The sequence below is a fragment of the Sus scrofa genome, chromosome 1 (genome assembly GCF_000003025.6).
Source record: "Sus scrofa isolate TJ Tabasco breed Duroc chromosome 1, Sscrofa11.1, whole genome shotgun sequence".
In the NCBI taxonomy this organism is placed as follows: Eukaryota; Metazoa; Chordata; class Mammalia; order Artiodactyla; family Suidae; genus Sus; species Sus scrofa.
In genome coordinates, this window is record NC_010443.5 from 33,526,342 (window position 1) to 34,679,774 (window position 1,153,433).

The window sequence follows — 1,153,433 nt, forward strand, 5'->3', positions numbered from 1 at the left end:
GGTTGTGGGGCCTGACTTAGAGATGCTCCAGAATGTGTCCTGATGAAAGTACCCTCTGGAGAGGCACGGGGGAAGGAAGCCACAGAGGGTTCTGGGCTCCAGCAGCACCTGAGTCTTAAGGGGAGCATGGAAGGTACTCAGAGGATGGAGGAAGCAAGGGAGAAAGGGGAAGAGAGAGACAGAGAGAGAGGAGGAGGGGAGAGAAAGAACTTTCCTAAGCTAAGTGATTGGATCAATGGGCCAAGGTGGACCTGGTAAGGATTTAGGAAGCAACTCGTAGCTCACACTGGTTTCCTGTTTGGCCTCTCACAGCTCCAGCTCTCAGGATACAGCTCCATGTCAGCCATGAAATCCTCTGGGATTCACCCTCAGAATTGCCTGGCTAGAAGTTTTTCATTGTGTTATCTGCAGACCATAGAGAGCCAGTGTGCCTGCTTTCAATAGTGGCAGAGAGAATGTGCTCTGGATGTGGCTCAAAACAACACAAAAATGAAACTCCCAGTTAAAAGCCAATTTACTTATATGTTGGACACTTACGACAAAAAATGTAGCATCATTTGGCCCAAAATGAAAAACTGAGGGCGAGTTAGAATTTAGGTTCATATCACATTCAAGAACTTCAGCTTTCCTGTAAGTGCCATTTAGATTAGCTAACAAACCCACAATTCATTCTCACACAAGCATTTATGAGCACATGCCATGCACCACGCCTTGTGCCAAGCTCTGGAGAAGGGATTTGGGTTTACAGCTCACAAATAAGCCACACTGCCTGCTTTTACTGAGCTTGCCATCTGAAAGATTTAAATTTCAAAATGTAGGCTATTATAATATAGGTTAACATTTAAATTTCAAAAGTTGCACAATTATTTTGTAAAAGACTTGTTTTTCTTAAAGTAATTATCTCTAGGCAGATTTCACTTGTGTAGAGATCAATTAATGCATGGCACGTTGCCTAGACTTTCAAATATAGGCAATTCCACACCTAATCCTTGAGCAAAGTGATTGGCTGGGATTAAAATCCTTTCACTACCTAAACCACATCCTTGACCTCCTGAGGCAACTTAATTGTGCAGAGAGAGAGTTAAAGACTAAACATTGCTGATAGCTTCCAAACATCTCCATCGACCTATCAATCAAAAATATTTGCTAAGGACAGTGCAGTGTGTTCTTTTTTCCTACGTAACTTTTTTTTTTTTTTTTTTTTTTTTTTTTTTTTTAGGAGGAGGATGGGGAGGTCATCTCCCTGGCTAGAAATTACCTCCAATAAATCTCATCCTCTTCTCACCTGTCGGTTCTCCCTTTCTCAGGTCAGGGGGATAATCCACCGCGTGCAAGGCCCTAGCACGAGCCTGGCAGCCGAGCATGCTCAGTAGCTGGGGCAGCTCAGCGATCGAAGTCGGCTCTGGCTTGCGCGCGGCTGGAGGAAGCGTAGGGGCTCCTGCTGCAGCTGATCCTCGTTCCTGGAAAGCCGACCTTCCCCGCGGAGTAACGTGCGCCTGCCGGAGCCTTGGTGCAGCCAAACAGCCGCAGGCTCCCAGGGCGTCCTCGCCGCAGCCACTCTGCCGGCTCAGCAGCGTGCGTCTCGTGCTCCGCGTCCTCGTGTCCGCGCTTCAGCCCGGGGCTTCTAGCAGCTGCTGGATGATAGAGCAGAAATGACACGCTGTGGTTCACGGTGAAGGGCGAGTGAGAGCCGCTTTTCTTCGCAGCCAGAAAGAGGAGGTGTGTCGGGAAACCAGCGCTCTGGGAAGATTCTTGCGGCGAGCGGCTCCAAAGCACCGTTTCCTTCTCCACTTCTTGCCACCCGGGCATCCGGTGTTCTTGACCTGGGAAAGATGGTTATAATAGTAACGAAGCTGGTGCACTGCTTTCATCTCAGGTAAGGAGAGCAGCTTTGCATGTTTTTCCTCTTTTCAGTATATTTTTTAGCGCCAAAACTCACAGCTGGGAAGGGTCTTTGAACTACTGCTAGCTTTGTTTTCACATTACAAGTTGTTTTGAAAGAGGACTGAGGAAAAAGAGTTTCTGTGTGATTTTAAAAATCCTTTTAGGTTGAGGTTGAAAAGAAGCATTGGTGTTCTTTCTTACCTCTGTTATTTTATTCTTGACCCTGTCCTTGACCTGCTTGGTAAAGTGTAGGTCTCTATTTGCAAGATGAGATTAAGGGGTTTTTTGGTACGTGTTTTTTGATTTTTTTTTTATTTTAAAGATGCATGGACTGTTCTAGGAAAGGGTATTTCCATGTAGACAAACAGATATCATAATTGGTAGCTTTTTCCAGATAATCTTTCAGGTACAGCCAAGAGAGAATAATTAATGATACTAAAATTGAACATCAACCTTGATTAGCATTGAACTTAAACTGACTAGAGGAGATATTCATACTATTTGCAGTTATCTGGCTATTTGTAAAAACAAAAATGAAGTATTCAAAAACTCTTGAGAAATAAATAGGAACCCACAAATTTAGAGAAAAGCAAAAAATTAGCACCCCTCATGTTTTTTTCTGAGCGTCTCCTCAGAATCATCAGTTGAAAAGTTAAGAAACATTTTCAAAGTGTAGCTCTGTGGTTGCAAATTAATGTTTTTGATGGAAACAGTGGAGTCAACTTCTTCAGGTGCCTTTTTTTTTTTTTTTTTTTTTTCCCCCTTGGTCTTTTTTTTAGGGCCATACCTGCAGCATATGGAAGTTCCCAGGCTAGGGGTTGAATCGTAGCTACAGCTACCAGCCTATACCACAGCAACACAGGATCTGAGGCGCATGTGAGATCTACATTGCAGCTTGAGTGATGCCAGATACTTAATTTTAACCCACTGAGTGAAGGCAGGGATTGAACCTGCATCCTCATGGATACTGGTGGGGTTCTTAACCCTCTGAGCCACAACAGGAGCTCCAGGTGGCTCTTGCGGCACTTCTTATAAAGAAAAAAAATAGGAGAGGCTTTTGAATATAAACCAAGAACGTTCAAACAAATGTATTTCGCTCTTTGCCACCAAAAAAAAGCTATTCAAAATGCCATGTAATTATAGCTACAGTTTTTATTACCATTAGTTTGGCTGGAGGTTTTGAAAGAAAGTATGACTTTTCCAAGGAAATCCTAAATTAACACGTTCATAGTAGGTCTGCAAGTATTGCCTAACATTTAGCAATTGTAAACAAATGGGGCAGAAAAATCTTTTCTTTATAATCTGATATTAGATTTATTTCCTGCTTAATCTAAGAGAAACTTATTAATAACAAGTCATTTAAAACAATAACTGCATACTATTTCTTTGAGACATCAAAGGACTTTTTTCAGAGTTCCCATTGTGGCACAGCGGAAACTAATACGACTAGTATCCATGATGATCCATGACCCCTGACTCAGTGCTCAGTGGATCAGGGAATTTGGCATGCTGTGAGCTGCGGTATAGGTCGCAGACACAGTTTGGATCCTGTGTGGCTGTGGCGTAGGCCGGCGGCTGTAACTGATTCGACGCCTAACCTGGGAACTTCCATGTGCTGCGGATGCAGCTCAGAGAGCAAAAAAAAAAAAAAAAAAAAGGACTTTTTCTTAGAAAAACTGCAACCCCCAAATTATAAATCTTGCAGGGATAAAGAGGAAGAAAGACAAGAAAATACTTGATATTGACTGGTAAATGCTTGACGGAAAGAAAGTTGGAGTCTCTGGACAGATTCGTTGCTTCTAAAGCCTTCTTTTATTTTATTTATTTTTTTGTCTTTCTGTCTTTTCTAGGGCTGCATGCATGGCATGTGGAGGTTCCTAGGCTAGGGGTCCAATCGGAGCTGTAGCCACCAGCCTACCCCAGGCCACAGCAATGCCGGATCCTTAACCCACTGAGCAAGGCCAGGGACCAACCGCAACCTCATGGTTCCTAGTCGATTTGTTAACCACTTAGCCACGATGGGAACTCCCTCAGAAGTGTTTTTATTTTAATAATAATGCATATTTTTTTTCGTCTATCCCCCAACAGATTTTTTTTTTAGGTAGCAGTCTTAAAAAAGCTAATCAGCTATCTTGTATAGCATGAAAGATGTTAGTCCTGATCACTGATTGCTTTTGATTTTCCACTAATTAGGATGACTCTTAACTTAGGTTTTAGCAATTTGAGGAAAGGAAAATTGTACCTATACAGAACCTGAAATACTCAAATATTAAATGGAGTCTGGGCAGGAGCCAGAAATATCAAACTAGTTTTAGGGTTGATATGTTCATTTCCAAAATTCCAGGGATTCTGTGTTTGTCTTCAAGGACATAGTCAGCTTTCAGCCCAACCAACAACTTTCAGATTGTCACTTCTCGAAATTCAACTTGGGGAGTTCCCATTGTGGCTCAATGGAAATGAATCTGACTAGGATCCATGAGGATTCAGGTTCGATCCCTGGCCTCACTCAGTGTGTTGAAGATCTGGCGTTGCCATGAGCTGTGGTCAAGATCACAGATGAGGCTCCGATCTGGAGTTGCTGTGACTGTGGTGTAGGCCAGTGGCTACAGCTCCAGTTCGACCCCTAGCCTGGGAACCTCCATGTGCCACGAGTGCGGCCCTGAAAAGACAAAAAAGAAAAAAAAAAAAAGAGAAAGAAATTCACCTTGGGAATATAGATACATCCTCATGTTTGAGGATAGTATCATTTCTCTGATGTTCTTTTTTGCAGAATAGCTCAGCAATGCTGGGTAGATGGAGGTGGTGGCGGTAGGGGTAGGTCACTGGTGATGGCAAAGGTGCAAGTGCAGGTGGCTTCTGAATATTTCTTGAAACACATCAGTCTCTACTTTCCACTCCCTCCTCCTGCATCTTTAAGTTTCTTCAATTATTGTGTTCGAATGCCTTCTATCAATTAAAAAAAAAGTTGTAAACCCTTGCAGAGTTAGCCTGTTGGATCCCTTAGAAACCTTCAGCTCTAAGAAGTCACCCAGTAAAAGCATTCAAAAGATGAGCCCTAACTAAACCCCCATTTTCTGCTTCTGCTACCATAAATCATACAAACGGGTGGTGATGCCATAGCATGCTGAGAAGGAAAATGCACAATCTTAATCACTTTCTCAAGCACATCATAAAATAAAGTTGAAGGCAATGTTCAGAGAAAATCTTTCCAGTTGATAACTTTTTTCCTCCCCATTTCCTTACCAAAGGGTTATCAATCACCTGTGCGATGAGCTCTGTTGTAATATTCAGGATAGACGGACATGTCTCCAAAGATATTAAATCATAGCCTCAGCAGCCAGACTTAATTGCTTTAATAGTTTTGGTGTTTGTCCAATAGAAAACTTAGGCAGGAACTTATCCCCAGAAGAAACAAAATATTCCATCCTCTTATCACTTAAATTTACAGGTACTATTTTTAGTATCCTGTGAACTCTTTTTGAAGGCAATGCTTTATTTTTAGGAAACGAGTCTATTCTGGATATTCTGGTAAAACATCTCTTTGGGCTTAAATAAACCAGAAGTTGTCTCCTTTAAGTCTGGATGGAAAAACAAGTTCATGTGCCACAGGTTCACCTTATTTGAACATTATTTTATTAATACTAATAATCAGATGCTGGGGCTCTATGATCTGTGGTGTGTGCTCTCTGAATAAACCACCGCCTCCTATATCCCAAATGTGTACCACTCCATTCCCTGGGGTTAACAAGGCTGCATTTGACTCGCCAACCTAATAGGTAACGCAGGCTATTTGGCATCCCTGCTTTTGCAAAGACATGGGTACCAGAACTCTCATGGAGTTTTTGGAATCTCTAGGGCTAGCCCAGTGACAAGCTGGAGCTGATAGGCTTGATCAGGCCTTGAATGGACCTAGAGAAATCTTGGGGCTGGGAAGACCACACATTTTTTTATAGGTTTTGCCCATAGGCCTCCACCTTTCCACCTGTATTTATTAGTAATGGAAGTTGAGCTTCCCAGGCAGCAGACTCCTGAAACGTGAAAGGGAGAGATCTTGCAGTGGACTCTGATGAATCCTAAGAATATGCTCTTACTCTGATTTCAAAATCCATTACATTTTATAGGGGTGTCATATCTCAGTTATTAAAAATATTAATATGTTGGGAGTTCCTGGTGTGGCACAGCAGAAACAAATCTGACTAGTATCCAGGAGGATGCAGGTTTGATCCCTGGCCTACCTCAGTGGTCAGGGATCTGGTATTGCTATGAGCCATGGTGTGGGTCACGACGCGGCTTGGATCCCACAGTGCTGTGGGTATGGTGTACGTAGGCTGGCAGCTGCAGCTTGGATTCAAGCCCTAGCCTGAAAACGTACATATGTCGCAGGTGTGGCCCTGGAGGGAAGAAAAAAAAGCCTCTCAAATCTTTCCCTCCCCCCATTTTATGGGTCAGTGTTTTGGGTCAGTCAACTGCTTCATCGTTTCACCCGTCTGTTAAGCATTCTTCTGTCTCCGTTCTTTGTCTCCTCTGTTCTACAGCCAGGGTGATGGTTTGGTGTTTGACATGATGGTTTCCATATTATATGAAACAGTGTGACATATCTCGATAATCTCAACTTCTCAGACATACCAGGTGCATCTCAATTTGCCTTCATTTTCTTAAGTTTATTTCTCCCCTCTCTGATTGTTTTACCCCGTGGTCTAGCTATGTTGATCTTGTTTCTTTAATGGGTTAATCTTGAGGCTTCAGCCTCTGTGCCTGCTGGGTCCTCTACTGCAGTGTCTTTCTCTTCCTGCTCCAGGTGGTGTAATCCTGTTCACTCCTGCAGATCCAGACCTCATGTGTCTATTTCTTGGATTCTTCAGAGGTTTTCAGTCATTCCTCCTTTGCTCCTGAAACAATTTGATTAATATTAAGGCAGTCTTTTTTTCAAAAACGACTCAATTAATGGTAATTTATTCATTTCATGTTAATACATAATATTTATTGTGTGCCCTCCACCTGCCCGTACTGTCTTAGCTCTTGAAGATCCAGGAATGAAAAAAATAAGGACTTGCTCTCCATGGATGTACAGTCTAATGGGCAAGACACCTACAAAGTGAGAGACTGTGACAGGGTCCAAGCAGGGTGCTATTTGGGGTTGTTATCACTGTTGTTATTACAGAGTGTGGCCCTTGTTCAGACCAGGCTGCTTTCTTCAGCCCTGTAGGCTCACGTGAGCAATCAATCCATTTAATCCTGAAATTGTGTGCTGAGGTCCATGAATTAAAGGGCCGGGTTGTGTGACTTATTGAACAGAACCATCATGGTTGGAGCAGCAATCAAGTGTCATTGTCTCACTGGCATTATTTTTACATTCTTAGCTTTTTGAACCAATGGTCCTATCAGATCTCTTTTCTCATGCCCTGCATATTGTTTTGGTTTATTGGTTTGTTTAAAGTTGGATTTTATTTCTTTTAGAGTACTTTCAGGTTCCCAGCAAAATTGAGGTGATGATGCAGACATTGCCCATGTACCTCCTGCCCCCACACTGCCCCCCCCCAACTATCGACACTCCCCAGCAGAATGACACATTCGTCAAAAGGATGAACCCACACCCAGGCCATACTTTACATCAGGGCTCACTCTTGGTGGTGTACATTTTATGGGTTTGGACAAGTGTGTAATGACATGTATCCATCATTATGATATCACACAGAGTACTTCCACTGCCCTAAAAGTACTCTGTGCTCTGCTTATTCATCCCTTTCTTCCTTCCCCTCACCCCCTGGCAACCACTGATGGTTTTACTGTCTCTACAGTTTTGCCTTGTCTGGAATGTCGCATAGTTGGAATCATGCAGTATTCAGTCTGTTCAGATGGGCTTCTTTTATCTAGTAACATGCATTTGTTTTCCCATTGTCTTTTCATGATCTAATAGCTCATTCTTTTTAGTGATGAATAATATTCCATTGTCTGGCTGTACCACAGTGCATTGTTTCTTTATTTTTTATTTTTTTTTATTTTTTCCACTGTACTGCATGGGGACCAAGTTACACATACATGTATATATACTTTTTCCTCCCATTATTGTGTTGTGATGTAAGTATCTAGATAGAGTTCTCAATGCTGCACAGCAGGATCTCATTGTAAATCCATTCCATGAGCAATAGTTTGCATCCGTTAACCCCAAGCTTCTGATCCCTCCCACTCCCTTCCTCTGCCCCCAGGCAGCCACAAGTCTCTTCTCCAGGTCCATGATTTTCTTTTCTTTTCTTTCTTTCTTTTCTTTTTTAATTTCATTGTTTCTTTAGAATTTTTGTTTCTTCTGTTTGACTTGGGTCTAGGGTGGGTAGGGATGGGCAGGGCTTTGTGGTTTGGTTCCAGGCCCATGGTATGCACTTACTTAATGGTTACTCTGCGAGTAAATGATTGATGAATACATGAGACACAGTGAGTTCTCTTTCTCTCCTTTCCTCCTGTCTGTCCTTCACCAGAAGCAGCTTCCAGACTAGATAAATTTGTGCCCATGAGAGAGCGTGCATTTCATTTTTGCTTTTTTCCTCAGCTCATCTGCCATCACTTCTTAAACTCAGCAGTCAGCAAAGTACAGCTCTTGGGCCAAATCTGGCCTGACACCCTTTTGGTAAATAAAGTTATAGTGGAAACCAGCCACATGCATTCATTCATATATTATGAAGGCAGAGATGAGTGGTTGTGACAGAGACCAACGACCTGCAGTGCCCAAAACATCTACTCTCTAGGCCTTTATAGCAAAAGTGTTCTAGTTTCTACTCTACTAAGGGACTGGAGGCTGAGATCAGGATGGCAAAGTACCTGCTTATAGGAACTTTTCCAAAGTATGGAGTAATATGCTTCTGGGATTTATTTTGATTTGTATGTCGACGATAGAAACTATACAAGAAAATCTGGTAAAATCTGATCTGTCATCGAGACAGATGATTTTGAGCTAATTCATTTTTGGATTCAATGGCTATGTTTAAACTTTAACATGAATCAGAATCACCTGGAGGGCTTGTTAAACTGCAGCTTTTCCCCTCCCCTCAGTGAATTCCTAATTCTGTAAGTCTGAATGATGCTTCTGAAGCTGCATTTGAAACAGGTGCCCGGATGTTGCTGATGCTGCTGGTCTGGGGACTACATTGTGAGAACCAATGATTCTGAGCCTTAGATGCCTCTCAGAACCACCTAGGGAATTTAACTCCCTCACCCTGACTTTTTAGGGCCACACCCGAGGTATATGGAGGCTCCCAGGCTAGGGGTTGAATAGGAGCCATAGTCTCTGGCCTACACCACAGCCACAGCACCATGGGATCTGAGCTGCATCTGCAACCTACAGACACCACAGCTCAGGGCAACGCCAGATTCTTAAGCCACTGAACAAGGCCAGGGATCAAACCCACTTCTTCATGGGTGCCAGCCAGATTTCTCTCTGCTGAGCCATGACGGGAACTCTGCAATTGAACATTTTTTATCTTAAAAGTAAAACATGCTTGTGCCTCCCCCCAGACTTAGCAAGTCAGAATCCCTAAGGTTGGAGTGTATTTTAAAAAGAATAATTGTGAAGAATACTTAATCGTTTTACTTTTAGAACTGTCATATGGGGTTTGCTGGTTAAGGTGTGTATGAGCTTTTTTGATGCTAACACGAACTTATTTGACAATAAGTTTAGAGGACTTTTAAAAAATATATATATATTTTCTGTATAGGGTCACACTTGCAGCATATGGCAGTTCCCAGGCTAGGGTTTGAATCAGAGCTGCAGCCACAGGCCTACACCACAGCCACAGCAACGATAGATCCTTAACCCACTGAGGGAGGCCAAGGATCAAACCCTCATCCTCATGGATACTTGTTGGGTTCATAACTCGCTGAGCCACAAGAACTCCTAGAAGTTTTTTTTTTTTTTGGCCATGTCCTTGGCATGTAGAAGTCTCCAGGTCAGGGATCAAACCTGTGCCATAGCAGCCACCCAAGCCATTGCAGTGACAACGGCAGATCCCTATCCAGAGAGCCACAAGAGAACTACCGAAATAAGTTTAAAGCAACAATAAGATAGAGATTTCATTATATTCTTAAATTTTAAGAAAAACCGTAAACCGGAATGTTGTTTGTTGTATGTATATTACATTTGTCAGTGGACTGCCATAAAGCTATAGTCCAAAAAAGCATGCTGAATTCAGCAAAATTCTTTTTGTTTCTTAGTAAATTTGGAAAGTATTTGTAAATTTTGTTTTTTTGCTGTGTCACATTTATTCGTAATTCTATACTTGATAATTTCCCTTTCCACTTTTCTTAAAAGTGAGCAGGGTTTTATTTTGTGGGTGGTGTGTGGTGGGCAAAGGGGAGGTATGACCAGTTCACATTCTGCCACCTTCCATCCAGTTCACATTCTGCCACCTTCCATCGTTTCACGGTGGCAGCCTTAAATGTTCAGATGCCTTCTAGAAATGGCTAGAAATATGGCTAGAAATAGTACAAGAGAGGTCTTCTTTCCTGGCTTTTTCTCCTCTGTCTGCAGAGGGAAAACATCCCTTACCATCTGGGTAGGTATTTTTTAAGCAATATAAAGCCCTGTTGCTGCATACATGCTTTTGTTTAGACTTCATTTCTCCTCTCCTGCCGTTTCCACATACTGTATTCTGTGTTCATTTTAATTTTGTTGATTGCTATTTGGGATGTTCTGAAGCCAAGTATTATGTCAGAATACAAATAAGGCAAAACACACCCATGAAACAGTAAATATCTAAGAACCACATCTTTGTCACTTTGGCCACTAATGTAGAAGCCTCGGCAATCAGGAGCCACACAAAGAACTCTTAAGCCCTGTGTTTAGGAAGGACAGGCATTTCGGTCATGCTTTTGGTCTGTGCTTTAAAATTATTTGGCCTTAAAAGGATCGGATTTGGTCTTGGAGATCCCCAAATCTTTACAACAAAATAGCCATCAACTTCTCAAACTACGTAATTCTGTACTATGGAATCATGATGGTTATTAGCATGAAGTGTCAGAATATGAGCTTGAGAAAATGGCTTAATAAGAATCGTGTTCTGGGGTGTGGAAGCGCTCTTTTATTAAGGGCATTTGGATTAATTCAGGTCTCAAGTCAGCTGTCTTGAGTGAAAATTTCCACACATTTTTTTTTTTTTTTTTTTTTTTTTTTTTTGCTGCATTTCATTAGGAGATTAGAAAAGATATTTAGGAGCTATTGTGAGGGAAGCAGAAATGAAGCTCTGTTATTCTTTCCTTTTCACGAGCCCCTGGATGTCACTTGCTTATGCTTCAGTCAGCTTTAAAAAGGGGGCTTTTACTGGTAGGGACTTATTGTTGCAGTTTCCAGAAAGTATTAGCACCTGGGAAAACCCCAAAGTAATGGGATTGTTAATTGATTATTTGCGTTCTTATTTCAGTGCAATCATTGGAAGAGCAAGGCACAGTTACTCAACTAGAAAAATGGAAATGGAACATCTTTCTTAATGATAACATTTCTTAATGATGATATTTGGTTACCTCATCACGTTTTGCCTCTTTGGGGAATTTCATTTTTCAAGTGGGAGGGTGCTAGATTCCTCCTTTATATATAAACTGGGCTGGTGTCATGAGCATAGCTGAGGGCTTTCCTTGTTTTGAGAGTAAAAACAAAGTACTTCTTGTTGCTTTTTGTATGGCTCATGAGGAATGTTGTTTAGGTCAGTGGGCTCCCGAAATGAACATGCTTTGCCCACACGCAGATGGGCCCTGTGCTTGGCTGAAGGCTCTGCTGTTGCCTTCTTGAAGTGCTTCATACTTTCTGAACAGGCAGCCCTTCCTTTTTATTTTGCACTGGATCCATAGTCATGTAGTCAGTCCTGGCAACAGGAACTGTAACTTAAACTCCTCTTTGATTTCCCTGCAGATATTTAGCATCGTGCCTGATGCACAAATGAGAAAATGAATGAATGAACGAGTGCCCCCTTAGTTCTGGGAGTAAAACAAAGTAGTAGTTGTTGCTTTTAGCACTGCTGATAGGAATGTGGTTTCAGTATATGGGTTCTCGCAGTGGATTTGCTTCAGACATCATGAGTTGTAGATGATTGCTGTGAGCTGTGGTGTAGGTCACACATGTGGCTTGGATCTGGAGTGGCTGTGGCGTAAGCTGGCAGATGCAGCTCTCATTGGACCCCTAGCCTGGGAACCTCCATATGCCGCAGGTGTGGCCCAAAAAAGGCCTCTCAGGTCGGGCTCTCTCATGCCTGCATGGACTCCAGTCTTTGCCCCAGGAGCTCGGCCAGGCCTGAAGGTCAGTGCCCAGTGGTGGATATGAGTTTGCGATTTGTCAAGGTTGTAAAGAAAAAGGCCTGTTTCAAGTGACATCACGTGCCATTTAGGAAACAGTGGGGATCCCCAGGCTAAGAATTCGTATAACACATCCAAGTGCAGGATGATGACTATATGATACCAATAGGGCTATTGTTTTTTAATTGCTTATGCCCCCAGTGGAAGGGGTATGAGCGTCTGTGTACTATAAGCTACCAGCGCCCACAGTATGAAGTGAAGGTTGGCCTTACAGTCCATGCTGCAGCATAAAGTACCAGCCTGCTACAGCCTGCTGGCCTCCTTTCAGGGCTGGCAGGACTTCCAGGTAGCGGTAACCAGTGGGGAATACAGTATGGAAAGGCCCAGTGGTCAGCCTGGTGCCTTCATGTGCAAGGGGACATGGCCTTGCCCAGAACTACGATAGATTTAGGGGCGGGGTGGAGTGGCGGTTGTCTAGGTGTAGGCTTGTCCATCCCTTACAGCACTGAAGGATTCTCAGGTTTTCATTTAGAAAGCAAGGCTTCAGTGCAAGAGGGTATCTCATAGATGTCATGGATCAGAGTGGGGCAGATGATATGCATCTCTCTCTCTCTCTTTTTTTTTTATTTTTTGCCTCTTGTCCTTTTTAAGGGCCGCACCTGAGGCATATGGAGGTTCCCAGGCTAGGGATCTAATCGGAGCTGTAGCTGCCGGCCTACCTACGCCACAGCCACAGCAATGCCAGATCCCAGCTGTGTCTGTGACCCACATCACAGCTCATGGCAACGCCAGATCCTCAACCCACTGAGCAAGGCCAGGGATCAAACCTGCAACCTCCCAGTTCCTAGTCAGATTTGTTTCTGCTGCGCCACAATGGGAACTCCGTGATATGCATCTCTTAATGAAAGATGAAGATGCTTACAACGTACAAGTTTTTCAGTACATACAGAACCTTATAACTCCAGACACTCTGGAGCTGTACCAAGCTCATGTTGCTGAGTGAGAACATCTCGTCTATGAAAAACTCCTAAGAAAGAAGTTTCAAGAGGGAGTTCCCTTGTGGTGCAGTGGGTGAAGGATCTGGTGTTGTCCCTGCAGTGGCTTGGGTCACTGCTGCGGCTCAGGTTTGATCCCTGGCCTAGGAACTTCGATATGCCACAGGCATGGCCAAAAAAAAGTTTCAAGAGGAGAGGTAAAGAGCGAAGTGTCTCCTCCCCAGAAGGAAAGAGGTATCTTTTAAGAGTAAGCAGCCTCGGGACTCAGAGGTCCCTAACAACTCAACACCAAACTGTCCCTTGACTCTGAAGAGTTTTCAGATTAAGAGATACTTAGTAACCGAGGCAGGAGGAGATTGGTTATAGTGGGTGGAGAGGTAGACAGGACAATAGCTAATAACAAGGAATTAGGAATAAAAATTATCCAAAAAAAGAGAAAGTCATTTTTGAACCACTTGCATGCTTTTTAAAATTACTTAGTAGAAGTTCCCGTCGTGGCTCAGTGGTTAACGAATCCGACTAGGAACCATGAGGTTGCGGGTTCGATCCCTGGCCTTGCTCAGTGGGTTAAAGATCCGGCGTTGCCGTGAGCTGTGGTGTAGGTCGCAGATGTGGCTGGGATCCCGTGTTGCTGTGGCTCTGGCGTAGGCTGGCGGCTATAGCGCCGATTCGACCCCTAGCCTGGGCACCTCCATATGCTGCTGGAGCGGCCCTAGAAAAGGCAAAGAGACCAAAAAAAAAAGAAATTACTTAGTAAATACATTTTCTGAGCACCTGTTATGGGTCAGATACTATGCTAGACACAAGGATACAAGGATGCAAAGACAGGTTAATTCCTGATGTCACGGAATGTGAATTTTGGTGGCTGAGACAGTTAATGAACATGTTGGAGGGAGTTTCCATCGTGGCTCAGTGAGTTACGAATATGACTAGTATCCATGTGGATGCAGGTTCCATCCCTGGCCTCACTCAGTGGGGTAAGGATATGGCATTGCCATGAGCTGTGGTGTAGGTCAAAGATGTGGCTCAGATCTGGCGTGGCTGTGGCAGAGGCAGGCAGCTGCAGCTCCGATTTGACCCCTAGCCTGGGAACCTCCATATGCTGCAGATGTGTGCCCCCCCCGCCCCCAAAAATAAACATGTTGGAGTGATGAGTGCTATGGAGAGGATGTGTCTTGTGTACATGGGAGATTATAGACCTTGCAGTGGGTGGTCAGGAATCTGGGGTGTCTTCCTCTTCTTCCCACGCCACATGTACTTGCTACACTAATAAGTCAGCTGAGCTCGTTATAAGCTAACATATCTTAGGATCCAGGATGAAATTCACCTGCTTGGCCAGCCATCGAATAGGTTGGTGGTATAGGACGTTTTATGGGGTCTTAGCCTGGCTTTAGTGCTGCCTGTGAAATCGGTACCGTAATAGCAAGTAGCTCCTTTCCAGTTGTTGGGCGTGTGGTAATTGAGTGCGAAGAATGGAAGATTGAACTCATGCTACTGTCTTCCTCTCTCTAAGAAATATGTCTGGCCGACTTAAGGAAAATAAAAGCAAAATGCCAAGCAGGCGATGCTTTCTTCTGCTAGTATTTAGGTTGACTTTTGGCAGATGTTCCCCTTGTTTGATATTTACTGAAATACAGAAATTGGGACTGCCCAAAGAGGAAATGGTTAAAGGGATATCATTTTTAGCCCTAAATATGTAAATGTTAATAGACTAAAAGGAGAATATGTAGGACTTAATCAACAAGTGAGGTTTTTTTTATAATATTAATTTTTGTTACAGATTTAACACATTGTACTTTTTGCTAGAGCAGTTAAGACCCTCTGGGATAATTAGTTTTTTTAAATTTAGACTTGTAGAAAATTTAAGCATCATTAAAATGATCAACTAGAGTTGATAGGTTATATACATGAGAGGAGCGACTTTTATAGCTCTGGAATTCTGAATTAGATAATATCACGTCTCAACTTTTGTTTAGATGTAGATGATTTATAATTTTATAAATTATGAACGATATATAGATTTATAATTTTTAGGGCACTAATTATAGAGTCTAGCTGAAAAATCATGAGCAGATTATTTTAAAAAATTAAATGTCTAGATTTACTCTTAAGATTGATGAAGTGGCAATATTTTAAATTGTAGAATTTTCAGTATCTTGGACCATCTGATCTAATCACTCATTTTATATCTAAGGAAAACCGACACATTAAGCAGTTTGCTTTGGGATCTGGGGATTATTTCACTTTGAAGTGTTTACAGACATGGTTTCAACCATTTATAAGTGGAGAGGCCATTTGACATATTACTTATAAGCATTCCTGGATTGGGACCCTGGTGGTGGTTGTTTTACAGACATTATGGCTCTATAAACTTGAGAGACCTACTTAGTTTCTCTCAGGCTTCAGCTCCTCATCTGTACAGTTTGGAAAATGGTCATGCCCTCCTCCCTTGGGATTAAGTGACATAATAACCACAAGCACACAGCACAGTGTGGGGCATCCAGTAAGAAATCACGGGAAGCTCTTGCTATTGTTTAAACTGAAACAGAAATACTTTGATCAAAAAGGATCTTTCCATGGGGTTCCCATTGTCACACAGTGGAAACGAATCTGACTGGTTTCCATGAGGATGCAGGTTCAATCTCTGGTCTCGTTCAGTGAGTTGGGGATTTGGGTTGCCCTGAGCTGTGGTGTAGGTCACAGACAGAGCTCAGATCCTGAGTTCTTGTGGCTGTGGTATAGGCCTACAGCTGCAGCTCCGATTCCACCCCTAGCCTAGGAACTTCCATATGCCTCAGGTGTGGCTCTAAAAAGTGGGGGTAAAAAAGGATCTTTTCAAAAGATAACATTTTAAAACAATATATATTAGAAACACCCCAGATACAGTTTTTTCCTAATTCTTTCTGATTATTGTAGCCATCTTTTTCTTGAAAATTTAGATTTAAACACCAGAAGTTCTCCAAATGTTACTACTACTCAGCCACATAGTACTTAGCTAAGTAGGTGGTTTTTGTTTTGCTTTGAATTACTGCTAATATTTAAACAACAGATAAATTAAGTAGCATTTGCTATGTGCCAGGTACATGTATCAATGCATTTAATCCCCCACAAGACCCCCAGCGAGAGGAGTTCCCGTTGTGGCGCAATGAAAATGAATCTTAACTAGTATCCATGAGGAGGCAGGTCCAATCCCTGGCCTTGCTCAGTGGGTAGAGGATCCATCTGGTGTTGCTGTGAGCTGTGGTGTAGGTCACAGATGAGGTCACATCCCACGTTACTGTGGCTGTAGTGCAGGCCAGCAGCTGTAGCTGTGATTTGACCCCTTCCATATGCCACAGGTATAGTCCTAAAAAGCAAAAACAAACCAAACAAACAAACAAAACCCAAAAGACAAACAAAAAAAACCCCTGAGATAGGTATTACCATTGTCCCTATGTGGCACATGTTGAAACTTCACCCCAGAGTCTGGGGTCACTTGGGTCCATGTGGAGAAGCTGAGGTTTGAACTCCACCTGTTGGCGTTAAAGTCACTACTCTCACCCATTAACTGTACTGAGCACATCACAGGAGAATTTCTAGTAAGTAGAAGGCAAGGGCACTTCAGTTATTGTACAAATCTGTACCTGATTTGCCCAGATAGGTGCTAATCCAACCAGGTATTGGCTTCGGAGAACTCAGTTTCATAGGGTTACTCATACTTGACTAAACATGGTGGCCATTAGTTGTCTACTGACACAGATCATTGACTCCAGTAGGGACAGTACACATTCCTTTTATTTTTTTTTTAATCCATAACAATCTTCTGAGATGGATGATGACACGTACGATGATGCCCATTTTACAGATGATGGAACAGAATCTAAAAGTATAGTTTCCTCCAAATCACAGCAGCTTTGTCTCACTCCAAAGCCACTGTAATACTTAAGCTTCAATAATGAATATTGTGTATATCTCAGTTCTGTGCCCTTGGAACTGTTAGTAAATGATGGTGATTATGAACAGTAAAGGCAACAGAGTGTCATGGAGAAAGTCCCCTGGTATCCCAGAATAATATATTATCCGATATCTGAGGATATTCAGTAATTTTCTGTGTTTCAACTCCAGAAAGCAAGAGTCTGTTTCATATGACAAATGAGAGCAGGACTTTGAACTAGATGATCCTTTTCTAGAGTAAGCCTTTGGTCTTCCCAGCCAGGATGAGAATTTAGTCAGATATTCTCTTAAGTAACACTAGATGGCGCATGAGAACAAAAGAGTTGGGAGCCATTTACAGAATGCATGTAAACCTTATTTTGATTTGTATTAGAATTTATTTTCTGAAGTGAATCATTGATTTCAGATACCTAACGTAGGGAACACCTGACCTGATATTCTGCTGATATAAAACTCTACCTTTTCTCTAATTTGGAGTAGAACTTTGATAAATCTAAGCAGAAAGCCAATTCTTTATTTTTGGCAGAACATTAACCAAACAGATCTCCTGGCAACATTTCTGTAAAGTAATTCTGGCCCTACCAGAGCAAAATTAAAGTAAATAGAATATCTGAAAGAGATGGTAGAGTCAAGGAATAACCTATGGGCTCCACAAAATGAATTTCTGTGCTTTTTTGGACATTGTAATATACGTAGGTTACTGGGAATGCAGGCTTGTGATATTATGTAAAGCACAAAGAAAATAGCCAAAAAGAGTACACATTTATTCTCTAGAGGTATTTGTTTTTAGGTCATGAAACTTCCGTACGTTGGGCTCTAACTCAATTTATTTGTGTTTTCAACTGTTACTCCTAATTTTTTTTTTTTCATTTCTTTTTTGATCATCTGTGCTTTCTTGGAGGAGTTATAGAGCCTAGTGAGACAGAGCAAAAAAAAAGGGGCAAAACAAAGGAAAGAGATTATTATAAGGATGGAGACAAGGGATGAAATATTCAGATGAGATGGTCTGATGGAACCCAGGTCAATATAATTTCACATCATTTTCTGTGTATCTCTGAAGAAATTAAAAAATAACGATGGCGAGATGGATTCGTTTAAGCCCCTGTACTTTCAAATTCAAGAAAAATGTCGAAAGGGAAACAGTAGCCTGTGTTAATTTTTAACAACAGCTTTCCAGGCGAGAAGAAAAATAGCATCATTACAGAAATGCCTCATGAGTATCTTATCTTTGCTCTTCACAACTGTATAAATTGTTAAGAGCTAACCAGTTGATGTAACGACAGGTCAATTATTATTGAATCAAGGTGAAGAGTTAAATTTAATGAGCACTTACTGTGTGCTTAATATTGGCTACTGTTTATTTGTATTATCTCAATTTTCTGGGAAGGGGGCTCATTTATTATCTTCACTTTATGGAGGAAAAAAACTGAGGCTTAAGGGGGTAAAGTAATAAGCCCACGGTCCTTTGGGACTGATGGGAGAAGCCTGGTCTGTCTGATTCTTAAGGTCCCACTTGGAACCGTGTCAAATGTGGCTTTCCCTTGAGATACATGTGGCATTTGAGAGCCAGACCTATGCCATGTCGTGAATTAATTGAAATAGTCTTTAGATGTCCTCTGATGCTCTCCTCTTTCTGTCTGTACTCCAGGGTCCTAACCTCCCCTGGGACAGGCCCATTGCTTTCCTAGAGAAGCTTAGTGTAAAACACTTAACAATAAAAACAAAAAAGCTCTTTTAGGCGATCCCTTGTGGGGTAGTGGATTAAGGATCAGGCATTGTCCCCGCAGCAGCTTGGATCACTACTGTGGCGTGGGTTAGATCCCTGGCCCAGGAATTTCTACATGCCATGGGTGCGGCCAAAAAAAAAAAAAGGAAAAAGAAAAGCTATTTGACCTGTGCTTGTGATCCCTTGAAGTTAACATGATGCTTGCACCCAGGCTCTAATGTTACTAATCAGGTAAAGTGAACTGTTATTTTGGCTGCACTCAGGCCATGCAGAGGTTCCCGGACCAGGCATCAAACCTGCACCATAGCTGTGACCCAAGCCACAGCAGTGGCCATGCCAAATCCTGAACCGCTAGGCCACCAGGCAACTCCTACAGGGAACGTTTGATGTGTTGGGGCTGCTTTCTTAGATTTGAATACAGGTCCTCTTATTCAACTCCAAAACGGTGTGCAGCTCTCATGTATGGTGATTAACCTTCTTGATTGCCTTAATTATGAGAGGACGACATAAGTTATAAAAAAATCTCAGGCAGGGAGTTCCCATTGTGGCGCAGTGTTTAGCGAATCCGACTGGGAACCATGAGGTTGTGGGTTTGATCCCTGGCCTTGCTCAGTGGGTTAAGGATCTGGCATTGCTGTGAGCTGTGGTGTAGGTTGCAGACGCGGCTTGGATCCCACATTGCTGTGGCTCTGGTGTAGGCTACAGCTCCTATTCGACCCCTAGCCTGGGAACCTCCATATGCTGCAGCAGCGGCCCTAGAAAAGGCAAAAAGACAAAAATTTTTTTTGTCTTTTTGTCAAAAACAAACAAACAAACAAACAAAAAAAAACTCAGGCAGGAAAATACATTTTTCTTAGTTTCCAGATTGACCATGATAGGGCAGCAGGAGCCTTCCTACTTAGGTGCTGGCCTTGTGTCTAAGAAAGTCATCCATAAGTTAACATTTGATAGTTGCTTGGGGTGGATAGGTGAAAGATGACTATGAAATACGTTATTTTGGCATGAGCTCACGGGAGGCCTCAGAAAACAGGATGTGGTTGATGGTCTGCTAAACCTGCTTTGTGATGAGCTAGGTGAAACTAAGCAAGCCTCTTAACCTCTGTAGTCTCAGAACCTCGTCTGTAAAAGGTGAGGCGTGGGATTTGATGTGCTTCAAGTCTTTCTAAGCTCTAACCTTCTAGGATTTTTTTTTTTTTTTTTTTTTTTTTTTTAGGCTCCACACCTGAAGAGAGTAATCAAAAGTAGGGCATGCAATTTTAATCAAAGCCCCAAATTATTTCAGGACAGTGTTGTTATAATTAATATTCAAACGTTCTTAGAGATACTCAGATGAAAGCTCAAAAGGAAAGATGATCATGGCTTAGCACATTCAATGAGTAATTAATTGCAGACAGCTAACGCTCTTCCTCCCGCTGTCCTGCCCCTTCAGGGGCATAGGAGTAGGATGAGCTGTAAAAGTGACTCAGATTCTTCCTGGCACGCCTAAAACAGAGCCGAAGGAAATTTCTGATGTGATTTAGCATGTGTACTTTTTCTATCCTTGTTAATTATTGTGAAATAGAATCTGCTTAGTCTCTAACAGTCCTTCTAACCTCATTTGTAATTCTGAGCGGTCTGATAACATCCTCTGTCAACAGTGTCAAATACATTTCGCAAATTTCATTTCACGGGGAAGCTCGTAGGTAGTACCCCATCTCTCTCCTGCTTCCTCAGTTCTTTATTTATTGCGTCTGTATGATCTCACTTTTATGTGGATTCTAAAAAACCAGCAGCAAAAAACAGAACTCATAGAAACAGACGAGATTGGTGGTTATCGGGGGTGAGGGAAATGCATGAAGGGAGTCAAAAGGTTCTAACTTCCGGGTATAAGATAAATCAATCCTAGAGTGGTAATGAACAGTATGGTGACTGTATTAATAATACTGTATTGTATATTTTAAAGTTGTAAAGAGGATAGATCTTCAAAGTTCTCATCTTAAAAAAATTGTAACTCTATGAGGTGGTGGATATTAACAAATTGTGGTCATTTACTGTGTATACATGTATCACATCATTCTGTTGTACACCTTAAACTAGGACAGTGTTATATGTTGGTTATATCTCAATAAAATCTGGGGGAAAAATTAGAGCAGATGTTGGCTTGGTCTGAAAACAAGCTTACCTAATTTTCTTTTTCCTTATGGGGATGCTGGACAATGACGATAAAAATTCACTTCGTCCCAGTAAAAGTTTAAAGTAGTTTAAACTTCACGGTTCAGTGGTCCAAAGTGGAAACTAGAATTAGAGGGGATTGGACTGGAAGAGGTCGTAGAAATTACTTGTTGATCTTTTCTTTCTTTTCACATAGGAGGGAACTAAGACCAGAGAAGGTAGGCGTTTGGTAGGGGTCACATGACAGGTTAGTGTTAGAGCCAGAACTTGCAGAACACCCAGGTTCATAATTCTCTTTCCTCACCATATTGCCTAGTTTTGAAGTAATTGGATGTAGAGAAGAAAAAAATGGAAAGCAGATAATTTGCAAACTCTTTAATCCTACTGAATTAGATGATTTTCAGGTGTGATTTTCCAAAACCATGAGGCTTCAAGGTCTGGTTTTGTGCACTCCCGTGTGTTTAACATCTGAGTAATCTGATTATTAGTTTCAGGAGAAAAGATGTATGGAATTAATATTTTCTCCCTCATGAGAAGATAGTTGTGTTTTTGGATGGACTTAGAATGTTTGATGTTGACATTAATATTAAATATAGTAATGCTTCTAATGATATATTTGTGGTGTGCGTGTGTGTGTATAAGTGAAAATAAAACCAAATGAATTATTAAGACAGGATGGAGGAGAGTCACAGCGTGAGACTGGCCAGATCAGTGTCAGGACTCTTGCATAAGCCAAGGGTGGCAGTGCCGGGTGGCAGCGCAGAGATGCAATCCGGTTTTGACCTCAAGGAGCCTTTTCATGAAATGGGAAATGGCTTCCGTTATAGTCTGGTATGAACGACAGGACCACATCAAGAAGATTTCTTCTTAGTCACCATCCTTCTAACTCGGAGTGGATGGATGTGTTCTTGCAGTGGACCTGGTAGATTGGTGTCAGTCTGCAATAGCTTGAGAATACTCTATTTTTGTTCTTCAAGTCCTCCTGGGGAAATTTATAGGCAGACATTTCTCTGTCACAACCCAGGTGATGGAGCCACTGCAAGGTAAACATAATCTCCCGGAATCTACTCTCAAGGTAGATGGAGCCATTAGCAAAGATGGAGGGTGAAGGAGTCAACCCTGTCTTGTATGCACGGTACCTGCCGTCACCTGGAATTCAGGGGTTCCAGATGTGTCTGACTTTCCAGTTTTACCACTCACTATCTGGATAGAAACACAGACAAGTTTGGTAACTTGTGTGAGCCTGAATTGCCCCTATGGAAGTGTTAGCATCAGGTGAAGTACCTGCATACCATGCCTGTAAACCTGTCTAATAAATAACTGAGTTAGTAGAGAAGAAAGAACAGACTCTGTAGAGGATGGCCTTTCTTTTTTTTCCCCCCGAAGTGGTATTGAAGTCTAAGGAAAGAGATTTATTGGAAAAGGGAAAATGCTAGAAAAGGTACTCAAGAATATGTGAAGGTTCACTTCTCAAGATCTGAAAAGAGTGGAGTTCCCGTCGTGGCTCAGTGGTTAACAAATCCGACTAGGAGCCATGAGGTTGCGGGTTCGGTCCCTGCCCTTGCTCAGTGGGTTAAGGATCCGGCGTTTCCGTGAGCTGTGGTGTAGGTTGCAGACGTGGCTCAGATCCCACGTTGCTGTGCCTGTGGTGTAGGCCGGTGGCTACAGCTCCGATTCGACCCCTAGCCTGGGAACCTCCATATGTCGTGGGAACGGCCCAAGAAATGGCAAAAGAACAAATGAACAAAAAGAAATGTACAAAAGTTAAGATATCTTCTAGATAACCACCACTGCTATCTTAATGACCATCCTTTCATGATGGTCTTTATATCTGATGTTCCGTATTGTGTAACTTTTTTCTCACAGTCTCTTTTCTCTCACCTTTCCTCCCAGCCATAACTGCTTTCACAATAAAATAATACAGGGAGTTCCCTTGGTGGCTCAGTGGAAACAAATCTGACTGGTATCCATGAGGACGCAGGTTCGATCCCTGGCCTCGCTCAGTGGGTTAAGGATCTGGCATTGCCGTGCGCTGTGATGTGGGTTGCAGATGCCGCTTGGATTCTGCGTTGCTGTGGCTGTGGCGTAGGCTGGAGGCTACAGCTCCGATTGAACCCCTAGCCTGGGAACCTCCATGTGCCATGGATGTGGCCTTAAAAAGACAAATAAATAATACAAAAACAGGAAACCCATATTTACAACGTGCTGTGTACCATCTCTCCATGCTCATATAATCACATAGAAATATGAGGGCATAATGTATTTGGAGCTGTATTGTCTTATGAAAAATAAGATTCTTATCATCCTAGAGCTTAAAACCACTTCTAACATGAGTGTAGAATCCTAGATTTGTATACATTTCCCTCTAATTTTTTTTTTCTTTTTAAAAAAATTTTTTTGGAGTAGAGTTGATTTACAATAGTGAGTCAGTTTTGGGTGTACAGCAAAGTGAATCAGTTATACATATATCCATTCTTTTTTCCCATATAGGCCATCACAGAATATTGGGTAGATTTCCCTGTGTTATACGGTAGATCCTTGTTGCTTATTAATTTTATATATAGTAGTATGTCTACGTCAATCCCAACCTCCCATTTTTTCCCTCCCCCTAGCATTTCCCCCTTGGTAACTGTAAGTTTGGTTTCGAAATCTTTGAATCTGAATCTGTTTCTGTTTTGTGCATAAGTTCTTTTGTATCATTTTTTATTACTTAATTTTTATTACATTTATAGGTGTACCACAATCATCACAGCCAAATTTTATAGCATAATTTTTTTTTAACAGTTGCCTCACTTGAACCCAATTCAACAGCATTTTTCTTGGCCATAGATTCCAAGAGCATTCAATTTAATTTTCATGGAAACAATTCTTTTGGACCGCCGGTTTTATCAGTTTGAATAATATATAATGAAATTACTTAAGATAATAGGTCCAATTAGCCTGAATAGCTTCCTCATTCTTGGTAAACATATATAATTCAAATGGTGAGCGGAGAGTTCCCTGAGCCTGGACCGAACCCTCCAAGTTTCGGACATTCTGCTTCTACCAGTGGGTTTCACCCTGGACTGGGGGAACTTCTATTGTCCTACCATGATTGGTTTTGGCTGAAAAGATAGAGACCACACATGCTGTTCTGGTTTTCCCTTCGCCATCACTCCTGTGACATTATCAAGAGAAAAGGGAGATTCCTTTACATTTGTGGTTATTTTGAGAATGACCAAATTTACGCTCTATGTACTAACTGTGTATACTTTAATACATGATGTTCTTTAAATAGTATATAATGGTCCGAGATCAGTAACCAATTTCTCTTCCCTTACATTTTGATGATAAACCTTATTTGGTTTGTCATATGTTATAGTTCTGTTGAACCTCCTGCACATTATAATTTGCTAACAAGATGTCATCTTTCCTTGATATATGTCACTTATTGAATCAGAGTCCTTATGATTGAGGCTGAAGCTTTGGCTATGGCAGGCGTGTCTCTTCTATCTCTCGAAATAGCTTGGAGCATTACTGTGATGTAGCTTCATGCTCATTTTTTTGTGGATTATCCAGTCTAGAAATTACAATTTCAAGTTCCCATTGTGGCTCAAGTTCCCACCTGACATAGGGTCTGTGAAGATGCAGGTTCAATCCCTAGCCTTGCTCAGTGGGTTAAGGATCCCACATTGCTGCAAGTTGTGATGTAGGTTGCATATGAACCTCGAATCTGGCATTTCTGTGGCTGTGGCCTAGGCCGGCAGCTGCAGCTCCAATTCGACCCAGAGCCTGGGAACTTCCATATGCTGCAGGCATGGCTGTAAAACAAAAAAAGAAATTACAATTAAAGTGGCAGGCCAGGGGTGCCAATGTCTGGCCCTGGGTATGCAAGAAAGTAGGCTGCTTGTTATCATAAGTCTGGCATGTCAGAAATCAATTTTGGGAGAATTGGGCTAAGTTGTGAGGGACAGGCTGGGGCACTGTCAACTCTAAGAAATCATCAGAAGGATGAATCAGAAATTCAAGTTTATTTTTTTTTTGTTTATTTTTATTTATTTATTTTTTATATTTTCTAGGGCTGTACCTGCAACATATGGAGGTTTCCAGGCTAGGGGTCTAATCAGAGCTGTAGCTGCCAGCCTATGCCAGAGCCATAGCAATGTGGGACCCGAGCTGAGTCAGCGACCTACACCATGGCTCACGGCAACACCAGATCCTTAACCCACTGAGCAAAGCCAGGGATCAAACCCGCAACCTCATGGTTCCTAGTCAGATTCATTAACCAGTGAGCCACAGCGAAAACTCCCAGAAATTCAAGTTTAGAATCCTGTGGAGGGGCAGTCATGAACCCAGGCAGAGAAAACTATACAGTGAGAAGGTTAGATCTTTTTTAAATTTAATTTTTTTGGACCACACCTATGGCATGTGAAAGTTTGAGGACCGGGGATCTAATCTGAGCCATCGCAGTGACAATGCCAATCCTTAACCTGCTGAGTCAGCAGGAAACTCCAGAAGATCATTTTAATGAGTTCATGTGTCGGAATCTAAACATGAGGCCTTAGTAGTAGATCAAGTAGCAACAGAATAATGGCATTTGGTGCTTTTTTCATTCGGGGAACTTATGGCCTTGTAATGAATAACAGGGCATGGCAAGTTATACAGCGTTGTTTAAAGAGCTTGTACTTTATACTCCTCTCACTAGTTATTCAGGTACCAGCAAAATTCATCCATTTGATTGAAATCTTTAAAGGAGTAGAAAGCAAGAAACAGAAGTGAGAGGTGTGCAGATGTTCAGTGACTGTCCGCAGAGCTCAGCTGTTGAGTATTTATTTGCTCAGTGGGGGTGAAGAGGAAGCAGCTGATGGCCGCTTGGCTCCACTCATTCTAGATAAACTGGTTTCTTCTCATTTATGATCCTGGATCATCTGTCTACAAAAAGTAAGGGGAAAAAATAGATTCATTAACGCAGTGTACCCTGTAACAGATCATGGGGTAAATTTTTTTTTTTTTTTTTTTCTTTTTGCTATTTCTTGGGCTGCTCCTGCGGCATATGGAGGTTCCCAGGCTAGGGGTCTAATCGGAGCTGTAGCCACTGGCCTATGCCAGAGCCACAGCAACACGGGATCCGAGCCGCCTCTGCAACCTACATCATAGCTACGGCAACGCCGGATCGTTAACCCACTGAGCAAAGCCAGGGACCGAACCCACAACCTCATGGTTCCTAGTCGGATTTGTTAACCACGGCACCACGACAGGAACTCCCATGGGGTAAATATTAAAAGTACAAAAATTCCTGGCCTCCCTTAGTTTTAGTAAAATTAAGGTGATAGAAAATAGTAAATTTATTATCTCCTACCAAATCATGAAAGTAGATGGATACTATTTTTTCTTTTTTTTTCACATGTAACAAAAATAACAGCTGTAAGATATATACACAGAGAGAACTGCAGTGGGATTTTATTCTAATGCTGTGTACTTGCTATGCGCTGTTTGTAGGAAAGTGTCTTTGCTGTTTCGGGTATTAAGTTCTTGGTTACTTTTCCTCATAGTTACCTATTACCTTATTTTTATAAGGGAAATGTGGCAAATGTTGGGCCAATTTAAAAAGTGCTTTATTTTGAAGGATTAGAAGAATAAAAGTACCAGAATGTGTCTGGCTCATGTATTTTTAGGTCCTGTGACTATGGGATCACGTTTAAATGTAGTTGATTTTTCTGCCTATCTTATAAATACTTGAGCTTTTAATGGAGGATCTAGAATAAAGAAGCAGCTTGCCTGTAAAGTTACGGCTCCAGATTATTCTAAAGCAAACCAGAAATGTTGTGCCCTTTGAAGAAAATTTATGAGGAGCAAACGCCTTAGGGATCTGTGATTACAGGCATCTCTCACGGATCAAAGTCTGCTAGGAACCCCTCTACTGGGATATCTTTTGGAATAGGCTTCTGAGCCACATAAAAACCTCTCTCACAGACAGTTCTTATGTGGTATTAGAATGTGTTTTATTGTAAAACCAGTTAACTAACTTTATAGTCACTCGTGAGCTGTAAGCTGTCCCTTGCAATTTAAGTGGTTCTGGTGGGGATGTCATTTGCAAGCAGTGCTTCTCTATTTTCTCTAATTAAGGAGCTCTTTGTGCTGTAATGTCATAATAAAAACACATGTCTTTTATAATTTTTTCCACTTACTTTTTTTTACCCTCAGTTTTGTTTTCAGTTTCATCTTGGCACATTTTAAAACGGCTGGTCTCTTTAAAGTCATTGGTTTAAAAAGACTGTAGGTATGGGCACTCTATGGTGGCCCCCACCTTCAGCCCTGTAGCCATCAGAAAAAAAAACCCAAAAAACTTCAAAATGTTCTTTGTTTCCATTTGCTTTTTTTTTAAATTGTGGCAAAATATGCATAAGATAAAATTTTATCGTTTTAACCGTTTTTACATATACAATTCAGAGGCATTGAGTCCATTTGCTTTTTCACTGGGTAACAACTGGGATCTGGAGTCGTTCAGAAATGCACTTTTAGTAAGAATTCCAACACCACAAATGAGTTGATAAAACAAGAGAATGTGTATCTTCATTTAAAAGCTCTTCCATTTTGATTGGCCTTCCTGAGAGGAGCATGTATCATAATTGACTATTCATTCATACATTGACTTAACCATTATTTAAGAATCTCCTGTCTGCTGGGCTTCCTAGTAAAAGACCAGAAGGAAAAAGTCCTATGCTCCAGTGATCTCAAGAAGACCTCTGTGTAGGGAGGCGCAGAAGAAGACAATTGTAATGTATTGCGGACATGCCTAGAATGGAGAAGATAGGAATGTACATAGAAACCCTAGCGGCAGGTTTGCTCAAGCTTCCCTAGCAAAGCAGGTTTTACTCTAACTTAAAGGATAAGTTTGCACTGACCCGCTGCGGAGGCCAAAGGACGGCAGGCCATTTACACTGAGGAAGCAGCAGGTACCAAGGTGTGGAGCCTGTGAGCCACCAGGGTGGTGGCTGACGAGTGTGTCTGAAAGAAGGTCCAGGTGAGGTTAGAGGGCTGATGGGGATGTCATGTTGGACCCTGATCAGCTGATATGCTGGTGTTTCCAAAGAGTAGTCTTCGTTTGAGATGTTCTTAATTGGTACTTGAGTTGGGAGTGGGGGAGTGGCTTAGGGAGCCAAATCAGTTTTGGAAATACTCAGTAAAAACAGGTTTTTTAAAAATTTCTGTTGTAGGACTTTTGAGAGTGCCCTTTGCTATATGAATATCTGATCTTCCTAGGGTCAGAAATGGCGTGGCCTGTCTCCTACACTGACCATAGAACAACGAGCCCCTCCCTCACCCTTTGTTGGGAAATGTCGCTGCAGTCCTTGGGGACCCCTTAGAATATTCTTTAGACTGAGGCTGTTTTCACTCCACTTTCTCCATAAGGTTATGGATCCTTTATGTATTGAGCATTTCCAAACACTAGTGTCCAGAATCAGGGACCCTCAGATAGACTTAGTTATATTTTTTAATGTGATTGAAATGTGCTTTGTGATTGTTGCGTAGACAAGGTGTATACCCATCATCCCAGAAAGTTCTCCTGTGCTCTTTTCAGATCCTGCTCCCTTATCCCCACTATTCTGACTTCTATCACCGTAGATTATTTTTGTCTGTTATTGAACTTTATTAAATGAAATACATGTATGGTTTGTGTCGGGCTTATTTGATCTCTGGCTTTTTTCTTTTTTATTAATCAATGAATTTTATTACATTTATAGTTGTACAATGATCATCACAACCCAATTTTATAGCATTTCCATCCCCAAACCTCAACATATCCCCCCATCCCCCAACCTGTCATTTGGAAGCTGTAAGTTTTTCAAAGTCTGTGAGTCAGTTGCCTGTTCTGCAAAGAAGTTCATTGTGTCCTTTAGATTCCACATGTAAGTGATAGCATTTGATTTTGGTGTCTCGCCATCTGATTGACTTCATTTAGCATGATAATTTCTAGGTCCCTCCATGTTGCTGCAAATGCCATTATTTTTTTCCTTTTAATAGCTGAGTAATATTCCATTGCATATGTGTACCACATCTTCATCCAATCCTCTGTTGAAGGACATTTAGGTTGTTTCCATGTCTTGCCTATTTTATATAGTGCTGCAATGAACATTGGAGTACGAGTGTCTTTTCTCTGGCTTTTTTCATAATACGATGCTTTTGAGATTCACCTGTATTGTTTCATGTATCAAAAGGTACTCTTTTTTTTTTTTTTTTAAACTGTTGATTGTATGGAAATACCATAAGTTTGCCCATTTTTCTGTAAATGGGCATTTCAGGTTTTAACTGATACAATTTTTTTTTTTTTTTTTTTTGTCTTTTTCAGGCCGCACCCGCAGCACGTGGAGGTTCCCAGGCTAGGGGTCTAATTGGAGCTATAGCCGCTGGCCTACACCATGCCACAGCCACAGCAATGCCAGATCCGAGCTGCATCTGCAACCTACACCACAGCTCTCGGCAACGCCAGATCCTTAACCCACTGAGTGAGGCCAGGGATCAAACCCACAACCTCATGGTTCCTAGTGAGATTCGTTTTCTGCTCATCACGACAGGAACTGAAATTAATATATTCCTAATAAATAGAAACTGACGTAGAAATAGAACATGGTGGAGTTCCCGTCGTGGCGCAGTGGTTAACGAATCCGACTAGGAACCATGAGGTTGTGGGTTCTGTCCCTGCCCTTGCTCAGTGGGTTAGGGATCCGGCGTTGCCATGAGCTGTGGTGTAGGTTGCAGATAGGGCTCGGATCCTGTGTTGCTGTGGCTCTGGCGTAGGCCAGCAGCTTCAGCTCCGATTAGACCCCTAGCCTGGGAACCTCCATATGCCACAGGAGCAGCCCAAGAAATGGAAAAAAAAGACAAAAAAAAAAAAAAAAAGAGAAAGAAATAGAACATGGTAATCATCCTATAGTTATTAAATAAGTTGAAGTTGCAATTAAAACTTTTACACAAAGTGTACCGTTAGCCTAGCTTCATTATTGAATTCTACAAAACACTTAAGAGAAACTTACACAAGAATTTTTTCAAACTCTTGAGACAGCAGAAAAGGATGGAAGACTCATTTTTTTGGCCATGCCCGGCATGCAGAAGTTCCTGGGGCCAGGGATTGCACCTGAGCCACCAGTAGTGACAATACCGAATCCTTAACTCACTAAGCCACCAGAGAACTCCCCAACATTTTCTATTAGAATTACCTTGATATCAAATGCTGAAGTTATTACAAGAAATCGATAGGATAATTTCTTTGCTTTTCTTTGTAGAATGACCACCCAAGCACATGTAATAATTTTCTACTGTGACTGTAATTGTACCGAATTTAGCGGCTTTAAACAGTATGGATTTCTTATCTTACAGTTCTGCAGGTTAGAAATCCGGTACAAGTCTCACTAGGTTAAAACTCAGTGTTAGGGAGTTCTCATCGTGGCACAGTGGTCAACGAATCCGACTAGGAACCATGAGGTTGCAGGTTCGATTCCTGGCCTTGCTCAGTGGGTTAAGGATCTGGCGTTGCCGTGAGCTGTGGTGTAGGTCACAGACTTGGCTTGGATCCCACATTGCTGTGGCTCTGGCGTAGGCTGGTGGCTACAGCTCCGATTAGACCCCTAGCCTCGGAACCTCCACATGCTGAGGGTGTGGCCCTAGAAAAGGCAAAAAGACAAAACAAAAACAAAAACATCAGTGTTAGTGGCTACATTCCTTTCAAAAGCTCAGGAGGAGAAACTGTCCTTTCCTGCTTCTAGAGACTGTCAGCATTCCTTAGGGTTCGGCCCTCTTTCTCCTCCTTCAAGGCTGGCCAGCAGCAACAGTCAAATCCTTATCCATTGAATCAATCTGACCTCCTCCTATGCTGCCTTCTTCTCCTTTTAAGGACCTTGGGACTCCTGTGGGCCTACCTAGATAGTCAAAGATACTGACCCTATTTGAAAGTCAGCCGATTAGCAAGCCTAATTCCATCTGCAGCCTTCATTCTTTTGGCCATGTAATGTAAGAGATTCACAGATTCCAAGGATTAGGATGTGGACCTCTTTAGGAGGAGGACATTCTTCTACCTACGACATCCTTGTCCGATTTATGACACTGGATGCAAAAGTCCTTAACAAAACTGGCAATATATGGAAAGGATAACGTTTAACAATCAAGTTGGGTTTACTTTAGACATATAACCTTGGCTTAATGTTTAAAAAAATTGTTTTAGAGTTCCCACTGTGGCACAACTGGCAGCTTCTCTGCAGGGTCAGGCCACAGCAGGTTTGGCACAGTGGGTTAAATGATCCGGCATTGCCACAGCCGTGGTATAGGTCACAGCTGCTGGCCCAGAGAACTCCATATGCCACAGGGCAGCCAAAAAAAAAAAAAAAAAAAAAAATCATTATAACTTAACTACAGTAACACAAAAAAGGAGAAAAATTGTTTATATTGGATAAAACTCAACTCTATGATTAAAAATTTTTTTCACCCAGCAGGCTTCAAATGACTAACATGACCAAGTGTTAACAATGGGGTGGAGGCGGGGGGGACAGTAGGACCTTTGCTATATTGCTGAGAGAAGGAACAGGTAGAATGCCTTTGGAGAACTATTTGACGTTCCCGAGGTTGAAGATAGGCATGTCCATGACCAGCATTCCACTGCTGGGTATATACTCAATTGAAACGTGTTCACAAGTGAATCATGAGTCATATGCGAATGTGTATGGGCATTTTTTGTATGGATAAAAATTGGAAACAGCCCTAACGTCTGTTTATAGCTGAGTGGATAAATTGTATTTGTTCATATAATGGAACATTATACAGCAATGAAAATGACTAATGGACATTTATTTGAACAATGTGGATGAGTCTTGGGAGCATAAGTTAGAAGCAAAAGAAAATGCCAGGCAGTATATAGAAAACATATTGCATCTTTACATTCATACAAACTTCAGAAAAAAAGGTAAAACTGAAATAGGGTTTTAAGGCTGGGTGCTTAGGCTGAAATTCTACCAAAAACTCACAATGAATTGGTTACCATATAAGTTCAGAAAGTAGGGGGTGGTTATTGAGAAGAAAAGGGTGCAAGGTTTCTTGGGGGCTGGCAGTGTCCTATTTCTTAACTGCAATCTTGATTACTTGAATGTTTGCATTGTGATAAACCACAGATGTAGAGATTTCTGTTTTGTATACTTCCTATTATATTTGCTTTGTCATAGGAACTGAGGTATTGAGTACACATTGTCAATTCATACTCTATGAAGTCAACTCTGAAACATTTTACTGACACCTTATTAGGGATCAGTGACATAGAAGGATGAAATTCTTCAAAGTTTGAGGGACTTCGCAGTGTGGCTCAGTGGGTTAAGAACCTAACGTAGTTTCCCTGAGAATGCAGATTGGATCCCTGACATCCCTCGGTGGGTTAAAAATCTGATGTTGCCGCAAGATGTGGCTGTAGATCACAGATGTGGCTTGGATACGGTGTGGCTGTGGCTGTGGACTCAGCTGCAGCTCTGATTTGATCCTTAGCCTGGGAACTTCCATATGCTGCAGTGCAACCATAAAAAAAAAAAAAAAAAAAATTATTAACACGGTATCTTCTAGGCAGACCAATATGCCAAAAGGTTGGTCAGCAAAAAAAAAAAAAAACAAAACAAAACAAGGGGTGATAGATGCATTAGGCTGGAGCTGTTTCCCTCAATGGGGAGGTCTAGCTAACCATCGTGGCTGGTTGGTAAGGCTCTTGGCCCCCCCTGCACATCCTTTGAAGGAAAACTGCCATTTCCTATGCATCTGGCTGCTCCACTGGCTTTGCTCAAGCCTCTCCTCCCTCACTCCTTTAATCACTCTTTAGAATATTAATAGGATTATAAACTTGTCCCACTGGCATGGTCCTGCTGTCCTAAGAGCTGATCTGTCCTTTAGATTACTCTAGATCAGCAGACAGAAGACCGTTTGTTGCTGTCATTTTTTTAAAGTCCTTTGAGGTGCCTTTCAGTCATCTCCATAGACTGACAGCATGGACACATGTATTAAGATGTTGAAGGGCTGCCCAGCAGAGATGGGTATCCAGCAGGGAGCCCGAATGCAAAACTGGCGTGTTAATTACAACGGGGAGAAATTGAGATTAGAAATCAAGGCCGCACGTCGTCTCTGTAGAAGTGATTGTTTTTTAGAGTAGCATGGCTACAACATGGATTTGCTATCAGTGCTTTGAACTTTTAAAAATTATAATCTTTAATGGATGGAAAAACAAATTTGCCATCTAAAACTTTTATAGTCGAGAATGAATTGTCCTTATAGAGTCACTCTGAAGTTTTTTTGTTGGTTATAGATATTTTAAAACACTTTCCATTAGCACTGTCAGGTGATAGTCTAAAATATTTCAGATTACTAAAAATCACTTGAGCCTTTAGGGAATTCAGAATTTGACTAGTGCTTTTGAGGGATTCTGCCTTGACTCTAGAGGGGCAAAAAGAAACAAATTATTATAAATGTTATAAATGTTTAATTGTGGGTCTACTCTCCCCTACCATTATTGTATCAAAATACTGCTAAAATGTGGATGTATTCAACATTGAATTTGAAATCTATATTCTCATTCACATTATTTTTTATTTTGCGAATCCCTCCATGCCATTTTATTCTTGAGCAGTGCCAGAAAAATCCTTACATTATCAGTTTCTGGGTAATCACATGTTCATTTTAGCTGTCATCTAGAGCAACATGAAATTCATTCTGTGTTCAATAAACTTTCAGGCATTTGGAGTTTTAGAAAATTTGAGCTACGAGAAACTTTAGTTTTGTCTTGCCCCAAATGGAAGAGTAATGCATTGACTTTTTTTTTTTTTTTTTTTTTTTTTTTTTTTTTTTTTTTTTAGGGCTGAACCTGTGGCATATGAACATGGAGGTTCCTTGGCTAGGGGTCGAATTGGAGCTGTAACCACTGGCCTACGCCATAGCCACAGCAACGCCAGATCCGAGCCACATCTTTGACCTACGTCACAGCTCACGGCAATGCCAGATCCTTAACCCGCTGAGCGAAGCCAGGGATCAACCTGTGTCCTTATGGATACTAGTCAGTTTTGTTTCCGCTGAGCCATGACGGGAACTCCGGAAGAGTGATGCAATGAGATGATATTTTACCTAAAATCATGTTCCCAGGTGGTGGCAGCAGTTGGTATCAGAACCCCAGTCGCTACAAGAGAGGCTGGGCTGCTGTCTCTTACATTGAAGCCATTGTCACAGATGAAGGTGTTAGGCGTTAAATGTAAGGCAGACCTGCAGAATGGTTTTACTTTTCCCAGGTGTCAGCTGACATCTCGGTTGAGTATATCCAATCTTTGGATTCTTTGTCTGTAAAATGTAATATTATCTTGTATGGTAGTTGTAAGGATTAGATGAGATAATGCACATAAGTTATTTAGCTCAATGCCTGGTGTGGGATACACATTCACTGAATGTTTGCTGTTATTATTTATTCTTTTGGTTTTATTGAGATATAATTGACATATACTTTAGGGTCTACAGCATAATGGCTGCTATTATTATTTCAGAATGTTTTTGTCCTTTGGAGGACAAGTATCCCTATTTCCTTCCCTTTTTTCTATATGATATATTTTGGGAATTTCGTACCATCCCAGTCATCTTCTCTAGATACACATTTTTCTTGAAATGTGGCATTAGAGCTTAAAATAAATACAGTTTATTTAGCTCGGGGGCAGAGCATGGTGTGTATTTCTTCAAGCTACCAGCAATGATTCTGAAGTATTTTAGAACAATGAAAAAATATAGCTGACTTGTAAAAATTCTCTATGGAATCACCTCCATTTACCAGTGTATGTTTTTCCTTTTTTTCCACTTGCATTTTTCTTCTTCTCTTCATAGTCTTTATAGAGGAAAGGAAACACATCATTCTATGGTGAAAAAAAGGAAAGGAAAAAAAAAAAAAGCTATATGAGCACTAATGTCCTGAGAAATGGAATAAAAAGAATCAAATAAAATTTTTAGATCTGCTCATGAGTGACTATTAGCCATGATTTTGTATCTCTCTAATTTGTGTATCTCATTCCTTGGACACTGCCTTAGTGGCCATATTTTGTTTGATTAGTGATAAATACTAAATATATCTTCTAATTATAGCTGTTTTAGGTGAATGTGAGATATGGTTATTACATGAAAGTGGTGATTCCTTCTAAAACTTCTAGGTGAAACTACATGTGAGGATAATGGTTTTGTGTCGGTGTTAATTACACAGGATGTATGGGGTGGAGTGTAACTTCCATATCTTTCCAGAATGACTCCAGAATGTACTTTGACTTTGCCCCAGAAATTCATGATCCTTCTAATTTGATAAACTATGCACATCATGTAAGGAGGCTGAGTGTCTCCTCAATCACTTTCCTCACTTAGGCATTGGTACTTTGTGCCCATCCTTTCTAGGAAGCTGCATGTTCAGGGTAGAAAAGGAATTCACAGGTGGAAGGGCTGAGTCTGGACGTGATACTGGAAAGATGGTACCAGAATCCAGGTTCTTGTTCACGGCGGTTGGAGAATGAACACACAGGCAGCAAGCAGGCAAAGTATTAAAGAAAAGCAAATAGGAGTTCCCATCGTGGTGCAGTGGTTAGCGAATCCGACTAGGAACCATGAGGTTGCGGGTTCGATCCCTGCCCTTGCTCAGTAGGTTAACGATCCGGCGTTGCCGTGAGCTGTGGTGTAGGTTGCAGAGGCGGCTCGGATCCCATGTTGCTGTGGCTCTGGCGTAGGCCGGCGGCTCCAGCTTCGATTGGACCCCTAGCCTGGGAACCTCCATATGCTGCAGGAGCGGCCCAAGAAATGGCAAAAAGACAAAAAAAGCAAATAGCTTCCAGGACAGGCTGGGAGCGGGGAGAAGAGCCCCCCTTCTCTATTGTCCTTTAGAGTTTTTTATTCCTTAAAGATGGGGAGGGGGGAGGGGTACCAACATGGGATCCAGAAAGAGGTGGTTTTTCTCCCATTGGCCTTGTTCAATTACCTGTATCAATCCTTGTCTGAGAGGGGTTTTAGGGTTGGAAATGTCCCCATAGTTTTATGGGTTTTTTGTCCTTTTCTTTCCTTAGATGAAGTCACCCCTCCTCTCATTCCTTTTTTATCAGTTGAGGAGTGGGCTAGAGATTCCATTTCCTACAGTAAACAAAGCCTGTGGGGAATGCGCATTTCCTAGAATAAAACAAGGCCTGTGGATGTCTTACACCCTGGAGCCCTTAAGCCACAGACGTTAATCAATATCCATATCAAAGGAATGTAGGGGAGCCCATTAACCTGAGTTAATATTCTGTCTCAGAAGTAAGTCAGGGCCTCTAAGCAGCCTCGCTTGGAATACGTTCGCTCTGTAGTCCCACTGCTACAGGGTTCTATTCCCACTAGCCTGACCTTGAACTTCTTTAGGCGATGTGGATGAATATTTATGCTTGTTGTGTCTTCGTTCTTATTTTTAGGAGTGACACAATGGTAGTCCTTGGGAACTGGACTAATGGTTAGAGAGCAAGTTCCACGTCTGGCTACTTGACTGTGCAACATCTGCTAAGTTACCTGACCTTTCTGTTCCTGTTCTTCTTTGAAACCAGGGCTGTTATACTTCTCTTAGAGGCTACCTAGCCTGGTCTTTAAAAATCTGCGCTGTGGAACAGAGTGCACAGGTGTGAGCTCCGCCAGTTTCCTCCCTTAAGAGATCTTTGTGATTTTAGGCAAATTATTTACCCTTGCATGATGGATAAGAGAGATTAGAGATACTGGTTATCTCATACTATTATGTGAAGATTAAGTACTTTACATATAATTAACTTAGAATGGTTGTGATACACCCATACAGCCCTCAAACACTAGCTATTCTTTCCAGCGGCTTGCCTCTTAGACAGAAGAAGATGATGGCTGAGAAAGGGGCTCTGAGTACTGCAGCTCTCTTTTATTTATTTATTTACTTATTTATTGGGTGCTCTTGTGGTATGTGGAAGTTGATGTGGCCAGGGATTGAACCCGTGCCACAGCAGCGACCCAGGGCTGCTGCAGTGACAATGCCCAATCCTTAACCCACAGCACCACAAGGGAACTCCCTGAAGCCCACTTTTTTTTTTTAAATCTTATTACATTTATAGTTGTACAACGATCATCACAACCCAATTTTATAGCATTTCCATCCCAAGCCCCCAGCGCCTCCCCCCACCCCCATGAAAATCACTTTTATATTGGTGTCTGGTCAACTAGACTCCTCAAGTCAGCTCCTTGAGGCCGGGAGCTCAGCGGGATCTGTGCCACATGGCACCTGGTACCCTGATGGCCATGAAGAGAGGGATTTGTGGGTGTTTCTTAAAGGAACCAGAGAAAAATAGCCCACCCTCTTGTTTTCAAATATTTTTGCTAAAAGATTGAATGTTTCAAATTTCAATGTATTTTTTTTTTTCTGACCCCCTGAAATTGCTTTTAATGGCTCTCAATAGCACTCTCATACTCCCTTTCTCTGACTAATCATTGACACTCTGCCTGTCAAACTTATGAAGTATGTATTTGGCTCATCCCTGCTTAACTGGTGAAATAGGAAGCTTCTGTGACTCTCCCCAGTGAGTTGTAGCTCTGTGCCCAAGCCCCAGCCCATCAGTATTTTCTGTAGAGTGTAAGGTTATTTGATCAAACCATATGGTAGAGAAGAATGATGGAATAATGCAAAGAGCATGTACTGCTAATGAAGAAAAAAAAGCTGAGACAGTGGATTAACATTAAATACCAGTGGAGAACATTAGATACCAGTTCCCTGCTGCTTGGGAAGATAACCGATGTCACCCAAACTTGCTTTGCCAAGGATAGAGGATTGATTTGTTTCCCCTTGTCCTGGGTTCCCAAGCTGCCTTTGCTACCCCGGGAGGATTTTTGTCTTTTAGCCAGCAGGTGGCAACCAAATTAAAGCTAAAAGTTCACCTCATCATGATAACCGGTCAAAATATTGCCTCTTCATATTAGTGCTTGATGGAAATGACAGGTGGATGGAATGCATTTGGCTCTGAAGTGGAGTCATTCCTAGCAAAGGCCTTTTTCATACCAGTCCCCAGATCTAGAAGAATCACTTTCTTAAGGCTGCTTTTGATCTGGGTACCAGAAACACTGCGGTCATACATCTTCTCAGAGGCCTGTCAGAGGAATCATCCAGATTTATGCAACATTGTGTGGAAAATAATGACTCTGTTCACTTGCTTTGGCAGTTTAAAAAGCAGAGCAAAGAGCAAAGTCATCAGTTGATAAAATAGCACGGTTATAAAAATTCTATTTCATTGTATTTTTAATGCAGTTTTATGTGAATGTTTGTTTTTTTTGGTTTGCCCACTGTGAATTTGTGTGATTTTTTTAAACAAAGCACACCTTTGATTCAAAAGGTATAAAAGGGTGGGATAGACCTCTTTGTAAATCCTGTCATTGCGTCGTAGTTTTGTTTACCTATAAAGTGGGGGTAAAGTTGTCATCACATGTCCCATAAGGACTGAAGTAGAAGATGGATGAAAAGCACTTAGTTTGGTGCATGGCACGTGGTAAGTAATTGTAATCAATGGTACCATTTAGATGATTTATATCATTTATCACAGAATCCCTGGAGTTCCCGTCGTGGCGCAGTGGTTAACGAATCCGACTAGGAACCATGAGGTTGCGGGTTCGGTCCCTGCCCTTGCTCAGTGGGTTAAGGATCCGGTGTTGCCGTGAGCTGTGGTGTAGGTTGCAGATGCGGCTCGGATCCCGCGTGGCTGTGGCTCTGGCGTAGGCCGGCGACTATAGCTCCGATTCAACCCCTAGCCTGGGAACCTCTATATGCCACGGGAAGTGGCCCTAGAAAAGGCAAAAAGACAAAAATAAATAAACAAATAATCACAAAATCCCTAAAGGTGGAAGGGATCTGACAGCCCCTAGAATCTAACTAACCCTTTCTCTGTCTGGTGCGGAAACTGAAGCACAAAAAAGGTACCTTGCATAACGTCACAGAGATCTTTAGCATTCACCTCAGTTCTGGAAACCAGCTCTCCTGAAGGCACTCTTCTTTTTAATACTGATCTCTGGGTTAATTCCTTGGCTCTGGCTGGAGATGGATGGTGGGAGCATAGCTCTGAGAATTAGTTCCTTCTTTTTGGGGGGACTGTGGGCAGGGGAGTGGGCATGGCAGATGCTGAGATGACTGCCTTTGGAAGAGAGGCCACGGTCACAGCATTGTCACATGATTACGTCCTTCTGATATCCTTTGAGATAAAGTCAAGTCTAAATAGTAAGAGAAGCCCCTCTTCCCAGCTTCCTCTTCCAAAGTCAGTCCCTGCTGTGCCCCTTTTCTCTCAACAGGAAGACCTCTGTCCTGGCCATTGTCCTTGGTATATATCTAGCATCCTAGCATCCTGTGATTGTCAGGAATGGCTCAGGGTCACCACCACCACCTGTGTTCCAGAAAAAAAGAGTTAGTGACACCTGCTGCTAAAGCTGCTATCCTGTGGCTCCCCTTAATGATTTGCAGTTTCCTATAAAAGGCCTTTCAAACAGTAGATGGGGTCATACATCTTCCCCCTTATTTAGCTTGCTGCTCACCTCTGTTAGCCTCTAGCATCTCTAGAGGTCAGGGGTTTTTGGACACTGTGAATCAGTTGGTGACTGTGACCCTCATATGTGTGTAACCTGACAACTTGGGAAGTGTAATGCATCACACAGTTAGGGAAGGTCATAGCATAACGTACCCTGGACTTGTCACATGGGGGCTGGAGGAAGCACAGAGGTCCCCACGTGCCCTGCAGCCCCTGGTTTTACAAGTCAGAAAACTCAGTAGGACTTCATTCGGCTGTAGAAACTGCTACATCCCGAATGCCTGTAGCAGTTTCTCCTTCCTTTTTTAATGCCAGGCCCTGTACCTGGCAAAGATGATCCTTTGGGCATCTTAATTCTAGTTGGAAATGTTCAAAACCCAACCAAAATGGGAGTTCTTGTCACGGCTTAGCACTAACGAACCCTACTAGTATCCATGAGGATGCGGGTTTGATCCCTGGTCCTGCTCAGTGGTTTAGGATCCCACGTTGCTGTGGCTGTGGTGTAGGCCGGCAGATGCAGCTCCAGTTCATCCCCTAGCCTGGGAACCTCCATATGCCGCAGGTGTGACCCTAAAAAAAAAAAACAGAAACAAGAAACACCAACCAAAATGTACGTGATGGTGGTTCAGAGCTGGCAGCAAGGGGCTTAAGTACTCTCCTGGGCACTTGTACCTATTCTGTAGTGGACTTCTGACACTTCTTTTCCCATTCTCGGCTCTCCCCGACTCACGTCTTTGTTAAGTGGATAGGGCTGAGATTGACCACATTTCCGGAAACTATTCATATGAAAAATCATACCAGGGAGTTCCTGTTGTGGCTCAGTGGTAAGGAACCCAACTGGTATCCATGAGAATGTGGGTTCAATCCCCAGCTTTGCTCAGTGGGTTAAGTAAGGATCAGGCATTGCCGTGAGCTGTGGTGTATGTAGGTCACAGACTTGGCTTGGATGTGGCTGTGGCTGTGGTGTAGGCCAGCAGCTGCAGCTCCGATTGGACTCCTAGCCTGGAAACTTCCATGTGCTGCAATGCCTCCAAGTGCGGCCCTAAAAAGCAGCCAAAAAAAAAAAAAAAAAAAAAATCACACGAGGACTGTAGGGGAGCAAGTAATAGAAAATCTGAAACCCTCGGGGATGTTGCAGATGTAAGTAGAAGAGAGATTTGGGTGGGTGGCATACAATTACCTTCCCAGAGATGCTCAACCCAAAGGGATTTCTGTCTCTGGTCCCTCTAGACCTGAGGAAAGGGTCCTGATTGTTGGACTGTTTCTAGGACAGATTCATGAGCAAGAATGCATAAGGGATGTTTCTGGCTCTGGAATAATTGGAAGTAGCGAAGTTAATAACATCTCTAATGTCTAGGATTTATAAAGCAAAGGTCTCCTAAAATTAGATGCTTGTAATTTATAATTAGGCTTAATTATAGTTGTTGATTAGCGATGCCAGTGGTGGTTGAACACTGTGCTGTGGGGGAATTACAGACTTGGTGCTTTTTTTCTTGAGGCATGTTTCCCATGCCTTCTGATGCGCCGTAAGATAAAGACAGGCTGAGACTGTTGACCAATTAGTCAGTGCTAGCATGATAGTGATTCTGGTTTATTCAGGAAAGGGGAGGTAAAAGAACAGAATGAAAATGATCCTTTTTCCTTCCTCTTTCAGAGCGCATAGTTGACAGTGCTTCCCACGTTCACAGTGGTAGAGGGTTGCGTTAACAATGACCAGTTCAGTAGGGGAGCTTCGTCTTACCAGAGGCTTCCAGCGTGTATCTTCTCAGCCAAGAAACTGTTCTAGCGAGGATCCACCTGATTTCTCTATTGTGCTTTTCTTGGGGTTTGTGCTGACCTCTCCACCCGCATCTGTGGGCAAGCAGGACTCTTTGGGCTTTTCCTTTGTCCTTGGCTGGATCAGTGGCTTGGACCTGGACACTTCTGCATATCCAATCAAGAAACACTAGTGAGTGACTAAGTCCAGACATTATATTGAGAGTATAGAGATAGAATATCCTACCCTCAAGGATCATGTAATCCTGTAGAGGCCTCGTGTGTGTTACGTGACAGAGAGAGAGGGTGTGTGTATAGGGGAGGGAGATATCAGAAATAACTTAAGCATAACAGGATGAGAGGTAGTCTGGAGGGCCAGGCATAGTCTTTGGGAACATGTTATTGGTGAAATTATCACACGTTGAGGTGTCGTTCATACTTCAGTAATTCAGCTTTTCTTTAGATGGTCCAAGGGAGATCTAAGTTAATACTTAAGCCATCCTTGTGAGAAATAAAGGCTTTCACTTTTTAAAATGCTCCATCACCTACTTGTCTTAGTTCTGCACATTCAACTAAAATGCCCTAAAAAAGGAGTTCCCGTCATGGCTCAATGGTTCACAAATCCAACTGGGAACCATGATGACTGCAGATTCGATCCCAGGCCTCACTCAGTGGGTTAAGGATCCGGTGTTGCCGTGAGCTGTGGTGTAGGTCGCAGACGTGGCTCGGATCCCATATTGCTGTGGCTGTGGTGTAGGCTGGATTAGACCCCTAGCCTGGGAACCTCCATATGCCACGGGTGCGGCCATAGAAAAGACGAAAAAATAAAATGAGATGCCCGAAGAAACAACCTCTGATCCCTCTTATAACAGGACAGGGTTCAGAGAGAGGAGGAAAGTAAGCAGGTGGGGCCAGTGCTTTGCTACAGAGCTGACTGTGGTCCAGGGGGCGTTTAGTTATTGGGACCAAGCATTATCTCGGTGTAAGAGCAAGTCACCTTTGGAACAATCCTGTTGGGAACCTAGAATCTATATAACAAGATTCCAATGACTATATTATAAGCTAACACAAAGTCTGAGAAATATTACTGGGTTAACTTTTCCCTTGAAAGAATCAGACTTGCTCACTGCAGAGAGTGTGTAGAATACTTGGGCGATTAAAATATGGGACCATGGTATCTCTCTTGTCAAATGAAAATAAGGATGAGGGCATCTTGTCTGTTTAATTGAAAGGCATAATAGTGTTCAGAGGACTGTAGCTCTAGTACCGTGCTCAGCTGCTGGTGATTTGTGCTCAGTGTTTCCTTTAATGACACAGCAATGCTCAAACTTGACACAACACAAATCCACTTGAGACGGGAGCTTCGACACAACACAAATCCACTTGAGACGGGAGCTTCGAACTGCACCGTAATATTACTCTTGACAGATGGCCATGAACAGTGTGCCATGGTAAAGAGATGATATGATTGAGTTAAAGGCAGGAGACAGGGGTTCAAATGTGAGCCCTGCTGGTTCTGTCTCTTATAAATTGCTTAATCTTTCTAACTAATCTTTGAGTTTCCTTATTTTGTCAAATGGAGGCACAGAAATGAGGATTAACTGAGAAGAAGTAAAATAGCACAGAAAAGTAAATACATGCATTTTTTTTTTAAGCTGGGGGAATCTAAAAAGTTTGAGATTACTAGCTTATTGTAAGTTCCTTATTTCTTCCTCATTTATTAATTTATTACCATCAGCTAATATAGTGCCTGACACTAGTAAGTGTGTGGCAAAAGTATTTGCAAAATGTGTTCATTGTGTGGCCAAGGAACACATTTTCATAGGAAAATAAACCAGTGAACTGACAATAATTGTGTCATATTTTAGGGCCAATCTAGTAACCCTCTCATTAATTCAGGAAATGAATGGTTAAGAGAGAAGCCCACAACTATCAAAAGATACTTAGATTTAAAAAAAGAGAAAGAAATCTTGCCATTTGCGATAACATGGATGGAATGGAGGCAGTATTATGCTTAGTGAAATAAGTTAGAGAAAGACAAATACTATATGTGATTATTTGTATGCAGAATCTAAAAAAACAAAACAAGGGAGTTCCCATGGTGGCACAGCAGAAACCACGAGGTTGTAAGTTCAATCATTGGCCTCGCTCGGTGGGTTAAGGATCTGGCGTTGCCATGAGCTGTGGTGTAGGTCACAGACATGGCTAGGATCTGGTGTTGCTGTGGTTGTGGTGTTGGCCAGCAGCTGTAGCTCCGATTAGACCCCTTGCCTGGGAACCTCCTTATGCCATGGGTATGGCCCTAAAAAGCAAAAAATAAGTAAATAAAATTAAAAAAACCAAGCAAATATAACAAAACAGACATAAGCTCACAAATACAGAGAACGAGATAGTGGTTGCCAGAGGAGAGTGGGGATAGAGGGAGGGGTGAAATAGGTGAAGGGGATTAAGAGGAACAAACTGCTCGGTATAAAATAGATGGAGAGAGTTTCTTTTGTGGTGCAGCAGAAGTGAATCTGACTATCAGTGAGGATGTGGGTTCAATCCCTGGCCTTGCTAGGTGGGTTAAAGGATCCGGCATTACTGTGAGCTGCGGTGTAGGTTGCAGATGTGGCTCAAATCCCACATTGCTGTGGCTGTGGTGTGGGCCAGCAGCCACAGCCTGATTCGATGCCTACCTTGGGAACTTCCATAGGCCATGAGTACAGCCTTAAAAAGGAAAAAAAAAAAAAAAAAAAAAAAAAGATGGGGAGTTCCCTTATGGTTCATTGGGTTAAGAACTTGGTATTGTCACTCTTGTGGTTCTGATTACAGCTATGGTCCAGGTTCACACTGCATGCTGTAGGCATGGCCAAAAATTAAAAAAAAAAAAAGATAGTTGAGTCACAATGATGTAATGTACAGCACAGGAGATACAGGCAATGTTTTATAATAACTTTGGTGTATACTCTATAAAAATATTGAATTGCTATGCTGTATATCTGAAACAAATATAATATTGTGAGTTAACTATGCTTCCATTAGAAAAAGATAGCTAGGAATTTCCTTCTATTAATTCAAAGTTTGCTGTATCAATTTATAGGACAGGTAAGTGGCTTTGTTATTAAGAAAGTAATGACTGTTTCCATCTGAGATCTCTCAGGTGACAGTAAGTTCACTGGCTGGTATGAAACAGAAATCTGAAAGGAAGTAAGCCTCATCCTTGCCAAGTGACCCAGGGCATATCAGATGGTTTCTAGGACTTCTCTGGGGGTTCATGTGTACTCGTGGAGAACACGGAAACTTGTCCCAGCAGAGCTGGCTTAGTGACAGTGCTGAGCTGTGGGTCAACCAAGAGATGATCCCCAAAGTCCTTCCAGGAGCCCCCAAACTGAGCCAGGAATGTGATGGGTGTAGGTGGTGACATACAAAGTCTGGAAGACTCCAGGCTGGGACAGGTTCCAATTAAACCATGCCCCATTGCAGGACTTCTGTGCCATGAGCCTGAGCCTGAGTCTTCTTTTTAAAGATGACGAAGGACCCACAGATGACCAAATAAAGAAATCTACAGTAGGGTTTTTTTCATGTCGGAGATGGGAGCTTTGCATTTGAAATCAGTCATTTTAACTCCTTGGAGCGAAGGCACCTTTGTGTTTTTCCACGAGAAACTGCTGGCTTGTTCCATCCCTGGAAGAGCTGACTACTCCATGCTCTGTGCTCCCTCTTAACCTTGCAGTCTTTGGTCCAGAGCACTAACTCGATGGCTTTTGTGGTTGTTAAAATTGCTGTTTTCTGATAACATGTTTACTAACTCTTTGATAACATGGCCTTGAGGGTTGAGGCAGTGCTAAGCATATAGTAGTTAAGTGAATATGTAACTTACTGGCTGAATAAATGTATCAGTATCATTTATTAAAGTTTGGAAATACTTGGCAGATCTTAAAGGAATCAAATTTGTGACTTTTTGGTGAAGGGAAAGAATTGGTTCTACTTGGTCATTCTATTTGTGTGTTTATTCTAAGATGTATATATTTGTTTCATTTGCAGTTGAACATCTCTGAAATTGTGATACAGCTTACAGACTGGTAGTTTTCATAACATTATTGGCAGTATTTTTCTTTCCTGGTGCTTTGCAAAATAATGACTGATAGGTCTAAAAAGGGATATGTTTCTTTAGATTTGGTAAACTACAAAAATAATCTGTAGCCCATCTTAATAACGCATGTGCCGCCATATGTACAGGATAGAATTATGGGAAAATGGGAAAAGCATGTATATCAGAGGAATTTTATAGTCAATCCTGGGTCTGCCTTAAAAAAAAATTCTAAACAATGACCTCACCCTGATCTTAATCTTTGAGTTTCAGTGTCCTCATCTGTACGATGAGACTATATGCATTATATGAATCTGCATATAATTAGGGATCTCCACTAAATAGATACTCCATGAGCTGGGAGTTTCTGTTGTGGCGCAGCGGAAATGAATCTGACTAGGAACCATGAGGTTGCGGGTTCGATCCCGGGCCTCACTCAGTGGGTTAAGGATCCAGCATTGCCGTGAGCTGTGGTGTAGGCTGGCAGCTGTAGCTGCAATTGGACCCCTAGCCTGGGAACCTCCATATGCTGTGGGTGCAACCCTAAGAAGGCAAAAGACTAAATAAATAAATTCATAGATAGATAGATATTCAATGAGCAGATTCATTGAATGCCTTTTACTTATTTTCTTTTAATCACCTCCACCAGCTTATCAGTTGTACTTGAGAACAGCCCTGTCAGGTAAGAACATGGAACTTCGGTTTTCCTGGTTCAGAGACAGAGCCTTAGCAGCTGAAGTGGGTTGAAGGAAAGACCTCCGTAGGGCCTTTGGTTTCCCACTGTCCCCCAGGGCTCCCTTCGGGTCCACACAGGCAACTTCCACATAGGTGAGAGTTCAGCTTCTTTTTTGTTGATGAATTTCCCTAGGCAGCCTGGGTAACAGTTTTACACAGCACCTGAATAACAATATCGCACACTACATCCTTTTTGGAGAGGATTTCACCTCTTGCCCTTATCCTGTAAACAAGGATGGGCCTCTATTTAAAGAAGAGGAAAAGGAAGAGGGAAAAGGATATTATATCACCTGGCCTCGCAATTTTCGAGGCAGATGTTTTCCTCATCTCATTGTTCACAGAAAATCGGTTCAAGGTGGTATCAACCAAATGTTCAAAAATACTGTGATTCATCCATAAGTTCACACTGTTCTTTTGTTGATAGGGCAAAACTATAAGGATAGATTGAAATTAAAGATCGGTCCTAAAACCTCAGGGCTTGGTGCAAAACTGAAAGCAAGTTATCAGGACTGTACAATGAGAGACCAATGGGCTAATATCCAGGGGATGCTGGAGCTGCAGGCCTTAAAAATCCAGGATGGAGTCACTGGTCGTCACTGTGGTAATTGCTTTTATATTTTCTCAGCTTGGTCTGAGAAATTTCAAGATCTTTTTTTAAGCCTCAGCATTTCTTTTTCTATTCGGTAATCACATATCTTTTTTCTTTTGTTTTAGGGCCACCCAAGGCTTATGGAAGTTCCCAGGCTAGAGGTCAAATTGGAGCTGTAGCTGCCAGTCTACACCACAGCCACATCAACGTTGGATCTGAGATGCATCTGCGACCTGCACCACAGCTCATGGCAACGCTGGATCCTTAACCCATTGAGTAAGACCAGAGATCAAACTCGCATCCTCATGTGTACTGGTCGGATTCATTTCCACTGTGCCACAACGGGAACTCCAGTAATCACGTTTTTTTAATTAGGTTGCAAATGGATCAAATAACAAGGAAATTGACTTATTTTAGTAATAAAATGTCATCAAACCTAAATGAAAAGGAAATGAGTGCCTTCTGTTTGAAATTGCAGTTGGGTTTCTGAGTGAGCCTAGCCTGCTTCCAGACTCTACCAAGGGCTAGCTCTGTGATCTGGGGAAATGCCTGGATGCCTCCTAAAGCTTTAGTGCCTCTGTCTATAAGATGGTAGATTGGGAGAAAATACTCCAAAGGGCCTAGCAAGTACCTGGAACTTAAGAGTTGCTCAGAAAATTCACCTTTCCCATCTTTCTTCTTCTCTTTCTTTTTAATCCTTTTTTATTTTTATTTTTTATTTTTTTTTTTAAGGCTTTACCTGTGGCATATGGAAGTTCCCAGGCTAGGGGTTGAATCAGAGCTTCAGCTGCTGGCCTACACCACAGCCACAGCAGCATGAGATCTGAGCTAATTCTGTGACCTGCACCACAGCTCAGGGCAACACTGGATCCTTAACCCACTGAGTGAGTCCAGGGATCAAACCCACATCCTCATGGATACTAGTTGGGTTCATACCCACTGCCACAACAGGAACTTGTGTAAATCCTTCAATCTTGATCGAAAACTTCCATTGTTTGAAGCAGTTTGGAAGCTGAAGTGTTCTAAGCGCACGCCCATTGTGGAAGTTAAGCATCCTTGAGAAATGGGTAAGTGCTGTGACTTGTCTATGAGGCAGGCACAAGACAGAAACCCTTTGGGCAGATAGTTCTCTTGGGGAGAGATGGCTAGAGACCTAAAACTTGAAGTCGGAAAAAGTTTTCAACATTTTCCTCACCTAGCAGCTGTTACCAGGTATTTCATAACCACACATTTCCTGAGGCCTTCCTGCCCTGGGGACATGTCAGAGCTGTCCTCCAAACAACTTTGTTTAAACCATTCATATCTAATGTCTCGTCTCTATTCATCTAGGTTAGAAACCATAGGGTCATTTTGGACCCCTTCCATTCCCACTTACACCTGTCTGCCAGTTCCTAAAGATGCTGTTCCTGCAGGTCTGTGCACTGCCACTGCTGTCGGTGGCATGGCTTGGGAGAGAAGACGATCAGACAGGTCTGCCACTGTTGTCATCTTACAGCACCCCCCAAACCAACAAACTCTGCTGTCATGACCTAGGGCATCTCTCGTCTCCATCATTTTCCTCCTATCCATGCTATTTACAGCTACCATAATGTTCTTTCTTATAGTATAGTTGATTTTGATGCTGACTCTGTAATCTTTGATTACTCCCCACTGCCTATGGAATGTAGACTAGCTAGTTGCAAGGCGCTGAAAGTCCTTAAACATCTGGCATGAACTTACATATTTTTACGTTTAATCTTCTATCCTGTCTCCCTTTGCCCATTTGCATTCTTCACAGCACTTTGGCTGTGAACCCGCCTTGACTTTGTATAAGCAATCATCCTGAACCTGGGCCTTTGCTTCTTTGGTCCTCTCTCCTTGTGAAAAGCCAGGCACTACCCACCCTAATTCAATATCTAGTGAGTTGTTATTATTTGAACTGAGTTTAAGAGTATTTCCTTTGATTGCACAATAATGTTTAATGCAGAAAGCTTGGGGGAAAATTACATATGCACATTTTAACTTTGTCCTCTTCCTTGAAACTTTAATAGATCTTGGAGTTATTTACCTCCTGGGCATTGTTCCCTTAGCATTTGGGTTATGCTTTTCCTTTATTTCTTTGTTTATTTTTACATTTACTATTACTCAATGCTTGATATTATAAATACATACACACTTGTCCATCCTAATTGAAAATGAACTGCTGGGGGCTGGGTTGTAGCTGACGCATTAATACCTCTCTTAGTTTATCTCTTTGAAGTGAGCCAGTGGCTATGCAGTGTAACTGCATGTGTCTTTAGTGAAACCATGGGCAGCTAGAGAACTTTTTTTTTTTTTTGGAGACAGGCCTGCTAGTCTTCCTCCAGTACCCCAGCAGACCATTGCTGGTGTCTAGTGTCTGCTCTTGGGACATTTGAGAAGTCTTTGTTGGGCTCATTTGTGCCTCTAGTTCACATCGAGGTGGTAGAACGTTTGCTGTGGTCTGAAACCTTTGGAAAAGGCTGTTTAAATGTTTGCTGGTGACTATCAAGTTTCCTTCTAATATATGAATGCTTATAATGGACTCTGTGGCTGTCTCTCTTGAAAGAAATCAAGTCCTAGAGGGCTCTGTCTTTGTCACTTTATTTGTTCCAAGTGATGTATTTACTTGGTCACCACAGTTTATTTTGATGATCTTTGCAAGTAGTACTTTAAGGGGTGGACTGGCGGTAAGAGAATTCAGGTACATGTCTCATTTTTCTTACCAAAAAATGTGGCTCTGCTGTCTTGATTTGAATTCTTGATAACTTACATGTGATATCAATTTCCCAGAACATCACAGAGTATGATTTAAACTCAAAGACTTGGAAGGTTATATTCATCTTCTGGAAAAAAAATTTTTTTAAAGCCACTTCTGTTTAAGAGGGAAAGGCAATGTGATATAATGTGTGTTTGGAAACAAAGAATAATCTACCTTTGTCACACCAAGGTACTTCTCTTTCTGCTTTTCTTCTGTTGTGTCAATGTGTGATAAAAGCAGTTCTTTATGAATAGATTTAGTGTACAGTGTTTGTAAAGTATTGGATGCATATATAAAATGTATTGTGACATGCTTGGGAGGGTAATAACTGGAAGAAATTTTATTATATTTAATGTTACTTATGAATCCTTACCTGCAGGAATGTGACATACCTAATATTAAAAATAATTTCGTTATTGGGAAAGAAAAAAATGTATATCTTACACACTTTTAAAGAAAAATACAAACATGAAATACAGTCAGCAGGAAGACAGGTTGATGATGGAAAATAATATAATTTTCTGCTTTATGTAATGGAATTCAATTCTTTTTCACTAGTTGAATTATAGAGAATCTTATAGATTTTGGGGGGGTGGGGGGATGGAAGAGAAATGTTAATTATTTAGCAGGAATGATTTGCCGGAACCAGATATCAGTTCTTATAACATTTGTTTTGTCTTTTTTGTCTTTTTAGGGCCATACCTGTGGCATATGGAGGTTCCCAGGCTAGGGGTCAAATCAGAGCTGTAGCCACCGGCCTACGCCACAGCCACAGCAATGCAGGATCCGAGCCGTGTCTGAGACCTACACCACAGCTCCTGGCAATGCCGGATCCTTAACCTACTGAGCGAGGTCAGGGATCAAACCCTCAACCTCATGGTTCCTAGCCAGATTCATTTGTGCTGCGCCAAGATGGGAATTCCTGTAAATGACATTTTGATTGAGCCCGGGACTGTGTGTTGAGGCAGTCTCTGAACTTGAGCAGTTTATACTGCAGGAAAGTCCACCTTCTGGTGGCAGTGTGTGGCATTTTCCTGCACTCTTGGAGTCTGGGCTTTGTAACCATCTGCCTGATAGCTTTTGCCTAACCTTTTGTTCCTTGGCAGCTGCTCTAATAAAAGAAGTAGTTTGGAGGAGGTATGGATAAGCTTTGGATGACCTCAACCCTGTGATTTGGGTCTTTTAAAAAATTTCAGAAAGCCAAGATCCTCATGGGTATAGCTGTGTTCTTTGAGCCTTTGTTTCCAGCCAGCTAGCCAAATTATTAAATAGAATGATGATGGCAAATAACTCTTCTAGATATTTTAAGAGCGTATTTCAGGAACACGAACAGTTTGGGGCTAGGATATTATATGATGAGAGCTTTCTCAGAGTGAGGTATGGGGCATTTAGGTGAAAATCCTTTACAGTAATGTCTAGAGCAATGGTTCTTCATCTTTTCTGGAGGTGTATTGAGAATTCTGGAGGCATGTGAACCCTGGTTCCAAAAGAAAAATAACAAATTTTTGGATATAATTTACTTACTTCATATGACATTTATTCTTTCACAGGAATAAATTTCCAGTGAATTAAGTAAATTATAACCAGTAAAGCAAATTCATTATACCCAATCAGGTCAGTATATTGTCCCATAATTATACAGAGACAGTATTTTGATGATTCTGCAGGGCCATTAAATGTAAAATAAATCAATATTTTTTTGGGGAAACAAAAGTCTTGTCTGTAAACTGATTAATAGGACCTTTTTTTTTTCCCCCAGTGAAATTATGCTTTTGTAATCTACTTCAGGACAAGACTTTTGTATTGGTATAAAATGAGTCATTGTTCATAAGCAAAATACTGCCTTTCCAGAATGTACCTGTTTCCAGATACACTTCACTCTTCCTTACTTGATTCTTCTAAATGCCAGGTGTTTGCAACACGGGTCCCATTGTATTCAGCAGTGAAGAGAAAACCAAATGAGAGTTTAGGGTCATGGCTTTCTTTTTCTTATTGTGGCTGATGTTCAGTTTAGGCTAGTTTTGACATGAGGTGGATTTGCCGTGAAGCTAAATCAAGGTAAAATCTTGCGAAGCCCCTTCTAAAACCCAGTGTTTAAGAAATTCTAAGCTTTAGGGTCCAAAAACCTAGATCTGCCTTTGCTTGATATTTAAAAAAAAAAAAAATTAATGAAAAGAAAAAGGGGAGTGGAGCCATGGTGCAGTGGGTTAAGAATCCACTGTAGCAGCTCAGGTCATTGTGAAGTTGTAGGTTCTATCCCCTGGCTCAGGAACTTCCACAGGCTGCAGATGGCGGCCATTAAAAAATTAATTTTAAAAATTAATTTAAAAACATTAAAAATTTAAGGGGGAAAAAAAAAAGGGAAAGTGATGTTTAGGAGTTCTCTGGTGGCCTAGTTGTTAAAGATCCAGCATTGTCACTGCTGTGATGTAGGTTCAATCCCTCACCCAGGAACTTCGACATGTTGCAGGTATGGCCAAAAAAAAAAAAAAAGAGAGAAAGAAAAGGAATGTTTGCAATCATAATGGCCAGAGGACTTTTCTTTCATTTCCATCAGTGGGAACAATTTTAGGGGAGTTCCCTTCATGGCTCAGCAGTTAATGAGCCCAACTAGGATCCATGAGGATGCAGGTTCAATCCCTGGCCTCACTCAGTGGTTTAAGGATCTGGCATTGCTGTGGCTGTGGCGTAGGCTGGCGGCTACTGTGGATGCAGCCCTAAAAGAGCAAACAAACAAACAATTTGAGGTATGATGGCATAACGATGATGCCATTTTACCCAAGTGTGTAGACTGTGCCACACCCCGCTACTAATTTCACATAAAAAAAAGTTTCAAAGTACCAGAAAAAAACGAATGTGATTGTTCCTGACCTCCACAGAATTGCGCTTACATCAATATTCCATTTGGTAAAACACTTTAGATTCGCCATAGATTATTTTACCTCATTAATTATTCATGTAGGCTTTTTCATAAAAGAGTCAGTTCCAGGACGGCCGTAACCTTTATAATGTTTAAGAGCTCAGGCTCAATGGTTCTATAAACCTAGGTTGACAAGTCGTGGTTCTGCCACCTCCTAGGTGGGGTGACCTCACATTCTTCATCTCTAAAGTAGGCAGAATTCTAATCTAATCTCTAATTCTTATCTCTGAGTTTGTGGTGACAATTACATGAGACTACATGGGCCAGGTCTAGCAAAGAGCACACACTCAAACTTTGGGTATTGTTACTGATTGGTAGTAAGCTTTTAACTATAAGGTCTTTTCCAGATGTTTGCCAAGAAGCCTAAATTAGCCTCTGGCAAGAGCAGTTAGAAATCATTCCAGGCATGGCTAGTATGTTGTTGTTCCTGGAGGAATAGTTAAGAAAATAAACTTTGGAAATGATGCAGAAATGTGTAGAGCTGTCCAGAGAGAAGGAAAAGGCTTTTTCCTTGTTGCTCCAGAGATGGAATTAGTAATAATGAAGGGAATTTCCAAGGAAGTAGGTTTAAATTCTGTGTACGGAGTAGTTTTCAGTCACAGCTCCTCAGGACAGCATGGGCTTACTGGCAAACTCCCAGAATTACTCATATGAAAGCTTGATAAAACATCAGGTGGGAAATATTAGAACACTCCCTCTTCGTTAGTTAATGCTGCTATATGAATCTAGGCTTTGTCACCTATGTAAACTGTAACTTCACCGTTGATGATTCAGTTATTCAAGTTCTTGTTATTGGTTGTGGTTTTTTTTTTTTTTTTTTTTTTTGTCATTTTAGGACTGCACCTGAGGCATATGGAAGTTCCCAGGCTAGGGGTCGAGTTGGAGCTGTTGCCTCTGGCCTACACTACAGCTCACAGCAACACTGGATGCTTAACCCACTGAACAAGGCCAGGGATCAAACCTGCATCCTCATGGATGCTAGTCAGATTCGTTTCCTCTGAGCCAAGACAGGAACTCCTTGTTATGTTACTGTAAATTGAGTTTAACTTTGCCAGTTGGAAGGTCGGTTTTCACATTGCCCTGTGTCCTGATACAGGCTTCCAATCATGTTAGCGAGTTTGTTTGAATATACACATTCTCCTCAGTTAATTCCATTAAAGCGACAGACACACCTCGAGGGAAAAAATGTGACAAATGATGTTGGTTCTGTTGTCGTTTTGATACCCTGCAAATACAATTCCACACTACTACGTAGGCTCCTAAATTGAAATATGAAAACCAGTTAATAAACCATTCACTAGCAATGAACCTCAGAATTATTTTTTCCCATTATTTCTGAACGTGGTCGCCAAATTATTTGAGATTGCAATACTATATCCACCCTGTTTATAACTGATTTGCGTATATAAATGACAGCTTCCTTTTTCCTTCCTGTGTCATTTAGTACATCCCATTTGAAGGGAATGAATGAAATGAATGAATAAACTGTCTTGATGTTGTTAATTACTTCGTGAGATGTTTCATAACAGGAAGGTGTTTGGCATGCAGTCAAGAGCTTGGAATATGAACCTCTTCAAGGACATTTAAAGTCATTGCAGAAGAGAGTAAAAATAATACTTTTTTTTTTTTTTTTCCATAAAATGCCTATGAGGAAGAAGGATGTGGTATGAGGGATGGATTAGCTAACTCTTGGTCGGGCTTTAGGGGTAAAACAGGAATAGCCTTTCAAGAGAGTATGTTGGTGGTAAGGTTTGTTTCTGTGATGGTTACAAGAAAATTCTGAGAACAGTTTTTCATCTACTTGAGCCTTTTGTTTTGTTTTGTTTTTGGCTTTTTACAGCTGCACCCGTGGGATATGGAAGTTCCCAGGCTAGGGGTTGAATCTGAGCTATAGCTGCCACAGCCATAGCAATGCAGGATCTGAGTCACATCTGCAGCTTACACCACAGCTCATGGCAACACTGGATCCTTAACCCACTGAGCGAGGCCAGGGATTGAACCCGCAACCTCATGGTTACCAGTTGGATTTGGTTCTGCTGTGCCACAATGGGAACACCTACTTGAGCCTATTTTATGAGGCTAAGTAGACCCAGGGCACAAGCCTACCAGCTGTCTCCCTGTGACAGGCAACATTCGTAGGCCAGTAAACACAGAGCTTATTAGGAGGAAAGGAGGAGTCCAGAGGATTTCCATGTACCTGAATGCTAAATTGGCAGGATTCAAATTTTATATAACACGCTATGTAAATCAGTGTGTACCACATTTGATTTTATGCCTCACAAAAAATTAAAAAGCGTGGCTACCATGAACCCAAATGTTATTGTGTGCTAGTAAAATCTATTTCATTTTGCATGTTGTCATTTATGATTAAACAAGTGGAGAGAGTATAATTGGGCAAAGATATTTCTGTTAAAACTGGACAGAATCTCCCATTATCATAAATTATGAGAGCTGGCAGCACTCATGGCTGTCCATAGGCCTGTATGACCCTGACAGACTGAGGATGTAGCAAAGGAAGAAGGGAAAAATAGAAAAATAAAGAAGATAAAAAGGAGATCTAGGGAAGTAAGGTAAAGGCCGGAGTGATGGAGAGGAAAACAGAGAAGAAGAGGGTTTTTAAAAGATAGAGTGTATGTATGGAGTTCCTGTCGTGGCTCAGTGGTTAACAAATCCGACTAGGAACCATGAGGTTGCGGGTTCAATCCCTGGCCTCACTCAGTGGGTTAAAGATCTGGCGTTGCCATGGGCTGTTGTGTAGGTTGCAGTCATGGCTCGGATCCAGTGATGCCGTGGCTGGTGGTGTAGGCCCGAAGCTATAGCTCCAATTCCACCCCTAGCCTGGGAACTTGCATGTCCCAGGGGTGTGGCCCTAAAAAGCAAAAATAAATACATAAATAAACTTATTTATGAGGAAGATGGTATAGATCATAAAAACTGCCACCAGCAAAAACCACTTCAATTCAGGCTATTAGGCATATTAAAGAAAGTGCATAACTTTTGCACTTTATTTCCTTACCTACTGGACAAGGAACAGCATGGTGGATAAAAAGAATGGAATTTAGCCTAGAATTCTGTTTGATTCTAGCTTCTGGCACAGAGCAATTGTGTTATCTTAGACAAGTTACTTAATCTGCCCCTCAGCCTCACTTTCCTGCAGGCTTACAACTTCTATGTTGTAAGGGGGGTGTGTGCATGTGAGAGAGAGATAGGGAGGGAGGGATAGAAGAAAGGAAAGGAGAGGGAGAGAAGGGTGGACAGGGGAAAAAAGAATTCAACTGAATTGAATGAGAATACATGTAAAACACCCGTCACAGAGACAAGCCTGGCATAGAGTATGCCCTCAACAAATAGTAAGTACTTTTTTGGGGTGGGGGGTGTCTTTTTTTAAACCTCCCCCCCACCCCCTGGCCCCTGCAGCATATGGAAATTCCCAGCCAGGGGTCCACTGAGCGAGGCCAGAGGTTGAACCCACATCAGAAACTCCTTTTTTTTTTTTTGGTCATTTTTGGCCCCGCTGCATATGGAGCTCAGATCAGAGCCACAGTTGTGACCTAAGCCACAGCTGCAGCAATGCAGGATCCCTAACCCACTGTGCTGGGCAAGGGATGGACCCCACATCCCAGGGCTCCCAAGAGGCCGTAGATCCTATTGTGCCACAGCAGGAGTTTCTGAAGGGTATTTTGTTAAAAGCAGAAGGTAAGGGAGTTCGCTTTGTGCTTCAGCGGGCTATGAACCAGACCAGTATCCATGAAGGTACAGTTTGATACCTGGTCTCTTTCAGTAGGTTAAGGATCCACATTGTGGTGAGCTCTGGCTTAGATTAGACCCCTAGCCTGAGAGCTTCCATGTACTGCAGGTATGGCTCTAAAAAGCAAAGGAAAAAAACGTGAAACAACCAAAACATGACATTGGCTTTTTTTTTTTTTTTTTTTTGATCTTTTTGTCATTTCTTGGGCTGCTCCCACAGCATATGGAGGTTCCCAGGCTAGGGGTCTAATCAGAGCTGTAGCTACCAGCCATAGCCACAGCCACAGCCACAGCAACGCGAGATCCGAGCTGCGTCTGCAACCTACACCACAGCTCACTGCATCGCCGGCCCCTTAACCCACTGAGCAAGGCCAGGGACCGAACCCCCAACCTCATGGTTCTTAGTCGGATTCGTTAACCACTGCGCCACAGCGGGAACTCTGGCATTGGCTTTTATGTGAATGAAAATGACATTCCAGGTACCCATCATTTTTATGAGGTCATTTTTAACGCAAGAAGTAGCCTTTCTTGTTACCTGAATCGCAGTTTTGCCTTGCAGGTTCGTTGGGTGTTGCTATGGTTCATTTTAATCCCAGCTCTGAAGGGTTCAAGAAGAGTCCTTATTCGTGTTACATGAAGGTAGCAGAAATTATCAGATGGAAACAGGAATTTAGAAGAGGAAAAAAAGGCTCTGCTGTAATTCATTGTTTCCTAATCGAGACGACTCGTGCCTACAGTGATGAGAGGTGGCTGCAATTTGGCAATTTAACCAGATCATAATAACTCGGGGTCGGGGCAGCAAGGCCCCCCTCCACGCCCCCCCCCCCCCATCTGACGCACTCTGGCTGGGATTGTCCTGGGCTGGGACACTGCTCTGAGTCACCGGTCTCCCCATTGGAGAGCCAGGCGCTGGGGAGGCCCCGCCCCTCCCGTGTGAATCGCTGGCCTTGCGGGGGAGGAGCCGGCTGATGCTAATGAGCGGAGTTGTTGGGCGAGCCAGGAACTTCATTCCCCTTCTCTGTGTCAGGATCGCAGAAATTATGCCCCTTCTCTCACCATGAGCTGGCTGTCCAGTTCTCAGGGGGTTGTGCTCACTGCCTACCACCCCAGCGGCAAGGACCAGGCCGTGGGGGGCAGCCATGGCAAGGGAGGGGAGGAAGCCGCCGCGAGGTAAGCCGGAGAGCAAAACAAAACCCTCTTACCTGCTCCGGGAAGAAAGTGACAGGGAAGTTGGTGTGTAGAGAGGAGTCGACATCCGCAGGTCTCAGGTCGCAGCTAACCTCGTGCAGCAGCAGTAAGACTGGGGTGGGGTTTTCTGTACTTTGCATCTCACCTAGTCTGAAACCACCCCTACCCTGACTGGTGCTAACGATAGGATAAGAAGGAACTGGGGCGATGGCTGTCAGGCTTCTTGCTCAGCAGGTGCCTTTGCAAATGCTGGAAGATCAAATAGCTGTATTTGAAACACTTCCTATGAGTTGGAATTCTTGAATGGGCTCAAGGCCCAGCCACTGGAACTGCTGCTTGGGAAGGGTGCCAGCAGGCAAGGGGGCCGTTCAGTGTACAATCTGTTGTTGTTAGAGAGTGTGTGTATTTTTTTCTCCTTCTTAACTGAAAGAAAGCAAACTTCTTAGGCAGAAAGCCCAAGACACTGGCCTGTGGCAATATGTTTGTCAGTTCTTTGGTGTATGTGGATTTTTTTGTTGGTGGGGGGAGCTTGCAGAAATGTTTTGTCAGGAAGCAGGACTCTGCTGCCAGAGTGACCTGTGGTTAATGTTAAATCACTTTATAGGCAGAGAAGGCGAATGTTCTATAGACCACTGAGGTGCAAAGAGTGCCTTTCTCTCTGTACTTTGTTCTGTTTTTCCAAGGGTTTTTTTTTTTTTTTCCCTTCTCCTTCCTTTCCTTAATGACCTTCTCACTAGCCAAACATTTTTACCCTTGTCTTAGATATAAATTGTAAATATTGGCCTAGAAGCTTGCAAAGAGCAAATGCTCACCTAATAGGGTTGAACACTAAATTAGTTATCAGTAAGCACATTTCCTCCTTGATGTTTAATGTGATAATAAAACCTTCTTTGTTCTTCTGTGACTTATGCTTATGCCTTAAGCTGGAATAATGCCTTCTTTCATTTGTTTTAAAATCCCCAGATGTGGGGGAGGGAAATACAAGTCAAAGAAATGGCTGTAATGCTCTTTAGGTTCCCAGGCTGACCAGAGTGTTTTCCTCACATAGCAACCACCATATGTATTCCATTTTATTAACTCATTATCAAAGATAAAAGGGATTTGCTGCTTGTACTTTGGATGTGTTGTCATTGTATTTTCTGTCATGTTAAGTATTTTCTGTGAGAGGTCATAGAGTCTTCTCCTCCATTTTTCTGGAGAACACTAACTGGAGAGTAATCTTTCAGCAGTAAGCAGACCGCAATGCCAGTTGCTTCCTGTCCATAGTTTGGGCTCCCCAAGACAGAAGTGCCAGAATTGTGCAAACTTAGCACATTCTCCAAAGACTTTACTCTGGGATGGCCTGGGGATCCAAGCTGAATTTTAGATCTTGATTGTTTAGAGTGAAAAGAACCTAAGGGACCTTGAGTCCTGACCTCTCATTTTTTCCCTTGAGATCTCAGACTCCAGGGATTAGGCCATTGCAAGGTCTGCTATTCTAGGGTTTTGCCTGGGGCTGCACATCAAGGTCTGGAGACTTCCGGTAATGTTTGCAGTTTTGCAGCATGTTGTGGGTGGCCTATACTTGAGTGGGTTGAAGGAACAAAAGAGAGGAACTAATCATCCTCAATCTAGACTAGAGCAGAATCCAGAGATACCAAGGTGGCAGGCAAGGTGGCCTACTCACATAGGGAGCCCCCTTCATGGGGCTGCAGCACCAGGTCTGTTCCCAAGTGCCTCTCCCACTGGCTGCCATATTGCCTGCCCATTCTGGCCCCAAATTCCCACCACTGAATTAGAATCCTAAGCTGGAAAGCTGGGAGTCATGGTTTGAGGACTAGCAGGAAAGGCTGGGAGGGGAGAGGAGGGGCAGTCCTTCCTGGCTTTTACCCTTAAGGTTGAAATTATTTTTCAGATAAGCTTAGGGTTTCTTTGGGAGGCAGCTTCTTTAGCCTGGAAGGGTTGAGATATTTCAGTTGGAATGGGAAGGGGATGGGTGGAGGGAGGAGGGGTTTGAGACTGGAATGGGGTCAGGAGTGACCTCCCTAAAGGTGAGAGGGGATGTGCACAGAGCTTTGGCTCTGGCCGCGTTGGTCAACTGGTACCTTGAGCGTTGGAAAGCTGCTCTGAGGCGCAGTGTTGATGGAGGATATTAACTTCAAAAGGCTCTTCAAAAGTCAAAACCAAAAGAACTCTTAAAAAGAGACAAAAATTAGACTCTATGTTCCCATCAACCTATTTAGCAGTTGTTGAAGGGACCACGGAAGTCTAATTTGGCTTATTGAAAGACTTTGTCTCTTCTAAATAATATGCACTTTAAAAAACATTGTTATTTTTTGTCTTTTTTTGGGGGGCCTCATGGGTTCCTAGGCTAGGGGTAGAATTGGAGCTGAAGCTGCCAGCCACAGCCACAACAACAGCTGGAATCGAGCTGCATCTGTGACCTACACCACGGCTCATGGCAACACTGGATCCTCAACCCACCGAGCAAGGCCAGGGATCGAACCCAGGTCCTCATAGGTACTAGTCGGGTTGTTAACCACCGAGCCACGATGAGAACTCCAATAATATGCACTTTGATGAACTACTTAAATATTCAGGAAGATGAACTTGTGTATATGACATTTGAAAAGTATAAAGGGTTGTGTATGTGATTTAGGGTATTTATAGAAAGTGTTTGATTTTTAGCTCTAAGTTACCTAGTTCTTTTTTATTGTTGTTTTGGTCTTTGAGAAAGCTGGGATAATAAGGATTTAATACTTTTGTAAGTAATCTGTTGGTCTAAAATTCCCTCCATTCCATTCAATTATCCGTCTTTATCAGGACACATTCATTGGATGCCTGATTAAGGAATTCTTCCTACTCCTGGTTAGAGCCTCTCAAATATTTACAGAATTCTGTTTTCAATTTTTTGTTATATTTCTTTCTGAAAACATTAGGATTTGAAGAAATATGCTAACATTAGTTGTTCTGACTGACATGGACATAGTCAAATGTTTTCAGAGGAAACCACTTTTTATGAGGAGCTATATTTATAAGACTTTGTTTACTTGTTAATTTTCAAGTGCATTTCTTAATGTTTACTTTTGCAAAGCAGTTTTTCAAAGAATACTTGTCTAGTCTTATTCTCCCTTGGCTTTCCTGTCATTAAAAAAAAAAAAAAAACTATTCTGTTTGCTTTCTATTGGTTTTTGCTAATATTTGATAAAAATTAATGTCAAATGATATTTTTCTATTGGACCTTTTTTGTTTTTGTTTTTTAGTTTGGGTTTTTTTTTTTTTTTATTTTTTTTATTTTGACTGTGCCTGCGGCCACATGTAGAAGTTCCCTGGCCAGGGATCAAACCTGCACCAACAGCAGTGACAACATGGCATCCTTAACCTGCTTAGCCACCAGGGAACTCCTCTTATTGGGCCTTTTAACTCTATTTATTGTATAAGATATTTTTATGTCTCCTGCAAATAAATGTGTGGCATTTATCATGTAAGACCTTGTTGTGTCGACCCCATTTGCCATTGGTGTTGGGCAAGGAGAACCAAGAGGCACTAGGTTATGGTGACATAAACCCTGAAGCTCTGGACTTGGGGGGGGTCAGCCTGCCTGGGTTCATATCCTGATTCTCCCACTTATCAGCCATGTGTCCTTGGAGGGATTATTTAAACTTTCTACCCATAAATTTAACTTCATATTCATTTTCACTTTTTTGGAAGTACTAAGTGGAATGATCCATGTAAAGCCCTTTAGAATAGTGCCTGGTTTGTAGCCAGGTCTCTTTCTTTCTTTTTTTTTTTTTGTCTTTTTGCCATTTCTTGGGCCGCTCCCACGGCATATAGAGGTTCCCAGGCTAGGGGTCCAATCGGAGCTGTAGCTGCCGGCCTACACCAGAGCCACAGCAACACCGGATCCGAGCCACGTCTGCAACCTACACCACAGCTCACGACAACACCGATCCTTAACCCACTGAGCGAGGCCAGGGATCGAACCCGCAACCTCATGGTTTCTAGTCGGATTCATTAACCACTGTGCCACGACGGGAACTCCGGCAGGTCTCTTTTTTGAGAAAGACTTGATACAGAAAACACTTGATACAGAAAAGGGAAGAATACTGAGTTTTGTGGCACCTTTCACAAAGCATTTTCAAGCTTTTCACAAAAGCGTTTTCATTTTCATGTTGTTCGGAAACCTGGGCATGATCCATATGCTTAACTACAGATGGCATAACTGAAAGTTAACCATCCTGGGAAAGTTTAGGCGATGGAAGTTTAAAAGACCTTGGCCATGTCCTTTTGATCCAGAGCAACATTTACAATTTAAACTGAGTGACGGCCACTTACCACAGGCCTGCCTTGGGGCTTCGATGGGCTACGCTGAGGTCTGCAAACATTGACTTTTATGGCCAGTTGGAATGTGGGTGGGTCCTCTTTTGGCAACTGGACTAATTGCTGCCTCCACGCTTCCGTCCTTCTCCTTTAAAAACTACTGCAGCCCAGTGTGCCACATGGAAGAGGGCTGTCATCCTCTGATGTCTTTCTTGATGAGGCCAGAGGTTTTTTTTTTACATGAATTTACAGCATTTTAAAAGACCTAGGGTGAATAGAGTGCTTTCCTTCTGAATTTGTGTGTTATCTGAAACTGTATCTGTTTTGGGTGAAGGAAGGGCTAGTAAAGAGCTTTTATAATGCAGTTAAGTGATGAGTGAAGCAACGGTTTTCTTTTTCTTTTTCGTACCCTTGGTGTTTAAGGCATGATTGCTCATTCGAATCTTGCAGCAGTTAGTGACCAACTGCATTTCTAAGCTGTCCATATGGATAATTGTTTTCTGGATTAATCTAGTTGTCCATTTCATGGCACAGGAGTGTTTTCTAAAAACGATTTTCATTACATGTGTCGTTTAGAAGCCTTATGCGTAAATTTTCTCTTGAATTGTTCAAAGACACACCCAAGTGTTCTAACTGGGCAAGTCTTACCTTTATTTAGAGTTTTATGTGATATTTGCCTTTTAACTGCCTTCATCTGTGAGGCCTACAATTTTTGTGGGCCTCTTTAAAGTTCTTTTCGTGGAACTTAGATTGGATATATGCTTGCTTGCTTGTTTCCTTCTTTCGGTCCTTACTTCTTTCCTTCTGTCTTTCTTTCCTTTCTTTCTTTGCCACACCGACAGCATGTGGAATTTCCCAGGCCAGGGATCGAACCTGCACCATAGCAGCGACCTGAGCTGCTCCAGTGACCACGCTGGCTCCTTAACCCACTCTACCACACGAGAACTCCTATGCTTTTCAATTATAAGGATTTATAAATTTTAAGAACCCTACTCCATCAATAAAATAATAATAAAGTGCTGAAAACTTTTCTTATCTTCCATGGCACCCTTGTGTCTTTCACTGTCCACTCTTGTCTCTCTTTTCTAAGTGGGGCTAGTGCTTATTGGAAGGTTTCTGGTTGCTTTTCTTGTGTTTAAGTTCTTAGTACTTGGAATGTTTTTGAGAGCATTGTAGCAAAACAAACTCCCCCTAAATTGATGCAGTTAACAATGAATGTGATGGCTTCTGGATTGTATGGCAGTTTGGCCTCAAGAGGTTTTAATAATTGGCTGACCAGAGTGAATTACTTTTTTTCTCTTGGTTTAAAATTCCTCGTTACCTGCGCACCTGAGTATTGTTCACTGGTTAGAAACAGAACCCAGCATCCTAGAAGCCAAGGCGGCACCTGTGGGCCTTGTACCTTTCTCGCCTACATTTTCTTGATTGGAACTCTGCTCAGAGGTCCTCTCCTTGTCACCCTAGTGATGTCCCTGTGAGAGAGAGCTTGGAACAGCAGAAGCTGGAGGCCTTCAGGCTGTTGCTAGGGTGGGGGTGGAGGGTGGGGTGGGCGAGGTTAGCAGCCTGTCTCCATGCTGGGCTTGGGGGAAGAAGGTGTGCTAAGGTAGATGGGACACCAGTCCTTTCCTGAACTGTCTCCTGTAGGTGAGACACTTCTGTCCTGACCCAAACCTTGCATTTCATACAAATGCTCTGGGATGAAACAGTGTGTTGTCAGAGTTTTAGTCAGTATTGATTTTTTTAATGATTTTGTTTACATTTGATAAGAGCTGGTAGAAACTGAAAAGTCTCCTTATTTGAGCAGCACAGAGCCGTAAAGGAAAAGTAATTTGTTGGGGATGGATTAGGGCAGAGGAAGCAGAAGGGGTGATACCTAGATAATTCTGAAGACACGTTCTTGTAACTTCTGTTTTTGTTGCTGTGAGCCGGCCAACTTTAGCTTTTTTTTTCCCAAGAAGCAAGCAGAAACCCTGGAGGTCTGTGTGGCCAGTTACTACAGGTGGAGTCTTTACTGAGGTTCACTAAGTGTCTGAATTTTTGTGTTGGAAAAAATTTGTGAAAACATCGCCTCTTTTACACAATAAGTAGTTGCTTTTGCAAAGGACACTTGCGTCTTTAGGGAAAAAGAGACTTATTGCAGCATCTGGGTCATAAGGAAAAGACTATGTCCCTATCTTCCCTCAGGACTGATCACATGGCATGTTACTTAATTTTTTGAGACTCTCTTTTCTGTCCACTGGCTTTATAATCTCATCTTTTCAAGCTTGAGCTTGGTGCTTAATGGATAGCCCAGCCTTGTTGCCCTCTGTCATCTTACATCTCAGAGCAAACCCACTGGTTTCAAATTTTTGAGGAGGGGGTTGGGTTTGCCTGTGAGCTGTCCTAGGCAGCTTATGATTTGACCATTTGGGGTCTTTTTAAAGAAACAGGAAGTTCCTGTTGTGGCTTAACCAGTTAAGGATCCATCATAGTATCCATAAGGATGCAGGTTTGATCCCTGACCTTGCTCAGTGAGTTAAGGATCTGGTGTTGCCACAAGGTGCAGCGTAGGTCACAGTTGTGGCCCAGATCTGGTGTTGCCATTGCTGTAGTGTAGGCCAGCAGCTGCAGCTCCAATTCCACCCCTAGCCTGGGAACTTTTATATGCCACAGGTGCAGCCCTAAAAAGAAAAATAAATAAAGAAGTAGATTCTGCCCACGGGCAGATTCCCTGTTAGGGGGTGTGGCATCTTTGCTAAGCTGTTTAGAACTTTATGTGACTCCTCATGTATGAAATGAATGTAGTAATGCTCTGTGTGCTTTGCAAGGTTTGTTACACAGATCAACTGTGTAGCTTTTGAGAGTATTCAAAAAACATGCACATGAGGAATATTAATTACTAAATCCTTTGCAACACAATATCTTTCCCCTGGACATTTCAGTTAACCAGAATTGTCATACTGAACTTTATGGGTTAATTTTCACTTACTTTTTTTTTTTTTTTTTTTTTTTTTTTTTTGTCTTTTTGCCATTTCTTGGGCTGCTCCCGTGGCATATGGAGGTTCCCAGGCTAGGGGTCCAATCGGAGCTGTAGCCGCTGGCCTACGCCAGAGCCATAGCAACGCGGGACCCAAGCCACGTCTGCAACCTACACCACCACTCATGGCAACGCCGGATCTTTAACCCACTGAGCAAGGCCAGGGATCGAACCCGAAACCTCATGGTTCCTAGTCGGATTCGTTAACCACTGAGCGACAACGGGAACTCCCATTCACTTCTTTTTGCTGTGTATTAAAATGTAATTTTTTTGAGGATGTAGGTCTTCCCTTGTCTCTACCTAGATTTAGTAGCCAAGTGCTTGACTAGACAGGTAATAAAAGTTTGAATGAAAGAATGAGTGAGTGGGTGTGAAAGGGAATAGGGTGTAGTGATTACACAGGCACTTTGGAACCAGATTGTCTGGGTCAGAGTCCTGGTTCTGTCATTTAATAGTTGTATGACCTTGGAGAAATTATTTAATGTCATAGAGCCTCAGTTTTTTTCTTTTCCTTCTGCAGACTGGCCATAGTAATACCTAACTCAAGAGTTATTATGAGGAGTTCCCTGGTAGCTCAGTGGGTTAAGGATCTAGCATTGTCACTGCTTTGGCACAGGTTTGATCCCTGGCCTGGGAGCTTCCACTTGCAGACATGGCAAAAAAAAAAAAAAGTGCTTGACATAGAGCACAATGATTTTCTTTGATGCAGGAGAGTCAAAAATGGTTACCTCTTGGTGAATTAATTTGGAAATACTGCCAACATTTTTGAAATTGATTTATAAGTGGCGTGGCAAAAGAGTGTTTGCTTTAATTTTGTACGGTGGAACTTCTTAATTTGAAATATAATATATGTAGAAGTTTATGATATTTGTAACAATATGTCAGATTACATTAATTTTAATAACTACTAAGAATACCAAAAATGTCTCTTAAAAAGGACTTAAGGGGAGTTCCCTGGTGGTCTAGTGGGGAGAATTTGGCACTTTCACCACTGCAGCTTGAGTTTAGTTCCTGGTCTGGGAACTGAGATTCCCGCATCAAACCCTTGTGTGCTGTGGTCAGTAAATTAATTAATTAATTTTAAAAAAGGGGGCTTAAAAGTATTGAACCCTTGTTAGACCCAGTTGACTGTTTTTAAATCAGTTTTTGTAGTTTGGATGGATATAATTTCTAAATAATTTGTAACTTTTAATAAGATGGAAAATCATCTCATGCAGAGTCAGGAAAAGTTATTTGCTCATGTTCCTTGAAGACCAAATTGACTTTAGGTTATTTGAATACTTGTAGGTAAAAATACTAGTATATCATCATAACTAAAGTATTTGAAGAGAGAATAATTTGTATACCTCCCTCCCCCCAAATATATTTGTGTACTTTCTGAACAACTGTTGATCTTAGAACCAAGAAGTGATGTTTCATGGAGCAGAGCTAAGCTGATGATCTGATATCCACCGCCCAGATCTGGCTGGGCCTGTTCACCCACCCAATTCCTGCAGAGCCCCAACCCCTTTCCCATTTAGTGCACACTTTTGAAGACTACACTGTTGATTTTTCTCTTTATCTGTGTTATACATAATACATTTATTTAAAAAATTTTTTTTTAAATTTTTTGTCTCTTTAGGGCTGCACCCATGGCATATGGAAGTTCCCAAGCTGGAGTCAAATGGGAACTGTAGCTGCTGGCCTGCACTGCAGGCTCAGCAACACCAAATCTGAATGTCGAAGCTCAGGGCACCGCCTGAGCAAGGCCAGGGATCGAACCCGCGTCCTCGTGGATACTAGTCACATTCTTTACGCATGAGCCACAGTGGGAACTCAGTACATTTATTTTAAATGCCTGCTATGCACTGGGCCCTAGGCTAGGAAACTGTCCCCATAGCCAGTTCTCAGATCTCTCCTGTACCTACCTGCCTTTCAGGTTGCTATAAACTCCTGCTTGGGAAAGGCTCTCTAGAGCAGGCTCTTTGGCTTCCACCTCTAAGATACTGGGGACTCTTTTGGTGGGAGTAGATGGCGCTGGAGGAAGGAAGGAGATGGTGAACTGGAGGGAAGGGGGAGGCACATGCCGGTGAGTAATGCAAAAGCTATTTTCCACGAAGGGGAGGAGGGAATCCCATACCTGATAATTGAATTGCTTAGAGCTGTCAGTTCTCCAGTCATGCCCTTTTCTGGATTAACTAAGTTCTTCTCAAGTAGCCGGAAAACTCAAAACACCGTAGATTTGTAGCATTGTTGTTATGGGAGAGTGTGTTCTGAGCTCCCAGCAATAGGTTTCGAAATACACTTTTCAAATTTAAATAAAATCTTCAAGTCAAAGATGACTCTTCTTTGTTGCCTCTTAGCGTCTTTGTGAATTGAGTTGCAAAAGGGATGTGTTTTGGCTGCCTTTAGTTTTGTCATACTCTAGTCCAATGTACTTCTGAGGGTACCTGGGGGCTCTGTGTGCCCTACTATGTCTTTCCTCAGCTCCTAAACATGTGTCTGTCTTCCGTGAGGGAGTATGCACGTCTATAAATGGGTTATTTATTTTGAAAGATTTAGGAACGTGGAAATTGATACTATGTTCTTACGACTCGAGTTGAATCAGATTAAAACTGAATAATGTAGTTAATAAAGTGGGAAATGCTTTAACATCATGCTGCTGTAAAACTGAAACAGTAGAAAAATATTGGGATTCACGCTAACAAGAATTTTTGAAGCTTGGGTGGTTTGGCTCTAGAGATCTGGTTTATCTCTGAATGCTCAACGTCTGTCAGATACCATCTGTATTTTGAGGAAAATAGTAGGAATTATTTATTGTCGAGCAGCATAAAATTGAAATTCTGTCTAGAAAGATTTAGGTAATTCAATAAGGCATTAGAAATACATAAATGTAGAATGTCTTGAAATTTTAATTATTAAAAGAACTTAATATGTATTTTAGTAAATAACTGAAGGTCTTTGCTGGGTGTGAATAATAAACAGAATAAAATAGGTGTAAGAATTTCTTCTCTGAAGGAGCTTGCAGTATAATTCAGATGGATTCTGAAACAACTTTTTCAGTATCATATTTAGAAGCTATGGCATGGGTCTGTCTTTTGAGGTATAAAACTTAAGAAGAATTGAGAGTAACTAAGATTTGGTTTGAGTAAGAAAAGGTGACTTAACTGCAAGTCGAAAGGAACTTTAGCTATTTATAGGTAGTCTAGAAACATGTAATTCAATCAACTTATTCTATAATTAATGTTTTGACTAGGGTTACTAAGTGTGTGTCTTTTCATTTCTCTCTAGTCCAAATAACACTGTCAAAGCTATGGCCCATCATCTGATGGAAGTTATTTAGGTCAAGGTAGAAAGAAATTTGTATGATGTCTTTTTTTCCCCCCCGTAAATCATTGATGGTTAATTTTTAAAATTTGTTATTGAAAGTGGGGATGTGAATGCTTTAGTATTTCCAGGGTAAAATTCTTTTGGATTATGGCAGTTTTGAATCATTTTGGATTATAGTATATTTACACAGTGTCATCCGACTGGACCTCTTTAGGGAATTGTGTAAGTGTATTAATCCTTTGCTCCCTATTTTTTCAGAGGAAGCTTTCTGTACTTTGATTTAGTAGGGGCCTGGCAGGTTGTATAAGAAATAAGTGATGTGGAGGATTGAAAAGTGCAGGCCTCAGAAACATGTGGGTTTTGTTAGAAAATGTTAGCTAGAATTTTAAAAATACTGAGTAAGGCACCCCACCCCCCCAAATCCTGTCCGGAGGTTGAATCAGACCCAGGCATCCCATCTGGTGAAAGTCAAGGTAGTGGCTCACAGTTGTCTGTTGCTGTGTCGCATATACCACCCCAAACCTCGGCGACTTAACAGTGTTCTCTCTTGATTCTGGATCACAATCAAGTTCTTTCTTGGGGTCCATCAAGCAAGAGGGGCTGAGGCATGGGGGATCCTCAGAGGCTTCTTCAGGCACAGGTTTGACACCTGGACTGGTAGGTCATCTTTCTTCTTGTGCAGCTTCTCTTCATGACTAGCTTGGACTTCATCTAATCATGGCCGTGTCCGAGGAGTCGGGCTTCCTGCATTCTTGCTGGCTGACCCCAGAGTGAGCATTCTAAGAAGTCTAGGTGGAACCTGCCAGGCTTCTTAGGGCCTAGCGTCAGAAGTTACTCAGTGCCACTTGGCTAAATTTTTTTGGCCAATTAATCATAGCCCTGCTCAAATTCAAAAGCATGGAAAAAGAGGCTTCATCTCTCGGTGAGGGAATGGCTTACATATCTTTGTCAGGAGGTCATCTTTGGCAATGAGCTACTCAGTTATCATTCCAGTCTCTCTGTATCTGGCCCCAGCTACCTTTTCTGCTCTCAGCATCAGCTGCTCTTAGAGATCTCTGTTCCCTGGAGCTTGACTTTAAAATCCTCCACCAGTGCATACGCATCCTATGTGCATGTATCCCTCTGTCTTACTTTGTCGAGTTTATGTTGGAGAAATTTTTTCTGTTCATGAGGGACATAAATGCCTTAAGCATGGGCCTAATTTGTCTTTATCCCAAGTGCTAGATGGATTCAGTATCCTATATGTAACAGGAATTCAGCTGTATTTGTGCATTGATTGATAGTTTGGAAGGGTTGGGTTTTATGTTTGCAGGACAATTTACTCTAGAGCCTTTTTTTTTTTTCTTTCCACCAAAAAATATGCTTGATTTCCAAAAATGTTTGTTCACAAGTTTCTAAATTTGAATTTGGGTTTAGCCGCAAGTGAATTTGAATTTGGAAAGAACAGAGTCCTGAGAAATGAGATCTTCCTTAGAAAGAACATGTTTCCTCTGTTCGATGGCAGCAGAATTGCCAAAGGCCCTTGTTTGTTTACATCCAGTGATATTGACTCTAAGGGACTCTTGGACACAGATGTAGTGTTTTGGAGTACATAATATTTTTGAAATTACATAGTACATATGGAAAACATCCCAGAGGCTGTATAAAAATTAATTGCCAGTATTCGTGTTGCTTGCTTTTTCTACTCCCAGAACATTAGTTAAATTTAGCAGCCGTCCAATAATTCTTATCATTGTGCCTTAGTGTTCCCAAATAGCATCACTGTAGGATTTCCTTTATTTCTTGTCTAGAAACACTGCTGTACTCTACCAGTTACTAAGTCTTTGCCACTTGCCACACTTCCTTCAAAGCGAAGTGACTAGGAGGATACCTTCTGAATTCTGGGGCAGGAGGAAACATTTTTTCCTTAAAGAAGGGAGATTCTTTTTAAAGCAGTACTTGAAGATTAGAATATGTACCTTATTTAAAAGAACTTTGTATCTCCAGCTTAGAGCTTCCACTGATTTTATTTTATTTTATTTTTATTATTTTTTTGCTTTTTTGGGCTGCACCTGCAGCATATGGAGGTTCCCAGGGTAGGGGCTGAATAGGAGCTATGGCTGCTGGCCTACACCACAGCCACTCAGGACCCGAGCCGTGTCTGCAACCTACACCACAGCTCACGGCAGTGCCAGGTCCCTGACCCACTCAGCAAGGCCAGGGATTGAACCCGCATTCTCATGGATACTAGTCGGACTCGTTTCTGCTGTGCCATAATGGAAACTCCCTACTACATAAATTTTTACTATCTTTCTATAGCAATAATGGTAATGTTTTATTTGTCCAATCACTTAATTCCTAAGATTTTAGGGTCATTTAAGGAATAGATATACACCAATTACTCCACCCTATCATATAGATCAGAAATCATATCATCTCCATTTTGCAGGCAAAGGGAAGAGACTAATCCCTTTTGAGCTTAGTTTGAAGCCTGAAGCTTGAAAGCCAAGGCCAGGCTATGTATGAAAAGCAAACCGTTCTGATAACTTTTTACATATTTCAGTAGAGATTAATACTTTGATAATCTGCTTGAAGCAAAATTCCCTCAATAAATAAGTGAAAGGGATAGATCTGTCTCCCAAATTGTGTATAGAATATCATTACTAGATGTTCCCTTTAAAAAGAATTTTGTGGTTTAATATTTTGGTTTAAACAAAGTTTATTGAAACACACCTTGTACTGTATAATACCATAGCTATCTATTATTACGAATTTCTAAAAAAACCCCAAAAACTGGTAGCAAGAAGCATATGCTAAATATTCTAAATTTATTTGGCGTAGGAGTCCTCCACCCTTTTTTTATATAAATTTTTTATTACTCAAATGAATTTTATTACATTTACAGTTGTACACTTTTTTTTTTTTAATAGAACACTTATTACCAGTATTTTAGGGAACACAATTTATAGAATGCCAAAATACTGCCCTTTCTTTATAAGTGAAAAAATGTCAAAAATTGTGTACTTTGAACTTAGTGACACATTTTGGGCTTTTTTGCTGTGGTGGTAATAGTTGTTAAATAATTAACAACTCTTAAAATAATAGCTAATAATAGTAATAATAATAGTAATGATAGTAATAGTTTTAAAAAATTACCCCTTTCTTTTGTGGCCACTGTCTGTTTCATCAATACAGGTAAGATCTCCCCTTGTTGAACATGTTTCCACAGTAAGAAGTTTTTTTTTTTTTTTTTTTTAATACTGAAGACTTAACAGAATACACATCTTTTAATGTAACATTTCTTAGCTTCTGTTTTTATAGGGAAAATTTGTATATATATATATATGCCGCCAAACCCAATAATGACATTTGAAACCCAAATGTGAGGGAAATAACTCAAGTTCCATTTTTAGTATGATGTGGACGTCTTGAAAAACATACCCAAAGTCAGCCCAGAGGATAGACATGCCATGCCCCTGCCTAGAAACAACACTTAATCTTATGAATGATTTGCTGTTCAGTAAATGGCATTTTAAGCATTTTACATTCAACATGGAAGTTGGTTAAATATGTATTGGAGTCATGCCGTGTGTTTTGTTTTGGAAATGAGTGGAGGGGCTTGGGTAGTCATGTTATCTGTTCTATTTTCTATTTAAAAGGATAGGACAATGGCAGTATTTTTTTTTTTTTTTTCTTCTTCTTGGGTAAGGATTGCTGCCACTAAATTAGGTTATTTGAACTTATTTCACCCTCATAACAGCCCAGGCAGGTAGGTGATACTCTACCCAGTTTGTACAGGGAGAAATGGAGGCATGGCCTGGGCCAGGAGCTTACTCGAGGTCCTAGAGCTAAGCGGCTGGACTGGGATTTGAACCCAGGCCGTCTGCTGTCACCACTGTGCCCTTCATAGGAATGATTGGTTTCTAACTTTTGTCAACAGAGTGTGGTTTCTAGAAGTATATGCAGAGCCATTTAAATGACAGCTGAATGTTCGATTGGTAGTTTTCGTGCGTGTTTATAAGAAAACTCTGCCCTCTTTGGTATTGAAAGATGATAATGCCAATCTGGATTCTAAGCAATTCACTGGTAGTAAAATAGGCACTTTGGGAGATAACCTTTCAAACCCCGAGATATCATTTACTGCAATGAAGTAGTAAATGGCTTTGCTAAATTCTGCCCTTTGAGCAAATAATTTTGTGTGGCCTTGAGGTGTCTCCTGGCATTTTGTGGTCAGCTATTCATGTAACTGGGGCAAATTGTATCACAGAGGAAAAGGAAAACAAATATTTATGGAGAACTCTCTATGTGTAAAGCCCTTTAAAATGGAACTTGCTTAATCTTCATAAGGTTAGAATTATTATCCACATCTTAAGAAAGAGAAAGCTCTTCTTGTATGTGGAATCACTGGTCTCAGATGGCACAGCTTGTATGTAGATCAATTCTGACATGAACCCTGATCATTTTCATGGGCCATTATTGTTTTTCTCCCTTCAAAGCATGTGTATCTGAATGACAGGGTCTTAGTTCAAAGGAATGGTGTCTTCCGTGACAGGCCCTGATCTGGATCTTTCAGAGCTGCAGTCTGGGCAGGCCCTGACCGTGGTGGGGGCTGCAGGGGCCATGGGGAAGTGAAGGCTCCTGTAGATAAAGTAGGAGTTCCTGCTATGGTGCAACAGGATCAGCAGTGTTTTGAAAGCACTGGGGGACCGGTTCAATCCCTAGCCTGGCACAGTGGGTTAAGGATCTGGTGTTGCCACAGCTGCAGCTTCAGTTGTGACTGCGGCTCCGATCTGATCCCTGGTTCAGGAACTCCATATGCCACGGGGCAGCCAAAAAAGAAAAAAAAAAAAAAAAAAAAAGGAGAAGGGGAAGTGCCAGGCTGGGGCCTCTTTTGTCTTGCCATCACTAGCCATTTGCAAACTGGAAACTCTCTTCAAATGCATTGATCTCCCTGCACCAGTATGACACAGAAACAAGATACCCTTTTAAAATACTGCCACTATCGCCGTCATCATTGTTGTGGCAGTGGTTGTAGTTTTCTTTTTTTTCTTTTTTGATTTTTAGGGCCGCACCCGCAGCACATGGAGATTCCCAGGCTAGGGGTCAAATCGGAGCTGTAGCTGCCGGCCTATGCCAGAGCCACAGCAACGCCAGATCCTTAACCCACTGAGCGAAGCCAGGGATTGAACCCGCATCCTTGTGGATCCTAGTCGGATTTGTTAACTGCTGAGCCACAACAGGAACTCCCAGCTGTAGTTTTCTCTAAAGTCTGAATAGTCAGATTTTCCTTAGTCCTAGAAAAATAGGACAATAGGACAGCCATGAGGCTACATTGTCCCCAGGCTGTCCCCAGCGATCTAGGTGGTCTCAACACCCTTTCTGGTACTTGGGGACGTTCCATGGACATCCGAGTGAACTGTTGTCCTCTTTAGCTGTGAAAATGTGGAAATGTCGCAGTTGCTAATGAACTGCTCTTTTTCATTTAGTAAAGTCGTCCAAACACTTCAGGGGGCTGCAAGGACATTAAAGCCTTGCCCCACCACAGACCTAAGAGTCTCAAAATAAAATGACCTATTTGGTGTTTCAAAAGCGCTTTTGATTAAATTACTGAAAATATTGAGAAGGTGGTGAGTGACGGCTGGCTGACTGGACAGCATTTACTTACAACTATCTTCTAGCCATGGATATTTTTCATAGCGGAGAGATTTTCTCAGTTGCTAACTACTAACCAAATGATCAGCTCACCGCAGCTCTTTCTGCAGCTTCTCCACTTTCAGGCAAAGTCATTTGAGACTTGTCAGAAAGCCAAAGATTGGGGAATACCTTATTCTTGGTCCTAAACCTAGACCTGTTTTATAAATAGTCCGTTTCCAGGCCAAGCTGTCCCTGTGTGACATGTTCCCACAAATGTCCCACTGCCACAAACTGCTCGTCTTCGCAAAAATAGAATCCTGTGTCCGCTCAGTGAGTTCCTGCTTTCCTAGGATGCCGTCCCTGTGCCTCTCGACCACATGGGAAAGAGAGCAAACATCACCCAAAGAGAATCTTTTGCCTCCTAAGAGTCTCTGCCTTTGTGTGATACTTGACGTTATGTCCTTTCTCTGTACCCAGGCAAATGGTTTGCGTGCAGCAATTTTCCAAAGTGGCCAACTCTGTAGACCCAGAGTGGGGTGGGGGTGGGGGGTGGTCAGGGAAAGGGTAGGGAAATATGAACCCAGGTGAGATAGAATAATCTTGAGAAAGGGGCCTTCCCAGGCAAGCCAGGCTCTGTGGACAAACTTACCTCTTCGGGGAGAAGGAACGCAGGGAGGGAGCGTGCATTTTGAAAAGAGTCATACAGGGAGTTCCCTTTGTGGCTCAGGGTATTAAGGATCTGGCGTTGCCAGGAGAGCTGTGGTGTAGGTCTCAGATGCAGCTCAGATCTCATGTGGCTGTGGCTACGGCATAGGCCGGCAGCTGCAGTTCTGATTCGACCCCTAGCCTGGGAACCTCCATATGCCACAAGTGTGGCCCTAAAAAAGCCCCCCCCCCCAAAGGTGTCAAACATTTCGCAGTGTAAAAAAAATCTATGAAGAAAGAGGCCCAGGCTGCCTTGCCCTTGCCTCAGGCCAGTGGGCCCAGAGGTCTCAGTCTAGGGAAGTAGGGGGGGTCCCTGGACTTTCAGGGTCAGGAACAGAAAAGTAAGCCTAGGCCTGGGAGAGGAGAGCAGTTACGAGAGGGACAGTTGCTCCTGTCACCTCCAGAGGTCCTGGCAGGGTCAGTGCTGAGGCAGCCTGGGGGCAGACCTGAGGCCACGCTTGAGAGACCTGTGGCAATCGAGGTGGCCTGAAGGAGCAGTCAAGAACTCAGAAGGCCACTGTGGGCTGACCAGAAGTGGGGGCATGAGGCTGGTGGGCACAGCAGGTACCAGGCTTTTAGTGGCTGGGAGGTGTATATATAGCCGCTCAGCAGCCTTTGGGGAAACTGTAAACAGACTGGGGATCAGAGAAGCTTCCTGCAGTTAAATGGGTGGGATATACACCAGAGACCATTGTGCCGCTGTGGGATAGTTCACATCCCCTCAGGTGTGCTTCCCTGAAGGGTAGCTAGGGAAGCACCTGTTCAGGCATCCTTTTATTTCTTAATTGATAGTATAGAATTTTTTTTTTTTTTTAAATCCTCTTCTAAAATTTTGTTTCGCGAAACCTTGGCCAGTCAGTTTTAATGCTTGGAGAGAGGTGATCTATAAATTTCTGCCTGAAATCCTAATAATCCAAGCATCTCGAAGAAGTTATCCAAAGAGTGAATTTCATGAGAAAAAAACTAGCTTCCTGGGCTCAATATTAGAGTGGACAAAATGCATTGCGGGGTAGCTAGGTCTTCGCCTGGAGATGGCTGCAGCCGAGGGTCCACCTGACTCTGTCTCCCTGCCCCGGTCCCTGTCTGCTTGCTCTCTAAGTGGAGTTCCTCCAGCTTCTAAGGGCCTATGCTAATGTGGCCTCATCTGTGTCTTCCTTTATCAAGGAGTGGTTCTGGGATAGTCTGAGCCTATTTGTGTTGCCGGTGATTATTTCTGGGTTGTTCACTCCCTTCTCTCTCTCTCTCTCTCTCTCTCTCTCTCTCAATTAAGGCTTGAATCACCTGTTAAATTGCAAGGATTTTGTGCACTGCTATAGCATGCCTTGTGCTACTCACCCAAGAACAGCTTAAACTTAGCCCTGTAGATAAATGATCAAGATGCAATGCACTTGGTACCCTGCAGGGTTTTTTGGGTGCCACTCTCCTCTTTTTTTCAGCCACTCGTGGTGTTTGTATTGAAAACATGCCGATAGCATTGAAGCGAATTTACAGTTTCAGAGATTTTAAGGAAACATCCCGATATTGTGAATCACAAAAGAGTGACTTGGTCCCTCATGAGTCTTCTAAATTGTGACATACATTTTTAAGCTCATGAACTTAAAGTGTGCAATGTTGTCCTTCTTTTTCAGAGGGACACTAAAGGCTACAAATCTATACAATGCTGTGTTACTGAGATAGATCCTCTTCCCTCTGCATGAATATTTTTTAAGTGAATATTTATACTATTTAATATTTTATGTGGATTACATCTTGGATTAAAAAGTAAATAAGGACAATATTAACTGTTTGAAAGCCTTATCTATGGATTCTAAAACTGTACTCGTGACTAATGTAAACAATCAACTGTTACTTTACTCTCTGAATTTATCATCGTTTTATTATATTTGGAACATGAGTCATTTTACACTTGGAGAATTTTGTATGTTGTATATAGTGACAGATGTTTTGAGCCAAGTTGGTAAAATCCACCAGTTTTGCTCAATCCACATCAGATATTTATGAGTTTTCCATTTTAAGGATAGCATTTATAGGAATATATCTGGTAAGCGTGTATTTAGTTCATCAGTGATTTTACTGCCTTTTTTTTTTTTTTTTTCTTTTTAAAGCTGCACCCAAGGCAGATGGAGGTCCCAGGCTAGCGGTTGAATCAGAGCTACAGCTGCCAGCCTGCACCTACGCCAGAGCCACAGCAACACAGGATCAGAGCCTCATCTGCGACCTACACCACAGCTCACAGCATCGCCTGATCCTTAACCCACTGAGTAAAGCCAGGGATCGGATCTGCAACCACATGGTTCCTAGTCGGGATTCGTTTGCACTGTACCACGACAGGAACTCCAATTTTACTGCATTTTAATGGCATGTACCACTTTAGATGTTGCACATATATGAAGATAATATTAGTACTTTTTATTGATTCATTTGGTTGATTTTTACTTATAATTTACGTATAAGTCGTTTCACATGCACACATACATATGGGTTTACACGGGCAGAAAATTTGTATTGATTTTGTGACTAATAAAACATCATTAATTGGATTGTTTAGCCAAAGCAATCATGGTTTCTTGTCATTGGTGTTAGAACCATAATTAAAATTTACATAATTATTTAAAAAACAGAAATTAACTAGCCCTCTTTTAAAATTAAATGACAAGTTGACCTGAATGGTCAAACCTCTTTGTAGTGTCAGAATTCAGAATGAAAATTTGAAGGCTGGGATGCTAAGAGGGAGGTAGAGAAATAAATTGTTTTTCCAGGGATGCTGTTTTCTCAAATCCTCAAAAAAAACAAATGGGAAAAATGTATTTTTCCAAGTAACGAAAGAGAGCAATGGAAAGATGTCTGTTTATATTTTGCCTTCACATGTGCAATGACTTTTGATGCTGTGCCAGGAGGACAGCTTCATGCAGAAGAATGTGTAAGTGAGTTATCATTCCTGCATCTTTCCTGAAGTTACTCTGATCAAGTTTTCAAATGCAAACCCCAGAGCTGCCCACTTCTTCCTATGAGGACACCCCTGTCTTCATCTGAGGGGAGTATCACTGCCTTTCACTGTCAGGCTTTTCCTGGTCTTTCATGCTAGAGATGAGCCACTGACGAGGCTTCAGAAGCCTGGCTAGGGAGCCATCATTAGGGGCAACCACTTTATTCCTCTAGAAATTTAAAATCAGCCCCCTTGGTTCTGTGGGTTTAATAAACTCCAGACAAAAAAAGAGTAGCAACAAGTACATTTTTGGAGGTTGAAGAGTTACTTGGAATCTGCTTCCTCTTGGCCTTGTGACATTGAGATCCTCAAGGAGATAGAAAGAAAATAAGAGTGTTTTATATTGGATGATAGATGCAGCCTGCTTAGAATCGGTCTACTGAATCTCCCAAAGAAGGAATTGTTGCCACTGGTAGCGTCTCTGTTTGTTTTCATTAGCCAGTGTACACGCAGCTGTCAATGGTGAGATATCTTTAAAAGCAGGAACACTCAACAGTACGATGTTAACTCTTCTCTGAAGTTTGTCAAACAGGTACCGTGTTCTTTCCAGTGCTGGGTATACTGTGCTCTTCAGAAATAAGCCCCTGTAAGGAGTTTTCAAATTTCTCCTAAGGAGGATGAGCTGTGTTGCATGTTCACAGTCACTATAGGAAGTTACGGCCACTCTACTAGAGGTTCAAATAACCAGACAAACCCATAACCCTCCTGTGGATGTTTGCGGAGGAAGGACATCTTGCATTCAACTAAGGGTCAGAGAGAGTTTCAAGTTTCATCTTGTTGGAGTGGTTGGGTAGGATTGAGCTTCAGAGGAAGAAGGTGAAAGGCATGCTGAGGAGAGGGAGGTTCCGATGGGGGTCCCTTCTGTGGGGATTCAAATTTGGCTCGAGGACAGGAGACTTGAGAGAGGAGGAAGGAAAGGAAGGGGGAGGTTGAGGCCAATTCGTGGGTAAGCTGTAAAGGTCAGCCCTGACTGCGGAGTTGGGATTTCTTTCACTCAGGGTCTGCTTGTGACTTGCCCACTTTTCAGAATACCCAACTGCTCCACCATGGACCCTTGGACCCCCTGCACTAGGATAGATGGAATAGGATGGCCTCATGGTGAAAGGAGGCATCTCAGGATTGTGAGAGAGCATGGTTTCATACCTTGGACCCATTACTTACTAGTTAATGTGACCTTGGGCAAGTTGCTAAACCTCTCTGTGCTTCAGTGGTGGTCTGAGGACTAAGTGAGGTAAACCACATAAAGCATACAGGCCCATTGCAAATAACCAACCAACCAAACAAAAAAGATGTCCCTGATGAACCTCTTATGCCATCTGAGACGGTCTCTTCCCCCAGCTATCCTGTTAGGAGTATAGCTCATAATTAGTCTGAGAATGAGTCCAGAGAGAGAGACAGTGTGATGAGATGGGAAGGTGATCAACGCAGGTAAGAGGTAGGTTAGAAGAAAGTGTGATCATTTTGGATGAACTTTAATGAATTCTCTAAGTTCCTTTCCTGTAGTTAAGTCTGCCTTCCTAAAACAAAGGTGCATGCCTACCTCCTTCCCATATTCAGGGAAGACAAGGAAAGCAGCATCCTCAGGCCAGGCTGTTGTGATGGGCTTTTAGTCTGAGTCTGGTGTCCTGTTGAGTCCTTCTTGGTGCCTGAGGAAAGGAAAGAGGTAATGCATGGCTTATCAGCCCCAGACAGGCAGAAAACACTTTCTTGACCCTTGGGTGGGGTGGGGTGGGGGTGGGGGGTAAGATTTCATCTACAAGCTCTGTCAGTAGGTCTTCAGACCCCTGGTATTTTCAGAATTGACATTTGCAGTGTCTATCCTTTGCAGTAACGTGGATGACTGGAAGCTGTGATTGTTGACACTTTCTCTGAGACCCATGAACCAGAGTTGCAAGCCTTGAGGGTGTGGTGTGTAGAAGCCAGGCTCTAACAAGAGCAGGGATTACCTGCCCCGCCACCTGCAGCCTGTTTTTCGTCCTGAAGTGATGAGACTGTGTGCTTATAAAGAAGAGTTTTTTAGGGAGACAATTTAGTGAAAGTTGACATGGTAATTCCCCTGACTTGTGAAAGAAATGTGAACCTGGAAAAAGCCAGAACTGTATATAAATACTTCTGTGGTTGCATTTCTGAGAATTTTGGATGCTCTTACCCCATATTTTGCTGGAATATCCAGGTGTTTGGCTTTCTTAGTCTCCCAAAGAGGCTGAGCTTGGAGGACATTAGCTATCTGTGAGGACCCAAGGGAATTCTGGGTAAGTCTCTGGCACTTGTCAGCTTACCTAACAAGGAACCTTTGGCCTAGCATCTTATTGGTGGAGTGCTAGGTTAGAAGCTGCTGTCACTGGTCAGTTTTGGAGGTGGGAAGGGCTTTGTAGGGCTCTGTGAGAATCAGGCGTAGAATGCTCAGGGAGCCTTGTGTGAATACCTGGGAAAAGACAAGCTCACTAGGAAATGAGCATCCAGCCTGCAGAGAGCAATTGCAAATGACAGCTTGGCTGAGGAAGACAGAACCAACCACTGTAGCGTGGTTTGGTTTTAGTAGGAGTTAGTGTTTTGGTTTGTGCTGGCACTTTAGTGCACAAATGGATGTTCCTACTGGGAAAAGATTCTTTAGGGAGGTGACTTGAAGATGTGCTCGAGAGTTGGGTTTTGAGAAGCTGCATTGCTCTGCAGAAGAGCTAGTTATTGTAGCTTTATGTAAAATATATATTTATTTAAATTTTCCTTTAGCAGCACAGATTTTTTTTTTTTTTTTTAGATAGTGAGTCAACTCGTTTTTGATGTTGAAAATTGTTGCCAGCGTACGGGATTGTTGAGTAAAGAAGTTTCCTTGGTTTCCCAGAGGTGGGCTTGAGCAGGGAAGAGCATGCGCAGCGAGGAGGAAGACAGCTAGACCTCTCTCTTACTTTACTCCTGGGATAGGGTTATTTTTGAGGAACTTTAGCATAGAGTCTCTTAATCTTTGTATGTAGGCCAGGGAGGAATAGGAGGAAGTGGGAAAGAAAAAAAGCAACACTGTATTTTTGAATGACAAAACTGTATCAAATGATCAGGCACAGGATGGGCACAGTTTTGGTTGCATTCTTGAAAGGGCTGAGCTTCTTCAACATCTCACTTTACTATGAAAATTAACTAATGGCTAACCTTCCCGCAGTCCCCTGTATTGGCACTGTCTTATGAGCTGTACAGTATCCTGTAGGTGAATGTCGATTCCTCTATAAATCATGATACCATGAGGGTGGGTATCATTTTGTCTGTCTTTTCGGATGGAGGAAACTGAGGCACTTAGCAGTTTAGAAACTTGCTTGAGAGGACACACTAGGAAAGAAGAAGCGTAAGAGCTGGGTGCAAAATTGTGGCCATCTGATTTCCAGCCTTGGTTCTCTTAGTGACTGCCCTGTTTCCACTGTCTGTAGACTGAGTATGAGGGAGGAATAATGGCTCTTCTCTACCGGTGAAACTGTGTGCTGGATTTGCCCGGTGTGGATTTGCCCGGTGTACTTTGGAGCTACTCATTGCACTTTTTTTTTTTTTCTTTTTAGGGCGCATCCGCGGCATATGGAAGTTCTTAGGCTAAGGGTCGAATTGGAACTACAGCTGCCGGCCTACACCACAGCCACAGCAACGTGGGATCTGAGCCGCATCTGTGACCTACATACACCACAGCTCATGGCAACTCGGGATCCTTAACGCACTGAGCAAGGCTGGGGATCGCACCCGCATCCTCTTGGATACTAGTCAGATTCATTTCCCCTGTGCTGCTGTGGCAACTCACATTGCCCTTCTTTATGACAGTAGAATGTCTTATTTAATACTAGAAAAATCTCAGGGCTGATATCTTCTATACATCTAAGAAGTGTTTGTTTGTTTTTTTTTTTATAGATCTCAGTGAAAAATTCCTTGGGATAGTTGTTATGGGCATTCGCAGGCTTTAGGTTAAATATTAGGCTGAAATTTCTTGGCTTTCATGATTCGCCTTGGCTGAAGTAGGACCAGTCCGTGACACACTAAATGTGGAGGTCACCAGATGGTCCACGTTCCCTTCCATGGGTGTGTGGGTGATGGTTTGGAGTTGCCCCCGTGTGCTGAGATCTCCATGTTCCTGGAAGCCGGTGGATGCATGTTGGGTATGTTGTCTGTGGGTCCATGAAACTTACAAACACAACATGCTAACCTGATCAGTTAGGAAATTGCAAAAATGCTCCCAACCAGATACCATTCTCATTAGAGGAAACTTGGAAAAACAAACCAGGGTGCAAAAAAAGGAATGTCACTTGTACTGCTACTCCAGGGGTTGCCACTCTTGAAATGTACTTTGCTTCCATTTCTTTTTTTTTCCCCTCTACATGCACATTCCTAGACATACTCTCTTAAAGCCACAGTTTGGGTCGTTAATGTGTTGTTATTCTCCCAGTTACATTTTAACCAAGGTGTAGAACACAGGATGTTTCACAGATGCATTTTTGCTGGAGAAACCACAGCTCTGTAACTATTTATAGTGTTTCTTAGCTATCTCATGCATCATTTCCTCTCCTACTTCCTCGCTGTCACTAGCAGTCCTACTGCTGTCCTGTCTGTTCTCTCCTCGTGACATCTGACTCATCGCTGACATCTCTCTCCCCAGGCCTTTTTACAGAGCCTGTTACTGAGCTGGGTTACTTTTTTTTTTCCTCCCCTTCCTGAAATTTCTCAGATCTGTAGTTTATTTTTCAACTGCTGAAATCCTGATCTACGTGTCAGCTGTCTCACAATGTCAGATGTATTTTTCTGTTTTTTTTTTTTTGGCTTTTTGTCCTTCTATGGCCACACCTGCAGCATATGGAGGTTCCCAGGCTAGGGGTCTAATCGGAGCTGTAGCCGCTGGCTGTCACAGAGCCACAGCAATGTAGGATCAGAGCCTCATCTTCGACCTACACCACAGCACATGGCAACGCTGGTCCCTTAACCTGCTGAGCAAGGTCAGGGATCGAACCTGCGACCTCATGGTTCCTAGTCAGACTCGTTTCCGCTGCTCCATGGTGGGAACTCCATCAGATGTGTTTTTCTGGGCCTTGAGCTTCTTCTCTTTTCAGTCTACATTTTTAGTTCCCATGGTGGCTCAGAAATGAATCTGACTAATATCCCTGAGGACACAGGTTCGATCCCTGGCCTTGCTCAGTGGGTTAAGGATCCAGTGTTGCTGTGAGCTGTGGTGTAGGTCACAGACGTGGCTCGGATCTGGTGTTGCTGTGGCTGTGGTGTAGGCCAGTGGCTACAGCTCCAATTCGATCCCTAGCCTGGGAACCTCCACGTGCTGTGGGTGCAGGCCTAAAAAGACACACACACAAAAAAGAAAAAGTCAATTTTCTCAGGAGTGTTTTCTCAGCATTCCCATCCTTAGCAAACTCCCCCCACCCCATACTTTCTGGTTGTCTGCATTGGTTTCAGATTCTCGATGGCTTCCTCCTTCACCTCCGTTTCCATGCCAGACAGAGGCAAACCTTGGGCCTTTGTTGCTTTGTGGTTGGCCCTGTGAAAATTGTGAAATAAGCAGAATTTGCCACCTCCAACCTCTATTGTCCGTCATATTTTTGACCCACAAGGGTTTTTCTTTCCTCCTATTTGTCATTTGGTAGTCTTCTCACTCCTTAATTCATACCTTAGTCAGATATGAAAGAATCTTATATTGGTGGTTGATAGTTGAATGAATGTGATTGATCACCTATTATGTGACCAAGTGTCTTTAATGAAATAAAACTAGTGCAGATAGATAATAGTTTTTCATTTATAAAAATGCCCTTAGGTGGCTCATAAAAAGTTTGCCACTCTGTTATATATACTTCCCACCCCAAGTTAAAAAAAATTTTTTTTTTCTAGTATGTAAGTCTAGGAAAAACTACTTCAAAACATAGCAGCTAAAGAAAGGAGAAGCAGAAAGGGGAGAGATAAGGAAATAGAACAGCTAGTAAAAGATAGTAATATTATCAAGCTTATGTCCTTTGATAAAAGTGCATTATTAAGAGTATGTTTTTCTTTGATAAGAATGCATCATGGTGCAAATTTTTAGAAAATTTTTTTGCAAAATTAAAAAAAAAACATTTCCTTTGTGGAGTCCCTTCTTTCTTCTCAGCCTCACGTGCATGTTTATTGTATCCATCTTTGAATAATAACCATCCAAGCATTGAACCTGTTGTTTTCTGAATATCCTTGAATATCAACATCTAGTTAATGCCAGGCATGCTGTGTACAGTCAATAAATGATTTCTGATTATATGACAGTGTTTGGGGACAGGATAATCTTCCTTTGTACTTCCAGGCTTTTAGTTTATTTTTACCCAACAGAATGAAAGAATTACCCACAGAAAGTGGCTCCCAGTTGTTCACGAGGAGGTTTCATTTGTAACCTGTGTTGGTGGCAGCTGTGGGTTGATGCCTCTTGTGCTATTACTTGGCTTTAAGACCTCATCCTTGCTTTGGGGACTGGGCTGGAAAGAGCATCTAACCTGTGACCACATGAGATATGCTTCAGCGGCCACATCAGTATTCTGGCTTGACAAAGAGGAACTGCATGGGTTGTTATGTATTCCAGAGCTGAAGCTCTCTCTTCTGTGGCCCTGGTATGCCATTATACTCGCAGACACCAGTTTCATCCCTTCCTTGGCTCAGCCGAAACTGGGGATGGGAGGAGAGGGGTGGAATGACGTTTATTCAGAAAGTATGATGGGCGTTGAGGCAGTGTCTGCTTTCACATTCTGCATCTTCGGTGACCCTTTCTTTTAAACATTCTCTGATTCTGTTAATCGCAATGCATTCCATCAGCACAATTGTTGCATTAGAAATTGAAATATGTTAAAATGGTTTCTATAAGAGAATATAGGTTTTTCATCATAATGAAAAGAGAGTGTAAGATAGTGGAGATGCAAGAACAGATGTCTTAAGTAGCTGCCTGAAATTTCTTCTACGTGAAGGCAGGCTGATCAGTGGGGAAGAGGAGGTAATGAATTGCCTACCCACGAGCTTGCTCCTCATGCTCTTGGAGAAGAAGGTGAAATTCAGTGTTTTATGTCTTTGGACTTTCCCATAGTGCTTGCCGTACATCAGACAACACTTGACTAATATCCTGTGGATTTTAGCTTATTTTTTTTTACATTTTCTGTCGTGTTACTGTATTTTAAGCCAATGCAACAAAGAAATGAATTGTTTTATTCTGTTTATAAAAGCAAAAACCATTAATAGCACAAATAAAAAAGGAAATATAATTGTAATGGCATCATGGCATAAGAGGTGGTGTTTTTATTCTTGTCTGAGAGGCTAAGGGTTGAGTTTGTATACCCGTGCAGATCTGGAGTGAGAAGAAAGTAGACGGAGGAATTATTGGGTCATGTTAAATTTTCCACATCAGGATGTTTGCGATTTTAGAGGACACCCTTATGTATTAACAGTATTAAGAAAGCACTTCTGAGTAAGAATTGTAGCTAAGGATGACTGCTTAAGGATTCTGGAAGAGCAGAAATTCTCCACATCTGGGCCACTGGAGGATGAGGCAAGTCAGGATTCTGGTCCGTCTCCCGGTTCTACTGAAATGGTTGGTCAGGAAAACAAAGGCTTGGCTTAACCTCCATTATTGCATGTGCTGAAGTGCAGAAGGCAGAATGGCTCCTGGGTATTTGACCGGAAATCTTGTTTCTCTGTACCACTCTTTTTTGTCCACCCAGTTTTGGCCTCAGACTTCTTAGCATCTCTAGTCAAGACTGACTTTTGTAATTACGGAAAAGTGACTGTATGCAGAGTGTCCCCGGGGTGGATGGCATGCCACTCTTCCTGTTCTAGAGACTAGCAAGGTTCGAGCTCCAGAGTACCACCAGATCAGCCTGCGGCCTCGCCCAGGTTCACCTCTGGTCCTGCAGACTTGTAGGGCTGCCTTACTGAACGTTTGAGGATTCTTTCTTCCTACACTCAACATAGTGAAAAATCAAGCCAGGGTTCTGAAATGGGTAAGTGAAAGTTACAGGAGCTGTTGTGTAAGCATATTTGAGATGATGACTGAGGAGGCAGAGAAGAGAAAAAAAACCTAACATTTCTTTCAATTTGTATGATGCTTTCTAACCTCATGTAGTTAAATTCTCACCATAAACATATGAATGTAGCAGAGGCATAAACCATCTTGCATTTAGGGACCTGAGCAGAAGCAGGTAGACTCTTCAGGTATGTTTGGCGCAGATCTGTAAATGCTCTGGTTTAGTCAACTTGGCTTTTTTCCCTAATGTCCTTTTTCACTCTTTGGCTTTCTAGGTAGGTGTGGTAGTGCGATAATGGCTCCCAATGATTTAAGTTCCTAATCTCTGAAATCTTTGAATGTCGCCTTATTTAACAAAGGGTCATTTAACAAAGGGTCTTGGAGTTCCCGTCGTGGCTCAGTGGTTAATGAATCCGACTAGGAACCATGAGGTTGCAGGTTTGATCCCTGGCCTTGCTCAGTGGGTTAAGGATCCGGCGTTGCCGTGAGCTGTGGTGTAGGTCGCAGACGCGGCTTGGATCCCTCGTTGCTGTGGCTCTGGTGTAGACCGGTGGCTATAGCGCCAATTCGACCCCTAGCCTAGGAACTCCATATGCCCTGGGAGCGGCCCTAGAAATGGCAAAAAGACAGGAAAAAAAAAAAAAAAGGTCTTTTGAGATGCAATTAAGTTAAGGATCTTGAGATGGGAGATTATCCTGGATTATCCAGTTGAGTCCCAACTGCAGTCACAATGTCTTTATGAAAGACAGTGGGAGGTCTTACAAACATACAAGTGTGTGCGCACACACTCACACACGCAAATACTCCCACATGGCCTGTGAAAATGGAGGCAGAAATTAGAATCCTCGAGGCCACGAGCAAAGGGATCCTTGTGCCCAGTAGATGCAGGAAGAGGCGAGGAATGGATGCTTTGGCAGGAGTTTGTCTCCACTGACACCTTGGCACCTGTGATCCTGATTTTGAATTTCTAACCTCTAGAATTATGAGAGAGTAAATTGCAGTTACTTTAAGCTGCTAAGTTTGTAATAATTAGCAATGGAACTAAAACAGTAGGGGAAAGAAATAAAAATGAAATGGAAGCAACTCAGCACTATACCATCAAATTCATTTTTAGAAAGCACCTCCTCTTTATTACTTATGCATAATATAGACTTGGAATGCAAGCCTGGTCTAATTTATTTTAATCCTGATCATCAGATGAACTTTCCAAAAGCAGTTCTCTAATTGTGTCATGCTTGTTTGTCTGTATTCCCAAGATGAATATAAATTTGTGGTTCTGTTTGGCTTGTTTATAATTGTTTCCACATTGCTTGGCACGTAGTAGGTTCTTAGTAAATATTTTCCAAATGAGTACATGCTTAAGTATGAGTATATTTCTAACCAAGGCTCCAATTTGCTTTTTCCAGCCTGCTTTTCCAGCTATATTTCTCCTTCCTTCCCTCCGTGTGTGTGTGTGTGTGTGTGTGTGCGTGCGTGCGTGTGTGTGTGCGCGCGCGTGTGCATTCTTGCCAGGAAAATAAAAAGTTGGGGACATATAAACAATAACTACTGGAGTTCCCGTTGTGGCGCATTGGTCAACTAATCTGACTAGGAACCATGAGGTTTTGGGTTTGATCCCTGGCCTTGCTCAGTGGGTTAAGGATCCAGCATTGCCCGTGAGCTGTGGTGTAGATCCCAGGCGTGGCTCGGATCCTGCGTTGCGGTGGTGTAGGCTGGCAGCTACAGCCCCGATTAGACCCCTAGCCTGGGAACCTCTATATGCTGCATGGGCGGCCCTAAAAAGAAAGACAAAAAAAAAAAAAAAAAAAAAAAAAAAAAGATAACTACTGTTTCTCTTAGGAATAATAACTGTTCAGATGACATATGGCCTTGGGATGGACATCGTATAATATTAATTGGAATGTTTTGTTACAGCTTTAGGAGAAAGAGGCAATTTAGGACAAATCAAACATTTGTTAAGGATTTTTTTTTTTTTTTTTTTTTTTTGCCTTTTTAGGGCCACACCTGCTGCATATGGAAGTTCCCAGGCTAGGGATGGAATCGGAGCTGTAGATGGTGGTGTACACCACAGCCATAGCAACGCAGGATCCAGGCCTCGTCTGTGAGCTACGCCATAGCTCACGGCAATACTGGATCCTTTAATTCACTGAGCATGGCCAGGAATGGAACCCACATCCTCGTGGGTACTTGTCGGATTTGTTCCCGCTGAGCCACAGTGGGGACTTGCTAAGGATTTATTTTAAAATGTACTTTAAATTGTGTTTTTGGGGTCAGTATAGAAAAAACCCCCACGTATCTTATGCTTTCAGCATTCTGCAGAAGCAATGGATAGTCACAATAATATCTGCGAGGGACTATTTTTTCAAAGATAGGATGGTTTTAAACATTTTAAGGTAAAGATTGAAACAGAAAGTTTATAGTAAAACTACTGTAGTAAGTGTAAATTAAAATTAAAGAATTCCCGGAGTTCCCGTCGTGGCTCAGTGGTTAATGAATCTGACTGAGAACCATGAGGTTGCAGGTTTGATCCCTGGCCTTGCTCAGTGGGTTAAGTAAGGATCTGGTGTTGCTGTGAGCTGTGGTGTAGGTTGCAGACGCGGCTCTGGTGTAGGCTTGGCAGCTGCAGCTGTGATTTGACCCCTAGCCTGGGAACCTCCATATGCCGCGGGTGCGGCCCTAGAAAAAGGCAAAAAGACAGAAACAAAACAAAACAAAAAAATTAAAGAATTCCCTTGGTGAATTCTGAAACACTTCCCATCATCCGAAAGTAGGTTTCTGCTTGTAAATTGCTGAATTTTGTACTCAGAATAATATCCTGTCTAAGATGATCGCATGAACTAGATGATTGATTGTTTCCTCAATTTTTATTGCAAAAAATTGTAAGCACTGAGAACTGTTTTAAAACAGTTAATGTATACACATAAATCTCACATCTGGATTTAAAGTTTTAATTTAAAAAAGTTTAAAATTCCAAAGCTCAGGCTACTCTTCAGGCTAATTAAATCTCAATCCTAGAATGGTCTGAGACATTAGCAGTTGCTTTGTCTTTTTTTTTTTTTTTTTAAAGCTCCCAGGTGATTCCATTGTGAAGACAGGTTTGAAAACCACTGTAATAAACAATTATCACACTAAAGATAAATTATAGTCTAATACAATCTGTTTTCACAGTGTTTCCCTAGGTGTCTTTTATAGTTGTTTTTGTTTTTAAACTATGATGTATTTGGTTGCAGTGTCTCTACAAAGGCAAGATATTTTTGCCCCCTGTACTTGTAGCATGAGGAAATTCCTGGTCCAGGGATCAAACCCATGCCATAGCAGTGACCCGAGCCACTGCAGTGACAACCAATGCCAGACCCTTAACCTGCTGAGCTATCGGGGAACTCCTAGGACAAGAATTTTTGTCCGTTCTGTTCACAGTATCCCCAGCACCTAGAAGAGAGACTGGGCAGAGTAGGTGACTGAGAGATATTTGTAGGTTGCATGAGCTTAATCCATGGCTCCTGCGTTTGGCTGGGCATCCATTGAGTGTATGGGATATGACTGAGCAATGTCTTTACCTGTATGATTTTGTTTGTGAAAATGTGTTACCCTAGATTTAGAAAAAGATGAATGGAGAACCGCACCTTCTTAGACAATGGCACATTGGAGTTCAAATATGTGCAGAGATGCCAGATGGACTTTTGTTATGTAGTTTGTGTATATATCGCTCAGAGACCCAAAAGGGCCTACCCATATTGAGTCCCTGGAGTTCACTGGGGCACAAGGTGAAAAAAACCCCAGCTTAAAGGCTGCCCCTCCCACAAAGTGAGCTCACATTCTTTTTTTTTTTTTTTTTTCTTTTTTTTCTTCTTTCCATTTCTAGGGCTGCTCCCATGGCATATGGAAGTTCCCAGGCTAGGGGTCTAATCGGAGCTATAGCCACCGGCTTACGCTAGTGTCACAGCAACTCGGAATGTGAGCCAAGTCTGCAACCTACACCACAGCTCATGGCAACGCCGGATCCTTAACCCACTGAGCAAGGCCAGGGATTGAACCCGCAACCTCATGGTTCCTAGTTGGATTCGTTGACCACTGAACCACGACAGGAACTCCCAGAAGTAACTTTTTCTTTAAACCTGAGCTTTGGCACCAGGATCCTGACAATCTCTTAATTTGTAGTTTTAGATCTGGCCTTGTGATTTACTTATTTAGGTTCAATGATGTAAAAATTACTGGTGTTATTATTGAGATAGGGCTCTTATAAAGAGGCCCACAAAGGGATCCCTATCCCTTCTGTCATGTGAAATTGCACCCAAAGGATGGCCGTCTATACACCAGACACCAATTCCAACAGCACATTGATTTCATACTTCCTGGCTTCCAGCACTGTGAAAAATAAATTTGTTGAATAAGATAAATAAATGAATAAAAAATAGTAAAAATAAAAATTAATAGTGTTATTGTCCCTGAATAACCTGTTTCCTTTTTTTTCTTTTTTTTTGGGAAAAAAAAATATATACAGCAACTCTTCATCTGTTTTCAGATAAATCCCCGAAACTTAGATAATTTTAAAGGATAGTACTTTCACCTCATAATTGCAGATTCTTGTGTATAGAGGACCTCAGGCATCATTTGATGTCTTTCTTTTACCTTTGAGGAGATGGAGGTCAAGAGAGGTAAATCCGCAGCCAGCTAGTGATGGACACCATTGACGGATGTTTAATGGCTGTTGAGGGTTTCTCATATCCAGCTGCTGGGGGAAGGAACAGAGCCTGGAATTGCTGATGAACTTTGCTAAGTGCCTGCTGGGTACATTTTATTTTCCAGGCATTTGAAAGAGTATTATTGCAACCATCTAATATGGAAGTGTGGTATTTATATATGGAGGGGTGGGATGTTTTCATTCTGCCTTCACAAGGGACGAAGCGAGGCGTGTCTTTCAGCCTGAGCTCTCACTGTGGAGATGCTAAGGATATGAGAGCTCATAAACCATGCAATGTGCCTGTATGCACACCCCTTCCTAAGCAGTCAGTGGTTGATTTGGTGGTTTCATACACTTGTGAAAATTCAATAATTAATACCTTAACCTGTATTTAGTGGCTTAGTCAGTGATGTAAGTTTTAGTGTTGGTACTTGACCTGTTACCCCTTAAGTAGCTCTTGGGGGTGACTTAACTTTTATGGGTGGTCAGAAAGCAAGATTACCAGTCCTTAGCACTTGCACTTGTAAGAAGACATTGCATTTGCCAGAGATGTGTTACTTTCCTGTGTACTGCTGGAACACTGGCCAGCTGGGCTGGGTCAGAAATGAGAAAGCTTGGCCACATCTGCTCTCCCCACCCTCTCCCACTTTTCTCACCATCTGCAGCCTCTTCTGGAACAGAGCCAGAAAAGAATCAGATTTGAGCGCTTGCTATCCGAGGTCAAGTGCCTGACCCCGACCCGTGATACTGACCAGGGTTTTGATGCTTTTCCACAGAAGAGCTGCCATTGCAAACAGTTCCTGGCCACTTATTGGTCAGTCCTTCCATGGGGTACAGTTGCTCCTCCTGTTGCGGGCAAGCACAGGCAGAGTGGGGTGGAGTAGGGTGATGTGAGGTGGCTATTGGTGGACGTTGGCATGAGAGTTGGTCTGGAACTGAGAGCTATTTGATTGGTAGCACAGGTGGGCAAGGGCCAGAGGGAAGGGAATGGACTATGTGTTGTCCAAGCAGTCCAAGCAGTAAGGGGTGGGGAGAAGCAATTAAGTCTCTGTTTCTTATTCTTTCTGAAATACTTTCTCCTATCTCTCATGGCTAAGAACCAAGGCTGTTTCCTTGGTTATAGATTCATTTATGAGAAGTAGGACAAAGGGCAATGGCTGTGCTGTAAGATCTGCTCCAGAGAGAAATGCCAGTCTTTTTAGATGTCTGTGGAAGTGCTTGTATGGATTTTCTAGACCAGACACTGGAATGCCCATGCTGCTCAAGCGGCCATTCTCATTGTAGGTAAGGAAAAATGAGTTGCAGGGGTATTGAATGGTTAGTGTCAAGCTGAACTAACTTGCATGTTGCCACTCAGCTGCTGCTTTTTTTTTTTTTTTTTTTTTTTTTTTTTTTGTCTTTTTACCTTTTCTTGAGCTGCTCCTGCCGTATATGGAGGTTCCCAGGCTAGGTGTCCAATCGGAGCTGTAGCTGCCAGCCTACGCCAGAGCCACAGCAACGCTGGATCCAAGCCACGTCTGCGACCTACACCACAGCTCCTGGCAAGGCCAGATCTTTAACCCACTGAGCAAGGCCAGGGATCGCAGGGATCGAACCCGCAACCTCATGGTTCCTGGTCGGATTCGTTAACCACTGCGCCACGACGGGAACTCCCCACTCAGCTTCTTAATGAGAGGTTGTCAAGGGCAGGGTTTAGCCACCTGAGTGAGCTGAAGGTATCCAAATCCAGCTCTCCTACTTGTGGTGTAACCTTTCAAGTTACTTCATCCCTCCGTCCCTGTTTCTCAACTGACGAATCAGTAGAGAAGGTTGTGGTGAGTAGATGCAAACACACCTGTGCACATGTTTGAGTTCCTGGCCGATGGTGATGGCTCAGTAAGTGTGTTATTGGTGTCATGGTTATTGTTGTTCCTCCTAGGCTATTTTACTCTCTGACTAGCAATTTTGTCAACATTGTAAAAATGAAAAGTGACACCTCATGAAAATAAAACTAAGGGACTATTTTATAGATTCAGTTGGTCACACGTAATATGTGATAAGCTGATGTAAACAAAAGGGATTCATCAGTGAGCCGTTCAACAGTGCTTGTATTGAAGGCCAACCATGCGTGCACGCGCACACACATACATACATATATAAATACATACATTTAAGAAAAAATCTTCGTTTAGGTGTGTTACAGAAACATGTCACTGTATTTTTTGTCATTTCCTAGAACCATACAAATTTTTTTTTTTTTTTAATTTTTTTTGTGTGTCACTTGGCTATTTCTTTGGGCCGCTCTCACAGCATGTGGAGGTTCCCAGGCTAGGGGTCGAATCGGAGCTGTAGCCACCGGCCTACGCCAGAGCCACAGCAACGCAGGATCCGAGCCGCATCTGCAACCTACACCACAGCTCACGGCAACGCCGGATCGTTAACCCACTGAGCAAGGGCAGGGATCGAACCCACAATCTCATGGTTCCTAGTCGGATTCGTTAACCACTGCGCCACGACGTTAACTCCCAAATTTCTCTTTTGTCTTTTTTTGTTGTTGTTGTTGCTATTTCTTGGGCCGCTCCCGCGGCATATGGAGGTTCCCAGGCTAGGGGTTGAATCGGAGCTGTAGCCACCGGCCTACGCCAGAGCCACAGCAACGCGGGATCCGAGCCGCGTCTGCAACCTACACCACAGCTCACGGCAATGCCGGATCCTTAACCCACTGAGCAGGGCCAGGGACCGAACCCGAGACCTCATGGTTCCTAGTCGGATTCGTTAACCACTGCGCCACGACGGGAACTCCCAAATTTCTAACTTAAAGGTACTATGTTCACATTCTCTACCCCCGTGATTGTCAAGGAAGGAAGTAGGCCAGAGAGATGAGTGCCATATTCAAGATGACATAGTTAGCAACAGGCAGGCAGTCTCTGGCCTCTCTCCTTTAAGCCGTAGACATGTGTTACAGATCTTCATGTGTATTGCCTGCCTAGCTACCATCTCACACTAGTTTGCTTCAATATCGGATGGTCGTAATAATGAGAATTTTACTGAACAGTTTTCATGTAGATGAAAGCAGCTAATTGAATTTTTTAGACAGTATGTAAAATACTCCCGTAAGGTGTATTTCCTTAATGATAGAGTAAAAGCTTGAGGCAGAGTTGGGGAGAAGCTAAAAACAGATCAGTGACTAAACCCTTTTTAGGAAGACGGTGTGTGTGTGTGTGTGTGTGTGTGTGTGTGTGTGTGTGTGTGTGAGAGAGAGACAGAGAGAGAGACAGAGAGAGAGAGAATTACTCTACTCTTTGGGTCTGGAGATGAAGAAAATGAAATCTGAGTCAGTATCTTTGAAACCTTTCCCTGTTTTGTCATTCAGTTCAGTGGCTTTGGAAGAATATCTACTTTCCTTTTCCACATTTTGATTGTGTTTAAAATAGAGTATAAAATAACTTCAAAGGAGAGAAGTTCTTCAAAGGATAGAAACATCAGATTTTCAAGGCCGGTGACGTGCATACAGTACAGTAATGTACATCCACAGGTGTGAAGTGAGTTGGTATCTGGATTTTGACTGGGGTCTTCTCTTCGGGTACCATTAAAAAGTAAGAGTCAACGATAACATTAGAGTCAGCTGATGGCGCCTTAATGTAAAAGAAGCAAAGAATAAAAATAAGTTCTTAAAAAAAATGGAAGTAAGCTAATCTGGTCACTTAAAACGCTTACTAGCCAAATGTGGATTTACTGCCTAAATGTTTGAGGACTGAGAAATTGCAAAGAGACAGACAGCATGAGCTTGAAGAGTGTGTGAATCATTGCTGACTAATTAACAATAGTTAGGCACGCAAGGCACACTTGAGAAATTTGAAAAATGATTTCAGATTAAATATTGTGATTTTTAGTTACTCTATCCTTTCTATATAGTTATAAAATAGAGATGAAAGTCACTTGTAAAATAAACCTGCTTTGAAACTGAAATGCTATGAAACTTAAAAAGCTTCAGTTAAGGTGTTTATAAGGTGGCTCGTTTTAAGACATTTTGGCATGGCTGTGTTGTCCTGAAAAGCAAACTGAAGATGGTTATTGACTGAAAAAAACTGAAATGAACAAGGGAAATAGGAACTGGATATTTGCATTAATTTCCATGTAGTATAAAAATATGTTGCAAATAAAACCTTTGCATTTTTAAGTACTGAATGAGGGACAATATGAAGCATAGTAGAATTCTCCCTCTAGCATGTATCCAAGAGCATGTTTTTTAAGAAAAGCCTTTTTTTCTGAAAGGTATATATGAATATTATCAAATTGCTCACTGGACAGGACAGGATAGCCCTGAATTGTCTGTAACCAGTTTTATGACCAGAGATTGTTTCTTTGCTTCTGTGAATCTCAATTCCTTCACCTGTAAAATGATTTGGTTAGGTGATCAAAAGATTTCTTTTATTTCTGCAAATCTGTCATTATCGATTCTTTGAGCATTCGGAGATCAGCGTGGGCCAAGAGTGTGAAAGCTTTGCTGAGGATATTTGCAGGAACCAGATTTGGGAGGAGAGCTAAAACTTGGTACTTCAGAAAGAGAGCATTCCCCGTGGACATTCAGCACGAGCAGAGACATTATAGCAAGGGACACCTTCAGAACTTGTTGCCTGATTATTATAAAAGCAGGGCCATTTACCCTCTAGGTGAATTGAATCAGGAATTGACTCAGCAGATTCGAAGCAGCCATTGAAAGACATTTTGAAGCATCTAGACAGAGCGATGTTGAAGAGAATTATATTGTAGCTGATGAATATGAAGTAACACAGGTCCTCTTAGTCACGGATGGACACACACACCCTCCTGTGCAGTAAGGATTAAAGAAAAAGCTGACGGTGGTGCATTAAACCAAGACCTAACATACCTATGGGTGATGCCGAGGGAGCTGTGTTGAAAGAGTTCTGAGAGGATGAGATGTGGGAAGGGCGGACCTGCCATGGTGGCTGGTTGGGAACCAGAAGGTCTCCAAGATGGTAAAGAGGTTGGTTTCCGTCCAAGACGCGCGGGGCAGCCGGAGAGACTGAGTGTGTTCTTTGTGATGTGAGTTAATAAGGCTCCAGCTGTGACCATGATAATGAGACTTGATGGGCAGTGGGGACAAATTGGCATCCAGGATTAGGGAAGAATGCAAGAGGTGTGGGGACAGAGTGACACAGATGTCTCAATTCTGAGGGCAGGGGTGAAAAATCTGAGCCAGGAGGAGGAGGAAGGGAGGGGAGGGTGTGCCCGCACAGTGCTTGCAGGTCTTGTTTCTGAAACCAGCTGTGTCATGGGCAGTTACCTGCTGGGAGTGTAATCACTTAACCTCTCAGGGCCCCTGTGTTCTCCAAGGGAACACGAGGGGGCACAGTTAGTTGAACTGGATCAGTACTTTGCGGTGGGGGCAGCATTGCCCTCTAGAGGGCGGTTCGGAAATGGGTGGGGGTGGTTTATGTTGGCTCATTGTTTGTGGGGGAGGTTCCAGTTGTGTTAGACATCCTACAATTTCTGGACGGTCCTGCCGAACAAAGAATTATCTGGTGTCCTTCATGCCTTTAGAATGACCCGGTTGGCATTCCTGAAGAGTGGCATATAGAAAAGTATCATTTCTGCTTATCTTAACTCAAGGTTTTAATTCCGTGTTCTACCTGTCCCTGCCTTCTTTTCTGATCTTGTTTTTTCTCCAAATCTAAACCCACTCATCATAAGTAGCAATAAACAGTTGGCCACCTCCTTTTTTTTTTTTTTTTTTCCTGTCTTTTTGCCATTTCTTGGGCCGCTCCCACGGCATATGGAGCTTCCCAGGCTAGGGGTCTAATCAGGCTAGGGGTCTAATTGAGCTGTAGCTCAACCTACGCCAGAGCCACAACAATGCGGGATCGGAGCTGCATCTGCGACCTACACCACAGATCAGGGCAACGCCAGGTCCTTAACCCACTGAGCAAGGCCAGGGATCAAACCCGAAACCTCTTGGTTCCTAGTTGGATTCATTAACCACCGAACCACAATGGGAACTCCAACAGTTGACCACCTCCTATATCCTTTCATGTCTGAGCATTAATGCACTTATTGAAATACGTAATTTTAAAAATTATTTTCCTTTATTTCAGTATTGTAAAGCTCAGAGGCATACACCCATGTCTTCATTAAAATCGTGTGGAGATAAATGTGAGAATTTCGCATCGGTATGGTAAAGGTGGAGATGATAAAACATGTATTATGTTAAGGGAAGACTGTTACAGTCAGACACGGCTTCACTTGCCATTCCCCGAGGGTTCCGACTCCTGCTATCTCTAAAATCCTACAGCTCCATTCGAAGAGGCAGATTTTCTTTACTGGGAAGTGTGTTAAACACTGACAGCTGGGAATCGGGTGTAAATCAGCCACTTCTTGTGCATCCAGGAAGACTTGAAAAGGTTGGGGTTTTTCTGGAGGGAAGGGACCTGATGGGTCCGGGGTGTAGGGTTGGGGTGTGCAGGGCTGATGCGGGCAGCTGGGATGAAGGGGAGAAGGTTGTGTTGGTTCAGCAGTCGGCAGAGGGCACTAAAAAGGAGGAATCTGGACTTCACACTCATTTTTTTTTTAGCTGCATCTGGCTGATCCTTCTTTTGATGGGAAGGAGATGGTGTAACAGGTTTTTCAAATTAGCCTACCCACCAGTGTGTCTCATTCTTCTGGAAGAACATTTTGCTTTTAAATGATGACATGGGTGCCATCATTCATCCTTAGTGTGAGGGGCTTCTACCAGAATGCAAGAAAAGAGTTACCCCGTGATAGGAGGCTTCACTGCTGCCACTTCCGTTTTTAATTGGAGACTATCTTCTGCTTGTAAGTGTGTATAATATACTAAAGATATTTAAAATATTAAAACTGCAGTGATTATAGACACCTACCATATGAGAAAATGTGGTAGGTGTCTATTCAACCATATGTTGAAATAATGAGACATCCCTTAAAATGTAATGTAGGATTTTTTTTAGGTTGACTCCTTTTTTTTTTTAGGTTGGCTTTAGACCAGAGAAAGTTTGAACTTGACATCCAACATTTAATGCTAACTATGGGTACAAATGAAATTCTGAGGGGATAGTTTGGAGTCAGATTTCAGGGGGTTTTGAATAAAAATTTTCATTGGTTCAGTCTAGAAAAAGTTGCTTTATGATAGGGAGTTCCCATCGTGGCTCAGCTGGTTAAGCCCAACATAGTGTCTGTGAAGATGTGGATTCAATCCCTGCCCGCACTCAGTGGGTTAAGGATCGAGCATTGCTAAGAGCTGTGATATAGGTCTCAGGTGCAGCTCTGATCCCGAGTGCTATGGTGTAGGCCGGCAGCTGCAGCTCTGATTCGACCCCTAGCCCGGGAACTTCCATATGCCACAGGTGTGGTCCTGAAAAGGAAAAAAAAAAAAGTCGCTTATTGTAAATATTATTGCTTGGGGGGAAAAGTTAGACAAAGTTTGAAAGGATAGGTAGATAGATGGATAAATAGATTGGTGTAAAATTAAGTGAAAAAAGAATTTTCTTTTTTTTTTTTTTTTTTTTTGGTTTTCTAGGGCCACACTTGTGGCATATGGAAGTTCCCAGGCTAGGGGTGGAATCCTAGCTGCAGCTGCTGGGGCAGCGCCACAGCCACAGCAGTGTGGGATCTGAGCCCTGTCCGCAACTTACACCACAGCTCACAGCAACGCCCTATCCTTAACCCACTGCGTGAGGCCAGGGATCGAAGCCTCGTCCTCATGGATACTACTAGTTGGATTGTTTCTGCTGCGCCACAGTGGGAACTCTGGAAACATCTGTTAATGTAACCACTCTCTGTGGTGTGTGATGGGGATTGAGGCTCTAAAATTATGGCGAGATGTTGAATGCATTTAACATAACTTGTATTAAATTTGTTCACTCTAAAGTATTTAGTTCATATTGAAAAGCGCAGATAAAAAAAGCCCAATAAATTGTCTATAAAACCAGTGCCTGAAGATAGTTACGTTACCATTTAGGTGCATTATTTTAGTTGTTTCTTTTCTATTGCTCTTTAAAAAGTGCCTGTTAAGCAGAAATCATATTTCTGAAGCCCTGTGGATGGAGCACTGAGTTCCCAGAGGAGAGAAGGTTGGGACCTTGCTCCCCAGGAGCCCCACAGCTCGTACTGCAGCCCCTCCTGTGACTGCTTTATTTCTCTGGACTTGAGACCCTTGTGTTGTTGTTGTTTTGAAAAATGATCCTCACGTATTGAATGTCTGCTGTGTAGTATTCACTCTGTATGTAAATTATTTCCAGTGCTCCAAATAGCCCTGGCAGGTAGGTATTATCTCATTTTACAGATAAGGAAAGTGATGTCCAAAGAGGTGCTTTGGCTGAGGCTCTGTGAGCAGTGAGGGACAGGGTTTTGGACTCCACAGCCTGCACTTGTCCCCACAAGGCTGAGATCTCAGGACAGGGATCCCATCAGAATGGAGGATGGCATCATTTGGTCAAGGTGGGCTTGGCAGACCAGTACTGCTGGGTGGGTTGGGTCCTTGATGAGAGAAGTGGGACAGGAGCTTGAGGTCAGATGGAGAGAAGAGCTGGGGCAGAACTCAGAGGGTCTTGAAGGGCCTAGGAACTGAATGAACCAGGCTGCTCCCTGTCCTGACTGATTTTATGGTTTATAAGACTTAATTGAGAATTTGGAGATGATGAGACCTGTTGAATTCGCAGAATGATTTTGGATATTTATGGGTGAATATTTGGATAAACTGGCTGGGGGCTAAAGGGTTAAAGATGCTGCTGCATTTATACGGCACCTGTGTTCCCCACTGCAGCGATAACCTTCTTCAACAAAAGTTGTTCTGAAATAAATGATGGCTGAAGGAGTTCCCACTGTGGCCCAATGGGATCGGTGGTGTCTCTGCAGCGCCAGGACCCAGGTTCAATCCCCAGCCCAGCACAGTGGGTTGCCGCAGCTGCAGCGTAGGTTGCAATTGTGACTTGGATTGATCCCTGACCTGGGAACTCCATATGCCATGGGGTAGCCCCAAAAGAAGAACGAATGAATGAATGAATAAAGGCTGAAAGCAGTGGGTGGACATCATGTCCTGGTTTGGGAAGCATGATTCTGTTTCTGGTAAAAGACTCTTTGAATGAGGGGAGATGATTATGAGCAAGACTAAATGCACTTGTTGCATAGTGATAATTCCAAAAGGAAGGAAGGTAATGACAAGGGAACATCAGATATCTGTGGTATCTGTAAGTTGCAGACTTGCTCCAATTCCCAGCCTTTGAAGTACATTGGAGAAGAGGGATAGGCTCTGTTTGAGCCTCTGTCCTCGTATTTTGTTTTTACTTCTTTTTGATAGATGTGCACATCCATCCATCTTGAAGTAAAGGGATACCACTGATGCTTTCGCGTGCTTTTCCATTGTTCTATTGTCTCACCACCTTCCTCGCCCTTCTTGTTTCCAGGTCTTTCACACACACACATTTCTGAATGCCTGCTAACCCTCCTCCTCCTGGCCAGGAGCCCAGGCACTCATTATCCTGCTCCTCACCTTGGCCTGGAGCCTACCGGGAACCACAGAGGTTCTTGTCGGTTTCTCTTTGCCTTCTCGTGTGTATTGTCTTCTGCTTGGCAGAGCTGCCAGGGAATAATACCCTGTACCGTGCTAGGCACTCTGGGTCTCAGTAAATGTTTTCTGAAGAGTTCATTACTCCTTGGGAGAAGAGAACCCTCCGTGAGAGGACTTCCTCTTTAGGTATCTGTGGATCATATATATACATGAGTTCCCTTGTGGTGAAGCAGGTTAAGGATCTGGTATTTCTTTGCAGTGGCTCAGGTGCACTGTGGCACAGGTTTGATCCCTAGCTGGAAACTTCCACGTGCAGCCAGAGGACCAAAAAAAAAAAAAAAAAAAAAAAACCCCACAACCTTTTACTTTTCTGTAGACCTCGTTGATGCCTGGTTCAATATTTTAGTCTTTTTCTTTTTGTCTTTTCTAGGGCCACACCCACAGCATATGGAGATTCCCAGGCTAGGGGTCTAATCAGAGCTGCAGCCGCTGGCCTTCACCACAGCCACAGCCACGCCAGATCTGAGCTGTGTCTGCGACCTACACCACAGCTCACGGCAATGAAGGATCCTTAACCCACTGATCGAGGCCAGGGATCGAACCTGCAAGCTCATGCATGGTTCCTAGTTGGATTTGTTAACCACTGAGCCACCATGGGAACTCCTCAGTGTTTTAGTCTTATAATGATTTTAAATTTACAAGTGCTCCATGCAGAAAGCATTTGTTAAAGACATAGAGAACTTTCGACTTGTGGGTCAAAGAGGGGTATAGTCAATTCTCTTTGTCCCTGAACAGCATTAAGTGATGTCACAGCTCTGAAAATGTCACCATGATTTTTGAAAACCTTAAGCAATAATGCCCACAGATGGGGATGTTATTCTATGGGGATGGAAAAAACCCAAACCTGCTTTTTTTTTTTTTTTTTTTTTTTCTTGGTAAAATTGGAGTAGTGTGGGATTCCCCACTTTTCAGAGTAGGAAGATAGTGTTTTTTTTCTATTTTTTTTTAATCTCCTAAATGATTTTATACAATGGTTTTAATTTGTAAGCACCTCAATATTTTGTGAGATGTGTTGACACTGGTTTCTTTCCTATTCTGTGTGGGGATTTGAATCTATTTTTCTTGACAAAGGAATATTTGCAGATGAATTAGGTGTTTAATCCTGAATTTAAAAACTCTGCTTCATCGCAGATTTAAAGGAAAAAGTGGTAGGTGTTGGCAAAGAAGAGAACACAGACTTCTAACAGGTGTGGGAGAAAAGGCTGGTGTTCCCTGTCAACAAGGAATTATAACCTCATTTGTGGGTTGAGATACACAGACATGAAATGATTAGTGAACCAGGCAGTGTTATTTATGACCATATAGGCACTGGTTTTTAATCTCTACCCTGTGTATTCTCCAAAGGATTTGTGTCTATTTGTATAGGAGTCTGTATAGTCAGGGTGTAAATCAATTTATAATGAGGTGCCTGGTAAGAGAATTAGCGGGAGAAGGGAGGAAGCAGGCACTGCCTGGAGCAGGGAGCCTCCAGGATGGGGCTGATGCCTGGAGAGGGCAGGGGCCTTCCTGGGGAGTGAAGAAGCTTGAGCAAACGAGCAGATGCTCCCAAGGGTATATATACATATAACATGAGTTTGGATTGTGCAGGTCCACTTATATGTGGATTTTTTTTTTTTTTAATATGTGGATTTTTTTCAGTAGTAAATGCTCCCTGATCTGCAGTGAGTTGAACATGAAGAAACAGAACTGTGGATGTGGAGAAACTGCAGATATGGAGGGCCGATGAGAAGTGAGACACAGATTTTTGATTGCATAGCGGGTCCAAGGGTCGTCACCCCCAATCCCTGCAATTCAGGGATTAACTATAGTGTAATAGTGGCGTGGCTGGACACCTGTCATTCTTTGGGCTGCCTGGCATCTGAGCTTCTGTCTGGGTTGGGGAATTCCCTACTTCCTAAGCTTTCTGGAAGGCAGAGCTCTCCTCTTGCTGAAAAGTAGAGCAATAAACTAGTACTCCATGCCTCGGTGCTGTGAACTGCAGTGTCCCAGGGCCAATCCACACCATGATTGGGGGCATAATTCCTGGCCGTTGGGCATTCTGGGAGCCCCCCACTGGGTGTCTTTTCATAAAATTCTCTTCTACCTAGAGTTCATGTCTAATTCACACTCAGAAGCCCTAATAGAAACACACACACACACATCCTTGGGCACTTGCCTTTGTGCCAGGAGAGTTCATGTGTTTTATGGACATTCAAGTCTTACCACAGCTCTGGGAGGAGATACTCTTGATCCCCAATTTACAGCTGAAAAACTTGAGACTCAGAGAGGTTGAGTAACTTGGCCAAAGTTGCACAGGCAACAGGCAGAGAGCTGGGAGGTGGTCCAGGCTTTTCAGACACAGAGACTGATTTTAACAACTCTGTGCTCTTCCTCCTGCCCTCTGAAGAGAGCAGATCACAACCTTTCATTTCCATACTTTGTCATGAAAGGATTTTCCTCCAGAGTTGAGGAAGGATTTGGGTCTCTTACCTGAGTATCAAAAGTGGGATTTTTTTGAAAAAAAATTTTTTTATTAGAGTTGATTTACAGTGTGCTGTCAATTTCTGCTATACAGCAAAGTGACCCAGTTGTACATATATATACATTCTTTTTTTTCACATCCTCCTCCATCATGTTCCATCGCGAGTGATTAGATAGAGTTTGACAGGTGCAGATTGTCATGGTCAGAACATGGAATGAGAGGTGAGGTTTTCTCACCCTTGATCTGCTTTGCTTGGCAATGTTTGGTACTGATAGCAAGCTGGGCAGAAGCTCTTGAAGTCCACACATGTTTGGAGGAGGAAGATGGAGAGGAAAGAAGCTTATCACAAAGGCTCTGTCAGGAGTTCTGCTTGTCACATCATTGAGTTTTTACAACTCTTGGGTCTTTTGCCTGGAACAGCCTATACCCAAATATCTGCATGGCTAAACCTCCCTTGTCCCCCACTTCTTGCAGGTTTCTGTTCAGAGGTCTTAGAGAGATCTTCTCTTCCCATCTCTCATAATCTGCCCTCCTCTCCCTCATCCTCTTAACCCATTGAATTTATTCCATGTTTACGTATTTTACCCGACAGATTATACATATTTTAATTTTCTGTCTCCTAACCACTAGAACATAAACTTCATGAGCACAGGTCTTTCTTTTTTGCTCACCGCCTCATCCTCAGTGCTTAGACGGTACCTGATACATGGTAGGTGCTCAATAAATCATTTTGAGGAAGTGAATGAATATGAGGAAACTGAGGCTCTATGTTATATAACTTGTCTAAAATCTCCTGGAAAATGAGGGAACCAGGTATCAAATTCTAGTCTATGTGACTCCTAACGTTCTTCTTGTTCCCCCTTTGCTAATGACCCTCTGTCTGGGAAAATGCCTGTATTTGTACATGATTGAGGAAAGAGCTCTTAAGATTTTTCAGTAGCAAAAAAATTCTTCAGTAGCCGGCCAGCTTTCCTGTTTTACAAATGAGGAAATGACCATGATCCATTGAGAATAGGTGACATGATCAAAGTAATTCCACTATTTGCTGATGGAGAAAGGACCAGAATCAAGAGACTCAGTCTCCCAGTTCCTTCCTATCCACCCCACATCCTTCTGCATTCACTTTCTTCTTGATAAGGTTCAGTTTATTTTGATCCGGAATTCAGTTATCAGTCGCTGGTGATGGGTGTGAAACGATGGGTCATGTTATTTTAATGCTGTAACGTTAGTGCAATAAAGCGGAGACCTCAGACCAGATGCCCAGGGACCAGCCGGTAGCATAAATCAAGTTGGATCGGTGGGAACCATGGCAAACTGGACGTATATCCCCTGTTCAGACGGGCAGGCACCTGCTGCCAGCCCAGAGAAACATGTTACCAGAGAAAAAGGTGGTAAACCTATCTTAGAATGTTTCAAACACCCTGCTGGCCAAACAAAACATTTCTGCCAGCCAGATCTAGCCAGCAGGCTCCCAGTTTGTGACTGCTGTAGTTTTAGTGTTAATAGCTCTTTTCTTTCCAAAGGAGTAAGTTTCAATAAGTGGGGCTTTGTGGGAGATTCTGTGAAGTGGTATCACTGGGGTTCATTGTTCTTTAGACTAGCCAAAGGATCAGTGGGTTGGGCTGTCAAAGTTCACAGAGGGAAAATAATTATCAATAGAGGAGTATTTATTGCCTGTCTTTATTACCCTGGTGATAAAGTTGAAGAGTAAAGTGTTTTATCTGTCATAATACCATCTGTGCTAATGGAAGGTCCTTGGTTATGCTGTTTACTGAGAATCAGGAAGTCTTCCTAGCGCTTTGGCACCGCTGTGGACTAGTACCTGCATGTCATTAGGCAAATACCTAGCTTTCTACTCTGCTGCGTTCATGTTTGAATAATTAAGGGCTGGACTTAAAGCCTCGGAAACAAAGGACGCACAGGACCTCCTGCAGACTTGAACCCAGTGCTTTATCTTTGCCTCTAGAACAAACAGACGAACAGTGGCAAACCCAGGGTTGTCCCAGAGAAAGAGACAAGAGATGGGGACTGGATGGTTTGTATTTATCACTGATGTCTTTAAGCACATTGATAATAGCAGGGGATTTGCTGTGCAGCTCAGACAGGTTGAGAATGATGCGACTTAGTGACCTCTAGGGTCATTCCAGCTCTTAAACTCTATCATAGCTTGAACTACCCTTTCTCGGGACAGGTGTTAAAGGCTTCTACCCTGTAGAGCACACGGCCCAAGTTGCAGTCTGGCCTTCCTGGTCATTTGATTTACTTCTCTATGCCTCAGTTTCCCCATCCTTAAAATGGGGATAATAATGGCGACTACCCCAGAGGCTTGCTGTTGTGATCATGTTGCTGGCAAATCTTCAAATGCACCTTTTATTCTTATAATGGAGCAACTAGATAATGAAAATCAAATTTAATTAACATTTACATTTCAAATACAGCAGGAGAATTTCCCCCTTCTCCCAGCAGATTTAGGGCTTTTAAATTTCTTGGTAGGAAATGAGATGTGTTTGAATTAAAAGTTGGGACGGTTATTTGAACCTTGATGTGAGAGTGATGTGGGTGTGGGCTCTTGGAATTTGACTGGTACCAGCTGATTACGGCGCAGAGGTAAAAGGATCTTGGAGGAGCTGTAGGTCCTGCTGTAAACTAAAGAGCTAACTTTTGGATGCATGGCTGGGTAGCGGTCGGGGAACCCTTGCACGGTGAAACAGAAAGAAGCCTTGTGCACGTGGATTTGGTATCCATCCCAAGGGAAACCATCTATGCAGTTTGGCAGTGAAGGAAGGAGTTTTTTAGAGGAGAAGATGTGTTAGTCCCTTTCACGTGCTAACGTGGCAGGCCTGTGCACTGGGAGAACAAAGACCCCTCTCCAGATGCATATTGGAGCATAATTTAAGGCAAGAGGGTGATAATAGACAAACTGCCTCCACTTCAAAAGGAGGGCTGTGGGATTACACTGAGTATTTGCTCCAAGGAGCCAAGAAGCAGGCGTTGTGCCCTGATGGCCCTTCGTAGTCTGGTCCGCTCTGGCTCCTGAAAGAGCAGCCTGTGCTCATCTGCTGCTCTTTGATCTTCTGCCATATTTATATTCATGTGCACTGTCCCCCACATAAAAGCACAGCTTGCTCTTCCCAGCTTTGCTTCTGTGACCTGCAGTCAAGCCAAATTTTACAAAGCCTCTCCTGTAGGGCTTTTACATGGAATGGTAATTATGCAGACACGTTTTGAATCCTTTGGCAACTAGCGGGAAGCATTCAGAGGGCCTTCCGCCTTGGGCAGCAGCAGCCTCACGGGGCCTGAGAGGGACTCTCTTGGTTGCAGGCCTGGGCCTGCTGATCCTGTACGTGGCCACACACACCAGGCAGCGACGTCAGTGTCGCCTGGGAAACAGAGGACACAGAAGACGGCTGGGTGGTGGACTTGACACTAGCTCTAAACAGCTGTTGGATGCTGAACAAAACTTCAGAAAAGTTGTTTGCTGGGTGAGCTTGTGGGTTGCGGCGGTTGGGATGGGCCGAGGGTGGGGAATGTTAGTCTTCATCCTGTTGCTAGGGAGTGTTTGGAGGCATCGGAGGAACCTCACCTTCCTGCGCAGCCAGTCTCAGCTGGACATCTCCCTAGCAGAGAGCATCTCATTGCCAAGCCCCCTCGTTTTTCAGCTGAGGAGACTGGCCCATAGAGGGGACAGAGAGGCCCTGCCTGGTGCAAAGCCAGCCTAGCATCCAGGCCTTCTGATTCTCTCCCAGGTTCTGGTCACCTCTATCCCAGCAAGCAGTGGCCCTGTGGTTCGTTTCCAGGGAATTCTGCCTTCACACACATCAGATTTGTTTTTCAACAAATGAATCTATTGTTCGGCATCTTAAGGAACATTCATGTTTATCTTAATCATAAACAGAAGTTCTTTGTGGCTTTAATGTGGATTCAGCTTTGTGGTTCTCCATTGTTATTAAAGCTTTTGCTTCCTTTTTCTCTTCCTCTTCTTCTTCTTGAAGGTTTGGTTTTTATTTAATGTACTTAATAAGAGAGAACCACTGTTTACCTTTATGATTATTTTATTTCCAAACAGACACCCTCCTTACCACACAGACAGTTCTATCTTGTTTAAAGTTTTTTGTTTTCTGGATGTAAACTCTCTTTGACTCTCATCCTTTTAATTCTTGGGGTCTAGCCTCCCTCTAGTCCCTTGTAGTCTTTCAGGAGCTCCTAATCTAGATTTTCAAATACTTCCAGCCCGGTTCTCTAATTTGAATGTGCATGGGAATTGCCTGAGAATCCCAGAAAAATGCAAATTGGGCTTTTCAAGGTCTGGGGTGGGGTCTGAGTTTTTGCCTTTCTGACAAGCTTGATGCCAGTGTTGCTAGTCCCAGGAATTTTTTTTTTTTGCTTTTTAGGGCTGCACTCGCAGCATATGGAAGTTCCCAAGCTAAGGGTGGAATCGGAGTGACAACTTCAGGCCTACACCACAGCCACAGCAACAGGGAATCCAAGTCGTGTCTGTGACCTACATCGCAGCTTATAGCAACGCCAGATCGATGATCCACTGAGCAAGGTCAGGGATCGAACCTACATCCTCATGGATGCTAGTCGGATTTGTTTCTGCTGACCCACTGTGGGAACTCCCCCAGGAACCCACTTAATACACAAAGGGTCTTCTTGATTAAGGCATGGAGGTAGAGACAAATGAGTCTTATATAAGGTGGGTGTGAACTATAGGTGTACAGTGTCACCCAAGGGTTGCTAATATATTTTATATTTAGCAGGTCCAAACTGACCTCATCACAGTCTCTGCCAAACCTGCGCCTTGTTCTGTATTCTCTGTCCCAGGTAGTGATGGCCGTCTGCTTGCCTGTCCAGGAACAAACTGTGGCATCATCTTGGTTTCCTCTGTATCTTCCATTTACTTTAACTGGACGTCAAGGTCACTTGAGCCTACTTGAGCAAAGCTTCTCGACTTTGTCCTTCACTTCTGTTTCTATCAATACCTGCTGGATTCAGATCCTTATCGTCCCTTGTGCTAGGACATCATAGCTCCAGGCTGTTTCCGTATTTATTCCTCTTAAAAGGATGTTTCTTAAACACTCATTGGGAGTGACATTTGCTTGTTGAAAACCTTCCCCTGTCACAGTCCAAGGTTTCCATATGACAAGCAAGGTCCAGCACACTTGGCTGTAGCCTTTATTCCCCCAAAGCCTGACACCGTTCTCTTCCCCCCCCCCCCCCCGCCCCCGCCGCCCCGCCACTGGTTGCACCTCCCTGAAAGTCAGTGGCCTTGGTGTATATCAGTCCACTCATAGTTCCCCAAACTCACGGTGTATTTTTGTTTCTGTGTCTTTGCTCTTACGGTTGCCACGGCCTTTAATGCTTTTCTCCTCATGTTCTACCTGACAGAATCCTACTCCGCCTTCAAGTTCTAGTTCATATCACCTTTGATGAAGTGGTGACCAAATCTCCTTTTTTGTGCTGGTGACGTTTCTGATCTGTGTTCGGCAGCAGTTGCCACTTGCAATATTGTTTGAAGCTCATCGCACAGGTTTTTGTTGCCTACCAAGTTCTGTGCCCACCTTGTCTGAAGTACACTTGCACTCATTGTTTTGCTTGGTGGGGAATAAAGTAGCTTTTCCCTAAATGTTGGCTGAGTCACTGAAAAGGCAAATGTTCTATAGATGAAGAGACGTGCAGTTTTACATGTTGGAAGTAGGGGATTCCATCATTTGTCCATATTGGGCTATCTGAGGAGGACCTGCCTACTGCCCCGTCCATGCTGCAGCTGTGCTGTCAGTACAGGAGTCCCCAGCCATGGATGGAGCACTTGAAATGTGGCTCATCCAAACTGAGTTGTGGTGCAAGCATAGGTTACAGGGTGTTTATATTGATTACATGTTGCAAGGAGCATAGTTTGGGTGTATCGAGTTAAAGGGTGCCATTAAAATTAATCGTACCTGTTTCTTTTTGCTTTTTCAATTTGGCCACTAGAAAATTTTGAATGACTGTTGGGGTTTGTCAATTAGACAGCGCTGTTGTAAAATAACAATATATCGTCACATTCAAAACAACTCAGGAAGATTTCCTGCCACTCCCTCAATTGTACTTTTTAATATTCTATCGAGCGTTTAATGTTTAGGGTTAAGATTTCAATTATGAGTTACTGTTTTAAAAATAAAATCATTTATATGAAAATGCTACCACTGTTCAGTGTCTGAGCTTTAGTATCTTTTGAGATGATTCTTTTGATTCTTTCCGAGCTGCCAAACTAAATCTCAGGAACTTTACCGTATGTCACCTGTGTTAATAAAAACTCAGACTATTTTATGTATTTATGTATGTATATATTTACTATGATCTATGGAGTGATAAAAAAGGGAAAATGAGAACATTTTCCTTGTAATCTATGTCTTTAACCTTACTGCCTGCATAGTTTCTCAGTGCTTAAAACTTTCTGCTTAATTAATTTTTCTACGTTGAAAGCTTAAGATTCTATAAAAGTTTTTTTAAGGTCGAGATGCGTAAGACACTTAGAAAAATTTCTTGTAGCCATAAAATCCTTTTCCAGTACATTCTTAAATGAACTCCAAATAACTAATAAATCAAAGTAAAGCTTCTATTATTGAGGGGGTAGGTGGGGAACCCAGAAAGGCCCCTTTCTTTAAAAAATGCATCACAAGGAGTTCCCCCACCATGTCTTGGTGGAAACAAATCTAATATCCATGAAGGACGCAGGTTCGATCCCTGGCCTCACTCAGTGGGTTAAGGATCTGGCATTGCTGTGAACTGTGGTGTAGGTTGCAGATGTGGCTCAAATCTGGCATTGCTGTAGCCGTGGTGTAGGCCGGCTACAGCTCTGAATTGACCCCTGGCCTGGGAACCATATGCCATGGATGCAGTCCTAAAAAGACAAAAATAAAACTCTCTTGTCAACTTCCGTTAAAAAAAAATGCACCACTTAGGCAAAGTGACTGGCTAAATTAAGACTTTATATGTGAAAAATCAGTGTGAACAGATTCGAGTTACATAATTTTTAGAATTGGAAGCAACTCGAGGTATTATTACAGGGTGAGTTTTCTGTTATGCTCACACCGTGAACAGTAGAGCTGGAGATAAGCCGGCCTCTTCTGTCCTCCAATAGAATCTTCTTTTCTGTACCATCCAGTGATAATTACCTAAGAAGTGCTCTTTCTTGGGACATTAATATGGCCGAACAATGATGACAGTACCTGAGGTGGGGGTGAGAACCTGTTGGAGATAAATGAGGGCATATGTACCATGATTCAAGGAGCAGTAACCCCAAGTAAGGATGAGGTGAATGCCTCAGAGGTAGCCAATAAATGTCAGTCTCTCTTCCTTCTGTACTCACTCCATCGCTTCTTGCAATTCACTGATTAGGGTTTAAAATGGCACAATGAATTATGCAAAAGCTGTTTCTGCAGGAGGGGCTGTCTTGCAGCCTAATGCAGCACAGATGGAAAGATCCTCTTTTAATCATTGTTCTCACAACACTTGGAAGCTTTTTGAGGAATAAGCACTCAGAAGTGGAAGTGAATGGCCTTCAACAGTAAATGAATTCCTTCTGCAGAGAGGAACCGAAATGTATTTATGATGCAGATGGTTGCCCTGTGTTTGAATGCTCATCCTTGTCTTCTGAGATTCATGCTTAGAAGCAAAATGTCTCTTGAAATACTTGGGTTTTAGATGGTTCCACTGGAGAAATTACTTCTGCCCAGACTGGCCCGACATGTATTATTATTATTTTTCTTGAGGAAAGGCGACGAGTATTTAAATGTCAGCTCACTCTGTTCATGAAAATATGCAAATTCCCTCTCTTTTTCTGATCCTTAGTTACTACTGAAGAGACCGAATTCGTTAGCATCCCCTTACTTTTATTAGCATAATATTAATGCAAATCATTAGCAAAGCTTTTTAAAAAAGAAAGCAGAACCATCCATGAAGAGCAATTCAGAGCAGTGTTTACTTCCTCCATGAGGAAGAAGAAACATTTAGGATTAGGTTTCCAACTGGTATCTGTGCCAAGGACCACCCACCTGGGCCCAAGCAGGTATACCTTGGAGGTTTCATTTGCAGGGCAAGAACCAATCTGAAAAAGGCCCCTGAAGGGAAAATTTCAAAATAAGGTGATATGCAGCTACCTGTATCATGATTCAGATGCCATTAAGGATGTGTACTGTAGGGTTTATTTCTAAAACACTGCTTTTTAATGTATAGGAGGAAAAAGGAAGTGAATGTTATTTGTTGGCCAATTCAAGGTATAATAAGGGACTGACTGAAAACTATGCCCAGCAAAAGGGTTAGTATAAAGAGGACACTGATTAATTCTTATTTGCTTGGAGGAAATGGGCTTAAATTAGAGGGAAGTAAAGTTGAATCCAATAGCAGGAAGACATTGTTGGCTCTGGGGAGTGCTTTATAAAATTAGAATGAGGTACAGCAAGAGCCTAGAATCGCCCTTCTTAGCTCCTCTTACTGTGCTACAAACATTTCTTACACTTTCTGGCCTCCGTGTCTGCCTCTGTTTAACTGGAATGAGCATGGTAGCACCTGCTGTCTGCGCCAGGCATTTGCACGGAGCTGATGCAGCTCCGAATTGTTGTTTTCCTGCGTGTTTTATCTCCTCTATTATCCCGTGCCTCTCGGGGATTGGAGGTGAGGCCCTGTGCTGCTTTGGACATCAACATGTATATTACGTTGCAATTAATGAGGAGCCAGTATTTGTTGAATGAATGTATGAATCACAGCTTAGTTATCTGCTTTTTGTTTTTTTTTTTTTTTTTTTTTTGTCTTTTTGCTATTTCTAGGGCCGCTCCCGTGGCATATGGAGGTTCCCAGGCTAGGGGTCCAATCGGAGCTGTAGCCACCAGCCTACGCCAGAGCCACAGCCACACAGGATCCGAGCGGCGTCTGCAACCTATACCACAGCTCACGGCAACGCCGGATTGTTAACCCACTGAGCAAGGGCAGGGACCGAACCCGCAACCTCATGGTTCCTAGTCGGATTCGTTAACCACTGCGCCACGACGGGAACTCCAGTTATCTGTTTTTTATTACCAAGCAAGACCCAAGCTCTGTAGCAGCAATCCACCGAAGCACTGAAGTGTTGACTGTATTTCAGTTCCACTGTTCTTTCTAGGGTCCCCTTCATCACTAAAGATGGAAAATATGCTTTATTATATGGATTAATTTCATCACAATGATTTTTTAAAAACAAAATTGAGGAGTTCCCATTGTGGCTTGGTGAGTTAAGAACCTAACCTAGTGTCTGTGAGGCGGGGGGTTCCATCCCTGGCCTCCATCAGTGGGTTAAGGACCTGAGTTGCTGCAAGCTATGGTGTAGGTTGCAGATGCAGCATCCAAGCTGGTGTTGCTGGGGCTGTGGCATCGGCTTGCAGTGGTAGCTCCAATTCGATGCCTAACCTAGGAATATCCATATGCCACAGGTGCTGCTCTAAAAAGAAAAATAAATAAAATTTAAATATAAAAAATTGACATTCCTGTGATGTTAGATAGGTTGGTTGCATTTGCTTAGAGAGTCACAAGTATTTCTAAAAACAGCTGTGGCGTTCCCGTCGTGGCTCAGTGGTTAACAACTCCGACTAGGAACCATGAGGTTGAGGGTTCGGTCCCTGCCCTTGCTCAGTGGGTTAAGGATCTGGCGTTGCCGTGAGCTGTGGTGTAGGTTGCAGACGCGGCTCGGCTCCCGCGTTGCTGTGGCTCTGGCGTAGGCCAGAGACTACAGCTCCAATTCGACCCCTAGCCTGGGAACCTCCATATGCCGCGGGAGCAGCCCAAGAAATAGCAAAAAATAAAAATAAATAATAAAATAAAAAAAGTTCTATTAAAAAATAATAAAAAATAAAAACAGCTGTGTTAGGAGTTCCTGCTGTCATGCAGCGGGTTAAGGATTTGGCGTTGTCTCCGAAGTGGCTTGGGTTGGGAACTTCCATATGCTGTGGGTGTGGTTGAGAAAGAGCAAAAAAAAAAAAAAAAAGCTATGTATTTTAGTTTATCGAAGCAGCTTCAGCAAAGAACTGAAGTCCTTTATGAGGTGGGAACTCTTGGCTTTCAAATACCTGAGTTGAAAAAAACAAAGAACAGGAAAATGTTGTAAGTCTTGCATCTTCCCTGTAGAGTGTCTGACAACCCTAGGTCTTTCTGAAGGTTTATTACTTGGACAAAATAGTAAAGGAAGTTCATCTTTGATCCTTCCTGGCTACCAGGCCCTTGGTGCTCTGCACAGATACCACCTTCTGCTCTGGGGACCCATGTCCTCTTAATCCTTTCTACTCCTTTTAGAACTTAGTTCTGGTCTCCAGAGGCTCTGTTCTCCAATCTGTGGTCCATTGGCTAATCTCGTTTGCAGTGTTAGCCTCCTAAGACCACAGTTCGTTCTTCCACCTCTCTTTCCTGGCAGGGTGGGACATGGGTAGCAGAGCCTTGGCCCCGTGCAGAAAGCAGTGTTCAGAAAGGTCACCTTTGGTTAAGAAAGAGATTATCACTGTCTGCATGGTTTCTTTGTAGGGACTGGGTGGAAAGGAGAATCCATATATGGGGAGAACAGAAGAGAGCAAGAGGAAGGGCAGTGGAAGACTGGAGGTAGACATCCTCGAGCTGGACCTTGATTTAACATCAGCCTTTTACGTAGAGTGCCAGCAGCCTGGGCCTGGGGGCGATGTGGGGGGGGGGCGTCTCTCAAGGACATTGGCTTCTTGGGAACTTCCTAACCAATTTCAGACTCCCCCCATGGAGTGGTATTTTGGAACCAGATGCTAAGTGGGAATATTCCTGCCCCATGTAAGTAACAGGTCAATGAGCTAGAGATTCAGAGCTTTCTTGCTTGCTTGCTTGCTTGCTTTCTTTCTTTCCTTTCTTTTCTTTCTTTCTTTTTCTTTCTTTCTTTCTTTTTTTTTTTTTTTTTTTTTCTTTCTTTTTTTTTTTTTTTTTTTTTTTTTTTTTTTTTTTTTTTTTTTTTTTTTTTTTTTTTTTTTTTTTTTTTTTTTTTTTTTTTTTTTTTTTTTTTTTTTTTTTTTTTTTTTCCTTCTTTCTTCTTTCCTTCTTTCCTTCTTTCTTCTTTCTTCTTTCCTTCTTTCCTTCTTTCTTCTTTCTTCTTTCTTTCTTCTTTCCTTCTTTCTTTCTTTCCTTCTTTCCTTCTTTCTTCTTCTTTCCTTCTTTTTTTTTTTTTTTTTTTTTTTTCTTTTTTTTTTTTTTTTTTTTTTTTTTTTTTTTTTTTTTTTTTTTTTTTTTTTTTTTTTTTTTTTTTTTTTTTTTTTTTTTTTTTTTTTTTTTTTTTTTTTTTTTTTTTTTTTTTTTTTTCTTTCTTTCTTTCTTTCTTTCTTTCTTTCCTTTCTTTCTTTCCTTCCTTTCTTGTCTTTTTGCCTTTTCTAGGGCCGCTTCCGTGGCACATGGACGTTCCCAGGCTAGGGGTCCAATCGGAGCTGTAGCCGCCGGCCTACGCCAGAGCCATAGCAACGCGGGATCCCAGCTCCTCTGCGACCTACACCGCCACTCATGGCAACGCGGGATCTTTAACGCACTAAACAAGGCCAGGGATCGAACCCTCAACCTCATGGTTCCTAGTCGGATTCGTTAACCACTGAGCCACGATGGGAACTCCTCAGAGGCTTCTTAAGAGAACCAGGATGGAAATAACCTAGGACAGGATGAGGAGTTCCCCGTGTGGCTCAGTGGGTTAAGAACCCCACTAATAGCCATGAGGATGTGGGTTCCATCCCTGGCCTTGCTCCATGGGGGATCTGACATTGCCACAAGCTGCAGTGTAGGTCGCAGACGTGGCTCAGATTCGACCCCTAGCCCAGGAATTTCCATAGGCTGCAAGTGCAGCCCTCGAAAGAAAAGAATAGAAAAGAAAACAAAACAAAACATAAACTCGGACAGGCTTATAAACTTCCAGTTTGGGGGATTTAATCCTCACAGAATTCGATTTACCTGTGGGTGGCATTTAGCAGAGCTCAGTATGTCCGTGACTGTGCTAGATGGTGTGGGAATGCTAAGGAGTAGCATTAGTTGTTTTCTTACCAATATTTTTTCTTTACCTTCTGCTTTTCTTCCCTGCATCCCCTGCAGCTTCCTGTAATTCCTTGCCCCTGTCACTGCCCCCTGAGCTCTGTTCCTGTCCTCTGAACAGAGCTGGGTGGCTTTTGCTGAGAACACTTGTTTTTGTGGGATTTTTGTTTTATTTCAATTTTCCCTTCTAAGGTTAAACTTGAAATCTGCCCCCCCATCAATATTTTACCCATTGGAAATTGCCTTTCGTTTCCCGTGTTTTATTTTATAATTCATGTATCTTTGAGACAACTTGCATCCACACCTGTCTTGTATTAGTCAGCTCAGAAAAAAAGCAGTCTCGGAAAATCTCATTTTAAATGAAAAAAATTAGCCAGTAGCATTCACATCGTCTCCTTTGTGACTGACTTCCACATTTAGTGGAAACTGTTACAGATGAATCCTTTCCAAATTTGGGTAAATTATTTGAGAAGCTGGAAGTTATTCCCCCTCCCCCCCTAGTCCCCTCAGGAGAGCTGACTTATGGCACCTGGCTTAGAAAACTACTTCCTGGCCTTCAGTATTTATCAGTGGAGCATTATAGTATTTGAAGGTCATTTGGAGCTATCCATAAAATTACACACTGCAGCCTAAGTGAAGCAGCTTTCTTTTTTCCTACCCAGGTATTTGCCACACTGTTGCTGCTATTTTAAATTGTTCTATTATTACTATTCACCAGGATTACATTGAAATGATGTAGAAGTGTGTATATCCTCTCTCTTTTTATTGTATTATATAAACACAGACATCCTTTCACTTTTAGCATTTTCTTCTAGTGTCTGTCTATAATATTCTTCTTTTTTTTTTTTTTTTTTTTTTTTTTGGTCTTTTTGCCTTTTCTAGGGCCACTTCTTGCAGCATATGGAGGGTCCCAGGCTAGGAATCAGAATCTAATCAGAGCTGTAGCCACCGGCCTACACTACAGCCACTGCAACTCGGGATCCAAGTCACGTCTGCAACCTACACCACAGCTCCCAGCAACGCTGGATCCTTAACCCATTGAGCAATGTCAGGGATTGAACCTTTGTCCACATGGATACTAGTCAGATTCGTTTCAGCTGAGCCATGACGGGAACTCCAAGCATTTCCCTACCTTATTGTAACAATCTCAATGAACCAAAAAGAGATTAATAATAATGTCTGCATCTCTTCCACAATATGTGCCCATGTGTGTAGCTTGAGTTATTATCAAAAGTTTTTTTTTCAATCTGACTTTTCCTTGTGCCCACATTTTTATTAGCACAGGAAAATTGATGTTAATATGTATATAAAAGTCTTACAGAAGGGCAGGAGTTTGGCCCATAAAAATAAGTAAAACCAGTGCTATATTCAACACTATTCCAATATGAAGTTTAAAAATATTAAGGCTCATGGGTTCATGTTACATCAACAAATATTTTGTTAGTACCTCTGTGATGGCAGGCATCATGAATCTATAGCAACCTATTTTATGGGTTGGATGAGGATATTAGAAAATTGTAGTGTGTTGATCTAAAGTCAGTCAGCACCCAGAATGAGATTCCTGGCAGCCGTTAAACATTTACTCTGAATCCTCGATCCTCAGTTATACTGTGAAGTCTTGTATGTGAAAGAATTGTGCATTGGTCAAAATTTATCTGTTTGTGTTCATGTATTTTTAAGGCATGTTGGCGAACTGCAATGATGAGATTCTAAGCTAATAGAAGGCATGATAGGGGGCTTTTGAATGACAAGTTCAAGAATATTAGAGAAGACAGAAGACTTTGGGTCCTCATTAGTGAATCCCCTTCTTCATTTCACCCCAGAAAATGTGTTGAAAACTTGATGGATTTCTCAGGAAGAAAAGGGCACAGCTGAGACAAAAAAGACAAAACTTGGATTTGTTAAAAGCAATAAAATAAATGGGTAAAAGGTTGATGACAATTTTGGATGCTAACAACTACCTTTGAAACCGCATGACTGTTGGGAAACAAGAACCAGGCATTAGATAATTGTCATGAGAAAGCCAGACTCCCTCTCAGGAAAGAACAGCCTCCATTAGGAAGGAGCGAATGGGCTTCTGGCAGATCCAGGAGGACTGTGCAGTCCAGGGAAGAGAGGGATCCCCGCAGGTGCTGTGGAGGTAGCCTCAAATCATTGATCCGATTCTATGGAAATGATTGAATGGAGGGTGAAGTGGGGGTGAGTGGGTCGCTGGCAGTTAGACAGGAAGTGAAATTCTTTGTGAGGAAGGACAGGTGAACCTCAGCAGGGCCTCAAGCGTGTCAGGGACAAGGCTGAAGCAGAAGTCATGACCCAGAGGCCCATGTGGGAGAGTTGTCTGGGTCACTGGTTCAGTGAGGAACTGGAAAATTCCACTCATACCTAGCGTTAGTGTCACTTAGAATCTGTCTCACGACAGGGCTTGAGTGGGTTGCCTGGAGAGACATCTCCGATAAGGTGCCCAACATACAGTGGGCGTTCAACAAATATTTAGAAATTTGGTTCAGAGATTAAGCTGACAGGATGGAACCAGAGAATGTGGGCTTAACAAACCGTGTGCCGGAGCTTGTTTGTGACTTAGTGTTATGACCATCTGATGTGACATTGGCTCCTTCTTTTGTATGTTTCTATTCCCTCATAAGGACGCCTACTTTCAAACTGAACACCCAAGAGTTACCGAAGCATAAAACAATTACCTTTTAGGGTTTCCTAATGACTGATTTCTTTATTATCTACTTTTCATGTCCCTATTTTATTCCTTTGTAGTTTTGTGCAATTAAATAAGAAACACCTTAGAAATTAAAAAGGTATTATTTTAGAGGCAGCAGTAATTTCATAATTAATAACTGAATAATTCACCAGAATCTGCTATGGTAAACAAATTGCTAAACCCAGGTACACCCAGATTGAGAGAGAGAGAAATAAAAAAAAACAAAACAATCCTACAATTTCTCACCCCAAGGAATATACAGTATAGGGGTAGAGACGTGAGTGTGAGTGTCGCAGTGCAGGATGTGGTCAGGGCTGTGGGGTGACTGAAGAAGTGAGGAAATGTCTTTATTCCAGTCCCCCTATGGAGAAAGGGACCAGGATACAAAATAGAGTAATGACAACTGGGAAGCAGATCCAGCTGGAGCACCTGTGCTCACAGTGCCAAGTAGCTGCTGGTGTTGAATCTCCAGGCGGCTGTCTGACTAATCAGGACAAGAAGAGGAAGGCCTTCTGGCCAAGAGATGGGTCAGGTGCATCCAAGTGCTGGGGACAAATCCTAGTGACAGAGGATTGAATGGAGTGCTTGTGCAAACTCCATTGGATAGGCTCTGAACCAGTCTTCCAAGATCTTGGTATTTTATGTCAAAGCCCACTGTACATCTTTTTACCCTTGTCTTGGAAAATATTTTTGACCTTTAAGATCCCTGGCTCCCCTTTGGCTCCCCTTGGTTGAGTCATCTCTCGGACTGGGGAAGAATAACTACCTTCTGAGGGAGGTTGGGGAAGCTCAGGGACCAAAGAGGATCTCACTTCTACTCAGAACCAGGGCTCCAAAATAGGAAAGACCTGTGTCTGATGGCCCATGTTAGCTTGTAATTTCCCCTTTATGCACCCTATGTCTGTACCTAAAAGGGAAGTTCATTTTCCACACTCACCTTGGCTGCCTCATGACTCTCGCACCTGCCTTTCTGTCCTGTGCCTTTTCACCTTTCTTTTCTACTCTACCTGATGGTGGTCGCTGCCTGTACCCTATTCGTTTAGTGATAGTCACATGCGAATGTGCCACAGTTTTCTATAAAAGTGATAAAGCCAAGTTTTCAAAGCTCTCTCAACAGTGTCACTAGTGGGCTTTGCCTCTCAGTTTTGCCTGGGCCATGTTGTGTAAATAGAGCGTCATCAGTTCATTTGCTCATTGTTTGGCTGCCTGTCAAAACTGGGTAGACACTAACCCTGAAGACTACGCCAATGTGGTGTACAGATGTTAGGTGACTGTGATTTTTTTAAAAGAAAAAGAAAACTGAAAGAAATAATAAGTAAATTTTATTTTGCCGCCCCCCCCACCATGAAAAGGGCAAAATATACAAAGAGTAAAAGTAAGTTTACCTGAAATGTGAAAATTAACATATTTTGAAAACGATAGTGATTGGGTTGGATAGGAGATGGGAGGAATCCTTTCCCTGGACTCGAAGGCCGCCTGGGAGTGAGAGCAGGCCAGTGTGGTATGGCTCTCCAATCAACTTCTTACCGCCTTTGGTCATTGTCAGTTTTCTTTCTTCTGGTGGCAGAGCTACTTCTAATAATTACTGCTTTCAGGGAAACAAGAGTAGGCATTCACTTCCTGGGGAAAAATGACTTGGGTCATTCACAGGCTGCAGCTTTTCATAGTCAATTCAAATTCAGTGTAGACTGATAGACAAGGCCATTACAGGGTATTAAGAGCTTCACCATCTCACTAGGGCAGAGATTACTTCTTTAATATCACTGACAAGAAGAGAAAAATCTACACATCAGAAACACCCCTTCCCCACATCCTAGAGATAATATAGATGGCGGAGCAGAGCGAATTTTTAAAACATTAAAAAAAAATTTAAACCTCTTGAAAACAAAGCTTTTGTGTGTGTGTGTGTGTGTGTGTGGATATATCTGAAGTCATGCCCCAGCATGGCAAACCATGTTTGAGAAAATGCACTGGAAAAGATTTCTCATGCATTTTAAAGAGGTATGCTTTGATTGCTAAATGTATTTTTCTCTAGATAAGTGCAGTGGTCATTTAAAAACATTAATTGTAGACTGTGTCATAAGATCTCTTTGGGTTGTGCTATGTGCCAGTACAAGCTCACAAAGACTGGAGCATTGGACGTGAAAAAAGTAAATTCTACCCTTTCTAGTCAATTTGGTATAATAAAATGGCCGCTGAAGAAGAAACGAGGATACTGATCTTGGTTCCACCATCACTTTGTTGAGATTTGAAGAAGATTGACCCCTGGGGTCTCTTTACCTCATCTAGAAAGTGAATGGGGTAGGCTTAAATCTCCAAGCTCCCATACCATTCTAAAGGTGACACTTCAATAAATATGGCTTCATCTAAAATATACTTGGTCATTATAGTTGATGATAAGTCATGATGTTAAGTCATAAATAGCAACTTTTTTTGGTGCATTAAAAACCAAACCAAACTAAAACCAAACCAAAATAACTTTATTTTCTTACATATCTCAATCCAGTCACTTCTTTTCCTATAGTGGAAATAAAACTAGAATAAGGAGCATGAAAGAAAGGATACCTCTTTTAGAATCTTGTTTTTTTTAAAAAAAAAAAACAAAAAAAATCAACCAACACTCAACCAAGCCCTAGCATCAAGAAAGCAGACTTTGGGCCACAAAGATGCCTCTGCAAGGGCCAGAACTAGGAAAGACTGGACATGAAGTGTAGCAACATGACTCTTGATGGGGTGGGATACAAAAAGTAGAGGTTGGATCAGATAGTTGAATATGGATTCAAGGAAACATCCTAGTCCCAAATCAGGGCCTCAAGGTGGTTGTAGGAAGAGGTACAGATGACAGAGAAACTTAAAGAAAATATACTTTTTCAAATACATTGGCCGAAAGAGGAAGCTTAGACTTTCTGCCCACCATACATGGTGGATAAAAGCAAGTGATGGAAGACATTGGCAAGGCAGGGTTTTTAAATGATGCTTTTATTCTTTGTCATTGTAGTCAGAATTGCATATGGATGTATCACTGGAGTAAGTCCCAGTTTGGATGAAAGGCTGTAAAACTAAACTAAAAAGAAGTAGGTCAAGAGTCACTAGGAGAGCATGTCTGTTTCTTTCAGTAAGGCTTTCTGGAGGGTTGCCCACAGAATTGCAGAGTGTTTTTTCAGATCCATTAGGTGTTTTTGAGAAATCCTGGAGCAGCAGTTATCAAAGTGTGGTTGTGGAACACCTGAGGCTCTCAGGGGTCTAGGAGCCCAGAACTATTTCATAATCACACCAAGACGTTACTGGTCTTTTTCATTCTCATTCTCTCCTGAGAGTACAGCAGAGTTTCCCAGAAACTACGTGACTTAACATTACTGCAAAAGAGCAAATGTAGAGGCAAATGTGAGGATCTATATATATGTCTTCTGTTAATAGATATTAAAGACAGTTTCAAAAATGTGAAACAATGCTACTTACCTTACTGTTTTGGGGGGGATGGAAAATACAGGCCCTCTCCCTCCAAAAAAAGTTAAAATGTTTCTTCTTATTATTAAGATGTTTCTTCTTATTAATTAGTGTTTAATTTTTTCAGCTTTAATATCTAATAGTGTGCACATCAGTGGCTATCATCAATCGCCGAAGTTCTCTGGCAGCCCTTGATTTTTTTTTTTGAAAATGTTTAGTATGGGAGTTCCCGTCGTGGTGCAGTGGTTAACGAATCCGACTAGGAACCATGAGGTTGCAGGTTTGATCCCTGGCCTTGCTCAGTGGGTTAAGGATCCAGCATTGCTGTGAACTGTGGTGTAGGTCGCAGATGTGGTGCGGATCCCACGGTTGCTGTGGCTCTGGCGTAGGCGGGCAGCTACAGCTCCGATTCAACCCCTAGCCTGGGACCCTCCATATGCCGCAGGAGCGGCCCAAGAAATGGCAAAAAGACCAAAAAAAAAAAAAAAAAAGAAGAATGGCTGTCCCTAGAGGTTAGGTCATTTCTCTGAACCTTAGAAGAGGGCAAAGGTGACCTTATTAAACTAGGGGAGTGGCAGTTATCTGTAGTTGGCAGTTATGGAGATGTTTGCTGCCGTCTTGGTTACCTCCCAGGCACTTCAGTAGGAATTCTCATTTGATAACTCACAGCAAACAAAACAGTCAAGGCTATCAGCATTCCTTCCATTTCATAGATAGGAAAAAGTTAGAATCAGAGGAGTGATTTTCCAAGGACCATGGAGCTGGAATCATTTGTTACTTAGGGCTCCTAGTCCCACACGCTTCCCTGACACTTGGCTCACTGCCTTGGTGCTGGGGTGAATCGTTAGCGCAGTTCTTCCAGTGGTGGACCACAGTCAGCGTGGTGCTCAGGAAGCTCCACCTCCTTGTGAAGGGCCGCTTGTGTCAGATCAGTTTAATGTTCCCTGGGACACAATAAATAACAGCCATCACCAATATGCTCAACGTCATCATTACATTTTTTTTTTTTTTTTCGGAGGCAAGAGATAGATTTATTCAGATGGGACGCTTGTTGAGATGCAAGTGGGCAGGCAAGGAGGCTCTTTCCATCAGTACATTTGAAATTCACTGGCCAGGTGGAAGAACTACTACAGAAATAGAGGACAAAATAGACCTGGGGAAAACAAAGAGAACAGAGCCCCCATTTTTTTTTTTTTCAACACTCCATAAGGACAATGCCATTGAGATGATAACACACCATGAAGGTCCTTGTGGGTCTTAGGTTGAATATTTGCTGGCGGTGTTAGTACCCATGGGGGAAAAAAGGCCAAGGGCGAATACTGTGATGTAGTGGAGAGAGCGTGACCCGTGCAGCCAATGGGGAAGGAGCTCAGAGCGCAGTGTTTGGTGCTGTGGTTAGAGTTGTAAAAAGCAAGAAGTGGGAGAGCTTTTGAAGACTGGTCATAGGATGTTTGGCACATAGGGTTCTGGATGGGGAGGGAGGAAGAACAAACATTAGAACCCTCACTTGCCAGAAAGTCAGTCATTGGCCGTTGCCCGTGGTACACATTGTGTGTTTCTTTGATTTCAGCACCATATGTTGGCTGGGATCTTTTGGAAATAAGAGACTATTTCTTCTCTACACTTCATTATGTCTAGCAGATGTTGCTTTTATGTTTTTGAACCCAATTTGCAGAATGAACATGGTGTCATAAAACATGCTCCTAAAAACAGAAGCGAGGAAGCTGGCACACTGGCCTCTTACCAGGACAGTGTTAAGAAGCGCCAGACTTGGAGTTCCCGTCGTGGCGCAGTGGTTAACGAATCCGACTAGGAACCATGACGTTGCGGGTTCGGTCCCTGCCCTTGCTCAGTGGGTTAACGATCCGGCGTTGCCGTGAGCTGTGGTGTAGGTTGCAGACGCGGCTCGGATCCTGCGTTGCTGTGGCTCTGGCGTAGGCCGGTGGCTACAGCTCCGATTCGACCCCTAGCCTGGGAAACTCCATATGCCGCGGGAGCGGCCCAAGAAATAGCAACAACAACAACAACAAAAGACAAAAAAAAAAAAGAAGCGCCAGACTTTTAACCACAGCCTATCTGGCCTGCAAAAGTGAGGATATTCTACAAAGACAAGTGGTGGCAGGACATGTTTTTATTAATGTGAACTGTAATTAAAAAATGTGCAGTCACATTTTTAGAGAAAATACAGACTATTTGGCAGCTGTCTGAGGAGGGGACTCTTCACCGAATGGTTGCCTCCTTCCTACACTCCATCCCCTAATATTTAAAAAGAAATTGTTTTCTTGCAACATTTGCCAGTAATCAAAAAAAAAAAAAAAAAAACAAAAAAACTTCTTTTCCATGACTCAGTATCTGCAGGTTATTACAGCAAGCCTATTCAGTTTTTAAATCTTATTAAAGTCAAAATATTGAGTGGATTCTTCAGCACCAAGCGATTAGATTTTCGTTTTATGCGTGTTTTGAAAGCAGGGTTTGATATAGAAGGTATATTTACGTAACAGTGCTATTGCTCAATGCCCTTGCATTTTTCTGCCCAGGCTATCTTAATGGAAATTTACTGGAAAATTCTTGCCAGAATAAACACATTCCTTCAGGAGTGAAAGTCTTAATGTACTTTTCGTTCAACGGCACCTCTTTCCTGTGAACAGAGAAACCACATTATTTGGCGTTAGTCATTACATTTAACACATACCACAGTTCCCATCATGCTCTCCCATGGGGTAAGGAGAATAGAAAATAGGCCTAAGGAAGACAATCTTACTTTATAATGAGAGGTAACAAAAGCAAGGATAGGGCATCTGTATCGTTGACATGAAATCAACCAAAAATGAATCTGGCAGATACTCCGTAAATTAGCTTTAGCTATCCTGGTAAAGCAGGATTAAGGGATATGAACGGATGATCAGTTGAGCTACTCCGGATCAGAGAAATTTAAAAAATACTATCATTTACTTATCATTTTTAAGAGAGAGAGCTTTCTCATTCACATTTTAATGTGAGAATCAGGAGGGTGAATCCTAAACTGAGAACACTGATGTATCCTGGCCAGTGGGTGGAAGAAGGGGACCAGGCCAAGAATGTGAACACTTGGGACTGGGAGGGAGGAAGTGTCTCTTGAATTAAGGGGTGGAAGAGGCAAAGGATGGGCAGTAGAGACCAGAGGAAAAAATTCACACACCATGTCTAGACTTCCTCCTGTTGGCCCTCATCTTATCATCCACCCATCACCATCCCAGGGTTACTCCTGGAGGGAGATTATAGGGATTGTTCATTCATTCATGCAACCAGCATTAATAAAATGTGTAATCAAGGCAGAGAGAACCATCTTTCAAGGGATAAAACTGGCCCGTTAGCATATTACAGTTAAGTAGTCAGTTATGTTGCATTTATTTGCAGCAGTGAGGATTAAATTATTTGACTTTTTCTAAGAAGTCAGTTGGAATTAAACTGCTGGGTAGGTTTGATCAGAGTTGAGTGACCTTCTTCCTTATGTAGTATTGAATCCTACTATTTTAAATTGTTATGGGAAAGGTCAGTTTAAATGTGAAAATGTTCACAGCTATGAAAATTTTGTTTGTTGCATTTCTTTTTATTTTAAGTATGTGCAGTAAGTAAAACCAATCTAGCAAAGTATTACTTCCTTAGTTCCCCTTGGGAGACAAAAAAGCGGTTTGAAATTAGAATAACAAAACACTAGTTCACCGTTACTGTCCTCAAATGATATTTCTAAAAAATTATTGAATACAAAGGGGAAGAACCATAACTGAAAATTTTCCTTCTTTAAGTAATAAGGCTCCCTCCCATCGTAATATCAATAGGAATAAAATAGTTCAATATTTCTATCTTATATGGTTTTTATTATTAGGTCCTTTAATTCAGTTTTAATAGAAGGTAGGCTATGGCTTATAAAGAAAAAGTATAGTTAACTTGAAATCATGAAGATGTATTTATTCTTTTTTCATAGGTTATATTTAGCTAAATTTAAGAGGTAATTCCTAACTATTCAGAATTTCCAATTAATACATTTTTACCACATTTTAAAATATATACATATATAAGTAAAGATTGAAAATAACTTTCTAAAATAGAATGTAACAGCAAATTTAATACATCATCCTTCTACTTATGTTTCAATTCCAGAAAATGAAATGAAAATTCAAATTGTTCCTCACTCATTGATTGCAGATATTTTCTATATAAGGTTTGGCTGAGTTTAGTAGATAGGTATCAGTGATAAATTTGAAATCGTATGTAAAATTCAATCACAGTTTTACTGACCTTTAATCAAGATTTAACCTTTTGCTTTCTGTGAACAAATGTTCAGGTTTAAAGGAGCCTTGGAGTACCCATTGTGGCTCAGCAGGTTAAGAGCCCAACTAGTATTCATGAGAATGTCAGTTCGATCCCTGGCCTCACTCAGTCAGTTAAGGGTCCGGCATTGCTGCAAGATGTGGTGTAGGTTGCAGATGTGGCCCAGACCTGGCATTGCTGCGGCTGTGGTGTAGGTTGGAAGCTGCAGCTCCTTCTGATTCAACCCCTGGACCACTGGCCTGGAAACTTCCATATGCCACAGGTGTGGCCCTTAAAAAAAAAGAGAGAGAGAGAGCAAGCCTGAAAAGTGACATGAAATGGAAAAATGATTTATGCCATTACTCTTTGTTCTTTGCCATACTTTTCTGTAGGGAATAATATTGTTCATTCTACAAGCATATCATAATCAATAGCATCTCAAGATAAACAGTTTCAAAATACACATCTCTTTGGTTTTGTTAAGGAGAACTTAAGGAGTTTCTGAATTTCGCAGCTCCTTACTATGATATTTTAAAAATTGTGCTACTTCCTCATGTGCTAAAATGAATTGTGTTTTCTTTTGAATTTTCAGTCGCAGATATGGCCAGTACACTATGAACCAGGAAACCACCAGAGTTACAGAAAGGCCTCCATTTGATCGATCGAGTTCCCAGGATTCTTTGGATGAACTCTCTATGGAAGACTATTGGATTGAACTAGAAAATATCAAGAAATCTAGTGAGAACAGACAAGATCAAGAGGTGGTGGTTGTCAAAGAGCCTGATGGTAATAATGAAATTAATAAAACTTGATTTTTTTGGCAAGTGTATTGATGGGAAATGACTATATGGAAAGCAAGAGGAGGGGGAGAAAATTAAAAATAGGAAGACCAGAAAAAGACGATGATGGTGGTTGCTTTTCATCTTGAAAATGATTTAATTGTGGCAGATTTATGGATGCAACTGCCAAATATAAGTGACATAAGTAAATTGACTTAGTTTTGGGTATGGCTGGAATCTTGTTGGATAAGCCTCCCGTATCATAGACTCTTAGGGTTAGACTTGGTCTTTGAAATCATCTAACCTCTCTAAATTCCTTCTGTAGTATCCTAGCCACATGGTCTTTTGGCCTCTAGTGAGTGTAGATGCTGATGATGCTAGTGTTTTTCCATTGGTCATTCGGCTTGTGCTCTTTGTGTGCTCTTTATTTTGTTGTTTATAACCTGTTTGACTCTACCTCTGACACATTTGCTGTAGATCTGCCTTTTGGAAAAGCAGAACAAGCGTATTTCGTTTTGTCATGATAGCCTTTCAAATGCTTGAGAATAGTTATTTATTTTGGTGCTAGCCAAGTCACTTTTTTTCTAGAGGGAAGAAGAGGCACATGACCAATCCTCATTGTTGGTTTGCTGACCTGTCCTATCTTATTTTTCAAAGTATTATATTCCAGATGGGCTGCACTGCCAAGGTTTAAGGAGTATACATTTGGACACTGGAAGATGGCATTAGCATGTTTAGCCTCCATATTTACTTCTTTCTTGTATTTTTTAATCCATATTTTTAAAATTTATTTAATTGAATAATTGCTCTTATGCAAAGGTAACAATATATTTTCTTTATATATATATTTTTTAAATTATTTTTTAATAGTTATTTCCCCAATGCAGTTTTTTTCCTACTGTACAGCATGATGACGCAGTGATACATACATGTATCTTTTTGCATTTGGTTCATAATTTCTCTCAAGTCTCTTTTCAGCCACATTTCTCCCAGTCTCTATTACTATACTTGATATTCTGGAAGAAAAACATAAAACAACTTTTCTTCCTCCCTTAAATTTCATACTTTTTTTGGTTAATCTCTTAAATTCAAGTAGACCCTAGGTTTTTTGATACCCAACTCTGGCATCTATTTTATTAGCTTGCTTTCTATGCCTTGTGCCATCCATAAGTTTGGAAGTATGAATTTGGTGTATAAGTTGATGTAAATGCCAAAAAGGTAAGAGCCACAGTCAGTGCTTCAGGACTCACCAATAGTGATCTCTTTTTCAACAGGAGACCTCTTTGTGTGTATTTTTTTTAATTGAAGTATAGTTGATTTATAATGTGTTAATTTCTACTGTACAAAAAGCAATTCAGTTATACATACATATATTATGTATATTATATATATATACACACATATTCTTTTTTTTTAATAACCTTTTCCATTATGGTTTATCATAGGACATTAAATATAATCCTCTTTGCTATACAGTAGGATCATGTTGTTTATAAACAGATGATATAATGACACTAAATGACTTAGCATCAAGTTGTTGAGTACCGAAATCTGCATAAATATTGTCCTTTGCTGTAACATTGCTTGGGGGGAAAAAAAAAGCAACCAATAATACTTTAAAATGAAAAGTTGGAGATTTTTCATAATTTAACATTTCTTTGGTTTGTAAAAGAAAATTATAACCAGCTCATTATTTTACTTGGATTCTCTTTCATTTTATTCTCATTCTTTCTCACTTGACCAATCCGGTGTGGTCTTGTTTGTGATAATTAATAGTATTCCTCAGCTTTTCTGTCTTAGTGTTTTAAGATGGAAGCAAAATACCAGAGGCCTACCGAGTAAGGAGAAAACATTCTGCAGAAGAGAGCAGTCAAGGCTGATACATGGGCATATGTTACATTAGCCTTTTCATAATTCTCCAAGATTAAAATGGATTCATAGGTTATTATTCATGATGTGATAGTCAAGCATTGGGAATGTTCCTTCAAACCCATGTCTTCTCTTTGACTTTAAGTTGTTTGAATTTTACCTCTGCTTTTTAATGGAACAAGTGACTCTATATTGTAATCTTGTTTAGTTCTCTTATCATGACAATATCAGCTTTTTTTCTGGCCATTTGGTTTTGTACACTTAGGCTGAGTTGGACCTTAACAGCGTTAATAATAATGGCTGACATTTTAAGTCAGTAAACAGCTTTTGTTGCCTGGCATGCGGAGCGTCCAGCACTGCCTTATGTTACTTGAAGCCAGTTTTATTAATATTTGATTTCTGCCTTCATGGAATTTATATAGTGGAGCAGGATGGACAGCCAAACCAGTCAGTACTGCATCATGCAATATAGGCTATAAGAGAGCTCTGCAAAGTTCTTTCCACGTAGCATTCTCACATTTGGTTATGAGGCAGCCAGGGCAGCTGTGCTTCAGTTTACAGACAAGGAAACAGTCAGCTTGAGGCTAAGTGACTTAGCTAAGGTGAGGTGGCCATCATGGTGCAGAAATGGGGCAAAGGGTTTTTGTGTCCCAAGTTCTTGGTCTTTCACTTGTGTAAGCTTTGAGCTTGGAGTGAACCTATAATCTTTTTCTGTAATCTTTAGTAGACCTTACACAACATTTGCATTGCTGTTTATTTCCTTTCAGTGCTTTGAATTGATTTAGTTGCTTAGTTTCCTATAATAAGCTTTTTTTTTTAAAAAAAAAAACCTGAAAATAGTGTGCTTTCTAAAAAGTTGTAAAAAAAAAAATGAATCTGATGTGCTGACTAGGGGGATTAAAAAATTAATTTGAAATTGATGAATTCCTGAGGTCCAGATGCTCTTTACTTCTTTGCCACACTCCTTGTCAGCTACAGTGAGCAGAGAAAATAAGTCTTTCCATCAATTAGGGTTGGACTCTCGGGTAGGGCTGAATTTAAGCCAGGAAACTGGGCTTTAATGGCTATCCCCAGCATCGACTTCCTTCTGTAACTTGATGGAAGTTATCTTTTCATTGCTTGCTCATCTCTGGGAAGGGAACAGTATTATCTTTCTCTAGTTAATCTGCAGGGAAGTTATAGAGGTTAATCACATGTGAAGTCATTTAAAAATTTTAATTGAGTATATATGAAATGGATCTAAAATTTGATATCTTTATGGCTGGAGTTTATGGCAGTTGTCCAAGTTTCAGATAATGATTCTTAGCCTTGTGGTTTGGTTGTGATAGAAGAGCTTCTGTAAGAGTTTTTAAACAGCTTAAAAAGGGTAAGAATTCTCATCTTTTGTCATTCAAATCCCATCTTTGTCTGCCTTCTTAGAGGGAGAATTGGAAGAAGAGTGGCTCAAGGAGGCGGGTTTGTCCAATCTCTTCGGAGAGGCTGCCGGAGATCCCCAAGAAAGCATGGTCTTTTTATCCACACTGACCCGGACCCAGGCGGCAGCCGTTCAGAAACGGGTAGAGACTGTCTCCCAGACCTTGAGGAAAAAAAACAAACAGTACCAGGTTCCTGACGTCAGAGACATATTTGCTCAACAGAGGGAATCCAAAGAAAAAGAGGTAGGTTTTCTTTATGAATTAAAGCAAAGGAATAATTGCTTAGAATCAACTGGACCCAGGACTGATCCAATTTAATTCGAATCCTTAAAAACATAATGAGCACTTACATGCAAGGCACTAAAGCTCCATGCTGTCAGTGATCAAGAGAGATTGGATCCCTGTCCTTCTAGAAGTTAGAGTCATGGGACAGAAAATTAAGCATGTTAAAATTCTCTGTGACAAACCCTGTGTTAGGTGTCCGTGGTCCCAACCCCCCAGACCCTCTGACAGCTGATTGTTTCTTAGAGAAACGTCAGTCGGAGGTAGGGAATTCTCCCTTCTCTAGTAACACTCGTAGGAAAATTTGCTTTTTTCTAGATTCACGTGGGGATGAATGGATGGGAGTAACTGCAGCTGGATTACAAAACAGGAACTCTGACACATGAAATAACTTCCCCCTTTTGTCGAGCTCTTAGCACAGTGCCTAGCACGTAGAAGAGTTGAGTAGATATTTGCCAAGATGATGAATTTATTAGTTGGAAGCTCTTGAAAACCAGTGAGCAACTCTGGGACCGATGGTCACTGAGGAAAGCCTGGTCCAAGTAAGATACCTCTATGGTCCAGCCAGTTGGTAGGTGATTTATTGCTTGTCCATGAAGACCTAAAGAGTTTGCATGAAATTTATTATCATTTGCTCCTTCGTCAAGAAAGTCTTGGAAGGTCCCATTGTGGCTTGGCATTAACGAGCCCGACTAGTATCCATTGACGATGTGGGTTCTATCCCTGGCCTTGTTTCTCTGGTTAAAGATCCAGCATTGCCTTGAGCTGTGGTGTATGTCACAGACATAGCTTGGGTCCCACATTGCTGTGGCTGTGGCATAGGCCAGCAGCTGTAGCTTCAATTCAGCCCCTGGCCAGAGAGCTTCCATAGGCCGCAGGTGTGGCCCTAAAAAAAAAAAAAAAAAAAAAAAGTTGATTTACAGACTGGACTGTTCTCAGATGACTCTTGGAATAGCTCTGGCCTAGAAGGCCGAGAAGTTGAGGGCTTGGAATGAGAACAAACAGAAGGAATCTTGAATGATGATTGCAATGATCTTAATAGCAGTCATACTTTTTGCCACTGTGACCAAACTCTTACTGTGTTGACTACCTTGCCATGCTTTATCTCATTTCATCCTTATCATTGTCTTGTGACTGAGGTTTTATCTTTTCCATTCTACAACAGAGGCTCGTAGACTCCAAGAAACTTGCTCAATGGTCCCGTAGATAGTAGACCCAAATTTGTCTGACTTTAAATGCATGCTTTTAACCACTATGCATCCTGCTCTGTGCGGGTTTCCATATATGATTGTGGTATTAAATAATGTCAGTGAATATATAAGATTGTATTTATAAATAAAGGGTAACAAATTATATGATTCTTTTTTTAAAATGAGGGAATAAAAAAGCTTATATTTAAGGTATCTTTCTGTCATGTAGAGGGTTTTTTTTTGTTTGTTTGTTTTTTTTGTAGACATTTCAGTCTTCCAAGAAATCCTTTATGGCTTCAGATTGCTACTCTATTTGCATGGTCAATTGTAGATTCAAACCCAGTCCATTTTACAGGTGTCTTGGGGGTCATTGCATTGCTTCAGGCAGGTCTCTTGCTGCTGTGAGGCAGTTAGGCACTTGCTTACTACCCAGTGGTTATTTGGGACGTCCACTGGGGTTGAAGGACTGCACTTGGTTTCCAGCTGTAGAAAAACGAATAGCAAGGAAATAGACTATTATGCCATCTCCTTCCCTGAGGGAGTTAAGAGGAAGCACAAAGGGGGAGGGGGCAGAGAGCTAAGCCTCAGCAAACTATATACTGTGGGATTCCTGCCAGGCTCCAAGAGGATGTTGCTGCTCAATGCTAGAAGCAACATTGTTCAGCACATTCCTGGTAAGTTCTAAATACTGTGGTTTGAGTCCAAACTGATTGGTGGATTATATCATCTGATGGAGTCAATAAGAGAGAAATAGCACAAGTAAATTAAAAATAATGGTAACTTGCTTTTGCTGCATGCCTTTTATTGAAACATTGGCACCTATTAGAAATATGTCCCTCATCCTTAAAGTAAACATGGGCCAGCCATCTTGACTTGCAGTTCTTCTGTTCTCAAAGAAGAACAGCAGGCACCTCCATATCCCCGGGTTCTGCACCTCTCCTCTGCCATTTTTTTTTTTTTTTTTTTTTTTTTTTTTTTTTTTTTGGTTAGGGACTGGAGCATCCTGCAGGTTTGGTGTCCTCAAGGGCAGGGTGTTGGGGGCAGGAGTTGTCCTGGAACCAATCTTGCACAGATCCTGAGAGATGACTGTCCATATCCAGCTCTTCCATTTTAAATGGAATCAACAGAATACAGAAACAAATACCTCTGCACTGTCATCTTCAGTTGCTTAGGAAAACAATTCCAACCACAGGCTCCAAAATACGTGTTCACATGTAGGATCTGAATTACTCGCTGTATTCACTGTACCATGGAGGGCTAGCCTTCTGCAGCCTCCTGGGCAGAGGGAAGAAGATGATATTGCTTTGCCTTGGGGGGTGGTTTGAAGAAGTGCCACGACTCTTCTTAGCAGTTCCATGATTGGTAGTACCAGTTCCCATGATATGCTCTCCTGGCTACGTCTAATCTCTTAAGTAGAGCACCTCTAGGGACCTGCCCCAGTGCTTTGCCAGGCTCTTCTTAGACGGCAGGTAGAGAAGTGGGGAGTCCTTCTCTGATAACACTGGAGTTGAAGTATGTGGTGAGGGGACTACAAAGAGTACCTTATTTTTTTGTAGCGATGAAAATCCAAGAGAATGAGTATATTATTTTTATTTATTTGATTACTACTATAATTAACTCTTCCATCCCCTTAAAAAATTGCGATTTTTTTTTAGTGTGGACATAACATTTAAGATCAACTCTCAACAATTCTCAGGTATATAATACAGTAAAATAACAGTGTAATTGTCAGTTATAATCACCATGCTGTGCATTAGATCCTCAGACCTTATTTCTCTTACAGAAATAAGAGAAACTTACGGAGTTTGCACCCTTTGTCCAAAACTCTGGGAGTTTGTACCCTTTGTCCAAAACTCTTGTTTCAGTCACCCCACCCCCACCCCACTTCCGGGCAAGCATCAGAGAATGAGTATTTTAAAAAGAATTCATTTAGGAGTTCCTGTTGTGGCTCAGCGGTAACGAACTCGACTGGTACCCACAAGGATGGGGGTTCAATCTCTGGCCTTGCTCGGTGGATTAAGTAAGGATCCGCTGTTTCCGTGAGCTGTGGTTTAAGTCACAGATTCAGCTTGGATCCTGAGTTGTTGTGGCTGTGGCATAGCCCGGCAGCTGCAGCTCCCATTTGACCCCTGGCCTGGGAAATTCCACGTGCTGCAGGTGTGGCCCTACAAAGCGAAACAAATGAAAAACATCATTCATTCAGACAGACCTCTGCGTGATTGATCTAGACTCCTCTTCCTGATCTCTGAAGTCCTCCTGAAGCTTACTTGGAAAAGAGGAAGTAGGGCCTGAACATGCTTAGGGCGAGGGGTGCCAGCTGCGTTTCACTGTGTCCATTAACTCTTGGAGGGCTGCATTCTTCTGGTGTCACTGCCCCAATCCCTGGAAAAAGGACTTCCTCTGACTATCTAAGCTCTTATTACCTGCTTGGCAATTTCGTTTTAAATTATCTCTCATTTATTACTGGTGTGTTTTTTTAAATTTTTTGAAGAATCTACCTTATTCCATGCATGTCAATTTGTAATTGTATTTTTTTTTAATTTTTATTTTTTTTGTCTTTTGTCTTTTTTGTTGTTGTTGTTGCTATTTCTTGGGCTGCTCCCACGGCATATGGAGGTTCCCAGGCTAGGGGTTGAATCGGAGCTGTAGCCACCGGCCTACGCCAGAGCCACAGCAACGCGGGAGCTGAGCCGCGTCTGCAACCTACACCACAGCTCACGGCAACGCCAGATCGTTAACCCACTGAGCAAGGGCAGGGACCGAACCCACAACCTCATGGTTCCTAGTCGGATTCGTTAACCACTGCGCCACGACGGGAACTCCCCTGTAATTGTATTTTATAACAGTGTTGTTGAGACATCATTCCCCTACTATCCACTTCACCCGTTTGTAGTTGACAGTTCAGTGGTTTTTAGTGTAGTCACAGATGTGTGACCATCGCCACGATCCATGCCTATGAGCAGTCCTTCCTCCATTCCCTTACCTCTAGGCAACCTCTGTTCTACTTTCTGCTTCTGTGACTTGCCTCTTCTGAAGATTTCGTAGAAATGGAATCACACAGCATGTGGCCTTTGTTACTGGTTCCTTTCACCCCGCAGTATCAGGTTTTCAAGGCTCATCCATGTTGTAGCATGTATCTGTGCTTCATTTCATTGCCGAATAATATTCCATTGTGTGTAGAGCTCACATTTTGCTTATCTACTCATCAGTTAACGGATAACTTGCAGAGGTGTTGTCTTTTCCCTTCCAATAACCATGGTGGTTTTGAGGACAGAACACTGTTGATGCTGCTCATTTCCCCCCAAGGCTTAATATTGTGTCTTAAAGTGGTGGGGGATGATGATTGTTGAATGATTGCTTGTTGATGATAACCTTAGCCCCCCTCCCCTTTTTTTTCCTGTGATTGTTAGCATTCTAAGTATGTTTCTTGGGCTCTAAAGGTTAGTAATAGAGTTATTTACAGTACTATTTCTCTGGTTGTGAGTTGGAGATGACTAAATGGCCCATTTTCTATCTTTAGGCTCCAGATGGCACTGAATCACAATCAGTCAGAACAGATGAAAACAAATACCCAGGGAAAGATGGTGAGTTGGACCTGTTCTCTTGTATTTTCTCATTTATTAGTGTAACAAACAGATAAGGCTTTTGAAAACATTCATCTTCAATTCTAGCAAGCAAATTCTATTAAAAAAATGCATAGAAAGTACCCAAGTAAATAATTACATGAGACTGTGCATCTAGTAGGCCTTTGATTTTTTTTTTTTTTAAATACTTGTCCGTATCTGGTCTAACATCTCTGTACATAGACAGTTTCCTGAGTGTGTACCCTGTGCCAAGTCCTATGCAGAGACATTTCCCTAATTTAATATAGTCAAGAGCGCCATGCAGTCCCATTTTACAGATGAGAGAACTACCTGAGGTTTAGAGAGGTGAAGTCACCTTCTCAAGTTACCACAAATCATACAGCTAATAAGGGGCGGGGAGGGGGCGGGGGGAGGCAGTGAATTTGGAACATTCTCAAATTGTTAAGTTCTTAGTTCATAAATACATTTCAGAAAGTGTAGGAAAGCTTTTATAAAAAGTTAAGATTTGGGGGGGGGCAATTGATTAGAACTCTCCTTTCTATTCTTTTTTTCCGTATCTGTTATTTCAGAAGTGGATTTGAAATTCGAGGCATGGATGGGAATAGATACTAAGACATTACTAGTACTTATCACAAAAGAATTGATAACTATTTCGTGGATTTCGAAAAAGAAGAAATCTAAATTAAGGTCCTAGATTTAAAATTTAAAAACTTAATCCTGGAGTTCCTACCATGGCACAGTAGGTTAAGAATCTGACTCTAGCTGCTCAGGTCACTGTGGAGGTACGGGTTCAATCCCTGGCCAGATGCAGAGGGCTAAATGATCCAGTGCTGCTACAGCGGTAGTGTAGTTCACAGCTGTGGCTTGGATTCAGTCCCTGTCCCAGGAACTTCCATATGCCGTAGGTATAGCCATAAAATAAAATATTTAATCCTTAATGTGTTGTTACTTAAAACAAAGGTAGGCTGGGGCTGCCTGAATCCTGCTTGGGGACTTGGCCTTTTCTTTTGTTTATGTTCTTAAGACCTGGCACCAGCAGTGTTCATGGCATTATTAGTGTTGTATTTGGATTGGAAGTAGTAGAAGGAGGAGCGTTAGGTAGATTGTGGAGGCCTGGAAAGTGTTCCCAACCTTCCTATAAAAATCAGAGGTCAGTCGGGGAGTTCCCATCGTGGCTCAGTGGTTAACGAATCCGACTAGGAACCATGAGGTTGCGGGTTCGATCCCTGGCCTTGCTCAGTGGTTTAAGGATTCGGCGTTGGCGTGAGCTATGGTGTAGGTTGCAGACAAGGCTCGGATCCCGTGTTGCTGTGGCTCTGGTGTAGGCTGGTGGGTACAGCTCCTATTAGACCCCTAGCCTGGGCACCTCCATATGTCGCGGGAGCGGCCCAAGAAATGGCAAAAAGACAAAAAAATAAAAATAAAAAATAAAATAAATAAAAAAATCAGAGGTCAGTCCAAAATTACTATATATGGGACATTTTGCATCTCAGCACATCCGATATCTCTATTTTCCCTTCCATACTTTTCTCAGAACCTCTCCTGCACGCACGTCTTAAAATATATTCACATACACGTATATGTATGTATATAAGTGTGTGCATGTGTCTATAGAGCGACACAAGTGTGTCTATTTATAAAAGCACTTGCTTTTCACTATTTTGTGGAGGTTTTTTTTTAGTTGCATGTTTTCTATCAGAATGAAATGACTGGGTGTTTCTCCCAGTCTCTGTGCCAGCCCACGCTGAAGTGGCACGCAGACTGGAAGAGCCAGAGCTGGCTGGTTACAGAGCTGGGTCCTCAAGAGAGACAGATGCACCTTTTGTGCCAATGTCAGTGTGCCTTGGGCTTGGGGGAGAGCAACTGGCAGTTGCTGAATGAGGACGGAGGAGGAAAACATTGTCCTTTCTTAGTGCTTTCCTCCTGTGCCAGAGATGGTGATGTGGGCTATACAAACACAAGTTCTGGAAGACAAGTTCATCATAGGCATCTTTTTCCAACCTAGCTTGCGGCAGCGGAGTGGAATGTGACACACTCGCTGCCTGATTTACATCTGCTTTGGCTGGAATGCTGTGAAATGGGCAGAGAGCCCCCAGTCAGAATAATAAAGAGTCTGCATAGCACCATCCAAGTCCCTGAGTATTTACTGCTGCACCTGTTCTGGGCAATGCCACGTACTTTCGCTAGCCAGTGAATTACCCAGTGTTAGGCAAACATGGAAAGATTCTGAATGAAATGCACGGAAAATATTGTGTGGAGCTCTTTCTGCTTGCAATCTGAAGGTGTGAGCGATGTGGTCTATTTTAAATATTTTTTTCCTGTACTGGGGCTTTTATGTACATTCCAAGTTACTAATCCTAAATGAAAAATAATAAAATTTTAATATTGTGAGGACTGTTGCCTTTCAAATTAATTTACTGCTGGCTTCATCAAATTAGACAACTCTATGTATATGAAAGGCCAGTGTTTAATACATACATTTAGAAATATTAGTAATGGCGAAATAACTTTTAAAACTTTTGTATTGTAGGTATTTTCTTTTTTGAGCTCCATGGAGAAAGGAAAATTATCTTTTAAAATAAAGATACGGTTTATTTTGGACAATGGAAAAACTTTAAGGAGTTACGCAAAATATTTTTAACTCAGTGCTCTCACCCACTTCAAAAACCAGGAGGAAAATAAATTAAAATATATTACTACACTTTAGGATTTAAGAGCCGAAAGATTTATCTGTTAATGTTTCTCTTTGAGAGTAGTAATTGATGCATAGCTACTTCTGTTCGCCAATTAACCGTCTATTTCTTTTAGCAGTGCCCCTCTGTCACTCCTGAAACTGTTTTTCCTACTGTCTGCCTTAACTTGAGTTATCAATTGATCCCTCAGCCTTTTCTGTACTATGTTTTCATTTTTACCGTGTTTTAGAGGAAATTCATATGCTTTAAATGTATTCTAACTTAATTGGAATTTTTCTCCTCAGTTTTGAATTCGGCACAGAACATTGGTTTCCTGTGGTGTAACCGTGACACGGGGTGTTAAGGAGAAAAGGGGGTGGTTTTAACATTCTTGTCTATCAACACTCTGCTTCTGGAAAGGTAGCTTCTAATTTAAGAAAATGGCTAATCATTTTTTTCCTCTTAGAATGGTTTCCTGGGAAACCAACATACATATTCACAGTAAAACGTAAAATATTGTAAACCAGTGGGAAAATAAAACTGAAATTGTGCTTTGACATTTAATGTTTTAAAAACGAATTGGAGCAAGGTCTAGTTATGCCGATTTTTTAAAAAGTTATCACAGGCTGTTGGAGAAGCATGGAGTGGCCTAGATGGCAGCAGATAAATACAGTCAAAGGTTTTACGTTTATTCTTACTTCTGGAATTGACATAGGTCACTTTTTACTTACTTTCTTACCTGTGAGATGTGATGGGGCCCGCGATGTAATTTGCAAGGCCCAGTGCAAACCGAAAATGTAGGGCTTCTTGTTCCAATTTCACGATGGCCACAGCAGAGCAGTAAACCCAGCATGGGGGCCCGCTAAGCACTACATTGGTCCTCTGCCCACGAAGCCCACCCTGTTTCCTGAATTGGGGTCAAAAAGACTAGATTTAGGTTTATTCTTATTTTCACTTGAGTCAAACAATTTTATTTTGTTTTTGAGTTAACTGACTATAAATATATAAAATATATAGAAGATTAAATGTAGTTTCTGACGGCATCAGACTTTTAATAATAAGTACATGACATATTTATTAAATTTTAAAATTAACTTTACTTTCCATCCTCTTGTTCTGTTAGTATATCAGCATTTGAATGCAGTATGTAATTCTATGTAATCCAGAGCTACTCACCATGAATTAAAGGTCTGCAATGAGAAAATAATAGCAATCTTATCATTGATTCCAGGTTTTTTTTTTCTAATGTAAGTTGTATTAAAACCAAAAACTTGTCAAAGAATCTAATTTATAAGTATTTCCTTCCAAGCTTAAAGCTGATATTTTCAAATGTTAATTTTTTTTCCTGAAGGATTAAGAACAAACCAACCAAAAAAAAAAAAAAAGTTAAATTTATGAACTGTTGATGTAAGTATCTGGAACTTATTTGACTTAGATTTATAGTTTTAGGCGCTGTTATAATTTTTTTAATAATCTGGTGCCAAACCTATTGGTTTCCTGTGCCAGGTACCTCTAGACTTGACTCCCAAGGTAGACATTTTTTGGTGCTAACTTTGGTTTTGGAATTTTTGCTATGATAGGTAGATAACATTCCAGAAAGAACATGCAGGGAGTGGCAGAAGTCTTTCTCAGGAATCTGTTCCACTGTGAGGAAATTAAATGGTATATCATAGTTCTAAGAGAGAGTAAAATTAACCTCCTTCTCTTCTCTTTTTTTGCTTTTATTTTTATTTTTATTTTTGCTTTTAATCTCCTGGTATAAAATCAACAATTAAGTCTACTAGATTTTTGTGTAGTTTTTCATTCAGAGTTTGAGATCATCTAGCAATGTTTTGGAACTGGACATAGTCTAAAAATTGTGACCTCAGAGAAAGATCCCATAATTCAAGACTGACTTTCTCGTCACCACCCTCCCTCCTCTACCTCCCTTGCACCATTGGTAGGATTCCTTCACTATCCTTTTTACCATTAAAATAACTTAATTATTGCCTATAGTAAATCATACTTTTCCTAAAGGTTTACCTAGTTGATGCATTAGAAGTTTAAAAAAAAAAAAAAAAAAAAGAAGAAGAAAAAGAAATAACCAAAGCACATGTATTGAGCCTTGAGTCTTTTGTGTTTTTCCCAGGCCAGGCATCTAACCTAATTGTTGGTGAAAAGGAACTGATCCCCGTGGGGCCTGAGGAGGCTCCTGCTTCTGAAACAGACATCAATCTGGAGGTGTCCTTTGCAGAGCAAGCTGTCAATCAGAAAGAAAACTCCAAGGAGAAGACCCAGAGGGGCAAAGGCGATGATGCCCCGTTACCTGTACGTAGTGCACTACTCAGATGTCATGAAACATCAGAGTAGATTTTTTCATCAGCTTTTAGTTTGAAAATCTCAGACCCTTGGAAAAGTTGAAAGAAGAGAATCGCAAAACTTCATGTAGATCCATTCAACAGTCAACACTGCACAACCTTTACTTTCTGTCTTTCTGCATCTGTCTGTGGGTAGGTTGTGCTATGGATGAACACTCACTTTTTTTTTTTTTAAAGCTTAAATAAGGACATCTAAAACAAAGCAGTTATAATACTTAAGAAATTGAACGTGAAAACAATAATGATACTTCAGTGTGTGATCATATTAACATTTTCCCGGTTGTCACAATATCGTCTTTTATAGCTTCTCTCTCACTCCCACTTGGGAGTCAAACAAAGGTCATGTGTTACAATTGATGTCCTGTCTTTTTGGCTTTGTGAATCTAGATCAGGTCCCCTTGTTTTGATTTAATTTTTTTTTTTTTGAAGAGTCCAAATCATATTTCTGATTTTGTCTGTTCTTGATGACTGGATTCAAGGTAAACACTTTTGGTCAGACTACTGCCTAGATGATGTTTATGCCCCATTGCATCATCAAAAGAGAGGCTTGACGTCAGACGGCTCCTTTATAGGGGATGAAAGTATGCCTGCTTGGTTAAGGAGAGAGTCACCAGATTTCCTGCTGTAAAGATACCTTTTCCTGTGTACACTGAATAGTAATTGCGACCCTCGAGACTGTGTGAATATCCTATTTGTCAGCAGTAAACTCTTGCCCAGTGGTTTCACCGTGCAGTTTTATTCCTTGTCTGAAACAATGATTAAACCTAGTGTTTGAGAAATGGTAATTTTCTCATTCTGTTTTTCTTTCCATATTGATTGGCTGGCAGTCTTCTATGATAATTGCTTTGCTCTCTTTTTCTGTTTTTGAATAGCGCTGTGGACTGATGGCTTCCTTTTTTCTTTGGGTGTTTTATAGATCATTGTCATTTTTCTTTGACGTTTAAATTTACTCTCATTTGATGAAAGGGAGCCCTTCAAGCTGGTTCCTATGCCATTTTAACATATTCTTATTCTTTTACTTATTTGCTTTCTGGTACAAGATGTTCCAGGTGCACCGTGTACTTTTCTCCCCTCAGACCAGGAAGAATCCATTTCTTCAAGAAGCTCGTATTTTTTTCAGTAGCGGATTGTATTTGCAAACTGACCTCTCTGTCCTGAGTATTCTCATTGCTACTGAAAGTCTTATATTTTTAAAAAATCCACTTATTTATTTGATAGGATTTCACACATGCCAAAGCTAAAAAGCATAGCATAATGAACCCTCTAATACTCATCACCTAGCCCCAACACTCATTAACCCATGCTCACCTTGATATGAGATCTCAGTTCCCTGACCAGGGCCTCGAACTCACGTCGCAGTGGTGAAGGTGCCCAGTTCTAACCACTAGACCACCAGGGGAACTCCTCCTACCTTCTTGATTTTATTCATGTTGTGCCCCACACTTAAATGACCTTCCCATTTCTACCCCTCTGTTCTTGTTTACCAAGGAAGCCTGAATCTATTCTTTGGGGTCTAGATCAGTATCTAGTGTTACCATGAGATCTTTTCCTGTTGGTGAACTTAACGTTAACTAAATTTATGAAATCATTCTTTAAACTATTAAGATGCCATGCTTTTGATAATTATTGTCACTGTGTTTATTTATGCACATATGCATCTGCTCGTCTATACAACCATTTATCTGTGTTCTTCTAGAAGGCATGGACATACTGTAAGCTTTCTACATGTCATCGGCCTGGCTGGTGAAGTAAACATTTCTCTTCATTACTCTGAGGGGGGAGTCTAAGCAGATAAAACCATAAATTCCATTTCTCCTCCATACTCTCTTGCTTCTGTAAATAAGCACTAGGCTTTATGTAATACATTGTTCTGTGTTGACCTCATTTTATGTTCATTTCCTTTTTCTTATGGCATTGAGGTGTCTTTGTTAATTTTCTATGATCTCGCACAGTAGATTCAAATTTCTCCTTTTACATTTGGAGATCACATAACCTTTAATGTGTATTAGTTTGAAAATTTAGCTACTACTTACTGTATTTTGTGTACCCAAGATGTCTTAGAAAGTATGAGCCTAGGTAACCGTGATTCCTCTTTTCATACAAAGAAACAGTTGGAGAGATTACATGGCATGCTAGGGCTTGGCTTCAGTGACTAAGCTTTTGAAGCCAGAATTTTTTCTGGAAGATGCATGTTGACGCTACTTGATGTGCCCTGAAGGTATATGTGCATCTAATTCAGGTGCAAGTTTACGTGTCCTTGTATTGGCGCTACTGACGACTTCTTCAGGATAACTTGGGATATTATATAGAGAAGATTCTAGTTTGTTGAGTCCATCATATGCAATAGAAATTTAATAGCATTCCTTTGCCTTGTCTTGGGAGACTAAGACCATGAAAGGTTTTATTTAGGAATTCTTCTGTAGCTTGAGATGATAACTATGGTAAAGCCTGTATTCTAGGAGCATGCCTTCATTTTTCTTCTTAGGTCTTTGTTCAGTGCCTTTTGGATTCTTACTGAGTTATGTTTAATTCAAGTAAATTCATGTTTTATAGCAACGTAGCTTGTCTGTAACAATGCTGTGTGTACGCATACTCCAGAAATTTACATGGAGGCCCATGTCGAGACTTTCCTAGAGAATGGAACATCAGAAGGACAATAAAAGAAATGTAGTTCAGGATAGAGTGAGGAGACTGAAAACCCGAGGCAGACACCCTTTTCTGTACAATACAAAAGTAAGTGTGTAGGATCATGATCCTGAATTGCCCTGGAAAAGTTAAATGATGGTTATTGCTCTCTCTTTTAAAAAATCAAGAAAATTTCAGAACTGTACATGTGGAAGTTTTCCTCAAATCTCACTTATCTAGAAAAGTATTCGTTCTCTAGAATGACAATGAATGAAACACAGTCATAAAATCATGTTTTACACATGGGAAAATCTTAGATAGGAAATGAATTTCCTAGCAGATGATTAAGAAGTCATCTGTGGAAATTGACCAGGGAAGAGTAGGTCTCCTGCTCTCTAAGCTGAAGCTAGAGTGACTTGATCAGTGAAAAAGTCAAGTCCATCATTACCGATTAAAGTATCTAAAGGGCCCCTCATATTTCAAGGTCTACACAAGAGGGTACAGCTCGGGAGAGCTACCTGATTAATTTATGGTAACACTTAGGAACCAGAGACCTGATATTTTTTAAAAAAATTTATTTCAGTCCTTTTCCTAAGCACATTTACCGAAAAGGTAAAGAGCTTTTCTCTTGCTAAAATTGCACTGCCATCTCTTAGCCAACGGATGGAACCATCCAGTCTATTAACTAAACAAAAACGACATGAAGCTTCATAAATATTTAAAGCCGCTGCTATGAATTAAACATTGGGATAAAGAACTAACTCCTTTCATTAGGCACAATGTTAAATAAATAAATAAAGCTCATGACATATTGCTGGGTAAATCAAATGTTTGAACTAATAATATTTTAGGTTTCTTTAAACATTTACTTCAGGTAATGCCTTAAATAATTATATTACGTGGATTTGGCTTATTAGACCAAAGGCAACTGATTTTAATGAAACCTTTAGGATTTTTTTTTTTTTTTAAATAAGTGGTTGGTAAATAGGATTGGTTCAGCCCTTCAGAAAACAAAGCAATTAGCAGAATTCTGGGGCAGAGCATGAAGAAAATATGAAGAGTTTTATGTGATTTTAAAAGTGAAGCTCACTGCAAACCAAAGGAGGTTGGAGGAGCATCAGCCAGGGGTCTAGCACCTCACTGAGCTTGATTCTGGGTGTGGTATGTGTTTTCATTTACTGTGACAGGGCACCTGCAGTGTGTCAGGGCTGTGCTACAGTAGGATACAGAGGTGATGAACACACTTCCTACGGAGTTTCCGTTGTGACTTAGCAGGTTACGAACCTTGCTAATATCCATGAAGACATGGGTTTGATCCCTGGTCCTGCTCAGTGCGTTAAGGATCTGGCGTTGCCGTGAGCTGCGGTGTAGGTTGCAGACACAGCTCGGATCCGGCATGGCTGTGGCTGTGTCTATGGTGTAGCCTGGTAGCTGTAGCTCCGATTCAGCCGCTAGCCTGGGAACTTCCATAGGCCACCGATACGGCCCTAAAAAAAAAAACAAAAAAGCTCGGTTCCTGTCCTTGAGGGGTTCACAGCCTCACATCAATACTGATCAACCTAGATTCCTCCCTGCCCGCTTCAGGGGACAAGGAACATGGAGCAGAACAGAATGGTTACTGAATTGAGGACTTAGAAGATCTGAATTTGAATTCTCATGTCATTGTCCACGTGGGCATATTTTGTCTCCTAATGAGCCTCAGTCTCCCCACCTAGAATATGCTGTAATAGTTATCCTGTTGGGATTTTTGCAAAATAGAATGAGAGACATTTATCAAAGATGATATTACCATTTTTGTCTTACCCTTGCAGTAATATTTAAGAGAAAAGGAAAACCACGGTGTATGGTTCCACATTGTCAACCCTTAATGCACTGTACCGTTAACACTGGAAATTATGCTGGAAATTCACATGAGCTGCGTAACAATACTGTCTATTGCTGTTCTTTTAATGTTCTCATAGGGAAAAATGTGTTACAGAAAGTTAAGAAAGATCTCATTTCTCCTATAGGAGACTCTCTTGAGACTATAGCAAGTTCTATAGAAGAAGATTCTGTGGAACTGTAGAAGATCCTCTCTTGGAATTGAGTTTGCTTGAAAGGAATTTGCTGCTCAGTTGCCAAAAGTTGAAGGTTTTAGATAATGTTCTAGGACAGTGATTTGCAAACATTTTGGTCTTATAACCCCTTAAGGCACTGAAAAATCATTGAGGACCTCAAAAAAAAGCTTTCCTATTAACAGTCAGAAGGATGTTGGTGTCGAAGGAAATAACTACCACAGCTTCTAGTTCGTTGATGGAACCTCAGATGCATGACTTTCTGGCCAAGAATCTGTGATTTCATATTGTTGGAGCATTCGCTGTTCCCTGGGGATTGCAGCTCTCTGTGTTTGCTCTGACTGAACCCATAAGGAAGGCATACACAGCTTTCTGCAGAAGCCATGATTCCCTGGAAGATTTTGAGATGATGGAGAAGGCTGATACAAAGTGATTTGGGGGAGTTCCCGTCGTGGCTCAGTGGTTAACGAATCCGACTAGGAACCATGAGGTTGCGGGTTTGATCCCTGACCTTGCTCAGTGGGTTAAGGATCTGGCGTTGCCGTGAGCTGTGATGTAGGTCCCAGACGAGGCTCGGATTCCATGATGCTGTGGCTCTGGTGCAGGCCAGCAGCTACAGCTCTGATTCGACCCCTAGCCTGGGAACCTTCATGTGCTGTGGGTGCAGCCCAAGAAATGGCAAAAAGACAAACAAACAAAAAAAGACAACGTGATTTTGGAATGTAAAGAATTTCTTTGGATTGAGTTCTATGAAAGTTTGTCACTGACCTGTGTTCTTGAGCTATGACACGTGAATAAGTCGACCAAGGAATAGTTTCTCTTGATAAATAATTAAAATACTGTGGGTATGTGTGTGCACGCGCACATGTAGGGGGCTCTTCTTTGTGTTAGTTATATCTATAGACGTTTACCATGTTAGAATGGAGAAATTTAAAGCTATTTCTTAATCCTTTTAAAATAATACTGTTTGGATGAACATAAATAACATTTTAATGAAAATTAGCCCTGTTCTCTAAAATTGTTTAGAAGGGGAGTTCCTGTCGTGGCGCAGTGGTTAACGAATCTGACTAGGAACCATGAGGTTGCGGGTTCGGTCCCTGCCCTTGCTCAGTGGGTTAATGATCCAGCATTGCCATGAGTTGTGGTGTAGGTTGCAGACGCGGCTCGGATCCTGCGTTGCTGTGGCTCTGGCGTAGGCTGGTGGCTACAGCTCCGATTTGACCCCTAGCCTGGAACCTCCATATGCCATGGGAGCGGCCCAAGAAATAGCTAAAAAGACAAAAAATAAAACAAAAACAAACAAACAAAAGAATTGTTTAGAAGCATGCCATGGTTTTACATTTTCGCAGCTCTAATGTCTGACTTCAATCGATGTTAGTTGGAGTCTCATATCTACTTCTGCATTCCGTCTGTTGGCAGTGCCACACATCTAGTGAAACTCTGGAAACTCCACTGTACATCATAAGAAAATGAGAGTGAAAAAGGCAAATAATGTCTTAGTATTAATTGAAAAGAGGATTGGGTACCTCTCTGTTTCCCTGGACCACACTTTGAGGACTGCTATTTTAAGACATGTCTTTTGTAATAGTTTTTAGATGGAGTTCCTGTCGTGGCTCAGTGGTTAATGAATCCAACTAGGAATGATGAGGTTGCAGGTTTGATCCCTGGCCTTGCTCAGTGGGTTGATGATCCGGCGTTGCCGTGAGCTGTGGTGTAGGTTGCAGACGTGGCTCGGATCCCACGTTGCTGTGGCTCTGGTGTAGGCTGGCAGCTACAGCTCCAATTCGACCCCTAGCCTGGGAACCTCCATATGGTGCGGCCCTAGAAAAGGCAAAAAAAAAAAAAGTTTTTAGACCATGAAGTGTTAATGATTCGGTGCAAAGGTGAGCAAAATAAAAGGAATAAAAGGGAATCAGTTGAAAATTTTTGGCCATTAAAGTGAAAATCAAGGGCAAACTCAAAGGATATGTCCTTGATCATAAAATTTGTATCAAACTGTTGGAGAATGATACTTGTTTTTGTAATTGGTAACTACAGTGGAACTGTCTGTCATTTGTAGTAAAAACAGTAGAGAAATCCATGTTCTTATTTTGTTTTTTTTTCCCTTATTTTAATATATTTAATATTGAAAGAGGTCAAATAGGTAGAAGGTAGTTTATTGAGAAAGGCACAAAACAACAAAAAAGGCAAACCATTGTTTGCCTATGATAATATTATATCTAAGCTTGTTTGTTTATTCAGTGGTGAAAGTAATGATAGTAATAGCACATAAAGTGCTTAGGAAGTGCCACACATTTAAACCTCACAATAGGAGTTCCTGCTGTGGCGTGAAGGGATCAGCAGTGTCTTGGGAGCCCTGGGGTACAGATTTGATCCCATGCCCAAACCCACCACTGCCACAACTGCAGCTTCGGTCGCAACTGCGGCTTGGATCTGATCCCTGGCCTGGGACTATATGACGTGTGGGCCAAAAATAAATAAATAAACTTCACAACAGCCCTCTGCATTAGGTGGCCTTCTCCTTCCCTCTCCCATCCCTTTAACTCTCCCTCGTCTCCCCCTCTCCCCTTTTATAGAAAGAATGGTTCAAGAATTGCCAGAAGTCACACACGGCTAGTGAGACATCGTGCTCTTAGTCTCCCCTCCGCTTGTCCCCTCTCCCCAGTGCTGTACATTCCTCTGGACCTGCCTTATTTGGATTTTTATGGCAATATTATTATATCGATAATAAAACACATTATTATAATAGAAGTATTATATTGATATTAAATATCAACATAAATTTATCAATATATAAAATTATAAAATATTTTATAATAAAATATATTGATAATAAAATGTCATGTATTATCAGATACATATTATATACTATTTTATATATATAATGCACATATGTATGTGACAATTAATAGTAATACAGATAAAGGGTACCTGACCCATTCTGAGCTCTCAGTAGGGGTTACTTCTCTCTTCCCATCTCCTCCCCTCTTCCTCCTCCTCCTCGTCCTGAAGGTTTGTGTTGACTTTGAATCTTTCTTGGCTCTTAAAGGCCAGCTAACTTGAGGCTTTTTTCCACTTCAGTTTTACTGTCTCTTTTGTCCACTTGGCCCTGGTGTTCCTACTCCTCATACATGGTCTGGCTCCATCGCCTGTCGCACTTCACGTATTGATTTCCTGCAGGGTTGAAATCATCATTAGGGCAGGATTGCTCTTCATCCCGACTGGAGAAATGCTTTCATAGCTTCCCCTGAGACCACTCTGAGTATAACTTCTTGCAATTTTGTCTTCTTTCATTTAAAAAAAGGCATCAGGTACTGTAAGCCTTTAATACATTCATGCTATTTATTTTAGAGTTTCAGGTTGCCAAAAGACAAGACAGGCACCACCAGGATTGGTGACCTGGCACCCCAGGACATGAAGAAAGTTTGCCATTTGGCCCTAATTGAGCTGACTGCCCTCTATGATGTGTTGGGTGTTGAGCTGAAACAACAGAAAGCTGTGAAAATCAAAACAAAAGGTAATTTTGAAATGAAAAACAGTGGAATTTACTCCTAAAGTAGTAAGAATGAGCTTGGCTTCTTAGAGGTATTTTTATGTGTCTGTGTGTTGGGGGGCGCCGGGGGGTGAGAAACACCACTGAAATAAACCAACACTCACGTACATCTAAATTGCAGATTCTAGAACATTCCCTTCCAAATTTTTGCAACTTAATAAGTATGTACTGTCTCCTAGATTATAGAAAATAAAGCATAATCAAATATTTAATTACCATAGAAGGAATTTTTCTTTTTTTAATAGGGCTGCACTGGCAGGATATAGGCATTTCTAGGCCAGGGGTCGAATTGGAGGAACTACAGAAACGCCAGATCCGAGCCTTGTCTGCGACCTACACTGCAGCTCATGACAAGGTCCTTTCCTTAACTCACTGAGCCACAACAGGAACTCCCTACCAGGGAAAGAAATTCTTTTATTTTATTTTTTTAATTTAATTTAATTTATTTTATTTATTTTTTTGTCTTTTTGCCATTTCTTGGGCCGCTCTCTCGGCATATGGAGGTTCCCAGGCTAGGCATCAAATCAGAGCCATAGCGACCGGCCTACACCAGAGCCACAGCAACTCGGGGTCCGAGCCGCGTCTGTGACCTACACCACAGCTCACGGCAACGCTGGATCCTTAACCCACCAAGCAAGGCCAGGGATCGAACCCACAACCTCATGGTTCCTAGTTGGATTCGTTAACCACTGAGCCACGACGGGAACTCCATGGAAAGAAATTCTGAATCAAGTATTCTTAACTCAAATGCCCTCTCCTTTGAAAACTATATTTAAAAGCAATATTTGGTCCATATACTTATTTATTTCCAAAATTGGATCTTGAAAAATGACTTTAAGATGGTTGATCCTAATCATTACTTTAGCTTATCTATGTGATGGCAAATGTGGAGGACAGTTATAGTCTGTCCCTTTGTTCATTTATATTCTCCTTTAATTATTTTGAAAAAAATATTCTTCCCTCTATTAAGAAAATAATGAAATTGTGGCACATATTACTAAATTGTGCTTCCCGTGGGTATGTGTAGTTTTCTTCCCTTTGCAAGCAGTTTGCTTTACCCTTTATAAAGATCCACTTTATTTTTTATAATATGGTAGAGAATAGACACTTCCTCAGTTTTTGTTTTTCTAAGATTTTATTTGTCTGCAAATCCAGATAATTTTCTATTGACAAAGCTTTATGGTTTAGGAATCTCTGACACCTAATTTAACTTTAAAGGTATCTCTTAAAGAGAAACCAAGAATGAGGATTTTTTGGTTGCTATGGTAACGTTAGCAAAGACAAGTATTCACCTGATTTAAGTTTTAGAGGCAATTTCTCTGTAGGATTGAAGTGTACCTTCCCTTCAGGTCCTCTCTCCCATGCTGGGCCCCAGAAGACCTCATTCTGTGTTCCTTCCCTTTGAGTTGAGTATTTTAGCTTAAGACTTGGGATGGTGAATTTCTGAGTCAAACGGTTCTTCTGGTTTTCCACAAGTCCATTGTGGATAATGAAGACTTCAGATGCTTTTTCAGAAGCTCATCCCAAAGTCTTCTCCAGATACAAAATAATTAGCTGTGACTCAGTGCTCAAGACTTTCTAAGTGGCTTAAAAAGGTCTTTTATTTTATTTTTTTTTTAGAAAGTTTTTTTTAAAGAGCCCTTTACGTTTTAGAATGGTACCATAGCAGAGAGAGAAACATTAAGCCATTCTCATTAAAAGTATCACTATTAATATAATAGACTTTCTTTCCATCTTTTTTATATTTTTGTGTCTTATCTAAGATATGTATCTTATATACTAAGCTTTTGACATTCTTGAAGATTACATCTTTCTTGATTCCTAAACTAAAAGTTATTTGCTGTGTTACTGGCATCTTCCTGAATGTCATCTCTGTTGAGGGTCACAGTTTCTGAGGTCTGTTTTCATATCACAAGATAATCCCCCTTTCCATGTTCACAAATGACCTCTCTCTCCCCTCATGTGTGTTACACTTCTGTGCTCTCTTCACTCAGTGACGGGCATGGCATGGTGTAGGGGGTGCTGGGTGGGAAGCTATGCTTACCCTAGACAGGAGGCATATGATTTTAATTTAGAAAAATGTGAATTACCTATCATTTCATCTAGAGTTATTCCCAAATATATAAAACTACAAATTTTAAATCCACAAAGTATCTACTATACGTTCTAAAGAAAAGCATTGGTAGAACAAGCTCATAATGCCAGCTAATTTCTCAAAAAGCAAGTATCTGTATTTTGCTGTATTGTAGAATGTGGAATATCAAGTGTGGAAGAGAGGAGTGATATTTACTTTAAGCCAGAACTTTTTTTTTTTTTTTTTCCGGTCTTTTTAGGGCTGTACCTGGGGCATATGGAGGTTCAGCCTACGCCACAGCAACGTAGGATCCAAGCCACATCTGCGACCTAACCACAGCTCACAGCAGCTCCAGGTCCTTAACCCCCTGAGTGAGGCCAGGGATTGAACCTGGGTCCTCATGGATGCTAGTCAGATTCGTAAGCAAGAACTTTTAATTTGATTACATTTAGTATTTTATTGCATGTGTTGTGCACTCCCCTAGCATTCTGTTTCTCTAATGTAACAGTTTATATGTTTCTAATTATTTTGGTGATTATTTGTAATCATTTAGTTCGTGTCTTTCCTTGCTAGATGGCTCTGTAAATAAGGGCCAGAATTTCCCAGCTAGGTTGTATATTCCTAGTGGCTAGGCAGTGTCACTTACTTAGGTGCTCAGTAAATCATTGTCTGATTCAATGACAGCATTAAGAATCTGATGCCTTAACAGTGTTGCATTACTATTTTATGGGTTGATGAAAGTGAGGACATTTTATTTTTTTGTTGCAGATTCTGGCCTTTTTTGTGTTCCATTGACGGTACTGTTAGAACAAGATCAGAAGAAAGTACCAGGAACTCGAATCCCTTTGATATTTCAAAAAGTAAGTTGGCTTGAATAGGTCAATATGGAGAGAACATACATACCTGAGCTAAGAGTGTGTCTTGTTTGCTTTTGTTTTTTTTTTGTTTTTTTTTTTTTGCATTCATACGATTATAATATAGTTTTCCAATTGATATGCTTTTTTATTTTATACTTTGATTTTTTTCTATTCAGGAAGCAAATTTCTTTCAAGGGCTCGTAATTTTTATTTCATGGTGATGCTTTCAGTGTTATTACTTGTAACTGTGATTACCTGGCATCATTTTCCTGTCTCATATTAGCTGGCTTTATATAATTGAGATTTCAGTTCTATAATACACGGGAGTGGGGACTGCTTATAAATTTCTAGGGAATTGAGTCCTTATGAATATTTCATGCTGTATGTATTTCCCAAGCTTTCCTATTTACAGTGAGGATGTCCAATTTAATTTACTAGTGCCTACTTCCAAAGTAGGCAAAGAAAACCATAAAGGAGAATTAGAAAATGATTGCTAAACTGTGAAGTCACTTGTGTAGTCAACACTCAATTATTCATAAGAGGGTTATCTATGACAATATAAAAATCTCATTCTAACCTCTGGGCCATCGTTGTTCAGAAACAGATTACGTTTGATAAGAGACAGGGAATGCCCATGACGAAGGCGGGTCAAGTCAGTCACGGGCTATCCAAGATGCAGATTTTTGAGACAGCCTGGGCATGTCACAATTTCTGAAAATTCTATGGTGGCAAGAGTGGCAGTGGAAACTTTCACATGCGTTTGGCTCAGCAAACTCATTCAGTACTCAAGCTTAATCTTCTTGGCACTAATTCTTCCATTATTCCAAACCAGTCATTTACTGTCTTACCTTCTAAGCTCTGATTTCTTCATTCCTCATAGTCACCATTGCATCCAAATCTTTGTCTCACTGTTTCTCCTGATGGACTTGGGTCAACACAGCTTGTCCTCCTCATCAGCCTCTGCCAGTCAGTGCCTGCAGAACCTGTATCTGTGTGGATAGTTGTCCACTGTGATGGACAGAGGGATGCTAACAAATGTAGGCCAAATATTCAAGTGTTTTGTTTTGTCTTGTTTTTGTTTTTGCTTTGTGGGGCCTCACCTGTGGCATATGGAAGTTCCCAGGCTAGGGGTTGAATGGGAGCTGCAGCTGCCAGCTCTGCCACAGCAAGGCCAGATCCAAGCCACACCTGTGACCTATACAGCAGCTCACTGGATCCTCAACCAACTGAGCAGGGCCAGGGATCAAACCCGCATTCTCCTGTATACTAGTCGGAATCCTTACTGCTGAGCCACCACAGGAACTTCTCAAATATTCATGTTTTTTTAATGGCAGTAAAAGCCATGAGTTACTTACACAGATGGACAAGGGCAAGGATCTCAGCAGGATCCTTTCCATGTGTATCTGGGTTCTCCAGAGATACAGAACTATTAGGAGATTTAATCCCTTTCTATCCATCTACCTGTCTGTCTATCAAGAGACTTATTAAGATTCAGCTTATGGGATTATGGATGGGGTTGGACACGTCTGAATTACATAGAGCAGGTCAGCAGGCTGGAAACATGGGCAGTGGTTAATGTTTCAGTGTCAAGTCCGTAATCTGCAGAGGAAACTACAGCAGGGTTTCTCTGTTGCAGTCTTGAGGCAGAATTGCTTCTTCAGTCTTTGCTTTAACAGACTTCAACTGACGAGCTGAGGCCTACCCACATTATGGGAAGTAGTTTGCTTTGCTCACCGTCTGCTGATGGAATGTTCATCTCATCTAAAAAACACCTTCACAGCAACACCTAGACTGGTGTCTGACCGAACAACTGGCCACCAGAGCCCAGCTAGGTTGGCATGTCAGATTCACCCTCATATCAGCCAAGAGTAAGCTTTGGTCCCCACACAAGTCAGTGTTACATCCTGATCAGGCCCAGGGTTACGTCCAGCCCCTTGTCAGTTTCTCTTGAAATTGTTTCCGTATTTATTTAGTTATTTTACATTTTTGATCTCTTCAACATTCCGGAAACTCAGACCGCCTACCAGTTTGAAATCACTGGATAAGAGCCTTAAAGTTTTTTAAGGCTCATATAAAAAATAAAAAAGGTATATAAAGAGTTTTGTATTAGATAACACACATCTGTTTGCATTTCCTCTAGATTATAAGCCAAAAAAAAAAAATCATAGTGGTCTGTCATAAAAAATACTTTTTGATTTACCAGCTGATGACTCAATTAGATATTCCCTCAATTTCATAGAAAGGGAAGAATTGAAAACCACTGATGTGCAAAAATTTTTATTATCAATCTTTAGGGGATTATGTTTTCTCAGTTACTGAGAAATATACTGCAAAAGGGCTTTAACAAAGCTTATCTAATATCTGTAAATTGTATCTGTTTTTTTCCCCCACCTCTAGGCACATCATTTAAATGATATTCTCAGAAAGGGTTGGAGAAATAGCAATACTCTTAATTTTTATCTAAGGCAAAATTCTGAAAAATTAGCAACTCCTGTTTTCATTATCAAACTAATCAGCCAAATCAAAGACGCTTTTATCCCAAATGTCTAACTTCATATTCAATTGTTTAATTCATAAATTTATATAAGTATGTAATATCTATTTTGGAAAAAGTTAGGAACATTACTGTTACATTATACAATGTATCTTGTAAGATAAGTTCCCAAAAGTAGCATGAGTAAAATATATAGAAAGACTAAAATAAAATAAAATAAAATATATAGAACATTGTAGTTATTCTCCATTTTTAGGTCTTGAAAATAAAAGAAAGCTGTATTTATTATTTATATTTTAACAATGGCAATACAATGTGGTAGCTAAAAATATGTTATTTGCAAAGTGAGAAATATGAGGAAACACATGACATTCCTTCAGACAATATATTGAATGCTAGTATTCAGCATTAGAGAATAATAAAAAGAATTCAACCAGCTATAATGGAAAAAATAAAAATCATTTAAAAAAGAATTCAAATATAAGAATGCAGAAATTACTTTCAGTTATTTAGAAATCATCAATTTTTCCTGTTATTTAATACAAGCAAAAAATTCAAATACTGCTAAAAACTAATTTGGTCCAGCTACTAGCATACAATTTTATTTTTTATTATGAGAAAACTTTAGGAATTCCTGCCATGGCGCAGTAGGATCCGTGGCATCTTGAGGGCCCTGAGATGCAGGTTTAATCCCTGGCCCATATGGTGGGTTAAGGATCTGATGTTGCAACAGCCAAGGCTTAGGTGGCAATTGCGGCTGGGAGCTGATGCCTGGCCCGGGAACTCCATAAGCCATGGAGCTGCCAAAAAAGAAAGAAAAAAAATGAAAGAAAACCTTAAACGTTTTTTTATAAGATTAAACAAAACGAAAATTGCTTGTACACTGAATAAATGTTGCATGGTATTATTTGATAAATTTGGTTTAAAATACGTTATTGAATAATGCTCATCTAATCTATAAGAAAACATGTAAAGATTTTTTTTTCCTGTGGGTTTTTGTCCAGTGTAACTTGAAAAATGTCTTGGAAATCATTCCACTTGAATTTTTTAAAATCATGTACTGCTTTGGTCAAAGATGCTTTTCTTTTCAGTTAATACTAAATCCTCGGCAGAATTTTGAGGCTGCTCTTTGCTTGATTCTTCTTACCTGAATGCCTCAAGATCAGTGCACTATTTGGCCATAATCCAAGAATAGAAGAGGTGGGGTCATTAAAGAGAAATTGCCCTCTCTGCCAGTGTGTATGTGCTACAGTATATCTGATTTCAGAACATCTAGATAAAGGTCAAAAGACTTCATTTATGATACCATGCTTTCTTAACAGACACTTTTATGAGCAAGGAAAAAATAGTAAGCTTTATGTTGTTCATAGAGCCTTGGTAAATCATTAAAGGAGGTTACCCTGAAAAAAAAAATTTACATTCTTTTGGAACCCGGGAAGAGTTTTTTGCCCCAGGGTTCACAGAGACTGTTATAGTAAGTTTGGGGCCCAGTGAAGAGTAGGTCTGTCTTTCAGAAGCCTATTTTGAAAGGGGGGTGTGTGGATGGCTCATAAATGCCTTGTATTTAAACTGAGGACAAGGAAATTGATTTCCTTAAAATAGCAAAGTAACCCCCTAAAAAGCCTTTGTGTACAGCCCCAGGAATCCATATTCCAAGTTGAAAGTCTCTGCCAAGAAACCATCCACTTCTTTTATTGTCTTAGCTTCCAACATTATAACATTGTAATTTCTCCAATTGCCTATTCTTGGGGATTTCTCCCTATTTAGACAGACAGACACACACACACACACACTCCTTGTTATTTTAATGGCCTTCCGGAGATAGATCTATGTGTGTTCACTGGGCATTGGGTAAGACTTAGAAGCCCTATACAAGAACAGTTTTTTATTTTTTTTTATTTTTATGTTTTTATTTATTTTTTGTCTTTTTGCCATTTCTTGGGCCGCACCTGCAGCATATGGAGGTTCCCAGGCTAGGGGTCGAATTGGAGGTGTAGCTGCTGACCTCCACGAGAGCCACAGCAACGCAGGATCCGAGCCAAGTCTGCAACCTACACCACAGCTCACGGCAACGCCAGATCTTAACCCACTGAGCAAGGCCAGGGATTGAACCCACAACCTCATGGTTCCTAGTCGGATTCGCTAACCACTGAGCCATGACCGGAACTCCCAAGAACAGTTTTTTAAATTTAAGTTTGCCACCAAATGTTTAAAAGCCTAAACAGGAATATTTGTAAGCAGTTTTTTTTTCTTCTTCTTCATATCATAAATAATTTGTTCTTTGAACGAACTCAAAATGAGATGGAAATATGCAAATACTAGATTTTCATAAGATGTACTTGATCACAGAATGTATGTTTCTGGAAAAGCAGAGGAAATGAATGGTCTTAGTTGCTTTTAAACAGTGTACATGGGTCCGTCTCTGTTTGGAATATTTCAGCTATTGTGTGAAATTATACCCTTTTTTTTTTTTTTTTTTTACTTTTTTTTACTTTTTTATTTTGAAATTACCCAGTTTTGTTATAAAAGACCTTTTCCTAAATTACAGCTGAAGTTTTGGGGTGTATTGGTTTAAAGGATGGATAGTGGTGGTGCAAGAACATTCAAAACTTCATAAAATTGTTTACGTGTCACTGTAATCAGTTTTCGTTTATTTACATGTGAACCAAATGTTAACTTTGGGATTGTACCTGTTAAGAACAGCAAAATCAGAATGTTGTTCTTCTGTTTATACACAGCTGATTTCTCGAATTGAAGAGGGAGGTTTGGAAACCGAAGGCCTCTTAAGAATACCTGGTGCTGCCATGCGAATCAAGGTAGGTTCTTGGTTCTCCTCATTGAAACTTTATGATTTAACTATACTTTTGCATTTTAAAAGGTATCTTGTCCTTCCCACCCCTTCTTCCCATTTGAAAAGACAAAATAGAAAAAGCAGAACAAAAACCTCTTAACATTCACTTTGTATATATTATATCTTCACTTTATATTTAGTTTTTCTATAGTCTTTTCTGATTTTTGTGAGTTTTGATTTTTTTTTTTCAAAAGCATCACATTACCTATAATAATATCATGGTAGATAAAGGGCCAATGATTTTAATTTCTCTACTGTGCAGATGTTAAATAGGGACAAAAGTAAATAAGCAAAAAGGCAAGAGTAGTTTTGTCCTTCTGATGAAAGCAAAGAGAACATGATGAGTCAAAATATTAAGGGGGGGTTAGTGACAGATTTAGTCAGCATGGGTAGCAGCAAGTGAGGTTTTTGGAGGGGTTTGTTTAATATTTATTTATTTAGTCTTTTTAGGGCTGCACGCACGGCATATGGAGGTTCCGAGGCTAGGGGTCCAACCAGAGCTGTAGCCACAGGCCTACTCCACAGCCACAGCAATGCGGGATCCAAGCCAGGTCTTCTGTCCTACACCACAGCTCACGGCAACACCGGATCCTTGACCCACTGAGCGAGGCCAAGGATCAAACCCGTGTCCTCATGGGTGCTCGTCAGGTTCCTTAACCGATGAGCCACAACGGGACCGCCTGTTTAATTTTTAAAGGCAGGATGATAAACTCCGTCAGATGAGCAGAGTAGACTTGAGGTTAGTCCCCATGCATTACTCGTCTCTGAGCTGGCAAGAGGAGACTGTCTCAGCCACTCTCCTGACTGGCAGAGTTCTTGGCTCACTGGGTCCAAGGGTAGTCCCAGTGAGTCTGGCTTGGGAAGGAGGCAAGGGGACTCCCCGACTTCCCAGTTGGACTGCTCCCAACCCCCCCGCTGTGTATCCTTCCTCCGCTCCCCAGCCTCTACTCTGGGGAATGCTGCATGGTAAAAAAGAGAATCCCCCTCCAGATGATGCATAACTCATATGCCTCCCCAGGGATTTGCATGTTACAGGGCCTCATTCTTGGAACTGTAGCTCTATGTGGAAATTTTATCTAGGAAAAAATTTTGCTTTAGCAGTCATTAGCAACCTCCTCTGCCCTCTGCTCCAAATTCAGCTCTAACTCTTAAGTAGGTACCACACGTTGCTCCCCACATCCAATGTTGTGTCTTCCTGAGTTTGTAAATCCAAGAGAGAATAGGATGGGGGAAGAGAGATTCCCTGGTTATTTCCTTCAGACCTGTTCTGTATGAGATCTTTAGTGCTGGGTCTGGTAGTAATGACTCTTGGTGTTTGTACGCTGTCCTCACCTGTGGCTGTGGCTCTGCCAGGATTGAAATTATTTACTATTCATAGATTCCACGCTTTGCATCACCTGCTTATTTTGATAAGCTTCCTCAATTTAGGACGCTAGTTCCAGCCTACTTGGCTCCTTCTACACAGTGATCTCAGTTTAATCAGATTCGGGTAACCTGTTATATACCCTGCTCACAAATTGCTTTCAGCCTGTGTCCCCTGGACGAGCCGTCTGGTGCACAGAGGTCCCCAAAACTGCCTTGTTGCTCTTATTAAGTTTGTTATGTTGCCACTGTCTCACTTTGACTTGCTGTCACCTAAGCCAGTGCCACCACCAGTCATCAGGGACATGGTGTGTGGAGGTGGGGAGTTAGGTGCTGCTGAGTAGCACATGCTCTTGCAGAGAAAAGGTCCCTCAGACACATGAAACGTGACTTCATGATAACCCATCTCAGCAAGAATCTTGTCACTCAGGTCACGAGGCACAGCTCGTACTAGCGGGATGTGGTGGCCCCCCCACAGGAGTCGTAAACATGACTTGAGTACACAGCTTGGAGCTACTGCACGTTTTACATCTTGACCCACTAGCTCACAGAGGGCTGAGTTTAACTATACGTAATGTCTTCGAAGGTCAATTAAGTGGATTCAGCTGGCTCAACTCTTCAGCACAACCTGTTGTCACAAACCGAATTATGCAGCAGCTGGTCCGTTATCAATAATTTAAAGATAATATGCCAAGTGTGGAGTTGTCTGGCTTCTCCCCTGCTCACCACATTTCCTGGGCTCTTCTCTCTCCCTCTCCCCTTCCTTTCCTCATCTTTCCCTCTCCCTCCCTGTTTCCCTTTCTTCCTCTTCTTCAAGCCTTCTCTCCTTCCCTCCTCTCTCCCCTTTCCCTCCCCCTCACTTCTTTCCTCCTTCTCTCCTTTCACCTTTCTTTCCCTCACCCCCCATTTCTAGGTTCCCCTTCATGTATTTCACCCATTACAACAACAATTGGAATTCGAGGATGGAATTGTGTCGGGAAGAGAAAGCATGGTAGGACTCAGCATCGTGGCTCAGTAGTTTCCATGAGGAGGCGGGTTTGGTCCATGGCCTTGCTCAGTGAGTTAAGGATCCGGTGTTGCCATGAGCTGTGGTGTAGGTCAGTGGCGACAGCTCCGATTCGACCCTTAGCCTGGGAACCTCCATATGTTGCAGGTGCAGCCCAAAAGAGAGAGAGAGACACACACACACACAAAAAGGCATAATAAATTCACCTTATAGGAATAGCAAAGAATGTTCCTTGGGGAGAACAGTTTCAAATAATAGAAGGAAGTGACAGAACATTGGAAGGATTTCTAACATGATAGGATTTATGCCACAGTGAAAAAGCATGTAGCAAATAGTAATTATGAAATTAAATTGATTTATTATTAATAATCTGTGTGGCAAATTTTGTAGAGTCCTTGAGGTAAATGAACTAGGTATTTCTAATTCCACAAGGATTCCAACTGTTTTTTGCAGCTGGCAGCAGGATGGCTGTGTCACTGACGGCCTGTGCACTTAAGACAGGTATATTGATACATTTTTGTGCCTCATTTGCTGTGGGATTTGGTTTGCCATTTCCCAGTGGTGACTAATCATACATGGCCTTCTGCTTAGCTCCAGGGATTGATTATGTATTTTGTTATGTAATGTACATCAGAACATAATTTAAAACATAGACTTTTTTTTTTTCTTTTTCCTTTTTTTAAGGGCTCCACCTGCAGCATATGGAAGCTCCCAGGCTAGGGGTCAAATTAGAGCTGCTGCTGCCAACCACAGCCATGCCAGATCTGGGCTGCATCTGTGACCTGTATACCACAGCTTGTGGCAACACCGGATCCTTAAACCCACTTTGTGAGACCATGGGTCAAACCCATGTCTTCATGGATACTAGTCGGGTTCTTAACCTACTGAGCCACATGGGAAGTCCCAAAACATATACTTGTTTTTTAATGATTTTTTTAAAGTTAGCGACAAATTATATTGTCTAAGTAAAGCCCCCCAAATGTAAAGGTTATTTTAACCATTTTTTACAAAAATTTTTCCCCTGGCTTTAATAACTCTGAGCTTAGGGTGACCTTATAGCTCATACGCACAGGCACCATTGATAGTCAGAACCATTTTTTGTTTCCACTTTTAAAAATTTTATTGACATGTAGTTGAGTTACAATGTTGTGATAGCTCCTGCTGTACAACAAAGCGATTCAGTTAAACACATACACACATCCATCCCTTTTCAAGTGCCTTTTTCATATAGGTTATCGCAGAATATTGGGGAGCATTCCCTTTATATTTTAACCGATCTTTTCACTCAACCTTTACTGCTTAAGGTGTGTTGCATGTCCAGGAGAATGTCAGGTTTTGGAATCTTTTGGCCTTTGGTATCATCTTCTTTGGTGAAGTCCTCTGGGGATGGTGGGGGGAGTAGTGTTTTTCTGAGTAAGGGAGAAAGTATTGGCCTCTGGTACTTCTGGATGTCTTTTCAAAAGAGTAGAATCTCATCAAGTGGAAAGTGTATCAGTCACAGCAGGAAAAAAAAATGCACTTACTGGGAACTCACCTCCCTGCCCACCCCCACCCCCCTTCTGCCTTTCAGAATCTTTGCCAAGAACTAGAAGCAAAGTTTTATGAAGGGACTTTTAATTGGGAAAGTGTCAAGCAGCATGATGCCGCCAGCCTGCTGAAGCTCTTCATCCGGGAGCTGCCGCAGCCACTGCTCAGTGTAGAATACCTCAAAGCCTTTCAGGCTGTCCAGAGTGAGTGCCATCCCTCTTTGAAGCAGTCCTTGTGCCGGTGCCATCCATGTTAATCGTTTTAATGTCATTTTGTGTCACGAAGAATATAACCAGATGCATGTGGATAGACCTCCTGACTCACAGATGTTGGCGAGTGCTCAAATGTCACGTGATGTTTTCTTTTTTCCTTTATAGATACACACTTCTGAGTAAATAGATACTAGTGGGTTCTCTTTGGGTACAAATGAACTGCATGCCCTTTAAGCAATGCAATAGATGTATTCTCATGTTAAATGAAACTGGAAACGTCACATTTCTTTTATAATAGAGTGAATCATACAAATATAAGTTCTCCCATACAGTTGGCTTGCTAAATGTTAAAAACAACACTTCCTGGAGAATCTGTGGATTAACAGTTATTGCAAAAGCCCAAGGAGAAGTGGCAAAGTCTGTGATTATTTCTTGAAAAATTAGCTTCTGAGATTGTTGTGCAGAAACATAGAACAAATCAACAACAATGCTGTCTCATTGGCGGGGGACAGCACATTTCCTAAGTCTCACCATATTGTGGTCTTGGGCAGGCTCCAAATCAGTGTCTCCATGAGTTCTCCATTCCTTTCCAGTGAACATGGAGATCTTTTGAGGTTCATGTACTGGCAGAGTTACCTCTTTGAGTCCTAGAGACCCCCAGAAAAGGAAAAACGTTGTCACCACATTCTAGTGGCCAAACGGGACTTTATTATTTTTAATTTTATTTTTGCCTTTTAGGGCTGCACCCCTGGCGTATATGGAGGTTCCCAGGCTAGGTCTAATCGGAGCCACAGCCATAGCAACGTAGGATCCTTAACCCACTGAGTGAAGCCAGGGATCGAACCGCAACTTCATGGTTACTAGTTGGATTTGTTTCCACTGCACCATAATGAGAACTCCCAAAATGTACTTTAAATGCCAAATTGAGACCCTTTTGAGAGTAAAAGGGAAGAGCTGTGAATGATTATGCTGTGCTGTAGTGTCAACCAGAACTGTTCCAGGCTCTTTTTTTTTTTTTTTATAATTGACATACAATATTAGTTTCAAGTGTACAGTGTAATGATTCATTATTTGTACATATTGCAAAAAAGTCATAATAATGTCTACTTAATATGTCACTACGCATAATTACAGAAAATTTTTTTATGAGAATTTTTTGTTTCTACTCTTAAACACTTACAAATAGGCAATACAATATTATTAACCCTAGTTGCCATGCTGTGCATTATTTCCCCAGGACTACTGATTTTGTCACTGGACATTTGTACCTTTTGAGTCCCCTCACCCATCTCCTCCCACCCCCAACCACCAGTCGCCAGTACCTGTGATAGTTCAGAGAGTTCCGCCAGTCTATTGTCTGTATCTATGAGCTGGTTTTTTTTTGTTTTTTTTTTTTTTTTTTTTTTTTTTTTTTTTTTTTTAGGTTCCACATATAAGTGAGATTATAGGGCTCATAGGTTATTTGTCTTTCTCTGTCTTAACCTTACATAGCATAATGCACTCGAACTTCATCCATGTTGTTGAAAATGGCAAGATTTTCTTTTTTTCTTTTTGTCTTTTTAGGGCCGTACCTGCAGCATATGGAGATTCCCAGTATAGGGGTCCAATCGGAGCCACAGCTGCCAGCCTCAACCACAGCCACAGCAATGGTATCCGAGCCTCTTCTGCAGCCTACACCACAGCTCATGGCAACACTGGATCTTTAACCCACTGAGCAAGGCCAGGGATTAAACCTGCGTCCTTATGGATGCTAGTCAGATTCATTAACCACTGAGCCATGATGAGAACTCCTAGATTTTTTTTTTTTTTTTTTGTCTTTTTTCTAGGCCACACCCACGGCACATGGAGGTTCCCAGGCTAGGGGTCTAGTCAGAGCTGTTGCCACCAGCCTACACCACAGCCACAGCAATGCCAGATCTGAGCCTCCTCTGCAACCTACACCACAGCTTATGGCAACGCCGGATCCTTAACCTACTGAGCGAGGCCAGGGATCGAACCTGCAACCTTATGGTTTCTAGTTCGATTCGTTAACCACTGAGCCACGACAGGAACTCCCAGATTTTCATTTTTTTTTTTTTAATGGCTCAATTTTATTCCATTATACACCAGGCTGTTCTTAAATCATGTCACATGGAGATGTTTCCCTTGGGTTATCTCCTATCATAACATTGCTGCAGAAATTGTAGGAGAGACAGGACCGAAATTATCTGTGTAGTAAAGTATTTTTTCATGGTTAGGTTGTGCTACTTAACATACATACATACATATATATGTATTCCTTGGATATAGATTAAAAGACCAAGTTTATCCCTGTAAAACAAATGCCAGAAAGATTCCACATATCCATGAGTATTACTTGATGGGGTAGGGACCAATGAAAATGATCATAATGTCCTTCTTCAGCTTTTTCATTGCAGATTGCTTTTCCCATTCATTCCATAAACACTTATTGAACACCTGCTGTGTGGTCCAGGCTCTGTTTTACACACTCCTCTTGGAACTGGTGACCTCTCACATGTACACCATGTCATATGTTCACTCGCCACTAAAAGAAACAAACTTCACTGTGACAGATGCACCCTGACACTGCATCCTAGAAGGTCCAGTCTTCTGTGTCTTTTCATGGAGAAGTAATGATCATGCAGAAGTTAAGATTATTTCCAAAGCACTCTTGTGTGTCTGCAAACATAAGGCCCCCCCATCATACGATCACAGTTGGTAGTAAGCATTCGGAGAGACAAAGCTCTCCAGCAACAGCTGCTTCTCCTAATCTCCCCCCAACACACTCTCAACAAGGTTTGCAGCTCAGTCATTCTGTCTTAGATTTCGCAGTGAAGTTTATGCCAAATAACTTTTTTTTCTTTAACAAAATGAGAAAGAAAGTAAAGAGAAATATTTGGTAAAGACGAGTGTTCAGATTTATTTAATCTGTCTGCAGATCTTCCAACCAAGAAGCAGCAGCTACAGGCCTTGAACCTTCTTGTCATCCTCCTGCCTGATGCAAACAGAGACACACTCAAGGTCAGCTGGATTCATTTATGTTAAATATCCCTTGGAACTAAGCAGAGTAATTTTTCATTATTTGTTACGAAACAAAATGATGGTATTGTGGAAATATTAGTAGTTGTCTATAAAGAAAAGACCTGTTTTTAAGGAACGATGGTGAAAGTCTTTAACTCTTTATTAATTTATTAACTAGTCATGTTAATAGTATCATGGAGGGGGGGGTTGGTTTGTTTCTTTGGATATTTTTCAACTATAACATTTCTTTCTACCAAAATGGGTGATTGAGATTCAGTTGTTAACAGAAGCATGGGTGCTTTTTGGTTTTTCCTTTCTTTCTGTTTTTCTGCATTTTCCAAATTTTATTTAGTGAGCATGTATTATGAAGGTAAAAAAAAAAAAATATATATATATATTCAAATATAAAATCCTGGGAATTCCCATTGTGGCGCAGCAGAAATGAATCTGACTAGGGACCATGAGGTTGCAAGTTCCATCCCTAACCTTGCTCAGTGGGTTAAGGATCCACCATTGCTGTGAGCTGTGGTGTAGGTTGCAGATACGGCTCGGATCCTGCGTGGCTGTGGTTGTGGCGTAGGCCAGCAGCTGTAGCTCTGATTGAACCCCTAGCCTGGGAACCTCCATATGCTACAGGTGTGGCCCTAAAAAGCAAAAAACAAACAAACAAAAACCAAAAACACGAAAAAAAAAAATCCTGAGGCTCATCAAATATAACCCACTGTTGCCCATAGATGTTAGATTTTTTTTGTAGTTCCAAGCAGTAGAGTTTGAAATAAGTCAGTGATAATTTTGAAGCATTTGATTAGTTAGCCAAAAGATAGACTAACTCAAATAAATTTTAGTTATTTCTCAAAGGGCCTACCCTGAATTTCTGATTTACATTCTCATTTCAAAGTGATTTGGTCTAATATTCACATGGTTTAATGCTGCTGCTTGTATGTGTTGCCAAGGACTTTCATAATAATCAGTGGATTATTCCACATTGATTGACTTTTTCCTTAATGGCAAAAATTATAGAGTAGTTGGAAAAGGTTTAATTATAAACTTTTATGAAAGAAAAAAGAAAACTTTAAAAATACAATTTTCGGGAGTTCCTGCTGTGACACAGCAGGTTAAGGATCTGTTCTTGTCTCTGTGGCAGTGTGAGTTCAATGTCTGGCCCATAGCAGTGGGTTAAAGATCTGGCCCTGCCAAAGCTGTGGAGTGGGTCACAGTTGTGGCTCAGATTCGACCCCTGGCCTGAGAACTTCCATAGGCCATGGATGTGACCGAAAAAGGAAAAAAAAAAAAAAAAAAAAGGTAATTTTTGGCCATGCCCACAGCCTGTGAAAGTTCCCAGGCCAGGAATTGAAGCTGCATTCTCAAGCTGTTGTTGCGGTAATGATGGATCCTTAACCCACTGGGCCACAAGAGAACCCCTAGAAATATAATTTAGGGTATTTACCTTATGTTTTACTCTTGCCTTAAAAAAATTATTTTTCATACAGGTAAAGGTGAAACCCTTACCCTTTTACCCCATGTAGTTCTTTCTATTTAAAATGAAAAAATAAAAAAATCATTTGTCAAGAAAACAAAACCACCAGTTGGTAAATCTAGGAAATTTTTCTTCTGTACCTTATTAAGACTCCTTGAACTGAAACTAAATGAGTGAATTCCATGCCCATGCAATGAATGTTAATACTCAACTTTTCTGGATGAAGCAGTTGATGAGAACGGCTGGAGCGAAAACACTGCGTCGTGACAGGAGAACTTCCAGCGTTACTCCCATTACTAAGCCAGAAAATAATCTTTTGCTTCACTGATTGTCAAATGAGTAACTGAAAAGGCGGATTCAGTTTGATTCGCTTTGGTTTTGGAGACAGAGACCAACTCCAGAAAGGTTGCATAAAAACCTTGTGTGACCAGGGCTACTGTGTATGGGTGTGTAGAATGTGGCTAAGATAGGGACATCTGGCCCAGGGACTGATTTCTGGTCCATTCTCTGCCTGTTAGCCTTGCCTTTGACACAGGACATCCATGACCCAGAAAGAGGAATTCAATGGTTTTTTTTTGTTTTGTTTTGTTTTCCTTATTCACCTAAAGGTGCCCATCAGCATGATAACCCAGGCTAATAGAACTAATAAAGCAATAATGTTTTAATCATCTATCTAAATGATCAGACCTGAGAGTTCCCATTGTGGCTAAGTAGATTATGAACCTCATCAGTGTCCTTGAGGATGCAGATTCGATCCCTGGTCTCACTCAGTAGGTTAAGGATCCGACATTTGCTGTGAGCTGTGGCTAGGCCAGCGGCAGGTGCAGGCCTAAAAAGCATTAAAAAAAAAAAAAAAAAAAAAATCAGACCTAGGTTCCAGTTACCAGCACCTCATAGGCCCCTTTGCTATCCTGCTGTGCTGCTGAAAACCTTTAGGTGTAAAATCCTAGTTTGTTAATGAATTCTACGAACAGTAAGGTGATTGAAAATAAGTCTAAATAGCTGTGAAAGTCACCACAATGACATGAAATAAATTTAGTAAGTTTAGATCAGCCAAAAAGAGAAAAAAATAAAGAATGGTCATTATAAGGTGGAACTTGAAAGACACATCATTTACTTTCTGCATTCAAATGTGTTCTGATAGTTGTGGGAGGGACTGCTAATCCCAATATGGTTACTGATGGGTGAGTTTGGTCTTCAGTTCATTCTTGGATTTGCCTTTCAAGTCCCCAGCATATTCTTCTTCTTTTTTTTTAATCTGTTTAAAATTATATTTCTTGGAGTTCCCGTCGTGGCGCAGTGGTTAACGAATCCGACTAGGAACCATGAGGTTGCCGGTTCAATCCCTGGCCTTGCTCAGTGGGTTAAGGATCCGGTGTTGCCGTGAGCTGTGGTGTAGGTCGCAGACGAGGCTCGGATCTCACGTTGCTGTGGCTCTGGCGTAGGCCTGTGGCTATGGCTCTGATTCGACCCCTAGCCTGGGAACCTCCATATGTTGCGGGAAGCAGCCCTAGAAAAGGCAAAAGGAAAAAAAATATATATTTCTTAAAAATATTAAGTGATTTTAATTTTAGCATGTAAGGTTCCTGGGAGCACAGTCATATAAATAAGGTGGAAAATACTTTTTGGGGGGTAAAATATTGGAAAATGCGCACAAGTAATTTTCCTAATTTACTTAAGCTTTAGTAGCTTAATCAGCCAGCTCTGATGAAGGTTTCAAACAAGATTTCTAATAATAGAAACATTGAAGCAAGTATACCATTTGTACAAGAGCATAAGCCATTTAAATTTAGTTCTCTAAAGGAGAAGGGAAACTTCATCACAAAGTAATTTCAGGAAGTTGAATGCAGACTTGCTCCGTTTTTCCTGTCCTGGTGCCACTCCTTCAGTGGCTGTTTGGAGGGACAGGATCACGTGCATGTCTTGTGTAGACTATTTTTACAGCACATCTAACGAAGGGTTTGGAGGGACCGTGTGAAACACTGTGTCCCAGTTTAAATCTAAAGCAACAGGTGTCTTTGGGCAGGTTACTCGACCAGGAGTTTTTTCTTTTTTTAACACCTTGGATTATTGTGCATCTGGACCAGTGATCATACCTACCTTTGGCTTAGACTGTCTGTCTGTTTATTTATATATTTTAGGGCTGCACCCTTGGCACATGGAGGTTCCCAGGCCAGGGGTCCTATCAGAGCTATAGCCGCCGGCCTACACCACAGCCACACCAACACCAGATCTGGACCGCATCTACAATGTGCACCACAACTCACAGCAATGCCAGATCCTTAACGCACTGAGCGAGGCCAGGGATCAAACCCGTGTCTTCGTGGATGCTAGTGAGATTCGTTTCAACTGAGCCACGATGAGAACTCCCCGACTTAGTCTTTAACAAAGACTGATGTGAAGATATCAATGGTGAATCTATGTTAATATATTATCGGCACGTGTTTAGCGTTTTTGTGGTTTTAGGAAGTTCATTGTATACATTGTCTTGCTTCATCCCAGCAGGGTTGGGAGGTTAGTTTCCCCATTTTGTGAATTAGAAGGCTTTAAAGAGCAGGGATGCCAAAAAAAAGGAAAGAAAAGGCAAAAAATACACATGACTAATAAGTAACTGTGCTGGGACTAGGTTTTCAGAGAGTAGGTCCAGTGATACTAATATATAACAATGGACTGGTGATAGATACTTTTTCAAAAGGACTGTCCTTGATAAAGAGAAGATACATCTGAAGATGAAGTTCTTTCAGCAGGGGCTAGGCTAACATTTTATTAGTTTCATATCCACACACACACTTACTGATTCTAATATTCTGATAGTAGTATTTTGAATAACTTTATTGAATCATGCATACCACATTTAAGTGGTTTATTACCTAATCTCTGTAATTTATGCTTGTAAAGAAAGAGATACACTAGTCTGTGAATAATTATTCTGGTCTCTGGAACAAAATTAAATATTTTTTCCAAACCTTACCAATTAATCTTTTGTCCTCATTTGAGGAGGTATTTTTTTCTATATAACCTCATGCTTGGATTACAGTTTAACTTGCTGAGCACTGTACAGGAAATTAGATACATAAATCTCATTGTTAGATATTAAGGCTTCAGTTTGTTTCAAATTTGGGAGTGTCTGTGTCAGCTAAACTTGATTCAAGGTCAACCTGTTAGCACTGAAAGGAATCTTTCCCCCTGAAATCCTGTGAGAGATTTTTTTCTTTTGTTTTTCCATTTTGTGGTAGTTTATTTGACCTTTTTCAAGTAGGGATTTTAGGCTCATTGTGAAAACATGCTTCTTTTAATAGTTAAGAGTTCAGAAACAAAGCCAGGTGGACATGCACTTAAATTCCCTCTCTACCATCTGCTCACTGTCTAACCTCTGGTTAGTTACGTGCCTTCTCTTAGATTTTGTTTTCTCATCTTTGAGATGGGGGTCCTTCCAGCATCTCTCTCCAGTCAGGATTAAGTGAGATGATCTCTGCAATATGCTGAAAACAGTGGTTTGCCCATAGAAAGCATGGAATACCTGTGCAGTTATTGTTGTTACTCCTTTAGACCAAAGTTGATTCAAGAAAGGAGGCAAAAGAAGTTCACGCTGTGGCTCATTGGGTTTCGAACATGGCTAGTATCCATGAGGATGCAGGTTTGATCCTGGCCTCAATTGGTGGGTTAAGGATCCAGCGTTGCTGTAAGTGTGGTGTAGGTCGCAGATGCTGCCTGGATCCTGCGTTGCTGTGGCTACAGTGTAGGTCTGCAGCTGCAGCTCCAATTGGACCCCTAGCCTGGGAACTTTCATGTGCCATGGATGTGGCCCTAAAAGGTAAAAAGGGGAAAAAAAAAAAAAAGGCAAAAGAAGAGCATAAAGCGTTATGCGCCTGTGGCTTTTGTGGAAGGAGGCTCAGAGCAGCAGAGATGGAAAGTGGGTGTCATCAAACTGAGCATAAACTAGCCTGCTCTGATGAAAAGTTCCTTTTCATTCATTCACTTAAAAGCAAAAACAACAAAACAAAACAAAAAAAACACGAACAACTCTTCTCTCTTTGTCTCTATTTATTTCCCCTCCTCCCTATCATAGTCCCTGTTCTTTTTTGGATTTCTTGTCAGCCAGCTCTTGAATCCCTTAGACCACATGCAACTGAAATTGAATGAGCCGGGAGTTCCTGTCGTGGTGCGGCAGAAACAAATCCGACTAGGAACCATGAGGTTACAGGTTCCATCCCTGGCCTCGCTCAGTGGGTTAAGGATCTGGCGTTGCCGTGAGCTGTGATGTAGGTCACAGACGAGGCTCGGATCTGGCGTTGCTGTGGCTCTGGTGTAGGCCGGCAGCTACAATTCTGATTAGACCCCTAGCCTGGGAACCTCCATGTGCTGCAGGTGTGGCCCTAGAAGGACAAAAGACAGAAAGAAATTGAATGAGCCTTTTCAAGGGATTTTAAAGAAAAAAAATTCTGAAGCTAAAAGTACAGAATTTCCTGAAGCAAGTGAATGATGGTTTCATATTTTTAAACTATATTTTAAACTATTTCAGAGCTCCGTGGCTCCAGTAGGCAGGTGACACTTCTTCATTCCCATCCCCATCAACCCAATGCATGTCCTCTGGCTTCCCTCCCCAGGGCCACAGTCTTTAGCAGAAACACAGCACCACCTCAGGGAATGTTCACCCACGGGGCAGCTTTGAGGATGAGGCCCACGAGATGTGGTGTGCCAACTGTGGTTAGGCATATCTTATTTTTTGAAATAAATAAAAGTCCTGTGTGCTACCTCGCTTTAATCTCGTATCTTCTTGTACACACACATTTTCAAAAAGTCATTTCTGTTTCAGGCCCTGCTTGAATTTCTCCAAAGAGTCGTCGACAATAGAGAGAAAAATAAGATGACAATCATGAATGTAGCCATGGTCATGGCCCCGAATCTCTTCATGTCCCACACATTGGGTTTGAAGTCCAGTGAGCAGCGAGAATTTGCAATGGCAGCTGGGATCGCTAATATCATGCACTTATTGATTAGGTATCAAAAACTTCTATGGACAGTAAGTAAATATTTTTCAAGCTCTATGAATAACTGAGGACATCTAGGTTCTGAAGGTGTCTTATTATTATAGTCTCTATAAAAAATTAACCAGTAATAGAAGTGATTTCAAATGCGATTTCAGAAAAAAAAAGTCTACTTTTTATTTTGTTTTTTTTGCCTTTTCTAGGGCCACACCTGCAACATATGGAGGTTCCCAGGCTTAGGGGTCCAATCGGAGCTGTAGGTGCCAGCCTATGCCAGAGCCACAGCAACATGGGATCCAAGCTTCGTCTTGTGACCTACACCACAGCTCATGGCAGCACCAGATCCTTAACCCACTGAGCAAGGCCAGGGATCGAACCTGCAACCTCATCGTTCCTAGTTGGACTCGTTAACCACTGAGCCACAACGGGAACTCCACATCTACTTTTTAAATGCCAACATCTCGCAATTTCAGTTTGATACATTCTGCAATATTTTATTTTTGCTAACGGAATTTCTGAGGGTCCTTTTTCCGCTGGATTATTGGTAGGTCCCTGTCAGCTCTTGATTATTGGTGAGTTTTCCTTTCTCTTTTGATAGGAGAGGCTAGCTGGTGGGTAGAAGGGGTCTGTAGGTTTAGCAGAGGCTAGCTTCTGAGGTGGTGGCCCCTAAAGCCAGCCACCTCAGGCAGTCTCCAGTCTTGGCATAGAAGATGGCCGCCATGCCCTTGAACTTCACGAAGCTTCTCTTTGGCCCTTACACAGTGAGTGGTAAATTGCATCACCTGCAGGCTCTATACACGTGGTGAATGAGTGACACGATGCATTTTTCCCCCACAGATTTCAGGAATGACGTAGCCTTATCTGATAGACAAAGCCATTACTTCTCTCCATACAGAAGAACTAAAAAGGATAATTATTTCCATCGTTTAAAATGGGTGCCACTTCTCTTTCCTCTTCAAACTTGGTTTCGTTTCTCCCTAGATTCCCAAGTTTATTGTCAACCAAGTGAGGAAACAAAACACCGAAAATCACAGAAAAGATAAAAAAGCCATGAAGAAGTTGCTGAAGAAGATGGCTTATGACCGAGAAAAGTATGAAAAGCCAGATAAGAGCGTAAATGACGTAAGGACAACTTGAAGATACATGTATTTATACAGATGGCAGTATTGTTTTTAATATTAACAAACACAATCCGGAGTTTGAGGTGTTTTTGTAGGATGACTTTTATGCACTTACTAGGACCATTTATACTTTACTGGTTCTGTTTCTATGTCAAAGGCATCAATAATGGTAACTGTGCTTCTGCTAGTACTAGTGATCAGTCCTGAGAGTTGCAAGAGTCTTGGTGACTCAGCATGTGAGCCTAGATAAGGAAGAAAGGAAAATAACACACACACACCTCAACACACACCCGCACATACACACACAGTTGCCCAGGAAATGTATGGTGTTCAGTGGAGTGAAGAGGCCCTTGTGACCTTTTTTTTTCTTCACTGTTTCTCATCTGTAAAATGGGGCAAAATCATTAACTCAGATAAACAAATGGGTGATTATTGGTGGTGGGCCTAAGATCCTAAGACTTCAGGAAGTCCTTCAAGGCTCTTCATCAGATCCTAAGAATGTGGAGTTATGTGGGAATACATCACATTAAAATGTTTCAAAAAAGGAATATCTAAATATTAATATTCATAAACTTCTGTAAGAGTATATTAAGAACCAGGTTTAAAATAGTGAATATACGTGAAAACACATTTAAAAGCAGCGAGTTATCAAAGCTCTAACTTAAGATCATGAAATGAAAGGGTTTCTATTGTTCTGTTTATGGTGAAGACACCCCTCCACCACCAGCCTCACCATTGAAGTTTCTCAGTTACATGCTGACATCTTGTGGAATAACGTGGAAATGCAATTATCAGCCTTTGTCTGAATTTTCTGCTTTGGCCTACTTAGGGATCCAGTAATCAATCACACACAAAAATTTTCTCTTTTCTTTATTTATAGCAAGCATTTGCTTGGCATTAGACATTTTTTTTTTCAATTTTCAGTTGTCTTTAAAGACGAAAATTTAGTAAGTGGAAATTGTACATAGTGTTTATATTTTTTGAGAAATGGTATTGGTTAGAAAGGAATTTTGAGGTCTTATTTTTATTTGACTTAGAATGTTCTGTTACCTCTAAAATCTTTGTGAATATGTGAACATCTTGTTCTGTTACCTCTAAAATCATTGTGAATATGTGAACATCTTGTTCTGTAGCCCTGCTTATTCACATTAACTTAGGTAACATTATAGCCTTGTCTTTTTTTTTTTTTTTTTTTTTTAAAGGGCTGCACCTGCCACATATGGAAGTTCCCAGGCAGTGGTTGAATCAGAGATACAGTTGGCGGCCTATGCCACAGCCACAGTAATGCCAGTTCGGAGACTCATCTGTGACCTAAACTGCAGCTCGTGGCAACACCGGATACTTAACCCACAAAGCAAGGCCAGAGATCCAACCGGCATCCTCATGGATTCTAGTTGGGTTCATTTCCACTGAGCCACAATGGGAATTCTTCTAGCCTTGTCTTTTTAATAAGACAGTTATAATGTGATGCTCTGAGGAACAGTATGTGTCTCAGAAAACAAAAGTTGTGCTGTACCTTTTTGATAATAAATCCTTAGAAAAAATGAAAATGTTACTTAGGGGCACGGAATGTTTAAATAATTGTGTCATTTATAGAAAAACAGTATTAACTTGAGTTTCTTTAGTTTTAGTTTAGTTTCTGCTTTGGGTTACATAGAGGAGAGCTGGTTTGAGAATTATGTCTGTACTAGTTAGAAGCTGTATTGTTATTTTAAGGGTTGGGATTTATTTTAAGTTATTTGATTTATCTGTGCCTGTGGCATATGGTAATTCCTGGGCTGGGGATAGAACCTACGGCACAGCAGTGACCCAAGCTGCTGCAGTGATCATACTGGATCCTTAAGCCACTGTGCCACCAGGGAACTCCCAAGGCTTGGAATTTAAACCTGGACCGAACTCTCGGTTTCATTAGCTGTCATTTACTCTCTGCCTCGTGCTTTTCTCTTCTGAGAAAGAAACATAGCGATTCTTCTGACCAACTGCTGCTAAGTGCCTCCTTGATGCCAAGGAGGTCTTCAGAGGGAGGTGGGGCTGGTGCGCCCCCTCTCCCCCCTCCATCCAGGGAGCACGAGTGATGTAGGAGGGTTGAGCTCACAGGTGCTGGAGGAGTGTGATTGGAGCCTGACCAGGTGTCCCTGGTCACACAACAGGAAATGGGCATCAGAGAGGCTTCACTGGAGAGCAGAGCCGAGATGTGAAAACCACAAAGGTGTTATGCAGGCAGCACATTGAGAAGAGATGTCTCACTGCGGGAGGGAGCTTTCCCATGGAGTTGTAGCCCATGGGTGAGCCTGACCCTATGGCAGTCATTTGGCCTGTCGTTTTGGTGCTAGAATTTTTTTCAAGTTACTGTCATTTTATTCGGCAGACAAAAATATGCCCAGGAAACAGTGACAGAGCAAGAAGGTAGAAGATAATGGCAAATATTATGGTTACGTGGTGAGTGAGTCACTCATCAGGTTTCTACATAGACTTCCAGCAGGGGCCAGAATTTTAACAGGAAAAGATTTCACAGAAAAGTCTGGACCTCCATCCTAACTTGACAGCTTGGAGGTGGGAGCCGCCTTGTGTCCTCTCCCACAGGGATAATGATTTCCTGTAGGGGTAACAATTGCCTGGATCCAAGTAGCGGCTGTTCCCTTTGGATGGAACACAGCCATCTACATTGTGATAAGCTACCCCCCCCCCATTCCGTCTTGCTGGTTTGTGTTTCCTGACTCTCCCTCCAAATCATTTGAATGAAACTACAGAGTGTAAAACTGCCTGGGGAGTTCCTGTCCTGGCTCAGCAGAAACGAATCTGACTAGGATCCATGAAGTCACAGGTTCAATCCCTGGCCTCGCTCAGTGGGTTAAGGATCTGGCGTTGCCATGAGCTGTGGTGTAGGTTGCAGGTGAGGCTCAGATCTGGCGTGGCTGTGGCTGTGGTGGAGGCCAGCGGCTACAGCTCCACTTCAGCCCCTAGCCTGGGAACCTCCATGTGCCGTAGGTGCGGCCCTAAAAAGATAAAATAACAACAGCAACAATAAAAACTGCCTGGGATGTTTTATTTGTTAAACAGCTTTTGGAGGTGTGCCTGTCATGTGCTTGGCACTGTTCTAGGCACTTGAAATACATTATATGAACCAAATAGATAAAGATTGATGCTCTTGTGCTGCTTAACGTCTGAAAATAAGGGAAATGTAAGTAAGTACATAGCATGTTAGTATGTGGTAAATGTGCTAAAAATCATAAAAATAGCTGAGTAGCAAAAGGGAGATTGGGAGAGGGAGCCTCTTGCCATGTTAAGTTGGGTGGTCTGGGTAGCATGCACCTGAGCTACCATGTGCAAGAGAGCAAGGAAAGAGCCGGGCCTGTATCTTAGGAAGCACATGCCAGGCAGAGGAATAGTCTACACAAAAGCCTTAAGTCCAGAACTGGCCTGGGGTGTTTGAGGACTAGCAAGAAGTGACTGTGGTAGTTCCCGTTGTGGCTAAGCGGTAATGAACTCGACTAGTATCCAAAGGTCGTAGATGGGCTCGGATCCAGTGTCGCTGAGGCTGTGGTGCAGGCCTGCAGGTGTATCTCCAAGTTGACCCCTAGCCCAGGAACTTCCATATCCCGCAGGTGCAGCCCTAAAAAAAAAATAAAATAAAAATAAAGAAGTGGTTGTGACTGGCGGGGACATAGTATGAAATGATGTCAGAGGAACCAGATGATGCAGGGCCTTGTAGGCCATTGTTGGAAATCTGGATATGCCCCGGATGAAACAGGATCACTGTAGGGTTTTGAACAAATACTTGAAAATCTATATTTTAAAATGATCCCTTGGACTGTTGTGGGTTAAAAACAAACTCTAGGAAAGCAAGCATAGAAAAGGGGGACCATTTAAGAGATTCGTGTCATTATCCAAGTGACAGCCAAGAGTATTAACCCTGGAAATGAAGTGGTGAGATCCTGGATACTTTTTTTTTTTTTTTTTTTTTTTTTTGTCTTTTTGTCATTTCTTGGGCCGCTCCCGCAGCATATGGAGATTCCCAGGCTAGGGGTCAAATCAGAACTGTAGCCTCCGGCTTAAACCAGAGCCACAGCAACTCGGGATCCGAGCCGCATCTGTAACCTACACCACAGCTCACGGCGGATCGTTAACCCACTGAGCGAGGCCAGGGATCGAACCTGCAACCTCATGGTTCCTAGTCGGATTCGTTAACCACTGAGCCACGACAGGAACTCCATTCCTGGATACTTTTTGAGGTGGGAGCCATTGTGATTACTTGATGTTAAAATGATATGAGTGGTAATGGGAAGAAAGGAGTCGAGAATGACTGAAAGGGTTTTGGTGTGGGAAATTGCAAGGATGGAATTGACACCTGGGTAGAGAAGATCACAATGTCAACTTGGGGCCTGTGAGTGTGAGATGTGTCCTGGATATCGAAGTGGGAATGACGGAGGGTGTTTGGAGGGAAAATTAGGTCCTTCTGGCCAGTGAGGTTGCATGGAGGGACAGAAGGAAGGCAGAAATGGGGCTCAGGGGGTTGGGGGAGCCAGGCTTCTGTTCTATATATGGCAGGGAACTGCTGAAATTCGTGACTCCAGGAGTTACATGATTATATTTGCATTTTAGAACAGTTATTGTGACGGCAGGTGAAGGAAAATTGGAGGAGTATGAGAGAGGAGGTTAAGTGGGAGATGCTGGCTAATTTCATTGTTAATGGCGGTATGTATATTGCTAGAATCCCTCTGGAGAGCAGTTGGCATCTGGCAAAGGCCTGAAAAGCATGCTCTTCAATTGGACTCAAAAATTCTTTCAAAAGGCATGATGAGATAAGCATGCATATAGTTATTCATAAGTTCATTGTCTTTTTCTTTATACTGGCCTAAATCAGAAATGATCCAGGAGTTCCCATTGTGGCTCAGTGGGTTAAGGACCTGGCATTGCCGCAAGCTGTCGTGTAGTTTGCAGCTGCAGCTCTGATTCAACTCGATCCCTAGCCCTGGAACTCCCATATGCCACAGGTGCAGCTCTAAAAAGAAAAGAAAAAGGAAAGAATCCAGAAGGATAGAGGTGATTAGTTGAATATGTTATGGCATATCTTTGTAATGAAATAGCATGAAAATAGACAAGTATATGTATTGACATTGGAAGACATCTGTAATATGCTGAAGAGAGAAGTTACAAATCAGTGAATAGTATTGCTATATTTGTATGGAATACTAATTATCACTATTTTGAAGGTTTACCAAAGGTCAGATATGCTGCTGAATATCTTCATAGCATCTTATTTGATATCTGTAATAGTTTACCTAAAGTTTATTATTAAGAGTCTTACATATCAGGAAAATGAGGATCAGAAATCTTAGAAAACTTACTTAAGATTATCTGGATAGGAAGTGGTGGAGCTGGAGTTTGAAACGAAATCTGTATGACTTTAAATTCAGGTCTCTTTTCCATTATCCTCCCTTTCCCATAGAGCACAGAAAACCTCTGAGAAGGATAAATATGTATATATAATCTCCCCTATATATATCCCCAAATCCTGAGCTTATGTGTAGTAATACGATGAATATATATTACTGCCAATATAAGATATGTTTAATACACAGCTTTTATAAAGTCTTGGGCTAACTGAAGCCCAGCAGTGGGAGTGGAAAGAAGTGTGAAACCAGAGAGAATGAGCCTCATGGCCAGTGAGATGGGGAAGCTGAACAGATGTGAGGAATGTGGGAGAAGGAGGAATCTAGGATGACTCCCTCATTTTACCTTGGGTGCCTTTATCATCAAGATAAAACATCCAACAGAAGGAACAGACTTCAGTGAGAGAGTCCATTTTTGGCATTTGGGGTTCACCCGCCTGCATAAAAGTTGGCTGCATGGGCCTGAAGCCCAGGGGGCAGCCAGGGCTGGGGACATGCGTTGGGGATCGGCACAGAGATGGTAGTTGCAGCCACAGAGTGGTTCCCATTACACAAGTGGATGTATGGGATAAGACAACAAAAAGGCAGAAATACCAATATTTATGTAGTGGGCCATGGAAGAGGAGCTGGTAGAAGACACCGAGAAATAATAGGAAGTAAATGAAAGTTGAAGATTATAGTGTCTTAGGCACCCCACCACCATCCCCTGCCCCAGAGGAAAGCAGTGGATCTTGGTCAAGTGTACAGAAAGGTCAAGGTTAGCACTGCATGAAGAGGTCCATTAGATTTTGCATTTGAAAGGTTAGCTGTGACTTTCTCTAAAACCTTGTCAGTGTCTGTTGATGGAAGAAACCATGATTGCCAGGGGTCGAAAAGTGAGAGACGAGATTATAGATCATGAAAATTCATCAAGGTAATATTTTTAAAGCCCTCTGTGTGGTATTAACACCAACTGTATATAATCAGGCATTTGTGTTATGAAGATATGCTTGACTGGGTCAATTACGGTTTGAACCAGGTAGTAAGGGACACACTCAATCTGCTTAATAACACCAATGTTTATAATGACTGTAGCATATTAATTGTTTGGTACAAATGTGAAGTTCTGAAGTACTAATGAGACTTATCTCTTAATTATAGCAGGAGGAAACACTTGGTGAAAAATAACATACTTACAGACCATTTAAAAATAACCATTTAGCCTTCAACGTGTAGTTGGAATTGATCACACACACACACACACACACAATACATATATCACATACTATACCAAATACCAGAAGTCATGTTCCTTAATATAGCCCTAGTTTTTCCATGAACCAGATAGCAATGGCAAGTCATTTTCTCTCTGTGTGTCTCAGCTTCTTCTTAAAAGGGAGTCCAAGACCAGATTAATGGTGTTTAACCAGAAGTAGGCAACAGGGGCCTCTATAGTATTATTATTTTTTCTTTTTGTCTTTCTAGGGTCACACCCGCAGTATACGGAGGTTCTCAGGCTAGGAGTCCAATCAGAGCTGTAGCTGCTGGCCTACGCCAGAGCCACAGCAACACCAGATCCAAGCCGCATCTGTGACCTACACCACAGTTCACGGCAACGCTGGATCCTTAACCCACTGAGCAAGGCCAGGGACTGAACCGGCAACCTCATGGTTCCTAGTCGGATTTTGTTTCCGCTGTGCCACAACGGGAACTCCTCTATAGTATTATTTTTTAAAAAAGAAAAAGCAAAAACAATTCACTTCCTAGATCCACTGAATCAGAATCTCTCAGAGCAAGACCTGGGTATGTGTATTATAAAAACTGTAAGGGTAAATTTTCCCCTATTTGGTGTATATGTGTTTGCACATATACTTAACTTTTATTATGGACTTTTTCTAATATACTCAAAAATAGAATAGTATATGAACCCCTATCACCAACAATCAGACACATTTTTTTGATTTTGTTCCATCTTGTCCCCCACGCTTTTTCTTTGTTTTAGTCTTTTTAAGGAAGTTGCAGACCTTTCATCATTTCACCCATAATTACCTCAGATTGCATCTCTGCTTAATAAGGATCCAGGGCAGCTTTGATGAGCATCTGTTATGAATTGCTGGCTCATGGCAGGTTTCAAGTCCAGTGTGGACTTCATTCTGTGTGATTTTTCTTCTGTCATTTGAGCTTACATCTGAAAGCAAAGGGAAGCGGTCCATTTATGAGAAAGCAGGGGCACAGAGCAGGGCTCTGGAAGAGTCTGAAGTTAAGCTGAGCTGCTCGCCACACCTGCTCTCACTGTAGAGGAACAAATGTTCTCTCTCCTAAGGTTAACTTCAGCCTCAGTGTTATCACGGGATGATCTGCTGGTCACACCTTAACTAGCACTGGAGGAGCTTGAGCTTTAGAGAGCTTACCTGACTTACTAAGAGTTGCAAAATGATCTGGTCACATGTTAAGGTTAGGATGTTGGACGTGGAAAAGAAATCTGTTTCTCTCATCTTCTGCCATTCTTCTCTAGAAGCATTGCAGAGTTGACAGCCGTGCTGTGGAGACTCTGGGTCGCTTGTGGCCGGGGTTGTATGTCTTTGGCCACAGCTCTGTTGAAAGTTCCATCTCTGGTTTCAGTTAACAGCTGTGACCCAGCGCATTGTTGCGGGTATTATTTCAAGCATCTTCTTTAGGTCTGAAAACAGTGTCTGGATCTGCTTGGGGAAAATCAAATTACAACATCAAGTACAAAATCTTGTTTCTTTTTCAGACATTCCCTTTTTTTTTTTTTTTTTGTCTTAAAAAATATTAAAAGAGAAAAATATCAGAATTTATTGCATTGTAAATTAAATGCTTATTAACTATGAAAGTTATTTCAGGCCTTAAGATTCTCTGAATCTGTGAGTTGGAAAAAGTTTAAGCATTTGGATAACAAGGGCCCAGTTATAATCAGAAATAGACAGTTCAAGATAGCAGAGAACGATTGCTGTATCTCCACTTACAGTCAGACTACAGTGATGAATATGCCATTTTCGTTAAGATACCCTGCTAAAATGTCCTTGTTAATTTTCTAAAATATGTATTATATCTGGCCTTTATTTGAGAAAACCATATTTCCAATTTTCCCTTTTGAAGATAAAATTTTTTTTAAGTAGAATTAAAAATGTCAGCTTCTTATTTAAAGTAGCTTTTTTCTTTTTCTTTCTTTTTAGGGCCACATCTGTGGTGGCATGTGTAAGATCCCAGGGTAGGGGTCGAATCAGATCTGCAGCTGCTGGCCTATACCTCAGCAATGCAAGATCTGAGCTGCATGTGTGACCTATACCACAGCTGACGGCAATGCTAGATCCTTTAACCCACTGAGAGAAGCCAGGGATCGAACTCGCATCTTCATGGGTACTTAACCTGCAGAAACACAACAGGAAGTTCTTAAATTTTTTTTTTTTTTTTGCCTTTTTGCCTTTTTGCCTTTTTCTGGGGCCACTCCCTCGGCATATGCAGGTTCCCAAGCTAGGGGTCTAATCGGAGCTGCAGCCACCAGCCTACGCCAGAGCCACAGCAACGCAGGATCCACGCCACATCTGTGACCTACACCACAGCTCATGGCAACACCGGATCCTTAACCCACTGAGCAAGACCAGGGATTGAACCCGCAACCTCATGGTTCCTAGTCAGATTCGCTAACCGCTGAGCCACGACAGGAACTCCCAAATTAGCTTTTGATTTAAAAAAAAAAAAAAAAAGTTGTCTCTTCTAAAGGTCCGACATTAAATTTCTACTCTTGAGAGTGCAAAAACATGAGCAACACAGTGTTTATACCTTTTGAAAAAATACTGAAATTATTTTACCAAATATTAAGAAATCAAATCACATTAAATTACTTTAGTTCAATGTGTAAAACATATGAGGACCATATGAGATCATTTTCTCTATTTTAACAATCTGCATGCATAAGAAATTAACATTTTCCAAGTTGTAAAATCTTTGTGACTAATTTTTCATGGCATAGTAGTCAGATACTGCTCTTCTCCAGTCTTGCTTGTACATCATAAAACTTCAGCTCCCAAGCACACCAAAAACAAACAAACAAACAAAAACTAAAAAGTAAGGGACAGAGTCAACAACTGTTAAAAAAAATGTGAAATAGGCTACAAAGATTATACTACTCACACAGTTATTATTATGGCTCAAGTTAAGAACAGACGTTTTGGCTTAATGATCAGTCATGTTGTGTCTATTCAAATCTTGGCAGCTCAGTGTAATTAGTGTACTAATAACTTTAGAATTGGATACAGCAAGATTCCGGGGCTCAGTAGTAGTTGTCATACACTATTTAAATGAGAGCTTTGACATCATTCATTGTTCATCACTGTTAGTAAACCTCATCTGGCCACTCATGTCAAGATATCCAGGGAACACCTTCCAGAAACAGCTTTTAAACTCTTATCTTTTTTTTTTTTTTTTTTGTCTATTGAGGGCCGCACTTGTGGCATATGGAATTTCCCAGGCTAGGGGTCTAATCGGAGCTGTAGCTGCCGGCCTACACCACAGCCACAGCAACGTCGGATCCTTAACCCACTGAGCAAGGCCAGGGATTGAACCTGAAACCTCATGGTTCCTAGTTGGATTTGTTTCTGCTGTGCCACAATGGGAACTCCTTAAACTCTTTAACCATTGCATTTGCCAAACTCATTTTTTCTCCAACAAGAAAGAGCAGGTTAGATTCAAATCAAGTCAGACTCCAAATCTTTTTATTTTTTATTTTTATTTTTTTTTGGCCGCATCCATGTCATGTGGAAATTTCCAGGCCAGGGATCAAGCGTGCATGACAGCAGTGACCGGAGCCACTATAGTGACAACGCCAGATCCTTAACCTACTGTGCCACAAGGGAACTCCAGACTCTCATTTTATTGTTGTGAGAATTTGGATGGGATATATTACCCCAGAAATAAATACTCTTGAGAAACTGTTCTCTCTCTCTCTCTCTCTCTCTCTCTCTCTCACACACACACACACACACACACACACTCATGCATACATACTCTGAAGGAAAGGGTGTGGGCAATATTTAATTTCAAAACCATAAGGGGCATGTACTCATGGCACTCCCCATATACTGACAAAAGCCAAAATACAGCCATGTCCTGACATTTCACATACACATGAGAACTCTCAAGTGCCCTCCAAAGCTGGTTCCCTTCCAAACCGACTCTCAGACACTGGATTCCTTCATCAGATGTGGTGCTGTTGGGTACAGCCCTTGACGCCACCCTGACCTCAGTGCTGTGTTTTACAAGGAAGCATGGCTGTACTCTCCAAATCATGATCTCTGAACTCTTTTAGAAAGTGTGGACCATGGTCATCTTATCAGATGTCTTTAGCTGTTCCTGAGATGCTGTGGGGGAAAACTGGCTGCATCCCCAGCAGGTGCACGCTACTTTTGGTTACTCTCTGCAGGATGAGGTGACTGAATTATCCCTTTGGCATCTTCAGTCCCTTTTTTCTGGTCTCTTTCCATTCCTATCTTTTCTTAGGAGCAAGGGAAATGTAGTGTACCATGTGCTAAATAGAGGCCTTCCTTCCTCCTTCCCTCCCTCCTTCTCTCTGTCCCTTCCTTTCTTCTTTCCTTCCTTCTCCTCCCTCTCTCTCTCCTTCCTTCCCTCTTTCCTTCCTTCTTTCTTTCTTTCTTAAACGACTGCACTTGTAGCTTATAGAAGTTCCCAGGTCAGAGATTGAATCCAAGTTGTGGCAATGCTGGTTCCTTTAACCCACCATGCTGGCCAGGCAATCCAACCTACGCCTCTGCAGTGACCCAAGCTGCTGCAGTTGTGTTTCTTTGCTATTTTAGGGCTGCACCCACGGCATATGGAGGTTCCCAGGCTAAGGGCTGAATCGGAGCTATAGCTGCTGGCCTATACCACAGCCACAGCAATGCAGGATCCAAGCTGCATCTGCAGCCTACACCCCAGCTCAAGGCAACACCGGATCCTTAACCCACTGGGCAAGGCCAGGGATCAAACCTGCATCCTCCTAGATCCTAGTCAAGTTTGTTAACCACTGGGCCATGAAGGGAACTCTTGCAGTTGGATTCTTAACCCACTGTGCCACAGTGGGAACTCTGGCAGCTTGTTTCTTTTAGACAGTATTCCTAAGAATGTTTTTTGCAATTAAGGAAAATACTCCTTGGTATAGTTCATTTTTTTTTTTTCTGTTACTAACATAGCATTTTTAGGGAGAAATATTTTTTGAGTGACTCATTTAATCAGTAAGCATTGATAGATGGCTATAGACATAACTCAGATATGTGCCATGTAACTAGAATACAGGTGTCGTATATTAGGATCCCCATCCTAAAAAATTCAGTGGAAAGGGGACCTTCCTTTTGACTCTGTAGTGTCAAAACCTTCCCATGGAGTGTTTCATGGGGTTTTTGAGGTATTTGAGCTGGGCCTTGAAAAATGGATAGATAGCAGGGGATATTTCAGAAGGGGGGGAGAACATATGTAAAGAGAGGGCAGCCTGGGTGTTTGTAGCAAATTTTGACTGTCCTCTTTTATTCAAACCGTGGACTGTGCCGCAAGGAATAGTTGGAGGAGAAAGGCAGGGAGCTGAGGGAGGTTGCCGTATTCCTGAATTCTCTATGGCAATTTAATTTTCCTGGATTATTTTGCTTCTCTATACCTCATTTATTGTGGAGCTTCTGTTTATAATACCTTAATGATATTTTCACTTTAAATGTCAGCATAGGCTTGCCTGCCTTCTTTGGTGTTCTAGGGTTAGATAAGGTGTAATTATGGAAACAGTTTTTGTCACCATGACTTTCACGAAAGCAGGCTTCTATGTACAGGTATTTGGCACTATGACTTGAGCAGAATTTTCTAACTTTTAAATAGGCATAAAGAAGATTTCAATCTGCCAATCTTTAACCTGCTGTTCAAGACCCTCCGTAATATAATAATGATAAGAGACTAACAGAATCCGGAATACCCGTATTTGTTTCCCTGAATGGACAAGGTGAATTGCATTTTATGAACACAGATGCAGTGCTTCAAATGTTGCTATTAGTTTTCACTGCAACATTCCAGTTGTCAGGTTACTGTTTTTCACCTCTTAATGAAGAAATAGTTGAGGCCAGGCCAGCAGACAGAATGGCCACAGCAGGGTGTAAGCTAGAGATGAACCCCAACGGAGAAGTGCATGTGACATCGTCCCTGAGTAATATGATACTTAATTGGCTGAATAACTGCTTTGGAAAAAGGTAACAACACGACCACATGAAAGGCCCCATCCATTGTAAGAAGTAGCTCGTTTTCTGAAACGTTGCAAATGAAAATCAAATCTAGCGTAGAATCAAGGAAAAAGGCAAATTCGACCTGTAAGCTGGAGGTGAGGTAGAGGTCAGAGAGTTGATAAGGTATCAAGCCAAAACATGCCCAGAAACTGTAAATCCACAAGCCAAGCCAAGGGTCCAGGCTGACTGGGGGAGATAGAGCAGGAGTTGAGGGGTCTGGGCACAGGTTGAGATCCCCACTTCCTTCAGGGGTTGAGAAGTCAGGCCGTGCTGCTGGGAATGAAACCTCTCACCAGGCAGGTTGGCGAGGGGGCAATCCCACATGCTTTGCGTTTGTCTGGGCTTGAGGAGGGCTTCCCTGAGGGGTCAGCTGAGGATGTAGGCTGTCCCTGCAGGTGGAACAGGTGTTTGCAGCCCTTGGGGAAAGAAGCCACTGTCTTACCCAGTCCTGTGCTCCCTTGACGCTCCCTTGACAATGCCATGCAGTATCACTTTGTTTCTTTGCTATTCCCACGCTACCTCTCACATGTTACTGAGAAGCGATCTCTTATCTTTTGAGGGCACCTATGTTTTTATGCACCCTGATCTAAAACCATATTATTTTTGTTAAACATAGAAAGAATCACATTAGTTCTACCTGTGGAATATTCATACTTTGTTTTAAAAAGAAGGCCATGTACATTGAAAAATGACATTGTTAGCACAAAAATAATATTGGGTGACAAAGGACTTGTGTCTTATTTGTTTGCTAGGTCAATGGCACAATGCTTTGTACTCAGTAGATGCTTAGTAGATTTTGGTTGAATTAAACAGTATTTTTGGTGTTTAAAGCATTATATTGAAGCATGTTGTGCATGTTGTTTATCTGAGTCTGTTCAAGACATAGGGTTATAAAAATAAAAAATTAGTATTTATTTTAGCAGAACCATTAGGGCTTAATTAAACCTAATATTTCGAATGCCATAGCTGATATTTTGATATGACAGTCCTCAAAATCTTTCTTTGATAGCCTCCCAAATACATAAAATGTCCTTAGCATCTGTGGGCAAAGGATTTAAAATGGGTCATCCCAAGTTCAAAGTGTGTGGTCACAGAGTAAGCTCATCAGCCATGTGAGGAGCAGATACCATGCAGATATAGTAGAGAAGTATGTTTCTGTTTTTTAATACTGTCAGGGACAAAAAATTTTGTGAAATTTTGTGACTACGCAGGGAGACCTTAAAAATGCATACATTGCAAAGCACACCAAGTAACTTCTTTCTGATTCAATTTCATAAATTGCTACGTGAAGAAGCACCCTCTAGTAGATAACACTCAGAAATCAGCACTTAATACGGCAGTAATGGTTATTGCTGTCATTCTTTACATCTTTAAAAATAATTAAGCATTGCTGCACAGGCTTTATAAAGTTCCCCTATCACCATTAAGAGGATATTTGAGGTTTGATGTAATTTAGCAAATTACATTATACAGTAGTTAAGGTTTTTATGTAGTGAAGTAAAATGCGTGGTAGTTAAGGACACTTACCATATAATGCATTGTACAGAGTTACATGTTCCAGCTGCTGCCAGCTTTGTTCCAGTGTCATTATTGCTTTGCAGGCTGACGTTCCTCAGGGAGTGATTCGAGTGCAAGCTCCCCATCTTTCGAAAGTTTCCATGGCAATACAGCTAACTGAAGAACTCAAAGCCAGTGATGTACTTGCCAGGTTTCTCAGCCAAGAAAGGTAGAGGCCTGTTTTGTTTTAATTATTTCATGGCATAACTCACTTGCATTTTCCCCCCTTCCCCACCTCCCCTCCCTCCCTCCCCCGCCGCCACCCCCGCCCCCCCTTTCTTTTTTTTAAACTATGGGTGGTGTGAAGGACATAAAAATTTTGCCTTCCCATCAGAAAAGAAAAGCAGACCTAGCAATTAGACTATCAGAATGGGTTGAGTTCCCTGGGTGTAGTTTGTGTTCAGGTGGAGCCTGTCTTAAGCAGGATGTCTGTCGGAGCATTCCTTCACTGTGCCTGCAGTGGGCCCTGCATGTGAGGCCACTCTATCTTCTTTCCAGAATATGTTGATTGGAGGTGAATTACTGTGTGGAGGGTGTCAGGAAAATCGAGCATTAGAATTCAGAGGGACAAAAAAAAAAAAAAACCAAAAAACAAAGATACAGTGTCTTCTGTGAAATAGAAAGAATACAAAGAAATGCTTAAATTTTCAAAGAGGAGGACTCAAGAAATGGAGAGAGGACAGCTGGTCCCTGGAGCTTTGAAGTCACAAGGACAAAGCACACCATCCACAATAGGGGAGATCAGTCTGCCTTCTGCTGTGGGGCTGCTGGGACAGGCGTGGTGCTTTAAAAGCTGTTGCTATCCCTTCAGTATGTTTCTGAGACATTTGACAGTTATCTTTTCTTGCCTTTCAGAGATTCAAACAGGGTATGGGTATATCAGTGTTTGCTTTCTTATTTTTAGTTAAAATTGTATTTTAATGCCCCCCCCCATTTCTACTCCCCAAAAGAAACAAATCTTTTTTTTTTTTTTAAAGATAGAGACATCAGGGATGGTGGCACCTTAGCTTCTTAATACTCTGTTTTCGTCTCCCATAGAATTGAATCTCATTCTGACATTCACCATTTCTGCCAGAACTTCTCCAATGTTAATACCGAACCACATGTAGTTAATATGTCTCTGCTCTGAGGCCCTCTGCTAGATGTTGGAAGGGGTATAAAAAAGATTTTAAAGTCTCTTCCCTTGGGGTTTGGAAATTGGGAGAAGAGATGAGCCCGTGGAGTTAACAGATGGTGATGAAATAGACACTTAGTGGTAATTCTGGGCTTTGAATAAGCCAGTGTAAACTTCCCTCTCAGCTGTGCTCTGAAGGAAGTACTATGATTACTTCTGTGTGTTTTTTGTTTGTTTGTTTGTTTTTGTCTTTTTGTCTTTTAGGGCTGCACCGGCAGCATGTGGAGGTTCCCAGGCTAGAGGTCGAATCGATGCCGTAGCCACTGGCTTACACAAGAGCCACAGCAACACGGGATCTGAGCCACGTCTGCAACCTACACCATAGCTCATGGCAACGCCAGATCCTTAACCCACTGAGTGAGGCCAGGGATCAAACCCGAATCCTCATAGATGGTAGTCAGATTCGTTAACCACTGAGCCACAACGGAAACTCCGATTACTTCTGTTTTACTGATAAGAAGACTGAGACTTTGCAAGGGCATGCATTTCATAGCTGGTGGAGGGAGCTGACTTCTTCATCTGTGGTTTCCATCTCCAAAGAAAATCCTTTAACCCCTCTGCATACTGGCCAGAGGGTCCTGGGGGCCCAGCAGGGGGCTGGGGGCCATTGGAGCAGAGTCTGAGAGTAGATAGGCTGGGCTGCTTGGAATTTGGGGGGATTTAGTCCTGGGAGCAATCTGAGTTTCTTGGGTGCCTGGTCCTGAAAAGGCATCTCCTCTTGAGCAGTCAGTCCACTTCCTCTCTACTTCCTGCTGTGACCAAGTAGATCCCAACCCTTGCCAGTTCTTCCCACTGCGGATGGCCTCCCATTCTCTCCCAGAGTGTGTATCCGAAGATCCGGCCAGACTTCAGATCTTAGCAGCTCTTCTAATAAGCTAGACGTGGGTTCGTTTCCACTGTTTACCTGCAGGACCCAAGCACTTTCTGAACTTGTGTGTTCCTCTACTTACCAGTAATACAAGGTGTGACCATGAATTTGTATGATATGTTCCATGGTGACTTTAATATTCAGGGTAGAATGAGATAATTCTGAGAAGGCCTATTCTTAGAAGAAAGCACAGTTTTGTGAGGGTTGCCCTTTGTATATTTGGATTTTCTGCTTTTGCTTTTATTAAGCATTTGCGACCTCCTAAAGTGGACTCCCTTCTTCTACCTCCTCTCTTCTCCCCATCCTGCTCCTCCCAGAGGAAAGTCTAGTAAACTTCTCTGTTCATCTGCCTTTTCTCCCCTGAGTCCTCAGCCCATTCCCTTATGCTTGAGAAGAGTGGGAGCAGATGATCCCACAATACCAGCTTTTCCTGTTTCATCTTAGGCTAGTTTTTAGAATCTCTGTTAATCTCAAGTTCCTCATTGTAGACGTGGACCTTACCTTATAGCCTGGTGATAATTAATTGGGAAAATGACCATGAAACTCACGGGACTATCTGTCTGGGCCATCTAATAAGTGAAATTCTCAATACATGTTTATATGTATATATATCTTTTCTTCCACATTATCCCCTCCTTCTCCTATTTGCATTCCACTTATAAAGTGGGAAATCCTACTTTCCCCCATCCTTTTCCTCCCCTGCTTTCTTTGCCAAAGCCAAGAACACACGAGTGATATATAATACATATACAATAGGTAACACAGTCATTCCCCAGTCTAAGATAATGGCTGCTGCCTTTTCTTTAATTAGGGATAGTTGATTCGTATTAAGTGGAAGCTTGTGTATACCAGGAAATTCAGTGCAGGTTTCTTTTTGTTTCTTTTTTTTTTTTTTTTTAAACAAGAGAACAAATCCACTTTTTAAAATTTACTTTTCAATAAGTTGAAATCCTTGAAGGGTACAGCATCGCATGGATTCTGTGTCTAATGGCCTTGGCAGGAAGGTTGCTTTGGAGTTTGGCATGAACCGTGCCACTGTGGCCATGAGCAGGAGTTACCTTTCCCCAGATCACCCTGGTTTTGTTAGGTTTTCTCCGGGAGTCACTGTGTTATTCTTTGCTTTGTACACATAAGCCCATCTCTTGCCTAGATAAAATTCAGTTTCATCTCGGGCATAAACACCTTCAATTTGAAGAAGAGCTGTGTGCTCCCTCTGGTTCCAGAGACCTCACTTAGAACCAGCAAAAATGGCCTTAGACCACAGCCTTCCAGACATGCTGGTTGTTTGTGAAGTCCTGTTCCCAGCAGGCCTTCGCAGGCTCCAAGATGGCTGGAAGAGCTCAGGTTTCTTTAAAGTGGAATAAGAACATAGATACTGGCGAAGCAATCTGAGAGCAATATATATGACTGGATTTTTTTTCCCCTGGTCTCCCAAAACCATCCATTTGGTTTTCATAGACTGACTCTTTCAATGGTCATAGTCTTATAGGGTTATGTACTGTTTTAAAAATGAAAATAGACTTATTGTTTAATTTCACACATAAGCATACACCAGTCTGGGGACAGAGTGGGTGGTCTCTTGGTCCGGATGCAGCCCAGCAGGGCGGATCTTAAGCGTGAACCACAGCCCTGAGTGTTCAGTGTGCCACTGACAGAGGGGATGGGGTCGGGTAACCAGATGAGCCCTTATATGGTGGGTTAGGAAAGATTCTCCTGTTTCACATTTTTCTAATGATCTGAAATTCAAAATTCTGATCTGGTTTTCTCTTCTCACTTCCAGAATCTGTGTTCTCAGGGTCTTCTATCAGTGGTTCACAAACCGTTCTGTTTACCAGACTTCATTGGACAGCATTTAAAAAGCAGATTCTTGGGCTTGATCTGGATGTTCTAAATCAGAGTTTGTAGAGCTCTGGATCTGATGTTTAGCAGATTTCCCAGGTGGTTTATATACAGGGACTTTTGTAAACTCCTGCATTTTATCAATTTTTTATCCTTTAAAGCCAGTGTTCTGGAGAGTTTATTCTTTGAAGAGTATAAACCTGTACATGGATCCTATTTGTCAAGTCTTCATCATGAGAGTTTGCTTCTATCTTGAGTGTATGTCCCTCCCGTGTTTGGACAGTCACCACAGGGAGGCTCGTGAACCACGTCTTATTCTTTATACTGTTAGAGCTGTCAGTGCAGCAAACCCGTGACAAATACCTGTTGCATAAATGCAGCGTGAAAACTAAGGTGAAAAAGTTTCTTGTTATAGTTTTATGAGGACCATTTTGGCCCCTATGCAATGTAGGTGACCATATTAATAATTTTATTGGTAGCTAAAATGTTGTGATTTTCTTTTTAACTTTACAAATTTAGATACTGGTTTTATTTCACCTTCAGATATATGATTCCATTTGTTTACTTTAATTTACAGGTGTGACATTTTTATTACCTATTCAGCACATTTAACAGATGGGGAAATACAAATGCGTAGATAATTATAGTATGTCTAAGTTATGAATTTCCCATACAAGCTAGAATTCCCCAAGCACATTAAAGTGATTTACTTGCAAGCTGTCTGATGATACAACTAATCTGTTCATTTTGTCCCTAGTAGTGGGGTTGCCCAGACTCTCAAGAATGGGGAAGTTTCTTTGTATGAAATTGGAGGAAATATCGGTAAGCATATTTTATCTTTGTATTCCATACACTGATTTGACATTGCCAATGGTTACTATTTTTTATCTTTGGTAGAGAAAGGTAAACTAGAAGTAAAATAGAGCTTGCTGTAGGACGTTCCCATTGTGGCTCAGCAATTTACGAACCTGACTAGTAACCATAAAAATGTGGGTTCGATCCCTGGCCTCACTTGGTGGGGATCTTGCCATGAACTGTGGTGTAGGTCGAAGACACGGCTCAGATCTGGTGTTGCTGTGGCTATGGCATAGGCCGGCGGCTGCAGCTCTGATTTGACCACCTAACCTGGGAACTTCCATATGCTGCAGGTGTCTCCCGAAAAAGCAAAATACATATAAATATGGCATGCTGTAGATAGTTGATAAATACTGTGGATTTTTTTTTTTTTTTTTTTTTGGTGGTCTGTTCTGGCTGTCTTAGAGCTCCTTCTGTACAAATGCCTACCTATGTGGAATCTGAGCCGAAGTCAAGTTCCCTAAAATAGAAATAACTTCTAAAATGGTTAATTAGGTTTTTAAAAATTTTCTTTTTTGCATGCTGGTGTTGCATCTTAATAAAGGAAGTAATTGAGTTTTTTTGAGACCAAGATGACATTTTTATTATGGTACACTACTAGATATTTTTAGTGAAAGCAGAAGTTATTTTTTGCTGTTATTGATTGCCTACTGAATAATATACATATGCGTACATAAACGTATTGGTAACTTATGAAATTGAAATAGGATAAATGGATTAGACGGTGTCTCATATTTTATTTGCCTACTTGTAATTAGCAACGGGCCATACTCAGCTCCTTATTAAAATTTAAACCAAACCTTTTCTCTTTTTTTGACCCTTAAAATGGTAACAGTGAAATTGTCAACAAATAACTGAAATGGTATTGAGTTCAAAATAGTAACTGAAAATATTTTAAGGTTAAGTTTTGCAGAATTTTTTTTCTAGGACTTAAAAATGTCAGTAAATATTGGGAATTGAATACAAGTGTGTGAAGTCTCCTTCTGAAAACTTTAATAAACCACAACTCCATTAGAAATCTGCATTTTTATCTCAAGGACTATACATGTGATTTTGCATTTTGCTATTAGATATTGGAAATTAAGCATGGTTCCTTTTTTAGGACAATTCAAAACTGTTGCCACTGTTAGTAAAGGTGAGTAAGCTTTTAAGGAACCATTTAAAAGCCCATCACAGAAAGTATTTTCAGCTTCCTAAATTAATCTGAAACCTGACTACTCAGTTGACTTTTCCAATATTTGGCCAAGTCTTTTAATATTATGGGAGACAGGGAAAAAAAAAAAAAAAAGAACTATTTGGAAGTGTAAGACTTCAGAGTTAAACTTGGTCTTGAATTTAAAATTGCATCCCTATCTCCCCACTGGGTTAAACTGATGCAACATCTCTTTAACAGGAGAACGCTGCCTCGATGACGACACTTATATGAAGGACTTATATCAGCTGAACCCAAATGCTGAGTGGGTTATAAAGTCCAAACCATCATAGAAGACTTAAATTGCAGATAACCACAAGGACTTCCATAGGAATACTTGCTGGGTCGAGAGTGTAAAAAAAGAAACGGCAGGACTCTTATTTTTCAAATGTACCCAACTATTGAATAGGGACACACTGAAGCCTTAAGAAGTTATAGATTTGTGCTGCTGCCAGTTATGTTAATTATTAAGATTATTATTAGAAAACAAATGTCTCTGGCGTGAGAAGGAAGAGGCTTAATTATTAAGCTTGTAGGCTATTTTCATATACTCTGTGAAATGTGTCCAGATGTGACACCAGGTTTGTATATGAAAATATACTGTCTCCCCTCTCACTTTTTTTTCTTTGAAAGTGATATATACAGTAATACATGCTTTTTCACCTTTCTCTTCTCCTGACATCTGCCTTCCCCCAGTGAGGTTTGCTTTGCAACCGAAAAGGTAACAAGTACCAGGTATGGCAAGTTGTGAAGACAGTTCATCTTCCAGGAGACCGAATTCAGCAGTGTTCCCATCACTGTCGAATGTGAACATTCATCTCTCTGAATCATTTGTTCAAACAATAGCATCCCACTTCTTCCTGCTGTATCACATGAAGTGATTTGCATTTTTTTTCAGTCCACCTGACATATGTGCACAGAACTGTATCCACTATCAAGAAAATAGAACTGTCAGAAACTGCCAATTATTACCGCACCATTTAAGACTTACATACTCAGAATAAATAAAATAGTTCCACCTGGAATAACTGGATTACGGATAAGCAGAGCGAAAGCCAAATCACTTCATGCCTGCGGTAGCCTTCTGACTGAAATGTGAAACATTGTAGCTGGCTTTAGCTATTGTCGTATTAGCAGTATAAACACACATAAGAGTATGATCCAGTAATTGTCAAGAATGTGTCCAACTGAAATAGAGGGATTTTTTTTTTTTTAAACTCATAAATAAGTCAGTAGGAAGCATTATTCTTCTGGGTATGACACAGTCCTACGAACAAGCTTTTGTTTGTGTACTTATTTAAATAACCAGAGCGCATTTATTAAAGTGCTATGGAGAGGACTATTCCCAGAGATTTTAAGGCGCAAACCATATTGCAGCAAGAGATGAGCCCCCGTGCTGTAAATAAGAGGAAGGAAGTGAGAGAGAAATGTTCAATATTTTATGAGTTTAGAGTGTAGTAAATAAAAGGTGATGTAAATGAATGTTGCACAAACTGTGTTCATGATACTTTGAGTAGGACCTTAGGAAAAATTGCACATTCTCAGAAGCTCTTGATGTCACTCTAATTAGGAGGGAAAAATGCTGCTAATGAGAACAGTCGCAAATTTCTAGCATATAATTACAAGAGCAGCCTGTGGATATGATCACTGAAGTAACTTTGTGGTGATTTGTGCCATTGCTTTTTTATTTAAAATTTTTTTATAATTAAATGCATTAAAAAAAACTACCTTCTCTTGGAATCATTACTTTTCATCCTCTCCACTCACAAATGGGATAATAGACAATTTTTGTTTTTCTTGAAAGCCACTCTTTCACTTCTCCTGTTGCTCCTGTGTCAGTTTTAAAGTGGGAAGACGTGGGAGATAGAAATTTTGTTTCCTTCCTTAGTTTTTTGCTTATGCAAATTTCTAGTCTTTGGTTTTCCAGACACACTATATTCTATTTATGATTTGGACAGCATATATGAATTTCTCAGTAACATGTTTTATTAATGTTTTCATTTAATGAAAATAATTAACAATATAAAAGCAGAAATCAAGTGCTTAATACATTTTAGAGATGCCCAACTTAAATAAGATGAGTGAATATGATGACGTAGATAAGTGTCTTCCAAAAGCACCTGTCACTAACTTCACCTTGTTTACTACTCTCAGCAACGAGTGGGGGAGGGTACAAGAGGCTTTTGATAAAGAAAAAGTACCAGATCTCAGTAAATAAATGTGAAAACGCCATTTTATTTTGAGTTCTACTTGGAAATTATGGCCCATGTTCATTGACAGTGAACAATATTGCATTTAAATAACCAAGAAAGTTTTCTGTCTACACGTCTAAGGAGAAATTTATTATTTTTTAAAATTATTTATTTATTTTTTGGTCTTTTTAGGGCCACACCCCTGGCATGTGGAGGTTCCCAGGCCAGAGGTCGAATCAGAGCTGTAGCCGCAGGCCCACACCACAGCCCCAACAATGCTGGATCCGAGCTGTGCTTATGACAATGCCAGATCCTTAACCCAAAATGAATTAATAAGTGAGCAAGGCCAGGGATCGAACCCACGCCTCATGGATGCTAGTCGGGTTCATTAACCACTGAGCCATGACAGGAACTCCATAAGGAGAAACTTAATAGTGTAGATCCTCAAATATAAACAGTCTGGCATTTTTCCAAGTGCTTTTTCTGTGATTTTTTTTTCCTAGTGAATTTTAAATCTTAGGGTAAATTAGTTTTTATTTATTTGTATGTGAGGTAAAGTAAAAATAATACATATATTTTCTTTGCATCTCAAACATCCTAATTCCTAAAAAAGAAAAAAAAGCTGGTATTTATAAAAAACTTGTTGCTCTGTTAATATTTTGGAGATGCCTTCTCTTTTCTGAAGGGGATTACTGTGATCCTTTATAGTTACGCAGTATTTCCTTACTGCTGCTTTAGAATTCAGTGTAAACTCCTTGCTAGCACTCTTTAGGAAAAGTCTGTTTATTTTACTCACTTTATGAGATATTTTTTTTTTGACTGTCTTTTCCCACTTTTCAAGTTAGACTGGATTGTACTTTCAACCTCATTGTCTTGATTTCTCATCTATTGATCAGTAGGTGGCACTATTGGTCAGGAATTCCTTTGCAGCTAAACTGGGACGTTTTGAAAGTGAATCTTCTGAGTTCATAGCATGTGGTTAGGACTCAGTGTCATGCATCTGTAAGACAGGTAAGAGCATCTTGGATCTCCCACTTGGATCACTGTGAAAATTGTAAATAATAATTAATTTCGGAGTTTCTACGTTGAGTCTATTAGTCTGTTTTTTTTTATCCTTAACTTGTTGAGTGAAGAGGGAGGAGGTTTTTCTGAGCCACGAAATGTTTTGGCAATGTCTATTTCAAGCAGAACATCCACAATAAGAGAAAACAGTGGACCAGGAAATTAAAAAGAGGGATGTCTGAGAGTATAAAAAGACCTCTATCCTTAGTGTATATGTGTTTTGTTTCTATATTCAACAAATATTTGCTGGGTACCTGCATGTATGTACCAGACATTGTCTACCCTTGGGTACATCAGTGAGCAAAAGAGCTCTGCTCTCACTGAGCTTACACTCTAATGGAGAGAGACAAGTGAATAATCAACATGAATTAATAAGTATAGTCAGCCTTCCATATCCAGAGGTCCATGGAATAAAAATATTTGAAAGACAATCTAGAAAGTTCCAAAAAGCATAACTTGAATTTGCTATGCTCTGGCAACTATTTACATAGATAGCCTTTACATTGTATTAACAGTTACTTACCTAGCATTTACATTGCAGCAGGTATTATAAGGAATCTAGAGATGATTTAAAGCATATGGGGGAGTTCCCACTGTGGCACAGTGGGTTAAGAACCTGACTGCAGCCACTCGGGTCGGTATAGTGGTGTTGGGTTAAAGGATCAAGTGTTGGTGGCAGCTGTGGTGTAGGTTGTAGCTGCAGTTCATATCTAATCCCTAGATTGAGAACGTCCATGTGATGCAGGTGCAGCCATTAACAATAAAAATAAAAAGTGTATGGGAGGATGTGCATAGGTTATATGCAAAAACCATACCATTTTTTTCATATTTTAAAGGTTTACTAAAGTTTAGTTGACTTACAATGTTGTGGTAATTTATGCTGTGCAACAAAGTGATTCAGTTGTACATATACATACATTCATTCTTTTTCAGGTTCTTTTCCCGTGTAGATTCTCACTGAATATTGGGTAGAGTTCCCTGTGCTCTATAGCAGGTCCTTGTTGGCCAGTCATTCCGTATGCCACAGTGAATACTGCACCATGTTACATAGGGCATCCATGGATTTTGATACCTGCTAGGGTCCTGGGGGAACCAATCCTCCGATGATACCAAAGGATGACTGTAAGTAAAATTATATAGTATGTTGAAAGGATATAAGTACAATGGAGACAGAAAAAAAGATGAGCAGGGTAAGTGTGACAAATAATGGAGGCATAGACTCAATCCAATAGTAAGCAGGGGCCTTGTTGAATATCTAAATCTGAGCAAAGGCTTGAAGGATGTGGATATCTGAAAGAAGAACCTTCCCGATAGAGAAAAAACAGAACAAAAGGGCCAAGGCAGAAACCTGTCTGCTTCCCAAAGGTGAGCAAGGGTAGCATCACGGCCAGAGTGCATTGAGAACCCATGAAAGTCATGGATGAGGTCAGAGAGGTAACACGGGGGTAGGCATGGAAACAAGACCATGGAGGGCCTTGTATGAGGGGAGCCATAATTTATTCAAATCAAAACATTTCTGAGGGAGTTCCCGTCGTGGCGCAGTGGTTAACGAATCTGACTAGGAACCATGAGGTTTCGGGTTGGATCCCTGCCCTTGCTCAGTGGGTTAATGATCCGGCGTTGCTGTGAGCTGTGGTGTAGGTTGCAGACGCGGCTCGGATCCATCGTTGCTGTGGCCCTGGTGTAGGCCAGCGGCTTCAGCTCCGATTTGACCCCTAGCCTGGGAACCTCCATATGCCGAGGGAGCGGCCCAAGAAATGGCAAAAAAAAGACAAAAACAACAACAACAAAAAACATTTCTGAGAATGAAACAAGACACTGTTGATAAAGGCAATAGCTGTGGAGTGCTAAGTGTCAGATTCTGGATATAGTTTTGAAGGTAGAGCCTATAGTGTTTCTAGTATGAGAGAAAGAAAATGCATTTTTAATTGAAAAGAACCATAAGATTTTTTTACCTGAGAAATTGGAAGGATGGAGTTTCCAACAATAGAAATAGGGAAAGTGAGGGTACATCAGATATTCTGAAGGTAGAGGGATTCAGGGCTTTGTTGTGGATGCGTTGGATTTCAGGTGCCTATTGGACATCCAAGTGGCAATGTCAGATAGGCAGTTATCTGTGCAGAAGGTGAGGAGAGAAGTCTGGGCTAGAGTTCTTGGCTTGTAAATGGACTGGAACCAAGAGCTTGCATGAAGTCATCAAGGGAATGACTATACATGTAGAAGAAAAATATCACCAAGAGCTGAGCCTTGGAGATGCCCAACATTAGAGGTGAGAAAAAGAAGGAAACAGGAAAAAGATGGAAGGGAAGTGACCGCTGAGATAACCAAGAGATGTGATAGGCTAGCCGGATGAGCTGAAGACTAGGAATTGATTCCTGGATTTATCTATGTGGAGGTCATTGTTGACCTTGCTGTGAAGTCGAGGTAAAGTGGCAGGTAGGAAAGGCTGTTTAAAGTGAGGCTGAGACAGAGCAGAAGAAGAATCAAAGACTGTATGAGTATGGACCACTCTTACAAGGAGTCTGCTACACAAGGGAACAAATGAGATACTAGCAAGCAGAAGAAGAGGTAGGAGGTGGTTGTAGTGTAGAGAGGGCCTCAAATGCTGGGCTAAATGGTTTGTGGAATTTTTTGCAGTTAAATAATATTAGAGGTGACATGAATGTGGGAGCTAGCCTACCTGAGTTATAATGTGACCTAAGTAAGACAAGCATGCCCCATTTTCTACTTTGCGTTGTAAAAACAAAAGGGATGTTTACCTCTGAGACGCTTACTAGAATAAGTTAGTCCATATAAAAGGGCTGAGCAGTGTATCTGTCTGATAGTAAGTATTCAATAAACTTAGATTTTTATTAGTGGTATTCCTGTCAATATCATGATGAGCTGTCAGCCTCATTCAGGGTATGGGTTCCAACACCATAAACATTCTCCACCTGGAAATCCATGGCAGTAACTGTTCCTCAGGGTCAATGGGATGCAGTAAAGGGCAGAGAATCCTAGAATATCTTTTCCCTACTTCAAGCAAGGTAAGCTCAGTTTTAAATATGATTTGTTTCACTTAAGCTGAGCAAACTGGCCTCAGGGACAGAGGTCTCTCCTGCATCTCAGACCAGGAGACCCAGGAAGAAAACAAGCTCTTACCTAGTTTATTTTCCATACTTGATACTGTTTTCACTCCTGGTGCTCCCAGGCATCTGCAGTTGGTGTTCTGCTCCTGCAGACAGAGTCCCACTTTATTGTGTTGTTTTTTTCTGGGTCTGTGATCTCAAATTCATACTTAATAAATACAGCAATAAGAATTTCCCTTCCGGAGTTCCGTTGTGGTGCAGTGGAAACAAATCTGACTAGGAGCTATGAGGTTTGGGTTGATCCCTGGCCTCGCTCAGTGGGTTAAGGATCTGGTGTAGCTGTGAGCTGTGGTGTAGGTCGCAGACATGGCTCGGATCTGCTGTGGCTGTGGCATGAGCCAGCAGCTGTAGCTCCAATTAGACCCCTCGCTGGGGAATCTCCATATGTTGCAGGTGTGGCCCTAAAAAGCAAAAAAAAAAAAAAAAAAAAATGTCCTTCCATTCCAACTGGCCTCATATCTTAGAATCCAGATGTGGCATCTGGGTGTGAGTGTGTGTGTGTGTTTCTTCACTTCTTGCTTAAAGTATTGCATGGGGTAACTTGGCTCTGCTATGAAACATTGGAACTCCTCCTCCATATAATCATTTATTTTTTCCATATAATCATTTCTTAAGCACCCTAAGATGCCTTTGAAAGGTTCTATGAATTATTTTCATGTGTGTCTGTATACTATATAAGAGAAGCAGATTGGTTGCAACTAAAGCCAACAGGCAATGGATTTGTCACAAGCAAGCTTTTTATCTTGAGATTTCAAGTCTTGATTTCTCAACAAAAGGAGCTCAGATAAGCTTCAGAGGTAGCAACCCCACTCTCTGCTGTCTTTACTCCTCTTTTGATGTTTGCCCCTCGTTGCATGGAGGTGGCTCAGTTCTGTCTCTTGTTGCATCTCCTGTAACCTTTACAAAATGATGGCTTTCATGTAATCTCTGCCTTAAATCACCTTCCCCTCCAGCCAGGGCCAAAGTGAACAAGGAGTTTCCCAGGGAGGGAAGTTCACAGAGAGTGGCCCAATTCTGAACAATGAGTTAAATTTTTCATTCTTGTACCGGACGGTAGGCTTGCTACCGATTTTTTTTTTTTTAAAGGAAGTGATTTAATCATTACGTATACCTTTTAAATGCTTATCTCAATGGGAGAAATCTTGGAGCATCTTAGTTTTGGTTGCTCATATCACTTAGTTTGTATTCAGCAATTCCACTGAGAACCACAAGAATTCACTGTTGAGAGATTGTGCATCACTTTGGTCCAAGAATCTTGAAACACATTCTAGGAACATGCATCATTCCATCCTCATTCTTATCTTTATGTTAAGGAGAGGAAAGGAATTCACATTCTTTATTGTTAAGAAATTAGTAGGCATTACTAGATAATGCCTTAAAGCTTTACAGTGAGTTCATTAGAAGATGTTATTATGATAAGGAATACTTTAAAGCTTTAGAAAGAAACGTGACTATCTGTTTCTTCCTGTTTGTTCTCCTCTCTTTTCCTTTCTAAACATTTTAGTGTTTGCTTTTGCTATGTCATGGTTTATATTGTGGAGATGTGAAAATCAGTCGTATGGTATGATGCATTTTCACAGGAGTTTATGTTTAAATTTGTGAGTAGCATTGATACAGGCTGGTGATAGGGAATGTATTCTCAGCATTTGGATCAGACTTGAGGGAGACAGAAGTGGGTGCAACAAACCGTATGTTTTATTTGTGGATAAAATATGCTGGGAGCACAGAGAAAGGGCACCTTTAACTGGGTCATTGTTAATGGAGGTGGTGGCATTTAAGCTGGAAGCCCAGTTAGGGTACCATAGACTAGACCAGACCTGAACGGATGAGATTCAGAATTAGGTCTATGTCAATGAAAAGTGAAAATGGGTTATGTTGATGTTGCACAGTTGGAGTCAGGAGGACTTGATGATTCCATGGGACGGGGAAGAGAGAGGTGTAAAGACCCTTGGGAGGAGGTGATTGTGATTTGCATTGCGTTCTAGAACAAGGGAAGTACTGGTTTGGGATGAAGGCATTGGGGCAGTGAGAGAGGTGTGTACTATGAGTGTGGAAGGGAGAGGAAATGAGGATATGTTAAGGTGTGTGAAGAGCATAAACAGTTGGAAATGAGACATCTTTTAGGTACCACGTCTTTACGAGCTGCCTTGAGGTGATAGTTAAAGCCATGGGAAGGTACAGCCCCAAGGGTGTAGGGCTGAAAGACGGCTAAGAACAACCTTGTGGTGTATCTTCCTCCACTTAAAGGATCATGAAGGAGGAGATGCCTTTGAAGGAGCCGTTCAAGCCGCAGTAGTAGTGTCAGAAGAGGGAAATCCTTGACATGAAGGAAGACAACGGGTCTAGCAAAGAGGAGATGACCAACAATTGTCAAATATATAATTGAGAGGAGGAGTAAACCAGATGAAGATGGAGTAGAGCTGAAGATTGGAGCTGACGTTTACAAGTTCAAGGCTGAACTGCCCGAGAGCAGGTGGTTTTGAGGTGATAAAAGCAGAAACTGATTACAGTAAGTCAAGATGTAAATAGGACTTGGAAGCTATGAATTTATTTGGGATTGTGGATGGGAGGAGGAAAAGGAAGACGTTTTATCAACATTTTTTTCTTTAATATTTTGCAGAGGGGAGACTTGATCGTAAAATAGTTTTCACACGTAATTTTCTGGTATCTGATAGTTTCTGTATGTCTATATTTAGCCAATTCAAGAGCTTCTTGGTCCCTGTTATCTAAAATATTACTCAAAGTAATAACTTTTGAAGAAATTTGTGCTAAAGGTTAAAAAAAAAATTGCTTTAGAACTCTTGGCCGTCCTTGAGAGTATAATTGATTTACAATGTGGTGTTAGTTTCTGCTATATAGCACAGTGTTTCAGTTATACATATACATTAGGGTTTCACAGAATATTGAGTTCCCTGTGGTATACAGCAGGCCCCTGTTGACCATCCAATCCATATGCAATAGGGTGCATATACCAATCCCAAACTTTCTATTTTTATTTCTTTATTTAATCCCACATGCTGGTGGCATGTGGAAGTTCCTGGGCCAGGGACGGAACTCATGCCACAACCGCACCCTGAGCTGCTGCAGTGACAACGTGGGATCCTTACCCCACCTGTGCCACAAGGGAACTCCAAAGTGTCGTTGCTCTGCCCAGTACAATCTATAGCAAAACCTGAGGCATATATATTAGATAAATGGGCAAATACAATGCTGTGTAAGACAAGATTGAGGACCAACGTTATGAGCTTTGTTTCCAAATTCTGATTATTGAGAGGTAAATAGCATGCATTGAAGCTCTCCGTAATTCTCCTCTTCAAGTTTTCTTCATTTACAAACACTCTGACATGTTTGCAAATTTTGTATGACCTTGCATATTTTTAAACTAAAATTCCAAAAATTTCATCATAAATTTAAAGAATGGCCAAGGACAAACTGATAGTTCAAGATATTTCAAGTGGAATTTTAATACCGTAGTGAGTTGAAACCCTCTTATCTGTTTTAAAAAGTGCATGAAAGCTCTACATTAATGAATGGGGAGCAGGTTATATAGAGGTGGGGTGAGGAGTGGGTGACATTCCTTCTCTAGCAGGGAGTGAGCAGCCCAGGCTGGTCAAGGTGGGGGAAGCGGCATTACAATGAGATGTGGCCGGAGGCTTTGGGGTTTAATCTCCTTGAAGGGGACTTGAAGCCTGTAACATTCTCCCCTCTTTTTCTCGAGGGCCAAGTCTTTGGCCCCTTTGAATACCCTGCTCATGTCTAAACATTTGTGGCATCTGGGAATTCAGATTATAAGGGAAAAGGGCCGAGGGCCACTCTAGCTGCTTCCTGGTGTTGTAGGGCTCTGGGTTCCCTCTGCCTGCTCTCTGTCAGGGCATTCCTGAAGAGGAGGAGGTGTGGCTCCTTGGGGGGGCTTGTTCCAAAATTGTCCTGATGTTGACTGATCAGTATCTCCATCGAATTATCAACACCATACCTAAAAGAGTAATATTTGTATCACCTATTTCCCCAGTGAGGAATCTTCTCCACCAGGTCAGTTGAGCGGCTGGGCCAGGATTCACAGTGACCGCAAAGTACATATCACTTACAGTTGCCAAAATGTTTCCAACCTGATCCAGGAGATAAAACCAAATGCTCTGGGGATGGGAGAGAGGGATTTATTGCATCACTTGGAAGGATAAGGAAGAGTCCTTATAAGATGGGTCAGTGGCGAGGCAAAGCTTGTCTTGCTCAGTACCTCTGGGCCCTGTAGCTCTGAAAATGAGTGAGCATTCATGACTACTTGCCATTCTGTGACTGTATGCATGAGGCTTAGCTGATAGGTCAACTGGAGTTAAATCAACAACATAGTTGTGATATTGTGATTTATGGTAAGAAATGCACATTTGGTCTTCATTCCATTTCTAGCACAGAGCTCCTAAAAACCTTGTAATGTCTTATTGCTGAGAGCCGTAAAAGGTATCTCTTGTTCTGTAAATGAGGTGACTTGGAAAGCAGCTGGTTGCCAGGGGAACCAATAACGTGATTAGAGGTTTGGGACTTTCAATCCCACCCCCAACCTCCAGGGAGGGAGGGGCTGAAGATTCCGTTTATTTTATTTTTTTATTTTTAATTTTTTTGTCTTTTCAGTGCCGCCCTTGCAGCATATGGAGGTTCCCAAGCTAGGGGTCTAATTGGAGCTGTAGCTTCAGGCCTACGCCAGAGCCACAGCAACGCCAGAACTGAGCTGTGTCTGCGACCTACACCACAGCTGATGGCAATGCCAGATCCTTAACCCACTGAGCAAGGCCAAGGACCGAACCCGCAACCTCATGGTTCCTAATCGGATTTGTTTCTGCTGTGCCATGATGGGAATTCCCTGAAGATTCAGTTTAATCACCAATGGCCAACAATTTTGTCAATCAAGCCCATTATCCTCCATAAAAAGCCAAAAGGCGGGATTTGGAAAGCTTCCAGGTTGATGAACCAGAAAGCTTTCCTGTGCCACTATGCCAGGTCCCGAACAATGTAGGGACAGAAGCTCCTTTGTTCAGGATCTCGCCCTATGTGTCACTTCATCTGGCTGTTGGTTCGTATTATTTAATATCCTTTGTAATAGACAGGTAATCTAGCCAGTAAAATGCTTTCATGGTTTTCCTCTACAAGTTAATCAACCTGAAGGAGAGGATCTTGAGAACCTCTGATTCATGGCCAGTCGGTCAAAAACAAGGGGAACAATCTGGACTTGGCTGTTGGCATCTGAAGTAGAGGTGAGTGGCCGTCTTGTAGGACTGAGCCCTTCAGTGTGGGATCTGCTGCTGTCTCCTGGTAGGTAGTGTCAGAAGTAGCTGAGTCATAGGACACCCAGCTGGGTTGGAGAACTGCATAGTGATATTGGAAAGCCAGCACATTGGAAGTGCAGTCAGAATAAGGATACTGATGATCTTTTTAAGACAATGACACTATGACTTCAAAACATCACAGTACCGGGTTTTTGCGAGACATATGCAAACATCCACACACGCTCCGTGGTGAGGAACAACCGTACACCAGAGTCTGAAAATCCCCATCTTGATGTCCTCTTGTAAACTTTACCCTTTTAACATACCATATTGAAATGTACATTTTTTTTTCTTTTCTTTTTAGGGCTACACCCCAGGCATATGGAAATTCCCAGGCTAGGGGTCAAGTCGGAGCTACAGCTGCTGGCCTACGACACAGCCACAGCAACATGGGATCCAAGCTGCCCTGGGACCTACACCACAGCTCATGGCAATGCTGGATCCTTAACCCACCGAGTGAGGCCAGGGATCGAACCCACATCCTCATGGATACTAGTTGGATTTATTTCCGCTGAGCCACAACAGGAACTCCCTGAAATGTTATTTAAGATCTGTGAGTCTGAGCATGAATTCTGAGCAGTCTCCAAACCTAGTCCCTGAAGTTGTGCTTGATTTCTTTTCTGACAGGTAGGTCTATAGAAAAAGGCCATTCTACCCTCAGGAAAATCTTAAGAAAACCCAGAGGAAGGGTGTGGAAGAAATGGCAAACTGTCTAATGATGTTGCATCTTGGGCACAGAGGATAAAGAGAGGATAAAGGCAGGCAGGACACACTTGAGGTGTGTTTGTGCCTTGCTATATCTAACTGGACCAAAGGTGGACACTTGAGTTCGATGGACAGTTTTCCTGGAAATTTAGCATTTAGATGGAGCAATCCCTTGTTAGTCTCCACACCCAGTTGGGATTACGCTTGGGACACTCCGAATTTCCTTATTGCATCATTGGAGCTGAGCAGAAAATGGGAAGTATATCATCTGTAGGCAGTGGGGAGCTGTGGAAATAGTTTTTATTTGAGAATGACACATAATCAATCATCTTAGCTGCCAGGGACATCTAATACTTCCTAGTTCTGAAAATTGCTAAAATCACCATATGAAAGCCATTCCAAGGACCTGTGCTAGAGTACTTGACTGAGATGGAATCTCAGTATTTTTTTCCCCTTTCAACACCGCCTGAGTTCACGGGACATCCAGAGGGAAGAGTGACAGCCAGGGGAAGCGTCTGTTTCCTTCCCTTCTGAAAAGGCTCAGTCATTTAAACACATCTTCATTTTCTCATTCCGAACCTAGACTCACCTCTTGGCTTTCGGAAAAGTACCTTTCTTCTTTCTTGACCACATGCAACTTAGAAACTCTGGCAGGCCAAACCCATCAGAAAGCCTGGCAAGAGGGGCTGTCTTCATCTTGAAAGTATCTGAGATTGTCTTCAGAATTTTATTTGTTGATAGGAGAAGTCTTGCTATTTTTTATTTTTATTTATTTATTTGTCATTTTGTCTTTTCAGGGCCACACCTGCGGCATACAGAGGTTTCCAGGCTAGGGGTCTAATCGGAGCTATAGCTGCAAGCCTACGCCACAGGCACAGCAATGCCAGATCCAAACTGTGTCAGCGACCTACACCACAGCTCACGGCAACACTGGATCCTTATCCTACTGAGGGAGGCCAGGGATCGAACCCTCAACTTCATGGTTTCTAGAGGGAAGTGTTTCTGCTGCGCCACAACGGGAACTCCAGGTGTCTTTTTAAGTGCTTCTTTTTCATACTCTTGACAGTGCCCTCTGGAGAAGGCTGCAAACAGCTTCTTACCACCTTTCACGTAAAGGGGGTTAATGTGCCAATGCTTTCGCAGCGAAGGTAGCTGCAGCCTGCAGAGTATAGCCAGTGTGTTCATTTATCCTCCTGCTCCTTGTCTGCTTCTTGATTCCTGGTGAGAGTGAGCCTGGCACTCCGTGAGATGAGCTTCTCCTGGCGCAGCGTGGATGTCATTTTCTCTCCTCTTGGCTCCTGCCTGCTCTTAGCCTGCTCATTGCTCACACACTTCAGTCCTAGCTCCAGTAAAGATGCCTTGGTATTGATGCAGCCTTGCCTGAGTTGCTGTTTCCTTCTTTCCACACTGGCCTGTTTCTTGTCTCCCTCACCTTTCAGGACCCTATTTGCAATTGCTTGAGAGGTGTTGGACTGATAAACATTTACGAAAAAAAGGCTGCAATGATGAATAACATGAATGCTAACAGTAACAACCGTTTGAATACCTAATTTGTGCCATACGCTGTTAGCATTTTGTAAATGTTTTCAGGTTAAATTCTGACTCATGTATGAGGTATTGCTATAATTATCTCAATTTTCAGAAAGAGGAGCTGAGACTCAGAGTTTAAATGACTTTCCTAATGGTAAACCTAGTAACAGAAGCAGGACTTGAACCCACTTGTCCTGCCCAAGCCTCTGCTTTTATAAGCCATGCTCTTAAAACCCCTTGCTTGGTGGCACAAAGAAAAGCATTTCCAAGGACCCTCAAAATTGTTCGTTTTCATAATATTTAGCCTTTGGCAGCAAAATTCCAGTAGTGATTTTGTTTATCCTTGTTTTATTGTTATTGAAATCTGGGATCCAAGTTCTAAGTTCATGGGAGGTATCCACAGACATGTTTTCTTTACCTAATCACGTAGTGCAGAGGCCAGCTTCTTATCCCAGTGTGATTATGTCAGTGTTTTGTTGGTTTTTAAATACCTTGCGTTCGATGTAATCGAAATCTTATTTCCTATTAAGCAGCATTTCTGTAGTTTTGTGTTAGGACTGGGTAGCTAAAAATCTGATGCCAGAGTTATGACGCCAGTAACCAGCATGGTTTATATGCTCCACACGGAGCATGTTCATTGCGTTGTTCCAATAGCGAGGGGAGGTTGATGACACCTTGATCTTCACTTTGCAGAGAAGAAACTAAGCCTCAACCGCAAGCCACTGTCGCCTAGACTGCATCATCTTCCCCACTCATCTTTTCACATATCCTCTTGCTCTGCCATTTCTCCCCCCATACATTATTGCAAGAGTGGTATGTTTTAAAATCTGATCAGGCCAGTTCTCTAAGTGGTTTCGGGTTCTCCTTAGTCAAGTCAGAAATCCTTAATGTGGCCTGGGAGAATTTCCATGTTTCATCCCTGACCAGGTTCTCAACCTCATGTCTTCTTGCCTTTTTGCTCAAAACTGCCGTGACCCAGTTCATCTCCAGTATGTGCCTATTTAAATAGAAAGCTGTATGTCTGTCTCCCAAGTTACTGAAGAAAGCTTGATCTCAGAATTCCCGTTGTGGTCCAGCAGAAACGAATCCAACTAGGAATCATGAGGTTTCGGGTTCGATCCCTGGCCTCACTCAGTGGGTTAAGGATCCGACGTTGCCGTGAGCTGTGGTGTATGTAGGTCACAGATGTGGCTTGGATCTGGCTTTGCTGTGGCTATGGCGCAGGCTGGCAGCTGTAGCTCCGATGAGATCCCTAGCCTGGGAACCTCCATATGCTGCATGTGCGGCCCTGAAAAGCAAACAAACAAACAAACAAAAAACCTAAAAACAAACATTATAAGTTAAAAAAAAAAAGGGGCTTGATTTCCTGTTGGCTTTCCCTTATTATGCCTGGCATACTGGCCAATAGAGTAGTTTCATTCATGTCTCTTCTGTGGTTGCCTAGTGATGCTGTGCTTCCCCTGCTCAACCCACAAAACTGTCTTCCACATGAGCTGGGCTGACTTACGGCCTGGAAGATGTTCACATCCTAATCTGCAGGACCTGTGAGTGTTAGCTTACACAACAAAAAGGACTTTGCTGATGTGATTAAATTAAGGATCTTGAGATGGGAAGAGTTGAGTAGGCCTGATGCAATCACAAGGGTTGTTATGAGAGGAGGCAGGAGACTGAAGCAAGTTGTAGAACATGTGACAACCAACAGAAACAAGAATTTGGAGTAATGAGAGGAAGGGGCTCTGAGCCAAGAAAAGTAGGCAACCTCTACAAGCCGAAAAAGGCAAGGAAACAGATTTCTCCCTGAAGCCTCCAGAAAGAATAACCCCTGCTGATGCTTTGACTTTAGATTTCTGACCTCCAGAACTATTGTAGAATAAGTGGGTGCTTTCTTGTGCTACTAAGTGTGTGGCACTTTGTCAAAGTAGCCATAGAAAACCACACAACCCAACCTTCACGATTCTTTGTAATAAGAGACTGAAATTATTCACTCAACAAAACCCATTCAATGCCACAGTCTTTGTATTCTAATAGGAGGAGGTAGAAAATAAGCAATAAATATCATGCTGAAGTGATAAGTACTGTGTATTTAGAGGGGGGAAAAAGGAGGAGAGTTGCAATTTTAAATACGATGGTCAACGTGGTCCCTTGAGAGCATGGATAATGTGGAGTTACTTAGGGAAGGGTGTTCCCCAGGCAGAAAGACAAACTAGTACAAAGACGGTGAGATGGAAATGCACCTGGCATGTTCCTGGACTGATAAAAAAGCCAGTGTGGTTGAGGTGAACTAGAGCCAGAGGAGATTAGTAGGATGGCGAGGTCCGAGAGCTAATAGTGGAGCCAGTTCCTGTAAGGCTTGTCTTTGAATAATATGGGTTAATCTTGGAGGGTTTTGAACAGAGTCATAAGACACACTGTCGTAGGCCTTTATTTTATTTTGTTTTTTTGTCTTTTTGCCTTTTCTAGGGCCACTTCCCGAGGCATATGGAGGTTCCCAGGCTAGGGGTCCAATTGGAGCTATAGCCGTCGGCCTATACCACAGCCACAGCAATGCCAGATCCGAGCCGCATTTGTGACTTACATCACAGCTCATGGGAACGCCGGATCCTTAACCCACTGAGCAAGGCCAGGGATTGAACCTGCAACCTCATGGTTCTTGGTCGGATTCGTTAACCACTGAGCCACGACGGGAACTGCAGTTGAAGGCTTTTAAAGGATCACTCTATGGTTGTTTTGAAAATAAATTCAGGAGTTCCCTCTGTGGTGCAACAGGATTGGTGGCATCTCTGGAGTGCTGGGACGCAGGTTCGATCCCTAGCCCAGCGCAGTGGGTTAAGGATCTGGTGTTGCCGAAATTGTGGCTTAGGTTGCAACTGTAGCATGCATCTGACCGCTGGCCTGAGAACTGCATATGCCATGGGATGCCCAAAAAAGAAAAAAAGCAAAAAAAATTAATTTAGAGTGAGGGGGAGGAGGAGGGTAACAGGAATGAAAATGCATTAGTGAGAAGGCTGTTGCAGTAGCCTAGGCAAGACATATTATTGGCTCATACCAGAATGGTGGCTGTGGAACTGATAAGAAATGGTCAGATTCCAGATTTTTTTTTTTTTTTTTGTCTTTTGTCTTTTGTTGTTGTTGTTGTTGCTATTTCTTGGGCCGCCCCGTGGCATATGGAGGTTCCCAGGCTAGGGGTTGAATTGGAGCTGTAGCCACCAGCCTACGCCAGAGCCACAGCAACGCAGGATCCGAGCCGCGTCTGCAACCTACACCACAGCTCATGGCAACGCTGGAACGTTAACCCACTGAGCAAGGTCAGGGACCGAACCCGCAACCTCATGGTTCCTAGTCGGATTCGTTAACCACTGCGCCACGACGGGAACTCCCCAGATGTATTTTGAAAGCTGGGGTCAATGAGATTTCCCGACATAATGGATGTGGAAATGCAACTCTGAGGTTTTCGGTCCAGTCAAAGGAATAGTTCGTAACAAGGATGAGGAGGAGGAGTTCTCATCACGATGCAGCAGAAATGAATCCAAAAACCCTGAGGTTTCAGGTTCAATTCCTGGCCTTGCTCAGTGGGTTAAGGATCCAGCCTTGCCGTGAGCTGTGGTGTAGCTCACAGATGTGGCTCGGATCTGGCGTTGCTGAGGCTGTGGCATAGGCCAGCAGGCAGCTGTGGCATATCCTGCCTCCATCTCCTATGACTCTCTTTTGCTTCATCACTTAAAATGTCATCAGAGTTCTATGGTGCAGCAAGTTAAGGATCCGGCATTGTCACTGCAGTAGCTCGGGTCACTGCGGTGATGCAGGTTTGAACCCCTAGCCTGGGGAACTCCATATACCTCAAAGGCAGCCCTAAAAAAAAAAAAAAAAAGGAAGGGGAGAACTCTTAGGTACAGCAGGATCGAGGGCAAAGATCTGGAGTTCAGTTTGGGGCCTGTTAAGGTTGAGTCATGTTAGTCATCTAAGTGGAGGCGATAAGTGGCAGTTGGATCCTAAAATCTCCCCATCATGAGAGGTCTGGGCTGGAGATATTTGTCTGGGAGTTGACAACATGTAGATGACATTTTTTTTTTAATTTAAAAATGTATGTATTTTTTGTCTGTGCCTGCAACATGTGAGAGTTCCCCAGCTGGAGTTCAAACCTGCATCACCGCAGTGACCCGAGCTACTGCAGTGACAATGCCAGATCCTTAACCTGCTGCGCCACAGGAGAACCTGTTGACATTTTAAGCGATGAAGCGAAAGAGAGTCATAGGAGATGGAGGTAGGAAAGGGGATATGCAGAGGCTTCTCTATGGAGAATAGAGTCTAAAAAATGAGGGGCGATTGGAGTTCTCTTGTGGTGCAGTGGGTTAAGGATCCGGCGTTGTCAGTGCAGTGGCTTGGGTGTGATCCCTGGCCCTGGGAAATTCTGCGTGCTGCAGGCCCGATCAAAAATTAAAATAAAAATTAAAGAGGGGGTGACTGGTAAGTGTGAATTAGACATGATTTCAGATTGCAACATGTGTAGGAAAAAAGTATATATATCATCTTAGAAAATTAGTTGTCTGTTTTTATACAGAGGGAGCTAATAACTATGTGAAAGAAACACATTTTACATTGAATCTTTTGGTCCTTCTGGTTAACTCTAACGAAATGCAATATAAAGAGTCCACTTAAGTTGCGGCATTTGCATTTCTTTTATTATGCTTACAGCAGTGATATAATTTTCCAGAGTCTCATAAATCCCTGCTCGTTGTAATTGAAGATACCAATTCCTTAAGAAATGAAAAGTCAGTACAGCAACTTGAAACAAGGATAATTTTATGGTCTGGGGAATGGCATTACTAAGTGCGCATTTTCTACGCTCCCTCCTCATCTGTCAGGTTGTGCTACTCTGCTCTTGTGCTAGTATTGGACGAGAGCACCATGTATTTGGCATTTTATATTTTATGAAAAAGTTTTCATATATACTCTCATTTATTCCTCACAGCAATCTCAGGAGGAAGATAACTCTCATTTATAGATGAGGAAACTTTGGCTCAAAGAGGCAAAGCAATTGATCCAAGGTCAGTAAGCACATTTGGACTTGACTCAAACTTAGAACCACCAGTTCTTTTCCAGCTTCATTAGGATACATGAGAATCTTTAAAAAAAATTTTTTTAATCAGTTCAAGGTAAGAAAGAGGGTAAAGGACATTTTCTGTGCTTGTTAAGAATGGGTTCCGTTAAAAAGCTATCAACTTATCTCTTATGTTTTTTAAAGTTTGTACCATGTGAAGTCCTCAAGGAGAATTAAAATGCTACTATGTTAAAATGTATACATGTAAATGTAACTTAGTCCCCATGCTGTACAGTGGAAAAAATAAATAAAAATAAATAAATAATTTTAGGACTTTCTAGGAAAAAAAAAAAAGCTAATATGTTAAGAATTCTTGGACACATTTTTTGAGTGTTGCTGAGGAGATGTAATAGTAGGATGGCGAGGTCCGAGAGCTAATAGTGGAGCCAGTTCCTGTAAGGCTTGTCTTTGAATAATATGGGTTAATCTTGAAGGGTTTTGAACAGAGCCATAAGACACACTGTTGTAGGCCTTTATTTTATTTTGTTTTTTTGTCTTTTTGCCTTTTCTAGGGCCACTTCCCGAGGCATATGGAGGATCCCAGGCTAGGGGTTGAACTGGAGCTATAGCTGCCAGCCTACGCCAGAGCCACAGCAATGCAGGATCCGAGCCGCGTCTGCGACCCACACCACAGCTCATGGCAACGCCTGATCGTCAACCCACTGAGCAAGGCCAGGGATCGAACCTGCAACCTCATGGTTCCCAGTCGGATTCGTTAATCACTGCGCCACGACGGGAACGCCAAAGTCTGTGAGTCAGTATTGGTTCTGCAAAGAAGTTCATTGTGTCCTTTCTTTAGATTCCACATGTAAGTGTCTCATTGTCTGACCGACTTCACTTAGCATGATAATTTCTAGGTCCCTCCATGTTGCTGCAAATGCTGTTATTCCTTTCCTTTGAATGGATGAGTAATATTCCATTGCATATATGTACCATATCTTCTTTCGCCACTCCTCTGTTGATGGACATTTAGGTTGTTTCCATGTTTGGGCTATTGCAAATAGTGCTGCAGTGAACATTGGAGTACATGTATCTTTTTGAGTCATGGTTTTCTCTGGGTAGATGCCCAGGAGTGGGGTTGCTGGATCAAATGGTAGTTCTATTTTTAGTTTTCTGAGGAATCTCCATACTGTTTTCCACAGTGGTTGCACCAATTTACATTCCCACCAGCAATGTAAGAGGGTTCCTTTTTCTTCACACCCTCTCCAGCACTTATTGTTTGTAGACTTTTGGATGATGGGCATTCTGGCTGGTGTAAGGTGGTACCTCATCATGGTTTTGATTTGCATTTCTCTAATAATGAGTGATGGTGAACATCTTTCCATGTGTTTTTTGCCCATCTGTATATCTTCTTTGGAGAATTGTCTGTTTAGATCTTCTGCCCATTTTTTGATGGGATTGTTTGTTTTTTGGTATTGAGCTATAGGAGGTGTTTATAAATTTTGAAGTAGAAATGATGTTTATTAATAAGGTACACATATAAGTGGAAATGAAAAAATAAATCCCAAATGACAGCATCTGAGTGTATTTAGTTAGATGCTTCCATGTGAAAGAAACAAAACGTTAGAGAGTTTGGTGATGGCGTGACTCGGGAATAACCATTAAAGAGAACAATTTGAGGAATTCCTGTTGTGGCTCTTCGGAAACGAATCTGACTAGCATCCATGAGGACATAGGTTTGATCCCTGGCCTCGCTCAGTGGGTTAAGGATCCTACGTGGCTGTGACTGTGGTGTAGGCCAGCAGCTACAGTTCTGATTCGACCCCTGGCTTGGGAACCTCCATATGCCGTGGGTGTGGCCCTAGAAAGACAAAAGACAAAAATAAATAAAGAGAAGAATTTGACAGAAGTGGCTGGTAGAGAGGGAATGTGCAGAAACTCAGCGTTAAGATTGAGTGTTGTCTGCTTCCCCTCCCTATTCCCACCCCTCACATGTGTAGAGTTATGAGCAAGGTATACATGTTTTTGGTGGATATCATCAGTTTAGTATAATCAATATGCCCAACCTAAATAAAGTAGGATATTCCTGAAACAATTAAGAGGGCACTTCATAGCACTTACAGTCACCAAGGAGCCTACACCGATTTTGCTATTTTCCTAGGTGTATCCATGACTGAAAATAATGGAAAATTGCTCTTTCCTTTAAGTTACTCTGGAAGATAGTGGAAGAAGATAATGGTAGCAATCAAAATTTTCCTAAACATTTGTTCTATTATGAGAAATAGGAAGTCAAATCTCAAGAAGCTTTAGATCTATTAATTTGGGAGAACACTGACACAGAAGTCAGAAGACAGCTTACTCTCGATTATTAGTTTGATGATGTTGACCAAGTTGTTGTCTTACTATTTTTTTTTTAATCTGTAAAATGAGGCTAATAAGCCTATGTCAGTGAGTCAACCCATTCCAAAAATATCCCTTGGACAACATCCCTTGGACAACCACTGTGTGCCAGGTCCTGTGCTAGCTTTGGGGGATGCTAAAGCTTTGGGGGATTGAATGAATGATAGGATTGTTATCAAGAGTAAGTAGGATTAATGAGATGCATATAACAACGCTGTGCACATTATAAGCCACTATATAAATATAAGAAACTATTATTTGTGTCAGTGAGTCTTCATTAAGCAATAAATGTGTTGGATTATGTATAGAACATAATGCTGAACCATTATGGGGGACCTTTGTTTCTAATTTTTCTTCCTGTTAAGTGTTTATATTTCTAAGCATAACTTTATTGAAAACAAAGACACTCTAAGAAGTAATTAGAGTTTCACACCCACGCCATGGCCTTTTATTCAGTAGTTTTCTCTCTTTTTCTATTATTTTGAAAATACCCAAGCTGAAGCAGAGAAACTTCCAGGAGGAAGTGCCAGGCAAGCCTCACAGCTACAACTTAACACAATGGCAGAAATTTTCACATGCAAAATGCAACTCTTGGTGTATTTTGAAGTAGAACAAATAAAATTTTTTGATGGGTTGGATACGAAGTGTGAGAGGTAAAAGATTCAAGAGTGGGTTCCAAAGATTCTGGCTTGAGAATGTGAAAGGATATATTTGCCATCATTTACGATGGGCAAAACTTCAGGGAGAGAAGATTGGAAATAGAGTAGTAGAGATGATATGTTTCACTTAGATACAGTTATACTTGAGATGTCTTCCAAGAGCTGATGTTCATTAGGTGGTTAAGTGACTGAACTTCAGGAGAGAGGTCTGTACACTTGAGCGTCATCAGCATCAGCATCTTTGTATGAGTATAAATTTAAAAGCTATGAGAGCCTTGGCATTAGCATATGCACGCTGTTGTATTTGGAATGGATGGTCAGTGGGGACCTGCACGGGAAACTCTACTCAATATCCTGTGATAACCTATATGAGAAAAGAATCTGAAAAAGACTGGATGTGTGTGTGTGAATAACTGAACCCTTTGTTGTACAGCAGAAATTAACACAGCATTTTAAATCAACCATACTTCAATAACACTTTAAAAAATGAAAAAAGTAAAGAAAAGAGATGATAGCCCAAGGAGACCCAGAACACTCTAGCTTTTAAGAAATCAAGGAAAAGAAGAAAATGAAACCGGGAGGTAGGAGGGAAACCCAGAGGGTGGTGTCCAAAGCCAAGTGAAAAGGTGTATGGGTAGGAGGGACCCACAACTGTTACCACTCTATCAGATGCAGCCTATCAAATGTGGTTAACATGTAAGAGGAAGACTGACTGTTGGTCATTGAATTTAGCACCATGCATATCATTGGTGATCTTGATGAGAGTGGATTTGATAGGCTAGCAGGGGAAAAGTAGGGTTGAAGAGAGTTCGGGGAGGAGAATTGGAGAAAATATGTGAAAACCCTTGCAGAGAGTTTTGTTTGTAAAGAAGAGCAGAAGTGCGGGGTAGTAGCTGATAGAAGTGGGGTCAAGGGAACGTTGTTTTTCTTTTGTATTTTAAACGTGGGAGACATAACAGAAATGATCCAGTAAAGGGGAAATTGATGTTGTAAGTAAGGGGAGAGTGACTGGAGACATATTCTCCATCCATGAGATGAGACGTGCTAAAAGTGAACAAGCCAATTAGACCGGGGTGGCCTTGGTCGCTTACGGAAGCAAACCGACTTCTAAGCCAGCGTCTGCTCGTGTGAATGCTTCAAGGTTAAGCGGAACAACCAATTATAAACAGCCAACTGGGCTTTCCCATATAATGCAACTGCGTAAGCTATAGCCAATCAAATAATTTTCTTGTTTTGCTTCCTTGTCTTCTCCATGATCCTGTCAGGCGTGCTCCTAATGACTTCCAGTTTGGTGCTGCCTGAGTGGAGTCCATGTTCTGCTCAAATGAATGTCTGAAAAATCTTAACGTGCCTCAGTGTATCTTTTAACAGAAGGAATGGGATGGAGTTCACAAAATGAGGAACAGGCTTTTGAGAGGTTCGTGGTTGTGTATATGGTAGAAAAACAGGTGTTTCTCTGCAGTACTAGGAGGGACACCAGGGGATGGGTGCAGAAGCTGGAAACGATAGGTGGTGGTGGTGGGAATCTAGGAAGGTCTCTTCTGGATGCGTCCACTTTCTCAGTGAGGCAGGAATCAAGGAAATCAATTGAGAATGAGGAGAATGAGGATAGGGAAGAAATCTTGGGGTTTAAGAAGTAAGTAGGTGTGAAAACGTGATTCACTGGATTAGCGAGTAAATGGACTAGGAAAATGCAACGTGATCATGAGGCCCTATCAAGAGCTGGTCTCTGGTAAGATGACCAGCTGTTCCAGTGTGCCCTGGTCTCAGGGGATTTCTGGGACCTGGATTTCAATGCTAGAACTGGGGTAGTCCAGTCCTGGGCAAACCAGGATGGTTGGTCGCACTAGTTCTTAGTCATGAATGGAAATAAGCTGATGTGGTAGTTTTTCTGCAGCCATCAACAGCTGGGTGACTGTAGGGTTAAATTAGGGAGAGAGAGAGAGAGACTAAGATTTCAACTATTCCATTGATTTTTGCCAAAGAAAACATCAAACAATATAATCCACGAATCGCACCACCAGATATACACCCAAAAGAATAGAAAGGAGAGTCTTGAAGAGATATTTGTGCATCCATGTTCGTAGTGGCATTATTCACCATAGCCAAAAGGCAGAAGCAACCCAAGTGTCCTTGGGCAGGTAAGTGGATTAAGAAAGTGTGGTACATACGTGCAATGGAATATTACTCAGCCCTAAAAAGGAAGGAAATTTTGACACATGCCACAGCATTGATGAGGACATTAAGTGAAATAAGCTAATCACAAAAGACAAGGCATTCCTGCTGTGGCTCAGCAGGTTAAGAACCTGACTAGTATCTGTGAGAATGTGGGTTTGATCCCCGGCCTTACTCAGTGGGTTAAGGATCCAGTATTGCCACAAGCTGCAGAGTAGTTTGCAGATGCAGCTCAGAGCTGGCATTGCTGTGGCTGTGATATAGGTCTGAAGCTGCAGCTCCAATTTGACCCCTTGGCTGGGAATTTCATTATACTGCAAGCACATCTCTTTAAAAAAAGGAAAAAAATGAAAAAGGCAAATAAGATATGATTCTGCTTATATGAGGTGGAATCTATAAGAGTCAAAGAATGCTAGAATAGTCAAATTTATAGAGACAAAGTAGAATGCTGTTTGCCAGGGGCTGACCAAAGGAGGAGATGGGAAATTATTATTCACTAGGTACAGATACTAGGTCAGCTAAACCTGAGAACTGGGAAGTTGTGACAGGAGTGAGTAGATTTTTGAGAAAGCAGGAAAAGAAACAAGCAGGCCTCAGGAGGGAAGTGCACCTTTGATCAGAGGCTGTGGTCTTGGTGTGCGGCTCTATGCTTCCGTGCTGGGGAAAAGGCCTGACTGAGAGGACAGGGGAACGGCTGCTTCTCGAAACTCTTTTTGGAAAGGGGGAAGGTTTAGCTGAGCTAACTGAACAACTGTGTCCAAAGGGTCTTGTGGAAGTGGAGTTTTGGGTGCAAAAAACAGGATGATTAACACCCATTCATTGGGAATTTGAGTCTAAAGAAGATGGTCCCCAGGGCCAAGAAGTAGGGGAATAACCAGTCTGAATTTTGTAAAGGGCATCTACAGGAGGAACCAGAGCAGAGCCATCTCTCTTTACCTTTCTCAGCTAACAGCTGCTTCCCGTTTTGTTCCCCCATCCCAGGCAATAGCAGCGCCTCCTTCTAGGTCCCGGCCAAAATCCGAGTAATTTCCTTCTTGTCCCTTTTTGCCTTCAGTTGCCATCATCCCATCAGGGAGACTCTCATAGTCCCCTGTGACTCCAGGGGCACTTGTGTGTGTTCCGTAGAAACCGCATACTTGGGAATTGTGTCAGGTGGGGTTCTGCACTCAGGGCCCCTGGGCAGGCAAGGCTATGTGAGGTGCCTGAGGTGACCTGAAGGAGGGATCAAGAAGAAGATGACAGGCATATAAACGAAGCTTGTGTTTCCAAGCCCTGCCGAGGCTGAGCCTCAGAACAATGTCTGTACGGACTTCAGGAGCTGGATTTTATGCCTTACTCTTAGGAAATGAATGCATTTCAGGTATACGAATGTAGCGCTGCACCGGGTGCAGCGTGCTTATGGAATAGAATCTGGCCCAGCATTTCTGCTATTCGCTAAGAATCCATTATTTTTTTCATATTTGATGCTCAGATTTTAATTTTTCAGAAGAATCGCTCTTTGTTAGCTGAGATTAAAGTTAACCTCCACCAGAGGAAATTGGAGCCTGTTTCTGTTGGGGCCATGAGGTGAAAGGTAAGTAGGAAAATCAGATCAAAGATTTAACTGATGCCAATTTCAGATCCTCCGACTTTAATGTTTAGTTTATCTGTAGGCTACTACACTAGACTAGAGTCTTACTGTGCATTTCTTTTATTTATAGTCATCACAGGAAGTCAATTTGTCACTACTCGTGTCATGCACTGGAAAATTATATAATGAACACTGATTTTCTGGGTTCCCTAGTGGAGATGGATTATGGTGTCAAAATGAGGCCACTGTGGCTGTAATACTGTCCAGCGCAATTCAGAAATTCCTGATTGACCTTCACATGATGAACACATTTTTGCTGCTTCTCAGCATGGTTTTCTGGGACTTTCACTAACTTGGCAATTTGCAATATTGATCAAGTCAGAGTTCTGTTCGAGTATCTGCAACAAAATATCAACTTGTGAATTTTTTAAAGGTCAAGGTACAGATTTTACCACAGTATATTTTATGTAGAAATTACAGTGATTCTTCTTACACCCTCCCTCCCCCTTAGATGTGTCTAAAATAGGCAGAGATTTGGAGAAACTTAAATTTAGAGGATTTAAGCCAGTGATCACCACATGCAAAGAACAGTCAGTGAGGGCAAAAGGGTATTGAGAGCGGGAGATGGTTGGGGGCAGAAAAGTCAAGGATGAAGCAGCTCTTCTTTATGGAAACACTGAGGACTTCTCTCTCTTCCTTCCCACTTCGGGGTTGTGTCAGGGATTTGTCCAGCAGGAGACAGAAAGCACACCAAAAAATTGAATAGAGAAATTTTAACATAAAGGGGCTGCTCATTACCAGGGGCTTTGGGTAATGAGGCACTGGCTAATTCAAACCACTAGAATGCTAACAAATGCAAGAATAAGAGTTCCTGTCGTGGCGCAGTGGAAATGAATCTGACTAGCATCCATGAGGACACAGGTTTGATCCCTGGCCTTGCTCAGTGGGTTAAAGATCTGGCATTGCTGTGAGCTGTGGTGTAGGTCACAGACACAGCTCAGATCTGGCTTGCTGTGGCTGTAGTGTAGGCTGGTGGCCACAGCTCTGATTTGACCCCTAACCTGGGAACCTCCATGTGTTGAGGGTGCAGCCCTAAAAAGAAAAAGAAAAACAAAAACAAATGCAAGAATAGCAGATACGGAAGTCATCCCCCCTGGTGCTGAGGTTGGGATACCCCAGAGGAAGGTCACATCTCCCCATAGTGGAGATGCTGACTTTTCCAGAGAGGGCACCATCCTGAGTCACAGATTATGCAAAGCTGGCTGGAAATCTCCCCTCTGGAGTGCTGGGGGAAGCTGTCCTTATTGAGATGCTGGCCCTCAGAACTCTGCAGGCTGTGGGGGACCTGGGATGCTGTTAATGGGGAGATGTTATGCCTACCAACACTTTATGGAAAAGTGCTGAACAATGGCCCTCCCCTGAGACTCCTGGCGGTGGGGGGATGGTGTGCTGAGAAGCCAGCCTTACAGACTAATGGCTGAGACACACCGTCATGGACACCGAGCTGTGACTTCTGAAGGGAGTATGCTGGGGAAGCTGCTGCAGATAGGGGACACTTGCTACTGGCCTCTGGGCATTGCTGAAAGAAAAGCATGTGCTGCAGGAGTCCAACAAGCTAAACACAGTGGACCAGGCAGAGAAACCTCTCTCTCTTCCAGCATGCCTCTCCCGACAGGGTCGAATGGCAATGGAGAAAAGATCTGCAAAATCCAGCCCTGCTGTTGCAGAGCATGGAAGGAAAAGTGCATTTGGAGCCGAGAAGTAATAAATCGATAACTCACACTACGCTCTGGGTATCTCCCCACCACCTCTCGTTCCCTGAATGAGGGTGACCCCGTGCTCTTTGCTTTCTGGGGAAATTCTATTTAAACTAAAACATTTGCTACAAGGTGCCCTCTTATGTGCTTAAAGCCTACTAGGAGATTCAAGTCTCTTAATGAAGAAAAAGACTTAGTGCGCAGCATAACATGCCTTGCACATAAAACAATTCCAGCTCTGTGCCAGGTGTCATTACTTTGGACAAGCCCTCACAACAATACCTAGAGATTGATCTGAGGCTCTGGTAGAGAACAGCAAGAAAGCAATTTAGAAAAGCAATAATAAAATGGATGGTGGCAGCCAAAGTCTATTCACAGGGAATTACCTTAAATATATTTGCCATTTTAGTTTTCTGGAGTGTTTCCTTTGTAATTACATGGAGGTCTCTAAGGAACTCTAGTTTCTTTATCAGCTCCTTCAAATTACATCTGTAGAAGACAAGGCAAATGGTTATTTAGGTCAGCATGGTTTTCGTATTTATTTTCTGCATATGTTTCTTAACAACGTGAAAGAAAAGGCACTTAGTCTTTACTCAGAAAAGCTGAATTCTAGTTTTTTTAATAGGATTCTAGGCAATTGAAATACTTCATTGACTTGAGGGAAGAGATTACTTTGGCAGATTTGGTGGATTTGCTGGTTGGTTATTTTCTAGGCTAAAGCTTCCCCCTGTTTTCACCCTGTTCTTACACACTCGCAGACCCACAGGACAGGTCTACAGTACAGCGCTAGTAGCAACTGCCCTGATAAGAAAGTCAAGACAGAGCTCAGCATTGCATAGTTCAGTGCCCAGAAAGGACAGCAGGGAGGCAGGCAGAGCTGGAGCTGACAGCTCCCAAGGAGTTGGGGTTGTCTGGTCTACCCACAATGACTGACTTGTCCACCCTCCTAGTTTTCACTACTGCTGAAGAGGATGAAGAAGATAATCCAGAATGAAGGCAGAAGCAGCGATTTCCTCTTTGTCTAGAAGGGAGTTTGGCAAGCATCTTTCAAACATGAAATAGGACCCAAAAGGGAGTTGTTCAAAATAATCAGCACATAGTAATGGACAAATTAGCACCTAAAAGCATGGTAAATTTTATGCTGTATATATATATATATATATATATATATATATATAATAACAGCAACCAAAAAAAAGGCAGCAAAATGTAGGCAGCCAAAAAAAAAAAAAAAAAAGAATCATGAGAATCATGGTGGTTTTGGAGTTCCCCGGTGGCTCAGCAGGTTAAGGATCCAGGCATTGCCACTGTTATGGCTTGGGTTGCTGCTCTGGCACAGGCTCAGTCCCTGGGCCCAGAATTTTTGTGTGCTGTGGGTGCAGCCAAAAAAATAATAAAAATGTTTAAAAAAGAATCAGATCCAGACAGTTTATAATAGTATAATTTTTCTGGATTTTGTGATGTTTGTGGTTCTGTCAGCATTTTTTAATCTGTAATGATTTTGCATTCTAAATATTCACTTTATTAAGAGACAGTGTAGATTAAACACCACCAGGAAACTTAAACAGATTTTCCTTACATAAGTGAATGAATATAAAATGAAAATAAAGTGAAAGCTTGGGAGGGGGGAGGTTTTGGAGACATGGAAGGGACAGTAACGAGAGTGAAAATAACCAAAAGAGAAATTTGGTAGGTTTTATAGCCATTTTTCTTTAGGGCAATTTTATAAAGGGCAATACAATGGAATTTAGATACACACAGAGGAAACGTTGAAGTTTTGAGAAAAAAAAGTCACTGAATAAAAGAATCAAGTCTTTAGCACCTATTTAGCTCTGGTCTAGGGATATAATTCATTTAATAGATACTGTTGTCTCAGATATCCAACTAGATGACGGTATCTCTCAAGAGCTTTTGAGAGATGAGTAATCTGATACTTTCTCTCTTATCACATCTTATTTTGCTGGGAATTAAGGGTGCTAAATTTTTTTTTTTTTTTCTTTTTAGGGTTGTGCCTGCATCATATGGAAGTTCCCTGGCTAGGAGTTGAATCAGAGCTGCCTCTGCCTGCCTACACCACAGCCACAGCAACACCAGATCTGACCCTTGTCTGTAACCTACAATGCAGCTCATGACAATGCCAGATGGTTAACCCACTGATAGAGGCCAGGGATAGAACCCAAATCTTCATGGATACTAGTTTGTTTCTTAACCTGCTAGGCTGCAACAGGAACTCCTAAGGTACTGATTTTTAAAAGCTCATTGTATGCAGGACTTTTATAATAATAATTCTTATTACTATTATTATTTGGCATGAAATGACAGGACTGCTTCAGGGACTAATAATAACTGAATTGCTTTGAAGATTGCTGAGTACAAACATTCCCGGGCTGGTAGTGACCAAGGCTCATTGCTATTGGACAGTTGTACCATAAACCACTGTAGTATTTATGTTCCCCTAGACTCAAGCCTGAAACAGGCAGAATTTTCTGCCTTAGGAAACTCCTCTCTCTGATCTTCAACTCTTCTACAATAGGTTGCTTTCCCTAGCTACCTCTAATATTTGTTGTTTTGCTGAAGTCCTGCTGTGCTATCATTACATGTGCCATGAAACTTGATCACTTAGCAGAGTTGGTTATAGCATCCTCAGTACCAGGAGAGGATGCAGAATCAGAAATGTGTTGAATCAGCTTCTCCTACTACATAAGCTTCTCCCCCAAAGGGAGTTAGACTCAATGGGAGCCTGTAATAATCCAGGCCACCAGGGTACTGCTTCATAAATTACTATTTCTTCATGGTAAGCTTTTCTCTTTGGTTGCAATTTCTGGGGCTGCTAGTGGGGACTGCATGCACTATCCAAAAAAGAGAGAAAGTGGGGCAATGATAGGGAAATAATAGAAGCAGGATCCAGAGCTTGAAATAGTTTTAGGACAGCATTGCTGGCTATAAAACATTGTCTACTGAGTGGAGTAATGTTAGATCTTTTATCCATCCATCCATGTGTTCACCCAGATGGCAGAATAGATAATCTAAAAAAACCCCTTGGACATTATAGAGGGAAAGTTGTAAGATTAAATGTAAAAGATATATATATATATATATATATATATATAGAGAGAGAGAGAGAGAGAGAGAGAGAGAGAGTGTGTGTATATATATAATATATATAAGTAAGCTCTAAATTTAGATGTAAAAATTAATCGTTCGGTTACAGGATGGAGTATCCCACTTTGAGCAATTATGTGCATGTATAAATAGCAGGTGATCAAAAACTCAACATCACTCCAATAACTGTGTGATCATGTAAACGGAATTAGAATCTCTATCTCAGTGGTTTAAAAGTCATGTTTTCCTTGATGACATTTGATTTACGTCAGGCCATTTGGTTCTGAAAACCACATTTAAGAGGACCATTGAATCCTCAAGCTGAAATTGGTCAGGAAGCTGTGGGAATGTGATATTGGAAGCTCCTGGTGGCCATCTTTCCAGTTTATGGAGTTCTTTTCTGCAATATGACAGACTAAAGCTGGTAAATATAGAGATAGATATGGTTAGTCAGTATTTATTTTTTTTAATTTTTATTTTTTGTCTTTTTAGGACCGCACCCAGGACATATAGAGGTTCCCAGGCTAGGGGTTGAATCCGAGCTGCATCTGCAACCTACACCACAGGCTCGCAGCAACTTCAGATCCTTAACCCATTGAGTGAGGCTGGGGATTGAACCCTCAACCTCATGGTTCTGAGTTGGAGTCATTTCCTCTGCACCACAACGGGAACTCCCCAAAAGAAACCTTTTTAAAGAAACCTTTTAAATTTGTCAAGCTAGGCAACAACAGACCAAAATATCTTCCTGTTCCTTCAGCTGAAAAAGATAGGTAATTATGGTCATAAAAGAATATGCAACCAAAAATGAAGGAAAAAATATATTATGGAGGTATTCTAGCAGTTAATATCCAAATCATATTTTTCTAGAGTTTGTTTGCAGTATTTCTTTTGTTTCCATTTATAATTTGTGTGATTTTTTTTTCATTCAAAAGAAATATTCAAGTGGAGCTGAAGCCACTGGCCTATGCTACAGTCCCAGCAACCCAGGATCTAAGCTGCATCTGCATCCTACACCACAGCTCACTGCAACGCAGCATCCTTAACCCACTGAGCAAGGCCAGGGATCAAACCTGTGTCCTCATGGATGCTAGTTGGGTTTGCTAACTGCTGAGCCATGACGGGCACTCCTCATGTCTAATTTTATATTCATACTTTGTATTCGTTTTTTAAAAAGACTTCCAGACTGTGTAAATTGCAGGTCCTGTAAACCTGGATCAGTCTGTGGAAGTATGAAAGATGGGTTGAGCTGTGAAAGATAAAACGAGAAATTCTAATTCAAATTAAGTAGGATTCAAATGGAGAGCATAGGAAAATTTGGAAGAGGCACTATATAAAGAAATGTGTTAGACAGGAGTTCCCTCACAGCTCAGTATGTAAAGGATCTGGAGTTGTCACTGCCATGGCTCTGGTTACAGCTATGGCACGGGTTCGATCCCTGGCCTGGGAACTTCCACATGTCTCAGGTGTGGCCATAAAAAAAAAAAGTTTCCTCGAATTGCAAGAAAAGTTGTCTTATATTAAAAAGTACATTAAATTCAGAACAAGTACGTTATGTGTTGTAGTGAAACTATAGAACAGTCTTAAAAACTATCAGAACAGCAAGAAAACTTACAAAGATGCCAATCAGAATTAAAAACAGACTTCCCATCAGTGATAATTGATTGAGGAGGACAATGAAATTGTATCTTCAAAGTGCTGAGGAAAATGATAACCTAGAATTCTATACCCCAAACTATCATCCAGTATTGAGAGGCAAACAAATGCATTTCTAGACATTTAAAACTTAAGGTTACGTTCACTGAGCTACTTAAATACTATTCATCAGCAAGAAAAACAAAAGAATCCAGAAGCAAGAAGTGAAAGCAACAAAGAAAGGGTAAACAAAGAAAAATTTTTAAACTGAAATATTTATTAAAAAACAAAAAAACCAACCCAAACAACAACAGAAAGACAGAAACAACCAATTTTGGGAAGTTTAAAAGCAAAGTGGAAATAAAACACTTTGCAAAAGAACCTATAAAGGTGGAAATGAAGATGAAACATTCCAAGTTCTTTTAGACTTTTGTAAATCAAATTTAGACTTTGATTGTCTATTAACCTTAGAATTAACCTTAAATTTAAAAAAACTAAAATAAATTAGAAAATATAATTGAAAAACCAGTAGGAAATAAAAGAATTATTTATTCAACATAATTCAGGAGGAAAAGAAGCAAAATCAAAAACTGTGGGTCAGATCAGCAGAAGGCATTTTTTCTTTTTTAATTTATAAATGAGGCTTATTTAATTTACAGATAAATGATTTATCTAAGGGACATCTAAGTGGTGGAAACCAGATTCTGATCTTCTGCCTTATAGGTAGATTGCATTTCTTTCTCACTAAGGCTATATTGTGTCTCCTTTCACTTCTAAGAACACTCTCTGTAATATCTCTGACACATGGGTTATATTTGAATAGTTCCAACTGCTTCTTCAAAAGATTCTGTAATTTTTCCTCTTTATTTCTGCAAAAATACCTTAGTCCAAGCCACCACTGTCTTTTTTGCTGGAATTGCTGCAGGATCTCCCCGCTTGACTCCCATGCGCCTCCAATTCTGTCCCAAGAGCAACAAACGAAATTCAATCATAGTGGTGGTACCATCTTACATTCCCACCAACAGTGCGGAAGGGTTCCCTTTTCTCCACACCCCCTCCAGCATTTGTTATTTGTGGACTTATTAATGATGGCCATTCTGATTGGTGTGAGGTGGTATCTCGTGGTAGTTTTGATTTGCATTTCTCTAATAATCAGGGATGTTGAGCATTTTTTCACGTGCTTATTGGCCATCTGCATATCTTCCTTGGAGAAATGTCGATTCAGGTCTTTTGCCCATTTTTCAATTGGGTTGTTGGCTTTTTTGCTGTTGAGTTGTATAAATTGTATGTATATTTTAGAGATTAAGCCCTTGTCAGTTGCATCATTTGAAACTATTTCCTCCCATTCTGTAAGTTGTCTTTTTGTTTTCTTTTTAGTTTCTTTTGCTGTGCAAAAGCTTGTCAGTTTGATGAGGTCCCACGGGTTTATTTTGGCTTTTATTTCTGTTGCTTTGGGAGACTGACCTGAGAAAACGTTTATAAGGCTGATATCAGAGAATGTTTTGCCTATGTTCTCTTCTGGGAGTTCAATGGTGTCTTGTCTTAATTTAAGTCTTTCAGCCATTTTGAGTTTATTTTGGTGCATGGTGTGAGGGTGTGTTCTAGTTTCAATGATTTGCATGCAGCTGTCCAGGTTTCCCAGCAATACTTGCTGAAAAGACTGTCTTTTTCCCATTTTATGTTCTTGCCTCTTTTGTCAAAGATTAATTGACCATAGGTGTCTGGGTTTATTTGTGGGTTCTTTATTCTGTTCCATTAGTCTGTATGTCTGTTTTGGTATTAGTACCACACTGTTTTGATTACTGTGGCTTTGTAATATTGCCTGAAGTGTGGGAGAGTTATGCCTCCTGCTTGATTTTTGTTCCTCAGAATTGCTTTGGCAATTCTAGGTCTTTTGTGGTTCCATAGAAATTTTTGGAGGTACCTTAGAAATCTGTACATAGAACTACTCTCTTCTGGCAAGGACCTAAAATATGAAGGCTCTTAGACTACTCTTTAGAACTCAGCTAATGTCACAAAGCTGCCAAGTGCTGATCCAGCAATCCCACTCTTGGACAAAACTTTCTTTAAAAAAGACACATGCACCTGCATGTTCATTGCAGCACTATTCACGATAGCCAAGACATGGAAACAACCCAAATGTTCACTGACAGATGATTGGATTAGGAAGATGTGGTATATATACTCAATGGACTGCTACTCAGCCATAATAAAGAACAAAATAATGCCATTTGCTGCAACATGGATGGAACTAGAGACTCTCATGATGAGTGAAGTAAGTCAGAAAGAGAAAGACATGCCATATGATAGCACATATCTGGAATCTAATATACGGCACAAATGAAACTTTCCACAGAAAAGAAAATCATGGACTTAGAGAATAGACTTGTCGTTGCCAGAGGGGAGAAAGGAGAGGGAGTGGGATGGATTGGGAGCTAGGCAGTTAATAGATGCAGACCGTAGCCTCTGGAATGGATTAGCAATGAGATCCTGCTGTGTAGCACTGGGACCTATGTCTAGTCACTTATGATGGAGCATGATAATGTGAGAAAAAAGAGTGTATATATGTATGTGTGACTGGGTCACCTTGCTATGCAGTAGAAAATTGACAGAATACTATAAACCAGCTGTAATGGAAAAAAATAAAAATCATCATACAAAAAAAAAAAAAAAAGGACCAGTCCCTCCAAAAATTTTTTAAAAATTAAAAAAAAAAAAATTTCAATCAGACCCTATGTTTAAGTCTTTCAGCAACTTCTTGTTGTTAAATCGATACCCAATTTCATCTGTAACACTTTTTTTTTCTTTTTTTCTTTTTGGTCTTTTTACCTTTTCTAGGGCTGCACCCACGGCATATAGAGGTTCCCAGGCTAAGAGTCTAATCAGAGCTGTAGCTGCCAACCTACGCCACAGCCACAGCAACACCAGATCCGAGCCATGTCTGCCACCTACACCACAGCTCACGGCAACACTGGATGCTTAATCCACTGAGCGAGGGCCAGGGATCAAACCCACAACCTCACGGTTCCTAGTTGGATTCATTAACCACTGAGCCACAACGGGAACTCCATCCTTATTTTACTTAATTATGTCCCCAAAGCACAAGATTAGTGACTCTGGCAATGCAGATTTACTAAAGCGGTAACGTGCTTCCTTTAGGTGAATAGGTGACATGTCAATTAAATAAGGAAAGAAAAAAATCATATGCTGAAGTTGCTAAACTCTATAGAAAGAATGATTCCTCTATCCATGAAATGGTGATGAAGGTAAAAAATTTGGGTGGAAAAAGAATGGTAAACTTTTTATTTTTAATAGCCATGTCTATTGATCTTAACCTGGTATTCACCAAGATTTTTTTTTTTTTTTTGGCCGCTCCCATGGCATGTAGAACTTCCCTGGCCATGGACTGAACCCAAGCCACAGCAGTGATCCCAGTGACTGCAGTGACAACACCGGATCCTTAAGCCACTGTGCCACAAGAGAACTCTAAGATTTTTTAAATGAAAAAGTAACAGAGTAGAAAGGCAGAGAAAAGGGGAGAGGTCAGAGTAAGAGAAAAGGGTTGAAGAGGCATTTACTAATTTTTCACACTATGAATATTACTACCTCATGTTAGAATTTATTGAAAAATCACTTCTGAGAATCAGTGTTTCATCTAGGAAACATAAACAGATCATTGCATGAGTTTTACAATTTTTATTCCATTTGACGGGGAAAACAATCTACTTTAGTTCAGTAGAGATGACTCTGGGTTCAGTGACCACTTGTATTTGTTCATAAAGTGTTTGCTGATAATGAGAACGAGGTCACTGGATTGCTATTCATTCCTGAGAGATGTTTTTATTTCGTATCGGTCTTATTGCTATGAGGAAAAGTAGCTTTATTAATCTTCCAGAAATATATTAGATTGAGTCAATTATAGACCTTCCATTAAGAAAATTAGATTTTTTTTTTAATATTTGCAGCATGTGGACTGCAATAAACACAAACCAAGCATTTTGAGTAAACCTTTAAATTATGGTGCAATTTAGATTGATTTATTAGGCAGATGAGGTTTTTAGAAGCAGGGGGAGACAGAAGGATTTTAAAAACTCATTATCATTTAATCAATGACTAAACATTTTTTGGTTGTGGTGATAAAACTTTCATTTTGAAACTTAGTTTAGAAATTATTTATCATCTGTCTTTTTGTAAGGATTCTATGAGACATCATATAATTCTTACAGTCTCTTCGGGAATACCAAAAAGGCTGTAGTTTCAATATGCCAGTTAATTTTTTTTCAATATTTGTTCCTGTTACATATTTTATTGAAATATACTTTCAATCATCAGATCACTTTCCGTAGGTCTAGGTTTCAGATCTCCCTATTTGGATTAATTTTCCTTCTCTGGAAATCTCTTAAGGCTAAGTTCAAGTCTGTGATATAATGATTTACAATAAGAAATATATATTTGGTCTTTGTCCATTTCTGGCACAGAGCTCCTTAAACCTTTGGAATTTCCCAAGCTGTGAGGACAATAAAAGTGTCTTTTATTGTGTTAGAGAAGTGACATTTGGAAAGCACCTTGGTTTGGTGGCTGGTTGCCTGGAAAAACAAGGAGATGATTAGAGGGTTGAAGCTTTCAGTCCCACCTACCAGCCTGGCCTCCCACCTCCAGGGTGGGGGGAAGCAATGAGGTGGGGTCAGTGGGCAATGGCCTTGATTTAATCAGTCATGACTATGTAATGAAGCCTCTTTAGAAACCTAAAATGTTGGAGTTCAGAGGGCTTCCAGGTTGGTGAACACTTGGGGAGAATGACGCAATCAGAAAGCATGGAAGCTTCAAAGCTCTTACCCATCCATACCTTGCCCTGTGCATCTCTTCCATTTGTCTGTTCCTGAGTTTTATTATAACAAACTGGTAATCCAGTAAGTAAAATATTTCCCTGAGTTCTGTGAGTTGCTCTAGCAAATTAATTGAACCCAAGGAGGAGATGGTTGGAACCATTCAGTCACAGTGACACCTGGACTTGTACTTGGCATTTGAAGGGGGTAGTCTTGCCCAACTGAGCCTTTAACCTGTGGATCTGACACTACCTCTGGGTAGAGAGAGTTAAGTTAAATTGTAGGACATCCAGCTGGTGTCTGAGATTTGGTTGATGTTACGGGGGAAACCACCCCCAACAGGAACTGGGTGTTAAGTCAAAGTTGGTGATTAGAAGGTGATCAGAGTCAAAATTCCACCAGCGACTCAAAGCCTCCCCTTGAGGCCCCACAGAACCCCTACCGCCCTGAATTTCTATGCTAAATTTAGCAGTGACTTTTTCTTGTTTTATCTTGCTGCTATGCTATGTGGAACAGTTCTGTGAATTTCTATGTGGTCAGTCTCCCTTTTCTTTGGGATCAAGTCTACCTCTCGGCCACTGGAGGGGGTTATACACAGCTGTATTTGTCTTACCTGATCTTCCCATGGCCATACGGATTTGATCATAAAAGGTCAACATTGGGTTCATGCTCAGCCAATCATGCTTTCTGTTTAGGAAGTTTAGAATTTGGATCAAGAGCAGCTGGTCCCTCCCTGTGAGGTCCTTGAAAATGACTTTTGTAATCAGAAGCTGTCTATTTACAGGCAGAGTATCCCATCTGGAGAGAGGGAAGAAGGAAACAGTGACACAGTGGGAAGCAGAGATAGAGGCAAAATCGCTGCTGGGGAACCTGCTGGTTTTCAGTCCTTGATGGCACATGCTTCTGAGGGGTTAGGCTTCTGTTATTTCCTTGTATTCCACAGAAACTCCTGATACTCTCATTATATACATGCTTGTGTTCCTTGGCTGGTTTGATGATTTCACTTACATACTAAAGAAACCTGGATAAGATATATGCTTCTCATTCTCAACAGTGCCTGTATATTTTACGAGTTCACAGTATTTGTGGAAAGAAAGCACAGGAATAATCACTTTTACCTCCCCTCTCAGTGAGAACACCCCCAGGCTCACAATTACTACTTTCCAACTTAAACTTAATTCTGCAAGTCCCATTTTTAAAAAAGAATATAAGTGTAAGAAAAATAATAATCTAGGACTTTACTTTCAGAAAGCATTAAACCTAATATGAATATTTTCCATTTAAGATGGACTTTTCCAGGACTTCCTGGCTGGGTGACTTTGGGCAATCCACGTAATTATTTTAAACGTCTCTCTTTTCATATCTAAAATGGGGGGTGATGACAGCTCTGCCATGAAAGGCTGTTCAGAGGATTAACTTGGAGTTTGAGTATGTTGTGCCTAGCACAGAGATGCTGTTGGCACATCTTCTAGAACTGAATCTTAGAAGTGAGAGAAAGTTCTGATAATTGGCTTTAATAGTAGAAAACTATCGTGCTACCCACAGTTGAAAAGACCAGAGTTATGACAGCCTTCAGATGAAGTTTTACTCACTGAGGATATGATTGCTCTGCTCTGCTTTTTGCACCATCAGCCTCATCCTCGGATTCCATCCTCTGGTCCTTTGGCAGATCTGGGCTCTCCCCACTTAGTAGCAAATTGCATGCAACAGTCCCAACTGTCAGCCGTATGCTCACTATGCCTTAGCTCAGGAGGGAGGCGGATGTTTTCAAATGGACCTAACAGAAAACTCATTGATGCTCGTTGGAGTTCTTATCATCCCTGTCAAGCAGGCACTAGAATGGATGGGGTTCATTGATGAATCAACCAGCACCTGTTTCTTCAATAGGGAAAGTGGGAAGGGTAGGTTCCCATAAGTAAGGGGGATAGATTTGAGGCAGATGTCTTCTACAACTCAATAAATTCAATAAAGGTATCTTTCTTTTATCTCTTTTTTTAGAAGGATGTAAAAACCCCTATACAAAAGATATTGTCCCCAATCTTTTATTATCTATGAGCTCTTACAATTGTTGTATGACTTTTGTTTATGTCTCACTTTAGTTTTTAGAAGGGGTTCCTAAGAAATATTTTACTCTTAAGATATTTTATTCTTAATTGAAAGGTTGATTTGAACAACTTCGTCTTTTTGTTTGGCCTTCCCCTGCCCCCTTTTGATTGCAGCTCTACTTTTCAGAGTCTTCTAAGGAAATGGGCTTTTTGCAATGTTTTAATTCAAAAAAGTAGCTCCTTTCATTTCAGTGTGCTGGGTCCTAATGTCTTCGGTTCCTGTTGGATTCCTGTTCAGTTATTCCTTCCAGAGATTTGTTCTCCCATGACTCTTCCTTTTTATTACCACATCTTTTCAGAGATGAACTTCTGGACATAACTGGCTCTCTTGGAATCTGGTAAAGTCGAAGCAATCACATCTGGGAAGCCATTTATTAAGCTATACTTTCTAATGTAATATTCTAATGTAGCTTAGGAATTCAATTTAATAGTAGACATTATGTTGGTTTAAACCTGTATTTGGACTAGTACATAATTTTTACAAATTTGTTATTCTAATATCTCTGAAAAAATCTCCTTTCTTTTTTCCCATTTTATTGTTTCTAGTAATCTCTACTTCAAAAATTTAAACTTAGAGCCTACAGAAATACATTTTACATGTACTTTACATTATGACCTAGCACACACACACATATACATTTTACAAAACAATTCTTAGCTGTACAATGTGACTTGATATTGTTTGTTCTGTTCTGTTCTATTCCATTCCACTATATCCCATTCTACTTTATTATATAAATTGTTCCTTTATAATCCCATAATTGTGACTTCATGGTCCACTGATGTGTGTCAACAATGTAACTTAAAAAATTAAGGCAGTACTACCTCACGAGGAGTTTTCCAACCCCAGGGTTTTATGATTTTATTCAAAATAATTTTGTCTTCATAAAGACAAAATAGCAAATATTTCTATTTCCACTTAAAAGGGTACCACCCAAAATAAAATAATTACTAAAATTTTTTTGGTAATAACTACAGAGTTGAGAGCCCCCTGGAGCATATCAAGTGACAGTACATGCCAGTTAATGAAAGCCAGATAAAAAATAGCTCAGTTTTGTGTTGGGCTGCATCCCAAAGGACTACAGGGCCTGTACTTGCCCAGCTTCAAGACCTAAGAAAGAGCCAGGAGTCAGTGAGAGAGACCTCCCGGTTTAATAGATAGGGGAGCTTATGCATCTGAACCAAGATCCTGGAGCAACACCCTACCGTGTGTGGTGGAGTGTGCGCAGGACATGGTGGCAGTCTTTGCCCCCTGGGCTAAGGGGAGATTGCCAATTATGGGCAGAATGACATCAGGTGGGCTCATTAGTTACTAGGGAAACCAGCAGAGCAGCACAGCTCTCACCTGACCCTTTGATAAGAACAGTCCGTAGCTGGGGCCTGGGGCAATTATGTAGGTCAGTCAGGTGAGTAGGCTGTAGGTGAAGCAGATACTGGTTGAGCAGGGGATGTACAGAGAGCAGGAGAATAGCCATCCTGAGTGGCCTGACCATAGAGTTTACCCAGAGCAATGCTGGGTACCTTGATGTTTTAACTATTATGAACTTAATTTCTGCAAATTTGCCTCACTTGATGCATAATTTATATTCATCTAGTAAAAATGTTTATATTATTATTAGAAACCAATTTATAAGTAAAATGTTATTAAATTATATCTAATTTACTTTTTACTTATTGGGACTAAACTATTCATAATAACTATTATTTTTGAGATGTGCCGGCATGAAGTAGTATAAAATTTCCTCTCTTCATAGGGAAATGAAAAAATATAAAACAATTGATATTTTAAAGCACAAAAATGTAAGAATCACAATAACCAGATCATAGTTTTAATCCATTTTTGATGCCATAGCACATTACTAAAATTTCATATTATTAGTGTACATTCTGTACACTGAGACAAAAGGAATTTTCCAATAAGTTTGCTTTTATATATTTATTTGTTATCTTATTATAATTGTTTTATTTTAAAACAATTTGTTTTATTTTAAAATTTGTTTTATTTTAATTTGTTTTATTTTAAAATTCCACATACAAGTTATATAGTATTCATCTTTCTCTGACTTATTTCACTAAGCATAATACCCTCCAAGTCCATCTATATTGTTGCAAACGGCAAAATTTCATTCTTCTTTGTGGCTGAGTAATATTCTATTGTATATATATACACACTACATTTTCTTTATCCATTCATCTATTGATGGACACATAAGTTGCTTCCATATCTGGGCTATTGTAAATAATGCTGCTATAAACATTGGGGTGCATATTTCTTCAAATTAGTTTTTTTTTTTTCCAGATATATGTCCAGGATGGAATTGCTAGGTTATATAGTAATTTTTTTTTTTTTTTTTGGCCATGCCTGTAGCATGTGGAAATTCCCAGGCCAGGAGTTGAACCTGTGCCAGAGTTTAATCAGAGCCATAGTAGTGAAAATGCCAGGTCCTTAACTTACTGAGCCATGAAGGAACCCCTATGGTAGTTCTCTTTTTAGTTTTCTGAGAAACCTCCATACTGTTTTCCACAGTGGCTGCAACAATATACATTCCCACCAACAATGTGTGAGGGTTTCCTTTACTCCACATCCTTGCCAATGTTTGTATTTGTGGGTTTTTGTCTTTTTAGTGTCATACCCTTGGCATATGGAAGTTCTCAGGCTAGGGGTCAAATCAGAGCTACAGCTTCCAGCCTACACCACAGCCACAGCAACCCTGGATCAGAGCCACATCTGCAACCTACCCCACAGCTCACAGTAATACCAACTAAATCCTTAACCTGCTGAGCAAAGCCAAGGATCCAACTTAAGTCCTCATGGATCCTAGTTGGGTTCATTGCTGCTGAGCCACATCAGGAACTCCTAGCTGTTTTTGTTTGTTTGTTTTTTTTAATGCTGGCCACTCTGACAGGTATGAGAGGATATCTTGTGGTTTTAATTTATATTTCTCTGATGATTTAATGATGTTGAGTATCTTTTCATGTACCTGTTGGCCATCTGTATGTCTTCATTGGAAAAATGTCCATTTGGATTGTGCATTTTTAATTGGCTTGTTTTTTTGTTATTGAGTTTTATGCGTTATTTATATGTTATAGGTATTAACCCCTTATTGGTCATGTCATTTGCAAATATTTTCTCCCATTCAGTGGGTTGTCTTCTTGTTTTGTTGATAGTTTCCATTGCTGTGCAGGAGCTTTTAAGTTTAATTGGCTCCTATTTGTTTATTTTTACTTTTATTTCCTTTGTTTAGGAGATACATTGTTATGACTATGTCAGCATTTCACATGTTTTCTTCTAGGAGTTTTATGGTTTTAGTTTTTACATTTAGGTCTTTAATCCACTTTGATTTCATTTTTGTGTATCATGTTAGAGAATGTTCTAATTTCATTCTTTTACATGTAGCTGTCCAGTTTTCTCAGCAACAGTTATTGAAGACAGACTGTCTTTTTTTCATTGTGTATTCCTTTGTCATAGATTAATTGCCCGTATAAGTGTGGGTTTGTTTTTGGGTTCTCTATTCTGTTCCATTTGATCTATGTGTCTGTTTTTGTGTCAGTATCATACTGTTTTGACTACTGTAGTTTTCAAGAACAGTCTGAAGCCTGGGAGCATGACACCTCCAGCTCTGTTCTTTCTTAAGATTGTTTTGGCTATTTGGGATCTTTTGTGTTTCTATACAAATTTTTAAAATATTTGTTCTTTTTCTGGGAAAAATGCCACCGATATTTTGATAGGGATTGTAGATTGTGCTTTTACTTACATATTTGGAGTGAGCATCACATTTAAAATGAGGAAAGTCTCAACCTCTCTCTTTTCCTCTTCCCCTTTCTCCCTTCCATTCTCCCTCCCTTCGTCCACCTCCATCTGTTTACATAGCAAAAGTTTAGCTGGCTTATTCTACATCTCTTGGAAGAACCCATGAACCATAATTTACTTACTAAATAAAATCCTTGATGGTTCTAACACTGGAATATACTCTATAGAGTTGCCAAAGCAAAATACAACTCAATGACCTATGGTCACCTCAAATTGTAGCATCTGTTTGATGAGTTTTGATTAGGGGCTCATACTCAATGTTGTGGTTGTTTCCTGTTCATCATGTCTTTGTTATGCGGCCTGTCTTTCTATGTCAGCAGTGAACAGTCTCCAGTGCTGATAGTTCAGTTCTAGGGATGATTGCCCATCTCTCTGCAGGGCCCATGTGGGAACTTCTGGTGAGTTCTGTGTAATTTGCAGAGCTTGCATTATAAGCCAGCCAATCCATAGCATACTCTCCAAATCTGGTGAAAGTCTATTCAGATATTTCTTTTGTGATATTTAACAGTCAATATCTTTGTTTTATTTAAAATAACAAGCTCTATTAGAAAAATAGTATACAAATAAATTATATAAAATGATCTTAAATAATTTTTTTTTGTTTGTTGTTTTGCCTTTTCTAGGGCTGCTCCCGCGGCATATGCAGGTTCCCAGGCTAGGGGTCTAAGTGGAGCTGTAGCCGCAAAATGATCCTAAATAATATTCTGATCTAAATTTTTTTACTTAAAATCATTGTTTTGCCTTGGGAATTCAAAAGTAACAAAATAATTAAAAATTGTCCATTTTCTTATGATTGTTATTTTTGAAGAGTTCAAATGAGTAAAACACTATTTTTCTGATGTATAATTACTGTGTAGCTATTCCTAACCTTCCCAAGTAGGTATAAAACAACCTCCTCTATGTAAGTATGTTTTGAATATTCTTTTATTTATTTTCAGTATCAATTCTGTCTGTTTATTTACATTAGTGATAATATTCACTATTCAAAATAATCATTTCTCTGATGTTCATGTAAATCTTTAGGGAACCTGAAATGTACTGATTCCTTAGATATGCATGTATGTTTGCAGAAGGGCTCTGTGATAGCTTGTTAGGACTGCCATAGCCAAGTGCCACAGACTAGGTGGCTTAAAAGACATATTATTTTTCTCACAATCCTAGAGGCCAAAAGTCTGAGTTCAAGATGTTGGGAGTGTTGGTTTTTCCTAGAAGCCTCTTTCCTTGGCTTCTAGATGACTGTCTTCCCTCTGGTCTTCATGTGGTCTCTTCTCTATTCCTGCCTGTGTCCTTATCTCTTCTTCTTCTTCTTTTTTTTTTTTTTTTTTTTTTTTTTTTTTTGTCTTTTTGCCATTTCTTGGGCTGCTCTCATGGCATATGGAGGTTCCCAGGCTAGGGGTTGAATCAGAGCTGTAGCCGCTGGCCTACACCAGAGCCACAGCAACGCGGGATCTGAGCTGCGTCTGCAACCTACACCACAGCTCACGGCAATGCCGGATCCTTAACCTACTGAGCAAGGCCAGGGATCGAACCCGCAACCTCATGGTTCCTAGTCAGATTCGTTAACTACTAAGCCACTACAGGAACTCCTATCTCTTCTTTTTATAAGGATGTCAGTCATGTCAGCTTGTGGTCCACCCACCATTTGACTTCATTTTACCTTAATTCCCTCTTGAAAGGACTAATCTCCAAATACTCATGTTTTAGGTACCAGGGATTAGAACTTCAACACATGAATTTTGAAGGGAGATAATTCATGCCACACCATTTGCACTTCAGTAGGGGGCAAATGGGATGTTCCCTTAGATAACAGGAAAAAAATGCTTCCATTACATCCCTGTGGGTCTGAGGTATCTACTAATCTCAGTCCAGCAAATGAGTACAGTATATATGTTGGTATCTTTCTCTTGACACAGATGAAAAAGTTTAAGACCAGATAAAAAAAGTTGCAATAAGTCATATCTTTTGCAAGTGGTAGCAGAAAAGAAGACTATATTCTGTACTTGTGAAGATTGGCTATACACAATTTTGTTTTTACATAAATGGTAGATACCACTTTTATACATAAAATAATTCAGTAAATAACTCAAGGGATTTTCAATTTGTCAAAGTAGTCTTTTTCTCTGTTATTAAGCAGAAAATCTAGAAGAGTTCTGTAGTTGGAGACAAAAGGCTGAATCAAAGAAGGGAGAAATAGTTATGATTTTTAAAACCACTAATTGAAGCTTTAAGTGTCCTCCAGTGTTCGGGTGATTTGGGGCTGATGTCTGCTCTGTTCCTTATTTTCCTTTACTGGCAGTGTTCACCATGGCAACTTCAATAAAACCCCCCCTCACAAATGTTTTTCTTCTGAAGTGCAAAGCACCTTCTTAAAGAAGGCTGACAACCTGGTAGGAATGGTGTTTGGAAAATACCAGATGAAAAATATTTTGCTTTCCTCATGATTGCTGTAGGTGGCCAGGAAGTGAGGAAGTTCTTAAGGGGATAAAGGTGGGTGAAGGAAACATTTTGTCCTGTTTGGGAATAAAAATTAATTTATTTGGGGGGTAGAAAATTAGTTTTTGTTGTTGTTGTTGGTTGGTTTTTTGCTGCATCTGTGGCATGTGCAACTTCTGGCCAGGGATCAAACCTAGGCCACAGCGGCAACACAGGCTGCTGCAGTGACAGTGCTGGATCCTCAACCTGCTGTGCCGCAAGAGAACTCCTGAAAATTATATTAGAGAAAATTTCCCCTTTCACAACATTGCCTTATTTCTCATCTCAGAATCTGGACAAGCTTTGTCATACAAATTCATGAGCCACTTTGGAATGTGGATTTTGTACAGGACAAATTTAGCTAGTACATGATTCTGCGAAAGCTGGTTGAGTACAGATCAATTTTCTTGGGACTACTTTGGGAAACTTAATTCATATGGGACTTTGAGCACACATCAGATCTCTCTGGATGCTCCCCAGTCCTTCTCCATAGAATAGGGAGGCAGTAGAAGCCTAGCAAATCTCAGCCTTTGAATCACATCAGAATCAAGTGAAGATGTTTAGAAAATTCCAATGCTAGGGCCTTACTCAGAGATTATAATTTAAGGGCTAGGTGATATTGAGATGGAAGTTTTTTTTTTTTTCAAGTACCCAAGGCAATTTTATTTTTAAAAAATTATAGTTGATTTACAATGTTCTGTCAATTTCTGCCCTATAGAAAGTGACCCCGTTGTACATATATATATATTTTTTTTTTTTCTCATATCTTCCTTCATGTTCCATCACAAGTGACTGAATATAATTCCCTGTGCTAAGCAGCAGGACATCATTGCTTATCCATTCCAAATGAAATAGTTTACATATACTAACCCAAACTTCCTAGTCCATTCCACTCCCTCCTCCTCCCCCTCAGCAACCACTATTTGTTCTCTATGTCCATGAGGTTGTTTCTGTTTTGTAGATAGGTTCATTTGTATCATATTTTAGATTCCAGATATGTGATATCATATAATATTTGTCTTTCTCTTTCTGACTTCACTTAGTATGAGAATCTCTAGTTCCATCCATGTTGCTGCAAATGGCATTATTTTGTTCTTTTTTATGGCTGGGTAGTATTCCATTGTATATCCTCATCTTCTTAATCCATTCATCTGTCAATGGACATTTAAGTTGTTTCCATGTCTTGGCTATTGTGAACAGTGCTGCAGTGAACATGTGGGTGCATGTGTCTTTTTCAAGGCAAGTTTTGTCCAGATATATGCCCAAGAGTGGGATTGCTGGATCATATGGTAGTTGTATGTACAGTTTTCTGAGGGAACTCCATACTGTTTTCCATAGTGGTGGTACCAATTTGCATTCCCACCAATGGTGTAGGAGGGTTCCTTTCTCTCCACACCCGCTCAAACATTTGTTATTTGTAGACTTATTAATGATAGCCATTCTGACCTGTGTCAGGTGGTACATCATTGCGGTTTTGATTTGGATTTCTCCAATAATTAGTGATATTGAGCACTTTTTCATGTGCCTGTTGGCCATTTGTATGTCTTCTTTGGAGAAATGTCCTTTAGGTCTTCCGCCCATTTTTCAATTTGATTGTTTGGTTTTTTTTTTTTTTTTTTTTTTTTTTTTTTTTTTTTGCTGTTATTTATACGTTATAAAGTATATAAGTTGTTTGTATATTTTGGAGATTAAACCCTTGTCGGTTGCATCATTTGCAACTATTTTCTCCCATTCCATAAGTTGTCTTTCTTTTTCTTTTTTTTTTTTTTTTTACGGTTTCCTTCACTTGCAAAAGCTTGTAAGTTTGATTAGTTCCCATTGGTCTATTTTTGTTTTTATTTCTATTGCTTTGGGAGACTGACCTAAGAAAACATTGTATGGTTGATGTCAGTGTATGTTTTGCCTGATTTTCTTCTAGTTTTATGATGTCTTATGTTTAAGCCTTCAAGCTATTTTGAGTTTATTTTTGTGCATGGTGTGAGAGTATGTTCTAGTTTCATTGATTTCCATGCAGCTGTCCAGCTTTCCCAGAATCACTTGCTGAAGAGACTGTCTTTTTCCCATTTTATATTCTTGCCTCCTTTGTTGAAGATTAATTGACTATAGGTGGCTGTGTTTATTTCTGGGTTCTCTATTCTGTTCCATTGGGCCGTATTGCTATTTTTGTACCAGCATCACACTGTCTTGATTACTGTATCTTTGTAATATTGTCTGAAGTCTGAGTTATGCCTCCTGCTTGTTTTTTTTTTTTTTTTCCCTCAGGACTGCTTTGGCAGTTCTGGGTTTTCTATGGTTCCATATGAATTTTTGGTTTGTTTGTTCTAGTTCTGTGAAAAATTTCATGGGTAATTTGATAGAGATTGCATTAAATCTGTAGATTGCTTTGGGTAGTATGGTCATTTTAATGGTGTTAATTCTTCCAATCCAGGAGCATGGAATGTCTTTCCATTTTTTGAATCCTCTTTAATTTCCTTGATTGATGTTTTATAGTTTTCAGCATGTAAATCTTTCACCTCCTTAGGTTTATTTCTAGGTATTTAATTTTGGGGGGGCGCAGTTTTAAAGGTATTGTATTTTTATATTCCTTTTCTAATGTTTCATTGTTAGTATGCAGAAATGCAACCGATTTCTGAATGTTAATCTTGTATCCTGCTACTTTGCCGAATTTGTTGATGAGTTCGAGTAGTTTTTGTGTGGAGTCCTTAGGGTTTTCTATATATGGTATTATGTCATCTGTATGTAGTGACAATTTTACCTCTTCTCTTCCAATTTGGATACCTTTTAATTCTTTTGTTTTTCTGATTGCTGTGGCTAGGACTTCCAATACAATGTTGAATAAAAGTGGTATGAGTGGGCATCCTTGTCTTGTTCCAGATTTTAGTGGGAAGGCATTAAGTTTTTCTCCATTGAGTATTATATTGGTTGTGGCTTTGTCATAAATGGCTTTATGTTAAGGTATGTTTCTTCTATACTCACTTTGTTTTTATTGTGAATGCATGTTGAATTTTGTCAAATGCTTTTTCTGCATCTACTGAGATGATCTGTGGTTTTTGACCTTTTTTTTTTTGTTAGTGTGGTGTATGATGTTGATTGATTTGCATATGTTGAACCATCCTTGTGAACTTGGGATGAATCCCTCTTGGTCATGGTGTATGATCTTTTTTATATTTTGTTGGATTTGGTTGGCTAAAATTTTGTTGAGTATTTTTGTGTCTAAATTCCTCAAAGATATTGGCCTATAATTTTCTTTTTTGGTAGTATCTTTGGTTTTGATATTAGGCTGATGGTGGCTTCATGGAATGTCTTTAGGGGTGTTCCTTAAATCTTTTGGAAAAGTCTAGGAAGGATGGGCGTAACCCAAGGCAATTTTAATGTCTAGTTAGGGCCAGGAATCACTATATTTATTGATCTTAAAGAGTCCTTCTAACTCTACTGTTCTAAGTCTCTTAGCTACAAGGTGACTTCAGCAGATCTTGACTCTGATACAAGTGCCAAAGCCAATTAAGGATGTTTGCTTTCAAATTCATGTATCTTTTTTTTTCCTCCCCCAAGATCCAGGAAGGAAAGTCATTTAGTCTAGCATCTTTATTCCTGTTTATCAACTCATTATCCACAATAAGCCCAAAAGTCATGTCAGTGATCAGTGAAGAGGTAATAGTTTCACTTTCAAAACACATTGGTTTTCAAAGAATTTTATTGCTTAAAATTTGGTCAAAAGGCATTAATTTGAGTCAATATCATATCAATATTTTTTTATGTGTGTGAGAATGGCCAAGACAAAGTTAACAGAAGATTCTCAAATGACTCCACAACTCTTTGTTGGCATAGTGGATAACTTTTCTTTTTACAGCAGTGGTCTTCAATTCTGATGGCACTTCAGGATTGCTTGGGAAGGCTTCCCTTTGTAGAAATCCTCCTGCTCAGGCTCTCAGAATCGCTGGACCAGGTACCAATTTTTTGAAAGCTTGCCAGGTAATACCAAAATGGAGCCAGCCTGAGGATCACTTGCTCTAGAATGAAGTTGTGTGGACAAATTCTGTCAACTAACCAGCCAGTGATGAAATGCTGAAGTGTGTTAGCCATCTCTCTGATTAGAAACGGCACCTCTCTTTTCTCTGTGGATAACATTGTCAGAGCTGATTATTCTTCTTTTGCTAAAATTACCACTGTGAGAAAAATCTGTTCTTTTAAATGTTCAGCCTTATTAGACCACAACTATTTCTATTGAAGCTGGCAAATGAAATGTTTCCTTCTTAAGTTAATGAATAAAATCCAGGCCTGGGTTCTCAAGAACCCTTTGAAGATGACTGAAATCGTGGGTAAGAGGAGGACAAAATGCAGAATTTTTTTTTTTAGGAAATGAACTTTTTAGGTTAAATTGCAATCAAAAGGCCTCAAGGATGTGTGCCTTTTAAGTTTTTTGTTGTTTCTTGATAAGTAAAAAAATGCATTTCAGCATGATTGATTGTATAGATTGTGGTCATCACTGGAAACTTAAGGAGCCCAGAGCCTCAATTCCGTAGTAGCAAATATCTGCTTAATTGTCATTCTGGAGCTTGGTTTTGGTGTTTCCCCAAAGCCTATAAATCATTATCAAACAAGAAAATCAAGTAATTAAGCTCTCTAGACTGAATCTGATCTATACTCTCTACCTTCAGCATAAAAAGGTACTCATTCATATGGCTAGTTAAACTCTCTAATAATGAACCTGGATCAGGGAAATGATTTGCTAATGCTTTCACAAATATAGGGAGTAAGGGAGTTGATTTTCTCCCAATCACATATGCCAAATCCACTCTTGTTTTTAGTGGCCTGGATAGAAAGCCAAAGCTGACATACATGGAAAAAGGATGATAAAAGTATTAATAGGAGTTAGTAAAAAAAAAAAATGTTGCCTTCACAAATTACATCTGAACTCTTCTTGAGATGACTCCAGGGCACTGTTGTAAATTCAACAGTTTATGATCAAGTTGCCTTTTATCCTTAAAATCAGACAAAACAATTATTTAGAATGCAATAATAGGTTTAATATTCATGGACTTGAGAAAGAATGTGAATTAAAATTCAGTCTGGGATCTGAATTAGCACCATCAAAATATGGAAAGAATTCAATATACATGCACAAATTAACTTTCATAACATACATAGGTAAAATATATTTTGTTTACTTGATATGTTTGTTTTAAAGGACCTTCTTAGAGCTGAACTTATTTTTATTAGTTGGCTGGGCATGATACTGGTTGAACGCCCCTTAGTTCCAGGGCCTTGGCAAAATTCACCTCCAGTGGCTTGCCTGTGCCTTTGGTGAGCCTCAGGAATCGAATACAACCTCGGAAACGAATGTTGGTTGTCAGGCCAAACTGGTTGAGGCCATCTGAAAAAACAAGCAGAGGGCTCAGTTTTGAAACATAGCTACTATGTTAACACCACGTTTCAAAGTCAGCTGTTAGCTTAAGATGCAATTGGAAGGCTATTTTATGTATAGTTAGTGATTTTGTTCTTAGCTTTACTAAGTTAAACTCGTAGAGAAACATCAGCATTTTTATAGTTATGTATATGAAATAGGGTGATATCACAATTATGCATGTGAAGACATCAAAGAATTTGGTTTGGAAGGAACAAGTTTACAGTTGTGACTTAAAAGTATTAAATTTTAGGAGTTCCTGCTGTGGTGCAACGGGTTAAGGATCTGGCATTGTTACAGCTGTGGCATGGGTTGCAGCTGCAGCTTGGATTCAGTCCCCGGCCCAGGAACTTTCATGTGCTGTGGGTATGGCCAAAAAAAGTATTAAATTTTATTAAATGAACCAAAGTAAATGATAAAGTGCTTTAAGTACTGAATTAGGATGCCTTTCTTTTTTTTTCTTTTTTTGCTTTTTAGCGCCATAACTGCAGCATAGGGAAGTTCCGAGGCTAGGGTCGAATCAGAGCTACAGCTGCCAGCCTAGGCCACATCCACAGCAAAATGGGATCTGAGCCGTGCCTGTGACCTACACCACAGCTCATGGCAACGCTGGATTCCCCAACCCACTGAGCAAGGCCAGGGATGGAACCCACATCCTTGTGGATATTAGTTGGATTCGTTTCCACTGTGCCACATTGGGAACTCCTTTTATTGCTTTCTTATACTGTGAAAACAAATCCTAAAAGGTTAAGGTGGCTGTGAACTCACACAAAATCTTTCTCTTATTAAAGAGAGAGTCCCTTTTTTTAGCCAGCCTGCTAGGTGCTAATTAGGATCCCATGACATAGGTTGTGAATGGACATTATTTCCTTCATGATACCTTGGAGTTCATCCTGATTGAGGCAAAGGTAGGTATTTTCAAAAACTCAGAAGCAACTTTGGAAAGAGGAGCTCAGAACTGGTCCCCATGACTTCTATCTTTTCCTCCATCAACCACCGCTGAATATACATTGTGCTTGTTTTGTGAAGGAGAGGTGCTCTATATAAATGGGGACAAAGGTTTCTTTTGCCAAAATACTGAAAACCATTCCAGGAGTCTGTGTTATTACATATTTATTAAGAGGCACTTGGCTTATTTCTCATCAAGTCGGGTACTCTTGTTTATGGGCACTTTAGGTAACTCTCTGTGGTTTACATGCTATATTTAACGTGCTAGAGAGGGATTTTTGAATGCAGATTTATTGCTTGGGTTTCTTTGTAATATAAATATAAACCCTATAATAGCCTAAGGGGGAAATTAGTTATGTTTAACCCAATGATTTCCAGAACTTGAGGAAATAAGTCCCATAACATTTTATGATTCCTCCAGTATATTAATTTAAAAAAAAAAATCAGAAAGAACACCAATTCTGGCCTGATTCCTGTTAAATGCCTCATATCTTTTATAAGTCAAATTCATTTCCTCCAGCCTGCATCTCCTCACGAATGAAATTTTGGAGGCTATCATGAAACATTCGGTCCCATGTGGTTTATATAAGTAAAATGCTCATTTTACACACTGGAAATGTCAGCTAAGGTGTTAGTTATTGGAGTCGATTCTAAAGCTAGGAAGCAAGTATACTTAGGCACACATTCTTGGATGTATTTATAGAACATCCTGTTGTGTGAGTGTTCTGTTGTGTGAGTGTTCAAACCCACTCACACAACAGAGCAAGGAAATTCTTGCTGGGGTAAGCGACACTGACCTGGGAACCCTCCAACAAACACGGGGTCATTTGTATCTGCTGATGTCGATGCTGGGTTTGGGCTCTGGGCTTCCACCTGGTTCCCATCCACTGTCAGCTCAACGCGGTGTTTGATCTTTTTGGCCACGACTTTATGCCACTTCCCGTCACACAAATGCCCTGGGATCCCAGTGTCGTAGACAGCGGTGAACCAACCGGCGCCATTGTCCACATGAAACATGAGCTAGAAAGTAGGGAATGGAACAACCACAGATGGTTTCATTAGAAGGGTACCGTGGTAGTTCACGTCGTAAAAATCATCAGGTGTCTAGGAAAGACACTGGCTGGAATAGTTTGAGATGAACATAAGCACGGCATGGTAAAATTTAAAAACCAAAAACGACAGAAATTAAAATACGAATTTAATGACCAGGCATCACAAATTATGCTCTTTGCTTTTAGACATTGTTGGGAACCATAGGCAAGATGTGTGAGGCTGATAATAAATAACTCTGCTTTCAGGAAAGGTGAAATACAGTTTGAGGCCAGGTGACCAAAAAAGGATGTAGTATATACACAGGGAAAATCCTACCACAGGTCTTTTTAGTGTGGGGTTCTTAGGAAGCTAGTTTACAAATTCATTTTAAAGGATGATTTTTTTTTTAATCAAGCCTTTGATGTTTTCATTATATATATATTTCTTCCCTTCATGGAATCTATTTTATATACATGAGTGAGAGCTGCATAAATTATGTTGGGAGGCACGCTTCCTGTCACAGGTACCAAAGACTTTGAACCAGGAGGCCAGTTTAATTCTTAACAAAGGAGAACTTAGATTGAGAGTTCTTGTCTAAATGAGAAAAATCTGTTTTTAGTAATGTGGCAGGGTCCCTGAAACTTGAGATGACAGCATTCTTTTGAAGCTGATGGAGAAAAGAAACATATTGAAACATTAAAAGCAGTCAATCTGGCAAAACATTTGACAAGGCAAAAGAAAAGAAATGGGGGTTTAAAAAAAGATCAGAAGTGCAAGCAAATAGGTGGAAAGGTTGTAAACTATACAGTGATGTAAATATTGGTTATGATTTCACGATATTGGGTGGAGTTTGCAGTAATGGGATTTTGCATATAAAAAGAACTTGGTGAGAAATCCATATGCATTGTGATGGAACTTGATATCCTGACAAGTTGGTAGGAACGCTGGTGATAAGCAAGTGAAGAAGTGAAACTTACTCCAACAAGGCGCAGTGTTTTGAAAATCTGGCAAAATCTATAAACTGTGGCCTATTTGTTCCCCCCTTTTGTTTCTGTACTCTTGGATCTTTTTGCTTGACTGCCTTTGAGGATGGGTGGAAGACTGAGAGGAGAGAAGCAAGAGGCAAAGGAAAGCATATTTTAGGGGAATATGTGGTTTTTCTTCTTGGGAGGCAACATGTGAACAGAAACGTGAACAGAGCTGAAGTGTGAATCCTACTGAATAGCCACACAGGACACTTGTGAAATTTCTTGCTTTGCCTTCCTCTTTCTACCTGTCCCCTGTAGCTCGAAGTACATATAAACTGGTCATCTCACTGCAGGTTGCTGGTCAAAGGCAGGCAGAGACTAAAGAGATTTAGAATTAGATTATCCATTGTGAGCAAACGGACACAGTACTTTATTCTACCACTATAACTTTATAATAAAGGTGTTCTATTGTGAAATGGTATACGATGCTTTTAAATCAAAATTGAGAAACCAATATGTCAGCTAGCCATCTTGGCCTCTGAGAGGTGCTTTATAAGAAGCAGAGACTGATTTTAGACAATCCAAGCCCTCTCTTTTTTCCCTCTACTGGAACCGATCGCTTCATAGACTGTGTATTCATAAAGAGGAGAATAAGAGTGTACTTTTGGCAACACAGTAAGGGCTTCAGATGTAAAGTTACTTAGTCCATTATAAGTCAATACAGTTGGCTTCCTGCAGAACTGGCACATTTAAAGTTTACGCTGGTCTATGGAATAAGTGTGCTGAAACACACAAGAATTGAGGTAATCCAGAAGATAGGATGATACAATCTAGCATTCTCCCAACAAAGAATAGAGCAAGGCTTCCAAATAGAGCTTTCTACATGTAAACAACAATATTATGAAGAGATCAGAAATAATCAGACATCACATGCTCACCTTTTCATCAATCATTTCAATACCCATTCCATCCATTTTTTGACTGCTGATTCCCAGAAGAACTCCAGTGGTTCTCGTTGTGCGGAATTCAAATTCTACAAGCAGGTCCAATCCCACTTTGAACCCATCAACTGTACAATGAAGATTAAAATAAAAAACAGAATTTTGGAATTGTTAATTGTACAGTGCACTGGTTTTTACTAGCTTTCAATTCATGTGCTAGACAATTATAAGTTCCAGACTTTCATAAGGCCTATGCTTCCACCACTGTATCATATAACAAACTTTACAGTTATTGCTTATTTTCTTGGCTGCCTGCCTTCGTAGAATATCAGTTCTTTGAGGGCAAGGTCTTTGCGTATCTTGCTTACCATTTTATTTGTGTGCTTACCAAAGTTTCTGGCACATAACGGAAGTTTAATATATATTTATGGAATAGATGAAGGAATGAATATACACTAAGATTGGCTCAGAGAATCGCACAGCCAGGTATGGTTGTTAGAAGTCTTGGTGTTAGACAAGGTAAAGCATTTCAATGATTATTCAATAAAATTTTATTGGGGCGGTCTAAATGGTACCACAATGATCTAAAAGAGCTCAAATATCCCCATTTTATTTATAGAGAAAGGAAATGCAAATGCAATTTTGAAGCATATTCTAAGACACTGACTTTTCTAGTTTCTTAAGTCTTTATAATTTTCCATATTTGAGTCACTGGTTTACTTAATCTTTTTTTTTTTTTTTTTTTTTTTTTTTTTGCTTTTTTTTTGCTTTTTAGGGCCGCACTCATGGCATATGGATGTTACCAGGCTGGAGTCCAGTCAAAGCTACAGCTGCCAGCCTATGCCACAGCCACACAAGATCTGAGCTGCATCTACAACCTACCCCACAGGTCACAGCAACACCAGATCTTTAACCCCCTGAGCGAGGCCAGGGACTGAACCCACGTCCTCATGGATACTAGTCAGGTTCATTTCTGCTGAGCCACGATGGGAACTCCTCTCTGACAGTGTATCTTTTTTTTTTTTTTTTTTTTTTTTTGGTCTTTTGTCTTTTTAGGGCTGCACCTGCAGCATGTGGAAGTTCCCAGGCTAGGGGGTCTAATCAGAGCTGTTGCCGCCGGCCTACACCACGGCCACAGCAACGCCAGATCTGAGCTGCGTCTGTGACCTACGCCACAGCTCATGGCAATGCCAGATGCTTACCCCACTGAGCGAGGCAAGGTATCAAACCTGCATCCTCATGGATGCTAGTCAGGTTCATTTCCACTGAGCCACAATGGGAACTCCATGATAGTGTGTTCTTGAAGGAAGAAATGACATCCTGTTCAGTTCTGGTTCCCATGTTAATGTCTACATGCTAAGTGCTTGTTAATTTTTTTTGTAACAAATGTTTGTTCCTATGGTAACCACTAGACTGAATCTATCTTGAAGTATGTTAACATCATACTTTTTGTTATTCTGTACTGGTTATTTCATATTTTCCTTTCCAAATTGCACACTTACTGTCAGTGATGAGACCAGCACTGGAAATGTTCACTGGACTGGGGGAAGATACTTAAAGAAAGGCAGAAAAAGGGGCCGATCATCATCACCACCAATAAGAAATGGGCACCAGTATGTGTGCAGTGTGTGTGTGAGAGAACATGAAACGGAGCTTTGCAAGGAATTGAAGAGAGGGAGGAAGAAAAATTCTCTCATCTCCAGAAAGGAAGACAGGGAAAACTGGAACATAGATACATTACATAATATAAACATATGAACCTTTTTGCAGAATTACATTTATTTTGCTATTACTGACAGCAATTCTAGCAATCGAAGAAACTCTCCAAATAGCCTTTAGCTTTATTTCTTCTATTCTTATCAGAATCAGATGCATTAATCATTAAAAGGCATTTTTATTCCTTCTCTAAGTTTTTATTTCTGATTTAAATAAAAGATACTAATTTAGGAGCCCAGGGACTTTTATTTTCCTATACAACCAAGACGTCCATATTTGGACTTACGTAATATTTGACAGGAAGGATATGGAAGCACCTCACCTGCTTTGGCAAAACCTGTTCCATCAAAATACGTCCCTTTCTGAGCATGTGCAAAACACGTTCCAACATGGTAGCTGGACGTTGGCCGTTCAAGATCAGCAGGGGCTTCCGTCATCTGAAAATTCCTGATGCAGCCATCAATGCTATAGGTCACCTAAATAGTCATGTCAGAAGAAACACACATCGGATTTCAGCAGAAGTTTGCCTTTATGTAGATCTCGATCATTTGTAGGGTGTTCTAATCATCAGCCCATTGTCCTACGGCATCTCCAAGACTGCCTGGGTCAGCACAATCGCCCCAGGCTTCAGCACAAGCTTACAGAGAATCCTGTGTTGTGCTGCCCTTTGTTGTTTTTTTTTTGTTTGTTTGTTTTTTTCTTTTTTTTGGCCACGTCTGCAGCATGTGGAAATTCCCTGGCCAGAGATCAAACCCACACCATGGCACTGACCCAAGCTGCTGTGGTGACCATGCCAGATCCTTAACCTGTTGTACCATAAAAGCACTCCTGTGTTGTGTTTCTTAAGTTGAATGTATCTAGCCTGGAATATGACTGTTTTGATATTCTAAATACTGCACACTATGTCTTTAGTGGGACCATTGGATTGAAAGCGCTATGGGCCCCCATGAATATTGTAACTTTTTTTTTTTTTTGTCTTTTTGGAGCCACACCCATGGCATATGGAAGTTCCCAGGCTAGGGTCGAATCAGAGCTGTAGCTGCCAGCCTATGCCACAGCCACGGCCACGTGGGATCCGAGCCACGTCTGTGACCTACGCCACAGCTCATAGCAAGCTGGGTCCTTAACCCACTGAGCAAGGCTAGGGATCAAACCTGCGTCCTCATGGATACTAGTCGGGTTCATTAACCGCTGAGCCATGACGGGAACTCCTGATACTGTAACTTTTAATTAGTCTCTTATGTTTCTATTTCATGTTTCTATTAATAGTTTATTAACCTTACTATATATACTTTTTTTTCATAATCTATGTTCAAATTCTACTTGAAAAGATAATTAGGTTTGGTTCAGTGCTTCTTCCTTATGAAAATCTAATGAAACCAGTGGACACGTTCCTAAGAAAATGCACATACAGAAAACCTGAAAGTTTGCATGAAACGGTCAAAGTTTAGGGACTTTGGAAATAAATCAGTCATACTCTGCTTCATCATATTTCATCTGGTTTAAGGGACCCAAGTTAAACACTCCTGCCCCTCTCAGTTCAGAGATTCTCATTTCGATTGATCTAGATGGGTGGCATAACCAATAGCTATGAAAGGAAAGTAATGCTGATCATCCGCAAGAGGAGCCAAATACCGAGAATTATAACCACAGTGAACACCTGTCATTGATGAAGAACAACGCTGCATCATCATGTTCGAATCTGAGCAGAGAAATGGGACACACCTGTGGGTAGCACATTTTCTAAAACCACTAATCCCTGTGTTTAACCATTCTTAAGAATGCTTTCCAAAGCAAACCAGGACATGTGGTCTGACCAAAAATTATTGGGTGAATAATGATTTACCAAATTTGTGAGGACCTTAAATTCTGAATCCAGTGTTGGACAGCTGTACTCTAGACACTGCATCTCTCACTATTTGCTAAATCTCTAGTCCTGAAACAACAGCATCAATACCATCATTATCATCTTCCTTGTTGTCTAGAGCTTGCTGTATACTTGGTACACTTCCAAGCATTTTAAATATATTACCTCATTTAATCTTTCCAGCAACCTTGTTTGCTTGGTGTTATTATTATCCTTTTTTTTTTTTTTTTTTTTTTTTTTTTTTTTTACAAAAGAGAGAACTTTGTCAAAGAAAAATTAAGTAACTTGCTCAAGATCACACAGCTAGTGAACAGTTCAGGAGGTATTCAAATCAAGGTGTACACTCAGTTTTGTAACCTTGCCTCTCAGAGTCAAATCTGTTTAGAAAAATTTTCATTTCTCAAAAAAGATGATTTCCTATTCATCTATACTTGGTCATGGGCCAAAGTGACCTAATAATTCACTATATACATACATGACTCAGGCAGCTACTTAGGCCACAAAGAAACAAATAAAATGCTTACTGGACCAATTCTTCGGGTGGTGTAGTTAATGGGTAGACCGCCAACATAAAGCATTCCCACCACATCCAGAATATCGGCTTTCTTGGGACTGATGGTTCTGTTGGAGGCACCGTCTACATCAAGAATTCCTTCTTGCTTAATTCGCATAATCTTAATCTACCAAAAGAAGAGGACTCATTAATACCAATCATAGATAAATTTGAAATACACAGTATATGATATAACAACCTTTAGGATATTCCTTCAGAAAAAGTGAAATAACTTACTAAGCACCTGATATGTGCTAAACCCATAATATAAGTGAAAATAAACCTATTTACTGAATATCTCAAAGTCTGTCTTTTGTATTGGTACCATCGCCTAAAGAGCATGAAATCTTCCTGGGCGAGTTTTAGGTTGAAGACTCTTCTATAGTTGCCAAGTGCGCATGTGTCAAGAGGTACGTTTGTTGTAAGGAGACTTGCAGATTGAGAGACCTATCGTGAACTAAGTGGGCTGCAAAATTCATGTCCAATTTAAAAAGTGCATTAGTTTGATTGAGCAAAGCCTGGCCTCCCCAGCACAGCTTCAGATATGGCACATCCCTCCGCTGAATAGGCACTTCTGCAGTATTGAAGGAAGGGCAGAGCATCCAGGCTGCACTGCTGTTTCTCCTGCAGCTGATGAGTACAAAGTCAGGGAGAAAGATGGAGAGCTGACTGGTGCTGAAATGACAGCGGTGGAATGAATTATCTTCTGGGGCACAGACAAATAAGGGGTGTGAAGAGAGCTTGAGCATAAAATCCTTGAGCCTGAATTTAGGAAAAGGAGCATGTAAGCCTGTGAAATGCTGGAGTACAATAATGGTTTAAAAATGAACCTACATCAGGATTAGAGTAATTTAAGGCCTTATTTTACACTTATCTATTCTGGTTTCAGAAACAATTTTTTTTAAAACCTTCAAGGATAAAATCCTTCCTTAATCTGGCTAGAGTATTTAAACTATCTTTCTTAATCCCAGCCTCATTGTGGCCCAACAATATGTCTTTTTCTCAAGTGTCATATTTATTATTCTATTAGGCAGAGATGAGAATAAACCTTAATATGAGCTCCTTCATAAAGACTTGCATTTGCTAGTCATAAGCTCCCTGGAAAATTTCTTTTTTTTTTCCAGATAACAAATTGGTTGACTTGGCGGTTTTTATTACATTTTTTTCAGGTTCCTTGGCTCTCTGTACAATACAAGCCCAAGTATGTTAATATATCAGAATTCAATATCTAATAATATCTTACTCAAAAAAATTAAGCATTTAATTGGTCTACCTAGGGAAGCTTGCCTTAATAGGCTACCACAGGTGCAGAGACAAATTCTGAGTTTTCATTTTAATCAGGCAGTATATTATCTACTTGCAGGCATGCCAAAGAGGACAGTAAGCTGGCAAATGAGCCTTCTGTGCCCATAATAGTACCAGCTTCTGGGTATAAGGCCAACGTTTTAAAAGTTGTTCCAAATGACTGTGGGTGGAAACGACACTCTAGAGGCCTGTAAACACGACGTAGCAGATTCCCAGACTCTTGGCATGCTCAGGCTAGTGGGCTAGTGTCGGGTAGGACTGGGGATGGAGAACCTTTGAGCCCATTTTAGTGTTGCCAGCTTTTAAGTCTGTCAAATATTACTTCATAAAGGAGAGGTCATTTTAGCATCTCAAAAGGAGGAAAATACACTCTCAGAATAAATACGACTCTTTTAAGTTGAATACCTAGCGCTTTACAATGAACATGCTCCACTGTCTCATCATCATCATAATAATACTCAGAGTATTGAAAATGACTTGAATGGCCTGGCCCTAGTTTGTGGACAGATGTTGGGGAACCACAGCTGTAGAGCAATGTTAGAATCTTGTAGTACCGTGATGAGGCACGTAAATGGTCAAATATAAACCTGCCCAGGTCTGATCACATTTTACGAGGTACACGGCACTTGCTTTATTTCTAGCCTCGGCCACATTCCAGTGGCACCAGAGTCAGTGTTGGCACTGGCAAAACAGTACGGGTGCCAGGGAGATGCCAATGGCTGCCACCCAGTAACGTCCTCGTAGAGTATTGCCGACACCCTGGAGACTATTACCTTGTGCCACTGGCCATCGTTGATTTTGGTGGGGATCATGGTGTTGGTGTCACCACTTCCTAAGTCATAACTGAAGTAGGGCAATCCATTTCTCAGCTGAACTGTGGCAAAATCAGCATGATTGATCCGAGCCATGTAAAACAGCAAGCCTGATTCAGCTTCGGTTCGCACTTCAAATTCAATGGTGAGACTGTGAGATAAAAGCATGCAAACTAAAACAGAAGAAGACGAGTGTTCTTATGCTAACACAGAGTGTCATCTGATCATGGATGCTGTTTCATAAAGGACAGCAAAACATTTTCCCAGAGGAGGACTTTCCAGGTCTGCTGATTTCCTAAACTGGGCTTCTCAGGCTCAGACAAATATAATTCTGTTCTCTACTGTACTCAGTGAATTTTTTTTTTAAAGTTCACATTTATTAATGAATGTACTTTATTAAAAAAAAATTTTTTTTTGGTCTTTTGTAGTTTTAGGGCCACACTCTCAGCAAGTGGAGGTTCCCAGGCTAGGGGTTGAATGGGAGCTACAGCTGCCAGCCTACACCGCAGCCACAGCAACACAGGATATGAGCCACGTCTGCAACCTACACCACAGCTCATGGCAACACCGGATCCTTAACCCACTGAGTGAGGCCCGGGATCGAACCTGCGTCCTCATGGATACTAGTCAGGTTCGTTAACCACTGAGCCACGACGTGAACTTCAACGAATGTAGTTTATTCAACGTGAATAAATACAAATACTTAGGACTTCACTTATTGGTTCTTATCTGATAACTCGGAACAACACATACCGGTTTTTAACTTTGGTGTCATCAAATGCAATTGCGATGTGACTGTTTCTCGAAAGCCCAAACTGTTTGCTCCCTATCAGGAGAGCTGGTTCTGTTTCTGCAGCACAAGGACCCTGTAACATACCAAGGAGAGAAGAGAAGAGGTTACAGACTCCATTCTTTAAAAATGTAATACTGCTGCTTAATAGTTGCTTATATTTTAGTTTAATGTTCTCATATAATCTTAAGTTCCTTAGAAATAAAACCTGTCTCTTATTCATCTCTATTCACCTACATAGTAGGTACTTACTATTCAGTGCTCAGTGAATGTGAATCTGTTTTCTTACTGCACCCTTGAATTGCCAAAGCAATGTGCTCAAAAATATCCACTGATTAATTCATGTTTCATTATCCCTGAAGGAAAACCATTGTTTATATTTCTAAGAAAACTGGAATTTTCTTCTCAGTTTTACTTCACTCATGAAGAGTTATATTCTTAGAAGATTGAACAGGGAAAATGACAAGCTTGACACTGAGTTCTAAGAGTAGAAAAATGTGTTCCTTCTTGCCCTCCCCACTTCTCTCTCCCACTGTAGTACCTTTTCTTGAAAATTACTGGTGCTAGAAGGTTTCCGTGAACTTAGACTTTCAAGCTGGTGTATCTCAACTTGCAAGTCAGCCCATTCAGGCCCTCAGCCTGTTGCTAGGCAACCCAGCACACTTTTTAATATAACCCACCATTCACCATTTCAACAGCCACCATTCAAAGATCAACTTCCTAGGGTGCTTACAAGGAGAGCTCAGTGCAAGGCTAGCTTCAGAGGCATGCTACCTGAGCTTGATGCTCTGCTGTCACCATCCTGAAAGTCTTAACAATTCTTAAACAAGGTGCCCTGCATTTTCACTTGGCTCAGGGCCCGGCAAATTACAGAGCCAGTCCTGGCCGCCTGAACCTTCTTTGGCTACTGGAATCCTCAGCTCAATAGATAATCAAGGCTCTTCAAATGACCAAAGCCACAATTCCTTTCTCTGTTCTCTATTTTCACAAAATAGCTCCATGTACAGGCTGCTGAAGAGTCTTTTGGAACAAGAAGTACAGGAGAACATAAAAAAACAAAACAAAACACTGCATGCTCTTAACTACACCACCGTTTTGAAAGATCTATAGTTAATTGCTCTGGATGGGCCTCTGCCCCAGTGCACACTGACTCAGCAGAGATTCTCAAAGAGCCCAAGGCAGGCTTTTGATGCAGCACGTTCTTCCCAAATAGTGCACCTTGGAGATGACTCATCAGCGCACAGGAGATTTTTACTTGATGAGGAAAAGCCATGCCCTCTTTTCTCTTGAGCTTGGTCAAATGGAGCACTCTGCCACAGCAGGTAAAAGGCTTTAACTGTTTGGAAATGCTTTAAAATTAGTCTTTATGGAAGTATTTCCCTTCTTGCTACCCCAGGAGATGGTCAGTTACAAAGAGCAGGCTGTGGCTGCAATTCACACAGCTCTGCAAAAACCCAGTGGGTAGAACAGGGATATGCTCTTTGTTCACCCAGATGAATAGGCCTCTCTTGGAGTCAACATGTGGCACCTTTCTTATTACACTGCCTGAGAAAAGAGCCCAAGTGGAAGGGCCTTGGTAGCTTAATGTCTCAGCCTGCAATGATGCTATTAGTAGAATTGGGATTCTTTATCAACCTCCCACAATATTTCCCGTAGAGCGAACCATCACCACAAACATATGTCATCTGCAGTCTTCCTCGGAAATCTTGACGAGAGCCGACCTACTGGGAGGCCATCAGGGGCTGAATTTAGCGAAAACACCTCTAAACACTCAGCTCTGAAAACTGAGGGACTGAAAAGGTCAGTGGAGGTGGAGCGATTAGGGAACTCAAATGCGTTGCCTAAAAGGAAACCACCAGCGGGTTATTTCCATGTTATCCCTACCGTGGTCTAGGGGCTACATACAGATGTTAATATGAAATAACTTTTCTGATACAGTTTTTTAAATTATTGAAGCGGCAATTGTAAAGATTAGGTAGCAGTTCTTTGTTACGGAGAGCTTTTTTTTGTGGCTGTGCCCATGGTTCATGGAAGTTCCCGGGCCAGGGATCAAACCCAGGCCACATCAGTGACCTGAGCTGCTGCAGTGATAATGCTGGCCCTTAACCCACTGCATCACACGGGAACTCCATGGAGAGTGTTTTTGTATGTTCTGGGCGTCGTGGCCTGAACTCCATGCTAACCTTGCCTGCTGGCAGGCTGGACAGGGCCAGATGATTTCCTGGTGGTCTCAAGCAGAACACCTCTGCTACATATTATCAGATTTTCCAGGTGAAAAAGGCCCTGCTTACATTATTTCAGAAAAAGCTTTGACTTTGTAAGGATCCTGTTAAGAAGCACTACATAGCACACCCACTTGAAATCTAGGAAGAAGAGTGTTTCCTGGAAAGGCTCCTGCTTCACTTTTGCAACACGTAAATTTGACAGGTCAGTGGAAACAGTGGCGAATAAAACAGTATTCTCAGATTGACCAGTGCTATAGACAAGAGTGAGAACAATGCATCATTCTATTAGGTAACCTCAAAGTACAATGCCGTTATCTAAGTTCATTGTTCATTATTCTTTAAGGACCTCGGAGTTGATGATGTTTCCTATCATCAATCTGCAATGGGATAAATATTATAGATACTGCTTAAATAAAATGTCCATCACCTTCCTTTATAAAATTGGCAGTCATGGGGGGTGGGATGGACTGGGAGTCTGGGATCAGCATGTGTGCCCTGTGGTATATGGAATGACTGGTCAATGGGGACCTGCTGTATACTGTATTGGGAAGTCTACCCAATTACCCAATAGTCTGTGATGGTCTATATGTGAAGAGAATCTGAAAAAGAATGGATGTGTGTATATGAGTAAGTGAATCACTTTGTTATACAGTAGAAACTATCACAACATTGTAAATCAACCATACTTCAATAAAACTTTAAAAAGTGAAAAAAAAAATGGAAGAGGACTGAGAAGTGCCAAGGTAAGAGGATTTTATGTGTATCTACTTTAGGATTTAAATGGGAAAATTCTCCAACAATCTCTAATCTGGCAACGTTTTTGGTGCACGCCTAGATCACTCCTCTCACTGGGTTAAAGGGAGTCTGCTTTGCATCACTTTCCTGGGGGCAAGTCTGAAACCAGGCCTGACATTGCTTGCAAATTTGGCTCTGGGGCCTCCTGTTCCTTCTCTCTCACACCCTGCAGAGCAGGGAGCTGCTCACCCTGCCACTCAAGCATCTTTTTTTTCCCCTTCTAATAGCATTTTAAAGAGGGAACATGTGAGATGGAATAGAAAGTGTCCTGAGATTTATGCAAGAATAAAATGATCTTATTATTAAGGACATTTTCAACCCTACTTCCCATCAAAATCTAAGCTAAGAGGAAAGGTTTTCTAATGTGATAATTTAAAGGAAGCTTTAAAGAATGGTCGTTGAGAGGTGATTCTTTCTCCTCCAAGCCAGTGTGAGCTTGAGGGGAGGTGTCATCTTTATGGACGTGATATTTGGCCTGTGTTATTTTGGCAACACTGATCTCTGAAACGTGGTAAAACAACAGTAATACAAATACTGGGGCCTCATCAATCTCAGCACGTTACAATCCTGCCACCTTGTGGGAACTCTTTAAAGTACACCTGGGGGAAAATATGGAAGGACAGGATGTGCTTGCTTCTTATTTGTCTCTGCTTGGCAGGTGGTATGATGTATGCAGAGAATACTTGGGTGGGGAGTCTAAATGTGATGATGCGCCTGTTGGTGAGAGCAGGGATGTGGCTGGAGAGGATTCTGAGGGAGGCCACGCTTCCCACGGCCACGTTTAGGCAAGGGGACAGCACTGCAGATTAGTAATGGAGCTTAACATTTTCACCCTCATGCTGTCCCTCAGTTAAGTTCAGATCTGCATAAAGCAGTGGTCATTTCCCACTTCTGGTTGTTGGCTGACATTTGCATGTGAGTTATTGGATTCAGGATGGCATATGGCTGGTGGATAAGCATCCCTTGACGTTAGATTGGTGCAGAGTAGAGACTTAAATTGCACTGATCAAAACTGGTATCTTTTTTCTTAAAAGCATCAAATGACGAAAGATATAAAAATTGCATCACTGGAATATAATCAGCAAAGATACTAATTTATGATGCTGTACACCTGAAAATAATATAATATTGGAAATCAACTCTACTTCAATTAAAAAATTTTAAAAAAATCACATCATTTTCTTCCTTCCTGTGTCAATAATCCTCTAACAAATGTGGGCTAAAATGATTATCTGTGATCTTAGGTGCTTCTTTTTTCTTTTGGCTATGCCCACAGTATGCCTAAGTTCCTGGATCAGAGATCAAACCTGCACCACAGCAGTGACGATGCCAGGTCCTTAACCCACTGAGCCACCAGGGAACTCCCAGGTGCTTCTTTGTGATGCTCTACTTTCGGGATGAATACTAAGTGGAAGATACTTTTTATGGCACTTATTTTAATGTTCTGAAGTATAAAACCCCTATTCAAGCTGTTTACTGAGCAAGTGAGTTATGCCAACTCTTTGCAATAAGCTCTTTTGGTAAGTAGTGGGCATTTACACTACTAAAGCCTGAAGAGTGATTCTTTGCAGTATGGCAAATGTATGTTCTCCCTTTAAATACATCTCAGTAGCCAATCGATTTATCCTTTGGCTAGACCGTACTTAGCTTTTAAAGCCATAGCATTAAAGCTGCTGGAGAAATAGCTTTCTTTTGCTCCATTACTATTTTTTTTCTCTGCTCACTTCTTTCCCCCTAATACTCCAAAAGTCTTGAACAGCACAAGGTCTCTTCATGGCTATTTATTCGGCCATTAGTGTTCACATTTTAAACTTTGAAATTCAAAGTTCAAACTTTCCAATAAACTTCAAGTCAAAAAAACGCAGCCAGCCCATTGTACACAAATCCACACAGGTCATGCTGGTTGTAAAGATTTAGTATACATGCCATATATATGTGCAGAGAACCTGTCACGTTTTGACAACTTTCTGTAATATTAGAAGTCCACACTCTCATCTGTTCTTAATCTCTACCATCCTCCATGAGAAATCTCCACAATTATAATACGTAGAGATGTTTTATCCAGCTCTAAATGGGCTGAAGAAAGAGAGCTGTATAAAGACAGACTACCATACTATCAAATGAGACGATATGCATAAAATATGTTCTCTGCTCTATGATGTTGTGGCATGTATTAATAATAGGATTGACATAATCCATTTCATAGGGCAGGGCTTTCTCAAGATACTCTTAAATTGCCCTGGAGTGGAGTCAGCGCCGTCCCCAGGATGTGAGTTGTTAACAGGGAGGAGTATGACTGTGTCAAGAAGAAAACAAAGGGAACCCAAAATAAGCGAGGGTTCCTGTCAACCCTGCTGGAACTAATAGGGACACAGAGACAGGCAGTTCCACTTTAGAAACTAACATGTATTAATTCTTAACTCAATTCTTAGCATTCTGAATTCTGATTTTAAAAAGAAAACAGTGAGACTTGAAAATGATGGGAGACTTGAGATAACCATAGCATGCTGGAGTTTGTTTAAAAATGGAATACTCCCCCGCCCCCACCCCCTTTCCTAGCACTTGCTCTCAACCTAAAATCGTGAAAGGTTAAACTAACCTTAGAAGAATGCTGGCGTGTTATTGTGAGCCAGGCATGGTGTTAGGTGCTTTGCAGATAATTTATAATTTTTTTTTTTTTTTTGTCTTTTTAGGGCTGCACCTGTGGCATATGGAAGTTCATGGGCTGGGGCTTGAATCAGAGCCACAGCTGCTGGCTGACGCCACAGCCACAGCAATGCAGGATCTGAGCTGCATCTGCGATCTACACCACCGCTCATGGCCATGCCAATCCTTAACCCACTGAGCAAGTCCAGGGATAGAACCCATGTCCTCATGGGTACTAGGCAGGTTTGTTACCACTGAGCCATGACAGGAACTTCCAGATAATGTATAACTTATTCCATGACAATCCTCTTAGGTAGATATTATGCTCTTTGTTTTTCAGTGGATTCCTACATATAGAGAGGACAAGAAAGTTATTCAGTGACTCTTGAGTTGATGGAATAAAGGTAGGTGGGTGATGGCAGGATGGGCAGGCGGACCTGGATCATAGATCACTTGGATTAAAGCCCCACTTTGCTTCCTCAGTGACTCTCAAGGTGAAGAGTTGAGAGGGGCTCACTCACCATGTCCTTTTCCCCAGTGGAGAAATCAGCTATATAACTGGATGTTGCGGAGGAATAAAGGTTGAAAACCACTGCATGTAATTTATCTTTTTACTAAGTTATGAAGATACAAGACATTTAAGCATATTTTTTGAAATGATGAAAATCATCTCTGGTCCCTATACATCTGCTGTTAGCATATGATGTCTTTCTTGGAAAGGTTTTTCTTAACATGTTTTTCTAGCTGTTGATACAGACAATGATTATGCAGTATATGTGTTTTTATATCCTGTTTTACTCACTTAACATAATGTCACAAGTATGTCATCATCATTTTATACTGCTTTGATGGAAAGATTTTTAGATACAATCACAGTATGGTGGCATATTAAAAATTGCATTTTATGGACCTGTTTTCACACTTCTAGGTACCACTAACCATTTTGCTTGGATGCATTTTAACACTGTCCCCTGTCAGGCTTCTAATTTCAGTCTTGGAATCCAGCAGGTTGTGTCTGCAGCCCACACTTGCTATTAATCCTGACTGACCTCCACGTACATTTGTCACTCTGTTATTTATGTTAGGGTCTACTTTCTCAAACATGACTCTCAGTTTCTCTGTTGTCCTCTTTCCCTCTCTCTGGCTAGCCATGATGATATCATATTCATCTTTCCATTTAGTAGACTCTTAATAAACTATTTATTATTATCAAGTAAGACGTCAAACCTCTAAGTAGCCTTTAGAAAGCCAACTCTTCTCTCCACACACAAAAAATGAAAATAAGAGAAAGAAATCAAACTAAAAGAGGAGATATGTATGGTCCCAGGATCTGAAACTCCAAAAACACAGTATGAGCCAAAAGAGATGGAAAATTCTAAAAATATATAATTTGGATCATCTAGTTATAAGTATTTACAATGTGCAAGGGAAGGGGAAATAGCAGTTAGAATTTAGGTATCTGTTTTAGTGTCCACTAATGTGTGTAACTTCAGGCCAGTCTGTAAGTTCTAGGGCTTTCTTTTCTCATGGGGAAATTAAGACTCAGAATCTTTAAGGTATCATATAGTTCTAATGTTCTGTGCATCCTTCTATACCAACTCATAGGACTGCTACTTAACCTCTCTTTTGCTTTTGTCTTGTCTACTAAGTGGAATGCTAATTTTGGGGGAAAAATCAAAACATACACTACTGTGAGAAAATGAAAGTGGAATTAGAACAGAAAGTTACAAGAAAACTTAAATGAGTTAAAAATCTCCAGTCTAGATGGGAAAGTGTTTTGTTTTCAGAAAAAGTGAAAAAAAAAAAAAAGTGATCTCTAGAAACCACAGAAAGATATGATTGAGAGCTCTTCTAAAACAAAGTTTGTTTTAGAAACACAACTTAAAAAAGAAAGGTGATCCCTGGGGAGTATCAGGGTTCCTCCTCCAATAAACCATAGCATTTCGACAAGGACTGGCCAAGGGACCTGAGTCAAGAGGCTCTCAAGTGATAGAAATGCCCTCAAGGTTTTTATTGACTGAATAGGGTACCTACTGATGAACTAATGATGTGATCCAATTGTTTAAAACACTAAAAATTCCTAGGAAGGTTAGCAGAATATGATGACAGACCAGTGGAAGGAGGGACTCTGTTGTTCCCCGAACTGGGCATTCCATTTTGAGTTGTATGGTTTATTCTAGGTGCCACCTTTTGAAAGGGATATTTGGAATGTAAGAATGTTATCAATGGAACTATGGGAATTAGAAATTAAGAATTAAGATGAATGCTTGAGATAATGGAATATTTTGCCTGGGGAAGGAGAACACTTAGATATTTTCAAATGCTTAAAGAGATGTTAGAGAAGATATAAACGTCATATGTTTGGCTATAGAAACAATCATTACATGGAGGCTACAGGATGCAGTTTTATTTCATTATAACCAGTGGCTTTCTGAGCCTGCCTCATCCTAACACTGGAAAACCCTTGCCAATGGAATGGTCAAACCAAGGCTGCAAGTCCACATCAAGTATCATATAAAGAGATTCATGTATTAAGATGGCAACTGGACCAGATAATCGCTAGGGCTTCTGCTAATTATAATTTATAATTCTAAGTTAGTTGTTGAGAATTTAGGATCTACTTTCCTATAGAATCCAAATAGCCATTTGGATCCAAGGTCTAAAAAGTTACTTTTTTTTTTAGGGTTGTACTCAGGCATATGGAGGTTCCTAGGCTAGGGGTCTAATCAGAGCTGTAGCTGCCAGCCTATGCCACAGCCACAGCAATGCGGGATCCGAGCCTACATCACAGCTCATGGCAACGCCGGATCCTTGACCTGCTGAGTGAGGCCAGGCATGGAACCCTCAACCTCATGGTTCCTAGTCAGATTCATTTCCGCTGTGTCATGATGGGAACTCCTAAAAAGTTACTTTAACCCACAAAGTCTTCAATTGAAGAAACTCACTGGAGTTTCTTGGTGGCTCAGTGGGTTAAGGGATTCGGTGTTGTCACTGTTATGGCTCTGGTTACTGCTATAGTATGGGTTCAAAGCCTGGCCTGGAAACTTCCTCATGTTGCGGGTGCAGCCAAAAGAAAGAAAGAAAACACTTTCTTGAGTCTAGGGAACAGATATGAAGGATAAAAGTCCAGGGAACAGCATATGAGGGAGAAGGGAGGAAGGATCACTAACCTTCCCTTTGCACCTGGAAATTCCCAGGCTAGGGGTTGAATTGGAGCTGCAGCTGCAGTATGCCATAGTCACAGCAACACCAGATCTGAGCCCCATCTGTGACCTGATTGAGGCAATGCCAGATGCTTAACCCACTGAGTGAGGCCAGAGGTTGAATCTGCATCCTCATGGATACTGTGTTAGATTCTTAATCCACTGAGCCACAGTGGGAACTCCTAACTTTCCCTTTACTGGGGGACATCAAGCATAAGGCCCGTTGTGATGTATTAAGGAAACATCTGAAAATCCATGTGGCAGATCTCAGTAATGTCTTAGGAGAAAATCAACTTGAACAGATCCCCACAGGACTGATGGCCTTTCCTTAGGTTGTGTGATCATAGGTATTTTCTTCCATGATCACAATATTTCCAAGTATATAAATAAGCACACATAAAACAATGAAGAGCTGTGGGAAGCCAACGAAATACCTGAGCACCATCCAGCAGAGTACTGGATACACACACTTGTTCCTTGGTAAATGCAGGGATTCCTCACAATATCTATGTGTGTGCACTTCTTACAATTTTCAAAGAACTTCCACATACATTATCTCATTTGATTCTTAAAATAATCCTATGTGGAGGAAGGTATGCTTGGAATAAATGGCCAGTTTTCCTAAATGATGATTATTTGGCTTCTCATCTCATAAATATCTCTAGTGACAAGGAGCACACGGCTCTGCAGAACAACCAATTCCATCATGAAAACTAAGGCAGAGAACCAAATGTTCAAGAGTTTTCAAAATCGGCACTCAAGACAACATGTTCCACCCGTCCACTGGCCTGTATAAATTTGGTCCATGTGCTGTCAAGGGCATAGGGAGATTTTTGATGGTGAGAATATAAACTGGCATAACCTTTGGAAAACGCAATGCAGATCTACATGTTGAGAACCTCAGGTATATTCTTTATTTGGCTGCATAATTACCCACTTAAGACTCTATTTTTTTTGTGTGTGTGTCTTTTTTTGCCTTTTCTAGGGCCACTCCCGAGGCATGTGGAAGTTCCCAGGCTAGGGGTTGAATCGGAGCTATAGCTGCCAGTCTGCGCCAGAGCCACAGCAATGTGGGATCCGAGCTGCATCTCCCAACCTACACCACAACTCATGGCAATGCCGGATCCTTAACCCACTGAGCAAGGTCAGGGATCGAACCTGCAACCTCATGGTTCCTAGTCGTATTCATTAACCACTGCACCACGATGGGAACTCCAAGACTCTAATTTAAAATCATCAAAAACAATGATGTACAGAGGTGCTCATCAGAATTAGCTTCTAAAGGCGAAAAACTGGAAACACTCCAAGTGGTCCTCAGTGAGGAAGACACAGAATACATTGTAAAGACAAAGTGCTGCAGTGATAAAGATTCAGACTGTACACTCAGACCTACTGGATCAAAATTCCTATCCTGCCATTTGCTGACTGTGTTGGGTGTATTCCTTAGGCTGTCTAATTCTCATTAACTCAAGGTAGGATGACAGTACATAGGTATATATTTTGCACAGCTGCTAGGAAAACTACACATAATATTGAATGGAAATTGTTAAAAGCAGTCATTATGATCATTATTATATAGTAATTATGCCATTTATTAAATGCTTAGAAAATATTAGGCATCTAACAAACAATTTATATATATATAGTTAACTGAGGTATAATTGACTTAAAATATCGTGTTAGTTTCAGGTACAGCACAGCGATTCATATACACATCTGTATCTATATCTATTCTTTTTCAGATCCTTTTCCCTTATAGATTATTACATATTTTTTTTTGTCTTTTTTGTCTTTTTAGGGCTGCACCTGCAGTATATGGAGGTTCCCTGGCTAGGGGTCTAATCAGAGCTATAGCTGCTGGCCTACGCCAGAGCCACAGCAACGCCAGATCCGAGCCTTGTCTGTGACCTACACCACAGCTCAGGGCAACACCAGATCCTTAACCCACGGAGTAGCCAGGGATCGAATCTGCAACCTCATGGTTCCTAGTCGGATTCATTTCTGCTGCTCCACGACAGGAACTCTTATTCTGAAATATTGAGTATCGTTCCCTGTGCTATACAGTAAGTCCTTGTTGGCTATCTTTTTTATATGTAGTAGTGCCTATATGTTAATTCTAACCTCCTAATTTATCCCTCCTCCAAAAGTTACTTTAAAAAAAATCCTCATAATGACTCTTTGACATATACATTATTAGTATATTCACTGCACAGATGAGGAAACTGAGGGGAAGAGATTAGCTAAGTAGCTTTCTCAAATTCATACAGTTGGTAGGTTGGAGTGCTGGGATTTGAACACAGCAGTCTCACTCTAGAACTCATAGTCTAATCAAGGATACACTATCTCCCGTGTTATGAAATACTTTGTATTTCTCCCTCACACGCACACATAGATGTAATCAGATTAGATGCACATATTTTCATGATGTTTAGAAACGGTTTTAATTATGTATTACCAGTTTTTAAAAACAGAATACTAAATTGTAGACATGATATGAGGTCTACTGAAAATAGACATGGTTGCCTCTCTGTGGTGCTATTACAGGTGGATTTTACTCTTGACTCTGTAGACACTTCTGTGCTGACTTTTCACCTAAAAACACATACCATTTTATACACAGGAAAATGAAAGGAGAACAGACATGTAAATAAAAGTAATCCAAGGAAGCTGTAAAGAGAATAGGTTTTCCTAGACAGGTGACCCTTCCTCTGATTATAGCAGTAGATTATGCTAGATATCCTGAGTAATCTTCCTTCTGAAAACGATGACGAAAAACACAGGATTAAAACTAGAAAGCAGTGGAGTTCCCACGTGGCTCAGTGCATTAAGGATCGAGCGCCGTCACTGCAGAGGCTCGGGTTGCTGCCATGGTGTGGGTTCGATCCCTGGTCTAAGAACTTCCACATGCCTCTGATGTGACCAAAGGAAAAAAAAACCAGAAAGCAATAGGATATATCACTTACATGTGCCAGGACTGGGGTGGGTGGTACAGGGAAGGCTGGGGTGGGACCTGGCTCTGGCTGGACAATTGTTTCAGCTGGAACTACTCCGTCTTCATCCTCAGGGGGTTTCTGATGGGCACAGCGACCGATGTCTGCATTTTTGAAGGACACGGGCTGTGCAAAGTCCATAGGGCTAAGGGAATAGAATGAAAATGAAATATTTTCTCTTATTCTTATTTTCACTGCCCTGTTTCCTTACGATCACATCAAATCTGCCCCTTCCCCTTTTAAAGATCATCAGTGCAATTAAAAATCTCTAACTTAAAGATCCCCATTGTTTCCTCCCCCCATGGTTTTGGATCATGTATATGCAACAGTGATCATGTATATGCAAAAAAAAAAAGGCAACAAAAAGATTCACTTACACAGAGTTTATAACAAGGTTCCAGATACAGCCTTCAAAAGAAGGAATAGTTCTGAGTGGGGGAGGTTGGAATTCAGGTGGGGCTCCTCCAATGAAAAGCTTTTTAACTTCTATCGCCTGTTCTACTGTCAGATTTTGCATATGCCTTCTGTCTTCATCGACTTGAACAGTAAAGATGCTGATAAAACGTTTAAAATAAACAAGTGAAAAACACAAAGTCCAAAACCACCGGAAGTCAAACTCTTTCCTGCCATCCCTCACCCTCCTTCCTGTAGCTCTTAAGGAAGCCAAATTTCACGCTAAGTCAACGATATTGTTTCCCAGGATCTTGTCCCTCTGCCTCGCTCGTTAACACTCCCTGAGAGGTTACTGAAACAAGGCAACAGTGTAGCTGCAACATTAGGCATGGTGTTGACAACGGTGGCCTTACACCAGAGCCTGAAGAGTGAAGGCTTCTGGACTGGGTAGTAGTGTCTAATCATACGAGCTCAGTGGGTTTAGCACAGCATGGGGCTACGTTTTGTCTGGCTCTTTATTTCTTGGTTTGTGCGAACTATTATCTTCTTGCTAGGGGACAAACTGTACTCCTGAGAGCTTAGATTGCAGGAATCAACAGCAAACACTTACGGGACGTTTTAGAAAGAATGTAGCTGCTGGCTTGAATAGAAGAGGCAGGCCAGAACACTAAGCTAATTGTTCTTTGCAATGATTTTCCTGGGTGGCTGTTTCATTAATTTCCCTAATTTGCTTATGAGAGATAACACATGACTAATTGAGAACCTCATGCTACCTATTCACTCTGTAGATCCTGGGGCAAAGAATCAGGAGACAAAGAATTCCGATGATGAAAACGACCAAAGGCATTTTCTCTTTTGTTCTAGAAGCACTAAACTTTGGTCCCAATAGTCAGCATGGGGCTTAGTCAGAAGTGTTAGTCAACAGCCCCAGGATCATGAATGGATTACTGAAAACTTATTTCCCATCTGGGGAGAAAACCCAAGAATTTAGGTGGAAACGTGTTCTAAAAAAATGGCCTTTTACTTGATTTTATAAAGAAGGAAAACCACATGTAGAATTAGAAATAATAAACCAGGGCAAAGATGCTCTGAAATGGCACCGAACAAATGCCCCACTTTGGGACAATTTTAATGTAAGAGAGTGGAACGAAAAATAAGTATTGTTGTGGCTCAACGTTATTGAGGAGGTATAGAGGGAGCAGGTTGGATTTAGTGTCAAAGGCAAAATAAGGGAAATAATATATTAATTTTCTTGCCAAACTCTGGAAGATTGTATCAGTACAATTCAGGAGTTCAATTTCATTACTAAGAATGTTGATGGTTTTATAAAACTTTTAGAAAACCACTCCTGGATATGAGTGACTCCCTGAGAAGTACCCATCACACTTCTTCTTTTTTTTTCTTTTGCTTAAAGTAACTGAGGCTAGAGCAGATGGGCTCCATGATAGATATTTGCAACTAGCCTCTTATTTACACTTTCTGGGCAGGAGATGGATGGGCTTCAGGACATTTACAACCAGCCTCCTATCTATACTTCAAGATAGAAATAACTACAGGCATAAGGCAAATAACTGGTACTCGTCTTCTGTGAACTGTTAAACAGCGGTAATGACACGATCAAAAGAGGGGCTGAGTTCCTGTCATGGCTCAGTGGAAACGAACCTGACCAGTATTCATTCATGAGGATGCAGGTTGGATCCCTGGTCTTGCTCAGTGGGTTAAGGACCCGGTGTTGCCTTGAACTGTAGTTTAGGTCGCAGATGCGGCTTGGATCTGGTGTTGCTGTGGCTGTGGTGTAGGCCAGCAGCTGCAGCTCTGACTGGACCCCTAGCCCGGGAACCTCCATATGCCATGGGTGTGGTCCTAAAAAGACCAAAAAAAAAAAAAAAAAAAAAAAAGAAGAACAAAGAGGTCACATACTCTGCATCCTCAGGGTCAGGGAGACACCAACTACGCATGTGCAGAGAGACTCCACTGGGTCAGAAAGGGAGGAGGCTCCAGGCCATAATAAGTCTAGATAACCTTCCCACCAGGCTTTGCTTTGGAATCCGACTTGGCCAAAAGATGCACATGCAGATCAGGGGAGGGCCCTGGGTCTGGTCAAGTGCAAAAGATAAAACAAGATAATTGGCTAGAGGAGACAAAGACCCAGAAGAACCCTCCTATATAAATGGTTTAAATCACCTCTCTGGCTTGCTCCACCCTCAGTCCTTTGGAGGTGTATCTCTGCTTCATTTCTGTCTTAGATAAATGGACTAATTCTCTATGTGCTCTTCCACACGTTGTACTGTGTTTCTAATAAACTTTATTCTATTTTTACAGTTTTTGCCTCCTTGAAACATTCTTGCTTTCAACAGGGGGCAAGAATCAGGGCAATTTGGTGTTCAACCTCTAGCTAGTCTAGTGGCTAGGATTCCTGGTTTTCATCCAGGCTGTCCAGGTTCAATTCCTGGGCAGAGAATTAAGATCTCACTTTAAGCTGTCACCCACTGCTGTCTATCCAAAATCATGACCTCTTACTAATATGATATAGCAGGGTTCCTAAGGGTTTTAATGAAAGGTCCAAGCCACTATTAAAGATTGTCCAGGCAGAGAAAATCTCTGGTTTTGATTAGAACTTTTAAAGATCCAGAGGCCCTCCTCCTTCTGATATAGACTCTCTAGTCTGGTTCTGCCCCAAGGTCCAAAACAATGGTCCTTTCCTACTAGTTCACACAGTGGAGATAAGAATGAACGCCGAGCTTTCAGAAGGAACAGGGTGGAATTAAGTACTAGTATGGAAGTTTACTAGCTGTGTGACCTTGGGGCAGTTATTTAATCTTGTTCAGTCTCATTTTACTCATTTGTAAAATGAGGATTAAAAACACCTACTTTGAACCACGGAAGACGTTCACTAAGGCATTGCGCTGAGGCTGTATTTCTTAATAAGGGCATTGCTAGAAGACTAGAGCTGAATCCAGCTTGTATTTTATATCCTAGGAGCATCAAACCTAGGTCATTTACCCAGTTCTTTGTAAAGGGGATATTACCTACGTGTCCTATGTGATTCTGGTGTGTTTCTTTTTTTTAAAAGTATTTATTAAAAAACTCTTTACTGAGCTTTATAAGAATCACTACATTACTATTGGTATTGTGATAGGTTACCTGTATTTCCTTAAACTTTCAATAGTTGATTCTTTGAGTTTTACAATTAAATATTTTATTAATTACATTCTAATTCTTATTTGCATGGAATATTGATCTAAGATTTTATTTCAAACCACCACCAAATAAACCACATATGTAGTAAAAAAATTAAGAAAAGTGCCTTGATATTTACAATTTACACGAGAAACAAAAATCTGAAAATTTCTGAATATATTTTGGATGATAAGAAAGAATTATTTGGATTGCAGAGTCCAAATCATGATCCCATTCTGGAAATCTCAAAGTAGTCCTCAAATATCTAATCCAACTTTGTGGTCTTTGGCTTCAATTTGTACCTGTTTGAAGAATGCTTTCCCAGAGGAGAACACCTACTTGTATAGGTTTCTAGTCCAGCTCTTAGGGTTTAATGTTTTGTTCAGTTAGAATTCCTGGCCACTTAGGTAGACTCCAGGAAGAGGATCAGAGGGCAGAACAGTTATAAGGCAGAGGTCACTGGAGTGCCAGGGAATTATCTACCAAAATGAAGGAAGTAAAATTTTTGTGCAGAGGAGGGGGTAGAAAAGGAGAGAGAATGAAGGAAGAGGGGTAAAGAGAGGCAAGGGTGAGAGAAAAAGGCAAGAGTAATATTGAAAAGTCTGCCTCTCAATTAGGTAAAAATCTATTGATTTTATGAGGTGATACCAAAATTATCATTTTATCCAGGATTTTAAGAAATGACAATTGACATTAATAGTTTAAATAGGGTTGTAAGAAAGCAAATATTTTCACATTAATAAGAGTGTCATAATCAAGATGAAGTAATACAAATCTTTGAGGTCACAAAAAGGGAAAGAATAAATAGCTGGCAAGCACAGATGGAGATGTTAAAGTCAGGTATATCCGGGTTTAAATCCCCTGTTATATATAGCTATGTGATTTGGGGCAATTTAGTTAATACTTCCTCATCTGTGATGAAAGGATTTGAATACAGATCTCACATACATTTAGAACAACTCAAGGACATGATCTTTGTTGAGTATTTGAAACACAGCATGCCATGGAATTGGAAAGAAGCATTTGGGTGGATTCCTAGGGTCATTAATGATCTCTGGTTCATCAGTTAATTGAAGCACTTGCTTAAAGGATAGGTGATGACTGTATTTTGACCTTACAGGGTTGAATGAGGCGTTAAGGTAGCAAATCAGTTCTTGCTTTGCCACAGAGTGCAGTGACAACACACTAATATGTCCAATACATTATCCTTTAATTAACAGCAAGTGGCAGAACTGTTTGTTTATATGGCCAATTAACTGAATGACCAGTTTTCAGTGATGTACTATATACACTGAGCTTAATCAAATAAAGGTTGGATTGATGGCCAACAGCTGTGAAGTTGGCATAATTCCCTTCTTGAAGAGACACCTGTTAAAAGGACACCTTAGCATAACATCATAATGCACCTGGGAATGTCCGAATCTTTTCTCTACAAAGAAACATACTTTGGATGATTTTTCAGTTGGCTATATTTCTCAAATCTGCATTTGCTTAACACAATTATTTAAAGTTTAGAGACTTTAAAAGTCTTTGCTATAAGGAGAAGGACAAAAATTTGGCAAAGGATCTGACCTCTAGTCTAGAAGACATGTAAATAAGTATTCTAGAGCATTCCCTAAGACACAAATACAAAAATTCAGTTTGAATTTCTCTTCAGAGACCATGACTGCAATATGTGCCTACAAGATTAGTAAAAGTTCTTAGTTTGTCCAAATATTGATCCCTTATTTGTCTTAATCATAGTTTCTAAACATCTCAGTTAATAGGTGCCCTGCAAAAATGCTTAGTATCAGTTCAGCCCACAACCTAATGCTCCATACACATACACAAAAAGAACCAAGGAAAGCTCCATGGCTTAGAAGACAAGACATTCTCATTACTTATTTAAACAATTATGCACACAAGAGGATGATTAGAAAATCGAGGTCTTTAAGTACAGAATCGCATCTGCTGACTTGAACTTTTGCTACACATTCATACTCTTGTTGTATTTAAAAGTATTCTCTGTGTCTTGAGATCTCATCAAATTTGATTTCCAGCTCTCTTCTATGCCTTCAGTCTAATAAATGGATTGCTGGTTGGGAGGTCTGAAGTCTCCGGGCTTCTGTTTTCTTTTTCTCTAATTGTTCTTCTAATCTAATTACTTCTCTGAGTTGTCATACAACATTTTGATGATAAATACAAAGGACTTCCCCAATAAAGTCAGTATACAGTACTGTGGCCTTCTGAAGAAATGAGAAATCAAGCTTATAACACTAATAGACAATTCCTGGACTCAGGGCTGTGAAGCAAGTGCTCTGGTGGATGGGCAGAGAGGCAGCCTCCCAGCTCGGATGGCAAGATAGGGATCTTCTCTCCCTTCTCTCCCCCAGTCTGTACCCTCCCGAAGCCCTGTACACCTTGGCGGGGCCAGGGACGAGGCACGCACGGAACAGTGCTCTGCAGGCCCTGCAGCTGCTTCCACGCTCTGCATCTGTGACAGATTTCTAAGCAGCTGCCATAACTGCTTTGGAACCTGAATGCAACAGCAACTGCCAAGGGCTGCTGGCTCCGGCAGGGCTAGTCTGTGCATCTCGCTATTGCATCCTTTATTTGAGAAGGAGTAGTTGAGAGGTACAGAGAGAGATGTGTCTTATCTAGAGCTTCAGAACCAGCATTTGGTTTTTCCAAAGGTGGTGAAGAGACCCGCCCAGCACAAAAACGTTAAGAATCAAACCGGCAAGGGTCAAGGTAAATGAGGTTCCTGGAGTATGAAACACAAAGACGATGAAATTAAACCACTTGATAGTTTTGCAATGCACCCTATGTTCATGCACACAAAGGTCCGGTGAACGACCAAGGCGAGCAAAGGAGCTGGTATTAGTTAGGACAGTACAGTCAGTCGCTAGAACTATTGTTACCCTCGAGTTCTCTCCACATGAACAGAATGTTCTCTCCCATCATGAAACAGACTTGGCTCTGGTTTGACGACAATTTTCCTCATTGTTCGTGCCCCTGTGGAGAGATGCACTTCCAGACGGCCCTTGTTCAGGAATATCGCGTAATAGGCCTGCAAGAGCAAATGGTTACTGAAGATTAAAGAGGGGTCTCATCTATGACTTAGCTTAGTTCCCAGACAAGAACTGCGGATTCATCCATTCTGAGATCTTACCTGAGAAGTTAAGACTCAATATTTTCTGAAATAGAATAATTAAAGCCGCTGGAAATGGCTTTTTAATCATTTACCATTTTTGCTTGTTAGACGATGTGGAAAGTGGATACAATAATTTAGCAGTCTCTGGGAAGCAGATTTGTGATGCTGAAAGTAACAGCTGTGCTTGCATTGGGCTTCTAACTCACAAAAGCCATCAGGAAACGAAGGGTGTCAATAAAATCCCTCTCCCTTATTTTCAAAAGTGGATAGTGTGCTTCTGGAAATCAGGTCTGATTCCCAATCTCATAGCAATTTTTTTTTTTTTTTTTTTTTTTGGCCATGTCTGTGGCATGTGGAAGTTTCCTGGCCAGGGGTCCAACCCCCACCACAGTAGCGACCCAAAGCCACAGCAGTGATAGCATTGGATCCTTAGCCTGCTGTGCCACATGAGAACTCCTCGTGGCATTTTGAGTGTTTAGATTTCAATTTGTTCTCTTGGCTGGTGGGATAATTTTGCTATCACTAACATGTAACTTGTCTCCCACATTTAGAAGGAAGGAAGACAATTTTTCATCCACAAACACAACTGCTTTCCTCTGGCCACTGTTACTATAGCAACCAGTATGCTCTTGAGATCAGATTATGAACCCCAGGGAGCCTGAAAGCAGTCCCTGATACCAGGCATGCTTCTTCTCTTGAGGAGCATGGGGGCACCTGCTACAAGATGGTCACTTGGTCCTCCAGGAGTCACCTGAGGTGGCCAAGATGGCTTCAATCAAATGTCATAATGTCTCCAATAATTGACACAATCATCTATGCAGCTGTGTGTCCAACATAAAATGGCCAGAGGATCTGGATTACTGCTTGCCAACCATCCAAGGGGCAACTGCCAACTACTCACTCAGTTAGAATTTTTTTAACTGATTGATGTCTCAAATCCCTTTAGCAAAACATGATCATAAAACACCACAACTGGTAGCTTTGAAAAATAAAGTATGTTGCCTCAACCAGTATTGATTTTACAAGACATGAACTAATTAACATTGGTTCTTCTCTCAGGTAGCACTATGAGATTTTAAAAACCTAAAGAGCATTATCATTAAAATGTTAAAACATTAGCATGTTATTTATAATTTACTTTGTACTATAGTACTTAATATTTTCTCATTTTATTTTCATGGGAACATGTTTTATTTTAGGAACTATCCTGAAAGTTGATGATTCAAGTCCATTTATTCAGTTGTGATGAGGACAAATCTGAAACTGATAGGTGGTGCTTAATTATTTGACTGTGACCTAGGAAACAAATATCCTTTAGTGGACATTTCATAATGTTTGACCTTATAATTATCTTATCACTTACAACAGTGAGAAAAAAATTTTATTTTTTAGTATTAAAAGACAACAGAATTAAAAGAATATATTTTATATTTATTCAATGCTTATTATGTGCAGTAATAATGGAGCTAAAATACCATTTTCCCTCTAACCTCCAAAACATACTTTTTGGTTTTTTTTCTTCCCAAAGAACTTCTTTTCTTCTCTAAGGTCAAAGGTTATCCTTTTACATTTTCTTCTAGATATTCATATTCCTGAGATAATGCAAGTTACTCATGGTTATACATCTTTGCATTTTATTTGCCAATACAGTTGACTTAGAATAACATGGGCCACTAACCCTTCTTACAGTTGGAAATTCGAGTATAATTATAGTTGGCCTTCCCTATATGCAGCTTCTCCATACTGGATGGTGCATCCTCATTTTCAACTAACCTCAGATCATGTAGCTCTGTCATATTTACTGCTGAATAAAACCTGATTATAAGTGGACCTGACTTAGAATAACATGGGGCACTAACCCTTCTTCCAGTTGGAAATTCAAGTACAATTATAGTCGGCCTTCCCTATATGCAGCTTCTCCTTACTGGATATCGTGCATCCTCAGTTTCAACCAACCTCAGATCATGTAGCTCTATCATATTTACTGCTGAATAAAACCTGACTGTAAGTGGACCTGTGCAGTTCAAACACATGTTGTTCAAGGGTCAATTGTATTTGTTTAGCCTTTATTTCTTGGCAGGAGAATAATATTATTAGATAACATTATCAATTACTAAATTATAAATGCTAACAGTGACTTTAAAAAACACAATCATAAATAATACAACCTGATTTACAAAGATGCATACATATTTATAAAGGACATACTAATAAAGCACTCTATGCTTTGGCCAGGTAGGTAATGCCTAAGAACTCTTTCACTGAGGAAAACTAAATGAAGTGGAAGAATGAGTATCTTTAAAAAGGTGACTGGAAGTATTGGAGGAATATCAATACAGTAAAGACCCATGATGCCTAGATCTGGACAACTAAGAGAGAGCTTTTAACAGAATCCAATGGCTGGGGGTATGAAAATTGAAGTTCACAACCCTACAAAGCAGACACTGTGTAGGTTTGATCTTAATGTCATTTTACTGTCACGGTTGTCCATGCTTGTGTAAGTTGTGCTCCATTTGCCTGCTCCTGCCCAGGTCCATTCTCCGCCTTCTCTGAGTCCAGAGAGGTGGAGCAGGCTAGGCTCCAACAGACTGTACCACCCTCGCTAGTGAAAGGGGGAAACTGACCCTAAGGGAATCTAAATTTAAATTTAGGGGACCCCAGCTGGTTATCTACAGATCTGGCTAGGAAATTGGACTTAGAGACAAGAGAAAATTAGTACAATTTGAATATATTTTAAGTTTTCTCTCTTTATATACGCAAAACCCATACGAAATATGGATGTAAACACAAGTGTGTCTGCACCTAGAACCGACCAACAGGAAAATCCCAGTGGAGATAATTGTTCTAAGATGATAGTGGAAATAAATGATACAAATGAAAAAATATAATAACAATTTACGAGCCCTAAATGCCTCACCTGAGTCTCTTTATAAAATAACTGTTTGATATAAGCATTAGGGAAAACGCATTATTAACCAGGTGTGAGGGTACCTGTCCAGTCTGCCTTCGTTTCCTCCTAGGTGGTGCCGGTGTCCCTCCACTTCCCAAGAGAATGATCCCGGACTCATTCTTGGTGCTGAAGGACAGGTTGATTTCTGTTCCTACATCAATCGGCACAGGGGACAGCTCCACAAAACCAGGCTTGGGGAAGCTAACTGTGTAAACATTCTTTGGGTAAAAGGAAAGAAAGCATTTGAAATAAAAAGTTAAATTAATTTGTCCATCTTGCTCATCCTTCTCAATGCACACCATATCCCTATGAAATGCGCTGTCATTTTAGAATGCATGACAACTCACAGTTACACAGAGAGCTGAAGAGCAACTGAAGAAATACTCTTTCCGGCTGTAAATTTGAATTTTCTGAGCAGTTTGGGTTAAGATAAAAATTCTGGCCTCTGCTTTTATTCTAGAACTTTTGATTTAAAATACAAAACATTATCATTAAGGGAGAACATTTTCTTTTGGTTTAAATCTCTCTTGCTAAGTCTCCCTTGAAAACACTCTCATTAATCCCTTGAGTGCCCTGTAATTGGTTGTGTTTTAGAGCTGAGTATGATCCTGGTCTCTGTGTTCATGCTTCCTCAGATATGAGCCCAAGGTAAAGAGGTTCAGTGCTATCAAATGTATACATACATCCTGGAGGAATGCTTAAAAAAATCAGACACAATCTAAATCTTAAAAATAAATACATCAACATTTCATAGCCCAGCTTTCTTCTCAAAATGAAAATAGTATCCTTGTCCTGGCTGATAACAGAATTAAAACAGTAACATTTTAGATGGTAACACAGTGCAAAAGGGAGAAAGTCAAAATCACCCTCCCCGCCGAAGCTGTGTAGAAGCACATGGCTTTTTACAATCTATTCATTCATGAAGACATGCATTCATTCACTCATTTTATCTTTTACAACCTTGCCCTCTTCCTCTTTTCTCCCCTCTGTTATTTAAACTGAAGCACCGCAGGCATATGCATTTGTAATTTTTTCTCACTGCATATGTGGGGAATATCTCTCTGTCCGTAAACACAGATCTCATCCTCACTTTTAATGGCAAGAGGTCATCCCATTGAATGAATGTGCTAGGATTTATTTAAGCAAGCTTATGTAGCTGGGCATTGAGAGTGCTTGAAGCACTCATTTTAATTAAGTCCTGGATTGCTGGAGTGAAAACTAGGAATCCTTTAATGCAGGACATTTCCTCCCCATGATGGTGTTTCAGGTCCAGTTAAAGGACATGGTGTTGTAAAAGGTATAAACTGTTTTCAATTCCAATTTTCAAACCATAGAATTTTAGATAGTTCAAATCTAACTACTGCACAGGCTCTTCAGTACTGATCAAATGTAGAAATTTATGCTTTATATTTTGGTTGCAAATAATTCCTGGTTTTTGAAAAGTGCTCTTACAGAACCATCGTTTCCATGTATATAGGCCATTCATTTTCTAGAAAATTTTCCTCATGTATGTCTTTTGCATGTGGATGAGAATTAGGCTTTGGAAGATTAAAACTCTCGGTAACCATAAAAAAGAATGAAATAATGCCCTTTGCAGCAGATAATGCCATTTGCATCTCTGGATGGACCCAGAGATTATCACACTGAGTGAAGCAAGACAGACAAAGACAAACATCATATGAGAACACTAACGTGCGGAATCTAATAAGAAATTATACAAAAGAACTTACTCACAAAATAGAAACAGACACAAAGATTATGAAACCAAACTAAGGTTACCAAAGGGGAAATGCTGGGAGGAGGGATGGACTGGGAGGTTGGGATTGGCATAGATACAATATCAATAGTTAACAAGGATCCACCATATAATAGCTCAGGGAAATCTATTCCATACTCTGTGATAGCCTATATGTAGAAAGAATCTGAAAAAGAATGACATATAGGTTGATGTATGGCTGATGCACTTTGCTATACACCTGAAACAAACACAACATTATAAGTCACCTATATGCCAATAAAATTTATTAAAAAATAAAAATTAAAATAGTAAAAAAAAAAACTCAGTAAAACTTTAAGAGATCAGTATAGATTTTCAGTGATCTATTTCTGTATATACTTCTTCCTTATTCCCAAGCTTCTCAGGGTGGATGTGTATGGCTAATTCCAAGTTGCAAACTGTAAATAGGCCAGATGAAGATGCTGAAAGTTCTGTTCCAACCTTTAAGCCTCTTGGCTCACTGGAGATTTAATTTTTCTTTTTCTCCAAATCTCTTCATTTTCCATTGCAATGCTTTAAAATAATTTTAACTGGAGGAAGCAGCTAAAATGAATAGTGTCATATCAGGGTAATTAAAAATTTGTAACTATGATATATTTAATATTTTCTTTTTTCAACAAACTCATCGCTTTAAGAATTCCTCTGAAACTTTTATTCATATTTGCTGATGACTGTTGGCTCTTGATTCTAGATATTATAAGACAGCAGAGCTGTGACCTGTGCTTCTCTCTCCTATGGATCGGCCTCTCTGGAAAGTCAGTGCAGAACAGTCAAGTGGAATCAGGGGGCGGCTGTGCTGCTCTGGCAACAAAGAAAAGATCCTGTAGAGACCTGATAACAGGGGACTCTGCAGTCCTGTCAAAGCCAGGTCTTTATGGATGGTTTCCGCTATGTGCCATTTTCAAATAAATGGAGGTTTGACTTCTAAGCTGTGGCCAACATGCTATGAACCAACGATTATGATGTAAACTAATACTTGCTATTTGTGTGAACCTAACACATTCCAGAAAAAAAATTAAGGGCTGATAATAAAGCTATATAAAATACATGAAGATAACGTAAACCTGAAATAGATGACAAAAAATGAGGGAAAGAGAAAAGTAGTGTTGGAAAGGAAGAGAGAATCACAAAAAAGATTAAAAATACATGCTACGAAGTGCTGTAGGGGTGGGCAAATGGTTCACAATTTTAGGTCTTTAGAATACCATTTTCCCAAGTTTAGTTGATCATGGTAATTTATAAAAGTACTTCAATCTTGCGTCATCATTTATGCATAGCTAAGACGAGGGTCCATAGGAATTTAAAATGTATTCTCAAGGATGGGCCCCTGTAAGAGATTCAAACTAAGGAAGTGAAATCTGAAGTGAATTCGTTTAGGAAAGCATTAAGAAGAGACCAACCTCCAGCGAACATCCTTTGGTAACTCCCACATAATCAGGGCTGCTAAGTATATTATATGGAGTTCTTGAAATTTCAATATCTTTGAGGCAGCCAGAATATTTCTTCAAATTTACTTCTGGCCTGTTGAAAAGTTAAATGGGAAACAAAAGAAACATCATTAGGGCAATGGCAGGATAGTGTCTGAGACTACGGAATGCAGGCTGTATGGAGCAAGCAGATACAGAGGCAGGCCTATGTCTCTCCAACTGTGTACACGTGCACACATGTACCCAGCAAACTATGCTTCCATTATCTATAGGTTAGGTAAGTTGATATTAGCACCATCCTGCAGGAGGAGTTTTTATGTAGTTCTTCTTTTAAAAAATAATCTCACCTATTGCATTTAAATACAAGGTCCAGGAATTAACTGACTTCTTATTAAATATTCCATATGCATAATAAAATGTGTTTCATTTTTTTCCAACCAAAGAGCAGACACTTGTATAGGAAAGCATAATCAAACTACCTATCAAAACAGTTAAATAAAATCTTGATGAAAATTGGAAAAAAATCTAGAAACATTTATTTCAAAAAGATAACATTTCTGTCACTGAGACTTTTTTTTGGGTGGGGGGGAAGTTGCTGAAGAAAAAGATAATGCCATATTTTTCTTTAAAGATTTTAAGTAAAACAAAACCTGAGAAATATTCTTTTGGATTACACAGCCTAAAAAAAGATACTTTAAATTTACAGATTGACTCCAAAGCCCTTATTCTGTATTGGAGCAGTAACAAAATAAAGCAACCCAAACCAAATGATGTACATTTAATTTTTCTAACAGGTCAAAAATGGCTTCTATAACCAAATGACACTTGAATGTTTACTCTTTGTTCATTACTTCTTAAAAAGGGATAAACCTGCTAGCATACAGTAGGTGCTCAATAAATAAGCTAGCAGGATGTTAATGGTGATGACATCTCTTTCACTTTCTGTGAAGATGGAAATATTTTTTCTTCACTGTCCAAATCAGTAGTTACTAGCCATATGTGGGTATCGGTACTTGAAAAGTAGCTTGTGCAAGTGAGAAATTGAATTTTTATTGTTATTTAATTTTCTTTAAATTAAAGTTCAATAGCCACCATGGCTAGTCAAATAGCCACGGTGGCTACCATACTGAATAGTGCAGATCAACAGCAATAGAAAAAGTAAGACTTAATTTTTTTGGTATTAATAAGCGTCACTAAAAACTGTCCAGTCAACACCAAGATATAATACTTATTTGCATAATGATTCTCCTCACTGTCCCACGATGGCAGGATTCCCTTTTTTGTCGTAATAAAAACCATAGGGCATGAGGACAAACAGGTAGGAAAGAAAAGTAAGACCTTGCTAATGTGTATCAGGTGATTTATGTCATGCTGTGGATTTGTTCTGTTTTTCTCTTTCTGGGACTGCTTTATTTGCTTTGATCATTTCCACTTGTTCTCAAGGTCTCCCCCTTCTGTTTAGTCAGCTGGTTATTACCAAAAACATGCCAACTGGAGGGTGAGAATCTTGCTTATATTTGTCATGTATAACGTGAAGGAAATGGATGAACTTCATTCTCAGTGTTCATTTGAGTCCATGTTTTCATTTAGAGGAAGACTGGTTTATCACAACTTTTTCAGAGGTCTTATCGCTAAAATAAATCACTCCTACAAGTTATACAGTTCACTGTTTCAGGGAAATACAAAGAATCATTTCAAAACACAATGATTTAGCAAGCTCGACATTATGAAAATCACAGGGGATAAGTAATCACATGTGGTGATCAGACTCCTAATGGTAACCACAGGCTCTGTTTCCTCTGTTTGCCTCAGAGGCAAAATCACAAAGCTACCCAGTGTCATTCCAGAGTTTTATTAGCATGTATTTTCATTGAAAGCCTAGACTTTGCTCTAAAAATTTCTTGGATCAGTTCAGCTTCATTATCTCCTTTCCACAAATCGGGCACAGTCAGGTTCTGAACTATCAAAGCACTAGGCTATAGCTCTAGCCAGAGCATACCAATCTTGAATATCCCTAGGTTTGACCAGCCACTTACAGAGACCTGGCCTGCTGCTTACAACTTTCAGTCTAATGCCGCCTGTTTGCAAATAAGAATTAAAATGCTCCTGAGAAGCTAGGATGCCTGTCTACAAACTTCCTCATCATTAATGCAAACACTTGGTTTACCTATAGTATTTCGAGAGATTCCTTTTATCTGGCTCCACAGCTACATTCTAAACAAAAACAGCAATAAGGAAGCAGCTTTGCCAAGAGGTGCAAGGGCTGTGTAAACATTTGCATATTTGCAGGCTTGCAAAAAGCAACCAGGCAGTAATAAGCATTTGGGAGCACAGCAGACAGTATGGTACCAGAGATATCAACGTCTGAGGTTCAACCCAACAGACTGTCTGGACTAGATCTGTGCCCATAAACCTGACCAGCTGCCCTTAGCATGTGTGCTCCTGCATGTGTGCACCAGGGGGCACTGTGCGTGGGCAGAGCAAATATGTCATCATGGTTGGTGAAACAAGTCAAAGAGCAGCCTAGTTGACGGTGGGTAAGCAGCAGCATTTTTGTAAGCAAAGGGCAGTATGCGAACTATCTCAGAATGCATTGCTTGCTCATGAAATGTACTATGAATAAAGCTGCATAGGTGTCACTTTGCGTCTGCATCACTGCTTTATCTAAGAAGCCACATTTATCCAACACGTGCACTTGAAGAGGCATGCATAAATTTAAATTTTACCTTGCTTTCATACTAGGTCAAAGGGGAGAGAAAAAAAATGATTTACTTACAATTATGTTTTCATTTAGTAAAACAATAAAATTTAATCATAAATCTTAAAAAAAGCATTTCGCAGAGATCTATAAAGGAAAGGAATACAAAATACCAACAGAAAAGAAAACAGACATAGACCCTTGATTGCAGTAAAAATAGAATCCAATGGTGACCATCTCCCACACTATACCCTTGGAAAATGTTATTTTGAAATTGAATTTAAAATAGTCATATTTATCAATCTTATGAATGGGAAAGTGCATAAATGTTGCTCCTCTGTGGTATTCATGAATAGCTAAGGAGAGCTTATTGCATCTTTGAACTTAATTTGAACTTAATATATATAAAAATAATTCACATTCACCACATCTCTTGTATTTTATCATATTAAGATCCTGTCTGCGGGCAAAAGTACAGCTAACTAAGAATGCATCATGGCTCCTTGATTAGTCACAAATATATGTCTAAAGATTGTTTTGAAATAATATGCCTTGCCATAGAAATACTATAATTATGAAATGCATACTGTGAAAGTAAAAATACACTGGTGACAAAGACTCATTAGGTATGCAGTCTACAAACTAATGTATAACCCCATCTCAATGAAGTTAACATATACACATTTGTAGATAATTCCTAAAAATCACTTTATGGTAATCAAAACCACATCATCACGAGAATAAATGAAACTACCTTCGGACAGATTTATTTTGGCCACGTTTAATTTACTCATAGAGAACTTAATGACCTTGCAAAGTATATCTTAGACTTGAACAGCTTGCTGGATACCTAATATTTAAATAGTGCCTGGAACACAGTTAATGCTCCTCAAACACCTGCTGAATGAATCAACAGATTTTGGCGTAATAATTATGTCACTATTCAAATACATCTGACCTGCAGGGATTTTTCTGACCACTTTAAATCTATATTCCTAACCCAAATATATTATCATGTAGACAAACGCAGAGCCACTTTATCTGCACCGTGAAGGGGTATCGACTTATACCCTTCATAGACTGGTAATTAGACAAGTGCCTGGCTTATGAGTTTAGGTACAGAGGGAAGAGCAAACCTCAGTCTGCATACTAGCTACCATAAAATAAGAGTGAAGTTCGACTGCTCATGCGAGAAATAGGAAAATAACTGACCACCACATTTTTCAGTTTTTCTGAGAGCCCTCTAATTACAAGGTGTCTTTTTAGAGTAGAAATAACTGGATAGGACTTCTGTAACCATCAAAAGCTAACAAACTAACAGACAAACAAAAAAATTAAAAGCATGGTGGTCTGTATTTATAGTAAACTCTTATGGCTTAGCAAAATCAATTCATCCCATTCTAATTAGCTTCAATTAACATTTATTGAGCACCAAATACTCCATAACTTTCATTTGTTTTAAACTGCTTTACAACCAGTAGTAAATTATTGGAATACCACATGAAATATTTTCTGACACTTTTTAGTTACTTGTATTTATTTATTTATTTATTTATTTATTTTTGTCTTTTTGCTGTTTCTTGGGCCGCTCCCGCGGCATATGGAGGTTCCCAGGCTAGGGGTAATTTTTGGAACTAACTAATCTATGAGCTACATATCTCTCTTCATCCTACTATCTAAAAAACATACATGAAATTTAAAAAAAATATTAACAGGGGCACAAGGATAACAAATATCCCTTTAACATCCAGCATATGGGAAAGTTCCAATATACCATTATCACATTTGTGTTTAGCCATAAAACAGGGTATCCTGATACACTGACTAATTTTCAGAACACTAAGGAGTATCAGTGTGCCTTTATCCCCAGTGAATGTGCAAGGAGAATGGCAATTATAAGATCCACATTCAACTCTAGTTTCCATCTTTAATAACTTTGATAATTCTTTTCATCTGGTGACTATAAGGGAAACAGTGATTCCTATACATCTCTTCAACAAAGATATCAAATCAGTCTTTGGTGTTTAAAGCCTGGTGTTCGTCTAACACCATGATTTTTTTGATTAGGCTTTTCTGCAGCCTGTGGCATTCTTGTTATAATTATCTTCAAAACTCCAGTGAGCAGACTGGCCTTTTAATTAAAACGTAATCCTTAGGTTTAAATATATACTAAATTACCTCAAGTTCCTCAGAGTTGGCAGACCACCAAAGTATATCTTATCATCTGCTTTCAAGTCAAGACCGAAGTTATTTCCAGGAGATGTAGTTGCTATGGTCTCCTCCTGGTTAGTATCTATGTCGACAATGGATATGTTGGCTGTCAATCAAAGAAAGAGAAAGTTAAACATTTTATTTGAGCAGTATCCACCCATATCTATATCATCACTATTACTTAATAACCAATGTAATTTAATTCTCAAATTAACATTGACTTTCTCAAGCACTTGTACTATATACGACTATTTAATAATTGCAGAAACAACATCAATGAAATACATTGTTAAACTATCTGCAAAGGAAGCATGAAAATTACAGCCTGAACACCAGCGAAGACAAACCAATCAAGTTAAAAGAAAGATTAGATCGAGAGCAGAGAACCAATTGACATAGTTTTCCATAATATAGATAAGAATTAGAAAAGAAAGACAACTAATGTTGATAACTATTGAATTAGAAATTAGATTATTAATTAGAAATATACAGAACTTGTGGTTCCTTCTGTAAATTTCAGTATCCACAGAAGTCCTGGGATTTAGGCTCATGCACAAAGTGATGCAGGTGAAATGGTTGCGCATGGAAGTGGAGAGAATGAGAATGTTTGGTTCTGCAAGATGATGGGATCCACATCCACTGTAAATTTTAGACGGGGGATGCTGAGTGTTTTAAGAGAGGAAGGTACAATCTTCATGCCTTACTGCTTTCCCCTTGGGTCTCTAAAGGTATTTCTAATGTTCTAAGGATAAGAATCCAGAAATAGAAAGGTAAAAGGAAAGAAGAGAGGCTCTTTGTTTAACCTGCTTTGTTCAGAGCAAATGGGAACCCTTTATCTCATTGATTTTACCCTCTTCATTCTTAAGAGTCAAGCTAGGCTCTTTCTGAATTATGTGCTTTCTCACCATAATATTTGCCTGAGCCCAGCCTTTAACTACTTCATATATTTTGGACCTTTGATGCATATTGAGGCATTGGTTCATTAACATGACAAATTTGACCTCTAAATCTTTGCCTGATATAGGATCTGAATTAGCAAGGGTCTAAAAATGGTCACTTTAACCAATGTAATATAAGGGCATTTCTAAATGTTTATTCTTTGGAGCACTAGTTTCCTGGATGTTCCTGAGTCAAATAAATATAACACTGGGTTAAGCAAAATTAAACATATATATTAATTTCATGGCTGCTCAAATCTTTCAATGTGCTACTATGTAATGTATTGCTCCAGAAGAGGGACCTAGAGCAAAAAGTATTCCCCAAGTTTGTTTGACCTTGGAATATTATTATTTTCTCTCAAGTCATTATCTTTTGAAAAACAAAGAGAAATATCAAACTTGAAAATTCCATTGTGATCTGCAGTCCTTCCATTCCGAAAGGAAGTGTCTTTAATAACACCAAACATAATTGCCTTATAAAAAAATGACCAAAGTAAAACACCCAAACCTATTAACACCTCAAATCCTCAAAGCAGAATTTTGCAAAAATCAACAGCCAAAAACACCTCAAAAATACTCAATTAAGAAATATCCAGCAAGTTAAGATTTAAAATTTAATTACTTTCTAGCACATATTAATATTGCATACACCCTTCTTTTTGGCCAGATTGGTGGGTAAAATTAAAAAAAAATTATAAAACTGTTTTAAAAACTTTTTCATACATATTCCTTTTTATCTGATCAGCAAAGTTACCATATGAGGCTGTTGACTGGAACATGAAAATAGCCTTTTCTTCTACAGAACTGGTGTGTATTTTAATGGTGTCTGTGAAAATGAGATTCTGTCTATCGCAGGCAAGCCAGTGACTGAAGGTAGTTTTCTTCCTTATCCTTGAGTGAATATATGCATTCTTAGAAATCATTCTAAGAAAAACTGATTAAAGAGCAGGAAGGCAATTGAACTGAAACTCACTGGCCCTTGGGGGAAAGACATAGAATGACATATTTTTTACTGATTTAAAGGGAGGGCTGTACCCTGTCCTTCATGAGGGATAGCAATGAAGGGACTTCTGCTATGGAATGCTAACACTTGCTTTTCTTTCTTTCTTTCTTTCTCTCTCTTTCTTTCTTTCTTTCTTTCTTTCTTTCTTTCTTTCTTTCTCTCTCTCTCTCTCTCTCTCTCTCTCTCTCTCTCTCTCTCTCTCTCTCTCTCTGCCATCTCTTGGGCTGCTCTCGCGGCATATGGAGGTTCCCAGGCTAGGGGTTGAATCGGAGCTGTAGCCACCGGCCTACGCCAGAGCCACAGCAAATCAGGATCTGAGCCACGTCTGCGACCTACACCACAGCTCACGGCAATGCCAGATCCTTAACCCATTGAGCAAGAGCAGGGATCGAACCCGCAACCTCATGGTTCCTAGTTGGATTCATTAACCACTGCGCCACGACGGGAACTCCTGCTAACACTTGCTTTTATGTCTCGTCCTATTTCTACCTCTTACAGAAGAGCTACTAACATAACATTTTAGAGTTGATGAGTTCAGACACCATTTATGGGTAAGCAGGGAAATAAGAGACACAGAATAGGGGCTTAACCGTTACTTTATAATCAATGCTGAGTTATAAAGGAGTTGCTTTTACTTTGGTAATTCTTTTCTTTTAGTCCACTGAACCCTAAGTGATCATCTTGTGTCCATATCAATGCATTTAGGGGGAGAGGGCACACTCCCTTCTATTAGTGACCGTAGTTGTACTAACTCTTTAGGGAAATGGGGATGCTGAAGGAGTGTATTTGAATTTCAAGGGATGGTGCTCTTACAAATCAGAGAATAACTCATGTAAAACAATGAATCTGGTATCTGAGAAGGAGCAATGGCCTTACTTGAATTCCTATCCCATGACTCCATGGATTCTGATCTTGCTGAAATCCAGTGACCTCCCTATAACCAAACCAGAGGTCCTTTGGTCCTCATCCTAGTTCACATCTATGCAGTATTAGGGGTTAAAATTTCCTTTTTTCTAGAATTTCCCTCTTTTGGCTTCCATAATGCCAACTTCTTCTTCTTCAGCTTCTCTTGCCTTTCCAACCTCATTCCCGCTCTCCTTCCCTGGGGAACTATTTCTTTGCACATTTGTGAAATGTTGACGTTCCTCAAAGTCCTTTCATTTGGCCACGTTTCAGGCTTCAGCTATCTGGGTAACCTCAAGTTTACATCCACTTACTAGACATATTGATATATTGACAATTCAGAAATATATATACTTCGTGACCTGATTTTTGCCTAAAAATCCATATTCAACAGGTAAGTCACTACACACTTTCCCAGTTGATATTCCAAATTAAAATGGTCATGTTTTTACTCCCACATCTGTATTATCTATTTTATTTCATGGCACTATGAACCCCCACCAATCTCCTAAATTTGAGAGTCACCCTTTCTCCTTACCCTTCCACGTCTTATCAATCAACAGCCTAAGTTCATCTCCTAAATAACTCTAATCTCTGTTCTATTTTTAAAAAAAAAACAACCCTGTTTTATCAAAGTAAAATTGACATAGTATAATTTTTCATGTTTCAGATGTATGATTTTGCAAGTTTTGAGATCTCAATACATCCTGAAACCATCACAATCAAGAAAATGAACATATCCATCAGCCCAAAAGTTTCCTTGTGCCTCTTTTTCATGCTTCCTTCTTGCCCCTCCCTACAAAACCTAATCCACAAATATCCTCTATCTGCTTTCTGCGACTGTATGTTATTTTGTATTTTCTACATAACTTTATGTAAATGTACTTTTTTGTCTGCCTTGTTTTACTGAGAAAAATGATTTTGTTATGAATCCATTTTGTGTGCATATTAATTAATAGTTCATTATTACTATTTTTTTGGTTGTACCCACAGCATATTGAAGATCCTAGGCCAGGGACTGAATATGAGCCACAGCTGTGACCTATGCCATAGCTGTGGCAATGCCGGATCCTTAACCCACGCCTGGGCTGGGGGTCAAATCTGCATCTCAGCAGTGACCTAAGCCACTGCAGAGACAATACTGGGTCCTTAACCCACTGTGCCATAGTATTCCATTGTGTGGAACAATCTGTATATCCGTTCACCTGTTGATGGAAGTTTGAGGGTTTTTTTTGTAATTATTTAAAAATTATTTGAGTATCACAAATAAAGGTATTATTAATCTTTTGGTGCAAGTCTCTATGGATATGTGTTTTCACGTGTCTTGGGTGAATACATAGGAGACATGTGCTGGTTCATATGACAGGTCTATATTTAACCTTTTAAGAAACTGCCTACCTGTTTTCCAATGTGGCTGTACCATTTTATATCCTCGTCAGCAGTGTATAAGAGTTCCACTTGCCCCACTTCCTTGCTGGCCCTGGGTATGTTCAGCCTTTTTAACTTTAGATATTTTAGTCACTGTATAGTGGTATCACACTGTGGATTCATTTTGCATTGTGTCAAATCCCACTGAAACTCTTACTTCAAGCCATCATTCACTTCCTGCCTGAACAATTACCATACCTAATTGGTCACTCTGCCTCCAGTTTAATTTTGTGAAATCTACCTTTCTTATTTCTCTTTTCTCTGATTATTTTCTTCCAATTCCCTTTGTGGGGTCTTCCTTTGTTATACTGCTTCAATACTGCTGTTTGTTTTGCGTCATCTTATTGTAGATATTACTGTTTGGTTTTTCCTCATCCTTATTCAGCTACAACTCTTTAAAGCATGATGATGATCTGTAACTATCCATTTCTCCCATTAGAACTCTAATTCTTCCACTCATCCTCAGGTACACAGAACTAACTGCCTGTCAGTTACACAGCTTCTCCAGGTTTCTAAAGATACTAAGAGTAGGGAGTTCCCACCATGGCACAGTGGGTTAAGAATCCAACTGTATATGTGTGACTGGGTCACTTTGCTATACAGGAGAAATGGACAGAACACTGTAAACCAACAATAATGGAAAAAATAAAAATCATTATTAAAAAAAAAAGATTAAAAAAAGAATCCAACTACAGTAACTCTGGTTGCTGTGGAGGCAAGGGTTCCATCTCCAGCCCAGCATGGTGGGTTAAAAGATCTGGAGTTGCCACAGCTTTGGTGTAGATAACAGCTGTGTCTCAGATTCAATCCCTGGCCTACAAACTTCCATATGCCTTGGGTATGGATGTTAAAAAAAAAAAAAAGAAGAAGATACTAAGAGTACCTTTCATACAATATGTCCAAAATAGAACTCAGCATCTTTTCTAAAAAAGCTATGCTTTTTCCTGTATCCAATAGCTTCAAAAATGGCACTGACATATTCTTTGTTATTTTAAGAAAAAAAAAAAAGGAACAATTTTTGATTTCCTTTTAAGAAAACCAACTTAGTCTCCACATTGAGTATATCATAAAGTTCCTCAATTCAAAAATGCTTAATATTGGAGTCCCATTTATGGCTCAGTGGAAACGAATCTGACGAGGTTACGGGTTTGATCCCTGGCCTCGCTCAGTGGGTTAAGGATCCAGCACTGCTGTGAGCTGTGGTGTAGGTTGCGAATGAGGCTCAGATTCTGCATTGCTGTGGCTCTGGCATAGGCCGGCAGCTAGAGCTCCGTTTAGACACCTAGCCTGGGAACCTCCATATGCTGTGGGTGTGGCCCTATAAAGACAAAAGACAAAAAATAAAATAAAATAAAATAAAATAAAATAACTTAATATCTTTCAACTCCATTCTTTCCTATCCATTCTCATACTTTCATTCTCCTAGCTCTTTCTGTGGCTTTCCTGAAGAGTGCAGTAGCATCTGAAATTGTCACCAATCTACCCTCCAGGGGGTTGCTAGAGAAACTTTACTAGAGCACAAATCTGATGGTGCCACACTCTTGATTAAAACTCTTAGAAGTTCCCTATAGCTTTCAGGAAGAGTTGAAACCGATTAGTTTAGCTCATAATGCCCTTTATAAATGGCTGTTATCTCTCCAGCCTCATCTGATAATTTTCTGCCAACATTCATCCTGGTAGCCTAGAGATTTTGCTGTAGTTACCAAAACATTTCCCAAAGTGTGTTCAGTAAAATGCTAGTGTGTCATGGAAACATTACTGTGATCAAAGAAGTTTGGGAAATGTTGGATCAAACAGAGTTAAATATTCTTTTTAACGACTGTGCAGAGCCTCTAATAGGCAAATGTGCCCGTGCCTCTCTTACTTGGAAACAATGCATACAGGCAGCAGTATTCCAATTTATTATACAAATGCAAAACCAAGGAGTTACTCAGAGGCTGCCATGGAAAAGCAGTTGGAAAACCATGTAGGATGCTTTTTTATGCTCCCTGAGGCCTCAAAGATTTCACACAACATTGATAGCTCTGAATTGCCCAAAGGTGATTTTCATCTATAGAACTCCTCAACTTGTACCTCAGGGTACTCCCCTGGGGGCTGACCTCTGGGTTTGACTTCAAAGCATCTCTGTTTTGAGATTCCTAGCCTGCTATACAAATCTCTACACGACAATTAGCTTTCTACTCTCAAACCACTGATTGATTTACCTATCTCCCCCTTTAAACTACAAGGACTTATCATAGACTTCATTTAATCCTTGCATAGTACTTGCTATGTGCTTGACAGATATTTGTTAAATGCAGGAATGAAGGATGGTGCAAAGTTATACTTTCATTTCCATGGAATGTCACACTGGCATGTTCAAAATGAATTAGGTGTAATTATATGAAATAAGTATCAAAGTTTCATTTGCAGATACTGATAACACCATAGTACAGAGAATTAGGAGAATTATACTAAGATAACAGTAGCAGAATAGGCTTGGATTTCAGTCTTGGTGGTGAGATTTTATGTATATATGTTTGTGATCACATGTAAGTTTGAGACTAAATTTTCTTTTCTCTAAACCAGAACAAAATACCTGCTTACATGAGCAAATGAAATAATGTTTGTGAAAATGTTCTGAAATATCCTGGAACCACAAAAATGTTACACTGTTATCAATCAATTATTAACTGCACACACACAAATTTTTGGCATTTTCAAAAAGCACAGAAGAACTGGTAGCTGTGTACTATCGTCTACAGATTCTACCTCCAAAAGAAACACTGTGGCAAATTGGGAAGGAAAGGAAAACATACAACCTTTTCAAATCTACTACAGGATATAATTTTACAAGTTGTAAGACAGTTTTATGCTTTCAAATTAAGCTCTCAGTTTCAAAAGAAAATGACAGAGAACCATTTGGCTCTTCGATCAGTCATGTCTAACCTAAACCACCTATAATATAAGCCAAAGAAGTGACTATATCAATTTTTCACAGGATTCATGAGTACCTAAAATGACGGACAGGGTCTTCCTCATGATTAGGTACATGGGAGCTTTGGATAGCATGACTGGGGCTCAGAGTGCATTATTACTGGAGAAACTCACCTTGTTTTTGAATTCTTGACAAGGTGAATGATTTCCATTTCCCGTCATTATGGTTTTGATTGCTGACAACGGAAGCCATTCCTGAACCCAGATCATAGCTGACTTTTATGTGCCCATCAGTGAGCTCTACACTCATGAAATCTTTCTATGAAATAGAATAAAAATATACCAGTGATTAGATACACAGAGAAATATGTGGGCATTCCCTCTCTTTGTGGGGTTTTGAATAGGGCTTTATGGCAAAACTACTGAATGTGCTGATGTGTAATTGAAACCCATTTTTGGAAATAGAATTGGTGTTACTCTTTTGTGAATGTTTATGGGTGTGATACTATGGTGTAAATGGTCACAACCAAATCACTAGGTTGTATCCTTTTTACGATAGGAGTAAAAAGTGGGTTTTTTGAATACATATTAAGCCGACTAAAAAGTATGTTCCCTGAAAGAATTTACTAAGAAACACCGACCTGGAAAAACAATGAGGATATTCAGAAACACTCTTTGACTTAGATCTCTAGAAGACTAAGGAAGTAGTTTTGCTGCTCCATGTTCCCACACTAGGGAACTCTTTAGCAGGTGCTTCTCTTAAAGAATTAAAAAGGAGTTATACTGAAAATAAGTAATTATTAAGTTGTAACTATAATTAAAGTTACTGATGAAAATATATAAACACCATGTATTACCCACTCTTGGCTATTACACAGCCAGCCCAGACTCCTTTGAACAATAATAAGTCAACAAAAGTGATCACTGTATTGGAACCCTACCAAAAAAGAAGGAAAGACATTTTTAATCACGAAAGATCAGCATATTTTTACCAGGTCTCGTGTAGCAAGGTACATCAGGAGAGCACTTGAAGAAAATGTCCTGAACTTGAACATGACAGTGGAGATGTTTGGGAACCAGCGAATGGGGCGGCTGACCAGTGCATAGCCTTCTCCATCAAACTGAATAGTCCCCTCGCTATCTTCTACCTGAGGACTGAAAAGAGACATTTCATATGAAGCAGACAATGTCTGTTTGGTCCATCAGTATTCAACACGAAGAACTGTTTTCTGCGACTGGATTGTAAGCTGTTGTAAGGCAGAAACCATGCCATATATATTTTCTATCCTTACCCTTCTCTCCAACTCCACGGCAACCATCAGAACAAATAACCACCACCTCTCACTTGGACTTCATTAGGTGTTCAAAACTAGATCACTGATGTTTTAAACGTTTTTGATGAAGTGCTTGTGGTTATATTGGTGTTTAAGTGGTATGAACCGGTGGGGTTTTGGAATGGGTTGAGAATGCATTATTACATTTCCCAAATACATAATAACATAATAGAGAATAGGAGTTGGATGAAATGGGTGAAGGTGATCAAAAGGTACTTAGAATTGTAGGAAAAAAAATAATGGAATATAGGTCCCTATTCTCTGAACTCTTCCTATCCAGTAGGTTTTTCCGGGCAGATTAGATTCAGATAGTAAGGATTCCTCTCTTTGTATGTTTGTTGATCTGTCTTCTTCACCAGAATGTAGGCTCCATGAAACCAAGTAAAGATTATGGGCAAGGCTTTATGCCAGGCACAAACTCAGCATCTAGTGTAGTACTCAGTTCATAGTAGAATCTGGTAAATATTTGTAGAATGAAGGGGACCTTAGTAAAGCAAACTGTCTCACAGAGAATATATATTCAATCAATATTGGTTGAATAATTAATGAATATCTAAGTCTTGTAAATAAAACATTTAGAAAGATATCTTTTTTCTCTTTCTTTTCTTTTTTGCTTTTTAGGGCCGTACCTGTGGCATATGGAGGTTTCCAGGCTAGAAATTGGAGCTATAGCTGCAGGCCTATGCCACAGCCATAGCAACCAGAAATCTGAGCCTCGTCTGTGACCTAAACCTCAGCTCTTGGCAATGCCAGATCCCTGACCCAATGAGTGAGGCCAGAGATGGAACCTGTAATCTCATGATTACTAGTTGGATTTGTCTATGCTGCGCCATGACAGGAACTCCAGAAAGATTTCTTTTTCAAACGCAAATCTGAGGTGTGAAGACTCAAGCTTTATTCCATGTTACTCCTGTATTTCTGAAATTAGGATTCAAGGACAGAAGAGTTTCCCTCCAAATGTTATGGAATGTTAGGTATCACCTACTGAAATGAATTTTAATTATAATGGTTAATTCATTATTTTAAATTTTACCATCAAGTATTTATTGTTACTTTTGGATTTCTGCATAATGTGTAACCAATAAAAGTAAAAATCATTAAAAAAAACTGCAAATCTGTCATCTATCTGTCTTATCTAACTGATGTCAACAGATTAAGTCTCGATTGTGGAGACATTTTTAAAGTTTAAATATCTGCATATTAATGTGTATTTGAATCTTTGAAATTGGAGTGTGCCTTAGCTCAAGGGTAGAGAAGGGACATTGAGAAATATTACAGTAATATAAAATAACAAGAGCCTAGAATATTATTTGCATGAAATCTTGGCTAATGAGAAAAAAAAATAGTGTGTAAATATTAAACGGCTTGTGGAGGAAGAAGTGTTACATGTTTTAGATGAGATCAGGCGCGTTCAGGGTGGTATGGCCGTAGACAAGAAGTGTTACATGTTTTAGACAAGCTGGCTTTCTGTTTCTGGAAAAGAAATAAAACTCTGAAAATGAAAGGAAGGGAAAGAGTCTTATTTGTGTCTTTCACAGTCAGGTCTTTGTAATTTTAAGTTATAGCTAAGTAGGTATAAGGTCAGATGAAGTCCTACTTTTTTATAATGTTAACTTAAAATATGTTTTTGTCAATATTCATGAAAAGGGCTAACCAAAAGTTTGAGAAACTAAATTAGCCTATTAGCAATATAGGTGGTAGTGAATAAATCAATTATTATTTGGCCTGCCTTCATCATTAAAACAAATCCATTAATTTCCATAGCATTACATTTGAGATAAGAAAATATATAGAATCTATTAAGAAGAAGGTCTGTGAGGTTCTGAAATACTAGGATTTTGCATTACATCCTGCCATCCTGCCAATGACAATTCCAGAAAGAGTGGGTGGGAGGGGGAGGAGTCGTGGTTGACAGTTTCCTGGATGCTTTGGCCCAATGCTTGTTACTTATAACTTGAAAATAAAAAAAATACAGCTCCACTAAATAATGTCCAGATAAGCACTGGAATAAAAAATAAGTCACATTTCATTTTTCTTGTACAAAAACTCTGCAATGTTAACATGTTGATGTTATGATCCTACTCTATTAATTTTCTTGACACATAATGGAAAAAAAGCAGAGTAGATGGCAGGTACCCTGGAATTGGATGTGGAATCTCACAAGTCACTTAACACTTCAAGTTTCAGTGTCTCCACTCCGAGATGAAAGGGTTAGGCCACTGAATGTTTTCTGAGGCCTATTCCAAGTCTATTCCTCTAGGAGATTCTTCTATTCAAGCAACAGGCACATGTGCAAGCAAGAATTTGGTACAAAAACAGCAAAATATACAGATATAGATCAGCCTACTTCATTTAATTCATTAGCCAAAAGCCAGTCTGGCTTCAAATTGGTGACATTGAAGTGGGGGAAAAAATGGATCTTTCCAGGTAGGATATGTGGTATTTCAATACCTAACATTATACTAGAATTTTCCTATTCATTTTTGAATTCATTTTCCCAGGAAGAGTGTCTATTCTTTTATAATGAATAAATGCTAAGCTTCCTAATTTGTCTTTTGTGTTTCTCTTTTGAACCTTGATTTCTGGTTAAGTTAGTAGGGATTAATTATGCTGTTTGGAGTAGCCACGCTCTTCCATGTACAATTTGTTAACCTTGGAACTAGATGTACATTGGAGATTAATATATTAATATTTCATCATTGTTTCAGTGTTCAGCTAAATATGTTTTACCTGTAGCAGTTTTTCTTTATTTTAATCTTAATGTGATTTTCAGAAGTTTAAGAGAAATAAGGTACACTTCTTTTTATAGCCCTGACAGATAACCCCTTCTAAAACATTACAAAAATTATATCCTTTCTGCTGACTAATGACTAAATGCAGATTTCTCAAACTGACATTTCAGGATCTTCTACAAAGTGTTATAAGGCTGTCTTGTGGCCTTGTCTCCTTCATCTCCCCCATATAGTCATTTCTGCTTTAAAAATGGAACCGTTAGTCTTATGCTAAAATATAATATATGTTCTTCTGTAAAGAAAACAAACGCACATAGGGAGCTCCAAAAAAATTATTCCTAAAAATACCAGGGCTTATGGAAGAATAGGGCTAGGGTAGGCCGCTCAAAACTTGTGGAACTTTGTAATCAGAACACTCAAAAAACAGTAACAATCTTTTTTTTTGTCTTTTTAGGGCTGTGCCTGCGGTATATGGAAGTTCCCAGGCTAGGGGTCATATTGGAGCTGCAGCTGCTGGCCTATGCCATGGCCATAGCACCACCAGATCCAAAGCATATCTGCGACCTACACTGTAGCTCATGGCAATGTGGGATCCTCAACCCACTGAGCAGGGCCAGGGATTGAACCTGCATCCTCATGGATACTAGTCGGGTTTGTTACCACTGAGCCACAAGGGGAACTCCCAATAGTAACTATTTTGATCAAAATATTAGTATAATTCAAACAGGTATGTTGAGAATTTTTAAAATAAGGAATTATTTTAGTAAATGTAGAACTTTAACTTAAAAGGATTACCTGAAGGTAGGCAAGGAGCATAAGGAAGGGTTGACAGTACTGAGTGACAGATGTGGTAAAAATGCACAATGATGGCAAAGGACCTGGCAATGAACACTTCTAAGAAGGCTTGGCCAAACTAAGGGTAAGTTTGTGGCTGAATGGACATAGCAGGCTGTCTCCTGGACCCAGTACTCTTGAGCTTGGTGTCTTCAGTTGCACTGGTTTACTTTGCATTCAGCTGCCTTTACTTGGTGATGCAAAACACTAATGTTCTGGGAAGAAGTGTGTATGAACCAATGAGACCTCTGCACCTTACTGACGTCATTCTCCCCTTCGCCAACCCTGAGTGAATTCACATTTATGAAGCACGTGTTATAGTTCAACAGACTTTGTGTAATAACAGATGCTCTGGCTTTCCAGCCTTCATACCTGTGTTCTCACTAGTCCCTGGGACTAGAATGTTCCCCTTCTATCTGCTATCTCCCTCCTCTTTCAGACCCTTACTCCATGTCAAGGCCCACCTTAAAGTTACCTCCTCCATGAAGCAGATCCTGTGAATAAAATTAGCATACTCTGAGTGTAACTTTTTAAGAGGATTTTTATTATTCCTTGCATTTTGACTATTTTAGTATCTGTCTTTTCTTCCTTTCTGGCTATAAGTTTCTTGATGGCTAGGATTGGGCTGTATTCATCTTCGTATCAGGAAGTGTGAATCTCTGTAACGTGAAAAACACTATAGAAATTTATATATGCACACACACACACACACATATATACAAACATAGGTGAATATGTATATAAATTTATATATATTAAATGTGAATTCATATAATCTTATACACTAAAGGCATGAGATGTTTGCAGCATTGATAATTAGCTATGCTAGTCGTAACACATAGTATGAACTGCTGAGAGGATATTTAAATGCTTTAGCTGTTTAGTTGATAATAAGCTTATGAAAATCTTAGTTATAAATTTACCAAAAAAAAAAAGTTTAAGGAAAAGCTGCTATTGATTTGTGAGTAGCTGAATACTAATATCGACGTCATTGTACTGAAAGAATTCTATGGACACCATTCTATATTAGATTCTATTGAAAATTATTGAGGCGTTCCTATTGTGGCTCAGCAGAAATGAATGTGACTAGTATCCATGAGGATGCGGGTTTGATCCCTGGCCTCGCTCAGTGGGCTGAGGATCTGGTGCTGTAGTGAGCTGTGGTGTAGGTCAGAGACCTGGATCGTATCCCACATTGTTATGGCTGTGGTACAGGCCAGCAGCTGCAGTTACGATTTGACCCCTAGTCTGGGATCTTCCATATGCTGTGGGTGCATCCTTAAAAAAAATAAAAAATATTGATAAAACCACTTGAAATTCTGAATGGATCAGGCTTTCAGACTGTCCTCAGTGCCATGCTGACAGGTCTATGATGATTAAAAAAAGTAGAAAGTTGGAAGTTAAAACTGCTAGAGAAAGAATATTTTGGGCTACTTTTAGAAATGTTGAGAAGTAAGTATAACGTATACTCTGCTACATTAATGGGGAATTTAGGTCCAGCAGTGTACATGTACCCTTCATATTGGAAACAAAAAATATAAACACCATAGTGCTTAATGATTTTAGAGTTGCTATGTGTGTGTATCAAGCTCCCAGGTATTTAATTTAAATTTTATTGCTTCAATTTAATGTAATTGAAATTGTTGTAGGTTCAGTTAATCAGTGAGCTTTAAGTTTTTATGCAGAGAAATCCTCTACTTGTACCTAATTGTTTTATATCATCTATTCAGATAGATGATAGCATATCTAATATTCTATTCTATATATGTATTCTCTATAAATGCTTTATATGCTTGTTAAATATTTTTGAGTTCCTGCATTCTAACCTCTAACTTATAATTAATGATGTTTACTGGGGAACTTTCTCCTGGCCTACCTTGGCCTCTACTTTTCCTTCTCTAGTTAATCAGAATCTTTAGGTCCCATGGGTTTCCACTTGAAACCCTTACAGGATGCGATGTGTCATCTGAAGAATACGGTAGGCGATAAAACCTGCCATACCTTCTACATTTGGCTGTAAACATCAGCAGAGTGAATACCAGTTCTGAGAGGCTTGAAGCTCTATCAGGTTAGGGGGAGTTTTCTTTAAGTAAAAATAAATTATGACTACAGAATAACCACAGACCCACAACACCTCTGGGACATAAAGGTAAGTGGGAGTGGAAAGAGACAGTAGTCTTAACTGATTGGGAATAAAATATCTTAGCTTTGAAAGTTTTACAGTAACATATGACCACATCAAAGTACTGCTAGGGTCCTTCCCGGGGCCTTGGAAACTGCCTGCACAAATGTGGGAGGGGACTGAAGTTTCTTCGCTCCCTGGGGAATCAACTTCTGAACACAATCATTTCAAACTTTTTACACATCATCCACATGATAACAGAACACTGCACAATAAAATCAGAGGTTTAGTTAGGTACAGGCCAGACAGACCCTGGCAGAGTCATCATCACAACTAACCTGACAGTACATCCTTTGCAATCACCTTCTACTTCTCGGAAGTTCCACAACCCTATAGGTTTGCTGTCAAAGTACGTTTCTCCCATACAGCCAGTGAATGTAATCACGCGCACAGCATCAGCCTTCTGCAGAGAGAAACATATTTATTAAAATTTAAGATTTCACCAAAAAAATCTTAAGAGTACCCATGAGAGTTATGAGCAGCAGAATCTGGAGTAGACATTATCCACGCTTTGTGAAAATCTTGGCTGTGTCCACATCCATCTTTTAATCATATTACATCCTCACAGATCCTGGTTATTCTGGTGCTATATGAGTTTATCACTATTAGTAAATAAACACTCCTGAACTTCTGACTTTAGGTGAGCTGCTTATTCTCTTTTATATTCTATTTTTTGGGCTGTAACATGGGACTATTAGGAGAAGTAACTAAGAATTTATTTTTGGTACCACATTCAGTGCTTGGCACAGAGAAGGTGTTAAATAAATATTAGTGCTCCTACACCTGGAAGAAGATTTCTCTCCAGAGATTATGAGAAAGGTTTACATAGTAACTGCACAAAAGGGAAGAAAAACTGGCACGTGGATTGCCCTATGATACGACAGAACCCAATTTTTCATCTCCTTTTCTACTAAGCAGGTGTCCACTGCAGGAGAAGGATGAGATGGAGTAAGTTTCTAAGAGAAGGGACCATGCTGTTGTAGTCTGCTGGTGTATACAGCACAAAGCCTGATGTTTAATAGGGGCATGCTAGACATTTGTTGAATGACAACCTTGGTGTCATTCTCACAGGGGAAAGTCTTAAGCTGGATAGACAGCATAGCCAAGCGGAAAGGGAATGATCCAATCCACTCTAGTGAATCTTGTGGTCATTTTTTTTTTTTTTGTCTTTTTGCCTTTTTCTAGGGCCGCTCCCATGGCATATGGAGGTTCCCAGGCTAGGGGTCGAATTGCAGCTGTAGCCACCAGCCTATGTCAGAGCCACAGCAATGCAGGATCTGAGCCGCGTCTGTGACCTACACCACAGCTCACGGCAACGCTGGATCCTTAACCCACTGAGCAAGGCCAGGGATGGAACCTGCAACCTCATGGTTCCTAGTCGGATTCGCTAACCACTGTGCCACGGTGGGAACCCCATCTTGTGGTCATTTAAACAACTGTTTCTTTTGACATATTACCACTGTAGAACTTTAGAAACACTTTGCCAAAGCAACTCCACATTTACCTGAATGATCTGGAAGAAAAAAAGTGAATTGATATGTTTGGCTTTTCAAACAAATAGAAGAAAATGGGTACTATGTAGGTCAAAATTTGTAGTTATAATTTTAGGTTAAACTCAACATGTACATCTTCCTATGGCTACGATCAAGTGGGGCACTGATATGGAGAGGGAAAGCTGTCAGATGGTGATATTTACAAGCCAGCAATAGTCCTTGGAATTCTGTCATTCGTGGAAGCTGCTCTTAATTTTCCAGAGGTTGATTATCCTACTTGTGGATTTTACTTGCTTTTTGCTTTTCCTTCTTGCATCATAAAAATGATTCTTGGGGTATTTTCCTCTGCCTTTTAATTAGCAAATGCTTTAGCTATTTGTTTTCAGTTTTTGGTTCATAGTCTGGTGTGTCAGGAGCCTTGAAACTCTTGGCCAAAATGATTAAGACTTTCTATAGATTTCATCTGCCTGTTTTTGGTTTTTATTTCTCCCTAAGACTAACATAAAGAAGTTTCTTTATGCCTAATGACATCTGAATAACAATAAGATTTAAGGTGCAATTGAAGGTGTGACTGCTGTATCTTAGGCATTTGTTTTAAATTTTATGTACATCTTCTCATGATTCATTGTGGTCCTAAAGCATGGTGATTATGAGTAGAGATTCCTGAGCCTGGTTATAAGTGTTCAAATTCCAGTTCCAAACACTAATTGCTGTGTGATCTTGATTAATTAACTTCTCTCTTACTTAGACTCTTTAACTATAAAAGGAGGAGGATACTTGCTATCTTTTGGGGCTGTTATGAAAATTAAGTGTTAATTCATGTAAATTATTTGGAATGTTACTTAGCACATAGTTAAGGGCTCTATGTTATAAAAGTTTATTATTATATCCCACACTATGCAAACAAGGTAGATATTTTTATGTCCCTTTTCTGGTTAAGAAGACTGAAGCCCAAGGGGTTAAGTGAGTTGCCCAAGCTCATATTTTAGTAAGTGACAGAGCAAGAATTCAACCTGGATTTAATTTCAAAATTTATGTGTTTTTTTTTTTTTTTAATTACTCAGTGCTACCCCTATATTTATCTTTCTGAGGAGGAGAGAAATTTGGTACTATGACTATATATTACCATGTACCATATATATTTATATGCAGCTCTAAGAAATGAGGATGACTTTAGTGTGTAGTTGTGGAATCCATTCCAATACTTTAGAGTCACATCTCATACACAAAGCAAATAAAACAAGCTCCCTTTATATGAAGGTTGAGTTCTCATAAATTTGGGGTCACCGTGGCTTTTCACATTTTCTGACTAATCTCATCCCAGAATGATTCTGACAAGCCCAGGATTATCCATTATATTTGGTTGTGCTCTCACATCTCACCCAAAGGTCTTTTTCCACCACCTAATTCCATTTAATCAACATGAACTTCTTTAAAATGCAGGCACTTGGCAATTTGAAATGCACAAGGACCTGTCACGAAGCAATTATGAATATTAAGTGCGTTGCTCGATAAGAATGAGAAGAGCAACTTGAAAACTTTAAAAATCTGATCATGATTTGGAGGCTTATGGCTCCTGTGATATTTCCCAAAGTATTCACAAATCTTTTAATTAGATATAAGTTTGAACTTTATAGCACTTCATATCAATAAATCATAAAGTGACTCAAAAAATTAGGTATCTTTAAAAAACACTTCACTCTTGAGGCAACTAAAGTAAGAATATTGAAAAATTGAAGGCACAGATTAGGGCAAAAAAATAAACAAAAAAAAAAACAAGTGTTTATGTATATACATATAGGTTTAAAAGGATTGTGTTTCCAGATTGGATAGTCAAGGAAGAAAATTCTTTTTTTTTTTGTCTTTTTAGGGCTACACCCAGTGGCATACTGAGGTTCCCAGGCTAGGGGTCCAATTGCAGCTAGAGCTGCTGGCATATACCACAGTCACAGCAATGCCAGATCTGAGCTGCGTCTGCGACCTACACCACAGCTCACGACAATGCCGGATCCTTAACCCTCTGAGTGAGGCCAGGGAGCGAACCCGCAACCTCATGGTTCCTAGTCGGATTCGTTAACCACTGCGCCACGACGGGAACTCCAAGGAAGAAAATTCTTACTCAAAATACATTGGTGTTTTCATAAAAACAAATTAAGTAAAAAGTAGCCAAGTTTTTGCAATGCTTTATTATGCCTGTGCCCAAAGTAATCATGCCAAGGATTGTGTTCAGAGATGAAATAAACAGGATCAGGGAGAACACGTTACCTTCAATTTTCCGGTCAAGCCACCCACAAAGAGCATTGCATTTGCATCCACATCTAGAATAGTGTACCCCGGAGGTGATGCTGAATGGTATGTACTAGGCACCATACTGGCTTTGGGTCCATCCAGAGCTCTCACAGAAATAGTTCCATTTCTCCCAGTTCTTCCAGGGTACGTATTGAAATGAAATGGAAGAAAATACAGAAAATGAAATGTGTATCCTATTTCTGATCACTTCAGATTGAAAAGGTCTAAGATGCAGACACTTGTTTTGGAATATTTAACTGATAGCTGGGTATTTAGCTTCAAACATTCCATATTCAATAAAGTTGCAAATCAAAACCTATTTTTTGATCTTTGCTGTATGTTTACTGTCAGATTTAACCAGGACCAGAGGGCAATATACCCTGATTCTGAGTGTGTCCATTGATAGGAAATGACATAGCAGCAATTAGCTGATGGAATTGCTTTTGGTTAAATGGAAAGTCTTTTTCCTCTTGCTTTTACAAAACAATTTGCTATTTACTCACATGGACTATTTAACCAAGTTTGTATTACTTCATTTAGCATTTTATCTAATTTAATTCAGCAAGTGAACTCCAAATAAGTCACCCTTCTGCATTATAAGCTGCATAATTTCTCCTAAAATCCCTTATTGTATCTTGGATCCAAATTTGCTGAAGTAGTCTTCCTGGAATTATGCATCATTTATTGTTTGGCATACCATCTTAATGTGTAGAGTGTAACATCCACGCTTCAGAGTTGTGTATGCAAATTGTATAGAAGAAGTTCAGGTTTAGATTCAATTAATAGAATTCTGAAAGCTATTATTATTGTATTTCATTTTATTTTTTTTAAGTGATTCATTCCTGTGAGTTGTTAAGTATGAAAATCTGATCGCTCTTCTGAGAAAAGCAGTCATAACAAAACCTTAATGTCCTATTTCTCTCCCTGCTGTCTCATTTTGGTAATCTTTTTATCTTTGAGGGTACAATACTAACTGAAATACATGGAAGCCATAGAATGAATTTATCAAGTAAGGTTCTCCTTTAACAGAATACATATCTTCTCATAAAAACTGTACTTTATAAATGTAAGTATTCTTACACCCACTACATTACTTAATCCCTCTCCTACCATCACACATGCAAGCACACTTGATTTGTTGTACTCTCTCTCACACACACACTTTTACTGAAGATCTTACAAATGGAATGGAAGATATTTCTTCTCATTAAGTTTCTTTTAGATTTTTCTTATGAAAATATTAAACATATACAAACAGAATGAAACTATGAATCCATCACCTAGATTCAACAATCACCTGATCTTCAAGTCTTCTTTACCCATCTCTGATCAACTTCCTCTCTAGCCCTTGGTCTTTAACAAAACCTCTCAACTGCTGGCTGCTTTGGGTTTAGCAGGCAGTTGAGAATTAGAAAAAGAAGAAGAGAAAATAAGAGGAAAGTATTGAGGACAAGTCTGGGTTCTATAAGTAAACTATACACTATTCGAAGTTAATTGAATTAAACTTCAAAGATAGAATTAGTCAATTTTCTCTTCCTTCCCATTTTTAGTAGTATAGACATATTATATTTTGCATATTATATATTCATGCCAGCATTTAGACACTGTTTCTGCCTTTAGCCAAGGTTGCTGTGTAGACTAAAAGAGGAGCTCTGCTCCAAAGGCAGGCACCAGCGGCACCTCTTATGCTCTGGATTGTCCTGAATAAGGGTGAGTCTCAGTACTTCTTCTGTAAACAGAAAACAACTTAACCTCAAAGTTTCATTGGGATGACTAGATGAGTGGGCCAAAATGGACTAGTCATTCTGTTCAGTACCTTGAAGGTTTGTCAGTTCCTAACAGGTCCTCCAAAGACACCATCCATATACATTTATATTTGTATGTAATATATGAAATATGTATATACCTACATAGCTACCTTCTTGAAACAGAAATAAAAATTTCCTTATAAATTAGGAAACTACTTCAAAATTCTGTCAATTATCTTAAATCGCTATTGAGTTAGTTACCTTGATGCCTCAATACGGTACCAATATGAATCATCAATAGTCAAATCTGGATACTCTACACGTCCAACTCCGGATCCAACATCCCAAAGGAAGCTGACTTTGCCTTTGCGCATTTCTATAGCCAGAAAGTCAATCTAGTGCAGAGAAACACACGAACAATAGATATCAGACATAAAGCACCCTGAAAAGGAGGTCAGCAGTCTTTTCAATGGATGCCATCTACGGATATGTGAAATAATTAGAATTCATTATAAAAATTCCAAAAGAATATGATCTATTATTGTCTATGATTAAATAATACTTTATTATTGTATCTTTAAGACAACACAAATGTCCATACTGCTGAAGCAAATGTTGTAATTCACCCAATTCAAGTTAGGTCTAACATTGAGACAGAAGCCTTTTCTCACACTGATGCTTGTGGTGGAGAGAAAAGCAAATATTTGGGCTCCGAATTCATTGTTTTCATAAAGAGCGCTGATGTTTTTCAGAGACCAGGTATGATTTTTCACCCAAGGTGACCCAGAATTTCTCCTCTGAATTCCAAGTATTGATTTATGTGATGAGTGGTCTGTTGAAAATCTTATTCATTTTGGAAGGTCTCCATGTATACAAAGTCAAATGGGTCAAATGAAAGGAATTAGAACTTTTGGGCTGAGCTCTTCTAGATATAATTCCTGCTATTTCAGTTTGAGTCATAAATTCAACATGACTCAGAAGAGTTTTATTGGTAAGAAATTAGTACACAATTTGCCATTTCATTTCACATGAAAGTTCACTGTAATTTCTTAGAGAAATTTTTTTTTCTAAAAGTTTTATTCCTATTAATCTTTCTTAAATAACTGGATCTGAAAATATAATTCAAAATAAACACTTGTATACTCACAAATGAAAGCAGAGGTGCCTAAATACTCTAACAAGTTTTCATTTCATTTGCCTTCTAACTTAATTTGACACTTCAGAAAGTTGTGAGGTACAATTCTGAGGTTTGCACCTCTGAAAGGCTACCTTGCCTATTTTGGGACCATGTTATGGGCTTCTATACATTTTTCACACTACCAGGATTAATCTTTGTCTATCCGCATACACAGTAGGCCCAAGAAAAGCTCAACGTTAGACTTACAAATTTGGCACTTCCAAGATAAAAAAGGAGGTTGTCAGCAACAGCCGTCTTTACATTGACAATGATATTATTGTAGCTTCCTTTCTTGATTTCTGGCTTGTATGTTCGAATGCAGTCACCCCCAGAAGACACAGATACTTTGATCTTTAAGAAAAATAAGATACAAAGAGCCAAGACTAAATCTCTCAGAAAGTTTGAAGTAGCTCCCAAACAACCGTGAAGCCATCATCATCTCTTTCTTTGAAGTTATTTTTCCATCATCAAATAGTATCATTAAGTGTTCATATGCAGACATCATTATACTCAATAATGAGAGCACAGAAGAGTAGCCTTCCACCAGCATGTTGACAATGAGCTGTTCACAGTCCCACGTCTTGTTAGCATGCTACTATTTTTCGAAGCATGTAACTAACAAACTCTTACCTCATTCTCAAAAGGTGATTTTACATTAAGATAATTGTATAGATCTTCATTCAGGTTGTTAATGAAATTTTACAATATGCATTTCAGCAATTTTGGTATCACTTAAGGTAGGAAACCATTTTTCTTTTCATTTTCAAGAGGAATTTACCTACCCTCTCATGTTCTTCCAGTTGAAAGAGGCCAACTAGATTTTGTTCTAGGTGTTCTAACAAAAAGAATATTAATCACTCCACTCAGAACATACATTTCAGAATAAATTATACCTTTTATTAAGTTGCCAGGAAATGGAACAGAAATAATTTCCAGTGGCTATCATTACTAATGTATTTAACAGCTCCTTTTTCTCTTGACGAGTACTTTAAAAATTACTATAAATTGCTAAGAAAGGAATTACTATGTGAATAGAGCTGACACTGTTCATATCAATTTTTACTTACATTTACAGAGCCTTTCCTCAATTGCAAATAGCACTAGTTGATGATTTCATTTAATTTTCTTTAGTTCCTGTGAACCATCAAAGGGGAACTTTCAGGACAGCAATGTAGTTGCTTGGACTCAAAGAGAATCTGTCCATTTCTTTCTTTCTTTTCTTCTTTTTTCTTTTCTTTTGTCTTTTTGCCATTTCTTGGGCCACTCCCGCAGCATATGGAGGTTCCTAGGCTAGGGGTCGAATCGGAGCTATAGCCACCCACTTACGCCAGAGTCACAGCAACGCGGGATCCGAGCCGCGTCTGCAACCTACACCACAGCTCACGGCAATGCTGGATCCTTAACCCACTGAGTAAGGCCAGGGATGGAACCTGCAACCTCATGGTTCCTAGTCGGATTCGCTAACCACTGAGCCACAACGGGAACTCCGAGAATTTGTCCATTTCTCAGTGTTAGTGTGCTCACAGTAGGAGGCAGAGATAGGGGAAGATTAAAAAAACCTTCTCTTTCCTACTGATTCAAATATCTGGCTTCAGGAAGCCTCTTGGCCCTCACTAGGGGTGAACTTCCATTTTCGCGTTCCTTGTAGGCACTTTTCACACTTGGAAGAAAGCCAATTGGTATTACTGTTCTCCCCGTAATATCTGGAATATTCAGGTCACCCAAACTGTTGGTAACCAGTCGATAGCTACTAATCTCTCCATTTAAATACCTTATGTTTTGTATTCCAATTATAGGTATGTCTTTTATCTATCTTAAAAAACAGTAAATCAGAGCATAGTATTTATAAGTTTCTCTGGATGAAATCTCTGACATATATCCATTTCATAAGAGCAGAAAGATTTTTGAAACAGACATCCTCTTAAGATATTTGTTTCTGTCGATTATTGTTATTTCTAATGTGATCCTTTAGTTAAGACTTATAAGCAAAAAAAAATCACTAACAAGTAGGTTTCTCACACATTATTTACCAATTCATCATCATGAACTCAATTAAACATTACTGAGGATCCCATTATGATATCTATTGGATTTTCACTGCATTATTTCATCCAGTTAACTAGGTCATTCATTTAAAAAGAATATCACCTACTCAATTTCAGAGTCAATAAACCAAAAGGAATCTACTTTAAAATAAATGTCTTTAATTTCTTGGTCATATTGAGTATGTATTAGGGCCACATCCAGACACTCATGCCAGATTACAAATATATTTCTACATCAGGCATATGTAAGCTTCAATTAGTACAAAACCCATTTGAAAAAAAATTGGCTGCCTACATATTTCTAACATCTTTAAAAAAAAAGGCACTTTGTTGTAACTTCCATTTCCAAAAGTAATTGAAAATTTCCTTAAAAGGCATGAGCAATGGTTGATTTTTTCCAAGCATCACTTAAAAAATTTTTTTTATTAAAGTATAGTTGATTTACAATGTTGTGCCAATTTCTGCTGTAAGGCAAAGTGACTCAATTATATATATATATATATATATATATATATATACACACACACACACACATTTTATATAAATGCATGTATTTTCTTTTTAATATTCTTTTCCATCATGGTCTATCCCAGGAGATTGGATATAATTCTCTGTGCTATACAGTAGGATCTTGTTATCTGTACTTTCTAAATGTAACAGTTTGCATCTACTAACCCCAAATCCCCAGTCTATCCCTCTCGCTCCCCCTCCCCTTTGGCAACCACGAGTCTGTTCTCTATGTCTGTGGGTCTCTTTGTATTTTATAGATAGGTTCATTTGTGCCAAATTTTAGAGTCCATGTAAAGTGATATCATATGGTATTTGCCTTTCTCTTTCTGACTAACTTCACTTGGTATGACAATCTCTAGCTGCATCCATGTTGCTGTGAATGACATTGTTTAGTTCCTTTTATGGCTAGGTAGTATTCCATTGTATATATCAAACATTACTTTTATATCTTTCTTTCATTTTGTATTTTGAGACAGATTTTATATATCTCCAAGTCAGAATTTTATCTTTCTTCCTAGGGGGTTGGGGTGGAATGGATGAGCACTCATAATTGATGTATATATATGGGCATATTTCTAGATTTCTTTATAATAAAGAAATAATAAAAGTTTCTATATTTCCCCACTTGATAACTAAGTCAGAAAATGTGGTTAAGTGTATGAATTCACCAGAGAATAGTGACTATTATTGTTTCTTCAAACTTAACATGGCAAAACACAGGAGTGATACATCAATCTCTTCCTCCTTCTTGCCACTGCAACTGCTATAGTTGGGTCTCTTATTTAATTTGCTGCCTTCTTCCAGACTCATATTCAAACAGCACCACTGTGATTATATTACATTTCATGTTCAAGAACTTTCAGTTTCTCTTAGCCACTGAGGTTTATCTCAGGTACAACTGTGGCTAAAAGAAACTGCTTAACTTATCATTCAAGACATGAGAAGATCTGGCCTCCACTGACTTTTCTAGTTTAATGTTCACTTTAACAATTGTCTTGGCAACCTAGACTGTTCTCTGATGAAATGACGCTGAAACTTCCTTTTCTCTCTGCTTTGGCTCAAGTCATTTTTCCCTTTCCTCAGAATATTCTCCTTCCTCACCCTCTCTTCTCATGTCCAGCACTATCCCACTCCAGGGCCCGGCTCAAATCCTTCACTTCAGGAAATCTTCCCGCCCCTATGAGAGGTGATCTTTCCTTCCAGAACTTAAAAGCACTTCCTAGCACCCATGTAATGTAGCTTATGTTCTTCATCTTCACTAATCTCTTTGTCATTTTTTTTTAGGCTTCTCTTCAATTGGTCATGGGTTTCTTTCCAAGATTCACTCTGAACTTATGGTCGTGACCTTCTTTAGAGGTAGCCAGAAAAGAACATACAGGGAAGAGAATATAGTGTCACTTGGGGGCATCATATTCTTGGCCATTTACTAAAAAAAAAAAAATAGGTTGATAGATTAAGAAAGGTTATTTCTGCTCATTTTAGCTTCACAGATATTTAAAAATGGAATTTTTTAGAACTACCATAGGATCTAGCAATTCCACCCCTGAGTATATATCTGAAGAAAATGAAAACATTAATTTGAAAAGATACATGCACCCCAATGTTCATAGAGACATTATTTATAACAGCCAAGATATGTAAGCAACCTAAGCATAAAGAAGATCTAGTGTATATGTTGGTGGAATGTCACTCAGCAATAAAAAGTTGAAGTTCTGCCATTTGCAACATCCTGGATGAACCTAGAGAATATTATGCTTAGTGAAATAAATCATACAAAGACAGATATTCTATGTTATCACTTACATGTGTAATCTAAAAACTAAAACAAATGAGTATATATAACAGATGCATATAACAAAAGTAGAAAACAAACCAGTGGGTACCAGCGGGGAAGGAAAGAGAGAAGGACAAAACAGGGGTAAGGTATTAAAAGATACAAACTCCTACATATAAAATAGATAAACTACAATAATACAGAAGAGGCAAATATAGCCATTATTTTGTAATAACTTTATTTAAAACATTTTAAAACTTTTTCTTTTTCTTTTCTTTTTTTTTTTTTTTTTGGCCAACTTGCAGCATACAGAGCTCCTGGGCCAGGGATCAGATCAGAGTCATAGTTGTGACCTATTCCACAGCTGTGGCAATGCTGGGAGTTGAACCAGCATCCTAGGGCTCCACTGCACCAGGCTGGGGATTGATCCTGCATCCCAGCGCTCCAGATTAGATTCAGCTGATACCATTGTGTGCAGGAAGCCTTATAATAACTTTAAACGGAGTATAATCTACATAAATATTGAATTACAATGTTGTAGGAGTTCCTTGGTGGTGTAGTAGGTTAAGGATCTGTCATTGTCACTGCTGTGGCTCAGGCTGCTACTATGGCACAAGTTCAATCCCTGTCCCAGGAACTTCCACATGCTGTGGAACATTTTTTGGTATGGCCAAAAAATGTTTTACACTTGAAACTAATATAATATTGTAAATCAACTATATTTCAATAAAAATAAAAAAATAAAAAAATTTAAATGGGATTTTTGAAATGGAAGGCTTGTGTATCTAAAAAGATCTGAGTTTAAATCTGATGACTTGAAAACTATTCTTTTTTCTTTCTTTTGGTCTTTTTTGTCTTTTTAGGGCCACACCTGCAGCATAGGGAGGTTCCCAGGCTAGTGATCTAATCGGAGCTACAGTTGTCTGCCTATACCACTACCAGAGCAGTGCCAGATCTTAGCCGGTGCAACACTGGATCCTTAACCCAATGAGCAAGGTCAGGGATCGAACCTGCAACCTCATGGTTCCTAGTCAGATTCATTTCCACTAAGCCATGAGGGAACTCCAAAAACTATTATTTTTTCCACTCTATTTCTAAAACAATCATAAGACGACTTCGCTAGGCTAAAGTTTCATGTTGGCAATTACACAAATCTGTCCTGGTTCATTAAGATTCTACCTTCTTGAAAGTTCTGGCTCTATCTTTACAGTCTTCTCACTGGGTTAATATAATAAAGAGTAAGATTTTGAGACAAGTGAAGTGTTTCCTATTATTATTATTCCCCAAAAATTGTAGAAACTGTTTGTAACCAAAATAACTTTTGGTTGCTTGTACTCAGACAAAAGAATATATAGAAAATAATGGTTCCTCTTTGCTATTATGCCATACGACCTTGTTCATTCATTGCTTCTACAACCCCACTGGTTCACCTTTTTAGCTTTCATCAAGAACAAGACACATGCCTTTTTAGTATACAAAGTATACCATACAAAGTATATACCATACAAAGTATGCAAGGTATACAAAGTACACTAAAGTATACTATGTATACAAAGTAAGGTTTCCAGTCTTGCAATTTGTATTAACTGTATTAAAATAATAATAGAACTTTAATTTCTAAAATAATATGTAATGATTATTCTTCTCAACAAATTTCTAACCTTCCATCCACACTTCCCTCCACCTCAAAATAGCCTCAAATTAAAGGAAAAACCAGAGATCCTTCAACAGGATGCACTGGGGCAGATATTCACTCTGGGAATAATACCTCAAGTTAATAACCATTTACTGATACTGCAAACAGAAAGCGCTTACGGAATTGGCTTGTTTCCGGGCTTGGTTTATCAATTCTTTTATCTCAGAGATGTTTTTCTTCAGGTTATCCTCAAGTTCCTTAATGGGTTTGAGCTTATCTATTAGTCGATCAGCTTCTTGTTCTAGATTTTTCACAGTGGCACCTGCATCTGCAACTGTATAGAACAAGATTAGCACGTATCACACACACAGACACACACACTGACACGCACGCATGTGCACACACAACAGACATGTACACACAGTAATGAAAATAGCAGTATGCTTTACTAAATAATTGAAAGGATTTTATCTTATCCCCAAGACAAAAGCAAGGCCATGACAGCTGAAGCAGTTCGTGATGGCGAATGGAAATATTTCAGTTGGGACTCAGCAGGCCAGAGAAGGAGATGTTAGAGAAAGAGTGCCAGCATTTTGGCTTTGTGATTAAGGTAGAAATGAGCATGGGAGACAGAGAACACGATGAACTTAATTCAATGCTAATTTCTGGCTTTAGCCAAAAAGCTAACCATTCTAGAATAGAATTTTTGCCATGAAATCAAAGAATTGGAAATGTCACCTAGTCTGTCTAAAGTAGAATCGTATTTGAATCAGGGTTCTCACACAAAATTGGTTTTATTTCTTTTTCTCACTGACTTTCTCTGTACATCTTAAAGAGAAAAGCTATCCAAATGTCTCCTGAAAAGCAGTTCAATGTTGAACAACCCTTAGACTGAAGGCCTATATTATACTTTAATTAAATCTTTCCTGCTGCATTTTATTTTCATTTTGATGAATAGTGATTCTCCTGCTCTGCATATTGGTTTGAACCATAAAAACTGTCATTTTTTGCAGATAAAATTTAAAGAATGTTGAATATTGACAATTTAAAAAAGAGTTTAATCCTAGAACAACTGAAGGTTTTCCAGCATTTGCTTTTCATAGGAAGGCAAATGACACATGGAAAATCAATTACTCTGTTCTCTAGGATGATGGCAGTCTTATCCAAACCATGTCATTTATTATCTGATTGAGCATGTGTTGTTCTGTTTTCTGTCATTGTGACCCTGATGAAAAAGTGAAACTGCTTAAGGTCCAAGGCTATCGGCCCAGGGAACTACAAATGATCTGAGATTTCATCCTCAGGAAAGAATCAAAAGTACTTAAACAGAAGTATGTTATTTTATAACTAGATTTTGAAGTAGTTTGAACTCATGCTCATTCATATGAGTTATGTTGTTAGTGATGTTTAAAACGAACATAGGTCTATTATGAACTTCACCTAATAGAGTTGCTAAATCGATAACTGATATTCTCTCCTGAAATGCAGGTTATTTGGGCCAAAGCTCTTGTTATATTATTGTATGGATATTCAACATAAATGCAGTTACCCCTTCATTTTGTACCTTTAATAAACATTTGTCCATTTTCTCCTTCTTTTAATTTCCCAATGTTACTCTGATATATTACAAGTGAGAAGTGAGAAAAGGTGACTGCATTTTTGATTCACGAGAATGAATAAAAGCGTTATGCAGGACTACTTAGGCTTACAGAAGTAACGGATGCTTTCCTTCTAATGCTGCCAGAAATTTGCATCAAATGTTTTAAAACGGAACCTGGTGGTCCTCCCTCCCTTCCTTTTTTGTTCCCCTCTATCTTCTGGAAAAGTTCAAGTCATATGGAAATCATCTTGAAAATTTGAAAAATAAATCACCTGTGATATTGTCTTGTGCTCTCCTTGTGGGGCAGTTTTTGAAACGTCTCACTTTCTTCCCACAATTTTTGTATAGATTTTTAATCAATTCTGAAGATAGATTTTGATAACAATGTTTTATGAGAAAATTATCTATTTCTTTTAGGCTTTAAAATTTATTAGCCTAGAGTTTTGCTAAGTCCTATCTAATATGCTAAATTTCCTCCTTATGTAGTTATATCTCTTCAGAACTTTGCCTATTTGTTTTCTTTCTTTTTCTTCTCTTCTTTTTTTTTTTTTTTTTTTTGGACTGTGCCTGTGGCATGTGGAAGTTCCCTGGCAGGGACTAAATCGAGGCACGCAGTGACAAGTTGGATCCTTAATCTAGGCATAGGGACTCTCTGGCTTTTTTTTCTTGATCCTGTAACCATAAATTTTTCGTTTATATTTTAAAATATCATTTCTTGCATTTATCAATTTATTATTCTCTGTTTTTAATTCATTAACTTGTTTCCATTTTTTTTTTTTGCTAACTTTATTTGTCTACTTACAGAGTTGTTGTGTAATTTATTTATTTTTAGTAATGCACTGTACTATTTTCCGCTAAGGACAACCTTAGGTCATATTTCTCAGGTTTTATATGTTGGATTTTATTTTATTTTCTATTTTGTTTTTTTTTTACCTGAAATTTAAACTTGAGATATTAAGAGAGAATATTTTTTATCCTAGTGATTGCTTTTGCAGGATCTAATTTTATTAATTTTATTTTAGATTCCCAAATATAATTTCTTGCGCTGAGAAAATTACTTGAAAGGAGGGGAATTAAGTTCAGGGAGAAAAGCAACAACAACAGTGTAGATTAATCTATTTTAATCCTGCTAGAAGAAGTCCTTGGACTTCGTTGTCTGCATTTGTGTTATCAGAGCATCATAATTTGTCAACTGTGGAAGAATCAATTTCTACTTATGTGGTTAGCAAGATATTTCACTATTTTCAACCACAATGAATATTTATGCAAATACATTCCATATAACTTTTTGTAGGGAAGATCCTTTATATAGCTTGCATTAATATATGACACTGGAAAGAATAGCTAGCCAATGTTTAATGCATTCTAAAAAATGGAAACATGCAAAGCTGAAGCCTTTTTGCAATAGGCAAACAGCACAAAATTACTAAAAGGTATGCAAATGAACATATACATTACGATTTCTGCAGGTAATTTCTATGGAAGTAAAACAAAAAGAAAAGTTCATAAGAAAATACTTTTATAGATATTATGAAGTAGCAAGTAGCAACTATCAAAAAAATTGTCACAAACTATTTATAAATTTACCCCTTTTTCTTTTTTTTTTTTTTTTTTTTTTGGTCTTTTTGCCTTTTCTAGGGCGCTCCCTGCAGCAATGGAGGTTCCCAGGTAGGGGTCTAATCGGAGCTGAGCTGCCAGCCTACGCCAGAGCCACAGGCAAGGCGGGATCTGAGCCGCATCTGCAACCTACACCACAGACCAACGGCAATGCCAGATCCTTAACCGATGAGCAAGGCCAGGGATCGCCCCACAACCTCATGGTTCCTAGTGGACCTTGTTAACCACTGAGCCAAGATAGGAACTCCAAATTCACCCCAATTTTTAAGTCAAGCTTAGTGTTAATCAGGTAAAAAGCCCACGAAAAATGGTCATTTAGCTGGCAGATGTTCATATGAAAAGGAGTTTTATTATAATCATCTAATAAGATAGAAACAGCGCTAGTTTAATTAGTGTTCATAGCTACTATTTCTTTTTTTTTTTTCTAGCTACTAATTTCTTTTGAGAGATAATATAATGATAAAGTGAGGGTAAATATTGATAAAAAGGCCAATTATCGTTGAGAATCAATCTGAAAATGATGAAAGGATATCTTAAATTATAAAGCAAAAGTAAGAGTAAAAGGGAGAGTGACATTTACTTTAAAACTTATTTTCATTCATTTTTGGAAGGAAATCTTGTGATTTTTGCATGTCCTCTGAACAGTTATTTGATGTTACCTATGAACTACAGGGGGAAGCAAACTCTGGGCTGACATAAGAAAAAATTCAAAAACTAACCTCTCTTTTCTTCCCTAAAGAAATGGCAAGGAGGGAAATCCTTCTCCTAGCGTGACATGCATGTTAGAGGTTTGTGTACTCTTCCTTAATATGAAAGAGTCATGCTACCATAATCTATTATTACACATCATTAGCCTTTCTTTATTTGAGGCGGGTGCTAAAAAATCAGGCACCACGTCCTTGTCAAACAGCATCTGGATTACATAGCATATAGTGTCAATAACTATGTTTTTGTTCTATACTCTATAAATGTTTTGGGTTCCCAATAAATTGTTCTATATAAAAGAGGCTTCATTTTTTGAGAGTGACAAGTACCAAAAATTCAAGCAACTCCTTTGGTGAAATCACAAACTAAGATATTGTCTCACTCATATAGCAGAAAAATATTACAATCATAATGTTTACTAACTGTACTTAATCATTTATCATTATATTCAGTTTCTCTCACACTTACTCAGTAAATCTTTATCAACTCAATAAGTTTAATGCAATGTCCTAAAGATCTGAAGAAATATTTTTCCTTGATAAACTAGAAAATGCCTCAATATCCTGAAAATGTTAACTAACTAGATCTAAATAAAAAATATCAATATTTTCTAATTGAATGCATTTCAGGTTGGTACCATTTTAATATCCGCACTAACAGGCCTGCTATATTGTGCTCCCTGATCGCTACATTCCAGGTAAATTTCACCACCTCTGAGTATATAACTCCCAATTACACTGAAGGATTACAAAGTATTTAGCATCCTCTACCACAAATACCCTGCAGCTTTTGAGAATCCTAGTTTCCTCTCAATTGGATGAGATCTGAGATAAGCGCCCATGCAGAGCTGGGAATCTTGGATTCTGGCTTGGAGCTGCAGGCACTTAATTCCTGAGGCTAGTCTGTGAAAGGAAGAGGGCAAACTAGAGGGCCCCTTCCTACTCTAACAGTTATGACTCTAGGATATTTTTATAGTGTGCAGAAATAATGACATAATCAAAGTGAAAAAGGTCATCTTACTGTTCTCGAAGGATCTTTTATACCGGCATTTGTTTTGGCTACGCTGTCTGCCAGTTGATTGTAATTTTTCTTCAGGCCATCAAGGTTTGGTGGAGATCTTTAATCTGTGCCAGTACATCTTTAGCTGTGTCATTGGCTTGTCTTGCTTTGTCTTTAACGGCTTGCAGTTTAGCAGCTGTGTCTGTCGGCAGAGGATGGATGAGAAACAAAACAAAGAGTCTGGAGTCAGTGGCTTAATCCATGCTTGTCAAGCGAGGCTGTGTCTGGCTGACCTCAGGGACACAGGCACAAAGGGAAAGGCTGAACTTTGTCCTCACTCGGTTCGGAAATAAAGTACATTTTTAGCTAAATTAAATTTTCTCAGGGACCTTTGCTATGAATACCTGATTAGCTCTTAAAATAGCAAAGTGGTTATTCTAATGTTCATTGTATCAGGGTATCTTGTGCTTTGCTGCTGAACATATGAAAGAGAAATTTATCCACATGAATCACACAACTTGATCAAAAGTAGTTTTAAGATTTAATCTGCACTTCTGGGGTGGGAGGATAGGGGTGGAGAATGAATGTATTTCAACTTAGGATAGTGAGACTTTTTCAGGTACGTTTAGACCATGTGTTTGTGTATTTATATTGTTTTCATCATTGGAAATTGTCCATGTACATCTTACTACTAAAGAGGTGACAGGAAAATATGGACAGTTATTAGGTTTTTTTAACATTTAAAAAATAAACATAAGATTTTAATATTTCCTGTTTTGTACAGATATATGCATATATTTACTTGACCATAATTTCTATAAAATACGTATATTATATATATATGCTTTTATATTTGTGTGTATGTATGTGTGTGTATAATATAGATGCTACTAGTAAGTGTCGGTTAGTAGTTAAGACCCCCAGCCTCTGAGTTAAACTGGGTGGTTCACATCTCATATATGCCCTTCTAACAATGGCCTTCAATATCCTGTGTCTAAGTCTGTTCCCTGTAAAGTGAAGATAATGATGTTATTCTCCTTGTAGGATTAGTGTGAGGATTACATCGCTAACAACAGCAAAATTGAAGCAGCACTCAATAAATGTGAGCAACCCTTGTTGTTGTATATCATGCTAATAAAAAATATAAAAATAGTATCCCTAAAAGAATAGTGCTTTCAGAAACAAAGACTCATATTAACTCCAAGAACTTGTAATAAGTAGAAAGATATTATGGACATGGTTCAAATTTTATTATCTCAGTGTTTGGAAAGCCCGAAACATTTAAGAAACTGAACTTTGCCAAGAAAGATGTTCTGAAAGGCAGTTGGCCTCACCTATTACTACAGGTACTGTACTAAACTGTAATTTTGTGGTAGTGCATCAATGTTTTAGAGACTACTGTCTGTGTGATTTTATCCTTTCCCATCAATATAAATTTCCTGGGCTGAAATGGAAGAACAATAGAATAATAGATGGCTACATTTCCTTTTGGTATAAGATATTCCTATGGATGTCAGCTAAAGTAGCAAATGATAGGAAATAACACAGTGTAAAGTATGATTTAGTTTTTATTCTCTCAAAGGAGTCATAAGAAAACCAGTATCTAATAGCCTGACAACAGTATAAACGGCGGTGTTAGAAAAACAGCAGAAGTTAGAACATTCTGGTAAAAGTTCATATCAACTAGCACAATTTGCAGTACCCTGAATGCTTACCATTTGGAATGGCTGATAACTTTTCCAAAGTGTCATTCAAAGCTCTCAGGAGATCCTGTTTCTGTCATGGCATTTCTAATCTGGTTGTTAAGCCATTCAGATGGTCATTGTTTTCTGTGAATAGAAAACATAAAGGATGAAACAGTTTTAATCATCTCTGAGTTTATTATACATGGATACACAATTTCAAGTTAATTAATTAATTTATTTTCAGCTTCACCTGCAGCAAATGGAAGTTCTTGGGCCAGGGACCAATCTGAGCCAGAATGCTATCTATGCCCAGTTGCAGATGCAGATCCTTAGCCTACTGTACTGGCGAGATTGACTGGTACTACAGAGACAAGCAATCATTACCACAGTGTATAGTGAAACTTCAGGTAATTAATATAAGTTATTTAATAAAAAAAACTGATTTATTGATTAATTACTGAACCTTCCATAAATATATTCAATCAGAATGTAAAATATTTTTATAACCCATTTGAACTTCAGTGTGTTTCATAACAATTACAAATTTATGCTTCTTGATTATTATTTTTTTTTTTTGACTTGATATTTGTGATTCTATTGAATAATTAAAAAAAATTCAGATATATTGTTAAGTAGCTCTCAAACTTTAGTAAACGACATTTATTAAATTAATATTTATTAAACCAAGTAAAAATCAAAGGAAGGAAAGACAAACTTCTAGCACATATCCGATAAACTGCCTTTTTTATAAGAAGATAAATAATATTTTACAAATGCTGCAAGCAGCTGTTAATATCTTTTTCCTTGCTACTTTAGCATGCTTCTTAACATTAAAATATATCATTACTAGAAATAATGTAATATTACTAGTGCAAATTTTAGAGCTTCTTTCCAGGAGTGTTTACCAATTGTCCACTTTAGGTAAGTCTGTACTGTAATAGTAACCAAGCATTTTAGAATTTGGGTATAATGATATAAAGGGTAGAAGTTATTAAAATCTTTTATGGGAAAGAAAATAGGGATCCAACAGCTGACATAAGAATGGAAGTTTAGAAATCTTGCTTAAATATGGATCAAACTGTAAATTTATCTCAAGACTGAATCTGTCTTCATTTATTAGTGAACAATGGAAATAAAAACATGAAAGATACAAAATTCTATGCTTCCCAATACTTTCTATCTCTCCTAACTAGATAAAAGTAGATGATTTCTGAAGGTATTAAAATAGTTTATTATGTCATAATATTCCCTTGGAAAATTAATGCTAATTGTTAAATTCGCACCAACCGAAATGCAAAATTCAATAAAAGGCAGAATCTCCAAGTAAGGAGGAGCACTGAGAAAGGGCTGGGAAAGAAGGGGTGCTCTCTGGTCTGGGCTGGCCAACACTTAGTGACAGTAATGACAGGCAGTCACTACATATGCCACCTTTAGTGCTTTAATCCTCACAGTAACTTTTATAATGTAATGTACTGTTACCACCTCCATTTAATGCATGAGGAAATGGAGGCTCAGAGAATTTAAGTAAGCTTCTTAAGGTTGCATGCTTAGCAAATGACAGACTTGGGATTCCAATCCACACAGTCTAATTCCAGAAGTTATGCTCTTTAATTACTGCATTCGATGAGCGGATTGGTAGTCAAAACAGCGATTAGCAGAACGTTAGTAATGTTCTTCCAACCCATTCACTCTATCCTTTCCCCTCTTTTCTTCCTCCCTTTTGTTTTCTCCTTTGTTGTCTTAAAAACAGGAGTTCCCGTCGTGGCGCAGTGGTTAACGACTCCGACTAGGAACCATGAGGTTGCGGGTTCGGTCCCTGCCCTTGCTCAGTGGGTTAACGATCCAGCGTTGCCGTGAGCTGTGGTGTAGGTTGCAGACGCGGCTCGGATACTGCGTTGCTGTGGCTCTGGCGTAGGCCAGTGGCTACAGCTCCGATTAGACCCCTAGCCTGGGAACCTCCATATGCCGCGGGAGCGGCCCAAAGAAATAGCAAAAAGACAAAAAAAAAAAAAAAAAAAAACAAACATTGGAAGATAATGAGAAAAGAATGTGTATATATATATATATATCTATATATGTATGACTGGGTCACTTTGCTGTATAGCAGAAATTGGTACAACACTACAAATCAACTATACTTAAATCAAAAAAAATTGATCATAGTTAAAAAAACCTTATGTGCCTCATAAGCTATATATATATATATATATGTATGTATGTTATAATATATATGTATATATAATCAAACCAGAATAATTTGTAGAGGATAGTAATGTCTACCTATAAAATGACAGGCAAATGTGTGCAGTGCTCCATATTTTTAAGGATAACAGGCAAGATATAAGAATATGTGGTTCAGGAGTTATACTGTGATGAAGCAAGTTAAGGATTTGGCTTTTTCACTGCAGCAGCTTGGAGTTGCTGCTGTGGCTGGCCTTTGATCCTGGCCAAGGAACTTCCATGCACTGTGCCCATGTCTCACTGCCACCCCCAAAAAAGAATAGGTGGTTCACAATACAATAAATAAAACAATGACCAAATAGAATAAAGTACCCAATAATTATCAAAATTTAAGAACTGTAAAGCAAAGGAACTGTGAGATATAATTTCTCATCTATCAGAGTGGAAGAAGTTAGACGTTAGTTAATACCAAGTGTTTGCAAGAGTTTTGGAAGAAATACAATGGAATGTAATTTTTAAAGAACAATTCAATATATTTATTACAATTTTAAATAGACGTGTATTTGGCCCAACTAGTCCACTGACAGAAATTTACCCTATGGATATACTTGTAAAAGTATATCAATATATCTTTTAGAATATTCATTAGATTTTAAAAATTTTTTGGTCTTTTTTTAGGGCCACACCCACAGAATATGGAGGTTCCCAGGCTAGGAGTCTAATCGGAGCTGTAGCCGCTAGCCTATACCACAGCCACAGCAACGCAGGATCAGAGCTGCGTCTGCGACCTACACCACAGCTCACAACAACCCTGGATCTGTAACCCACTCAGCGCGGCCGGGGATTGAACCTGCAACCTCATGGTTTCTAGTTGGATTCATTAACCACTGAGCCATGACGGAAACTCCAGAATATGCATTAGATTTTATTTGTAATAGCAAAAAAAGAAAAATAGCAAAATGCTTAGTAATAGAGACTTTTTATATTAATATAACACATACAATGGTATCTAGGTATTCTTTAAAAAGACGAGCAAGTACAGATCTGAAAGAAAAAAAAGACCTTTAAGACCTCTCCATGGAAACATGCAAGGTACACCATATATATGCTGACACACATACAAAAATTGGGGGCAGGGTGGGGTCTAGCAGTGGGTAGGGGCAGAAGAACATTCCAGAGAACCTTGGCAGTATTTTCAGCAGATTAAAAACTAGGAAAGGAACAAGTAAGGAAGTTAATGATGGCATGAAGCAGGCGTATACTAAAATCGTTTATCTTATACCTGGTTGTGCTGGTTAAATTGACTTCTCTGTGCAAACATTTCTGCTTTTTTATTTGAAACAGTTACAAAAGCAACTTGAATTGGAGGAGGAGTCTGTTATTTGCCAATAACAAGGCCCTTGTTTTCATCACTTTCCTGGTACCCAGAGTAGGCAGACCAGGGGAGCCTGCGTCTCACAGAATAGAGCCAGAACAGCCTTGATGTGATTGTGTGTTCACCCCTTACAGAAGGAGTGAATCTGGCTTCTTGGAGAAACCGAATAAGCTCAGGGCAGTTTGGAGAAAAATCCTCGACTTTATTGGCCTTCATCTGGGAAGAACAGCAAAGGGAAGGGAAGATAGATGGAAGATTCTTAACTATCAGTGTTCTGGATGTGAAAAAGAGTCCTGAACATATTAATTAATGATCTACTCCATTTGATATCAGGTTTATAGACAGATGAATTACACCAGAGTTATACTGCAGTAATATAAGCACATAATATTGTTGCAGGCATCTGCTTTTAGGTTCCAAGCCAAAGGCCAAATATCATTGAAAAACAAAGCATAAAATATTCCAGCAAAGTATGCCTCTAAAACATCAGTATGTCCATTTCAGTCACTAGGATATTATTATTTTCAATTCTAGTTCTTCAAAATATACTTTCCAAGTAATTAGATTTTCTCCTCTGTCAATCACATTTCATCTTTCAATACTTCCGTTATTTTCACGGCACTAACACAAAATCTTTGACTAGGTTATTGAAAGAACACTTTCTGAAATAAAGACAGTCTGATTATGACTGGGATATCTATATGAATTCCCTGAGACTAAAGGCTCTTCTTTGATATTAACTTAGAAGTCTTCATCAATTAAGAAAATGGAATAGTACAAATTTCATTTCTTAGTTTCTTGATTGGATTTGATTTTTAAATAATGCAACATTCAAAATGTCTGGCAAGCAAGATATTCATGTACAGTAAAAAAACCCAAAACCCATTGATTTAAAGGCATTACTTATTTATGCTATTTTATGAATTCTGATAGGAAATTCTGGCTGAACAATCAGGCCAATTATCTGGAAAAAAAGATTGATCTGAAGAACATTGTTCCTGCCATTCCTCAAGTTTCAAGGCAGTAATTTTGTTCCTCTGCTTTCTGTACAAAAAAATAAAGATGGAGGTATTTTGAGCCTGTTCTGATTTCTTTGTTCAGCTCTTTGACTCTGTTTTCTTCTTAATTTATCCTTCCTTACACTCTTTTTTTTTCTGAAGTAGTTCTTGGAACTTCTCAAACTGCTTCAACTTTGTTGTCAGTCTAATTCTTAGATGAAAAGAAGTTGTGCACAGAAAAGAATAAAAATTGAAATGGAAATTAACAAAATGATAGCCACGAAACTAAAAAATAAGCACTCCTAGGCTGGTTTAAATGAAAAACATGTGAGGCAGAAATATCTATAATCAAAAGTAAGGGAGAAACAGTGGTCCAATTTCATGGCCTATGGTAGACAGGAGTTTGGTGCCAAAGTTGGACTCGGTAGTCATTATGTGGTTCGAGTTTAAAAAAAGAAATGGGCAAATTCTTTATTTTAACATGTGTGAAATGAAGCTAACAACTTCCTTCATATGACTGATATGAGAAATCAATTGAAAAATGTATGAGAAGGTATAGGATTTATTACAGGTCATTAGGTAAATGGTAAAATAATTCCCAATGGTTTGATAATTCACTTTGGTTTGATAATTTGCCCTGGTATGCTTGTCAGTTTTCAATAACGTTATTATGATTCACCTTTTCTTTGTTTTTTTGTTTTGTCTTTTGGCCTTTTCAAGGGCCACTCCTGTGGCATATGGAGGGTCCCAGGCTAGGGGTCAAATCGGAGCTGTAGCCACTGGCCTACACCACAGCCACAGCAATGCCAGATCCTTAACCCACTGAGCAAGGCCAGGGATCGAACCCACAACCTCATGGTTCCTAGCCGGATTTGTTAACCACTGAGCCATGACGGGAACTCCCCTTTTTCTTTATTTAAACCGCATTGTCCAGAACCTAAATTTATTTTCTTTCTATATTTTCTTTTTTTTTTTTTTTTGTCTTTTTGTTGTTGTTGTTGTTGCTATTTCTTGGGCCGCTCCCACGGCATATGGAGGTTCCCAGGCTAGGGGTTGAATCGGAGCTGTAGCCACCAGCCTACACTAGAGCCACAGCAACGCGGGATCCGAGCCGCGTCTGCGACCTACACCACAGCTCATGGCAACGCCGGATCATTAACCCACTGAGCAAGGGCAGGGACCGAACCCGCAACCTCATGGTTCCTAGTCGGATTCGTTAACCACTGCGCACGACGGAAACTCCTTTATATTTTCTTAATACAAGCATATGGCCCTCATTTTCAACTAAGTATAGGAATGATGTTTATAGACTTTAATGGGAATGTTTTATTTTTTAATGATTTTATTTTTTCCATTATAGTTGATTGACAGTGTTCTGTCAACTTCTACTATACAGCAAAGTGACCCAGTCATACATATATATTTTTTTCCTCACATTATCCTCCATCATCTTCTATCACGAGTGACTAGATATAGTTCCCTGTGCTCTACAGCAGGATCTCATTGCTTATTCATTCCAATGCAATAGTTTGCATCTATTAACCCCAAACTCCTAGTCCATCCCACTCCTTGACTATTCATACTCATCTAGTTAAGTTCCTCAAATGCAATTTTTAATTTCTCATTAATATCAACAGGGAACAAACAAATATCTTGAAGAATCTTTCATTCACAGAGTGAAGTCTGTAGAACTATTTTTAATTTTGAAGTGATCTAGTTAAATAGAATCTACATCAAATTGTCATCTAGATAACATTCTGCAAAGAAAATTTTCATTACCACATTTGTCTTATCATGAACTACCTGTACTTAATGTCACTTCCGATTTGCTCCTTTACCAAAAAATGGAGAAATACCCTCTTTTTAAGATTTCTTTGTAAAAAAATGTACAACACTACGAATACGCTTCATCTTTTACTCTAGAGGCTCCTTCTGATTTAGAGAACAGATGAATCTCTGCATAACTCTGTCTGTAATTCTGAAGCAGAAAGTTTGGAATATGCAAGGGCTCTGTGTGAGGTCATGTGGAAACCTTGGTTTTTATTTTTTTCCTTTTTTTTTTTTTCCTTTTTACAGCCATACCTGTGGCATACAGAAGTAGCTGGGCTAGGGGTTGAATCTGAGGCAATGCTGGATACTTAACCCACTGAGCCAGGCCAGGGATTGAACCCACATCCTCACAGAGACAACACTGGGTCCTTAACCCTCTGAGCCCACAAAGGGAACTCTGAAAACTTGATTTTGACCTTTTTGGTAATGAGAGATTCTTGTTACTCTCATATATTCACTCATTCACTTATCAAACTATTTGTTAGGGTCATGAATGTTCATGTGTCACCTCTGCACCACGTCAGAGCACAGAATTTTTGTCCAGCAGTGGTTAAAAGCATCGGCTTTGAGCCAGACTAACTTGGGCTAAAGTATTGGCTCCACTACGTATATATATATATGCAGTTTATTCAAACTGTTAGTATTTTTCAACATAAATGATTTTATGTACCAAAGTGGCCAACTTTACCAAATTACATACTATGTGATTGCTCTATAAAATTTACTAATTTATTCTTGTATTCTGTTTGTACCTTTGATATTTTAAGAACATAAGAGGTACAATTTCCCTCATGTCCCTTTACTGTAATTTTCTTCATTCATGTATCATTTGTCTTTTAATATTGAGCTTTCCAAAGATCCTGCCCCCAAGTTAATACCACAATTGAGTGTGCAGGATCCCAACACTTGTGTAGAAGGAAGAAAGCTGGGTGAAATCCAGAACCCTATTCCTGTTCCTGGCCTCCCATCAGTTGATTTGATGAAGTGGCTGCACCCAGTCTTTCCACTTTGGGCATGTCTAGCTCTCTTTCACGACAAGAAACCTGCGTTTCCTTTCCTCAGTCACTGTCACAAGTTTGGGATGTGTCTTTTCTCTGATTGCCTCTTCTGCCCAGACATGTACACTAAAGTGACTCTGCATGGGAACCCCAAAGATCATATAAGGGAGTCTGTGTTTATAGAGAAACTGTGCTGATCTAAAGCACCAAATCTGATCTTGTCCAGCATGGCCCCAGTGCTTGCTAGGCCCTCCTTAGCTGTTAGCTCTTCCTCCCAGGATTGAGGTCAAAGCCTGAGGGAGGAAGGGAAGAGATATTTGTTGGGTGGCAAGATCTCCAAAGACCTGAGACACCAGGATAGTGGGGAGTCCTCTCTCCAGCCAGTGGGATGAGAAACCAAAATGACCAGCAATGAACAACTCCATGTGGTTCCTCTAGGACAATCTTTAAAGCCTGACGTGAGCCTGCGGGCTCCTTTTGTTTTGGTCAGCAAGGTATTCTAAAAGAACTGAATTTAAATTCCTTTAAGTAAGACAGCACTCTCTGGCTCCAACAGTTTCTGCCTTCCATGTTTGTCCACTATTTGCTACCTTTGTTTGAACTCCTAAACCAAGTCCAGTCTGGTTTTATTTTCTCTATTCATACTCCTATCGGGAAACTAAAATTCTATATGAGGAATCAGCACTTTCTACAGGAAAAGATTGCTCGGTTCTCCAGACTATGGTAGGCTAGGGGATCCAGGCTTGACTTCATCCATGTGTCCATTTTTTTTTTTTTTGGTCTTTTAGGGTCACACCTGTGGCATATGGAGGTTCCCAGGCTAGAGGTCAAATTGAAGCTGCAGCTGCTGGCCTACACCACAGCCACAGCAACGCCAGATCCGAGCCACGTCTGCGACCTACAACACAGCTCACGGCAACGCCAGATCCTTAACCCACTGAGCAAGGCCAGGAATCGAACCTGAGTCCTCATGGTGCTAGTCAGATTCATTAACCACTGAGCTATGACAGGAACTCCCAAAATATTTTTTATCAATGGAATGGATTTTGTCTTCAAATGCCTACCTACAGGAAGGCTGATTCTGGCAAATGGTAGTATGCAAATTCAAAAGGAGTGTATTTTTAATAATATAAAATTCTTTAGACAAAACTTAACTCCTGTATCATACTTTGGTCTAAGATCATTGTAATATTCCTATTTTTTCTAATCTGAAATAATATCATAGACTTTTAATAGGTTAGTAATTGTAAGCGTATTTATTACATTCATGATCACAAAACTTGACTTCTGGAATATTTCAGTATTGAAGAAAAGTATGGATTAATTTGATTAAAATTGATGTTTGGGATAATTCTGGCACTGTTCTGTGTGTTGGATAGCATCGTATGTCACACAAGTCCCTGATTCCATATTCTTTGGTTTAGGAACAGATTGTTTTTTTTTTTTTTTTTTGGCTGTGCATGTGAAAGTTCCTGGGCCAGAATTAAACCAGCACCACTGCATTAACAGAGCCACAGCAGTGTCAGCACTGGATCCTCAACCCACTGAACCACAAGGGAACTCCTGGGAAAAGATCTTTTTATTTTATTTCAGTGTCACCCATTTTACAGAAATGTTATCTATTTGTTCCTAAGAAAATAAATAATTTCACTTATTTTGGACAAAGATGAAAAGTAGGGATAAGTTAAGAAGTAAATAAAACTGAAAAGTTACTGTACATAAAATAAGGTATAAGACTGTAAAACCTTGGTATTTTCAGACTTCTAATATGCCATCCTCTGCCTCACTCCTTGCCCTGTACACATTCTATGAGGATCTCAGCTAGTTGTTTTATTGAGAAAATCTCTTGTCAATCTGCAAGTCGTATTAATTTACCTGGTGGCATTAATATATCTTCTAACTCTTTTGATCATCTATTGTACCAAGCCCTAAAATCCATCAACAAAACGATTTTATCTCCGTGCACATTTAGTCAATTCAATGTAAACACACACTAGGGCAAATTTACTTTTAACAAATGTATGTTCAAAAATTAAAAAGCAAAACAAATTGCTTCTGGCAAGTTCAGACCCCCTGAGCAAGGACAGCATAAAAATGGCAGGGAACAGCACTAAGTCATTCAAGACTAAAACTCATGAACTAACTGGATTGTACTGAATCGAACCAAGTAACAAATTAGAAATATGGAAGGTACACTGGCCTCACCATTTTATTCCTTCTAACTCCAGGCACCATAGAGAGAAATGACTAAATCTCTATTTTAATAGCTGCTGTCAAGCATTTTGCTCTGTAGGGCCTATTTCAGCAGTTCCTGGTGTAATATATGGCATTTCCCTGATTAACAGCCATTTTATAACTTCTGTAATTGGCCACAAATCAGGGGAATGTCATAATGTAGCAAGAAACATTCCCATCTCCGTCAGAGCCTTGGCTTGGATTTCTAGAGGAATTATTACTTGAGTAGTTTGTGGTTTTCATTACTTTAAATAATGTACTACCTGAAGTACAAAAAAAGACATTTAAACTAATGAATATTTTTGTCACCTAACCTTTCTACCTTGCCTGTCCTGAGATTTCTTGTCCTTTGAAAAAATTTTCTAAAACTGGAATTATTTTTTCATTTTTATAACACCAGTGTGTGTGTGGGGAGATAAAGACAAAGGTAGAGCTGGGAGTAGGGTGAGGTGATTCAGGCATTCACCTAAGGTGTGCAATTTGAAGCGACGCCAAAAAAAAAAAAAAAAAAAAAAAAAAAAAAAAAAAAAAATTCAGTAATCAAGACAAACACATTTAATGCAGTATTTTTAAAAAAATCAAAATTAGGAGTTTCTGTTGTGGCTAGCAGAAATGAACCCGATAATATCCATGAGCTTGCAGTTCTATCCTGTCTGTCAGTGGTTAGGATCTGTTTTACCCTGAGCTATGGTGTAGGTCACAGACAGGGCTCGATTCCATGTTGCTATGGCTGTGGTGTAGGCTGGCGCTACAGCTCTGATTTGATTTCTAGCCTGGGAACTTCCATATGCTGCAGGGGCAGCCCTAAAGGCAAGAAAAAGAAAAGAAAAGAAAGAAAAGTTGATATAAAGATCAATGATGAGCAAAATATCAAATTTTAAATAAAAACAAGGTCTACTTCTACACTGCAAGCTCACCTCACTCACCTCCTGATCCCAGCTCTGTGCAAGGGTTTTGGGAGAAGGAGTGATAGAAAAAAATGAGATTAACTCAACATGTCCAAAAGGAAAACAGGTTTCAACTCTATAATTACTCTGCAGGCTGTATAATAAGCGCAGTCTCCTGTACAGGAAGATATCTATATCTATATCTATACCTATATCTATGGCCATATTTCACCTGTGATATATAATCCAAAACTTCCTACTATCCGAGTGCCATCTATAATGGAGAGAGAATGTGTAATTCTACATCAGTCACTATGGAGACCAAGGACTATTTGTTGAAAGCATGAAAAATAAAAATGATGATAAAACCTCTTCTCCTTCTAAGGTTCGTAAAGACCAATACCATTCTTTTGTTTAAAAAATATGCTTAGGAGTTTCCTCATGGTACCAGTGGAAACAAATCCGACTAGGAAGCATGAAGTTGCAGGTTCGATCCTGGCCTCGCTCAGTGGGTTAAGATCCAGTGTTACCGTGGGCTGTGGTGTTAGGTCGAAGATGTGGCTCAGATCTGGCATGCTGTGGCGTAGACTGGCGGCTGTAGCTCTGATTGGACCCAAGCCTGGGAACCTCCATATGCCATGGGTGTGGCCCTAAAAAGACAAAAGACAAAAATAAAAATAAAAAAATAAAAAAATGCTTATTTCTAAGTTGAGTAGTCATTGATATAATGAGAAATATAAAGTTAAGGAAAGATCCGTGGTTGTCCTCAAGGACGCAGCTGAGTCTGTGGCTGCAGTGCTTTGACAAGCCTATGAGAAAGGGATCCCCAGAGAAAGCATGTAACTAGAAGGGTGGGGGTTCCTGAGAAGATAACATTTGAGCTAAGCCTTGAAGGCTGGTAAAAATAGGTAATTGGAAAATAACACTGTGAAACATGGAAGACTGGAATGTTTTCAGAGAACGTGAATATTTCAGAAAGGCTTTGGAGCTGGGGGCAAGCCAGAAAATGGTGAGGAATGAGAATGAAGGTAGAAACAGGAGGCAACTAAATGAGAAACAAGAGATAATTGAATGAAATAATAAACTCGATAGCTTAGGTAGAGTGCAGTCACACTGACTAACACATTTTTAACACAAAGCCATAATATATCAGGGTAGATATTTGATCCTTGAATTAGGAATAAAATGCATAAAAAGGTAATTAAAAGGTGTGAAACTTTTCAAGACCTGTACCTCACTAAATTGAAAATTTCTCAAGGACATTTATACAACATCTGCCTGATTCACTCCTTTGTGACTATAATTTCTAAAGTCAAAAAAGGTAGGGTGTGGTGCTCTATAACACTTATCATACTTTAAAAATTACTATACTTTAGATACATGTGAAATGATGCTATAGAAATTAGGTTTAAAAATTATGCAGCTTTGGGAGTTTCCGTCGTGGCGCAGTGGTTAACGAATCCGACTAGGAACCATGAGGTTGCGGGTTCGGTCCCTGCCCTTGCTCAGTGGGTTGATGATCCAGCATTGCTGTGAGCTGTGGTGTAGATTGCAGACGTGGCCCGGATTCCGAGTTGCTGTGGCTCTGGTGTTGGCCAGTGGCTACAGCTCCGATTCGACCCCTAGCCTGGGAACCTCCATATGCCGCAGGAGTGGCCCAAAGAAATAGCAAAAAGACAAAAAAAAAAAAAAAAATGCAGCTTTATGGAGTTCTCATCATGGCGCAGCAGAAATGAATCAGACTAGAAACCGTGAAGATGTGTGTTAGATCCCTAGCCTCACTCAGTGTGTTAAGGATCTGGCGTTGCTACCAGCTGCGGTGTAGGTTGCAGATATGGCTCAGATCTGGCATTGCTGTGGCTGTGGTGTAGGCCTGTAGCTGTAGCTCCAATTAGACCCCTAGCCTGGGAACCTCCATCATTGCTAACTTTTGGCTTCATTAATGGATCCCAAGCTTATTCCTGAAGGACGCACTTGGCACCCCTTTAATGAACACCTGAGTAGACCTGACTTGACTGTGGACAGAAAAAGAAGTGTCACATATTAAATCCAAATAATATGGAATAGAGATATCTAGCAGCAATTGGTAATACAGAGTTTACCTTCAAAAAAGCATTCGGGGCTATGTATAGAGAATTATAAATTATCAGCAACATTCATGATTAATGTCAGGAGACTGTTTATTGGGAAATGAGAAGAAGGCCCGGATCAGAACCCTAGAACCAATAGAGGAGTAGGAAAGTGAGTCTCAGTGAGAGATAGAGAGGATAAAGAGAAAAATAGGAGAAATGATATATGGAATCAGAGACAGGGAATGTCTAAGAGAAGATGGAATTTGCAAGTATATGATATACCAATGATAAATATTCAAGCAATTAGAACTAATATCAAGACTTTTCCCTACAATCTCACTTGAGTTGTGGGGTAAGTGGGAGTGTTTCCCTAGGCATTGAAATGAGGAAGGACACTGCTTTTGAATGCATCAAGTAGGCAAAACAAAATGTAAAGACACTTGATCAAATTCTGAAAAAGATTTATTGTTGAGGATGATTAAAGAGGGACCAGATAATAGAATGGTATGGAAAAGCATCATTTAAACTGAATGATTAGTTATCTATTTTAATAGTGTTTGCTCCCAGGAATCATTACATAATACATTAAAACCAAAAGATAAATCAAATAGGATCTTACCTGTAAATTTTAAATTGAAAAGTAATTCAGGGTATAAGAAGAGCTACTGAATGTTAAATACTTACTGTTGAAGTTATAAATCTGACTCAGGTTAGCCCAAACATAATATTCTTCAACTCCATTTCCAGTGCCTTAACATTTTTTTTTTTTTTTTTTACCACTCATATTATTTGAACAGTAAACTAGGGAGATTACAGAACTTGCCACTGTTATGGTAAGATTTATTTTAAGGTGTTATTCCAACAGCTTTCGCTAAAATAATCTATTGCTCACAGAAGATTGATTACACAACACTATGATATCTAAAAAAGACGTAGTGGCAACATCTACATAAGCAAAAGAGACCTAGTGCATTTATATCTGGCATTTGCAAGAGAGTTCTCTGATAACCCTGGCAACTTATTCTATGGAAAATGGACACTCTCTTAACCTGAGAACACAGAAATTCTCAGTCCTACAGTTTCTGTGAAGAATTAGATACAGTAACATCACATAAGTGTCATCTTTTTGAAAAAAAAAAAAGGTACTAAGAGTGTCAATACAATGACACAAATCAAATACACCTTACTCAAAAAAATAAGCCTCCATTACCACTCAGGTTCTATATTTGTTCCAAATTTACATGCATTCGTACTCCCTTGGTTACAGGCTTCTGCATCACAACAGATTAGAGAAAGGAAATTATAAGAAAGAAGGATGAAGAGTCTCTAAATAGGCACATGAAATAGCAGACGTGACAGCTGACAATGTCTGACAAGGAGGAAGAAAAACCAGTAAGGAGAGCGAAGAGTTTTTAAAGCTCAGAAATCCAAATTGATTTGGATAAGGATGAAGTAGGTTTCAGCAGATGTCAATATTATGTAGTAAATAACTAATGTGATAATGATGATCTAAGCCATCAAGATAACACAGGCCGTTCATAATACTAAATGCAACCAGACGAATAAGAAGCAAGCAAGCACACAGGAAGCAAGCTTTCCCATAGCCTTCAGGTGTGAATTTCTTTGTACAAAAATAATCTGGTGAGCATCTAACACAACGTTTAAAGGTTAATCTTGGATATACCAAGTGAGGCTTGGGGGAAAGAGAAGGATAGAGTTGACTTGCTGTGCATAAGAAAATTAATGAAATGAAGTGAGAGAGAAGAAGGAGAAGGGCAGATCACATGGAAGGAATAGAGTCTGAGCTATGGAAATTGTGGAGGGTCTAGGAACAGGGACGAGAATATTCTCTTTTTTTTTTTCCTATTTTTTAAAACTTTTCAACAGTTTGAGGTGTGAATAAACTTTACATATTAAAATTTACAATTTGATAGGTTTGACATTTATACATCCATGACATTATACACCATGTCACACAATTAAGGTAGAGAATATACTCATCATTTCTTTCCAACGCGCTCTTCCACTCCTCTTTGTCTTCCCCCATTGCCACACAACACTGATCTGTTTTCCATCATTACTAGTTTGCATTTATAGAATTTTATATAAAAATAAAATAATCCAGTATGTACTTTTTTTCTGTTGGTCTAGCTTCTCTCATTCAGAGTATTATTTTGACATTTATCCACATTGTGTGTGTATCAACATGTGATCCCTTTTTTATTTATGTGCATAGGCCAATCTATTTGTTCATTTACCTCTTGATGGACATTAGATTATTCCAGCTTGGCTATTTTAAATAGAGTTGCTATGAACATTTGCGTTCAATCTTTGCAGACACATAGCTTCATTTCTCTTGGAGTGAACATTTATAAATGGAGTGGCTAGATTATGTGGTGGATGTGTTTATGTTTTAAGAAACTATCAGAGGTCCTGCTGTGGCTTAATGGTAACAAACCCATAGTATCCGTGAGGATGGGGATCAATCCCTGGCCCTAGTCATGGGTTAGGTCCGGGACTGCGTGAGCTGCTTTATAGGTTAAGAGCAGCTCAGATCTGGCATTGCTATGGGCTGTGGCATAAGCTGTCAGTGCAGCTCAGATTGAACCCTCCCTGGGAACTCCATATTCCAAAAAGACAAAACAAACAAAAACAAACAAAAACAAAAAAACCCCTAAAAACAACTATCAACACGTTTCCAAATTATCAATATGTTTTAAATTCCCATCAGCAGTGTATGAGAGTTATATTTGCCTACATGCTTGTCTATACTTGATACAGTCTGTCTTTTAAACATTCGAAGAGGTGTGTACATTATTTTGGCTTTAATTTGCATTTTTCTTGTGACTTATAGTGTTGAGCATTTTTATGAGCTTAATTTACCGTTCTTTGTCTAGTGTCTGTTCAAATCTTGTTCCAAATGTTTTACTGGGTTATTTCTACTGGGTTTTGAAAGATATTGATGCACAATATGAATATAAATCCTTCATTACACATGTAATTTACAAAGGTATTATTTTAGTAAGTCTGTAGCTTGTTTTAATAAATGGTGGATCTGATTTATTATAACTGTCAAGAAGTTTTTGCATCTGTGTTCAGGAGGGAATTGGTCTATAATTTTCTCTTTTTTGTAATACCTTTGTCTGGTTTGTGTCCTTCTAATATGGTCTCATGGAATGATGTGGGACATATTTTCTCTTCTTCCATTCTGGAAGAATTTATTATTTCTTCTTAATGTTTGGTGGAATCACCAGTGATGTCATTTGCAACTGAATTGTGTGTGTGCATATATGAGGTTTTAAAATACAAATGTAATTTTAATGATATAAGGTATTCAAATTATTTATGAGTGAGTTTGTAGTTTGTGATTTCAAAGAATTTGCTTTTCATTCAAATGCTGAATTTTTGGCATCAAGTTGCTCATAATTTTCTCTTATTATCCTTTACTGTCTATGGAAGTTGTGACGTCACTCTTTTATTCCTGTTGGATAGGTGACTCCTGAATTTTTCTGAGAGTCATTGATTTTTCAGATAATGATCTTCTTGGACTTTGCATCCAGCAACATGATGAATCTGGTGAAGTCCATTGCTATAACTTTCCTCTACTAATTTCTATCTTGTATTTGATATTGCCTGCCTTTTGCTTCAGGATACTGTTTTCCTGTTTTTAGGACCAATGATTTCTTCCTGATTCTTAGTCAACCATCCTGCTCAGATACAAGAGAGGGTGGTATATTGGGGTGTAGGGATAGTAGCAAGAAGGTAAGAAAGACAGGAGCAGGAATGATTGTGGATGGAGAACAAGTTTTTGGTTGCAAAGACGTAATTTTATGAAGGTATGTGAAGAGTAAGGCTGTTGGTTGGTTGGAGTCAGTTTCTGGAAGTTTGAATGTCAGACTAAGGAAACTAGACATTAAGCAATATGGAGACACTGACAGTTTCATCAGAATCTTAGTCCAGGATATGCAGAGCAGCTGTGAGAGGAAAAGGAGATATCAGTTGGCTATTGTAATAGTATAAGCCAGAGAAAAGAGAGCTGTAAGTTTAGGCAAGGGCATTGGAAATGAGAAGTCTGGGTTCAAGAGATGTGGAGGAATAAGACAGGTTTCAATGTTTCAAGAGCACTCCAAAATACTAAAGTAAAAAGCTGATGGCATAAAATTGTCATCTATAGCAGCATACCAACAATCCAGGTTAAAAGACAAGTTCATATGATAACAGAATGGAAAATACTAACATGTTATGGATGAACAGAACTGTTCAATTCACTGGAATTTGGAGAGTTACTTTCCCAACATTGCTTAGTAAGTCACTGAAGCACATCACAATATCAGGACAGGTGATGAAGCAGCATTTTCCAAGCTAATTATACTTCATACATATTTATAAGCATCACGTCTGAGTTTCTGAGCTGTGTCTACAGCATATGTGAAATATAAATGAGCTTCTTAGAACTGCAAGATACTTTGTTTTGTGTTTTAGAGATTGAATTTTTATAAATAATAAGTATCTCTGTGTTTATATATACACATGTGCAGTATGTAATATAAATTATAGAAAAGTTTTTATTATATCACACAAAATAGGATCTTTATTACATGTATATTGCTGTAATGTTTATTCATTATAATCATTTATAGAAAATGTGAGATAATTTAAAACATCATTAGAGAAGGAAAGCTACACGAAAACATAAAAATAATAGTCTATAAAGATTTAACAGAGGCTTGGCACCTAATGGCTTTTAATACATGTTAGTTTTCTCTTCCTACTATTGTTAAATATTCAAGTGATTGTTAAGGCACCATGGCATTAATTAATAGATGAATGAATTGATAGATTTGCCCCAATAAAAGTTTTTAGCTATCTCGAGCACCAGAATAAGCTCTGATTATTCAAAGATAGAAAGACTCTGCTTCTCTAACAGAACTTCAGTGGAGTGGAAGACAAACCAAAAACCCTTTAAAAAAAAACAACCCTTAAAAGAAAGTGATTACTTCCATAGTGGAGCATGGAAATATTAGGTTTCTATTGTCAGAGGAAATTCTCTTGGGGGAAGGAGATGTGAAGATGAGACCTGAAGTTAAATTTATCAGGATGATAAACCTGAACTGCATTGATTTATTTTTAAATAAGTAAATTTAAAAGTTATTGTTTATATTATTTATATATTACAGTTTTACTATTTTTCTAATGTTCAACTAACATTTTATATTTCTTCTAAATTCTGACTTCCTGAAAAAGTTGTGCTAAAGAGAGAAGCAGAATATTTTTTTTCTAAAGAAAGTACAAGCTGAAAATTCATCAGCATGTTTTATGACCTATTCCATTACTTCCTCTTTATGAAAGACTTTATTTTAGAAGACAAGTCTTAAGTCCAACATTAACACTCGACATTCTGGCACTGGAACTATGTCTAGTCACTTGTGATGGAGCATGAGAATGTGAAAAAAAGAAGTACACAGTATGTATAACTGGATCACATGCTGTTAAGCAGAAAATTGACAGAACACTGTAAAGCAGCTATAATGGAAAAAAAATAAAAATCATTATACAAATAAAAAATAAAAATAAAAATGTAATGCTTCCAGATATTAAAAAAAAAAAAAAAAGAAGACAAGTCCTGCACATTTCCAAAGTGGAGAGTGTGTCAGGATGGATGTGACTAGATGATTTTAAATTAAAAATCTTGTTAATAAAAAAAACCCTTCAAACTGTGCAGGGATATATGTAAGGCTGCAGATGTTTATGTAAAATATATATCAGAAGAAATTTATATTTGGGTATGTTAGACGTTAAAATCAGGGAAAAATTTCTTACTATAATAAAATAACTCTAGAAGAAATGGTGGAATCTAGTCCTATGTTCATTTTACAAATAAACTTTTGAGAATATTGAAAATGTTCAAGCGATTTTAATGATATGTTAAGCTATAAATAGTCATGTAAAACTGGACCCACTTGTACCAAAACTATTTGTACAGGTGAGATAAAAATATTATAAAAGTGAATATTTTGCGTTTGTGAGACTACATATATTTATATTTTTCCCTTTTGTTTGTTTGTATTTCCTGTATTTCTATAATGGACATGAGCTGCTTTTGTAATAATTAAAGAGATTATACACAACTTTAAAAAAGGAAATCACTATGTATTGATTTTAAAGATGTTTTAATCTAATCCATCTTTAAAAAATTTAGTATCTACAGGATACTAAATGAAATTGTGAATAAAAAAATGATTGCGGAAACAACCAAAGAAATGTCTTTGATCAGAAATGTGGTGAAAGGCTGTATTTCCTGCACTGTATAATGTCCCAGATGAAACAGGGGTTGCATGACTCTCTGGAGACTGAAAGCAACCGAGAGACAAAGGAGACCAAGGGATGAAATAGAAAATTCCAGAATTACTCAAGAGGATTTAGAATTCATGACTGCGAATTTTCAGCTTGATGAGAACACCAAGAAAGACAATGGAGAGTGTATTTTAAAGTAAATAACTAATTGAGAACAGTATCACCAACCACAACATGAGAGCCATTGCTCTGGCACCTCTGGGTGTCACTTGTTTGCTGCCACAAGGCAGGGACTGGACAAGCTGTTGAAGGGAGGATGTAAGGGTACACAAGGGGTCTTGATTTTGGGTAAAGATAAGGGAGAAACATCTACGATTTAGGGACTATTCTCAGAGGGCTTATGGTTTCCTTTCCATTTAATGTTCAGAATCAAACTCAACATGGCAATTTCACTTCTTGATTATGCTTATTCTTATGTTTATTTTTATATTTATTTCTATAGGAGAAATTCCAAATACCAAGTCTGAGAGCATTGCTGTCTTGAATAAATTAGTTTAAATTTATATTGCATTATAGCAACATACCATAGCATTTTTGTGTTGCTGACTGATGAAACAAATTCTTTGATTTAATTTTTAACATGTATGCCCTGTTTTTTTTTTTTCTTTTCTTTCTCTCTTTCTTTCAGGGCCACACCCATGGAAATATGGAAGTTCTCAGGCTAGGGGTCAAATTGGAGCTATAGCTGCTGACCTATGCCACAGCCACAGCAACGTGGAATCTGAGCTGTGTCTAAACCACAGCTCACAGCAACGTTGGATCCTTAACCCACTGAGTGAGGCCAGGGATGGAACCTAGATCCTCATGGATACTAGTTGGGTTCATGTAGCTGAGCCACAATGGGAACTCCTGCTTTGAATTTTTAAATACATCAAATGCTGGGTCATAACATAGAAGTTTGTTTCACTGCTTCCAATAGGTTTTTTAAAATTATTGATTCAAACAAGTGTATCATGTGCAGAGAAAATCACTGAAGTCACTGACTTTTTCATATTTGCTTTTGTGTGAATCACTCAGTTCTTAGATAAGTTGCTGAACTGCTGATGGAGAGAAAACACTGCTTACCAGTTTTACCAACAGATTCGATTGTCATACATATTGCGGATTTTTCTATTTTTCCATTATACTACCCTGGTATAAAATTTAAATTCTGATGATTATAGATAATAAAATAAGTCAAAATTACTGTTTGAATGACTTCTAAGTAATGGTTGACAGAATAAAATACAAGGTATGTGCAAGTTAAAGTTTAAAACTTGACTGACACTATATTTTATTGGGCCTTTTGAATGCAATGTGTATTCTGCTAATATTTGCACAGTCATTTATGTAGGAAATAAAAACTCAAAAATGACCTTGCACGTATTCTTTATGTATTTTGGTTCATCCAATTACACAAAGCAAATATTAAATGAGACATACTGAAGAGAAGATATGATCACATTTCTAAATAAATACTATTAGAAATACCTTAATGTTTAATCATACTATTGCAAGATTCACAGAGTTTAACTATATGTCTTATTGACCAATAGCAGTGGTGTCAAAAGAGTCCGGCTACATAAGGACTCAAAAACGAATACAAAAGAAGAAATTATTAGGAATAATACCACTAATATTAAAATAAATAATAGTAAAGAAAATAGTAATAATATGGAAAGGAAAAAATTACAATAAAGGAAAAGAATAAATTATGTAGGTAAAAGTTGGAAAGTATTTTTATTAGCATGACAACTAAAAACTCAAATGATTACTGCTGGTTTGAGGACAAGCTGAATTCTACTTACCATTATTCCTACGTATTTCATAATGCTATTATAAATTAAGTATAATAAATATGTGGTTTAAAAAAGATTTTTAAAAAACTTGAAGAAAAAACTGAAAATGTGGATATGCTTAACACCTCATACCAACAAAGAGTTCCGAAACACTGACTGTAAGCGCCATAACCACATCAAAGAAGGGTAAGAAATTACTTTAAGTAACTGGGCACTGAGTACTAAACCAGATAAAAAATTAAGTTCTAAGTTTGGGGATGGAATTTACTGCAGAATTAAGCCAAGCAAGGGATCAGAAGAAATTGCACAGCGTTTCTTAAACAAAATGAAAATACAGCCCACAGAGTTGGAGGAAATATTTGCAAATGAAGCAACTGAAAAGGGGGTTAATCTCCAAAATACACAAACAACTCCTACAGCTCAATACAGAAAAAACAAACAACGCAATAAAAAATCGGCAGAAGATTTAAACAGACATTTCTCCAAAGAAGACATACAGATAGACCAAAAATCACATGAAGAGATGCTCACCATCGCTAATGATTAGAGAAAGGCAAATCAAAACTACAATGAGGTACCATCTCACATCGCTCAGAATGGCCATCATGAACAAATATACAAATAATAAATGCTGGAGAGGTGTGGAGAAAAGGGAACCCTCCTTCACTGTTGGTGGGAATGTAAATTGGTACAACCACTATGGAAAACACTATGTAAAGTACTGCCATATGATCCAACAATCTCATTCCTGGTCATATATCCTTTAACCCACTGCACATGGCCAGGAACTGAACCTGTGCCTCTGCAGTGACCTGAGCCACTGCAGTTGGATTCTTAACCCGCTGTGCCACAGTGGGAACTCCTGTATTTCTTCATTTTATAACTGTTTTTTATTTATTCTTTTTAACATTTCAATAATTTTAAACACTTTTATATTTGCGTTCAGATTTTAGAATAACTTCAAGGTCATGTTACATACTTTACTTGCCTGCCCTCTTTCCTAGTGTTTATTTTATTTTTTGTCTTTTTATGTAAGTTTTCAGGCTAGTGGTTGAATTGGAGCTGCACCTTGCAGTAACGCTGGACCCTTAACCCACTGAGTCACAATGGGAACTCCTTTCCTAAAGTTCATAGTGATATAAGTAGGTACTTTTCTGTATCCTTCCAGATGCTCTGAGGGTTGCAAGAGCCAAGGCCAGTTCCCCAACTCACCTCCATTAAATTTTTAGCTTGTAGTTTGGACTTTAACCCATAGGCTTGTGGTTTTAGCAACTTATGAGAGACATTTTTCACAGCTGGAGGCGAGAAAAGCAACAAAGCTCCTTGGCATGGCCCTGGGCTAGAAGGAGTATTCATTGATGGAAGCAATTGTTTTGGTCTCATGGTTTTATATATTTTCAGTTAGTTAAGAAAAACTCCTTCTTTTGCAGTTTTAGGATGGTGTCTGTGACATCTTCTCTCCCTGCCTGGGCTTTAAAATCCCAGTCCCTAGACTGATGAGCTATATTTAGGGTTAGGGTTAGGGGTTAGGGTTAGGGGTAGGGGTAGGCTAGGTTACAGCCTATATTTATGTTATAAATTATATATGACTATATTTATGTTATAAATTCACTGAGTCGCAAAGGTACTGGCTCTAGAGTGTGCCATTCTCTTTTACCCTCATTTTTATTTTTAGATTTCCTTTTGCTTCTTCTTATAAAATAAAGTATATGTTAAATTTTGGGAGTTAGAATTTATTTAGCATTTCTGTGAATTTCTAACATCAGGATAGATATGAATTAATTCAGGCTACCATGTTGTCATGGCTTCCTGACTTTTTCTTTCTAGAATCCTTATTTTCTATCAGGGTTTTTATTCCCACTGATTTGTCACATAAGAGTAAATTTTTAAAAATCCAATTTATTCCATAGACTCTTGACCCTAAAGCAAGAAAAACCTCCTTTTGAAGTTTTCATGGATTTTTACTCTCCTCATATTAAGGAATCAACTGTGGGAAGTCATTTACAACAGTAGTTCATGTATTTATTAAGATCAGGCATCTAAGGCCTTAAGCTTAATTTCAGGTATATTTTCCTTCTGTATAATATCATTTTTTTCTAGACTTTCCTCCCATCTCTTTAGTTCATCTAAAGCCTACATATTACTAACACAACACTGCCCTTTACTAACTATCCCATTAGTATTGTTTCTATGAGAACAGGTATTATTTACAAACTGTCCTCATTTTGTTCTGTATTTTATATTATTTTTCCCCTAGATGTGCCTAGGAAAAATCATGCCTAAGATATGTAGATTCACGGCCCCCAGAAATAATGAGTAATTGTAGTTAGTGACAAAAACTGAATTTGGAGAATCAAGAGGAAGACCACATTGTATACTGGAGTTGAAAGCCTATATAAATTCTTCTCAGTTTCTACTGCTGATTCTTAGTGAAGATTAGACTAAACACGGAGACTGAGACTAATTGAGAAAGAAGATCCTAGAGAGAGAGAGAGACAGAGAGAGCGTGAGCGTGCGCACGCAAAAGAAAGAGAGAGGGGGAAAGTTTCAGACAATAACCATGACTGTGGTATAAAGAAGAGGGTACAGAAGCAATGGAAATCTTCAGGTGCCACGGGAAGTGAAAAAGTGATTCTTTTTTATTTAATGTAAGGTACCTAGGGGAAGGTGAGGACTGCCTAGGTTTTCTACGCTGAAATATATATCACAGAGCACATTCATTCCATTCACTTCCCAAAAGGGAAAGAGAGAGAGGAAGCAAAGAAAGGAAGGAGGCAACATTTCAGAATAGGGGGAGATTGTGTGATTCCTGCTGTGTGATGAGTCCTCATGGTCTTAAAGAACCAGAAGTACAGAATCCACTCTACATTACCTTTCTTTTCTTTGGTTGGTGTTTGCTATTTGGATATACTAGTTCCAGGTGCACAGGGTCCAAGAACATCTCAGTGAAAAAGGGCAGAGGATCTTATCTCCCAGTTCCACTGAAGCTGTGCCTATAAAAGGCCCAGCAGCATGTGACATCTATTTTTTAATCTACCTCTAAAATCTGACCCGGGTGATAACATAGGTTTCAAGTTCACCTGTGATCTGGGAAAATTTTTTAAAGGTTTAACTTTCTGCTGTTTTAGAGTTTGAGGACTTTTTATAGCATTAAAACAATTATGATTAGGAAAAAAAACCCTTCTAGATCTTCACATTCTATTTTCTAAACAGTGACATCTTCCCTTTCTCCTTTTCCTTGTACCCACCAACGAAGGTACTAAATGAGATGCTATCTTGGAGATTATGTGTAGGGAAAACAATCTTTTATACCAATAATTCCATAATAGTATTTTTCCCACCCACGACTAACAGAAAATAGTGTTTTTTTCCATAATGTCTGCACTTCTAAAATAATATTTCCTTTTGATATTTAAATAAATTTTATGTGTAAGATAAGAGGCTGTTGCTCTTTATGCAGAAACTATACTTCAAAATTTAATTGTTTATAAGCTCTACCTACTTATTATTTAATTAAAATAAAGGATCAAGTTTCTTCTCACTGATATTTTCCTTCCAATTCCATTGTTGATTTATGTGTGCATTATAAATAGGTAGACTTAAGCAGATTTTAAAAACTGAAGTGGCTTTCAAAATGCTGTCAATTATGCTTTGAGATTATTCTACTGTTCATTTGTTTCTTCTCCTATGGTATTTTCAATGCTTTTTTTCTTCTCATATTATCTCAAGTCCATTTTCTTCACAGTAGTAATTGGTTGTTTTATTGCTTGTCTAACATGTCTTTTATCTCCTCATATAAATTCCTGCTTTGTTTCTTTGTCCTTTGTTTCTAATTCATTGAAAACATTCTTCCTTCTTTGTAGGACCAGACTCAAACAACTCTTTCATACATAAATAATAAACTTAATCTTACTGCTCTGTGTTTTATCTATAGCTCCAGCAATAATACCAGCTCTTACAATTATGGAATGCTAGTACTATCTAGGTAATTGCTCAACTTAATGGCAAATATATTTCGTTTCCAGTACAATAGAACTATATTATAATGACTTATTAAAATTAAAGCTTTATTTATTCTGTTCATGAAGCACAGTCCAACAAACTTTCTGGCCAAATCAATCTTCTGTGTTTTGCTGGTAGCCATTTAATAAATTCGTGATTCTCTTTAGCATTTATTTTGTAATTTTTCAAACATTTAATTATTTTTACGTGGTTTATAGAAAGAGAGAAGGGAAAACAACAAAGGAACATGCTGTAATGCATTAAAACTTGTTCTAGTTTTATGTTTGAGGTTGACTAGTCTATCATGTATAAGCGTCATTATTGAAGAAAAGGGAATATTTCATGTTGGCATGAAAACGAGAGTCTCCTAAGTGTTAAGTGATGGTATTAAATTTTGGTGAAAATAACTGGCTCTCTTACAAAGAACGTTAGAAGTTTATAAAAATGAAGCAATGACAATAGGGAGATTTTTACTGGTACAAAATAAATAGGCATGAAAAATGTCAGTTGGAATGATATTCATCCATTGTCAGGAGTGCCTTCTATTTGCCAGGCACTGCGCTAGATGTTGCAAATGGTCATCAAATAAAACATAGGTCAGATAAAACTGGTAAACTTAAAGATTAGGATCTTCAAGTAGATTTTAAAAATGGTTCATTTTGAAAAGATAACCGAACATAGGGAAGTTTCTGTAATAACCAGGTCATGATTTTGAATAAGAAATAAACAGAACATATGGTATTATTAAAGCGCATTCCAGAGATACCAAAACAATAGTAATTGCTGATGGAATATGATGTTTTCACTATCATCATAAAAAAACCCTCTAAGAGTGTGGCAAATATCTTTAAAATCCCTGAGACCCAAGAAAGTATTTGAGCTCGGTACTAAAGCAAAGATAAGAAATATTCATCTGTTTATTTCTCCAATGTCCACTATTTATGCATATTCACAGTCAAATATTCAATCAAGTTTTTTTTCTCCTAAAATTCTGATGTATTTGGGAGATTCCATGTGGAGCCAAAGGCATAAATGAATGTTCTAAATATTTTAACTCACCATGTGCTTCCTATGAAATGAAATTTGACCTAAAATGGTATTACCGACATTTATCATATAACTTGTTTACAAAATGTTGCTCTCTATATAAAGGATAAAGATTTGAAGATACTCAGATAATGTGCTACACTTAGAATCCCCAAACTCGAAAATATTAATTGCAAATTTATTTTGAACAATGATAGCAGCTAAAAGTAGCTCTGAAGAGGTAAACATTCCAATTGATAAAAATAGTAAAAGTAGTTTAGAAGTATATGATCTGATAGGTTTTGTAAAATGTGCATCTTATAATCAAAACTTTACATAGAATTAATTTATATGTGTCTATAAGCAATGGTGTTAACTTCCAAGGCACTTTCTTACTGAAGACATTTGTCCAAATAGTGATAAATTTCCCTGTTTCAAGTCTTAAATTTGACTGTTTTTCCTTTATGAGTTGGTGACACAAACCTTTTTGGTATAATTTAAATTGTGATAATTTAAAGACCCTTATCAGTAGTGAGTGGTAAGAAGTGGGTGCTGAGAAAAGAGTTCTGCTATGATTACTGCACAATGAAATTTTATTTTGGATAAAATTTAGGACCCTGGCTCAAGAGTATATATATGTAGGTCTGGGTCATTTTGCTGTACAGCAGGAATTGGCACATTTCAAATCAACTATGCTTTAATTAAAAAAAAAAAAAGTAAAAACCAAAACATTTAAAAGGAGCCTTTGAAAATAAGCCAAAGCAAATATTCTAATTTACTAGGATTTTCCAGAGCTTATTTAAACTAGAGAAATTTAATATTAGGTACTTATTCAAACAGATTGACTTCCATTCTCAGTATATAACACTATTTGTTTCTTACCAGTTCTGTGGCTTCATGTGCAAGAACTTTGGCTTCTTTGGCAATTTTCTCAGCTTCATCAATATAGTCCTTAATATTGCTGTAAGCTTTGAAGGCTGCAGTGGCATTGAAGGAGATGTTTTTAGCCTCCTCAAGTATTCTGTTGGGGTTAACCAAAAAAAGAAGATCAGAGCAGTTGGTACTCAAATGAGGAACATCTCACAACAAATATGGCTTCTACATGATTTACGGCCAATATAATTATGATAATTCCAAATCATAGTGAGATATCTATTAAATGTACTATGTTGTAGTTTTCAGGGTTTTTAAAAAATTCTCTTTTTTTGGCCATGCCTGTGGCATGTGTAAGTTCCCTGGCCAGGGGTCAAACTTGCCCCACAGCAGTGACAATGCCAGATCCTTAACCTGCTGTGCCCCAGTAGAACTTCTATTGTAGTTTTCAGTTTAAATTCATAATCTTAAATCACCGAGCTATGAAACACTACCAACATATTTTTAAGTACCCATAGCATCCTCCAGAAGTTTCTGCAACCATGAGCACCATGCAAATACGAGCAGTTTGTTGATTGTTTACATGACTGTGAAACACGGTACAAGTTTCAGAGCACTTGTTCTACATTATTAGAATGAACTTCACAAAATCTCTTTGGAATAGGCGCATTTCTCAGATGAGGACAAATGAATCTCAGATGGTTATTTAGCTCGTCTCAGATCATATGACGACATGTCACCGTTGAAGGCCTTGGGGCCTGCATCTGCTGACTTCTAGTTTACTGCTCTGTATACAACTTTTCATGCTAAATTAGCAACATGTTAAAAAGGCTGTAAAACTGGTACAAAATGAATTGTGTATGAATTTTCCTCAAGGTCTTTAAACATTAATATTTCCCTTTGTATCAAGACTATTAAGTAATTGAAACAGAACATTACACACAGAGTTTAGTAAATACAGATTTACTTAGGAAAATCCTTCTTGGGGCTAAAACACCTATATTGTTCTGAAAATCCCCAAATTGTATGGGACGCACACCAGTTACACATGGAAACTGTTTACTAGTCAAATGCACCTCACCCCTTTGATCCTCCCTTATCGACCATATAAGAACCCCCACTATGGTGAGCTGTTATTTCACAGGGCAAATGTAGTGTCTCCCTGGAGTTTGAAAGAGAAAAATAAAAAGACTTAAAGGCTACAGATGGAGCCACATTTTCAAAAGCTGCCCTTTTAACAATAAATAGTTTTGATTTCATTAAAAATATAAAACTGAAATTTGGAGCAGAATGTGTGTTTATACATTATTATTTAAAATGCTAATAAGGCAACTGCTGTGCTCTCTAATAAAGAACAGAAAATATTTTTTCTAAGTGTAGCCTAAGGCAATGTTCACTCCCCACCATGCCATATTTGAATCCACTTTTAACTCAGACTTTTGATGCCTCTCCAGTAGAGCTTTGCCCAGACCCTTCTAATTAGGCTCTTCGGCAGAAAGGCCATGTAGCTCGTATGTTCATAATTATAAAAATCAAGATTTGAAAGCAATTCTCTACCATTTCTGTTAGTCAAAACTTTTGGACAAGTGTCAAGACACACAGACATTTTCAACAACAAACGACATACCCGTCAAGTACAGCAGATGAATCATTTAACTGAGCTGCATGGCTCTCAGCCTGGGACACCTTCTCAGCAAGCTTCCTGTCCTTTATTTCTTGGGAGAGGTCATCTATTTTATCTTGCAGATCCTCAGACATGGTTGGCAATTTAGTTTGAATGTCTTGCACATACTGATATGCAGAGAAAAGAAAGTATTTTTGAGTAAGTGGATCCAAGCCTCCTCTCATTCCCTAATTCTCTTAGAGATATAATTACACGTGCTTAGGTTTTTATGAAACTTCAAATTTACTAACCTAGCAAAAAGATTGTAGAGAATAAAAGCTGTTACTTAATGAAGAGTTTAGGAAACATCGGAAGCTAATTTATACCAAGAAGAACCTAACTATCTTTTTAAAAAAATGCTACTTTGTAGGTATGAATGCATAAATGAGTCATTAGGATGTTTCAGACCATTTGTGTTTCCATTCCCATGTAAGACCATATGTCAGTATCCACTGCATCAGACAGTACGTTAAAAGTCTATTTGTAGTTTTTCATTTCTCTTTTAGCTAGTGGTATATGAATATTGAAGCAGATTGTAAATGCTGCCCTAAGAACAAGAAAGGCCCTTCGTCAATATGAAGAAAAAAATATATAGGATTTCCCGTCGTGGCTCAGCAGAAACGAATCTGACTAGTATCCATGAGGACGTAGGTTCAATCCCTGGCCTCGCTCAGTCAGTTAAGGATCTGGTGTTGTCATGAGCTGGGGTGTAGGTTGTAGACACAGCCCAGATCCTGCATTGCTGTGGCTGTGTTGTAGGCTGATGGCTACAGCTCCGATTCAGCCCTAGCCTGTGAACCTCGAAATGCCATGGGTGTGGCCTTAAAAAGCAAAACAAACAAATAAACAAATACCCCAAAAAACAAGTTGGTGTGATGTGTGAGTACTCGCACCACATATTCATGTCTCCTCAGAGAATACTGTGAAGTTTTAATTGTTACCAATAGGTGGGTATGGTCACAAGAGAATAATGCAAAGACAGTTTTATGCTTACAAGAAAAAGAATAGTATTGGCTTATAATACTGAGATTTCTCACTGGTTTCCATCTATGAGAACCTGTGTCACTATTACCTTTTTTCTTTTTTTCATCTTTTTAGCTATTTCTTGGGCCGCTCCCACGGCATATGGAGGTTCCCAGGCTAGGGGTCGAATCGGAGCTGTAGCCACCAGCCTACGCCAGAGCCACTGCAACGCGGGATCCGAGCCGCGTCTGCAACCTATACCACAGCTCATGGCAACGCCGGATTGTTAACCCACTGAGCAAGGGCAGGGATCGAACCCACAACCTCATGGTTCCTAGTCGGATTTGTTAACCACTGCGCCACGACGGGAACTCCGTCACTATTACCTTTTAACTAAGGGTTTTATCAAATACTCACATCTATGACAGAGTTGATTTCATCTGCAAGACGGTTGGCTTCCTCAAGTATGTCGTTGCCTTCTTTTAAAGTGTTTTCAGTTTGTCGTTTGCCGCTCTCGATTGCCTCTTTCTTTTTCTGTAGAATGAACATCAAGATACCTTTTGGAGAAACATCAAGATACCCTTTGGAGAAAACTTTATCCAGCCCTGTCCTGAGCTGTCTGAGTAGGGCTTTGCAAACAAGATACATCACATTGACCATGAGACCAGATGAGAATGATATAAACTATGCAGTCAGCCCTCCAAGAGTTAGTTTATTTAAATACCTCTACAGATATTTTTTTTCCCCTCCTATTGTGAGAAAGTCATCCAAGAGAAGAAAAGTCATGTGATGGAAGTTGAGCAATTAAAAAACATTTTTTTAAAGCAAGACAGACATCCGTTTTTAATTGACATGTAAGTGCTGAATATGTTGTCCTCAACATGTGGTAGTACACCGAATCACATTGGAACTAGACATTAAAATCCAGACTCTATGTCCAAATGAATATTTTGTGAGCATAAATGTAAGCAGATTTATTCTCTGAGAGTTCTGTAAAATTTGGAAGAAGTAGGATTTTAAAGGGAACTCAAGGAAAGTACTTTACAAAGAAAAAAAAAAAGAGAGAGAGAATATCACATGGAAGAATAAACTTAATGGACTATTCCATAAAAGAGAACAGACCTCTAATTTTTCTTTGAAAATGATAGCTTGTCTCAAAACCACGTAAAACTCATTAGAGTCTAGAAGAGTAAAATCAACGAGAAAGAAATAGCGCTATTTCTCCATTTGGAGCATAATTTTGCGTTTTTTCAACTTCTGACTCCTTCTAATCACCCTTTTTACCTGTGAATTTAACTGCATCATTTACAATTTTAAGCCTCTGCTGTTTATGCTTTTTATGTAAATAATAATGCTGGTTTATATAGTCATTTAGATCTCACGATGTGCCAGGTAGTTATAAATCTTTCTCATTTAATTCTACACTAACTCTATGGGTCCTGTGTTTATCACCTTTCAAATGACTAGAAAATGGAACAAACTAAGTGATTTCCCCCAGGTCACAGAGTACAGTGTAAACACTTGAATCCAAGTCTACCTAATGATGAGCTTGGGTCTTGAACTTTAAAAGCACTGACTCTCCAACTGTGGAAATCACATTTCTTACTTGCACTGGGCTAATTCCACATTCTATTTTCCCTGTCTCCTCACCAACCACTTCAATTTGCTGCCAGTTCACACATCTTGTTCTTGCCTCTGAGCCTTTGCAGTTGCAGTTCTCTCCAGCCCTATGTCCTTCCCCAGTTCCTCATTTTGTTTCCTCCTCATTTAGCCTCACATGAAAGGCTCAGTTCCTTATACTCAAAATATGGCCCATGGGCCGGCAGCATTGGCATCACCTGGAAGCTTGTAAGACATGCACTAACTCAGTGCCTTTTTTTTTTTTTGTAAGCTACTAACTCAGAATCTGCATTTAACAAGAACCTCAAGTGGTTGATATACACAGTCAAATATGAGGAAAATTGTCTTAGAACAAAATCTGGCACACAGTAAACACTATAGAATTGTTAATTATTATATTTATTTTCTTTACCATAGCATTCATTTGTCTGAATTATATTTTATACACTGGCCATAAACTGCAGAAATTCAGATAATATTATTTTTGGGAGGTAGAGCTTGAACCACCTTGATGGCTTTTTCTAAAAAGTTGCTAAAAGCACAGGTTACTGTATGAGAATCAGTGACACCAATTCATCACAAGATGCATACTTGGGGAGGAGAGGAAATGTACATCCCTTGAATGGTACCTTGCTGATGAAGGATACTATTGAATTCATCGTGCAATATACTGAGAACATGTCACGTATTATGTATATTAGCCCATGCTCCAGACTTTATGGCCATATTATATACTTATTTATTGCTTTAGTGACTATTTTCTCACTATAACATAAATTCCATAAAAACTGTCTTTGTATCACTCTACCTCCAGTATCTAGAAGAGTTTCCTCAATAAAATCTTGAATAAATAAATGAAATTAGATTCTATCCCTGGGATTTCTACTATTGACTCTTAGCTCATTCAACTACTCCATCCCTGGCTAATTAGAAGAAATTTCATTTTCTTCTCATGGACAACAAATAGTAGCAGTAGTCCTGATGTTCCTGATTACAAGTCATATCTTATTTCCCAAGGGTCTAACATTCTTTTACATAACTGTCGATTTTAGCCCTTCGCTTTTGTTTGAACTGATTTAAAGTTTACGGACATTCAAGTACCTTTTTTTCAACATGGCTTGCTTGTGTTTATGAATCAAGGTAACTTAAAATGCTGTTATCAATTAGAGGGAGAATATTCCTGTATGTTAGGTGAAGAGCTACATTCATTTTGGAATCTTTATAAAAGCTCTATTTGAGTCCCTTTAGGGAACCAACTGTCATGCAAAGATCAAAATGTATTTTTTTATTATAGTGAAGCAGAAACGATATAGGGATTAAGGATATTTCGGTGGTGGCAAATTTCAGATTAGACATTGATGAAATCTAGCTTTGAACCAAAGAAAGATGAAGATGTGGTGTGCCTAAATATTGATAAATATATTCATATAACACTTATTTGTGCATGCTTTATGGTACTTTATTCACTGAAAAAAACCCAAACATGTCTTTGTGCCAGACACTGTTCTTGGCCCTGGGGATAGAGCAGGCAAGAGACATATTTTTCATGGCTTGTCTGGAGGGAAAGTGAATGAGTAAATTAATGGAATATATATACATACATTTTTTTTTGTCTTTTTTTTTGTCTTTTGAGGGCCACGGCATGTAGAGGTTCCCAGGCTAGGGGTCCACTTGGAGTTGTAGCTGCTAGCCTATGCCAGAGCCACTGCAACATGGGATATGAAGCACGTCTGTGTACCACGCTCATGGCAATGCCAGGTCCTTAACTCAGGGAGTGAGGCCAGAGATAGAACCTGCATCCTCATGGATGCTAGTCAGGTTCACTAACCGCTGAGCTACGATAGGAACTCCATATATTTTTAAGTAATAATGAGTGCTAAAAAAAATAAATAGAGGGATAGAGAAGGATGTAGGATATAAAACACTCAAGACAGGAAAGGCTTGACAAACAAAAAGGGGGCTCACATATAGAGAGAATTATTTTCCAAGTGTATATCACTAGCATAATTGTTCAGTGATTCTCTCTGGACATCAAAGTTGTTATATTTCTAATTTTAACTTCTAATTTGATGTTACTTCATTCCAGAGCTTTGTAAATTTAATCTCCCACCCCCTCTTTTTCTTTTGGTGGGGAGGTTGTTGGGAGTGGACTAAGGACTTCCAAAAGCTATCTTCCTGTCTATCTTTTAGCAACTCATTGCTTATTTTCATCAAAATCCTTCCTTTTCAAGGTTATAATGGTAAGTTTGAGGACAGACAGTTCAATACACATTCCTTTGCTTAACTGAATTGTTCATCTTCTCTTTGCCCTTTGGCCCAGAGTTCCCTCTGCCTTCTTCCATCACTGGAAATGCCCTTCTAACCCTGTCTCTTTCTAGAAGGGTGCATTCAAAGCTTTCTATGATCTGGCTCCAAAGACCATTTTCAGAGCCATTTTATGCTTCAGACTTTTATGTAGCTTATGAATGAGTGTTATTGCTCTAGTTGACATTTCCTAAGATCACACTTTCAGAGCTCTATGTTTCTGCTCATGCTGCTCCATCATTTCTGTCATTTTCTCTGATGCCATCACTTTGGTGTTTGATTCTTCCAGCCCATATTAATCACAGTATTATATACAGTGAAAGGTTAAAATGCCTGAATTTTCAGAAAATTATAAGTTCTTTGAGGCCAGGAATTATTCCTATTCAACGTCACTCTGGTTACCAATAGCACCTTAATGGTAGGTGTCTAACATATATTTGCGTATTATTCCTGCCTGCTTTCTTAGCTTTACATCACACTATTTTCCAACATAAAACCAATCCTTGAGTTTATATGAATCATTCACAAAGTCCCCCAAATAATTACATTATGATCTATGAGTCCAACATTTCAATTGCTTCTAATAGCTTCCGGATATAACCACATTTCTCAGCTTAGTCTCAGAATGTGGTTCTCTTACAACTCAAGGTCTGGACTCACTCTGTTTTTTATTGGCTTTCTATCCCCTCACTTGTCCACTGGCAGTCTTTATTCCAAACCTATTAAATCACTGAATATTCTCCAAAATGTCTTACCTTTTTCTCCCCCTCTATTTCCATGTTTTTTTTTTTCCCCCCTATTTCTGAAATGTTCTTCCTTTTCTACTTTGACTAATTAAAGCTTAACTTTCAGGACTTAGCACACATGTCAGGTCCTCTATGAAGCCCTTCCTAAATCCAGGGGTGATTTCAATGCTCTTCTTTTGTTTACCTCCATGAAAACTACTACAGTGGACAGACTGGTTTACCTGTGTGGACCTCCCACTAAATACAAGTCACTATGAATCATTAGAGATGGTGTTTCATTCTTTCTATCAGTGGTGTTCAAACAAGGCTCCATTTGAAACATGGGTAGGATTTTAAAAACACAGGTTGCTGGGCCCCACTCCCAGTTTTTGAATTCATAAGTTTGGGTTGGAACCTGATGATTTGCATTTTTAAAGAGTTTTTAAGTGATGCTAATGATGCTATTCCAAGGACCACACCATGAGGGCCAGTGTCCCATAATACTCAGTTTTCGTGTTTAGTTTAGCATATTTCCTGATTTTAGTAGGGGCTTGATACATGCTTTTAATAATAAATATTACATTCTTACTTCCTTAAAATTAAAAAAATTGTGTTACATTTTAATTTTATCACCTTCTTTGCAGGCACAGGAGAAATCACTTAGTTAAAACACAATGGATACAATGTATCAGTTCTTCTTAAACCTATAAGTACATCTGATTAATATAGGGAGGTTTTAGAAAATGGACCCTGGACCACACCAGCTAACTCAGACTTTGGGTGGGAGCCCAGGGGAGCCATCTGTTTAGCAAACTCTCCAGGTGATTCTTTATCGGCCAGTCGAGCATCAACCTTGGCAATCAACCTTAATCAGTGTTGGCAAGCGACCTTAAATAAACTGTGCCGTACTCATGTTAATCCAGTCAGTATATCTATTTACTCTAGTAAGTGTTAAACAAATCTTTAGTGAAGCATGGCATAGAAAATGAAAATATAAAAAAGGACCACTTAAACTTCAATACTGACACCTAAACTCCAGGCATCTCTGGAGTTACCCAAGAATGATGGCTCTTGGTTTTAAGCATCACTAAAAAGAAGGAATAGCTAAAGGCACCATTTACTGTGCCGCTATAACTCTTCTTGAAATACTTGCCAAATACTTATTATACTTTCCACACAGGTAATTTTAATTTCTTAAACTGTTGCCATAAAAGGGAGCCGTGCACTTCTGGGTAAGTTATATCACTGGTGTGTCACCAAGCAAGATGGATCATGCGGGAGACAGTGATATGGTGGCATCCCGGCATCCTGCCTAACGAGATGGTACTTTGTCTTTAATATTGCCAGCATGTCAGTAGACTCCAAAGTGGTTGAGATTAGATATATCAGTGAGTCTCCTCAATCTTCTATCAAAATGACAAGGCTAAGTCCCAGGAGAGAGACCTGGAAAAATAATTCTTTTAAAAAATTAATTCATCCTCCTACTGCTTAATCCAAAGGAAAATGGAAAGAAATGAATGGAGAAAAAAATCCAGGTCCTTTGTATGCAACTGTCATTCCACATTTTTGAGAGCATAATATAGGCCAGAGAATGTTCGGTTATGGTTGAAGGTAGAATTATATGTTAGAAGAGATAAAGGTCTGCTGCTGTTTTCAGATCTGCAGGGTCAAACACTTTGAAAAGAACAAAGAGGTAAGTTTGTTTCCTGGGAAATTTTTTTTTTTTTTTAAGTGCCAAGTACAGGTTTGTGTTGAATTCATTCTTAGGAAAAGTGATCGGTTTGCCATGCTAAATATTAGGAAAGAGATGAGAGACTGAGAGATGGGGCAGGGGAGGGGTGGAGGGAGAGGGATTGAGAGAGAGAGGGAAGGGGGAGAGAGAGGACAGGGGAGGGAGAGGAAGGAATAGGGAGGGGAGGAAGGGAGGTAGGGGAGGGACTGAGGCATGTGTTTTAGTCCTAGCTTCATGAATGCTCTAAAAAAGGCAGAAGCTGCCTCTCATTTCTTGAGAAGTATCTCTTGTCTCAGGAGAAGTGGGGAAAACTACCTCAGATTTGATCTATTCATGTTAGTTCCCCGTAAAATATCATTTTCATAGAACACATTGCAATGAAAAAGAGAACCAAAATGTCCCCCAGCTCCAGTCTCTCAGTGAGCTGTTTCTTCTGTGCCTGGATTCCATTAGAAAATCCTTGGCACTTATGTGATTTACGGTAGCTGGATGTCTAAAACCATGGTTTGTGGATTAGGTTGGGTGGGTTGTAAAATCATATAATATTAGTATTTGAAGAAACCCTAGGTATGCTCTAGTATAATGCACTCATTGTATGATTGGGAGACTAATGCTTTGAGACTTTGATTTGCCCAAGCTTATACTTCTAGTTAGGTGGCACAGTTGTCGTTAAGACCAAGGATCCCTGACTCCCAGTAAGATCTCATTCCTCTGTACCACACTGTCCTTAAAAATCTTAAATAGTTTAAGTTGTCTAAATTTTACTTGATTATATGGGCAATGATCATTAGTTACAAAACAAAAAGAAGAATCATTCCTTGTTCTGCTTCTTAGAAGTCTCCTTTCAGAGTTGTCATACTTGACCTCCTAAATGTGCATCACTTTGACTTACTTGGTCAGGGTCAACCCCCCCTCCTTCCCCAACATGCTCCCAGATTCAGATGAAAACGCCTCTAAAACTCACCTCCAAAGCAGTCATGTTTTTCTGGTTTTCTGCAGATAAGAGATTAGCTTCTCTGATTTTATCTGTGGCTTCTCTCAACAGGTCCCAAGCATCATCAACCTTGTTTTGGTAGTCTGCCAATTTCTCCTGAAGATCCTTCTCCATTGCTTCATTCTTCCCCCGGGACTCTCCAAACAGCTTCTTTACTTTCTTCAGAAGGCCTTCTGCAGCTCTAAAGGAACCCCAGCCCAATAACATATAATAAACCCTGTCACTGCCTTAGGATTTATTGGTATTAAACAATGTTACAAAGAGATGCTTACATTAAAAGCATGAAAAAACAAGATAGTATTTAAAGTGGATTGTGTGCTAATCCAACTTGAAAACTGACAGCTGAAAAGTGGCAAGACCATTTATAACTAAACTTTAAGCACAAAAAAATCCACACTTTAAAAATTTGTTAGTAATATAACATTTTCATTTGGAAAGGACCTCATGTGATTCTCATAATCTGCCTGATGGAATGAGTTTTATGATTTACTTCATACACCAAAAACAAAAGCTACCTGATTTATCAGAATGAGACATTTTTTTTTTCCTGTTACTTTGAATATAAACTATGAATACCGATGTGTTTGGTTAGAAACTGACATAGGAACTCCATTTTATTAACATGGTAGTATAATATAATTTCGATCTTTTTTTTTTTCTTCCTGTGGATGGAGTATTCTGGAAGTTTTCTGGATTTAACTTAATGACTTTCCTAAAGAGGTAATATCTGAGAACTTTAAGAAAGGCTAAATACTTGAAAAACTAGTTCTCAGAATAACAGGCATCATAATCTTCTGAAGCACTTGTCAAAACAGATTGCTTGGCCTTGTCCGCAAAATTTCTGATTCAGTAGGTCTAGGGTAGGGTTTTGATAATCTGTAGTTCTAACAAGTTCTCAGAAGTTGCTGATTTAGTAAATAGTATTTAAATATTAATACCATCACTTTGAAGTCAGCTGACTATTAATGTAAAAATGTATTTTTTTTATTGAGTGTATGGTTATAGGAATTCATTGGCTTTAGTAAAATCACTATCATTATCCCCATCCTTAAATTTCCAACCTTTCTTCCACAGTATTGGGCATGTATTTTTGACAATTCTTTTATTCAGCACTTCTTAAGATGACAAAATATGTAGGTTGGTTTGGCTGGCTAAATACCTAACTTTATTTACACAGATTTTTTTTTAAAGCAAGAACAATGGCTGGTTTTAAAGTCCTTAATACAGGAGAGTAATAAGGCAGGGCCATACTAATTGCAGAAGGGACAGCACCAAAAGAAGATCATTTACTTGATTATCTACATGTAGGTATAAACATGCCTTTGATCCATTTTAGAGGAAGTTAAATTACAACTAAAAGAAAAATAAACAGGTAAATAGCAAAGAAAGTATCTCCTACCAAAACTTGTGATGGATAATTTAGAAAACTCTAAGCAACAATTTGGAAAGTTCCTTTCATCAAATGAAAGACTAATAGAGCCTCTACTCACACCAACTCATCTTCAGCAACTTCCTTTTGTGTATCTAGATTTCTCCTCCTCAGTGCTGTCATCATCTGATCAATCTCATTCTGGAGGTCTTGCAAATTTCTCTCAAAGGCCTTTTCTTGAGTTCCTAGAGTTTCATTTAGTTTTACAGCTTTTTCATTTACAGCTGCAGGGGGTAAAACAAATTTTGCAAATTAGTAAACAAAATGCCACATGCAAAAATGACACTCAGCATCTGCTCTTCTCCGCCATCTCCAATAGAAATATATTTTGTCATGGGTGTTCCTGCTGGGAAACAGAAAGACAGTTCATACAGCAATCCATAACAAACAGGGAAATGTGCCATATTTCTCCATATTCTATTTCTTTTTTTGGGGGGGGGGTGGACACAGTAATTAAATCACAGTGTTTCTACCTCAAAAGGAAGAACTAAAGAAGTGGCTCAAACCTTCTTCAGGTAAGAGGTAAAAAATGAGACATGTAGCATATTAACACTGCATTGCTGATAAGACAAAAAGTATTCAATTTTTAAATCCTGAGCAGAAATACCGTCAGTGGTGAGATCTCTGAAAATGAACCTGCCCTTGTACTTCCACACAATTCTGTGTTCATTTGCATAAAGGAATGAGGAGAGGAGCCCCATCCCATCCAGAGGAGAGGGATAAGCATTATAGATCAGGGCTCACAGGTACCTTCCAGCAATAAGAGCCTTCCTAAGGGTCTGTGTTTATTATGCACTAAATGGGGTTTCAAACTGTGCTCTTCAGAACCTTAGGATTCTCCAGGCACTTCAGGTATTCTACAAATGATGCCTATTCTGCCAAGAATCTGTTTTATAGGTTGGTATTCCAGGGAAGATTTCATTTGAAAAAAGAATTCTATGACCAATAAAAGTTTGAACAATTGGTAAATTGAAACATGTACACAGTTCTACCATTCATTTTAGACCAACTTTTCCTAAAGTGTGTTCTATGGAACATTCATTTAGCAAGTTAAAGAGAGATGCTTTTTTGAACTCTTTTTGTCTGTTGAACCCTTATTTCTATAATATTACCTAGGAAAATCCCCAGAATGAGGGATCTGGGTTGGCCAAGAGACATTTTCTATTATTCAAGGCTATCTCTGCTTTTACCCTTTCCAAAAGGTACCTTTCTAATTCTTCTTTAATGATAAATGTCTTTGGCTAGAAGTTACTGCAATCAACCCATTATTTCTGATAGCCATAGTTTAATTTACAGAACAATATGAATTAGGCATTTTAAAGAACAAATACAGCCATCCCTAGTCCTGTGGTAGAAATTATTGCTCAGGTGCTATTCCTAGAATAGCCTGGGTGTCTCTTTCTGGCTGACTGTCTAAAAGTCATACCTTGACATATGCCAAAGAACCTTGTAAGATTCCACCACTACATTAGTAAGATATCACCTGGGCCATGTCATATTTATTAAGGAACCACAGAGACCATGAACTATTGACTGGAAGACTACTTGGTCCAGGAGACTGAGACTATGCCAGAATATCACAATTAAATGTGAGGTTTCTTCTTTTAGATTTCAGGAAAGGTAGTAGGAGATTTAGCTCTACCGATGATACAGCTGCATCTTTCGGTCTGAGTGCATGCCTGTTAGTACAGTCAGTTGCAGCATGTAAGTAACCACTGACAACATTTGCATTCACATTTTTTATAAACAAAAGAGATAAACCCCACCTCCCAACCTGCCAAAGCTGTTTGTTTTCCGTTATTAAATGAATACATAAATGGGTCTTGATTAGAGATAAATTTTGAAATTTGATAAAACATAAGTCCTGAGCCTAGGTTGTATTGAAGAAGGAAGGAACGTGAGATAGTGCCTCACTATTTCTCTTGTGGTCTAATCTCAGTGCTAAACTTCTACAGAGAAGAATTTGGTGGAAAAAGAATGATAGAGTGAGAAAAAGAAAAGATGGCTGTCCCTTCTGGATTGCAACATTCCTTTCAAGTAAAGCAATATGTAAGCCATCAGAAGAAATTATTAGGGTTACAAAAACTGCTTTAGCAAAATGATACTGTATCAAGAAAGCAAGCATTATTTTAATAGAAGAGGTCTGATTGATCCATTGCTTCTCTATATTGGATTTGGAAATTTCTGAGTACTTTTTTTTTTTATTAATTTTTTTTCGGTTGCGCCCATGGCATGCAAAATTCCCAGGCCAGTGATCAAATCTGTGCCACAGCAGTGACCTGAGCCACAGCAGTAACAATGTCAGATCCTTGACCCTTAGGCTATCAGGGAACTCCCTTGAGTACTTTTCAACTAAAGACAAATGTGTTATGTAATCTATTATGAAAGCATATACACAATCACTTCAATATGTTTTCAACAGTATTAAAAAATGCAACATAAACACATCTTTTATTTATTTGTTTTTTTGCATTTTACAGCCACACCTGTAGCATATGGAGATTCCCAAGCTAGGGGTCAAATCGGAGCTGTAGCTGCCAGCCTACATCTACAGCCACAGCAACGCCAGATCCGAGCCACATCTGCGACCTGTGCCACAGCTCACGGCAATGCTGGATCCCTGATCCATTGAATGAGGCCAGGGGTCGAACCCACATCTTCATGGGTACTAGTCAGATTTGTTTCTGCTTGTGCCACAATGTAAACTCCCTAAATACATCGCTTAAATTTATTTATCTTTTCTTCCTACTTTATTTCAAGGGGAATTTAAAGTTGTTTTAAGATATCTTTAAAATAAGACAAAATCAGTTTAAAAGGAGATGGGGTAAAGATAAAAAAATAATGTAAAACAGGCAAAGCATTACTAGACAGAAAGGCATGCTGTAATGTTCACTGCGATAGCTCCTAAATCTAGTGTTAAGTGTGTTAAGTATCCAGGCATTGGGGATAAAAAGGAGTACTTAAGAGGTATATAGTATCTGTAACATACAAACTAAATACATTAATTCCTCAGGAGAAGCAAAGCTGTTTTTCATACTGAACCTGAGAAAAATATCCTCCAGTGGGTAAATTTACCATGAATAACAAATACTATTATGAACTGAGGAACAGGAAAGAAGGATGTCCAACATTTCTTAAGTCCTATTATATGTCAGAACATACACTAATGTTCTCTCATTAATTCTAATAGTTCATGGAATAAAATATAGTTTATTCATGATCTAATCAGGAGTCATAGCACCGTAGACTTTATAAAATTATAGTGAGATAAGAATACCCAAGATTAATAGAAGGTGATTATCTATAAAGAGGCCCTGACTTATGGAATACAGGATGAGTAAGGTACTGCATCTCTAAAAATAAAACTGAAAAATATATAGACAAATGCCAGGCTGAAGCATTCGCTTTTCCCAGGCAATTTATTACCACTAATAAAAACTAAAACCACTGATGATTATCCACCATTATTAGAGTTTTGAGGGGAAGAAAAAGGTATATGTGTGTTGTATAACTCCAAGCTTTTGGTGGGTTTTCTTTTTAAAAAAATCCTCTATTGAGAACTATGTCTAGATACTCATGTTGCAACAGAAGAAATGGTGGGGGAAAAACTGTAAATGTAATGTATACATGTAAGGATAACCTGACCCCCTTGCTGTACAGTGGGAAAAACAAAACAAAACAAAACAAAATCCTCTAAACATCCAAGCTTTGTAATACGTATGTATATCGAAGGGAGGATTTAGTTTAACTCTAGCATGCTCAAATTTGCATTTTCATGAAATTTTAACAGTTGAATCAATTCCATCAAAGTTCCTTTATAAAGGGCTGTGGTGGTCATTTTTGTTAGCATTTCGGCTAGTACCTGCTGGAAGAAGAGAGAGGTGTTCACACTGTCCTCGGGTACTGGATCACAGCTATCCCACGTGGCACTCACGTGAATTAGAGAAAGGTGCACCGTCTGGACAGACACAACCAGACCACTAAACTGATGCACAATTTAGGGGATGGGAGTCACCTTTGATGATACCTAACCCTTTTCTTTGATAGATTGTGGAGCCAAGCCTGGGATATATATCATTGTCTCCTCTCTGCCCCCTGCTGGTACCTTTGTGGAGTGCACACACTGGGAGGTGGAGGGTGCAATGCAGAGAAGTAAGTAGTGCTGATAATGGAGTCTACTGAAAATGTGAATTAGCATTTATTCTTATGTATCAATCTTTGATAGACATGATGAGGATGAATTCTTAGGAAAGGCTGCTGGGTGTTGCGTGCTTGAGACTGAGATGGGAAGGAAAAGGAAAGTACCTGGAGTATTGACTAATGTCTTCAGGGATCTAGGTAGAGTGAGCCTGCTCCATCTGCACTGAGGTTATATTTTTGAGGCGGGGGTGGGGGGGGGGGGGAGATGGACACTTTCGAGCAATAGTAATAGAAAAACCAGGGAAAGCACAGCAACTTCATCTAGCAGAGAGTAAACCACAGTGAGTTAACAACTGAGATGCTTTTGGCAGGAGTGACTTTTGTTTCAGATCCTAACATGTTTTGCCTGAGATCATGTCTCAGATTAAAACTCTACTGCTTTTTGCTGTGGGGATTCTTTGGAAGTTTCTGTCTCTTCTTGGCCAGAGATTCCTAAGAATTACCTGTCAGGATCTGCCTTGATGGTTATCTCATGTCCTGATTTATTTGTCTACATTAGAAACTAAAGTATCTAAAATGTATAATAACATTGCAGAGCAAGAAAAACAATTTTTAAAGCAAAAGGAAAACATTTTTTCCTCCTTTCTCAACATGCATGCATGTTTATTATTTATTAAAGATGTTTAAGAACTAATGTTTTGTTTTGTATTTTTCAGAGTTAAAAAAATTTTTTTTGCATTGAGTTTCTTCATCTGGGCCTGAACCAAAAATGGTTTCTACTTTGATTCTCAAATCAGATTGGTAGATGCCAAGAACCATCTTCTAGAGAATTGTGGACTGAATGCAGTACAGCTTCTGGTAAGGTAGCAAATCCAAATCTGAAGCAACAGATGTTCATTAAAAACCGGTACCAAGTATTTAAAAGTCATTTTGAGAAGTTAAAGAGCTGTTTTAATGTACCAAGTAGAATGATAAAAATTGCTTTTTTAAAAATCAAAAATCTTTTAAATGGTTTTGAATACAAAACCAGCACAAGAGCAGAGCTAAGTTGCCTGTTAACTAATTTAATTGTATTTGATCACAATAGCCATTTCTCAAGAATCAGAGCATTCCTAAAAGAAAGTATGCAATTTACTGCTATTCTGTACTCATAATTCCTAATTCATTGACTGTTGTCACAAATTTAACATTGTAGGTTGTAGATTCTCAGCTTATTGGACATCTTGATTCTCAGCCCTTGAATATCTTGATTAAAATACTTTTTAAAAACCCAAACCTCCAATTTAAAAATATTACTAGTGAAATTCCAGTCCTGTGTAATCCCCTTTTTCTCTTTGCTGTTGGGAGAAGTAATGATTAATTTGTGACTTTTCTAATACCTTCTGCATCCCGGGCAAGGTCCTTAATGAATTCTCCTAAGGAGTTTGCTCTCGTGTTCGTTCTCTCAGCATCCTGTCCAGTTTGCTCACCATCTGCTGTCACTTTGGTAGCCTAATGATCCAAATTCGGGAAAAGCATAATTAATAGAGATGATGAAACTATAACTAGATAAGCTTCCACCAGCTGCATTTTCTTTCAAATATTACTTTGAGCCAAAGGCAATCGATGAATTATTGATCAGATGTACTGGAAATGATGCCCCATGCTCAAGTATACAATTAAACTTTATTGCTTCTTCCATTAAATGGAAATCAGAGAGCTGTATTTGGTCTTTTTAAAACCCTCGTTATATGCAATGGCACCGAAGAAGCGATAAAGCACAATTATTTTTGAAATATCTTTAAGGTACTATTGCCAAATTTTTTAATGGATTCTTTAGCCTCCACATGTTGCAGTTTTGTCCATATTTTATTTACGGAAAAAGTGTGGAGTGTAACAATGATCTCTTGAAAGAGGCACAAGGCAGTCTGTCTCAATAAGCTTGATCCTATAGATTTGGTTTAGATCAATACGGTAATTAAAGAAACAAAGAGGAGGAAATGCTTAGCTACTATGTAGTAAAACACTTGTTTTAGAAAACTCTAAAGATCTAGTAAAATGTTAAAGAAGAAAAAATGCTAACTTTCCCATACGACATCACCAAAAAAGATTCCAGTAATCATAGAACCCACATATTACCGTCAACAAAATAAAACAGAACCCCACAACAGCCCCATCTCCCAGAAAGTATCCTCATATAGTTTAAACCTTATTCATGTTGAAAATACCATTTGACACAGTGAAATCCATTTACTGTATTCATAGTTAAGATATACCATATTTGGTCAAATAAAAATGGCATATGTAACATGAAAAGTTTCAGATACTGCAAGGCATAGAGCACTCTGTAATGAGTTTATACTTCATTTTTCTATGTGTATGCATAGGCTAATAAGTGACTACCTTTTCTAAGAAATAAGGATAATCTAACTACAGATAATGAATCAAAGAATCACAAACTGCTTCAATATAATTTCAATAAGGTCCAAGTTGGCAGAATATTAATGTTCCACAGTCTTGTACCAAGAGTGCTTGCCTCTTAGCATGCCCAGCAAATCTACATTGTTTTATACATAAATAGATTTTAAATAGAACTGAAAATAGAACTAAAAGTCTGGCCAGCAGAGAACATGGTAGGAGGTGCTGTAGGAATTCGACTGCATTTTTTGATTTCCCAGGGGAGCAGTACGAGGTTTATTTCATGAAAATTTTCAAGGTTTGGAGTAAAAGGTAGAATACAGAGTTCAACTATTATAATCTATTTTCTCAATCTGCAGTGTAATCACAAATAAAAGAATGAAAAGATAAGAATCCAATGAAAGTTTTAAAAATTCCTCTTCATAGTTTCAGTATATATACACACAATGATTTGATTAACAATATATTAGAATGCTGTGGATTAACTCTTCCAGAACACTAATAATGGAATAATGTTCACTTTTAGATTTGAGGCTCAGTTGGATCAAGAAACTCTTTACACCTACACACCAAACGAATGTACACTCACATAATTTTTAAAACAGTGCTTTTAAATTCCTAAGGTAAACTGCTTAAGGTGTTGTCTGTCTAAACTGCTTTAGATGTCTGTCTACTCTAGGTTTCACTGTATTTGATAATATCACTACTATCTTCACAGATCACAGAACACTCTAATAAGGCACTTGATCTATATTATGATGATCTTTCAATAACTTATCTTAAGAATTAATATATCGCTGTAGTCTTACAACACAGAAAATATATCATTTGAACTAAAATTTATTTCTTGCTTTGTATCTTTATATTACACCAAAGTAATAACTTACATAAATATTCATACCATCAAGATTTCCAAATTGCGTATGCTCAAAGCATCTAATGTTTGAAAATAAATGTGTACTGATACACTCTCCACTTTAAATTCGGGATGATCAAGATAGTATTTATCGCCTTGACTTCTACTCATCTAATTCATGCAATAATGTGTAAGATACATTGTTAACAAACTCGGGACTAATTACAAGAGTACTCCAATACTAAGATGTCAAGAATTCTATATAATTATGATAAGAAATAACTCAAAAATGTTATCACTAAGACCTTATGCAATCAGCCTCTCCGGCTTCCTTTTACTATAGGAAATATGCCAAACTCTTTCCCTCTTAGGGCCTTCTTGTATTCTGTAGTCTTTGCCTGGAATGAGCTTCTGCTCAACAATTTTAGTGCCTGGATCCTTGTCATCATCAGCTTTCTGCTTACGAAGTGTCTGTTCTTGGTATGGCCATCCCTAGGGCACCTGTTTAGGTTTCTGAACTTCTTGCAGCAGAACATTTCGTTCATGGCACCATTATGATAGCATTTTAGAATTACTATTTACATGCTGGCATACCTATTTATTGGCTATCTTCCTCACTTGGACAGGAACTTGGTCTGTTTTGCTCATTACTTTATATCCAGCTTCCAGTGTGATGCTTCACTTACAGCAAATACTGAATGAATACCGTTAATGATCTGACTGAACAACAATTTCCTAACTAATCTTGCCAACCTTATTATGATTCTTATTGCCTACCTTTCTAGGAACATTTCCAGAAAATGGTTTATTCATATTCTTGCTCCCTAATTCCTCTCCAATTATCCAAAATAAATCTAGCCCTCAAGATGATTCAGTTCCAACCTTGCTTTCTCTGTGAAGCCATCCCTGACTATTCCTGCAATACTCTTAGATTTTCAAGACCAAATATCATTACCGCTATTCATAACGCTTGTGGATAATTATTTTGTTGGGTGTTTGGCCATATCTATCTCATCTCAATCCTTGGGAGAATCTCTTTTCATTCCCTTAAGTGCCAGGCATGGTGTCTGGCAAATTGTAGGAGGTCAAAGATGTTGGGTGACTGACTGATATAATGATAATCAAACAAACTATCCCTTTGAAGTTCTAAAGACTGTTGGAGGAAAAAAAAATCTCTTCCATATGCCTTCCCAATATCATTCGAACTGGCCATATGCCTAGGTTTTTTCTTGCCAGTGAATGTGGATGGCTGGGCATTTTTCAGAGCCTCATAGGAAGCTGCTCAAGATTTACATTGAGAGCTTACTAGGAGAACCAGGCCTGAGAGCCTCTGGTCCCAACTGCACTGCACTCTAGTCACTGGCCTCCCAGTAATTCAAAATTAGCCTGTGACTACACACCAAATATTCTGGTGAGGGTGGGTAAAGGTAGGGGTTGGGGATGGACAGAAATCTTTATGGCCAGCACAGTGCGTACTAAGGAAGAAGGTAGCCTTCCCTCTGCACAGACAAGAAGGGCTTCCATCCAGGAGAGGAGGGGATGTGAGGTTTCCGGCACCAAAAAGCATTGACTTATGCTATTAACTCTCTAAAAAGGTGGGCTACACCGACAGGTTCAGCTGTACCCCAGATTGATATGTGTGTTCACAAGGGCTGACAATACTCTCTTGTGTTTGTAGAGATATATAAAGGGCACAATTCTTGTTTTCACAGCGGTGAGGATGAAGGTATGAAGAAGTTAAGTGACTTATCTGAACTCACACATATAGGGAATTGGGAGAGAAACAAAATTTCTGTCTCACAGCTTTATATTCTGTCTATAGCAAATTCTAACTGACGTTTGACTAACATCCAGGAGGACTAAGAAGATAACATAAAAAGTTATACATTGTGAGTGAAAGGAGTGCCATGGCTGCAGCTTTTACACTAAGTGCATAAGCTTTAGGTATTACTAAATTAATATATTTAAAAATCCATATCCACATCTGAACACCTTATAGATACATTTTCAAAAATCATGTCTCATTACGCAGTCATTAAGTTGAAGAGTCAGTCAAAACCACCCATGAGAGATTCCATAAAGGAAGCCAATGACAAATACACTATCATCTATGAGGAGCGGTGATGATTGTAAAAGCGAAGTTCACAAAAATCAGTTTCACCCAGGACAGGCTGTTGATAACGTTATAGATGAATGCTAAATACTATGTGATAGGAGCTATCTGTCTGATTCAGTTTGGCTTTTCTTGCATTTTCATTAAATTACCATCCCCACCCTTAGCTTGCTTCTTACTATTATCTTGTCCTCTGAGCACCTGACAAATGTCTTCTCATTGATCTTAATATGTCGCATATTCTTCCTTTCATTATCTATCTTAGATCTTCCTATTTTTATATTCTCTTATCTCTTATCCCTTTGTAAATGATACCTTATAAAGGACGTTGCATGTATCTCTCTTGCCTTTGATTATCTTTTTTTTTATATTCAAGTTCATTCAATTAGGTATTTTTTTCCTTTTATTTTTCTTTTTGGGTTTTTTTTTTTTTTGGAGTATTTATATCCAGGCAGCATGCATTACCATTAGGCACACATTCATTTACTTCTGAACAATGTAGCTGTTACTTTCTTGCTTTAGCTCAAGCAGTTCTCACTGTGCCTCTTGATATCCGCACATAATTTTCTTGGTTGGATATCACTAGTGTCTCTCATTTTCTGCCTTCTTTATGTTAAAACTAGAAAGTCTAATGGAGCAAATCTAACTACTGAATAGACAACATTGCTTAGATGCTATCCGCCTTTGCATTTGCAGACTTATACAGTTTCCTGCTAAAATTAAATTTCAGATCTAATCATTTATACAATATTCTCAAGGGTCATCTTCTAACACTACCAGTTCTGCATGTCTAAGTGTCAGTGAAGCACTCCTCAGGTGAGCTACTAGGACAGACAACACACAAGGAAAGAGACAGGGAGCAGCCAACTGACCCTGAGGGATGATAATAAGTCAGCGCCACGTGAAGTTTCTCCCTAAATATTTCAGGTGTCAGTTTTGCAAGTTCCAAATAAAAAGTAAGATTGGTTATACATTATTTCTCTTTCTTTTAAAATAGCAGAAATTAAAAACATTTGAACATTTAAAGCTATAAATAAGGCATTGTAAAGATACACACACACACACACACATATATAGTAGGCACTTAAATTATTTAAAAACTAGTTTCTTCATTTTGGAAATGTTTCATCTTCATTTAAATTTGATTTTCAATATGCAGTAAAATATAATGTAAATAAAGCTAAATTTTAATATTTATATAGTTGTCTATTACATAGTATCCATCCCTTATAGAATATGAACATTTAAGAGATGTTTATCAAAGAAAGCAAAATACTCAACTTCGTTATAATTATAAATATAAACCTGACTTTAGTGCATTTTAGAGAAATTCAAAATCAATGTTTGTTGTGGGTTTCTATACCTTTCATCTGGTTTTATGCTATTATTTATTTATTTATTTTTGGTCCTTTTGGCTTTTTAGAGCCACAGCCACAGCATATGGGGGTTCCCAGGCTAGGGGTCCAATTGGAATTGTAGCCACCAGCCTATGCCAGAGCCACAGCAATGAGGATCTGAGCTGCGTCTTTGACCTACACCACAGCTCACGGCAATGCCGGATCCTTTAGCTCACTGAGTGAGGCCGGGGATCGAAGCCGCATCCTTGTGGATGCTAGTCAGGTTCATTAACCACTGAGCCATGACAGGAACTTGATATACTATTATTTAAATATTTACAATTAATAAACAAATATTGACTGAATATCTACTATGAGCATGATATTGGTGATACTGTGGTAAGGGAAAAAAACTCATACTTCCTATCTTTTTGGAGCTTATAGTCTGGTGGGTAGAGATGTATTTGTTTAATGATCATGAAAATAAATTTATAATTACAAACTGAAGAGAAAGCACTGTGTTACAACACAGTTATGAGAGGCATCTCATCACACCTGTAATATCACAGTAGGCTTAAGTAGACTTTGAATGAGCTGAGGTTTAGAAGGTGAACTGGAATTAACAGAAGTTAACAAGATGTAGGAGGAAGTGATTTACTTCAAGGCTAAAGAAAACATGCAGAAAGGCTCTGTAGTAAGATGAAGTAACCGAAGCATATTATGGCTAGAGTGCAGATGGCCACAGTCAAAGTGGGGAGAGATGTGGCCAAGAGGAGTATTTTGGTCTTTATCTGAAGAGCAATGAGAAGTCAAGGGAAAGATTTTAAGCCCTAGGATGATGACATGTTCAAATTTGGAAGAGTGAAAGTGCATTGTGGCTATACCATGGAGAACAATCAGAAGGAAAATAAGAGCAAAAGCTGGACTAGCTACAAAGCTAATGTGGTGATCCCAAACTAATCGATTGGCTGCGAGTGGGGTAGTGAAGATGAGGTCTTCACAGAGGTGGAACTCACTGAATTTGGTAATGAGTTAGATAAGTGAGAGGATGGTGAGGAATAAAGTGGCATCGAGGAAGATTTTGAGGTTTCTGGCTTATATGTTCAATGCATGAGGGTCCAGAAAACCAGACTATGAGTTGGGCAAGGGAGAAGGCTGAGGAAGTAATGGGAATGAGATCACAAGGAGAGAGCATCACATGTCATTTTGATCAAAATGGAGACTTTGAAGGAGGAGAGTGACTCAATCAGGTCTGTGATTTAGAAAGTTCACTCTGCCATTGGAAAAATAATTGGTTGGAGTTGGAGAAAAGGCTTAGAAAAGAAGGGTCACAGAAGGCCACTGAATTGGGTTGGGGTGAAAAAGAGGGTAGAATGAAAAGCAACCCATTCACTTCTATTTGGGGATACTGGTAAATACTGGAGGGTAAATCACCAAGAGACTCTAAAGAGAAGAGAGTATGGGTTTTAAGAGGAAGATGACAAGTTTTAATTTGAGATGTCAGGACTGAAACAGGAGAATGAAGTCTATCTTGAGAATATAGGCTTATTAATCATTAGCATATACATGACTACTAAAGTCCAAAGAGAGAGTTTACAGAGTGGAAGGAGGTGTGGACTGAGGATAAGACCCCAAGAAAATCAACTTTTGATGGAGGGCAGAGGAAAAGCCCGAGAATGGAAGGTCTGAGAATTAAGAGAAAAACAGAGGCAAGTATGTTAAGAAGGAAGATAGGGTCAAAAGTGGCACTTGCAACAGGAAGTTCAAGTAAAATGAAGTTTTCATTGGACTCAGAGGACAGCTTGTCATTGATTATCTTGTAGAAATAATGAGCAGGCTGGGACTGGATATCTAGGCTGTGGTGGGATGAGAAGTGAAAGCAGAACTGTCTCCCAGTCTTTCAAAAATCTGGCTGTGAAACAAAAGAAGGAGGTAAGGACAATAGCTATGGAGGTTATATGGAATTAATAGACGTCAACAAGATACAGGAGGAAGTCATCTAAAAGCATCTCAGTATTTGCACACTAATTGTAAAACAGTGGAAATATGCTACATATGATGCCCATATTCAAGGAACTTATATTCCAAGGGGGAAATAAAACTATAATAAATTAAAACAAACTGAAAAAGATATATGATTATGCCATGTTTTGCTTAGATAATATTTGCATGTTAACCAAATTACATAAAATAAATGTTAAAAATGTTAGTTTGGGGAAGAAGTATTATTCCCTTTACCAAGGGCTATTAGAGAATTAAATTGCTTCATGAAAACAACAAGCACAAAATACAGAAGCAACTGAAGGAGAGAAGGCAGCTCTCACACCAGCTATGCAAGATGAGACTCGCCAGCTGTTTTTAAAAATATAAAGAATGCATTGGTCATAACATGACTGGCCACTTACAAAGCAGAGAAAGGACTGTTAAAAAGATTGCTGTACCAGTGAAAGGATTTTCCAGAGGAAAGGGATCTGGAAGCTATAGGCTTACAGTAGTTTTCAACCTGCCTGACATCAGAATCATCTAGAGGCTCTTGAAAATCAGTGTACCTACTGTGCCTCAGATCAAATTATGTCACAACCTTTGAGGGTGAGACTGGCACCAGGTAATTCCAATGTCCTAAGTTTAAGACATTGCCTCCCATCATGTAATCATGGATAATAGATGGTCATGGCTATTGCACTTCTCTCTGGCCCAATAGCTGAATCACTTGTGGCCAAGAGATAAAGTTATTGGTGGTCTTAGCCTGATACTATTGGATAGTTATGTCATCTAGTCCTTTAGTTATGATTCCATGCATATTAATACACCTTTTGATTATCACTCAATTTGACCACCGGGAAAGAAAGATTTGATCATGTTAACCTGAATATTGAGGGTCTCCATGGAAGTTCTGTTTCTGGTGGGGACAAGGTCAATTAACAAGTGAGAATTTCTATTCCTCCCCATTCTTACTGCATTAAGGAGATATTGCTTCCATCAGTCTAAATTCTAGGCTAACGATGTTTCAAAATCTGAAAAATGGGTAGATAAAAATGGCATTGGAATGTGGAAAAGGGGAAAATGAGTAACTTTACAGTGGAGAGAACACTACCTCAGCCAGGGGATCAAGATCAACATCAACAGTAATAAGATACATTGATGGCATTGATGATATATGATGAGATAAAAACAATACATTATCTCTGTGTCTTTCTCACAAAATTCTGTAACTCTGTTCTAATCATGAGAAAAACACAAGATAAACCTCAGCGGAGGGACATCCCACAAAATACATGAACTTGTCAAAACTGTCAAAATCATCAAAAACAAGGCAAGTCTGAGAAATTGTCACAGTCTAGAGGACACAGCCCAAGAAGACAAGATAATTAAATGTAATGTAGTATCCTGGAGGGATCTTGAAACAATAAGAAGACAGTAAGTAAGACTGAAGAAATCTGAAGAGAGTCTTTAGTTAATAATAATAATGAAATAATATTAGTTCATTATTTGTGAGATATACATAATACTTAAATATTAACAGGGGAAATTGGATAGCAAATATATGGGAAATCTCTGTACTATCTCTGCAACAGCTTTTCTGTAAATCTAAAACTATTTTAAAATGAAGACTATTTAGGAGTTGCCGTCGTGGCTCAGTGGTTAACGAATCCAACTAGGAATCGTGAGGTTGCAGGTTCAATCCCTGGCCTTGCTCAGTGGGTTAAGGATCCGGCATCGCCGTGAGCTGTGGTGTAGGTTGCAGACGTGGTTTGGATTCCGCGTTGCTGTGGCTCTGGTATAGGCTAGCAGCTACAGCTCCGATTAGACCCCTAGCCTGGGAACCTCCATATGCCATGGGAGTGGCCCTAGAAATGCCAAAAAGACCAAAAAAAAAAAAAATTAAAAATAGTATTGGTACTAACTCATTGGATAATAGATTTGAGTGTAAAATGCAAATTATAAAACTCTTAAGATCACGTAGTATAAAATAGTATAAGATCTATATAACTTTGAGTATGGCAATGAGTTTTTAGATCCAATACCAGAGCAATCTTTAAAAAAAGAACTGCTCAGCTGGGCTTCATTAAAATTAAAAACTTCTGCAATGTGACAGATATTATCAAGGGAATGATAAAGCAAATCAAAGGCTGGGGGAAAATATTTGCAAGATGAATCTAATAAAAGACTGCTATCCAAAATACATATAAAAAACAATAATAAAACCTAACTTGACTGAAAAATGAGAAAAGTCTTCTTAGTTCATTCCAGCTGCTATAAGAATATACCACATATTAGCTGGCTTATAACAATAGAAATTTATTTCTCACAGTTCTGGAAATTGGGAAGTATAAGATCACATCCTCAACAGATTTGGTCTCTGATGAAGGCTTGCTTCCAGTGTCTTTTCACTTTGTGTTACATGGCAAGGAAGGGTCAAAGTCTCATTCTCGGGTCTCTTTAATATGGGCACTAATTCCATTCATGAGGTCTCTGCCCTCAGGACTAAATCACCTCCAATGACCTCCAATGTTGTCACCTTGGGGTTAGGATTTCAACACGAGACTTTGGAAAGGACACAAGCATTCAGTACATAGCAAGACCTGAATAGATATCTTACCAAAGAAGTTACAGATGGCAAATAGGCACATAAAAAATGCCCAACATCATATGTCATCAGGGAATTGTAAATTAAAACTAGCATGAGATGCTACTACACACTTATTAGAATGGCCAAAATTCAAAACACTGATAACACCAAATGCTGGTGAGTATGTGAATCAATATAAACTCTTATTCATTGCTGCCTGGAGTGCAAAATGGTACAGCCACTTTGGAAGATAGTTTGGTGATTTCTTACAAACTAAACATATTCTTAATATATGATCTAGCAGGAATTCCTGTCATGGCTCAGCAGAAATGAATGTGATTAGCATCATTGAGGATGCAGGTTTGATCCCTGGCCTCACTCAGTGGGTTAAGAATCCGGCATTGTTGTGAGCTGTGGTGTAGGTCGCAGACATGGCTTGGATCTGGCATTGCTGTGGCTGTGGCATAGGCTAGCGGCTACTGCTCTGATTTGACCCATAGCCTATGAACCTCCATGTGCCATGGGTGTGGCCCTAAAAAACCAAAAAAATATGATCTAGCAATTACACTTTTTGGTTTTTATACAAAAGAATGGAAAATTTTTGTACTTGGATATTAATAGCAACTTGATTCATACTGTCAAATCTTAGAAGCAACCAAGGCATCCTTCAGGAGGTGGATGGATAAATAAACCATGATATAATGGAAAACGGAGTATACTCAGCACTAAAATGAAATGAGCTATCAAGCCATCAAAGGACATGGAGGAAACTTAAATGTATACGACTAAGTGAAAGAAGCTGATCTAAAGAGGTTACATACTGATGATTCCAACTATATGATGTATGATTTGTAGAGACAGTAAAAAGATCAATTGTTGCTCTGGGTTAAGAAAGAGGAATGGGTGAATAGGCAGAGCATGGAAGGTTTTTAGGGCAGTGAAACTATTCTACAAGAAACTCTAAAGGTGAGATACGTCATTAAACATTGTCAAAGTCCATAGAACGTACACACAAGAGCGAACCCTGAAGTGAACTACAGACTTTGAATGGTAATGATTTGTCAGTATAGGTTCATCTATTGCAACAAATGCCACTCTAGTGGAGGAAGTTGATAATGGAGGAGACTATGCTTATGTTGGGGCAGAGGGCATGTGAGAACGGTCACTATTTTCTAATCAGTGTGCTTTAAACTCCTCAAAAATAAAAAGTCCAAAGAATTTAGTATAGGAGAGTCTGCTGGAAGATGAAAGGATGTAGGTTAAGAAATAATAAAGTTAATAACAATAATAATAATAATAAACGCTCAGATAATGCAGCTGTAATCAGCTCAATGAAGGCAACAGCAGGGTCAGTTTTAATTACACCTCTTTCCCAGCGTCTGTTTTTCTGTTATAGAGCCTAGAACATGTTCGAACCCCAGAAGGTATTAATGAATGAATGAATGAATGAAATGCCATTGTTCATGGAATTTTCCCTATTTACTCTCAATAAAGTTAAATTATTCCATTTGTATATATATCTCTCAGGTACACTACTCTATTCCATATTGCACTATATATTTACTTGCACTTGTCCCATATTAACCTCCACACACCTAAATGTTTATGTACATACACACGCACACATACTCCCCACAGTAGATTGCAAGCTTCTTAAAAGATATACTGAGCTTTATTTATATCTTTCATCTGCTAACACTTAGCGTGGGCTTTGTCTGTAGTGGACATTCATATATGCTTGCTGATTTGAGCTTCCTTTACCATGATTCATTTAAAAGTTCTTATTTAGTTGTATTCGCATAGCAAATACAAAATTGTTAATTATTAAATTGATGTGAGATAAATGTACTCATTAATCAAATGAATGTTTAACTTAATTGAGCAGGAAACTCTGTTCTGTATTTGTACATTTTGGATTGCTGATAAGAGATTCTGAAAAAGGGCTTAGTATGTTATTTGTAACATCAGGGCCATTGTTTAGCATTACGTGCTCAGAATCTCATTTGATTTCCCTGTGGAAATCCTCCATAGCCAGCAGCAGCTTAGGTGGAAATGGTACTGGGCCAGCAGAAATCTGGAAACTGGATCCTTTTTAGGTCCTTGAATTTGGTGAATTTATGGCCATTGCTAATTCATTTCATTACTATGGTCTGAGGCATTTCTTCTTTTAAAAAAAATGGACTAGGTAATCTGTAAGAACCTTCCAGCTCCAATATTCTTTGTCATTTAAAGCTCTTTGGTATCAAACTGTATCCCCAAATTCCAGGCCAGTTTTCCAGTTCATGCATTTTTCTAGCCACAAGATGGCGGACTTTATGCTGTTTTCTTCACTCTCTACCAGCAAAAGGAACCTTAACCAATTTGCGGCTTTGAAAATTTAAAACTCCCAATGCCTTAAAAAGTCTGATAAATGCAGCATGGATTTTACATTCTGAGTCTTAGAAGTGTCTTAAATGCTTTGGATTTTCATGATAAAAAATCTTCCTCTTTTGTGGATTTACTGATTTACTGTTATTTCTATAAAAACGCAAAAAATCCCATGATGAGATCAAAGAGACTACAAGTATTTTCATTTGTTTTTCTGTTTCCTTACATAGTCAGAGACAGTGCTTTTGGAATGCAGAATCCACAAAAACTTTGCCATGGAAGCTACTGGATAGAGTACTCAGAATCCACTGCCATTCTGATATTTTTAGCCATTGTCCTTGACACTTCCCAAGTACGTATCCCACTCTTCTTAGGTTCTCAGATTTTACTTGAGACAGAAGTAGTAAATCAAAAATATGTCTATTTATGCACCAAATGGGATTTAGGAAGAATAAGATTTGCATTTCAGAAATTTGAAGTAATTTGCCTTAATTATAAGTAATCTATCAGCTTTAAGAAGAAGAATAGTTTTGCTAACTTACCCTGGTCAGAAGTTCATTCATTTCTGTCACCAGTGTGTTCAGATTGCCTTCTGCCAACTGAATGAGCCTCTCTGGGGCCCGCTGAGGTGAGAGCAAATGCTGAAAAAGATTTCATTTCATAGGTCTTTTAATAAATGGTCTTGCAGTGATCATGGGGTTGAATGTTTAACAGAACACATTTTTTTTCTTTACATGTGAAGAACTTAACCATCTCACCTTCAAAGAAAGACAAAGAAACTATTTCAATTGTGCACTTATTATAAATCACTGCGGAGAATACAGCTGGCAAATAATACAAACCACTACAGTTTATTGAGATGTTACTATGTGCCACGTCTTTTTGCTTTGTTTTTCATTTAGTTCTTACAATTATTCTATGAGATAAACGTTATTTCATTTTGTATATAGAAAACTGTGGCTTGAAGAGATTAAAAAAATATATACAAGATCACAGAGCCAGTAAGGGGTAGAGTCAAGATGAACCCTGTCTGATTAAGGCTCCTATTTTAATCAACAGAGATACAGTTTTCAGGTTATTACCTCTTTTGAGGACAAGAGAGGGACTTGGCTGGGCGCTAACTAACTGGCATGGCGTCAGTGTTATAGAAGCTGGCCTGGCACTCACAGCTAGGCCATTTTCTTATCCTATTGAAAATAATCAATCTTACAGAACACTAACATTAGACAGGGTCACTCTGTGACAGTGATGAATGAAACAAGAAATGAGACCACTCCATAATCTTGTCTCAACACAGACAAAGTCAGAGTTTCTGCACAGACCACAAAAGTACCCCAAATCCCACTTCCTGGCTAACAGACGTGACCACTGCCTCCTTTCTAATCAATAGCTTTGGACTCCCTTTTTCTTCCTTCTAGCTAAGATTTATTAGACTACTCAATTATAGAATTATCCCCACTTCCTAATAGTACCCAATCCAACACAAACTCCTGCTTCCTCAAAATGCTCCCCAAATTCCCTGGTGCAAGCCCAAATTCTTGAAGTGATTCCTACTGCCCTATTATTGAGGCACCCCAACATTCCTCAGGGTGTGCAGTATCCCTTGTTGCAACACGTTAACAAACTCAACTTTTTCTATGACATGTATGTTCTTGGTGGCCTTTGGCTGGAACCTAGCGAGCAATGACACAGTTAAAGGAACTGAACAAAGAGGGTACATAACTTGCCGAAGGATTCAGAATATCAAAATGGGATCCCAAGCATCCAGATATTAAATGCATTAGGGAAGAAGAACACAAACACAGAATCAAGAAAGACTGGAATTGAAGGAAAATCAAGGTCATTTTGACCAATATTCAGCCATAAAGAAATAGGTGACTGAACCCCCCACTTGGTTGATGTCCACAGACTGGAACCTCTTTCAGATGGCCCTTTGGTAAGTACTTCATCCATTGCTTAAGTATTACTTCAAAAACTTTTACATCTTACAGAAGTATTTGCTTCTCTAGATGACGATAAGGATGATGATGATTTTGGTACCCCTTCCATGTGGAATAATTGGTCAGCATTTTCTTTTTTAGAACTCTTCACATTCCTGAATGCTGGGCCTACAAAGTAAACTCAAATTCCTCTGCCTGGCTTTCAAGATTGTCTTTTGTATCATCCAGCCCGGTTGAAGCCTCCAGACTTAACTTTCATTAGCAGGCCTGACTTCTAAGGTCTGCTAGACAGGACTTGCTCAGCCACACCTTTGCTTCTGCTCACATGGGTCTCCTAGATTCAGAGGCAGGAGGATGTATATGTGGGCTTGGGGTCAAGGACCCTCACCCCTGGTGGACTGAGTCCTTCTCTCTCTGAGCTTTGCAAAGATAGTTTGACTCTCACAGGCTTAAAGTTATATTTTACGGCTTCCTTTCAAATCCCAGCTCTACACCTAGGAACCATGTGACCTAGAGCCTCACATGAAACTTCTCTGTGCCTCAGTGTCCCAACCTGACTGCCTGAGAAAAATGTAGGTAATCCATGACTCCTTTCCTACTTGGAGTTTCTGTAAAATCTGTGTGTGAAAATTCATGTAAGATTTTAGTCAACTGCCTAGTACAGTGATACTCATCAATAAATGTTATTTTTGCTGTCATTATGACTGGTTTTTCTTCTGGTAAATAGAGATAATACTACTTATTTAAAGGCCATAGTCTGGATTTTAAGAATATATTCCCTGGAAGAGTGTCTGCCAGTGCCCAGTGAATAAATCTTAGATTTCTTCCTCCAGTCCTCACCAATAATTCTCTGCCTATTGAAAGTGTTTATATCCTTCAAGATCTAACACAAATTACCCTTTCCTTAAGGATGCATTCCCTGGTAACTATGAGTCATAAATCTTTGTAGACTATTGCACGTCAAATTTTCATAAAGCACATGGTAATTACACACTTTTGCTAATTGATTCATTATTATTTATTTTTTTAACCACATAGACTCTAAGCCTCCTAAAGGTAATGACTACATTATGGGGATCATGAAACCCCCATACTGGGGTAATTCTGGGGTATATGAGAATTTCTCAACACATATCTGTTAAGTAGTCACTTTCCATCTTTCAATCAGGTGAAACAACCCCAGTTTCCTTAACATTCCCTCTTTCTTCCATTAACTTCTGAAAGCTTTAACAATGTCTTAGAATAGTGTTTCTCAAATGAGTTCTCTTTGAAATACTCATTCTCTAGTACAAAATTTTCACCTTGTGCTTTCATTTTGACAGGAAACTTCAATGTTAATATAAGCATCTCTGAAACCCAGGCTGAGTACCTGAGAGACAACCCAGCCTGATCTCAGTGCCTACATTTCCATGCCTGTTTGATCATATGGCAGATTGAGCACATAAATCAGGCGAACTTGTCAAGTGATGCCAAATGTCATTTCAGGACCCCTATAAGGGGCTCTCTAGTTCAAATTGTGGGGAGGTAGGAGAACTGAGTTACTCCGTGTCCTGTGCTGATGAAAAAACCCTTGTGGAAGCAGTCAGTGTCATATTCTTGTTGTAAGCAGCAATTTGCTTTCTGCCAAAATCATCTGTTATTGTATATTAATGTTTTTAATTTGAATTTTATTGGATTTTTAGGCTTTTGTAAGGATTAATTTGTTTTGATTTTATAGAGCTATTAAGTACAAGGAGTTCATATCTGATTTTATGCTCGCACATATTTAAGGAACATAATAAAATTGATTTAGGCCGAACACTGGAGGTACGTGAGCCTCTTTTCCCTTAAGAGCAATTTGTAAATTATAGTTCTCAGGTCTGAAAAACACTGGTTTAGAAAGTTGTTGAATTACCTGAGTGGTTGTCTGATTTGGGACAATGGGAAGAACATTTACCCCTTGGGAAGCTCCTGTCATCTTCTCCCTGGCTCTTGCTGCTACGACTCCAACCTACCTTGAGTTCTTGAGTCATATTTTCGAGACCATACAGGATTTTATATGGAGCGGGCAGCGGACCAGTGAGGTTGATGCTCATGGCCATCTGCTCCAGGCGAGCCAAGTCACCGAGAAGAAGGCCGGTGCATTCATCTCCACAAACTGTGAAAGGGAAACAACAAAGAATATGTACTTCTGCTAAGCATCCCGGGCAGATGTTCAAAGATTCCAGCTATGAAATATTTTATAGCCTAAGTATAATTCCATGAAAGATGATGTTTCTCATCTCAGATAATTAATGCTTCCGAATGGATGACACTTGAAAAAAGACAAAAAGAACAACAAAAGAGCAGACATGCCTGTCACCCAGAACCTGAAATATGGATGATATTAGACACCGAGGAACCAAAGAGAAGGAGCACATAGATTTTGAGGGGCAACGGGTATATTGCCTAAGTAGTAAAGGAGAGGTAAGGCATGGATTATAACATTATAAATGTCCCACATGAGAAATCTTGAGGAAGTCTGTAAGTGGGAATAGAATATGCTTCAGAATCTAAAAATGTATACAAATGTACATTGTAACCTGACCCCCTTGCTGTACAGTGGGAAAATAAAAAAAAATGTACATTGTACATCTCTCCATTAGATTGCACTGTACGGTGTCCATAGCAGTTGGGTTTCCTCATGCTTCATGTATTATACATTCAAAAGCAGTCTAACTCTTTAGCTTGACATCTCTTGGGAATAATTATTTTTTAAGTCAAAAGAATTCCTTACATAATCTGTATTTTTTACTCATGATAAAATTTGTTTACTTTCTTATTCACTTACTTACTTATGCATTTACCGACTTTTCATCTTTAGTCATTCAGCACATTATTGCCCATGATTAGATGTAGTCCCACAAATTCCTACTTTGATGATTAATCTAATACAGTCTTCTGGATAAATAATTTCCAAAAGCCAGGAAAACTTTATTCTTTATGCGGCCAAGGGTGAATGTTCTATCTCTATTTTTTTTTTTAGAGCAACTATTCAAATTTGATGGTGGTGGAAGGATGATGGATGCTGGCAGAGTTGGTGGAGAGAAAAAATGGTTTCTTCGTTATCACATTAATCTCAGAAACAGTACAATCTCTAAAATTAAAATATGTCGATTCTTTGGGAGGCTTTAAAAATACACATATTCAATTTGGATTTTTAGTTCAATTTTTTTTTTTTTTTTACTCTTTGCATCAGAGTAATGAGGTGTAGCTTCTCCATGCCAAGAAGCATGTTTATCTTATTGATGATATGCATGTATACAGTTATAATTTCCAGCTTCTACTCTGCAAATAGAGATATCAAAAGTATACATGTTAGAAGAAAACACATAACATGAAAAATATTGAGATTTAGAACAGCTTTGGATCATGCCCCAAACTGGCAAGAATTCAATTAGTTCTCTAAACAGCACTCCCCTGAATTATCTAATGGAGAGAAACCATTAACTGAAGCTTGTAAACAAGGAAAGTAGAACAGAGGGTGATTTTTTGATAGGACAGCCAGCAGTTAGAATTGAGTTACAATATCCCTTCACAGGCATTCAACTGTCCCAGCAGGGCTTTTAATAAATCAGCTCCTTGTTGGTGATACCTGTAAGTATGGAGTGTCACCTGCAGGGGGGTGACAAGCTCATGGTGCCTTGCAAGCTAAGTGAACCAAGAGGCTTTGGAAGTAGGAGCTGAAGTCTGAAACCAGAGCTGAATCTCTTCCTCTTCTAATCAGAATGCAAGGGAATTTGCTCTGCATGGAAACTAAGTAAAAGGAAGAGAATACTGTGGTTTCATACCCTCAGTTCAGTGCAAGTGCTCGAGAAGCTTCAACAGATCTGTATACATGAAACAATTGTAGAAAACACAACCTGAAACACAATTAGGTACCAAACTGACTATGTCTAAGCACCAAGACACAGTCTGGTTCTCAAACCTGAGTGGGTTTTAGGATCACCTGAAGAGCTTAAATCACAGAAAGATAGGCCATGCCCCCAGCATTTCTGATTCAAGAGGTGACCAGATCACCTGGTTTCTGATTCTCTGACCAAGCATGTGTTTTCTAACAAGTTCCCAGATGAATACTAATACTTTGGTCTGTGCATCACACTTTGAATAACTTACTAGATCAGCAACACTGGAATCACCTGGGAGTTTACTAGAAATACATACCCTTGGGCCCTGTCCCAGATCTAGTGAATCAAAATCTGCATTTTAGAAAGATTCCCATGTGCTCTGTGTATGTTAGTGTTTGAAGAGCACATCTGCAGGTCCATGGTTTTCAATCTTTGTTACACATACGAATAGTGGGGATTCATGAAATACAGGTATCCTGGTTGTTTCCTCGACTCACCTTCAAAGAATCTGATTTGATGGGTCTGTGGCAAGGCCCAAGAAACAGAATTTTTACAAGATTCCAGCTGATCCTAACATATAGCCAGAATTTAGAACCACTGGGCCAGATGACAAACTTTAGGGATGCTCTATCTATCTCTCTATCATCTAGTTGCTGTATATTATCAACAACTATTACATTTCAGAGGCACAGCAAGAGATAGTTGATACACTTTCCCAAGTTTTGCATGTATGATTTAGAGTGTGATTTCAGATTAGGGATTTCAAGTTGCAAATAAAGGATAAAAACAAGTATTAATAACAATTCTTTTTTTTTAATTTAGGACGAATACAAAGGTTCTTTTTTCCCTTGAAGCCAAGTCCATCACTTCTTCAAAAGCTCCATTTAACTTCCAGTGAAGATGTATTTTGGGCAGATGTTTCCAGGATGTAAGCAAGCAATGTGCTCATTTTTTCACTTTCCAGATCTTGAAAGATACTTGTTAATATGACATCTCACTATGCTTTTTAGGGTAGCACATTCTTCAGAAATACTTTGCTAGCCCTTTTCTAATTTATTATAATTTATAACCTACCCATTTCCAAGAGGAATTGAGTCGGCTCACGGATGATAGTATGGCTAGAGGCTCCTTACTGATGGTTCCAGACATTTTCAGGGAAAAGTTTTCTCAGTATTCTCAGTTTTCACTTCATACAAGCATAAATCAGGGACTGGAATGCAGAACTAGATCTGATTTACTGTAATATACTACAGAGTAAATTGTTGAGCTAGAATGCCAGGAGGCATGATGAATACTGATTTTTCTCTCATTTATTCTACCCTCTGCCCATCTGTTTTGGTTCCTCATCTTCAGTTGTCGAAATGAAAATGTATTTAATTGCTCTTTCAAGGACTCATAATTCCATTTTATGTCTCTGTGTCCAAAGGTCTATTATTATCCTATGTCTTACGGTCTCTGTATTTGCTTTTGGGGGAACAGAGTACAAGCACATTTCCATAAGTGAAAGGTAAGTTTTATAGTATGCTCCAAGTAATATACTAACATCTGTCCAAATGGGTCAGAAAGACTTATGAATATGACAGCCATGGGATTTTTTCAAAGCTTCTGTACAAGTCTAGTTCATGCAGTTATAAGATAAACACATGGGGAAATGTGCCCTTTACACAATGTTTGCTATTTTATTCTGACACGAAATATTTAGCTTATACCACAAGCTACTTTTATTTGTCCTCAAAAAGTCAGAAATGTCTGGCAACAAACACTGGAAATGGGATGCAAATTAAAACCACATTTAATTCACTATGATAGGGAAGATCTGAAGAGTGTATAGAGACAAGGAAGATTCACATTATGTAAACAATTGTTCTTTGATAAGGGTGCAGAACTGCTCAGTGTAAGTTAACATTTATCTTATAATCAAGACCCCCAAGGAATCTCTCTGCAAACAATTCTCCCATTCAGAATAGAGATAAGGCTATAAAATGAGATTCTGCCTGAAATGCATGGGAGCAAAAGCAAATATTTCAAGACTATGATTATATTTTACATGACTAAATGTTTTTTGGGGCTTTGCCTATGAAAGTGTCAGGATAAATTTGTGTCTAATATTAACAAATGCAGTACTAAATTCAGATCGTTATAGCTGGGCACATGTAAGGGGCAAATCATGCAGCTGATATTACAGATCTTTCTGTTAGCAATTAGTACAAAATATTACATTTCTACCAGAGTCCCCCATGCATAATAACTACTGGCTTACTGTCACGAAAAATTCACACACCGCATCCAAACCAAAGAAGCCAAAGCTGAAATGAGCGCACTGCGTATTTTTGAAAAGGCCAAACCTATTAACCAATTTTAGGTAAAGATATATAAATTACCTCCTCTAAAGAAATAGAGATAAAATGAATAAACACACATTTTGAACAAAAGATAAAATTTGTGTGTTATTGTGTTTTAATTTAACTCTTCTACATTAAGGCCACTGATGGGTATGGATTTTATTTCTCTCCTTCCCCTTTCCTTTTCAAGAAAAAAGTTTTAGATTAGCTTTATTTAAAGCTTAAGGCTTATTAAGATGGATTCAGTTATTCTTTATTATTTATAGATAAATAACTTCTAAAATAAAAATGTGGTTTCAGACCTATTAAAAAGGCTTTTTAAATTTTTTTATATTTTTATTTTTTTACACCAAGTCTTACCTATGCATTGGAGGTTCAACTTGGAAGCATGTAGTAGTTTAAGTTGCCAGAACAATAAAACATTTTTTTTTTTTTTTTTTTTTTTTTTTTTTAGGGCTGCACCTGAGGCACATGGAGATTCCCAGGCTAGGGGTTCAATCAGAGCTACAGCTTCCGGCCCACACTACAGCCACAGCAACATCAGATCCAAGCTGCGTCTGTGACCTATACCATGGCAATGCCAGATCCTTAACTCACTGAGCGAGGCCAGGGATTGAACCTGCAACCTCATGGTTCCTAATTGGTTTCAGTTCTGTTGCACCACGATGGGAACTCAAAAAGATTAAATATTGATCAAGAAGGGCCACTAGAGTCTAGAGAAAGCAGGTTCCCTGAGACCAGAGACAGACCCTGAACATTAAGCCTGGGTCTTAGGAGGTATACAATAAATGTGAACTGAATGAATGAATTGAAGGTTCAGACTTCAATAATTGAAGTTTAGGAATTCGTTGAAGAGAGGTCTTAAAATGGCAGTTCATGGGCCAAATTCAGTCCACATTCGTGTCTGGTTTGGCCTGCTTTTTGTTGTATTTTGTTTTGTTAAAAAAGGTAGTAAGTTTTTGGTTAAAAATGGTATATAGTGAAAAATCTCACTCTCACCTTTCTGTCTTATCTTCCTATCTGCTCCCAACTTTTCTCACTATAATCTCTCTTTTATTAGTTTGTGTGTATTCTTCTAGAGTTTCTTTAGGCAAATGATAAGAAAATAGCCAAAGATAATCTTAATTTCCCCTTTTTTACACAAAGGTAGAATATTACATATGCTACTTTTCATCTTTTTTTTTTTTTTCACTGAATTTACACTTGGAGATCTTTTTATCTATTACCCTAAAGTAGTCAATTACATTCACTGCATTTCATGCCCCCAAAGGCTTTTTTTTTTGCTTGTTAGTTTTTTGAATAAAGGGAAGGACTTTCTTTAATCTTTGGATGAGGCTTATGAATTTATTCATGTACCAATAAGTAGTTGTGACATATACATACAATATTAAATATTATATATCTAAATGTATATTCCAAACAAGTTCAGTGTGGTTCAAGTATTATGTAGCTCTTCAAAATACAAATGGAAGCTTTGAAAATACCATAAATAATAATGGGACAGGGAGTTCCCTTGTGGTGCAGTGGATTAAGGATCTGGCACTGTCACCACAGTGGTTTGGGTCGCTATTGTGGTGTGGGCTGGATCCCTGGGAACTTCCATATGCCATGAGTGTGGCCAAAAAAATAACAATAATGGGATAGTAGCTCTTATACACACAATATTCACTACACTGCAGGCAATATGTTGTGTCTGCCATCATTATCTCATCTAATGTTCACTGAAATTCTGTGAAATAAGTACTACTAATACCCTAATTTCAAAGATGAAAAATATAGTTACATTTGCAGTATTTATCAGTCTATGAATAATGTGTTTGAAGGACTTAAAGAGAAAAAATAAGGTGATCATAAAAGGAGTTTTCAGAGACTTTGAGCCTAGACTTACAAAAAAACAGGAATTTAACCAAACTTAACTATCTTAAGAGAAGCTGAAGTACTGCACAAAACATCATGCTTTGAAAAAAAAAAGGTCAATTAATAACCATGATGATACTAATGGCTAGAATTTACTGAATAGCTATTAAGCTTAGACCCTTCACCTAATGTACACAGGATTTTATTTCTATTTTATGGATAATGAAATGAGGTTTAGAAAAGTTAACTAATCTAATATCATACAACTTTTACATGGCCAACCAGGATTCAAAGCCTCTACAGGCCACTTCATGACAGCATGTTTTCCTTGCATTAAGAGGTGGTCTATTTCAGGGACCCCCACAGAACAGGAGATGATTAGACTATCTCACTCATAAGCCTTCCAACTTTAAGATGATGTGATCTATTGTCCTTTAAGGTTGATAAACTTTCTGGATCTGACAGAGTGAAAACTCTAATTGAGTAGGGTTTTCTCTTAAAATAAAGCCTGACTGTAAATAAAAGAAATAGTCATCAGCCTCTTCTATATGACTATTCAACAGCACGACTCCTTAATCTAATAATGGAAAGGCTTTCTCAATATGATGTACAAATCACTGATACTGGTGGCCAGTAGGAAAATTATCTAAAGAGTCAGAATGATAGTTGCTGTTCTACAATGTTTTAACCTGGATCTAGGTCAAGAAGGTTGGCAGCAAGAAACTCAAAGCATTTTTCACTAACAAAATAAATGTGAAAAAGGTTCAGAGATGGTGAACAGACATTCCTTTTATAGTTACTCTGGTGCCTGGATTTGAATAACATACCCCAGTTTAGAGTTGTAGAAAACTATAGTAGATGTATTGGTCTTTGAATCGGAACTAGTACTTGGGGATTAAATGGAAGCAGGGAAAGGACGACATTTAAGAAGCTAAGATGAGGATTCCTGTTGTGGCTCAGCAGGTTAAGAAACTGACTTAGTATGTGTGAGGATGCAGGTTTGATTGCTGGTCTCGCTCAGTGGGTTAAGGATCTGGCATTGCTTCAAGCTACAGTGCAGGTTGCAGGCGATCCGGTATTGCCATGGCTATGGAGCAAGCCTTAGCTGAAGCTCTGATTTGACCTCTAGCCTGGGAACTATATGTGGCCATAAAGAGAAAAAAAAAAAAAAGAGGCTAGGATGGAGGGTGATCACATGTGAAACAAATAAAGCCTTTTCTCATTAAATAGCAAATGGAGATCAACAGGTGTTTTTTCATCATCTTTTATTATAGAACATCCCATTTTCCTTACAGTGATCAACCATATTCCACTATTTCATTTCTACTTTCATGTATAGAAAACAATAATTTCCATTAGTTATCATCTTTGATTATAAAAGTACTACAGTGTTCTAGTCTAGGTCCAATAAATAAAGGCCTATGTGTTATTGTGATAAGATCCTTGGTGGACACTGGACTATTAAAAACAATAATCTAGGCTGTATCTTTGCCGATTGATATCAAGGTAGAATAACACTTCAAACCTTGGGGTTCACCAAGTGGCTGGAAAGTATGTATTTTATAGTTAGTGCCTTACTACCTTTAGCTAGGCTTACCTTGGGTTATAGGTAAAAAGCACAGCTCATGATTGCTTTTGCAACTTTAGTATGTGAAACATCATCTGAACTGTTATATTTTAAATATATTGTGACTATAAATAATCTGATATATTTCTAATATTTCATATGCAATGAATAAAAATAGAGAGCATCAAAGTGATATTTATAAAATGATATTTCAGGCACTCTTTATGGAATCACATCTTGCCAACAGCTACTAATTTTAATTTCTGTTCTTTAGGAGAGTAATACATTTTGCTATGCAACTCATAATCTGTTTTAAACATCATGAGTTGTTCAGTGTTAACTACTAGTCTGTAGAAAATAGGATATGAACAAATCCAAGTTTTGTGTTTCCCAGTATGAAACTTTGCTATTAAATAAATAATAGTTTTATTGGTCAGTCTCAAATTTCAGAAAGGCAAGTGGTTATTCTCACTTTATAAAATTACATGTAAATTATGAATGAGGGTTAAAGGAGGAGGATGGGTTTCTATTAACCTAACTTACTGAGATGTCCTGATTTGGGAAATTCAATAAAATACCTATTCAGAACTCATCAACACGTGTAAAGAAAGAACACATTGCAGAACTGTCTCCAATTATCCTTATTAGGGAAAAAAATAAAAAGGCCTTGAAGGAAATCTGATTACTCAGTAGTATGTCTTTCTATCTGCATGGAAGCCAGGAATCCACTTAACAATATCTGATGAATAGAATCTATCACAACTATCATAACATTCTAAATCTTAGAAGAGAGCACTCAATGGTTAGCAGAAGATATATATATATATATACACACACACACTATTTAAAATTTTTCATTTTGTTTTTTAAGCCCATTTATCTTTATTTTTCATTAAGGCAACATGGGCTTTAAGCACAGAAGAAGTAAATGAATAAAGAACTGAATTAATTAATATTTGATATACCAGGAAAACCATGTTTGTGTGTATGTGTCCTGCATTAATAGTCAGCATAGAGATTAAGAAATTAAGATTTGCAAGATTGTCCTGTGTTCAAATCACAACTCTGTTGAAAAGTCAGGGTGAACCTTGGAAAGGTGACTTAAATCACCTAAATTCAGTTCTTTTTTTTTTTTAAATCATACTGTGGAGACAGTAATGTATGGGGATGTTTTAAGATTTCGAGAATTAGAAGAACAGCATAAATAGTGCTTAACATCATTTCTGACAAATGGTAGGCTCTCGATACTGGTGAACCTTTAAATAATTATCATGGTGATGAACCACATGTGGTGAAAGCAGCTTTAAGAAATGACTATGACTGAAGGCAGACATATTGGCTAAGTATGCCCAGGCACCGAGTTGGTTTGATGGGGTTGATAATGTTGGTGGGTTGAATTTGGCTATGTATGAGAGACTGGTATTTAAATATTTTCTACTAAGGGCATAGATTATTTTTGTAAATCCTTCATGATAGTAATGGGATCTCCATGTACAAAAAGCCTATGTCCTGCAAGAAATTCACTATTTTGGATCCAATAAAACCCTAGCTTTATCACTAGCAATTGTCTGTGGCAGCTACTAGTTTCTTTTAGAAACAGAGGTGGTCAAGGAAAGGTTTTTCATGATTTCTGCATTTCCTTTGTGTTCTCTACAGCACAATTTTAAGTTATTCCTTAAATAAAGTAAGAGAATAATCTAACTATACAGGGAGTACATAAATTCTTTCCACCAATATGAAGCTCACCTGAGATAATGCAGTAATCATGTCTAGGTCATTTATTATGGTTTTCTTTTTTGATATACATATCCATGATATGGGCCTAATTAAATTGTGTTTTCTAAAGAATCAACCAAAGAGAGAAGAATTAACTATAAATACATGCTACTAAATTATTTGAGTGTTAACTTATTTCTATCAAATATGACAAACATCTTATTTTTAACAGTAAGCACCAGATTAATAGCACTATTTTATCTCTATTCTTCTGGGAGGTAACATGGGCTCCAGGCTCAGAGAAGCTTTTCTCAGAAGACATTTCTCTTACTACACATATATTTTCTTGCCTAAACCAGGCTACTTCCACCCACTACCATCCATGGGCATTATAAAATTCAACTATAGCCACAGGTGATAAAACAGGTCCTGCAGATCGAATGTCCCAGGTGAATCCATTCTTTGGTCTCTTGCTCTAATTGAGCTTAAATATAGAGAAAGATAGAAAGAAAGGAAGAAGTAAAAATGTCACTATTTGGAGATGACATGGTATTATATACAGAACATCCTAAAGACACTGCCAAAAAACTATTAGAACTCAATAATGAATTCAGTAAAGTTGCAGGATTCAAAATTAATATACAGGAGTCTGTTGTGTTTCTACACACTAAAAAGAAACTATCAGAAAGAGAAATTAAGAAAACAGTCCTATTTACAATTGCATCAAAAATAATAAAATACCTAGAAATGAATCTAACTAAAAGGTAAAAGATCTACACTTGTTAAACTATAAGATGCTAATGAAAGAAATTTCAGACAACACACACAACAAAAGGAAAGAAACAACATGTTCATGGAGTTGAAGAATGAATATTGTTCAATAAATATTGTTCAAATGCCCATAACACCCAAGGCAATCTACAGATTCAACTCAATGCCAATGGCATTTTTTCACAGAACTAGAACAAATAATTCTTAGGTTTGTATGGAAAAACAAAAGACACCAAAGAGCCAAAACAACCTTGAAAATGAAGAACAAAGCTGGAGATACCATGCTTCCTGATTTTAAACTATTCTACAAAGCTGCAATAATCAAAACAGAATAGTACTGGCATAGAAACAGATATATAGCTCAAAAGAACAAAATAAAGAACCTGGAAATTAACCCACATTTACATGGTCATTTAATCTAGGACAAAGGAAACAAAATTGTACAACTGGGAAAATATAGCCTATTCGATGAATGGTGTTGGAAAAATGGTCAGCTATGTGCAAAAGAGTTAAACTGGGCTTTCTCATACCATACACACAAATAAACTTAAAGCTGATTAAAGACTTATAAAGAAGATCTGAAACCATAAAACTCCTAGAAGAAAACATAAGCAGTACACTCTTGGATGTAAGTCTTAGCAATATCTTTTTGGATTTGCCTCCTTAAACAAAAATAAATAGGACTAAACCATATTAAAAAGCATAGCAAAGGAAACTATCAACAAAACAAAAGGGCCATACACTGAATGGGAGAAAATATATGCAAATGATATAACTGATAAGGGTTTAATATCCAAAATGTACTAAGAACTCACAACTCCAAATAAATAACAATAAATAAAAACAACCAAACAACCCAACTGAAAAGAGTCAGAAAACCTGAATAGACATTCTTCCAACGGAGACATAAGATGGCCAACAGGTACATGAAAGGATGCTCAAAATTACTAATCATCAAGGAAATATAAATCAAAACCATAAGGTATCATCTCACACCTGTCAGATGGCTATCATCAAAAGACAACAAATAAATGTTGGCAAAGGATTTAGAGAAAAGAGAACCCTGTTCACTGTTGGTGTTACTCTAAATTGGTGCACCCAATATAGAAAGTAATACGGAGGTTCCTCAAAAATTTAAAAGTAGAACTACCACATGATTCAGAAATTTCACTCCTGGATTTTTATCCAAAGAAATGAAAACACTAATCTGACAAGATACATGCACCCCTATGTTCACTGCAGCACTACTTATAATAGCTAAGCTATGGAGATAACTCACATGTCCACTGATAAATTAATGAATAAAGAAGATGTGCTACACACACTGGGGACAATTACTCAGCCATAAAAAGAGTGAAACCTTGCCATTTGTGACAACATGGATGGACCTAGAGGGCATTATGTTAAGTGACATAAGTCATACAGCAAAAGATAAAGGCCATATGATTTCACTTATATGTGGCATCTAAAAAACAAAACAAATTAACAAACATAATAGAGTCACGGATACAGAGAAGAAAGGGGGAATAGAATGACGGAGATAGCTGAGGGAGATTAAGCAGAAACTTTCAGTTACAAAATAAATGAGTTACAGGTATGAAATGTACAGTGGGGGAATAGAGTCAATACTAATAACATAAGATACGTGTACGGTGACAGAGCATAACTAGAATTACTGTGGTGATCATTTTGTAATGCACAGAAATATTGAATCACCATGTTGTGCACCAGGAACTAACATACTGTTGTAGATCAATTAACAACAAATAGACCAACAAACTCACAGGAAAAGAGATCAGCTTTGTGGTTATTGGATGCAAGGGTTGGGGGTGTGGGATTTGCATGAAGGTGGTCAAAAGGTACAAACTTCTGGTAATAAGAGAAATGAAGTACTAGGGATGTAACTGATAAATATAATTAACACTGTTTTAAGTTTTATATGAAAGTTGTTAAGACAGTAAATCCTAGGAGTTCTCATCACAAAGAAAAATATTTTTTTCTTTTTTTTCATCTATGTGAGATGATCAATGTTCATGAAACTTGTGGCAATCATTTCATGATATATGGAAGTCAGATCATTTTGCTGTACACCTTCAATTTATACAGTGCTGCATATCAATTATGCCTCAATAAAACTGCAAGAAAATATTTAAAAAACAATTACTTAAAACTAAAAAAAGGATACTAAAAAGAGAACTGAAGATAAGACAAACTCACATATGACTTATTTTATAATCTCTTTTCAAAACTAGAAGTAGAAACTGAGTCCTGAGAAAGGCTAACATAATAGAAGCTTGGCATATTTTTCCATAGCAGGAGAAACTTTAGAAAATTTTTAAAAAGTAAAGAAAAGTCTGAGGATACTCTATATTACAACTTTTTTTTTTTTTTTTTTTTTTTTTTTTTTTTTTTTTTTTTTTTTTTTTTAATGGCCACTCCTATGATATATGGAAATTCCAGGGCCAGGGGTTGAATCTGAGCTGCAGTTGTGACCTACACCATAGCTGTGGCAACACCAGATTCTTTAACCCATTCACAGTGTCAGGGATCAAACCTGCACCTCTGCAGAGATCCCAGCTGCTGTAGTCAGATTTTTAATCCATTTCACAATAGTGGAACTCCTGTGTAACAATTCTTACACTTAACCTAATGCAGGACATTCCTAGAATTAAGTGGGAGTCACTCACATTTAAGAGCAGCATAAGGACAATCTAAATAGCAATTATAAAATGAAAATATTTTTATAAATATGGAAAATACTATATTTATTTATAATTATATATATTTTAGAAAAAAGTATCTAGATATTAAAAAATACCCATAATTTAACACTTTTTTCTGTATAAGAAAAACACTATGACCTACTCCTGTGGAAGATGATTAAACTTTCCTGGACATAACAACTGAACTGAATCGCATGTACAGCAGTGAGACATACACTTCCTTGTGGGACAAGTATAATGCAAATGAACATTACGAGGCTGGTGTAACTTTGTAACCGGAGGATTGGCTCTTCTGTTAATATCACATGGGATACTGGGAGATTTAAAATCCACAGAGGAGACAGGGAAAAATAGGAATTAAGTTTTCTGTTATAAATTTGTTTAAGCCCATATGAAATGTTGATCATCAACAGAATAAGAACTTAGAGCCATTGTTGTTGATGGGCAGAATCACAATTTCCTTTAAAAGAAATGTTCAGAAAGTGATTCCATTAACTTATCTTTCACAGATTTTAACATTATTGTCATTTTTGTGTTTCACATCAGATCTAGTCTTTTTATTTCAAATTTAGTTCTAGAAAATTAAAAATTTAATTTAAAATTCAAGGTCTGTTAGATTAGTTTTTAGGTTTGGAATATCAATATATTATCTAGTTAAATATATCCATGTTAATAATTTAGCTTGAAAATAATATTAAAAGTAGTTGGATTAATTGGAAGTCCACTTTACCTATCATTAAAATACAGCATTTTAATTGAGAAGAGTGAATATGTATATACCAATATCTGAATATAAGGTAAATGTATGTTACATATTACACTTCATCTCTCCCTCCCATCAATCTTGACATTTATTTTTATTTTAAATGTGATATATTTTCATTAAAGATGGTTGAAATACCTGGAACAATAGTTTAAAAAACCCTATATTCCAAAGCATACCCAGTCTTTATCCTTTTGTATATCTAAAAAGTAAGCCTTAGCTTTCAAGATAACCCTTACAAAAACTAGTTAAAATGTTAGTAAGCTTTAGACATACAAGATGTTAAAACCAGAAATATTGGCATGCATAAGTACATTAAAATAGGTAAACACTGAAATAAAAGGTACTAAAATCATTTACATTTCTATCGTTAGAAAGAATTAAGACCACAAATATAAATTCCCTCAAGGAAAAGAATAACCACCATAATATAATAGTCCTCCCTAAATTTATAAATAACCCTTTTAGATTAGAATTTATAGAAGAACCAAGAACTCTACTGAACTACTGATATTTGATGCATGTTCAGTATGGCATTACTGAATCCAGAAGCAGTTATTAAAACAGAACAAAACCAAACTGCTCTCCATTTATTGGACATGTGAGTAAAAACACATGAGTTCACTGTCACCACTTCTAGGTTCTGTAGCACAAGAGAAAGTTATAAAGCAGGATATCCATGGATATATGTCAAAACTCAGAAAAGTCATTTGTAATTCAAGCCTTACAGTGTCTGTCCAGCTGCTTACAAATTCAGGAGGATGCTAAAAAAATTTAATACACTGAGTCCTTTAATCTGGCACAAAGGCAATGCCAACTTTAGGTAAAACAGCATACTCTGAGATGGGCGAAATAAAATCTGCCTCTGGGAGCTTAGCTGTAGGCCTTCAATGAACTGACTAAATCATGCTGAGGATTTTCTCAGCTGTTCTTGGCTCAGCAGGATGGAGACAAAAACAGCAGGCAAACAGAAGAAGGTGGATAGACAGTGTCAGAGAGAATGAAGAGTAGCACTAGCAACTGCAAAAAAAGGGGAGGGGGAAGGCAGTCTTTCTCATTGGAAATGAAACGGAAATAGAACCAAGGCCCCAGAACTCATAGCTAAGTTAGTATACGTACAAACACACTCCATGCCCTCGCGCGCATGCCAGTGTTTGCAGCCGTCACACTTCGGCCCCGTGGCTCCTGGTCGACACCTGCAGATCCCTGTGACAGGGTCACAGGGGACTGGCAGCGAGCCATGGGGGTCACACTCACATTCTTGGCAGGAGCCTCCAGGGCTACTTGGGCTGCCGGCATAGCCAGGGGCACACCTGAATTTAAACAGTGACAAAGCAAAGAAGATTAATAATAAGTCATATCTCGAAATTGTTGTTGTCGTGTGTTGGTTTGAGTGAAACAAAATTGACACCAAAAGTCAATAGATCAGAGATAGCAAACTTTGCTTATAAAGAGCTAGGCAGTAAATATTTTAGTGTTTGTAGGTCAAGAGGCAAAAAACTAAACTCATGCAGTGAAAGATATTTTCAAACATTTTTGGTTGATGGAATTCAAAACATACTAAGAATCAAGTACAAATTGTTTTATAATAATAATCCATGAATAGAAAACCAATCTAATAATAAGAAGAATGAGAATCTTGTTGAGTTATCAAATTTAATGAGCTAGGGCTCAAATTCAGTGTTTGCCGGTAACAACCATTCCTACCTTGAGCGCCATACAGAATTAGGCAATGGGCCAAATTTTGTGGTCCATAGCTTGCTCACAACTGTTCTAGATCATAAACTTTCTTTCAAGTCTTCATTTTAAAATTAAAAATGAAAAAGGTTTTGTATTGAATCCTGGGCTTTCCTCAATGCACACATTTTAGAGGTCAAAATGACCAAATAATTGTTGAATTATTTGGCCAAAACAAGCAAGTGGCAATAACCAACTAAATTTTCTCTTTAATTTGGCTAGTCCTTCTTTAATATCACATCTTCCTCAAAGATGGATTTTTCATTGTGTATCCCGGGAAGTAAGGTAATATTATGCAAGAATCTGTAACATCAAACTTAAGAGATTAGGAAGGAAATCCAACTAGATAAACCCAAAATGCTATCCATCCAGTGACTCTTCTGCCCTTCTGTGCAAGTATTCACCTAAATATGTACCACTGTCAGCTATATTACTAGAAGTTTGGTAACTTTTCAAGGTGCTGGCAAAACCATATGCCCTGGTTTATCCAAGATGGTCCCAGGTTGCCTGTTGTCCTTGCTTAACTATTAAAATCACATCCTATATCTTAGGGTATTCTGGATTGGACAATAAATATATATATAGTTCAGCCTAGATATAATCAACAATAAGAATTTTTGTATAAAAGATAAATACAGAAGAAAGTCGAGAGACAGTAGGAGGTTGAAGCCAAAAGTTGTAAACACAAGTCAAATAATCTTGAACCATCTTAAGTGGCCTAGGATTGTAGAGATTTGCAGGCTGGTTGTAAAGCGAGTTCATCCTGTGCTTGTTAGAAAATCACAGCAAGAAGAAAATTATCTGTAACATTAGGTTTTTATACACTTATGGTTTTAATATTTTATTTCCAATGTACTATTACAAATGCTCAATAAAAGCATCATTGAAATAAGTCCACTTAAGTTGTTTCTTAACATTTGCGGGTGAAAGAATTCAATTCTAAGAAGGTTCAGATTGATTAAATGTTCAGAGAATTTATTATAGGAGTAACGAAGATAAAGCATGGGTAGGGATTTCTATGATATAGGGACACTTCATACATTTCAGCAGTTTTAGACCTGAGATGATGAGTTTGGGCAGGTCATAAGGTGATTTAAATGATTTAAGAAGCTCTCAGAAGTGAAACAAATTTATTTGGAAGGTTACAATAAAAATTTAAGCAAGACCTTTGGTTTAATTTAGCTGAATAAAAGCAATTTTTCAGGGAAATATAACCTGATCATTTATGTGTTAGAGATGATGAATGTGGAGCTGTAACATTCAAGAACTGCAAAAACAATTCAAGCCATTCACATTTGATAGTGTATGACCCTGCTCATCTCTATGTTATATAAACTGTCAACTCTTATTGATTAGACATTAATGGATATTAAAAAAATAAATTTTCTGTAATCACTCTGTCTTAAGACAGTAATTGTCATTTCAGTGTACCCTTCTAGTCTTTTCTGTATACATGCTTTTATAGATAGTGGAAATGCCAATTTATAATGTAGCTATACTATCAAACATTTTTTCATAAATTATAACAGATCCCCTTGGTGTCCAGGGATGCTTTTAGTTATCATCCTACTGGTGTATACAATGGCATGAGATAAATATTAGCCTAAGTATGGATACTAAAGCATACTGGTGGACATGAAAATATATTAAAATGATGCATATATCTCCACAACAAATGGAAACATTCTTGGATTTTGTATTGCTGTTAGTTACTTATTATTATTAATTTCTGTCTGTATGGAAATTGTGAATGTACTTATATAAACATAACATAATTAATTTAATTATATTATATATGCAAATAGTGGACATTATGTTTATAATAACTAAACACAAAATAATTAAAAAATATATTCTTCAAATATATAGAAATTACATTGGAATTTATACACGTTTAGTTATTTAGTTATTTCCATTATTAACATAAGCATTAATGGTTATATTATATGAAAATTCTTAGATTGGTGATGATAAAATTAATATCGGTTTACATTTCAAAGAGATTCATAATTTAAGGAAGTGCTCCTAGAAGAATCCAGCAAAGGAGTGAGTGAAACAGGAACCAGAAATAGATCTAAGCAATGTGTTATTCCAGGGGATGATGTAGCCTGATTCCATGGAAAGCTCTGGGGCATAAATAACATCTCAAAATTTGTTCCGCTTTGGGGCAAAGGAGCTGGACATTTGTACTCCCCCACTAGTGAGTCCTTGGCTTTGGGCCACTGGAGGATGGGGTGGGGGGGTTAAATTCTCAGGCTTTTTTTGCCTCTCCTATTGGAGAGGAGACATCTATGTAGGTGCTCAGGCAGGGTGTCCTCTAAACCCCTGATCTTCACCATGTCAGTGTAAGGGAGGCAGAGCATCAGCTATCCTGATGTTATATGTGAGAAAAACGCAACCCTGAAAAGTTATGGAGCTCAGTTGTGTCCATGGGACTTCAAAAACTTTACACTTATCGATTATGCTAAAATTATCATGTGTGCATAATGTTAGTAGTTAATATTAGCTGCTTTCCATTATTTTAGATTTAACACCTAAAACCTATTAAAGTGTAGTGATAAGCTTGAATATCCAAGATACTTCTCTTATAGAAAATATAGATTCAGTAAATAAAAATTACAATCTTCCTAGATAGTCAGTCTGGAACTGTGTTTCTTAACTTACTGTTTACATTACAGTTAGCATCCAGACACCATATTATCAGAATTAGTAAAAAAATATGGTGAGAGGAAGCATTTAAAGAATGTTGTTTGGAGTTCCCGTCATGGCACAGTGGAAATGAATACAACTAGGAAGCATGAGGTTGTGGGTTTGATCTCTGGCCTTGCTCAGTGGGTTAAGGATCCGGTGTTGCCGTGAGCTGTGGTGTAGGTCAAAGACATGGCTGGGATCTGGCGTGCTGTGGCTGTGGTGTAAGCCTGCAGCTGTGGCTCCAATTAGACCCCTAGCCTGGGAACCTCCATATGCTGCAGGTGTGGCCCTAAAAAGAAAAAAAAAATATTGTTTGCATTTTGAAAAGGAGAGCCAAGTAACACTTTAATGTTTGGGTTGTTTTAATTAAGAATGTTCAATATCATTCTATTCTGAATGATGTACATACTTGCTGATGCAGTGCCGGAGGGCTCAGAACAGTGATGTGCACACAGTTAAGTGCTAGCCAATGGTTTCCAGTGAACTAAAAGGAGAATTATATGTGGCCAGCTTTTTGGTATTGTTAGCTACTGACAAGCTCTTGGAAATGTATTTGTTCTTGTAAAACATTCCCTCTGTCTCTCTCTCCTCTTGTATAATCTAATATGTAATCTAGTCTAATATATGTGCTAAACCATAAATTAGATCACTTATGAAATAATTTGGAATCTTATAAAAGGTCTAAATATACGATGGAAGTACACAACGTCCTTTTGAATGAAGTCTAAAGATATGAAAATAGTTTTGAAAGCATATAAACTATTATGGAATAGGCAACGAATGAAGGATTTTCTACTATGATGCTATATTATGGGACTCCATGCATCACTGTTCTCTCCCGATCGTGACTGTGCCTACCGTTCGCAGTACTGGCCCTCATAACCCCGCGGGCAAGCGGTGCAGCGGTGATCATCCAGACCTTCCAGGACACAGGAGGGGCTGAAACTGAATCAGGAGAAAAAGAGAGTGTAAAGAATTTTTTAACTGCTTTATTTTACAAATGTAAACAATTCTATTTATTATCTAGATGACTAAACTTTTTTTTGCTGTTAAATACGCCATATTTATAATCGTTCCTAAGTTCCTATTCAAGGGTAGGCTATCACAACTGAATACCACCCTTGATTGTCAACAAACACATATGGTTGTTTTTCGATGAACTAGTAATGCGTCACACTGACCATGTTAAACCTTTGAAATCTGCATAATTACGTAACAGCCACGAAAATATTAAACATCCAGCAAAAGTGTCCTATTTTTCATGAATCTAAAGAAAAATATGAAGGGAATTCCTGCAGGTAGTAGAATAAATATTACCAAATATCTTTTATGTAATAACAAACATGGGGCAAAGAAACTATATATATATATATATTTTTTTTTTGAAAACTCAGCCCAAACTGCCACTGGCAAATCAATGCATGAAGTGTGACTAGATGTTTCACTTAAAATAACAATGTGCCTTTTCTAATTTGCCTATGGACTTCAAACTACATTTTACTTTAAACAGAAAACCATGCAATTTAGTGTGCGGAGAGAAGAGAAATCTTTCTGGATGAAAATGAGTAAGATTTCCTCACAATTTTATCTTTTCTAATAGGTAGGGCTCATATAACATGCCCTGTTTTCACTACAACACTGGTAGGTAGACCATGCCAGTCAGGCTTGCTCCAGGATTCTTGTCACCTTACCCTACAAAAGAAAGACTAGACGAGACTGAAAAACTGAACTCTGCAAAAATGTAGTTTTGGGTTATTACAGACTTTTCTCAAATATAAGTAGTACTGTATTCCCACTGGATAAAATGCATGGTACACTGGAAACTTGAAAAACAAAACAAAACTCCGCATTTGTTGCAAAATGGTAATAATACAAACATCATTTGCTTTTTTGTTGGTCCACTAAACCTGTTGATGCTGAAAAAAACAATAATATATAGAGACCAGAACCACAACTCCTATTGGCCAGGTGCTATTAGGACCCAACTTTGTTTTCTAAAGCATTAATTCAATTGTATGTGAATGAGGAATCAACTCTCTCTCTGCAAAATCTGTGAATGAATTGACCTACTGCTCACAACCTCATTATCCAACAAACAAGTTTGGTTTTTTGCCTTCACAAAAATAGGTCCTCATACACATAATTGACACATTACGGCAAGCTTCTAGCTCTTCAATTTAAAGCTTGATGCTGGGTTCCTCTGCACATACACACACACACACACACACACACACACACACACACACACTCATATGCATACATAGGCACTTTGAAACAGATTTTTAGATATTCTTGTGAAACTACAGAGCCGACATAATTAAATTATATTCCTTGATAGTAACATATGTCTCAATTACAGTGCAGGAATGTTATCATTCCCTTTGGAGAGTTGGTATAAACTTTTTGAGCTATGATATCATGGCAGGCAGAACCTTTTCCTTACATCATCTGTAAGAACCTACAAAGGACAAAGTAGGGATTACATTGTACTTGAAGTTAGAATTTATTCTTTCCTCTCCCAGCTCCCCCATCTCCTCTCTCAAATCTTACATTGTTGGCAGGGCCACTCAGAAATGCTAGGGTTTTTCTCTTGGTGCCGATTTTTTCCATTATTTTATGTCTGCTTCTCCAAACTTATCTTAACAGAATTTCTAAGAGTCAGAGTCTGCTACTCTGTGTCATCCTCTGAGGAAACTAAGGAAGTGAATCGGCTTCCTGGATCCACCCTCCCCCTCCTCTGCCGCATCCCTGTTCACTGGGTGTTCGTTTACAGTCTCCTTTGCTGGATCTAGTCATGTCCCTGACCTCTTAACATGTTTTACAGTTCAACCTTCAGATTTCTTTGTCCTCTCTCCCCTAAATGATTCCATTCAATCTTAAAACCTTTAAATAGTGCATCTATCCTAACAGGTCTAAATCTGTTAGTGCTCCTGTCCTCCAAAAATCACTACTGACCTCTATAATTTCCCCTCTCAGTCAATGGCCATACTTTGCTTCCATTTGCTCTGCCATAAGCCAGAGAGTCGACTCTGTGTCCTTCTTTTTCTCACATTCTACATGCATTCTATCTGCAACTGCTGCTGGTGTTACCATCATTAATTCATTGCATTGTCCTGTTGGTAGCCACCGCTTGCCCTTGGAAGATATTTAGCCTTCGGGACATGTAGTTGCTCACTGGAGCTGCCCCGAGCCCAACTCCTGTCACCCTTCGCCTGTCCCCATTCACTCTGCTCCAGCTACCCTGGATCCTTGGTGTCTGCCAGGGTAGGCTGGTCTCAGGCCAGTGCACTTCCTTCTTCCTCTGGCTGGGCTACTCTTTCTCCACACACTCATGCGACTCTCCCTATTCCTGCATCCAAAGTTCTAAACAAGCCTCATCTGTTTGCGAAGATCTTTACTGAGTGCTCTAACTAAAAGGGTACCCATTTGCCCCAATCTTACTGAGGCTGCTTTGTTTTCTCCTGGTGGCATGTTCACCATCTGATATTACATTATATATCTATCTGCATTTTTTCAGCTTTATTAAAGTATAACGGGAAAATAAAATTGTAACATATTTAAAGTGTACCTGTGATGATTTGATATATGTATCCTGTATGAAAGAATTCCTGCTATCTAGATAATTAACATATCTAGCATGTCATATACTTACCTTTTTTGTGTGAAAAACTCAGTTAGTTTCCACTATACAGAATGCATTACCAGGAGTTCCCGTCATGGCTCAGTGGTTAGAGAACCCGACTAAGATTCGTGAGGATGCGGGTTCGATCCCTGGTCTTGCTCAGTGGGTTAAGCTCTGGTGTTGCCGTGAGCTGTGGTGTAGGTGGCAGACGTGGCTCAGAGAATCCCATGTTGCCGTGGCTCTGGTGTAGGCCAGAAGCTACAGTTCTGATTGGACCCCTAGCCTGGGAACCCTCATATGCCACAGATGTGGCTCCTAAAAGACAAAAAGACCAAAAAAAAAAAAAAAAAAAAAGAATGCGTTATCAACTATGGTCATTATGTCATATATTAGATCCTTAGATTTTTATTTGTTTATTGTTTTATAACTAAAAGTCTGCACCCTTTACCATTCTCTCCCAATTTCTCTCATTCTCCAGTGTACATTCTGTTTCTATGAGTTTGTTTGTTTTTAGATTCCACACATATGTGAAACTATGCAATTTTTGTCTTTCTCCGGCAAAAATGGCTGAGCACGATTGGAGATGAGCAAGAAACTCACACTTGGCCTTATTGTAGAAGAGAGGACACTGAGCCTGGAAAGGGCATCATATGGCAGAGCATTTTTAATACTTTCCTAAAATGTCTGGCCTTTCCTTGGGTAGGCAGTGGAAAATCCCTGAGGGTATGTGAGCAATGCTTAAAGTTTACAATGGTTAAAGTTTATGGTATTTGTTTTGGTAAGACTTGAACTAATGTGGGGGTGGGTTAGTTATCATTCACCACAGCTTATTATTTTTGATTCACTGCACTGGTTGAAGTCACTAAGGAGAGATATGTCAGTCTTCTCCATCTATATTTTAGAATTTTTTTTTTTTTGTCTTTTTGCCATTTTCTTGGGCTGCTCCTGTGGTATATGGAGGTTCCCAGGCTAGGGGTCGAATCAGAGCTGTAGCCTCCGGCCTATGCCAGAGCCACAGCAACGCAGGATCAGAGCCATGTCTACAACCTACACCACAGCTCACGGCAATGCCAGATCCTTATCCCACTGAGTGAGAGGCCAGGGATCAAACCCACAACGTCATGGTTCCTAGTCAGATTCGTTAACCACTGAGCCATGATGGGAACGCCACGAATTTTTTTTTTTTTTAAATCTCAGGAAGAAGTGCTTTTCTTCTTACTATGTATAGGTCTTTGTTTTGTTAGTTAATGTTCCAAACTTGACATAACCTATGTCCAAGTAGTGACATAGGTTATGAATAGGTTATTTAAGTAGTGAATAGATATGAAATCATTTTAGTGGGTTTTGACAATATTTAGATATCCACAAACACTTTTTTTTTTTTTTTTTGTCTTTTTGCCTTTTCTAGGGCCATTCCTATGGCATGTGGAGGTTCCCATGCTAGCGGTCTAATCCAAGCTGTAGCCCCTGGCCTACGCCACAGCCACAGCAATGCCAGATCCGAGCCACGTCTGCAACCTACATCACAGCTCATGACAACGCCAGATCCTTATCCCACTGAGTGAGAGGCCAGGGATCGAACCCGCAATCTCATGGTTCCTAGTTGGATTCATTAACCACTGAGCCACGATGGAAACTCCACAAACACATTTTTTTGTGTCCTAGCTTATAATGCAAAAAAAAAGGTTTTCTTACAGTGGCTGTGATCAATAAAATTCGAAGCCACTTAAGTTTAGTATTTTGATTCTTACACGGTCATTTGTATAAAAAATGTATATTTTAATTACATAAATCATATAAAGCAAAATGAAACACATACAAAAACATTTTTAAAAATTGATCCTGCTAATCAGAGTTGTACCCTTTTCTCTCCCTTCCTAACATTTCTGAGCTATAAGCTCATATCCTTGTAACCTAATGTTTGCTTCCACTATGGATTCTCAAAATCCACCAGGGACCCTCATAGTTAATCGCCACTGCATGTCCTCAGCCTTCTTTGAGAACAGCAGCATCTGATGCTCATTCACCGCTGCTTTTTCTTTCATGGTGTCAGTGACAGTGTGGCCACTGACAGCTCTTGGTTTGGCTCTTTCTTTTCTTCTGGCTTCTCTAAGGTAAGTAGTCCTAGCTTTTCTTTTTGTTATGTGCTCCCTTTGAGTAACATTATCCTGGGAAATCGTATCTATAATTCATTTATTAACATATCTCTTCCTTTGTTGGCCCTTCCAATTTTCAGATTTTCATTTCTTGCGGCCATTTGCATATTTCCATTCAGATAAGACTTTCATGTCAATTTACATTATTTGAAATATAAATTGTCTTTCTTCTGCAGCAGTTCTCTCTTGATTTCCTTGTTTCAGTTAATGGCTCCACCACTTTGAAGGTCAACTTGGCTACAAACTCTTGACTTCAACTCGTGCCTTGCCCAAAGTTGTCGTATCTAATTAGTTATCAATTTCGTAGAGCTGTATTCAACAATTTTCTCATATCCCTCTGCTTGTCTCTATTCTCATTGCTTTTACCTACTTTCAGGTTCTAATTATCTTTTGCCTAACCTAGTGCAATAGCTTTTTAATCAGTCTCTTTGCTTTTCTTATTTTCCTGCTTCAATTCATTATACTCAATTCCATCATAAAAGTCTTCCTAAAGTGTGGCTCTAATCACATTAATCTTTTTTTTTTTTTAATAAAACTTGTACTGTTTCCTTATTACATAGAAAATTAAATAGCAATTTCCTAGACAGGTATTCAAAGATTTCTACAATATGGTCTCCATTCTCTCATTCATTTTCATCTGTAATTATAATTTTTTTTTTTTTTTGGCTTTTTAGGGTAGCACCTGCAGCATACGGAGGTTCCCAGGCTAGGGGTTGAATTGGAGCTGTAGCTGCTAGCCTACGCCATAGCCACAGCAATGCAGGATCCAAGCCACATTTGCAACCTACTACACCACACCTCATGGCAATGCTGGATCCTTAACCCACTGAGCAAGGCCTAGGATCGAACCTGTGTCCTCATGGATGCTAGTCAGATTCATTTCCACTGAGCCAGGATGGGAAATCCAATTATAAAATTCTTTTTGAACCCATGCTCCAAACTCTTACCAGTTCTTAAACATGACTCATAATTTTTGCTTTTAAGCTTTTGCTCACAAAGTTTTCTGCTATCTCTACCAGTATAAACCCTTCAATCTACCGTAAATTTAATAATTTAAATAAATTTAAAATTTATTATAAACATTACTCTTTCTTTTAATATGTTTTTTTCAGTTTCTGAAATCAAGTATGGTATTTTGTGCCTCTGAATTCTCTTTACATCTAGGCTGACCTCTCTGAAGACACTCATTTTATTGTAAGCCTCTCCAAGAGATGTTATGCTTCTTTTTAATATCCCCTGCAGCTTTTCTTATAGTTCACCCAAGAGGAAATTATCAATTAATTACTGAATTTTTCTAGTCCAAATGACTCACATTTTAATAAACAGTAAAGTAAATAGCATCCCCTTGTTCAAATGTGGTCATCAAATGCAGATTAGAGAAAGGAAAATGAAAATAATTTTCCTAAACCTACTAGTTGGTGCTTGAATAAAAACAATAAGACCGTGTATTTTATCCTTATCACTACGGCACTTACCTAAAAATTTACATTTAAAACCCCATACAAGACTTGTCAATCTGTTCAACCAAAAAGAGGTGCTTGCAGAGGAAAAGGGAGACAATTTACATGAAAATGTTTTAAAAATGTATATAAAGCCAAAGATGAAAAATAAAAACATAGGTGGAAATATTTCTTCTTGAGTTGCTCTGGGGTTCTTATATACTCAAGATGAGATGTCCAGGAATTCTAATTCTGAACAAAATGTCCTACATTCTTTTCAAAAGCAATTCTTAGAGGAAAAAAGGTCCTATCATGTAGAGATTGAATTCTACACATCACTTAGCAGAAAGTGTAGACAGCCTTAACAAATAGGTAAGTGAAAACACCTAGAGGTTTTCATCCGTATATAAACCAATGCAGAATGTTCTGACAGCACTGAAATAAAATATTCCAGTGTTTGTTTCCCCTTTTGGCTATGTTTCCATGGCACCAAGTTTGGACTGTCTTAACAGAAAGAGGGCTGTAACTCTGGGAGATACTGACTTATTTTGGAGGATAACAATAAGTAACCCTGCTTTAATGACACTATTTCCAAATATTACCTTAATAATTCTTTATCAATCATGAATTAAATACATACAGTGAATGGAAACAGGCATGAAATTTATATAACCTGCATCAAACAACTCTTCATAGCTGAATTTATGGCAGAACTATATGCAAACACTAGACCTTTCTAAAACTTCATAAAATTATGAGCATTTGTATGTATATCACTTCTTTCATATATATATGATTATTGGTATTTGCATTTTAATGAATAAGCATTATTTACTTGGGATAGAGTTTTAAAGGAAACAGGAACCAAGAGTGCTCACTTTTGTCATGTTTTCATGTTGCTAAAAAATCTATTTTAAAGTGAGATTTTTGTCTACAAAAAAAAAAAAAAAAAAAAAAACCCAAATCATAGAAAGCCATCCACAGATGGTGTTTCTGATTGGGAAATATGGTAATTTTTCTCCATCTTACTTGTTGCTGGAAGAAATCAGAGGGCAAGCACACTGCTGACAGTCATCTGGCAATCCCTTGACAATGCCATAGTATCCAGGAGCACACTGTTCACAGAAGTCACCGGCAGTGTGATGTTGACAATTCTGTAAACAAAGAGGGATGTTTGTTTCTAAATTAATGAGAGAATGTAACACAGCTCCCTACCTATGAGTGTGTGTGCTCCTGTGAACACACACACACACACACACACACACACACACATTATTGACAGAGAACTCAGTTCTATTTATTTTTAAAGAAGCTCTTTCATTTGGGAAACTAATACTAGGCTGTTGTAGCTATACTGACAAGAAAAGTTTCTGTTTTCTTTTCCCTACTTCAATCTCTACGTAGACTTTTCTCATACTCTAACCTAGGGAACAGACTTCGCGAATTTCTAAAATTTATTATTTCATCCTGCCATTTATATTTCTTCTCTACAAAGTGTTAAAAAAATGCTAGAAATCCTGCGGCCTTGGTACATGCCCATCAGTGGGCTTTTTGAAACAAGACCAAGATAGAAAGCATAAATATTTTAAGAGGTAACAACAGCAAAAAAAAAAAAAAAAAAAAAAAAAGTCAGCCTAGTTACCACATTAAGAATGTTCTTCATCTAATTCTTGTTAAATGTTGATCATCTTTATAGATAGAGAGGACCCAATCTGAAACCAGGAGTCTTGGGTTTCAGTCTTGGGTTATAAATAAAAAGAGGCATAATAAGAGCCAGTTGGGTAATATGCTTTAAGACATTTCCACAAGAAAATGAGAACAGTTTCAGAATATTGTGTAAACAGTTTTGAAATTAAAATAGTAGTAGTAGTGTGTATATGTTAATCCCAAACTCCTAACTTATCTCCCCAATCTCAAACAGGCATCTGATTTCACCATTGAAAGATAATTCCAGGCTCACACATAAGACCTTTGTTGCTAAATCAAAATTTAATAATTCTAAATAATAATCAGTCTTCATGATATATGAACTTTCTGCAGCAGCTGGTATTTCTGGCCACTCTTTCTTTGAAATGTTCTCTTCCTGTGATTTCCTTAATAGTATAGTGTGTTGATTTTTTTTTTCCTACCTCTATGGCTACTCTTTCTTATCCTCCTTCATGGATTCTTCTCCTTTCTGTTGAGTAAGACTGGTATCCTTGACTTTAGCTCTTCATCTATCTCTCTTTTCCCCTACACTTTCTACCTTGGTTATTTCAACCACAACTATAAATTTTAGCTATCATCTATTTCCCCCAAACTCTACATTTCATACATTCAGTCTAGATATCTATCTCTAATAAGTTACAGACTGACATTTCTTCCTCCCCCCCCCTTTTTTTTGCCTATTTAGGGTCACACATATGGAAGTTCCCAGGCTCGGGGTCTAATCAAAGCTATAGCTGCCTGCCTACAACACAGACATAGTAACACAGAATGTGAGCCACATCTGCAAACTATACCACAGTTCATGGCAATATCAGATCCTTAACCCAATGAGCAAGGCCAGGGAACAAACCCTCGTTCTTATAGATACTAGACTGGTTCATTATCATTGAGTCACAATGGGAACTCCAGACGACACTTCTCATTGCTGCTTAGATAGATCTTACTGCATCATGCACTTGAATTTGAAATGTCAACAATTAAGCTCATCTCTTTTAAAACCTGCTAGTACTCCTATATTTCCCATTTCACTTGGCATGACAAGGAAGACCTTTATAATCTGGCCCTTGCTTACCTCCACTCTATCCTTCTAGTCACTGCAAACTTTGCACACTATGCTAAAGCCACATGAGACCATCTGAAATTATCAAATTATGCAGGGCTCTCTCTTACCTCTGGGACTTTTCACATGCAAACACCTTATTCTGGAATGTTTTTCCTCCTCCTACCTGGCTAAACTTATTTATTTAGCTCTCATTTTCACTGTCACTTTCTCTGATAAACATTCCCTGATGCCCAAGACTGGGTTAAATGCTCCTTCAGCTCAACACAGTGACTGAAGTACATGACATTCAATGATTATTTTGAATGACTGCATAAATATGTACGTTCTAGACATCATAGATGAACTGGTCAGGCTTCTTAAGATTTGAAAAAAGCCAAGTTTCAATTCTAATGAAAGGAGAATTCATTACATAAAGGAGGTGAGAAGGGAAAGATGATTCGTCATGTTTAGATATGGATTTAAGTATCATAAGCCTCTTATTCAGCCATCCAAAGGAACCACCATATTTTAGCAATAAAATAGCCATTCCATATTTAACAGTAGCATGGTGAGAGATAATGGTTCCAAGATGAAATAATTATCTATGATTTCCAGGCTCAAATCATTTAGCAAGGTGCCAAATGAAGTTTAAGTGTTAACTGGGAGTGTTTTAAGAGCATACTTTACAGTTATAGAAATGAACATGTGCCCCCAAATACATGGAATCTTGAACAAAAATTGTCAGCATTTGCCTTTGTAAAAAAACCGAACTGCAAAATGAATTATTTTATGTAACCTAGTATAACATTGATAACTGAATTAAAACACAAAAATAATGCTGATCATTACTAAAAATACAGAGATTAAAAAATACAGTTTGCTAAGCCTACAACTCTGTATAATTTCTTTGCAGAGAAAGCAAATATTTTAACTGTATGGACAGTCAATCATTCACAGGGTTGCTGACATTCTAAACTTGGTTAACTGAATCAAATGTCCCCGTTAGGTCCACAAACACAAGACATAAATCATGACGCTATTTTTGAAATTTTTCGACGTCAACCTTTCATACGACTTTCCTGTCTACTTTGTAATAGTGGACATATTATTTCCCTTGTGTAGAAATTAATCTTTAGGGAAATTTTCTGTATTTCAGACGCCCAAACAGAGGTTTAATTATCTCAAGATTAAAATGTACTAGTATCTTTTAAATAGTGGATAAGAATATATGTTTTTTTGTTTTGTTTGTTTTGTTTTGGTTTTGCACAGGGGGAGACTGGTGGTATATACTCCTTCCGTTAAATCCAATTACTATCGTATTAACATTTGGTAACTTGGAACTAAGGTGAGAAATTACTTAACCTAACCTTCTTTCTTTATAGGGATGTCTCTACACATGGTTTGACATATTACTAAATACATGGATTCTTATTGCTCTTTTCATCTTGTATAACTATAAGCTATAAAGTTTTGTCCTTATACTGAGTTAAAACTTGCTTCGCTCTAATTTTCAAGTTCTGCCTCTTAGAGCTATGCAAATTGTCTAATTCCCCATTCCCAGGGAAATACCACACAGAGCTAATGAGCACTGTTACTTCCTAAATTTTTTTTTTAATTTAAAAATCTTTGTTTTTCATTCTAAACCATTAACAACTCCAGTTATTCATAATTTCTCTTGAGATATATATTATAAATCTCTACCTGTGATTTGCAAATATATTAAATGTACTTTCTTCTTTGATCTAGATCTTGTGCAAATGAATCTGCAGTCAAGTAAGAACTCCTGTTTCATAAAACTTGATATCATGTGTCACTTCCTCTGTTCTTTCCCCTAAATGCTAGAATTTAAGCATCTTGAAGGCAATGCCCACACAATCCTCATCTTTATAATCCCAGCACCCACCACAATGCCTGAACATTGGAAATACATATTAACAAATGCCTCAAAAATGAATAAGCAAGTGATCCCAATTTCAGAATCTATTTTATTAACTTCATTTTGTTAATTATGGCTCAGAGTTCCACTTGCCAGGCTCTTTTTGATTCTTAATCACCATCCAACATAGTAGGTAATACTTCCAACTCTATGTCTTTTATCTTTTTTTTTTTTTTTGTCTTTTTGCTATTTCTTGGGCTGCTCCCTCGGCATATGGAGGTTCCCAGGCTAGGGGTCCAGTCGGAGATGTAGCCGCCGGCCTACGCCAGAGCCACAGCAACGCGGGATCCGAGCCACGTCTGCACCTACACCACAGCTCATGGCAACGCCGGATTGTCAACCCACTGAGCAAGGGCAGGGACCGAACCTGCAACCTCATGGTTCCTAGTTGGATTCGTTAACCACTGCACCACGACGGGAACTCCCAACTCTATGTCTTTTAAATATTTGATAGACATTTCCAAATTACTGATAAAGATTTTGAACATGACAGGGTCGAACACAAATCCTATGCCTCATCATTGGAGCCATCTCTAGAGCTCATTCTAGTTCATGCTGTTCAGCAACTTCTACACTTGCCAAACCTGTTTACTGATTACCATTTGGCCCATATTTTCAACCTTCTTTGTAAGGATATAAATGTAACATTGGGCCAAATGCCTATTTAAACAAACCCGAGTTTGAAGCATAAATCTGACCTTTACTGGCTTATGATTTTAAAAAGTTGTTTAATTTTTCTTAGCATCAGTTTATTAACTGTAGTAGAAAAATAATCCTGTCTGTCTCATAAGCTTATTGTAAGAATAAATGAGGATAAAATTCTACAGTGGATAGCCCTAGTCTGGTGCATATATAAGGTTGGACACATGGTAGCTATTATAATTTTTGCTAAATTTGACATATGATGTATCCATCACACTCTCCCAAGAGTTTGAAATTATACTGGGATTCAGGGACCTAGGGTCTCAGAATTTTACTTTGAAGGAACTTACTCTGTTTCTTTTTTTTCCTTCTTCTTTTTCTGTCTTTTTGCCTTTTCTAGGGCCACTTCCTGCAGCATATGGAGGTTCCCAGGCTAGGGGTCTAATCGGAGCTGCAGCCCCTGACCTATGCCAGAGCCATAGCAATGCCGATCCCAGCCGAGGCTGTGACCTACACCATAGCTCTCGGCAATGCTGGATCCTTAACCCACTGAGCAAGGCCAGGGATCAAACCCGCAACCTCATAGTTCCTAGTCAGATTCGTTAACCACTGCGCCATGATGGGAACTCCTCTGTTTCTTGATAATCACTATTTATGTTTCATTGGAGATCAAAATCAATCTGTTTCTTACGTCCTACTTTCCTTTATAAAACCTGGAACGACATTTTACTGCTTTCCATCCTGTGACAAATTTCATATTTTCATGATTTTGCAAATATTTTTTGTATATGGCTCTTATTCACATTGCAGATTCTTTCAGTACTCTAGGGTATAATTCACCTGGATCTTCAAAATCAAACTCATTTAATCTGCTGAAAGTATGTTTACTTTCTCTCAGTTTGCAGGTAGCATTCTGTAGGGGATTTGAAACCTGATTCTAATACTTTTGGGCCAAGGCTCTTTTTTAGGATTAATTTTCAGAGTTGTAATAAAATGCTAACAATTCCTATTTTGATAAGGTGTTAGATTGATAAGATCAGGTTTATTAAAAAACCCTAAACACAGTAGATTCTAGTTTTGAGTTTATTTTCTGAAAATAGGGCTAATTGCTTAACTGCAGATACTGATGATGTTACAGATAACAGGTAAATCAATGACAGAGATCTATTTTATACTCTTCATTTTAAAACAAGAATTGTCATAGAGTGAAAATAATATTTTCACAAGCAATCTGGTCTTGAGAAAGCTATTTGCACTAGCTGAGACGTCAATATTCCCATGTGAAATATAGGAGAAATAATATTGACCATATGATGTGGTGATAATAAAATGAGAATATGTATGTGTATAAACAGATACAGATATAGATGTGTGATATATAAATTCTAAAAACTATGCCTATCTATTTATGTGATTGTGTGTGTACTGATTAGTATTAATTCACCTACCTCTTCTTCCCCTTCTGGCTTGGGGTTCAATATCAAGCAAGTTTTACTCTTCTATTTTGAAGAAAATTTTCCTTAAGGGGCAATGGTCACTGAGCTATTGGTAACAACATACCTATGTGGAGGATCTACTAACACCTACAAAGAAGCAAGAACTCTCTTGTAAGTGTCTTTAGGAATTACGAAGAGAATAGTTTTATTTAACAGTTGAAATGCTTAGCCGGTGAAGTTTTCAGTAATTTTGTTTCCTTTCTACCCCATATTTTTGAAGAAAGGAATAAGAAAGAAAGAAAAAAAAGATAAGTGAGAAAATCTAGCACAGTGTTAAAGGTAAGAGTGGTTATTATATTGATTTTTTTTTTTTGTCTTTTGTCCTTTCAGGGCTGCACTGCAGCATATGGAGGTTCCCAGGCTAGTGGTCTAATCTGAGCTACAACTACTGGCCTACACCACAGCCACAGCAACGCCAGTTCCGAGCCGCGTTTGCAACCTACACCACAGCTCATGGCAACGCCAGATCCTTAACCCACTGAGTGAGGCCAGCGATCAAACCTGCAACCTCATGGTTCCTAGTCAGGTTTGTTTCTGCTGCACCATGATGGGAACTCCTATTATACTGGTTTTTGATTAATTAATATCTGATTGGCTCTTAGACTATAAATGGTGGATAACACATATGGTAATTGTCATCTTTGTCATCATCGATCATCATAGTTGTCACTTCTACTACAGAGCTTATGTGCTAAGTAACATTCAAAGCCTTTTGCCTAGTATTTGAATACACAGGAAAACTCTATGAGTAGGTATTATTATTACCTTCATTTTATAAATGAGGAAATTAAGACCCTTGCACTAAGGTTAAATAAATTGAGAGGCTCACACAGCCCATAAGGGATGAAGTCAGGATTTGAATCTACGCAGTCTTCCCACCATACTAAAGTAGAGGGCATTGTCCTATATAGTGGATAGGATATTAAACTGGGGAACACACTACAAATAGTAGAGAAATGAGTATGCTTCAGTTGCCTCACTTATAGCATTGGAGTAATAATAGCTTTTTTTTTTTTTTTTTTTTTTTGGCCATATTTGCAGTATGTGGTATTTCCCAGGCCAGGGACAGAATTCATGCCATAGTTGCATTCTGCAGCACAACTGCAGCAACACCAGATCCCTAACTTGCTCTACCACAAGGAAACTTCCATAACAGTTATTTCTTATTTGCCTCATGGAGCTGTTGAAAAGAGGAATAATTCGTTGCCTAAATTCAAAAGTTATAAGTTCCCTGAAGGAAAATATAAAAATTCAGAGCCCAACAATTTATACTAGCTGTGCATGGTTGATGCACCTATGTATTTATTTTTTACTTCATGTAGGGATATTTCAGAAAATAGATCTGTATTAAGGATTCTCAAAGAACAAAAATAGCTATAATAGCCAACTGGTCAAGAAGACAGTATAAAGACAATACCCTAAACTTTTATCCTAAATAAAAATGAAATCAAGCTATCATTTATAAATGCTTCTAAATTATTTATGTGGAGTGACATTACTAACAAAAATCTGTGTGAAGGTTGCATAAGAAAGAAAAATGCACTTAATTCTCACTTCAGAATGTATAAGATAACAACCTCCTCTAAAATTATCTACTGACTTATATAAAGCCATCAGATTGGTGAAAAAATGCTTCACTGAAGACAAATAATGATTACTTCAAGAATTCAAGGATGGTTAATATTTGTTGCTCATCTAAACTGATAATATCCTTCATCATACTATTTAAGGTAAAAAAGTACATATGACTATATCTTAACTGTACCTTCACCTTTACTCCACTCTTCATAAACAAACATATGGTAAACTTCCATATGCTGCCTGATTGAAAGAAGATACCTTTAAGAAGTCAGGAATAAAAAGTTTTCTTAACACGATAAAGAATATTTACCTTAAACTAACCACTATACTTTGTGGTGATAGACCTGAGGCATGCATATTAAAATCAGGAATAATTTACAATAGCCAAGACATGGAAACAACCCAAATGTCCACTGACAGATGAATGGATTAAGAAGATGTGGTACATATATGCAATGGAATACTACTCAGCCACGAAAAGGACAAAATAATGCCATTTGCAGCAACATGGATGCAACTAGAGATTGTCATATTAAGTGAAGTCATAAAAAGAAATACAAATACCATATAATATCACTTATATGTGGACTCTAATATACAGCACAAATAATCTATCTATAGAACAGAAACAGATGTATAGACATAGAGAACAGACTTGTGGTTACCAAGGGGTGGAGGAGGGGGAGGGAGTGGGATGGACTAGGAATTTGGCGTTAGTAGATGCAAACTATTATGTTTAGAATGGATAAGCAATGAGATATTGCTGTATAGCACAAGGAACTATATTCACTCACTTGTGCTAGAACATGACAGAAGATAATACGAGAAAAAGAATTACACATATGTATAACTGGTCACTTACTATATAGCAGAAATTGACAGGACACTGTAAATCAACTATAAATAAAAATTTCAAAATAGGTAGCTGACTCTCCTATTTAACATTTTTTGGGGAGACAATTAATGAAAAATTATGAAATTATTATACTAGATATAGCTCTAGCAAGGAAAATACAATTACTTGCAAATAATATTACTGTGAACATAAAAATAACTTAATCAACTAAGAAGCTTCTAGAAGTAAAAAAAAAAAGTGGTTGAATATCAAATACATGTAAAATATCTACTTTGTCAATATGTACCAGTAATGACCTGGCAATAACTTTAATATAAGAAATGAACAGCCCATATAGATAATATTAAAAGCTGTGAGACATAAAATGTTTGAATAGAGAAGAGTATCATATTCCTGGGTCAAGGAAGGATAATTGAATGGTATAAAGATAGTAATTGTTTACAAATAGGTTTAATGCGATTCCAATCAAAATTCTAGTAGTATTTTGGGGGAAAGAGATTTAAGTAGTGAATCAAAATCTCATTTGGAAGAATATGTGTGCAGCAAGTTAGGAAAATTAGAAAAAGAAGAGTAGTAAAGGGTCTTACTCAACCAGATATTATAACTTACTATAAAATAAAGGTAATCAGAACTAAGCGGAGATGAATCAGAATAAGAAGTAAAAAGTAAGTAGAAAAGAATAGATGAACCTTTCAACATATCTTAACATAAATAAAACAAATGTGTATATATTCAGATACCCTATGTGTCCAGGAGAGAAAAGTAATATTAAAAAACAAAATTTTGCTTAACATATTTGAGGAAAAATTATCTCCCACATTATAATAAATTCTGAAAAGGTTAAAAGATAAATCTAAAATTTAATCATAGCAACAATGGGAAATACTGGGAGATCTCAATATAGATACTGAAAGTTATGTGCCTGGGCCAGATCCCCGGAGTATGAGTGCAGTTGAGAAGGAAACTGCTCTAAGGATTGACTCCTAGGAACACCAGTGCATAGATTTCAGGTAATGAAGAGCAAACAGCAAAGACTAAGAGCAGCAGGCATCGAGTTTGAAAATCCCCAGAATACATATCCAAAAAAACTCAACAGAAAGTTTTGAGAGGAAGGGGTGACTCAGAGTTGCAAATGCTCTGATAAAGCCAGTAAGATGAAGACTGAGTACTGAACACTGGTGGCTGGTGTATGTACAGGGGTGGAAGGAAAGCCTGATTTTAGTGTCCAAAGGAAAACAGCAGGGAGAAATTGTAGACAGACTCTAAACTCTTCTCTCCATGAAAGCAGAGGAATGGAGTGGCAGAAGTCAAGATAGGAAGTGGAATGCAGAGAGTTTGCTTTTATTATTTATTTGTTTGTTTTGCTTTTTAAGATAGAAGAAGAACCAGAAAGTGAGATTCAGGAGGAAAGGGAGAACAGGCAGGGGCAGAATGATGTCCTTGAGTGAGACAGAGGACTAGGATCCAGCACACACATGAAGACTTGGTTTTTTCTAGAAATAAAAACAGTTCGTCCAAATTAATGGAAGAATCAGGTAACCGGGCACAGATGCAGGAAGGTAGGTGCTTATCTCAGATGCTGTTGATATTTACATGTTATTTCTTGACATGAACAGTGGTTTTTCCAGTTATAATTTTTAAATTACCTTAAAAATGTATAATGTGGTAAATGTGTCTTTCCCTATGTGCTTTATTTCACACACACACACAACACACACACACACACACACACACACACACACTTAAGTTCCTTGCAGTTTAGCTGGCCTCTGCACTCAGCATATCAATATGTGTAAAGAGAAATAGGCCTTGTTCAGGAAAGGCCCATGTGAATACCTGGCATATGGAGGTTTCAGGGTCACACAGGCTGCTGTGTCCATGACACTGACACGGAACACAGGTGCCCAGGGTTGGTCCAGGGGTCAGGCCACCCGGCTTAGAACGCAGTCGATAAAATCCTGGCATGCATGCCTGAAAGAAAACGAAGCCAATTAGGGCAGCTGACTCAGAAATTTTTCTTTAGCAACACCTGGGTAGCAAAAAAAAGTTATTTTTTTCCCTCCATCAGCAGTACAGGCAACACCACTTACAAACAACAAGTGTCATTTTGATTCCTAACGTGTATTTTTGCCTGGCCCATAGAGTATACAGACAGCATCTGTGTCATCAGACTTTAGCAGAGGAAAACTGTCATTTGCAAATACCACTCTGCCTGAACAAACTTCAAGTAGTCTTCTTTTTCTTGAGAAAGAGTTTGTTTTTAAATAAAATTGTCATATGGACTAAAAAGAGAATTCTAACGTCCTTGACAACCTAAAATCTTCTACTGAGCTTGACGGGTAACTAGCAAATGTCCAATGAGAATCAGGAAAAAATTTAAATAAATAAAAAACTGTCATGGTTGCATTATTTATATCAGTATAATTTAAAGATGATAAAAGTAAAAAATTCAAAATAATAAAAGCTCTACCTGTCTTGGGAATATTAGGCCACCAATAAAATATATCTTTCCTTGATCCAGTTTTTTCATTTTGCAATAAAAATCTGAGAGCAAACAGGAAACTGCTAGCAAAGCTGACATATGCAAAATCAAGACTTCCATCTTCATTCGGGTTTATTATGTAAATGTATCAAGAAACATCTCTGGCTGTTTGGAAGAAAGCCCACAGCTCTGAAGAGAATGAGAAAGTCTGTGTTCTGGGCTCAGATTTCTTAGTATGCAATGCTGCTGCATTCATCAGTCATTGTTTGATTTATGAGTAAGAGGTAGGAGTTAGTTTTTCAGATTCCACTGAAGATTATAAAGGGATGTTAGCTATGTAGAATTTTTTTCACAGCCTATCTTTCTCCCATTGATGAGAAAAGTGACTGCTGAATAAGCAGGGAAAAAAATATTGGATTAAGATCTTCTTAATGCCTTTGCAGCCTTTTGGTACTGGAACAGGTCACCCAGAGTGGCGTATGGAAAGCGGTTCCTTAGAAAGAGAAAATGATCAATAGCAGCACTCTCCATGTTTGTTTGGATTTGGATAATGTGAGAGTACTTCAATTAAGCACTTAAGAGTCTCTGCTTTTATCTCAGCTTATAAGCAATTCTAATGAGAGTTAATAATGTCCTGACTTTGAGTGAGCTGATAAAACTGGGAATGGTATTCAAAATATTTTGAGTCCTATTTGTCTTATGGTAGACCTAAACATATACTTTAATAAGTATTCATATTATTTCAAATCAAGGTTCATTTTGCCATTCTTGCCAAGTAAGATCTAGAAATCATGGCTGAGGAATTCATTTAAGCATAACTGAAGAAACAATCCAAGGTGTATTTTCAAATATTCTACAGTGTGACTTCTTCCAATTCCTGAGCAGGCTGACTGTGGACTGTAACTGGATTTTCTTTGCCTAAATTTCATCCTTGGATACCTATATAATTATTGTTATTTTACTGTTATATTTGCCTGATGTGTGCGTGTGTGTGTTGTGTGTTTGTAAAAATCACACAAATTGAGAATTCCTAGCTCTACTTGTTATGATAAACAAAAGTTTAAAACAGTCTTAGAAGACGAAGAATGTTACTTTGCATTGAGGAATCATGAAATTCAGCGTTATGGATGGAAGTTTGCAGGTGAGCGCCGCAGGTGAAGTTTCCTGTAATACACCCAATTTCTCTTATTATTAGGCTCTTCTCTGGAAAGAGCAGGGGAAAGTAGAAAAGCACCCCAGTGGGAGTACTAGACTGGGCTCTAAGTCAAGCTCGGTGTAGAAGCTTCTAGGCCTCTCTTTCTCTCTGAGTCTCAATCCTGGCTGCACAATTGTCTGAGGAGCTTTATGTGTTGATACCTGGATCTGCCTCTAGAGATTCTAATATAATTGGTAGAAAGCAGGACCAGTTTGTGTTCAAACTCCCAGGAGGGTCTAATCAGCAGCCAGGATTGTGAATCACAAGTGTGCTCCTCGTTCTCTGCTGGGAATGTGCATCTTTAAAGGGTGCACAGACTCTGGGACTGTGACACAAATGGACATGGAAGCCTTGATTTTACAAGTTAGTTTTGCCTGACTGACACCTGGCAAATCGCTTGGTGTCACTGAGATGTGGTTGCCTCATCTCGCAAATGAGCAGATGTATTAACTTAGTTGATTTCTGAAGCTTCTACGGTTCTAACACTCCTGTTTTATTGTGTCCTCATAGATTAAATTTCTAAGAGGTAGCAAAGAAAAAGGAGGCCATTCTGCAATACAAGAATTAGAAACTTAATACACACTTTGTAAAGCAATGAGACACATTTATTCCTCTTTACCCTCCTCCTTTCCTGGATCCTTTTTATATGCATTCTTTCCCTTAAAATTTTTTTTGAGGATGTTTTTCAAAATCAGTTATTTTTCTTCTCAGTCAACTAGAGGAAAATTCATGAGAATGATTATGTTTGAGTTGGGAACAAAAGAGGAAAGATAATAGCTACTTTTAAAAGTTCCATCTGAAATCCCTTCTGGAACATAATAAAGAATTACAGAAAAGGAAATAAATAAAACACTGTCCTAATCTTATCCCCTTTTTTCTAACTCAAACTTTTCCAACGTTCTCGTCCCTTGTGCTGAAATTATTCATAGCTCAATTTTCTTCTAATCTCCTTCCATCTTGAGTTTGTTTTCATGATATGGGATCCCACCAAAATGTTAGAATCAAATTGCACAAAAGTGTGGGAAGGAGGAGAGATGGAACAAGAGACAAAGAAAATAAAGAGCCAGGTGTTGCAGGTGCAGTTACACAACATCTCCGCTACCCCCCTCAGAGTTTAACAATAAAAAAATAGATACTTTCGTTGTCAGGAAAAACACTATCTTGTATGTTTACAGGGCTTTATAAGCAGGCAATCCTGGGTTTAATTCACTACTCCACCATTTACTACATACGACTTGTATAGGTTTTAAATATTGTGGGCTGAAGTTTCCTCACCTGGAACATAAGGATGTTATATAACTACCATTTGAATATTAATGCATCTAGGTGTTTTGAAACAGACATAGCTAGGTTCAAATTGCAGTTGTGTATTTTTTAGCTGTATGACATGGGAAGGTTTCCTAGCTTGCCTGGCTTTCATTTTTCTCATCTACAAAATGGGAATCAGAATACATTCAACGATATTGGTATAACTATATTAGGGAATGTACTTAGCGTTGTGCAGAATACAGCAAGCACTCAATAAATGGTGCAATTTTATGTGTGTTTTTTTTTTAAAGAGTTGTTATGAGGGTTAACTAAGAAGATATATATGCAGTGCTTGACATACAATAACTCAACATGGATGCCTCTAATACAGATAATTTTTTGGATATAATTATTGAGAATACAATAAAAACAAAGGCAACAGTGGTTGTTCTACATTACATTGGGAAACAAAACTACAAGGTAGTTCATTTACTCATGCCATATTCTTTAATATTAATGTATACAAAGAGTCTTTTGTCTTCCAGGTGCAACAGAAGTAGCAAGGAGCATCTTAGAAATGTGCATGTGTAAGGAAAAAAATGTCTATTCTCACTATTCTGTCTCTTGAGTTTTATGAGTTGATAAAAGGTATAAATTGAAGATTTAAAAAATATTTTGGGGGGAGGGAATGGGATAGACTGGGAGTTTGAGGTTAATAGATGCAAACTATTATGTTTAGAGTGGATAAGCAATCAGGTCCTGCTGTGTAGCACAGGGAACTGTATCTAGTCACTAGTGATGGAACATGATGGAAGATAATGTGAGAAAAAGTGCATATATATATATATATATATATATGACTGGGTCACTTTGCTGTACAGTATAAATTGATAGAACACTATAAATAAACTATTATGGAAAAAATAAAAAATCATAAAAAAATTTTTTTGGCAGCCAATTGACAGCTTATGAGTGGTGATCCAGTACACACTAGCCATTCATCTGGGAGCCAGAAGCCCTATTAAAACATAATAGAAAGGAGAAGAGGATTAAATGAGTGAAATATGAACAAGAGATTATCTGTAAATTTCTTTTTTTTCCCCCTTTCATTCCTGTGGCACATGGGAGTTCCTGAGCTAGGGCTCTAATTGGAGCTGTAGCTGCAAACCTATGGCACAGCCACAGCAATGCCAGATCTAAGCCACATCTGTGATTTACGCCACTGTTTGCGGCAATGCCAGGTCCTTAGACCACTGAGCAAGGCCAGGGATTGAACCCACAATCCTTGTTGGGTTAACCTGCTGAGCCACAACGGGAAGTCCTACCTGTGAATTTCTTTTCTTTTGGTCATGCCTGTGGCATGTGCAAGTTCCTGGGCCGGGGATCAAACCTGAGCTACAGCAGTGGCAACACCAAATCCTTAACCACTAGGCTAACAGGGAATGCCCATCTGTGAATTTTTTATTTCCATGATCTTACTGCCGAGAACCATATATTCAGGGCTAGATAGTTTTCATTTCTGCATACAACCTACCCTGAATTTAGGCTGCAATTTAGGCAGCAATGTTAACTGAGACAATGGTGAGAAATAGCTTAGGTAAAGTGTGGTAAACTCAATGGCTCCCACACCAACAAATGTGTTGAGAAAATTGTGTTCTTTATTTGACTTCTAAAGCTAATCTGCTTCAAATCATAATTATACGTAGGCATAATTATACCTAGGCATTTCTAGAACTTACATTTTCAATGAACAGGGCTATAGAGTTTTAACACTACGGGTAATAGGTAAGGGTAAGTGTCTTCACAACTGGCTGTATTTACTGTAGTAACTAACAATTTTGTTTATTTGCAACCATATTTCTGGATAAAAAAGATGAAATGAGTAGCTTGTAAATGCAAATGTCTCTGAAATACCTTTCATTTGGTGAAAATATTGTAAAGGAATCACTTTGTGTATTCATGACCCAAAGCATATGTTACTAGAATGGGATGTATTATTTCAAACCTTCCTTAGTTCTTGCTTTGATGATTAGATTTTATGCCTGAGTAATTACACTGAGAATCAGGATGAATTATAAATAAGATGTATAATGGATTAGAGGCAATGGGTTGTGAAGGAAACCTCAGGTGCCTTATTATAAAAGATAGGTCTTTATCCCCATAATCTCTCCACTAAAATATTACTGTAATTATTGTCTATAAATAGGAGCTTAAATGAAATTCACAGGACATAGGTGAAGCCGTCAAGGCAGATAATAGTTTATATGTATTCTAGTTTTTCTTGATTTCTTCATATAGCATTTGCTTTATTTATGCTAATTTGTATTTTTATATAATGATGGAAAATTACTAAAAAATTAATGAGAAAGCATGTTTTAGAATATACCATTTTAAAAGTCTACTGATCATAACATGAAGAGTTTTTTTTTTCAGGATTATTATTTTCAAAAAAAATTTTTTTCCCACTGTACAGCATGGGGACCAAGTTACACATACATGTATACATACTTTTTCCTCCCTTTAGATATCTTGAAAAGAAAGTTACTTCAGCTATATTTTTCTGTATTTATTTAAGATATTCTTCACTTACGACCAAAAATATTAGCAGAGTATCAACTTATTTGAATGCAGTCTAACATGATCACAACATGGAGAGTTTTTAACATTTATAATCTGGAATGTAAGGTAGACTGCATTAAAACAAGTTGATAACTCTGCTAATATTTTTGGTCATAAGTGAAGAATATCTTAAATAAATACAGAAAAATACAGCTGAAGTAACTTTCTTTTCAAGATATCTAAAGGTCAGTACTGACTACCTTCTCAATATCTTCTATATTAAAATAATATTGCAGAATCAGAGAAGGTTAGAACTTCAAAACCCAACCTGCAATTTTATAGGTTGAATAACTATGCAATAACTAAGGCCTATAGCAATTAAGGGATTGACCAAGGTCACACAGTGAGTGAGATGGCAGTGCAGGCAAACTCTCCTTGATAAATAAAATTCCACCTCTTATCTAGAAAAATCTCAAGTATCTTCTGTCTTTTATCTTTAAATCTTTCATGCTCATTGGAAAGGTAGAATAGTTTGTACATGCCTCTTTCACTGTCTCATTTTTCACATTTATACTGTGTGTGCACATGTGTATTTCATCGGGCTGTGCATATATGTACAACATATATATACTTACTGGTATAGGTGCTCATGTATATATGTGTATGTAGGAATTATGATTTAATAAAGAGATGGATGATTTGATTATTTTTATATTAAAATGGACACATTCAAATACATATTTGCTGTTCAGAGCACTCACAAAGCTATAAAATTATTACAAGGATATTTCACAGATATTTTCAGTTATTCTTATGAAATTGTTTTTCTGAACTATGTGGAATTCATACAATGGTAACTAAGTTGACTGGCATTTCAATTTACAATGGAGCTTTTGTGTGAATGTTTTCATTTAAATTAATCATGATGATTCTACAGGTAAAAAAAACCCAAAGTCCAGCAACAAAGAGTAAACGCCCTGTTAAGTGATGGAGCTAAGGAGAATGCACTAAAACCAAACTCCTCTTTCTTTTCATTATACCATGCCTTCTCTCAAGAGATTTATATTCATTATTTTTAAGTTGTACTTCACCTGCCTCATGAGCCATACTTAATGAAACTTCTCAAATCCTGTTTATAAAAGATGTACGAAATTACAGCCATTCCTCATTATCTGCCAGTTCCAGGAGTCTCTGCAGATGCTTAGATCCGAGAGTCGATGGCTGTCTCACACCTGTGGGTTCAACATTAGTGGATTCAATCAACCACGGATGGGATTTCTGATCTACAGTTAGTTGGATATATGGATTGGAAAGCCACCGAGGGCCCACTGTATACTTACTGAAAAAAAAAAATCCACATGTAAGTGGACCCAGGCAGTGCAAACCCATGTTGTTCAAGGGTCACCTGTGTTTTCAATATAGCAACATATAACTACTTATTCCATTAATAATATTATTAACCATATTAACTAACAATGAGTACCCCTAGGCACTGTGGTAAGTTCATTTAGTCTTCTTCATATAATTCTTGGGCTATAGGTGGGAGAGATATTAAAAATATCTAACTGGTATGAGGGGGTCACCAACCAACCTAGGGGGAAAGAATCTGTGCTGTAGGACTGGGGCACATCAGGGAGGCCCCTCCCAGGCCAGCCTTTAGTTGTTGCACTGGGCGAGTGTGATGGCAGTGACTCAGGAGCTTGATTTCCCAGCTGAAGTGTAAGCAGATAAGAGCTGCACAAGGTCTCAGTCTTACTATATGATGAAATAGAGATTCAACCCCAGGCCAGTTTCTCAACAAGTCCACCTTCCCCTAGATCACACTCTTACTATTAAGACAATACTTGTAAAAATCAAACTGGTTCCACAAAGTAAAGATCTCAAAAATTTACCGGTTCTGAACATAGTCAAAGGAACATCCTAGAAAGTAAAACAAAAAAAGGCAGTTTTAAAAATCTAATGACTGAATGAGAGTGGAATTGTTGAATCAAAATATGACTGAGAAGCCTGTGTTGAAGGGAAGAGTCTGACATTTAGTGCCTCGGTTTTGTCACAATCTATATAAAAGCAATCTTTCAAAACCCAGTATAATCCTATCTCATGATCACTGCAGCTTCAATGTCTTAACTGTTCAGGAAAGGTGCCAAGAAAACAGATACAATAAACAAGACTTAAGAAAATATTCTTATTTTCTGTTTCATATTTTTACAAATCTTTTATTTTTTATCCAATATTCCCCTTGAGCTGTGATTCTTACTTCTAGGGAACAATAACATCATCCTTCCCTTGCTGCGTCTCACACTGTGAGTGGAAGATCAAATAAAATAGATTGAGGTTATGTGTGAAAGTAAAACTGATTGCAGTAAAGGTAGTTCAAGAGTATTTCCATTGGGTGGGTGAAGTGACCTGAGCTGAAGCAGGTCAGTTGGAGCCAGCTTACCTCACAAGACAAGCCAGAATAGCCTGGAGGACAATCACATCTTTCTATCAAGTGCGCTGGAGGGGTCACTGCTGTGATGCGTCCTTGTTCAGCTACCTCCATTGAGATTTCAGAAATCCTGGAAACAGTGAGCAAATACCTTGATGGCAGTACCAGTAAAGTCAGCTCACCTAGCAAACACTCCATCCTGCAGGAAGGGTCTTCTCGGGGTTTTGTCAATAATCGCACACTTGTTCTATTGTCTTAAAGCTGTCAAATTCCAGGGCCTCTGTGTGTCACATCTTATTCCTACATCTTTGCTTCCTCAAAGGGTGAGACTACACATTAGCAAAATATTCACAGAAATCATAAAGCAGCTAGGAAATTAGATGCCTGATGTCCTGTTGAGAAGTTATTAACGAAGAGTTTCCCCCCCCCACTTTTTAAAATGTGAGGGGCTTCAGGTAGACATGGCCAATTAATTAGACATTTACATTCTTTCAAACAGACAATCCAAGGTCACTCTCTGTTAGAACATCTCCTGTAGTTACTAGTGAAATTGCTTTTAATTTGCAACTGGCCCCGATTTTTTGCTCTTGAATCTGAACATCCTATCAAAGGACTTTAGAAAACCATTTAAGAAACAACAATTAAGCATAATCTAGTGATACTGATCTCTTTCTGATGATAAAGAACCTCTCAAATTAGTATATTATTAACTTTATTGAATAAATCCTTCAAGTAACTTAACCCACCCTTCCTATTGGTGAAAAGGTACTGATAATTAAAAAAAAATTATTCACAGTGAAAATGTTGAAACCCTTTTCATTAATTTGAAATTATACATTAAAAATATATGCAGTCCATAAACTCAGACCATTTCATGACTGACTAACTGGTAACATGAAATGTTCTGCAAATAAGCTTTTAAATGAGACAATGAATAGTTTTGCTTCAATAAAATTCACCTCCAATAGCTTAAGGAGCTTGAATCATAAACTTCATAACAAGCATAGGTAGGTTTTACTGACACTGAATTACGAATGCACATTCTGATTTGGCTCACATTGTATTCTGCAGTCTGAAGACCACACTTTATGAAACACATGTTTAGTTAAAATTCGGATTTAATGTTCCCCTCCTTATAGGATGCACAGCAGTTGTGATCTCTAAACAAACAACCCCTGCTTAAAATAAAGACTCTGGGTTCACTGCTGGTGTAGGAAGGTGACTTGGTGTTTGTTGACAAGTTGTCTGTATTGGCTTCTCAAGGTATTTTTTTAACCTGAGCAGTTACTAGCATTACCTTCCCTTCTCACAACATCCACACAACAACACTAGTGAGTATTTAAAAACTAAGGGAAACTTGAATGGTGTCAGCAACAAATATTTATGCAACACATCATTTTTTTCCCTCAGGGAATTAGAGAGGAGCTGTTTTGCCTGAATCAGGGATTTGGCCAAACTCAGGCCTCTACTTAAATGAGTCCTGAAAAACAAAGTCATTAAGTTCTTCCAAGAAATGTAAGAAAAGACAAAAGCAAAGAAAAAAGAGCATTTCAGGGTTGACCATACGTACAAAGTGAGAATCTCAAACCACATGCATAAGAAGCTCTGCTTCTGCCTAAAGATGCAGAGTTACGTCTTAACTACTTCAGAGGAAAGACTCAAACGTATTTTTGATCTTTGTTATAATTCCACTGTTCTACAAAATCAAGTGCTGACCCACTACTCTACTTGCTTTTATTGTTTCTAGACGTTCACTCTCGTTTTTATGGAGTCTAGAAAAAGCGAAGTATTTATTTACTCTAATGTTTCAGAAGATAAACTCCCAAGCCAAAGAATATCATTTAGTGAGGTATGTGAAATAAAGCAATGAGAGACTTATAGGGGAAAAAAAAAAGCGACCTTACAGTGAAGAAAGGTGGAATGGTGTGAGAGAGGCAAAGAAAGTATAATGAAAAATGCATGACAACATTGTTTCTTTCAGATTTGCTACCAAAGTGTTCTGTGTACCTACCAAACTTTTTTTTTTACTGAGGCATGGGAACAATTTGCAAAATAACATATCTGCACACTCGCAAAGTTACCTGCTGTCTTCTATGACATGCAAACCTGCTTTGGCTGGTCACCTGATTTACATTTGATATTCAAAAATAATTAACAATATATAGTTGACAACATATTTTGATACATGCTTTTAGAAAATCATTTTGCATAAAAGAATCTTCTGCTAGAAATGAGAACTATGAAAAAGAAATCAACGCAACACAGACTTGAAAGTGAATTTCAGTCCTTGATTTGGTCCCTACGTTTGGTACAATCAGAAGAGCAACATGGATCATCTGCAACAAAGAAAGGATTTTCTGCTACATGTTTAGTGCAAAGTAAACATTTGAAATACGGTATTTTTATATTCACTGGCTTATCAATAGAGGGTTCATAATTTTGTTTTATTTTCCTGGCCCAATTTACTATTTTGTTATATAAGACTATTTTTAAACTTTTTTTTTTTGTTTTCATATTCTTATAAGACATAATGGAGAAAACCGATATGCTAGAGAAATTGAGACTGTGTATGAATTGAATTCAACTTTCAGCCTCCATGGTATGAAATTTAGCTACATCTGTGCAATTCTTCATTTTATCTAATTGGATGAGTTTTCCCTTATACTTGAGGCATCTGACCATGTGTACTCATGATGCTGAAGTATCCTGGTTTTTTCATTAATTTTCTCTTTACTCTATCATTTTTATGTATATCTTTTTTTTTTTGGTCTTTTTGTCTTTTTAGGGCTGCACCCATGGCATATGGAGGTTCCCAGGCTAGGGGTCCAACTGGAGGTGAAGCCACCGGCCTACGCCACAGCCATAGCAACGTGGGATCTGAGATGTGTCTGCGACCTACACCACAGTTCACTGCAACATCAGATCCTTAACCTACTGAGCAAGGCCAGTGATCGAACCCAGATCCTCATGGATTCTAGTCAGGTTAGCTAACTTCTAAGCCACAGCAGGAACACCTCATTTTTATATATATCTTCTATTAATTCCTCCCCCCACCCCATGGTATACAAACATGCTTCTCTCAGATGAAACAATCATCCCTTGACTTTTGACACATCTCATTCCTCCCTTTCACAGTTTCATTCATGGAAAATAATAGCCTACACTCATAACAGTAGGTTCATTATGCCCCATTCATTCCTCAAAACATTGAGACTATTTCTGCTCCAGGACGTCACTAAAACTGGTATTGCAAATGTTACCAGTGTGATCCTAAGTGTCAGTGTGAGAGTCCCATTTCAGCTGGCCTCTCTGGGTCATATGCAAACACTGTACACTCTCTCTTGTAGTATTCTCATCATTTGGCTTCCTCGATCCCACATTCATTCTTACATTCATTCTTGCTCTTCTTCTGGGTACTTTCCCATTCAATGTGATTCCCAATCTTTTCACATCATCAAACACAGGGAGAAGGACAATAGAGTGTGACACACTGGGGTGAACAGATGAGAATCCATATGGTTGGAAGAGACAGGACCAACCTGGCCCTGTCTGGTTCCCCTGAGGGTTGAAGAAGGACACTTTCTTAGCAATCTTGTAACCTACCAATAGCACAACAGTGAATTCTCTGCTGTGGATTCTCATTGAAAACTCACCATGTCAAAGATCAATACAACATTTGTCTCCTTACTCTTGCTTCCGATTTTGTTTTCCTTTTTGTGGGGGAGGAGTAGTAAATTCCACCACGTGACCTGGATGCCATCCTTGACTTGTTTTGTCATCCTGCTCCCAAATCAAATTTTGAAATCCTTGTCTGTCTTACTGATCTTAACTACAGATTCTAGAATAAGAACTTAACTTGGAGGTTCTTAATTATAGTTTACCTGCTTTGTCTCATGATATTTCCATAGGTAGCTTTGATGAGAATATAATGGATATCATATAGGATATCCAAGAAATCTTCACGGGTCACAGTTCTACTGACTCGAGGATCATCACCATAATATTTCCATTCTTTCTATTAACAAGAAAAGAGATCACTTTGACAAAACTGAATGTAAAACCACTGGCATCCTGGCACCCAACAACTAACAACCTTACCTCTGTCATTTCAATTTCATGTCTTGTCAACTGGCCAATCAGAGGAGCAGCCATATGCCTAATGATAATTCTCGCATGAGTTGGAGTCCCGCCTCGAATGATAACTTGAGGATTATATGTAGAGAAACCTGTCTCTTCCCGAGCCTCAAAATAGATTGCATACTTGAGTTTGCCACCATAGGCCATCAGCTGACAAAATAAAGCAGGGAGTGGTGAGTTAGATAAATCGCCAAATAGCAGGATTCTAAAAACATATTTTAGGAGTTCCCATCATGGCTTGGTGGTTAATGAATCCGATTTGGAACCATGAGGTTGTGGGTTCGATCCCTGGCCTTGCTCAGTGGGTTAAGGATCTGGCGTTGCCATGAGCTGTGGTGTAGGTTGCAGACACGGCTCAGATTCCGTGTTGCTGTGGCTCTGGCGTAGGCCGGCGGCTACAGCTCTGATTAGACTCTGGGCCTGGGAATCTCCATATGCCGCAGAAGTGGCCCTAGAAAATGGCATAAAGACAAAAAAAAAAAAAATTTATTTTGTTCTCATGTGACTTCAAAGTTCTCGTTCTCACCTTCTTTCCTTCAAATTGTTCTGGAAGTTTCCAATAAAAAGGTTCCAAATGGAGGTCTTGTCTCACCAGCTCCATGTGTGCAATAATCTCTGGATGTTGAAAAGCGATGCCTTTGGTAGTTGTATGCTGCAGTGCCTCATCCACCAGGGGCAGAATGGTCTGCTCAGGCTGCAGAGTCACCTGCGTGGGATCAACACACAGCAGATGGCTGAGCTGAAGTCTGTGGGGGCCTCCTTTAAAACCGAGTTACGGACTGTATGTCTATCTGCAGCCCCATCCCCTTCTGATGACGTGTTCTTACGAGAAGCAGAACTCGTGCACAATGAAGAGGGAGAAGAGGGGATAAACCTCTCCGACTTGTTGGCACAGGGAAATCCACATTTGTGAAAACTGGTCTTTCACACTAAAAGTAGAGCTTAAAAGTAGGGACAGTTAAAAGAAAATTAAGGTATAAAGGAAGACATTTCCATGCTAAAAAAGATTCTCTAAGGCTGGTTGGAGTAAATGTGCAAGTTCTGGTTTTCATTTTCATTGCATGGAAACAGATCTGCCTTTCCTCTCTGCTGCCCCCATCTTCCAAAAGGCATCTTCTTCCCATCCCAAAACATAATGTTTCTTTTATAGGGTTTTCCTTTTTCACTTGGCCTCTATTTCCTTATCCACAATAAATGAACGATTTTTAAGGAAGACGAGAAAAGGGATTTATTCCAACTGTCTAATGGCACATGGTCCCTTTACAAGTACCCAGTGTGCACAGGGCAAAAGGTTACTTACGTGTCTTGCCGTTTCCCCCTGCCCCTTGGTGTCGGGCTAAAAGATGTCAGCGGGAATGAACATTATACAATTACATGGCTCAGCAGTTTCTTACTCACCCACGTACGGATCAGTCCTTTTGCTTCAGAGCACTGAGTAGTAACACCGAAGCAATAGCAGCTGCTGCAGCCAAGTGGATTCTTGGCGTCAAGTCCAAATTTGCCAGGCCGGCACCTGTCACAGTGGACACCTTCCACATTCACCTGAAGAAAGATGAGAGCTCCTCAGAGTCCACGTGGTGAAGTTAGGAGAGAAATAAATTCAGGAATGAATAACGGGAGTGCACTTTTTAAAAATAAGTAAACAAAAAATAGAACAATGCTGAATATTAGACTCACATCTTACATGGCATATGTAGTTAATCTCGTTGTTAGCGTGTCATGGGTTTTACAAATGCTTTATTTATAAATATGTACATTACTAAGGATATTGTATATTGTTTTTTAAATTTAAGCAGCACATTTCCCTACTATTCCACTGTGAGGAATACGAAAGAGCTATGAGAATTTCAAAAGTAAAAGGAAAACATTGGTTCCTAGACAGTGGTGTGATGCAAAGTTCTAAAAGACAGGCAGATTTATTTAAAAAATACAGATTTATCTAATTATTACTGAATACTGTATATACTCACATATAACATGTGTTAAGCATGATGTATAATCATACTTATAATATGCAGTAAAGTAGCATCATACTTTGTGTTTTGCCCAGGACTTTTGGTACCATTTTCCTAAATTCTCAAGACTGTTTTAACAACCACTCCCCAGATTTCATCCTCCTCTTTCCTTTGTCCTTCTCTGTACAAACTTTCTTTCTTTCTTTTTTTTTTTGTCTTTTTGCCTTTTCTAGGGCCGCTCCTGTGGCATATGGAGGTTCCCAGGCTAGGGGTTGAAATGGAGCTGTAGCCACTGGCCTACACCACAGCCACAGCAACTCGGGATCAGAGCCACGTCTGCAATCTACACCACAGTTCACGGCAACACTGGATCCTTAACCCACTGAGCAAGGCCAGGGATCGAACCCGCAATCTCATGGTTCCTAGTCGGAGTTATTAACCACTGAGCCACGACGGGCACTGCTGCACAAACTTTTTCTTGAAAAGATACTTCTGACACAGTCTTAACTGCATTTATTCTGGGGTTGATTTTCAGAAATATCTAAGGGGGAAAATGCTGCTTATCCTTTATATTGCCTGTTTTTCTACTTCATTTAACAATATTAATGAGGGCTGAAATTTGCATATAGTTACTGTTGTAATGTCAGTGTTTATACATGATGAAATTTTACTGAACTTCCACAGCAGTAAATATATTTTCAGTGGACAGTGATTGTGGATTAATTTGAGGAGAAATTTTTTTATAAGCCTTATTATTTAGCTGTGATTTTCTCTGATGATGCTTAAGAAAACTTTTTTTCCTCTCAGACTATTCTTGTTTCAGCAAAATGAATATGTAAAGACAAACTGAGCTTTATTGTAGAAACTGTATCATTTATACCAGCTAGAAAAAAAAACAACCAAAAAAACCCCACTAGGATTTGGTTGAAAGTAAGCTTTTAAAAAGTAGTGATATTTGTATGCCAGATCAAACCTCTGTGTCTGACGATGAAGTGTTGTTTGTCTGTCTGTTTGGCCTCATGATGCAGAAATAAATAACTGAAGTTGAAACTGAGCAACAGAAACAGGAGTGGGGTTTTTCCTTACTGAACTTCCGCAGCACGTACCTTACAAGTACACTGCCCAGTCTGATCGATGCAGGAGCATTTTTTAGTCTCTAAATCACAGCTTGAGTCATCAGTCCCTGGCAGGAAGCAGTCACAGGGACTACAGTGAGGGTAGTTCCAGTGACCTCGATTGCACTCTGTACATTTTGCACCAGAGAATTTTGGACGACAGTTGCATTGGCCTGTGTTTACATTGCATTGGAAATCCAAAGAGCCTATCGAGCTGCAGTTACAAGCCTATGGAAGAGATAAAAACAGCAACGATTAACATCATTTCATGGGAAATATCTTTAAATTTTAATTCTACTGCTTCTACGCTTCCCTTAAGCAGATATTAATCATGAGTCTGTTACACGCTTTGTACTGTTCTAGTGTAGTCGCTTGGGAAACATCAGTGAACATAATGTTAAAATTGCTTCCTGCATTTACCAAAATATATGAGTGTCCAGAAACCATAAAGCTACTGAATAAGAAAGAAACTGTGTTTCCTCTGTCTTTGTGGCAAGGAGGAGTTAGGTATAGGTTTTCTTCAAACACTTCTTGTTTCAAAGACTGACATTGAGATAAAGCCATTTCATCTAATCATTTCATTTTTATAGCATTTATTGTATAGAGACATACTTTACAGTCTAATGAAGGGAGAGAAATAAATATGTTAATATAACACAAGAGAATAAGCATGATATAATAGAAGTGCAACTGCTCTGAGAACATATGAAAAGCACCAAACCGGATGTGGGAAAGCCAGAGAGAATTTAAATAAGTGATATCCAGGATGTTTTTTAGAATTTAGTTTTGCAGATAAGCCTGATTTGAGGTGCTTTGTTGCTAACTTTCTGTATCCTTCCTGGATACACATAGGATTTTATCTTTATATATATAATTTATAGGTTTGCTAGAATTTTTAAAAGTTTGAGTCTTTTAAAAAATGAATTTAGTTGATTTACAATGTTGTGATAATTTCTTCTGTACAAAAAAGTGATTCAGTTATACCTATATACACAGCCATTCTTTTTCAGATTCTTTTCCCAGATTATCACAGAACTATATTCCAACAATACTTTAAAAAGACAGAAAAAATTAATTTCAGTAGCAAGTTCTTTCAATTTGAGAACTTGTTTTTTAATTCAGTGCTGTTTTCGTCAAACTTGTTTCTGCTTGCTATTTCAGTTCTAATTTATCAGTTTTTTTCTTTTTTTTCTTTTTGGCCATGCAAAAGCCTCCAGGCCAAGGATCAAACTCATTCCAGAGCTGCAACTTGAGCCACAGCAGTGAAAATGCTGGATCCTTAACCTCTCGGCCACCAGGGAACTCCACTTTTTCCGTTTTCCTCTTCAGGATCACCTATAATTCTTAAAGTACCTCATTTTTGTCTGTCTGCCAAACATAATATACCACTGTCTTCTGTCATCATTTCCCCATTTGCGTCTCAACTTTGTTCTCCATTTTGCCCCTCCCATTCTACACAGTGAAAATTCTGCTGTATGTATATACCACCAACGCTTATTTTAATTACACTATTGCACTTTTAGCTTTTTAATAATTTCTTTCTATTTATTTATTTATTTATTTATTTGTTGTCTTTTCTAGGGCCGCCTCCCATGGCATATGGAGGTTCCCAGGCTAGGGGTCGAATCAGAGCTGTAGCCGCCAGCCTACGCCAGAACCACAGCAATGCAGGATCTGAGCCACATCTGTGACCTACACCACAGCTCACGGCAACGCTGGATCCTTAACCCACTGAGCAAGGCCAGGGATCGAATCAGCAACCTCATGGTTCCTAGTCGGATTCATTAACCACTGTGCCATGACGGGAACTCCAGCTTTTTAATAATTTCTTTATTTCATCTCTGTGGCAGTCTTCAATTGCTGCTCATCCACATGTCTTTTTGTCTTTTATTCCTTAAGGCTTTCTGCTTCTGATTTACAGAGCTCACAGCTCCATGCAATTTAATTAGACTTCAAGAGGATTTCTAAAACGTTATTTAAGATCTGGGAATCAATCATTGGCAGAGAGCAGTTGTGCCAATGATTACTCTGCCGCCTCCGAGCTCTGCACTCACTCCTCCTTGCCCTGCTTTGTGATACTAGAGTCTGATGCTGTGGACATTTCTCCCTGGTCAGGTAGCAGAATGTTAGGCTTAGTCAACAAAGGGTCTTGGAAAGACCTAATAAGGCCATAGTGGTGGGAAGATACTTCTGTTTTGGGTTCTGGTTCTTCATTACTATCATTGTCATTATTATTTAACTATTTAGCTTGGGAGCCCAGAGCCCCAAAGAATTCCATCTGTGCTCTCAGGCCACTCTCTCCTTTGGCAGCTTAGGTCTTAGGTCTGTTCTACCAGGGCAGGATGCTTTTAAGTAGGTCCAGCATGCCCATCTCCTCCAGCAAAGGTGGATAGCTTCTACAGACCAGCAAATTTGGGCAAGTTTTCTCTATACTTATTAGTACTATTGCTTTGTTTTACCTCCAGCAGGCTGTGCATTCCTATGGGAGCCACACTCTGTCTGAACCTCAGTCTTGCTGGGAGTAGGGAGCAGGGCCATGTCTTCTCTTAGTCCTTGGTTCCTTTACTGCCCAACCTGCCCTCCCACTGAAGTAGTAGCTACTTTTTTGTACCTAATACTTTAGGATTTTTTATATCTCTCCTTTATCCTTTTCAGTAACTAGCCACCTTTTACCAGTGAACAATTCTTAATATTCTACTTACCCTGTTTAAGTAACTAGTGTGGTTTCTATCTCCCAAGTGGGTACCACCTCTCGCTGTATCTGAGTTTGCCATCACAAAGGGTTTGCACTTAGTCTATGACCCGCCTCTTTTTGGTGCTGTTCCATTATACCTCTTAGTTCTACAGCGCCATGGCAGACTTGTATGCATAGCAACTTGCCCAATTCCCAGATTCAAGTCTGGCTGGATCTCACTTTGCATTTCTCACACTTTCATTGCTCAGCTTAATTCTTACATCCACCACTGCTAGGGATATTCCTGCTTCTGCTCCTGCCAACAGGAGCTTACTTATGGGACAACTCTTTCCAGGATATTATGTACAATCACCAGCTTCTCATCTCTTATGTCTCTCCTGTCCAAACGTTTGGTGAAATATTTTCCCAGTTGCTGACATTAAAATATCACCTGGCCTTCTTGTTGGTGTCTTTATGATTAAGTATTTTTCTATGCCTCATTGCTAACCAGTAAAAGGGCCTGAGGTAGGGGATGCTACTAAAAGTTATTTTAAACCCAAAAAGTGAAAATATAATTTTTATTTCACTACAAACATAGCCATAGTTTCCAAAGCATAAGACAAAGCACTGCCTTAATTTCAAGTAACCTTGTAGAATGAGAATTCAGAATAAGGATGATTGACTTATTCACTTAAATAATTTTTTTCTTGACTCTTTTAAACAAAATTGGCCATAATCATGAATAGAAAATGATGATATGTCATGGAAACTATAATCATGCAATAAATTTTAAAACCGTCTTATGAGATATTTAACTAAAATAAATGCCTTATTAACCTTACTAACTAAAATAATTGATTTTTTGGCTTTAACTAAAATATGAAATGTCTGCTACCCAATTTATTATATAAGACCAAAGCATTAATTCTTAAAGACTAGTCAACAGTACACATAGATATTGGGACCTTTCCAAATCAGGAAGTTTATTCAGGAAGTAACAGTAGAAGATAAACGAGACCATTAACCATGTGTTTAGATAGCGCTATAGCCAACATCAACCTTAAATCATAATTAGATGTAATGTTTATTTAGCAATAGAGGATTTATGCACTATTCCCCTGCTAATGAAAGATGGCAGGCTTTGTATTCTATTTCAATAAAAGCTCAAATGATGTGTGTGCTCACACCTTAGCACAGAGAAATTACCCATGACACAACGAAAGGAAAGCTATAAATCTCAAAATCACTGTTCATTTAGATTTTAGTCATATAAGTTTTTTAAATAGTAGAATACATGCTCATGAATATTTGAGGGAGCGATAAATTTTTTGTAATTGTTTATAATGATGACGTGCCTACCTATTTCAGAAATTTGGATTTTTAACTGTAGTTCAAATAATCAAAAATTTTAATCAACTTCAGTTAACAATGTTTATTCAATGATAAGTAAATGTAATGATATCAAACAAGGAAATATTAAAAAAAAACTTGGTCTATATTCTATCCTGATTTTTATCCTGAACATTAGGCATCAGCTTAGCTTCAATTTTAGGAGTTTTATTAGAGTTTGGCCACATTGTAGGATTCTGTAGATAACATGGAACACTTATAAGTTATGTATGACTTACTCATGAGTCTGAGAAATGGAGCAGATACTTATATATCAGGTTGAAATTGCACAAATGTCAGTAGAAACTTAGAGCACTGCTCATATTCATCAAAAATCTTTGGAACTCTTGAGGAATTTTTATTTTGTTCCCAAAACTGTAGCTTTATGGACCTTCAAACTTAATAGTACTGTTAAGAAAAATGAGTATCCTGTCTAGTTTTTATTTAATCATGTCTAATTGAAGTTATGTATCTGAACTTCCTTGAACAATCACTGATATTCTTATTTTCCTCTAGATCAGCGTATTTTAGACCAATGTATTCAGGTATTTTATCATATGTGTAAGAATAGTTATAGTCTATGTGTGATCTTTGCATAAAAAAAGTTTACATTCTACAGAGTACTACTGAGGCAGAATACTAACTCAGGTAGTCAGTGTAGGAGCATGGGCTTTGATGCATTCTTCGATATGGCCATTAACATGTGCGGCTTAAGTTCTCAGCATATAAGTCCTTTATCTCTTTGGTCAGGTGTATTCCCAGGTATTTGATTTTTTGGGGTGTAATTTTAAAAGGTATTGTGTTTTTGTATTTCTTTTCTAAAATTTCATTGTTAGTACACAGAAATGTGACTGATTTCTGAATGTTAATCTTATATCCTGCTACTTTGCTGAATTTGCTGATCAGTTCAAGTAGTTTTTGGCTTGAGTCCTTAGGGTTTTCTATATATAGTATCATGTCATCTGCATATAGTGACAGTTTCTAAACATTAATCAAGGAAAGCAATGAAGATGTAAAGAAATGGAAAGACATCCCATGCTCCTGGGTTGGAAAAATTAATATTTCAAAAATGGCCATACTATCCAAAGCAATCTACACATTCAATGCAATCCCTATCAATTTACCCATGGCATTTTTCACAGAACCAGAACAAACGATCCAAAAATTCACATGGAAACACAAAAGACCCAGAATTGGCAAAGCAATTCTGATGAACAAAAACCAAGCAGGAGGCATAACTCTCCCACACTTCGGGCACTATTACAAAGCTGGAGAAATCAAGACAGTGTGGTACTGGTACCAAAACAGACACACAGAACAATGAAGCAGAACAGACCCAGAAAAAACCCAGAGACCTATGGTCAATTAATCTTTGACAAAGTAGGCAAGAACATAAAACGGAAAAAAGATGGTCTTTTCAGCAGTATTGCTGGGAAACCTGGACAGCTGCATGCAAATCAATGAAACTAGCACATACTCTCACACCATGCACCAAATAAACTCAAAATGACTTAAAGACTTAAATATAAAAGACACCATTGAACTCCTAGAAGAGAACATAGGCAAAACATTCTCTGATATCAGCCTTATAAATGTTTTCTCAGGTCAGTCTCCCAAAGCAACAGAAATAAAAGCAAAAACAAACCAATGGGACCTAATCAAACTGAAAAGCTTTTGCACAGAAAAGGAAACTAAAAAGAAAATAAAAAGACAACTTACAGAATGGGAGAAAATAGTTTCAAATGATGCAACTGACAAGGCTTAATCTCTAAAATATACAAACCACTTATACAACTCAACAGCAAAAAAGCCAACAACCCAATTGAAAAATGGGAAAAAGACCTGAGTAGACATTTCTCCAAGGAAGATATACAGATGGCCAACGAGCACTTGAAACAATGCTGAACATCCCTGATTATCAGAGAAATGCAAATCAAAACTACCATGAGATACCAGCTCACACCAGTCAGAATGGCCATCATTAATAAGTCCACAAAGAACAAACAATGGAGGGGGTGTGAAGAAAAGGGAACCCTCCTTCACTGTTGGTGTCAATGTAAGTTGGTACAACCACTATGGAGAACAGTATGGAGGTACCTTAGAAAACTATACATAGAACTACCATCTGATCTAGCAATCCCACTCTTGGGCATATATCCAGACAGAACTCTCCTTGAAAAAGACACATGCACCCACATGTTCACTGAAGCACTATTCACAATAGCCAAGACATGGAAACAACCCAAATGTCCACTGGCAGATGATTGGATTAGGAAGATGTGGTATATATGCACAATGGAATACTACTCAGCCATAAAAAATAATGAAATAATGCCATTTGCAGCAACATGGATGGAACTAGAGACTGTAATCCTGAGTGAAGTAAGTCAGAAAGGGAAAGACAAATACCATATGACATCACTTATATCTGGAATCTAATATATGGCACAAAGGAATCTTTCCACAGAAAAGAAAATCATGGACTTGGAGAACAGACTTTGTTTGCCAAGGGGGAAGAGGAGGGAGTGGGAGGGACTGGGAGCTTGGGGTAAACAGATGCAGAATGCTGCCTTCAGGATGGATTAGCAGTGGGATCCTGCTGCTAGCACTGGGAACTCTGTCTAGCCAATTATGATGAACATGTAATGTGAGAAAAAAGAATGTGTACATGTAAGTGTAACTGGGTCACCATGCTGTACAGTAGAAAAAAATATATGTAAATAAAAGATAAAAAAGAAGAAAAATAAATAATTAGATCGTGAAAAAAAACAAAACAAAAAAACAAAAAACAAAAACATTTGTGGCTTAGGGACTCCAGGGAGTAACATCCCCACAGGCCTTGTTTACTATAGGGAATGTACCTATTCCCAGTTGGACATTAATCCCTAATCCCCTGTGACTCAGTTTATGGGAAGAAAAGGACAAAGAAACTTTGAGACTTTCAGGACATTTCCACCCTTAAGACACTATTGGACAAGGACTGATATGGGTAATTGAACAAGGCCGATGGGAGATAAAAACCACCTTTTTCTGCCTGGACCCCATATTGGTAACCTCCCCGCCATTAAGAGATAAGAACCCCTCTAGGACAATAAAGAAAAGGGGCTCTTCTCCCTCCTCCCAGCAGTCCTGAGAGCTATCTGCTTTCCTTTAATAAAGACTTTGCTTGCTTGCTGCCTGTGTGTTCGTGGAGCTCATTCTTCGACTGCCATTAAAGAGAACCTGGATTCTGGTATCATCTTTCCAGCATCACTACCAGGGAGTCAAATAGGCCATACTTGATCATCAGGTTCTAATATTTCTCAATCAATGTGATGAGTTAGAATGGCTCTAAATAACATAAAAATACCCTTATTTATTGCTCTTAAATTTAATGGACAGAGTTCAGCCCTAATCTTATTTGACCTCTGTGCTGCACTAGGCACTACCTTTTAAAGAGTCTCTAAGGTTTCATAGCAGTTACATGGATTATCTTCTCTCTTCTAATTTATTAAACTACAAACTAACACAAATAAAAATAAAGAAAAACTGTTTTCAGACACTGAATAATAGGAAGCAAAGGACTGTGATTTTAACAGAAGGAAAACAAATGAGTCAGAACATAAAGCCAAGTATCTAGGCTGTAACCCAGACAGGGGGAACCCAAATAAAGCCCAATAGTATAGGTGAGTTGGGAAACAGAGTAGACTTTGGAGAAGCTGAGGCAGTTAGAATTTGTGGAAGGCAAGTATATAATATGTATCAAAAAAGGAGAAAGTTATACAGAGAGGAAAACTCCAAAGATATGCAGAAGGGTTCCCTTGAGACTTTGGCTGAACACAGATCTGTGCGTACATGAAATACATGAAATGAAATTCTACATGGTTGGGGAAAACAAAACAAACAAAACAAAAATATTGGAAAGTCATAGGCTGAAAAAATTCCTAGGGCTAATATAAAGACTGCAATAATATATATTTCCAACAGATAGTAATATACTTGGTATTGTTCTCAGTGTACTTACCTCCTTAGAAGTTGGGCTAAATGATTCCTAGGTTGTCTTTTTTTCTTATTTTAGTGAAGAATTCTATTAATTGGGCCAGGAGTTGAACACAGGCCTATATTTATCCTAACTCTCAAAAATGCTTTGCAAAGTACAATCGTGTATGCAGGGGAAAGGCTTAGCCTACTCAAGACAACAGTTTTCAAGCAAGTTGACAACCACTTTGCTGGGGTTCCTTTAATGAGCTAATTACAAAGAGCTCTTAGGTGTTCTCTGCAGCCAGTCCTGGAGGAGCTCTGTTTAAGAAACACTGAATGAGTCATTAGCACCTGAAATACTATAAACACTATAGACTGTTAGAACTTATAATGAAATCAATGTATCTGCCACTTTAGACTGATCTGTAGCCTGCAGGACTTTTTCAGTTGCAGCCAACAGAAAACCAACTCAAATTGGCTTAAACATAAAGGAATGCCTGTTAGCTTTAGGCAGGACTGAATCCCTGTGCTTAAACATGTCAGAAGGAATCTGACTTTGTCCACTGCACAAAGCCACCTCTAATCTCACCCAGAGACAAAGACCCACCCACCAGAGGGATAGGAATCAGCGCCACCTACCAGTGGGAGGCACCAGTCCCTCGCATCAGGAAGCCTACAGCAAGCCCCTATACCAACTTCAGCCACAAGAGGGGCAGACATCAGAGGTAAGAGAGGCTACAGATTTATTGTTGGCAAAAAGGACACCACACCAAAAACCTATAAAAATGAAAAGGCAGGGAACTACAACTCAGATAAGGGAACAAGTAAACCCCCTAGAAAAACAGCTAAGTGATCAGGAGATTATCAGCTTCCAGGAAAAAGACCTTATACTGATGACGCTGAAGATGAGGCAAGACATTGGAAATAAACTGGAGGAAAAGATGGGTAACTTACAGGAAACACTGAGCAAAGAAATACAAGATTTAAAACGTAAGCAAGCAGAGATGCAAAATACAATAACTGAAATAAAAAATTCATTAGAAGCAACCAATGGCAGAATACAGGAGGCAGAAGAACAAATAAGCAAGGTGGAGGACAGACTAGTGGAAATCACTGATGTGGAAGAGAAAAGAGAAAAATAATTGAAAAGAAACGAAGAGTCCTAGAGAACTCTGGGACAACATTAAATGCACCAACATCTGTATTATAGGGGTCCCAGAAGGAGGGGGAGAGAAAGGGACAGAAAAAATATTCGAAGAGATAATCTACAATTGATACACAAACAAATAAGAAAAATTAACTCAAATACAACACTAAAGACAGTCAGCAAAGATTTTCTCCCATTCTGTGGGTTGTCTTTTTGTGTTGTTTAGAGTTTCCTTTGCTGTGCAGAAACTCTGAAGTTTGATTAGGTCCCATTTGTTTATTTTTGTTTTTGTTGTCAATACTCTGAGAGGTGGGTCTAAGAAGATGTTGCTGCCATTTATGTCGGAGAGTGTTTGGCCTATGTTTTCCTCTAAGAATTTTATAGTGTCTGGTCTTATATCTAGGTCTTTAATCCATTTGGAGTTTATTTTTGTGTATGGTGTTAGGGAGTGTTCTGATTTCATTCTTTTCCATGTGGCTGTCCAGATTTCCCAGCACCACTTATTGAACAAGCTGTCTTTTCTCCATTGTATATTCTTGCCTCCTTTGTCATAGATCAGTTGGCTGTAGGTGCGTGGGTTTAATTCTGGGCTTTCTGTCCTGTTCTCTTTGCAAGTGAATCAACTGACAAGGGATTAATCTCCAAAATTTATAAACAACTTCTGCAGCTCCATACCAAAAAAACAAATGACCCCATCAAAAAATGGGCAGAAGATCTAAACAGACAGTTCTCCAAAGAAGACATACAGATGGCAAAAAAACACATGAAAAGATGTTCAACATCACTCATTATTAGAGAGATGCAAATCAAAACCACTCTGAGGTACCACCTTACACCGCCAGAATGGCTATCGTCAAAAAGTCTACAAACAATAAGGGCTGGAAAGGGTGTGGAGAAAAAGGAACCCTAGAACACTGTTGGTGGGAATGTAAATTGGTGCAACCACTGTGGAAAACAGTATGGAGATTCCTCAGAAAACTATACATGGAACTACCATTTGATCCAGCAATCCCACTCCTGGGCATCTATCCAGAGAAAACCACGACTCGCAAAGACACATGTACTCCGATGTTCACTGCAGCACTATTTTCAATAGCCAAGACATGAAAACAACCTAAATGTCCATCGACAGAGGAGTGCATCCAGAAGATGTGGTACATATACACAATGGAATATTTCTTAGCCATTAAAAAGAGCAAAATACCAGCATTTTTTGCAACATGGATGGACCTAGAAACTATCATGCTAAGTGAAGTCAGCCATACAATGAGACACCAACATCAAATGCTTTCACTGACATGTGGAATCTAAAAAAGGACAGACTGACCTTCTTTGCAGAACAGATGCTGACTCACAGACACTGAAAAACTTATGGTCTCTGGAGGAGACAGTTTGGGGGGCGGGGAGATGTGCTTGGGCTGTGGGATGGAAATCCTGTGCAATCAGATTGTTATGATCATTATACAACTACAGATGTGATAAATTCATTTGAGTAATTAAAAAAAAAGATAGTCAGCAAATCATAAGAGGAGAGAACAGAGAAGAGAAGAAAAAAGAGCAACAAAAACAAATCCAAAACAGTTAATAAAATGGCAATAAGAACATACATATCAATAATGACCTTAAATGCTAATGGACTAAATGCCCCAACCAAAAGACATAGACTGGCTGAATGGATACAAAAACAAGACCCATATATATGCTGTCTTCAAGAGACCCACTTCACTTCTAAGGACACATGCAAACTGAAAGTGAGAGGATGGAAGAAAATATTTCATGCAAATAGGAATCATTTAGGTGAGCCTTACTTGAAAAGGGAGCAAACACAAAGGAAGAAAAATGATTCCTAGATTAAAGGCTGCTCTGGACCTTCCTTAATAAAACTTAAAAATCAACCCTAACAAATGATCCAATTGATCAGTGAGTAACTAATTTGATTACTAGGATAAAATTCAATACTCTTTAAAGGAATACAAAAAAATCTAATATGCAACAATGAAAAATGTGCAACATCTGGCAACCAAATAAAAAAATCACCAGGCATGCAAAAAAGCAGGAAAATATAATTCATAAACAGGAAAAAAAATCAACCAGTAGGCATGATCTTGAAATAAAACAAATAATGGAATTAGCAGAAAACTACCTTACCAAGGCCAATATTTATAAACATTATAAATATTCCCAACGATGAATGAAAATTATGAATATAAGGAGAAGAGAAATATATTAAAAAATCCGAAAGGAAACTTAATATAGAATATTTAAAATGAGAAGCAAATACTAGCAACTGGAACAGTGAATTTGAACACATAACAATAAAAACTATCAAAAATGAAGAATAAAGAAAAATGAAAAATGAAAGAATAAACAGAGTTTCAGTGAATATCAAGTAGTCCAACACATACATAATAAGTTCCATAAGGAGACAATGGGGTTGAAAAAAAATTGAAGATATAATGGTTGGAAAATTTTCAGCTTTAATGAAATCTGCAATCCCACAGACCCAATAGTCCAACTAACTCCATGAGAAATGAATATAAGAAAACGACAGAAAGACAGCATCATTAAATTGCTGAAAAACAGGATCTAGGATTATATATCCAGAAATTAAAGCTTTGAAAAATAGAGACTTTTTCATAACAATAAAAATTGAAAGAACTGTCAGTAGGCCTGAAATACTAGAAATAATAATAATAATTAGCAACATTGTTAAATTATTAAGGATTAGTTAATGAAAGAAAGGGAATTTTATGAAATAGAAATTCAGTTGTACACAAAGGAGTAAAGAGCACTAGAATAGATACTAATACAGAAATACAGCAAAGAAGTATTCCTCCTTTTGAAAAAATAATTGACTATTAAATAAGAATCATAAGATTATACTGTAGGATATATAATATGTGGTGGGATATATAATATATGGAAGTAAAACATATGACAAAAACAATATAAAAATAAGAAAAAGAATTAGAGATTTACCCCATAACATTCTTATGCTAAATTTAAAGTGATATATTATTATTTTAAGGTACATTATGAAAAGTTAAAGATGTACATCCCTAGACAAAGACAAAAATATAAAACAAATGTGTATATCTAATATCAAGGTGAATATAAAATGTAATTATAAAAATTGCTCAATCTAAAGTAAGGCAAAAAAGGAAGAAAAAAATGAAGGTTTTTAAGGGCAAATAGGGCAAATAAAAAGCAAGTACAAAATGTACACCTAATCTGATCAGATTGATAATTAGATCAAATGGAAATTATTTAAATATTCCAAGGGAGTAGTGTCCTGGTTCAGCAGAAACGAATCTGACTAGCATCTATGAGGGTGCAGGTTTGATCCCTGGCCTTGCTCTGTGGGTTAAGGATCCGGCATTGCTGTGAGCTGTGGTGTAGGTTGCAGACTTGGCTTGGATCTGGCATTGCTGTGGCTGTGGTGTATGTCAGCAACTATAGCTCCCATTTGACCCCTAGCCTGGGAACCTCCATAGGCTGTGGGTGGGGCTCTAAAAAGACAAAAAAAAAAAAAAAATCCAGTTAAAAGCCTGAAACACTAAGATTAGGGTAAACAACAGATTTAAATAAATACTATCTAAAAGAAACACATTAAACTCCTTTTAAAAACAGAATAAATTACAGTGTTGAGAAATGTATACTACAACAACACCAACCAGAAGAAAGACAGAAGAGCTATAAGACTGCATAAAAAAAGTCCACTTCAGAAGAACAATATTACCCTGAATAAATAGGGACATTTCATAATGATAAAGGCATTGACTTTTCAAAAAGACAGAATAATTCTAAATGCGTATACATTTACTACCACTCATTGCTCCAAAATACATGAATCAAAACCTGAGAGAAGTGAAAGAAGAAATAGGTCACAGGTATATCTAAATATCCTCGGTTATGGAGAGAACATGAAAACTTAAAAATTATTAAGGATAATTGACTTTCATAGAAGATTTTATCCAATACCAGAATATACATTGTTTTCAAGGACACATGTTAATTAATCCAAATGGATATATTCAAAAGGACTAAAATCATATAAATTATATTCTCAGACCAATACAGTGGTAAAATTAGACAACAATAACAGAAAGATATCTTGAAAACTCCCAAATACCTGGAAATTAAACATTTTTCTAAATAATCAATAATCTAAAAAATAAAATAAATAAGAATATTTTAAACAATGAAAATTGAGACACAACTTATCAAAATTTGTGGGATGCAACTAAAATAGTGCCTGGAAAGAAATTTATAACATGTGGAGCTTATGTTAGTAAAAAAGAACGCCCTCAAGTCAGTGATCTAAGTTTTCACTATAGAAAACATAGAACACAAGAGAAAATTAACTTCAAAACAAGCAAAAGGAAGGATGTTAAAATAAACCTTTTAAAAATATTCCTCTAGGAGTTCCTGTTGTGGTGTGGTCTGAGGATCCAGCTGTGGTGTAGGTCGCAGCTGTAGCTGGGATTTGATCCCTGGCCCAGGAACTTCCATATGCTGCAGGTGAGGCCACCAAAAAAAAAAAAAAAAAAAAAAAATCCTCCAGTTTGTTTAATACAAATTCTAATTTATTGTTTTAGGTTGCTCAGATTATTCCCATATTATTTTTTTAATGTCTATAGGTCCTAGAGTTATGTCCCCTTCTTTATTCATGATTTTATTTGTTTCTTTTTTCTTTTATCAATATTCTTAAGAGTATTATCAACTTTATTAATCTTTCCAAAGAATCAGTTTTGGCTTTACTGACTTTTTTTCTGGAGTATTTTTTTTTCTATTTCAATGATTATGCAAATTCTTCCAGAAATTATTTGGTGGGAATACTTCCCAATCTATTTCCTGAATCTAGTACTATCCCAAAACCAAAACTTGAAAACGACACTACAAAAATATAAACCAATATTCCTTATGAACATAGACCCAAAAATCATTAACAAAATGCTAGCAAACATAATCTAAAATAATTTTTAAAGAATAATCCTCCATATCAATCAGGTTTTATCTGAGGATTACAAAGTTGAATCAACATTTGAAAATCCATCAGTATGATTCACCACATTAACTGCTTAAGAAAAGTCATATGATCATCTCAAAAGATGCAGAGATTTATTTGACAAAATTGAGCACACATTCCTGATAAAAGTTCTTAGCAAACTAGAACATGACAGATATCCTTAAACTGATGAATGGACATTGGACATTAAAGAAATGCAAATATATGAATTCAGTACTCAATTGAATACTTAAAATTAAAAAGACTTAGAATCTTGAATACTGGCAAGGATGTGGAGTGTTCTTGTGAAGATAAATGAAAATGTGTCTATGTGTGTGCTTTTATTTATACACTAATGAATGGTCAAAGCAAATTTATTCAGAATAGGTCCAAACTGGAAATACCTAAAATGCCCATCAAATGGTAGATATATAAACAAGTCATAACATATCATACAATGGAAAATTATTAAACAGTTAAAAAGAACTACTGATATATGCAGCAGTATGGATAAATTACAAAAGCATTGTACTAAATAGAGGAAGTCAGATAAAAAATAAGCCCCCCAAACAAACAAAAAATCCTTCAATAATAAATGGAGTATGACTGTATTTACATGAATTTGTAGAAATGGCAAAACTATAGTAGTGGAATGAAAAAGCGTAGTCTCCTAGTGCTGTCTGGAGGGTGGGAAGGGAAGATTGAAATGGAGCACAAGGAATGGTTATACATCTGTAATCACTGATCAAAACTCATCACTTTAAATAAGTTGTGTTTTATTTAATTACAGTCTCACAAAAAGCTGACAAAAACCCTGAACTGATCACCTTTCCTTTTTGAACATGCATGTCCTCCTGTAATCCTTCTAGCAGTAAATGATACCATCACCTACTCTGTTGCAAAGAAAAACCTGGCAGTCATCCCTAAGACTTCTCTTTCTTTTCCCTTAAATACATGAGTTCAACAAGCCATATCCATGTAGGAGTTCTATACTCTGCCTGACCCCGAAACACTTACTGGGGCCAAGAACATGTCATTCCTCACCAATATTTCTGCAACAGCCTAATAAGTAACTTTCTACCCTGATGCTGTATGGATTTCTCTAAATACCAGCCTGGTCATGTCACTTCCTATGGCCCACTCGGGGGGAAAAAAATGGGGATTTTTCTGAGCTAAAAGTGGTTTACATGACTCCTCAGAATCCTCTCAACTAGTTCCTGAAAACTGAAACTGAGTTATCATCTGGGGAAAATTATTATGGATTTTTGGCAAATTACTTTATTTCATTATTTCCCTTGTACTTTGCAGATATAAACGTCATTGTGTATAGGTATGAAGTTAAAGATGCTTCTGGTGTTATTTTAGAATTTTTTTGGTTCTTTTTGCTCCTTTTTTGGTATCATGGATGAAGCTGCATAAATGTGTATTTAGTTCATCATCTTTCCCACAAAGATGAAATAAAATAAAATGAAGTAAAATGCAAGATACTGATCAATAACTGCAATCACTCCATAGTGATAGTTCTATATTGCTTTGTAATATAATATTGGCTTTTGAAACGCTTGACTACAGAGCTCCATCAAAACATAAATCCTTAAAAGACATTTCAGATGAAATAAAGCAATTCACTCACCTTACAACCAGTGATAATGCTGTGGCCCCAGGTATTAGGGGCACATTTAGAACACTTCTCTCCAATGGTATTGGGAGGACAAATGCATTGACCAGTCTTTGGGTCACAATTGTTACCCAGATGAGAACAGTCACAAGCTTCACAGGTAAAGGATAAAAAAGAAAAAAAAAGTAAAAATTTAATATAAAGTGATTTTTTTTGTGATTTGTGTTTTATTTTCCATACTGTGGTTAAAAATCCTTAAAAATGGAAACTCACCTCATTCACACTTTTTTGTTTGTTTGTTTTTGCTTTTTGCTTTTTTAGGGCCACACCCACAGCATATGGAGGTTCCCAGGCTAGGGGTCAAATCGAGCTACAGCTGCCAGCCTATGCCACAGCCACAGCAAGGCGGGATCCGAATTCCACCTGTGACCTACACCACAGCTCACAGTAAGCTGGATCCCTGACCCACAGAGTCTCATGGATACTAGTCCATGATACTAGTCGGATTCATTTCCACTGCCCACAAGGGGAACTCCCCACACTTTTTATATCACAGTACAGTGAGCTGAAGAGAGGTTGTTCAATAAATAGATATTGAATTGCATTTAATAATTTTAAAAAGTAAAATATTTTTAGCTTTGCAATTATGGATAAAAGAACTGCTGAATCAGATTCCCTGTTAACTGTATTATCTTATATCTAGATACTATCAAGGTATAATTTTGTTTCTATATTTATTTTTTCCAAGCATATAGATTAATATTTCCTTCCTGTTGATGACTCATATTTGCAATAAAAACCAATAAGCTTAATAAGCTTCCTAAATTCAGTATATCATATATTTAGTTATAAATGACATTCGTAAAGATATTTTAGTTTTGAAAATATTTTAAATAGTTGATTATAGAACTATATACATATACATATGTATGTATTTTTGATTTACTGTCTGCCATATTTCTTTTTAATGGATTTTTCATTTTCTTAGATATATGATATGATATATAAAGATTGCAAACATCCCTGTACTTTCTTAAAGAATGCAAAAATAAGATTGGAAGAAAAAAAAAAAGATTTGAGAAGATCTTTAAACCGCTCAAAACAAGGAATGTATGTCACTTATTAGCTAAAGTTGAGTCAGTTGCTGAGTATATTTTAGCAGAGCATTTCAAATCAAAGAACTGAAAGGAAAAATACCATTAAACAGATTCAAATAGAAGACTAATGTTATAAGAAATCTTTGAAAAATACATTTAGGTTATTTTCTTAGGTTCACATTTTAAGGGAGCACAATTATCATGGTTCACAGCATTCTATCCTAGCTTTGAAAAATATTTAGCACAAAACTTGACATAAACACCAAAGAAATGTTAGTCTTTGTTTTTATTATTATTGTTGTAGCTAATATTAAGCCAAAGGATTTATTTCAAATGTACCATTTATTGGGAAGAAAAATGGTTCATATTATGTTTAAATTTGTGTGCTAAAATATGTCTTGGGACATTTCAAAACATTACTTGCAACTGGAAATTCTCTAAGTAGTTCTTTAATGGAATCATAACCCTGAATAGGAAGATTTGAGTAATTAGCTAGTTTTCCCTGCCAAAAGAGAATGTTTAACACAACTGATAATACCAATAAAGAAAAATGCCAATAATAATAATAATAACAGTAAACACTTATAGAGCACATAAGTGCCAGGAATTACTCTAAATATTTTATAGCCATTAACTCAACTAATTCTTAGAAAAACTTTGTGAGGTAGATACTATAATTTTCTTGAATTAATATGTGAATTTTGCAGAGGGATAGTGAAACCGGGTCATTCAGCTAAGGTCACACAATTAGTTGCTGGTAGAGCCACTAAAACAAACCTAAGCCCTTTGCTCTGTTTGGAGACCATAATGCCAGCCTGCCTATTCATGCTTTTTTTTTCCCAGTTATGCTTCTCTGGGTTAGAATGCTACCAAGTTTGCATTTCTAAAGTGTTATCTCTATTTCATAATTTTAAATAATGTTTTTGATATTTATAATTTCTGGTAGTGGATGTGTTTGAATGTATAGCATTTTTATCATTTCATATTAAGTGAAAATGTTAGTGAGAGTTGCATTTAAAGAACAGAGCATATTTTCAAACACAGCTCATTTTAAAGAACAGAGTATATTTTAAAATGCGGCTCTATAAATTTTTTAGTATATGCAGATATTGCTTTGGAGATCATAGATTTTTAGAGGATCTATAATTATAATATTTAGACTAACTTATGGCTTAATTTATGATGAAATGTATATCAGAAGTGGTTGGGAATATCTGAGAGGTACTGGGTTTTTTGTTTATTTAAAAAATTTTATTTGTTTATTTTTTTGGCCATGCCTGCGACATGCAGAAGTTCCCAGGCCTGGGATGGAACCCTCACCACTGATATAAACAGAGCAATAGCAGTGACAATGCAGGATCCAGATCCTTAATCTGCTGAGCCATGGAGGAACTCCATGAAAGGTATTGTGTTTTAAATAATTTTAGGAGTTTCCTGGCGGCTCTGTGGGTTAAGGATCCGGCATTGTCCCTGCTGTGGTGTGGGTTCAGTCTCTGGCCCCAGAAATTCTTCCTGTCATGGTATGGCCTCCCAAAACCCCACAAGTAAATATTTTTAAGTGTTATTTTTTGCCACTTCGCACATACATTTGGTACAGTAGTAAATAATAATGCCTTAAAATCTTGCCAGGTGCTTTCATCATGGTACTGAGAGTAGAGGAGTATCATCAATGTTGTATTGGTGAGCTTAGCAAAAAGGAGTAATAGTTAACCTAGTAATTGTTGGAATAGGGGTCAGTTCCAAATTCATGGCATACAAATCAAGACAAATGTTCAATCTTGACTTTCATCTGTACTGTGCTAATTCCTACTTTCTTTATTCAGAATCTGTAGGAGGTTTTAGCTGGTCATATAAGAACACTGCTTGAAGGAACCATGGCTAGAAACCCTAGCTTGCATTTTCTCAGAAACTAACAAATACATAGAGCCAAGCTATTTCTTTTTCAGAACATTACAGTCTTCAAGGCACCTGGAAGTGGATGAAAACATTTTTTTTTTTTTGTGTACCAGAAACAGATATTAATTTCCTGATCCTTGTACCAATTCTGCAGCAAGAAAAGGAAAAGTTGGACTGCATTAGCTTGGGAGTAAAGTGTAAGCTAATATAACACTGGCACCATAAAAACTGAACATCTGACTTTCAAGGTGCAGTAGCCTTTGAGTGATTGGATGAATGGAGGTCACAAATTGGAAAGGACACAGCAGAACTGGGATCTGCTGACGGATTTTTATTGAGTACTTGTAAGCACAGTTATTTATAGAGCAGTGTTTCAAACTGCAATGTATTATATTTATTATCTCTCTCTATATATATATAGATAAACATACATATGTATATATAGATTAGGATAAATATCTTTTGTATTATATACTTTCTTGTTGTCAAAGTGCATTTCCTTTAACCTCTGGGAACCTGGTAGGACAAACTGTTAGAGACATCTAAACACCAAAATCAGATAATGAAGCACAGGGCTTAGAATCATTAAAGACCTGTGCATCCGCCTTCTTGGAAGTTGAAATAGCCGTGGGCACAGCGATCACATTTCTTTCCTGTTACTCCAGGCTGGCACCAACACTGCCCACTCTCTTCACAGTCGAAGGATTTAGACCCAAAGGAATTGCAGTTGCAGGGGATGCATCCCCTTGCTGATTGGAGGCCAAAGGTTTCAGGCTAGTATAGAAAAGGAAAGAGAAAAATTAAATTTAAATCAATTAATTCACAATGGAACAAATGTACAGTAAGATCAGGTGGGAAAAGAGGGTCCTGCGGATTATCAGAGTTCTTCAGTGATGTTACGACACTGGGTTGTCACTTAATGTAATGGACCTTTTCCACAATGACCAAGAGAAAAGTTCAATGACTAAAATTTCATCAAATTGGCAGAATTAAGTCCTTATCACTCAGTCTGTTATATTTTCATCAGCCTTCCCCTATACTTCCCAAGATTCTAACAGCAATGTGTAAGTAAGCTAGAATATTTCTATTTAATTTTTTTTGCTTCATCCTAATAATCTGAACTGATTAAGATCTTATTAATTTCTTTCATTTAGTAAAAAAATGCTTTCAGTATTATTGGTCAGCAGCCTAAAGTTAATCTTTTTTTCTATAATAATTGATCTAATTTTGGTCTTATGCACATAGTTCATAAATACTTCTAATCATCACTATACAGCTCACATTATAAACATAACCTTTAGGTTATACCTATACTGACAAAATAATTGGTTTGACTAACATCTAGTTTCCTGGGTTTCATCCTAACAATCAAAATTCATTTGCAATAACATATTTTTATAATGATTTTTATTTTTTCCATTATAGTTGGTTTAGTGTTCTGTCAATTTTCTACTGTACAGCATAGTGACCCAGTCTCACACACACACACACAGACTCACACATTGTTTTTCTCACATTATCCTCCATCATGCACTAAAACACCAGATTAGGTGTTTAAATGAATGAAGAGAAACTTTTATTCTCTGATGAATTATTCATATGCATATCTCTTATCTGTTTCTAGCAAATAACCTTCCATGGTCAAGCATTACTAGCTTTGGTGACTTTCTGGGAATATATTTTATCAGAACTAGAGTGACTACGTTAGAAAATGCTGACGGATTAAAAATCACTCCTACTAGAAAAATGAAAAGCATGTATCCTATTTAAACTATGGCAGGGTTGTCTTTAAAGTAGAAGTTTGTCACATTATTATGATATTTTAATCTTGAAAATTAGTTTCGGTAATTACTTCTTTGTAAAACTAATTCCTATTTTGGAAAATTAGACTTAATAATTACTTCTTGGTAAAAATAAATCTTGGTATTTAATGTGAGCCACCCAAAGAGAGATGAATAAACCTCATCATGTATTTTTGCCATTGTTGTTAACAGTATTAAAAATAAGTCCTAGAAAATAAAATCATACTGAAAATTAGTCTTTTAAAATGACTATAGCTAAGAATAGTTTTATTTTGTAAATGTGAAATGGGTTGTTTTGATCATCATTTTAATTTTTATATTTATTGATGACTTTACTTTTACTTCTAGTTCTAACTTAGATTTCACTATATAATTAAAGGAGAAAGTAGGCATTACTTTCAACAAATGACCTAACACTTGATTTTGAAATTAAATTCAGTTATAAGCAAAATTAAAACATATATTTTTATTCATGAAACAATACGTTGGAGTTCCCACTGTAGTACAGTGGGTTAGGAATCCCACTGCAGAAGCTTGGGTCACTACAGAAAAGCCAGTTCAATTTCTGGCCTGGTGCAATGGGTTAAAGGATCCTTCATTGAAGCAGCTGTGGAGTGGGTTGCAGCTGTGACTGGGATTCAGTCCCTGGCTCAGGAACTTCCATATGCCAACGGTGTGGCCATTAAAAAAAAAAAAAGGTAATTTAATGAACAATTCTAAATACATGGCCTAGAGAAATAATCAGAAATAGGGGAAAATAGGGAAAATGGTTAACATAAAAGCATGCCCACTCCAAAATTATTTATCAGAGTAAGTAACTGTAGAGGCACTTAATTGTTCAATGTTAGAGCAAAAGCTGCATAAGTTAAATTTTGATACATTCATATTATGAAAATATATGCAATCATTAAAATATTGTTTTGAAGCAGTTTTAATATGAATATGCTTAGCATACAGCATTAAGTAAAATTTCAAAAAGCAGAATACAAAATTTTATAAATGGTATAATTCTAATTACATGCCTGTAAAGACACACATACCACTCATACACATACAAATAGAAACATACATACATAGAAAAAAAGACTAGAAAATTATATATTAAACCACTTTTTTTTTAAAGTAGTACTTTGCATTTGTCCTTTTTTCTTAAATTTCCTTGACTTGGATTGAACTGTAAAGATAGTACTTCACATTCATTTTTATTTCCTAAGTTTGTTTCACTTAGCATATCTATCTATCTATCTATCTATCTATCTATCTATCTATCTATCTATCTATCTATCTATCTCTGTATCTTTCATGGATAAATCAATACAAAGTAAATGATCTTTCAAATCATTAGTATTTAAAAAATTCCAAAGTTGTCATGTAAAGAAATATATAAGAAGTAATGTTTCTAATCTACTTTTCAAATATTTAGCCAATGCAGTTTTAAAACCTAAGTTACACCAAAACAAACACTACAAAATTATACCAATAAAATTTTAATAAATTGTTGTTAAAAAATATTTCACAGCCTAGGGAAAACTCTGTAGTAAACAAATCTAAGGAACAAATATTCTTAGTCAATAATTGAGATTAATGAGGTAAAACAAATAGAAGAGAATGCCTGCCCAGTGGCATTCAGTCTCAGTGGGAAGTTTGATGAGCTTCCATAAATCCTCATTTATTATCATTGGGGTGATAATAAAATCTAGCACTTATATATTGTGCTTGCTATGTGTCAAGCATGATTTTAGAGCTCTGTACAAATACCAATTCATTTAAATTCTCAAAACAATCCTGGAAGATAGTTATTGTCATGAACTTTTTACAGAGTGGTGAAACTGAGGCATATGAAGGTCAAGTAAGTGGGTCACCAGCTAGCCAACTGTGGAGTCAAGCATTCCAGATCAGCCAGCCTGGTTTCAGGGCCTGCGCTCTTACCTCTCACACCTAACTGCCTCAGAGGAAAAATGGTCTTGGGACAAAACACCACTCTATACATGGTGCTGTAGGATTTGCAGGAAAAGGGCAGGAATCAGGGTTAAGTTTCTGCTAAATTTATATCTTGGGGACATATTGATCAGTTACTATCCTTTTCTTTACTTTAAATATATGCATTTTACTTCTGAAAAACATGATCTCTTTTAAGATTTTTCCATTTAATAACATTAGTAATAATAACAGTAATAATACTGAACATGTCCTAAGAACTCTCCAGATGTGTGTCTCATGACAACCTGAAAGAGCTATGGAGGTGCCTGGACAGATCTCCTGCAAGAGAGCCTGCAAAGAGTAACTGGTTGAGAAACCCCAGCTTCCACTCTTTTTATCCACTGGAGGTGTTCACACCAGGTTGTGCTTCTCCTACTCAATGCTGTGCTAGAATCTTTCTGCCCAATCCAAGATTCCTCTAATGGGCAAATTTTGCTTGGACACTCTCTACTGGCCTGGTAAAGAATTAGAGATTTGAGCAGAATTCATCCACTGAAGCTTTTCTATCTAATACTTCCTTTTCTCTTCCCTTTCACATGGTCAGACCTGCATTTCTGCAGAAGGCTGCTCCCTGGGTACTATGCTTCCTCCCCCATCATCCTTCACTGGAATTTCCTACAGTCAATCTCTTGGCATTTGCTCTCCGAGGATCCAAGCCAACACAAACTCTATGAAGTAGGTCCTATGACAGATGAAGATGCTGAATTATGTAAAGAGTTAGGAAACTGTGATACAGTTTACAGGAAGTGGTGGAGCTAGGATTTGGCCGGAGGCAGTCTGATATCAGAACTAATGTTCTTAAAATGTCAGTACAGAGTCAAAAATAAAACCATAAATTTGTTCTTCTTTTCCTCTTCTTCTCCCTCTCCTCTTTCTCCATTTCTTTCTTCTATCCCCTACCCTTAATTCTCCCACAGGCTATGATTCTACACTGGCAAGTACTCTGAACTTGGCCTTGGATCTATTCTTCCTTCCTCTCTCCCTTCCTAACTTCCTTCCTCCCAGCATTGGTTTTGTTTCGCCCTATGAGAAGAGGGATCAAACTTTTGTAGAAGACAGGATTCCTTACTTTGTGTATGTTGCACGTTTACAGTGTGAAAATGTGTTTCGTGCGTTTGTGGTATACATGAACAAAATATGATGTGGAAAGGTAACAAAATCATTAATTGCAATGAAATGTCAGTCAAATGTCAGCTCAGAAGGCTGGATTTTCTTGGGCAAGTCATTTCCTTTGCTTCCTTTCATTTGTTCATTCATTTGTTCTAGATGATGCCTGAGGTTTCCTCCACTTCTAAGATGACATACAGGTTCCTACGAATACACTTGTTTGGTTTCTACATATCCATGATCAATTTCACCTTTTATGAACCTATGATTTTGAATGGACTTTAAAAAACATATTGATAGCCATTTGTAAAAGGCAAGACTTCAATCAGGAATTGCCTAGTTTTCACACTTGCAATTTGCACACTTAGCAACCATCATTTGGGCAAATGTCACCAGGGTAGGTCAGTGGCAGCACATGGAACACAGCATGCTGAGGCGCGAGCCATGCAGTGCCTCTGGGATTACCGGAGCCAGAGGCCGATAGGCCCCCCGAGGGCATCCGCTGGAGCTGCTGACACCCCACCTCTGGGGAGACCCCAGCACCCGCTGTGCTCTCTGCGGCTGCTTCTCCTGTCGGTGCACCTGCCTGCTGAGGTTGCATCGTTTCCCTACGAAGCTTGATTTGCAGACACATCTGCCTGAAATATCACACTGTGGCGTCATAGAGCCAACGGGATTGCAGCCACAGGACACACATAATCGCTTCTCTGGGTCCCACCACATAGCAGGCTTTAAAAGCCAACAGAAAAATAAAACAAAAACAAACAAGAAGAGCACAAATATTATTCAAGAGATAGAGAGAAATGATATTTTCAAACTTTCTACAGAATGGCCAGTTGGACACCCGAGAAATGCTTGGTTCTATGCAATAGCATTTATAACGCCCAAATTACATATTTATGTAAAAGAAATAGTACAAATCCTCGCACTCTCATGGAGGAACCTCAACGTTCTTGCCATACTGAAGGCAGGCAATATGTTCAGGAACTGAGAGAAACATTTTGGTTTTTGTTTCATTTTAGCAAAATGATAACTAAAAATTACTTTGATTTACTTCTCTCCTGAAAACTTTTGTTGACTAGAATGCTCACTGGAACTTTTTAAATGAAAGAACTAGAACAAAGTGTTTGATAAAAGCAAAGGGTGTGACACATTTTTTTTTCCCTGCCAAAAACATTAAAGCAAAGGAAAGAATACTTGACACACCATAGATGGGGATTACATTTGTATGTTGTTTCAGAAATGTCTGAATTATAGGAAATATTACACAAATTTGTTACCAAGGAAATACAGGTCGAAGGTCAAATGCTAGTATATGGCAAATTTTGTTCTATTTTGAGAAAACATTTCAATGATCACAGTAATTTTACATGGAGAATTAGATATTCCTGAACCCGTCTTTCAATATACTCAGGTGTGTGTCACTGAAAGCTGATGAAAAGTGTGAAGGAAGAAGTAATGCACTTCTTCCTACTTCTTACCTTACATTCATCACACCGCCGCCCCTGCACGTTGGGCTTGCATTCACACTGTCCTGTCCGAGTATGGCAAACATCGGAGAAAGAGCCATTGGCATTACAGTGACAAGCTGCAAAGAGAAGAGAGATCTGTGGTTGAGAAAACTGTTGTAATAGTCTTAACAGGTTTGTTAAATAATAACACCCCCCAGATGGTAACACTGGCCACAAAGTTTTAGAAGAGAGTATTTTCTGATTGCTAGGTGTTCTGTTAGACATTGCATCATTTGATTTTGACAACAATTCCACAAGCTGTAGAGATGATTAAAGTAAAAAGTTATAACACAGGTCCTGGCACATCATATACTAAGAAATATTAATGTCACATTATTATTCCAATTGTGGGAATGAAGATGCTGAATTCAAAGTGGCCATAATTCAAGGCCACATGATTAGCAGGTGACAGCTGAATCCAGAAGCTCAGTGTCATGGCTTCAGGTAAAATATTATTTCCATCACTCCTCCAGCTGTTTTGTGTTATCATACATACATTGGGGTAACATTTAAAATAATATAAACTCAATAGAAGTAATGCATACTGATTCTAGAGCTAAAATAATTTTGAGAAATTATCAAAATTAATAGCGCCCATGGCATAATATTAATGCCACTACTAATGAGGCAAATTTAATTTTTTCAATTTAATAATTATTTACTCTGTGCTAGCTTTTGTGTTAAGCTCAAAAAATAAGCTTGGGGTGAAATATATACAATGTATATATATTAGTTATGTATATACACACATATATAATATATATGTATGTGTGTAAACACATACTCACACACACACACACACACACACATATCTCCTTAAGATTAGAAACATATATAAGGCAGAAGAACTAAGTAGACATTTTTCCAAAGAAGACATCAAAGTGGCCAACAGGCACATGAAAAGATGCTCAACATCACTAATCATCAGGGAAATTCAAATTAAAATCACAATGAACTGTCACCTTGCACCTGTTAAAATGGCCACCACCAAGAAGATAAAAGAGATAACAAGTGCTGGCTAGAATGTGGTTAAAAAGGAACCCTTACACATTCTTGGTGGGAATGTAAATTGGTCCGACCACTGTGGAAAACAATATGGATATTCCTTTAAAAATTAAAAATAGAACTACCATTTTTAGTAGCAATCCCACTTCTGGATATATGCTCCATATATATATATATACTGGTATACATACACACAGAAAACTATATATATATATAAAACAATATTTCAAAGAGATATGCATTCTCATGTTTACTGCAGCATTATTTACAACAGCCAAGATATGGAAACAACCCAAATTCCTAGCAATGGATGAATGGATAAAAAGATATGGTGTATATACACAATGGAGTACTATTCAGACATGAGAAAGGAGAATATCTTGCCATTTGAGTGGATCTTGAACACATTATGTTAAGTGAGATGTCAGACAGAGAAAAACAAGTACTGTATGGTATCACTTATATAAGGAATCTAAGTCAAACTCAGAAAAAACAGAGAGTAAAATGCTGGTTACTATGGGATGGGGGTGGGGGGAAAAATCAATGCTCTTTAAGGTTATAAACTTGCAACAAGTAGTAAATAAGCTGCAGTGATCTAATGTACAGTGTAATGAATATAGATTATATTGTAAAATAATTACATAATAGAATAAATATCACTCCAATGACAACCATATTACAATACATAAATTTATCAATGTAACCCATTGTACAACTTAAATTTATATAATGTTATATGTCAAACATATTCAATAAAATGTATATAAGATAAAAACCGTTTCTCCAGTGTATTAGTATAACATTATAATTTTTAAAAATCACTTTTGTTTTATAACTTATATACTAGTGCCAAAGACAGAAACTGTATTTGGTTTAAGTAATCTGTCATTTCTGTGTTATGAGGTTGTCTGATGTTATTCTGAAACATACAATAAATCAGTTGAAAAATTAAGTGGCTTTTTCACAAAGAGAATGGTAATTAATGGTTCACTCTGTACCCTATTAGTGCATTTTTAATGGTACATGTAATTGCATTGATACCAGAATAAAAACGTGAGGGGGCAATGACATGGGAATTTAGGCTATTCATAGATGATTTTGGTAAATTTTTTACAATATTTCATGTCTCTGAATACTCCAATTGAACACAACTTATAGACACATTATAAATAGCTACTCCATCAGCCTATGCTATTTTTCTGTCCATCTGGCTGGAAGTTCTACTTACTTTTACTGTTTTCCGAAAAACTTCTTGATTTTTCTTTCAGTAGATCAGTTAAGTGTCTGCTAACTTGAAACTAGTTGGGTGGCCATTGAGGAATTAGCCCCATCAGCAACCAGTTATCTCCCTCAGGTAATAACCTAAGGGTGGTCATAGCTCTCATGTGAGAAGAGGTTGAAGAAACCTGTTTTAATTAAATATCCATTTCATTTTCATACTAGAATTGTTGTATACATTCTAAATTTCTTTATGTAAGTTTCTTATATATATATATATGTCAATTTTAAATTCTCAATAATTTAGAATTTTAAATACACTTGAGTGGGAAATACAAGATTAAATTTACTATTAAGTCATCTTAAAAATAACAAAAGCCATATAGAATTCTTAAGTGGCCTTTTTTTTTTTCTTTTTACAACTGCACCTGCAGTATATGGAATTCCAGGGCCAGGGGTTGAATCAGAGCTGCAGCTGCAGCCTACACACAATGACGGACTGGATCTGAGTTTCATGTGTCACATATGCTGCAGGTTATGGCAATGCCAGATCTTTAACCCAATGCGTGAGGCCAGGGATCGATCCTGCATCCTCACAGAAACAACATTGGGTACTTAACCCACTGAGCTGCAATGGGAACTCCTTCTTAAGTGGCATTTTTATTTTATTTTATTTTTTTGTCTTTTGCCTTTTTATAGGGCCGCTTCCGCGGCATATGGAGATTCCCAGGCTAGGGGTCTAATAGGAGTTGTAGCCACTGGCCTACACCACAGCCACAGCAACGCGGGATCCGAGCTACGTCTGCGACCTACACTACAGCTCATGGCAACACCGGATACCCAACCCACTGAGCAAGGTCAGGGATCAAACCTGAAACCTCATGGTTCGTAGTCGGATTCGTTAACCACTGCGCCATGACGGGAACTCCAAGTGGCATTTTTAAATGATGTATATGCCACAAACAATATATACAAATTTAAAAATCAAAATGTGTTTCTTTGTAGCGGTGTCCTTTTCATGAACAGATCCAGAGGCAACTAAAATAATAGTTTGCTATGAATCTTCTTTTTGTAAAGGTTTGCTAACTATGCATAGAAACTATAATATCTATGAAAAGTTATAAAATAACTAAAATAGATAAAATAGATTAATAAGTCATTTAATGAGAAAGAGCATTAAAAACATAATTATGTGTATACTACATAATAAGTGATATAAAAATTGGTGATGGTTCAAAAATATTTTTATACCATGTTTTTTTAATCTGTTCTTAAGACTTCATGCCCCAGATCCTGAATTCAACACAACAAAATAAGTGGAACTGTCTCCTCGATTTTATGGAAGGGGTTGTTGGAAGATAGAAAATGAAGGGTTCAGTGAGAAACCTGGCCCTAGAATTAGTGAGCCATGGAGACTGACTACTCCCTCCCACAAGCACCTCGACAAAAGGAGCCACCACGTGGGGACATCCAGGCCCCCAGTAGCTCACTAAATTCTCTCAGGTGCTAGATCCTTTAAACTCACAGAAAATTACGCGTCTTTCTGTACATGAGGAAAGTGAATCTCAGCAAGGTTAGATGTCTTGCCCAGGGTCACAAAGGTAGAAAGTATAGATCCTAGATGATATGTCTGAATGGGAGAATTTCTCAAGCTATTTATGATTTGATCCAATGCCATAAACCCACAGTGTTTAAAGGCACTTGTGAGCATGCTGGACATTTGGCTTTTAAAAAAACCAACAATTTACTGGTGATCTGAATAGCTGCCAACTGGAGGAGAGAATGATTTGGTTTTGATTCAACAAATTGCCATTTTTAAATTTTGAAAAGCTGGTACTTAGCTTCCCAACCTGTGAGGAGAAAGACACCTTTCTTATTGAAATGGTGGGCCCCACCAGGTCTTTGGTGTTTATAGCAGAGCCAGTCACAGGCACTCCATTTCCAGTAGTTTCTATAAGCTTGCAGGTCCTGAGACACAAATGAATGATTGGAAGCGTCTTGCCTTAGATAATGAAGAAAACAGAAGTGAACTGCTGGGCTGGTATCATAACCCGCTCTGCCTACAGATGATAACAGCCGGTGAAGTTGATGCTGGCAGCGTCCAACGCGAACATGGATTAACACGGATATTCATTGCATTTGATTCTCCACAATGCGATCTCCCTTGCATAATATATTACCACTAATAGAAAGCATTTGTTAATTCTATGCAATGCTGAATTAATACAGCTGAGGAGATGAAGATGAGGGTAGGAATACAGTGACTAATACGGAGGAAGTCCTACTGTAGCTGATTTTGTGGAAGAAATAGCATTCTATGAATAGTCCTCAGGTGATGGGTAATCACTCCACAATTCGAATGCCAGTGTGTAGGACCATTGACAGAATTTTAAACCTATTGTGAAATGCAAGAATGTCAAGTTTACCATAAAAACATAACAGATTAACAACTACCGACAGGTACAAATGAAGCAATATGGGCAGATAAATCTATTTCAAGAAAGTGATTAGAATTGTGATAATCAATAAGGATAAACAGAGCCTACACCTAATTTTCAAATTCTTCTTTCCTGCCACATACACAAATTTATTCAAAAATCTTCATTCCACCTGTAAATGGAAATACGTGTATCATTTGAAAAATAATGATACTTCAACAATGCAGCAATTTTGAAAAGATGTAATCTATTAGTAGAAAGAAATATATGAGAATATTCAGACTCTGTGTATAGTCTGTGCATCTATCTTACATGTACTACACATAATTTCCTACTCTCCAACCCCTACTCAAGAACTCATCAGCTACTTTGAGGGGCAATGCATCAATTCTGTCAGGGGCATCAATAGTTCAGGACTTACGCTGACAGTTCTTTGCATCAACTGCGTCTCCAAAATATCCATCAGCACAAAGCTCACAGTACCGGCCTGTTGTACCCGGCTTACATATCAGACAGGAGCCAGACAAGCTGTCACAGCTGCCAGGGATGGAGAAGTCAAGGTTGTCATTGCATTGACATGGCTGACATGATCCTCCGGGTACAGAGGGTTGTCCAAAATAGCCTTCTGCACACCTAAGGTGAAAAATTTCATCAGTGAGTACTTGGGAGGAACCCATGACACCCTTTGGGAGGCAACGTTTATCTATTTTTTCATTCTACCCCTCTTCCAGGATATGTTTTCCCTTTAAGTGCTTCTTGTCTCAAACGCAAGGTAATTAAAAAAATGTGTTTTTTGTTACTGAAGTGTAGATACAAGATGAAATCCTGCCAGCCCCACTAGTAATTAGATTTCAGCCAGAAAAAAAAAAAAAAAAAATCTTGTCACTGGCACTGAAGACGAGACCAAAGCATAATAAGAAATCTGCTGCTGGCACTCGGGAGGAATCTAGGTCCGTGTTGGAAAGCCTTTGTAGTACAACACATCATATGTATCCATTCCAATTGGTTGTTTTCTGTACAAATATGTAAGGTTCACATTTTTTTTTGTTGTTGTTGTTGCAGCAAGATCTTGTTATGAGGAAACAGGCTCAAAAGGAAATTCAGTAGTGAGAATTCAGAATTTATTAAATAGAATATCGAAAGATCCTCATTATTTGTGTGGGGGCTGTGAGTTTCTCTGCATTAATAATGACCTTTTATGTATTCGCATATCTGTACAGAGGCAGATTTTCACTGAAGCATCTTTACTGAGAAACAGGCATGCTGCATATTATGGTAACCCGCCATAAGGTGATGTTTAATTGTGCCTACAACTCTTAACTAGCTCCAGTGCTTCTTTTTTTCTTTTTAAAAAGGACTAAACACTATTATACATATTATTGAAAACCGAAAGTTCATTTATTTATGAAGCATGGGAAAGATTTTTAAAAATTATAGTATCAAATTTCCCTCTAACCATGTATTACATTTTAAAATGGTAATTAATGTTACAGATGCATAGATACACCTTTATAGGAGGCACCTATTTATATTCTACTCTGTCTTCTCTTTCAGTTACATTTGCTCATATTTCATATTAAGCTCCACTTGCCAAAGGAGGAATGAAAGAGTATATCTGAGGTCCTATGATCAGGCTAGCTCTGTATCTGTGCCATCTTAGCAGAATAGAAAGTCCTTTACAGTGAGGGTCAAAATGAAGGGGAACAAACACAGTGTGGGAGAATATATTTCAATAATACACTGTGTTTATGCTCATCCACTTATATAAGTCCCTGTGTAGAGAGAAATGTTCACTACTATTTGAAATAGAAATCGTTTAAATCCAGTACATCATATGAGGATACTTTAATAGTATGATGATCGTGTGGAAAAGTCATTAATTTTGTAAGATACATTGGTTATCCTAAGTTGTCTAGGACATTTATAGATGCCATAATAATCTTGTATAATTAACATTTTATCATATTTTTAATAAGATTACTAGTTCTAATGTTAACAAGATATTTTATAAATTGTGAAAGTCATTGTATAAATATTGCTTGGAGGAATAAATGTTACATTGTGTAAATGTTACCTGCCACCCACAAATATAATTGCTTATTAATTCTCTTTTGTAAAATACGAACTCAGATTTTAGTGCATAATATTCCCCCATAATCCTTCAGGCATGATATTCAATAAAGAAAGGTAGAAGATTCTTTTGCATTTTAACCCAATTCTTCTCACCTTATTTGGTATTCAGAGCTCACGATCACATCCACATATATTCACATCTCATTTTGCTTACCATTAAGAGAATGACTTTGCTCCACTAGAATAACGATATATAATGATCATTATCACAGACCAAAACAAAAACAAAAACAAAAACAAAACCCCATTATTTTCAGCTCACTTTCCTCAAAATAACTTATTGCCCTCAGGAGAGATGGCATTATACAAGAAGCTCTGGGAATTTTTTTAAAGAGTAGATACTAATTAATAAGTCCAAAATTCTCCCACAATAATAATTTAAAAAGCAACTCAATCCTTGAGAAAATAATTATAAATAGAATAACTGAGGAAGCATCTGTCTATTACCTTGCTGTAGGACATATAAGGAGACTTACTGAATATATATGATAAATAATTCATGTTACTTCCCCGAAAAGAAACATTCAGATTTTATTACTAGTGTGTGCGCGTGCGTGCATGCATTGCGTGTGTGCATGCTTGTGTGTTTCTATACATAGAGGAGTATTCTTGGAGACTTGTCGAAATATTTCAATAGGAATTAAAAAGTAATTCTAGGGTCAGTGATTACAGTACTACTAATCATATAATCTGTATTAATGATAGTAGTGTTTTATAGTCCAATCGAGTTGAATTCGCCTAAGTAAAATTGGTATAAATCACAGTTCTTCAGGCTTTCCAGCTTCGCAGATTTTCACTCTACCAAAACTAATTTTAAGTTGAAATCTCAAGTCCTCTCATTTTCATATGCAAGGCAGAAGGAAGGCATTTTTAAACAGAGTTTATTGGATTTTTTGCTAGAGATGAACATCTTGACATGAGAAAGTCACTGTTCCTTTCCACGTTTGCTAACTTTTTTTCCAAATCAAATTGCAACGTTTTAAAAAGAGATCCTTGAAATGTGGATAACACACAGTTATGTAATATGGCTGTTTCTACTGGTGACTTAGGAATACTATTAAGGGAAGATATTTTAACAGCTATTTAACAGTATACACACATATATACATATACATATATATATATTCATACATACCAACACACACATACATACATATATATGGGGGGAACAGCAGAAGTGGAGAGAATCAATGAGAAGAAGAGATGAAACCAGTGACACTTTTATCTCATTCTGCTCCATCATTATTTCAACAACTTTTGGCTAAAATCAGTGGTCTACATTTTCCTATCTATAGATGAACACAACACTTCAATCTTTCTAAGCAAATTAGAAAAGCTCTTGCTTTTTCCCTTCCCACTCCTCCTTAAACATTACCGAGCACTTTTACATGACACTTCTACTACAGTCCACGGAGTTGATCCTTGAACAACATGGGTTTGAACAGCACAAATCTACTCCTACACAGATTTTTTTTCCCCAATAAATACCACACTACTACATGATCCAAGGCTGGTTGAATCCCTGGAGACCACACTGTGGATACAGAGGGCCAACTCTAAAGTTAGACACGGCTTTCAATTGCACAGGAGTCAGTGCCCCTAACCTCTGTGTTGTTGTAGGGTAACTGTACTTAAAAAGGTAGCAGGGAACTATTATAGATAAGCAAATATTTTAAAGGAAGAATAGAAAATGGCAACCGACTCAGGCTGGGATTCATCAAGGGCCCTTTAAGGATGACAGAGCTGAATTTTAAGAGTTGAGCAGAGTGAGTCTGAAACAGAGGGGTGGAAAGGCTGCAGTCTTCCAGGCAGAGGGAACAGTATTGGCAAAGGCACAGAGTCTAAATGGAAGTGGCTGTGTAATCATGCTAAATTCCTACGACCTCTCATTTGACTGAATCAGCTAAAGACTGAAGGAGTGTATCTGCTTATATGGTGCCTTTCTGCAAATTAAAAAAGGGTTCTCTCTGTGTATATGCAGAAAAATGAAAAGGCAGTGGACATGGCTGGGCACCCAAGCACAGCAGGTGTATTGGCAAGGAGAGGCACAGTGGATTCGAGCCCCTAGTTTCCCCCCTTGGCTGAGTACTTTTGTGCAGTGTACAAACTGCACAAACACAGATAGCAGCTTTTTTTTTTTTTTTTTTTTTTTGGTCTTTTTAGGGCCGAACACACGGCATATGGAGGTTCCCAGGCTAGGGGCCGAATCCGAGCCGTAGCTGCTGGTCTACACCACAGCCACAGCCACAGATCCAAGCTGTGTCTGAGACCTACACCACAGCTCATGGCAACGCCAGATCCTCAACCCTCTGAGCAAGGCCAGGGATCAAACCTGCATCTTCATGGATGCTAGTCAGATTCGTTAACCGTTGAGCCATGACGGGAACTCCCAGATAGCAGCTTTTTGAAACCTCACTTCGAGTCACAATTTTCCTAATGGCACTACCAAGTATGTACAATGGTTTCTCTTATTTCTATAACCCCATGCTCTGCATCCAGGAATCAAGGGCTGAAGGAGACTCAGCCATGAGTAGAAATTCTCACCAGCAAAGTGATAAGATGCCAATCATACTCAGATGAGAGTCAAGACATTTCTGAAGCAGAGAATATATAAATTGGATTTTGGAACTGAAATTTTAAAAACAAAAAGTAATTTCTCTGACACTGAATATAAACCATGTGGATAAAGTAGCAGGTGAATTTTCCAAATACTAAGCAAATGCACTCAAATATCTTCTGCATTCTCAGTGGTAACTATGAAATTAGTCTCAACTTTGATCTCTCTATCCTTATTTAGGGAGACTGAAAAATTGGCCAGCTTGGGAGGGGAGTGGGTTTAAGGGGTTTGTGCATCTCATTAAGTTACCTGTAGTCCTGTGAATCTAGGTGGGTGAACTTGCCTCAGTTAAAAATAAGTGTCTTTCTCCATAAAGTGTGATATATTGCTGAGATGACAAGCTTATTCAGAAAGTAGCTTAGTGCCCAGTAGAACAGGTGTCATCAGCATTTAGCTCACTTTTTTTCCCCCTCCAAGTTCTTTTTAATTTTCTCTTGACGCTCGGACACGCATCCTTTTTTGACCTTTAAATAATGTCTTGTTTTTCTATTTTCTCCTCTTATCTAGACAATAAAAGTCTGAAATCTTAGCGAAGTGCCATGATAAATACCCTATTCCCTAACTCCTGGCTTCTTTTAATTTTGTTTAAAATGTTCCCCAGTCAGAAGAAAGCAGTAATATCTCAAAGCATGAGTGCTTTGGCCTCAAGCAAAAATTTCTGAAAACTGTAACTAGTGTCCTATGTGTGACAGAATATCAATTCATATTTTGTCATATCTTGTGTTGCCATCCTCTTATTCATGATTTTTTTCCATTCCCTCAATTCAAACAGCAAGTCCATCTGTGCTGCATGACTGACTGAAGGAATCCATCAGGAATAAAAACAGAAACATTGGAATCTTTTGGACACTGGCTTTAATAGTCACCATTTCTATGAATGGGGCCTCTTCTCCTGCAACTCATCCCCAAACAAGAAATGGGATGGAGCTGGAAAGGCAGATGGAGGAGAAATGATGAAAGTGGAGATGTTGGCTGGTTCCAGTGTGGAAAGAAAACAACAGTTTGTGTCCTGTGCCCCCAAGAGTGGTAGGAAAGGAGTGGAGAGAGCTTAGACCTGAGAGGAAAGGTAACCACAAAGAGAGGAAAATGGAAGAGCCGGCAGAAATGAGCTTGGATAAATTACTCACAACGATTGGTCCCATCCTAGGTCCATTGCTCAAAACACACACACTCTCTCTCTCTCATACACACACACACACACGTGCACACAACACATGCACACACGCACTTTCTCTCTCTCACTCACTCAAGCCTTCAAGCCTCCTGGTACTAAGTAAGCTTGTTAGAACTTTGGTTCTAACCAAAGTTAGAGATGGGAAATGAGGAGGAGAGAAAAAAACAACTGGAAACAATCTTTTTTTTTTTTTTTAAGTTGGGATCTAATTGACATATAACACTACATAAGTTTAAAGTGTACTTGACTGAGATTATGTGTCCAAGCTCTCACAGCTCGTACATATAAAGAAATCGATCTCAAAATAGAAATTGAGATAAAAATATAAAGTTATAAGTTCCGTCCATCTGAGCTGTAGTCTTAGATGCATTCTTGTGATACTATAAAAGTAGGGGATTTATGATCACATAAGATTAGAAAATGCTGAGTTAAATAAACGGAGGAGATTTTTTTTTTTCCACTCCAGGACTGGTCCGAAGTTTTAACATGCTAATAGATGCTTTCCAAACTTACGTGATCACAAAACTCTATTCCAAGAACATCTACAGCTTGGGAAACACAGCTTCAATTTTTCAACGCTGATTTTGTGTGAGTGATGTGCATAAACTGATTACACCAATCACTCAAAGAATAGTTTTGATTGTAAGATTTTCAAAGCAACCAGTATCTCCTTGCCACTCTGACCCTTCTTCTCCCTCCCACCCACTTCAGCCTGCACATCTCAAAAAATATTTCTCCTGATATCTTAGATTCATTTAATGGACTTTTTGGCTCATATAAATACAGAGACTTGAGAGGCTTTAAATATTCCTAGGAAAACCCTAAACCAAACTCTAGCTAGAAAAATAGAATGTCTCATTTTCTGTATAATGATAGTTGAAGATTATTTTTGACTGAAAAACTTAGAGGTAAGATATGCCATTTGAGAAGCTGCATATGCATGTCTCTGTCTTCTTTTCAATCAGATTAATAAAGATTTTAGACAGGAAATCATCCTTTCTGTCAGGTATTTCTTTCCTAGGTGAATTTTATTATTCAGATTAGAATGTTCTCCAGAACACATTCAGTCTTCTCATCCACATTCAAAATGTGAGCTGGTTGAAGGCAAGGATGGTAGGAGGCACCTGTTTATAGCTTGTGTCTAGCACATGGTAGTTGCTAAACAAATGCTTGTTAAATAAAATGTAGGATTTTAAATTGTAAGATGGTTCAAAGGCTACTCTGTAATGTGTATAGAAAATCCACATCATGGAGCAAAGAAGTATGAATATATCAGAGACTAAGCTCACCTAGATAAGTGGATTTAATGGTCTTGTATGACAGAGCAGCTGTCATTTTTCAGTTGCTAAAAAAAAAAAGATTGCCTGTAGTGAGCCAGATGGGTTAGGCCTTTGATGTAAATCTGTCTTGGCAATGATATGTTCTGCTATTACAGTAAGTAATATGCACACGCCCTCCTTAAACAACAACAACAAAAACAACAACACGATCAAAGACTTCCAGTTTCTCAATTGCAAATAAATCCTCCTTATTTCAGTTCGGTTCCTCCATTGCTAATTTATAGATGCTGCCATACTCCCAAACAGTACTTGTTGCTGCTAGGAACTGTCATTGGCACTTTGTCCACAGACTGCTAGCTGTTAGCTAAATTCTCTCTGGGTGATTGGCTCTTGCTTCATTAACTTTATCAGCCTGGATGAAATAGGGCTGATGGCTGTCAAGAGGACAGGGAAGGATAGGCAGAAATAGCCTTCTGTGGTGTTAGCCTGGGTGATGCTGAGTGAAAGCAGGTCACTGCCTCTGCCCCTCCTCCCCTCTCTGCCCCACCTCTAGTGATGGCAGCAAAGAGACTATCTTCAGAGCTAAACCCAGAGAGATGTTGTTGTGGTTGTCAATGGTATTGTGGGAGAATTTTGTACATTTTCAGTGAGACTGAAATACGGAAGAACCTTGTCCTCAAAAAGATTTCAGGAGGAAAAATAATCACACAAATTGTATAAAATAATATCCATGGCTCCACTGCAAAACAGCCTAGTAAATTTAACAGGAATCAAAACACTGGCTTAGAAATAATTAGATGAGGATATAAATCATGATAATAAATTACATTTTGTCTCCATTTTCAAATATATTTAAGGTAAATTATGGACCACTTGCTGAACTATGAACTATACATTTAAGCCACATTTTAGGGACAAAGAGCTAATTATGAAAAATAAATACTGCCAACTTAGACAGTAAGATAAATCTTAAAGTGCATGACTTTCCACTTGAGCAATGCTTTCTAGAAAGATTGTAGGTTAATGGTTAACCTTTAAGATTAAAACATTAATCAAACATTCGCTGAGTGAATGGAGATTTATAGAGCAATTTCTAGAGAATAAATAAACTATAAAAATAGAATACATTTTTTTTTTTTGACAAGCGCGGTGAGAAACTTTATTTCACCCCACTGAGTGTGGTGGCTTTTCTGGGGTAGCGCAAAGGACAATAATGTCTGTGGTTTTACAATTCCCAAGGTGGTAATCATGTTGAAAGACCGTAGTACATGCTTACCTCTCACAGCGTGGTCCTATGTACCCAACAGGGCACTTATCACAGATCAATCCAAGACTTCGGTCCAAATGGCATGTCGGGCTAAAGCTATGTTGAGGTTATTGGGGAACAATAGGGACAAGGAAGAAGAACACACACAAAGTCATTAGCAGCAGATTTTCATTTCTCATCTTCCAATACTGCTGTGACAAAAGGGTACAGGCTGGTCATTCCTGTCTCACAGACGGAGATTATGGTCTGGCCAATCGAGGATGAAATGACATTGCTATTTCTGCAGACGTGAATACAGCCCAGTGGAGAGCAGTATCTCTGTGACATGTTATTAACTGACTTTTGACTGTTCTGGGTCTGTGATCATCAGTAACAAGTGGGACTCCACAGCTACTTTTTAGGGATTCCCCAGGCTTACAAAATACTGCCTCACATTCTTTCTCTTTGGCCAAATCCTTCTGAGTTTGAAGCAACCCAAAGAAGTCAGAGATTTTGGAAAACTTAAGTCTGTGGCAGTAGCGGGGATGTGGTTCTTTCATCCAGTACCGCTGTCACGTGTGTGTGCGTGAGTGCGCGCGTGTGCACACAAGCTGCTGCCTACGTGTACTCATAGGTACACTGTTTACATAAATGGAACCCTTGGAAAAGCTTTCTGATGAGATCAAGCATGCCTATTCTACCTAAATTTATAATAAACCCAAACAAACTACAACAACTTTGCCATTTCAAATCTTCTGGGCATGTTCCACAGTTTACCTCTGTGCACATATTTTCATTTTGGGTCTGAAGTACAGAGTTGAATGCCAAGTCTGGAACCAGCAGAGGAATTACGTACTAGCTGTAGCCTCCACGAACACATTAGACTCTGGCCATATTTCTTTGCCATGTGAGAGATACCCTTCTTGCATGGACCCTTAGCCCAGAGTGACACAACAGCTCTCTGAAGAGCCAGCAACTAATCTGAATTCTGTGAGTTCTGCTACTCTACCATTTTAAAAGGAAATGCCCCCAATTAATCTTTCTCCCATTATATTTCCCTAAATAGATTTATTTTCTATTATATATGACAGGACAATTCAGTAGAGGCTTGCTTGATGGCTAAATGAATTAAAGAGAGAACAACAAATTAAGCACTGCAGATCCAGAGTTCATTTTGCTCCCGACACTTGCATGACTTTGGAATACTTTCTTAACTTTTGTGTACCTCAGATCACAGGTAATATTTTTAAATAATATCCCTCCCGCTTAACTCATAGTAGTCCTGTAAAGATTTAATAATTCTTTCTTCCTGTATTAAGATTGAAGTAGAGTTTATTTACAATATGTGTTAGTTTCAGGTGTATAGAAAAATGATATATATATATATATTTCAGGTTATTTGCCATTATAGGTTATTACAAGATATTGAATAGTTTTCCCTATGTTATATAGTAAATCCTTTTGCTTATATATTTTACGTATCATAGTTTATCCCTCCCCTACTCCTTTCCCCTTTGAAAGCCATAGTTTGTTTTCTATGTCTAGGAGTATGTTTTGCTTCTGTATATAAATTCATTTGTATTATTTCCTAGATTCTACATATAAGTGATATCATATAGTATTGTCTTTTCTTTCTTACTTCCTTAGCATGATAGTCTGTAGTGTATGTATGTGTGTGTATACATACATATATACACACACACATACACATCTTATCTTAAACCAATTGTCTTTTGATGAGTAATTGGGTTGTTTCTATGTCTTGGTTATTATAAACAGTGCTGCTGTGAACACTGAGGTGAAAGTATCTTCTTGAATTAGAGTTTTTGTCTTTTCTGGAATGGGAATGCTAGATCACATGGTAGCTCTATTTTTAGTTTTTAAAGAACCATCATATTGTTTTCCATAGTGGCTGCACCAGTTTAGATTCCCATGAACAGCATAGGAGGGTTCCCTTTTCTCTACACCCTCTCTAGCATCTATTATTTGTAGACTTTTTGATGATAGCTAATTGGACTGGTGTGAGGTGATAACTCATTGTGGTTTTTGATTCACATTTCTCTAATAATTAGCAATGTTGGACATCATTTCATGTGGTTGTTGGCATCTATATGTCTTCTTTGGAGAAATGTTTAAGTCTTCTGCTTATTTTTGATTGGATTTTTGCTTTTATAGATTTCATAATTCTTATTTTTTGACAGTAGCAAGCTATTGGAACCAAGTAGTTCTATCATTTAAAAATTTCAATTCAGTGGAAAGTTTCAATGAATAGTCAGTGGGGAAAAGTCTGGTCTGAGGTATCTTGAGTTTACAAATCTTACTCAGATAAAAGATTCACATTAAGGGGCTCTGGTGGCTGCCAGGAGTAGCAGAACAAAGTCACACCCGGCCTGTGGTCTGTGAGAGGAGAACCAACTTTCAGGGAGCAGCTTGTGGTTTGGCCCCTGTGACCCTAACGGAGCCCACCAGGAGTGTTTTCTTGGCAGTAGTATGGCTGCACTGAAGAGAAGAGGCACATGCCTAAATGGAAAGAAATGGATTTTTTTTTTCATCCTCACCTGTGATTTGCTATTGTTTTCAGACATAAAAGAGAGGCCTGCAATTTGACAAATCTTTAGAGTACACATATGTCTTCTTTTAAAACTGGCCTTCTCTAACTACCTCATTGTCTATGGAGAAAATGACTTTAACTAGAAGCCCTAGGTTTCCCACCCATGTGGGACTACAATGATTGAAAGAAAACCACAGCGATTGTTTTTTAAATCCTAAATTAGTTTACCATACATCATGTCAAAGGTGCTTGACAAGGTTTCTGACTTTAAAACTATTTATAAAATAGGTTTCAAATTCTTAAATATACTCATGCCTCAGTTAAGGCTGACAGAGGTAAAATAAAACACACTCACTGACAAAAATCAATGCTTTTTCAGAAAAACTAAGCAATAACAATATATCATATTTGACTAGCTCTTTGCATTTTTAGAGTGCTTTTAATAATAATTCTATCACATTTTCATAAAATCCCATGAACTGGTTGGGGGAGGCATAATTTTTCTTGTCCAAAGTCATATGCTAATTTCCTGGAGAATTTTGCTCAAGATCCAAAGATTTTGATCTCCAACATGATATTCTCTTTTCCCTGTAACCAGAATTAAGTAAATTTAAACTTCTAGTAACGTAACGAGCTGACATGATGAGTCTAATTAAAAACTCCTCATAAAATATATTTACATTTATTCTTCAATACTTTTGATTTTTCCATTTTTAAATTTTTATTGGCATATAGTTGATTTACAATGTTGTGTTAGTTTCAAGTGTAAAGTGATTCAGTTATATATATATATATACATATACCTATTTTTTCTTAGATTCTTTTCCTATATAGGTTATTACAGAATATTGAGTAGAGTTCCTTGTGCTATTACAGTAGGTCCCTGCTGGCTATCTATTTTATATGCAGTAGTGTGTATATGTTAATCCTAAACTCCTAATTCCTCCCTCTCCCCAGGTTTCCTCTTTGGTTAAAAGCCTAAGTTTGTTAACAAAATGGGTGAGTCTATTTCTATTTTGTAAATAAGTTCATTTGTATCATTTTAAAAATTAGATTCCACATATAAGGGATATCCTATGATATTTATCTTTCTCTGTCTGACTTAACCTCATTTAGTATGATAATCATTAGGTCCATCCATGTTGCTGCAAACGACATTATTTCATTATTTTTTAGGGCCGAGTAATAGTCTACTGACATACATACCGCATTTTCTTTATCTATTCCTCTTTTGATGGACATTTAGGTTGCTTCCATGTCTTGGCTATTGTATATAATGCTATAAAGAACTTTGGGGTGCATATCTCTTTTCCAATTATGGTTTTATCTGGATACATGCCCAGGAATGGGATCATATGGTAGTTTTATTTTCAGTTTCTTAAGGCAACTCCATATTGTATTCCATAGTAGTTGTACCAATTTACATTCCCACCAACAGTGTAGAGGGTTCACTTTTCTCCACACCCTTTCCAGCATTTATTATTTGTAGGCTTTTTGATGATGGCCATTCTGTGTGGTATGAGGTCTTATCTTGTACTTTTGATTTGCATTTCTCTAATAATTAGCAATGTTGAGCATCTTTTCATGTGCTTTTTTGGCCATCTGTATGTCTTCTTTGAAGAAATGTCTATTTAGGTCTTCTGCCCAGTTTTTGATTTTTTTTTTATATAAAGCTACACGAACTGTTTATATACTCAATACTCTAAACAACATAAACTGAGGGTTCCTTCCCTTATGTTGTAACCAGAGTTATGCCCATGAATAAGATATTATTCAGCCACAGAAATAAAATTAGAATGAGAAATAAACATATACAACAAAAAATGTCTACAGAATTTGGAACGGCAAAGGCAGCAACTTGATACTGATTTTGGCAAATATATGAAGCTAACTGTTCTGGAACAGAAAGAGGAAACTATAAAATCTTTGTTGACTTCGAGTGATTCCAAGATTATGTCATCTACCTCTAGTTGGCTAGTTCTACACCGTTTGAAGGGATATTCTGTTTCCTGGATTATCCACTTCATGCCACAGAAGACACAAGAGATCAAGAACAGAAGGCATTTCCCACCAACGGGAGAGGAAGAGAAGCTATTGCTGGAATAAATATAAGGATCTGTATATAGAGGTAGTCTTTTTAAATGGCTGAATATAGGTTTTTAAAATGATCCATTTATAAGTAAGTGTAATGTGTACATATATATGAATATGTATGGGAACATATGTGTATGTATTTATGATGTGAATATATAAATAGATACAATTAGCTTTGTTCCAGAAAGTATTTGACCCCACCTATCAAAATATGTACCTTAAATAAAATGGTGCAATGAGATTAAAGAGAAAAAACTAAAAAGATAAGATAATATCAAGGGTATATTTAGAGTGTGGAATGCACATTGTAAAAAATGCATATATATGTATGTATGTATGTATTGCAAAATATGTTCATTTGATAATGGCAAGTCAACATATGGCTCTGATCTTTCTCACAGCCAGTACAAGAGCAAACTGAATTGCCTCTTGGTTTCTGTGATGTGAAATGAAATAAAGAATTCTTTCATCACTGGTATAAAGTTTCCATCACTAAGCATTAAACAATCAAGGCGTGTTCTTCATGCGCATGTAGAGTAGAGGAGCAGAACTCTTTTAAACTCATTGTTACCTGGAACACTTGGGTAAGGAAGAGAGACCAAAAGAGGGAAGATGCTGCAAAGTGTCAGTGAGGGAGGAAGCTGGGGTAAGACAGTGATGCTGTCCACACATAACTGCTAAAGGTGTGGAGGATTGTGAGAAAGAGGAGAAAATTGAAGGGAAAACTCATCTTCCTTCAAACTCTGCCTTGGGTCACAAGTATTTTTGAAATTCCTCCTTTGAAAAGTTTCTTTTTTCATTTCAGTGATTCCTGTTCTACTTATTCTCAGGGGAACCATTAAGCAAACACATATTTCTTTAATTATCTCTAAATAATATGAAATCTGACTTAATATCCATAATTGGATTTTGTAATTAGAATTGTGTTATTTTCCCTGTTTATCTAAACCTGAGATTCTCCTTCTGCAAAATGTTAGGTGAAGGTTGCAGCAAACTTCAGCTGATTTTTTTTTTCCTGAATAACTGTGAACATTCATATCCCATCTTCTAAATAATATGATCTACTGAGTAAAGCCTTTCATGCTGATAAAGTATAAAAGCAAATACTTAGCACAGTGCCACAATAAATCATAGCTATAATTTAATAACACTTAATAGATTTTGCCAATATATATTAATTTGTTTAACATTGAGGTTTATTTAGTTACTCATTACATAATTAAACTGCAGTTTTTCATCCTACTCTAGTCCCTTACATTTGAGTTAGCATAGCTGTTGCCAAATCCTAGAGTCATTTTTCAGAGTGGGCATTCACGGTTTGTCTAACATTAAGTCTTGTTAATTTTTGTGTGTGTGTCTCTTCAATGTCTCTGTAATCCTTTCTATTTCTATAGCCCCACTGGAAGAAGCACAGAGAGGTGAATCAAATACACAGGTTCTAATATTGGTTCTGCTACAAGCAAGCGGTATGATCATGATCAAGGTATTAATTTCTTAGGAGTTTAGTTTTCCTTTCTGGTAAGCGGAACTAGTAAGATACATGATAATCACCTATGTTGACATAAAACAATTTGTGGGAAGTGCCTAAAATACCAAACACGCCCTAACATTTCTAAATAATGTTGTTGAATTGAGCACTTCCTTAGATTTACCTTTTGTCTTAGAGTATTTATATTTCTCTCTCATTAGTACTAATTTTAACGGTAATAATTCAAAGCGGCCCCTTAATAAGCCCAAAAGTCAGCTTTAGAATTGGGCCCTTGTGGAGTTCCCATCGTGGCTCAGTGGTTAACGAATCCGACTGGGAACCATGCATGAGGTTGTAGGTTTGCTCCCTGGCCTTGCTCAGTGGGTTAAGCATCCGGTGTTGCAGTGAGCTGGGTGTAGGTTGCAGACGCGCTTGGATCCCGTGTTGCTGTGGCTCTGGCATAGGCCAGTGGCTACGGCTCCAATTCGATCCCTAGCCTGGGAACCTCCATATGCTGCGGGAGCAGCCCAAGAAATGGCAAAAAGAAAAAAAAAAAAAAAGAATTGGGCTATTCTTTCAAAATTTAAAGTGTAGCATTTCTGATGCACACAGAGAATAGTATTCACAATGATATTAATAGATTGAATTTATTAGTCCACTCTCTGTCCAGTCTCTTGCCAAGAATATCTTTAATTTTACTATATGACTGATGAAAAATATATAATGATTTCAATAGTACTGTTTATTCAAACATATCCTAAGTGTTCAATGCAGACAATCATGTGTTTCTTTCATATCGTATTTAATCTATAAACTCTGTGATGTCAGAAATCAGTGAACATGAAACATGTGAAATAGACATTTTTACTTGCTTCTCTAGAGCTCAATTTCACTACCTAGTTACTTTCCATCTATACCTAAAATATATACATCACCAAGATGAGAAAGCTAAGCAAACAGGGGGCCCTATAAATAGTTGATGAAGTGATATATATGTATAATTTAAATATTATATGCTTGTCTGTATTCATACATCACAATAATTGTATCAATCTATCTCTATCTCTTTACACATTTGATTTATTTTGCAATATTATCTAAGAAATTTGGAGCCAAAATGCTTGTGATCTATAAGATTGATGATCAGGGATTAAATAGATAAATCACTAAGGCAAAACTATCACTAAGCTTTACACTCCTAGATGAAGGTTGCAGCAACCTTTAGTTGAATTTTTTTTTTTCCTAAATAACCTGTGAACATTCAAACACTGTCTTCTGGATAATATGCAACTAGTCCATTTATTCCTCAGATTTTCTAACTCAAATTTTAAGAGTAGTGACTTTTTACAAACTCTTTTAAAAGGACAGCTTCTCTAAGTCATGAAGTGTCCTATTATTTGTGAATAAAAAAAATTCAGGTTAATAGATGAAAATGATTTTTCTCATCACAATTGTGCAGCTAAACTATTTTAATTTTCAAAGTTGTTTTAATTTAAGACCTAAAACCTCTGAACACAAACTTCTAGAATATTTAAACAAAGTAGGTTATCACTGTTCCCTGTTTTTACTTATAAAAATGCCACTTTTTAATTAAAATATAGTTGGTTTACAATATTGTGTTAGTTTTATGTGTACATAAAGCATAGTGATTTAGGCTTTTTTACAGACTATATTCCATTGTAAGTTATTACAAGACACTGGCTATAATTCCCTGTAAAACTGCCACATTTAAAGCTGGAATTTCAACTAGGCTATTGTAATCTATTGACAATTCTACTTCTAAGGATAAAATTATTATTATTATTATTTTATAGGGCTGCATCCATGGCACATGGAGGTTCCCAGGCTAGGGGTTGAATTGGAGCTATAGCTGCTGGCCCAAGTCACAGCCACAGCAACGCAGGATCAGAGCCATGTCTGCGACCTACACCACAGCTCACGGCAATGCCGGATCCTTAACTCACTGAGTGAGGCCAGCAATCAAACCTGCAACCTCATGGTTCCTAGTCGGATTCATTTCCGCTGAGCCACGATGGGAACACCCACTAAGGATAAAATTATTACTTAACAATGTAATAATTATTTAATGTAAATGAAAGCACCTTGAAATGAAAGGATCTTTAAAGATTTGGTGTAACTGACATTGTTATTAAGTTATCTTTATTTTAAAGAATCAAGATCTGCATAATATACCAAACTGGAATCCAATACTTAGGAAAATTTTCTCATTGGACATTGGGACCGCAATCCTCTTTGGCACTGAAGGATAGTGTTTTAACAGTTGCTTTCTTTCTTCTTTCAGGAACACAATTAGAATCCATTTTGAAGTAGAAGCACAGTAAACAGAGAAGGGTAGGTCATGAATACCCATAATTACCCAGGCAACGTTCTCTCCCTAATGGCTCTTCTCCATTTAGAGTAAAGTAGGTCCAATTTGAGGATAAATTCATAAGGTCTACATATTCACTCAATTACAGAACTCTGCTAATGTATTAGGCTAGGATCCACATGTTCTATGAATGACCAGTTCTGACGGATTGAAGGCTTGTGCTAATGCCATTGACATTTTGGCTGAGGAGGACTGCAATGCAAATGAGTGGCCAGATGCCATCCTTTTATTTTCTTCAGTGAAAGTTTTGTGTGAATTGAATGGTTCTGGAGAATTCCATTCAGCCACCTGAAGTGAGTAGGTTCTCCATTGCTTGATCTAACCTTTTGTAAGTATACCAGAGAGCAAGGTTTGTGTCATATTATGGCCAACACATTCATTATTTTCCAGATTTCCTTTTTGTCTTCTTCCTCTGCTCTGACACCCCTGGTTGCCAAAGGATCTTCGTTTTATAACCACCCAGGCCTGTGCCCTAATTTCTGAAAATGTTCTGATTGCCAGTATACATTACTCTGTTTCCCATTTAAGCCTTTTTTTTTTTTTTTTTCTCTTTTCTGTCTTTTTAGAGCCACACCAGCAGTATATGGAGGTTCCCAGGCTAGGGGTCTAATCGGAGATGTTGCCACCAGCCTACGCCAGAGCCACAGCAATGCCAGATCCGAGCTGCATCTGCCACCTACACCACAGCTCACTGCACCCCAGATCCTTAACCCACTGAGTGAGGCCAGGGATGGAACCCGCAACCTCATGGTTCCTAGTCAGATTCGTTTCTGCTGCACCACGATGGGAACTCCCCATTTAAGCCTCTTAATGTTATCACTTAAAATGCAGTGTTTTTATAATTTCATTGAATTTATTTTTTCCAAGCTATATTTAAAAAAATTTTAATAGAGTTGATTTACAATGTTGTGTTAATTTCAGGTGCACAGTAAATGATTCAGTTATATATAAATATATTCTTTTTTTTAACATTTTCTTCTATTATAGTTTTTATAAGATATTGAGTATAGTTCCCCCTGCTATACAGTAGGTCCTTATTGGCTGCCTATTTTATATATAGTAGTGTATATATTTTAACCCCAAATTCCTGATTTTTTAAATAGACATCCTCAGTGTAAGACTGTAGAGGAATGAAAAGCACATGGACTTTAAATATAAAATTCTGATGATACTTTAATATTTTATGATTCTGAGCAATAATGGTCAGTCTTTATTTTAGTCTCACTATGTTCAGTCATGATTTTAAGTGCTTTGTGTATTTTAATTTATTTAATTCTCACAACAACACTATAAAAGGTCCTATTGTCACTGCTTATGACAATAGAATTGAGGCACAGAGTTTAAGTAATTTCCCATTGTCACACAGCACTTAAATCAAGGAATTTTACCTCTAGAACTGGCACTATAATGCTCTTTTCCTACTCAGAAACTCTTTTATTAATCTATAAAATAAGAATAATAATGCCCACTTACTGAATTCTTTTTTGAAGGTTAAATAATGCTAAATATAGTGCTTGACCCTATGCCTAGAATATAGTAGTCTGCTTTCATTAAATATTAGTTCTTTCTCTCTTATTTTCCAGTGACTAAGACAGAAAATTTTGAAGGAGGAAGGTTGCTAGGGAAGAGGATAAGGATTTCATGTGGGCTGAAGAGTAGGAAGCAAAAGTCCTATGAGGACTTTTGAAATTAATGACAGAATTATTCTCAAAATCTTGAGCTTGCAATATTCATGGACTCTAGTAACAAAAGACTATTTTCATTAGGAATATCTTGGATAAGACCTCAGAGTATGACCAACTTAATAACACCTTCATATTAAAAAATTGTAACTGACAGATTTCATTAAAAAGCATTAAAAATTTTTGCTCTGCAAGCATTACTACAGCATTTAGAAATAGCTGGAAAGTGTATAATAAAATGTGAATTTTATTAAGCATTAAGCTTACCTTTAAGAAAATTTTTAAAAATGTATTTGATTTAAAATTATATTTATTTATAATGTTACTATTAAAAAGTATTGGTTATTATTCAACATAATATATCCTATTAAAATAAAAAACATTTTTGGTTTCAGGGTCTCGCTTACATAGCTGCTCAAGGGATGACTGCCCTGAGGGAAAAGTGAATTAGAGCAGCTAAAATACAGTGTTCCTCCAAAAGGTAAAGGAAAGAGCAGACAAAATATATACTTTTAAAAGTCTGTTACAAAAGGTGAACAAATAGAAAATGTTTAAAAAAAGAAAGAAATCTGGATTACCAGAAAAATTATATAAAGTTTGCATTAAGCCTTAAGATGTAGTTTATGCAATGTAAGAGGCTAATTATCACCAATATTTCAATATTCATATAATTTATAATATAATAACTATTTCAATAGGATAAACATATATATACACATACATACATATTATATGATAATCCATGTGATAACTAAGAGGTTAAGGTCAACTAGACTGATATTTTATTTTTTTGTGGGGTTTGTGACTTGCCTAAAAGTCACAAATAAACAGTATGAGACTGGGACCCAAATGAGGAGAATTTATATGACAGTAAGAAGACATGTGTGTGTGTGTGTGTGTGTGTGTGTGTGCGCGGCACATCTATGTTTCTTATAATATATATCTGTTACTTGGAGTTGGTTTACAAATTCCATTTGAGTCTGTCTCTTAGATATTAAATCTCCCAAACTAGAGCTAAAATACTGAAGATTCTGCTGAATAAATAGCCTGACTTTAAATATTTTATATTTAGAAAAACATTATCTTCCCGAGAAATTCATGCATATATTTATTATTTTTTATGTGTGACAAGAGAAAGGGTAAGTTCTGTATCAAAAATGCACTTGCAGAACTAGCTTCCCAACTCATGAGAGAGGTAAGTTAGTTACTCACTTATTGGATGGGATATTGAGTGGACAGGCACACGGCTGACAGTCGTCAGAGGTTCCTTTAGTAGGATCACCATAGAAACCAGGAAGACATTTATTGCAATATGGGCCACCTGTGTGATCCTTACAGTTCTGAGGAAGAAATGCACATCAGAGTTTATTATTTTGGTCCCAAGCATCAACACATTACCAAAAATAGGTCTGCAGAGTCATTAGTCTGTTCCCCGCCAGGAAGAATAATTTTCCACACTAAATGGTCAATTTTACAGCTGGGAAATAGCATTGAAAGTTAATTTAATATCTAGCTTATAAAGTACACGCTAGTTTTAGCATATGCATACTTACAAAAAGATGACTGAAATTCATTACAAATTTTTTTCACTATACAAATCTTATTTCCTTTTTTTCCCCCTTCCTTTTTAAAATTTTCTCTTAAGGAAATACATGTGATTGTGAGTATGTGTAAGTGTGTATAGTCACAGAGACTTAATAATACATGTTTAATGGAAATTGTACCTGATTTAGGTCAAAATCAATAGTTCAGCTTAAAACTGCTGATTTAATGAGAACCATGGCTAATCATACGAATCCTGAAACTATGGCCCTCTTATATCAGAGTTTAATTTAGACCTTAGTAGGCTTTGATGATGTGGACAATGCACTAATATATCACACAGGTGAGGGGCTTGCTTGACCCATAATTAGAAAATGGGAATATTGAAAAAAATTTAAGATCTACACCAATATATAATAAAACCACAAGGCACATGACAATTTCCTTCAGACATTGTTTTTAAAATTGAAATGGCATTTTTCTGTCAAGTAGTATTGTTTGGAAACATGTTCTTTTCAAAAAAAATCAAAATAAAATAATTTATACCTTGATTTCTTAATGTTAATTAAAGTACATTCAGAGTTCCTCTTGTGGCTCAGTGGTAACGAACTTGCCTAGTATCCATGAGGATGCAGGTTTGATCCCTGGCCTCACTCAGTGTGTTCAGGATCCAGTATTGTCATGAGCTGTGGTATAGGTGGCAAACATGGCTTGGATCTGATGTTGCTGTGGCTGTGGTGTAGGCTGTTGGCTACAGCTCCAATTCGACCCCTACCCTGGGGACTTCCGTATGCCATGGATGTGGCCCTAAAAAGATCAATCAGTCAATAAATAAATAAAGTACATTCATCCACCTACTTTGTATTCACAAAATTCATCAAGACTGGTAAAAGTAAATGATCACAAAATCAACCAATGAAATTGTCTATAAGACTTCTAACAGCATGAGCTGATCAATTTTTATGATGTTTTGGCAACATGTAGACATAACTTCTTGAATCTCCAATTTCACAGTAAAATGTGTCTAATGCCCATTAAATATCATACAATATGGATTATGACTGAAATATAGTTTTAATTTTACAAAGATAAAATTCTATTTTTTCTCATTTTTAGAGCTTATCAGAGCTTGGGGTTCAAAAAACCTTTAACTTCATAAATGACCAAGTATGTAGGAGAAAGAGCTAATAGCTAAAATATAAATTCATTGTAAGCATTAAGTAAAATTTATTAATCTGGATGACCAATGGGATAGCCAGCTTGATTAAATGAAAGCTCTGAATTATTATTCATTTCAGTGTATTTTTAAGAAGCTCAATTTTAATTACATTTAGCAAATAGATTTAATTAAAAACCACATAAATAAACACTTTTGAACATAGCTTGTTAAATTCCTTGTGGAGAGGAAAAGATTATTTATTGAGTAGAAGATATTAAATTAAAATTCAGTAATTTAACTCTGAACCACTTGCTTACATTCTGTAAAATGTAGGAGCTAAAGCCCATAATATATGAAGTTTTCAAACTCCAAAATTCCATGACAGTTTCATCAACTATAAGAATAGGTGATTCTTTAGTACCTGCTGATACTTGAAAATAGGTTTTCCTTTAGGGTATTTAGAATGATCTCTCACATTTATTGAGCAACCTTCTATCAAAATAGCAAAGATGTCACCTTCACCATCAACACTTGTCTAAATAACAATATATTGGGATGGAATGTGCAAAGCATGAATCAATTTGATAAAGGCTTTCTTCTTTGATTTCCTCTTCATATTACTTCCTTTCAGATTTCGAGTTTATCTAAAGACGGCTATTACTAAAAAGGTATGTTTCTTGCAAAATTCTTTGCATATTGTCATTAATAACACAATCAAAATTATATCTTCAAAGATTTAGGGGCTTTAAAAAATAAGATCATAAAACGTATCATATTTTAACCATGTTGAAAATGCCATTTCTAAAACAACTGAAAATCCTGTACAATCCAGATACCTTGCTTTCCTTTACTGATTAAAAGAAAAATAACGTGTAGAAGTTTCTTACATTTCCTAATGTCATATTTCACTTAGTCGAAATAAAATTAATTGTAAAACTCAAGTGTTTTTGCTAGTAAAACCATAAAACCATATGAGACAATACAGTGGAAACCCAAACTGAAAAGGATGAAAGGTTCACTCTCATGGGTTGGTTATTTTTACAGGTGTCCTGCTACAAAACTGCTTTTCAAATGTCTGTTCACATCACTTATCGTGAGAACAATGACAAGGAACAAGTATGCAATCTTCCCATGTGGCTTTGAATGTTTCCTAGGGCACTTGGTTAGTATTTTGAGTTAAAATGACCTTTTAATGTAGATCTCCACTACAACAGAGGTCTGGATTTTGATCTGATATCAAAAAATATTTTAGTTAATTTAAAATTAGGTTTCAAAGCCAAACTAGCTAAAAAGCAGTTTATCTGTAAATTTCACAAATCTCCTGTTGAATGCTGGGGGAAAAAGCATGAATAATAAAAAAGAAGCTAAAATTTGAGGGTCAACTGAACAGTAAGAATGCCTTTGATGTACAACATTTAAATAATCTTTTCTTAAGAGATCATATTAGAATGAATATGCTCAAAATGGGACATCAGTACTTAGTTATCAATACCATTTCAGATAAAGAGCATTTGAAAGTCTCCAGAAAATATTTATTTATTTATTTTATAGTGTTTTTTTTCTTTTTTCTTTTTTTTCTTTTTATTTTTTTTTAATTTTTGTTGTTGTTGTTGTTGTTGCTGTTGTTGTTGTTGTTGCTATTTCTTGGGCCGCACCCACAGCATATGGAGGTTCCCAGGCTAGGGGTCTAATCGGAGCTGTAGCCACCGGCCTACACCAGAGCCACAGCAATGCAGGATCCGAGCCGCGTCTGCAACCTACACCACAGCTCACGGCATCGCCAGATCGTTAACCCACTGAGCAAGGGCAGGGACCGAACCCGCAACCTCATGGTTCCCAGTCGGATTCGTTAACCACTGCGCCACAACGGGAACTCCCAGAAAATATTTAATTATCACCTATTTACCAGCTACAATGGAAAACTCAGAGAACACTCCAGATTCTATCTCCCTTGACAAGCTCTCTATTATTTCCCTAAGATTCCTCCTGTTATTTGAAGTGCCCTCCTATCTCCCTGCCCATGAAACAAAGTCAATAAACTAGATTTCATTAGTGGAAGGCCTCAGATAATCATTATCCCTTCCCATCTTCCTCCCAAAATTATGCTGAATGAAGCTATTTTATTATAAAACAATGGTCTTCATTCTTAAGAAATATCATAAAACCAAATGGACTAACAGCATCATTTTAGACTTAATGACTTCAACATGAAATATTACTATTGGGAACGCTGTAAGTCTGGTATTGTGATATATTTTTGCCTTCTTAGGTTTAAGTAAAGCAAATCTACATCTGTTTTGGGCTGAATATTTCCTATCACATGTTAGAAAAGTGTTTAAAGGTAACTCAATATTTTTCCCAAGGTAGATTTTAAAAGACTTATTTTATAATTAAAATTAAAATGACTTAGTCTTTCTGTTCATAACAATGCCATTTGAAAAATCTACTGGTTCACAAATTAAGGCTATCATGGCTCATACTGCAATGCAATTAAACAAAATCTTCTGTAGAGCACACAGAAAGAGCATCAATAAACCTAAATGCCAAATCACATTGAAACAAAAGCCCTGAATTTTCATTTTGGATTTTCCCCAGAAGCTTTTAAGTAGAAGAAAAAGGAGGGGAGAGAATGAGCAAGAGAAAGAGAGAACATTAAGAAACATAGATAACAGAGTCTGCCTTCAATTCTACAGGGAAATGAGAGTATGATATCTTCCTAAATTGGCACCATTTCAAATTGTGTTTCTGCAAGACTAATGAAATGAGAAGTGTTGTTTTAAGCTTCCTGCCATGTCAGATGATATAAAACTAACATGCCCTTGAGTTAATCAGAATGGTCTATGCAGCGTAATTCTCCAGTCCAAAGGCTTCTTAGCAGGATGGAAAGTGCTTTGCCCTTTGCAGAGCTTTTTTTTTCTGGTTAAAGTATAGGCTTAAATTATAGGCGGAGTAAGCAGCTCTGGGGAGTATGTATGACATATATTTATTATTTCTTAATCTTTGTATTTAGTTAAATGTTCAAAGTTTAAAATAAAAAAACATGTAGTGTGCCATTTTCCAATTGAAAAAAACTTAATTATGCCTATTACAGAGGTGATATTTTACACTTTTCATATAATGGGGATACTAATCAGTTCCTGTTACAGAAATACAGTTTATTTTTGGTAGATTTATGGAAGGGATTGAAACCATATATATTCATAAAAGATACGTATTCCAGTCATTTGCTATGTTTTATTATGACATATCTGATCCCAATTCATTTCTTAGACTAATATGAATAAACACTTTCTAATACTTATTAGTTAGGGAGGCCACATCTAAAAGAACATTCTCGGCTTCCAACTCAGTTCAATGTAAAGATCTCTGTCAAATCACTTCTTGACGCAAGCGTTCAAGGTCCCAAAGGCAGTAATTGAATTGCAGGGCCTATTGAACTGATTTCAGCCCTGTCAATCAGCATCCCCAAAGGAGAAAGCACTTACCAGGCATTCTCCAGTGATATCATCACAGGATTCCGCGTGACCAAAGCACTGACAGGGTTCACAGATGCCACCAAAAATCGTCCCATTAACTCGTCTGTGCCTAGGCCAACAGGCCTGAAAGGAAGGTAAGGTGTCAAGTTAGTCTCAAGGATTTTTATAAAAGCTCATTTTTTTTTTGATAAAGGAAAATATTTAGGTAGCAAACCCAGCAAACGTGCTTGTCAAAGTGTTGTCATTATGAAAATATTGTTACAGAGGTATTCCTCCTGACATGGGGGCTTCGTACTGACCTTAGCGTTATTTGCAGGTATGAGATTAGAGGAAGCATTAGCTGGATGTCTCCTCTGGAATAGCAAAATAGAGCAGAGATATAAAGAAGTGAAACATGACAGTCTCAAAGTAAAAAGTACAGGTGAGAAAATGGAAGGAAAAGTATTGAAAAAAGGCAGCTGACTTAAGTGAACTCTTCAGAACCTAAGACAGAACCCAATGTCACTGCATGGAATGTAGATTCTCTGGAATGTCCTCCCTTTCCCACATACAAACTGCCCTTAACCCTGTCACTTTCAGAAAACCTTTGCAGTCATTTGGAAGAAACGTAGCACCCTGCTCTTACATTTGACCACATACATGGCTGGCTTCTACACATATATAACTTACATCTCTCATTCCCAACCTCCTGCGTCCTATTATTCTTTCTCAAATTTACACAAATAGTTCATGATTTACTTACCATATATTCTCTTGATATTGTATTTTATGGCATTATTCTACTAGAACTCTACTTAAATCCATCATTCCTTTTTAAGGGTGAAACACTTTATCCTATAAAAATAGAATTCTGACTAGAAAAAGGATATTTGGGTCTCAGAGTACCTGTGTGTTGGGTGCTGGCTTTCCATTCACTGTCACGTTTAAGTTTTCCCTCTGTGGGGGTCACCACAAACTGGACGGCATGCAAAATAATGGGGGCAAATATTGCTGCCCTCTGGGAGCTTATGATCTTCCTCAAATTAAAAATTAATTTTGTGGGTTATTTACTATATATCTGGATGGTTAACTACAACATAATATAGCTTTGAAAAAGTTTTTTTTTTTTTTTTCCAGTTGAAAGTGGAAACGAGAGAAACCACTGAAGTAATAAAGTATACAGAATTGTGTTGTGTATTGTTGGAAATGTTCCTTCTGCCTCAGGATATGAGGACTCTTAAATTTCAACATCGATAGCAAACACATTAAAAAAAAGATGAGCTGATACTTCATAACTGAAAGGAAAACAAAAGCAACTTTCCTCTTAAGTTGGGCAGTATAGAAAAGAAGGCATCAATTTTTAACCCCTCCTAGTAATTTCTCCTCATCTCAGCCTAGACTCATTACAGGAGAGATTTTGTAATGTAATATATATTTCTAAAAACCAGTGAAGCTTTACAAGGAGATCCCGCTGAATAGCATTGAGAACTATGTCTAGATACTCATGTTGCAACAGAAGAAATGGTGGGGGAAAAACTGTAATTGTAATGTATACATGTAAGGATAACCTGACCCCCTTGCTGTACAGTGGGAAAATAAAATTAAAAAAAAAAAAAAAAAAAAAAAGAAATGGAAGCAAATGTGAAAAAAAAAAAAAAAAACCAGTGAAGCTACATATTGAGAAAGAGGTAGAAATTAAGGGTATTGATAACAGAGACTGGATTTACTGTTTTCAGGAAAATATTCTTGGAGCTGTCATTAGTAATAATATATATGTTATGTATTACTCATGTAATGAGTAATGTACTACTCATACCACATCTTCTTTTTTCAGATTTCCCAACCCTTTACACCTTTCTCTTAGCCAGTGATTTCATCTCATTAGTCACAGACAAAACTGGAGCCATTGGAAGCCATTTTTCCACTATCAAGTCAGCAAGGATAAGTATAAATCTCCAATTGTCATTTTCCCATCTGGAATATGGGGATGTGGCATGCAGGATTCCTTATCCTCTCAAAGGAATATCATTCCACTTGTAATCTGTGTCCTATTATCTATTGTCTTCCTAATACTTCCCCTCTGAGCTGCATCAGTAATAGCTTTCCTTTCTAATCGATCATTACCACTAGCTCAAAAATATCATCTTATATCTCCATCAAAAATTAACATAAAAAGACAAAATTAGTTCCTTAATATCCCATAACTTCCAGTTACCTACTTTTCTTTTCAGTGAGACTGCTCTAAAATTTTTTTCCTTACTTTCCCTTTCATGCTTCATTCCATCTTGTGCCATCACCACTTGATTAAAATTCTCTTGTCCATGTCACCAAATTCCAGGTTGCCACATCCAATGCACAACTCTACAATTAACATTTTATTTAACCTCTCATCAAAACATTGTTCCGTTGATTCCCATGTTCCTCAAAAGCCCTCTTCTCACAACTCCCATGATATTACAGTCCCCAAGTTTCTACCCTGTTTCTTTGCTATCTCCTCTGCTTCAACCCACTTCTCATTGTTAGGAGCTCCCAGTGGCTAGTCACTTTCCTTTCTTCCCCCCAAAACCTGCTCCTAGTAATTTTATTCAGCCCCCTATTTGATGGTTCCTTCCAAATACATATCTTTAGACCAGGCAAATATTCTGAGTTCAAGACCTACATATTCTAAGGGACATGGACAATACACTCTGTAGGCTTTTCAAACCTAGTATTTCTAAAATGGACAGTTGATTCGATATTCCCCATCCGAGCCTTTCCTCTCCCAGGTTTCCCCAGCTCAGTAAATGGTACCATATCGCTGCTCAATCTTGTCATCTGACTCACTCTTATACAATCTTTCAACTCTTCATGGCATGTCTATTAGCAAGTCATATTTATTCTACCACTAAAATGTTATTTAGAATAAACATGTCTTTCTACATCCTCTGCCATTATCCTAACAAACCATTATCATCATTACATTCTACAACAGTATACAAACCATTTTCCATTCTACCATTCCTGCCATGTACAATATGTTCTACATACTGTAGTTATAATGACTTTTAAAAACATATTGTTTAGATCATGGCACTACCCAGCTTAGAGCCCTCCTTCCATTGCATTTAGAATAAAACTCTATTTGAGAGTTCTTCACATTCTTCTATTTGAAAGTACTCTATTTGAAAGTTCTTCTCATGCAGTGCAAAACTCTAAATGGCCTGGCTCCTCCAATCCCATCTCGTGCTACTCTCTCCCTTGCTTACTAAGTTCCAGCCACATCTGCCTTCGGCCAAGTCCCTGCAGACTCCAAACTCTTTTTCACTTCCTCATTGGCTCCTTTTACACAGCTGACCCTAAACTCAGTGTAGATGCTACCACCACAGAAGGCTTCCTGACAACCTTTCATAAAGACTCTCTCATCTAATTTCCTAACACATGTTCTCAGTACCTCTATTAGGGTTTCCGGTATATTTTCTTCATGGAATTTATCACATTTATCTAAATTTTCTTTCTAATATGTTTGTCTAGTCTACCATTAAAATTGAATGTCCTTGAGGGCAGAGACCATATCATCCATGTCAAGGGTCTTGATTGTCTAAAAATACAAGGTTATCAATATCTGCTAGCCAAAATCAAAGAGCATTCCATGAAATGGTTAATATCTCCATGATATAGAAGAGGAAACTGAGATTTGGATTAAAACACTTTTTTTTCAGTACCCAACTTTGCTTTCACTTCCTCAACTGTCCTACTTATCATCTGAAATGAATTATGATGTACTTGGAAAGTAAGAAAATATTTGAAAGATGAACTTTGGAGAGGTCTGTAAGAACTAGAAAAGAGAAAAATATTCTTCATCAACACTGTGGCCCCAAATAAAACAAATCAGAATAATTTTTATAATGGGGTTGTATGATCTGTTTTTCACAAGCTAGAATTAAGACAGCTTAATGGTCTTTGGAGTTTACTCAGCTTTTAAAGGGTCTAAGGATATTAGTGATAACAGAACTAGAGTGCCTGGCCTCAGGAACTCAGTAAAAAAGCAAATAAAATTAGGAAAAGATAGGAACAGATAATAGTGAGTTTAGGGATAAGAAGTTTCAGTAAAGAAAAGAAGGAACTTTTATTAGAGAGTAGAAGAAATGAAGAAGCAGAGAAATTCCAGAGTTCCAGAAGTAACTGTCTTCTGGTTCAACTAAATTCTTTTACAGATCCCAAAGTAACTTTATTTATCAAACAATTACTGTGTGAGAGCCACTGGAAGCTTTTCTTAACCCTCCTCTGACTCTTTGTGCTGATTCTTCCACACTTGTTTGCTTCTCTATTCTTATCTAATTGTTACCACTATTTAGCAACCAATTTGAGGTTTTTCCACTCCAGGACACTGTCTGTGACATATTACTTCACTGGAATTGCTCACCTCTTTGAAAGATTATTGCACGTATGTTCTGTGTACCATTTACTGCTGCCTTAATTATATAGTGCTGTGATCCAATTTTTTATAGGTATTTGTTGTTTCCCTAAATAGATTGTTAGCTCTGTAAGAACAGGGATTATGATGTAATCTCGGTAATCCCCTCGGCATCTAGGGCAGAATTTACTGAAGATTCTCAATAAATATTTTTGCAAAGAAGAAAAGAAACAAAATGCAGAGCTAATTAAATAATTCTCATATTCAGATAATTTTATATTCAATGAGCATTTGTAATTTATATGAAAGATGATGGAATTCCCACCATGGCACAGTGGGTTAAGAATATGACTGCAGTGGCTTGGGACCCTGCGTAGTCACAGGTTTGGTCCCAGGCTTGGTGCAGTGGGTTAAAGGATTTGGAGTTGCTGCAGCTGCAGCATAGGTCACAGATGTGGCTTGAATTCAGTTCCTGACCTGGGAACTTCCATATGCCATAGGTGCAGCCTTTAAAAAAATGAATATATCTATATATGTGTATATCTACATATCTATATATCTATATAGATATATAGAAGAGTACTGAGAATGACCAATGTGGGAATAAGTGTCAAAGCAGGAAGAGAGTCAAGGTATTTGTTATTCCAAATAATGTAGGGACTTAAGGGTTCAAAGAAAGCTTTCTGATTTGAAGTAAAACCTGCTAGGCTCTTAAGAAAAGACTATGCTTCATCAAATAGGGCATGTATTTTCCATGTAAAATCAAATTTGGACTGAGAGAACTAATTCTTTCCATGATTATTTTTCTCTTCTCTATACGAATTTTGGAAAAGTGAGTACTTCTACGAATTACATTGAGTCTTATTTTTAGATAGGTGTATCTGAGCCCAGTTAAAGAACACACAGTTGTTACAAATATGACTCTAAGCCCTGTGTACCCTCTAGAAGCATGCATTATTTTAAAGTACAAGAGAACTGACAAAGCAATGCCTAGGGTATTTCTGAAAATGGCATAATGGGTAGTGTGCTGAAGTGGAACAGCTTGGTACACTCAAATGATTCCTTAAAGGCACCACTTTTACAGAATTTAAGCTCCTATTTATCTGCAAGCCATGCCCTCGATGAGGGAAATAGTGTTTACAATTTCTGACTAGATTTCAAATAAAATCGATGTTCACACTACCTAAAGAAAATCCCAGAAAAGTAAACAAAAATTATTACCTTAAAATAACACACTGTAGTATTAAGTAGGGAACATTAATTTTATTATAAACCTAGACTATTGAGACAACAATAGTTATCTCAAACTTTTGGTGCTAAACAAAGATCTGTAGGAAATTTTCTAGATCAAGATATTTCTTCCATATATTTTTAAAAACTGAGTCCTTCAGATGATTGTGATTTGGTTGTGTTCTTAGGAATAAAGTAGAGAAAGAATGTAGTACATAAGATTAAAAAATGGAGGAAAATTTAAAAAAGGAAAAAGAAAAGAAATATTGCTAAACTCCTGGTTTAGTACTGAGGTGGAAATGAAGGCAAAATATATTGAAATATTTTTCTACCATCATTCATCCTATTTTCATCAACAGATTAAACAGAAAACAAACACTTATAAAACATCTGATTTTAGCTACATATTATGAGGCAAAATATCTCAAAAAGAAACATGAAACTATTACATTTGAATGGAGAAGCAATGAGATCCTACTGTACAGCACAGGAAACTATATCCAGTCTCTTGGGACAGAATATACTGGAAGATAATATGAGAAAAAGAATGTATACATATGTATGACTGGGCCACTATGCTATACAGTACAACACTGTAAATCAACTCTACTTTAATAAAATAAAGAAAAATAGAAAAAAAAAGAAATATGATTTCAAGATGACATTAAATGAGCAATATTCTATTTGAAAGCCAGGACTTTTTGGCAGACATGGGAGTTCTTCTTTAAGTAATACACTATCATTTGTGTAATAACTGATGGAAAAAACAACTTATTTTAGACTAATTCATTGAAAGTAATGCTGAAGGAACTTAGAATGCACTGAAGCTATGTTCTTGCAAACTTACTTCACAGGAGGAGCCAGTATACCCTGGTGGACACTGACAAACTTCCACAGCTGCTGCAAAGCTTCTGTCAGTAGGATAAGGGCCGGCAGATTCAAGACCAACAGAGCTTAACCTGGAGCAGAAGGAAAAACAGATGGTAAGTAAGCAAACAAGCTTTTAGGTGTTACATCTCTTTTGTTTTTTTGAGTTTTATTTTTTAAAATTACTTAATGAATTTTATTGCATTTATAGGTGTACAACAATCATCACAACCAAATTTTACAGCATTTCCATCCCAAACCCTCAGTGCATCCCCCTACCCGACAACCTGTCTTATTTGGAAACCATAAGTTTTTCAAAGCTGTGAGTCAGTATCTGTTCTGCAGAAAAGTTCATTGTATCCTTTTTTTAGATTCCACAATGTCACATTTCTTTTGGAATAGTATAGCAAGAATGATGTAAATATAAGCAAATTATCTCTGTTGATAAAAGGGTTAAAGAATATCCAAAACTTGAAGCTCTAGCCATTCATCACATTAGGAAAAGTCAGTCCAGTTAAACATGCCCACAAACCGTACCACCATCAAATGCTAAAAAGATGAGAATATTCTTGCTCATTTTTAGTTTTCGGCTGTATCGTTTTTAACTTTTTAAAAAATTATTTATTTATTTATTTATTTGCTCTTTAGGACCACACTCACAGCATAGGGAGGTTCCAGGCTAGAGTAGAATCCGAGCTACAAGTACCAGCCCACACCACAGTTACAGCAATGCAGGATTTGAGCCACATCTGCGACCTACATCACAGCTCATGGCAACACCAGATCCTTAACCCACTGAGTGAGGCCCGGGGTTGAAACTACAACCTCATGGTCACTAGTCAGATTTGTTTCTGCTGTGCCACAACAGGAACTTCCATTTTTTTTTTTTAAAGTTTAAAATTATATCATTGAAGGAATTTTTAAAACAAGGCATTCGTATGGCTTTGGTTTTAACATTTAAACTAGAAAAGCAGAAAAACACAATATTAATATTCAGTCTGAGCTTTTAAATTTAAAGAAAAGATGGAAGCAAGAAAAAAAGATGAAAGTTATTTTGATTGATTTTTCTCAGAAAGAAATCTGCATATTAGCAGGTAAAAGTGAAACTTTGTCAAATGCTCTATTGAATTAGAACTATTTTCTTAAATTGTTTTGGGCCTAAATTTATTGTTTTCTGTATTTATAGGTATCACTTTATTGGTACTTCTGTAAATCTGGTGAGTTTAGCAGAGGGATTTGATATCATTCATTATTTCCAGGAAAAGCTAGTCTGACCAAATTGAAAAATACTGTTATATAAGTGGTATGCATGTATGTTGTGTGTGTATTTCATTCCAAAAATTTTACAAACAGTACACATGCACAATTTAAATGAATGTTACTCTAATAAGAGTAAAGTTTTAAAAGTCAATAGACTTTTTCCCATTTTTTAATAAAAGAAAAATTTAAATATTCAATGTTAAGAACACAAACTCAGGAGGCAGATAAACCAGAGGTATCTTACCTCTGACATTTACCAGTCCCATAGCCTAGGAGAAATTACTTAACATCTCTAAGCTTCAATACTGTCATCTGTGTAATGGAGATAATGTAAGAGTCCATATATCATGGGCTTGATGAAGGGATTAAACAAAACAATGACTATAAAGTCCTTGATATAATATATAACACATATTGTGCTTATAAAACGCTAGGCATTTTATTAGCATACATTTACTGTGGAAACAGGATAAAAATGACAATAAGAAATACTGCAACAAACAAGAAATACTATTTGTATCCCCAAAACCAGATTTTTATCTATAAGAGCACAAAATTAAATGATTATAAGAGCACAAAATTAAATAATTATAAGAGCACAAAATTAAATGACTGCTATTGACTTATAATGATAATTATTGTTTTTTTAAATGATCGACAGGTCTCTGTAATATATAATATGCCATTTTTTTAACAATAAGAAAAATGAACCTGACCCTTTTTAGGGCATGCATTTTTAGCTGGTTTCTTAAGAGTGGTGGTATTTTTATTGACTGGCAATTCATGATTACTGAAGAGCTTGCCAATTTGAGAATATGTGTTGTAATCAAGCCAGAGAACAAAGTTAATGGGCTCATTAAATGTATCTTCAAAAGCGGCAACCTTTAACCAAGTTGTAAGCTTTTCAGTAACATGGCTAAAATCTTCATTGTTTTTACCCTAATTTTTCTGGTCCTAGACTCTTGATAGTACCTTGGAACATATATAAGTTCATACATAATCAAGAAGAAGTAGAAAAGGAAAATCAACTTGAAATCTTAGAAAACAGGCATTTGGGTGGGGCTGCCCCAGGTGCTGAGTGCTAGCTGGCATTCTCTAGGACAAGTAAATTATCTTTATACATGAATTCATCCAACACTATTTCTTGAATGCTTTCTCTTCTGGGGGCACTGATTAGACAACCTGGCAGAAGGTCCTAAACTGGTAAGCATTAAAAATCATTCTTTTATAGGTCACATAGAGATTTTTTACAAATTTCAAATTGTCATTTTTGTCCCCACCAAGTAAACTTGTCTCCAAAGTTAAAAAAAACTAGCATTTTCTAAAACTGAGGTGAAATTCATATAACATAAACTAACTGCTTTAAAATGTCATGTAGTACATTCACAAAGTTGTGATAATAACCCTACCCTTATCAAGCAATCACTCTCTGTGCCCCAATCCCTGCCAACTACAAATGTGCTTTCTGTGGATTTATCTCCACAGAATTGATTTATCTATGGATTTATCTATTCTAGATATTTCGTACAAATGGACATGTACAATACATGAGTTTTTGTGTCTGGCTTCTGTTGGTTTTATCCATGGATTTATCTATTCTAGATATTTCATGGATTTATCTATTCTAGATATTTCGTACAAATGGACATGTACAATACATGAGTTTTTGTGTCTGGCTTCTGTTGGTTAGCATAGCGTTCCCAAGGTTCATCCATGCTGTAGCAAATATCAATATTTCATTCATTTTTTTATCACTGAGTAATATTTTATTGTTTGATATACCACACTTTCTTTGTCCATCCATTAATGGATGTTTGGCTATTTCCACTTTTTGCTATTGTAAATACACTGCTATAAACATTCATGTACAAGTATTATTAAGTACCTGTTTTTAATTCTTTGGGGTATATAACTAGGGATGGAATATCTAGATCCAGCAATTCTTAACACAACATAAGGTTTGGAAGGGTTACTAAAATAAGGATGGTACTTGCTTATGTTGACATGAACTTATGAGCTCCTCCTTAAGAACAAAGACCCTGTTTTGTCATCCATATACCTAGTCTGATCACTTCAATGCATACTCAATACATTTTTGTTGGATACATGGATCTACAGACGGAAAGACGGATAGACAGATAATGAATAGGTGAATAGACAGATGGATAAATGGATGGATACAAGACTAATCACGGACACGAATGAATAAATAAATGGATAGGTGAATGGAAAATGTAGTTATATTACAAACAGTGAGTAACATACTCCCTAACAAAAGATACACTAAAGCTTAGTATTAACATTTCAGATGAATAAAATAAGTAGAAGAAAAAAATTACTTGTTTGATCTAACAAAGAAAATAAATTGAAAACTGTTAGCATTAGGACCTGAGGCCAAAGGCCAGAACTCATCTGAATTTATTGTGGCATCTAATTGCCTGCAATTAATGGACTGTCACATGACAAACCTGTATTCCTGATCACTTTCATTTCAGAATTAGATGATTTCACGATTACTATATTAATTGATTTTCATAGAAGAGACTATTATAATTTAATAAATAGCAGTCAAGTCAACTACATCTAGATATAGTCCCAGAATTTTCAATATAAAATTACGAGAAAAACATGAGGAAAGAGTACGGGAATGCTTTAAAACAGAAAAATGAGGAATTCCCCTGTGGCGCAGAGGTAACGAACCTGACTAGTAACCATGAGGATTCGGGTTTGATCCCTGGCCTCGCTCAATGGGTTAAGGATCCGGCATTGTTGTAAGCTGCCATGTAGGTCAAAGACATGGCTTGGATCTGGCATTGCTATGGCTGTGGTGTAGGCTAGCAGCCATAGCTCTGATTTGACCCCTAGCCTGGGAATGTCCATAGGCTGCAGGTGTGGCCCTAAAAAAAAAAAAAAAAAAAAAAAAAAAAAAGAAAAAGAAAAATGAAGTAAATGACTACTTTAAGAAACAATTTAAAATATAACAAAACAGAAACAAAAATATTTTCAGTGAACGGCCAACTTTCATTTGTCTTTGAACAGCAGATGTTTCTCTCCTTAATCTATGTAACCATTTTGAGCTATAGGAAATTTAACATTCAAACATCTTTCCCAGCAATATTCCACATTAGTATTCACCAAGCAGTCCCAATGCTCATTAGGTTCTGCTGTTCATTAAATGAGATTTTAATGCGTTTAACAGTTTTAAGTGTTGCTCATGAAGAAGGCTGTGGTTTATTCTTTTTTTCTCTCCAATATGGTCATTTTCTTTTCTGGATACAGGCTGCATTCATTTAAATATATAATGCTGGTAGTAATGAAGTACTAACATTTGGAGATGTATGAACCATCAAAAATTTGACAACTAAGTAAAAAAAAATTTTTTTTGACTGCACCTGTGGCATGCAGAAGATCTCAGGTCAGGGATCTAACCCATGCCACAGCAGCAACCTGAGCCACAGTAGTGACAATGCTAGATCCTGAGCCACCAGGGAACTCTTTAAGTCAAACATTTTAGCTGCCTATTTTTCCTTCGCATTATGAGGGAGAAATAGAGATAAGATGATGAATGAAAAGACATAATTATATAAATTAGCATTGAAAATATTGGAATCATATTAGAAATACTGTCCTGGTACTGACTTAAAGATTGTTCTTAATATTTTTGTTTTACTATATTTTCTACCAGAGTTAAATGTCAGGCTTCACAAAATAGGAAAAAAAAAATTCTTTGAACAACAGGATATTTGATCTTAAAACTCTTAAATAATTATTTTTTTTTCCAATTCACTTTTTTATTTTATATAGACGACCTCCATTTAAAGTCTACTTAAACAAATGTTACTTTAGGTTAGTCACCCATAGAAAGATTTGATTGCTGTTCAGGTGCTTTGTTGTATTTCATTTTTAATAAAATATAAGATGATGACTTGGAACTTCCTTTAACCTCTCTTTTAAGGAAGTTCCACACAGTAGTGGTCAGTTAGTGAAGTCTGATCATTTTTTTCACTCCATTCCTAAAAGGCAACGGACTCAGTCACTGGCTCAGTCAGTATTGGAATCACTGGGAACTGGCCAGACCCAGTGGGAATGAGCTAGACGTTTGCTCCCAATTTTTTTTTTTTTTTTGGTCTTTTTAGGGCCACACCCATGGCATATGGAGGTTCCCAGGCTAGGGGTCGAATCAGAGCTGTGGCTGCTAGCCTACACCACAGCCACAGCAATGTGGGATCCAAGCCTCGTCTGCAACCTACACTACTGCTCAGAGCAATGCTGGATCCTTAACCCACCGAGTGAGGCCAAGGACCCGACCTGCGTCCTCATGGATACTAGTCAGATTTGTTTCTGCTGAGCCATGAAGGGACTCCCGTCTCTTAATATTTTCAGTCCACATCAAGTAAGGGAAATAAGTGACAGACTCTGCAACTGTTGCAGCCATTATCAAAAATATATTAAATGCTAATATGAGAATTCATCTCTTCTTCCTCAGTCCTACCAGGGTGCACTGTGCACACTTCCATTGCACTCTTCATTATACTAACACACGTTTGCTTTTCACACTGAACTTACGCCTTTTTTGAATTCAATGCTTATTTATCCATCTTTGTATCCTCTTTCCTTGGCCTAGATAATTAATAATTACTGTATACTGAGTGTCTTCTATAATGGGAACTTGAGAAATGTCTCTTTTAAATATTAACGAAACGAATGCAGTAATCACGTTTTTGTCTACATCCACAAAAGAAAAACCTGAAGTAAGGTGCCTTGTCTATCTAATACTGTAAGCAAATGGTGCAGCACAGATTTAAACTCAAAATGGTTAGCTTGTTACCTGACTGCTTGAAATAGTAGTCAGGTGGTTTATATACATCATTTTCTCACTTAGTCTTTTTTTTTTTTTTTTTTTTTTAGGGCTGCACCTGCAGCATATGGAAGTTCCCAGGCTAGAGGTTGAATCAGAGCTACAGCTGCCGGCCTACACCACAGCAATGCCAGATCCAAGCTGTGTCTGTGACCTGCACCACAGCTCATGGCAACGCTGGATTCCTAACCCACTGAGCAGGGCCTGGGATCGAACCTGCATCCTCATGGATACTAGTTGGATTCATTAACGCTGAGCCACGATGGAAATTCGAAAACACTCCTTTGTTTATAAGGGATTTTCTAGAATATTTATTATACAAATTCTGTGCAATACATACAAATATGTATACATACACATATACATATGTGTGTGTATATATATATACATATATATACATATATTTTGTGTATTTATATACATACATATATATATGTGTGTATATATATATATATATATATATTTTTTTTTAATGGCCATGCCTGCAGTGTATGGAAGTTCCCAGGCCAGGGATTGAAGCTGAGCTGCAGTTGTGATCTGTGTTGCAGCAATGGCAGATCCTTTAAATCACTGTGCTGGGTTGGGAATCAAACCCATGCCTCCATAGCAGCCTGAGCCACTGCAGTTGGATTCTTGACCCACTGTGCCACAGTGGGAAATCCAAATTCTATGGAGTATTTTTGATACCAAAAAAAAAAAAAATTACTCTTAAAAGTCATGTGAGGGAGCTTCTAGGTGGCACAGTGGGTTAAGGATTTGGTGTTGTCTCCGCTCAAGGGCAGGTTCGACCCCTAGCCCAGGAACTTCTGCATGCTGTGGGCATGACCAAAGGGGAAAAAAAAAAAAAAGTCATGTTACAACATCTTTCCTTGAAGAAATTCTGTCTTTCCTTTCAAGCAATAAAGACACATGGGTGTATAACAACAAGGGCATGATGGGCTCAGTTATGCTATGGTAACCAATAACTCCAAATTCTCAGGGGCTTAACAGAAAACAGAAGTTCACTCATGTAAAATCCTCTCCAGGTCTGGGCAACTGTTAGGGCAGCTGACCTTTATGTGCTGTCAATATTTCAGACTGTTTCATCTTCTGGGAGCTAAGTAAGCTCCATAGAGTCACATACTGGTAATTCAATGCTTTTCCAGGAATTAGTGGAAAGGGATGAAGAGTAATACATCATTTTAGCTCAAATTTCATTAGCTGACCCAAGTCCTATGCATAGGGAAATGCAATATTCCAAAAGGAGGAGATTGAAAATTTGATGAAGTACTAATGCCTATTATAGAGTAGAAGAAAAAATGTTTTTGTAAAGCCTATATCTAATAGGTATTTGAGAAAGCTGAATAGGCTTCTTGAGTTAAATATCAAGGATGCTACTAAATCTAAGGTTTGGAGGATTTAAAGGAGAAAGATGCACAGTTAGGTTACATTGATTTCTTTTATATTCTTAGAAGAATGAAAAGTTTTTCATTTTTATCTTCATCTTTTCTATGAGGACAATAAGAAGGAAATCAATTCATTTTTTGTATGGGCCTTTTAGAATTCTGGAAGAGAAGGACAGAAAGAACTGTCACAATTCTAGGAACATCAGCAGTGCTTTACCCTAGATGTCTCCAAGTCTTAATGGTACTTGAAGAAAATGGTATTCCTTGGAATGATGAAGTTCAGATAGAAATACTCTGTGCACTGATTTACAATTAGCAAAGTGCTTTGTTAGTTCTCTAATTCCATTCTCATAGTGATATTTTGAACTTGGCAAACAGTTGTCCTCCTCATTTTACAGATGAGGTGATGGAAATCCAACCAGGACAAAATACATTTATGTTTACAACTTTTACATAGCGAAGTTGAAAACAGAAGTTAAAATCTGGACCGGCAACCCAGTTCTGCTTCCACTATTCAATTCCAGTCCCTCCACAACTGGGTGGAGCTCCCAGCAAATGGGAGAACTACCATAGAAGTAAATCTTCCTTAAATAATTCTAAACATGAATTTCTCTTGAGATAGCTTCAATTTACTTGTGCTTGCACACAAGCTGTATACCACATTGGAAGCCCACTGTGCAAGACAAGTTGAAATCAATTCAAGTGATGTTTTACAAATATGACTCAATCCACTAGCGGATCAGAGATAAATAAAATATAACAAGCTACTGACTCAGGATTCATGCTGACTTTCCACTAACCTGAAGAGGGTAGTAGTTTCAAATCTGACATGGCTTTTACTTCTTGAGCCACAGTGCCTCATGTAAAGTAGGCTGCAGAAAGCGTCACCTACCTGGATTAATTTCTGTGTCAGACCCCATAGCCATGCTCGGTGAACACATCGCTCATGTATGGGAAAACCTCAGATGACTCAAATGAAACTAATGATTTTAAGCTGCATAGACACTGAAATCACCTGACATGAATCAGGGGGAAATGCCTTTGGATTAACCAGTCTGAGAAGTAAGGCTGACAAAAGTAAATAAGCCCCCCAGCCCCTTTTTGTCAATTTGCTTGTCATTTATTTTGAAAGCCAGAGGGCTCATCTCTTTGTACTCTTTAAACATCCAATTTCTATTTACTAAATGTGGAAAAACATAATTAATTCCTAAGTGCTGCTTCTCATCTTCATGGCATTTTAACCCTGCTCCTAGCAGAACTGACTATGCAAAAGAGGTGCATTGTTTGGCAGTAAATCTGTTTATGAATCTGCAGTTCCCTCCTTCTGGGATGGTAATGATGATTACACTTAGTTGAAATACTACAAGCAAAAGACAAACTAGGCAGCACAAGCAAATGAAGGGGGTGGGGGAGCATCGGCAATTAAAAAAAAAAAAAAACAAAAAACTTTTTTGCAGATAAACCAGTATTAACGACATGCTTTGTATATGGGCATGCCAAGTTGTCAGTTTGGGGTCATCTAACCTAATCTGATTTAGGACAAAATTGCCATGATAACTTATGCTATTTACTGTTAAGAGTAGAAAAGGAGAAGGGAAAAGAATGCATTCAGCCACAGTTGAAATGAAAATTTTCTCAAATACGTCATTGTTTTAAAAATGAAAAGCACAGCTGCCTACCATCAGCCTCATATGGGCATGTTTGGTTCAAGTCAGGGAGTTCTCTAAGGAAAAAAATGGAGAACAAAAAGGAACAAACCTTTGAAATGTTCTAGGTAATGAGTATTTTACATAATTATCACATGTTATTTTCATAATGACCCCGAAAGGCAGGCACTATTATCTCCACTTTACATTCGAAGAAATCAAGTTTCTACAAAGACCAACCACTTGCCAAAGGTCACACATATATAATAAGCAACAGAGCTAATTGAATTCCTGGCCAGGTTGCCTCCAAAGCTCATACTGCCCTTTATATCATGCTGCCATTACAGTATTACAGTGTTTGACCTGTGGTGATTTAAATGAAGGTTCTTACATTTCTTATTACAGACTATACACTATTAAGTCAGTCAGAAACTATTATACTATTAATTCATGAAAGAAATATTTTACAAACCACTTTCTGCATACGGGCACCCTGGAATTGTATCATTTTAGTTTCCCCCATCTGAGTTATCACAGACGAGACTTTATTTCCCAGTACAGCATCTCTCAGTATAGGGATCATTTTTATTGCATGTTCTGGCAGAATTATGAAAGAATCATCCATACTAAAAAAGGACTAAGACAGATTCATTCTGGATATAAAATTTTAAAGCCTAAAAGAAACACTTTTCAGAAAAGCAGTGTTCCATTCTTATCTACTATTTATTTGAGGACAGCAAATCTTACAGAGCTTCAAAGTCACTCTGCACATGCGCATTCACCCCAAAGTAAATGTGTCGACAGTGGGAAGTGCAGTTCCTGTGCTTACCTGAAGATGGCATCCATCCCAAGGCTGTATGTGATTTGTATGAGGACTCTCTTTAAATTCGCCAGTACTGTCATAAACTCTTTTCTACTGACTGGGAAATTTGTGCCGTGTATGGTAAATAATTCTTCTTTAAGTGTCAGCACATTAATATGTTCTTTAGAGGGTTTCAGATACACCTCATCTTGGGCTGTGCTGATTCTCAAATTATTTCCCTAAAGGAAAAAAGAAAGGATTAGAGGGTAAAACTGTGGGGAAAAAAGCGGGGGGAGGATCGGTATTTGGTTTTTAATTTCAGGTTGGTTTCCCCGTCATTCGGTATATTTTTAGTATGTATAAAAGGCAGAGAAAGCAATTTAACTATTACCCTTAACCAGATGCTTTATAAAGTATAAGCTTCTTGGTTATGTATGACCTTGATACTAACCCCCATTAACTAAAATAATAAATACCTGGCAACTCACAGATATATGTGATTACAAATACCTCAATTTTACAGTTGTGCAAAAAATTGTGTATTTCAAATATACTATTTTATGGTGTAGGTTGTATAGGAAAATAGGGAAGAAAACTTAGAACAGTGTGTTAAGCTATTGCTTTAAAGGACTCTTATCTGGGGAAAAAAAAAACAACAAGAAAAACCTCTGTAGTCTAATGTTCACAGTAGGATAATGGCATCATTATCATTTAGCTTAACCTTTTATTTTCTTAGTTCATTTGTATTAATAATATATAACTTCTCAACATTTTACATTTAGAAAATCCCTTTTACCTCAATTTCATGACATACTTCCAGTTTCATACACACATGTGTAATGATAATATCATCCAGTTAATTTATCACTGGAAACATTCATTTTCGGGGAAGAATTTCTTCCTTTTTTATTGATTCACATGCATGAAAGTTTCAAAACAGAAAACAAGAGCCTGGTGCTAAATCAGCACAGACCCATCTGGAATCAGACATGTACATGAGATGAATGTCTTTGAGTTGTGTGAGCTGAGGGGAGGGCATGTATTATATGAAAGGAAAAATGTGAGAAAGGGCAGAAGAGAGCCTTTATGATAACTTTAGGATCCTAGCATTTGGGAACCGCCTATGACCCTCCAAATCCTGGAAGCAATTTCTTCTATACTTTTCTTACCTAAATTAGAAGTTTTGAAGTCAAGATTTAACTATACCTAAATAGGTAAGTTTCCTTTTTCATTTACTTCTACCTAATATAAACAAAGCAATAAACAATAAAATGTACTTGGAAGCAAGGAGAGATGGAAAAAAATACAACTATGTAAATCAGCCATTGGCCTAAACACTTTCTGTCTCTTATATTCTTGGGAATATGGTCATTAAGTTTTAAATTTAAATTCCAAGTCTGCTCAAACCATCTCCTTTATCATTGGAATCCAATATAGTCAGTCTTCTAGATATGTCTCAGAATGAAACATAAGACTGGCATAACAAATTCCCAAGATATATTTTTCTCTAGTGGTATATAAATTAATGTCAAACCCCTGGGTAAGGAATAACATCAGATAACATGAGTGAAAAGCAGTTAAACATAAATGATGGTCTCCATACTCTACCTCTAAGATAATCATAAGCTGGAGGATGCGTTCTGTATCATCATCTTCTTCTTCTTCGAGGTCGTATGATACGGTAAATGTCAACTCTCCTCCAGCTGCTGTGAGCTATAAGAGAGGTGATGTGTGATTATGACAGGACAGAAGATGGGCTATTACCTCATATTTTACTTATTATTTTAAAATCATTTTATTTTTCTAGAGGGCAGGATTGGAAAGAAGCAGAAATCATGAATGTGCAGAGTGAGAATGACAGACATTTCCTTAGGAGTAACCTTTATACGAACCTCACCCACCAACAAGTCTGACACAAATATCAATTCAGGTATTATTTCCCGCAGTATTGCAGCCTTGCTGAACTAGGTTAAACTCCCTGGAACCAAACACAGCCCCTCCTGTCATTTTCCTAGTCCAGAGCTTGAGCATTACAATTCTCAAACAGAGAAGGATCTTTGTTAAAATTGGGAGATTACTACATCCCTGAGGTCACTCATTTTCTGAGGGTCTGAATGTTTTCAGCAACCATAGCACTCCATTCCACACGCACTTTACATAGACTACAAGCTAAACGGGGAAATGCTTTGGTCAAAGAAAAAGAAAAGCATAGCGGCAAGTTTTATGTTATGATAGACTACAATTAAAACTCCTAAAGAAGATACACTTTCCCTTATGCAATCAAATAGGCTTAGTCTGAATGAATGCTGTTATCCCTTTTCATTAGAAAAATTTCTTTCCTCTCAATATGCATGCTGAGCCCCATACAACGTATGCTTGAGGTTTACATCATTTGACATTGACAGTAACCTTGTAGAAGGGATTAAAAAAAAATAGGAAAGCAAGATCATTTACAGGACAGGAATCAACATTGGAGTTTGACTGACAGATTCAATGCAAATGCTACGGTGCTTTTTTAAAAAAAATTCCACCCCAGCATTGTAAATAGACATTCATAAAACAAAGCCGATGATTTGTATTCTGCCGTTTCCTCCATGCTGACAAGCAGAGACCCAGCTTCACAGCCCCTGGCTCTTTGTGGCCTCTCACGGCAGACCTGACCACAAAGCAATTCTTGGTGATGCTCTGGATGGAGGAGGAGGAACCCAGATTTCTCTCAGAGTTGTTCCATAGGGAATGGAACATAGCCCGCCATGGCTGATTAAACAGAGTTTTTAAATTGCAGCTCCTCAGTGTCTTCTAAGAGCTCATTACATGGAGCTCTATAAGGAACTAAAATTCAGAAAACTTTTATTCCCCTGCTTCACTGAGAGATAGCCTTACTCTAATGACTTTTCACATATAAAACAATAAATATCTGCCTGGACTATAGCACTTGGCATTACTGTGAGTAATGAGGGGTGAATCTATGTAAAAAGTTTTTGGTTCTATTAAGATAAGCTTCCAAAATTTCACATAGCATGCTTGTTCAAAATCAGCCAGACATTTTCTCAATGACAGGAGTCTGGAAAGGCAGCAGAAAAGAGTGTTTCATATATTTGACTAAACCATTCAGAATTCCCTAAATTAATAAAAATATTTAGTAGGAGGTAGAAATTGACTTTGGGAAGGACAGTAGGACATAGATCCATAATGTAAAATTTTGAGCTTCCAAATGTATTTTGATTATTTAAAATTTGAAAAACATGTTATTCTTCTGGAATATGTTTCTCTAAAAAAGAGAAACAGATCAACCTAAATTTATCCTCAATGTCTTAAACAAATTTAGGAAACCTAGAATTAAAATTTATTCCCCCTTGGCCAAGAAAAAGAGCCAAAGTGTGTGTAATTTGAATATCCAAGTTTTTAAGACTTAAGATGAATTAGAAAAATGTTTATTACAATATTTGATTTTCAATGTATTTTTCATACCTGCTTATAATGAAGTCATATTGTACATAAAATAATATAATATGGGAGAGTAATGGGGATGAAGAAAGAAGGAACAAATGACTATGTAGAAAAAGAGAAGGCCTTATGTGGGTCAATGATAATATGAAACATGAACTAAGGAATAGAATTAATTCAACCTATTCTCCTGAAGGCTTATAATAATAATAGCAATAATAATGAAAAATTGCTTCCTCAATCACATTTCACAAAACACTTTTTCCAAACTCTTTCATGCCTCTTTCATACCCCTGCGTTGGCTTCATTTGAACCAGTTTTTGAATCATCTAACAATTTTCATGAGTGAATCCATTTGACTTCCACCTAAGTTGTGAAAACCCATTTTAAATAGATGCATGATACTGTTACCAGATGTTTTTTTTTTTTCCCAAGCCACAAGTATTCATTTCCATAATATTAAAATCATTGTCTTTTGCATTCACCCTAAGGTGTAAGTTTATGATTACCTCTATATAACTACTTAGTCAAGTACTTAAGTAATTTTTTAAAAAGATTATTTCAGGTATCATCCTTCAATCCAGAGGTTGCATCTCCTAGGAATAATTACTTATTCTCTGTTAAATTCATTGCCTCTATTCTTCCTTCGACTCCTCAGGCCAATCTCTTCAATAAACAATAAAACCAATAATTTCCTGGTGGTGTTTCCAGCTCATGTGTCTTCCCCAAAGAGTACATACCATCTTATGAGTCTTGGAAATTAGTCAATTATAAGGTAACATCTTCTTTTCTGAGGAATATTGGCTTTGGGGGGAAAAGCTTTTAGAATATTCAGAGTATAAGTTGTCCACTCATACATAGTTTTGGATGAAGAATTCTCTGTCTCTTCTCATTTATGTCATGCTCCATATTCCAAATGCCATCCACACCCTTGCTTCTCCACTCTGCCATAATTCCTTCAGTACCCCAGTCTTCACTACGTCCATCAAATCAATGTGCACAGGGCTGCAAGTCCTCAATTGACTTTATTGTCGCTTTTAGCTATTATCTATGGTTATTTGTTAGTTTCACTACCAAACTCTGAAATATGGGGTATTACATTCATCTTTTTTATTTCAACCCATCCACCCTTCCTTATTTTATCTACTGCAGCCTGTCTTGCACCCTTAGTACTCCACTAAAAGTGTTTCTTGAAAGGTCATTTATAAATTCTATCGAGCAACCACTAATGGGCTTTTGTTCAGTTCTATGTGACACGTAATAGTTCTGAAGATCTTGACTCCTTTGTCTTCTACTACATTAAACTTTTCTGAGACTTTGTCCCCTGGAGTATGACGGAGGTACCTCTGTCTCTTTTGTAGATACATTTATCATTTATTCCATAATCAGTGTATGGAAGTCTCCAAGACTTTTGCTCTTTTGGTTATCTTTTCTTATTGACTTTCGATTCCTCTCCCATGGTTTGAACTACTTTCATACCTGGTTACTCAATCTGTATCTTCCATCCTGTCCTGTGCCCCTGTATTAATTTGCTCATGGTGCCATAACAAAGGACCAGTTTGTTATGGCTTAAATCTGAGATCAAGGTGTCAGCAGTGTTTGTTTCTTCTCAGGCCTCTTGCCTTAGCTTATAGATGGTCATCTTTGCCCTGTATTTTTACATGGTCTTCCTTCTGCATTTGTCTGTGTCCTAATTTCCTCTTCTTATAAGGACAACAGTCATGGTGGAAAAGGTACCACACTAAGAACCCCATTTTAACTGAATTAATTAGAATAAAAGATCCTTTCTCCAAATACAGTCACATTCTGAGGTTCTGGGAATTAGGACTTCAACAAATGAATTTTGGGGGAACAATTCAGCCAGTCTAGTACTGAATGACTGTTCAATAATGTGTCAAACAGTCAAAAGAGCCAAAGTCAATCACATTATCTGGTCTTCCTAGGAGACAAACAATTATTTTCTCAACTTCCATGATTGGGTCATGCCAACTGTTTTGTTTCTCTGTTTTTAAAATGGAAACCATAGGTACCATACAATATTACTTTCACTTTATGATTTACATTAGATCAATGCCTCAGTCCTATTCCTTGAAATGCTTCTTGTCTAACTTTCTATTCCCATTGTTACATCACATTCACTGGGTCCACATCAAGCATGTGAAGTCAATTCTCTGACTTCAGTCTTCTTTGAGAAAGTTTTATCAACAATTACTTATCAGAACCTCCAGTGTTCCTGAGATCTATAACACTATTTAAGTTTCTGTGCAGTTTCAGTACTCTCTAGGATCTATCTAGCCCCCTGTTCACAAATTCTGTGCAGAGATGCCCCAGGGCACTGCAGTAAACTCTCAAAGTCACTGTGGGATGCTGTAAATGTTTGAAGGAAATACAGCAATACTAGGTATCTGTTGGATGCCACACATATAACTAGCTCTGGGAAGTTCACTACTTTAACATTAGATAATGCTATATTCCTTTACAGAATGTTCTCAAAATTTTGAGCTATGTTTTTGTTTACTTGCGTTTTCATCCATGTCATACTTTGTTAAGCACAGTTTTCTGTGGCTGCTGTGATAAAAACCAAGTACAGTACAAAATCAATGTAACAGAAAATAAATCCAGTAGTGTCTGATCTAATTCTAGGTTTTGAGAACCTGAATATTATCCAACAAGCAAGAGCCCATTTTTATTAATTGTAGTAATTTATGAAGAAAAAATTATTATATTGTCTAAATTTATGTGCATCATTTTTGAATGATTGTTGTGTCATTAAATTATAAATATTTATGAAGTTGTTTAGCTCTAAGTACTGTGGCATGTTTCAGTTGATCCAGGAAGCATTGTGAAAAAAACATGGAGACACTAAGAGTGCCAAAAATTGAAAAATTTTCAACCAACTCTCAAAGTAGACTCTTTTTGTATCTATCCATTCTGCTACTTAGATTTGCTTGAAGTAATTTTGCTGCTGAAATTCTCATTCCTACAGCTCTCTGACCATTTAAATGCTGCTTTTCTTTCTTTGCCACTGGACAGAAGACTAAGAACAAAAGCTCTTTTGGTGATATTTTTTAAGTCTACTGAGGAGTCACTGGTAACAGCAACCAGTAAGAGAACCCAAAGATTTGAGAACAGGTAGAGTTCTGTATAAACTGACTCACTGGATAACACTGAAGAATTCTAACAATTCTTAGTAAGTTATAAGTACTGTGACATTAATAAGTTATAAGTAAGTTATAAGTACTGTGACAGTAAGTTATAACTACTATGCATAACTTTAATTTTCCACAATTTTGGACTTTGTAGGCTCAATTTATTAATTTTACATTTGAAATTGTAATATTAGTCCATTTGGGGACAATGTAGATTTCTGTAATTTTATGGAGCATTGCATGTACAGCCAATAGAACATTTCATTTTCTCCTGCTATTTAGGAAACTAAACTGTCATCATTCTATTGGCTAGAGAAATATGCTTTTCCACAGGTAGAAATAAGTGCACTTCCAGTTTGCTTTAGGGCGATTTTTATATTTACTGTATAGATTAGACTATATTTACCAGAGATGAAAATTAGATCCCTATTTAAAAAGAAAGTGAATTTAATGAGAATATTTCATTCCATAAGAGTCCCCAAAGACCTAGCCTTTTCCCTTATTTATCAAGCAAAATTCTCTTTAGGGAGCTTCAGATATCAAATTGCAAAGGCACTGCAAGGCAAAGGAGCAATACCATCCATTCAGTGCTAACCCAGTCATCCCCTGATTCTCAAATTCACCCCATTATGAAAAGAGCAACACAAGTAGCTGTTTCCCATGAGTACCTGTTTTAATTCTACCTTCAGGGGAAAGAAACAGCTTGTTTGCAAGTAGCATTATAGTTACCATGCAATATATAACCTAATGTCACACATAATAGTATAGTGTTCAGGCAGCATATGCCATTAAAGATTTAATGAGGCAGGAAAGTTTTCCCTCATGAGTGGAAAAGGCTAAAGGTAATTCATAAAACTAAGCTTTACAAAAGTTACTTAGTATTAGGCTATGTTGTGTTCTAGCCTCTCTCTTGTTCTCCCCAATTCAAGAAATATGAATTCAGAGGTGAAGGATGGGTGATCTATGGAAGACAATATATCTGCAAGTAAATTTTTCTTAGAAAAATAAGCCTGGAATATTTGGTTCTCTGATGTCAGAATATCATCACTCTTACTCCATGACATGGGGTGTAAAATCTAATATTTGCTCTTTTTACCAGAGAAAGTACTTCAGGGGGGATATCCTAAAATCAAATGAGGAAAAGGCTTTGTACTATTGAGCAGGATAAATGAAACATATCTGTCAATTTCAATTTAGGATCACAAAGAGGGCAGATGATTCATCTTTCGAGATTCCTAAGCCCCAGAGCCTTAAACTCTGAAAAGGTATCCCTCCCATTTAAGTGTTTATTAATGCATCTATTCATGGAGCTCTCTTTTAAAACAGAAAAAGCATTCCACTTCAGGGTTTGCAATACTCTTCCATACATTTATAACACTGAGGTAAGCGCATGTTTCTCTACTTTCAAAGGTTGATAATTATTAGAACAGATGCAAGGGGATGTTGAATTAAAGATCAGGCAAAATTTTCATGGGAGGTCTTAAATGCATAGAAAATGGACCAGGAATTGTGAATGTCAAACAGAGACAATACATTCTAGAAATATTGCTTTGGAAGGCAAGAGAGCGCTCTGTACAAAGAAGAAACTCTTAAGAAATTTTACTTTTTGCCTGCCTTATTTCTCTCTTTTCTCCCTCTCTGCTTGCTTTTCCTGCCTTTTTCCTTCCTCTAACAACTTCCCACTTCCTCCTCTTTTTTTTTTTTGTTTTTCTTTCCCTTTTAGACCTGTCCACTTTCGACTTGGTAAAATAATTCTGCATTCCTTTGTATTTTGTATCATCTAAAATTCATAAAGTAGTGATGAGAATCATGAATGTGACAGGGCTAAGGACAGAGTTCTGTGGCATCCAGCAGATACTCCCTCAGTAACATGTGCTACTCTATCAATCACTATCCTTGCAGCCCAGTCCTCAAAATGCTTATGGAACTAACCAAACCTTATTCTTCCCAACTATTAACCATAATTTTCCGAATTCTCACAATCTACCTCCTAACCAATATTTATATGTAATGCTTCTTATAATAGTACCAAGAGATATTCATTACAGTGTTTTTATGGGCAGAGGGAAAACAAAGTAATTGTGAGTGACATATCGAAAGGAGTTGAGAAGTCAATGAGTATCCCAGATGAATTTTTGTTAAATTATTTGTTTATCCACTTGAATGATGCTGACCTGTCTTCAGCATAATCTTTCTACCTCCTGTGTAACAAAGTAAGGTCCAGTTACCCTTTTCCTATACTCAATTATGATTCAAAGCAAATAGAATGATTAGGGTTTGATCAGGTAAGAATATTTTTGGCTGTGACTAAAAACCAGACAATTGGTGGTTCTCATTTAACAAGAGTCCAAAGGTAGACAGATAAAAGTTTTAAAAAGCTACAATGAGTGGGTTAATTTTTTTTTTCCCTATTTCATGTGTTTTTTACAAACACCTAGATCCATTTGGGAGCATGTAAAAACATAAACATCTCATGAATAGATCTGCTAAACATTACATGGAAGATAACAAAGTGCTTAGAAGTACAATATCCCACACTTAAGTTAGTATTAAGTATTTTCTCTAAGTTCTCTGATTAGAAAACTACTTGCTACCTTGTGACAGGCATTCATTGATCAAGTATTGAGTTGAAATAGTACAGTCTCGACAGATGTGAGCAAATGGTAGCTGCCAAATTCTCCAAACTGCTTTTTTGTTACCAGGCCCAGACTCAAAAATAGGATCTCTGCAACAGCTGTTTATCTTCTGTTTACTTATTATGTTTGGATGGAAGATTCCATTAGTACTCTTGCTGTGGGTTGGATTAATTTATGAGTAAATATTCAGCACAAAAAATACATGTAGTGCATAATTAAATACTGATCTAATCAAATAAACCATAAATTATGGTTTATATATACATACATTTCTTATTGACTGAGGCTTAATTATTTTTAAATTCTCTGCCAAGAAAATAGAAAACTGCATCCTCATAATATACAACATTGAACTGATTAAAATAACAGAACCTATTTTAATCCAAGTTCCATTAAGTTAAAGAGAAACAGGCTTACTGTTTTCACATAAATGAAAAATGAATGAAAATATATATTCCTTGTGAAAAATTTGTGAGAACACTAAAAAAGAGTTAACAGCTTGCTATTTTCTATGTGAATGAGAATTTTAGTTAACCTTTGTCTTACTACTTAAGTATTTTGTCTTATAAGTGTATTCATTACTTTGGATAGAATATGGCTGTTATATAGCCTTCGTCCCTCTTACTACAAACGTAGCAACAAGAGTGCAATAAAAAAGAGCTTTCATCTTGCCCATAGGCAACTCTAATGGTTTATACCTTTAACAACACTAAATATGATTGGAAGTGCTATATGTTTAAATAAGTTCAATTAATTTTAGGTTATATTATTTAAATAGAAGTTATTTTATTTAACCTATTTCCCTCAAAAGCAGAAGCCAGAACATGTCTTGAAATACTGTAGTGACTTGATACTAAATTTATCTACCACTATTCCCTCTTCTTTCTTCCCTCATTCATGAACTCTGCAGGTGATTCTTTATTATAGCAGTAGAAGCTGATTATGAATTTTAGAAGAAAAGATTCCCAAATGTGCAGTGGAAGCTAAGTCAAACCCCAGAGGAGAATCAACAGGCTATTAAAATGCATTCAAGTATCTTCTTCCAGAATGAACAGATAAAAATCTGTGTTACTTGTCTATTAATATAGAAATCTAATGTAAATCACACAAAACATCAAACCCATTCTTGGAGATTTTCCTCTTGGATCCTGGTTCTGTCTTTAAATTGCTGCATGGCTCTTGGGAAAGTTATTTATACTTTCAGAATCTCAGTTAATTTTCACTAAAATGAGCTAAATTACATCTACCTCAGAATTTTGTCCTGAGGATGAAATGAGAAAATACACATTAAATTCTTTAATTGGTGCCTAGCACATAGGATATATTCAATAAATATCATAAGTTATATTGTTTTAATATATTTTCAAAATTAAATATATACATACTATACACTAAAAACCTAATCATAACATATTTATTTCATGATTCTAAGCACACTTTAAAATCTTAGGGCTTCTGGAAGATATCACAGTGATGGTAAGATTCAGATCTTATTCACATTTTTTGTTTTCCTCTGGTACTCTGCATAAGTTATCTTACAGATAGTAGATGGTACATAAATACCTGCTGAATTTTAATCAAATTCAACACCATATATCATTTCAACATATTATAGATAGAGAAGGCATAAAAACTTGGACAACTTTGTACTACTGCATGAGATTACTTGCAGTTGTCATTAAAGTAAGTTTTCAGTGGTTTTTATTTATTTACTTTTTTAATGGTTTTAATTTTTTCTATTATAGTTGGTTTGCAGTGTTCTGTCAATTTTCTACTATACAGCAAAGTGACCCAGTCAAACATACACACGCACACACACACACACACATACACACAAACATACATTCCTTTTCTCACATTATCCTCCATCATGTTCCATCACAAGTGACTAGATAGAGTTCTCTGTGATATACAGCAGGCTCTCATTGCTTATCTACTCCAAAAGCAATAGTTTGCATCTATTAACTCCAAAGTCCCAGTCCATCCCACTCCCTCCCCCTCGGCAACCACAAATCTGTTCTCCAAGTCCATGATTTTCCTTTCTGTGGAAAGGTTCATTTTTGCTGTATATTAGATTCCAGACATCAGTGATATCATATGATTGGTTTTTCTATTCTTATATTTATCAGTACTAAAAACCAACCAAAGGAGATATGTCTACTTGAGCTTTTTAGTGATTTGAGCTTACCACAGGAACTTACTGTCTTACTGACTGACAAACTATAAATGCATTTGTTTTAAAATAAGGAACCTTTAGCATTGGGAAGTTTGATCTGCAGTTGAAGGGAAAATTCAGTATTCAAGAGATTTAGACATTTACACACATGAAGCAACTCTATGCCATTAGTTTTCACCAGCTTCTATACGCCAGGATAACAGTGCAATTTCCAGCACTCAGTAATACATAGTTTATAAATCTTAAGCATATTTTCAAGACATTCTGATATACTGGCATAAAATGTACTCTCTGTATTAAGATGAAACCTAGCATACAGATTAAAGGAAGCAATGACCCAACTGCGATTACTGCCAGTCAGAGCACATTCTTGACATCACCATTTAAGATAGTAGTTAACACATCAGAATTCATTCAAAGAGGTATGACCAGGATGTCAATGGCTTCAAAAGCTGAGTAAAAGGTTTGGAAAGGTAATGGGGATATTTAACCTTAAAAAGAAAAGGCATTGGGAAAACAACTGTTTTCTTCAAATGTTTGAAGATCTAGTGTGAATAATAGGGAGAAAACTTGCTCTCTTTGTAATAAACAAAATGAGCCTATATAAGGAAGTTGAGGGAAGGAATATTTTTTGATCATGTGTAAAAATTAACTTCTAAAATCTAGAACTGTTGACAATGTAATAAACTACTTTGAAGGGTATCCGCTGCCGTGAAGATGTAGGAATAGAGGTCCATCTGTCTGGGATGGTGGAGGAGGAATGCCTATATCGGCTGAAAGGTTGAACTAGATTTCAAATCACTGGGCAACTTGCAATTCCCACATGCTAAATTTTACAACTGATTTATTAATTATCTGGTTGATTAAATGTCAGGGTAATCCTTTGCAATTTCTATTGTAGATCATCAGAGAAGTAATTAGCTTTATATACACTTGCTTCTACTCTGTGATTTTGAGATAAAGAATTTACAGGAAGAGGCAACATATTTTATTAAGAAAAACCTCCTTGTAGAGACAGAATGGCATAGTGGAAAAGAGAAGTTGCACTAGAGCTAGGCTTTTGGGGGAAAACAGCAGCTCTGACACTTACAAGTTGCAGGTGACTAAAGTCAATTGCTTAATCTCTCTTTGTCTCAAATCTTCATCTGAAAAATGAAGATGTTACAACAGCAAATGTCATGTAGGGTTGTTGTGAAAATTCAACTGAATAATCTAGAATAAGGCTTGACACTTGACAAGTGTTTAATAAAGGTTAGCTGCTGTCATTGTTCTCTTTTTTGTGTGGCCATTGGGTAAAACAATCTCCAAAAGGTTGTAACCACCCAGAGTAAGATTCTCTGACTACCTCATCATTGCAACCAATCACTACGATCTGGATATTTTTAAGTTTGAAGACAAAAACATCTAACACATTGTAAAGCAAGATATACATAACATAAAATTAGGACAGGTCTCAGAAATTAAGGGACACAATTACTAAGTCCTATATAATCAAGCAAACCTTTGTATGAAACTAAAATTTCAATAGCACTTTTTTTGCATCATTTTCTTTACTCTCAAAAAATCTCATAATTATAAGTATTATTATTATTATTATATAAAGGAGGACATTGAGGCTCCAAGAAGTAAACTGTTCAAAGTCACACTGTTACATTAGTGATACTGAGATTCATCCTTGATTTATGTTTACTTTCTAAATTCAAGACTGTCTCTCCCTCCTTCTCTCTCCCTCTTTCCCCGGACAAACACACACATACACACACATACACACTCAGTATGCATGATAGCCATAATGTAAAGCTCTTATGCTCAGAATAAGACTAACCCACTCTCCAATATTAGTCTACACATTTACTGTGTGCCTTTGGACAAATTAATTTAATTCTGTAGTATACATAGTGTTATGTCTAAAAGAGAACAAAAATACCTAGCATGATGGGTTTTTATAAAGAATTCATGAGAGAAACTATGTAAAACCTATTCTTCATGTTCTGTACCGTGCATATCGAATTTATCTAAACACAGACTCATTTTCTCTTATAATTATCCTGGGAATTGAGCAAGTTCAAAATATATTTGTTAATTTGAGTCCAAGTGCTTGTGTAGAAAAGAAAACATTAGTGCCTTAAACATGAAAATATATTAACTTCATTAATAATAAGAAGAAAAAGTAAAAATTTGCTGAAATACCATTTTTCACTCTTTGGATTGGGAAAGATCTGAAAGTTTGATAACATACTCTTGGTAAAGGGCTTACGGAAATTTAGCACTTTCATATATTGGTGGTGTATGTATAAAATCTATGGGGTCAATTTGGTAATACCTAAAGTATAAATATCTCTACATTTAGACACAGTAATTTTTACCTCTGGATATTTATCCAACAGTTATAGTTGCCCATGTAAGATAAAGCTAAGCATATGATTACTTATTGCAACGAAGTCTGTACTAGAAAAATATTGAAAATAGACTCATGTCCATAACAGTGACTGTTAACAGACTTTTTGTTTTTTGTCTTTTTAGGACCATATACCCACAGCATATGGAGGTTTCCAGGCTAGGAGTCAAATGAGAGCTGTAGCTTCTGGCTTACACCACAGCCACAGCTATGCCATATCCAAGCTGCATCTTTGGATGCACCACAGCTCACAGCAATGCTGGATCCTTAACCCACTGAGCTAGGCCAGGGATTGAACCTACGTCTTCATGGATGCTAGCCAGATTCGTTTCCAATGAGACACAATGGGAACTCCAGACAGACATATTATTAATGATAATAGTAAAGATAGCAAAAACTCTGCAGTATGGCCTTACATATATTAACTCATGTAATCCTCAAAATAATATTCATACAGCCTTATGATATAGGCTTGTTGTTAACACTGTTACATTCATTTTAAAGATGAGAAAACTGAAGAATTGAGTAATTACATAACTTGCTCAATATTTAAAGTCAGTAGGTGGTCAAACCAGGATCTGAACCTCACAACTGAATACTAGAGAAAATATCTAACTTCTTTTATGACTGTTTACAAATTTGGGTGCATTTGTTCAGCAAAATAAAATTAATCCCCAAAAATAGATATACGCACACATGCACATATACACATACGGGAGAAAAATTTTATCCATTAATGTGGACTTAATTATATTACATAATAACTATGGTGTGCTTTTATAATATGTATGCCATACTACTATTTATGTAAAATCAAAAAAATTGTATACATGCATATATGATATGTACACATAAAAAGAACTACAGAAATAGGGGATATGAGTTAAACCCAAAACACACGGCTGTTACTGTTTTGACATTATTTATTCTAAATTAATTTATCACATGAAATAACTAATAGAATCTGTATCACTAGCTGGGCTATATGCGTGAGTTCAAAAATGTGTAATATAAGCACCTGCAAAAACGGCCCTAGTAACCAGGTTGAAAGTGCACTTTATACAGATGAGTGGAAGAACATTTTGCAAATAACCCAACTCACAAAGGTTTAATCTCCAAAATAAACAAATAACTCATACAATTCAACAACAACAAAAAAACCCAACTGAAAAATGGGCAGAAGACCTAAAAAGACATTTCTCCAAAGAAGACATACAGATGTCCAGCAGGCACATGCAAAAATACTCAACATCACTAATTATTAGAGAAATGCAAATCAAAACAACAATGAGGTACCACCTCACACCAGTTAGAGTGGCCATCATTAATAAATCAACAAACAACAAATGCTGGAGAGGATGTGGAGAAAAGGGAATCTCCTTCACTGTTGGTGGGTATGTAAATTGGTACAGCCACTATGGAAAATGGTATGGAAATAACTCAGAAAACTAAATATAGAACTACCATATGACCCAGCAATCCCATTCCTGGGCATATAGCTGGATAAAACTTTCATTGAAAAAGATGTATGCACCCGTATGTTCATCACAGCGCTATTCACAATAGCCAGGATGTGGAAGCAACCTAAATACCCATCAACAGATGAATGGATTAGGAAGATATGGTACATACACACAATGGAATACTATTCAGCCATAAAAAGAACAAAATAATGCCATTTGCAGCAATGTGGATGGAACTAGAGACCCTCATATTGAGTGAAGTAAGTCAGAAAGAGATACCATATGATATCGCTTATATTTGGAGTCTAAAATATGGCACAAATGATCTATCTACAAAACAGAAAAGATAATGGACATGGAGGACAGACTTGTGTTTGCCAGGGGGAGGGGGAGGGAGTGGGATGGATTGGGAGTTTGGGGTTAGTAGGTGAAAACTGTTTCATTTGGAGTGGATGGGCAATGGGATCCTGCTGTATAGCACAGGGAACTATACATCTAATCACTTGTGATGGAAAATGATGGAGGATAATGTGAGAAAAAGGATGTATATATAAAACTGGGTCACTGTACGGTACAGCAGAAATTGACAGAACATTGTAAATCAATTATAATAAAATTTTTAAAAAAAAGAATCCTTGGAAAATATATTTAAAGGGGCTTTTCGAAGAGTGATACTGAGAAAACACAAAGAAAAGTGAGTCAGAAGACTTGAGTGTTCGCTAGCTCTGCTCAAACCAGATGTGTAACTTAAAAAAATATGTGTTGGGTCACTTTGCTGTACAACAGAACTTGACAAAACACTGTAAATCAACTATACTTTAATTAAAAATTAAAATTAAAATTAAAAATATATGTTTCTAAAGTACAGAACTAAAACCAAACTCTGAATATGGAAGCGAAAAGAGCCAACGTGATGTCCGAGCTCATGAGTTTTTCACAGAAGTCTGACTTCACAGATGTTTACCTGAAAGAACTTTAAAATCATCATCTTTATTGTGCAAATTTCAACAATTTTCCCATGATTTCATTGCATGAGTTTGAGATTTCTATGAGGTAATATTTATTAGCATATTTTGGAGACTACATACAGGTACACTTTTGTTAGCTGATACTTTTGGTTCTAAAATTCTCTGACTTAAATGACAATAGAAATCTGATGTAATTAAGTGTTCCAGACCTCTTGCTTCAAGAGTGAAACTCTAATATGCAGAAATGATGGCATTAAATATATTACACAATATGTAAATATATTACACAATTTTAGATCTGCCTTGCCCTCATCTCTTTTGGCTTTCACTCTTTAGACCAAAATATCCTTACCTGAATCTACATATTGTATCACCCATATATTAAAAGTAGGCCAAACTATGAACTCCTTAACTCAAAACAAAAACAGACCAAAAAACCCAGGAGTCAGGGAAAAGCAATAGCCAAATTTTTCAAAATAAAGCTTAGTATTTCTTATAAGATATGAGAAAGTTTGTGATTTTTTTGCTAAGTTTCCTGATTCCCATAAACTGTTGGTACCCTTTTATTACAAAGGAAATACAAACAGTGTTCCTTACTATTTTCTAAGAAAACAGAGTTCCTGCTATACAAAGGCAGATAGGCCCTCAGGACACTCCAAAGTTTTTGCTAAGAGTTCAAAGAGGGGCATAAAAGCAGCCCCATCAATCACAACATGAAACACACACTTTCTCACACTCTCACAGGGGTGTAAATATTTATGCAGCTTTGGACACTTATTTTCTCCACACACTTTCACATCAGTGAAGCAACTGTATACTTTTTTTGGGGGGGAGGGGCAACATTTATGCATTTTTTGAACTTTAGCATATTGCACTGAATTTTGTGGTATGCTCTTTATTTTATACACTATTTCCGAGGGTTTTAACATCTCTGTTATTTCTCCTTCTCCTCAATCATAACTGAACATCCCCTCCCAAGCAGACCAGCTGCTTCTCTATTTAAAAGATGGCAAGTAATTTAGCATCATAAAATACCAAATTGCATCTCAAGGTCAGAGTCAAAAGCTTTTATGTCTCATTAATTTTCAGGCTCCTCATCAGTTTTTCTCATTGAGCTACCATTTATACCTTGGTACGTGGAAAAGCATGGGCCCTGTATCATCAGTTAAAACAGAAGGCTATCTCCAGCTACTAATGACTAATATAAAACATTGCCAATTAAATGTGTAGTACCTCATATACTCTGTAAATGGCAACAGCAAAACTTTATAAGCTTTCTGGTCCATTTAACAGTAACTTCTCTTCCCACTGAGGGAGAAGAAGGAAAACACCTCTTTAAGTTAATCTGTACCTTAACTACTGAGATATAAAAATACGGAACTTTATGCATCTCCTAAATCAAATCTCTTAGGCCACTCACATAATTCTTGGAAGAGATAGATTTAATTTTAAAATATTAGGTATTTCTTAAAAATTCACTAGAGGTAGATAATAAAGAAAATCTATATGCACCACTGTGTGGTCTTTAGTATTCATTTATTCAGTGATAAATAAGCAGTGATAACAGGAACAATGTTCCCTCACTTTAGACTCTACAGCAGTATTTCTGAAAGTAATTGTGTATGAAGAAGTTGATGGAAAATCTTACTGACTTCATCTGTTTCCTCACCTAACAAAGGATGTTACTTGTTTTTTATCATAAAGAAAACATGGGGACAGAGAAGATATGTGATCTGCCCAAGACCAAATTGTAAATAATGGCAGATTCTGGGTCATGGTTTCAGTTCTGTGTCATGTGTTCACAGATACTATTTGCTTAGGACAACATGTTTGCTGTTCTATTTTGCTATGCTGTTCTTAAAATATGATCACAAATTCTTTGATACACATCCCAGTGAGAATCGTTGGGTTCTTTGTCTTCTCCCTTGATTCTGGATGGATTTGTGATGGCTGTGACAAATGGAATATTGTGTGCAACTTATGAGGTCAGGTCATAAAATTTTATTAAGTTTTTCCCTTGTTTTCTGGGTACAAATTCCACTGGAACCCTTAATTACCATGAAGGCAGTTCTACTACCCTGAGGCCACCATGCTCTGAGGAAGCCCAAACGACATACACTGGTCATGTGTGGAAAGCCTGGCTGTCTGCCTCAGGTGAATCCAGCATTTCAGTTACTGCATTCCAGGCACTAAACATGTAGCTTAGCGAAGAAGCCTCCAGCTGTTCAGTTCACAAACAGTTTAAGTCTGCTTATCTGAGCTCTAAGACATCACTGAGCAAAAAGTAGCCATTCCTGCAATACTTTGTCCAAATTCTTTATCTGCAAAATTTGTGAACATATTAAAATGGTAGTTTTACACTACTAATTTTGATGTGGCTTGTCACTCAGCAATATATAACTGGAAAACTCTTAGATATTAGTTTTCTCCCATATGGGTTAAGTACACCAATTTGATAAGAGCAGTGACTACCAGTCAAAAGTTATATTGTCTATAGTTTTGCTTTTCTTAAATGATCTTGCTTTAGAGCAACAATTCTACCATTTTTTTGCATTTATTACTATGAGCATTGAATAGCACTTTAAGTGGTAAGGAATATGCAGTGAGCATTCTTCAAACACAAGAAGAAGTTAAGGATATATTTGCGTAGTTGTAATTATAACAAAGAAAGGCTGGGAAAAACTAATGGTATATATCGTTTTCTGGCTCTAAGACAACATTTGGAGCATTTCTAACTGGCAACTAATTCTAAGAAAATGTATTGACCATGTAATTTATTTATTTAAAGTTGTAAATTAAGAATCAAATAATTAAACATAAAACAAGCAAGAGATTTCCCTACTTCTCAAAACATTATCAAATCTGACAACATACTTTAAATGTATTAACAAGTTCAAAAATGAGGGATTAAAGAACAGGCAAAGTATTTTCTGCAAGGTAATTTGCATAATAAATTTTTAACAAATTAATGCCATAATAGACATTTTTAGAGTTACATTATATTTAGCTAATGAGAACTGAAGAAATGTTAATGTGTATCATAATCATCAGGCAGGCACATTCATCATTCTATTAACTTTTTTCTGTCTTATTTTATACATCTGACATTCAAGAAAATTTGATCATTTTTCTGGACCAAATAAAATTCTGTTATAATTTCAGTTATTATTAGGTAATTGAATAAGCATATTTTTCCATATGGCTCGATGTTAATCTTGGCCCTATGTAAAAGTATGTATAAATCTAAGGATATAGCATAAAGAATCATGTATTTCTATTTTGGTATAATTTATAAAATATGACTCTTTTTTGATATCAAGTTAGAAAGAAAGTCCTGGTAGCTTTGTCAATGGATGAAAAAAGCGATGGTAAGGAAAGTTGGCTCTTTTGGAGAGGGGCTGCTCATGTACAGCAAATGAGGGGAGAAAGACAGAGTCCAGAAGGTCTTTGAGTCATTTTGTTAAAGCTCATTGGTCCCTCCCCATGGCATGATAAAAGCAAAATACATCAATCCTGTGTGCATACTCTAGGAGCATAATAATTGAGAAGAATCCATTTTTTTTTTTTTTTTTTTTTTAGTCCACAAACTCTACACACTAGAATACCTAATTCTTATTTTCTTCTAGTTTAATTGGTTCTAAGCTTCCCAGTCCCTGGAATTTTCTTTTTGTCAACTGTGCTAATGTGGGCATTTAACAGTGAATACAAATGAATTAATAATTCTTATAAGGGCTGGAATTATGAAACTAGCATTTTAACATTTCAGACTTTCAACTTTTAAATTTGTATATTTATAGCTAAAGTAAAATAGAACGAGATAAAATTAACTTAAATTACTGCATTTCATTCACTCAAATATACAGACCACACTTTGTAGCACGTGACTGAGATGAATTCAGTTGAGTCCATTGACAAATGTTTCTTTCATTTATATAGTTTCATTAAGACACAGAGTCAATGATCAGTTTTATGCCTCCTACTACATGTCTGGGTGGTTTAACACTTGAATATTTAAAACACAGTGCATGTAACTGAATTCTCTAAATAGCACAAAAGCACGTACACAATTAATAATGAGCATATTAACTCTGACTTATCCTCATCAATATGGCTTAATTTTAAAAATGCAGTTTTGATTTCTCAACTGTTCCTAAATGTATCCTCCCAAATAAACATTTTGCTGCTTTAATAACATTTACTTATTCAATTTAAACTATATTCACGTTAATGGATTTCTTTTTACACTAATAGCTCCAATACAACAGAAGTATAGAGAAGAAATACCATTATTACATTCTTTTTTCAATTTACCTTCCATTTTTGTTATGCTTTGAACATCCCAATTCTATAAGTGAAAACCACAAAAGTCAGCAAGAGGTGGCCTCTGAGGAGCATCTGTATAATAACAAACAGCTGGGTTGGTAGAATTATTATGGTGAATGATTCACTTTGGAGGTTTTGACTAATAAGTATGACATTATAAATTATTTAATATGACTGGATCTTTTGACATTAATTACTTCAGGCTTTTCTAATGATAAATATAGTCTTTTTTTTTTTTTTAACAAAATGGCCATATTTCCAAGCCTCAAAAATCTACAGGTAGAAATGAAGCCTCACTGACACTGCGTCTAATAAGATAGTTCTTGGACCCTTTAAATCTCCGAAGGGAATCAGTTCTGGTTCCTGAACAAGACACCTCTTCATTACATGGCTCTTGGTACCCACAGCAGGAAACCAGCTGCTCAGGATATCAAACAGGCTCTTATCAGATGTGAGGAAAATGGGCTTTTCCTCTGTTCTGTTTCACCACTTGTCTTACAATGTTTTTCACAAAAATATCCTCCTCACTTTCATTCCTCTACCTTTTTCTCTATAGAAGTGAGGATTCCAACACCAGTTTCTTGCAGTCCTCCAAGAAGGTGAGACGAGAGAAGGGGACAAAGACTATGATGTCTTCTCCACTGATTTTTTTTCATCCCATTATTTCCTCCTGGGTTTTTGTTTGTTTGTCTTTTTAGGGCTGCACCTGCAGTATACGGAGGTTCCCAGGCTAGGGGTTTAATTGGAGCAGTAGCCACAGGCCTACGCCAGAGCCACAGCAACACAGAATCCGAGCCATGTCTGTGACCTACACCACAGCTTATGGGCATGCTGGATCCCCCACCCAGTGAGTGAGGCCAGGGATCAAACCCACATCCTCATGGATGCTAGTCGGGTTCATTAACTGCTGAGCCATGACAGGAACGCCTTCCCAGTCTTTTGCACAAAATAAATCCCATCTCCTCTGTCCAAAGACACAAGCATACATATACATTATATTAGTTTCCAGTTGCTGTCATAAAAAACTGAGCAACTGGAAGCAGCACAATATTGTTATCTCTCAGATATATAGGTGAAAATTGAAACACAGGTCTCACTGGGTTAAAACAGCTAAATCATGGTGTCAGCAGGATTGCATTTATTTCCGAAAGCTCTAGGGGAGAATCCATTTCCTTACTCATTCACAGTACCAGCAGAATTCAGTTCTTGTGGTTGCAGAACTAAGGCTCTCATTTCTTTACTAGCTGTCAGTCAATGCCCATTCTTAGCTTCTAGAGGTCACCCACATTCCTTGGCCCGTGGACTTGTCCATCTTTAAAGCCAAGCGTAATGGAAAGGGTTTCTTTCATGCTTAGCGTCTCTCCTTTTCCACCACTGTCACATCACTCTGACCTTCTTTACTGCCTTCCTTTTCTACCTTTAAGTCCTTGTGTCATAGACTGGGCCCAACCAGATAATCCAAGATAATCTCCCCATCTCAAGGTCCTTAAACTTAATCACATTTGCACAGAACTTTTTGTCATACAAACTAACATTTTTATAGGTTCTGGGGATTAGGATGCAGACATATCCAGAGGAGTCATTATTCAGACTGCCACATGTATCAGTCAATGGAATTCCTAAGGGGTCACTAGTCACCAGCTCTGTAAAGAGACTCAGAATTCCAATTTGGAATAATATTGAAATAATAAAAATAAAACATGGCAGAGAGAAAGTATGGAGAAGGAAAAAGGGTCTTGCAATTATAGATTTTGTTCTAAGATACAGAATGGCTGCACAATTTTCAGGGAGCAATAGGAGTTAACAGATTAAATCATAACACCCAGAAAAGGAAGGCTTACTCTGAATATTCTGACAGGTTTCTAACAACAGGACTTCAGCCCCAGCAGACACAGCTATAAAAAGAGCATATACTTTCCCAATGTATCTAATGACATTTTGCTGATTTTCAAGCAGGAAGAAGCTGAGATCGCCTTAGAATATAAATCGTGTCAAAAGTAAGAGTTAAACTCCGAAATAAATTAAGTTAAACTTAAAGTGACTTTTCCAAGCCTAGCACATATATAGATACAAATTAGGACCATATTGTACATAAACTGTGTGATGACAATATTCCGCTAAATAAGAAAATGTCTTCTTTAAATAGACAGCCATATTTTTCAGGTGATTGAGCTAAAGGGAAAGAACATTGTATACTGAGTTTCAATAAAGGAGATCTTAGTGGCCACGATTATTTCTATATCATTTCTCTGCAATGTATTTGGGACTCTGTAAATGTCTATGTTGATATAGTGATGGTAACAACATACAGGCAAAGGACATCTATTCATTTGAAAGTAAATGTCACTAATATCTAATAACATGCCACTTCAGAAGCTGAACATTTTCTTTAAGCAGTTGAATCATTTTATGTTTAAGATGTACTACACAATATTTTGGAGGGCATATGTTCCCTTGGCTTGCTTTTTTTTTTTTAAAAAATATGTAAGCTCTCCATGTAATCAACGGTGTAAAAAGAAAGAGGAAGGGAGTACATGAGCAGTTTGAGGAACTCAAGAACAAAGGGATACAGTGTGTTAATGCCTGGATAAAAAGGGTGCCATCTATAGTGCTGCCTTTATAGCCTGGAACTGTTCAGTGTCAACACAGATGGATGAAAAGTGAATAGCTACACATAATACTGAAGAACATTCTTATTCCCCAGGTAATAAGCACATTTTAAAACTGTTGGCCATGTAACAGGAATACTACTACTTACTTCAGATTACTGTGTGAAGATCAAATCAGGTAATGTAGGTAAAACAACCGGCACTGTGCCATGGCCACATGTGAACACAATGCATTTCAGATATACATATGAGTACTCAATACATTTCATTATTACTATTATTAACATATCGATGAAATAAGGAAAATGGTTAAACAAGTGGTAAACATTCTTGTGTGTATAGTAAAGCATAATTTCAAAACAATAACCTATATTTTCCTTGTTGCCATATTTTGTACTGGATATATCAAGTAGATGATTGGCTTGGTTTTTGTATTTATGTAAGTAGTTTAATGTTATATAAACCAGCTTTGCTTCAAGGGCATGTAGAAGTCCATTTCAAAGAAGAAGAAAAGGCAATGAAGTTAAAAAATAGTTCATGATTACTTACTGTTCCTTCAACTTGAGTGAAGTGCTATTGATATTCAGTGTCTGGGGGTCAAGGACACTAAATATTTTATAATACCTTGTGTAGTCCATAAAACAAAGACTTACCTTGCCTAAACTGTAATAGTATTTAGGAGGGAAAAATGAGAAATTACTATAGTCTGAGACTTTTCCATCATCATCTTGAATTTCATGGTCAAAAACTTCAATCTCTCCTTTGCATATAATCTCAACTCCTTTGCCCTTCTCCAGTTTCATTGCACTTCCTGGGCTAAACACACCCACCCTAGGTAAATCTGATGTTCTACCTTCTTTGTACACAAAACCGTTGAGTTAGACATACCTGAAAAAACACACACCACTTTGTTAACTGACTTCACTTCAAGTCATCTCATATGGCTCCTTAATACTGCCTGGTCCATTCTCCCTCCTATGTTCTTGGTTGACATTTCATACTTTCTTCTCAAAACTCTGAAATCCTCCTCCCATAGCCTCATGCACAACTATTTTCTATTTTTCTAAGACTATACAGGCCAACAACAAAAAACTTCAACTCTTCTCAGAAACCACTTCAATTCATCTCCAAGCTTATGTTTTTATTTTCTTCCTAGAAAGTCTATGCTTGCTTTCTCCAAATCATTTTTTCTCATTTTCTCATAAGTCTACTCCAGTCAACCTTTTGTACTCATCATTCTACTGAAAGTGCACTTTCCAAGGTCACCAGTAGCACCCATGGCTAAATCCAATGACCAATTCTCCTCACTTTCCTAACCTCTAAGTGATGGAGTGCAACAAGGCTCAATCCTCAGATCTATTTCTTTTTTCTCATTTTCTTGATTATCATATCTAGTCTCCTGGCTTATGTAACACTGTATTGAAGATTAAAACCTAAAAAAAATTTAGTCTAGGGAGTTTCTGTCATGGTGCAGTGGAAATGAATCCGACTAGGAACCATGAGGTTGCGGGTTTGATCTCTGGCCTTGCTCATTGGGTTAAAGATTTGGCATTGCTCTGAGCTGCGACACAATTTGCAAACCCAGCTTGGATCCAGCATTGCTGTGGCTGTGGCACAGGTCCGCAGCTGCAATTCCAATTCAGCCCCTAGCCTGGGAACTTGCATATGCCATAGGTGTGGCCCTAAAAAGGAAAAAATTAATTAAAAAAAAAAGTTCCACAACGGATCTATCCTTTTGGCTTTACCTTCAACATACAAGCATAATTAAATCACTCTTTACAACCTCCACTTCTACCACTCTGGTCCAAGCCATCCTATCTGACTCATTGATTCCAAAGCCTCTGGTCTCCTTATTTGTGTCCTTGTCCTCTTCATTCTGTTCTCAATGTCACAATCACACTGCCCTTGTTAAAATGTCAGAAAATCACACTTTTGTGCTCAAAGCACTCCAATGGCATCCCATTTCATTATGAGAAAAATCCAAACACACTATAATGACATAAAGGCCTACTACATTATCTCCATCTCCATCTCTACCTAACCTCTCATCCCATAACGAATTTTTTTTTAACATACCAGGCATATTCATGTTTTAGGGCATTTATAATTACTTTTCTATTGCCCTCTGACCCTCTTGCCCAAGATATCCATATAGTTTGCTCTGATAACATCTTCAGTTCTTCGAAAAAATAGTCTATGGAAAATTATGACACCACCTACCTTCCATCACTCTTCCTATCCCCCTGATGCTCTTTTGTTTCCCCTTAGCATTTCTAACCACTCAACACATTGTATTTTACATACTTAGCTAATCCATTTTCTCTTTTTTAACTAGAAATAAGCTCCAGGAGGGTATTGTTTTTTTCTGCTGTATTCCTCGCTCAGAGACTAGAAAGTTCCTGACAAATGAATCCATACATCCTCAAATGGTAGTTTGCAATAAAAATTATTTGAAGTATCTATTTTGAGCACTTAAAAACAAATAATGATATAATTAAGAGGGATAGAAGAATCCTCAATAATCACCAGGAGAAGCTGAGCCACAGTTGGAAAGATGTTAATTATGCAGGAAAGATAGGCTTCATCTATTCCATAAAGGGAATTATTGCACTTAGGCTGGATTTACTGTACTACTCAGTTACCTAGAGCAGGGGTCTCCAGAGTTGATTTTATAATTTTATCAATAAAAATGTTTTTTAGAGTATATATACACATATATATGAAAGTACATATACATATATGTATACTCTACTTTTATATATTTATACATTACATAATATACTGTGATATTACTATATTGTATATTTATACAATAACAAAGATTTTAAAGTATGAGAAATAAAATAAATATTATTTTAAAATACTTAATTACTGATATAAAATTCCTCTTACTTAGCACTGTACTGCTCTTTAGAAAGAGCAAAATAAATATGCTTTTCTATTTTTAAAAATTTTGTCTTATTATTAGTGATATTACTACACACTGAAATTTTAAAGTCTCTAGGTCAGGTTAATACTTAGTACTAATGATTTTCACAAATTAAAAGGACACCACACTCAAAATATACACAGGTCCATTATAAGAATTATATCATTGGCTGAGCATACTATTTATTATGATACTTATTTCCAATCCTCTTCATCAATTACCTTAGGTTATGGCTGAATTTGGCTAATAAATTTCCTTATGAAAACAGGTTGTACTTAAAAATTACTTAGAAAATGTGGCATCTTAATATCTTAAACAAATGATTCAAAACTCACTGAAATGTTGTGTTCAGAAGACTTTAAAGTAGGTCAGATAATTCTACTTTTTAGTTCCAAAGTGCAGAAGAGTATTATTTGTGACTGGTAGACAAACATTAATTTGAGTGATAAAATGACAGAAACTTTCTGAATAATTGCTTTCAAAATTGTTTCTGTATAATAAAAGCTGATTTTGCAAGACAATTATTTCTTACTCAATGACCAACTTTCTGTCACATTTTATCTTGTTATTACTTTCACTTCATTTCGTGACTGAGGAAAGCTCTTACATGAAGGAATGGAAAGCATTAGTATCTTATTCTTGGCTTATACATGCATCGTCAGTACTATCTTCACTGTAGTTCTTCTGAAGGGCTACAGTAAACTCACATATTTATTTGATGAATCTATAGTGGTTAAAAAACTAGGTGATAAAACTCACAAAATAACTCAGTTGATCAAAATTAAGATATAACATTTCATAATATGTCAGTTAATGAACAAGTAGGGTTACCATTACAAATCCTCCTACCTCATAAATGCTGATTTTCCCTCAGAACATCTTGGGCATGGATCCCCACCAAGTGAGTGGGCTAGTATCAATCTATATATCGAGCATGAGAAAAGCCTTTGTTCTTTTTTTTTTTTTAATATTTTTTGTCTTTTTAGTGTTGCACCCACAGCATACGGAGGTTCCAAGGCTAGGGGTTGAATAGGAGCTGTAGCCTCTGGCCTAAGCCACAGCCACAACAACGCCAGATCTGAGCCATGTCTGTGACCTACACCATAGCTCACAGCAACGCCGGATCCTTAACCCACTGAGCGAGGCTAGGGATCGAACCTGCGTCCTCATGGATTCTGGTCAGATTGGTTTCCGCTGAGCCACAATGGGAACTCCCTTTCATATCTTTTAGATTAAATAAAATATGAATATAGAAGTCCTATTGTTCCTTCTACACACATGTCTCTATATCACATACCTCCTGACTTTTATGAAGACTAATGACTTAGAGTGACTTTTTCGCCCATATATTTTGACAAATATATGTGCTTTAAGCCATTACATTTAGGGCATTATCTTAACCCAAACTCAAAAGCACTAACAAATTACCAAAAATTCTTGAAGGGATATTGACAAATCTCTACTATTCACAAGTACTTTTATAACTATGTCACCATTAAAGTATATATTTTTGAAGCCTTAGATACATAAATATTTAACAATAAATGATAACTGCTATTTAGTTAAAATAATTACAGTTTTAAATAATTTCTAAATTTATATACAAATGAAAATATCTTTTCATATTACTTTATTCAAGATAAAATTTTAAAAATGAACACTAAGATGTTTTAGAAGTATAAATTCATATTTTCAATTTAAATGCATTCTATATTTGGATCATCATAATTCTCTAATTTATTTTACCTATTATACTAGATGACAATTTTATAATGGCCAGGATCTCCTCATCATAGTCAGTTTTCAAAAAGTACAGAATTACAGCATGCATTTAATAAATGTTATTCAAAATGGAAAAAAATCATTATTTTAATTTGTATCCCATTGCTATTTTATATTGTGGAGATAGTTCACATCTAATCACATTTCCCCCTTAGAATTTAGATCCTTTAGACAATTTTTAAGAAAGGTTTTATAATTGGCACCAGTATATTGAATGTATAAAAGATACTTTAACCCACATTTATACAATTTGATTGAGTGCAGTTAATATAGTTGAATAGCTTTAAGTTTAAAGCAGCATGGAGAGAAAGGGTCACCGCAAGATGAATAAAACACTGTTCCTCTCTTGAAATTTAAAGTCAAGAGGAGGGAAAACACTGTTCATAAATGATACTTTTCCATGATAAAATAAGGTATTTCAGCTGGAATTGTCATTATTATATTGCCAATAATATAATTGTGGTTTTGATACATGAAGTGTTCATTGTCATGCCATCTGTCCCCAGACCAAGGCTGTTCTTAATCTACAATAATGAATTTGGGGATACTGTTTGTCTTAATCTAGTTACACTTTACATTTCAGTGCTTTAGGCCTTGATTCATTACTCACAGTTTCTGCTCTTACATGAAACTGTGTCATGACTCCCATGGCAATGAAAATTTGATGTTTCTGATACTTGAAAAACAACAACTATGAATTCTGGTGAATTCCGGTGATGTAAGCCAAGAGCTTTTGGCACTGAGATTGTGCTGATTGGCATACAAGTGACAATTACCTCCTCCTTTGTACATGTCTAAGAAGTAAAGAGAGAAAGACACGTCTCGACTTTTACTAGGTTTACAATGGAGTCTTTTAACACAAACTACTGGTTACTGGTCTAAGTTTATTTTTCTCAAGGGACTTAGAAAACATTTTACAAAATGTGACAAGATCTCTCTATATCTGAGCTTCAGAACTATCTCTTCAAGTTATAGAGAGGCTGAACTGCCCAAGCCTATAAATAGGAAGTTGTCTTTGCCTGTGAATGACAGTCTGGAATAGATTACATCCTGGAGTCTTCAGAAACCCTGACATTTGTATAAACTTGTCTTCATTTTTTTTCCTCTGTGAAAAATATTAAAAGGGTCTCAACTAGATCATTTAAAATCTTAAAGTAGGAAATACCTCATGCTTTATTATGAAGAGGGCATTTTAAAAAGGGAAAGATTTCAGTTTATTTGCAGCATAGGAACAGATTATCTCCATGGAAAACACAGTGAAATGTCTACAGGAGAAAGACTGTTGCGGCAAAGTAACACGTAGCTCTTTATGCTACTATGGTGGTCTCATTGAAGATAGTCCGTTGACATTCTTTCCTCTAGTATAAAAGGAAGGCTGAATTTAACCCAAAGGAAAGTAGACAATTGCCAACAAGATTTCTAAGACTGACCAAATGATTTCATATTCACATAATTCATATAATTAACATAATTGCAAACCTAATAGGCATAAACTGACTATAGAAATCAGCTGTTGGGACTTGTATATGAAAAGAAGTAATATACTGGTTTAAGATTCTAAAAATATGTATTTTGTATTCAAAACACATTATTTGTATTCATTTGCATTTTAAGAATACAATTATAAAACTTATTTTCCTCCTCCAAAATCTAATTTCAAAACAATAGCCTCAGCTCATGTTTAGGTATTAGTATGTTTTTCCAATAATTATAATCTATTCCATGTATTCCCAATAACTTTATTTTGTAATTGTGCAAAAATAATGATCATAAAGAGAATATTAAGAATGATACTTTATATTAATGTTCTTTTAGTATTAAATTAATAATAAAACTTACTAATAAAATTAAATAATTTCCATTAAGAATGAAAATGGACCTCCTATATCCCTCCATGATGCAATGCTGACTAGCACTTATCATGATAAATATCTCTACTTATAATGTAGATTATGACATAAGCCCAAGAAAATGTCTTTCATATCTCAAGCATTAATTAATATCTGTTGTAACACAGCATTATTCATTACACATTCCAGAAATGCAAAAATCTACTTATTGTAAAACTACCTCAAGGCTATTCAGATAACCATGTGTCTCCATCCTCATTTCAAGGAACATCATTTTAATTATAAGGATTACTTAATATTTATATAATGTGCCAGAATATGCTCTAGGCAGCCCTAATGCATGAAAGGCATGTTTTGCCCTAAAGAATTGTCTCCTATCCTCAAATTGACATGAAAACAAAGAAAAATAGTTTTCATAAAATATAAATAATAAAGTTCCCATCTCTACGATGGTGTTTATTTCATAGAATGTAGCTGCAGGTTACTGTAGTTGTACAACTAGAGATTCCATTTCCTAGCTGATTTGTGTGTAATTTGTTTCATTTGTAAAACAGAATTTGCTTTCTGATTCATGATTTCTGTCATCTATCGAGCTCATTTTTGCTCTGCACAGTAGGGCATAGACAACTATTATTGTCCTGGTTCCTACTGAAATCAGTAGGCAGCAACTTGTTTGTAGTCACTGATTCTATTTCTTCTATAGATCCTTTTCAAAAACCAAAGGGAAAAATAAATGAATTAGCCTCTTACCCCAAATTCTGTTAGTCAACTAAAATCTATCATATAATTTTGCATACTGACTCAAGTTAATTTTTTAGGGCAATATCAAGGGAAAACAAAGGGATAAATAATAATCTAGTTCCTATCACATACCAGAGGTTTTATATATTATTAAATGAAATAATTATGATAATTCTATGAAATAGCATTTACAGTCTCCATTTTATAACTACAGTGATGAAGGATATGAAGTGAAAGAATTTCTGTAAGATCTCATAGCTAGGTTTAAAAAACAAAATCAGGGGAGTTTCCTGGAGGCCTAGTGGTTAAGGATTTAGTGTTGTCACTGCTGCAGCTTGGGTTCAATCCCTAGCCTGGGAACCTTTTCAGGCTTTGGGCACAGCCAAAAAAATTAATAAAAAAAAACAAAATCAGGTCCATTTGACTTCATCATTTCTGCTATTATACCATACAGCCTTGGGAAATACACATGGGCTGGTATCATAGCATTCTCCAGAAATGCAGTATTGTGGCATGGAGTAGCAAAGTGATATCTCTAGTTATTTCTTTCTTTCTTTTCTTCTTTTCTTCACACCTGAGGAATACGGAAGTTCCCAAGCTAGGGGTCGAATTGGAGCAGCTGGCCTACACCACAGCCACAATGCCAGATCCCACTCACAGGTGCAACCTACATCACAGCTTGTGGTAACACTGGATCCTTAACCCAGTGAGCGAGGTCAGGGCTTGAACCCACATCCTCATGGATATTAGTTGGGTTCTTAACCCACTGAGCCACAATGGGAAAAATAGTGAGAAAAAGAAAAGACTTATGATATGGGGGAGTGGTCTAAATCAGAAACTTTGATACTGGGTTATAACTGCAGCCAACATATTGTACATAACCCTTTATGAATCTATTGGGAATAAAAAAATTTAATCTGAATAATCCCTTGGGGGCCTATTCGTCTTTTAGCTTCTGGAAGATAACACAGATGACTTTAGGTTTGGTAATGAATTTTTAGATTCAATACCCAAGGCATGAGAGAAAAATTAATAAGTTGGACTTTGTTAAAATTAAAATGATCTGCTCTGCAAAACACACTGTCAAGAGAATGAGAAGACAAGTCACAGTTTGGGAGAAAGTATTTTCAAAAGACGTATTCAACAGAGACTTATCTACAAAACATACAAAGAATGTTTAAATCTCAACAATAAAAAATTCAATAGCCCAGTTTAAAAAGTGAGCAAAAATATAAACGGACCAAAAGATGAACACCAAAGATTTTATACAGATAGCAAAACAACAAATGAAAAGATATATCATTAGGGAATCATGAATTAAAATGAGATGCCACTACACACCTTATTAGAACACCTTATACCCACAATCTGACAATACCAAACACTGGCGATAATGTGGAGCAGCAGGACCTCTCATTCATGTTGGTAGATATGCAAAATGATACAGTTACTTTGGAAAGGTACCAGAAGTTACTTAGAAAAGAAATATTCTCTTCCCATAATCTAAAGGGGTTGAAAACATAAATGCATGAAAAATTTATGTCCACAGGAAAATCTACCTGTGGATGTTTGTAGCAGCTTTATTCATTTTTGTGAAAACTTGCAAGCAACCAGATGTCCTTCTATTGGACGAATGGATAAATTACCTGTGGTATACCCAGAAAGCAAGTATTTCTCAATGCTAAAAGCATTGATCTACCAATTCATCAAAGACATGAAGAAACCTTAAATGCATTTTTTTGGCCGATTTGAAACCAATTTAATCACAATTTCATGTTATAATACAGAGACACACATATCTATACACTTGCTCCACACGTGGTACACACAGAAAGCCACTGGATACTCACTTTCCTGATGGTTTGCTCAGGAAAGAGGGGAAACAAAAGAAGCAGTTTCGGTTTTGGCTGAAGTGGTGGGAGTGACAGTGAATTGCCAAGAAGATCCCATCCATGGTTCTTGCACAGGCTGTCCAAAGGGTCACAGAATCCATCCCCTCACCCCCCAGGATAGATCACAGAGTTTGCGTTCACTATCTGCCACTGCTTTGGAGGTGTGCTTCCTTCATCTTTGATTTAAGCTCCCCCCTTGTTTTCGGCACCCAGAGCCTGTGGAAATCTCCTGGCCAGGGATCGAACCTGTGCCACAGCAGCGATCCAAGCCACTGAATGCATCTTATTAATTGAAAAAAATCCACCAAGAAAGGCTACAAACTTATGATTCAACTATGTGACATTGTGCAAGACAAAACTATGGAGACAGTAAAGAAGAAATTAGCCTTTCCCATCTTTGCCACTTCTTCTAACAAAATAGAGATTATGAAAGTAACATATATATTGAAAAATATGTGCTGCCAAAGCAGTGTCATGTCTGCTGAGGGGATGCAGAGCAATAGAAAGGCAGCCAGACCTAGGACATCATAATAAACATTAAAAATGCTTTAAAATGTATAAACCACTCTCGCAGAGAATGTTTTGGAATCCAGCAGACTAAACAGCACCAAGTTAAACATTTAAATTAAAAGCTACAGCTGGCCAAATATTATTGTATCTGTTTATTTTATTACCTGAAAAGGCAGCTGCATTTTAAATGAAAGCAAATTTAAACTTACTTAACTTCTTTAATTCCACAGCTTGAACCCTACATTGATGTTGCAAAACAAATGTCATGATTTTAACTTACCTTGATCATAAAGTAAATAACCTACTCTTTTTCCTGTGTTGCATAGAAAAATGGAAAGAGATCTGAAGGGCAAGTCAGAGGGTCATAACTCTTAACATCAGCCTGGCCTCCGAAGAAGCTATTGGGGTGACTTAATCTCTAGCAGTCTGAGTTTCCCCAACCCATTTCATGTACTCCCAACATGCAAAACAGATAAAGACATCCTGGTTTTAGAAGGAACACTGCTCCCTGTCTGCTACATCTACTTCCTGTCCCAGCACAGGAAGACCACACAGAACACAGTGTGAAAATCATTTAATAGAATATGGCTCAAATTATTTCCAGTTCTGAAATCTTTTGTTTCTATGTAAATATTCAAAACATCCTAACTTCCCCCTGCTCCACAGAGACCAAGACTTTTACTCAAACAATGCTGCTCAGGCTCATAAAATTTGAGAGCCAGAAAAGAATTTGGCAAACTATTTAGGTCATCTGCCTGGCTCTGAATGGACATGGCCTTAAATGATCCCGGAATTATTTTTTCAAAACTATTTAGAAAATCCAGACAGGCCCTTCTGAAGATATCCCAACCAAGTCCTTTTTCTACAGTTTGAAAAAAAATCATTTAGGATAATTCTACCTATATTTCCTCTTGTTCATTTTCTATGGAAACAGATGTAATTACTATTCACACAGAGCATCTATTTTTTCACTCAACAGGGAATTAGACTCCTAAGCAACATTAAGCAATCTACTGGGTCCTAAAGTACAAAGGTAAACAGAATCCAGTTGCATCCAGGAACTCACAGTTTAGGGAGGAATATATGTGTGTGTTGGGTGGTGGGAAGTCTCAGGGGATGAGCACACGGAAGGCCTAACTCCTGGGAGATGAGGTGGTCAGAAAAGTGTCCTACAGAAGTTAATGCTTGAACTGCATTTTGAAGGATGATTACAAGTTAGTGACTCAGGAAAATGGTACCAGGGAATTTCAGACAAGAGGAAACAGTGAAGTAGGAAAGTTTGAGAGAGCATGGGATACATATGGGCATTTTAACAGCTGGACCACAGAGTCCTGCCTAACCCCCCCACCCCCAGAAGCTATAAGTCCAGAATAGTGCAAAGATATCACTGTACCCATGTATGAGAATAAAGCATTAGAATAGGGAGGCTGGAGGTAGAAAGAAACATAAATGACTTTTTTCTGTAATTTAGGTAAGAAATGATGTAGGTTCAATACCGACTATTCAGTATCTTAAATCATTTTAGTTGCTTTGCGCTGACACCTCCCACCTTTTCTATGGCTAGGCTTGTGTATCATCAAGGCATCTGGATATGGACAATAGCTCAGCTGGAAAGATTTTATTGTTTTTCAGTTGGTATCAAATAGCCACTTCACCACACTTTGGAGAGTTATTATTTATTGTTAGTAGTCAGCTGATTGCATGATTCTACTTGGTGTTAGAATCATAAAACTTTAAATCTGTAAGACTTTCTAATTCATTTGGTCTGTTTGTTTTCAGATCATGTTTCTCTGAAACCTAGCTTTCTTTTGGGGAAAGCACAGATGAGACTATGGAATAAAATGCGACAGAGCTCCTGGCCTTGTCACCCAGCATAACTAGAACCAGCTCTGTCAGTCATTGTAACCAGCACTGCTCCTTGTCTTCGCTGGTAACCAGCACCACCATGGCATCTAGTGAGTGATTTTTCTTGATTTTGCGTGTTCTAATTAAGATTTTGTTGGTAAAACAGATTCTGTTGCTAAAATTATAACCTCCCCTCTAACTTCACCAATGAAAAATTCAAACACAATGAAGTGAAGGGTCTTGCTTGTGTTTGTATTTAGCTAGTGGGTAGCAACAGAGCTCAAACAGCAAAACTGTTAATACAAATTCAGGAAGAGCTGGAACCTCTTCTAGAATTTGAAACTGTCCCTAATCCCCAAGTCATATTCTGGTCTTGCCAACTCTCCTCATTCCAGACATTAATGTCAGTGAATTTCAGACTTCCTATTAAAAAAGAAAAACAGATTCTAAGATTCATTTTCTTCCTATGTGAATATGTGTTTACGTGTGTTGCTGTTTATAACGAAACTGACATATAGATTTGAATTTACAAACTTTGTGATAGCTAAGAAAATATTATTTAGCGTTCCCTTGCACAGGCTAAATTATTACTATTGGGTAAAAACATCAACCTCTGAATTCAGCCTAAAGCACGTGGCAGGATTTTTTATTTTTCTCAGTCTTGCATCATCTACAGATACTTAATGGATCATCGGTAATTTTTAAAAGTAAACATAAAAGAATGGCTCTCGAAATTTTATGGGTAGAGAATCACTTGGGAAGCTTGTTTAAAAATGTAGATTTCCACACTTTTCCCCCAGATCTCCTGACTGAATCCAAGATAAGGATCAGTAATAACTATTTTTTTTTTTTTTTTGTCTTTGCCATTTCTTGGGCCGCTCCCGCGGCATATGGAGGTTCCCAGGCTAGGGGTCTAATCGGACCTGTAGCTGTCGGCCTACACCAGAGCCACAGCAACTCGGGATCCAAGCCGCGTCTGCGACCTACACCACAGCTCACGGCAACTCTGGATCGTTAACCCACTGAGCAAGGGCAGGGACCGAACCCGCAACCTCATGGTTCCTAGTCGGATTCGTTAACCACTGCACCGCAACGGGAACTCCAGTAATAACTATTTTCAATGAAGACCCCAGATGACTGGGATGTGTGTCTGAGTTCCACATGTGAGAGACTGTTGTAGCTCTAACTAGAATTTTTAAAGAAGGGGTTGGTTTAAATGGTTTTGCTGAATCCCTTAATCTGACTTGTCTCTTTAAAATAAAAATATTTCACCATGCTCGTCAAGGACATGGAATCAAAACCCATCTCTAAGTCTTACAGGATCAAGCTGTCATGGGTTTCATTACCAGCATAGTTTACATTTTCTTTAGCCTCAATATCTTTCACCAGGCATAAAGTTCATGCGTTTGGCACAAGAGGAAGTTATGTCTTGTTCCAAGAAACATGTACTCATCCTCCATCCTCCAAATGTCTATTAGATACTGAGATAGCATTAAACTGAGCTGTTGTTTGCTGTATAAAGTTTCAAGAGTTTCTGATGAAGAGCAGGATTAAGATTAGATATTAACAAAGTCAAATTATCTCTGTGCTTGTTTTGAAAGAAAAAGCAAAATCAAGCATTTTGACTTTTATTAAAAAGAAAACAATAACATTATCATTTAAAACTACTGGATGTAAGAACAATTCCCCTACTTAGTTTTTTTTTTTTTTTTTTTTTTTTTTTTTCCTGTGATGATAAGTAAAAATAAGCTTAAGGCAGTAAATGGCCTCAGGGACCTTCAACGGCCTGTCAAGCTTTTTGCTTGTGGGTTATTTTCAATTCCATTTCATTATAAAGGACTTATTTCAGGAACACTGGGGCTGATAATCATGTCAAACCCAGTCCCGGAAGAAAACTAGAAAAAAATGTATTTACTCAAAGATGAGACACCTTTGGGCAAAAAGAGAGAGCTCCTGATAGATAGTTACTTTCTAAATCAAAACACTCTAAAAAATGAAATCTATATGGGCAGATTCTTCCTTTCCTTCTCCTTTTTCCCCTTCCTTTTTCTTTTCTTCCTTCTCTCCCTTTCTTTCTTTCTCCCTCCCCCCAACCCTGCCCCAATTCCTTTCTTTATAGATAGTCTCTCTAAAATTTCAACTGTATAATATCTGGCCGCAAAAGTGGCTCAGTGGAATTAATAATAATAGCTAATACTGAGTGCTTATTATTTATCAAACAGTATCTTAAGGGCTGATATGTGTTACATCCTCAAAATAATGGTTGAAATGAGTATTAATATTATCTCTACTGTATACATGAGGAAAGAGTGGTACAAAAAAAAAAAAAAAAGTAACTATACTATCACCCCACAGCTATTGTCTGTAAGAACTCAAGTCAATATAAGTCCCTATTCCTGTATGAAGGCTGGAAGCAAGCATAATTTCCAATCCTTATATTTAAAAATTCTGCAAACAAGCTCCAAGAAAACTTGGTTCTGGGACTGCGATCCATTTCAACTAGCTTACTTATAGACCAAGAGCATGATCTTCAACACTTCGAGACGCGTGAGGCAAATCCAAAGCTATGGTATCATAAATTCTGCTCAATTATCTGCAGTGTAATATCTGCCTTGAAATCACCCAACCCTCCCCATGGATTTTAAAGTCCATGAATATCCTCTCCTGATCTTTCCTTTCCTTCTGAGACACTGCTAAGTCTTTGTCAAGGTAGTTGATGCTTTTCCCTTACTGCAGTTAACTTCGTAAACTTAATTTTGCTTGGTTAACAAATATATTTTTCAGGAATATATCTGGGAAGTTGGCAATTGACATCTGTCTAATAATTATTAGGAATTTGAAGACTGCATTTTATTATAAACGTAAGTAACCTGTTCTCTAATTCTCCTCAAACCAAAGCTATTACTATTGCAGAATGAGGAAACTGATATTAAATTTCAGTAATTACTTAAAGAATTTTTGACATTTCCTTAAAATACAAGTCCAAACATTAAAATATTTATGCTCCTGTAACTCCAAAGACCTTTTAAAAAGTTCTCTATAAATAAAAAGAAATATCTGAATAGTTTCCCCAACTCATATCAAATATAAACTGTGGGATGTAATAGGATTAAATTAATTAAAAAACTTAATTGTATATTACAAACATCTTTAATTTAAGAAAATATTTTTATTCTGAAGTTTTATTCAGTAGTAGACTGAGATTGGGCAATTTAAACATTGAAAACAACAACAAAAAAAAACCCCTAAAACAAAACAAAACACCCAAACAATCAAACCTGGTTATCTCAGAATGAGATAATCTTCTTCCTGATAAAGGAAACATCATATGGGAAATACTTCGGGTGTGAACACGCAATGCACAAGGAGAACCTGTTTCTTTGGAAATAGCTGTAAATATATTCATCTGAGTAAAACAATCATCTGTGTCTAGTCATGCATGCTCCCTGCTCTGTGGCTGTCACCGCTGTCGATCTGAAGTTGAAAGGTAATGGCCTCATGATTCAAGGAAACTGCTGAAGTGTGTACTCAGGCTTCAGTTGAAGAGATGGGTTCATTTATCATCATAATAAGCTATTACCATCGAGAGGTCACAACTCATTGGAGAGACAGTCAGTCTAATTGGCTCAATTCCATCAGCTTTAGACGTGCCTCAAGGAGATAAGCACTCTTTCACAGGTAATTTTCAATCACCCAACAAACTACCTGTTTAATAATTCATCACATTTAAGATTGGGGGCTTATCGCATAGCTCCTTTTTCCATGTGGCAAATGTCGAATTTTAACTACTTTGAATCTCAGACCCGGGTAACAGAGGGAAAGCTTCAGAAAAAGTAAGATGAGAGACTGTCTGTTTTGACTCAACTACTACTGTTGGAAGTCATGAGAAGACCTCCGAAATACAAATGTAAGTGTTACGCTTCCCAATAGACCCTGTTGACAATAACAGAATTTCCTGAAACTATCTGGAAAGATACGAGTGTTATTGGAATCCTTGTGATTAACTGAGCATGACAACCACTTTTTAGCTTATAGAAAGAACTGACGCACTTGATACTTACTAATTAAAGCACTAATCTCTATAACAAATTCTAGAATTGAAAATTAATAGTTTATAATAGATCAAAATAAAAATAAAGGCTGCCCTATTTAAGATATCTTATTTTACAGCTTTGACAATTTTATGTTCATAAGTTGGGCAGTATAGTCTCGAGGCAAAGTCACCTCAAATCAAATGCAGGTTGTGACTATAAATAGTTAAGTTACCTTATAATTATAAACATATTCTTATCTACCACTATATTTTACACAAATGTTTGTCATATATACACTATTCTACCTTTAGGTTTAACTACTTAACTATTTGCCTTGGATTTTATACTAGTATATAAAGAACTTCTTTCCTTATTTATGTATAGTTTTATAGTGTTTGATTGATTTATAGCATTTGTATGTACCAAAATTCATTTAATCAGTCTCTCAGTGAAAGACATTTTTGTGTTTATCACAGATATTTATAAATGAATATTTTGCATCTTTCATGTTTATATATACCTGTAGGAAAAAAATCCCAAGAGAGAAATATATAAGCATATGTGCATTTTTAACTCTGGCAAAGATTTCTAAATTGGTTTTCTTGGATTGCATAATAAATATCCCCACTTTTCCTTTTTAAAATTTAGTAAGAGTGTACTAGCCATTTTGCCATCTTGCATCTTTCCTAAGATAAATGACAGTTTCTCAGTGTAGTTGTATTATGTCAGTTTGCACATGTTTTCATATACCTAAAAGCTATTTGTATTTCCTTTTCTATGAACTGTCCATTCATATTAGTTGCCCATTTCTTCGTTGAAATGTTGGCCTTTCTTATTAATTTCTATAACTTTAAAAAATATTAGAGTAGCCTTTTGCTATAAATCAAAGAAAAATGAAAAATTAAGGAATTCAAAAAATAATTCATGATATGTTATTTGATTAGTGTACTAAGGCTGCCATAACAAAATACCATAAACTGAGTGTCTTAAACAAAAGAAATTCATTATCTCACAGTTCTAGACGATACAACTCCAAAAATAAGGGTTGGCTCCTCCTAGAGCTGTGAGAAAAGGATCTGTTTCAGGCTTCGTTCCTTGCCTTGTAGATGGTTGTCTTCATGTTCACATGGCATTCTACCTTCTTATAAGGATAGCAGTCATAATAAGTTTGGGTCCACCTTAATGACTTCATTTTAACTTGCTGCACTATAGCTAAGGGTATTGATGCTGTTTATTATCCCTATAAAGTTTACTTCTCTAATCAATCACTGATGGGCAGAAATCTTAAATCCCTTTACATACTAGGTCTTCAGTGAAGTAGGAATAGTTAGATACTTATGTCATTGCTTGGAAAGACGTGAAGCGATGCTTGTTCACTTTATTTCAGTACCTTCAAGATAAAGTGCAAAACACTGCAGGTTTCTCAAAAAGCTAGACTACTGACTTACGTTTTTCACATTTTTTGCAAAAGTGTTGTTAAAGTCACATAATCTACTTACTTGCTAAAATTAACTCTCTGTGATTGTCCATTTTTATTTTTAATGCTATCTTGTTTTTACCACCACCAGATGCTCAATCAGAGAGCAATAACATGCAGGGGACAAAGTGTTCTTTAATAAACATCTTTTATTGATATAAAGATTACCTCTGATATAAATTACTGCAGCATATAGCTACAGAAATTCACAAAGCAATTGACATTTATTGAACAGCTTCTGGGTGCTAAGGGCATTTTTGAGGGCTTTGCACAATTCTACAGCAGTGGTGGAACTTTCAAGTAGCAGATAATGAAAGTAAGTCTCAACTAAATTATGGGATGTGTCCAAGATTACAAAACTAATAAGGAAGAGAGATCCAGCATTTGAATCAGATCTGTGAAAGGCATAATGATCAAAACATTGAAAATAACGGACCATGTCTTCCCCTTGCATAAATAACAGCTTTCAAACACGTCTCATGAAAATGAAGAAAGAAAATAATGTATTCCTTTGTTAGTTCACAATGAGTTGTCAGCAGGATTGGTCTTCTCCGAGAGCTGTTAGAGGAAGATCTGTTCCAGGCCTCTCTCCTTGGCTTAGAGATGGCTACGTTCCTTCCACATGCATCTGTGTCTCATCCTTCCCAACATCTTGCTCTCTGCCTACTATTAACAATAACTAAACAGCACATACTGGGTTATATACAAAAGCCCAGTACATAAAGAACTCTTCCGCCATGACAATCCAGAAATGGCATAATACTGCCCCACTAAACTACAACAACAATAGTCAGTGGGTCTGATCTATTCCGACCGGCAGAGGCTAGCACATTGGGGGTTCAAATACAAGGACTTGGGCTAGTACATCAGAACCAGCAAACCATTGGTTCCTTCTAGGTCTCCACTGAGCTGCACATAGGACATGGCTGTAAAGTGCTATTGAATATAGTAAAAATGTGAAGTTTTCAATTAGATTTCATTGAAACTTTTTCATATTGATGCTGGTTTTGCTTCCTTTAGTTCTAAGATGAGGAATGGGGGTGGCATGGTCTTCCTTTTTACAATTCCAATTAAAAAATTATACAGAGTACCCGAATTTCCGTTTTAACTTTGGGCATTTTGTTGTTCATTCAGTAGCCATTGTGTTAAGCTCTAAGGCTAAAGAAGTGACCAGCCTGAGGTCCCATGGTAGGTAGCAATCCATGGAGAAAGCATTATTGTTTACCTTTTTTGTTCCTCTTAATTTCTTTTTGTAGAGATGAATTTTCATCTGCTATCATATTCCTTTTACCAGAAGAACTTTCTATATTTCTTCCAAAAAAAAGTAGCTTAGCCTTTATTTCCTGAAAAGTTCTTTGTTTTACCTTCCTTTTTCAAAGATATTTTGGCCTGGTAAAAATTCTAGATTAATAATTTTTGCTGTTGTTGTCTCTTTTCCCCCCAGTACTTGAAAATATTTCTGTACTATATTCTGGTTCCTGTGAGGTCTAACAAGAATCTTCTATCTTATCTTTGTTTTTCGGGACAGGTTGTATCTTTTTTCCTCCAGCTGCTTTTGGATTTTCTCTTTATGTCTACCACTGTTTTGGTTGTTCTTGTTGTTGTTAAATAATTTGATTCTGATGAACCTTGGCATTATTTCCTTGTCATTCTGGGGTCCGTTTCCATTGACTGATGTTCTTTTGGCTATGGTTCATATGCTCCTGCTTGTTTACAAGCCTGGTCATTTTTTATTTGATGACAGACATGATGGATTTTACATTGCAGGGTGCTGGATTTTGCTGTAATTAATTAAGTAGTATTGGATTTTGTTCTGGTGTGCAGTTTTTTAATAAATTGATTTATTTTAAGGTTTCTTTTAAGATCTGTTAAGGTAAATCTAGAGCAGCCTGTAGTTTGGGGGTAATTTAGCACCTCTACTGAAACAATTCTCAGTACTTTAGCTGAAGTTATTACCAGCTCTACATTAGCTATAGGAATTGTTTCTCTTATTGCTTTTTGGTAGTTGTTCCACCAGCCTTAGGTAGGTAGTTTCCTCCCACCCAAGTCAATATTCAACCAGGCTGACAGTTCCCTTTGACAGCTTTCCAGATTATCTGGATTGATTCTCTCTCTCATTCTCTCTCTCTCTCTCTCTCTCTCTCTCATTCTCTCTCTCTCTCTCTCTCTCTCTCTCTCTCTCTCTCTCTCTCTCTCTCTCTCTCTCTCTCTCTCTCTCTCTCTCTCTCTCTCTCTCTCTCTCTCTCTCTCCAGCTTCCTATTCCTTAATACTCTGTTCCACAAATTCTAGCTTCCTGGACCTCCCTGAGTTCCAATCTCTATCTTTCAGACAATGCTGTTTAGGCCTCCTCTCAATGCACTTCACGATGGAAACTACACCAAGACAATAATGTGGGAACTATTAAGCTTCAACTCCTCTGTTTCTCTTTTCTCAGGGATCACAGTCCAACACTACCTATTGTCCACTGCCTAAAAAGTATCCTTTCACATTTTCTCCCAAGTTTTCTTGTTGTTTAGGAAAGGTTTATCCAGTCATGGTCTGAAGCAAAAGTTCCAAGGTATTGTCTTTGAAAAGTTTTGATTGATTGATTGATTGATTGTCTTTTTGCTATTTCTTTGGGCCACTCCTGCGGCATGTGGATGTTCCCAGGCTAGGGGTTGAATCGGAGCTGCAGCCACTGGCCTACGCCAGAGCCACAGCAACGCGGGACCCGAGCCGCGTCTGTAACCTACACCACAGCTCACAGCAATGCGGGATTGTTAACCCACTGAGCAAGGGCAGGGACCGAACCCGCAACCTAATGATTCCTAGTCGGATTCGTTAACCACTGCGCCATGACGGGAACTCCTATTTATTTATTTATTTAGGCTGCACTCCTGGCATGTAGAAGAAGTTCCTGGGCCAGGGATCAAACCCATGTTGCAGTTACAGCCTGCACCACAGCTACAGCAATGCCGGATCCTTAATCCACCGAACCATGAGGGAACCTTCCAGAATTTATTTTTATGTATGATATGAGGTAGGCAAGCAAACACAGTTATTTTTTTGTCTTCAGATAACCACTGGTACAAGTAATATTTATTACATGGTCTAGCCTATTATCATTGATAGGCAATATCTATTTTGTTAAAAATCAAGTATCTCTATGTGCATGAGATATTTCTGGGCCATTTTTTAGTTCCCTTGATTTTTTTTTGTTTTTTTGTTTTTGTTTTTTGGAATGCACCTGTGGCATATGGAAGTTTCCAGGTTAGGGGTCAAATCGTTGCTGCAGCTGCTGGCCTGTGCCACAGCCACAGCAAAGCAGGATCTGAGACCTACACTGCAGCTTGTGGTGACGCCATATCCTTAAGCCACTGAGTGAGGCCAGGGATTGAACCTGCATCCTCATGGATGGTAGTCAGGTAACCTGATAAGCCTCAACGGGAACTCCCATTGATGTTTTAAAATCTATTTTCACACCAATAGCTCTTTATTTCAATCACTATTTCTTTTTAAAATGAGTCCTAACTCTTCATATGAGATAAGCTTTCTATTTCTTGTTTTTAAAATTTTTTTAAATTGTTATGTCCCCAAAACAATTTTTTTTCTCTACCGTACAGCATAGTAACCCAGTTACACATACAAACTTTTATTAAAACCCCATCTCTAGCTTTCTTTTAGGATTTGCTTTGACTAGTTCTGATCCTTTGCTTTTCCATATAGATTATATCCTTGGTACTTTTATTATTTCTTCTTATCATAAAGAACTTTTTTTTTTTTTTTTTTTTTTTTTTTTTGCTTTTTAGGGCTGCACCTGCAGGATATGGAGGTTCCCAGGGTAGGGTCAAATTGGAGTTAGAGCTGCCGGCCACAGTCATAGAGACAGCAATGCCAGATCTGAGCAGTGTCTGCAACCTACACCATAGCTCATGGCAACGCTGGATCTTTAACCCACTGAGTGAGGCCAGGGATCAAATCTGCAACCTCATGGTTCGTAGTTGGATTTGTTTCCTCTGTGCCATGACGGGAACTCCTGAAGAACTTATTTTTAAAGTGTTGTTTTAACTGATTTTTCTGATGTAATGAAACAGTTGAATTTTGTATATTAATTTTGTATACAGTTCCTTTGATTCACCTATCAATAAGTTATTTTCTGAGTTCATAAAACAATCTACAAAGGACAGTTTTATTTCTTCCTTTTCTATTTCTGTGTCTTTTATTTTTTAATCTTAACTGCCCATATCTTCTAGTACAATATTAAATAAAAGTACTCAGAATGGAAACTGTCATCTTAAATAATTCTTTTAGAATTTTATACTAAATATTATTCATTTTTGTATAGATACTCTTCTTCTGATGAAGTGCCTTTCCAATCTTAGTTTGCATTTTTTTTTAAACATCATGAATCATTACTTAATTTTACCTATTTCTTTTGCTGCCTTCATTGAGTTTTTTCCCTCTCCTTTAATCAGTCAATATCATCGATTACTTAAACTTATTTTCTGATATTAAACCATTGTTGAACTCCTATGATAAAAGCAACTTGGTCAATTTAGTTTTACCATTTTTATGCATTATGGATTCTGATTGTGCTTTGGTTAAGATGTTTGCATCTATTTGCATGAGTTAAGTTTGAATAGGAATTTCCTTCTTCATATCTCCCTGAAATCAAGCATATTCAGCCTCATAAAATTATTTGAGTAGTCCCCATTAGTCTTCTCTAGAAAGCTTGTATTAGACTGAATATTTTTTTTAGGTTTGAAGTTTGATTGAACAAAATAAACAAACATAGAAAAAAATAGACCCATTATCTTTACAGGAAGAATATTTTAGCTACTGATTCAAGTGCTTTAATAGCCATAGGACTTTTCACATTTTTCCTCTTAACTCAGTTTTACTAATTTTCATTATTCTAGAAATTTACTTATTTTTAAGGTAAATTTATTGTGTATAAAATTTTTATGATTTTTCTTTTTTTTAGCTTTCTGAAGTATTTTTAGTTATATTCATATATACTTCTAATATTACGTGTAGCTCTACCTACTTTTTTCTCTACTAATCTTGTCAGAGCTTTGTAATTCTTTTGAAAACAAGTTTTTTATTTTTGCTTTAGGTTCCATTAATTTTCATTTATATAAGTTCATATCTTTATTATATTATTTGCTTTCTTATGTTTTCTTTTGGATAAGTTGCTCATGGATCTCTATTCTAAAGCTAAATGCCTTACAAGAATAAATAGAATTGAATAAAAAATGATTAACTGGAAAGTGTTGGAAACATCTAGATTCCAATTTTTGCTCTACCTATTACTAGTTGGTATACCTTGGTTTGTTAGCTGATAATTTGGTCATATATTTTAATATAGATGAAAAAAAATACACAAGTAAGTTGAACATTTTAGGTGACCTGTTTTGTGCAGAATCTGTATAATTATTACCAGTAAACTCCTACCAATGTGGCCCTAGATTATGTTAATTTTGTTTGCAACTATTTTACAAAGTTGACTCAGTTTGAAAATGTTGTTTAAGTAAAATCCTTAATTTTTCCCACCAAATTGCTGTTAAACTGAATGTTCCCCTATATAGTACTTGTTTAGTTGATAAATTTTAAAAACTGATCTTTGTTTCCATTATATTTCATTATAAGGCACTGTAATGAGAATAATGCATATGAATATTAAAATGTTTTTTACACATTTACAGTATCCACATTAATCTTTAAAAATTTAATTAGGAAAAATATGAAGACAGAATTATGACAAGAATTAGTAAGATTGAGAGATTTTTACATTGACTTTAGAGTCCCCACCTGTGGGCTAATTTTGCAAAGTAGACATTACCATAATGATGGGCAATAAATGAGTTCTTGAGTTTTGTTTTTTTGTTTGTTTGTGTACTTTTATTTTTGTATTTCTTCAGTATCCATTGTGATTTCTCCTTTTTCATTTCTTATTTTGTTTATTTGGGTTTTTTCTCTCCTCTTCTTGGTGAGTCTGGCCAGAGGTCTGTCAATTTTGTTTACCTTTTCAAAGAACCAACTCTAGGTCTTATCGATTTTTTCAACTGTTTTTTATTTTTTTGTCTTCTGTCCATTGTCCTTTAAGGGCTGCACCCAGGGTACATGGAGGTTCCCAGGCTAGGGGTCTAATAGGAGCTGCAGCTGCCGGCCTATACCACAGCCACAGCAATGCCAGATCCGAGCCGCGTCTGCGACCCACACCACAGCTCATGGCAATGCCTGATCCTTAAACCACTGAGCGAGGCCAGGAATCGAACTCGCAACCTCATGGTTCCTAGTCAGATTTGTTTCCACTGCGCCATGACAGGCACTCCCTCATTTGCATTTTGAATCTCTATTTATTGATTTCCTCTCTGATCTTTATGATTTCCTTCCTTCTGCTGACTTTAGATTTTGTTTGTTCTTTTTCTAATTCATTTAGGTGGTGGGTTAAGTTGTTGATTTGAGATTTTTCTTCTTTTTTGAGGAAGGACTGTATTGCTATGAATTTCCCTCTAAGCACTACTTTTGCGACAACCCATAGATTTTGAACAGTTGTGTCTTCATTATCATTTGTCTCATGGTATTTTTTAATTTTCTTCTTGATTTCCTCATTGACCCATTGGTTTTTTAGTAGTATGCTGTTTAGTCTCCATGTAGTAGGTTTTTTCTCTTTGCTTTTCCTGTGGTTGATTTCTAGTTTCATGCCATTGTGGTCAGAGAAGATATTTGAAATAACTTCTATACTCTTAAATTTGTTGAGGGTAGCTTTGTGCCCAGTATGTGATCAATCTTTGAGAATGTTCCATGTGCACTTGAGAAGAAGTATATTCTGATTTTTTTGGATATAATGTCCTGAAAATGTCAATTAAGTCTAACTTTTCTATTGTGTCCTTTAGGATCTCTGTTGCCTTATTGACTTCCCATCTAGAGGATCTGTCCATTGATGTGACTGGGGTGTTAAAGTCTCCCACTATTATTGTATTCCCATCGATTTCTCCTTTTATGTCTCTTACTATTTGTTGTAGGTACCTGGTGCTTCTATATTAGGGCCATGCATACTGACAATTGTAATATCCTCTTCTTGAATGGATCCTTTTAGCATTAAATAGTGTTTCTTCTTTTTCTTTCTTTATGGCTTTCATTTTAAAGTCTATTTTGTCTGATATGAGTATTGCAACTCCTGCTTTCCTGTCTTGTCCATTGGCATGAAATATCTTTTCCCATCCCCCACTTTCAATCTATATGTGTCCTTTGCCCTAAAGTGAGTCACTTGTAGACAGCAGATTGCAGATTTTTGCTCTTTTATTCAATCTGCTACTCTGTGTCTTTGATTGGAGCATTCAGTCCATTGACATTTAAGGTAATTATTGATAAATTTGTATTTATTGCCATTTTAAAGCTTGTTTTCCAGTTGATTCTATGTTTCTCCTTTGTTCCTTTTTTTTTTTTTTGGTTGGATGATTTCCATTTATTTTGTGCTTGTGTACTTTTTTTAGTTTTGGTGAATGTAATGTTTGGTTTTGATCTGTGGTTGACGTGTTTTTTAAGTATATTAACCCCTTCCTGTATCTGCTTGCTTTAGCCTGATAGTCATATAGGCTCAAGCACATTATTAAAAAATAATCTAGATTTTCTTACTTTCCTTCCCCACATTCTATGAATTCCCTTTTTAACATCTTCATGTTTGTCCTTTTGCTGTTCCTTGTGTTTATCATTGCTATTATAGTAGTTTCTTTTTTCTTTTTCTTTTTTTCCCACTCTTAGATCGGTATGCTGGCACATTTAAGTGATTGATTTCCAATTGTGGTTTCCTCCATCATATTTCTTATTTCTTTTTTTATTTAGAGAAGCCTTTTCAGTATTTCTTTTAGAATGGGCATAGTATTGCTGTACTCTTTTAGCTTTTGTTTGTTGGATAAATTATTTATTTCCCCTTCTATTTTATTTATTTATTTTTATCTTTTATTACTTAATGAATTTTATTACATTTATAGGTGTACAACAATCATCACAACCAAATTTTACAGCATTTCCATCCCAAAACCTCAGTGCACCTCCACCTCCCAAACTGTCTCATTTGGAAACCCCAAGTTTTTCAAAGTCTGTGAGTCAGCATCTGTTCTGAAAAGAAGTTCATTGTGTCCTTTTTTTTAGATTTCAGATGAAAGTGATAGCATTTGGTGTTGGTGTCTCATTGTCTGAGTGACTTCACTTAGCACAATAATTTCTAGGTCCATCCATGTTGCTAAAAATGCCAGTATTTCTTTCCTTTTAATGGCTGAGTAATAGTCCATTGTGTATATGTACCACATCTTCTGGATCCACTCCTCTGTCAATGGACATTTAGGTTGTTTCCATGTCTTGGCTATTGAAAATAGTGCTGCAATGAACATCGGAATACATGTGTCTTTGCGAGTCGTGGTTTTCTCTGGATAGATGCCCAGGAGTGGGATTGCTGGATCAAATGGTAGTTCCATGTATAGTTTTCTGAGGAATCTCCATACTGTTTTCCACAGTGGTTGCACCAATTTACATTCCCACCAACAGTGTGCTAGGGTTCCTTTTTCTCCACACCCTTTCCAGCCCTTATTGTTTGTAGACTTTTTGACAATAGCCATTTTGGCTGGTGTAAGGTGGTACCTCAGAGTGGTTTTGATTTGCATCTCTCTAATAATGAGTGATGTTGAACATCTTTTCATGTGTTTTTTGACCATCCATATGTCTTCTCTGGAGAACTGTCTGTTTAGATCTTCTGCCCATTTTTTGATGGGGTTTTTTGGGTTTTTTTGGTATTGAACTGTAGGAGGTGTTTATAAATTTTGGACACTAATCCATTATCAGTCAATTCATTTGCAAAGATTTTCTCCTATTCTCTGAGTTGTCTTTTCATTTTGTTTAGAGTTTTCCTTTGCTGTGCAGAAACTTTTAAGTTTAATTAAGTCTTATTTGTTTATTTATTTATCTATTTTTATTGTCATTACTTTAAGAGGTGGATCTGAGAAGATGTTGCTGTCAGAGAATTCCCCTTCTATTTTAAATGATATTATTGCTGGATAGAGTTTTCTAGGCTGCATATTTTTTCCTTCCAGAACTTTGAATATATCTTGACACTCTCTTCTGGCCTGTAGTGTTTCTGTAGGAAATCAGCTGATAGCATAATGGGATAGCATTCCCTTATAGTTAATACTTTGTTTTTCTCTTGCAGCCTTTAGAATCCTCTCTTTAACTTTTGCCATTTTTATTATAATATGTCTTGGTGTCGGTCTATTTGGGGCCCTCTGTGCTTCCTGTATTTTGATATCAGTTTCCTTTAGATTTATAAACTTTTCAGACATAATTTATTCAAATATATTTTAAATCCCCTTTTCTTTTTCTTCTTCTGGAATTCCTATTATGTGTAGTTTGGCCCACTATATATTATCCCATAGATCGCTTATGTTTTTTCATTTGGTTTTCTGTCTGCTGTCCTGACTGGGTGATTTCCATTACTCTATCTTCCAAGCCACTAATTCGCTTGTCTACATTATTCATTGTGCTCTTTAGTGACTTTAGCTCAGTTTGTGTCCTGGCAAATGAATTTTCTAAATTTTCTATGTTCCTCCTTACATTTTCTAATTCCTTTCTAAAGGAATCTGCATTGCTGTTCATATCTGCTCTTAATTCCTTGATATTCACCCTTAATTCCTTTTAATTTTTTTTTTTTTGCTTTTTAAAATTTTAAATGATTTTAATTTTTTTCCATTATACCTGGTTTAGAGTGTTCTGTCAATTTTCTAGTCTACAGCCAGGTGACCCAGTCACACATACACATATACGTTCTTTTTTCTCACATTATCATACTCCATCATAAGTGACTAGATATAGTTCCCAGCGTTATACAGCAGGATCTCATTGCTTATCCATTCCGAAGGCAACAGTTTGCATCTATTAACCTCGAAGTCCCAGTCTATCCCACTCCCTCCTCCTCCCTCTTGGCACCCACAAGTCTGTTCCCCATGTGTAAGATTTTCTCTTCTAGTGAAAGGTTCATTTGTGCCATATATTAAATTCCAGGTATGTGATATCATATGGCATTCATTCTCTTTCTGACTTACTTCACACAGTATGAGAGTCTCTGGTTCCATCCATAGTGCTGCAAATAGCATTGTTTTGTTCTTTTTTATGGCTGAGTAATATTCCATTGTGTATATATAGCACATCTTCTTAATCCATTCATCTGTTAATGGACATTTAGATTGCTTCCCTGTCTTGGCTATTGCGAACAGTGTTGCAATGAATATGCGGGTGCATGTGTCTTTTTCAAGGAAACTCTGGTCCGGATATATGCCTAAGAGTGGGATTGCTGGGTAAAAACATTTAGTTTTCTGAGGTACCTCCATACTATTTTCCATAGTGTGTTTGTTTTTTAATAAAAGTGTCCCCTCATTTATCCCCAGCAATTCATCTGGTTTATTCTTGACAATAAAACTTTTTCTCATACTACTTTATTACCAAATCTTTTTTATATTATCTGACTTGTGGAAAAAGTCAGTCACAGTTCATTTATTCTGTTTACTTTTGTGACCATGTAATTCTCCACATATGTATTATTATTAACCCATTTAATCCAAGATTTAAATTGGAAAATGATAAGGATGAAGGAGCGATTATGACCTTTACTTTTGAATAATTGTGAGGAATGAGAAACAAAGATATTACAAATAAAAATTAAGCTGCTAAAAGGAGAGTGGATCATGCTTATTAGTGAGTTTAAAGTTTTTCAGAATTAAATCTAACATAAATTCCAACTCAGGAGTCATTTCTGAGCAATCTAATCAAAACTACTTTGTTGCTGTTGTTAAAGATGTAGCATTAATCACAGAATAATTGCAGCGCTCCGTTCATGTGACAAGGACTGCTCTGTCCTGTAAATCTCAAACACCAATCTTTTTTCACATCCACAGCTTTAATTTGGGATGGAGAGATAGAACTGAAAAGCCAAGCGAGCACAACAAAGAAACACCAGAGATTACTTTTAGAACCAGATGCTATTTTGTCAGCAGACTCATAATGTTCATCCTAAGGTGAACTATAGCAACTACATGAAACAATTTCAAAGCTTCTCTAAGCCAGAAATGGAAAAAGTCAGTATAATGTTGTAGAAAATAAGCATTGCTTTATAAAGGCCAAATTACACAAGATTAATTTACTAATGCTCAGAGACAGAATTGCAAGCCTTAATGATAATGCAGGAACAGTAGACAGGCCAGGCCAGATTTTCAGGGAACTTTATAGACAGAAGAGAATTGCTTCCAGAAGCTGCACTATCTATTTTAGACCACTAGGGTAACCTTAAGTAAATGACTATTTTAATGTTCCAATAGCACTTAGTTTACTAAAGCAGTAAATTATTCCAACTCTGAAATACCCAAACTGTTTCTCAATAGCTGTAGCCTGTAGCAAACCAGCAGGACTATGTCCTCCAGCTCTTCCCATTCCTGCCTAGTCCCATGCTTAAACAAATGCCTTAAAACCATTTTGAAAGTAAGATGCTACCTAGTAGAGCCCTGTGGATGCCTGTCCTAATTCTCTTCAAATATCTAGAATGGGGGAGGGGGGAATTAACACTTGATTGTGACAATTGTGCTAAATACTCTCACATATGAGAAAAAAAAAATCAAGACTGCTGCTGAGGAATTAACTCAGAGTTGAGACTCTAATCCAGGAGGAACCTATAGCACCCTCTCAAAGAGACCCCACTCCCCATGCCCTCTGCCTGCCTCCTGTTTGTAGAAAAGCTGTACTTTCCAGGCCTCCTCTTAATCACAAAAGCCTGGCTCAAGAATTCATGATAGAAAGGATATGAACATGTAGCGACCAACAATAGCATTTTGGTCAGGAAAACTGGTAACATTTTAAACAGGAAATCAGCCATATGACAGTCATAGAATCTTTAGCTCCTCCCCAAAGTACCTACATAACAGTAACTGATACACACTTCTTGAGCTGTTTTACAGATGCCAAAACCCCCACCAAATGGATGAAGTTAACTACTTGATGCCCATGAGCATGTAGCTCCCAGACCAAATGAAACCTGAGGAAGACACTACACTGCTACCTCACCATCAACCAATCACAATCGTGCACAAGCTCATCACATAACCTATGACTCCCCTCCCCCACCTCGGCTTTAAAAAGGCTCTTCCCTGAAAGTCTTTGAGGAGTTAAGTTCTCTTGAGCATAAGCTGCCTCATTCTCCTTGCTCAGCCCTGCAATAAACCCTTCTTGGCTCCAAACTCTGACAGTTCTGTTTGTTTGGCCTCACTGTGTGTGTTGTGCACACAAACAAGATCATGACATTTTTTTAAATGGGTAGTATAAAAATGTGCTTTTTCTAGGCCTCATCCACTAGCCACACAGATAACTGTATTCACTTTCTGTATTCCTCATTATTCCAGAAAAGGAACTGCAGTCAATAAAAATGTTTCTTAGGATAAAAAATATTCCTTTGCTAAATTGGCTAGTGCTCCTGAATTTAATTACAGTCAGGCAGGCCTCTATGTTAGCAGAGTGTATCCCAAGTGACAGCAGTTTTATTATTTGGGGTGAGGTTCTCCAAAAAAGGGAAGATCAGCATGTGGCACCTTCATTATAACAGAATATGCACAACACATCTCCCTTCTGTTATAAGTGGACTTAGAACTAAGTAATGGAAAATATTTGAAAATGGGTTACATAAATATTTAGGAAAAGCATCTCATAAATAACTTTTTGGACTTAGGAATTAACACTAAAAAGGCGGAGGAGGGATTACATACCCACAACCTCCCGGTCATGGATGTAAATGAAATTCAGTAACTAAGCAGATGTACTAGTTTTTTGATATACTATTTCTGTCAGATCCTGGCAATGGCTCTCATTTCCACAGCAATTACTGGTACAGAATTTAGCTTCAACTATTTAAAAAAGTGGCTTTATTGGATTTACAAACAAGGCCCTACAATTTTCTGTTTCCTTAGCAAGATATTAAATCAACCAAGCTAAGAATGTCATCATGACTGTAATTTACGTGATATGACATGGCAGCTAAGATGTACAGTGGTAATTTGTGAGAGCTTGCAGTATTACTGTAGTATCAAAAATTTATATGGTTCAGTTATTAGGGCAAATTGTTTCATTCATGCTGAGATATCTGACAGTAAACCACCAAGGGCTTCCACATTACATTAAAAAAATGTCTTCCATATTCAAACAATTTGCACACCCTGTTACCATTATTTTGTTCACTGAATGGAAACTGCAGCACAGGCAAGCACAGCCTTTGATGTGAAAATGATCTGTGGGGGATATGAAGTGCTTCATTGTAGGTGGTTCTAAGAAGCAGTTCAGCCAGGATAAGGGAAGTTATCTTTGGGAACCAACAACTCCGAACAGGATGTCCAAATTCTTTGCTCTGATGCTATTTCACATCCCATTTGCTTACCTTCCTTCTGTCAGTTTGATTTTCAGCCAACAGAAAGAAAAAGCATATGACCAAAGAAGAAATGATGGAAAATATGGCAAGAATATGCTATTTTTTTAAAAAAACTATCTTTAAGTAAATTTCACCGCTGTAAGTAAGACCAGACCTCTGAAACATCCAATTTTGACCCATGGCTCTTCTCTAAATTCCTCAAAGCAGTTAAAAAAAATAGACAGTTTATATATGTATTTATCTTTTTGACAATTTTAAGCTATAGACATTCAAGTCGTATGTGCTATTTTATTCTTGTCAGAGATTCAGGAAGTTCCTAAATAGAATAGGATAGAATGACTTCTCATTGGAAAGGGCTTTGATGTAAAAATTTAATTAGATTTTTATTATAGCTAGAAAGTTTTATGCAACACACACCGTCTCTTTAAAAATACACATTCACTAAAAATGTGTTTTGTTCATTTACACATTTTTCATAATGGTATTTAGAAGCCTGTAAAAGTAAGAGACGAGCCACAAGTTAAAATGTTTTCAATTAGTTAAACACTGAACTGATTTCCATTCATATGAACTAGTAAGTTTTTCTATCTCAATTCTCACACACCATTAACTATTAATATATTTTTATTTATTTAGTCACTGAAGATTTATTCAAAAGGTACATTATATTTTTCTAGGTGAAAACTAGGCTTCAATAGCATCAATGTGCTAAAGGATTTTTCTGGACTGTGAATTTCTGTGTGATTAGGTAAATTAACTACTAGCTACAAGGTATTAAGTCCCACAGAATAGGAAGGACTTCCCATTGAGAATGACTTTACCAAATTTTGTTTCCAACAAATTGTTAAGCAAAATAAAATAAAATGATAAAAGCCATGGACTCTACTTAGAGAGAGTTAATCCACAACAGGGGGGAAAACACCTGAATTTCTGAGACTGCTACATTTGTTTATCTGTGTGTGTTTTTGTGTGTGTGAAAGTGGGCTTGAAAACAAACATGTGCATTCAATCTGGCACTTCTTTTAGGGTAGTTCTCTTTCAGAGCTCCAGGAAATACGGTGTTTACATAAGCTTCATGGAAAGCATTAAATTAGTTATGTAATAAATTTCATTTCCAATTAACATTCAAACAAGGTAGAAAAAGTAGAGCTCTTGAATATCAGTTTTGAAATGAAATAGAAAAAGATGAGAAATATTTCAGTAAATATTCTACCATAGACAGCTCTAGAAAATCAACTATTTCAAGTAAACATAATACAGTTTCTTCCAATAGCTGTAATTTGTTTTGCAAAATAATATCCTAGAAGCTTCATTAATTTATTTGTTCATTCAAAAATTGGACACAGCAGCTACGTAGAGTTGAGAAAGCAAAGGTGCTTTGGCCCATGGGGTAACAGGGGAGTGTCCAACTTAATTTGAAATCTTATTCAGGTGGTTCTGGCAATCCTTTCCTTTCTTTCTTTCTCTCTCTCTCTCTCTCTTTGTCTTTTTAGGGCCACACACACACATACGGATGTTCTCAGGCTAGGGGTTGAATTGGAGCTGTAACCACTGGCCTCAGCCACAGCAATGCCAGATTTGAGCCATGTCTGCGACTTACACCACAGCTCCCAGCAATGCCAGATCCTTAACTCATTGAGTGAAGCCAGGGATTGAACCTGCGTCCTCATGGATACTATTCGGGTTTGTTAACCACTGAGGCACGATGGGAACTCCCTAGTTCTGGCAATCCAATACAGTATATATTTGCTCTTATTTTCCTTCAAAGGAAGATTAAATAAAACCCCTCTACTTATTAATCAATTAAAGCAAGAAGCAAGCACTGCCTGGACTTACCTTGTTTCCCAGGTATGGAGCTGGTGCGCTCCAAAAGTAGCTCTGGGGCAGGGCTCGTCGGGCCTCACTGCTGCTGATGCTGATCTGCCGAGGTGGATCCATGTCATCCTGCTGGGGAGCCACTTGAATGTGGCCAGAGATGTCAGTCAGATACCAGCCACTCATGTCTTGTATCTTAAAGAAAACACACAACCATCCTTACTTAGGAAAAAAAAAATCACTCCCTTTCTCTTCCATATTCCTGTATTTATTTTTTGAAATTTAAAATAACAAAAATTATAAAAGTTTAGAAAAATATGAGAGTTGTGAGTATCACTTATCATGTGTACTCAGTTTTAGGTACCAATTTATTTATTTTTTCTTGATATTTTTAGGAGTTTGGACAGTATTATGTAGGAATCTGTTTTTACCAGTCCAATGCATGTTTTAAAAGTTATGATTCCAAGTACTTCTTAAAAAGAGGAACTCGTTCAAAACTACACGTAATGTTACATAAATTATCAAATAGTTGAATTTTGAATTCTGTATTTTTCATCCCACTAGTAATTTCCAATTGCTGATGGAAACAATTATTCCAAAAGGTATTACATATATATTTGTAAAGCAGAGGTAAAAGAGACATGAAAGGTGGGTTTTTATTTAATAATTCCTTCCTTTTCCCTTATTTAACTTTCAACTTTGAGGCTGAAGGACATTAGAATCCACTAGCTCATAACACTGTACCTATTCCTCCCTGTGGGGTCAGACGGGTTACAGGAGCTCCTAGCCTAGATCCTCGGCTTAGAAAAAGAAGAGGCCTTTAAGGAGGAATTAGGGAATACATGACAATTTGGTTTCCCATGTTTATACTCCAGCCATGACTAGGTACACAGCTACAATTCTACTTTAAACCATCCATCCTGTCTAGTCAGGACAAAACACTGGATACGGGGGTTTGTGGCTACCAGGGGCCCACGAGATGTATGTGAGCTGCTTGGTGTGGTGGGTGATGGGGAGCAGAATGGTAATGGTGATAATATGTGGATAAAATATTTAAAAAATTTTTTTCATGCAGAGGTCATTGGATTCGGCATCTCCTAATGCTATGGAATTGCTGGAACTGCCCTGGTCAAAAGAGAAAGAGATACCAGGTAAAAGCTTATTGGATAGCTAAGCAACAAGATATGTATTACTTCCTTTTCTTCTCTTTCCATCATAATCCATCAGGCATCCTAAGACAGCCCAGGGAGATTCGGAGGAAGTTCTTTCCAGCAGACTTACTGAAATGCAAGTATCAGTGGACCTAGTTTCTGATGAACAAGGCTGAGTACTACTTCTGCTCCTCTGCTAATCATTAAACATGAGTACATTAATGGAGCAGTCTAGAGAGTGATATGAGACTTTATAAACAGGAGCAAGTTAGACTAGATGTCTATTTGCTGTCGGTTCTATATAAAAATCTGCCTCAAAGCAATGTATTTAATCAAATATGTATAGATTCAAATTTAGATATGAGAGAACAACCAGAAACTATGCATAATACTTCAGACTTGACTTAAGAGCAAAACAGGCAGAAAAAATATTGTACTGTGTTAAGGATTAGTTAGCTGATTAAAGCTGAGAGACAGGAGTGGTGTTTGGAAGACAGTTTATTAAAGTAGTGATCTTTGTAAAGCCCAACTCTCATAATATCGCTCCCCTGCTAAAAACCTTCAGTGACTCTCCAAGGATAAGAACCCAACTTCTTAGCAAACTCGACCCTATATGCCACTTTCTCATTCCCTCTGTAGGTTTCTTTGTTTCTCAAGCTTGTTTCCTGTCACTCTGTACTCCTAAGAATTGCCACAGAAGCTATTTGAAATTCTCCCCACATACCATCTTCCTCTCTTATCTCTTCTAAAAGGAGATAAATCACCATCTGTGAAGGGTTGAAAAGGCAATGAGAGTGTGATGAGCAGTGGAAATAAGAAGGAAAACATGTTTATGTTAGAGGAAGAATATCTCAGTAACTACTAAATAAGTAAAAATTAATCGCTTAAGAATAAAGGTATTCTTCTTTTTCTTTCTTTCTTTCTTTTTTTTTTTTTTTTTTTTTTTTTTTTGCTTTTTAGGGGCATACTCGTGGCATATGGAAGTTCCTAGGCTAGGGGTCAAATCAGAGCTACAGCTGCCAGCCTATACCACAGCTACAGCAACACGGATCTGAGTTGTGTCTACAACCTAGACCACAGCTCACAGCAATGCCAGATCCTTAACCCACTGAGCGAGGCCAGGGATCGAATCCACATCCTCATGGTTCCTAGTTGGGTTTGTTAACCACTGAGCCATGAAGGTAACTCTGAGAATAAAGGTATTTTTCAAAGGTAGTGTCCCCTTGGAACAAATTAAAGGCCCTGGCAACATCAAATTATAACTAAAGGCTCGGTAGGGAATATGTATTATGTATGCAGGTGTTAAAGGAGTTTTTCTTAATGTGTATACCATAAATACTGGTGAGTGAAACACGTAATTTTTCATATCACAATCTGTTGTTTTCTCTGTTGAATCATCTGCCCCTGTGGCTAAAACACACCTAATCCCAGTCCTTCTTTACTTACTAATCATGGACACTGAAAAGATGAATGTTGACTTATTCTAAGAGGTTCCATTCTACATACTGGTAGGAATAAAACCTCAAAGGCTTTGGTCAAAGAGATATAACTTGCATTTAGAATAAAATTCCATGACTTCTTCATGATAACTTTAAGTAGAAGCTCACGACAAGAAAAATAAATGTTTTCAATTTCTTATAGGACAACAATAATAGCAAGAAGCCCCAGGGCGCCACACACAGGATTCAAAGGCTGTTGCTTACATTGCCATAGGTCCAGTAGGAGCTCTGACATCTGTTTGAAACCCCTGAACAGAAACACTCATCACAGCCTTTATGATTATCCTCTTGCAAATTGAAGAAGCCGGATTTGCAGCGACTGCAGTCTCCTCCTTCGACATTTTCCTATAAATAGAGAGGTGGGTTAGCCACAGAGGTGCCTTAAAGATGGAGCATTGTCTCAATCTATTTCTGTTTAAGGAACATGCAAGCTGTATAGTCTTCATTTTACCTCTCGACCCAATGTAAAGTATAATGATATTTTTAAAAGTCTTATGAAAAGCTTCTTAGTATGCAATATGCTATCCTAATCAGGCTGATAGAAAAGAATATGGGATTCTAATCTACTGTGGTAAAGGTTACAATTTGCTTTTCATCTCTGTCAAGAGTATGGAATAAATGCCATGACAAATACAGCAATGAGTTAGACTTTTGGTTTACTGTTTACTGCTCTATGCTGTTGAAATACTTCCTCTTAGAACACATGACCTATGACAAAATAAAAAAAAATTAAGCTAGTACATGGATGTATAATAGAATACTGATGTGGTAAAATACTTTTAACATTATATATGAAAACTACATACATCTGAAGCAAGCAGAAAAATATGAGAACTAGAGAAAATGGGGCAAATAGTCATAGTATTTCCCTGATGAGAAGCAGTAGGAAAGAAGGAAAGTTTTCTTTCATTAATTTTCATTGTTTCCCTTAACACACTGGTGTAGCCAGTTAATCATACAATAAAATTTTGGGAAAAATCATTCTCATTTGGTGACTGCTCTCCAGAATGGTTTCATTAACCCTAGGCCTGATATACAAAAAAAAAAAAAAAAAAAAAAAAAAAAAAGTTGATAGGTGGGACTCAAGCCAGGGGAAGTTGACCATAAGATGAAAAACTGGCACAGATGTAATTTCTCAGTTTAAGAATGATTAATCTTGACTAATGTCTTTTAAATGAAGGTTTCCTGCTTTCTAGGAAACAGATTCTCAGTATTCCCCACACACGAGTTTGCTCCACATTTTCCCTCTTCCCTAAATTCCCTCATTACTTCAATTCTGAAGCATTTCTCTTCCTTAGAGATCTAGCTTCTCCCCTAAGTGTGTTCTCACAGCCCTTTATACACTGCACTATTATAACCACCAAAAACGTATTGCTGTGTCTTTTAAGGTTATTCTCTCTAGCTACATACCATAATCAATTCTGAGGTAGAAAGCCTGTCTTACCACACGGTACCAGAAAATGGCAGGGTTCCTGATACAATATTGAGCACTAGCTTAATAAAATTTTATTAAGTTTAAATGAATCTCTTGGTGGTCATACTTTTTCACACACAGTGAAGTGCCGTGCATCTAGTTGATGTTTCATAAAAGCATTTTGGATTAAACCAAGATTGGACAAAGATAAGGACAATAAATTCTGAGAACATAGGGTGAAAAACAGAAAAGGAAAGAACAATGGCATGAAAAGAATAGAGACGTTTATATTTAAAAAAAAATGAAGTTCTTCTTGTAACCAAGAGAATAATATACTTGAAATTAACTTTTGGACTCTCAATTTTTATGACCTATTTACAATATCAACCATGTCTACATTGCTGGGAGCCTAAACAAAGGGGTGACTTTATCCTCGTTTCATGTGTCAAACTCTAGCATTCCAGTATGTACACAAGATGAATGATTGCACTGATACTTCTACTAGTTTCTAACATAACTTTCACACCTTTTGAGATGAGAGATGTCAACAAAACTAATCAAACTAATTTCAGACCTATGGTGACAAATAAATACCCCAAACCCTAAAGTTGAGAGCATCTTCCAGAGAGTACACAGGCAGGAAAGATGAAACATACCTATAATTATAATTTAGGTTATCCTGTTGAGGACATAGTACAGCTGTCCTGTACACTGTGTTCTTATGTGCTTGGTCTAATCTACTTTCATTTACTCTAATTTGAAAGCTTGTAATACCACTTTCTGAGATTCAGACTGAGTTTAACAATTAGAAACTTTTGGACATTAGTTACATTTTCTTTAGCTACATTTAGCTACATAATATAACTTATGATTAAATAATTGCAATATTCAATTTAATTTAATAGACTGAAGCATCACATTAGGGTAGAAATTTTTGGGACTATAAAAATGGGTGAGCTAAGGTCTCTGTCTTTAAAACCTAACATCCAGAGTTGAGTAAAGAGATACGTTTATAATCAACTATAATGCAAGGTGGATAATGAAAAGTGCATCTCTGAAATAAATTAAATTATGGTAACAGAGGAGGAAGGGCTAGTTTCTGCTATGAAAACTTGAGGAGGCTTTATGTTAGGAGCAGAATTTAACCTAAACTTTGGAGAATGATTTAAAAATTCAACCTGTTGGAGGAGATAGAATAGAGACCTATGTTAGTAGAGATATTGGGAATAAGAATTCAAAGGATAGAAGTTTCATTCATTATTTATTAATTTGAAACACATGTATAGAATATTTATTATATGCTAGGAACTTAATTTGGACTTGGGTTCCAGTGCCCCTGACTTCACATAACAGACCTTTAACACTATCCTATCTGATTCTTGGGAACTGGTTAAGTTATTAAAAGTTATTTAGCAGGAGATATGCCAACAGAACTACATTTGAGGCACTTAAGTTGGCAATAGCAGGTAACATGTCCATGAAATGTGAGACACTGGAACAAAGAAATCTTTCAACACCATATGATGCAGCAAAGTGTTAATGGGCTTGCAATACTTAAAACCTGTGCATTCTAAATTGGAAAGATTGTCCCTACACTGCTTCCTGGGAGGTAACCTATAAACCCTTGGAATATCTTGCCTGAAATAATGTCTCTATTCCTGAAAGCAGGAGTCACACTAGACATTTTATGCTAATGATGTCATATATGGTGCATGCCTGGTTTTTGTTTACCTGGATATCAGTTTGACCTCTGGCGGTATTGGACACTGAATGGGTAAGGTCAGTCTTGTAAGTATTCCCTATCTACTTAACTGACCCCCAATAAATAACCTGGACACCAAGACTTGAGTGAGTTTTCCTGGTTCATAAAATCTCAAATGTGTTGTTACATATTGTTGCTGGGAGAATTATCCATTCTCTGTAAGATTCTACTGGGAGAGGATAAGTGGAAGTTTGTGCTTGGTCTCTCCTGGATTCTTTCTTATGCACCTTTTGTCTTTGCTGATTTTTATCTGTATGCTTTCACTATAATAAACCTCAATTGTGAGTATAATAGTCTTCTAGAGTTCTGAGTCCTTCTAGTGAATCACTGAAAATGAGTGTGGTCTTGAGTCTCCCCAACACATCATGGTAAAGACGATAGATTGTCTACACCTACAAAAACAGGTTATCCAAGTGATAGTTTTACTTTTATTTCTTTATCATGAAAGATCTTTGAGCTATAATCTTTGAGATCCTGCTACAGGTCCTCAAGCTAATTCTATATTACTTCCCCACGCTCAATTCACTTCCACCCTCTTCACGAGCAATTATGAACTCATAAGATTTGCATAGACCTTACATAATACTACATAGCATGTCAGCTTAAAGCCACAACTTCAAGTTTCTAGACTCTTCTAATTTTTTAGTCCTGAGTCTATACTATACTTTTTTCTTTAGTGAGTGTAGCTCCTAATCAGATTGAGCTAGGTAATTCAATCGAAAAGTTCTCAATTCTGATTTTTCTCAGTTCTACTACTGTCAAACACTAAACCAAAACTAAATTGTAAATATGGTGGATATTGTACCTAATTATATGTGTGTCCTTATGGACCAGTTAAAGAGCCTCTGAGGCTTGAAAGGAATACAAAGCATCAGGGAGAAAATCTTTCTAGCTTCCCGGAACTCTGCTTTCTGGACATGACTCAACATGTATAGAATGAATTAGTTATATCAGGTTGTGCTTCCATTTTAGTTTTCTAATCTCCCTTGAGAGAGTACACATCTAAGTAATTTCTTACTTGAGGTTTATGTCTCCAGAGTTTTCTTTAAAAATATATTAGTTTTAATTGTGTTGTTGGCTTTTTTGCTATTGAGTTGTATAAGATGCTTGTATATTTTAGAGATTAAGCCCTCTTCAGTTGCATCATTTGAAACTATTTTCTCTAGAAAAAAAAGAAAGAAATTATATTCTCCCATTCTGTATGTTGCCTTTTTGTTTTCTTTTTGGTTTCCTTTGCTTTGCAAAAAGTTTGTCAGTTTGATTAGGTCCCACTGGTTTATTTTTGCTTTTATTTCTGTTGCTTTGGGAGACTGAACTGAGAAACATTTGGAAGGCTGAAAAATGGGCAAAAGACCTGAATAGACCATTCTCCAAGGAAGATATACAGATGGCCAACAAGCACATGAAAAAATGCTCAACATCAATGATGATTAGAGAAATGCAAATCAAAACTACCATGAGATACCACCTCACACCAGTCAGAATGGCCATCATTAATAAGTCCACAAAGAACAAATGCTGGAAGGTGTGTGGAGAAAAGGGAACCCTCCTGCACTGTTGGTGGGAATGTAAGCTGGTACCACCACTGTGGAGAAGAGTATGGAGGTACCTCAGAAAACTATACATGGAACTACCATATGACCCAGCAATACTACTCTTGGGCATATATCCTGACAGAACTTTCCTAGAAAAAGACACATGCACCTTCATGTTCATTGAAGCACTAATCACAATAGCCAAGACATGGAAACAATCTAAATGTCCACTGACAGATGATTGGATTAAAAAGATGTGCTATATATACACAATGGAATTACTACTCAGCCATAAAAAAGAATAAAATAATGCCATTTGAAGCAACATGGGTGGAATAAGAGACTCTCACCCTGAGTGAAGTAAGTCAGAAAAAGAAAGGCAAATACCATATGATATCACTTATAACTGGAATCTAATATATAGCACAAATGAACCTTTCCACAGAAAACAAAATCATGGATTTGGAGAATAGACTTGTGGTTGACAAGGGGGAGGGGGAGGGAGTGGGATGGATTGGGAGTTTGGGGTTAATAGATGCAAACCGTTGCCTTTGGAATGGATTAGCAATGAGATCCTGCTGTGTGGCACTGGGAACTATGTCTAGTCATTGATGATGGTGCATGATAATGTGAGAAAAAAGAATGTATACATGTATGTGTAAGTGGATCACCATGCTGTACAGTAGAAAACAAATTGTATTGGGGAAATAACAAAAAATTAAAAATATTAAAAAGATATTAATTTTAAAACAATGGTTACCAGGGAACATTAAAGTTTGATATTTAATAAATTTTAGGTATCTTAGAGTGGCACAATTCAAATGATGAATCATGGTATCCCAGGACTTTTAATGCACCTTTACAGGGACAGAGATTCCATATCTTACAGTAGTTTGCTAACACACATAATCTTGGCAGCTTGGATCTCAATTACTGTTATGAGTTCTCAGGTATATAATCGCTTTTTCAAAACTTTTCTGTGATTCATCAACTGTCATCCATGAAGCAGCCCCTGACTGTATTCCAAATTCATCTTCAGCTGGAGAATGAACCATCTGCTTTATGGGTAGGATCACTGAGCATTTTAACTTCCTTGGCTATCAATGCCAAATTATTAATAAATGCTCTGTATATTATTTCTCACTATTCTTTTCTTTTCCTATTATTCATTCATCTGGTCATAGCTGAGCTACTACATATGAGGCATTACATGAAATACCAGAGGGATTACAGAAAATGCCCTCAAGAGAATTATAGCAAAGGAAATAAGATGGAACAAGTAAATACAATACAAGGCAGAAGGAAGTTACTGCCCTAAGAGGGGCACATGCTCTGGATCTGACACAGGATTTATCACTAAAGTTCCCCACCTCTTGAAGGAAAAAAAAAGACAGAAAAGTCACAAGGTTGAGACTAAAAGATACAGTCCAAGGTTTGCATGATAGGATTAAAAGAGGCCACTGCGGCATTGTGTTTTTTTTTGTTTGTTTGTTTTTTTTTAGGGGTGCAGGTGTGGCTAGGGGTCAGATCAGAGCTTCAGTTGCCAGCCTACGCCACAGCTGCAGCAACACAGGATCCAAGCCTCACCTTTGACCTACACCACAGCTCACAGCAAGGCTGGATCCTTAATCCACTGAGTGATGAAGCCAGGGATTGAACCAGCATCCTCATGCATACTAGTCAATTTGTTAATGCTGGAGCCACAATGGGAACTCCCAGTATTGTTCTCTTTAATCAGAATGTTTATAGATATAAGAATGCTTACTAAAGATCATTTCAATTAATTAAGTGATCAAAGAGTAAACCCTAATTTTTGTTCTTTTCTTGCCATTTACATTAGTAAGGTTTCAGGGGCAGGTACCTTAATTTATAACTTGTCACCACCCAACTCAGTCTCTAAAACAGGATGTGAAAATAGTTGATCTTGAATATCTAATAATGATGGTGAGAGTCTGCAGTTTCTAGCCCCAATACTGTATTATTCATTATGAGATTTCTCTCTTTTTTAGCTATTATAATCTGTCACTTCTTTGTACTGATCAACTTTAAAAGGAATTGTTAGCATATAATTTAAAATTTTAGAAGTTGCTTTAACTGTTTATCCAAACAAAATGAGTTCTATTTTATTCTCTTTTGGCATTTCAAATGGGTAGCTTTTGTCAGTCCAGTACATTTATTTTAATATTTATTCAGAGTTCAATAGTGATTCTTTCAAATTTAATGAATACTTCTGCATCGAAGTCTATGAAATAGGTAATTCCCAGAATGTTCCAGACTTCTACTCTAGAGATTTATATTCTCTTTTATCACCTTATTTTCCTAAAAACAAATATTCTAGTTTTTTGGTTTCTAAACCATCATTCCAGTTGAATATATTAACCAAAATTAAATAAATAAAAACTAAAAGTTAATTATTTTTCCATTGTCAAAAACTAATTCGAGTGATAAATATTTTTATTCTCTTACATATTGTGATAATAAAATGTGTCACTTTAAACCACAGGTTCCCAATCTAGTTTTCACTGTCTTGTCTCCGAGAAGCCTCTTTAGTCACTTTTTGAAAATAATTATCTCCACCATGAAATTTTAATTCTGCAAATATACTGCGTGTGCTGATGCACTGTGTGAATATGTTTTCCTTATACTTAAAATGAATATATTTTTGTCCCTCGAGAAGCAATTTTCAATTTTCTTAGAGAGAAATGGGTGTTTTAGACACATATTTCTGTTTAGCTGAGTTATCTAATTAGATATTTTGTGGCCTACCCTACCAAAAAATGTATAATACTGCCTTTTTTTTTCCCCTTTGGTACTCTATTTTCTTAAAAACAAAGGTGAATTAGAAAAACCTGACTAGGTTCTCTTTCCTTGAAGTCAGACACTGTTGGGTTGACATCAATTTTCTTTTTGCTATAGTTTCCTCAGCACAGTTTCTCTCTAGGGAAATAGAGTCACAATAGTTTCCCTGTATTCTTTCTCATGAAGCTGCCTTCTTATAAATTAGGAACAGCTTCAGCAGTACATGCTTAATGGTAATTGTTAGCCAACTGGGAATTCTACTGACAAAGTTACCAGGAATATCTCCAGTGACGTGTAAGTTATTTTTGGTGATAATTGCTTTAGAAATTTTGCAGTCATGCTTGCTTGTAGGGGTGTTTGTAGTCAATTACAGATTTTCCTCTGTTACGGCCTTTGTTCTAATGCATCCTAGTATTAAAAGAAATTAACAAAAGAAGGATAATTAAGTAATTAGTGGTATTTGTTGAGTGTTTACTCCTTAAATACAGGGTTCCAAGGCTAAATAATAAAAAGGTGGTGGGGTAGGAAGAGGAAGAGAAGAAAATAAATAAAAATTGGTTCTTACTTTTTACAATCTTAGGTTTCAATCTTAAAAAAATACTGATCAACATAATATTTTTGAACTGTAGCTGTTGCAAAAGACAAATTCTGGCATGTGTTTTTTAATACTAAAAATTTTACATCTGTAATTTGTATTTGGGATCAAATACATCAATTAAATTTTTACCTTTTGTAAAAATGCCCAGGGTTTGGGCCTAATAAATTAATGAGATAATCATTTCTACACATAATGGAAAAGAGGACGGAAACCCAAACAAATAAAAATGTTAGCACACATGATAAAAATCCCACTGGGACGGGGGGCATTGTCACTGCAGCAGTTTGGGTCACTGCTGTGGTTGGTGCAGGTTCTATCAGGAACTTCAATACAATATGCTGCAGGACTGGCCAAACAAAACAAAACAAAACAACAAAAAAAACCCATTGGGGAAAAAGAATGGGAACTTATCTCTACCTGTAAAAAAATATATATATATAAACAAAAAATTCAGCCAGTATTTATGATTATATGTTATATTTGCACAAGGCTTTAATGTTACAATTATACCTATTGAGAGTTAGGCAAGAATGATTTAATATCATTTTACAAGCTTAAGAAATATGAATCAGACAGTTTAAGGAACTGTCAAAGCTTTGAACATTTTTTGTTTTCTTCTTTCCTTCTTTTTTTATAGTATTTTTCAATGATGAGGGAAATATATAGAATTGATATCATCACAGTGGTGAGATAGACATTACATGGATTGCAAAGTATAAAAAGTTCATAAAGGAAGAGAAAAAAGTGACAATGTCTATGGCAGGAGAATGATTTATATTGGGAGATCAAGGATAGCTTTGCTGAGGAGTGGAATGGAAATGAGCCTTAAAAACACCTAGCTTAAGCATAGGGAAAAGGTCAGAGTCAGGTTTTCCCAGAAGTCTGAATAGAATCTATAAAATCCCAGAGTTAGAAAGAGCGTGGTGACTCAAGAAATGTAAGCAAGGCTGGAAGACAGTGGCTGAAGCTCAAGAACATTCTGGAGAGGTAAGCCAAGGTCAGATTACATAATTTTATGTGCCAGTCAGAGCATAATGTAAAGTGCAATTAAAAACCCAAAGCAAAACAAGATGAAAATACAGACTTTGATTTCTAGTCTTTTTAATTGACTATTTATCTTTCTATTATTATAAGACTTTGATAAAAATAAAAGCACATGTTCCTACCTAGATCAAGGTCTATTTATACTATTTATCAGAGTCTGCAATCCAACTGACAGTGAATAGATAATATGACACCAAACTTCAAAAAAGCCAATTTCTTTCTAGCATTTAGTACTTAACATAAACAAATACCAAGAGTCAAATAGCATTTACATTTAATTGATGTGTCATATATCTGAGATTGGCTTGTCTCTTGTAATTTACCAGAAGAGAGAGAAATTTTAAACATTTTAATAATGCATAAAAATTAGCAAATATTTTTACGTCTTGAGTTGCACTGTTTTAATATTTTGAAATATAATGAGGATGATGTTCAATGATATCATTACCTAAACAAGGATATAACAGAAAATCTTATGCGTTAAGGTAATAGCAGTTGATAAGTTGATAAGTTGATAAGCTGGTAAGTTGTAATAAGTTAAAAATTTCATTCACCTCTTGTTAAATCAGGAAATCCTTTTTTCTCTTCTATTAGATAAATATTAAATTTGGAATTATTTTAAATAACTAGAAAAGTACCTACAATATGATAATTATCCATTAGCCACAACCTAGAGGCAAAAAATTATATATTTCCATGTGTGCTTCAGTTATATTTTAAAGAAACAGAACTTAAAATCACATTTGAATTTAACTTCACTTTCCATCCTATTTCTTTCCCTTTTTCTTCAGTTAACTACTCTTCTGAAATTAGTATATATAATATAACTGCATTTAAATTTTAAAAAATTATACATACATAAGTGTTCATAGAATATTTTAATTTAATAGCTTTATATAAGTGATGATAAAGGCACTTGTTTTTTTCACCTCACCTCAAACTTATCAGTGTTTTTACATGTAAAAACTTATTCCCTTGAGTTGTTTCTTGTATCAAATTACATGAACATATTATTTATTTTTCTTATTTATGGATACTTAGATTTTTTTTCGTAATTTACATTCTAATGAGTAGGTTTATATTGAACACCTTTAATATGCTTCTTTGTACATATTATACAAGTTTCTTTAGAGTAAATGTCTAGATGCTGAACTGCTGGTTGACAAGTTTTTAACATCTTTAATGATGCCAAATAATGACACATCAGCCTCCTAAGTTGTGATACTCATTCGTCCTAATAACAGCAGCAGTGAACATTTCCATTTCCCCAGATTTTCACCAGCACTTGATACTCGCAGCTATCTCCCCATATTAAATATTATTTTATGACCTTCAATAATCTTGTAAAAAGTTACTTCTACTTGAGAACATTTATTTCTAGGTACCACATTGTTTTGTTGCTAGTCTAAATATTTTTATTACAGTTCTTAATTGGTTATCACTCATGTGTTACTGCTTTATATAGACTGATGCTTGTATTTTGCCATCCAATGGAATTCTTCTGGGTCCAATATTCTTCTAAGTACATATATTACTGAGCAGTTTTTTTCAATGAAGTTGCACAGTTGGTGGTAAACACAATAATCTGATATTTGTTTCTAGTTTTAATATTTTTCTCTTTGTCCTGGCTGGTAGGCAGAGTTTCTACTATAAGCCCTGGTGGTGGGCTTTTTAATCTTCTTCAAATGGAAGATGTATAATTTTCTTTAATTCTTCATAATTCTTTACTCCTCCATTATTTCCTGAATATCATTTCTCCCCAAATTCATCTCATCTCTTTTTTGGCAACTCTTACTAAACTTATGTTAGATTTTATCGTTTTATCAGCCATGCCACTTAGCATCTCACATTTTTATTTCTTTACCTCCCTCCTATAACAACTTATAATTCTCTCAGGTCTGTAGTTCTGATTCTCTATCTCTATTCTAATCTCTTGTTTAAACTATTCACCGAATTTGTTGTTGTTGTTTGTCTTTTTCTCTTTTTAGGGCCACACCTGCGGCATATGGAGGTTCCCAGGCTAGGGGTAGCTGTAGCTGCTGGCCTACACCACAGCCACAGCAACACCAGATCCAAGCCATGTCAGCAATCTACACCACAGCTCATGGCAATGCAGATCCTTGACCCACTGAGTGAGGCCAGGGATTGAACCCTCAACCTCATGGTTCCTAGTCAGATTTGTTTCTGCTGCACCATGACGGGAACTCCTGAATTTTAAATTTCAGTGACCACACACATTTTTTATTCTAGAAGTACATTATATTAACTGTTTTCCAAATATGCTTATTCTTTTAATGGAATGCCCTATACTGTGTTGTATTTTTCCTATTCCTTATTTCTTTCTTCTATTTTTAATCATATTTTGATGATGATATATTCTACATATTTCATTTCTATGATTTATATTATAAAATTATGATTATTGATTTTTATATTTATACAACTTTTTCAGACTATTTTATTCTTTCTAGTTCTTAGTGTACAATATTCTAACTTTTGTGGCTTCTGATTTCCTTTTGTGCCATATACTGCCTTATGGTGAGCTCATTGTCAGTTAAAGCTACACTTTCTTTCCTGTGGAAATACCATTTGCCTGATTTGTTGAAGAATTCTAGCACATAAAAGGAGAATAAAACTGACACCATTTCCATGTGGCACACAGGTTGGTGGGTTTGACAGTACACTAATTTTGACCCACCTAGAACCCCAAAGGAGAGAGAATGTTTTCTAGTTGCCATTCCCAGGTTGCAGGTGAAATTTTTCTAGTACTTTTTTATTTCACTGTCAGAGGCATTTTAGAGTTCAGGCTTAAATGAAATCAGTTCCAATTTCCTGCAGTGAGTCCACAGCCCAATGTCAAGGCTTAGAGAAGCCATTAAAACTCCAGACTTGAACCCCCATCTTAGGACTGAGACCAGCCTCCTAACCCCCCACCTTACGGCCATGGTTATAGTTTTGCTTGAGTTTATGCTTCTCTTAGATTTCCCTCTTTGTCTGACATCTAGGAAATTCCCTTTCTTTGTTGAATCTACGGGATTACAAATGTTTGCTCTGTTTATTCAGAATATTTTGGGATATATTTCCAAACATATTTCCCATAATTGGGAAAAGCAGTGTCTGTTTTTCACAGTCCAGCATTTTACTAGAATGTTAGTCATTTACAATTTACAACAGAAATAAATTTATGCCCCCAAATTTATGACAAAATGTTTTCTGAGAAGGTTCACAAACTTCAGTAGGTAAAATATTTCTTTCTAATGAAAATTACGGAGAACGATTAGATATTACAGTGTAAAAGAATAAATGTGTAAATGTTTCCTGGTTAATACACACTTTGTAAATGAAAGCTTATACGGATATCATTTTACTTGAATTTAAGTTTTTAGTATTTTAGATTTTCAATGAAGTTTTACCTGTTAAATAATATTTTGAATTTTTTTGAATAATCAGTAATAATAAATAATTTTGAATTTTTTAACACTCCTAGGTCACATCATGCTTTTGTCATATCATAATTCATGATTTTTAAAATTACATAGTTATCTAAAATAATATCTTACCCTAAAACATTCAGTTTATAAGCGCTTTAAGCCATTCATTTAAAATATCACACAGTTGAAAGGTAACTCTTTTAATGATGCTAACTTTTCATTCTCTTTTATAATTTCTTTATTGCTGCATTTTGTTGTGTTTTAATTGTCTATGTAGAGCTTCCAGTCACTTTGTAGGAGCATTTGTCTTCTTAGAATTATAACCACTCTTAGTACAATACTGAGGCAGGCAGAGAGCCTGCTGTGGCTCAAGGACTTTCCCTCGGAACTCTGCTAATGGCTACAACCTTCCTGTTCTAGCCTTTCTCACTATATTTATCAAAGAAATTGAATGGAGAGGGTCTGTCTCCCTCATGTGCCTGTTACTCTTTCTTTTCAAATATCAGGCATCTCGCTTTTATGAATAGTATGTGTATAAAAACACTCCCTTCCCCCGCCCCCCCAGTTTTGACTTCCTATATTCTGGAAACCCAGGAGGTTTCTCTTCCATTTTAAGTTTGACTTTGCCTGTCCTTTATTTGCACAAGTAATAAAGAATGGATACTTCTGCGGAGTTCTGGAACAGGAATAAAGCACCCACAGGAAATATATCTGATAAATATTACAGAAGAGCACTAAGGGCATATAAGGATGAAGAGGGGTGGTATCCTTTAAAGAGCGATTGCCCACAGACTACTGCAGTGTTGATCTACAAATGTAAGTCTTCATTTTAGTTATTAGAATAAAAGATCCAGTTAATTTACTATATTTCAGTACATGACAACTCTTTCCCACACACTGTGGACTTTCTACCTGTTTACATAGACAGTTTTATTGTTTCAGTGGTCTGAGATAGGTACCTAAATTACCCCTGATATACCATATACTTATCATGTAACTCTTATAATATTTTTAGCTTCACATTTCAGACATTCTTTTCCCAATAAATATACCCCCAACATCAACACTAATATTTACTTATTTTATGGTTTAATGTCTGTGTACGTAAGCACACCCACATAACAACTGTAAGCATATAATTTATAGCTGCCTTGGTATGACTAATGAATCAATAAAGATTTTTAACAAGATTCCATCTACATTTGAGAACAAAGAAAAAAAAGGAAGTAACATTCATTTTTGCATCAGCATGGAACGTTAACCTGTTCAAGGCGTGTTTATTCTCTCAGCTAATGTAGCTAACATTGTCTGATCTGAACGTTTTGGAACTGATTACTACAGTTAAAGGAAATCCGTTTTATTATTTTAGACCTGTGCTTGCCCCTATGTTTCCTCTATGTGTATAAGCTGCAGGTGTATGTATCCCTTGGTGTTCACCTGATGAGCTATTATCTGCGTGTGTACAACAAATAAGGCTGCATTTCTGAAAGTGCTCTTGGGAGCAAATATTGAGTGTTTAGTCAGTTCCAAGTGGGCTTCTCACATTTTTGGTAATTAAACAGATAAGTCTGAACATGGCATTTTCAGATGTATCTGGTTTCAAACTTCAGAAGATTATTTAAAAATCTAGAATGAAACTCTTGACAGAATTATTTTCGAATGAGACCCAAAGCTAAAGCAGATCTGAGGGGAGAGTAGTTTTAAAGGGTGCTAGTTTCAGTGTTATATATATTCAATTAATGGACCAGATAGGTAATGGAGAAAAGTGTTTTGTTATAAAGTAACACATCTTTTAAGTGACTGATTGTCTGTGGATTTGTAGGTTTTAAGAAAAATGGTATGAGTTTCGTTGCAGTGAACCTGGTTCTAAAGATACTTGTAGGAGTGTCACCAATAAAATAGAGTGGATATTTATAGAAGTTGTTCCAGTTGTTTAATGCCAGCAGACATAAGAGAGAAGCCACTGAAAATGATCCTTGGTCTTAACAGTGGGGCACTGCTGGAAAAAAAAAAAACAATGTACCTTGCATTTACAGGGTCCAAAACAAGGGTCCTCATTTGTGCTCCCTGCACCACTGCAGTTACAGGGTCTGCAGTCCGGGTAGCCGGTGTAGCCCCTGGCACACCGATCACAGCTCACCCCTTTGAAGCCAGGTTTGCAATGGCAGGAACCAGGTGCCAGACCTAATGGAGGATGAGACAGATATATCAGTATTTTCTAATTGACTCATAGCCCCCCTCAGACTATCCTAAGATGAGAAAAATGCCTTGGGAGTAAAAAACGCAACCTAACAATGATAATCTAAGTACCACATCACTAAGTACAACAAAGAAAAAGACTAAGGATGTTCCAGGGACTAGATATTTTAGGGAGAAAAAGAAATGGGAATAAAAAAGGAGTTTAAATTTGCTTGTTCATTTTAAATAAAGAAATGCAAAAGAAAATTGTTATTCTTGTCTTTGATTAGAAAAGTAGAAAAAAATCAAATACAAGTTATTGACCTTCAAAATCTGGAAAAATACAGGAATAAATTAGTAAAATAAGGTCCACTAGAAAAAAATGAAAGGAGGGGAGAAAAAAAAATCAAGGAAATGTTAGTGTGAGAAAACATAAGGACAGAAAGAGTGCCAAATATACATACTAACCACATATGAGTTAGTCTTATTTTCTATTAAAAATATGTGCATGTAATATTCACAAGAGATACACAAAATGACTGAAATATTAAAAATAAAAGGTGGTAAATATGCATTAGGAAAATATATAGGAGAGTAAAAACAGTTGTAGTAATATCAATGAGGGCAAAGTAAAATTCAATTAAAATAGATTCAATAGAACAAGCTCTCATTTTACGCTGATAAAGTAACAATTTAACACATGATTTAAATAACTGTGCTCCAAATAAGCACCAATTATAAGTACAAAAATAAGCACCAATTATAAGTACAAAAATATATACCAATAAAGTTACAACTTAAAACCATGATTAAAATGATTATATTTATGCTCCAAATAAGCATTAATTATAAGACAACAAAAGACATTGGAAGTCAAAGAAAAATTATCCAAAAATCAGTGGCTGAAAATGACATTAACCTATCTACTTTAAATATTTACCGATGAATTAGTAAAAAGCAAGACATAAAAAAATTTGAAGTAGGAGTTCCCACTGTCACTCAGTGGAAACAAATCTGACTAGTGTCCATGAGGATGCAGGTTCCATCCCTGGCCTCACTCAGTGGGTTAAGGATCTGCTGTTGTCATGAGCTGTGGTATAGGTCACAGATGTGGCTCGGATGCTGCGTTTCTGTGGCTGTGGTGTAGGCCAGAGGCTACAGCTCTGATTAGACCCCTAGCTTGGGAACCTACATATGCTGTGGGTGCAGCGGGTGTGGCCCTAGAAAAGACAAAAAAAAATCTGGAGTAGCTAATAATGTTGAATTATATCTTATATGGCATAGAAATATTTATTTAGCTTATCATCAATTCACAAGACGTTCAATTTCTCAAGAAGAAATTAACTAGGGCTTGTGTCTTTAACATAAATCCCTAATTTTATATTTGTAACAAATGCCACAATTGATTAGAATTAAATTATGAATATCGAACATGATGATAGAATTTTACACAAAACTCAGCCACTCTAAAAGTTAATAAATATTTATCCCTAATAGCTCTTGGGTTAAGCAGAAAATCAAGACTTCAACTGTAGATCAAATAATTTTCTGAATAGAATATAAGAGCAGTGAGAAAGGAACTCAGCAGTATTCATTGGACACAGAAAGACTGAAGCCAAAAGTAAACACTTAGGCTTAAATATTTCCATTATTTAAAAAATGTAAATAAATTAAAACTTAATGTAATTATTATAAAATATAACAAAATGAACACAGGAAAGAAAAGAGATTTGAAAGCTAAAATAAAGGAAGCAAAAATAGGAATCTTAGAGAAAGCTAATTAAGGATATCAAAAGAGGTCAAATGATCAAAGAATTACACAGAGATATTTTAGTACTGGTTAATTTTTACAATGTTTTCAAAGTTTGAAACTTTTACGGAAGATATAAAAAACGAAGAGTTATCTGATTCAGTTTATTAAGCTAGTGAAAACTTGATTATCAAAATCTAACAAAGATAACCCCAAATAAACGTAATACTAGTTAATACTTAAATAGCACTTATTTTATGCTAGGCATTATATTTAGCATTACGCACTACACATATGTTAATTAAATTAATATTTAAAACATCAATATGCAGTGGGGAATTGTTTCCCCCAATTTACAGATGAAGAAATTAAGACACAGAGAAATTCAGTGATTTGCCAAGGCAGCACAGCTGGCAGGTATCCGAGCCAGGAATAATTTGCCATGAATCCAGATGAGAAATCTTAAAGAAAATAAACAGCAAACTGAACCCTACAGTGCTATAAATTAAAAGGACCTTCCATGAGGTCCTAGTATAATTTGTTTTAGTAATAAATATAGTCCTACCTCATTTTATTTCATTACTGTTCTTCACAGATATTTTGTTTTTTACAAATAGAAGGTTTGCAGCAACCCTGCCTTGAGCTTGTGTCTTTGTGTCACATTTGAGTCATTCTCCCAATATTTCAAACTTTTTCATTGTTATTGTATTCATTACAATACAAATCTGTGACCAGTGAGCTTTGATGTTACTATTGTAATTGCTTGAGGGCACCAGGAACTGCACCAATGTAAGAGAGCAAACAATCTATAAATGTGTGTGTTCTGACTGCTTACAGACTGGCCGTTTCCCATCGCTCTCCTTCTTCTCAGGCCTCCCTGTTCTCTCAAACACAATATTAAAATTAGGTCAATTAATGACTACATGGCTTGAAAGTGTTCAAGTGAAAGGAAGAGTTGCCGTCTCTCACTTTAAATCAAAAGCTAGAAATCAATAAGGTTAGTAAGAAAGACATGCCAAAGACCAAACAGATTGAAAGCTAGTCTTCTCTTGCCAGTTACCCAGGTTGTGAAGGCAAAGGAAAGGTTCTTAAAGGAAATTAAAAGTGCTACTCCAGTGAACACATAAATATTAAGAAAGTGAAACGGCCTTATTGCTGATAAGGAGAACATTTTATGGTCTGGATAGAAGATCAAACCAGCCACAACATTTCCTTAAGCTAAAGCCTAATCCAGAGCTAGGCCCTAACTCTCTTCAATTCTATAAAGGCTGAGAGAGGTGAGAAGGCTGCAGAAGAAAAATTTGAAGCTAGCAGGAATGGTTCGTGAGGCTTAAGGAAAGAAGCTATTTCTATAACATAAATGTACCAGGTGAAGCATCAAGTGCTGATGCAGAAGCTTCAGCAAGTTATCCAGAAAATGGAACTAAGATAATTCATGAGAGTGAGAACCTTAAACAGCAGATTTTAAATGTCGATGAAATGGGCTTCTATTGGGAAAAGATGCCATCTAGGACTTTTATAGTTAGAGAGGAGAAGTCAAATGCCTGGTTTCAAATCTTCAAAGGACAGGCTAACTCTCTTACTAGGAGTTAATGTAGCTGGTGACTAAGTTGAAGCCAATGTTCATTTAGGATTCCCAAAATCCCAGGGCCCTTGAGAACTATACTAAATCTACTCTATCTGTGCTTTATAAATAGATGTGCTGGATGACAGTACATCTGTTTAAAACAGTTTACTGAATATTTTAAAAGTGCTGAGATAACTGCTCAGAAAACTAGTTTCATTTCAAAACATTGTTGCTCACTGACAATACACCTGGTCACCCAAGGGCTCTGATGGAGATGTACAATGAGATTCACATTTTTTCCACGCCTGCCCACACCACATCCATTTGGCAGCCCCATGGATCAAGGAGTAATTTCAACTTTCAAGTTTTATTATTAAAAAAATATATATTTCCTAAGGCTATAGCTGCTACAGCTAGTGGATTCTGCTGATAGATCTGGGCAACATCAATTAAAAACCTTTGGAAAGGAGTCACCATTCTAGAAGCCATTTAGAACATTTGTGACTCATGGGAAGGGGTCAAAATATCAACATTAATGGAAGTTTGGAAAAACACTCAACACTCACAGATGACTTTAAAGGGTTCATGTTCAAGACTTCAGTGAAGAAAGTCATTGCAGATGTGGTAGAAAAGCAAGAGAAACAAAATTAGAAGGGAGCCTGAAGATGGGACTGAATTGCTGCAATCTCATGATAAATTTTAATGAATGAGGAGTTACCTCTTCTGAATAAGCAAAGAAAATGATTCCTTGAGATGGGTTCTACTCCTGGTGAAGATACAGTTAAGATCATTGAGATCTTTGAGACAACAAAGTATTTAAAATATTACATAAAGTTAGTTGATAAGACAGCCACATGGTTTGAGACGATTGACTCTAATTTTAAAAGAAGTTCTACTTTGGCTAAAATGCTATGCAGAGAAAGCATTTATGAAAGAAGAGTCAATCAATACAGCAAACTTCACTCTTGTCTTATTTTTAGGAATTGTCACAGCCACCCCAACCTTCAGCAACCACCACCCTGATCAATCAGCAACCACTGACATCAAGGAAAGATACTCCACCAGCGAAAAGATCACAACTTGTAAAGGCTCAGAAAATAGTTAGCACTTTTTTGTAACAAAATACTTTTTTAATTAAGGTATTGTATTTGAGACATAATTTTACTATACACATAAAAGACTTCAGTGAAGTGTAAACATAACTTTAATATGTACTGAGTAACCAAAAAATCAGTGTGACTTGTTTTCTTTCAGTGGTCTGAAACTGAACCTACAATATCTCTGAGGTATGCCTGTACTGTTTAACATTAATACATGTAAAAGTCAAGTGGGAATTTATATGTATTTACATGTATAAGTCAAGTGGAAAAGAAATCTGATCATTTCAATAAAGGCTGGAGAAGCATTTTCCCAAATTAATATTTATTTCTGATGTTAAAATCTCTAGACCTTGAGAATAAATGCCAAAATAGTCCATGTAATAAACAATGTCTTTCTTAATGTTTGTTTCTATAAATATTATGAACTAAATGTCCAAACACCTCCTTGCTCAGAACACTTGACTATGCAGGATGAAATCAAAGATAGATAGTTAGCCTACAGAGAGATATATAGAATAGTTTGCTGGTATGAAATAGAGAAACCCCTTGGAGATCAGAAAGTATAAAAAAATTACTTTCTAAAGTAGTAAGCTGGTCCCAAAGCCATGTCTTTTCTAGAGTTAATTAATTCTGATTAACTGATTAACTAGTCCACAGCATGGAGCAAGGTTTAGGGAACTAAAGACAAATTCTAGGTACTACTCAAGTTAGGAGGACATTTCAGAGAACTTTATATAAACTCAAGACTCCTGAAAGGGTAATAAACACACATAAGTGCACACATACCCACACATATGTGCACATGCATACACACACACACACACACACAATCATGAAACACACAAGAAAACAAGGCCCCGATGAAGAGTTAGCAGAAAAATCAAATTGCAGAATCAAATAAATAGCAGAGAAAACTACTAACAGATAAAAGTTATAAAATAAACATTCAGTTGTCCCCTCTTATCTGTGGTTTTGCTGTCCATGGTTTCAGTTAACCTGTGGTCAACCACAGTGAAAAAATATTAAATGGAAAATTCCAGAAATAAACAATTCATTAGTTTTACATTAAGTACCATTCTGAGTAAAGTGATGAAATCTTGCACCATCCCACTCTATCCTGCCTGGTACGTGAATCATCCCTTTGTCCAGCAAATCCCATCACATTAGTCACTTAGTAGCCATCTTGGTTATCGGTTGACTGTCAAGGTATTGCATGCTTGTGTTCAAGTAGCCCCTGTTTTACTTAATAATGTCTCCAAAACACAAGAGTAGTGATACTGGCAATTCAGATATGCTGAAGAGAAGCTGAGAAATGCTTCCTTTAAGGGAAAAGGGGAACATTTTCAACTTAAGAAAAAATTGTATGCTAATATCGTTAAGATCTACAGTAAGAACGAATCTTCTATTCATTAAATTGTGAAGAAGGAAAAATAATGTGTGATGTTTTGCTGTTGCACCACAAACTGCAAGTTATGACCACAGGGTATGATAAGTACTTGGTTAAGATGAAAAAGGCATTCAATTTGTGCAATAATATATTCTGTGAGGGTGAAAGCACATTCATATAACTTTCATTACAGTGTACGTTACAGCTGTTCTATTTTATTATTTATTACTACTCTTGTGTCTAAATTATAAATTATCCTTTATAATAGGCATGTTTTTATAGGCAAAAACATAGAATATATAGAGTTGAGTATCATCTTCAGCTTTGGGCATCCACTGGGATCCTGAAACATATCCTCTGAAAAGGAGGAAATACTCTGTTTAATATGTTTGAAGAAATAAGTACTATTAAATATAAGTGAATGAAAAGAGACTATTAGAAAAATAAAATACAGTCAGAAACTTTTCTTATAAAATATACCAAAAGAACTTCAAGATGGATTAAATAATTAAGTATAAGAAGAAACCAGGTGGTCAAGATGAAAGTGATCAAAAGGTACAAACTTCTAGTTATAAGATAAATAAGTATTAGGGATGTAATGTACAACATGATAAATATAATTAACACTGCTGTATGTTACATATGAAAGTTGATAAAGTAAATCCCAAGAGTTCTCATGAGAAGGAAATGTTTTTCTTTTTTTAAAATTTTGCATCTATATGAGATTATGGATATTCACTAACTTACTGTGGTAATCATCTCATGACAAATGAAAGTCAAACCATTTTGCTGTACACCTTAAACAGTGTTTAATGTTAATTACATTTCAATAAAACTAGAAGAATGAAAAAAACTAAAACAATTTATCTAATGTTGGAGTAGATAAGAGTTTTAGAATTAGAAAGGCATGTAAGAAATCTAATAGAAAAATATTAATATGTATCATAATTTTAGCATTATGTCATCATTATAGCTAGAGGATTTTCTGAATTTTTGTAGGTTATTATATAACATTTTAAAAATTCTATGTATTAAAAATTCTTTTCAATGAGACACAAAGAAAATCTAGAAATTGTTCATAACAAATATGATATACTATTAGAACTCTTACTTTTAAAAACTTTTTTTAGTTTGTAAAAAAAAAAAAAAAACTATCTTACACCAAAAGAAAATTAAGGAAACAAAAAATTCACACACACAAAATATTTATATTTCTCTAGTAACTGGGTTAATGCCAATGAAATACTGGAATATCATTTCCCACTATCTGGTTACTCACACTGATTAAGAAATCCAAATCATTAGATTACATCTTGGACTATTTCCTAAAAGACCCTCAGACTAAATATGAAGAGAAAAAGGTATTACAGATAAGCGTTCAGTTCTCCAACCCAATCCTATACTGAATGAAATCCATCTAATTATAATATTACAGACATTAATTATTGCATTTAAATTTAAAATTAGAAGGATTAATTATTGGCCTGGAACCAACAACACGTGTACAACTTTTGGAAAAGTACAGGTGAAATTGACCTTGTTAAGTGGGTTGCAAGATCAGGGGAGCATGTACGGGTGGTCTTTTTCTCAGCTTGTGCTGTATGATCTTAAGGGATGGAGTCTACATTTACTAAATCAAAAAACAGCGATTTAAACTTTTTATTTAACATGATAAAAATACCACAGAAGAAATAAATAATGAAAATGTATGAACAGTAGAGAGAGGGAAGGAGGTGATATGAAGGAAATATTTGTCTTCTAAGATGGAAAGTAAACAGGTAATATACAATGGTGATGAAAAATACTAAGAATATTTATCTAGATGTTGTTCGGAAGATAAGTTCTTCTAAAATAATAGAAAAGGCTCAATGCGATTAAATTTGGAAATAAGACTAGGTGTGAATATGTTGAAGAGGACACTATTTTCCAGTTACTTTATTCCCTCTCTATTGTTAAAATTTTACTGTATGTTGATTGCATAATAATTAAAAAATCACTATATTGTACAACAACTTATATACTATTGTACATAAACTATATTTCAGTTTAAAAAAAGAATTTAGAGCACAGAGGAAAAAAACAATTGAAAAATATTTATATACAAAGATCACTGAAACAGTGGTTCCAATACAGAAAATTTGCGATGCATCTTAATATCTATTCAAAAGTGAGTACTATTATTTTGGAGCTAAAACCAGATTTCAGAGAAACTTTCAACAGATATGGGGAAAAATTTATCATGTAAAGTTCACACATATATCAGTAACTATATCTATACTTAGTCACCAATGCTGCATTGTATACTTATTTTTCTACCTTTTTATCTTTTTGTCATTTTAGGCTCAAGGGAGAAAATTAAATTGCATTGAAGTAATGAAATTTAGTTGTTACCATCAAAAAATAAGGGACCATAAAATGAAAAATGACATCAATAATTCACCATTTGAGTATTAAAATAATTATTTTTTAATTTTCTAAGATTTAAGACTGTAAGGCTTAAACAGATAACTCTACAGTTTGGTAAAGAAAGCAAGTAAACTAAACTGTGCCAAAGAAACACTGCCAGTGTTTTAATCTGAAGGTCTTTGGGGGAAAAGGCCTATATATTAGTCATGATTTATTTCATAATTGACTCTTAGAAATATAAATAGAGTTCTAGATACATTCCATGGACTTTTCTACTTGACTTTGGTCAGCAATTTTCCTGGAAGAAGCTCCTAGACATTTTATATCAAGGAGTTATTTTGGCATTTGTTTCCTTAACATTTGGAGATCATCAGGAATTTCAATCCTCAAAGAAATTTTTAACTTAATGTCAGCCTCTTTCCCTTCAGTAACTCATGACTACTGCGTTTTATAGTTCTTTATGTATACTTCTTGCTTTCTGTATTACTGAGAACATCTCAGTTTCTGATTTCCTCTTTTCACTCTCCTCATCATAGCACACACATACCTTAATGACACTGTCATTTCACCGTAGAAACCATACAAGATACAAAGCAAACTAATAAATAATAAGACATCAAAAGACTACATACACAACAGATTTACAATTGCCTAGAATGTGTATATATACATATATATGTACATAGCTATGTACATATGTATGTATGTATAATTAATGCAAAACCAATGATTTAATTCTTCTTGATTTTAAGGTATAAACATGAAAATAATTTTTAAGATAAATTAAAAACTGCTTCCTATAGAGGACATTGATAGGTAAAAGAATAAATTCGTTACATGAGTGAAATGGACTGCAACGCGTTGTCCTGAAGATAATCACACGTGGCTTTCTTTCGCTATCCTTCCATCAGAGCAAAGGCCCTCTACTACAGCTCTCACCTCGTCGAGCACGTTTTTCATCCTTGACACAGACTTCATTTAAGGAACCAACTGGATCACAGTGGCATGGCTGGCATGGTCTTGGATGATTTGGAGACACCTAACAAAAATATCAAAGTGCTTTTAATCAAGTGTAATAGAAACACTAATATTTTTCAATTTAGCAAGGCTTTAAAGATAATTTTAAGAACATATAGTAATGCTATATTGAGAAAATAAGACATTTTCTTTAATATACGTTTGCAGTTTCTAAAATCCATTACTCCAAAGTGGGTGCACAGAAGTTAAGAGGATAGTATAATAAACTCCTGTTTGTCAGATTCAACAATTATCAAGATCCTATCATATAAGTTTCATGACATTTGATTCTTTGCTTAAGTTTTTAAAGAAAATCCCAAATAAAGAGTCGTTTAATACCTACGCATTTCAATGTGCATCTCTTTCCTTTATAATCACAGTATTGTTATCATAACAAACCAAAATAATAATGTTTGCTTATATAATGATAGAATATTACAGAAATATATATTCAATAATAAAATCTTTCTTAATATTTTGTTTTATTACAACATACTTCAAAATTAGTAATTTCCCCAAAATTTATTTTTTAAAAACTTTCACATTGATTATGACATGACTAATTAAACAGAAATTTATATGTGGTGCTTGAGAAAAGATAATATTAGATATTTATATTAAAAATTTTAATTTTCTGAAGAGGCAGCATAATCTGGGGAGAAACAATGTAGGCTCTATAACCAGGAAGCCTTGAACTCATATCCCACTGTGGCCACTTACTGACTATATGGCCTCCTGCAATTTATTTACTTCCTGGTAATATGAGGATAATAATAGCAACTATAGTGATGTTATTATATTAAGAGAAATAACATATAAAATATCTCATAAGATTCTTCACATATATTAAATACTCAATACAACCAAGAGCTTTTAATGTTGGAGTAGTTTTATTAAAAAAACCTAGGCTGAGTTAATGTACCATATTATCTACATTTATTTTCCAAATGCAGTAAGATAACAATGACAACAACAACAACAAAAAACCCACTAAATTATTTGCCTAGGAAATTCTGAAATACTGCTGAATATATATGAATATAAATGTATATATAATTTTTTCCCTTAAATAGTTTTTATGTATATATATATAACTTTAATTTATAAATGAAGATTTCTTTGCTAATATAAATCAAAGTGTCATAAGAAGCGAAACATTTACATCTGACAGAATATCAGTCAATTATATCCACAGATCGATTTCAAAATCATCATTTGTTTAAGACCCATTCATTCACTTCCTATTATGAAATACGGACTGCAAAAAGCACAGATAGGTAAGGTCTTACTTCTGCCTTAAAGAAACTTACAGAAATAACAGATTTGAAAGATATTGATTAGATAGAATGTGCCAAGAGATGAAATAGACACACAAGCAGAGCATTAAGGGGCAAAAGAGAAGGGAGTTATAACACAATGAAGTCAACCAATGTTTCACAGAAAAAGTGACATTTAGACTAGAGCTTGAATGTCTGAGTAGCAATTTGATAATGGAGTTGGGAGAAGGGCTTTCTAATATAGAGGAAACCACCAAGACATAAAAAAATAAAAACAAACAAAAAATCAAAACACCTCTCCATGGGTATACAGCAATAGGTTTCTTCAGGATAAATTCTTAGCTCTTATTAATAAATATGATATATGATTCCAATGATAAATTTAAGTAAACCAAAGACTCTTAATTTGTTATCCTTCTTTGTGGTGACTGGGAAAATTTCCCTGAATCACACTGCTGATCAGGAAGTCTTCTAACATATGAGATTCTATAAATATAATCTATTAAATATCCTTATTAAAATAATATTACCAATTAGTCTTAAAAGTAAACACTGCTATATATATTATATACATGTATATGTACATATTTAACTGTTAAATATATATATTTAGCAGATACATCTAAAATTAGAATTTAAGGCAGTAATTTTAAGGATATCATAGAGATACATTACTTAGCTATAAAATGTGCAGTGCACAAAACTTTCCTTTCTGTATCTTCATAAAAACACAATGGACTTCTACCAGAATATTAAGTACTTGAAATATTTCAATTTTTTAATACACAATATAGCATACGTATTTTATGTGTTAAGATACCAAAATCTAGGCTCAGATTCACTTAATAACTTGTAATAAAAACTTGATTGAGTTTCCAGGAGGATGATGGCAGAATCTCTTGTATGGGTTCAACACACCCTCAAATAACAATTATGAATTTGGAACAAAATATTAAAATCAAATATCTGAAGATGAGAGAATAATCAAAAGGAGGCAGAAATTATAAGGAGTTAAAATTTGAAAGAAAAATATAGATAGATTAGATCTATGTTCATATAAAGGTAACAACAAAATCTGCATATCAACACCCTTTAATTCCTAACTGATCCCTTAATTGTACATAAGTCAGGAAATTCCAATGGAGAAGAGAGAGTAGGTTCAAAAAAAGTATTAAGAAATAATGGCTTAAAATTTCCAAATGTGATATAAAAAATCTCAATTTAAAGTTATTAGAAGCTCAGTAACCAAGAAGATGTCAAGTTATAAAACATATAAAGACACAAAAATTCTAAATGTGTATGTACCCAAACACAGTTCTTCAAAGCACGTGAGGAAATACAGACAAAAATGAAAGATAAGTCTCCACAATGATAGATTGGACAAATCCACCTGTATAGCAATTGACAACTTCAGGACAAATATTCTCCTGAAGTGCATATGCTGGTTTACCAAGAAAAACCGTTAACTGAGCCAGAAAATAAATCCCCCAAAACCTGAAATGTGGCATCAGACCATAAAATACTATGTGTAGAACTCAATTAAAAAAAAATATATATATATTTTTAGGGCTGCATATGGAGGTTCCCAGGCTAAGGGTCAAATCAGGCTGCAGCTGCTGGCCTACACAACAGCCACAGTGATGGTGGGATTCAAGCCACCTCTGCAACCTACACCAAAGCTCATGGCAAGCTGGATGGTTAACCCACTGAGCAAGGCCGGGGAATTGAACCGGCATCCTCATGGATACTAGTCATGTTTGTTACATGAGCCACAATGGGAACTCCAAAAATATAATATTTAATAAAGCCCAAATATTTGGAAATTAAACAGAGAACAAATTACAAGATAAATAAAAATATTTTAAATAAATGATAATGTACATAAAGCGTTTCTGAACTCATGGGAACAATCTAAAGTTCTTATTAAGGGGAAATTTATATTTAACTGCTTATATTAGGAAAAAAGAAAGGTTTAAAATCAATCATCTAAGAATAAGAAACTTAAACCAAAAACAGGTTAAAGAAATAATATAACAAACATAAGAGCATAAATCAATAAATACAGAAAAAAATAAAATGCAAAAGTTTGTTTGAAACATGAAGAAGATTAATAAACTCCTAGCATGAATGATTAATAAAAAAGAGAAAAATATATAAATTAACAATTTCAGGAATTAAAGAGAAAATATCAGGATAAATGCTATACACTTCAAAGGGATAACAAGAGAACATAAAAAAATCTTTATACCAATTAATTTGATAACTTAGATGTAAAGAACAAACTCTTTGAAAAATACAATATATCAAAACTAACACAAGAAAAAATAAAACCTACCCAGCTCTAAGTACAAAACTGAATTTATTATCAAAGTCTTTTTCCCACAAAGAACATTAAATGCCCAGATAGTCTTACTATGGAATTCTGGATAAGCAACAAAGCTATAATAATGTATAGCACAGGGAATTATAGCCATTATCTTATAATAATTCATATCAGAATATAATCTGCAAAGATAATGAATCATATGCTGTACACCTGAAACTAATATAATATTGTAAATTGACTATATTTCAATTAAAAAGCAATTCCAATCCTAGACAAATTACTTCAGAAAACAGAAGAGGAAGCATTTTTAAACTAATTTTTTTTGAGGCCAGTATACCCCTATACAAAAAGCTGATCCAAACATTAAAAAAAATAAAATTACATATCAATATCCTTTAGGAGAAGATATCAAAATTCTTAAATATTAGCCAATTGAATTATCCAATATATAAATAATACTTCATAATGAAGTGGGGGTTATCCCACAAATTTGAAGTTGGTTTAATATTAAAAAAAATCAGTGAAAATTGACTATATTAACAGAATAAAGAAGAAAATCCTTAAGCATTTGACAAAATTCAATACAGCTACATGATAAAAACTCTCAGAAACATTGGAGTAGAACCCACTGACTCTGGTAACAGGCAACTGTGAAAAGCCTGCAGGTCATATCAAAGTTGGTGTCAAAATATTATGTTTTCCTTTAAAACTGAGAATAAAGCAGAAATGTTTGTTCTCATCATTTTTAGTTAATATTGGCATAAAGATTGCAAAGGAAGGAATAAACTTCAATTTATATACAAGCAACATGACTGTTTATGTATATACTTCTAAACAACCTAGTTTAGAACTACTAGAACTAATAAATGAACTTAGCATAGAATGAGACACAGCATTAATATTTAAAAATCTTTCCAATAATATTAAATGATTTAAAAAGTCATTTTTACAATGCTACAAATACAATATACTGAGGATTAAATTTAACAAAAGACATACAAGATCTCTACAATGAAAACACCATTGTGAATAATTCAGTAAGATAAAAATAAGTTGAGACACACTATATTCATTGATTGGAAGACTCAATATTGTTAAAGTTAGTTCTCCCCATATTTGCTTTTAGATTCCATACCACAATCCCAGCTAATATTTCTGTCACTGACAAGTTAATTCTAAAGCTTGCATGGAAGTGTGAAGAACAAGCTTCAAAAGGAAGACTAAAATTAGTGCAGTTTCTGAATTCTAATTTTATTAAAGCTAAAGTAATCTAGATAGTGTGCCATTAGGACAAGGATTGACAAATAAATACCTGGAACAGAACTGGGCTCCAGAAATTGACCCAAATGATCAACTGATTTTATATTTTAAAAAATGCCTCAAAACAATTTAAAGGAGAAAAAAAGTATTTTCCAAAAAATAGTGCTGGAACTACAGTGAACCATGTAGATATCAATCATTATTTCACACCCCACACAAATATTTTCTTGAGATGGGCCCAGCTCCCTAAAAGTGAGACTCTCATACTAAGTGAAGTGAGTCAGAAAGAGAGTTCCCTTCATGGCTCAGCGCCTTGCAAGTGGTGTTGCCTTGCAAATGGTGTTGCCTCGAGCTGTGGTGCAGGTTTCAGACACAGCCCAGAACCTGCATTGCTGTGGCTGTGGTATAGGCAGACAGCTACAGCTCCAATTCTACCCCTAGCCTGGGAACTTCCATATGCCACAGGGGCAGCCCTAAAAAGCAAAAATAAAAATAAAAAAAATTTTAAAAAGAAAGAGAAAGACAAACACTATATGGTATCACTTATATCTGGAATCTAATATATAGCACAAACGAACCTATCTACAGAAAAAAAAACAAACTCATGGACTTGGAGAACAGACCTGTAGTTGCCAAGGGGGAGGGGAAGGGAGTGGGAGGGACTGGGAATTTGGGGTTAGTAGATGCAAACTATTGCATTTGGAGCAGATAAGCAAAGAGATCCTGCTGTACAGCAAAGGGAACTATATCTAGTCCCTCATGATGCAATACGATGGAGGATAATATGAGAAAAAGAATATATGTATGTTTGACTGGGTCACTTTGCTGCACAGCAGAAGTTGGCACAACACTGTAAATCAACTACGATAGAAAAAAACTTAGAAAAATAAAATTATACTGCTTCTAGAATAAAAAAGAACAATTTTTTGACTTGCAGAAACTCTTCTGAAGAGAAGATATAAGAATAGCCAATAAGTACTTAAAATAAAAACCGAATCCGTGAGATCCTCTGTAAATTCATAATAGAAGGCCTTTTATAGCACTGATGGGAATAACTTGGTGATTGCCTAGTACCCACCTGCCATACCCACTACCCACATCCACTAGAATGACTAATTCAAAAAGATAGTCAACACCAAATATCAGACATGATATGGGAGAAACAGAACTAACATTTTTGGTGAACATGTCAAACATATTACTAACTTGACAAGAAGTTGGCAGTCTCTTATAAAGTCAAACATATACCTGCCCTATGAAATAAGTATTCTATTCCTTGATATTTACACAAGGTTAATCAACCATAACTACAAAAAGACATATAAAATTGTTTGGTAGGAGCTATCCAAAAACTGGAACTAACCCAAATATCCACCAACAGGAGAAAGAATTAAAAAATGATATACATTTATGCAAAGGACTACTCCTTAACAATTTTATTTTTTAAAAAAGAACTATTACTGTGCATGACATGGATAAACCTTAACAGAATATACGGAGTGAAAGGAAGACCAAACATTTTAGATACTTTAGGATTTCATTTTTTGGAAATTCACTAAGTGGCAAAACTAATTTATGCTCTAAAAATCAGAAGAGAGTATGCATGGTGGTGGGAATAGATTGTAATAAGGCACAACTGAACTTCCTGGGGAGATGGAAATGTTTTATATTACACCCTCAAGGATTTACATCAGTTAATATTATGAACTATTTCTAGTCACCTTTGAGAATTTGAAGTCCAATTATTTAGAGAAGCTATCAAAATTATTTCCCCGCATAATCCATCTCTACCTGAAAAAGCCAAGATAACACTTCATGAAAGAAAAAGCATATTTTACCCCTTTGGGTCTGAAGAAACCATCAATGCATGTCTCGCAGTTTATACCATCAGTGTTTCGTGTACAATTAATGCACACACCCCCTCCAATGTACTTTCCGCGTATATTTAAACTCAGATTTCTTCTGGCAACATTTTCATCATAATAGCATTCTTCGGCTTTCCCATGACAATTGCAGGCTGCATTAAGGAAAAATTAATAAACATTAATTTCAGATTTCAGATATTTAAAAATCATTTTCTGTTTTATAAGAGATTTTTATACCACATGGAAAATTATATTACATTGTGTGTGTGTGTACAAAATCAATATAAAAGAATCTAGAAAATAGTATTTGGAGTTATTAGATATTATTAATAAAATCACAGATTTTAATGAAACTTGAAATAATTAAAACATATAAATTAAGCTGAATCCCATGAAATTGCCAAAATTTGACTGATTTTATCTTATAAAACTATTTCATGTAATTTAACTTATAATTAATTTCCTATTACGATGGAATTTCCTATTACTGAAGTATGGTACTGTATGATTAACATCCAAGTAATCTGTAATGAGTAATTATTATATGTGAATCTCTGTGTTAGATCCCATGGGTTAAAAAAAAAAAAAAGGATGGTTGGTGTATACATTTGGCCCTTGAATGACACAGCGCCAATCCATTGCGTAGTGGAAAATCAGAGTGTAAGTTTGCAGTCAGCCCTCTCTATCCTTGGCTTCTCATCCCCCAATTTAACCACCTGCAGACTGTGTAGCACTGTTGCCTGCACTTGATACAAGACCTCTGCCTACGAGTGGACACTCACAGTTCAAATCCATGTTGTTTAAGAGTCAAATATTATTCCTTTCTTTTACTATTGATCATAACTAAAGCTAAGGGTTATGTTTTATATGCCACATTCTAAGTGTTTTATATTACCACTGATTTTAATTCTCAAACAGATTTATGAGCTAAGGACTATATTAATGCCTATTCATATATTAGGAAACTGAGGCAAAGAGAAGTACAGTAACTTGCAAAAGCTAACCAAATCAATATCTTAAGCTAAACTCTGAGGTCAAGCTCCAGAGTCTGCAGGGCTAACCACTACCATAACCCTTTCAAGTTACCTCATGAGAGCGAAAAGATGCATAATAAGTGCCAAATGAGAGCTGATTTGCTCAGCAGGTGGGATCACACTGTTTTGTGCCAGGCTTGGATTTGGGTGTCCTCTTCATGACTTGGTAGTCATGGGAAGTAAAGATCTCCTTAATTTCACTAAAGCTCCGTTTCCATCCGAAACATGGAGTGGTCAATAGTAATTACCAGACTGGCATATTTAAAGGCATGGAGTGAGAAAAATGCATGTAAAATCATTCGCATAATGCCGTATAAATAAGTTTTCAATTGATTTGTATTTCTGCACTTCCTCTATTCTTCATCCTCTTTGTTTTCCTAGCCCCCTGTCTCCTCCTTTTGTTCTTTTCTCACATCGCAATAGAGGAGTTCAGAGAAGTGAAACATCACATCCTCAGAAAGAACTGGGTAAGATTTTGAAAAATGGGTAGAACTTATTTTAGAATGGGAACTAGGGAAAAGATATATAATGCAGTGTCCTCCCTCAGATGTTGAGTTTCTTAGGTATCCTTGCCTTGATTTCCACATACATATGTGTGTGCCTGCATGAGCACAGGTGTGTGCCTGGACACAGCTCAATCTTCTTTTTCACATTCTGCAAGGGGGGACATTTATATACTGTTTAAACTATTTCTTTTTACTAACCGTAAATAGCATAGCTCTTTCTCTATTACTACTATGTGTCTCCTAAGACTACATTGGGTACTTCTTGAATGGAAGGAGGTGTTTATCAGGTCCCTATTTTTTTTTATCAGGTCCCTATTAATGGGCAGTTACACTGTTTACAGTGGCACCTCTATAAATAACATGGAGTAGACACCAGGAGGATGATGGAGGTAGGGGTAGGAGGAGGCGTTCTGATGTTGCACTGCATCCCTTTTGCTAGCTGAGTTACTTTGAGAAGAAAATTCAAGACCTGGTGTCATTTTAGTACTTAAATCTTGGGTGGTTGTGAGAATGTGAATTGTCTAGCACAACACCTGGAAATGGAACATACTCTACCCCATAAATATCAGTAACAGTAGTATTAGCACCTGGGTACCAAGGACATGAATCATAACAGTTCCCATAGAGCTATCTGAGTACATCTATGGACTAAATTCCTGCCAGTAAAATTTCTAGTCAAGAGTCATGGGAAATTTTAACCAACTTGAAAAATTTCAACACCAAAATGCTATGCCAGTTACCTCCCCTCCAACAGATATGATAAAAAACTGTTCCCCCACAGCCTCACTGACACTGTATATTATCAACCTTTCAATTCAGTTTCTGGTCATAGTAAGCAACATTGTTGAGTGAATGAATGAATGCCTTAGTAAGTTCTAAAAAAAGCATTTTCACTGTTTTAATTGTTACTACCTTAATCATAAATGAGTGTGATACCTTTTTATATGGTCATAAGTCATACTATTTTCTGAGAAATGCTTGTTTTGATCTTGGCTCATTTGCAACAGGTTTTAATTTTTTTTTCTTATTGCTATGGAAGATCCAATATAGCATGAATGAAAAATATTGCCTGCCATAGCAGTAAACAAAAGGTGCTGCAGCCATCAAGCCATCATATAACAGCTGCTCTATGGTGAGCCCTAAGAGAACTCAGGATAGAAGTAACATCTACCGCTGCACTCACCCCCTTCCCTTCCTCCATGATGAACCCTGAGAGACTCAGGATGAGAGAACACGGGCCCAGATGGCTGAAGTACACACCAAAGAATGATTTCAGGGAGCTCAGACTCTTGCATCTTCCCATATACAGAAAAGTGCTAAATTTTAACATGAGCTATCTGATTTTCTTTCATTACCAGGTCTTTTAAACTACCCAATCTTAACTTGAGCTATCTGGTTTGCTTTGATTACCAGGTCTTTAAAACTACTTAGTCTTTCCTTGCAAAAACTTCTACATATCATGGCTCCCCCCTTGCCTCTTCAGAGCAGTCCCTCAGAAGTATCTGAGATGCTGTGTCCCAGCCCTAAGTCCTCAGTTTTGTCCACCACATAAAACATAACTCTCAACTTTTTAGTTGTACATTTTTTTCAGTCAACAATAGCAAGGATATTATCTCTTTGTCTTGTTGGTTGCAAATAGCTGCCTCAGTCTGTTGGCTTTTGATTTAGGGTATAGTATTCTTTCCATATTAATGGAGAGTTTTCAGATTTTATTCTAGGGATCATATCGTCACAAATATAAATCACTAGGCATTATAAACAGTTTTATATCTTTAGGACAATGTACAAGAATTCTTAAAAATCCTGTTGTAAAAATATATTGCAATGGATTTCCCGTCATGGCGTAGTGGTTAACAAATCTGACTAGGAACCATGAGGTTGCGGGTTCAATCCCTGGCCTTGCTCAGTGGGTTAAGGATCTGGCGTTGCCGAGAGCTGTGGTATAGGTTGCAGACGTGGCTCGGATCCCGAGTTGCTGTGGCTCTGGTGTAGGCTGGTGGCTACAGCTCAGATTAGACCACTAGCCTGGGAACCTCCATATGCCATTGGAGCGGCAAGAAATGGCAAAAGACCAAATATATATATATATATAGAGAGAGAGCAAGACGTAGTCAAGATTTCTGCTACCAGTATAACTAGAAGGAAATACAGTGGAATGCAAAATCTACTCTCACATTATTTGGAACTAGCATGGCAGACAGTACTTATAACTGCTAGCCAATACAGGTAAACATCGCTGCTTGAGGAGCAGCCCTTTTCACACTCCCTGTTTGAGGACCCTCTGCCTATAGCCCTGACTGCTGTTCAAAGGTCCTGGGCCTACAAGTCCATCTGCAGCCTCAGAGGACATGGAGAGTACCTACTTACAGAGTCATTTGTACTCTGTCATCAGCAGTTTGCTATTTCACAGAATGTTGAAGACATGATAGAAGCTGTCGTTAATGCAGGCTTAGCAATGGGATACATATATGTTGCACTTCAGAGCTATAACTTGCCTCGGATTAAGTTAGATTGGCAAAATTCCAAATTAAATTCAAATGAATTAGAAGGCAATTATTCATTTTATAGAAGGATTTGTCATATTACAGGATTTTTCTGAATATTAAGGTGATTAGAACACCCTTCAACTTGGAAAATGAAATTTTCATATGCCAAAACACAATATTTATACAAGGTTTTATGGTTAAGACCCTTATCTTTAATTTGTGGATTTTTTCAATTATTTTTTTAATTTGGAAATACAAACTCCCACCCCTCACACAAAGAAAGATAAAACTGTTTCACAATTCTTCTACTTATAAATATATATAGTAGCCAGTGGAAATCTCCTTTTGTGTGGCTTTGTCCATTCCTGTCACTAATGAGTTTGATCTATCCATTATGTTTCCTTGTTTAAACATATATGCGCAAGTGGAGAGTGGTAAAGAATTTTGCAGAGCCATTTAACGCTCCATCATTGTAACTGTGTGACAGAATGTCAGAGGCCATAGGAAGAATCCCTGTGCTACTCAAATGTTACTCCTACTTGTGACTGCTGATATCCCACAAGCAGAAGAGAAATGAATTAAATTCAAGGAAGTTTAAGAAGAAATATGCATGGGGTCATGTAACTTAAATTCACTCTTAGGAAAGAACGTCTGCTCTTATGGGGAGAAGCTATGGACATCCTGAGGGATGGTCAGGAATAAGGTTGGGAAAGATGAAAAAAGCAAAGGCTGGGCATCTGATACACCCCTTACAACAGTGGGTAGTGGTGGCCCATTCCTCTAGAAATGCCTCAGTAACAGCAGGTGTTTTCTATTCCAAAGTATCTTTACCAGCATGCAGACACAAACCAAAAAGCAAAAGAGGTTAAGAGGAGAAAATAAAGAGACTCAAAACATCGAAAGCATATGCAGAATCTTAAACTGAGATGTGTATTTTATGGTTGGCAAATATTTTATGATTAAAGTCAGTTATGATTCAGTAATTTTAAGGACTTATCATGCCTGACACATGACATGTAATATATTTTATTCAATAAATATAAAAAAAGTTGGCATTAGTTTAAAATGCTAGCCAAGCCTGTTTGGGAGGGCGTATATACCTACCGATCCGAAAAAAAAAAAATGTGATTAGGATTGATTCACTATAATACTAATATTTGAATTCAATTGAATTGGGCTTTCTGGCTAGTTCAGATTTATTGTTCAGGACAAGTTTGCTTTTATATCTCATCTTGGCCTGAGCAGATCTCCAGATACACAAGTTCCTCTAGCATCCCTGTCACCATGTTGGGACAGTTGACGATATTAGGCTACAAAGTCATCTGCTACCTTTCTCAGGTATTTCCCTTCAGAAGAAACTGGACATATGGGTTGTCTTCAAAAGTGATAATATTAAAGTACAAATGAGTACATGTTGGCACATGTTTGCATAGCCAGTTGTTTTTATTATTTTTCATTACTGGCTTTTTTTCTTGGTTGTCACTGTCCAGTAATTACTATAGCATAGCTTATGTTAATGATTGTCACTGATGCCATTTTTTTCATTTTATAATGATATTTTTTTTTCATTATAACTGGTTTATAGTGTACTATCACCTTTCTACTGTACAGCAAGGTGACCCAGTTACACATACATGTATACATTCTTTTTTCTCACATTATCATGTTCCATCATAAGTGACCAGATATAGCTCCCAGTGCTATACAGCAGGATCTCATTGCTTATTCATTCCAAAGGCAATAGTTTGCATCTATTAATCCCAAATTCCCAATCCATCTCACCCCTCCCCCTCCCCCTTGGCAACCACAAGTCTGTTCTCCATGTCCATGATTTTCTTTCTGTGGAAAAGTTCGTTTGTGCCAAATATTAGATTCCAGATATAAGTGATATCATATGGTATTTGTCTTTCTCTTTCTGACTTACTTCACTCATCATGAGAGTCTCTAGTTCCACCCATGTTGCTGCAAATGGCATTATTTCATTCTTTTTTATGGTTGAGGAGTATTCCATTGTGTATATATACTGCATCTTCTTAATCCATTCATCTTTCAATGGACATTTAGATTGTTTCCATGTCTCGGCTGCTGTGAATAGTGCTGCAATGAACATGTGGGTGCATGTGTCTTTTTCAAGGAGAGTTCTGTCTGGATATATGCCCAAGAATAGGATTGCTGGGTCATATGGTAGTTCCATGTATAGTTTTCTAAGGTACCTCCATACTGTTCTCCATAGTGGTTATACTGGCTTCCATTCCCACCAACAATGCAGGAGGGTTCCCTCTTCTCCACACACCTTCCAGCATTTGTTCTTTGTGGACTTATTAATGATGGCCATTCTGACTGGTGTGAGCTGGTATCTCATGGTAGTTTTGATTTGCATTTCTCTGATAACCAGTGATGGTGAGCATTTTTTCATGTGCTTGTTGGCCACCTGAGGCCATTTAACCACACATTTAAAATATTAATGCTTATTATTCAAGTAAATCCCCTTTTTTCCCTAACTTGATTTCTTGCCTTCCTCTAACTTTCACTCTCCTATTCTTCCCAGCTACTGCCTCCAAACACTACCCTTTAGTAAATACAACTAAAGAATCAGGGTCCTTTTTTTTCCCAGATAATAAACTGACTCAAACCTATAGGGTCTGATTTCTCCCTTCTGCCTTTTCTCCCATTTATTAGATGATGGGTGGTATTCAAAAGCTATTTACTAGGGGAGGAACTACAAAGGGAATAGACAGAAGGATCTTGAGCTATACTGGTTTCACAACTATTTTATAAACATGTATGTTTAGAAAGTTAATCCTACATCTGCTAGGTTTTTCCTGGATGTTTGTTCACATTTCTATATTTCTATTATACTATAAGCTGCAGATTGGCCCTGATGACCGTAAGTGTATTTTATGCTTTTATGTATTTCTCATAATCGTCACCTAGGTGTAAATTCATGGGTTATGGCAAATATTTGTTGAATTAAAAAAAAAAAGACTTAAACACTCTAAAACAAGAGTGTAAAAGAGCTTACCAGTGACTGCCTTGGATAAAATGTATGCACTGGAAATTTGTGCACACCTAGAATGAGCACATGTTTATATCAACTGTGTCCCTGGAAAGGAAAAATTATGAATGTTGCTTGCCTCTCAGGAACATACCTTCACATTCAGTTTTGGTCAGGAAAGTGCCTGCTCGCCAAGGTTTCTGATGGAATCCAGGACAGCACTGATCACAGCTATCACCACACGTGTTATGCTCGCATTCACAGCGGGATTTCTAGGGAAAAAACAAAAAATGGGGGGGGAGCATCCTTTCAGCATTCTTTGGAACCATAAGTGAGGAGCTTTCCCTGAATAACAGAATGGAGAGAAGAAAAAAACACTGGGACTATATTCCCAAATGCAAAACTCTTGTTAGTCTGGGAAGGAAAAGGTGCCAGCCTTGGGAGTGGGTATATTTGATCAACACAGCCTAGGGAGGGAGGTCTGGGTTGGTTCTGGTATTACTGAGCTCAAAAGTAGAAAAGAGCAGAGTCCCACTTAGGAGTGGTCTTGAAGACTGAAATCCTTTCTCTGATTCCCGAGATCCACAGATTTTCTGGGTTGGATTAATCCATTGTAAGGCTTTCCTCCAAGTACTATTAACATCTGCTGCAGGAATTGGTGAGAGAGTAGATTCCTAGGCATGGAGGGCCACGGATATAGCAGAAATCTAATACCCCAAGCCCAAAATCTCCTGTCTGTGTGTGTTTAAAGTACAGTCTTGTTTCATTGCATGGAACTGGCCCTCTAAGGCTGCCCTGCGGGCTTTCAAAGCTTGGGAAATACTGCTTATCAGTACTCACGATAAATAGTGCCCACACCCTGCAGAGAGCAGCACCAAAACCTTGCCCAGAAAAAAAAGCCAGGGTTTTGAATCTTCTCTAGGAGGGAACTCTATGATGCATTAGTCAGAAAACTAGTTTTGAGAAAAATACCATTTGTATCAGTTTTCACAGGAAAAAAAAAAACTTTACGTAGGTAGCTATATTCACTGTTCTTACTACTCAATATATTTCTTCCATATGTTATACAGTACATGATTTTTGTGTTTCACCAGTTTGTTTATGACAGAAAAACAGATGCTCATCCATCTTCTGTTTTTCAGTTATGTTCACTTAATACAATGTCATTAATGAAAAATTCAACCCCAAACCATTCCAGTGTTTTCAACACTCTCTTGAATACTCTCTTCCACTGTACTCCTTACTGCCTCTGTCCTACCTCAGCTTCCTGTTCCATGGTCATTTATATTTACTCATGCACATTTTTCATTTGTTTGCATTAATTTTCTGATGAAAATTCTTAAAAGAAAGGGTTAGGTCGATTGATAGCAGGCATTTTCTAAAGCTAAATCATAAAGCAGGCTGTCATAGCTAGAGAGGTTTCAAAATAGATAGACCGGTTTGGAGCCTTTTTGGAAAAAACTAATCTGTTTTCTGATACTGTGATGCCTGCCTTCAAAGTCTATCATCCTAACTGCCAGCTCTATTTCACCCGGCATGGCTTTCTGTTACACCATCTAAGTGGGGACCTGACACCCATTCACAGCGCCCCTGCCAGCAAAGTTTCTCATGAAGCATTTTACAGTTCAGAGCTTCATTTTCCCTAAGCATCCTATAAATATACATACATTTGTCACTGGATCAAGTGGACAAGCCCTGGCATGACCATAGCAGATGCACATCCCTCCAACCGAAATATCCTTGATGGAGTAGTAATACTGCAAAAAGCAATCCAGAGAGAAATCCTGTTAAGAAGACTGCAAGGTGAAAGTAACAAAGGGAACATTCAGTTAAGAACTTGGCTTTCTGTCTGTATCCTTAGTTTGAAGCACAAGTAAGTCCTCACATTGCAACCATAGCCTCAAAGACAAAATGCCTCTAATTTACGTTTGGTGGGCATTTTAGAATGTTCTTTCTTGTGGACAGCCCAGAGTCCGTACTGGAGTACTTATTATTGAGAGCAAATTGTTATGGGGTGGGAGGAGCAAGGACAATAATTCTTCATAAAAGTTGAAATAAAAGAAAACGTCTTTTATTGTCATTACAGGAACTTCAGTGATTTATATGCAGACTGTTTTACTTGACGGATTTGAAAGGAATCAACAAATTTAGGGGAAATCACGCTCATAACAACACACTTCTTAACCATATCAAGAAGGAAATGAAAAGTAATTACCTACACGTTTGATTTAATGTAATGTAAGGAGTAAACTAGATGTGTGGAACACGTTTTTTTCATTATTAAACTGGGCATGCAATGACTTTCCTGAGTTAATGTAGAACTATGTTTCTAATTATTTTCATCTATCCATCTATTTTTAAAAGATTATTAATAATTATAGAACTGGGCTATTTTTAAATTTTAATTAATTTGTATAGAACATTTTATAGTTGTAAGAGTACTTCACATTATCTTATGGAATCTCAGTGGTAGATAATTCTCTTATTCCAATTACTTACATTAAAAAACTCCCACACATTTAGTGAGAATAAGTACGTAGACACAGATCTAAGTTCCCTGGCTAAGACTTCCCTTTTTCCATCTACTTCTTTTAAATTTTTTTCTTTTTGTTTGTGTTTATTGTTTCCATATAACATCCTTTATAATATTTGTATTACTTTACCTATGTGGTATACTTTGATCTTATACTAATGTAACTTGGTAGGAAGTTTAGCGAACATAAAAGTTTGCTACTTGCTAACTTCATAACCTAATAAGGCAGATACAAATAGAGAGAGCTGCTCAGAACGCTGATACAGTAGTTTTGTAAATGTTTTTAAAATTGAGGTTTGTTTTAAATATAAATGTATAATGCTTCATTTTTTGAGTCATGAAGAGGAGCTAAAATTCAATATCCTATTTTTATGTTTATATTTATATGCAGTGTTTACTGAACTTGAGTCCTTTTAAAAACCATATTTATATGTTGAATTTACTGCACTATTTTAAAGGTTTATTTACAATGAAGTTATAAATAATAGATGTGCACCCCAACCGCCTCTCTGCCTCTGTAAAAGATGATAAAAGGAACATATTTATTTCCATTGATTTTTTCTTTGATAGATATACTGTCAGCAAAGATTAAATTTCACTTCAAAATTATTCCGTAGTATATATTTTTTAAGTCATGCAAAAATTAAAAATAAACGATTTTTTTTAAATCAGTGGGAAATCTAAACTTTGCTGTTAAATAATGATTAGTTTTGCATAACACAATTTACAATACAGTACAAAGTAAAATTATTTCAGGTTTGGAAAATACAGGGCACTAAAATGTGTTGTATGGGATGTAAAACTTTAAAAGTTTTTCTGTAATGATGGAGAAGTGAGGTGTGGGTAATGAGAAGAGAAAATGTGAGGGGTACTTAGGAGTTGTGAAAAGCACTGCCTTTCAATATTCAGCCTGCAGGTTCAGCAATTCGCAACTGGTAACAAGAGTCTAACCTCAGTATGGTCATTCTGGAATGGTGTTTTGTCTCATAAGCTATTTCTCCCTACAATCCTCTTTTGACCTCCATGTCTAGTCATATAGCAGATATTCTGTTAGCGTGTATTTGCTTTATGAATTTCCAGCTGAACTGACCTACTTGGTAATAATGTTTTGGTTATGTAGCAGCCTATAAGGGAGATGACATAAAACAGTGAATCTAGCAGGGCATGGATGGCAGGAAGCACAGCTAACACTCACAGCAAACTGGGCTCATCATCCATGTCACAATCTCTCAAATCCCCATTTAACATTGGAAAACAACGCTCTGCTAGCTCTTGGTTTCAGTGATCTGTTGAAAGGCGCTATATAACCTTTTTTTCTGATATAAAATTCATAAAGGTAAATAAAATAATACAGAGAATCATCTTTTTCCTACCGCAGAGCTTTTTTGGACAATGTCTTCTGATTCGTTAATGAAGCACACAGCAATTATTTGATTAGACAAAATGGTCCACAGACCAGTAACATGAATATCACCTGGAACTTGTTAGAACTGTGGTTTCTCAGCACTGCTCTAGACCTACTGACTTGGAACCTGCATTTTCACATCACCAGCTGATTTGTGCACATTAAAGTTTAAGATATATCAGGATGTGATGTGATATGCCTGCTGTGTGTGCGCACTCTTGATAGAAAATGTGTTTCTTAGTGTGAGTTGCAACCAAATATGTTCCAAAGCCCATGCACTCCCTGGAGGAATCTCCTAAAGTCAATTATAATAGTACAGATCAAAGTGTGGAAAAACTCATTTAGTCCTCAAAAATAAGATTACAGGTGTTCCTGCTATGGCACAATGGGATCAGTGGTGCCTTGGGAGTGCTGGGATGCAGGTTCATCCCCGGCCTGGCACAGTGGGTTAGGGATCTGGCATTGCTTCGTCTGTGGTTTACATCCCAGTTGCAGCTCAGATCTGATCCCTGGCCTGGGAACTCCATATGCCGCAGGGTGGCCAAAGAAAACAATAATAATAATAATAATATTAATATTACAAAGCAGGTATTTGTATCTTGATTGTGCCAAAAGGGAAATGAAAGTTTAGAAGTATTAGAAAGTTTGATAAATTTTACACAGCTAATAAGTGGTAGAGCTTGGACTTAGCAAAGGAAGGTCTGTGGAATTTTAAAGTCACTGAAGAGTATTTTTAAAAATTATTTACAGACAATTAAAACAAAAGGTGCATTATCATTCCCAGGCTCCAAGATAATGCATCATAACTTACTCTTCGCGTAACAATGGGGTCAATTTCTCTTGGATCTTTGTGAGCAAACATCATCAAATCGGCATTCAAGGTGCGGATTCTCTGAAATCTCAGGCGAATATAGCGAGCAGAAGTAAATTCTAGCAGTTCAGGAGAAGGATCATCAGCACTGGGTCGCCCATTGATCAAAGAGATGTGAATCTATAGAATATGGGAGATAATTTAACAATTAAGGTTACCAACATTAAATATGTGGTTTTGTTGGATTTTTATTAGAAAAACAGAGTTAAGCTCCCCTTCTCCCAGTTAGTCAGGCAGATACAGTCTCATTTACTTACTGGAATGCAGTGAAGTAATTGAGGAATTTTATGAATGTTTTGACACATGAACACCCAATTCATTAATTTGTATTTTAGGTGTTCTCTATATACTGCGATTACTCATATCTCTCTGTACCAAGGCATTGCATCTACTTGGACCTTCCTGGGGTTTCCACAAATTCTTAAATAGGTCATTATTTTTTTTCTGAAAATTATCACTCCTTGAAATTATATACTTTGGTATACAGGTAAAAATCAGAAAACTTAGTTTAAAAAAGTTAGAAAAAATCAGACAAAAACAAGACCATTAGGAACTTTATTCATTTTTATTCTGAACTTGCAAGTATCTAATTATATAACCTTAAAATATAGAAAGCAAAAATTGACACATTATAAGAAAAACTGCACAAACCTCCAATTACAGTGGGAAATTTCAATAAGTTGTGGGTTTTTTTTGTCTGTTTTTAGTAATTGATAGATCAAGAAGGCAAAACTTTATCAATGAAATGATACATCCTGTGAAAAATACACTCTGAAAATACATTAATACCTGGATAGAATGATATATTTTTCAGCAAAAATAATTTAGCATAATTGACACCAGAAGAAATCAAATCTAATCTAATCATACCATTTTCCATGAAAAAATGGACAAATGGTCAAGGAGCTCCCCTTCCAAAGTACATGAAGCTTACATGCTCTCACAGGGATTTCATGAGGGCAGAGAATTCTAAATCATTTGCTAAAATAAGAAGTACTTCCATCACAGATAAAGGAATTATTTTTCTAATGCAAAAATAACCCCTACGAGTCAACAATAAAAAATACCAACAACATAAAAAACAGAAAAAAGCTGTAAGGGGACAATTCAAAGAGAGGGAAACAGAAATGGCTGTTAAACTTTTAATAAGACAGTGAACATCATTTATACGAGAACTGTTCATTAAAACCACTCTAAAAAACTCTTCCATATTTTCAAGTTGTCAGAGCCCCAAAATATTAATAATACTCCCCAATGTCAAGACTGAAGAGCTACAGGAATTCTCATACACTTACAGGTGTGAGCATAAAATGGCACAGACCCTTACAGAGGTGAATTTAGCAATAACCGCCCAAATTGCAAATTTTTACTTAGAAATTGCTCTTTTTGGAAATTATCCTACAGATGTTATATGCATCATTAGTCAGCAGATAATTAATGATATATAAAAATACATATAATTTCTATGGAATTTTTTGGTTATAGCAAAAGAATGGAAACAATCTAATATCCATCAGTGGTTAAATAAATTATACGTCTATATGGTGAATTATGTGTACTATAAATAAGAACGAGGAAACTCAATATACTGATAGGAATAAGTACTTTCACTTTTTCGAACTTTGTAAATGCTTCATTACCTATGCAATAAATCCAATCAAATCAACATTGTTAAAGAAATTGAAACTGAGTGGTAGGTTTTGGACGAAAACACACACACAGCATGTGGACACAGACACAGGAGGCTAAAAGAGACAGGAATGCAAGAAGAAAGGAGTCCTGTGCTGGACCCAAAGCTATTCAGGAACACGACAGTCTGAAAGTGCACTGGGAACTGTGACTAGAGATCACCCGCTGGAATTTTCATCCTCTTTTGCAAGATGATAGATCATGTGTGTTAATTATATTTTTTGACAGGAGAGGCAATATGTGTTTTCATTCCTAACATTCTGCATTTAGATAATCCCCGAGAGCATTTTACAAACTGACTGCCAATAAACTACTGAGTCGCTAGAGGAATAAATACAGCAAACTCTGAGATGAGAAACTAATTCTGATGTCACAAAGAATAGACTTAAAATGCCTCATGATAAAAATATGAAATGTCTCAGCTAATTGAGTCTACCTTGGATACTTAGTCAAGAATAAATTCACTTAATCAACATTTGAGGATGACAAAATGCAAGGTCTCCTACATACTGAATCTCAAAATACAAAATATTCTCCTTCTAAAAGAAAATTCTAAAAGGGTCAAGTAGATCTTGTATATTCTCCTCAGTTCTGGCATCTAGTATGTGAGACAAAAATGTGTTTAAAATCAAATTGTCTCATTTAACATCAATTAAATGTTAAAGAAGGAATAAACAGATGCATAAAGCAATTAAAATGAGTTCCCCTTAGACATTAATTTTGGCGCCCAAAAAATCACCAGCACCTTTGAATTCATGCTTAAATTTCTGTCTTTCAAGCTCTTCCTTGACTGCTCCTAAAAAATGCTATATGAAAGGAGGAAATCAGTACATGTCTAGGATTAAGTTTTCTGAAAATTACTAAGGTTTATTTGGCATTGATACTATGGTGGACTGTATTTGTGCTGTACATGGAATAAGTAAGCGCCTCATTTATACATACGGGAACTTTACAAAAAACAGTGCACATGTTCTCATTTAGGTTAATAAACCATATGATAACTACAGAAAAGATTCAGCAAAAGAACACTTCTCCTCACAGCTTTGGTATTTTCAACAAGCTACTCCGCCAAGAGCTCTTGTGAGTATAGTCAGTCCCAAGCTGTTTCTGAGATATAAAACCAGACAGCTGTTTGGCCATGTTGTGTGCAGCTTACTGCCATCATTTTTTTTTCTTTTTACACTTTTCTTTTCTTAACTCTTTCAAAATAAATCATAATACTGGATAGGATATACCACTGGCATTTCGCCGTGTAATTCCATGTCCACTGGATAGTTTAGCATACGTCCTGATTTCCTATGGGGTGACAACTAGAGGGTGTCTGTCTTTAAAAAGATGAAAAGTATCAGTCCTCAAGACTACCACCGTATTGCTGCAAGGCCTGGGAAGTCCGTGGCACTCTAGCATCTTCTGAAATAATTTCCACTACAGACATGTTGGTGGATATATGCTCACGCTGTCAAAGGAATTCATACCAACTGAAAATATCAGCCTGATTGAAAACCGTTTTTCTTTTTAGATTTTAAAATTACACTCTTCTTTGAAATCAGTTTTTACAGATAGAGGAAAAACCCATTAGAGATATATTTTTATGACCAAATGACTAAATCAATATTACATTCCACCTATCCAAATAAGTATGCTATGTAAACTGGCTTCCCTTTGCAGATGGATAAGAAGTTCATGCCTCTATGGCATTTTTACTTTCATTATTACAATATAATTTAAAGATGGTTTATGCAGTAACTAGTAAATTTCTAGTATGGATGATAGTCCCTTATTATGTTTTTCTATTTCTATAACTACATCTGCTTTACGTTACTGCAAGAGCTATATTCCTAATATCCTCCCCAAGTTTGTTGAGTGAATGGATGTGGTAGAAATGAAGGCTACTCAAGGATCAATATAAGGATAAGAAAACTTGAAATGAGTAGTCAAATGGATGGAATTAACCTGAGGTGCTCTGAGAACATTTTAAAATCCCCTTTGATATATCAGTTTCTAAGGGTGCCAATGAAGTTGGTACAATGGTTTGAAAGGAAGATGACCCCAGGAAATACAACAATAATTTCACATGTGTAGGATGAGATTAGCTACCTGTAGGTGTGGTCAAAGAATGTGTAATGTGTATATAAATGAGTGAGTGAGACTTATGAGAACCTCTTATATCTAATCATGATTAATATGATATTAGTTCAGAGAGGGAGAATAAAGTCACAATGGTAACTTTGAAAAATGAACCCAACCGCTTGTATGTTATGTTACTCGGGGCATGGAAAAGAGAGAACGCGTATGTTTGGAGAAAGGAGGTGAAATGTATGAAGCTTAGGAAAAGGTGACAGTGCAACAATTTGCCACTGTGTTTCTAGCACAGAGTAAACAAAGGTTCTGACTCTGGCTCTGGGGGGTTAACAGGAACTCCAAGTGGTCAATGTTCAGTCTCTGTCATACTTGATCTTCTAGCAGCATTTGAAACTACGGATTTCTCCACTTATATTCAGGAGAGTACACTGTCTTTGCTTTCCTCCAACTGCTCCAGCTACATCTTGTCAATTCCCCTCACTAACTATCTTCTCTCCTCCCTAACTTTCTAATATTGTAGTACCACAGTGCCCAGTCCTTGCCTTATCATACTTACTGGATCAGTTCTATCCATACTTAATGACACTACCAGAGTTCACAGATTTAAATACACTACACTAATGCCTCCCACACTTCTCTCTCCAAACTTGCTCTCTCCTCTGAAGATTGGGATGCAGAATTCAACTGCTCTTTGATCTATTTATGTGGCTTTCTAACAGGTATCTCAAACTTATATCTCAAACTTGAGTGCCTGCTCTTCATCACCAGTGTCTCCAATCCCACTAAATAATTTTATCCTTTCAACTATCTAGAACAACAACTTGGAGTCATGCTTGCCTGCTTTAGTTTTCCTTCTTTCTACACCCAGTTTGTCTGCAAATCTTGTTGGCTTTACCTTCATAATATATCCAGCATCCAAACACTTCTCACCACCTCCATTAAAACCATCTCTGTGCAAGATTTCATCATCTTGTATCCAGGCACTAAAATAATGATCTCAACAGGTCTTCCTGCTCCAATTCTTAGAGTCTATTTGCAACAAAAAGCTCTTTCATTTGTTTGTTTGTTTTCCATTTTTTAAAAGTTTTAGTAAATGTTTCCATAAATTTAATCTCTGTATTCTTTTAAAAAGCACAAACTTAATAGTAATAATTTAAAATACTTAGACCAAACAAAGCCAACTCTTACTCATGCTGCAAGTTGGTCAATGTTTCCTTTACTTTGCCAGATGATCTTCAATAATTTCTGCAAAGAAAGAGATTCCTCTTCGATAGGTTATGTGCAAGAGGTAAAACCTGTCACCTTTATGAAAATACTGTAAACCATAGCAAAAGAAACCCATTCCCATCTCAAGTCCCATGCCACAATCACGTTCATCATTAGCAAACTGCATGAAAGTCATTATTTCTTGAATAAGAGCAAAAGCTTTTCTTCTCTCATCATTTGGGACCTCAACAAATGGCTTGCAATTTTTTTTGAGGTTAGCAGCTGTTTCGGGGAACTACATAAATATTCCTTATAAAATATAACTCTGGTCTCATCATGCTTTTCTGTAAAACCTTCCAATGCTTCCCTATTTCATTATCAATACAAACCAAAATTTTTACAATGAACTGTCAGATCCTATACTATCTGCAATGCCACCTCCCCACCCCTACCCTCTGATATTTCCAATGGAGAAAACAATGGCGTTTTGGAGCTCTTTTCTTACTTTTTCCCTCCTCCACCCTGCTGCAGCCAGGCTGCCATCTTTGTTCAAGCATACCAGGTAGGCTTTCACCTCAGGTTTTTAAATTTGGAGTCCCTTGCTGGAATGTTATTTTCCCAGATATTGCAATGCTCACTTTTTCATTTCATTCAAAACTTGCTCAGATAGATCTTCGCAATAATTCCTTCCATGACTCTCTAATACAGTGTAATTTTTTTTTCCCACAGTGCTTTTCTACTAACATGCCATAAATATGATTTACCTCTTTACCTTGCTGATTATTTCTCTCCACTCTCTAGAACAAAAGTCCAAGAGTTCAGGAATTTGTATTTTGTTAACTGATAAAATTCCCAGATAGGCTAATACCTAAATAAAACTGAGTGTTAGGTAAAGATTTTTAAATAAAGAAACTTATGTAAATTCTAAATAGCAAATTCAACTAGCTTCCAACCTGAAAATCAATTTCACTGAATAATTATCAGATATTTCTGTTATTATATGTTGAAATCTTTGAGTATGGTTTTTCCACAGAATGAAATTAAAGACAGTAATCCTCAATATCATTTTCTACCCAAGCATTTTGAGTTAAGTTGATTTAGAGAAAATCAGGAATTAACAGCTTTGATCAAGATTTCCTTACATCTAGGTCTACTACATTTGTTAATATTAGTCAAACATTCGTTAACTTTATTCTCTATTACACAAAGCTTCATTTTGACAGGGTATTTTCAGCTGAGGACATCCAAATGTCATCGACATTGTATTTCAACTGAAGAACTATTCAACTTAATTTTAACCAGAGCAAAATGGACCTTACCTTTTGGTTATTTCCTTCTTTGTACAAATCATATTCTGACTATTTCATAGTCCAACCCATAAATGATATGCTATTATCTGTAGAAGAGTCCATGAGAACACAATAGCATATATTTAAATTAGAAAGTAGATTCCTTAAACCCTATGTACATGTAATAACTATCGATAAGGTTAATTAAAAATTACAGAGTATTTTGCTTCTAAAAGAAAAGATTTTACTAAATGTATTATCATCTTTATGGATTGTCATTAGTTTTATTTTCTATAACTGAACAGCTATTGAAAAATAACCTTACCTTATCGGACCAATAACCTTTCTTTCTTATCACTGCAGTTTTTAAAAACTTTCCAAATTAATGCAATATTTTTAAAGTTTTAAAAATATGAAAATACATGAATATATGAAAATTAATGCATGGATAATAAAAATACACTGGATAAATAAAAACTCATGTCATTTACAATACAAGTTAATAAAATATTTAAACATTTCAGAGTAGCTATTTCTCTATCTTTAGGTTCTTAATGAGGAAATGCGGTATTATTAAATGAATCTTTTTCCAGTCCATTATTTCCAGTTATATCAGGCACAGTTTATTAAAGTCTTCTTTCTCTTTGGCTCATATTTTGTTATTTCCTCCAACTAATGTCTTTAATTTTCATGATTACTTTTATTAATTCTAATACTGCTCATTTTCACAGCCAGAAAATGAAATACTCTGAAGGCTTGAAACACATGTGGACAAAGCTTTGCAGACAAAGCTTCATTTCTGGTCCACCTCTGCATACTTCAATATTTCTCATCCATTCATTTAGTCAGTCACTCATTCATTCAAAAATATTTACTGAATGCTTATTACATTCTAGGTCACTGAAGCATTTTCACTCCCCCTCTTGTGTTATGATCTAACGCACTTTTGGGACTTTCGTCAAAGACCTTTTATGTCTCTTTACTGCTCCTATTAGCACAACATACTTTATACATCTTTAAAGTTTCAGTTAAAATGTCAGTTCTGCCCTTCCATGAATACAGCCTGTCTTGGAGCTCTTCCTATGAATTCTCTGAGTCTACTATTATCATTGCCTGTTTACTTGTTTGTGTCTGATACCAGACTGTAAGCTGAGGGGTAATATGAACTTTGTCTTATTTACAATATGGTCTTAGTGATTAACATAGTGAGTAGCACACAGTAGATTCAATAATTATTTGTTGAATGAATAAATCAACATCAGTGTCCAAATATTTCAGACTGTAATAGAATTCCCAATGAATTAATTTTCTTCACTCATTCACAATTTTTGTATTGTATATATGGTTTACATTTTGACTTTGTATCTATTTTGCCTATATTTTTAATTTCATTATTGGATGTACATTAATTTTTGCATAAATTTTATTTGTCATAATTTAATAAATCTCATTAGAGGGGTAATAATTCAAATACCTAAAAATATTATATGAGAATTTCTGTAGCCCCAACATTTGGATAAATCATCAAGAAATTGTTTAAGTAACTAGTAGAGCCATTTTTGAAGATAAAAATAACACAATATACTTGTATATCCTAAGTGTTTCAATATTCCTACTTCCCAGAAATGGAAAGATTTTCCTTTCATGCAGAGTGCAGTGTACTGAATTATTTTGGGAGGTCTCTAATAGACATCACACTATCATTAGAAGTTTGCAAGCCAAACCAAAACAGCTACTATTCTTCCATGACTACTGTGTTGCTGGAAAAGTTATATATGTTTTTATTTTTTTTTGCTCTTTAGGGCCACACCACGGCATATGGAGGTTCCCAGGCTAGGAGTCTAATCAGAGCTACAGCTTCCATCCTAGGCCACAACAACATGAGATCCAAGATCTAAGCCACATCTGTGACCCACACCACAGCTCAGGCAATGCCAGATCCTTAACCCACTGAGCAAGGCCAGGGATCCAACCCGCAACCTCATGGTTCCTAGTTGGATTTGTTTCTGTTGCACCACAATGGGAACTCCTAATATTTTAATATGTAAAATGTTGAAGACTGTGTGACATTAACTTCCTTAACTAACCTCTTCCAAGAATATAAGAAAATGTTGGCTTAATGAACTATTTAACAAATATGACTATATTACTGACAAGACTACCCTAAGCTTAGGCTTAACAGGTCTTTTGCAGCTCCTATAAAACTATTTTCCTTTTGACACCTAATTGGTTTCAATTGCCCCTGAAACTTAAATGCTTTCTTCCTGTTCCTTAGAATTATAATTATCGAATTTGTTATTCCTGGATGAAAGCTTTTCCTTCCATGAAATACTTACACAGATTCATCACTGTCAAAGCAATGATCATCAATAAACTACAGTAGATAAGAAAATCAGTTTTCTTTGATGAGTATTTGTCATCTTATGTTTTTATTTTTCTTTCTTAATGAAACTAGTTAATATATTGTGCTCCAAAAGTTGTGTAGCTTGTCTCTTGGTCAAAGAAGAGTACCTCCTCTCCCTCTGTCTCTGTCTTTCTCTCTATCTCTCTGTATCAGAGTTACTCAGAGTTATTTATTTTTCATACCAAACCAAGATTTCATGTGGCAGTGCCTTCTAACAACTATGGAATTAACACACAGAAGGACTGAGTGTCTTGGAAAGATCAAAAACAGAAGCAAAGCCTCAGCCGTTTTAGTAGTTCCAATTTTCTCAAAGTTTCAAAATTGGTATGGTCCTTCTTTTCAAAAAGCTTCTGGTGGTCTTTCTGCTTTCTACAAGTCAAAGCAATCCAGCAAAGTATTTAATTCTAAGCCCTTTGAGCTTAGGTTAGTTTCATCTGAAACCTGTCCAGATGGGTGACATGTAATCCATCATAATTGAATGGAAGATCCCACTGGTCATGATGTATTAAAGACATAGTGACAACTAAGTCCTTGAAATTTTCAAAAAGGGGAAATAATTACTAAATGTTAAATATCACTCCCTTTTTTTGTCTAAAAGGATATTGACACACATGAGCTCATTTTATATCTATTTTAACATTTATAATTATTTTCAAATAGTAATTTTCAAAAGTATTCCAAGTTGGAAATTTTTCATTTATATTTTTCTTTCTCCAGTTAAAGTATATAATCTTTGCATGGATAAAGAAGAGTTATCAAAATAGGTTTTCTCCTTCTCTTTTGGGAGTACTTCTTTTAATTTTTATCAAATGCAGATGTTATTACTAAATCTTCATGCTGTTGAGCAAAGACTATATAGGGATACAGACATCATCTGAAATTCACAGCAAGGAAAGAATCCTAAAGGAGTAGTTTCAGAGCAGACCATGAGGGGAAACTCTCCAGAATAAGAATTCTTTCACTCTCCTCAAAAATTTGCTCCAAATTTTGTTTTGGATGTGCCTTAACCAGAGACAGACTAAGAGAATAAATCATGAGTCATCTGTTCCAACCTCACAGCTATTTTTAAAAATTTTTTTGCAATACACAAGAGTTTACACATAAAAACAATTGTGGTTATGATTGCATACTTGCTGAATACTAGACACTCTTGCATATAATCTGTCTGTACTAACCCATATAGTATTACCTCATTTAATGCTTACAACAACCTCATGAGATTGGTTGTTTATTATTATCTGCTTTTTTAAGAAGAAAAAACAGACACTGAAATTGTAACAAGTATGGCTAAGTTCATATAGCTAAACTGTATTCTAATTCTAGTCCAACTTCATTGGCTGAGGTCCTCAGGTCACCATTACAATACTTAACAGAGACAGGTTTAGTAGGCATTTGCTGAATGAATAATAGTGGTCATCTAGGCACTATTTTGAGACTTCTAGCAACATTAAGCTCACCACTGGTGAGACGATCTTCTCTATGCCCTATCTCCATTATTTCTTTGCTTTATTTGAAATACTGTCTGTGATGGCCACTGGTATTGTAACTTCATTTTCTCTTTATAATCCTGCTCTTGCTCCTCTGGAATTATCTAGCTTGTTCACCTTCCCCGTTCTTGATTTTTTTCTTCATGAATTTGGATCAGGTTTATCCTACTAGTTTACCCGTTCTAGACTTCTTTGGGTAAACTGTTTACTATGCCCTAAGTCACCATTCAGGAACTACTACCAGGTCATACGGTGTCCAGGCCTCCTGCAAAGGTGTAGGAATGAAGTATATTAAAGCACAGAGGATCGATAAGCCAAGGAGTAGGCCCAGACCTGATTACTATCTTGGTATTAATCCATATCAGTAGAGATCCTCCTGGTAAATAGAAGCAAAGTTCTACATTACCCAAAATGAGAACCAGAACCCGTCCAAAGCTAAAGCATCAATTGTTCAGAAAAGAGCCAATCCAGTAACATCACAGTAAATGAAACTGATAATTGGCACAACATTGTAAATCAACTATACCTTAATTAAAAATTTAAAAATAAATGAAACTGGTTATGACAGGTTTCTTACTTAAGCATTTTAGTAAGTAAAAACCACACACTAGCACGCAAAAAATTAATTTGCACTTTATGGCAAATTCTAATAAGTAGAAAGTCCTAAAATCTCAAGTTATAAGAAGTGAACAATAATAGGTTAATACCAAAAATAAATGTCCATGCAACTAATATGCTCTTCTTTAGTATGGAGAGCTACTAATGAAAATTCCAAATTTAAAAAAAGTAACAAGAGTACAATGACCTACATTGGTAGGACAGAACAATCAGTACACTTGAAAGCCATATAATAACAGCACAAAGGGTAACTTAAGCAACATTTTCCTGTTTTGTTTTCAGTCCCTGTGTGGGAACACTTGTTTAAAATTAAAATAAAATTTTGGAGCAAGAGGTTTAGAAATCGTGCCAGATCCTGTGTCATTAGATTGGAACAAAACCTACATGCGTACTTGAAAGAGAAATGCAATCTCTCTTTCATTCTCATTCTTTGACCAAGGGTTCCTTAGAGAGAAATGTATATGTGGGTGTGTGTGTTCCTGCATGTGTCTGTGTGTTGCAAATATATAAATAAAAGCTATGAAAATACATGAATTTGATTTTTCTTAGTTATACAGAATGGCATTTTTGGGGTGGCCACTGGCAACCTCAACTAATTTAATGTTCAGAAAGGATCAATATCAGATAAGATGTCAGAGACTTTAAATGATGGAGACATACTAATACTTAGAGATGGGTTTGAACATAGCACAAGGTCTCAAGATTGAGCATGCCCTTAGGTTAGCCATATTTCTAATTATCCCTAACCTATGTGTATACAAATTAGAGTTCCGAGCTGGTTGCCCACACCCTCCATCCTCTGACAGGTGCCTACCCACTGCCTATTCCCACCAATATAAAGACAGACACATTCTATGAATGTTTCCTTCTTCTGCCTTCTTTCCTCTTTTTTTATTACTTTCACATTATTAACTTTGTAATGTCTCCTTCATTATCTTTATTTATTCTCCACTCATCTCTTATGTTTTTTATTCCTGTGGTATTTCATTTTATTTTGTCTTTAGCGTCAAATTGTACATCTATAGTTGATCAACTTTCTATCTTTTCAAGTGAAATCATGTGTTCTATTACTTTAAACCTAGCCTAACTTGGTAAGGAGAACCTACAGGTTTTACCTCTCCAATCCTAATACTTCTCATTGCACAAAGAATAAAAAACAGCAAAATAAATGGGGTTTTTTTACAGAATAAAATTTCATAATTCCATAACTGGGGCAATTTTTTACTCATTGGGCCTGTAAATCTGACTATCGATGAGTCTGTGTGTAAGACTACAAAGATGTTTGTGCATATTTGCTTTTAAAATTTGGACTAATACCATTCTTGGTGTTTTGTATAGTTGTGTGTGTGGATGTGTAGTGTGTGTGTTCAAACAGTTAATCACAGTCAAGACCATATATTTTGAAGCAGACTGCTTGGTTCAAAGTCTTGCTCTGCCACTTACTGTTGTGTAAATTTAGGCAATTGACTTAACCCTCTGTGCCTCAGTTTCCTCAATAAAAGGCAAATGTTAATAATAATACCTACCTATTATGCTGTTTGCTAGATTAGAAACACATAATTCATGCAACCTGAATATAAAATGCTGGCGCACAGGAAAAACAATTGTTAATTGTTGTTACTCTCCAAAGAGGTAGAGAAATAACACAAATGGTTGTGTGTCTCTCTGCTAGGCAGGATGTGCCTCCTCCTTCACAGTAGTTACCTGTCACCAACCTGGACAGCTTCAGACAATGGCAGCAGTAGTGACAAAGTCCCCATCCACAATGGAGACATGACTCTGAAAATGCCAAGAATGTTGAACTTCAGCGGGAGACTATGCATCAAGAAGAAAGAGTAAAACATCTGCCTATATTTTGCCTCCTTATTCATATCCAGTTTCACAAAAGCAGTTCTGAAAAAGAAAGATCAGAGGACTTTCTAGCTCAAACCCCCTCCACCTCCATGCTGGGACTGTTGCTTTGATGATGGCCTGTAGTCCCATCTCCTGACATGACAGCCTTTGCGGCTGAGGACAGAGTAGGGGACCAAGTGCTACACAAGGGCGGCCAAAGAGGAGGCAATACAATTACCAACATGTAGAATGTGTTTTGTGAGAAGAGAAAGATGAAAAGGAAAAGGATGCATCCTTGGAAGTCTTGTCTTCATGCTTAAAATTTCATTGGAATCACTAGGTTTGGAACACAGCCTTGGGATGTGCACAGGTGGCTAGATACCATTCAAAAATATCAAGATTTTAAGGAAATGTTTCATTGAAGAGGTTCAGTGTCAATTTTACATGTTTTACTGAACAATAACAACAACAAATATGATCCATGTCAACAGTAGCCTAAGTTCAGGTTCCTACCATTATTCAGTACAGAACTGAGTCACAATCATTTATTTACTAAGTTTGTAAGACATTGGCTCTGTGCACCCCTGACATCTGTACACCACCAACAGATCTCTAGTCCCTTCAAAGAAACAGACTGCACCGAGGGACCTCTCCTCCCACACAACCAGAAGATGAAGTTTTCTGTAGATTCACTGAGTACACAGTGTTCTTGTTCCTTTGCTGGACTCACACTAATAACTGACCACAGGAAGCTGCAGGGCCATGCCCTCTAAGAAGCTCATGTTGTTGGTTAGCTGGCGGGGGTGGGAGGTATGCTGAAATTCAGGGCCTCATTTTCTGCAGGAAGCCATGCAGAATAGCGAATATTCAGAAACATTAAAACTTGAGAAAAATGACTAAACAGCTGATTCAAGGTCATTGATCATTATTGCAAGTTGTCTAAAGTGGATTTTGTTTTGCAACCTTCCTTTTTTTTTCTTTCCTCTGACAAACACAGCGTGAATGAAAGGTAAAGGGAATAAAACATTTAATCAATCATCTAGGGGCCAGGGCTGAATTGCTTTCTGTTACACATTTGCTGCCAAGTTCACAGAATCAGGTTTGTTTTCAATTATTTGTAATATGCTTTCCCAGAAGAATTTATAATAGGCTGCTTAGGCACTGTTCCCTTTTCTATTAATGACAAAAATACAACTGTTCCTCCTTAGCAAAAAAGAAAAGGAGTTAAACTAGGAAAATTGTTATGAACGTCGCTGTTGGGCTTAAGAATTTTTTGGTTTGTTTGTTTTCTTTTCTAAACTGGCTCCAATGAGAAATGGCAACCAGGCTGTTTCATTTCTTCTTTCCCCATACTATGTTTATTTTCAAAATAAAAGGCTAACATTAATCTCTTTTTTGAGATAGTTTATAATATCTATAAAATACTAAAAATAAGCATATGTCATATTATCTATGTCACTTTTGTAGTTCTAACAGCTGGGAACTTGGTTCTGTAAGTCTGGTAATAGTCACTGACCAGATGCAATGTTTCCAGTCTCTCCATTTCCAAAATTACCTTTTCTCTTTCATCTTAAGACTCTCTTGTATCTTTTCTCTAGGCCTCTCATATCTTACCTCTATCAGCATCCCTGCCATCTTTGGTATCTCTAAATCTGATAAGTGCTTATGAAAGACACAGACTGGTCAATAAAGATGCCCTGGCAGTCTTTTGAGAGACAATTAAGAATCTCTGAAATCCTAATTACAGGCATCCCCAATGGGCTGATCACCTGTGTGGGAGGACAAAGCACAGACTTTTCCTGTCCCAAGCATCTCACTCCATAGTATAGGGCCAGAGATGACAATGACCATTCTCCAAAGCCCACCCTTACTCACAATGAACTACAGTATATCCCTAGAGGGCTGGTTTTGAAAAATCTCTGGCCTCTTACTGGCATTAGCACCGACTGGGGTTTCTTTGTAGGTTTGTCTGAAAATCTGATCGATATTCATTCCCTTCTTTCCTGATAAACTGCCTTCTTTTCTAATTCTTTCTTCTTGATCACAATTAATTAAGTTCTTTTACTGGTTTATCTCATGACTTTCTCATCCTCCAGTTAATTTGCTTGAGTACTTGCTCTTAACGACTCATCTCTACTGCTGCTTCTTTAAAATTCCTTTACCGGGCTCAAAAGTATGTTATGTTTTAAATAAAAGTTAACTTATTCTCAATTCTGATTTACCACCTTGTTTTGTGCTTGAATCTCTTCCTTTACAGCTGTAGATCCCTATTTCATCCAGTGGTATATTTAAGAAATGCTAGCACTGACAAGGAAAAAGGAAAATTCTCTTATAAATATCATCATCAATTTATACAATCTCTATAGAAGTACACATATATCATTAGCAATACTATTTCTTCTTCAAATGAGATGCAGTATGTATGTAGGTCAACAAAGTAGTGAACAATTTCAAAATAAACATTCCAGAATCTATACATCCAAAGGAATGCTGCCTTTCACAGCAATTATTTTGAAATGTTGTCATTATAACAATAGTGCCTTTCCTTTAATAATTTTAGTACTCCTTGTGTTCTTCTTTATTCCTGAAGTTTTCCTTTTAGTAGGAGGGAGACTATTTCAAAAACAAAGGTTATTAGGAAAAAGAAAAAATAAGTCACAAAAATTAAAGTTCAGGGTAGAGGAGTTCCCATGCACTGCAGCTCAGTGGAAACAAATCTGACTAGCATCTATGAGGATGCAGGTTCAATCCCTGGCCTCCCTCAGTGGGTTAAGGATCCGGCATTGCCGTGAGCTGCAGTGTAGGTCGCAGATGAGGCTTGGATCTGAGGTGGCTGTAGCTGTGGCGTGGGCCAGCGGCTACAGCTCCTATTCGATCCCTGCCTAGGAACCTCCATGTGCCGTGGGTATGGTCCTAAAAAAACATACATACATACATAAAATAAAGGTCAGGGTAGAAATGAAAAATTCAAATTGGAAATAGAAAAAGGTATAGCTAGAAAGCCTTCCTGTGTTTTTCCTCCATTGCCTAGAATTCCAGGGCTTCTTACAGCTTTAGTATTTCTAAAGAATTAGCAACAGAGAGCTGTTGGGTAATATCAAACATTTAACAAACTGACAACCAAAGATAGTTTCATTGAGAAATCTTTTCACTCATCAAATCAGATCCTGGTAGCCCAATGAAGACAAATATTCATTTATGATGGAAAGGATTTTACTATGTCAACATCACATAAAAAAAGCCTTAGAGTGGAGTTCCCATTGTGGCTCGGTGGTAATGAACCCAACTAATATTCATGAGGTTGCAGGTTTGATCTCTGGCCCACTCAGTGGGGTAAGGATCTGGTGTTGCCATGAGGTGTGCTGTAGGTTGCAGATGCTACTCAGATTCTGCGTTGCTGGGGCTGTGGTGTAGGCTGGCGGCTATAGCTGTGATTCAACCCCTAGCCTGGGAACTTCCAGATGCCATCAGTGTAGCCCTAAAAAGACAAAAAAAAAAAAAAATTAAAACAAAAAAAGCTGACAAAAATATGCATTATGCTTGAAACTTAAATATAATTTATAATTCTTCCTGCTATTGTTTTCAGTCAGTAATATCATTAAAACACAATGGGTTAAATTAATTTCAGTGTGCTATCATTTTAGTGTAAATTATCATATTTATAAAATAACATACCCCATCTTCACACATCATTGAATTGTTTATGTTAATATTTTTTTCCTCCTTAACTTTTGGAAGCCAAAGAACAATTATGGGTCATCAAAATGTCCTTCCAGCTTGTGGAGTAGGTTGTGTTTGTATTTCAATGAACATCTGTTTGACAAATTGAAATGCTAATTATGATTTATCATTTCCGTGACATCAAATATCCAGATAGTAATAAACACTGATGACTAACTATATTTTTCAGTTTCACCCAGATGTTTGGCATCATCATACAAGACACCACCTTAGCTTTACAAAAAAAAAAAAAATTTTTTTTTGAATTCTGGCACCTTATAGTGAAGGGGAAATGAATAGCAATGATGCAGCGGGTGCTTCAGTTTTTTTCCTTCAATATGTAAAATTTGACTTGCAAGGCTTTGAAAATACAGAAATGAAATTGTACTTAAAAATAAATGCCTTTCAAAGTTTTACCCTGCAGCCAAAAGCCAGAATCAAAAATTAATAAATAATCTATACCATGAAATTTTTTCAAAGCAAGTCTCTAAATTCAGTTTATCCTTCTGATCTTAATGTACCATTGTGATATATCTTTGAATATGTGGTATTTAAGATCTGATATAATGATTTCTTATGTGTATCTTGAAGGATGTAAAACACTAAACAACAGTTTGTTTGCTTTTGTTCAGTGTCTAGCAAAACTTGGGCTTTTCCACATCTTCCCTGGAAAACCTTAATCAAGTTCTCCTTTATGGGCCTGGAGCGCCTTCCCCTGACACTGTTTTTAATAACAAATAACATTTTAGATTTCTTAGGAATCAAACAAAATTAGCAAATAGTCCATTGCTCATTATATAAATCACACCAAGGTCTGAGTACACATTTCCCAAAAGATTATCTTCACATCCTGCAACAAAGAGAATATGTAATACATGCAATGTTCTTGTGAGAAATCTTTCTGTCCAAAATGGTGTGTTTGCTCTTTGATTTTGCTCGTTCTACCTCATCTTTCTGACCTCTAAAGGTGGAAGTGCCTCAGGGCTCAGTTCTAGGGCTGTTTCTCTTCTTGGCCTTCATGTACTTCCTGAGTGATCTCATGCAGTCTTATGACCTTCAATTCTCAAATTCATACATTTCAGGAGTATTTCTCACCTGCAGTCTAGAGCATTATATACCACGTATTCAACCTTACCATAATATCTAACAGACATTTCAAGTTTTGTATGCCCAAAGTGAACTCCTGTTCCTCGCCCTCAAAACTTGCTATAACAATCTTCCCTGACTCACTTAATTGCAACTCAATCTCCAGCTACACATGCCCCAAACTGTAGACTCATCCTTTACTCATCTTGTTCTCTCATACCTCATGGAAAATACATCAGCAAACCCTCTTGGCAAATCCAACTGGTCAGTAAATCCTACTGGCACTACTTTAAAAATATATCTTCTGTACAGATAGTTCTCACCACCTCTACTGCTGCCACCATATTCTATGCCACTACCGTTTATCCCCTGAAGTAGAGCCAAAGTCTCCTATCTGGTCTTCTGCTTCCACCCTCCCCGACTGTGCTCTAACATGGACCTACCATGGCTGCAGAGAGGGGGAGAAGGACAGGATGGGAAGGACTGTTGATGTGCATAGGGTTTCTTTTGGGGGTGTTGAAAATGTTCTAGAATTAGATTGTGATGATGGTTGCACAACTCTGTGAAGACACTAAATACAATTGAAATGTACACTTTGAATTTTTGAATTTTGTGGTATGTGAATTATATCTTACTAAAACTGTTAAAAAAACTATGAATGATCTGAGATTTTAGATTATATCTTATCTGTAAGATAACAAGAAAGAACGACAGTTTCCTAGATGCTGGCAGAGCCTATGAGACTCCAAGTACAGGGAAAAGGGTCTTTATCACTCATTAGATAGGAGGCAGCATGAGCATCAGAGCATCAGTGTATCTGACTCCAGTCCCTGAGCCTCACTTTGCCACACAGGGAGATACAGTGAGGACCAGCTGATACCTTAACTCCAGGAGTTGTGTTACAGATGAAGAACCCTGAGTGTAAGGAACTGACATCTTTTACTTAGGGGGTGGGTGGGGTGGGGGTGGGAGATACCATCTATAACTTCCAAAGCTGTAAGCAAACCGGTCCTTGGCTTCATGGGAAGACACAATCACTTCTTTTCAAGGCTGTTCACACTATAAATAACCTTGGAAAGACAGTCTGGAACAAAGATATTAATACTTCTGGTTTCAACATTTATAACCATTTCATCAAGGTGTGCCATCTGAATTTGGGTGTAAGCTTTTGAATCTTGACTATTAGCCAAAATGCAACTATTATTTCTCCAAAGTACCATATGAATTAGACAGTCTTAAGTTGTAATCATTTAAAAATAGGCATTTACATGCTGATTTTATCATTTATCTCATTTAATTCTCAGTATTAGGAAGGAATTACTACGTTCCTCATTTTTGAAGATGAGGAAATAGGCTCAGAAAAGTTAAAAAAAAAAAGTTGCCTAAGAACAAACAAGTTGGAAGTGATAGAGCTGGGACAGTCTGGTAATAAAAGTGTGTGGTAGGGCTGTGTGGGTGAGCTGGACCATGGCCACCCAGGCAGGATGCACCCACCACAGACAACTGCTCTGCACAACTCCTGTCCCTCAAACACAGAGACTGTTCAATCCCGACCAAAACACAAGTTACAAATGTTCACATAAGCACCACTGGGGAAAAACCAGGTTTTAAACTTCAAACATAATCCTACTTTCCCATGTTCTGTCTGGTGCTATTGGGCCTCCCAAAGATTTCCAAAGGCAAGAAGCAAAGAATAGCATGGAGGCATTCTGAGTCCCATTTCCTTGAATCTTCACTTTGGACCACAGGTATTAATAAGGCTGTGTTTCCCATAATGAGCACATTTTCCTGCTGAAGCTCCCCAAAATGAAGTCCAGTTGCTTAGAGGAAACACAGAAGTCTGTACTGGTGCTCTCCCTGGAAGGAACACTTGACAAACAGGGAAACAATTCTGATGTAAATTTTTTTCAAAAACCACATTATAAATGTTTATTATACAAATGTGATCAGGAAAAAAATCAATTTCCTTCAATATTCTGTTAACCATTTACAAGCTATCAGTTGATATGATGAAAGTATTACATAGAGTTAAGCCTAAAGTTTTCAGAAGACATTTAGCTACAGTAAGTTGAAATTAATTAGTTTAAGGAACTTATAAGCTCTAAGTTTTAAGGAAAGACTAAAACAACATTAAATGATCTTTTTTCACATACTGTTAAGAGTTAACCATAATTTTGTAATAAACATAATAATTAGTAAAAATCATAAATTTGATTTTTGTGTGTGTTGGTTTAAGCAGTGAAGCAGCAAATAAGATACCTTTCCTTTATCTCAACTGAAGCAGTTACCTCAGAAAGATTTGAAATTTTAGAACTTATAAATCTTTAATAGTTCAATGCATCAGAAAATTGACTCTGCTTAGTTTTAATTATAATTTCAAAATATATTATTTACAATTTGCTGCTGCCTTCTAATTTCTTTGATCCACAGCTTTTTCTGTAGTTTTCGGAGGCTCCAGATGTAATTTTCTTAAAACCCATCTATAATGGTTTTTAGTAGGTCTAATTTAAAGTTTCACTAACAAGATAATTTTATTTTTCTAACGCACACAATTTCCATTTTGGAGGTTATTTGTTAACATTTCCTTCCAAGGCTTTCAGCTCTTACTCCAGGTGTCATGAGGTTTTGCCAGTTCTAATGTGTAAAGTTCAGGGAGATCTTTGGAAGAGCAGACACACCATTGAAAACACACAGAAGGTAATGACTAGATGGGGCTACAATGAAAGGCTTTATTCTACAGGAATAACTCGTACTAAATTAAAATATTCAAAGTTCGTAAAAAAAATGCATGGCAAAAAACAGCATCAAGGAGGTTTGTAATAAAAATTGCAAGTATATTTTCAGAAAACTCTGAGGTCTTCAAAAAATAGTAAATATTTTTATTAAATTGGCAAATCTCCCAATTTAACAGCCTGGTAGACAAACTTCTCAAAATGGAACAAGCATAGTGAAGAGGTTGAGTCATTTGTTTTTATAAGTGTTTTGTAAGTAATTATTTCTGAAATCCCAGGCCGACCATCAGTGAGGGACCATGGGGTGGGAGGCTTTCATTTTGCAGTCAACAAGGCCCTCTAGACCAATATGTATTCCTACCCACTAGTACCATACCACACAGTTTGTGCAATTTCACTTCAGATACTGTTAATCATTTCAGCATTCAAAAGTCTCCTTGAAAAGTCCAGCTAAAGGAGCATACTGATTCATGCGGCTTAAAAATGTTCTTGCAATTCAGAAGCTATTTTTTATTAAAGGCAATAAGGAAGTGGCGTGAGAAGACATTAGGTATATTTGGATTCTTCTAGCTTTCAGTTCTACATGTCCCTATATATTTTGCCTTTGTTCTAAGTCATAGCAAATGCATAAGCCAAAGAATGTGTTCATTCTTGAGGATACTAATTTCCTTGAAGAAGATTTCTCAACCAATTAGAAAAGACATGCCAAAAAGCCTTAGAAAGATCACTTGATGGAGGATAAATAAACCTTTAACAAAATAGCACTGGAGACAAAAATGAAGCCATCTGTGGATAAAGGTCTGACTTCTCATGTCACATAAATCATATCTGAAATCCAGATGTTTTATGGTATACTCATCATTATCTTTTCATAAACACTGTAAGACTATTTTACTCTTCTGGAATTTTTGAATCTGAAATCCCACAAAATTTAGAAAATAATTATACATCTTTACTCAGTATGATCCTCATAAAATCTTAAGTTCAAAAATGTATTAATCTAATCATATCAATTTTTATGTGTGATGGTGTTTCATGGAACAAAGCTTACTAGTTTATTTCATTTGTTTGACTTTTTCTTTTTCTCTTTTTTTGGATGATAAACTTCTAAAACTTTACAAAAGGTAATCCATTTATGGATTTTCACTAATTGAGTTCATAAATCCCAAAATACTTAAAATTCAATTTTCAGTTTTACATGACTGTGTCAGTGATGACTCTTACAGAAACTCTTGAGAATAGAGAAGGAGAAAGGAAGAGAATGGAATTTTGGATATTTAAATAATTTCTTTTGATTTTTTTTGAATGCACCAAAATACATATCTGAGAAACTCAGGCTGGAGCATGCTGAAATCTGCTCTGACAACTTGAAAAATATTCTTGACATATTTGATTTTCCTAAGGACCTAGAAGTTTCTGGTTATAAACAGCACTTCTCTATGACATTAGTATACAAGTACTAGATATTATATTTTAAGGTTTCTTAAGTTGGTCATATCACAGCTATAATAAGAGGTGGTATAAGTGATATATAACTTTCCATTAATTAAAACAATATAAACTTTTATATCCCTTAGAAATATCTTTTTACTGGTTATTCACTCAATCCTGCGCTAGGGCATATCAAAATAAAAATGTGTACATATCCTTTGATGAGTCATTCACCTTACCGGATTACTGACAGAAATTCTCATGGCTGAACATAGACATATTTGTACAAGATGTCCATTAAAACATTGTCTATAATAATGAAAAGTTAGAAATAACTTAAGCATCACTGAGCATAGAATTAATGAACTATAGAATACCTACTCTTCAACGAAGTACTACATCACAATTAAAATTAAAAAACAATGCAAATCTACCAATGTGGAAATGGAAAAAAGTGTCAACAACACCATAAGTGAAAAAGCAAATCATAAGTACCACGTATAAGATAATTTCTCTTGTGGAAAATGTAGTACTACTTTTTATATTTTTACATGTTTTCATATACACATTACAAATGATATCAAGAATGATACAAACGAAAATGTTAATAGTTGTTAGCAGAGGAAAGAACAGGGGAAGAACTGAGGACTCCCTCCATGTGTAACTTTATGGAACTCTGTACTATTTATTTAAAAAATTTTTTAATATGAAAACAAATTTTGAAGTAAGGTATAAAACTTTTTGCCCCCTTAAGAAATTTTTAAGGGATTTAAGGGACTGGGTCCCTTACTTTTAAGCACTACCCATAAGGGAGCCCATTAACACAGCTTCTGGTGCTGGCTTTACTTCTTCCATTCTTAGGGGTAGTAGTTCAAAACAATAACATACTTTTCACAGTTTTTGGAAGTTTCTCATTGGCTTTCAATTCTTACAGAGATTCTGACTCTATATAGTCTTCGCATATGTTCCAGTCTATTAAAGTTTCCTCAAAGACAGAATCAAAGTAGTTAAGAACAGATTTATAGCAGATGAAGTTCCAGCTTTAAATGGCATGAAATTGGTCTATAGATAAGCTGCTTGTCTTTTTAATTGAACTAAAATAACTCGGTACAGCTTGTACATTAATTGGATGCATGCCTTTCACCTATGGCGAGTATGTTTGAATGCTGTGCACTTGTAGACTGCTTTAGAATCCACAAAGGTACACACATACAGTATTTTATTTGATATCACAGCAAAGCTGGAGAATGGAGCGAAAAGGAATCTTTAATTTACAGCTAAGAAAATCGAGCTTCTGAGAAGCCACATCAAAGGCCCCCCAAAAAGTAAAGACTTGGAGATTACAGAGACCATAAATGGTAGAATTGGAAATTAAACTCTATTTTTCATTTTTACTTCAAATCCAATGCACTGCCCACTAGAACACAACCACTTTCATGAGATGAGCACCCATTCTGAGCCTGAAGCTGTACAGTAGGTTGATCCATTCATTTGGCTATTTCAGGGTACATTTCTTACTTTCTTAATCTCAGTCTGCTGATGACAATGCAATTCACCTCATAATCAGATACTGGGCAAGGAGTCACACTGATGCTCTTTCATGATTAAGGCAAGAAAAGTTTAGTTAATACTCCTGTTATCATTGATCATGTCAATATTCCTTCTACATTATAATGAAAGAGTATAAAGTATCCATTCTGTTGAGTTCACATGCTAATACTAATTCATAGGTAGGCTGAGGTTAAGCTCAGGACTGTGGCTGGGCACCTAAACTAAAACATCATCCTGGGTTCAAATCCTGGCTCTGCCACTTATTAGCTGTACAACCTTGGACAAGGTAATACTGCCCATCAATTTCTTCATTCGTAAAATAAGAGCAATGATAATGTCCATGGCATGAGCATGAGGTTACTGTAGAAGTTCAATGAGTTAAGAGATGGAAAGCACTTATATTGGTATCTGGCATATGTCATGTAATCAATAAATGCTAGCTATTCCCACTAAAAACATATGTTGGAGAAAATATATTGGTTCTAGCCAAAGGCCACCTAACAATGCATTACTGTGTGGCAGTGGGTTGGCTCTCTATTTGACTAGGAGTACATTCTTTATGTTAACCACAGAGAAGACTACCCAGCAACAAAGAACACTGATGCCTAAGTCTCTGATAATATTCAACCTGTAGATTTTCCCCTGGATTTGACACTTGAGAATGACATCAAAATGGACACATTACCCAACCATGCCCAGAACTCCTTCCCATATTAAGTTAGACTGTCAGAAAGTTATGAGATTGAATCATATTATCTTAATTCTTCAGAAACATATATCATTACTGAGTGAAAATTTTAAGTTTATATCCTTAACTTTATTATGTGATAGACATAAGCAATAGTACTGGTTATGCTTAAAGATCTTGCACTTTCTGCTATCTGGAGTCTTGACATCAGGCTTGCAATAAAATGTTCTCTGGGAATTCTTTGCCAAGAAAATGTTTGCCTTGAAAATTTGGAAGTCCTCTTTTGTCAGACGAGGAAACTGTATAATTTAACATTTTCTCTTTTTTTTTGCCCTAATTGTCTGAAAATTCTGAATTAAGAGTTCAACTGCAATAACTAACTCATTCCAAAAGAACAGTAAACATGCACTTTAATTTTGTTTTCAGTTAAATTTTATCCTTTTTGTCACTTTAAATTCGTGTTTTGTTGTATAAACCACCTTGACACTTTCATTGGAAATAAATAGAGGTATAAAAAGGAACATCTCAGAGTCCCCATCATGGCTCCGCAGTAACAAATCCAAGTAGTATCCATGAGGACATGGATTTGATCTCTGGCCTCACTCAGTAGGTTAAAGGATCTGGCACTGCAGTGAGCTGTGGTGTAGGTCTCAGACACAGCTCGGATCCCACGCTGCTGTGGCTGCGGTTTAGGCCGGCAGCTACAGCTCTGATTTGACCCCTAGCCTGGAAACTTCCATGTGCTGTCAGTGTGGCCCTAAAAGGACAAGACAAAAAAAGGGGGTGGTATATCTTTAAAAACAACAGTAATGCATTAATTTATTTTATCATCTCCTCATTCTTTTTCTCATCCAGCATTATCTGGTATTATTCAGCATCAATTTTAGCAAATATTGCTAAATAACTGGGGGAAAATGAAAAATTAATCTGTAAACCCACAGCAGAACAGCCTGAGAAGAACATACGTATATAAGAAAATTACTGGGTTTTTGAAATCAATGTGTAAAATCCATGCTATATATTTCTCTGAACCTCTGACTCATTCTCCTTTGAAAGCTGCCTTTTAATCTGTGAATGTAAAACAAAACTGCTAATTTTTTTAAAGAGATCAAAAAAATCTTACAACTAAATGAGTGAAAAAGGCGTTATGTTAATTGCCTTGGTTCTATACATATTCCAACAATGCTCAAGAGATATCTGAATTCCTCAGAGCTGTGTTCAAAACCTTCAGTATATTCTTTTGACTAAAGAAGTCATTCGATATTATAAAAGTTTATCTTTGAAGGTGAATAATTGGGGGGATGAATAAATGTCATTTAGGGTCAAGAGTGGTTAATGTCATCCATATAAAAACAACAGACTTCAAGAAGAGTTTCAAAACATTTTGAACAACACTCTACTCATGATAATGATGTAGGACTCTTTTATACCTCACACCACAATAGCTTGGACTTATTTTATTTTAGTGCGTGAATTCCAAAGCATTGCTTAAAAATTCAAGTTACTTTGCAAGCGTACATCATAGCCTGTGCTACGGAATCTCAGAAAGGACGTGTTCTCTCATTTTCTCAATGTTCTTAGCCTAATTCTTCCTTTTCTTTCCACTCAAAGAGCAACTTTTGAAAAGATTCAGTTACAGCTCTCAAAAACCTTGTACAAATTGCCAAACTGCTGATCATATACACAAAAGTCCTGGGAGGTAAGAAAAAGAAGAAATCTGGAATTTTCTGGTGGCCTAGTGGGTTATGGATCCAGTGTCATCACTGCTGTGGTTTGGATTCAATCCCTGGCCTGGGAAGTTCTTCATGCCGTGGGGAGCAGCCAAAACATAAATAAGTGAAAATTTTAAAGAAAGGTAACTAAAAATAAAGGAAAAGGAGAAATTCTAAGTTTCAGTCTCTCATACACAGAAATAAATGATAACAACAGTTCCATTTATTGAGTCCCCACCTCGAGCCAGATAACATATAAATCGTCTCATTTAATATGACCAACATTAGAAGACACGTATTTATACCTGTCCATTTTGAGATAAGAACACTGGATTTCAAAGAGTTGCTCAAGGTTCTACAGCTCTTGGCTGCCAGACCAAGATTCCAAACCAGGGCTAATTTCAAAGCTCATACGCTCAAGACCACCACCTGTTACCACTCAAAATTCCTCCTTCTGTACGGATCCCACCCATTTCTGCCATGGGAAAATCTGGGAGGAGAGAAAGTCAACTGGCAGGACGTTGTATTAAACACACTTTGTGTTTCCTCAGGAATTTTAGAGGCTGTTACACTCACTTAACCATGCCTTTTTGAAATGAATAAACAGCAGCTGGGAAAATACACTTCTTACAGAAGTATTCTATACACATCAGACAAGTAGAAAAAAAGAAACTCAATTCCAGATGTTAACATAAAATTATCCAGATGTTACAAAATGATCATCCAGAACATACCAGAGGCGCGCGCACAAACACACACACACACACACCAAAGTGGAAATTAATTTCAAAAGAGAAATCAAAGTAGAGACACCAATTTGGTTTCTGCTAAGTTACAGAAGACTGGTTATTTCTCTGCTCTTTGGAAATTACTTACTTACTTACTTATTTATTTATTTATTGCTTTTTAGGGCCGCACCTGCAGCACATGGAAGTTCCCAGGCTAGGGGTTGAATCAGAGGTATAGCTGCCAGCCTACACCACAGCCACAGCAACACAGGACCCAAGGCGCATCTGTGGACTATGCCAAAGCTCACAGCAATTCCAGATCCCCAACTCACTGAGCGAGACCAGGGATTGAACCCATATGCCCATGGACACTAGTCTGATTCATTTCTGCTGCATCACAATGGGAGTTCCAGAAATTACTCTCTTAAATGATGGAATAGGGTTGCAAAAAAGTTGCCTGACTTGAGTAAATAATGCATAGTCTTCAAGATAACATTTTGGGGTTTCTGTAGCATTTTGCTTATGTGTTGTTTTTGGATTGAAAACATATAGCTCTCTTAGGTAACCCCAAGAGATGTTTACAGAAAATAAAAACTCTCATATAAATATATTTTACCTATTAATATTCTTATATGGATGCATCAATATGAATCCAGAATAACTGATTATCTTTTCGTCCTTGATTTTCCTGGGAGTTTGGCGTAGTTTAGCATAGAAATGAATGACACATGCAAATACCACAAAATTCTAAGGTGTTACCTTCCTGTCACAATTTTGAAAGCTCCCTGGTTCACTAGTCAAGACAGTCGAACAAGGTAATAAGTCAAATCCCCCTTTTACTCCCAGGCAAGAATGATCTAATTTGGCTGTAGGCATGGCAGACCCTACACATATGTCTAGATGATGCAAACTGTGGAGTGGGAAAATGCTAAAAGGAGTAAGTCATATTTCCCCTCCCTCACAGAACTCAATAGCTTTTAGCAATGCCTGAGAAACAGCAGCATCTTTCAACTAATTAATGATCCACAAAAAGACAGTGGGAAAATATTTTATGGTAAATGATCAAATATAAAATACAGAGATACTTTTTAAAAGCAAATACAGAAAATGTCTCTTACTTCATTTTCATTCCTGTTATATGATTTAAAAACAAACTGATGAGCAAATGATATTTGTATTCCTATCACTAGAAACATCCCTTTGTAGTTTTCCTTTAGGGAATTGTAGAACCAGTAACCGTATCACTGGGAACTAACAAGAATTTCATTGAGTTTTGAGTCTTTGGTTGTTCTTTAACCTTCGTCTTCTAATAGGATGACTTGTTTACTTCTGTTTCTGCAGCTGTGAGTTCTGGACAGAGTCGTAGTGACGTTATTTTTCAAAATAACTCCACATCCTCATTCCAGGCCAGACTATCAGAGTATTGTTTGGTTTGGCATATATTTTACTGATTGCTCTTGACCTAATTATTTTAGATCTTTTCAACCTTGATTTGCATTTACCTTATGCTTTATAAGTCCCCTCTTTTTTAAATGTATGAATATCCTATTTGTCATTATTTGATCTGCTTCTAATTTTAGAGTCTAATGTGTCTGGAGATACTGTTTATTATTTTAAAACAAATCTTAGTATATTCCAAGTTGATATCAGTTTTTTCTCCACATTCTGCCTTGTTTCTGATTTTGGTAAAAATCTCATTTGGCTGAAAAGTCACCTGTGCTATCTCAAGAGATGAAAGTTAGGTGCCAACTTAGGTGTGCTGTGTCAGAGTTTCATCTATCATAAGATGGTCCCAAACCAACTCTCCTCTCAGGCTTGATGTGGGGCCTTAACCAGGGCAGGGGTGAGGGTGACTGACATCCTGGGCTCCCTCCCTCGAGTGCCTTGAAGACACAAGTGAGCCTTGGCAAATTTCAGCAGAGAGGCTCTGCAGGTAAGAAGATGGACATATACACATTATTTGCCCAGGACACCATTTCCCCTCACTTTGCTGTTACCTTAATAATTTGCCTTCCTAAGAACACTATTTGCAACCCTCTGTCCAAGTTTAGACACTCTTTTATTTTACATTGGAGTATAGTTGATCTACAGTGTGTTGTTTATTTCAGGTTTACAGCAAAGGGATTCAGTTCTATATATACATATATCTATTCTTTTTCAGATTAATATATATATACACTACTATATATAAAATAATCAACAGGACCTACTGGGTAGCACAGGAAACTCTGTTCAACATTCTGTAATAACTTACATGGGAAAACAACCTGAAAAAGAATAGATATACATATACTCTTCATGTGGTCACAGAGAGATGTTTTTGGCCTATATTTAACATTATCCATGTTGGTAGTTCAGGAAGCACCAGTTATCTGATAGAATTAACTAGTAGAGATTATGTCATAGCACCCAGACAACACAATATAAATGTTGATATAACAGGTTATATTGGTCCCTCAGTATCCACAGGGCATTGGTTCCAGGATCCCACCCCTTCAAATACCAAAACTCAAAGACGCACAAGTCTTCTATATAAAAGTGCATAGTATAGTCAGAATCCACAAATATGGAGGGCCAATCATAGCACTTTACTTTTGGCTTTTCTCCCTACAGTTCTATCAGTTCTTTCTATCAGCTTTCTGATGTTTTCAGCCAACCACTGCATCAAGAAAAATGTGGATACTCTCCTTAGCATGGAACCCTCTATATTCTTCTAACCAGACTGCTTCATCTGTGACAGTAAGTTAGAGGTTAAACAGTATTGCATGCTTGTTTCAGGGAATTATTAAAAATATACCTCCCAATGGAAATACTGATCAGAACCCTCAGGGGGAAAAAACAAATGATTAAAGCATTGCAACTCTAGTAAAAAGTCCCTGATGCTAAAAAGTGAACACATCACATGAGCTTTATTGAAAAGGAATTATAAAACAGGAAACATTTTATAAACTAAAGCAAAATGTCAAATGCTTTCATTTCTTAAGCTGATAAACATCCTTATTATTTTTATTTTAACAAATATTTAGCCAAAATTATTGTACATGGAAAGAGTTCTGCTCTCCTAAAATCTGTTTCTGTGGTATGTTTTTGTAAGGCAGGTGTTTTGTTTTTTTCTGAGTGTAAGTTTAAAATTGAATTTTCTCATTCTGAAATTGTTTTATAGCTCAGTACAGACAGCCTCTCTACTCAATTTATTCAGATATTCAGTAGCTAAAATAATCATGGTGAGTCAAAGCAATTGCTATGAGCACAATCTGTCTCCCATCACTCCCTCCCACATCTTCTATGTGGCGCCATTCAGTCCCCTCGACAGATCACTGCCATTCATTCTCTCTCTCCTCTCTCTATAGCCAAGACGTCTCTGTGCTATGTGTGCCTTTACCACCTTGTCTAAGACTCTAAGATATTTTCCTTGATTCACTTAATCTTTTATCTTACCATCACCTCCCACCAAATATAACGTAATTTATCCCCTGAACCTAAGAGAGTGTTTGCAACAGAGATGGTAATCATTATTTGTTATTGGAAAAAAAAAAAAAAACTAAATGTTGAGGACTACTTACTGGCTACATAAACCCATGAAATTTATTCATAATATCAAATCTTTTGGTGGCTGAACTGAAACTGTATCTTAACCATATTTTTTATGTCCTATCTTTTTGGGTAATGCATTTGCTTAGTAGAGATTAATGTGTGAGCTGCTCTACTGAAGCTAATTCAACACTGAAGTTTATCTTGTTATAAGATAAATGGACGCAACATAACAAACTCAGAGAAGAAAGAACAAAATGTTTTTCATCCACTGATAAAAAAAGAAATGTAGAGATAATAACAAAAGAAAAATCAAATTATTAGTATGATTCTTTTCCTTCAAAAACAATAAAGAGTTTTCCCCCGTTAATGTAACCTTTAAGAATTTTCACCAATAATCTTGCAATAAGGTAGCTAGTTCATACTGAAGGGAATAGTGGGTAATTGCTATAAGATGGATGCCAGGTTTGAAAATATCTGAAGTGCCTCTAAGGTGACAGTTGTCACTCCTGATACAACTAAATCCTGTGCTTATGCTGCACTTACAATGACAAAGGAATGTGTTTGTGCAGAAACACAGATATACACACCCCACCCATGCTTTACACTCTCTGAGCCAAAATGACTCAGTTCCCAAACGTATTCCTAGTAACCAATATATCTTCAACTCTCACGTGGTTCCCATGCCTGATTATTCATATGAAAGTGCTATCTGCTACTCTCCCCTCCACAAAAATTAAGAAAAAAATGTAGCGTGGTTCATTTTAGCTTAATATTCACCATATTACTAACACAGTAATAAAAGCCCTTCACAAAATACCTAGTCTAAATTATTATACATATAAATTATTGTTTCAGTAAAGGGACTTGATTTCCTTTTAATGGTTTTGCTAAAATAATGTGTACAAGTGAGGTTATGCTGAGGACACTTTAAATTTCTGCAAATATTTCTAGTCATGCTTTGGCTTATATTAGTTAAAACCATATGAAACTGCATATTTATCATCTAAAAACAGTCAAATATTGGCAATTTCATACAGCTCACCTAATAGTACTCTGGGTTTTAGAAGGCACTTATCTGCTGAAGAAGAAAATAAATAATTCTTATTATTGAATGAACCTGAAGAACAAATTTACACAAGGGGAATATAATTTTCTAACTTGTAATCTTGCCAGGGTTGCCACTCTCCTTTGCAAAATGAGTATCATAGGATTTTTGCTACCCATGATTAGAATTTAAATTGTATGTCTTACGTGATTCCCAGGTAGCAGAATTCAGCAGTTACTCATTTACGTCTTTCCAATGAAAATATTTGGCCACAGTCAGACTGCCACAGCGCAAAACAGTACATATCCTCAGGCAAGAAGGCTTTGCAGTAGATTTTTCTCCAGTTTTCATTTCATAGCAGGGGATCAGGTAAAGCAGCCCCTGATAACTTTTTAAGTTTACTTGTGAAGTGTAATCATAACTATTCCACTCCTGGGTTACTTGTCTCAAGGACTTCTCACGATAGCTCTAGTATTGAAATAGTTTCCCTAAGGATCAGAAGCTTGTTTTAATTGTTTCAAGATCCTCTGTTATATTTCAAGTATACTTCTGTGATAAATATAATAGTACATTATATTTCCTATGTGAGATGGATTAACCGAGACACCCTCAGGTTTTTCCCATTAGAGATGGTGGATGGCATCTACATAACACACAGTCTCACATGGCCCTTGTGACCAATGATAACACACATTTAGAAGATGGCTGATTGGACCTAAGGGTTTAGTTTATGACGTGGAAAGATTATGAGACTTGCCATCTGAAAATTTGAACTGGATCTGGACTAGAGATTTATGTTGAACATATACCATATAGGGCCATGAACAAGTTATTTAACCTCCATCAACAAAATGAGAATGATAAATATTTTGACTTCAAGTGCCTCCAAGGCTTTGGTAAAGATCAGATGGAAGAGTACCTGACAAATGCTTTGGGTTTTTTTGTTGTTGTTTGATTATTTATTTAATAGTTATTTCCCCAACACAATTTTTTTTCTACTGTACAGCATGGTGACCCAGTTACACATACATGTATACATTCTTTTTTCTCACATTATCATGCTCCATCATAAGTGACCAGACATAGTTCCAGTGCTACACAGAAGGATCTCATTGCTAATCCATTCCAAAGGCTGTAGTCTGCATCTATTAACCCCAAGCATCCCATCCATCCCACTCCCTCCCCCTCCCCCTCGGCAACCACAAGTCTCTTCTCCAAATCCATGTTTTTCGTTTCTGTGGAAAGGTTCATATGTGCCTTATATTAGATTCCAGACATAAGTGATATCATATGGTATTTGTCTCTTTCTTTCTGACTTACTTCACTCAGGATGACAGTCTCTAGTTCCATCCATGTTGCTGCAAATGGCATTATTTTGTTCTTTTTTATGGCCGAGTAGTATTCCATTGTGTATATATACCACATCTTCCTAATCCAATCGTCTGTCGATGGACATTTGGGTTGTTTCCATGTCTTGGCTATTGTGAATAGAGCTTCAGTGAACATGTGTATGTGTATTTTTCAAGGAAAGATTTGTCCAGATGTATGCCCAAGAGTGGGATTGCTGGGTCATATGGTAGTTCCATGTATAGTTTTCTGAGGTACCTCCATGCTGTTCTCCACAGTGGTGGTACCAATTTACATTCCCACCAACAGTGCAGGAGGGTTCCCTTTTCTACACACCCTCTCCAGCATTTGTTCTTTGTGGACTTATTAACGATGGCCATTCTGACTGGTGTGAGCTGGTGTCTCATGGTCGTTTTTTTTGACAAATGCTTTGTAATTGATGAAGCACCATACCCAAAAGGTCATTGCCAACACTGCTGATAACAATAGTACCACAAATCTTCTTTCTTTGCATGGAATTTACATTTTAACTGAAAAACCCAGTCCCTACTTTGGGAATGTAAAAAAAAATGATGACATCATTAAGTCTAATATGAACTGTCAGTCCATCATGGAATGTTTGCTCAGACCTCAGATTTGATTTTAAAAGCCACAAGATGAGTTTCAATGGCCTAAAATGCTTCTTATAATGTCCAGTACATTTAATAGTTCTTTTTTCCTTTCTGTGCACAACAAATACTATTCCTACTTCATAATTTTTTAATTTCAACATGATTTAGAATTCAGAGTCAAAAAACTGACAACACTTTATCATCCCCAGTTCAGAGAACTTTAACCCATAACCCTGCATTTCCTTAACCAACTTAACAGAAACTAATTCTTCTGTTCTATTTCAATGAATCTTGGAAGATCCTATTCTATACAACACTGAGATAACCAGGTCTTAAAAATTGGTGTGTTCTTAAAAACTGGTGTTACCTTCTCAAGATTGCAATCTTGTTCGGTTTCTCTGGACTTCATGATTTTTAGACAATACTGGATTAATTTTACAAGGTTTTTCTGATATTTTCTAGACACCATATTGTTGAGAAGATTCTATAACCTGACCAACAGAAAGGATGAATACAATCTTATGAATTTTTTCTTCCATTTTCTTTCAAAGGCATGTTTTTAAAATATAATATAGATGCCTTACAAGAATTATGGACTTGTGTGTATAATTCTAAAATATCTCAAGTGCTCTTGAATATTCCAAGTGAACTGAAACATGCTGAGTTGTTGTTTGTTCATGTTTTGGTTTTTTGTTTGTTTTTGAGGAAGCCATGTAAACCTCTCCATAATGAGGTATTTTCACATTGTTGCTCCAGGTACTAACTAGCCGTGTTGGTCAATGCCAGAATTATTTTAGAGGAAGGAAGTCTGAAACCCTAAATAATTATTTCCTTAAATCTCTACTCATAACCAACACAAATTTGTGGCACAGTGCTGCTTCTCTATAAGGGAGCAACTCCAAGAGTAATTGAGAAAGGCTGGTTCCTCATCACCATTCCTGCATTTCCACACACACTGACACGTGCAGTCATGACATACCCTTAACAAAATCACATCAAAGAAGGATCTCAGAAACAGTTTTTTTATACAGCATTGGGGTTTGTTTCTTCATTCTCTAGTATTTGCAATTCTAAGGATCACCATAATGTCAGGTGATGAAAAGAGGGAAAATATATTCTGTCTGTATATATAAAATTCTGTCACATAGGAAATCAAAATAAAATCAAAGCTCTATACACAGTTTACAGAAGAAAAAGGTGTCTTCAAGAAGTAATGATGGTTTCTCCAGGGAATTTTATACAAGCCTGCATGTTTCATAAGCAGAATCAAAGTGAATCTAAGTTCCAACTGAGTTGCAGTCCAGGAGAGTGGGAGGGTTGTGGTAAGATGGAGAGGAAATTATACATAAGTAACTTAATGGTCTCTGAATGAGAAAACTGAAACAAAAATTACCATGGTAACCATGAATATTTCGTTAGCAGTCTAGTGACGATCTAAAGAAATTAAAAGGAATAATCCCACTCACAGAAAGGGGAGAATGTCAAGTAACAGAAAAACATTTATTACCATTCTAAATCTAGGAGCCCTATAGCAGTGCCATCTATACAGCCCCATCTTGTCAATGTAATCATTGTGAGTCTCCTCTCCCAGTTTCTCCTTCAACCATCTATAACTCCATTACAGTTCAAAGTTTATTTACTCAGACTCACCACAGTTTCAGTCCAACAAAGCCAATCATGCCTCCTGACAGAAAAATATTAGTCTCTCTCTCCAGGTAGAAGGCATTAGAATGTCTGATATTCTTTCCCCAAATAACTAATAATCTGTTCTCCAGGATTTGGGAGTTGGAAATATCTGAATAATAAACCAAAAGGAGAGGATCAAAGTCATAAACATAGAGGGCTTCCTGAGCCCTTCCTGAATCTACTGAATTAAAAACCTTGGTCCAAGACCTGAATAGACATTTATCCAAGGAGGATATACAGATGGCCAACAAGCACGTGAAAAAATGCTCAACATCACTGGTTATCAGAGAAATGCCAAACAAAACGACCATGAGACACCAGCTCACACCAGTCAGAATGGCCATCGTTAATAAGTCCACAAAGAACAAATGCTGGAGAGGGTGTGTAGAAAAGGGAACCCTCCTGCACTGTTGGTGGGAATGTAAGCTGGTACCACCACTGTGGAGAACAGGATGGAGGTACTTCAGAAAACTATACATGGAACTACCACATGACCCAGCAATCCCACTCTTGGGCATATATCTGGACAAATCTTTCCTTGAAAAATACACATACACATGTTCATGGCAGCTCTATTCACAACAGCCAAGACATGGAAACAACCCAAATGTCCATCGACAGATGATTGGATTAGGAAGATGTGGTATGTATACACAATGGAATACTACTTGGCCATAAAAAAGAACAAAATAATGCCATTTGCAACAACATGGATGGAACTAGAGACTGTCATCCTGAGTGAAGTAAGTCAGAAAGAAAGAGACAAATACCATATGATATCACTTATGTCTGGAATCTAATATAAGGCACATATGAACCTTTCCACAGAAACGAAAAACATGGATTTGGAGAAGAGACTTGTGGTTGCCAGGGGGAGGGGGAGGGAGTGGGATGGATGGGATGCTTGGGGTTAATAGATGCAGACTACAGCCTTTGGAATGGATTAGCAATGAGATCCTTCTGTGTAGCACTGGAACTATGTCTGGTCACTTATGATGGAGCATGATAATGTGAGAAAAAAGAATGTATACATGTATGTGTAACTGGGTCACCATGCTGAACAGTAGAAAATTGACAGAACACTCTAAACCAGCTAAAATGGAAAAAATGGAAAAAAAATCATTATATATATATATAACCCCAGTGATGTCCAATTAAATCTGAGTTTGGGAGGAACCACTGCTGCAATCAAGGTTCTCAGAGGTGCCTTCAAGTGGTGGTTCTTGTTAGCAGTTCTCAATGGCAAAAAAAAAAGTAAGTGCTTTTAATAGAGGCTGCACTGGGACTGATAGTAGCCTGGGATGGGGATGGCTTCCTGTGGCACTGCTGGAGAGTTATGTCCACTCAGCTATACCCACCAAAGTTTTTCTGGCTGGCCTCAAAGTGATGGAGGCCTCCTGCAGTCTGTTACTTCACACCCTACAACTCCTATTCTGGTGCTCAGGATCATTTCTCAAAGCAAGGCCAAGCAGGATTCCGAGCAGGATTGGCATTAATGACACCAAACTGCTTTTCTAAAAAGGCTTTTGTTTAAAGTCTCCAGTTCACGGCCTGGATAACAGCATACTGGGTCACACTATTACCATTCCATTGCTCTCTATTATTTTTTCCTTTGCCGGGCTCTGAGACTTGATCATCTCATAGCTCAGTAAATTCTTCTTTTTCTTTTGGGTGCAAGCCCAGGATGCTAGCCCATAAGACCACCCTTTCTTAATGTATTTAAACCTAGTTATCTAGGGGACTGGGTTTATGCCCTATCTTACCCTTCTGATGAACCTACACCATTAACATTTGTTGCTCTCCTGCAGGCAACTGGGGAGGAAGGCAGGGAATGGGCTAAGCCAGAGGGTAGAGACAAAAGATGGAAAGGCTGGTGCAACAAATAAAACTGAAGAAATGAGCAGAAATGATGCTGCTAAGACTTAAAGGACCAGAAGGAAAGTCTAAATGGTTTACAATGATAAAATGTACAGAGGGCAGTATTAAAGATTTGGATATAGATGTCAAAGTCCAGAGCTGTGATATCCTTTAATAGATCGATGAGGAATTTACCTAAGGTATCTTTCAGCTCTAAAGTGATGACTGTTGTACACCTATAAATGTAATAAAATTCATTAATAAAAAAAGAAAAAAAGTGATGTATTTTTCACCTGAACTATGATGTTTTAAAATGTTTTACTTTTTGGCAAATGTCTCCAAAATTCTACAGATAAGTGACAAGGAAATAAACCTTAGACTCATAGATTTGATGTGAGTCACAGAAGACTATTTTCTATTAATGCTTTATACCTATAACATAAACATTGCTTAAGTGGTATGTTATAATTGGGACACATTCATTTCATAATGCCTTATTTCATAGTGAGTCTTAAAAATACTCTACTCCTATTTCTCTTATTCTTTGACTTAAATTTATATTTAAAGGACATTGTGAAGATCCAGAAGCAAAGGATCATTTAAAGCTTAGTCAAAAATACACATTTCAAATCGTGGTGAATAGACACTGTTGTCTAAAATAAAACTGTACCTAGAATACAGTAAGACTTATAAACCAATAAAAAAATAAACAGGAAATGTGCAGATAAAAATAAATATGAGTGATACAATGAGAAAGTTGTTTCACCTCTGTGGTATTCTTCCTCCCGAACCCAGAAGCAAATCTAATCAAGAGAAAACAACAGACAATCTCAAAATGAGTAATATTCCACAAAATTCTGACCAGTAGTCTTAAAAGTGATCAAGGCCAAGGAAAACAAGGGAAGATTAAGAAATTGTCATGGATTAGAGGAAACTAAGCAAACACAATGACGCAATAAATGCAGTGTAGTATTCCGAGTTGGGTCCCAGAAGAGAAAAAAAAAAAAAAAAAAGACGTTAACGATAACATGAATGAAATCTGAGTGAATGTGTGGTTTAGGTAATAGGATATCATTGTTAATTTCATAGTTTGACAAGTGAATGGTGGTTATGTAAGATGTTATCCTTGGGGGTGGGGGTACTGGGTATAAGGGATGTGGGGATTCTCTGTCCTTTTCTTATAATTTTCTTGTAAATTTCAAATTATTCCAAAATAAAAAAGATTTTAAACAGTATACATAAGACAATGCTTCTGTTTATAGTAAATTATATAATTGTTTCCAACACTGTTAATGATAAGAACAAAAGCACTAGACAAAATGTATAAAAACACTTATGTAAAGCCATATAACAGCTATGAAGAAGGTAAGGAATCAACTTCTCAATATTAAGAAGAGAGACATCTACAGAGGTAATTAGTGTATTGTGACAGCTTTTGTCCTGTGGGCACTTTCTTGTTCAGAAGACATGGCTGAGAAACTGAGCAGTGCTTTGGAGAGCCTTGCTGTACTAGGAGGACAAAAGCAGGATTCCAGGACTTGCATGGGCGAGACTTTGGTAAATTCCACACACTTTGGTTTGGACTCCAAAGACAGGAAGCCTTGGATGAGGATAAACTAGAATTAAAACAGCTGTCATGGGAGTGCAGCACAGTTTAGAACCAAAAGTTGTATTAAAATTATCCATATTGTCATTGCCTGGCAGAAGTATCAGAAAATCCTTACAAGGTGAAGATAATTTCTTAGACCTAAATTATTTCTACATGCACATTTTTCAAACACAACTTCTGATATACAAAATTAATTAGGAATGTGAGGACATAAGAAAGCATAAGAAAGAATCAACAGATGAAACAGAAATAAAATATATTGACAAAGGTCACTTATTAGAATTATAAAATAAGGATGCTTAAATAATTTTTACTTTATGCTTAAGGAGATAAAGTAGAATGCTGAAAATTTGATTTTAAATTTTACTATTAAAAATTCAACAAAGTAAAATTGCAATATAAAACCAGATATTAAACTATTTTAAATGAACCAAAGAGAAATGCTAGAACTGAAAAATACTGTAAATGAAATTACAACTCCTATAAATGGTTTCAACAGCAGATTTTATAGAGCTGAAGGGAGACATCATGAACTGGAAGTAAGCAAGAAGAAAATATCTAGAATGAAGAACATAATGCTGAAACTATGAGTATAAACAAAAGAGAATGTAAGATACATAGTGTATATAGAGAGAAATTCTAAATTATTTTCCATTGTATTTATAAAGGAAAGAGAATGGGAAAGGAGCAATATTTGGAAAGTTAATGGCTGAGTTATTTCTGAAACTGATGAAATACATCACTCTGCTGATACACCAACCAAATAAATATCAGTCTAGAAAATAAAAATCTATCCCTAAGAAAACTTTGTGCAATAATGAAATGTTCTCATCTGTGCAATCCAATGGGTAGCTGCTAGTCACATGTGGCTATTGAGAACTTGAACTGTGGCTATGCAATGAGAATCTGAATTTTCATTTAATTTGAATTAAAATTTAAATTAAATAACCATATGTGTCTAATGAAGATTGTATTGGGAAATGCATATATGGAGCATCATAGTAAAACTACTGAAACACAAAGATAAAAACCTTTACAGACATAAAAGATACTACAAAGGACAATTATTAAACAGTTACCTTTTCTATGTAAAAAATGGAAACCTGAAGATAATAAAATGTGCCAAAAGAAAACAAGGACAAACCTACAATTCTATCCCCAATAAAAATATCTTTCAACCTTGAAGATTGAAAGTCTAACTAGTTTAACTCAGAGAGCATACTAGAGATGAATTTGCATATTGGCTTTGAAACTTTTGAGATACTAAGAAAGTTTTCTTTCTATTCCCTGTATTCTGAGAATTCATCTTCTCAGTACGGCTCCTTTGGCTCAACCGGAGGGACTAACCATTCTATGTACAGACTTCTATTGTGGCATTTATACTATCATTTTGCATTTACTAGCTTATTTTTTTTCCTTGAATACCACCTCCCTGGGAAGTTTTGAACAAAGCACCTAATAATTAGGGATGGCACTCAAAAATGAATCACTTTTAAAACTGAAGGTAATGATAGTAAGATTTGTTTCACAGTCACTTATCTAGGAAATACTGGAGTCAAGCATCCTAAAATTTAAAATATTCCCACATGTTAAATTGCAGGAATATCCAAATTTTTACTTCTTTAGAACTGAAAGATGCCTTAGGATAATTTATATATTAAACTAATTCACGTATAAAGAAATTCAACTTCAGAGATTAAGTGACTTGCTCAATGTTCCACAAAAAACTAGAGCCAGAAGCAGAGCTCAGTTTTCTAATCTCATTTATATTCTTCTAAATCAAAACATATCAGAAGTAGGAAGCTTTCTACTCTAGTGGATCCATAATATCTATGTCTCCTCTAAACCATTTTTGAGTTTAGCAATCACATAAAAAAAAGTCAATTTCCAGTCTTTACGAGAGTATGAAGGAAACATTAATTTAGGAGTCAGGGGACCTGGATTCTTATCTCAGCTTTGGTACCAGTTGATCTGGGAGTTTTGGGAGAATATCACCTGCCTTCTCTGGACCTGTTTACTCCAAAAAGTAACATGTTTCACAGAGTGACATATAACATGAAGTAGATATTATAGGAAAGATCTGAATTTAATTCATATTCTTAAGTTTTGAAATTCTACTTCAAGTATTTTGAACTACTTTCTGTTCCTCACCTCATCTACTTTCCAGTGAGAAAGAAATAGATTTAAAGAAGCATGTCATAGAGAAAGTCGTTTTAAAAGTCAGCATCAATAACTAGTCTTTAGTGAATATATAAAACATTAAAACATTAGCCATTAAACAAACACAAACAGTGTCTCTGTTTGTTCCAAGCTGATGAGTTGACATGGTTTACAGGATGGAGAACTGCCATCAATACAGAGAGAGCATACTTTGGGGACATGCATATAACTTGTATGTTACATATGTATCTGGGTACATTCTATGTTGTTCAAAAATTTTCTGAATTGGACCATTTTTAAGGTAAAGAATACCTTTATAAATATTAGATAATTATTACTTCTGAGTAAACACTGGATCCAGGAGAAAAAATACAAATTCAATTTAAATATATTCTCCTGCATTCTTCCCAACTCCTATATCCTCAGGCCAATCTGGCCAGGAATTGAACGCCTCTGGGCACCAAGCAGGTTGAACAGCTGTTTGACTCACTGCTTTTGACTCCTTGTTGTTTGGCAGATAGAGATCTCTGCTGAGAGCACCATTTGGGTGTTGTGTGTTTTTTTATTTGTTTGTTTGTTTTTGTTTTTTTATCCAAAACTGATATTTTTGAACATGAAATGGAGATGTAGTGAAGCACCAGGACACATTTATAAAATAATAATGCCAAAAGAGTGTGATAGATTTATGTCAAAAATCTAACTTTACCCTGGAAGTTTAAACAGATAACCCTAGATTGGCTGAGGTCAGCATGATAGAGTATGAATATGGATTTTTCTGAAAATGTGAATATAAAAATGATACTAACTTCAGGTGTGTAAGCTAGTGAGGAGAGACTAATAGATACGAGAATAAACAGAGATGTATATAAGCAGGTAGGACAAAAAGGGCTGGGCCATATATTCTGATGGGAGACAGATTAGGGGGATATAAGCAGAGAAGCCAAGACAATCACTAAGTTGAGGTTTAGGAGGAGACAACAGTAATGACGACTACTGCTACTACTACAAACAACAACCATCTCAATAGTTGTTATTATTACTATGATAACAGCAGCAACAAATATAGTTAATGCTGACAGAGCAATAGCACATATGTCTGTCAGCACTGTTCTAACACTTTAAATATAATAATTTATTTAATCTTCTTGACAGTAATAAAAAATAAGAACTATTATCATTGTTTCTAGTTTATGAGAGATGAAACTGAAACAGAGATTTTAAGTTACCGACTCAAGATCACACAGGTGGTAAGGGTGAAGTCATGGTTTGAATCAGTGGCTGAAAAGGAACAATGAATCTAAAATCTTAACCACAAGATAAAAGATGCTGAAGAAGTTGAACACCTTTGACTTAAGCCTATAATTAAGCATGTAGTAAGCAAAACCTGATCAATGAAAGAAACCCCGTTGTGGCCCTATGTGGTAACAGCCGTGAAACATACAAGACTGACAAAAATTCCCTTTTCTTCGGTTCTTCGTGTGAATTATATTTCTTTCCAAATTTACCTCCTTCTTCCCTAACTTCAGCCCAGAATACACAGAGTTCTAAAGCTTCTTTTAAAATCGCAACCCTCCTCCAATAATTAGCAAACCTCATTGTCAGAAAGTCTCTTTATGTGTAAAGTTAATCAGGACTTTCCAACTTAAGCCCATTTCCTCATCTTTGATCTTTATTGGAGATGGGAAATACACACTAGATGAAGGCAGTAAAAATTCTAATCACCTTCAATTTTTCCTTTTTATTTAATAACTCATTTAAATGTACTTCTGCTAAATCCAATTTTAAAATCTCCCTGACATTAATTACTGACACAGTCAAGTCTTTCTGACAGGCCTATTTTGCCATCTTTAATGTACTTAGAGGCAGTTTTCTCATCTTACCTCTCCATTTTCTAAGGGGTGTATCTTGGAATAAAAAGAAGTGCAGATGACCTCATCGTCTTTGGCATATGATGGTGGTCCGGTGCGGGGATAAATGTTGTAAAGGGTCAGGCATTCTGTGTCCGTCACAGCATGATACTGCCAGGGTTTGTAATCAACATCATCCAGTGAGCGTTCCAGAATCCAGTTTCCAGGCCGAGGGGAGTTAGCTGCTTTCACAATCACATACGCAATCTGGAACACCTGGGGAAGAGTGACAACAACATGTAACTGAATTCCAAGCATTCTCTCTATTAGCCACCAAATATAAGACCTACGGCTACAATGGATTTTACTTCAGATTTTACTCCATAACCCTATCATATTTTCTGAAATGATTTTTTTCATTACATATTCATAATGAATACCTTTTTGCTAAGATAAGAGGTTCTATTTTGATACCCGTGACTTTAAAAGAAACAGATTAATATTGGATTCTAGTTGTCTAACAACTCATTGACATCCTTTCACCTAATTTTGGAAGATCCATTATAATCACAATCACCTAAAGCATTTATTGTATATCAACTTACTCACTGGAGATTACAACATATGACTTGAAAATTCCAAGTGTGGTTAGTGCTTGATAGTTTAGAAAACACTATATCACCTAATCCTCAGACAAGTAACATTTAGATGGCATTACTGTGGTCAGAAAGAACAAAAAACAAAAAACCACTTTGCTGGCACAGTTCTGTATCCAAACTGTGTTCCTAGCATTTATGTGACCTTGGCAGATTATCAACTCCTAGCTCCCTTTTCTGCAAATTAAAGTCAATAATAACTACATTAAGTTCACTACTGAGAAACAGTTTAGATTAAATAAAATAATATATGCAAAGTACCTAGAAAAATGAATGTCAATTCCTCCACATCCCCAAACAGAAAATAATGGAGAAGAAATTCTATTACAAGCAGACAACTGTTTGAAACTAGAGCATATTAAATGAAGGCTTTCTGTACCTTCTGTATAAGAGGTAAACACATGTTAAAAAAAGGGAAAAAAAGAAAGGCATCAAGTTACGATAAGTCAAGAGAGTGACAATTGAAAGGAATATGGCACTCTTCTATTTTCTATTTCAAATCTACATAATATTTGAAGACTTAAAAAAACAAAGATTCTGGATGTTTTGTGATGGTCCATATTTACGTCTTTACCAATCTGAAAAATCCAAAAGAATAATGTACAAACATCACTAAATGAAATTTATATGCAACGTACATACAAGCTAGTTTAAGTTATAATCCCACCCTCTATGAGTCGACAATATATTGTAATAATGAGACATATGAAAAGTACATGAATAGTAAAGCAATGTTATATGTTCTTGTTTAGTAAATTCAATAAGATACAAGGAGCTCATCAGCCCTGAGCTCTGGGTGACTGGGGTCACTGAAAGGACACGACTCAGGACAAACCCACTAAAATGTGATTAAGGGTCTGTTTAGATGGGAGCCTGAAAAGAATGTTCTGAAAATAAACCTTATCTGCTTCATAGTTTTGACTTGAGACCTTTAGGAATACATGTACAGTGTCCATGGAAAACACTAAAGGACTGAATTTAAAAATATGAAAAGTTAGTATATAAGAAGTAAGACAGGTGACTCTGAGGCTGGTCTTTTGAGATCTTTACTGGAAAGTGAGCTCTTCTATCTGTGTGCACTGAGGAGAAAAGCATGAGCCATCAAATGATTGAAAGAGGGTGGTATTTGCCTCTTAGGCACAGTTGCAGAAATACTAGTAGTTAAAATACTAGCTATAATACTTCTGTACATGGTAAAGCACTGCTGCCCAAACCTCCCAGATGCTGCCCCTCTCCTGAGACCATCTGATTAACCCTAGAATGGCAAGGAACAGCCAAGACATCTATTCCAATTCGACTAGGTTCTGACTAGTCTATTTTATTGTCACTCCAGGTGGGAAATATGAATTCATATTTACAAAGGTACATAGATAAGCGTAATTATAGATAGACAGAGATATATACTTATGTGCATGTAACTACTGGAATCTACTTGGACATTTTGAGAAAGGGGTTATATGAATATATAAAAGCTGTTACCTCTGAAGTTTGGGAATAAGGAATCAAGGAGAGAAGAAGGAGAGCTTTTAAATTTCATCCAATATCCTTATATTAATTGCATTAACGTAAGCGTCTTTGTTTGTTTGTCTTTTTGTTTTTTTAGGCCGCACGTGCAGCATATGGAGGTTTCCAGGCTAGGGGTCGAATTGGAGCTGTAGCCACTGGACTATGCCACAGCCATAGCAATACCAAATCTGAGCCACATCTGCAACCTATACCACAGCTCATGGCAACGTGGGATTCTTAACCTACTGAGCAAGGCCAGGGATCGAACCTGCAACCTCATGGTTCCTAGTCAGATTCGTTAACCACTGAGCCACAACGGGAATTCCAAGGGTCTTACTTTTTAATAAAATTTTAATTAATGGCCATGGCATACGGAAGTTCCTGGGCCAGGAATTGAAAGAGAGCCACAGCAGAGCCTGAGTCACAGCAGTGACAACACTGAATCCTAGGCTACCAGGGAAATCCCTAATAAAATTATTTTTAAAATAAACAAAAGTTGTAAAAAATAAATCTATTTTGTTGTCAAAGAAAGGACAAGAGTAGCAGTAAGATGGAATATATGCTATCATTATCTTAAATATTTGCTATTTCTGCATTTTTAGGTGTTATTCAAAAGGAATTATTTATCCTAAACACTCCATATTCAATAATGTACACCTAAAACATTATTTACAAAAGAATTCAATAAGGACATACCTATTGATTAATCTAATAGAACACACAGAGAGAGTTATTTCTTTGAAAAATCTGACACACCCTGGTCTCAATTTCTGGTAATTCTAAATTATTGGTGACAAAAATCTGAAAATTATAAAGAATACAAATAACTAAATTATGAATTCCTAATCAGGGAAGATGCTATAATCCTTATTATAATTCTTTTGAAATAGTGTGCATTCAGTAGTTATTAGTTTTAATTGAGTAACCAAAATCATTGCAACATGCTTCTATGTTACTTATGCTAACATTGTAGAAATAACACTGTTTTTTTGGTTTGTTAGAGCCTGAATTCCAGCCAACTAGCATATTTTGTCACTTACAGGAGCCAAGACATACATTGTTTGCATGTTCGTCACATTATATCTCCATGAGCTGGAAAAAAAATTTTAATTCTTTACCCTCTGTTATTCAATGTTTCTTTTCCAAAGTCAAAACCATGAAAGAGAAATGAATACAAAATACTGTGTACTCTTTGGAAAAAAGAATCTATATACATCTTTTAAATTAGTGAATTTCTGTCTAGAAAAAAATGCAGAGATTTCTTTTTAGTAAAAAACCAAAAAAGAAATAATAAAGCACAATTAGAGATCATAGGTACACATAAGAAAAATAAAATACACTGGTATATGGATAAAGAACTCTGTTGAGAAACAGCTCAATGAGCAAATATAGGAAAAGGCCAAATTCTCTTGGAGCTACAATGTGGACATGTGACTTAGGAACTTCTGTGTTGGCTCAGGAAGAATAGATGAAATCCATGAAAAGAAATTATATTAGAAACTACACAGATTCTTTCTATAATTCAATATAATAGCCAGCATAAAGTGACATGAAAAAGCAGTCACTGCCTTTGAGAATATTAGAGTTACCCATTTCAAAACAATATTCTTCTTTCATTTATTTTCTATGGATTCTTTCACATCTCATGCAAAATTAATTAAATTAGTTGGCATGTAGTATTTTGAATAAACTTTTTAAAATGTGGTAGACAGCATTATTGAAAAAACACAATGAAGAGAAGTATTCTTTGAAGGCATCAGAAAAAGACCGAAAAGTCTAACAGTGATTTTCTAAGTACTCCAAAATTTTAATGACTGGAATAAAATAATTCTCTAATGTACCTATGCTACTTTTATTAACTCTGTTTGCAGCATAAAGAGTCTTCAAAATCATTAGTTATGAAATCTTATTTCCAGATGAATAAAACCTCAATCTGTATGAGGTGCAACAAGGAAAGTAGACACCTCATTATAAGTACAAAAATGCTGTGATGGCTAAGCTTCTATGTACCTTAGATATCAATGCACAATACCCAATTATTTTTTGTTGTCATAGGGCACTTTTTAGAAACTTGGTGGCTGAGAAAATTTCAAAATAACTTTTGAAACAATACCAAATGTTTGATATTTTACTGTAACCAAGAGAATTATTTCATATTCCATTTGTACATCATCTAATAAAATATCATGTAATCTAATCATACACCACTGATGTAGCATTAGATGTTCCTAGAATATTAAAAAACGATCTCATTAAGGATGGAAATGAAGAACAGAGTCTTTCTGAAAAATCCTTTAATCCCAAAGTAAGAAGTAACATACAATGACCATCATATACATATGATCCTTTCTCATCTTTTTCTCATCATAAGAGGAGACCTCGCAGCCTGAAGTGAATAGCCTAGGAGATTTAGCCACTTAAGACACTGCCCTACGGCAAGATACATTAGCTCACTCATAACCACTGGGGATCAGTCTGATTTCTAGCACAGGTATTGCTGGGTCTGGAATTTTTTAAATATTTTGGCTATGACTCACAGGAATCTACTTTAATCCCAATTCCTTTGTCCTCACAAGAATCACAGATCTAGGAAAATGCTATCAGAGAGCACTGTGTTTTGGAGATTTTACTGATACTTTTGAGTGTCACTGGCATAGTTAAGAGACCTAGGCCAAAGTATGATACCTTAATGATGCAGTAAGGACCCAGGACCTCAGGTTCCTACAGGCTGATCCCTCAGGAAAGCCATAAAATGATTAATGAAGCCACTTTCTATGGAAAATGATATTTCATCTGTCTCATAGAACTTGAATTATCTCTTCTATTTCTTGCTTCCTAATCTGTCAAAAAAACCAACATAGGGCCATCAGATTTCTGCCTCCCATTGCTATCTGTCTGTGACCTTCCTATAGCAAACAGTTGTCCACATAACAAAGTTGCTTAATTTGAAAGTCTTTGTAATATTCTATTATTATGGATTTAAACACTTCCTCAAACTGTGATTCCATCTCTAATATATTTTGAAAACTCATCTGTATTCTTAGTTCTAACATCTAACAGTAAGTTTGTCAAATTATATTATTTATTTACATAGGTATATTGGGTTTCAGAAAGCAATGACAGATAATATTAAAACCAGAAAGGATCCTCAGAATCATGAGTTTTAAGTTCAGTACCCATTAGAATAATCTGAGAAGCCTTATAGAAATGTGTACATGTCTCTGTGTTGGTATATGGAGTTCATCTGATTATCTGGTCTTTCCCCTGAGACCTAAAAAGAGAATAAATAAGTAAACAAGAAATGAATAACATCAAAGAAAAGAGGATGAGGAGAGTTAAGCATTTTTGCGGAAGGTCCATGAGAGTTGGCTGATGAGGAAGAGCAGAGGTCATGGCCTAAAGGATTCAGAGGGGTTGCTGCCTTGGGAGAAGTCCAGCAGAACCTCAAAAGGCAGAGCTGACCAGAAGCAGGGGTGGGAAGTGGGGCAGAATGTAGGAAATTCATCAAAAGTCTGAATTTAATAGAGGATTCACTCCAAGACCCCACTCACCAAACCGCATGTAACCAAATTCTTACTCCCCAGCAAAAAATTTCTGAGTGATCACAGAGAACAAGTGGTTCACTATAATGTTAAAAACTATCTGAAGAGATCATTATTCAGATTTTCATAAACTATTATTGGACCTAAGTTTAAATCAAGTTCCAACAATAAAATGATGCTTTAAACTTGAAAAGATAACCTATAAGTAACTCCAATTATTACTTTCTGGATGAGTTTTATGGCCCCTGCAAATTTATACTTACTTCAATAAATGCAAAATAATGTGGTACAGAGTCAAGAAGGGCAGCCCCTTGCCTTCCTGTGCTATTTTTTCAGCAAAACTCATTCACAATACCTTTAAAAACTGAAATGATTTGTAATTGTCACTCAGTTATAATGTGCAGCCCATTTTTTCCCCGACCCCTCTTCTCAAGTGTATACCACAATTGCTGAGGGTGAATTTAATGAGTTGCAGGTAAATAAATGTAACATTTCACTTCAGTGTAAGTGTCTCCCATGTAGCCAGAGGAACAAAAACACTCTGTCCTCAATTAAAGTAGATTTTTTTATACTCACATTAAACTCATATAAAGTTTATGCATTTGAAAATGAATTATTCTACCACTCCAGGATTTTGAAGAAATAATAAACTAACTGGATGACTAATGACAATCCTTTGAAGATAAAATGTTCAATTATTTGTTGAAATTGTTTTTTTAAAAGGGTTTTAATCAATGCCTAACTACTCATGGGAAAGTGTTTGAAGGACTGCTCTACCTCACTGAGCAAGAAAGAAAATTTCAATTTCTCATTCTGAAAAATAACAAGAGAAACTTTTTAGCTCTAAGTTAATACATTAAGTAAAGTAATTTAAGGGGTTTTTTTTGGTTAAAAATATTAGGTATATGTTTCCCTCTAGAGCTAGACAAGTTGATTATAAACCTGATTTGGAAAAATTAACAAGCAGGAATAGCCAAGAGAACTTGAGATGGAAGAGTAATGAATGCAGGGATATATTAAATTAAAAAAATCAAGGTGGAGAATATTCAGTTACACAGGATGCAGTTTGCTAGTAAGAGGGCCTTTTTTGAAATGATGGATCAGTAGCCACTAATCGTCATCAGTGGGGCCACTAAAGGCCCCAAAAGAGAGACACTTGGATATTTTCTGCAATGTGACGGAAGGACACAGCACTAGCTCTAAAGTAATCATGCCAAAAAAGTGAACCCATATCTGACTAAGTCTCTACACGTAACTATCACTTTGCAGAAAATAAGGTAGCAGAGGAGCATGAAAATAGCATCACAGGGCTACAATTAGCAAAATCCAGAATGTGAGAACTTTTACTAGACAAACAATACGGTTTCTTCAAAAAGTAAATTGTAAGAAAATAACAAATGATGAGGTTACAGATTAAGAGATCTTAAGAGATATATCAAACAAATGCAGTCTGTGACTTCAGGTACATCCTGATTCAATCAACTGTTTAAAAAAATTGGAGGCAAATCTGATGAATTTTAATATTGACCGAATATTTGTTAGTGTTAAAGAAGTAGTAGTAAAAGTATTAATTTTTCAGTGTGACAATGTTGTTTTTACAAAAGAGATGTAGCCTTCAAAGATACATACTGAATTATTTATAGAGGAAGTAATAAGTATGGAATTTGCTTCCAAATAATCTGGTGGGTGGGCTGGAGTATGGATAAATGTAGAATTGAAACAAGAAGGGCCATGAGTTTTCTTACAGGTGGGTATTGGGTACATCTGGGTGTACGGCATTCTTCTCTATACTTTTGTGTATATTGGGAAATTTTCATAGAATAAAAAAAAAGAGTACTAATATACCTCATTTTAATAAATAAATGATTCTCTTTTATACATAATATTTTACCACTATTGGTAATTCAGTGCTTGCTCTTGAAAAGCAAACATTGAATGCATTTTCTTGATAAATGGTTTAACTGTTTCATACGGCAACTACATTGCATTGTAAGCTCAAGAGATTTATCTTAATTCTTTAAAATTAATTATCAACTCTAAGGGCGCTGCTGGCCCAGAAGGTATCAAAATTTTAGTCCAGCCTTAAGAAGACTAGAAACAAATAAATGGAATAAACGGAACCCAAATTGCAATAAGTAAGGTCCTCTCTCAGCTTATTAACGCATATGGTATCCCATGCTTCATTAAGTTGCTATCATTTTTAACAATGTTAGCTGCAGGTAAATCTCAGACAAGCATTTTCTTTCACTTTAGTACTGCCCTTGACATCTATTCTCTCCTCACACATTTCTCTCTTATCTGAAACAATCTACGATTTCAAAAGATTGACCTGCTTCCTGTGAACAAGCCATTGGCACAGCATGGCTTTCACACCAGCTACTGGTAAAAGAGCAGGTAGGCTGAGTCCCCCATAGAACATGACAGCCCTTTCAATGAAGCCATCACAGGGCACAATATTGGTGTGAATCACAGACAATCAGCAATGTGACAGTTTAAAGCTTGCCTTCTAAAAATTATTCACCCTGGAGAAATACCCAGCTTTGCCTTTGTTTTTGTGCTTCTATAGTTACCATGGTAAGAAGAACCTATGCCTTCTCCAATTTATGACATTGTAGACATGAATGAATCACTCTAGTTCAAAGCATTTGGGGAATAATAGCAAAGATTTGTAGTGATGAGAAGAGTTAGAAATATAATGTTAACAGTGTAGAATAATAAATCAAAGACAATAAAACTTTCTGATCTTGGTTCATGAATTCTTTCAACAGATCAGAGTCACTTAACACTTATTCAGTTTTAGCAATTACAAATGAAAGAGTATCAGCTATTTTCATGCTTACACACTGTCCCACTTCCTTGCCCTTCTCTAGGGATGGTGAGTCTTAAAGACTAGTCTGTACCCTCCTTTGTTTATTACCTTCACACCTCTTCTTTATTTAACCTCCACCCCCAAGCCCATGAACCACTCATCACCCTACCTGGATCACTTTCAGAAGAGTTATCAGCAACCTAGTCGGAAAATTTGAAAATTCATCTTTTTTTCCCCCTCCACCCTCATATTCTTTGAAGTCTCTACAGCTTTCGACTGTACTGTTCTCCCAATTAAAACTCTCTTTATCTTTGGAAAAATGATATTTAAGTATAATTTAGGGATTTTTTTAAAAAAGAAAAACATGTTTCCCTAAAACAGCTTTTTGCCTAAAATGGAAACTAAAAGGAGAGAAGAGAGTGAAGATGAAAGCAGTACTCAGAAGAAAGCACCCTGTAGGGTGTCCTGCTGTGGTACTTTTTAATTCGAGTTTAACAAAAGTATGTCCCAACGCCCTACCTCCTTATCATCTTTTTTGGGGAATGGAGTATTTTATTTAGTGCCTCATTTTTGCCAGGCATTTCAACATGCAGAAGTTTGCTTCTGCTAACAAGAACTCTACAAGATAGGTAGTGTTGGCTTTTAAGGCCTCTTCAAGGAGATAGAACTCAAAGCACCGGCCAGGACAAGAATTACCAGACCCTTGTCATCACCCCACCCATCTCATTGTAATGTCTCCTCCCCCACCTTTAGCAAGCTGGGCTATTCCTTCCTGCCTCCTACTAGGAAAGGTATGTGGCCCACTCCTCACTCCACCCCTATAGGGTGCGACGCAACCAGCAAGTGTATCTGAAAACCCCATCTTTCCCCAACCAATCAGCAGGTCAACCAACCAGCAAGTGTATCTGAAACCTATCTTTCCCCAACCAATCAGCAGGTCAACAACCAGCAAGTGTATCTGAAAACCCCATCTTTCCCCAACCAATCAGCAGGTCAAGACCTCTCCTCTTTCCCTGGGTTATAAAACCAGACATGACCGCACACCCATGGTCACCACTCCCTGATCATCAGGAAGTCATCCCACTTCACTAGCACTGTCTCTTATCTCAATAAACTCTTCTTTTCACCCTGGTATGAGTCCAGAAATTCTTCTGACCTGCGTGTACAAACAACAACAGGTAGGAACTGATTAGAAATTGAAATGAGTTACTTTCATTTGTGAGGTAAAATAAATAATGGCCCCTCGAAGATGTCTATATATTAATCCTTGGAATCTTTGAATATATTACCTTATCTGCCAAAGGGGACTTTGCAGATATGCTTTAGTTAAAGACCTTCTGGGTCATATGAGTGGGCCCAATATAATCACAAGGATCCTTTAAAATAGAAGAGAAAAGCAAAAGAGGAGGTAAGAATGAAGAAACATGAGAAGGACTCAATCCATTTCTGGCTTTGAAGATGGAGGAAGGGGCCATAGGCCATGGAAAGCTGCAATCTATGGAAGCTAGAAAAATCAAGGCAGTGAATTTCCCTCCAGAACCTTCAGAAGGGATGTAACTTTGCCCACCTGGATTTGGGCCAGTGAGACTCATATCAGACTTCTAACTTATTAAATGTAAGATAATATATTTGTGTTGTCTTAAGCCACTAAATCTGTGGTAATTAGTATGGCAGCAATGGGAAATCAATATGCTTGGTAACTTGTTTCATATCACATGACTAGTAAATTATGGAGTTCACAGACACAGTTTCATCTAAGTTTGCTTTTTGCATAATACCTTCCATTCGTGTCTATGAATAGTTCAAATAATCCCTCTATACAGATATTTTCCACATCTCAATTTCTAACCTAAACACATTCTCATGTTCCATTTTATATTTCAAACTAACAACTGAACATCTTTTATGATAATTTAATTTTGGTTTGTAAAAAATTAATTTTGCCCTTGTTTTACCACAAAAACTAAGTTATAAGCTACTAGCAGTAGAAACGGTAGAATGCGCTATACATGTCTTTTAATGCCTTACACATACTAGATTCTCAATTTTTTAAAAATTCAATGGAATAGGTGATCAAAAATAGAATGCCACTTCTAAAACAATTTAAGTAACTTCAGGAGTGATTTCTATAAGTACCTAAAGGATGAACCTAACTAATCACCATTCAACATTAATAAGTACAGTTGATACATTCCTCATCATTCCCAACTTCCCTGGGAAATTTCACCAAGATAATAATCTTAAATATGTCTCAATCACATGTTCTCCCTCTGAAATGAAAATCTGCAAATGAGAGAATTCTGCCAAGGTTTGTCAAGCTGGCCTTTACTCCAAATTTTAAAGAGGTGATTTCACTTGCCAGTGAAGTGTGAAGAATGTAAATGAAATGAAAAATGAGAAAACTGCAGAGCCTGATGTCATTATGGCTAAGATTTAAAAATAAGGATAGGATATGGTACTCATATAACTATACAGACATTTTCTAAAAACTGAGTGCCAAAAGTTACGACAGATATATCTGAAAGGATATCATTTCAAGAGGACATAAGAGAAAGTTCTTACAAAAATCACCCTGCAAATTCTTTGCTTTTTGTATTCTGCCTAGACTTCTCCTGATTTTTTATGAGTTAGAAATGCACCAAATCATCATAGAACTTTGGTGATGTCAAGTCAGAAATGATCTATGAAGTGCTGAGCTTGGTTTCTGAAGCTCTAAAAGGATCCATAGTACAGATAGTACTTAGGGAATTTTCCTGTCTTTTCTATGCTACCTTCACAAACAAGCATTTCCCTCTGTCAGCAAGTTTGACTGCTCATGAATTTTCCAAAGCCCTCCATGCAGGACTAATTAATTGGATGCACCAAAGTAAAAAGCTCTTAAAAACAATAACAAAACAAAAAAACCCCTTACCCTTAGAGGAAAATCAAGGCTAATCAAATTAGGACTCAGCACAGGAGGTGGGGAAAAAAGCTTAAAAAGTGACATAGAATAATTTTCTAACACTGTAATTTGTCCAATTAAGCAGGTTATGAATGTCACAAAGTCACGGTTATAGTTGTCCTGAAAAAGAGCAAATGATTTTGGACATTTTCTGTAGTACTAAATGTCCTGCTGTGAATATTCTATCAGCCCTGAACATGATTAATTTATATAAAAGCCTTTACTAGAACCTACGCACATTTTCATTTCAAGTATGACAAAATGTCATTGTATTCTGATTCTGAAATTGCTATCCAATAGAATATGCAATCATGATGTCTAGAAATAAATTGTAAAGGACAATACATCTCTGGGAAACAGAAGTTGTATTTTACCAATATAGAATCAAACTATCCCATTTACAATACTCAAGGCATAAAACAGAATCCATAGGGCTTCATGAACAGTTTGATTGACTATAATTACTCAACATCGAATGATAAAGCTGCAAAATCATCAAGAGTAAGATGTGACACTATAAATTGAATACATCTAAACAGCAGATAATGGATGACAGCAAAACATCCATACAATTTTACCATAAGTATAGATAGAGAGATGGTTGTGAAACTATAAACAACACTTTAATGAAGTTCTTCATTACTAAGCCAAGATTCTGTTAAACCTAAACATACTATGGATTATTGCAAAATAACTGCAGCTATTAGCAAAGCATTATAAGAGGTATGAAGGGTGAAGGCTTACTTTTTTCTTATTCCAGGCTTCATGTCTGCAGTGAGTATAAAGTATTACAAATAGTGACCATAAACAGCAGGTAGTAAATAGAGTCACTTATTAAAAGCACACTTTATAATACTTTGTGTGAAGGAGACTCTTTTCCCATTGTTTGCCTTTTCAGCATAATACACTATCAAGTATCATCACAGATAGAATTCAAGAATAGTCATGTGGCTATTATCATTTTTGAATCTAATCCTTTTTGTGTCTAGGGCATTTTAAAATTATAATATAAACCAAAAGAAGGTCATAATTTGAATTGTAGATATTCTTGACATGAACAACTTTTTAGACATGCATCAAGTGCTTAAAGTACACAACATACTGGAATAACTTTAGATCAATTTTTGCAGACTACACATAAATGAAATTATTTAAATATGAACAGAATAAATTTAAATGTCTATATTCTCAGTAATCTATTTAGGGAGGTTTAAAAGAATATATTCAAATAGGGATGGGATGACTCCTTGATTAAGAAGTATGGGAAAGACATTTATACCTGCAATTAAATTTGCTTGGGCTAGTATTCCTCTCACTTTTCTCTCCCATGACTCCTGTTACAGATTCTAAAATTCTATACTTTCATACATATTTTTTAGGGCTCACACAATAATACATTAATTAGTTCATTGACTCATTTATCCTACAAATATTATGGAGCAACACATTATTTACCGTGGCAGCCCTTAACTTAAGTGTTGAAATAAGGCAGTGAAGATTAACAAAGTTGCTCTCTCAGGGGGATTATATTCTAGAAAAACAGGCAACACTCCAGTAGTCTGCTGGAGCCAGCTTGCACTGGTTTTCAAAAGCCCATTTTGGCAAGGATGTGGAAAAAAGGGAACCCTTGTACTCTGTTGGTAGAAATGTATATCGGAGCAGCCACTAAGAAAAACAACATGGAGGTTCCCCAAAATACTAAACATAGATCTAGCATATGATCTAGCGATTCCACTTCTGGGCATGTGTCCAAAGGAAATAAAAACAGAATATCAAAGATATATGTGCATTCCCATGTTTATTGCAGAATTATTCACAAAAACCAAGATATGGAAACAATCTAGTGTCAATGGACAAATGCATAAGGAAGAGGTGATATATGTAAACAATAGAATATTATTATCAAACAGCAATAAATCTCAATAATTAGATAATTTTTTAAATTTATGCTACCATTGCATTATTCACAATCCCTTTTCTTCATTTTCTATTCATTACAATAGCAAACCAAGACAAAACAAAGCAAAGACAGCCAAACTTAAATGCCTACTGGCAGGTTAATTACAAGGATACAAGGAATGAGGGCTAAGTTAGACTTTACTCCCATTTAGATGTATACTGAGTAATCTAAATTTCTTTGCCTCTGTCTCTCAGTTAAAAGTTTTAAAGTAGATCTAGTTCTTATTGTTGTTGTTGTTGTTGTTGTTGTTGTTTTGCCAACTTGATAAGCAAGGTTGTTTCCTTTTTAAGGTTATCTAAAAGCTGTAACAACTTAGGTCCTATGGCTCAACTAGGAAAAGTATTGTTATTGCTTATAGCAAATATTTAATGAGTGCATAATATGGGTTATACACTGCTGTAGCACACTAGTCATATTATGGTTTATAATCCTCACAACTTTAGTTTTTAAAAAAATATTTTTTAGGGTCACACCTGCAATGTATGGAAGTTCCCAGGCTAGGAGTCAAATCAGAGCTATAGCTGCTGGCCTACGCCACAGCAACACAAGATATGAGCCACACTTGAGACCTACACCACAGCTCACGACAACACCAGATCCTTAACCCACTGAGTGAGGCCAAGGATCAAACCCGTAACCTCACGTATACTAGTTGAGTTCATAACTCGCTAAGGCACAATGAGAACTCCTCTCCTCACAACTTTATAATGGAAGTAATTATTATTTTTATTGTCCAGATGGAAAAAATGAGGCACAGAAATGTTATGAAACTTTCCCAAGTGGCAAGAGCCCATTTAACATCATACCACATCTATCAACCAGCAACCCCACTTGAATGTCTAATGAAGCGTCAGTTACTTTATACATTAAAACAGAGGTCTTGATGATTTTCTTCCTCCAAATATGCAACTTCTCAGCAATAGCACCACTCTTAACCCAGTTGTTCAGGCAAATAAATTAACACAAACAAAACCCTTGGGATTGTTTCTTGATTATTCTTTTCCCTTCCTACCCCTTACCCAAGTTCTAAGAACTTGACCTTCAAAATATATCCTGAATTTGACCCCTTCTTATTTGTACCACTACAACCCTAATCTAAGCCACCATCATCTTTCATCAAAGCTACTAGAATAACCCCCTGACTATTCTCTCTGCTTTCTCATCCCCTCTTCATAACCTACTCACCAACAGTAACCATTGTAATCTTTTAAAAGTATATTTTTGGGAGTTCCCATAGTGGCTCAGCAGTAACAAACCCAACTAGTATCCATGAGGATGCAAGTTCAATCCTGGCCTTGTTCAATGGGTTAAGGATCCAGTGTTGCCATGAGCTGTGATGTAGGTCGCAGATGCAACTCGGATGTGGCATTCCTTTGGCTGTGGTGTAGGACAGCAGCTGTGGCTCCAGTTTGACCCCTAGCCTGGGAATTTCCACAGGCATATTACAGTTTATAATACCATCTACTTGAAGTATGCTCTCAAAACAGAAACCCCACGTTATGTAATCAATAGATACAAGTGTTTATTGTTGAAACTGAACTCTTTCAAAAACTTGAAAATAAACACCTACTAGAGAAGTAATAGATTATCTCCTAACTTTTTGGGGTATTTAAAAGACAGACTACTGGAAAAATTGTGTTACGTCTAAGAGGATGGATTAGCAATTTATGTTATTCCTGAGCAAGGAATAATTTATATAATCTTATTATAAAGTAGTAATATAATTAGAAAATAATGTCATAGCAACACAAAGAAGAAAACTCAGAGACAGGAAGGTTCATCAAAGCTATCAGTTTATTCAACAGTGATTTATTAGTCATCTATTTATATGTCAGTCACCCATATCCACAAATGATACTAATGTAACAAAAACTTGTAAAGGAATTACCAAGAACTTCTATATATTTCTACATTTAAATAGTATCCTATGCAATTATGGCTTTTAATCCAATCATCCAGCATAAATTTTATTTCAAGTATAAAATATTATTTTGTTGATGGTATCACCATATTCTTAGAAATATTTTGATTGAGATATATGATTTTTAAAACCCCAGCTATTTAACATAGGTTCAAGTTTATAATAAATCATTGTCTCCTAGAAAGTTGTTTTAGTACTTTAACATTCATTTTCCATACTTGATGATGATATGAAATAGCATGTGACTTTTTGTTTTAAAAAATTATACTTATTTTCTGTATCTTCAGAAATGCTTATTTTAGTAAATTTAGGGTATGGAATTCTATTTAATGTCTATAAGCACTAAGAATTTTACAAGGTATGTTGATATGTAAATATTCAGACAGGCTTTCATTGTGATTACTGGAGAGAAGTTTAAAAGCCCTTCCTTAGGAAATCAATGAACAACACTAAAAATAAAGAAATAAGGATTTAAACCTCTGGAAATCATTTTAACCAAATCGGATCAGTGATAATCTTTCTCAAATCCTCTGGCATAGTGTTTAGTCTATTACAATTGTAACTACTCAAAGAACTTTCTTATAAAGGCCCACAAATCCTACATGATTCCTTAAAAGAAAAGTACTTAAATTGAGCAATGAGTAGCACTTAATATTCCAATAACTGCCTTCAAAGCACTTTGAAAAGACCAAGAACACAGACATATACTTAAATAGCCAACTCAATATTCCAAGTTATGCGTATATGTATGTGTTAGAGGTCAATAATATTTTTGGTAAATTTTAAATTTAATTTAGATTTTCCCTTTTTTTTGGTCTTATTAGGGCCACACCCACGGCATCCAGTGGTTGCCAGGCTAGGGGTCAAATTGGAGCTGCAGCTGCTGGCCTACACCACAGCCAATAGCAATGCTGCATCTGCAACCTACACCACAGCAACACTGGATCCTTAACCCACTGAGCAAGGCCAGGCATCAAACCTGCTTCCTCATGGATACTAGTCAAGTTTGCTAACCACTGAGTCATGATGGGAACTCCGAGTTTTACAATTCAATACTCTTTTATATTAATCTATTCTTGGTTTTTGTGAGATTATCACAATTACTGGCATATACACATGCCATTATACATGCAAATGCACAGCGTATACAGAGAAATCCTCATGATCTTATTTACTCTAAGATTCACATAAGGAATTAAGTTGCTTGAATGCCTGTTAGGAGTATCGAGGGCAGGATCTGAAATCAGAGAGAACTGGGTTTGGACTCTGGCTCTACTGCTTACCAGCTACAAAATTTTGGTCAAGTTACTAACTCTTTCTGATACAAACTGTTCTCATCTATAATAGTATATTTCCTATAGACTTGAAAAAAACTCCATAAGATGATTCACGTAAAACATTTTGCCCTATGTCTGAGACAAAAATAGGTTTTCAAAAAATAGCAGTAATGACTCCCTAGACATAAAAGAGCCTCTGCTATATGTCTAAATATAAGCACTCTCTCTATATTTATATTATACAAACCATAATTTAAACAAATAAACTATGATAAACCAAACAGTTGATCTCTATCCTAACTCACAGTTATCAGAGGTCTCTTGATGATACATTTCAGTGAGCTGAGCAAAACTGTCCAAGATTTAACTTCCTTTCATATATAATTCTTTTATCTGTCATGTTTCAAGATTCTCAAATTTCACATGGGCATTCTTTACTGCTATTCCTTCCAAGAGCATATGGTCTAAAAGTTATTTTATATCTCTCTGAATGACTTATCCCAAGTTATTTCAAGAAAGATTTTAAAAATTATAAAAGAAAATCTGAACCATTACTAGTTCACACTCATTAGTATGGCAAGTATCAAAAAATAGATAAAATAATAAGTGTTGGCAAGGGTAAAGAAAATGGGAAACTTCATGCACTGTTGGTAGGAATGCAAAATGGTATAGCTGTTATGGAAAACTGTAATGGTTTCTCAAAAAGTTAAAAACAGAATTAGCATATGATCTAGCAATTTCACTTCCAGGTATATATCTTAAAAGAAACAAAAGCAAGGTTTAAAAAAAGATATTTGTACATCAATGTTATATAAGCATTATTAGCAACAGTCAAAAGATGGAAACAATCAAAGCGTCCATGGATGGATGAATGGACAAACAAAATGTTGGATATACACACAATGGAATATTATTCAGCCTTAAAAAGGATGGATATTCTGACATGCTACAACATTGAGGGACCTCAAGGACATTATACTATATGAATAAACCAGTCATAAAAATATAAATATTATATAATTCCACTTATATGATGTACATAGAGTAGTCAAACCCATGGAGATAGAAAGTAGAATAGTAGTTTCCAGGGGCTGAGAGGAGACGAGTATGGGGAGTTACTATTTAATGTGTATAGTTTTTGAAGTATATTCCAAGAGCAGTGGAAAATATCCTTTTAGTTTCTTACTCCATTCTTGATTTTTCTATTTATTTTATAAACACGGCCATTCTCCCAGAATCTTTAATTAAATATTCTCAATATTGATGGATGGAAAAGCTTATCATTTCAAATGAATTAATTAGGGAAGTGGCAATGAGGATAATGATGAAGCAAACATGGAAGTTGTATTTAAATGTTATTACTGAGAAAATGACAAATTCCAGTCCACTATGCAAGATTTTATCACAAGGATAGTAAACACTATGGAGGCAGACAGCTAAATTAGGTATTTACTCTGTATTTGGAAGATTACTCATCTGTGCTTCTCAACTTGGCTTGTTAAATTAATATAATCATAATGACCCAATGCAGAAAGACAACTGCTCATTAGGGTTTAGGGCTGATTTCCTTGGTTGTACAGATTATGATGCTGATTTTTCTTTTAGTTGAGTTCATTGTTTCAGCTAATTTGAGATTAAACCACCATGACCTTCCAACAGGAAACTTGGCTGAAAAGCCACATTAAAATATTTGTGAAAACAAACAAAACTGAAGTATTTTGACAGGAGATGTACTACTTTTTAATATTTAGACACAACTTCGCTAATAAGTAAAGGATGTTATACTCTATTTTTTTTCTGTACTGTTTTATTAGCTGTTACCTTAGAAAACTGCACAATCAATATTTGCTTGTTTAAATAAACAAACTGAACACTGTTAGGTGGTGTTGTGGGGAAAGCTTCCAAATTAAATCTCAGCATTTGGAGCCATTCACCTTTTATTAAAGCTTCTCTTAAAAAACATTGTCACTCACTGAAATTTAATATGGCACTCTTTTTTTATATTCTGATATTTCCAATACCTGAGTGGTTTAACTTGCCCTCTTAGCAGTTTCATTGCCACAGTTGATCATTCCCTCTTTCTTGATATATTTTGTCTTGGCTTCTCTGACTTCACCTTTCTCTCCTCCCTGCTTCACTCACCCTAAATTTAAAGTGCCTAGGATCCAATTTTAGGACCTCCTTTTAACTCTATGCTTTCTTTTCTAGGTGATCTTGACAGTGCCTTAGTGTTAAATACCACCTCTTTGCAGTGATACTCAAACTGCTATCACTAGATCTAGTCTCTCTCCTAAACTCCAGACTCATAAATCAACTGTGACTCTAATGTTTCCACCTGTATGGTTAATATGGTTTTCAAACATAACATGTTAAAACAGAGCTCTTGTTTACCACCTAGCATCCTTATCCTGCTCCACCTTGAGTCTATAACTACCTCAATAAAATAAATTTCTTCAGGTTAAAATCCTAGGTATGAGTCAACATCTCTTCCTCACTCTCTGTACCCATTCCACCATAAAATCTAATTATATCAATCTCCATAGTAAATCCCAACCTCCCACTTCTGTCCATCTCTGCTCCTACCACCATAGTCCAAGTTATCATCATCTCTTGGCTAGAATAGGCAATGGTTTCCTAACTACCACCTAGTTTTCACTCTTGTTTCACTACACTCTCCATTTAGCAGGTAGAATAGTTTTTGTTGTTGTTGTTGTTGTTGTTGTTGTTGTTTTGGCTGTGCCCACAGCATGCCAGGGATTAAACACAGATTCCAGGAGTGACCAGAGATGCAGCAGTGACAACACTGGATCCTTAACCCACTGCACCATAAGAGAACTTTGCTTTTAACAAAATAAACAAAATCATATTACTCCTTTCTTAAATCCTACTGTAGGTCTCTCATTACACTCAGAATTAAATCTAACTCCTTATCATTATTGACTACACCCTCCAGGAACAACTGTAAGTAGACTTGGATGTCCCATGGACATCATCTCCTATAACCTTTGTTCTTGATCATACAATGATCCAACTACAGTGACTTTATTGTCATTCCTAAGCCTACCAAGTTTATTCCTACCTGATACAAACTTTAATTGGCCTTTTAACTGGCACTTTCTATTATTCAATTCTCAGCTCAAAAATCACTTTCTTAAAAGTGCATACATATAACATACAGAGTAGCTCTTTCATATTATCCACTTTTGTTTTTTCTGTAACACTTTCACTATTCTAAATTATTTACTTAATTTTCCATGTCACTTTTCTCTCCCCAGCAACCATTCCTATCTCTGCAATTAGAATATAAAATCTTGGAAAACAAGGACTTCGGTTTCCTTCATGGCCAGACTTTCAGGCTTAGAACAGTGTCTATCAAGTAGTAGTTACTCAACAAATATTTTTCAAATGTATTATTGTTAAATGATTTTCTTTAAGGATTATTCAAGGAAGATACCAGAGGAGGCATGTGTTTCCTACTTAGGATTGCACCTACTTTGATTATGATTGTTTAGAAGACAACTTCATGCACCTCAGATTTTTAGGATGACACAGACTATAAACACGCTTTCTTACTTTCTTCATAACCCATCAAAATATCCCAATAATAAGTATATTTTAATACTGAGGCAATAATTGAAATTGTTCCTTATATTCAAAAAAACCCTGAAATATTCCTATCAGATAATATTCACTTACTTTTTAACTATAAATAAAACAAATACATATTTTCTTGATTTTTTATTTTATTTTTTTCTCTACAGGGCCACAGCATATGGAAGTTCCCAGGCTAGGGGTCAAATTAGAGCTGTGGCTGCTGGCCTCCACCATAGCCACAGCATCGCCAGATCCTTAACCCACTGAGCAAGGCCCCACATCCTCATAGATACTAGTCATGTTCGTTACTGCTGAACCACAATAAGAACTCCCACATTTTTTCTTTCAAAGAGAACTATAAACACTGAATAAAATACTAAAACCAGCTGCTGAAGACATCAGAGAGTAATCAGAGCAGCCAATTTGATTTAAAAGATACAAATCAGGATGCACTGGCTATTTTCCTCAGGGTATTCACTGATTTGCTGAGAGGTGAATAGAGGCTCATACAGAAAGCTGCATCCTAGAGCTTGCATCAGTCTCACAGGATGAGAAGATGAACCTTGGAATTCAGGGCTATGAAGTCAGCTAGGACACAAAGGGCATGAGCCATAGATAAATGAGCCATACATTCTGCTCAGTTTTTGCCTTCAAGAGATTTGCCAAATTAAGTGGTGAGAGATCCAGGAGATACACACCATGCAAAAATCAACAAATAAGATGTGAAAAGCTAAGCAGATCTCCAGTAAATCTCACAGAGCTGAGAAGACAAAATTTAAAGTTCAGAGTCTACCAAGAAAGAAGGAAAAAGCTTTCAATTAGGAACCCCAAAGGCCTACCCCAGAAATAAGGACAAACCAGAAACAGCCATCAGAATCCCTGATCAAATCACAAAAACCTAAAAAGCGTTTGAATCAAGGCAATCTAGCCCTACTTTAACTCTTGCCAGAATGAAAATAAACTCATTTAAGAGAATTTTTTATAAATTTTCAGACACAATTATTTATTGTATTATTTAATTTTCAAAAATCTACCAAGTTTTCCACAAATCAGTAAACTAAGAAGGGGGAAAAAATAGGAAGGAGATTCACAAACGATTCTAGTTAATTATTGGACATGTAAACTAAAAATAACTGTGATGAAAGTGTTCCGGATGACCTTACGAAGAATTGATCTGGAAAGAATTTTTTTAAAGTATCAAATAGAAATTCTAGAACTGAAACACAGACATAATGAAATTAAGAATTCAGTAACTATGTTTAATAGAATATTAGCTCTAATGGAAATATTAAGGCCCTATTGAAAAAATAGGTCACCGGATAGTACATAGAATAAAGAAGGCTTGTGAGAGAGAAAAAAAAGAGGAGGAAAATAAAGTATAGAATACATAATGGACGTAATGAAAAAGCTAAAGTATGTGTAATTGGAGTCCCAGAAATAGAAAAACGTAGACAATAACAACATTTGAGGAAATATCAGCTGGGAATTTTCCAAAACTGGTGAAATACAACAATCCAGAGAATCCAACAAATATTTAAACTAATCAAATCACACTTAGACACACTGTAGTAAATCCTTGAACACTAAAGACTAAATAAATAAATAAATAAATAAATAAATAAATAAATAAATAAATAAATAAAATCTTTAAAGGAAAAATAGACACCTTACTTTAAAGGAGAGGCAGTAAGAATTCTCACTAACTGCACCACAGAAATTATAACAGCCAGACAGTAATGATATAAAATCATTAAAGTAGTGAAAGAAAATAACTTCCAAATTAGAATTTTATTCCTAATGAAGTATATAAACCAAAATTAAGGAAAAATAATCCTAGGAAAAAAAGAATTTATCAGCAGCTAGCTGTTATTTAAAAAAAAAAAAGACAGAAGGGAAATGAATTCATATATAAGTACACTAACAAAAGAATAAACAAAGAGCAACAAAAAAAGTTAAACGTGTTTAAAATTAAATGAATACAAATGGCATTATTTGGTTCTTTTTGATGGCTGAGTAGTATTCCATTGTGTATATAAACCACATCTTCCTAATCCAATCATCTGTCAGTGGACATTTGGGTTGATTCCATGTCTTGGCTGTTGTGAATAGTGCTGCAATGAACATGAGGGTGCATGTGTCTTTTTCAAGGAAAGTTCTGTCTGGATATATGCCCAAGAGTGGGACTGCTGGGTCATACGATAGTTTTCTAAGGTACCTCCATACTGTTCTCCATAGTGGTTATACCAGCATACATTCTCACCAACAGTGCAGGAGGGTTCCTTTTTCTCCACACCCCCTCCATTGTTTGTTCTTTGTGGACTTATTAATGATGGCCATTCTACTGGTGTGTGAGCTGATATCTCATGGTAATTTGATTTGCATTTCTCTAATAATCACGGATGCTGAGCATTTTTTCATGTGCTTGTTGGCCATCTGTATACCTTCCTTGGAGAAATGTCTACTCAGGTCTTTTGCCCATTTTTCAATTGGGTTGTTGGCTTTTTTGCTGTTGAGTTGTATAAGTGGTTTGTATATTTTAGAGATTAAGCCCTTGTCAGTTGCATCATTTGAAACTATTTTCTCCCATTCTGTAAGTTGTCTTTTTTTTTTCTTTTTGGTTTCCTTTGCTGTGTGAAAGCTTGTCAGTTTGATTAGGTCCCACTGGTTTATTTTTGCTTTTATTTCTGTTGCTTTGGGAGACTGACCTGAGAAAACATCTGTAAGGTTGATGTCAGAGAATGTTTTGCCTATGTTCTCTTCCAGGAGTTTGATGGAAGAGAACATAGGCAAAATATAAGTTTGTCTTATATTTAATTCTTTCAGCCATTTTGAGTTTATTTTGGTGCATGGTGTGAGGGTGTGTTCTAGTTTCATTGATTTGCATGCAGCTGTCCAGGTTTCCCAGCAATACTTGCTGAAAAGACTGTCTTTTTCCCATTTTATGTTCTTGCCTCCCTTGTCAATTATTAATTGACCATAGGTGTCTGGGTTTACTTCTGGGTTCTCTATTCTGTTCCATTGGTCTATCTGTCTGTTTTGGTACCAGTACCACACTGTCTTGATGACTGTGGCTTTATAACATTGCCTGAAGTCTGGGAGAGTTATGCTTCCTGCTTGGTTTTTGTTCTTCAGAATTGCTTTGGCAATTCTGAGTCTTTGTGGTTCCATATAGATTTTTGGATTGTTTGCTCTAGTTCTGTGAGAAATGTCATGGGTAATTGGATAGGGATTGCATTGAATGTGTAGATTGCTTTGGGTAGTATGGCCATTTGTACAATATTAATTTTTCCAACCCAGGAGCATAGAATATCTCTCCATTTCTTCACATCTTCTTTAATTTCCTTGATTAATGTTTTTAGTTCTTAGCATATCAGTCCTTTACCTCCTGGGTCAGGTATATTCCCACATATTTGATTTTTTGGGATGCAATTTTAAAAGGTATTATATTTTGTATTCCTTTTCTAATATTTCATTTTTAGCCTACAGAAATGCAACTGATTTCTGAATGTTAATCTTATATCCTGCCATTATGCTGAATTTGTTGATAAGTTCAAATAGTTTTTGGATTGAGTCCTTAGGGTTTTCTATAAATAGTATCATGTCATCTGCATATAGTGACAGTTTTACCTCTTCTCTTCGTCTTTGGATGCCTTTTATTTCTTTTGTTTGTGTGATTGCTATGGCTAGGAGCATGGATGGAACTAGAGACTCTCATACTGAGTGAATTAAGTCAGAAAGAGAAAGAGAAAGAGAAAGAGAAATACCATATAATATCACTTGTAACTGGAATATAATATATGGCACAAATGAAACTTTCCACAGAAAAGGAAATCATAGACTTGGAGAATGGACTTATGGATGCCAAGGGGGAGGGGGAGGAGTGGGATGGATGGGGAGCTTGGGGTTAACAGATGCAGACTATTGCCTTTGGAATGGATTAGCAATGAGACCTTGCTATGTAGCACTGGGAACTAGGTCTAGTCACTTAAGATGGAGCATGATAATGTGAGAAAAAATAATGTATACATGTATGTGTAACTGGGTCACCATGCTGTACAGTAGAAAAAAAATGTACTGGGAAATAACAATTGATTGCAATTAAAAATTTTTTTAAAAAGTAAAAATAAAAAATAAAGAAAATTAAATGAATACAGACTGTTTATGATGGTAACAATTAGCTTTTATGGAGCTTAATATATACATAAAATTAAATACACCAGAACTAGAAGTCAAAATTTGACTGGGGTCAGGGAGAGTAGGGGGTGCAATGAAGGGCATGGAGTTAAAATGTTATAATGTTTTTTGCCTCATCCAGGAGTGATGAAACTGCCAATTTATAGCAAGCTCTAAAACCAAGGATGCATGATATATATATATATATACGTGTGTGTGTGTGTGTTAACTAATACAAGTAATATTTGTGTGACTGCACAGAACACAAGTTAATGAAAAGATAAATTGAATAATTAAATGAGGAAAATCTTTAATATGCAAAATAACTAAGGTGAGAGAAAAAATATTACAAAAAATAAGACAAATAGAAAACAAATGGGAATTTGGCACTTTGAATCCAAATATCAATAGTAATATTAATCAAATAATTAAATATCCAACTTAAAGACAATGACTGGCAGACTGCGTAAATAATTAAACTACATATTGCTCACAAAAGATACTCCTTAAATATAAAGACCAAAATAAAATGAAAAAGCTATCTTATGTAAACACTAACAAAAAAGAAGCTAGTGAAGCTACCAAAGTAAACCTATGGATAAGAATTATTGCTAGCAATAGTATTAAAAAAGAAGGGCTAATACAGCTCAAATTCTAAATGTCTATGCCCCTAATAAAATGGTCTCAATATATAAACAAAAACTTACATAACTCATTAATGTATTTATAAAATTACAGCCAAAGGCTACAGAAGCCATATTCTTCCCAAGTACACAAATATCACTGACCAACTGTTGGATGAAAATAAGTCTTAAAAATTGAATTTCAAAGAACTGAAATTGTACTGATCACAGTGAAATAAAGTGAGAAAAAAATTAAGAAAAACACAGGAGAAAAAAACTCAATAGTTTGGAAATGAAGTATTTCACTTCCAAATAACCCATATATTACAGGAAATCATAATGAAGTAAGAAAATGCTTTTTTACAGAGGCACCTGGGGCACAGGGAAGTTCCCGGGCCAGGAGTTGAAGTGGAGATGCAGCTGGGGTCTATATCACAGCCAAGGCAACACTGGATCTGAGCTGTATCTGTGACCTATGCCACAGCTTAGGGCAATGCAGATCCTTAACCCACTGAGCCAGGCCAGGGATCAAAACCCACAGCCTCAGAGACAACATCAGGTCCTTAACCCACTCAGCCACAACAAGAACACCACAAAAATACTTTGAAATAAAGAATAATGAAAAATGCAAAATTTCAAATTTATAATATGCATCTAAATTCATGTGCAGAGGCAAATATGTGCCCTTAAATAAATATATCTGGAGAAAATAAAGGCTGAAATATTAATAATTTAACTATCCATTCAAGAAGAAAAAAAAGTAAATTAAAATTCCAAAAAAAAATTAGAAAGTAAAAAAAAGAGATATAAAAGTAGAACTCAATGCAGTGTAGCAAACTAACACCAAAGAAAAGCTAAATATTGACTATTCAAAAAATAATAAAATTATAAAAAGATATTAAAAGTATCAAAGCCAAAAAATAAATAAAAGCTTGCACAAACAATATTTAGGGAGTTCCTTTTCTATGTATGTGTGTGTATCTAACATTCTTATTTATAACATCTTTTTAAAAAATAAACATTGTCACACTAGTTAAAACATCAAAATTCAACTATATCCTGTGTATAATAAATATCTCTACAATGGAAGGTGGCAGAAAACTTGAAATTAATAAAGATAGAAAAACTAAACACACAAGTGATAATAAAATAAAGCTTATATAAATAAAATAATATCAGAAAGAAAAGGCATTTAAGAGCATACTAGTAATGAATAAGATTTTTTTTTTTTTTTTTTTTGTCTTTTTAGGGCCACGACCAAGGCATATGGAAGTTCCCAGGCTAGGGGTCAAATTGGAGCAGTAGCTGCAGGCTTACACCATAGCCACAGCATGGCAGGATCCAAGCCACATCTGCAACCTACACCACAGCTCACAGCAACACCACATCCTTTAACCCACTGAGCTAGGCCAGGGATTGAACCTGTGCCCTCATGGATACTAGTCAGGTTCATTACTGCTAAGCGACAACAGGAACCCCAGATTACTTTTTAATGATTAAAAAAATTCAAGTAATTTGAGTAAATAATAAAATAGTATAGAAGGTGTTATAAAAGAGTTTCAATGCCCAAGTGACACTTTTTAGGCTTTATATAAATATTAATTTTAATAAAATACTGAATATACACTGAATCAATATTTTTAAGTTACATGATAAGTACAACTTGTAGATAACCTTCAAATATTCCAGTAATTGAGTTATTAAGTGAGATTCTGCTTTTTTATATCACTTTCATTACAACTCTCCCCATTTGTTCAACATTGTTTTCAGTGTAGATGGCCAGAAACTATTACTTACTATCAACTACTGTGCAGCAGTGTGCTCAGCTATTCCCTATATTACATCACATAATCCTTATAACAATCTTCTGCAAAAGGAAATGGTGCTTTTAACTCCATTTTATATATGATCAAATTGAGGAGTATAAGAGCAGAACAATTTACCAAAGGTATATAAACTCATAAATGATATATCAGAAAATGGAAGTTGGGCAAAACTGTATTTTCTCCTTAGTCACATTCTTATCTTTCTCACCATTGCTGTGTTTTTAAGACTCAGGGTCATATTGAAAACATGTATTATTTACAAATTAAAACATATATGTTTTCTCATAACATATAGTCAACTTCTAGGAAGAAATTCTAACATAAATGTGCATATAAGTATATATAAAGTATGATTTATATATATAATATATAACATGATTATATATATTATATATATATATTATATATAATGAGTAAAAAATGGGAGAATATGCAATACTCCACGAACATGAGGAAATATAGTTGTATTTCATGTGTGGAAGTCATTAGAAAGTTGTGAAAAATTGCCCACATTTAGTCTATTTTAGGCAGTCTTGTTTGGACTTTCCATAACAAAACTAGTATGATTTTAAATTTTTAATAGATCTTTTTCACAGATATTTAACAGATCTCTTATTTATTTATTATTATTTCTATTTTTAAATAAACAATGCCCTAATTTTTCCCTAGTTTTAAAAATCATTTTCCAGATCAGTCATCTTGACTCTATTTGGAATAGGATCTGCATCTCCAAAATGCTAACATTTTCATGATATTTCTAGAGTCCTGTTTATCAGCAATTTTTATCAATATATATAATATTCTTTGTCTAGACTTTTGTTTAAATAGCATTCTGGTGGCACCCCCCCCCCTTTTTTTTTGTGCTGTAAAGAACATACGGGTTCATGTATCTTTTTTTTAATTGTACAGTTGCATTCTTTAATTATACTTATCATAAATTCTTTGATGGAGAGGAAATCAGTCAGATGTAAGAAGACTTCAGCATTCCAAGAATGATGTCAAATGACCCACTTCATGGTGGATTATGCCCTTATTTACTATGAGGTATATTTCTTCTCCAGAGAGTCCTTGTTTGCGCATCAATTGTAGATTTTTGGTTTGCAGTTATTCTGAAGTTTTGATATGAGTCTATGTGTATATGAGATTGTTTTAAGTTGTTGTTCTCTTAATTGCAAGTTCATCGCCAGTGTCCTGCATTTGTACCCACATCTTCTCATGATTTCTGATTTTGGTGGTATAATTGCACATGGATGATTTCATATCTTTACTGTATATATACCTTTACAGGTGAGCCTTGTCATTTGTGGTATGTTTGTTTCCTGTTGCTGTCTTTTCTTTTCTGCCTAGAAAAGTTCCTTTAGTATTTGTTGTAAGAGAATTAAGCATTGCTGAATTCTCTCAACTTTTGCTTATCTGTGAAGGTTTTGCTTTCTCCTTCAAATCTGAATGAGAGCCTTGCTGGGTAAAGTAATCTTGGTTAGAGGTTTTTTCCTTTCATCACGTTAAGTATATCATGCCACTCCCTTCTGGCCTGCAGAGTTTCTGCTGAAAAATCTGCCAATAACCTTATCGGGGTTCCCTTGTATGTTACTTGTTTCTTTTCCCTAGCTGCTTTCAAGATTTTCTCTTTGTCTTTAATTTTGGTCAGTTTGATTAATATGTGTCTTGGTGTATATTCCTCCTTGGGTTTATTTTATTTGGTACTCGTTGTGCTTCCTGGATTTGAGTGAGTGGTTCCTTTCCCATGTGAGGGAAGTTTTTGGCTATTATCTCTTGGAATATTTTTCCTCCCCTTCTCTCTCTCTTCTCCTTCTGGCACCCCTATAATACGGATGTTGGTGTGTTTAACGTTGTCCCAGAGTTCTCTGAGACTCTCTTCGTTTGTTTTCAATCTTTTTTCTCTTTTCTGTTCTGCATCCATAATTTCCACTAATCTGTCCTCTACCTCGCTTATTCGTTCTTCTGCCTCCTGTATTCTGCTGTTAGCTGCTTCCAGTGAATTTTTTGTTTTAGTTGTTGTATTTTGCATCTCTTCTTGTTTCAGTTTCATATCTTGTATCTCTTTGCTCAGTGTTTCCTGTAAGTTATCCAATTTCCAATGTCTTTCATCATCTTCAGCATCAACAGTCTAAAGTTTTTTTCCTGGAGGCTGAGAATCTCCTGATCACTTAGCTGATATTCTGGGGTTCTTCCTTTCTCTCTCATTTGAGTTATAGTTCTCTGTCTTTTCATTTTTGTAGGTTTTTGGTGTGGTGACCTTTTTACAGATAATAGAGTTGCAGTCTCTCTTACTTCTGGTGTCTGCCCCCCTTGTGGCTGAAATCAGTATGGGGGCTTGCTGTAGGCTTGCTGATGGGAGGGGCTGATGCCTGCCCACTGGTAGGTGGAGTTGATTCTAATCCCTCTGGTGGGTCACTTTTCCCCTTTTATACATCTGCTTTTTCTTTTATTTTTCTAGCGGGGGAAAAAAAAGCAGATGTATACTTTTCCCCTTTTATACATCTGCTTTTTCTCCCCCCACTAGAAAATAAAAAGATATCAGTTAAGAAATTAAAGTCCTAGACTTCCCTGTGACAAAAGAAGAGTTAAATTGACTGTAATCTGCTTTTCCCAAGTAAAGCTATAAATGTGGTAGAGCCACACAGAGAGTGAGAAATATGACTGAAGTTTAGAATATGTTTAGTAAAATGATTAGTGAAAAAATTTACTTCATGCTATTTAACCTGAGACTTAAAAGAAAAATCATAAATTCAAAAATGCAAGGCATATTTTTTCACAAGAAACACAGTAAGACTGGTTCTTCCTTTAATTTTCAGCTTTAATATGATTCTTACACTATGAATTAATGTTTCCCATTGTTTACTCATTCATTCACTTATTACTTTAAGATAAATTTATAGAGGGTCTCACATGCTGGGTACTATATTCTAAGTGTTTAGAATGTGGTAATTCAAAAAAACAAGAGAGAAATTTCTGTGCTGTCATGAAAACTGCATTTTAAAAGGCAATATAAACATGATTTGATATAAATATAGACGGTCTCTGACATTACAGTTTATTTCAGATTTTGAATTTGGATCTTTTCCAGGCTAGCATTACTGGTATGATGCTTTCTTGTAGATGCTGAGCAGTGGCAGTGAGCTGAGCTCCCAGACAGTGAACAGATCAGGAGGGTAAACAACTGATACAACTTATAACCACCTTGTATCCACGCATCATTCTGTTTTTCACCTTCGGTACAGTATTCAATAAATTACTGTGAGAGAGTCAACACTGTATTATAAAGGAGGTTTTGTGTTATTAGATGATTTTGCTTAAGCAAAGGCTAATGTAAGCCTTTTGTGGATGTTGAAGGTAGCCTAAGCTGAGCTATGAGGTTTGGTAAGTTAGGTGTGTAGAATTCATTTTTTACTTATAATATTTTCAATTTATGATGGATTTACTGAGATGTAATCCCACCACAGATTGAAGAAGATCTGTAGTAAAATATATATACTGGTAAGTTAGATAGCCATGTATTTTGTGGAGAAAAATAAAGCATGAAAGTAGGTTACCAAGCTGGGAGAGCTTGGCAATTTTAAATAGGACTGCCAGGGAGGTCCTTGCTAAGAACACGACACTTGACTAAAAATATGAAGAAAATGGGAAATGGAGTCTAAGGAAATTGGGGAAAATAATTCCATACAGAAGAAACAGCAAGTACAAAGGCCCTGAGGCAGTAATAGCAAGTACAAAGGACTTTAAGACTCAATGAAGCAGCCAGTGAGGCATCTGAAGTGGGGAGATGAGGCCAGAGGTGAAAGGAGGTAAGGTAAAGACCCTGTCAGTCCTTGTGGGTAATTGTGCTTTTCCCAGGGAGGGCCATTAGAGCATTTTAGTGAAAGGAGTGATCTGATCTGATTTGTACTAATGAGATCAGCGTGAGTGCAGTATTTGAAGTATTCTGAAGGGGAGACAGTCAGAATTAATGTTCTACGCAATAGAGACACTAAAGCTGGTTGTCACCTTTACTAGTGTTTAAAAGGTCAGCACAAATTCTTTAGAGAGAGAAGACATTTTCTAATGAACCACAGATACTTCTTGTGACACTGAATCAATGATCTTAAAGGAAAAAACTCTAAAGCAGGTAAAGAGCTGTGAATTTAATTATATACTGCTATACTAAACAAGACAGGTCATGCAGGACATTTTGAACATGGAGATTATAATCTCCTCTATAGTTAGTTTTATGTTCATCAATTTAGCAGTGACCAAATAATACCAAGGAAAAATTCAGTGATTTGAAAAGTAGTCATGGACCATTCTTTCACCAAATCTGCTGAGTTCCTGCTAGATGCTGAGTGCCATGATAGATAGAAACAGTCTGAGCACTCTGCCTTCAAGAACTCACGGTCCAGTGGGACTACAGGGGAATAAACATTTAATCACTGTGCCATGGGCTAAATCCTTCATAGAGAGACCTGAATCCAGGAGGAAACTCTTATATCAAGCAGACTGTGTTGAACAGAACCATATTCAATCAGGGCTATTTAAATCTTCCATGGCTTTTTAGTATGTCACATTTGTGTCTTGTTTCTTATTTAGACAATGAGATATTAAATGTATTAATATCACTTATACTCCCTTCTGCCTGTTGAATAATTGATAATTAATTGTATCTATCCTGTTGAATAATTGATAATTAATTGTATCTATCTTACTTTTTTCTTTTTTTCTTTTTTTTCTTTTTTTGTCTTTATACCATTTCTTGGGCCGCTCCAGCGGCATATGGAGGTTCCCAGGCTAGGGGTCGAATCAGAGCTATAGCTGCCAGCCCATACCACAGCCACAGCAACGGGGATCCAAGCCGCGTCTGCGACCTACACCATAGCTCATGGCAACACCAGATCGTTAACCCACTGAGCAAGGGCAGAGATCGAACCTACAACCTCATGGTTCCTAGTCGGATTGGTTAACCACTGCGCCACGACGGGAACTCCAACTTTTTCCATTTTTTAATAGGTAGAGCTCACAGTGCTCTCTAAGCTATAGGACAACAGACCCCTTTACTAAGAATGAGTAAGAAGAGCGTGAGAGAATAATATGAGATAAAGAATAACAAGTTTCGTTCCAAATTAAAAATTTGATCACTCATTATGTTTAAACAAAATAAAATTGAATATATTAAAAAAGTGAATACCTGGATATAAATCAATGTATTTCAAGTTTTATTACTATATAGGAGATTAATCATTACATTAACAGTTCAAAAAAATGGTTCTATGCTAGTCACACAGATTCCAAAACTACAGTAAATATTTCTTAGAAATATTAATTAAAACTCCTCCAAAATATAACTCTTATTTAAAATTAACATATCTCACTTAGATACGTCTCTATAAATCAAAGAATAAAATATTTAGGTCAAGAATATGTGGAACTGGATTTCTGTGGGTGTAAGACAATATTTTATGATAAATGCATTGTTAGTTTGTGGGGATAAGCTAGGAAGAAAAGGGAATTATGTACTGAGATAAAGAAGATTTCTACACATGAGTATGAAGTCATTCCATGGCATACCTGGATAATCCAGGAATGAAGATAAATGTAATATATGATATTGAAAGGTCTATTAAAAAGCTCCTAGGGAAGTTCCCCTGTAGCACAGGTCACAACTATAGAATGGGTTCGATCCCTGGCCCAGGAACTTACATCTCACAAGCAGGGCAAAAAAACAGCTGCCCGTCTATATTTTATCCCCCTTACCAATCAACTTTCTTTCTAAACAAATAAAAGCACAGGCCTGAGAAAATGGCCAGATTAAAAGCAGTCACATATTGTGATCAGATATCATAACATATATTGTGGTGAAAATCTGGTTGGAAAGGAACTAAAATGGAATAGTTCGGATATCCTATTAATCTTCAATTCCCTATGATTGTTTTTTAAATTGATGCATATTTTTCTTTATCATCCTACTGGGTTTTTGCATACACAGTGCTGGAACAGCTAAGCTTCTCTTTGAGTTTACACTGATACAAGGACCTTACAACAGATATAATTACCAGATCGAATCTACTTGTTATATTGTTATTTTAATTTCTTGCCGGGATATTATAATATTTATTTTGCTAATCTAGAACCTATGGCACAGCATGATTAAATTATTTGCTCCAGATATGCTGTGAGTAAATAGCAAAATTGGGAAAAGTTAATAATCCCTCAGTAATAAAACCTAAAAACAATCTATTTATAAAATAAGTACCTACTTTCTTCTCAATATTGGTTATATATTTCTAGCACTTATTGTGAATGTTAAAATGTCAAAGAAATTTCCCAGTGTATCCATAATGATTCAATCAAAGACATCCAATGGTGACTGTTTGTTTAAAGTAATAATTTATTAAAAGTATTTCACAGAGGAGCCAAGTATATTATCAACAACAGAAAACTGGCACTTGTTGAAATTCATGCATCTCAAAAAGGAGAACTAATAAATGGTCAAATCTCTTGCTGACTCAATGACAAACAAATGTTCAGTGACATTTACCTATTCATTATAAAACTGCTGCCCTTGCTTCCCAGTTAAATAATAGCTCATATTATGATGAATAACCTATTAATCCTTCATGCTGTAGGTGAGAAAAACTGAAGTTATGCCTTGTTGGCTACATGCTAGAGTGTAGTAGAAATGAGGGGTGTAGTCCTTGTTTCATGACAAAACAGATGTTGGCTCTATCTCCCACAGAAGCTGGGAGATGACAGCATGGTACTTCTTGGACCTAAACAATGTATGGACTCGAAATTACATTACCAAAAATTCTCCCTAGGCTAGGTCCTCAGATCCCAGTTTAGGAAATACTGGCAGAGTTTGGGATGTGGATTCAGATTACCCTGGATGAAATCCTAGCCCTGCCTGTAATGAACTTTATCAAGAAGGCCAAGTCCCTTAACTTTGCTGTTTCAACCTTCTTCAACTGTTAAAAAGAGGTAATAGAGGGAGTTCCCATCGTGGCTCAGTGGTTGGCGAATCCGACTAGGAACCATGGGGTTGCGGGTTTGATCCCTGGACTTGCTCAGTGGGTTGAGGATCCAGAGTTGCTGTGAGCTGTGGTGTAGGTTGCAGACGTGGCTTGGATCCCCCATTGCTGTGGCTCTGGCGTAGGCCGTGGCTACAGCTCCGATTCGACCCCTAGCCTGGGAACCTCCATATGCCGCAGGAGCGGCCCAGAGAAATAGCAAAAAAGACAAAAAAAAAAAAAAAAAAAAAGAATGTCCACATTTTCTTTGTTGCCAATGTACTGTAACATGCCTTCCAACAGCTTTGATCCTTAACTGAATAGGTTCTTAGAACCTGTTCCAGTTTGTTACTCCAAAGCCCGAGGTCAAATAGGACGTCAAAAGCCCTTTCTGGTCTGTGGAATTCCCTTATAAATTCTGATTACAAAACCTGCTTACTTTTTACATCGTTAAATCACCGATTAAATTACGATCTTGAGTCAAGTAGAAATATGGATTTATTTTATTTTATATGTTATGCTCCTCTTCTCTTGAACATTCGGTGAGGTGATTTACAGGAGGTAAAAGAGGGCTGAAGTGAGTAACGCCATGGGTGGGTGCCATCCTGGGATATGAGAACACAGGCGGATACATTTCTGTACACACTTCCGCTAGGTGTGTTCCAGACTTTGGAGACAAAGTAAACTGGCCTTATAAACAGATTCTTACCACTTGTTATGAAGACTGAATTACATGGAGTTCCCGTCGTGGCGCAGTGGTTAATGAATCTGACTAGGAACCATGAGGTTGCGGGTTCGGTCCCTGCCCTTGCTCAGTGGGTTAAGGATCTGGCGTTGCCGTGAGCTGTGGTGTAGGTTGCAGACGCAGCTCGGATCCCGCGTTGCTGTGGCTCTGGCGTAGGCCGGTGGCTGCAGCTCCGTTTAACCCCTAGCCTGGGAACCTCCATATGCTGTGGGAGTGGCCCAATATTTCTAGCGAGGAAAAAAAAAAACAAAAAACAAGACTGAACTACAAAAGATGTCCTGAGTATTCACTCACCTTAAGGCCATTAAACTAAAGGAGAAGAGGAGAGAAGAGGAAAGCAAATCCAAGCAACTCCTGAGAAACCATGTGGGAGTGGATGAGTGGGAATGCAAAACAAATGGGAAATTATACATGGTTTCATTGAAAAAGGGGTTTTCAGGTGGACTCTTTGACCTGTGAAATTAATGATAGGGATGCTGAATAAAAATGATTTTTTTTTTTTTTTTTTTTTGTCTTTTTGCCTTTTCTAGGGCTGCTTCCCGCGGCACATGGAGGTTCCCAAGCTAGGGGTCGAATCGGAGCTGTAATGCGGGATCCGAGCCACGTCTGCGACCTACACCACAGCTCATGGCAACGCCGGATCTTTAACCCACTGAGCAAGGCCAGGGATCGAACCCGAAACCTCATGGTTCTTAGTCAGATTCAATAACCACTGCGCCACGATGGGAACTCCTGAATAAAAATGATTTAATAAAAACTTGTGATTGTATAATCCAGTTGTAAATTAAATGGGAAAAATTCTGTTGTTAGGTAACAAGTACAGGCATACATACCTTAAGATATTGCAGATTCAATTCCAGACCATTACAATAAAATGAATATCACAATTAAAGTAAGTCACATGAATTCTTTGTTTTCCCATTGCATATAAAAGTTATGTTTATATTATACTGTAGACTATTAAGTACGAAATAACATTGTACCTAACAAATGTACATACCTTACTTTTTAAAATACTTTATAGCTAAAAAATGCTAAACATCATTTGAGCCTTCAGTGAGTCATACCCTTTTTACTGGTAGAAGGTCTTGCCTCAAAATTGATGGCTGCTGACTGATCAGAGTGGTGGTTGCTGAAGTTTTGGGTGGCTGTGGCAGTTTTTAAAAATAGGTAAACAATGACGTTTGCTGCATTGATTTACTCTTCCTCCCACAAACAAGTTCTCTGTAGCATGCAATGCTGTTCAGCAGCACTTTACCCACAGTAGAATGTCTTTCAAAACTAGGGTCAGTGCTTTCAAATCTTGCAGCTGTTTTATCCACTAAGTTTATGTAATTATTCTAAAGACTTTGTTGTCATTTCAATAATCTTTACAGCATTGTCATGAGGAGTGACATCTCAAGAAACCACTTTCCTTGCTCATCCATAAGAAGCAACTCCCCATCTGTTAATCATGAAATTGCATCAATTTAGTCACAATTTCAAGCTCCACTTCTCATTCTATTTCTCTTGCTATTTCTACCTCATCTGTATTAACTTCCTCCAATGAAATCTTGAATCCCTACAAGTCATCCATGAGAGTTGGAATTAACTTCTTTCAAACTCCGGTTAACATTTATATTTTGACCTCTTCCCATGAATCTAGAATGTTCTTAATGACATGCAGAATGGTGAATCCTTTCCAGAAGGTTTTCAATTTAATTTTGCCCAGGTCCATCAGAAGAATCATTATCAAAGTTAACTGTAGCATTAAAAAGTGCACTTCTTAAATAATAGCAATTAAAATGTGAAATTACTCCTTAATCTACAGGCTGTAGAATGGATGTTGTGCTAGCAGGCATTAAAACAACACAAGTCTCCTTGTACATCTCCACCCGAGCTCCTGGGTAACCAACCAGGTGCATTTTCAATGACCAGTAATATTTTGAAAGGAATTGTTCTTTTATTCTGAGTGAGAGTTCTCAACAGTGGGCTTAAAATATTTAGTAAACCATGTTGTAAACAGATGTACTGTCACCCTAGCTTTGTTGTTCCATTTATAAATCACAGGAAGATTTAGCATTAATTCTTAAAGGCATTAGGATTTTTGGAATGATAAATGGGCATTTGCTTCAACTTAATGTCACCAGCTGCCTCAAGTCCTTAGCTCAAGAGAGTCAGCCTGTCTTTTGAAGATCTGAAGCCAGGCAATGACTCCCCTAACTATGTAAGTCCTACAAGGTATCTTCCAATAGAGCGTTTCATCTACTGGAAATCTGTTGTTTGGTGAATGATCTTAAGTAGATCTTCTGGATAATATGCTGTAGCTTCTACACCAGCACTTGCTGCTTCACCTGGCTCTTTCATGTTATGAAGATAACCTCTTTCCTTAAACCTCATGAACCAATCTCTGCTGGCTTCAACCTTTTCTTCTGTAGCTTCTTTACCTCTCTCAGCCTTTGTAGACTTGAAAAGACTTAGGGCCACTAATAAGGTACTGCCTAATGAGAAGGGTCTGGTTTGAACTTCTATCCAGATCACTGAAACTTTTACCATGTCAGCAATAATGCTATTCTGATTTCTCTTCATTTGTGTGTTCACTGGACTGGCACTTTTAGTTTCCTTCAAGAACTTTTCCTTTGCATTCACAACTTGACTAACTGGTACAAGAGACCTAGCTGTTGGCCTCTCTCTGCTTTTGACATGCCTTCCTCACTAAGCTTAATTATTTCTAGCTTTTTATTTAGATTGAGAGATGTGTAATTCCTCCTTTCAATTGAACACTTAGAGGCTACTGTAGAGTTAGTAATTGTAGGCTTAGTAATTTCAATGTTGTGTGTGTGCCTCAGGGAATAGGAAGGCCCAAGGAAAGGAAGAAATGAGGGCATGACCAGTTGGTGAGCAATCAAAACACATGCAATAGTTACTAAGTTCACCTCCTTATATGGGCCTGGTTTGTGGACCACAAAATAAGTATGATAGAGTAACACCAAATCTCACAATCACAGGTCACCATAACAAATACAACAATAATGAAAAAGTTTGGAGAATTATGAAAATGTGACAGAGACATGAAGTGAGCAAATGCAGTTGGAAAAAATTGTGCCAACAGACTTGTTGCCACAAACCTTCAATTTGCAAAAACACAATATCTTCAAAGCACAATAAAGCAAAGCACAATAAAGTGGGGTCTGCCTATAAATACTATGGTGGTTAGGCTCAAAGAGTATATAAGCGATTTGTACAAATTATAGTAACAACTGAGTCTCTTGCTCCATGTGTGATCTAAACAAATAGATGAACAGTAAAGCAGAGCAATTAACCATCACTATTTTTTGATCCCCCACCCCAGGAAATGACCAAGGCAATAGACAGCAGACTTACTCCTGATTGAGAAGGCCTACTTGCAATGACCACATGAAGGGTGATAACTGCTGTGACTGACAAAGGACCAATTTGTCTCTATCGTGAAAGGGATGAAGTCTATTTTGAGGCTAAAATTTTCAGGGAATTCATACACAAGACTTCATTGACCTAAAGCATAATTGATCAACTTAGTAGTTTGCCCGCACATCCCTTATTGTGCTCCAAGACTTCCTGAGAAATACTATTAATACAAGGCTGCCATTCAGTTGCTAGTACAGGTAGAAATAAATCCATGCCAGTCAGCAATTTAGCTATAGCACTGAGTCCCTGCTCCTACCCTGTTTCTCAGGTCCTGAGGAGTTCCAAATGGGTAGAAAGAGTATCTATTGTTAGACCCCCAACCAATTCTTTGCAACTGCAGAATCTGTGCCAGAGCCTGCCTAGGGTAGATCATACTCCCACTGATAATGACAATCAGCATCCATTAGGGAAATGCCTGGTGCCTATCTGGCCTCCTGTGAATTTGACTAACCTCCACTGGCTGGTGCTTTCCTCCACTCTGATCACCCTTGGAAACACGACCTCTACAGCATACAGTATCCGTCATTTAATTTTAGCTATTCCCTCACCTCCTGTGAATTTGACTAACCTCCACTGGCTGGTGCTTTCCTCCACTCTGATCACTCTTGGAAACACGACCTCTACAGCATACAGTATCCATCATTAACTATTTTAACTATTCCCTCTTCTCTAACCCCAGACTCCTTTGCTGTTCCATCTCTACTGGGCCAGGGAGCAGTGGCTGGGAGTCTTTTCTATGTTTATTCTAGAGAGTGAGAGGGGAAGAGACTGAGATAAAGAAGTCACCTAAGTTCAATATTTCTGGTCTTAGCCTTCAGTCAATTAAATAAACTTTTCTATGCAGAATAACAATAAAATACATGAACATTTTTCTGGATTCTATCCTATTTGCAAACCTAAATAATTCGGGATGATGATGATTCTTGATTAATAACATCAACCTGACCTGAATATTGCAAACAAAGAGAAGAAAGAAATTAAGTGTAGAAGGCATCTAGGCCTATGGAACACAAACTAACAACCTCCAACATCAATTTTATACAACTGCAAGGCCTGGTACCTCATTTAGTGGCCCAAGTTTAATTTAATAATCAACTGTCACAGCTTGCTCAACTCCCAGTAATGAGAGGCATTTTACTCAAGGGCCTTGTTATCCAAGACCCGTTTAGTACACACACAATGAACAGACTGGCAGCACTGTCCTATTTTAAAAGTTAAAAATGGCACTATTATATGTCTTTACATAAAATTTCATTGATCAATATTTTTATCATTAACTCTCATTAGATGAACCAGAGTCAGCTCCTAATTCAGTTCTAAACCCTTCATGTGAATTCATTTTAGTTGTGCTTTAGAAAATAAATGTCAAATATTTTAAAATAACAAAATACTAAATGCATGGGTTCCTTTGTTCACTGTATCAAGAAAATAATGGAAGGCAATAAGAAAGAGTACACTTTCAATCCCAAACTGCTAACTACACAAATAGCCAATCCGAGATACAATTTCAAAGTGGAAAATGATAATAAATAAATAAATAAAAAGAGGCACTATACCTGCTGCAAATCCAGTGTAATTGTCACATAATGGTATTCGATTCCATTCTTAATACTGGGACTCTGCCACCAAGTGTTTTTTCCATCAATAGCATTTGTAATCGGGTGTCTCTCTATTGAATCAGCAGCAGCATGTGAAAGGAGAAAAGATCATATGAAGAATTTTGACTTTTTTTTAAAAGTAAAAAGTAAAACTAACTTAAAACCATCACCATGTGAATGCCAAACATTAATGTAAAGAGAGCAATCCATATCGTAACAGAATTTGTTTAACGTTGACTTTCTCACAGCATTCTGCAAGACAGTGTGAAATGGTTAGATACTTAGACTAAAAGAGAAGAAGCTATTCAGCACTCTGGTTATCAACTAAAATTGGCAACTTTAAAGATAACTACAGAAATTAAGTGTGAAGAAATAATATTGAAATCTAATTGATATGTCAGTCATTCAAAGAAGCAAAAACCCTACTGTTTGAGGCAGCTCTAGTATGCCATCAACTTTTGAATAGAAACATAAAATCTTCAATTGTGGTTGAAAGGTACTTGAAGATTCGCTCTTCTGACACATTCATTATTACTAAGACTTGGGCAATTCAGTATGTATCTGGTTTTAATATAAAATGCTGTCAAATCCATCCTATGAGGTTTTTTGCAGTCCGTTCTTGAACTTGTCGACTTTCTACTTAAACTACTATTTAGAAATATAATGACAGATATTCCAAATCTCCCATCCAGCATTTGCCCATCCCCATAATCATTAACTCAGTGGAGATGTCTGGACAATAATGGCAAGTAAAGAGAGGATGGCACGTGAAACTCCATCCTACCAACAAAACAGGGCTCTCCCCTTGCCTTTGCTCCAGAGAGTAGGGAACAGGACCTATTGTGAAATTAAAAGGCAGATTAGAGACAGAAAAGAGGGGGTGTGGACAATTACTGTCACCTCCCCCCACAATCCTTTCTTACAGTTCCTTCCTTCTTACAATCCTCAAAACTCATGGATTCCTCATCTTCTCCAACTTAGTTCTAAGCATCTCACAACAACCATTACCTCTCACAACAACCAAAACACTCTCTCTTTTTGCTCCATGGTCACTGGTTCTTATCTGCAACCTGTGCTTCTCATTTCCCAAGGAACAGAAATTCTGTTCTTCCTCTAATCTGGCCCAGGTCATGCCTAGGTGAGGACGGCAGGAGTGGAGGCTATGGGAGATGTTCCTATTTCTATTCCCAGGGCTGCAGTAGTTCTTAACTTGCTATCATCTCACTTGGAAGTCAGCCTATTTGCCCACAGAAATGTAAACAAAGTGGAGGCTTGTTCCCTGCTACTCTCCTGTTCATTACAGGTTAAGGATGCTGTGGAGTGTCAGTTGTGAGAACTTTTGTAACATTAATTCATTGGGAAGATGTTTCAAGTGAATGTCCTAATGGTTCTAATACCCTTTTTTGTAAATTGAAGGAATATTTCAAATAATGAACAAGCCATACCACTATGAGGAACAATCTTGGTCTTTCCATTTGTGTGCATAAGGCAGTAGTCGAGCTGATGTTTTAACGAGAAGAGTAATGAAAGAGCATATGATTTGCACCATGAGATGCTGGAGTCCAAGGAACTGGACAACCTGGGTCCACTATTGGTAATTGACCATGAGTAAGTCACTTAAACTTTGTCCCTCCTGAAGTAAGGACAATAAAACTCTTCTGTGGGAACAGATTGGTTCCCAGATTCTTAACTTTCATAAAAAGTAAAAAAGTGTGTGTGAGAAAGATTTGTAGATTTGATATAGGAGTTCTAGCCCTTTATTTCTCCAAGTAACAGGAGCATCCAGTCTATTCTTGCTACCATTTAATATATCATCACTATTGTTTCATAAAATGGGAGATATTTAAAAACAATAAAAGTTTTAAAAACCACAATTCTTTAAAAGGCATTCATTTTATTTTCATAAACAATTTGGAATTTATATTCTCATTTTCTCATTTTGCCATGGACCAGTAAAAATACCTTGGATGAGTATCTTAGATGGGAAGTCTCCACTCAGAGGGTTACCATAGGAACATTGCAACTATTAATATTCTAACTATTATTATGTATATATATGTAATTATACATCTATTCAAAATGTGCAGGGTTCTGGATCTTTATTGGATACAAGTTACATTTAATAAAAATTTAAAAAATAAAAACCAGAGGTCTCATTGTGGCACAGTGGTTAACGAATCCGACTAGGAACCATGAGGTTGCGGGTTCAATCCCTGGCCTTGCTCAGTGGGTTAAGGATCCGGTGTTGCCGTGAGCTGTGGTGTGGGTCGCAGACACGGCTTGGATCCCATGTTGCTGTGGCTGTGGTATAGGCCGGCAGCTACAGCTCCGATTCGACCCCTAGCCTGGGAACCTCCACATGCCACGGGAGCGGCCCAGGAAATGGCAAAAAGACAAAAAAATAAAATAAAATAAAATAAAATAAATAAAATAAAATAAAATAAAATAAAATAAAATAAAAATAAAAACTAAGCAAAAAGAAGTCCTTGATGCAATAGGAGTCAGAGAATAAAATAATCTTCAAAAAAATTTATAAAAATTGAAAATTCATTACATTTACCATTTCAAATTGTGAACATTTTTATTACATATTAATTTCTTAATAAAGTAAGCTGCTATAATCTGCTTAACTGAAAACATAAAAGCTTATATATTTGAGTTACTTATGGTAACATGAGTATACAGGACAGAACAAAAGTTATTTTTATTGGTAAATTATTTAATTGAACTGAACAGCTGGATGATCTTTGTTTGTACCAAGTCTTATCACATTAGTAGTCCACTGAGATGAGGCATCTTATCTCATTGATGAAAAGTAAATTGCTGAATAAATTTAATAACTAGCACTAGTTAACTTGTTCTACCGAAGCTAAGGAAATTGTTAGGCCTTTATAATAACAACAAATACCAGAAGCATAACTAAATATCAAATAAATGCCCTCGGTGGTACGAGTGGGTGCTGAAATTGGTGCATTGGGAATCAGAATCATAAATGAAATATTACCGGCATGGCTTCTGAAGAAAAATAAATATCACAGCAAACATTCTTTAAACAGCCTCCTCAATCTTCTTTACAGACCGTGGGTTCAATATGTGACAGAAAAACTTACACACAACCACATTTCCAAATCACACTTGTGGTTCATAGGTAATTGGGAGAGGAGCTATCTAATTGGAAATTTTGCTATCTGCCACCTCAGGTCAAATTGATATGAGAATTAGTCATGAAGAGGAAGACTGGGAGATGACTCAACAATTAACCATAATCCCCATTATGAAAGTTTAATCATAATTAATTTGCAAATACTGATTAATTGTTGGCACATTTCCCTTATTTAAAAAGAGACAGAAACTTACAACGTCGTCAACAGGGATAGCAGTCAAGTCAATTCAAAGGCTAACTGCATCTGAAAATTGGCACGGAAATCACTGAAGAAGTAAACCTTTCAAACTGCTATTTTAATTGGAAATCACAATCTATTAATGGTCAGGAAATTCAAGTTTCCTTTTCTTCGTATGATAATTATGGACAGACCTTTCCAGATTTATTCCAGCTGTTCACTGAATCTGTGGAATTTTATTATCTGTTGCTCCACCTTTTACTAAAATATATCCATGTGGATTATTGCTAGATTTTTTTTATTCTTATGGAATATTATTCTTTCTGAATTTCTAGTTCTAAAATAGGATTTGGAAACGTAATGAAGCTGCTGATTTAAAACTACATTACTCACACAGAGTCAATCTAGGATTTACAAAAGCAAATCTTAAAAACTTACCACAAGTAAATAAAATGGGAAATACAAAACATAACTCATGTGTCTTGCTTTACTAAAATAACCTATTCACTTTTTTTGTCTCAATGTGCAAATATAGGGTGAGATTGCCTAAATATAGATGTCTTCTTTTGAGACCCAAGAGACCTGAATATGCAGCTCTGAAGTGGGGAGTGACAATGGCTCTTGGACTTAATTTGGTGAATACAGCTCATCCATCTTCCCACCATAAATCTTTGCACTTTCCTTCCATCCTGTCTCTCCATCCACATTTTCTTCTTTCTCTCCTTTCCTAGAACGCTTTTCCCTCTTATCTCAGGTAATTCGTACTTTGGAGCCCATCTACGCCTGATCACCCCCTTGGAATTTTCTTTTGCTACCTCAGTTCCCATTGATGTTTCCCTTCTTAAAAATTCCACTTCACTGATAACATGCACCCTAAGGTATAGCCTTGAATTTATTGTTTTGATTATTTAATTGTCTTCTATATCCAAGTCTAAATTTACCTAACATTGTACTTGTGGCTTAGTGGTAACAAACCCAGCTAGTATCCAGGAGGATGCAGGTTGGATCCCTGGCCCTCTCACTCTGGGTTATGGACCTGGTGTTTCTGTGAACTGTGGTGTAGGTTGCAGACGCAGCTTGGATCCCACACTGAAGTGGCTGTGTTGTAGGCTGCCAGCTAGAGCTCTGATTTGACTCCTAGCCTGGGAATTTCCAAATGCTGCAGGTACAGCCCTAAAAAGAAAAAAAAAAAAAAAAAAAAAAATTACTTATAGACAGAAACTATATTTATATTCATACATATAATCATACATATATACACATAAATATGTACACACACACACACAAACACACATATACGTGATTTTACATAATCTCCTCTGCCTAGCCCATCCTAAACACACATTACACACTCCCAACCACCCCCAATCATTCCCTTCCAATCATTCCATGCCTCCAGCCTTTCTCACATTTTAATTTTTATGGCCGCACCAGTGGCATATGGAAGTTCCTAGGCAGGGGGTTGTAGAGCTGCAGCTGCCAGCCTACAGCACAGCCACAGCAACGCTGGATCTGAGCCACATCTGTGACCTACACCACAGCTTGTGGCAACACTGGATCCTTAACCCACTGAGTGAGGCCAAGGATCAAACCACCATTCTTATGGACACTACACTGGGTTCTTAACCTGCTGAACCATATATTTTTTACGAAATCATCAAGGCACCAATACTTGCACCAAGGGCAATTTCCCCCATTAGGCTGCTGCTTCTGCCCTAGCCAAGTTCGTAGTCCATTGATCAATTTGTTTTCTGGCCTTTACTCTTTAAATTTTCTTGCTTTAATATTTCCCCAGGGCTCTGACCTGGAACTTTTGCCCTTATCAATCTATAGAAGAATAGCAAACAGACAAGGCATGTTCCAATATTCTCCACTCACATTCATAACAATCTACACCACTGGGGGAAAAAAAACAGTTATTTAAAAGGCAAGGAAGGTTTCTGACACTTGCCATCTTTGGTTTCTTAACACTTTTTTTTTTTTAACATTTCGTGATCTGCAAGGCCAGCAATTTTATTCACAAAAATCCCAGTTTTCTAAACATTAATATTTTTGGCATCTCTAAATTGTATATAGGGAAGGACTATGCATTCTTTCCTTTAACAAGCTAGAGAATCAACAGTGCCTCCTAACTTTCTTTCGAGGTTAAAAAATGTATGTTGTGAGAGAAAACTTTGTTTTATAAGCAGTGCAACTTTAAACAAAAGAAGAAAAACTATGAAAATTTTAAAATAATTGTGAAATGTTATCTCTTTTATAACTCACCTCATTGACATCATGTATTCACTTTATTAATCTCCCCAATATTTGATGATTTCCCAATGTATAGATATAAATCAACTTCCATCTCTAGAATTATCTCATATCATTCTCCCCTTCTCCATATAAATTATTTACTCATTAAACCTAATTACTTAGAGTTCTCTGATTATATTTACTGTTTCATACCTTCAAGATCTATGCATGATTTTTTAATATAATACCTTCCCCCTTTTTTATCTTACTCACCCTTATTTTCTCAACATGTGGACTGTTTTTTTCCCAGGAATTTCTAGATGTTCCCTTAGCATTTGATTTAATTTTCTGTTTCTTCTCAGAGTCCTTTAAATCGGGTGATTGAACATTCTGCTCCAATACAATGGACTGCTAGTAGCCAGTGTTCAAATGCTTGCTGAGTAAATACATAAATGAGTCTGAGTTATCAGTGTTGCTCCTAGAGGCACCCAGGAGGGCTTGGTATGATATCTCTCCTTTTTTTTATTTTTATTTATTTTTTGTCTTTTATGGGCTGCCCCAGTGGCATATGGAGGTTGCCAGGCTAGGGGTCAAATCGGAGCTGTAGCTGCTGCCTGCACCACAGCCACAGCAACGCCAGATCTGAGCCACATCTGTGACCTGCACCACAGCTCACAGCAATGCTAGATCCTAACCCACTAAGTGAGGTCAGGGATCGAACCTGCATCCTCATGGATGCTAGTCAGGTTCATGTCCACTGAGCCACAATGGGAACTCCCAGACACCTCTCATTTAAACATCCTTCTTGTGTGTTTAAGAACCATCCCTACCCTCTGCCTTCTGACATTTCAGTTGCAGCCATTCCTAACTACTTAGACTTTCCAAAGCAAGTAACATTTTCTGTCTTATTCTGATCCTCCTTCCTGGCATTCCTTCTTTTCTTCTCCCTGTATCCTCTTTATCTGCTCAGTTCCTATTTGTCCTTGGATCTCACTTCTGGTAAGCCTTCCTCTGCACCAGGACTAAATTTGTGACCCTCTTCTTTCTCCCTGATGCCCCTATGTTCATGCTTTCTTGGTACCTACCACCCTATGTAGCAACAATCTGCTTTTTGCTATTTCTCTCATTTGGAGCAAGGGACCACGTCTCATTCCTGCTGGACCCCCAGCACAATACCTGGCACCTAAGTGGCCACTGAATGACTACAGCCTGAATTAATAACCACATCCTCAGACATTCTTCTGCAGCTAGTGAACTTAATGACTGACACACGTCTTCAACTAGAAAACCCTCCTCAAGCACCATACCCACTACACATAAGAAATGCCAATAATGTTCGTCAAATGACAGAGAGGGGCTGCAAAGCTCATGGTGGAAGAAAGCTTCTAGAAGTGTCGGCGAGTACAAACCCTTTGACTTTAAGGTACTTTGGCCTCAACACCTCTCAATTATAGATCCTACTTAGGGCCATACAAATTGACATGAAAATACATACGGTATGGATTGCTGCTATTTTGATTGCAGATTCGACATTGAGGGTTCCTCACAGGCTGCCCAGGGACGTGTTCCACCAACTTGCAATACATTTCGGGTCCTTTTTCTCCACATGTTGCGTTTGTGGTGATGAGAGCATTGGAAGCAAGATTTAAAACAGCAGGGAACAAACCTGAAAAAGAGGGACAAATGAAGATGTGTGGGATGATTCTGCTGCATTTTAAAATGAAAGAAAGATAGGATGTTTTCCAGAGCATTAGATTAAATGAAAATGAAGTTATCAATGATAAATATCTCACTTAACAAAGTACACCACATAAATAGCCTGCATTATCAAATGAGTATTTCCTTTTTGTTTTAATTTTTGGGTTAAATACATACTCTAAAGCTAGCTTTTTAATTTTTAACTTCTAATACTTAATTAGAAGGTCCTATCTCTAAGACATTTTTAAAAAATTTTCTGCTCATGTTATTGGCACGAGTCTTACTGGATCTTCCATCCTGCATTTCAGCTATTTTATATCTAGTAGTAAATGATAATAATATGAAAGGATTTTGCACAAGTATGTATCCATGTTTTTCATGGTCATTTTAATGCTCCAATAAGCATTTAGCTGAAATGGTTTTTGTAACTCCTTTATAGCCAGACTGGAGGAAATAGAAAATCATGAACGATTTTCAAAAACCATTATTTACTGCTGTATTATACAGCAGTATCTTACCAGAAACAAGTAATCATAGTAGTTCATGATCGTATGCCAGAAACTACTTTTAAGATAAAATAGAACTGTTTGGTTTGCTTATATACAATCTCAGAAGTCCATTTCAGGGGAGGGTGGGGGAGGCCTTGCATCTCATAGAAGAAACAAACTCAAGCTCTTTACTTTCTATAACTGTCAATTCTGTTTCATATATGTCTGGTATTTGTACTTCACTGACCTCTTTTCAATGACAATATAGCAAAATCACTTATCAGAAGTCACTTTTAACTGAAAAACTCATACTGGAGAAAGTGCATTTGAGATTATAGATCATTTGACTCAATTTATTAAGGAACATGCTAATTGGCTAGGTAGTCTCTGTTCTATATACATCATGTAGGTTCACATCAATTCAATCTTTGACACAAAGTCCTTTACTGGCTATCTTGTCCTGATATTTATTGAAGATTCATAGAGTTTTAAGTTTATAAGTGATTTCTGCCTTATCGTCAAAACATAGGACATGCTGGGTACAGATTAAGCAGTCAATATATTTGTAAAAATTAATGAACTGTAAATATTGGCCTTATAAATGTTCCTTTGCATCATCTCAAAAATAACAACAATAATAATATCCAGCATTATTGAACGTTTATAACATGTCAGACACTATTTTGTCAGGGACTATTCAGACACTCTTTATTTGCATGGACTAATTCACTATGCATGACACCTATATTCACTACAAACTACTATTACTCCTATTTTCTTAAGATGTTCAGTAACTTGCCCATGATTGTAGCTACCGCATCACAGAGCTGTGACTTGAGCCCAAGCAATCTGACTCCAGAGTCTATGCTCTTAATTACTGCACTGCATGCTTCTACAAATGTCCTATGAAACCTACATAAATCTAGTGCTAATCGGTGGCCCTTAGCCTGATTAACCTTAGACTTGCATTTCTTTAAAAGAAGCAATAGTACAAATAAAAAATAATTTTCAATACATTGAATCTCTACTGAAATTGCTTTAAAAAAATGTTAAAGGGGTAACTGAATGCATAAGACCAGGCAGTACTTCAGTTCTCCCCTCAGTCATGCTCAGGGCCTCCCAAAAAGCTGCCTCCAAACAATCCTCTCTCTTCCCCCGCTCCCCACACTCACCAGTCTCTAAAATCCCTCTGATTCTGCTGTCCCAAACCAGCACCCCACCACCACAGTAGCTCTTTTCTCCAAGGAATAGTTACAGAGATTTCCAATTTTTCTTATTTTCCATGAGTTCAGAACTTACATTTTACTTAACTGAAGTCACTATCTCATTCTTTCTTTCTCTTAAATTCATCTCACCCCTCATCCACGCTCTGACCTTCATTCAATGTGACATTCTGTCAACGTGATATGAGGTCAGCTAATATGATTACTGGTCAAAAATATTAGCCATTCATAAAACTGTTATTTGTTTCATAAGTAAATGTAGAGTGTTTTATAAGAGGTTTAAGTACTTTAACAAAAGTTGTTATTTTTTCTTTTTCCTTTTTACCTGTGTATGTAAGTCTTATTGGAAAGTATTTCAGTTTTGTGAAATTTGCCAGGTTACATATTTTATTTTATTTTATTTTATTTTATTTTATTTTATTTTTCTTGCCTTTCTCTAGGGTCGCTCCCACAGCATATGGAGATTCCCAGGCTAGGGGTCTAATCAGAGCCGTAGGTACCGGCCTGCACCAGAACCACAGCGGGTTCTGAGCCGCGTCTGCAACTTATACCACAGCTCACGGCAACGCCGGATCCTTAACCCACTGAGCAAGGCCAGGGATCGAACCCGCAACCTCATGGTTCCTAGTCGGATTCGTTAACCACTGCACCACGACAGGAACTCCAGGTTACACATTTTAAAATAATTTGATCATCCCCATATCGTTATCTATATATTTGGACATTTTAGTCTTAAAATTGTTAAGTGATACATGATTAAGTAAGGTCTGTCTATATCTTTCTCTCTGTCATTCATCACTATTTTGCATTTAGCTGTACAATTGTTATTTCATCAAATACATGTTGAGTACATACTATGCTAGATACCATAAAAGATTTGGGAATGAAAATACTATTATGAAGGGCTTATTGTGGGAAGTGATCTTGAGCTGAATTTTGGAGGAGAAATAGAAATGTATTTAACATAGAAAATGAAAAAGAAAAAAGCAAACATACCAGGAAGAGGAAAGAGCATATGAATATAGACTTTATTCTGAAAGCTTATGTGGATGCTGAGTGACTGACAGAGGACTGAATTTGTAACTGTTCTAATCCATCAGATTATGTGATTGTATATATAGCTATGTATATGGATATAGATATAGTTTAGATACATATAGTTGATACACAGAGCATACATAATTATACATATATATCAACAAAATCATTGTCTATTTGTCATTGTTAGTAATACGTTTTAGTGGGTTTTTTTCTCAAGTCTTTAAAATCATTATTTATAGGAGTTCCTGTCGTGGCGCAGTGGTTAACGAATTTGACTAGGACCCATGAGGTTGCGGGTTCGGTCCCTGCCCTTGCTCAGTGGGTTAAGGATCCGGCGTTGCCGTGAGCTGTGGTGTAGGTGGCAGACGCAGCTCGGATCCCACGTTGCTGTGGCTCTGGCATAGGTCGGAGGCTACAGCTCCGATTAGACCCCTAGCCTGGGAACCTCCATATGCCGCGGGAGCAGCCCAAGAAACAGCAAAAAGACAAAAAAAAAAATCATAATTTATAGTATAAAAACTAGGTAGTAAGAAAGAAGAGATAGGCTGAAAATCCTTTTCTGAAGAGGGCAAAAAGCTGCATGATATGTTTGTATATTTGGGAGGTGAATCCCTTGTTGGTGACTTCACTTGCAAAGACTTCTTCCCATTCTCTGGTTTGTCTTTTAGGTTTTGGGATGTTGTTGTTTTTTTTATGGTTTCCTTTGCTGTGCAAAAGCTTTTAAGTGTAATTAGGTCTCCTTTGTTTATTTCTGTTTTTGTTTCCATTACTCTAGGAGGTGAATCAAAAAAGATATTGCTGCAATTTATGTGAAAGAATGTTCTGCCTATGTTTTCCTCTAGGAGTTCTATAGTATCTGGCCTTATGTTTAGGTCTTTATTCCACTTTGAGTTTATTTTTACATATGGTGTTAGAGAATGTTCTAATTTCATTCTTTTACATGTAGCTTCTAGTTTTCCCAGCACCACTTATTGAAGAGACTATCTTTTCTCCATTGTATATTTTCACCTTCTTTGTCATAGATTAGTTGACCATAGGCGCATGGGTTTATCTCTGTGATTGCTATTCTGTTCCCCTGATGCAGCTTCATAGCAAACAAACAAGCCCAAACAACCCAATCTAAAATGGGCAGAAGATATAAATAGACATTTCTCAAAAAAATACAGACAGATGGACAGGAAGCACATGAAAATATGCTCAACATCGCTAATTATTAGAGAAATGCAAATCAAAACTGCAATAAGGCATCACTTCACACCAATCAGAACAACCATTATCAAAATTCTACAAACCAAAAAAGGCAGGAGAGTGTTTGGAAAAGAGGGAACCCTTTTACACCACTGGTGGGTTTGTAAATTGGTACTATGGAAAACAGTACGGAGGCTCCTCGGAAAAGTAAATATAGAACTACCTTAAGATCCAGCAATCCCACTCCTGAGCGTATATCCAGAGAAAACCATAATTTGAAAAGATACACGCACCCCAATGTTCACTGAAACACTACTTATAATAGCTAAGTCATGGAAACAACCTAAATGTCCATCAACAGATGAAGGGATTAAGAAGATGTGGTACATATATACAATGGAATACTACTCAGCCATAAAAAAGAACAAAATAATGCCATTTGCAGCAACATGGATGCAAGTAGAGATTATCATACTAAGTCAAGTCAGGAAGAGAAAGACAAATATCATGTAATATCCCTTATATGTGGAATCTAATAAAAATTATACAAAAGAACTTGTTTATAAAACAGAAATAAATGCAAAGATTACAAAATCAAATATATGGTTACCAACGGGGAAATGGTTGGGGGGACGGATAAATTGAGAGGATGGGATTAACACATACACACTATTGTATATAGAACAGACAACTAACAAGGACCAATAGGACAGGGACATTTACTCAATAGTTGTAATAACACTATATTCGAAAAAAAATGGATGTATGTACATATATAACTGATTCTCTTTGCTGTATACCTGAAACTAATACAACACTGTAAGTCAACTCTAATAAAATTTAAAAGAAAAAAAGAGAGCAAACACCTTGTTACTGGACAGGATGACGTTAAACCCTTTCTAGCCTCTTCAAACCAATCCATCTTACTTAAACAAAAGCCATCTCAGCCGGGAGCCAATGTCTCTAAACTGCCCCAGAACACTGTCAGTTTTACTCTGTGGTCTTTGTCTCTCTAACCTCTGACTAGTCTTTACCTTGACCCTGACTTTAGGTTCTGTTTTGTGGATATTGGTAAGACTTCACAAGCCCTGCTTTGGTCCAGCCCTGTGGGACCTAACTGGAATTGGTTCGGCCTGAACTTTCTTAGATCTGAGGAATCACGGGAGGGAGCTAAAAGGGGGAGATGGCTGATGAAAATTATTCTCTTGTATAATGTACATTCCAAAGTAGAGAACTAGGTTACATCCCAAATTCCCCACAGAATTAAATGAAGAAAATGTGAGCAAAATGACGTGGCTATAAAAGGAATACAGATGTGGAAATAACATTGATTCAGAAGCTATTTCATATTCATTAAATAATGATTTAATCCCTCAGTAAGCCCACTGTGTAAATTTTATTAGCCCTATTTTACAAATGAAAATGCAGCTCAAAGAAGACAAACAATATGCACAGAATTATGAATTAGTAAGATCATTAAGATTTGAATTTGGCTCTTTAACTCATAAGGCTAATTCTCATTAGGGCATGAAGAAAAGCTATAACCTTGTCCTCAGCAGAGCTCAATTTACATATTTAATAAAAGAAATAGCTTACTCAGTCACAACCCTTTGTTATTTCATAGAATTTTCCAATCATAAACTAAACATGTTAATAAAATTTACATTTATTATCTTTCAGTTCTTTCCATTGATTTGTTTCTGCTACACTTAGTAATCATATACTCAAAATTAACCTTTTCATAATTTACTTTTTTTTTTTTTTTTTTGCTTTTTAGGGCTGCATCCATGGCATATGGAGGTTCCCAGGCCAGGGGTCAAATCAGAGCTGTAGCTGCTGGCCTACACCACAGCCACAGTAATGTCAAATCCGAGACGTGTCTGCGACCTACACTACAGTTCACGGCAACACCAGATCACATCTCCATAATTTAATTGCCTTCCTCTGTGATCAGGAAATAGTTGCCTTTTGAAATTTTATTAGCTATTTTGTTATTTTAAAAAATCAGTAAAATGTATTGGTCAGAGAAGGTCCCCAATTAGTTGCTAACAACCAATTTGAAGAGTCAATCAATATCTGAGCTTTTATTGAATCTTCAGAGGCTGTATTATAGATTGCAGCCCATTTTCATAGCAAGTTAAATGTATTAGACTGTATCTATTTATTCCCATTCAAAAGCAACAGAGCAATATTTACTGCTATATTTAATATGGGCCGCTTGGTTAAGATTATGTAAACATTGTGTTAATGAACTACAAATGGATGGTGAACCTTTATAGAGTATTGACTTACAGCCCTCTTTATGTAATGCTAATGACACAAAAGCCAGTCATACCCATATAATTAGGACTGATTTTTTCTGAATATTATCTAGACTAAGTAAATTTAGTTGCATTTGTGGCTTAAAGAATAAAGTCTAAAAAATAATAATATTTATTCTCTGTATACTATATACTTAATTAGAGACTAGAATTTATATACTATATAGAGAAGAATATATTCCGTTAGTATAAACATTAGTAAATAGTCTAGGAAAAGACTAAGTTTACATCATGTGAAAAACAAATTTTGCTACAATATGGAAAACATTTAGAAATTCACCAAATTTTCACTTTTTTTATTTGATTCTTCTTAGATTCTATTTGCTTTCTCAAATACTGTGATATATTCATACAATTTTGCATGATTTTGATGATCTGCTTTAAAATCTAACATTTTGGTTTCAAAAGGCAGAAATATCTTTAAAACCTGCATATGGAGGTTCTACTTTTAGTATTTGTGGAGTAGTTCTTATTAAATCAAACTACTCACAGATAAGAGTCATGAGTGATAAACAGAATACAGTTTTTAAATCTCAAATACTTAAAGACATTGAAGAACAACCAAAAACATGTAAATTAGGAGAGATGTGATGCTTAGAAGATGGAAGATACTGGCTGTGTCTCAGATAGCATCCTACATAGTGGCTAAAACTCAAATAGAAACCCACATGTCACTGTCCTTTTTTATATAGATATAACCTTACTATCTTTAAGAATCAGAAAACAACTAAGAACAATCACAACTGCTATGAAGTGAGGAAGAAATACTACAAAAAAGAAAACCACAGAAAGGGACCCTCAAAACACGTGTATAAACTCTTTCCAAACCTCTCACTAATATCAGATGTTGATACGTCCTAGGCAGACTGAGAATAACCCAGACGAGACTAAAACACCAAAATAGGGATCACAGTTGCTGCATTCCACAGGAAAGCTAAGACATCGGAGTTTAAGTCCAGATAAGTTAACCAATATAACACAAAAATAAAGGATAACTGCTCTTCAGAAAAACATAACAGAACTCTGAGTTTTCTACAGTAGATTGTTCACAACACCTACAATTCAATTTAAAAAAAAAATAGACATACAAGGAAACAATAAAACGGTACCCATACTTAATAGAAAAGCTGTGAATTCAAACCAAGACTGATATCAATCAGATATTAGAATTAATACACAAATATTTTTAATTAGCTTTCACAACTGTGATCAAAGACACACACAAATGCCTACAATAGAAAATGAACAGGAAATCTCAGAAGAGAAATTGAAACTACCAAAAATATCAAATATAAATTCTACAACTGAAAAATACAATATCTGGAATTTTTAAAATCATTACAAGAGATCAATAAAAAAATGAAGATGACAGAATCAAATGTAAGCAAACTTTAACATAATCTGATAGACCTCTTACCCCAAATTCTTTAAATACATATATAATGCTTTTAAAAAATTATGTTGCTGGGTGGGCGGGGAGTGTGTTACAATGTATGTTGATGTAATACAGACAACAATTAGAACAAGAAATGGTAGAGGGAACACAGTAAATGGACCCATACATTTGTAAGGTTCTTGCGTTTTACATTAAGTGGCACATTACTAAAAAAAGACTAACGCCACCAAATATTTAAAAGTTTTAGGGTACAACTGGAACTCTGCTCCATTGCTGTTATGCGTGTAAATTAGAACAACTGCTTTAGAAAATAGGAATTTTAAATAAATTTAAACCTAGACCTTCCTCATGACCCCAAAATCCCACTCTTAAGAAAATCCAAGAGATATCACAGTATATGTCCATGAAAAGGCCTATACAATAATGTCCACAGAAGTTTTTATCATTATAGCCAAACACAGAAACAACTGAGGTTCCCATTAATGGGAGAATTGATACAGAAACTGTGGTATATTCATACAACAGAATGCTATTCAGCATTAAAATGAAACAAACTACTGATACATGATACAACGTGATGAATCCCAAAAGTACTGTGCCAAGTAAAAGAAGCTTTATACAAGAGTGCAAACTTTGTTATTCATTTATATGACTGTTTAGAAGAGGGGAAACATAAACAATTGTGAAAATGAAACAGAATAAAAAATGATTTAGGGGTACTGGCTGGGAAGAGGCATAAAGGAAATCTCTGGGGTGACAGTAATATTCCTGATATGTTTGTATTGTGTAAGTGTATATGTTTGTTAAAACTCACTGAATGCTACAGTGAATCACTGTTACTTGTGCATTTCACTGTGTGTAAATTTTACCTGAACAAAGAAAGGAGACCAATATTGTAGTTTATGATATTCATGGTGCAGTGCTTAGGCAAAAAGTTTACAGGAGATCAAAACAGCAGAGGACGGATACTTATGTATAGCTGGAAAGAAGTATAATAAAGTAAATACAGAGAGATACTAATTTTATTTAATTATTTTCTTCTTCAGCCACACCCCTGGCATATGGAAGTTCCTGGCTGCAAGCTGCAGTTGCAACCTACACTACAGCTGCAGCAATGCCAATCCTTAACCTTCTATACCACAGCAGGAACTCTTAAGAGATTATAATTCTAGAATCCAGATGTTAGGTAAATGGGTATTCATTGTATGATTCTTACAACTTTTCTATATGGGCAAACTTTGTCTTAAGGTTGGCAAAGTATCAATAGAAATTACATGTATAGGCATAAGGGTTTATCTGTATATATAACCATATGTATATATACACATGTACATAGGAATACATACAATTTATGCCATTCTTTGGCTTTTATAAATTATTAATACCAATGACAATAAAATTTTAATATGACATTTCTTAAATGTGGAAAAGCTGGTTGGATACTACAAAGGGTAACTGTCTTCAATCTTGTTCGGAATCAAAAGAACCGAGCAAAACAAAGCAAAGATTAGCAAAACAGCTGAAAGTCTATACAAGACACCCGCTGGCCAGCAATCAGCAGGTGACTTTATTTTCCTTTCCAGTTTTTCCAGCTTTTATTTCACAAAAGAAATCTGACTTAGCATCATATTTAATACATAAGTATTGTCTTTTGAAGAACTACAAGTCAGAAATGCGCATCAGTAAGTGATCTGCTGTGTGGTAAAATTCAGTTCCTTCGGATTTAAGCAGTGTTTCTCTAGGTGATGAACTAGAAGATTGTTATCCAGCAGGCAAAAGAAGCCCACTTCGAATCTGAATTTTACAAATGAGAAAAACATTTCCCAGAACCTAAATGGCAAATGAGGTTTTCAAATATGATTACTGTAATCCCAAATAAATTAGAATTAATTTTATCATTAAAGATCCAGGCTCACTCCCCTTCCTGCTCTAAATGAAAAATCCTTTTCACCTCCTACATCATTCCTGAGTTTTATATCGTCTAGTTCTCCTTTTCCCTCTGCATGCATGCTCACAGGGCAACTTCCATCATAGTTTTACAAGTCCTACAATTTATTTTCAAATTTTTACATTTTAAGAAACCTCAACCTTCTTGTTGTAGCTGAGGTCTTGATTTCCCCTGACAGTAACACTTCCTGAAGATTCCCCAGTGAATTGCTAGAATCACAGGGAGAGGAAAAATAGCCTCCATCTGGCTTTTAAATGCTATTTACAAATTACTTCCTCTCATTGTCACTCATACTTTTTAAAAAATCCAAAGCACCCAACCCTTCCAAGTGCTAATCTCCATTATTGTCTGACTTCATAAAGACCATCTACAAAAATATGATAATTGATTCACAGCAATCTCTCTTCTCCAAATCTCTGCCATTGGCTTTTTTTTTTTTTTTTTTTTTTGTCTTTTTGCCATTTCTTGGGGCGCTCTTGCGGCATATGGAGATTCCCAGGCCAGGGGTCTAATTGGAGCTGTAGCCACCGGCCTACGCCAGAGCCACAGCAACTCGGGATCCAAGCAGCATCTGCAACCTACACCACAGCTCAGGGCAACGCCGGATCGTCAACCCACTGAGCAAGACCAGGGATAGAACCTGCAACCTCATGGTTCCTAGTCGGATTCATTAACCACTGCGCCACAACGGGAACTCCCACATCTCTGCCATTCTTATCAAACAGATGAACATCCACCAGCATTAATGAAATGATATTCCACAGAAAACAGAAAATGTTAAAAGGTACTTTGAGGACAAATTTGTCTTACTTCTCACCATTCTAAGATTTGCTTCCAAGTAATTTGTTTGTCTCCAGCTTAATGTTATCTATCATCTATCTATCTATACTTTCATATAAAAGAATCCTATCCAAACTCACACCTACTGCAACAGCACCCTACAATCTCCTCCGTTATAACTCTACTTTCATTCATCTTCCAAACTCTTGGGGAAATTATCTTCCTAAAAATTAAGTCTGATCACATCACTTTCTTGTTTTTTTTAAAGTTTAACCTAAATTTATTTATTATTTATTTTTATTTATTTATTTATTTTTATTTCCCCACTGTACAGCAAGGGGATCAAGTTATCCTTACGTGTATACATTACAATTACATTTTTTTCCCCCACCCTTTGTTCTGTTGCCACATGAGTATCTAGACAAAGTTCTCAATGCTACTCAGCAGGATCTCCTTGTACTTTCTTGTTTAAAATCTCTGTGAGCTGCCTGTTGCCTGTAACGCAGCAGCTACACTTCTTGGTAATCTGAACATTTATAATCAGGCCCCTAACTACCTTTCTACACTCATTTTCCATCCCCTTTCATGCCTTCCTACACATTCAGTATGCTGACATCTTACTGTTTACAAATACACCAGTGCTTTGAAAATTCTTTGTCATGACATGATCTTGGCCTTCTACATAGAACACTTTCCTTTTCTGCTTACCTGGTTATCTACTCAAATATCTATATATTTGAGCCATCTCAAATAGCCAAATATCAAAGTGTTTCCTGACTTTGCAACACAGAATTTATTTCCTTCTTGCTGTCTACATAGTACTTAGTTTACATTTTATTATAATATCTTTTATAGTGGATTTCTATTCTATAACATTATTGAGGACAAGGATAACACTAGCTAGTATATAATAGCACTCAAATTTAAACTTATTGAATGAGAATAAATACATGCACTCATACAATCATTCTAGAGAGAAATCTGGCCAAAAAAAAAAAAAAATCCGCTAAACTAATCATACCCTTGATTTACAGGAAATATAGAACTCTGGTCCCCTAGCTCAGTGAAATAATTCAAAGAAATCCAAGCCATTTTAGAAACGTAGTAGATCTTTGTCATTGCTTGGCTATCCTCCACTCACCTTCATGTCTGTTTCTGGGTAATTGGTACTGTATTTAGTACAGAGGACATGTAGTACCCTGACTTCCTACCAGGGAAATGGATGTCTGGGAGATCTTTCTTTTCCCCTCCTTTTACCAGTTTGGGCAATTTGTGCACATGACTTTGGCCTAGGGCTCTGACTCTGGAGCACTTGAAGTACGGAACTGGGGAGATAAAGAAAGATCATGATAGTGATAGAGATAACAGCATCAGTACAAAGGGGAGAAGTGGTGACAGCCTTGTCTGCAAAGAGACCCTGTCTAGACTTTTCAGGCAGTGAAACACAGGAATGGCCTGGATGTCTGTAATCTCCTAAACCTGGTTTTCAAACCTTTCCAACAATTGTGCAAGTTCTATGATCTATATCAAATACATTTATGCTTAAGTTAAACAGCTTTGGTAATTTCTGTTGCTTGCAATCAAGAAGCTGAAGGAGTTTGAAAACATTACGTCTACACATCCCCCCCAACACCGACATACATGCACGCATGCGCATACAAAGGAAGATCAAGAGAAAACAACTTTATTAAAAGTGACAGAATGGATATATACAGTTGCTTCACTTAAACACCTTTAGGATGAATTGGGAAGGAACAATAATAGTGACAACAATCACAACTCTTGACACAAAGACCTAAGGCTTATTAAATGTTCATGTTCAAACCTGGCCACAATGTCACTTTAAAAATTGTTTCATGGTAGAAGTTTCCTTCTGGGTTGTTGTTGTTTGTTTGTTTGTTTCCATCATGTTCTTTGTTTTGATTACCTATAACTGTGTGAAGTTTGGTAAATCACCATTTTAAAATGACAGTGATCTAATTCATATCTTCAAAGAAAATCTTCCTAATGTAGTCTGCCCAAAAGAATTCCTAAATATATTTTCTTGTTTTCATCACTTTAAATATTGAACACTGTAGAGTGGCTGTCTTCATTGCCTGTGCCTAGCATATTATAGCACTTTTTTATTAACATTCAGATATATTGATAAACGTGTTTATGTATCAGTACATGTATTTTAATTTCTCAATGTTTCTAGTTAACGTCTATAGTCCAGCTTGCAAAGACCATCATTAATAACAGACAGTACTTGGAGAATGCTATGAGAGAGTCATCCGATCAGTGAATTCTCTTCAATATATTCAACTTTTAACTAATTTTTTTAAAATCACATAGGTTTTTACAATACAACACACATTTCTTCCTCTCTCTCCCCTTCTGTCATCCTACTCTTGGTACCTAGTATTTCTCTGGCTTGCTCATGCCAAGTGTCTCTCTTCTCTCAAAAGAATAAGAGGAAACTGTCTGTTTGAATGTTTCTAACTTTCCATTTCAGTCTCTAGGTCTATGGAGCATTTTAAAAAATTTTTCATGCAGGCAAACAGAGCTGTTTGCAAGTCATTCAGCATTTGAAAGACAAAAGAGAAGCTGCCAATTTACAATGTTCTAAGATGTGTCAGGGAAGGAAAAGAGACACTTGTCTGAAATCCTGAGCTATGTGGGTGTGTAGGAACACACTGGTATAAAACAAAAATGGGACAAAACAAAATGTTGCCGAAGAGAATGACTTCCAGCTGTGCACTGCAGGAAGTAACTTAATGCTCTTGATCCATGATGCAGATGAAGAGTTTTATAGAACTAGAAAATCAGTCCAATTTGAACTAATAGCCATCCAGACACAACAATGTGTGTAAGCTGGAAAAAAATAATGCTGAATCCAGTAGTTCAGAAGGGGAAAAAAAAAAAAAAAAAAAAAGACCCAAAGCAAAAACCCACAAAAAAGGAAGGCACATATTCTAGTCCTAACAGGCCTTTCAAATTTGTCTTGTACTGTTACTTAGTTCTTCCCTTTTAAACTTCTCAAATAAAAGGATATTTTTACAGGCTTAAGGGTTGCTTTGGTCTCCTTTCTTCTTTTTTAATCAGAAAAAGTAGTACATGTTCTATTGAGTACCTGTTTTAAATTCTTTACTTTGCTCATTCTAAACAGACTTGAAGATGAAAATTTAAGTATTTTTATTATCACTAAAACCAAAATAAACCAGGTGTAAACACACATACTCCAATGGGTCTTAAGCAAGTTTTACATGTAGAATATCCACTCTATGTACAGATATTCTGACTAAGGACTACAAGGGGCCATGATGAACTCAAACGCCATTTTTAGCACTTGATGCAGCCACGCACTATAGGATTTTATTAAATTCTTGACAAAGGATATCATGATCTTCTTAAGACAGAATTACATCATGAATTATTATAACCTAAAACAGGATACATAAGAAAAAGTCTGCCATTCTGACACGGATTTCTAGTAAGAACACTAACAGACCAGGAAGGACATGACAGTACACCTCTGTGACAATGACTCAAAGTAAGGCATTTATACTCAAAGTTCCTCAAACGCCTCCAAACATATTTATATATTTTTAAACCAACTCTACCATCTGCTAAGTAAATAGAAGTTGACCACACACATCTGATGAACAAAGCCTCTTGAAACCAAAAGTAAGTAAATAATTCAAATTTAGCAAAATGCCATCTCTAGGGCTAAATTAAATAGATTATTTATCTAACTTCAAATCTGTCTCCTCAAAATACAGGTATCCACTGCTCCACTTCCAACATTTGTTGAGGACCTGGTGGACACTGTCCTGGTCACAAATTTTCCATTCCCTTCAAGTTGCATGGAAATATTACCCACCATTCATTTAAAATTAGAATCTACAAACTGCTTTGTTTTACTAGGTTTTTTTTTTTTTTTTTTCCCCTCATGTTCCGCTTGGAGAACAATTCTGAATCATCCTAAAGGTTTTCAAAATCATATGATAAAAAACTAATTATTATAGCAGGGGCACTTATTTAGAATGGTCTAGCATAAGGGTACCCAAAATACCCATCGAGGGGGTGGCAGCTAGGGAGAAAGAGACTGTTTCCCAGCTTCTTCCAACCTCACTTCATCAATATCAGCAGAGCATATGTTCAGTATCTGCTCTCTTCTGCCTGGCTTCCAAAAGCAAGTCTATAAACTAGATGTCTCTTTGGCAGGTCTAACTGAAAACTCAAAATAAGAAGTATAAAAGGCAAAGGAGAGGAAATGTAAAATACTTTTAAGTCACTAAAAACTAAATTTAGAGCCTTGAATTGGCAATTACCCCACAGTAGAGGTGTTTGTGATATAGAAAACAAATTAAAAAATTCTGTGTCTGTGTCTGCTGTTAACAATCCAAAGTATAAAAATACAATAAATCTATAAATTAATTGCTAAATAATTATAAAACAAAAATATCAGAAGGGACTCATGTCAGCTTTAATGCATATAATGGCACCAGGAAAAACACTGTTCCCCATGGACCCCAGTCTTTAAGGACTACTGAAAATTTCTTATTTCTAATGATGAAACATAGTTTTAAAAATACTGTTCTATGTTGTGTGTCCTCTGGTTTAAAAGCCTAGTCTACAGTAAAAAGAAAAGTCACATTCATTGACTTTGCTCTTTTTCATCTGTTTTGGTTTTTTTTTTTTTTTTCCTTCAGTATTAGAGTTCCTCAGGGCTTGATCCTAGATTCCTTTTTTATTATTATTATTTTCTTATTTCTCCAATACATTTTTTTTCCTACTGTACAGCATTGTGACCCAGTTACACATACATGTATACATTCTTTTTTCTTACATTATCATGCTCCATCATCAATGACTAGACAGAGTTCCCAGTGCTACACAGCAGGATCTCACTGCTAATCCATTCCAAAAGCAATAGTTTGCATCTATTAACCCCAAGCTCCCAATCCATCCCAGTTCCTCCCCCTTGGCAACCACAAGTCTGTTCTCCAACTCCATGATTGCCTTTTCTGTGGAAAGGTTCATTTGTGCCTTATGTTAGATTCCGGATATAAGTGATATCATATGGTATTTGTCTTTCTCTTTCTGACTTACTTCATTCAGTATGAGAGTCTCTAGTTCTACCTATGTTGCTGTAAATGGCATTATTTCATTCTCATCCCTAAATAACCTCCAAATAATCCCTAATAATCTCATCTACTTCTAAATAATTTACATACCATGTGCACAGTCAACTATTCCCAACTTCTATCTCCAGGGCCAGATGTTTTTCTGAAGTTTCAGTTCTAATTATCTATTGACACCTCCACTTAGATATCTCACAAGCATCTCAAATTTAAGCTATCCAAGGCAAAACTCATGATTTCTAGTGTTGAGCACCATCACCATCCCCACACTAACACCTGAATTAGCTATTTCCAAGTTCTCTCTGAAACAACAAATTTTATTTTACCCAGCCAGTGTCTCATACAGAAGCTAGGAGTTAATCTTGACGCATTCCTTCACCAAATACTCTTCTAACTCCAAAATCAATATCAGATCCATATGCTTCACCCGGCAGCACTGTGAACACTTGAGGCCCAATTCATGAGCATTTTTAACACCTGGACTTCTGCATTATCCTATGCCTTCCTTCAACTCATTTTTAACAAAACAGACTTTCTTAAGATGCAAATCTGATCAAGTCACTCTTAAAATCTTTATCTTCAAGGAAGTATAATTGCACCTAGGTTAAAATTCAAAATTATTATCCTATTTTACAATATTCTCTCATCAACTGCCTTTAACCAGTTGCCTTCCCTTTCCTTGAGATTTTGCCTAAAATCCCTGCTTTTGTACTCTGAAAACTATAAGACACTGATGAAAGAAATCAAAGATGACACAAATAGATGGAAAGATATACCATGCTTGTGGATTGGAAGAGTTAATATTATCAAAATGACTATACTACCCAAGGCAATCTACAGAGTCAATGTAATCCCTATCAAATTACCAAGAACATTTTCCACAGAACTCAAACAAAATATTTTAAAGTTTGTTTGGAAGCGCAAAAGAATAGCCAAAGACATGCTCAAAAAGAAAAAATGGAGCTGGAGGAATCAGGCTCCCACACTTCAGACTATACTACAAAGCAACATTCATCAAAACCAAATGGTACTGGCACAAAGACAGACATATAGATCAGTGGAACAGGATAGAAAGCCCAGAATTCAACCCACACACCTATAGCCAACTGATCTATGACAAAGGAGGCAAGAATATACAATGGAGAAAAGATAGTCTCTTCAATAAGTGGTATTGGGAAAACTGGACAGCCACATGGAAAAGAATGAAATTAGAACACTCACTAACACCATACACAAAAATGAACTCAACATGGATGAAAGACCTAGATATAAGACCAGATACTATAAAACTCTTAGAGGAAAACATAGGCCCAACACTCTCTGACATAAACGACAGCAACATCTTCTCAGATCCACCTCTTAGAGTCATGACAGCAAAAACAAAAATAAACAAATGGGACCTAATCAAACTTCAAAGTTTCTGCACAGCTAAGGAAACCCTAAACAAAACAAAAAGACAACTCACAGAATGGGAGAAAATCTTTGCAAATGAATTGACTGACAAGGGATTAATCTCCAAAATTTACAAACACAACTTCTGCAGCTCAAAACAAAAAACCCCATCAAAAAATGGGCAGAAGATCTAAACATACAGTTCTCCAAAGAAGACATATGGATGGCCAAAAAACACATGAAAAGATGTTCAACATCATTCATTATTAGAGAGATGCAAATCAAAACCACTCTGAGGTACCATGTTACACCAGCCAGAATGGCCATCATCCAAAAGTCTACAAACTATAAGTACTAGAGAGGGTGTGGAGAGAAAGGAACCCTATTACACTGTTGGTGGTATTGTAAATTGGTGCAACCACTGTGGAAAGCAGTATGGAGATTCCTCAGAAAACTATACATGGAATTACCATTTGATCCAGCAATCCCACTCCTGGGCATCTATCCAGAGAAAACCATGACTTGCAAAGACACATACTCCGATGTTCATTGCAGCACTATTTGCAATAGCCAAGTCATGGAGATAGCCTAAATGTCCATCGACAGAGGAGGGGATCCAGAAGATGTGGTATATACACACAATGGAATATTACTCAGCCCTTAAAAGGAATGAAATACAAGCATTCTTAGCAACATGGATGGACCTAGAAATTATCATGCTAAGTAATGTCAGCCATACAATGAGACACCAACATCAAATACTTTCACTGACATGTGGAATCTGAAAAAAGGACAGACTGAATTTCTTTGCAGAACAAATACTGACTCACGACATTGAAAAACTTATGGTTTCTGAAGGAGACAGTTTGGGGGGCGGGGAGATGTGCTTGGGTTGTGGGATGGAAATCCTGTGAAATTGGATTGTGATGATCATTATACAACTACAGATGTGATAAATTCATTTGAGTAATAAAAATAAAAAAATAAAAAATAAATTTAAAAAAATTTCCTCCACTCGTCATACCTTCCTGTCTTTCACAAATCTTTCTTCCCTATTTGCTTTGAGATCTTTTTAACACTTTTTAAAATTTTTATTACATTTTTATTAAGTATAGTTGATTTACATTGTTGTGTCAGTTTCTGCTGTAGAGCAGTGACCCAGTCATTATTCATTTATATATACATAAACAAATTATACACACACACACACACACACACACACCCCTCCCTCCCTCCCTTTTTTGCTTTTTAGGGCCACAAAGGTGGCATATGGAAGTTCATGGGCCAGGGGTTGAATCAGAGCTGCGGCTGTTGACCTATGCCACCACCAAAGGAACACAGGATCCAAGCCACATCTGCGACTTACACCACAGCTCACAGCAACACCAGATTCCTAACCCACTGTAAGAAGCCAGGGATCCAACCTGCATCCTCATGGATACTAGTTGGGTTCATAACCTATTGGGCCACAACAGGAACTCCTATACATTCTTTTTCTCATACTATCTTCCATCATGTTCTATCCCAAGAGATTGGATATAGTTTCCTGTTCTGTACTGTTGGACCTCGATGCTTATCCATTCTAAATACAATAGTTTGCATCTACCAACCCCAAACTCATAGTCCATCCCACTCCCCTACCCCGGCTCTTGGCAACTACAAGTCTGTTCCTATTCTGTAGACAGGTTCATTTGTGCCATATTTTAGATTCTACATATAAGTGATATCATATGGTCCTAACCCTTTTTAAACAGTCCTCCATTATAATCCCAGATTCTGCCTTACATTTCCCATGTAAGTGGAAATTTTATACAATGATTATTTATCCAAAGTATATCTCCCTTGTTGGAACAGAAGTTCTGAAATGGAAGAAACCATGTTTGTTGTGTTTACTTTGTTCCACTGTATTCTCAGAGCCTGGCCAGGACTGGACATACAAAGGTGCTCAAAAATATTTTCCAAGGAGAAATTCATCTTAGAATTTAGGGCATTCTGAAGAACTATTCTTCTATTCTGAAGAACTGGAAAACTTCCTTTGTCAAAACATAAAAAATGAAACATGAAAAAGCAAAACACAATAAAAACAAGATACAACCCCCACCATATACATTTCTTTTATGGTTTCAGTGACTTGACAACATAGATAAGTTAGTCTCAAGGGCTAAAAGCATTATTTTCTTAAATATTATTGTGTTAATTCTCTTCCTAAACCTAAATTCCTGATCCCTGGTTAGTTTCTTATCTTCTGCCTTAAAAAATAAATGAAACTGTCTTCTGTGTTTTCTGTGAGCCACTTTAAACTCTCTTGAATTAGGTTGGTTTGGTTGATAAATCAGATGTTAGATTATTGATTGATGCATTTCTCAATGCCTTGGTTCATGTCATTCTCCTTCCAAAGCTCCCTTTAAAAAAAGAAGGAAGGATCTCATTGCTAATCCATTCCAAAAGCAATAGTTTGCACCTATTAACCCCAAGCTCCCAATCCATCCCACTCCCTCCTCCTCCCCCTCAGCAACCACAAGTCCCTTCTCCAAGTCCATGATTTTCTTTTCTGTGAAAAGTTTCATTTGTGCATTATACTAGATTCCGGATATAAATGATATAATATGGTATTTGTCTTTCTCTTTCTGACTTACTTCACTCAGTATGAGAGTCTCTAGTTCCATCCATGTTGCTGCAAATGGCATTATTTTGTTCCTTTTTATGGCTGAGTAGTATTCTAGTCACTTATGATAGAGCATGATAATGTGAGAAAAAATAATGTACTCATGTATGTGTTATTGGGTCACCGTGCTGTACGGTAGAAAAAAAATTGTATTGGGGAAATAACAATAAAAAAAATTTAAAAAGAAGGAAGGGGGATAAGGAGGGAGGGGAGGAGAGAAAGGGAAGGAGGGAAGAAGGGAGAGAGGGAGGAAGGAAAGAAGGGAAGGAGGGATGGAGGAAGGGAGAAAAGAAAAAGAAAAACTTTAGTAAGGTATAAGAATATAAATGTATGGTTCTAATAAATCCAATGTTAAAAGCTATGCTTACCTCTGGGCCTTTATGTTGCACTATCCCTTTCAAATTGTACCAGGTCATAGCCTCATCCATAGGGTGAAGAATTAGAATGAAAATTGCATGAAAAACTACTTCACAGCTGACTCAAGCATCTAATTTTGTTTTATGCTTTAAAAGCAAATTCTATGCAGCTTCAGTATATCTATGGAAATACTTGTTTTATAGACAAATTTTTTTCAAAGTGAGATTTGACAGTGTTTATAGCAAAACACTTTGTTCTCCAGCAGCTGTTTGAACACACACATAAATATGCAAGAAAACTCACAAATATTCTGTTTGCTCTTGTAAATACTTGAAGTGAAAAATCAGCATTTTACAGTCACTTAGCATAGTGTTGCTAATAATACTTTTCATTTACCAAGCACATATAAAATCTCAGATACAGGGAGGTTTTTGCCAGAATTCTGCTTTTGCCTTTTAACCAACATCCTATGACCACTAAACTCTAAGTTCATTGAAGGCAGAGACCAAAATTCATTAATATTTTTATTCTCAGACACTAGTTACTGACATCAAATAGATGCTCATTTTACATTCATAACATTAATGAACCTCATTAATGAATGAGGTTCTGTGAATTTAGTCACATTAGTTCTAAGCTCTTATTAAAAATTCTGCATGTAGCAAGTATATTTGTTCTAGTTTGTTCGAAAACAAAAACAAAACCATAAATACGAGTTTTCTTTGTCACATGGCACGTACTGTTAATGTGTGAGTAATGCAGCTTGTTGATCATAATAAAAGTGTGGCACTAAATTTTACAAAATATTTTTATTTAAATCTTTTAAGTCTTAAAATTATAAGACAGATGGTAGACATTATTCTCTCAATTACATATACACATATGTACATATATATATATATAATAGAACATCAGTATTAACAGACATCTTCCCAAATATAGAATTTGTGTTTTTCAAATCCAATCCCAGTTTTTCAGCTATATAATAACATATTCACTGAATTCTTCCAACTGTCTAGGCACTCAGCTAGGCAGCTAATTGATACAAGAATGAACGACAGAGGCAACTCTCCCACCCTCACCTTCAAACTAGAGCAAAAGAATTCATTGACAGGATTTTTGTATGAATTTTATTACAAAAGTGTTCATCTTGGAAACAATAGATGATGGACTGGAGGTAGGGGATAACAACAGGCAGCAAGGAGAGAATGCCAAAGACACTCAAAGTCAGTCTGGCCAGAGGTCAAGCCCAGAAAATGGCTTACGGAAAATGTGGATACAAGCCCAGAGGAACCAGATTCAGCTAATCTTCACCTTAAGTAGCCAGGCTAGGACTTGGAATTTAGGTTTGGAGATGAAGAAATTAAAGACATGGATCATAAAGAAGGGATCTGATTCTGAGTCAGCTGCTTTCAAAGGGAAAAACTGTAATCTAGGCTACAGCCAGGGGTAGCATTGCCTGCAAGCAGATATGAATCAATGGCTAAAGGCAAAAAGGCTCTAAAATTAGTTACCTTAGAGATCTGTGGAAAATGTGACCATCCCATTCCTAAAAATCCACCTATGATTTTAACAAAGTGACAATTTCTGAAAAAGTACTGTCAAAATGTGACCCCAAATAGCTTACTATTGCAGGCCAAAAGTATTTTCAAAAATTTCTCTTAGTCTTATGGAATCTTCCTCCTAGTTTTTTCAAGATTTGGAAGCATGTCTCTTTTCTCCAATTATTAGCAGGCCTTAAGAAAACAACTTATCACCACCAACTTTATGTTCTTTAATAACTTTAGTCACCTTTAAATGTTCTAATTTTCTTTAGAGTTCCCCCAGAATAAACACCATTGCAAGTATTTCAAAGAACTTCAAGAAGTGTTTTGCCACCACTGGAATCAATGAGTTTAGGACACAGAAAAGAGGACTGTGACTCCTTATAACTTGAAATGGTTACTAGTTGTCCACACCGTAACTTGCTCATTTCTTAATTTTGCTGGGCCGTCAAGTTGACAAGGGACATTAATGGAGTCTAGGATACACAGTATTGGTCATGAAAGAGAACGTCCTTATCAGTATCTGGGGACGATGCATCTTTGGTGTGTCATTTCTACTACGATATCGAAAATGAGACATGCTTGTCTGCAAGATAGTACAGAAGTTGTCTGTGTAACTGTTCTCTAATTAAATGTTCCTAATCAGACTCCTTTTTCAAGAGTATCACTCTACCAAAATTCCAGCCACTTCTGAATTTTTATATGCCACCACACATGATACACTCTTATTTATACTCTCTAGTATTTTAATTGCATGGTAGTTAGAGCTCTTCATTGCTGATGTATAATGAGCTCTCAGATCACTATGGTATCACGAGCTATTTTTTCTCCACACTTGCACACAGAGTAATTTCTTCATCATCTTGTTTTAGCGGCATGAGATTTTTGCTTCCAAAGTAAAATGCTCTTCAGTTTTATACGTGAAACTTATGATTTGTGTCTGCCTTTTTCTATAACTTTTTATTCTCTCCTTGTATCTTAAGCAATTTTTAATCTGTTCTTGTACTACTGATTAATAATATATGACACCATCTAAATTATATCTAGATAATCTATCCTGAATTATTTTGGAAGTGAAATATATATATGGTAGATTCATTCATGTCAAGACAGTCTAAGGTTGGTCATTTTGTCTTACTGATTTTGAATCTCATGACTGCCACCAAATGGGTTTATGGCTAGAAGTTACTGGCCAGGATTAACTATTCTAAAAAGTTATTATTTTATTCATAATATTAAAATAATAATAATAAAGATTTGATAATACTAAGAGGTTAAACTCAGACACACACAGAAGAGTAAACTTAAGGACAGTGTTGATTCCTTTAGGCGCCAAAGTTTAATCAAAATTCAAGAAGGTCAACTTATTGAATGAAATGTAATCAGTATATAGGTTTACTCACTAATAAAAATGTAAACATTAATTGGTCCCAAGCATATTGAAACAAGAGGTTTTTTGTTTCTGTTTTCTTTTTTAGGGCTGTACCTGTGGCATATGGAAGGGAATTTTCCAGACTAGGGGTCAAATCGGAGCTGTAGCTGCTGGCCTGCACCACAGCACAGCAATGCAGGATCCAAGCCTCATCTGTGACCTACATCACAGCTCACAAAAATGCTAGATCCTTAATCCACTGAGCAAGGCCAGGGATCTAACCCATGTCCTTATGGACACTAGCCGGGTTTGCTACTGCTGAGCCATGATGGGAACACTGAAAAAAGAGATTTAGACAACATTTGCAGAATACTGTATATTTGCTTGGCTACAACAAGCATGCCCAGTAAAATGCTATTCTTTAGATATATATATTTTGTCTATCCTGTCAGTAATGAAGCAGACCTATAAATCATGCTTATGAAACTGATAGTTGGATTTAGGGCCTTATGATTTCTAGACATTCATAATAGAATTTGTTTATTGTCTCCCTTTCTCTAAACTAAATCGAAATCTTATTTAATCATATAGCTGCTTAATGTAATACCAGACCCAAAAAAGCATTCAAAAATATTTGATAAATAAATCAATTAATACATGAATTCAGCATAAAAGTCTGGTTTCCAATACAAATTAGATAAATTTACACTGCAGAGAGAAGGACAAATAGTTTAATTTAAAATATAATTGTGTGTCCATATTCACATTGTTCCGGAGTCATCTGAGACAAATCCTTTTCTTTTATCTTCTAATCATCAGGTCTTATCTTTCTTTTTCAAAACAGACTTTAAATTTACATCATCCTTCATCAGTACTGATGCAGCCTGAAACCCATTTTTGCTAAAAGCAGAGATTATAATAATGCGTTACATTCCTGTGCATTATTGTCAAAATACGCTACACAGAAGTCCACTTTCTTCCTGTTCTTGTTCCATTCCAGGTCCTATAATAATTCTTACTTTACTCTCAGATTACATACAAATGTTTCACATAGATATTTCAAGTCTTCCAGAACAATTCTAGTTCACCTTCCTTACCTAAATTATTCTAAACTTATCTCCTATTATTCTCAATTAAAATTCCATGCTCTAATCAAATAATTCCTTTATCTTACTCTAAAAACATTACCACATTACCCACCTCACTTGGGTTAATTTCCCTACATGAATTATTCTCCATAGGTCTAAATTTAATATTTCCTTGAAAATCTTGATAAAAATTTTATCCATCCTCTTCCAATATTTTGGATAAAAAATTAATCTTTACTATATAATTTATCATTGGATACAAATGTTATTTATTTTATTCTTTTGATGTCAATGTACTTATGAGATTAGAAAAAAATGTTACATACTTGTTTTGAGTCTCCAGAATGCCTAGCATATCAGTAAGTGCATAGTCAGGGCTCAAAAGTTCTTATCAAACTCTCATTCACTTACAGTACATAGACATACTTGGACACATGTGTGACTGCATGTACGTCCATGTATTATAACCTATCAGCTGTTGGGTGAAAATTTCTACAAATAAACAGGTTACTACATATGGATTCTAACATATTCATTCATTACTCAGAAAATATTTATGGAGTGCTTGCTGTATCCAAGACAAGGTCAGCCTTGAGCTAAGTCACTGTGGAGAAGTTCATTTCTGAAACTCCCTCAGTGTCTTGCTAGAGTGTTACACACAATTAAAACAAACTCAATCAATAAGAAGATAAAATCTCTGTTTTCAAAGAGCTTATTTATTTTGCACAGCTATTTATAAGGCATTCTCTTTAATATGGGAGTTATACTTAAGCAAAAGATGTATACTGACTTTTTTTTAATGTTGAATACTGGTTTTATGTTCTCTTAGAGTCAAAACTACCTGCAACTTTCTGTTTTGAAAAATGTTCAACTTCAGCTATGGCTGAATAGAGAAAGTAGAGCCTGAGCAGATGGCTGTCAAAACACCAATGGCTACATACACGGCTGAGAACTTGCACACAAAAATATGCAACTTGGTACACTGCAGGCTTCTTCCATGTAAATGCCAAGGGACATCTGGCTTGAAAACTCTGCAAAATCATTTGATGCTATTCTATATTTGCTCTTTCTTCCACGAATATTAATATCAGCATCTGCTAGAATCCCTGACAGGAAAGGCTGTGTCCCTAGAACCATTTCAAACCTAGTGTTTCACTTTCCAACATCAGAAAACAGCTGGAAGCTGAAATCTGTCTTACATGAAGCATATTGCTTACATAGATGGAGTTACTTGGGAAACAATTCTTATATCTGGAAGAATGATGCATGCTTACTCACAAAGTACATATATACTAATTGCTTCCAAACAGTTTTATTCGTAGAGTTCCCTTCTAAATTTGTCACCACTACATTCATCTTTGCTGTTAGGTTCAATTTTAGTACACATGTATGCAACTGTCTTAATGCAAAATATTTTGGCACTGGGCTACTTGCAACGTGATAATACATTTGTTTTAGTGAAAAAGTTATATAACTTAGAGAAATCAATATTCTACAAATTCAGTTGCATCAGTATGAATGTATTTAATTATCATAGATATCTTTTATGTCTAGTCCAAGTACCTATTTCATTCTACATGATAGAAAGATAATTGATACCACGATTTCAGTTTCACGCAACCTTTCATTCTAGTCCATATTATATTAAGTAAAAACCACAAACACATTTTAATCAAACAGCCTAGAGAAAGGGAGAATAAGTGAAGAGCATTTTACGGATGAGATAAATTAATATTCAAACTAAAACACAAATTCCAGTTGATGGCTAAGTTTGACACACACAAATAATTAGACAGCTGGTCAACTTTTACATGTGTAAGTGTGTATGCAGGTATGTGCACAGCAAATACATCTACTACTGAATCTGCATTGCCTGGCAAGCATAGCAAGATAGGAAAATGATTTTGAGATGAAAAAGAGCAAGTACTTTGTTCCACTAAAAACAAATCACTGTAAATTTTCTTGTGGCTCCATAATGTAGTCAGAATGTTTCAAATGTAATTTCCTTAAATGAGCAAAAGCTTCCATGGGTGTACTGTACCCAGCATCCATCCTGACCACAGAGCTCACATCACTGCTGTTCAGTGGCTAGGAAATTTCCCATTTCCATTTAAAATGCATGAATTTGCACATCATATGGAAAGAAGCAAAAATGGCTTCCTTGATTTAAATTTTTTCAATTTAATTTTAATTCTGATATGGCTCATCTCTTTTCTCCATGGACCCCTCTTCTTAGGTATGATTTCTCCTTGACCTACTAACAAAGCTACTGATGAAAAGAGTAATCATAGCTATATTAAAGCAAAATGTGATATGTCCATCCTTATAAAAGAGCAATAACTGTTGTCAGATTGCCAGTTTTAAAAAAAAATCTTTAATAAAACAAAATTCATGATTTAAGCTTTTCATTTTTTAAAATAGTAGCAGTGTCTAATATACTCTTTTCTTTTAATGTAAAGACAATGTATATTAATATTTGCACTTTTCTCAGAAACTTATATGTTATGGCTAACCAGCTAACAGGGGTGGGGGGGAGACTTTTTTTGTACCTGAAAGTAAAAGGTCTAATTTATGCAAAACAGCAGAAGTGTACATTTCATTCAATTTTTCCAGTTTATAATACCAAGATTCTCTCTTTTCCCAGTAACTCAAAGTAAATTACACACCTCAACAGATTCACTCATATATGGACATTTACTATGTGTAATTTTTGTCACTGCAAAGTCATTTTCTATACACTGTGAACTCCAAAACCATTTAGCACTAAATTAATTTTTAAACTTTATTTTTTAAGTTAAAGGCAGTATTTATTATGGTGCTTAACTTTTATTTTGACTGACTTTAAGCACTCTTATGCCTCATCAAAAAATGAAAGATATCTGGATATATCATTAATATCATGACATAACATGAATTTGGTTAGACAAGACTCCAGCTATACAGTAACTGGGTTGAATAGGTTCCTTGGGCACTATATGTCCCCTAGAAATTAGAAAATAACTTTATTATGCCTCCTAAATTTTTTCACATAATTTCACTCATTTATCTCATGTACTCTCTGTATAACAAATGTAGATTCAACATTGAACTGTATTTAAATTCTATATGAAATGTGTGGATAAGCCTGCTTTTAATACAGTCAATGTTCACAAATGCAAGGAAGAGATAGATAATTTCTCCCAGACTGTTGCAAAAGGAGCTGCTGAATGATGCTTCCAGTTTCAGTGACTAGTTCTTACCCATACCCACTACTCATTTGGTCATTATCATTTGTCTTTGGAGTAGTGAGACTGCATTCATTCAATCTATCTATTCACCAAAAAAATTATCTACTAGGTATTTATAACAAGTAGTATAGTATGGTGTGAATGACAAAGGCAAGATAATATTGGTATGGAATTGTACCTAACAAGCTAAAAAAGAATGACTTATAAGTGAATAAGCAAAATCAAATATATAATAAACATTGATATGCTATATGATAAAAGTTAAAAGGGAGGGAGAAGAGAGGGGTGGGCTTAATGGGGTTGACAAGACTAGGGAAAAGATAGCTAATGGTAGTGCTGTCCTAGCAGTGCAGGTGGAATACAACCATGTCTGAAGGGTACTGACAATGGGGTACTGAGAAAAGAATAAAATTCGAGTGATATCAAGAAGGTAAAATCAATGATATTGATAATTTCTTAAATGGGGGGATAAAAGATAAGGAGGACTCAAAGACGATCCCCAAGTATCTTTGCTGACACCCTGGTACAGGATATAGAAAGAACACATGTTGAAGGTCTAGACCTGAGAGTCTCCAATATATACTTGAGATGGATGCCAAGGAAAAGTTTCCAGATACAGAGAGAAACTCTGTGGAACTAAAAAAAAATATGGAATTCAAAAGAACATGTTTATGGAAGGATTACACAGAGGAACCTAGAGTGGTTAAAGAAAGTAGGCAATGGAAGAGAGTCCTCAAAGAAAGACAGTGCTCAGACATGCTAAATGCCACAAAGAATTCAGGGAAGATAAAGAAACATCTTCACTGGATTCAGAAATCAAGTGCTTACTGGTGAATTTAATGAGAACGGCTTTATAGAAAGACAGAAATAATGTTGATTGTCATCAGTCAAAGAGCCAATGAAATGAGAAGGCAGATGTGGATACAGATGCAGAGGGCAGTGTATACATTTTTTTATGTTTTTATCTTAAAGGAGGGGAAATAATAAAGCACATGAATGCTGAAGGGAAAGAAATATTTACCCCCCCAAACCAAGTGTGTGTATATATTGGGGGATAATGGGGTGTGTGTGTGTATATGGGTTTTGTTTTGTTTTGTTTTTTGGACCATATCTGAGGATGCAGAAGATTGCAGACCAGGAATTGAACTGAGTAACAGTAGCGACAAGACCAAGTCCTTAACCACCAGGCGGTATATTAAAAGTATAAACTAAGAGATAAGACAAAAATGGATAGGGTGGGATCTGATTATGGGGAATATTCAAATGCAAGGTGTCAGTCAATACTGGCATGTAGACGCAAAGAGTGTTCCCAAATACCTAAAGAAGCACTTCATCATTTAAAAATCCTGTTACCTTTAAATATAAGAAGTACTTGAAGCATCTTGAAGTTAGTGATTCTATTTGTTTTGCTATAGTTCTACCTCCTTTAAAGAAGTCCTCCTTGAATACAAAGTTGGCTAGGTTCTTTCTAGTTATCAAATCTTTTTTTTTAATTATTGAAAGGAAAAATCTAGAGCTGTGAGTTATGCCAAGGAAAGCTTTTGCATTATGATGATTTTATGTGGGTATTCCTCATGTATCTATCGATTTTGTTCACATTTAATGGAATCTAAAACATGCTGACATTGTATGTCAAAGGACTATTTTTGCCAAACTTTTTTGGCTTAAAGTGATTAAAGCACAATTTCTTAAGCGCCAAGAAAATTTTGCCACTGAGAATGAATTTATAACATGCATGGCACTGAGCCTCCATTTGAGGGTAAATGACAGTTTTGTGTTGTGATTAATACACAAGGAGAGCTTGTCAATGGGCAAAATTTCTTCTGAGTTTCATGCATAAGCAAAAATGTAGAATAAGCAAAAAATGTGCAGCATTATAACACTCCTTTTAGGTAAAACAAAATAGAATCTCAGCCATAAAAACCTCAAAAACCTATCATGTTTTAAAGCCTCCTCAAGATTATTTTCTTTTCTTTTGTTGGCCTTGCCAGTTTTATTTATGTGCTGAAAATCAACAAGCCAAGAAGCAAATATCCAGAACAAACAAAACAACCACAACAGCAAAACTACTTAGGTTCTACCACCCAGAAATTTCTTGCAGGAGATTTTTATACTATGGCTGATTTTTTTTACTGCTGTTTAAAGCATAAGGGAACTCTCCAATGGATGAAATTTCCTAGAACCTTGAAGTTCATAAAGCTGCCTGACAGGCCTTACGGCCTATTTTTGGTCCATGGCCTACTTAAAGTCACACTCTAGAGGAGTCTTTTTCTTTTGGAAACAGAGGTAAGTAGCATCCCAAATTAGTCCTCATCTTTTTGTAAAACCTGCAGTCCCTAAAGAAATCACATATATTTAAGTGGAGGAACACAGCAAGCTTTTCTGGCTTTCTTCCCTTTGGCTATTTACGAGTCTCTTGTTTCCTTATCCACAAGTTCTTATCAGGGCAGGACACACTTCCAATTACAAAAAAGTCACTTACAGTTTCCTCCTGGATAATAACACCTTTTCTTGCCTGAGCTATTCAAGGGGATGCTCAGGGCATTCTTTCTCCCACCTTTTCTCTCTAAAACTGCTGTTAATTCTTATGGCTACAGAACTGCACTATATATGTGTATTTGTCTATGTGTGTGTGTAGCAAATGGAAGAAAAATAACAAAATAACAGGAGAGAGTGTCTTAGCACCTGAACATTTTTATTTCCAGAATTATGCGCACTTTCCATACAATTTTAAGAAATAAGCTATGTTACATAAAGTATACATCTAATTCTACCTGTTTATAATATACCTTAAATCAATGAAAATCTAATTTTAGCATCTAATTGGCCTAACATTACTTTAACTTTTGTATACAGAAAAGTCAACACAGAAGAGCAGTCAATTCACAGATGAAATATTTTGGGATAAATAAACAACCCAATATTTTGCTCACTGCATGAGATACTGTAATTTGTCCACCAGGACTCCACATAATAAAGTGAACTGTAATTCAAAAACTGGGCTTTTTCTCAAACACTAAGATTTAAGCCAACTCTAACTTTAAAATAAAGTTCCAATACAACTCTTGATTCACTGAAATGTGAATCTAAAAAAGAGAAACTTCAAAGAGTTACTGGGGAATTAAAGTTACGAAGTTTTTTTGGAGGAATCAGTTAGGTAAAATAATAGTTATTCATAATATATGATTTTTATTAAGAGGCATAAATTGGCAAAAGTAATGGAAAATTTTCTTTACAGGTAAGCACTTTTACTTGTGGCCAAAAACAGCTGTGGCCCCAAATACTTGTAGCTACTTCTCCGCCAGGGAAAAGAACAGAGGCTATCTCTCTGGAGAAATTATATGGTCCCAGAGGAAAAAGTGAAATTCTTGCATTTGACACTGCCCCAGCAGAACAGCTGATTCCCCAGTGAATCACACTGTGTTCTGCTTTCACACCTAGGACCTCAAGCCTCAATCAGCTCTCAAGCATGTCTTAGGACTTCATGGGAAAATATTATTAACATATAAAGATTTGCAGTTTTTCAGTAAGGAGTATCTCATAGCAAAGATAAATTAAGATTAAATGGGAAAAAAACACTGGCAGACAAAAGATGATAAAATTACAAATAATAATATTTTTTTAAAAAAGAAAGAAACCTCTAGTTGATATTCTTAGATTCCAGAAAGAAAAAGAATAGAGTGATATGAAAAAGGAATATTACAATTATTTTTAAAATAAAGTTCCAACACAACTTTTGAAGACAGAGTTGAAGATATTGCCTACAAAAGAGAAACAAAATAAAAAAAGATTAAAATAGAAGAGCTTCAAAAGATGACATAAATTATCAACACGAAAAGGCCCAATTTGAAGAAAAGGAGCTTCAAAAAGATTGAATGGAGAAACTAGGTGACATATATTTTTTAAAACATAAATACTCAAACTTGAGAAAAAATTATATATAATAATTTAAGCTTAAAAGGACTCAGAAATTTTATTGCCTATGCAACATTTCTTAATAAACTACTTGAGGATGTGCTCTGGCAAAATGAGAAAATAAATCAAGAAAGAGGAAGGTGTGAATTGGTAGACAAGGTGGATTCCATGTAGGAAAACACTACAGAAAACCCAAGGGACAATGAATCTAAGTTCAGGCAAAGCACAGGCGACTTTGGGCAAAGAGATTTAAAGAAAAGTGGGACTATTTAGGAAAAACTAATGCATTGAAATATTTTTGAGAGGAGAAACAATATAATAGCAGATAGTACAAGAAAAATTAGAAACCTAAGAAACATAAACACATAAAAATAACTCTTAAGACAGGGCATGTGAACATGGAATTACAGGTATTTTAATATTGGACCATGATTACATCCTGAAATATATAATATGGATATAAAGTTGTGATGTAATTATATTAGAAGGAAAGACAAGAAAGATGGTGTGCAGGAAAGATAAATTGTGATTTATAAAAACAGAGTCAACTGACAGTACATAACATTGACAAACTGAAATACATGAATAAGTCTATTAAAAAATATAAGAAGAAATAGCCAAAGAATGTTAACATTAGACACGTAAGAAGAACATAACTGGAGACTGGGGAGGGGTAGACAAATGTGCCTTGTTTTATCCCAAGCTTGTTAATACTTTTTAACTTTTTTGTACTTGTATTTTTTATCTTAAAATAATTCAAAAAAATTTTTTTTCTTTTTAGGGCCACATCTGTGATAAATGGAAGTTCCTGGGCTAGAGGTCGAATCAGAGCTGCAGCTGCTGGCCTATGCCACAGCAATGTGGGACCCGAGCTGCATCTACAACCTACACCACAGATCACAGCAATGCCAGATCCTTAACCCACTGAGCAAGGCCAGGGATCCAACCGGCACCATGGATACCAGCTGGGTTCTTAACCAGCCAAGCCACAACAGAACTCCTCAAATTTTTTTTTTTTTTTTGTCTTTTTAGGGCGGCACCGACAGCACATGGAGGTTCCCAGGCTAGGGGTCCAATCAGAGCAGTAGCCTCCAGTTTATGCCAGAGCCATAGCAACGTGGGATCAGAGCCTCCTCTGTGACCTATACCACAGCTCACGGCAACTCCAGATCTTTAACCCACTGAGCCAGGCTAGGGATGGAACCCGTGTCCTCATGGATGCTAGCAGGGTTAACCGCTGAGCCATGATGAGAACTCCTGGAAATCTTATAATAAAAAATCTCATCAATATTTTCCTTTGACTTATATATCACTTTTAACCTATCCTATCCATTTTCTTTTAACTTTAGAGCCTAGTAACTGTTTCTTATTTTTCTCATGTATACAAGTTTGCCTTCAGGTTAATTTTCTGACACTCTTAACCCTGTTAGAGTTCCTGCATATGCTTCTTAAAGCGGCATAAAAGATTATCATATTCTTTCTTTTAATAGGTCCTTTTCTAAAATACTTAATTTTTGTTTCCTAAAAGAAAATCTCTTATTCAGTGTGACACTAGTATTTCGCAATCAATTCTAACCTGAAACAGCCAAACCATTTACAACATCCACAACATACTCATTCATTCTTGTCCCAAGGCAACTAGATTTGACAAAGTATTCTCAATCTATGTTTTTCCATGCAAAGTGGACAGCAAAATCCTTTAAGTTTTTCAAATCATGTAATGGAAAAAGATGTCATCAGGAACAGAACTCCTGGTTTCAGGATATTAGGTATGTCAGTGCATACACTGAGAGCTATAAGATCTAAAGTAAGATACTGTTTGCTTTTACCCTCCCTTTTAAATATCTTGGATGATAACCATCAAAGGATGGCATTTTTCTTTAAAAATGGTCGATTTTCTCTTTAAGAGGATAAATGAAATAATGGTTTTCAGGAAAGCCCTTCATTAATTTTAAGGTTGAAAGAAAAAATCCTAGTTTAAATTAACTTGGTGTGGAAATATTGGTATCATATGTATTATCAACCATAGCACTAAGTGCCTGGCATATGGCACATGCCTAGGAAATGGCAGCTTAGTATAACCTTCATCAACCTCTCAGAGAGTACATCCCAAGGGATTATGAAAAGTGGGTTTGTTTTTTTTGTCTTTTGTCTTTTTGGGGGTGGTGGGCCACACCCACACCATATGGAGGTTCCCAGGCTAGAGGTCCAGTGGGAGGTGCAGCTGCCAGCTGCCAGCCTACACCACAGCCACAGCAATGCAGGATCCGATCCATATCTGCGACCTACACCACAACTCACGGCAACACCGTATCCTCAACCCACTAAGCAAGGCCAGGGATCGAACCCACATCCTTATGGATACTAGTTGGGTTTGTTAACCAGTGAGCCAGGACAAGAACTCCAAAGTAGGGTTTTTTTAAGTAGTATATTATACATTAGAATAATAAAGTTTTGCTAGACTTTGTTATAAAGTTTGGCTCGCAGATGCCAGACATGTTTTCCCAGACTTTCGACATTTCCTAGTGCACTTTTTGAGCAGTAGGTAATTAATCCATAGATTCACATAATAAGTACTCACTTGCTAAAATAATACTCTAAATAAAAATGTACAAAATTTTCTAACTGGAATGCCATAATAGAAACATTCATTATATAAAAACCATACTGCCTCACATGAAGTAGGAGCAAAATAAAATGTTTTAAATTACAATTGAAGTGAATTGTTACACTCAATGAAAATCAAGATAAATGCAATAGACTTTGAGTTACGAAACCTTTAAAATAGTGTTAACTCATGTCAACTTTGCTTACAGTTAAAATACTTGAAGATTGTTCTAGAAAAAAGTTTTCATTTTAATTTTTTAAGTGGCTAGATAAAATGTAACTAAACTTAGTTCTGTTTCGTGATTCATCAGAGCATTTAAAGGGAGCCATTGAATTGCTTATTTAGCGTATTTTAACATATATAACACACTATATACATGACCCGTTCATAATTGAATTATCTCTAGGGAAGAGGAAATGGAGTAATTTTTTATATTCTGGGATTTTTTTTTATACTTTTTAAAAAGCATTTTTATTGTTGTTTTTTGTTTTTTCTTTTTTACGGTCACACCTACAACATACAGAAGTTCCTGGGCTAGCGGTCAAATCCGGCTGCAGCTGTAAGCTTATACTACAACCACAGCAGTGCTGGATCTGGGCCACATCTGCAACCTAGACTGCAGCTTTTGGCAATGCTGGATCCTTAACTCACTGAGTGAGGCCAGGGATCAAATCTGCATCCTCACAGACAGTATGTCAGGTTCTTAATCCACTGAGCCACAACAGGAACCCCTTTAAAAAGTATGTTTAGAACTGGTATATGCTACATGCCGAAATATTATAAATGCTATGCGTTTTATATATTTATATATAATACATGTATAAAAGTCTACAAATATATTTGTGTAATTTAAATATATTATCAAAAATTAAAATCTTAATGTTTTATAGTAATATTATCAATGTACTATCGTAAGTAAAAACCTATGCAACCATTATCCAGGTCAAGAGAGAATATTTCTCATGAATCTGCATGCACCACCCTATCTTCAGCCCCCTTAAAGATAATTACTACCCTGATTTCTAACATAATCGTTCAGTTGTATCTATTTTTGAATGCTGTGTAAAGAGAATCACACAGTAAATGCCCTTTATGTTTAATTTCTTTCACTCAAGATAATGTTCAAGGATTATACCTGTGCTGTCAGATATAGGTTCATTTTTACCACTTTATGTAAGTATTCCTCACGTCTATACCAAAAAATATCTATCCATGCTAACACTGATGTCACTACTTATTTCCAGTTTTAGATATTATTAATAGTGCTGATATAAGCATTTTTGGATCTGTGTTTGGTGCACACATTTCTCATGAGTGCATACCTACAAGTTGAATCCCAGGTCAATGAGTATGCATTTATTAACTCTGGTAGATAATGACAGAGATTTCCAAAGTGTTTTATATTATATATTCCTTTCTAAAATGTTTTTATGTCTAATTTTAATCTTAGAGAATTTTTTGGCTCTATTCGGTATTCAGATAAAGGTTCTTGGTCTATTATGCATAATAATTTAAAATTTTATTTGGTTTTTATTGTTACCCATTGTCAGAGATGATTCCTTAAACTGTTCTTTCAGCTAGACAGAAGTTTCCATGGAATTCTGCATTAAAGCCACAAGGGGCAAAAGAAAATACTTCTGTCAAATATTGTATTCTATGCAGATGACAGGACCTGGTTCTTCTAAACAAACTGAAAGGAAACCTCCTGCTGACTGAAGCCCAGACAAGAGTGGTGGTTTTTCTCAGTTGGATGCAAGCTTATAGATTGTATATCACAGTCCCCATTGCCTTCAATACAAATTTCCACTACAGTCAAAAGCTAGAATGCATAACACAAACGGCAATTCTAAAAAACTCACGACTGAAAAATAAGCAAACTCAAGATGCACAAACAACGTGCAAGTTAAAAAGCTGTACTTTTGTCCATCGTTTCCATTTTCTTGTGTAGACTACATAAAGAGAGATCTTTTAGTTAGGAACAATGAGGAATATAATACCTATTTAAAGGAAAACCTCCCTTTGACAGTTGTACCAAAGATATGGTCAATAAAAATAATTAGCAAAGATGATCCATTTCATATTACATATTTAAAATGTCTAGTGCTTTTCATGGTGAAATGCCTGTGAATGTCATCTTTCAAAAATATCTTTACAATCCATAATACACATTATCTGTAGGGAGATGCAAGAGTGGTTGAGAAGCTGTATATTTGCTTTTCCTCAGGACCCATAAGTAAGGTCCCCCTTTTCTGGTTCTCATTTGTCACCAGTGCTTCTTAGATAAAACACATGACTCTGATGATTTTATAGCAAAAATAACAATGATCCTCATCAGCCTAAACTTTTATATGTGATTTTAAGGGAAGAGGGAAAATGCTGAAGATTTGATATGATTAATTTAATTAAAATAATTCTCCTTAATATCTTTTCTTGATTTGTGTCACCAAATAAGATTACATACAGTTTTTAGCCTCTAAATTGATATCCATTATATAGCATGTTTACATTTTTTATGACAAATGATCTATATTGAATTCAATTTCAGAGAAAAGTGTTCTCAGCTATTTTGCAAAGTGTTAATTAGTTACCTTGGGGTATACTCTATTTAATTCTGCACTTGACGAGTTTCTTGAGTTATATTTCAAAGTACTAAGATTTGGTCATTTTCCCTGACAGAATATAATACCTGATATACTCATGCTTGGTTAGAGTCTGATGACAACACGGAACGCTTATTATTTCATGATCCTTATGTCCTTACTTTTTCATACTTATGGTTCCCTGCTCTATTAGCTAGATTTTTATATTCCTTGTTTTCAAGATAGGAGGTTAAATAATCCCACCACAATCAAACCTTTCAGAAGTGTGTACAGGAGGAATGGTATTTTTCCTCTGCTTTGTACTCAGGAAACATAACTTTAGAGAATCTTAGTAACAAGGAGTCATCTGAAGGCTGCTTTTATACAGATTCTTCTGATGCAGATGTGGGTGACGGAACAATGAAAAACTTAAAAGGTGGGATGATTAAATGCAGAATCTAGTACTCAATAAGGTGAAACAGTAAATATTTCTGCAAGAATGAATAACGAACCATAAGATGTAGAGCCTAGAACCAGACTTGCCCAGGGAAGTAGTGAAAGTGAAAGAGGGGGTACATCCAGTTCTAGGTTCTACAAGGTGGTCCAGACCAATGTAAAAAGTACACAGGATCCAGATGTAAAATAACTGGAAAAGGCACAGAGGAGGTATCCATATCTTCTTGCTCTTCAAGTGTACTAGACAGCACTCTCTCCTGCCTTATTTTCCAGTGTTGATCTTGCTTCATACCCCTTCAAGAAATTAGAACCAATGAGACAGAGCCCCTCTCATGCTCACATGACTAATACATCAATCTACCAGCATTTGCCCACACTCTCTACTTTTCCTCCTCTTACTATACACACTCATCTTACTACAGACCAAGCTTTCCACATGTGGTCTATAAAGTTTGTATTACAACCTCTCCCACTTTCTCAAGGACTTTGCTCTATTTCGATGTCTAAAAAGCATCTCAAATTCAGTATGGCTAAAGCAGAATTCTTTATTCCCTGGCCTTCCCACCCAAAAAATCTAGCTCTCCTCTCAATCCATTCCAGCACTTTTAATGATATCACCATCTACATAATTGCTCAAGACCAAAATCTAGGATCTACCCTTGATTCTCTTTCCTAACTAACTTTCTCCTTTTTTCTCTTATCACTCACATCCAGTTCAGCAGTAAGTACCATTGATGCTATCTGCCAAAATATCCCATACACATCTTCTTTTCCCTATTCCCATGAAATTCACCCTATAAAAGCAACCACCACACCAGGGTTCCTATAACCTCCAAGCTTGTCTCCCTGCTTCATATATTGCATTCCAATAACAAATTCTCCATTTGATAGCCAAAGACATCTTTCTAAAATGTATTTGAGGTAATATACATCCCTGCAATCTATTTAAAATAAAATGCAAATATCTCTCTCGGCTTACAAAGCCCTACCTGATCTGGGCCTGTCACCCTTCTGACATTTCTTTCTAGAATAGGGACATTTTATTTCTATAATCCATACTTCTATGCTCTAGTCACACCAGTGTTCTTTTGGTTCCTACAACTCTGGGCTATTTTATTAGGTCTTCCCTGACCAGTTCAGTAACTAATTTGATCGTTTGTTATTATATTATTCTATTAAAAATTTTTAATTAAAATATCAATCATACAAAAAGGTTGAAAGACTAGTGATATTTGGCCATATTTGCTTTATCTTTAAAAGTGAGTTTCAAACCATAGTTTGATGGTGAGAGATATTAAGGAGAGATGGAATCTGTAATACAATTATATTGAAAGAGAAAGGGACATTATAATAGCACTTTCTTATTTAAGGTAAACATTTATATCTTATGTACAAATGGTACATGTGTCACTGATTCTAAGTAAAGCTTTTAAAATCTATATCCCATAGACAAAAACATAATTAGTGAGGGCCAAGTATAGCAGGTTTGAAAATGATTTCATTTTCACTGTGTCTTATTTCACTTAATAAGCTAAAATACTTATTAACATTGTCAATGGAACATTTATTTACTCTTTATGAACATCACCTTGATGAACCAAAAAAGCAATGCAGTATTACTCTTGTCCTTCAGTAAGGAAGTATTATTTGCATAGTATCTCCCACCTAGACAAAAATCCATTATCTCTAATGAAATTGCAGTAACATTGAAAGACATGTAAAAACAACTTGCTATTTCCAGTGAATATTCAATAAAAAGGAAGTATTCCAAAAACAGTCTTCTTAAAGTAAGTGTGCATTTTATCCATACGAGAATGGATTACTCCTTTTTTCATAAATAATTATAAAAAGTTTAATAATTTTAATTCATAATTACAACAGTTTTAAAGAAACAAATCAAGGTGACACTAGTACTAGAGTCTGGGGTTATTTGCAAATAAAGATAAACAGTTCTCAAGAAATTAACAGTGTATAGTGTTATCACTGTATTTAAATCAGAGCTATAACTATAGTAATAGTGAAGTTACAAAAATTGGTAAATTTATTATCTACATTCTGTTTAAGAATGCAAAATATAGATAAAGAAATTTTAAATGTCCCTGCTGAGAAATAATAAAAACATATCTCCTAAGTGTTGTGGGTGGCTGAGTTTTGTACTACAATATTATCTTTGCTTTGCAGAAAGACAAGGTACAGTATGGAATTGCGTGAAATGACTAAAATTTGAAAGTTTACAGTTGAGTCCTGGGTAGGAGGAAGCAAAGAGAGAATTTAGGCAATAGCCCAGGAGTCTAGTGCCATATTTGCCCTCTTCTAATCGTTTTTCTGTATTTGACAACTTTAAACCTACTCATTTTTACAATTTTTGTATGAAACCAGGTAAAATGTATGAAAAAAAGAATGATTAAAAAGCCCTAGTGCATTTAAAATTCTATCCACTCATTATGTCCCTCTGTTTACCACTTAGAATGAATTACCAGGCACGCATAAAAAAAAAATTACCTAGTATTAAAAAGGAAACAGATTTGTTGAGAAAGCTCTCCTCCTGACCCTGAAAGTCCTGAAGAAAACAGCACTGGGAGAAACAGGTGCTCTCGGAACAGATTTCAAGAGTCATTTCTGCGAAGACCTTTTCTTTGCTGTCTTGATGACACACTACTGCCATGTTGATGCTTGGAAAGACTCAGAAATGGAGGAGCCACCTGGATACAGAGCAAGAGCAAGGGCTCTCCATTAGGTGGAGCCTAACCTAATTACATAAATGCTTGAAAAGATGTAAAAGACAAGTCACGGCAATTTTATACATGTGCACGTTCATGGGGGAAGGGCGCTCAAGGCTTCCAAGCAGAACAGTCAGCAGATACCTTTTCTCCATTGAGGAGCTGGTGTAGCATTTAACCAAAAGAGCAGGGACCTGATTTTATAAATGACTGCTGACTGCCAGGATTGCCACCAGAAGGATGTATGTCCTTAATTTCAGTTCCTACTGAGAAGATGGTGCTGTATGCCTCGCCTCAGTAGCTGAAGGCTTTATTAATGAAGGATGAAAAGAAAGAGAAGGAGGGGTAAGAAACACCAAGTGGGTCTGCAAAGTAAAAAGAACAAGATGGGCGATTCTCCACATAGATAAACAGGATTATGAATACATCTGCTTTTCTCACAAATACAATTTGAACATGAAAAAATGAACACGTGAATTTTTGGCATGTGGATATACATATGTGCATAATAAAGACATTAATATAGGAAAAATTTATTAAATAAAAAGTCATATAACACTTGCTTTAGCTCTAGACTATTCACCTCCCTGATAGAACTCCTAAAAACATCTTCTGAAATTTTTGAGACTTTACCTTAGGGAAAACACATTACTTAGACAGCCAGGAATGGGAGTTCCATGGTGGCCTAGCAGGTTGAGAAACCAGCATTGCCTGGGAGTTCCTATTGTGGTGCAGTGGAAACGAATCTGACTAGGAATCATGAGGTACGGGTTTGATCCCTGGCCTCGCTCAGTGGGTTAAGGATCCGGCATTGTCATCAGCTGTGGTATAGGTCGCAGATGTGGCTCAGATCTGGCATTGCTGTGGCTCTGGCACAGGCCGGTGGCTACAGCTCTGATTAGACCCCTAGCCTGGGAATCCCCATATGCCGCGGGTGCAGCCCGAAAAAAAGACAAAAAAAAAAAAAAAAAAAGAAGAATCCAGCATTGCCACTGCTGTGCTTCAGGTTCAGTCCCTGTCCTGGGAATATATGCATGCCTCAGGTGCAGCCTAAGAGACTCCGAAACAAAACGAAAAATGAAAACAAAAAAGCTAGACAACCAGAAATGATGGATTGTATAAAATATATATTGCTATGAAAAATAATAAAGTAAAAAACTACATTTCTCTCCTTCCTATTCACCCGTGAAAGTTTCTCCCTATTTTGCCTTAATGTGAAATAGCATAATATACCAGGAAGGAAGAAGTCAATTCTGCATTACGACCTTAGATTCACTTTTCCCTATTCAAAATAGGAGAAAGATAAGTTGAATTTAAATAGATCATGAAAGTTTTTAAATCCCTTCTCTCTTGAGGAGAGAATTTTCTAGATTAGTGAAAATTGATTTCCTCAAATCCACTATGCATGTGAGCATCCGCCATATGAAATTCTAATTATCAGAGCTGTATCCTCCATTTCACTTGAACCAAAGAGAAAAAAAATTAAAGGAATATTGTAACTTTCCCATCTTTTCAGGCTTGTTTGGAAGGGAGGCTTGCAATGTTGCTCTATTTCTGGGAGAAAATTGTCCTGGCTTGAGTACATGCATGGTCACTACCCAGACTTAGAAGATAAAACTTGGTCCCAAGATATATAACAGTCTCATTCGGGTTCACCACTTAGAATTAACATCTTCGATTACAAAAAAGAAGATTTTTAAATCTTTTAAACAAACCCGTTCAGTAATCAGTTTAAATCTGATTTATTATTGTTGCCACACTGTTCCTGACACAGAAACCTACAATAATCCCCAACAGCTGCTGGCCAACAGGTGCTGCGGCATAACACTCAAACACTGAGCCATAAGCTAGAATCAATTTTGTCTCCTTCACTGTTCCAATCAAGCAAGCAGAACAACTGCATCGCTTTTAATCTTACATTTAATACCCTTCAAAAACAGAGGTGGGAAACAGGACCCCATCACATCATCAAGAAAGCACACTCCCTGTCATGATAATTATTCTCCAGAGCCGTGCGTTTTATGAGTTACATACGAAACTTACAGGGAAGGTCATCTTCTGAAATCGGAACACAGCTGGAAGGCAGTAAGAATCACATTGTATATATAAAAAATTCACTCAGGGCCTGAGATATCATATTCAAGGGTTTCAATTTTAAGAAGTGCTCATTTGCAATCTGTGAACATATACCAAGGCAATTTAAACTATTTTGTCCTCTGGCCTTCAATCTACATTCATATCTTTTCCTTCTAACGGCTTCTACCTTTTTGAAAATGGACATTTGAGAAGCCACAAAAGGTCAAATATTTCATTAACGACTTTACGCTTTTCAAAAAAAAAATTATTCTTTATTTTTCTAAAGACTCATTCTGATGTCTATTTCCAGCCCAGATTTTTGGATTAAGGACATTGCGATTTTTTAAAAATAACTATCTCAATTAGAAGAAATTGTAGAATATTTGTCAAAATGTTGAGGTTTTTGAAAAACTAATCACAATACAGTTTTTAAAGAATCTGAGCCCTAACCTTGACTCTACTGAGTTTTTGTCAGGCTTAGTAAGACTTATGACTCAATTTTACTATCTAATATACAGGAATAACACAAACATGGTTCATCTTCTGCATCTATACATTAAAAACTAAAGTGAACTGAGGTTTGTAAAATCAATTTATGAGCTTTGAATATTTTAGGGAAAAAAAAATCTGTATTTTAAGAAACCTCAAAGAAAGAAAGAAAGAAAGAAAGAAACCTCAAGTTGAATCCTTTGGTCAAGTGAAGAATTCTTTTACACCCGTATTAAAATAAATTCCATTTTTAGTGTTAAAAAATTCTCACCCATGGAGTTTCCGTCGTGTCGCAGTGGTTAACGAATCCGACTAGGAACCATGAGGTTGCGGGTTCGGTCCCTGCCCTTGCTCAGTGGGTTAACGATCCAGCATTGCCGTGAGCTGTGGTGTAGGTTGCAGGCGCGGCTCGGATTCCGCGTTGCTGTGGCTCTGGTGTAGGTTGGTGGCTACAGCTCCGATTCAACCCCTAGCCTGGGAACCTCCATATGCCGCAGGAGCAGCCCAAGAAATAGTAAAAAAAAGACCAAAAAAAAAAAAAATCTCACCCATAATTCCAGAGTGCTTGGAAGCAAAAAAGAGAAAGTGCTTAGTATTTAGAAGATTGTGGTCTGGGTGGGGAAGATAGCTAACTTATTTTTATATTGGCTCAAACATTTTATAGGCAATTTTTACACTAAATGAGTCTATTTGACTAAAGAATTAACATCTATACTCTCCCAAGGGAGATGATCATTTCCTCATCAGCACTAGGTGAGATTTTAATGGCATGATGTCTTTCTCAATGAAATGTATTTGGTAGGATAGTAGTATATTTGATAGTAATGAAGATATCTCTTGTAGGAAAGTATTTGTTTTACAGCTGAAGTGCTAAAATCAGCCATTTCTATCTAGGTGTTTGGGTTATGCATGCCAAAAGAAAAATCACAGACCACACTGCAGGAGGCACACTATACCCTGGGTACAACATGTATCTGTGGTCCCTATAATGTTTTCCAGAAGATTAAGTCGATACTGCGTGAATCATTTGGAAAATTCCAAGTGATTCTATCCAAAAAGTGATCTCTTCCTGCCAAAGTTCCTGGCAAGATACAGATCTTGACTTTATCACCATTTAGGGAATATTTTTAAAGGTGGGAAAAGATTAGATATCCTTGAATGTAGATTTTTGTCAACATTCCTTAACTTGTGGAAATAGTAAATATTTTGCATCTTGGTTTCATAAAAAGCAAGATGTTAGTAGAACAACTGCTTTCACAGGAGACTCTATAAAGTACTAATTAAGGATACATCTTTGGATTCTTGTAGAACTCAGATCACATGCCAGCAAACCTTTCAGTTCTCATTGATATAACAAGACTAATAATATTTCCACTTTCTCAGGGTAATGATGAAATTGGATAATGGAAGCAAATTACCCAACAGTGATAGAACTATTTCTTATGTGGCTTCGTATTATTAATTTTCAGTACTGGAAGAAAATGAACATCTCTTATCTTTCCTAACTTTGATTTTTTTCTTAGAGTTGAGCAGCCTCATATTACCTTATATCCCAAAGGAGTAATCTTAAGATCAAAAAGATGGACAGCTACACTTACGTCAGTGAATTCATGCAGGGTTTCTGTAAGCTTTGGCACAAAGATTAATACCAGCCTCTGAGGCAGCATCAGTGTCCCATTGTGCAGTTAATGATACCATGTGCAAGCACAAAATAAGCATGTTGTCACTGTCTTCCATGATTTCTGTTCTGAACCATCCTGTGTTGTGTACATTTTTTTTTCTTTTCTTTTCTTTCAAATTGTACAGCTACTAAAATGGTGAGGGAAGTTTCTTGAGGATGTATTTCATTAGGTTTAAAACTGCCCATAAAACCTGACAATTCGTGTCAGTGTCGCTGCTGGGAAGCCAATAAAGCCAGCGCACCATAGCAGGTTGCACAAAATGCCAGCAGCATCTCCATCATCTGATGAATCAACTATACCCCAAAGACAAACTAATCAACACAGACCATTTTACTGACAATACACTTGTGTTCCCGTATTTCAGAAAGGCAATTTAGGTATACTTGATGTGTAGTAGCTCTTAGGAAAAAAATGGCAGCCTAAACATGGAGAAAGCTAGCTGTTAATATTTCTGACTTATTCCTCCATCTGGGCACAGGCCAAAGAGATTCCTTTTACTAAATCTCCGCTAGTGAAGAGAATGTTAGACATTCTCTTCATATACATGGCAACTCTTTTTACATATACATGGCAACTCTTTGGTAATCCTGTTTGAACCCACATATCTTATTCAAATTGCATGGATCATACATTTCCTTTGGGGGGGGAGATATATTTTAAATAGATTCCAATTCCACAGAGAAATTTCTTTTTGAGAGCAATTTAGTATGGTTGGACGAATATCATCTAGAGTCCCCAATGCACATAACATTAAGAACCTACTGTGTCCCAGGCATACTCTCCATTTGCTCTATGTGGTGCTCAGGGGACATACAGATGACAGACGTAGTCCCTGTTTTTCAGAAGCTTACTCCACAGTGTTGGAAACAGCAACAGTGGTGCCAAGAGTTGCTTAGGATCCCTCATACTTTGCCTTTCCCCAATAATCTCTCTGATCTTCCCTAAAATCATCTCAAATAAATACAATCTAAGCAAAACTTTGCTCTGCCAATGCATCCAAGAAACAAATCTTCTTGGCCCCCTTCCACCACATGCTTCCCCTAAGCCCCTCTGTGGAGCTACTTAAGCCTATAATGGGAAACAGACAATCTTTCAGTAGCAATATCATGTGATAAATGATATAAATACAAAGACCTCTGTAGCGCATAGTGGTGACTGTTAAGCAATTAGGACATCAGGAGATAATGTCATAAAGCTCTTAAGAGGTAAGGACATGTTATTCAGGCAAATAATGGGAAATTTAGGAGAGGAGAAGCAGAAGGGGCAGCCTTTGAGAACGTACAATAACGGCAAAGAGCTCTGCAGGACAAAATGGTAGTATGTCAATGGAAGGAGTGTCAAAGATTAGGTTGGACTGATGAACAGGGACCAGAGGGTAAAGAGGATGTATACCTTATTAAAAGTTTCAACATGAATTTTGCATTAGAGACCATGGCATCTCTAGGAGAATATTAAGCAAAAGAAAGACAGGAGAGAAGGAGGAGAAGGTGGCAGATGACTAACTTAAGAGGCTGTTCAGAAATCAAAGGAAGAAATATTTAGATTCTGAATGAAGGTACTGGCTGTAGGACTGAAGCAAGCAGATGGCTTTTAGAAAGATGTCAGAGGCAATACCCACAGTACTTGGTGGCTGAATGGATGGAAACTGTAAAAAAAGGGGCCCCATGGTGTGGTTTGCGGTCTGGACAATGGGTGAAGGGGGCTATGCACTGAGGTCAGGAATATCAAGGAAGAAATGAGAGGTCGCTCTACCTAGTGCCCAGTCTCTAAGATCAAGACAAGCATATTTAAGTCAGCAAAATGAAATAAGATCATCACCTATTTCTTCCTAAAAGAAATTGGTTGACATAAGTAGTAAAAGGACACAAAGCAGCTATCAAAATCACTTTAAAATTTCACATTAAAATTCTACAAAAAGTGTTAAGCCAAGAACAACACAATTTTCTATATATGGTAATAACCACAAATAACATGTCTCTGGGTCGCAGTAATTGAAGACCACTTCTTAAATACTCTACAAGTTGGTTCTTACCTAACCCGTATTTGCTGCCAACACTATACATTTAATTATATACTGATTTAATATTGATATAACTTTTATGATAAATGCTTAACATTAGACTTTGTCATCAGAAACAATGACGGGCACTTTTAATCTTAGAGATTTCTTTTCACTGAAAACTAAGGATAATTATATCACACTTACATATCTTTTCTTTAAAATGCAATAAATCTCAGATAGTTCTGAAGAAAAAGCATAAGAATAGGGAACACTTGAAAATACTTTCTCTCTTAACAAAAATACAAATACTGAAATAATTAGATAAGTAAATATATAAGGAAGCAGAAATACAAAGTTGTATATATATACAATTATATATAATACATTCTTTCTCTCGAGGCATCTTTGGATTAATCTATAAAGCTTTAGAATAATTGAAAAAGTATTCTAGAATGAAACTATTCTAACTATTCCTTCAACAGCAATTTAATAGTCTCTATATATTTAGCATAGTAGCTTGAATTTAATTAAAATTGTACCGTTACTATTAAATTACTGGAAATATTTTAAAGTAAGGAGAAATCAACAAGTTATCAATTATTCAAAAAATTTGGTAAAATACTAGTATTAAAATGCTTTAAAAAGCAAGTTTTGGAGTTTCCGTCATGGCTCAGTGGTTAATGAATCCAACTAGGAACCATGAGGTTGAGGGTTCAATGCCTGACCTTGCTCAAGGGTTAACGATCTGGCGTTGCCGTGAGCTGTGGTGTAGGTCGCAGACATGGCTCAGATCTCCTGTTGCTGTGGCTGTGGCGTAGGCTGGGGGCTACATCTCTGATTAGACCCCTAGCCTGGGAACCTCCCCATGCCCCAGGTGCGGCCCTAGAAAAGACAAAAAAAAAAAAAAATCAAGTTTTCTTTATATTATTATATAAAGCACAATAAATAATGTTAGTAAATCATTTTTTTTAATTCCAAGGATGAGATATTTGAGTGGGCTAAGAATGGAGCAATCATTATCTGTTTCTCCTCCTACATGATAAAGTTTGTGAGATGTGTATCTTTAAAAATTAATTAAAAAGGAAGAAAACAAAGACAGAAGGAAGGAGGGGTGGAGAGAAAAATGAGAGAATTTAAACCCACTGCCTTATACAAACCTAACCTCATGGCCAACATAAACAGTGCAAATAAATTTAAGGAAAGAAACTTGAGTGTTTTTACATAAAAGGACAGTAGAATAACCTATAGAAGTTTTTATCCAAAATAAATACACATTAAAGTAGAATTTTCTTTCCAGTATATTTTTTCTTTCCAAAATAAATTTCTGAAAACTAAGCAGATGTTCTATAAAAGTTTTGAATGTTATGAAGAATTTGATAATTCCATAAGGTTGTACTTGAAAATTTGGATCAAATAAACTGAAACCAGAATGAAATTGTGTCAACAAGCTCTAACTATAAATATGTCTGGAAATGTGTCTAGTGAGAAATGTGTTAAATTCTAGTTAACAGAATATTATGAAGCATCAAAAAGAAATTAATATACTATACTATAATAATATACTATAATTTGATAATTAGAATGTCAAAATACGAACATATAATAGCATATAAGAAAAAGAATCAGAAACAAAGCTAGAAAATAAGAAAAGTACTTTGTTTTTAATTTGCAAATCAAAATCAAAGTAAGAAAAACACGAAATTTGAGTTTACAATTTAGCCAATTAATTTAAGTCAAATTGTATTTACTGAGAAGACAACATGTTAGGCCCTGATGATTCCAACAGTTCACAAAACAAACATGGTCCTTGCTCTCATAGAAAAACATCAAAAACATCTTTTTTTTTTTCTTTTTTGGTCTTTTGTCTTTTTAGGGCCACACCCGCAGCATATAGAAGTTCCCAGGCTAGGGGTTGAATCAGAGGTGTAGCTGCTGGCCTACACCACAGCCACAGCAATGCTGGATCCTTAACCCACTGAGCAAGGCCAGGGATTTAACCCATGTCCTCATGGATACTAAGTGGCTTCGTTAACCACTGAGCCATGACTAGGGAACTCCCAGAAAAACATCTTTGCTAAATTGTTCAGAAATACATATAGGTATAAGTCAGTGAGTACTGAGACATGATTTTATTAAACAAAAATGACCACAATCATCATGCCTCTGATTTGGAAATTTATTTTTCTAGGTCTTTCAAGATGTAGCAGTAGGTTACATGCCCACCTTGCTGCTTTTGGCTGCTACTACCAAATAAGTTTTCACTTTCCCTCCAAAAATCTCAGTTTACTGAAGCTTTTATCATCAAGCCACACCACCTAATACATGCCCCTCTGCTTTCATAAAACCACCGTTCAGGTAAAGACATGGTTTCTGGTTCATGGTCCTCCCTGACTCTCCTTGTGTAACTGCAAAATCTACACATGAGACTTACCTAGTTTTCAGGTCCTTGACTTCCTCATCAGCATCTTTTTACTCTTCTCCATCCCAGGTACCTACTCTCATGGCTCCCCCTTCAGCCCGGCATTCACCACACCACTCATCCTTTCAGCTCAATCTCATACCCCATTACAACAAGTCATGGTCCTTTCTCTTCCCTCCCATCATTCCCTCCTCCCTGGCTTCATGATTCCATGATCCACCACCATCATTAACATCCTCAATTCCATTTCTCTTCTAAGAAATCTGCTTCATTCATTTACTTAAAACTCATTGGAAAATCTGAAATCTTATCACAGGTATGATCTCTTCAGGAGTCAGCTTGTGTTTATAGTTTCAAGTTTAACTCATATTATTCTTCCCCTACCTTACTTTATCCTAGCACACTGGCGATTTCTTGAATCCATCAAACCCTTTCTTATTATTATGCTATTTTTCATCATTCTGCCTTATGAGCTTATTAGCTCCCCTACTCTTGACCTGACAGCTCTTTCTCATCCTTCTCATCTCAGGTGCAATGTCACCTCCACACAGTCTCTGATCATTTCATCTAAAATAACCTGACACAGGAATTCCTTTGTGGCACAGGGAGTTAAGTAAGGATCCAGAGTTGTCGCTGCAGCAGCTTGGGTCACTGCTGCGACACAGATTTGATCCCTGGCCCAGGAACTTCCACATGCCTCAGGCAGGGCCAAAAATAAATAAATAAATAACCTTTCACAATGACTCTATTGCATTGCTTTGCTTATTTCCCTTGTAGCACTTATCATATACATAATTACAGTGTTGAACTACTTACTGGGTATCACCTGTATTAGATTTGTAAGCTCATCTGTTTTGTTCACTTTTATACTATATATTAGCAAATACTAAATTCATACACAAATTAATAGAATAAAAGGGAAGTAAGAGAAAAGTAAGGTTTGAATATATACCTATTAAAAATCTAAAAACATTAAAAAAAATGGAGGGGGAATTGGATGAAGGCTATCGAAGGTACTAAAAACTTCCAGTTACAAGAAAAGTAAGTAGGAGGAATGTTCTGTACAAAATGATAAATATAATTAACACTGTGTATGCTGAATATAAAAGGTTAAGAAAATAAATCCTAATAGTTTTCATCACACACGCATATTTTTCCTATTTAATTTTGTATCTAAAATGAGATGATGGATGTTCACTACACTTGCTATTATCATTTCATGATGTATGTAAGTCAAATTATTAAGTAGCACACAAACTTAGTGCTGTATTTCAATTAAATATCAATAAAACTGGAAGAAAATAAATAAATAAATAAATTTAGAAAGAAAGAATAAAGAAAAATAGTAAGGAAAAAAGTTCGATATGTATTCAACCATCTACACCAAAACAACACAAATCAGTGTATACCAAGTCTACGAAATTTGTTTTTATTTTGTTTGATATGAAGAAGAGAAACTAGGCTATTTAAGCGTTTTTATGTAAAACTGGTCAAAATTGAGATGAAAACTCACTAATTAAAAGAGAAAATAACAGGCATTCCTGTTGTGGCTCAGTGGTTAATGAATCTGGCTAGGAACCACGAGGTTGCAGGTTTCATTCCTGGCCCTGCTCAGTGGGTTAAGGATCCAGCGTTGCCATGAGCTGTGGTGTGGGTCGCAGATGCAGCTTGGATCCCGTGTTGCTCTGGCTGTGGTGTAGGCTGGTGGCTACAGCTCCAGTTAGACCCCTAGCCTGGGAACCTCCATGTGCCGCGGGAGCGGTCCTAGAAAAGGCAAAAAGACAAAAAACTTTATTCATAAATTTGGCCCATTTAGTTAGTCAGAAACTGACTAAAAAAATAACATATGCCCCAAATCCTAGTAGTCTTCCTTCAAATAAAATTCCTTGGTATTTCTTGCTCCTCTCATCTGTCCTTCTAAGTTACAGGTTGTCATCATACTACAAAGATTCCTAATCTATCCTTTTGATTTGGACCCTCTATTTCCAGCAGTTTCAGCTATCACAATCTATTAAACACCAGTCCTTAAAGCTCTTTTGTCATAAATATCTAATTTTCTGGCTTGTAGCATTGACACAGCATTAACTCTTAAAATCAGATTCACAAAACCACTTCCAGGTCTCAAGAATAATGCTACCACTTTAAATGATGCTACCAGTTTATTAAATGCCATAGAGTATTGTTCAAAAAGCCCAAGTTGATTAATCTTTAATTCAAATATCCACCATTTGGACCTTTAATGTCTCAATGAATTTAAACATTCTATTAATTTTTCTTCTCTGTGTAACAATCATAGTAATCAAATCATACGCACACACACACACACATGCCACATGCACACACATACACACATATTGTAAAGTTTATACTTTTAAAAAACATATCAGTTCTGCATCAAAAAGGTTACATGTTTTCATTCATGTAGCCAGAACAGTCAACCATAACAATGTGTATATTAGGGCTATGTTAATTTTCCAAAGAAGAGAGCAAGGATGCAAGAAAGGGTGTCATGTATATACTGAGACGCTCATACAAAAGAGAATAAAAATGTACAACTAGCCTGTAATGATGTGCCTAATACACTCTCAATACAATATGTACAAAATCTAACATTTATAGGTAAATTTGAGTGTAAGTTCCCCAAACCCTTTTGAGTTGCCTAGCAACATGAAGGCACCTAAGAACCAGTGTCAAGAAAACGTTACTGAAATTTGTGAGGAGTAATTGTTCATTCATTGTTAAGTCACAACCTAAATTCTTGCTGGATAGTTTTATAGTTTCTGCTGCTCAGTAATATTTCACATAGAAAGGAGTATGCTTTTTCATTTTCTTCTCAGCTTTTCAGTCAGGATGTTTTTGGCATGATCGATATATGTGCATAAAAATATGGTTGTTTTCATTTAAAATAATCTATGGCACTCACTGCTGGGGTTAAATGATTTCATTCACAGAAAGATTTTGCAGTATATCTCAGGGATGTTTCTCATTAACAGATAGAAAAAATAAATAGTACCAATGATGAATCTGGCATATGAAACCCAAAATATTTTTACTTAAAACAAAAGATTCTGGTACCTTAAAGGAAATTTACATCCTCCATTTGGAGAGCCCTGTACATAACTGAGTTGGACCTGACTTTGATACTGTCCCAACTTTAGTTATAATTTTTTCTCCACAGCAAGTAACTGCAACAAAATTGTCCATAAGAAGTGAAGGCAAAAAGGACAAAGCCATGTGGAAACACTAAAATATTCACTGCATAAAATAAATACATAGTTGGTGTCTTTATACCCTAACCAGCTAGTCAGCAATTATACTGACTAAACTATACTAAACATAAATGCAATTGGGTACTATATAATATACCATTTCATTTAAATATAAATGATAGCATGATGTGTGTGTGTGTGTGTGTCTATAGCTCCCTTAAAATGCCAAGTCCTGGGTCCAATATCCAGATAAACTAAGTTGCAAAAAATAAAAATAAAAAAGATTTTTATCAAGATGATAATTATTTGAATGCCTTGAAGTTGCAAACTGTTTCTAATTTGCAAAGTTTCTCATTTAGTAGAAGGCTACATTGCAACTATTGAAATATGACCAAACAATAGAAGTCTTTAACTTCAGTAGAACCATAACATACTTAAGGGATATATCGTGAGACTGCAAATGTTCAAATATATAAAAACTGTAAGTGACTAGTACCTGAACTTTTTAGGTCCAACTTCCTGATATGAAAGAAAAAATTTTACTACTTTTTAAGAGTTATAAGGTGCCCCTTAATTGACAACCACACTGCGATGTTGGTAGTAGGTGGTCAGCTGGCTCATTTGCTGGCTGCCAATGACAGAAATTCAAAGTCTTGTAACTGTAAAAGATAAATTTATAAATGCCAAGACTCTATCACTGCATTAAAATTTAAACAACTGTTCTATACTATATGTCATAATATAAAAAGGGTTAAATAATTCACAATAAAATGTGCTCTGGCCATAAAACACAGTGGCAAATCTATGCTGTGCTTTAAATGTCTCTTAAGGTGGACATAAGAGAAAATTACTAGACCATGAATGCATTTCTCAATACTTAAATTGGGTGTAATTCTAGGACTCTGCATTCACTGGATGTTAAACACATGTACAGATGTCCAGAGTACATAGGATATACTTAGGAAAATTAAAGCTCAAATGGTCAGTTTGCTCAAATATTTCACCTTTTAATTAGACCTGTAATTCCAATATCATTTTATTATGTCCTAAAATAGATTTTATAGCCAACCATAAGTTTTCCCCGAAGGGTTCTTAAAGAAGTTAGCAACTATCACAGCCTTTTGCATTCTAACAAAAGAGGAAGAATTTTCTTTAATCACGCTTTTTCCTTCAGTATTTAATACCAGAAGCATATTTCTTTATATTTTTCAATTTATTATGAATTCTAAAATCAATCTTTATGCAATGATATCAACATGACTGTATTTTACTTTGAAAAATTTGTAAAGCAGATATGAAGATGCTTTTGCTTCCCTAATAGAGTATAGCATTTTCATCCATTTACTTTTTGGGAGGCACTAATTTTACCAGAAAACAGCAATAGTGTTTCATGTTTCAGGACAGCAGAAGTAAAAAGGACTGTGTCAACAGATACAAATTTCTGTTTGTAAACCAGTCATCATTGTTAGAAAGAAAAAGTAGAAGGAAGCTTCCCAGCAGGATGCTGTTCCCACGAAAAAATAAACAAAAATCACACAAAGGTGATTTCTTCCTTGTATGGGAGAGATTGTATAATACCCCAAATCCCAAGAATTTACTCTGTGAATCCAAATTCAACCTAAATGATCATCTCAATGTTCATACTCATTTAAACCAACTGAATTACAATCTTCTACCCAACATCAATGAAGTGACATTGAAAATGTCCCCTTTATAGTGATTAAAAACATTTTCAATACCTATACTCTTAGCTCTATACAGTAGTTCCTTCGACCTTTAAATACAGGAACCTATGCTGACTAAAATATCCTCTTTATGCATATATGTGTGTGTGTGTGTGTGTGTGTACAATATTGTGGGAGTTATGTACTGACAGGTTGTTACAGCTCAATTAAAAACATTTTTAGCTCGTTTTTTTAGGTAACACACATATACTTCAGATTAAAGCTTTCAGCAATGAACTCTCTAAGGCAAAATAAATAAGACTGAAAGTGGCGTCCTTGAAAACAACGAAAATACGAATTAATCTTTTACCATGTACTTGGCTTAAGGCAAACTGATACATATTTAATCATCTCACCACAAAGAAGTCCACTTCTTCCCAGACTCAAAACTCTATAGGGTGTTACTACCTCTAGCTGTGGACCCAGAGCTTCCATTAGCAGGATCTATTACAATAGGCAGTTGAAGTGCAGACAACTTATTAGGAGCTCAGGCAACCAGCCAGGATCTAAATGCATATTCACAGTTGAAGATGTATGTTTCCTTCGTTAGATACACATTTCTGAGATGTTTCACATGCATCCCATTTATTTATTCCTGTAAGTTACAATAATATGGTGCCCCATTAACCTCTAAAAAATCAATAATTAAAATAAGTGCCCCCTTCAGGAAACCAATAGGAAATACAAAAGAGAATAACAAGGTTTCTGAAACAGCAAAGGCCCAGGAGGAGCTGAAAAACAAACAAAAAAACCTATGTATTGTACGCTGTGGAAGCCTAAGAAACACTCATCTGAAACAAAGCTATATAAGATATCCTGGCTGGAACTAGAACTTTAAGTTTGGTAATGTTTTAGCATTGGCCATAATAAATAGAAATCATTTTTAACTAATAAGTATTTCTAACTACTCTTAGTTCTATTTAGCAAATTATTTAGAATACTGACTTTTATATCAACAAAGCTTGATGTGAAGTGAAAAATAGTAAGTTAAAGTTTATAAGCTCTCACTACATGCCAGATTCCTGCATGCATTAGCAGTAATCCTCAGGAAAGCTCCAGGAAGCAGGGATTTAATAGAGAACCTGAGGCATGAGAGGGAAGTGTCTTGCTTTCCAGTAGTCCAGCTAGAAAAGGTACATCGAGAATTTCAACACACATTCAAAATTCTGTGCTTAGATAGTTTGTGCAGGCTATTTGAGTGCTATTTTGTAAACTGATATTTTATAAACTGAGCATACACAAAGACTGCATGATTTTATTCACTCAAAAGAAACTACAGTTCACAAGATTCTTCTCTGCATTATTCCATACTCATAACTTATATTTATTTTTACAACTTTTAAATTTTAAGAACAAATGTTTCACATGTATATTCTTTTTTTAGTTGACCTTATGAAATGCATTTATAGGACTGAGGTCATGATAAAACTTTAGAAATTAAGATTCATAGCAGAAATTGCAGACCAACTGAAAGATGATATCACAAGTTTGCATCAGGGTTCCTTTCTTTCTTCTTATGTTTTTGAACAAAATGCTTATTTTTAATTGAGTGCCCACAATATACTATGCACTATTCTAAGCACTTCACGTTTTTTTCAAGTTTTATTGAAATATAGTTGATTTACAATGTTCTGATAATTTCTTCGATACAACAAAGTGATTCAGTTATACACATTTTGTTCTTCACTACAATTCAATTGTTAGAACTTTAAAGGATGGAGTCATTTTTTAAAAAAAAATATATAAAGTATCAATGAACATGTTTAACTAAACATTACAGAATTCTAGAAGCCAGGCTAAAATATAGTCATAACATCTTCTAGATAATCATTATTTTCAAGCAAACTACATCCATACATCACCACTGCCTTTTTAGGGCTGCACCCATGGCATATGGAGGTTACCAGGCTAGGCATTGCATCAGAGCCTTGGCCGCTGGTCTACACCAAAGCCACAGCAATGCCAGATCCAAGCAGCATCTGTGACCTACACCACAGCTCATGGCAGCACCAGATCCTTAACCCACTGAGCAAGGCCAGGGATCGAATGTGCATCCTCATGGATACTAATCAGATTTGTTTCCAATGAGCCATGATGGGAACTCTCCCATTGCCATTCCTTATAAAATGTTTTTGTGAAGACAATACTTTCTGTTCTAGAAACTCAATACATATTACTTTATAGAATAATTTGTCTTCTTTTTCATTTAATTGTCTAGGAAAGGATAATCTCATTTTTATTCAGTATCCTATTAATTTGAATTGAATCTAATAGACTTGTTAGATGAACAATTTTAGCCTGAAGAAATTTCTGAGTTTTTTAAATCAAATGCTTTGGTTTTAATTTGGCTCATCTCAGATGAAACTTAATCTCCATTAACACAGAAAACAAATGTGGAGAACCAAATTTCTTTTGGTCCTGTGATTTCAAAGACTTAAAAAATAATTTCTAATTTAGTCTAAATTTTGAGAACTTGTAAGAATACCAATAATCATTTAACTGTCCAGGCAATGCTTACACTGTATTGGGCCCCCAGCCTCTTGAGCCCTTCTGGTGCCTGTGGTAGCATATGTGCTCTGTGTTGTTCCAGTCTTCGGGCTGGCTTAGCAGGTATTTAGTAACTAAAACTCCTTTAGTAAAACATGTGTTCATACCTAATTTTATCTGATATGTTTTATTTTTTTAATTGAAAAGTGGAGAAAATAAAATGTTATTTGCCCAGAATCACATATTCATAGCCTGTGCATTGATTTGGCATTAGCAAGCCTATTCTGTTAACATCAACAGGGCATTTAATTTTTTCCACTAAAATTGCACAGCTCATGCCTCCTCTTAAAGCTCCTTCTCTTGTCCTTCAGCGGTACATCTGCTAAATAGACTGATTTCAAGTGCTGATTATCAGATTAAATGTTCAACAGCACTGATCCAAATTAAAAACAAAGTAAATAGACAAAATAAAACCAAATTCGGACTTTGGCTGACAAATGCGTCTCTGGTTTTCCTTAAAAAAAATACACTGACACAATTTGAAAAGGGCATTTCCAATTCAAGTTGGTGACATTTTTCTCTGAAAGAAGAGGGTAAATGAATATGAATGTACGAATTTAGATCAGTATTCAACTTAATCGAGTACTCTGGTTAAGCTAACTTACTTTATTTCCTTCACAGTGGCAAGAAACCATTTAAGAGTCATTCATTCATTCAAAAAACATTAAGTGATCAGTTTATGCCAAGCACTAATCTAAGCCCTGGGAATTATAAATTGTTAAAATGTGAGCAGTCAGTGACCAGCATTGAGAGCAGCATGCTCTTTTTCTTTCCTACAACTTCAAACTGAACCCCACCAGGGAGCTAAACTCTAAGGGGATATTTATCACAATTGCAGGCTGACTTACCCCCCCAGGTACTGTAAAGAAGTTAGTTGACCACCCACCAGGAGGGTGATGTTTTCAATGGTCTTTTTTTCAATTTAGGAGGGAAGATTCTTCCATTAAACACTGGGAACACCTATAACATTAAACCACTTCACAGATTGCCTACAGGGCTATAGCCTCTTTTTACCCCTAAGGAGGGTGACTTCTGAGCATGAAAGTTGGGTGCTATGAAGCAGTTGTATCAGGACATCAAATATAAACTGGCATGGTCCTGGGCAAACAAGGAGGTACTGTCATACAACTTCTAAGGCACTGAACTGGGGGATGATTTGTTGAACTGAACCTTTCCACCCACCAAACTCAAACACTCAAACACACACACACACTCATGCATGCGCACTTGCAGACTGTCAACTTCAACAACTGATTCAACTGTACCAGCTGTATGAACTTAGGCACTTAGTAAGTTTTCCTTATCCCAGTTAACTTAGCTGTCCCATGGGATTAATAACAGCCTCTATATTACAGTGTTCTGATAATTATACTTATCTAATTTTTAACTCAGGAAAAGTGCTTAGAATGCAAGTTTTGAATGTGATATATATTTTTTATTATTTTAACTATTGTTCACAGGACTTTGGCCTGTGCAGGTGACACCAGAGATTATCATAACATCTTGAGTAGCAGTAATGCTAAAATCATTGGTCAGTAATAGATATCCCCTTACCTGTTTTCATCAAAAGACTTTTGGACGTTTCCAAATAGTTAAAAAATCTCTATTGCTTTACATTTTTAAAACTATATGCTGAGCAAATACTATGCTAAGGGATTCTGTCACATAGTCCATAATATCACCTCATTCAATCTTCACCACAGTTCTATAGAACAAAGGAAAAAAAGTTAACTAACCTAAGACAAAAAATGTAGTCATTGGAGTTCCCGTTGTGGCTCAGTGGTTAACGAATCCTGACTAGGAACCATGAGGTTGTGGATTCAATCCCTGGCCTTGCTCAGTGGGTTAAGGATCTCGCGTTGCCATGAGCTGTGGTGGAGGTTGCAGACGCGGCTCGGATCCCGCGTTGCTGTGGCTCTGGCATAGGCCAGTGGCTACAGCTCCAATTCAACCCCTAGCCTCAAGAGTGGCCCAAGAAATGGCAAAAAGATCAAAAAGACCAAAAAAAAAAGTAGTCATTGACAGGCTGGAACTGAACTTGAGTCTTTTAATTTCAAGTTCAGGACTGATTCCTTCAAACTGAGTTTTCCCTTTTTCCTCTTTCCAACCATCAGACATACCATCAGAAAATTTGGAACATAAAGTTCAGACACATGATTTTTTTAGAGAATTTGCAGGGAAAAGACACTATCATATACTAATTTTGAGATTAGAAATGGTCCTACCCACATAAAGAGGAATTTCATAGTATCTAATTAAGTAATATCCAAATTTACCCTTTGATTGACTAATCACACATTTAGGAATCTATCCTAAATATATACTTAACGAACATAAAAGACATACACACAATTGTTTTCAGTCTACCCGTAGTAGTAAAAGATTGGAAAAAACATCCTTGAGTGCACTATTTGTATAAACTATATTGCTATATTCCAAAAAAATGAAAAAATAATCCAAAACTAAAAGGGGGGGGGCATTTCCATTGCGGCCAGGAACCAACTAGTTCAATGAGGACACTGGTTCAATCCCTGGCCTCTCTCAATGGGTTAAGGACCCAGCACTGGTAGGTCACAGATGTGACTTGGATCTGGCATCGCTGTGGCTGTGGCACAGGCCAGTAGCTACAGCTCCAATTTGACCCCTAGCCTGGGAACCTCCACATGCCACAGGTGTAGCCCTAAAACAACAATGACAAAAAAAAAAAAAAAAAAAAAAGGTTATACATAAGTAGGGAATAAACAGGATACACAGACCAAGATGGAGTCAATTTTCCCTGAATATACTTTTATTTCATAGATTTAACCTTGGAACTAGGAAAAAGTTTTATATTATTATAAGACAAACAAAAATTTTAAAAATTGTAATGTTTTAATGCAAAAAAATCACATAAAATAAATGAAGCTGTGATTAGAGCTGGTAGCTTAACCATGGGAAAAAAATTTCAAGTGAGTGTTTTTTTTAAAAGTAATTTGACTGCACATACTTAGTGGGATGTTTCAGAAATACAAAATAACAACTAGGAAATCTTTTAAAATAATTTCTGTAACTATGTTATATATGATAATATTGGTAGTATTCTGAAACTATATATACAGACAAAAGAGATAGAATGACAGAGCAAATAAATTCCCAGAAATAAAAACTTTCAGTAGTTAAGAGATACACTATAAAATATAAAAAAGTTAAACATAGCCCCATAATCTCAAATGGACATCCTGGCATGAAGTCATGATGTAATCTCACCATCAAAAATTATATATTTTCTACATGGTCACTGTAAGACCTAAAAACTACTAACATATTGACAAGGAATTGCCCTACAGGCCTAGACGTGGTCTCTAAATATCATTTCCCACAAGGACCACAGTTCCTCCAAGAAATGACTATTTCTAAGAATAGGACAGGAAACAAGCAAGACAATCCTGCAACATCTCCATATACCAGAAAGCATAGGAAAAAAGCAAAGAAAATTGACCTGAAAAGATTAAAATGCCAAATTGAAGATACTTCCACCATACAAAGATGGGACAATTGGAGCAATGATAAAAACTGAAATGAATTGAAACACATCAAATTTGTTCAAAATCCATGAGTTCAAAAAGATCCAGAAAACAAATTGGCTACCATTCAAAGGTATTAGTGAACCAAATGACTTTTCCAAAAACTTGAAAATAAAGGGAAAATAGCAAGTATTTGATCGGTTTTCCTGTATGAATTCCACCAGGAGGTTAAAAAAAAAAAAATAGTTGATGATGGAATGCTTTTCTTTATGTAAGTATTCCAGCAAATATGTTAAAAAGAAATGTTAGCTTATTACTATTTGATGATATGAAGTAATTACTGTTTACTTTTCAGTGTATGATGGTTTGGGATTATGTTTTTAGAAATAATCCTTGTCTGTTAGAGATGCATTCTTGCATATTTGCATATTACAGATTATAGGATATGATACCCAGGATTTGCCTCAAAAAATCCGGTGAGAAAAGAGGGTAAGTCAGTAGGGTTTCAGATTAAAAAGAAAAAACAAAAAACTTTGATATTTTCCATAATAAAAAAATTAAATAATGGAGGATTAATACCAGATTCTTAAGTGGACTCCACAGTTAAGTTTTACTTTGTCAGCCATTTTGATGACATTTCTATATCTTGAGAGTCAAAATTTCTTATTAAAGGAAAGTCAATCCTCTTCCCAAAGTCATCCCGATGTTTTTGTCTTTGTCTATGCCTCTCTTTCTAATAAAATATCTACTCTTGCCCCAATATCAAAAGACAAGAATTTTGCCATAAGCACTGAATAGTTTAAAATTGCATGGTGGTTCGAAGTGTTCAGGCTAGTAACAGCAATGTAAGCCTTGACTAATTCACATTTTAAAACAGCACCCTTCAAAAGAGCCCGGGAAGCTATCAGTTTCTCCTCAATCTGCACAAGCAACCATCTGACCCACTTTTCTTCAGAGAGACCCATTCCACATTCACAACCATGCACACTATGGACATAAATCTGAAAAGAATGAGGCAGGCTATGAACAAGAGTTTTTTAAAAGCTGTACTTACAAGAAACTATGATTTATATCAAATGAATAAAAAGTGATACAGTCTCTGAATGCATAATAAAAATCATGTATTTCAGACTTACTAATTTATTTGTAGAAGATCTGCACAGAAGAACAAGAAAGTGGATAACTTCTAGTAAACTTTGAAATATACACGAATCTTTATTTTCCATCCTGATCCAAGGCACTCAAGTGATTCCCAAGGTGCATATAGGCAACTTAAGATACCTTATTTATTATATAAATACAGGCCAGGTTCTCCTCCAGGAAAACTAAAAAACTGAGTAAAATGTAACTAAGCCATGTCTGTTGCCATCTAAAATGACTATCAAGATTAAATTATAAATACAAATAAAAATCATGATAAAAAATAAGACCAAAGGATTAAGTTACAGAGAAATTCAGACGGAAAGCAGTAAAATTCTTGAGAAATGTCTCTTTCCCATTGCAAAAACTTAAAATTTTCATCTCTACAAAGAAACTTTGTTTCTTTCATAGAAAAATACTTTTCATTTATGAGAAATTTGTAATTTGATCCTGCAGAAATCTGTAAGACACAGCTCTTTTTCTTTAGAGATGTCTAGAAAGTTGAAAAGTGGCCATATTTTGAACAGAGAAAATGACAAGTTCAGAGAAAAGGGAAGTAGCAGAGGCAGTTCACATCCAGACTCTTGTTTCTAGTAACCTTGACCTTTAAGTACATGTGAATGGGTACTTTGAGAGGTAAGTTTCAAACATCTGCCAGGAATGAGGTGGCATTAGTCAAATTGGTCATACATACTGACTACAACACAAAAGAAAATGAGCAGCCGATGAACAGAAAAAGATCATGAGATCTGAATTGTTCCAGCATCACAGCAGGAAACAAAATAAAATAAAAGATGTGGTGGTTGAACCATATCTAGGGCACGAAGAAGTAAGGAACTGAAATATAGGAAAGGAAAAGGTGGAAACTGCAAGAATATCTACACTCAACAAAATATAGGGGGGTCATGCATGTGTGTATTACATGCATTTACTGCACATTTTTCTATATTAGCACTGGATATAAAATGGTAAACATAGGACAATGTTTAAATAGGGTCTGATTACCTTCATTTTCAGTTTAATGAAGGACAAATAACAGTCAGCGGTACATATTAAATAAACATCATAATGAATATTTGGATTATGTGCATAAAATACTTACCTATGTACTTACCCAGTCCAAGTCCCTGAAATTCAATTTCCTAAATAAATGGCAAGTGCAGTCATTTCCCTCCACTCCCTCTTTCCCTCCAGTCCCTCTACTCATTTTAGACCACTGACATTTCTTGTCTGGTTGACTGCCATATTTTTCTAATACGTTTCCCTTTTTTGCTGCAAATCACCTCCTTCCTACTGCATTGACCTCCAAAGCATCCTTCTAAGCTTGTTTTTTAGTAAACCAGTTCTGAAGCTGTTGCTCTTCTAGTTAGAGTCTGTCAATCAATTTCTATCACCAGATGATAAAAATCCAAGCTTTTTAGCATAGTGTTCTTCCATCTTCCTCTCCATCCTCTCCTTCTTCCGCTCTTTCACAATAAAGTGGTTACTGACCACACTGCCTGCCTACACATGCTCGAATACTCCCACGTCCTCAAGTCTATGGATATTCACTTTTTCGTCCTCTGGGGAAAGACATGAATTTATAGGAAATTCAGAATCAGCCACATCTGACTGGCCAATGGGAAAAAGCTCAGTCCATTATTAATCAACAAGGTAAATGAAAACAAGTGATAAACCATTTTTGCTTATAAAATTGACAAAATTAAAATTTATGTAACATTCTACCTGTTATATTTTCACTCAATATTATGCTTCTGAGAGCTGTACATAAAAATGAAATAAAACTGCAAGAAGTTATCTTACAGGAGGTACAAAACCATTTTATGAATTAGAAAAATATAAATCAATTATACTTCAATTAAAAATTTAAAAATAAAATAAAAAATAGAAAATGTCTATGAAATAATCTTCCTAAAAATTCACCTACGATAGCACTGACATGGGTTCACATGAAACACTTCAGCTTATTGGAAGTAAGCTATTCCAGGCTCCAGTGTAACCTCTTCTACATATGCATCTGCAGCACCCGGACATGGTGTCTGCTTTGTGTAAAAGCATATTGCTAGTGTCCTGAACAGTACTTAGCACATAGTGGGCCTTCAATAAAAATTGTTGAGAGAGACTGATATTCAGAGATCTTAAGTATATCACTCAAATAGCAATCATTGAAGCAAAAATTCCCATCCAGGATCTAGCTCTAAATTCATGCTTTCCATGTTCAGTCATGTATAATATAATTTATTTAATGTACCCTTCTTACCATTTTTAGCAAGCCAAATCATAGGGCGCATTAAGCAATACACAAAACTCTGATTAAAATGTTGTGTAATATTCAATACATATAATAATTTGATATAACTCTATAAAACATAAAAACACCAACACTAAGCTCACTGTTTTGACATCACTGAGTTGTGTGTGCATTACTCCAAAATTCCATTCCTCTACTTGCATTCCAAAAATAACTGATATATTATTCCTTTTCCTTCTTAAATAATATCTTCACATATGTAGCAATCCCTAAATAAATTAAAAAGCTCTGTGTAGCTTAGATCTGATTCTGATTTCGTCTCCATCAAAGAATTTATGATAATTATAATTAAATAATGCAACTGTACAATTAAATAATACAGTTCTACAATGTTATTATTAATAACCATTTCTCTCCATGGTACAATGTAAGGTCTATAATGTCTTGTTTATCACATCACCTAGAATGGTGTAATGCCTATATTGAAGAATCAATAAAATGTAACAAATTGTAAGGACATATTTATATAGTTACACTGTTTTTTAACCAATTTATGCATTTTATGTTTTACTTATTTTCAGAGGGTGTATTATTTTTGTTATTCTTACCAGTTAAGTTATTCTTTTTATTATGCTATATAAAAAATTTAATGGTATACAAGGCTTTCTTCTTTATAAATTTTAGTTGCATAATATACACAATTTTAATATAATACTAATTTTTAAAGAAAAATTGCAATGTAATAGATAATACTAAATAGTAAAGATGAAAGCCATACAAAATGGGATAAAGCATAGAATAAATTTCCTGTTTGTCTCAGCATATTTTCCATTCCACTTCTCCAGAGGGAGTCACTTAATCTGTTTCTTAAGATCCATGATATAATAATCTATGTGAATGTAATTGTGTTTAAATATATGTATTTTATTCTGTAAAAAAAAAAGCTGTGTGTAAAATTTATAGTACATAATTTAGATATTATTATATAATTGCCTAGATATTATTAGGTATTACATAGATCTCATAATATGTAATTTTCTTCAACTTGCTTTTTTCACTCAACATTGTTTCTGTGATTCATCTAACATATTCCAGCAGCTGTAGGTCACTCATTTTCACAACTATATAATATTCTATTATGTGACTATGCCATAATTAATTTATCTTTTGGTCAACATTTTGTTCTCTGATTTTTTTCTATTATTATTTTAATTACTGTTGTCATTTATACAATTTTTAAACATATCTTCCTGGACTCATATACAAGTTTCTCTAGGTTTTGTTTCTAGGAGTAAAATTCCTGGGATATAAGTTCATTTTCAGATTTACAAAATAATTGATTTTCAAACTAGATGTTCCAATTATATGCTCCCTGGAGCCATATATATTTATCACTTTACTTCCTTGCCAACAATTGATATTATCAGAATTTTGAATTTTTAAATGTAATACAAATAAACTGTATCACTATAATCTTAAAAAAATTGGAAAAATATAATTGTACAATATTGGCTATATATACATATTATGTGTGTAAAAGTTTTCTTTTTTATTTTTTTATGGCCACATCTGCAGCATATGGAAGTCCCTGGGCCAGGGACTGAATCCAAGCTGCAGCTGTGACCTACACTGCAGCTGCGACCTATAACACAGCTAAGGCAACACCGGATCCTTTAACCCACTGTGCTGGACTGGGGATCGAATCCGCACCTCCTCAGCAACCAGAGCCTCCTCAGCAACCAGAGCCTCCTAAGCTGGATTCTTAACCCACTGCACCACAGTGGGAACTTCTGTGTAAAAGTATTATTTATTTATTTATTTTAATTACTTAATGAATTTTATTACATTTATAGGTATAAAAGTATTTTTATTGGAAAATAGCTACAGACTCATGATGGTGTTTCCCTGTAAGAGAGGCAAGAGAAGAATAAGATTTAGGATAGAGATAGAGGTTAGTTGTAGTTTATTCCTTTGGTAAGAAAACATATCTGTCAAATTTTGTTACTTCTAAGAGATAGGAATATGGGTATTTTATCTTTTTTTCCATTTGTTTTAATTTTATCAATATAAAAAATGAATAAACAAAGAAAGCACAGTTAACATCCTAAAGGAGCAAGGCAGTGAAGGTGACAAGCAAGTAAAACAATAATTCTGATGCTATGTTAAAGGGCTAGACTGTACTATGCAAGCAGAGGGTGGCTGCCTAATTGCTCAAGAAATACAGGTTGGTTTCCAGAAGGAGTCACTACCCATGAAGAGAGGAGTAGATGTTAAGGGACTGGGAGCTGCAAGGGGGCTTATTTCTGTGTTGAAAGCACTAAGAACAGCATTTACAAAGGAAAGTCGGCAAGAGAGAACAGGATACTTTGAAAAAATTGTAAGTCATTTCTAGTGCCTTGGATTCAGGTGGTGTGTAGACAGGCAGTGAGAATTGAGGCTAGAAAGGCAGACAAGGGTGAGATCCTGAAAGGAAGTATATCCAGCTCTCAGGAGTTTGAACTCTATATTAATAGATGGGGAGCCACCAAAGACTTTTAATCAGGGGTAATGATAATACCAGGTGTAGATTATAGAAAGATCACTGTAGGGAGATTGATGATGACCTGCATTGGCAGAGAAACAATACAGCAGAGAGAGAGGAATCGAGACAGATTTAAGGACTGAAAACTACAGGACTAACTTAAGTCACATGAAGGGGGGCGGGGGCAGAAAGAAGGAGAAGATGAAGCCAGGTTTCTGGCTTAGCCATCTGGACCAATAGGCTGTTCTTCACCAAACAGGGAAATATGAGAAAGAAAATATAGATTGTTTTGGGGAAAGCAACGATCCCATTTGTAACTGGAAGAATAAGAACTAAGACCTTCTGAATACTACGTTTTGTCCAAACCTGCATCTGTTCAATGGTTAGTATCACAGATTTATTTTCATACTATTAGTATTGGCCCAAAGAAATCTTAAGATACACACATTAAAATCAAATCTATTTTTGTTGTTGTTGAAAGTACTCAAGGAATAATAAAAATTTTAATATCTACCCAAATTTTCTAAAAAAGGCATATTGTTGACAAAGTATTTGTGGAGAGAATATAAGAATAACAATCATGATATTTCAGCTGGTAAAAATATTTTTGTATTAAAGTTCCATTATCTCTGGCACCATGGAAAAATAAGCTTATTTATTTATAGACATGAAATTCTTTTAACAGATATGTGGACAGCTTGATAAACATCAGTTTCCTAAATGTGACCCATTATTCTATGAGAAATGTCCTTTTAAAAAAATGGACTTTTTTTTGGTCACAAAGAAAATTAAGCGCCAAAGAGAACCTCTTTAATCAATATGAAAATCTAGAATCTGGCATGTTACTCATATCTGTGAAGTATTGTCATTTCAAGTGGTCTGTAGTGCAAGAAGTCCAGGTATCCACAGGATAACAAGTAAAGTATCTTTAAAAATGCAATAAATGTTACTGTGTGTGACACCAATCTAGAAAACTAAGTTTTTCCCTTGTGCCATTCTAATACATGATATCAGCAATGACTGCTGACATCAATTCATAAAATGTTTCTCCTAATAGCAGATAGACTTTGATGGTCTTGTACCATAACAGCAGTGACAACCTACATTTATTGGGACCAGACATGACTCTTACTTGATACTCTTCCTATCACTGCATCATCATATGAGTTACATCGATAGTTTTTGCAAGCCATGACTGATGTACTCTATCCTCTACGGTCTCAACATGTGTTTGCTTTCTAGTGAGTTCCATAACCAGGAAGAAACCCCCACAGTTCCAAAACGGGTCCTCTACATATCTACACATAAACACTTAGACCTTTCAACTATCTCTGTCAAGATTATCCGTGTAGTAGAAAAAGTAGTGCCCTCTAAACATCTCATCTGCTCTTCCACATCACTCAGATACTTTGCATTAGTTGAGGCCATGTGATGGGCTCTGCTCAATGACCTACAGGTATAAGTGGTACTTGTCACCCTGGCCAAGAAAGCAGTAGCGGCATGGGAACCTCTAGATGTCCCTACATCAGAAATAGTGCCCAGCAACTCTCCATACAGTGGAGTTCCCATTAGTTTCAGTCCTAATGTGACTATATTGAGCAGACATCCCTAGTAATCTAAGATGGACAAGTAATGAAAGAGAGAGAGAAACCCCTATTACATCAAGCCACCAAAGTCAGGGTTTGTTTATTATAGCAGAATAACCTTGACTAGCACGAACCAATAGAGTACCCCCCCCAACCAAGATTAAATGTGTACCATCTCAACTGTCTCCCTTGTAATCATGGGGAAAAGGTGAATTTTTTAAAAATATTCTCAGCTCCTTCTAAATAGTATCTGGTTAAAGAGAGACTTTCAAGCTATAATTTTCAATAGTGATTTTACATCAACTTCAAGGACAATATTAGGTAGAACTCCAACTTTTGAAGACTCTGATGACAAGAAAGGGTACATTATCTTGCATGGTCAGTCATCAATAGCTTCATCCACTTAACAGATATTTTTTGAGCCCCTTATTGTGCCAGACACTGTTCTAAGACACTGAATGGAGGGAACTGAGCAAAATCAATCACAGTCCCCACTCTTAGGTTATCCTTATCAAGTTGAAGAGATAAGCATTAATAAATAATTATACAAGCAAATATAAAACTGTGTATGATAGTCTTCAATGTTGTTTGCCAAATATTTTCAGCTTCCATTTTCTGGGCACATGGATGGTAAAGCTATACATTCTGGCCCATTATGGGTCAGACATTACATTAAAAGCTATACATTATGGGGCCACTTGACTAATTCTGGCCAATGAGTTGTGAGAAAAAAAATGAGCCACTTCTGGGCCAAACATTCAACTGCTCCAAAGTTATCTCTTTCCTTCCGTCATGGCCACCAGCAAAACTGAGAGGATGACTGCTCCATTAGTGACTAAGATCAGTAGAGCTCTGTGCTGACTATGGTGAACTTATACTGTGAATAAAAAATTAAAATATAATTAAAAAAATGTTTGCTTATAGCCACTGATTTTTTTTTTTTTTTTTGCTTTTTTTTCAGCATAAACTAGCCCATCCTGAGTGAGAACTATCTTCTCTAAATTCTTCCCAGGGCCATAATTCCAAAGTATTTTAAATACGTTATGTAATTTTGACAAGAATTTATGAGCTGGTCACTACAGCATAAAAAAGTTTTATAAAGTTACTCTAAGTTAGTGCCGAGATTATAAGGGGAAGTCAAATCCACTTTTTAAAGTCCTTTTAGCTTTCCCAGATTTCATCTGAACACTTTTATGACAGGACATCATTCTCTATAGCATGAGCACTAAACTCAAAACTTTTCAAGTAGAGAGTCTGTTGTCTATGGAGACCACAGGTGCTGTATATCAGACAAGCTGGAGCAGAGCCTTGTAACACAGTTTGTTCTTGCAAGAGGCAAGTTAATGCATGCTTTGAACAAGTTCACCTCCCAAATGATTTTTGCTTTTCAAGAAACCTTTTTAACATTTTCACAGCACTCATTCCCTCTAGTAATCGAGTTTCTGGCATTTTATTTTCTTTTATGCTCTTTCTCTTGGCAGATGAACCAGGCTGCTGCTTTCTTCCTGTGACATGAGTTCAAAGGGAAAATCAAAGGAGTTCAATTTGTTTTTTCTTAACCTAATTTTCAACATATAAAGTATATTGATGCTTGCTCACTACGCACTGTTAACGTCTCCCAAAATATTCCTGTGCCAGTTCTAATGGAGAAAATTGGAAATAAGGCAATAACTTTAGGGTTTTACCTAATTAGGGGGGATGCAAGATCTTGATAGTGAATCGTTTTTGTAAATAAAGTTTTACTGAAACCCAGACACGCCCACTCACACCCATGTTGTCTGTGGCTGCTTATCCCTTACAACAGCAGAGTTGAAAAGTGACAATATGTTTACTATCTGTCCCTAAACAAAGTAAGTTTGTCTATCCCTGACCTAAATGGTCAGCATTATTTAATTAGGATAATGTACCAAATCTTTAACATAACTTTTAAAAAAGCCTTGCATAATCTGGCCCCTTTCTCAATTCAAACTCTCTTCCCCTCACCTTTGTGCTCCAGACACAGTGACATTTTTAGAACTCCGAGGGGAGGGCTCGAGGATCTCTCCAGAGCACACCAGGAGAGAGACTGTGTTTATGTGAATTTCTCACCCTCTAAACACTTTCCCCAAACCATTGCCCAAATCTGCCCACCTGGCTCCTACTCATACTCTAAAGGTCACTTTCTCAGGGAACTGCTTCCTAAGTGATACCTGTCCCGAAAAATCACATTCTTCAGTGACACAATCTCGAGAACCCTGCTCCTTATGCTACCTCATGTTGTATTATACCCCTGTTAGCCTGATTCTTTGATTACAGTCTGCATCCGCCTTAGGCTGCAAAGGTCTTTAAAGAAAGGAAAAGTCTGTCTTTTTGTTCGGTGTCTGTGCTTAAGACATGGAGTAGGTGCTCAGGAAAAAAAAAAAAAAAAAAAAGTTGAAAGAATAACTGGATTTGTGGGATACCCAGACTTAATATTTGAAGTTTTGAGTATTCACAAGCAGTTCCAATAATTTGTAACAGACATTCACTGGTAGTTCCCCTCAGGCTCTGCTTTGAATCTCAAAATTGTTTGGTTAACGTGTAAGTTTATTAGCTAGTCAGTGAAGCTGGGAGACACCCAAGATACTTATTTTATCACAGCCTTGTGTCTCCATTCTCATCTTCTCTCATTGAGTAAATCAGGAAATATTTTTTTTAATGGCTTCTTTTTAAAAAACCAGTTCCCCTTAACACAAAGTCAACTGACAGTGCTGAAGTTTCTTAACTAGAACATTTGGGATTGATGTAAAAGTAAATCATGGATTCTACAGTATTTCCAATCTAGAAAGAGAATGAATCAAACATTCTCTGAGGCAAACAAGAAAAGAAAATTAAAGTCTTGAAGTTGTTTCAATACATTTTCTTCTTCTATAAAACTATTTATGAAAAAGGTGGTAAAACTAGAGAGAGACTGAAAATAAAGTAATTTTGTGAAGTGAGAACATATTCAGAAAATACTTGTCTCAACAGAAACCAAATGCAGGTGAAATGTAAAGTAGATATAATCATTCCTCTGAAGCGAGAGAGGCTGAAAGCAGCACTGAAACTAATGAGCCAGCATTTATAGTAAGTAAAAGTTCACATAGTTTAAGAATTTCTCTTTCTCTTTCAAAAAGAAACATTAAGAAGAGAGGCTGAAAGGTAATCACATAGCTACATGAAGTTCTTTCTAACCAAAGGTGATCTACAGAAAGGGGTTATGGGCCAGAGTACAGGCCAGAAAATGCATTTATCACAGGTAGCACTGGAATAAGACACATCTGTGAACAGATCCAAAGAGAATACAGCCAGATACAAATTATGTCTTCTATTCGGCTGCACAGAGCAGCTTTACTTCATCATCCCGGGAATCCCAGTTTGGGGTTATAAGAATAAAAACTTATATCCATATATTGCCATTGAGTCACAAGGCTACTACACAAATCAGTTTCATAAAAGCTATGTTTGAAGAATATCTTGCAACACAACCATGAACCTTAACGTCTCAGACTTTCTTGGGATTCACATATACTAGGAGGACATTACAGTTTTGTTTTTTTTTTTTGTTTGTTTGTTTTTTGTCTTTTTGCTATTTCTTGGGCCGCTCCCGCGGCATATGGAGTTTCCCAGGCTAGGGGTCTAATCGGAGCTGTAGCTGCCAGCCTATGCCAGAGCCACAGCAACGCGGGATCTGAGCCGCGTCTGCAACCTACACCACAGCTCACGGCAACGCCGGATCGTTAACCCACTGAGCAAGGGCAGGGACTGAACCCGCAACCTCATGGTTCCTAGCCGGATTCGTTAACCACTGTGCCACGACGGGAACTCCAGGACATTACAGTTTTGAAGGTTCCAAGATACATTCCTCACAAGTTTCAACAGCATTCACATCATACACTATTCATTGTGATACACTACTATAACATAGTACGAAATATGGCAAAATTCATTTCTTTTGTTATTGATGTTTCTTTTAAATAGAAAAATCAAAATGTAGAGTGCACCCTCAAGCAAAGCATCTTCCTCTCTCATGTTGATCTTTTCCAGTGTTCCTATTACTCCTTTTCATCCTACAAACCTACACTGGGTGACATCTTCCATTCCCTTGGGTTCTCATGATTATTATTATTATTATTTATTATTTATTTTTTTGTCTTTGCATGGCCGCTCCCGCAGCATATGGAGATTCCCAGGCTAGGGGTCTAATGACTATTTATATGCTGTAATTTCCCAAATCATTATGACCAGCTTGAGTTCTCCCTTAAGCTTTGACTCTTTTCAACTGGTACTTAGATACTTGCATGTGAGTATCTATCAGGCACTGGAAATAAAATGGGGAAAAAATCCAAATGGAAATTCTGGTTTCCTCCTGAAATCTTTCTTTTAATCAACTTAGACAACTGAGGGTCATGCCTAACCCCTTTTTCTTCCTCACACTCTACACCTACATCTAATCAGTTATCAGTTCTGAGTCAAACTACTAAAAAAAAAAAAAAAAAAAAAAAAAGTCTGCCCATCCATTCATGTCTGTCCATCTCCATTGCCACTGTCATAATTCAGGTCATTATAACTAACCCCTTCAATTACTTTAACAGCCTCTTAATGAATTTCCCTGTCCTGACCCCTCTGATTCATTTTCCTCATGGATATCCCAGGGATCTTCTGAAACTCTTTATCAAGACTCACAACGTGTTTCAGGATCAGATTCTTCTGTATCAACCTTCCCTCTCTCCACTTCTTCCCTCTGATGCCTGCTTCCTCTTTCTTCTCCATCATTGTCCCCACACTTAAATTCCAAGCATTCCAAACTTCTCTCAGATCTTTTTTCTTTTTCAATGATTTTTATTTTTTCCATTGTGGTTGGTTTACAGTGTTCTGTCAATTTTCTACTGTAGAGCAAAATGACCTAGGCAAACATACATACATACATTCTTTTTCTCAGTTCTTGGAAAGTCTTACACTTTCTCATCTAGGGCCATCCTCACAGGCTAAAGTGCTAAATGATTTGCCTGAAACAGTCATCCCTAACCTCCCACCCCAAACCCCATTTCAAATTCTATTTACCTGAACTTCTCGTGCTGATCCTTAAAAATCTCAGATTAGCTGCTAATTCCTCTGGGAAATCTTCTCTAGCTCTTCTAAAAATCTATTAATTTTCTGTCATATATTCCTACAGCATCTTGTTTAACTTACTGCTGTACTTTGCTCACCATATGTTATTTACTTTAAAAATTATTTCTCAATAGATTGTGTCACAAAGCAGATACAATTCCTATTTGATTAATTTTGACATTCAAAGTTAATAGAAAAAAATTTAGTCCATAAGAGTGACTTGATAAATATATATTGTGTGACTAAGTGGATAGATAGATGGATGGATAGAAATATGAATAAATGAATCAGTGAATTCAAGGGCTCATTTTCAAAAGCTGTTGATTCTGCAAATGTTTTTCTGAAAATCAATGACAGCCTAGGACAACATTTCTCAAACCTTTCTAAGGCATTATTAATACTATTGGCAGAAGAGTCTGAATTAGTACCACAGAAAATGTGGGGGGTTATCTGAAAACTACATGTTTGCACAGCAAAGGAAACCAAAAAGAAAACAAAAAACAACTTACAGAATGGGAGAAAACAGTTTCAAATGATGCAACTGACAAGGGCTTAATCTCTAGAATATATAAACAACTTATACAACCCAACAGCAAAAAAGCCAATCAATCAATGGAAAAATGGGCAAAAGACCTGAATAGACATTTCTCCAAAGATATACAGATGGCCAACAAACACATGAAAAAATGCTCAACATCACTGATTATAAGAGAAATGCAAATCAAAACTACCATGAGATACCACCTCACACCAGTCAGAATGGCCATCATTAATAAATCCACAAATAACAAGTGCTGGAGGGGCTGTGGAGAAAAGGGAACCCTCCTGCACTGTTGGTGGGAATGTAAACTGGTACAGCCACTATGGAGAACAGTTTGGAGATACCTTAGAAATCTATACATAGAACTTCCATATGACCCTGCAATCCCACTCTTGGGCATATATCCGGACAAAGCTCTACTTAAAAGAGACACGTGCACACGCATGTTCATTGCAGCACTATTCACAATAGCCAGGACATGGAAACAACCCAAATGTCCATCGACAGATGATTGGATTCGGAAGATGTGGTATATATACACAATGGAATACTACTCAGCCATAAAAAGAATGACATAATGCCATTTGCAGCAACATGGATGGAGCTAGAGAATCTCATCCTGAGTGAAATGAGCCAGAAAGACAAAGACAAATACCATATGATATCACTTATAACTGGAATCTAATATCCAGCACAAATGAACATCTCCTCAGAAAAGAAAATCATGGACTTGGAGAAGAGACTTGTGGCTGCCTGATGGGAGGGGGAGGGAGTGGGAGGGATCGGGAGCTTGGGCTTATCAGACACAACTTAGAATAGATTTACAAGGAGATCCTGCTGAATAGCATTGAGAACTATGTCTAGATACTCATGTTGCAACAGAACAAAGGGTGGGGGAAAAACTGTAATTGTAATGTATACATGTAAGGATAACCTGACCCCCTTGCTGTACAGTGGGAAAAAAAAAAAAAAAAAAAAAAACTACATGTGAACTTTCAACTACATTCCATAAATGTTTGAATATATTTTAACACAAAACTGTTTTTCTTACCCCATGTCTCATCAAAATCTTTATTTTGGCTACACCCACAACATGCGGAAGTTCTGGGGCCTGGGACTAAACCCACATCACAGCAGCAACCCAAGCTGCAACAGTGACAATGCCAGATCCTTACTTAACCAGCTGAGCCACTAGGGAACTCCACATCAAAATCTTTAAGAAAAATTTATATTCCACAAGATAGTAGTACCATGTTCATTCCATAGTTTGGGTTATCTCCTGGCATATTGCTACATATCCCAAGAGGTATGAATATTTGAGCTTAAGGTCCTATCTACCTAAAGAACTGATTTTTACACAAATCATGAAGGTATGTCTTTTGGTGAAAATTGTGTATTAGAAAATAAAAGCAGATATTCTGTGATTTCAAGAAAAATTTCCATAAAATGTGGGGATATTTTTTGTCCCATTATGGTCTCTTCAACACTGAAGTGTATGCTTGATAAAGCCACTAGAGGGTACCAGGTTAACTGGGCATAAATGGATCACCTTGAGCTACAGGAAAGGCAAGCCAGCAGACATACTGTGCACAGCATGCTAGTGGCAGATGATTTACCTTGGTTGGGCTAGCTGCTGTTTGACATATTTAGGCCTTTTAAATGGTGCACTAGGTCAGTTTTAATGTGCAAATTTAAACAGCAATTTAGAAGGAAAATGCATTTACTCGAAATGTGAGTCTGCATGTATACTAGAAGGCAGTTCCCAGGACTGTTTATGGAAGGGAGCACCAGCTATAAACACTGTCACCACAAAAGAAGAACTCTATTCATTCCTGTGGTGGCTGGCCATTTGCAGTGAGTCATCTTATTTATTCGTGGGACAGGTAAAGCAATAGGTTAACTCTATACTTAAATGGTCCTTTGTCTCACTGACTCTTTCCTCTTTTCCTACAATTTGAACCTCTTTCTGTGAGTCAGAAAAAGAAGTTTCTATTCTTCCTCCACCTACTCCTCTACCCTCCCTCCTTCAACTTCAAATTCCCTTGAAGGTAGTTTCCTGTGGCCTAGCAGTTATGGACTCAGCACTGTCATTGCTGTGGTTCAGGTTCAATCCCTAGCCTGGGAACTTCTGCATGCCCAAGTGCAGACAAAAAAAAAATCCCATGAGAAAACCCAGTAAACCCTTAAAATTAATACTCTCTACAGACAAACTAAATCTTCAGTGATTTAGCTGGAGAAGCATATAATGAAAAGGAATCTTTAAAAATCATGCCATAAATGCTGTTATGGTTTCAATATCAATATTTTTAATTATCAATATTTTTTCAATGTGTTCTGAAGAAAAGAAAAAGGTACAAAATAATATATTTCAAATTAAGCTTCCTCTATTTTTTAAATAGCTTCCTTATTATATTTGATTCAAGAATTTTAAAGTGATGCTGGCAGAAAAAAATTATAAAAATGTCAAACTCTATTATTATCAATGTCCTTCTCTGTATGGCTGTGTCTTTGAGCAAAGCCAGAGGTAGGAGTACTGCACAGTAAAGAAATCATGATTCCTGCTCTCAAATGAGCTCTAATGTCCCAGGCTCATTAGCACCTGAGCCAAGCTATTAAGAGGTCTGTAACTTCTTACAAGGACTTTGATTTAGGATTGCCCCACATAAAAATGACTTCAGCTATTAGGGCAGCAGTTGTTGAATAACTAGTCTTCATTTTTTTTTCCACTGCAGTACAGTAACTTACTAGTAACTTTTAAATTGATAAGCAAATGGATCACATTGCAAGTATTATTTTCTATGTATTTTCAGTCTTGCACTCAATTGACATTTTACATTGCAACAATAAAATATTAACACTAAGTTGAAATACCAATATTATAACTAAAACAATGCCAACACTTTACATAGAATATTGGAAAGCCATACAGACACAGAGATCATCTGGTATCAGATCTAGTCTCAAGGTATTTATTACTAAAAGCATTTCATCATTAATATATTTTCCTTTGCAATATACTTTATGGAGCTCTAACATATCAATAAACCATACCTTCTAATATCATTTTTCTAATTCAGTATAAACATTTGCTTTTCAATGAGGAGGTGAGGGAGGTGCCTTTCAACACAAAATTTAAGAAGGCAGGAGTTCCCGTCGTGGCGCAGTGGTTAACGAATCCGACTAGGAACCATGAGGTTGTGGGTTCGGTCCCTGCCCTTGCCAGTGGGTTAATGATCCGGCGTTGCCGTGAGCTGTGGTGTAGGTTGCAGACTCGGCTCAGATCCTGCGTTGCTGTGGCTCTGGCATAGGCCAGTGGCTACAGCTCCGATTCGACCCCTAGCCTGGGAACCTCCATATGCCGCGGGAGCGGCCCAAAGAAATAGAAAGAAAAAAAAAAAAGAAGGCAGATGCAAATGTGTCCAAGGCGTTTCATTTGCCTCATCCTGGTGCCAAGTCTTTGCCAGTATCTCCCCCCAAAAGAATTAACGCTGATCCCAAATACTTGTGTTGAAAGAATAAATTTTAACTCACTTGAAGTAATAAATTCCACTCATTGAACATATACTATGCACCAGATACTTCTGAATATTTCACATGGATTACTTCATTTAATACAACAAGCATAAGGCAGACACAATTATTCACATCTTACAGTTGGAATTTGAGGTTCAGCATGGTTCAGTAACTCACACAAAGCCATTTAGACAGCAAGGGACAAAGCCAGGGTCTAAGTCCAGGTGTACCTGACTTGGTAGAAATCAAGTGCTCCTAATCAATAAACTGTCCTATCTGTAAAGGAAAGAAGGATATAGATCTTTTGCAAAGTAAGCTTTTTTAAAACAGGGTCACGTATTCAAAATGTATAAACAATGCTCAACATCCCTGATTATTAGAGAAATGCAAATCAAAACTACCATGAGATATCACCTCACACCAGTCAGAATGGCCATTATTAATAAGTCCACAAATAACAAATGCTGGAGGGGGTATGGAGAAAAGGGAACCTTCCTGCACTGTTGGTGGGAATGTAAATTGGTACCACCACTATGGAGAACAGTACGGAGGTACCTTAGAAAACTATACATAGAACTATCATATGACCCAGCAACCCCACTCTTGGGCATATATCCGGACAAAACTTTCCTTGAAAAAGACACATGCACCCGCGTGATTATTGCAGCTCTATTCACAATAGCCAAGACATGGAATCAACACAAATGTCCATCAACAGATGATTGGATTAGGAAGATGTGGTATATATACACAATGGAATACTACTCAGCCATAAAAAAGAACAAAATAATGCCATTTGCAGCAACATGGATGGAACTAGAGACTCTCATGATGAGTGAAGTCAGTCAAAAAAAGAAAGACAAATACCATATGATATCACATATCTGGAATCTAATATACGTCACAAATGAACCTTTCCACAGAAAAGAAAATCATGGACTTGCAGAATAGGCTTGTGGTTGCCAAGCACAAGGGAGTGGGATAGATTGGGAGCTTGGGGTTAACATGCAAACTATTGCTTTGGGAATGGATTAGCAAAGAGATCCTGCTGTGTAGCACTGAGAACTATGTCTAGTCACTTATAATGGAGCATGATAATGTGAGAAAATAGAAAGTGTAGAATACATTACTATACAATCCATAGTAGTTAAATCCAAATATGCAGAGAACCCAACTATATGTTAAACATGGATTTTGATTGTTCAGAGGTCAGTGACCCTAACCCTGCTGACCCATTGTTCAAGTGTCAACTACAGTACTTATTTATTGAAAAAAAGCACATATTAGTGGACCCATGCAGTTCAAACCCATATTGTTCAAAAGTAAACTGTTTACTTTTTTTTGGTCTTTTTGTCTCTTTAGGGCTGCACCCATGGCATATGGAGGTTCCTAGGTTAGGAGTCAAATTGGAGCTGTAGCTGCAGGCCTATGCCACAGCAACACAGGATCCATAACCCACTGACCAAGGCTAGGGATCAACCCACATCCTCATGGATATTAGTCGAGTTTGTTAACCACTGAGCCATGATGGGAACTTCAACTATACACTTTCTTGAAGGCAGGTAACTACTTCATTTAAACTACAACACCAAGCACATAAAAATGTATTAATAATTGCCTGCTAAAATAATGTTTTGAGGAGTTCTCCTGTATTGCAGTGGGTTAAGGATCCAGCATTGTCACTGCAGTATCTACAGTCACTGCTGGTGCATGGGGTTTGATCCCTGGCCTGGGAACTTCCACATGTCACTGGTGTGGCCAAAAAAATAATAATAATGTGTTGAGTTTTAGTTCTCAATACAGGTATCATATTAAATTATAAATACAGAAACAAAATGCTTTAAAATGATTTCTCCACGTAAGAAAGTTAAGTATTTTTTCCTTTTCACAGTGCCTTTTCAGTGCCGGGCAAAGGAAGGCAAAGAAGATGGGCTCTTGCTAACTGCCAAAGCCATGGATACCCAACTCTCCTGAGTCAGTAGAAAAGCTGCTCAGAGCAGGAAAAGGGGATACAATTGCCCGGAAATGAGAGGAGTAGTTTGAACTCCTTTTTTTAACCTTCCTACACAGTCACTAAAAAAACCAGCCCTTCAGCAAGTGAATCCAGCTTCATGGGACATGCAAAAGATTAACACCTCTCACCAGAGACACATTTAACTACCAGTGTTCATAGTTATAGGCTACAGTCACTCCAAATTACAGCTTAATTCATTTCATTAAAAGACAGCTAGTATAAACAAACCAATGGGGAATGATCAACTCAGTGATGATAATTCTATCACTAAATGTAAAACACATTTTAAGAAAAAGTATTCTGATAAGAGAAACAAATTTCCAACAACTGAATTTTCTATTATAAAATGCAAGTTTAGAAGTTCCCATTATGGCTCAGCAGAAATGAACCCAACTAGTATCCATGAGGATACAGGTTCAATCCTGGCCTTGCTCAGTGGGTTAAGGATCCAGCATTGCCATAGCTGTGGTATAGGTTGCAAACACAGCGTCCGATCGGGCCTTGCTGTGGCTGTGATGCAGGCCAGCAGCTGCAGCTCTGATTTGACCCCCAGACTGGGAATTTCCATATTCCTGTGGGTGCAGCCCTAAAAAGAAAAATAAAAGTGAAAAAAATGCAAGTTTGTTTGTTGATGTTCAGGAATAAATCTTAGAAAAAAGTTGTTTGAGCAATTTTTAAATTTTCTTAAAGTGTGTTTATATCTTGTGAACCCTTGAATTTTATCCAATTTCAGTTATAAGCTCCAAATAAGCCATCTTCTTTAGTATACCCACAGGGGGCTGGTAAAATCAAATGCAGCTACAAAAACTCACAGACGCTTAACATTGATAGGTCATGTAACTTAGAAAAGAAGTATTTAAAGTGACAGTATATTTGGAGGATCTTCACACTTTAATTTCCATCATTATGTTTTGTATTTGGACTCCATAAAATTTTAGCCAAGCAGACTTTTGTTTGTTTTTGCCATGCCCGTGTCATGTGGAAGGTCCTGGGCCAGGGATCAAACCTGGCACCAGAGCAGTGACAATGCTGGATCCTTAACCTGCTATGCAAGAGAACTCTCTCCAACAGTATTTTTTTTTTTAAATACCTTGTAACATAATAAAAATTGGCATTAGTTTGCATTCTTCCTTTTTCTTTTCTTTTTTTTTTTTTTTTTTTTTTTTTTTTTTTTGCTTTTTAGGTCCACACTGTGGCATATAGAGTATGGAGGTTCTCAGGCCAGTGGTCCAAATGGAGCTACGCCTGCTGGCCTACATCACAGCAACATTAGAGCCGAGCCATGTCTGTGACCTACACCACAGCTCACGGCAAAGCCAGATCCTTAACCCACTGAGTAAGGCCACAGACTAAACCCCTAACCTCATGGTTCCTAGTTGAATTCATTTCCGTTGCACCACAACAGGAACTCCTAGTTTGCATTATTTAAAGAATTTATTATTAAACAAAACAATGAGGCTAAAATATGGCATGAGGTTAGAGTACTTCAATTTTCATAAGAATTAAACTTGGTAATTAGCAAGCATAATGATAATAGTGATTTGAAGCTTATAACTAACACATTTTAATTTTTTTACTTTTAATTTTCATTTCCCCAATACTTATTATTTTTTTCTACTGTACTTACACATTTTTTGTTTGTTTTCTGTTTGTTCCTTTTTATTGTTTGTTATTATTTTTTAATAGTTATTTTCCCAGTACAATTTCTTTTTCTACTGTACAGCATGGTGACCCAGTTACACATACATGTATACAGTGTGTGTATTTACACATTTTAAAGAAAATGACAGACTTTTCCCCTAAAAGCCAGATTTTTTTTATTTCAGTCAAGTTATTTAATTCTAAAATAAAAATTGCTTCCACTGATTTCTACCCAGATTCTAGTTGTTTATTATGTTTTCTGGACCTCAGAATAACTGAAACATCAGCTATAATTTTATTTGATGCTGGTCTTTACCCAGCCTTAGATCTGAGCCTGTGTGAAAATACCAATATGATGCCTTCTACTTACACAGCATTTTTAATTTTCCTTGTTCTATATAAAGAGTTAACGTTGTTATTATGGCTTCTGTATGTAGAATATGAATTTGCTTTAAAATAAAAATATTAACCCAAGTATTGAAAACTACACAAGAAGTTGTTATATAATAACTAAAATACATGTTCAAAGAACTGGGAATTCATGTGAACTGCCTTTAGAAACTGGAGTATTGGTGATAAGCTAAGATTTCAAAACTGCACAAATGTAATTATTTAAGTGCTACTGCATCTTTGGAGACTAAAGTTAAAAAAAAAAAAAAAAAGTTTCCCTCTGTCATCTTCCCTGTAGTTGCATTAACCCTATTCCAGTGGCTTAGGTGTGAGTCAGAACTAACAGTTGTAATTGGTCCCAAAAGTCATCTGCTCAGCAGTCCTGGCCTCTAACATGACAGCAACTGAGAAGAAGCCCTAGTGGTCTCCTTCAGAGTCTGGGAATTATAGATTCCTGTGGAATCTTTGACTAGAAGTATTGCTTGCTTCCAACTCTTGTCTCCTTACAATCTGTTTTCCAGAAAGTAGGCAGAGTAAAAGAGTACAAACAAGCACAATTTCAAAAACATCAACTGGTTTCCCATACTCTTATAATAAGACTCAAACTAAGTCCCATCATTTAAAAGACTCACCAAGATCAATCTAGGCCCTCATGCCTTCTGATTTTACCTCCTACCCTTCCTCTCACTCACAGTATTGTGGCCTTTACGGATTTATTTATGTTCTTTAAACATAAGGAGTTCATCCCACATGAGACATTCATTCACATCTGAGGATCTCTGAATTCTCTGTCCACCTAGAACCACCTGCATCTGAGACCTTTCAGAGCTATAACTCCTTCAACTGAGCTTCAGCTAACACACTGCTTCCTTTAACAAAGCCTTTCCTCACTCCCCAAGGTGACTCCTACACCATGAACTATCACAACACCTATTTCATTTTCTTCTCACTCTTTATCATTATATAAAAGTATTTTGTTGATTTACCTGTGCCCTTGCTCTTTGGCTTTTCCCCTGGTCCCCATCCATTCAAAAATGAAAACATCACAAAAACCAAAGACACAAAGTTCAGACTCAAATGTGCATCATCCACTGAGCTATAAAATCTTTGCTTTCCTATGTAGAGAATGGGGTCTTCTTCCTGGAAACTCATGCAAACCTTGAACTCCTGATGGGCAGAGGGTTCTTCTACTCTCTTGTGCAGGGATAGTTTTTAAATGTCTAGAAAATATACTCATCAGGTATTGCTCACTACAGATTCTGGTGGCCTCCTCAATACAACATCAGATAAGCATCACATGTAATGAAGAGTGGTCAGGAGTGTGTCTCCAAGCTTGACATCTAATAGGTGGATATTCATGCAAAGCACATGAGGTCAATCTAACAGTGCCCACATGGATATATTGCCCAATTAATATTTAATAAAAATCAATATTGACTGTTTGTGTTATTCTTTGGTACCTTTAAAGATATTTGTTTCTTTTCCTTTTAAAATTGATTTCATTAATATTTCTTTTTTTATTAATGTCTGATTTGGTATGTTTTGAGGCAGAGTAGAGAGATTCAATCTATGTGTTCATCAGCAGTCAGTCAGACAAACCCTATGGCACACAGATGGTAACAAAAGCTTCCTGATGATGCTTTCTGTCTCAGTGTAAAAGATCCTAGCCCGGAAAGCTCTGTAGCAGCAAGAAGGCATTGAGATTGGTCACTCCTGGACACCTCCCAGGTCTGTATTCCCAATAGTCTTATGTAAGTAAGTTTGTTTTTAACAATCTGCATAAAATTTGTGAGCACATTTTCCCACCTACCCTTAAGTTAGTCGTTGAAATCTGGACCTTCAACTAGTTGTGCAATGAAGAAGGATTTTGCCCTTGAAATGTGTTTTATGCAATACTTCTACAAGGAAATTTAATTAATCAACTCTAGATTCAAAACAAAAGGATAGTTTTCCTGTGTACAGTACTTTCATTATCCTCAGCACCTTATTTGCTGAGCTGATCTTTGCTCTTTTGAAAGTATGGAATTAACCATTTGATAAAGAAAAGCTCATTTCTCAGCACATTGTCCTACTTTTTCCTTAATTTACCTCATTTTGAAATGTGAATGAAAAGGTACTTTTTATGAATATTTAGCATTGAGACAACAATTGAATCATTAATCAAAATAATAAGGATTTTTCAATCTATTCAGCTAAATGTGGCCTTTAAATACAATGCCTTTCTTAACAAGAGCTGGCACATTCTCTGAGGCCTTGCCTGAGAAAAACCCCTTGAGTTCAAATTAGTTTTATTTTCTTTTCAGTCTTTGTTCTTATGTATTGTTTTAGTTTATTTGAGTTGAAAGGCCTGTGTGTTAATCAGGAATAACAGAAAAGACTTCTAGATGTTGTCCACAGAAGACAACATTACAGAGAAGCCTTGTATTTCCTAAAAATAATTTAACTCAGATATTCAGTTGCTCTTAAACAAGTGTCTAACATCTAAATTTATACAACTGATCCTTGGATAACATGAGGGTTAGAAGCATAGAGGCGCTGATCCCTGCACAGTCAAAAATCCACCTACTGCTGTCTCTGCCTCAAAAACAAAGGAATTGATAAATGACTCCCCAGGGCCGGAAGCTGAAGAACAGAATTAGGACTCAAACCCTAGTTCTGTTGATTCCATGTATTGTGATCTCTAATCCAACACAAATTTTACCCTTAAAGACCCTGAAAACAAACATACAGACATGTATTCATTGGAAAAAAAAAAAAAATCCACATGATAGTGAATCCATGCAGTTCAAGCCCATGTTGTTCAAGGGTCAACCACACTAATATAAAGACAGCCATGTTTTAAAATTCATGATCAGTTTCTTAGACCATAGACCATTATTTAGCAAAAAGAAAAAAAAATTGCATTTCAGATACCAGGTTGAACCCAATGTGAAGTCTTAATAATTAAAAATTTTTTTTTGATTTAAAAAAACTGGTTCTGATCTATTACTATTTAAATATCATACAAGGTTATTCAAATAAATGTTCTATTCCTTATAAGTTTATCTATGGATTTCAATCGTTCTTATTGACAATTAATATTATCTTAAGAAATGTTTTAGAACAGTCAGCCTGGCTTATATATCTAATCTTCCAAAGAGCAAGCTATAATTCAACAGAAATGAAGAACTATGGGCCTGGAAGTATAGGCCTTTGCACATTATTTTAATGTATTGCCTGTACACTTAAGGGAAAACTAGAATAAAAGGTGAATTTAAATATATTCAAATATTGCTTTACAGAGGGAGAATAATATTGGGAGACAAAGATTCATATTTAAGATTATAAAACAAATGTAACTGAGGAAATATTTTTAAACTGTTTAAACACAATTTTAAATACCATAAATGATTATACCATTGCTATTGTTTATTTGTTTTGCAAACACTCAGAAACCTATGTACTCAAAATTGCTTCTCATTTCCTTTAGTGACCTAAGTCCCTCTGAGCCGAAAGAAGAATGAAAGATTCAAGTAAATAAGAAACAAGATAGGAGTAAAATAAAAATTGAAAAATCCCAATTTTCCTTCACAGTGTTATCTATTTCAAATAATTAAATAGTTTGGTTGATAACCGCATAAGTAAATCCGATTATATCATCAGGCTAATTTTCCTCTAAATATAACAGAGTTTGTATTTTTCAAAACACAAACTAATATTTAAAGAGTTTTATCAAACTGGCACAAGAGAAAAATAAAATAATACTGGCACAGCCATCCTTACACCCAGTTGTCTAACAGAGCAAAATATTTCACTCAGAACAGGTATCATTTCCCTGCTTTATTTAGTCTCCTAATATATGGTCAGCCTGGCACTTCTAAAAAAATATAAACTCTTTCTTCCAATTGTTATTTACAAAAAATATATATACTTGGATTAAGAGTAAGAAATTTTTGAAAGTATATTTTCTTCATGATATAAAGGATCTTGACAACATACTATTCACTGCAGTTGCTTGTGCTATCGGTGAACTTCATTTTATGACCTTCTCATATAAATTGTTCATGAGGGGCCTCCTCTTACAGACTCTTGAAACAAGAATGTATCCTGTACATTATGTTACAGGTTTATTATGATAGATTGTTCTTGCCACAGAACTGGAAACTACCAAGCCAGTTTATAAAATGTTAATAAAAAGAGTGCTCACAGTAAAGCAGACTCCTTTACGGAGCAACCCAAGCCTACCCGACAAATATTCAATTTCCCAAATAAAATCAGAAATGTCCCTGTACATGAGCAGTGTGTGTGTAATAAGAGCAAACATTCTTTGATTTTCATTTTTCTTATTAAACTTAAATGAAGATGACTTTGATGAAGTAGCATGTTTTTTCAATTTCAGGTGAAACATCTGTGAAACACTGAAGGTTGTATTTTTCAACATAATTGAAGGAGACGTAAGATTTCACCTACAAAGTATTGTTTGAATGCCAATGTTCATCTACTCAGATTCAAACCTGTTCTTTTAATATTTGTTTCAGGGCACTGACATTTGAAAGTAGAGTTTCTAAACTTTGTAGAAATTCTGTCTATGATGAATGAAATTGGAGCCAAATATGATGGGAGCTTTGTACTCTGCAGTCCCCGTCCTATAAAATTATGCCAACATTCACTGTGGGAGAGGTGAATTGTATTTGACAACATATTCCCAGGCATTGTGTAATGAACCCTCAAACTTCAATTAGAACCTATCAGAAAGAAAAACAAACACAATTTCACTCAAATGCTGCCTTCATAAGAAAAACAAGTCAGTTGGAAAATACAGCAAGTTCAACATCATTGGCTACTCATCAAGCATTCCTTTCCCATGTCAGGTGTGGCATAAATGCATAGTCTTCTAGAAATAAGAGCAGTTACTCGCTCCCATTTTAAAAATACAGAGCATTCTGCTCACTTGGTACTCTTTTTACCAACAGCAATTCTATACTACAGTCCTTAATGATTGCTTTTTCCCACTACTAACACCAAACATTTTTTCCTAAGTGTATTGAATGGCCCTGTTTATGAAGAGCGATCAGCATGTGCAAAGCTCAAAAGGAAAAACACAACCTTCAGGGATACTACATGCAGAGCATATAAAACATTGACATGTTGGTTTAAATTAACCTAGAAGAAGAATGTTGAACCCAAATGTTGAAGGTTGAACCCAAATGGGTTACTTTCTTCAGGGATCTCGATTCAGACTATTTAGTGTTTCATACAGATAACATTTCAATAAATGTTTTGTCAGCTAAAATGAAATGGCATGCCTGTGTTTAACCTCTCTTCTTGCCAGTGTTTATTAGTAATTTCCAGGATTCTGACCATGGGAAAAGCATACATGAAAGGACCAAAGTGATGAGTCTAGTTAGCTTATAAGCTGGGATAATACCACTGCCTTTGCTAATGCATTAAACAGATGAATAGAGTGTTTGCTTGTTTTGAGGTTTCGCTGAGGTTCTTTTGATGAAAGTTTTCCTTTGAAGTAATATTTTAAGATTTTTGAGCAGTAAACAAAGCACTCAGTGGAAAATACTCAGTGAATTTTGTAAAACATGGGGTCTAAAGACAGCCATATGTGAAAGATCTCAGTTATATGAGACACTATTTTAATTACATTTTCATAATTGGAAGTGGTAACTGCCTACTGGATAAGAAATAAGACTGTTTAAAAATAGTCCATAATCACCCCATAATTTTCTACATACTTTTTTACAGTAGTCATATGATATTATTTATTTATATATTTGTCAATGATGTGCACCAACATTTTCGCCCCTGGAACATGAGCCAGTTGACAGCAAGAGTCATATCTTAATATCAAAGAAAAGAAAAGCAAAAACACAGAAAGGGAGGGAGACCAGAAAGAAGGGAGATTTAAAGATCATCTAGCCCTACAGTTATCTGTGATCACACATCAGACACTAAATACATCAGTTGGTGAAAAAACTATAGCAGACAAAAGGCCGTCAATCTCTCAGGCCAATATTCTTCCCTCAAAAGAAACATGTATTTTTTTTTTCCAAACAAAAGCAATAACAATTATAAGATAGCAAAGATACTAAAATAATTAGCAAAATCTCTCATCATTGGTTTGCTTAATTCAGCAAAAGGAAAAATATGGGTATTTGTTAATTGTCCTTTCATTAATAAGAGATGTAGATGACAAACTTTCTCTTTGCCATTCCAGAAGATTCTGTTGGCAAATGAAAGAAAAATAGAGCCACTGAATTTGAAATAATTTTAATTGATTCTACCTGTGCCATTGACCAAATAAATGGATACATAATTATTTTAATTCTGGATACAGTTTGAATTTACAGACCTCTCTAAGACCCAGAGGTCCACATGTATGATGAAGCCTTGGGCTAAATCACTCAGGGAGCTTTGTCTTTACAAACATAGGCTAAAGAGAAATTTTACTTTATAGTTTAATAATTAAGAATCACTAATGTCTAACAAAACTTTTAATGTAGTTATACTAAATTTTCATTGTCCTTGTCTCTATGGAGATGAAGAATAACTCATTAGCATCCTACTCACCAATAGTCATGCAACTGAAAAATCTGTAAAGTCACCATATACTTCTCTGCATTACTGCAATGCACATAGAATTTAAAAACAATTTAGTACTATTTGTATGTAATTGATTCAGAACATAGGGCTCAGAATCATAGATTCTCAAAAATAAGAAACAGCATATTCTGTTTGTGCTTCACAGTAAAATACTCATACTGGGGAGTTTGGGTAAAGATGGCCACAAGCATAAATATTTAAATCCTACTTAACCCACAAAATCTTCTAAAGTCAGAATAAAGTAAAAAAAAAAGATATATAGCCACTAGATAACTAGACACACACTAACAGCAGAAGAGAAATTCATAGAGGATAGAAAGTTGAGTGAAGTTAAGTGGATTGAGTGAGTGGTCCTAACCAGAGCGGAGAAGGCTGGGGTGAGGATGTGTCTGGGGGGTATGGGAGGAGAGTTCAGGAGGGAGCATAGCAAGAAGGATAGTTTGAGCTGCTGATCCCTGGAAAGTCTCTGAAATGTAAGGCATCAAATAATTTATAAGCCAAGAGTGAAAACTGAGACTGCAAAATTTTTCTTTATAAACGGGTTAAGGGAGTTGTGGCAAAGCAGATTAAAGATCTGGTCCCTGGCCTGGGAACTTGCATATGTCATGCGCTCAGCAAAAAAAAAAAAAAAAAAAAAAAAAAAAAAAAGCCACAACAAATTAGGTCACTAACTGCCCTCACCAATCCCCTAAAGTCTAGCTACCACCCCACTGCTGGCCTGACAAGTGAAAGGAGGTTTACTCCCCAGAGAAATTTAAAGTCTCCATTCTCCACTTAGTAGAGGATAAGAGAGAGGGCAGGGTTCCATATTGAAAACAGAAAAGCAAAAATCTACACATTGAATAGTGACATTGTTACCCTTCTAAGCCTTAGCCCTTACTCCATTCTCAATATGAAGTCTAGCAGGCAAAAGATTAAAAAATAATAGTTCAGAAAAAAAAAAAGAGCCTACAGATAAGGAATTTTAGAGTCTCCCAATTAAATGACTTGATCATACTCTAATCAGCTAGCAAGATTTTCTATCACCCATAGATCTAAAAATTTAGTGTCTCAAGTGTGACTGGACAGCCACAATTCCCCAGACATTTTATATCTACCATGAAAGACAAAAAACAAAACAGAGAAGTGTAAAGGAATTCAGAGGAAACAAAGACAAAGATAAGACAAAAACTTTAAAAACTTGTCAACACACTCAAAGAACTAGGAAAATATATGGCATGCATGAAACAAGAACAGCATAATATATTACTTTTTAAAAGGGCAAAGTACAATTAAGTTATAAAAAATAAAATTACAGGAACAAAAATAATGTTGTAAGATAAAGGTGAGAAGTCTCTCAAGTGATAAAAAAACAAAAGAAATCAAAATATTAGAAAAAAGATTAAAAAAATTAGAGGTTCAATCCAATATTCAACTAAGAAGAAACACCTAAGATAAATAATTAATGTTAATAATTAATTCCATGAATGAAAGGTTTGCGTATCTAGTGTCAAAAACTCATAGCACAAGGTATATCACCATCAAACTGCAGAACAGTGGGATCCACAAATAATCTTAAGACTTATCAAGACACAGAATGAGGAAAATTGGCAAATTCTCAACTTCAACATGGAAAACCAGAAAATTGTTCACTCAACAAACATTCTTTTAATTCCTTATATGTGCCAGACGTGTTTCCAGGTATTTTGGAATACATCTGGTTGCTTATACATATGTATATGTGTGTGTGTGTGTGTGTGTGTGTGTGTGTAAAACTTAGTTAACATAAACAAAAACTCATTCTCTCTTGGAATCAACATTTTTGCAGGGGTAAAGAATACCATGAGGGTACTGACAGAGGCAGGCAATAAATTTTACCTATTAGTAAACTATACAGTATTTTTCCATATAATAAGGACAGAAGAACAAATATTAAAACTTATTTAGGAAAGCCAAGAATGCCAGAGGGTGGAGACAGCTGCAAAACTAACGAGATAAGAAGGGCACTTTTTAAGAATGGCACATTTTTGCAGTTTTCAAAAAGAGAAAGGAATTAGCCATGCAGATATCTTGGGGAGACGTGTTCTAGGCAAAGGAATGGTCAGTGCACAGGAACTGAACTGGAAATACGTTTGTGTGCTCCAGCGTAGTGATGACACCAGTGGGGTTGGATGACATGAATGAGGAAATGGAACCATGAGGTTATAATTTTAAAATTCTGAGAAGAAATGTTTTCCAACCTTGAATTCTACAACCAGTTGATATTTGAAAGAAGGGAGAAATTGACATCTTTAGACATGGAAGTTATATAAACATTTACTTTTCATTCACTCTTTCGAAGAAAACTACTGGAGAGTGTTATCCACAAAAATGTGAGAGTCAAGTGCTCCAGGATCTTTGTTTCAGAAGAGAAAATTCAACTAGCAGATTTTCAAGTATGATTCAGTATATTGAGAGGGGGGTTACAATTCTGTCAAACAGTATGGTTTAGAATTAGGGATGTGTCTACAGTTAACTAAAAATATAAAAAGAAAACAGGGAGTTCCCGTCGTGGCGCAGTGGTTAACGAATCCGACTAGGAACCATGAGGTTGCGGGTTCGATCCCTGCCCTTGCTCAGTGGGTTAACGATCCGGCGTTGCCGTGAGCTGTGGTGTAGGTTGCAGACGCGGCTCGGATCCCGCGTTGCTGTGGCTCTGGCGTAGGCCCGGTGGCTACAGCTCCGATTCAACCCCTAGCCTGGGAACCTCCATATGCCATGAAAGCGGCCAGAGAAATAGCAACAACAACAACAACAAAAAAAAGGCAATTATTACTGCTAGGAAAAATCATACAAGAAAGGAAAGCTAGGCAAAGTGCCCTACAGAGCTCAGCTGTAATATTCAAATTGTTTTAATTTTTTTCCTTTTTTTATAATGATCTTTATTTTTTCCATTATAGCTGGTTTATAGTACTCTATTTTCTATTGTAAAATAAGGTGACCCAGTCACACATACATGTACATATTCTTTTTTCTCATATTATCAAGCTCCATCATAAGTGACTAGATATAGTTCCCAGTGCTATACAGTAGGATCTCATCGCTTATCCATTCCAAAGGCAATAGTTTGCATCTACTAACCCCAAATTCCCAATCCATCCCACTCCCTTTCCCTCCCCCTTGGCAACCACAAGTCTGTTCACTGTTTTAATGATGATTTTTAAATATATGTTGGAGAATATAGGGAGAAGTATGTGTACAGGTTGCCCGAGAGAGTTCAGTTTTTGTCTTTTATAATAAGAAAGGAAAATATAATCTCTAAAAATTTAAAAATCAAGACATAGCTGTTTAAATGTATTATTTAAAAATCTGGAAGTAAATGCTTGATGAAACAGTTAAGATAGATCGATCAGTCATGCCCCTTGAGCAGAGAGGGGATAGAGAAACTGCAACTTTTTGTTGAACTTTCCAGTATTATTTTTTACTTTAACTGGTATTGTTTGGATAAAATTAAACTGAATGAAAACACATATAACCTCTTTGAAAATGCATCTTAAACCTGCTCAGGCAAGAGGCAGGTCATGACTAAACTTAGAGCGCATCAATATTATCTGCTATTTCCAGGTTATAAAATCTACTGTAAAAATGATGAAAAGGGTGAAGGTACAGAATAAACATAAATACTACAATAATTAGTCCAAATCATTCATGATCACATCCTTCAAATTATAACTGGTTCCCTTAAGGAGAGGAAGATGGATGTGATGGGCTTTGACTGCACATGTAATATTTTATTTCTCATTTCTCAACAATGTAATAAACACATGGTACCCAGGAGTCAGCTACAACATTCTTCTGTCTTCAAACATTAATGTATAAAAAAGTGAAAATGTATTAAACATAAAAATGGTGATTTTAAGAATTTTACTTTGAGAAGTCCAGAGACTTTAATAGCCGTATTTGTAAGTCATAGGAAAATGTGTGCTACAGATCAAAAAGACCAGCTACCAAAAAATTAAAACCAGAATATATAAATAGCTATAATGATTAGGAAACACGGCTATGACAATAAGCATTGATTTTTTTTTCAAAATAATTAGGTATTTTTAAAGTTTGGAGTAAGATGAACTATTTATATAAAAACATAAGAAAATAATCTAAAAGCAGAATTTATCTGAAGCTTATTGACAAATGAGGAAAACTGGCAGTTAAACTTTGGAGATTTGTTGATAAATTGTTTAGGTGTTACAAAGATTTTTTGTAAGTCATTTAGTAATTTTATTAAGATTCACTTGATAATCTTGGAATAAAGGTAACATTCAGATAATAAAAGAAGGTAAATGAGAGATTGAAAGCCATGAAGAAAGAAATGTATACAAAGCATGGTAGGTATAAGGGATCACAAATATGTAAAAGGCATATTTGCAAACAGAAATATAACATATGCTCAATGCTTGCAGACATAAATTTTGATTGGTGAGATTACTTATCTCTGCCTTTATGAATTTCCCAAGCTTTAATGAGTATGCAATATTTTGTAATCAGGAAAAGGAAGAGATGGCAATTTTTTAAAAGTAATAAATGGATTAGAGGTAGGAAACAAAGAAAGGATAACAAGAACCAACTCAAGACAAACTGCATGGGCTAAAAGAGGATTTTCAAGCAAAACCTCAAAATTTGCAGATGACACAACTCTTGATAGCCAAGTACATAGAGATAAATACATCTCAGGAAAAACTATCAGTAAAACAGCAGAAAGTTGGCATGAAGTAGTACTCTCTGGGAAAAATACTCCAAACTATACTTAATGAAAATTGAGCTCTCAGGGACCTCCTCCACACTGTGTCAACTACTCCTCTAAGATAACAGATCTGGGAGTTCCCGTCATGGCTCATCAGAAATGAATCTGACTAGCAAACATCCAGGCGTAGATTCAACCCCTGACTTCGCTTAGTGGGTTAAGGATCCAGCATTGCCGTGAGCTGTGGTGTAGGTCACTGACCCAGTTCAGATCACCGTTGCTGTGGCTGTGGTGTAGGCCAGCGGCTATAACTCCAATCTGACCCCTAGTCTGGGAACCTCCATGTGCCTCAGGTGCAGCCCTAAAAAGACTAAAAGTAAAAAATAAAAGATAACAGATCTGAGGAACTGAGATGGCCAATAAGATCAATAAAACCTTGGGCATTCTTGAGAAGGATATTACAAACAAAAGGAAAAATATTAGTCTACATTTGTTACCAAGAACAGTGTCCCTCACATATCCATAAGTAACCACAACTTTGAAAGGACATTGATCTAATGGAAGGTCCAGAAAAAGACAAAAGCAATTACTGCAATCCAGGAGCTGCTATAGAACAGATTTTGAAAGATATTATATATATTTGAGATCTACAGAATGACATAAACAGAAAATACACAACAGTTTATCAAACCCCAAATGAGAACGGGTTAATTCATTTTACTTTGCTTTGCAGGTACTGAGTTTCTTTTTATAAAGTGAAGGTTTGTGGCAACCCCACTTTGAAGCAAGTCTATTGGCACCATTTTTCCAACATTGTTTACTCACTTTGTGTTTTGTGTCACGTATTGGCAATGCTTGTAATATTTCAAAATTTTTCATTATTGTTTTATGTGTTATGATGATGTCATCAGGGATTTTTGATGCTACTAGGGCAAAAAAAATAACAACTCACTTAAGGCCCAGGTAATGGTTAGAATGTTTTAGCAATAAAGTATTTTTAATTAAGGTATATACATTTACTTTTTTAAACATAATGCTATCACACATAATAGACTACAGTATAGTGTATACATAACTTTCACATACACTGAGAAACAGAAAAATGTATGTAACATAATTTATTGTGATATTCACTTTATTACTTTTTTATTTTATGAAGTTTTCTTCTTTATTACCTTTAAATTTTTTTTTTTTTTTTTTTTTTTTTTTTTGTCTTTTTGCTATTTCTTGGGCCGCTCCTGCGGCATATGGAGTTTCCCAGGCTAGGGGTTGAATCGGAGCTGTAGCTGCCAGCCTACGCCAGAGCCACAGCAACTCGGGATCCGAGCCGCGTCTGCAAACTACACCACAGCTCACGGCAACGCCGGATCCTTAACCCACTGAGCAAGGGCAGGGATCGAACCCGCAACCTCATGGTTCCTAGTCAGATTCGTTAACCACTGCGCCACGACAGGAACTCCGATATTCACTTTATTGCAGTGGTCTAGAAGTGAACTCATAATATCTCCTTGGTAACCTGAAATAACCCATAAATTGTGCAGTAAGTAAATTTACGGCAAAGAGGAATTCCAAGTATAAACCTATAAAATATAATGGTTTATAAACTGACACTGACTAAAAATAAGAATAGCCTCAAGTGGTTGCCAATAAGGGAGGGGGGTGCAAAATGGGTGAAGGGAGTCCAAAAATACAAGCGTATAGTTATAAATAAGTCCTGGGAATGTAATGCTCAGCATGGTGACTATAGTTAACAATAATATACCGAATTTTTGAAAGTTGCTATGAGACTCTACTAAAGTCCTTGTCATATAAGAAAAAAAAATTCTAACTATGTATGGTAATGTATGTTATCTAGACTTATTGTGGGTGATCACTGCACAATATATACAAATATCAGGAGTTCCCTTGTGGCACAGTGGATTAAAGATCCAGCATTGTCCTGGAAAGGGTATGGAGAAAGGTGGGAATGTAAATTGGTACAACCACTACGGAAAACTGCATGGAGGTACCTCAGAAAATTAAATATAGAACTACCGTATGACCCAGAAATCACACTCTTGTGGAAGAAATCCAGACAAAACTTTCCTTGAAAGAGACGCGTGCACGCGTAGGTTCACTGAAGCACTATTCACAATAGCCAAGACATGGAAACAACCTAAATGTCCAACCAGAGATGGATTAAGATGTGGTACATATACACAATGGAGTACTCGACCATAAAAAAGAACACAATAATGCCATTTGCAGCAACATGGATGGAACTAGAGACTCTCATGATGAGTGAAGTAAATCAGAAAGAGAAAGACAAATACCATATCACATATCTGGAATCTAATACACAGCACAAATAACCTTTCCACAGAAAAGAAAATCATGGACCATGGAGAACAGTCTTGTGGTTGCTAAGGGGGAGGGGGAGGAAGTGGGATGGACTGGGAATTTGGGGTTAATAGATGCAAACTATTGCCTTTGGAATGGATAAGTGATGAGATCTACTGTATAGCACTGGGAACTATATCTAGTCACTCATCATGGAGCATGATAATGTGAGAAAAAAGAATATATATATATATATATATGTGCAATTGGGTCACCTTGCTGTACAGTACAAAGCTGACAGAACACTAAACCAGCTATAATGGAAAAAAATAAAAATCATTTTAACAAAATAAAAATTAAATTAAAAAAATAGATCCTGTATTGTCACTGCTGTGGTGTGCGTTTGATTCCTGGCCTGGGGACTTCCACATGCTGCAGGCATGGCCAAAAAACTAAAAATTCTTTAAACAAAATAAATATAAATAAAAAATAAAAAACAAATATCATTACATTATAAACCTGAAACTAACAATGTTGTTTGTCAATTATACCTCAGTGGAAAATATTATGGCTTAATATAGAAAAAACAGCCTTGAAAACAGTACTAGAGTCCAAATACTCTTACATCCAACCAGCAATTAGTGTGGTGCTTTGCACATAATAAACACTCATAATAAATAGCTCAAAAACTTGAATGAATATTTGAAAAAATATTCCTAATTTTATGAGACTGACACCACACAGGCAAATAATTTGTCTTCCTGGAAAAGTCTTTTGGTGTCACAGGCAAAAAGAGAAGAGTGGCCTAAGGAATTGCGGCTCCATCAAAATTTTATCATGTTCTAAATGGGCTAAAAATAGAATTGAAAATGTAAACTTTAACTTATAGAGGAACTGCACTGCTTTGATAGTTCCATACAGTGTGGCTTACAGAGCATTTTAGTTTGAATTTCTCTTCACTCCACACAGAGTCACAGATAAAATCCATCCACGCCATCATGCAGTTTCAGTGTTCCTGATATTTTAACAAAGTTCTGTCTTTGTGGTCTTCTGAAACAGTATTACTTGAGAAGTGAACATGAATTCATATCATATGACAAAAAAATAGAAGCAGTAAATAATAATATCAGAACAGGCTGTGATATCTTTATAGACAGAGAATAACAATAAAAATCTATTTTTTAAAAAAAGAAGTAATTGCCAGGTGAAGGACACCTATACTTTTCAATTCTATGCCATCTAAAATGTCATGTAATTTAATTTATTATATATTAATTGCTCTTTATTTTCTTTCACTAAATAAACTTTCCATCTATCCACCCTCTTTGAGCAACACACATCAGTACATATAAGGTATATAAAAATTATTGGCACTGTGTTCCAACTTTACTCTCAGCTTCGTAAGTATCAAAAATTTACTAGCAATCCACAAAGAGAATAACTATGGAAAGTCACATTATCTCAGTCCTTTGCAACATTTTTTTTCCCAACAATTTCCCTTAAAGTAAAGAAGAAAAAATTGGATATACCCTGGGGTCTGTTGGTATAACACCAATTTAACAGCCACAACTCTGAGGGTTTTTTTTTTGTTGTTTTTTTGTTTTTTGAAGAGTCAGACTGGATCTTTTAAAACTTCAAATAAATTTTGATCTACTCTATGTTTTCTTTAGATAGAAACATTGTTGGCCCAATAATAAAACTGATGGCCCAGAAAGGCATGCCATATTCACGTGTTCATGTTGTGGCTTTATGAATTTTCATGGCATGTTACTGTTCCATGTGTATCTTTTATTGCCCTCCACATTGCAAATAGTATGAATTTTTTTCTATAAATAGCAATGTTTATGATAAGAATTACTGGCCTAGAAATTCATATGTTTTGTTCAACTAAGCCTTTATTTTTTCTTTTTGGCCCCAAATATTTTTTTGAATTTTTTACACATTAGAAAATATTTAGATATATTGATCAACCATACTACCTACTCTCATTTGAGAAAGAGAAGCATTTTAAATGTTTTTGAAATGATTAATTAATGGTTCTACTTAATGTTCAATCTTTGTATGGGTAGCTCTATTTTTGCTCCTCAAATCTGACAAAACTTGCAAAGAGATATAAATACAATAGGCAGATGATAGTTTTACTTGTTTTGATAAAAAACCAAATTGAGAAAGCCAGACTTCATCCAAACGCTCATGGTTGGCATAATAAAAGTAATACAAGGATGAAACTATTGTGTGCTTTTTTCTATTTATTTTTAAAATGGTAAAGAATAAAATGGTAAATTTTTAAATAGTAAAAATAATTCCCATTTTTCGGTGTTTCCACATATTTTGACCTTTTGTTTTCAAATTGTAATAAAGCTACAGATTTTCTTCCCATCTTACTCCCTGTGGTCATATAAGGCTGATGGTTAAGGACCCACATTCTAATACTTTTTTATATGTGCCCAAATCCTGGCTCTGCCACTAGCTGTGTGTCCTCACTAAGGTTATTTAACCTCTATCTCTGTGACTTTATCTGTAAAACAGAAATAGCAAAAGTTCCTACAGCAGTTAACGAGAAAATTAATAAACATCTGTGAACACAAGATTTATCACTACCTTAAATAGAACAATCTCACTATCAGACTGAACTTTTTCTCCTTCTAAAGACAGTAGCTTCTATTATTGAGGGGAAAAAAACTTGTGTGACGCTTTTTAATATTTTTTGTGTATTGCATTTTTAATACAGCCTTGGAAGAAATAAAGAAAACAAAATCAAAATACACTCAATTTTACCAATTTGGAATTTTTTTAGTTCTACTGATGCATAATTGACAAATAAAAGTGACATATTTAAAATGTACAACTCAGTGTTTTGATACAGGTACACTGTGAAATGGTCATTGGGGAAGACCTGGTTAAGGTGGGATCTCTGTGTTATTTCTTACAACTGCATTTGAGTGTACAAGTAAAATTTTCAATTAAAAAAAAAGAAATATATATATACTTGGATATTCTCACTACACTCCTGCACTCCTACCAGGAAAGAACTTAGATATATATTAGAAACATAATGCAGTGTGGACATTGGGATTCTATAAGGTCTTTCAAGAAATAATTACATCTTATTGGAGTTCCCATTGTGGCTCAGTGCTTAATGAATCCAACTAGGAACCGTGAGGTTGTGGGTTCGATCCCTGGCCTCGCTCAGTTGATTAAGGATCCAGTGTTGCCGTGAGCTGTGGTGTAGGTGGCAGACGTGGCTCGGATCTGGCATTGCTGTGGCTGTGGCGTAGGCCGGTGGCTGCAGCTCTGATTAGACCCCTAGCCTGGGAACCTCCACATGCCTCAGGTGTGGCCTCAGAAAAGACAAAATAACAACCACAACAAAGAGAAGAATCATTACATCTTATTGAAGTATAAACACATCTAAATTAAGTTCCTCCTCTGATCCTATAATATGAATGATTAAATAGCTATTACCTGATGATTTTTCCATCTAAACCCCACATTTCAGTGTTGACAGCAGATGCCCTGAAATTAGCACAGCTTGAGTTAGAACATCGACCTCACCAATTATGGGCTCTGTGACCTCATGCAAGGTCCTTTCAGAGATCTTCCTCTGAACCCCAGGCCCGCTGGCCGGCCCACCCCTGCATTTCCCCAGCGACTGTGCTTAGCTCTAGCAGCACTCAGGATCACACTCCCAATTCCCTGTTCTCCTTCTTCCCATCTGCCCCACTGGGATTATGCTTCATTTACTGTTCAACTAAATAATTTCATTATTTATTATTTCCTTGTGATTCTAACTCTTACTACTTTCCTTGCTCACATCTGTGTCTTATAGGTTATCTAGTTCATAAATCATAATCGTCTTCAGATACACTGAAGACTGCATATCAATGCTGCTGAAATTTATATTCCTGCGGAAGTTACTCAGAAAGATAAAGAAAATTAAGTTGGAATACTCACAGACTCATCTCACACAATCTAGTGTTTGATGGTAGAATACTTCTCTGCTTTAAACCAAAGGATTGCTTTAAAAAACCTTAAATAGATCCCCTTCTATGATTTTGCAATTTTCTTCATTCAAATGTGCTATATCTGGCTATGTACTTGAAAACTAGAGACATTTGCTATGGCATAGATTTATCCTACATGACAGGTCACCCCTGAGAGTAAAAATTAAATCAAGGAATTAGTAACATAACCCCCCCCTTCATAAAAACAACTGCATGTGTTTAAGAAATAATATATAAAATCAAATATGATGACTGTTAGCAATCTTTTGCTGATACAGATATTCCTTTAAAAGAGCTATAAAAACTAGAATCTTCTTCACGCAGACACAAAAAATTTCCAGAGCTTGCAATTTCTTCCTGAAATAATATAGTATAAAAAACACATCCTAATTTAAATATTCATGTCTTCACTTTATTTAACGGTATGCTACTGTAACTACAGATATTATATTTTAATGCTCCATGATGTTTCTTCCTGTTTTACAACAGCTAAAATAAGAGCCACCTTCAAGAATAATATTATAAATCATCATTATGAGGTTCATATTTTCTTTCTTTGAAAAATGTGTTCTGTTCCTAAAAATGACAACACACTGACACTCAAAATAAACATCTTCCTGAACATGCATACTACATTTTTAAAAACTAGAAAATAATTCACTGGTCTAGGAGACCTCAGAATTCAAATCTACCTTGAAACAATCTTGATCTAACAGTCCTATAGAACTAAGCAGAAGGAGTGAAACATGAAATTTAGCACAATAATAACAAAACCTGCAGGACATAATTTGGTCCCTGAACTTTTGGAAGGTCAAGAAAAATCAGCTGGAATTCAACATTTAAAGGATAATAAAATATACCTAGCATAATGCAAATGTACTTTAAGGGTTTGTCATTTTGACTAGAAACTTCTGAGAAAGGAGCTTCTTTTAAAATGGTCCTCAGGAAAGGGTAGGAACAAGTTCATCTCCTTTAAACAGCACATATAAAATTATCCTTTTATCATTTTGGAAAAGAAAAAACATTCAGCAAAATTATCACAGTACATCAGTAGGTTAACATCATATTCTTTTTCTCTCTTTTTCTTCCCCTCTCACACACACAACAGTGCATATACATACACTGACACACATACACACACACACACACATCCATAGGCATATGCATTCATTTACACAAGCATACATACTAAGACAGATTTGTTGTGGGCTTTTTTTTTAACAAGGGTCCTATCTGGAAGTTGGGAAATGGACCACATAGGTTGTCAATTAGGTTAGAATCCAGGAGGCATAAATATTAAAGGATATTCCAATATTTTTAAAAACGTTTTTTAAAGATTAGGTATACTAAAGAAATCTGCTCTATGTAAAAGCTAGTTTCTACATGAGAAGAAAATATTACAGGGCCTCCTCTGCACTCTCTAGAAAAAATAGCAAAAGTTGTCAAGAGAGGCTAAGTTTTTATTTCTATCACTTGCAACTGAAGACGAACACAAAAAAAAACAACACATCTCATATAATTCTAGCAATAAAGAACCTAGGACAGTACATAGAAGATATCTGACAAAGTTAATAACTATTATTACTATTTTAAAATGTAACAGGGTTATCCTTTTTCTTTTACAAAGAATGTGCCCAGATTCTGCATTATAAAACTCAATACCTGTAAACATCTTCCAAACACAGGATACATATCTAATCAAAGCTTGATGAGTAAATGAATGGCTTACATTTGGAAAAGCTATCTATAACATTTTATTTTCGTGCCAGATAACAATTAATTTAACAAGCCATAGAAGGTGAACACCATTAACTAATATTAAATGTCCATGATATAGAGGAAAATATATATCATTATTCTATTGTCCTTTTTTTCTTGGTTAAAAGGTATATCTCTCAACCTTCTTAAATAGCTTAAAGTTTGGATCTAATGAGGCATATTTATCAAATGTTAACAGAATTATCAATAGGAAAATCTCAAATTTTAACAACTTGAGAATTAAAACTAGGCCATGTCAAAACTGGATGTTTTAGACTTCCTGTCGTGGCTCAGCGGAAATGAAGCTGACTAGTATCCATGAGGACGCAGATTGGATCCCTGGCCCCGCTCAGCAGTTTAAGGACCCAACGTTGCCGTGAACTCTGGAGTAGTTTGCAGATGAGGCTCAGATCCCGCATTGCTGTGGCTGTGGTGTAGGCTAGAAGCTATAGCTCCAATTTGACCCCTAGATGGGGAACCTCCTTATGCCGCAGGTGCAGCCCTAAAAAAAAAAAAAAAAAAAAAAAAAGAAAGAAAGAAACCTAGATATCTGGTAAATACAAAAAAAGGAAGAAATAAAATTATTCAAACATTTACATTCTGTTATCATTGACTCCTTTTTTAAATTAATAGTTATAGACTAAATGAATAGAAGTTGTATGTATGGAAGATAAAATGTTCACTGTTTGACTTCTGGGTTATTGATTTGTGGTATTTTTTTAATCTTGGTGTATTTGGTTTCTATTGCTGTATAATAAATTACTGTAAACTTCGTGACTGAAAGTAACGTGCATTTATTACCACATGATTTCTGTGGGACATGAGTTGGCATTGCTCATTTGGGCCTCTGCTCAGAGTCTCACAAGGCTGCATTCCAGGTGTTGGCACTGATGATCAACTAGGGGCTGCTCTCAGTGGCCTCCCAAAGTTCTTTGCCATGTGAGCCTCCTGCAACCTGGCTATTTGCTTCCTCAAGGCCTGCATAGGAATCTCCCTGACCTCCAGATGTACTTTTTTTTTTTTTTTTTTTGCTTTTTAGGGCCACAATCATGACATATGGAGGTTCCCAGGCTACATTACAGCCACAGCAACATGGGATCCAAGCCACATCTGCGACCTTCACAACAGCTCATGGATCCTTAACCCACTGAGCGAGGCCAGGGATTGAACCTGTGTCCTCATGGATGCTAGTCAAATTCATTATGCTGAGCCATGATGGGAACTCCCAGATGTACTTTTAAGAGCTCACCTGATCGGGTCAGGCCCCCTTAAGATAACCCTCCTTTGATTAATTAAGTTTAATTAAGATTAAGGATCTGAATTATATCTGAAATTCCCCTAATTTGATATCAAGTATAAAAAAAAAAAAAAAAAAAAAAAAAAAAACTTCAAAAAAAAAAAAAAAAAAAAAAAAAAAAAAAAAAAAAAAAAAAAAATAACTTAATCATGAAATTGATATTCCATCACATCCACAGGTCCCACTCACACTCAAGCGGAAGTAATTATACAGAATGTGCAACCTCAGAGTTTGGAAATTTGGTGTCCATTTTACAATCTGCCCATCACACAAAGTCCTCAGACATTCAGACAGGTTACTTTTAAAAATAACACAAAAATTATCAATTCAAAATATTTAACCTACATACCACTATTGAAATTGACACTCAACTTTACATTTCTTTTGTGGGAAATGAGTTGGGATTTGAGTTCAAGATTGTAACAATTCTTTTTGGTAGCATGCCTATCCCAGGTTACTGGCACCTGGATGTTATGACAGAAACAGAAAAAAAATAAGAATAGCAGCTATTCTTCCCTTGCTGCTGAATTAGTGTGACATGGACGAAATGAACTAGCAGGCAAGCTGACTGGTCAGTCTGATGGCAGGGATGCTGATTAAACTCCAGAAGTGAGAAGCTTACTGTAACAGATGTATCTGACATAAAATTTTTCACAGATCTAGGTATTTAAAACTCAAACAGATGGTCCTAGAAGAAAAAGGTACAGACACATCTATTAAAATGCATTTTAATAAAAAATGTTTAAGCAAATGAGACTTCTTACTGATATTCTCTCAAATATTTGAGGGCAACCAGTGTACCTGTTCTGAGCCTACTCCGGCATTTTATAAATATTTGCTATCACCCCAGGCATTACTCAAATGGACCTTTATTCTTATATCCACTCTTTTCTCAAAAAGTGAACTGAACTGCTTTCCTATGTGCCTTTGAGGTATGGCATCTGAAATTTGTCTTCCAGATTTAATTTAGCAAACAAAGATATATCGGAGCTATCATTTTTCTTATTTTAAATCACTGGTGTACAAAATCTGAGTTGCATGTAAGGGTTCTGGTAAACATGCAAATTTCTGGATCCAAATCCCAGAGATGATTATTTCATTTAATCTGGGTAGGGTCCTTCAAATGTGCATTTTCAATACCCTTGGTAATAAGGACTCAGGTGAGACATAAGCTACTGTTTGAGAAAACTTATCTCTTAAAATCATACATGATTCCATTAGCTATTCAACAGGACTGAAACCTAATGAACTTTCTATTCACTAAATCCCCTGATTATACATATGAGTTTCAGTGCAGTATGAAACTATCAAGTTTAGGGGACATTATAAGGGCTTTGACAGAATACCATAAAAGTACATCATAATAGGTGTGATATTCTAACCTTTGAAGATATTTCAAGAACTTCATTTCATCAGACATATATGTGCCTAATGAATTTGCTACCATAAATACATTTTATAAGTGGTCTCTATAAATTGTAAATAGGGAGTTCAGTTCTGGCTCAGCGGAAACGAATCTGATTAGCATCCACGAGGATGCAGGTTTGATCCCTGGCCTTACTTAGTAGATTTAAGGATTCGGCATTGCCGTGAGCTGTGGTGTAGGTCGCAGGTGTGGCTTGGATCTGACATTGCTGTGGCTGTGGTGTAGGCCAGTGGCTACAGTTCTGATTTGACCCCTAGCCTGTAACCTCCATATGCCACTAGTGCAGCCCTAAAAAGACAAAAAGTCAGTGGTTCTTTCTTCACATGGTGGCTCCTAAGCAAAGAGCCTCTCGTTTGACATACAGTTGTACTCTCACAAGGTAGAATGTTTCTCTTCCTCTTCTTTATAGCATGTAACTGCACTCTTTGTTTTCTTCTACATTATTCTTGAGGAGTTTTTGGTGATTTCTTTTTAATATTACTCCTACTAATTTTCTCTGATAAGTGAGTGAGCGGAAAAAAATGTATGGGAGTTTCTGCTGTGGTGCAACGGGATCAGCTGCATCTCTGCAGTGCCAGGATACAGGTTGGATGCCCAGCCCAGCACTGTGAGTTAGAGGATCTGGCACTGCCACAGCTACAGCATAGGTCACAACTGCAGCTGGGATCTGATCCCTGGTTTGTGAAATCCATAAGCCCTGGGGAGGGCAAAAAAGGAAAAAAATTCATGAAACTCTCGTTTCCTGATCATATGAAAAATATAATACGTACAAACCCACAATGAAAACAATAGTTATTTCCAAAAAGTAGAAACTGCTCAAAACATATTCTCTGATCAGGCAAAATAAAAACTATATGCCTTAAAAAATAAAGTTTGTGTTTTAAAATATGTAAGAGTGTGCAGAAATGCATACCAAAGAGAGCCCTACAGAGCAAATATGAGGGCAGCATGCACAAATGGCATTCTTCCTCATCAAGTGTACAATGCAGTAAGCACAGTGGCCACAAGGTCTCTAGAAAAGTCTTACAGCTAACCTTGCAGTTAGCCCTGCCACCCCAAGTGGGTTCCCTCTGGTAAGTACTTGGGCTTAACTGCAACCAAAGCAGTTACCAGTGGAACTGATAATTGTTCAATGTGCTCCATAATACACAGTTAAAAAAATATAAGTGATTTTTTTTATGTTATCCAGGAGTTCTCTTGTGGTGAAGCTGGTTAAGGATCCAACCTGCTGTGGCTCAGGTTCAATTCCTGGCCTGAGGAATTTGCACAGGCTGCAGGTGCAGCCAAAATAAAAATTAAAACAAGACAAATGTTATCAAATAAGACTACGTATTAACAATATCATTAGGACATATCTTCATTAACTAGGCTCTTTTTTTAATTCTATAAAAGAGCAACTAGGAGGCTTATTCTACAGAACCCAATTTTTTTATTCCACATAAGTATCAACTAGAAGAAATCTGCCATTCTTAGTATATATAACTGAAAAAAGTTTCAATCTCCATGACAACAGTATTCAGACACACACAAAAACTTTCAGAATCCATTTACATGAGTCAATTCCTAGTTTAAAAATTAAAATAAAAAGGATAATAATTTATTCAATGTTTTTGGCTGCTGTCCATCTTATTACTTTTTCTCTTAAACTGAGCTGGAAGAAAAGGATTTCTTTAGTCTTCAGAGAAGTTTCAATAAACAGTAACTTCAATGACAATAGAACAAACATTTTTAAATGATATTACAGACAAATGTTATTTTAAAAGTACTTGAGTGAAAAACTTTTGATAAAGTTTTTTTTTTCAACTTTCTCCTAAAAGAACTCAATAAAAATTGAAGGAGAAAAATAATAGATGGGATGGGTGAATAGCCACAAAAGTTATGGCTGTGAACAAAGCTTAATGTCCAAAACAGAACTTGAATAAGTAGAGCTGTGAAAATAAAAGTCAAGGGAAGGTCACACTATTTGTGCTTCAGTTACTTGGTTTGCTCTTAATCATATATCTTGGAATTGTTTTCTGAGCTTGTTTTAATGAGATTGTTTTTTAACTGCTCTTTTGTGGTGGAGAACTTTAAACACAGCTAAATTTGGTCAGTGTTCTCTAGGGATGCTCTTTTCAAGCTAAGATTAACGGAGGCCAACAATGTCCCTCTTTATTTTCTACCTCTGAACTTCTCAGTGACAGAAGTATATTTAGGTTATGTGATGACCCCAGCTGCATGGGGTATTTGAAAAATCACCATCAGGAGATTATAGCACATTGGGAACAGAGCAGAAAATTATCGTCCATCACATTAGAATATGTTTGTGTTGAATGGTGTATCTTGTTAATGAAACTCATTATCATGTTTCTCACTTATATATTTATCATCTGATTAATTTTTTTAGTTCTGAGCACATCTGTTTGGTCAGCATGTCATTTACTTTGTCTCCAGATCTAGAAAATTATATTTTAAAATTCTCTTTAAATGAATATGAGACTCAAAGAATTAGCAAAATGTAAAATCAAAGTTTACAGTTGAGACCCAAACTAAATGAGAATGCAGAGAATATTCACAAAAAAGCATGACTAATTTATTTGATGTATTGATTTGCTCATTTAAAAATAAACTTCTTCCTTAGTCCAGAACCGCCTTTTGAAGGCTTTCAGATTTAATCTCCTAATATAAACTTTGTGTACTTTAGTTTTCAAGAGCTCACAATAAATCTCTCCCACCTCATTCCACTTTCCTCGATTTCCCTAGCACCTAGTATTATATGGCTGGTACCCAGTAGACATTGTCATATTTATGGAAGGTCTGAGAGAAATTCATTCCATCTAAATTGCTCTTCCTGACTCTGAAGGTTTTCCGTTTACTTGCTCCACTCCGAGCCTTATTTTCCATCATCGCCCAAAGAAAAACTTCTGCTCAGGCAACTTATCCTAAAAGCCCCATGCTTATTCCATGTCATTGCTCTTGACTTCTTTCTTTATGGAATATATGGTTTTGTACCCCCTATAAATACAGCACATCTCTCATTAAGACTTAAAATAATATTCTGCATATCTAATATAGTCCGTGTTGCCTTGGCTTACAGATCATATTTCAGAATATAGCACTCCTAGGGGTAGCCATGGATTTAAACGAAACATTCACCACAAAAATGGGATATAGTCTTTATTCATGCATGAATGCATTGTCTGTTTATTCTCTCATTCAATATTGATTCATTCCAACAAATATTTATTGGGTGTCTATCAGTGCCAAACAATGTGCTAATAAGCATTAGACAGAGAGATGGTAAGGACAGTAGAAATAGTCCCTTTCTACAGTAGAAATAGTTCCCTTTTAAAGCTTACAACAGAGGAAGAAGGTACACTAATCAACTCATTCAAAAAGTCAACAATTATAATTCATGAGGAGGGCTAAAGAGGAAATGCATAAGGAAGTAATAGTGCCCCTAATAAGTAAATGTGATATACTTGGGCAGTAGGATGCAATCTAAGGAGACTTCTCCAAGGAAGTGGTATTTGAACTGAAGTTTGAAAAATGAGTAGGCTAGAGGGGTGATCTTCTAAAGCCATAGAAAGGCTCAGAGATAAGAACTTTTGGAACCAGTGGACAGAACATATTTAAGAAATCAAGAGAGTCCAATATGAATAAACATAACTTGAAAAATAACGGCAAAACCCACAAGAGGCAAGAATGGTGGAGTCTTTTTTGGTGTTTCTTATAGGAATAGTGGTGGATCACTACAACTATAAAATAGGGGAGTGATAAAACATTTTAAGCTACCATGAAGAGAACAGATTGGAGCGGGCAAGAGTGTGGGAGAAATCTTTTTAGATGGCAAAAATGGGGGCTTGCTCAGAGAGAACCAGGAAGGACAATGTAGAGATACTTGTTTCTCAGAGGAGCTGTGCCTGAGTTAATTATTTTATGAGAAGTAGGAGTTGGTCAATAAGATAACGGAGAGATGGGTATTTTAGTCTCTTCTCAAGCAGATTGATCATCTCTTCCTTGTTGACCTTCCTGTTTCTCTCTGCTTTTGACTTTGACCTTCCACTTTGCACACTGCTTACCTACCTATAACCATGACACCTCTGCTCTTTCATCTCTGGGTGGACTTCTTGGATACTGAAATCTTCTTTGCTGCCTCCCTCTAAAATAATTATGCATTTAATCTTTTCTTATTCATATGTTTAATTTGTGCACTGTTTATCAGATACTCTTATAATGAGATGAATTACAAGCAGTTGTAACTCATAAAACTCAAAGTCAAATGAAGAAGAGGATGCTATAAATAGATCCATGCTTACATTCAATACCTATTTATTGAATAGGTACCATGCACCAGGTGTAAGGATTCAGAAGTGAAACAAGAAAATGCCCAATTCTAATTTTGCAGTGCTTTCTTCCCATGAGGAAGATAAATTATAACAGATTATGGTAAGGGCTACTACACAGAGTCAGGAACAAAAAAAGAAAACTGTTAATATCAAGATGATAGAACATCTTTGTTGAGTCTTAAAAGATGAAATAGTTTCCCAAGCATATGTGTGGAGGAAGGCCTTCCTAGACTGGGTACTGAGCATGTGAAGAATCTGAGTGGGAACTGAGGAGAAATTAAAAGCTACAGAACCTTTGGGGTTTTTTTTGAAAAATAACTCTGGTCTTAGGGTTGTGTGGAGGACTGCTCAAAATAAGAAAAAGTTAGCAGCAGGAAGATGAGTTCAAACTACCAGGAGCAAAGACTGAGGTCTGGACTATAAAGATGTAACAAGCTGTACAGATGGAGAGAAAGGAGTGGGGTCATTCTCAAGTTTCTGGATCAGGCACCAGGGGTCATTAACTGTGACTGTAAGACCACCTGACATGGAATGCATTTGGGAGTCTAGATGATAAAATTCTATCCTTTTTGGCTGGCTCTTATTCTTTTGCTTACCTGTTAAGCGGCATTCTCAGGAACTTCCATTTTCTTCCCTTGTGATACATAAAAAAGCACCAACAGATGTTTACAAATAAATAAATAAAAACAAGCAAAACGCAAATATGTAGGAGAAGAAATACTTCCGAAAAGGACACATCCTGCTGAGTTTGAGTGGTAAACTTTAATATCCGGTGCCTTAATCCTTTCTTATTTCCATGAAATCCAGGCACTAAATGCATACTCATCATGGAAGCAGATGTGGTAGTGAAATGCTCAGCTTCCCGTGCCGGATGAAAAAAAAATCTATGTTTGCATACCATCTCCTCCATATGCTAACTGGCTTAACCTGTCCAAGGGTTTCTTCGCTGAAAACATGGGACAACAAAATTTCTTCACGAGACTGTGGTAAAGAGCAAATGAAATAATCCATGTAAACTGCCTTGCACTGTGAGGGCTTCATAAAATATTAGTTATAAAAATAATAATAAATACTACATACGACACACTGTTCTCACTACTTTCTTCCTACTATTTCACTTTTTTCTTACAGTTCAGTGAAAGAGGCATTCATATTATTGTGATGATGATGACAATCATCCCATTTTTGCAGATAAGGGAATTGAGGCACAGAGTTCTAGTGAGTGGCCTAAAGTCATACAGCTTGCAAGTGCTGAACCTGTAATTAGAAGACAGGCAGTCCTCGGCTTTGAAGTCATAAATTTTAATGCCAGGAGATCCTGAGGTTCCCACAAGGTTCTAGGAGATCCTTGCCTGATCCTACAAGCTTTCCCCAAGAGCTCATCTTCTTGAGCTCTGGCTTCCACAAAGGAATTCTCTCCTATACCATTTATGCACCACATTGATTTCTCCCTTTTCTCAGTTCTTTCCACATATAGGCTACACAGTACAATTTAGAACTTAATCTTTACTTTTACATTGCTCTGTAATGTATGTGAGCCGAGTCTTGAACAAAAGCCCTTGAGGCAGGGATTATATCCCACACTAGGTATTCTTTCTAGTAACAGCTTAAGGTCCAAGTATCAATAAGCTCTCAGTAAATACTTGTTGAGTGATTGATTCTCAGGCTCCAAGGCATCACTAATAGAAGAAAAAACAACTCGAAAAATTTGCATAAGGCCTGGTCACTCTTACTAAAGATTTCACATTAGCAAAAGTATAGTCAATGACACAGAACTTCTCCTATGAGAATATTGCTAAAGGGTCCACTGGAAAGAGGGAAAGCTCTTGTAATTTATGATGAAGAATGACATAATCTTATTCTTTTGTCTACTACTGTGAAGATTACTTTTACAGTAAAACATAGAGGCATGTTTAAGTGTGATTCTGTAGAAGAAAATTATTTAATTTTTTTTCCTTTTAATAACCACACTTAGAGCAATGTAGAAGAATATTCATTGGCTTTGGTCCTTACATTACACAGAAAAGCATAGTTGGTGCATTTAAAGCAGTCTGAGAAAAAAATATAGTGAACAGTTGCTATTTTTTTAAAACCAAGTAATAGATCTAAAATGAATAAGAACAGATTTTACAGTAACAGTCCAAGTGTACTATTTAGAAAGTAAGAGCCTAAAGATAACAGTTTTCTAACTTTTATTTGTTTAAATTATTTAAAAGCTGGAGTCACAAAGAAATGCTTGAAAGTCAAAAAAGTCAGATAGAAGAGTAAAAGTCAAAGTGGATCTTAGAAATACATATAATTCTTAAGAAGATCATTTGAAAGAAAATGACTACTATGGAAATTACATTTTTTTAACTTAAGAAATATTCACTGCAGCACTTGTCTCATTATTGTTTTCAATACCATACGGTTTCTAAAGAACAAAGTGGCAGTTTTAAAATAAAACGTAACCTTAATTTCATTCATTCATTTCTTCAGCTTTAAGACATTCACTAGGCATCATGAAAGAATGTGAAATAACATGGAAGTAAAAAAAGATCATTCCCTGCCTGAAAATAACTAGAAATCTACTCACCATGGTAAGTACAAAGTGTGATAGCTATAATGGAGATTCAAAGTCCTTAAGCAAGAGTCCAGAAAAGCCCTCATAGAAATGATGGCATTTGAATTGTTACTTAAGAATAGGCAGCAATTGGACAGCACTAGAGGGGATGGCATCCTAGATCAGAGGAACAGAAACACAAATGAGGCAGAAAATGTTCGGTATGTATGCAGGTAGGAAAGCAGCAGGGAAGCTGAAATACATAGGGAAGATAACAGGAAAAACTAAAAGATTTTAGTAAGGAATTTATAATAACTAAATATGTTTTGGAAAAATTTGAAGATGATAGAGAATAATTGGAAGGGGAAGAGATTTTGAGTTGAGAAATCAGTTAAGGAATCCTCCCACTTAGGACAGCAGGATGTTGTAGAACCAAAAATTCCAAAATCTCAGTTGATTAAACTAAGGAAGACTTATTTCTTGCTCCTACTCCATGTGATTTGGGGGCCAATAAGGGGCATTGTGGCATATCTTCAGGCAACCATCTGGAAGACCACTTGTCTCTATAGCATGGTGAACTGTGCACTGGATTTTAAAGGACTCAGTCTACAAGGAACATGCCATTGTGATCACATTTCATTGATTATGGCTATGCCTAACTTCAGGGGCCTGGCAAGTACAATCTTAGTATGAACCGAGAAGAAGAATGGGAAATATCTATGAACATTGCAAGAATATTCAAGAATATCCATGAATATTGCAAGAAGTGCTTGAAATAGTTCAGATAAAGGGTAAAAAAGATGTAAGCAATGGAAATGGAAAGAAGTAGGAGAGTAAAAGCAATACTCTAGACATAGAATCAAGGCCTTACTAATTAAAATAATATAGGAGGAAAGAAAAAAAATCTAGTATGACTTTAAGGGCTTATACCTAGAAGACTAACAGCGTCCTTAGCAGAAATTAGGAAATCAGACAAGAGTTGAATTTGGGGGTGGGGAGTGGTATAGAGGATGCAGAACTTCAAGGAGAGAATGCTTAGTTGTTAAATTTAGGCTCTGTTAAGTTATAAGTCCTGCCGTGTATATGGAAATAAGGATTTTAGAGTCATTGACACAGAAGCAATGTTTAAATCTATAGGCTCAGATAAAACTACCAATTCTGTATCATTAGATTGACCTTACACATTCTTGAGCCAATACTGGCTTTGAATTCCTGAACAAAATAAACTACCAATGACAAAAATAATTTAGATGAGAATTGCATTTGTTCTGGAAGAAGGTACACTACTGTCCTAGGTATTAAAATCAGTGATGGTTATGAATTTCATATCCTTCAGGAGTCTTCTGTTAATGAAATCTCACAGTTTTTCTATCTCATTCCTAGAAGGTCACCATGTAAATAAAAGTGAAGACTGCTAATCTCCAGTGAGATAATTAATAGGCACATATTTAAAGATGATCCTCCACATGGCATTGTAACAGTTTTGCAATTTTTAGAAAAAGAGCTTTGCATTTCCTTTGCCTTAGCATGTACAGATATGAGCTTTTTGTAAAGAAGTAATGAGGCAAATCCTTTATAAATAATTTCATGCAAATTTCCTGAACTTTTGCTCACAGAAACATTTTACTTATCTATGCAGGTAAATATGCAGTGGTCCATTACTAGTCAACACACATTCAATTATTCTCACAGTGAGGTCAAATACATAAAATGAAACACTCTGAGGAGGATTTTTTCAAATTGATTTTTACAATCCTTGAGTTGATATTTAAATCAATTTAGTAGGTCAAAACTAGTATTAAAAATAAAGACATAGGGAGTTCCCATCATGGCTCAGTGGTAATGAACCCAACTGGTACCCACGAGGACATGGGTCCAATCCCCAGCCTTATTCAGTGGGTTAAGTATCCAGAGTTGCCATGACTACAGTGTAGGTCACAGATGGTACTCAGATACCATGTGGCTGTGGTGTAGACAGGCAGCTGCAGCTCCAATTAGACCCCTAGGCTGGGAACTTCCATACACTGCCGGACAGCCATCAAAAGACAAAAAAAAATTTTTTTTAATTAAATATATAGAGTTAAAATATTGGAATGCACTGAATTTAATGTTTAAATATTGCCTGAAAAAAATGTGCACATTTTCATTGTGTGCATGTGTCTTTGTGTGTCTGTGTGCATGTGTTAGACAGAGAAAACTGGTCAGAATTTAAATCTATTTCTTACCAAGAAAAGTGTTTGAAGACCACTGCTCTGGAGGAACGAGGAGAGAGGAGGAAGACTGGTGTGTTAACCAGGAAATGCTTTAGCCATTTTATTAGTTACAGAATACCAGCTATGGATCCTACTTTAATAGACACAAAATATTCTCGGTCCCTTAAAATCCACCAGGTCTTTGTGTTCTGCTGCTTTCAACTTCACCATTTTCTGCTTGGTTGATGATTTATACCCCAAACTATACCTTAGAGAATGAATGTATTCAAACTGGATGTCAGCCTTAATCAGATTCAGCATATATGTACTTAATTCTCCATTTCATCTTTGTTAGCAGAGCTTAAGTGCACTGGGATTTGTTTCACAATCTTACCAATAATACTACAGCACTGAATCTGATGAATACTAAAACACCTTATCAACTCTGAATGTCATTACTATAATAAATATTTCTAATTGGCAAAAGTGGTCTTTATCCACTTCAAAAGGAGGGAGGGACTAAGAAGAAGATCAGATTTCCTTAATTTATCTCAGAAAAGGATTACCAATTTTTAAAGTGGGTATATATATTCAAAATATGATATTTTATTAATTAAGACACAATATTAGTATTAAGTAAGGATTAGATATGGAGTATCTCACTGTTATTCAGGATCTCCCTATGCTGAAAAAAGAAACAAGATTGACACTATCTGGGGAGTCTATTAAAGCATTTGAGCTTTGAAACTTTGCTTTCCAATTCTTCATCTTGTATTCACTCCAAATATTCAGAACAAATAAGATTAATATTGAAGTATAAAATACCTGCAATCTCTGAGAATTATAAATTTAGAGCATGATATTTCAAGTTCTCATCCTTGAAACTGTGAACTGCTCATATCTAAAGATGAGAGACTTAGAGGAGAACAATATCTGTACTCCACCCACTAATGCTACCACCACCAAAAAGGTTTTTCAAAGAAATTCAGAACAGACTCAAAGCTAAGGCAATGTGAAGATCTGTGAAAAGATGTGACTTCACTTTGAGGCCCAACATTTCAGTCATACCCCTAGATAGACAGACAGATGGATAGCAAGATTAGATAGATAGATAGATAGATAGACAGACAAGACATAACCTTCAGTGGAAAAGGGAATTTTGGAAAAGAAATATGGAAATGGGAAAAAGAGTGGTAGAAATCCTGGGTCTGGTAAACCATGAAAAAGACCATCATAGTGGCTTATTAGTAAAGGACTAATAGGGAATCTCAGTTGAAAGAAATTAAGACCACAAAGAATGTGGCAGAGAAAGGAATAAGAGGCCACCTCAGTTTCTGCTCAGGAATTTCCCTCCCCCATCTCTCATAATAGGACCTAAACATTGTTGGCCATACAGAACAAGACGTGCAATAAGATAGTATTCATGTGAAAAACAAAACTAATCATAGAATAAGCCATATATTGCTACATGAGAAGATGTGATGATGTAAAGGCACAAGAAAAATACCTCAGAAATGAAGAATAAAGACAGTAGTCTTCTCTGGGTAAAGCATCGGGAGTGAGGGTGTTACATTTGAATTTTTATAATTGTGGTAAAATACACATAAGACTTGTCTTCTTGATCACTTTGAAATGTACAGTTCAGTATTATTACTATGTGAATTCATATTGCTCTACAATCATCACTAGCATCCATCACCAAACCCTTTTTAGCTTGAAAAACTAACACTCTGTACACATGAAATAATAATTCTTCCCTTCTCCCTGGCCACCACAATTCTATTTTCTGTCTCTATGAATTTGACTACTTTAAGGTATAAGTGGAACCACACATTCTGTTTATCCTTTCATGTGTACTCAGACACTTGGGTTGCTTCTACCTTTTATCTATTACAAACATTACTACAAATATATAGGTATATAAATATCTCCTTGAGATCCTGCTTTTAATTCTTTTGGATATATACTGACAAGTGGAATTGCTGGATCACATGGTAGTTCAATTTTTAACTTTTTGAGAAACTGCCACTCTGTTTTCCACAGTGACTGCACCATTTTATATTCCCATCAACCATGTATAAGGGTCCTAATTTCGCCACATCCTCACCAACACTTACTTTTTGGTTTCTTGGAAGGTAGCCATTCTACTGCATGTGAGGTTACACTTAAACTTTTTACGACCAAAATATATTCCTATATTATTTTGCTGAGAGACGTAAGCATGTGTATTCTTTAAAAGGCTTTTCAATGTTATTTTTCATTAAATAATTTTCTTCCCTTTAAAAGACATAATCTTGGAAAGAATAATTACAACCAGCTTGATGTGAAGGGGTTGTTTGGCTTATAGTGGAATCAGATAAAGCATCTACATGCTGGCTAATAACCCATCTACATGAGCTGCACCTATAACTCTAGGGAGAATTAGGGCTAGCCTAGCCACTTGTGCACTGAATTCTACAAATATCTAACACAGGAGTGTTAATTTTTTTATGAGTCTAAGAAAAATGTTGGGTAAAGCTCTGGTGGGTCACACAGGGGGTATTTTTTTCTTCGGGTGTATTACTGAATTTTGATTACTGATCACACAATAGATAGACAAAATAATTCAAGTAAAAGGTCAGGACGTTTCTTTTACTCTAAAATCTTTAGTGGATGCCTCTTCCTTCCCCTCCTCCATTCTTTTGTTCTTTTTCCTTCATTTTTATTTTTCTTCCCATCTCCTCCTCCTCCATCACAATCATTTCAAACATGCTACACTGAGCATTAATGAATGTTTAAATAAGGAATGATTTTGGATGGAGAAGAAGTTTTTTTTTACAATTGCTAGTTCTGGCATGAACAAATACAACACTGAGAAATGGAATGTGTGTGATAGCTGTATATATGTGAAAAGAAGCTTTTAAAAGACTATTACTAGGATAAAAATTGAAACTAAAATTGGGGAGTAGCTGGAATCTTTGAAAAGAGAGTGTGATTTTCATAGATTTTGAAGCCTATTTTCTTTTGCCATTATAATTTAGCAGAGAGAGAGTGGGTCTCACCAAATACTCCTGTGACCCCTATACTTTTCAGCACCCTTGCAGACAGTAAGGCCATATGACTATTTCTTGATAATAAAATGTAGATCAGAGAAATGTGTGTGACTTCCTAGCTGAAGCACTTGTCTCATCCTCTGGCCTTGCAACCACGGAAGCCAATTGCTGAGTTGGAGACAGCACAAAGGAGGAGCATAGGGACCCCGAGTCGCTGTATGGGCCTGTCTCTGACTTTGTGTGATGGAACTAAACCTCTGTAATGTTCAGCTACTGAGACTTCAGAGTTTATGCACTTCTACAGCCTGGCCGAGCACTGATCAGTCTACTACTGTAGATGGGTCATTGCGGAACTGTGTTATTAAAAGAATGAGCAGTGGGATTGAGAGTGATAAGAAATCACAACACAGAATTTAAATCTGCTCATTCTGCCATTTCTATTTCCATCTTTTCTGTATCAAATATATTGGATATAGTTTTTTTTTCCTTTTACAATTGCTGTATTAGTTTCCTAATGCCATCATAATAAATTACCACAAACTGGGTGACTTAACAAGAATAGAAATTTGGTCTTTTGTAGCTCTGGAGGCTAGAAACCTGAAATCAAGATGGAAGAATCTATTCCGTGGCTCTTTCCTAGCTACCGGTGGTGGCAGCAATCCTTGGTGTTGCTTGGCTTGGAGATGCATCATTCCAATCTCTACCTCCATCCTCACATGACCTCCCTGTATCTTTGTCTCTCATCCTCTTATAAAGACACCAGTCACATAAGATTAGGGCCCATATTAACCCAGTATGATCTCATCTCAATTTATTACATCTGTAAAGCTCCTATTGCCAGATAAAGTCACACATTCATAGGTGCCAGAGGTTAAAACTTCAACATATCTTTTTTGAGGACACAATTCAACCCACAATAATACCCTGCAAACAATGACTTACAACAAGAGCTTACAAACAGCTTCCCACTTTTGCCTTCTGGAAGTGAATGCCATCAATTGGATTTAAACAGCCCTTGCTTTCAGGCACCATTTCCGAAACTGTTTTGTTTTTGTTTTAACATAACTCTTACCAACTTTGAAAAGGAGAGATTACTGTAGTCCAATACTTCTTCAAACTCAAACATAATTACTTTGAAAATTATGTTACTATACATGAAGTTGTAATAAATTTGCACACTGCAGGTAAAATGCAATGGGGTTTCAGGCTTTTTCAGTGCCCCTGCTAAGATAAGTGGGAGCAGCAGAGCAAAGACAGGATCAGAAGATCAGAAGCAGAATGTAGGTGTCCATCCAAATTGTCAGTTCTAAGGCTCTCAGTTTCTATTTTTTTCTTTTCTTTATACTCAAGACTTGGTCCTCTTCTGGTCTCCCTTTCTCTTCTTCTCCCTTATTACAGTGTATATTCTCTCAACATCTCTCTCATAACATAAAAATTCAGGAGCAGATGTCACACCTCAAAGTCACCCTAAAATTGTTTTTGTCTCATAAATGTAGTCAACACAGATAAATATATTTTTAGTAAAATCAATGAAACAATAACCACTCCTTAAGCCCGAGGAATAGAGTAGTGAGTAAACTGAGGGCACTGTCTTGCCAGAACTAACACTCTGAAAGGAAGCACAGAAATTAGATTCAAACCTGGTGAAATGGGAAGAGGATTTGACTAGGGTTGTATAGAGCAAATATGAGTCAGAAAACCAGGGAATTCAAGCTGGTCTAGAGATCAAGAGGTTCTTCTGGCAGGAAGTATATAAATGCAATCCTGACAAACTGGCATGAATTAGGCTAACAGCGGGGTATTGCAGGCAACGACACCATCATGGGCCCAAATTCAAAACTGAGAGAGAGAGTACATGACACGGTCTATAAATCCAAAGGAGTTCAGGGTGGCTACAGCTCCGATTATAATTCAAAGTGGTGAGAGATGAGGCTGGAGAGAAAAGCAGAGGCCAGATCATGGAGTACCTTATAAAAACAGTGATCATATAATTCATCATCCAAACTAGGCCATTTGTGAGACTAAAAGGGGGTACCATTAATAATTAGCCCAGGGCAGGAGGAAAAACCAGGGCTGTCAGAGACTAGCTTGGACGTATGGCTACATGACTTATAAGCCACATTAATGGAGCTTGGATTTTATACTAAGGTCAATCAGATGTCATTACAGAATTTTACACAGAGGAGTGGTTCAATACTGTTGTATTTTATAAAGCTTACTCTAGCTGAAGCATAACAAACAAATGGGAGAGGGCAAAATGAGAAGCAGGAGGATCCATTAAAACACTACTGGGATGACTTTTAGTTGTGAGATGATGGTGGCCTGAATCATTGCAATGATTGGGAGCCTATAAGGAAATTGATTGAGTCAAAGTAGGGTAACCACATGAAATCGTTGCCATTCACCATTTTTAACGTACAAAAGTGGCATTTTCATAGGGGTCAACTAATAGATCTGCAGGAAATAGGATAAAGCGAATTTCTTTGGTGAGTGTATTTTAGACAGATTAACAATTTGAAACACTATTGTGCTCTGTTTTTCCTTCCATGTGACCAATACTGGCTAGACCTTAGACTATAAGGGCATCCTTTTACTGGGAGGAGTCAGATATTGGGGGCAAGAGAAGGAAAAGAGCAACAAAAAGATCTCAAATCTGCAGTTTCTGAATCTAAAAAGTTAGAATTCAGGGGAGAGTCAGTGGGGTATATGAAAGCAAATGAGATCTTCTCTCCAGTGAACAAGTTCCCCCACAACCCACCAGCACCATCCCCCAACTTAGACCAACCCCTAGGCCACTGAGGACAAAAGAGTTGGCAGAAGTGAGAAAAGTAAAATACATGGAGGTCCCCCATCAACTTTAGGAATCAAGAGGACAGACCCTAATGTCATATTACCTGGTTCGGCTGTTTAAATACAACCTGGGGTGAGCTATTTAACCTTATACCCTAAGTGTCTCATCTACAAAATGAGGACAGTATTGTGTATATCATTATATTTTTTGAGAATTAAATGAGTTAATATATTTCCAGCACTTCTAATAGTGTGTGGCAAATTTTAATCGCTATGTAGTTGTTACATGATTACAGCAGTAATAGTAGTATGAATATTATTATCAAGAGTGACTAATATCAACTGTACATTAATGTTTTAAACACAGAACACTTAAAATTGCTACCTCTAGATATTGGGATAACAGCTGCTTGTATATGGCTCATGCACAGATAGGCACAAGCAAGGAGCCAATCTAAACAATCCCCATGACTGGTCCATGGTTCTCAAAGATGTTGGTAGAAGAAAACCGCCAACTTTCGTGTGGACTCATCACTGAGGAAGCGGAGTGGAGATAGTTCATGTGCTAGAGATCACAAGAGTACAGTGCAAAGTGACCAGCTTAGGAGGAAACCACAGGCCAGATAGTATTAATTGCTGAAGCTAAGACTGAAGTTACTCTGAGAAAACTGATTCTGTATTAGGAGGGTTTCTTGATCTCCACTAACTGAAGTAATTACAGTATACTATCTATACTGATACATTTAATTAGGATCAAGAATGCACACCTCTGTATCCTGACACATGATGCTACATATGCTTTCCCAACCCCACATCTAGATCTTTCCAAAGATCAGGAGGCTGATCCTTGCAATGACTTAGTTTTAAATTTAAAAGTGACCCTAAAGGTACTGGATTGAATTGAAATTACCTGAAACCTTAAATTGCTTACCTAGACACCCTGGAAGCTTAGAGTCACAATTCAAGTTTTATACTAGAAATACACAAAATTTACATGTTTTGCACAACACTGTGAATATTATTTCTGCTATATGGAAATGTTGGGTGTAGTGGAGGGAATGAAAACTAAAGACAGGAAGACTACAAGGTTTCTAGTTGGACAATGGTTTGGGTGACAGTGCTTTTATTAACTCCAATCTGTCTTTAGGTAATTCAGTATTATGTAGATTTTTATGATAAAAACATATTAAATTTTCAAACCCAACCACTACTGGGATGCAAATATACGCACATTCATTCTAGCAAGTTTCCTTAGATGCTGAAGTGTATGTTTCCAGTATTTCTAAAATCAAGTACAGAATTCCTACTTCACTAAAGTGAATTATAAGTTTAGAAAACTTATAGTAATGTACCAGTTTATTTGGTAAACATCATCAAGTTGAAGGAATTACTTTTGTTCCCAACCTTTCATTCAAAGAAAATAACAAAAACTAACTTTTCTGTCATGCTGACTCATACTACTCTATCAAAATGAGGTTAAATGAAAGGGAATAAAGGGGACAAATAGGAGATATTAAGATAAAAAAGAAAGGAAAACAGATATTGGGATACAGAATAAAATAAAAATAAATGTAAGGAAATGAAATGACATTCCCCGTTTTACACATTCAGGAAAGCGGTTGTAGTGGAATTAAAATTCCATGGGGAAGAACAAATATGGACATCAAGTGCTTCTAATTTTCCTCACTTCCAGAACGAAATACAAGAATAGATAAATCCTGAAGTGAGCAAGGGAAGACTCTTTCTCCAATGAAGCTAATAGGCCTTCCATAAAGCTAATAAAATTTAATTTCGCTTTTGTGGCATGGAGAAGGAGTAAAGATGAAAGCAAAATAAGAAATTAAAATTAATTTTAAATTGATAACATAGAATAAAATCTTAAATAGTTAAGAAAAATAAGAAATTATACCTCTCTATATATAATTACAATTCTTCAAAACTTTTGATTAATTTCTAGTTTGAAATAACAGAAAAATTTCTCTTTTGCTTATCATGTCTATTTGTAATGAAGAAGTAATAAGCAAATATTTTTTTTAGCCTCAGGCTGCCTTTTTTTTTTTAAAGGGAGCTTCAATTTCAGGTACTACTGCATTGCAGAAGGGGAAGAGCAAGAAGAGGCAATGAGACACCAGACAATAAAGGGAATAGAAAGAAATCCAACATGAGAACATGAATTAGGAGAGCTGAGTCAAAGAAGGGGAAGTAGTAAACAAATGTAAAGATAACCGCCAGGGGAGGCACAGTCAACACTTCTCGCCTATCTTAAAACAAATGTTTAAGGTTCTACTTCCCACATCTCTACATCTTAAGATCCACTCTTGCCATCTGTACATTAACTTCCCCAAATCATTTGTATTAAAAAGAGAGAAAAGATCCAGCTCAAAGACCAATGGGCTTCCAATTTTACTTGACCATTCAGTGGAAAAGAAGTTGGGTAGGATGGGTTTGGATCACCTCTAGCCCTAAGTCATGGGCTGACCTTCCAGCCACTGCTGACAGGACACAACAGCTTCTCTGAGCTGTGGGATGCCTCCTAGACTTCTCAGTGTCCACACTATTGAGGAAGCCCCATCCTATTAGGAATGGAACTTGGAGTTGTGTGCAACCAAATTCTAACCTAAAAAGCTGTCATTGAATAAAGACAAAGAAATCACAAGGGGAGGAAGAAAAGAAGTGCCAGTTATTTTACTGAAATGTGATCAGAGTGGTGAGATTTGTTTTTCAGGTGACAGTACCCAATCGCCATGCCCAATTATAAGAGCACTGCACACTCCATTTCACAAGCAGTCCCATAGCTAGTGAGGTGTTCACATATCAGAACTCAGTGATTCAAATAACTAATTCAGTCGCTAAAATTGATATCTACACTTTGTGTTCTCTCTGATCACTGCATTTATTCTGGAATGCCTCAAGACTCAATGAATGGAAAATGAATTAATAGATTAGAAGTCTTTCAAAAATTTGCCAAGGACTTTGAAATTTTTGGTTTCCATCCCCATATCCATCAGCCAAGCAAAATTTTTGGTTAGCTGGCCATTATTCTACCCAGTGAGGACCATAAAGGCATGACTTCTTAATTTGCTATAAGAAGCAGGACTATTATCACCTAGGGAGATGGATGGTGACAAACCAGCAGCAAAAAAAAAAAAAAAAAAAAAAAAAAGGCACAGCAGTTAGATAATAATAAAAAAAACAGCAGTCTAAAGGTAGATAATCAAGTTATCAGGTACATATGCAATTAAATGTTTTAATTTCAACAAAATTTTATTGAGACACTTGAAAACAATAGTGACTTATTAATTATATTATACATCTTATTTTAGAAATTAAGAACAGGGAAGTTATCTCTCATCACACATACTTGATGGATTATGGCCAAATGACTGAGCTGACATTATTCTCCCTCAACTATCAATTATAGTTTTCACTACAAATACCCAAATAAAGACTTGTGTTTTATATTGTGGCCTCAGAAGTCCATTTCTTAAACTGCAAATAACTGGCAGACTATCCACTTGCATAAACATCATTCCAAATTGTGATACAATTCTTGTCAGACAATGCATTTCACACTGTTTAAGTAATGCTCCCATCGAGTGGAGTTACATAAGACACTGCCAAGTTTACCTGCAGAGAAACATACTTCAATAGTTCTCACACAGTATGAAGGCATTTATCATTATTTAAATACAGAAGAAAAGAAAAGGCTCCAATGTTTCTGACATTATAACTGGCTTGTGGTAAACTGCTGTTAAGCAGTGTTCAGTGGGCTGTACTTATCCCACACAATTGGAAGAGATCTCTCATGCTGTTCCGCAAACTCCTAAGGGGAATCAGAAATGCTCTGGGTAAAATGCCTTCCTTAGCTCTCACCCTGTGCTCCCATAACTCTTCAAAGTCAACCACAGACTAATCTGAAAAAGATATTAGCAATTAAAAAGGGGAAATATTTATGTGCATATATATATGTATATGTCAGATTTTGTAAAAGAAAATTGCTGTTTTCCTATTATCCTTTCTCTCTTGTTCACATTACTGTGTATGCAGAATGTTTACAAAATGTTTTGACAGAGGCAAACATAGGTTGATTTTTAGCCCTTGGGCAAATATTGAATGTATAGCAATGGCACTCAGGCAAAGTTCCATGTGAAGCAAAGTATTTCAAATTAGAATAACTATCTCTCATCTCACCCTTATCTCTCCGACCTACTAGGATTTAGCAACAAACTACTCCAAGTACAGCTATTTCCAAATGGATCTAGTCCCTTGCTGTCAAGTGCTACTATTACTCAAAATCAGTAATGTACATTAAGTATAGAAATGCTAGGGGGAAAATGTTCTTATTGCTTTTAGTAAAATTTCAAATATTCAAAAGTACCATATATTATGAATAGCCTATTGAATTTAGAAATTCAGGAATATCCTATCAAATGTCAGAACACATTTTAGATATTATACATTAAAGCATATGTAGGTTCAATCATAATGAATTCAAGAATGACCAATCCATGTTCAAGTATCAGTCTGTTTTAGGGAATATTGCTGTCTTCACCTTAAGGCTCCAGTAAAAGAATTATCTCTTCTAAATGAAGGTGTCTACAAAAGCCAGCTCTGTTATCCAGCTGGGTAGAACATCTTTAAAACTAAAACAAATAAAGGAAAACAAAAATAAAGCAAATTTTTCTTCTGAAGTGAGGACAGCTGTTTCAAAATCAGACATGTTTGAGACTGGGCTGGGATGTACAGGGAACAGAAGCTATGATGAATGGAAGCAAGTATTACATACATGTGGAGGATTATACAGCTCAGTTATAAAGGTCACATCTTATCACTTTGTCACTAACTTCATATTTGTTTGCTAATTTCAACATTCACTTTTCTAATAAACATGCATATATTTTCTAAAGTGAAAAATCAAATGCACCTAAAGATGATTTAAACAGCATTTATCTCCCTCTTTACAACAAGCCAATAAGCACAAACCATTGGTTTAAAGTATTTCACATAACATCCTCCAAATATGTGGCTTTTGGGAGATGTGACAGTTAAAAACTGAAACAAACCTTGAGATACATAGAGCTGTTTTCTTTTTTTAAATAAAAATCAAATCTCTATTTTTCCATAACTATTAAGGTTGGAAATTATTTTGGCTAACAATCCTGAGAAAAGAAAAAATGAGGAAGTTAGCTTTCCTCTTTTAATTTTGTTTCTCTTCCATTTTCCCATAGTCCCCTTTTAACATTTTTCTAATTTTGGTCTAGGTTTGCCATATATTCATACCCACAGCAAAAGAGGACAGATACATTTAATGGCACCCATACTCTCAAAGGATACCCTTAATTTTGGCTGTGACATTAAAAACATATATAGTCTACATAACAGATAACATATATAGTCTACATAACAGATAAATTTTCCCTTTTCTTGCACACAAGCTTAGCTTATAAACTCATTTAATTTAGATTAACTATGCACTGAGGTAATTCCACTACATAAAAATACATTTATGCCTAGCATGTTCTGACTACATTTTAGTATTAATAAGCATGTCTAATCTGCTCTAAGAGCTTCACTCTGATTGCTTTATTACTGCAGCTTTAAAATACACTGTAGACAATGACCACAAATCAGTTTCTAGAGTAGAAGTATATTAACTTTAGTTCCTAAGTTGCAATAAGCTACTAGTACACAATTTTTATTTTGCTTCATCTTTTATGTTAAAGTATATTTGATTTACAGTATTGTGCCAATTTTTGCTGTACAACATATTACCCGGTCATATATACATATATATATTCTTTTTCTCATAATTTCTCGCATCATGTTCTATCACAAGTGATTGGATATAGTTCCCTGTGCTAAATAATAGAACCTCATTAACCACCCATTCTAATTGTAATAGTTTGCATCTACCCATCCCCAAACTCCCCAGTCCATCCCACACCCTTCCCACTCCCCCATGGCAACAAATCTTTTCTTTATGTCTGTGAGTCTGTTTCTGTTTTATATGTAAGTTCATTTGTGCCATATTTTAGACACCACATATAAGTGATATCATATGGTACTTGTCTTTCTCTTTCTGACTTACTTTACTTAGTATGATAATTTCTAGTTGCATCCATGTTGCTGCAAATGCCATTATTTCATTTTGTTTTACGGCTGAGCAGGACTCCATTGAATACATGTACCACATCTTAATCCATTCATCTGTCAATGGACATTCATGTTGTTTCACAACAGCCAAGACATTTTATTTTATGACCATGCCCACAACATATGGAAGTTCTTGGGCCAGGGACTGACTCTGAGCCATAGCTGTGACCTATGTTGCAGCTGCACAAATGCTGGATCCTTAACTCGCTTCAGTGGGCTGGAAATCAAACTTGCACCTCCATAGCAACCCAAGCTACTGTAGTCACATTCTTAATCCACTGCGCCGCAGCGAGAACCCAACATAATTTAAAAGAAATTTTATATTAAAACACCCCTAGTTAATAAGAAGTGAAAAATCAAATTAGTAAAGTCATCAAAACAACTAGGACAAAGAGATAGCTTAAGTTCCCAGGGATGTTTATTCAATGTGAAAAGAAACCTGATCTTTTTTTCATAAGAAAGTGTCATTTAAAGAAAAAGTTCAGCAGTCAAATAAGCCATTATAATAATTGTTAAATAAATAACGTGTCTTTTTCTTTGGCTAAAGTAATCAAATTTGAAAAGTTACTAAAAATGTAAAATTTGAAAGGTAAAAAAAGTCTCCAGTCACTTAGAAATGCTAACATGCTAATGTAGATATGACCTTTCTCACACCTTCTAGACTTCATCTAAGCTATTGACTGGTCTCTGCACTTCATTTCAATAATGCACAAGGAGACCTCACCTTTAGTTTCCATAACCTCTGTGAGTGGGTAATTTTCCAAATTTAATTTTGAGCTTCCCTTTCTCTCATCAAAAATTAACCTCTTTCCTTAGTAATAATAAACCTAAACTTCAACCTTTGTTCTCAGTCCATCAATTCCGTCTAACTTACCTGCCATAACCGATCCTTCCCTCTCCTAAACTGCTCTTTTCTTGATCTTCCCATTAAAATTCTTCTCTTCTGAAGGAAAATACCATATGATATCACTTGTATCTGGAATCTAATATATGGCACAAATGAACCTTTCCACAGAAAAGAAAATCATGGACTTGGAGAATAGTCCTGTGGTTGCCAAGGGGGAGCAGGAGGGAGCTTGTGGTTAATAGATGCAAACTATTGCCTTTGGAATGGATTAGCAATGAGATCCTGCTGTGTAGCACTGGGAACCACGTCTAGTCACTTAGACAAGGGAGCATGATAATGTGACAAACAAGAATGTGTACACTGTATGTGTAACTGAGACACCATGCTATACAGTAGGAAAAAAAATTGTATTGGGGAAATAACAATTAAAAAAAATTCTTCTCTTCTGTTAGGCTCAGTCAAATTCCATCTTCTCTGTGAAATGGCTCTACTCCTACGAGACAGAAATCTGTCTGCCTCCCTAAGAATTTTAAAACATTTTAAATAAATTCATTAAACCCTTTCCACACCTGCATTAATTTCATTGTATATATACATTTATTTTTTTCTCTACTTATACAAGTCTTGCAGGAAAAAAAACTGCATCTCGTACATCTTTGTATGTATAATATAGAAAACCTCTTCTTATATACATATTCAAGACACTCTTGTTGAATGAATAATTGGGATTTTTCTTTTCCCATTAATATTATTAATATTGCTTTACCCAATAATGTAGGATATATAAAACAATTAGATTAGATGACCAAATAATGTACATTATTTATTATTATTGTTATCATTGTTGGCCACACCTGCAGCATGTGAAAGGTCCCAGGCCAGAGACTGAACACACACCACTGCAGTGAAGCAAGCCCCTGCAGTGACAGCACTGGATCCTTAACCTGCTAAGCCACCAGGGAACTCCACCAATAACTTACTTCAAAGGTTGAACAAAGCAGGAGTTCCCATCATGGCTCAGTGGTTAACAAACCCAACTAGGATCTGTGAGGATGCAGGTTCGATCCCTGGCCTTGCTCAGTGGGTTAAGGATCAGGTGTTGTCATGATCTGTGGTGTAGGTCATAGACATGGCTCGGATCCCACGTTGCTGTTGACCCCTAGCCTGGTAACTTCCATACACTGCAGGTGTGGCCCTAAAAAAAGCAAAAGACAAAAAAAAACTTGAACAAAGCATATTTATTCTGCTTTGTATGCCTATTTAGAATTTGAAGAACTCTTATATTTACCAGAAAGCCTCTTAAATAATAAAGTCTTCCCATATAGAACAAGCTTTTTATCCTTACTTTTTTAAAATTTTTTTCTAGTAAAAAGAGAAAGGAATAGAGAGAAAAATGACCAATTATGATATCAGCCCTTATCCCAAAATTTAGCTTACCAAACATTATGGCGCTAGAAGTAAGTGAACATCACTAGATTACAATCATGTCTTTGTTTTGGAAAAATAAAATGATACAACTACTTTGGAAAACAAGTTTCCCATTTATTATAAAATGTAATGTATATTTACCATGCAACCCAGGAATTCCATTCCTAGATAAATATGAGAAATGAAAACATGTCCATAAAAAGACCTGTACATGACTAGTATACAGTAAATTCATTCATAATAGGTCATTAATAGTGGTGGTTTTGTGGTTCCTTTTTTCTTTCTTTTCTTTTTTTTTTTTTTGGCTGCACCAGCAGCATATGAAAGCTCCTAGGCCAGGGATCAAACCCACGCCACAGCAGCAACCCGAACTGCTGCAGTGACAATGTGCCACAAGAGAACTCCAACAGGTGTTACATTTAAAACTGAGATATATTCATATATTGGAAATTCTTAGCAGTTAATAGGAACAAAATATTGATGAACACAAAAATATGGATGGCTTTCATAGACATTAGGCTGAACAAAAGGAGGCAGACACAAAAAAGTACATAAAATTGGTGATTCATATAAAGGAAATTCTAGAACAGATGAAACTACTAACCAGATAAGAAGTTGGGGGTATAGAAGGAGACTGCAAAAGGCAAGGAGGGTCTTTCTTGGAAAGTGGACTGTTCTACTTCTTGACTGGGGTGATAGTTACATGGGTGTATCTATTTGTCAATCATCATCTAAAGGTAACCTTATTTGAGAATTTTACTTTGTATGCAAATTATACTTCAAAAAAGTTGTTTAAAAAAGAGGTGGTGTCTTTATGACATATAATATTTTACAATCCATATGAGCCTCATTTGCTCAGCCTCTAGAATGGAAACAATAATACAAGCCCTCAGCGATCTCAAGAACTGTAGAAACAGGTGAATGAAATACCTTGCACGTAATTGATAAAACAGAAAAACAGTTAAAGCTTGTGAAAGCTAAATGGATATAAGAGTTTTAAACTCAACATAGAACCTATATTTTCCAAAGAAATCTCATTATACACAAAAAAATAAATGCGTGTCATGTAGATAATTATTAAAATACATATCAGAAAACAACATTGTTTTAAGTGCGAGACATCATCTCGGCCAGAGTTCTAAATAATCGTTACCATGAATAAAAGTTGCTTTATCTGGCTTAATAGTTATACTACAGGAAAACATAACCCAGAATATAATGCACACTATAGAGAATTTTTGGAAGTTATATGATTTCTAGAACTTTATATACCATTCAGAGGAGTACCTGCCAACCAATTTCTAACAAACAGTATAAAATAGTTATTATTTCACTTAGTTCATTAATTCCTTCATCAATTAAAATTTGCATATAAACAAAAGAAAAACACATCTTGGGAAAGAGACATTATTCTCTTAACTCCCACACATACACAAGAAGGCTAATCTTAAACAGCTGTCTTTTTCTTTAACTAAATTAACAATGCTTATTACATTCTGGCTTCTAGATGCAGAACAACATATTTCATGTTAATATGCCTAGTTTCTGACCTGGCAATAATGCTAAGCACAAAATCTGGCCTCCAGATACTCTTATCTTGGGAGATAGAGACAAAGAAACACAGTTCTCTAAATTACTCTATTGAGGAATTAAAAATGCTCATTGAAACTGTTGTCAAGGGCATCTCTATTCCAAATCTATTATTGTAAGTTACAAACAGGATGCCCCCAAACCAAGCTGAAAAACTAAGGCTGTGACTGACATAATGATGAAATATAAAGCTGTCTCCTGAGGTAGTTACTAACTCTGTGACCGCTCTCTCCCCGCAAAAAGAACAGAAAGTACAAAAGGAAGAGGAGGTATGGTAAGGTTTAAGCGCAGACATAGCAGGTAATCTGGACCTGGATGAATTTAAAATCTTCTTCCCATCAAACTGGACTGAGTACAGGTGTCCAAGTCACTGGTCATCTCTGAGTCTCAGGCCCTTGAGAAAATAGTTCTAGAATTAACAGCTCTGGGACTACTCTAGGGCAATTTCCCCTTTGGGTCTGGCACTCTAAGTGCCCCTCTGAGCCAAAAAAAAAGGAGGGGGTTATCTGCAGCTGAATGTCTATATCTGAGATTTTCTAGGGTGAAAGGTGAGATCTCAACACCAGCCTTCTTAAAACCAATGCATTGTCTTTGCCCAAACCATTTGTTCATTTGTCCTTCAGCCCAGCCCCCTGCTTCCCTGTCCTCCACAGCAACAGCTCTGCCATCAAATCCGAGAAACATGTATCCAGATAAAAGACTCTATTCTCCCTAGGCTTTCCTCCCTGGACTTAAAACAAAAGAATTATTTTAATTTCACTCTTTAAAAGAGAAAGGCATTCTCAGCACTATGTAAAATAATTAATTTTCTATGATAGCTTTCATAGTAAAGTAGAGAATAAAAGAAAGTTACAAGAGAAAGCTACAATTGCAGCTTAAGATCCACAAAGGCTTTATAAAGACTTACTGTTAGAGAAACCTCACATAAATATATTTCTAATCCATAAATTTTATCTCCTTTTTATCCAAGAGTTGCAAACACACTGAGAAATATTTTCAAATGATTTCAGGAAGAAAAAAGCCACCATGAAATCAAGCAATAGAGTTTAACAGAATTCTTCTACACAACAACTATGTAAATCAATAGTGGTTTCTTTGAAACAGAATTGAAAGCACACATAATACATTTTAATGCAGAGTATACAAAGACACTAAGATCTGTAATCCTACTAAATGTCAACGATACTGTAACTCACTTATTGTGGAGTCAGATATAATGAAATTCCATTTATAGTGAAGTAGAATGGAAGTTTAAAATTACATCAACGGAATGAAATTCACAGAATATGTAATTCCAGTAATGGTGAATGTCTTATTGGAGAGAAATCTCAGTGAAACGATGATTTCACTATAAGTCTCCAATATCTCTCAAAGAAGATATTCATAACAACATTAGATTTTAACATCAATACTTTACTCAAATGAATTATAATAAATTCCATTTATAAATTCCCTAATATATGAAACCATACCCATATCTACCAAGACAGAAAATACATGTGTACTAATACAAACTAATACAGTATATATATATTCTAAATTGTATTTGGTCATATTTATTAATAGAATGCAAAAAATGAATTAAACACTTCAATTAAGTAAAGGAAGGAGTAAGAATTATCTTAAACACACAGATAAAATAAATGGATGCTTCTCTCCGGAGAACATGAGAAGCCATCATTTGCTGACCAAATCAAAAAAGTCTGCTATATAATATAGAGTTAATTTTCAAAAATATTGACTGTACCTTCTCTTAATATTATCACTATGCTACAATTTTCACATTAGCTTTTTCCTTTAAAAAATTGCTACTTTCCATTTTAGAAGAATTTATGTAGAACTGATATGCCTGGCTGGGATTTAGAAAATCTGGGGTTCTATTTCTATCCATTCTTATCAGGCTAAGCCATTCATTTCAAGTATTAACACACACACACACACACACACACACACACACACACACACCTTACTCCAACTGTAGGAATACACTGCCATATACAACACAATGCTCAATAGCTTGTGTAGAGGCATAGAAGTGGTGGGAAAACAATAAAACTTCCTAAACACCAGATGCTACATAAATGTAAAGCATATGATAGCAGCACAATGGAAAAGGAGGCTGTAATTAAGACCATCAAAAAGGTGGTTTTATCTCTTCATGGAAATCATAAGTTTGGTATACAGCTACTTAAATTTAGAAATTTATAGATCTGTTCTATCTGAAAGTTATACTAGCTAATCACTGAACAGAAATTTAGAAGTGTTTAATATTAATTCCCAGTTGTGCCAAAATATTTAACTAGAAAGAAATTTGCTAGTTTGCTAATAATTCTATTGGTGACTGCAGAATTTCTTCATTATTTGATTTACACTGTCTTTTCAATCCCTTGACTGTTTCTTTACTTATGAATAATACATACAAAAACAATAAAAATTAGAGTGGTATGCCACTTTTCTATTCCCTTTAAATAAATTCTCTATTGAAAATGTTGCCATGGTCTGGTGAGTTCACATAAAATTCAATCACTAGTACTTCAATTGGCATTAAAAAGAAGAAAACACATCTAATTTGAACACAAATCCCTACCCTCCCACACTCTCAGCTCCTAAACACACACATCAAGCAAGGAAATTAAGAAAAATTCAAAAATGTATTATGATGAATACTTTTACATTATACATAATGATACGTGGAGCTAAAATGCAGAAGTAATCAGACATAGGTGGAGTCATCCCTGAGGACCTTAACTCCATTTGAAAAGTAGAAGAGAATGTAGGATGTTCAAAAGCTAGGTGTGCTGAGGAAAAGGAAGGTTTCTTGATGGTTCAAAGAGCTTTGTAAAGGCACAGAAAAACATCTTTTTTGTAAAAAAAAAAAAAAAGAAAAAAGGGTGGGGTGAAAACAAATTAATTTGGAATAAGTAAAGAGAGATCTTTTCCAAGTGATAAGCATGGAAAGTGTGGAAGAGTTAGGAAGGAAACTCTCAAGGTAGAGAGCTCTGGATATTAGTGTCTATGTACACTTAAAACGATAACTGGTAGCCTCTTAGAAGCATCATTTACATTTAAATATTTAATTGTTTTAAATATGTTTTAGCATTCGACGATCTTACATCTTTTATGTCTTGGTAAATTCTATCCTTGGTTCCCTTTTCCGTACTTAAATAAAAATTTTAACTTCCTACTCCTGATTGTATCATATGCTTAGTGGTCTCCGTATTTTTTCAATACCTATAGGTTTGTGTTCTTTCCTAAAAGTTAGCTCCCTTTTTCTACTAATCCATCATTCAGTATTTATGGTCACTGCTCTATGCGCCAGGCCCTGTGCTATGCATTATGAGTAAAGTAGTAGCAAAACAAAATCAGCTCTTTCTGGCCTTAAAGTTTGACTTTTAAATAAGGCAAATACAGATACTGTGTATCTTCAATCGCAAATTTCTCTTATAAATTCTAAGTATGTCACCACTCTGACTGTTAATAACTCCGTGAAAGAGACCACATTTAAGAATACAGCACATGCATTATTTGACATACTGTGAAGTTCTGATGAATATTTTCTAAAAGCTTTTTTTTTTTTCTGAAATAAAAAGGACTTCAGTGGTACCTAAAAAGAAACAAAGAAAAAATGGAAGTAGATGCCAATCAAGTCAGCCTATGTGACTTATTTATCTCTTATCCCTAGAATTTGTATCTTAAATGGACATTTTAATCTTACATAGTGTATTTCTCATCCAAAAAGGTCTCACATATAGAAAAGTTCTAAGCCAAGAAATATTCATTCCTCATCCAAAGCTTAGAACCCGCTCAGCTCACTGAATATCCTTAGGAAAAAAATATGCATCGACAGTACAATAAAGTATTTTAGGAGTTCCCACTGTGGTTCGGTGGGTGAAGGACCCTACATTGTCTCTGAGGATGAGGGTTCAATCTCTGGCCTGGCTCAGTGGGTTGAAGATCTGGCATTGCTGCAAGCTGCCGCAGAGGTCGCAGGCATGGCTTGAATCCAGTGCTGCCATGGCTGTGGCACAGGCCTCAAAAGCTCTGGTTCGACCCCTAGCTTGAGAACTTCCACATACTGCAGGTATGGCCTTAAAAATAAAAGTATTCTAAAATATTTTATTTATCACCTAAGTGGTATTCATAACAATACCTTATATCTATGCTTCAGTATTTTTATCACTACATATAAAAATATTCATTCAGAATATGAGAGCATTAGGAAAAAGAGTATATGTACAAAAATTTTTAAAGGCAACTCTTTGTCTTGTTTAAAAAATGGTTTCATTCATTTTACAATTTTTTATTATGTGCTTGCCATATACCAGACTAGAGACAAGAAAGTAGTAAATAAAAATAAAAGTCAAAATGTCCTATCACTGTGAAACCTACCTTATTAATCTCTAACCATTACAAAGTGGAAGATCTTCGAGGAGGAACTAGTTAATTGCATGCCCGTCTAACTTTCTGATATAGCAATAGCTCTTGAAGTTTGTATAAGATTAGATTGGTCTTTCAACTTTTTACATTACTGAAAATCATAACAGAAAGACTCATTACATATATGAATCATTTTGACTTAATCTATGGAATTATGATCAGAAGAGCCTGAACATGGTCATCTGTAAATAAAAATAAATAAATAAATAAAAAGAGTATAGATCTCCTAGAATCTGGAAAATGGCCTGAGAAGGCAATGTTTTGTCCAAAGGAATTAATGTCTACACTTAAAATTTCAGATTCTAGGGCGTTCTCTTGTGGTGCGGCAGGTTAGGGATCCAGCATTGTCACTGCAGCAGCTGGGGTCACTGCCGTGTCAAGGATTCTGATTCCTGTCCTGGGAACTTACAGATGTCCTAGGCACAGCCAAAAAGAAAAATTCAGATTCTAGATTGATAAGAAACTTTAGGGTAGTGTTGCTTTCTCAGCACACATTAGGTAGTACATTTCAGGAAGTCGGTGGACAATATCAGTCCCTTAGAAATGGAGCAAAAAAATATTTTATACAAGTTTGAGAAAGACAATAGAGAGAAATGAGTAAGTATTTTGAGAAATTTTTAAACCCATCATTGTCTATGTGTAAAGTATATCTATAGATATTTGTGAAACCAATAAATATAAGATATACATTTTAAATATTTCCTTTACATACCAATTAACTTCTTCTGTGTTACTGGGAGGTATGTGGCAAAAAAGAAAGAATAGAATGAGGATGTGCCTTGGTTTTCAATACAGAATAACTAAATATGCTAAGAGTCACTGGGTGAAAAAAAAAGAAAGAAACACGGTGAAGAAAAACTTCATAAACCAACAATGCCTTTGGCCAAAACTATCACTTATTATAATATTGAGTAGTATCATTAAAAATACTATTTGGGAGTTCCCATCGTGGCTCAGTGGTTAACGAATCCGACTAGGACCCATGAGGTTGCGGGTTCGATCTTTGGCCTTGCTCAGTGGGTTAAGGATCCAGCATTGCCATGAGCTGTGGTGTAGGTTACAGTGGCTCAGATCCCGCACTGCTGTGGCTGTGGCGTAGGCCAGCAGCGACAGCTTGGATTAGACCCCTAGCCTGGGAACCTCCATGTGCCATGGGAGCAGTGCTAGAAAAGGCAAAAAGACCAAATAAAAATAATAATAAAATTTGTATGGCATAGTTTACTTAACCCTTATAACAATCCCATGAGATGGATTTGAATATTGTTCTCATTTTTCAGATGGAAATTGAGTTTCAGAATAGTTAAATGACTAATCTGTTGTTTAAGGTCACAACTTTAGGAAGAACTGGAGACAAAATTTATACCCTAGAGTTTTAATTACAAATCCAGTGATATTTTTTCCAGTTTACCAAAAGGAAAAATTGAATAGATGTACATTACATGTTAAGTATGATTAAAACTTTCTGAATATGAAAAAAGCCTATGGGAAGTGTTCCCTCAGATTTTTTTTTCAAAATTTGATGTTCCCAAGTTTAGAAAAGCAGGGTTCCCTAGAGATCTGCTGAGGTTAACAATTTGGGGGAAATTTTACTAATTTATCATTAGATGTAACATACAGGTAGACATACTAAAAATTCTCTCTATTCAATCTGGTATTAAATAATATATTCCAAGACTATTATTTCACTTTAGTGAATAGAATCCAAATAAAGGGGGTCTATATTGAGGCTTTTCTAAAATCCAGTCAGAATTTCCACTGAAGACCAAACTGAAAGTAATTCCCATTGTGTGTCAAACATGCTGAATTGTCATTTCTTCCCAAGTACATGTTAATGAGGACAGGTGCTTCAGAGGCTGAAAATAACAATTTTTATGAAGCACTTAATATGTGCCACATATTTTTCTAATATATTACATATATTAAAAGTTTTTTAAGTAGTTATCAATCCCTAATAAATTCATGTCCAAAAATAAAAAAATTCCTTTAAAAAGTTTATTATACCATATTTTAAATATAAATAATCACAAAATATTGCTAAAATTTCATTCTGTTGTCTGTTTAAATCACTTCTCAGAGTTCTCTTGTGGTTCAGCTGCCTAAGGATCTGATGTTGTCACTTCAGCAGATTGCTGTGGCGCAGGTTTGATCCCTGGCCCAGGAACTTCCACATGCCACAGGTGTAGCAAAAAAATAAAATAAAATAAAATAAATCACTTCTCACATTAAGCTACTAACATAAGTATTAGCTAATTATAGACCTTTTGTTTCTTTCTATCTCTGTTGCTGACTTGTGTGACCTGATAGAATTCCTCACTTGCTCTGCAGTGACATAAAAATAGTTCACCATATATAATCTCTTAGGGTCCACTCAGAAAAGTGTTTTGCTCTTCTTAAGCAAAAAGGATGTCATATGCACTGTATCATTTTTGACCTTTGTAATCAAATAATAAAGAATAAACTAGCTAATATTTACTAATTAGCTGTCAAGGATTTTCACATATATTATCTATTTTAATTCCATTTTATTAATAAGAATTTAAACTCTGATGCTTCAGGGTTTTACTCTCAGTAAGAAAAATGGTAACATGGCTGTAAATCCAATTCTTTCCATTTCTCGAGTCTACACTTTTTCTGCTATTCAAAGTATCTCCAATGTAGAGAAATGCGCATGGAAATTGAACACCTAAAAAAGCATATGTGTGCTACAAAGCAACAGTAAACAAAATCATATGGTATTGTCACAAAAACAGATACACAGATCAGTAGAACAGGGTAGAAAGCCTAGAAATAAACCCATGCATCTATAGTGAATTAATCTATGACAAACGAGACAAGAATATGCAATGGAGAAAAGACAGTCTCTTCAACAAGTGATGCTCAGAAAAGAGGACAGCTACATGTAAAATAATTAAATTAGAACACTCTCTAACACCATATACAAAAATAAACTCAAAATAGGTTAAAGACCTAAATGTAAGAACCAGATGCTATAAAATTCCTAGAGAAACATAAGCTGGCCTCTGACATAAATCGCAGCAATCTATTTTTGCATCTGTCTCCCAGAGTAATGGAAATAAAAACAAAAATAAACAAATGGGACCTAATTAAACTTAAAAGTTTTTCTTTTTTTTTTTTTTTTTTTTTGACGGCTACATCTGAAGCATATGGAAGTTCCCAGGCCAGGTGGTGAATCAAAGCTGCAGCTGCTGGCCTACACCACAGCCACAGCAACACCAGATCCAAGCCACATTTGCAGCCTACACCACAGCTCATAGCAACACCGGATTCTTTTTTTTTTTTTTTTTCAAAGTATATATTTTATTTTTGTTTTATTTATTTATTTTTTGGTCTTTTTTTTTTTTTCCCCACTGTACAGCAAGGGGGTCAGGTTATCCTTACATGTATACATTGCAGTTACAGTTTTTTCCCCCACCCTTTCTTCTGTAGCGACATGAGTATCTAGACATAGTTCTCAATGCTATTCAGCAGGATCTCCTTGTAAATCTATTCTAGGTTGTGTCTGATAAGCCCAAGCTCCCGATCCCTCCCACTCCCTCCCCCTCCCATCAGGCAGCCACAAGTCTCTTCTCCAAGTCCATGATTTTCTTTTCTGAGGAGATGTTCATTTGTGCTGGATATTAGATTCCAGTTATAAGTGATATCATATGGTATTTGTCTTTGTCTTTCTGGTTCATTTCACTCAGTATGAGAGTCTCTAGTTCCATCCATGTTGCTGCAAATGGCATGATGTCATCCTTTTTTATGGCTGAGTAGTATTCCATTGTGTATATATACCACCTCTTCCGAATCCAATCATCTGTCGATGGACATTTGGATTGTTTCCATGTCCTGGCTATTGTGAATAGTGCTGCAATGAACATGCAGGTGCATGTGTCTCTTTTAAGTAGAGCTTTGTCCGGATAGATGCCCAAGAGTGGGATTGCAGGGTCATATGGAAGTTCTATGTATAGATTTCTAAGGTATCTCCAAACTGTCCTCCATAGTGGCTGTACCAGTTTACATTCCCACCAGCAGTGCAGGAGGGTTCCCTTTTCTCCACAGCCCCTCCAGCACTTGCCATTTGGCAACACCGGATTCTTAATCCACTGAGTGGGGCCGGGGATCAAAGTCACATCCTCATGGATACTAGTCGGGTTTATTACTGATGAGCCGCAATGGGAACTCCAAACTTATAAGTTTTTACGCAGCAAAGGAAATAAAACAAAAAGCAATCTACGGAATGGGAGAAAATATCCGCAAGTGATGACTGACAAGAGATTAATTTCCAAATTAAACAAACAGTTCATATGGTGTTGTATCAAACAACCCAATAAAAAATAAGCAGAAGATCTACATAGACATTTCTCCAAAGAAGACAGAGAAATGGCCAATGGGCACATAAAAAAGATGTTCAATATTGCTAATTATGAGAGAATCACAAATCAAAACTACATTGAGGTACCACCTCACACTGGTCAGAAGTCCATCACTAAAAAATCTACAAATAATAAATTCTGGAGAGAGTGTAGAGAAAAAGGAACCCTCCTACATTGTCAGTGGGAATATAAATTGGTGCAGCCACTATAGAGAACAGTATGGAGGTTCCTTAAGAAATTAAAAATAGAGCTCCCATATGATCCTGCAATCCTACTCCTTAGCATATATTCAAAGAAACCATAATCCCAAAGGATACATGCATCCCAATATTCATAAAAGCACTATCTACAATAGCCAACACAGGGAAGCAACCTAAGTATTCACCAACAGATGAATGGATAAAGAAGATGTGGTATATGTACACAATGGAATATTATTCAGCCATAAAAAAGAATGAAGTAATACCATTTGCACCAACATGGAAGGACCCAGAGATTATCATACTAAGTGAAGTAAGTCGGATAAGACAAGTACTGTGTAATATCACATATGTGGAATCTAAAAAAAAAAATGATATAAATCAACTTTTTTGCAAAACAGAAATAGACTCACAGGCATAGAAAACAAACTTACGGTTACCAAAGTAGATAGCAGGGTGGAGGAGAAGGTAAATTAGGAGTTTGGGATTAACATATACACACTATTCCATATAAAACAGGTAAACAATAAGGGCCTATATATATATATATACACACACATATATATACACACACATACATATATAAAACTGAATTACTTTGCTTTACAAGTGAAACTAACATGACACTGTAAATTGATAAAAACCATACTTTGATTTATAAAAAGTTTTAAAAGAATAGAGGAAATGAAAACATCAAAAAAGAAGTATATGTTAATAAGAGTGTGTGTGTATGCTTTCTAGGGCTATACATGCAGCATATGGAATTTCCCAGGCCAGGGGTTGAATCCTAGCTGTAGCCACCGGCCTACACCACAGCCACAGCAATGCTGAATCCAAGCCACATCTGCAACCTACACAGCTCACTAACGCTGAATGCTTAACCACTGAATGAGGCCAGAGATTGAACCTGCATCCTCATGGATACTAGTTGGGTTCATTACCACTGAGCCGCAACGGGAACTCCTAAGAGTATTTTTTTAAACTAAGCTATGCCGTTTGGAATAGCTAAATACTACAACACAAAGTCCAATTAAAATTGAATTCATTCATTTGTTTTCAAGTATATGAGCAAATACCTTCATAACAACCTCAGTTGAGCTTATCACTATGTATATCACTGTGCTGGAGAAAAAAAAAAAAATACTGCTTTAAGCCAGAGACACCAAAATGGTTTTCAGACTGAATTCATTTTTCTTGAGGCATTCTGAAGATTTACATTTATTGAAGCCCTAACAGATACTCCCTGTTTCATATTCATTGTTTTATATACTCCTCGCAACAAACCAAAGAGATGAAGTAGCTACCTGAAATGACAACTGCATTACTTTGAGCTCTCCTTCATGCTTTTGGCCTCATTCAGTAATTGAAAAACACATAGCAGGCAATAAGCCAGAAAATTGGGGTAGCGATACAAATTTTGGTAGAAACACATTTTATGGGGCAAACTCTCCTGACCTTGTTTCCCATTTAGAATAGGACCTTACATGTCACAAGCAACTTAAAAAGGATTATGACTTAGAGTTTTAAAAGTACAATTATTAGACTGAAAAATATAATGATCCCATTTACAGTTTATTCTGTGACCAATAATTATTTATCGAGGCAACGAGAGTTTTCTGCAAATTCAATATTCTGGCAATTTTTATGTTCCCTTATTCTATATTTTTGTTTATAAAACTGAAAATCTAATGATTTAAAAAAAACAAATCAAATAGCAATATACTAAACATACTACTTAGGAACTGTAAGAGTTAAATTATAAATGGCCCAAATGTACACATACACATTCTCTCAAAATCTATGAGTCTTGCCACATTTTCTGTCTTAACTGAGAAGTTCAACTTCAAATAGAACTCTTCAAATCTTTTTATGAAGATACCGGTGTCCTATACATTTTTCAGGTGGAATTTTGAAGTTAACTCTGCTCTGATTCTTAGGTGTATCTGTTTGACTCTTGCTCTTTTCATTAACAGACATATATAGCAACTATTTTTTAAAGAATCTATTATAAAATAAATATCATTATGTCTCTAGACTGCTGAAGTAATTTCTATAAGGTGACTTCCAAAAAGCCAATAATCAATTAGCACTTTCATAGAGTCTAGCACGCTGTAATCCAGATCCTAAGAATTTAGACTAAGATTTGATGAACACAAACTTATGGATACTTTTGAGTAATATGTTCATTTCTGCATAGTTTTAAGTAGTGTGTGTGTGTTTAAATGAAAATGAGTTTTGGCGATCCCATTGTGACTCAGGGGAAACAAATCTGACTAGCATCCATGAGGATGCGGGTTCGATCCCTGGCCTCACTAAATGGGTCAGGGATCTGGCATTGCCATGAGCTGTGGTGTTGCTCACAGACATGGCCTGCATCTGGTGTGGCTGTGGCTGTGGCTTAGGTCGGCACCTGTAGCTCCAATTTGATCCCTAGCCTAGAAACTTCTATATGCTGTGGGTGCAGCCCTAAAAAAGCTAAAAAAAAAAGAAAGAAAATGAGTTTTAAAGACTATGTCTTGTATATACTTGTTCTTCCATACTTCCTAGTGCATCTCCCATTTCAAATTAGACTACTCACATAATGTAGAAATGAAAATAAGTTTTTTTCAAGATACTTTATAAAAGATAAGGAAGGCTCTAAAACCCCAAAACAGATGACAATTTAGGATCCATAAAAATCAGGGGCAGGAACATATTCTAACCTCTGATTCTGAAACTAGCATTGGAATGTGTGTTTGTCCTTGACAAATTTCTAGACATCTATTCTCCTATAAAATGAGGATAATTATTTTAACCTACTAAAATTTTTCACTATGGTTAAGTGAATGTGTTAACACTCACAATACAATAGATACTATTAAACTAATCTAAAGCATCTGGCACTGAAGATGCAATTAAATGAAGAGCCTTGGGAAAGCACACAGCCTGGTGGTCAATCAAGAGGACCATACAAGGGAGAGACATCGTTAACATTGCACCAGGTGCCTTTCCCAAGTGCCAGGCACAAAATAGCTCTTCAGGTATTCATCATTCAGAACTGCATAGATTAACTTGCTATTTGTGCTAGATTAGGCCTGTTAGAGAAAACCAGTGCTGAGTAATAAACCACGAATAGTCTCCTCTATGATCATTTTCTATACATCATGTGCCCAAATAGGATAAAGTTCCCATATTAAAATCCACAGTCTAGATAACTGCAGAAACACTACTTTATAATTCATATTATACATCATGGCAAGTAACCCTTTAGCTTCAAATCACAGTGTTAAGTTTAGATTATGTCTCATAACTATCTTTAGCAATTATCAGTGGCTTTTAAGAAGTAGAAAGAGTTAAGTGAAGTTTATCGTTCATACTTTCTAAGAAGTTATATTTGTTAGAATCATCTATTTGAAAAACCACAGTGTTTTCACAATCAGGATATTAAAGAAAAAATGGGAGGGAGGAAGGAAGGGAAAGAAAAAGGAAGGAAGGAGAGAAAGAGGGAGGGAGAGAAGAGGGGAGTCGGGGCGGGGGGGAGGAAGGAAAAAAGGGAGGAAGAATGGGAGCGAAACTATGCAATTTTCTTCACTTAAGTTTGTTCTACTTTAAGCCAAAACTGCATTACTTTATTCCGAAGGTTACTGCAAGACTTACATAGATCCTTAAAGAAGTTCTAAAAATCAAGACAAAGCATAGAATAAGTTTCTGATTGTAAAAATAGGTACCATTTCAAAGTCCATTTCATAAAAGAAGTCATTAGAGCAATACACCACTGAGTCATTTTTAACAATAGTATCTAAACTTTAGCTCTGATATTAAAATGAATACCAAAAAGGAGACCTCCAAGGTAAACACATAATCCATGTGGGATTGTGAATAACTTATTTCTGTCTTAACATGCACATTAGTTAAAAACACTCTGAGAAACCTACAGCATATTTCTAAGAACAATGGGCCAAAATAAAAGGATATGTAGAAATACCATGCCCTTCAGTGGTTTTGAGGTATTGATATTCTTTTAATTGTGGAATGGAACTGAGATGCCAAAAGCAAAAAAAAAAAAAAGAAAAGAAAAGAAAAAAAAGAAAAAGAAAAAAATTTTACAAAAATGCATCTGAGCTTCCCAATGGTACAATTGTTGAGATGGAATACTCTGAAATGGAGTCATTTAAAGGTGTTCTGTGCATGAATGGTTTGGGGCAGGAGACAAATTTAAAATAACCCTACATTTGTACTACTGTTCTAGTCCAATGGATTACAGCCTATTTGGTATGAAAAATATTAATTAGTATTTCATTCATTCATTTAATTCTGCTCAGAAGTCTTCAATGTCACCCATCTCATTTGGACTAAAAAGCAAAAATCTTTACAATTATCTAGCCCCCCGTTACTTCTCTGACCCTTCTAAATTGTGCCTTAGACCTTTACAAGCCCGTTTGCTGTGTCAAGAGTACCCTTCCATCTAAGGTCTGTACCAGTCACTCCTATATCACCTTCAAGTGTTCATTCAAGTGTGACCTTCTCAATGAGGTCAACATTTATCCCTGTTCAAAAATAGCAATCGACCTTCACTCCTAAAACAACTGACTCCTCTTATCCTGCTGTATTTGTCCAGGAATCCATCACTACTACATTCTACGCAACGTCAGGTAGTCGTTATATTATGTATTCATTACATACTCATCATATTTCTGTCCCCTCACTTAGAATATAAACTCCATAAGAGCAAGGATTTTTTTTTTTTTTTTTTTTTTTTTTTTTTGGAGAGAAGGGGGATCTCTTTTACTCACTGAACGCATTCATTTATTAACCACATTCTAATACACATAAGCCCTACCCCACCAATTTCCTGCTCAAATTTTGTCCTTGGAACAGTCTCACCGATGGGTACAGCCCAGAATTCGCCTTCTTTCTGTGTGCCTGGTATACACTGAGACTGGCATGAGTCTGGAGAAACATGTGCCAATCTAATGCTATTTTGCTCTAACTTCTACCCTGTTCTCTCATTCATTGCAACTAGGCTTTTGCCTTCATTCCTGCTTAGCCCATTTCCAAGCTGTGACTCTACACAAATCCTAAACCCCAGTCTTCCAGATTAGAGCCGAAACAATCTGACCACTGACAATAGTTTCTTCCTGATCTTTTCCACAGGTGTCCAGGGGCTAAATAAGGACTTACTACAAAATGGACAGATACCTGGAGTCACCATTATTTTTTTTTAATTACCCTCTTGGAAACTCTTCCAGCCATGGACCATCCACATGATAGAATCCTACTGGATAGCTAACACTGACTGGACTCAAGTGTGCATTCAGTACATCCTTTGGACTCTGTGGTTTAGACACCTGGCCACCCCACTACTCTTGTTACATACAAGCTAGGCTGAATGTAGTTTTGCCTATTCTGGACCCAGTAGGCCCCGATTCCTCATCGTGGCCCAGAATTGCGGTCCCATAATTCCAAAGCAGATTGTGAAAGAAATGAGACCCCATATAAAGATTAAGTGAATTTCTTTTTATAGCTCACTGCTAAATCTATTTTGAATTAAAAGAGAGAACAATGATTCAGTCTCAGAGGTCCATGTCGAAAAGTCTAGCACATTAGTCACTATCAGTGAATAATCAGTGTTTATTAAATGTATGAATAGGAAAATATGATCTGCTTTAGATAAATGGGGATAGATAAATACAGGGATGTGAAACCTACCAAAAAGTCAACTTTTTGAGTGGAAGCTCTTGCAATATAGTTGAAAGGTATAAAAAGTTCACATTCTACTTCTTAAGAAAGCCTTCTTATTTAACTAAATCTCTCAAATAAAATACAAACTCATGTTTTTTATAGCAATCATATCTGAATTGAATTCTTAGGATATCTATTTGAGTTTTTAAATAATTATATCTAAAGAAGGTAAAAAGATAGTTTTTACAGTAAGGTAACATTTATCCCATCTTTCAGGAGCTAGAGTAATTTTATTAAGTGAATTAAGAATTGGCAGAGTTACACACAATTCTTTTACAACACCTAGCAACGCTTGATAACGTTTCAGCTCATCGCAGAATGAAATCATAGACTAGAAAATTGGGGAAAATAAGATATAGCAGCAATTTCTATTTACTGATATGTGAGGTTTTAAAAATATAAAATGTCATTTTTTAAAATTCTAACACATCTACAATAGTCAATGTTGAATATGTTCTTATTCTCAGACATAAATTTTATCTGTTATGAATCATTTTTACTAAACTAATAGGCTAGTATGTAATGAACTAGCCAAGTTACATACACAGCAAAAGAAAATACCAAAAAAAAAAAATCAATTCCAAGTTTATAGCCACAATAAATTCTCTGAAAAGTTCTCAGGTAATTTATAAAGTGTTCTCACATTTTATAGCACAGGATGTTTGAGAACTGTGCAACTGATGGTGGAAATTCCATATTAAATTTTTAAGTATTCTTGTCAAACATGAGTGAGGATTTTCTCAAACATGTTTTTATTTTAAATCCCAGAAGACATCTAAAAACACATTTCCACTCATTTAAGGTTTTCTTAACTTTTTTAAAAGAACTTGTAAGTTCAGATACAAGTATGTGTTCTAAAAACAACAGAATGTAATACTAGAATCTTCAACTTGGAAAAAGATTGGAGACTTGATGGTCTTAACTTCCTCTCCACAGAGCCATTCCATCCTAAATCATCTCTGACAAGCTACACATCTGATCACCGCATGGACATTTCCAGAAGCTAAGTGCTCCAACACAACCCAGTTATTTCTAAACAGCTCAGAATAGGGAAGGGTTGGGAGGGAGGGAGGTTTCCTCCCATTGTGTTTAACTCAAACCCTCCTCTTTGTCACTCTTCTACGGTTTCAAGTTCAGACTTTAGAAAGAATATTTTAGTTTAACTTCCAAATAGAAACCCTTCCAAAAATGTGAGGCTATCTCACAATTTCCTAAGTCATTCTTTCTCCAAATTAAGTCTTACTTGGAATAATCCTCCTCTGAAAAATCCTTTCAGACTATTTTGCTCTCCTTCCTCTTAATTTATATCCATTTGCCAGTGAAGCACCCAAATAATGTGTACTAAACAAACAAGTCTGTTTCTAAGGTTCTGTATGTGTGTGTGTATGTTTTATAAAAGTGAGTTAACTTTTCTGTCACCATATCACCCTATATATTCATGTTGAACTTACTACAGTTCAGACTGCCTTTCTCATCTGTCTTTGTACTCATTCCTGTACATATAAAGGACACAACACATTTCCAGAAGAGGCCAAAATGAAATTATTTAACATCTGGATACAAATAATAAAACCATTTCCATGTAGTTTCTTTTCAGGGACCAGACTATAAAGACCTTTAAAATTCCTAAGCCTGTTATTCACCAGCTCAGCCACCTGAATCATTTTCAGACTACCTGCAGTTATGATGAGCTTAAATTTTATGTTTTCCATCAAGCCATTACCAAGACAAATGAACATAAGGAAACCTCTGTCAGAGACCTGGAGACTTCCTTCTGGATTGACCTTGATCCACTATGCAATGATCTTTGGAAACTATTTTCTATCAGTTGCAATGTATCTACTATTACATTTTCATTTCCACATGTTATTCACACAAATATCAATACAGGAAATAGGAAAAAGATTTTATCTACTGCCTTGCTGAAATGCAGAGCCACTGTGACTACATCATTTTCCCATTTTGTTAATCTTAAATTTAGTAAAGGAATTTCTTTGGAATATCATTCTTGCTGAGTCAGTGCTATTCATACTACAACTTAGTATGTTCTAGAAATTACACATGATTTCACAGAAGAAATTTTTTTAAAATCTGATTTTCTTAGTTACAACATCTAAAAATGTTTGCTTCATGTCAACATTTTTAATAAATTGGCACCATAGTATAAGGGAAAACAGAACTCATTCTAAAAAATTAATCCTTGGCCAGAAGGTCAGTGTCAGTATAATTGAAAAGAGAAAATTGATGACAGCCAAGAAAATACCTCTTCAATCAAACTCATATTCAAGGATCTTCACTAAGAGCTTTCTTTAACAGAACAGTATTGAAAAGGAAATATCATCTCAAAAATTAAAAGAAATCTTGGTACTATGAAAAGGAAACTTTAGCATAAAGTTCCTTTATCAAGTTCCCTTTCGCACAAAGTAATATTAGAAGTACTCTTGTTAAAAATTGTTTTTATCAGTAGCATGAATTTAAGTCACAGCCACTTGAAGAGTCAGACTTTAAATTTGTCCAACAATAATAAACAATGGCTGAAGGTGAAGTGAGCTCATGTATATATGGCATTTTGAAATGATAAAGCACCATACAAATTTAAGGTATTTTGAATATATTTTTTGCTTTTTAGGGCCACATCCACAGCATATGCAAGTTCCCAGGCCAGAGGTCAAATCAGAAGTACAACTGCCGGCCTACACCACAGTCACAGCAAAGTGAGATCCAAGCTACATCTGTGAACTACACCACAGTTCACGGCAACACCGGATCCTTAACCCACTGAGCAAGGCCAGGGATCGAACCTGCATCCTCATGGATCCTAGCTGGGTTCGTTAAACACTGAGCCATGAAGGGGACTCTTGAAATATATTTTATATAGACTTTTAATATCAACAGGTTTTAACCATTTATCCTTGAACCAGTCTCTAAATATATTGCAAATAATCTATAAAATCACAATAAATTCTAGAATGCAGACTACAGGATATTGACTCAATGTTATCATTTCTTTGCATATAATTCTTTGCTGTGTATAATGTTCAAGGGATCCAAGGTGTATAGTAGACTCTAAAGTGTTATCCTTATTTTGCATAGAATTCCTTGCTGGGTATAATGCTCACAGGATTTCTTAACAGAATGGCTGTATAAATTCTCTCTTCTGAATTCACTTCATCTTGTGCCTGGACCACAGACATCAGAGTTCATTTCACTTCAAATAAAATTGGGGCGGGTGGAGGGGAAGGGAGAGAGAATAAGAGAAAATGGGGAGGGAGAGCGCGTTAGGGAAACTTCAGAAACCCGCTTGATTCCTATTCTGCATGCTTTGAGCTTTCCCAATGCTTTGCCTGCTCCAAGTGAAGAGTTGGTAATCCCCGTCTCTTGACTCCCAGCTTCCTCACAGTATTAAAGTAGGGGGATTGTTAAAACATATAAAACTGAGCAAATACTTAAAAGTAGTACTTTTCAAAATCTGCAGCCATAGATATTCTCAAAATCACTATCTCATCACGTCTATTAATTAAGCCACATTGACCCCATTTTACTTCTCAAAGAAGGAAAAGCAAAAATAGAAGAAAAAAAGCAATATGGTGAACTTTAGGTCACTTTTATTCTAAGAACTTTAATCAAGGGGTTATTATTATAGCAAGAAGCCTAGCATATTTTTTCCTATTTCTTTTAAAATAAAATAGTAAGCCAGAAATGCTAGATGATAAGCGAAAAAACCATCAGAACGGTTAGACACAACTTTATTTCAGCTAACTAAAACAGGGATCAGTATACTTCAAAATTTTGGCAGTTTCAGCCTCATCAAAACTTTCAAAAGCCACTTATTTCCAGTTTTATACTCTTTGAGTAAATATTTCAATATTTGAACCCAAACCTTAAATATTTCTTTTTTACTTTGATACATTTTTTCTGACTTACAAAAAAGCTTGCAGAAATATTATAAATTATTTTTAAACGTTGCACATGTGCTTCTTTTAAATTCATGATCATAAGTAACTCTTCAAAGTGTCCCAAGAGTTTCAGAAATGATATGCATATAAACGTTACGGCACTCTGATGAGAATAATTTGAGTTACATTAAATACAACTGTTTCCCAAAGTTCCATAAAGTGTCTCTGCGGCCTTAATTAAAACACAGATGATACAGAGGTCTCATCTGTAATTAAGCAAGGAGAGCCATTTCACTACAGTATGATAGAATTCCTAAGAAAGAATTTGGACTCAAAAAAGTTTGGAGGCAGCATGGCTAAGAAAGAAAAAACCCACATACCTAACGCCTTTACAAAACCTGTTCAAGAGTTAGAAACAAAGTCCCTTGAAAACCAACCAACCAACCAACCAACCCATTATCAGCTGCCCTCCATAAAGTTCCAAGATGAACCACAGTTTGGGCAGCTTTCTCCGCAGGGATGGAATCTAACGTGGACAGCTTTTTTGGGGGGTGGGGGGGAATGGTTAAAAGTTTGCCTGTTGGGGAGATTTTGAAAATCAATTTGCAGAATATATAGCGCTACCAAGTCCTCTCCGAAACGAACGAAAGATGAAAAATGCTCGGTGTTCTTTGGAGAGAGGTAGGCAGGTCCCTCCTACTCGGTGAACTCGGAGTTGAAAGTGAACTTAGCCTCCCTCACCCCACAGCGCGCTCCCCAAGCGCAAAGCGAGAAAACAGTCTTGGGCCAGCAACTGTGGAGAGACTTGTGCGGGGCCCCGACCCCGGCAAAGGGTGTAATCTGCAGCCCGTGCCTCGACTGTACCTCTTTGCTGATGCGCGGGTGGCTGCCGCCGCAGCTCTTGCTGCTGCTGCGGGCGCTGCGTCCTGCCGCCCCCGAAGCCCCCGCTGAGCAGCAGGACCAGGAGGACCCTGGCGGCTCCTGGCATCGCGGTGGCCCCAGCGGATCCACTTCTCAGGAACCAGGGGAGTCGCGGCCGCTCTGCCCCCTGGCCCAGACTTGTGAGCTGAGTGAGCAGCAGCAGCTGGGGAGAAGGAGGAGACAACCCCCCACCGGCTTTGGCTGGGCTGTCGCTGGAGGGTGGGGGGAGAAAGAGGACACTCCCCCTTCTCGGGCCCTCGCCCCACAGACGTCCCGGCCCAGGCCCTTAAAGGGTCCACGGTGAAAAAGGCCTTTCCTATAGCGGTCTTTACCTCAGAGAAGGGGTTGGCTTGATCTGTTAGCTGAACTTCTTTTAAATTAAAGCAAGGAGTTGATTGCAAGCACTGTTTGATCTGTAAAATCCCTCCACATGGAAAGCATTATTTGTGGGAAATCTGCATAACTAGGATCTTTACGGAAGCTGAGAAGATGGACCTCCTAAGAAAGGCCTGGCAAAGCTGCGTGAAAGCACCACATCCAGGTGATCCACGTTGGTGATGAGTCTATCCCAAAGGCCCAGATGACTGGGAAGTTACCAGGAAGCAGAAGGTGGTCTCTGGGATGCGGCAATCAGGCCGGGGGACTTGCTACTTGGTAGGCAGCTGGCAAGGCAGCAAAGGGAGGACAAAGTAAAACAATTGTCCTTTATAAACTGCAATGTTTATGACCAATATAAAGGTTAAAATTAAGGTTTTCCTTCAGTCAGGAGACATTTATTTAATGAGGATAAAAAGCCTTTTCATTTGTTTCCCTTCAGACTCAAAATTTCTTCTCTTCCAGCCCCCATTTCTTCCCTTTAACGCAAGAGAATTTCTTAAGTTTTCCTGCCACCCCAAGTTCAGATTACAGTTCCTTACTAGTTTTTTTTTGTTTTTTGTTTTTTTTTTTTTTTTTTGACTGTTTGTTTATGTCTGTGGTTCTCATAAGGCTTGGAACAACTTCTTCTTACTGGGTTTTTATTAGATGTGTCTGGATGTCTTTTGGTATATTCAGCAATTAGGGGTACGTCTGGCATCGATGTATAGTGAGGTCATAGTGCGAGTTGTCCCACAATGGGCAGAACAGTCCCACACTGTGAATTGTCCCCCATGCAGGTCTGAAAGGGACACTGAATGTTTATGTAGGCAAAAACCCTTACCTTATATTTGGAGCCTAATGTAGGTGTATTTTGCACAAAAGCAATTTTTTTTTTTTCACATGGTCTTTATTTTCCTGGATGCATCTACTATACAAATTGAGGAGATAATATATCTGAGTTTTTTAGTTTTACCAAAATTTGTTTAACCATTTTAGAAAATCATATAACTGATAACAATTTTAGCTGATGGTATTGACTCCAGGACAGTATCAAAACCCATCTGTTACATTGATGGTGACTCTGGGAATAGGTTCAGGCTTCTGTTTCATTTTGCCTGCTAAGGTAGTTTTAAATACATAAAATTTAAATGTACATTCTGCGAAAATGGCCTTTGTCAAATATACTTAATATAGTGCATGGTATACTCAGTCTGTGGCTTGACTTTTCAATTTCTGGACTACTAATGGGGGACATGACTGCTGGCTGAACCACTAACTAGAGCTGGGCAATTGGAGGCTCCTTGCCCCATTCCCTATCCTTGGAGAGTTCTTTGTATCTGGCTTTCCTCCCCTAGCAGATGCCTCAAGGACACACCCTTGACGTAGTAATGTGTTATAGAGGTCATCTGGATGGTATTTGCGACTGAAGCCAGCTGAGACCCCCCCTGTAAACTTTTAGAATTCTGGCGGATGGGTAGAGATCTATGTGTCTTGCAGCCACACAAGACAAACCTCCCATGTACGTTTCCTCGCCTGTTAAATCTGCACCTATTAATCCCAAGTGGTTTGCCTCTTTCTTTGGTCTCTCCCTGTCCTACATGTAAAGGGGCCAGATGGGAGGCAGCAACTGTTTTAGCAGAATGGAAGTGCTTAATTCTGATTAAGTTCAGTTTATTAAGATTTTTCATTTATGCTTAACAGTTTTTGTGTCTCATTTCAGAAATTTTTGCTTATTCCAAATCTGTGAATATTATCTTTGTTTTTTCCTAGAGATTTTATAGTCTTGGATTTATCATTTATTGGTTTATTGGTGTTTGTTGTGAAGAAAGGCCTTGGGCAAGGACTTTTTTTTTTTTTTAATGCAGATATCCATTAATTTTAGGACTGTTGAGGAAATTATTATTTTCCCATCTGATTACCTTGGCCTTTTTTTCAAAAGTCAATGGACAATATGTGGGTCTATTTTTGGACTCTCTTTTCATATATTCAAATACATATATTTGATGTTTTATGACATTATCACAGTTTTTATTACTATAGCTTTATAGTAATCTCAAAGTTAAATAATGTAAACCCTATCATTTTGTTTTACAAATAGAACTCTTCCATCCATTCCAGTTCCTTTGCATTTCCATACAATTATTAAAGTCAGCTTTTCAATTTTTACCTGTTAAAAATAATGTAGTAGGAAGTTTGATTGTGAATCTATAGATAAATTTGGGAGGAAAATGATATTTTAGCAATACTGTGCCTTCTAATCCATGAATATAGCATTCTTTCATTTATTTACATCTTCAATATTATAAACAGTGCTTTGTAATTTTCAATTTATATGTCATCAACATACTTCCTAAAATTTATGTTTCATGTTTTTGGATGCTATCATAAATAGAATTTTTAATTTAATTTTTCATGCAAATAGTAATACAAGTGATTTTGGTTATATACATTGAATCCAGCAAAACTGTTAAAATCACTTCAAGTAGCTTGCTTATATGTAGATGCCTTAGTAAATATACCTCATGTATAGGATCATGCCATCTACAAATAAAATAAATTTTACTTCTTCCTTTTCAATCTATATGTCTTTGATATGTTTCCTTGCCATATTGCACTGGCTGTGACCTCCAAAAAAAGTTGAACAGAGTGGTAAGACTGGACTTTGCCTTATTTCTGATCAGTGAGGAAAGGAGTCATTCATTCACCAGTATGGAGATAGTTGTAGGTTTTCAATAGGTGCTTATTATGAAGTTGAGGAAGTTCCCTTCTTCTGCTGAAAGCTTTTTGTGATAAAGTAGTATTGAATGCATTTTTTATATCTATTTAAATAAAAATAATTTGTTCTCTATTTGTTAAGTTATAGTAACTAGTTTTTCAATGTTAATCAAACTCACAGTCTTGGCATAAACCCCAGTTTGTCATGATAGATTATTATATGTTGCTGGTTTCAATTTACTAATATTTGATTATTTTTATGTCTATGTTCATGAGGGATATTAGTCTGTAATAATTTTTCTTGTAACATTTTTATATGGTTTTAGTATGCTGGCCTTATATAATTAATGGGAATATGTTCCTTCCTGAATTAATTTGTGTAGCGTTTGTACAATTTCTTCCCTGAGTGTTTTATAAAACTTACTAGTGGCATAAAGTGGTTCTTAATATTTCTTTATATCCTTTTAATGTCTTTAGCATCTGTAGTAAATGACAATTTCCCCCTATATTGGTAGTTTGTGTCTGCTCTATTTTTATATCAGCCTTTATTGTAGAGGTTTGTCAATTCTATTCATTCTTTCAAAAAAATCAATCTTTTTTTGATTCATTGAGTTAATCTAATGGTTGTCTATTTGCTGTTTCTCTGGTTTCCTCCTGTATCTCCAAAGTTTCCTTCCTTCTACTTATATTAGGTTTACTTCACTCATCTTTTTCTTCCTTAGGGCTGCACCCACAGCATAAGTTCCCAGGCTAGGGACTGAATCAGAGCTACAGCTGCCAGACCACACCTCAGCCACAGCAACGTCAGATCTGAGCCACATCTGCAAACTACACCACAGCTCACAGCAATGCTGGATCCTTAACCCACTGAGAGAGGCCAGGTATTGAACCTGCAACCTCGTGGTTACTAGTCAGGTTCCTTTCCACTGAGCCACTACAGGAATTCCCAATCTTATTTTTAGCTTCTTATGGTGGAAGCTTAAATTATTGAATACAGACCTTCTTATATGACTTACATTACTATTATATTATAACTTTAATTTAATTTAATTTATTTAAAGCTCTGAATTTTTCTCTAAGCAGAGCTTTAGCTGCAACTAACAAGTCTAAAATTTTTTAAAAAATTAAAATTTTTAAAAATCTTTTTTAAAATTTCATTTGTGATTTCTTCTTTGACATGTTATTTTAACCCTCCTGCACTGTTGGTGGGAATGTAAGCTGGTACAACCACTATGGAGAACAGTATGGGGGTACCTTAGAAAACTACACATAGAACTACCATATGACCCAGCAATCCTCTTCTTGGGCATATATCTGGACAAAACTTTCCTTGAAAAAGACACATGCACCCGCATGTTCATTGCAGCATTGTTCACAATAGCCAAGACATGGAAACAACCCAAATGTCCGTTGACAGATGATTGGATTAGGAAGATTTGGTATTTTATACATATGTATATACACACACACAATGGAATACTACTCAGCCATTAAAAAAAAACAAACTAATGTGATTTGCAGCAACATGGATGGAATAAGAGACTCTCATACCGATGAAGTAAGTCAGAAAGAGAAAGACAAATACCATTTGATATCACTTATATTTGGAATCTAATATACAGCACAATTGAACCTTTCCACAAAAAAGATAATCATGGACTTGGAGAATAGACTTGTGGTTGCCAAGGGGGAGGGGGAGGGAGTGGGACAGATGGGTTGCTTGAGGTTAATAGTTGTAGACTATTGCCTTTGGAATGGATTAGTAATGAGATCCTTCTATATAGCACTGGGAACTATGTCTGGTCACTTATGATGGAGCATGATAATGTGAGAAGAAAGAATATATACATATATGTGTAACTGGGTCACCATGCTGTACAGTAGAAAATTGACAGGACACTATAAACCAGCTGTAACGGAAAAAAATAAAAGTCATTGTATATAAAAACAATAACGTGTGTTGTTGCTATGGTCTCAAAGCCCGTAACTCCTTAAGATTCATAAATCGAAGTCCTAATGCCTAATATGATGTTATTAGGAGGTGAGGTCTTTGGGAAATGATTAGGTCATGAAGATAAAGCTTTATGAATAGGATTAGTATTTTTATTTTTAAAAAAGACCTGAAGTCTCCTTTGCCCCCTTCCACCCTATGAGAACACAGCAAAAGATCAGGAAGCAGGTCCTTACCAGACACCAAGTGCACTGACCCCTTCCTTGATCTTACATTTCTCAGTCTCCAAAGTTGTGAGAAATAAATGTCTGTTCTTTATAAGATGGCTGGTCTTTGACATTTTTGTTACAGCAGCTGAAATGGATTAAAATACTTGTTAGTATCCAATTATTGAGGTCTTTCTAGATACTTTATTGTCATTAATTTTAACTTTTAGTCTCCTATGGTTAGAGAATATATTTAAATAATTTAAACATATTGAGATTTGTTCTTTACTCTAGCACATGGTCTAAGTGAATGTTCCATATTCAGTTAAAAACAATGACGTTCTCCTGCTCTGAGGTGGAGAGTTCCATAAAGGTAAATTAAGTTAAATTGGTTGATACTGTTGTTATGTTTCATACTCTTTCATTTGCTATTTCTCTGTTCTATCAATTACTAAGAGATAAATATTGAGGAGATCCTTTGTGGCACAGTGGGTTAAGGATCTGGTGTTATCATTGCTATGGTGCGGGTTTGACTTCTGGCCTGGGAAATTCCACGTGCGGTGGGTGTGGCCAAAAATGAGAGATAAATATTGAAATCTCCCATTGTGATTATTGATATTTCTATTTTACCTTTCCAATCTTATAGTAGTTATCTATTGCTTTATAACAAATTTTTCCACATTTATAAGGATAAAATAGGAAACACTTATTATCTCAAAGCTATTGTGGATCAGGAATTCAGAACTGTTTATTTGGGTGGTTTTCTTCACTTAAGTGAGTTTATCATGGGGTTGCAGTCAAGACATTAGTGAGGGCTGTAGTCACCAGTGGGCTATGATGGGGCTGAAGGATCCACTTCTAAAATGGTTGTTGACAGGAGGCTTCAGCTTTTTGCCACATCCATGACACAACTGGCTTGAGCATGTGGTCTGAGAGAGAGAAAGGAAAGAGGAATCTACAATGCCATTTATGACCTAGTCTCACATACTATCTCTTCTGTCAAATTTTATTCATTAGAAGCAGGATAATAAGTACAGCTCACACTCAGAGAATGGGGAATTATCTTCCACATTTTGAAGGAAGAGTATTAAAATTTTTGTAGGTATATTTTTAAATAACTACAGTCCTGTAAGATTTTGCTTTGTGTAATACAAAGCTCTATTATTAGTGTATACATACTAATATTGGTATGTCTTCTTCAAAATCTAATCTTTTATCACTAGGAAATGTCTCCTCTCTATTGATATTTTTCTGCTAAAATCCATTTTCCTATTATTCATCTATCTCCTAGATTTTCAAGGTATAGAGTTTATCTTTTACAGTCAATATATAATTGAATCTTGATTTTTTTTCCATCTTAACAGATAACTGTTGTCTTCTTACTGGAGTGTTTATATCTATACTGTATAATGCAGTAACCATTAGCCACATGGAGCTGTTTAAGCGTTAATAAATTAAAATCGAATCAAATAAAAAATTCAGGTCTTCAGTCATCCTAGCCATAGTGTGGACAATATAGGCTATACGTGAATAAAGAATAGTTCTTTTATAACTGAAAGTGTTATCACACAGTTCTTATTTAGACAATTTATACTTAATATAATTATTGATGTCATTAGGTTAAATGTTAAATATACCAGCTTTTTTCTTTTTTCATCTTTTTAGGGCCACATTCACAGCATATGTAGCTTCCTAGGCTAGGGGTGGAATCGGAGCCATAGCTGCCAGCCTATGCCACAGCCATAGCAACTCCAGATCCAGAACCCATCTGCAACCAACACCACAGCTCATGGCAATGCCGGATCCTTTAACCCATTGAGTGAGGCCAGGGATCTAACCTGCATCCTCATGGATGCTAGTCAGATTCGTTGCTGAGCCACAATAGGAACTCCCTATACCAACTTTTTATATATTTTCTATCTGTTCTTTATTTTTCTTTCTTCTGCTGCTGCTTTCTTTTTGAATAATTATTTTTTAGTATTCTATTTTTATGTGCATTATTGTACATATATTATGATTAATACATACAAATTTCTTATACATACATTGTTTTAAATAACATGTATATATTGTGCATATTTATGCATACATATATATGACATACCTTATGCAAATTTTAGCTATTTCATTATCTTCTAGATTGCATAATTTCCGATGACAAGTCTACAGTTATTCTTATCTTTGTTTCACTTCATTCAAGCTGACTTTAAGTTTGTTATGTAATTCTTGGTTTGGTAAATTTTTTTTATTATGTGCCTTAATATGGATTTCTTTGATGTTTATATTAGGGATCACTGAGGTTCTTGGAACTGTGAGCTTAGAGTTTTCTTAAAATTTAGGAAAATTTAAGTCATTTCTTCTATAATCTCTTCTGTTCCTCCCTCCACATTTCTGAGGTCAGTTTTTATTCTATTCATTTATTTTATTGTTTTCTTTTTGTGTTTCAGTTTGGTTACTTTCTGTTGTTTTATCTATCTGTCTGTGGACTGCTATAACAAATTATCATTGACTTGGTGGCTTATAAACAACAGAAATTTATTTCTCAGAGTTCTACAGTCTAGGAAGTCCAAGATCACGAAGTTCCCGTTGTGGCTCAGTGGTAACAAACCCCACTAGTACCCATCAGAATGCAGTTCTATCCCTGGCCTTCTTCAGTGAGTTAAGGATCTGGTGTTGCTGAGAGCTGTGGTGTAGGTCATAGACGCAGCTCAGATCTGGCATTGCTGTGGCTGTCACATAGGCCGGCAGCTGGAGACCCGTAGCCTGGGAACTTCCACATGCTGCAGATACAGCCTTAAAAAGAAAAATAATTTTAAAAATAAAGTACAAGATCAAGAAGCTGGCAGATTCACTGTCTAGTGAGTTTACTTCCTGGTTCACTTACTACATAGCAGATGGGAAAAGGAGCTCTCTGGGGTCCCTCATAAGAGCACTAATCCCACTCATGAGGTCCCTACCCTTATGACCTAATCACCTCCCAAAGGCACCACCTCCAAATACCATCACATTAAGGATTAGATTTTATTAAATTAATTTTGGAAGGCTATAAATACTCAGTCTATAGCACTATGCGTATTTATCTTTTCTTCTGCAACATCTAATCTTCTTTCAAGCACATCCAGTAAATTTTTTGTTTCATATTGTGTTTTTTTCAGAAAACAAATTATGTTCGTTTTAATTTTATGCTTTATTTTTTCTATTCTTCTTGTGTTCAAATTTAACTTAACTCTTTGAAAATATTTTTGAAGTTTTTATCTGTATATTCAAACATCTCGGTCATTTCTGGTTCCATTTCTACTAACATATTTTCTCCTGATCGTGAATCATACATTTTTGCTTCTTTGTGTGTCTAGTTATTCTGGACTGATTGTTAAAGTGATGAACAAATTTTATGTTGTTGAGTGTCCACACTTTGATTTCTCCCTTTGAACAATGATATTTTTTGTTTTGTTTTGTGCATGAATTGCTTCTCAACCTTTTGGCTTAGATTAAGTGTTTTGTGGATTAGCATGATCCTTTCAGTGCTAAGATTTTTTAAGGTACAAATGCAGGAGTCTTCTAGTTCAGCTCTCCTATTGATGCGTGACTCTTCAAAAGTCTGCACTGGATTATAGAATAGCTAAATGATGTCTCTTCACTGTGGCTGTCCGAAAATGACATGTCTCTCATATCTCTCAGTTCTGTATGTTCAACTTCAATTCCCTTGCAATTCTTTGCCTGGTTTTATAGACTTTCAACTTTTGCTGGAGAAGTTTGATATTTACTCAAAATATAAGGGGAACTGCAAATAGATTCTTGAAGCATTATCCTCAAAACATCCTCCTCCAGTACCCTGCTTCACAAATTTAAGTTGCCTCCCCAAACTCTGATCTCTATCTCTGCAATTCCGGGGGACTGCTCTGCTTTGCTTGGGTTTTCTCTGCCCGCACTATGGTTCATAAACTGTCACTGACAGAAAACTGGTTCAATCACTGGCACGATCTGGTGTGTTTCTTTTTTCTTGGGACATACGGATTTGTACTGCCTATTATCTAGTGTCTTAAAATAGCATGTTTATATTTTCCCCAGTTGTTCATATTATTTTCATGCTTGTTTATATATAGAAAATTCAGTATCTATGAGTCCTTCATGGCTGGCAGTGAAAGTCTCAAAGTTACACTTTTTAAATAATTTTTTTAAAAAGACTAGCTGTAAGTAATGAAAATTCATTCTAAAGATTTCAGAAATGTAAAGAGCAGAATGATTTTGAGGATCATAACCTGAGACTCTTCTATTATTCTTTATATTAATAATATGACCTTTGAAATGGCTCTCAGTATTTGAATTTTTCATGAGTCCCCTTGTGGCTCAGTGGGTTAAGGATATGCCATTGTCACTGCTGTGGCATAGGTTTGATCCCTGGCCCAGGAACTTCCACATGTCATGCATGTGGCCAAAAAAGAAAAAAAAAAAAAAAACCTATATTTAATAGCTCCTCATAAGCTGTACTATAAGAAAAATATGAGATGATCAGGAATAGGAAAAATAATTATGGTTAACCCAATTAATATTTCTTACAAACATACCAAATTATGACAGATTATTTATTGAATTTACCCATACTATAAAGAATGGGGAACTCATAGCACTATTTATTAATAAGCTATAGACTTATTTATCAAAATACATTCTCATGTAATTATTCACAAACTATTGGATTGACAATAAATGTGGGAACATTTTATACTACAAGGGATCATTTAAGGTCAGAAAATTAAAGAGTTGGTTTACATAGCAGGAAATTTTTTTTAAAGGAGTGTTTTATCCATATACAGTTGTCCCTTGAACAACAACTAGTTTGAACTGTGGGTTCAATTATACATAGGATTTTTTCTTAATAATAAATACCGTAGTACTACATGATTCATGGTTGTTGAATCTGAGGAAGCAAAACTGCAGATATGGAGGAACCATGAATATAGAAGGCCGAGTATAAATTAAAAATTTTCAATTTAAGTTATTCTTTTAAATTACAGTGGGTTTTCAACCGGGTAGATGTTGACAGCCCTAGTCTCCATGCTGTTCAGGAATCCACTGTAATTTAAAAGAATAACTTAAAATGAAAAATCTATAAGTGAAAACAGCACAGATATGAAAGGAACAAAGTATAATTCAAGATAAAATTGTTAAAACACTAAAAAGAGTAAAAACTTAGAAATGCTGTTTTATAGTTGACTTAGGAGTAACAGATTAAATCACATCATTAAACCATATGGGAATAAATTTAGTAAAACAAAAATCCCCAATACAATATTAAAAGCTATTAAAAATGAATTGCATGGTCAATATATGATTTTATTGTCAAGTATGTATGGTTGTTAAATTATTTCTGTTTAAAGAGGAAGAGATATTAAATTTTAAGTTTTCAGTAATCATTGCACACACATAATCTGTAGAAGTGAGAATAAGAGAAATCAACCCCACAGGCTAATCACAAAATACAATTATTTTATATGTAATGTCTATAGCTCTACCTAGAAAAAAATATTGTTTAACTGTTAAGATTCTAAAATATAGAAAAAAAAGGTTAACAATTGAAATAAGAAATAGAAAAATAAAAGAAATATATGGAAAATAGAAAAAATAGAACTTTATGAATAAAATTAAATCAAAAACATCTATGAAGAAAGAATAAATATAATCAAGACAAAGTCATGGGTTTTTTTACTCTAAAACTCTATAAAGAATCAGTTATTTTAAATGCATAATTTAAGACTAAATATGAATTTTAAGATTTTGACCTAGTGTTTGTTGTACATTCAGTTCTACTTAAGACCTCATTTAAAGTAGATTAAAAGTCGTTCTAGTTTTAGTATTTTGAAAAACCTCTCTACTGTTTTCCACACTGGCTATGCAAACTTACATTCCCACCAACAGTGCACAAGGGCTCTCTTTCTCCATATCCTTACCATTTGTTATTGGTGGTCTTTTTGATGACAGTCATTCTGATAGGTGTGAGGTGATATCTGACAGTGGTTTTTATTTTCATTTCCCTGAGAATTAGCTATGTTGAACAGGTACCTCAGCCTACTGGTTATGTGCATTTCCTCTTTGAAAAACATGTGTGTTTAGTTATTCTACCCATTTCTTAGATAAGGAAACTGATGTCTATCTCATGCTTATGAAGATAATGAAAGTTTTTAAACTGGGAAGTAACATGATCAAATCTCTGTTTGTGATAAATAATTCCATCAGTGTAGAAGCTTGTTTAGAACAGATGAGTAAGGAAAAGTGGAAGGAAATGACCCTAACAGAGCAATGTATTCTTCATTCATTCATTTATTTATTCTTGCAACAACTCTTTATAAGAGTACCTGCTATGAGCTACATATTTGAAAACAAGATAGTCAAGGCCCTACTGTCATAGCCTTACATCCAGTGAAGAAACAAATACAAAGTTTTAAATGTCATTACAAATTGTTATAACACTATGAAGGAAATAAACAGGGTGATAGAACTGTAAATGTAAGGTGAAGTTTCCTTAAATAGGGTGTCAGGAAAGCCTCTCTGAGGAGGCGACACTTAAGCTGAGATCTGACAGAGCACAGGACTCCAATGAATGCAAGGTCACTGGAGAAGAGAAATTATTTTGGAGATGTTTGAGTGAGTGCATTAACAAGACTTGCTAACCAACCGGATATAGGGATTTAAGGATTATTCTAAAGTTTCAGGTTGGAGCAACTGGCTGTCTGGCAGTGTTAATAACTGAGATAGGAAATACAGGAAGACGGCCAGGTATGAGTTAGAAATGTTGAGGTAATTACCACTGGAGATGTCTAGTTGGTTATTTTTAGTTCCTCTGATCACATTTCATAGTCATCCCATGAACAGATGACACAGTCAAGGGATGAGATTTCTCTATTAAGTTGAGGAATGGGTATAAAGGGAATAATTAGAAGACATAGCTATCCTAGAAACAAATGTGAGAGTACAAAATGTGAGAATACGTTCATTTGCACTAAATGCTCCACTAGAAAACAGACTCTGAAGGAAACATATTGCTGCTAACATTTTATTGGGAAGTATAATGCCAGGGGAATCATGAACACTGGGAAAATGGAGTAGAGCTACTCTTCCTTTAAAAGAAGGGAGAAGAGAGAAAAAGTTATCTATTCACTCCCATCCCACTTTGATCAAAGTTCATCTTTTAGGAATCGGCCCCTCACACTTCTGAGCTTCACATGTTTGGTGCTTAGAAAAATGGAAAGCTGCTGCCTATGTCTTAAAAACCAGTGGCAACATGGAATATAGAAATGGGAGGCAAGAGGGAAGTCATACCCAGACAGTAAAGGGGGATCAGCAGCAGGCACAGTGGGGGTGTCAATCGAAAGCAGGAGCAGCTGTCATAGCAGTGACCTGGCTCCAGGCCATGGGATACAGCAAGCCGCTACTATAGGCAGAAAGCACAACATGAGCACAGACCTGGGGTGGTGTATAAATTGAAGCCAATACACAATGAAGACGATGAGGGACAGAGGAAGGAGCAGAAAATGTGGTAAGAGAAAAGTCCAAGGTGATAGGGTCAGATCATTTAAGCCTTTTTACAGACATTTGTTTCACCCGGAGTGAAAAGGGCAGCTATTCCTATATTGCATTTTTAAAAGATGTCTCCAGTTGCTGTGTTGAAAATAGACTGTCAGTTGGCTGGCTACTGCAGAAACCCAGAACTTGTAATGGTGACTTGAACTGGAGGAGTAGCTGGGGTGGAGAGAAATTATAGATTCTGGACACATTTTAAAGGCAGAACACACTGAATTTCCTTGCTTCACACTTTTTATAAAATCAAATTTCCAGTGGATAAGAAAGCTAACTTTCAAGACTATTAAAAGTGAAATCATAAAGCATTAAAAAAAAAAATACAGTTAAAGATAGGGAAGATTTAACATTCCAAAATTCAAAATCCACAAACAGTATCTACATTAAAATAAATGAACAGATATCAGAGAAGTAGAAAATATGTGTAACATATAAGAGATATAAATTTAGTAAGTAGCATAGATAAAATACCCTTATAAATTCAACAAAAAATGGCAAACAATTCAACAAAAAAAGTGCACAAAGAATATACAGAGGATATTCACAAAAAGGAAATGTAAATGGCAACATATATACAAAAAGACATTCAACCTTGTAAATTAGTAGGAAAACACAAATTAAAACAACAATGAAATGCCAATTTTCATTTATCCCAATGGCAAAAGAAATAAACTGAAACATTCAAAAGATTGGACAAAAATCCTATTATGTCCACGGATGTGTATAACTGACCAATACATTGAAAAGCATAAATTGACAAAAAACATTAAAATGTAAAATGTTTATCCTCTCAACCCAACAAGTCTGCCCGATATCTATCCTAGAGAAATAATCTCATATCATTATAAAAAGGGTATGCAGAGTTCCCATCATGGTGCAGTGGAAACGAATCCGACTAAGAGCCATGAGGTTGCGGGTTCGATCTGTGGCCTCCAACAGTGGGTTAAGGATCTGGTGTTGCCATGAGCTGAGGTGTAGGTCGCAGACGCAGCTTGGATCTGGCATTGCTGTGGCTATGGTGTAGGCTGGCAGCTACAGCTCCAATTGGACCCCTAGCCTGGGAATCTCCATATGCCGTGGGTGCAGCCCTAAAAAAAAATAAAATAAAAAGTAAAAACAGTATGCAAGATTTTCATTGTATTATTGAAAAATCAGAAGTTTCTCAAATTTCCACCAACAGAGGGCTAGATAAACCAGTGAAGCACACATAGCAGGTAAAAAAAAAAAAAAATGAACTATATCCACAAGTCCTGACATGAAAAGACATCCATATAAAATTTACCAAAAAAGAAGTTGTGTGAACACATAATATGCGTGTGGCCGAAGGGTATGATGACTATCTGAATAGAAGTTTTCTGATTCCCCACAGTTGCAAGGTTAGACAGAGAAAAATGAAGTGATTATTAAGTATTTAAAACATTAGAATAGCATATTTTAACAGCTCAATTTTAAAATTAGTTCTTGGGAATACACTTGACCAAAGAGGTGAAATATGTATATGCTGAGAACTATAAAACATTAATCAAGGAAATTAAAGAAGATGTAAAGAAAGGGAAAGATATTCCTTGATCCTGGGTTGGAAAAATTAATATTGTAAAAATGGCCATACTGCCCAGAGCAATCTACACATTCAATGCAATCCCTATCAATTTACACGTGGCATTTTTCACAGAACTAGAACAAACAATCCAAAAATCTATATGGAACCACAAAAGACCCAGGATTGCCAAAGCAATTCGGAGGAACAAAAACCAAGCAGGAGGCATCTCTCTCCCAGACTTCAGGCAATATTACAAAGCCACAGTCATCAAGACAGTGTGGTACTGGTACCAAAACAGACAGACAGACCAATGGAACAGAATAGAGAACCCAGAAATAAACCCAGACACCTTTGGTCAATTAATAATTGACAAGGGAGGCAAGACTATAAAGTGGGAAAAAGGCAGTCTTTTCAGCAAGTATTGCTGGGAAACCTGGACAGCTGCATGCACACCAATGAAACTAGAACACACCCTCATACCACGCACCAAAATAAACTCAAAATGGCTGAAAGACCTAAATATAAGACAAGACACCATCAAACTCCTGGAAGAGAACACAGGCAAAACAGTCTCTGACATCAGCCTTACAAATGTTTTCTCAGGTCAGTCTCCCAGAGCAACAGAAATAAAAGCAAAAATAAACCAGTGGGACCTCATCAAACTGACAAGCTTTTGCACAGCAAAGGGAACCATAAATTCTACAAACTTACCCCCAAAAGTCATTTGAAAGTTTATTTATTTGCATTTCCTATATTTGTATTTAATTTTGTTATGAATTTTTAATTTAAATTCTGTTTTAGTCTTTCTGATTGAAGGTGGCAAACACTGACTAAAAAGAATTTAAAACTTACTATTTAAATTCTCAAAACTAAATACATGTAAAGAAATCTAAATAAACTTTTAAATGATACATTTTGTAAGTTTGCAATACTTTGATATTGCTAAGGCTTAAAACTGTGTGTGTATATATGTATGTGTTTGTATGCATATATCCTAGACATATAAAAGATAAAATCAAATTCTTCTAATAGGCATTAAAAAAAGAAAAAAGCAAGACATCAGAAATAGAGATATAGACCATGATTCTTAAAAAAAGAATCAGATATTAAGTATACCAGTTCCTCTCAAAATTAATCAATACCAGAGTTCCTGTTGTGACTCAGCAGAAACAAATAAGAGTAGTATCCATGAGGACACAGGTTCAATCCCTGGCCTTGCTCGGTGGGTTAAGGATCCGGCGTTGCCGTGAGCTGTGGTGTAGGTCTCAGTCACAGCTTGACTCTGGCATTGCTGTGGCTGTGGTGTAGGCTGGCAGCTGCAGCTCCAATTCGACCCCCAGTCTGGAAACCTCCATATGCCACAGGTGTGGCCCTAAAAAGACAACAAAAAAAGTTAATCAATACCAATTAAAATTCTAGAATTATTTATAACATCTAACAAGGTGACTCATTAAAGAAAAAAATATTCTGATACATGTTAGAGATGGTAAGTAAGACTTTGTCAAGAGGGAATATTTGAATGGGGGGTTTGCAACAGGGTAAAGAGATCAGGCTCAGCTCCAGATACAAGAAAAATAAGTAGATTTATAGGCAACAAAGAGGTCAAGTTGGGAGGGATGGGAGTCAGTGGTAAAAAAAAAAAATTCATTCCCAAGAGCAAGGGTAGGGAGATTCTGCTAAACAGACTTAACAGGATTCTTGCAGAAGACAGGTCAGGGCAATGAGATAGGGAGGGCGGAGAGTGCTAGGGGATGAGTGCTTTGATCAGACATCAAGAGTAGGGTTAGTGGAATTCTTGCTAAAACTAGACTCTACAAAAATGGTGTCTGAAGCCCAAGCTCCAGGCCTAGTCCAGAAGATGGCTTAGAAGAACCTGACAACAGTTTGATCAAGGAGAGTGTCTTTGTTACCCTAAAGTTCTTTTTGGGGAAAAAAAAAATGGCTACAGTTAGCCAAAACAAAATTTTGATTAAAAAAAATAAAAGATTGCAAGTCTCGGTTCTGGCACTGAAGTACCAGAGTCATCCACACCCACCAGCATCCTGGACCTTAGCCAACATCCAGTGCACCTTCATGGCCATCGTGTAGGGCGCACTGAGGCCTGGTAGGCAAGATCATCAAGGTCTTCGAGCAAGAGGGATTCTGTATGGTGGCCATGACATTCCTTTGGCTCTCTGAAGAATATCGGGAGCAGCAATATATTGACCTGAAAGATTGCTCATTCTTCCCAGGGATGGAGAAGTACATGAACTCAAGCCCAATTGTGGCCATAGTCTGTGAGGGCCTGGATGTGGTGAAGTCAGAGATCCTGATACTTAGAAAACAATCTAGCAGATTCTAAGCTGGGCACCATTCTCAGGACTTCTCCATTCAAGTTAGCAGGAATATCATTTGTGGTAGTGATTCTGTAAAAAGTCCTGAAAAAGAAACCAGCCTTTGGTTTAAGCTGGAAGAACTGGTTGACTGCATGTCTTGTGCTTATGACTGGATTCATGAAAAAGAGGTTGAAAAAGCAGCAGTCTCCTTGGGCACCACTGGATGTATTCCTGGATACAACTCTTCTGACTTGGATGCAGTAGGACTAATCATTCTTTTCTAAAGCGTGTTTGCCAATAAAAACTTTAGAATTTTTTTTTTTGGAGATACCTTAGAAATCTATACATAGAACTTCCATATGACCCCACAATCCCACTCTTGGGCATATATCCGGACAAAACTCTACTTAAAAGAGACACGTGCACCCGCATGTTCATTGCAGCACTATTCACAATAGCCAGGACATGGCAACAACCCAAATGTCCATCAACAGATGACTGGATTAGGAAGATGTGGTATATATACACAATGGAATACTACTCAGCCATAAAAAAGAATGACATAATGCCATTTGCAGCAACATGGATGGAACTAGAGACTCTCATACTGAGTGAAATGAACCAGAAAGACAAAGACAAATACCATATGATATCACTTATAACTGGAATCTAATATCCAGCACAAATGAACATCTCCACAAAAAAGAAAATCATGGACTTGAAAAACAGACTTGTGGCTGCCTGATGGGAGAGGGAGGGAGTGGGAGGGATTGGGAGCTTGGGCTTGTCAGACACAACTTAGAATAGATTTACAAGGAGATCCTGCTGAGTAGCATGGAGAACTATGTCTAGATACTCATGTTGCAACAGAACAAAGGGTGGGGAAAAAAAAATGTAATGTATACATGTAAGGATAACTTGATCCCCTTGCTGTACAGTGGGAAAATAAAATAAAATAAAATAAAATGAAATGATGAAAAACTTTAGAAATTAGAGAAAAAAATTTTAAAAGGCAGAACCAGGGAAGACATTAACACTTCAGCAACAGGGAAATAGATAAATTTAAGCATTTATATTTAGATTTATAAATATTTATGAAGATGAATTACTTAGGAAAGAATGGCACCGTGACCACTGACTATCAATTGAGAAAAAAATGAAATTAGGTTTGGTTATGACTGCATAACTTACATAAAAATAAACACAATATGGATTCAAATTCTAATAATACAAAGGCACTTCAAAAGTGTAAATGAAAATATCAAAGGATTTGAAAGTTCTTCTTAAACAAATCACAAAGCTCAGAACTGCAAGAGAAAAATTAGTTGAATTGACCTCATAAAAATATTAAGGTTTTCATGTGAAAAGAAACCACATGAAAAGTTAAATTACAGGTGAAAGACTATGAGAAAACTTTTTCAAAATATTTATGGGTACCTGGTTTATGTACATTGATTTTTAAAATGTTTCTATGAACTACTAACAAAAAAGCAAACCACCTGATATAAAAGTAGGCAAAGAATGTCAACAAATAATTCATAACAACAAAGATTGAATCTTTTTAGAAAGATACAAAAACTGTTCAACTAGTTACCTCAGAAATGAAAACAATAATAAAATTTGTTTCCATTCTGATAGGTGAAATAAGTTGATCAAAAAATTAAAGATTATTCCACCTATTGCTAGTGAAAATAACAGGAAAACCGACTTTCTCATACTCCGTGGACATAAATTCTTATGCTTTTGATGAACATTTTGACAGAATCCACATATTTGAAACATACATTGCCTATGACCCAATTACTCCATTTGTGAAAACATATGTTTCATAAACAGAGTCTGTTTTACCTCAGCATGTGTTTCTCTAATGTGAATTACTCATACTTAATTCATAAGCAAGAAAGTAGATGCAAAAACACAGAAGCTGTGTAGATTTTTACATTATTTTTTTCCCCAGGCAAAGGATGCAGAGAAAGCAAGAGTGGAAATACAACCTTAAGCAGCAAAGGAAAAGGCCCACGGCTGGGCTGCTGCAGTGGTATCAGGACTCCATTCAGCTTTATTTTAGAAAATTAAAAAATCAAAAATCAGTGACTGTCATATGCACACTATTGTATATATGGAATGGATGGTCAACAGGGACCTGCTGTATAGCACAGCGAACTCTATCAATAGTCTGTGGTAACCTACATGGGAAAAGAATCTGAAAAGAATGGATATGTGTAAATGTATAACTGAATCACTTTGTCATACAGCAGAAATTTTCACACCATTGTAAATCAACTATACTTCAATAAAACTTAAAAATGGAAGAAAAAATCAGTGTGTGAGCTCAGGGCTCTACTATAATGGTTCACTTTCATCTTGGGCAGTTTGTGCTGCCACCTTCATGGCATCCACCCAACTGACAGCTCCACTTCATCTGTCCTCTTTCAGCACCACCAGGCCTTCTTCTATCAGCTTTTCATTTGGTGATTTTGTACATTTTTAATCTCCACTATGACAATCCCCAGGCACACAAAGCTCTCTTGCCCAAATCTCTCCCAAGTATCAATTTGGTTTTGTGGTGCTCTAATTTTATGGGCACAGGTATTGAGTGATCTGCCACAACTCTAGTTTATGTCCTAATATTTTAATTGCACTATTTTGAAGAACATGAGGTTTTGGAGGACTCATACATAGCATTAGGAAGAAAGCCTATACTTGCACAAGTGAGCAACGAAAATATGGGTACAAGAATGATCACTGCAGGAGTGACTGCAACGGTACATAATCAGAAACATAAAGTCTATTCATAGAGAATGGCTAGATAAATTATGATCTATCTTTTCTACACACTCCCATGCCATTATCAAAAGGAGACATGGAAATTTCACCAATACACTGTTAAAAAGTCACTAAGCAATATGTATATTTACATTAAAATCGGGAATATAAAACTGTATATATAGGTACCAAATTGTTCTCAATGGTTACAAATAAGGATGCAAATGTTATTAATGGGGACTTTTCAATTTTAGTCAATATGTTTCTATACAATTTAAGCTTTTAAAAAACAACATGCATAAATTCATGGATCATTTTTGTACAGATTTTAATAGCCTACTTTAAATTAAAACACCAAAAATCTACCTGAAAATTTTCAACTCTTAGAAGAAAGGAGAATAGAAAAAGAAAAAAAGATAAAAAAGACAAATAGCATTTATTGTTAAATTTCAAATGTTTATTATCTCAAAAATCATAAGTAAAATAAAAATATAAGCATAAATTTGAAAAATATATGCAACAGAAATAACTGATCCAGGTCATTATCTTCATTAACTTAGGAGTACATCAAAAAATATGTGTAATTTTCTGAAAACAAAGATACCCAGCTCCACCCCTAGACATTCCAATTCAATCCAGCAAAGAGGAATAGGAAAGTTAGCTAGAATAACGTGGTGCTGTAGAGCCATACGTCCATAGCAGTGTGCAAAGAGGGATGGATGGTTAGGGTTTGAAGGCGAGCAATGTTATCACCTAATTCAGAATCAATTAAAAGAAAGGCAAAGAGGTCAAACAGAAGAGTAATGGAAAATCAGTATAACATGATAGTACTCTTGGAGAACATAGCTTAACTGCGGAGTCACAAGTTCACAAGTCCCAACCCAGAGTTAGATACTTATCGGCCTACTCACAGCTAACTCTGGGAAGCAACAAGCACCCCCACGGAGCCCACTCACATTAAACTTTTGTTATGGGGCTGAGAACTTGAGCAGACAGATGAACACCAAACACAGAAGGACTAAACATCACATGCCAATTCCTACCCCGCAATTTATCAATCAGATAATTCAGTCCACATCCCATGGAGAAAAGAGAGTGAGGAGATAGAGAAGCTGTCAATCCACATCCCTCACAGAAGAACAGGAAGGCAAGTGAAAGGAAGGCCCATTCCTTCTTACAAAGAAGACCAGAAGAGAAACTGGAGATTTAGGTGTATACTTAGGGGAGCTCTACCACGGAAGAGATGATAAATTTCAAAGAATAATTAATTCATAGTTATTAACACAAATTGTAAAGCAGTTTATAATATTTTAAACTATACTATAAAGCAGTTTCTACTGTTTTAAATAATAGTATAATATAAATTTATATTTATAAAATTTAAATATACTATTTTAAATATAAATGTAAATATAAATATATAAATATAGATTTCTAAATATGTAAAGTTTATAATATTTTAAATATAATATTTTAAAGTATACTATAAAGCAGTTTCTACTATTTTAGAGTATAGTTGTTCCTTTCGGATTTTTTAATGTAACTTCCACTGCAGATAAGCTTAAAGCCCTTATATGAAAGATAAAATGCATCATTAACCTTGACTTAGAGTTTTAAGAATATAGAATGATCCCTGAATCAGCACTCCTCTGAGGAGAAAAATAGGATTGAAATTTATATCTTAATGTCAAACAATGTTTTTTAGGATCAAATGTCCCACCAACCTATTTTGCCTCACATAATATCATAGCTTAACTGAGAGCAAAATACTTCCATGAGCTACATGAAGGCAAAAATTATAAAAAGGAATATATAAAGAATCACAAAGTACTTATAGTTCATTATAACTAATGTAGTACTACAGAAATTTTCAACTGAAAGTACACTTTTGATTTAACATAAGAGGTATTCAGAAAGAAAGCAATATGACAGACACTTAATTTGAAGTTAGTGAGCAAAATGCCCTTACAAAATTCAAACACCCTTGTTAATGTCCAGACACACAGTCTCTAAACAGAGTTACTTGGAATGCTGACAAGTGATACTCAGGAAAAAGGGTCAATTTTAACATCTTTATTTAATTTTATTTGTTTATTTATTTATTTTTGGTCTTTTTTCTTAGGGCTGTACCCATGGCTTTTGTTAGTTCCCAGGCTAGGGGTCAAAACAGAGCTGCAGCTGCTGGCCTACACCACAGCCATAGCAACGCTGGATCTGAGCCACATCTGCAACCTACACTGCAGTTCATGGCAACGTGGGACCCTTAACCCACTGAGCAAGGACAGGGATCAAACACGCATCCTCGTGGATACTAGTCGGGTTCATTACCACTGAGCCACAACAGGAACTTTCTTCTTACTTAATCTTTTTTGCCTCTTCCACACTAGAGAAATAACCAACTTACAACTAAAATTCTTTTCTCCTTGTGCATTTTTGATGCAGGCCTACAGCGATGTGTCAAGACCTCTTGGTTGTATTTGTGTTAAGTGCTGCAAAAGATAATCACTGACTCTACCAAGGTGGGGATTACACACACTGTGTTCAACTCAGGCTTGTTTTGACCAATAAAATGGAACATATGATATTTGTCACTCTGGGTGCTGCACTATACTTCTCTCCCACTCTGTCATGAGAACTAGCAATGCTTCAGATAAGCCAGTATCACCGGCCTGGGTCTTAGAGTAAAATTTAGCATAAGTGAAATACAAACATTTGCTGTTAAAAGACCTTGAGAGTTTGGAATTAGAACATACCTATCCCTACAAACACCAAAAATTATCCAAGAGAAAAGAGAAAAAAAGCTTTCAGTATACTTTCCTCTTCTAGATTAAAAGTAAATAAAAATCACTCATTTTAAAATTCATCTTTAAGTGCTTGAATTGACTGATTAAAATAGAAAAATGATCATTTGGTCTAATAATTTATAGACTTAATCCCTTACCATCTTTATTTCTATAAAAACTGGTAAATTCTTACTAAATGCAGAAATGTATTTTAGTCCTGCTATTTAAAAAAATTGTCATCTGATAACTGATCTGGAATGAATGGCCATATATTAAAAGAAAACAAAATAATAGCAATTTTCCCCATTAGGAGAAAAATGCATTATTCTCTAATTCCTGAATCAAAAATTTTTCTATGTATTTTTATTGTGAATAAGTATACTTTAAATTAATATGAGAATGAATAATAATAGTGCTTTTAGGAAACTATGTAATTTTCAAGTGAAAAACACTAATCTTAACACCTTCTTGGAAAAGAAGGTTATAGCCTACTAAGGAGAGCTTGATGTTTTCAATTAAAATAACACTGTTGAAAAGTCTCTACCACCTTTATTTGAATAGTCCTCTGTTGCAAAAGAAAAGCTGCCAAATGTGTCTAGAATTGATTAATAAGGAGAATAATTGCTTCCTACTAATTTTAATCTTTTTACAGCTTTGCCTCTCATGGGATAAACATGAGGACTATGTGGCTTTATCATCAAATATGATTCTAACCGTTCCCTTGCCAGCAGCCAATGAGGTGCAAACACAAATTAAACTAGATTGAGGATTATATTGCTTGGCTGTTTGAAAATTTATATTACTGCAAAGCATGTAGGCAAAGAGTAGCAGATGGGCAGCACTGAGCAAAATTTTCTTTCTGGATATTGCCCATCTGTTTTCCTTTTTTGCAGTTCTACCTCAAACTATTCTTTTTTTCTCTCTTTTTTAATGTTTTCATAAATTAGTTACTCAAATTTTCAGTGGTCAAACAGGTAACAGAGTTGACTATTTCAACATAATCAATAATAGTAATTACCAATTTATTTTATATTTTACTAGATTCCAGTCACTCTCCTAAAGCTTTTAAATTCTTACCATTTTTCATAGCCACTAAATAGATACATTTATTTTCTCCATTTTACCGATGAGGAAATTGAAGAAGGAGTTCAAGACAATTACACAGTTCACATTGCTAGGAAATGGTAGAATAGGAGCCCAATGCTGATTTAAAATATCAAGGCTTAGGAGTTCCCGTTGTGGCTCAGTGGTTAACAAATCCAACTAGGAACCATGAGGTTGTGGGTTCGATCCCTGGCCTTGCTCAGTGGGTTGAGGATATGGCGTTGCCGTGAGCTGTGGTGTAGGTTGCAGACTCGGCTCGGATCCTGCGTTGCTGTGGCTCTGGCGTAGGCCAGTGGCTGCAGCTCTGATTGAGCCCTAGCCTGGGAACCTCTATATGCCTCGGGAGCGGTCCTAGAAAAGGAAAAAGACAAAAAAATAAAATAAAATAAAATATCAAGCCTTAGAAGAAAATGTTTTACCTCTGAAGTTTAATATACTGCCTATTATTAACATTGAAATAGTGTATGTATAATCCAACTGAAAATACATTGTATTTAATTTCTCTCAAATTCATCAAATAATAAAAACAAAATATTTCACATATTTCAAAAAAATTGGCAGGATGCTGTTAAGTGGCAAGATTTTAAGTACTAAGCCATTGAACATCAGGTTTGGAATGGACACAAAACATCATTTTATTTAGTGCTTCTCAAAAGTCTTTATGCAACAGAACTCGATTTTAAAATAAAATCTAAGATGAAAATTGAACATCGAGAACCAGTAAAGCTAATCTAACACCTAGAACCAGATCAAAGTGCCTAAATACAATTAGGAGTGGAGGAGAAGGAGTTGGGATGGCAGGGAAGAGGAATGAGACTTGGAGCCCAGCCCTCCCAGCAATTCTCTATCCTTGTCCTTCTCTCCCCCTTGCACTGGTCCTTAGTCCTCCTTTTTGGACCTCTGATGCATCATGTGTTCCTGAATAACTAATGAAACTCTCTAATCATGATATCTGCCTAATAAGAAGATAATGTTTATTTTGCAGGCCTCGGTTTAAGTAGAACTCAATTTACAAATAATCTCAAAATGTAATCACCTACCTTTACCCACTGTCTCTGTCCTCAGAAGCCAATCTGTGCCACCAAGGAATCTCCAAAAAATCTTAAGCTTCTTCAAGTGATCTATATATTTAGAAAGGCAGAAAAGAAGATCCTATAGAAAGCAGAAGAGCTTTGCTGAACCAGTCTTGGGAGCAGACTTATAAGCAGGGCAGCCTATCAACACAGTGTTTCATCAACCTGAAATGAAAGTCTTCCTACATTTGCATGAAAATACAATAGTATAAATATTAGTGCAAATTTTTTTGCCTTTTCTTTTAGGCCCGAACCTGCAGCATACGAAGCTTCCCAGGCTAGGGGTCCAATTGGAGCTGCAGCTGCAGGCCTATACCACAGCCACAGCAACATGGGATCCAATTCATGTCTGCAACCTACACCACAGCTCATGGAAATGCCAGATCTTTTAACCCACTGGCAAGCCCAGGGATCAAACCCGCATCCTCATGGATACTAGTTGGATTCTCAACTTGCTGAGTCTCAACAGGAACTCCCCATTTTTTTTTGAACAGCAGCATCTGCAGTATATGGACGTTCCCAGGCTAGGGCTTGAATCAGAGCTGCATCTGAAGCCTATGCCACAGCTATAGCAACACCAGATCGGAGCAGCATTTGCAACCTACTCAGTTTGCAACAACGCCAGATCCTTAACCCACTGAGTGAGGCCAGGGATCAAACCTGCATCCTCACAGAGATATCAAGTCTTTAACCTGCTGAGCCTCAAAAGAAACTCCCAAATTAATTTTTTAAATGTAGGTAAGTTTGGGACATGGATCTCTTTAGATCATGTAGTAAGGCTGGGTCAATGCTACCCTTTGATAGCTTGGTTAGTAAATTCAGATAAGGTAAAAAAGTAGAAGTACAAGAGGATCAATAAGCAGAATGGGGAAATTTGTTTTGTTTTGTTTTTAAGACCTAAAGGCAAGAGAAGGCTCTACTTTCTTCTACTGCATTTCATGGCTGTCTTTTCACAGGACTAAAATCTATATTGTACTCTCATACTGTGCCTACTCTATTGGTGAACCCAACATACATAAATATGTGGGGAGAATAAATTAGACTTTGTGGGCTGGCCTAGTAACCAATCTGATTAAGAATATAATACATTTTTAACTAGAAAAAATCCAAAGCACAAAACACCAACTTGTAAAGGAACTGTTAGAAATAAATCTCAGCTCTTGGGAGTTCCTGTCATGGCTCAGTGGTTAATGAATCCGACTAGGAACCATGAGGTTGTGGGTTTGATCCCTTGCCTTGCTCACTGGGTTAAGGATTCAGGGTTGCCATGAGCTGTGGTGTAGGTTGCAGATGCAGCTCAGATCCTGCATTGCTGTGGCTCTGGTGAAGGCTGGCAGCTACAGCTCCGATTAAACCCCTAGCCTGGGAATCTTCATATGCTGTAGGACTGGCCTTAGAAATGGCAGAAAGACAAAAAAAAAAATCTCTGTTCTTATACTGGAGTTGTCTTTGTCTGTGCACACACACCCACACCTCCCCCCCACACACACAGTGACTGTGATTAATCAAGCTCTCAAATCTAAAGAACAGTTAGGACAATGAAATAATTCTTAGCATGTACATTTGTAGTCCTGTCCCTCATCTATGATCATTCTCTTGCACGTGTTCTATTACAATGCAGCCTGAAGGGACCTGGAAAATCTGGACATTCCACAAAACAGCATACATCATGTTTTCCTATATATCAGTGACATCATCCTAAAGAGGCCACATTCCAGTAACTACATTAGAAGCCCTGATAACATAAATGAGCTCCCAAAGAGAAGAAATGAACTACAAAAATTCCATGGTCTACTACCTTAGCAGAATTTGCAGTATATGCCCATGAAAGGACAGGGCAAATCACTGTATCTTACACCTCCTCCACCACTAAAAAGGAAGCATGGTGCTGGGTGGGTTTCCTGAAGTTCTTCAAGTCTTTGATGATGGTATTGATTTTCCCTGGGAGAAGGTATTGGTTTCAAGTTATTAACACTAGGAATGAAAGATCCAGGGTATAAAGATCCCTACCATAGTAACCTATATTCCATAATCAGATGGGTAATTAGGAGGTGTTGCAAGTACTAAATGTATGTATTCCAATCACACACTCAAGATCCATTTAAATAAATATGTGATGATGTGGTAGAGTTTATTGGTTGATAATTTAACATCCATTTCCCATTCATCCTTGCTAACATCCTCACTTTAATTCAGGGGAGCAATGTGTCCAGCCCAAATGAATGCATCATGACAAACCTTCCCTGTCTTCCCTATACTTACTTATTGTAAGGCTAGGCACATATAACACAATTCTAGAAAGGATCTTTTAGCAGAATGTATCAGATTGATGTTATTTCCTAGAAAATCACTTGCTTTATAAAAGAGGAAATAGGCAACTGATTCAACATTTTTTCCTTACTTTTACCTTGCCTCGAATATGAATATAGAGGAAGGAATTGCAGGAGCTGTCCTGTCCGCCTTGGACATGAGAGAATGGCAAAGGGAAATAGAGCCATATCCTCTGACACCACAAAACTGTTCAGCTCACCAACAGCGACTACCTCCACATGGTGCAACATGAATGCTTGCTTATTTAAACCACACTACTTAAATTTTCTATTATTTGCACATTTACATAATGAATATAGATGCATTTATCTGAGCCTAATGGGAGTTGTATATGCATTGCTTTAATGATAAAGCTGACATAAACAATATGTAATTGAAAGAGAAAAGTTGTATTCCAATAAAATTGTATTCATAAACACAGTTGAGGAGATTTTGTCCCTAAGCCACTTCTAATCTAACACTCAAAAAACCCCTACAAATTTTAAAATATTTTGTTGTAGTTCTGTGAAGAATGTCATTGGTAATTTGATAGGGACTGCACCAAATCTGTAGATTGCCTAGGGCAGTATGGTCATTTTGACAATACTGATTCTTCCAATCTAAGAACATGGTATACCTTTCCATCTGTTTTGGTCATTTTGATTTTTTTTCATCAGCATCTTTAGTTTGCAGAGTACAGGTCTTTTGTCTCTTTAGGTAGATTTATTCCAAGGTATTTTATTCTTTTGGATGTGATGATAAATGGAATTGTTTCCATAATTTCTCTTTTTGATCTTTCATTGTTAGTATATAGAAATGCAATAGATTTCTGCGTATTTATCCTGCAATTTTACCAGATCCATTGATGAGCACTAACAATTTCCTGGTATTATCTTTAGGATTTTCATTTCTTTCTTTCTTTTTTTTTTTTTTTTTGTCTTTTTTCATTTTCTAAGGCTGCACCCGCGGCATATGAAGGTTCCTAGGCTAGGATCTAATTGGAACTGTAGCCACTGGCCTAGGCCAGAGCCACAGCAATGAGGGATCCAAGCCACGTCTACGACCTACACCACAGCTCATGGCAACACCAGATCCTTAACCCACTGATCGAGGCCAGGGATCAAACCCGCAACCTCATGGTTCCTGGTTGGATTTGTTAGCCACTGAGCCACGAGGGGAACTCCAGGATTTTCTATGTATAGTATCATGTCATCTGAAAACAGTGACAGTTTTACTTATTCTTTTCCAATTGGTATTTCTTTTATTTATTTTACTTCTCAGACTGCCATGACTAGGATTTCCAAAATTATGTTGAAGAACAGCTGTGAGAATGGACATCTTTGTCTTGATCCTGATCTTAGCAGAAATGCTTTCAGCTTTTCACTGTTGAGAATGATGTTAGCTGTGGGTTTGTTACATATGGATTTTATTACGTTAAGGTAGGTTCCCTCCGTGCCCATTTTCTGGAGAATTTTTTTTATCAGAAATGGGTTTTGAAAGTTTGTATGGAAACACAAAAGACCCTAAATAGCCAAAGCAATATTAAAAAATAAAAATGGAACTGGAGGAGTCAAGTTCCCTGGCTTTAGACGATCTTACAAAGCTACAATAATCAAAACAGTATCATACTGGCACAAAAACAGAAATGTAGACCAGTGGAAAAGGATAGAAAGCCCAGAAATAAGCCCAAGCATTTATGGTCAACTAATCCATGATAAAGGAGGCAAGAACCTAGAATGGAAGAAAGACAGTCTCTTCAATAAGTGGTTCTGGGAAAACTGGACAGCTACAAGTAAAAGAAAGAAATCAGAACATTTTCTGAGTTCCTGCTGTGGTGCAGAGGGTTAAGAATCTGACTACATCAGCTCAGGTCACTGCAGATGTGCAGGTTTGATCTCCAGCCCAGCAAAGTAGGTTAGAGGATCCAGCAGAAGACTTTGACATAAACACCTGCAATATCTTGTTTGATCCACCTCCTAGAATAATGAAAATAAAAAGTAAACAAACAGGATCTAATTAAACTCAAAAGCTTTTGCACAGCAAAGGAAACAATAAACAAAATGAAAACACAACCCATGGAATGGGAGAAAATCTTTGCAAATGAAGCAACAAAAAAGGGATTAATCTCCAAAATATACAAACATCTCATGGAGATTTATATCAAAAAAATTAAAAAATGAATTTAAAAAATGGGCAGAAGACCTAAATAGACATTTCTCCAAAAAAGGCAGATAGATTGCAAAAAAAATACATAAGAAGATGCTCAATATTAATAATTATTAGAGAAATGCAAGTCAAAACTATAATGGGGTATATCATTTCACACCAGTCGGAGTGGCCATCATCAAAGAGACTACAAACAATAAATGCTGGAGAGGGAATGGAGTAAAGAGAACCCTCATACACTATTGGTGGGAATGTAAAGTGGTGAAACCACTATGGAAAATAGTATGAAGGAACCTTAAAAAACTAAATATAGAACTACCATATAATATAGAAATCCCACTCCTGGGCATCTATCTGGAGAAAACCATAATTCAAAAAGATACATGCACCCGCAATGTTCACTGCAGCACTATATACAATAGGCAAGATAGGGAAGCAACTTCGATGTCCATCGACAGGGAATTCCCATTGTGGTGCAGTGGAAATGAATCGGACTAGTATCCGTGAGGATGTGGGTTCAATTGTTGGCTTCATTCAGTGAGTTAAGGGTTCAGCATTGCTGTGAGGTGTGGTATGGGACTCGGCTGTGATCCTGCATTGTTGTGGCTGTGGTGTAGGCTGGCAGCTGCAGCTCCAATTGGACCCCTAGCCTGGTAACTTCCATATGCTGCAGGTACAGCCCTAAAAAGCAAAAAAAATAAAAATTAAAAAAAAATCCATTGACAGACAAATGGATAAAGATGTACATATAACAATGAAGTACTATTTAGCCATAAAAAAGAATGAAATAGAGAAAAGGATTAAGATGGAGGAATAGAAGGACTGGAGCTCATCTTCTCTCCTAAAAACAACAAAATTCACAACTAAAGACTGAGCAATCTCCACCCAAATGGACCAGAAACCTTAAAAAAGATACCCTACTAAAGAAGAAAAAGAGGAGGCCACATCAAGAGGTAGGAGGGGCGATTTTGTGATATAAACAACCCCATACCTCCCAGGTGGGAAGCTCCATGGACTGAAAACTAACTGGTACACAGAGACTCACCTAGAGTGAGAGTTCTGAGCCCCACATCAAACCCACACATGCAGGGATCTGGCACTGGGAGAAAGAGCCCCTGGAGCATCTGGCATTGAAGGCCAGTGGGGCTTGTGTACGGGAGCTCCACAGGACTGGGGGAAATGGAGACCCCATTCTTAAAAGGCACACACAGACATTCACGTGCACTGGGTCCCAGGGTAGAGCGAGGTCTCCATAGGAATCTGGGTCAAACCTGACTGCAGTTCCTGGAGGACATCCTGGGAAAACAGGGGTGAATGTGGCTTGTTGTGAGGGAAGGATGCTGAAGGCAAAGCTCTCGGGAATATTCAGCAGCAGTGCCTTTCTCTGGAGGTGGCCATTTTGGGAAAATCTGGCCCCACCTGTCAGTCAGCACTGAGAAGCCCCAGGGCAAACAACAATCCAGGTGGGATCACAGCCCTGCCACTCAGTAAACAGGCTACCTAAAGACCCCTCAGGCACACAGCTGCCTCTAATCCCATCCAGAGACTAAGCCCCACCCACCAGAGGGGTTAGAATCAGCTCCACCTACCAGTGGGCAGGCATCAGCCCCTCCCATCAGCAAGCCTACAGCAAGTCCCCATACTGACTTCAGCCACAAGGAGGGCAGACACCAGAAGTAAGAGAGACTGCAACTCTATTATCTGTAAAAAGGTCACCACACCAAAAACCTATAAAAATGAAAAGACAGAGAACTATAACTCAGATGAGGGAGAAAGGAAAAACCCCAGAAAATCAGCTAAGCAATGATGAGATTCTTAGCCTCCAGGAAAAAGACTTTAGACTGTTGATGCTGAAGATGATGCAAGACATTGGAAATAAACTGGAGGCAAAGATGGATAACTTATAGGAAACATTGACCAAAGAGATACAAGATATAAAACTGAAACAAGAAGAGATGCAAAATACAGTAACTGAAATAAAAAACTCACTAGAGGCAGCTAACAGCAGAATACAGGAGGCAGAAAAACAAATAAGCAAGGTTGGAGGACAGATTAGTGGAAATTATGGATGCAGAATAGAAAAGAGAAAAAAGATTGAAAACAAATGAAGAGAGTCTCAGAGAACTCTGGGACAATGTTAAACACACCAACATCCGTATTATAGGGGTGCCAGAAGGAGAAGAGGGAGAAGGGGACAGGAAAAATATTCCAAGAGATATAGCCAAAAACTTCCCTAACATGGGAAAGAAGCCACTCACTCAAATCCAGGAAGCACAACGAGTACCATATAAAATAAACCCAAGGAGGAACACACCAAGACACATATTAATCAAACTGACCAAAATTAAAGACAAAGAGAAAATCTTGAAAGCAGCTAGGGAAAAGAAACAAGTAACATACAAGGGAACCCCGATAAGGTTATTGGCAGATTTTTCAGCAGAAACTCTGCAGGCCAGAAGGGAGTGGCATGATATACTTAACGTGATGAAAGGAAAAAACCTCCAGCCAAGATTATTCTACCCAGCAAGGCTCTCATTCAGATTTGAAGGAGAAAGCAAAACCTTCACAGATAAGCAAAAGTTGAAAGAATTCAGCAACACTAAACCAGCCTTACAACAAATACTAAAGGAACTTCTCTAGGCAGAAAAGAAAAGACAGCAACAGGAAACAAAAATTCCACAAATGACAAGGCTCACCAGTAACGTATATATACAGCAAAGATACAAAATCATCCATGCACAATTATGCCATCAAAACCCGAAATCATGAGAAGAGGTGGGTACAAATGCAGGACACTGGAGATGAACTTGCAATTAAGAGAACAACAACTTAAAACAATATATAGACTCATATCGAAACTTCAGAATAACTGCAAACCAAAAATCTACAATTGATACACAAACAAGGAATCTCTGGAGAAGAAATGTATCTCATAGCAAATAGGGGCATAATCCACCATGAAGGCGGTCATTTGACATCATTCTTGGAGTGCTGAAGTCTTCTTACATCTGATTCTGATTTCCTCTCCATCAAAGAATTTATGATAATTATAATTAAATAATGCAACTGTACAATTAAATAATACAGTTCTACAATTGTATTATTAATAACCATTTCTCTCCATGGTACAATGTAAGGTCTATAATGTCTTGTTTATCACATCACCTAGAATAGTGTAATGCCTATACTGAAGAATCAATAAGATGTAACAAATTGTGAAGACATATTTATATGGTTACACTGATTTTTAACCAATTTATGCATTTTATGTTTTACTTATTTTCAGAGGGTGTATTATTTTTGTTATTCTTACCAGTTAAGTTATTCTTTTTATTATGCTATATAAAAAATTTAATGGTATATAAGGCTTTCTTCTTTATAAATTTCAGTTGCATAATATACACAATTTTAATATAATGCTAATTTTTAAAGAAAAATTGAAATGTAATAGATAATAGTAAAGATGAAAGCCACACAAAATGGGATAAAGTATAGAATAAATTTCCTATTAGTCTCAACATAAAAAAAAGGATGAAATAATGCCATTTGCAGCAACATGGATGGACATAGAGATTAGCATACTGAGTAAATTAAGTCAGACAGACAAAGACAAATATCAAATGATATCAGTTATATGTAAAATCTAATCTAAAATGAAACAAAAGAAACTATAGAACAGAAATAAACTCAGAGATTTCAAAACCAATTTTATGATTACCACAGGTAAAGCATATTTGGGAGGGTGGGAATAACATATACTACTGTATAAAATAGATGATTAAGTAGTACCTACTGTATAGCACAGGAAAACCTTTTCAATAGTTGTAATAATGGCCATACTACCCAAAGCAATCTACACATTCAATGCAATCCCTATCAATTTACCCATGGCATTTTTCACAGAACTAGAACAAACAATCCAAAACTTTATATGGAATCACAAAAGACCCAGAATTGCCAAAGCAATCCTGAGGAACAAAAACCTAGCAGAAGGCATAACTCTCCCACACTTCAGGCAATATGGCAAAGCCACTGTCATCAAGACAGTGTGGTACTGGTACCAAATCAGACAGACGGACCAATGGAACAGAATAGAGAACCCAGGAAAAAGCCCAGACACCTATGGTCAAATAATCTTCGACAAACGAGGCAAGAATATAAAATGGGAAAAAGGCAGTCTTTTCAACAACTGATGCTGGAAAACTGGAGAGCTGCACATATATCAGTGAAACTGGAACACACCCTCACACTGTGCACAAAAATAAACTCAAAATGGCTTAAAGACATAAACATAAGACAAGACACCATCAAACTCCTAGAAGAGAGCATAGACAAAACATTCTCTGACATCAACCTTACAAATGTTTTCTTAGATCAGCCTCCAAAGGCAACAGAAATAAAAACAAAAATAAACCCATGGGACCTCATTGAACTGATAAGCTTTTGCACAGCAAAGGAAACCATAAAAAAAAAAAAAGACAACTTATAGAATGGGAGAAAATAGTTTCAACAATGCAACTGACAAAGGCTTAATCTCTAAAATATACTAACAACTTAACACAACTCAACAGCAAAAAAGCCAACAACCCAATTGAAAAAATGGGTGAAAGACCTGAATAGACATTTCTCCAAAGAAGATATACAGATGGCCAACAAGCAAATGAAAAAATGCTCAACATCCCTGATTATCAGAGAAATGCAAATCAAAATTACCATGAGATACCACCTCACACTAGTCAGAATGGCTGTCATTAATAAGTCCACAAAGAACAAATCCTGGAGAGGGTGTGGGGAAAAGGGAACCCCCTTGCACTGTTGATGGGAATGTAAGCTGGTACAACCACAATGGAGAACAGTATGGAGGGACCTCAGAAAACTATATATATAGAACTACCATATGACAAAGCAATCCCACTCTTGGGCATATATCCAGACAAAACTTTCCTTGAAAAAGACACATGCACCCACATGTTCGTTGCAGCACTATTCACAGCAGCCGAGACATGGAAACAATCTAAATGTCCATTGAAAGATGAATGGATTAAGAAGATGCAGTATATATACACAATGGAATACTCCTCAGCCATAAAAAAAAACACAAAATAATGCCATTTGCAGCAACATGGATGGAACTGGAGACTGTCATCCTGAGTGAAGTAAGTCAGAAAGAGAAAGACAAATACCATATGATATTACATATCTGGAATCTAATATACAGCACAAATTAACCTTTCCACAAAAAAGAAAATCATGGACATAGAGAAAAGACTGGTGGTTGCCAAGGGGGAGGGGAAGGGAGTGGGATGGACTGGGAATTTGGGGTTAATAGATGCAAACTATTGTCTTTGGAATGGATAAGTAATGAGATCCTGCTGTATAGCACTGGGAGCTATATCTAGTCACTTATGATGGAGCATGATAATGTGAGAAAAAAAAAATGTATACATGTATGTGTGACTGGGTCACTTGGCTATAGGGTGGAAAATTGACAGAACACTGTAAACCAGCTACAATGAAAAAAATAAAAATCATTAAAAATAGTTGTAGGAGTTCCTGTCATGGCGCAGTGGTTAACGAATCCGACTAGGAACCATGAGGTTGCGCGTTCAGTCCCTGCCCTTGCTCAGTGGGTTAACGATCCGGCGTTGCCATGAACTGTGGTGTAGGTTGCAGATGCGGCTCAGATCCCTCATTGCTGTGGCTCTGGTGTAGGTTGGTGGCTACTGCTCCAATTAGACCCCTAGCCTGGGAATCTCCATATGCCGCAGGAGCGGCCCAAGAAATGGCAAAAAAAAAAGACAAAAAAATAAAATATAAATAAAAATAAATAAAAATAGTTGTAATACACACATGGGAAAAAATAATGGATATATTTACATGTGACTATTTCACTTTACTGTATACCTGAAACTAATACAACACTGTACATCAACTATATTCTAATAAAATTAAATTTTAAAATATCCTACATATGTTCAGATTTTTACTCATATAACTTTGCAATTTCTTACAACTCTTTTTGTGTTTGAGTGTGTGTGTGTGTGTATGCACCTATCTTTGTAAGATTGACTTTGTAATTGTACCCCTAAAGCATGCTGAGATCTAACTTTTCTGACTGATTGAGAGATGAGTAAACTATTGGGATAGGGCTTGAGTAAAACTGACTTCCCTCTTGCCAATCCCTCCTTCCTCTCTTATGTGAAACAAGCAAGAGAGGGCGCCTCATCAAAACAGGGGAGTTGTGGCTTTCTGGCAGCAAAAGTGACTCCGAAAGCATTGGAGCCCCAAGCTTCTCTGAATTTTCCAAATATCTCAATTCCAATTTCCTGGACACCTTTTTTCTTTCTCAAAAAACACTCTAAAACTTTCGTCCAAGAAAGTCAGTGAGGGAATGAATTTATCCAATATAATTCAGCAAAACACAGCCTCAAACTTATGTTTAGTTTTCAGTATATTAGTTCTGTGCAACAAAAAATAAGAGTTTCTTTTTTCTTTTAACACAAGCATAAAGATTCTCTTATTTACAGTCTATGCCTTAAGCCAAGAATTTTGAAATCTGAGTAGACCATTCTCTTGTTTTAAGATATCCATGTATTTAGAAAAAAAAATCTCTCATACTCATTGAATTGCCTTTATACTTCACTGTTGCAGCCACTGGTCCCTCACAGCCTTGCTTTGAATTATTATATTATAGTGGGACGACCCCAGGGGATAATATAATTAGTGGCTCAGGTACCATATGTCACTAGCAACCAAAATTCTACCCTTTAATTTTTGCTAGAATTTTTCTGCCTTTAGGCCAGTTAACAAATCTCAGACTTCTCAACATGCATAAGGTCATGTGCCCTTTTCTCACTCCACCACCTTTTCCCTTAAGCTTGTTGATTGCAAATATTTCTGGTTCTAATGTATGTTAGTTAGGGATCTTCACTGAAAGCAACAAACTGACACTGGATGATTCAAGATAAAAGAATTTTTTGAAAGAAATGTCAAGGGGGCTGCAAAACCAGACTCAGAGGCTGCACAACCAGAGAAGCATCCAAATCATACCCTAGAAACTGGCCACTTCTTGTGCCACTATCGTCACTTCTGAATGTTTAAAGCCACAGGAAACACTTCTGACAATTCTGGAAGTCAAGGTCAGGACCCCTGCCATTGCCTTGGAAGGTGTTTGTTGCTGCTACAGTTGTCTCAGTCTTCTGTATATATTCCTTTGCATCATCTCATAATTTAAAATGTTGGCTACATGCATTTGGTTTCCAAGCCTAGGTGGAAAGGAGGCTAGACATGCAAGTATCATCAATACTTGCCCTTTAAGCTTCTATATAACACAGTTGACTCTCTCTCTTCCCAAGGGTTTTTAGGTGAAAAATTCCCTGTATACAGGAAGATGGTCTGTATAATAGACAAACAAGCAGAAAGGCAAATATTCAATGTAAATTGTTAACATATACCAAGTTCTCATCATTGTTAGGCACTGTTACGACCTTTTGATCTTTTAATTTATTTAGTTCTTACATTACTCCATTTTCCTCTTTTTTGGAGAGTAAACTAAAATACAGTGAGTTTAGATAGTTTCTCTGAAGTCACAACTAATAAGCAACAGAAAAAAAATTCTCTTTCAGGTCTGCCAGATGCTAAACCCACCCTCTTACCTGTTATGGACATTGTTTATAATTGCATGATTATAAACCTTCTCACAAGGTCCAAAGTGTATAGTAATTTTGACATATAATATTGCCTATTTTTTGGAAAAAACTGATAAAGTGCTAAAGAAATGTCATATGAAGGAAGAAGAATATAAGACTGTGATTGAATTTAAACCTGACTCATTAGATTAAGGCCTCTTGCCATAGGCCTAAAATTTCTTAGGATTGTGAAATTGGGTCAGAAGACTCTAGTTACAAAATTACACTTTACTTTAGAATATACTGTAAACCTCTGAACAGACCTCAGCAGACATTTTTTTCTGCTTTGGGACAGTGACTCAATATTCTGCTTTCTCGATAACGTCAGCAGAGATAATAAAGAAAGTGATATCACCAGAGCACTTTTCTCTTTACTGGACAACAAAATAGCAAAATAGTAGATTCTGACATTGATAGCAGTTATATGTTTTGGAGGAAGGCTTACTTTCACAACTTATTTTTAACATAATTTTTTTGTTTATAAGTATTATTATATTTTAGGTTGATGGTGTTGTTCACATGCATTTTGAGGTAGCTTGGTCAAAATATTAGAGTAAAAAGACTGACATAAAGTTACAGATTTGTACTATTTGTCAGAGATAACAGTCTCAATTCTGCTCAATATAGGACATGAAACATATTAGGTGCTCTATAGTTGTTTATTGACTGAAGAGTGCCAATACTTTGACTCAGCATTAATTATCTAACTATACTACTTTTATCAGGTTTTCCAGGAGTCTTTTCCACTCTATTTGAGTCTAAAGTTTTCTCACCCCTATCTTAACAGTTAATTTCCCCTTCTGGTTTATTAAAATAAGAAAGAACATTTAGTATGAACTCTCAACATTCTGCTCCATTTCCATGTCCCTTTTTCTTTTCTTGTTCTTCTTCCATCTCCTCTTCCCTTCCTCCTCCTTCTCCTCTTCCTCCTCCTTCTCCTCTTCCTCCTCCATTTCATTTTATAGAATAGGAAACTGAGGCACAGTACAGATAAGCAACTTATCCAAGGTCAGGCTGCCAAGGTAGAGCTAGAATTTAAACCCAGGTGGTCGGACAGCTTGGCCAAGACTTTTTTGCAACTTCACTATTAACTCTAACTTTTCTGGGAATGATTTGAAAGAGAAATAATAGACAGAAACCCAACAGCAACGGAACCCTCTAAGAGGCAATACCAAACGACCAGACAAAAGATGATGACATTTCCTGACTAGGAAAACACAATTTGGGATGAATAATTGAGACAGGTTTTGAGGTTAAAAAAATGTAGAACTTGATGAACAACTAAATGAAAGGGTAGAGGGTAGAGTTAAGGACAATTCCAAACTTCTTAACTGGATATCCATGTTAGTGGTGCTACTGAGATAGGGGATTTGAAAGAATGTTTGCATCCATTAAAAAAAATGAGGTCATTTAATTAATCCATGCATCGTACCAACAAGAGCAAGCAGGATCCCAGTTTCCAGAAATGGAAAGGTGAGAGGTAGATTGGTGGTGATGGCGATGATGCTGAGTAAATCTACTGAAAGTGATCTTTACTCTTTCTTCCCTCATGTTTAAACCACTTCTAGAACAAAGTTAATGGAAGCATTGATTGTGGGAGAAGAAAAATTGTGGAACCTAGAGAAGCAGTGCAATGCTGACAGCCAACTTAATACTCTAGAAAAATCATTAAAGATGTATATGTCTTTTAGCAATTCCATAGCAAACAAGATCTATTTTATTTCAACTTCTGTTGTTCCACACAAGTTCTTGGTTGAATCCATGAAACTAACATTTCTTTTTGTTGTTGTTCTGATCACTTAGGATTATGTCTGCTTTTTATTTTTCTTTTTTGTATTAAAGAACTATTTATTTACAATGCTGTGCCAATTTCTGCTACACAGTAAAGTGGCCAGTCATAAATACACACACACACACACACACACACACACAAATTATTTTTATATTATTTTTCATCATGGTCTGTCCCAGGAGACTGGATACAGTTCCCTGTGCTATGCAGTAGGACCTTGTTGTTTATCCATTGTAAATGTAATAGTCTACATCTACTAATCCCAAACTCCCGTTCATCCTACTCCCACCCCCACCCTTTCCCCCTTGACAACCGCAAGTCTGTTCTGTCTGTGAGTCTGTGAAACTAACATTTCTATTACAAGCAGAACAAGGAATATACTGAAAGGCTATTCTATAGCCTTTCATATACTTAAAATTTGCACTACTAAAAACCTTATCTTATTAATAATACTTCAAATATCACTGGATTATGATTCCTTCTATCTATGAAAAATACTCAATATCCCCACCCAGTTGCCACCTCTTGTTGTTTATCTCATATATGCTCTCAAATAATTTTCTGGGCTTAGTCCAACATTTCCCTGCCACTTGCTGTCTGTCAAGGCACACTGAGCAGGCTCCTTCACACTGCTGGGGCTGTCTGTGCCCTTCATGAAAGTATTATTTACTGCTTATAAAGCTATATAGCCACTAGAGAATAAAATGATACTGAATTTCCTTCAGTCTTCACTGTGTCTGCATCATGCTGTGCTGCTTTAAAAAAAAAAAAAGAGCAAGTAGAATATGCCTCTCTTGACACATTTTAAACCAAAGCACTGAACTGCTTTTCCAGAGCCTCTCTTGGTTCATGGAGTATTTCATAAAAAGAGTCCATAGGTCTATCTCTGCATGTCTTCACACTCCCATCCCAACCAAGCAAAAACCACCTCCAAGTCTTGTCTCCTTCATGTAAATACACTCATGAATGGTCTGACTGAGCAGTAACTCCTTTAACATATAGTATACAATTCCTTGACTATTGGATAGTTGGCTGAGCCTGATTTTCTGGAAGATTTTAAGAAACATGAGAGTCATATCTTTCTCAAAAATTTTAAGCATGTTTGGCCTGAAGATATGTACACTGTTGAGGTATACTTTTCTAGAACTCTTTTCTATGCTAAATAATGTTTCCGATATCCCAATCCTTCTAATTTGTACAAACCCATGTTTATTTGTTCGTGTAGTTGTTACATGTGGTTTATACCATATTTTTAAAACCTGAAGAATTTTGGCTCTAAAACCTTAAAAGGTCTGGAGAAAAATTCTCATATTTTATTCATTTTAACTGTAAAGAAAATTGCCTTTTTCAGTCTCTAAAGAACTTAAAAGTATCTGTCAACTTTTAATGCAAACCATCCTGAGCTTCTATTGCAATATTCCCCTAGTGTTCTCAAGCTCATTCTAACCAGAGTTTTGTCTCAACTCATCTGGAGTGATTTACTAAAACCAAAAAGACAGAAAAAGAATGTTAACTCTTCTTTCCCTCTTCAGACACAACTGTGTTCTGAAAGTCAATCTGAAAGAAGGCAGCGTGGTTATTGCTGGCATCAGAGAAATGGGAGAGAGAAAACCATCTATAACTTTGATGTATACTACATTCTAGCACTTTTAAATCATTCATTATTAGACAGATCTATAAATGCAATATTCATGCATCCAGATGAAACAGTATCTGAAGTGCATCATGGAATGACATGACAAGTATATTCCAGAGTCCATCAAAAGCAAGTTACCAGGAGACGTATTTTCAAAACAAGTGTTCAGTTCCCATCTGACAATGCTCTTGGTTGGGACACATTACCCAATACACACAAGCACAATCATTTAAGACTCTTGGATCTCCAAATCCATAAACTTCAATATAATCTGCGTAGAAAAATAAATAAAACCTCTGGGAACTGAGTTTCTGTTTAAAAGAAAAAAAATTAAGGGATTAGTGTAATATCTGTAGATATGTTCTTCACATGTGTATTTATTTATGTAATTTAAGATGTATAGTTATATTTACAAATTCCCAAGATTAGTTTTCATGATTTTTGTGATTCTTTTTGCTGACTTTGACCAAAGTGCCTGTAGTGGATTTTCTAGTCACCTAGTTAGCATCTATTAGCTTCTTTCTCCTTTGCAAAGGCATTATTAATTTCAGTTTGAGTATCTACCATTTCACCATGCAGCCCATGTGTTCTGGGGAAAGTTTAACTTGATAGTTGAATGCTAAGCCAGTCAACACATTTCCATTTTCTTGCATAGTAATTGGTTCAGATTTATGTGATCTTTGCCAATCCAACAAGAAAATGAATTTTAAAAAGTAAATTTTAGGACCCTGGCTTAGAACTGTGAGAAATAAACACTCCTACTTCTGGAGTATGTGTGTTTATAAAGACTGGAACTGCTGGAGCTGTTGTTAAAATGAGGAAACCTCTAAGATGAACTTGACAATGGAAGGGAGAGTAGAAAACAAAATAAGAGTCTTTAAAGATACTTTAAGTTGCCGAATCAAATTCAACTTGGCGTACCTCCAGATTTATATATTTATGAAAGCCAATAAATCCTCTTTAATATTTAAGCCACATTCACTGGAAATTTTTTGGTTATGTGAAACATAAAAAAATGCAAAGATACAGTAGAGTACAGCATAGCATAGTGTAGTATAGACATGACAAGTTTTATTAGTAATGGAAATAAATTTCTGATCTCTAGAAATTTCCTTCCTTGGAGGCTCTACTTTTAAAATACGACATTAGGCAAAAACAACTCTAGTCCTCTGCCATTTCTATGTGATTAAAAAATAAATATCAGTTACTCTAATTACTCACCTTCCATTTTTAAAATATTTTTGCAAATGGAAACAGTAATAATGTCTTTTAAATTTATATTAGAGTTGTTGAAAGCCCACATGATTTTTGCTTTACCTTGGAGATTAAATATACCACCTGCTTCAGTAATGATGGAAAGCACAGATGGAGATGTTAATAAGTTAAAATACCTTAGAATTTGACTCGAGGCAACTTGTAACATTTAGGATTTTATTCCCCCAAATCTCATTCAATTTATTAAATTATTGTGTGGTATCATAAAGAGATGAACTCCTTAATATTAAAATCTTATTTCTCAAAAAGTCATCAATAATAAATTAGTTACAAAAGTCTTTAAAATATTGAATTTACTATTATTATTAGGAATACCCTACATTAAATCATGTAACCATGTCATATTTTAAAGTATTAGATTGTTATATATTGTATCATGATTGACAATTTTAAATTATGTAAATATCAACAGGTTTGATACTTATAAACACCTAAATCTTACAATTATTTAGATATTTTCAATGTTTATAATTCAAGCTGCTTGGATTAACAACAATAATTTTAATATTTAAATTGTTGAGTAATCTGCAATACATTCTCATGAATTACTCATAATAATTCTTGGAGGTTATTATTCCTTATAAAAATAAAGAAATTAAGATTTATAGAAGTTCAATAACTTGGTCAAGGTAGACAGCTAGCAAATAGAGAGCTAAGCCTCCAATCCATGAAATCTAACTTCAAGCCTATGGGATTCATCACTGTATGATTCTTCCCAGGATATCAGAACTTTTCCAACTTAAAATTTAGCAAAATAGGAGTTCCCGTCATGGCACAGTGGTTAACGAATCCGACTAGCAACCATGAGGTTGCGGGTTCTATCCCTGGCCTTCTCAGTGGGCTAAGGTTCCGGCATTGCCGTGAGCTGTGGTGTAGGTTGCAGACACGGCTCAGATCCCGTGTTGCTGTGGCTCTGGCATAGGCCAGTGGCTATGGCTCCGATTCAACCCCTAGCCTGGGAACCTCCATATACCACAGGAGCAGCCCAAGAATGGCAAAAAGACAAAAAAAAAAAAAAAATTAGCAAAATAGTATTTTTAAAATTACTACAAATACATGAGAGACAGATGACAAACAGGCAATTAAAGAACAGAATTAAAACTAGCAATTAAAAAAGATAATTATTTCCAGTAGTGAGATATATTTTGTGCAAATGATACATCAAGGAAATAATGTTACAAAGTTTATATAGATTTACAAAGATTAAATTTACAGATATTTGTCCAAGAAGATGAAGTTTTAGAAACTATTTAAAATGTGGATTTTCCTGTTAGTCTATGCCAATATGGGAGTAAATTGATCAGATGATAGATTTATTATTTATAAGTATTCCAATTATTTTGATAAACGATGTAAAAATATTTTTAAAACTATTTAGAGTTTTTGCTGCTTTTTATTAATAAATATTTGGTGATTTCCTATCATCCTACTAGGACTCATCTACTTTATCACTTAATACATTTGTGCTCACAAAATGTCCTAAAAATACTATCCAATTATGTTGAGTCCAAGTACCACCCAGCTACCTTAGCAGTTTCTGAAATTGTACAACTCTTTCCAAAGATAGAAAGATTTTGTTATCCTGGGAATACTGCCAAAACCTTATTGTTAAAGCCTTTTCAAAGAAATAGATTCCAATAGAGCATATCCACTGCACAGATTGAAAAAAATACCTTACATTAGTGATGGAATTACCAAGACACTGAATACAAGCTCAGAAAAAAAAAAAATAAGGCTACCATTAAATAAATTAGTCAATTGATCAAGATTGATTTTTTTTATAAAATATAAGTTTGTGACCCCCAGGGATCTTTCTCCTTACCTGAGCTTCCACTTTTGGTAAATTACATAGCTCACAATTTTCTACTATTCTTATAAGTAGAAATGGCTATAAGTATGACATGATTTTTTGTTTATGTCACTTAGCCTTCTCCATAATTTGATTTTAATTGCAAAACACAAAATTTATTTCGTAACAACAGTGTTTGACATACAAGTATTTTTGTTTGTAAATAATACGTCAGAATGGCAGTACTAACTATAATCTTGGGCCCTCTACTGCCTCTGTGCTGATGACTTGCTATTATTGGACTTTTCCTCTCCCCATCTATTCTTCTCTTTCTCTGCTAATCCCAGTAGACCGTATCATTCAATTTCCCTCAACTCAAGTTCTACTTCCCATAGGATTTGGAAAAAGAAAGGACCATCAAAATAGAGAGCAGGAGAGAAATGGAGATGTCTTATTCTAACTACTTCTTAACTTCTTTAATTTGGGCCACATTTCTGTCAGTAGCTTCCCCTCTTCCCCACCCATCTATTGCTCCCACTTTCCTTCATGATTTCTCTTCTTCCTGGGCTCCAGTACCAGGAATTCTTTATTTGGACCCTTCAGACTTAGTGATGGTAATGGCTAGGCTCTGAGAATCTCAATATACCTTGTTTTTTTTTCCTCAACCTTGCCAATCCCGGGCTAAGTACTTCTTTTTAGAAGAACCATCTTTTTAGTCATTTGGGGTGAAATTTTTCCTAATAGGACCATTTGGTCACCAAACAGCTCTCCCAGTATTGCTGTGGATAGCCTGATTTCCTTCTGCTGTTGGACTTTCACTCTTTAATTGCCTCCTAGATCATAAGCTCCATGGAGGTACAGATTTGTCCCTCTTGCTCACTGCTATATTTTAAGCTCTCAGACAGTAGCCTAACACAAAGCAAGTGTCCAATAATGTCTGTTGAAGAATAGATGGAATTTTGCTGCTAAAGATGAAGGATTAAAGTGTTTGTTATTATGAGTTAAAGTGTCCTCATTTTACCACTTCCATCAAGAAAATCTGAATTATATTTAGTTCAATACTAGAATGTGACAGTTTATGTTTGAGTTATATACCAGTAGTTCAACTTGACTATAGATTAAATGGACTTTCTCAGTTTGTCTATGAAACTAATCCTCAACCAAAATACTGTTTCTTAAAGATTATGCATCATAATTTGCCAACAGAAATTTATAAACAAACATTTAGAAATAACCTTCAAATCTGAAGGCAAAATACACTTTCTTTATTCCTTTTGTTCCTACTGTAATCCTGGAAGTGTAGCTTCATAATATTTGGTTACAAAGGGACTAATTGTTAGGAAAAGAAAAGATTATTTAGACACAAACTCAGGGGGAACAATTTTAAAGTTTTATCCTCAAAGGTATATTGTCTTGAAACAACTGTGAGTACCTTTTATGTGATGAAATGTACCTACCCCAAATTCATATTTTGAATTCCCAACCCCAATACCTCAGAATGTAACCATACTAGGGCATAGGCCTTCAAAAAGGCAGTATCATTGAAATAAGGCTGAATGGGTGGTAACCTAATCCAATATGACTGCTGTCATTATAAGAAGAGAAAGATACCAGGAATGTTCAGGTATTGAGAAAAAGCATGTGAGGACACAGTTAGGAAAAAGACATCTACAAGCCTAGGAAAGAGGTCTCACAAGAAACCAACCCTCCCAGAACCTTAATCTTGGACTTCCAGGCTCCAGAACTGAGGGAAATAATTTTTTGTTGTGTAAGCTGTGGTATTTTGTTATGACAGCCCTAGCAAACTAAGTATGTCAATCTACTATGTATAAGATCTTTAAGACTACCTTGCTTCTCTGATTAAATAAAATGGCTTTAGGTTGGATCCATCAAATTTTATTTTAAGTCAAATTGTCTTAATTTGTTAGATAAAATACCAATTCTCCATGGGGAAAAAATGTGTGAGTGATGTAAAAGTAACGTGGAAACATGAAATGGCAAGTAGAAGCTAAACACTGACAATTATTTTTGCAATATAAAGTGAACCTACACACTCTTTCAGAAGCGTTCCCTCTAGTAAAGAAAATGTAGCTTCACTACTTTTTTATTCCCAGATTTTACCACATAGTAATTACTCAAACTTTTATAGAATGGTTGAACTTATAACCAAATAAATTCATATTATATTTAATTAGAGGTTCATTAAGTTGGTTCCTGGGTCATCAGCTTCAATGTCACCTTAGAAAGGCACAGAATGGAGTTCCCGTCGTGGCGCAGTGGTTAACGAATCCGACTAGGAACCATGAGGTGCGGGTTCGGTCCTGCCTTGCTCAGTGGGTTAACGATCGGCGTGCGTGAGCTGTGGTGTAGGTTGCAGACGCGGCTCGGATCCGCGTGCTGTGGCTCTGGCGTAGGCGGTGGCTACAGCTCCGATTCACCCTAGCCTGGAACTCCATATGCCGGGAGCGCCAAGAAAACAACAACAACAAAAAGACAAAAAAAAAAGAAAGGCACAGAAGAATCAGAAACTCTGGGGCTCTGTACTCTGAGTTTTAAAGGTCTTCAAGTGATTCTGATGCAGCCTAAAGCTTGAAAACCACAGCTTGTCATCACATAAATCCAAGTGTCTCAACAATAAATGGATGATTTTTAAAATGTGTGTGGGGAGAAAGTATTGCTTATCTCATAAACAAATTGAATTATTTCTTTCAGATATTATTTTAATAATTATTGGTGTTTCCTGAAATGGAAAGTGTTTTATTAATTATTTGTATTCCAAATCTTGCAATACTGCAATTAGGAACCCATTAATATAATATTATATATTGACAATATATTAACAAATTATAACTTTAAAACCTATAGTTTTCTGAGGTAATTCCATACTGTTTTCCATGGTGATTGTACTAATTTACATTCCCACTAGCAGTGTAGGAGAGTTCCCTTTTCTCCACATCCTCTCCAGCATTTGTTATTTGCAGGCTTACTAAACATGGCCATTCTGACAGGTGTGAGGTAGTGCCGCATTGTACTTTTGATTTGCATTTCTCTAATAATTAGTGATGTTGAGCCTTTTTTCATGTGTCTGTTGGCCATCCATATGTCTTCTTGGGAGAAATGTCTATTCAGGTCTTCTGCCCATTTTTCAATTGGGCTGTTCGGTTTTTTGCTGTTGAGTTGTATGAGTTATCTGCATATTTTGGAGTTTAAGCCCTGTCGGTTGCATCGTTTGAAACTATTTTCTCCCATTCTATAGATTGTCTTTTCATTCTGTTTATGGTTTCCTTTGCTGTGTAAAAGGTTTTAAGTTAAATTAGATCCCAGTGTTTATTTTTGTTTTTATTTCTATTGCCTTGGGAAACTGACCTAAGAAAACATATGACTGATGTCAGAGAATGTTTTGCCTGTGTTCTCTTCTAGAGGATTGATGCTGTCATGTCTTATGTTTAAGTTTTTAAGCCATTTTTTGTTTATTTTTATGCATGGTGTGAGGGTGTGTTCTAGTTTCATTGATTTACATGCTGTCCAGTTTTCCCAGCACCACTTGCTGAAGAGACTATCTTTTTTCCATTTTATATTCTTGCCTCCTTTGTCGAAAGATTAACTGACTATTGGTGTCTGGATTCATTTCTAGGATTTCTATTGTGTTCCACTGATCCATATGTCTGTTTTTTGTACAAATATGGCACTGTTTTGATTACTGTTATCTTTGTAATATTGTCTGAAGTCTGGGAGAGTTATGTCTTCTGCTTTGTTTTTTCCCCTCAGGATTATATTGGCAATTCTGGGTCTTTTATGGTTCTATATATATTTTTGAATTATTTGTTCTCATTCTGTAACATATTTTTTTAACTTAAGGGACATTCAATCAAATGCAATGTTAAGATTGCAATTCAAATAAACCAATTATAAAAGGCATTTGGAAACTGTCAGGTAAGAATGAATATGGACTGTGTGTTAAACTGAGTTTATTTTGCTAAGTATAACAATGGTATTGTGATGAGGCTTTAAAATTCTTAGAGTTCTCACCATGAGGCAGTGGGTTAAGAATCTGACTGCAAAAGCTTGGATCACTGCAGAGGTTCAGGTCCAAGCCCTGACCCAGCATAGCTGGTTAAAGATCCTGCATTACCACAGGTCTGGCGTAGGTCACAGTTGTAGTTTGGATTCAGTCCCTGGCCCGGGAACTTCCATATGCCACAGGTGTGGAAATATAATAAAAAATAAAAAATAAAAATAAATAATAGAAATTCTTACCTAATAGAGATATATAGTGAAGTTATTGTGGATGAAAATTAATATGTTACATTGGCTTTGCTTTAAAATGCACAAAGAAAAAAGACAGAAGATATTAATGAAATAATAGTAGCAGAATATTGGTAGTAACTAAAGCTGGGTCTATGGGATTCTATTATACCATCCATTATAATTTTATTGATTTTTAGAAATTCCTTAATAAATGGTTGCTTAAAGATGAAAAACTGCTAGAGGCTCTTAAAATGAAAGAAATTTAACCTAACTTGATAGGAAATGAAACTCCTAGAGGAGGTATATCAGCACCTCCTCCCACAACTCACATCCACTGGACCCATCTTTTTATTGCAGCTACTGTTGCAGCTACCAGCTGTGCAGCGGTTGACACCTGCATCTTTCTTCAGCTGGTCCTCATCGCTCTCACTTCCTGGCAAGAGGATGATTCTCTGCTATCCCACAACTGTGTTGTCGGTAGGAATCCATTTAGCCATTCTGATACACTGGCAGATCTGGCAATGTAAGGGAGTTAACACCCCAAGGGAAACCTTTGACCACTGAGAGAATGCGGCTGATGAAAGTTATTCCTCTTTTTCATTCCTCCAGGAGACAATTGTGCAGGGTTTGGATCAGCCTCTTCAACCGGTCTTTAGTGGAACTTAGCCCTAGTATCTCTCTATGATCATCTTAACCACCCTTGGCTTATCTGTTTCACCCTGTCTGCTGCCCCATCCTTGTTCCCTGGAATGATTTTGCAAAATAAGCTGTCTGGACATAAACTCTTATCTCAACATCTGATTTGTAGGGAATTTAAGAAAGTAAAAGGGAAATTAAATTATAAACTATGGCAAACTTTTAAGCATTAAACAAGCCAGTAAAAATACTGTCAGTTGAGTGCCCAGGGAAGTCATCTCTGAGATAAAGGGCTTTGTTGAGCTATAATGCCTATAAAAGATAAAAGCTGAAGGAAGCAGAGTCTTGCAGAGAAAGACTTGAGATTACATGAGTGAAAATCTGACACTTATGAAAAGAAAAGGAAGCTATAATGAAAACTGGGCAAGGAGATTTTGTAACAGTGACATAGGTCTAACAAAATCTCATCCAACCACCAAGGACCACTGGAGCAAAGACTGTCTCACAGTAGAGTTCTGTATGTATTGAACAGATATGTCAGACCAACACCTAAAGCAGGCTCAGTCATTATTATGGGCTGGCTGGAATAGCATGGACTTGAATTAAAGGCTGGGACAGAGACACTATAGCTATAGATTATCTCTATAGAGACACTCCCAGCTATAGATTATCAGCTCACTGTACTAACTGCAGTTCAACAAGTAGTTTTTTAGAGGGAGATTCAAACAGCCCACATCCATAGCTCCCAAAGGTACATTTTGGGAACAAAAAAAATTAATTCATATATTTGATTACCCCTCTTTATTGTAACCTTGGCGAAAAAGACTACATGAAGCTGATGTTAAAATGCAGTAATCATTGAGAAATACAGCACACACTGTTAGTGCTGAAATCAGTGAAGAAAATCTCACCAACTCTGTGATCTTGCAGAACAGTCTGTGCTAGTGGTCAGAGAAGAGCAAAGCTGTGAGTACTGGTGAGAAAAATTAAGTTTAAATTAATGTTCTCAAAGTAGACATGATGCACATGCACTCATAGTCCTACAGGAGCTTCTCAATGGTGGTAGAAAAAGATTACAAGGACTCTGAGAGAATAGGAATTTGGAAACACAAGTATATGATCCAGCAGAATGAGGGGACTCCTGCAGCAATACTAGGTGAGGACTTAGAGATTGATGCCTCTGTTACTCTTGCTCTAGACTTAGCTTGTTCTTAAGGCTGGTGTCCAATTCCTGAGGACAGACTAAGAAATGCAAAGAAAGTAACAATTAATTATCAGCACCTATGTGTTCTCACAGACTGTGATCCTCATTTCAAAAAGTCTTTTCTGGCCTCTTTCAATCCATAAATGAGAAGGTCATTAGAAAGGTGATTGCACATTTTTAAAAAGGATCAATCCATAACTATCGAAGAGTTTACAGTTACAAAACACTGTGTAAGTGCACCACAAAAATAGCCTAAACTTAAACCTCACTTCATCACATTTGCCATTGCAAAAAACCAACAATATGTCTATATGTCTATCATACCCGATCTTTTTCCTTATAGAGTTATGACTTTATTATATTTTATCAACTTTAAATAGCACTTTGAAAACATACAACTGCATACCGGTCACTCTTAAATTGATCTCACCTGTATTTCCAAATAATCTTTCTAATATTAACAATTTCTAACCCTCTTCAGTTTTAAGAATCAGTTGAAAGGTACTGAGGGAGCATAGCTGAGGCATTAGACCTGAAGCACTGAGGTTATGCCCATGGGAAAGGCTTCATTTGCTCACAGCTCTCCAAGGTTTTTGAGAGAATTTTTTTTTTTTTTTTTTTTGGCTTTGAGAAAGCTTATAACTGGAGAAGAGGATCCTTAGGCAATTTCTCTTGGGAATAAAAATCACAGATATTCTTAGAGGAAAATGACTGTCTCTCCTTCCCTGTCACAACTCAGGGAGAAAACTTTTGTTATGGACAGAAGTACAAACGCAGCTCTGTCTGAAGAACAAATGCAGAAAATACATCATCTTGCCTTTTCTAATACTCTCAGTTACTCATTAGAAAAATACTACCATAATTAATTAAACTGCCAATTAATTGTGCATATGGTTCCCATTTTTCATTCAGAATAACTTAGAAAATTATGCATTCATCAAGCTCTATAATAAGGATATTCAGAGGGATAACAATTTTATATCAACAGTCCAATTTACTATACTGATTTTTTGTGCAATATTGATATCATTCATAAATGTACCAATGTTCTTGCTTATTTTTTAAACTTTATAAAGCATAAAAAGAAAAGCTCAACCAAGCTTTATTCCATTTTGTATTTATATAAAAACAAAGTCCTTAGGTATCTGATAACCAGTTGACTAACCCTGAGACACTGGAGATAAAGTCTATACTTAGTCGTTATATTTATATATAACAGAGCTAAATACAGCAGCTATTTATGGTTACTGCTTCACCAATTCTGAGAATAAATTTGTTAAGTCATGCGTGCATGGTGTAACTGTTCCATTTTTGTTGGGTTCAATAATATACCTAGAACATTCCAGCGATTAGGAGGCTGCCATATCATGTTACCTAGTGATGAGCAACGTCTCATTCGGTGATATGCAACAAATTCTTTCCATGCTTACCTCATGTCATTTTATAATCATAAAGATCCCATAGATGCAGAGCTAAGCAAATCTTTGATAGCAGAAGGAAAACAGCAGAATGACAAAAGGAAGCACATAAAGATGTCTGACAGGAAAGGGACGCGCAAGAGGCACCTCCCAACACTGAATATTCCACTAACCACTCCTTGTTATGAAAGATCCAAGTGTCTGCAGTGTCCAGAGATTCAAGAATTCTTCCTCCACCCACATGTAACCTAAGTCAGCAAGCACAAGCGTTTAATGAACACCTGCCATGTTCTTAGTTTGGAATTTTGCACTATGTGGGATTCATATACACATAAAGGTCTGATGGGCAAAGATCTTCTAATTTATTTGTGATGTCATAGCTAACACAACGGGTCTAGTGAGGAGTACTCATCTAAAACAATAGCAGATTAGGAGTTCCCATCATGGCTCAGCAGTAAGGAATCTGACTAGTATCCGTGAGGACTCAAGTTGGGATCCCTGACTTCACTCAGTGGTTTAAGAATCCGGTGTTGCAGTGAGCTGTGGTGTAGGTCACAGACACAGCTCCGATCTGGCATTGCTGTGGCTGTGGTGTAGGCCGACAGTTGCAACTCCGATCCAACCCCTAGCCTGGGAGCATCCACGTGTCACACATGCAGCCCTAAAAAAAATAAATAAATAAAACAATAGTAGATTGAAGCCAAACAAACTCAGCAGGGCTGGGGGTGTTTTCATGGACTAGGTAGAGCCTGCGATGGGGCTTAAGGGTTGGCCAAGATTTTGTGAAACTAAAGGAAAAACATTTTCAAGCATAGGAAATAAACACACAGGGTTGGGTTGATGTTAGGTATCCTGATAGAGATAATCCTTAGATTTCTAATGGAGTTGATTAACATAGCTGTTAGAATGTGGATAAGGATTTTAGGTACAGGAAAAAGAGAAATAAAAATTCTCTATGCAAAGGAAAGTAAAAAGTTCAAACACTAAATGAAAGGTTCACTGACACAGAGCAGTGAGACACAAATAAATACTCATGACGGTGGGAGTACTCAATGATATAGAACAGGAGAGACAAAAGCAAGTAATATTTACACACAATTTCTATGCCCCAGCAATGTGCTAAGTGTCTTATTTAAACTACAACTAAATTAAGTATCAATATCTTTACTGCAGAGTCCTCCAGATATTCCTGATGGTATCCCATGGTATTATCCTTACATTTCACAAGCAACCAAGATTGGATTATAACTTTGCACATGATTCCCGTTAATGACTAGGTGATAATGGAAGAGAATTCTTAAAGTAATTTATAATACAGAGTAACCCAAGCCCGAGGAGCTATTTGCCCTGGCCTGCCTCCGCATGTCCACTGGCAATTCAGATCTCACCCCAAAAAACTCTCCTGGCACCTCCAAGTCTCAGAAATTTCTCTGCCGTGATTGAGGTACCCATTCATACCCTGTCTAATCAGATTTTAAAAACCACTGATACACATTTCCTTCAGGAAGAAAATTTCTTTCTCTTCCATTATCTCATTTTTCTCCATCTTCCATTTTTCTCCATGTTTATTTTGCTTCCACTATATCTACAGACATACATATCAAATCTTCAATATCCTCCACATTTCTGATCCATCTGCTGCCTACCTCCCCAGGCTCTTCAGACTTTAGAGACTCCATCTCTTCCTACAAGGTTAGTAGCCACTACTGGTTGTTGACCAATCAAGGGCTTCTGTGCCATTGGGCATATTGGTATGTAGTATTCCTGTCTTAAAGATCATCATCTCCATTGCGAAATTTAGCCTAATATCTTAAGGCAGATTAAATTTTTTTTTCTTGTAAAAATTTTTGAGTATTCTATGCCAATCACTATTCTGGGAACTGGAGATACAGTGTTGAACAAAACAAGTAAGGTCTCTGCTCTACTAAAGCGAACACCTATTCTGAGAATTTAAGGCATTAGAGTTCTTTCATCAGTAGTTCATGCATGTACCAAGCACAGTTCTCCAGACTATATGGCGGTGTGCTTTTTTGTTTCCATCTGTCTTTTTCATTATATTATAAGCAACTTAACAGCAAGTACCTTGACTGTCACCTGAGGGTGCCTAGCTCCTGGAACATAGTTTTGCTATTCAACACCCAAGGGCAGCATTGTCATCAATGTTGGTCGAATCATGCTTAATAAATTGACATTTTCACATATCAAAAGACTCTTTACAGTTTTTTATTATAATTAATTACAATAGTATCTTTTAAAAAAATAGCTCTTGTTATTTTCCAAATTTGGATGACAAGTATCTGCCAAAGCTAACACTAAAAAGTTGATTACTTTTCTTTTAAGAGTACACTTCCTCTAAAAACACTCCAAAATTGCAAAAATATCATAAACTTTTTGCTAAATGATTTGTGTTATTTATTGATTAATTTCAATTCTTCCCTTCTTCTCAAGTATTTTTCTTCACAAATACATTGAGTTGTTGTTGTTGGTTGGAGGGGAGGATGTGGGTGGTGTTTTTTCCCTTTTGCTATTGTTTTTCTTACTGTCTAACATATCTGTCCTCCATCTCTGGAAACTGGAAAATAACTGAGAAAGAACAAAGAACATCAGTAATCCTAAAACATATTCATTCTTTATCTCTTTTTTTTTATTTTTCACTCTAAGTCAGCAATTTCTGTTTATCTCTCCTCTAGAGTTTGGATCTTTAGGCTTTGCAAACTTCTGTTTCTTAGTTTATACACTCTAACTTTGAAAGAAAAAAATGACTTTTATTTATCCAATTGTATCTCCACCAATTTTCTATATCTGAAGCTGTCACCTTCAGCTGCTGAGTCAAAAATGTTCTGCAGGGATGATAGCAGCTTCTGCTCCTCACCTTTTCTCTCCCACAGGTGCGGGTCAAATGTATTGTGCAAAATATAGAGAGAGATTTCAGGACATTATTTTTGGGGGACAACATGACTGATGTCACTTTGTATTCTTTCTCACAACTTACAATCCTTATAATACACGTTTATTATTTTTATACTCTAATATATGGTTTTGATATAATTTCTCAACTAAAAACAAGTACTTTCTAACACCCCTTTTAACTTTCTAAAGCCTCAACAATGAGTCTGTATCTCCTTCTCAGATATCATCCTTTCATTGTTTAGACATCTCCCTGTACCTTCTAACTTCCCAGAGTTGCTTCTATTGTATTTAATCCAAACTACCAAACATCTAGTATTAGAGTCATCTTGTACTACACAAAATGCAGTGAAAATGCAGCTATCCTGGGTTAAATTTCGAATTATTAGGCTAGGTAATTATTTGAACTAATAATTTGCATTCAAGATTCCATTTGTAATTTTCACTGATAGAATTTTGGCGAATCAATCACACTTGTCACTATCATATATATGGTTGTCTCCACTGCACGCTAGTTTCAAATTTCATTTTTACTTTAAAGTAGCTTCACTTTATTTATTTACCTTGCACAGCAATACTGTATTTCTTTACATACATAAATATAATTTATTGACCTTTCCTTTACCCAGTTAAGTATTTCTGTGCTTTTTCTCCTCCATGTAAACTGAATGATCAGAGACTTTCCTAATTTTTTATTTTACAATATTACAGGGATGCCAATCCTCTTAACAACCATATTAAGGAATTACAGGGAAAGCAGTTGTCTTGCCATGTTACATAGGGAGAAGCTGAGCTGCAAATAAAAGTGTGTGCTTTTTTATACAAGTAAATCAGTCATTGGTCTGGGAAAGGAGCCCAGGGAATTTGCTTCCTATGTTAGGAAAGCAGTAAATAGACTAATTTTTATTTTCATTTAAGATAAAATCATAGGACTAGAAGAGACTAGTTTCAGTTATAGCCTAGGCAGAATTCTATCAAAACTATGCCAGAAGAACAGTGAATGTCAAAAATATTTATAGAAAAATTCTTAGTAATATGATTCCATGATTTTTTTTTGAAATATTAGAATCAGATAACTATAATTTTGTGTCTCAAATTAGAAGCCAGACTAACCAAGAGAACTGGCAGGGAGTTTTTTTTTTTTGGGAAGAGAACAATAGTCGACATCACTGTGATATTCATAAACACTTTCTTTGAGTGTGTTCTGCGGGTCCGAAGCTATCTTGGTCTTAAGCTGTCATTTATTTATTAATTCATTCAATAATTATTTAGTGATATTACATGCCTATCCGCGATTAAAAACAAACAAGCGAACAAAAAACTAGCTGTTCTTTCCTCGTACAGCTCACAAGCTTTTAGTGACTGTTTACAGCTTGTAAACTCTTAGTAGAGAACATACAAAGGTGAATAAGAACACATGGTCAGGGCAACTCCCTAAGACTACTCAAGTTCAGTGAGGCTTTCTAAAGGAAGCAGTATCTTTTTTTTTTTTTTCTTTTCTGGCTGCACTCATAGCATATGTAAGTTCCCAGGCCAGGGATCAAATTCAAGTTGCATTTGTGACCTATGCCAAAGCTGCAGCAATGCTGGATCCTTAACCACTGTGCTCAAACCTGGGCCTCTGCAGAGACAACCCCAGATCCTTAGCCTGTTGCACAACAGTGTGAACCCCAGGAGGCAGTATCTTAAAATGAGGCTTGAAGGGTGAAAAAAGAGATGACCTAATCAAATAAGAGGTAGAGTGGTTAAAGAATATTGTAAATACAACATATACAAAGCCACAGATAAAAGACAGCATGGCACAGTAGATGATTCATAAGAAGTTCAATACGAACAGAGTGCAAGAATGGGAAGTGACAGAGACGGGGCCAATAATATCCCAAGGTCAGTACGGAAAATAAAATAGAGCAAGAGTTGACAAACTTTCTGGTTTTTCACCATTACATTTGCTGTTAATTACAGTGGTTTCCTAGTTGTCCTCCAGCAGGTTGGGAAAATTTCCTTGTATTCTTGTTTTGAGAGAGTTTGTTTAAAATCATGAATCAGTGTTGAATTTAGTCAAAAGATTTTTTTTCATCTATTGAGGTGATCATAGTTTTTGCTCCTTTCTTTCTGTTAATGCGTTGAAATTACACTGACTGACCTCAAATATTAAACCAACCTTGTATTCAAGAAATCAACTGCACTTGGTCAATATATATATTACTTTTGTTATATATAATATATTGTTGCATATGATTGTTATATGCTTATATGTGTTATATACATGTTATATATATATATGTTTTATTGTTATATGGTTTTTATATGATGTTATATAATATATTGTTGCATTGCTAGGGATACTGAAACAAAGTACACGACTAAGTGGTTTAAACAATGGAAATTTATTGTATCACAGTTCTGGAAGTGAGAACTTAGCAACACTTAAGTGGTAAACTCTTTTTTTTTTTTCCCTGAGAGGCAGTCATTTCTCATTTCTTTCACCTTTCAGCTTCTGCTTTCCTTTTGGCTCTCTGGAGTCTTGCTTATCATATGCACAGATTAGGAATCATCTAAATAGTTGAAGGAAATACGTGTGCAGATTTTAGAGGCAGAACTTCTTCTCCTTGGCTTCTTCTTTCTGAGATTTTTTTCCCCCAATTTCCATCTGCTCCTGTTTTTTTCAACTTCTGTCTTTTCAGTTCAAAAAGACTGCAAATTTTATTTGAACTCCATTAATCTGTTTGTCTCAGGAAGGTGGAAAGTGTCCTCAAGGGTAAAACGCCAACTAAATAAGAATATCATCTTATTTACATTTTCTCTTTAAAAGATTTGTGCCATGTACTTCCTGATGCCTTTGATTGCCTTTAATGTCATTAAATAATTTTTTAACCCAGAGGTATAATAGTTATCAACAGGAGGAAAAGTTTGATAAAAGCTGCTCACAATTACTGAAATGAGAACTCTGGATTCAGTCATCTGTTGATTAAAAAAAGTTTTAAAATACAATCCCCTTCATGATTTCTGGATATTAATTTATTTATTATAATATAAATTTAACACTTATTTACATTTAATTTAAGTTTGATTCATTAAGTTTTAAATTTAAAATATAAGCAAAAAGCATTTCTAAAAATAGCATTCAACACTATTAGTCAAGCTCAGATAATATTCCTTATTTTTCAACATAATCCCATAATTTTAACATAACACAATTTGACAAATTTTAACATAATACTATAATATAACATAATTTCTTAATTCTTAACACCATATAAAGCATAATTTAAAATTCTCACTCTATGTCTTCATTATCATCAGCATCTCTTGTTTCCCTTCCTTGTTTTGTGCAGATAACACAGTAACATCCTTACATTAGCCATAACTTGCTGTAATTACAAAAGGTCCAAAAATCATTCTGAATATAGAAACATAAAAGACTAGAAATCACCTCTGGAAAAAAGATGAAAGTAAAAGGAAGGTGGAACGTGTCCTCAAGGGTAAAAAGCCAACTAAATTGCTACTGAGCTAAATTCTATTCCCCAAAATAGAGAAACTTAACTAGTGACTACTACTCCTCTTTTCCTTTCCTCCATTTTCTCGGTACTTTCAACTACTAAACAGACTTATCTCAGACCCTCAATAAGTAAGACGTCGTTGACCACAAACTTAAGAAAAATGTCTAGGGAAATACATATAGGGCAATTAAATGTATAAATGATTAGTTATAAACTATCAAATTTTCACCATTTATTTTTACTCTAATTGGGGAGACACAAAATTACAGAAATCTCTTTTGACTTGCACAATACTGAGAATGAGGTTCAACACTGCATTCCCATAAATATTTTTCAAAAATTAATAATACGTTGCCACATTGTGCTGTGTTTGAGAGATGCAAAAAGAGCTACAAAATATATCGTCACTCTATACTCATTCTCCCTCCCCAAATCTCTCATGCCTATGCCTGCCTCTGTGTTCTCATTGCTGAGTCTCTAATATATATTTTGTAACATTTGCTAAAATACAGCAACTTCCTATAAGACAGAGCATGATGCTGGAAAGAACATGATCTTTGAGGGCAGAGAGACTTAGATTCAAATCGTCATTTTAACACTCATGAGATAATACGTTTTTGAGAAAGTTACTTCAACTTTCTGGGCTTAATTTCATCATTTGTAACATAGGGGCATTTACACCTACATCGAAGTATTTTTGCAGTGAATAAATGAGAAAACAGTTGTGTAAATCTCCTGGGGAATTATCAAGGCTAAGTCTTTAGTTCCTATCTTCCAATGGCATTAAAAAACTGGATGTGAATATATCTTATAAACTGTACTAACTTTAATCCTGTTTTGAATTCAAGTATGTTGCAGCAGTATATTGTGTATTAATAAAGTATATAGTAAAATAATAGCTTAAATAAAAATTATAGAAACTCCTTAAATTTGCTTTAACATACAATATGCCTCAAAAACCTGGATCAGCTTTCCGTTTCTTTTCTCAAGTAGTCTAGTTCCATTGCTTGACTTTCAAAGTCACCAAAAGTTGTTCACATCATTCCTATCCAATCATTTCCCAATTACTCCTTGAGGTCTACTGTAATTTCTAAATCTTCTCTGGACAATTTTGACAAGTATGAACTTTCTCGGCCTTTGATCACACTTCTAGGACTTCTAGCCTCCAGAACAATGTGACCTTACATTCGGTTGTTTGAGCCACTCAGTCTGAGGTACTTTGTTAAAGAACCTTGGCAAATGAATACGTCTCATTTTTGAATCTTTGCTAATGTTCCCATAAAAAAGAATGGAACCCTCAAAATCAAAAACTGTGGAAAATCTCTACATCAACATTAGGTGCCACGTTATCCTTACGAACCTTTAAATACAAATAGGTGATGATGCACATCTAAAGAACAAGACCCAGTCTTGTGCAGGAGGAAGCAGAGGAAAGGCACAAGGACTTTTTAGAGCTGTAAGAGCCAGAGAGTCCCCAAATCATCGAGCTCTGAAAAGCTTGGGAAGCAAATATGGGACTAGTAACTGACTTAGGAAAGGACGTGACAGGTTCCAATTTGTGAGTACAATGTAGGAAAACATGATAAGATCATATGGTGTTGTCTGAGCCCTCTGAACTTTATTTAAAAAACAAATAAGACAATCAAAGCTCCTTCTAAAAGCTGCTGGGGAGTAGAATGGGAAATCAGGGATGAGCAAAGAAATAAAAGGCTCATCTAATCTTGGAGAGGGGGGAAAAAGCCATAGACCTCAAAGAGGACAAAGACATATTTTTCTTCAACACTTCCCTAAACTAACAGACAGGGAAGTCTAGAACCATGAAGCTAGAAAATATAATCTTACCCACTTTCCTCTTGTAAGAATATGAGAAAAGTAATTTCGAGTATGAGCAATGAGAAGGATTTCAGTCAAATCACAGATAAATTATAACAAACTGAAATTAAGAAGAAAATTTATGGCCCTACAGACAATGAATATGCACTAGAAAGATATCTGGTCCCTCAAAACAGTTATCAAGCATTAAAAATTGGTGCAAAGAAGTTAAGAAATTACAAACTATAAATTAGTAGCTTAAATAAAAATTATACAACTCATAAATGTGATGACCAGACAAAGTATGATTTGAAAAGATTGCTGACAAAACTTTTATAAGAAAACTTATAAAGAATTCAAAATAAAAGAAAAAAATTGGAGTTCCTGTCATGGCTCAGTGGTTAAAGAAAAAAAATCACTTTATAAATGAAGCCTAAACTAGAAGGGACACACACATACAAGCATGAATAATGGCTTAAGAGAAAGAAAAGATGGAAAGGAGTTAATGTTTAAAAATAAAATAGGACGATAAAGAGGATTCAAAAGAAAATGATAAAAATTACTGGAAGAAGAGTTCCCGTCATGGCTTGGTGGTTAATGAATCCAACTAGGAACCATGAGGTTGTGGGTTCGATTCCTGGCCTTACCCAGTGGGTTAAGGATCTGGCATTGCCGTGAGCTGTGTTGCAGACTTGGCTCGGATCCCGTGTTGCTGTGGCTCTGGCGTAGGCCAGTGGCTACAGCTCCGATTGGATCCCTAGTCTGGGAACCTCCATATGCCCTGGGAGCAGCCCTAGAAAAGACAGAAAGACAAAAAAAAAAAAAATTACTGGAAGATAGGCAAGATCCAACATATGCAAACCATGACCATAAAACAAAACAAATACTAAAAACTCAATTCAAAGACACTTTCTCAAAAAAAAGAAAGGTTGAAAGTTTATATTTTAAGGCACACTGCATAATGTGGATAAATGGTCCAGAAAAGGAAACTGTCACATTTAGGAAAACAACTGAATTTTAAGAAAAAGGAAAAAAAGAGTAGGGGGATGTTTGAGTATTTAGGCAAAAAACATCAAGATATGTAAACGGGAGAGAAAATTAGATTGTTGTTAGGCATTTTAACAGCAGTACTTATGCCAGAAGACAATTGAAGAAACAGACTTAAGAAACACAATATAAGAAAATGTAAGCCAATAATTTTTATATTCAGGCAAACTGCCATACATACATTTAAGCATACTATATCTACAAGCTGAAAAGCATCCAACTATGAGGAAAATCAAGAACCCAGAGAATACTGTTTCCATGAGCACTTCTAAGGGAACAAGTTGTAGGCAACCTAAGTAAATTGGAAGCTATTGGCACAATGTCTGGAAGAAGCTTTATGTATATATTTATCTTCAGAACTAAAACTAAATGATGGTTATAACGAAAATGGTACAGTCACAAAAACTACTCTCTAAGAGTATAGATACACTACAATTATTTTACACTTAGTATAAGGAAGAAGAACCGATACTAACTGAGGTAATCCAACTGATGGCATCCCCAAATAATCTGAACCTAATTCTAAGCTTCTACATATAAATGCCAATCTATAGATAGAGAAACAAGTTAAATGGTACCACAGGAAGAAATGCGCCAAAGCCAGAATTCCTCAGAACACCTGACCCAGATTCTTCAAGTCGACGGCATGAAAAACTAAAGAGAGGACCATTCAACATTAGAAATAACCCAAAAACAGGCTCAGTGGTAATGAATCTGACTAGCATCCATGAGGATGCGGGTTTGATCCCTGCCCTCACTCAACAGGTTAAGGATCTGGTGTTTCCGTGAGCTGTGGTGTACGTCACGGATGCAGCTTGGATCTGATGTTGCTGTGGCTGTGGTATAGGCTGGCAGGTATAGCTCCAATTTGACCCTAAGCCTGGGAACTGCCATATGCTGTGGCTGCAGCCCTAAAAAGCCAAAGGAAGGAAGGAAGGAAGGAAGGAAGGAAGGAAGGAAGGAAGGAAGAAAAATAAAAGGAAGAGGAAAAAGAACCAACAAAAAACATAATAACCAAACACACTGAAAGTGCTTGCTTGGATCCTAATTCAGATCAACTGCATAAAGTTATTTTTAGATAATTGGGGACATTTTAATAAGAACTAGATATTAGATCATAATAAAAATACAATTGTATAAGATCTGATAATGGCACTGTGGTTATGTAAGAAAATGCCTCCCCTTTTTTGAGATGCACATTGATTATTTAGAGGTTGAAATGATATGAATTCTGGGATTTGCTTTGAAATACTTTAGTAAAAATAATTGGAGGATAGATGGGATAAGTTTGTAAAAAAAAATATTGACGGTTGGGTGATGATTAATTTTTCATAACAAAAATTTTTTTAAAAAAGAAAAATAGCAACCAAAAGATATCCACATCAAATCCCTGGAACCTGTAAACATTACCTCACTTGGGGAAAAAATATATTCGCAGATGTAATTATAGACCTCAAGATGAGATCATCCTGGATGACCTGAGTGTACCCTAATGATAAGAACCTTATAAGAGGCGCACAGGGGAAAAGAGACAGAAGAGCAAGGAGGTAATGTGGCCATGGATGCAGACATTGGTGTGATGCAGCCAAAGTCTGCCAAGGAATGCCAACTGCCACCAGAAGCTGGAAAATCAAGGAGTGAAATCTTCCCTAGAGTCTCTGGAGGGAGTCTGGCCCTGCTGACAGTTTTAGTTTGGACTTCTGGCCTCCAGAACTTTTTGCTGTTTGAAACCACTACATTTGTGGTCATTTGTTATGCTAGCCCTATGAAACAAATACACCAAATTCATCAGTACACACAGTATAGTGGTGGAAACTCAGCAGGGCCTAAAGATGGGAATTTACTCTATGTCTCATTGCCTCTGCATGGTCCAGCAAACATTTGCCTTTCCATCTCCATGTGAACTGCCTTCTCCACTTTAAAGTCCCAAACCACTACCCCCAACATCTTCTTTTGTCTTTAGATAAGAAAGGTATTTAAAAGTGAGGATTTTGACCTTTTTGGTGAGTTGTTCAGTTTTCCTAGGTCTCTCCTATGTATATGTGTTATTAAATTTTGTTTGATTTTCTCCTGTTAATCTGTATTATCCTAATTTAATTCTTAGACCAGCCAAAAGAACCTGAAAGGGTAGAGGAAAATTTTTTCCTCCCTAAAAGGAAGCACATCACTTGTTTGACCTATTGAGGTTCCTAAGGCAACACGTTTGTCACTGAGTAATACTGATCTGGATACCATAATATACTGCTATCTTTGACTAGAGCTGGAACAGATACAAAATGAGTTTGCACATGGTGTAAGAAGACTTCTATTTAGACTTTATTAAAGTTAGTGGATCCTGTATTAAAGTATCTATTCACAGATAGATAGTGACGTATATAACAACTGTGAGGGATTTATGGAAAGCCCCAGTAGATGAATCACAGTGCAGACAGATGGGGTGATGAAGCAGGGTCATGCCATCAGCAAGGTAGAACTTTTAGAAAAACAGCTGCTGGTGGGCTCCTGGGCCCTGGTAAAGATGAAACACTTGACAGTGGAACACCAAGTGGTCACACATATGAATCTGCCTACCATGTGTTGTGTTCTATTAGGTCCCTAAGACAGGCAGACCCAGCAGCCATCCATAATACGATTTAAGTGGTACGTTTAGGATGAAGCTCAAACAAAACTAAAGCACATTAATGAAAAAAACACTTAAGCAAGCATCCCAAAATTCTGTATCACCTACCATGCTTCCACCAGTGCCACTCCCTCAACTTATACCTATGGTCATAATAGAGAAGGAAAGACCAATACAAACAAATGAAGAGATAAGAAAAGGCCTGAGCTTGGTTTAAAAATGGTTGAGATGCTCTGTCACTGTATTTATAGATGATGTGATGCAATACTGGAATTTCCTTGAAAATAATCAGGAGCGGATCACATAGAGTAATGAAGATTTGTCACCAATTGATAACTGTTAAAATTGCATGATGATTACATAGAAATTTATGATACAAGTCCTTCTCATTTTTATATATTTGACATTTTCCATAATAAACATTTTTGAAGTAGAAGTAAATTAAAGGTAATCATACAGAATGTATTTATATGTATGACTGGGTCACTTTGCTGTACAACAGAAATTGACAGAACATTGTAAATCAACTATACTTTAAGGTAAGAGGTTTTTAAAAAGTCGATTACAGGTGTGACAGGAAAATAAGGAAGTTCTTGAAAAAATTACACGATATTAAATCTTCAACATGAAATATAACTTCTTGGAATGATATTCCACATTTTTTTTTCTGTCACCAAGCCAATTAGCCTACAAAAAAATTTATAGTGATGAATAGCAGTGGATTGGAATGTTGTGGTATTCAAAGGATTATTTTCTATGTAAGGGGTCATTTTGTGCCTATCAAATTAGCAAGATGCCAAATGCTGAACTAAACTGTAAAATGAATAATGTCTTTATCTTCAAAATCAAAAGCTTACAATATATTTATTGTCCTGTTACTACAAAATGTTGTTTGCAATCCAGTTTCTTCTGCATTTTAGTAGAGAAAGTCTCTTAATTATGCAGTCACATAAGTATAATCATAGCATTTTAAAACTCAAGAAAGTTGAAAGATCATTTACTCTAACACTTGCATTTTACAAATGAAGAAAGAGGATCTTTTGAAGTTCCTGAAATATTATTAACTGAGCTGAGACTCAATCCCAGAACTTCAGCCCCCCATCCTAATGCTTCTTCCACAACTAAACCTGAAAACATGATATGTTTACATATATATATACACACATATATAATGTCCCTGTCAAAAAAATCCATTCTCATTGCTGATAATGCAAACTTTCCAATGAATACTGAAGAAAGCTCTTTCACACATCTTTGTAATAACTCCATCTCTTCTGCTATGCTCATAGACAAATGACTGCCTTAAAGGAGACTTTGTAACCTGCTATTGTTAACCTTGATTAATCTTGGGAATCAGTTAATCGTCATTCTTCAAGACCTGTCATGGTACCGGATATATAACAGGCAGTTAATAAGTTTTTACTAGAGAAAAAAGGATGGGTCAGATCTACATGTCAATGATTGCAAAGCTTCATCTGATAGCAAATGATTGCCACTTTTTGTCAATGAGATGATGGAGGTGATGTGATATATTTCTAAAATATACATTTAAATAGGTTTTAAGGCACTGTTGTTGGTGTGGGGATTTTTTCTTTGGTTGTTTTGTGAAATGAAATAAAACTCACTTCCAATAGTCCAAGTTGGTATAAGCAGTATGTAAAGTGTTCCTTGATTTATGTAAGGCTCATAAAAACCCAATATACAATTTTACTTAAGTAAGGAAGAAAAATTGATATAATCTAACAATGTATTAAAGTTTTATAGTTCGTAATTAGAATACATGCTAAAACCCCATCACTATTTCTCCAAATAATTAAAAACTCTTTTAAGAGAGAAAAAATATTTTAAGCATCAAAGAAATTTTTAAAAATCTGATTAAATTCATTTTCATTCCTGAAACAATCTCTAAAACAATTTTTAAATGCAATATTAATTATTATAAAGAAATTCTTATCTATTATATTTTATTTGTTAGGGGAATTCATTTTTTACTCCCATGCACAGAATGTCTAATAATGTAGGAAAGTTCTCTGAGTATGAGCACCTCCATGTGAATCCAATAGAAAAATTTTACTGCTCTGGAGAAGTGAGTTACAGCAAATTAAATAGCTGATTCTTGTGTCTATGAGGGCGTCTTAGTGCACCCTTGTGGTCATGTAATAAGTTACAAATGCAATCTTAAAACTTTCAGAGCATAAAGCCAGACATAAAAGAAGAAACTCTGAGTTATCTGTTTGGTACTTTCAGAAAGCACCAGCCATTGTCCTACCTGATTGGGGGGAAGGGAAAAAAAAGGTTTAGTGCGAGTTTTATTTTTTGAAGAGAAGAGACAAGATAAATGATTTGAATAAGAAGGCTTAGGACAAGTTTGTAAGAGAGGCCTCTGAAAATGATGTCAACACTGAACAAATATCAGTGCAGTCATTTACTGCAATTTGTTTCTTAAACTTCCGTGTTCTGTCATGTGATAAAATGGTATTTGAGCTTCCTAGTTTCTTTGAATTGGTCAAATCTAGTCACAACTCTTGCCAATTTGTTTTTTTTAGCTGAACACAAGAAATAACTTGTTCTGGGCAGAAATGGATCTTTTGTTCACATCAACTGATACCAAGTGAGGCACAACAGAGTATTTACCTTTTTTAAAAAAATTAGGCAAAAAGCACTGTGTATACCTTTGAAAATACAATAACAAAGAAAAATATTTTCAGGTTGGATAGGAAATTTGAGATTTCTGAGAAAATTTTCAAAAAAGGTATTAATAATACTTTTCTATGCATATGTATATCACAGTAAATAGAATTTGTTTGGGATACACAAGTTTATATGATAGCAAAATACAACCTAAAACATTTCTATTTTTCCTGATAACCTTTAGGAAACTTGTGGTTAACTCAGATAATTTTATATTAAAGAGAAGCTCATGAAAAGTTAAACCAGACATATATACAGACTATCTATATCAACAATGTCTGTGATATCAAAAATTTGTAAACAGTCAAAAGTATACTGTCAGGCAAATAGATGATTAAATTATTATATATTAATAAAAAGCAATAATGTCAAACAATGAATGAATAAATGTTACATAGAACAATACAAATGAATGTAAGCAATTTAAATTTGAATAGGAAAAATAAATACAAAAAGTTAAAATACTGCGTAACATTTTTATAAAATTAAAAAATTCAAACAAAACAATCTGTTAAGGACTTAGCAATGAATAAGACATATTTTTTAAAGCAACATAATGTCCATATATAACCCATGAAAATAGTTACTAGAAGGTGGTAAGACTCAGATTGGAGGCAATAACAGCAAAAACCAGATGTTTAGATGTCCTATTTACTGAACTGGGTGTTAGGTTAATTGGTATTTGTCATACTATTGCTCACAAACTAAACTAGTATGTAAACAAAAACTATTACATTTAGACTGGATAAGCAATGAGATTTTACTGGATAGCATAGGAACTATGTCCGATCTCTTGGGCTATAACATAATGGAAGATAATATGAGTAAAAGAATGTGTGTGTGTGAGTATGTATGTGTGTGTGTGTAAAAATATATATGTATGTATGACTGTGTCACTTTGCTATACAGCAGAAATTGGTACAACATTGTAAATCAACTATATTTTAAAAAATTAATAAGATATTCAAGAGTCACTGATGAGAGTGTGTGATCTAAGATAAATACTAGTCCAAATCTGTGCCCCTGGGATACAAAAACAGAAACAATACAATACAAAGGAAGACAAGTATTAATTAATATATCTGTTTCTACAAAATTCAAAAAACAATAGGAATATAATATAGTTAGGCATTATAAACATTCTAAAATTTTGTGGTTCATCTCTGAATCAACAATTCACTTTCTAGTGATCTATTCACACATGGGTGCATCAGGGCAGAGGCCACATGTCAGTTGTTGATCCTTATGTATACTCAAAATCAAGCACAGTGCTTTGCACACAACTCTACTTAATAAATATTTTATGACAAATGGATATATGACTCAAATATTAACCTAGTCTATATTTGAAAAGGCCCCCCAAATTAAAAGCAGAGAAAAATAATTATTTTCCCAAAAACATCACTGTACATATACTTTAAAGTCATTTAAATAAAAAATACCTTTGAAATACATTCCAAAGTACATGACTAAAACATTATATTTTTTATGAGAATATTCTCTTAAGGATCTTTATCTAAAGTGTAGAAATAAAATTTTGCCCTGTATTTTAATCCTTCATTAATTTAAATTTGTAATGCCATAGTTTCTTTCTAGTTAATAATTTCTGCTGGTGGCTTGTAATAGGAATAGGAATTCTGCCCACCAGCAGTCAAGACAAATAGCCTTTGCCTCATTAGAGAATCTGGTGTGTTATGAGAAAAAGCCAAGGCAAGAAGAACCTGGAACATGAGATAGGCCACAAATACTGCAAAGGATTTCCAGAAGATGCCAGCTGGCCTGGAGAAGAAGTAGAACGGCCTTTCCTGGAATAAAATTGAATGATTATGCCAACCTAGAATTGGGTGAAATATGGCACTAAACAGAGAGCCCTGGAGAAAGGCCAGACAACTCAGTAGGGAAGATGAGAAAAGGGAGCAGGTGGATATACCCCATGGAAAACTCAAGTGTTGAAAACAGCCATAATCAAAATGATTCAGCAGAAATGGAAAGATTTGGGGAATAAAAACATGAGTAACTTAATTTTATTTAGAATTAATTTAATTTTAAAACGAAATGTCACAAACATACAGGGTTAGTCTTTATTTTCATCATATCCTCTCCATAGCAACTTCAAATAACAATATGCTAAAGGAAATATTATTACATGCCTGTTATGTGCTGGGTACTTGAGTTAAACTAGAGAAAGTATACTTTAAATGAAGAAATGAAAAGTGAGCAGGGTATAGCTAGGAGAAGGGGCTATCTTATATCTTGTATCTCTGAAGAACTCCAAGTTAAGTGTGGCTGGACTACAGGGTATAAAAGAAAGACCTGGAAGATACTGAATTGAAAGGATTAAGGCCAGATTTAGATAGAAGGCCTCTAAACCATATTAAGCTTTTATTAGATTTTATTGTTTTCATGCTAAATGCTATGAAAAGTCATGAAATGTTTTAGCAGAGTTCTTGCTCAACTATATATTTTGGAAAATTACTCTGGTTTCAGCAAAAGAAATTTATTAAAAGAGTCAAAATAAAGGAGGGAATGATACAGGAAACACTAAAGATGTCCAGGTGAAATAGAATAGTGGGTCTTACACATCTGGCCAAGAAGTATGAGGGATAGAATTTATCTTCCTACTTGATAAATCAAAACAATTGAGGAAAGGAAAGAAAATATATTAAACAACATTTTTAATATATCACATGTAGGACAGTGATTCTTGATACATGAGTCTCAAAGTGGTAAGTTCTACTACCGTGCCAGCTTACTGCCTTAAAAAAATTTCCAGGTTTTCTGCATAGAGGAGTTACACCAGAGGAGACTTAACGGACTCCTAGGGTAGAAAAAACAAGGCTGAAAATCCAGAAGGACCAAGGTGACAAGAGCCAAAGAAAGAGTATCACTGAGAATACGGTTTCACAGAGATTTAACACCAGAGAACTGTGGAGGGTTCCTCTCTAGTATACAGACAAGTACTCATTGGTGCATTAATATGAGGAGATCACTCAAGGCTGAGGAAAGATATACCTAAAATAAATAAAGGGAGAAGTACCTAGAGCTCACCCCAAACTAGAAATACTGCCTGTTCCCACCAGCCAGACTGGAAAAACCTCATAGTTCATGCTGCATTATAGAGTACTCACAAGGGTCTCAACTCAGTAAAAAAGTAAAATTAGGCTTAAATTAAACAGTTCACTTGTCCCAAAAATCAAAATTTAAAAACAGGACCAGAATGAATCAAACAATTTCCAAATAATTTAATTGCATTGAGAATAAAGATCAAGAATATTTCTAGAAATAACAAAGGTACATAAAATCAAAGAAGTAAAATTTACATTTCCTGTCATTCAATAAAAAAGCCAACAAGTACCCAAAGAAGCAGGAAATTATGTTAGGAGAAAACAAATCAATTGTAATTGAGCCAGAGCTGAAACAGATGTTATGATGAGCAGACAGAACCTAAAAACATGTGCACCATTACAATTGTTTTTATATATGTGAAAGCTAGAAAAATTGAGCATGTTAAGTAGAGACATAGAAAAAGAGTCATAGAGATCAGACATCATGTCAAGTGTAGTTTAACCCAGGTATCCAAGGATGGTTCAATATCTGCAAATCAAACAATATTAAACACCACATTCACATACTGAAGAATAAAAATCATACCATCATCTCAATAGATGCAGAAAAAGCTTTTGACAAAATTCAATATCCATTTATGATAAAAATTCTCAACAAAGTGAGAATAGATAGAATATTCAACATAATAAAGGCCTATTTGATAAATCTCATAGCTAACATCATACTCAATACTGAAAAGCTGAAAGATCAGGAACAAGACAAGGATGCCCACTCTTACCACTTCTTTGAACATAGTATTGGAACTCTTAGCCAGAGCAATCATATTAGAAAAAAGAATAAATGGAATCCAAATCAGAAAGAAAGAAATAAAACTGTCAGTTTGGAGATGACATACTATGCAGAAAATCATTAAGACATTATTTAAAAAAAAATACTACAACTCATCAATGAATTTGGTAAATTGCAGGATACAAAATTAACATGCAGAAATCTGTTGCACTTCTATATACTAATAATGAAAAAGAAATTAAGGAAACATTCCATTTACCATCATGTGAAAAATAATAAAATACCTAGGAATAAACCTACTTATGAAGGTAAAAGACCTATACTCAGAAGAACTATAAGACAATGATGAAAGAAATTCAAGATGACACTGAAAGATATATCATGTTCATGTATCGGAAGAATTAATACTGTTAAAATGATCATACAACCAAAGACAATCTACAAATACAATACAATCCCTATCAAAACACAAAGGGCATTTTTCACAAAACTAGAACAAATAACTCTAAAATTTGTATGGAAACACAAAAGACTCTCAATAGTCAACACAATATTGAGAAAGAAGAACAAAGATGGAGATACCACACTCTTTGGTTTCAAACAATATCACAAGGCTACACTAATCAAAATAGCATGGTACCGTCACAAAGACAGACACCGAGATCAATGGAATAGAACAGAACCCAGAAATGAACCCACACTTATATGGGCAATTAATCTGTGACAAAGGAGGCAAGAACATACAATGGGGAAAAACAGCCTTTTCAATAAATGGTGTGGGGAAAACTGAACAGCCACATGCAAAAGAATTAAACTAGACTAATCTCTCATACTCTCACACCAAGCACAAAGATAAATTCAAAACAGATTAAAAACAAATGTAAGACCTTAAATCCTAAAATTTCTAGAAGAAAATATAGGCAGAACTTTCTCTAACATTGTTCTTAGTAAATTTTTTTTGGGGGGTGGGGTATAGATATGTCTCCTTGGGCAAGAGAAACAAAAGCAGGAGTTCCTGCCATGGTGCTGTGAGTTACTGACCCAGCTTGTCCCTGTGGAGGTGCAGTTGGACCCCCAGCCTGGTGCAATCAGTTAAAGATCTGTTGTTGCTGCAGCTGTGGCATAGGTCAACAGGCCACAGCTCCAGCTTGAATTCAATCCCTGGCCTGGGAACAAGAAAAACAAAAAACAAACAAAACAAAAGCAAAAATAAACAGGATAACATCAAACCAAGAGGATTTTGCATAGTGAAGGGAACTATCACCAAAACAAAATACTACCTACTGAGTGAGAGAAAACACTTGCAAACAATATATATGAAAAGGGGTTAATATCCAAAGTATACAAGGAGCTCATACACCTCAACATCAAAAAAGCAAACAAACTGATTTAAAAATGGGCAGAGGATCTGAACAGAAATTTTTCCAAAGAAGACATACAGATGTTCAACAGGCACATGAAAAAAAAAAAAATGCTCAAAATAATCATCAGGGAAATGCAAATCAAAACCACAATGAGGAGTTCCCATCCTGGCGAAGCAGAAGCGTGTCTGACTGGGAACCATGAGGTTGCCGGTTCGATCCCTGGCCTTGCTCAGTGGGTTGAGGATCTGGCTGTTGCCGTGGGCTGTGGTGTGGGTCACGGACGCCGCTCGGATCTGGCGTTGCTGTGGCTCTGGCGTGGGCCAGCGGCAACAGCTCTGATTGGGCCCCTAGCCTGGGAACCTCCATATGCCACGGGTGCGGCCCTAAAAAAGACAAAAAGACAAAAAAAAAAAAACAAAACAAAACCGCAACGAGATATCACCTCACTCCTATCAGCTTATCCATAAGATTTCAAATAATAAGTGTTAGCCAGGAAGCAAAGAAAAAAGAATCTTCATGTACTGTAGGTGGGAATTTAAGTTGGTACAGCCACTATGACAAATAGTGTAGATATTCCTCAAAAAAATTAAAGCTCAAACTACTATAGGATTCAGCAATTACACCCCTGCATATTTATCCAAAGAAAGCAAAACACTAATTAGAAAGATATATACACTCTTACATTCACTGCAGCTATTTACAATAATTGAGATAGGGAGCAATCCAAGTACCCATCAAAAGATGAATGAATACGTGTGTCTTTTCAAGTCATGGTTTTCTCTGGATAGATGCCCAGGAGTGGGATTGCTGGATCGAATGGTAGTTCTATGTTTAGTTCTCTGAGAAATCTCCATACTGTTTTCCACAGTGGTTGCACCAATTTACAATCCCACCAACAGTGTAACAGGGTTCCTTTTTCTCCACACCCTCTCCAGCACTTATTGTTTGTAGACTTTTTGGTGATGGTCATTCTGGCTGGTGTAAGGTGGTACCTCATAGAGGTTTTGTTTTGTATTTCTCTAATAATGAATGATGTTGAACATCTTTTCATGTGTTCATTCATTTTGGTCATACATATGTCTTCTTTGGAGACTTGTCTGTTCAGATCTTCTGCCATTTTTTGATGGTGTTGTTTGTTTTTTGGTATTGAGTAGTAGGAGGTGTTTATAAATTTTGGAGAGAAATCCCTTGTCAGTCGATTCATTTGCAAATATTTTCTCCCTCTCTCTGGGTTGTCTTTGTCTTTCATTTAGGGTTTCCTTTGCTGTGCAAAAACTTTTAAGTGCTTATTTTTGTTTTTACTGTCATTGCTCTAGAAGGTGGATCTGAGAAGATATTGCTGTGGTTTATGTTCAGGGAGTGTTTTATCTATTTCATCTTGAGGGAGTTTTGTGGTTTACAGTATTTGGTCGAATTGTAATTTTCCACTATCTATAGCCTGGTTTGGACAATATACTTTGTAAGATGCCACCACTGACAGAAGCTGGAAGATGGGTATATGGACTCTCTCTGTACTATTTTTGCAACTTCTAGTGAGTATGTAATTTAAAAATGAAAAAGGTTGAATAAAAAAGTATATATTTTTAATAATTATTAACAATTTATTAAATTGTACAAATTAATTCAACTATATATTATTGAGAGAAATTCTTCTATGTGATTCTTTGTTTTTATTTCTTTGATTGCAAACCTTTCTGGTTTGAAATGGCAAAAAATAAAAATAACAAAATAGCACCCAGTCTTTCCCATCCTTAAATTATTTAGGAGAAAAAAAAAACCTCACGGAGGAGTTCCCGTCGTGGCGCAGTGGTTAACGAATCCGACTAGGAACCATGAGGTTGCAGGTTCGGTCCCTGTCCTTGCTCAGTGGGTTACCGATCCGGCGTTGCCGTGAGCTGTGGTGTAGGTTGCAGATGCGGCTCGGATCCCGCGTTGCTGTGGCTCTGGCGTAGGCCGGTGGCAACAGCTCCGATTCAACCCCTAGCCTGGGAACCTCCATATGCCGCGGGAGCGGCCCAAGAAATAGCAACAACAACAACAACACCAAAAAAAAAAAAAAAAACCTCACGGAGCTCCTGTCGTGGCACAGTGGTTAACTAATCCGACTAGGAACCATGAGGTTTCGGGTTTGATCCCTGGCCTTGCTCAGTGGGTTAAGGATCCAGCGTTGCCATAAGCGTGGTATAGGTTGCAGAAGCAGCTCAGATCTGGCGTTGCTGTGGCTCTGGCGTAGGCTTGGCAGTTATAGCTCCTATTAGACCCTTAGCCTGAGAACCTTCATATGCTGCAGGAGTGGCCCTAGAAAAGGCAAAAAAGACTAATTAATTAATTAATTTAAAAAAAACTCTCAATACTGCTGTCTGTACTCACTTCTTGTACACAGTATGCCATATAATTGTGATAAATATGCTCTTTCAGATTGAAAGAAATATTTTTGGATATGCCGATATTATTTCAGTTGATAGAGATTTATTTTAATTATTATCAGTATTCCCAAGCCTTAACAAAACTAGAATTTTTTAAAATGGAGAAATATTTAATTATGAGTCATCAACCTCTCTTCTACCTGCCTAAGCAGGAAATAAGCTTCCTTCAACTTGTTCTCCAGGTTTTTCTCTTTTTTTATGGAAATGCTCAAGAATGTTTCAGTTATGCTTAAAAATCAGTATGTCAGCTAGAGTCATCACATCACATTTATACTTATTTTTAGCTCTCCTTTAGGGTTCCTATAAGTTCATACTCTCCAATTGCAGAAGCCTTTGAAAATGAGTGGCTGCCTCTAGCCCTGAAAACTCCAGTGCCCCATGCTGTTGGACCCTTAAAGACTAGAAGGATGCTCTATGCAATGCAGATGTGGAAAGAATAACCTTTCACTATTTGGGCTATACTTTGCCTGTGAGCATAAACCCTGCTCTGCAGGGCCCCTAAATGCACAGCATTTACACACAGTTCCATTAAATTTGGTCATAATCTCTTGCCCACACACCACAATGTTCTTTCAAAGGGATGGAAGAAATGAGATCTCTATACAGCCCCTGTTGTTGAGTTTAATTTCCTATTAAAGAGCAATGGGCTCAAAAAGTAAAAAAAAAAAAAAAAAAAAAAAAAAAAAAAGTTTCTTTATCTTCATGCTCTCCAAAAAACACATCCTAAGTAAAATTATTTCCTCTTTCTCTAATTAGGAAACAAGGATATTTCACATATGTGGATACCAATATTCATAACATGTAGAATAGGGGAAATTGTAGGCAGCATCTTTGTATCATCTTAGCTAATCAAAAATTTCCTTTTCAAAAGGATACATGAGAAGAAAGAAAATGTGAACAGTGACAAGCCAGTCCTCTTGAACCCTGAAATACAGTAGTAAGTCTAATAGAAAATCAGACAAACTTGCCTCTTACTGTTTTTTTAGTTTTTTTATTGAAATATAGTTGATTTATAATGTTATTTCTGCTGGGAATCAAAGTGATTCAATTATACATACATGTACATCTGTATATATATAATCTTATTTGTATTCCTTTCCATTATGGTTAATCATAGGATATTGAATATAGTTCTCTGGGCTATACAGTAGGACCTTGTTGTTGACCATCCTATATATAATAGTATGTATCTGCTAACCCTGAATTCCCACTACATCCCTTCCCTTACGCGCCCTGCCCCTTGGCAACCACAAGTCTGTTCTCTATGTCTGTGAGTCTGTTTCTGTTCTATAGACGAGTTTGTGTTATATTTTAGATTCCACATATAAGTGATATCATTTGGTATTTGTCTTTCTGACTTACTTCATTTAGTATGATAATCTCTAGATCCATCCATATTGCTATAAATAGCATTATTTCATTCATTTTATGGCTGAGACATATGTCTTTGTACACACGTATGAAATCTTCTTTATCCATTCATCTGTTGATGGACATTTAGGTTATTTCTATGTCTTGACTCTTGTGAATAGTGCTGCTATGAACATAGGGGCACATGTATCTTTTTCAGTGAAAGTTTTGTCAGGATATATGTCCAGGAGTGGGATTGCTGGATCATATGGTAGTTCTACATTTACTTTTTTGAGCAAACTTCATACTGTTTTCCATTGCGGCTGCACCAATTTACATTCCCACCAACGGTGTAAGAGGCTTCCCTTTTCTCCACACCCTCTTCAGCATTTGTTATTTGTAGACTTTTTAATGATGGTCATTCTGACCAGAATGAGGTGATACCTCAGTATAGCTTTGATTTGCACTTGATAAGCAACGCTGAGCATCTTTTAATGTGCCTGTTAGCCTGGCTCTTATTCTTTTATCAGAAGTGAGTGTTGTGAACATAAGACATAACCATTATGATGAGTTAGCAACATTGCCTCTCCATCCAGTATTTATGAAATTGAAGACTCCCTCTCAGTATGTCTGACATTCAAATGCCATAATAGAAAATCTGGAATTGTTCATTTAATCACCTATTATCCCTGTTTGGCAGAACTCATCATGCAACTGATTATCCATCCTTGGATCAGGTATTTACCCCTGATTCAATCGGTCATGGGAAGACTTTTTAGAGAGCACTCTCAGATGTGCCAAGTTCCCAGAACATAATAAATTCTTCTTCTTCAACTGAGATTTTGGTAGCATGTGCTCATATTCCAAGTCTCAAGTGTCTTAAATGAATATGTTCAGACTGTTAAGCCCATCCATTGGTGGCCTAAGCTTCAGAGCCAAAAAACTGAGTTTCCACACGGTGAGTGCCTCTTACCTACACATATAGGACTGATACTTATGTCTTATCATGTGAATATTTATTAAATGAAATAATTTAATTTGTGTCTTGATTTGTTTATTTTTAAATTGAAATCCTAATCCCTAATGTGATAATGTTAGGAGGTAGACCTTTGAGGAGTAAGTAGTTCATGAGGGTAGAGCCCTTACAAATGTGATTAGTGAGTGCCCTTATAAAGAAAGAAATGGAAGTTTGCTTCCTCACTCTGTTCTCTCCATCAAGTAAAGATACAAAAGTAGACAGCCATGTATAAGCCAGGAAGTGGGCCCTGACCAACATAGGATCTGCTACCACCTTGATCTTGGACTCCTAGCATTCAGAACTGTGAGAAATAAATGTTTTCGTTTAAGCTGCTCAGTCTGTAGTATTTTGTTAGAGCAACCCAAATTAAGACATCAGCTCACACATGACCAGCATTTGAGAGCTAACCAATGAATAATAAATGCATTATTAGTAAGAAGCTACCAGTAGGTACTATATTTTTTAAATGATACCAAAGTTAAATCATAATCATAGATCTTTTGGGAGCACTTTATCAAATACTTTTCAAAGCACTTGACATACTAATTCATTCAATCCTCACAAGAAACTTATGAGGCACTTATTATTATTATCCCCACCTTAATAGATAATGAAACTGAGAAACAAAGATGTTAAATAATTGGCCCAAGGTCACACAGCTGGCAAATGGCAGAGTCAGAATATGCTCTTGAGTTTCCTGACCACAGACCTTGAGTTCTTAACCAATGCACTAAACTACCTTTCAAATAAACTTGGGAATCATTATGCCAAGTAGATTGCTTCAATAGGACATATGAGAGAAACTATTACGTTTAAATGCACTGAATCTACAAGATAAGATATAGTTTATACTTATTATACTGCATTTATTAGACCATAAAACCCTTTGTGTTTTCATTAATCATCTCACAGGATATTCTGGGATCTTGCTTTAGGACATGCTGCTCAAGGTATGAAAATTCATTCCATAAAAATCAGTCTCATTATTCCTTTATGATCAATTCCCATTTATTAAATTCCTGAAATTTGAAAGTGGAGAAATTTTATGCATGTCACCAGCATTATGCCTTTATAATGTCTTTCACATGAAGAATATATAAGTGAGTTGACACAGAGACCAGTAAGAAGGAAATTCCAGGAAGCTAACCTTAGAGGTTTACTTGGTTATTCTCTTGTTTGTTTCAGAGACAAAGATTCTATGGTTTGATACAGAGTTTTCCAAGATCACTGGGACTGAAATGAGTTTTACCAACACCAAAAAGAACATAGGCAAGAGTCGCAATATCTGTATCTCAGAAGACAAAGATATAAGGCTGGGGTCTGGGAGGGAGAAGGAGAGAGTAAAGTCCCTTCAGAGTGACATTCAAATATGAGAGTAAATTAAAAATTCTCAAGAAATAAATAACCAATGTACCAGACTGTCAGTAACTGTCTAATCTAGGGCAATGAGATACCTACTCGGTTTTTCCTGCCAATGCCATGAGTTCATGAAAACAGTACCAACTTACTGTAATGAAGTAGTTCTTGGATGGATGTGTAAATTTGTAAATTTGATCTCTTGTTACATGCAATCTTCAGTTAGAATTTGTCACAATAAATCAGAGTTTCTTGCAGCTACCTTTAAAGAGGGCAGTGGAAAACCAGGGGACACGGTGCTTCTGTGTTCTCAGACGTTCTGGAATGGCACTCCTGAGTCCCACTTCAATTGAGGAAGCACCGGTGATATGAGAGTAAAGAAGGAAGTGAATGATTAAGCCAAGATAAAGGTAAAGAGACCATGTGAGTAACGTGGCAGGCGAAGCAATCATACTCGTTTGAACTCCTGAGGCACAGAGGAGGCAGGGTTTCAGAACACGATCTGTGTGTTTATCTTTAGTTGCCTTTTCATGAACTCTCTTGTTCCCCTGAGAACTGCTTTCTCTCAACCACTTAACCAGGTAAAGTTTTTGTTTTCTCAGTTTTAACGGAAGCTCAAGGGAAAAGAGAAAATTCAGAGGGACAAACTATAGACCTTTTTTCTCATTGACTGAAATTGTGGAAACATTTGTGACAACTTTTTTCAGTTCTTAGGCTTGCTAGGTTGTTTGCTTGGTATAAAATATAAAAGCACAAGAAAGCAACATTTTTAAAGCTGGAAAATATTGATACTTGACTAACAAAATTCATAATATTGGAATGGTTATCATTGATGTTATAAAATTTATAGATCATATATCTATTAATTAACAGAATGTGTACTAAATATCTATATTATAACTTTTAATATTCATATAAAAATTAATTTGATTTTTATCAATAACTGACTTCACTAAAGTTAGAGAAAATCTAACACTGCCTTATTCCCTCAATAAATAGCAAAGTGTTGCATTGCAAATACTAAGCTCAATAAATGTTCATAGAATGAATAAATTAATGAATAACCAAAGGTAAATTCCTTTGGAGTCAAATGAACAATTTTTTTTTCTTTTGTCTTTTTAGGGCCCTGCCTGTGGCATATTAAAGTTCCCAGGCTGGGGGTTAAATCGGAGCTACATCTGCTGGCCTATTCCACAGCCCAGCAATGCCAGATCCGAGCTGCATCTGCAACTTACACCCCAGCTCACAGCAATGATGGATCCATAACCCACTGAGTGAGGCTAGGGATAGAACCCGTGTCCTCATGGGTATTAGTCAGGTTCATTACCTCAGAGCCACAACAAAAACTCCCAAATGAACAATTTTTCTTCTTTGACATATGTCTCCTGCCTTTACATAGTTTTAATATTTATGTTTCTTTCTGTAAACTTAATTTTAACTGTAGCTTTCATACATGAATTTCTCATATCTCTCTATAATATTACATTCAGTTTCAAAAATTCATACCTTTATTGGAATTCTGCTATTTATTTAGTTCAGTTCAATATTGTTCATAAGTTACTCAGTCTTAAATAATATATACCTTTACTGCTATAAGACTGAATCAAATCAAGTCCTCAAAACCTAATATAGATTGTTCATCTTAAACCCTTAGATTACATTTAACATTTGTAAATTTAAAATTATTAACATAACTTTGAGTTTGTACAAGTTTTTTATACTAATAGCTCAGATATATCAATTCATCCATTCATCTACAACATAGCATAGAGAAAACAAAACTATTTAACAAGGAAGGAATTCTTCAGACTAATTTTTTTCTTGTCCTTCTTCAAATTTAAACACTACTAAACAACTAAATTCAGAATAGGGAGTTTCCATCATGGCTCAGCAGAAACGAATCTGATGAGCATCCATGAGGACGCAGGTTCAATCCCCAGCCTTGCTCAGTGGGTTAAGGATCCAGCGTTGCCATGAGCTGTGGTGTAGCTCATAGATGTGGCTTGGATCCTGTGTTGCTGTGGCTGTGGCATAGGCCAGTGGCTACAGGTCTGATTCTACACCTAGAATGGGAACCTCCATATGCTGCAGGAGGCATTTAAAAAAAAAAAAGAAGAAGAAGAAGAATATATAGTTTACCAAAATATGGTTGTCATATTTTTAATAAAAGAAGAAAAATTCTATGGATTAATTATATATTTTAAAAATATACAAAATCTTATATTCCTATTTTCATCATAACATATCATACATAATCAATTATAAGAAAAGAAAGATCATTAGAGAGTATTTCTCTATAAGACTCTAAAATGTATTTTCAACTTCCTATTATTGAATTATTAGATACTTAAGTATTTTAATCAAACATATGAATGGAAGAGAATATCAGGTCCAGAAAGAAATGTAAGTACAATTAAGAATTAACTTCATAATAAAGTTGCTATTTCAAATTAATTAATAAAATGTTAAACAGTGCTTTGAGAACTCATTTTCTAATTAGAAATTAAAGAAGTTAGGAGTTCCCATCCTGGCTCAGCAGTTAACGAACCCAACTAGCATCCACGAGAACGCAGGTTCAATCTCTGGCCTCACTCAGTGAGTTAAGGATCTGGCATTGCTGTGAGCTGTGGTGTAGGTCACAGACGCAGCTCAGATCCCGCATTGCTATGGATGTGGCGTAGGCCATTGGCTATAGCTCCGAATGGACCCTTGGCCTGGAAACCTCCATATGCTCCAGGTGTGACCCTAAAAAGATAAAAGACAGAAAAAAAAAAGAAATTAAATAAGTTAAATTATGTATTTCATAACATGAAATGATTTTTAGGGGTTCTTCTCCTGACCAAGGTAGAGTAACAAATAGCCAACTAGCTCTTTCACCATTAACAATGAGAAAACTGAATAAAAATACATGAAACAACTGAGTGAGAAGAAACAAGTCAGTGAGACCTATATTGCCCTGGGTTTCTGTCTGGAAGCACGGTCCAGATCTAAGTTCATGGAGAAGATTCCAGAGAAAACACAATTATTTCATTGAATGAAAGAGTAAAAAGTTGGATTGAGGGACGTTTAGGTAGCTGGAAGTCACAGGGTAGTATTCTGCAGATGAGGGAGCTATACAGAAAAAGAGCTCCAGAAATATGTATAGTGATATCATTATTCTGAATATGTGACATTTGTATATCAGAAACTTTAAAACATTATTGGACAAAGTTTTTAAAGCATTTAAAGAAATGGAGAGATATACCATGTTCAAGAAATCATAGACTTCAAGTTAAGATAATTCTGCATAAATGAAACAGAGCTTTAATGCAGTTCCAACAAGACAAGCAGACTTTTGTGATAATTGATAAATTGATTCTAAAATTATATAGAAATACAAAAGATTAAGAATAGTTTTTAAAAAGAACAAAGTTGGAGAACATGTATTACTTGACTTCAAGAGTCAGTATAAGACTATAGAAATCATTTAGGTGGAGGGTTAAGTTGTCAATTTGGGATCTTTCTTCTTTTTTGAGAAAGGCCTGGATTGCTATAAATTTCCCTCTGAGCACTGTTTTCGCAGCATCCCATAGATTTTGAGAGGTTGTGTCTTCATTATCATTTGTTTCAAGATAGTTTTTAATTTCCTTCTTGATTTCCTCATTGACCCATTGGTTTTTTAGTAGCATGTTGTTTAGTCTCCATGGAGTAGGTTTTTTCTCTTTCCTTTTCCCATGGTTGATTTCTAATTTCATGGCATTGTGGTCAGAGAAGATACTTGAGATAATTTCTATGCTCCTAAATTTATTGAGATTCGCTTTATGTCCCAATATGTGGTCGATTCTTGAGAATGTTCCATGAGCATTTGAGAAGAATGTGTATTCTGCTTTTTTTGGATGTAGTGTCCTGAAGATATCAATTAAGTCTAACTTTTCTATTGTTTCCTTTAGGATCTCTGTTGCTTTATTGGTTTTCTGTCTAGAGGATCTGTCCATTGATGTGAGGGGGGTATTTAGGTCTCCTACTATGATTGTATTCTCATCAATATCTCCCTTTATGTCTGTTAATATTTGTTGTATGTATCTGGGTGCTCCTATGTTTGGGGCATATATGTTGATGATAGTAACATCCTCTCCTTGGATGGATCCCTTAATCATTAAATAGTGTCCTTCTTTGTCTTTCTTTATGTCTTTTGTTTTAAAGTCTATTTTGTCTGATATGAGCGTTGCAACTCCTGCTTTTCTGTCATGTCTATTGGCATGAAATACTTTTCCCCAGCCTTTCACTTTCAATCTATATGTATCTTTTGTCCTAAGGTGAGTTTCTTGTAGGCAGCATATTGAAGGTTTTTGCAGTTTTATCCACTCAGCCATTCTGTGTCTTTTGATTGGGGCATTCAGTCCATTGACATTTAAGGTGATAATTGATAGATGATTATTTATTGCCATTTGATCCTCGTGTTCCAGTTGATTCTATGGTTCTCCATTCTTCTTTTTTTTTTTTTTTTTTGGTTGGATGGTCTCCTGTTATTATCTGCTTGAGTGTATTTTTTTTTTCATTTTTTGCAAATGCAATATTTGGTTTTGGTTTGTGGTTGCCCTGTTTTTTAAGTATGCTAACTCCTTCCCATAATTGTGTGTTTTAGCCTGATGGTCCTGTAAGTTCAAACACTTCATTATTATATTAAAATTAAGAAGAGAGACATACATACAAACAAAAAGGATTATTTACCTCCTAACATCCCTTGCCCACATTTTATGGTTTTGATGACTCTTTTATTTTTTTCTTTTTAATTTTATTTTGTTTGAAGCATGTTCATGATTAAATCTGTATGCTGGCTTATTTGAGTGACTGCTCTCTGATTGCATCTTCCTCAGTCCTAGTTCTTCCTCTTCTTCTTCTTCTTTTTTTTTTTTTCTTTTCTTTTTTCTTCCCTTTCCTTCCTTTCTTTTTGGTTTAGAGAAGCCCTTTCAATATTTCCTTTAACCTGGGTTTTGTGTTGCTGTATTCTTTAAGTTTTTGTTTGTTGGGAAAAATTTTTATTTCCCCTTCTATTTTAAATGATATTCTTGCTGGATAAAGTATTCTAGGTTGCATATTTTTTCCTTTGAGCACTTTAAATATCTCTTGCCATTCCCTCCTGGCCTGTAGTGTTTCTGTAGAGAAATCAGCTGATATTCTTATGGGGGTTCCCTTGTAGGTAACATTCTGTTTTTCTCTTGCTGCCTTTAGGATCCTCTCTTTATCACTAACTTTTGCCATTTTTATTATGATGTGTCTTGGTGTGGGTCTGTTTGGGTTCAGTTTGTTTGGGGCCCTCTGTGCTTCTTGTATCTTGAACCCAGTATCCTTTAGATTTGGGAAGTTTCCAGCGATAATTTCTTCAAATATATTTTCCATTCCCTTATCTTTTTCTACTCCTTCTGGAATTCCTATTATGCGTAGATTGGCCCGTTTTATATTATCCCATAGGTCTCTTATATTGCTTTCCAGTTTTTTGATTCGGTTTTCTGTCTGTTGACCAGATTGAGTGATTTCCATTATTCTATCTTCCATATCACTGATTCGTTCTTCTGCATTATTCATTCTGGTTTTTACTGCCCCTAGTTCAGTTTGCATCTCTGCAAATGAATGTTCTAGTTTTTCTTGGCTCCTCCTTATATTTTCTAGCTCCTTTCTGAGGGTATCTGCATTACTGTTCATATCTTCTCTTAATTCCTTCAGTATTTTCAGTATTTCTCTTTTGAACTCCAGGTCTGTCTGACTGCAGAGATCTGTTTCATTGTTGACTGTTTTAGGTGAGTTCTCCTGTTGGTTTGACTGGGGGTGGTTTCTCAGCTTCTTCATCTTGCTTGTTGTCTTCTTTCTCCTGAGGGAGTTGTACTCTCCGTTATCGGGTAGTGTTTGCCTTGTCACTGCCCTGGAATATTTCCTGAGGGCTGTCGTTGTTGGTCAATCTTTTTTGAGGCAGTGTGGCTTTTCTGGAGTGTTGATGGGACTAACAGTGTTTCTTTGAAGCAAAGGAGGACTTCCTGAGGGCAGACAGGACTGGGAGGTCCACCCCACGATGGTAGCAGATTTCACTTGGTTCTCAGCACCCCCTGGGGTCTTGGGCGGGTAGCAGGGCCCTTGGAGACTCAAGAGGTTCCTCCCCAGGGCAGCCCGACTCAGAAAGACCGTCTGATATCTTTTCCCGATTCGGCCAGGCTTGTTGCAGCTTTTCTGGGCTGCAGGGGGTCCTGCCTGGAGCTGGCAGTCCTATGCAGCTGGTCCACTAGGTCTCAGCACCCCTTGGGGTCTTGGGCGGGTAGCAGGGCCTTTGGAGACTCAAGAGGCTCCTCCCCAGGGCAGCCCGACTCAGAAAGACCGTCTGAGATCTTTTCCCAAGTCGGCCAGGCTTGTTGCAGCTTTTCTGGGCTGCAGGGGGTCCTGCCTGGAGCTGGCAGTCCTATGCAGCTGGTCCACTAGGTCTCAGCATTCCCTGGGGGCTTGGGCAGGTAGTAGGGCCCTTGGAGACTCAAGAGGCTCCTCCCCAGGACAGCCCGATTCAGAAAGACCGTCTGATATCTTTTCCCGATTCGGCCAGGCTTGTTGCAGCTTTTCTGGGCTGCAGGGGGTCCTGCCTAGAGCTGGCAGTCCTATGCAGCTGGTCCACTAGGTCTCAGCACCCCCTGGGGTCTTGGGCGGGTAGCAGGGCCCTTGGAGACTCAAGAGGCTCCTCCCCAGGACAGCCCGACTCAGAAAGACCGTCTGAGATCTTTTCCCGATTCGGCCAGGCTTGTTGCAGCTTTTCTGGGCTGCAGGGGGTCCTGCCTGGAGCTGGCAGTCCTATGCAGCTGGTCCACTAGGTCTCAGCACCCCTTGGGGTCTTGGGAATTAGAAAAAGAAGAACAAAGAAGTCCTAAAGTCAGCAGAAGGAAGGAAATTATAAAGATCAAAGAAGAAATCAATAAAGTAGAGACTCAAAAAACAATAGAGAAAATTAATAAAACCAAGAGCTGGTTCTTTGAAAAGGTGAACAAAATTGATAAACCCCTGGCCAGACTCACTAAAAAGAGGAGAGAAAGAACCCAAATCACCAAAATTATAAATGAAAAAGGAGAAATCACAACGGATACAGCAGAAATACAAAAAACCATAAGAGAATACTATGAACAACTATATGGCAATAAGTTTGACAATCTGGAAGAAATGGACAATTTTCTAGAATCTTACAGCCTGCCAAAACTGAATCAAGCAGAAACAGACCAACTGAACAGACCAATCACTAGAAATGAAATTGAAGAGGTCATAAAATCACTCCCTACAAATAAAAGCCCAGGACCAGATGGCTTCACAGGTGAATTCTATCAAACATATAAAGAGGAATTGGTGCCCATCCTCCTTAAACTCTTTCAAAAGGTTGAAGAAGAAGGAATACTCCCAAAGACATTCTATGAGGCCACCATCACCCTCATTCCAAAACCAGGCAGAGATACCACCAAAAAAGAAAACTATCGCCCAATATCATTGATGAATATAGATGCAAAAATTCTCAACAAAATCTTAGCCAACCGAATCCAACAACATATCAAAAAAATTATACACCATGACCAGGTTGGGTTCATCCCAGGTTCACAAGGATGGTTCAACATACGCAAATCAATCAACATCATACACCACATTAACAAAAAAAAAGTCAAAAATCATATGATCATCTCAATAGACGCAGAAAAAGCATTTGACAAAGTTCAACATCCATTCATGATCAAGACCCTCGCCAAAGTGGGTGTAGAAGGAACATTCCTGAATATAATCAAAGCCATTTATGATAAACCCACAGCAAATATAATCCTCAATGGGGAAAAACTGAAAGCCTTCTCACTCCAATCTGGAACAAGACAGGGATGCCCACTCTCACCACTGCTCTTCAACATCGTTTTGGAAGTCTTAGCCACAGCAATTAGACAAACAAAAGAAATCAAAGGCATCCATATAGGAAGAGAAGAGATCAAACTGTCACTGTATGCAGATGACATGATTCTATACCTAGAAAACCCTAAGGACTCAACCCCAAAACTCCTTGAACTGATTAATAAATTCAGCAAAGTGGCAGGATATAAGATTAACATTCAGAAGTCAGTTGCATTTCTGTATACCAGCAATGAAACATTAGAAAAGGAATACAAAAATACGATACCTTTTAAAATTGTACCTCACAAAATCAAATACCTCGGAATACACCTAACCAAAGAGGTAAAGGACCTATATGCCGAGAACTATAAAACCTTAATCAAAGAAATCAAAGAAGATGTAAAAAAATGGAAAGATATTCCATGTTCCTGGATTGGAAAAATCAATATTGTGAAAATGGCCATCCTACCCAAAGCAATCTACAGATTCAATGCAATCCCTATCAAATGACCCATGACATTTTTCACACAACTAGAACAAACAATCCAAACATTTATATGGAACCACAAAAGACCCAGAATCGCCAAAGCAATCCTGAGAAACAAAAACCAAGCAGGAGGCATCACTCTCCCAGACTTCAAGAAATACTACAAAGCCACAGTCATCAAAACAGTGTGGTACTGGTATCAAAACAGACAGACAGACCAATGGAACAGAATAGAGAATCTGGAAATTAACCCTGACACCTATGGTCAATTAATCTTTGACAAGGGAGGCAAGAACATAAAATGGGAAAAGGAAAGTCTATTCAGCAAGCATTGCTGGGAAACCTGGACAGCTGCATGCAAAGCAATGAAACTAGAACACACCCTCACACCATGCACAAAAATAAACTCCAAATGGCTGAAAGACTTAAATATACGACAGGACACCATCAAACTCCTAGAAGAAAACATAGGCAAAACACTCTCTGACATCAACCTCATGAATATTTTCTCAGGTCAGTCTCCCAAAGCAATAGAAATTAGAGCAAAAATAAACCCATGGGACCTCATCAAACTGAAAAGCTTTGGCACAGCAAAGGAAACCCAAAAGAAAACAAAAAGACAACTTACAGAATGGGAGAAAATAGTTTCAAATGATGCAACTGACAAGGGCTTAATCTCTAGAATATATAAACAACTTATACAACTCAACAGCAAAAAAAACAATCAATCAATGGAAAAATGGGCAAAAGACCTGAATAGACATTTCTCCAAAGAAGATATACAGATGGCCAACAAACACATGAAAAAATGCTCAACATCGCTTATTATAAGAGAAATGCAAATCAAAACTACCATGAGATACCACCTCACACCAGTCAGAATGGCCATCATTAATAAATCCACAAATAACAAGTGCTGGAGGGGCTGTGGAGAAAAGGGAACCCTCCTGCACTGTTGGTGGGAATGTAAACTGGTACAGCCACTATGGAGAACAGTTTGGAGATACCTTAGAAATCTATACATAGACCTTCCATATGACCCTGCAATCCCACTCTTGGGCATCTATCCGGACAAAGCTCTACTTAAAAGAGACACATGCACCCGCATGTTCATTGCAGCACTATTCACAATAGCCAGGACATGGAAACAATCCAAATGTCCATCGACAGAGGATTGGATTCGGAAGATGTGGTATATATACACGATGGAATACTACTCAGCCATAAAAAAGGATGACATCATGCCATTTGCAGCAACATGGATGGAACTAGAGAATCTCATACTGAGTGAAATGAGCCAGAAAGACAAAGACAAATACCATATGATATCACTTATAACTGGAATCTAATATCCAGCACAAATGACCATCTCCTCAGAAAAGAAAATCAATCATGGACTTGGAGAAGAGACTTGTGGTTGCCTGATGGGAGGGGGAGGGAGTGGGAGGGATCGGGAGCTTGGGCTTATCAGTCACAACGTAGAATAGATTTACAAGGAGATCCCGCTGAATAGCATTGAGAACTATGTCTAGATACTCATGTTGCAACAGAAGAAATGGTGGGGGAAAAACTGTAATTGTAATGTATACATGTAAGGATAACCTGACCCCCTTGCTGTACAGTGGGAAAATAAAATTAAAAAAAAAAAATAAAACTATAAGCTTTCTTCTAAAAAAAAAAAAAAAAAAAAAGACTATAGAAATCAAGACAATTTGTCTGGTGTAGAGATCAAGCTATAATCAAAGGAACAAAACAGACTGACAAAATAATTTAATGGAAAAAAATTAGTCTTCTCAATAAATGGTGCTAGAACAACTGATATAAATATGGAAAAACATAAACCTCCAGTCTTACCTTATAGCTTTCAAAAATTTTAGCTCAAAGTGGATTATAGATGTAAACATAAGACCTAAAAAAATGTAACATTTCTATTTTTAAAATGTAGAACAAAATTTTTACAATTCTAGAGCAGGGGAAGATGAAGAGAACAATTCATCATCCATTTTAAAAAACTGGTATAGTGGATTTAATTAAAATTCAAAACTTCTTTTCTTTAAAAGACACTATTAAGAGAATAGAAAAAGCAATCCAGAATTCCCATCGTGGTGCAGTGGAAACAAATCCGACTAGTATCCATGAGGATGTGGGTTCGATTCCTGGCCTCGCTCAATGGGTCAGGGATCCAGCGTTGCTGTGAGCTATGCAGCTGTGGCTTGGATCCTGCATTGCTGTGGCTGTGGCAAAGGCTGGCAGTTGTAGCCTTCGACCCCTAGCCTGGGAACTTCCATATGTTGTGAGTGCATCCCTAAAAAGTAGAAAAAGAAAAAAAGTAATACAAAAAAAAAGTAAGCAATTAAATACCTAATTCGGTATTTTAAAAAATTTTAGAGCCACATCTGCAGCATTTGGAAATTCCCAGGCCAGAAATTGAATCTGAGCCACAGCTGTGACCTACACCACAGTTACAGCAACACTGGATCCTTTAACCCACTTGGCTGGGCTGAGGATTGGACCCTTGCCTCCACAGTGACCTGAACCACTGCAGTCAGAATCTTAACACAATGCACCACAGTGAGAACTCCAAAAGAAGACATATTAAGAAACATATGAAAAAAAGCTCAATGTGCTTAGTGATCAGGTAAATGAAAATTGTAATCACAATGTTACCATTATGCTGTAGACTGAATTTTTGGGTCCCTCAAAATTTTATGTTGAAGTCTAATTCTAAATGATACGGTATTTGGGGATGGGGCCTTTAGGAAGTGACTGGGTTATAAAAGTGAAGCTTCACGAATGGGATTTGTGCCCTTATAAAAGAGACCCAAGAGAGCGCTCTTATTTATTTATTTATATATTCTCTCTGTATTACGTGCAGCAAGAACACAGTCATCTATGAGCCAGGAAGCATGCAGGCCCTAACCAGACACGGTCTGCTAGCTCCTTGTTCTTGGACTCTCTATCCTATAGAGCTACGAGAAGTACATGTTTGTTATTTACTCAGTCTACACAGTATTTTAGTTACAGCAGCTTGAATTAAGACAAAATATATACTCATTATCATGGCTAAAGTAAAGAAGGCTAGTATTGTAAAATGGGGAGCTCCTGGAACTCTGACACATTAGTGGCGGGAATTTTAAATGATTTAACCACTTTGGGAAACTTTTTGGCAGTTTTATATAAAGGTGGACACATTCCATACTAATAATACTAATACTATTTACCCAGTTGAAATGGAAATGTGTTCACATAAAGACTTGTATGTGAAGATTCTTAGCAGTTTCACTCAAAGAGCTAAAAACCGGAAGAACACATAAAAGTATACCCAGGAGATAAACATATACACAAGTTTTGGTATAGTCATATAATGGAATACCACTCAACAACGAAATAATGAACCACTGAGAGATATTAAAAAATATTTAGCAAGACAATTTTATACTAGCAAAAGATTCAAACAAGAGCTCATTGTGTATGACTTCATGTAGGACACACTTATTTAGAGTGACAGAAAGCATCCCGTAGCTGCCTGTGGCAGGATAAAGAGAATTTGTGTTTAAAAGGGAGAGACCGATTTAAAAAAATCAAAACTTGGAAATAGGCAAATGTATGACTGCATGTCCTTTCAATGTCATGCTAGATCCTTTTGTAGCAGGTTTATCTAACAAGAATTAGCTAACCACTAGGGGCATGTACATGTGATTGTAACATTTTGCAACCCTGTAAGGGTAGGTGTTGGTGAGTACAAAACTGACAGTGATGCATATAATTCTGTTTCTATAGCAATGTAGATTAATTTTGTCCTGTAGAGATGCAAATGACTTTTATGCCATAGAAAACCTTACATATCCTATAAGGCATTGAAATTTTTGTATGCAATTTAGAAATCTTAATCTAGCATTCTTTCTTTCCATGGCTATAAATAATTCTATCTACCTGTAAGGTTTTTTTCTAATCAGCTTTACCATTTTATTGATTCCATCAGTAATGAGTTAAATATATATTTGATACATATCATTTTTAAAAAAATATGAGTTAAAGATTCCTGTGGGTTAAAATATTCAGATTACTACCTCATCCCTGCTGCTCATAACTATAAATGTACCTTCCTATTTAAGCACTGACACTTAGCTTCTGTCACTCTGGATCCCATCATCCCTAATACAACCAGGGAATATATCTCACTGGCAGCATCTCCTGTGGACATCAGTAGCATACAGAAGACAGTCACCACTGGGCTTTTTAAGGACATGGTGTTCAATGCTTCAGTTAGGTGAAGATCTTTTAGGTCTCCTTAGAATATATTAACAAAATAGGGAATATGCAGGCCGTACATGAGAACTATTCTATTTTGTCCTCCTTGGTTTTATTCTCTTAAAAGGCACTCTCACATCTATCCCTTGGGCATCTGAAACACATATTATAAAAATTCTGCAATTTTTTGGTATATGAACTATTTCCTCCCTGCTCAGACTTTGTACCTGCCACTCTGAAGCATGCTGATAAATAACTATAGTCATGAGTCCAGTGGCACCAAGGGTACTTGAGGAACATGGCAATCTGAACAATGGCCCACCAATGTTGTCCACATTATAATCCCCAGAACTTATGCATATACCTTACATGGCAAAAGATTTCTCAAATGTGATTAAATTAAGGGTGTTAAAATGACTACTGTGAATTATTCCAGTGAGTCCAATGAAGGTTCCTTAAAAGTAGAAGAGAGAGAGAGAAGGGGAGGCCAGCACGATGGGCTAAGAGAAGGCCAGAAACTGAAGTTGTTTACTGAAATTCTATTTTTTTCTCTATTAGAAGCACTTAAAGTAACTAGTAAAAAGAATAAAAAATGAAGAACTAGAAGAATAAGAAAAGTGGAGAAAATTTGTGATAACTATGGAAAAGAGAAGAAATAATTGATTAGGAATCTATATAAAGAAATTTTAGAAAATAGGGTGTAATTATGATTAAAATGTTAATTTAAGACTATTTACTCTGACAGTGTTCAGCTGCCTACATATAGGTGCAATGAGGAAGCCAACTGGATTAATATAGGCTTAGTATGTCAGGCATTGGCCAACTCGCTTCCAAACTTTTCCTTTTGGAGGGAAAATTCTCATTCTATATAGTTTGGTAGGATTTACTGCTTCACCTTCCACTACAAAAATAAATGAAGATGAAATAACTTCTTATTCCCCACTCTTAAGACCAGGATATTAGAAGTTTGAATCAGATTCAGTCTAAACATATTCTCCCACCTGAGACTTGAAAAACTGTATATTTCAGAAATGAGTTTAAAATAAAAATTCAAAAATAAATGAAGATGAAATAACTTCTTATTCCCCACTCTTAAGACCAGGATATTAAAAGTTTGAATCAGAGTCAGTCTAAACATATTCTCCCACCTGAGACTTGAAAAACTGTATATTTCAAAAATGAGTTTAAAATAAAAATTCAAAAAAAGTAGGAAACATTCCTACTTTTTGGAGACTGGCAATTTTTTTTATTTATTTTTTTTGCTTATTTTCTTAGGAAAAGTGGTGGATTTGATTGAAATATCTGATATTCTAACATTATTCTTTCAGGCTAAAAAGACAGATGCCATAGGCGGCCAGCATGTAGAATATTAAAAAGAATACACAAAACATATGTCATTACCAGAATATTTACATTCTTATGCAATCTTTTTTATTGTATTTTTAATTACCACATTCTTTTTAAACATATAATTTCCTCTAGTAATTATCCTAGATTTTATGAAATACAGATATAAATATCAAAAAGCATATATTGAGAAAAAAATCAGTCTATTACAGAAATTTGAAGAATTATTTTTATATATTTTTAAAATTTTTTCTACTAAATATCTTTTTCTTATCATACTTTTTATCCATTTTTATGTCAGTATGAGAAGTATCAGTACACTAAATGGACCTAAAGTTCTCTTTTTACTCTTATGATCAAAAAAGCAACAAATCACCCTTGTCATATGCTGCACGTGCAGCCCTAAAAAGAAAAAAAAAGCAACAAATCCTTTCCTGCTAATTATAAAGGAAAATTAAATTGATTTAATTTTTAGCATTTAAACATTTAGTACTGACTTAAAATCCAACCATAGCAGGGGAACTTCTCAATTTCCTTTATATCAGCAAACAGATGATGAAATCAGGGACTTTGTGGTAAGATTGACAATCCCTTAAACTGGTGGGTTTTTTCCGGCCACTCCCACTCCCTAAAGCCACTTAAGTAGTCATTGTTTCTGCCTGTCAAACAAGATAGTTGTTAGCCTCTGAATATTTCCCTAATAACTCCACCAATCATTTTTATCTCTGCTGCCAACCTGAGCTTTCATTAACAAGTGTGAAAAAATGTTCACAAAGTAACATAAAGAGATACTGGACCAATTCAGCCTTTTTGAGGAGTTTTATACATATATAGTGAGAACTGTTACACTCCTAGGAAAGACTTTGGAAACCACTATATATCTAATCCTTTGCCCTCTCAATAAAACAGTAATGTCTATTTTTCCAGGTTTTCAGTCTAAAATCATGGCGTCATCTTAGCTCTTTTTCTTTTCACATCCCACATACAAACATGAGCAAAGCCTGTTGCTGCTACCTTTGAAATGGATTGTGATTTTCACCACTCCATAGATCCTACATCAGGCCAAGCATCACCTTTTACCTGTATTATTCTAATAGCTTCCCAATGTATCTTCCTGCTTCTACTTTAGCTCCACTGTAGTCTATTCTTTACATCACATACATAGAATTTTTTTTAAAAATAAGCTAGATTATGCCCTTCCTCAAGTCAAAACCCTCTAGCATATGACCAGTTTGTAGAGAAAGATTCCAAAGTCCTTTTAGAGGCCCACAAAACCCTGCATGACCTGGTTCCTGACAAAATCGCAGATTTCATCGCTCACTCTGCTGTCAGGGTGCTCCAACTACACCACTTCTTTGTAATTCCACAAACATACAAAGCAAGCTTCTCCCTTGGCCTGAGTTGTTCTTTCCTCAGATATTGCCCTTGGCTCGCTCCTTCAATATATATCTGTGCTGAAGTATTATTGAATCAGGGAGGCATTTTCTGACTAGCTAAAACAGCACCCCTATGAATTTCTATGTCCCTTTATTTTTCATATCAGCATGCATCACCAAACACACACACATATATATACACATATATGTATGTAGACATGTGTATATGTATGTATGTAGAGATACACACATACATATGTGTAAAAATACAAAGTCTCTACCATCCAGACTATAAGACTATAAGACTATAAATTACAAGCATACTATAAATTGCATGAGAGCAAAGCGTATTTTATTCGTTGCTCTGTGCCTATGACCTAGGGTAAGGTCTGACACGCAGTAGGCACCTGATGAATTTTTTTAATAAATGAATGAATCTCTACTGAATGAATATAATCAGGATAAGAGTTTATACACATACATACTTTAAAAAGACCAAGACGTAACAGAAAATAATATCTTTCAAAGTTTAGACATTAAATTGAAGGACATGAATGATTTTACGGTGAGTATGTGAATAAAAGAGGATGAATTATTTTGATCTAAATAGTTTGTTTCTGAATTTATGCTCCTGAAGATCCACTCAAGAAGCAGTTAACTTTTGCAGGGGCTGACAGATCCCAACTATATAATCAGGCCTCTTTTTATCTATTTGCTCCTTATACCAGAAAAGGAATATGCCCCATCATTTTCTGCTGTCCCCTAAGATTATTCTCCTAGTTATACTACTGTCTGAACTTATGAAATTGGTGAAACCACAGTACGGAAATGAAAATCAGATTGGCTGAATGAGTTAATCAAACTTAGTCTTTAAGGCAAGAGCTCTGACATTTTTCATCCTTGATTAAAGGTTCTAACAATATATTCCAAAACCTAAAATAATAAAAGAAGACAAAATCTGCTTAAAGACTGGTGAAACTGTGTTGATATCTTCAAGTTTGTCAGGAATCATCAAACTAATAGTAATCCATGCAATTCATATTTGAGTGTGTTTGTGCCAGAGACTCTCTGTTTCACAACAGTTAAGGGAAATCAGTTTAAAAAAGGGGGGAGGGCAAAGAATCCGTGTTCATTTGTGAATTAAATTGATAAATCATTACTGACACTGAGATAAGTTTAAGAGGGGTGCACTAAAATGTACGCCATTGAAATGAACATTGCATTTGGGAATAGGAGACATGGTTTCCATTTCTAACTTCTCACCTAATTTTCCGGACAATGCTGCACACAACTGATCCTCGACTGCCTTGTTTAAAAAAACAAAACAAAACCCTGTATTAGACACAAGGTTTTTTTGTGTGGGGGAGTATCAGAATTATTTTGAGGACTTCATCAAAATACACATGCCCTTCTGCAGTCTCCCAGTCTCCCAGTCTCCCACCAAGATGCTGAACTTCCACCCTTTTGGGAACCACACCAGTTTATTACCTATATGGGTTGGTTGTTTCCAATAAGTGTGTTGAGCAGGGAAAAATGGTTGAAGACCACAAGAAAATAGTCCCTTCCAGCTCTAAAATCCGATTTGTTGTAGAGAAATAAACTACAGATAAGTCTTTTGAATGTACAAAGTAATTAAGAAAATATTTTTATCCCATAAGAGTTTCTTTAAAAATTGTCCAAAGTTGGTAGCGATCTTCCTGGTTTGTACCCTCCAATTACAAGTATTTCCTTATATTCAATGTAAGGATATTCATTTATATTCATTGTTTCTGCTATAATTTTTAAAACTCTATTATTCCATAACAATAAAATATATGCTTAAGATAATAATAAAATTCTTATTTTACTTGAAACCATTTCACAAATCCTTTTTCTATCTCCTCTTCTAATAATAATATTCTCTGGAAAAATCAACTTTAAATCTAAATTCTAAAAAATTTTTATTATTACAGTTAGTTTACAGTGTTCTGTCAGTTTCTGCTATATAGCAAAGTGACCCGGTTATACATATGTATACATTTAAATCTAAATTTATAAATAAAAAGTGCTCATTAGTTCCAAACGTAAAAGTTCATCTAGTTAGATCAATACTTTAGGTAGCAACTGACTTTTTAAAAAATTCCAGTTATATTCTATTTTATTTCCTGATTTACTGCTGAATTTAATCATAGAAAGTTGTGATATTCAGTAGGTAGGTGATGTGGAGAGAAAAAAAACACTGGCAGTATGGGTAATTTTGCCAGTTTAATAATTGATTTCAATATTTTGTATGAATTTTCACCAAAATTTAGAAACCAAGACTGCAGGTGATCATTTGAATTTTCTTTAAGTTCCAAGAAAATTCTTGAAAATATTTTTAAGCAACAACACCAAAAACAAATTTTCAATTATAGTTAAGACCAGGTAGCAACCACAAAGTCTATACACTGATGATACCAACATTTTGGAAGTGCTCTAACACAGGGATAAGGAGCAGCCAAATTACTGGGCTGTTTTGAAGACAACAAAAAGCTTCTTTCTTGCTTCCTGGAAATACCTTTGTCTCTGGTTTGAAATTTCCATTAATAGGATCACTTATGTTTGATTATGACAGGCACATGAAAAGACCACTACTTATCTTGGGCACATGTTGTATGAGGTGAAAATTGGGGAACTGACATGCTCTTATTCACTTAAAAACACAGCTTAGTTTTGTCACTTTGCTAATGGTCATCTTGAAAAACAGGAAGAAGAATGCTGATAAAATTGTCCTCATGAGGGAAGTGAAATTCAGAGAGAAGATGTTAGGTACAGAATACAGTGCAATGAAGCTAAACCAGGAAAATGTTTACCGGTGGGGCTCTGGGCATTCATCTGAGTTTTAATGTAATTAGGGTTGCCAGATAAAATACAAAACTTTCAGAGCTGAGCGCTGGGGGAAGGACTAAGATCTTTATTTTATTTTATTTTTTGCACCCACGGCATGTGGAGGTTTCCAGGCCAAGGATGGAACCCACCCCACAGAAGCAACCCAAGCCACCACACTGACACCACTAGATCATTTCTTTTCTTTTCTTCTTTTTTTTTTTTTTTTTTTGGCTTTTGTCTTTGTCTTTTTAGAGCCCACCCACAGCATATGGAAGTTCCTAGGCTAGGGATTGAATTGGAGCTGCAGCTGCTGGCCTACACCACAGCCACAGCAATGCTGGATCCAAGTCACGTCTGTGACCTACACCACAGCTCATGGCAATGCCGGATCCTTAACCCACTGAGCAAGGCCAAGGATTGAACCCACATCCTCATGGATCCTAGCTGGGTTTGTTAACCACTGAGCCATGAGGGGAACTCCCAATACCACTGGATCTTTAAACTGCTGAGCCAGAAGAGGACAAAATCAAAGCAATGTGCAATTGGGACCTATTTATATTTAAAACTTATTCCTTGTTTATCTAAAATTCAAATTTACCTGGATGATTTTATGTTGCTGTTATTATTAAGTCTAGCAACTATGCTATGAAGGCAAACAACTTTGGGTAAGTTGTTTGAGAAAAGGACCAGTGTCTATTGTCTTCTTGTCTTTGAATTTATTCTTATCTGCAGCTACAACTAAAGGGAAAAAAATCTTTAAAATTTACCTTGTTCACAGAAATGTTTTTACTGTCAAAATGCATCCACATTATTATACTCTTTGTACATCAACTCCTCCGTTGAGTGAATAGCTTGTGCAACATATTACACCAGGTATGCACTATGATATAAAGAATGTAAAAAAAAAAACTGTATTTACTGAATTTACACTCTTTTGTACAGCGAAAACAAACATGCAAACTAGCAATGATACAGCACCGAACAAATTATAAATGTATAAAAAGGGAAATGAAAAGTACTGGAGGGTTTCAGAAGTAGAAAATAGTATTTCCAGATTATTTGAGTGAAAGGTGAAAAGCTACATGAAGGTTTAAGAAGTGACTAATGCTTCCTGTCAATATGACACTCTAGATATTGTCCAATCACAGAACACCTAGAAATGCTGGATGAAATATAGAAAACAAGTTTTTATAAGCATAATTTACCTCACTTGAAGTAAGGAAATTCCCAATGGCTGCTAAAAGAGTGAGAGAAGAAAGGGAAAAAAAAAGAGAGAAAGCTCTGACAACCTACCTGGTATGCTAAAACCACAGGATGATTCTTCATGAAATAACTTACTGATTTTAATAAACGAGTGGTTTGGATATTAAAGCATAGATGTAAGTAAGAGACAAGATCTTGGACCTAACTATAAGCTGGACCCATATGGGTAAAAAGGTTCAGTAGGAAAACAACTGGTCTATCAGTAAACATAAAGGATAGGGATTATTCTGTATCTCCAAAAACATAATGCACAATAAAAGATAGTTGAAAGAATTTCTGCTTCTGAGTAGGAGGTAGAAAAATGCAAAAAATATATACTTTTCATGGTAGCCAAAGAAAAAATGACAATTAACAAACCTATACCTAATATTCTATGGGTATATTAAAGGTTGTGAATTCATGGAAGACTTGAGAGGCTAAACCCCAGCAAGAAATAAATTACTCATAGAAGAGTAGTGAGAAAAGACAGCTTCCATGCCTGGGGCATGTGTCTTTTCTGGGCATAAGTGGGCAGTAAGTGGGCCTGTCACAGATAGAAAGACTTTGCAGAAATGAAAAGAAACCAGCTCAGCTTTTTAAAACAGTGTACAATGGCAGAGAGGACCAAAATCTGGAAGAGCCCTAGATGTAAAAAACAAATCAATGTGCTTGACAATTTCTCCCACAACTCCCTGAATTTTGGTGAACAGTGGCAGTGGAAGAAGAATATGAAACAGAATTCATGCAATTTTATGCCTTCTAGGGTTCAAGGTTTCCAGAGCCCTGATGAAAATGAATCCTCAGAGCCATACCTGACAAGGACACTAAAAGCAAAGAAAATTAGAGAATGATATCTATCATGAATATAGATGCAAAAATCCTTAACAAAAGATAAGCAAACCAAATCCATGAATATATAAAAAGATAATATATCTTGACTGGAGTTTAACACAGAGATACAAAGTTGGTTTAATATCATCTGTCAAAGTAATCCACTATATTAACAAAATAAGTCATATAATCATTTCAGTAGATGCAGGAAAAAAAACATTTGAAAAAATTTAACGCCCACTCGTGACAGAAATCCATAGCAACTAGGTTTAGAAGGCATTTAGAGGGATACCTACAATAAATCTATAACTAAGTAAAACAGCAAATCCTTTCACTTAATATATAAAATAAGACAAAGATGTTCTCAACATTTTTACCCAAAATTTTACTGGAGGTTTTCAGAGATACAGTAAGGTAAGAAAAAGACATTTTTTAAAATAATAAAGATATGAAAGTGAGAGGTAAAACTGCTTATACACAAATTTCATGATTTTATATATATATATATATTTAAATAATCTATAAAACAAATGACTAGGAATAAAATGAGTTTAGCAAGGTGGTAGAATACAAAGCAGATATAAAAATAATCAGTTCTATTTCTCTATATTAGCAAAAAGCAATTATGAAAGGAATCTTAAAAGTACCATTTATGTAAGCATTAAAGAACACAAAATACTTGGGAAAATATTTATGGTAAGATACACCTGTGATATATAACGAAACTACAAAGTCATCCGAGAAAAATTAAGGAAAACAAACAGAGAGATATTCTATGTTCATGGAGGAGACTGGTTTTGTGAGAGGCTTTTTCATTTCTCTCTCCAGTTCTGGTGAGGAATGAGATTCTACTCCCTCTCTCATTTCCTTCAGTACTGTTGTAGGCTATAAAGCTGCTTTGCTATAGTTTAGATATTAAAAAATATTTTAGACATTGTTGTTGCCCTCAAGTAATTTATAATATTCACAAAATACCAAAATTTCCTTGATTTTATCAATGAACTGTACACGTTAATTTTTCCCATGTTGGCCCTATAAATACCTCTAGGTAGGTCTTCATCTACTTTGTCTACTAAAAAAAAACTCCATTGTGGACCTAGGGATTATGATACTAAGTGAAGTAAATCAGAAAAAGAAAGACAAATTCCATATGATACCACTTACATGTGGAATCTAAAGTATGACACTAATATGACATAAATGAACTCATTTATGAAACAGAAACAGACTCGCAAGCATAGAAAATAAATGTATGGTCACCAAAGGGGAAAGGAGGTGTGGAGAGGGATAAATTAGTAGTTGGCATTAGCAGATATAAATTACTATATATAAAATCTATAAATAATAAGGTCCTACTGTGTAGCACAGGGAACTAGATTCAATATTCTGTAATCCACCATAATGGAAAATAATACGAAAAAGGATATATATGTATAGTATGTATAGATAGATGGATAGATAGATAGATAAGATAGAAATAGAGAGATCTGGATGACTTTGCTCTAAATGAGATATTAACATTGTAAATCAATTATACTTCAATTTTTTAATTAAATTAAATTTTAAAAATTAAAAATACCACTGAGAATTAAAAAAAAAAAAAAAGTACTGGGAGTTCCTGTCATGGAGCAGCGGAGGTGAATCCAACTAGGAACCATGAGGATGTGGGTTCGATCCCTGGCCTCTCTTAGTGGGTTAAGGATCTGGTGTTGCCCTGAGCTGTGGTGTAGTTGACAGATGTGGCTTTGGCTCTGATGTAGGCTGACAGCTATAGCTCCGATTGGACCCATAGCCTGGGAACCTCCATATGCCACAGGTGTGGCCCTAAAAAGACAAAAAAAAAAAAATCTTTTTTTTTTTTTAAATTCTGCCTTAAACAAGAGAAAAATCAATAGGTTTGACTATAGTCCTAATGATTCCTATAAAGCTAAAATCAATTCATTTACTACCAAGTTAAAAAAAATGCAACAACTATACTCAGAAATAAATCAAGGGCAAAATGAACTACAGTAAAAATTTAATATGTATTTGATCAGCTCTAATTAGCATTTAATATGATGTTTAAAACTTTTTAATGGTGTCTTTATTGTGTCATACTAGAAGGTGCCTTTTGAACAGGAACTCAACTAGAGTGAATGAACTCAGGGCTTTATAGACACAATATTTCAGCACTAATTTAATAAGGATATTGAAAATGGGTAACTGGTGAGAGGTTTTCATTAAATCTAAATGGGTCCTACAAACTAATAGAAGGCATAAGCTCAGTATATAAGACTGAGTAGTTTCTAAACAGCCAACCCATTTGATTCTTGACATGCAAATAAATATATATGGATGAACATAATTGTTTTAAATGGTGCTATTTGTAAATTTAAATATAAAAAGTAGTGCTTCCACATTGAATGGTTCATCAAAATGGTCTCCAATTAATTGGGCTTGATACTGCAGAGTGTATCCAGTATATGCACATAGCATGTGAGTTTGAATTATACTATCAAAATAGTCATCTCTGTCCTCCTAAGGTATGGGTTTAGGTCACAAATGAGAAGACCATAATTACTGCTTGTTTCTTCCACTGTTAAAGAATGAGTGATTTTGAGAAATTAAACATTTCAGCACAATATCTTTAATTATACCCATTTTTGTTTTATACTATCCCATGTTTAAGAGTAGCTAGTTTTGAAAGGCTAACTTCAGGACTCCAATGCTACTGCAGGTAGAATGAAAGGAGGATTTACACAAGATTCATATATAAAAGATTCTCACCAACACCATCCTTTTAACTAATTTAATTAATTTAATTAATTGTTCACAGGCTAAAATTTACAAATTTTCCTCTCAAGTAAAATGTATGTATTTAAACATATATCTCACATAATAGGGGGATAACATGATAGTCTTCAACTTTTGCTTATCATTTTAGTGACACATGCTCCTAGATAAGTGATTTAATGGAAAGTTTTTACAAAATGGCACAAAATACATGGCACTTTCATCTCCACGTTATAGATACCTCATCAAGTCTATTTAAATGTGAATAGGGATAAAAAGCTATTGTGATGAGAGGTAAGCTTTGTTTACGAATTTTAAACCATTAAGATTATTCATTCAAAAAGGCTTCTGTCTGGAGTTCCCGTCGTGGCGCAGTGGTTAACGAATCCGACTAGGAACCATGAGATTGCAGGTTCGGTTCCTTCCCTTGCTCAGTGGGTTAAACATCCGGCATTGCCGTGAGCTGTGGTGTAGGGTGCAGACTTGGCTCGGATCCCGCGTTGCTGTGGCTCTGGCATAGGCCGGTGGCTACAGCTCCAATTCGACCCCTAGCCTGGGAACCTCCACATGCCGTGGGAGCGGCCCAAGAAATAGCAAAAAAAGACAAAAAAAAAAAAAAAAAAAAAAAGTCTTCTGTGATAGACCTGGTTAACTGTACCAAAAAAAATTCTAATCTCTCTTCATTAATGTAAGAGTTCCTATGGAAAGCCTACCCATCCAGACTGAAATTATTTGCCACCTTAAGGCAGTGACACCAATGAAATGAGTCAAAGTAATGTCGCTCAGGATGAGAAACGGCCCTGCTTTATTTACACTCTCTTTTCTTGTTTACCAACTAAATTTAAAGGACTTCTAGGTCCTAAGGGATGGTGGAAACACAGATGGAAGGAGCCTGAGATACTGAGTCAATTGATACAAGGCAAATTATCAACCAAGAGCATCTATACTGGATGTTACTTGAGCAGAACATAATCCTGTCATATAAACCAAATTTTTGTTTTGTGAAGAATGGTTCAATCAATGTCATACACCATATTAATAAAAGGAAAGTCAAAAACCACATGATCATCTCAATAGATGCAGAAAAAGCATTTGACAAAGTCCAACATCCCCTCTTGATAAAAACTCTTAACCAAGGTGGGTATAGAGGGAACATTCCTTAACATAATCAAAGCCATTTACGACAAACCCACAGCAAATATAATACTCAATGGACAAAAGCTTAAAGCCTTCCCGCTACAAAATCTGGACCAAAACAAGGATGCCCACTCTCACCACTGTTATTCAACATACTACTGGAAGTCCTAGCCACAGGAATCAGACAAACAAAAGAAATAAAAGGCAGCCAAAGACGAAGAGAAGAGGTAAAACTGTCACTGTATGCAGATGACAGGATACCATACACAGAAAACCCTAAGGACTCCACACAAAAACTACTTGAACTGATCAACAAATTCAGCAAAGTAGCAGGATGTAAGATTAACATTCAGAAATCAGTCACGCTTCTGTATACTAACAATGAAATACTGGAAAAGGAAGATGGAAATACAACACCTTTTAAAATTGCACCCCAAAAGATCAAATACCTGGGAATACACCCGACCAAGGAAGTAAAGGACTTACATGCCGAGAACTATAAAACATTAGTCAAGGAAATTAAAGAAGATGTAAAGAAAGGGAAAGATATTCCTTGCTCCTGGGTTGGAAAAATTAATATTGTAAAAATGGCCATACTACCCAGAGCAATCTACACATTCAGTGCAATCCCTATCAATTTACACGTGGCATTTTTCACAGAACTAGAACAAACAATCCAAAAATCTATATGGAACCACAAAAGACCCAGGATTGCCAAAGCAATTCGGAGGAACAAAAACCAAGCAGGAGGCATCTCTCTCCCAGACTTCAGGCAATATTACAAAGCCACAGTCATCAAGACAGTGTGGTCCTGGTACCAAACCAGACAGACAGACCAACGGAACAGAATAGAGAACCCAGAAATAAACCCAGACACCTTTGGTCAATTAACCTTTGGCAAGGGAGGCAAGAACATAAAATGGGAAAAAGGCAGTCTTTTCAGCAAGTATTGCTGGGAAACCTGGACAGCTGCATGCAAACCAATGAAACTAGAACACACCCTCACACCATGCACCAAAATAAACTCAAAATGGCCGAAAGACTTAAATATAAGACAAGACACCATCAAACTCCTGGAAGAGAACACAGGCAAAACACTCTCTGACATCAACCTTACAAATGTTTTCTCAGGTCAGTCTCCCAAAGCAACAGAAATAAAAGCAAAAATAAACCAATGGGACCTCATCAAACTGACAAGCTTTTGCACAGCAAAGAAAACCAAAAAGAAAACAAAAAGTCAACTTACAGAATGGGAGAAAATAGTTTCAAATGACGCAACTAACAAGGGCTTAATCTCTAAAACATATAAACCACTTATACAACTCAACAGCAAAAAAGCCAACAACCCAATGGAAAAATGGGCAAAAGACCTGAATAGATATTTCTCCAAAGAAGATGTACAGACGGCCAGCAAGCACATGAAAAAATGCTCAACATCCCTGATTATCAGAGAAATGCAAATCAAAACTACCATGAGATACCAGCTCACACCAGTCAGAATGGCCATCATTAATAAGTCCACAAAGAACATATGCTGGAGGGGGTGTGGAGAAAAGGGAACCCTCCTGCACTGTTGGTGGGAATGTAAGCTGGTACAACCACTATGGAGAACAGTATGGAGGTACCTTAGAAAACTATACATAGAACTACCATCTGATCTAGCAATCCCACTCTTGGGCATATATCTGAACGAAACTCTACTTAAAAAAGACACATGCCCCTGCATATTCATTGCAGCACTATTCACAATAGCCAAGACATGGAATCAACACAAATGTCCACTGATAGATGATTGAATTAGGAAGACGTGGCATATATACACAATGCAATACCACTCAGCCATAAAAAAGAATGAAATAATGCCATTTGCAGCAACATGGATGGAACTAGAGACTCATACTGAGTGAAGTAAGTCAGAAAGAGAAAGACAAATACCATATGATATCACATATCTGGAATCTAATATTTGGCACAAAGGAAACTTTCCACAGAAAAGAAAATCATGGACTCGGAGAATAGACTTGTGGTTGCCAAGGGGAAGGGGAGGGAGTGGGAGGGACTGGGAGCTTAGGGTAAATAGAGGCAGAATGTTGCCTTTGGAATGGATTAGCAATGGGATCCTTCTGTGTAGCACTGGGAACTCTATCTAGTCACTTATGATGGAACACATAATGTGAGAAAAAAGAGTGTATATATGAATTGTAACTGGGTCACCATGCTGTACAGTAGAAAAAAATATATATAAATAAATGATTAAAAAATTTTGTTTTGTGTGTTTTTGTTAATTTTATAGCATCTAGTATTATCTTAATTAATACAGATATTAGTAATTTGAAGTAGGATAGCTCCTTTAAGTAATACCTTGCAGTGTGGCATTGGCTTAGAGATTAGGCAGTAGATCATGAAGAAACTGGCATTAGAAATGGAAAAGAAATGGAAAAGACAAAATAAACTATACTTTAATAAAAATAATTTTTTTAATTAAAAAGAAATGGAAAAGATGGATGACTATTATACAATGGCAAATAGTTAGTAACATTATCAGCATCAATATATTGAAAGTCACCTAGCTGTAGCTCTAGGGAAAGAGGTTAGAAAAGTCAGAATGTTAATAGTATAAATTGGTTATATTTTGCATTGTCATATATTTTAATTCTTTACATATTTTAAGCACCATAAATCATTACTATTATTGTTGTTTTTTATGAACATCTAGGTTTAGACTTACCCATATATTTATCTGACCTCCTGAATTTCCATATTTCTATCTGAAATTATGTTACTTCTGCCTGAGGAATTCTTTATGTATTCTCTTCATACAGATATGCTACTGATGACTTATTTTTTGTTTGTCTGAAAATGTCATTAATTATTTTGTCTACATTTTTGGAGGGTTGCTTTGATATAAAATTAATTTAGGTATGTCTTTTCCAGTATTTTAAAGATATCATTCTAAACATAATCATAAAAGTAAAAATAAATAAAGATATCATTCTATCAATATTTGGCTTATATAATTTCCACTGAAATAATTACCTGTCAAGCTATGAAGATAAGGTATCTTTTTCAATTTTGTAGCTTTTAAGATTTTCTCTTTGTTTCTCAAAGTATTACTGTGATATGCTTGGGTATGATTTATTTGAATGTATTCTGCTAAAAATTTTCCAGCACAGTCTTCTAGTCATGCTACTGAGTCTTTCATTGATTTTAATAATTCTTGATCATTATTTACTCAAATATTGACTCTGCCACATTTTCCCTCTCTTTCTAGAACTCTAGAGCATATCCATGTGTTCCATATATCTCTGATATTCTTTCTCTTTTGAGGATTCAAACTGGATATTTTCCACTGAATCCAGTTTTGTGTTGTTTCTAATTTTATAGGGTTCTTAATTTTAGCCCTAAAATATCAAAGTTTTTTTTCTTATTTCTAATTCTATAGCAACATTTTTTTCTTTTTTTTATTTTCTTGCTTTTTAGGGCTGCACCCATGGCATATGGAAGTTCCCAGGCAAGGAGTTGAATTGGAGCTACAGCTGCCAGCTTGCACCACAGCCACAACAACACAGGATCCGAGCAGCATCTGCAACATACCCCACAGCTCATGGCTATGCCGGATCCTTAACCCACTGAGCAAGGTCAGGGATCAAACCTGCATCCTCAGGGCAACTAGCTGGGCTTGTTCCTGTTGGGCCACAATGGGGACTCCTATAGTAACATTTCCTGATTTTTAATCTTTTCACCCATTGTTTTTGCTTGACCATATTAATTACAGTGATGCTAATGTACCTGTGGACTCTTGTTACTCGATTACCTGTGAGTTTGCTTCTATTGTCTATTTTTTCTCTTTATTTCTGATCCTATGTTTCTATCTCATAACATGCCCAGTGTCAATGAAATAGCACAAATTTGTGTAAAAATAATTATAACTCCGGATAATACTGATTTCCTCTGAAGAGGGTTTTTTTTTTTTTTTTAATTCTCTTTGCCTAGCAGTTTTGCTAAGACTCCTCTGATTTTTACTGATTCTTAATGTGAGCCCCTCACTGTTTTCATCCAAGATCCAGATGCGTTCTCTAGGGCCTTTTCAAATGGTGGATCTTGAACACTATTCTTACATAAGACAGGTAACAGTAGGCCAGGTCATGTACAGACTTTCATGTCATATTTAACCAACTGAAATTGACATAAACAAAGCAAAGAACTCTAAATTCATGAAATAAAATTGAAAACTGAAATATTTTTGGTGAGGATTATTTTTTTCCTCCACTTCTGCGTTCATTTTAAGGCCATGTTGTCCATAAAGAGCTCCCACTAAATTAATTTCCAATGAAAAGAATGGTAGTTTTGCCAGAAGAAACAAGCTTATCAGTACCCAAATGGAAGAAAGTTTGAAACTTTCAACACAACTATCACATTTTTCAACTATCAGGCCCAGGCTCAAGCTGATATAAAAGACATTCAGGGAGTTCCCATCATGGCTCAGAGGAAACAAATCCGACTAGGAGCCATGAGGTTGCAAGTTTGATCCCTGGCCTCACTCAGTAGGTTAAGGATCTGGCTGTGAAATGTGGTGTAGGTCGCAGGTGCAGCTCAGATCCTACGTTGTTGTGGCTCTGGGGTAGAGCAGTAGCTACAGCTCCCATTAGACCCCTAGCTTGGGAACCTCCATATACCACAGGTATGGCCCTAAAAAGAAAAAAAGAAAAAAAAAAAAAAAAGATGTTTAGAACATTCAAATTTCTATCCAGGAAGATGACTGGACTATACCGCCATAGTATATTCACTCTCTATTCTGTATTCACTTTAATCATTTTTATCTGTCTTCTTCATTACACATCACTTCTTACAACCTAAAAACTTTCAATATATCTTCATGTCAGTAGAAGGCAATAAACTAGTTATGACATAATTTTCAATTGTTTGGAAAGAAAATAAGCTGCTACAAAAGAGATTAGAGTAAAAGACTGAAAAAGAAAATACTAGGTACCTTCTTATAATTGGGAGTCAAAGATCTAGGGAGCAACTATATATGAAGTTGAATGATTTTGACAACAATGTTAAATAGGTTGGAGATACTTAATTTGTTTTTCAGTTTCTGACAAGAACTGGCATTTAGAGAAAAGGAGGAAGATGTAAGATACATCTGAACGTATTTCAGAATGTCAGCCTCCTCATTTCAAATAACTTGACAATAAAAGAAATAAAGTTATTATTAAAGAAGGTAAATTTAAAAAGATAAAATATGTGTGATATACATATATCATTTTTCTTAACTATGGTTCCTATTTTGAAAATAAATTTAAAATTAAAATTTAGAATGAATTACAGTATTTTTATAGATATGTTTTGTTCAGGACACTGAAAGATGATGCAACACAGGACAGCTCATCTTAAAAATTAATCCAGGAGTTCCCGTCGTGGCGCAGTGGTTAACGAATCCGACTAGGAACCATGAGGTTGTGGGTTCGGTCCCTGCCCTTGCTCAGTGGGTTAACGATCCGGCGTTGCCGTGAGCTGTGGTGAAGGTTGCAGACGCGGCTCGGATCCCACCTTGCTGTGGCTCTGGCGTAGGCCGGTGGCTACAGCTCCGATTCAACTCCTAGCCTGGGAACCTCCATATGCCGCGGGAGCGGCCCAAGAAATAGCAACAACAACAACAACAAAAAAGACAAAAAGACAAAAAAAAAAAAATTAATCCATATATGATCTGTGAAATCCATCTCTAATCATTCATCACTCCCACTAAAGAAATGATGTTTTTGTGTGTGAGTATAAGACAGACTTTCAGTTTTTTTTCATGGTAAAGAAAAGTAATAAATTATATCTAGAAGTGTTACAAAGCAATAATAGAATCTTTCTAATACATATTTCCTGCCTATGAAAATAAATAGAATACTTTTAAAAAGCACAATAATGTAAGTTTAAAGCTCTGACTTCAAAATATATCTAGAATTCCACATGCAAAACCTAGAGTCCGGATCACCATCATTTTTCATCTGTTTTATTTTAATACCCTCCCAACTATTCTTTCTTCTTTTTCCTTTGCTCACATATGTTTATTTTCAGCACAGCAACCAGAGAGATCCTTGAGATATGTGACTCTACTGCTCTCACTTCTAACATTCATTTCAGTCACTCAGTTCCTGACTCCTAGCCCCCTTGCTATCTTCCATCACCCCAGAAACACTTCTTCTCAAAGACTCTAGTAGTTTCCTCTCCTCATCATATCTACAACTCACTCCCTTCCTCTTTCAGGTTTTTGCCCAAATGTAAAGCTTCCAAATGGGGCTTACCCTGCCTCCAGCATGTTCTTAATACTCCTAATCTGCCCAACCTCCTCTGCTTTCTTTTCCATTGTGCACTTTTCTTCCTTGCTGGAAAGTGAGCAGTAATCTTGGCTGTTTTACTCACAAATATATTCCAAATGCTTAGAATCATGCCTGCCACTTAGTGTTTAGTGAACACTTCATTAATGAATGAATAAAAAGTTCAGCTTCAACTTGAAAACATTATCAAAAATATTTTCTGAAAAAGAATATTAAAAACTGTCCAATATTATCCCCCAAAAATCAAGAGTCATCATACAGCATGTTATAGCTGTTTCTTTTGGATTCCAAGCTTGTTGCACCACTTAATTCCCATACACACAAGTGATCCTGCTTTGCCTAAAATTGTTCCATAAGAAATCACAATAGGAGTTCCCGTCGTGGCGCAGTGGTTAACGAATCCGACTAGGAACCATGAGGTTGCGGGTTCGATCCCTGCCCTTGCTCAGTGGGTTAACGATCCGGCGTTGCCGTGAGCTGTGGTGTAGGTTGCAGACGTGGCTTGGATCCCACGTTGCTGTGGCTCTGGTGTAGGCCGGTGGCTACAGCTCCAATTAGACCCCTAGCCTGGGAACCTCCATATGCCGGGGGAGCAGCCCAAGAAATAGCAACAATAACAACAACAACAACAACAACAAAAAGACAAAAGACAAAAAAAAAAAAAGAGAGAAATCACAATAGCAACAAAAAGAAAGTTACAATTAAGTTGAGTTTGTTTTGGTAAATAAATAGGAAGGAGGCAAAGTTGAAAAATAGTGTTTTATTTACTGACAAAATGGGAGTGTTCTAACGGACACATTATCACATTGTGTATGTTTGGGTGCTTATGTTTATTATTTTAAAAGAACCATAGTCCTCTTAGTCCTCTGATTCTTTTCTAAATTTCCTTATGACATTCCTAAAGTGCTAATATGACATGATATGGTATAAAAGTACTGAATAGATTTAATAAACTAGTTATTGAAAAGAAAAAGGAAAAGGTTCAGAAAGTTAGTTTGTGGAACTGCCAAAAATAGTTCTAACTAAGCGTATTCCTTACTGTTAAAATACTACTTTTAGATAAAATAATAGCATAATATTTATATACAAAATAGGATAAAAACAGCAGAATTTATATTTTCTGGAAGAAAACACTTACAGAATTCCAATCAGAAAAAAAAATTATAATAACAACATGTTTAATTGTATTCTTATGCCTCCAAATCATAATGTAATAACAAACATATATATGAAGATTCAATCTACTCAATTGACTCAACAGAGTAAGTTAGTCCTGCTATAAAGATATTGACCGATGTCCCCTGCATCCTGAATGCTACCAACTATTATCCAAATGCCCTTACATTTCTGCTTAAAGAGCTCATGCTGGAGAAAATGTTCAGCCAGAATACATAACTACCCTGCTTAAAGTCAAAAAGAAAAAAAAAAAGTTGTGGGAGGTAGGAAAGGTGAACGAAAATACTGGCTACATATATTTTTAAACCTCAGAGAATTAACACCAGAGAAAAATCCTCTGAATGCACTGAACATGGGAAGGTTCACAGTTTAAACATCAGGGACTTCAGGCAGGAAAAGGACCACACATGTTGTGAACATGAACAAGTATTCAGATAGAGAACATTCTTGATTTGTCATGGGAAAGGTTATAGTTATTTACTAATAAGTATTTATTTACTTTTTTCCTAATCAACCTTTCCATGCTGGCAGGGATTCTCATCTGTTTTATTTACTCTAATATCACCAGGACAAAGCACACAGCCTGGTACACAAAAATACTGAAGGAGTTCAGAACATGCCATCACAAAATATGCTACTTTAGCATATTAATTACTTTGAGCTGAAGGAACTGAAAAACAGCAGATGCAGGAAGGGGTCTCTAACCTCTCCCTTTCTACCGAGCAAGTCATAACATTTCCCATAAGTAAGGTATGCTCCTTGCACCAAGGAGACGAGAACATTCTTATCACCAGCAATGAGTCAACAACAAAATGGATATATACAAATGAATCTGCTAAAATACCCCTTTTCTTCCATTAGTTTCCCTCACATATTTCTTAGTCATTGTACCACTTTCCCACTTGCCCATTGCCCAAGACTTCATCTTGTCACATCCCACAATTATTCTTTATTTTAAAACATACACATGTTTTTTGAATTAATGGCTTGAGTTTTTGTTTTTCTTTTAAAAACTCTCATGTACATGTAAAAATATTAAATAAAATTTGTATTTTTTTATCCTGTTAATCTTTTTCTTTGTTATTTCTCCAACACAATTTTTTTCCTACTGTACAGCATGGTGACCCATTTACACATACATGTATACATTCTATTTTCTCACATTATCATGCTCCATCATAAGTGACTAGACATAGTCCCCAGTGCTACACAGCAGGATAACATTGCTAATACATTTCAAAGGCAATAGTTTGCATCCATCAACTCTGAGATCCCAATCCACCTCACTCCTTCCCCCTGCCCCCAGCAACAACAAGTCTATTCTCTAGGTCCATGATTTTCTTTTCCATGGAAAGGTTCATTTGTGCCATATATTAGATTCCAGATATAAGTGGTAGACAAATGATAACGAAGACAGAACCACTCAAAATCTATGGGATGCTACAAAAGCAGTGTTCAGAGGGAAATTCATAGCAATACAGGCTTTCCTCAAAAAGAAGAAAAATCTCAAATCTACAACTTAACCCAACACTTAAATGAACTGGAAAAAGAAGAACAAACAAAACCCAAAGTCAGCAGAAGGAAGGAAATCATAAAGATCAAAGAGGAAATCAATAAAATAGAGATTTGAAAAACATTTGAAGAAATCCATAAAACCAAGAGCTGGTTCTTTGAAAAGGTAAACAAAATTGGAAAACCTCTGGCTAGACTCACCAAGAAGAGGAGAGAAAAAACCCAAATAAACAACATAAGAAATGAAAAAGAAGTCACAGCAGATACTACAGAAATACAAAAAAACATGAGAGAATACTATGAACAATTGTATGCCAACAAATTTGACAACCTAGAATAACGGGACAACTTACAGCCTGCCAAAACTGAATCAAGAAGAAATAAACCAAATGAACAGATTGATCACTACAAATGAAATTTAATATGTCATAAAAACACTATAAATAAAAGTCCAGGACCAGATGGCTTCACAGGTGAATTCTACCAAATGTACAAAGAGGAACTTATAGCCATCCTCCTTAAACTTTTTCAAAAAGTTGAAGAAGAAGGAACACTCCCAAAGACATTCTATGATGCCATAATTACCCTAATTCCAAAACAAGACAAAGATACCACCAAAAAAGAAAACTATCAGCCAATAACTTTGATGAAAATAGATGCAAAAATTCTCAACAAAATTTTAGCCAACTGAATCCAACAACATATCAGAAAGATCATACACCACGACCAGGTGGGATTCATCCCAGGTTCACTAGGATGGTTCAACATATGCAAATCAATCAATGTCATACACCACATTAATAAAAGAAAAGTTAAAGACCACATGATCATCTCAATAGATGCAGAAAAAGCATTTGACAAAGTCCAACATCCCCTCTTGATAAAAACTCTTAACCAAGGTGGGTATAGAGGGAACATTCCTTAACATAATCAAAGCCATTTACGACAAACCCACAGCAAATATAATACTCAATGGACAAAAGCTTAAAGCCTTCCCGCTACAAAATCTGGAACAAAACAAGGATGCCCACTCTCACCACTGTTATTCAACATACTACTGGAAGTCCTAGCCACAGGAATCAGACAAACAAAAGAAATAAAAGGCAGCCAAAGACGAAGAGAAGAGGTAAAACTGTCACTGTATGCAGATGACAGGATACCATACACAGAAAACCCTAAGGACTCCACACAAAAACTACTTGAACTGATCAACAAATTCAGCAAAGTAGCAGGATGTAAGATTAACATTCAGAAATCAGTCACGCTTCTGTATACTAACAATGAAATACTGGAAAAGGAAGATGGAAATACAACACCTTTTAAAATTGCACCCCAAAAGATCAAATACCTGGGAATACACCCGACCAAGGAAGTAAAGGACTTACATGCCGAGAACTATAAAACATTAGTCAAGGAAATTAAAGAAGATGTAAAGAAAGGGAAAGATATTCCTTGCTCCTGGGTTGGAAAAATTAATATTGTAAAAATGGCCATACTACCCAGAGCAATCTACACATTCAGTGCAATCCCTATCAATTTACACGTGGCATTTTTCACAGAACTAGAACAAACAATCCAAAAATCTATATGGAACCACAAAAGACCCAGGATTGCCAAAGCAATTCAGAGGAACAAAAACCAAGCAGGAGGCATCTCTCTCCCAGACTTCAGGCAATATTACAAAGCCACAGTCATCAAGACAGTGTGGTCCTGGTACCAAACCAGACAGACAGACCAATGGAACAGAATAGAGAATCCAGAAATAAACCCAGACACCTTTGGTCAATTAACCTTTGACAAGGGAGGCAAGAACATAAAATGGGGAAAAGGTTGCTGGGAAACCTGGACAGCTGCATGCAAATCAATTAAACTAGAACACACCCTCACATCATGCACCAAAATAAACTCAAAATGGCTGAAAGACCTAAATATAAGACAAGACACCATCAAACTCCTGGAAGAGAACACAGGCAAAACATTCTCTGACATCAACCTTAGAACGGTTAATCTATATATTTGATTCTTAGGCATAGCCATAGAACCTAAGAGGACAGAAAGAAATTTTTCTCTCCTAGAGTAGTCAGTGAATTTTTTTAGTGGATATGCTTCCACTAGTAGATCTATATGCTTAGCAAGATTCAGCTGAATTTCCAAAACTGTTTATGACAGTTGTACTTGTTACTATAATTATGTGATTAAATTAAATATTATGCAAATTGATGAAATATGTTTGATGATGGGTTTGCAGCATAAACTAAGTTAAACACTATGAAAGTTTCCATAATTATGAGACACTAACATATATTCTCTGTTGTATGAAGTATAGACAAGAAAACTATTAAAAGTTGATAGGAGACAAAACTAGAAGGAATTTGTACTCAATTTTTTTTTTTTTTTTTTTTTTTTTTTGGTCAGGGCATGGACTCTCATTCTAAGTTGAAGGAAACAAAAATCAGAAATTACAGAGTGCATGATGGATATGTTTATGTAAGAAGGAAAAAGTAGAACTTCTCTCAGCAGATTCATCAAAGTAAAGGCCTTGGATCTCCATCAGCAGATTTGCAAATGAATAAAAATTCATTTTTAAAATTAAAGTGGAATGTTGAAATACATATCTTTTTTTTTCTGATATTCAACTTAAAACAGCTATTTCAGCTAGCTTTCTACCTACTAGTCCTGAATTGAGTGAGAGGGATATTGTTGTATAATGTATAGAACATGTAACCTAATACATACTTTGAAAAGTTTTTTTCTGTAATTACTTCCTGTCATTGATGAAAGTAACGAAGTTTTACCAATTGCATTAAAAGAGCATACAAATACTATAGTTTTAATTCATGCTCTATCTGGGGCAAACTACTCCTCTGTCTTTGGAAGCTGTAGCTTTGATGAAAACATTGTTTATGTAAATAACTGTTCCAAGCAATCCAAGTTTCCAAGAAAACATGCTTCAAATTCTTTAGAATATACAAGTGAAAACCTCTAAGTGAGGGACAATGTCTGAAACAATAAGCCAATTCAAAAATACAAAGAGGAGTTCCCGTCGTGGCGCTGTGGTTAACAAATCCGACTAGGAACCATGAGGTTGCGGGTTCGGTCCCTGCCCTTGCTCAGTGGGTTAACGATCCGGCGTTGCCGTGAGCTGTGGTGTAGGTTGCAGACGCGGCTCGGATCCCGCGTTGCTGTGGCTCTGGCGTAGGCCTGTGGCTACAGCTCCGATGAGACCCCTAGCCTGGGAACCTCCATATGCCGCGGGAGCGGCCCAAGAAATAGCAAAAAGACAAAAAAAAAAAAAAAAAATACAAAGAAACAACAAATGGCAAAGTGACTCCAGTGCCTCTGCTCAAAAGCCGTGAAAATCATTCTCTTTGCTTTACAGATTTTACTCTCCAGTATCATAGCTGCCTATTGTCAACTGGGGAAAGATTAAAAATAAATTGGGTTTAAATGCTCTTGGATTTACATGGTGATGTTCATTCAACTAGCTGATTGTTGAAATTAAATTGCCTTGCAGAGTAGTTTGTGACAGTTTTTAGCCATCCTTCTATAGCTTAAAGCAATGTGACTACTGTGATGAAAAAAAACAGAAACAGAGGAAAAAACAGGAAACTAGAAAGCTCCTACTACTTGTAATATTACAAGTTAGTTATGTACCCAGATACATTTACAAAGATTTATCATTTGACCCATTAAATAATTATTGTATCACTATTCCAAAAGAAGAGGAGGAAAAAGAGAAGAAATAGTAGTGCTATAAAATATAACTGCCTCTGACCCAATAAACCAAGCTTTCAACCATACAACCTACTATTCTCCTCTTTTAAACTCTTAAGTCAAGCCAACAGATCTAGTTTTAAATCCCCTAAACACACTATTCAATTACTCCTTTGCTGGTACAAAATGAACCAATTTATAGAATCTGTTTGGGAAGAGAAAGTTAAAGTCTTTTCCTATGCATGCTCCAAACTGCAGCACCCATGTTACAAATGACATCGTGAATCTACACGTTTTTTCCAGCAGCTTATAATATTTTGAAAGAAAAACAAAAAAGATCTAAAGGAAGAATCATGTCAAAGAAAACCTGAGCTGGTGAGTAGTTCAAGAGGTAAAAAACATTTTATTCAAGACTATTGCAATAAGGGAAAGAGAACTCAGTATAAACCCAATATCAATTCCAAATACAACAAAGGAAGAATGGAATTTATAACAAATGAGCTCACGGCAAGAGGTGGGGTGGCATGAGTGGAAAATTACTAAGCGGAAACACAAGGGTCATCTAAGTGAGGATTCTAGGTAAATTGACATAACAGAATTCTTGATAAGGGTAGGCCAGGATGATCAGATAATACATGGGAGATAGTGAGAAAGGAATGACCTGATCAGAAATAAGCAGTGATCAGACATTCATAGTAGGAGTTTCTGGCTAAAACAACTTAACAGGGTTCTTGCTAAAATTTGAACAATGAAAAGAAAAAACACAAAAGTCCAAAAATCAAGGCCTCTTTGGATAGGATTCAGAGGAATCTGACTGAAGTCTGGTTAAAAAGAGGCTCTGTCAGACCTAGGAGTAGGCAAGGGAGAATTTTTATAAATGGCACTGGTAGAACTTTGCACCTTTTACAAAAATAAGGGTATTTCTCTTATGGAGTAGGGAAACAGTCAGCACATAGAAAACACAGGCGTGAGTATAAAGGGCAAACTAAGACATTCAGAAAAGAGAGCCAAATGTGGCATCTGCTGTGAGATCAAACAGGAATGAACACTAGTCAGAATACGTAGACAAGAGCATTGGAATCTGAGTTTGAAATCCCACTGAAGCAAACCCAGAAAAAAAGAGCTAAAATATAATTTCCTTGGGAAATGGTCCCGATAAAAACCTATAAAAGAGTGGAGAGAAAAGGAAGGAAAGGCAGTCAAAAACAGATGTAAATCAAGTTACTACTCTGGACAACTGGAACTAAATCCACACAGGAATTTTGGTAGATGATGTAAGACACGCTTGAGAGTTATTCCAAATGAGGGGCAGGAACCTGTGATGGTTATACACCATATCAAACCTAATTTTCTTGGACTGTTTCTAAAGGCGTTGATACTCCAGTACTTTCAGTTTGTACTCTTTTTAGGTCAAGCAAGATAATGCAGCCATAAAGTGCCCTCATCAAGTCTTAGAAGAGAGGCAAAGACTTTTTTTTCAGTAGCCTGATACTAAACAAATTTAAAAGTAGCTTAGGAGTTGCCATCATGGCTCAGCAGTTAATGAACCTGACTAGTATGCATGAGGATGGAGGTTCCATCCCTGGCCTCACTCAGTGGGTTAAGGATCTGGTGTTGCTGAAAGGTATGGTGTGGATCACAGACGGCTCAGATCCAGTGTTGCTGTGGCTATGGTATAGGCTAGTGGCTATAGCTCCAATTTGATCCCTAGCCTGGGAACCTCCATATGCTGTGGGTGAGGGCCTAAGAAAATAGTAAAAATAAAAATAAAGGAGTTCCCATTGTGGCGCAGTGGAAACAAACCTGACTAGGAACTATGCGGTTGTGAGTTTGTTCCCTGGCCTCACTCAGTGGGTTAAGGATCCGGCACTGCTGTGACTTGTGGTGTAGGTCACAGATGCGGCTGGATCCAGCATTGCTGTGGCTGTAGTGTAGGCCAGCAGCTGTAGCTCCAATTGGAACCCTAGCCTGGGAACCTCCACATGCCACAGTTGCGGCCCTAAAAAAGACAAAAGACAAAAAAACAATTAATTAATTTAAAAAATAAATAAAATTTTAAAATAGTAGCTTAAAAGATAAGTAGCTAACTTTCAAAAATTATCACGATACAAAGAAGATAAAATATGTGTCAGAAAAAAAAAGCATGATGAAATGGTAAGCATTAAGATGAATAAAAAGATACACAGTTCAAAATAGTAGAAAGGGTACACACTTTGATAAACTTTCCTGATTCATGGTAATGACCAAAAAAAAATGGAAAAACTAAAATGACATAGCCAAGCTCAGATTCACAACACACATCTTCATTGACCAGAAATGGAATGTAAATGCAAAACAATGTGAGAGCTTGATGTTTCAGCACCAGAAAATAGACAAAAACGTACAACCTTGTGACAGGATACTGAACCAAAGTGATCACTAGCTTTGTGAAAAGATCTGATATTCCCAAAATCAGCACTGGGCAAGGAACTGCTAATTGTCATTATCTGACCTGGTTCTGAAATAGATGATCAAGGGCCAGCTAGAAGCAAATGCAATATACTGGGGGTGGGGGCAGGGGGAGTGTGACGAACTGTGACAAAGCAAAAGAAAAAGAGGGGGAGAAGAAGGGAGGGAGGGAGGGGAAGAGAGAAAGAAAGAGAGACAGTGAAAATTATACACATAAAGAAATTTAATGTTAAGAGAAAGCCAAGAAGTCAATAATTAAAATATAAATTCATTTCGATTAAAGTTTATTATTAAAAACTGAGGAAGTTCCCATTGTGTGTCAGTGGTGAGAAACCTAACTAGTATCCATGAGGTTGGGGGTTCAATCCCTGGCCTCACTCAGTGACTTAAATATCTGGTGCTGCCATGAGCTGCAGCATAGGTCACAGATGTGGCTCGGATCTGGCATTGCTGTGGTGTATGCCAGCAGTGGCAGCTCTGATATGACCCCTAGCCTGGGAATATACATATGCCATGGGTGTGACCCTAAAATAGAAAAAAAAAATGGAGGCAAGGGTTTAAAAATAGATATGTTGAATACTTTTAAGGGGAAAGTAAGATACTTCCCTTTAAAATTACAAATTTTGCAATCTTTAAAAAATAAACCTCTTACACAGGTAATGGGCAGTGAGGCACCTCGTGTGTGGGTTACAGGTGGTGGAGGCAAACCACTACAGCCATCTCAAAATCCAGAGGTGGGCATGACCTGCCACCACTAGGGGTCTGTGAACAGGCACCACCTGTGACCCCAATCACAGGAACAGAGGTCAGCACAGAGGAGGGCACTGTAACTGAGTGCCACCTGTTGTTGCTCTCACTCCCCTAGGAACACACACGCCCTACTGCTGCCACTGCCAAACACTCTGGATGCCACCTACACCTGCCTGAAGGTCACTGCGACTTCCCAGGGCCCTGCAACCAGGACCTCCCTGCAGGTCCTCACCACTGTCAAGGGCTCAGCAACCAGGCATTGGCTACTAGCTCTGTCCATTGCCTCAATCTCCCTGGAAGCATGCACAGGCCAAACACCAGAATGGGGATAATGGCCTGCATACACTGAGGAAAGAGGAAGGAGACAGCAAGCATCTAACCAAAAGCAGCCCTCAAGACAAAAAAAAAGTAAGCCCTCACAAAATACTCAGGGGCACTCTTGCATACAAATAGCCCTCCAAGATTACAGTAGTTGCTTTTCCTAAACTCACAGAATAAGGAAAATATAAGCAAAATCAAGAAGCTCAGGAACCATTCTCAGTTAAAAGAACAGGAGAATTCCCCTGAAGGTGCAAACAATGAAACAGACCTCTGCAGTCTGACAGACACTGAGTTCAAAAAAGAGACAGTAAAAATACTGAAGGAATTAAGAGTGGATATGAAGGAATTAAGAGTGGATATGAACTGTAATGCAGATTACTTTAGAAAAGGAACTAGAAAACACAAGGAAGAGTCAAGAAAAATTGGAAAATTCATTTGAAGAGATGCAAGCTGAGTTGATGGCACAGAGGAGCAGAATGAATAAAGAAGAGGAATGAATTGGTGACTTAGAAGATAGAATAATGGAAGTTACCCCATCAGAAGAGCAAACAAAAAAAAAATGAAAGCAATATATGGGATAATATAAAGGCATAATAGGGATTCCAGAAGGAGGAGAAAAAGAAAAGGGATTGAAAGTATATTTTAAGAAATTATGGCTGAAAACTTTCCAAGTCTAAAGGAAACAGATATCAAAATATAGGAAGCACAGAGGGCCTTAAACAAATTGAACCCACACAAACCAAAACCAAGACATATTTTAATAAAAAATGCAAAAGTTAAAGATAAAGATTCTAAATGCAGCAAGAGAAAAACAAGAATTATAAGGGAACCCCCATAAGGCTATCAGCTAATATCTATACAGAAACACTATCAGCCAGAAGAGAGTGACAAGATATATTCAAAGTCCTAAAAGGGAAAAATTTGCAGGCTAGAATACTCTACCCAGCAAGAATATCATTTAAAATAGCAGAAATAAAGAATTTCTCCAACAAACAAAAACTGAAAGAGTATAGCAATACTAAACCCATTATAAAAGAAACACTGAAAGAGCTCCTCTAAATAAAAAAGTAAGAAAAAATAGGATGGAAGAAATCACAATTGGAAAGTAATCACTTAAATAAACCAGTATACAGATCTAAAAGGAAAAAACAACAACTATTGTAGAAAGTGATGATAAACACAAGAAACAGAAAAAGGATAAACAAGAAGATATTAAAAAAGGACATAAAAATCATGGAATGTGGGGAAAGAAATGAAGAAACTCTATCCTCTATTTTTTCAAACAATGTGCTTGAACCTATATGACTATCAGGCTAGAGCAAGCAGATGTAGGAAGAGGTTAACATTCTCGAAAAACAGGGAAACCACAAATCAAAAACAAACAACACATTCACAAAAACTAAAAAGAAGAGGACACAAGAATAAAATAAAAGCAAATCATCCAACCAAAAAAAACTAGAGGAACAAAAGAGAAAGAATAAACTGGAAAACAAGGTTTAAGATGGCAATGAATACCTATTTACAAAGAATCACCTTAAATGTCAATGGACAAAAGAAATAGAGTGGCAGACTGGATTAAAAAACAAGAGCCTACAACATGCTGCCTACAAGAGATTCACCTTAGGGCAAAAGACACATATAAATTGAAAGTAAGGGGATGGGAAAAGAGATTTCATGCCAATGGAAAAGACAGGAAAGCAGGAGTCGCGGTATGCATGTCAGACAAAACAGACCTTAAAATGAAGGAAATAAAGACAAACAAGAACACTATCTAATGACAAAAGGATCCATTCACAAAGAGGACATTACATTCATCAATATATATGCCCCTAACATAGGAGCACCCAAAAACATACAACAAATAGTAAGAGACAGAAAGGAGAAATTGATGGGAACACAAGAATAGTCAGAGACTTAACACCCACTCACATCAATGGACAGATATGCAAATCAATCAATGTCATACACCACAAAAGAAAACTCAAAAACCACATGATGGGAATTCCCACCATGGCACAAAGGAAATGAATCTGACTAGGAACCATGACGTTGCGGTTTCAATCCCTCACCTTGCTGAGGATCCGGTGTTGCCATGAGCTGTGGTTCAGGTCGTAGACGTGGCTCAGATCTGGCATTGCTGTGGCTGTGGTGTAGGCTGGCAGCTATAGCTCTGATTGGACCCCGAGCCAGGGAACCTCCATATGCCGTGGTTGTGGCTCTAAAAAGACAAAAGGCGAAAAAAAAAAAAAAAAAACCCACATGATCATCTCAATAGATGCAGAAAAAGCATTTGACAAAATCCAACATTGATTCATGAAAAACTCTTACCAAAGTTATATAGAGGGAACATACCTTAACATAATCAAAGCCATTTATGACAAACCCTCAGCAAATACAATACTCAATGAGAAAAGCTGAAAGCCTTCCCACTAAAATCTGGAACAAGACAAGGATGTCCACTCTCACCACTTTTATTCAACCTAGTTTTGGAAGTCCTAGCTATAGCAATAAAACAAACAAAATAAATAAAACATTTCCAAATTAGAATAGAAGAGGTAAAACTGTCACTCTACGCAGATGACATGATACTATATATAGAAAACCCTAAGGACTTCACACAAAAACTACTCAAAATCATCAACAAATTCAGTAAAGTAGCAAGATACAAGATTAACAGTCAGAAATCAATTGCATTTCTGTATACCAACAACGAAATATTAGAAAATGAATAATAATGCAATACCTTTAAAAATCACACCCAAAAGAATTTAACACCTAGGAATAAACCCGACCAAGGAGGTGAAAGACTTATATGCTGAGATCTATAAAACATTAATCAAGGAAATTAAAGAAGATGTAAAGAAATGGAAAGATATTTCATGCTCCTGGGTTGGAAAAATTAATATCATTAAAATGGCCATACTACTCAAATCAATCTACAGATTTAATGCAATCCCTATAAAATTACCCATGACATTTCTCACAGAACTAGAACAAACATTCCAAAAATTTCTATGCAACCATAAGATACCCAGAATTGTAAAAGCAATCTTGAAGAACAAAAACCAGGCAGGAGGCATAACTCTCCCAGACTTCAGACAATATTACAAAGCTTCAGAAATCAAGACGGTGTCGTACTGGTACAAAAACAGACATACAGACCAATGGAACACAACAGAAAACCCAGAAACAAACCAGACACCTATATTAATTAATCTTTGACAAAGGAGGCATGAATATAAAAAGGGAAAAAGACAGTCTCTTCAGCAGGTGGTGCTGGGAAAACTGGACAGCTGCATGTAAATAAATGAAGCTAGAATACAACCTCACACCATGCACAATAATAAACTCAAAATGGCTTAAAGACTTAAACATAAGACAAGTCAAAATTCCTGGAAGAGAACATAAGCAAAACATACTCTGACATCAACTATAAAAATCTATTCTTAGGTCAGTCTCCCAAAACAATAGAAATAAAAACAAAAATAAACCAATGGGACCTAATCAAACTTATCAGCTTTTGCAGAGCAAAGGAAACCATAAAAAAAAAAATGACAACCTGTGGAATGGGAGAAAAAAGTTGCAAACAATGCAACCGACAAGGGCTTAATCTCCAAAATATACAAACAACAGGTATGACTCAATAGCAAAAAAACAAACAACCCAATTGAAAAATGGGCAGAAAACCTGAATAGACATTTCTCCAAAGAAGACATATGGATGGCCAACAGGCACATAAAAAAATGCTCAGCATCACTGATTATTAGTGAAATGCAAATAAAAACCACAATAAGGTACCAGCTCACACCAGTCAGAATGGCTGTCATTGAAAATCTACAAATAACAAATGCTGGAGAGAGTGTGGAGAAAAGGGAACCCTCCCACACTGTTGGTGGGACTGTAAATTGATATAACCACTATGAAAACAGTATGGAGGTACCATAGGAAACTAAATATAGATCTAGCAATCCCACTCCTGGGCAAAACTTTAATCCAGACAAAACTTTAATTGAAAAAGATACATACACTCCTTTGTTCACTGCAGCACTATTCATAACAGCCAAGACATGGAAATAACCTAAATGTCCATCAACAGATTAGGAAGATGTGGTACATATACAAAATGGAATACTACTTAGCCATAAAAAAGAACAAAATAATGCCATTTGCAGCAATATGGATGGAACTAGAGACTCTCATACTAAGTGAAGTAAGTCAGAAAAAGAAAGACAAAACCACATGATATCACTTAACCTGGAATCTAATATATGGCACAAGCGAAACTATCTATAGAACAGAAACAAATTCATGGACTTGGAGAACAGATTCATGGTTGCCAAGGGGGAAGGGGAAGGGAGTGGGATGAACTGGGAGTCTGGGATTAATAGATGCAAACTATTGCATTTGGAATGGATAAGCAATGAGATCCTGCTGTATAGCACAGGGTACTATATCCAGTCAGTGTGATGGAACATGATGGAAGATAATGTGAGAAAAAGAATGTATATATATGTATAACTGGGTCACTTTGCTATACAGCAGAAATCGACAGAACACTATAAACCAACTATAATGAAAAAAGAAAAATTAATAAACTAAGAATATATAAAAGAGCATTTAAATATAGTATAAATGAAAATAATGTTATTAAAATAAAATGCAATATACATCATTAACATAGAAATGGAAACAAATACAGACTGGCTAGGAAAATGAGCACAAGGAAGGAACTCATCCAAAATATAGTTCAAAGAAGGAAGAATAAATATGAAAAAGCAGTGAAGAAATATAGAGGATGGATTGAAAGGCTTAAACACTTGTCCCTTAGGGAGACTGAGAAATATGTAACATTTGATAAGATAACTACTTGAGAATTCTCCAGAACTGAAGAAAAGCATGAGCTCTCAGATCAAAAGCACATTCTATGTATGGAAGTTGTTGGTAACTTCCATACATAGACACAGTGCACTGATACTGTACAGCACCAGGTATAAAGTAACACTCTTGAAAACTACCAGAACAAGAACAAATTACTTATAATGATAGTTAGTCAGGAGAGATACTTCTCATCTGCAACAATGCCATTTCAAAATTCCATAGAATAACAATATCCAAGGACAAATAGAAGGGAAAAAAAAAAGAAAACTGCCAAGATAGAATTTATACTTAACCACACTATTATTCAAGAGTGTGAACAAAATAAAGATGTTCCAACAAAAAAATCTAAGATCATTTACTAACAAGCCATTCTCCAAAAGAAAACTGAACCATGTATCTTATCAAAAGGAAAATAAGGAGTTCCCGCTGTGGTGCAGCAGAAATGAATCCGACTAGGAACAATGAGGTTGTAGGTTCCATCCCTGGCCTCCCTCAGTGGGTTAAGGATCTGGCATCGACATGAGCTGTGGTGTCGGTCGCACATGTAGCTCAGATCCTACGTTGCTGTGTGGTGTAGTCTGGCAGTTGTAGCTCCGATTTGACCCCTAGACTAGGAAGCTCCATATGCCTCTAGTGAGGCCCTAAAAAGCAAAAAAGCAAAAAAAAAAAAATAGTACTCTAGTAAATCAACTAACGATATTTCAAAAATAATAACTGTCTCTTAAAGTAAGAAATTAAAATTCTTAGCTAAAATAAAATGAGGAAATTTCAGGCATTGTCCAATGAGCAAATTGTGCTAAGATCTTTATTGTTGCTATGTTTGAGAAACAGAAATTTTAAAAATACAGATTTGAATTAAGATTATAATTATTTATGTTAATTTAGGATTAAACAAAAGACTATTTAGCTGCCAAATCCATACAGAAAAAAAAATTTTTTTAGACAAATATATATATTCCACTTACAAGCTTCATGCCTCAAACAAAACCACACAGCAAGTTTGAAAATAAAGAGGTTAAAAAGATATGGTATACAATAGTAACAGATACAAAGGTGCTGAAGAAATATTGATAATATAAGGAAAAATAGAATTTCAAACAAAAAACATTAATAGGTATAAAGATTGCCATATGGTCATAAAAGAAATAATCTTCCAAGAAAAAAAAATAATCATGAACTTGTATGCACTTAATAATACAGGCCTGTACTGTAAAATGCAAAAATCTGCCTGAATTGTAAGTAGAAAATTTTAAATCCACAAACATGATAATGATTTTTAACAAAATTCTATCAGAAATAGAACAAGCAAATAACATATAAGATAAATTCTAATAGAAGATTTAGATAGAGCTATTTAGGATATTTATTAAATACATGGAAGAGGGCACTCAATAAATTTTCCTCAAATTAATTCTTCTTTTCTCCCTTTAAATTAGAATTATCTCTCCTTTTTGAGTATAGGAGAGCTAATAGTTTTTGATATAAAACTCAATAATAGTTCAAAAACTGAACTAATTACAATTAAGGAAATTGATTTTGTATGTATTTATTTATTTTTCACCCAAAAAGGTAATTTCCATAACAAATCAAGGAAGAGATCTCAATCATACATAAAATATTCCCAAGATAGAATACACTCTAACTTATTTTATGAGCCTAGTGTAGTCGATACCAAGATTAGACAAAGACAGTTAGAAAAAAGGAAATTAGATATCAACATCTTTTATAAGCATATTTGCAAAACTTCTAATATTAGTAAGGCATAGAAGTATTTTACACATATAGGCACTCATATAGACACACACACACACATGCACACACAAACATCTAGTTTGGTTTTACCATAAGGATAACTGAATATTAATGTAAGATACCATTGTCTCATATCAAAAGAATAAACCCATATGACAAACTCAGTAGATAAATATATTTGACCAAATTTAGCACTCATATTTAAAAAAAAACTACAAAAATAGAATTAGAAGGGAATCACTATGTGCTGGAAAAGGACATTTTTTAAAAATTATATAAAATATAATAGACATTGACACTGAAGTCAGAAGGAGAACAAGTAGGCCAATATCATTATCCTATTGAACATCATACTAGTGACTTTAGCCAATTCAAAAAGACAAGAAAATTAGTACAAGAATACAAATGGATAAGATAAAACTAGTCATGTTTTCAAAAACGCAGTTGTTTAGAAAATCAAAGAAATCTAGACTCATAGTGTTAGAAATAATAAGAGGCATTGCAAAAATATGGTATCAGTAATCCTCCACTATAACATATAATAGAAAATGAGGTACAATTTGCAATATCAACAAAAAGTCATTTATAGTTCCTATGCAACTCCAAACAAAAGCCTGACAGAATTTCATGCAACTCGGTTTTATATTCCTAAAATTCATATGGAAAACCAATGATTCTACCAATAAAAAAAATAAATTTTTGACTAAGTAGTGATACTGGCCTACCATTGTTTTTATTTTAAAAAACTATGATAATTATACCAATTATGTCTCAATTATAAACAAATAGAGAATAGTCATCCTAACATTAGATTTCCACACATATGGAAAAGATATGCAACAGAATTAATGCAAATCAGTGGAGAATGATTAAAAAATATAATACTGAATTTTTCCAAGTGGTTGTCCATCAAGATATGTTGAGAGTATCCTTCTCTGTTTATTAGATCAAAAAAGTTAACGTGCTGTATCTTTACTATTTATTTTGTCTCCTTAAAATATCACTTCCTATTTTAAAATCTTCCACTAAGGTAGTATATTTGTTCGTCGTCATCTAAATATTTTCATTTTATAGCAAATTTAGTACCTTTTTCATATTGCGTTTTGCTTAAAAGACTATGTTGTCTGAAAATACAGTTTTCTTTGATTTAGTTTTTTTGGAAGGGCTTTTTCTATTTGTTTAGTTTTGTGTCTTTATAATATTAAACCTATCCCATATAAGCTGCAGATAGTTTAATTTTTATTCTAATTTAATTTGTATTAACTAGAAATTTAGCTCAGTCATTTATATTTATTGTAATTATGGCTGTGTTTAGATTTACTTGTATCACCTTCTTAGGTGTTTTCATTGTTGTTCTATACATCTTTTCTGTTTCTTTTTTGCTTTTATAAATTTCTGGGCTTCTTTTGGATCAGAGTCTTATTTTTCTCATTATGGTCTCCTGTTAGATTGAGTTTGGTGTGGGAATGAAAAAGTTTTAATGTGGATATGAAATAGTTATCTGTGCCTTTTGTATTTGCTCATTTCTTCCTTAATTCATCTGTTCACCAGTGTTATTCACTATGTGAATCTGAGTAGAATGCATAGTCATTCAGAATTGCTTTTTACTTTGTTTACTCAGTTGATGAATCTGAGCAAAGTTTGCTATGTCAAGAAGCAAACTTATAAAATAAATAGCTTATAAAATAACAAAAGCTAAATGTCTTAGAGTATTTTGCCCAGACAATTGCACTGTTCTTTAACTACTGATTAAAATGAAGTCAAATGAGTCAAATAGAATTTAATAGCATTATATCCTTATACATTTTGGCAAAAGATTTGATCTGATTGTTGAAGATTTAAGAATTTTCTAAGATGGCAAATAATAATGGCTGAATGATGGACATTTACTCACCAATATCTAACCAACCACTTGGAGATATGCAAACTGCAGAGACATAAATATCTGCAATTCTCTGCATACATGACCAGTGCTAAATGTTGAAATCAAAGGAAAAGACAATAATATAATAGATAAGATATTAGAATATCATGTTGAATATATACTATCATGTCTATTACATTATTTTTTCTTCCTGCTGCTGATGATAAGCAATAATTAAAGAATTTATTATAAGCCATGTCTTTTCTATGAATCACTTTAATTAATTCTCTAGTATGAATTTTTTAAAATTAAGATATAGTTGATTTATAGCTATACATTACAGCTATATGAAATTGTGCCAATTTCTGCTGTAGAGCATAGTGACCAGTCATACATATATATGTATTTTTTTTTTCATACTGTCTTCCAAGAGACTGGATATAGTTCCCAGTGCTATACAGTAGGACCCAATTGCTTATTCTTTCTAAAGGTATCTAAACTATTGTTCTCATCTACCAACCCCAAAATCCCCATTGACCCTGCTCCCTCCCTTCTCCCCCTTGGCAAACACAGGTCTGTTATCCATGTTTGTGAATCAGTCTTTCTTTCTTTACTTCTTTTCTTTACTTTTCTTTCTTTCTTTCTTTCTTTCTTTCTTTCTTTCTTTCTTTCTTTCTTTCTTTCTATTTTGTAGATAGGTTGTTTGTGCCGTATTTTAGATTCCACATATAAGTGATATCATATGGTATTTGTCTTTCCCTTTCTGACTTATTTCACTTAATATGAGTCTCTAATTCCATATATACACAATGGTATAGTACTCAGCCATAAAAAAGTACAAAACAATGCCATTTGCAGCAACATGGATGGAACCAGAGACATCCATTGACAAATATGACATCAAAACTACCAAGCATGAGAAGAGGAAAGGACAAATGCGTAATATTGAAAATGCATTTGAAATTAAGAGACCAGAACCAAAAACAATTCTGTACATAAATAGATGATTACATCAAAATCTAATGAGACCACAAACCTACTAAAACTACAATGTATATACACATAAATAAGAAAAAGCAAACCAAATACAACACCTAAAGATAGTCAGCAGATCACAAGAGAACAAAAGAGGAAGGAAAGAAAAAAGACCTAAAATAACAAATCCACAACAACTAAGAAAATAGCAATAAGTATACACTTATCCATAATTTCACTGAATGTAAATGGATTAAATGCTGTTACCAAAAGACACAGACTGCTGAATTGATCCAAAAACAAGATCCACATATATGGATCCACCTCAGACCTAAGGACACATACAGACTGAAAGTGAGGGGATGGAAGAAGGTATTATGTGCAAATAGAAATAAAAGGAAAGCTGTAGTATCAATACTCATATTAGACAAAACGACTTTAAAATAAGTAAGGTCATAATATATTAGGCAACTGCTAACAGCCATGAAAGGAGAAATCAACAGTAATACAATAACAATGATAACTTTAACACCCCGCTTACATCTATGAACATATCATCCAGACAGAAAATAAACAAGGAAACACAGGCATTAAATGACACCCTAGACCAGATAGACCTTACTGACAGTTATAGAACATTCCATCCAAAGCAGCAGAATATACATTCTTCTCAAGTGCACATGGAACATTCTCCAGGATAAATCATATCTTGGGCACATATCAAACCTTTGGTAAAATTTTAAAAATTGAAATTATTTCAAGCATTTTCTCCTACCACAGTGCTATGAGATTAGAAATCAACCATGAGGAAAAAAAAAAAAACCAGCATGAAACATAAACTCCTGGAAGCTAAACAATATGCTACTAAACAACCAATGGATCACTGAAGAAATCAAAGAGGAAATCAAATGACAATGAAGACGCACAATCCAGAATCTACAGACACAGCAAAAGAAGTTCTGAGAGGGAAGTTTATAGCAGCACAATCTTATCTCAGGAAACAGGACAAATTTCAAATAAACAACCTAACATTACACCTAAAATATCTAGGAAAAAAAACAGACAAAGACAGAAATTTGTAGAAGGAAAGAAATCATAAAGATCAGAGAGGAAATCAATGAAATAGAGACAAAGAAAGTAGAGACAAGCAATGAAACCAAAACTTGGTCTTTGAAAAGATTAACCTTTAGCCAGACTCATCAAGAAAAAAGTGAGAGGGTTCAAATTAATAAAATTAGAAATGAACTCAAAATGGCTTAAAGACTTAAACATAATACCAGACACCATAAAATTCCTAGAAAAGAACATAGGCAAAACATTCTCTGACATCAACCATAAAATTCTTTCTTAGTCAGTCTCCCAAAACAATAGAAATAAAACAAAAATAAACCAATGGGACCTAATCAACTTAAAAGCTTTTCCACAGTAAAGGGAACCATAAAAAAAAATTTTTAAAAAAGACAACCTATGGAATGAGAGAAAATTCTTTCAAATGATGCAACCAACAAGGGCTTAATCTCCAAAATATACAAACAACACATACAACTCAATAGCTAAAAAACAAACAATCCAATTGAAAAATGGGCAGAAGACCTGAGCAGACATTTCTCCAAAGAAGACATATGATGGCCAACAGGCACATGAAAAAATGCTCAACATAGTTAATTACTAGAGAAAAGCAAATCAAAACTACAATGAGGTACAACCTCACACAGGTCAGAATGGCCATCATTAACAAGTCAACATATAACAAATGCTGAGGAGGGTGTGCAGAAAAGGGAATCCTCCTGCACTGTTGGTGGTAATGTAAATTGGTACAACCACTATGGAAAACAGTATGGAGGTACCTCAGGAAATAAATATAGAACTACCATATGATCCAGAAATCCCATTCCTGGGCATATATCCAGACAAAACTTTCATTGAAAAAGATACATGCACCCCTTTGTTCTTTGCAGCACTATTCATAATATCCAAGACATGTCTATTAAATGTTCTTTGACAGATGAGTGGATTAGGAAGATGTGGTAATATACACAAAATGCAATACTACTAAGCCATTAAAAAAGAACAAAATAATGCCATTTGAAGCAACATGGATGGAACTAGAGACTCTCATACTAAGTGAAATAAGTCAGAAAGAGAAAGACAAAACACCATATGTGATCACTTATGTTTTAAATCTAATATACGGCACAAAATAACCTATCTACAGAAAAGAAACAAACTCATGGACATAGAGAACAGACTGGGAACCATAAGGTTGCAGGTTTGATCCCTGGCCTCACTCAATGGGTTGGGGATCCAGTGTTGCCATGAGCTGTGGTGTAGGTTGCAGAAGCAGCTCAGATCTGGTGTTGCTGTGGCTCTGGTGTAGGTCTGATTGGACCTCTGGCCTGGGAACCTCCATGTGCCACAGGTGCAGCCCTAAAAAGACAAAAGACAAAAAAAAGAAAAAGAAAAAGAAATTTAAAAGGAAATTTACAATTGACACCATGGAAATACAAAGGATCATAAGAGACTACTATAAGCCAATAAAATGGACAACCTAGTAGAAATGGACAGATTCTTACAAAGGTAAAACCTACCAAGACTGAACCAGAAAGAAGGAAAAATATGGATAGACTAATCACAAGTACTTAAATTGAATATGCGATTTAAAAACTTCCAAGAAACAGAATTCCAGACCTGATCACTTCACAGGCAAATTCTATCTAACTTTCAGAGAAGAGTTAACACCTATTCTTCTGAAACGCTTCCAAAAAATTGCAGAGGAAGGAACATTTCCAAACTCATTCTATGAGTTCACATCACCCTCATACCAAAATCAGACAAAAATACCACAAAAAAAGACAGAAAAAGTTCATATCACTGATGAACATAACTGCAAAAATCCTCAACAAAATATTAGCAAACCAAATCCAATTATATGTTAAAAGGATCATACACCACGATCAGGTGGGATTTATCCTAGGGATGCAAGGATTCTTCAATATCCACAAATCATTTACTTCTCAAAGAGCCAATGGGATAGATACCTCCATTTTATAGGGAAGGCTTTTCCCAACCTACAGCATAGCATTTTCCTTAGTTAAAAAAAATTACTAATTTTTAGAAATCATGATAGATATAATTATGTTCTTTGTGATTAAATTATAAGAAGAAAATCTTTTTTGTCTAATGTAAATCAGATCATTTTACTCATTTTTCCTAACCTCCTGCCCCTTCATCTAGAGAAAAAGAGAGAGAGAGGGAAAGCCACCCAGTTCACATCCCCTTAAAGGCACACATTAGGCTATCTAAAATCATTGACTCTGAAATTAAGCCAGTACAAAAATTATCATGGGAACAGAGGCATAAAAGAAAAGAAAATTGAGTTGTACCTACCATTCAAGAGGGGACACTTTCCTAATATTTTTTAAAAAATTGGAAGTGTACAACAGTATAAAGAAGAAAATATCAATCATAAAAAAGTCCTATCTGTTCAGGATAACCACTATTAACATTTTGGAATATATATCCTTTCAATAACATGAAATTCATGCTTATTAGGTTTTACACAAAATTGGTTATGTATTGCTTTGCAACCTGATTTTTTCACTTATTAAAAATATTACAACATTTTCCCTTGATGATACTTAAGTTTACTCATTAATCACATGGTAATTATATTTCAGCCACTTCTTGTTGAACAGAGATTATTACTACTATTTATAATAGCCATTCTTGGACATAAATCTGTGGGGATGCCAAGTACTTTTCTTTAGAATGAATTACTAGAAGTAGAATTTTTAGCCGAACAGATATACTTTTTTGCCTTTGATATCTGGATCTTTTTCACTGGTCTCCTCCAAGTAAATACAAACGTGGTTATTGCAGTGTGATAATACAAATTAGGAAGGAGTTTGGTGCTTTTCTGCTTTACCCTCCTAACTATACCTTCTATAATTGCTGGGCTAGAGCAGTAGAGGGAAATATCAGAGTTTTGTAGCCTCCTGGTGTTTGCCCTCTAATCGTGCAGCCCTGCTCTTTTCCACTGCCCCTCAGCTGCCCACACTGAACCTGGCCCTGCCCTTTTCTGTACTTCGAAATATTGGTGTTTTTTTCCCTTGTCAGCCAACAAGAATGCTCTCCCCCTTTCAAGACCTTAATCTTTCACAAGTGCTGTGCCCTTGACAACACAGTTCTTTCCTTTCAAATCGCCAGCATTTTTCACAGATAACAAAGGCAGGATTGGGCATGGACAGATTTCTGGTTTAGTGGATGGTCAAGCATGCCCCCATGTATGGACCCTAGGCATAGACTAGCTGAGCTTCTTCCCAGTTCCTTGGAGGTAGGAGAGTTTGTATGATCAGAGAATGGTGACCGCTAGGGGGAAGTATTGCCTAAAACCACAAGTTAAGCCTGAAAATCATAGCTGACCCAGATTAAGCACCGCCCTCTGGAAAAAGTGGTGTCGCTAGAATGTCCATGTATTCGGGTATCTACTTCTCCGCACGTTTGCCAACACCGTTATTTTTTCTTTTTCTGTTTTTTAAACTAATTTGAAATGCAACATGGTATCTTACGCTGTTTTAATTTGGATTTCTTTGATTACTAGTAAGGTTGGACATTTTAAAAATTCCTATTTTTACAAATGAAATGTACATTTTAGAAAACACATTCATACCACGTAAAAATCCACAAAAAGTACAATCTGTCATAATTTCATCTTCAGAGGAAACCATTTTATGTACATGCTACCAGAATTTCTCCTATGCAAATATATATATACACAGAGATAAATTTTTTATGCCCAAACACAGACCTACCTCATTATTTTTATTAGCTACAGAAGATTTTACACAAAGAATACTATAACTTATTCAGCCAGTGCTATACTGATGAACTTTTAGCTTGCTTCTAATTTTTCCTATGACTCACAGTGCTATACTGAATATCATTTTGCATAAACCTCAATGCATCTGTGTACACTTTTCTATAAGATAAATTACTGGAAGTATAATTACTGAGGTAGAGACTTTGAACACTGTTTGACAGAATAAATTACACGAGGTCAGAGATTTTTATCTATTGTGTTTTTAACCCCAGTGCCTAAAGCAGTGATTGGCACATTCATAAGCACTAAATGAATACTTTTGAGTGAATATATGAAAATATTTTGCCCAATTCTCCAAAGTTTTTCACCAATTTATCCAACTATTTAAAAACCTGTTTGTTACATAGTTGCTATATTAGAGGTTACTGCATTGTCTGATCATCACCAGTCTAAAGAGTGAAAAGATTAATATCTCACTTTTTTCCATCTACTTAACACGAAAATGAGCTTTATTTATTGCCATTAGTATTATCCTAGTAATTGTCTACCTAGTGTCTGTTTCACTTTTTATTAAATTATTCTGTTTTTAATATTTGTACTTATGTCTTTTATACATTAAAAAATTTATCCCAAAGTATTGTCTACATTAATTTTGTTTAAATTTCCATATAGTTAGGAGTTCCTTTGTGGCTCAGAATGATAAGAGCCTGATACTGTCTCTGGGAGGAAGGAGATTCAATCCCCAGCCTTGCTCAGTGGGTTAAGGATCTGGCATTACCACAAACTGTGGCACAGCCCTCAAGTGCAGCTGTGATTCTATCCCTAGTCACAGGTACAGCCATAAAAATAAAAAAATTTTTTTCATGTAGTCAAATTTGAAAGAAAAATCTTTACAGGACTTCCCAGTGTTGTCGCTTGGGTTGCTGCCGTGGTGAGAATTCAATCCCTGGCTCCAGAACTTCTACATGCCATGGGTGTGGCCAAAAAAAAAGATCTTTGCTATTCAAAGATTATAAAAAATACATACTCTTCTATACCTTCTTCTGAATTATTTTCTCCACACTTAAACCTTTAACATATCTCAACTTTTATTGTTAGTGGCAAGAAGGAACTACTTTTTTCATAAGTTTTTTTGACCATTTTGATATCTTCCCTTCTTATTTCTCTTAAGTTGGATATATTGTTCCTATTGATTGAAAGGAATATTTATGTATCGGTAGTTTTGTTAGTCAGGACTCTTCAGGTGTTAATGACAGAAAGACAAGGGAGAATATAAAGGAGAAAATGTCTAAGGACATTAAAGGAATTTATTTTGAGGATGACTAAATTTCAGAAACCCAAATAATATCACCAGAGCTGGGTATATTTTGTATTCTCTCACATTAATGTCCTCATTCTCTTTTATATCTGAGAGTTTCCTCCATAGGATGTGGTGAGGAAGAAAAGCATTGCCACTGTCCATTCCAGATTTACATTATCCCAAATATACAATCTCAGAGCAAAGACAAAGACTTAGTGCCTCCACCTCTACTCAATCCACAAACACTACCATATCCTCACTCTAGTTAGAAGAGACTCTCACATCTTCTTGCCTTTGGACGTGTAAAAACCTGTGAGGGTCCCTGCAGCTGAGAGGAGAGGAATGCTATAACTGGCCGGCTAGGTCGGAAGCCCACCCTTCTGACCAGGGGATTCAGGGACTGAAAGCACCAAGACCCCTGTCAAAGTGGAGTGGCAGCAGTTTTCCTATGGAAGGGAAGCAGTATGAAGCTAACTCAAAAAAAAAAAAAAAAAAAAAAAAGCATTGAGTGTCAAAAAAAGTATTCACCAATTCTACAATGCATTTTTTTTCAGTTCATTGAATTTTTTTTCCTTTCATCACTTGAATTTTATCTTGATTTATACTGTCTTTGGAAATAACATTTCAAGTTTATGCAGTAAATTTATCCATTTTCTTTATAATTATTTTTATATATTTACAAATGTATAAACTAATTAATGAGTGATGTCCTAGGCCAAAGTAAAAGTTCATCTCCTGAACTGCTTAATTATGAGATGGAATATAGTCAAACTTTCAGGCAGAATGGTATTTAGGGTTTGGAGTAGGTACATCGATAGTACCTAGGCTTACTCCTGCAAATAGCTCAAAGTGTTTTTTATTTTCTCACGAGTTGAAAGAGGCATGAAGAAAACCCCAATAGGAATGGGAAAGCCTGCTGGAATGGAAAAATTGGCTCTTGAGAAAAGGTGTAGTGGAGTAGTTTTTAGACATTTATTTGGAGTAGAACTTCAAAGTGTAATATTTATACAAGAAAACTTATTAGATGTAGAGGAGATACTCAGATTTACGAGAAGGACTGGAGAAAGAAGAGGGTATTTGAAGAGCCTAGTGAACCTCTCCTGAAGTTTCAAGTGCCACAAACAGAATGAGAATCACCAGAATCACAAAATGTGCACAGAGCTTGGAAATAGAAAGACCTTGATAGACTGAATGCACAACATTGTGAATGTATTTAATGCCACTGAATTTTACATTTAACAATGATAAATGGTAATTTTTGTTATATATTTTTTCTACTACAATAACAAAAAAGTAGACTCTGCCATTTCCTAGATAGGTGACACTGGGCAAGAATCTTAGTTATGTGGAGTTTTAGTTCTTTTACAGCACATTGGCACAAACAAATCAGAACTTGGTTAATAGGATATTAAAATTGAACTCTTTATCTCAATTTTCTGCCAAAGCCCTTATGCCACATATCAAAGTCTGGTGCAAGGTCACCAATGAGGTTTGCAGAAAATGGTGAGAGGAACTGATTTTATGGGTCTTCCAACTCCCACCCACATTGAGTGTATAAAATAGTTGGAAAAACTGGGTAGAGAATTGCTGCAGAGTTCATGTGCTAAGCTTCTGCCTTAGGAATAGAGGCTCGTTTGTCTTCATGTCAAAACCAAAGAGGAGGCCTTTGAAGCAACCATTTAAAGAGCAACAAGAGGAGTTCCCGTTGTGGCGCAGCAGAAACAAATCCGACTAGGAACCATGAGGTTGCGGGTTCGATCCCTAGCCTCGCTCAGTGGGTTAAGGATCTGATGTTGCCATGAGCTGTGGTGTAGGTCACAGATGTGGCTTGGATCTGGCATTGCTGTGGCTCTGGCATAGGCCAGTGGCTACAGCTCTGATTGGACCCCTAGCCTGGGAACTTCCACATGCCACAGGTGTGGTGGCCCTAAAAGGACAAAAGACAAAAAATAAAAATAAAAAATAAAGAGAGACAAGAACTTTCCCCCAAGAGGAAACTATTACCATGCTGTACAGTAGAAAAAAATAAAAAATAAAAATGTATTAGGGAAATTAAAAAAAAAAAAAGAGAAAACTACTGGAATGAGGCTCTCAGCAATGTGAACTGGAAGGAGAGGAGTCTGTGAGGAACCCAAAAAAGTGCCTTATGAGAAATAAATAGTTTGAAACAACATCAAGTCCCAGGAAGCTAAATGCCAGCTCATGAAAACACAAGTCAAGACAGAATTTTCCTGCTCATTTCCTCTTTTCTGTCCACCAGCTAGCTCCAAGGCCACAGGAGAGAGGAAGAAGGATTTACTCAGAGAAACAGGAAAAAGAAAAATCGAAGGACAGACAGAAACCAATATAAATATGGGCATGTAAATGCTCTCTACAGCCTCATCAGTCTTAGAGTTTCTAAATCCAAAAAGTACTGAGTGTGAATGAAAATTTTGCGGCAAATAAAACTGGCAGATTTCATGACCTGATTGATAAAGAATAAACATGAGGAACACTTGGGGATGCAGTGACAGAGATGCCTCAGTGGACTTCTAGATTGCAAGAGGATGCTTGCGAAGTCCCAAAATCGAGTTTCAGTCAACTCTGAAAATGAAGTGAGGAAAATTTAATTCCCTATACCAAACTCAATTTTGCAAAGGATTATTTTAACCTTTCAAGTACAACATACAGACTGCCATCTAGAAATTGACACAGAACAGCTACCTTGGTCCAGGAATGGGGCAGACCTCACCACTTCCTTTCGCTTTCGGGAAATTCAATTTTGGCTTGCTTTCTCTCCTTTTCTCTCTCCTAATCGCCTTCTACCTGCCACATCTGCCTAAGAGAGCACCTTGGTACAGCCCAGCCCAATCTCCATCTTACTAGTATTGAGCAACATCATAGTCTCATATTGAAAAATATGGCAAAGAGTCCTTTAAAAATTGAGTTCATTGCCTTACAACCATTTTTTCAGTTTCTCATATATCTCACAATATGATACTTGTTGGGCATGCTACAAAAAATAAGATATTGTCTCAGCTTCAGTGAATTTGTAGACTGGGTACAAGAACAGGAAACTAAAGACATAATTATGCGGTAATGAGAAAATTATAATAAAATATATATACACATTGCTTGTAGGAGCACCAAGAAAGAAAAAAAAAATTGTTCTTCTGAATTTAGGAAAACCTACATACAGAAAAAAAAATAGCTAAAGGATAAATTAAATGTAATTGAATCCCCATTTAACCATTCCTTGTCTTCCTGTTCAGCACACTGGAACATCACTGTGAACAAGCAGCAGGAGTGCTTCACCTGGTTATCGCCATGGAAACTGCTGGCCCTGCTAACCACTTGAAAGAGATTTGTCCCTCCAAGTTGACATGGCTCCCTTTGTAGGGAAAATTTAGCATATTGTGTGATGCTCACTGTTCCCAAATAGCTGCCTTACTAATCCATTGGTGTCCAAAATGCCACTATTATAATCACTCCTTTGAAATTGCAACACTATCTTCAGATGGCTACAGAAAATCATATACTGTTACCTAATGTTGAAATGTCTCTTTGGGTGTTTCTTCATGTGTGCTATGTAAACCATATACACTTGTGTGGTCAGCTGGCAGACTGAGCATAGCCTAGAGCTTGGAAGCATAATTTCTGCAGTCAGGCAGCCTCAGTTCAAAGCCTATCTCTGGCATTCTGTATAAACCATTGTGCCTTGATTTCTTCATCTACAAAATAAAGATGTTACAAAGGCATAATGCCTTGCACACAATAAGTATTTTATAACTAAGAAAATTGTCTTTATTATCTGGGAACCCATTTGAAACAAGCAAAAAGAGAGAAGAGGCCAGATGTTAGAGTTTCTAAAGGAAAGAAAAACAATTAAACTATTGAACAAAATTGTTTTGGAAGAACATTCTTTGGGATTCTGAGTGATATCTTTTAGTGCCATGTTACATTTGAAATATTCCAGAGCAATACATGCTTCCTAATAAAACTGTAAAACTTATCTTCAAAGTTGAACTGAGGAGTAAATCTTGAGCTTGTGATTGCTACTCTGCAAATTCTTTGCATTATTATAAGTAGAAATATGCTTTCCAAAAAAACACACATGCACAAACACACATCACAAAGTGAACATTATGTGGTTCAGCACATACTTTTATCTACAATTTCATTTTCAGATAATTTTTGTAAATCCATAGTTATATGCTTAATTATTAATTACCTAGGTCTTCCCATTTCATTTTATGAAGATATTTGTACTGTTTTATTTAGCAACATCATTATCATATCTGTAAGTAAATTATTAGGTAAAAAACTCATTTTAGAATTCATGGATTTTAGTCATACCCTATATATTATATCCTATCATGCTTATTGTCTTAAGAGCCCTGCTTCAAACCAACTGAGTTAATTTTTATTCTAAAAATATTTTTTGCCCAAAAAAGCTCAACATTCCCTCATTCATAAAGCTCTGTTATGCGTTTGGTCCTTACAACAGAGCAAGTACAAAACACAAAATTACTAGCACTCTTAGCGCCAAAAATCTTTTGCCTTCATTTACAAGGTTGCTTACTTTCTTCTGAGATTAATCAACTGTCAGTGGGTTCTGGGCAGTGACTAAAACTTTAAAATAAGGAAGGGTGACCCCTAGTGTTGGCCTTTAGAAACCAAATTCATGTAAAATCACAAAACTCCAAAATGTGGGGAGAATTCAGCTAAAACAAATCCAAATATCTAATTTACTTGCTTTAGTTGTCTATAGCATAAATCATTATTATTTAAGATATTATTAAGATGCTTAAAGAAAATCTTTCAAATGACAACACACTTCCTCCTACATAAAATCTCTTTCACTCTCAGCAAGCGTACAAATCAAAAAAGAATAAAATAAGAGGAAAATGCAGGAGATTCACTTGAATGAGCAAAAAGAAAACTTGCCAAGGGAAAAGCAAAGCCTAATCATTAACTCTACATTGCACTGTCGATGACAAATCATACTTAAGCCACAACAATAGACTTTTGTGAAGTATTTAGTAAGGAAGTCCTTTGCTTCCTTACCAGTTTTTACATAGAAAGGTTCACCTTCAATATACTCAGAGTCACCAGTCCTGCAGAAAAAGGAAAGAGTTCAACTTAAACACCTGTCACTTGTGACAAAATAAAATGAGAGGTCAAAGTGACTTATTGCATCCTTTGAACTCATTATCATTCAACAACAGAGAATTTGGCAAAGAAGACATGCTGGGGCAGGAAACCTCATGTGTGAAGGGGGGTTCTTCATAAAGAAAAATATACAGTATGCAGGAAAGTCCTGCAGTTCTTTCTGATTAAGTTTTATCACCACTATTTACTAAGGTTCTTGACTGGAGCTGGCTTGACACCAGCAGAGAGTTAAGCAAATATTAGACATATAATGCTCTCCTTTTGAGTTTCAGGTGCCAAAATGACATAAGAGTTGCCTAGGCAAAGTTTGTGGTGACAGCACTGCTCCCTCCTTTACTCATATGCCCTCAGCAAGGAAACATACAGAATGAATGGAGGAAATAAGGAATAAGAAGGAAACTAATTGTGATGATGAAATTGTCAATTTAATATTGGAAGAAGAACTTAAAAGGACAATAGAACCTCTGCTATTAGCAATAACTGCTGACACATCACCCATCATTCATGCAACACATTTGGTTCTTGGGTTATGGATCCATTTTTCTGCTTTGTTCTAATGAGTCTATGAAAAGAGAACCACTTACTTTGTGTGACCTCCACAACTAGGATCTTCACCTTTCCAAGTGCAAGTTCTACCAGCAAGCAATGTCTATTAGTCACTTAAAACTTCCAAACCTTCCTGAAGTCTCTAAATTTTGTTCAAAGTGGACTTTCCTTTTAATTTTTCTCATATACACTCTAATTTTACCTTTTAGGTCCCCTTCACTTTATCAAGAAAGATATGGAGTTCCCGTCGTGGTTCAGTGGTTAAGGAACCTGACTAGCATACATGAGAACACGGGTTCGATCCCTGGTCTCGCTCAGTGGGTTAAGGATCTGGCATTGCTGTGAGCTGTAGAGCTCAGATTCAGCATTGCTGTGGCTCTGGCGTAGGCCAGTGGCTACAGCTCCGATTCGACCCCTAGCCTAGGAACCTCCATATGCTGCCGGTGCAGCCCTAAAAAGACCAAAAAAAAAAAAAAAGAAAAGAAAGAAAGATATGCCTTTTATGTTACACATAAATGGTTCCTAGTAAACGTTATCTAACTTATAACTATAAATTATTTAGAGCATGTATTCTAAGTTATTTAAAATAATGCTTTGAATTATATTAACAAAAACAAGATTTTACTAAGATGATTTAGTACTAAAAGTTTTACTTTATTCCTTTTATGTTTCTGATTTCAAACATTTAGAAGAAAGTAAAGTATACTTTTTAAATCTACATTTTCAGTATTTTTGTAAAAAGAATTTATGCAAACAGGTGGCCGCAAGTTACTGTTGTCATTATACCCCTGCAATCAAGGACATTCAATTACAAGCAAAATGTCTCATAAACATTTTTCATTTACTTAGCAAGAAGGTAATCCTTAATAGGTGCATACCTAATTTTATTTGGTATGACTGATTTACCTTCCTCCTGATACTCATTCTAGCAGAGCCTTAGCTCTCCCTGTGAAATTTTGTTTCTTGTAAAAACTCCATCAACTCCTTCCAATGACTAATTTCATAAGACACTGAAATGGTTTCTGTGAAATTCAGCTTTCAAAAATGAGCAGAGTCCTAGGAAAGAGCTTATGCATACATTTTGCTTTCTTTTATATATAACTCCTACAAGTAAGCAGAGAAGCATCCCAAGAAATGTTGGGAAAGCAATCTTTTCTTGTCAAATAATAGTACAAAATAATGCCCTATTCAAGCACATGCGTGCGCGTGCATGCACACATACACACACTCCCAAACTCAAATGCATTCTGGAAGTTAAATAGTAAATACCATGCTTTGGGGAGGTGGTACTCAAAGAAAAAGCATGAGAGTGACAATATTAACAGAACACATCTTCTTGGAGATGGAGAATCAACTTTATTAAACATTTGGTGGAATAAATGATTCATTCTATTTCATATCTGAAATCACAATTTTATATTAAGATAAACCTATTATGAAATGGAATTCAGTAAGACTCAAATTTGAAATTTTAGAGGTGAAACATGGGGTTTCAAAGAAATTTAGTATTTGCTGGGGTGCTTTAAGCTATTTTCTCAAGTGCTTTAGGTTTATAGAGACTTTATTTTTCTGTCTGGAATATTTCTATCTAAAGGCTTGTGGTCAAATTTTCCATTCAAATTTAGATTCTCTCCTGGAAGAAATAACATATAAAGCTATTAAAGGGAAAGTGTGTGTTTAGCATATCCATGTGAAAATCAAGGGTAGCTGATTGTACCGAAAAAATAAGTAATAGATTATAGATACATACATACATACCCACTTACATATACACATAAATACATGGATAGATAGTAGAGATAGATAGATACACAGATACATAGAAGAGAGAGAGAGAGCAATTTGACAGAGGATGAGGTCCTTATTTAAGGGCTGAGTGGGGAGTAGGGACAGGTATGAGGAAAAATGAGGGAAGAATGTCCATACACTGCTTCTGGGTGGGATCAGATTAGAAATTATGACCAGATGACAGAGAAACAAAAGGAAAGACACAAATGTGGGAACATTCTAAGAATAAATGACTGACATCAAAGTATTGTGAAAGTCTTTTTTTACCATCTATATCCTTGAAACAAGGAGACCTTTGATATTAAAACTCAGACTACATCTTCTTCTTGCAATACAGACTTTTAATACAATACAGACATTTAATAAATAATTTAGACATATATGTAATATATCATAAAACTGGGATGAAAATACGGTTTTGGGTTTTTTTTTTGTTTTTTGTTAGGGCATCACCAGTGGCATATGCAGGCATATGGAGGTTCCAAGGCTAGGGGTCAAATTGGAGCTGTAGCCACTGGCCTATGCCACAGCCACAGCAATGCTGGATCCGAGCCATGCCTGTGACCTACACCACAGCTCATGGCAACCCCGGATCCTTAACCTACTGAGTGAGGCCAGGGATCAAATCTGCACCCTCATGGATGCTAGTCAGATTCATTTCTGCTGAGCCACGATGGGAACTCCGAAAATGTGTATTTTTGACCTACCAAAAGTTCCCATACCAGTTGGATTAAGGGCAGAGAATGGACTGAATTAACAAGATTACATTAAATGAGATCAATGTAAGGTCTTGTACCAGGGTCTAAACATTTGGCTGCAAAAGCAGGAGTGTGATTTGGATGAAATGAGAGTGATTATGGTTTCTAACACAAATCTGTCCCCATTTACTAAATGGAGAAGAGGCTATAAGGAAAGAATTTTTTTGAGCCTGATTTTGCCCCATCAGTCTATGTCTCTGACTGAAATTCCAAACTGAGCAACTTGTCTAGCCAATAGCCACTGTCAACCTTATGATTTTTCTGAAGACTTGACTTTTATTTTAGTTATTAAAAAAACGCATTCTTTTTAAAAGAAAAAAAGAAGTTACAGAACTGTATGCAGTAAGTAGTAAAGCATCACCAGTGCCTCAAAACTAAACATTTGAATGCACATCCTTTGAGACATTTTCTTCTCTATATCCAATTATGTGGAAATGTACGAATTTTGGATTTTGAGTAAAATGAAATCATACTAGTTTTTCAACTTGCTTTATTCCCTTACTACTATCCCCACAAACCAATAAATATTTACCTCATTGCTAAAAAGAACTTGCACATTTCTCATCTAGATATATAATACCATATTAGCCCCTTCCCAAAATAATGTAGCAAAAAACACTCCCACCAATCATGACTGAGTATATCTCCTATTTCTTTGATTAATCAAGATGAAATTTAGAATCATGATTTTGTTAAAAATTTTATTTGAATTACATGCAATTTACAGAATAATTTAAGGACAATCATTCCAGGCTGTATCTTCTTATCTAAGAACATCTATATGTTGGTATTTCTTCAGTCAGCAATTCTCAATAAAAGTAAGTGGTATGCATGTCTTGGATTGGAAGAGTCAGTATTATCAAAATGACTATACTACCCAAGGCAATCTACAGATTCAGTGCAATCCCTATTGAATTACCAAGGACATTTATCACAGAACTCGAACAAAATAGTTTAAAGTTTGTTTGGAAGCACAAAAGACCCAGAATAGCTAAAGACATCCTCAAAAAGAAAAATGGAGCTGGAGGAATCAGGCTCCCACACTTCAGACTATACTACAAAGCAACAGTCATCAAAACCAAATGGTACTGGCACAAAGACAGACATATAGATCAGTGGAACAGGATAGAAAGCCCAGAATTCAACCCACACACCTACAGCCAACTCATCTATGACAAAGGAGGCAAGAATATACAATGGAGAAAAAACAACTTGTTCAATAAGTGGTGCTGGGAAAACTGGACAGCCACATGGAAAAGAATGAAATTAGAACACTCTCTAACATCATACTCAAAAATAAACTCCAAATGGATTAAAGACCTAGATATAAGACCAGACACTATAAAACTCTTAGAGGAAAAGTTAGGCCCAACACTCTCGGACATAAACGACAGCAACATCTTCTCAGATCCACCCCTTAGAGTAATGACAATAAAAGTAAAAATAAACAAATGGGACCTAATCAAACTTAAAAGTTTCTGCATAGCAAAGGAAACCCTAAACGAAACAAAAAGACAACCCAGAGAATGGGAGAACATCTTTGCAAGTGAATCAACTGACAAGGGATTCATCTCCAAAATTCATAAATACCTTCTGCAGCTCAATACCAAAACAAACAAACAACCACATCAAAAAGTGGGCAGAAGATCTAAATAGAGAATTCTCCAAAGAAGACATACAGATGGCCAAAAAACACATGAAAATATGGTCAACATCACTCATTATTAGAGAAATGCAAATCAAAACCACTCTGAGGTACCACCTTACACCAGCCAGAATTGCCATCATCAAAAAGTCTACAAATAATAAGTGCTAGAGAGGATGTGGAGGAAAAGGAACCCTGTTACACTGTTGGTGGGATTGTAAATTGGTGCAACCACTGTGGAAAACAGTATGGAGATTCCTCAGAAAGCTAAAAAAAGAACTACCATTTGATCCAGCAATCCCACTCCTAGGCATCTATCCAGAGAAAACCATGATTCAAAAAGACACATGTACTCCAGTGTTCATTGCATCACTATTTTCAATAGCCAAGTCATGGAAATAACCTAAACGTCCATCGACAGAGGAGTGGATCCAGAATATGTGGTACATATATACACAATGGAATATTACTCAACCATTAAAAGGAATGAAATAATGGCATTCTTAGCAACATGGATGGACCTAGAAATTATGCTAAGTGAAGTCGGTCAGACAATGAGATACTCACAGACTGAAAAACTTATGGTTTCCAAAGGAGACAGGTTGAGGGGTGGGGGATGCATTAGGGGTTTGGGATGGAAATGCTAAAAATTGGGTTGTGATGATCATTGTACAACTATAAATGTAATAAATTCATTGAGTAATATATAAAAAAAAAAAACTGGTATTTTTTTTCTTGGTCCCATTACACCAGTAGTTTCTCTAATGCTTAAGTATGGTTGTAGTCCTAGAATAACTTTGATTTTTTTAATCATATTTTATGAGTGAGATTTGACATGTTTGTGTGTGTGTTTGTATGTAATGAGTCCTTTCTGTGACAGATTTTTCTGGCAGTATAATGCTACTATAAATATAGTAATTTTTACCTTGTCTTGTTTTGGGAAACAGCTTTTAAAAATCTAAAAAATCTTCCACAAGTTAGAAGAATTTGTTCATAAAATCATCTATTCCTACTACCTTCCTTAGGTACCAGTTTCTTATAGATGATAGATTGTTGCTCTGTTCAGGTTTCTTACTTATATGAGTAGAATTTAGCAATTTATATTTTCTCAGAGATAAATTCAAATAATCAAGTTTTTCACAGTCATTTTTTCAAATACTTATTTAAAATATTCTAATATTTCCCTCCATATTGTTAGAGATCATTTCTTCATTACATCAACAATAACTGCTATTTCAGATTCATAATGAAAGCCAAGCACTGTATTTAATCTTACAACAACTTTTGAGATAGTTACCATGTCTTTTCCCACTCTTCAGATGAAGAAATTGAGGAATAAATCAGTGTTACTTATCCGATGTCATATACAAAGTAGCCTATCAAGGGTTCAAACTCAAAACCTGTACACCATAAAAATCTGGGAATTGTTAGGTTCTTCTGGTTGCAAAATGAACTTACTTTTGTGAAAGGAAGAAGCTCTCACCAGGCTGTTGCAGCAAGGGTTTCAGGGTGGGTCTTTTCTTTAAAACACAAATCATCAAACATTTTGCTTATGTATCTCCATAAGAATTGTTTGATATAGTCGACATACAACATTTTATATGTTTCAGGTATACAGCATATGGATTCAATATATGAAAAGAAATTTTAAGTTTAAAATTAAATTTTTGTATTATAAATTTAAGTAGTTGCAAAAAGATAATTGTACATTGTAAATATATGACTTTAAATATGAAAGTGCTCTATGACTTTAAAAGGTAAAGAGTGGACTCAAATACCATAGTGTTTTGACACCACCATAATCAGTATTTTTAAAACTTTAATAAGTCAAAATTTTATATCATTCCTTGTTTCCTCTGTTTCCTTTTTTTGTTTCACCTGACCCCATAAAATTTTATACTAGGGTGACACATATTTATGCTTGAGCATTTTTTATTTATTATCTTTTAATTTTCTTCATGAAAATTATGCCTATAAATTTAATGTTTAATTTCCTTTGATTATAAGTTTTCAAGTGTTAAATTTCTTGACTGAATTATTATTATTTTTTGTTTTTGTTTTTGGCCATACACATGACATATGGAAGTTCCCTGGCCAGGGATCAAACCTGAACCAAAGCAGTGAAAATGATGAATCCTTAACTGCTAGACCACCAGGAATGTATGGACTAAATTATTATTACAATTACTAGCTGTTATCTTTTAATCTATACAAGTTCATAAATTTTGACAGTTATAAATCATAAAATACAAACTTTAATTAAAAATGAATTTCTTAGTGAAATGGATGGGATTAAAGATTTTCTGGGGTTTATTTTATTTTTATTACTATTTCATATATTTATTGATGAATGTTAATACTGCTTGAATGAGATAGGGCTCAACATTCCTATTACCCTTATTATCATTTTCATAGATATAAATGCTGACATCAAAAAAAAAAAAAAAAAAACTGGTCCTAAAAAGAGTTTTGATATAGCAATGTTACTGGATTCTTTGGGGGTATTTTTGTTTGTTGTTTTTTCTTTTTTTGTTGTTTCTTCATTTTTTTAAATTTTTTTTATTACTCAAATGAATTTATCACATCTGTAGTTGTATAATGATCATAACAATCTGATTTCACAGGATTCTTTGAACTCATTCTTGGTGACATAACAAAAATTACTTAAGTGATATTTCTTTAAAAATTATTTTTAATGATTAACCAATGGCAATTCTATTAAGTTCTCTTTAAATTTTATTTAATTCAATGATAAGAAATCTCCTAATGTGCAAGAGGATTTGTTACCCAATTATTACTTTCACTTCTTCAATACCAACATCAATATTTTTAAATGTTCTTTTCTTTGGCTCTCTGGTGTTTTGAACATACTGGTGCAATTCACCACTGTAATATTCAAGGAGTCTGAGTGAGATGAATGTCTTTTTTTGGTAAAGGAAAATAGGGCCACTGTGAAAACAAAGATCCGAAAACCATAATTAGAGACATATGGACAATAAAATTGTGAAAATTGATTCCCTTAATCTATCCATGAGTACAAGTAACTTCTGGAGAGGCTGCACATATGTGCAAATGCACAGTGAAGCCCAGTTGAAAACCACTTCTCTATGCTCTAACCACTCTGGGTCTCTTGTTTCTCACAGTTTCTAATATCAAAGTTCCAGGAAGAAAAAAACTTAAAAATGGTCCAGCCTGGGTGAGTTCTCCAGCTAGCTCAAGAAATGATGACTCCTGAGGAGTTCCCATCGTGGCTCAGCAGAAACAAATCTGACTAGTATTCATGCGGACATGGGTTTGATCCCTGGCCTCGCTCAGTAGGTTAAGGATCCGGCACTGCTGGGAGCTGTGCATAGGTCGCAGACACGGCTCAGATCTGGCATTGCTGTGGCTGTGGTATAGGCCAGTGATTACAGCTCCGATTCAACCCCTGGCCTGGGAACATCCATATGCCGCGGGTGCAGCCCTAAAAAGATGCAAAAAAAAAATGATGACTCTTGGGAGAGAATCACATATTGCAGATGAGGATACTGAGATTCAGTCATTAAGAAAGGCCAATCCCAGAAAAGGTGAAATTCCAAGCTGTATTGCCCTCACAAAAGTTACCTACAAGTCTTAATGTGTCTTCTCTTTTTTTCTTCTTTAAACTTGCCAATTGTCTTTTTCAACTTGTCTTTTCGAAGAACCAGTTCTTAGTCTTATTTTATTTATATTTAATTCCTGCTTATAGCTTTCTTCATCCTTTCCATCTATATTATTTTACCTTATTTTATTTATTTATTTATTTATTTATTTATTTATTTATTTATTTTTGGCCCAGCATGATGCAGCAGCTTGATATGGAATCTCAGATCCCAGACCAGGGACGGAAGCCTGGCCACAGCAATTGAAGCCCAAGTCCTAACCACTAGACCACAAGGGAACTCCCTACCTTATTTTTGTAGCTTATGTTTAGTTTCTTTACTTTCAACATTATAAATAGATGCTTTTACTGTTATGAATTTCTCCCCAGTATCAGTTTACCTATATCCTTTAAGTTTTAATGTGTAGTAATGTCATCAATTTCTAAGTAACCTATTTCAGTTGATTTGCAATGTCAAGACACATTTAAGAGAGTGTTTGCACAGCTTCCTTTTTCCTAGGGCCTCCAAATATCTTCCAGCTTGTTCTGTTCTTGCTTATTGTCAAATCTCAATGGAGTATCTCTAATACTCATTTTTAAATATAAGCAGTTTGTGGCATCCTCTGTTCAAAACCCTGCAATAGATGTTCACCAAGTTTTGAATAAATTCCAACCTCCCGACCATGGCTTAGATCACTTCCTTGTTTGGCCCTACACCACAGCACCCTCACCTGCTATGATCTCATCCTCACTCTCCCAGTCTGCCTACACTGGCCAGCCTGCTTTTCCTGGAACACAACAAGCTTGTTGCCACATGAAGGACTTTGTAACTGCTGCTTATTTTGCACAGAATTTTATTTCCCCAGATCTTCACTGGATATGTTCAGTCACTTCATTAAGATTTCTGCTTGAATGTGACCTCCTTAGGGACAGCTTCATCACTCCCTGCATTATTTGTATTAAAAGGGGAGGGGGACGGGATGAGGGAAGGAGATACAGGTATCTATACAAAGATATATAGGACGAGGGAAATAGGGAGCTGCCAAGGGACAGAGATTGTATATGTCCCATGGTAACTTCCAAATCTTATACTACATCATCTTGGTTTTGTTTTGTTTTTTAGGGCCACACTTGCAGCATATGGAAGTTCCCGACTAGGGGTCAAATCAGAGTTGCAGTTTCCGGCTTACACCGCAGCTACAGCAACATGGGATCCAAGCAACAGCTCACAATGGCAACTGCAGATCCTTAACCTACTGAGTGAGGCCAGGGATCAGACCTGTGTCCTCATGGATACTAGTCGAGTTTTTTACCCCTGAGCCATGACAGGAACTCTCTCCATCATCTATTTTTAAAGGCTGTGTAATGACATTAAGAGAGGGAGAAGATTAATGAGAATAAGAGGAAAATGATAAGGAAAGCATTTGCTGGGTCATGGAATTCCTGTAGATTTATGTAAGGTGATGAGAAGAAGGCATGACAGGAGACTAAAACAGCATATGTGAAAGCATAGAAGGTGAGAGGAAAATGAGGAACATGTTACTGAATATTTTATGCAAATTTGTATCTTCAGGGCCTAGTTTACTAGAGACAAAAAAATATACCTATCTCGGTAGGGCAGTGGAAGCTTGTTAAGGAATAATGTAAAATAATATTGCCTAGGAAGAGTAGGAACAGATGGAGGCTTTTAAAATTCAAGGGAGAAGGTTAGCTTTGTTGTGAAAGCTAAAAGAAAGCCATTGAAGGATCCTGAATAAGGGAATGGTATGGTCAACTGAGTGTTTATGGAGGATTATTCTACATCATTGTAATGAAGGATTAATAGAGCTAAAACCTGGAAGCAAGTTCTCCACATAGACGATATATATAGTTATTCTCAAAGGAGACTGGGGTCTGATTAGGAGAGTGGCTTCAGGTTTCAGAGGAAAGTAATAGGATAAGAGTTATTGTTTTTTAAGTGTCTGTATATAAGAAAAGGAGAAGTGATATCAAACTAAATTCAATCCACAAACAACCACAGGATTTTTATATATAAGTCACTCTGTATTCATGTCTGTTCATGTAATTCATGTTTGTTCATGTAATAAACAAAATGCAAAGACATACAAAATCTCACTCTCTGTTCAAGTGTTTGATTTTAATCATTGTTTATATTTTACCATAAACCTTACTATTTCTGAACATTTTCACAGAAAAATTTCTCATCACATCCCACAAACACTCACTTGAATTAAAATCCATCCCATTGTATAGCAAAGATAATAAAAGTACTGTGGGTTGAGGTGTTATGACCCGGTCATAGCACAAAGGGGCACAAAACCGGGAAGTGAATCTTCAAACTCCAGGATCTGCATATTTTCACAATATTATGCTTTAGGAGGTATGCTTTAGCTAGTAATTTTTGAGCACTTACTATTACAAGGTCATTAATATTATATGTTATTATTATTAGCACTGTTTACCACTATGGAAGAATAAAGCTTCAGAAATGTTAAGTGACTTGTAACAAACCATCCAGCTTGTAACTGACAGCACAAGGATCAGAATACAGGTCTGTCTAACCCATGAACCTGAGCTCTGGTAACCCCAGTAGTCAGCAGCATCAGGGATGGGAGCCAAAAAAGTGCCACAGGAACAGAGTTGTGAGAAAGTTCCTAGAACTTTGGAATCAGGTGAAAGAGTTATCATTTGAGTGGACTTTTGAAGTATGAGTTGACAGGTAATGGAGATGACCGCTGTGATATTGTGATATAATAAGAAATATACATTTGGTCTTCATCCTCAGTTCCTGATACAAAGCGTCTAAAGTCCTTGAAACTTCTTGAGTGATAGGGATGAGAAGTATCTTTTGTTATTCATAATAAGCCCCTTTCAACTGTATCTGAGTTTATATCAAGAAGGTGATTCTGGTGGGCCTTTAAATAGTTTCAGCATTGGCCCTGATTGCCAGAGGACTCAACCATGTTATTAGAGGGTTGGGACTTTCAGTCCCACTCCCTAATCTCCCTTTGCAGAGGGGTGAGGGGGGCTGGGGGTTGTTTTAATAGTCACCAGTGGGTTGCAGTTCCCTTGTGGCTAAGCAGGTTAAAGATCCAGTGTTGTTACCATAGTGGCTCAAGCTACTGCTGTGGCCTGAGCTCAATCCCTGGCCCAGGAACTTCCACATGCACCGAGTATAGCAAAACAAAACATGACTTAATCAATCACACCTACATAATGGAACCTTCAGAAAAACCTTAAACAAAACTGTTCGGAAAGCTTCACCACTGGTGAATGAATGCATTCTTGTGTTGGAAAAGCGGTGCACATCAAACCCCATGGGGACAGAAGCTCCTTTACTCAGTACCCTTCCAGACCTTGTCCCATGCTCTTCATCTAGCTGTTCATTTGTATCTTTTATAATATCCTTTATAATAAATTGTAATAGCAAGTGCAGCTTTCCCCGAGTTCTGTGGGTCATTGTCGCAAGTAAGGAGGAGGTCATGAGAACTTCTGATTTGTAGCCAAATTGGACAGCAGTATGGATAACCTGAGGACCTACTACATGGTATCGATATCTGAAATGGGGACTGTCTTGTGGGACTGAGCCCTGAATCTCTGTCTCCAGGAAGTTAGTGTCGGACTGAATTAAGTTGTAGGTAACCCAATTGATGCCCATAAAGAATTAGTAAGTTTCTTGGTGTGAAAAACCCACATATTTGAAGCCAAGAGTGCTGCGGGTGGAAACAGATCATTGTAGCCCCCGAGAGGTGATAATCCAGGTGAATCCCATTGGAAATCTCTACTGTTTAAAATCAAGCTTATTTCAAGCTTTTGAGCTAAATTACTTGGCTCGTAGTTGTATTATTAACCTCAATAGGAAAGTTAGGAGGAAGCACTGGATAGAACAGGAAAAAAATGATAAATTTAATCCTGAATATGTTACTGCAGTATATTGAATGCCTAAGTACAATGAATGTCCAGTTGACTTTTGGAAAGTGGCCAGATAGTTGAAAACTGAAAAAATATGAATTTAGGACTCTATAAAATGAGTATAATATCTACCTCACAGGTTCATATTGAAGATTAAATATAACTATACAAACAAAAACTCTTTTAAAGTGGGAAATCTTTGGTTTTTTAATAATTTTTCACAGAAGAGAGAGATGCAGTTATGGGGGAGATGAGATCTCTGAGGTGTATTATTTAATAGAAAGAATAACAGAGGAGTGAAAAGAAATATTTGAAAAAGTTTGCGCATTTAACAGATAGGAAGAGAAGAAGAATTTGAGAACTACAGAGCAATGTCATGCGCTTTCCCAGAAGCCAAGGAAACACAATTTTAATGAGTAAAATGCATTAAAGAACTGAATAGATCGAGAGTGAATAAATGGCTATTAAAGCTGACAATGAGTAGATCTTGGGAGGGTAACCCCAAAAGAATGAGAGAGAAGAAAAGAACAATTAAGTGAATTTAGGGTCACATGGATAGACATGAAAGAGATAGTAAAGATGTTTAGTAATGAAGGGAAAGTAGGAAAGAGGACAGTAGCCGGAGAGAACATATGTGGGAACAAATGTGAACGTTAAGCAAGATGTGAGATTCTAAACTGGAAAAGAATATCTATGAGAATAATATGGCTTTTGAAACAGGAAGAACTGGGTCAAGGACATAAGACAGTTGGGTTTTATAATATAATCATCTCTTTTTCTAAAATTGAAGGTAATCACAAATTGACAGGCTGAAAAGGAAGGAAAGTGCCCTGAATCTTTCCAAATAAATAGGAAGAATAATTGTTTGATGAGGAATAAGGATGGAACTTGAGGAAGAAGTGAATACAGAACTGGAAAGATAAGGATGAGAAGATACTTTTTTGAATACTTTGTTAGAGACCAGTAAGAGATTTTAAAAAAAGTCAATGATATGGGTTTAGCTTAAATTGTCATGAAATTGTAGTGAGCCAGAACTAAATAATTTGTTTGTGTTTTTTTCCTATAGAGCTGTATAGCCAGGGATAATAATCAGATTCCACAGGCAAAGCAAAAATCCCAGTAAATCAGAAAATCGAGTGCTTAGACCTATTTTTTTTTCCTACAAAAAAATGCATTGAAGTTAGAATCTTTGTTTCTACACTTCAGCTTCATTATGGGACAAACAAACCAGTTTAGGCATCATTCTTGGTCCTATTCCTTTAGTATTACTGCAGTGAAAAAATTATTTCCAAAATTTCTAAACAATAATATTACAAGTGAAAAATTTTAAATATCATTGATAAGTCATTAATTGTGCTGAAGAAGTTTATATTTAACTGAAGACAATGTTTAATAAGCAGGTGAAGAAATTAGTTATGGCATATTTGCAGTTCCATAGCTAGAAAACTGATAATACTTGTCACTATATTTCAAGTTAAAACATAAGTTAATATAGATATTTCTAGTAAAAAATTTTAAGGAAAGATTATAGCACAGTGGTTTTGAACTGTTTAGTATGTTTTCAAAACTATGTAAAATTTGTATAAAATGTTAGGCAAAACAAAAGAACAATACATTCAAATTTATGTTTTAAAATTTTCTTAGAATAAAAATTTCTACAACTGATACACATACACACATACACATGCCTTGAGCTTGCAAAACTGAAATGTAAGGACACTGGCATTCTAAAATTCTCAGAATGGAACAATTTCTTGTTCATGGCAGAAAAAAAAATTTGGTGGGGAAAAAAAAGGAGAGAAAAAACAAAGGAATGAGAAGGGAGAGGAAAAAAGAATAAAAGAGAAAGGGAAAAATGAATGAAGGGAAAACCAAACATTAAAAAATTATAGTCTAACAATTACAAATGAAATAAAAAATAAAAATAATAAAAAATTATAGTCTATGCAACTAGAGGTTATCATACTAAGTGAAAAATACCATATGACAACATTTACAAGTGGAATCTAAAATGTGACACAAATAAACCTATCTACGAAAAAGAAACAGACTCACAGACATAGAGAACAGACTTGTGGTTGCTAAGGGGGAGAAGGGAGGGAGTGAGATGGACTGGGACTTGGGGGTTAGCAGATGCACACTATTACATTTAGAATGGACAGACAGCAGGGACCTACTGTTAAGCACAGGGAAATATATTCAATCTCCTGGGATAGACTGTTATGGAAAATAACATAAAAAAAGAATGTATATACATGTATGACTAAGTCACTTTGCTGTACAGCAGAAATAAACACAAATTGTAAATCAACTACAGTTTAATAAAAATAAACAAAAATTAGTCTAAATAAAGGTATAACCCTTGTCAAATATACATTAAGTTCAGTACTGGTCATAACACTTCTCTCACCTCTAACTTCTTTATTTTTCTTCCAATTGTAGTTGGTTACTAAGTGGTTCACTATATTCTCACATTTTCCAGTAGAGCCAGAGGGGTAAATGCTTAGAGTATAACTAATTATCCTACAGATATAGGCTTTTGGGTTAACACACACTATTAAAAAAAAAAACCAGTTTGTTTATATAGCATAAATATTAACTTCAAGGGTCTTTTAAATCAGACATAGTTCTAAAGTTTGAAGCTTTGTAAAACATCAGTTTAGAAAATTACCTTATTTCAATTCTTACACTTATTTCACATATAACAAGTAGGGAAACATTTCCTAAAGCAAAAAGAGGGAGAGAAGGAAGGAAGGGAGGGAGGGAAGCAAAAAAAAAAAGAAAAAAAACAGGCCATTACATTGGATTTTAAGTTGCAGAATGTAATTGAAGCTCTATGTAGAAAATATTAACTATAAGTCCAATATTTCTTTTTAATCTCAGCAAAATCATATATTCTGATTTAATAGCTTCTAGATAACTAGCTTATTAGCAAATGATACAAAAGTATAAAGCTTCAGGCATACCCCCCAAGCCTTCTCAAATGATACTTTCCTTTGAGATGGCTATTAACTCTGACCCAGATGTAGTTTTTAATACAAATAAATGAATCACCTCCTACCATTTCCAGCTTTTTAAAAAATAATAAATTAATCCTGCACCCAGAAATGACAATGGAGTTTGTTTTTATTAAAACGAGCTTACTTCTTGATTATGAAGTCTGATTGCCTTCAAGCTGCTGATATATGTTTTTAATCATATCAGCATTAAAATTTAAACAGGATATTTTCTTTATTGTTTTATTTTATTTTTATATCTTTTCATGCATATAAGGTTTGGGGGATGGTTGTTAGTAATTTATAGCTTTAAACTCATGGATAAGCAGCCATGATTTACAAAGACTGCAAAATGCAGGAATTCACTTGCAAAAACTAGTGCTAAGGAAAACATATTTGTAAATACAAAATTCTTCCCCTTAAGGTTTTATTTCTCTTATTGTTTCTTTCTCTCTTACTTTCTTTTTCTTTTTTCCCTTCTATATGGACGATTTCCATATCTCTTGGCCAAACATTTGTCCTTCTCCACATTCATGTTATTGGACTATTGTTAACTTATCCTCTCACAGGGCTCAGTTGCCAATTGGCAAAATTACACTGGTATAACTATGAGCTAAAATAAAGGGTGGGCATAAGAATGAGGATCTTAGAAGATGCTGACACTGGGTATAACGTACCATTACTCAAATGAGACCCCAGTGTTATCACTATGTTGTGGTTGGATCATGATTTAATATTCAGCATCTTCTTGTTAATAGTAACTTGCTGACAAATACAATTTCACCTGTTTGTGAGCAAGAATTACATGTGCTTTTAAAAAATTATTTATACATATTTATAAATTTATACATATATCTGTAGATTAATTTTATCTTAAAGTTATACTATACATTCATACATGACCTTATTTCAAAGATCACTTAAAATAAGCATGATATTTTAAGTGCTGATTCCCTGCATGTTCAAACATTCAAATTTATATCCAAGTCCAGTTCGGTTTTGAAGTCCACTCATTTTTATAACAGGATAAAAACTTATGACTGACTAAAATATACTAGGAACCCTAGAAGAAATTCACCTTGTCCAATGAGTTTGCAAACTGGGATATAATTTCCAGTTATGCTTCCAAAATTTCTGTCTTTCATAAAAGGGAAATCAAGCATGTGTTGAGCTACACATTCTTTCTGTCCAGTGTAAAGAGACTTTCATACTACAGCCCTGACCCAAAGAAAGAGATTTAAAGGAAAGGTCATTAACACCCTTCACCCCTTCTTTCAAATGCCAGTGGACCTGGATGTCATCCTGAGTACCCAGCTGTCTTCTCCATTTATTTCAGTTACATGTGAAGAAATACTTAATACTTTGACATTTCAGTGACAGCTGGTTTCCTCCCCAAGCCTTCATTGTGCTTAAATGTACTTCCACATAAAGTAGGTTTATCCCCCTGCCCCATTATGCTTAGAAAATGGGCCAGATCAGTAACACCAAGAGGCCAACCATGATACTCACTCTCTCTCACTTGTTCAACTGAAGGTAGGTGAGGGGAGGTAGAGGTGATTGTTTTTGTTGAAATACAAAAACATTTATGTTATTTTAGGTATAATTTATAGCCTAAAAGTAATAATATGTATAAGGAAAGGATTATAAAAAATTTTTGAAAGAAGGAAAGATGACTGCTCAAATGCTAAAATTTTAAAAACTTAAAAAATGACTTAATAGAAAATACTGGTCAATATAAATTTACTTTTTTCTTCATATTATATCTTTCTAAAAAGAGGACTCTTTCTGAAGTTCCACAACAAATTTACTTCCCTGAAAGTAAAGAGAAGCAAGTTATTAAGTTCCAATCAATACATCTTATTATTTTATAAGCTGTGCCCTGGGAAGTTTATTAAAATCCACACAACTTGGTACTCAGACCTCAGAATAATTTTTAAAAATTAAGTCAAATTAATTACTCTATGTCAAGCTGACCAAAAATTAGATTTCATTGGTTTAATGTTTTGTTAATAATTGAATTTACTATAAACACACATACGTACATTTAAGGTTTTCATCTTGATAAAGCACACAAAGCAAAATTGATAAAATATTAAAGAATTTATAAGAATAATAAAAGCAACAACTGTTAAAATAGACAAAAGATCCAAACAGACAGTTTTCTTAGAAGATATACAAATGGCCAATAAGTTATTTGACATCATCAGGGAAATGCAAATCAAAAATCACAAGGAGATATCACTTTATTTTCACTAGGATAGCTATAATCAAAAGGAGAGATAAGGCAAGTGCTGGCAAGGATGTATAGAAATTAGAACCTCATATACCACTGGTGGGAATGTAAAGTGACACAACCTCTTTAGAAAACAACATGGCCAATTCCTCAAACAATTATTCATAGAGTTACCATGTGATCCAAAAATTCCACTTCCATGCATATACCCAAGAAAAGTGAAATTTATATCCACTTAAAACCTTGTATAGGAATGTTCATAGTAGTAGTATTTATAATAGCCAAAGGATAGAAACAACCTACATCTATCTCCTTCAACTGATGATAGATAAATAAAATGAGGTATATCACATAACAGTATCATTCAACATTAAAAGGCAATGGCAAAACTTAAAGCTAATACAACATTGTAAATCAACTATATCTCAATAAAATTCTTTATAAAAAGTAATGACATACTGACACATGCCACAACTTGGAATAGCTTTGAAAACATTATGCTAAGTCAAAGACTTCAGTCATAAAAGACCACATTTGAATGATTCCAAATATGTGAAATGTCCAGAAAAGGCAAATCTATATAAAGACAGAAGTTAAGTTAGCTGTTGTCTAGGGTTAGGGTGGTAGGAGGGTGGTTGGGAGGAAAGGGAGAGTGATTGTACATAGGTATGAAATTTCTTTTGGAGATCACAAAAATATTCTAAAATTGATTGTACCAATAGTTGTATTACTCTGTAAATAGATTAAAACCATTGAATTGCATACATTAAGTTGGTGAATTATAAGGTATGTGAATTATTACCCATGACATTTTTCACAGAACTAGAATAAATAATCCTAAATTTTATATGGAATCATAAAAGACCCAGAATTGCCAAAGCATTCCTAAGGAAAAAGAACAAAGCTGGAGGCAGACTTCAGACAATGCTACAAAGCTACAGTAATCAAAATGGCATGATATTGGGACAAAAACAGACATATGGATTATTGGAACAGAATAAAGAGCCTGGAAATAGGCTACCTACACTGAATTAATCTGGGGCAAAGGAGGCAAGAATACACAATGGAAAAAAGATAGTCTCTTCAGCAAGTAGTATTTGGAAAGTTGGACTGCTACATGTAAATCAATGAAGTTAGAACATACCCCATACACAAAGATATTCAAAATGGCTTAAAGACTTGAATATAAGAGATGACTATCTAAAACTCCTACAAGAGAACATAGGCAAAATATTCTCTGACATAAGTGATACCAATATTTTCTTAGGTCAATCTCCCAACACACTAGAAATAAAAACAAAAATAAACAAATAATACTTTTTTTCTTCTTGTCTTTTTGTCTTTTCTAGGGCCGCACCTGCAGCATATGGAGGTTCCCAGGCTAGGGGTTTAACTGGAGCTGTAGTCGCCAGCCTACGCCAGAGCCACAGCAACACCAGATCCAAGCTACATCTGCAACCTACACCACAGCTCACCACAATGCCGGATCCTTAACCCACTGAGCGAGGCCAGGGATCAAACCCACAACCTCATAGTTCCTATTCAGATTCGTTAACCACTAAGCCACGATGGAAACTCCTAAACAAATGATACTTAATCAAACTTACAAGTTTTTGTACAGCAAAGAAACCACCAACAAAATGAAAAGACATTCTACGGACTGAGAGAAAATATTCGCAAAAGATGCAACTTACAAGGACTTAATTTCCAAAATATATAAACAACTTATACAATCAACAACAACAAAAACAAATAACCCAATAAAAAATAAGCAAAATATCTAAATAGACATTTCTCCAAAGAAAACACATAGATGGCCAACAAGAACATGAAAAGATGCTCAATATAACTAATTATTAGAGAAATGCAAATCAAAACTATAGTTTTTCAAGGAACCTCCATACTGTTTTCCATACTAGCTGTACCATTTTAATTCTCACCCACAGTACAGGAGGGTTCCCTATTTTCCAGTCCCTCACTGGCATTTGTTATTTGTAGATTTTTAAATGATGGACCCTCTGACTGGTGTGAGGTGGTAGCAATTAATTATAAAATCATATACCCTTTCAATATGTTTATTAAATAAATGTTTCTGGTCTTGTCAATGTCTCATAGTACTATCAGATATGGATAACAGAGAGGTATGAGAATTGCATATAAATAAGGCTGGTAACAAAAATTATTAGAAAAATAGCAGTTGAGAATAACATATCACTTAATTTACACAGAAAAGGATCTGGCTTGGTAAGTTATATAATTAAATAACAGTGTCATCCAGCCCCTTATTAGTATCAATTTGATGAACAATTCCTCTCCTTCCAAAAAGAAATCCAAAAGAGAAATATGTCTGGTTACTTATGATGGAGCATGATAATGTGAGAAAAAAGAATGTATGCATGTACATGTAACTGGGTCACCATGCTGTACAGCAGAAAATTGACCAAACACTATAAACCAGTTATGATGGAAAAAAAAATAAAAATCATTATAAAAAAAGACAGGCAAACACCAAATGAAAAAAAAATGTGAATCATACAGACTTTTAAAAAATTGTCTTATTTGCTATACAGGTTTTCTTTTTAATAAATAACACAGGAAAATAATTTTAAAAAAAAAGAAATCCAAAAGATAACTTTTAGAACAAATAAAAGTCAGCCTTGAAGTTGTCTTCTTACTCTGCTAAATAAATGAGAATTTAAAAAACAAAGCTTTCGCCATCCCTTGTTCCAATGAAATTCAATGGACAATTTAGGCTTTAACTTAGAGATTATTTGCAATAGTAGAAATCTGGAAATGATAGTAACATTGCTTCCCTCCATTTATAAGTGTGACTTCAAACCATTATCCATTTCTTTTTTTTTTTTTTTTTTTTTTTTTTGTCTTTTGTCGTTTGTTTGTTGTTGTTGTTGTTGCTATTTCTTGGGCCGCTCCCGCGGCATATGGAGGTTCCCACGCCAGGGGTTGAATCAGAGCTGTAGCACCGGCCTACGCCAGAGCCACAGCAACGCGGGATCCGAGCCGCGTCTGCAACCTACACCACAGCTCACGGCAACGCCTGATCGTTAACCCACTGAGCAAGGGCAGGGACCGAACCCGCAACCTCATGGTTCCTAGTCGGATTCGTTAACCACTGCGCCACGACGGGAACTCCTATTATCCATTTCTAATGAAGTACTACGGGACATGGAACAAGACCAGAAACAGACATTTATTTAATAAACATATTGAAAAGATATACAATTTTATAATTAATTGCTATAAAATTTCTCTAGTCTATGTCCCAGAATTCAAGTCTGCATGAGGACACTTTATGATTAGTTTATTTAATTATTTTGGGAGTTCTCGTGTGGCGCAGCGGAAACGAATATGACTAGGAACCATGAGGTTGCAGGTTCAATCCCTGGCCTTGCTCAGTGGGTTTAAGGATCCAGCATTGCCGTGAGCTGTTGTGTAGGTCGCAGACATAACTCAGATCTGGCGATGCTGTGGCTCTGGCGTAGGCTGGCAGCTACAGCTCTGATTAGACCCCTAGCCTGGGAACTTCTGTATGCTGCAAGTTTGGCCCAAAAAAGGACAAAAAGGATTAAAAAAAAAAAAGATTAATTATTTTAAATATTCAATACATCTTTCACTGTTCTTATTAAATAGAGTAATGATGTTTGGATTTCCTTCATACAGGAAAAAGCAGTTTTACAATTTATGGTTAAGTAAATCCAACTTAATAAGGAAAAACACAAAGGACTTATATTTTTAGTTCTTAGGAGATACTAAGTAAAGTGACCAATGTCACAATTTATTTCATACTGTATATAATTTATTACAATATGAAGGAATTCATAAAGGACTCTATTAAATGCATATCAATGTTTTACATTAAATCTGCGAATTATTTTAGAGATTAAAGTAATTGAAGGAAAAAGTTGACATTTTCACCCTGAGTAGTGTCAACTCTTATTAAATTATATTAAAATCACCCATCAACATAAGCTTGGGCATACCTGCCCTTTTGTAACATACAATTTTTCTACCAGTAATGTTTTATGCAAAGCAGACTTTGAAACAGTCTGAGAAGTACTTGGCGCAAAAAAAAAAAAAAACTAATTTCTTATCACTATAAGTAAAACTAAACCTGATTTGAAGTCATATTTCTGAGATGTTGACTCGCAAAGATCTTTAGGAGTTAAGTATAATGTGACAACTAAAAAAATATTAAAATTAAATTTTAGTAAAAAGTTACAAGCATCTATAGAAATTTTAGTACATATTAACAAGGAACTGTAGTTTTCAGATGTCTATGAATTTATTTAAATAACAACCTTTTTCCTTAAGAAATAATATAGCCTTTTTATTTTTATGCATTATGTACAATAAAAGAAAGAAGCACTGTGCAGTGATGTGGTTGAAAGGTTATTATTACTCCAATGACAGAAACAAAAGTATATTATCACTTGGATGATGTCAATGAAAGGGTATCATTACTTTTTCTGAGGAGAACATTCTGGTAAGTAAACACACAAGTACAGTATTTATTACATTTTATTCCACACGTGTCTTGAAGGAAATCAGAAAGAAATGCAATTAGTTTGTGATATTGGGAGAAAAATCTTTGGTTTCATTTGTTCGACAAAAGTCTCTGAATCAATTAATGTTTTTATCAACTTTCCCTTCACATCCTAGCATTCTATTTTGCCATCCACTCTACATTTGTCACACATATCTATCTCAAAGTTACCTTGCTAGAGAGAATAAAAATGAAAATCCAAATTCTAAAAGAAAGTCCTTAAAACTTTCATGGTTACATCTAACCACAGTTATGTATATTAAACATAATCATGCCTATTGCATCCTTATAAGCCTCTGAAAATAAGCATGCTTGTGTTAAGAAATGTCACTGTAAAATGCAAATAAATGTTTTCAAAATATTATATTATTGTAAACTAAAATTAAGTGAATTTCTATTCAAATGACTTCTTATTAGTTCCTTAGAAATCAGTGCTTGTTGTTTTTTGCATTTGTCCAAGTATACTGTCAGGTGTAGAGATTCTCGAACAGCAATAATGATGCATAGGTGCAAGAGATCATGCCTAAAGGAATACAATTCAAAAGCAGAATTATTTTTGCATAAAAGAGGTAACAGGTGAATCATAATACATGTGAACACTAATGTTTTTCCCATCAAACATTTCTCTCCAAATCTATATAGTACCAAGACACCCCCCCAAAAATAGATAAAAAAAAAAAACTACAAAATCCAAAGCATATGCATGTCTTATCCTATTGTCGGTCTACTGTCTGGAATAAAATATACAGTCTCTAAATAGACTAAGCTTTCACCATGAAAGTCAAGGAAGATCCAGATGGCTAAGTGACATTTTCCAGTTGCCTACTGCAGTTGTCATTACCTAAGTGTCTATGTAACTAATGGTTGGGAAGAATACACACTTCACCTTGCAATCTCGGAGACTGTTTGATTAAGCTATCAATGGGCGCAACAATCAGAATAATCACCTTTGGACATCTCTCTGACTTGTGTGGATATGGGAGAAAAGATGCTCAGATATTTGGTAGAAAAGTGAGTTATCATATCCATTTCAGAAAGCAATCCAGCAACATCTATCAAAGTAAAAAGTAAATATACCCTTTGAGCCAAAGCTATAGAAATAAAGGTACCAGTACTTAGAATATATATGTAGGATATGAGTGTGGCTGTTTTACTGGTAGCTGTGAAGGGAAAAAATAAACCTAGAAATAAACTGAATACTCAACAATAGGGAAATAAATACCATGACTGCATTATTTTTAGTCATTAAAAATAATGAATTAGAAACAATGGAAGAATTTCCATGAGGTAATGTTGAGTGAGAAAATCAAGGTACTAAAAGGTGGAGTTAATTTCATTTTAATAAAGCCAAAAGACCAAATAAAATCTCCACATATGCACATGCTTATGGACACATATATTTCTATATCCATGGCTTTAAAAGACACCATTAAGAAAATGAAAAACATAGGCAGAGAGAAAATATATACAAGTTATATCTGATAAAAGTCTGTATTCAGAATATAAGAGAATTCTTACAATTCAATACGAAATCTATTTAAATAAAGGATATGTGGAGCTCCCTGGTAATTTAATTGGTTAAGGATACGACACTGTCACTGCTGTAGCTCCAGTCACTTCTGTGATGTGGGTTCAATCCCTGGCCCCAAGACTTCTGCATGCCACCAGTGTGGCCAAAAAAATGTTTTAAATAAATAAATAAATAAAGGATATGCAAGTGTCTAATGAACTCTCCAAAAAGATGTTCAACATAAGTAACCATTAGGAAAATGGATATTAAACTACAATGTGATACCACCATATATCTACTATAGTGGCTATAATCCAAACAGCTAACGACGTCAGGTATTGGTAAGAATGTGGAATAATCAGGACCCTCTTACATTGCTGGTAGCAACATACAATGGAACAGACACTTTAGGAAAGTGGTAGTTTGATAGTTTCTTAAAAAGTTAAACATATACTAACCATATAACCCAGAAATTCTAGGCTTAGGTATCTACCCAAGAGAAATTAAAACATACATTTACATAAATATTTGTGGGCAAAAAAGCATTGTTTATATTCTTTTGTTTAGAACAATTCATAACAGGTAAAACTAGAAACAACCCAATGTCCATCAACTAGTGGAAAGATAAACAAAATGTGATATATTCAAACATGAAATACTGCTCAGCAATTAAAGGAAGAAAGTACTAATACATGAACATGGATAAAACTCAAAAACATATGAGTAAAGAAGCTAGATACAAAAGAATGCATATTGAATGATTATAGTTATATGAAATTTCTAGAAAGGGCAACATTACAAGATAGAAAAAGGAGGATGATTTTTCTGGAACTAGGGCAGGAGCAGGGATTAACTGTGAAAGAGCACAAGGAAATTTTTTTGGTAACTGAACCTTATAAAACCAGATTGTGGTAATGGTTTGCACAATTATATTAATTTACTAAGCCTCACTGAACTGCATATTTTAAGTGACTGAATTTTATGATATGTAAATTATAACTCAATAAAGCTGCTACATAGAAGATACATAAGTTACTGGGGAAGGTGTTTGGTGATGCTAGTAAACTGAGGGAAAGAAGGGTTGGGAGAGCAACTCAGAAAAAGCCTGGAGATGAGCAATTTCAAACATAAGGTGTTAATATAACAACAATTTCTCAAATACTTCTCTGAGTGCATCAAATATAAGATGAGAATTTTCTGTTGCTTTCAACTTTTAAAAATAACTATGTGAATAACAAACATTTTAATAATGAGGAACACATCATCCAGGTTGAAAATATTAATATTTTTTTTAAATCTGTAAGTAAAATAGACATTGGCCTGACAGTAACTTTGCTGTACAACCATTATTATAATCCCTTGGGGGAAATCTCAGTAGTAACGTAAAGGGAATGCCAACTCTGTTAATGGAAAAAATAATAAAGATCCTCCTAGGTTGGCCCTCAGAAGACTATTTTCTGATGGGAAGGAATCACTGGATCACAACAGCCACCCTCATTTTGTTCACACTTTGCTTTTCTTACAGATTACTGCTGTCATCACCATGCTAGCCAAGGAGGATCTTTCTTTTATCAGGTTGGATAAATAGCCCATTCCTTAATTTCCCAAGGCACATAGTCGAACCCAGAAGATTTTTTAAAAGTCCTTGAAGTCAAGGACCATATCTTACTCATTTGCATATTTCTAGAATTGTTGATGATGACTGGCAAGTGTACTGCCCAGTGAGTATACTCAACAGCACTTCTCAAGCCTAGCTCTATCGACCTTAAGGTAAGACTATTCTTTGCTGTGTCTGCATTACAGGATGTTTAGTATCATCCCACTAGATGCCAGTAGCACTTCCCAAGTTGTAACAACCAAAAATCAAAAATGTCTTCAGACATTGCAAAATATCCCCCAGGGGTGAGAGAAGGAGTTAGAAAAGGGGGGGACTGCCCCCATTTGAGAACCACTGTTGTATAATACCACTCCTCCCTTTTTCCCTAACAAATATAAAGTCACCTCTAAGATGCTAACTTCACAAATATTTTGTCTTTCCAAAACCATATATCTCACTTTACTCAGCCACTATAATAATAACTTTTAATCTTTTAAAGAGAACCTATTACTTTCCATCATGAATTGAATTTGCTTAAATTCTTCAATTAGATGTAATTGCTATGAGAATGAGAACGTTTCTGTATTTCCCAATATACCTGCTGATTTCTCTATTGTAGATTATAGTATATATTCAACACATATTTTTAAAGAAATGATTTTGTTCTTTCCATATGCATAATTGCTATAATATATCCATACTTTCTCTTTGCATTAAGTAAAGGGCTTTAGGGAAAGGTCAATCTTAGAGAATCTAACATGGCAAATTTCTTTTGTTAATAAGGAACTAGAGGAGTTCCCATCGTGGCACAGTGGTTAACAAATCCGACTAGGAACCATGAGGTTTTGGGTTCAATCCCTGGCCCTTGCTCACTGGGTTAAGGATCCGGCGTTGCCATGAGCTGTGGTGTAGGTTGTAGACGTGGCTCGGATCCCGAGTTGCGGTGGCTCTGGTATAGGCCAGTGGCTACGGCTCCGATTAGACCCCTAGCCTGGGACCCTCCATATGCCACAGGAGCGGCCCTAGAAAAGGCAAAAAGACAAAAATAAATAAATAAAAATAAGGAACTGGGAGCAATACTTGCTCACTCCCTGGGATGTGAAAGAGGCTTATGACCATGAGGAAAGTAAAATTCAAAAAAACAAGCTATCAATAATTTCACAGCCTAAACACTGATTCAAAATAGTATTTCACATCCTCTTTATAAATGTTATGTTTTAAATTCATAATTAATATAGGGATCCAAATTAAACATTTAAAAAGAAATTGAGGAGACCAAATGCATGGTTTTCATTGGTTGATATTTACCATAAAAATTTACCTTTAATAATGAGGCCTATAAAATTGTTTTCATCTTCAAAGTGCTTTAAGATATTAATTATTGCAAGACATATGCAATAAATAATTAAGTGTTATTATGTCTCTCTTTATTGATGGGAAAATGAAACAAAATTGTTTTAAGAACTATCTCCAACTTATTTAGGTCAGCTACAGCGTTAAAGATCTAATTCCTTTCAGCACACCTTTTTTTTCACCCTAAAACCTGATTTAAGAATGATTTTTACAAAATATATTTTATGAGGTTTAGTAACAGAAACTTCAAATAATTTCCAATATCAGGGATATAAATAATAAACTCTCCTCTTCCACTAAACATAAAATCAAATTTCAATTTTCAGTATTCCAGTTTGAACTATAACACTTTAAAAAGTGATAAGTGATTTCTAGAAATTACATTTCCATTCCTTCAGCATCATTATTAGTAACTGGATGAACATTTTCTTCAAGAAAATATGTAATCTTTTAAAAAGTCTAGCTCCAAAAGAAATAAAGCCCAAAACATAGTTTGATGATATTCCAGGATTTATATACCTAGCACTTCCCTTGGGAAATAAATGACATGAAATTTACTATGTTCTGTCACATTTTATAATGCATTTGGAAATAAACTCTTAAAAAAGTTTTGCATACTTCATATTTCTGTCCATTTTATGTTTGTGAATTTGAAGTTTCAGATAAATTATAGGATATGGCCAGAGATTTAGGAAAACAAATTGTTTGTCTTCTTAATTCTGAGAGTTTGGATGTCTTTGTATTTGCACCATTTACTCATAACACAGATATTCAAAACAATGTGTACACCTGCTATGAAATACAAATGGATCTTTTCCTTTAGATTGTTGACCATTTCTGTACCTCTTTTCCCAAGTGGTCACTTACGAAGCAACTTCTCATTAAACACCCAATTCTACAATAACACCTTGTCTTCTGCTGTGTAGTATTTACTTCTACATAATAGGTCAACCTACAACAATTTCACTTCTTAAGAAAATACGAAAAACTTACCAGTTTTAAAATTGTATCAATTAGCTGCTTAGTAGTTTAGGGTTACAATGCAGGAGCTTTTTAAAATGGAAGGAAGCCAAGAGGGTGGATGATGAGAGAAAATGTGTCACTGCTTGACATTTTATATAAAAATTGTCCAGGAAGGTGAAGAGAGGGAGAGACATGACAGGGAAGTCTGAGGAGTTTCTCAAGTAGCAGAGAGGAAGAGGTTTTAGGAGCAATCATCACCAATGCTACTATTTCTTCACTAGTGGAAGGACTTAACTATCATGGAAGTCTTGAACTCTGGAAGGAGAGAGACATGGTGAACCCTCCACTTCAGCATGCTGTCCTGAAACAGCTTTTTTCTTATGTACACATTTTTAGGCATCTACATGCTTGCCACCACTATGACATTAATCAGAATGTGTGAGTGAGTGAAATCAAGAGTAGAATGAGAAAATACCCCTGAGAGGAGACAGAAAGAAACCAATGCAAACATTTCCCCCTAAAGTCACACAGAATATGCCAATAAAAAAAAAACTCATAGTCAGAAATATTTTGTTTGCTCCTTTGTTTTCTTGCAAAGGTCATATGAGTCTCCAGTGATTGAATAAAAATTTGATAAAATGTGACTTAAGAGCTATACTAAATTAAATCCTAGATAGGATATTACTGTCTTTATTAAAGTACAAACATGTTATTTCGGAGAGATGGAAGCAAAAAGGGAGGGATGGAATGATGAGTAGACATAAGAAAAAGGGGCGGGGAGTTCCGTCGTGGCGCAGTGGTTAACGAATCCGATTAGGAACCATGAGGTTGCGGGTTCCGTCCCTGCCCCTCCCTCAGTGGGTTAACGATCTGGCGTTGCCGTGAGCTGTGGTGTAGGTTGCAGACGCGGCTCGGATCCCGCGTTGCTGTGGCTCTGGCGTAGGCCGGTGGCTACAGCTCCAATTCGACCCCTAACCTGGGAACCTCCATATGCCGCAGGAACGGCCCAAGAAATAGCAACAACCACAAAAGACAAAAGACAAAAAAAAAAAAAAAAAAAAGAAAAAGGGACGGGAAGAAAATCTTCGCTGACTACCTACCTATAAGATGCACCTATTAACTGTTTTTATATGCATCATATTTCATTCTCACAGTATGCCTATAATATATGTATTTACTAATTTTTATAAATAAAAAATATGTTCAAAGCTATTAAGTAATCTGCTCAAGATTACTCAAGTAATATGAGTACTAATTTTAAACCAGATCTCACTCTGAAGAACATTTTGTACTTCACAGTCCTATACCATTGACTCATCTGTACTAGTGAACACTTAAAAATCTAAAATCTTAGCGCACTGGAACCATCAAAGAGAAAAGACTAATCAAGAAAACAGGGCAAGAAAGAAGTTCTAGAAGAAACTTGAGCCCTCTCCAAAACTATTTAAAATAAAGGAAACTATATCTATCAGGAGTTTGTAAAAGAAGCTTGCAACCACCATATCTATGAAATGTAGCTTCATGAAAAGCAAAAACATTAAAGTAAAACAAAACAACAAACTTGTGATCGATTCATCAGCAACTCATAATTAATCAAAATTCCTGAAGAGCACAACAGTCCAACATGTGATATTTATTTATTCATTTATTTATTTTTTGGCCAAAATACTATATAATACAATCCTTTCAAAGGACTAACGAAAATATGCTGAGAAAGAAAGACAGAAAAGAGAAAGAGAGGGATAAAAAAGAGAAATCATCATAGCACTGATTTGTTTCTGGATAGCTCTGCCAAAAATTAATGCAATGCCATTAATCTTACCATGTATTTATCACCATAAGACAGTTTTCAATTCATTCAGTGCCACTCATTACTCAGCCACACAATGACAGTGCCAATTAAAATTAATTTTCCCATATTTCTTCAGGTGCTTTTTAATGGATTATTAAATTCTAGAAACTACATATTGCGTCTACTGTCTTCAACTCTCATAGTTTGTAATTTGACGTGAAGCTATCAATCTTAACATAATTTATCCTTTATAAGACTATGTAACATTGTTCATTGATTCCAGTGCCCTCTAAATTTTCCAAGATGCTATATATAGAACAGCTTATAGGAAAAACAGGTTTACCAAAATCACTTAAATTTTTTTTTATCATCAGATACTCCTTTTATTTTACCTTCCAAAGTATCTTTATATTTCACATAAGTATAAAGACCTAAAAATAGAGCACTTTCTGATTTCTTGAATGGTTATTTTCTAAAGATACTGGTTCCTTAAACATCTATAAAGTCAGAGAGGTTACTTATCTTACAGAAAGGAAAATAACAGACAGGCCTAATTTTTTTTCTTGCTAAAATAGATTATAATTTTGAGCATTTTGAGAAAGACAAAAAGTCAGAGGTTACATCTTCTATAGATTTTTTTGTGTGTATGATTCTACTATCATGAAACTCTGATGACTATTTGGAAAGAATCAGAAATATAAAGCATCAAATCTAGGTTCAGTGTACCCTGGGTTTATTTGTGTTAAATATTGGTATCCCTTGATATACTATTTCAGATTTGGACCAGCTGAATGAAATAGAAAACAATAATGAATAGCAGCTTGAACAAAATGGTAGTATAATTTTCTCTCATGTAAAATAATTTTGGGGGAAAGCAGTCAGAGCTTTTCAGACACCAAGAAAAAATTCTTCTATCTTTCCACTTCTATCCCATCCGAGTACATGTTTTCAATTCCAAAGGTCAACTCATGATTCAAAGACAGGAAAGAAAGACAAAGAGTATACCCTCTTTTTAAAGAAGAGTTTGCATAAATCTCATATAACACTTCCACTTATGTCAATGGAAAGAAGTTAGTCCCATGATCATACCCAAATACAAGAAAGGAAGTAGTCTTTAAGCTGGGCAAAATAAGAGTTTTGTCACCAAAGGAGAAAAATGGACATTAGGGGGCAATTAAAAGTCCATGCCAGGAGTTCCCGTTGTGGCGCAGTGGTTAATAAATCTGACTAGGAACCATAAGGTTGCAGGTTCGATCCCTGGCCTTGTTCACTGGGTAAGGATCCGGCATTGCCGTGAGCTGTGGTGTAGGCTGCAGATGTGGCTCAGATCCTGCATTGCTATGGCTCTGGCATAGGCCGGTGGCTACAGCTCCAATTGGATCCCTAGCCTGGGAACCTCCATATGCCGCGGGAGCGGCCCTAGAAAAGGCAAAAAGACACACACACAAAAGTCCATGCCACAACAGTGCTTAATCTTTGTTTTTAAAAGCATTTAAAAGCATTTTTAAAAGCATTTTTTAAATATCTTTTCTTTTTCTTTTTTTTTTTTTTTTTTTTTTTTTTGGTTTTTACAGCTACACTGGCAGCATATGGAAGTTGCCAGGCTAGGGGTTCAATCAGAGCTGCAGCCCCCAGCTACACCCAAGCCACAGAAACTCAGGATCCAAGCCACATCTTCGACCTACACCACAGCTCACAGAAATGCCATATCCTCAACCCACTGAGCAGGGACCCACATTTTCATGGATAATTGTTGGGTTTGTTACCACTAAGCCACAAGGGGAACTCCTCTTTAAATAATTTTTTAATCATTTGCTATATCTTTCTTTCTTTGGGTAATGGTTTATCAATCAACCCTCTATAATTGTAATTGTGTTCAAAATTATATTATTCAGTCCTGTCTCCTGAGTCCCTAATACTTACTGTCATCTCTACTTGATTTTCCACAGTGTGGCAGACATAATGCTATGGACTCAACAAACCCATTCTATTTTAGGGGTTGGGGGGCACTGCACACAAAAAGACTACATACACCGGCCTTCCTTCTATCAAACTAAAACCCCTATGACCAAATTCAGGCCAATGGAACACTGGAAGAAGTGATATATTTTTAAAGATCCCATTTGATAGTTCACACTTTCTCCTATATCTGAGACAGGAAGTGATGAACGCCAAGAGGGCAGAGCTACAGAACTGAAGGGTATGAGTCATTGCTTAAAGATCGCAATCCAGGCAAGACCACTACAGAAACCGCTATCAGACTTTCTGTTAAAATTATGAGATTTTCAAGGTTATATGTTCCATAAAGCATTAATTACCTGATTAATATAAACAGATATAAATAATTTGAGTTCACTATATTTTCTAGTGAGTCAAATATATTTCATACCAGATTAGTTTTATAAAACAGATAACTCATGTTCAGAATTACAGGTTTTCTTGATAACAACAAGACATTAAAATCCAATGTGAATCAAATTATGAAAGAGAAATTACACATAACAATGTAAAGGAGAAAAATCACAATCAATTAGAGCAAATTCTAGGGACTTTTCAAGTCTAATGGTGCTAATGATTTTGATTAGCATTCCGTTCCTGCTATGTACATCTGCTATCTCTACTCCTAGACAATAGTCCTGTGATCAGAATTATTGTCTAATCTCTGTTTCAGCACAAACACAGAGCATCTTACCTTTTATGGAATTAGTGTTCAATGATAATGATGATAACATTGATGAAGATAACAGTGGTATTCATAGTATTGATAGAGTTGAAGTAAAAATGTACATTATATTATCAAATATATGATAAACAATAATTTCAAATAATAAGTTTGGAGTTGGAATAGTTAAAGCTATTTCCCTTCATTTAATTCTTCCCATTCCAGTGTAAAATTTCTAATAGTGCTAAAGTCAGCTTTCCCTTCTTTTCTTTAATGTTTCATTGCCTCATCTCTTGTATATGTACCAAGTTTAATCATAAAATCGCTTTCACAAAAACTTTCACTTTTAAGCTTTCTTCTAAATTTGTATTTGTGGAAATGAATCAACACATTTAAATCTTCATTTCACTAAAACAAAGTATCCTCCCTGAAATCCAAATGTCAACACTTGCACCTCACTTTTTTCCCTAATGACATGTAAAGAATTGGTCTTCCAATGTCTTGACACCTGAAAGAAGTCACAAGAAGGATCCCCTATCCAAATGAAGAATTAGAGTAAATAAGAAATACAGTTGAGATACAGTCCTATGTTTAGTTTTTGAACACTTAAACATGAATTGCAATACACATAAAGTGTTTTCGGTAAAAAGTACAAGGGTAGAGTCATTTTCATTTTGTGTAATATGTGCAGAAATAATGGTGATATTTACTCTAGTTGTTTGAGTAGAGGTCATATGAAATTCACATGGAAAATGTATGACAAAGGGAATGAAGAGAAAGTTTTGGAAACATAATGGGACCCCTTTTAAAGTAGCTTTAGAAAAACTTCGGTAAAAATTTGTACTATTAACTATGTCAAGAAAGACAAAAGAGAAGAAAAAAAAAGGATAGACAAAAATTTTTTAAGTAGTGCAGAACAGAGACAGAAAAAAGTGAACTATAACAGAGAACACAAAATAATACAGGTTTATTCTACTCTATTTTCTTCCAATTTTCCCTGAAAAGAAAAATGGATATGAAAACAGAAAAGAGACAGGGTTATCCCAGGTGGGAAACCGCTAGGAAACAAGCATGTGGAGTACAAGGACAATATCAACTATGTAAGAAGATTGTTACAAGTACAATGGAAAAAAACAACCTGACTTATTTGGTTACAGACAATGCCCCCACACACAAAATAAAAGATTTTAAAAATGCTTCATGTTTAAAAAGAAATACAGTAGGATAGTAGGAATTGAAAGGCCTCAAATGCCTTCTCTGTGAGTGTCTGCACTTGAGTTCATTTTCATGTCCTCGCCCCCGGTCTCCAGCTTGAGCTCCCACCTTACAAAGAATACTTGGCGCAAGGCAAACAGTAATTAAATGTCTTAGGAAATGTTCATGAGTTCAAAGTCTTTCTAGAGAGGGGAAAAAAGCTTTCCTTATATGTTAGAAACTGCACTGAACTGATGTCACACTTATGTACTTGATTTTTATACCTTTGATGAAAACCCTTCTCTACTTGGGAGGTATCTTCAAACTGTTCAAGACTACAACCTGATAAAGGACACAAATAGGGCAGTGGACAAAAAGACAATAACCAGAAAACAAATTAATTCAGCCAAATCTTCCCTAGCAATTAATGGATTGACAGATGTCAATGCCAAATCACCCTTATATCCATAGACAAGTATTTCTTCTCAGGAGATGTGCTGCTGCTAACATAAACACATTAAAGAACCAATTTAGGTGTTCATAACAATGGCTTTTGACCTGCTGAGAGTGATGTGTAGGACATGAAATAAATATCACATCTGGCAATTCTATTGAAAGAACCTACCAATTCTATATATGTCTTTAAAAACCTCGACTTTCAGAGCACTTACTGATCAGACATGAAGGAAGATAACAGGAAGCTATAGAATTTTTTTCTTCCTGGAATAGATTATAATTTTGAGTGACTTAAGAAACAGCAAGTAGGCCATGAGCTGCCTCTTCTATTGATTTGTTATGCTCTTGTTGTCAGGTACCTCTGATGACTACCTGGAAGAGTTCAGAAACAGGCAATATCCAGTCTGGTTTCAGCCTGCCATGGAGTTAGGTTAAAGTAGGCATAAGACCTACAGAATTTAATTGTTAAATTTAGAACAATGTGTGGATAACAGAAAACTATGAAAATATGAGGAAAACCACGAAGGAGTGGATAATATTGAAGGGTGTATTTTTAAAGGGAAGAAGGAGCAAAATATAAACCAACAAGGACCCCAGACATAGGGCATAGGGGCTCTCAACCTATCTGTCTCACAGAGAAGTCATAATTGTCCACTGGAGGGATGAACTTGCTGTTCAAAAGGACAGGGGAAAGCTAGGGAAAGGAGGTAAGGGGACAAATTTATCCTTGAAGAAACAACCAGAACTTAAAAGGGGAATATTCCCAGTGACTTGTGCCTCTGTGAAATTCGGAACTGAATCAGGACTTCCACTTTTCGTCCCACCTTGTATCTTCTCCCCTCTGATTTTTTTTCTGAAGTCACTGCAACCTGTTTCTAAATCTCATGTTCTACTGACTGTCCTCAAAAAATCAAAAAATGCCTACTAGATGATGTTTTTGTGAAATACCTACAGCAAAAACAACAAATGCCTTCATGACTTACCATAATTAATTTTGTAAACAATCTTGTTCTGCAAAGGCTGGTCCTGGACTCAGCTTTTAACTATTATCCTATAACACTATATGACTTAAATCTGTATAATGTGTTTTATTTTTCTAGGCTCTTTTATTTATGTTAATTTTCTCTGTGAGATAAGATAAATAGAACTTCTCCTGGCTTTTGAAGATGAAGAAAATTTAGCATCAAAGGGTCACACAGCTAAATTTAAGTATACAACATACCTCACAGTTCCCAGCTCATTGAGAAAATACGGAAGTTAAATTCTCTGCCCTGTACTTACCCCTGCATCCAGCTGTGCATTTCTACTACACATTTAACCCAGTTTGTAAATAAATATTAGTGATACACTTTAATAACTTACCATCCAAGAATGAGCTCCAAAAGTCTTTTTTGTTTATCATCATAACTCTTGCACAAAGCCTGGTCCCTGGAACATTAGAGATGGTCAATATATATTTGTTGCAGGAATGGATGGATGGTTTCCTTTACATCAAATGCTACCTGATCTTTGTCCCTTCATTTAATTATACTTCAACTATATCTCTGGCAGCTCTTTGTTACACTTGGTTATCTCCACATGAATATATCTATTTCTTTCTACTAGACTGTAGATTCTTAATTATCTATGACCCTCAAGACCTAGTACAGGTTTCTGTCCTGCAGTGGTACCCAGTAAATGGTTGAAAAAATTAAATTTTTCTCTATGTAGTCTAGGAAATTTACAAGAATGATTTTTAAGGTGCTATTTAGAGACAAGCCACACAAACAGTAAGCCCTTGATGAATTTCAGGACAAACAACATATTCCAAGTGAGTGAATAATTCTCTCTTGGTCTAGAGCTGTTACACATATTATAGAAGCCATGATTGCTGCCTCTCAATTCATGTGAGATCACCTTCTTCCTTTAAGACTTTCTTCTTAAGTATCAGAGAGCAAGTAAAGTAAAAATTGAACACTCAGGCTGGCCATTTGAACTTTGACATTTCTTGCTAATATGTTAATATTTCAGTAATTGCTCTCAGGTGGGGATCAATTCCCTAAAACAGGTGGCAATTTTTTACAGGTTCTGTTTCTTGTTTTTACATGGGCATCATGCCCTTACCCTGGCATGTGAGAAATGCCAATGGTAAAAAATTTTAACCTAGCATTCTACACAAGTAGAAGTTGCACTTTGTGAAACTAGAAAACTGAACATTTCTAAAAGACTTCCTCCACACTTCATACGTCAAAGGTAGAAGTGACATTTTCAGTTCTTGCTTCTCAATCAGGAATAAAGTTCTCCCAATTTAAGAAGGGGAAAACAGCAGTAATTCAGAGACATTTTAAAGGTCAGTAATATATGACATAGAACTGAAGTCTGTGAAGAAAATCACTACTTTGAAAGGATAAAACTATCTACTCAACCTTCAAATACACTAATTAAAATGATATCTTCCAAAGAAAAAATGTTAAGTCAGATACTTCGCAAAATAACAGCCTAGTTTCACTGAAATTCAATTTCATACAACCAAGAGATTCTTAAATGTCACTCAGATCCCTACTCAGATGATAACCACTGTGACATACATAGAGACAGTTTATTGATCATATGTTTGAAATCTCTGCATTTCCTTACTCCCAATCTTTATTTAAGGGTTAAATTTTGTCTCACTTATAAGTCTTTTTAAGGGACAGCTGATGGTCATCCACTTCCTTAAATTCCCTATAGAACTGCATATATTTTCATATCTGAAAAACAGCTTCCTAGTCTATCACTGGTTCTTGATCACTTGCTTTTGGTCTTTCTGTTTTTACTCTTAGTAATCATAAATATAAGAAAAGTGTCTTAACTCTAAACTATTAAAGCCTTAGTTTAAAACCTGCCTGTGGATTTTTTGAATGTCGTTTTATTTTGTTTATTATTTCTCAATTTATTTATCACCTCAGCTTTGTTCTAATGATGCTTAAGATTTGGTTTCACTACAGACATAAAAATTAAAATTTATAAATATGTCTAACATGAAAGCAAAACTCTCTCCAATCTGCTTTAGCTCCTAGATGCATGCCAGCCTGAACAACAGGCTCGAGTTGAACCTCTGGAAACACAAGAGTGGGTGTCTTAAGTTAGCTCAAGCCACTATAACAAGATATCATAAGCTAGGTGGTTTAGAAATGACAAGAATATATTCTTATAGTTCTGAACACTGAAAGTCCAAGGTGAGGGTGCCAGCATGATTGAGTTCTGTTGAGAGCCCTCTCCTGGGTTGCACACTCTCAATTTCTTGTATCGTCACATGGTGGAGACAAAAAGAGAAAGCAAGCTCTCTTGGGACCCTAACAAGGGCATTCATCCCAGTGATAACAGCTCCACCCTCATGACCTCATCTAATCTAAATATCTCCCCAAATTCCCACCTCCTTATACATCATTTTTGGAGGTGGGGTTTTAACACATGAATCTGAGGGGATACAACATGAAGTCATAATATGAAATAACTGCTGTATCATGTAGAAAGCCAAAGGGGAATAGAATATACTAGTCCAAAACATGTCACTTGGCATAGGATTATTTTGAGCTAAAAACAACTGAGAAGCAGCAGATACAGGAAGAAATCCCCCCCTTTTTCCCAAAGGCAGAGCATCAACTTCCACTTATAAATGTATTCCTCTCTCCAGGAAGAGGAAAACAATTTCATCTGCATAACAAACTACACTTAATAACCCTTATCTACAATACACTTCCTAGTTATCTTTCCACAGTTTACTGCCTCTAGTAGCCCAACCATCCTTTTCTTCTGTCTAGTCATTTCTCTGCAATTTATGACCCTTTGTTAAATTGGTATGTATGCTTCCTTGTGTTTTCACTTTTTTCTGAGAGGTCTGAGTACATATGAAGACATTAACATCAATAAAGAACATATGCCTTTCTCCTATTCTTCTATCTTTTGTCAATTTAATTTGCAGTCCCCCAAACTTTGATCCTAAGAGGTAGAGGAAAAGTTTTTCCATCTCAGCAATGCTTTTGGCTACAACAAAGAGAAAAGCCACTAAAACAATGGCTTCAGGAGTTCCCGTTGTGGCGAAGCAGAAACAAATCTGACTAAGAACCATGAGGTTGCGGGTTCAATCCCTGGCCTTGCTCAGTGGGTTAAGGATCCAGCGTTGCCATGAGCTGTGGTGTAGCTTGCAGACGTGGCTCGGATCCCGCATTGCTGTGGCTGTGGCTGTGGCGTAGGCCGGTGGCTACAGATCCAATTTGACCCCTAGCCTGGGAACCTCCATATGCCGCGGGTGTGGCCCTAAAAAGACAAAAAAGACCGAAAAAAAAAAATAGCTTCAGTAAAGATATCATATAGGAGTTCACAGCTATAGTGGGGTTACTTGGTTAGTTGGTTAATCAGTCCATCATACTTTGCAGAACTTCGATTCTTTGTATTTCCATCACCAGAAGGTAGACTTATGTCCTTAGGCTTGTCTTTTCCTAATAGCAAGATGGCTGCAGTAGCTTCAAACATTACATTCTCATACAGCAATATTCAAAAGCCAGAATGAAGAGAGGATATATTCTTTTCTTCATACACATAAATAAGACTGACTAAAACTGTCCCAGAAGCAGTGCAACTGACTTCCCTTCACATCTCACTTGCCAAAATTCTGTCACATGCCCATGTCAAAATGAATCACTTGGCAGGGTGTATGGAATTACCATAATTGGCTTGGACTAATCAAGCCTCACCCCTGGAGGTGGGGAGAAAGCCAAACTGTCCTGATGCTCAACATCCCTGGGCAGAACATGAACAAAATCAGTGAATGTAGGTCCCTAACCAACACTGTCTGTCATGATTCCTGATGCTGTCTCTTTGTTAGGCTCATGTATTTCTTCCTCTTTTACTTGTATTATATATTTAAAATACTGGCTTACTTGTTTTAATTCTCACAACCCCAAGTTTGTAGCACCAGCTGAAAGAGCTCCCACTAGACTACTTTGTGGCATGTCTTATAAATAGCCTAACACTCAGTTCACAAAAGAAGCACTTACCAGCACATTAAGAAATGCAATTGTCCATTAACTTTCCTAATCTTTGAAGATCAGCCACATAATTCACTCAAGATACCTGGGGGGCAGGAAGTAGCCACAACATCACTCAGCAGATTCTATTACTTTAATTCCTCAGACTCAAAGATCACAATGTTTGCTGTTACTTAATAAACTCCTCAAGAGTAAGACTGACATCTCCTACAGTGAGGTGTTATGGGCAATTAATAAGGCTTTATTGGATAAATTAATAAATCAGTTATTCTTTTTGTGACTCTCTTCTACAGACTGACAAGATAAAGACTGCCTTTTGGAAGCTCATTAAACCTCCTCATTCTATTAATGGTCTGACTCTCCTTCACCCTGGAGAATCTAGATTCATCCTGCAAAAATAATCATTTGTTGTACATTAGTGCATACTATCTTATTTCACAACACTTCATAGATTTGTGTTATCACTTGACACAAATGTATGTTTGAGGATTATAATAACATCATTATTTCTTCTCATATTACAGGGTTTGAAGGACTCCACTTCAGAGGGCTCTAACACATGCTAGCAGGCAAGGCCTTTCATGAGTTGGCCTTTGCCCACTCCAGGGTCTGTCATGCCTTTTGACGATACCATTAATATTCTACCATTCAGTTTAAAATTTCCTTAGCATTCTCTACTTTACACCTCTTCAGTGCACTTGCCTGTAGTTTCCTATGCCTGAATTGCACTTGGTCTAGCCCTGGGATTTTTCTTGAGATTCACTCTTTGGGCATAGCTTGCTAAATAACCTCGAGCAGAATTAGAAATTCTTTTTCTAAGCTCCTTTAACCATGTTTTATTATAACGTTGTTTTGGTTTGTTTTGACTTCTAGCATGCTTGTTTCCCTCTTTGGATGGTGAATTTCTTGAAGACAAGTTCTGCCTTTTATTCTTTTTTAAAAAATTCCCATTGTTTTTTACAATACCTTGAGTATACAAAGAATATTCTATAAAATACAAAAAGTATATTCTATTAAATATTTGCTAAATTAAAATCTCTAATTTCACATAAATCTAAAACAAGCAAAGAAAATTTCTAATATTATTATGGGGGCTGGTGTCCTGTGTGACTTGTAGTAACTTACTGTCAATCCTTTCTCAGTGCTTAGTAAGCCTTTTTTACAGAAATGCTCTTAGGGAAATGTATTTTTCAGACATATCTCACTATTACAAACATGAATGAAAATAACCATATATTGAAGACTTTTTGTTTTGTAAAATGTTTAGTACCCAGTCAATTTAATGCTGCTCTCTAGATAGCCAAAGCACTTCAGAATTTTTTCCAATTATTTTTCCTTTTTTTTTCTTTTCTTATCAGATAACTGAGGAACATTCATATAAATAAAGCATAAGATGATTTTGAAATATTTAATGTAAATACTCTTCAATTACTTTATTATTTAGTTCAAATGGAATATTAATGACAAATAATATTGCATCTTCCAAACTCCAAGGAAAAAATTTCATGTCTACTGCTTTGCTGCAAAAATTTAGAAATACCTCCTCTATTTGCAACAGTTTCCACTTTCAAAACTAGCACTTTGTGATGCTGTAAATGTCCCATTCACTAAGGATTTCTATATCATCCCCTAGAATATAAACACTTCAGGAGCAGTAACATTGCTTGTTCAATGATGTATGTCAAGTCCCTAGAACGGTGCCTGGCTCACAGGATAAGCACTCAGTCATTTTTTGCTGGGTTTATAGCTCCTATATCTGTGCACATATAGTTAAAAAGACCATTTAGCTTTTTCTTATTATTTTTTCCCATTCTAATTTCTCCTTTTTCCTGCCCATATTAAACCTTACATTTATATATGCTATATAAAAAAAAAACTAATACCAACTTTATCTCTTTTCACTTCTCAGTCTATTTTATACCCCACAATCAATTTCAACCTTCAAAAACATTTGAGGACCCCATTCTACCAATAACATCTTAATCAGAATCCAAAGACTTCAATCATTTGGCCATTTAATTCAGCTCTAAGCAACTTGGCTGCCTAACACATCATTTCTGAACAAATTTATATTTTCCTGTCTTATATCATCATTTGTATTCTTAACCTCTCATAGAATGTTCTCCCTTTACCTGTGTATGTCACTGCCCATAAGCATCTTACACAATTTTTAGGTACAAAGTTATCTTACTTCCTCCAAAGAGCATCCCTGATTATCCTAACAGATCCCCAACAATGACAGCAATTATGGTTTCAAAGTTTAAGAAGAAACTAATGGAATGTATGAATGTTTTCTTCAAAGAACTGTGAATATACACATCTGATCAATATCCTCCTAAGGAGTCAAAAATGCCTTTGGTATTTTTGTATCTTCATGGTGTTGACATTTTTCTCTCCAACTAAATTATAAATCCTTGGAGAGTATGGACCAAATAATAAACATTTATACCTTCTTATATAGGTGCCACAGTATATGACTTAGAGCTTAAAATTTTTTCCATGCCCCTCGGCCTCCACCTTCACTGGGCTCTCCTTCCTCAATGCTTTCACCCATGGGCCCTGTCTCTTTTTTATTTTTTTATTTTTTAGAAATTTTTATTTTTTTTACAGAATAAAACACAATTATACACATTTAAACACAATTATATTCACACAGATTATTACATCATGGATCTTAGGAAACAGATTAAGTGACTCCCTCTGAAGAAGTGGAATGGAAAATGTGCTGAGACAAATAGGAAATTTTTTTCTATACTTTATCCCATTTTGTATGGCTTTCATCCTTACTATTTAGTATTATCTATTACATTTCAATTTTTCTTTAAAAATTAGCATTATATTAAAATTGTGTATATTATACAACTAAAATTTATAAAGAAGAAAGCCTTATATACCATTAAATTTTTTATATAGCATAATAAAAAGAATAACTTAACTGGTAAGAATAACAAAAATAATACACCCTCTGAAAATAAGTAAAACATAAAATGCATAAATTGGGGAGTTCCTGTCGTGGTGCAGTGGTTAACGAATCCGACTAGGAACCATGAGGTTGCGGGTTCGGTCCCTGCCCTTGCTCAGTGGGTTAACGATCCGGCGTTGCCGTGAGCTGTGGTGTAGGTTGCAGACGCGGCTCGGATCCCGCGTTGCTGTGGCTCTGGCGTAGGCCGGTGGCTACAGCTCCGATTCAACCCCTAGCCTGGGAATCTCCACATGCCGCGGGAGCGGCCCAAGAAATAGCAACAACAACAACAACAACAAAAGACAAAAGACAAAAAAAAAAAATAATAAAATAAAATGCATAAATTGGTTAAAAATCAGTGTAACCATATAAATATGTCTTCACAATTTGTTACATCTTATAGATTCTTCAATACAGGCATTACACCATTCTAGGTGATGTGATAAACAAGACATTATAGACCTTACATTGTACCATGGAGAGAAATGGTTATTAATAATACAGTTGTAGAACTGTATTATTTAATTGTACAGTTGCATTATTTAATTATAATTGTCATAAATTCTTTGATGGAGAGGAAATCAGAATCAGATGTAAGAAGACTTCAGCACTCCAAGAATGATGTCAAATGACCCCTTTCATGGTGGATTATGCCCTTATTTACTATGAGATATATTTCTTCTCCAGAGATTCCTTGTTTGTGTATCAATTGTAGATTTTTGGTTTGCAATTATTCTGAAGTTTCGATATAAGAGTCTATATATTGTTTTAAGTTGTTGTTCTCTTAATTGCAAGTTCATCTCCAGTGTCTGCATTTGTACCCACCTCTTCTCATGATTTCGGGTTTTGGTGGCATAATTGTGCATGGATGATTTTGCATCTTTACATATATATACCTTTACTGATGAGCCTTGTCATTTGTGGAATTTTTGTTTCCTGTTGCTGTCTTTTCTTTTCTGTCTAGAAAAGTTCCTTTAGTATTTGTTGTAAGGCTGGTTTAGCGTTGCTGAAGTCTCTCAACTTTTGCTTATCTGTGAAGGTTTTGCTTTCTCCTTCAAATCTGAATGAGAGCCTTGCTGGGTAGAATAATCTTGGCTGGAGGTTTTTTCCTTTCATCACGTTAAGTATATCATGCCACTCCCTTCTGGCCTGCAGAGTTTCTGCTGAAAAATCTGCGGATAACCTTATCAGGGTTCCCTTGTATGTTACTTGTTTCTTTTCCCTAGCTGCTTTCAAGATTTTCTCTTTGTCTTTAATTTTGGTCAGTTTGATTAATATGTGTCTTGGTGTGTTCCTCCTTGGGTTTATTTTATATGGTACTCATTGTGCTTCCTGGATTTGAGTGAGTGGCTTCTTTCCCATGTTAGGGAAGTTTTTGACTATTATCTCTTGGAATATTTTTCCTGTCCCCTTCTCCCTCTTCTCCTTCTGGCACCCCTATAATATGGATGTTGGTGTGTTTAACATTGTCCCAGAGTTCTCTGAGACTCTCTTCGCTTGTTTTCAATTTTTTTTCTCTTTTCTATTCTGCATCCATAATTTCCACTAATCTGTCCTCCAACCTTGCTTATTTGTTTTTCTGCCTCCTGTATTCTGCTGTTAGCTGCCTCTAGTGAGTTTTTTATTTCAGTTACTGTATTTTGCATCTCTTCTTGTTTCAGTTTTATATCTTGTATCTCTTTGGTCAATGTTTCCTATAAGTTATCCATCTTTGCCTCCAGTTTATTTCCAATGTCTTGCATCATCTTCAGCATCAACAGTCTAAAGTCTTTTTCCTGGAGGCTAAGAATCTCCTCATTGCTTAGCTGATTTTCTGGGGTTTTTCCTTTCTCCCTCATCTGAGTTATAGTTCTCTGTCTTTTCATTTTTATAGGTTTTTGGTGTGGTGACCTTTTTACAGATAATAGAGTTGTAGCCTCTCTTACTTCTGGTGTCTGCCCTCCTTGTGGCTGAAGTCAGTATGGGGGCTTGCTGTAGGCTTGCTGATGGGAGGGGCTGATGCCTGCCCACTGGTAGGTGGAGCTGATTCTAACCCCTCTGGTGGGTGGGGCTTAGTCTCTGGATGGGATTAGAGGCAGCTGTGTGCCTGAGGGGTCTTTAGGTAGCCTGTTTACTGAGTGGCAGGACTGTGATCCCACCTGGATTGTTGTTTGCCCTGGGGCTTCTCAGTGCTGACTGACAGGTGGGGCCAGATTTTCCCAAAATGGCCACCTCCAGAGAAAGGCACTGCTGCTGAATACTCCCGAGAGCTTTGCCTTCAACATCCTTCCCTCACAACAAGCCACATTCACTCCTGTTTTCCCAGGATGTCCTCCAAGAACTGCAGTCAGGTTTGACCCAGATTCCTATGGAGACCTTGCTCTGCCCTGGGACCTAGTGCACGTGAAAATCTGTGTGCACCTTTTAAGAATGGGGTCTCCATTTCCCCCAGTCCTGTGGAGCTCCCGTACACAAGCCCCACTGGCCTTCACTGCCAGATGCTCCAGGGGCTCTTTCTCCCAGTGCCAGACCCCCACACGTGAGAATTTGATGTGGGGCTCGGAACTCTCACTCTAGGTGAGTCTCTGTGAACCAGTTAGTTTTCAGTCCATGGAGCTTCCCACCCAGGAGGTATGGGGTTGTTTATATCATGAAATCGCCCCTCCTACCTCTTGATGTGGCCTCCTCTTTTTCTTCTTTAGTAGGGTATCTTTTTTAAGGTTTCCGGTCCATTTGAGTGGAGATTGCTCAGTCTTTAGTTGTGAATTTTGTTGTTTTTAGGAGAGAAGATGAGCTCCAGTCCTTCTATTCCACCATCTTAATCCTGTGTCAGACCTTAAAATTTTTTTAAAACTTAAAAAATCTGAAGTTTAAGTCTATCTTATAAACAATTTCAATAGAACTAACAACAACTAAGCTTGTATAAATTTTCTACTCATGCTACTTACTGCACATTACTTACGCAAGTGCTCATAACTATACTTTAAAAAATCTCCAAAATCATTTAATACCATTCCAATTTGAAAAATTCCAAAAATATAATTTTTTTTATTATATAGGAAGAAAAAGAACAATTTTCTAAAGAATCTTTGTTGTTCTATATCTTCACATTGTCCTGTAGTTTCTGCTTCAAAATCAGCCATTATATACATATATTTTATAATGTAGTACATATCAAAACATGAAATATGGAATTCCCGTCGTCGTGGCGCAGTGGTTAACGAATCCGACTAGGAACCATGAGGTTGCAGGTTCGATCCCTGCCCTTGCTCAGTGGGTTAATGATCCGGCGTTGCCGTGAGCTGTGGTGTAGGTTGCAGACTCGGCTCGGATCCTGCGTTGCTGTGGCTCTGGCGTAGGCTGGCAGCTACAGCTCCAATTAGACCCCTAGCCTGGGAACATCCATATGCTGCGGGAGCGGCCCTAGAAATGGCAAAAAAAAGACAAAAAAAATTAATAATAAAATAAAATTAAATTAAAATTAAAAAAACATGAAATATATATATTATATGTAATTATCAAATATATACATTTATAAAACAAAAACAAATGGACACCTCTCTTAGGTCAAAATAGTAACCAAACGTTTAATTGCCAAAGTGCAAAAATGTGATGGAGGGCCAGAGAAGACAATCAAAGACAGAGAAAGGATCTCCAGGAAGGAGAAAAATAATTTCACGTCTTTAAGTGTTTCATAGTACCATGCAGGGAAAATATATTTTGCAATCCCTAAATGGAGTTATTCTATGTTATGAAACACTCCTCTCCAGAAGAAACGAAAACCCTTTCTGTATTATAACTTGTTTCTACAATCTTATCTCTGCTATTAAAAATATGAAATACTGTAGCTTTTTAATATATAACATTCAATTTGTAGAGAATTCTTACAATCAAAGATAAAGCCAATTTCATATTAGGATTCTTCTGCAAGAACTTATTTGTTTCACTTAGATTCTCCAGAGGAAATAAACACATTTCAAATATACAAAGTACCATTCATCATTTTGTTAAAAGTATAAAAAATCCACTAGGGGAAAATGTGGGTGGGGGAGGAACAAGAGCAATATGTGACTCTGGAATACAAAATTAGTTTGGACAAATTATTAGAAAACACACTGTAAAGAATAATCCTTTGCTCTCCATAGAGAGAACAAAGTGACACAGAGAGAAATCCACATTTTTTCCATCCAATAAAACTCTCTCCCTAGAATAACTGAAAATATAAATCAACATTTCAATAGGACAATTATTCATGCCTTAATCTGCATCATTCCCCAGCTTCTGCAAAATATCTTCACATTTTTAGGACTCTCCAAATGGAGTCAAAGATGGAATGAGATTTTCAAATATCATATAGTCCCAGGTGCCGCCCACAAAAAAACTATGCAAATCACAAAAACCAGATATTCACTAATGAGCCACACAGGTGTAACAAACAGTCTCTGAACCAGCTCTAAAATCCTTTCAGTTTTTGTGTTTGGCCTGTTTGTTTAGTCTGTGGACCCATGTGGACTGTGTGGTATGATATTTTTATTAGAAGCCCCAAGGTTTCTAGCCCTGAGGATTATTAAGACCCCTGGAAAGAGAAGTCTGATCCAAAGTTTGCTAACTCAGGACTGGATTTGAGAGCCTCAACAGCTCTTGTTCCTTCAAGTAAGATTTCGAAATCTTAGATTCTTTTAAAATTTATATGATTGAGCTTATGATACATCCAGGCTAACTTGGCATGCCTAGGCAAGAACTGGATTGTCCTCGTAAAATTAGAGGAAATAAATTCTAGATCTACTCCTTCCTTTACAAATCACAGGACACACTTCTAGTTCAAACTCTACCTATATTTGCCTTTTTTTCCTATGATGGTAGTATTTACAATTTCTATTATGAGTTATCCCTGCATAAAGCCTTTATTTGATTTTTTAAAATATACTTATCTTAATAGCATAAATAAATAAAATGTTTTTTTAAATTTTTTCTTTTTATGGCCACACCTGTGGTGTATGGAAGTTCATGGGCTAGGAGTCAAATCAGAGCTGCAGCTGCAGCTGCAGGCCTATGCCACAACCACAACAACACCAGATCTCAGCCTCACCTGAAACCTACTCCATAGCTTGTGACAACCTCAGATTCTTAACCCACTGAGCAAGGCCAGGGATTGAACCTGCATCCTCACAGAGACAGCATAGGGTTCTTAATCCATTGAGCCACAATGGCAACTCAATAAAATATATTTTAGCAATGATTTACATTAGCCAGTCATGAGTCTAACATTTTACAAGTATTATTTCAGTTAACCTTCATTATGATTTTGAGGTCTGTAGTATTATTTTTCCCATTTTAAAGGTAAGAATGCCAGGGAGTTCCCATCGTGGCTCAGTGGTTAATGAATCCGACTAGGAACCATGAGGTACGGGTTTGATCCCTGGCCTTGCTCAGTGGGTTAAGGATCTGACATTGCCATTAGCTGTGGTATAGGTCACAGACACAGTTCGGATCTGATGTTGCTGTGGCTCTGGCATAGGCTGGCAGCTACAGCTCTGATCAGACCCCTTGCCTGGGAACCTCCATATGCCTCAGGTGCGACCCTAGAGAAGACAAAAAGACAAAAACAAATCAAAAAAAAGGTAAGAATGCCAGGACACCAAGAGGTTAATTAATTTGCCCAGAACTGCATAATTTGTAAGCAGTGAAGCTGAGATTGAATTCAGCCATCTGACCCCAAAGTGCATGCTCTTAATCACTAGGTTCTCTGAAATATTCTCTTCAGACACCATTCTGAGTGTACGGTTGAAACATTCCTTCCTCGAGAAAAAAAGGGAAGGAAAAAACACCAAGCCAATCAATTAAAATTAATACTCTTAACAAGGGTCCCCTCATTTTGGCCAACTCCACCATGGTCCAGTTCATGCTCACCAAAGAGGAGAAAGGGATTTGCTTCCTGTTATAATGAATTTGTCTTCTTTGTCATTGCTTCTGCTTTCCTTCTCTTTATGCACCTTTCTCTCACAAGGGCCTGCTAAAAGGCCATGTGGAACTGTAATTTCTTTGTAACTTCCTTACCTGAATCATCATCTAATAGAACCTCCCTCTGCTAGCTGGAACATGACCTGCTACATTGCCTACAAGATTCCTTCTACATAACTGGAGTCTTGGACTTGGTCCCAAATAGCCAATTTTGCCCTGATACAGGCATTGCTCACTTATGATATCATCCCTCCAAAAAGTATGGCTTTTTCCTTCTTCAAGTATTGCTCAAGATTAATCTTAATAGTACTTTTCATCTAAAAATATTTGCGTTTGTGTGGCAACATATTTGTCATTATATTAACACTTTTATATTCACTCAGTAAGCTCTCAATATACATTTGTGGAAGTAAAAGAAGTTGGAATAACCAATGGAATGGGGGAAGGGAAAGAGCAAAAATAGAAAATGATAGGAAAATTTACTCACTTAAGGTACTGCTTTAAAGAATAACCTTAAAGCAAATTTCTTGTGCCCTTATCTTTTTAATATAAACCTTGACTTCCAAAAGACAATTATAACAATTAACATTTTAATTATATCTGTGGCCTAACTGACCAACAAATATAAACTAGGGTAATACATGTACCATCAGCTCCGCCCATAAAAACTTTATCTAAAAACCGTGAATTCCATTTTTAAAGCCCAATTTTTTAAGTAATCCTTTTTTTTTTTTATCACTTCTAGAAATGGTACTCCAGGGGGAAAATGAGACCCAAAAAGATAAATGTTAGCAATTAAAGTAGAATCTTCTATCTTATGCTAGATGGTACATTTATAAAGCCACATAGAAAAATATGAATCATCTTTATGACAATTGTTAGAAGAATCATTAGTACTAGTCTTGCATTAAGTAAGGAAATAAATTGCTTTGCTCAAAATTTAATCCAACTATTCCTTTACATATTTGCTGAAGTGAACAACACTTTACATGTTAGAAGGGAGGCTAAGGACACTAAATTCTTTGAAGTAAACGATATGCTTTACTGTTACAAAACAGCTAATGGTTGAGAGTATAATTACACTATATGCAATACAGAGGCTTATTTCATTGTTTTGATTGACCTGACTTGTCAGAACTATCAAATAGGAGTTCCCCTGAGGCACAGTGGATTAAGGATCTGGCATTGTGGTCACTGTAGCAGCTTGGGTTGCTGCTTTGGTGTGTGTTCAATCTCTGACCCAGAAACTTCTACATGCTGCAGGCATGGCCAAAAAAAAAAGAAAAAAGTAAAACCATCAAAAAATACTTCACATGGACATGCAATCCCAGGCATGCGAATCCCATTTTATAACCCATTATAGTAGAAACTTTGAATAGCATAAATAAGAGAGTAGAAATTTTTCTTCTTTTTTCTTCTTTTTTTTTTATGGCCACACCCACAGCATATGGAGGTTCCCAGGCTAGGGGTCTAATCAGAGCTACAGCTGCCAGCCTATACCACAGCAACACGAGATCCGAGCTGCATATGCGGCCTATAGCAAAACTCATGGCAACGCTGGATCCTTAATTCACTGAGCGAGGCCAGGGATTGAACCTGCAACCTCATGGTTCCTAGTCAGATTCGTTTCTGCTGCACCACGATGGGAACTCTGAGAGTAGAATTTTTTAAAGACATCTTATATAGCAATAACAATAACAATTTTCACAGTAAGAGTTCCTACTTTTCAAAACCCATGACATCTTTTCAACTTTCAACAGTACAGGAAATAAATTATCTTTTGATAAGTTTCTTATTCACATATTTTCTCCTTTTCTCTTTAAAAGCCTATTGGATATTTATCTAATAGTTTACCTTATGTCTGCTTTTTGAAGAAGAGTAAAGGAAACAAAACATAAGCCAGTTCTTTGTGCTCTTGAATAACTGCAAAATACTGATAAAGGAGACCTATATTCATTTAAAAACAAAACAAAACAAAACAGTTTTGGGAGTTCCATTGTGACACCAGTGGAAACGAATCCGGTTAGGAATATTGAGGTTGTGGATTCAATCCCTGGCCTCGCTCAGTGGGTTGAGAATTGGGCATTGCCATGAGCTGTGATGTAGGTTGCAAATGTAGCTCAGATCCTGCATTGCTGTGGCTATGGAGCAGGCCAGCAGCTGTGGCTCCAGTTGGACGCCAAGCCTGGGAACCTCCATGTGCCAAGGGTGCAGCCCTGAGAAGCAAAAAAATAAAAAAAATTAAAATTAAAATTAAAAAACAGTTTGGGTGGGCTTGAATAGAGTTAATTCATCAGCCTGATGGACCCACCAGCAACATATATCACTATCATTTCTGTATAATTAGCTCCACTGCATCTTTGAAACTGCCTCCACACTATCATCTTTTAAATCTGTTCACAAAAATCCATCAATTCATGCATTGCTGGCTCTCCATGTCTATACAATACTTGCTAGCTCTCCATGCCTATACAATAATTCTTTATCATGGCAATAATACTCTTAATAATTTGACCTTAGATGAGTTCTAAACCTTTTATCCTACTTCTCTACCATTCTTTTCCTTACCCAACTCTATGGGTCTCAACTGTTTAGCCTTCTCTTAATTTACTACTCTCTTTCCTACCATTTTTTTCTGTGGGAGTGTTCTTGACTGTCTCACAAACTCTTGGGTATCTCTTAAGGCCCCGGAAAAATGTTACTTCCTTTGTGAAATTTTTATCTTCTATCCAAGGAAGACGGGTTGCTTTCGCTTCTGTTTCCAAACAGATATTTATTCATATTTATTATAGCATGCATTAAATTAGGTCATGAATATTTTATTACATCAGAGGAATTGTGGTATATTGACAACAGCTTGCTATTTAGAGTCAGCCTAAGTTACCTCACTGGGTTTACATTAGATGATTTAGGTAAGTACTCAGCCCAATATATGTGTTTTATTAAATGAACAAGTGATAAAAACTTTCAGTTCTCTCTATATAAGGTGATAACGTAATGATATACTTCAAATATATAAAATATTTTACTTGTAAATGAAATGAAAATAAAGCAAGCACAAGAATGATTATAAGTCTTGGTTTATTTACATGTTCAATGTTAATCTCTATAAAATAGGAATTCCATATTCCATACATTGACAATGATGTCACAGAATTTAAAAGTATAATATGTCATGCCTAATGGCTGTAAAACAGTTTAAGTGCTAATAATGACTCTTTCATTGGTGATCTCAAGTCTCTTTTAAAACATATTTTTGTTCAGATTTTATATTTTTAATTTTGAATCCAGTCTTTTTCAAAATCTATGATATTGAATAAAAGGCAGGATAAGCTATAAAACTAATAAAATATGTGCTTAACTGGAGGAATACTTGTTTTTTCAAGGAGAAACCTCCACAAGTGGCACTTTAAAATGAGTAATAAAAGGAGTATAAAGAGAGGGATAAAACATAGGATATGAAAATCAACCCCCCACATCTTCTACCACTAGGATGAATAAATCACTAAACCTAAATTAAGACTAAGACAAGAAAATCTAAAATAAGTCATGACCCTACAATAAGTGGATTGAAGGGTTACAGGCAGAGATCACTACTAATTTAAACATTCAATATTTTTGGCTTCACAGATCCAGATTGTACTATAATTTTTATGCAAATTCTTTGAATGTATTTTTTCTGAACAGTTTGGGAAGTTTCTACTATAGAAAATTGGGGGAGTAAATCTAACTTGCATATGCAGGATAAATACATTTTTCCATAAATAATATTTGAATCGGGGATACATTATTAAAGCAACGTCACTTGAAATAAATATCAAAAGCAGATTTTGGGTTTTGCAACAATTTTACACTGACTGAAAAGCTACAGAGATTGGATCATAATCACTGAGACCCTGGGTAGAGCAGATGGATCATTATCTTAGCACACAGGCTAGACCAGCAGAACTCAAGTATCTTTCTGCCCATGGAGCTTTACAGACCTTGTTAAGTAAGCAAATTTTCTGTATAATTTATAATAAAATGTCCTAATAAATAGCATTATAAACAGGGACAAAATATATGTGCACCTATATGTTTCTATTCTCTACATACATTTCAAATTTATGCCTTGTAAATCATTTAGAGAAAAACTATATTATAATTCCAGATGGCTCCTTAATTTTAACATGAAATTTATTTCAAAATCTTCAAACATTTGATATTGGCAACGATATATGTGATTGATTAAAATTGATGTTTATAGCAGGTGGCCAAATTACACAAATCTGCTTTGCTGTGAAGCTGTATTAAAAACACCGCTTGTAAAACTAATCTGCCATTTTAAGGAAACAGTTCAAGCCAATCCAGTAGCTGTGCTTTTTTAAAAATCTGACCATGCCCTACCAATATGCTAATACCCATCTGGGACATAATCCACTAAAATAACCTAAAGATGCCAAATGAAATGATGACCAGACTCTTTCATTTGATGAACCCAAAATAGGCTGAAAATATCCCTAAGACCTTATTTTTCTCACCTGCTTTAAGTTTTATATTGTGTTGGAAACCTGTGAGGAAAATGTTGTGCGAGCACAGAAATATCTAAGTCCTCTTACACTAGGATCTGTTATCTACTTGAGTAAGACTGGTGAATGTTTCCCAACATGCCATCTGTCTGCTCTAGTTTATAGAACCAACACTATTTACAAAGATTTTATCTAGGGGGTACTACATTAGTATCACCCTGCAGATGATAATGATCAGAAAATAACTGACTCACATTGACCATCTTATGTTTGAGAACAGTGTTGATGGGGATAGTGTAGTGACAGGACTAGAGATCAAGTTATGTCATCTACAATTGACTGTAGTATGCTGACATCAGCTGGGCCATGAGCATAAACAAGTCAACCTTTTTTTTTAGAACTCATTATTAAAAATAAAATCAAAATGAGACATATCAAAAGAACTAAATAAAATAGTTTTATTTTAAAAGTCACATATATATATATGACTTCATGGAAATACTTATAAAATCTGAATTCCTATCAGAAATTCTGATTGCTCAGAAACAGAAGAAATGGGTGACCTGTTTTAGAAAACATTTCTTAGCTTAAATAAATTGAATTTTTAAAAAAAGAAAAAAGTCTAATGAATTAATTTTTAAGCTTTCAAAATTTCATCTCATGAAATTTTTAAAAACCTAGTTAATAAGTATGTGTGCATAATATTTATATATATCATTTTGGTGTATATATTTACATATATATATTTAGATCACATTTTGGTTTATCACCCTAGCAGTAGTTGATATTGTCACAACATTGCTGGTATAATTTAAAGTCTTTAAAGTCAGAGAAAAAAATTCTATTAGGTTTGGAAAGACTAATTGATTACAGTTCACAGGATATTGAACAACCAAATTTATATCCAACTACAAAATGTTTTGAAGTTTATCATTTATTTGACTAAACTCTCTCTAATGCCTTTGGGCAACTTCACATAAATTTAAATATGCACAATGTTAAGTAGAAGCTTCTGTTTAAAGCTGAAAAGTTGTTTCAGTTCCCATCCACTTAAGAATTTTCAACTTTGCTCTATCAAAGGAACTCTAACATTTCTGGTCACAAAGTGGGAAACAAATTATACTCATGATATCTCTGTGGTACCTACAGGATGAAGAGTCAAATCCTCACTAGATGTTTAAGTTTTTTTTCATTCATTCATTCGCTCAACATTTACTGAGTATAAGTGCATCTGCTACTAAGCAAAACTATCTGGATATGTCCAATTTTATGACTCCTATTTTATTTTACATTTGATTTATAAACACACACACATACACATAGCATTCAATTGGACAGACCTGTCTACTCTTCTCTCAAATACACTCTATTCATTACCATGATTATTGTTTTCCACATACTGTTTCAGACAAGGTTGACACTAAGCCAAAACACAGATTCAGAATCCTTATCAGTAAGAAGACTGCAAGTCTCCAAGGGTAGAGACTTGCTTTGTTAAATTCTAAAATTACCCTCGCAACAATTATTATTTCTCAATAATTACTCACTGGAAGAAGAAATACCTGTAATGCATAGAATTATAAGAAGTTAACGTAAAAGGTTGTATGGGTATCTTTAATAAGCTCTACACATTAACCATGGAATTACTAAATAAAAGTGTTTTGATGGTTTTATACAATATAATATCCTTTAAAAACCAATTTAAATAACTGCTCTGAAAATTACAAAATCCATAGATTTTCACTGTCAGTGTTCATGAAATTAATGTTCAATGAAAAGAGTCAAATATTATTTCAGGCACATTTTAAAAATTCTAAATTTGCTTAATGCTATGAGTAATTATATAATCCAGAATTTCTAGTTTTAAGCCAAATCATTTCTCTTTGCTTCTAAAAGTAAAATCTCTCCAATACCCCAGCATAGTGAGTAACATCTATTAGTCTGAGGAGGGTACATTTCCATGTGTACTAGGTTCGGTTAAACATTCACTATTCTCTTTGGCAAATGATCAAGAGATTCCTGTAGCTGCACACAGGATATCACATTTTGAAACCCAGAAATGGCAGCCATACATTGCAATGACATTTATTCTTCCAAAGCAAATCACCTTCTGTTTCATGTAACCCAGCCTTACAGTGCACACACTGGACAGTGCTCCTGAACTGTCTCTTAACCTGTTTGCTTGTGTCTAATTTCTGTGCCTTGCAAGTAGAGAGTGCCAACAGAGACCTGTACTCCTTAAAGGTGAAATCAGGAGAGATTAAATGGGGTTTAAGAATGAAGCAAGAGACTTAAAATGAAACCCTTCGAAAGGCCTATTTCTTTCCCTTTGTTCTTTTACTAAAACAGTAAACCATGGAGTTCCTGCTGTGACTCAGCAGGTTAAGTATCCGACTAGTATCCATGAGGATACAGGTTTGATGCCTGGCCTCACTTAGTGGATTAAAATTCCAGCATTGCCGTGAGCTATGGTGTAGGTCACAGATGCAGCTCAGATCTGGCAATGCTGTGGCTGTGGCTGTGACTGGCAACTGCAGCTCCAATTTGACTCCTAACTCCAGGAACTTGCATATGCCACGGGTGCTGTAGCCCTAAAAAAAAAAAAAAAAGAAAAAGAGAAAAAAGTAACCCATAGAAGTTGTGGAGCAAGACAAAGAGGGAAAAGAAAAGGGCGTAGTTGCCTCCACCTTAGCCCTTTCTCCTAATGGCTACTACAGGTTCTTACTTGACCCAGACACCCTGAAGGCAAACTTATACAAAGTAATACAGATATTATGACAAAGTCTCTTACATCATCCAACTGCAAATAGAAAATTTCATACAAAAAATACTCCAGAGGGAATATGGAATAGGCGCGGATGGGTTCCTGTGTGGACTGGAGGAAAAACAGTACAGTTGCAAAAGATAACCCATGCAGATTTCGGCTTAAATACACTAGCGGCACTTCCCTCACATTTCAGTAGTCATTCTGCCTTTCCAAATCACCGCCAGTAACTAAACTACAATCAAGATGTGTAAGAAGTCAGGATGGCAGTTACCTTTGGTGAGGAAGGAGGTACAGAGTGACAGCCAGAGAGTCTGGGATGCTGGTCATGTTGTGTTTCTTGATTTGGGTGTTTGTTATACTGGCATGATCACTTCGTGGGAATTCACCAAGCTCTACAGCTTTATGATTTGTGTAATTTACGTGATACATATTTTTTAAGTTTTCTAAAATTAATAAAATACAATCTGCTACTAAGTTAAAACCCCAGTACTTTTCCTACTGTCAACTGACTTCAAGTCCTCTCAACTTGACATTTTATCTGCCAGTGCAGAAATGGCCTAAGAAGAAAAAAAATGTGCAACAACTTGAAAATTAATAAAGAAAATATGAATTTTTCTGTCCCAGTATTACAAATGATGTATATCATCTAATATAATCATTAATACTAAAGTTATGAATCTATTTACTTTTCTTTAAACCACCAGAATAGTATTATAATATTTCAGTGTCTCATAAAACATTCCCTTCCAGGGAAAGAACTGAACTTTGAGTATCATAGACCATGACTTTTCAGTGAGGGTAGTTTTTTCTCTTATCCACTTCTTTGAAGTTTAGCAAGAATTAGTGATTAGCATCCATAGTCCTCTATAACACTAGCCCTGCTAGGGGGGAAGAAGATGGTTATATAGCAGTTCCACAATTTTTACATTAGGATTCCTGTTGGGCAGCCTAGAAACTAGAAGTGTCATTTTGTTCCTTTCTCTCTGCAGCTTCCTGGGCTCTACTAAAGAATACTGTTAGTGATCTCTCTTTAAAAATACTAGTTTTCCATTGCTATTCACCACAAAAGAAATTCTAGTTTAAGGTAAGTCTGCCGCATTCCCTAACAAAGGAGGAAAGTATTCATTACAATGCTATCAGTGTAAACAGCAATTTGCGTAGCGAGGCTGTTTGGCTGGCTACTCGTGCCTGCCTTCACTGTCCTCTTTTCAGGTGGTAAAGCAAGACAGAAAGGAATTGGATTCTGCATAGAATTCTTAGCATCTGAAATACAGAAGCACCCAAGCCCTCTATGGACGTGGAAGTAAAACACATTTTATTACCCAGGACCATATTAGTTATGAGTAACAGAAAGAGGCAAGTCATGGTGGCTTGTGGGAAATAAAAGACGTAAGGTAATCCATCACCTTAAGAAACTGAACACTTAAAAGGCATGAGATCCTCAAACTCTATCAATAATGACTTTTTCTCTTTGCTTCTCCTCAGGTCTGCTTGTTTCTGCCTGGGCTTCATTTAGCAAGCTTATCCCAAGGAGTAGCAAAACAGATGCTAGGAGCTTCTGGCTGTATTTTCTATCTTCAGCAACTATGGTAGAAAGAGCTCCTATTTTTCAATAGTTCAACCCTATGATTACTCCATAAAGTGTGGTTCCCACCCACCCCACACCGCAAATCATTCTCTGAAGGTCCAGGAATTAAATACACTCTTATCTAGTCCTGGATCACAGCTATGTCAGGATTTAGATAGGTGGTCATCTCTTTCATAACGCAAGCCCTAAAAATGGGTGCAGGATAGTTTTCTAAGGGGGGGAAAAACAAAGTAAAAGAGAAAGTTAATAGGTTAATAGGTTCTAGGTGAGCAAAAGAAGTAGCTATCAGGGGAGTATTTTTTAAAATGTCAACTCCCTAAGGACAGTGGGGAAAAAACACAGTATGTCAATTTACAAATTAAGTAATCTCAGCTATATTCAATGTCGTGTGCCAGTCTAAATTAATGTTCCCAGTTCACTCCGTCTCTGACAAAGACAATAGTTCGCCTCTCTAAGAAGCCTCCTCTGAAGACAAAGTCCCATCTCTCCCTCTTATTTTAGCAACTACCTACTCAAGCCCTTTTGTACTCAGCACAAATCTCTCATCCAACTTTATTCTACTATCATTTAAAATATCTTCCTTCATTATTTCTTCTAAACCTTATCTAAAGTCAAAAGTACTATGTAGAATACAAAAGAAAAGACATGATCTGCATATACAAGTTTACACTTTAGGTAAAATTAAAGAAGGCAATCTATATAATGATAAATAGAAATATATATTATATATATATATATATATATATATATAATTCCAAAAGAATAAACTCATTTTCTTCCTCCCAGGGGTCTATTAGTTAAAGTACTAGAATGACGTGAAAATAACATAGGCTGTTGACATTCTGTGCTGGTACTATATTGAGAAAAGAAAAAGCCTAATCTCTGAAAAGCATATCTAAAAATAGACTGCCAATTAGAGGCTTTCCACAAAGCTTATAAAGGAAAGACTGTGAGCTCTCCTTCACAAAAGATGTCTAAGAGCCAAAGGAGTAATGTTTTGGACATTATTGGGCCTGGAGTCAGGAAAATAGACTCTCTATTAGCCTTCCCAACCTGATTCAGGGACAAATAACTCAATGATGGGATAATCTACAAACCACTTGTTAGATGAGGCACTCAAAAAGAGGCTAAGTAAAAAACATAAAGACAAATCACAGGGTAAAATCTTGGACTGTTAGAGTAAGGAGTCTTTTATCCAATTTTTCCTGAATTCTTGTTATTTTACTAGTTGTCATATGGTAGACTCTCTTTGAGAAAAAAAAATAACTTTCAGTATCAAGTATTGTGAAAACAAAATGCCCCATAAAATCTGTATGATGGTATCCTATTTCTTTAGGGATCTGAAAATTCCAAGCTTTCAGATTTTTGTGTGGTTTTCTAACATAAATGTCTCCCCTTTAAGACTGTTTCATGAAGATCTACACTTTCTTTTTCCTCTTGAACATTATAATGTTTATATTCCTTCTGGCAAATTTCTCGATTTCCACTTTTACTTACACATTTTATAAAATAATTTTTAGCTTCATTCTTGGCTAATTTTCTCTTGCTCAGATGGTTGTTGGATTTGAATTTTCTTTTTCTTAGATTTCATTCTCCTTTCATTCAAAAGGGCTCAGTAAAAATTCGCAGCCCAGCAAATGTCATCAGAAGATTTAAAGTATTTAATTCTTTTACTATTAGCTAATATTGTAATTTCCTACTTCATCTGCTTGGGTCTCTTTGTAAGTTTGTTCAAATTATATTGCCACTAAAATTTACAATATAAAAACCACTATATGTATGCATCAGTGCTCTCATAAGGCCATAATACTTCCTCTACGTTATCTCTTACGAGCAGTGTTGTGATGATTATTCACTTGATTTCACAGCTGTTCTGTAAGTACGGGTATACACTGTGTCCAACTTGTTCATGATGGAATACTGAGCTTCAGGCACAGTAGTATATACTCAATAAAGACAGTTTTCCTTGAAGAAATTAATAAATGAATGAATGCATTAACATGTGATTTGGGTGCTTGCCACACAGTAGAATCTCCATCATTTGTTTAGGAAATGAATATAAAATAATGCTTTTGATATATCAAACCCATGTTCAGTTACCAGTATGTAACACAAATATAGTGGATGATATATGGGAATAACAGCAAGGTACCTCATCAAGATCTTTAAAATAAGAGAAACAAATTGTCAACTGAGAGTAACCATAGGTCAACACATAACTGATTCAAGTGATGAAGTGAAAACAATAAGAGAATAACTCCAAAGTTTGCCAGTTTTGACAGTAATCTTATTGAAGGTATTATTAAATTCTTTTAAAATGGTCCATTATAAGTGAGGATAGTTAGGGATATAATCCTAGAAAAAGAAGTGTCTCAGAGAAAAATACTGGGAATGCTCACCTAGATATTGTTTAGGAAGAAAATGATGGTCTGAAGATGTGACTGGTCCAATCCTAGTGGATATATTCCTATTGTGTAGATCCCTATTGTGACTCCTTTCCATGTAAGTTACCAAATCTCTGGTCCCATACTAGGATAGAGTGTCTAGAAAGCCCAAGATGGGCACAAGGATTGAGCTGCAGTTTTTGAAAACAAAACAGGTCATTTGAGAGGAAACATTTCAGGGAACAGTTGAAAAATGTTAAATCAGACATCTGACTGAACTATCCATGTAGAGGGATTAAGCAAAAAGGAAAAACTACAAAAAGAGGAATAGGATAGAAAGAATAGGGCCAGAGGAGAGAAAACAGGTTGAAAAAGAAATTCAGGTAGAGAGTTGAAAAGAGGGGATTGAGAGGAAAACCCTTAGCTGGAGAAGCCACTTTTCAAATGATGTCTGTAGCCTCAGATGGAAGGGAAAGAACAATTAGAAGGTAGCCATCAGAGCTTCACAAGCAAATTCTACAAAACATTCAAAGAGGAACTTATACCCATCCTCTTTAAACTTTTTCAAAAGGTGGAAGAAGAAGGAACACTCCCAAAGACATTCTATGATGCCACCATCACCCTAATTTCAAAACAAGACAAAGATACCACCAAAAAAGAAAACTATCAGCCAATATCTTTGATGAATATAGATGCAAAAATTCTCAACAAAATTTTAGCCAACTGAATCCAACAACATATCAGAAAGCTCATACACCACGACCAGTTGGGATTCATCCCAGGTTCACTAGAATGGTTCAACATATGCAAATCAATCAATGTCATACATCACATTAACAAAAGAAAAGTCAAAAACCATATGATCAGCTCAATAGATGCAGAAAAGCATTTGACAAAGGCCAAAACCCTTCATGATCAAAACTCTTACCAAAGCGGGTATAGAGGGAAAATACCTTAACATAATCAAAGCCATTTATGACAAACCCACAGCAAATATAATACTCAATGGAGAAAAGCTTAAAGCCTTCCCACTAAAAAATCTGGAACAAAACAAGGATGCCCACTCTCACCACTGTTAATCAACACAGTATTGGAAGTCCCAGCCACAGGAATCAGACAAACAAAAGAAAAGGCAGCCAAAGACGAAGAGAAGAGGTAAAACTGTCACTATATGCAGATGACAAGATACTATATATATAATACCCTAAGGACTACACACAAAACTACTTGAGGAGTTCCCGTCGTGGCGCAGTGGTTAACGAATCCGACTAGGAACCATGAGGTTGCGGGTTCGGTCCCTGCCCTTGCTCAGTGGGTTAACGATCCGGCGTTGCCGTGAGCTGTGGTGTAGGTTGCAGACGTGGCTCGGATCCCGTGTTGCTGTGGCTCTGGCGTAGGCCGGTGGCTACAGCTCCAATTCAGCCCCTAGCCTGGGAACCTCCATATGCCGCGGGGAGCAGCCCAAGAAATAGCAACAACAACAACAACAACAATAACAACAACAACAAAAAGACAAAAAAAACCAAAAAACTACTTGAACACATCAACAAATTCAGCAAAGTAGCAGGATATAAGATTAACATTCAGAAATCACTCGCATTTCTGTATACTAACAATGAAATACTGGAAAAGGAAGACAGAAATACAATACCTTTTAAAATTGCACCCGAAAAAATCAAATGCCTTGGAATACACCCAACCAAGGAGGTAAAGGACTTATATGCCAAGAACTATAAAACATTAATCAAGGAAATTAAAGAAGATGTAAAGAAAGGGAAAGATATTTCATGCTCCTGGGTTGGAAAAATTAATATCGTGAAATCGGCCATACTACCCAAAGCAATCTACAGATTCAATGCAATCCCTATCAAATTGCCCATGACATTTTTCACAGAACTAGAACAAACAATCCAAAAATTATATGGAACCACAAAAGACCTAGAATTGTTTTGACAATTCTGAGGAACAAAAACCAAGCAGGAGGCATAACTCTCCCAGACTTCAAGCAATATTACAAAGCCACAGTCATCAAGACAGTGTGGTTCTGGTACCAAATCAGACAGACAGACCAATGGAACAGAATAGAGAACCCAGAAATAAACCTAGACACATATGGTCAATTAATCTTCAACAAAGGAGGCAAGAACATAAAATGGGAAAAAGGCAGTCTTTTCAGGAAGTATTGCTGAGAAACCTGGACAGCTGCATGCAAATCAATGAAACTAGAACACACCCTCACACCATGCACCAAAATAAACTCAAAATGGCTGAAAGACTTAAATATAAGACAAAACACCATCAAACTCCTGGAAGAGGCAAAACATTCTCTGATAGCAACGTTACAAATGTTTTCTTGGGTCAGTCTCCCAAAGCAACAGAAATAAAAGCAAAAATAAACCAATGGGACCTCATCAAACTGACAAGCTTTTGCACAGCAAAGAAAACCAAAAAGAAAACAAAAAGACAACTTTCAGAATGGGAAAAAATAGTTTCAAATGACACAACTGACAAAGGTTTAATCTCTAAAATATATAAACCACTTATACAACTCAACAGCAAAAAAGCCAACAATCCAATGGAAAAATGGGCAAAAGACCTGAATAGACATTTCTCCAAAGAAGATGTACAGATGGCCAACAACCACATGAAAAAATGCTCAACATCACTGATTATTAGAGAAGTACAAATCAAAACTACCACAAGATACCACCTCACACCAGTCAGAATGGCCATCATTAATAAGTCTACAAATAACAAACAATGGAGGGGGTGTGAAGAAAAGGGAACCCTCCTGCACTGTTGGTGGGAATGTAATCTGGTACAACCACTATGGAGAACAGTATGGAGGTACCTTAGAAATCTATACATGGAACTACCATATGACAAAGCAATCCCACTCTTGGGCATATATCCAGACAAAACTTTCCTTGAAAAAGACACATGCACCCACATGTTCATTGAAGCACTATTCACAATAGCCAAGACATGGAAACAACCCAAATGTCCATCAACAGATGATTGGATTAGAAGGATGTGGTATATATACACAATGGAATATTTATTAGGCCACAGAAAGAACAAAATAATGTCATTTGCAGCAACATGGATGGAACTAGAGACTCTCATACTGAGTGAAGTAATTCAGAAAGAGAAAGACAAATACCATATGATGTCACTTATATCTGGAATCTAATATAGGGCACAAATGAACCTTTCCACAGAAAAGAAAATCATGGATTTGGAGAACAGACTTGTGGTTGCCAAGAGGAAGGGGAGAGAGTGGGGTGGATTGGGAGCTTGAGGTTAATGGATGTAAACTATTACCTTTGGAATGGATTAGCAATGAGATCCTGCTGTGTAGCACTGGGAACTCTGTCTAGTCATAGTTTATGATGGAGCATGATAATGTAAGAAAATAGAAAGTGTACATGTATGTGTAACTGGGTCACAATGCTGTACAGTAGAAAAAAAACTGTATTGGGGAAATAATTTTAAAAATTAAATTAAATTTTTTAAAAAGTATAAAAAAAAAATAGGTAGCCATCCCATGCTTTCCAGAATCTTCAACAATAGTTTAATCAGATGTAGCCATGAGGAATATAATTTTAGACACATGTCCTGTGTGCGTTTTCTGTGTGTTTCAAGGTGAGTTCACTGCTTGACACTGACCTTCTCTTGATGTGTGATGAATCAGACATCCCTGCCTAAAATGCTTCAGCATGGACCTGATATAGTGATGAATGTACTAAGGGAAATGCTACCCTCAATAACCAGAACATCATTCTCTGATATCAAATTTCTGTCACCTTATTTTCACCATAAAAGAAAATGGAGTCTAATTTTTGAAGCTGGCAATGATGGTTGGATTGTTAACATGCCAAGTATTTACTGAAAATTGACTATGCAATTAACCTTCTCAATATCCTTTTTGCATCATCTCTGCTCTTTCTTCCCTCCTCCAACTTAAAATTCATCAGTGGTCTGCCTGAAACACAGAAAGCGTTAAGAGTAGCAAATATTAACATCAGTGAGGGACTGATGGCTACACATCTTATTGCTCTGTTCCTACTCCTGAAGTAGTTTCTCCTCCCATTAAAACTTTTGCTAAGCACTGGCTGCAGATGTCACCATGCATCCACATAGGAAGCACTGAAAAAAACGTTGGATGTATTGTAATGTCTCCATTCCCATCTAAAAATTTTGACACAAAGTTCTGACATTATGAACACAGTGAAAGAGACAAAGTTTATCTTACTAGAAAGGGAAGGATATGACAGAAAAAGGAGTACATTCAATTGCTACATCAATATTCTTTCCCAATCTAAAACAGATGAATTGGGAATAGCCAAATGTGAAGTAAAAAAATCAGGATCCAGAGTATTTTCTGCCACTGGATTAGATATTTCTTAAACGTTGGTTAGGTGATCCAGACGTGAGGGCTCAGTTGATAAATAAGTTAGGCTGCAAGTGGGAATTTTCCTTTTAGGTTTCTCTCACCTTGGAAAATAGAAGCTAAATTACAGTGTTCAAAGAGTATATTTTCATTCTAAATTAAAATGATTCAAAGATAACTTTAGTAAATAGAACCTAACAGAACTCTCTGATTTCTTAATATTGTCTCCCAAAGAAAGATAAAGTAGATAAATAGTAATTAGAATAATGCTGCTATACACATTCCTTTGGCTGAATTATGAGAAAATAAGCCAATAGGAATTATTACCCTTCCCACGTATACATAAAATTCACCCCAATTCCTCTACACCCTTCTTTGATATAATGGTATTGGAGAAAGGACATCAGTCATCAAGAGAGGTTGCATTGAGAAGCAATAGCAAAAGAAGTTCCTTTTAAAAGAGCTGAGCCCTGATTATATAACAGGACGATAACAAGTGGTGGTTCATCCATTCTCTTCCTGGACACTTGAAAACCTAGCCTTCCTCCTCCTGGGTAAGGAATCATAGCAATCTACAAGACTGAACCAAGATCCAGAAGGAGCCTTTAACGTTAGAGCAAGTTAAATTAAATTATCTAGATACTCAACCAGGAGGATGAATTCCTGGGAAAGGGTAAGAAATGGAAAGTAGGCACCCAATAAGCACTATTTTTGCTTGTTTATAACTTGTGTAAGGAATGTTTAATTTGATTGAAGCTTGTAGTTGGGCTACAGAAATTTTAATTAAGTTTTTACAAATTAGTTAATGGCGGAGTTCCCATTGTGGCTCATTGGTTAACGAATCTGACTAGGAACCATGAGGTTGCAGGTTCGATCCCTGGCCTTGCTCAGTGGGTTAAGGATCCGGCATTGTGCTGAGCTGTGGTGTAGGTTGCAGACTCGACTCGGATCCTGCGTTGCTGTGGCTCTGGTGTAGGCCGGCAGCTACAGCTCTGATTAGACCGCTAGCCTGGGAACCTCCATATGCCATGGGAGCAGCCCTAGAAAAGGAAAAAAGACAAAAAAAAAAAAAAATTAGTTAACGGCCCAAGAATTCATTCTTCAAGAAAAAAACATTTGTCAACTATATTACAGTAACCCACTCAGCCCAACTCAATCAGATCAAAGGAGAAAAACACCAGAATATTATTTCCTACATTTGAAATATTTGTTAAGAACTTTTTGATGGAAAGAAAAAACAAAAACCAAGATCAATATAAAATATTAAGTATGTAAGCTTCTTGGATTTCCCATTGTGGCACAGTGGAAATGAATCTGACTAGGAACCATGAAGTTGCGGGTTCGATCCCTGGCCTTGCTCAGTGGGTTAAGGATCTAGCGTTGCCCTGAGCTGTGGTGTAGGTCACAGATGCGGCTCGGATCTTGCCTTGCTGTGGCTGAGGTGTAGGCTGGCAGCTCTAGCTCGGATTAGACCCCTAGCCTGGGAACTTCCATGTACCATGAGTGCGGCCCTAAAAAGCCAAAAAAAAAAAAAAAAAAAAATATATATATATATATATATAGTATGTAATCTTCTTGCTTTAGAAACTTGAAGTCTTCAAATAAAACATGCAAAAAAGAGAAATAACAAAATAGTGTTTCCAGTAATTACCTAATGAAAGATAAATAGAAAATTCTTATTTGTACAAACGATACATGAGAAAGAAGGCATAAAGCTAAAACATAACAGGCACCTTATCTTTCCTCCAAAAATACACTTTTATTCCCTTCCTCTGATAAGAAAAAAGCTTTATGAGAAATATTATGTTCATCTAGATGAACGTTGTTTAAATGTTATTCATACAATACAGGTCTTTCATGTAAATGATTTTTTGGAAATGTGATAAAAATTTTCTTTTAGGAAATTTAACTTAGCTCTGCTTTAAAAAATGCTGTCTGAAAGTAGTATCCAATCTCAAAATTCAAGAGAATTACTTATTACTGGTTTGATACACACACACAAACAAAACACCTCAATTTCAGTTTCAGCTAGGGTTATAATACAAAGAAATTTTACTACAATCTTTTAACTTAAGATCATTTTTGCAACACATCAGCTTAAATAAATCCTATCTCTACAATCAATCTCCTTAGCTTGTTTGTTTCTTCTGTTCTATTAATGCCTTTTAATGGAGACAGACATTTAATCAACAATAGGGACTTCAATCAAAACCTTTAAAATAACTGAAAAAAATTAATGCATGTATTTGCTATACTTGATCATTTCAATCCATTTTTTTAATGGCTAGTCTTTTCTACTACATTTACTTTTTCATTTCAATCAGCTTCAATATAAATATGGATATTGGGTTATTTATATCACTTTAAAAAATATAAAAGCTACACAGGCACTTATACTAGTTTCTTTACACTAGTAAATAAATCTGTGAGTTAACATTATCTCCATTTTACATATAGCATTACTGAGACTAATAAACTATTTTGCCCAATCTATATCCAAGCCTCTCTGATTTCAAAGTATTGCTACTGTGTTTGAGATTCTAAAACAAAACAATAAAAAATGTGAATGCTTTTAAAATGTAAGAGTCATTACCAATCTTAATAATTTAAAATAATCGTTAAAATTTCACTTGTCTTAAAAACTGCATCCCCGTACAGGTGTCATCTCAACTTGCTGTGTCTTTCTTCCTTAGCAATCCTCCCCACTTTTCTCATCTCTTAGTGCCTTTCTTTTCATAATGATTTATACTTTGCTTCACCTTCTGTAATGCTATATTTTCAAAAACTCATGTTTATCCATTCCAATTTGTCCTTTCCACTTGAACATCCTTCATCCGCAGATGCCAGATTTCTTCATACTATAATTTATATACATCTTCACTTGGTTAGACTTGACCCTACTTGTCACAACTGCCTTTAAATACATTTTTTAAGAGGCCACAGATAATATTCATGGTACAGTGCTCTGTCACCAAGATAAAACAGTTATAGTTCAGAACTTCTTTAAGTCTGGTGTTTGCAGTTTATGTTGGTGCAGCACTGGGTACACAGAACCGAAAATCAATAGGAAGTTAATGGAAAGCAAATACCATAGGGAGAATCAGGCACTATACTTAACATACTTATAGAACAAAAGAGAAAACATTTCAAGCAAATAGATAAAAATAAGTTTGGAAAGTTGGGGGCGGGAATGGATGGCTTGTTTTATGTGATGTTTATCTTTAGGGAATCTATAACTTGGCCTTAGGTTCAGTATGTTTTCACTTTCGCATCCTATAAAAATGTCTGGAACACCTTGAGGGACACACCCAGATTAAAATTATCACCAAGGTGTGCTAGGAGGGTCATGTATCTTCTTTCTCTCCGAATTCTAAGAAATGAATTCTCAAAGGCTTGAGGATCTCTCAAATGATAAAGGTAATGAAGAGGCAAAATAGAAAAAGCCAAGTTCAAAGTTGCTCCAGCCACTGATACTTAGGGAGATAGAATAACTCTAGCCTCTTCAATATTCCTATTGACCAAAATGCTGCCCATTAGAAAATTAAGAACTGAGTTCTAACAGAAAATTCAATTGATAATGATAACATGAATTATTTATAATCATTTCCTGAGCACTTCATTTGTGTTTCATATGTGCGTGGCTTGGTGTTACATGTCTCAATCATTCATTCATTCAATGATTTATGAAAGAGGAGGTTGCAGAGCATGGTGGTTGAGACCATAGGCTCTGCAGTCAGAGTCTGAGTCAAAACTTGCCTCTGCCTTCTTCCATAAAAGTCGAATTTATAAAGTTGTAAGAGGAAAAAAAAGGTATACAGAGTACTTAGCCAACTATTCTGTGCACAGTATGTGGACAATAATGTAATCTAATGTTCTTATTTCTACCTGATAGCATATATTAAGGTTCCTGTTACCACTGTAACAAATAACCACAAATTTAGTGACTAAAACCATGCAAATTTACTAAAGTTCTGGAGGTCAGAAGTTCAAAATGGGTCTCAGTACCCTAAAATCAAGGTGTCAGCAGGGCAGCATTATATCTGAGGCTCTAGGGGAGACTTTGTGTTCTTGCCTTTGCCAGCTTCTAGAGACTGCCTCCATTCCTTGGTCCATGGTCCTCTTTCATCTTCTTAACCAGTAATAGTCTAGAAAGATTCTTACATCAAGTCACTCTGATTCTTATTGTTCTGCCTTCCTGTTCCACATTTAAGAAGTCTTGGTGGTTCCTTTGTACCAACCTCTCAAATTCGGGATAATTTCCTTATTCTAAAGTCAGTTGATTAGTAGCCTTAATTCTATCTGCAACCTCTTTCCCCCTTACCATGAAATTATACCAACTTAATTTATTCACCAATTTGATGGTTGGCAGGTGAATATCATTGTAAGGGGCAGGCTATTCTTCTGCTTACCACATACTGAAGAGTTAAACAATATTATTTAATTTACTAACTATAAAAATTCTTAAAAGTTGGGCATAATAGGAAAAGATTGATATTTACAAGATCCTTTTCAAAATAACCCAGTGATGTTAGATAACAATAAAGTCAAACAGTATATGTATGTTCATTAAACTAAATATATTTTACTGTTATTTTTACAAATAAAAAAATTTCTGTGAAGAGTAATCAAAACTACTTGTAAACTACAGAAATGCAGAAATATGTAGTGGTAGATGAATATTCACTAGAAAATTCAATTTTTTATAAATTTAATAACAAATGATATATGTTATTTATGAACAAAAATTTTTGATTAACCTTTAAGATTAAACCCTTGTGCTAGAAAATAAGGGGAGATACAAAAGGTACAAAAGAACTATGCCTCTTGGAATTTTCTAACTGATCTGTAACAGAAGATACTCATTTCTCAAACCAAGAAGTAGCATGTGAACCAGATTATGTTTAAGTACATTAAGTCATTCAGAATTACTTCCAGAGAGAGATCAACATGGGCTAGAATTTTCAGGGACAAGAAGGATTTCTGAGCAGATACCTAACAGTTTTGACCCATTTTTTTCTCTTAAAGCTGATAAATATTATGCATTCATTTCTCTTGCCCAATCCTGACTCTGAAATACAATTTTAAGTCTTCATTGATCCCCTGAAGCCTATGCACAAAATCCAAAGGTGTCCACAGCCTTGGTTAAAAAAGCTCGGTTCTGTTAGAGAATTTGATGTGATTAGATCAATAAGGAAAATAATAGCTTTTTAAGGACAAGGAAGCAGCCAAAAATGACTGAGCATTTCCTATACAATCTGGCACATAATTCATGCTTAAAATATGGTTAGTTCTTCTACCTTCTTTCTCCTCTTACTGACTGAAGGTCTGGAGAAAAGTCTAAGCAATGTAAGTTGGGTAACAGAAAGAAAACAAGTCTTATTGAACCAGTGTAAGGAAATAAGTATAACCAGTATTAAGTGTACTTGATAGTTAAAGCCTTGCCACTTAGAAAGATAGATTTCTTTTTTCTTTTCTTTTCTTTTTTCTTACTCAATGAATTTATCATATCTATAGTTGTACAATGATCATCACAATCCAATTTTACAGGATTTCTTAGGTAGGATAATTCTTTGCATTCACTGCATCCCTCTGACAAAGCTAGACAATGTGTATTATTCTCTGCATTTTAAGTCGCAAGACTAACACTTATTTCAAGAAGAAAATTAATGTCAAAGGCATAAAAAAGAACTCAGAAGTTTGCACCCATACACTTTTATGTTTCTGCCACTTTTTTATTATAAGTAATTATAAGCTGATGTTTTTTAAAAATCCATAGGCCTACTAGAACAAGTCTGCCACTTTAACATCTGGCTTAGAAAACATATACAAAAACACTTTACTTCAGTTCCCCAAAAAGTAATTTCATATCATCCAGATTTGGTCAAGTTCCTTCTCTTAATGGTTCTCTTGAATAGCACTCATCACAGTAACAGGGAAGTAAATAAATGTGTAATTAATTACTTACACACACCATCTCCACAGAAAATGAGCTTCTCAAAGAAAGGGATATGTCTGCCTTGGTGCTTTATGCTTCTATAGCTGCCCAATGGAAAAATTAATGCAAAACCAAACTCCTTACCCTTGAGATTTATCCTACTTTAGGTCTATATGTTTTATGCCGTTTTTCTAAATGTTACTTCCACCTTTCTCCTATCACCCTTCCATTTGGCTTCTGTCCCATCTCCAGCTTCAGAGTACTGGACTCAAACTTCCCTCACAGAATTTTTTAAACCTGGCTCAAGTCTAATCTTCCTCTTTAAAATTATAGAATCTGATACAAATATGCATTACCAGGCTTTGACCTGACCTTAGTACCTGTCTTTTGCAAACCGCCTTCATCTGCTGCCCAGGAGATGGTATACTGCTTGTGTAGTTTAGGGTAGATGTTGAATAACACATCTGACAGTTTATGGTAAAATGTTATAATAAAAAAAAAGTTGAGGGAGTTCCAGTCGTGGCGCAGTGGTTAACGAATCCGACTAGAAACCATGAGGTTGCGGGTTCAATCCCTGGCCTACTCAGTGGGTTAAGGATCCGGCATTGCCGTGAGCTGTGGTGTAGGTTGCAGACGTGGCTCGGATCCCACATTGCTGTGGCTCTGGCGTAGGCCGGTGGCTACAGCTCCAATTCGACCCCTAGCCTGGGAACCTCCATATGCTGTGGGAGCAGCCCAAGAAATAGCAAAAAAAAGACAAAAAAAAAAAAAAGTTGAATATATTATTAGTTGGCACTCCTGCTTTATAAGCATTATAAACTAAATTTAGCTGGATTAAGCAAGAGAAAGAGAGAGAATTTATTGTAGGGATATAGGTACATTTCATTAGTGCCTAAAAAAAGGAATGTAGGCTGGCATTAGAGAAACATTGGAACTAGGAAAGTGAAAGACATCAAAATTCTGAACTTTCCCTTTCTCCTCCTCTCCCCTCTGCTTCTTGCTTCTTGCTGAATACTAATTTCATCTCTTCACCTCTCTCTGAAGGTTACAGAGGTACGATCAACAAAGAAGCCCACCCTATAGCATCCTAAAATTGCATCTTATTCATTCAAGTGGCTCCTCTCATTTTCAGTTTATATTTTAGAGCCCAGATTTAAAATCCCATGAAAAGGAGTCCCCACCATGCTGCAGTGGGTTAAGACTCTAACTATAGCAGCTCAGGTTGCTGTGGAGGCATAGGTTCAATCCCCAGCTGGGCACAGTGGGTTAAAGGATCCAGCATAGGTCAAAGCTGCAGCTCAGGTTCTATCCCTGGCCCAGGAACTTCCATGTGCCATAGGTGCAGCCATTTAAAAAAAAAAAAAAAATCCCAGGAAAATTATATTAATTAGACCATCTTGATTCACATGGCCATTCTGTTACCATAATCTATCATCAAAGAGAAAGAAGCAGATTTTCCCAACATATCTTAGCCAGGTGATGGAGTGGAAGCAGTCAGGAAGGCAGGGACTAGCTTCATTAAAATGAGGGATATATGTGAGATGAGACAGCACTCCAAAACATCGGCAAATATAAAATAAATATTCGGAGTTCCCCTCGTGGCGCAGTGGTTAACGAATCCGACTAGGAACCAAGAGGTTGCGGGTTCGGTCCCTGCCCTTGCTCAGTGGGTTAACGATCCGGCGTTGCCGTGAGCTGTGGTGTAGGTCGCAGACGCGGCTCGGATCCCTCATTGCTGTGGCTCTGGCGTAGGCCGGTGGCTACAGCTCCAATTCAACCCCTAGCCTGGGAACCTCCATATGCCGCGGGAGCGGCCCAAGAAATAGCAACAACAGCAACAACAACAACAACAGACAAAAAGACAAAAAAAAAAAAAAAAGACAAAAATAAATAAATAAATAAATATTCACCCATCTAGCAGAAAATAGGACTTAATGATTATTAAGTTTCTGGATTAGAGTTCATTCATGTGTACTGAAGTGGCAGAAGGAACCATAAATGTAAAGATTAATGGTTTTTTACCATGTAAGAATTTAAATTTTCTATGCAATGAAATATAACTAAAATAAAAAGGGCATAAACATAACTACAATAAAATAAAATATAACTAGAGAAAAAACTAGAAAATATTAACAAATAAATGCTAACTCCCTGAAATCTGGATTCTAAAGGAGTGCATACAAATATGATAGAAGACAGTAAGGAAAGGGAAAGATTCAGGCGTTTTCAGAGGATCTCACTTCCCTCAAGCCTTTGGCTGATTTCTGACCATTGCATATCTGTGGGGAAACTCTTCGAGGATAGAAAAAGAACAACCAAAAAGAATTTGAGGAGAAAATTCACAAAATTCCCAGAGGGCCAGGAATAGTTTTCCACCCACAATCCAGAGTGGAAAGTAGGGCACTGCGTAGAATATGCATAATGGTTTTTCCTCAGCAGTGTGGCCAAAGTAGCCACTCTGATCCCCCCGAAAAAAAAAGGTCAGCTTGCATCCTGAAAGAGCCAATCTGTTTCCAAGTAACTTAACTGTATCCCAACACAAAGCTCAAAAACATTTATAGTAATACAAAAATATCAAGCCCACAAGGTGAAATCCAGAAAACCAGTCCTCCAAACATAAAAAAGCAAGAAAGTGAGACTCAAAATGAGTAGAAAAATAAATCAATCAAAAATGACCCAATATGATGAAGATGGCAGAATTTGTAAATGAGGACATTAAAACAGTTATTACAACTGTATCCATGTGTTCAAGTATCTGAAGGAAAAACTGAGCATTTTAAATAGAGACATGATTGTACGGAAAAGACCTATGTCAAACAAACTAGATTGTTTAAGTCTCACCCCTTACTTTAAATCATACATGAAAATTAACTTGAAACAGACCATAGCCCTAAGTGTAAAAGTTAAAAACAATAAAACTTCTAGAATAAAACATATGAGAAAATTGTTGTGACCTGGGTGTACTATTTTTACTGTTTGGGGGTACTATATTTTGGTAGAACATAAAAAGCATGAACATTAAAAAAGTGATTCTTAATTCATCACAATTTAAAACGCTGAGAGATATTTACAAAAATAAAAAGGGAAAACACAGATTAGGAGAAAACCCAATTCACATATCTGACAGAGGACTTGCTTCAGAATATATAAAGACACCTTATAACTCAATAAAAAGAAAAATAATAAAGTTGTAAATGGGCGAACTGTTTGAACTGAGGCTATACCTATATACATATATGTGTGTGTGTGTGCGTATTGCCAAGGGACATTTGAAACAGTAATAATCAACCAGAAAGTACAAATTAAAACCAGTAAATTGCCATGGGAAATAGTCAAAATTTAAAAGTCTGATAAAATGAAAACAAAGTACTGGCAAGAAGGTAAGGCAAGGAAAACTCTCATATATTGCTGGGAGGAATGGAAAATTCTATAACCACTGGAAAACATGTTAAGAGTTTCTTATAAGGTGAAATATGCACTTAATATTGAACCATTAATTTCATTCCTAAGTATTTACCCATGAGAATTAATAGCATGTGTTTAGAGAAAGACTTGTACATGAACCTCCATCATGGTGATGGGTAAACAAATTGTGGTATATTTGCATAATGAATACTGTGAAACAGAATGAACCACTGAAACACTCAGCAACATTAATGGACCTCAAAAAATTACACAGTGGTATAATGTCAAACCACTATATTTTAAACCTGAAACTAATATAATATTTTATGCCAACTGTATTTCAATTAACAAAAAGAAAAATATAAAGACAGTTAAATGCAGCCAGACATGAAAAACTATCTACTGTATGATTCTATTTACATGAAATTCCAGAATAGGCAAAATTAATGTATAGGAAATCAGTGTTCATCTAGGAGGGAGGTAATCAGAGGTTCTGACTGCAAAGAGGCACAAGAGTACATTTTAGAAGAAAGAAATGTTCTATATTTGCAGTTTTGTGGAGGTTTCAATGTACATAATGCCAAAATTCATCAAATTAACCAGAAATGAATGCATTTGTATATATAAATTAATGCATTCAATTGTTCACTTCTTAAAAGAGTTAGCAGACATACACCAAGGAAAACGGATAACAGTTTCCCCTTGCTCAGGGTTTTGAAAGAGACAAAATAAAAAGATTGATAACAAGATCTGAATAAGGAGTGGTAAACTTCCCACAACGAGTAAGAGCTTGAAATTATTTGTAAGTGCTCACAAACAGGCATCAGCTGCAGAGAATCACCCCAATAATAAAGTGGAGAAAATAATACTTTCTGTGGATATTAGTCACCCTCTTGCCCCAGAAACTCCAGCTTGACCAATGGGCTCATGAACAAAGTATACAAGGCATCAGGGATAGAAGCTATGCATGGGTTAAAAGACATGGTTGTCGAACCTTCAACAAGAATAATTCTGGAGTTCCCACTGTGGCACAATGGGAGCAGGGGAGTTTTAGGAGCCTTGGGACACAGGTTTTTGATCCCTGGCCTGGCACAAAGGGTTAAGAATCTGGCGTTGCCACAGCTGCAGCTTAGGTCACAAGTGCAGCTTGGAGCTGATCCCAAGCCTGGGAACTGCATATGCCATGGGGAGCCAAAATGGGGGGCGGGGAGAATAATTCTGACTACCATTATTGCTAAATACCTAACATACCATCAGCTGAGTCTGATGCCGATCCCCTTTTGTGGCACCATACCCAAGGGGACCAGCTGGTCAGGATGATCACAGAGGAGGAAGCAACCTGTCATGAGAATAAACACAATACATAGGGATATGCCTTTCCTGTCTGCACTGTTTTTGTAAGCACCACTACCCAGAGGCTAATGGAATTCCTGATTTTCTATCACAACACCCACAAAACATTTCTTCTGGCCAAAGAACACATTTACAGTAAAAAAAAAAAAAAAAAATGAGGAAAAGGTTCATACCCATGGAATTTATTGGTTTTATGATGTCCATTTTTAATAGGAAATGGAGGAACAGTAGTTTACTACATGACTATGAACTCAAAGCTTTAGTCAAAGGAGTGAACTTTCTTTTTGGTTCTTGTGCTCGAGGCAGGATAATCCTTCACAGGCATATCTCTCACTCAGATTTCAGTTAATCTCAGCAAATTTATTACAGGTGAGCTCGTATTACAATGTATAATATACTATATTTGTTATAACAATAGAGTTGGAATATTTTTTAAATTATGCTATCATTTTATATCATTGAAAATATGGCATTTATTATCAGAAGGCATCAAATGATGAATGAGTTAGTGCTCAAGGAAAACAAATTCCGGTTTTCTGGTCCAAGAAACATTTCATGCCAGTGACTAAAATTTGGGGTTTTGTTTCAAAATTAATCATAAAACTATGCTGATTTGGAAGATTTATTCATGCAACAGTTAAGTTAATCTGAACAAAGACTCACTTCTAAGTATTAAGGTTCAAAATGAAAACCCTCTGTGTTTGTGATTTTACATTTAGCTTAAAAAAGATTATTCACTCAATATAAAATACTTGTGGTTGTCAAAAGAAATATTACGGTCAATTAATGCTGCTGGTAAGAACATTTAAATATTTCATTGTTACAGAGAATGCATCATTCAAATCACTGAATATTTATTCGCTTTGCATGTGTTAAGAACAAGGCTAAATTAAAGAAGTTATTCATTAAATATCTATTTAGCCTATAAGAACTAAATGCAGCTTTTCCAACTAAAAATAATCTTGGTCTCTTGCTAAATTTTTAGCATGCTAGCAAATGACACACTGATATTTGAAGAGCTAGACAGCTATGATGAACCCAATGTGGTTTTGGCACAGAGTCAAACAACATTCTATCAAGCGACACTGCTGTCTACTATATAATATGACACCTAAACCTATCAGTAACATCATATTCAGCTTCCAGATAAGTCTCACTGTTGACATGTTCCTCTTAGCATCAAGTGACAAGAGAAGGTGTCCAGTAAAAAGTTCTGAACTCCAGGCACTCCAGAGGCATGACAACCAAATCTACATTCAACTAAGCATTTTGGTCAACAGATAAAAATATAACAAGTGACAACCAATTGTGGAAGAAGTTGATTCTAAGGCAAGTGCACAGAAGGAAGAATACCGGAGATGGTTCCAGGACATGTTACCATCCAATCTGAAACAATGTATGAATAGGACAAGAGCCAGAAAATGATAATACCAGAGCAGCTATAGCTGTCGGAGATGGAGCAGAGCAAATGTAAGTTTGAGAAAGACTGAATAAAGTTACAATTTGAAAATGATCTTCAAGGAAGCAGCATTTTCAAAAGGGCAGAAACTCGTAAAGAAAGGATAAGAGCTAATTATTTTTAGGCAATATTATTTGGTCCTCTAACAATGTAATTTTATTTATGAGAAAATAGCGATAATAATTGCCATTTGTTGACACCTATAGGATGGCAGGCATTGTATCAGGCACTTTATTTCTTTGTTTTATTTAATTCTGGTGACACTTCAAAATAGTCATTATTATCTTCCTTTTCTAAATGAGGAAAGTAAGGTTCAGAAGCTAAACAACAGGATTTCCTGTTGTGGCGCATCGGAAACGAATCCGCCTAGGAACCATGAGACTGAGGGTTCGATCCCTGACCTCGCTCAGTGGGTTAAGGATCCGGCATTGCAGTGAGCTGTGGTATAGGTTGCAGAAGCAGCTTAGATCTGGTGTTGCTGTGGCTCTGGCATAGGCCAGCGGCTGCAGCTCCAATTAGACCCCTAGCCTCTGGGAACCTCCATACGCCGCGGGTGCGGCCCTAAAAGGACAAAAGACCAAAAAAAAAAAAAAAAAAGAAGAAGAAGCTAAACCATATGTCCAAGATCACACAGCTGTAGCAAATAATAGGGCCAGAATTTGATCCCAAATTCACATGGCTCAAAGCCCAAGCTTCTTTCCTATTCAAAAATTTGTGAATCCTATATTTATAAATATACAAATAGAGAATGTGAATATATACATTCTTAGTAAATCAATTCATACACATATCAGGATATTTGTGCTAGGTGCTGAAAGGGGAAAAAGGCTATATTTACCATTTCTCTGTTCAACCTATTCATTACTTTGAAAGACTGAAAAAGCATAAAATCATGGGGAAAAAATGGAAATCTTTAAGAGAGAAATGATTGTTAGTACTGGTTAAGAATATATAAAATAGGAGTTCCCGTCGTGGCGCAGAGGTTAACGAGTCCGACTAGGAACCATGAGGTTGCGGGTTCGGTCCCTGCCCTTGCTCAGTGGGTTAACGATCCGGCGTTGCCGTGAGCTGTGGTGTAGGTTGCAGACGCGGCTCGGATCCCGCGTTGCTGTGGCTCTGGCTTAGACTGGCAGCTACAGCTCCAATTCAACCCCTAGCCTGGGAACCTCCATATGCCGCGGGAGCGGCACAAGAAATAGCAACAACAACAACAACAACAACAACAAAAAGACAAAAGACAAAAGACAAAAAAAAAAAAAAAAAAGAAGAATATATAAAATAATTTTAGTCAATTTTGTGGGATTTTCATAGTATTGAAAACAATCTCCTTAAAGAAGGTTATATTAAATAAAGCTTTTATAAGACATAGAAATAAGGAGACTTTTATAAGGATTCTTTTATAGGAAAAAGCACCAGAATTCAGTGAAATTTTTAATATCTCAGAGAAAATTCAGTTATATTATTTGCTATAAAATAAGCAGCTTTGGGGGTGTTGCAGAGGGTAGATTAGGAGGATGTAGGAACTGGCCAAAATGATTCAGAAACTGGAGGTTCTGAATCATTTCGAAAGAGCTAAAAAATATACTCCTGCATTAAACAAAGAAAGTTTTGAAGATTGTACTCTATTGTTACATTTTTTTCCTCAAGTTTGAAAATAAGATTAGAGTCCTCCTCAGTTTACTGACAGATGATTCAGTCATATACTACCTCTTCATATAATTACCTGAGGTAGCTCTGTTTAGCTGTCTTCAGCTATTTTTAAAAATTACCTTCTTTACCTTGAGTCAACCTGTAGGAAGTTCAGAATATCTAGGATGTGTTTCCCTGGTAGCTTAGAAAAATCAGGTGAATCAAAGCATCTCCAGGCTTAGATGATGTTAAGAGCAAACCAAGACCTTTTTCTAATTGTGGCTGTGCAAATTTCAACAACTCAATAGCTTTGTTGATGTCTCCTTTTTCTCCACTATAAAGTAAGAGAATCAGACTGCATGACATCTATACATTTATCAGCTCTTAATTAAGTTGTTAACTGTGGCTGACTCCAAAGAGTGGACATCCATGGGAAAGTTTGCCTTTATTACGGCTCTTGTTTTTTCTTTTTCAGAAATATACAGCACTTTTGTAAACGAATATTAATATAGATTTTTTAATTTATAATTTTGCGATAACTGGCATAACAGAATTCTATTATCTTTCTATCCACTAAGTGTCTTCTAGAAATAATCCTCTATAAACACATTTGAAATACCTAGCAGAGTATCCTCTCCTTTCTCCTTTTACACTCAGAGGGGATTGATTTCATTGGTCCTTTCAGAAAATAAATACCCCATTCTTTTCAATCTCTTCTTTCTTTCCTGACTTTATTTTACATACTCCAACAAGTGACTTGACTGGGCCCCTCACACTATCTGACCAAACTCAGTGTGACTTGAACACTGAAAAGAAAACCTTTGCATTTCCCTTTTGATCGTTTTAAGGGTATGTCAGTCTTTGAATATCCCTCTCTTGTTCTAGCAAGAATAAGTCTGGTCTCTACTGCCAGGTTGTTATCAAATTTCTCTTACTTTTGTGATAAAAGTTTGGGATTTCAACTGACAGAGGGAGGGCTCCCTGAGACTGGAGCTACAGCTGGATTCCCTGAATTATCTTCATCTGTCCCACATCTTTGTGTATCATTGGAGCTAAGGCATGACAGCTAGATTATAATGTTGCCTTTGTGTAACATGAAAAACTTTTCTTTGGTCTGTCAAATGTAAATATACTAGATCTGGCATCCACAAGGTAGTTTTGAGAAAAGAATGCCTTACAATGGATCTACCCCTTTAGTTTTGAAGCAGCGGTTGCTTTTGCTTTTTCTTTCTTTCTTTCTTTTTTTTTTTTTTTAACAAGTAATTTAAGCCATTTCTTTAAAAAAGAACTATTCTTCAGGTCCAGAAAAATGAGTTAGGCAATTTTCCTTCTGTTGGTTTCCTTGTTGATAAAATAGCATAGATCCTATTTACCCAGCCATGCAATTTCAAAGGATAATCCAGGACTTAGATTAAAAAACAAACAAACAAACAAAAAACCCACAGAGCATCTGATGCCAGTTCTCATCCAGTATTGTAACTAAAACAACTTCATCCCTTCCAGGTCGTTAAATTTAATATTTCAACTAAAAGAGAGATTGGGGCCCTCAGAAAAGAGACCTTTTGCCTCTTATTCTCCCGTTCTTTAATGCTCCAGTTCTCTTACAATAGCAAATGTAATTGCTGCCACTGGAGTGCTAGACATTTCCCACCACTGCCTACCTGCTTTTCAAATTTTACCTTTCACCATATTAAAAGCACATTTAGAATCACTTTTTTCCCCAAAAAACTGCAAAGAGAATGTACTTCTGTGCAGGAATTATTTTAGTTAATGTATTGTTTTCTTGGGTTGCAGTAAGAAATTATCACAAATTTAATGGCTGAAAACAATAGGAATGTGCCCCCTCACACTCAGAGTGCCAGCAGAATTTTCTCCCTCCAGGCTCTAGGGGAGCATCCTTCCTTGCCTCTGGCTTCTTCTGGTGGCTCCAAGCATTTTCTTGGCTTGTGGCTACATCACTCCAATTTTTGCTCTGGTCACATTACCTTCTCTTCTACTGTGTGGAGTCTCCCTTTAGCTCTTTCCCATAAGGACACTTATGATAGTATTTGAGCCCAGGAGACAAGCCATGGTAATGCCCTCAAGTGCTTCATTTAGTCACATCTGCAAAGACCTTTTCTTCCAAATAGAGTAACATACAAAATTTAAGACATTAGGATGTGATAATATTTCAACAATGATCTGCCACAGAAGGTCTGGGCCATAAGTATTCACTTCTTGGATCCTTAGAAGAAACATTTACAATTTATCTTGTTAAAGAGTTGATATCAATTATCTCAGTGATATCAACCTACACTGCCCTTTTAACTTTCCTTATCAACCTTGCATAATTGTCCCAAGAGAGGCACTTGTCCCTAAACTGTCCCTACCTCAGAATGATTTCCCTTCCTCTTTCAAATGTCTTCTCTACTTTGTATCTATTCTCTGGAAAATAATGTTTATTCTTTTTGTTTTCTTTCCTTCTTAGGCTGTGCCTGCGGCATATGGAAGTTCCCAAATCAGAGCTACAGTGGCCGGCCTATGCCACACCCATAGCAACATGACATCCGAACCACATCTGCAACCTACGCTGCAAGCTTGCAGCAACACCGGATCCTTAACTCACTGAGCAAGGCCAGGGATCGAACCTGCATCCTATGGATACCAGTCAGATTCTTAACCCACTGAGCCACAATAGGAACTCCTGTTTATTCTTTTGATTAATAAAGTATTTATTATATTAAACTCTACCTTTATTTCCCCTTGTATTCCATTTTTTATCACTTATTTCTCGAGTCCCCATAATGCCCCAGGGTCTCTCAGAGCCACTGACTTTTAATCTCAAAGTCCCTTACTCTTAATTTACCCAGGATACCTAAAGACTTTTATGAAAACATTCTTGTAAACTGAGTTACCAGTAAAATCTTCACACTAGGCAGGCAGGTGCACAGAGCAGTATAGCCAAGCCTCTGAGGATTGTTAGATATCCCCAACTAACATCCCAACATTTCAAGCACTCTTTGATACACTCAATATACCCTCAGAAGTTCTAACAGAGTACTTTCAGGAAAGCACGATGCCTGCCAACACGTCAGTGAATAACTAAAGGCAGAAAGGAACAGTTTACCATTTCAACCTAAAGATCCTTCACCAAAGGGAGGTTCCACAATCAACTGCCTGCCATAGGGAGTGGTTTCTTAAGAGAGAGAAAACTAAGTACTCGAAGTCCAGAAGAAAATAACTCTAACCTGGAGATCCCAAAGTCAGCCCAGTGAAGTACCATATGAGCAGGAGATCCCACTGACAAAGTCATTGGCCAGGGAACCAGGTGAAAGGAATCTTCCTGTAGAGAAACCAGGAATTACAGTGTTAGAAAAGTTTCTAAGCTTGTTTTTCTAATTATACACTCAGCGTAAACTTTTGGAAATTCTGGAGAGTGCAGAAATACATTTTATAAGACTCACTAAAATTATTCATAATTCCCATCACCCAGAAAAAAACATATTAATGTTTTTCTATATTTCCCCTAAGTTTTTTTACTGCCTACATTTTTTTGCTTATTGTAACATTAAAGTTATTTTATATATATTATTTTGCATTCTATTTTGTTTTTTGCTTAAGACTGCACAGAGATCATTTTCCAATTTATGAGTATTATTTGCAAACATGATTCCAATGAGTGCCTAACATCCTACCATGTAACTTTACCTCAGTCTTTTATTATTAGACATTTGTTTCAGATTCTATGCTATACAAATAATGTCGTAGCAAATATCTTAGTGAATAATTATTTATATGGATCTCTGATTACAACTATAGTCTAAGTACCTAGATGTAGAAGTACTGGATTAAGAAAATTAACACTTCTAAGACTTCTGACACATAGTAAATAAAACCACATATAAATAACTTAGTATATGTAAATATATAAATAATTTAGTATAGTCCCTGACATATAGAAAGTACTGATTAAGGAGTTGCTCTTGTGGCTCAGCAGGTTAAGAACCCAACAAGTATCCACAAGGATCTGAGTTCGATCCCTGGCCATGCTCAGTGGGTTAAGGCTCGGGTGTTGCCACAAGTTGCAGCACAGGTCACAGATGAGGCTCAGATCCTGTATTGCTGTGGCTATGGTGTAGGCCAGCAGCTGCAGCTCCGTTTCGACCTCTAGCCTGGGAACTTCCATATGCCACAGGGGTAGCCCTAAAAAGAAAAAAAAAATTATTTTAATTTAAAAAAAAATTGTACTAGTTTATATTCCCAGACATCTCCCTTTAACTACAATTTTGTTAGAAAAACATCTGAATCTCCTTTTTTTTTTTTTTTTTGGTCTGTTTGCTATTTATTGGGCCGCTCCCACAGCGTATGGAGGTTCCCAGGCTAGGGGTCAAATAGGAGCTGTAGCTGCCAGTCTAAGCCAGAGCCACAGCAACTTGGGATCCGAGCCACATCTGCAACCTACACCACAGCTCACAGCAACGCGAGATCGTTAACCCACTGAGCAAGGCCAGGGACCGAACCCACAACCTCATGGTTCCTAGTCGCATTCGTTAACCACTGCGCCACGACGGGAACTCCTGAATCTCCTTTGAAGTTTGAGAGTGGAGTCCAAGTACTGGTCACCCACCAACACAATTGCCTACCCCAAGGTTCTGTCCTGGTTCAGCTGTGGTACTTGTTATTTCTCAATCTCTCTAAACTGAAGATTCAGAAATGTTCCAATGCTCATGCAACCTCTCTCTAAACCACATCCACTAAGGCCATGCTATAGGCAGTTTACATTTTTTGAAATTTGGGAATAAGGCAGCCTTTCCTAATTGGAAAATTAACCTTGGAATCACTTATGGGTGAACACATAGCACATATATTAACATCCAAATGAGAAGTGTTCTACATGGTTTGGCATCTTTCAATGAATAACTTTCTACTTTCTCCAAGCCTTATCCACTGAGAAACTACCAAGGTTAATTTTCTATTTCAAAAAGCACTCAGCATATTGTTACTGTGAACACTTGCTTCTCTCTCCCCTATTTTGAAAGGCACTTTTGGTTTAATACACAGAGTTGTGTTATAGTTGCCTTGCACTTGAACATTGGGATAATTTATAAAGGCTTCTTATAAGTGTGTGCCATGCAATCTGAAAGGGCTGACCTTTCATCACTCTTAAAGTCGGGAAGAAATTACCCCATTAAAAGGCAATATCATATTCCTTATTCAGCTGTCATACAGTTCAATGTGAAATGCATTTTAAGCCTAAGCATATATTCTATCCAAGTATGACAGAATACACTTGGTATCATACTTCATACTATTGTAATAGTTCAATGTGTTTTGTATAATTCTATAAACTTCCACCCTAACATTTTTTAATAATAGTAAAGATTCAGTTGTACTGCAAGAAAAATCATGTCTTCTCACTTAAAGGTTCATCATGAATTTCTATCTGCTTTATTACTAAGTCTATATAACGGCCATTATCCAAGTCTCTCAGCACCACTATTCCGTGAATTTTACTGTATAACATTGTGAGCTATACACATTACATCTATTAGAATAGTTATTTCAATTCTGAGGCCAGGAATGGGGTTTCTGCCCATAAGCATGTAACTCTCTGCAACTCTAGTCATGAGTTCATTATCAGAATGATATTTTAGATTGTAAACAACTGAAACACTGCAAATGGTAAGATAGATTAGGTAAACACAAATACTAACCTATGATTCCAACAACATAGTCTGAAAACTTTGTTTAGGTAAAAAAACATATCTTACTCATCATTATAATAAGTGCTTATCACATAGAGATTGTTTTTGTAAAAGGAAGGGAAAGAGAGAAGGAGGTTAAGGAAAGGGTCAGGAAGGAAGGAGGGAGGAGAGAAAGCAGGTCAGGAGAGAGGAAGATTGAAGTCACCCACTGCATGAAACAACTTACTGGTTTTGAGTCTCCTACTCACAAGCTGTCCTTAAACTTCAGAGCTGTAATTATCTGTGCTGTTAGGACCATTATCATACTTGACCTTGACTTAGTCACCTGGCTTTGATTTCTTTTATTGTTGATTTTGGCTTTGTAATACAACCTGACTAGTTGTTTTTCTGGACTGTGATCTCCAGGCCCAATTACTACCCTAGTCTACTGTTCAAATAGATTATTTTTTTTTTGTTCTGGGATCGTCTCTCTGCACTAATGGTTTGGTTTAAAATTTTCTAAACTGGAATTTGGTTAAGTTTGCCATTTAAGCAGGAAGAAACAAATTATCTTGTGCTGAATGTTAACCTCACAAAAATTTCAACTGATCTAATTACTCCAAGAGTTGCTTGGAATTCAAAAATTTTTTAATGTTAGTCACCTTTGTCGTTTTTTTAATTTTTTTTTAATTACAGTTGATTTATAATGTTCTGTCAATTTCTGCTGTATAGCAAAGTATTCCAGTCATACATATATGTATTTCTCACATTGTCCTCCATCATGTTCCAACACAAGTGACTAGCTATAGTTCCCTGTGCTATAGAGCAGGATCTCATTGCTTATCCACTCCAAATGCAATAGTTTGCATCTACTAACCCCAAACTCCCAGTCCATCCCACCCCATCTCCCCTTTGGCAACCCATAGCCTGTTCTCCAAGTCCCTGAGTTTGTTTCTTTTCTATAGATAGGTTCATTTGTGCCAGATGTTAGATTATAGAGATGTGCTATCATATGGTATTTGTCTTTCTGACTTACTTCACTTAGTATGAGAGTCTGTAGTTCCATCCATGTTGCTGAAATGGCATAATTTTGTTCTTTTTATGGCTGAGTAGTATTCCTTTGTGTATATGTTCCACATCTTCTTAATCCATTCATCTGTCAATGGACATTTAGGTTGTTTCCTTGTCTTGACTACTGTAAATAGTGCTGCAATGAACAAAGGGGTGCATGAACCTTTTTGAATGAAAGCTTTGTCCAAGTATATGCCCAGGTGTTAGATTTCTGGATCATACAGTAATTTCATATTCAGTTTTCTGAGGTACCTCCATACTGTACCAATTTACATTCCCAGGATTCTGTTTTCTCCACACCTTCTCCAGGATTTCTGAGGTACCTCCATACTGTACCAATTTACATTCCCAGGATTCTGTTTTCTCCACACCTTCTCCAGGATTTGCTATTTTGTTGACTTGTTAATGATGACCATTCTGACCTGTGTGAGGTGGTACACAGGTCCACAGGTCCATTTTTGTCTGAGAAATGTTTTGATTTGCATTTCTATAATAATTAGTAATGTTGAGCATTCTTTTCATGTGTGTGTGGACCATCTGTATATATTCTTTGGAGAAACATCTATTCAGGTCTTCTGCCCATTTTTAGAATTCTATTTTTAACTGCTACGAAATTAGAAATATATTTATGACTCTGTGGTAATGGCTAAAGAACTAAAAAAAGTATCCTTATAAACAATTTGGGAAGGACTTTTAGATCTGCACAAAGAATAATTAGAATGAAAGTAAAGTAACATGAATGACCATCACATGCAAACAAACTTACAAACAAGTATTTGAGTGTTGTTGTTGTTGTTTTTTCAAAACGTAGGTGGTCCATCTTTGATCATGGTGGAAAGGATACAATCTTATATCTTCACATCTGAACTCTAATATTTGTAAATGCATGATATCAGGGTATCGATTTTTAATAAAAAATATTTTTGTAAAGAAATGCACTTTATAGTTATAATTATAATTTGCTTTCAAAAGTATAAAGTTAAATTATTTTAAAAGTTTATAAATGTATTTTGTTTATTCAAATAAAAATAAATTAATGTTAAGGACATCATCATTTTTACCATGCATATTTACCAGTTTTTCAAATTTACCCTCTTACTGACTTATTTTTAAACTTTTTTACTCACATTTTTTATTTCCTAAAAGCTATGATACAGATCATTAGAGAAAATCCCAAGTTTTCCCATATCTTTAAGAGCATATAAAATCAGGGAACTTGAGGATCAAAATACTGCTTTCTGGAACTTCATCTTCTTTGATTTTGAAATTCCATACAAATAAATTCTCATGTTCTTCAATTTTTTTTTTTTTTTGTCTTTTTAGGGCCACACCTGCAGTATATGGAGGTTCCCAGGCCAGGAGTCCAATCAGAGCTGCAGCTGCCAGCCTACACCACAGCCACAGCCATGTGGGATCTGAGCCTCATCTGCAACCTACACTGCAGCTCACAGCAATGCCGGATCCTAACTCCCTGAGCGAGGTCAGGATTCGAACCTGTGTCCTCATGGATGCTAGTCAGGTTTGTTAACCACTGAGCCACGACAGGAACTCCATATTCTTCAAATTTAACATAATCAATAAATTACTTTTAACTTGGCATGAATTTTACTTGTGAATTTTGGAAATGACAGTTAATTAGTAATCAAAAAGATAGAAACCCTAGTCTGAATGTTTTGGGTTATACTTAATTGATGTCTGGATCATTAGAGAAGCAGAAGGGTCTAAGGGTCCCTAAAAAGTCTTCAGGAACACTTGGCATAGCAACAACCATCAGACAAGTATAAGGGCATATTAATATAACACAGTAAATCAACTATACTTTGATTAATTTTTTTTTCTACTTTTTAGGACCATACCCATGGCACATATGCAAGTTCCCAGGCTAGGAGTCGAATCAGAGCTACAGCTGCTAGCCTACACCACCAACCACAGCAATACGGGATCCAAACTGTATCTGCGACCTACACCACAGCTCACAGCGACACCAGATTTGCCAACTCACTAAGTGAGGCCAGGGATCAAACCTGCATCCTCATGGATAATAGTAGGATTCGTTTCTGCTGCACCATAATGGGAACTCCCAACTAAAATTTTTTTTAAGTTTAAGGGCAAAGAAAGCAGCATAAGTTATGTGAGGATAAGCACATAAACTTAGGTAACATTTAAAAATAGTCAAATTTATTTTCTTCTACAAATCTTTCACTTTAATCCAGTAAAAATATGCAAGAAGAACCTTACAAAAGATCATGCTAAAGTTATGAGTTACTAAGAAGCAGGACTGGAATAGCCAAGAGACATCTGGAACCCCAAACTGATGGAGATAAAGGTCCTAAAATGGGATCCAAAGTGGAGCTGGAAGTATACAGAAGCCAAGGATTAAAGATGAACTAAACAGGTTACTGAAAGTGCAACAATAAGATGATCTTGAAATTGTAACAACTCAGGCTTCTATAAGTAAACTCCTAAACATTTCCTTCCCTGGCCAGATGGGGACAAAATCATTCTAGGACCCTGCAGCAGAAAGCAAGTGAAGAAAGATAAAAATATAATAAACAAGCTATTATGAGTAAAAACCACAGTAGAGAGCTAGTCCCCACATGGATTGACATAATGCTTCCAATTGTAAGTCATTGGTATGGTGATGACAAAAATCTTTTTCACCAGAGTGTCCTGTCTTGTTCTAAGTCCTTTAGTGTTTACTTGCTTTCCCTCTCTGTAATTTTGATTTAAAATAAAATATTTAAACCTCAACTATCCATCTGTCTGTCTGTCTGATATGTACTAAGGAGATAGAGAATACAAAGCTAAAAAAGAAACTCTGTCCCTTCAAGGAGCTTACAAAATCATCTGGCAAATGAACCAACTGAACAAATTAAGTGTAACAATATGAAGAGTGGACTATTGAGTGAAATCAGAGGAAGGAGAAATCACACTCAGTTTAAAAGATTCAGAACAGGCTTCATCAAATAGTGACACTCGAGGAAGAACCTGAAAACGATTAAGTAGAGCTGGGGGAAGGGTAATTGGCTAGCAAATATGCAGTCAATGAAAAGTTTTGAACAAGAGTGGTAGGCACTGGAAGTCAGAAAGATGTCGCATACTGTAGCCTGGGTTGGACAAGAAGGACTTCAGGAAGCGCCTCAACATCTTCAGTAGCAATTTTATTCATTCCAAAGGGAGACTTTGATTCTCTTTTTAATACTGTTTAATTTGTCCTAGCTACTCTCACAAATTTAAAAGTGGTAATAAACTTTATGGAGTAATTAGCCATTTCTATGACATTTCACAAGATCATTGAAATCTAAACAATGACTATTCCTGGTTGGTAACTTTTTTGGCTATCATTTGGTTGATAACCTTCCTAAAGAAGTATGTCTCTTTTATAAAGCACGTTTGTATAGTTCTTAAAAATTTATCTACTTACATCTGGAAAGATAGAAATTATGCTATAGACATAAACATCAGGACTTGAAATTCTCCATCACAGACTGTAATCTCATATATTCTCATGATTTCCCACCATGCCCTGAAAATCTGTGTGTCCAGGTGTATGTAATCCAAGTGCGTACATGGATATACACACTGATTTTCAAAGGTGACAAACTGGATACACATTGCTACATTATTGAAATATTCTGGTAAAAAACTAAAATTCTAATTTGTCTCTACACTTAAATGTTTTAAAATGAACTGGAATCATAAAGAAAATGTCTGCTTCCAGATATAGCTACAAGGGGGTTTCTGGAAAGTTTTTGTGCCTCTGACCTTCACCTAAAGCCTTGCCTCTCTGACTCTGAAGAGACAGACGCTCTTCTGACCCTCACAAACTGGATTAGAGGACATCTCAGCTATGGGAATGTTCTGAAGGCCAAGTGCTCCAGCCAGCTCTGCTACATTTATTTTTCAGAGAATAGAAATTCTTTTCATCAGTCTTGTTTTTGCCTCTTGTGTGAACAGTTCATGGAAACAAGAACACATCTACATATCCACTAAGAACCTGACCTAGAAAGTGTTACAATTTCTGGAAGTTTCCTTTTTAATTGTATAAATGTTCCATTTATTGAAAAATGTTTGCGTAACATTTTGTTATTACCTTATTGTGGTAATCGTGTCACCATATGAGTGTGTGTCGATTTAACTTCTCTGAAAATTGTAACTGTCTACATTGTGGGTCCTATATATCTAGGAAACATAATTCACACAATCCTGTTTCAGGGAATAAGTAGCCTCTGGAAATATTCCAGCCTTTTCCAAGCCCAAAATGCTGCCATTTTTCACCTGTTCTCTCATAATATTTCATCATTGGCACCAGGCTCAGGGCTTTTTCTTTGCTCTCCTGTACTGCCCAAGGCTATTTTGAGCTTCTGTAATCATTCCACTTGGATTTAAAAGTTGGTCAGTTGTTTACAACTATACATTTAAGTAATGCAATTAAGTATTTGTATTTCCCTCTTCTCTCTTGTCTTATCACCAAATTTAAACTTCATGTACAATATATTTCCCAGGAATATGGAATGCTGATTATAAAGATATACGCAGATTTTCAGCAGCCTAGAGGCCCAGTGTGCTTGCCCCCTAGCTTGTCAAGGGTCAACTTTATATGCAATGGATATTATTCAGTACAACAAAAACATAAATAAAAATCCCTGCCATTTGCAACAACATGGGTGGAATTTAAGAGCATTAGGCTAACTGAAATAAGACAGAGAAAGACAAATAGTATATGATGTCACTTATACATGGAATCTTAAAAAAAAACACCTTGGATTTCCCTCCTGGCACAGTGGGTTAAGGATCCTGCCTTATCACTCCACAGCCATTCTGGTCACTGCCCCAGGCACTGCCAAAAAAAATAAAATAAAATAAAACTCATAGAAACAGAGAGCAGATTGGTGGCTGCCGGGGTTGAAAAGGGTGGGGGAAATGAAAATGAAGATGGTCCAAAGGAAAAATTTCCAGCCATAAGTGAATGCGTTCTGGGAATGTAATGTATAGCATGGTGACAGTAGTTAATAATACTGTACCATGTACCTGAAAGTTACTCAGAGAGTATCTTAAAAGTTCCCACCACACACACAAAAAAAAGATAACTATATGAGGTGATGGATGTGTTAACTAACCTTATTGTGGTAATCATGTCACCATATGTGTGTGTGTATCAATTTATCACATTTTGTAACTTAAATTTATACAATGTTATATATCAATTATATCTCAATAAAGTGAAGAAAAGTTTCACATTATAATGTCAACATTATGAGTTTAGAACTATTAAGTCTAGTCTAGAAAATGAGGTTCAGAATTACTATTTAAACTAATAAAAGAAATACAAATAACATCATGAAAAGAAATAAATAGAATATGAGAAGCCAACTTTGTCCTTTTGATTAAATGGACTTACTAAAATCAACAACTGTCTGAATTAATAATGTGTTGAAACAGCAAATATAATTCCTCCCCTCTATATTTTTTTTAAACCAAATGACCAAAAAGTCTTATAACATTTGGAAAATAAGGAAATATTCTTATGGTATTGGAGTGGCTTTTGCTTTATTTCATTTGGTTTTATCCTTTTGCTTAACAAAAATCTTTAAAATGGCACCTGAATTTTTACAAACGAGACAATGGCCATATCTGACTTTTTAACTTTTAAATTGATTGACCTCTTGTAGGTCTGCATCTTACTTGACCTTCCGGACACTTTTGACGTGGTGGCTATTTCTTTCACCTTGAAATGATTTCCTCCATAATCTTCCAAGATTGTGCTATGTCTTAGATTTATTCTTACTTCTATGGTACTCTTTCTCAGCCTCCCTTAATTTTCATCTTCCTTCTTTCCCTGTAAATACAGGTTTTTTTCCCAAAGTTTCTTCATTTGTACTCTTCTGATTCTCATTAACCCTCTGTCCTAAAGCATCTTAGCCAACCCTGTGATTTCAACTACCATCTGTTCAGCAATGAGTTTCAAATCTATATTTGTCTCTCAGATCTCTCTCCTGAGCTCCAACCCATATATCCATATGTCTATAATACATCATCCATCTCTAAGTCAACAGATCCCCAATTGAACTCACCATTTTTCCTCCCAGTTTTCAATATCCTTTCCTTCAAAACACTCTGATGTGGATCACCATCTAACTATTAGGCTGAGCCAGAAACTGAGTGATCAACTTTAACCATTCTATTGTTTCCACTGCCATTTAATCTTTCATCCTGTCCTGTCCTCCTTAATATCTCTTAAACTGGAGTTCCCATTGTGGCTCGGCAGGCTAAGGACTCAATGTTGTCTCTGTAAGGATGCACATTCAACCCCTGGCCCTGCTCAGTCAGTTAAGGATATGGTGTTGTTATAAGCTGAGGCATAGGTCACAGATGTGGCTTGGATCTGGTGTTGCTGTGGCTGTGGTGTAGGCCTGCAACTGGAGCTGCAATTTGACAGCTAGCCAGGGAACATCCACATGCTTCAAGGGCAGCCATAAAAAGAAAAAATTTAAAAAATTTTTTTAAAGTAAGTTAAAATATCTCTTAAACCAATCACATCCTCTCAATGACTACCTCTGCCACCTAAGCTAATTTTCATCTTCCTTCTTTCCTCCTAATAGATCACTAAGCTAAGGCATTCATCACTTCCTTCTTGCCTCCTAATAGATCTCCCAAGTTCATCCTGAATCTTTTCTATCCACATTTCATAATGATCCTAAAGCTGTTATTCTTAACTGAGTGACTAGAAGAAAACGGCATAATCCCATCTAAATTTAGGGAAAGAGGAGTTCCCGTCGTGGCGCAGTGGTTAATGAATCCGACTAGGAACCGTGAGGTTGCGGGTTCAGTCCCTGCCCTTGCTCAGTGGGTTAACGATCCGGCGTTGCCGTGAGCTGTGGTGTAGGCTGCAGACGCGGCTCTGATCCCGCGTTGCTGTGGCTCTGGCGTAGGCCAGTGGCTACAGCTCCGATTCGACCCCTAGCCTGGGAACCTCCATATGCCACGGGAGCGGCCCAAGAAATAGCAACAACAACAACAACAACAACAAAAACACACATACAAAAAAAAAAAAATACAGATTTGTTTTGAATATTTTATATTCGAAATTCTTTAGCTCATAATGTACCATCTTCATCATATTCAGAGGAAAACAATTAATTGACTAACCCCATTTTACAGATCATATAACAGGGACACTGAAATCTAAAGTACTCAATGAAAATCATTAAAAACAAACTGAAACATAAAAATCCATTTTTTTTAAGTCTGTAAAAGTAAAAGCCAGTCAGTTAGTTAAATAAATTAAGCTTAGTTCATTTGGTGATTTTCTTTTAAATTGGCTTTAAAACTCAAATTTATAAGCCTATTAACAAAAGAAGACAAACTGCCTCTAATAGACAGAACATAAAGAAATTTGGTGAATGCAACTAGCCTGAATAAATTATATTGCAAATCATTTGGGGGGAAAAAAACAGCCCCTTTAAGGAAGATAAACTTGCTATTATAAGCTAAAATGGTCCTTTAATGTCTTCATTATGTGTATTAATTATTATATAACCAACTAGTTAGGTCATCTTGGATTTGTTCCTACTGAACATACAATTAAGAGTTACCATAAAATTTGAAGAATTACAATAATGATGTATTCATGATCACCCTGAAAATATGTGTAAAATATTTGACTCCCTGTCAAAGTTGTTAATCATCTCATGCTAAAGAATTGCACAGGGAGTTGAAGAAATGAAAACAGCTTTTGTTTACAGCTCATCTGGCTTGTTACACAATTACGGTATACACTGTGAGTAATCAGACTACAGGGTAAGATAAGAGCTTTGCTGCCACCAATACAGTCAGAGAAGAGTCCCTTCCAGGTCTCACAATGCTCCATGGCCATGGACAACACCTGGGGATTCAGGCCACTGGTACCCAAAAGGCTATATAAGTCAGGGCACAAAGCATAGGATCTTTAGTGTATTATGCAAGGTCAACTCTATTGACTTTTTGTGATACCCCTGAATTTACCTCTAACTCTTTAATTACAAACTAGAATCATTTATTCTTCCACTCATTCATTTATTCTTTCACACACAGACACAAAAATCTATCAGGTTCTCACCTTGCACAGGCTCTGTGCATTCTGTCCAGTACATGGAGGATTCAAGATGAGGAAAATGAGTAAGGTTTCCTGCCTTTGTGGATTTCATAGGATTTTTTGAGGAAGCAGGCATTATTCACTTAAATATATATAATTCTTACGAAGTGTAATATGGGGAAAATATACAGGATAATGAAGATATCTTATGAGGAAGTGAGAGATGGCTATCCTTTAACTCCTGCTTACTCCCGTGCTCAGAAACTGTCTCATAGCTGTCTACCGATCAAAGCCTCATTTCTCAAACATCTTCATGGCTCCAGGTAGAGAGATGTTTGAAAAATATTTTCAAGTGAAAGGGACATTCTTCATATGTACCTAAGTATTTTTAAAATATTTTAAATAATGTCATAAGCTTATTGTCCATTTTGTAAATGTAGAAAAGAGATCTTTTGGCCAGTGAAAAGGAAGACTATTTCAAATGCTGAATCTTTGATAGAATTGTCCAAAATTTACAGTGAATATGAAAATTCAGTTGAGACTCCTTTCCATTAGAGTTAGACTGGAGAGAAAAAGAAGAATAGTTTGAAAAATCTCATGGTTATCTTGAAGGATAATAATATAGTTATCTTGTGGGAGGCAATTACTGTGCACTAAAAATGGCCTGTGCCAAGGTAAGATTCAGTCATACTGGGATGGTATTTAAAGCATCAGAAACTGTAAACCAACATCCACTGTTAAAACACTTGAGCCGGACTGGTTTTGCATGTGGAAGAAATTCTGTAAAAATACTAATCTGACAATTGTTAGTTCCACATATTTAGAGTTAATGTTACATAAACCATCAACCACAGACAGGCTGAAGAGTGGGGGAAATATTCTGGGGAACCTATCTTATCAGTCTGCCCCACATCAATTTTGTTCAATAAGGGAGCTGACAAAGTCAAGGGCACAGTAAGGAGAGCTGGCAGGGTTTACAAATCTCTCAGGTTAGCATTTTACTGCTTTGGTACAGATGCATCCTTGGCTATAGGATCCCCCTGTTCACTAACGTCTTTCCTAGCACCAAGGAATGATATTATTACTGAGGACAAGGTCAATAACATGTTCTAATCTAGGACACGAAGAATTTCCCTGGGGAACCAAGATATGCTATAACTTACAGTCAACAGGGCTCTTCCCAACTTTGTGAAGATTTTAGACTTGACAATTCCGCATCATGGGAGAGTGGAAAAGGCAAAGAACAGCAGAGCAGCCCTTAGCCAAAAAGACCTTGGAGGTCAGGCATCCCCTCTCAGAGCCACAAGTTCTTTATGTACTTATCATGCCTGCCTCTTCCCCACCTGTCTAACCTACTTGATTTTGTGCCAGTTCAAGTCTTTCAGATCAAAACACCTGCTTAGTCCCTCCCCAGGACCTTGATCTAGGCTAAACACAGCATCTCAGCCCCAGGCAACAGGGTAAGACAGCTCTTTTGCCAGAACTGGGACATCACTGGCTAGCCTAGTGCTCTCTCCTAGCTCCTGCAGCTTCCCATCCACCTGAAGCTGTCAAAGCCAGGGGCATAGCTAGTTCTACCTTTGAAAACCATTAACACATTCATAGTCACAGTCTTTTATAGAGCCTTATCCTGGGCATTCATACTTTATACTTGCTTGAATCAACCCAAATTTTCTCTTGTACTTCCAGGCCTGTTCTTCTTTCTGACAAGGTTATTTTTCAGCTGCATCCTACCATACTGCATCATGATTATTTATTTATATTTGCCAACACCAGGGGAAGGTTTTCTACCTGAACCCCATGGAGTAGCTATTTAGATATTCCAAAAGTTTTAATTACCCATGTCCATCCTGTCTAAAACTCTGTTACTACAATAGCTTCATTTATTTGCCCAAAGAGTTTGGAGACTCTTACCTTGATCACCATATGTCAGTTAGCAGTAATTGTTGTTTGGAGATAACAATGATAAGACATACAGTATATTTAGCAGACAGAGCTTACTAAACCACATTCAAAATTGAAAAGCACAATACTGTCCAGCCTAAAGTGTTACTTCCCTGCATGAGTGGCTATTTGCAATGCTGATTTACAGTGTGGCAAATATGAAATGGAATGATATACAGCAGTAGAGATGCTAAAAGAATTGCCATGCAGGCACTGTTCTCAAGTACTACCTACCATAAATTCGCACAAGATAAAGTGAATATCAGAGGAAGCAATGAACCATTTTCTTTATACTTCTTTCATTCTGCTAGAACTCTAAAATTAAAGCAGGAAAAGTAAAAAGAGTTTCTTTTTTGAAATCAGAGTAGACTAGCACCAAAGAAGAGATCCGTGATTGGTTCCAACTCTGCATGGACTTATGTGACCTTGAGCATGACTGAATCATAAAAATCTCAAGTTTTCCATTTTAATTTTTATTTTTTTAAGGAATAAATATTTTCTCTGGGTCCCGTCGTGGCGCAGGGGTTAACCAATCCGACTAGGAACCACGAGGTTGTGGGTTTGATCCCTGGCCTCGCTCAGCGGGCTAAGGGTCCGGCGTTGCCGTGAGCTGTGGCGTAGGTCACAGACGTGGCTCGGATGCCGAGTTGCCGTGGCTGTGGCGTAGGCCAGTGGCTACAGTTCCAATTCCACCTCTAGCCTGGGAACCTCCATATGCCACAGGAAGCAGCCTTAGAAAAGGCAAAAAGCAAAAAAAAAAAAAAAAAAAAAAAAAGGAGTTCCCATCGTGGCGCAGTGGTTAACGAAACCGACTAGGAACCATGAGATTGCGGGTTCGGTCCCTGCCCTTGCTCAATGGGTTAACGATCCGGCGTTGCTGTGAGCTGTGGTGTAGGTTGCAGATGCGGCTCGGATCCCGCGTTGCTGTGGCTCTGGCGTAGGCCGGTGGCTACAGCTCCGATTCGACCCCTAGCCTGGGAACCTCCATATGCCGCGGGAGCGGCCCAAGAAATAGCAACAACAACAAAAGACAAAAAAAAAAAAAAAAAAAAAAAAAAAAAATTTTCTCTGTTAATGTGAGGATACTGTAAGATAAAATTGTCATGTGTCACTAAAAGTGATATATATGTGTGTGATGTAAGTATACAATTTGACACACAATATATAAAGAATATATATGAAATAATATCATGAAAGAAACACAGGAGGTGGGATCAAGATGGTAGAGGAGTAAGACATGGCATTCAACTTCTCCCACGAACACATAAAAAAAAATTTACATGTAGAACAGTTCACAAAGAACATCTACTGAACCCTGGTAGAAAACCTTAAACCTCCAAAAAGGGCAAGAAACCCTTCACATACCTAAGTGGAACAAAAGGGGGGAAAAAAGAGAGAGAGAGAAAAGGGATCATGACAGGACTAGTACTCCTGAGAGGGAGCTGTGAAAGAGGAAAGGAACCCACACCCTAATTAGGAAGCCACCTGACAGGGAGATCAGCCAAGACAAAGGGACCTCAAAGCCTCAGAGACAAGTGCAGCAGCTGGAATGAGGAAGGCAAAGCAGAGAGAGAGCCACAAAGATTATCAGTACCACTGTCACCCAGACACCGCAGCCCGAGATGCTTGAGGGGTAGGGGTGGGGGGGCTGGGCACTGAGACTCAGGCCCAGGAGGTCAGTTCCAAGGAGACAACTATGGTTGACTGTGTGGAGACAGACTGAAGGACTAGGGAGTGGTGTGCCACAGGCTGGGGAGTGGAGTGACACAGCCAAGGGGACCTGGGAGGAGGTCTGGCCTGCAGGAGAAGCAAGGAGCCATTGTTGGGGAGGGCAAGAGGAGGAGAGATAGACTGCCTTAGGAATATCTTTCTCTGTGCACACACAAACTCTCAGAGGGTGAGGTGCCTCAGATACAGGCTATGGGTGGCCAGGCACCTCCTGCATGGACTATGGGTGAAGGGTTGCCTCTTGTGCAGGCTACAGGTGGCATCGTACCTCTGGCATAGGCTAAGGGCAGTGGGGCACCTCCTGTGTGGACTAAGTGCAATGCAGTACTTCCTGCATGCTTTACAGGCAGTGAGGGCAAACCATGGCAGTCATCTCAGACCCCAGAGGTGGGCATGGCCCACCACCACTAGGGGTCCATGAACAGGCACCACCTGAGTCCCCAGTCACCTCGAAGACTAGTAGAAAGGAGGGCACCGCCCATTGTGGCTCTCACTCCCCTGTGAACACAAAAACCTGCTGCTGCCATTGCCAAACACTCTGGGTGCCACCTACACCTGCCTGAGTGTCACTGCCATTTCCCAGGACCCTGCAACTAGGGGCAGTCTTCACAAACTTCCAGTGGGTCCCTGCCATTGTCAAGGGCCCAGCAACTAGGAACTGGCTACTAGCCCTGCCCACTGCCTCCATCTCCCTCGAAGAATAGGCAAAATAAAATATTTATCCCTAAAAATAAACAGTAAGATCTAACAAAATACCCAGGAACACTCACACATGTAAATAACCTCCCAAAACCACAACAGTTGTTTTCCCTAAACTCAAAGAATAAGAAAAATATAAGCAAAATGAAGACGCTCAGGAACCACTCCCAGTTAAAAGAACAGTAGAATTCCCCTAAAGGAGCAAACAATGAAACAGACTTCTGCAGTCTAATAGATACCTGGTTCAAAAAGGAGACAGTGAAACTACTTGAAGGAATTAGGGCAAATATGAAGGAATGAAGAGCGGATATAAACAGAAAGGCCAATTCCTTTAGAAGGAACTAGAAAATATAAGAAGGAGCCAAGAAAAATTAGAAAATTTATTTGCAGAGATGCAAGCTGAGTTAAAGGCACTGAAGAGCAGAACGAATAATGCAAAGGAACAAATTAGTGACTTGGAAGACAGAATAAGGAAAACCACCCAGACAGGACAGCAGACAGAAAACCAAATGAAAAACGTGAAAGCAATATAAGAGGTCTATGAGATAATTCAAAGTGGGCCAATCTACGCATAATAGAGATTCCAGAAGGAGAAGAAAAAGAAAAGGAGATTGAAAATATATTTGAAGAAATTATAGGAAATCTAAAAGAAACAGATATCAGGACACAGGAAGCTCAGAGGATCTCCAACAAGTTGAACCCAAACAGGCCCACACTAAGACATATATAATAAAAATGGCAAAAGTTAAAGACAAAGAGAAAATTCTACAGGCAGCAAGAGAAAAACAAGGCATTAATTTTAAGGGAACCCCCAAAAGGCTATTAGCTGATTTCTCTACAGAAACACTACAGGCCAGAAGCAAGTGGCAAGATATATTCAACATTCTAAAAGGGAAAAATTTGCAGCCTATAATATTCTACCCAGCGGGAATAACATTTAAAATAGAAGGAAAAATAAAGAATTTCTCCAATGAACAAAAACTAAAAGAGTATAGCAATACTAAACCCATTCTAAAAGAAATACTGAAATGGCTCTAAATAAAAAACTAAGAAGAAATAGAATGGAGGAAATAAAAATTGGAAAGTAATCACTAAAATAAGCCAGTATACAGATCTAAAAGAAAAGGAAAAAAAAATACCTATTATAAAAATGACAATAAACACAAGGAACAGCAAAAAGGATAAACATGAAGATGTTAAAAAAGGATATCAGGAAATTCTCACTGTGGCTCAATGCTAATGAGCCTGACTACTATCCATGAAGATGAGGGTTTCATCCCTGGCCTTGCTCAGTGGGTTAAGGATCTGACATTGCTGTGACCTGTGGTGTAGGTCACAGACACAGCTTGGATCCTGAGTTGCTGGGGCTGTGGTATAAGCCAATAGCTGTAGCTCCAATTCAACACCTAGCCAGGGAATTTCCATATGCCACACCTGTGGCCCTTGCAAAAAAAAAAAAAAAAGAACAAGGAAAGTAAGAAACTTTAGACTTTTTTCTTTTTCATTTAAATGCACTGGAGCCTACAGGACTACCAGGCTAAACCAAGCTCATAAAGGAAGGGGTTAACATACTTGAAAAAACAGGACAAACACAAATCTAAACCAAACACTACTTCCACGAAAACTAAAAAGAAGAGGACAAAAGCATAAAATTAAAGGAAATCATCCACCAAAAAATAAAAGGAAGAGATGAGAAACACAGAATCAACTGGAAAAAAAGGCTTAAAATGGCAATAAATATATATCCATCAAAGTCACCTTAAATGTCAATGGACTGAATGCTCCAATAAAAAGACATAGAGTGGCAACCTTACACCAGCCAGAATGGCCATCATCAGAAAGTCTACAAACAATAAGTTCTGGAGAGGGTGTGGAGAAAAGGGAACCCTAGTACACTGTTGGTGGGATTGTACATTGGTGCAACCACTGTGGAAAACAGTATGCAGATTCCTCAGAAAACTAAACATAGAACTACCATTTGATCCAGCAATCCCACTGGATTTCTGGATTTCCCAGAGAAAACCATGACTCACAAAGACACATGTACTCCAATGTCCACTGCAGCACTATTTGCAAAGCCAAGAGAGGGAAACGACCTAAATGTCCATCAACAGAGGAGTGGATCAAGAAGATGTGGTATATATACACAATGGAATATTACTCAGCCATTAAAAAGAATGAAATACCAGCATTTTTAGCAACATGGATGCACCTAGAAATTATCATGCTAAGTGAAGTCAACCATACGATGAGACACCAACATCAAATGCTTTCACTGACATGTGGAATCTGAAAAAAGGACACAATGAACTTCTTTGCAGAACAGATGCTGACTCACAGACATTGAAAAACTTATGGTCTCCAGAGGAGACAGTTTGGGGGTTAGGGGGATGTGCTTGGGCTGTGGGATGGAAATCCTGTGAAATTAGATTGTTATGATCATTATACAACTACAGATGTGATAAATTTATTTGAGTAATAAAAAATTTAAAAAAAGACATAGAGTGGCAGACTGGATTAAAAACAAAAGGCTACAACATGCTGCCTACAGGAGACTCACTTTAGGGCAAAGGACATATATAGATTGAAAGTGTGGGGACGGAAAAAGATATTTCATGCGAATGGAAAAGACAGGAAAGCAGGAGTTGCAATACTCATATCAGACAAATTAGACTTCAGAACAAAGGCCATAAAAAAAGAAAAAGAAGGACAGTATCTAATTATAAAAGAATCAATTCAAGAAAAGGATATTACATTCATCAATATATGTGCCCCTAATATAGGAGCACCTGGATACATACTAAAAGTATCAATAGATATAAAAGGAGAAATTGAGGGAAATACAACAATGGTAGGAGACTTTAACACCCCACTCACACCAATGGACAGATCCTCAAGACAGAAAATCAATAAGGCAACAGAGACCCTAAATGACACAACAGAAAAGTTAGACCTAATTGACATATTCAAGACACTACATCCAAAAAAATAAGAATATACATTTTTTTCAAATGCACATGGAACATTCTCAAGGACTGACCACATACTGGGACACAAAACTAACCTCAACAAATTTAAGAGTACAGAAATTATTTCAAGTATCTTCTCTGACCACAATGGCATGAAACTAGAAATCAACCACAGGAAAAGAAATGCGAAAAAACTAAATACATGGAGACTAAATAACATGCTACTGAAAAACCAGTGGGTCAATGAGGAAATCAAAAAGGAAATTAAAAAAATACCTCGAGACAAATGAAAATGAAGACACAACCATTCAAAAATCTATGGGATGCTGAAAAAGCAGTGCTCAGAGGGAAATTCATAACAATACAGGCCTTCTTCAAAAAAGAAGAAAAATCTCAAATCAACAACTTAACCCCCAACTTCAAAGATTAGAAAAAGAAGAACGAACAAAACCTGAAGTCAGCAGAAGGAAGGAAATCATAAAGATCAGAGAGGAAATCAATAAAATAGACATTCAAAAGAACAATAGAAAAAATAAATCAATAAAACCAAGAGCTGGTTCTTTGAAAAGGTCAACAAAATTGACAAACTTCTGGCCAGATTTACCAAGAAGAGGAAAGAAAGAACTCAAATAAATAACATAAGAAATGAAAAAGGAGAAATCTCAACAGATACTGCAGAAATACAAAAAAAAAAAAAAAAGAGAGAGAATACTATGAAAAATTATGTGTCAACAAATTTGACAACCTAGAAGAAATGGACAACTTTCTAGAGACATACAACCCACCAACACTGAATCAAGAAGAAAGAGATCAATTGAACAGACCAATAACTAGAAATGAAATTAAATATGTAATAAAAACACTCCCTACAAACAAAAGTCCAAGACCAGATGGTTTCACAGGCGAACTGTACCAAACATACAAAGAACTTATACCCATCCTTCTTAAAATTTTCCAAAAGGTTGAAGAAGAAGGAATACTCCCAAAGACATTCTATGAAGCCAACATCACCCTAATACCAAAACCAGACAAAGATATTAGCAAAAAAGAAAACCATATGCCAATAACTTAAATGAATATAGATGCAAACATTCTCAACAAAATTTTAGCCAACCTAATCCAACAACATATAAAAAAGATCATGCACCACAACCAAGGAGGATTCATCCCTTGTTCACAAGGATAGTTCAACATATGCAAATCAATCAATGTCATACACCACATTAACAAAAGAATAGTTGAAACCACATGATCATCTCCATAGATGCAGAAAAAGCATTTGACAAAATCCAACATCCATTCATGATAAAAACCTTTCCCAATTGGGCATATACGGTACATAACTCAACATAATAAAAGCCATTTATGACAAACCTACGGCCAATATAACACTCAACAGAGAAAAGGTAAAAGCCTTCCCACTAAAATCTGGAACAAGACAAGGATGCCCGCTTTCACCACTTTTATTCAACATAGTATTTTAAGTCCTAGCTACAGCAATAAAACAAACAAAATAAATAAAACATTTCCAAATGGAAAAGAAGAGGTAAAATTGTGACTCTATGCAGATGACATACTATATATAGAAAACCCTAAGGACTTCACACAAAAACTACTTGAACATATCAACAAATTCAGCAAAGTAGCAGGATATAAGATTAACATTCAGAAATCAGTTGCATTTCTATATTCTAACAACAAAATACTAAGAGAAGGAATATAAAAATACAACACCCTTTAAAATTGCACCCCTAAAAATTAAATACCTAGGAAGAAACCTGACCAAGGAGGTGAAAGACTTATATGCTGAGAACTATAAAGCATTAATCAAGGAAATTAAAGAGGATACAAAGAAATGGAGAGATATTCCATGCTCCTGGACTGGAAGAATTAATATCATTAAAATGGCCATACTACCCAAAGCAATGTACAGATTTAATGCAATCCCTATCAAATTACCCATGACATTTTTCACAGAACTAGAACAAACAATCCAAAAACTTATACGGAACCATAAGATACCTAGAATTGCAAAAGCAATCCTGAGAACAAAAACCAGGCAGGAGGCATAACTCTCACAGACTTCAGACAATATTACAAAGCCACCGTCATCAAGACAGTGTGGTACTGGTATAAAAACAGACAGACAGACCAATGGAACAGAACAGAAAACCCAGAAATAAACCCAGACACCTACGGTCAATTAATCTTCAACAAAGGAGGCAAAATGTAAAATGGCAAAAAGACAGTATCTTCAGCAAGTGGTGCTGGGAAAACTGGACAGCTGCATATAAATCAGTGAAGCTAGAACACACTTTCACACCACACTTTCACACCATAAATCAGTGAAGCTAGAACACACTTTCACACCAATAAACTAAATATAAAATAAACTCGAAATGGCTTAAAGACAAACATAAGACAAGACACCATCAAACTCCTGGAAGAGAACATAGGCAAAAAATTCTCTGACACCAACTGTACAAATGTTTTCTTAGGTCAGTATCCCACAGCAACAGAAATAAAAACAAAAATAAACCAATGGGACCTAATCAAACCTATAAGCTTTTGCACAACAAAGGAAACCGTAAAAAAAACAAAGACTACATATGGAATGGGAGAAAATAGTTGCAAATGATGCAACCTACAAGGGCTTAATCTCCAAAATATACAAACAACTCATACAACTCAACAGCAAAAAAAAAAAAAATTGAAAAAATTGAAAAAATGGGTAGAAGACCTAAATAGACATTTCTCAAAAGAAGATATACAAATGGCCAACAGGCACATGAAAAATTATTAACATCACTAATAATTAGAAAAATTCAAATCAAAACTACAATGAGGTACACTTCACACAGGCCAGAATGGCCATCATTAATAAGTCAATAAATGGGAGTTCCCGTCATGGCGCAGTGGTTAACAAATTCAACTAGGAACCATGAGGTTGCGGGTTCAGTCCCTGCCCTTGCTCAGTGGGTTAACGATCCGGCATTGCCGTGAGCTGTGGTGTAGGTTGCAGACGCGGCTCGGATCCTGTGTTGCTGTGGCTCTGGCGGAGGCCAGTGGCTACAGCTCCGATTCGACCCCTAGCCTGGGAACCTCCATATGCCACGGGAGTGGCCCAAAGAAATAGCAAAAAGACAAAAAAAAAAATAATAATAATAAAATAAAAAATTTTAAAAATAAGTCAATAAATGGAGTTCCCATCGTGGAGCCAGGAAATGAATCCGACTAGGAACCATGAGGTTTCGGGTTTGATCCCTGGCCTCACACAGTGGGTTAAGGACCCAGCGTTGCCATGAGCTGTGGTGTAGGTTGCAGACGCGGCTTGGATCTGGCACTGCTATGGCTGTGGCTATGGCCAGCAGCTACAACTCCAACTGGACCCCTAGCCTGGAAACCTCATATGCCACGGGTGCGGCCCTCAAAGAGACAAAAAGACAAAAAAAAAGCCAACAAATAACAAATGCTGGAGAGGGTGTGGAGAAAACAGAATCCTCTTGCACTCTTGGTGGGAATGTAAACTGGTACGACCACTGTGGAAAACAGTATGGAGTTAACTCAGAAAACTAAATATAAAACTACCATATGACCCAGCAATCCAACTCCTGGACATATGCCTAGACAAAGCTGTCATTCAAAAAGTTACATGCACTCCTATGTTCACTGCAACATTATTCACAGTAGCCAAGACATGGAAACAACAAAAACGTCCATTGACGAATGAGTGGATTAAGAGATATGGTACATATACACAATGGAACACTACATGGCAGTAAAAAAAAAAAAGAACAAAATAATGCCATTTCAGCAACATGGATGGAACTAGAGACACTCATATTAAGTGAAGTCAGAAAGACAAATACTGTATGATATCACATATCTGGAATCTAATATACGGCACATATGAACTTATCTATAGAAAAGAAACAAACTCAAGGACATGGAGAACACACTTGTGGTTACCAAAGAGGAAGTGGGTTGGGATGGACTGGGATTTGGGGGTTAGTAGATGCAAACTACTGCATTTGGAATGGATAAGCAATGAGATCCTACTGTATAAACTATATTTAGTCACTTGTGATGGAACATGATGGAGGATAATTTGAGAAAAAGAATATATATATATATATTTGTATTACACACATATGTAAAATAGGTCACTTTGTTGTATAGCAGAACTTGACAGGACATTGTAAATCTACTAAAAAAATAAAAATAAAATAAAATAAAACCTACTGATGGGAGTTCCCACTGTGGTAAAGTGGGTTAAAAATCCCACTGCAGCAGTTCAGATTGCTGCTGAGGTGCAGGTTTGAACCCAACTGGGACAGTGGGTTTAAGGATCTGGCATGACCATAGCTGTGGCATAGGTCACAGTTGAAGCTCAGATTCAATCCCTGGCCTGAAAATTTTCATGCGCTGTGGGTATGGCCATAAAAAATAAAAATTAAAAAAACCTATTGAGTAAGATGTCGATGAACACTGATGCTTGTTTTTATCCTAAAATTTTTATCATAAAGATATGAATAATGCTAACATTGAATTTATTTAATAGAATTTATTTAAGTTCCCAGGCAATAACAAAAAGAAACTATCATTCTTTTTTGGCTATTCTCACAGCATATGGAAATTCCCAGGTAGGGATCGAACCAGTGATACAGCTGTGACTCGAGCCACTTCATGACAACACTGGATTCTCAACCTGCTGCACCACAAGAAAACTGAAAGAAACCATCATATTCTTATAGCAATATTTCAAACAAATCTGAGAAATTTTAAGATACTTTGCAACTAAAAGGAAATAGTAGATAAAACATTACAGTTAAAAGCACCACCAATGAAATTAAAAATTACTTAAGGCTTTCTTCAATATCAGTGAAACTTGGCACATAAAAGGATTATTTTAGGAGTAACTTACTTGGAAAAGTCCTACGAATACTATATGCCTAATATGTACCAGTCAAAATGTTAGAAGCAGGGGATATATTAGTTTAAAAGATAGCCAAGTTCCTACCTTCTTGGAGCTTATACCGGTAGGAAATACACAAATTAAACAGATAATTACAGGCATTCCTGCTGTGGTACAGTGGGTTAAGAATCCAACTCTAGTGGCTCAGGTCGCTGCTGAGGTGTGGGTTTGATCCCTAGCCCGGCACAGTTGGTTAAAGGATCCAGCCTCTCCACAGATGGGACTTGGATTCGATCCCTGACCCAGAACTTCCATATGCCATGAATATGGTTATTTAAAAAAAAAGATAATTACAAGAGTTGAATAAATAATTATAAGGGTACAAAGTGCTGCAAACCGAGTGGTTGAAATACATATATGATTTCTACACAGAAAATTAACTTTTAATTAGATAAAGAGTGTTAATAATAAGAACTATGAGTCACTTGAGATTACTGATTCATGAGATGAGAATTATACCATTAAGGGAAAATAAAGATCAGTATTAGTGAGTAAGAATGGGCAGTAATGCAGAAACCTTTTCAATTCAGGCAGCATTTGAGCCTCTTTTCAGCAAGACTTGTAAAGTTTCAGTACATTGAAAAAGTCTGTTGTCATTTGTATCCCCAGATTTAAGTTATTATGAATTCCTAAAATTTTGTAATTGCAAGGTAGAATGATAATGTGCAAAAACAGAATGTGTACATGTATGTGTAACTGGGTCACCATGCTGTACAGTAGGAAAAAAAAAATGTATTGGGGAAATAACTATTAAAAAAATAATAATAACAAAAAAGAAACATTTCTTTGACACTGAAATTTACACGTAGAGTCAGTTTTCATTAGTTGATCATATTTATCTGAAATTGACAAACTTGATGCAATTGCACCCATGAAAGCAATAGGATTATTTTTTCCTAACAGTAAACAGTTTTTATATTCTAATTAACAAAGAAGGAATGAAATAAAAATTCACATAAATTTTCAAGATTATAAAAAGAATCTTCAAAGGAACTACCTTTCCAGACACTCCCCAAATACAACCTTACATACACAACTTCCAGTGGGGACATAATTTTACTCTCCTCTGACTTTAAGAAACTATAATAGAAAGTTTGGGGGGCAGAACTTTGCAGCTTATTTTCTAGCTTTGCAACTAAGTGGCTTTTTTACTTTAAACGAATTACTTAAAATTTTTGAGTCTCCATACCTTGTGAGATTGCAACTGTGACATGATAACTCCTTCCTAACATAGAAGAGGTTAAGTTGCCTAGTTTTTTCCCCAGCCTCCATCCTTCCCACTTTTCTAAAACCAAGCAAGAGAAAGGAAAACGAAAGGAGAGAGCAGAGAAAACTTGCCTCGCTTTCCAACAGAGCCAGAATCAGAATAAAAGATGCCTTCCAAGCATAAGGAGAAATTAGTGAAAACAAACTTGCATTTTAGATATCAAGTAACGAGTGAGTGCAGAATCTCTGCCCCTGTTACAGCGAAAAATACAGAGTAGGTGCTTAATAACTATTAAGTTAATGGAATATAATGAAAAGAATGACTAAAACTGAATGCTTGAACTGAAGGAGTAAATAAATGAACAGAGTTACATCTATCTCAAAGGGTCTGCGTACCTCCACAGAAATATTTTTTTGGTGCTGTTTCCTGTTAGATCAGTGGTCTTCAATCCCGGCTACATAAGAGAATCACCTGGGAAACGCAAAATCCCTATACCTGGACTAATTGCATCTGAATCTTGGGGGAGGGGAGAGGTAGTAGTTTTTGCTGTTACCAGCTGATTCCAATGTAGAGTCAAAGTTCATCTCTTCTGTACTAGTCCATGTCTCATATTATGTATATTTACTTGACGACAAAGATCACTGTTCTTTTTTCACCTATCTCTCAGTGACTTTTAACCCATCTTTTAGTGGCCCCAATCTCTCAGTGACCATTTTTCTAACCCATCTCTCAGTGGCTTTGAAGTTTCTTCTTATACCTTAAAATTTTATATGAATTTTTAAAGTCATAATCAGTTAATTACTCTATTTTTGTCCTAGCTTTTATTAACAGATAAAGATTAAATGATATAACCCTCATTGAATCTTGGTCCTTCTAGTAACTAAGCCAGATGGAGAATGGTTTCCGATAATAAAGACTTTACATAGATTTGAAATGGATTACAATTCTACAATTCTAGCTGAGCAAGAGAATTACCTGGGAGTAAACTTTCCCTCTCTTCATCTCTATCCTTCCATCTCAAAAATTCATCCCCTCTCCCCATACCAACTGAAACAGAACCTCTGCAATTGAAACTCAGGCATCAGAATGTTTTTCAAACCTAGGAAAACTGTGCAAAGGAGAAATTTGTTCATACTCCTATATATAGAAGGCCACCTGATGTAACCTTCCACACCATTGGCTCCAGGAGTCAATGAAGAAGACAAAGGCCAGTAATGAGACCCTCACATACATATTCTGCTAGTTTCTTTCAAGAGGGAAAAATCCAAGCCCTCAAGCCATCACTACTATTCTGAGGCAAGGTCAGGCCAGTATGTTGCCTATGCCTTGGTCTGGTCTGCAAAAAACAAGTGTAGCCTCGTTGTAGAATACCCTTTGTAAGCCCAAATTTCCCATGTAATTCCACATTTTTGGGGCCTGATATTCTGATGGAGTGAAGCTGTCCATTATTGGGACTTTTTTTGCATTTATAATTAAGGCTACCAATGGTTAAGTATCATCTATTTCTTCTTCTAGAAAGCATAAGACTAGTAGAATATTAATTTATATAGTGTATTACTGTCATCATCATATCTTGGACATTTGCTTTTACTTTTACAGTCTGTTATTTCTTATTAGTTTTTAATTTCTTTGTTCTCGATACCACCTTTCTCCACCTCCCCTCTTTATCACATTTATGCAACCTTTCTACTTCCAAGAAAATCATATTAAAAATGTAATAGCTATTCTATTATATATTATATGCATAAATATACACAGATTTTTCATTTACTATTTCAAACCTCCAAATCTCATTATATACACTTTTCTGTTTCTTTTCATTTTCACCAAATAATACTTCATGAAAATTCTACAAAGCACCTTGATATAGCTTTTATTCCTTTTTAATAGCTGCAAAATTATTCATTATATGCAGTTATGATAATTTAACCATTATAATGAGCATTCAGTTTCCTCCCTTTTTTTGCTTAATTAAACATCCTAATATATTCATACTTGTATACTGATGCTTTTACCTCTATGGTTTAATTATTCAGGATGGGACTGATAGATCAAAGGACATATATGATATTTTTCCTTATTACAATAGCTGTCCTAACCAAAAAAAGCCATAATTCATACATCTACTAGCAATTTTTGAAGATTCTCTTTTCTTCATACCACTACTAGCAGTAAGAAGATAACAGTCTTTTTTATTTTGGCCAATATAATCAGGCTATAATGATATCTCATTGTTAATTTGCATTTCCCTGCCTCTTAGTGAATTTGATCATTTCATTTTTTGTTGACCTTTTAGATTTGTTGTCCCATGAATTGCTCATTCATGTCCTTTGTCCATTTTTCATTTGTAAACATACATCAATGATTTTTTTAGAGATTTTTTTAGCATTTCATTATTTAGAAAATTAACGTCATCTGTGTTTTGGTAAATGAACTTTTGATTTTGATGTATTTTTTTCTGGCTTTTTAAAAAGTTTTGTTAGAAATTCATGGTTAATTTTGAGAATGCTATTATCATCTATTGTTATAAAGATGTACTTATTATATTTAAATTTGTTTTACAATAAGTCATGCATCATATTCTGTTGGCAGATTTCCTAATAATGAATCCTCATTCATTTCTAAAATAAAACCTTAATCATATTATATTAATTCTTTGATAAATTGCAAGGTTCTTTTTCTAATATTGAATTCGTTTTTTTACTCATATATAGTTAAAATGTCAGGTTGATCTAGAATATTTTCTGGACCAAAGGAATACAAAATGCAGTATCTATGGTCATATACATATATATATACACACACATATACTTGTTTGTATGTGTGTTGTATATGGAAAGAGTTTTCTTCAAGACAACCTTTTTTCCCCCACCAGACCTATTCAAAATTGAAAGTTCATTATAAATACAAATTCTACTAGATTTTTCATTTATTTTCCAATAGATTTTAATTTACATGTTGAGTCGCTGTGTTTGGTACACAAAAGTTTATAATCAGCATACCTTTTTCATAAATGGCCATTTTATTATGACATAATGTCTTTATCCTGATTAGCCTCATTATCTTTAAATATCAGATTCTCTAATATTTATAATGCCACTCCTGCTATATTTTTTTAAATTTGCCTCATATCTCTCTGCTCACCTCTTTGCTATGAGGATGTTTCCTGTAATGTAGCATAGTACATAGCTGTGCTTCTTTTACTTCAATTTGATGATCCCTTTTTTTGTAAAGGGAAATTTGTACCAATTAACATTTAATGTAATGACAGATATAATATTTTATTCCTTATGTTAGGTCAGTTCTGCCATAGCAGGAATTTTTTTTAAAACAGGAATTTGTTTCAACATGAAAGACATATTAAAGAACAATTTGGACATAAAGTGAATTTTATGTTTGCTTATAATCATTTTATAAACATTCTCAAAAATCCTAAGTAAAGACAGCATACTGTACGTCATAATTAATACACAAAACACACCACACCCACACCTGAGACATATGCTGGCTATCTCAGTCCACAGCAGGTGTTATCCTACATGGCTCTGTCTTCCTATTCTTTTGAACTGATGAAATTTTCCACATTAAAAAACACTCTTTTAACATCTCAAAGATGTCTAAGAATCCAGGTCTAAAAAGCCATAAGGAGCTCATGTAAAAGACAAGCTTTAAGGTTTTAGGAGGTTTTTTGTTTGTTTGCTTGTCTTTTTTAGGGTTGCACACATGGCATATGGAGGTTCCCAGGCTAGGGGTCGAATCAGAGTTGCAGCTACTGGCCTACACCACAGCCACAGCAACGTGGAATTCAAACCTCCTCAGCAACCTATACTGTAGCTCACAGCAATGCAGGATCCTTAACCCACTGAGCAAGGCCAGGGATCGAACTTTCATCCTCATGGATACTAGTCAGGTTCATTACCACTAAATCACAGCAGAATTCAAAAAGCTTTAAGTATTGAGGAGAATCTTGAAATAAATTGTTCTGGAAAAAAACAAGGGAATATGTGTATCTCCCAAGCATAAACGAATCCACATTGTCGCCCATCAGAGATAATTCAGCAAAAAAATGATGTCTATGCCTGAAATGACTTCAAATGCTGTAAGAGGCAATAAGAACAAAGTCTAAAGAAATATTAAAGATAGTTCCCCTGGTGGCAGCAGGTTAAAGATCTGGTGTTGTCACTGCTGTGGCTCAGCTTGCTGCTGTAGTATGGGTTCAAGCCCTAGCCCACAAAGTTCTGTACACAAAAGGCACAGCCAAAAAAATAAAATAAAATTACAAACAACTTTGCGGAACTTCACAAACTTCCATTTAAAAAAGTAACTGAAGAAGGCAGCTATGCATTGGATCAAATTCTAAATATTAATGAAAAAAGTATCTATTATAAACGTGTTGAAGGACCGACATCGGACTGCAAATTTTGATAACCATCTTTCCACCACTTCACAAAAATTCACGAGCTGCAACCCTGCCACCTCCAACTTTCACAAACAAACTACAGTCTTTTTGAGGGTAATTTGCCATATTTATGGTCATATGCATTTTTTAACAACTTATATATAAAACTATCCATCCCATTTTTATTAGGTTCCAATCTTTTTATTCATGTGTCACTGACAAAGTTTTTGAGTGTTTTACTCCTCATCCACTTTTCCCATAAACCTTGTGGTAATTTTTTTTAATTGCATGATTTTGCAAAAGATGGTCACTTTTAAGAATTAACAAGTTCATGGACTTGGAAAATAGACTTGTGGTTGCCTGGGGGAGGGGGAGGGAGTGGGATGGATCAGGAGCTTGGGGTTAATGGATGCAAACTGTTGCTTTTGGAATGGATTAGCAATGAGATCCTGCTGTGTAGCGCTGAGAACTATGTCTAGTTACTTATGATGGAGCATGATACTAGAAGAAAAAAGAATGTACACATGTATGTGTAACTGGGTCACCATGCTATACAGTAGAAAAATAATTGTATTGGGAAAATGACAATAAAACAAAAATAATTAACATGTTGAGTCATAAAACTAATTGCATTTTACATTTTCTTTTCTTTTTTCTCTTTTCCTTATTTTCGTTGTTTAGATTCATTATTTACTCATATTAATTAGTACATTCTATATACTCCTACTTTTAATACTTACATTAATGAGACTCTTAATTAGATACATATCTTTCTTATCCCTCTAATATTATTAAAAATCAGATGGCAAGTCTTCCCTAAACAAAGATGGTCTTATTCCATCCTACTTTCTTTCCCATCTTTACTTCCCTTACTCAGAAGCCCCCCCACCACACACACACACACACACATAACATACACAAATGAACTTTGTTTTTCCCTTTTGTAGATGCCCCCAAATAAAACTATTTACACACTTTTACTTTTCTTCTCCTTTATCCACTGTAAACTCTTAGGTTTTGCTCAAATAATGTACTTTCGGTTGTAAGCTAAAATTCAGTCCTCATATATGCTTTCAGTTTCAAGACTCTATAAGTAACACTATATTAACAGTCCAAATCAGTAGGATATTATTATCCACATAGATTTAATTACGTCTCCATATCCTCTTCTCCCCTCCTCTATTGCACGGTCTCTCTTCTATTTCACTTGTGGTTTGAATGTATTGTTTTCTCAGTTATTTTCTTCTAAAGCAGCATATACTCCATGGTTTGTATAATCAATACCCAAATACCTTTCCTGGAGTTCCCGCTGTGGCACAGTGGGTTCATGACCCAGCATTGTCCCTACAGCAGCACACAGGTTCATCCCTCGACCCAGCACAATGAGTTAAAGATTCAGTGTTGATGCAGTGGCAGTGTAGGTTGCAGCTGTGGCTGGGATTCAGTTCCTGGCCCAGGAACTTCCATATGTCACAGGTGCAGCAGAAAATGAAAAAAAAAATCTTTCCTACACCCGGAAATATGAATATTTTTATGGGTACGTTACAATTCCTGGCTCGAAGTCTTTCTCGCTTCAAGATGTTATTCCACTCTTTTCTATATTGTTGTTTACAGATAAGTCAACTGACAGATTCTCTTTCCTTTGTAAAAATATTTTTCTTTTACTTTTTTTTTAGATAAAAGCTTATGAGGATCTTTTAAAAAACATTTTACCATGAAATCCTTAGATGCATGTATTTTCTCATCAATTCTACTTGAATATCATTCAGTTTTCCTGGGTCTCTCTTCATCTTGGGTAAGTTTTCTACTATTGGTTTAATCATTTCTTTATCTGTTCTTTTTTCTCCTTCTGGAATTCCATTTCTTCATATATTGTTACCTTCCAAATGTCTTATGATTTCCATAAACACTATTTTTATAATCGATACACTCTGATATTTCTTTCCTTTAATTTTTCAAGCCACTATTTTTCGGGTCACTGTATTCCTTAATGTGTATTTAAGGCATAACAGATAAACCTAGTTGCTTAAACAATTGCAATGATCACATAAAGTATAAGTGGTAAAAGTTAGGGGGAGTCTGCTCTGCTCAATAAACCCAGTTTGATGGAAACTTGTTATCTTCAACACAGAGCTTCCTAGGTCACCTTAGGCATCTCCAGCCAGCCAGCAAATAAGGAGAGAATGGAAGGTCACCTTTAGAAGTTTGTCAGTTCTGGAGTCGGTACACATTACTTGTACTCATATTGCATTAGCAAGAGCTCAATAGCACGGACATTTGTTAATGCAAAAGAGGCTGGGGAATGTAATCTACTGATATGCCTGGAATAAAGAAGGGCCAGGTTTTATAAAACGAATAGCAGTCTCTACCACCTTATCAAAGACCGTCACTCCTTTAGTTCTTCTGGTAAATTCCTTGGTTAGAAAAATCATATTATTTTTTTCTTGGGGTATGAGGAGGAAGAGGTAGATTTTATTTTTGTTTCTTTGCTTTAGCTTCAAAAAGGCTTCTTGAGAAGTACTCTTTGAGAACTCTATATTTCAGTTCAAATTATTATCTATTTAATCCAGGAGTTCAGTTCTGTTTGGCATGTGTTTTATTTGTTCTGACCCATCTTCCTTTTGTTACTTGGCTTTTTTAGATGTTTTGGTTTATTTCATTTTTCTTGCTCAGTAACCCCCAAGGCTGGTTGTAGAGTATCAAAGTGATAAAAGTGACACATATATTAGAGGCCTCTTTGATGGCCCACCAGCAGTATAGAAGTTCTTGCTAAAGCACATGTCATTCTCTCCCAGACTTGAGTAGACAGAACATCTGAGGATGGTCCAATTCTCTTTCCTCTATTAAAAAAAAAAAAAAATGTCGGAGTTCCCATCGTGGTGCAGGGGAAACGAATCCGACTAAGAGACATGAGGTTGCAGGTTCAATCCCTGGCCTCGCTCAGTGAGTTAAGGATCTGGTGTTACCGTGAGCTGTGGTGTAGGTAGCAGACGTGGCTTGGATCTGGCATTGCTGTGGCTTTGGCATAGGCTGGAGGTTACAGCTCGGATTAGACCCCCTAGCCTGGGAACCTGCATATGCCACGGGCGCAGCCCTAAAAAAGCAAAAATTAAAAAAAGTAATTTCCCCTTTGGAAACGAATGAAAACCAGGCCCACAAACATACTGATCTTGCACTAAGTTTTCACTAATCTCTAAGGGCAAACCTCCCTATAGATCCTGGAGTTATTAGCAACCTCTCCCACGGCTCCCTTAGTTGTCCTGGGCACTTGCCTCACCAGAGCGAGAGAAATGAAGGTTTCCTTTACACCCAGCCATTACAGGGGTCCTAGAAGCCATGTGCCTCAGGAAAGACAATTTGGATGGAGTAGGTAGGTAGTGGAAAAGAAGAACACCCTATTTAGGTCACCAACTTTCTAGAATCTCCTGTTTCTAAATTTTGCAAATCAACTTGAGGAGACGTTTTTTTTCCCTAGAAGCAAAGATTCAATGTTCCTCTTTTAAACTCTGCTTGCTGCTATGTTATTTAATGAAGAAAATATGAACAAAATGCAAAAATCTAAGATTCTATGATATTTTAAAAGAAATACAGTTAGACCCATGCCAAAATATATATAGTAACATAAACTCAATTACCTATGAATCAAGATCCTATTATAAGTATCTTGGTAAATATCTCTGATTCCATTGTAATTTTGTTTGTGTGTGTGTGTGTGTGTGTGTGTGTGTGTCCGTGTGTGTCCCTTTGCCATTTCTTGGGCCACTCCTGCAGCACATGGAGGTTCCCAGGCTAGGGGTCAAATTGGAGCTGTAGCTGCCAGCCTACACCAGAGCCACAGCAACACGGGATCCAAGCCGCGTCTGCAACCTACACCACAACTCACGGCAACACCGGATCCTTAACCCACTGAGCAAGGCCAGGGATCGAACCTGCAACCTCATGGTTCTTAGTCAGATTCATTAGCCACTGAGCCATGACAGGAATTCCCCATTGTAATTATTATTAATGCTATAAACAGAACTGCACTTTTTTTCATTCTTTAAATATTGTATATAGATTAATCAAACTTCTAAACTTTAGCTTTTACCATCACCATTTTAAAACAGACAAACTTCAGACAAAAATGTTGGGTTTATAAATTTTAAATAATAATCAACTCAAGTTTATAAGATTTTTTCTGAAAATGAAACATAAAATAGGTTCTATATGACAGTAATTTCATGTGTTCTTATATTGGATTTTTGTAACCAGTACTTCTTAGATCTATTTGTACTATTTTCTAGAATAATCCTGAATAATAAAGGTATTTTCTGTTTTCTAGGATTTTAACACTCACTCATTATAATTAAAATGGCTTGAAAATATCTTATTTGCCCTGGAATGAAGAAAAAACTTAGAAAGAACTAAAAGAGCTATTATTTTGACTTGAACAACAATTACCCTTTTGCTCCCTTCAAAACTCTTTCTTACATCCAATCTAGGGTTTGGGAATTTGGAAAAAAGAAGAGACAGGTAATGAAAAGAATTATACAAAACTACATCTTTTTGCCACCAATTCAAAACTTCACTTCTAAAGGCCAAGTGACTATTGTATTATTATTCAATAAAGTTGTAATTTCTAACAATGATGCCAAATTTTATAACAGTCAGGCCATTTGTTTTTCCCAGGAAGCTTGCCATAATAGAATTACCTTTCAAACTGCATACTGTTATTAGTCAATAGCATTAAAACATTCCTACTGTGAACATTAATTTGCACAAAATACCACTGCACTTGCTACTGATGAAAATACAAATAACAAATTACATATTTTAAAACTACATTTGAATTTGAAAATATGTCCAGTATCGCTCATTATCCAAAACAGAAGGAACTGGCTGTGGTAACTGGATAAAAATATGATTGCTTACATCTGATATGTTTTACATTAAGAGAATTTCATGTACAAAAAAAAATCTAGTTAGTTACAATTATGAGGACTGTTTTTGGTAAGCCATTCTTTTCATTTCTCCTTTGAGGAAAAAGCCAATATGGTAAATTGTGGCTCTTCCATAAAATATAGGGTATACGATTGTAAAACAATACTTAATTTGTGCCAGATACTGGTAACATTGATAGAGACTAAGTCTACAGGACTGGCATAGTGTAGTGGAACAACAGACATATATCCATCAATTATTAGACTTTATTATGATAAGTTATAAAGGGGCTAAAGGAGTTCCTGTTGTGGCACAGCAAAAATGAATCTGACTAGTGTCTGGGAGGAGGTAGGTTCAATCCATGGCCTCGCTCAGTAGGGCAGGGATCTGGCATTGCTTACTGTGGTCACAGACGCAGCTCGGATCCCAAGTTGCTGTGCCTGTGTCGTAGGCTGGCAGCTATAGCTCTGATTCAACCCCTAGCCCGGGAACTTCCATGTACCGCAGATGTGGCCCTTAAAATAAAAAAGTAAAGGGCTAAAAAAGACCTACAAAAACAAGTAACAAAATGGCAATAAGAACATGCATATCAATAATTACCTTAAATGTAAATAGATTAAATGCTCAAACCAAAAGACATAGCCTGGATAAATGGATACACAAATAAGGCTAATATATATGTTGTATAAGAGACCTACTTTAGATCTAGAGACACATACAGACTGAAAGTGAGGGGATGGAAAAAGGTATTCCATGAAAATGGAAATCAAAAGAAAGCTAGAGTAGCTCATAGCAGACAAAATAGACTTTAAATTAAGACTGTTACAAGAGACAAAGAGAATACTATACAATGATCAAGGGATCAATCCAAGAAGATCTAAGAATTGTAAATGTACATGCACCCAAAATGGGAGCACCTCAATATATAAGGCAAATGTTTACAGACATAAAAGGAGAAGTTGACAGTAACACAAGAAAATTGAGGGAATTTAATACCCCCTTACATCAATGGACAGACCATTCAAACAGAAAGTCAACAAGGAAATATAAGACTTTAATGATACATTACACCAGTTGGACTTAATTGATATTTATAGAGCATTACATCGGAAAGCAGCAGAATACACATTCTTCTCAAGTGCACATGGAACATTCTCCAGAATAGATAACATGCTGGGCCACAAAGCAAGTCTTAGAAAATCTAAAAAAAACGGAAATATTACTTATAACACTATGGGATTAGAAATTGACTACAAGAAAAAAAAGTGCAAAAAAACCAAACATGTAGAGATTGACAATATACTATTAAACAACCAACGGATCATGGAAGAAATCAAAGTGGAAATCAAAAAATACCTAGAGACAAATGAAAACAAAAAGATGATCCAAAACCTATGGGACATAGCGAAAGCAGTTCTATTAGGGATAATGATACAAGCTTTTTTTGTATGATAAAAGCTTACCTTTTAGTGATATAAGCTTACCTCAGGAAAAGAAGAAAAATTTCAAATAAACAACTTAACCTTATCGTAAAGCAACTAGAGAAAGAAAAACAAACAAAACCCAAAGTTAGTAGAAGGAAAGACACCATAAAGATCAAAGCAGAAGTAAATAAAGACTGAGAAAACATTTAAAAAGATCAATGAAACTAAAGTCTGGTTCTTTGAAAAGATAAACAAAACTGATAAACCTTTAGCCAGACTCATCAAGAAAAAAAGGGGGGGGCGGGAGGAGTAGAGAGGCCAAATCAAGAAAATTAGAAATGAAAAAGGAGATGCTACAATGGACAGCACAGAAATACAAAGGACTATAAGGAACTACTATAGGCAACCATATGTCAATAAAATGAACAACCTAGAAGAAATGGACAAATTTTTAGAAAGGTGCAATCTTCCAAGACTGAACCAGGAAGAAGTAGAAAATATAACCAGACCAATCACTAGTACTGAAATTGAATCTTTGACTAAAAAACTCCCAACGAACAAAAATCCAAGACCAGATGGCTTCACAAGTGAATGCTATCAAACACTTAGAGAAAAGTTAACACCCTTCCTTCTGAAACTTTTTCCAAAAATTTGCAGAGGAAGGAATACTCCCAAACTCATGTTATGGGGTCCTATCACCCAGATGCCAAAACTAGACAGATACCACAAAAAAGAACAGTACAGGCCAATATCAGTGATGAACACTGATGCAAAAATCCTCAACAAAATACTACCAAATCCAATAATACGTTAAAAGGATCATACACCATGATCAAGTGGGATTTATCCCAGGAATGCAAGGATTTTTCAGTATCTTCAATCAATCAGTGTGATATAGCACATCAACAAATTGAAGAATAAAAACCATATGATCATCTCAATAGATGTGGAAAAAGATCCTGATAAAATTCAACATTCATTTATGATAAACGAACAAAGAAAAACCTCTCCAGAAAGTGGGCATAGAAGGAACCTACCTCAGTATAATAAAAGCCATATATGAAAATCCCACAGCTAATATCATGTTCAAGAGTGAAAAGCTGAAAGCATTTCCTCTAAGATCAGAAATAAGTAAGTATGTCCACTCTTGCCACTTTTATTCAACTTAGTTTTGGAAGTCCTCGCTGTGGTAAGGACTAAGCCAGAAAAGAAAAAGAAATAAAAATAATACAAATTAGTAAAGAAGTAAATTTGTCATTGTTTACAGATGACTCTATGCTACACATAGAAAATCCTAAAGATGCTCCCAGAAAAATACTAGAGGTCATTCATTAATTCAGGGAAGTTGCAGTATACAAAATTAATTCACAGAAATATCTTGCATTTTATAATCTAACAATGAAAAATGAGAAAGAGAAATTAAGGAAACAATCCCATTTACAATCACATCGAAAAGAATAAAATACCTAGGAATAAACTCACTTAAGGAGGCAAAAGGAGGTACTCTGAAAATTATAAAGATGCTGATGAAAGAAATCGAAGTTGATACAAACAGATGGAAAGACATACCATGTTCCTAGATTGGAAGAATCAGTATACTTTCAAAATGACTATACTACCCAAGGCCATCTACAGATTCATTACAATTTTTATCAAACTACCAAGGGCCATTTTCACAGAATTAGAACAAAAAATTTTTTTAATTTGTATGGAAACAACAAGACCCCAAATAGCCAAAGCAATCTTGAGAAAGAAAACCAGAACTGGAGGAATCAGGAGGGGAAATGCAGGAAAAGAAATATATTTGGCAATGCATAGGATCAATTAATGAAACTAAACTTAAACTTTTTGAGCCATAGGATATGGGACACTCACTTCAAGTCTAGGAAGTCTTAAAATTCCCATTATGTGTGATTACAGTTTTGCTCAATCATAGTGCAATGCATCATCGAGGAGCCAGGGAGCTCATCACTTTGGAGGGCTGGTAAGCTGCACCTGGAAGCCCACCTGATATAGCCAGAGAAGAAGCACACCTGCATTCCTATTAAAAATCCCACCCAGTTGTCTAGTACTGTGAGACCTTCAGCAAAGAACCTCCAACAAACACAACAGTTTGTAGATGAAGACAGGGCACTTCCTTGTCTGCTGCGCTGAGGATACTTACAAGGTTGAGGTGTCAGCCCTCCAGGAGCTCAAGAAGCGCGCCTTTATCTCACCATGAAATAGGAATGGGACCCAGGCGAGACCTGAAAGATTCCAAGCTCTGGGCCCACCAACACCTCCCCACCAGTCTCCCCTACATCACCAGGGGCATGAAGTACCTCAATGAGATCAGGACAGCATGGTGGCCAGAATCCAGTGGGCCATCAAGCAGGGGAGCTGAGTGAGAACACTTGGTTCCTGCACTTCGACTTGACTTCCGTGATAAGACGCTGCCATCTGGAGTGTCCCCACCCAGCCTCTACAAAACACCGCCGCACTGACAGCAGCTCCAAACTGCACGGCCCATCTCCCTGTGGAGATCTTGTGTCCGCGATGAGGTGGTGGTGGCATCCTGAACAGGAAGCAGGGCAAACTTCTTAGAGGAGGTCCCACTGGCTGGCACCACCACCTTCAAGACAAAAAAGGCCCAGAAACGAGTCCTTTGGCTTCACTGCCAACCTGAGATCCACATGGGCAGCCAGACCTCCTCTCATGCGTGTCTAAATCCTGGCACACCCTGGGCGCGGACCCCTTCCATCACACCAGGTTCCCCACCCAGCCAGCTCCTGGGTGGGGCTGCACAGGCACAAAGGCCTGAAGGAAGACAGCCCAGACCCAGGCAACTTCCCGCACAGACTGCATGTGGCTTTGCAGCCCCTCCGCTGGGGCGGGACTTATTGCCTCCAGCCAGCGTTCCACAGCAGCCACGAGACCTCGCAGCCTCTCCCTGCGATATCGCGAGACTACCCAGACCCACGTTGCCCCGCCTACCGGGCTTCTGCCGCCCACTGCGCGGGTCGGTTGTTGTAAAGACCTGATATAAACTCTTTCCATACCTATTTTGAGATTTCAGAGGCAGCAAAAATGCCCTCACAGCAGGTACTTATTTGGCTGGTGGAGGTGGTGTAGATGAGACAACCAACAATTTTTTTTTTTTCATTTCTTCAGAGGGAAACTCAAATGTCCTCCCCCCCAAAAAAATTTTTTTTTCTAAATAAGTACATTGAGAGGTTTATTTGGCTACCTTTGTGGGGCAGGAGGGGGGGGGCTGGCAAGAATCAGGCTCCATCCATTGTTCCAGTTTTTTCACTCCATTTGCAGTATCTCCTACTCGAACTTCTTACTCATTGGTCAATAAATACTTTTTTTATTCTGTAATGAAAAGGCACCCCTCCCGTAAAATACCTCATCTAGCAAGCACTTCATTAGGCAAAAGACTTAAAAAAAAAAAAAGTAAGTAAAGGGAAAAAAAGGGCTTCCTCTGCCTATCGTAATTTTCTATCCATTCACAATGATGAAACTGCTTTCATTAATGTATGCCATGAGTGACCCTTGATTGACCAAACTAGTAAATTCTTTTCACCCAGCCTGCCAGGAGTCTTTGGGAACGTGACGTTGTTTGACCACACCCGTCTAATTAACACTGTCTGCCACATTGAGTGTGACGATGATGATGCTCTCTCTTGCCTTGTAAATACGATCCTCCGCTGCCGCTGCCGTTCCAACATATACAAATTGTGATGGTTGAAGCTGTCATTCAAAATGTTCTGGAAAATGCTAAGAAATGTATCACAGATAAGAAACTCTCTTTCCAGAATGGTGCTGTGCAATCTTAACCTTTGGACCAAGGCAGATTAGTTACTCTCCATCTGTGGGGACCTCAGCAATTATGGTATGTTCAGCATCACTCTCTCTGTTCAAGTCATGGAACCTCTCCTTTCCTCCTGAGGACTGCCTGTCTCTGGAGTTTGTGGTTGTGTAGGCAATCAAAGGGCCAAATCTGTCTCATCACATTGTAGGATTGGGCATGTGTGTTAGTTTGTGAGGGCTGGCAAGACAAAGTACCAAAGACTGGGTGGCTTAAACAATAGAAATTTATTTTCTCACATTTCTGAAGACTAGAAATCCAAGATCAAGGTGTCGATAGGGTTGATTTCTTCTGAGACCTCATCCTTTGGCTTGTAGATGTCCATCTTCTCCCTGTACCTTTACATGATCTCCCCCTCTGTACACATCTGTGTCTTAATTTCCTCTTCTTGTAAGAACATCAGTCATATTGGATTAGGGCCCACCCTAATGACCTCATTGGAATTTAATTACATCCTTAAGAACATATTCCAAAAAATGCAGTCACATTCTGAGTTACAAGGAGTTAGAACTTCAATATATAAATTTGTGGGGGAACACAACTTGGCCCATAACAGGATGAAACAAAGCTGGCTGATCAATATATTCCACGCCCCCAAATACAGAGGTTGGCCCCATTTGGGGATATTTTCAAGCAATGTTAAGCAGTGTCTTTTTGAGGATTGATAAGAATGTGGGAAAAAGAAGGTTGTATCCTACTTTCTGAGATCCCTAGTTCCAAGAATGATATAGCTTTGGAGCTCACCCATAAGCTTACAAAGTTTCTTTTTTCAGCCATGTAGAAAAAAACCTGTCAAGAATCAACATGAGGAAAATAGACATGAGAGATGGAGAGGAGAGAAAATTCAGATATTATTTGACCACACATATCCGTGTCTAAACTAGGGAGCTTCTGTAAGTTTTACTTGAGGCCATATGCTTTTCTTTTACTAACTAGTTTGGATTGGAAATTTTTCACTTGCAATTGAAAAAAAGCCTAACAAACTATACCATGAGAAAATAGGTACATTTGTCAGAGTAAGTTAAGTAGACTGAGTAATGTTACATTGCTGTATCAATCTTTCATAGGTTACCAAACATTGTCAACAGTCAGTGCCCCTATTGAAACAAATCTAAGATGTGTTGCAAATCAGGTGATCACCGCTTTCAGTAATTTTTCCCTATATGGAAATCCTTGGGGAAGGGAACCATGGCAAGTGCCTGGTGATAACTTAAGAAGAAGAGCTTAAATTCCTCAACCAACTTTTTTACTGGACTCTGCCAGCATACCCATTAATATGCAAGACAAAAAGAGCATGAACAAACAATTCACGAAAAAGAAATTTCTCAACCTTTCCTGCAATATAAATGCAAAATAAGGCAAGGTGTCATTTTTCCACTAAGAAACTGTGAAAATGTAGAGCAATCCTAGTGCTGATCATGAAGTATTTTCTAGCTCTCTTTTTTTTGTACATGGGTAGATTTGTATTTCCTGGGCACCTATTTCCTATGCCTGACTGAAGCAATATGATTAGTTACAGCTAATAGGGGTGTGAACATAAGTGCTGGTTTTCACTCCTAGTTTAGAATATTCCATTCCATCGAAGAATCAATCCTCCAAATCTCTCCTGGGTAGGATTCCCCCAGAACAGACTGTCTAGCCTGCAAAAGATGTAGTTTGAGCAACATGAAGTTGTTCTAAGTCACTGAGGTTTGGGGGTTGCTTTTTACTATAGATAATGTGGCCTGTCCTGACTGAAATAAGATGTAAAACATGATAACACCCTATTTTGACAAGGTGGATTAACATTGCACACTTACATATCATTAGTGATAGGTAAAATTGTCTTAAGTATACTTTGGCAGGATTTCCTATGAGATCATTAATTTTTAAGTTTTTCTTCTGGTAATATATCCTAATATAAAAAGGAAAAAGAAAAAAGGAAGTATTAGCACTGATACCAGAAGTTTTATTTTCTAGGAAATTCAGAGCCAAACTTGTTTTAATAATGTTCCAGTGTATTATACGTTAGAAGTGCCTACTCTGAGGTCAGACCCTTTGTTAGAGAAACAGAACCAATAGGACATATATAGGTATTTATTTAGAAAGGTATTATACATTTAATACAGGAATTGGCTTATGTGTTTTTAGAGGCTGAGAAATACAATCTGCTGTCTGCAAGTGGAGAAGCAGGAAAACTGGGATAATTCAGTCCGAAGCCTTGAGAACCTTGGGGGAGATGCTGTAACCGCAAGTTCAAGTGCAAAGCTGGAGAAGAAGCACAGAAGATGTGTATCGCAGCTCAAGCAGAGAGAGGGAATTCACCCTTCCTCCACCTTTTTGTTCTGTTTAGGCTCTCAACAGACTGAATGATAGCCACATACATTGGTGAGAATGATCTTCTTTACTCAGTTTACTGATTCAGCAAAGGCTTTCTTCCAGAGACACCCTCCCAGTCACACCCAGACATAACTTCTTACTAGCTTTTAGGGCAGCTGTTACCCAGTTGAGCTGACACATCAGATCTTCCCCTTGTAAGCTAATTTTTAAAGAAATAAAGGTCCATACTTATTCCTCTACAATTTCTGCTGAATCCTGGCAGTAGCATCTCACTCAGACACCCCCAGGTTTCAATTTCCTCAGCAGCTCTGGCCTGGGCATCTTTGCTGTTGTTGTTGTTGTTGTTTGTTTTGTTTTGTTTTTGTTTTATTACTGGAGTGCTTGTCTTCTCTCATTCACATTTACAAGTGTAAAGAGTTAGATGATTATACAAGATCATGGCATGCACCTCTTAGCAGTTTGTTAAATCAGTCTCTTTTTTTTATGTAGATCTCTCACCATTTATAGGCTTTTGACTAATTTCTTTTTCATTTTCTTGATCTCTCAGTTTCTCTCCCTCTTTCTCTCTCTCTCTCTTTCTCTCTCTCTCTCCCTCTCTGTCCCTCAGTCCTGGCCATTTGTTTTATTTTTTTTTTCAAACCATACTCTTTACATCTCTGAGGTAAGGCCATGAAGTCAGTGAGTTCCTTATGTTCCAAAGGTACGTTCACCACCCTAGAATGGATAATCTCACTACAACAATAACAAACCCTAGCCAAAATTTAATCTTCTGTCTGGCTTATACTTAATATGGTTCAATTTGTCTCTCTTTGAAGTCTCAATTTACTCGTTCTTTTTTTTAATGGCCAAACCCACCGCATAGGGAAGTTCCTGGGCCAGGGATTGAATCAGAGCCTCAGCTGTGGCAATGCCAGACTCTTTAACCCAAGAATCCAGGGATCCAGTGAGGCTGGGGATCAAACCCTTACCTCCAGAGAGGCCAGAGCTGCTACATTTGGATTCTTAACCCACTGTGCCACAGCAGGAACTCCTCGATTTACACATTTTTTGAGCATATTCCCTAAGGACACAGATCTCTTCATGCTTATTATGAAGCAGCAATAGCTTTGTCACCTCCTAACCCATCCAACAATTCACTGAAGAGTTTACGCTTCTCTTCCCTTCTCAAATTCTGCTCCAATTTTCTATAACCATTTAGTGTAGCTGCCCAGTCTTCAAGGGGTGGTTCATTACTTGCTCCTCCTGTAAGAATGTTTGGAAGTGAAAAGTAAGTAAATGGATTCCAACACCATTCCTTCCTGAAGGCTTGGCCTTGAGACAGGTGACATTAAGTCTACTTAAACTTTTAGTTGTCCACCTTCATCAAAGATCTAATCCAAATCAGAATGGGGATCGTCATTCTCCTACAAAAAAAGTGAGGAGTTTTACAATCTACAATTTGAGACATCCCAAACTTTCCAAGAAAAAATTTGACAATGGGAATGGGCATAAAGGGAGAGATGATGAGAAGCAGATGGGAGAGAGTAACAGGAAGGAGGTGAGAGAGAAAGAGATGTGGGGAGGGAGGAGAGAGGGGAAAGAAAGGGAGAGACAGAGAGAGGGAGGAAGGAGAGAAAGAGAATGAATAAATGACTCCACAAGAGGCAAATATATGGCTTAATGATTAAGTCAATGAACGCTGAAGACCAACTGCTTGGGCTTATGGCTCAGTTCAGACACTTAAGAGGTATGTGACCATGGGGAAATTCTTCCATGCCTTAGTTTCTTCACCTGTCAAATGAAGTAAAGACTATACCTACCTCATATGAAAATTTATAGAATCAAATTTGCTAATACATGTACAGCTTCACATGTGTTTAAGCAAGTGTTATATAAATATCTACTTTTATCAGTCAAGTGTAAGACTTCCATCTGGGATCCAAAGTATAAGCAAGAAATAAAGACCTACCTGCCTCTGTAAAGATCCAGTGACTGTGCACAGCATGGGAAACAGTCTATTCCCTTTTTCACTCCCATGCTTGCTTCTGCTTGGATCTCGGTTTGGATAATTACAGCCAGCTCTGACCATAGACCTAGGCAGATTGCTCCAATGAGCTGTGCTGGGATGGCTGGGATGTACACCGTAGTTCCCATGTGATTTTATTTAAGCCTGATAGTCCCCAGTTTAGGCCTAATTTCCCATCTAGGAGATGCTGATAATCTGCCTTCCTATGATAAAGCTAAGTGAGAAATCTGCAGTTCTCAAATGTAATTTTTTCTACATGGATTATCTTGCTTAGTTTTTACATTGAAACAATCAGAAAAAAAGAAAGAAAACAAACAAACCAAAAACCCTCAGCAAAGACCTTTTTATTCCCCTCCAGTTCACTGTGATACAGGTTAAGAGAGCACACTAACCCTGAGGAGAATCCTTTCTGAAATGTGAGAGTGCGGGTGTTTTGCTCACTTCCTACATGGGCGCTTCCAGAAACTACAACATCGTGCAGTAACTGGGAGCTGGAAAACCACAGGTAATGTTTACTGCGTGTGTTTATTAAGAGGTGTTAACGAGTAATTGCCTGGCATCACCCACTTAAACCCATCTCAGATGGTGTTTTTACCCCGAGTCTGAGGAATGTTTCCTTGGCATAGATTTTAAATAGCTTTTAAACAGAATATGGTTCTATAGGCGATGCCAAATCTCTGGCTTCACCCAGTGCAATTCAGATGGCAGACAGGATGTGGTTCCGCAGTTACGGGGGTTGCAGTGAGTCAGCTAGAGAGACAAATGTTTCCATGGTGACCTTCCCCATTCATTTGGTGTGAGGCCTTCTTACACTCCTGCAGATTAATGACATGGCATTAACACTGATAATCATAATGAAGAGAGCTGTCTGAGAGGGGGGCAACCCAACCCTGACATTTGTGAGGAAATAGGATGGAGGAATTTAGCCAAGGTGTAGAGGAAGAAAATATTGAACTCCAGGGAAAGAAAATCCATTTCTTTTTCTCTTTTATAGAATAGTTTTCCTGCCAAAATAGACCCTGCTGCTGACAGACGTCTATAGTCTCCCCTCTGGGAATTCTCTTAATACTACAACAAAGTGGGGGTGGAAATAAATAACTCAAAGAAGTGATTCTCGAAAGGTCAAAAGAACCAGGATGAGAGAATATGGAAGGGACACAGGCTTAAACTCTGCTCAGGCATCCTGTTTTGTTTGTTTGTTTAAATACTTTAAAATGTTCCTTAGGAAATCCTTTTAGGAAAGACTTTTCCTAAAAGACTTACCTTTTTCTATAGCTTCATGGCTAAAACTCGTGTTCCTTTGAGGGAAAAAGTGCTTTTCACATGGCTAATAGCAGCACTTTATTTCTGCGTACAGAGACATGGGGCATTGTTCATACCGAGAACATGAAACATTAGGAGTCTACCCTCTAACTCAGATGCCAGCCTGGGTAAAATTATAGACACAAAGAGAGATTATGTTTTCCCTGAGCAGGATGCAGATTTTCACGGGCTCCCAGAGGATCAGGCCTTGAGATTTAGTTAGTTGTTTGCATGGTTATCTCTTTTATTAGATTTCAAGATTCCACAGAGCAGAAACTGCATCCTATTCATGTTTGGCATTGTCAGCTCCACTCCCAATGCACATGTACACAAATACATACAAGTACATGTGCACACACAAACATAAATCTAGCATCGGTCTTACACACCACACACATCCCCACTTATCTATTACGGGAGTGAATTTGATCAGCACCATAAAACCTCCGGTGAGGCAATTAAGCACTTGGTATGTGAAGTTTTAGAACTCCGTAGAGCCAAATTATAACAGTTTTTAAAACTATGTAGGGCTGTTTTGCTTTTTAAATGTTTAGACAACTTGGATTTGACACAAATACAATAACGCCTGAGAGGCAGTAAATGAAAAACATGTGTGAAAAATATCAGGAGGCTCTCAAGGCAGCTGGACTATTCAGATTGATTGAGTGGTGTCTGCAGATTGCTGATGGCTGGACCTACTGTGGCATTTATTAATCCATCAAATATTTATTGAGAACCTACTTTAATAGCTATTTGTTCTGGGCCAAACGCTATCCTAAGTGCTTTATGCATATAAACTTATTTAATCTCCCCTACGAGGTAAACACTGGTATTAAAATACCTATTTTTCAAACAAGGGAGCTGAAATACAAGTAATTGAAGTTACTTGCCTAAATCCACACAGATTGCAGAGGTGGAGTCATAAATAGAACCAAGCAGCCTGGTTCCCAATCAGGAGCTCTTAGCTCTACGTGATCCTGCCGACCCCTGGGTTGGGAACCCAGAATGAAGCCTTAATCAGGAGGTACGTTCATTTTCCTTGTTTTCATAAGGCTTAGAGTTTTGAAGAGGAAACATGCTGAAAAACAACCAATTGTAATCGCAAGTGGCAAGTGCTGCATGACAGCCAAGCAAGAACTCTAGGGACAGGGGCGACCTAAGGATTAGAAGGCTTCGCACAATGAGGAAAAGATAGAAATAGTAAACAAAGTGAATGCCGTTTCTGTATTGACCTTGTTTCCTGATGGTCTTTGGTGATGAAATATGAAGGGTGAGTCAGAGATGGTGTCTATTCAAGAGGGAGTCTTCCAAGTGATTCCTAAGGTCAACAGAGGAACTTTGAGAGACATTCCTCAGGCAGGTGTGTCACAGGACAGAAAGATAGCATCTGACTATACGGGAAGTGTCAGGCCAGGTGAAAAGTGTTAACAGAGACTGTTGGGAGGGACAGTATTTCAGTAAAGCTACAGGTACAAATGTGGGCATTCCAGAGAACAGCTCAGCAATACTGAGAAGCTCTGCTGGCTTAGAGAGAATGCCACAGATGTGAAAAACTTTGGGGAGCCAGGAACCTGCTAGAGAAAGCCCCTCTAAAAGTCAATCTAAATCTTGACAATCATTACACATTTTTTTTTTTTTTGGTCTTTTTGCTATTTCTTTGGGCCGCTCCCGCGGTGTATGGAGGTTCCCAGGCTAGAGGTTGAATCGGAGCTGTAGCTTCCAGCCTATGCCAGAGCCACAGCAACGCGGGATCCGAGCCTCGTCTGCAACCTACACCACAGCTCACGGCAACGCCGGATCGTTAACCCACTGAGCAAGGGCAGGGATCGAACCCGCAACCTCATGGTTCCTAGTCGGATTCATCAACCCCTGCGCCACAACGGGAACTCCTCATTACACATTTTTATTCACCACCATAGTGGTACATATCGTCCACTTGCTATTTACTAAGCTTTATGCTAACACGAGGGTGAAAGTATTATTGTTGTTGTTATTGTTATCCTGATCAAAGTTATGACATACTCGAGCTGAGGGCTTGACCTGTGATCATCACACAAGTTATCTGTCACTTAAGCCTGCTGTTTGCCACTCTTTTTGACTATAAAGGTTGACAGTCGATTCTATGGGGACATACTGGAAAAAATGCAATTTTTTTTCTCACTTCAAAGTTTTTATGAATTTTAATCGAATATTGGTTGATTAGCTTCCTTCATACAACACTAATTACAGCCAAATATGTAGGAGCAAGGCAAAGTGGAGGGCAGAAGTCCTAAAAGTGGGGAGAAACATATTCTAAAATATCAGGGAAGAGAATACACAAAGAATCAAGAGGATGAACATAAATATTAGAAGTCAGAGCAAGTCAAGAGTTTTAGAGGCCACAGCAAACAGCTTCTAGAAGATCAGCGGAAATAGAAGGGGTCGAAGCAAAAAAATGTGTGACCAAAAAGGCAAGCCATCTGAAAAATGCTAGGAGAGTCAAAGAAATGTAGAGATAAGGCAAGACTTGTTGGACCTGAAGCCAGGATGACAGGCCTCTGAGCCCAGGCAACCTGCTCGCCTGCCCCTGCTTCTTGCATTGCCTCCCATCCCGCTGAGAATGAACCACATTTGGGGAGAGCAGAGAGTGAATCTGTGAGCAGGAGGCAGAAGCTGTAGCTGAGTTCGTTTAAGTGACTAGCAGTCTTTCTGTATTTCTCATGTCCACCCCAAGTGGCCGAAGGGTTTTAGATTAAAATACCATTTATTTTAAAGAAATCATTCTTAAAATCTTCTGGGGGAAGAGCAGTCTTATTTGGGAACCACAAAATTTCAATGCTTTCTAGGACCTTGCTTCTGCAACTTTGCAATTGCCCTGTACCTTGCTTTCTGCATCCTCTCCTAACTATCACCACTTCCAGGCTCTTCAAACAGACAAAGATGTGGCATATTTGGGCGTCATTTGAAGTATGTATTGCTCCTGACATCCGTGTTGAAAGGCACATTATGCATGCCCTTAATTGTACCCTTACAATTTTTTTTTCTTTAGGGCTGCAGGTGCGGCATATGGAAGTTCTCAGGCTAGAGGTCGAATCAGAACTTCGGCTGCCAGCCTACACAACAGCCACAGCTGCACCAGATCTGAGCTTCATCTGCGAACTACACCAACAGCTCATGGCAACACCAGATCCTTACCCCACTGAGTGAGGCCAGGGATCGAACCTGCATCCTCATAGATACTAGTTGGGTTCATTTCTGCAGAGCCACCATGGGAACTCCTGTGACCTTACATTTGATTACAGTTACCTTATGGGATATTTGTTCATCTTTTGTGCATTACTGCTAAATATTGGGAAATGAGATTTGAATATATGGCAATGCTTAAATAAATATAATTTCAATATTTAGATATATTATGTAACTATACTACTCCTTTTTAAAAATATAAGTTCATCATAAGGTTGTTGGACTCAAATAATGTACTTTTTTGAAAACCTATACCTAAATGAGTTTCAAGGAGAGTCTTCAAAAGCTAACCAGGTCACTAATATTGTGGACCAGGAAGTAACTTTCTGATTTTAACAATAGAAAGTATTTTTATGACCTGCCATACCTTGGGTGGTACTTTGGGGAATTATGAAGCAAGAATTTCCTTTCCTGTTTGCGAACCTCTGGATACAAGTTACTGCCCTTGGTCTTGGTGCTTCTGGCTGGCTTATTAAGGATGTGAGGTACTGTCTTTTGTCCTTTTGGCTTCTGTCACTTTCCTGTCCTTTTTTGTGGTATCTACTTGGTTCTGGAATCTCTTTCTGGTTGCTTTTTCTCCCTTGTACAAAATGTTGTCTTGTCTTTTCAGCATTTCAAAAGGTTTCCCCAGTGACTTGAATTGAAGAAAGCTGCAGGGTCGTAGCTCAGTGGAAAGCTTAGAATGACAGTGAAATCCCTAAACAGAGACTACTCTTTCTGAACAGGGAAACCTAAAAATAAAAGCTGTCTGCAGCTGGGACTGTGTGCCAAGACAACTATCACTGAAATGCAGAGGAAATCGCAGGCATAAATAAAAAACAACCTTGCAAGAAAGGACTAAGGTGTTAAATTGGTGCCAAGATGGAAACCTAGAAAAGGCCAACTTCATAGTAGGTGGTTTATCACCCTCAGATAGTTTAATGTGGTGGAAGTTTGATTCTATCACATTCTTACAAGAAATGTCAGCCCCAAGAACACAAGGGTATAGCAAAGAGGCTCTAAGTCAACCTGACTTCTCTAAAACAACTGCAGGGTTCCAGGTTCACGAGGTACTGATTTCTGTTTTTCGTCCTTCTACACAAGGAGTCCTGATTATTTTATTGATGTGCTTTTCCACCAGCGTGCTTCTCTGGAATGGTAGTTCTGTTGAATCATCTGTCCCAATTCCAGGTCTCCCCTGCCCCAACTCCATTCTTATCTGGGCCACACTTGCACATCATCCCAGTTTGGGGCTCCTGTAATTTGACTCTAACTGCTCTTTCAGTGCATTTTGACCTCCAGTTTTTCAACCCTTCCCTCTTAATCCTGTCTGTCATCCTTGCATAGTTTCACTTCCTTTTCTTTTGGAAAACTTTGGACTATCCTGTGCCGCGTGGTTATCCCTTGTTTGAACCCATTGGTCAAATGCCTATGCCAAGGCTATGATAACATTTGAGGAAAAAGGAACATACAAATATGCAGCAGCGCTACTAAAAATGTTATGTTCATCGTTTTAGCTGGACCATCCATGCTGCTTGGCAATCCAATGTGTTCCTATTTCACCTCCCTCAGCTATGAGCCACAGATAGGATTTTAAATCTTCACAGAGTTTGCAATCCTCTTTATTCTGTATGTCCCATTTTTTTCTTAGCCTATGATTTGTTGGGAAAAATTGGGGTTCTCTATAGCACACAAGACTACAAATTGTTCAATATACATCGCATATCACATAGTTTCTACCAGCATAGATGAAAAAGCACTCCTTCTAGTGCTTTTTATTTGATCCTTCACTTGTCTGGCTTTCCTTCAGATTATAAAATCATGCTTTTTTCTCTTAATTTTGCAGGGGAAAAAAAAGTCGCAAACCTTTGTTCCTTCTCTAGCTACCCTTCTTGCATTCTCCTTCCTTTTATTGTTAAGAGTAGACTTCAAAGAAAAGAGATCAAACTGTCACTGTATGCAGATGATATGATACTATACCTAGAAAACCCTAAGGACTCAACCCCAAAACTCCTTGAACTGATTAATACATTCAGCAAAGTGGCAGGATATAAGATTAACATTCAGAAGTCAGTTGCATTTCTGTATACCAGCAATGAAACATTAGAAAAGGAATACAAAAAAATGATACCTTTTAAAATTGCACCTCACAAAATCAAATACCTCGGAATACACCTGACCAAAGAGGTAAACGACCTATATGCCGAGAACTATAAAACTTTAATCAAAGAAATCAAAGAAGATGTAAAGAAATGGAAAGATATTCCATGTTCCTGGATTGGAAAAATCAATATTGTGAAAATGGCCATCCTACCCAAAGCAATCTACAGATTCAATGCAATCCCTATCAAATTACCCATGACATTGTTCACAGAACTAGAACAAAAAATCCAAACATTTATATGGAACCACAAAAGACCCAGAATCGCCAAAGCAATCCTGAGAAACAAAAACCAAGCAGGAGGCATAACTCTCCCAGACTTCAAGAAATACTACAAAGCCACAGTCATCAAAACAGTGTGGTACTGGTATCAAAACAGACAGACAGACCAATGGAACAGAATAGAGAATCCGGAAATAAACCCTGACACCTATGGTCAATTAATCTTTGACAAGGGAGGCAGGAACATCAAATGGGAAAAGGAAAGTCTATTCAGCAAGCATTGCTGGGAAACCTGGACAGCTGTATGCAAAGCAATGAAACTAGAACACACCCTCACACCATGCACAAAAATAAACTCCAAATGGCTGAAAGACTTAAATATACGACAGGACACCATCAAACTCCTAGAAGAAAACATAGGCAAAACACTCTCTGACATCAACATCATGAATATTTTCTCAGGGCAGTCTCCCAAAGCAATAGAAATTAGAGCAAAAATAAACCCATGGGACCTCATCAAACTGAAAAGCTTTTGCACAGCAAAGGAAACCAAAAAGAAAACAAAAAGACAACTTACAGAATGGGAGAAAATAGTTTCAAATGATGCAACCGACAAGGGCTTAATCTCTAGAATATACAAGCAACTTATACAACTCAACAGCAAAAAAGCCAATCAATCAATGGAAAAATGGGCAAAAGACCTGAATAGACATTTCTCCAAGGAAGATATACAGATGGCCAACAAACACATGAAAAAATGCTCAACATCGCTGATTATAAGAGAAATGCAAATCAAAACTACCATGAGATACCACCTCACACCAGTCAGAATGGCCATCATTAATAAATCCACAAATAACAAGTGCTGGAGGGGCTGTGGAGAAAAGGGAACCCTCCTGCACTGTTGTTGGGAATGTAAACTGGTACAGCCACTATGGAGAACAGTTTGGAGATACCTTAGAAATCTATACATAGAACTTCCATATGACCCTGCAATCCCACTCTTGGGCATCTATCCGGACAAAGCTCTCCTTAAAAGAGACACATGCACCCGCATGTTCATTGCAGCCCTATTCACAATAGCCAGGACATGCAAACAACCCAAATGTCCATCGACAGATGATTGGATTCGGAAGAAGTGGTATATATACACAATGGAATACTACTCAGCCATAAAAAAGGATGACATCATGCCATTTGCAGCAACATGGATGGAACTAGAGAATCTCATACTGAGTGAAATGAGCCAGAAAGACAAAGACAAATACCATATGATATCACTTATAACTGGAATCTAATATCCAGCACAAATGAACATCTCCTCAGAAAAGAAAATCATGGACTTGGAGAAGAGACTTGTGGTTGCCTGATGGGAGGGGGAGGGAGTGGGAGGGATCGGGAGCTTGGGCTTATCAGACACAACCTAGAATAGATTTATAAGGAGATCCTGCTGAATAGCATTGAGAACTATGTCTAGATACTCATGTCGCAACAGAAGAAAGGGTGGGGGAAAAAACTGTAACTGCAATGTATACATCTAAGGATGACCTGACCCCCTTGCTGTACAGTGGGAAAATAATTAAAAAAAAAAAAAAAGAGTAGCCTTCAGTTATCTTTATTTATTCATTCACTTCCCCATATTCACTTACTTTAATTATTTTACCATCATCATTAAAGTAACACTTGTACCTATTTTTTTTTTTTTTTGGCTTTTTTTTTGTATTTTTGCCATTTCTTGGGCCGCTCCCGCGGCATCTGGAGGTTCCCAGGCTAGGGGTCAAATCAGAGCTGTAGCTGCCGACCTACGCCAGAGCCACAGCAATGTGGGATCCGAGCCGCGTCTGCAACCTACACCACAGCTCATGGCAATGCCGGATCATTAACCCACTGAGCAAGGGCAGGGATGGAGCCCGCAACCTCATGGTTTCTAGTCGGATTCGTTAACCACTGCGCCACGACGGGAGTTCCTTTTTTTTGTTGTTTGTTTTTTGGGGGGTTTTTTTTTGTTGAGAAAAAAATATTTTATATTTACTGATAATTTACCATTTCTAGAATTTTTTATTCCTTTGCATACACATAGGTCTCCACCTGGGATCACTTACCTTCAGCTTGAGAACTTTGATATTTCTTACAGTTAAAATCCACTGCCAATTCTTCCAGCTTTTGTTTCTCTAAAAAAGTTTGCAACAAAAGAGAAAATAAACAGTTGGGACTACATCACACTAAAAAGCCTCCTCAACAAAATGAAAAGGTGACCTACTGAATGGGAGAAAATAATTGCAAATCATATATCTGTTAAGGAGTTAATATCCAAAATATGTAAAGAACTCATTTAATTCAATAGCAAAACACAATCAGATTAAAGAATGGGCAGACTATCTGAATATACTTTTTTTTTCAAAGAAGACGTACACATTGCCAATAGGTACATGAAAAAATGTTCAACATCACTAATCATCAAAGAAATGCAAATCAAAACCACAATGAGATATCCCTTTGCACCTGTTAGAATGGCTGATATCAAAAGAAAAAAAATAGGAAATAACAAGTGTTAGCAAGGTTGCAGGGAAAGGGAAATCCTTGTACACTATTGGTGGAAATATAAATTGGTTTAGGCACTATGGAGAACAATTTGGATATTCCTCAAAAATTTAAAAATAGAACTACTATATCATCTAGCAATTCCACTTCTGGGTATTAATTCAAAGAAAACAAAAACACGAACTTGTTTGTGCACCTTTATGTTCATTGCAACATTCTTCACAAAAGCCAAGATATGGAAATAAACCTAATTGTCCATTAGTGCATTAATAAAGAAAACATGGTATATACATTCCATGGAATATTATTCAGCCGTAAAAAAGAATGAAATCTTGCCAGTTGCAACAATGTATAAGGACCTTATGATAAGTGAAATAAGTCAGAAAAAGACAAATACCATATGGTCTCACTTTTATATGGAAAAAAAGACAAAATTGAGCTCATAAATATAGAGAACAGATTGGTGGATGCCAGAAACTGGGGAGGGGAGGTTGTGTGAAATGAGTGAAGAGGATCAAAATGTACAAACTGCTATTTATAAAATAAATAAGTCCTGGGGGTGTAATGCACAGTGTGGTGACTACAGTTAGTAATACTGTATTGCATATTTGAAAGGATACTGAGAGATGAAATCTTAAAAGTTCTCATTACAGTAACAAAAAATTTATAACTATGTGTGGTGATAGATGTTAACTAGACTTATTGTGCTGATCATTTTGTAACATATGCAAATATTGAATTATCACATCGTGCACCTGAAACTAATATAAGTCAATTATACCTCGAAATTTTTAAATAAATAATCATCTAAATAAATAAATAACTTAGAGTATTTGCCTTTTTTGCAAAATATTTTGTTGGATATAAAATTCTTTTAGCATTTTTTGGAGTTCCCTGGTGGCTCAGCTGGTTAAGGATCTGGCATTTCCACTGCTATGGCTCTGGTTACTGCTGTGGAGCAGGTTTGATCCCTGGCTTGGGAACTTTTCTTGTTTCATTACTTTCTTTCTCACATGTTTTTGAAAAGAAGTCATTGTCATGTGCCTTTTTTTGCCTCTGACAGGTAGGGATTAATTAATTTGTTAACGAATAACAGTGCTCTGCTTATCTGTTGGTCAATGTCAGAAAATATTGTTTCATATATGTGTTGCAGTTTTCTAACGTCCTATACCAGCTGCTCCCTTGTGGATTATCAGAATTTGCCATCTCATCTCACAAATTGTTAGTTATAAATAAATTAGTTCCTCCTATTAAAAGACGTTTTCTGTTTCTCTCATCTGTTTGTTCCTGTCTTTTCTTGCTTGCTTTCTTTTAGATTAACTTTATTTCTTCCTTTGAATTCCTCTGCTGGCTTTTTAAATGTACATCTTTGCATTATTTTTAGCGGATGTTTATGAGATTACAACATGCATTATTAATTTACCATAATCTACTTAGAGAACGTTTTAAATTAAATGCAAGAACTTTGCAAAATAAGAGTCCGATTTATCCACTCCTGTTCTTTTTGTTGTTGTTGTCATATAAATTATCTCTACAAATATAGAGTTTATAGTTTTGGTTCTCATCACATGACGTTTCCAGAAACTAATTGACTATAACCGTGTATTTACCCACATATTTACCAAGCATAGATGAAAGATGCGAGTTAAGAATGTGCTTGGGTCTCCATATTCTCAGAATTCTATAGTCCACCCTTGTCATTCCATGAAGGAAAGCAACTTCTCTCCCTCTCTTTCATACTTCTGTTTTTGTTCCACCATAGTGGGGACCTTGTTAGCCAGAAGAAAAGCTAGATTCTGAAATATTTTATCTCTGTTTCTTCTAGTGTCTGGTGCATTCTCCCTAAAAGAAAAAAAAAATATGTATCATATTATTTTTCTTGCTTAACTTTGCTGACTCTTCCCCTAACCCGTATTTTGCTATTTGAAATCCATACTCTCTGTCTTGGTGTCATCCATTAAATGGAACTCACTCTTACGCCTTGTTTCTCATTCTGCTTTAGCCAGGCTGAGTTAGTTGTTTCCTGAATTCACCCTACCATTTCCCAGCCTGTGTTTTTCCTCTGGTTTTCCTCTAATTCCCTGTTTGGAGGGAGAGCACCTTTACCCATTGGCCTTCTACAAAAACACCTTTGAACATTCAGGTCATGCATCATCTGCCCCCATAAGGCTTCTCTTTCTCCTCTCTTCTCCCAGATGATAAGAACCATACCTGCATATCCTACTGCCTTTGCTCTCTTAACATTTAAATCCACTTGTCTGTTTACCTGGCTTTTATAAGCATTTTTAGATTATGGAACACATGTCTTTCCTCTCTGTTTCTAGCACAGTGTTAGCACTAAAGTTGCTGAATAAACAAATAGCTAATTGACTGAACATATGAAGAAAGGAATATAAGTTTGAATGTTTTAAGTTGTAGGTATTTTAAATGTGGTCAGTGTTCTAATAAGCAAAAAATATCTTAAACTGAAGAAGTTAAATTGAGCTTAAAATATAATTATGTGACAAAGAGTTAAAAATTGACAAAAAAAATTCTAAGATTTTAAAATATAAATTGGATCCCCATGTACAAATTTTTCCATTTCTTCTTTGAGAAATATATACTGGCATGCAATCTGTAGCTGTTTGGCCTAGGATGCTCACAGACATCTGACCAAGCATAAGAGAGTTCAAGAAAATGAATATCTTCCCTGGAAGGGCAAAATGCAAATGCAAATGTGCTTGATCATTTCAGGAACTGGTAGAGGAATGGCTTTAAACTTCTAAAATATTTAAGTCCAAGGCAGAAAAAAAATAGTCTCTTAAAAATCAGTGTTTAAATGATGAACAATTTTGGCCAATTAAAGTTTAGTCTAATTGTTATGGTGATTTTGGAAAAGAATGAAGCTAATGAGTTTCTGAATGTCAACTGCAATTTTTGAGTACTTTTAATTTGCAATCTCTTTATTTAATGGAGACAGCATTAAAGACTCAGTCTGAATGTATTCAAACTGGATTTTAGTTTTTACAGCTGTACTTCAGCATAGGAATTATATTTTACTATAATATCCCCTCAGTTTTTGGAAGTAAAGTCTTAGATATCTCCTTTAGGAGTGTCAAATCATACACTCTGTCAGATTCCAAAAATAACTTTCCTCAATGTTATACAGGATAAGAATCTGACCTGATATACTAATCCTCTGATCTAGAGGAAAATAGTTGACAGATTGCTTGACCTAGCAAATCATTCATATAACTCTGCTGGGAGCAATGGCCCTGCCATTTTTTTTAAAATATAAATTTTTGATTCCTATCAATTTTCACTGAAGGAAACTTGAAGAAAAATGCCCAAGGATTTTTGAATTCACTGTAGTTTAAATGTCTATTTCAAGTGGATAGAAAGCAATCCTGTCTTTCCTACTTTTGCAGGCAATTGGGAAAAATAATAAGAATGATTTGTCTTTTCCTTCCTGCATTAGCCATTAATTACAATAAATGTAAAAATGCAGCCCAGCCACCTACACATTTTAATCTGCTGCAGCCTAGTCATTTACTGAAGATCAATAGTTAGAAACCCTCGTAAACTATGTGCATACATAAATAATTGGTGCTTTCCCTCATACTTTAGAATTTTGCTTTTCATTTCCTAGTATTGATGTCTACAGAGAAAGGAATGAAATGACACTACAAAACCTAATGCACCAATCGCATGAGTCCAATTTGACATGGGAGAGAATTAATGAGCTGATTTTTCTCATTTTTCTGCCTGTATTTTCCCCTTTTGGTTTTTTAGCACCAAGGTAATATTTGATATTAGAAAAAAAATGCACCAAAATAAAAACATGAAAAGCAAAAAAAGGCATCAAACCAAGTGTGACTTTCTGTGTCTGCATTTCAGATTCATGCTGCCAATTATTTCAGCCCTAGAAACTCAGAGACACAAGGAATACCTACTCCCACAAATACATTATTTTCTCTTTAGTTGTCAGGGTAGCAGGCAACACAAAAACAAACACGAAAAATATGTATTTGCAATGTTTTTATATTCAGTCAATGGTTTACTAATCCAACATTCACTAAATCAAACTATTGTAAAAAAATGTTTCCTCTGTGGTCTCTCTCTCTCCCTCTCTTCCTCTTGTAATTGAAAGACTCTAATGAGAAGTACTACTAGTCCTAAGGCTTTTAGTTGACATACGTATGACTTATTTAAAAGTTTTGACCTTTCCCTGACTAACTCAGGAGCACTGATCTTTGAAATAAAGTTTACTCACGATAAACACATATATACAAATGAGGGACTCAGTACAATGACTTGAGCTCTAGATGGCATTAAGTTTAACAAGGGATATGTAGGTAATGGCCCATGTTATCTACAGATCTGGCGTTTTATATTTCTAAAAGCTGCCACTAGTGGGTTATTTCCTCACCAAGTCTCTAAAATATAAACTTTTATTTTCAAACTTTAGGATTTTCTTTTTTAATTAAAAAAAAACAACTGTCTGTTGAAGTCAAGGTTTTTATACATTTTGAAAGAATACTTAGAATTTGGAAATTGACTTTAAAATTTGAGAAATGTTTGTCCATTTATAGGTCCCCTGAAAATCCATTTGCCATTCAAGATGTTTGTTTATTCATCAAGGGTTTAGGAGTACTTCATTGCACAATGCCAAAAGTTCATGTGCATGATTGACGGCTGTTTCTGGATTTTTTTTCCCCCTTTTTATTTTATTTTATTTTATTTTTATTATTTTTTTTTTTTTGTCTTTTTGCTATTTCTTTGGGCCGCTCCCACGGCATATGGAGGTTCCCAGGCTAGGGGTCGAATCGGAGCTGTAGCCACCGGCCTATGCCAGAGCCACAGCAACATAGGATCCGAGCCGCGTCTGCAACCTACACCACAGCTCACGGCAACGCCGGATCATTAACCCACTGAGCAAGGGCGGGGACCGAACCAGCAACCTCATGGTTCCTAGTCGGATTCGTTAACCACTACGTCATGATGGGAACTCCCCCTTTTTTATTTTAAGTCCAGTTGATATTGGTGACAAGTAAAAGACTGCCAATTTAGTGAAGGAAAAAATATTTTAAAAATAAAAAAGTTAATATCTATTCATATTTCTCCAGGGGTTTTTATAGACTATTTAAAGGAGTCACAAATTTGGATGTCTAGAAACTGACTGGCCCATTGAACTGATTTGTGCAACTGTGTTCTTTTTTTTTTTTTTTTTTAACGTGAGGATCTTTGCAAATCCTTTAATTCTGAAGAGTATCTTATTTCTTCTGTAGGATCCTATGACTTAATCCAATGATTTAGCAGACACTAAACAAATGCTACTGGAACTTAATTGAGACTGTGGCCTGGGACTTTTTCATTGTACAAAGTATAAAGTCTGATGTTTTAAATTATACATGTAAATGCCTCACCACTTACTGTGAGTCACTAGTGAGAGAAATAGATTTAAGAGATCAAAACATAGGGCATCAACAAAGCCGTTCAAAGTTCCCCCATTAACAAATTTATTAATTGATCATTTTTGTAACTCAATTTAATTGCTATTGCCTTTGTTATAGATTGAGAAGTGAATTACACACACATACACACACACACACACACACACACACAGACTGGTCTGGTGTTCTACTTTAAGAGATATGCATAAGTGATTGTTTTAAAATGATAAATCGTCTATCCTGCCCCTATACGAAGCTTACCCAGCCATTGCTCAGTGACAAAAGCTGCTCTCCATGGGATACAGCTTTGTATGTAGACCTCTAGTCTAACAGTTATAATGATGCTTTTTATCATAATCATAAAGCATTTAATTGCACAGAGCAATTTAGGAAACAGAGTCTAGGTCAAGACAGATTGTAATCTGAGACAGAATTAACACCAAGGTAGAAAATGTACAGGGTAGGCAAACAACAAAATAATTAGCCATGAATAATTACAAAGATAAAACTTAGCAGTGTCACTGTATTTTTGATCAGGGTAAATGTATTTTAGACAATTTACCTCTGATTGCTAAATGCTTTAAAGGGTCATCAGGTGCTATTATGTCTTCACTGAGCTTTCATGACTCCAGAAATCTTACTCTCTGAGCACTTTATCACTGGATAAGGGGATAATGTGGGGTGGGGAATATAGTGAAAAAGAAGTACGTTCAAAGAGTCAATTCTGTATAACATCTTGTAAGCCAATTGTTTTCACTTCACTTAACATGTACTCAGCTAATTACTAAAGCCATCCCTCCTCCTTACAATGAGGGATGATGATAACTACCAAGCATTTTAAGAAAAATTGATTAAAAATATAAGAATAAAAATATTTTGGAGAAGGATAAATGGGACAAAGAAATATATATTCAATAATAATGACAATAATAACAAGCAGCTTTTGTTATTAAATCTTCCTAATGTGATGTTTTGGCTCCTACCAATAAATCTCTACTTCAAGACGAGAAGGGTAGGAGTTTGCTGGTGGGTCAGCAAATTAAGGATCTGACATTGTCATTATTGTGACTCAGGTCACTGCTGTGACTTGGGTTTGATCCTTGACCCAGGAACTTCAAAAATAATAATAATAATAATAATATGAGCATTTTCAAATTATCCTCAAAAAAACAAAATGAGAACATTTGGGCATCTTCAAGTTTTTGTATATTACAATAATTTGTTAGCAAAAAGAAGAAATTAAGGAGAAATGCATTTTTTTTCTTGAAATGTTTTCTGGTATGGGGTAATATGTTTTATTTTTAATTTTTTAATTTTTAAATTATAGTTGACAATGTTCTGTCAATTACTGCTGTACAGTAAAGTGACCCAGCTATACATATATTTACATTCTTTTTCTCATATTATCCTCTATCATGTTCTATCACAAGTGTGGGCTAATATATTTTGTTTCTAAAACCTGCAATGTTAGAGTCAAAAAAAATACATCAATGGATAAACCAGTAAATATTTTAAAGGCTATCGCTTCCTGATGGATTTAAAGTCCTCTTTAAATTCAGGGTTTTTGTGCTTGCTAACAAGGAAACAAAATAATTATGTTATAAAGCAAAAAGTGGAGTTCCCACTGTGGCACAGCAGAAACTAATCCAACTAGTAACCATGAGGTTGTGGGTTTGATCCCTGACCTAGCTCACTGGGTTAAGGATCCGGCAGTGCGGTGAGCTGTGGTGTAGGTCTCAGATGCAACTTGGACCTGTGTTGCTATGGCTGTGGTGTAGGCCGGCAGCTATAGCTCCAATTGGACCCCTAGCCTGGGAACCTCCATTTACCACAGGTATGGCCCTAAAAAGCAAAAAAAAAAAAGTTTGCCCTGAAATAAGGGTTATAATAGGTTTAAGTTGCTGAATTATGATCAAATCACACTCAGTTCTACTTTAATGGAACATACATGTTTTTAAAAATCGCCACACTATGCAAAAGAATGCAATTAAAACCATGGACATTGGAGCATAATACTCCAAATATTGGTCAGTGGAACATTAAAAAAAAAAAGAAAAAGTTAAAAAAATAATGAAAATGAGAGCATAGTTTTCCACTTGTCAGATGGATAACACATACACAAATACTATAACAAATATGTCATTTTACTTTGAAAAAGACCTCAAGTTTTTATGTGGAAGGGTTGCAGTTTGTGAGTCATTATGAAATATGGAAGGAAGGTTTTCTGAGTCAATAGGAAGTGAAACAACAGATGTGGATGAAAGTTGAACTATAGATTGTCCTTGTAAGGTATGAATATTTTGCACTCCTACAAGGCCCAACTTAGCAGCGTACGGTTTCCTGCATTCACCTAATTTTTCTGGCATATGAAACAGTGAATAAACAAATGCAAAATTTTTGTTATGCTGAATTTCTTTCAATCTTTTCTATTAGTCACATTGGAAAAAATTCATATTTTTGAAAAAACAATCATTATAACAGGACTGATTGTACAGTGTTGGTTAAATTCAAAATTTTATTGGTATATACCGGAATATAACAAGAACATAATTTATCTGGGGCTCAATTGTCTGGTACACCCCAGTCTCAAATAGCAATTACATGAAAGTAAATGATCCTATCAAGTACACATGGAAACCACAGGTTACCGACAGTTGAAGGAATTATTAGACCAGACCAGTGGTTCTCAAACTCTAACATGATCAGAATCAATACAGTGTTTGCTAAAACTCAGATTCGCCCCACTCCCAGAGTTTTGATTTAAACATTTGGCTTTCTAAAGTTTCCCCAGAGATGCTGACGCTACTGGCCCCCAGGCCATGCTTTGGGAACCACAGGGTTAAACCATACTGACTACTGCTGAAAGCAGTTGACAATACTGTGTCTTGGTACTTAGATGGATGAGAAAATCTATTTTCATTGTGGTTACCACTAAGAATGTGACTTTCTCATCTAAAAGATTCCAGTAACCTTTCTCTTTCTTGCTCCACTATTGGTGGAAAAAACAAACAATAAAAAGTATAAAGGTGAATTTAGATTTGACTACCACCTAACAAGTATTTGTCATTCTCCATTGTCTAGAAACCATGCATTCATTGTACAATTGGCCTCCCTCAGGGATAAGCCTTAAGATAAATCAGGTTAAACTCATGCCTCCTGGGCATCCATGGTTGATTTACTCAAAGAAAAATTTATAACTTCAGCAGTTTGGGAAGCAATGTTTTCTTTTCTGCAAACCTGAATTAAGAAACAGGTCACTCCAGAAACTGCTGGCAGCCATTTTATAACCATAAGGCAAGACAGACTGAGGGCAAAGCTGAAGCTGCGGGAGACCAGAGCCAAGAGAATAACAGAAAAATAGGGCTGGATTCCTCACTGAACAGAACCTGAAGCCCAAACTACCTCTAAAATTCTCAGTTATGTGAGTGGATTAACCACTTTTAATTTTTAAGCCAGTTGGAGTTAACTTTCTTATTACATTAACCAAGAATAAAACAAACAAATTAAGAGGGGAAAAAAAAAGAAAGAAACTCCTACCTAAATAAGAAAAACGAATAGATAACAAAGGCAAAAAAAGCCAGTGAGTAAATCAAGCAATGAGCATATTAAAAGGATACAAGTTTCCATAAAAATCTACTGATGAACATTCTACTTAAAGTGACCTTTGGCTGTTTGTACATCCAAGGACCAAAATCTTACTAGTAAGGATTTGGAGGGAAAAAAATTGAATTCCAGGTCATATAGCTGGAGAAATCCCACCAAAAATCAAAGGAAGCAAAGAACCTAGAAGGATTAAATATACAAGTTCTTTCTAAGGCTGCCCTAGCAAACTCAGATTACCTATCCAGATGATGAATGTAGTTCCCATTCAGGAGTCCAGTTAGCCACTCAAATTATTTTGGTCAACTTCATGAAGTCTCAAGTAAAAGAATCTTTCTAACCTATTGTCACATACAGATATCTCAACCAAGTAGATTCCATTGATTATTATAGGGTTTTTAGTAAAGAGTGAGCAAACCCAGTCAGGCAGTCTTACTCTCAATCAACTTACAAAACTTCACCTTAATCAAATTTACTTCTGCCTCAAATATGTTCCATTTTTTACCAGCAGAAAATGAACCCCCCCCCAAAAAAAAAGAAAAAAAACAGAGCCACGAAAAATAAGAGATTTCCAGATCAAAGAAAAATGCATTTACTTTGCTAGTTTGCCTGTCGGAAGAGAAATTCTTTCACTTTCATTTGGTCTAAGGACAAATTAAGCCCAGTAAACAAAATAGTAAACAGAAAGAACATTCATTTAGGAGAAAATCTGTAGCAATCCTACCTCTGCTATTCATTTTGGACAAGCTATTTTCCCTTCTTGAATCCCAGCGTTCTCATCTATAAAATGGGGACAACATGTGATTTATAGAAGGAGTTTTCTGGTGTGAAAATTGAGTAAGATAACATGTGGCACGTATACTTCAAAGTCCCTGAGAGACACTAGTGCCTAATATGTGATTATTATTTCCTGTCTTCCTTTACCCTAGATACTATTGGGATAGCCTTGAACAACAAAACATAAAGTAGCTACAGTGTCCCAGGTTGATAAGGCCATTCATGGAGAAGGACAATCTGAGTCCTGTTCATCATAGGAGCCTTGAGGGCACAGCAGTATTGGAGGGGTTGTCATTTTGAGGGTCCTCTCAACAGATTCGGGCAAGAGGTATCTACTGGCACAGGAAACTACAACAATATCCAGGGCAACATTCAGGTGTATACAGGAAGGGTAACAATTGGTTCTATAGAAACCAGATATATAGTGTGTTTCCTATTAACAAAGAGGCAGAAGCTTTTTATGTGCCACTTAACCAGCAGCATTCTCATTTGTCAGCGGGACACAAACCTAAGGACTGAGTGTGTCCATGGAAAGTGAGTCATCAAACAATGAAGCTGCAGGAAAATTATTTGGCATTTTAGGACTCATTTATAAACATAGTCTCCTAGAATACTTCTACAGAGGTGGTGAAATTGGGGTCCAATTTACTCGTGCTTGCCAAACAGTAATAATCTCAAACTGCTGAGGTTAAGAAGAAAAAGGATACCTTAACAGCTTTAGCATATACCAATCCTGCTGATTTTTATTTTAAAACGTCCACTATTGGAAATCCCATCCATCAAAAATAATGTACATTTCTAGCTCTATGTTTACCAGGTGTGTGTTAATGGATAGGTAGCTAGAATTCTGTTTTGTTTTTCTGGTTGTTTTAACCTTATTTTGGCACCTACAATGTAATTTTTTAAAAAGCCTTGTCTGAATGATACTTTCGCCTAAGGAAATTGTAGAATATCCTCTGAAAAACAGAATGTGGAGTGTAGTTGTTATTTTGCTGCCTGCCACTGTCACCTCATTATTCAAATGATATACCTCAGTGTTATTCAGAATATGTGATGTTATAAGAAAATTTAATTTCATGGGATATTAATTCATAAAGCATTCAAAATTTTCTATCGTAGTTATCATGAATTTTTAAGACTCTGCCAAAAAGAATATAGAGAGATTAAAGAAAATATTTGTTTAGCATACAGAGATGACTTTTTCAGTGAACATGGTTGATTCCCAATTCCCCCATTATTAGCTAGTTGACCTTGGAGAGGTCAGGTATGAAATTTCACACCATCAGGTATGAAAATTAGAGAGGGGTCAGTAAGTACCACATACAGCATTGTGAAGAACAAACTAAATAGTGAATATAAAAATATTTTATAAATTAAAAAGTAGTTTTGGAATATTTAATTGCTCTGCATTCAAGCAACTCAGCTATTCATACCTATATGACCTTGAAAAATAATTTGTTACACCCCAAGTTTTGCATCTATACAATTGCAAAAAAAGTAATAATACCTAGCTACCTATCTGATCTGTAAAATCTGAATGAAATTATCTTCTCTAAAAGAGCATTGTCAACTCTAAAATGTTATAAAATTTTAAATGAATAGGTATTCTTGTCCCGATTACACTAACATGAATTCTTAAAACAGCGACACTTCTGTTAAAAATATCAGATTATAAACTCCATGAAGTTAACAATTTTGTTTTGTTCCCTGATACATCTTGAACTCCTAGAACAGTGTCTGATACATAGCAGGTGCTCCATGAATACTTGTTCAGTAAATATATAGAAAAATATATTGAAGTTTCTATGTTAATACTGACAGGTTGGGGAAAAGAGATATTATGATTTGTGTCCTATTAAGAAATCAATTGGCAATGAGAATGAAGAATTTTCTGGAAGTTAAGGAAATTATTTGAGAGTGGACTCTACTTTTATTCCATGATTTACACTGGGAAAGAATAATCATATTACATTCCTCTTGGGGCCAAGTAATACATTGGTTTTCTTCCACACACGTGAGAATGAAAAAAAAAAAAATCAATGAAAATAAACTAGAAGCAGGCATTCAGCAATCTAGGCATCTTTGCAAGAAAAAAAAAAGTGATATACCTCTTGACATTGATATCCATTTGTCCCTACATTCTATATTTCTATCTGCATATACACCTAAAGTTGATTCAAGTAATTACTGCTCATGACAGTGACTCTGAATTCTCAAAGAAATAATGTCACATTCACTGTTGTCCTTTCTAATATAGAGAAGTATGTAATATGTTTCATAAATATATTCCACAAAAAAAGATCATTGCTTTTTAAAGTTGTGGTATTTACTTCTTTCCTCCAAACCTTTTAATTAATCATGAGTTATGTGAAAAGCAGACAATTCAAAGAATAAATATGACCCATACTATAAAGGAGTTTATAATTCAATGAAAGATAAAAAGGAATTTAACCTCTTTTTTATTTAAATTAGTTTATTCAATCTACTTTCCTAGACTACCAATAATTATAGATCAGTTTTATTTTCTATAAAATTAAAAACAGCTATGTCATATTATTATGCATCTGGGTTGATATTTTGCATTTTCCTTTCTGGGTAGCTTTGTTGTTGACTACTAGTTTTTTTGCTTGTTTCTCTGTATTTTCTTTGTGTGTGTGAATGTGATACAGTGAATTTCCTCAGTCCCTGTCTCACTGTAGCAAAGCATTGGAACAGCAGACATTTTTACAAATGTATTAAAGCGAAAGTACATTTTCAGAGAGGGAGAGGGGACTCACATGTGCACATGTTAAAAAGAGGCCCCAACTCACTCTGCAATAGTCTTTATACCCCACAATGTGGACCTGAGTGGAGACCAATTTGGTCTTCTGATTGGTCTTGGACAGGATACCTCATTTGCATGGGGAACAGGTTATATAGAGGTGGGGTGAGGAATGGGACATTCCTTCTCTAGCAGGGAGTGAGCAGCCCAGGCTGGTCAAGGTAGGGGAAGGGCATTACAGTGAGACATGGCCAGAGGCTTTGGGGTTTAATCTCCTTGAAGGGGACTTGAAGCCTGTAACAAATGTATTAGGGTACTATAATGTTATCCTGTATTATTTTCTAGCAGATTCCAATGTATATTTCTATCCGAATATTCATCCGCAGTCCATTATAATTATTAATTTACTAGTCTGTCTCCCCAACAACTATAGTCTGAGTTTATTAGAGTATAGATTATTATTTGACTTTGTTTCTCTAACATGTAGCACAGTACCTGGGATATTATATACACTAAGTAAATGTAGCAGGAAGGAGGAAGGGAAGAGAGGAAGAGAAAGAGGAAGGAGATAAACATTCATGTAAATACATGTCACGGTTTACTCTAAATGCTAACATGATCTGAACCTGGAGAAGTTTCAATAGAAGTTAAAGTTTTACTATTGATACCAAATTATGCTGGAGATTTAAGAGCATACAGAAACAAAGAAACAGGGCAATAGGTTATAAATTTTGAATCAGGAATTAGATCATGTCTATCTACATGCCCTAGTTAACCTCATATATTCTTTACGCCACACAAAGTCACAGCCTACTGAGCTGGATAGAGTCTACTCTTGCAATACAAGTCATCTTGAGCCAGGAGATGTTCAGGTTTCCATAACCAGATTAAAACTGAACATTGGGTTGTTACCTCGATGACACAAGCAGGAGGCAGAGGAAGCACTTAATCATCCTCTCTTTATGTTTATTTTTTGCCTAAACTACCGAGATAATTGGCTTACCTTTCCATTCTGCGTAGAAGGTGGAGAGCTGGCAGAGCTGCTAGAGGAAATTTGCTGAATCTTAACTATTGGTGCCAGTTTCTTCATTATTACTCGCCCCTGCACTCTAAATAAACAATAAAACAACTAGAAATTCATTGAGAAAGATTCTGCCAAAATTACTTGCCTGCTGCTTCCAGACCTGAGAAACAAACTCAGAAGAGATGTGAACGAAAACAAAAGCACAAATAAAAATCTAGTCTGGTGCAGTCCTATAAAGCAGGTTTTACTGGTAGGGCCACAGTCTCGCTACTACGTGCTAGTGAATGTTCCGCCCCAGGGTCATGCCCCCGGAGATCTGGGATGGCTTTCCGCCACCATCCTGTCCACTGAGGGCATTTTTCACTGGTATCTGTTAGGGCAGCTAGAAAGATACTATTTTACCAAAATAAACTTTTTTTATTAAAAGTTATGATTGCACCTGCAATACAGCCCAGCATGTGGTGTGTCAGTTTTGTTGTACATTATTTTCCTATTACTATTCCAGGAAAGATCTCTATCAGTGACTGCCTGCAGAGTAGAGAAAAATCCAAAATGCGGCATTATAACTTACAGCCCAGAGGACACAAAAAGAAAAGAAAAAACCAGCAACAACAATATCCTCCTTTCCCTAAAGAAAGAGAAAGATTTACTTGATTTTTGAGCAGCTTGTGTCAATATGCAAGAATATTTTTGAGTCTACAAGAAAAGTGCTGCATCCAAGCAAATTTAAAATGTACTTAAAATGTGGATGGATGTTGCCAAGTTTTATGCCCCAAAATGTGTTACCTATATGACTTTACCACTCTTCCTCAAACCACATGCAATCCATCCTCTATATTGGCTTGTGTGCAAACCTAGGAGGCTGTGTTTTTCCCTATATTTTTTCTCTGTCCCATCCTAAAGATTTAGCTTAACTAGTCCCTACTCAGAGACACCTTTCTTCCCTGTTGGGTTTCTTATGTGTTTTCTTCATTGATTTTTTTACAAATCTTAACTGCTTAACCTATTTCTGTGCTTGCATCTCTTTCCTTCAGTAGAATTTGCATTCCCACTGGACAAGTGCCTTCTCTGTTTTATGGATCATTGCATTCACAACACCTAGCTCTCCACTTGACATATATTAAATACTCAGATATTCTGTTGAATGAATTGTGCAATTTGGGGTTAAATAACCATAGCTAATTTATTGGTTTCGCTATTTATTTACAGCATAATCTTGAGAGCTAATTACCTCCCTAAATATCTTTCAGTTTCTTTCCTTTGTAAAATGATAATTATAACCATATGGAGACGTTGTTAGCTAAGTGAAATATTATGAGTAAAAAACACCATGTCTAACAAAAAAGAAGTCAAAACAGTTATCAGTTTTTGCCTGGACTAGAAAGAGGGACAGGTAGATATAAGAATGAATATATCCAACCAGGTACTCACTGGGAATTGTATACGCACTCACAGCAGACAGAGGCAAGTTGAGTTGTTCATTGGCAGTTTCTTGGAAGCAAAAACACCTCCATCTACTCAACCACAGTTTGATTAAAAGGTGCACACATGCCTCTACAGGAAAGTAATTGGTAAGGATACGTCTTCCTTAAGACATTCAAGGGATAGGATTTTCATGAATTATTTCTATTCAACTCCTTCTGGATCCTCTGGTGTCTTCTATCTGTAACTTGCCCCCTAGAAGGAACCAACTGTGAAGCAATTATGAGACGGATAGGATTTCAGAACTTTATGCTCAATGCCATCCTACCATCACTGCCCATCACTACATAGCCAAAGAAAAAGTTGGGAGAAAAAACCTAAAGCAGAATATTGAGTCAATCTATTGTCTTTATGAAGGAAGCTAAAGAAATCTGTTGGAATCTCACGTTTGACTTGTAACTTTAGAGATAAGATTCACCCAACTGGAAAATATAGAGAATTTGGAGTTCCTGCTGTGGCTCAGCGGTAACGAACCCAACTAGGATCCAAGAGGACAAGGGTTTGATCCCTGGTCTCTCTCAGTGGATTAAGCATCCAGTGTTGCCATGATCTGTGGTGTAGTTCGCAGATGTGGCTTGGATCCCAAGTTGCTATGCCTGTAGCATAGGCCAGCAGCCGCAGCTCTGATTTGTTCCCTAGCCTGGGAACTTCCATATGCAGTGAGTGTGGCCCTAAAAAGACAAAAAAAAAAAAAAGAAAGAAAGAAAAAAAAGAAAAAGAAAAAAGACCAAAAAAAAGAAAGTGTAGAGAATGTAAGAAAAACCTAAAACTTTCTACTTTGATATGTATTTGTATGGAAATTATCCCCATAAAAGTAAGTAAGGAATCTTTTGGTAATGAATTCTAGTATAAACCATATAAGTGAAATTAAAAATATCAAAAAGATTAATATGGTATTAACTTTAAAAATGTGTGCACATTATTTTTGGTAGCTTACATAAAATTAGAAACATTTTTAATTTTTACTTTGAAAATTTTTAAAACTAGCCCATTTTTGGTGAATTGTCTAGTTAATTTGCTTAATCTTCTGCTATTTCTTTGCAAAGCCTTTAACAAAGTATATTACACAAGCTCTGTTTCATACTCTAGTCACAAGTCTGCAAGAAGAAGTTCTTTATAAAACTATAGTAAGTGACATAGCAAGCTCAATATTTCCACAAACAGTGACTTTTTAGATGTGCCTGCATATCCAAAGTATTTAGAGGTGGATGTTGGTAGTGGGTGGTGTTTGTATGATTTTTTTTTTTTTTTTTTTTGGATAGAGCAATTCAGTTAGCCTCAAAGAAGTTTCAGTTTATTGTCCAAGGAATCAACTTCCTATTTCTAATACAGTGAGTCTCAGTCTTATGATATCCAACACTCTTTAAATTGTAATTATTTTGTTACACTCTTTTTTATGATCCTGAAATAAAATTATAGATAATGTAACCCACTAATACACACAATTTCAAAAAGAGAAGAAAGAAGAAAGGATGTTCTAACAATAAAATTAGAGAGTCATAAAAGAAAGGAATTTGTATTTCAGTGTGTAAGGACTTGGGCACAAGTACATCAGAAGACATATTGAAATTGTCAGGTGCTTACACCTGTGTGAAATGAATAAGATATGATTTTGATAAGCAGAGTGAGATGAACTCATTTTGTATAACTATAAGAAAATGAAAGGGGAAATTGGCAGGGATGATAAAACAAAATCTGGTTTTACAAAAAAATTCTGTAGTAGGCAGAATTATGTCTCCATCCCATTCCAAGATTCCACATATCCCCTGAAACACGTGAATATATATTAAGTTATGTGACAAAACAAAATAAAGATGGAGGAGTTCCCATTGTGGCTCAGTGGGTTAAGAACCCAACTAGTATCCATGAGGATGCAGGTTCAATCCCTGGCTTTACACAGTGGGTTAAGGATCTGGCATTGCTACAAGCTGCAGTGTAGGTCGCAGATGTGTCTCAGATCTGGCGTTGATGTGGCTATGGTGTAGGCTGGCAGATGCACCTCCAATTTGACCCCTAGCCTGGGAACTTCCATGTGCCACAGGTGTAGCTCTAAAAAGGAAGAAAGGGAGGAAAGAAGGAAGGAAGGAAAATGGAATACAGATTTTGCTAATAGGGCGATTATCCAGATAACCTGAGGGCCACTAAAAAAAGAAGAGAAGGTCAAAGTCAGAAGAGATCTGGAGACATTAACAAGGTCAGAGTAATGTGATGTGAGAAGGATAGGACTCACCTGTGCTAGCTGTGAACATAGAGGAGTGAAGGAATGCTGGCAAGCCTTTGGAGGCTGCAAGAAGTAATCAAGTGATTCACCCCTACCACTTCCAGAAAATAACACTGTCCTGTCAAAAACTTGATTTTAGCCCAGTGAGAACCGTGTCAGACGTCTAACTTGTAGAACCATAAGATAAGAAATTTTTGCTGTTTCAAGACACTGGGTTTGTGGTAATTTGTACAGCAGCAATAGAAAGCTAGTACCATAATAAGACAATTTTACTTACATGATAAAAAGGAGGGACATTGCCTTAATTGAAATAAGGATGATGCCAAGACAAATCACAAAAGCCTTCATAAGGGAGGAGAAAAGGGGGATATGTGATACCCTCACAAAGGACCTGTGTTTATAAATGTGGAATAAAAATAATTCCTTTCTTTACAGCATAGAGAGACAGAGATATATCATCAGAAAGCACATCTCATTTCCCAATGGACTACCACCTGTCAAGGCACATATTAGGCATTGGTACTTAAAACTTGAAATATACTCCATTATTGGTTTGGGGAAATAAAGGATGAAATGAGAAGAGATAAGCAAACCAACTTTATAAAACAAGAGTCTATAGAGAAGTTGTACAACTATTCTCTCAGGAGAGTATCAAACTGTGAAAAACAACTCAAAATTGTATCAATAATTTTCTTGTGCTTTTCTATAATAAAATTAGTGAGAAATCTATTCTTACTAACAGATGACAGAATAAATGTAAAATATATAGGTTGGAAATATTATGGACTAAACTGTGTTCCCTCAAACAATTTTTTTTGATGTGTAGGTTTATAGCTTTCATCAAATTTGGAAAAATTTTGGCTATTATTTCTTCAAATATTTTTTCTGCCTCTCTCCCTTTAGAGACTCCAAATACATAGACATTAGCCCATTTGAAATCGTCCCAGAGCTAAATGACACAACATTTATTTTCACGTCTTTTATCTGCTTGTTTCATTTTGGATAATTTCTATTGCTGTATCTGTAAATTCAATAATCTTTTATTTTACTATAGTGCTTAGTCTCCTATTAATATTGTTTAGTATATTTTTCATCCCTGACATCATAGTTTTCATCCTTAGAAATTCTATTTCTTTCTCTGTTGTGTCCTACAATTTTCTTACTAACATGCTCAATCTTTCCTGTAGCTACTTTAAATATAGAATAGAATTATAAGTATTTTAATGTCATTGTGTGCGAATTATAACATTTTTGTCAGCTCTTATAGATTAATTTTGATTGACTGATTTTTCTTTTTGTGATCGCTTGGGTTTTTTTCCCACTCTTTTTATGTCTAGAAAGATTTTATTAGACATCAGGCAATATGTATTTCGCCTTGTTAGGTTCTTGCTATTTTGAATTCTAAAAGTATTTTGAGCTTTTTCTGATGTAAAATGGTTTGATCCTTTGGAGTCCTGCTTTTAAGATTTTTATCCTAGAGTCATGTGTAGTTTAGTTAAATATTCCCAGTGCTTGGAATTCCCTTTGTAGTGTAGTGGAAACGAATCTGACTAGTATCTATGAAGATTCAGGTTCGATCCCTGCCTTCCATCAGTGAGTTGGGGATCCAGCATTGCCATGAGCTGTGGTGCAGGTTACAGATGTGACTCGGATCCCCCTTGCTATGGCTGTGGTGTAGGCTGACAGCTGTAGCTCTGATTCAACACCCAGCCTGGGAACTTCCATATGCTGCAGGTGCGGCCCTAAAAAATATAAATGAATAACTAAATAAATAAAAATTTATACATAAATAAATGTTCTCAGTGCCAAGACTAGACCCTACTACCTAGAGCCCTGTGAATTGTATAGTTTTTCCAGTGCGATTGATAAGTACAATCACATCGTATGTGAGTGCTAGTCCTCTTTCCTTTACATTTTGGGTATTCTTTTCCCCCTCAATTGCTATTGAGGTAGTTTTCACAAATGCATGCACTGATCAGTACTTTGCTAACTATAAGAAGGTGATTTTCTGTAGTTGCTGCAGATGTCCAAAATTGTATTTTGGGGGGCTATCTCCTCTTTGGTACTCTAGCTGCCAAGTGAACCTTAACTACATTCTTCTTGGAGTCTTAGCTCAACTTCCTCAAATCAGGAAGTCCACTGATCTCCCGCTGAGTTTGCTCTCTGTGTGATCTGGACATTCTCTCAAGGCTGGCACAGAGGACTCACCTCATTTGTTTTGTATCTGCCAGAGATCACTGTCCTTTATTATTTGTAGCCAAAGCCTTTTTTTCCCCCACTTTTTACGGCCACACCCACAGCATATGGGAGTTCCCAGGCTAGGGGACCAATCAGAGCTGCAACTGCCGACCTACACCACAGCCACAGCAACACCAGATCCAAGCCACAACCTAAGCCGCAGCTTGTGGCAACTCAGGATCCTTAACCCACTGAGCGAGGGCAGGGATTGAACCTACATCCTCACAGACACTATGTGGGGTTCTTAACCCACTGAGCCACAATGGGAACTCTTGTAGCCAATGTCTTGAAAACTGTTTTTTCCTACATGTGTCCAGATTTTTAGTTGTTTCAGACTGAAGGGTAAATCTTGTTTCTCTTGTTCTTTCAATGTGCTACAGTCAACGTGCCTTTTAAACTAGGTACGTACATACATACATATATATGTATATATAGGTGGATTTTTTCTGTTTAATTTTTAAATTGGAGTTTGAAGTAATGACTCATCTATTTACATTCATCATTATTCTTCATGTAGTTGTATATATTTCACCAACTTTATTTTTGTTTACTGTTTCCTTTTAATGCTTCCTATCTTAAAACAAATAAACAAACTAGGAGTTCCCACTGTGGTTTAAGAATCCGACAAGTATCCTTGAGGATACAGGTTTGATCCCTGCCCTCGCTCAGTGGCTTAAGGATTCAACGTTGGCCCAAGCTGCAGCTTAGGTCACAGTTGCCTCTTGGAATCGGTATTGCTCTGGCTATGGTGTATAGGCCACGAGCTTCAGCCCTAATTCTTTCTACCCCTTGTCTGGGAACTATTAAGACAAGAAATTAGCAAACACTTAAATTTTTTTTTTTTTTATCTTTTAGGGCCACACCCATGGCATATGGAGGTTCCCAGGCTAGGGGTCATATCAGAGCTGTAGCTGCCGGTCTACGCTAGAGCCACAACAACGCAGGATCTGAGCCAAATCTGCAACCTACACCACAGGTCATGGCAATGCTGGATCCTTAACCCACTGAGCGAGGCCAGGGATTGAACCCAAGTCCTCATAGATGCTAGTCAGGTTCGTTAACCACTGAGCCATGACAGGAACTCCAGCAAATATTTAAATTCATTAATTCTCCTCCACATCATGTACTTTTTTCTAGAATTTTAATTCTGGATTATTGTGGCTGTATGTCCTCATTTTATTTGGTCTTAAACAAATGATTACAATAAGAACAAACTTCACCAAGCCATTCAATCAACTTTAAATGAGATATCTTTTATAGCATGTCTTAAATTTTTCTCTCATCCTACTTTATCTAAAACTGTTGTCTCTGTGAGTCATTGCATGACAATTCTCTTGTGGATTTCAATGCCTGAGGTTTTTTTTTTTTTTTTTTTTTAATCCTGGCATATTTGAAGAGAGTTTGGCTTGAAAATCCTATATTTTAAGTTAATTTCCTTCTGTATTTGTAAAGTACTCCTTCATTATCTTCTTATGTATATTTGTTGAAACATCTGATATCAGCCTGATTTTAGAATCTTTGTTAGTGTTTTGCTCAGGAAATTTTTATGTATGTGTATGGTATGAATTTGGCTACCCACACATTTTTATTTATTCATTTGTTTTGTCTTTTATCTCTCAACCATCTTCTCTAATTTTAAATTCACAATCTGCTTCTATGGATATCTGTAATCCAGAAATTTGTTTTGTAATGGCCGTCCTCCTCAAATATCCTCTTATATTGTTCTTCGAACTTCATAAAGACTAGTTTCCAAGCTTTCCTGCCAGTAGAACTTTTAAAATTCCCAAAGCCAGGTCCCACTTCATAGCAATTAAAACAGCATGTCCAGTAGTGGGAGCCAGGTATCTGTATTTTTTTTTTCTTTTTAACATCTCCAGGTGACTCCAACATGCAGCGAAATTTGAGAACCACTGTTTTAGAAGTATCAGCCATGCTGTCACGTAATGTGTATTTCCTAATGTGTCAGCTCAATGAGTCAGAGGGTCAGCTGAGGGGTTTGATGACTTCTAAGATAAAGGGCTCCAAGAAATAGAAAAAAAATCACTCCTTAACCCCAAAACATCTCAGGTCAGTGCTTCACCTTTCACCACCCATGGCAGAATCAGCATTAGAGGGAAATACTCCATAGTTTATAATTCATTTATGCTAAACTATATAGAAAACCACATCACAATCACCCGACCACACCCTGCACCAATAAAATCTAAAGCTCTTGGAGTTCCTGTTGTGGCTGAGCAGTAATGAACCCAAGAGGATGTGGGTTTGATACCTGGCCTCTCTCAGTGGGTTAAGGATCCAGTGTTGCTGTGAGCTGTGGTGTAGGTTGCAGACATGGCTCAGATCTGGTGTTGCTGTGGCTGTGGTATAGGCTGGCAGCTGCAACTCTGATTTGACCCCTAGCCTGAGAACTTCCATATGCCACACTAAAAAGACAAAAAAGACCAAAAAAAAAAAAAAAAATCTGAAATTCTTAAGGGTGAGGCCCAAACACTATTTCTTAAATTTCCATAGATAATTCTATTGTGTGGCTAAAATCGAGTATCTTTCTCCCAAGAATTTGGAGAATGAGGGGTGGAGATACAACTGCCTGAGGTCAAACTGTCTCCACCTATTTTTCTTAGCTCCTCAGAAGGTAAGAAGTGTTTTATTGCCCAACATTTGCTCTTGAGGGTATTGAGACTAGAGTTCTGAACAGAGATATGGAGCAGGTGTTAATTATACCAAGAAAATGGGGGACAAAAGAGCACGATGAAAACTCCAACTATTCTCTTTCTCATCCTCTAACTGCTAATATTGGGCTACATCCTATCCTAGACTAAAACACACACACACACCACACAGACACCCCAGCCAGTTGTTGAGAGAGCAACAGAGAATGGTACCCCAGGCTTCCCTCACAATGTTATACATTTTCCTGTTCTGGTTGCTGAAGGTTGAAAATAAAGGAGAATTCTAGCAGTTGGGCTAGTTTCATATCTTTGTTAAAATTAGAATCAAAATCAGTTCATATTAAAACTATTCCAAAAATTTAAATAAAATCAAAGCTTTGTACATAATGAAAAACAGGGTTAGGCTCTGGGATCTGATGAAGTTTTGAACACCATGTTGGCAAACGAATGTCGTGCGAGATTTCTTGTTATGTAATTCTTTGTTATGTAGAACTACCCTGCATATTGCGGGACAGCCATCATCCATGGCTCCTGCCTTTCCCTCCAAATAATAATAATACATCGTGCCAAAATGTGAAAGGTCTTGCAAGCCCTGATAAATTTGAACCTTATCCTAAAAGTCATTGGAATATGTTAAAGGTTTTTTTTAAGAAAGGAAAATACAAGGTTTAATTTAACAATAGTCATGCAGACCAGGCTGTCAGTTCCTTAAGGTAGGCACAACCCTGGTATCATCATGGAATCACCAGAGTTTGGTCAAGAGCATGACAAACGATAGACAATAAATAGACGGATGGAGAAAGAGACAAAAGAGATATAGGGACAGAGAGAGTAGAAAATGGGAGGCAGACCAGTTAAGAAGGCTGCTATAATTATTAATTATTAAAGAAGTACCAATCTAAAGTAATAATAGTGGAATAATTAGAACCGAATAGATGGGAAATATTTAGAAGAAATAATCAATAAGGCCTGTGAAATTGTGTAATACGGTAGCCAGAACAAGAATTTTGTAGCGCAGATAATCCCTGATTTAGGTAATACTCCTAAATATTATCTCTAATATCAGAGAAAGCACAGTCATGTGAGAAGTCCAAAGATAAAGCTATTAAATTGTTAATTTCTGTAAGAAAAAACACATCTCAGGTATATAATTTTTCTTATCGTGTAGCATCATGCTCGGGTATATAATAAAAATTCAATACCTGTTGAATTTGTATAAATAAGCAAGGCTTCGTGTTATTCACATAGTCAAGCTGCTCAAATCCCTATCACTATTATAGCTTCCACTGTAGGTCTTTCACATGTTAGCTGTAATTGAATGAGCAGGGTTTGGTGAACATAGATGGCTGTTTTTGAATTGTTTTTTCAATTGTACACTTTATAGTTGTGGATTTTTGCCAGTTCTTTTCGGACTAACCATGTTTAAAAAGCACTTACTCCGTGTATCCTTAAGTATCAAAACCAGTGATATATGCATGTTTAAAGGAAAGTTTAGTGTGTGGCAAATGAGTTCGAAGGTCTTAGGTATAAGGGATATACTTTGCTAATGTAGAAGTGAATTGAACAAATTCAGCAGTTTATGGGAGAATAAAATCATTTGGAATGTGGGGGATTAAGTGGATTTGGGGGAAAAAAAAGCAAAAGGGCAAGAAAAATTAAATAAATCATAGGAATGAGTGCAAAAAAAGAGGAAGCCCCTGACAACCATTCTATAATCCACTCTGCTTTTCTCTGTATCATGTGCTCAATTTTAGCCCTCTGTGTCTGGTTGTCAGGGGCTTCCTCTTTTTTGGACTCATTCCTGTGATTTCTTTTTATTTAATTTGCTTGGAAAAGTGTGAGGAAGCAGGGGTAAAGGACTTTGAACCTCTTATGAAAGGTTATAAAAAAAGGGGTTTAGAGAGGAAAATAAACATGGAAAATATTTATTGCAGCATTATTCACACGATATTATGTATAAGAAATGGAAACAACCTAAATATCAGTCAACCAAATGAATAAATGGATAAAGTGGTATATATATGAAATGGAATATTATTCAGCCATGAGAAAGAAGGACTGCTACTATTTGCAACAACATGGATGTATATTGAGGGCACTGTGCTAAAATGAAATAACACAGAGAAAAATACTGTATGATATCACTTACATGTGATGAGGAATCTTAAAAAGCTGAATTCACAGAAACAGAGTAGAATGGTGATTACTAGGGCCTGGTGTGGGGAGGGAGGATTGGGGAGCTGTTGGTCAAAGGGTAAAAAAACAAAAACAAAAGAAACCCCACAGAATATAGTGAGAAGAATACAAGTAACCAACATGTCAGTGAAATTAAAGTCACTGTGAAAGTTATTGAGTGAAGCAACAGAATTGACAGTTGTGCTACTGAGATGATAACGGAACTCAGAAAGAGAAAAGTCTTTTCAAAACAGAAGTCAAACTATGGTAAAATCCAAAAGGAAAACACAAGTATTTTTAACAAGTTTTTTATATCACATTTCCATGTAGCAAATTTGCTTAATATATCTGAGCACAGAATAAACAAAAGGCTTTCAATGGTGTTGGAGAAAAAGTATACCTGGGAGGATATTGAACAGGGCAACCTACCTGTGCTCTCAAATCTAATGTACAGAAATGAAATTGTCGCATCATGTAAGAGTTAAATATTGAGTAGTCAGGGAATAATGGCAAGGTTTTAGACACTGGAATAGTCGGAGCACTTGTGGTTGGCAAGATTTTCAAAAGGACCAGGCAGTTTGTCCTCAGCTCCTCCCAAGTGTTCATCTTCTTTCCTTTTGAGTCCAACTCCCAGGTCCTTTGCCTTCTAAGGCACTTATCTCTTTTCCCCTGAGCCGGCCCCTGGATAAGCATGGATAATTTCCATTAGCATGTTGGTTGTTAATAGATTAATGTGTTTTGCATTTAAACAAAAAACACTTGTACAACGCCTTTCAGACAAGTAGACAAGGCATACACCATTGGGTGTTTCAAAAAATGACAGGAGGAGTCAGAGACTGCTGATCTCCTCTGGGCCCTTAGATGCATACCTTCCTTTTTTTTTTTTTTTTCCTGCATGTATTCTATAAAGAAATATACGTGTGCCATGTTCTCCAAAAGAATATTTTATGTCCCCATAGTCTAGAGGTAATTAAGGAAATTTGAATTAAACCTAATATTTATTGTCCTTCATCTCCACCCTTATGTTCATGGAATTATAAATAATGGGGAGAGTTTTGACATGATGGCATTCTAGACAATACAAAGGAGAAAAAAAAAAGACTACAAAGGAGAAATAAAGTAGCAGAGATTAATGTGGGTGTTGAAAATGTACATTTTCCAAGCTAAAGCACTTCGGAAACAGTGACTTTGAAGGCTAAGGTAACAAAGTAGAAAATGGAAAACAATTGGACAAAGGGGAAAACAACATAGACGGTAAAAAAGCAAATAGAACAGAACAACATTATGATCCTGTTTATTCTTTTTATTAGTTTACAGATGGCAGATCTTGATAAATTGTAAAATGTTCTTTCACTCCATTCTCTTCTTACACACTTGGTTCCTTTTATCCATTCCCAGCAGCCAACGAGTTTGTTCTCACCATAAGGGTAATTGAGTGTGAATATAGTTTGAGCAGAGAAGGCTTTCTGGAGAAAGGTGTTGTATTGTGTGTGTACTGTCTTAGACACACACACACACACACACAATGCATAGACATAATATAATATATCGTGAAAATTATTAAAGAATTTTATAAATAGGAGTTCCTGTGTGGTGCGGCAGAAGCGAATCTGACTAGGAACCATGAGGTTGGGGTTCAATCCCTGGCTTCACTCAGTGAGTTAAGATCCCACGTGGCTGTGAGCTGTGGTGTAGTTTGCAGACCCAGCTCGGATCTGGCGTTGCTGTGGCTGTGGTGTAGGCTGGCAGCTGTAACTCCAATTTGACACCTAGCCTGAGAATCTCCATTTACCATGGGTGCAGCCCTCAAAAGCAAAAAAAAAAAAAAAAAAAAAAAATTATAAACACGAATAATCATAGAAGTTCTATTAAAAATATCTAAAGAGAAAGAACACAGAGAACCTACCAGTCCTGAGGTTATTGGACAAGCATGTAGAACACTAATTCAAGAATAGTGTTGTGATTTCAAAATAGTGTTGTTCTCCTCATGATCCTGACAAATCTATTATAAACCTCTCCAATCACATCAAAAACAAGCTGCGTTTGCATAGTTATTTGTAGTTGTTTTGAATCAGATTATCATTTTATAAAGATTTGTAATGTTATAATCCTATGTATTATTCTAAAATATCACCCTTGAATGCAATTTAGGTTATTTTTTTCCTATCTCTAATATTGTTTCAAGCTTTCTTGTTTTTCCAGGGCACTGTCTGTTTCTAATTCTTCCTTTCTCCTGCTTCCTTTTCAATGTCTATTTCCTCTCGTTGATGTAATGTACCATCTTTTAATTATTTTGTGTCCAGTCCATCTGTTAAAGTTCTGTTTCTTCTGTTCTCTCATTCTAGTAAATTATAAACCTCTCCAGATCATCTATGTTTTACTCTCTCAGTATTAGGGAATTCCTAGTATTTGCAAATAATATTGCAAGCTGATGCTAGATTGTATTAAGTAAGGCCAAAATACAGAAAGGCAAGGGCCAGGAAAGAGGCCAACAGAGTAATAAGTTAACCAGATCGGTGCTAAGACTCTAAGCCCTAAAGTTATTTGAAGTCTGCTTTATATATATTTGATAATTTTCCACTTTGATAATTGTTCAAAAAATGTTTTTAAAAGAGAACATCAGCTGTGTTAAGTAGTTGATACAGTGATGGTACACATACTATGCTTTCCCTTTTCAGAATTTAAGTATCCAAAGACCATCAGAATGTGTCCTGTTATTGTCATCTAGCTTACTGACTTCATCAGTTAAGTGTAGATAACTGTCCTCTTATAACTGTGCACAAAAGCAGAGTATGATTTGTTATCTTTCTTGCAAACTGTTCTCTCAGCATTGCCTGCATTTCCCAGCCAAATCCTGTGGTATGTTGGGCTTCACAGGCCCTAATAAATAATAAAATCTCCTTGATTAGGAGTTATCTCACTTGGCTAGAGGATACTGTATTAGTTTCCCAGGGATGATATAAGAAAGTACCACAGTCTATGGCTTTAAGACACTAGCAATGTATTGTCTCACAGTTCTGAAGACTAAAAGTCTGAAATCAAGATGTCAGCAAGGCCATACTCTCTCTCTGAAAACTTTAGTAGAGGATTCTTCCTTGCCTCTTTCCAGATTCTGGTGGTGCTGGCAATCCTTGCCGTTTCCTGGCTTGTGGCAGAATAGCTCCAACCTCTGCCTGTCTTCACGTGGCCTTCTTACTGTACGTGTCTCTGTGTTTCCTCTTATGAGGACCCCAGGCATTGGATCAGGGTCCACTTTAATCCGGTATGACCTCATCTTCACTTGACTACATATGCAAAGATCCATTTTCCTAGTATGGTCACATCAGAGGAACCAGGTTTAAGAGGTCAGCATAAGTTCTGTGTTGACAAAATTCAATCAGCAACAGAAACCTTTCCATTTCTTTTTTTCATTTGAAATTACACCTAATATGATGTTATATATTCCGGAGATGTTTAATTCATGTTATTTGATTTTGATTTCTATACATATAACACTTTTCACTATTAGTTATATTGCTGGTAATGGTCATAAGAAGAAAACTGTCAATGAGAAAGGATTTTCTGCTTTCATCTGCAAAAAAACAGGTTGAAATACAAGTTTTAGTAATGATATGCTACTCAATACTTTATATGTAGCTCAAATAACATTTTCAATTTTATTTATTTTATTTTATTTATTTATTTATTTATTTTGTCTTTTTGCCATTTCTTGGGCCACTCTCGCGGCATATGGAGATACCCAGGCTAGGGGTCAAATCAGAGCTGTAGCCGCTGGCCTACGCCAAGCCACAGCAATGCAGGATCCAAGCTGCGTCTGCGACCCACACCACAGCTCACGGCAACACCGATCTTTTAACCCACTAAGCAAGGCCAGGGATCGAACCTGCAACCACATAGTTCCTAGTTGGATTCGCTAACCACTGAGCCACGATGGGAACTCCTTGATTTTATTTTTAATAAACATTTTTAAAAACACAAAATCCATATAAAAGTAAATTGAACTGTGCTAAAATATCCAGGAGTAAGAAGAGATAACTATTGTATGAAATAAAACTAAGACTACTTTAAACAAAGTAATGTAACTCAGGCTGTGCTTGAATGGAGAGCAGATGTAAGATCTGAATATTCAATAAGTACTGAGCAGAAAGAGTAAACCTCTATTTTTTGTTTATTTCAGTTAATTATACTAATTAAAATTAGAACTTGCACCATTAAAATTACCTGCAGCTGTATGGTTCTTGCTGCTATTGTTGGTGTACACTGAAAATACTCCAACAGAGGGCACCAAGAATTGCTTGTGATCAACACACCCACACAGTCTTGTCACTTTGGAAAGATTGCAGACAGCATAACTAATAAAGTTATTGTGCTCTTGTGAAAGAATAATAGCATGTTTGAAGAGAGTATATTAACCCTGTTGTAAAGTATTGATTGCACTCTGTATTAAAGGAAATGAAAGAACAAAGATAAAGTGTTTTTAATTCTTACCCTGTTTGCTCTTGCTTGTTTTATTCTGTTTCAATTTACACCTATATTCAAGAACACTTAAAATGTATCACCCGGCCTCAAAGGCAGTTTTATTTTTCCTACACACTTTTGTAACAATTTGATGCTTAAAGAACAGATGTATAATTTAACTTAGAAAGTGATGAATAAGAAATATTGTCCAATCTCAAATAACTGTGAACTCAATTTGCTATGTTTACTATTCTAAAAAAAAAAGAAAAAAGGGGGAAGAAGAAGGATTGGGAGGGAGGAGACAAAGAGAGACAGAGATTGGTTATTTTGTTTTGCTTTTTTGTTGTTACCTTCCATTTCTGTTTACAGGATAATAGCAACAGGTTATATTCTGGTTATAATCTCCTAGAGAGTATAATAATAGGCAAACAATATTTCTGAAGTTCAAAGTTTGAAATTAGAAATTGTTAATGTTATGCTGATCCTCCTTGAAGACTATTAATGCTAATAATGTGCTCAAAAATAATGGTTATTCATCCAAACTAGTAACCCTGTACATAAGAAACAAGCTCTTTAGAAGATGGATAAAGTGTAAGATACAGAAATAATGAAAATTATTTGAATATTGGGTTTTTCTGCTATTGTTGGAAACAGGAAAGGAAATTCCTAAAATTTTAGCTTTAGAGTACAGAATTTATATTTACAACACTGATGCTACTCCTTTGTTATGTTATTTACATAAAACATGATATGCATGAAAATAAGTAATATTTACATATTGATTGCCTTTCTATTCATTGTGGTGTAACAAGTCTTCAGAATATAGCTCATGAGTATTGATGTATAAAAATAGATTGGATTCCAAATAAATTTTTTAACTGTTCCAAGTTTAAAATTTGAAATAGTTTGCAAACAAAAAAATCCTGACAAGATGAAACTCCATAGTTTTGAGTGGTGGTTGATGGACATTTCATGCATTATTTATTAGACATAAACCAATATTTAAAAATCAGATAAAACTCTCTTTTATTGCTAATGAACATCATTTGGAATCATCCTTGTGTGGTGATCTAGAAAGTATGAAATCAGTCACCTTCTTTGAACTACTTCTTTTAAGAGCAGAGTTCCTATAATTGCATTCCCATCTCTCTTTCTCTCTCTCTTTCTTTTTGAGATGTATCTGTAAAGACATTTGGCATCTCATCAGCAAAAACAGCAGCTGGAGAAAGGCCTTCCTACGTGCTCTGTCAAGGGAATTGCAAGTTTAGGTAGGGTTTTAATAGACATCAAGGATTTACTGACATAAACATAGATTACATGCTTTCATTCTACTATTATTTGTGCCTTTCTCTTTTAATGGAAATGAAAACAATTATAGAGCAGGAAAGATAAAGCTCTCCTTTGAGAGTACTATATTATATTCCACAAAGAGGTATAAACTGACAAATACATGCATAAGGTAGGTGTTTACACATCAGATGACACTAGTTAAACTTAATTTCTATTTTCAAATTTTGTGGAAAACATCTGTGAAAATCAACCCAAGTCAACACATCAATAATATTCTATATAGGTCAGGGAGTTTTTATTACTATTATTTTTATTCCATGTCACAGGTTTTCTGGAATTGCTTGTGATTATCTGGCCTTTTTATGCTTCTAATGTTGTCGATAAATTGTTTCTTTCATTAATTTCCCACAATTTGGACTTAAAAAAATACAAAGTAGACAAAATTCCCTGAATCTAGCCCCGAAGATTTCCTTCATAATGTGCTGGCATTTCTTCAATATGCAAACCCCCATCCTACATGCTGTGGTCCTACATCAATCAGAAAATGTTCAACAAATTGAGAATCAAATCCAAATCTAAAGAGGAAAGGGGCAGTTCCCGTCGTGGCGCAGTGGTTAACGAATCCTACTAGGAACCATGAGGTTGCGGGTTTGATCCCTGGCCTTGCTCAGTGGGTTAAGATCCGGCATTGCCGTGAGCTGTGGTGTAGGTTGCAGACGCGCGGCTCGGATCCCACGTTGCTGTGGCTCTGGTGTAGGCTGGTGGCTACAGCTCCTATTCGACCCCTAGCCTGGGTATCTCCATATGCCTCAGGAGCAGCCCAAGAAATGGCAAAAAGACAAAAAAATAAATAAAAAATAAAAAATAAAATAAATAAATAAATAAAGAGGAAAGGGGAATTATAAAAATATACTTAATAGGGCTGTGTTGAATATATGGGATGCAGTCCTTATAAAGCAGTCAATTTACTCTGAGTTTGACTGATACTTAATTGAAGAACCATAGAAATATAGAGATGGAGGTGGCCTCATCTGTCAAACTGAACATTCATTTTAAAGTAATGTTTTTAATTTTAAAATTAAATCATACTTCTTGTGGTAATTTCAGGAAACAGATTTCATTTAAGCATCATCAGTTGAACTCTGGCATTTATTTCTACTCCCTCTATAAATGAAAGTAACAGAATGTAATGCTAATAAAAGAATAAACCTGCAAGGACAAGGAGAACTAGAGAGAGGACAACAGCAAAACAGAGATCTGAACAAATTTTTGCAAATGAAAAGCAGCTGGAAAATAATTAAATTGACAGAGGTAATGAAGATGCAATCTAAGAACTGCAAAGGAGAAGTTGGAAAATTAGGTAGCAGATTTACCCCCTCAGAATCCTGCAAAGACTTGGGACAGACAGAGGTGTGTCTTAGGGCCCATGGACCCTCAGATGAGTCCCCCACTTCAGCAGAAGGCCTGAGGTTTAATCAGGGATTAAAGTGAAAGACCAAATGCCAAATACAGACATATCTCATTTTAGTGGACTTTGCATTCTTGTATTTCATAGATAGTGAGTTTTTTACAAATCGAAAGTTTATGGCCACCCTGTGTCAAAGCAACTTTATAGGTGCCATTTTTCCAACAGCATTTACTCACGTCATGTCTCTGCACACATTTTGGTAATTCTCACAATATTTTAAACTTTTTCATTATTATAACATTTGTTACAGTGGTCAGCGATCTTTGATGTCATTATCGTAATTGGTTCTGGGGTGCCACCAACTTCACGCATATATGACAGCAAGCTTAATTGACAAATGTGTCTGTCCAGACTGCTCCCACAACCAGCTGTCCCCCACCTCTCGCCCTCTCTTCAAGTCTCCCTACTGCCTGAGACACAACAATACTGAAATTAGCTGAATGTTCAAGTGAAAGGAAGAGTCACCTGACTCTCATTTTAAGTCAAAGTTAGAAATGATTAAGCTTAGTGAGGAAAGTATGTCAAAAGCCAAGATATGCTGAAAGCTAGGCATCTTGGGCTAAACAATTAGCCATGCTGTGAATGCAAAGGAAAAGTTCTTGAAGGAAATTAGATGTGCTACTCCAGTGAACACATGAATGATGAGAAAGTGAAACAGGCTTATTGCTAATATGAGAACGTTTTAGTGGTCTGGACAGAAGATCCAACCAGACACAACATTACCTTAGACCAAAATGTAATCCACAGCAAGTCCCTACTCTCTTCAATGCTATAAAGATTGAGGGAGGTGAGGAAGCTGCAGAAGAAAGGTGAGAAACTTGATGCGGTTGATTCATGAGGTTTAAGGAAAGAAGCCCTTTCCATAACATAAAAGTGCCAGGTGAAGCAGCAAGTGCTGATGTAGATGCTACAGCCAGTTACTCAGAAAGATCTAGCTAAGATAATTAATGGAGGTGGCTAAGCTAAACAACAGATCTTCGCTATAGATGAAACAACCTTCTATTGGAAAAAGACGCCAATCAGGACTTTCATAGCTAGAGAGGAGAAGTCAAATTCTGGCTTCAAACTTCAAAGGACAGGTTGATTCCCTTGTAGGGGGTTGATGAAATTGTTGACTTTAATTTTGAGCCAATGCTCATTTATGATTTCAAAAGTCCTAGAACCTTAAGAATTATACTCAATCTACTCTACCTGTGCTCTGTAAATGGAACAACAAAGCCTGGATGACAGCACATCTGTTGACAACAGTTTTCTGAATATTTTAAGCCCACTATTTCTAGTGCTCAGAAAAAAAAAAATTCTTTCAAAATATTACTGTTCATTGACAATGCACCTGGTCACCCAAGATTTCAGCTAGAGATGTAAAGGGAGATTCATGTTGTATTCATAACTGCTAAGACAACATCTATTTTGCAGCCCATGGATCAAGGAATAATTTCAACTTCAAATCTTATTCTTTAAGAAATATATTTCATAAGGCTCTAACCACCAAAAATAGTGATTTCTCTGATGGACTTGGGCAAAGTAAATAGAAATTTTTCTAGGAAGGATTCACCATTCTAGCTAGCATTAAGAACATTTGTGATTCATGGGACGAGGTCAAAATATCAACATGAGCAGATGTTGGACGAAGTTGATTCTAACCCTTACTTATGGATGACTTGGAGCAGTTCAAGATTTAGTACAGGAAGTATCTGCAGATGAGGTAGAAATAGCAAGAAAACTGAATTAGAAGTGGAGCCTGAAAATGTGACATAATTGCTGCGATCACATGATAAAACTTTAACAAATGAAGAGTTGCTTCTTATGGATAAGTAAAGAAAATGTTATCTCCTGGTGAAGATACTGTGACAATTGTTAAAATGATAAATAACAAAAGGGAGTTCCCGTCGTGGCACAGTGGCTAACGAATCTGACTAGGAACCATGAGGTTGCAGGTTCGGTCCCTGGCCTTGCTCAGTGGGTTAAGGATCCGGCGTTGCCATGAGCTGTGGTGTAGGTTGTAGACGAGGCTCGGATCCTGCGTTGCTGTGGCTCTGGCGTAGGCTGGTGGCTACAGCTCCGATTCGACCCCTAGCCTGGGAACCTCCATATGCCATGGAGCAGCCCAAGAAATGGCAAAAAGACAAAAAAAAAAAAAAAAAAAAAAAAGTATTCAGAATACTCCATAAATGTAGTTGATAAAGTAGTGGTAGGGTTTGAGAGGACTGACTCCAGTGTTAAAAGAAGTTCTTCTGTGGGTAAAAGGCTATCAAACACCACTGGTTTATTGCTATTTAGACAATTAATAGTTTGGTATTAAAATTTGCCCATCTTTTTTTAATGGCTATTTTAAAAATGAAAAATGTTCCACATCAAGTCTACCAAATGTAACAATAGTTCATTCCTTTTTATTAAGAAGTTTTTATGGAATAGATATGCTTTTTTTTTTTTTTCTTGTCTTTTTAGGGCCTCACTTGTGGCATATGGAGTTTCCCAGACTAAGGGTCGAATAGGAACTATAGCTGCCAACCTATGCCACAGCCACAGCAACACAGGATCTGAGCGGCATCTGCGACCTACACCACAACTCACAGCATCACTGGATCCTTAACCCACTGAGAGAGGCCAGGTCCTCATGGATGCTAGTTGGGATTGTTAACCACTGAGCCACGACGGCAACTCCCTGGATATACTTTGAGAGACAGTCAACTATTGAGAGACATTTTAGCTGTTTCCAATTTGAGGCTATTACAAGTAAAAATGCTAAACGATCACATACAAATTTTTGTGTGCATATCAATTTTCATTTCTCTGGATAAGTTCTCAGGAGTACAAGTGCTGGAATGTATGGGAAATATATGTCATTTTTAAAGAAGCTGTCAAACTATTTTCCAGAGTGGCGATACCATTTTATAGTCCCAACAGCAAGTATAAAAGAGTTTCTCTACATCCTCACTAGCATTTGGTATTGTGATTATTTTTTTAATTTTGGGTTTTTTTTTTTTTTTTTTGTTTTTGTTTTTTTGTCTCTTTGTCTTTTTAGGACTGCACCTGCAGCATATGGAGGTTTCCCAGGCTAGGGGCCAAATCGGAGCTGTAGCTGCTGACCTACGCCGCAGCCACAGCAATGCAGGATCCAAGGTGCATCTTCCACCTACACCGTAGCTCATGGCAATACCGGATCCTTAATCCACTGAGTTAGGCCAGGAATCCACTGAGCCATGACGGGAACTCCTTAGCTATTTTAATATATGCGAAGTGATATCATATCATGGTCTTAATTTGTATTCCTCTAATGGCTTGTGATGCTCATCATATTTTCGTGTGCTCCTTCTCTGCCTGAATATCCTCTCCATTTGTTTTGAAATGTCTCTTCATTTGTTTTCTGGTTGAAATATTTTGTTTTAGGTTTTGTTTTGTTTTCTACTGTTGAGTTATAAGAATTCTTAAATATTCAAAATATGAGTCCTTTGATGAGGTATACAAATTACTTTCTCTCAATCTGTAACTTGCCTTTTATCATCTTTACAGGCTCTTTTGAAGAGTAAACTTTCTTAATAATGATGAAAGCACATTCATTGAATGTCTTTTCCTCTAGAGATTATGTTTTTAGGGGGGTGGGTTACATGTAAGGCTCTTCACTAATCTGTAAGTCCCAAAGATTTTATCCTATATAATCTTTGAAACATTTCAGTTTTATCTTTTACACTTAAATCCATGACCAATTTAAGGGTCATAGTAAGGTGTAAGGAGCAACGTTTTGATGAAGATTATTATCTTTTTTTGCTTTTGAGGGCTGTACCAAAGACATACGGAGGTTCCCAGGGTAGGGTCCAATCAGAGCTACAGCTGCGGGCCCATGCCACAGCCATAGCAATGCAGGATCCGAGCCATCTCTGTGACGTACACCACAGCTCATAGCAATGCTGGAGCCAGGACCTGCGCGAGGAGCCAGGGATCAAACCTGCAACCTCATGTTTCCTTGTCAGATTCGTTCCGCTGCACCACTGCAGGAACTCCTGATGAAGGATTTTTTGCTGGTGGTTATCCTACTGCTTTAGCACTATTTGTTAATAAGACTTTCCTTCCTCCATTGAATTGCTTTTGCATCTCTTTAAAAAAAAAATCAGTTGGCCATGCTTGTTTACAGATATGTAAGTGTCCTTTATTCTATTCTATTGATGTATGGGTCTACCCCTGAACCAACACCAAACAGTCTTCATTTCTGTAGTTATGTATGCCTAGAAAACAAGTAATTTTTCCTGACTTATTCTTCTTTTCAAAACTCTTCCACTTGTTTTAGTCTCTCTGCCTTCCCATATAAATTTAGGAAAAAAAATCCTAAAAGCAAATATTGCTGAAATTTTTCCTAACTTATTAGGAAATTAGTAATTTTTCCTAACTTATTCTTCTTTTTCAAAACTCTTCCACTTGTTTTAGTCTCTCTGCCTTCCCATATAAATTTAGAAAAAAAAATCCTAAAAGCAAATATTACTGAACTTTTTAGAAGAATTACATTATACTTAAATATCAATTTTGGAAAAAATTGACATCTATACTATGTTGAAACTTCCATCCATGAAAATATTACATCTACCCAGTAACTTGGAAATTTTAAAATGTCTTTTTTTGTCATTTTATAATTTTCAGAATACAAATCCTGAACGTATTTTGTTAGGGTTACATCTAATTTTTTGAATGATTGTAAATGGTATTATGTTTTTAACTTCAGTCGTCAGGTATTCATTGTTAGACTATAAAAATGCAATTGACTTTGTATCATGATCTTGTATCTTGTGACTTTGCTGAACTCAATTATAAGTTCTAGGAGAGTTTTTTTTAATAAACTTCTTAGGATTTTTTAAGGTAGAAAATCATGACATCTACAAATAGAGATTATTTTGTTTCTTCGTGTTTTATCTGAATGTCTTATTTTATTTTATTTTATTTTATTTTATTTTATTTCTTGACTTACTGTATCAGACTTTTCAGAACTGTGTTGAATAGCAGTGGTGAGAGTGGACTTGCCTTGTTCTTGATTTTAGGAGAAATACACCTAGCCTTTAACCACTAAGTGTGATGTTTGTCGGAGGCTTTCTGTAGATGTTCTTTATCAATCTGAGAAGTTCCCCTCTATTCCGAGTATTCAGAAGATATGTTGATTTGTATTTTTCTTCTTTTGTACCATTTTGTTTTGGTTTTAACCCCAGGGAAGTATTAGCTTTATAAAATGGGTTAGAAAGTAATCCTGTTTCATGGAAGAGATTATATAGAATTAGCATTAACTCTTCATCAAATGTTTGGTGGAATTCTGCAGTGAAATGTTTGGAGTCTGAAGATTTTGGGGGTGGTTTTCTTTTTTCTTTTTTTTCTTTTTTTTTTTTTTTTTTGTCTTTTTAGGGCCGCACTTGGGGCATATGGAAGTTCCCAGGCTAAGAGTCAAATCAGAGCTGCAGCTGCCAACCTTCACCATAGCCATACAGCAACACCAGATCTGAGCCATGTCTTTGACCTACGCCACAGCTCATGGCAACACAGATCCTTAACCCACTGAGCAAGGCCAGGGATCAAACCCACATCATCATGGGTACTAGTTGGCTTCATTACTGCTGAGCCACAATAGGAACTCCTGGGGGGAGGATTTTTAATTATAAATTAATTATAAATTCTATTTCCTTAATATTTATAAGGCTGCTCAAATTATGTTTCATATTGAATTGAAGTTTGTGCTTTTTTTGAGGAAATGGGTCATTTCAGATAAAGCTGCCAAGTTTTTGAGCTTAAATTTGTTTGTAGTATTCCTTTACTATCACTGTAATGACTGCAGTATATGTAGTGATAGCTCTTGTTTCATTACTGATGTTGGTAATTTGTGCCTTTTTGTTGCTGTTAGTTTTGCTAGAGATGGTCAAATATATTGATCTTTTCAAAGGACTAGTTTATTTTTTTCTGCTGTTTTTATTTTCAATTTATATATTTCTGTTTTTTACATTATTATTTATTTTTTATTATTTCTTTCTTTTTGGTTGCTTTGGTTTTATTTTTCTTATTTTTCTAGGTTCTTACGTTGGGAGTTTAGATTATTGATTTGAGACTTTCTCTTTTCTTTCTTTTCTTTTTTGCCTTTTTAGGGCTGCACCCACAGCATATGGATGTTCCCAGTCTAGGGATCAAATTGGAGCTGTAGCCACCAGCCTATGCCAGAGGCACAGCAACGCTGGATCCAAGCCATGCCTGCAACCTATATCACAGCTCATGGCAACCCCAGATCCTTAACCCACTGAGCAAGGCCAGGGGTCGAACCCGCAACCTCATGCTTCCTAGTCGGATTCGTTTCTGCTGCACCATGACAGGAACTCCAAGACTTTCTCTTTTCTAACGTAAGCATTTAGTGCAATAAATTACCCTCTCAGTGTTGCTTTACCTATGTCCCATATATATTTTTTTCATTTTCATTCATTTTAATGTATTTATTTTCCTTGAGACTTCTTCTTTGACCCATAAATTATTTTAGAAGCATATTGTTTAGTTTCCAAGTTATTGGAGGTTTTCTCTTATCATTTTTGTTATTAATTTCTAGTTTGATTCCATTGTCATCAGAGAACATACTCTCTATAATTTCAGTTCCTTTAATTTACTGAGCTTTGTTTTATGCCCTAGGCTATGATCTCTCTTGATATATGTTCTTTTGCACTTCTAAGTATTCTGCTATTTGGGGGTAGAATGTTCAATCTCAATTGGATCTCAATGGTTTTTCATGTTGCTGAGATCTTCTAAATCCTGTCATGTTTTTCTATCAATTTTTAATAGAGGGTAGTTGACTTCTTAATATACTCATGGATATATTATGGATATATATAATTCTCCTTTCAGTTCTTCCAGTTTTTACCTCACACAATTTACAGCTCATTGTTCAGTAAATACACATTTGGTATTACTATGTCTTCCTGGTGTTTTGACCCTTTAATTGTTATATAATGGCCTTCTCCATCTCTGGCAATTTTCTTTGCTCTGAAGACTATCTGATATTAAAATTGCCATTCCTGCTTTCTTTTGATTAAGGTGTGTCTTTTTCTGTCCTTTTCCTGTTTTGTTTGTTTGTTTGTTTGTTTTTGGTTTTTTTTTGTCTTTTGACTTTTGAGGGCTGCACCCTTGGCATATGGAGGTTCCCAGGCTAGGGGTCAATTCAGAGCCACAGCTGCCAGCTCTCGCCATAGCCACAGCCACCTGGGATCCAGGCTGCATCTGCGACCTATACCACAGATCACGGCAACACCAGATCCTTAACCCACTGAGCTAGGCCAGGGATTGAACCTGTGTCCTCATGGATACTAGTCAGGTTGGTTAACAACTGAGCCACGACAGGAACTCTTGTCCTTTTCCTTTTAATCTATCTATGTTGTTATACTTGAAGTGAGTTTCTTGTTTTTAGTAGATGGTTTTTAGTAAATGGTTAGGCCATGTCTTTTTAATCTACTCTGTCAATATCTATCTTTTCATTGTATTTGTATAATTTACATGTGGTACAGTCAATATGTTAGAATTTAAGTGTGCCATTTTTTAAATTTTCTGTTTATTTTCTTTCTTTTTCACTTATGTTGCCTTTTTCTTGCTTTCCAAAAGTTATTTGGATATTTTTTTAAAATTCTATTTTGATTTATCTACAAAGAGCCTCCTGACTTACAATGCTTCAACCTAATGATTTTTTAACCTAATACAGTATTATGAAAGCTATATGCATCAAGTAGTAACTATACTTGAGTTTTGAGTTTTGACCTTTTCCTGGGCTAGCAATAAAAAAGTATGATACTTTCTTATGATACATGGCAGAGGCAGGGAGCCACATCTCTCAACCAACCACAAAGGTAAACAACAGGATATACCTACAACCATTCTGTATGCACACAACCACTCTGTTTTTTACTTCCAGTACAGCAGTCAGTAAATTACATAAGATATTCAACACTTTATTATAAAGCAGGCTTTGCACAAGGTGATTTTTTTCCAACTACAGGTTAATGTATGTTCTGAGCACATTTAAGGTAGACTAGGTTAAGCTATCCTGTTCAGTAGGTTTGTATACTAAATACAATTTCAACTTATAAAGGGTTTATGGAGATACAACCTCATCATAAACAGTGGAAGTTCTTATAGTATTTTTAAGTCTGTGTCTTTGTATGGATTTCTTAGTGGCTGTGTTATTTATCACATTATATGTACCTAACATATCACAATCTACTGGTGTTGATAATTTACTAGATCAAGTGAAATGTGGAAACCATAACTCCCTTAAAATCCTTCACCCAATTATAATGTCTTAAATGTTTCCTCCACATATGTTCAGAACTACATCATACAGTGTTATAATTATTGCTTCAACTGTCAAATACAGTTTGAAAACTCAGAAAGAAAAGGAAAAAATGATTGTAAGTAAACATATATTTATCTTTCCATTTTTTTCCTTTCTAATATTTCAAGATTCATTCTTTTATTATTTCTTTCCTGTTAGGAAACTTCCTTTAGCCATTATTCGAGGGTTGGTCTACTGACCACAGAGTCTCTTAGTTTTTCTTCATCTGAAAATTTTCCTGAATCCCATTTTATTTTTAAAGGATATATTTGCTAAATATTGACTTCTAGGTTGTCAGAGCTTTTATTTAGCCACTTGAAAATATTGTGCTACATTCTTGTGGTCTTCATGTTTCCGAGGAGACAACTATTTGCACTTGAATTGTTTTTTGCCTTTAAGTAACGTGTCATTTCTCCTTCTCTGCTTTAAATAGTTTTTCTTCGTCTTTAGTTTTCAAAAGTTTGAAAACTTTTCAAACTTAGTGCGAATTTCTTTGGGTTTGTCCTATTCAGATTTTATTCACCTTCTTGAATCACTCTATATTTACCTGAAAAAATTTAATTTGTAGTTCAAAACTTAACCAGAAAGGAAATTCTAGTCCTAGATAACTTCACTGGTGAATTCTACCAAACATTTATTAAAGACATAATACAACGAGTTCCTGTTGTGGCTCAGTGGGTTAAGGATCCAAAGCTGTCTCTGTGAAGATGCAGTTTTGACCCCTGGCCTTGCTCAGTGAGCTAAGGATGCAGCATTGCCATAAGCTGCATCATAAGCCACAGACGCTGCTCAGATCTGGAGTAGCTATGGTTGTGGTGTAGGCCTCAGCTGTAGCTCTAATTTGACCCCTGGCCAGGGAACTTCCATATGCTGCCAATGGGATGGTAAAAAGAAGAAAAAAGGGAAAAAAATGCAATACCAAGTCTTCACAAAATGATTCAGAAAATTAAAGAGGAAGAACAACTTCCCATGTCATTCTATGATGCTAGCACTATTGTGCTAACACCAAAACAGACAAATATTTATAATGGACATAGTTGAAATAATTCTTAAAGTTTTAGCAAAACTGAAATCAATAAGATGTAAGTCAAGCAATAGAAATCACCATTTAACAGACTAAAAAAGAAAAACTCTGTGAACATCTCAATAAATGCAGAAAAAACATTTGACAAATTCAACATTCACTCCTGATAAAAACTCTCAGCTACCTAGGAATAGAAGGAAAAATCTTCAGCCTGATAACAGCCACAGTCTACAATTAACCTGCATCTACTTAAGGTTGCAACATGGATAGGTTTCAAAATCCTTAGACAGGGTGAAATAAGTCAATCAAAAAAGAAGTACATATTGTATGATTCCATTTATATAAAACCATAGAAGATACAAACTAACCTATAGTGACAGAAGGCAGATTAGTGGTTGTCCCAGGACAGGATGGTAGAGAAGTCTCAGAGGAGTAGAAGAAATGGGTCACAGAAAATCTTGTAGAAACTTTGGGGGAGGCACAAAAAGGAAAAAAGGAAGAAAGGAAGGGGAAGAATTAACAGGCAAATATATATATATATATATATATTTTTTTTACATAATAAAAACTTTAGTAATCCCATATATAGAAGATATAACATATTTTATCATCAAAGAAAGGAAATATAAATACTCTGGGTACATATAAAGTATGGTACTGAATGGGAAAGAAATGAACTGAAGCAGTAAACAGTTACATGATTCACAGAGCAAGGTGGCAGAGCACCAAGGGCTCTGTCAAAAACTTTGAAAACAGCTGGATTACAGGAGATAATCATAGGACTCTTAGCAGTTAGTATACAGTGCCAGGCATCACTTTTTAAGATCAACTGATAAAATGAAACTCCTACATTTAAAGTTACCTAGAATTTAGGATTGTATTTCCCACCATGATATGGAATCATATCTTTTTGTCTGTTTGATTTTCAGAAGAACAGCCATGTGTAACCCCCATTGTTCTCCTCGTTCACTAATAGAAATAATTTAAATCCTGCTTTTAACAGCTCATCATGAGGCTCTGGATTATTAATGCCTCATCGGTTTCTAAACACAGCTTATCTTTAATGTAATCCAAGTTTATTGAAACTTAAAAAAATAAATAAATAAGTGGAGTTCCCACTGTGGTGCAGGATCTGCAGCATTTCTGCAGCACCAGGACGCAGCTTCTATCCCCAGCCCGGCATGGTGTGTTAAAGGATCCAGCCTTGTTGCAGCTGCTGGTTGGATCTTATCCTTACCCTAGGAACTCCATATGCTGAAAGGCAGCCAAAAAAAGAAGGAAAATTGAGAGCGAGAGCAAGCGCAACCCCAAAGGACATCCATGTCTACAGTCTTGTTGAAATGCATGGGGCAGGATGTGTATCAAAATTAAGAACTTTTAGAATATTAGAACAGGGATATGGTACATGCACTATACATCACATACATCCACTGTGGGGTCTATGGAAGCCCTGTAATCAAAGACTTGGCTATTTTTGCAGGGAAATGTGTTAACATCCATAAGGGTGTAAAGTAGAGATTGGAAATAACCTCATGTTCAGCTAGGTTTTGCCATCGTATGCGTTTCAAAACATTTTTTGGTACTCGGATTATTTTGGATTTCAGATTTGCAGATAAAGCATTATGAATCTGTAATTTCAACATGTTGAGAAGAAGAAAACCATGGCATAAAACTGAAGAAGATAGCCTTAAATATGAAAAATAAAATCTATGCACACATTTAAACAGATTCCCATTAACTTTCAAAATGCTGATAATATGGATACATGGCTGGTAGATTTCAAGTATCATATTTTAATTTCATTTTTCTGGAGTTTTCACAATATAGTCATGTATTTCTGAAAAGTGTGGCTATGGACCATGAAACGAATGTTATTTTTAGAGGAAAAAATTCAAGAATTTTGAGTGCTAGTGTGGTAAACAGAACCATAAAAATTATATCATCTTTAATATAGCATTCTTAAGATATACTTTTATACTTATTTATATTAAATTCAAAATAGTAAATTGTATTCCTATTACAGTGAAACCTCATTATCTTATCATCAGGGTCTGTGTAGAACAACCTTGCAGATAAGATTATCACACTGAAATCTTTCGGGTCTAAAATGCAGTGCATTGAGACTGAGGGCCCACTGACTTCTGTTTTAGCTGAAACTTTAGCATGTGGAAGTTCCAGGGTCAGAGATCAAACCTGAGCCACAGCAGTGATCCCCGTCACAGCAGTGACAATGCCAGATCCTTAACTGCTAGGCCTCTAGAGAACTCCCTCATCTGAAACTTTTTTTTTTTTCTTTTTAGGGCCACACCTAAGGCCTTGGCTAGGGGTCAAATTGGAGCTGCAGCTGCCAGCCTATGTCACAGCCACAGCAAAACCTGATCTGAACTGCATCTGTGACCTACACTGCAGCTTGCAGCAACATTGGATCCTTAACCCACCAAATGAGGCCAGCGATCAAACCTGCATCCTCATGGACACTATATCTGGTTCTTAACCCGCTGAGCCACAATGGGAACTCCTCATCTGAAACTTTTTAATGTAAGAAAATAAGAAAGCAGGGAAGGAAGGAGGGAGGGAAGGAAGGAAGGAAGGAATCAAACTGTTGGAGTTCACTGGTGGCTTAGTAGGTTAAGGATCTGACGTTATCCCTGCTGTGCTGCAGGTTCAGTCCCTTGCTTGGGAACTTCCACATGCCACAGGCGTGGCCAAAAAAAAAGTGTATTTCATGCTGGTGAGTAATGTATTAGACATTTCATGTTGATGATAGGAATCGTTAGCTCAAGCTTCCTGCTTAAAATAAAATGTGCATTTGATTTCAGTATGGTTTTCATATGTAATATTTTTTAGAAACATGATTTTATTCAGATTAGGTTGGGCTTTGATAAATTGAAAAGAAATTCAAGAAATTCTGAGTGCACAAAATAGCCTGCGCGTTTATAAAGTGTATACCATAAAATGTTACATCCCCATTCCGACTCCTAAGCAAATATAAACTCTAATGTCTTTGTGTGAATGATCTCCTAAGCCTTTCTCTTCATTTTGTTAACATTTTCGCCTTTGGAGTTCCCGTCGTGGTGCAGCAGAAACGAATAGACTATGAACCCTGAGGTTGTGGGTTCGATCCCTGGCCTTGCTCAGAGGGTCAAGGATCCAGCATTGCTGAGAACTGTGGTGTAGGTTGCAGACACGGCTTGGATCTGGCATTGCTGTGGCTCTGGCATAGGCCGGCAGCTACAGCTCTGATTAGACCCCTAGCCTGGGAACCTCCATATGCTGCGGGCGTGGCCCTAAAAAGACAAAAAAAAAACCCCAATATTTTCGCCTTCAAGTTTCAAAATGTTTACCCATTAGAAAGAAACGAAATTATTATTAATTTCAAAATATAGTAGACAAACAACTTCACCTTAAACATGATTACTTAAGCATAGTTGAAGTTAGATAAAGGAAGAAAAGGATAAATATTAAGACAACAACAACAAAACTTCTCTGTTCCGGGTCCCGTGTGAAGTCATTTCACATACATTGCTATAATTTAACCTTCATCACCACACCTTCAGATATTTACTATTGTATATTTTACAGATAAATTCAAGAGATTTACCCAGGTCACAGTTCCGAACAGTTTCTCTCTCTCTGGATTGGTAGCCTTTTCTTCATTCTGCAAAGATTAAACCTACAGCACTGTGTAAATATTTACCTTAATAGAATTCTCAACTTACTTCTCCCACTAAAACATCATAGTATACAGATTCTCCCCCAAAACTTTCTGGCAACAAGCCTATTTGCCCACTTCAGAGCAACACAAAGTGGAGTATAAGAAATTGAATCAGGAGCTCAAATACTTAATTGGTCCTATTATCCCCACATATCTAACCTACTAGTTGTTTTTAGCTTCAAATATCCCTTATCTGCAGTCTGGGGCTCTCGATGCCTGTCATCTTTATGTCTCTCTATTAGACTGGGGCATTTTAAAACTGAATGAAATTAGGAGTACTTCAAAAGCAGCATCTCTGAAATATTATTATGCCCTATCGCAAACTACATTACTGTCTCTTTGTCCAGAATGTTCAGACAACTTCAAATAGTGCCCAGATGTTTTGAGACATTTGATTAGCAGGAGTTATTCCTCTGAAAGTGTGAGGGATTTATTTTGAGATGTGTGCTGTTACCCTGACTGCTGCTATAAAGCTGTGGGTTGTTCTTTCCTTTTTGCCATAGGAATACTTTATAATTTCAGTAAGATTCTCTCTGCTGGAAATAATGTACTTTAATGTAGATTTCCTGCAGCAATCCACAAATACTTCTCTGTGGGATTTTACGTTTCAACCAATTCAATGTACTCATATCACTTTTAAATTCATTTTTACTTACATTTTTATAATGTTCACCCTGACTAGTAATTTCAGCCTTACCGCAGGTATTTTTTTGTCACGTTCTTTCTAAATCTTAAAGCCCTGGAACTCTGAACCACAAGGCAGAAAGTTCTCTTTTTTTTTTTTCCCCCTTGGATCTCCATTCTAATATGAAATGACAAGTCTTAGGTCATAAAATATTAAATTAAAATGAAAAATTTCCTCAATGTTAACATGATTAGGTTAGACTAAAAAATAAAAGAGTCTGGCTTTTGCTAAGTTTCATTACAGTCTGGTGAGGTAGAGTAACTTTCTTATTTGGGTACAGCCTACATATGTATTTTTTCCTGACCCCTGGACTGGTTCTTTTGGTTTAAGCTTTTTAATTCCAATTCCAATTTCAATAAACTTTATTGGCATGGCAAGGAATGCAAGCATGGTTAGAATCCATAAATTATGTTTGTGACTTTAGGGCAGCAGGTTTCACAGAGGAAATGGGATTTTTTTTTTTCCTTGCATCTTCATTTTCCATTAAGTAAGGGAAATGGAAGAGAATATTTCAGTCCTAGTGAGACAGAGCAGAAGAAGGTAAAAAAAAAATGGAATTCTCAGTGGGTGTGCTTTTTGCAATGAGCCATGAGCTAGAAGCAAACATTGTCTTTAAAGAAAAAAATAAATACCAATTTAGTCCTTTATACTAAAATAAAATGTGTGTATAGGAGAATATGATGATTCTTTGGGGCTTGAAGTTTAATTCAACTTTGTGGATCCTTTTCTAAGAGAAGAAATTAAAATTAAATGTTAATTCGATTCAGAAGTGAAAATTTAAGGTAATAAAAAGAGATCACAATAAACTGTATATTTTTTAAAGCTGACAAATAAACATCACAACATTCAAGAAAACCCTAACATTTTTATTAATTAACTGCACTCCATACTTTATAATTCTTTATGTGACGATTTCTATATTTTCTGTAAATAGAATGAAAAGGTAATTCACCCTGTCTCCGAGCTTTGTAGAACAAATGCGTTTTAAATTAATGTTAGCTTATAAAGCTTTGTTTCAGCCTCACAACTTGTGGTTGATATTGTCCTACTAAGGTGTTCCTACCTTGAGATGCATAAGATAGGCGACTTTAAAAATAGACACACGCAATATTTGTAGTGCTGCTTTATGTGTGTGCCCTACAATCATGCCACAAAATTCCATAAATTCCCTTTTGCATAGTTCTCATCAAAAAGAGAAAAATGTACGGTTGGTGCATTTACATTTGTACATGCAGCATTATTTAGTATATTTCCAACAGACAAGGATTTCTATTTTGAGTAGTCCCTCTCCCCTTTTAAATGTTCAATGTTTAGAAATATTATCTCAGACTAACCTCTGGCTCCATAAATTTTAAAACTTTTTTCTCCTCTACCACATATATATATATACACACACTCTAGTATCAAGTACTGTAGAGCCAGTTCATATACAATTTCTGCTTTTCTATCTTCATATCATGACCCTGGGGGAATCAGCACAGGATATCCACGGAAGCCACTTCCACACCAGGAAATCAGGCTTAACTATACATGAAAGACATTGCAAACCACAAAAATGTATTCCAGTAAACCAGGATTTCTCAACCTGGCTCTATGGACATTTTGGTCTCAATATATCTTTGTTGGTGGGAGGGAGGGGCATTTTTTGAATTCCAGGTGTTTGGCAGCCTCTCTAGCCTCTATATGCCAGTAACATTCCTACCTCTCACCCCAGTTGTGACACCCAAAAATACCTCCAGACATTGCTGAATATCACTTGATGGGCAAAATTGCCCCTAGCTAAAAATCAATGCATTAGACAATCAACTATGTTCCCAACTCTTCTAGCAAATGCATACCAAAAAAACTCCACCACTACTCTAATACCTCTAAGTAAGGCAAAACATGGCACAGGGAAAGCTGAAGAGGAAAGAGGCAAAATCTTAACCAATGCATGTGCAGTGTCTTTTCTTTTTTTTTTTTTCTTCAAAATTTGGACCAAAAATATGATTATATCAAAACCTTGATCGGGATGACCTCCCATGGTTTTGGAAGGATGCAATGCAAGGGTCTTCTAGATTAGGCTTCAGTAAGACACATTAGTTTCTGTTTGTACTTAAAACTAGGAAGACAATAATAACTTTTGGTATTTTCATGCTCTATTATTCAAAGTTTCCTTAAACTTGGATAAAATATTCCTAGTAGGCAGTAGTTGTTGAAATTGTACTGAATAAGGAATTCCTCATTCATTATTGCTCACCTTGGTCTTTAGGGTGATGAATGTGGCTGAAGGACTGTTAGTGAAAAACATATGTGTAGTGTACAAAAAAGAATAAAGAACTAAGCATTAAATTAAATGTTTCTTTCCTGTGGTGTGTTGTTTTTCAAGCATAGTTGGCAATAAAGCCATTTTTCAGGGAACAGTGCTATTATCTCACTAGACGCTAGTATCATTTGGAAAGCATTTGATGAGTGCTGGTGCTGTGGTACGAAGATGGTATTTGGCGCAAGGCGGTTTTGGGTTCAAATCTTGACTCAGCTCTTTACTAGCAATATTGCCTTTATAAAGTCAATTAACCTCTCCAATCCTCTGAAATCTTATCTACAAACTGGGATCAAAATATCTGCCCTACTGTATTAACATGAGCTTTAATGATAGCACATAGAAAGTATCTTTGTAAAGTGCCTGACACATGGTAAATCACACCTCCTATTAATGTTTGTGTGTTCTTTGAAAGGACACGAAGGAAGCATTAATTTGAAATCACAGGGAAGACATTTGTATGAAGTTGTAATTCTATCAACTTTTTTTTTTTTTCCCGCCACACCTTCATCAAGCAGTAGTTCCCTGGTCAGGGATCAAACCCATGCCACAGCTGTAACCAGAGCCGCAACAGTGACAATTCCAGATCCTTAACCTGCTGAGCCATGAGGGAGTTTCTAGTTTTTACCTAATGTAGGATGACTGATGCTCTAGGAGGATGAAATCTGCCTGGATTTGTTGAACGTCATGAAACACTCAAGAGTTATTTGTGTAAAAATCTCTCAGTTCTAGGAGAAGCAAATATCAGCTTTTTCTACTAGAGAATGATTCACTATTAATTTAAGATGGTCTCACATGAAATAAAAGTATTCTTAGTAAGGTTATATACCAAGTACGACCTTGGTTGTATCTAAGTTTTATAGGTAGGAATTGTGATATTTTACAGTTTCCTTCATTCTAATTTTTCTGTAATGAACATTTATTGTTTTTGTAATTAGGAAAAAAAGTTATAAAATTTAAAATAGTAAACCCCTGAGTTCTTTGGCATTCTTCTCTCAAATTTGAATTCTACCTCATCCCCCCCACCCAAAATGTCTTACATTATTCCTGGCTGCTGGAAATCTCTATTCTGGCCTTCACCCCCAAACTCCCCATTTCAATGTGTTTAGGATTCCAGTTTTTTTCCCTCCCCTAGTTCTGGTTAACACCAACCTCAAATCTGTGATCCTTTTTCCGAGGCCTGTACCCAGTTCCCAAGGCAGCATTGGTGGGTCCTCCATACATTTATCATTTATTAAAATTGTGATATGGAGTTCCCCTGGTGGTGCAGCAGAAACAAATTTGACTAGGAACCATGAGGTTGTGGGTTCGATCCCTGGACTTGCTCAGTGT

The 1,153,433-nt window shown here is 37.1% G+C and overlaps 2 protein-coding genes, 3 long non-coding RNA genes and 2 pseudogenes across 10 annotated transcripts; 3 read left to right on the forward strand and 4 right to left on the reverse strand.

Moving 5' to 3' along the window:
• On the forward strand, positions 1,393–191,639 carry ARHGAP18 (Rho GTPase activating protein 18). Of its 6 annotated transcripts, none has more exons than XM_021088430.1 (15): positions 1,393–1,876; positions 125,001–125,194; positions 128,476–128,714; positions 133,464–133,527; positions 138,328–138,506; positions 146,587–146,752; positions 149,631–149,722; positions 154,952–155,029; positions 159,003–159,162; positions 162,110–162,192; positions 168,486–168,692; positions 169,639–169,779; positions 184,029–184,153; positions 188,626–188,687; positions 190,114–191,636. In XM_021088430.1, the coding sequence occupies exons 1-15, from the start codon at positions 1,833–1,835 to the stop codon at positions 190,203–190,205; spliced, it is 1,926 nt and encodes a 641-aa protein (XP_020944089.1). In that variant the 5' UTR covers positions 1,393–1,832; the 3' UTR covers positions 190,206–191,636. The 6 variants fall into 6 exon arrangements, with proteins under 6 accessions (XP_020944089.1, XP_020944087.1, XP_020944085.1 ...); XM_021088428.1 differs by having other exon boundaries at positions 1,394–1,876; positions 188,623–188,687; positions 190,114–191,626; XM_021088426.1 differs by lacking the exon at positions 1,393–1,876 and adding an exon at positions 57,052–57,264 and having other exon boundaries at positions 188,623–188,687.
• Positions 41,089–60,524, reverse strand: LOC106508849. The gene is made up of 3 exons (XR_001305925.2): positions 57,297–60,524; positions 56,630–56,713; positions 41,089–41,441 (listed from the first exon to the last, which is right to left on the reverse strand). It is a non-coding gene; the product is annotated as an uncharacterized LOC106508849 (long non-coding RNA).
• On the reverse strand, positions 186,962–187,512 carry LOC110256574 (annotated as a pseudogene).
• Positions 239,071–833,400, reverse strand: LAMA2 (laminin subunit alpha 2). The gene is given in 66 exon segments (XM_021084463.1): positions 239,071–240,768; positions 242,544–242,766; positions 244,685–244,815; positions 246,726–246,879; positions 248,795–248,950; positions 250,902–251,091; positions 251,694–251,806; positions 263,563–263,734; positions 263,967–264,143; positions 270,063–270,211; positions 273,287–273,463; positions 276,423–276,543; positions 279,176–279,187; positions 281,326–281,464; positions 288,721–288,865; positions 289,539–289,701; positions 295,907–296,031; positions 299,387–299,546; positions 301,420–301,553; positions 302,543–302,686; positions 308,480–308,634; positions 309,112–309,118; positions 313,243–313,331; positions 313,334–313,423; positions 314,937–315,050; positions 327,385–327,425; positions 341,511–341,663; positions 343,143–343,306; positions 344,559–344,675; positions 351,487–351,697; positions 353,007–353,169; positions 358,465–358,576; positions 371,268–371,366; positions 374,660–374,802; positions 389,390–389,583; positions 393,557–393,643; positions 400,945–401,069; positions 411,012–411,146; positions 419,100–419,217; positions 422,969–423,102; positions 423,186–423,374; positions 423,751–423,930; positions 424,623–424,766; positions 426,286–426,522; positions 442,106–442,242; positions 445,677–445,857; positions 451,454–451,560; positions 456,566–456,777; positions 464,625–464,711; positions 475,991–476,118; positions 480,965–481,078; positions 487,405–487,516; positions 497,403–497,614; positions 498,984–499,088; positions 552,877–553,050; positions 555,710–555,850; positions 570,112–570,272; positions 579,416–579,515; positions 586,195–586,373; positions 593,397–593,514; positions 594,910–594,999; positions 597,992–598,171; positions 640,037–640,279; positions 679,557–679,669; positions 686,670–686,840; positions 833,154–833,400. Coding segments are annotated over 66 exon segments (9,333 nt in total). The 5' UTR covers positions 833,278–833,400; the 3' UTR covers positions 239,071–240,610.
• Positions 847,325–850,153, forward strand: LOC100157252 (annotated as a pseudogene).
• Positions 1,089,838–1,090,873, forward strand: LOC102159312. The gene is made up of 3 exons (XR_002343003.1): positions 1,089,838–1,089,925; positions 1,090,212–1,090,279; positions 1,090,414–1,090,873. It is a non-coding gene; the product is annotated as an uncharacterized LOC102159312 (long non-coding RNA).
• LOC110260185 lies at positions 1,095,345–1,118,297 on the reverse strand. The gene is made up of 3 exons (XR_002343002.1): positions 1,118,022–1,118,297; positions 1,104,010–1,104,078; positions 1,095,345–1,095,833 (listed from the first exon to the last, which is right to left on the reverse strand). It is a non-coding gene; the product is annotated as an uncharacterized LOC110260185 (long non-coding RNA).

Bases quoted from the DNA above. Each gene is read 5' to 3' on its own strand.
- ARHGAP18 (XM_021088426.1), top strand. From the start codon at position 57,152: ATGAGCTGGCTGTCCAGTTCTCAGGGGGTTGTGCTCACTGCCTACCAC. The intron at 138,507-146,586 runs GTACGTAGTGCA...TATTTATTTTAG, and splicing joins GCGATGATGCCCCGTTACCT to AGTTTCAGGTTGCCAAAAGA. The intron at 162,193-168,485 runs GTCAGCTGGATT...TTTCTGTTTCAG, and splicing joins CAAACAGAGACACACTCAAG to GCCCTGCTTGAATTTCTCCA.